General features: G+C 42.7%; 1 protein-coding gene and 1 non-coding gene across 3 annotated transcripts; one reads left to right on the top strand and one right to left on the bottom strand.

Annotated features, from left to right (window-relative positions):
* The first annotated feature begins 201,786 nt into the window (after positions 1-201,786).
* Positions 201,787-876,993, top strand: Rbms3 (RNA binding motif single stranded interacting protein 3). 2 transcript variants are annotated; one of them, XM_038323829.1, is made up of 15 exons: positions 201,787-202,350; positions 354,033-354,184; positions 404,382-404,440; positions 500,271-500,362; positions 643,370-643,527; positions 657,882-657,961; positions 750,592-750,698; positions 767,798-767,844; positions 781,986-782,082; positions 784,343-784,393; positions 822,839-822,949; positions 831,257-831,304; positions 869,435-869,512; positions 872,957-873,084; positions 876,807-876,993. In XM_038323829.1, the coding sequence occupies exons 1-15, from the start codon at positions 202,276-202,278 to the stop codon at positions 876,811-876,813; spliced, it is 1,290 nt and encodes a 429-aa protein (XP_038179757.1). In that variant the 5' UTR covers positions 201,787-202,275; the 3' UTR covers positions 876,814-876,993. The 2 variants fall into 2 exon arrangements, with proteins under 2 accessions (XP_038179757.1, XP_038179758.1); XM_038323830.1 differs by lacking the exons at positions 784,343-784,393; positions 876,807-876,993 and having other exon boundaries at positions 872,957-873,088.
* Positions 389,559-389,631, bottom strand: Trnak-cuu. The gene has a single exon. It is a non-coding gene; the product is annotated as a tRNA-Lys (tRNA).
* Positions 876,994-1,153,433: the final 276,440 nt, after the last annotated feature.

Here is a 1,153,433-nt window from a genome sequence, read left to right as displayed (position 1 = left end):
GAACCTTATGGATAGACTCCACCCTTGTGGTGATACACAGATTAATAGAAATGGGTTGATTTAAGAAGCAAGAGTTAGCTAGAAATATGCCTAAGCTATTGGCCAAACAGTATTGTAATTAATACAGTTACTGTGTTATTATTCAGGTCTGGGTACCTGGGAAATTAATGATCAGTGTTTACCCTAACAGTTGGGGCTTATACACATGACCTGTCACCCACTTTTGGTATGGGTCCTTGTATATCTGCTCATGGTTAGGAGAAAAGTAGCTAAGAGCATGCCAGTAGCTCAGCACTTTCTGCATAAGCAACTGGCTGATTGGTTCTGCTAGGTGTATACAGCCAGGAGAGCATGGCAGATTCCCACCACCATACTCAGAGATATTTCCAGGCCATGCAGTGTGCTACATGGCAGACTTAGCTTTTACTCAGATAAAAGGGGTTTATGTGCTATACATTTCTTCCCAGAGTTGAGGTGGTGAGTGTGGCTTCTACTTGGCAGTACCAGAGCTGGTGGCAAAGGTACCTCTACCATATTGAAAGGCTGAGAGGGCAGAGCCATTATCTGGAACCACTGAGACCAAACTGTTTACCATTTTAAAATTATTCTTGTCAGAAAATGATTTCAGATATGCAATAGGAAAGATTCAGACATAAAAGACCTCTAAAGAAGAATAGTGTGTTCAAAAAATGTTTATAGGCTTGGAAGAGAGAAAAAGTGTATAGACAGTTATGCAAAGAAATAGATTTAAAAAATAAAACAAAGTCTTTAAGGAGACAGTAAAAGTAATATAAAAAAGTACAGATAGTCATAGACTAAAGGAGTAAAGAAAAATAAGGCACCTAATAATGTAATATACACAGAGAGTCTGGATTATATATATTATTGTGTTTTCTTTGAATATTTTAACTGTGAATGACCTAAGTACAGAGAGACATTTCATTGTATGGGCTGCTAAGCTAAACCAACATAAAGTTATCTTGACTCCAAAATTTGGCTCTAAGGACATGTTACTTTGGGGGGAAAAGGTACTGCTTTTGTTTCTACAGAGAACTGGAACCTCTGGATTCCTTCCAGACTAATGTGGTTTGATGAAACAAGACCCCCTGAAAGGTCTCTGTGAACCCAAAAAACACTTTGCTCAACAACCAGCAAAAACTAGTTTGGAGAAAACAATGCTCAATTTCCCAAAATGATTGTTTATAAATTTTTGTTTCATATAAAGGGGGTTGTTTATAAGTGATTAATGGTCACAGTCAATTTCTTTATAAAAAGGAAGATATGATATAGATATTTAATACTTTGTATTGGTATGTGTAGTGAGAGCTGCGGGCTGCTTCCTGCCACCCGACTCTTGGCTGCCTGGCTAGCTTATGCCCCGAAATAACAACACACAAACTGTATTCATTTAAACACTGCCTAACCTATTAGTTCCAGCCTCTTATTGTCTAATTCTCACATCTTGATTAACCCATTTCTAGTAATCTGTGTAGCACCACAAAGTGGTGTCTTACTGGGAAAGATTCAGCTTGTCTGACCTTGTGGCTGGCTTCATGGAGACTGTCCCAGAGAGGAGAGGCGGGACAATTGTCTGAATCATCTACCTCACTTCCTTCTTCCTGTTCTGTCTACTCCACCCACCTAAGGTCTGGCCTATAAAATGGGCCAAGGCAGTTTCTTTATTAACGAATGAAATCAACACAAACAGAAAACTCTACCACATCAGGTATGGATCTTGGTCTATTGACACAAATTTAAGGTCAATTTTGTTATAAGTATTTCTGTTCTTGTTTAAGGTATTATGTTAGACAGCTCATTTAAAATGTACTGTAAATTAAAAATTGCAGATGAACAAGTAGTCATTTATAATAGTCAAATTTGTAGTCATGATAGTTAGATTTACTAGATGAAAATAGAGATATACTTCAAATCTTTCAAAGACCTATAGAACATGGTATTTTAAAGGTTTTAAAAACAGACTTTTCTCAACAGTGAGACATGTCTACTTCTGGCACCATCAATCTACTTCAAGAGGGTGATGGGCATCAAAGAGACTTCTTATGGAGTTTGCTAGCCAAGAAACTGCTTTTCCAGGACTGCTTAATGTCATGTTGTGTAAACTGACATGCAAGACCCACAGAAAAATGGCTGCTGAACTTGCCAAAAGAAGGTGAGACAGTACTCCACCAAAGAAACTGCCAGACATTCTGAAAATCACAGAAGAAAGTGACTGACAAACCTTGCCATTACAAGGCAGAACAGATCTTCAAATTTCCTGCTTCATGGAAAAGTCTGCTGGATACTATGGGCCTAGGCTAAAGGTGGATGCCCCAACATTACAGAAGAACTTTAGGTGACTGTCCAGATAATAAGATGTCTCTGTCAATTCTAGAGTTTTGGAATTTGCTTACAATGTACTTACTGTTTACTTAGGTATTTTTATATCCATCTGAAGTCTTTGATGAAGTTGAAGAAATATAGTTATAATCATAAATGATAAATTAAATATAAAACTTTAGACTCACAAGATGAAATTGATGATAGAGTATTTTCCATAATTTGCCAAATGTAAAAGGACTAAATAATGTAACTATAACTCTTGCTTGCTACCTGTTTTGTTTTATGTAATTTTACTATGTTAAAGTTAAAACCTTCCCTTCTTATTTAGATAGAAAATGGGAGGTGATGTGGGATTCCCCTCTGTATGCTGTGAATATGTTTTATTACCATTGGCTAATAAAGAAACTTCTTTGGGCCTATGGCAGGGCAGAATATAGCCAGGCAGGAAATCTGAACAGAGAAATATATAGAGATGCTATGTAGTTGCCGAAGAAGACAGATGCTGGAACTTTACCCATCAAGCCACAGCCTTTTGGCGATATACAGATTGATATAAATGGGTTAATTTAAGATGAAGGTGTTAGTTAATAAGGAGCCTGATCTAATAGGTCAAACAGTGTTGTAATTAATATAGTTTCTGTGTGATTATTTTGGGTCTGGGTGACTGGGAACAAACAAGCAGCCTCAACCTACACATAGGCAATTCTTAGATACGTTATTGGCAAGATGAGAAGAAGCCTCTGGACTTTGGAGCTTCTACTTTCACCACTGCTTCGGTTATAGAGTTGCCTCAATTCCTTATCTACAAAATAGAATGATATGACAGCCAGCTTTAATAGTCAACTCAACAGAACCTAGGATCACCCAGAAAGAGAGCTGTAATGAGGGATTATCTACATTGTGTTGGTCTATGGGGCATTGCTTTAATTAACTGTTACGGGAGGACCCAGCCCATCTTGGGTAATGCTATTCCCTAGGAAGAGGGTCCTGAACATTACAGAGTAGAAAAATCAAGCTGAGCACAAGCAAGCTAGCACATGCACATTCATTTCTCTCTGCTCTCTGTGGATATGAGAGGAATAGCTGCCTCACACTCCTGCCATCTTGACTTCCTGGAGCTAACTGGAATTCTGAGCTACAGCAACCCCTATCTGACCTAAGTTGACTTTGTTGGGGTATTTTATCACAGCAACAGAATGGAAACTAGGAGAGGTGGTGATAGGATATAATTCTTAATTTTTGTGATATCTATTACCCTTTCAACTATTGATAAATCTTAGCAGTGTATTACTTAAGGTGTGTGATATGATGACAGTACCTAAGGGTTTAAGGAAGACCTTTTGCTTGGCTTTCTCCCTCTTTATATTGTCATTTCCCCTGGGTTTTCTTTGTTATGAAAATGTCTAAATTCCTCACGCACTTTAAGCCAGTTGCATAGCTGCAAACAGAAGGCTAATTATTATGTCTGTTTTATATTCTGATGGGTGGGATTTCATTGCACTAATCAGGTTCCCATGGGGACACAAATGTTTTCTCCAGCACCACGTGGGTTGAGCTCTATGTTTCAAATGTGCTTATTGCCATCTGAGTCACTGAATTTGCACAATCCCATTGTTTGGATGCTCTTATCACCTGCATTCTCCAGGAAAGGAATCAACCAGTGAGTGCCCAATGTCGCTGCAGTGATACACAGTGATGAGAGGTTGAGATGCCAGCTTGGCTCATCTTTCTTATTTCACAAGGAAAGAGGATAACTGGGATCAATGCTTAGGTTTTCCCTTTTTATTTTATTTCTTCTCTTCTACCACATGACTGCTATGTGAGCAAATGGTTTTTGATGGAAATGAGATATAGTGACACCTTTTCTAGGGATATTTTCCCTCCCTCTGAGTTTTGAGATCACATCAAAGTGAAAGGAATTCCCTGTTGAGGGGCTGGAGAAATGGTTTGATGGTGAGCTCTGGCTGCCTGTGCAGAGGACCCACATTCATGTTCCTGCACCATACAGTGGTTCACAACCATCTTTACCTCAAGTTCCAAGAGATCTGACATCCTCTTGTGTGTTTCTGCAGGTTCCTCAGCACACAGGCTATGTGTGCATAGATTCAGGCAAAATACTCATACACAAAAATAAAAATAAAAAAAATAAATAAATCTTAAAAAGAATTTGTTTATTGAATTTGAAATGGGGGAAGGAGGAAAAAGTGACATTGAGAGGGAAAAATAGAAAGAGATGACATGAAGAAATGATTTATTAAAAGGTGAGGTAATGTAGGAAGAGATGACATGAAGAAATGATTCATTAAAAGGTGAGGTATTTGTGGCTTTCTCTGTATCAGCCATGTTTTCTGTCTATATGACTAACTGTGTAATATGAATGCATTCATATTTATTATTAGCCTTCAGTCTTTTGTTTATTTCTTATCCTTTATGTTTTTTTTTACAGCAACCAATCTTGCCCCTCCCACCTCTTCTCCCTGTCTCTCCACCCCCTTCCTGTCCTCCTCTGTTTCTCTTCAGACAAGGATAGACCTCCCATGGATCTCAGCCAGACATGGTATATCAAGTTGTAGGGACACTAGGTACCTCGGCTTCTATTAAGGTTACATGAAGTAATTCGGTAGAAAGGGTCCCGAAAGCAGATAACAGTCAGAGACAGCCAAGCACCCCCTGTTTTGAGTCCCACAAGAAGACCAAGTTACACGACTGGAACATATATGCAGAGGGCCTAGGCCAGTTCCATGTAGGCTCCCTGGTTGTTGGTTCAGACTCTGTGAGCCTCTGTGATTCAGGTTAGTTGGTTCTCTCTCTCTCTCTCTCTCTCTCTCTCTCTCTCTCTCTCTCTCTCTCTCTCTCTCTCTCTCTCTCTCTCTCTCTCTCTCTCTCTCTGTGTGTGTGTGTGTGTGTGTGTGTGGTATTCTTGACCCCAGTGGCTCCTACAATCCTCCCCGTCTTTCAAAGGATTCCTCAGGCTCTGTTTAATGTTCAGTGTGGGTCTCTGCATTTTTGTCGGTCGCTGGATGAAGCCTCCATGATGATAGTTGGACTAGGAACCAATCTGAGTGTAACAGAACATCATTAGGAATCATTGTCTTTTTTTGCCAACTGTGTTTGGTTCTATCCCAGGTCGCTCGGGTATCCTGTTTCTGAGTACTGGCCCTCAGGGGTGGTCTCCTTTTTAGGGTATGGGTTGTGAACTGAACCAATCACTGGTTGGTCACTCCCTCAATTTTACCTTTACCCCAACATATCTTGTAGGCAGGAAAAATTGTAGGTCGAAGATCTTGTGGCTGTGTTCATGTCCCATCCCTCCACTGGAGTCTTGCTTGGTTACAGGAGATGACCTGTTCAGGCTCCATCTCTCCCATCATTAGGAGTCTTTGCTAGGGTCACCCTCATAGATTTCTGGGAGTTTCCATTGCCCAAGATGAGCCTTCTGCCTTAAAGATCTCTGCAGGTGGTGGGCTTGATCCAGATGCACTGCACACATGTATTAATCTTTCCAAAAATAAATAAAAATATTTTTTAAAGAAAGTCTATTAAAGTTTCAAAGGGGCTAAAGAGATGGCTCTGTGGTTAAGAGCACTTGCTGCTCTAGCAGAGGAACCAGGCTCAGGGCCCAGCATCAACCTCTTCCTGTATCTTCAGTTCCAGGGAATCCAATGCCCTCCTCTGGCCTTGGAAGGCACCAGGCTTACGCACATGTGATTCACATATATACGTGTAAGCAAAATACTCATACATATATAAAAGTAAAAGAAATAAGGTATTTTTAAATAAATCATTTATGAAGTTTAACAATTGCCTTTCCATTGTGTGTTAAACAAATGTGAAGATTTCCTTCCTAATCGAGAAGGAAAAACACTAAACCCCTTTTCACTTTCTCCCTCCCACCCCACCCCACCCCTGCCATGTTTGTGTTCTTGGCAATTATCAAGCACTAAATCTAGTTTCAAATTTTATTAAAGTATCTGGACAAAAATTGGAAGGAAAAAACTCTGTGTTCCAGGGAGTAACAGATCATTAACCAACACCTTGGTTTACAAAGACCGAATTGAGTTAGACAGGTCTGGTCACACTCTTCCGACTGAATCACCTGATTAGTGAATGAAGACCAAGAAGCAGGAACAATACATTTGGCTCATTAGCTAGAACACCCAGCTATGTCTGCCTGCCATAAAGTCCAACAAAAGAAGAGGAAGTGGAAGAGTAAAACAACCAAGTCAGGTGTGGAAATTACTGGTGTGTTGCTTCAACAAATGAGAAGGAACGAGAGCAACGACCAGACTATGGCTAGAATGGGGCAGGCAGGAAAGCACGTGGCTGTCACTGGACCCTGTCCACAACACCTGCCCAAGCATCCACTCCTTTCCGGTCTGCTCTGAGTACCCTGCGGCAGACAGTGGCATTTGTTACTCCCTCCTCTATCCCGTGCGGCCTTCTAATCCAGTTTTCCTCAAGCCTCGATGCCTGTCACCTGCACCTGGACTCCTGTATTATAGCAACTATCCAAGTTGGACCTTAGTTGGTTCTCTTCCAGGCTCATTGAGCTCTTTTTCCCAGTGTTTGATTTTTAATAACTTCTCAGGAGCTAAGAACTTTGGGCTGCCAGCTTTCCTCATTCCGTAAACCCATGGCCCTTCACAGTGGGGAACCATGTGGCTGTATACGAGTCAGGCAACAGTTTCCCATTTTTTTTAAGTTCTCTTTAGAGCAACTCTTCATCCCTGTTCCTCTAAGCCAGAAGTGAGTTGAGTCTCAGAGGTTCTGCTCTTAGTTCCCATGAGCCTCTTCTATTTTGGTTGGCTAGAATAATTTGAATACTGTTTCCTAGTATTTTCTTTTTCTCAAAAAATATTTCCCACATGAAGAACATAAAAGAATTAATAATAGTACCAAAGATCAGCAGCCTAGTCATGTTTGGGAAGTCACGCTTTCCAAAATCCCCTTGTTTTATTATAAGTGTATGCATTTCCAAAGAATTTCGACTTGACATTTTCTTGTCTTAACAATGAGCTGCTGATCTTTTGCTGACCGTTCAAAGGGAAGGCCTTTCCTCTGGCGATGTGTTGAGCAAGATCATGAGTAGAAACTGACAAATGTTCTCTTGTTCTTCCCCTCAATAGCCCATTACCCTGCCCTCACGTCTGACATGCTTTCCAACCCCAGGACACTGTTCTCTGACTTTACGTCTGCCTTGGGATGCTGTTTGGGGTGTTGGTAGTGCCTCCACAGTCAAGCTATTTAATGAGACAGAGGCCTCGCCCACTCCAGGCTCCCTCGCTATGGGGAGTCACAGAGGTCTTCTGGTTCATATAGCTGGACAGAGAAAATACTATCAGTGACGTTCACAAAGGAAGTCTGAGATGTTCAGTTTTTGTATTCTCCATCGAATCTTTACACAATATCACAGTTTTACAGATGAGAAAATCAGGAATCAAAGTGCAAGCTACCAGCTCCCTGCTGCAGGGTCAGGGAGAGACAGAGGAAGGTTGGCAAAGAGGAGCGATCACTGCCCAGAGGGCACAGTGCTCTCAGCTGGCGACTCCAGTGCCTGGCCACACAGGCCCTGTGCTTGGCCGAGCGCCACGTCTTTGTACGGATATCACCTCACAATTTCAATGTTCACAGTGTTACACTCTGTGCTACTCACTGATATTACTTTGAAAATAAATGCACTTAATGGAGGTTTAGCTAAGTGCAGTGCAGAGATGTGCACAGACTGTAATCATGCATTTTGAAAGCTTGACACCAAGTGGACACACCCAGATCTAGAACGTAAATGTCATTAGTGCTAGAAGCTTCCTTCCCCTCTCACCCCCTTTCTCAACTCATAAGTAATGCCAGAGGAAATCACAGGGTACTTTTTTATCTCTTCCTTTTTTAAAAGCAAAAAAAGGACATTCATTTATTTTCTTGGTGGGGAGCACACATGACATGACGGTTTTTAATTTTCCATCAAGTGCATCCGAGGGATTGAACTCAGGTCGTCAGGCTTGGCAGCAAACACCTTTACCTGCTGAGCCATCTCACTGGCCCCTTCTTACCTCTTTATGATCTTCAGATAAGTAGAATCATAAAGAATGTCCCTTTTATGTCTACCTTTTGTTCCACATTTTCTGTGGGATTAATGTAGATTTTTTTCCCATTTTTATCACTGTCGTGATCAGTAGGATACCGATATATATTTTACATAGTTTTACTTCTAACTGTCAGATTGGTGTTCTGAGGAGCCCATAGATAGTGCTGGCAACTCTTAGTCCTCATTCTTTCTTATAAAAAAAATCAAAAAAAAAAGCAAAAAAAAACTTTTTTTAAAAAAAAATGTTATGGCTGGGCAATGGTGGCACATACCTTTATCCCAATACTTGGGAGGCAGAGGCAAGTAGATTTCTAAATTTGAGGCCAGCCTAATCTACAAAATAGATTCCAGGTCAGTCAAGGCTATACGCAGAAACCCTTTGTCAAAAACCAAAAGCAAATAAAGAAACAAGTAAATAACAAAACAAAGGATAATTTGTGTAATTTTTAAAACATAAGCTTTTGTGTGTGTTTGCCTGCATGTGTTTACACAAACCACATTTATGCAGGGATAGGCAGAGGCCAGCAGAGGGCATCCCATTCCGCGGGACTAGAATTACAGGTATTAGAAACACAGGCCCCCGGTAGGAATTGTCATTGACTTAACTGTTAAGTTGTCCTTCCAGCACCTTTAGCTCATGCCCTGCTGCATGCTGCTTTATAGTTATGTTGGCTTCTGTCTGGGTTGGAGATACTAGAGGCTTGCCTGTGTTCAGCCAGAATGAGGATTGCCCAAAACAAGCATCTCAAATTGACTTTACAAAAGTGTGTACTTTGAGACTAGCTTTCAGCTGCCATGTCAGATTTGAGGCCTTGCTCCTTTTCAGGCTAGCAACTTAGTTGTGTTTGTATACATCACTGGAGTGTGTGTGTATATGTGTGTGTGTGTGTGTATATGTACATACATGAATGTCTGTGTGGTGGTCAGATGTCAACATCAAATATCTCCTATCATCCTAGCTTGCTTCCCACTTTATATTCTGGGCAGGGTCTCTCTACACCCAGAGCTCACTGGTCCAGTTAGTCTGGCTCCATGGTGTCTCCTGTTTCTGCCTCCTTAGCACCGGAGTTATAGATGTATACTGCACAGCTAGTCTTTCGCATTGGTGCCAAATTCTGAACACATGTCCCCATGTTTGCGTGTCAAGCCCTATACTGACAGAGCCATCTTCCTGGGTCCCTGCTGACTCATGAGGCTTGGTGCCTTGGCAAGCAGTTATTATGGTGAGAATCTTTTCAGCCTGCATCTGTGGCAGGTGCCGAATGGCAGAAGCTACTCTTTCTATCTGCCTCCAGGGTGTGCCACCAGGACCTCCTGGGATGGCAGCCTGTGGTTGGTCCCAGGCAATGTATCCCTCTAACAGAATACATGCTCTTGGCACTTGGTCCTTTGTAATCACTCCCCATTCTAGTGTCCTGGGACACCTGCCACAGACACTCTGCTAACCCTCTATATTGTGAGCAAAGAGCATCCATAAACGCTTTTCTTGAACTGTGTAGAAGTCAAGCTCACCCTGCTCTGAGGTAAGATCTCTCTCCCATTCAGACTGCCAGCTTCTGGTTTCCTTACGCTGCACCCTGCTGTGTTGTTCAGGTGTGTGTGCATGTGTTGTATGTGTGCAAATTTATGCATCCATGGGGGTCAGTGTCAGCCTCTATCACTCTCCAACTTATTTTCTGAGAGACATTTTCCCCAGGGATCCCCCTGTCCTTCCCCAGATTACTGGAGTGAGGTGCATGCTTCTACTCATGGCTCACCAACTCAAGTCCATAGCCTGCAAGGTACACATTTTATCCCCCAAACTACCCCCTAGCCCCAAGTGATGACTCTTGTGCTTTTGATATTCTCACAAGCCTAAGACTCTTCTGCCCTTAGACTGCCTCTGCAGGCCTACTCCAGTCTCCCGCTGCCTGTAGTATGATGCAGGAGAGTTGCTAGCGTGGTTTGCTGCTTTATAGAGGTGCTTGTGGGGATGACCCACAGAAGCTCTTCAGATCTCTGGTCAGAGGAAACAGGGTTACAAACCTTAACTACCTTGATGCTATTGATGCTTAGCTCTTCTTATTGTGACCAATAGAAAAACAAAAGGATCACTTTCCTGCCCCAAATATATCACAGAATTAGCAGTGGCATATGCCTAGTAATTTAACACCCAGCAAAATCATTACTTGTGTTATCTAAATTATAGTCCTGCCACGATGGGAAGCTGAGTCTAAAAATATAAATACCAACTCTTCTGCTCAAAAATACTTTGACATGATAAGGGATAAAGTGGGGAAGGTATTGCGTTTCGCTCCGAGGAATATTATTGAAGTGTTATTGGAGTGGACTATTAAGGGCTGGGATTAGAGATCAGGTTTATCTTCAGTGTGTGTTTTCTACCGTAGTCTACAGCATCCAGTGAACGCTTTGTGCCTCCACCCAGCACGGAGAAGCAGGGCTCCCCTGTGCTACTCACAAGACTGTCAGGTGTCGATGTTCCCAGACTTTCCTGTAAAATCTAACCTACACCGCCCATGAGAATGCAAGAGGGGACCTCAGAAGTGTCCTCGTGGACACTGAGCTCTGTATGCAGAGCCTGATGCCCATGCTGTGGGTCCCCTGGGTGGCAAAAGGGCATGGACAATACGCTTAGGCTAGAACTAGGGAGATCGTGTAGCAAAGTGCTTGGCACACAAACATGAAGGTGGGAGTTCGATCCCCAGGACCCACATAAAAACCAACCATTGTGGCAGCATCTGTTGTCGCCATGCTGGGAAGGCAGGGACAGGAGGATCAATGGGCTTGTCTGCCCACACAGTCTAGTTGAGTTGGTGAACTTCATTCAGTAAGAAACCCTATCTTGTTGGGACTAATTGAGTCCTGGCTTTCAGCTGCTCTTCCCTGCTAGAACCTTCTACTTGAAGTTACTAGAAGCTGTGCCTAGCTTAGAGGATCAGAGGATGGGATTTTCACCTGTTGGGCATTGACTGCAGTGTATTTAAGCCTCCATGGTATTATTAAAGAGGGGCTTTTGGGTACCAGTGTTTGAAGGTCTGTGTGTCGGTCTGTCTCTGCGTGTGTATTCTCAACCTACAGCCCCTTGCCCAAAGCTCACGAACCGGGGTCTAGCGCATAGAACGCAGATGGGGGGGGGGGAAGGGGGAGGCGGTGCGTGGCACTATCTTAAAACAATAAAGTGGAAGTTGATGGAGAAAGACATCCAATATTGACTTCTGAACACACATACACACACGAGGGGAGGAGGTTGGGGGACAGGGTGGAGGGGGAGAGGGAGGGAGGAAGACGGGGAGAAAGTCTTGACTGGGATAAAGCTTAGCCACTTCTGAAATTATCGGTTACATACCTTTAAATGAAACTTAATTTTTTTCCTTCAAATTGAGAGCATTGCACATATCTCCCATCTTTTGCTCACTATATGATATATAAAGGGTATGTAAGTCAGTGTCAGAGCTTTTAGCTCCAGGTGGCATTTCTTTGGGCACTGACCAATCATTTATCCCCAGGTGTGCCCCTTTCTTATCAGATATGAACGTTGATGCTGTGGCACTGGAAGGGACATCTGGAAAGCTGTCCTGCCTCCCCTGTGGCTCTGGATGTGAAATGCAATGCACCCTTGTACTTCAGTTTCCTTCTCGTAGAAACACGGGGTTTCAGCTGCCATATGCGTATTCATTTAATCATGGATTTCCCACTGCCCTTCCCAGCAGAGAGAGTTCACTCCCAGGGTCCCTTCCTCTGATGACAGCTCAGTCAATAATGGCGAATACTAATGGCTGCCCACAGCCGCCAAGGCACTTAGTTACCTTGCATAGAGAGGACACATTCCTTTACACAGAGTTTATGACGCCTGTTTTTCTTTTGGTGGTTTCACCTACAAGCCATTTCGATTATTTATAAATTAATATTGAAAAGCATCTCTCTGCCTGGGAACATGGCTCAGAGGTCATCAGCACTTGCTGTTCAAACAAGTTTGGGGCCTGTGTTCAGATTCCCAACACTGAGGAAAGGCAGAACACAACTATTCATGTGTTTGTATCCATAGCATTATGGGAGTTGGAAGCAAGGGGCTTCAGGTGAGTTTCTCGCAAAGAGCCAAGTCCAAGTTCAGTGGAAGACAGGCTTTAAAGGGAATAAAGCAGGAAGTTGTGGGTTGGGACACCTGACACCCTCCTCTGACCACTGCATATATGTGTACAGACATGCACACCTTGCACATACATATGCCACACAAATACACTTACAGACAATAGATACACACACACACACACACACACATACACACACACCTCTTAAAATAGAGCTTTTAACTTCTATTTGAGAGAAGTTCAGCACACAGAAGTAATTCAAAATGAGTTGGACAGCAGTGGAAGAAAGAAAAGAAGGTTGGTAAATGCAGATTCCTGGCCAGTTCAGGGCCTAAATTACTACATAGCACATTCTGCATTGAGATGTCCTGGGACCTTTTGTCTTTTTGAGCTCCTTCCTCAATTAAAATCAGTGAAATTTATATTTTAGGGCTCTGCTATAAGAAAGAGAAATGCTAGGATTGGGGATGGTTCAGTGGTAAACTGCTTGCTGAGAAAGCTTGAGGACCAGTGTTTGTACCCAGGAACTCATGCAGGTGACAGGCAGGCATGGTGACCTCCTTATAATTCCAGCCTTGCAAGGCAGGAGACAAGCTAGCTCATCTGATTAGTCATATAGTGAGTGAGCTCTGGGTTTGCTCAAGACACCCTGTCTCACTGAATGAAGTGGAAGAGCAATGGAGGATGATTGCCATTATCTTTGGGCTCCAATGTATGCAAGTGTGTACACCCATGTGTGTACATGCACATATACACATCAATACATATACATATGTGAAAATGGAAAGAGAACATAGACTAATATTCCCTGAAGCTTATTTTCTTGCTTCAACTTAAAAACCTGGAAGTGTCTTCATAGAACCCTGAAGGTGTTGAGTCCGTTTGCCTGCTCCTACTGCACAATTTTATCATCCCAGAACAGTGGCCAACCAATTACTCTCAGCCATTAGGCACATTTTATCAGATTATCAGCATTTAGTCCTCATGTTAGATCATGCAGCAGGCCCTGCAGGAGCCAAATTCTTCTAATGAGTTTCATTAGAAGGAGGAAGATGAAAGAATATAGCCCAGAAAAGACCCTGGTCTGGTCTGATTATGAAGAACCGATTATAAAGAGCTACCATTAGGCACAGATGTTCTGAGCATCAGAAGAATAAAAAAGTGGAACATGTAGGGGGCGATCACAAGAACTTACATCCTGAACATCTGCATAAAACTAGGTCCATCAACATTTCCTTAGGTTGAGGGAAGGGCCCCTGAGTCCACGCCCCTCCCAGCAGACTGTGGGCAGTTAAGGCTTATTAGGGGAGGAGTGTCACTTTCTTTGGTGGCATAACCATAGATAGGTTTCCTTTGTTCCTCTGAATAATTTCCCACCCACACTGGACAAGGAGCTGATATAACATACTGTGCCACACACACCAGGAAGACTGACCTTAGGGTCATGCTGAGAAGAGCTACCAGGAGGGGGATGTGGATGAAGAAAAGGAAGGGGAGGAGAAATGACTAAAATTCATTATGTAAATGTATGGAATTGTAAAGTCTGAGTCCCCTCTGGGATCATGCACAGGTACAGACATAACAGGGATGACTTCAATTGTCAGAGTCCATAGAAGAAATCACTTTTGTTTAAACCAAATCATCTGAGATAAAATGCTTGAGATAAAATTTCCCCTTTGTCATTGGAGGTAAATTACCATTACCCTCTGTGCAATTTCAGCTCTGGAAGAAAATGACTATTTTTGCCTCTCTGTTATTCCTTCCCCAGACTAGCTCTTTATGTGTTTTGCACGGGTGAGTCTTTTAAAGCTAATCATTCTGCGGAGACATGTGGGCATGGTGTTCATTTCATTCGTGAAAAGTTAGAAATCACACAGCCCTTGTCAAGCACCCTCATTGTCATGGTTGCCTAAGTCACAGCAAAGGTCAGAGCTTGGCAGGGGTGGGGGTGAGGGAAGGTGATGTTGCTGATGTCTTAATTAATTGTTTAAGTAGTTTTATGAAGATGCCTTTGAGGAACACTTGGTGAAGTGGAAGCTAAATTCATGGATAGGTAAATGTCATGGCCAAATACCATTGAAGATAGAAGTGTCATAGGATTAATATTTAATTTTTTGTTCTATATCCTATAATAAAACCCCCAGCTTTATGTGTAGATGTGTGTTTACATGTCTGTCTGTCTGTATGGATGCATATTTGTGGAGACCAGAAGATAAATTCAGAAGGATAGTTCTTCTAGTACCATCCACTTCCTCTTCTCCACCCCCACCCCAGGCTTGTGCTCCTTGAGTCTCTCACTGGCTTGAAACTCATTAAGTAGGCTAGCCTGAGTGGACAAGAGGTCTCAAGGGTTCACTTACCTGAACCTCCCCATCATTGGGATTATAAAAGATCATCAATATGCCTAGTGACAGTGGAGTTGGTGCTGGTGCTGGTGGTGGTGGTGGAGGCAGTGGTGGTGGTGGAGGTGGTGGTGGTGGTGGAGGTGGTGGTGGAGGTGGTGGTGGTGGTGGTGGTGGTGGAGGTGGTGGTGGTAGAGGTGGTGGAGGTTGTAGTGGTGGTGGTGGAGGTGGTGGCGGTGGTGGTGGCAGTGATGGAGGTGGTGGAGGTAGTGGTGGCAGAGGTGGTGGTGTTTGTAGTGCATGTACATGTGAGTATGTTCGTGTGTGTACACTTATCACCCACAGGTTGATGCCAGAGCAGGGCATTCAAGCTTGCAGACCAGGCACTCTTATCTGCTGACCCGTCTCCCCAGCTCTATGTTAGGTTTAATATGGAGGTTTATGTGCACTGCACTCAGGGCCTCATGCTTGCATAGCCAAGACTTTGTTGACTTAGCTATTTCCTCAACTTCTAGCTAATTTTCTCTGACTTAACTTAAAAACAACAGAGAATTTTTTATTGAGTTATTTCTCAGTATTGAGGATAATTATCAAGACTAAGGCAATACTTTCCCTAGAAATGAAAAGGAATACAGAGACAGGTTGGGTAACAAGTCTGTCGAGAAGAACAGGAATTTCTGTTTGTGATACAATTAGGTAAGGAGACTGCATCAGTTCGAAAGGAGCAATTCTGATGTCACTAACACAGAGACCACAAGTGGCTTGGTTACTCCTGGCCCAGAATCTGTCCTCTCTCATCCATTGTAGTTTCCTTGTGACCTCAGCAGACTGTGTTTATGTACCAAGAAAGGATTGGTGCAAAACTATGCATGATCAGTCATCAGAAGATGCAGGGTTTGCCATACACAAAATTAAGAATCAAGATTGCAGTATTCCTAATCCTTCAATAGCAAAGCTTTGACTTAACCTGAAGCAAACTACTCACAGGGACCCACAGAGAAGCCCACCCCTCAGAGCAGTAAAAGAAAGAAACCAGAGTTCACCAGATCACTGCTGGATGGAAGGACTTGAGTAGGAACCATCAATCCTTCAGTCAACATGGGTAGCACAGCAGAAAGGCTAGTCTTGCCAGGCACTGGTGGAGCATGCCTTTAATCCTAGCACTTGTGAGGCAAAGGCAGGTGGATCTCTGTGAGTTTGAGGCCAGCCTCCGTCTACAAGAGCTAGTTCCAGGATAGGCTTCAAAGCTACAGAGAAACCCTGTCTTGAAAAACCAAAAAAAAAAAAAAAGGAAGGAAGGAAAAAAGGAAGGAAGGAAGGAAGGAAGGAAGGCAGGCTAGTCTTGTCAAAATTTTCTGCTTGGGTTGTAGACTATGTTCTCCTTGCCTTTCCTGATAGAACGGCAGAAATGCTGTCTGTATTTTTATCCCTTCTACATAGGTAAGATGGAATGTTTTAGATTGTCAGTTATGTATGTTAAATAGAGACTTGTTTTCTAAACAAGCACTAAGAGAAATTCACACTGCTCTTATTTATGCTTGTGATAGTGTTTGGGGGAATTACCATGGATTCTTATGTTCCCGATTTTCTCCCAAATTAGGCATACTTCAGTATTCAATCAGTAGTTTTTACAAATTCCCCAAATCTGAATGTTGCAGTAGAAGTGTTCTGAACACCAAATATTGGATTAAATTTGAGAGTTTTAAGGATTTCAGAGAAAAATCCAACTCCAGTTTAGCTGCTTTGAAAAAAACAACTGCAAAAATCTTCAAACCTTGTCTTATTTTTTACACTTTGATGTACATATAGAATAAATGCTATATCACTATATCACTTTATAACGCACTTCATTGGACAGTAATATTGTTTTGTCCCCCCCCCCCTCATTTCTGAAGCATCACTCTGTAGCTCACACCGGTATCAAACCCACAGAAATCCTCTAACTGCAGGCTTTGGAGTACTGGGATTACAGGTGTGAGTCTCACAGTTGGCCAGGTCACATTTGTCTTTAAATAAAGGAAGACTTGCCAGTGCACTCTCCTTCCTGTTTCCTGGGTGTTGACCCTGCCATCAGTTGCCTGCTAGCTGCTCATCCTGGTTCTCTGAGCTGCATGGTGAAGTCTTTAGCATCTCTAGCCATTCTTTGTCTGGTGGTATTTCTTTTGGCATGTTAGAAAAGAAACAGCAGTTTAACCATTCCTCCAAACAGGCAAAAACGAAGTCCATTTTCAAGAAGTTGATTATATACACAACAAGATGTACTTATTTAAGGACTAGGTTAGAGAACAAGCTGGTGTGTGTGTGTGTGTGTGTGTGTGTGTGTGTGTTTGTGTGTGTGCGCGCGCGTGCTTTCTTCAACTTAAAACTCTGCATGGCTGAGTGCCATCCTCATGACAGTCTCCATGGCAACTTGCATCAGGATAAAATAGCAGATGTGATCATGTTGTCTGCCCACAAACAAAACTGCCATGGCTCTGCCATGGGCCTGACCAGACAGACCCCTAGAACACTCCACATTCCACAAGTTCTTCAGGTTCCTGCAGCTGGCTCGGCTTAAAGGTACAGCCTCTTGAGAATCCTGCCAGACAGTTCAAAATCATCTGCTGACTGGTACCCACTAGCTGGGCCACAGATGCACCTGACATCCCTTTATCCCCTTCCCTTCCTGTGCGCTTACATAGTTTCAGTATCTTATAACTAACATTTATTTTTGGGTGGAACTTTGCTTGATACAACATGTTGAAAAATCAGTTAAAATGTGACATAAGTTCATTGAAAATTCCTGTATAAAGTGTTGATAAATAAGATTTCAGTATTTTCTTCCACCTTTCTTTCCTGAAAAGAATGTGTTTGTTTCTTCACAAGCTGTCATGGAGTCATGCAAGCTTCCTAAAAGATTAACACAAGCATTCATTTAAATATGTATGTATAAACATACAATAAAAGTATGTTAATGGTTTCCTGGCAAGGCTGGGTATAGGGCTCAGTGGTAGAACCCTTGCTTAGCACGTGTGTCACGTGGAGCTTGATCCCCAGCACTGCGCGAGTAAGACAGCAACCTTTGATAACATCTGATGGAGGACTCTCATTGGGGTAACAGGCAGTTTCCAGTGCCATTAACCACTGAGTTATCTCTGCTGCCCCAGCCCCACAATTGGAATTGCTAAAACTGCAGATTACACGAGAATGCCAGACGTCTGCTAGCAAGTAAAAGCTATGTGCAGAGCAGTCTGGTCACTTTTACGCACTATTGCCTGTGAATCATAGGTATTTTTGTGTTCACATTAATTTCCCCATTAGGAATTAGTGAAAAGTTTGAGTGTGACTTGGTAAAGGAAATAGAGCAAATGCTTGATGAGGGACATGCGGGACCTGCGGCGGCTGGCCTGTCCATTTAACCACCAAAGCTTTGCAATGTCTAAGATGCCCCGTTGTTCCCACCCGGAATTATTCAGAAAAGTTCCCTCGTATCAATTTTATTAAACAATTAATGGAAATTTCATTTTGGATTGGGCAAATTCAAAGTTTGTGTCAGAAACAAACCAAGAAAGCACACGTGGTACACATATGTACAGGCAAAACATTCAGATGCGTAAAATAAAATAGAAAATCAGGAGTGTGTTCAGAGGTGGTTTTCTGACTATCTGGGCAACCATGGTAGTTGGATAAGGTTTCTAATAAAATGTGGAAATGGAGAGCGAGCCGTTGGGAGTTTTTAACCATCTAAGAGCTGGACATGGTGGTTTGGTGCATGCCTGGAATCACTGCAAATCTTAGGCCAAGCATGTTCTACACAGTGAGTTCTAGGTCATTGGGGCCAGATAGCAAGACTGTCTCAGAAACAAACAGAACAGCACAGCCAAAGCAAAAATCACTCTCCATTAATTCACCAATGCCACAGCAACACCCAAGCTCATCTGGTCAATAGTTTGGGTGTTAGAGAATTCATATTGGTAAATCTGGAGGTGATGGCCGTAACCTAGCCAGTGAGTCACTTGAGTATACACTGCAGGCTCACACATTGTCCTGTGGTAAATTAGATGCTAAAAATATTAATAACGAAACTCCACCTTAGATAATGTAAAATACATATTTAACTAAGGTTTTAATTACCTGAAATATCTATTGATTCACGCCAGGGTGGACTCATCTGGATGTGTGTAAAGAGGCTGCTTTTTGTATTTTGTTGCGGAGTTCAGTTTGCCTTGTCTTATAACTTGGGTCCTTTGTGGGTTTGTAGTTTGTTTTTTTGTTTCTTTTTCTCTGACAGATTCTTACTGTGTGGCCCTGGCTGACTTAGAATTTGTGATCTTTCTGCCTCCCTCTCGGAAGTGCTGAGATTACAAAGACAACTTGGATCTTCTGTGTCCTAAAGGCCTGAATGCCAAAGTATCAGTTTGCCAGTGTGTGGAGCTATGCAGAAGTGATGTAACCTTTGGGAGGTAGAGTCTGGTGACGGGGATTAAGACAGTGCCCTTGAAGGGAATACTCGCAACTCAGAGCCTTTCTCTCCTCTCTGCTTGCTTCCTGGCTATCATGATGAAGTTTGGTATCAGCACGTACTCCCTACTTCCTAGAACAATAGAAGCAACCTACCATAGACCCGAACTGTGGGTTAAAACCAACCGCTCCCCCTTAAATGCTGGTTGTCTCAGTATTGCATCACAGTGATGGAATGCGGACCGGCACATATTCCTGTGCCATGGTCGCATATGGATTTGGGGCAACGCACATTGCATTTGGAGTTCCACGACTTTTGAGCACCATGTATATCAGCCAAGATGTGACATTTTACGATGTCCCCAATCACTCCCACATCTCAGAGGCTTGCAAGATATTTCTAACAAGTGTGTCTCTTGCAGGCAGGAAGAGTTCTTGTCCTGTCTGTAACTCTAGAACCTGGGCTGATACAACACTTTCTGTATTGACATCGCTGATCCTTGTACACAGAGACAAGAGGACGCTGCCCACTGTTGCATCAAGTAATTAGCTCACACATCATTACTCTCACTTGGGTGGCCAGGCACAATCCCTCAGCCCCCAAGAGAGAGGGGATAAATAGAACAAGTGTCTTAAGAGTTCAGGTGACAGGGGCTTAAGAGCATTGTACAACCACACTAGGAAAGTTCTGATCTCACTGTGAGACACATGGCTTTGTTTTTCTGACCATCGTGGGGGTTGTCTTTAGTGCAGGCATGAGATTGACATAAAAAAAGCAGAAAAAAATGCTTCCTGTGACTTCATATAGACTCCCAGTCCTCCCATTCGGCTGCAGTATGATCACATATACATTGTTTAATCACTTTTGAAGGAAACAGCATCGCTCACCTTGTGGGTTGTAATGAAGGGAATAGAGGGTGACTTCCATTAAAGGGCTTCGTCCCATATTACTGTTTAGAGACAGACATGTATGTATTTATTATTGTACTGTAATGGTGACAGCTCAATTTACAAAGAGAAAATCTTGTTTTGGTTTGGAAAGGTCTAAATAATATTGGAATTAATTTAGGTAGAAATCAGGTGTTGAACCAGCAGGTCTTTAAACATCTTCAGGACAGAACTAATGCATCCTGAATTTTTCTTTATTAACTCAGGATGGATGTGAGGGTATGAATTGCCTATTTTTTTCTCTGAGTGAAAATACTTCTGGTCCTTTGTCCATGTCCCTGTTAATGCATTTCATGGTGCCACGGGGTGGGGTATTTATTATTCTAGATGACTCTATAATACTGTTTCTGGGAATTTAAAATTCTGATGCAGTGAGTCTTCTTTCAAATCTTGTTAAGTTTTAGCTGACTGGGGTAATTGTGTGCCTGTGCTGTGTTTTTCTCTTTCAGCGTGTATTGTATAGGTTAATTCTTTAAGTGAGATCATTTAATAGACATAAACCAAACCTGATCAATATGTCAGAAGACTGTTTGTGCAAAGAGCAAATGCTATTGGTGCTGACATAATTTTGTTTTTTACAACCAGGAGAAAGCCATCCTGCTGGTGGAACAGTGTGGGTGAGTCAGTCCTAGAGCAGGGCATGTCACTCCGCCTCCTTCCCTACCTGCTGTGGAGTGAGTAGTTTGATTATGTCAGTGAATCAGAATTACATTTCCCTACTCTTTTTTTTTTCCGGCCTCTGGGCCCGCACTATTACTTAGAGGAATTCAGAAACTGGTGTGTTGCAGGTTCATGGGCTTAATTTCCAACTGAATAGTCATCATCATCGCTGCTTTTGTGAACGACAGAGAGTAGGCCAGTGTAAATTCAACACTGTCTTTTCCTCCATCACTGTATCCCTGCCTTCTGCCTACCTCGTGGCTCTTCCCTGAGATGTGCAGGCTCCTTCCCTCATTTAACATCTGGGCTGCCTGGGAGGTTTGCTTGCTTTAAAAGGGGTGGTACGTTAGTTCAGATCTTTGCCTCGAGAGGCTTTGCTTATTGTCTTTCCTCTCCCAGAATTGTTATACACATAAACGAGACTAGTCTTTGCAGAAAGAGTTGCCCCATGGAGAAGAGCCAGGTGGTCTAGACGAGGCTATCCCCACACATGCGGAATCACAGGCCTGGGGTAACTGCACATCCGTGTTGGGGCATATCACTTGGCACTCAGATTTAACAAGATGCAGCATATGTTAGATCCCCAGGCTTTGAACTGTTTGGTAATACTGTAACTTTTATGGTCAGCATAGGTAAATTTAATCTTTGTCTAGCAAACAAACCAAGAGAGTAATGGTATTCATTTTCCTAGAGATTCCTTACCTGAAATCTAAACCTCAAAGTATTTTCTGTCAAAAGAAATACATTCTGGGACTGGGGTATATAGAAGGATGGGCAAAGTCCTTGCCAGGCAAGCATGAAGGTTTGAGTTCAAACCTACAGAACTCATGTAAAATCCAAACAAAGCAGGAGAGCACCAGCCTGTAATTCCAGTTCTACAGTGAGAGAGAGGCAGAGGTAGGCAAACCCACTGAAGCTCTCAGGCCAGCTAACCTGGTGCACACAGCAGAGACCTGTGGGAGAAAGTTTTTGTCCTCCACAAGCCATTCCCAAGTAACCACTCCAGAGGCTTAATATTAGTTAAATTCTCAGACAATAGCTCAGGCTTATTATTAGCTAACTCTTACACTTTAAATTAACCATATTTCTTATCCACCCTCTGCCATGTGGCTTGTGGTGTATTACCTCATTTGCTGCATGTCCTGTTTCCTTTGCATCTGCTGGTGTCCTCTCTGGCTCTGCTCTTCATTCCAATGCCCTTAGTTTGGGTTGTCCCACCTATACTTCCTTCCTGGGCTACTGGTCAATTTGCTTTTTATTAACAATGAAAGCAACACATTTTCACCGTGTACAGGATTGTTTCACAGCAGGAGACAGTGAAAAACACCATCTAAGAACTGGGGTTGGACATCTGAGATGGTCTTCTGACCTCTGTGCCATAGCAAAAGTCCATGTTACTTACGCATAAGAATGCATACACATACACACACACACACAAAACACACTCTCTCACACATGCACACACACACACTTTCTGTCATTTCTCTGATGTTTAATTTGATGCTGTTGAAGATGGCAGATGAGCAGGGCTAGCCTTCTACCTCTACCACTCAAATATCAGTCATGTTTCCAAGTTAGGGGTGATACATGGAGGAGCCTAACAAAATCTTTCCACACCTTTAAGGTCATTTGTCCCTGTCTTAGCATTGACTTTGATCACTCTCCACTCGTGGCTAATATTTCTGTTGATCTTAGAATTATTCAAGTTTCTTTTTTAACCGCAGTCACAGTATCAGAGCCTCTGACCTGAGTGACATTGAATGTCATGACCTGATCTTATCTCTTCAAAAAGAAAATTACCCTCTTGTATATTTTGTATTCTGGCCATTATTTCCTTGTGTCCCTAGTTCTTGCTTGGTAAAGTGGCCTAAACAGAAGCCAGGTCTCCCCTACACACCCCCAGTTCCTACCCATATAAAAGCAGTGTACCTTAATTAGCAATAATTTTAAATATTTTATCACCACATGCATGTTAGATGTATGAAGATATCCTGTGCTATCCTTCTATAAACTTTATCTTAGAAGTTGATGTTTGAGATGAAGAAAGAGATCAGTGGAAGGAGTGGGGATTTCTGGTCTCTATATTGCTCCTTATAGCTGAAAAGGCTATTTGCTGATATCCAGGGCTGTTTCTCTGCGGGGTCTAAGGCTCAAGAGTGAGAGAAAATGCAATTCTTCAGTACAGCGCTCCATCTTCTCCCTTTCACGTTCTGCCAAGCACCCTGTTTGCTTTCTGAAAATTGGTTTTTCACGGTGAAGAACACCATCAAAGCAACTCCAGAAATGCTCCAAACTATTTTCTCCATACAACATTTGGTCAGTGTAGAGCCCAGCTGTTGACAGATGTGTGTTATAAGGGGAAGGCTCTCCTGTGATGTTTACTCTTCTGCACTCACTCTGGGATCCAGCAACCAGGCAATGCTATGACTCTACACTTTAATGAAACACAATACTGTCTAAGTTGTCGATGTACTTTTCCTTCACACACGTTTCTCCCTTTTGGACTTCATTTTCACCTGCTGCCAATCTGCCTCCTGACTGCCTACACTGGAGGCCATCTGGAGTTCCTTTGTATCTACTGTGTGGGTTTTCCCCTCACACCAAATCAAGCCAAGTCAGTGTCATGAGAAACCTTCCTGGTCACCAGCTGCCACCTTCCTGCAAGTTTTGAGGTGTGTGCTGAATTACTAAGCCCCTTGGAATGAGTCACGGTACTTCAGAGGCTTTGTGCTGTGCTCTGCTGTGTTAGCTATGTATGTTGATTTGATTTGGGGCATTTGATTTGTGATATGTGTGCAAGTAGCTTTTGTGAGGTACACTATGGTTGATTTTAAGAGCTGAATGTCAAACAGGGGATGACATGTCTGAGTGGTGAAGGACTTGGGACCTTAAGCCCAGTTAGTTTATTGATATCAGGTATGACTATGCCATTTATTTGAGTTTCTTTATTTCTTTGAGTTTGTGTTCTTGGGTACTTACCTTCATTCTCCAAGACTCAATGTCCCCTTTAAAAATAGTAGTCCAGCTGGAAGCCCCTCTGAGGTATTTCTTGAGAGCATTCACTGATTGTCACCCTCACAGTGTGCTTTTCTAGATTCAGAATGCTCAAGCAGCTATTTTCTTCTTTTTTCTTTTAAACTGATAAAGATGTTGAGCAAGAAGTCCCAACTCAATAAAAACATGGTTTATTTGTCGAGGCAACTGGCTGTACTGCATCTACAGTAAACAAAGAGAGGGGAGTGCTGGTGCTCAGCCTTTTCCCTCCTTTTATATGCAGTTAGGGACCCCAGTCCATGGAATGGTACCACTTATATTGGGAATGGCTGCTGTTTATACAAAATATTGTGGGCAGAATTTGGTTGCTCTGTAACCATGGTACTCTCCAAACATAGCATTGTGGCAGTTTTAATCTAAGTGTGGTAAAAGTGTCCTAATATCCCCAGGACTGAAATTAGATCCTGGATTCACATCTGTAGACAAGGGTAGTAGTATAGCTTTTTCATGAACATTGCCCCTTCCCTGGCTTCCACTGGCCACTGTGAGCTTTCCAGGGCTAAGTGCTGACACTCTGTCTAAAAGCTTCCACTTAGAAGAACCAAGCTGATGTGCCCCTCTGAATGTTGCATGGGTGATCTTGATGGAATCAATGCCCTCCACTTTCTGCCTCAATGCATCCACAGAGTCTGCAGACCCAGTGCCTGTCACTTTTAGTTAGTTGTTGAGTTTTCTTCTAGGCCTCCTGTTACTTACTTTTCTCATTGTTCTGACAAAACAACTAGCAAGAGGAACTGAAGGAAGAAAGGATTTGTTCTGTTTCCTAATGGAAAAGTACCATCTGTCATGGAGAATTCATGGCAGCAAGAGTGGGCAGTGTCGGGTCACACTGGCTTCACAATCAGGAAGCAGAGAGACTTAAATGCAGGTGTTTGTCTTGATTTCTTCTTTCATGTAGAGAGCCCAGCCTATGTAGCCGTACCACCTACATTTAGGATGTGTCTTCCCACCTCACTGAACCCTACTCACGGACATGCTCAGAGGTTCGTCTCCTAGGTGATTCTAGATGCTTTCAGGTTGACAATATTAGCAACGATAAGCCTATATTTTCAGTACCCAGCTATTAGTCCCCTTCCCTCATCCATCTTCTGTCAGCTGGTGACAGTAGCGTTTTGATGAAATTGACTCTTGTCCCAGTGCCTTCTCACTTCCTGGCTTCAGTGCCAACAGTGGAAGGCATTGGCTGCTGAGAGGAAACTGGTTGCCCCTCTGCACCAAAGCCGTATTTTGAATCAAGTAAAGTCAGGCAAGAAGATGATCTGTGTGTCTCTTATGAGTTAGTTAATATCAAGTTACCACCACAAAAGCCTGACAGAAACAGTCAAAGAGAAGAAGGTTTTCTGCTGCTCACAGTTTCCTCCATCATGGTGGGGAGGACATGTTGAAGTAGAACAGTTGATATCATGGCTTCCAGAAACAGAGAAAGAAATTAGAAGAAGGGGACAGAGCAAAATAGTCTCCTCGAAAATGCACCCTCTGTGACCTGCTTCCTCCAGCCAGGACACACATTCCAAACTTTATTATATCCCATTAATTTATTCAATTTTAAAATTTATTTATTCCCTGAGAATTCCATACATGTACACAATATGTTATGGTCATCCCCACTCTGATTTCCTTCCTCCGACACTTCTGGATATCCTTCTAATGTATCCCTTCTAGATTCATGCCTTCATTTGTTTTAATAAGCCGCCAGGCACAATTAGTGTTGCCCACATATGCATGGGTATGGGCCTGTCTGCTGGAGCCTACTAGGAGCCACACCCCCAAGAAGATGGCTTGCCCTCTCCTGGCAGCCATCAGCTGCAAGTAGTTTCTCATTTAGGGTTGAGCCGCATGGGCTCTTTCTTCATCCACGATTATTTGGTTTAAATCTCCCTGTAACCCCGCCGGCAGGGTCAGCTATTCAGGGTCCTCTGAAGGGGCGCTAACCTGCAAGACATGAGCTGTAAAAGAGGAAGGAGACCAAGCAAGATTCTATTGTCAAGGTCTCCGTTTATTGGGGTGAAAGTTACAGCTTATATACCCTTGAATGGGGTGGAGGTAGGGGCAGGCAGGAACTCTGCTGGGGTAACTGAAGGTCATCAGCCAGCACCTGGAGTAAGCCTAAGCATGTGATTCATTAACATTGGAGTAAGGGGTGGGTTCCCTTAACAGATGTGATCCATTAGCATTGGAGTAAGGGGTGGGTTCCGTTAACGGATAGCTCTCAAGATAGTGGGATGAGGGGTGGGTTCTCTGTAAACATCCTTAGGACAATGACCTCTGCTATCCCTGTAAGGACAATGTTCCCTGACAAATCTATCCTTAGGAAAATGGTCCCTGACAAATCCCCCTTCCTTTTATTAAGGAAGGCAGCTAATAAGTGGAGAGCACTGGTCAGAATCTAACCACATTGTCAGACCTATAGGAGAAGGGACTGGGGCAAGGAGGACCCTTCTCTCGAGTGGAGTCTCCTATCCTCTCCTGGGAACAGAGGGGTGTCTTATGGGTAGTATTATTTTTTGGCCCTTAATGATGGCCTGTGATGAGGGCTCTTGTCTTAGGTCGAGTGGGGACCAGGTTTTTGTCTTAGGTCGAGTGGGGACCAGGTTTTTCTCCCCATTACCCGTCATAGGGTTCCCAGGGCCCTGTCTTAGGTTGGGGGCGGTCCCGCCATCAGATGCCCGTCCTTGAAGCTCCTCAAAAAGGTATCTAGCAAGACCAAAGTAAGCAGGTCTTTGACTGCAGGGTCCCTGTCTTAGGCTATGTGGAGGGCAATCCTCATCCCCTGACATCATGCCATGTTGAGCCGGCCTGTACGGCCTCTGTATGATGTGCTGTTCAGGGGAGGGCTCCACAATATTCCCGTCATTGGGCCTCTGCGTGGATATTAATGAAAAGACTGTGAGGAGCTTCTAAAACAAAAGGTATAAAAGATGTAATTTGGACACCAATGACTCCATCTCTGGACAAGAAGAAAGGGCACCTTCCAAACCCAGTATTCACCTTTTAGTCTGACCTATGGTATAAACTCCTTCCTAAGTGCCTACTCCAATATAAGATTACGAGTGCTGCTTGCCAAAAATTTTTTTCCAGGGATTCCAAGGTCTAACGGGTTTGGGGTCTGTAACAAGGGTAGAAAATTGAAGAGCAGCTGCAGGTCGTTCTGTCTCCGAAGTTCTGAGGTCCTCCGTGGAGCCACGAGTATTTAGGCGATGATAATGAACAGCAACGGAATCTTTTGTTATTTCGTCAACCTGGGTCTTAATAAAGCGGGTTAGTTTTGAAAAGGCCCATGGGCCAAAGGATAAAAGCAATAATAGTCCCAAAAGAGGGCCCAACAAACTGGGCAAGAGTGTGGATAACCAGGGGGAGGTAGAAAACCAGTTTTGATACCAAGATTCCTGTTTTTCTCTGTTTCTTTTTCTTTCTTCTAAACTGTTTTTTACCTTTTGTATGCTATCCTGTACTAGGCCTGTTTTATCTGAATAAAAGCAACATTCTTCTTTAAGGGCGACACAAAGTCCCCCTTCTTTAAGAAAAACAAGATCAAGGCCTCGTCTATTCTGCAGAACCACCTCTGACAGAGAGACTAATGAGTCCTTTAGGTTCTCCAGGCCCTTTTGTAATTCCTGGATGTCTCTGTCCACCGCCAAACTGAGTTGGGCATATTGCTGTTGGGAGGTGATAAGAGAGGCTATCCCTGTTCCTGCACCTGTGGCTCCTAATCCCAAAATAATAGCTAAAGTGATGGCTGTAATAGGTTCTCTCTTGTTTCGGGGCATAGTAGTGCCCTGTTCCCAAAAGTGGAGGAGATCCTCTGACTCATGTATCGTCAGATGAGGCACCAGCCGCACAAGCACACAATAATCTCTATTGATCAAAAAGTTATTGGTAATTATATAAGTGGTGAGGCCCGAGGCACAAGCAAAATAAAATTCTTCAGGTGCAGAAATATAAGAAAAAGAGATATTAACAATAAATGTCTGATTGCAGCGTAAAGCTGGTCTCCTAAGGCATAGTCCTATGCCAGAGACCTGGCCTATCGTAATACCTTCACCGTCGACAGGATGCCACCTTAAATGCTTTGTATCATTAGTTAGATGGGGGGAGCCAAAGGCAGCCACACCTTCATAAAAGGGGGGCTTCGGTGAAAAGCAAACCCAGCATTCCTCATATAGGGAATTATTAATGGCATGTAAAGCAGTTATAGAAGCATTGACCATAGATAGAATAAGATCAGCAGAAGAGGGAAGTCCTTGGGGTAAGGTGGGTTGAAAAGGAGGGGCTGTTACAGAGGAACCATTGGTTGGGGGTTGTTTGTGAGATGGACGACTAGGTTGCCCACTAGCCAAAGAATGTAATGCCTTATTGGGGCCTACTGCGGTAACGGAGGATTGGGGGACCGTTCTTAGTAACTTTATTTTAAAAGTCACCCCAAAATCCCTTCCGGCCTTATAGAGACGGAGCCCCCATTCTACCCCTCTAGAGCTGGCCCAGTCAAATTTTTTTCCTGCTTCTGTAAAGGAAATTACCAAGGGGTTACACCAGCCCCTAGATTGGCTGTCAGATACACATTGAGCAGATAGTTTTTGGGCTGGATCTTTTCTCTTTACTTGAATATAATCCCAGGAAGAAGAGGGATTCCAATATGTATCCCCAGTAGTTTCACAGCCCCATGAGGCACAGAAATAATCAGAGCTATATCCACATTTGGAGGCCAGGGAGCGATTTCTGTGGGAGGCCCCAGGGCAAACATATATTGGTGTAAGGGCAAGGGAGGTCCTACTAAGTTTGTTGGCACAGCCAGGCTCCGTGGTATGACATGAATCTTCTGGAGCCTGAGTTAAAGGGAGAAACTTATCGGCCACTCCCCAATCTGTATGGCCTCCCAGAGCCAGTTTGCAGAGATCTACCTCTAGAGGGCCCCAATCAGGAGTTGCGGCTATGGTGGAAGAGGAGTTAGCAGTGTCACCTGCTTTATTTATGACCTGCCAGGTAAAATTGAAAAGTTGATACAGGGGTGTCGTCACTCCGATATGGTGGGTCCAAATTAGAAGGAGCCATAGCCAAGGTGGTTTCAAGATTTTTGCCAGCAAGAGGAAATTTTTTCAGGGTTTACTTTCCCTGGTTGGATTATACAATTTTATCAAACGCTCAGGGAGCCACCTGGCATTTTGAGCCTTGGTATCATAAATACATGCATGGCCTTTTCCCCAAATAAGCACAGGGTCAGGGCCAGCCCAGACTCCCAACAGGGGGTCCTTCCATAGGGCTTGTGCATAAGTAGATTGGGTAGAAGGGTGCCACAATCTGTCCGCAGCAGACTGCCCTTGATTGTCCAAAGTTAGAAAATTGAGCACAAAGAGAGCATGAGCCAATATTGTCTTGGCATTGCCTTTTATGGGGTAAAGAGTCTCTTGTGTCATTAACTTAGAGATGGTATGCTTAAGAGTCTGATTGGCACGTTCAACAATGCCCTGGCCTTGTGGATTGTAGGGAATACCAGTACGATGTTTTATATTTAACTGGGCACAGAACTGTTTAAATTTTTGGCTAGTATAGCCAGGTCCATTGTCAGTCTTAAGCATTTGGGGATGTCCCATAGCAGAAAATGCAAGAAATAAGTGAGCAATGACCTGTTTAGTTGCTTCCCCCGTCTGAGCAGATGCATACAGGAAGCCACTATAAGTATCAATAGTAACATGAACATATTTAAGTTTACCAAAGGAGGGGACATGAGTAACATCCATTTGCCATAGTTCCCCTGGGATCAGGCCCCGAGGGTTGACTCCCAGATGAGGTTCAGGTAAAAAGGTCACACAATTCTTGCAATTTTTAACAATTTGTCTGGCTTGTTCTCTAGTTATACCAAATCTAAGACGCAAGGTTGAGGCATTAAGATGATGGAGTAAGTGAGCAGCCTGAGCCTCCTGTACAGGATCCTGTACAGAGACCGAGGCAACTAAACGAGTGCTCTTGTCCGCCAATTCATTTCCTCGTGTCAAAGGTCCAGGCAAACCAGAATGTGCTCGAATATGGCCCACAAAAAACAAATATGAACGGTCTCTAATTAATCTTTGAATTTTGGAGAACAATTGAAACGTAGGTGTTGAAGGCTGAATGGTAGGAACCATTTCTAGAACCTGAATAGCCCTCACAACATATTGGCTATCAGAGAACAAATTAAATTCTTGGTGGCGGATCAATTGGAATATGGTTAAAGCTGCATATAATTCTACCATCTGGGCAGATCTGTATGGGGTATCAATAGAGTAGGCCTTATCATTAATAACATATGAAGCTTTCCCATTTTTTGAGCCATCTATAAACACAAGTAAGGCATTTGGAATGGGCTGCAAGCGTGTATTCTTTAAAAATGTAAAAGGTGTAATATTAAGAAATTGGATAAGCCTGTTTCCTGGCATGTGGGTATCAAACTTTCCCCGAAACCCAGCAAGTAGCACAGCCCATTCATCATGTCTTTGTTGTAGCCAGGTTATCTGATCTCCCGAATATGGGGTAACAATAACATCTGGGTCACGACCAAAGTATCGAACCGCACCTGAGAACAGAACCTGATTCACTAAAAAAGGATAGGAGGGCAAAACCTTGGATGAGGTAGCAGGCGCATGTATCCAAAGAAGCGGCTGCTCCTCTTGCCACAGGAGCCCTGATGGCATATAATCAGTGGCAAATGTCAATAGATAAAGGATTTTTTCAGGATCAAAATATCCTGAGCCTTGCTGGGAGATAGCTTCTTCTACCCTTATAAGTGCGGCTTCTGCCTCTAATGTAAGGCTCCTAGGGGAACTAGGGTCAGGATCTCCTTGTAATATATTAAATAAAGGTTTTAAATCTCCTGTTGTGAGTCGCAAATAAGGGCGTAACCAATTAATATCACCTAAAAGTTTTTGAAAATCATTCAGGCAACGTAAACTCGTTCTTTTTATATGGATTTTTGAGGTGCGAATTAAGGTTGGTTCCAATTGAAACCCCAAAAACAAAAAGGGATAGCAAGTCTGAATTTTTTCTGGGGATATAATAAAGCCCCTATATTGTAAAGCCAAGACTAAATCCTGAGCTATTTTTTGTGCCATATCAGCCTTGTCTGCAGCTATTAACAAGTCATCCATGTAGTGGATGAGGTACGCAGAGGGGTAAAGTAACCTTATGGGATCCACAGATTGTGCCACAAAACGCTGGCATAGGGTGGGCGAGTTCGCCATGCCCTGTGGTAAGACTCGCCACTGAAACCGAGGGTTTGGGCCAACATGATTAGTAATTGGGATGGAAAACGCAAATCGCTTACAATCTGCCCGGTGAAGGGGTATAGAAAAAAAGCAGTTTTTTATGTCGATAACAATCTTGTGAAAATCTTTGGGAATAGCAACTGGTGATGGCAGGCCAGGCTGTAAAGCTCCCATGGGTAGCATGGTCTTATTAACTTCCCTTAAGTCCTGTAACAGTCTCCAGTCCCCATTTTTCTTTTTAATGACAAATATAGGGGTGTTCCATGGGGATGTGGAGGGCTCAAGATGTCCCTGCTCTAATTGTTCCTGCACCAACTGCAGGGCAGCCTGAACCTTTTCCTGAGGCATGGACCACTGGTCTATCCAGACTGGGTCATTAGACCTCCAAGATATCTTATCAGCCTGGAGTGCAGGAGGATCAGTGGCCCTTAGGAAAAAAGGTCCACGCCTAAGCCTAACCTACCTTGGTGTTGGCCAGTAGCAATAGGGTCTGTAAGTCCTTGTTCTTTCTTTCCTAATCCTTTACCAGGGAGGAATCCCATTTTAAGCATCTGTTTAGTGACAATTTCATTAGGACTAAGCATAATAACTCCCATTTGTTTTAAGATGTCCCTTCCCCAGAGGTTAACTGGGAGGCCTGGGACTATAAAAGGCTGAATGGTGCCTGAATTACCCTCTTTGTCTTTCCAGGTTAATAACTTAGAACTTTTTAAAGTATTCTGGGTTTGTCCTATACCTTGTAAGTGGGTGGCAGTGGAATCTACAGGCCATGCTTTAGGCCAGTACCTGGATGATAGTACAGTGGCATCCGCACCTGTGTCTAAAAGACCCTGGAATTGTTTATTATCTAGCCATAAAGTCATCATAGGTCGGGTATCAGAAAGCTGTTGTACCCAATATATGTCAGAAGAGCCGGGGCTCGAGGCACCACGTTTGTTTCCTTGGCAGGGGAATTGTCCCATCATAGGTAATGGCAGGGCTTGTGCTATGCGATGTCCAGCTCTAAGAGTTAAGGGGCCTTCAGTAGCAGTGGCAAGCAATTTAATTTCTCCTTCATAATCAGCATCAACCACAGAGGGAGTAACAGAAAGCCCCTTTAGGGAGCATGAAGCTCGCCCTATAATAAGATAGAACATGCCAGGAGGAGGAGGGCCATACAGCCCAGTCTCTACAATCGTGGTCCCATCCTCAGGGGTTATAATCCGGGTGGAGGAGGGGCACAAGTCCAATCCTGCGCTCCCTGGGGTGGCCCTGTAAAGGGGTTTTGACGTTGGGTCGTTCCCCTTGCATGAGCTGGCTGGTACAGAATTGGTGAGTAAGGGCCCCCGATCGGGGCCCCTCTCCCGTTTCCCTGAACCGCAGTAGCTGAGACAGGGGTTAGGGAGTTGCCCATATTATCAGTCTTGGATTTGCAATACCTTGCCCAATGTTTGCCCCGCCTACATCGGGGGCAGGGTCCTGGAGAGCCACCCCCTCTATCCTCAGGACAATTTTGGTTATTCTCAACTATTGATCGAGAGGGGCATTCTCTCGCAAAGTGTCCCAGTTGACCACAGGTGAAACATGTCTTCCCTCCGGGGCGAGAGTGTCCCCTTTGTCCCTGAAATACTGCGCCGATGGCCAGGCTGATTGACTTTGATAGCTGGTGACCAAAATTGTCTACCTCATTGCACACCTTAATCATACCAGAAACATCAATGTTCCTCATTTTTCCCCTTAATGCAGCTTTACATGCAGTATTGGCATTCTCAAAGGCCAGCTGTTTGACCAAGGTCCCTTCCATTTCCTCTGGCCCCAAGATTCTTTCTGCTGTTTCTTGGAGCCGACCCATAAACTGAGCATATGGTTCCTGAGGTCCCTGGATGATTTTAGTGAGCGGGGTGGTAGTGGCGCCAGTGGAGGGAACTGCCCTCCAAGCTGCCAAAGCAGCCTGTGCCGTCTGGGAAAGTATCCCAGTGGACAGTCCTTTTTGCTTGTCTTCATCTGCAAACTTGCCTTTACCAGCAATTTTATCAACTGTCCAGGAGGCAGTCTGACTTAATGGGTTCCTTCTATTTTCGTTTGCAAGGGCTTCAGCCCTATCGAGAAACTCAGACTTCCAAGTCAGGTATTGTCCTCTATTCAATACTGACTGGACCACCCTGCTCCATTCTATGGGCAGCATAAATCCTTCTCCTGCCAATCCCTCCAATATAGAAAAAGTAAAAGGTGCATTCATCCCATAATTTTTAACAGCAGAGTGAAGATCTTTAATATGTTTAATTTTTAATTTTTTATATATGGGCCGGAAAGTTTCATATTCATTTTGTTCAGGCTCTTCCTCCGAATCAGAGGCCATCTGATCTTGCTCATAATTGCCCTCTTGCCTTGGCTCTAGCCCTGGGGGGGTTTCTATGGTATCAGGCTGAGACTCAGCAGCCTCTTCCACTTGTCTGGCTCGTGACCGGGTCAGGACTGGATAAGCCATTTTACGATTAAGTTTAGAGTTTGCCCGTTTGTCTAAAGTCGTGCCCTTTCCCATAGTAAACTGTAAATCCTGAATCTGAACAGAAAGGTCTGAGAGCTCATGTTGTAATGCAAGCACTTGTTTGAGACCTCCTATTTGCGCCTTAAGGGCAGCTTTTGTATTAAGTAATTCCTGAATCAAGGGAGTGGGCAAAGGCATGCTATCGGGGGCAGTCAGAACATAAGGCGGTGGCCGCGGAGTCCTTTTTGGCTGACTAAGAAAGACGCGGGGGGCTTTATCCCCTCTACCATACCTTCCTTTCTCATAACTAGCCGCTTCTACCTCTAACTCATTTTCGGACCCTGAATCCAAAGGCTCCTCTGAACTTTGAATCCAGCGATCCGAGTCCTGCAGGCCGGGTTTGATTTCATTTTTAAAAGCGACCAGCGATGGATAAATGCTTTTAGGCGGCTTTTGGATCTCATCTTCAGCGGGCACGGTCTCTTTTTGGGGAGCTGTTATAGATTTAATAGGTCCTGGGGAGGGGTCCTCGGGGATACTAATAACAACCGAAGGACAGGGGGAAGAACACCCACCCTCCTCATTTTTACAAGATGACGGGCGGGATGCCTCTAAGAATTTATGACGTCCCTGATCAGGGACCAGTAACTAAAAACAATTTCTGGCACAGAATCACCTCCTTTAATCATCTTACTAAGATCTTTGCCCACCTTGTCCCAAATTTTGGGATGTATCTCTGGGCCTGTTAAAACTAACCAAGGGCATTTTTCATCTATAAAACAAAAGAATTCAGCTAAATCTCTCTTTTTAACTCTTACTCCTCTTTCCCTAAGTGACTGTTGAAATTCCCATATGAATTTCTCTTCCTTTGAAAGCGATTGTCCCATGTCCTATAGACGACAACGAACCTGCGCCTACCTCCGTCCTGCAGACCTGTCCGAGTATCACAGCTGGTCAGGACCTTATTTTCCTTCGTCCCGGGACTGCGCCTCGTCGTCCGATTAGTTGGCCGTACTTCAGGGTCCCTGTTCAGGCGCCACTGTAACCCCGCCGGCAGGGTCAGCTATTCAGGGTCCTCTGAAGGGGCGCTAACCTGCAAGACATGAGCTGTAAAAGAGGAAGGAGACCAAGCAAGATTCTATTGTCAAGGTCTCCGTTTATTGGGGTGAAAGTTACAGCTTATATACCCTTGAATGGGGTGGAGGTAGGGGCAGGCAGGAACTCTGCTGGGGTAACTGAAGGTCATCAGCCAGCACCTGGAGTAAGCCTAAGCATGTGATTCATTAACATTGGAGTAAGGGGTGGGTTCCCTTAACAGATGTGATCCATTAGCATTGGAGTAAGGGGTGGGTTCCGTTAACGGATAGCTCTCAAGATAGTGGGATGAGGGGTGGGTTCTCTGTAAACATCCTTAGGACAATGACCTCTGCTATCCCTGTAAGGACAATGTTCCCTGACAAATCTATCCTTAGGAAAATGGTCCCTGACATCTCCCCATGGATTAAACCATTAAGTGGTATGGAGCCCTTATAATCTGTGCCTTTAGAAAGGTTCCTACAGACACTCACTCATCTCCTAGACAGATCTCGACCCACTCAGGTGGACAAGATTAACCCTCACAAAGCCTTTCTTTATCTCAAGGTGATGAGAAGGAAAAAAGCTTATTTTATACATTTGTTTATTCTTGTGTGTAACCATCCTCAAATACATTAATATGTATTAGAGGAAGAGAGGAAAATATTAGTTAATTATATATTAGGCAGACAAAAACTAGCTATGTATATGGATTTTTCATAATCTGTAATAAATTCAATTAGGAAGTTATAGAAATAATTAAATGTGTAATATTTTCTTCATTATCCACATTTATCATAAGCAATGCTCTGTGAAGAGTCATCTTTCTTATGAGGGTGAAAAAGCATCTTCCGTTCCCATGAAAAATTGAACCTGGCGGGGACTGCATGGGCTTATGGAGGGGAACCGTGGAGGCTGCACTGCCCTGTGGAGGGGAACTGAGGAGAATACACGGGATTATGAGGGGAACCTTCTTCCGGGGTTGAGCACAGGATTTTTTGCGTCGGCTGGGGCCATCACACGAAACCCAAGCAGCATTGGGCTTTTCTTATTTCATCAGAACTGAAGGAACAGAGCAGGAGGAATGTCTGTCCCTGAGCTCCAGAGCAAATTAGAAGTGGCTGGGTCCCTCCTGGATGATGTTTCTTCCAAAGAGTAGGGCAGAGAGTTTCACTGTCTCTTTGGGTCATGTCCAAGGCCAAGCATTTTTGAAAATGTGTTTTTATGTTGTCAAGTTAAGACCTTATTTCTGGAAAAGCTTTTGTAAGTCCTCCTTAGATTTACTTAGCAATATCTCTGTTTTCAGATAGTATTTTTTTCATTTTATTGTGTGTGTGTGTGTGTGTGTGTGTGTGCGCGCGCGCACGCGCACACACATGCATGTAGAGATTAGATTGACAGCTTTCAAGAGTCAGTTGTCCCTTCCACCGTGTGGGTCCTATGATTGAACTTGGGTTATCAGGCTTGGTAGAAGGTATGGTCATCCTCACCTGCCCAACTTTGTTTTGAAGCAGGGTCTAGCTATATAGACTAGGCTCACCTCGAATTCATGATCCTCCTGCCTCAGCCTCCTAAGCCATAGACTGCAGGCATTGAGCCCCCACCTCCAACCTTGGTTCTATGTAGCATTTTGTTAAGCCATGTTGGAAGAACAGTCTCTGAAAATGACGTCTGCCAATAGCTTGCAATGAAAAGTGAGTTTTCTACCTGACCAAGTGTCATACGCTGCTGATGGGAATTACAGGCCTATTGAAAAAAATCACCTAGATATTTGGGGATTTTTGCTGTTGTTCTTTTTAATGTTTTTATTGGTATACATTCATAATGTACTGTGATGAGTTCTGTGTTGTGTTTTTACATGGGAGCCATATATTCTCATCTTATTCACTGTCTCCCTTCTCTAGCAACCATTGCTGCCTAGAGAGCCAGAGAAGAAAGACAACATGTCTCCCTTCCCTAGCAACCACTAACTGTCTGGAGAGTCAGAGAGGGTGGAGCTTTGCCTTAGATGTTTTTGCCTGAGCATCTAAATTACTACTTTGGGAAGTAAAGAGTGAGAGTCGACCATTTACTTTCTTGTCTGCCTGAGGAAGCAAGTTCTTTAGAAAGCCAAACTTTCCTTGTTGGTCATTTAATGTATTCTCAGGGACATAGTTGCTGTTCTTCCCTACTTTGCAATGTCAAGTTGACCATCATGCTGGGTAACTGCAAAAGAAGAGGAAGGGACATTCACGAAGTTGAGCCAGCACATTTACTTCTGAGAACTCAGGAGACACAATCTGGAAGGAGGCACATAAGGAGGAAAAGAAACTCTAGTAAACTCAGTGTGTCTTTGGTTGCAGAAACACATGGGGCTAATCTCAGACCTTTTTTGTTTGTTTGTTTTTAACCAAACACATGAGGGGAGCGTTTGTACATTAGGGAGATTTGTGTGGCATTTCCCTCTCCTGTCCAGTGTGTTTCAGTCTATGAAGGAGACCAACAAGCTACTTTGTCGAGGTCCATCTCTCACCATAACAGGCAGGTAGGAAAAGTTATTAGAAGACCTCCTGCCTCCTAAGGCAGAAGACAGCACGGGCATGGTGTGCTTAGGCAAATGAAGCTTTTATTTCAAATAAAACCAGGTTGGATTGGCAGTATCTGCATTTCAATGGTGGGTGTCACATTGGAATTACGTTTTACACAGACACCCTCAAATTTACGCACAAACAAGATGGGCTTGCATCAACTCGCTTCCTCTTCAGAACTCTCTCTGGGTTTTCAGGCTCTCCTCTTCACAGTCATGCTTTCTCCAGCCCCGAGAGGCCACAGGAGGGTCACATCTCTGCCTCCCTCAGTTCTGAGTCATAAACTCATTAAAGGAAACCAGCTGCTATCATTTTTACACTTTTGTCTCAAAATGTAAAATTTATCTAGTGAGAAGTACACGTGTTCTTTATTCTTTGTTCTGTTTGTATGTGGGCAGATGTATGTGCACATGCATGTATGTGTGTATGTGTGTGTGATATGTGTTCATGTGCATTGGGTAGATGTGTGTATGTGTTCATGGGGCTGTGAAGGTGTGTGTGTGTATGAATCTGTATTGCTCGTGCACATGTATGCATGTAGACACCAGAGGGCGATCTTTCATATTGTCCCTCACAGGCCATACATAGCCTCTACCTTGGTTTTATTTTCTGTTTTTCATTTTTTTTTTTCCTGAGACAACTTCTTAGTAAAATAATATTCCCTGATTTGGGTAGGTTGATTGGTCAGTAAGCCCGAGGGATGAACCTGGACCTGTGTCTTCAGTGCCAGTATTACAAGTCTGCAGCACCCTGTCCTTATTGCTGTGTGGGGATTCTGGGGACTGGACTTGGGTCCTTCTGCTTATATGACAAGCATTTCCCCGACCCTAGCCCTTGTTCATCTCTCTTAAAGTATGCAATTAAATAATAACACTGCAATGTTGTGCTTAGTTTAGGGTACAGAAATTATTTTATTGTTATTATTATTGTAGAGGTCACATGTTCAACATTTTCATATTTACCGGCTCACCTACTATACTTCCTTCCAATCTTGGGAAGTTTTATCTTCTCTTGTTCTGTTGTGACCCTACCTCAGCTGTCCATAGGGTGCTAGATGTCTGTAGTCAAACCATAGCTATTCACAAAATCAGTGATCCCACTTCCACGTAGCTTAGTAACATTAGAAAACAGCAGAATAGACGGGCTGGACGTAGTACATTCCAAAGCAATAAACGAGAAAATAAAACTTGGAAGTGTCAGTGAAAATTCAGAATCAGAAAAGTAGGTCAGAGTGGAACCGGGGGATTCCAGGAGTCATTCTCATTTATTACGTCAGCTACACAATTGGTCAACGAAAAAGACACATGCAGCAGAAATGTAAGTGATGGTCTTTCAGAGCAATGCTTCTGAGGGATCATATTTCCTCATCTTCACAGGCTGGTGCAGCTGCTGTGCACTGACTCTAGGCCTGGGAATGGAACCTTCTATGAGGTGGAGGCTGCCACTGAATGAGGCTACCAGTGCGTGGTCTCACTATGACAGTTCTGGGTGACTCTTCTTCCCATTCTACAAGAAAGTTTTAGTTTATTAAGTGGAATGAACTGTGTCATCCTCTGGAAGTTTGAGAATGGGTATTTTAGAAGTAGATTCTTACAAAAAAAAAATAAATCCATATTCAGCTTTGAAATGCAAGGCCAGATGTTCACCATGTGCTCCTTGAAGCTCAAGGCGCTTGGTAGAACTGACATCTACGACACTTTGCTTTTCTTTCTCAAGCACCATAAATCCACCGGCCTGGACCTTAGAGAACTGTGATTTGTTGGCATGAATTCAGGGCACTCCCAACCTGCACATTTAGAATGTTTGGTTTCTTCACCGACGCTGATTCTTTTGCCAAGTTTTATGGAACATACTTTTGGCCTTGGCAAGGTCCTTCATAGTAAGCTCTCCCATTCCTTCTAACTGGGGGTGACACATGGAATTCATAGATGACAGCGATAGATCATCTCCCTAGGACATTCTCACTTGGGTGGTGCTAAGGGATTCTGAAACTCAAATTGTATTTGTTCATTTGCAGCAATGAAGTTTTAAACGTATACAGGAAGGTATGAAATGCCCTTCTGTTTACGGTTACAATAGCTATTTGCTGATGGGTGATAGTGGAAATCTCACCATTCAATTCAGGAATAAAATGCTTTAAAAATGGAGAACACAAATGGAAGAGAGTGTTAGGTTCCAAACACACGGCGCTGGTGCCCCAGTGTCTAGTTGCCCATTGGCAAGTGAAGCAATGATACAGGTTGGTTGGTATGAGCTTTGGAAATAGAGAGTTCTCGATTTTTGTCACAAAAGTTCACTCCATGTGGAGATGGTTTTATGTATTTTAGGAAGTTTATTCTCTCATTTAATCAGCACACTCATTAGTTTATGGTCAACTTGATACAACCTAGAGTCACCTAGGATGGAGGAATCTCTGCTGATCATTGTTTCCATGCGATTGGCCTGTGAGTATGCTGGTGAGGCACTGCCTTAATTGTCAGTTAACATAGGAGACAACTGTGTGTGACTCCAACCCTAGGCAAATGGGCCTGGCCTGTACCAACAGGGTGGTTGAGCATGAGCCAGGGAGATAGCCAGTAAGTAACTTTTCTCCATGGTTTCTACCTAGTTCCCATTTGAGTTCCTGCCACAACTTCCCTCCAGGATAGACAGTGAGCTGGGCATTGAGAGAAACCTTTTCTTCCCCATGTTGCTTTTGGTCAGACAGTTTTATCACAGCTAGAAAGCAAAAGAGGACACTCAGGAACTAATACTGACTTTGTATTATGTGTCTAGGTCAAAATACAACAAACATCACAGCCCATCTTACGCAGACCTTACTGAGCATGCCCAAGTCACCCGGTCCCTCAATGACAGAGCTCAGGTTTGAACATAGGCAAGCTGACATCTGATGGTTAGTGTTGATGATCAATTTGACAGGCTCTGTAAACACCTAGAAGACAAACCTTTGGGCATACCTGAGAGATTATCTTGAATAGGTTAGTTAGGATGGGAGTGGCCGCCCTAAAAAAGGTAGTGCCATTTCCTGCGATTGGGTCTTAGACTGCATAACAAAGACAAAGCTAGCTGACTGAATTCTCTGCTTTCTCTGTCACGTGATTTCTTATCATTTTGCTTGTAAGACTAGCTTTTAACAGTCATCTCTTCAGTTATGAATGTCCTTTTCTATCCTGTTCTGATCCAGCCAAGTTTGGGGAGAAAGGAAAGGTGGGGGGAGAGGGAGGGAGAGAGAATCAATGAATGAAAATGAAATGAGTGCCATGCGTCCTTATCTCTGATCTGAGAGCAGATGATTGAGTGAGTGACTTTGGAAACAGTAGTTGCGAATTCCAGACCTTACAGTGGGCAAGGGTGATGGATGTTGGCATGGGTGAGAAGTCAGAGGGAATGGGAAATCAATGATTGAAAAGCCATATCACAAGGTCGTCTGTGTGGTCTACATGCTGAAGTGGGTGGCAGACCTTTGGCTATTTCTGATGGTTTGTTACTGTTTAGAATATCCAAATCTGCCGGTGACTATTCTTGTCAGTGCCATATTTATCTCCTTTTAATTTATGGAAATGCTCATATACAACACATTGCAACAACTCAGGAAGTTTTACAATCCAAAGGGATCTCCTCTTTGACATTAACCACTTCTTAGTCTCTCTGTGGAGACAACTGTGTGTTTAGATCTTAGATGATTCTTTTTGCTATTTTTTAAAAAAATTTATCAGCTTTACATAAAAATTCATTAACTTCGTGATAAGTTGAAAATGTAATCACTGGTTGTTGTGTATAATTTGTTTTTAATATAACTCCACCATTTCTTGCATGCTTTCTTTTTGAAAATATTTTGTTAATTTGTGTCTTTGTTTATTCATGAGATATACGTGTGCACATAGGTGGAGGTAAGAGGTCAGCTTTGAGAGTCTTTACCACCATATTATTTTGAGACAGGGTCTCTCGCCAAACCTGGAATTCATTAGATGCTTTGGCCTTTGGATCCCGTGGGTCTTCCTGTTTCTGTCTCCCTGGCTCTGAGAGTGCAGGTGACACCACAGCACCCACTTTTCTTTATGGGTGTTTGAGATTCAAGGGTCTTCAAGCTTGCACCACAAGCCTTTTCTCCAACACGTACCCCTGAGCCATCTAACATGATTTCTCTTGCACATATACAGCCCTTACTAGTTTGTTGAAATAAAATTTCAAGTGTATATATCATTTTATTTATTTACTTTTTCTCCTTTGGTTTTGATTTTGTTTGGTTTGGAGAAAATAAAGGAGATGGAAAGTTGTTGTAGGAGGGCCACTTGTTTGTTTCCTGGCCACCCAGACTCCTGAAATAACCACACAGAAACTATATTAATTAGATCACTGCTTGGCCCATTAGCTCTAGCTTCTTATTGGCTAACTCTTACATTAATTTAACCCATTTCTAGTAATCTGTGTATCACCACAAAGCTGTGGCTTACCGGGTAAAGTTCCGGTGTCTGTCTCCAGCAGGGCTCCATGACTTCTCTCTAACTCCACCTCCTTTCTCCCAGAATTCTGCTTAGTTTTCCCCACCTAACTAAGTTCTACCTTGCTATAGGCCAAGCCAGTTTCTTTATTCATTAACCAATAAAAGCAACACATAGACAGAAGGACCTTGCACACCAGAAAGTAAGTCATGAGAATCACCGAGTCCTGACTTCTACTTGTTGCTCCACTGTTATCTGAGGGTGAAAGGGGTTTTGATGTCAGTGGGGTCACTTTTCTTTGGGGATTTCTATTGTGGTGAAGTGCTGGTATCATCAGGATATGTGCAGGCTGCAGCTTCTTCCCAGTGGTGTGAGGAGTTGAGATAAATTCTCCTTGTGTGTGTATGCATATGCACGAATTCACACACAAGCGCTGTTTATGCAGGTACCATGGAGACCAGTCTGGTCATCAGGTTCCCTGCAGGTGGAGTTAAAGGTTGTTGTGAGCTGTCTGACAGGAGTGCTGGGAAGTGAGATTGGGTCCTCTAAAGAGCAGCAAGTGCTCTTAACCTATGAGCCATCTCACCAGCTCGTGAGATAAATTTCGATTTGTTTATTTTATACTACCATTGCCTGTATTCATTCTTCCTTGAACAATTTTCAAATTAGAGTTTGAACATTCTAAACTTGTCTCTTAACATTCTTATGATACTTGTGGTTTTTTTTAACATTTATTTACTGGATATGTATACATATATATGCACATTTGGCAATCAGACGGGGGCTTACAGGAGCTGGTTCTTTACCTCCACTATCTTGGTTCTGGGGGTAAAGCTCCAGTCATGAACTTGGCAGCAGGCACCCTTTACCACTGAGCTGCCTTCTCTTTCGATAATTTCAATTTTTTTTAGCTGTTTGATTCATGTTCTTCTTGAATTCTTATTTCTTATATCTACTATGCCTGGTCTCTTCCTCTGCTCCGTAACTCAGTCTCTCTTGGTGTTGGTATTCTCTTATTTTGAATTTTTTTTGATTTCAAAGATTTCATTCACTCTTTGTAATTGATCCTTTCTCATTTTTGCTGGTCAGACTTCAAATGTTTCCTTTCTCAAATTTTTCTGATGAAAATAAATTCCTTTAAAAATATTTATTTTATCTTTCATTATGTGTTTGCATGTGCAAATGTACTCACAAGTGTAGATGCCAGCAGAAGCCAGAGGGGCATTTTATAGTCTGGAGCTAGAGATAGAGGGAGTTGTAAGCCTCTGGTCGTGGGTGCTAGGAACTGAACTTCCATCCTCTGAAAGAGCATTACACTCCTTTAACCACTGAGCCATCTCTCAGTCCTGTGGATATCAATTTTAATGGTTTCTGTCATTCTTCTAGTTATCATACACACTCACTTCTCAAGGTCAGTGCGTCAACTGCCTCCTATCATTTCCTTCTCTGAAGTGCCGAGTTGACTTTAGGTTCTGGGATAATGTGAGTGACTATACATGGAACAGATTAACAGGCATCACCGACCATTGTTCTTCTCCGGCCATCATTCTTCTCCCCATAAGAGTTGCTGTTCCCAAAGCCTCATGCTTTGGAAGGGAATCTGGTTCTGTAGAGGAGCATGGGGATTTCCTTTAGCCTCTATGGACAGGGTGTGTCTGGTAGGCCTGGGGCCAGCATCACTTCACACTAATGGTCATCTCGAGGTTTTGGAAGTAGAGTTCTGAAATGCTGAAGAAAATCTGTTAGAGAATTTTATCTCATTGTTCAGAAAGTTGAAAGACCTATCTACCAAGAAACTTAACAGAAAAAATATTAAAAGAAAAAAGTGAAAACAGTTGATTGAGCATCTCTGGAGTATTGGCCTAATCAGGGAAGACCCCCAGGATGTCACCCTTTGTCAGTATCTCACAACACCCAGATAGGTGCCCCATGTTTTTGCCTGCTTCCTTATTTTAGAGTTAATCTTGAATTTTCAATTATTTTATGTGAAGGTATCTCTGCATGTGTGTACATGAGCACAGTGCTTGCAGAGGCCAGAAGAGGGAAGTCCGATCCCATGGAGCTAGGGCTATAGGTGATTTTAAGCCTCCCAAAATGGATGCCAAAAACTGAAGTTGGATACTTCATAAGAGTAATGTGTGTCTTACCTACTGAGCCATCAATCCAGCCCTGTCTGGTCTGTTTCTTCACATCCAAATCAGTTTGTGTTGGACAGCCTCTATTATGAAAATAATATGACTTCTTTGCACTCTCTTGTAATGCAGGCTAATTAGGGACTTTCAAATTTCCCCTTTTCCCCCAAGAGGAGGAACAATCAAGTAGTGATGTGATCGAAAGTCTTCAGGCAGCTGTACTTGTGAGAGATTCCCTGCCCTGGAGAGGGACTTGCTCCAATCTACTTGTATCTTTGGATCCAATCATTTTTTCCCTTTTAACCCCCAGTCCCATGGCTTTATACTCTGCCTTGCTTTTTGTCTCTTTCTCTCCTATAATATGTGACCATGGTTCCTTTACCTGAGAATCTTCCTCATTAGCTCTGCCCACAGCTTGAGGTGGAATTCATTGCTGCAGCCTAAAGAACAGAATAGGAAATTGAAGGGGTGGACTGGCCCTGTCTGTGCACAGGAAATTCTGGGCCCTCTTTTCTTACTTCTCACCTGTAGTTTACTTGTACTCTGTGTCTATGGATTCCAAAGATGGGCTTCTAGGTGACCCACCAAGAAGCAACACCATTTGAACTTCAGATCTATTGACTTATGAGAAGGCTCCCTCACTCCTTCCTCCCAGAAATTAGTGAAAATGTCCAGTTTGCCCCTCTGATCTTATCTGTTCTCTTATTGACTTCATACTTTCCTTGCCCTTGTCCCGTGAAGATGGAGTTTGTGGGTTCAGATCTGACTTTAATTTTCCTGAAAATTCACAAAGACGGAGAAAGAGGAGGTGAAGCAGTGTAAGAAAGGGCGGTCGAAGAGCTGGCTTGCTGGTCAAGAGTATCTGCTGTACGGAATCAGGAGGGTGGACCAGAGGGGGAAGACGGTGAGCCCCAGGTTCAGAGAGGGAAGTGATAGACAGTGACACCAGATGCCTTCTTTTGGCCTCTGTGCACACAGAAGTACATGCACACTTACATATGTGCATGCATGTGCACGCACACATGCGCACATGTACATGCCCATGAAATGAAAGTGTAAAAAGGTAAACATAAGAAAGCAAAGAAGTCAAAGGAAGGTAAAGATTAGCTGTGTGGCTAGCTCCTGGTGGATGTGTCAGGGGCTCTGGCCTTTCTGCAGAATTCCACATCTGCACCATGACTGCGATCACATGAACCCACCACGCTGGCTGGATATCTGGTCTACCTCTCTCACTCGCTCTCCTTTCACTGCATCACTGTCTCCATCATGTCCTCCTTGTCTTCCTCACGCTCACACTGGTCTTTTTCCTGAGACCTCCATTTACTGAAAGAAAAGTCCTCACCCAAGTGATCGCTTTTGATGGAGTGTCTCCTCTGACCCTGCTCCTCGGGGGCTTCCATAGGGGTCCAAGTTCAACGGAAACTGTGAATACTGCTTCTCTGGCATCCCTGTCAGCTGGGTTGTTCTAAGGTTCGTGGTAGTGCTGCCTTCATGGTATTGACGTGTTACCCCACCTCTCTATCATCAGTACCACGTATGTGTGAGTGTGTGCACTGTATGTATATGAGTGTGCATCACGTGTGGAGACCAGAGGAAAACCATTGTGTTGTTCTCAGGAGCGTCCCACATTATTTTTGGAGACAAGGTCCCCCAAGGAGCTGGAAGTTACCACTTAGACTAGCCTGACTAGTCAGCAAGCTCCAAATGTCTGCCTCTTTCCACGCCACACCCCCCTCCCCAGAATTACAAACGTTCTCCACCACATTCACAGTCTTCACTTGGGATTGGGGATTGAACTTAGGTCCTCATGTTTCAGAGGCAAGCACTTCAACACCCGAGTTATCCTCTTGGCCTCATTAGTCACACGTTAATCGAAAATATGTGCACCTAGTTTAAAGAGGACAGTTCTTAAAATCACCACATCATGCCTAAAGCAAAAAAGTGTGGAATCCCATCAGGAAAACACAAGCCTGCCTTTGGTTCCTCGGACGCAGCCACTTCCAGCTCTCAGATCAGCATGTCTGCTGGCTTTTCTGCAGTAGTGTTCCATATGCTTGAGTTCTCCGCTGTGGGAAATGGTTTACTTTTCCTTCCATGCTGCTCTCCCACACAGGGCACACCTCCCATTTCCCCAGCTCAGATATTTTTTGACTTGGTTTAGAAATATGTTAAGTGTTTACAATATTTTGGCAGTAAGCCATTTTTGTAGTTTACTGTGTGTAAGAGGTGTGTGTGTGTGTGTGTGTGTGTGTGTGTGTACCCAGCAGACAGTCATTCAGCCACTTAATGGAAGGAACACTGCAGCCAGCCTTCATACCCCCAGGAACAATTCCCCTCTGCTGACTTACTGGCAGGGGCATAAGTATTATCATTATTTTTTAGAATATTACCATCTGCTCATTTGATCCATTAACCTCCCATTGTACCTCACAACAGAAATGTCCAGACATGAAAGCAAACACACCACAGAAACAAACCGCATGCATCTTGCTTTGGGGACAGGGGTCAAACAGTGCTCTGATCCTACCACCCCGTCCTCAATAGTTCATTAACTTTCCTGCTGGGAGGTGGTTGTTTACCCACAGGGATGAGGTGACCCTGCTCTAGTTAGCTTGTTTTTTTCTACTAACAGGTTAAGACAAATCAATTAGCGTTCATGGTAGCCATTTCTTTATGTCTGCAAAGGGTAAAGAAAAGACAAATTGGTAAGTGATAAGCGGGTGGCTATGTAGGTGCACACAGATTCTCACACTCTTCTGGTAGATTTTATTCTTTTTCTTTCTCTTTACAACTTTTTTTACGTCTTGTAGCCTATGTTAGCCTCAAACTCTTAGTGCAGCCTAGAGTACAATCCTGGTTAATCCCAGGATTCAACTTGACAGGGTCTGGAATCACAAGGACAACCTTCTGGCTTGTGTCTGTGAGGGAGTTTCTAGGTTACATTAATTGAAGTGAGAAGAGTTCCCTCAAATGCGGATGGCACCGCTCCCTGGGCTGGGGTCCTAGGCTGCATGGAAAGGAAAATACAATCCCACATCCCTGCCTTCTTCCTGACAAATACAGTATGGCCATCTGCCTTGAGCCATCAACGTGGGGACCGTGTCCTTGAACTGTGAGCCTGAATGAGCCCTCCTGTGAGTTGCTTTGGTCAGATCATCTTAACACAGCAACATGAAAAGTAACCGATAAAAGAAGGCGGGCCTCGAACTCCCACCTCCGCCAAGGAAGTCCTAGGATTACAGGCACCAGCAAATCTGATATGTGTGGTGCTAGGGATTAACCTAGGGCTTCCCACATGGCAGGCAAACAGTTCATCAGTCCAACTGTTTCAAGGGTGCCCTACCCCAGCACGGACATTTTAAACCGTTCACTAAAAGCACTACAGTGCTTTTGCAGAGGACTCTGGATCAGCTCTCAGCACCTAAATAACAGCTCCCAAGGACCTTTGACTCCTGTTCCAAGGATCTGCTTCCCTCTTCTGACTGCCAGGAGTACTGTATACATAAATACATGCAGGCAAAACACACATACACACACACACAGAGAGAAAGAGAGAGAGAGAGAGAGAGAGAGAGAGAGAGAGAGAGAGAGTCTTTTTAAAGGAAGAGGTAATAACTTAAGATATTTAAAGGTTAATATAGATACCAAGACAGACAGGCATACATATAATTGTGGTTTAGGTAAGATCCCTGTGAATTTTGGCGTCACCAATGTGGTGAGATCAGGTACTAGGAGACTCTGCATGTAATTAGACCATGCTGTTTGCTACCCATGGAATAGATCAGGAGATTTATATAAGGAGCAGACAAAGAGAATTTGTTCTTTATCTTTGTTTATTCTGCCTTAAGAAAACCCAGTACCCGGACACCCATCAGTGCTGTACTCTTGAATTGCTTGCCCTTTGGACAGCATCACTCTTGTTTATTATTATAGTTATTTGCTATAGCACCAGATATGACTGAGACACACTGAGACATATGACTATGTGGAGACATACGTTTAAAATACATGTATGATCTGGAGGCATGGCTCCATGGTTAAGACCCTTGATTCTCTTCCTGATAACCAGAGTTTCTCTCCTACATGCTTGTCTGGCATCTCACAGGCACATAACTCCTGTTCCAGGGGATCCAATGCCCTCTTCTGGCCTCCTTGGGTGGCCTCATACATTCAAAAATCACACACACATAAATAAAAATAAATCCTTAATAAATAAAATCCACATGTGCTATTTAAACTGATATTATAATATACTTATTTTACTAAATCTTAGATGCCTTTAGGGAAGAAATTCAAAGTATCTCTGTAACTGATGATGCTTTGCAAAACATAATGTTTTTGTACAGACCAGTGGGTCTCGCCCTGTGGGTCATGACCCCTTTGGGGGAGTCGAACAACCTTTTCACAGGGGTCGCCTAATACTATCAGAAAACACAGATATTTACAATACAATTCATAATAGAAGCAAAATTTCAGTTATGAGGTAGTGATGAGGATAATGTTATGGTTGGGGGAGTCACCACAACATGAAGAACTGTATTAAAGGGTCACAGCATTAGGAAGGTTGGGAACTGTTGGTCTACACCTATTGGTTAGATTTGGGAAGACCAGGAGTTGAATGTGAGGCCAGCACATTCTTTATCTCACATCCACCTATTTTCACATTAGTTCAGAGCAAACTTACATGGGGGTGATGGCGAGGGCACCCTAGAACACTCTAGAAGAAAATGGGTTTGTCAAGTCATTATCATTATCATTGTCACTCTTTGGTTATGAGTCTTTGAGGCAGGAAGGGTGATGCCTTGAAGTTAAGGTACTCACAGTGTAGCCCGGGCTGTTCTCCAACTTGCAGCCATGCTCCTGCTTAGGTCTCCCGAGTATTGAGATTATAGGTGTGAGCCAACATGCCCAGCTTGATCACTTCATCTCTTATCAGCAGTTTAAGAAAGGATGATGGTACAGCAGAGGTGAGGCCACATTCTAAGTAGAGAGAAGAAGGCTGAGGAGACTTCAAGCCCTGAAATGTAGCAAACCACATCTGAATGAAGAGTAGTTCTGTGAGTGGTGGCTGTGAGGCTGGTGTCTGGGGCACGGAAAGAAGCAGAGGCTGCATTTGAAGAAGGAAACATTAGTGAGGCCACTTCACAGAGAAGCCCTCTCTTTGTGACAGTTCATAGAATCCAGGCTGGCTTTGAAATTGTTATATAACTATGAGCTTGAACACTTTCTGAGCCTCCTGTCTCCATCTCTGGTGTGATGGGGTCCCAAGCATACACCACTGTGCCTGGTTTATATGGTGCTGGGAACTGAACTCTGTAAGGCTTCTGGGTATGCACTCTCCCAGCTTGTCTGTACCTCAGCCCCATTGAGAAGTTTTGACACCACCACACAGTTCACTAGACTAGTAATTAGGGAAGGGAGAAATAAAGATTGAAGGCATGAATAGGTGTTGTACGGTACAAGAGCAGAGTTAATATAGCACACACAGTGACCCACTGAATGTTACGTCTTGACATGTGTCAAATCCCTTTGCTAATTAGGTATATTACATATATTCATTGGAATATTTTATTCTGCAATTTGTCTGTCTACACAAAATTAAAGGTCATAAAATCTCCACCAATTCAGAAGACTTTTGCATGGGTTTCTAGTGGGAGGAAGTGGGATGTAGATTTTCTCTTCAGGGTTGAGCATTCTGTGGTGTCTGTGTCTCAGATTCTTGGCCAGGTGTGGGTATCTGTTAATCACTGTCTATAGCTTTCCTTTACACATTTATTCTAGGTGTTTTCAAAATGTATTCCATCAAATCACAGAAAATAGAGCTATCGGGACCTTATGCAATGACGTCTTAATACATCTGTGTTTAAAATTATTGATTATAGATGTCTACAGTAGCTCTGTCCATATCTCATAAATTTAACAGCTAAGACCTAAAACGTATTTTTTTCCCTAAAATCTTAGAACCATGGGCAGGATGATTTGTTATCAGGCACCATTTGTCCTCTAGATCATTAAGATGTGCTCGTTATGGACAACTTTAGCATGATGGATTATTTGCATACAGGGTTGCTGTATGGGCCTATCCTAGCTGTATGCTTCTTGGCAGTGGGAACCAGGTTCTGGCTTTAAATCCCCAGTACACACAGCCACAATCAGCTCATAGTCAAGTACAGAGTGTGGAATATACAACACAGGTTAAGAACCTACACTCTGGCCGGGCGGTGGTGGCGCACGCCTTTAATCCCAGCACTCGGGAGGCAGAGGCAAGGCAGATCTCTGTGAGTTCGAGACCAGCCTGGTCTACAAGAGCTAAATCCAGGACAGGCTCCAAAGCCGCAGAGAAACTCTGTCTCGAAAAACCAAAAAAAAAAAAAAAAAAAAAAAAAAAAAGAACCTACACTCTGTTTCTTTCTTCTAGTATAATATAAGTCAATTAATTAATAGGAAAAAAGGGGTCATTGAACTAGCTCCCAAATTATAAGCACACATGGAACAAAAGATAACACGAGGGCTGGGGAGACGGCTCACTTAGTAAAGTGCCAGCAAGGCAAACATAAAGACCCGAGTTTAGAGTTTGGTCTCCAACATTCATATGAAAAAATTTAAAGCACATGCAAGGTGGCATCTGCTTATAATTGCAGCACTAGAGGAGCGGGCACAAAGGATTTCTGGAGCTCTGTGGCCAGCCAGTTCAACCTGATCATTGAGCTCCAGGGTCAGTGAGAGACCCTGCATCAAAGCTTAAGGTGGAGAGTCATTGAGAAAGGCACATCAGATATCAGTTTCTGGCTTCTGCGTGCACAGTCACACACATTCACATATACCCACACATATGCACACACTGTAACATGTAACACACATATACACACTTCAACTGCATTCATGAATGTTGTAATAGGAGAGCTGCGGGCTGCGTCCTGCCACCTGGCAAGCTTAACCCCTGAAATAATTACACAGAAACTGTATTCATTTAAACACTACCTGCCCCTTTATATCTATCCTCTTCTTGGATAACTCTCACATCTTGCTTTAACCCATATCTAGTAATCTGTGTATCACCACTGGGTCGTGGCTTACCGGAAAGATTCTAACCTACATCCATCTTGGGCCGGAGAATCATGGCATCTGCCACACTTCCCTTCTTCCCAGCATTCTGTTCTGTCTACTCTGCCCACTTAAGGGCTGCCCTATCAAAAGGCCAAGGCAGTATCTTTATTCAACCAATGAAAGCAACACATAGAAAGAAGACCCTTCTATACCACATGCACCCAACCTTGGGGGTGCTACCAAGCCACACAACTCCAGAGCTCCTTCAAACCCCCTGCCCCTCCCCATCTTGCTCAGCTGTACATAGCTCTGACAGACAGACAGGAAGATGCACCTCTCTGACCTTACTTCCCACAGACTCCAGGCCAGCTGGAGGCCTGGGGTGGGTGGATCTCAGTAGGCCAGCTGTTTGAGTCAACTCAGTTTAATCGTCTAAAAAGAGATCTGAGGCCATTTTTAAAAGATAAATACTCTCCGAGTAACTCTGCTTTGACATTAAGATTCCTGAGTATAGATGACTGCAGAAGGAAAGGCTTTATTTGTTGACTCTGAGCAGTGATATCTTTAAGGCTGCCTCTGGATTTCAGTGGCTGACAGCTGCAATTCAGACCCACGTTTATAGCTACAGATTAATGTGGCTGAAACCTCTACCTAGAATCAGGAATCCCAGAATTGAGGTTGAGCTGTGGCTCCAGATCTCAGTGACATGGATTCAAATAAAGGTTCTCGAATCTCTTAGCTTGAAGCAGGATATTGTTTCACACAAAGTGAAATGTGTTTTCCAACCTCATCCCCTGCCTCTACTCTTGAAGTTCTATAATTTTCAATCTTTCATATCAGATTCCCTGACCCACCCCTTTGCCTTTTGCACATGACTTTCCCCCTCTCTCTTCAAGCTCCAAGATCCTTCTTTTATCCCTACAGTTCAACAGTGTGAATTTTAAAACCAATTTATATCCTGGAGGCTTGGGGTCTGGTTACTTTAAGAATGAAGGGCTCTGAAATCTTAGACATTTTCTTGGGGCAGAGCTATGTAAAATAACCAAAAATTGGGGCCAACAAGTTGGCTCAAAGGTTAAAGGTACTTTCTGCCAAGCTTAATGATGTTTGTTCAACCCTGAGGACCTGATGGAAGGAGAGAACTGCTTTCTAGTCGTCCTCTGGCCTACACACACTCACACACACTCAGAGATACACACCTACTCTCTCACACACACATATGCTCACCAATATATACACATTCTTATACACACATTCACACACTCACACACACTCTTTTACACACACATACTCACACACACATGCACACATACTCTCTTACACACGAACACATATACTCACAAATACATACACACTCATACACACATTCACACACATATACTCACACACTCACACTCTTACACACAGATATACTCATATACTCACACACACTCACATGAACACATACTCTCTTACACACACTCACATACACATACACACATACTCACACACACTCACACACAAGAAAATCTTAAGAGATGTCGATGAGTGTGGCTCTCACCCCTCATCAGATGGGCTTCTTTTTGTAGCATATGGAAATGCGTAACTGGTCAAAATTCAGAAAAACAACAGAAGGTGGCGAGCTTAGCCCAAGTGGGCAAAGCTACAACCAACCCCAATCCTAGGGCCCAGGAGGAAGTGTGAAGGGTGCATGGGGTAAAGTTTGTGAGAGCCAGAGGACAGGGACACTTCCTGCGGGGTGTTGCTGTTCAGATGTAACAGGGATACTGTATCCACGAAATCACAGCAATGAACAAAACCTGCAGTAATGATGCTAATAGCTGACATGCCAATGTGGATAGGGGAATTGTCACAAGGTTCTACTCCTAGATGAAGAGCACAGGTAGCCGGTGGCTACTGAGAGATCATTGTCAAGAGGCTCCCCTCACAGGTGGTCCAGTCCCAAACTGGGAGCTCCAAACGTGTACACGTGAGCAACACTAATGGGGCTTGATAGGTTGCGTGTGTGATGGTAATAATTACAGAAGGAAAGTCCATGGATGTGACAGGGAGTTGGGAATGGGATGTGGGAGGAGCTGGAGGGAGAGCAAAAGGTGGAGATGATATAAACACAGTATTCATATAATATAAATACAGATGATATAAATACAGTATTCATGCATGAAATTCTCAAAATTTAATTAATTTATTAAATTTAAGGTTCTAAAAATAATGTTTTTAAATGTGTTTTGTATTGACTGTGTAGGAATCTGATATCTATCCCTATCAGTAACATAAATTAGATTTAATTATTATCTGGAAGGCTTTGTAGATTCTTGCTAATAAAACAAAAAATACACCCATTTCTCAGGGAATGTCTCTGGCGGCAACATGTGTTATGGAAACACGATAAATGGGCTTTGTCTTAAGCAGGTATAGAAGGATACAGGATCGAAAACCCACAACTGGATAGTTTTGTCTTTTTCCCTCCCTTCTTTTCCCTTCTAAAGAACAAGAAAACAGCAGAGAAACAGTCAAATAGAAATGAAATTTAAAAAGTCAAAACTGAAGGAGCACCAGGGAGTTTTCTGAGTATGAAAAAGGGCAAGTTACAAAGAAAGAAGAACTGAATATGGATTCCCATAGCGCAATGGTAGATATTCAAATTTAACATTCAGCAAAGTAGGCAAAGGAAAGGTCGTTTGTATTTTTGAATACCCAATGCACTAATCAATGAGGGAGACTTTGCCTAGGCTCATTTCTAACAGCAATCTATGAGCTAGAAATTATGATGTCCATTCTCACAGACAATGGGACATCAACTCAGAATGTTAAGCAGCAGATCAGACAACTTACAGATTGCAGGTGGCATGAATCAGTTTAGAATTTGAATCCTTTACTCTATATACAGGAAGATGTAAAAAGCAAAAAAACCCACAAACAAACAAGCAAAAAACACAAGAGGTTGGAGCCTGCACTGGGAATGGTTAAGGCACATGAAGGTAATACTGAGTTAATGATACATGATTAAAGATGAGGCACATGGGACTGGACTACATGTGCTGGGGCTCCTGTAGAAGATCTGAGTTTGGGTCCCAACACTCAGGGTAGGTGGTTCACAACTCCATGTAACCCCAACTCTAGTGGATCTGATGCCCTCTTCTGGCCTCCACAGGTACTGCACTCATGCATACCTACACACAGGCATACACACACAATAAATTTTAACATTTTTTAAAAGAATGGCACACAGAGGCGAAATGATTTAGAAAATGTGAGTTACATTTTATTTCAAAAAATGATGAGCTGTGTCAAGTTGCCTCCATGTATTTCATGAGTCAAATGCTTCTTCTAGAACCTGATGAGTAAGTTTAGATCATCTGAATCCAGAGCTGGACACTGTTGCTGACTTCCGCTGTGGGCCTGGAGTCTCCTTTGCAGCAGAGGCCACTGAGAAAAAAGAGTTTTCAGGGATTCTTTTCCATTTGCTGTAATTCTTCAAACTGACCAACAGTGTTGGAGCAAGGGCCTCGGATATAGTCTCCATCGGTAGGACCCTTTCATTGTTTCCCCTGATTGCCTGGGTATGATATTTTTTGAGGTTAGTTTTGTCTCATTAAAGGATATCCATCCCTTCAGCTTTAAACAATAGCTTTTGCTCACAGTGTAGCTTATTAATTTGTGGCGTTTGGACAACATTGGCTCTCCCCTTCCTTTCCAATGGGGCTAACTATGTGCCCCTTTTAGTCAGAGGATAGTTGAGACAAAAAACACTCTCAATAAGCTGCTTGTTGTACTGAAAATACTGACGAGTTCTCAATGACCGTCCCCTCCTCTTACTTCCTAAACTAAATATAGGTTATTTGCATTTCTGAGCCAAGAAGCCATTTCCTCTGGAATGTAGTATAGAAATCTCCTGCTTTTACCCACTCTGGAAAAGGCTGAATCTTCTCTGTGGCTTTACATGTGTGACTGTCAAAGTCTGTCTCAGAATACCCATTCCTTTCATATGAACTTGGGTACATGCTTGCTTTAGTTAGGCTGCTTCATCCACTGGTATATGCAAACCCATTGGTAGTCTTAAGAAAGATGAGCCTCTAGGGTCCAGGGCTATGTTGACCTACCATGGATAAACTTGGTAGATATTTAGGCAAAAAATACTCTTGAGATAGCAAGGTAAAATTGGCATGTGAAAGCACTGAGTGACCATTCTAATAATCCCAGCTGTAGTGTTTGACTTTTCCTTTGATAATTTGTGAATTCCATTTGACTTGCTGATTAATATACACAATGTGGAAATCACACCTGTCTAAATCACAATTTTGAAAAGTATGGCATAGGAATCACCTCGAAGCCTGGTAATAATCTGCCTTCTTGAATCTACCCAGAAAGACCCATCAAAATCCTACTGTCTTGGGTGTGTACTGGCTGCTTACCAATCTCATTGCTGACTGGGCACTCTAGGGAAACCAAGTCCTGTGTTGATTGGTACAGCATGAGGATGGCTTTAGAAACATGATTTGAATTTCCAACAGAATTCACACATAGCAGTTACTCAATACTCTTGAAAGAATCTATAAAAAACAGAAGCCAGTCTCATCTAGGTGGACCCATGCGAGATTTTGAGTTCCTTAATGTTGCTTTGTACATGCAATGAGAGTGCAAATCCTTTAGTTTTTAAGAGGCATAAGATTACATTTAGCAGCCTACAGGTCAAACTTGGTTATTCCTGATTGACGTAAGCCTGAATTCATTCTGTTGTTATCTTTATTATTGTAACATTTTGCCACTTTTGTATTTTGTATACTGGGCGCATACACCACCCCATCACCTTCTGCTTTGCCTTTCTGCCCACCCCTGCTCTCCTTCTCTTCTGCCCTTCCCAAAAGGGCTCTTCTTGGTTGCTGTTGTTTTGAGGCAGGATCTCCTTGTAGCTGAGGTTAGCCTCCAGCAATTTATGTAGCTAAGGATGACCTTGAACTCTTAATCCTCCTTCCACCACCTCCCCAGTGTGTGGATTACACATCCATAACTTCCTCTGGTTTGTGGAACCTGCGCAGCATGCTAAGTTAGGACTCTATGAACCCACCATCTCCAGGCCCCTGATCTACTTTCCTGCTGAATTTTGCATATGAGAAAAAACATTTAGGTATTTGTTATTTTGGGTTGGTTTTATTTTACTTATCTTGATCTCCAGTCTCACTTATTTTCCTGCTAATTACAAGAGGATGGTCTTCTTTCCAGCTGTACGATACACCAGTCTGTGTATCTGCAGCACATTTTGCCACCCATCCTTCTGCTAAGCCATCCCCCTAGGACTGAGAGCTCTCCCTGGACCTCCAGCAAACTTAGAACCTAGCACCTCCACTCTCTGTAGCAGCACTAAACCCACGGCACTTCACAATTCCTGCAGACGATGCAAAGAAGGTGTCCGCAGGTGAAGGACTTTATAGTACACTAAAACCACCTGTCTAGGGCTGGAGAGGCTGCTCAGCAGGTCAGAGCCCTGGCTGTTCTTCTAGAGGATTCTAGTTTGATTTCCAGTACCCACAAGGCAGCTCACAGCTGTCCCTTACTCCGGTTCCAGGAGAACTGGTGCCCTCTTCTGGCCTCTGCAGACAGTGTATGTATGTGGTACACAGACACACATGCAGACAAAGCACTCCTACACATCAAATAAAATACATAAATCTTAAATGTTTATATTGTGTGACCTCTCTGATCGTGTCTTGTGGTATTTCCGTGACAAATTTTAAGCCTATTAGCAACACCCTGGTTAGCATTCCACAAGGCTTAGTGAGCCCAAATGTCATATTTCATGAGTCCTCCCTCCCTCCTTCTTTCTCTTCCTCTCTCCCTCCCTTTATGTTTTTTCTTTCAGTCTTTGTTTGGAAGGTCTGGTGAAAGTCAACATGAACTAATAGTAATATATGAAAATGTGAGGGACCTGTTGAAGGGAATTGAATCTCAGATTATAAAAGGTGAAACTTCGCAAACCTCCTTCATTCTCATCTGTGGAGGCAAAAGCTCCATGGACTAATGTAGAGATTGTCTTCTCCCGATTCACCTGATGTAAAGCTTCAGGGGAAATTTAAGCACACCTATATCTCTTTCTGTCTATTTGTCTGCTGTCTGTTTGTCTATCTCCCTCAAAAACAAAGCCTGTTATTTCCTATTCCATCCATTGGTATAATTACAATAAATTTGTCCCATGTATTTTTGTTGTACTGTGAACAACATATTATTTGAAAGCACACCTGCTTCTTCAGCTACTATTACATTGCTGGCAATTCATCGTGTCATTAAGAATTATTAGAAAACAACCCAATTACTGCAGATGACTCTTGCATATGACTGTACCATCCTTCATCTGCCTTTCCTATTACTACATAGTATTTTTCCATTTTGTAAAAACCTTTATACAGAGACAATTACCTTCACACATGAATCATTTATTGTAACAATGATTATTTAAGAAAATGAACACCAAGAAGCAGAATCCCTGGGTCTCATGGCTTGACTGCTCTTGGGGAATGTTTGCCAATGTATATGTTTTCAGAGAATTATGTGAAAGCTGTCCCCTTTTTAATGCCCCCAGTGGAGGCCCAGTGCAAATGAGTGTATCATTGATCTAGATTTTTCCTTCAGTCAGTAAGAAAAGGGAGTGAATGCACGCTTTGTTTTCGACTTTAGCTTTCTTTCAGGAGCTATGAATGCCGGGGAAATTCTCTGATGGAAAAAATCTATGCATGTCTGTTTTCCATGGTCATAAATGTCTCTAGATCAGGAACAGAATTGGTGATAAATGTGCGAAATTCAAATATCATCAGTCACTTCCCCTTCAGAGTATTGGCTGGAGTTCTGGTTTTATCTGTACATTTTCAGTCCTTGACCCTTGTCCTACGTCTCTTTCTACTTGAGAGTGTGATTTAAGAAGCAGAGGCCTCACTGAAGCAGGTTCTGGGGGCTTGAACAACGGCATTCTGGGAAAAACTGAAAGGTGATTGCATGATGGGACTGAGACCCAGACGGGAGTCTGTAAATTCGGGTGGCCATAAAATAAACTTTTAGGAGACAGCGAGACAACCCAGAACTCCTTGGAGGAGTTGTAGACAGATTGCCCCTCCCTTTTTCATCACCAAAGTCAGTAAAACTTAGTAGGTGTGCTTGCTGGCTCTCTCCTGTGCTTGTCCTGCTCTGCTTAGGAGCTTCCCAGAGCCAGGGCACAGGCTTCTGCTGGTGACTTTTGTGTACTGCCTTCAGCTCTCAGTTATGTGACATCTAAGGGAATATGGTCCCCATTGGCAATGAATGGAGGAAAAGCCCAATGATGAGTACGTTCAGAAGCTATCAGTCCCACCCGATGTATCCCCAGAAAGAGGACCAAACCTGAGGAGAGTTCCTCCCCTTTACTTTTATTTGTATTTACTTGTGTGTTCCTGTTGTGTGTGTGTGTGCCTGTTCATCGTGGTATTTTCTTGCACACACGGATACACATGTATGTTTGTGCACATGCATGCCGTTAATGCCAGGTTTCTCCCTCAGTTGCTCTCCAACTTGTCTTGGCTGTTTGTTTGAGGTAGGGTCTCTCACTGGGCCTGGACCTCACCTATGGGGCTGGCGGACAGGCTAGTGAGCTGCAGGGATGTGCCTCTCTCGTAAGTGTGAAGATTAGAGATGTGCACAGGCGTGCCTGGTTCTCAGTGGCTGGTGATCTGAACGTGGGCCCTCGTGCTTGCATGGTGAACACTTCTGTCTGAATACATCTCCAGCCTACGCCTCTTTCCATTTCACTGCCACTCCTAGCTCACCTGCTGTCTCTGCAGGTCTCTGTGCAACAGTTCTGCGTTTGTTTTTGTTTTTGGAGACAGAATTTCATGTGTTGGAGGCTGGGCTTCAAGCTATACAGCTAAGAATGACCTTGAACTGCTGGCTTGGAATAAGGCATGCACGACTCCACAGGGTTTCTATGGCACTGAACTTTGAGCCTAGGCTTCCTTCATACTAGGCAAACATTCTAACAGCTGAGCTACATCCCCAGCCTATTGGTTTGTTTGATTGTTTACATAAGATCACAGTAGGTGAATATTCAAATGCTTAGTTAGCTTGCTTGCCTAGTGTTTGTACTGGGGTGGGGTGGGGTGGGAAAGGCAGAGGAGACAGGGAGAATGGAGTTCTGAGAGGAACTGGTCACCACTGCTGTTCACTAAAGCTGATCCTGGCCTAGCTTCTGTCTCTTCCACAATGAAGAATTCTGGCTCAGTTAACTCAAATTGGTTGTTATTTCTCCTTCTTCCCCCAATGATAAACTTTAAAAGTCTGAAAGTAAGTCTCTAGATTTGTTGTTTGTAGGAAAGCCCCGTCATTACCCTTGCCACCTCATGATGATGGAAGACACGCTGTTCTTTTTCCCTAGTACTTTTCCTGCCTCTGTTTTCTTACTGGTCCCTCAGACCTCGCGCCTGGAGACCTCATTTCTAATTTGTACTTTCACTGGAAGGTGGATCTCTAGAGAAATTCAATTCAAATAAGTCACCTTTATTGCTTAGAGAGGAGAGCTAACAGGGAGGAAGTTGAAATGACAGAGTGAGGTCTTAAATCCCGTGGATTTCACCTGTCCTATCCGTACTTATCGATTGCCTGCTGTGTCATGGGGATCGAGGGGTATACAGAGAGGATCAAGTGTGCTCTCTCTGCCCTCCAGGAGTTTTGATCCTTAGGAAAGAAAAGCTCTGGGTGGAGGAGTGAGTTAAAGCCCTTGCCTCGCCAAGCACTCATAAGAATGGGAGTTTAGTTCCCCAGATTCCATGGAAGTGCCAGGGCAGTATGGTGGCCTACCTGTCATTCCAGAGCTAGGAAAACTGACTTGGGACATCCTCAGAGCAAGATAACTAGCTAGACTAGCCATGTTAGCAAGATCTGGGCTCAAGTGTAAGACCATGGCACAGTGAATAGGGTGGAGAACAGCTGAGGAGGAGGACTAACATCAGCCTTGGGCTTCCACATGTAGGAGCATACACATGTATCGGCACATACATGAGAACACACATATAAAAACCCCTCACACATACCGCAAACACATAAACTTGAAATGAAGAGGAAAAAGGAGAAGCTGTATATGCAGGTGGTAGTATCTTAAATCTTCTGGAATGTTCCATACAGATGGATGCATACAATTCAAAAGAAATGCACAGAGCTCCACTACCAGGAAGTTACAAGGGGCAAATAGACAATATGCAGATGGAAGTGGAAAAAATCATGTTCAGAAAGTGACCTGTGTACAGGTTGTGTGATTCCAAAAATCATAATGAGGAGCTGAGCCTTGTCACAAGTTTTATTTGAAAGAACATAATGCCTGTGATTATTTCAGACCCTCAACTGTAAAGTATTATTATATAAAATTATGACGAGAAAAGCATAAAAGACAAAAATCCACCCAAATAACTCCTATCCCACTCCCCAGTGAGGTAACCTTTTGTTGGTTCAGTTATTATTTCCTGAGCATGTTATTGTCAGCTTTAATCCCCTTTAGTACGTAAATGTGTTGATATTTTTATTGTGTTGATTGAGGTTCTGATGAAACACAGATGGCAAACTTGGATTATGTGGGTAGGCGGCCCACACAGGCACCTCCCCAGGTATTGGTGCTAAAGGGGATAACACAGATGAGGGAGTCATTACTAACCTTGGGCCTGCTGACAAAGACCTAGGGAAAGAAAGAGAGCGGAGGGAAGGCATCTGGAGTGAGCGGAGTCCTCCACCCGAGGGCTCAGGCAGCCTAGGCAACCATTCAGGGAGGAGATCCAGAGAATAAACACCCCCATACCTCCATTCATCCTTGGCTCAGCTCCCAGGCACAAGATTCCCACTGGGCAAGTTCACCTGGGATACTGATGTCAACAGGAGGCATAGACTTGTGCACACTGATAAGTCTCCTGGAGCAAAAAGCAAGATGGAGGTGGGTCATGAATGCATCAGGATGGAGCAGCACAGCTTCCCAGCTTTGGATTAGTCTGTACATGCAATTTTGCAGCTGGTACCTCTTTTATTTGGCACCCTTTTAGAGCCTTGTTCTTGAGGCTGTTTGGTGACAGGATTGATTGCTTCAGTTAAGTTTTCTGCTATCAAAATTCTCTGTGTTAGTAGTAATAGCTGGAATTGAGATCTTGTGGACAGATACTTAAGTGAGGGTTTAATGAAATAGTTAGTGAATTCGTGATAGAGAGACTTGGTCTTATTCCAGAGGTTAGGGGTCAGGTAGCTATGTTTAGACAGTAATTTCTAATCTTCAGCCATTCAGTCCCAAAGAAACACACAGAGGCTTATATTAATTATAAACTGTTTGGCCTATCAGCTCAAGCTTATTAGTAAATATCTGTTGCATTAAATTAACCCAGAATCAACCCACAATTCTTGTCTACGGTTAGCCATGTGGCTTGGTACCTTTTCTCAGTAAGGCATTCTCATCTTGCTTCCTCTGCATCTGGCTGGTGTCTGCGTCTCTGCCCTTCCTCTTCTAAGAATTCTCTTTGTCAGGTTGCCCCACCAATAATTCCTGACTGGCAATTGACCAATCAACATTTTATTAAACTAATACAAGGGACAAATTTTTACAGTGCACAAGAGCATTATACCACAGCAGCTATAGGTCTGGAGATGGTACTAAAGGTAGTCTTACCAAGTCCACCCAGGGTATCAGAGCAGCCCCTAGCTGATGTGCAGCAGTCATCAGTGCCAGCCATCCAGGAGCAGCAGATTCTTTGGCACAAGAGTTGAGATCATGCAAGTGCTTTGGAGCAGTAACGAGACACAACAGTGTAGCGCTATGGTGGTCTGCTGCCTTGACACTGTGAAGGTAGTGATTAGCTGAGCTTCTTTCCCTAGCAGTCTCCCTACACAGGGACAGTGGAGACCTTTGATTAGATAACTTCCCACCCAACTTAGATAGCAGTGGCTACTTCCTCGGCACACCTAATTCCCAGTCCAACATGATCACTAGTCCTCAGTGGTAACCAGCCTTGAACCTAGTCCACTGACCATCGTGACCTTCTGGCTCCCTTAGCATGCTCTTCAGTGCCTCATCCTTAAGGGACTTTCCCAGGAAAGTCAGTAATCTTTGATGAACAGGGAGACAAGGTAGATCTCTTCCAGTGACAGATCCATATGTCCTTGACCGGATAGCCCAGGTTGGTTGGTGTTGGCAAGCTATTCTTTTGTCTTCAGCTTTGCTTCCCTAAGCCTCCTAGTCTTGGCCTTGGACTTGATGATGACCAAACAGACCATGGTCTCAGAGACCATTGTCACACCCCCAGGGAAGCTGTTACAGCCCATTAGTTCCACACCAGTGTCAGTCACCATTTGTCATTTTCCCCCGAAAAGAAACCATAATTTTGGTTTTACTAAGTGTATATAATTTCATGAAATTGTTGATTGTGAATTACTCAGGACCCTGCCATATAATAATGAGGATATTCTAATGATTTTATTATTAAAGCCATCACCATTCATATATTTATTTACTGAACTTCAAGCATGCATCTCTTTTTGTCCCAAGATGCATTCTAAGCAATTACTGTTGCATCAAAGTGCTTTGGTTCTTTTGATGTGTTTTGCCCAATTATCTGTTAGAAGAATACACCAATTTTCAAAGTGAAAATTTAATGAATAAAATTCTCCCACATGGAAACAGAGAATTGATGATATATGGAGATTTGGAAGGCCTGTGGAAATAGGGATGGAAGGGAAAAGGCATATGTTATATCCTGTGATGGATAGATCTAACTTCATCCAAGTAGACTCAGTAATGGGACAGGTTAGTTCATTGCTGTTCACACAATTGGAAACTTCTAAGACTCAGATTGAAATATAGTTGTTAGACAAAGTGGTCTGTGTGAACAAACTTAAAAATTTGTAGGTAGGTTCAGGATTGAAACTGGGAAAATGGGACATACTTGAACCTGAAGTCTAAATAAAAGATCTACCCAGCAGAATGATGGTGTGTGAATGTCAGCCAACTGAATAAGAAAGCCTAGAGGGCCAGGTGGCAAAATTAAGGTCATATGGTGGCCCCATCACTTCCTAGCTGTTACTTTGGACCGATGATGGCATCTCTCAGTCTCAGTCTTCATATTCAATATGCAGAGGGCATCTTATCCATGGATGAATCTCTCTGCCAGACTGTCACTGATGGTGAAAAAAATAGCAGCTCTGTCTTGGGCCCTGTTTTGTTGGATGTTTGAGGAGAGAAGGCAGCACATTGAAAAGCCGACATCACAGGTGGCAAGCAGCTGAGCAACATTGATTCTTATTGGTCAACTGACAGACTAGAAGGAGATTTGGTGGAATATAGTTTTAAAATAATTGATGTGTGAGTTAATTTTCTCATTGCTGTGACGAATGCTTGGCTAAAGCAGTTCATGGAAGGAAAGGTTTATTTGAGCTCATGCTTCAAGGGATTATAGTCCATGATGGTGGGGATTGGGGTAGGGATGACTCAGAGGAAGCAGCTTCCTCACATATGGACAGACCAGAAAGCAGAGAAGAGTAGGGAATCTTTAAGGCCACCCCCTAATCATCACTTTCTCCAGCTAAACCCCACCTTCTTAAAGTTCTGTAACCTCCCAGATGTACACCACCAGCTGGGGATGGACTAATGACACACATAAGCCTGTGGGGGAACAAATCATATCTAAACCATGGCAGTAACAGGTGCCTATCAGTTGGAAAATTATACCATAGCTTAAAAATGTTTTCCTTTATTCTAACACTAAAAATTCATATACTGTTATTATAATCCATAATTATAGTATATGTATATATTATATACTTAACAATACAGATGTAATTAAATGTATGCTAAAATAAAGGAAAAGCATCGTCAGGTCACTTGAATTTGTGAGGGGGTAAAACCTGGAGTCGATGGTCCCTAACTTGCAGTCAAGAGGTCACTTCACGGAGAAGCCACTTGAAGAGATGTGCTGAAGTGAGGCAAACCCTTTCTTGCCAACCACCATCCCTAGACATCTGGCGTCCTTGTCCTCTTGGAACTCATGGTTACAACACAACTTTTTTGTCTTTTTTTCTCCAGCTCCCTTTAATTTGGCTTAGGGTTTTGACGTGGGATTCCCCTCTGTATGCTGTGAATACCATTGGTTAATAAAGAAACTGTCTTGGCCTGTGATAGGGCAAAATAACAGAACTAGGTGGGAAAACTAAACTGAATGCTGGGAGAAGGAAGGCGGAGTTTAGAGAAGCCAGGTAGCCCTGCTAGAGAAAGACACCGGAACTTTAGCCAGTAAGCCACAGCCACGTGGTGATACACAGATTAATAGAAATGGGTTAAATTAATGTGTAAGAGTTAGCCAATAAGAAGCTAGAGCTAATGGGCCAAGCTGTGATTTAATTAATGCAATTTTTGTGTGATTATTTCCAGTTTGAACTATAGGCGACCAGGAAACAAATGGCCTCCTTGCAACAGGGTTTTCTATCATTTGCTCCTGGAATCAAGCTGACTCATGCATGTGCTTGTTTTCCCCTAGCCTATTTCCCATGGAATGTGTGGTCACAGTTAGGGTCTTAATTCTTCCTAAGTTCCCATGATAGGACTAAAAATTAAATTTCATGCTTTTCAACAGCCTGAGAACCAAAAAGCTAAGATATCCCCCAGGCTAACACAGTGCTTTTTGGAATCTGAGGGCACAGCACACGCATGAACACACACACACATACATACATAGCACATACACACACACTCACACACATACCCCACACACACATACATACACATCACACACATACATATACACCACACATACACATACATACCACACACACACCACACCACACACACATACACACCACATCACACACACACACACACAGAGTATTTGAAGAATCTAGTGGAATCTCTCCATCTCATCAAATACAGCCTTCTGAAAGGAGAGAGACACCTCTGTGGGATGCTCTGTTTTGAAAGCCAATCATCTTTGGCTCACTGTACAATAAATCAACTGCTTCTCCTGCAGCCCTCTGACTTGCAGTGAGAGCAGCACACGTAACTGCCCGCCAGGCCCTCTCTCGTCCTCCCATCACAAACTGATTTCCTCTTTGCTTTTATCTCAGCAGTTGCTAATGTCACAAATAGGCAGTGCTTTGAAGTCAGAGGGAAGGGACCAGAGCAGCAGTGTAGAGCATGGTAACCAGGAAACTACTTCAGCAAACAGTGTCAGCCCTGTAGTCAGTAGGGGAAGGGAGCCAGTAGCAGCTGATTAGGAACACAGTCGACCCCCTTTTTCTTAGTCTCTGTGAGGACAGAAATCCTGCCCTTGTGTATCTTTGGGGGTAAAGGTGCAGAGAAAGAGGCATGGATCATCTAGGCACTGCCAAAAGTTCTCGGTTTCTTCCAGGAGACATAGTTAATGGCCATGTCCTGCACAGCTTGGTCCTAGAAACCTGATTGGGGTGGTGGGGGAATGAAGAAAAGAAAGACATGTGTACAGAAAACCTGAGATCAGGTGGGTTGTGCACACTCTGAGGGGCACCAACTACACAGAAATCCGAGATCTCTGCAGCTTTGTTATATCCAGCATGGGGAAAAGACTTGCCTAGTCTTGGTGAGAGATCTATGTAGGTAAACAGTTCCAGGCTATAGTCATCCAGGAGAAGGAAACTGGGGTTACTAATTTTGTACACTCGGAGCAGAGGAAGACTTGCCCTTTCCTCTGAGCTTTCCCTTATGAGAAAGCTTTGTCATTTCCCATGAGGCACTGGTGTGCTGCCCATGTCAACAGTATACATATACTCAGAGCTTCATCCACTCACTCATTCAGGGATCCCCCTACCGCCACACACTAAACGGTACTTGAAACACAGATTTAATTTTTGTTTTCTCCTTTCAGTGCTTGGTTTCCCATTTATATCCTGCCTTAGACTTGGAAGCGTGAGATGCAGTATACATGAAAGTATTTCCTTTAAACCTTAGATATCAAGGCAAAAGCATAACTCTCACTAGAAAAGGGATAAGAAGCCATTTATCTGGAACCAAGTATGAGCCACCATGGTCTGGAAACACATTCAGGTTTCCCCCAACTCTATGCTCCAACACGATATGCATTTGATGAAGTCTGAAGAACAAAGAAGGCCAGAAACAAGACATTTTTCAGATGTGTTGCTGGAGACATTAAGTGAGCAGGTTTTAGCAAATCAGGGATGACTCAGCTCTCTCTGCATTCTTAGCCTTTTGGTTGGTGGAAGCTAGTGTTCTGCATGTGCATTTCAAAGGCTTTACGTGCTTACATAAATACATATACACACACACAGAAACACACATTGTGGGCTGGCTAGCTACCCTTGTCTCTCTGCCTGCCAGCCTCACCTATCCCTCTCCTTCCTAGCTATTGGCTGTTCAGCTTTTTATTAGCCCAATCAGGTACCTTAGGCAGGCAAGGTAAAATAGCAGCACACCTTTACATAATTAAACAAATGCAGCATAAACAAAGAAAATTCATCTTTATATAGTTAAACAATTATTCTGCAACACTAGCAAATGTAACACATCTTTACTTAGTTAAACAAATGTTATAGTCCATAACACCTTAGCTTCTCAAAATCATTTTTAAAAAGTTATCCCCATTTATTCCCATGACCTTTTTATGTTTCTACCTTTCTTTTACTACATAGCTGACGCTTGCTTGTGTGCATATAAGAAACCTCAACAATGTGTCTCCCCTGTACTTCTCAATAACATTCAAGACAGTAGGTTCCACAGACTTACGTGGAGAATGTTAACACAAGCAGGCCTGAAAGGAGACCTCATGTACCATGCCTTGAAGCTGCTTCAAGGTGATACCACAGAGAAAGTGAATCTCCTGCCTCAGCACAATCAACCCATAGTTCTTTGATTACTGATAAAACCCCAATTCTCTTTTATGCTCTATACAACGTGATCTTTGAATAGCAGTATCTTGCCAGTTTATAGGCAGGATTGCATAAGAGAATATAAATCACCCACCATATGCCTTATATAAGACTGACAAGAAGCCAGACAGGGGCTGGACACCCTGTAGTCTCTCATCCATTGCTGTACTGTGGTTTATCATTCCCAGTTTTCAAAGGAGGGAAAAATTAACTACAGTGAGGTGGCAGATGAGACCAAATCACCGGCCTGAGATGGACCGAGGGTCTAACCTGAGTGTATCCTTGCTGGGCCCTGTACTGAACCACGAGGAGACAGATGTTTGCATGGAACACCTTGCTCCATGAACATTTTACATTTCAAATTGCTGAACCCAATGCTATCATAATTTCATGCTGGATCTTTTGGTTACATAGCATGTGTGTCACTAATTTCCCCAGAATTTGACTATTTTATCTTCTCTTTGGTCTTTTATGAGTCCTGTTTTCTGATTCTTTGTTTGCTCTGCCCCTGCCCACTACGTTTATCTACAATCCCCACAACCCAAGCAATGTCAATGTCCCAGCTTCCTGGGGTGAGCCATATTTGATGAAGTGTGGTCACCTGTGTGTAGTGATGAGCTGCGGGCCGGCTCCCCACCGCCCGGCTCCCAGCCACCGGCTAGCTTTATCCAAAATAATTACACGGAAACTGTATTCTTTTAAATACTGCCTGGCCCATTATTTCAGCCTCTTACTCACATCTTGATTAACCCATATCTAATAATCTGTGTAGCACCACGAAATGGTGCCTTACCGGGAAGTTTCTAGCGTATGTCCATCTTGGGCTGGAGCTTCATTGCGTCTGGTTGTAGAGGTAGGGCAATTGTCTGAGCCATCGACCTCACTTCCTTCTTCCTGTTCTGTCTACTCCACCCACCTATTTTCCAAGCAGTTTTCTTTATTAATTAACCAATGAAATCAACAGATTGATAGAAGACCTGCCTCCATCATTTCCCCTTTTTCTGTTTAAACAAAAAGGAAAGGCTTTAACTTTAACATAGTAAAATTACATATAACAAAACAGTTATCATGCAAAAATTACAGTTACAATATTTATATCTACTTTATCTTTTATCATAACTAAGAAAAACTATAACTATCTATCTATTCTTCAGCTCCATCAAAGACTCCAGAAGGACACAATATTACCAGAAGGACAAAATATGCAATTTCCAAACTCTAGAAATGATAGAGACATCTCACTGCCTGGACAGTCACCCAGAGTTCTTTTGTACTGTTGTGGCATTCATCTTCAGCCTTCAGACCCATAGTATCCAGAGACATTTCCATGAAGCAGGAAATTTCAAAGGCAGTTCAGTCACTATCTGCTGTGTCCTGAAGAATGTCTTGCAGACTCTTTCATGAATCAGGAACCCCAAAGAATCATCTCACATTTAGGCAAGTTCAGCAGTCCTCTCTGTGGGTTCTCTGTGTCCAGTTTATGCAACAGTCCAAGCAAGAGCAGTTTCTTGCCCAATGGCTATCAAACTCCATAAGGAGCCTCTTCGATGCCCATCTTTCTCTTGAAGTAGCTTGTGCTGCCAGGAGCAGATGTGTCTCATTGTCATGAAAAGTCCTAAGTTATTAAGACATTTAAGTGGAATATTCTGTAGTCTTTGAAAGATATGAAGAATGTCTATCTTACTGAAATATGTCTCTATATATCTAGAAAATCTAACTAACATGACTATAAGCTTTACTATTATCAATGATTATCCATTAACAACCTATATTTCTTAATTATACATTACATTTTTAAAATGAACTATACAATCATAATACCTTAATCAGTATCAGAAATACATATACATATAACAAAATTGACCTTAAATTTAAATCACTGAAGCAAAATCCATATCAATGCAAATCATCCATATCTATATCATATCCCCCTTTAAATGTAAAAGAACATTTATAAACAATATTTGGGAACATGGGCACAGTTATTTCTCTCCAAACTGCTTCCTGCTGAATGGGGGCGCTGTTAATCAGATCTTTCATGGTGTAACCTGTGTGCCAGGTTCATCTTAGTCATCAGTTGGGTGAAGTAATTTTCCGAAGGTGTTCACAGCAACCTTTCAGGAGGGCATGGTCTATCATACCATATTGGGATAGAAGCAATCCATAGGGTCTCATTTTCTGTAAAAATAAAAGAAGAATCTCTTTTCCAAAGTATCATATCCTTAGATCCAAATTCTGAAGTCAAGGTCTTTTCAAAATATCTATGTTGTATTAGCTCAGCAGCATTTATAAGCAAATATCTTAGCAGCTGTTGCTCCTTCCTCAGCATTCAAACAATTCAAAGAGAGCATAATAGTATATAGTATCAAGATTCTCTGTGTATTTTCCATCTTTGTGCAGCTTTATTTTAACCTCTATTTTGCTTTTTTTTACTTTTACTCTTTGAGACAGGTTCTCTCTATATCTTTGTCCTGGAATAACTCTGTAGACCAGGTCGTCCTTGAACTCTCAGAGATCCATCTGCCTCGGCTTCCCAAGTGCTAGGATTAAAGGTGTGTGCTACAACACCTTGAACTCACAGAGATCTGCCTGTCTCTGCCTCCTAGGCATTGGGATTAAAGGTGTCTCCTGCCACACCTTGAAGTCACAGAGGTCAATCTACCTCTACCTCCCAAGTGTTGGGATTAAAGGTGTATACTATCACACCCAACTCCTTTCTTTCTTCCTTTTTTACCATAAGAACTTTAACCTTTAGCCTGCATATATTTTTAACACACTTTAAATCATTTAGAGGTTTTCTTCAACTTTGAATCTTTCTTTACTGTATATCTCTCTCTTCTTCTGACCACATGTGCCTTTAAATTACTGAGCAATATGGGTAGGATTCAAGCCGTGGCTTTGCCAGCTAGATCCATCCCATTCCTTAGCTTTCCAGCAGCATGGCAGAGGTACTTGCTAGAGCCATTTTTATTACCACAACTCTGTGGCGTTTCAAGGTCCCTGCCAGCAAGCAAGCTGCAACAGTGTTAAACAACACTCCAAAGCTCCGTAGTCAGGACCGCCTGCTTGAAAGAGTCAAGAGTTTGCCCTGGCAGGATGGCCCAGAAAGCTGGCATTTTAAAACGGCAGAGTTTTTATCCTGCTACGGCTGAAAACCGAAAAGCATGCGTTCAGCTTTTCATCAACACCGTTTAAGTGTTTCATGGCAGGACCTCTTAAAAGAGCTGCAGGGTTTCGCAGCTAAAGCTGAGTCAGGAAGCCTCTCTTAGATGAGAGCGCTTCCTTGCCTCTTGCAAGCAGAGCCAGACCCGAGAAATTGCTGCTATCAAGAAAACATGCTTTACTCTATTCTTTCCCAAGCTTTCTCAGGTTTTTTGTGGATTCAGTTATCCATGTTGGCGCCATTCTGTAGTGTGGAGCTGCGGGCAGGCCTGTTTCTCATCCCACCCGGCTCCGGCAGGCGCCATTCTGTAGTGAGGGGCTGTGGGCTGCTTTCCTGCAGCCCTGCTCCTGATTGCCGGGCTAGCTTGTGCCCCGAAATAATTACACGGAAACTGTATTCTTTTAAACACTGCCTGGCCCATTATTTCTAGCCTCTTATTGTCTAATTCTCACATCTCTTGCTTTAACCCATATCTAATAATCTGTGTAACACCACAAAGTGGTGTCTTACCGGGAAATATTCAGCACATCTGGCCTGGTGGCTGGCTTCATGGCATCTCGTTGTAGAGGCAGGGCAATTGTCTGAGCCATCTACCTCACTTCCTTCTTCCTGTTCTGTCTACTCCACCCACCTATTTTCTAACCTATTAGGCCAAGCAGTTTTCTTTATTAATTAACCAATGAAATCAACAGATTGATAGAAGACCCGCCTCCATCACCTGTGTTAGTGACTCATTGACAAAATACCTGAGTGGAAACAGTGTAAGGGGAGAAGTTTGAGAGTCCAGCCCTTCAAGGAGGGAAAGGCATGGCGGCAGGCACTATCACACCTGCCATGCAGAGTCTGCCACCAGGAAGTAGTACATTGGATGCTGGAGATCAGCTGGCCAGCTCCTTTGGATGCAGTCCCAGAGTCCTAAGATGGTGTCACCCACATGAAAACGGGTCGTTCCTCCCCGCTTAACCCAGTGTATAAACTCCTACCACATGCCCAGATGTTTGCCTTCGGAGTGGTTCTAGAACCAGTCCCATTGGCAATAGTAACCATCACGGGTTCATTTCTCAAACATTCTTACCAGCTTTTATAACTCTGTGGGCAACTAGAGAATACAACTCACCAACACAGAAAACATAGATATTTTGATTGATTTAAATGGTTTTTTTTTTACAACTATGCTCTTGGGTGATAAACAGACTGATTTATTTGAAAGCATTATCATTTTAGCCTTCCTTGTCAGTGACCCTGCTCTCTCAGAAGTCTGACTGAGGGCTAGCCATTTGTACCTAGCAAAATGCCTATGTCTGAGAACTCACAGAAATGAAAATCCAGCTAGCGCGATGTAATGTCAGAGAGGCTTTTAAGACCGGGGTAAGGTTTCCTCTGTCTAGGGATGATCGTGGATTTACACATGGTTGCTGTCATTTTATAAATCAACAGACATTTATTTTCGGCTTCCCAGCCTAGCATTGCCCTCATCACCGTTGAATACTTAACAAATCATTTCATACTTTGGATGTATGTGTGTGCATGTACCCATGAGTCCACGTGACCTTGAAAAGCAGAGATCAACCCTGAGTATTGCTCCTCAGATGCTAATCCCCCTGTGCCTGGGGACAAGGTCCTTCACCTGGGACTCAGAGATTAGGCTTTTTGCTGACCAGTGAGCCCTAATGATCCTTCTGCCTTCACCTTCCCAGCTCTGGGATTACAGGTATGCATCACACTGCTGGCTTCATACATGGGTGCCACGTATCTAACTTAGGTCCTCATGCTTATGTGACCAGCGCTTCACTGACAGCCATTGTGCCAGGCCAGCACTGGTTGCATTTCTGGGCATGCAGAGGTAATAGAGTTCCAGGTAGGCATGGTGTCCTGTCTTTGTTTCTAACCGCCCTTCTACTTCGTTTTGACATCACCTTGCATCGGGTCCTCCATTCCACTCAGCTCCAGTTTCTCCCCTCTTATTATGCGATTCCCCTCCTGTTATTTTATCTCCACTGAGCTGTCATTCCCTGGTAGTCGTTAGTGAATCCCATGTGCGTGTCCGGACTGGCCGTTCGCGTTAGCTGTCATGCTTGCTCCTTCAGAGTGGTTTAGGACAGGTTCCTTGCTTCATTGTTAAGCCCTAGGTTCAGCGGACAATGCCACATACAGCAGTCATGATGATGAAAGCTTGTATCCTAGTACTTAGGGAGGCAGAGGCATGAGAGTTAGGGAGTCATGATCATCTTCAGCTTTGTAGGGAGTTTAAGGCCACCCTGAGCTACATGAGACTATGCCTCAAAATGGCTTTATGAACAAAATTGGCATTATCAATGGATGCAATAGCATGAAAGGTGGAAATTTTCATTGGGTCTCATCCCTAGAACTATGACAGCTAATGACTAATTGGAGGAGAATTAGTGCCTCCCAGGAATAAGACTTCTTATTGGTTATCCAGTGTAGAGTGGTCAGCCCTGAAACCATATACACAGAGACAACAAAAACAGACTAAGCAAGTTGTGTTTATATATTTGTGCATATGTGATACATATATACATACATCTATATATACACATACACACATAAATAAAATAAATTAGTTATGTAACACTAATAATCAAACAAAAAGAGGCTATCAACTTGAGGGGTCATGAATTGCATTGGAAGGATGGTAGGCTGAAGGGAGAAAAGAGAGAGTGGAATAGATATAATTTTTTTCAATCAAGAACATTTTTAAAACTAAGCCTTTAAATGACACACCTTTAATCCAAGCACTCAAGAGGCAGAGGCAGGCAGACTTCTGTGAGTTTGAGCTCAGCCTGGTCTATGAAGTAAGTTCCAGGATATCTATGGCTATTGGACAGAAAAGCCCTGTCTTGAAAAACCAAATAAGTAATAATAATGATAATAGTAATAGCAATAATTTGAGAAACAGGTTTCTTGTATACTGACTGGCATAGTGGGTACCTCAGGGGGACATATGGAAATATTATTCAGAAAGAGACACAGAATTGTTTGTCAACATGTTGCAGTATTTACCTCTAACCAAAGAGTGGCCACGGTCCTGTTCACTCTCTAGTACCTAATGTGAAATGCAGTTCCCAAAGATCAATCCCCAGTCAAGCTAGGATGCTTTCTGTTGACAGTACATAGTACTTAACAAAGACGTCTCACCCCAGTGCCCTGAAGACAAGCCTTAACAGCCAACACTTCTGTCTGCAAGCTGCAGACGGTAGGGGTAGATAGAAGTCCATGTGTGACAGGCAGCTGAGGGCCTCTTCTCTGGACCACGTGCTTCTCTCTTGGAACAAGGCCAGCTCAGGGCTGTCTGGATTCTTGGTGAGCTGGCTCCAAACTAACATATTTATTATCAAGGAGGAAAAGTCGCCTGGTGCTGGATCACGGATGTTTGCCTTGCAGTGTTTTCTTGCAGAAAATTGCAAGAAAGTGATTGAAATGATCTTGGCAAGGAAACCACAGAGAAATCTGCCCCTTCTAAGGGCAAAGTCTTCAAAACATCCTTGCAGATTGGGAAAATGGGCTATTTCCTTCTTACTCTGTTTTTATAAGATGGATGATGTATCGGGAAAATAAATAAGGACAACATAGGAAGGGTCGGGGCTGCCGTTATTTCCAAGACTGCAGCTTTCGCATTCATTTTAAGTGTCCTTGCTTAGCAGGTTGGGGGTCTATTTATAAATGATAATTTAGCTCAGTGCTTATAAAATATATGCATTCTGTTGGTGCAACACACAAATTGTGTGTGTGTGTGTGTGTGTGTGTGTGTGTGTGTGTGTGTGTGTAGTGAGGGAACAGATGGAGCTCTAGACTTATCTGCATTTCTTACCAGCAAATGTGTGTTGCTACCTGCCTGTCATCTTTTTCCCAGTCAGCAACATTATTACTGTCTCTTCAAACTTTTCAAGTGAGCATACACACACTCTTCACAGAAATGAGGGGACCTTGGATGGAGCCAAGCTACTTAGCACTACTTGGTGGTGCAGAGGCATGTTCTTAATGAAGAGTAATTGAGAATGTGGAAAGTATAACCATTTGACTGCGTTTTGCAGAACGGACTCTGCAGCATTTTGGTCAAAGGGATGAAGATCCTGTTTATCTACCAGCACTTAAAGTCAGATGCTTGGAAAATATCAAGGTAAAATAATGTACAATTTACTGAATTCCAGTAGCCTCTTTCCCCATGTAACTGGTTGCCATCTGTGGGGTGGAAACTAATTTCTGGTGCATGTGGGCAATTCAGGGATGGTGAACCTTCACAGTGTTCTCTGGGATAGATTCTCCCTTCAGCCTCTCATTGCTAGACCTTAGCTTTGAATCATTTTCAATCAGAAGACAGAAAGCACATGTTGTTCCTTTATTGTTTTCTTCTCCTCTCCTTCCTCCCTTCTTCCTTTAAAATAAGATATAAGGATATGGATGGGGCTGGAGGGATGGCTCATCAGTTAAGACCACTGGCTGCTCTTTCAGGGGACCCAGGTTTGATTCCCAGCAGCCACAAGATGACTCACTTTGGCTGTAACTCTAGCTCTGGGAAACAGGATAAAGGAATTGGTCTTAGAAATGATGGTTTGCGTAGGTTTTACTACAGCTCTCATAATATTGGAAATCTGAGGAAGATAGCATTTGAAATTGTCAAATGTTGCCGTAGATACTTTGGTTATATATATAAAAAAGATTCTGTGTCTTCCCAGCACTGCATACTCCCAAGATTATGGTCTCTGCAACAGAGGGTAGTGGTAGTGGTGACCTCACTATTTCCCCTTGCATCACCAGTAGAAGACTCTAGTATGCTGTCTGCTATCTGAAATACTTCCCTCAGTGTTTAATTGGATTTGTGGTGGGAGGTGGTTAATGAGAGAGACATGTTGGAGTCTCAGGTTTCAGCTCTTAACCACAATATGTTCAGGACTTTGGCAAATTGACTGCTTTGTATCCTGTTTTGAGGATAAGGAGCCATGACTAAACATGCTGCATCGTCAATAACTAATATGACAAAAGTCTTCCAGGAAGTGATGAGTAAGCACAATGTTAACATGGCCTTGTTCAGGACTGAGTGATGAATTTGGGAATTCTGTTGGACGAATAACTTTTGGTACATTTCTGTGAAAGGAGAAAGAAATGCCTTTGTTTACCTATTACTTATTCATCCGTCTATCTATCATATCTCATCTATTTATCTTCTCTTATCTATTTACCATCTATCCTTTGTTTATTATCAGTCTATCTGTCTATCCACCTATCTATTTATCTGTTGCCTGTCAGTCTGTTTATCTGACTGTATATCCACCTTCCAATCATCTCTTATCTATCACCTTTCATCTATTTATCTCTATTAGTAATGTATTTGTCTAAATATTATCCAATGAGTCCACTGAATGTTTATTATTTAACAGTTGTCTAGCTATCACTCATATATTTATTTTTCTATCATCTGTCTGTCTATCATCTATCTCTCTGCCTACCTGTCTTTATATCTACCTTCTTATAATCTCTTATCTATCATCTTCATCTGTTTATCTCTATTACTTATGTATTTGTCAATAATAACCTGTCTGTCATTTGTATGTTTATTTACCAGCTGTCTAGTTATCATTCATAGATTTATTTCTCTATCATCTATCCATCAGTCTTTCTATTTGTCTGTCTGTCATCTTTCAATTTTGTGGTGCTGGGGATGAGACTGAGAGGCTCATCCGTGCTTTGTAAACACCTTATAACTTAACTATATCCCAACCCAGGAATGACTTTAGGTCCCAGGAATTTCTTATGTGGTACCTGACAGCCAAGAATGACATCACCTCGGAATGTCTAGAGGTTCCCAGTTGAGAGGCCCTGCCCCCAATGGATTCTGATGGCAGAGAGATAGGAGCTGAGTCTCCTTAGCAAGTGGGCCTTTGCATAAACCTTAAATCACAGGGCAAGCGGTTATGGACTTTTTGAAATTTAGAGGAAACCTCAAGTTGTATGTCATTCTTCCCATATTGTAGAGAGGGATGTCAGTCTTCCCACACTGTAGGGTGGTATGATAGTCTTCTCACACTGTAGGAGAGGGCTATGCTCCCACATGGTCATCCCATTTGCAGAGAATCCTGCATACCAAGCTTCCTCTTCTTGTATAATACCTACCCAGATTTGAACAACTCTCTTAATCTGCACTCTTATTCTATGGCCTAATTAAGGCTAATCATTCTTTTGTTCTACTTAAATAAAAATAATAAGAAAATAACTGCTTAATAACTTCTTTTAGATATATAAAATATTTAAAAAATAATCTCTCATTTATGTCATAATCTGTGGTGAAAGTCTATACTTGGGAGAGGCAAGTAGCAAACTCTCCCAAGTTTGAGGCCATCCTACATAGTGCCTTTTGGGTTCCCAGACAATTCAGGGCTACATAGTAAGACCCTGTCTTTTAAAAAAGGCTACCTGTCTAGTATGGTTCATAAAATGGTTTCTCTCCTTAATTGTTCTTTCAAGAGTCTGTTTCCACCACCAGAACCCAGAGGGATTTTCTTAGATCATGGGGACATACTAGAGCACAGCCAGCCTTTGCAATAGAGGTCAACAATGACTGTCCCCCGGGTCCAAAATTAGTTTCTCTTAATCTCCCCTCAAGGTGTACCATTTGGCGCTCCAACTTGAAAGGATTTTAAACCTAGAGGATTTCATCGTCTTTGAACATTATCCAGAAAATCCCCTCTAATTAATCTAATCCCTGCAGACATATGCTTGTTGATCATTATAAATTAAGAACAAAAGTATCCATCCTGCTTGGAAAGATCTACTTTAGGCACAAAGAATCTTAATCTGGATTGTTTACAGCTCAGGTTGCAAAAGCACAATCGGGGGCTTTGATGGACCCACCCTTGTTTTGTAGCAACAACTGTCCAACACAATCATCTTCACATGTAGACCCATCCCTTCTGCCTTCCTCCTCCCATGTCCTAACAAATAACACAGCTATCAGGATTCCCGCTACCCCAGAGGTCGTATGCTGTGCTCATTTGTTTGCATCAAATTTACTTTAGTTTCCCTAGTGATTTTATTTTTGAGTGTGTGTGAAAGTGTGCAAATCATGTGACTGCAGGAGCCTGTGAAGGCCAAATGAGGGCGCCTGGTCCTTAGGAGTTACAGGCAGTTGTTAGCTGACTGTCTTAAGGGCTGTGAACCAAACTCGGGTCCTCTGCAAGAGCAGCACATACTCTTAAAGCCATCTTTCCAGGCCCCAACTTTCTTTTAAAGGATAGCAAGGGTGAGTTTGTTTATTTGTTTTATATATTCTGCTGCTGATGTTTTCTCAGATTCCCAAATTAAAGGTCTATTCTATTAGCACAGATGGTTTGCTTGTCTGAAAGTGAGCCTGTTATGTGAAGGTTCAGTCTTTAACACCACATCAAGATCACTGCCTGCTGTGTCTTTGCACCTATAGGTCCAGAAGTAAATCACTCCTTGGGCTTTCTCTCCCCCCACTACATTTCCTGTTCCCTTTCATTTGTGCTGTCTCTCCAATTTCTAGTTTTCTGAATCTTTCTCAATTCTTTGTAAGCTCTTTTATAAGCTAGACCTGTTATTTCAGTAGGATCAAGGCTGTGCTGACCTTAGTGGTAGGGGATTGTCTAAGATCTTTGGATATACTTTTGTTCTTAAACCCTGGAGTTATAGTAAATAACCACATGCTACTGGGGTGTCTTTATCTATGCTTCACATACTTGCATGTGGATTTATGTCTTTTATCTCCCTCCAGTCTACTCTGTATGTTAGTAGACAAACAGAAACCTCTCTTATTGATTGTGTTTACCAATACGGAATTTGATATCCTACCTACACATAATGCTTTTCCAAGATCAATTATAGCAGTGGCTGATAATGTTTTCTTTCAAATGCTAGATAGTAACTATCTGATTTGGAGGGTAAGCCATCTATTTTGACAATACGGCTCTGTTCTCTAGAAATGTGGGGTATGGTTGCACTTCAATAAATATTTACTTATACATGCTAGATAAAATTTGAACTTGTGTAATTTTCCTACCTTTAGTGTTATAATTCTGCTAGTCTGTTGGAAGATTTCTGTCCTACCCAGTCCTGTAATAATCACATAGAAACTGTATTAATTAAATCACTGCTTGGCTCATTAGCTCTAGCTTCTTATTGGCTAACTCTTACATATTAATTTAACCCATTTCTATTAATCTGTGTATCTCCACATGGATGTAGCATATTGGCAAAGTTCTAGCATGTCTGTCTCTGGCAGTGGCTCCATGGCTTCTCTCTGGCTCCGCCTTTTTCCTCCCAGCATTCAGTTTAGTTTCCCCCGCCTAGCTCTGTTCTGCCCTGTGCTGCTATAGGCTCAAAGCAGTTTTTTTTCATTAACCAATGGTATTCACAGAGTACAGAGGGGAATCCCACATCAGTAGTCATCTAAAAAGAAAATTTATCTGGATTCTGGGAATTAAGTTGTGTCTCCCTAAAGAGCAGCCAGTGGTCTCAACAGCTGATCCCCCTCGCTCCATCTTGATAAGATTTAGGGAAGACAAAATGTGAGAGAATCTAAAGAAATGCTCCCCTGTAGCTGAGGAATGTTCTTCACAGTAAGTATCCTTTGTGTAGCATGTAGTTGGGAGTATCACGTAAGTGAAGGAGAGGATAGCTTGGAAAACATTCAGTAAAGAAGGATGCTAAAAAGAAATCCCACACTAGCTCAGAATTGAGTATAATAAGAGGTTATTGATTTAGGGGCAGACTCACAGATCATAATCTTCTACTGGAGTGGGGAACAGCAACCGAATCCCGCAGCCAGAAAAAGGAGCCGGACTTGCGCTTTACTTGAGCATATATAGTATAAGAGGCCACGCCCAAGTGGGCGGGTAACTTAAAGGCTACTGGTGGTAGGAATTCCTATAACAAATATGAGACTCCGAATTCCCAGGTTAATTAAAGTAATCTTTCTACAACCAATCTATCTGAACACCAGAGATGCTTATCATTATTGCATCCATATTTTATGCTTTGATGTACATGGAGATATTTAGACAAACTCCCCCATCTTTACTTCATAAGCACAGTATGATTTTTCAAGATATTATAAAATATATCCTCATAAATCCTTTGGCTTAGCAGCCTTAAATATATATTGAGCAATATCCTGGAAATGTTTCTTTAAATAAGGGAAAGAGATAGAAACGCCACCAGTTAGAAGGGTTCTTTGTGTTCTATAGAATGTAACCAATTGACTATGGAAGCATTCAGGCTCTTAAAGAGAAAACAAATATCCTGGAAATGTTTCTTTAAATAAGGGAAAGAGATAGAAATGCCACCAGTTAGAAGGGTTCTTTGTGTTCTATAGAATGTAACCAATTGACTATGGAAGCATTCAGGCTCTTAAAGAGAAAACAATCCATATTCATTAGAAGAAGACAATGAACCAATATCCTGGCTTGACTTGGTCCAGGCAAATGAGACACAAACTAGCTGATTGATCCATCAGGTAAGCTGAGCTGTCTAGCTGGATTGTATTCTGGATGGAAGGGAGATGTCATTGGGAAGCCACTGTGGTGACCATTTCTGTATGCTGCTAAGAGATTCCTTGGAACTGTCATTCCATAAACTAGTGAAACCAGCTTTGGGAGCCCCAGAGGACATGGTTGGCCTCTGGAGAATAGTGGGGTATGTTTTCATCTTTAGGGCTCAGAGTAGTTCTTTCATAGACAGCACATCAAGAATATCCTGATTGCTACTTCGCCTTGTATTTGGCAAGGCTAAAAGTAACATTCGATTAAACAGTAAGTAACTTTGGTTACTTCAGTCCCTGCTTTTAGACATAGAGAATTCCTCATAAAGCAACAAAAGTTAAAGACTCAGGGGTTGGGAAGATTGACTCAGTCAGTGAAGTGTTTGCCTTACAAGGGTGGGGATTTGAGTTAGCCCAGAACATAAACTATGTGGGCAAGGTGATGAGTGCTTGGGGATCCCAGTGTTGGGGAGACTGAGCCATGCGGATTCTCGGTCTTCACTGGCCAGACAACCTAATTTAACTGATGAGTCCAAACCAATGAAAGGATTCTGTCTCAGAAAGCAAGATACCAACACACACAGGTGGACATGCCCCAACCCCGCGCTGGATATTTTCATGTCAACTTGACACAAGCTAAAGTCATCTGAGAGAAAAGAACCTCAATTGAGGAAATGCCTCTATAAGATAAGCCTGAGGGAGCATTTTCTTAGTTAGTGATTGATTGTGGTCAGTGCCGTCCCTGGTCTGGTGGCCCCGAGTTCTCAAAGAATGCAGCCTGAGCAAGCCATTAAGCCTCAATTCTCCATGGCGTCTACACCAGCTCCCGCCTTCAGGTTAATGCCTTTTGTGAGTCTCTGGACCAGCTTAGAACCATGAATCTTCAGCTTCAGTTATTAACTTCTGACAGTGCTCTGGCCATATTAAGGGTGTCATAGAAATGCAAAAAAATGAAGTTTTGTTTATTCCAATTGATAGGATGAGTACATGCCACGTTGCATGGTCATGAGTGTGTTTTAACATGACAGGATGTGACATCTTCCAGCGTTCGGGATCACAGGTAAACACAGCATGTCTCCATCACAGAGATATTGGCAGTAGATCAGTGTGGAGCTGGCTCAGTCAGTAGAGCACCTGCTGAACAAGCAGGAGAGCTTGAGTTCAGTGTGAGGCCCATTAATGGCGGCGCACACACCTGTAACCCCAGCTCTGGGGAGGTGGGGACAGGCAGATCCCGGGACTTGCTAACCTGGGAGTCTAGCTAATTAGTGAGCTGCAAGTTCCACAAGAGTCTCTGTCTCAAAGCGTGATATGAAGACGTGATCCCCACCATTGGTCTCCAGATGCACACACACTCCATGCACAGATACAAAGAAATGTACACTACACATGCAGATGGATACACGCCCTACGCAATGGAACGGTGACCTGCTCTTGGTTGTAGAGAGTTGTCTGATACAAGGAACTTGGGATGCTTAGTGATGCCCTTGGCTTCTGGCTTCAGGATGCCAATGGCTCCCCTGCCCTGAAGTGACAATGAGCAATGCTTCTTGACTGCAGCAGTTGAACCCTGTGGGGCAAAATTTTCATAGTTAAAACCCTGGTCTCATTCCCACTCTATTGTGGTTATCTTTGTGATATTGTCTATGTTGTTATTGTTAACATTTGCTGTGGGGTGGGTTGGTGTGGTACATGCACACGTGTGTGTTGGAGTGTGTATGTCCTTTTGTACACGCCCTTGTGCAGAAAAGTCAGGGTCTCTCACTGAACTGAGAGCAAGACTGGCAGCCGACAAGCTTCAGCAATCTTCCTGTTCCCTGCCCTCACAGTGCTGGTTTTATAGTTAGGCAAAGCCATGCTAAGCTTTTGATATGGGTGCTGAGGATTCAAACTCAGGGCCTCATGTTTGAACAGCAAGCACTCTTCCCCATGGAGTCATTTCCCCAGTCCTGGCTATTTTTCATCTTTTCAAAATGTGTGGATTTTATACTTGAGCCACCTTCCTGGCACTTGATTTATTTTTCTGGAAATAGCCTGCAAAATTGAGCTTTTTAGGTATACGTCCCCTGCTCATTTCATGACCGTATTTATTTACATAAATTCCTATTTGGTAGAGGCCTATCTCCTGAGAAGAATGTCTAAACTGTGCAGAAGGGGTTCTTTCTGGGGCAGAGGTTGAGGCATAAGCAGCTCCGGTGCCATAACCACTCATGTCAATTGCATTATGGGAAAATGATGCCTTAGAGCTTAGATATAAAATGCCAGCAGGGATCAAAATGAGGAACATTTTGGGGATGTGTCTGAATTATTTTTGAGTACATGATTTCCGTGTAAGTGTTTATTTGGGTGAGAAAAATCATAACTATTATCCCCTGTTCTAATAAAGGTCTTTATTTGCCAGATTAAAGAAAATCCATCAGTGAGCAAGCCAGAACAGTGACGGAGGAAGTATTTTCAGTCTTGAACTTTTCACCCCAGACTCTTGAGTCTACATATTTATTTTATACTGAAAGAGAACCAAGTGACTAAGAAGGTGGTAGCGAACATCACGGGCTAGCAGGAACAGGTTGTGACTGCTACTGGCCTGCAGAAGAGGGGGTCACATTGTGTGTGCTAGTTTTTTGCAATGCTCTATGTTAGCATAATTATATACACTGTACATATACATATAAGCATATTCTATATTTATGCCAAGTATATAGATGAAAACATGTAGCTTTTAGCATTTGTTTTTATTTTATCTTTATATTCGTATATGTGTGTGTATGTGTGGATGTGAGTTTTTTCTTCTGCCATGTGTGTATGATTCTCCCTTCCACCATATGATTTCCTGGGATCAAACTCGAGTTGCCAGGCTTGGGAGCAGGCACCTTCACCTATTGAGCCATCTCTCCAACCTCCTGTGTAGTTTTTAATCGACTTAGTTTCTGTTTTGCATGTCACTCTCTTCCTCTCCTAATTATCTCCAACTTAAAATGATACCTGTCATTGTTTAGATGAGAGGACCTAGAGAAGGAAACTGACCACTCAAAATCAGTCTTCTGAGGAAGTGTTCTCCATCCCCACAAAAAGGATGTGGATGGAGAGGGAGAAAGGGCAGCAGGAGGATGGAAATGGGAGGGAAGAGAAAGAAAAACGCCAAAGAGTTGCTTACTGCTGATAACCACAATCTGCCCTGCAGCATAACCTTTTATATATTTTGGAAACTAAGGCAAGAGCCGTGCCCCTATTCCTTAGACCAGTGGTCAGGAACCGAGACTGTAATGACCCCATCTGATGGGGCTGTAGTCCTTTGAAACTTAGTGATAGTGTCATAGAGACCATTCATTCTCTTCACTGAGCATTACTCATTACTCTGTGAGTGTGTGATGTCAGGTGTCAGCACACAGGGGTTAACACACACGCAGGTGTGAGCACACAGGTGTCAGCATACACACAGGTGTAAACACACAGACAGGTGTGAGCACACACAGGTGTCAGCACACACACAGGTGTCAGCACACACAGGTGTCAGCACACAGGTGTCAGCACACACATGGGTGTCAGCACACAGAGGTCAGCACACACACAGGTGTCAGCACACACAGGTGTCAGCACACAGGTGTCAGCACACACGCAGGTGTCAGCACACAGAGGTCAGCACACACACAGGTGTCAGCACACACACAGGTGTCAGCACACACATGGGTGTCAGCACACACACGGGTGTTAGCACACAGGGGTCAGCACACACACAGGGGTCAGCACACACACAGGTGTGAGCACACAGGTCAACACACACAGGTGTGAGCACACAGGTGTCAGCACACACAGGTGTCAGCACACACGCAGGTATCAGCACACATGCAGTGTCAGCACACAGGGGTCAGCACACACACAGGGGTCAGCACACACACAGGTGTCAGCACACACACGGGTCAACACACACAGGTGTGAGCACACAGGTGTCAGCACACACACACAGGTGTCAGCACACACACAGGTGTCAGCACACATGCAGGTGTCAGCACACACAGGTGTCAGCACACACAGGTGTCAGCACACACACAGGTGTCAGCACACACACAGGGGTCAGCACACACACAGGTGTCAGCACACACAGGTGTCAGCACACACACAGGTGTCAGCACACACACAGGGGTCAGCACACACACAGGTGTCAGCACACACAGGTGTCAGCACACACGCAGGTCTCAGCACACAGGGGTCAGCACACAGGAGTCAGCACACACACAGGGGTCAGCACACACACAGGGGTCAGCACACACACAGGTGTCAGCACACACAGGTGTCAGCACACAGGAGTCAGCACACACACAGGGGTCAGCATACACACAGGGTTCAGCACATAGGGGTCCTTATATAGTTATCAACACAGAGTTGTCAGCCTGTGGATATCACCCTTGGTGTCTAACTAGTCCACTGATTCCTCAGTATGGCCATATGACACGGTGGAAAGATATATGTCTTAAGAAAAGGGCTACGTGTTTTATTCTCAAATCACAGTGGGATCAGGAATGTCTCTTCTGTTCGCTTGCCAGTAGTAAACCTAGTTCTCCAGAGGTTTAAAGAAGGATGCTATATGTTCTTTATGCCTTTTCTATATCTTGCTCACTTTCTTTTGCTTGCATTCGTTCTACCATGCAAGAAAACATCATATCTACAAAGAATCCTGGTGTTTTCATTTATTCCTCTTGTCTCCAATGAAATCTGAGTTTAAATTCTGCCATGGGCATCAGGTACCTAGAGACCACATTAGTATGAGACCTCTGGTCCCCCCCCTGGCTCCTTTCCATAGGAAACTCTGCTCTGGGCTGCTTTGAATCCCCAGGTCATATCACATCTGGTGCATAAGAAATAGGGAAGTATGTATATTTCTTACATGCTATGAAGAGAGTATCCCAAATAAATAAGAAATCGGGTTGGGAGGATGGTGCAGTGGGTAGAATGCTTTGCAAGCGCAAGGACCCAAGTTCCACCTCAGAACCCACCTTTTAAAGATGGTGCAGCTATGGCAATAAGCGCTCGTAATATCACTGCTGCGGAAGCAGAGACAAGAGTATCCCTGTCCCTGAGACCTACCTGGCAACTGCCAGGCCAGTGAGAAGCAGGCCTCCCAAATCAAAGTAGATGATAACTGAGAAACACACACACACACACACACACACACACACACACACACCCCATTCAGGAGATGGCAAGTGCTATTTTGAGTTAGGTTTCCCAGCTCATCTTGTATATACTATATGGGCCCCAAGCAACTTCTTCTGCTAACTTGAGTATGCTTTGTCCCACCCACTTCAAGGTGGATGGGATTCTAGTAGTAGGATATGGTGAGGGCTCCTGCCAGGAAGCTCAGCCAATGCTGACCTATGGCAGGAAGTACAGGAGGAGGGACTAAACCGGGTTTGGCATGGTAATGGTTAACATTTTAGGGCTCAACGCTCTTCTCTTAGTGCTCTTTGGGAGAAAGCAGATTGCATGAACCTTTAAGTGGCCTGGGTTTTCATTCTGTTTACTCGTGAGTCATTAGTTTTGCCTTCCTAAGAGGGCATGTGGGTGGGTGTCTGCATAATGAATTCTATGAAGCCATGCATGTCTTAGCTTGGGTTACAAACTCTAAGTTTGTATAGGACATAAACATCTTTCTAAAGCAGGCCTGGCATACTTCCTGCAAAGGCTCAAATCACCCATAGGAAGCTAGACACTGGTTGTACCATCTGTGTTGAAACTTGTCAATAATATGAAAGTACTGGACATAGCTGAATTCCAATAAAGTTTTATTTACAAAAAGAAAGCAAGTGGCAGTCTGAATGTGGCCCACAGGCTTGCAGTGTGCAGAAGGGCTGTCTAAGAAGATCCAAAGTGGATAGCATGGGTTTGAGTACCCAGTTTTCTTCTGCCACCCCCACCCACCTGTGAATCCTTACCAACTAAGAAAATAGTGCTTCTGCCGCCAGGACATGTTGCCCTCACCCTCTGCTTAATTCTCTTAGTCTGCGCCTGCTTTGTGCTAAAGCTGCTGGGTGGTAGCCTCCCTAGTGACAACCGCTCTTTGCTTTGCAGAACAATTTAGTATCCTCAAGCCTCAGCCTGCATCTCTTGAAAAAGATCCTACACAGGCCTGCCTGCCTGGGCCGACTCCCTGAGCCTGTGGGCTGGAGAGAGTATCACATTTCAGATGGATTAGCTGACTACTGGGAATGCAGAAGGGGTCTGAAAGTCTCTTAACTTCTAAATGCAGCGCATAATGGAGCTCTATGAATATTTAATTGAAGTGCAAGACCCAAAGTCCTTTGCAATTAGTTTAACCATTGCTTTCGGTAGAGAAACCGAGACTTTCCCAGGATGGTCTCTGTTCTGTTTGCTTCTCTCCTTCAGAACCTCTCAGCAAGCTGGATCATGACCACTTTTTATACAAGGCTCTCGGTCCATTCCTTTTTATGCCACAGCCCCCATAGTTTCCCCGAGTCACTAGTAAAGAGCTAGGAGACTCATGCTGTGGTCACTCACATGGCTAGTTACCCTTTCTCTTCTGTCTCTCCGTAGAGCCTCAGCAGAACCTGGGCACCAGGCCTTGCTGTGGCACCCACCTGTTTACCTCGCCATGAAATATGAAGCTTATCCAGAATCGTAATGACCTTTTGCCCTTTGCTACAAAAATCTTAGACTATGCCTGGCACAAACCCTGCTCAGAAAACACTTGGCTGAGTGAATGACCCGGAGCCCTTGCGTTCCTGCTCAGTCTGATCCTGAGGAAGAGCCCTGATGTTTCCCCATTTGCGGTGTGAGAGTCTCATAAACCATGCAGCTCCACTGGAGGCTTTCCATCTGATAATCCTCTCTGCTCCACACTTCTGGCTATGGCAACCGTGACTTTCAGGAAACAGCATGCGGTAGAAAAGCAACAGGATTTCGCGGCTAGAAGAATGGAAAATGCATCCAGGAGTCAGGGATGGCTGGAACTGAGCAGCATTGTGCTGAGAAAGAGAATGGTGTGTTCCCTGAGAGCCATTGCGGGATGAAGTGTTAGAAGAAAATGAGGAAATCGGGTTAGAATGTGATGGCTACAAAGAGCAGTTGGGGGTCTGGCAGCCTAGCATTTGAGAAGACTGGCATGGGATAAGAGTGTTCTCTTTCTTCTCGTCTGTGTCCTCCCACCCCTTTTCCCCTTCTTCTCTTGCCTCTAACACGAGCATCATTATGAAGGCGCCTGTGTGTGTGCAGGTGCATGGAGGCCCTCGCGTTGCTTCCTTAGATATTACAACCAATTATCTTTCCTGTATGCATGTGTGTGGATGCGTGTTCAGGGGCGGGAGGCATGTACACCGGGCCAGTGGTCAGCCTCCGTTGTCATTCCTCAAGAGCTGAGACAGAGTTCATAACTGTGTCCTCAGGTTCACTGATTAGACCAGTGTGGCAGCCAGTGTGCCTCAGGATCCACCCACCTCTGTCTTCCCAGGAGTACACGGATTACACGTGTGTGCTACCAGACCTAGCTTTGTAAAACCCTTGGGTGCTGAGGCTGAACTCTGACCATCATACTTGCTTAGCAAGCGCTTCAGCAATTGAGGGATCTCTCCAGGCCCATGTTAGCTACTTCCAAACTGACCCAGGCATCTCTAGTGTGTCCTCCTGTGTCCCCTCCATGGGAACACATTCCTCGTCACATCTAAAATTTTTAAGACACAAGTCTGGCCACGTTGCTGGACTTGTTCCTTCACCTCTGAGGATGCAGGAAAAGCACCTTCCTGTGTGCTGCCAGCCTTGGCCCTTGGCCAGCCACTTACAGGCCCCATCTTGCTTCCTTCTCTATTGTGAGCCAACCAAGCTTGGTTTTTTTCTCCACTCCCTGCCTGTGCCTGTTCACACGGTCACATGAGCCGGCCACACCCTATACCATATCTCCCCTGTTTCCTCCTAGACAGGGGGAATTTGACCCAACCTCAGCCACATCCCCTACCATGATTACTGCGGAATATTCCTGGTTTTTAATAGTCTGAGGTTATTATTTATAATAACTTGGTGAGTGCTCTGACTTTTTATTTTACTGGTGCAGGTATCCAGCACAATCTTTGGCATAGCAGATGCGGGGTAGGGATTGAATAAATACCCAGTCTTTAGCATTGAGACACCAAGAACAGCAAGAATCTTATCCTCTTTCCTGTATGGATTTACAGTTCTCATATTTCCACGGAGTCATTGCCTGTCTCTGCTAATTTATCGTGTCCTTTGACTTCCTAGCTCCTTTCTGTCCCATTTTAAACCATTTTTTTTCCTTTTGTCTTTCTGTTAATGTCTGTTGAGGTTCATTATTGATTTGAGAAATAAACTCCAATGCATTCAACATTTTAACACCCGAACAATGTTCCACAGTGTGCGCCTTGGTGCTCTCCTCTGACAGTGGGTTCTGGAAATTATCATGGGCTGTCACTCTTGGGAGAGAATTTCTGGGTCGTGGCAATATTTTTCCTCTTTCACTATGTAATTGTCACAGCAACAGAGCAACATAAGACCTTCCATGGCAACATCTGTGGAGAAATAAACCCTTTGGTGCGAGGACACATCTGCTTTCCATATATCTCTAAGTGGTCAGGACTTGCTTTTCCCAGTACCTTTGCTTATTTAGCAAATGAATCTGTTTTCTGCAGGATAGTTGAGAATGTCTGGATGTGCCAGATAGATGCCATGCTGTCCACGCCTTGCAAAACTGAGCAGATTCTCAACATCACCTTAGAGAGAGATCTCAGTTTGGAACACAAATACCACTCCTGCAGAGAACCTGAGTTAGCATCCCAGAGACCGTGGTGAGCGGCTCATCACCTCTTGTAACTCCAGTTTCAAGGCATCTGAAGTCCTCTTATGACCTCCGTGGACACTGCACTCACGAGTACATATCCACACACAGACACACATGATATATGTGATTAAATATTAAAACATTAAAAATTGAAACCACAATACATTCATGAGTTTTCTAAAGTTTATTTTCATTTGGTAAACACTGGCGAAACTCTGGAATGTAAAGATATCAACTTCAATGCTTTGTTGCTTTTACTTGAAGTTATTTTAGTTCATTTGTCTCTCATCTCTTTATTATCATATACATTATCATAACACAACTGCAATAAATACATTGTCATTAGCACCTCCAACTGTTGCCCCCACCCCTGAGAGAGCTCCTGATGTCGGTTTGGAGTCTTTGGTCTCAGACATTTCTCTAAACTTTTACAGGTCAATACATGGATTCGTAGGTCAATATACTTTCTAAACATATTAAAAATAAACCCATATACCTTTATATAATTTTTATGCTTGCTTTTAACAACTAACAGTATACTGGTAGATATGATTCCACTTGATCCTACATAATACAAACATATGGCTGAGAGCAACCACAACCCCTGTAGCTGTAGCTCACATGATACAGGCATTTGTTGTTTTATTTATTTATACAGAACAGATAGATATTTTTAAGTCTGGCTCACTGAATTGGAAATGTTACCAGTATTAGTTAACTTTTCTTTTTGCTGTGACCAAATACCTGGCAAGAAGCAGCCGCAGGAGGAAGTTCTGAACCGACATAGTCCATAGCTGGCAAAGCTAGGCACTGCCATGAGCAGTTGACCTCCTGGTGGTAGGAACTTGTGGCAGCTGCTTAGCCACATATCTGTAGATCAGCAAGCAGAAATAGAACATCCCCGAACACATATATTCACTACCTAGAGACAGGCTCCACTTCTATAGACCCCACATCCTCCCTGCTGTGAGAATTTTCTTCCTATGGGTGGGGGCTAAGCAATGTCCACCCTCCTCATAAGGTCCCAATGGGAACCCAAAGCATGATTCCAGCAAAGTTCAGTCTGAGGAAGCCAGTGAGTTTACTGTACTTCCTTGCAAGGCATGAGTGAGGGGTTCCTACAGGAGTGTGGATGGTCCCAAAGCCGTCTGTGTTGGAAAGTCTGTGCCCAGCATAGACAATAACCTCCTCACAGTTTGAAATGATGGTGCTTCCTCCCCCCTAGTCTTTCCCAAAGTCTGTACTCTTCCCTGAGACCCTGAGGCCCCCTAGTCATTAAGGCAGAGATACAAACAACTGATACGGAGGGGTGGCTGGATTCTCAGTGACGCTCCCTGTGATCTTGTTTAATTCTGGAATCCAATTGTGAAAAAGCCCTGTTGCAATGACCTTTCTCCAGCAGACACAGCTGAACTTAGGATGGTGACAGCAGTCTAGTTTGGGGGACAATGCTGCACACACTCCTGCAACAGCGCCAGCAGCTGGGCAATCAAGTGCTCACAAACATTTCACAGGCAAATGGTGGGATCAGCTAACCACCCAGATCCATTCTTTCTTAAGCATTCTCTCACGCATTAGTTTTTCCCTTTCTTGTTAGTTAGTTCAAATAACACTTAAAAGGGAAGGCATGGCACCTGGGAAGAAACAGTTCCTCTTCTGTCAGGAGCTCTAGAACCTTCAGCACGCTTGCCAGTGTGCTCACTAGAACTGGGGCAGTTCCCTAGCAACAAGGGAAGGTGGAGCACCAGTGTCCAGGAAGCAGGAAATGAGTGTGTGCTATTGGGCCTGTAACAATGCAACATTGGGACTGTGGGTGTTGCTGAGATGAAACCATTCTGATTGGAAAGAAGAAGCAGCCTTTAGAGGGAGGGGGCACCAAAGCAGCCATAGGACCCAAGCTTGGTTGGGCCTGTCAAGACAGCAATCCCTTGTTCATGTGTGGGTTTGCTTCTCTATGGACATACAATGAAGACGCCCCATGTGCTGTGGGATACAACACAGACTGCCAACTTCTGGCCAAGCATTGGACCTCTTTATACTCTTACAAGCCATGTGTGCAGACCAGTGTCCTAACTGCACGGTCGGCTACTGTGGGGGAGAGAATGGCATCTATTGATGTCTTTAGCAGACCACACTGCCTGTGAGGTTTTTTAATCTTTTAGTATCTGGACTTTTCTTGTCTGGCTCTGTCAATGCCCCATTCATACCCTATTTAGTCCATTGGGTTCATTTTTTAATTTTTGTTTGCCTTTTGGAGCCATGATAATTTCTCAAAATATTCAGAAATTATCATTTTGCTTTGTTTTTCTATTCATTTTTCTCTCAATACACTCTGGATAATGTTTCTTGACTTGTTTTATTTTTAAACCTTTATGTTTTCTTAATTTTATTTTATTTTTTTGAGAATTTCGTACATGAGAACTGACTGTTTATCACTCCCGTACCCCATCCTGTCCCAACTGCATCTCTCCCTTCTCCCAAATCCAGGACTTCTTCTTTTTTATTATTCACTCACACACACACACACACACACACACATACACACACAAGCAAACACAGAATTTTCATTTTGAACCATTAGAAAAGTTTTTGTCTTGTAAAAATTTCTACTTCAAAAGTAGTTTTATTTATTTATTTTGATAACTAGGTTTCTTTCAAAGTGAGTCTTTGATTGACAGGCCTTGATCTCACCAGGTAGCCCAGGATGACCAGGAACCCCTCTGATCCTTGCGTTCTGGAAGTCACCTGACACAGGGGGGTTCCATCCTCATATTCTATGAAGCAAGCTTTCACTGTTCGCTAGTGAAAGTTTACTCTACCATTTAATAAGTATTCAATGCATGTCCATTGAATTATAGATGCTTTATCAGGAAATGGAACTTCCATGAGTAACCTGCAAACCTATCCTTCTAACATACAAACACACACATACACACACATGGGGGAGGAGCAAAGAAAGAAAATCATCATTATCATCATCATTATATAGCTAATAAATAACATGCCAAATAGAGATACATTCTTTATTTGAAATATTTAAAAGACTGAATGTATTTCAGCATTGCATAACATTCCCACTCACCTAGTGACTTGAAACAACACACTTTTATGACTTGAGGCCTGGTCTGGCATGATGTAATTGGATTGTCTGCTCAGCATGGCACAAGGCTAAAATCACCACTGTCACCGTGGGCCAAAGTCTCAGCTCAGGCTTCGTTTCTTTGCAAACTTCAGCTTCCATCATGAGTAGGACTGATTAATATCTTTTGCTTTCTGGACCACTGCTGGGTCCTCTGCTCGAATCTTCTTAGACCACAGCTGGGTCCTCTGCTCGAATCTTCCCAGACCACTGCTGGGGAGCTCTTCTTCTCTACTCAAATCTTCCTAGCCATGCGGCCCTCTGTACCATTTGGCAGCTGCTTCTTCAAACTCAGTAGGAGATCTGACACCATTCAGCCATCTCTTTATGTGCTCTGCAGCCCCTGGTTAAACAAGAAGCCCCAGATACAAATTCAGTTGTGATACAACCCAACCAGGACAGTCTAATCCGTCGTATCTGCCCTGGAGATGATGGCGGACGTGTGGACAGGGATGTTGAAGGTCATCGAGAAGTTCCCTCATGAAGGGCGAGAGTAGATGGTGGGGAGATGCTTGAGAGGAGCCTGCTTCATCCTCGAGTCGGAGAGTGCAGAGCAGCCTCTCTGGCAAGTGACATCTAAACCTAGTTATGGACTTTATGGAAGATGTTTTCTTTTTTTAAAGCTATGTTTTTATTTTGCCAGATGAAGGCACATCAAGGTCCGTTCAGTCAAGAACAGCTAAGCACATGCTCGAGATGGAGCTAGGAGGCTGGGTAGCTGGGGCAGAGTGCCCGAGGTGGGTCCATTCAGGTCAGGACTGGCCAGGAAGGGCATCACAATGCTTGAGTCATTTCCCCAGTGGTGACTTGGCTATGTAAAGCCACACTGAAATTACCTATTTTCCCAAGCATGCGGTATAAAGTTGAGATGCATTTAGAAGACATATGTTGACATTCAGTGCCCTGGCAACCTGAGACTCCTGGGATGGATGAGTGTTGGGAGAAAGGACAAGAATAGTGGGTGACATTCCAAGTTCATTCTTAAAACACTGCGTGCAAATCATGTCGTTGTACCGCTATCCTCTGGAAGGGGAGGAATCACAGTGCCAGGACACACACACATACATAGCAGACACATTTCTTCATAATGCATCCAATTACACTAAAATATGCCAGATTTTTCTTCACATATCAACTCACGCAAACACACTTGCGCACACTACCTGATCTTAATTATGATTTGTGTGACTTCTTTGCATTTAGTTTTTTATTGTTACATATTAGATTCTGTAATTTGGGACTTCAACATGACAGGAAACATGAGATTTGTTCCTTTAATTGGGCCACATATGTTTTCTTTTATGACATACGAAGCCAACTTTGCTGAGTCTACTTAGGCGTCCCAAAGAAGAAGATGCCATAAAAAATCTTCAAAATCAAATATAATAAATCAGGGCTTCTAGCCAGAAGGCTCCCTGATGAAGCCGCTCTGCAGACCTGGCAGTTTTCTGACCGTGTAGATGCAACCCCAGCCCATCCATCTTCCTGACTCACACAGCGACTTTAAAAGTAATTTGTTGGATTTTGAGATATTGCCGGGCTCCTTTCCTGGATGTCTCAATGCGACTCCTCGATCTGACAGTCACACGCGCTCTTTTCCCTTAGACTTTTCTCTGCCAGATTCCCTCTTTGCTGCTGGAGACACCATCTGCTCTGCTTGCAGTGACAGAAGCGTCGCAGAGACGCTGTTGTCAATTTTGTTCCAATATCAAACAACTGCTGCTTTATTTTCAAGGCTGACGTACACGCTAAAGCTCTTCGCTGACTCTCACTCATCCCATGACGGTCACATTCATGCCTACTCGTGTGTGTGCAGGTTCGTGTTTGTGTGAGTGGACTCAAGTGATATGGGACATGTGCCCATGGGTGCACACTCATGTGGAGACCAGAATACAGCATCCACAGTCATTCCTTAGACACTGTCCATTTGGTTTGTGTGTGTTTGCCATGTATGGGGTGGTTGGTGACCATCAGTCACTTCCCCTGAATCTCGCCATCCTTTATTTCCTGTTGTGGATATAAAGAAAATTCATAAATTGATTCCCAACCTTTTCTTTCATAGACTTCTGTTGTCACAATAGTGTGTTTGTTGTTTAGAAAGCCCCAATCACACACTTCAAACGTTAGCAGTTTAGACTAGGTCTTGGGCAAACTTGTTAGCTAAAGCTGGCCCATGGCCTATTTTCAAAAATAAAGTTTTATTGGCACTCAGTGTCATAGCTTCATTAGTCAACTTGACATATCCAGGAAGAGGGAACCACAGTTGAGGAATTGACTTCCTCAGATTGCCCTGTGGGCTTGTTTGTGGCGCAGATATTTCTGATTAATCTAGAGGACCCAGCCCACTGTGGGTGATGTCATACTCAGCCAGGTGGTCCTGAGCTGTGTAAGAAGGGTAGGTGGGCATGAACCCAGAAGACTCTAGAAAGCAGCACTCCTCCATCCTCTGCTTCAATTGCTTCCTGCAGATTTCCACTTTGTGTGCTTGTCTTGGCTTCCATCTGTGACGGGCCGTAAGCTTAAGCAACACCTTTCCTTCCCGCGTAGCTTTTGGTCAGGGATTTGTTACAGCAACTGAGAAGCAAGCTGGAAAACTGTTACACTCACTCTTTACCAGATTTCCTATGGTGTGTGTGTGTGTGTGTGTGTGTGTGTGTGTGTACAGCCTGCAGTGACAGACTTCAATGTTAGTGTAGCTAATAAAACAGTAAGCTGAGAAAGCTGAAAAGCTTCATTGTCTTCCTTTAAAGAAGAAATGTTTAAATCTGGCTTCAAGGATTGTAAAAATATATGTGTGACAGTATAAGATATGTATATGTTTATAAATATATACAAAAACTGTGCAACTTAAAGCGATTAGAGTTCTTGTATGACAGTCAAACAGAAGGCTAGTTAACATCTTCCCAAAAGTTAGAGATTTAGTAAGTGTTCACAGAATGCCTCACTTTTCAGTGGCCCATTTGGAAATTCAGAGAATGTGGCCCAAGAGGCGGTCAGAGACAGCCTCTTAGGTATACTCTCGCGATGGAGGCAAGCAGAATGCTGACTCAGGTTTAAAACCATCACTTCTGCCCTCTTCCGGAGACCTAGTGCAGTAGCTCACCCACAAAAAGCTACTAAATTGTTTGATGGTACCAGCACATAACAAACCCATAACGCTTCTCCGTGTGGACCCAAGAGCATCAGAGAGACGTAACTCTAAGCAGGCATCCTCGGAGAGGATGGATGAGGGGGTGGTGGCCACTGTGGTTGACGATGGACAGGACAGTTGCTGGGTTAGAACGATCCTTGTCTCTTTGGTTTTCTGACATTGCAAGCAGCCTCAGTCTGTGATGGTTTCCATGGCTTCTGCAGAGGACATTGTTTGCTTAGAATGAAAACCTCAAGTTCTCGATGCCCTTTGCAGTGGGAGCGTAGTAAGCGGTGCTAATATAGAGGGAGTTAAAGCTAAAGACAGCCACTCGCGGTACTCTGCCATGCTCTGCAGCTGGAGGACAGTCAGTTTATGGAATTTTCCACTTAAAAAAACACCTCTTATGTTTTTGGCAAATGGGAATTAATTCTTTTGGACATTGAGCATAATTAAATCAGCTCATCGCCTTAATAACTGTGAATAGCCTTAAGCTCTCTGGCCTCTCAATCCCATTCATTTGTGTGGTTGCTGTGACTGATTTATCCAAACCCCCAGCACAGAGCTTTCTAAGTCTGGGCCCATGAGTCTACGCCAGACATCACTGTTTCACGTTCCCCTACATGCCTGATTTCTTTATTAATTCCTATTCTCTGTGGAGGTAGGGGTGTGTGTCCTTTTGCCTGTTGGTTGTAATTCCACCTGTACTCCATGCCTGGCCCACTACAGCTCCTCATTAAGTAGGTGTTGGGTGACTGACCAGATGGGTGATTTGCAGGAAGCAGAGGTAACTAGAAGGAGGGCAGGTACAGAAAGAGCAGCTTCCTAACTCTGGGCTGCTGTTGTGGAAGGTCCAGCATCAGGATTTTTCTTCAAGTAGCTTTGCTATCGGTGTGAAGCTGCTTCAAAGGACGGTAGGGTCATTTCCATTCATCTTATTGTCATTTTTATAGGCTAATTTCATTTGGGGGAATCAGCCCATTCCAGTCTCAGTCACTCTGGGGCTGTGGGACTGTCCGCTGGGAACATTCTATGTGACTTTAACTTCCAGAACACTCAGGCAGTAGCTCTGGTATGCCTGGGCTCATTGAGCATGCACTGAGCCAGAAGCAAGATGTGAAGAGCCATCGGGTGTGAAAAGATGACTACTGAGTCTGTTACTCAGAGGTAAAGAAGTTAGTTTGTGCCAAGTTGGTTTCCTTTTTCAGTTTTGCTTCTGTTTCTCTTCTGTCTCCTTTCTCCTGTCTGTCCTGTTGATAGAGACTTCTGTCCCCCGCCCCCCCCCCCCCGGTCCTGCAGCTGTTCAGTCCCAAAGAAACACACAGAGGTCTACATTAATTATAAACTGGTTGGCCTATTAGCTTAGGCTTCTTATTAACTGTTATATTAGCCCATAATTCTTGTCTGTGTTAGCCATGTGGCTTGGTACCTTTTATCAGTGAGGCATTCTCATCTTGCTTCCTCTGTGCCTGGGTAATAACTGCAAATTCAGCTTTCCTCTTCCCAGAATTCTCCTATTCTGGTTGCTCTGCCTCTACTTCCTGCCTGGCTACTTGGCCAGTCAGTGTTTTATTAAAATACAAGTGGCAAATCTGTACAGCGCACTGTTCTTCTCTCCCTTGCTCTCATCCTTAAGCCTTCCCTTCATCTTTCCTTGTTTTTCATCTACAAGGGGAAAAGGGACTATGAAAGAACAATGGAGAGAAGGAGAGAATGCCTCCACATATTCTAGTCCCCAAGCAAGGTTATATGTCGCCATTGCTTCTTTTTAAAAAAATTAAAAATATGTTTGTGGAAATATTTTAGACAAACCACTTGCTTTGCAAGCCCAAGAACCAGGGTTCAGTTCCCAGAACTCATATTGAAAAGTCAGGCCTGGTGAAACGGCCTTGCAATCCCAGCACTGGGCAGGCATAGAAAGGTGGGTCCCTGAGACTCACCGGTCCGTCATCTAGCCCATATGACGAGCACTAGGCTGGAGACATTCTGTCTCGAAAGAAGGCACTAAGTGGGTTTCCCCTGAGCAACTACACAAGTTTGACCTCTGACCCCTACATACACATGCACCCGTACACAAATGTTCACCACCCCACATACACAGGCATACATACATCCATGCCCAATACAGATCTTAAATAAAATGCAAGCTATAACTTTTAAATTCAATAATAAATATAATTAGTAGCGTCCATGGCGTTCAAGGCACTGTTGCTTATGTTTCAGCTTATTCAGTTCTGTGGTAATCGTCCTAAGGTAGCGTCTGTTGGTCCAGCTATGCAGCTAAGGAAGCAAAGGAAGCAATGCAGAAGGGTGGAGCTTTTGTGATGGCTGAACGGTATAAAGGGCTGGAGCAGGCCGAGCTTGCTATGATTATCGCAGCCTGGGTTTAGAGACCCCTTTTCTCTCACCTTTTCTCTTCTCTGGGTGTTCTTTTTCTTTAACTCTTATTTAATTTAGTACTCTCTTACTCCCTCCTTCTCTCCCTCTCTTCCTCCCTCCCTTCCTCTCTCTTTCTCTCCCCCTTCTCTCTCTTTCTCTCTCTCTCTGGCTCTCTCTATTTACGGTCTGCATCCTGTGATTTGAATTAAAGATTAAAGCCATCTGGCTGTGTGGCCCTGAGCCTTTACCAGATGAACCCACCTCTCTTTTTCCCGTCATGTTTTCTTGGAAAACTATGTAGGTCCCATAGTATCTCACGTATCTCTTTTCATTTTAATCCCCTTGGCTGAACAGTGAATAGGGATCTTCAGAGCTGGGAAGGAACTTACTCAAACTCACATAACAGAAAATAGGAAAAGATGATATTCGTTTGAATCCAAGCTTCTCCGCATCTCCATGATACTGACTGGACCATTGCCTCACTGGGTGTGAGAAAGCAGTGTAGGGAACCCTAGAGTCTGCCCTCTTCCATTTGCATCAGATAGTCCTCCTAGTCTCCAAAGTCCCATGCTTGTCACAAAGCTTCCTCTCGCTCTGCTCTCAGGGAGGCTCCCAAGGCATGGAGTGGCAATTCTCAGTTTGTAGGAGAGAGTCTGGTCCAGTGGGGTGAGCCCAAAGCTACCTGGTCCAGGTAGATTCAGGTTGGAGGACTTAACTAACAGTACATTTTCTGTCTAGATCATTGCTGTAGGGGATGCACAGGTTTGCCAGGACCTCAGACAGGTCTAGTAGAACATGTGAAAGGTTCTACCACATTCTACTCTTAATTAATGGACTTATTTGTCTATTTCCTGTGTGGTTTGTGTATATTCTGAATAGCTCTCTGCTTTGATGCCTTGAGTGTCTCTCATGCAGTCTCAAGTCCTCCACTGGAGCTAGACTGATTGCTGGGGCAGCAAACTCCTGGGATACTCTTGTCTCAGCACCCCTGTACTGGCTAGCTTTATGTCAGCTTGACACAAGCTATCGTCACCCGAGAGAAAAGAACCTCAACTGAGTCAAATGCCTCCATAAGATCTGGCTGTAGGCAAGCCTGGAAGCATTTTCTTAGTTAATAATTGATGTGGAAGGGCCCAGTCTATTGTGGTTGGGGCAACCCTTGGGTGGGTGGTCCTGGGTTCTATAAGACAGCAGGCTGGGTAAGCCATGTGAACAAGCTAATAAGCACCACCCCTCCATTGCCTCTGCATCAGCTCCTGCCTTCAGTTCCTGTTCTTACTTCCTTTGGTCAACAAGTAATAAGAAAGTGTAAGCCAAATGAACCCTTCCCTCCCCAGCTTACTTTTGGTCCTTGTGTTTATCCCAGCAGTTGTAATTCTAAGGAAAGCAATGCCATGCTGACGTTGCAGGCATCCACAGGTACATCTGGTTTATATGGAGGTACTGCCGATTCAAATCGATTCCTAATGCTTGCATAGCAAGGGCACTCATCCACTGAGCCATCTCCTCAGATTCTATGCTATTCTTTAAAGTGCTAAAAATGTAGGCCGAAATACCACAGGCACAATACAATTAAGTGTCCCAAAGCACTGTGGTTTAAGACAATTATGTAAAAGGGGGCACCTCTGATCTTATGCTCACATATCATAAAGCAACCCATATCAAGGAGAAAGAGAGGTTTTTGGTTTTTTTTTTGTCAGGGGAGGAACAAAAACAGGACACTTTCCTCTCTTCAGAGAGGCGAATGTGACACTAAGCAAGGCAGTCCCGTTGGAGGAATGTAAGAGAGGACATGCCAAGGAAGAAACTACACAATTGCCATTCCTCAGGCTGAGGCTGTGATTGAGCTAAAAGGTTCCCTTCAGTTCCTTGTGCAGCCTCCTTGTGAGTGGCGTGATTTAGATCCCTTTAAAAGGATTTGTTTGAAAGAAAACTCCTTAGACCATAGGGCCAGTTTGTCGCTCCCTCTATCCAGCCTTTGTAAGTGAACAAAGTCACCTCTTGTCCCCACACGGGGTGCAAAGAGAGGTTTGGTGTGGGTTTTACTGCCCATTCAGGCTCCCCATTCAGCTGTTATAAGTGAAATCTTCAGAAGCCACACAGCAGGAATCCTTCGCTTGGGGCACAGGGTGCGGAGGGAATCTTTGAAAAAACCTATTGAAACTCTTGAGTTGTTGAGAAGAAAGTGTCCTCTTTGGACTTCCTTATTGGCAATACGGGAAATAAACACACACAGGAAACCATTTAGCCTCTCTGTGAACTTCATGTTAACATCTGTTTATCTAAAAATCCACTGTGGATTCTTGAGAATTTTGGTGTGTGGGCATATGTATGTATGTATGTGTATATTATATGTGAATTTATGTATATGTGTGTACATACATGTACAGTGTTTATGCAGACTGCTGCAAAAATATCCATGTTGGTTGGTTGAAAACTATAAAATATATGGGTCTAGATAATTTTTATGCTATTTTTAGCTGTAGAAGCTTACTATACATACGTAAACAGATACTGTTTTTTAACCAGGTCTCAGTATGTAGCCCTGGTTGGCCTTGAATTCTCAGTGGTTTTGAAGCTTCACTCTCCTGTGAGTAATATATATATATATACATATATATATATATGTATATATATGTATATATATATATACATACAAAGGTACATGTGCAAACACATAAATACACATGCCCTCATGTAGCTGCAGCCGGCCTCTAATTCATTGTGTCATTAGAGATAACTTTGAACCCTCCCCTTGCCTTTGTCTCTAGAGTGGAGTGTGACCAAATGCCCACTGTGATCTGGAAATGCTGAATCGGGTGTTCTACAACATCACAAACAGTAGTACTGAACCTGTCAACTTCAATTATCAGTGATGATGTCAAGTGGGTTGGTGATGACATCATCACTGATAATTGAAATGGACAGGTTCAGTACTACTGTCTGTGATGATGTAGAACACTATCCTCCCAACATGCCCAACATGACAGCATCAGCATCTTCATCAACGCACTAGGACTTAACAAAAGGCCCCCACCAGCTGAGACCTGTTGATATTCCCCCACAGACACGGGTGGGGATGGTCTTAAGAGCCCAAACACTCTGGTTTACTCCACCCTCCCAGTTGTTTGTAATTTAACTCAAGCTACACAGGTTTCCTGACCTTGGGAGCCAGGAGGGTATTTAGAACATGGAAGACTAACTGAGGAGAAACTCCATCTATGCAGACCCTTATGGGAGGGGCATCATCCATACTGGGGTGGGACTTTCATGTGGTAAAGCTATTTGGGGATTACGTATGTTCAGTAAGTAGCCCAGTCAAAGCATTGACTCACCCAGTTGGACTCAGATTAGACCCTTAACGTCGCTCTGTTATCGATGCTCCGCCATTATTGTCATGTATGGTGTGTAGTCATCTGTTGGGTTCTTCCCAGGAAAACATCATACAACACAAAACAATCATACCACCAACAAGGAGAGGAGTCAGTAAAAAGAGCAACTCATATACCTCTGTCTCACAACAATCTTTTTGAAACTAAGTTTTTCTATAAACCCTCTTTTTCTTGTTGCTTCCTTTTATGCTTTTTTCTCTCTCCTCCTCCTCTCCTCTTCTTCCTCCCCTCTCCTTCCCCTTTTCTTCCCTCCCTCCTTCATTCCTTTCCCTTTCCTTCTCCTTCCTCCCTCCCTTCCTTTTCCCCTCCTTCCTTTCTCTCTCTCCTTCTTTTCTCTCAAATCTTTTCTCTTTCTTATAGATGAGGTACCATGTAGCCTAAGTTGGCCTTGAACTCACTATTTTGACTCTGAGGGTAATCTTGGACTTCCTATCCTTCTGCCTCCACTTCCTGAGTGCTGAAAGTTCAGGAATGTACCCCCTCCCGCACTCAGTTTATGTGGTACTGGAAATGGAAACCCAGGGCTTCTGACTTGCTAAGCAATCAGTCTACCAGCCACACTAAGTCTGCAGCCCCTATGCTACTCCTTTCCTGAGTGTGTTTCCCTTCTGCTTTCTGCTACCTCTTTTACTAGCATTGACAGCATGGATAGCACCACCATTGCCTCTGAAAGCAGAGGAGAGAGCTCTTTTGTCCATTGGTCCATTTCATTCTCTTCACCAGGCCTGACCCCGGGCCTGGCAGACACAGCGGCAGAGCTGCCAGCTCTTGGCTATGTGAAAGCCCTTTGTCCAGCCTCTTTGCTCTTTCCACTGGCTTCCTGCCTTTGGGCTGTCACATGCTCCCTGGCATGGCTTGTAGAGGGCGTGCCAAGGAGAGGAATGATAGTGGGGCTCAGATTAGCCAATTCCAGGGTGCAGGAAATGAGGCTCTCTGGATGACAGGGCCTCTGGATTCCGAGCCATTCCTTCCCTTTGTTATCTTTGCAGATTCGTGTTTCCGCTGCCTTTGCAGCACTGCAGGTTTTTCTTTGATTGAAATATAATTAAGACACAGCAAAGGGCGCAGGTGCTAACTGTTCACTTTGGTGAGTGTTGGCAATAGTGTGCATCCATACAGTGGTCCCCCAATAAGACAGAAAATATGTCTGTTTCCATGGAAAATTCTTATTTTCCTTCTGAATTAATTCCCTTTAAACCAGCTCAACAATCACTTTCCGGTTTCTTTTCTTATATGCCATATGTTTTTCTGATTTCTGGAAATAAGTATCTTTATATAATATATTCTGATCAGTTTCCCTTTCTGTTCTCCTTCCAGACTGTCCTCACCACCCCACCTATCCAACTTAATGCCCTCTTTCTCTCTCTCTTTAGAAAAAACAGCAGGCAAATTTAATAAGAAGAAAGGCACAAGATACACACACACACACACACACACACACACACACACACACACCATAAAAGCACAAAATTGGAGCCCATAATATCCAAGCCAAAGACTAATAAGCTAAACAATGCCCAAACAAAGCAACATGAGATCTTGCACACGCTCAAAGAAATCTCCAAAATTAACACTGAGTTGATTTTGTGTTGGCCTGCTACTGATAGGCGTGTGGCCTTGCCCTTAAGGGACTTTTATATACTCAGTGAGACTCTATGGGAGAAGCCTAATCTTTCCTGTACAAGTGGTTGTCAGTTGGATAGCTCCTTGATAAGGAATGACTACTTATATACATACATTTTTTTTCATTTCAGACCTTATATAAATGATATCATATATACTATTCTTCTGTTCCCGTCATCTTCAATGTGTTATGATTTTGGTGTGTACCAGGAGTCTTTTCATATTGATAGCTAAAAAAGTAACCCATACTATAAATATATCTCAATTTTAAAAAAATGTATTCTTCCATTTGTTGCTTGAAGACAATTTCCAAATTGGAGATATTGTGAATAAACCAATTGTCATCTTTTAAAATAATATTTATTCTTTGAGACTCTCAAGCATATATACAACATACTTTGATTTTATCTGTCCCCCTCTTTCTCATTAGAATTCCCTGAAGTTTCTGCTCCTAACATCATGTCCTTATCTGTTGAGTTCAGTTAGCGTGCACACATAGGTGTGGGACTGTCCACTGGAGCATGGGCAGCCTACGAGTGGCCACACCCCTAAAGATGGATAATATTCCCGCCCCCTAGCAGCCATCAACTCTCAGTAGTTCCTCAAAGGATGGGGCCTTGGGAGCCCCTCCCCCAGGCACGCTAGTTCGATTGGTTTGGTGCCATGCCGGTCATATGCAGGTAGACAGAGCTGCTGTGCATTCTTGAGTGCCCCAGCCATGTCCCGACCAGAAGACAACATCACACAGCAGGCATCCTCAAGCCCTCCTTTTCCTGCCTTCTTTCCAACCCTTCTTCCACAACGTCCCTTGAACCTTCTGGGCATGACTGGGTTGAGATGGAAGTCTTATTTAGTGTTGAGCACTTGGTCATTTATTCTCAGCATGCTGACCATGTATGAATCTCTGCATTAACTGCTGCCCATCACAAAAGCAAGTTTTTCTGACTAAGTTTGAGAGTTGGCTAGATCTGTCAGAATAAACATGAAATAATTAGAAGGCAGTTTGGCATGACCATTTAGCAAAACTAATAATAGCTTCTCCACTAATCCTATTCATAGAAAAATCTTATTGTATTTATGTGGCTTTCTTTTGGGAAAAAGACTAAGGATACAATTGTTGGCTCATACTGTGGAAGTATGATTCATGTTTCACACCCCCACACACACATACACTTCTCCAACATAATTGTGCTAAGTGCTCTTCTCACTAGCGGTGTGTAAAGGTCCATCAACACATGCCAACATTTAGTGTTGCTGCTCATTTTAATTTTGTCACTCTGGTTTGAGCTGTTAAAGACCTGGTAACAATACAGTGTTGCTTTACATTTTCCTCCTGACTAGCCCACTAGTCACCCCAGTGTCTGCTTTCTTTTCTTTTCTCTTCTTTTCTTTTTTGTACATTACCTTTCAGATTGTTAATGGCAGGATAATCTAGTCAATAGACAATGTTTTAAAGCCCTTGTTCTCATTTAAAAGGAAAAGTATGGACACAGTGTTTTATGTAAGATACAAAGACAGAGAGGCAATCATTTTGTAATAGATACTATTACATAGAAGGACCCAGTAATTGCCTTTAAGGCATCAGTTAGGATAAAATTAGAAAGGAAAGAGGGGTCAAGAGACATGAATATGCTAAAAAAAATGTACTGAACGTTTGTCAGCTCGGAGAAATACTGTAAAGGCATGCTTGCAGGAAGTCCGACTCTAGTGTCATGCTGTGGAGGGTCTGTAAAGGCTGAGGGTGGCAGGCCTTCATTCCATTTCAGCGGTACTGTTGTGAATTGATGGAGTCCTCAACTACAGAGAGCAATATGGGACCAGAGAGGACAAAACAGTTTAAGAACTACTGAAACTTTTCAAAAGGATTCAGTGACACCGGTCATTGACGTTGGAAACGAGTCAACAATACTAAGACTTCCAGGCAGTTGGTTTCAAAATGTATCTGTGATGTTTCTGAAAAGTTAGTTATGGGGGAGAGAAAGGTTTAGAGTACAGCAATTAACCCACTGAATTTTGTGTGTGATAATTAAAAGTTTGGTTTCCTTTGGATGATCAACAGTTTTATATAGTTTACAACTGGGGGATGGAAATTTAAGAGAAAGTAAACTACATAGCTGCTCTCTAGTTGTGTGTGTGTGTGTATTCATACATGTGTACACACACACACACACACACACACACACACACACACAAGAGAGAGACAAGAGAAACGACACCAGAGAAGAGACACAGTTTGAGTGTGAATGTCACAACAGATGGGGAATAGGATTGGAGAAGAATGGCCATCATGCCTGCCCGTGGTCACTGAGAGAATGACCACCATTACTGAACTAGGACAGGAGGGATGTTACCAACTTCCTGTATAGAAAGGGTCAGGTTTCTGACTTGAGTAAACGTGGAAACAGGAACCTAGCCATGGACTAGACGAAGTCATGAAGGAGAAACTGAGGGTGATGATTTCCAGGGGGCAGGAAATGAAGCTGTTTTGGAACCAAGGGAAGTTTAGGATAGGATCCTTTCTCTGCGCCTAGCTTTTATGTGGGTTCTGGAAATCTAAACTTGGGTCCTCATGCTTGTGTGGTAAACCCTTTACTGACTAAGCCATTGCTCAGTCCCTTGGTAAATATGCTTTATGAATATGTCTGCATTTCTTATTGACCTTTGACCTCTGTGGACCACACAGGTGGTAATAATAACAATGGGTGAGGGGCATGGTGTTTCATGGTTCTGTAGTTTAAATGGATTCATTCATCTTTGGATTAAGATTTCATTCTTCCTTTTAAAGGGCTGACTTGCTCTCTAGGACTAGTTATCCCAAGGTGCTAAGACCTATCCTCAAAAAATTGTTAATCTAGGTATCTGATATCAGAACCTAGCCCACCAGGAACTCGGGATCTCAGATGCAAGCTTCTTCCCCACTGGATTTACAGAATATAATAGCAATATGATTAGCACATTTTCCCTGTGATTGAGTTGGCAAGCGCCATGGATTTATAAATAGAATTTATTGTGGAAGCCATTCTGCTGCTGGGGTAAGTGGTTCTCACAATCTGATGATAGAGAATACTCTCTGAAAAGAAGCCATTATATGCCTCCTGTGCTGTGGCCATCCGAGGACAAAGGAGATAACAAGGGACTTTTGTTTCCCATATATTTTACCCTGTATGTCATTGTGATCAGCCATCTTGACATCTGGGAAATTAATATTTTGCCACTCTTCCACTTTCAGTGACATGGGTCGAGCAGGTTGAACATAAATGGCCATTTCAAGCCCTATACCATGTTGCTATATCGAGGCGGTATGATAGCGAGCTACTGGAGTGTGCCCAGACTTCTGCTGGTGTCTCCCCGAGAGAGCAATAGACCCACGAAATATGAAGGCCACTTAGAGTTGGGCAGCAATCTGTGTTTCAGTCTGATCCTCCTAATCAAATTATGATTTACCACACGAGAATGAGACTCATGGTGAACTTCCAAGGTGACTGCTGTGCTGAAGGTCATTTATGTAATGGAAGGTAGGGTTGTTGCTATCCCCAACAAAGCATTACTCATTTCTAAAGGACGGAGTTGCACGTTGTAGCTAGGGGGAAACGGTTTTGAAGCTATCAGTGTCAATGAGGTCCTGTGTTTGGCAATCCAGGCAAAACTGTTATACAGGGGGAAAGTTTTAATCTCAATCGGAAGAGTAGTCAATGTTTCTTCCACTGTCAGCAGCCATTTCCAAGGCTAGCTGAGTTGTCCGCCCTGTCCGCACAGAAGAATGCATGATGCTGTCGAGCTGGCTTGCACAGAGCTGTCCTTACACCACGTCTCTCTCTTCTCCACAGTCTAACACCACAGTGAGAGCCTATCAAACGAGCAAGTCACGAGTGACCATGAGCCCTGGCTTCAGCTCCCAATGGAGCAGCAGCCAACCTGCCTGGAACACCTACTCCTTCCCAAGAGCGAGCTTGCACTACCAGTCCCATGCCAGCTACACCTACTGCACTGGGCACCCTGCGGTAAGTACCCCACCTCTCTGTATGGGATGCTCTGCGCAGTTATATTTTAGGTCGGTCTTTCTGAGAGATGGGCTGTTTTCCTACAAATAAACTGCTCTTGAGTAAAATAAGTGGGCGCTGGGGATGTCTTAAGCAGTTAGAGGGTAAATGTTTGGATGACCTCTAGTGACAGCTGATATTTTATTCAAAGTTGCTTCTACGTGGTACAGATTATCACGGTTTTCGGATTGGTGCGCTGGGGAGATTGAGTGTGTGGCTATTTCTGGTTTGATTCTTCTGGCTTCCTCTTGGCTGTTGATTAAGAATCTAGTTGGTCACTGTTGTGCTAAGGGGAAAAAAGGAGTCTTAAAATGAGAGAAAAGTTAGAGGATCCTGGACACTCGTACTTTCCTCCCTGGTCTTTTTGATATATTTGTAGAAATGTCAACAGACAGAAATATTTTGCAGCTACCACTACATAGAGCTCTAGTTGTTGGTATAAATGACTTAAAGGGCAGGGAAAATAAACCCTAGTCATGGAAAAGAAAACTCATGGAATCTGAGAACCTTCTAGAATAAGGAGCCTGTTTTGCTGCCGTGTCTTTCATGTGACTTAATTGAACCTCGGTAAGGTTTCTGTGTTATTGCGGACTGCATTGTGTGTCCTTGAAAAAGATTGTGGTGGACGTTCACTGGGTGGGGGAATCTCTGGTGACCGCTAGAGGGCTGAACACAGTTCTGGGCAGGGCTCATAACACATCCTCTGGCTGGACTGCCCTGGTAGATGTGGGATCTGCACCCGTTAAAAGGTTGATTGGAGATTCCCATTCCTTACCACCCGGTCACCACTTTATAAAGTTATAAAGTATGTAGAGCTTCTAAATTGAAGCAGTGTGTGGTAAGGACACACGAGAGATGTCTCAGGTGATTTGTTCAAACCGAGAATTAGTATGACTTGGTTCGAAGGCAATGTGGAAATAACTGTCATTTAAGTTTCAGGGAACAGACTTCAGGCATCTGGTTAACATGCGAAAGGCTCTATGCATGAGAGGATGGAAAGCAGCTCTGTTAATCCAGTGCTCTTATATCTTACACACAGCCCTGGGTTCAGTTCCCAGCACTGCATACACCAGTTATGGTGATGCACAGCTGTGATTCCAACACCTGGGATGAGGTGGCAGGAGGTTATCCTGAACTATAAGTAGTTATATGAATAAATTAATTATTCAATAAATAAATAGGAAAATATGTGTGAAGATAGTTTTAGGTATTTTTAAATAGCTTGTAAGAAGATCATTAAGATTCTTATTCTTTCATCAAAATCAGCATGGTTATTCACTTATAATTATTCACTATTATTATGTTCTTCCTATGTAAAGAATGGAGGAAACTACTGCTTACATACACACACACACACACACACACACACACACACACACACACACAAAGGTAAAAGAAGCAAATGGATAAGAACAGTATTTAGCAATGGTAAATCCAATGCAGAGACTCACTCTAGATTGATGTGTTGGAAAAAAAGAGTGGGTGCTGCTTTGAGATTAGGTGGGCAGGTAAGTCAATCTCCAGACTCCAGGTCAGTGACAAGGATGGGTGTCAGTGCTGAGCTCAGGAGAGAGAGAAACCCAAGCAGGAAATAGTTCACATGAAGGAGCCTGAAGAGGGGAGAACAGAAGGAAGGTAAGGTCAGAGAGAAAGGGGAAGCCACATTGGTTAGGGTTACCGTTGCTGTGATGAAACACCATGACCAGAAGCAAGCTGGGGAGAACAGGGTTGATTTTGCTTACACTTCTATATCATAGAAGTGTCAGGGAAGGAACTCAGGACAGGGACTTGAAGGCAGGAGTTGATGCAGAGGCCATGGAGGGGTGCTGCTTACTGGTTTGCTCTTCATGGCTTGCCCAGCCTGCTTTTTTATAGAACTCAGGACCACCAATCCAGGGCTGGCACCAACCACAATGGGCTGTGCCCTCCCCCATCAATCTATTTAAGAAAATACCCTACAACTTGATCTCATGGAGGTGTTTGCTCGGTCAGTTGAGGTTTCCTCTCTTCAGATGGCTCTAGGTTGTTTCAAGCTGACATAAAATTGGCCAGCACGCACAGAAAGTGGTGCTTCGTCAGTCTAGATGAGAAGATTATACCTAAGGGTGGTGGAAAGCCTCTGAAGTGTTTGTGCGGTTGTACACGTGTGTGCAATTGCACATATGTGTGAATATGTATGGAGACCAGGACAAACTCAGTTGTCACTCCACAGGGACCATCCGCCTTGATTTGGGGCAGAGTTTCTCACTGGCCTGGACCCTGACAAGTTAGCTAGGCTGGCAGGCCAGTGAGGCCCAAGTGTCTGCCTGTCTCCTCCTCCTCATAGCAGGGGTTACAAGCAAGCCCCACCATCCTCAGGGTTTCCACATGTGCTGTGATTGCACTCAGATCCTCGGGATGGCACGGGAGGCACTTCACGCACTGAGCCTTCTCTGCAGCCCCATTAAAATATTGTAAGAAACAGTTGCTATAAATCATTAGAGAGGACAATAAGAAAGCAGAGTCAAATTAGTCCTTTCCCATGCACATGCATGTCACTGGGAGACAAGAGGGACTTTTTTCTAGCCCTGGATTCATGTGGCGCTCAAAATATAAGCAACATAATAATAAAATCTGCATATATCTTGCATAAGCATTTGTCTAGTAGCCAGTTTCATGTTTACTATGTCTGATTAAGTTTTCCCTTCAGTCATTACTTTTCAAACCAAAATAAGACAAATCATAACTTAATAAAGTATTGCTATTCATATTCTTATTGGCCTCAAAGTCATCTGAAGTAACTGAAATTTATTGTACACTTAATATTTTCCAAGTACTGAGCCCTCTTACATATGTCATATATACTCTTTTGCCAAAAATATTTCAAGGAGATAGTTATCATTATTATCATCATTTTAAAGGTTAGTATAATTAAATTCAGAAAAGTTAAGTCTCTTGCCCCAAGTTGCACAGCTCTTGGTGGGGCCAGAGATGCAAAGATGCACTATGTAACTTTCTTCAGCTTTGGTACATAGCTGATTTCCTGCATTGTCTTTTATCACGGTATCTCAGTGCCTTCGTCTACACTCGAGAATAATGACATGTTTGGATCCCGGCTCTAGCTCTTTCTAATCATTTAATTTCAGTGTGCATGTGACTCCTTAGAGGAACCTTTGTATTTGTAGAATTCTTCATTTTACATCTGGGGGCAGGGTTGAAAACTAAGTGTTACCCTGTCTTCTGAACTATATGGTAAATTAGGGGTTGTCTAGCCACTTTCTGTTGCCTTAAACCCAGCAACTGCTGCTGCCTTTTGTTAGACCACAGAGAGTAAAGGGAGGCAGGAAGTGGAAGGAAAATAGAAGTAGGAGATTAGAACATTCTGAGAAGAATCATGAGTATTAGATTTCCGAGTTCAAGCACACTCTAAGGATTAGCTTTGATGCTTACTTGACATCCTCCCTTTAATCCAGCATTTAAACTCTCTCTCAAATTGCCTTCCCCTGCTTGATCAGATGACATTAGACTCTTGACTCTGAGATCAGCACTCACGTAACACTCCTGCTGGTTTGCGAAAAGAACTCTCTCATCTGAAAGGAAGTCAGTGGTTTACTACCAGGAGACTGCGAGCTGGGTTAGGATGACCCCGCTGGAAGACACCGATGATTTCGTAATTTTCGCATTGATCCATTTTGCATGCTGAAATACTAGAATATTTGGGGCTGCAGAAACGTAAGAAGAGATCCCATAGTTTCCACGCAGCCTAGGGACCACGGAGGTTTTGTGGTTTCAAGTCACAGGACTGGAATCTTGTCTGCATGGATTCTCAGAAATTTTCTTTAGTCGTGTAATTTAGTGGCCTTTAGTGGGGCCACAGTTGCTCTGCCTACCTCATGAAACCCTTGACTATTTTATAGAACTCACCAAGCTGATTAAAATAGCCTCAGGTCTCTAATTCCTGGGGTTTCAGGAGTGCTAGCCCACATGGTGTGTGTATGCTCAGCCCTGTGATTCGACAGACTTCCTTTGACCTCTGTTTCCATGCTACAGGGGAATCCTGGTTTCCCAGGAGCATCGAGTTAGTAACATGAAATCGATAGCCTTATTAACATCTCAGGATTTCATAGCCTCAACCTGACCAAATATTTTCTCAGAGCCCTTCTGCATTTGACTGTGGTAATTTCCCATGACTGATGAAACGAACCACCACAGATATGGGGGGGGGGGGACTCAAAATACCATGCATTCTCCAACAGTTCTGAAGGTCAGAAGTTTAGAATGAGTCTCTCTGAGCCAAAATCAGGGAGTCAGTGGGGAGGTGCTCTTTGAAGAGCCTTCAAGAGGCTGTAGGAAAAGGATGGCTTGCTTTTCTAATTTTGGCAATATATTCTCTGTGCCAGCTGGCTCATGGGCTGTCTCTGATCATTGAGACCAGCAATACAGCATCTTCAAACCTCCATCTCTTCATCTTCCCATTGAGCTCTGTCTGGTATCTCATCACTCCCCTTTCCAAAAAAGGATGCTTCGGGAGGAGGGGGGTGAGAGATCACCCAAATAATCCAGGAGAGTCTCCCCAAACATAGGTTCCTAACCAACTCAGCTCACAAACTTCTCTTTGTTGTAGAAAGGAGTCATTTGTCCCAGGGTCTAAGGATCAGATCACGGACAACTTGGTTTATTTAGCCTGTCATAATCCCAATATCCAGTCCCTGAAAGGCTAACTTCTGAGACATTTGTTGAGTTCTAGGGTTTCCTGAAGGTTGTGAATAACGAAAGAAGATTGCTGGTTAGTTTGAAATGTTCTTGACACAATTTAGGATCACCAGGGAACACAGCCTGGATCAGGGATTGCCTGGGTCAGAGTGGCCTGAGGGGAATTGTCCTGGTTGTTAACTGACCCATCCTGAATGTGGGCAACACCATTTCATGGGCTGGACTCTGAGATTTTGAACATAGAGAACCAGGCAAGAGCCCGGGTGCAGCAAGCAAGGGAATCTGGGTACATTTGTTTTTCTCTGCTCTTGATTGGAGGTCATGTCATGTGACTAGTTGCTTTGGGTTAGTTCCCACCTCAGCTTCTTAAAGAAGCATCGTAATGGAATGAGAAGCCAAATAAACCCTTACTTCCCTATGGAGCTTGTGGTAGGGTGTTTTATCACAGCTACAGGAACCAAACCAGGGCATGATAGTTCTTCAGTGACAGATGGTCATGGCTTCCCCATAGTGTTTCCAAATGATGCAAATTCACAATAGGAGTTTTTCCCTAAGCCCCAGTTTTCCTGTTTGCAAAATGAGGCAAACTTAAGAACCCCTTTAACATTGTCTTTATAATGTTGCTGAGATGCTGATTTTCTCACACAGTCATTAATAGTGAATTATTCGAAATATTCAGGTTTAGAAGACATACTGCATATTTCTCCTTCCCTAGTCCTTTGTCCCCCCCAAAAGAAAAGCACATACCATGTACATAAATCTTCCTGTGGTCCATCTCCTTGGGGTATAAAACTGCCCCAGGAGAGCAGCAACAAAGGGGATGCCCCATGTCATGATTAATTAGGCTCTGGGAACCAGTGGGTTTCCTGTCTTCTAGTGCATGTGTGGATCTCTGTTATGGGAGAAGAATGGTGTGGTTATAGCCTGGAACATGCATTTTGTTTTTGTAATGATTTAAACCTACAATGAGAGCCTAAAACTTTAGAGAGGGCACACAATTTGTTTTTCAAGACCCTTCTGGGATAGTCAACAGAAGTGGCCATTTTCCCCAAGTTTCTGCTTTCACATCCTGGCTGCCTCCAGCCCTGCCCAGCTGCTCCAGAGACAAAGATTAAACACATCGGCATCTCCTTCCTAGAATACCATATGAAAGACTTAAATTGTTTTCTTCCAGCAAGATCTTCTCCATGACTAAATATACAGAGCAGGTCCTAACATGGTTGCCATCATTTGAGGGTAGAATAAGATGCTTCATTAGTTAAGTAGGATTTTTTTTGTTGTTTCTGGTATTGGAATGTCCAACTAACAGTGGTTTAAAAATTATAATTGCAGAGGCAGGCAGATCTCTGTGAGTTCGAGGCCAGCCTGGTCTACAGAGCAAGTGCCAGAACGGGCTCCAAAGTGACACAGAGAAACCTGTCTTAAAAAAGACTATGCACACATGCATATAGACAGACAGACAGACAGATAGATAGAAAGATAGATAGATAGAGATATAGATGATATAGATATAGATATACACACACATATGAAAAAGACTATGTATGTGTGTATATATGCACATATATACATACATACATGCACATATATATATATATATAAATTCATATGCACACGCGTGCCCACACGCGCACCCCCCCACACACACACATATACATGATTGCATATTAGCTGCCTTACTAAAGAACTAGATGTAGGGGTATGGTATGTGTTGGCATTTGACCAGATGACTATAATAATGTCACTCCAGAAGCTTCCACACTCGGTGATACTGCCAGACCAGGGAGTGATATCTGAATATCCTCTTACATCTTTCTGATCCTTGGGGTTCTGTTGAACACAATCCAATAGATGGATTGGGAAAGTCATTCAGTTTCCAGTTGCCAGCGGTTGTCCCAAGAAGCTTGGTTTCTGCACTCCCCCTCGGGACCCTCCTCTTTCAGATCCGGTCACTGTATTGGGAGGAAGTCCAAGCCACCTGGGGAGACCACCGGGGGTTCTCTGGGCAGCAGCAGCAGTTCAGCATGGCTTTTGAGGCCTGGATCGTAGGTCCAGAAACTGCCAGCCTAATTGAACTGTCATTCCATTCTTCAGCTGTGATCCCTAGTGTTTGTATCAAGTGATCAAAAGCACAGTGGTATGCTTTGATGTCTTTATGTATTTGCTATACTTTTTTTGCTTTGTGAGCATCAGGAAGTATTCATTGCACACACACACACACACACACACACACACACACACACACACACAGGGCGGGAGGAAAAGCAAGAGGGGAAACATAGTTCTAATATGCCCTTTTAAAATCACAGTGACTTAAATTTGATTTAAAAAAATGAAAACCTCTACACTCCTAGGCCACTTTATCTATAAAAGAGTTTGATGACACAATTTGCATATTTATATTATGAATCCCTTAACACATTATTTTTTGCTACTGCTATTGCTAATACTTTCATCTTTTGGTATTTTTGTTTTCTATCTATTTTTTAATTCTGTATTTGTGCATGTTTTTATATGTGTATGTGTGTGCAATGCTCACAAAGTGAGAAGAGGGCATTGCATCTCATGTGGCTGGGGTTACAGGTGGCTGTGAGTCACATAGGCCCTGAACTCTGGTCCTCTGAAAGAGCAGCGAACAATCATAACCACTGAGCTTTCTCCAGCCTCAACATTCGCGCCTTCTAACCCTCATACTAAAGAAAAGTGATTCAAACTCTGTCTGAACACTAAATTCAGAGTTTGACTGTGTACTTACTTTTACTAGTAAGTTTTACAGTTTAAAAATAATTCTAACTACCATGTTTTCTTTTCAGCTTAGAGAACTTTTTTCATACAAGAGACTTCTGGTATTGATGACATCTCTCAGTTATAGCTTCTCCCTCAATTATAGCTTCTCCTGCAGTTACAGCTTCTCCCTCAGTTACAGCTTCTCCCTCAGTTACAGCTTCTCCCTCAGTTACAGCTTTCCCTCAGTTGCAGTTTCTCCTGGAGTTACAGCTTCTCCCTCAGTTGCAGCTTCTCCTGGAGTTACAGCTTCTTCCTCAGTTGCAGCTTCTCCTGGAGTTACAGCTTCTCCCTCAGTTGCAGCTTCTCCTGGAGTTACAGCTTCTCCCTCAGTTGCAGCTTCTCCTGGAGTTACAGCTTTTCGCTAAGTTGCAGCTTCTCCTGGAGTTACAGCTTCTCCCTCAGTTGCAGCTTCTCCCTCAGTTGCAGCTTCTCCCTCAGTTACAACTTTCCTGGAAAGGACTTACTGTCTCTTTATTCATGGAGGTCAGTTTTCCCAGACAGCTGTCTCAATTCTTCTCCAAGTTGCATAGATTCTGCTGAGAAATACGCTGTTAACCTTGCTAGAATGTTTGTCTATCGCCTGCTTCTTTACTCTGAATTTTAACATATTCTTTTTGTTCCTGATCATTGGTTAGCATTTGTCTTGTGTAGTTTTATTTGGATTTGGGGAAATCTTGACCTTCTTGAATATTCCATATCTAAATTTAAAATGTTTTCTTCTATTATATCATCAAATAAACGTTCTCTTATATTTTCCTTAAACTTCTATAGCTCAAACCTTTGCTTTTTTTTCTATGTATTTTCCCTGTAATCCCAGAGGCTTCTTCAGTTTGTATTCTGCTTTGTTTCTTGGTGTATTGATTCCTTTAACTAAATGTTTATAACAGCATTGCTATAGCAACATAGCTATATTCTAGACAAACAAACTCATAAAGAGAAGCATTTTGTTTATCACATAAACCTGGGTGTTTCAGTCTAAGATTAGTTGGCTGCATGGCTTTGGGTACCTGATGAGGAAACTAGTCAACAATTGAATTGAGAATTAAAACAAGATCGTGGTTCAGGAAACAGAGACTCAGAGGTGTCTCCCAGTCATCTTCAAGTCACACTCCTTGTGATGCAGGGACCTCCCACTGGTCCACATCTCTAGAAGTTTGACTGTGGTAATAGCATCATAGTGGAGTCCAAGTCACACAAATCTTAGTGGGACTCTAATCCAAATCACAGCAGCCCTCTCCTTGTTCACAAAATCCATGTCTACCTCACGATACAAACTGCACACCGTCCACTGCCAGATGTCCCAAAATCTTAACTGCTCCAGCATCACTCAAAAGTCAGAAACCCAAGGTCTCCTTCAGGACTCATGGCAATTCTTAACTCTGGGTCTCTTAAAAGTCAAAGAGAGAGTTGCATACTTCCAAGTTGCAGGAGTAGGCTGGGCACAGGTGAATTATTCCTGTTTTATAAGGTAAGAACAGGAGACTGATGATGAATTGGCCCAGGGCAATATTGACACCAACAGAACAAGTACTAAAGCCTCCATCTCCTCCCCTGGCATCCAGGACACACCGTGGTAGAAAGTGGGCTTCTAAGGACTTTGGCAGTCCCGTCTATAAAGCTTTGTTATTTGTAGCCTTACACAGCTGTTCTCTTGGCCATATATAGCTTTTTTTTAGCCACCATTGCGCACTATTGGTACCTCTACATCTCCCGAATCCTAAATGTGACTTTACTATCGAAGTTTCATTCTTTATCATCCACTGAATACTGCTTGCAGGAATTCTGGCCACTTCGCATATTGCCTGAACTACATAGACTTTCCTTTGAAATCTTGGTGGAGGCTTCCATGATTGCATATCTAAAATTTATTCTCCATACCTACCGAGCTATCATTACTGTGACAATTCTAAGCTTTGCATTAGTGTGAGCTGTACCTGAACCTAGACCTCCTTGGATCATGGACATAACAGCTTTGCAGAGCTTTCCTGCGTGAACTTCAGAGAAAGGGATCCTAAGGCAAGTCTGGGATTCTTCTGGAATGGTTTTTCTGTGAAAACTCCTTGACAGCACTGTGATCCTAAGGACTTTGTAGATTTCTGAGATACTCGTAACACATCTTTCTTTTATATGTATTTGTTTGTTTATTCATTTGTGTGTTTATGCATGTGCCTACATGTTTATGTGTTCACAGAGGCCAGAAGAAGGTGTCATATCCCCTGGAACTGGTGTTACAGATGGTTGTGAGCAGTCATGTGGGTGCTGGAAATAGAATCTAGGTCCTCTGGAAGAGCAGCAAATACTCTTAACCATTGAACCCTCTCTCCAGCCCCTCTTAAGACATCCTATTGTCCCATTTCAAACCACGTAGCTATATCATCCTTGAAGCATGATGATTTTCCAAGTATTCCAGCTCTGCTCCCTTTCTTCCTGATTGTCCCTGTAAATCTGGCTGAAAGTAGCCATCAACACCCATGCACTGCTTCCTTGAAATGTTCTTCACCATGAAAACCAGCCAACGAGCTGCAAACTCATCAGCCCATGAGACAGCAGAGCAAGGACAAAATACACTAAAACTCTTGACATCAACGTGAAGGTGTAAGCTCCTCTGCTGTTCCCAACAGGATGGGTTGCCTGCTTGCATCTGAAACGTCCCTGGCATCATCCCGTTGCCTCTTTCCCATCATCAGCTCATTCTGCATCTGCCTCCTGCGAGTGTTGGGATCACAGGCATATACCACCATGCCCAGATCAGAGAGCAATTTTAGGAATCATGTGCTAAAGTCTGATTCCTGCTTATATCACAATATTTAAAGCTAAGCTTGTATCAGCTGCGATATTTTGCCATATGGCTCACTTGTCGATTCCTATTTGTACAGAGCTCAAGGAGAAACATCAAGTATTCCTATCTTAAGATCTTATCCTCCTTTTGCATAATCCTTCAGGGCCTAAGACTTGCTTTGCAAAAGTGTGTTTGCTTCCAGTCTATGCTTTTGTAGTTATGTGTATTCACAGAGCCTCCCTAGAGTGGCTAAGTCCCAGCCATGACCTCTCAGCTCCTTTCAACCTTGAGTAAGGCTGTGTCTCCATACAGAATGCACACATTGAGTTCATGCTATATTCCTGACAGTATACCAAATAAGAGCAAGTATCTTAGTTAGGGTTTCTACTGCTGTGAAGAGATACCGTGACCATGACAACTCTTACAAAGTAAAACATTTAATTGGGTCTGTGTTATAGTTTCAGAAATTTAGTCCATTATTGTTATGGGAAGAAGCAAGGCAACATGCAGGCAGACATGGTACTGGGGAGATAGCGAGAGTTCTATACCTTGATCCACAGGGAGCAGGAAGTGAACTGTATCCCATATTGGGTGTAACTTGAACATGTGAGACCTCAAAGCCCACCCACACACACACACATTGCCACACTTTTTACAACAAAGTCACGCTTACCCCAACAAGGCCACATCTCCTAATAGTGCCACTTGCTATAGGCTAAACATTCAAATATATTAGGCTATGGGGTTCATTCCCTTTCAAACCACCACTGCTTGAATGGAAGAAACAGGAAGGGGAAATACGAGGACCATAATAAGAGTACATATATCCATGTTTCACAGAAGCTGCTGGGGAAAAGTAGGTGGAAACAATAAATACTTTATGGGACCAAGGTCTGAAGTGCTTCTGCCTATGAGTGAGCCTTTGAGACATTAGGAGATGGGGAGCTGATTAATGCCCTGGCCACATGTGGGCACTTCAGAATTGACTTGGGTGGAACTGTGTGTCAGGAGCATAGTCAGTGACTATCTCAGAGTCAAGTTCCTCCCTTCTAAAGATGGGAAAGTGTGGCTTACTTCATGAGGTCCTTCCGTAAATTCAATGAGATGGCCTAAGGCTGTTCAGCCAGGGTTATTCTTTGTAAGACACCTAGTAGGTAGAAGTTAGGCTGAAATATACAGGAATTATTTTTAACTCAGGTCATCACAGAAGTTCACAAGCTCCTAGCTGGTACCACTTTGGGGTATCTTCTCTCTCTCCTGAGATTGTCTTTCCACAGTTTGACCTCATGGTGTCTCAGTTGCTATGTTTCACTTCCCTTGGTTACCACCCAGACACAGTCTCCATGGTCTTCCCTCTCAGCCGCCATTCTATTTCCTCTTGGATGTGAAGCCTGGAAGTATATCATTCAGACCGAACCCTCCAAAAGACTTGGTCACCTCTCCAGCCTCCGGAGTCTGTGCTTCATGAAACTCTGTGCTATGATATCATCTATTCTTCTATTCCAACTCAGACAGCCTGCATTTTGTTTGTTTATTTGGTTGGCTGATCAATTGACTAGCTGGGCAATTACTTGGTAACTAGCTAGCTAGTTAGTTAAATAGTTGGTTGGTTGCTAGTGTTTTAAAGCAGCGTCTAAACTGTAGCCCAAGCTGTCTTTAGCCAAGGATGACTTTAACTCCTGATCCTCCTGCCTCTGTCTCTTAGGTCTTGGGATTATAGGTGTTTGACACTCACTCAACTAATTTTAAAAGGAACAATAAATGCCAGAATTTTAAAAATTGGGCTGAATGGGTAACTGAGCAAGGGAAGGCACTTATCACTGTGCCTTGTGATTTTAGTTTAGTCCCTGGGATCTAAATGATAGAAAAGGAGTAGACCCATCATGTTGTCTTATGACCTCCACATGTGGACTGTAACATTCATGTTCCTGGGTACACAAACAAATGCACATACAAAAAAACCTTTAAATTGATTAAGCAAACAGCCCATTAAATAGGACAATCTGAAATTATCAACCATATAGAAATGCACTCTTTTCTATGATTTTTAGATGACTGCTTAGAATCTCATTAAGATTTGTGATGAAAATGAGGGTAAGATTAAATTCTCTTTATAGTGAGGAACCGAACACATGAGATGAATTCAAAGATTTAAGGAAGGGGCAACAGCACTGGTACAGAAGGCGCAGGCTAGAGAAGGGTCCTGGCTTATCAATCCTGCTGTGCCAGATGCTGGGACTCTCATAGATGACCATTACCAGTACCCTGTGGCCTGTGAGTGTGGCATCGCAGACACAGTCCTATTAAAATGAGTGTTTGAAGGGAACAGTGACTGCTCGTGCATATACTCTGATCATCCCCTTTGGAGAAGCATAATAATTTATAGACTTAACATATTGCTGCTGATCAGCTCCCTGCACCCCTTTTAGGAAAGGCACATATTATTGATCACACTTATGAAAGGACTCTCGGTGTGGTCTCATGAGACCACGCTTAGCAGCAATCACGGGCTGTGAAGTTAAATGACATCATCATATCATTTCAGTTCTTTGAGGCAACTTTGCGATGCCTCAAAGGTGAAGACTAAGGCTTCTCCTTCTGCTTCAACTACAAAACCAATGCAAGTTCTGTTCGGACATCGAAACTTTGCAAATATATGCTGAAATTAAATTGAAAGCCTAAAGCCTTTGGTCAGGAAGGACAGTTGTTTGTCTTTCCAAGTATTTTTGATTATGAAGATATATTCTTTAAAAAATCCATAATTATAAGAATCTATAATTATTTTTAAATGAGATGTATATTTAAACCTTAATTCAGTGGGCGGCTCTTCTTGCTTTATTTTTGGGAAGTGTTTTGAAGAAGACTGCTGAGAAACTACAGCCAGTACCGAGCAAACTCAGTATTTGGTAACAGAGACAGTCACTCAGGAACTCATGGGCAGGGAGCGCAAACAGGGTAGACAAAGTGATGGTTTGTGCCCACATGAGGGTGGAACAAGGACGAGGTGTAACAGGCCTCTCATTCAATATGCAACTTAACACATGAAAAACATGTATATCAGGGGCTTGGGGAGATGGTTCAATAAATGAAGTATGTGCTTTGCAAGCCTGAGGCCCTGTGTTCAATCCCTAGGACTTACATCACAAAAAGCCAGGTACAGGCTTATAGCTAGTACTAGGGATGTAGCTTGTCCCTAGGGCTCACTGGGATACTTGAAGCCTAGTCTGCTTACCCTTCTGGAACTTTCTTTTACTCAACAACACATATAAATAAATACTTTTCCCTTGCTATAAATACAGTATATGCTTACTTTTTAATTTTGACATAAACTATAATAATATGTTTTTTGTTGAAATAGATCATTATTCCCTTATTTGTGCCCATTGAGACCATATTTTGCTTTTACAATAACATTAGTTGTGTGTATACATGTATGTGTGCGTGTGTACCAAATTCCTATATATGTGTATGTGTGTGTGTGTGTGTGTATGTTCATATCCCTACATATTTGTTAGAGTTTCCTTAGGATTTTTCTAGAAAAGTAGAACTACTCTAACTGATAATATCTTCAGATTTAATCTTGTGTATGTTATGTGTATACATGTGTATGTATGAGTTAACATGTGCATGTTCACATATGAATGAGTATATATATGTGAAAATATATGTGTCTAAGCATGTGCATGCATTTGAAGGTCAGAGGTTGACACTGACTGTTTTCCTCAATTGCATTTCCACCTTACATATTAAATCCATGTCTAACTCATGCCCAGAGCTCATTAGCTAGCTGGATTGTTCCAAGGGCTCCTGTCTCCACCTCTATGATGTTGAGATTACTAGCTATCCACCAGGTCTACTTAACATTCATGTGGATGCTAAGGATTCAGACTCTGGTCTCCACACTTGGAAAGAAACTGTTTACCATCTGATCAATCCTTCACTGAAAGTTTCTACTGGAGAGTCTGAATTGGCACTGATAGGGACTGGAAGGCTGAATTGGCACAAAATCTACCTCATCACTCTGGCCGAATTCAGACTCCAGCATACAATTCCACTTTTGCAACTTTGGGTAAGCAACTCTATTGTTGTCCCAATGTTTTATATTTTTTATGTATGGCCTTTTTGTATGTCTGTGCATCACATGCATGTAATGCCTGTTGAGGTCATAAGAGAGCATTGGATCCCCTGAAATTCACCTTACAAATGGTTGTAAGCTGCTATGTGGGTGCAGGGAACCAACCCCGGGTGGGTCCTCTGCAAGAGCAGTGATGGATCTTAATGACTGAGCCGTCTCTCCAACCCCACTATCTTATTGTCTTGATTTGCGCTTCTCCTACTATTGAATAGACCAAAGTTTCTTTCACAGATCTATCCGCCACTGGATAGGTTCTTTTATTCAACAACAGACATAACTATCTCTTCTGTGCTAGAAAACTAATATATGTCTCCCTCCAAAGTTTGGCATCAAAATAATATATGAAGAAATATTAAACTTCCCATACTGAGGACGATTTTTGTCTTTGGCTGAACTTTGTTTTTGTAATGGCAGGTTGGTTGCTTGTGCCCCTGGATGAAGGCCGGATGGTATTAGAAAAAGAGTGGCAGAAATGTTTTCCATTTTCTAAGGCTGTATTTTATCATAAAAGCCATAGAATTAAGAACATGTTGTCTGAAAACTGGCGATTTTGTAGCTGTTCATACTTTGCCTTTAGAAAATTACAAATGTAACCATGCTAATAAACAAATAAGGCTTTTTATTTGAAAACAACTTTGTGACCGGACATCTTTAGTTTATGTGTTTCAAAATATGATAAAAAAACTTTCATCAACGTTTTCTGTCTGACCTATTATATAGTTATAAAAATTTTAAGTCAGCAGATGCCAGATTAAATAAAATATAATGGAATATTTATCTACTTGTTGCTAGAAACATGTTTAAATGTGTTTCATAGATTCAAGTTGCTAATATCTTGTCAAGGCAATAAGATTTGATGAAAATATTTTCAAATATTAGTGCCAGAAGATTACCACTGTATAAATAAAACCCTAGAAAATTGCCAAATTACCTGAAGTTTCTTGGTAATGGAATTGTAGAATATTCAGTAGAAATTCATACCTTGATGCTTGCCTGTTGATCTCTCTGGTGTGGCATATTAAAAAACAATAATACGGTTGTGTAGCTGGTAGGGTGGCTCCATGGGTGAGTGCATGCTGTGCCAAGTGAGATTAGATCCCTAGTACCGAAGTAAAAGCTGAGGTTGGGTACTGCATCTGAGATTTGAGACCGCATCTGAGATTCAGGACTGCATCTGAGAGCTGTACTGTATCTGAGAGCTCCAATGGGGGGAAAGAGAGACAGAAGGATCTCTCCCGGTTCACTGGCCAGCCACCCTCGCCAACCAGTGAGCCCCAGGTTCGGGGAAAATAACAAAATACCTGGTGCAAACCGTGGGCCTCCACATGCATATGCACACACTTGCATGCACATGCCTGTACATGTGAGCAGAACATATATACACACATGCATGCACACATGTGAAGTTCTAAAAGTGGCTTGACATTCTCAGGCTTCAGGACCAAATCAGAGAAATCAGATGACAGTCCCTTTGGCAGTGGCTTGGAACTGATGAAAAGTCACCTCTGATGGGTCAGGGACCTGCACTATTTCTGGCAGAAGAGGTTCTTAGAGGAGTTCTAGGATCTCTTGGTTCAGACAGACCCCAAATAATGACCTTTCTGAAACAATCTGCTATAGGACTAAGTATGTCTACTCAAAACCACCTAAGCAAAATGTTCTTTTAGTTAGTCCATTTTTTTGCTTCATTAACATTTAACATATAGGATAACATAGATCTTTATATATATAATATATAGAATGTATTATAACCTGCTCCTGCTTCTTAAATTGAGACAACGAGGCTCAGAAATTCTCTAAATTGTGTTTATAATTGAGGCCTAAGGATGGGTGAAGTAAATTCTGCAGGGTCTTTAGATTAGTTAGCAAGATAGTTCATTCAAAGTCTAATAAGGATGACTTCAGAATTTATTCATTAAAATGCATAGCATAGGGGCTGCAGAGATCAACTGGCAAAGTGATTGTATTGATAGCATGGGGACCTGAATTCAATCCCCAGAACACAACACACACACACACACACACACACACACAGAGAGAGAGAGAGAGAGAGAGAGAGAGAGAGAGAGAGAGAGAGAGAGAGAGAGAGAGAGAAAACAGGCATGGTAGAACATGCTTATAATCCCAGTTGGAAAGGAAGAGACAGGAGGATCCCAGGACTCGCTGGCTGGCTAGCTCAGACTGCTTAGTGAGTTCTTGGTACTCTCAAAAAGACAAAAACAAAAACAACAACAAAAAAGACCCTGCATCCAGGTATGGGGACCTGAGCTGTTTAAAGAAATAGCTTTCCATGGCCTTGGCCGAGACTTGCTGACTCATGCAGGAACGCAGCAGCCCCAGCTTGAATGTGGGGCAGGGCCTGTTTAGTGACTGCACACCAAGCCCTGACACCGGCCTTGCCTTCATGCTAAGGTAGTATTTAGAGATTTACCTTGTAGTAACATTGCTTTGGAGTGGTGCTCAACACTGCTATTCATGGCCATTAACATTTATGGCACAATTCATTCAGGGTTTTATGAGTCCTTCACATTCCCTTTATGAACCCAAACAAAAAATGAAAGTGCTGGCAACGGGAATGCCATGCACAAAAATCCTTTTGCTTTCTTTTGTCATATTAATATTCGCTAAACTTCTAAAAGCCAGGAGAGTGGGTCATTGACTCTCATGCACTCTACACCTTAATGGACTTTCTTTTTCCAGAGTGATACTGTCTTTTTCTGACATGCTTTGGGAGAATATAATTCAGGCATAAAGATTTGATATACTATAATACATAGTACTACCAATGGGACTGTTTTACTATCTAACTCATCCCAACCCCATATTAATTATGAAGAAGAGAAGGAGGGGGAGGAGAAAGAGGAACAAACAAACAGGCAATCAAACTGGTTTCTTACTCAAGTGAGGTCATCTGTGTTTAGAAGCTTTTCTGAATAATGACTACTGATTTTATCAGGGTGTCCACTGCAAGGACCTCTTCCTCCCACCTGCAAACAGGAGAGGGGAGTAGAAGACACCCTGGAACAGGTCTCTGTGGATCTAGCCTTGGAACAGCACACGTCACAGCCACCACCTTGCATTTCTGAATCTCAGCATGTGGGTTTGCTGGCTGCAAAGGATGCTGGGAAATGCAGTAAAATATAAGAAGAGGGCCCGCTTGTTCATCCCAGGCACCCAGAACCAAAATAATCACACAGAAATTGTATTAATTAGAACACTGCTTGGCCCATTAGCTCTCGCTACTTATTGGCTAACTCATATTAATTTAACCCATTTCTATTAATTTGTATATCGCCATGTGGCAGTGGTTTACCAGCAAAGATTCTAACTGGCATCTGTCTCAGTTGGAGGATCTATGGCTTATCCCTCTGCCTCTTCTTCCCAGCATTCCGTTTAGTTTTCCCCACCTAGCTCTATTCCCCTAAAGCTCTGCTATAGGCCCAAAGCAGTTCCTCTATCAACCAATGAAAGCAACACATAGACAGAAGGACCTCCTACATCAGTCAAAGATGCTGGTTTCACAAGCGCAAAGTCCACCTCTGTGCTTGCTGTTCCTACATCAAGCCAGAAGGGGGTACTCTTTGGGTGTAGACAGACAGACAAGGGATGGGTAAGAGAGCTGCTATTGGAACATCCTGAAAGGAAACAATGCGGGGTTATGGATCCCGAGTGAGTGGCAGATAGAAGGAAGACTCTGGCAAGGATCCTGAGAGGCAGCATTTCAAGTGAGAAGAAACTGATCTCACACCTGGATAAAGGTCAGTCACGCAATGACCAGAGAAGAACTTTCTAGATAGAAAACAAACAGCAGGCACCAAGCAGGCTCAGCGTGCTTGCAGGGCTGAAAGAGTGTATGACTGGCCAAAGCTGACTGACTGGGTTCCAAAGAGGAGTAGGTGAAGAGAGGAAGAAACAGGTACTGAGGACAACTGGAGACACCCCCATCCCTCCCATCCTGGGCTGCCATGGCGACCACCACCACCATTGCCACTAGTTCTGAGTACAGGATTATTTGTGCTTAGAGTTTTGGAGACAGCATCTCACTTAATCTTTTTCATAAATCTTGAAACCCATGTTGCTGCTTTTCCTTTTAGAGACAATGAAATGGAGGTTGAGAAAATTTAAATAAGTTCTTCAAGGTCACGTAGCTGATAGAGTAGCTGCTTCAGCCTCCTGCAGGCTGAGGTGACAGGCACAGAGTCCTGCGTTAAACCAAGGCATTTAAAATAATTTCTTTTGATTTTTAAATGCCGTAGTGAACATGCTTTACGCTTCCTTTAAGAGTCCTGTCCAGAGTCCTGTCACACATCGCACTATCCATTGACGCTGTATAAGAGAGGTTGTTTAAATCTACGCAGACCCATTTTTCATAATGTCTCAGTTGCTTCCCTGTGCTGTGAGAAAGCCCCCAAGGACAACTCCTTAAGGAAGGAAGGGCTTATTTGGGCTCACTGCTCAAGGGTGCTGCTCATCCTAGCAGGGTGGGTCATGGTGCAGTGTTTGAGGCACTGATTCTAACATCTGAAGTCAGAGTACAGAGAGATGAATGCTTGTCACTGGGGTTGCTTTCTCTTTTCGAGACAGTCCAGGAAGTGGTGCTATTGACTTTTAGGGTGAGTCTTCCCACTTCACTCACCCCTCCCAAGCATGGCCAGAGGCTAACCTAATCTAGATGTCGCTCACAGATGTGCCTGGAGGCCTATCTCTTTGGCAGTGCCAGATACTGTCAAGTTGACATTCAGTATTAACTATCACAGACGAAAATTCTCCTTCCAGTGTTGAGCAGCCTCATCCCAGATTTAACTGAGGAATGTCTGCTTTCCATGTCCTGTAACTTACTCCCTTTAAGGCACTACCTAGCTTTCTCCTTCCAGGGCTCATGTTTTTTATCAGTGGCCCCCGAATCACGGAGATGCAAAATCACCACCTGCTTGTATTCATCTCAAAGTTCAGATTGTGAAAAACCCTAAGCCAACTAAGGGTCTAGCCTTATCTCCTGGTTCCTTCCCTTCCAACGCACCTCTTACTCTCTGTATGCTTTTTCTGCTAGAGAGGACAGGTAGAAGTTCACTTCTGAAGCCTGGACAGAAAAGTTATTCTTATGCATTTAGGTGGCTGAGTCACCCATTGCTTCATTTTCCATACTGATACGGGTTTTCTAGAGAAACAGGCCCATTGCAAAACGTTGCTGTATGAGAAACACTGTCTAAGCCAGATGCTTCTGTGTTAAACCTTGAAATTATTCAATGAAATGTCTAATGTATATGTATATGGAAAAATCAGGACATTTGAAAATAAAAGGCATTTAAAAATAAAAAATAATGTGCCTTTCTTTAAAGATAGAGGAAACACTCTGGAATGATCGTTCAGTCACACATCAGCCCTCTATTCTAGTTTGCACTGCTCTTGCTGTGATAAACACTAACCAGACAAACTTGGGGGAAGAAAGCCCGTATTTGGCTTACGCATTTCAGTCCATCATACAGAAAAGCCAGGGAAGGAACCTGAGGCAGGACACTGAAGGCAGGACCCGAAGCAGAGCCCAGAGGAATATGTTTGCTTGGCTTGTGTCCTCCGGCTTGCTGCTTACTCGGCTTGCGTTCTTATACCTCCCAGGCTGCCCTCCCCATGAGTCCTTAATTAAGAGAAAGTTTCACAGACTTGCCCACAGGCCAGGCTGCTAGAAGCAAGTCCCTAGCTGAGGGTCCTTCCTTCCTCCAAACATACTCTGGGTTGTGCCAATTTGAAGAAAACCAACCCACACACATTCTGCGAGTTTTTTTTCAAAGGGTTTTGGATGTTGTAACTTCGATTCACTATGTATAGCCTCTTGAACTTCCGCCTTTTCTGTTTCATCTTATGAGGGTGACTGCAATGAGCAAATAATGTGGGGCTCAGGAGCCGAAATTGGTGCCTCAATTTTGGCAATTTGATTTGTCTGTTGACTCTGGGAAAAATCCTCTGTAAATCTTGGCCTGGTTTTCTTCTCTGAAAATTACAAGATAGATGAAATATTTAATAAATTCTTAATGCTTTATTAATGGGAACCTGCTAACATGATTGAAATCGAACTGTTATAATTGAATCTAGAGCTCATCAATTTTCTCTTAAAGGGAAAGAAGTTTCATCTTGCTTGCATGATTCTGTCTACCCCACGCTCTTCTATCGTGCCTGGATTAGCCTGAATCAAGCTGTTTCTCATTTTGCTTCCTTTAAAGTTGCCCCTATTACTCTTCTAGGATCAAGGAATGACTTTTTAAGTGAACTATGGACAAATCATGGAATTTTTCATCTCTATCCTTCAGCTAACGACAGCAGCACTCACCTCTTCGTCCCTGCCTTTGCTACTCTGCACAGTGTTCCGCCCCCCATGAAAACACACCCTTACGGGTTCCATGGACTTGCTATGCTTCCCAACTCTGAGTCAGCTGGTGCCAGTTCCCAGTTCCAGGAATGAGGAGTGTTGTTTGATAGCCTCTTAATTTTGAATTACTCAAAGTACCTCTTTCCCTGGAAAATTCTCCCTGGCTCTGCCCTTCTGTTGGAAGCATTGCTTCAAGTCCAAGGATGCTCCTTACACTGTTGCTGTTGCATGGATTTATTTTCTAGAGGGGATGTGGTTTGAATAACAAACCACTGGTAATGCATTAAAAAAAAAGGTCATTCTGTCTTCATTCATTCATTCATTCATTTTTCTTTGGGAAGCTATCGTGTACCACTTGATGTTCTAAGGCTAGGGTACAGAGATCAACAAAGTATAAACACTCAAGGAGTTCTGAATTGAGCAGCATTAGACACCCCTAGACCATTAGTGTTTACAATCCTAATATGCAGATGTCAGGACAGTATCATGGGATCTTGGAAAGTTAAGAGTTCGATACCCAGGGAGAAAGGTATCATAACAGACTCAACAGCAAGGAAGATGCCTAGTGCATCTGTGCCATGAGAGAGTTGGTGCCAATGAATCCATGTCTCTCTTCTAATTCATTCTTCTAGGAGTTCTATGGTGTTGTGGATTCCTGCCACCTGCAAAGTCACGTGCTAGTTCCACTGAGAACATGTTTCTGGCCTTGAGTAGCATAGCCACCATTAAGACAGCAAAGAGGTTTCATTTCTTATACTGCGTGATTGAGAGTAGTACTCTTAAGTGTTATTTGACTGCACTATAAGATCATGTCTAGCTTCATCATAAGATCTGTGATCAACTACTGATGTCTTGTATGGTGAGAAGGAAGAGGTAGGGATGTGTGCACCATGTACATACTCTTTATTCTGGTCTTGAGATTAAATTAGTAAATTATCCCAATCTTTGTTAAAAAGAAAAAAAATGAATTACTAAAAGAAAATACACACCTTGAAAATTAGATTGTCATTTTACGAGTATTTCCCCTCACTAAACATAAAATCTGGATCTTAGGGGTTTTATTTTTTTAACAGCTAACTCACTTTCTATAACCAATAAGATCCACCACTTGTGTCTTTTGAGGGATCCCAAGGGTAAACGTATTTTCAGTTGCCTCAAAGAAATTAGAATTCACACACCCTACTCCTAGTTTAGCACCCATTGCTGCAGCCCTCAGGTGTGTCTTCTTCCCCAAGAATGGTCTTAGAAGGCAGGAGCCACCACACTGGAATGCAGACCCTTGTCCAGCTAGTCCAGACTCGGTATATGGGGTGTTTAATGAATAAGTAGATACGGTCTGAAGTGTTAAGGAAAATGATGTCAGTTTGTTTAAATTGTTTGTCAAGAACTGGTCAGAAAGTTGACATTTGCAGACCATAAGCAAAATATGGCAGAATGTCGGCTATTTGCTCCAGAGCTGGCAATCCACAGGGAAGGAAGCTTTAGAAGTGATGTTATTTCTGAAGTGAAACTTTATGACTCTTACCTATGACTCCATAAAAGGTTGACTTTTCATTTGCACAGTGGAAATGAGCGTTAAAGTCTTCATAAAGACCACCAGAGAAGCATAAAGCCAGTCTGATGGACTGACGTGTTCAGTGCCAAGAATGAGCGTGTCTACCGACTTATCTCAGCATGTAACTGATTGTTCTGAATATAATGCAGACTGTGGGTATAGAATTTATGCAGATTCTTATGGCATAGCTCACTGTAATTCTTGTAATACATTTACCCCCTGTTTAATGAGAAACTCCCAAATTTATCTTTTCTATTGGGCCTCCATCTTTCCATTTTCCTCTCAGCTGTTTCTGCCGAAAGGCTACAGCCGTTGTTGGGTGTAACCTTGTGAGAAGTGTCATGATTCGTCAGATTGTGTAGAGAAATATTTCAGTTCTAGGAAGTGCTTCCGCGTAGTTTGAGCTCAGAGCCTTTTAAAGCAGACTTATTTCTGCCTTCGCCAAGGGCGGCGAGCTCCATTGCAGCCCACACTATAGACTGAAGGGTCGACCATAAAAACGTCTGTAGCTGGGGAAGCTTCAGTTTAAGTGCCTTTTAATTATGAAGTCAGTACCGTGGTCTTCAAACTTCAGAAAATTATTTTGAACGTTACGAATTGAGTCTCAGGAAGTCCTCCCTTATTTCCCTTTTCTTTAACATGTGCAGTATGCTAAAGAAATGTATCGTTTTCTTTACAGGACACAGTTTTTGAATTTGTAAGCAGCTGCCTGTGGACTGCCTGTCTTAGAGTACAGGGCACTTCCACACTCCCTGTCTGAACAGATTCGCTGTGGATCTGCTTCATTCTGAAATGCAGTAGAGGAACGAAGACTAACTCAAGTATCCAAGCCTCCATCTAGAGGCCTAGGGCAATGGCTCAGTTAGTAAGAGCTCTCTGTGCAAGTTCCAGGACCCGAGTTCACATCACCTATCCCCATGTAGGAAGAAGGCAGGTACAATGGTACATCTGTAACCCTCATGCTGGCTGTGGAGAGGTGGGGGAGCAGAGGAAGGAGGAGGAGCCCTGGTGCTCCCTGCCCAGTGAGTGTCACCAAGTCCATGAGCTCTAGATTGAGTAAGGGACTCTGTCTCAAAAACAAAGAGAAGAGCAGGAGAGGTTGATACCCAGTGTAGACCCCTGGGCTACATGCACACACACACACACACACACACACACACACATTCACTCATTCATGTACACACAAACGTTATAAATAAAAATAAGAACAATACATATGCACGTATATTATCAACCTAATCTCTTAAAATTTTGAAGTCTTCTTTCCCTAGTTACCATATGCCAGGACTTTGTCTTTACGTAAAATTAATTAATATGCAAAACATTGACCTAGAAGGCAAGTGGAAAGAAAGAACTAACCTGGAAATCCAGGGGTTGGGCTCCGGCTCCCTCTCTTCAGACTTGAAATTCTGAACATTACAGATAAAGACACAGGAGGTCCAGAGAACCCCCTCATCTTCTGACCAGAGCTCTATTTGAAAAATTTAGTGGCTATTGGGGGGAGTATATGTCTTTAAGAATACAATTTCTAGCATTTTTTGTAATCATAAGAAATCTTCTGAGACTATAAACCCGTGAGCCTCACATGACGTAAATAGGAAGGGATTTTTTGCCCCCTCTGGAGTAAACAGCCTCCTTCCTGTGTGTATATTAATGTAAACTCGAGGTGAATTTGTTTTATGATTTAGCTCGGATGGTCTCCCCTTGTTTGAGGCTGAGGACTGGATTTCCTTTTCGGCTCTTCTGGAGTTCTTTTCCTTTGATGGCTGGAGAGTAGTATGTGTTTGCTTTGTTGGAAAACTCACACTTAAGCAGAACTACTGGTAGGGCTTTAAAATGTTATTTTTATTTGTATGTATATATTCTAAAATAAACTATATTTTGGTAGTAACTGTTGTTAGCACATAAGGCAATTTATGTTCTTGTGATAAGAGCAGTTCCCAGAGAGAACTCCCTTTTGTAAGAAAGCCAGGCAAATTTAAGAAATACAAAAAAAGCATGATAATATATTATATTCAAACCAGGGCCCAGCATTTACTCTACTGTTTATTTCATATATTTGCTTAATGTTAGTGGTAGATTTGAGGGTACATTATTTTATCTGCTTATCACATTCCCATAGAGCTAATACAATTAATCAGGATGAGTAGGCTATAATCTGAGGATCTTTGGCAGTTTAGTGAGATTTAAGTAATATCTCTATTTTATCTAAGCCATTCATATTTGCTAAATGTGTTTCTAGGTCAGTATCATTTTGTTTGTGTAAGTATTTGGTATTTTCTAAGCCATTTAAAGTCATTAGTTCATCATTATGAAGATAATTTTATGAAATACACAATGTCATGTTCTCTAATGGGATATGGGTAGAGGAGCAGGGACCTCAAGTGCTTAACTTGCATGACCCCAAACTGGGAAGAAGGGAATTAAGTAAATGCTGGGCTTTATTTGTTCTGTACTTTTAACTGTTGGAGCTATTCTGCTTTCAGAAGCTTACCATTTGAATAGATCACATTGTTACATGGGGCATTACGAAACTAGAAACTAGAACATTCCTTGGACACACTGTATCTGGGAAGAGCCTTAAAACAACAGTATTGGTAACAGCTAAAGGTTTGTGTGTGTGGAGGGGGACATGGCATGCTCATGTATAGGGGTGCACTTTTGTATGCTGGCGTACATGCATATATGCACACATATGTGTGGATGCTAGAGAACCACCATGTGTCTTATTTCTCTGGCACCTTCCATTCTCATTGTCCTGGAACTCTCCATGTAGGTGAGTGAGGCTGGCTGACTCATTGGCCCCAGGGATCCACCTGTCTCCTCCCCCTACCATTTTATATATATATATTCATATATATATATTCACATATATATATGAATATATATAACCTATATAAGAAAGAATATATATATATATATATATATATATATATTCTTATATAGGTTCTGGATATTGAACCCGGATCCTTGGATTTGTCCTGCAAGCTCTTCACTGACTGAGCCATCTCCCCAGCCCACAAACAAAATTCTTTAGCCATTACTTCATTTAACTGAACAGATAACCGTATCAGTATTCTGGAGATGAGAAGGCGAGAGATGCAAGACACAAACTGACCCGGTCTCCTTAAATCATAGCTTAAGCCCCAACAGTTTACTCTGCTCTTTTTTTTTTTTTTTTGCCAACACACTGTGACAAGAATTCATCTAAGTAGGAGAAGCAGAGCAAAGCCCATCATTAATCAGGGTATTATAAAAGCCCTGTCCTAATGCTTCAAATGACGGTTGAACAAATATAATTAAGCTCCAAAAGTAACTCATCTGATTTAGATCATTATATGTTATACATTATAATTTAATCCTTTTGGGTTTGAGTATTAGTATAAGAACAGTGATACTTTGAAAAAAATGTGGGGTTTCACAAATCAAATGATTAGTAGTTCTAATTTGGTAATGACATGTCTCCCAGAGTAAGCTAAGCAAACAGAGTGTCTGCCTTTTGTGTGTGGCTCCTAGCCAAGTGTGTGTCTCTCTGGTGCCCTGATGCTTTTGGAGTCTGCCTTCAACAAGCTGAACTGACTTTTTCTACTGATGCCCACACCTTGCTTCTATCCTGCCCTTCCTCATGACCACCTGCCACCACTTCAACTCCCTGCATGTGTGTGTGTGTCTTTGTGTGTATGTGTGGTGTGTGGGCACACCTGCATGTATGGGTGCCCATGTACATGTAAGAATGCATTCATGTAGGGGTCACAGGTTATTGCTATGTGTCTTCCTGGTTGCCTTCCCACCTTATATATTGAGGTAGAGTCTCAGAATTGCACCCAGAGCTAACTGATTCAGGGAATCTGGCTAGCCAGCTGCTCTGAGTGTCCTTATGCCTCTGTTTTCCCACTGCTGTGCCTGTTGTACATTTACGTGGATACTCAGGATCTAAAGTCAGATCATTATGTGTGCATGGCAAGCACCTTACCCACTCAGCTATCCTCCAGCCCCCTTTTCGTACGATTTTATATCTGTTCCCTGTCCCTGGCATGCCGTGCAGGTCTTCAGAGATTCCAGATGCAGCTGGCATATTAGAACAGGGTCCATGGAGTCGATAAGAATTTTAAAGCTAAGTTTAGAAGTGCTGTAATTCAGTGGCAGCAGTGACTCGGGTCTTGTAAATGAAAAGCTGTTCTGCAGATTAAAACTAAATCAATATATGCTAAGTGACTGGGAGTCTGCATTCTTCAGGCAGCTTGGTCAACCTCCCTTGTCCTCTGGGTCTGCCTAAATCTTCCAAGCAAATACTGTGCAGACATCTAAGTCTCTTTCTCCACCACCTTAAAATTTGGGATTTGCAGGAACTCTGTTCATTTTATTAATAAACCAAAGCTTTGTAAAGAAACACCATCCATTTACAGGAAGCAATGAGACTCTTTTCCCACACACGCAATCCACTAGGGCTTTTTATCTCTACTGCAAGCTATATACACTGTTCTTTCCTAGTTCTGTTGAGTCTTTCTTGTATTACTGGGCCATAGATGAACTTCACCTGATTCTAAGATCAGAAGTCCCAAATGGACTCCTTATGTAAAAAATATCAAAACCTAAAAGTAAAATGAAGCAATTAAAAAATGAGCTTAATGGTGGGAAATCCTGCATAAGGCACACGATGAAGGTTTAACTAACAATTCACAGTGGTTGTGTTTGGAGTTGGCAGGGCTGGACCAAGAGTAAAAAGAAGCTCAGCCTTCTCTGCTGAAGAACTCGCTGGCTGGAACTTTCTTTTCGTACTTCCTGTCGTTTTCTTGCTTGTAAACATTCCTGTGACCTACATGTGCGGCACTAGATGAATCCACACATCACTATGTGTCACTGTGCTAAGTGTGCAAATGCAAGACATCTGCCAAATTCTCACACTGCTCCCGACCTCCAGTTCTTGAATAAGCGCACAGCGTCTCCATTCCTAAAAAGGCGCTGTTCTCATCATGTGCATGTCCTTTGCATGTTTGCCATGAATCTCCCCTGCCCCCTCCTTGCTCCCAAGTGACTAACATGTGCTCCTGTAATTTTTAAAAGGATCATTTCTACATATATTTTTAAAATTGTGTAGCAAGGAGATGGAGTTCAGTGAAGTGCTTACTTCACAGGCAAAGAGCCTGAATTCAGATCCCTTACAGCAGTGTAGAAAACTGGGCACTGTGACATGCATTGGCTATCTCAGCAATGCTGAGGTGGAGAAAGCCAGATTCTTAGACATCACTGGAAAATCTGATGAGATATAGTGCCAGTGAGAGATCCCTACTCAAAAATGAATGAATGAATGACTAAAACAATCAATAAATAAAGTATGGAGTATTTAAGGAAGTGATTTAAGACCTTGATGTTAATCTCTGACCTCCACATGCATATTCACACATATACAATCACTTCACACATACATGCACACACACATACATGTACACGCATACATGTACACTCACACAATACTCATATACTCACATACACATATATATGCATACCCACACACATACCTACATGCAAACACACATATGCACACACACATACATGCACTTCACATACATACAAGCCACATGATTATATCTTGGCTTGTCCACAGACATGCCCATAATATCCTTCTTTAGGGGACCCTAGATCAGACCCACTTGACAGTCAAGATGAACCATAACATGCTACATTGCACAGGCATGAGAGACCGGAAATAGAAGTGACTTACACAAACTGTGAACATATCTTATCACCTATGAAGGGAAGAGCCATCTAGACATTTACATTTCACATCTCACAGTCATTGGCTGGAACTTAATTACACCATTAGGTTCGACTTCCTTACAAAGAGTGGATTGCCAGTCAAGATTTTATCTTGTGATCCTGGCCAACTGAGTTTCCAGTACTGTATGAGAAGCAGATAGATACATGGAAGCAGCCAGCAACTCTGACGGAAATGTGGGAACACCTTCCTCACCATCATAACTCTCAGGAGCCATGCCTTCTCCAACTAGTCTTTCATCAGCCCTGAAGTCACAGAGACCCAGAGTGACCAGAAACAGTGGTTCTCTCGTAGCTTCGTCTCCCGCTAGCCCACATTTTAATCATCCATCGGATGGTGTTCATAAGCACTTCCCATGAAGCCCTAAGCATATCTGGATCAAGAGGAGAAAGTGCAGACACAACTTCCCTCAGACCTAGGCTAAGTTCCATCACTTACATCCAGTCATCTGTGTGACAGGCCAGACCACATTATGAACAGCTTGGAAAACCCTGTCACTTAATCCCCCATATGTAAGTGTCCAGTACCCACAAGAGACTGGGGTTAACCTAACAAGTTATAAATAAGACAATAGTTATCTGAGATGCCTTTGCTCTATAGCCTTAAAGTTGTATACTGTGATTGTCTTATGCAATATTCTAGCAAATCTGTGAGAAATCTGTGTTCACAGATTCCCAGCTGTATAACTTATGGGGCACACTGTTTCCCTGTCCTCTGGATCCATGCTACCGTCTTTGCTTGCTTCCGATTATTACTTTGTATCAGAATCCTTAGAGTTCCTCCTGAAATAATTGCTAGCAGGATCTTAACGATGGCACCCAAAGGCACAAGACTAGTGTCATGGTTCTTTATCCATCCTGGAAATGTAGACTGCCATAGTGTGCCTTTTATTCCACAAGAAGTATTTCTACTTCCTTCAGACCGCTGGCATCCAGGAATTTCCCAAAGGCAGGGCAACTGAGTCTCCATGATTCTGCCAATCTGGTGGTACTCAGTGTGTGTAACAGGTCTCAGCCCCATGCTACTCCCAATTCACGGGGCCCTGTCAGTATAATTCTATCAATAGAACAGACTGACAGAATGGTATATAGAATGCATCGGAACTTGGCATGTGAGGTCCAGACTATGGTGGGAGAGAAGGAGCTGCCAAAAAGGCAGAAAAGGCATTCCTGTGTTCATGATGTTTGAAGATCAAGATCCAGTGTGGGAAGTAACTGGTGTGTGTGTGTGTGTGGGGGAGAGGGAGAGAGAGGGAGAGAGAGAGAGAGAGAGAGAGAGAGAGAGAGAGAGAGAGAGAGAGAGGGAGAGGGAGAGGGAGAGGGAGAGGGAGAGGGAGAGGGAGAGGGAGAGGGAGAGGGAGAGCAACATTGTGAGATTCTATGTGAGTTCACAGAATCTAGAAAGAGGGCATTTAAAAATCCAAGAGGACCTTGAAGAAACATGGGGTCTCTTGACTCTTCTAGCATCAGAGAAACAGGACTGGGTCAGTCCATTTAGCTGAGGAAAGGTCAGGTAGTGGGACAGACACCCAGAAGAGCATGTTAAGCAGGTAAAGGAAGTATTCTAAAGAGGAAGCATTGATAGACATTCTAAAACTTGACTGACGGTCTGTGTAAAATAACAATTAAGGATTAAGTGTAGAGAGTCACGAGCTGGGAGGTAATAGCAGCTTGACAAGACGAGTCTGAGCAGGGAGCAGGGCAGGAGGCCACAGAGGATGGCAAGGATGGATTCAGGAGAGAATGAGAGATTGGCATTGAGGACAGCACCAGAGAAAGGGTTTTCAATGGATTTATTGTGAAGAAAATGAAAGAAGTCAGTGCAAAGTGTAGGGGAATTAACAGCCTGCTGTGTGTTGTTGCTGATGGAACTGATCTGAAAGAAAAGGGGAATATGCCTGATTTAAGAGAAAGGAGCTTGGTGTTGTATTGCACTTGGGAGGAGGATGGTAAGTTCAAGGCTAGCCTGGGTTACATAGCAAGTTGCAGGCAAGCCTTGGCTACAAAGTCAATTACAGGTCAATCTAGGTACATAGTGTGTTCCAGGCTAGCTTTGGCTTCATGATGAAGCACTGATTCCAAGGGGTTAGGTAGGCACGTGGACATAGATGGCTTAGTGCCTCACGCTGAAGCATGAGGCCTGAGATTGGATTCTCAACACACATAAAAGAGTGCTAGGGATGGAGGTACATCTTATCCCTAGTCTGGGAGCACAGAGACAGATCCATCCCTGGAGCCTACTGACCATCGGTCTAGCCAGTCAGTGAATGCCAAGTTCAGTGAGAGATCCCGCCTCAAAAGACAAATGAAGATCAGTTGGAGAAGACACCCAGTGTCAACCTCTGGCTTCCACATGCACACACACACACACACACACACACACACACACACACACACACACTTAATTTGTGCACACACAATTAGCTCAAGAAAGGGGCAGGAAACTACATAGATGAAGACAAGTAACAGGGAAAACTCTTAAGAGGGGTCTGCTACTAGAAGCCACATTTGCTCACAGTTTGTAGAATCTGTGGTCAGCTGCAGTCAGGGACTATAAACAGGAAGGGGACAACTGTGAGACCTTAACAGATTCGACAACTGAAATGACACGTGCACATACGTATGAACATGCCACACACACGCGCGCGCACACACACACATCCTCTGCATGGGCACATCTACATCAACATGGAAGCAAGAATGGAGAAACAGGCCAAGTGGAGCAGCTCATGAATATTCATGAGGGCCTCATGGGTGTGTGCTTGTCATGTTGTTCTCAAATATCACTGTAATACTGCAGAACTGTGAAGTTTGCTGTTTGGTTGTAAATGATCTGAAGATCCAGAGAAGCCCCTGTACACTTTTACAATGACAATGTACATCTAAGGAATTACCCAAACAAGGGCAGGATCATTTACAAAACATAGCCGCCTTTGAGACCTTGTGGGAGCAACTGCCAAGGCAGGAAGAGGGTCCTTTTCTATATTTTACTATTAAGTAGTTTTTTGCTTGGATTCACTAGTCCTGTGTGCCTGAGTGTCATCAGAAGCAAACAGCAGCTTTCTTTGTTCTTTATGGAGAGTTCAGGCAGCAGGTACTTTAGGGTTATCAGCCAGTCTTACACATACAACTGTTTGCAGTGAAGTGGGCACAGCCATGGAAAACAGAATTTTCCCTATGGAATGAACAAGGGTTTTCCATTCAAACTTCAAGACACAAACATGTGGCAACCCAGACTTTGCCTGGTGGTTCTGATTTCCCAACTTACAAATTTGGAAAATCAAAAGCATATTTATCACATATTCTATATGTGAGCCTCTCCAGTGTTCAGCAGAGGAAATAGACAATAGTTTCTCCTTCCTTCCTTCTTTCCTTCCTTCCTTCCTTCCTTCCTTCCTTCCTTCCTTCCTTCCTTCCTTCTTTCCTCCCCCCTTTTCTGTTTTTTGTTTGCATACTATATTTAAGAACCTAAAGAAACTTAAGCATGCAGCCTTTTGAACTCTTCTCTCCCCTCTCCTTCTCTCCCCTCCTCTCCCTTTCTCTCCTCTCCCCTCCCTTTTCCTTCTCTCTTTCTTCCCTCCTTTCCTTTCTCATGTAGCCTTCAAACTGATGATATAGCCAAGGTAACCTTGACTCCCTAGTCCCTCTCTCTGCAGCCTCCCAAGTGCTGGGATTATAGGCAAACACCACAGTCTTTCAGCTATTTGTACTTTCTTAAGCTGCTTAGCTCATTAACATACGCTGAGGAGTTAGGGCCCTGTTCTTAGAGAAATCCTACTCTAAAGCCAGAGGACATGGGTGCATTTGTTTGTGTGTTGGCAGGGGGGATAATTTTCAAGGAATCAATGAATAGATTTACTCTGAAATGTTTAGTTTTCTTTAATTGAACCTGGTCAAGCTTTCTCACAGTAAAAAATGATTTCTGGGTGCTGGCAAGAATGTTCAGTGGGTAAAGAAACTTGCTGCGAAGCCTGACAATGTGAGTTACCTTTCTGGAACACACACACACACACACACACACACACACTGGGAAGGAGAGAACCAAGGACTATAAAATGCACACCTCTGTGCATGTGTATACACATACATAACCAACAAGCAAGCAAACAAATAAATAAATACTTTTTGAGATTATAAAAGTATGTTCTGGAAAGCACTTAATTGACATCACTAGTGCATGGTCCTTTGAGAAATCAATCTTTAGAATGCCTTGACAATCTTTTAAGGCCTAACCAATCAACATCAGATCATCTTAGCAGGAGACCTTGACTAAGGCTGCAGCAAGCCCCTTGCTCATTTGAGTGCTGATGGACGAGGAAGACTCTCCCCTCAGATTAGTTATTTTCACAAGTATCTTTCTCTTCTCCCCCTTTGGAACACCACCCTTCTCTCAATGTGAGAGATATTAGTGTCACCCAGAGCACCCTACCCTGCAGATATGGGCAACCCACACAAAAACTCCAGTCCCAGACTTTAGCTGGAGCTGCTGCCAGAGGTCCCTTCTTCATGTCCGTGGTCTTAGAGATAGGGGGATGTTTCTCTGTTGTGAGGGCTGGGCCTGTCGGGAACATGGTGCTTCTGAAGAAAGTCAAGCTGTGTAAGAGAAAGAGACCTGCCTTCAGGCTCTGCATTTCAGCCCTCGCTTGAAGCCTCACTGCTCTGAGCCATGAAATCCCTGATAGCAACTGTCTGAGGAGTGCCTATCAGTGGCTCTCTGTTCTCCACTATTCAGGTTGGTCACTGCAATGAGAAGCATCTGTAATGTCTTGACTTAACACCACAGGAAATCTCTCAAGACAAGCTTGGTAATGACCATGTACACGTGGTGACTAGAACAGAGTTTTAACAGGGAATGTCAGATGAAAGGGAAGGAGAGAAGAAGAGAGGGGGACAGATGGGCAAGAGGGAAGGGGATAAAAGCCAGCATCCTGGGTTCAGATTTAGATCTTTTTCCATTGTCCCCAAGTTCCCTGCTTACCTCTCCCTAGACAGAGGGAGGCACGTGCCTGGAGGGACCAAGACCTACTCCTTCTGTGCTTCTTCAGGCTCTAGCGCTCAGTGCTCAGCCTCTGTGCATCATTCCCTGGCAGAGGAACCTGGCAGGAGCCCGAGGAAGACAAAATTTTCAACAGTTACTGTAGAGGGAGGGAGAACCTCCGTCTCCCTGTCGTTGTCTTAGCTTTGCTTAGGCCTTCACAGCACTGTTCATCCCTGAAGGAGGCAGGACAGGAAGTCAAACGGGACAGAAGCCTGGAGGCAGGAGCTGAAGCAGAAGCCACAGAAGCGTGTGCTTTCTGGCTTGCTTCCTCTGGCTTGCTCAGCCTGCTTTCTTACAGAATTCAGGGTCATCAGCCCAGGGATGGCACTGCCCATGAAGGGCTGTGCTCTCCCCATCAATCAGTATTTGAGAAAATGCCTTACAGCCTGATCTTATGGAGGCCTTTTCTCAATTGGGGTTCCCCCCTTTCAGGTAAGTCTTGTGTGTGTCAAATTAGCATAAAACTAGCCAGCACAGTATTTAACCACACCACTGGCCTGTTTTCTCATAGGAAGACTTGCATTTCTTCCTGTTACTGGTGCTGGAACCCAGCCTATGAGGGCATGTGTACTAGTGCCAAGTTGCCAAGACCTCAGCTCCATTTGTTACTGACTGTGTGAGTTTAGCACACTCATATACTATTCTGTGTCTTATCTCATCTCTCTGTCAAATGGGGGATGCTGTTATCCACCTCATGAGTGGATATACAAACAAAAAAATTTCCCCTGCCAAAGATACACAAACTAAAAAACTTACCCTGCCAAAGTGATTCAGACCAGACCTGGCACAGAATACCACCTTGGCTCAGGCTAGTGAGCATGCTCAGAAATGCTGATAAAATGGGTACAGCTGCTGTGTTCACTTAGCAGTTTGACTATAGTTTTTACATAGAACTGCTCTGGTGTTCTTAGTCATCAGAATATGTGACCCTGTGGGATTGGAGCATTGACTTTCTGCCCACCCCTTCCTGGATTCCTCTCTCCACCTCCACCTTCCTTTCTTTCCTTTCATATCTTTCTTTTTTGTCTCTTTCACAGGGGTTGGTGGAACTGTGGTTAGGAGTATTATTTTTTAAGAAATTAATTAGAAGCTAAGTGCCAAATTAATTGGCATATACTATCTGGCTGCATTGGCAGAGTACTCAGGTCTAGAACCCGGTTCTCAGGGAACCAGGATCAGCGATGTACCACCTTCTCAGCTGGGTATGCCACTTCGTTTTTTTTCCTTGAACTTTACACAACCTAGGCTGTCTGGGAAGAGATTCATAATGAAGAATGATCTAGTTCAGAGTAGCCTGGGGGTGTGTCTAGGAGGGATTGTCTTGACTGTGGATTGCCCATTATGGGCAGCACCATCCCTTAGGTCCTGAGCGGTATAAAAGAGCGTAAAGCTAGCTGAGAGCAAGGGTAAGCCAGTATGACTGCACACATTTCTTCTCTGCTCTTGACTGGGGCCATGATGTGGTTAACTACCTGCGTTTCCATCCTGACTTGCCCTCACTGATGGACTGACTACAAACCCCAGGTGTATGCCAGTTAACCCTTTCTCCCCTAAGTTGCTTTTTTGTGGGACATTTTATCATGGCAACAGAAATGAAACTCGGGCAGGCGGTTAGAATGTTCAGAACAGCAGGAAAGGGAAAAGAGGTGATTTTTGCTTCCTTGTTGTTTTCTGTATTCAAAATTAAATACTTTGAATGAGGAAAAAAATGAAATCTACGATTTTAAAACATAGGCTTTACTGTAATCCTTTAAAACAAGGAAAGTATCCATAATATTCTTCTAGAGAAGAAAGGGTTAAGTGATGGCAGATTAATTTAGAAGAAAAAAATAATTCTTTATTATAATTACTATAGTCTTTGTTTCATGCTTAAAAAAATTAGTTGCTTGAAGAAATTTAGTAATTTTTATGGTCCTGTGTAATAAAACTGCATTAAGATTTATGATATGGGGCCTAAAGAGATGTCTCAGGGGTTAAGAGCACTGGGGGTCTTGCAGAGGACCCAGGTTCAGTTCCCAGCACTCACATAGCTGCTCCCCACAGTTCCAGGTGACCTGAGTCCCTCTTTTGTTCCCTACAGATACTACACACACATGGTACATATATGATCTGCAGGCAAAACACCTATATGTATAAAAAATAAGTGAAAGTCTAAAAATTCGTTTTGAGTCTAGTAATGATTTAAGTGAAAAGTAGTGGTGATAGAATTTTCCCAGTCGCGAGCAGGGAATAAAGGAAAGAGTAGCATCTGGACCTCCATGGCAAGCAACAAGAAAATGCTCGGCAATTTAGGGAAACTGTCAGAAGGTGTCATTTTACTCCACAGGACAGTAAAAATGCTGACAAACAATGAAACATTCGATACATTATAATAATATTATGTGGTCATTAAAATTCTTTTTAATTTACCAATAATCCCTCCTATGCCAGTCTCATTAAGTATTTCTGGACATGTGGAATTTATTATTTTGCTTTTCCTAAAGAACCTAACATTAATTATAGTGACAGTTGTGTGTAACGGTGAAAAGTTAACCGGAAAGCATGCACAGAATGAATAACCCCTTGATCATTTCCCATGAAGAATATGAGCTGCCTGCCCTAGCAGGCCATTTGTATTATTCTCAGAATGCCAACAGGAAAGGAAATCTTTAACTTTCCTCCTTCTGTGGCAGGAGAGAAGACACAGAGTTTAAAAGTGTGTGCCGCTCTTCCAGAGGACCTGAGTTCAATTCCTACTTCCCACATCAGGTAGCTCAAAGCTACTAGTAACCCCAGTTCTGGGGAATTATGACCTCTGTTGGATTCCAAGGGCACTGTACACACACACACACACACACACACACACACACACACACACACACTTTTAAAATAAAAATATTTAAAATTTTTATCCTTTATACAGAAACTTAACTTTTGAATTCTCTCCTCATTTTTTTTTTTGTGTGTGTGTATGTGTATGGATATGGGTGCGTGGGGATTCTGGTGAAAATTAAGAGATGGCTTGGTATTCCATTTACTGAAGACAAGTCATTAAACATCAGCCTGATTTTTTTTTTTAATATCCCATCCCTGTTAGTTGGAGTCATAGCCGTAAATAGTATCATGGTCTACATGTACCACCCCTTCCCCACCAACGTGGCCCAAGAATCTTAAAACAGAAAAGTGGAAGAGACAGTCTTCCAACTGCTTATTTCAAAGGTAAAAATTGATCTCTCTCTTTTAATCTGATAAGCGGATGGGCGCTGTCATTCAGATCTTCCTCATTCCTATTGCAAAGACACAGCTAGGTTTCCAGTGATAAACATAGGAGACAAATGAAACCCGACCTGGCCAAACGGAACATTTTGGAGAGGCCTTCAGAAAAGGCTATAAATTGGATGTCTCACTTAAAGCAGCAAGGTGCCCTTGTCTCTCCACAGCTCTGACACAGTTGTGTTTAGGGGTCTGACGCGGGAAACATGGCGGAGGGCAAAGCCATTTACATCATTTGGCATTGTCAGAACCAAGGTGTATCGATTATCTCTGACAACTCAATCCTCTTGCAAATCTGTCATCCCAATATGGTCTGACTATGACACCCTAACAATGGGCTATTTCGCTAGAGTCCCTTGTTTTCTGGAGAATGAGAAACAGGGAAAGCAAACACATAAACCTGGATCTAAACAACAGAACCCAGGCTTGGAGGCTGTGGATGTGGCTGCGTTGGCAAAGTGCCTGCCTAGCACCCAGGAAATCCTGGGTTCTCTCGCCGACACTGCATAACCTGGATAGATTCGAGGGCACATGCCTGCAATCCCAGCACTTGGGAAGCAGAAGCAGGAGGAACAGGAGTTCATGGCCAGCCTGGGATCCTGTCGCGAACAACAGAAGGAATGATGGGAAACCAAACGCTCACTTGTATCTATGTGGATACGATAACTCCGGAGAGGAAGCAATCCTGGAAGGCTAAAACGATGCAAAGTGATTTGTGGCCAGTTCGAGTTTGTGACAAGCCGGAATATTTGCATCTCATTTGAATTCTGCTACGTTCCAAACAAGAGGTGCAAGCAGAATTTCTTCAGTCAGTTCTATCTTTGATTGACAGGGTGAGCAAGAAACTCGTTCATACTGGGTATGGGTCTGAAATCTGATTACTGCTAAATGCTTTAGGTTTTCCTTCAGACATATTTATCTTCTCTGCTGATCGTTTTATTGTTCTGTTTAGATATTTCTTTCCCTCCCCTGGTAGAGAGTCTGGCCCTGTGGTTGTTAAGTCCCAACTCCTAGGAACCTGGGTGGGATATATTAGAAGGTCCTTAATAAATATTGGTTGAATGAGTTATTAATGAATGATGGATGAATGTTTAAATCATGGACCTAGAAATAAACATCATTTTTTTTTTCAAGAAGAAGTTTGATTGAAGCTGTCTGTGGAAAGCGTGTTCTATCTGAAATCCCTTCAGAGCTGAGACCTAGGGAGATTTAGTGGGTTGGTCTGCGACGTGGAAAGGGAAAGACCAGAGCTCCAGCATGGATGTCAAATGTCTACTTTGTGACCTGGTGCTGACTACATAGCAAAATATCCTGGAGGAGTTTATCCTTGACTGGATCAGAGTGCAGGATGAAGCTGGCTTGGAGGAGCCTTCAGGTTACGGAATGTGTAAAACAGATTTCCTGCTGGTGGATTATGGGCCAAGAATAATCATATTACAGTGATTTGAACAACTCCAATAAAAAAAAAATGGGTGTGTGTTGCAGCGTAACAGCCCCCTTCCCGAAGAGCTGGTTTTGTGTGTGAGAGACTAGAGTTTCTCTCCTCCACTTCGGCAAGCTGACCGTTACCCTGCCTGGAGCCACCGCCTGTGTGTGATGTAAGAGCTGTGGGATGCCGTGTCAGGGAAGGGTGCACATGAGAGGGAGGTCAAATAGCTCTGCCTGATACACAGTTATTCCTTCCCTTTTCTTATGCCTTATGCCCTCTACTGTCCCTTCTCCCATCTCCAAAGCTAATGTGTCATTCCGGAGTTCTCTTACACTGAACACACACTTGCAGAGTAAGAGCTGCATAGGCCGGCACATTCTCCATTCATGCATAGTTTAGAAATTAAGGAACTGAGCCATTTTCTTTATTGAGTTACCTAAATACATTTTCAAGACTTAGAAAAAGAAACTGACCTGTCAAGACACTTATCAGCTGATTCTTGGTAAGACCGCAGGTGCTGGTCTCGGAATTTACCCTCCTTCCTTGTCTCAGTTCTCAAGCATCCCTGCCTTGATCTCACCCACAGGGTTACTCAGACTCTTTTCTACTTAGATTTAGTATATCCTTCATTGTAAACAAACTCACCCAAAAGCCCAAACTGGACAAAGAACTGATTGTTTTACTCCATTTTAAGTTAAAGTATAACTTTTACAGTTAGAAAAGTCGGTCACGATTTCTAGTGTATAGTCCTTTCACCGTTGCCAGATGGACACAGTCAAGCAACTATTCCCCAACTCTCAACCCTGCACAGTCAATCCGGGTCCCTGCAAGTTACTGATATTTTTCTCTCCCTATGATTTGTATCATATTGAGTACCATGTAAATTAAATCACATATTATATAGCATTTCAGATCTAGATTCTTTCATTTCTCATATCTAAAGTTTATCCATGTAGTGGCAGGGACCAGTAGAACATGCCTTTATTGGTGAGTAATGTTCTCTCAGAAGGACATACCCCAGCTTTAGATTGCTCAACTCTATCCCCAAATTAAAGATGACTTTAGCTGTTTCCTTCACTTTTCAACTCTGAATAACCTGCCAGAAACATGTTCACTCAGACCTTTTTGCAACTGACCTTTTTAATTCCCTTTATGTAAATGCCTAGGAGTGTATTTAACTTAAGAAACCACTTCAGAGCCTTCCGGAAAGCAGCGCCACTCGGCAATCTCACAGCAAAGACCCATTGCTATCAGCAAATCATAACCTTGACTTTCTTTCTTTGATTTTTCTTTTAGAGAGGGAGAGTGACCTCCAACAGATGCTGCTGCTATTACATTTTGGATTTCTTTTCCTTTCCTTCCTTCCTTCCTTCCTTCCTTCCTTCCTTCCTTCCTTCCTTCCTTCCTTCCTTCCTTCCTCTTTCTTTCCTTCCATCCTTTCCTTCCTTTCTTCCTTTCTCCCTCCCTTCTTGCCTCCATCCCTCCCCCTTTCTCTCTCTCTCTCTGTCTCTCTCTCTCTCTCTCTCCCCCTCTTTCTTTTTTTGTTTCCTCCTTCCTTTCCCCCTCATTCTTTCTTAAGACAGGGTTTCTCTGTTTTCTCTGACTGCCATAGCTGTCCTGGAACTCGATTTGTAGAAGAGGCTGGCATGGAACTCACAGAGATCCGCCTGCCTCTGTCTTCTGCATGCTGGGATTAAAGGTGTGCGCCACCACACCTGATTGGTTTTCCTTTCTTAAAACTTGTGTTTCTATAGAAACCGCTTATGTGGGGTCACTCTTAATTTGCATATTTGAAACTCATCTGGTATCTGTTCAGACTTTTTCTCTATTGCCTTCCAACTTGTATAATTATTCATTCATTCCAAGTACAAGCAGTTTAGCATGTGTGTGATTTGTGGATAGACATCCTTTAAAAACACTTGTTTCTGCTTTCTTTGAATTGTGTTCTTCAAGAGGTGAAAAGTCTTTATCTTGATAAAAACCCAATTATCAACGTTTCTTTTTGGCATTGTGCTTTGTGCTGTATCTGTGAAAGAGATCTCTTCCCCCCCCCCCACCTTTATATGAGTTATTTGAGAATTTGTTCAATAAAGTTTGATAATATGCATCCCCTCCACAACCTCTCCCAGGACCACGCCCTTCTCTACCTTCTAGACTTTGTGTCTTTTTTTCCCTTCCCGTTACATCCAATTTGTGACACTCCTATTCATGGGTGTGTGGTCTACTCTGGAGTGTGGTCTTTGATGAAGATTCCCACCCAGGTTTTCTTGGTGCCAGACTCGTCATCTACTTGTGTGTCCAGCACTCAGAGCACCATTATTGAAGGTGATTTTCTCTCTATTCTTCTGCCTTTCCTCCCCTCAAAAGTCACCTTGCCACACATGGTGGATTGCTTCCTAGACTCTTACAGGCTCTCCAAGATGTTAAATTAATGCATGTTTTTTTTTCATTTTCCCAGTATCATTGTTATGAAACCTCCTTCTCTCCCACCTTACCTCCATCTTTCTTCGTTCCTTCCCAATCTTTCATCCCTCCCTCCCTCCCTCCCTCCCTCCCTCCCTCCCTCCCTCCCTCCCTCCCTCCCTCCCTCTGTCTCCCCTGTGTCTCCCCCACCCCACTTTTGGTGTGTGTGTGTGTGTGTGTGTGTGTGTGTGAATTAGAACCACAGGGCCTTGCACAGCTGCTGAGCCACACCCCACCCCACCCCCAGTCTAGCTGTGTCTTTAAGAGAAATGGTACGGAAATGGCCTGACTCTGTTCCTCACAGTTGCTTTGGCGTCCTGTCTCTTTACTTTCCCATGAGCATTTTAGCATGAGTTCCTTCATTTAAAGATTTTAAGTCCTATTTTGTTTTGAATGAGCTCTTATTAGATTGTATGTCAGTTTGGGGGTAAACTAATGTCTTTATAATTTTTTTGCTATCATTTTAAGATTAGGTGATTACCTAATTATATCATCACTAACTTTTCTTACTTTGCTAAATCATAATAATATTTTTCTATGATTAAATAAGATAAAATAACATGAACTGTGTTTTTCTAGAACTCAGTGGGTATATTTTTATGGCCAATGCTTGTGATTCTACTGTCCAACCTTAACCTGGCATTTTGTTTTATTATTTTAAAGATTTACCTAGTATTTTTATTTATGTGTGGGTGTGTGGGATTGTATGCATAGCACACGAGTACTGTTCCAATGGGGGCCAGAAGAAGGAATTGAGTCCCCTGGAGCTGGAGTTATACGCAGTTGTGAGTTGCCCAATGGAGATGCTAGGAAACAACCCATGCACTCTGCAGAAGCAGGAAGTTTTCTTAATCACTGAGCCATTTCTCCAGCCCCGTTTGGTCCTGGCATTTCAATAGGCAAGATAGTGTTTACAGTCTATAGAACAATGACTAGTGAACAGTTAATTCTGGCAAGGGAAATAATAAGAATTAATATTACATGACTTTCCAAATGTATAGAAATTAACATCCAAGAAAACATGGTATGAAATCCAGTAAGTTTTTAGCATTTTATTTAAAGTGATTACAGTTAGGTTTTTTTCAAAACAAAAGGATTGAGTCTATTGCAAGATGCACATGACATATATATTCCTGTCTCCTATTATATTAGAATAAAATGACTTAGTTATTGTCTTGTACATTTTTCAGGAGAATGCCTGTATTTCAATGTGATCAATGTTCTTGCTTTTTTAAAGTGATTTTTGTAATCTATTATCCATGCATCCATTGCTGTTTCATTTAGTATTGGCTTCAAACCATATGCTTTATATCTCTACCCACCATTAAGAAATTCATCTCAAACACTAAACAAGCCCAGCTTTGCTCCCAGGGGAGAGATTTAAAACAATTTATAGAGGTGAGATGACCCCGTGGCTTGCCGCTCAGGTTGATGACCTGAGTTCAAGTCCTAAGACCAACACAGTGGAAGGAGAGAACTGACTCCAGAATGCTGTCCTCTGAGCTACACACATACACACACACACACACACACGCACACATGCATGCACACTCATGCACACACACATGCATGCACACAGACACGCACACACATGCATGCACACAGACACGCACACACACGCATGCACACACACTCGCATGCACACACGCACACACATGCATGCACACATACACAAACACATGTACCCAGGCACACACACATGCACGCACATAGGCACTCACGCACACATGCACACACACGCACTTATGCATGCACACACACATACGCACATACACATGCACACACGCACACATACGCATGCACTTGCCCACGCACACACAGGAAAATTAGTATGCAGTTTTGAATTTTATATTGATGAAAAACTGATCTGTTTTGCTTAAGAATGTCAGAGTAGCACCTGTGGCCCACCATATAATCTATTTCCTTCCTGAGGCAAATGGAGAAAACCAGGCCTCCAGTACTGAAGCCAAACTGATCACGACAGAGTTGCAACCTCACGTACACACGTTCATCACACAAGAGTCTAAAATAGCACTTTAGTAGAGAATTAAAATAATGGCCTAAGAGTGTTCATCTTTGAGAGCCCTTTCTTAGGATTCTCTGCTGTGAAGAGACACCATGACCACGGCGGCTCTTATAAAGAAAACATTTATTTGGGGTGACTCGTTTATAGTTTCAGAGGTTCAGTCAATTCTCATCATGACAGGGAGCATGGCAGCATACAGCAGATATGGTGCTGGAGCTGAGAGAACTTACAGCTTTCAGCCCACAGGAAGTCAACTGATTGTCACACTCAGTGAAACTTGAGAAAAAAAGACCTCAAAGTCCACTTGCACAGTGACACACTTCCTCCAGTAAGACCACACCTACTCCAACAAGGCCATGCCTCCTAATAGTGTCACTCCCTAGGGAGGCCATTTTCTTTCAAACTACTACAAGCTTGAATTCTTAATGCCGAGACATGTAAGGAGCTCTGTTAAACCATTGTCACCCTCCTGTCATTCAAATTTACACAAAACTGGGGTGCAGCTCAGTGGGGGGAACACTAACATAGCATGCCTAAAGCCCTGGGCTTGATGTCTAGTATTGCAGAGAAGAAGAAACATCTACAAAACTATCTATACAGAACTTTATAACTGAAACTAGAAAATGTAAACTCAACTTCCCATTTCATAGATGGGAAGACTGAGGCTATTTGTGTTAATTTCCCCAAAATCTTGTAACTGCTTCTAATCCTTCTTTAAATTTATCCTCAGATGTTAATATGGCATCTGAAGCTTCCACCTCACTTCCTGCTTAAGAGAGCTGAATGCATGGCATGCTCTGTACATGGCTACAGTGCTTTGCCTGCCAGGGTTACTATTCCATTTTATAGAAAGATGTAGCTCGTGTAGGATGCACAACTTGGATCCTTCTAGAAAAGTCTATAAAGGTTACCTTGAACATGCTATTTAAAATGTATGGGAAATTTTATTCGGTATATTTCCATCCTGTGGCCTCGTGCAAGCATCCTAACATCAATAATAGTCCTTTGGTGGCTTTGTGCACAATTATTCAAATTCCATCAAATCCATTCTTGGTAGGTTTGGCTGCCTCTGCCATGCTGGCTGTGAACATACTTATTTTTCCCTGTATCCCTCATGACAACAGTCATAGAACTCAGCAGGGAAGCCAGATGACTCTGAAGTTCATGTGTAAAGGTCAGGGAGGCTCCAGGAGCAGCAGTGGTGGAAAGACAGGGCTTGGCATTGTCCAGAGTGGAAGGGACAAGGCTCTGTGCTCTGTCAGGGCAGAGGCCTGGTGCTTTAACAACCTGAAGAAATCAGGCTACACCTCCCCGTGTCTCTTCCCCTGGGACAGAGAGCAGAGAACCTGTTCAGTGCTGTGGTTTTACAGCCTCCAGCCTTTGGCCCAGCCCAGTATTTGACATCTCCCTTCTCCTTGTCATGTAGGCTAGCCCAGACTAAATCGCATGGTACAGACCTCCCACTGACCTCTGAGAAGTTCTCCTGTCCCGAAGGCTCTCTCCCTCTCTTATCTTAGGCTACCCCTTTTAATGAAACTCCTCTCCAGGTTTTGAAGGGAAAAATTTTTTTTTGTAGGGTCAGAACAAGCTTTTAGGAGCAAAAAACACAGATTTTGTATTTAGGCATGCTAATTTGAAGATGTCTTTTGGATGTACAAGTAAAGTTTCCAAACTCAGCCGAGGGCTGAGGAGATGGCTGCTAGGAAAAGGCCTGCCGTGCAAGCTGCAGATGGAAGGCCTGAGTTCAAATCCAGAATCAGCATAAAAGAGTCTGGACATGGTGGAGTACACTCATACCCCCACACCCCAGTCCCCAAACCAGGGAAAGAGTCACAAGTGGAGCCCTGGGGCTCGGTGGTCAGCCTACCTACCCAAATTGGCTCCATGCTAGTGGGAGACCCTGTCTCCACAAACAAGTTGGAGGACTGCCGAGGAAATTTGCTTCCTCTGGAGTCTACAGACATGCATCACATGTATATGCACACATGCACATACACACACACCTACACAGAGGCATATGTGTACATATGTGTATGTGTATGTGAATGTATGATGCCTGCATACATATGTATGGTACACATACACATATGTATGCAGGCATCATACATTCACACACAAATACACAGAGGTATATATGAACATGGACACCACACACACGCACACAGGTGTCCAACATACACAATCATGTGTGCACCTGAGTACCACACATGTGAGCAGAGAGAACATAGTCGAATGAGAATTAATCTTTCTATGTTGAACTCTTGCATTTGCTGCTGGCTTACTCTACTATTTGAAATTTCTGTTTTGTCTTTTTTTGCTTCCACGTTCAGTTTTTAAAATTATGCTAATAATGCTACTTCAAAAAATTGTTAAATGGAGTTAATCTAATAATCTGTGTCTATCTGCCTAAGACCTATGGATGTTTATTGATGTATATCTACAATATATATTTAGATACTATAGTACCCCCTATATAAATCAAAGTGAATTTTTAACATCATCATTGTCCCATTAACTTTGAATGTGAGAGAGAGAGAGATAAAGAGATGGGAGAGAGAGAGAGACAAAGTTACAATTTTAAAGTTAGAATGGAGAGAAAGTTCAGGGGCTAAGTGCACTGACTGCTCTTCAGAGGACCTGGGTTTGGTCCCCAGCACCCACATGACAGCTTACTGCCATCTATAACTCCAGTTCCAGGTATCTGACTCCTTCTGACCTCTGAGGGCATTGCAGGCATATGGTGTACATGCATACACTTGAGCACACATACATACATGTTAAATAAATAAATGCATACTTGTAGGCAGGCTGACTTTTCTGTCCCATCAGCCAATTCCAAATAACCTCACAGAGACTTAATATTAATTATAAATGCTCAACCAATAGCTACGCTTGTCTCCAGCCAGTTCTTAACTTAACCCATTTCTATTAATCTATGTGCTGTGCCAATGTATGTTTACCTCATCTTTGAATTTCATATGCTTCTTCTGCGTCTTGATATTCCATCCTTCTCAGGACTCCACCCCTCTTCCTCCAGGTGCTCTCTGTCTGTCCCACCTATCCCACATCCCTAGCTACCAGCCAATCAGCTCTTTTACTAAACCCATCAGAAAGTGCCTGGGCATCTTTACAGTGTACGAAAAGAGTATTCCATAACATACATATATGTTTGAAACTTAGAAATTGTCGGTTTACAGACTTCACCCACTGAGACTTCCCTGTGGGCATTTTTCCAGCATTTTAACATAATGTTATCCATCCAGGTTTCACTCATTGGAGCATCTACACAGGGCCTGTAATGAGGTTGTCTCACAAAACACTGGATGAAGAGGCACTTTAAGGAGAAGTATCTTGTAAACAATTAGTTTGGAAAATGACGCACACCTGGCGTCCCTCTTGCCCCTCCTTTTCTTACCCTGAGTTAGATCTAGGAAGAAAGTGGCAGCGGTTGGTTCTGAAAAGGAGCTGACACATAACTGCCTCCCAGGAAATAGCTCTGTAGGGGGAGCTGACACAGAACTGTCCCCCAGGAAATAACTCTGTTGGGAGAATGTGCTTCACAATCATGATGGAGCTCGGTATGGGGAAGACTTAGAAAGAAATAACATAAAATATTATAAACAGCCTAACACGGTATATCAGTGCATACATACCATGATAGCCATGCAAGCGTGAAAGTCTTAGTTCAAGTCCCAGCTCCTGCACACAAAACTGGGCATATGCGTGCCTTATCGCTAACACTGCGAGTTGGGGACAACAAGATTCTGGTGACTTGTGGGAAAACCAATCTAACCAAAATGGCTAGTCCCAAGTTCACTGAGAAGTAGAGGCTGAGAAGTGACTGAGGAAGACATCCCAATATCAAACCCTGACATCTGCATGCTCCTTCACATGGGCCAGCACACTCTCACACAGGTGCACACACACACATACACATACATTGGGAAAAAATAGTATAACATATAATATCCCTTTGTTGAGGAGGTGCTTCTTGGGGGGACTATTTGAAATCTCTGTGTCAGGAAGCAAGGGGGTAGGGCAGAAGGTAGTAGATGCATACTGAGTGAGATGTAGCGTCCCATTAGGGACCCTGACTCTAGCTGTTCCTGGGAGTCACAGATGTAGGCTGCAGAGCCACAGTGGTACTGTCCCCAACAGATGGGAAGCTATGCAAATGAGTTTTGAATTATCAGCAATTACAAGCAGCTCTCTTATTGGTCACTGGCCAGATGCTTATATTTGGAGAGAGGAGGGATATGAAAATCTGGATGAAATTATAGGATGCTCGCTGATGCGCTACTGAGCTGCTGTCTTTCCCATCAGCCATCTCTAGGGTCTTCGGGACTTTCCCTAAGCGAAGAGATGCTCTCCTTTGTGCGTGGGGACTTAGCTGCCCTGTGGTAGCAAGCTGCAGCTTGAATGGGCTTTCTGGTCTTGATTGATACATTTGGAGTGGTCTTTTCATGCCTTCACATCTGTTCTCGCGTGTGGCCAGAAATGAGAATTAGTGGAGGGTTGGCTCCAACTAAGGGTTTGGCCATGCACCATGAGCCAAATTGAAATTGACTGGCTCCTGTGAGGCTCCATCAAACCCCTATAATCTTGTCAGAATTATGAGCTAACTAGCTTCATGCATTGACATGGATAAAGCTGGTTCTTTGTAGAATTCAGGATTTTCCATCAGGGCATTCATCAATCGGGTGAGATGATTAACCCTGGGCTCCTTACATGCAGTTGATACGGATGAAAATGTGGGGATAGTATTCATTTTTCTTATTTCTGCTAACATTTTAAACAAGCACTTCCTATACATTATTACACTTCATTTTCTAACTAGGTCATAGCATCATTTAATTTTCCTGATTAAGTGCTTCAGCGGGTCACAGAACTGGTGGGGGGGAGCAGCGCATACCCAGGGTTTGCCACCTCCAAGCCTTTGCTTTTTTATGGCCAGCAACTCCTTAAACCTAGAGATTCTGCAGTCAAGCTGATATGTTTAATTGTTATTAATTGGGATATAGGTGCGTGTGTGCATGGGTGAGGACAACCTGAGGTGTTTCTGTTCAGTAGTTCTCTGTCTTGACAGGGTCTCTCCCAGGTCTGGAGCTCACTGAATATATCCATCTGGGAGGCCAGCAGATACTAGAGACCCACCCGTGTGTCCCATTCCAGTGCTTATGATACAAGAACACACTACCATGACTGGGTTGTTTTTACATGTGGTCCGAGGATCATACTCAGGTGCAAGCAAGGCAAGCCCTTTACTGACAGAGCTATGGGCCCAGCCGTTCTTCAGGGGTTCTCTTTGTGAAGCAATATTTGGCTTTGGTTTACAGACCAACACTCCAGAACACACCCATGCATCCACGTGTAGCTATCAGTATGGATCTACTTTCCACACACACATGTGTGCACATGCATCTATTCCAGCATGCTGGATTCTCATGTGTATAAGCCCATAATACAATACAATACAACACAACACAACACAACATAACACAACACAACACAGCAGAAGACGATTCCTGTTCACGTTGTAGAACATTTTTTCCTTCCCAGGTTCCTTCATTCATTTCTTAGCCCAAAGCAAACACCACTCCCTCCTCACCCCTCCCACCATCCCCACGTAAAAATCTGCCTAGGTGGATTACTTGGGTAGGAACCGCCCTGAGAACTCACGCCCCTGCCCTCCTGCAGTGTGGAGTACCGCCCAGGGTTGGGTCAGAGGCCCCCAGGCTATGTTCTCAAAAGAGCACTTGTGCAGAGTAAAGGACACAGAGTCAAATGAGGAGCATGAAGTGAGACTGTGCTCGTGCTGAGGACAGGAGCTGGGAGGGTTACACGGGGAGGGTTACAGGGCTTGGGAGTTGGGGCCGAGAGGTGATTTCCTAATTCTCTTGAAGAATATAAAGGGTAATTTCAAGCAAGAAAGGAGCACACTATCAATTTATACAAAGTACAAGATGAGAGAAAATGGGATTAAATTTCAACAAAAGAGTGCTTAGGCAAGGCATTATCATAATTAACATAGAAATAGGCTGCTGTCCCCAGGGTGTCTTCCAGCAGGCAGGCGCTCTCCCAACGCAAAAGGTAAAAAGGTTTGGAAGGAAGCAAACTTTCTCTCCTTATCTCAGGAGTCCTTATCCTCGATTGTTTTATGAAAATGTGGTTTTCTTACTAATATATCATACATATGCATATATTCACACATATGCGTTAAATACAAGCACACAAACATAGGGACAGACATCTCCATGTATGAGCATACACCCACATATACTCATGCACATATGTATGTACCACATAAAAGCATACATAAATATACATGATCACACACATATATTTAATGTATAAAAAATATGTATAAGAAATATGTATAAGAACTCACACATATATTCACATGTACCACATAAAAGCATACATAAATATACATGATTACATGTATATTTAATACACAAATATGCATCACATAAGCACACACTTATAAACACATGCCCATATATAAACATATACATACACAAAATTGTAAACAAATACACATGTATGTACTGTGTGAATATATGCATTATATACAAACATTCACACATGTACATGCACACACATGTCTATGCATAAGTATGCACACATACATACACATAGGCATTACACATAATCATATACACATTCACGTATATGTGATATACATATATGCATCGTATATGTAAGAATGCATACCTGTAAGCAAACACACATTCACACTTGTCCATATATAATCATGCCCATGTGTAACACACATGCACACATATATGAATTATATATAAGCATATACACATGCTTATATATAAGCATATACATGAATGCGAACAACACTTACACTCTTATGTAAAATGCACACTTATATACAAGCATACAATTGCAAGTGCATGCACACACACAGTAACAAAAATGTGGCATTCTAAAATTCAGAGGTCCGATCTTACATTTTCCTAGATTAAAATCAGTACATTTGTCTCCTAGGAATGTTAGAAGCTACCCCCAGTTCTTACCAGCATGATTGCCTAAGCATGCACTAAACTGGACAACAATTCAAGTGCTAACATGGAAGATTGGGGGTGGAGTGCAGGGAAGGTCCTTGGGGCCTCAAACCTCCACAGAACTACAGGCAACCAAGGAACTCTGAGAGCAGGAGAAATATCTTCCCCAGGGAAGAGCGCACTGGTTAGTTCTCTAATACCCAAATGCTCAGCCCTGAAACAGCCCTGAAAACATAACATGTGAATAACATACAGACTGAGGAGTTGCATCTAGGTATGTATTCATACATGCATGTAAGCAATAGTTAATGGTAAAAGAAGTCATGGATTTGATAGAGAGCAAGGAGGGGTGCATGAGAGGGTTTGGAGGGAGGAAATGATGTAACAGTAGTATAATTGAATAAAATAAAAGAAAGATTTTTAAAATTCAGGGTATCAATCGGACAGTGTCCAGTTCTGGCAGTTTTCGCTTCCTGCACATCGGAGCTGCTGCCACAGTTCAGTGAAGGACCGAGGTCTCCATCTTCTCGTTAATGTCAGCTGAGAAGCTGTCCCAGCTTCCAGAGGCTTCCACACTCCGCCTCACAGTCACAAGGGGAGTTAAGTCCTCCTCGAGGTGGTCTTCTCTGCCTTAGTCTTGATTCTCTCCCACCCCTAAGGGCTCTCTGTGATGAGCCTGAGCATGCGGATCCTCTAGGGAAGTCCCCAGCTCATGGCTTTAACCTAAGTCACATCAGCAAAGCCCCTTGTCGTGTAATCTGGTTGTATTTATGGGGTCTTGGAACTAGGGTCTGGGCATCTTTAAGTGGGCATTATTTATTAGCCACAGTCTTCATACATTCTATCCTAATCATATTCTTAGATCAATTTATTTAGTCGTCATTAATGAATGCTTCATTAGAAATAACGAATAGAGAGATAGATAACACATGACCACAGTTATGTAGTGTTCCCTCAGTATAAAACACCAATATCATGTTTACAGATAAATGGTGAGTTCTTTGTCGCTGTCAGTGTACTTGGGGGATGGGAGAGGGGGGGGGGGGGATATGGCTTTTGTTTATGTGTTTCCAGTACAAAGCCCTCCTTTTAGTTCAGGGTAAGGGTTCAAAAAGTATTTCAAATGCATACATTGTAAAGATCTTGTCACCTGCTTCATCTTCATGCCAGTGGTGTCTTAGGTGCCTGGTAAACATAAATAAATAGCAAACAGAATCTGTACTCAGAAGAGCTCAGGTTTTCATGGGACACTTGGCATTCTAGGAGGTGAACTGTATTTATATGGCTGAATACATGAATGAAGAGGCGGGATAAACACATTACCAGCGATTCTGAGGTATCGTGACAGGGACTTGAATCTTACTTAATAGAACAATCAGCAGCCAGTGTAAAAGGTCTTAGGCACAAGTGGAATGTTAATATTTAGTTGTTAGATGATTTTTATTTTGTTTGTAATGGTATGTGTGTGTGCTTGTCTGCCTGTCTGTCTGCTATCCGTGTTGTCAGTGCCTGCAAAGGGCCAGAAGAAGGTGCGGGTTCAGTGGGAGATGGGGTTATAGATGGTTTTCTGTCACTCAGTGTGATGCTCAAACCTAAGCTGAAGAACAGGAAGTTCTCTTACCACTGTGCCCCTCTCTCTAGCCTCCCCCTCCCCCAAAATTTAACTTTCAAAAGCACTTGATAGCAGAGAGGATGGAGTCAGTTAAAGTCCCAAGAGATGTTTCTAAGACTGAAGTCTGGGGCCAAGAAAATGGAGACTTTGGTTTGGCATGTCCAGAGGTGGTATCAGGAATCATATATATGTAATCTACCTGGTTAAAAGTGATGTTGGCTCTCTTTAAATTAATCACTTGCTTCATGAGAAAACATGTTAAAAATATGTGTACCCATGATGTGTACATTTAGCACTGATATGCTTGGGTTCCTGTATGTGTTTGTGTGCGGGTGTGAGCGTGGGTACCTGCTGAGAGCACCAATGCATGTGGCAGTAAAGGAAAGCCTTTGATTGGCAGTCCTCCCTTTCTCCTTGTTTGAGGCAGGCTCTCCCTTATTCACTGCTGAGGAAGCCAGGCTAGATGGCTTCAAGCTTTCGGTGGCTCTCTGTCTCCTGTTTTCCATTCTCCCCTAGATACGCTGTGGGACTGCAGAAACGTGGTCCTACAGCTGGCTTTACAATGATGTCTGGGAATCCTGGATTCCATCCGCACACTTGCATAGCAAGCGCTTTCTCCACTCCCCGATCGCCCAAGCCCGAGTAACAGTTTTCCTATGAAGGTTTTCAAACATGCACACAGACACCTCAAAGTGTTGTTCCCACATCTCTAACCAATACCATAACCAGCAAAGGACCGTGTGTCAACAAGCAGTCTCTTTCAGCCTATACTCAGGAGCTAGACAGTTATTCTTTTGGAAAGCATAGCCTGTGTTGTGAAGAGACATCAGAACCAAAGCTTGACATGGGGATTTAGCAGCTGAGATGCAACCAGGAGAGAATCAGGGGTGACCTACATAAGAACTTAGTGCGAATGATTCCTCCTTTGGGGAATCTGCTTTTTGTTCTTTCTTGTTCCAACTGGGGAAGGCGGGGGGGATCTTGTCTATAAAAATGCTGAGAAAGAAACTAGGATGGAGAATGGCTTAGAGGTACATTTGCATTGTGTGTGAGGGGATTTCTAATAGGTGCTGGTATTTCTACATTCTCTGTGGGCAGGCTTCGTTCTCTCTCTTTGTTTGTTTTGTTTGTGGGGAAAGGAGTCTGGCTTATAGCCCTGGATGACCTCAAAGTCACTGCAATGCTCCTTCCTCGGCCTTCCAGATGCTAAGATGACAGTTGCGCCACCACCATGACTGAGTATGATGCTTTCTCGGAAGGACTCGCCACCCTGGCCCTTTGGCAGCTTACAGGTGGGACGCCTGTGATCTACAGAAGGCTCCAGAAATTTTACTGGGGTCTGCCAAGGGCTCAAAAATTTTTATCAACTTGACATTGAAAGATCGTTTGAACCACAGAGAGGAAGGATTCAGTTACCGTTTTTGTTTATTTTTATTTCATCTATTTATTTATTTTTTGGTGGGGGAAGGTCTTACTGTGCAGAGTAATGGCCTGAAATCCACTCTGTAGACCAGGCTGGCCTCAGGGTCAGAGATCTGCCTGCCTCGCCTCACCTCACTAGTCCTGGGATTGAAGTGGGTAGCACCACACCCAGCAATGACATCTACCATTGATTTCACATACCTGTCATACACACAGACAGACGAACAGATGCACAGACTGATGGACAGACAGACACGCACATACCATGGAGTCTTAGATATCATGACATTAGGATTCTACTACGACGGTGAAAAGCGGGGGTTGAGATCTCCCAATGCACAAGAATATTTCTTTTATTGTTTCTCAGGTTAATGAGATTCTTAGGATGAACTGTCTCAGCTAGGTGATAGGAATTTGAGTGTCTGAGCAATTGTAGTCTGTCCACTTAAATTTATTGCTTGATAGAAAATGATGGAATTTCAGTTATTTTCTGGATGAAGCTATATGAACAACACCAGTCAAGAAATAAAACACAGAAAATCAACCTCAGGTTTGGTTTGTAAAAGATGAAGCAAGTCAATGGATCGTGTCAGGTCTCCTATGGACATCGACAGAAGTGCTCTGTGTTCAGAACCTTGTGCAGGGACAAGATAGATAGGCAGGGAAAGACAGATAGCTTTGTAAACTTCCCTCCTGGAAGTAGAGATGGCTTTCTAACCGAGAGGGGTTTGACAACAATGTGTCATGAAGAATTTCTAGATTCAAAGAGCTGCACACTCTCAGAATTAACCAGATCCCAAGGCATTGTACTTCTCGAAGGCCATCTGTTCTCTATCCTTGGGTTTATGCATATGTGTTTGTGTGTGTGTGTGTGTGTGTGTGTGTGTGTGCATGTGTGTGTTTGTGCATGAGTACAAACTTTACAAACTTGCACCTGCAGGTTCATATGCATATGGAAGTGATTGCAATGGATCACCACAGGTGACATTGGGTGTCCACCCGTAGTCTCTCTCCACCTTATTACCTGAAACAGAGTCTCTTACTGAGCCTGGAGCTCACCTCTGTGGTAAAACGAGTTAGCCAGAGAGCCCCAGCGATCTATCTGTGTTTGCCCAGTGCTGGAGTTGCAGATGTACTACTGCTGCATGTGGCTTTTATTTTGGATTCTGAGGTCAGTCTACAGGTCCTCATGTTTGAGTGGCAAGCCCTTATCAACCTAGATGCCTCTGCAGCCACCTAATTTACATATTTTATTAGTGTGCTGATGTTGGTAAGATTTCTGCAATTTCAAATACAGAACGAGGGCAGTTCAGGATTCTCTGTCTTTTTTTTCTTCTCTTTTCATAAGTCCCCCTGACATTCTCTTGCTTCATGCTGGGAAGTTTTATTTAATATTCAGCATGTCTAAACTTTGAATCCATCTGAGCCTCAGAACCTATGGCCTTCTTTGTTTATTACGAGAACAGGAATAACTGGAGATCCTTGAGGGGATGTTCCTGTGTTCTGAAATTAAATACTTAATATTTTATAAATGTTTTATCTATTGCCTGATCACAGTGCTCTGAGGAGATAATCAAAATAAGCAAAATCGAAGCCCTTAAAAATGCAGACAATTTCCTAAAATTGAAAATGGAGGAAATTGAAGTGTCAGGCTTGGTTTTGTTGCTGCGCCTGAAGCATCTTGTTGTGGTTTGCATTAATCATGAGGTTATAATATTCCAACATGTTAGGAAAGTCATAAAAATAAATAAATTAGAAAAACAAGGCAGTTAGGCAAAGAAAATAAGGGTTTTGTTCCAAGCTGTAAGCTTTCGCCACTTGAGGCTTTTTGAGCTGTGCTTCCTAAGAAAGTGGAGGTGGTTGAAGAAAAGAAAAAGGTATCATATGAAAAAAAGCAGAGGGCTTTCAAGCCCCAACACATTTTAGAAAAGAGAAACTAGAATCTTATGTTAAACTGTTTTGTAGTGTCAGGCCTGGATCAAGCAGTTTAGAGCTAAATTGACTATAAACTGCTTTAAGATACGCATGTTTGGGCTTACGTACACCGGCCACAGTGCACCTCTGGAGGTCAGAGGTCAGAGGACAGCTAAATCAGGAATCTAGTGGTTTGTCTTCTACCATGTGGCTCTTAGGGCTCAAACTCATGTGGTCAGGCTTGGTAGCAAATACTGTCCCCCATTGAGCCATCATATAGGTCTTTGTTGTTCTGAGACAAAGTCTCACTCTGTAACACAGCTGGAATGGAACTCACAATGTAGCCCAGGCTGCTGAGATATGAACATATAAATTCTTTCTTTCTTTCTTTCTTTCTTTCTTTCTTTCTTTCTTTCTTTCTTTCTTTCTTTCTTTCTTCTTGCTTGCTTGCTTTTCTTTTCCTTCCTTCCTTCCTTCCGTCCTTCCTTCCTTCCTTTATCCTTCTTCTTTTCTCTCTTTCTCTCCTCTTCCTCTTTTGTTTCTTTTTTTTTGTTGGATTTCAAGACAGGGTTTCTCCATGTAACAGCCCTGGCTATCCCAAAACTCACTTTGTAGACCAGCCTAACCTGGAACTCACAGAGTTCTGTCTCCCCAGTGCTAGGACTAAAGGCATGCTCCACCATTGCCTGACTAACATCCGTTTTCTTAATCCCTCTCTGCATCCCATTTCTCTGTATTTCCAGAGAGTTGCTCACCTTATACCAAGTTAGTGCTCTGCATAGTAGTCAGTCTCCTGTTGTAAACAGAAAGAAGGCATGTCTCTGATGAGCTGGTTAGAGACAGTAGCAGACAGCAAGAGCAGTGGAGAGCCATGGTCATGAAAGGCAAGTGACACCATGTCACACGTGATGAGATCTGATTGATGTCACGTAGTATCGACAAGATACGTTAGGAGAGGCCCAGTGTCACCTGTGAACCAACTGTTGATTGTACCTGGACTGGATCTCAAAGAGACAACCATACAAATACATGCTGTGGATATTTAAATCATCTGTTAAAGTGTCTATGGCAAACATGTTTAAAAGTATCAAAATCATGAAACTTCGAAGAATTTATTTTACACTGGAAATACTCAAAACATGAAAACCACCACCGTGAATGCCGGACTTCTGTCCTTGTTGTCTTGATGCTTTAAGGGCCACTGGAAATGTCACTGAGGGACTATCCTGAACATTTAAATGGAGACTGTACATTAGATAATAGTATAACATTATTGTCAATATTTGGGGGGAATGGTTCTGCAAGAAAATGTACTTGTTCACAGAAAAGCTGTCATGAACCTCCGAGAAGGCGCAGGGCAAGTGTGCATTCTCTTTTTCAATGCTTCAGCAAAAAAGGTTTGCATATAATCAAAAATTTTATTTAGTGGATTTTTATAAAGAGAAATGTATCTATATTAGTTGCATCCATGCAAGCATGCCCAGAAAATTGTTTCAAAATAACTATTATTTTATTAAGAATATTATTTTTATACTTATTCATGACATCGTCTCAGGGTAACTAGAGAAAGCCATGGAATAAAAGTAATGATGACATTATATGCAATATAAAATGATGTGAATATGATAATTTGAATAAAAGATATTGTTGTTGAGTCTGATAGTGTTGATTGTCAACTAATGCAATATGGAATGCCTGGAAGATAGGTCACCATGTCCATGAAGGACTCTGGGAATGCCTATCCTATGAATGATTATCTCCAATAGATTATTGTCATAGAAAGACCCATCCTAGCCAGGCATTGTTGTCCATGCCTTTAATTCCAGCTCTCAGGAAGCAGAGGCATGTAGATTTCTGAGTTCAGACCAGTCTGGTCTACAAAGCAAGTTCCAGGACAGCTAGGACTACACAGAGAAACCCTGTCTCCAAAAACCAAAAATAAAAGATTTACCTTAAAGGAAGGCAGCACCATTCCTTGGCCTGGGGTCCTGGGCTGCACAAAAGGCAGCAAGTGATTTGAACAGCAGCAACCATTAACCATCGTCCTCTACTTCCTGGCTGTGGATGCAGTGTAACTAGCTATATCACACTGCTGTCTTTGGGATGTCCCCACCACGATGGACTAAAAGCCATGCCGGTAATCCTGTCAGGCCAAGACCCTGCAATCACTGGTCTACCTGTGACATGGGGTAAAAACCAGAGAGCCAGTCTATGGACCTGCAGCTCCTTCCAGCAGACTTAGGCCTAATGTTTTATTTTACCCTTCTGCCTGTATCCTCTTATATTTCCCAACCCCATCCATTCTCCTCTAGTCCCTGACTCTCCTCTCTCTCCCTCTCCCCATTCCCCTCCTTCCTTCTGTCCCTTTCTTGTTCCAACATGTCTTTACTTTCTTCCCTCAGATTTTTGGGTGATGCTTCGACCATCTCAAATATCAGATATGAAAGGAAATACATGGCAGGAAGCATCATAGGTAGCAGGCATGACAAGGGAAAAGTCTTGCCCACAAATGGACTTGTTTTCCCTTGAGGTTAGGCAATGCAGAATAGACACAAATTCTCCTTCAGGTTGGGTTGCAATCCCTGTAGGGCTGTTCAGCAAAAGAGGCATGTAACAGAGGAGAGCCTTCAAAGGTAACATTAATGTGTATTTTATAGGTAATGGGTCAGACACATCCATCATGGGAGAAATGTAGTACAAAATAGTGAATTAAGTATTTATGCATTCCATTGAAGCTGCACGTATATTCTGGAGGGAGAAGCCCTAGAGAGATAGGTCTTCCCCTTTGTTCTGAATCCGTTTTTCCAATTGTTCCGACACAGCTGTGGGATTCTCAGTCCTTCTGAAGTTGATTAGATCAGAAAGCAGAGACTGGCCTGCCCTGCATGCCCAATGACAACCAGTAACAGAGTGGTTATTCCAGGCATGGAGACTCTCTATCCTAATGGGTTTTGGTGTCGTGCATGCCTCTGAGCGATTCCCTTAAATGGGAGAGTGGCTGCATTTGTATGCCCTTTGTATCCCAAAGAGTGTGGTACAGTGCACTTGCACAGAGCCAGCTGATTAGATTAGAAGGCAGCTATAGGATTTCTGGAGGATAGCTATAGTTCTGTTTTTGTGGTGCTCAGTGACAGTGAAGTTGGAGCCTGGCGTTTCTTTGGTATTGTTGGGGTTTTATGAGACAGGGTTTCACGTAGTCCGTGTTTAACTGGAACTCCCCACAGAGGAGAGGATGACATTGAACTCTTGGCCTTCCTGCCTCCAGCTCCTATGTCCTGTGATCATAGGCATGTCGCCACACCCAGCTCTGGTTTATTTGTTTGAATGGAACAGAGAACTTTAAGGAAATAGAGGTCGGCTATTGAGGATTGCTTTTTGCTTCTTGCACATAGAATAGCTAAATCTAATCCCAGATTTTTAAAAGTGACAAATAATAATAATAATAATGTTGATGATGATGATGATGATGAATAATTTTTGATTAAACTGGAGAGATGACTCCGAGGTTAATAGAACTGGCTACTCTTCCAGAGGATCCTGGTTCCAGGGTATTTGAAGCCCTCCTCTGATAGCATCAGGCACACATGTGGTACTTGCAGGCAAATACTCAAACACATACAATTAAATAAAACTTCAAAGTACTGATAACAGGGGCTGAGAGATGGCTCAGTTAATAAGCACCTAGTATACAAGCATGACGACCCGAGTTCAATCCCCAGCAACCTTGTAGAAAGTTAGGCATGGGGTCTCTCTGGTAAATCCAGTGTTGTGAAGGGAAAGTCAAGCAGATCCCTGGGACTTGCTGGCCAACAAATCTAACGTGTAGGCACCATGTCCTAGGTAGAGACTCTATTTCAAAAAAGGAAAAGAAAAGAAAAAGAAAAAGGTGGCTGGTACCTGAAGAATGCTACCCAAAGCAGACCTCTTGCCTCTACACACAGGCATGCACATGTCCTTGTACACGCGTGACCACCTGCACACATAGGAGTATGCACATATCTGGATAATTCATCCTAGCTGTGAGGAGCGGGAGTTTATGGCTGGGAGTCAATGAATGTCCTCACTCTACATTGACATCTTCCCACAACACACACACACACACACACACACACACACACACACACACACACACACACACACACCCTGGGTGGCTTAGTCACTCTTTTCTATCTGAGGGGAGAAATCTCAAGTGGGCTCTAAGCAACCCATTTAAAGCGTTTTCCTCACTAATGATTTATTGTGGGTAGTACCACCCTGGGATGTTGATCCTTAATTCTGTAAGAAAAAAGGCAGAGAAACATATGAGGAGCAATCCAGTAAGCAGCTCCGCTCCATGCCCTCTGCATCTGCTCCTGCCTCCAGGTTCCTGTCCTGTTTGAGCTCCTGCCCTGCCCTCCTTCAGGGATGAACTGAAGCATATGGTAGTATACATGAAAGAAACACTTTCCTTTCCAGGCTACCCTCTGGCATGGTATTTCATCACAGCAGTAGAAACCCTAAGATAGACCACAATAATTTCAAGGTCATTACTGTTTGATGATTTAGGTCTATAAATTCCTAAGGTTGGAAAGTTCATTCAGACTAGAAGAAACTAACTTGAAGATGCATGTCTAGCCTCTTTGTCTCTGCTAACTTGGTTAAGTTTAGTTATTTGAGTAAACTGAGTCATACCAGAAAGTGTAATATTCTGTAAAGATATACCACAAAAGGATCAGGAAAAGAGGGTTCCCAGTCTCGCTGTGAAATGTATTTATGCTTTAAAGTTTTATTTTAATGCTAAAAAGTCTTCAATGAAATCTTGCTTAACCATACTATGGAATGGTTGTTGGCAGTTTCTTTCTTTTTTTTTTTAATCTTTTGTTTTCTCCGGACAGGTTTCTCTGTATAGTTCTGGCTGTTCTGAAACAAACTTTGTAGACCAGGCTGGCCTCAAACTCAGAGATCCCCTGCCTCTGTCTCCCAATCAATGATATTAAAGGTTGTGCACCACCATGCCTGGCCTATGTAGGCAGTTTCTTTTCTGTACCCCCCTTGCAAACATCTGGTGTTGAATACTTGGGAGGGGCACAAGTGGAGCCCTTTCCAGGAGGCCTAGCCTCTCCTAACTGAACCAAGCTGCTGATTTGGCTCTCTTAAGGTATGAATCATTCGTTTTTGCTGGCTTCTGCCATGTTCGACTACAAATTTTAGAGTTTGCTTCTTCAGCAGCTCCTCTTCCATGGAGAACCTGATGACAGAAGTATTTATCAAACAAGGAAAGAGCCTGCCCTCGGGGATAGGCAGCCAGTAGGAAAGCATAAGCTGTTGACTGACAGGAGTCCTTAGCAATTAGCAGAACCAAAATTGCGTGAGGATGACGAGCTGACTCTTCCTAGTGACATAAGCTGACACCAGCTGTGCATCCTATGCTCAGACAACAGGGATCTTGGGCAAGATCATGATTTCTGGGGGCTTTAGTGGCAGTGAGGGATGGGGACACCCATGGCATCCTTTCAGAAACTGGCAAGGAGCAGGTCATGTTCGCCAGCGATGTTACTGCACACAGTCGTGCTGGCTGTGCCCACAGCCATGTGACCCAGTGGCCAGCTGTCCCTCAGGAGCATTCCCTCTGAACAGACTGCCTGTGGTAGCTTTGTATTCAGAAGGACTCAAAACAACCCAAGAACAAATCCATCTGGGAAGGAAGGGCTAGGGCATCTGTAAGCTGCACCTTTATATTGGTGAGCTAAGACCAAAACATGTAACTACTCTCTTAAGTTGTAGTTAGAATCCGTAAACCAGCGGTTGAAAAGTAATTAATATAGTGTCTTTGGATGTGCATGTGTGATGGTCAGAAGAGATTCTGAGTGTCTCTGACCATTGCTCCCCACATTTTGTGTGTGTGTGTGTGTGTGTGTGTGTGTGTGTGTGTGTGTATGTCTGTGTGGTACAGTGTATGTGCATGTGTGTTTGTGAATTATGGTGTGTGAGTGTGTATGTGAGTATCTGTGAGTGTATGTGTGTTTGTGAGAGTATACATGGGTCTGTTTGTATGAGTGTGTATGTGTGTGCATGAGTATATGTGTTAGTGAGTGTGTCAGAGTGAATTTGTATGTGTACGTGAGTGTGTGAGAGAGAAAGTGTGTGGTTCAGTGTTTGGGTGTGAGTGTGTGTGTGTATTGTGTTTGTGTAAATGTGTGAGTATGTGTTTAAGAGGGAGTGTGTGTGTCTACATGGTTCAATGCTTGTATGTATATTTGTATGAATATGTATGAGTATACATGAGTGTGTGTGTATGAGTTTCTGTTTGATTGTGTGTGTGAGTGATTGTGCATGAGTGTGTGTATAAAAGAGTGAGTGAATGTGTGTGTGTGTGTGTGTGTGTGTGTGTGCGCGCGCGCGCGCACATGTTGGCATAGGAAGTCAGAGGAGAAATTTCTGGCATCAGTTACATTCCCCCCACCCCATGTTGGTTCCAAAGACTGAACTCAGGTCATTAGACTTTGCAGCAAGTGACTTGGCTCCCTGAGTTGTTAGTCATTGGCCCCTTCTCAGTCTTATTGGGAACTGGTCTCTTCCTGAACCTGGAACTTGCAGTTTCGCTTAGACTGACTGACTAGCGGGGCTGCAGGACGTAACTAGTCACAAATGTGGATTGCGGGGCCGGTCTGACACAGTGCTGGAGATCTATAGCCTGCTCTTCATGCTTGGACACTGTGCCCCTGAGCCATCTCCGCATTTCTTGATATTCTATTTGATTATATTCATATTGTACTGTAAAAAAGAATTATTTAGCAGCTAGTGAATAGCATAGGATTTACTCTTTACAGAAAAGATGTGGTTCCTTGTTGATTGTCTTAAACTTAATTTCTGGAAATTGTGAATTATCCTTTTTCCAAAAGAAATACAGACATGACATTACTGTTGTGGGTATCTTGCTATATCTCATCATAAGGGGTCCTTTCTTTTTCTTCTTTCAATTGCTATGTGTTTATAAAAATTATGGCTCAAATCAGGAAATTAGGTGTAGGTATATAATTCTAAGGTGATATAACTGTAGCAAAGTTGAGGGGGGCATTGAGGGGAACGATTCCTCAGCTAGTGAGATATCAAGGGTAGGCATCTTCTCACAAGGGTCGATTCTGAGAATTTGACACTGAATTTCCTTTATAGCTCTGAAAAAAAACCTTCAATTTAGAATGAAAGATAACGACTTAGAAACCACACTATTTTCCTCCCCCGTGGATGTTCACAAGAGATGACACCTTGAACAAGTTTTCCAGCATAGGAAGGTATCCTGGCTGAGCAAGGTGATGTGTGAGTCCTTTTCATGTATCACAGGTACAATCAGACAGCCATGAGAGTGCCGGAGTGTTGATAGCAGCTGCTAAGCTCATCTGTGAAAAACTGACAGAGCTTCTCTCTCTTTAGTTTTTAACATAAAGAAGGGTTGTTTCAGGTAAGTGATATGTCTAAAACACTTTTAAAAATGGTGTGACTTCAGGGACTGGGGAGATGGCTCAGTAGGTAAAGTGCTTGTCACACAAACTTGAGGTTCTGAGTTCAAATCACAGTGTAGTAGCATGCAAAAGTGATCCCAGGGTTCCCAGTGAAAGACAAAAGATGGAAGCAGTGCAGTCTTTGGAAGCTCACGGGCCAGCTAGCCTTGTACGGCAACAAGAAACAGGCCACACCTCAGGAGATGTGGAAGGCAAGGGGTCAAACCTGAGCTCTGGCCTACATGCCACAAACATGTTCTCACACACGTGTGTGCAGGCACACAAGCACATAGAAAAGCTACTTCGGCATTCGGGAATCATTCAGAGTGAGTTTAAAACAAGCACTGAGTATCTTCCAGAGCTGAATTCGAAAGGACCCAGAAGAGGAAGGATGGCGTGCGCTGGATTCAGCTTCCACAGCCACTCTCTGGAGATTTGGTTTGGAGAAGTGAGCAGATCCAGGGGAGAGACAGTGCGTGCATCATTTCCTCCATTTGCAGTATTGGATTGGGTCCGTTGTAAACGGTGCTAATTTATTTTTCATTGAACTGTGGAGATTAATTAATCCTTTGTTTTGCCGGATTAATGAGAAATCAATATGCCAAAGGGAGAAAAGAGAGAGTGATTTCTACTCAAGGAACAAAGCGCCCAGGTAGCCGAGCCGTTTTATCTCTCGTGTTTACAAAGCTTGTCACATCCCAGATAAAATGTATGCCATTCAGAGAGCTTTCCCGCTTTGTCCTTTTTCAACTTTTTTTTAACAACAGTACCCTCAGCTGGTGTATTTCAGGAGACTGCAGACCACTGCAACAAAGCAGTAAACTCAGCAAGGCAAGGGAAGTGGCTCTTGGTAGCATCTACTTCCCCCTCAAATTTCAGTCTGTTTGTACAGTTGTTCAGACCTCACAGGACAGGGCAGTCAGCTCCACAACAATGGAAGGAAACTTGGCCACTGACTTTATAAATCTATGTCATTTTGTAAATACATGTGTGTGTATATGTATGTGTGTGTATGTGTATCTGTGTGTGTGTGTGTGTGTGTGTGTGTGTGTGTGTATGTATGTGTAGTAGGGAGGCCACTTCTTTGTTCCCAGCTGCTCAGCCCTGAAATAATCACACAGAAACCATATTATTTGCAATACTGTTTGATCAATAGTTTAAGCATATTTCTGACTAACTCATATCTTAAATTAACCCATCTCCATTAATATGTGTATCACACTGAAGCTATGGCTTACCAGGTAAAGTTCCAACATTTGTCTTTGGTGAGGATACATGGTGTCTCCTGACTCCACCTTCTTTCTCCCAGCATTCAGTTTAGTTTTCCCTGCATAGCTCTGCTCTACCCTATCACAGGCCCAAAACAGTTCTTTTTATTAACCAATGGTATTCACAGCATACAGAGGGGAATCCCATATCATGTATGCTTGTGTGTGTGTTTGTGTGTGTATATGTGTGTATGTGTGTGTGAATGCATGTGTGTGTGCAGGCATGTATGTGTATGTGTATGTATGTGTGTATGTGTTTGTATACACACACATATAAAATGAACACCAGTTATCTTCACCACTCACACTCTCCTCATTTTCTCTCCACCCCCTTCTTTCTTCCCACTAGTCCCTTTGCTTGCATAAGCATGAGTAGGGGATTGTGTTAGGACATGGACTACTTGCTAATGGCTACACCACCAAAGGAAATGACACCCCAACCCCAGCAGCCATCAACTGTCAATATGCCTTCAGTGATGAATAAGGTCTCATGATCTCCCCCAACCACAATGGAATGCTGGGAGCCCAGTCTCCTGCAGGTATTATGTGGGTAGTAATCACAGCCATAGTGAGTTCACAAGTACAGTGGCCACGTCATGTCCAGAGGTCATATTTTCACAGTCTTTCTCCTCTGGCTCCTACATCCTTTCTGCCCTGCTCTTCTTTGATGTACCTTCAGCCTTGGGTGTGGGGTGCTGGAGATGTCAGGTTACAGATGAGTGTTCTGCAGCTTGACTGCTTATTCCTGCCACCAAGTCATTTGCAATGCAGTAACTCACCTGACCTTTAGTCTCTACAGTGTTGGTTTTCTCTGTGTGATGCTGTCTCATTATTTCCTTACCTGCTTCCTTCCCACCCCACACCCAATCTACTCCTAAATACAGGAGTGGGGGTTGTTTTTTCAGGTTTGTCAGGAGGCCGACAGTGAACCTCCTATGTCACAGCCAAGCAGTAAATACTTGCTCAACGAGCAAATAAGTTTGCAGTGAACTAGACTTGAGCTGAAGCAGCTTTTCTGGCACAGAAAGAGGGATAGGAGTTGTTGGTAGAGAGAACTCCAAGTTCCTTCTGGACCAAACCTAAGTGAAATAACTGAGATTGTTGTTTCTTCTTCAACACAGTGAATACACCGTAACCTACTGTTATTAGCCAGCAATTGCTGCTCAGCAGTTACAGGACGGCTTCTCTGCCAGCAGCCCAGACTCTCGGGCTACAGCCTTGGGGGAATTTGGCTCATGCAGGCACTGACTCTGTCTATGTTGCTAAGGGCAGCTTTAACTAAACCTCCATTCTTCTATTTATAAATAAAACTTTGGAGAGTCAAAGGCTGGGGTGAAAACCTGCTAGCTCAGAGAGATTGAGTAGCACATAGCTAAGCTTCTCTCCTTGCTGGTGTCTCCCCAAAAGCCCATCCTTCCTCTCCACAAAAACAACAAAAAAATTGTGTCACTCAAAGTCCCTCCCTACTATGATGGATAAGGGTCATCTGTCTATGTGTTACTTTCATTGGTTAATAAAAAACTGCCTTGGCCCTTTAATAGGACAGAAAATTAGGTAGTCGGAGTAGACAGAACAGAATTGTGGGAGAAAGAAAGCAGAGTCAGGCAGACGCCTCAGGCAGATGCCATAACTCTCCTCTCTGAGATGGACACAGGCTAAGATCCTTCCTGGTAAGACACCACCTCGTGGTACAACACAGATTACTAAATATGGATTAAAACTCTGGGTACACAGTGTGACCGAATATCCCGACAGAGAATATCACAGGGGGCTAGGTGCCAAGTCCATAGCTTCCCATTCCTCTAGATCAGCAGTCATCCTGCGGCTGAAAGCTCTGTGGGGGCCCTGCTTCCTCCTTTGCTGGTATAGTCTAAGAACGTTGGTGTACAGTCCAGTGCAGGACAGCATGTGTGAGCAGTGTGAGCAGTGTGAGCACTATAAACAATGTGAGCAGGATGTGTAGCAGACATACCTGGAGGAGGAACAGCCCTCACAAGTGAGAAAAACTGTGTTGCTTTGAAAGAGAATGAATCCTATAGATTTAGATAATCGAATGTTTAGTCCCTAATTAGTGGAACTGTCTTTGGAAGAATGAGGAGGTGTAGCCTTGTTGGAGGGTGTCATTGGGGATGGGCTTTCAGATTTCAAAGCCTTACTCTACCTCTGCCTCCAGCTTGTAGGTCAGATGTAAGGTCTCAGCTCCAGCTGCAACACCATGTCTGACTGTTGTCATTCTCCCCACCATGTTGGTCATGCACCAACCTCTGGAACTACAAGCAAGCACCCATGCAGGAGGCCTTATCTGTGCAGGGTTCGATGTTAGTGTTATAGGAAATCATCTTTATTGCTGCATATTATTGTAGTTAAGATATATCATCCCATAGCATCAGAACCATCAAATGATTCTGTTCATCAAATACATGGCCTATCAATCATTGTATTAATTATTTTTCTCATCATTGTGACAAAATGTCTGATGGAAGCACCCCAAGGAAAAGCAGGTTTATTTTGCTCATGGTCCATCATGGCAGAAGGTCAAGGCAGCAGGTGTGTGAAGTGGCTGTTCACATCGCATCCACAAACAGGAAGCAGAGAGAGATGAATGCTCTCCTTCACCTTTTTAAGATCAACCCAAGAGCCCAGCTCATGGGACACCCACATTCAGAGTAGATTTCCCCTCTCCAGGTAAACCTTCCTAGAAATGCCTTTACATATGATGTATCTCCAAGATGACTTCAAATCATATCAAGTTGACACGATTTCACAATCATGAAACTGAAGTCTTTGAATAAAATTGAAAATGTTCTTTTCATTTGCCTAAACTTCAGGCCATTCCACTTCAGAATTAGATCAAATTCTATCTTTTAAGATTTTGTCATATTGCTTTTTTTTAAAGATTTTTTATTTTGTATTTGCATGCAAATGTATATGGACAGGCATGGGTGCAGTGACCTGTGGAGTCCAGAATAGGGAACTGGGTCTCTTGGAGCTTGAGTTATAGGCAATCATAAGCTGCCTGACGTGGGTGCTGGAAACCAAACTCAGATCCTCTGCAAAAGCAGGATCTTAGGGTTTCTATTGCTGTGAAGAGACATCATGATCACAGCAACACTTGTAAAGGAAAACATTTAATTGGGACTGGCTTATGGTTTCAGAGGTTTTGGTCCATTATTGTCATGGTGGGGAGCATGACAATTTGCAGGCAGACATGGTGTTGGAGAAGAAGTTGAGAGTTCTATGCCTTGATCTATAGGAATCAGGAAGTGAACAGTAACACTCTGTGTAGCTTGAGCATAGGTGACTTCAAAGCCCACTCCCACAGCAACACAATTCTTCCAACAGGGCCACACCTCTTCGTAGTGCTACTCCCTTTGGGGGTTATTTTCTTTCAAACCACCACAAGCAGTATACACTCTTAATGCATAAGCTCTCTCCAGTACTAGACATTGCTACATTTATTTGTTTACTTCAGAGTATCTTGAGTCCTGTGGTGGTAGGCAATGGCAGCTATCCCTGTTCCAAAGTCATCAAAGTAATTTATTAGAAGATATGGAATAGAAAAAACATTTTCTCCCAGAAAAGCTCAGCTTGAGAGATTAAGGCGTAGGAGCTGTGGAGGACTCTCTTTGGGGACCCGACTGTGGTGAGTACTGAGAAATGATGGGGTGGTTGACCAATCCCTTGTCTGAGAGACGTGACTGCTCCAGGGCATGAAATACCTTTAAAAGATCCGTGTTTTGGTAAGCTCCTCCCTCTTGGTTCCCTGCTCTTCGCTGGAACCCTGGCTCTGTAAGTTTCTCCCATTACCTCCCTTTATTAAAGCTGATTATTTCAGATAAGGCTAGTTTGGTTATTTCCCATTGCCGGCAGACCACAAACGCTACAGAGAAACATAAACTGTTTTCCATTTTGAGGTCAGTGAAGACACCAGTTTTCAGAAAACAAATCTGTTTGGTCTCCTTGAGTCAGAAGCAGGTACCCAAATACAAGTGAGGAAGAAAACTGTAAAACCCATAGGGACTACCTCCAGGGTGACACAGAGGGACCACCTCCAAGGGGGACACAGAAGGACCACCTCCAAGGGGGACACAGAGGGACCACCTCCAGGGGTGACACAGAGGGACCACCTCCAAGGGGGACACAGAGGGACCACCTCCAGGGGTGACACAGAGGGACCACCTCCAGGGGTGATACAAAGGGACCACCTCTAAGGGGGACACAGAGGGACCACCTCCAGGGGTGACACAGAAGGACCACCTCCAGGGGTGACACAGAGGGACCACCTCCAGGAGTGACACAGAAGGACCACCTCCAGGGGTGATACAAAGGGACCACCTCCAAGGGGGACACAGAGGGACCACCTCCAAGGGGGACACAGAGGGACCACCTCCAAGGGGGACACAGAGGGACCACCTCCAAGGGGGATACAGAGGGACCACCTCCAGGGGTGACACAGAGGGACCACCTCCAAGGGGGACACAGAGGGACCACCTCCAAGGGGGACACAGGTGCTGGTGAGCAGAGCCATGAGTATCCTCTGTGGTAACTGTGCTGATCCTCTCTACTTTTCATATTTTGTTTTCAAAGCCATGTGCGGTAGTCACTTGCTGTAATCACATCCCCTTGAGCAGTGATAAAAGAATAACCTCAGATTAAATCTCAATGTTGATTAAAGGACAAAGCAGCCAGTACTTTAAAAAGGAATTTTAATTGATAGTGACAAGGTAAGAAAGTAGAAGGAAATTAATATTTGGAGAGAGCCAAGTACTATGCTAATTACACAAGACTCTTGTTTAATATTCATGACCCATATAATACTGGATCAGGCGATAGTGTATGTCTGTGCATGGAAGGGTGTGTGCAGGCCAGGGGATAACCTCGGGTATCATTCCTTAGGGGTCGTCTGCAATTTGTTTTAGAGACAAGTTCTCTAGCAGGCCTAGAGCTCACTGTGTAAACTATGCTGGCTGGCTAGTGAGCCCCAAGGAACCACCCATCTTTGTCCTCCCAGAACTAAAATTCGAATGTGCCCGGCCACACCTGTCCCCTACTTTATACAGTTTCTGGAGGTCACATTCTGACGAGCCCTTGACTGACTAAGCCGGCTCATCAGATGTTCTTAAATTCACTACACTGATAGGGGAACAGTCATTTCTCTCAGAGTTGCATCTTTAGTAACTTCCAAATCTAATGATGTGGTTCAAGAGTTATGTTACTATCACTTAGTATCAAAGAATGTGTGATCATTTATCTGCTGATGGGATGGTGATGTTGCTGTGGATAATTGCTACATAACTCTGTTGTCTTGCATCTTCATCAAATAGAAACATCTCTTGCTGCTGGTGTTTTTAGGATTATGGATATTGTTGGTAGGTAGTTTCTTTTATTACTAAAACTGGGATGTCAGTGGTTGTTTGAAACAAAGGTAGCCTTGTTCTTGAAAGCCCATTTGCCTTGGGTCATGTTTCCTGGAGCCTATCCTGAGACAGGAATACAGATGCCTGTGATGTGATAGTGTTTTACCATCAACACAGAAGGACAGCCCTTCGGAGTAGTGAGGGAAGGCAGAAGTCAAGCCTCAAGATATACCTCACAGCAACAAGCACTCCAGTCTTGAGCCACAAGGGGCCAGAGCATGCTTTAGAGCCAGGTATTTCTGTCTAGGAAGTGGAAGAGTGTTAGGTACAACCCATCATCCAGAGGTGGAGCTGCTATGAGTCTTTGGCAAGTGACTCTTCTAGCAGCTGGCATGTGGGAAGACACACTCAAAAACTCAAAAAAAAAAAAAAAAAGAAATATGGACCAGTTGTGAACACATCTGCTTTTGAAATTCAGAGTTTGGATGTCTGCCAACTGTGTAGTACATGGGAGATCATATCCAACTCCCCTCCCCTCTATCCTTGCAAGAAAGGTGTCTATTGCTCAGCAAATGTCCCTGTATCTCCCAGGTGAGCCTGATCCTTCCTGCCAAGACGATACACATCTTTGGATACAGGAGAGAGTACATAGTCGTTGGCTGGATTTCGCCCTGCCTCAGTAACCATGATGGTACAGGGGCCATATCCTAGGAGACACTGGAGAAAGAGCAGTGCGTCCAGCCAGGTTTTCTCTGTTGATGAAGACCTCCAAGAGGAGAGGGTGAGGTGACACCTTTCTGACTCGTGTTCTTAGTTTGCCAATCCAACCTAAGCACTCCTGTTTCACTTTTACAGATCAGGCGGTTTCTGTATATGTCTCACACTTCCTTTTCTCTTGCCTGATCACCTTCAAAGGAGCCTCGGAAATCAGAATACTGTTGTCGGGGTTGCTGTCCTGCCCAGTTCCCACAGTTGTTAAGTCCCAAAGAAGTCACACAGAGGTCTTCATTAGTTATAAACTGATTGCCCCATTATCTCAGGCTCCTTATTAACTCTTATAAATTATATTAACCCATTATTCTTGTCTATGTTAGCCACGTGACTGGGTACCTTATTTGATGAGGCAGTCACATCTTGCTTCTTCTGTGGCTGCGTCACGACTGCAGACTCAAACTTCCCTCTTCCCAGAATTTCCTGTTCTTATTGACTGGCCTCTATTTTCTGTCTGGTTGTTCCACCTATACTTCCTGCCTGGCTATTGGCCAATCAGCATTTACTTAAAATATAATTGACAGAATACAGACCATCGTCCCACACCAGTGTACTTTAGAGTTTGCATTGCTTGAGTATCTTAGTAATGTTTCAATTGCTATGAAGAAATTCTGTGACCAAGGCAACTTGTAGACAGGGAGGTTTATTTTGAGCTTGTGGCTTCAGGAGGTTAAGAGGCCATCAGCATCAAGTAGGATAAGCATTGCATCAAACAGATGTAGTGGATGGAGCTGGAAGCTGAGCACCGAGGATTCACATCTTGAACCATAAATGGATGAGTGGAGAGAGAAAATTGGGATTAGTGCATGGTTTTTGAAGCCTCAAGCCCACTCCCAGTGATATAGTTTCTCAAACAAGGCCACATCTCCTAAGCCTACCCAAGAAGAGTTACCAACTCGGAAACCAAATGCTCAAATACCCAAGAATATAGGGGACAGCTCATTTAAGTCACCACACCAAAGCATGGAGATTTTAAAGCAAGTTAAGCAGTGTTTTCTACTTCCTCCTACCTATCAGTCAAGTAATGGTATGGCTTTTTTTTTTTACTGATTAAATATTTGGTGCTTCCACTAACATCAACTTCTCATTCCCTTGGTCATTACACCCTCAAGTTTTCTTCCTTGGGATATTATAATATTGTAATTTCTATCTGCTTCTCTAAGCAAGGAGGTGATATCTGAGAAACCAAGGGATTCAAGTCCCTTTAATATAGGTAAAAGGGTTAAAGAGTCAGCTACATGTTGAGGGAATTTACAAAGCTGGATGATTCAGAAACAGCCACCAGAATGGAGATAGGGATGATCTTTGTTTTTCCAGAAGGATCTTGTCAGCAACAATACAAGGTCTGTCTGATGGATGAGCCCATTACTTTGGAGAGACTGTATTCTTGTCTTTACATTCTCTGGCTTCTCTAAGTGTCTCAATCTGCCTGTGCCTTTCTTGTTGTAGAGACTCTTGCCTCTTGCACTGTCTGGTTTCTATATATAGCTTAGTCTGCCTGTGTCCTGCTCACTCACCAAGTGTAAGATGTGGAAGAGTCCAAATACACCTCTTCACACTTGTGCATATTATCCATTGTAGATCCTTAGAGACCAGGCCTGCAGCATCTTGGACTTTAGGAGTTTCCATCCCATCTCTGCATCTCTAATCTCGCCCTGACTCCTTGCAGGATCTGCTCCATTCTTGTATCATCCCCGCAAACTGTTTCTAGAATCCTGTCCTTTAAATCTTTAATCTTTAATTTTTATCTTTAATTTTTGTCTTTTGACAAAAATGCCATATAGTTGTACTATATAAAGATCTAAGAAAGTAAATGAAAATTAAAAAAAAAAACAAATTACATCGCCTTCCTGGCTGAGGGGTTTTTTTTGAGTCTCCATGATGTGATGGATCTCATATTATAGTTATGTGTATGTATGATTTCCCTTAGTATCTCAGAAAATTGATCCATGACACCTCACAAAACCCAAAGTCTATAGATGCTCAAGTCTTCATGACTGAGTACAAATCTTAGCTCCTCAATAAATGATCTTCATGTATTCATGAATGAATGCCAATCTCTTCATGAATGAATGTCAATATCCCATGGTCAATGAACTATCCGGTGAGCCCCTAGGCAGTGTTCTTCACACTCTAGTGTATGTACAGATTAAGTGTTCATAATTGTCTGTTCCTAAGCCTGTCTTTTCTCTGAGCCCACCAGGGCACCCCTGTAGTTCTATAACTATATGTCCTGAAAGTTTAGTCAGCCAGTTTCTAGGTCATTATGCTACCAAGCATCTGGAAACCAATAGAAACATGAAAAACATGTCTTGCTGAAGCTTAGGAAACCTACTTCAGATAGGATTGCCTGTTCTGGAAGCAGAATCTGAGAGAGCTGCTGCTAGGTAAGTGGCTTGTTGAGGAGGGGGGCTCTCATGAGAGAACACTTTAATTCCACCAGGAACGTCAACTGTAATGGGAAGACATTGACCAGAGGAGTCCCAGAAGTCGAGCTTCAGCCTGCTCCTGGACAATGCTCCTGGCCATGGGTTTGCCTACTACTAGGCAAAGTGACTTTGAGGAAGTGTGTGTGTATGTGTGTGTGTGTGTGTGTGTATGGTTGTGGGATTCCTCTCTGTATGGTGTGAAAGCCATAGGTTAATTAATAGGGCCTGGCAGGGCAGAATAGAGGTAGGCAGGAAAAACTAAACTGAATGCTGGGAGAAAAAAGGCAGAGTCAGAGAGAAGGCATATAGCCACTGCCAGGGACAGATGTGTCAGAACCTTGCCAGTAAACCACAAGCCTCGTGGTAAAGTTTGAAATAATAGAAATGAGTTAATTCAAGATGTAAGAGCTAGCCAATAAGAAGCTAGAGCTAATAGGCCAAGGAGTGATTTAATTAATAGTTTCTGTGTGATTATTTCATGTCTGGGCAGCTGGAAACAAAAGAAAAGCTTCCTCCTATAACACATGCATTCATGTAGGGGTATATGTGTAAGTGTAGGTATGTGAGAGGTATATGTGTGTTTGTGTGTACGTGTGGGGTAGGTTGTGTATAACTATGTAGATACATGTTTGTATGTGTATGTGTGTGTTTTGTAACATGTTTCATGTGGCCCAGACTGACTTTGAATCCTGATTCTCTTGCCTCTACTTCTGAGCAATGGAATTAACAGGCATGCATCACCATGCTCTGCAAGAAGGTTGGTTGTATATCTACTGTTTGGGGGCCATCCCAGAAGGTGGGTACACAGGCTTGGTAATGGGCACCCACTTGGTTGGGGAGATTATTGCCTGCAGCATGCACTTGAATCATCTGTATATGTAGAAGGAGTGCTCTTAACTGCTGAACCATCTCTTTAGCCTCATACAAGCAACTTTGAAAAAGATATGCTCTCACTATATGTCCCAGACAAGACTTGGACCTGCCAGCCTGTTGTCTGAGTCTTTGTCATGCTGGGATTGCAGCATACTGCCATGCCCAGCTGCAGATGTGTTTTCAAAGTCAATCGCAATAAATATTCCCCGTGCAATATGCACAAATGCTCTGAAACTTGCATTTAATTTAGGACAGTTATATGAGGTTTTCGAAAGTAATCACTATGTATTATAATTAAGAAAAGATTATTAATTGAATCTATCGGTATCATTATTTGCTACAATGGTGTATACATGTACACACACACATACACACACACACACACACACACACACACAGAGAGAGAGAGAGAGAGAGAGAGAGAGAGAGAGAGACTAGATCCTTACTCTTATGTCCTTCATTCATCAGTATAAATATAAAACAGAGGCAGAGACTAGACAATCTCTTTTAAATGTCTAAGTAAATGGGGCCAACCACACGTAACCTTGAAGGCCTCCCCTCTTCAACCCTCACCCATTGCTTCCCTGACAGCCGTCAAATGACAAGAATTTAAAGTTAAATATAAGGTTAGGGAGATGGGTCATTGGGTAGTGTTTGCTATGCAGGCGTGAGGACCCGAGTTTGATTTCCTAGCAACCACATAAAACTGAATTTGGTAGCATGTGTCTGTATTCCTAGTGTTCTGATATGAGAGCCCAGCTCACCTAGTGTTTGTAGCAGTGCTCACCCTAACTACACACCTCACGCGAGGTAGAAGGCAAGGGCATCTAGCCCCAGTTTTCCTGAGATCCACATGTGTGCTGAAGCACACAGACACCCCACTTAGACATGCACACATATAGCTGTAGCACACAGACACCCCACTTAGACATGTATACACATAGCTGTAGCACACAGACAACCCCACTTAGACATGTACACACATAGCTTTAAAATAATGATTGTTTTCCAAGCCAAAGGTGACACCATTCGTTCAATAAGATCAAGCTCTTATGTTGATGCAAAGACTCCCTCTCTTAGAGATTAGCATTTTCCTAATTCTCTAATATTAATACCATAATATGAATTATATTACTGCAAAAATTACAAATATTAACAGATGCAACATTCTTAATGAATAAACACTCTCGGAGCAATAGCCAAGTGAAATGAAACAGCCATACTTTCTATGCTTTATTTCCGTTACTTAATTGAAATATGAGATATTTCTTTATTTATTCTTTGCTAAAAAGTGCTTATTGCCCTAGCCTGCTAGTTACTAAAAATGATCTAAATTATACAAAGCTATCCTAAGAGGCCAGCATAAAAATGCTTGCCCCTGCATATAGCTTTGCTTGACTTGTCCAAGACATAATAACAGCAAGAGAGAAATCATTTTTGGACCATTATTAAGAATTAAAGAGAGGTCCGAAATCTCTCCTGACCAGACTCACTTTTTTCTCTGTAGCTGGTGAGTTTTTCGTGGTTTTGAGTCGCTTATAAAAGAAGATATTGCTGTGTTGGGAATAAAAGTAAGACTCAAGGAGAAAGTGAATCCCATTCATCGTTTTTCTCTTTGTTGGTCTGGCTTTCTGAACCACTGATGATTTTATCAATTACCAGTTTTACAATGTTGCAGATTTCACGTGATTAAGCCACCTGTGCTTAAAATTAGATCAATTCCAATTCCTTCGCAGCCCTAGGCAGTTGTTTTCAGACTTGTAGGGGCAAGTTTTTAGAATGCCTGCCTGGAGCTGGGGTAGAAGGTGGTAACCAGGGAGAAGTTTCCGTCAGGCAGCCTTACCCTTAGACATAGGCTTCAATTGTTTTTCTCCTGTAGAGAAACAACATCTCCAAAGAAAGCCTTTTAAGAGAAGGTGCGAGCATCTCTCTGCTGGACCATTCTACTTGGCCCGCGATGGGATTGTATCACGGAAAAATGGAATAGCTTCAGATGCTGTGAAACTGGGTCACCTCCTCTCGCACTGTCCTGATTGATCAGAAACATCTCCAAAATCCGTGGAAGTGGGAATGACCCAGGGAAACACGGCGAGTTTAGAGCTGCTTTACTGCCATTTGACCCAGCCATGGTTTAAGCAGACTGCTTTCATCTTTCGTGTTTCTGTAGTCGAAATACACAAGAAATTTAGTTTATTTTCCAGGCTAACAATTAAGAGCAATCAAAAGAATACTGCTGTTCCCCTCCTTGTTTAAATATATTATTTATGGATTTTTACAGAAATTAGAACATATAGATAATTCATAATTAAAATCATCTCTATTTCTACATTTTTTAATTAATTTTTCATTTGTTAGTACAGACTGTGTATGAGGCAGTAATTTTGGTTTTGACATATGTGTGTGTTGTGTATGTATGCATTCCTGTTTGCAAGTATGTGGGTGCATGTATATGGGCATGAGTGTCAAGGCCATGGGTTGAAGTCTGGTGTCTTTGATTGATGTCTATTTCATTTACAGAGGCAGGATCTCCCACCAAACCAAGAACTTGTCTCTGTAGCTCATCTAGCTAGCCAGCTTGCCCTGGGGATCCTGTCTCTGCCCTCCTAGTGCACAGGGGATGTGAACTCTGGTTGACACACTTATGCTACAAGCATCCACTAAGCCCTCTTCCCAGCCCCAGTAAGCATTGTTTAGGAGTTAAAGTGATAGCAGAAAATACAATGGACTTTCCTGCCCCCCTGAAGCTGGTGGTCTCATAAGAAGCAATAGATAATAACAGCAGCAACAACAATAGTAATGAAAGATAGCAGAGAGCTTGTGATGGTAATTCCAGAGCAATAAAAAGCAAGAGTGTCATGGCACACACAGTATCAGGTTTGTTCCTCTGTTTGAGACTCTCACACCTGGCAGCTGTGCATGGTGGCTGTGGGAAGGTGAACCAGAGGCTATTGGAGAGGACAGAGGGAACACAGATGCTGAGGCATGGCTAGATGCCTGTAGACATTTGACATGAAACCTTGACTCTGATGCTATGTCGTAGAACAGTGTGGATACTGAAGGAACAACTGGCTCTGCAAAATGAAGAGTGTGTTTGGCTGCGGGAAGGAGCGGCTGAGGCAGCTAGCGTGGTGAGCAAGATGCCGTGGTGGGTGGCGTTGGGAGCTGAGGCATGAACAGCAGGAGAGAAGCTCACCAAAGCAGCTTGGGGAGCATCCACGGTTGAGATTCATCTCTGGAGGGCTATAGACAAGTGGGACAGGACTAAGTCCTCAGATGTGCTCCCCATACCTGCGTAGAGAACGAACTTTGGGAGAGGGAGAGCTAGGCAGACATCAGTGTCCGAAGTCCTGTTCGGAGGGGATTGCAGAAGTCTGGCTGCACGGGACTGTGGATCACACAAGAGTGGAGGACTAGTGGGTCATGCTAGATTTTGGATAGAAAAAGTAAACATCTTTTCATGTAATATATAAACAAAAAGGGTTTTGAGTACACTTTTCATAAGGCTTTACCTGCTTACTGTTTTACATGTGTTTGTTTTTATGTTTGATTGATGTATTAGGGTTCTCTAAAGTAATAGAACCAGTTATATGAAATGTATGTTACAAAGGGTGATTGCATTGGCTTATATGGTACAGGCTGAGCAGTGGAAGAATGACTTACTGCATGCTGGAGAAACCGAGGGCCCAGTAGCTGCTTTGCTGGGGAACTGAGTGCCTTGGCAGTCCTTAGCTGCCACTGAAGGCCTGAAAGATTCCTGGAGAACCTTTGTTTTCCAGGCTGAGTACAAGGTCAAAGAAGTTGAGTTCCGATGTCAGCAGGTGCTGGGTTCTCTAGGAAGATAATCTGTGGAATATGTTTATTTATATATAACTATAACTGTAAATAACTATGTATGTATATATACATAAATATATAAATGAAAGAGGGAGAGAAAGAAAGTGAGAGAGGGAGGAGAGAAGGAGAGTGGGGGTATTTATTAGAATGGTTTATGGGCTGTATTTTGCCATTCAGAGCTTCTTAGAGTCCAGATCCTCACCAAAGAGTTTTTATCCTCAAAGTGAATTATTTCCTTTACCCAGGGCTGTGAGAATATCTGGCCAGAAAGAAGCAGCTCAAGAGAAAGAAGGCTTGTCTAGTATCATGATTTGGTGGCCCCGTCCATCAGTGTGGGGAAAGACATGGGAGCTGCTGTGGGACTCAGCTGTGCAGCAGGAAGATGGGGCTGCCTGCTCACATCTAAGGAAATTAGAAAGCTGAGCAAATCAGATGGCAGATTCAGCTGGCTTTCTGCTCTCTTCTTTTCTTACTCAGTCTGGAATGTGGGGCAGCTAGACCACCTGCATTCAGGGAAGATCTTAGCTTCTTCATTAGCCCTCTCTGAAAATGCCTGCACAAAAACAGCCAAACATGTCCTCATCAATGTGCCAGGCATTCCTTAATCCAATCACATTGATAGTGGGAATGCGCTGCCACACTGAGTGTGGTGGGGATGCCAGGAGTCATGTGCCAGATCTGAGCTCTTCTCAGGCCTGCCCCCTTCTCCTATCTGCCTTGCTCTCGAATGTTGGCTAGTCTTTTGCTAACACATTCTAGGAGAAATCATTCTTCATAGTCTCTCGTGTTGCTTTGACTCCCAAGCAATGCCAGTGGCTCAGAAATGCACCCACTGCTCCATCCTCACACAGTGATTGTTCAAATATTCCTCTACATTCTCTGTCTGTCTCTGTCTCTCTTTGGTTTTCCGAGATAGGGTTTCTCCGTGTAGTCCTGACTGTCCTGGCACTCACACTTTGTAGACCAGGCTGGCCTTGAACTCACAGATCTGCCTGCCTCTGCCTTCTGAAGGCTGGGATTAAAGGTGTGCACCACCACTGTCCAGCTTCTGCATCTCTTTGATATCTCAGATTAGTGCTCCTACACTTGTCTACACCTGTGTGCCGCTGCTTCCCTGTCTTACATAGGGATTGCTTCATAATTTTCTGTTAGAGTTTACATCCATGTATCCATTCACCATTTTGTCTGGGCATCTCTGGTGTGTGTGTGTGTGTGTGTGTGTGTGTGTGTGTGTGTGTGTGTGTGTGTATGTGTGTGTGTGTATATATGTATGTGTCTGCGTGTGTATGTGTGCGTGTCTGTCTGTGTGTCTGTCTGTGTGTGTCTATGTGTGTGCATCTGTGTGTGCATCTGTGTGTGTGTCAGTGTGTGTATGTGTCTGTGTATCCGTGTTTGTGTGTGTCTCTGTGTGATGTGTATTTGTATGTGTGAAGTGTGGATAATATGTGTGTGTCAGTATGTATAGTATATCTTGTTCAATTATAAGATCAAATTGAAATTCTGAGGCTTAATAAATAGACTTAAGTTACTGTAAAATGATCATTATTTCTTTATGGTTTTGTGATACACTTTCGTTAACTGTTTCTGACTTGCGATATTACTTTTAATCACAACTGAAACGTATCTTATTAAGGAAAGCAAGTTGTGTGATGTGTCTCACTCACTCACCACTTAAGTCGGGGACTTGCCTTGAACTTCTTAGCAGAAAGCCAGACACTGTTTAATCTCCCTACCCCCACCCCAGCTCATCCTGGACAGTAGAGCTTTGCCTAGAGCTAAGGACAAGATACACAGAAACTGACTTACTTGGCCTTGCTATGGGGTGAGTGATGAGTACCCAGGCCAACCTGTGCACAGCAGCAGCCTCTACTTGAGTTTGCTGTTATCCACGTTAGGCAAGATGATGATGGTCTTCATTTTTCCGTTGCTAAGATATCTGCTATTGAAAGTTTCTTTTCTGTTGCTACGATAGAATACCTTGACACAAACAAGCAAGGAAGGATTTATTTTGGCTTTCCATTTCAGGGAGTCCATCATGGCAACGAAGAAACAGCAACACGTGCTGGCTAATCACAATCCGTCCACACACAGGAAGAGAAGAGTATAGGACCAGGCTGTGCCATGTCAGGGCCACCACTGGTGATGCATTTCTCCCAGATAGGCCCCACCATTTCTTTGCTATCTTTTTAGCTTTGTTTATGTATGGGTGCTTTCCTTCATGTGTGCTTGCACGCCATGTGCGTGCCTGGTGCTCACAGATGTCAGAAGAAGACATCGAATCCCTTGGAACTTCATGGATAATTATCATCTAGGTGCTGGGAATTAAACCCTGGTCTTTAAGAACAATAAGTGATTTTGACCACTGAGCCATCGTTTCACCTCAAAGGCCCCACTTCCTAAATAATCCAGAACCTTCCAAAATGGCCCCAAAAGCTTGGACCCTTGTGACAAACATGTGTGCCTGTTGAACTACACCATTCACACACCAGCTTATTCTGGGGCTACCGTAGAATGCTTAAGTATCCAGCCACAAGTCTGCTTGGAGGAGCCAGAAACTGTCAAGATATAAACATTTGTCTCCTGGTATTTATTTACTTAACAGAAAGACAATAAACAAAGCATAGCTTGCTATGTGGGTACAGTGCCACATAAAGTAGGGTTAGAGGGTAAAGGGTAAACCTATTAAAATTCCTTTAACAAGGCTGCATATGACCAGATACCCGTGAGATGAGTAGCTAGTAATGGAGGCAGCTAAAGAAAGCATCTTCAGAAGGAAGGGCGGGTGCTTCAGGAAGAGCACATGCTGGTCTGTGGGTGGGACAGTCCGTGTGACGGTAAGAAAATGATCAGGGGACAGTGGTTTGATGAAGTATGTGGCAGACCTCGGGGGTCACACTGCTTGTGACTTGACCTAGCGCCATGAGTGCTTTATTCATGTTGATTGCTTACACGCTTACGCCTTCCACAAATCTCCATGAAATAGGAATGTCCCTACATAGAGAGACGACAGGTTAGTCATTACCTCTGTAATATTCATTTTCAGTGAACGTTTCAGTTTTGTGAGTGACCAGAAATAAAAGCTGGCTAAATAAAAGTATTTGGCTGATAAATGAAAAAAAGGGGAAGAACAGGACCGGAGAAATGGATCAGCAATTAAGAGTAAATATTCCTCTTACAGAAGACCTGAATTTAGTTCTCAGAACCCATATTGGTGGTTCACAGCCACCTGTTGCTCCAGCTCCAAGGGACCCAATGCCATCTTCTGGCCTCCACAGGAGCCTGCACTCATGTGTAACCCACCACACACAAACATTTATACATTATTTTTTTAAAAAAATATTTTTAAAAGGATAAGGGTAATGTCAGGGGAAAAGAAACTGATAAAATAAGAGGGAGGGTTCATTTGGTATTGGTTTTGGAGTTTGTGATGATTAATTTTAATTGTTAATTTGACACAATCTAGAATCCCCTGGAAAGAAAGTCTTGATGAGGGGTTTCCGAGATTGTTGGTGTGAGCATATCTGTGGGATATGGTCCTGATTACTAGTTGTCATAGAAGTTTTAGCCCATTGTGGGCAGCACCATTCCCTAGACTGGAGATCCTGGGCCTTGTTTTCCACTTTGCGAGGGGCTCTCCAATTTTCCAGGAGTGCACACCATTCCTCAGCCTCATGCATCTGCTTTCTCTGAGCAGTGATCTTTCTCCCAGGCTTAGAACGTGCTGTATCAGGTGAATTCAAAGTCAGTTATGAAAACCCTATCTGTTCCATCATTGAGTAACTTGGGAAACTATATGTGACCAGTTTTGCCCATTGAAATATGAGGAGGAGAGTTCTGAAAAAGGGATTTTGTATTTTAAAAGATGGAGGTAGGAGCTGGAGATATGGCTCAGTTCTTAGACGCACACAGTGTTTCTGTAGACCCGAGTTAGATTTCTAGAGTCTACATCGGGTACTTCATAAATACTTAATCTTCAGCCCCAGGATACACATATATGGCATGTATTGACACACATACACATACATAAAAATAAAAAACCGTCTTATAAAGCCAGGCTGATAAGGGAGATGTCTCTGGATATTGATAAATTAGGGAAGTGTGGCCGAGACTTCTGTAGCTACCCTATCACCATGAGGACACATACTTACCCTTAAGACAGCTTGCCATGATTACTTGGTTGGTTCTGACAATTCCCATCTCAGAGCTACTGCATTTTTGACTTATAAAGGAATGTCAGAATTCAAAACATCTACCTACCATACATCATCTTTCTTATCTATCATCCATCTATCTACCTTCTAATTGCCTACAAGCCCTGTCGGTCTATCTATGTCTGTAATCTATTCTCTATGTATCTATCGCCTACAGCTATCTTTTCATTTTATCTGACATCCATATTCTTCTGTTTGTTATCTATTTGTCTACTATCTATCTACCATCTATCATCTGTAGCTATTTAGTATCTATCTATCTATCTATCTATCTATCTATCTATCTATCTATCTATCTATCATCTATCTATCTATCAATCATCTATCTATCATCTATGTATCTATCTATCTATCATCTATCTATCTATCATCTATCATCTATCTACCTATCTATCTATCATCTATCTATCTATCTATCTATCTATCTATCTATCTATCTATCTATCTGTTATTTATCTATCTTTCTATAATCTATCTATCTTGTTCGCTTATCTAAATGTATCTCTATGCCACAAATATCTACATCTCCTATATTTTCTGTCTATATCTGTAGCTATTATCCATCTGTAAATCAAGCTGTAGACTAATTTGTAATAAGATGATAAAAACCCTGCAAATTATACATCATAGAATTTTAATTATCATTAAATATTAGGTATGCTTTTTAAATGGTGTTTAAAATCTTCACAATATATAAGAAGGAAATATACAAAATATAAAAATTTTATGTGTAGAGGGCGAAAGGAGTGAGACAGGGATCACATGGAAGAGACAGAAACAGATAGATAAGCAACAATAGCAATAACTTCTGGGTGGTGGCATTAAAAGTGTAAGTTTTGTTTGCTTTTGGACAATTTGCCTTTTGGAGTTTTTATAAAAGACAGGCAAAAGTTGATAATTTTACAAAAATCAAAGAATGATGATCTAGAGACTGAATAAGCCATTTCTAATATGACCCATTGGGTCCCAAGGTCTCCCTTCCTCTTTGTGGCTTCCTTCCCCAGCCTCAGCCATGCACATGGAGATGTCATATCACAACCCTCCTGAAGAGCAAGGGTAAGGTACCAGCTGTGCAAGCATGAGGACCTGACCCCAAGCCAAGCACTCACATAAAAACCTAGGCAGGTAGGTGGAGCAGGCTTCATCCCAGTAATGGGGAAGCAGGACAGGGGTATCGCTGATGCTCACTGGCCAGACAATTGGCTATTCAGTGAGTTCTTGGTAAAACAGCGAGAGACCCAGCCTCAAAAATAAGGTTTAGTCTAACTGCTGAGGGATGTTAACCATGGTCATTCCATGTTCTCCACCTTCTTGCAAACAAATAGGCACATGCATGTGTATGAAATACACACATGCATGGGAAGAATGAAAATAAGGGAGGGAAGGAGGAAATAAGGAAGTAAGGATGTAAGAAAGGAGAAAGCAGGGAAGGAAAGGAGGACGGAAGGGAAGGCGGAAGGAAGAGAGGGAGGGAGGGAGGGAGGGAGGAAGGGAGAGAGGGAGGGAGGGAGGGAGGGAGGGTAAAGAATCTTAAAAAGAGAAAGCTGGGGAGATTCCCTCTCCATTCTTCCTGTCCTCTACACTTTCTTCTCTTATGAAGCTAAAATCCTACTATTTTAGTAACGAGTATGACTTGGTCAACATTAGCATTCTGTGACTTTTTCTGGAAGAATCTGGGCATAGTTTTGCAGCTTTTACCTTAGACAACTGTGTGGCACGTGATCCATAAACTGCCAACTATGTCTGTGAACAGTGATTGACTCTGTCTGGTCCTCACTGGGCCCTCCAGGTCAGGTACTAGCAATGAACAGGGCTGGGTTCTGCAGCACAAATGTTTTTCTGGCTCAAGGGCCAGGATGGTATGAGACACGGGCATGCAGACGTCGCTGCCAGTATTGCTGCCTGAGTCAGGAAGGGACTTGGGGCTCTTAATTAACTTATGGTAACCTGCAGAGGCCAAAGTGAGGCAGAATCTGGATTCTTTTTCCTCTGTGATGAGGCTGGGGATAATTCTAGAGTCACCAGTTAGAGGTAGCATTTAGAACTAAGCTGTTTATCATTGCAAAATACACATCAAGGCACAGTCTAATCCTGTCCTTGGTTTTTCTATAAACATAACATGTGATCTGACCACCTATATCCCTTGTTCTCTCCCTGGCCTGTGTGACAGATTGGGTGGAGTTTGGTGTCCTACATAGTCTGTGCAGGGTCCTTCACTGTGTATATGTATATGTATGTGTGTGTATGTGTGTGTGTGTGTGTGTGTGTGTATTTTCATATGCGTAGGTTTGTCTTTTGATCCATTCGATGTACACATGGATATAGCCTGTGTGTTCATTAGGATGACCTGCCTGTGTGACTTTCAGGGTGGGGGTTGGAGTCCTGCACCATCGGAGTGTGAGAGGAGGCCTCCGGTGCAGAGGGGTAGCTTGAGTTGTGGTCCCCTAAGCAAGTATGAGGAGTGAGTGGGCAACATGGAAGAGGGAACTCGGTATGATGAGATGTATATTGTCAAGATTTCTGCTAGAAAATGTGCACTAAATGCCAAGTGAGAGACAGCTGTGGAGAGCGCTGGCGTTCTGTGTTCACGGAGACCGCCCTGTGAAAGGAGAAGTGAATTCTGGCAGTGTTGGCTTACACACTCACTCCTGTCTGCCACTCTCAGGTGTTGCCTTGACATACGTGCCTTGCACTGTCAGGTCACACTTGCATACCCATGTCTGGAAGGTTCATCCCAAGGAAGGTCAGGGGACAGGTTTAAATGACAGGTAGCTTATGTTTGAGCTGGAGCCGTCTAAACAAAGCAGCTTTCCACTCTCTTTTAACTCCATGGAGGTGACTGCGCGAGAGGCACTATGGGCTATTCTCATGATGGATGGTTTTTAGGAGTACCATTTTGGGGGACAGAGGTTGAGAGAGGTTGAGTATCATTTGCTGAGTAACTGTTGCACGCTGGGGTGCAGGCATGGTTAGGACTCCTATTCAATACTAGTTTGGTAAGGAGATAAACACATTGACATTGAAGAGTTGGTTATTACAAAGGAGTTTGCCTAGGGAGGGTCTAATGAGGTTTCATGGGAAACCAAGAAGGAGTCTCAGAGAAGTAAGAGAAGTGATTATAGATATGCATACTTTTGGTATATGTGTGTGTCCATGTATACGTATGTGTGTGTATCTGTGTTTGAGTGTGCATGTACATCTGTGCATGCATACATGTATATATGCCTGTATTTTCATATGTCTTTAGGTCTACAAGTGGTTTAAGTGCATAGACATATGCATATGTGTATATGTGCATATATATAATGTATATTATACATGTGTGTTATAAGTACACATGTGTATATGTATATATATATCATATATGAGCGTGTTCATGTGTCTAATTGCGTTTATGTATATATGTATACATATACATATACATTGTGCTTGTATGTATTTGTATATATGTATGCATATGTTTGTGCATGCAAGTAAGCACATGCATGTGTACACATGGGTATGCATAGTGTGTTCAAGCATATGTACATTTATGTGTGAGTACCTGTGTATGTATTGTGTGTATATTTGTGCATACATGTGTGTGTGCGTATCTGTGTGTGAAGGGCAAAGATGACTTAGTACATGTGAATTATTTATCCCTATTGTCAAAAGTGAAATCTGGAAGCACTTCCAGGTCCCAGAGTGCCCGGAGACCACACAACAGCCTGACTTTAGTGAAAGAGGATTTCCTTATTTCCTCCTGGTTAGTATTTATGATTTCACTGTCATTTTCTCTATGTTTTTGGTAGATGGCTATTCATATTATTTAAAAAATAATTGGGAACAAATCTATATCCTGTTCCGAGGTTAGAATTGGGACTGGTATAAGAAAACCTTTGTACCTGGCTCTGCAGTTCACCCCATCCCTAATGCAATGTGTCAGCTGTTCCCATTTTAAAGGGCGAGCCAGGCAACCCAGCATCAAGAAGGCATTCCATCCCAGAAGCTGTAGCGGGTGGGAAAGCTGCAAGTCAAGAGAATGCAATTACCCAGGTGGAAATGAAGTCAGGGGCATGTCAGCAGGCCCTGCTTGTATGCTAGGGAAGGGACCACCAGAACTGTTGAGGCCGGTGGTCAGCATCTCAGGTCTAGGAGTCCCCCCAAAAGCAGACATTTAAAATGCCAAAGGAAAAGTGAAATTGGTATCAAGCTCACATCTCTTCACTGTAAAATAAATAATATTAAGGCCTTGGGAGACTCCATGCTCTTTGAGAAAAGAAATGTTTCTGCACGGAGAGCTTCAGTGTTTCCACGTCACCTCCTCTCAGCAAGGCTGTGGAGTGACAAACAGTTGCTGTACTGAGACTGACAAAAGAGTTTCCCCAAAGCGAACCCACTGAAGCAGGATTCTTACCTGGTTTAATAGATGGGTTCTTTTCCTACCAGCTGATGGAGTAACTGAGTGACCTTGAGACAAGTATTCTTCCCTTACCAAGAAAATGCGGCAAACAGAAGTATGCTGGAATTAGACAGGTCTTCAAAAGGTACCATGTGACAAAGCCATGTCAGAGATGTCAGACACATCAGACATCATGTCAGATATATCAGACATGACAGACAACATATCAGACACATCAGACTTGTCAGATATACAGCGCAAGGGCCATTTTACTATGGGGCTCATCTACTTACCCTTGGTAACATTTGTAATTTCACATAGATAGTAACTCTGTGTGTGTGTATGTATGTATATATGTATGTGTGTGAGAGAGAGAGAGGGAGGAAGTGTGTGTGTGAGAGAGTGTGTGTGTTTGTGTGTGAGAAAGAGGGAGAGAGAGAAATAGAGAGAGAGCATGTAGAGACCTGAGATCACAATTGAGGTTGGTGTCTTCCTCAGTTGCTTTTCATATTAGTTTTTGAGACAGGGTCTCTCATTAAATTGGAAGGTCACCAGTTGGCTAGACTGTCTTGGCAGTGAGGTCCAGGAATCTTCCCATCTCTCCTGCCCATACCCCTTGTCTGCTTTTGACAGACACGTTGCTAAACACAGATAAGAATTATGGGTTAATTTAAGCTGTAAGAGCTAATTAGTAATAAGCCTGAGCAGTAGTCACCCATCTCCATCATGCAGGGACCTGAGATGCCATCAGGCAAACCATTCCTTTTGATAAGTTTTCTTTTTATTGGATGAAAATATCAGTGTTTAGAGCCCATGTGAAACATAAGACAGAGGTTTCTCTGGGCTAGATGTCTGTTTGGCTAAGTCCTGCCTTTAGGAGAAGGGATATCCCTGGATTCCCATGTGTATCAGACATCCTTCTGGAAAGCCAGCAAGGATGCTCTAGAACTCTTCCTGTGAGGCCCGTGTGTCAAGCTTCCTTCCTGGAAAGTCAGCAAGGATGCTCTAGAATTCTTCCTGTGATGAGTTGTTGGAGGTCATGTGACTAATCCTGAGACCCTCTCAGTTACCCTTCCCACCAGACATAGAAAGACACAGGCTATTCAGGAATCTTACTTGGCATTAAAAGAAAAAGAAATGTGTTCTGGTGGTATCTTGGGATTCTCTCCGCCTACAAAGGCCGAGTGCAGGGAACCTTAGTCATTAAGGCTGGAAGGGATAAGGCAAAGTTAACCAGCATACCGGATACAGCCATGGCTCGCAAAGGAGGGCAAGTCACCCTTACTATGCCCCCCATGTCACTCCTTACCCATCTCTGACAGTAGATGGGAAGGTTTAGGCTTCCCACTAGTTTCTCCATCACCAGACCTTTCCAGGAGTCCTTTCATGGTAAGCAGACTCTATCCAAAGTGCCCTCCTCTGAGCTCCATCCCTGAAGGCCAGTCTGAACATCAGCATGTACTTACTGATCAGATTTCTCCACCTCGTTGCATTTCTTTCTTTCTTGGTACTTTCTGAATACTGAAGTTTATCTCTCACAGGGGGAAAGAGAGAAACGATTAGTTTAAATTAACCCAGAGCTCTACAAACTAGGAAAACATGTTCCTGTTGTTTCGAGGTATAGCTTGAACTAATTACCTCCTCGTTTTACTAGCCCTGTATAACAGGCAGCCTTGTACAATTCTTTTATGGGGAAGCTGTTTTTCTAAAGGACTGAAAGTCGTAGTAGAGAATGAAATAGGGGCTGAGTTACACTTCGTCCTAAGTAACTGTCCTCAGAGTGGCTAAGCTTTTCAGGTTCTATAGATCAACAACAAATCTCTATGTGACCACTATTGGTCTGTGCTCTTAGCATTTAAGGGCCTCAGTAAATAGTCTCTCTCTCTCTCTCTCTCTCTCTCTCTCTCTCTCTCTCTCTCTCTCTCTCTCTCTCTTTCCCTCCCTCTCTCTCTCTCTCCCTCCCCCCTCTCTCCTTTTGGTAATAAAGTTGCTTAAGGAAAAAGCAATAATTATGTCTAATGACTACAATAAGAGAAGGGTTCAGCATCCTGAGGCCTCTGGTGAGAATGATGGGAACAGAGGCTGCCAGCAGTGAGCTGGTTGCAAGGCCCTTCCCAGAGCATCAGTCTGACCTTATGTCCATCCACAGAGACACTCAAGAGTGTGCTATATGTAGCCAGGAAGATGGTGTCCTGGGTAAGAGCCGCTCACTTGAACAAGCCTGAGGACCTGAGTTCAGATCCCCAGGACACCCAGAGAAAGCCAGGCATTGATGCTCCCATGACTCCAGCACTAGGAAGTAAGAGACAGGGGGAATTCTGGGATTGCTACCTGCCAGCCCAGTCCCAGGTACATTGAGCGACATTGTCTCAAATATAGTGGACACCTGATGAACTTCACAAGTGCACAGGGGCATGCACATGCACACACACACACACACACACACACACACACACACACATGCACGGCAAAAGAGGATGCTATTTCTAGAGGGCAAAGCCATTGGAGTCCGGTTCTCCCAGTACAGAGATGAAGGGAATCATTTCTTTGGGGTTCTCACATCCAGGTGCGATGGGGTGACTCCTCCTACTGAGCCCTAGGAATGCCAGATCATTCCCAGAGACCCCCACAAAGCAGGCTTATCTTAGTTTAGCAGTGAGTATATCCTACCACTGGGCACCGTGGAGGTCGGAGTGTGGCCCGCAATGGTTAAATACTCCCGTGCTTCGTAAGTGAGAAACGCTGAGACCAACCAGAGTCCATCTCACCATGGCCAGTCCCTGGGGGCGAGGTGGTTTCTTCTGGAGGTTTGTTGTTATGTTTTGATTTTTTAACACTGAGATACCTTCCCTGGGGGTCAGGAAGATGGTGGAGGTCACAGGGTGAAGAACAGACAAGAGTGAGCCGGGGAGGCAAGACAAAGACAAGAAGGGGTTCTTCTCTGCTGTGGGAAGTGCCATGTTTTCCTTGGCAGGGCTTTGTGACTTTCTTTTTCTATTGCAATCAGAACGCAAATCAATTCGCCTATTTTCTCCCCCAGAAGTGGGCCGCTGGAAATGAAGACAAATTAGAAAATGATGCGTATTTGTGACCCGCACTTTTCAGACTGTTTATGGGGAAGGAATGTGTTTTATTTTCTAAGGTTGGTTTCAGATGACAGTGTTATAAGTAACAGTCTAAATGATTAGAAAAATGCAGTGTGCAAAGCCAACTTTCAGGACAACAAGCTTCATAGCTTCGGCACAAGAGCCATGAAATTGTGAAGGTGCTTATGTACTCATGAGGTTTAGCCTCACACTGGCTGGCCGAGGCTGGGCAAGTTCTGACAATTAGCATTTGCTTTCAGCATGCCTTACAGGTGACGACTCTGCCATTTCTCTCTCTTCTTTTGTACCTTGGTTTGGTGCCTCTTAACTGGACCTTCTTATTGTGTGTTTATTTCATGCTCCTCTGTGTGTGTGGGTGCCTGGTATGTGTGTGTGTGTGTGTGTGTCTCTCTCTATGTGTGTAGAAGGAAGAATACAACTGTATGTTCATTACTCAGGTGCTGGTTTTTTGGAGATAGGGTCTCACTATTCTGGAACTTGATAAGTAGGCCAAGCTGGCTTGCCAGCAAGCCCCAGGGTTCCACCTTCTCTGCCTCCCCAGCACCAGAATTACAAGTCAGGTTCTCTGTGCACAACTTTTAGTTACATGCACTCTAGGAAGTAAACTTACACCCTCCATCTTGTGTGTCAGGCACTGGACCCAATGAGCCATCTCTTTAGTTCCTTAAAGGAACCTTCCTAATGTCAAGGATGGGGGTCTTCACACAGCCATTTCGAATAGCACTTGGTTGTGTTTGAGATTTTATGAGAAACAGAACAGAAATTCCTTTATGCTAAGAGGAAATAACCATCTTAAAGGTAGTCAATAACATACACCACTGAGAATACCATTCAGACTTATTATCAGAGGCATAGTGTGGCTTAGGAATCTTTAGGGAAAATTAACTTGGGGACATATTTTGTTGCACCAATTTGAAGCATAAAAGTAATTGGAAATATTAGCCATTGCTACTTGTCCTGAAATATACATTCTGCCAAACCTGCAAGGCCTGACCCCATGGTAGTGGGTGGGTTAGGAGTACAGTTGCCAGCCTGAGAAAACAAAAACAGAATACCTAAAAGAATCAGAATCTAAGTAATGAGTCATCTTTCTAAATATGGTCCAAATAGTTCACAGGACTATCCTGTGTAGTATTGAGGCTATACTTATGCTTAAAAGAATATGTGATCTATTTACTGACTTACCAGAGAGCCTGTATTTTACCTGGTAATTTCACCTAGTAGTCTTTCAGTCTGAATTCTGTAAGTCTGGCCTCCCCACCTCCTTTGGGTTAAAAATCAACCCAACCAAATTAAATCTAGCTGTATTGACCAAACCTGTTTAGGTATTGGCAACCGGAAGCTGAAAACTCAATAAAAAAAAAATGCCGACATTTATTTGAGAAAGCTTTTTCCCACCTGGCCAAGTATGTGGTCGTCTTTGCCTTCTTCCTCTTCCTCCTCCTCTTCCTCCTCTGCTTCATCATTTCCTCCTGCTTCTCCTCCTCTCTTTGCTAGTTCCTTCACTTGATAAACATGTGTATTAAATCTCATGAACTATTCTGGTTGGTAGTATAGAGTGAATAAAGTAGCTGAATTGCCTGCCTGTGGAGCTGAGGGATTAAAGGGATAAGTATCTACAAAAGAACAATAGAAAAAGATGTGCTCAAGTCATGTGACCATGCAAAGGTACTGTATTAACCACAGTAGTCTGGAATATTCCTTGGTAGCAGCTATCGGTCTTTAATAGTATGCCATGACTCAGATTGTAGTCTACGCATTTGTCTACTGGGGGGAGGGTCATGCCATGATGCGTGTGTGGGAGTTACAGCTTGTGTTCGGATGTGGTTCTCTCTTTCTACCACATGGCTCTTGAGATTGAACCTAGGTCGTCCGGTTTGGCAGCAAGCACCCTCACCAGCTGAGCCGTCTCACCTGCTTAGCAGTTTGTTTAGGACCAGGCAGTGGTTATTCCAGGCAGCTTTCCAAAGTCGCTGTCTCCGGACTTCCGGGATGGTGTCCTTCCTGTCACCACTGTCAATGCTTCCACCAGGGAACAAGCAGCAGACCCTGGCAGCCGGAAGCTTGGGTGCAAGTCACTCGTCTCCCTGTATAACCATCCGTTGCTGTTCAGCGGACAGCGTTATGTTCAGCGGTGCAGGGAAGTTCAAGCCTTGGTAACTATAGCAGCAAGGTGATCTGGGTGTGCATTAAGTGTGATGGCAGAATATGTAGAGAGGCTAGAAGAGAAGGCATTGCACAAGGACAGCAGAAGCGAAGTGTGCATGAGCTTTGGGGGATGCTCCTCAACACTGTGATAAAGTATACATCTCAGGAAAAGTCTGAGCAGGTGAGAGTAGCACTGGGTAATATATTTCAACTTGTTTCTCAGATATGAAAAAAAATCATTTATGAATGCCTGAAATTTGGCAGATATGGAGTTATGAAGTCTATCTGAGGACCAGGTAGATAATATTTCGGTCAGTCTTCTGGATTATTTAGTAAGAACCTTGCTGCCGTTAATAATGTTCATTGGTGGGGAAATGGCTCAACAGTTAACAGCACGGCTTACTCTGGCAGAGTCCTTGCAGTTCTCACCTCCTGCATGGTGGCTCACAACCACCTGATTGTAACTGAAGTTCTAGGGGATCTGACACCCTCTGCTGGCGTTTCTTAGCACTGCACACATCTGACACACATCCCCCTCAACGCACACACACACACACACACACACACACACACACATGCACACACACAAACAGGAGCAGGCAGATAGCTATAAAATAAAATAAACAAATCTTTATAAATAAAAGACTAACTCAACATCATGATATCTCAATGATAGAGTAGCAGTTCTTTCACCTTGGCCTTTTTCTGTTTGCTGTTCCTGTGTTTTCCCTTTGGCCAAGTCTGTGTGTTTGCAGCTTTGACAAAATCCCTGAGAAAAGCAACTCAAGGGAGGAAGGTGTTTCAGATCAGGATTTGAGAATACCGCCCGCCATGGAGGGCAGGCAAGATCGCGAGGCAGCTGGCCACATCGTCTTCACAGTCAGGAGGCAGAGGTGGGGAAATGAACGCTGGTCCTTAGCTGAACCTAACCTCCCTTCAATTCATCCCTAGACCCCGTCCCATGAACCTAAGCCACTGACATATCCAAGGGTTTCGACTGTGACTCCAAATTCTGTCTCAGGTTGGCAATGAAACTTAGCTGCCATAGTCTGTATAATTGTAAAACAAAGTCGCCCCTTGAGAGAACCCAGGTTTTCTTCCGGAGGACGGGGCGAAGACAGACCATGGGCGTCTTCTTCACTCCTCTGGCATTTAGCGCCTTACTACTCCACATGTGCATGGTGTGTCTGCGGCAGCCAGGCCATCTTAGGAGGCAGAGCTTCTCTTCAGTGGGGCTCCCTTCTGCCAGGCTGCACAGCTCACAAGCCTGAGAGCACCCATGCCCTCTCCTGCTGTTTGTTATCGTGGGATTCTTGGTTCACGAGGAGCCAGGGCACAGCAGGCTCCTGATTAAGCGAGAGACTCAAACCAGGTGCCTCGTGCTTTCGCTTTGTCACTTAAATGGAAAGTGCCCACTACTTCACCAGACCAGAAATGCTAGCAAACTATTTCCGGTAGGGAGAGCTTGCCTCCTGAATGGCTGCGGCCACTAGTGCATCTCAGAGGTGTGTGTGCCTAGGTGATGACAGGGATTTTACAACTCTTAGGAACCCACTTCACATTACTTAGGGAAAGCCTTAACTGCACAATGAGGATCCTGAGGCTAATCACCATCAATGCCCAGAACAGTACAATAATCCAATGAAAAAGAATAGTGTTTCCGAGTGTAGCAATCTGTGTAGAAATTACTGAAAGCCTAGACCCATGCTGAGAACCTTACATAGAAGTAGGCTATTGCTTTGACTGAGGAGTTATTTATTTAGCCTTTGGTTGGTAAATAAGACAATATTTCCTTCAGGGAATCTCCATAGCGAGGAGTTCATAGGAGAATACCAATTTCCTTGATCAGAACTGGTGAAGGAGGTCTTAGTGCTGCTCTTCCAGGTCTTGGGGTCTGAAGGAACTCAGTGGATCCTGGGGGATGACACTATCCTCACGTAGAAGATGTCTGACTCTCAGCTCAGAAGCTCTGGATGGATTTCCGCTGCTTTGCTTGCCGTTAGCAGCTTAGCTGTTCAGGGCAAGTCCTCAGTGAGCACTTTTCTGACTTTCCTCCTTGCAGCACAACAGCTGTGAGGGGTTTGCTTGGATTGCGGTTTGAGGTCCAGCCCATCACGGCAGGGCATCAGAATGAGGCTGACAGTCACTTTGTGTCCTTATCTAGGAAGCAGAGAGAGGTGAATGGCTCCCCGTTTCCTTTCTGTTCTGTCCAGGAGTGAAGCTAGTGCCCTGGTGACATCCACATTAGGTTGGGTCTTTCCACTTCAATTAACCTAGCTTTGAGAATCCCTCACAGACACGTCCAGAAGTTCATAATCTCCTGTGTCATTCTAGGCCCTGTCGTGCTGACACCTCAACCATCACACCAAACCTACAGTGACTTAGCTGGAGATTCCCTCTCCAGCCTCACCTTTGCGTTGGGTCTTTGCTGCTTCATGGTAGCCTTGGGGCTGACGCTAACACAGTCTCGAGATGTTGAAAGTTTTCTATGTTGGTCATTTCCTCTAGTTGACTTACTTTCCCCAAATACAGTCTGGCATCTAATGGCGCAGATATGACCTATTAAAGGTATCCCAAATTCTCTAGGTGATCATCTTAGCTGACCCTCATAAAACTATAAAAAGTGGGTAGCAACATTTTATGAGTGCGGAAATTGAGGTACATGAAGACAGTAGAGGAAGGAGACAGGACTGGACTAGAGGTAGACTGTCTGCCACTCAAGGCTTTGAACACTAAATACTCCAATGGCACCAAATGCCAGGACTCAGATCAGATGCTGACTTTGACCTAAAGGTTCCTTTCAGAGGAGCATTTTCTTAATGAGTCTTTTCGAGTAGAATCCAGTGACTCTATTTCCTTGCTTCCTGTCTCCTCACAACCTCCTGGCCTCTGACCTCATGCATTTATTACTCCCTCCACTGGGATCAGTGCCCTGAAAGAAGAACCTTGTTTTGACCCCTGTGTTTCTGTGCCAATGTCAACGCCTGACAAGAATGACAAGTGAAGGATGAGGCTGGCAAGATGACTCAGTGGTTAAGGGTGCTCGCCACTGCATCTGAACATCTGAGTTCAGTCCAAGGGATTGAAACCACACAGTAGAGGGCAGAGAGCTCTGAAAAGTCGTGTCCTGACCGCTACACACGCGTCCATTCGCCGACACCATACATAAGCATCATTTCCAAATGTTTTTAAAAGAATGAAATACTCCAAAAGCATGCCACGAGTTGAGGGATAATTGTTTATCATATTTAAAATGTTTTGTCCTTCAAGCCTGCACAGGGCACGTGCTCTGTGTCTGATTCCACGTTGGTTCTTAGGGCTGTGTAGGATATGACCTTCTGTTCTGAGTTTACGTGGTCACGGGAGGGATGTAGCCAGTGAGCCCTCTCTCAGGGAGAACAAACTGCCCCTTGGGGAGAGAGGGTTTAGGGAAAGCTGCTTTAAGGGGTGTGTCCATGGAAGGAAGAGCTGACAGGGATAAATGACCAGGTGGGAACTCAGAGATCATGTTACCAACAGAATCGCTGTGTAGTGGAACTCAGAGCAGGACCATCAGGGTGAAGAGAAGACTTTACAATCGAACCCTTAGCAGGAATAAAGGACTGATGAGATCCACAGGGTCTTGACAACTTCTCTAGATTCTAGACTTCATTGAGCAGGGAGATGTGGCCATGAGAAATTGCAATTGGTGTCAATTTGATTGATGCCAGCTTCAGCTAATATCTTTCACCATTTTGTGGATGGGACAACCAAGCCCAGAATCTCCCCGCTTTAAAACATGGGTGGAGCTGGCTTGATTTTTCTCCATTATATTGCCCCCCCCCAGGTTTCCTATGCCTGCACCCCAACTTGCATTCCTTTCTTCCGACATTTGACATCAGGAGACAGCTGTTTGGTTGGTAGAGTGTTTGCCTAGCATGCGCAGGGCCCTGGGTTCAAGCGCCAGTGCTCACACAAACTTGGTACACTGATCCATGCCTCAGGGCTTGGGAACTGGAAGATCAGAAGTTGAAAGTTGTTCTGTTTCATAGCAAGTTCGAGTACAGCTTGGGGTAACCAAGAGCCTGACTTTAAAAAAAAAAAAACGAAAAAGAAAAGAAAAAATAGGGAAGGGAGGGAGAAAAGAGAGGAGAGGAGAGAAAGAGAGGGAGAGAGAGAGAGAAAGAGAGAGAGAAAGCACCAATTTTTCTGTGTCCTTATCTGTCTGCTGATATATTTCAGAGCGCAGCTTCCCGGACCGGAGGCTGTTGCCCCATGAGCGTCCGAGCTTACAGAGGGGTAGCATCGTAAGATAGATTGTATTTTGACCATTGGTCTCTGAGAGAAAACTGCCTTTGTACCAGGCGTCTTTTATCTGAAAGGAAGGCTGGAGTGCTCAGCCGACTTGGTGGAATGGGGAGGCGCGCAGAGGCTGGCTGCCCACGCTCCGGGCATGCGTGAGCACTGCCAGCAAAACACAGCTGGCACAGCTAATTTTAGCCACACCGCCGCCTTGCAGAGAGACCCTTTAAGGAAATATATCTCTGAAACAGTCTGTATTATAATGTAGCAGCTGATAGACATGTCAGAATATTATTACTGGCAGGGGGAAAACTCTGACAAGTAATTATGAGTTTTTGTTCATTTTTTTTCTGTAATATTTATAAAGCCCACGAAAACATCCAGAGAGAGAGGAAAGAAAGAGAGAGGACGATTTAAGCGAATAAACATAAGGATCGCTTTGATTTTTATTTTTTAGCAGATGGATAATTCACAAAACATTTTTGAGAGTTAAGCCCACCCCTTGTTGAGGTGGGACATGGCTTCCGCACAGAAGTACCCAACTAAGAACGGCAACTTTTTCTCGCTCTTGAGCATCCTCAGTGTCCTCTAGAAGGCGAAATGTTGGTTTCATCTTTAGGTCTTGGGTTCATCTGGCTTTTAGTGTGTTAAGTGGTTTTGAAAAAGCCTTGAACACACGATTCCCCCTCTTAACTAGAAAGACTGGCGCCCGCACGTGTGTGTGTGTGAGAGAGAGAGAGAGAGCGAGAGAGAGAGACTATATGTACACACATATATGTATATATATAATTTTTCCCTTCCTCCCTGTGACCCTCCCCCCCCCAGCAGGGTTTGTTTTGTTCAACAATACCATGCCTCACCTCTGAGAACTTGGCGATTGAAAAGGAGAAGGCAGCTTGGGAGCTTGGGAGCCCCTGTCGGTGCAGGCAGGGCAGGGAGGGCTGGGCCGTGCCCCACCCAGGCACTGCAAGGGCAGCTTGGGTTCGGTTCCACCCGGGGCTCGGCTGCAGGCGCCACTCACTCTGCTATTCCAGATAGCTGGCAGAGGGGTAGCAGCAGCCTTTTTTTCTTTCTTTCTCTCTTTCTTTCTTCTTCTTTTTTTTCTTCTTTTTTTCCCCCTTGGAGGAAATACTGCAGCCTTCTGGACTGCGTCCGCGGCTCCCTGGAGAGGCTCTCTCGGTTCCACCCACTGGCTGGAAGGAGGGGAAGTGAATGAGAGGGGGCAAGGCCAGCCCGAACACACCATGTCACTCTGGGAACCAGACAGCAGCAACTAAGCCTGCACGGGTTTCTTTTTCTTTTCTTTATTTTTTTCTTTTTCTTTTTTTCTCCCCCCCCCCGTTTTTTCCTTTCCTTTCTTTTTCCTTTTTGTCCATTGTTTCTTTTTTCCTTTTATTACAATTTCTTTTTCCAAGGTGGGAAAGAGACACAAGACACCGAAAGCTGTACTGCAAGGGTTCCGAGTTGTGCTAAAGGATTTTTTTTCTTTTTTTTTCCCTCCTCCTTCGGCTTTACAAGCGCCTGCGGTTGACACCACTAGAGACAAGCTGGTTAGAGAACAAACTGCTTCCTCCGGACTGGACCGGGCAGCCGGGAAGAAAGCAGGCAGCCAAGAACTGGGGAAGCTGTCTGGGGGTTTCTCTGCGAACCTCAGCCCCCATCTGGTTTTTCTTCTTTTTCTCTTTTCTTTTGGTTCTTTTGTTTTGCTTTGCCTTGGTTTTCCAGTTGTTTTAAATTCCTTACGGTGTTGGAACTAGTGAGCGGCGGAGTCTCGGAAGCCTCATCAGTCACCCAGACTGCCGGGAACAGTGGATTAAGAGGAAGAAGCTCGCCTGGGGCATCATATACCCTGTTATTCAGTTTCCTGCCTCGGAGATAAAGATCCCAGCTACATGGGCAAACGCCTGGATCAGCCACAAATGTACCCCCAGTACACGTACTACTGTCCCCAGTACCTCCAAACCAAGGTATGGCTGGACCCGCGAGCTTGCGAGCCTCTGAAGGCAGCGTGGTGTCTGGTGCTCCTCGGGGGCATGGCAAGTGGACCCTTCCCTCACCCTCGCCCCCATCCCCTCTGCCGACCGCTTTCAAATTACTAACAGTAGGAATGGAATTAACAAGGCAGAGGAAGAAGGGAGAGGGACCCCGGAGTGTGGTTTTCCCTTTAAAGACAGGGTACTTTCAATGGAGTGTTCTTTTGTTATTTAGCAGCAGAAATGCTAGTCAGCCGGGGCAAGTCTTTTGCAGGTGAGCTGGGGTTTTTAGGAAAGAGGTTCCAGCAGACATTCTCAGGGGCACCAATACGATTTCAGGAGCATTTCTAGGAAGCTGTTCTTTGTGTGTGAATCTCAAAGATTTGGGTACCTCCCCTTGTCCCCCTTCCTACAGAAAACACTCAGGGGGGGCACTTAAACTTTTCATGGCCTAGCACAGCATGAAGAAGAGCCTGGGGAGGTTCCAAGGCACCCACCAAAGTCCCTCAGAGTTTGCTGAGTATATTTTTGGCTTTGGCTGCTTTATTTTATGTGAAGGATGACTGGGATGCTATGGGCTAATCGATGTAGACACTTAGGATACAGGGTCTATACTTTTAGACTGGCCCCCATCCCCACCCTACCCCCATCCCTTAGCTGCCATCGGAGTCTTGAAAAAGGCATGGAATGTAACTGATAATAATTGAACTTGAATTGGTTAAAGACTTTGGGCTTTGTCCGAGCATGTGCTTAAGTGATCGTTAGGGGCCCAGAGGCAAGCCCACAGAACTGAGCAGAGGGCAGGGCCAACACTGAACTCTTCCCCTTCAGTTAACACATGAAAGACTGTTAGGTGAGAAATCAATTCTCCAATTTGTCAATTTGATTGGACTTGAGAAGGGGGGTAAAATGTTTGTGCTATACTCACCTCAAGTACACGGACAGTCTGATTTCGTATTGCATTAACTAACCCCCACCATCTTCTTAGTAAGTACACATGGAAGAGTGAGCAAGGCATGCCTGAGCGATGTGTGCTGTCACCGGGTTTGTTGGCATGACCACCAGGGCTTGGTAATTCATGCTATGGTTATCTCCCATTTATTCGGTCTCATCAGACAATGCCCATTTGAGAACCAAACTGGACAACAGTCTCTCAGGAGTGTATTTTCAAGGTTTTTTTTTTCCATTTTTTCCCCTTTTTTGATTGTTCTAAGCTTTTGCTCCTCCAAGGTCGACTCATGTTGCTTTTTTGCCTTTGTGTCCACTTAGTTTTGGCTGCCACTGCTGCTTAACTAGACCAACCCTCCTTCCTGGTGCCCTGAGTATTAACTCTTTGGGGAACTGGGTAGAGAATGCTGCCCTGCTACTTTCCTTAAAGAAATGGTTTGGGCAAGTTTAAAAAAGAAAAATTTGCAGGTGTTTTTCTCCCCCAAAGTAACAAAAACAATAAGCCCAGAGGTTGCCTGAAAAATGTCAAGCATTCCAAACCTTTTACTCATCAGGCTAAATTTTTCCAAATGTTTCCCAAATCGTGCTTTGTGCTGGTTCTGGTTTTCTAATGTTGTGTGCAACCACAAGAGAAAGTTTTTGACTGAAGTGAGTGAAAGAGTTGGGGATTTTGTTTTGTTTTGTTTTTCTCCTAGATTGCCTATAACCTATGACTAGCAGGGAGTAACAAATAATGTGTAGAGTTAAAGATGTGAGCCACCCTAGGAGATAGAGGGGGAGAGAGAGAGAGAGAGAGAGAGAGAGAGAGAGAGAGAGAGAGAGAGAGAGAGAGAGAGAGAGAGAGAGAGAGAGACGGGGGAGAAAGAGTGCAGTAGTGGTGGACGAATGGAGCCTGGAGAAAAACTGAGAGGTTTTTAAGTCTGTTTGGGGTCCTGTGTGGCTTTAGTGCCCCATGGACTCTGGCAGCGTCTCTGGGTCTTGTTACTTTCCAATCAGCCCAGCCATGGGCATCTGGAACATTTTTAAGAAGTTAGCTCCATTAGGCATCCCAAACTGAGATTTAGGTAATCAGATCAGGGCCAGGAGGGATTGTCAGGTCAGCGACTTCGGCTGTTGGGGTGGTCCTATTGACTGTTCTGTTGTAGAACTTCAGTACGGCAGTGTGGTTGTCATGTATTGTTCTGGTGCCTGTGGAATGACAGACGTGAATGACATCCTAGGAAGCTGGAGATGTGAAAGGTTGGATTCAGAGAAACTACCAGCTTGTGGTTCTATTTGAGCACGTGGGGACTTTCTGACAGAGTTCATCTAATCCGAGGAAGCACTGTCAGGAGTGTGGAGGGCAATGAGCTCAGCTTCCGCATGACCTTTGCCCTTTTCACACATACCTATCTCTGAGTAGAATTCGTAATCAGTTAAGGGAGGGTGTTCTGTTTATGTTTATGTGATGGGCCTAGATGGACTCCAGTGAAATCCACTTCTCCAGCTGTCTAACTGCAATTTAGGTTTCCCCTTGCAACTAACGGAGACCTTGTTCCTAGATACAGAATCCTATGGTTGATCAAAATCACATTCCCGGGGTATCAGACCTTAAAGGATGGCTGAAAATCAAGTGATTTTCCTTCCTGATATAGAAGAAGGCTGTGTGTGTGTGTGTGTGTGTGTGTGTGTGTGTGTGTGTGTGTGTGTGTGTGTGTGTGTGTGTGTGTAGGGGAGAATCCTTGTGGGGATTCTTAAAGAACCCAAACCACTGTTTAGTATAATTTTCCGAAAATGGAAGACAAACAAAAGCAATCCAGGCTCTTGCTTTGTACTTAGATAGTGAAATGCTAGGCACAGCTTTTAATTTCTCATGAGAAAACAGAATGAAGTTCATATTCTGAAGATTAAAACCCAGTCTTCTGTTTCCTCAAATGTATATTGTAGTGCAGGAAGAGGTAGGTCCACTTTCTCCTCCTTTCCCGTTACGTAAGAACTTAACTTTCTACTTTGCTTTAATAAAGCAAAATATAGAAATAGGCTACTTCTGTTTCTCATCTCCCAGAATAGTTTTCTAGAGGCTTAAAATGCTTTATAGGAGACAAAACGTGCATGCAGCCTAAATAGTAGTAGATAGTAACTATTCAGCAGCCCGACGTGCACAGAAGAGCACGTATTTAAATGACATGAACGCTGGGCTGTGCTTTGTGGCAGCGCTGTGCTGTGCTGTGCTCACGTTTTCAGATGCTTGGTCTCTGTTGGACTGTTGCTTTTTCTCCCCGCTAGAGAAGACGGTCTCAAGGAGGGGCATTGCTTTTGGTCATGGCATAATGAAGAAACGTAGTGACATATTATAATATTGAAGCGAGTGATGTGGCTTGATTTTTAAAGTTTCTCAAAGCAAACTGCCACTTAGAAGGGTAGAAAGACCCGTCCACAGTTCTAGAGAAGAGAAGGCTGAAAAGTGTATGTCATCTTACTGGTGAAATACAAAATGGCATTTGACTCTCGGAATCCCACGTTTTTCAGAAAATCCCCTTGTTGGTGTTGGGTTCTGAGACTCCAGGTATATTTTGCCTTGAATTTCAGGCACTTTGAATGGGACAGTTTCTTGAAAAACAGCAATAAAGCATCAAACAGACAATGTAGTTGAAAGGAGAAAGCCGGGGAAGGGCAGCATGCTTACTCACTGCTTGGTGGCTTGGTATTCCTGGATATCGTGGTTGAGAAATGGATATTTCTCTCTTACGAGATATTTGGAAAACTTTAGTCATGTTTCTTAAACTTTAGAAAGAGCCCCCAGCAGGTGTCTCCATTCTTGCTTTTACATAACCTTCCTGGCTCGCAGACTTCCTCTACCAGCCCAGCAATCAGAACAGTATCCCCCTCTCTGGTCAGTTTCCCCTAAAACTCTTGACGAGGGGTTCAAACTAAGAGGTCCTTCCTGGGTTCCTCTGGCTAGTGGCATTCGGATGACATTCTGAGCCTTACTGAAACAGGATCAGGTATTAAGGCGAAGTCTCGCCCACTGTGCCCTGACTTTAGCTTGAACCACCACGGTTTGCAGCCCAGCTTGCAGCCTCCTGCTAAGAGTCTAGCTGGGGTGCTGTTGGTCATAGAGAGATCATATGCTTGAGAACACGAGGGATGAGGAGCAGACAAAGAAAAGGGAGCTTCTGGAGGATAAAGCATTTTAAAAACTATGGACGTCTGGATCCTTCACAAGCAAAATCACGGCTCACCCAGTTGTCAGGCAAGCACAGGAAGGCAATCCTGCAGGAGGGAGGGAGGCTGGGATTTCTTAGAACTTCCTGCCTGGGCTTTGCACTGATAGCTGGACTTGGGAACCTGCCAGTTGTTTGAAAAGTGTCTGAAAACTCCCAAGTTCTGGTTTCCTTTGAAAACTTGAAACGTACAAAACTTGTTTTCTTAAAACGACAACTACTCAAAAAGCAAAAACAAAAACAAAAACAACAAACAAACTTGCAGGCTTGGATTATTTGCACAATTTTAGGTACAGTTCCAAGTATTTTCTTTTGCTTGGGGCTGGGGTGCCTGTAGGAGAACATGAGGATATGATAAATCTTGTTTGGCTGATTTTCAAGTGTACAGAATTTTATTTTGTTTTAAATAAGAGGACAAACTCCAGCTAGAAGGAATTGCTCTCTCTCCCTTCCGTTCTCGCTGCTGCAGGTCCTTAGGCTCAGTGGGGGTGTGTGCAGCCTGCTGCAGGTTTTGCTGTCTTTTCTAGAAAGTCCAGATTGTCCAGAAAGTTCTTATTTCTTTCTCTAGATTCAGAACTTAAAGGGAGCAGCATCTGTATTTCTTTCACAGTCCTTTCTGGAGCGGTTTCCTTTCATTTGCTCCCCATTTACGGAAAAAAATTACAGAATTATACAATACGGGATTTTTTTTTTCACACGCGGGAATAAGCTGTTTGGGAGCTGGGGACAGGGACACTGTGCAGAGAGAGATACAAAAGAGGAAACGGAGTTGCAGTTCATCCAGGGTCTTTCTGGCTTCAGGGACTCTTGGAGGCTTCATCTTTGCACTAATGTGATTTTGCACAAATCTCTCATGGCGTTACCAGTCTTTTGTCAGAGAAGGAGACAAAGGTTCACCCTCGATGATGTCCCTGCCAGATCTGGAAAACATCGGTCTTTCCTTTGAAAAGAAACCTTTTTTTTTTTAGTGTCAAACTTTTTATTCAGAGTAAATGGTGGATGTTTGTCCACAATTGGCTTCAAGTACCACACTGAAATTGTTTTGTAACAGTCTCACACACCACAGCTGTATGTGATTAACTAGTGTAATATCTAAAGCATGTGAGAAGAGACGTTTTTATGCTATAGCTGCTGCAAGCAGGAACGCAGATGGGGCAGAGGGGAGAGCCACAGGGACGACATCCACGGGCAGGGACGTGTCTTCAGGATGTGTGTTACTATTTTTGTAGTAGTGGGAAAACATTGAACTGTTTTGGCTGTGCTTTAAAAATATGTATTTTCTGGAAATGAAAACAGATGGTTGCTAACAATTGTTTAAAAATATGCATGCGTCTGCCCTAGTGAGGGACATTTAATTGGAAGACACAAACCTACTTAATGGGGCTGACAGCTATGTAAAAGGAAAGCTAAGAATGACTCTCAAAACACAAATTCAAAAGCAAAGGCGAACTTCACGTTCTTTCTCAATATTATAAATAATCTTTACATATCTTTCTGCTTACATTTTTCTTGTCTACTTTAATCTTTGGAAATCTTATCAGAAAACCTTCATGGGATTTACCTCTAAAGGAAACATTGGCCTATCTTAAGGTTCAACAATTTAGAGATACCAAGATGGGAAGCTGTGTTTGCTTTGAAAGATAATGGGAAATAACCATAGCTGGCTTTGTAAGACTGTGACATTCCCATTGATGACGTTAAGAATTAGAAACTACACCCAAGACCCCATGCTTTGCCCCTGTTTCTTTAGTACTGGTTTTGTAAAGACGAGTCTGGGTTCTATGGGTTCTCTATAACCTTTGGGAGGTAATGTTAGTCATTAGAGATTGTAGCTCTATAGAATTAATAACGCTAACAGGAAGGCTGGGGAGATGGCTCTGTGGGCAAGACACTTGCTGTCCAAACCTGATGATCCAAGTTCAAATCCCAGAACCCATTAAAAAGGTGGGAGGCAGGACCAAGTGTCTGTGAACCCAGTGTTCCTAAGGGGTTGGGGGGGAGGTGAGAGGTGCAGACAAGAGATTCTCCAGAAGCTTGCTAGTCTAACCAATGCTGTGGCAAAGAGAGGCCAGTCTCAAGAGAGGTCGGAGGTGAGAATGGGGACCCAAGTTTGTCTCCTGACATCCATGGTCACAGCCCTGGAGTCTCATACATGAAATACACACACAAAACACATACACAAGGGAATGTACACACACATGTGTAGTAACAATAAAAATGAACTTATCTATAATATATACTATTTAATACATCATAAACTATAATAGGTACAAGTTAGATGTTTGTTAGTTAGTGATTGTTTTCAGGGCCTTGATAATGCCTATAGAATTGGCTACTTAGTTTCAGATTTCATACTTTAGACATCAAAACTAGAAGGAAAATAAGAGGTGTGGGCACTGGCGAGCTGGCTTATGTTTCCTTTTAGGTTTGCTTTCAAGTTGACATTGGCAGAGAATTTGTACACACTGAATTTTTTTGCTTACTTTCCATCATGTTTGTTACTCATTAAATACATACTATTTGGGGTCAGATATGTGACTGTAGCTTTGCAGTTTGATATGGCATTCTGCTCGAGACACTGCGTATCAAGAAGACGGATGCAGCTCCTGTCTCTCATTGGATCATTCTCTGCTCTGTTTTCTGGGGTGTTGGCTTGTTGATCAGTTTCATTCACTCTGACCCCTGCCTGATTTAACATTTGGGAAACCTCTTTGGAGACAGCTGGGTCTTCTTTGGTCTTTGGTGTTCTGTGGCACTGGAAGCTGACCTGTATTTGGTGCTTTTCATGAGTTTTTGCTTGGTTCTTTGATGCTTTCTATATAGCAGTCAAATGCTGCTTTGCGGACCCTGGGGGTTTGATAACTGTCGCTGAGCCCTTCTCATCTGAATCCTGTACACTGAGAGGATCACATCCATCCCTCAGGAGTGGGTAGAGAGGGGTGAGACAAAATGACAGGCGTCATTTCATCGTTCCTATGGCAGGTTTTCCTGTGGTGGTTGAAGCTGTCTGAGTGAATTTGGTTGGTGCTTATCCAAGCTTCAGCAGTGAGTGTGATACCTCCCATCCCCATAGCTTCTTCTCCATAGGTTGTGGAGGCACACATGGGTTTGCACAAGGCCGGACTGCTATGTGAAAATACTAAATTCTCTTCATTTTGTGAGTGGACGCAGGAGCTAATGTAAATGTAGAAACCACCATTGATAGATAAAATTATATTTTGAATGGGCTTTGCAAAATGTGCAAATTCCTGAGCCTAAGAATGGGAAGGAACCTTGGAAATTGAGACAAAATACTATAGTTACTTAGAACGTGATATTATGGGGGGAAACAGTCACACCCCAAGACGTATCAACCCAATGATTAACACTTGAGAATCCTCTTTGGAGACCGTTGAGTCTTGCTTTTATTTTCTTGTTGGAGACCATTCTTCTTTCTCCCATACCCTACTAAGCTGAATTAATGAGATGAAATATCATATAATGACCCATTTTAAATAATTTGCCATTTAATCTTTGGCAGCCATGTGTTGTTTTCGTGTGATTTAGTAAATGAATTATTATTTTTCTTTTTATGATTGCATATTTACACTCGGAGCCAGAGGAAGGGAGAAAGCCATTGGGGGAAGGCCTTTGCTTCAGTTCACATCCGAATTTCTTCACTTGCTAGAATTAACCTTCCTTTCATAGTTAGAATTAAGACATGGCCTGCTTCCCTCTTAGCTTTAGAATCTTGCATTTTTAATATAAAGTATGGGATTCTGAGAAGAACATTCTAATAGTATTTCTTCAACATTGAAGGAGGTTTTAGTACTTTTACTTTGGAAACATTTGAGCTCAAGCAAAGCCACCTGTTTAATGCATTCTTGTCTATTTGAACACCCCCCCCCCCACTTGAATACAGTATTTTTTTTTCTTTTCTTTTTTTTTTTTTTGTTTTGTTTTTCGAGACAGGGTTTCTCTGCAGCTTTTTTTTAGAGCCTGTCCTGGAACTAGCTCTTGTAGACCAGGCTGGCCTCGAACTCACAGAGATCCGCCTGCCTCTGCCTCCCGAGTGCTGGGATTAAAGGCATGCGCCACCACCGCCCGGCTGAATACAGTATTTTTGCAAAGTTAAAAAAAATAAAAGTTAACCTGCAAAATTGTTTTGAGGCTGTAAGATTTTTAGGCTAAATGGAATGAGAAGCAAAAGGTGCCAAGGTTTATGTTTGATCTATAGCTCCATTTTAGGAGTTTACAAATTTTCTCTGTCACGCGGTATTTTTGTGGGTGGCCCTACGTTCCATTTATTGTGGCAAAGCTACTCTCTCTCTATCCCTCCCTTCCCCCTTCTTTTCCTTTTCTCTCTTTCTCTTTAGTCTCTCTCCCCTTTTCTCCCCTCTCCCTTCCTTTTGCTCCATGAATATACTCACACCTGGCTATTCACTTCTTCTCTTGCTCTTGGCGGGAAAAGTTTTCCATAATCATATTTATTATAGTTATTTTTCTCCTTGCTGTGGCAAAACATGCAACGGAAGAAAATAACAGTTTGTTTTAGCTCACAGTTGAAGAAGAGATGTTGTCTACCTTGGCCAGAAAAACATGACTCTAGGATCCTAAGATGGCTGATCATGTCACAGTCAGGACTAAGAAAGAAGCAGGAAAGAGAGAGGGCAAAGGGAATTACAGAGCTCTGGGTAGACTGGGAAAGCAAAAGCAGGCTCCCCATGACGACGGGCTCTTGTTCCTGAAAGACACTTCATGGAAGACTTGGGGGTGAGCATCTAGGATCAATAGGGGAAAGAGGAAGCCCCCAGGATCCTATGGAATACCCAAGCCTGTGACTGCTCCCCTCCCAAAGGGATGAAGCTGTTGTTTTCCCTGTCTCCGCAGCCTGGTGTTGCCTTTCTCTGTCATTCCACTCTCTGTTAGTGGTAGGGAGTGAACTGCTGGCTGTCCCCATTTAAAGGTTCAGGAAACAGAGCCTGACCGAAGAGCTTTAAAGCTCATGGGCCCAGTGATCCACTTCTTCTAGAGGCTCCACCTCTTAAAGGTTCCATAAATGTCTCAAACACTGTCACCAGCTGGGGACAAAGTGTTCAAGCACATAAGCCAATGGGGGATATTTTACTTCAAACAGTAACCTAATTACCCTGGTTGGTCTTTAAATTAAAAAAAAAATCTAACTCTTGTGTATGTTTGATTTGTGTATATATGGTGGCAATGGTGGTGGTGGAGGGATACTGTGCCAGATGTTAGAGTATAGCTTTCCAGAATGGGTTCTCTCCTTCCACTGCAGGTTCCCAGCACAGTCTTGTGGGACAAGTGCATTTGCCCATTGAACTGTCTTGTAGGGGCTTGCCTGCTCCTTTAAAAACAGGACCTTTACCTACACACAGAGCTTCATCTGTAGGTCCACGAATCACATTATAAAATTTCTTCTATACCTAAAATGCAAGCACACACTGCTAAAAGAGTTACCGGCATCTTTTGGTGTCTCTTACTTTCTTTGTAGCTAAAGAGGACAGAAATGGAGATGGGCAAGGCATTCCCAGGAAGTCATAGATCTGTCCCCTGCAGCCCATGCGTGGTGCACAGAAGTGGCTGTTACCAAAATGACAGGGACTAATTTTTTTCTTTTTACTTTCTGTCACAAGAATCACATGTTCTTATGCTTTGAGACACACTGTCGTATGTCATAAGAGTTTGGAATCTGCTCGCCCCTCTGTTACTCTTGGTAGCATCTTTTCAGAATCCTCCTGATCGATTCATTCTAGTTAACCCCTAATGATTTTGTAATATGTATTTGTCCTGTGGAGGGCAGTGATCTTCAGAGCACTTTGTCATGTGGCTGCCAATCATAATAACAGGGAGGGCATTCAACATCTTCTCCGTAGTGGGTGACTCATGATAAGCCGAGCAAAAGGAACCTGGAAAGTTAGAAGGGGAAGAAAATTAGGTCTTCACCTGGTCTAACTTTTCTGGGAGTCGATGGCTGCTTTCCTTTCTAAAGCAACCGAGAAGAGCTCTTGGCAGGGGGAAGGGCATTTATGAGTAGGAGGGCCATCTTTGGGCAAAAACTAAAATATGTGAAGGAGTCATGGGGCTGAGGCTTTTGGTGTCTTGTGGGGAAAACATATAGTTGACTATATGTTTTGGTTTGCAATGTGCTGCAAAGTTTGGCAATGTCTGCCATTCTCTCTCTCTCTTTCTCTCTTTCTTTCTCTCTCTCTCTCTCTCTCATGTGTGTGTATGAGTGTGTGTGTGTGTGTGTGTGTGTGTGTGTGTGTGAAAGAGGGGGTGAGAGAGAGGGCAGAGGACAATGTCAAATCTTAGTGATCAGGTGCCATCCATCTTGTTTTGGTTGCGGCAGAGACTTTCACTGGTCCCGGCATTTGCCAAGTGGGCCAGGCTGGCCGGCCCGGGAGCCCCAGGGAGTCAACTGAGTCCCTATCCCCAGCACTGGTGTCATAAATGCTCATCTCCTTTGTCCGGGTTCTGGAGACAGAACTCAGATCTTCATGTTTATGCGACAAGCACTCTGCCTCTTGAGCCATCGCTCCAGACTCTTGTCATTCATTCTTGTTTTGACTGGTCCATCATCAGTACACAAGGAGGACCTATCTGAAAGTCTTCCTGGGATAAAAGAATGTTTTCCAGAATCATTTTTAAAATAGATCTCCTGGTAGTTCTGTGTGTAAATTAGTCATATATATCTATATGTGCCCTGGAGTGTAATTATAAGGAACACTGTATCCTGGATAGCCTGAGAACAATCTCTGAGCTCAGATCACAGGTTGTGGTACTTGAATGTCTCTGTAGGATCTATGGTAATACCAGATGCAGACTAAGGTTCTACTGATGGGTTTTTCAGGATGAATTAAACCATCTTGTTTTGTATGTCTCGTGTGTGCCGCACACCTACCCCAACAATACTATAATAGTTTTGTAGAATTTTGAAGAATTTATAGAATTCTGTAAAATATAAAATAGCTTTTCTATATGATAAATTAAGCAACTAAGAGGATATAAATGCACGCCCAAAGTAATGAGTCTTGAGTCTGGTGAGATGGCGCAGTGGGTAAAGGCACATGCCACTAAGCCTGACCTAAGTTAAATTCCTGGAACCTACATGGTAGAACCAGAGACTGGACGCCTGAGAGTTCTCTTTTCCCTTCTATATGCATGTGTGGCAGATGCATAAACACAAATGCACACACAGGCATGCGTGCTCACACACTAAACATAAAAATAAAAATTAACATGGCCTGCTTTCAAATGATATTGTTCTAGAGAATTAAAGACCCTCCTCACTTAGAAATATATGAAAGCAATGACCCAGAGCAATAGAGGATTATATAAAAACATTAAGCTAAATCAAAATGTAATTTTGAGTTGTGTAATGAGTCTTTCTCTGTCTTGCCAGCCAGCTCCCAAATAATGGCACAGAGACTTATTGTTTATGAAAGCTCAGTCTATAGCTTAGGCTCATTCCTAACTAGTTCTTACAACTTCAATTGACCTATTTCTATAAATCTTCATCCTGCCACGTGGCTTGTGGCCTCTCCTCCTGCATGTTCTGCTTCCTCTGCATCTGGCTGGTGACATTTTTCTTCTCTCCAGAGTTCTTTCTCTGCCCACAATTCCTGTCTGTACTCTCTGCCTCTCTATTGGCTGTTCACACTTTTTTATTACACCAATCACAGCAATACATCTCCAGTATACAAATATCCCACAACAGAGTTGGACTTCTTTTGAATTTTCTACCCTAGGCAGACACTCTTAAGTTTTATTTGTAGTGTTTTTCATTTTCTCTATCATATTGGTTTATTGCACTGATATTATTAGCAATCATAGAAAATATAGTTTCTATATTCATAATTCCTGAACATTTAGGAAAGATTTCTATTGCAAAATAATGCATGGTTTACATACCTAGTGAACCATCCATGCCACATCATGGAAGCTAATATCTCTCAACACACCACCATGTTATTTGAGATCTCTGTATATTAACCAATATTGATACACAGGTTTGCTCTTCAATGATATTATCTCTTCCCCCTCCTTCTCTCATTCCCTGTCCTTTCCTCTCCCTCTTCATCTCCCCACTCCCCTTTTCATCTCTCTCTTTCCACCCATCTCTCTCCCCACCATCTCATTTTTTAGCCCTGTCTGTTCTGAAGCTCTGGCTGACCTTAAGCTCATGTGTTCTTTCTTCCTCTGTTTCCTGAGTGTTGAAATTCCAGGGCTGAGCCACCATGCCTCAGTCTTCAACACTATTCTCTCTGTTTATGCGAATTTGTAATCAGATCTATAATCGGTGCTATCGTGTTGAAGATAATATCTAATAATGCTGTCATAGTGATGGGCATATTTAACACATTCTCAACAGGTCATTCACTTTTTTGATTCTTATTATCAGAATCATGGCTTCTATGATGTTTGCACCATATTTTATAGACTTTCAACTCATTGATCCACATGATTTTCCTGCTACTATTTGACTGCTATGTATTATTGGATAATATAGATAGTTAATTACTGAATATTAAATTGGTGATTTTCTGATCATGTTAGCTTCATTGATGAGCTTCTTACTAAGTGGCTAAACTGTATTCCTTCCTAATCCTGAGATTTAAAACATTGATGAACTTCTTACTATGTGGCTGATTAGATTCCTAACCCTAAGATTCTGGGGGTTTCATGACTTTCCTGCCAGTGCTTAAACTCATGTGAGGATATTCTGTTCATTTAAAATATTTGTTTTTTTTTGTGTGTCTGTTTATATGTGCAAACATGTTCCTGTATGTGTGTGCATGTATGTGAAGGCCATGAATTAACTTCCTCAATCTCTCTTCCCTTTATTTTTCCTTTATATTTTTTCTTCACTGAGCTTGGAGCTCACTAATTGGCTAGAATGGCTGGCCAGTGAGCTCTGGAAATCTGTTTGTCTCCATCAACACCATAGAGTTACAGATGTAAGCCTGGCTTTTTATGTGGGTGTTGGGGATCCAAACAGGTGCTCATGTTGTGTGCTGCTTATTCACAGACTGCACCACCTCCTGACCACATTCTCCAGTATTAAGTGAGAAAATGACTGTCCTAGCTGGGTTTGGATCGAAAGGAACCCCTCGTCACATCTCCTCTTGACACCCTATTGGAACCCAGCAGGGGCTCTGGGTTACCAGTGCCACCAAGCGACCATCTCACAGCCACTTCAACCATGCTCTATGCATGTTCTGGATAGATGTCTTCTATCTGCCACCTCATATGCTAAGTTGAAGTGAACGTCAGGCAAGGACACTTTTAAGTAGCACCACCTCTTGCTAAATCACAGTCCCAGTGAAATATTTTTGTCCTAGGGCACATTTTACCCCCCAAATCTTTTAGAATGATTAGTCTGGGAGTATGTGCAGTTGAAGGTTTTGATCACTGTTGTCATACTTGTTTGGTATTTCTTGGTCAACATCAGGAAATGTCACGGTGTGAGCATGCAGCTTGAAAGAGGAGCTTGGTAAACCCGATGAGTCCAGGCTGAAGCTGATCATAGTTCAGTTTTCCTATCCTGTGATTACCCGTTTCTTATCTCCTGCTCAGTTTTAAGTAGAATCAGAACTCGTGACTAACAAGTGACAGAATATTTACCCACTGCACCACTGTGCAGGGATGGCATGGAAATATTTAGAAGACAACAGATTTCAAGACGGCCAGGGATTGCTCCCTTTCTTAAATAAAAAAAGCCTAAGAACATGTATTTCACATAATGTTTAAGTCTACACACCCTCATTTCACAGAACTTAATCATGGCTTTCAAATTTGTTGACCAAGTCCCATTCTCTTCGTTGGAAACACAGGAGATTTCTTCCTGAGTGCAGAGCTACAAAGGCCTGTTGTTTTCTATTAGTCCAGTGTACATGGATGGGGGCAAGAGCTTCGTTCAACACACCGCGGACAAATAGGAAGTTTTCTCCTTTTATAGTTAAATATTGACCGTTATTTTCATCTGTTTACAAGTTACTTGTAGAGGGGCTGAAGAGATGGCTTAGTGTTTAAGAGCACTGGCTGCTCTTTCAGAGGACCCTGGCCGTTCATACCTCCAGTTCCGGGAGAACTAACACCCATTTATAGCCTCCGATGCGCCCACATTTACAGGCAGGCAAATATTCATATGCATGAAATAAAAACAGATCTCATTAAAATTCACTTTTACAAAGATGGAGAGATGGCTTTTTGGCTAAAGTGCTTGCTGCTAATGCATGAGGACCTGAGTTCAAATCCCCAGCTTCCATGTTAAGAGCTAGGCCGGGTGGCATGAACCTGGAATCCCAAAGCTGTGGTTTCCAGGGGCTTGCTGACCAAACAGTCCAGCCCAATCAGCCAGGCCCAGGTTCCAGCCAGAGAGGAGCAACACCTGATACTGATGTCTGATCTCTATCCACACATGCAAATACAGACACACACACACACACACACACACACACACTCACACGCACACGCACACACACACACACACACACAGAGAGAGAGAGAGAGAGAGAGAGAGAGAGAGAGAGAGAGAGAGAGAGAGAGAGGAGACTTAAGCAAAGCAAAAAGTCAGTGCTGCATAATACACTGTCTGGATTGAGTTTACGAACAAACATATTAGCAGGGTCTAGATGAGTTTAAATAGTTGGAAATGAAAATAACAAGTTTATTTGCATAAAATGATGCTGAGTGTATTAATCTTGTAGGCCCAATGTCTATTTCTGCTGCTCCCTTTAGTGTTGTGACCCCAGGATTTCATGTCCCTATTTATTCTTTAGTTTCCTCCTGTCCAGGGACTACTCAGCTATTTGATAAGACTGTCTTTGGCATCAGTGTGGGACTGTAGGCGTTTGTTTCCGCATTCCGCAAAGAATGCAAATCTCTGGCATGTCGAGAAGGTGAAATGTAATGTAAGAGCCATTTGTTCAAAGAGATGATTATTGGTGAAGGCGGGCAGGCGGGGCGAGCAGGCAGGGGAATGCGGCGGAAAGGCTTGGGATTGACTTGATGCCTGGCCACAGTGCAGCAAGTGCCCTTCCTTCCTGGAACCATCCCTTCTCTCTTCAGCTCGTCTCTGTTTACTCTGCTCTCCAGGGAGCAGGCCTGAGAACCTGCTGAAATTTGCTGTCTGTAATCCTCCTATTTCTTCTGTGCATTTTTTGTCTTCTTGTTTTGTTTTGGAACACAGTGCAAGTCTCTCTCGGCCCTTTATAGAAAACTCCCCTGCAGTCTAAGATGAATATATTGGGAAATTGTCTGTTTTTTACATGGCTGTATTTCACAATACTTGTACTTTGCTCACTGAAGTTCCCAGGATGCCTTTGTCCCCTGGAGGAACTAAATTAGAGGGCGGAAGAGGTGCCATTTTCTTGAAGCTGACTCTAGTGTTGGCTCTTGCTTTCCCAGAGTGAAACCTCATGTTTAGAAATGTCGTGTGTGAGGCCCGTGCTGGCCCGGGGTGTGTGCGGGGTTTTAATGAAGTCTTCCCTAGACTGTTCAGTGGCGAGTGAGGACATTGAGTTTTCTTTCAGTTTTTCAGTTCCGTCTTCAGCTTTCCTGCCTTTCTACAGATGAATGCTAATTCTGCCTTCATGGCAATGTTCCTTCAATTATTATGTCTATTCACCAAGCTTTTCAAGCCCATGATTCAAGGGCTATCACAGAGGTCTTCAGGCTGAGTGATTCCCTCAGTCTTCAGTAGCTGCTTAATAAGTATTGACTAAATGGTCCTCGCATGTGTAAGATTTTGTTCCGAATCTGAACTCTAATGTCACTGCTGGATACTTTTTGAATCCCTGGCCATCAGTTCTCTTCCCTCTGTCTATCCCATAAGCCCCATGGATGAGCACCTTTGTTCTGTTTGCCTTGTCCCAGATCCCGTGTGTAGCATTGGCTGGATGCAGTCACATGATGAGTATCCATGGAATGAGACAACCGTTCATATGTCTTAAGCACCCTTTAATTGAGCTCATAATGGGGGGGCGTTAATACTCCCATACCATGTTTCCTGGCCCTCTCAAAAATTTCTTTGATCTTTTTACTTTCAGAACAACATTTCTCATTTGTGCTAAGCTTTTTATTTAAATCTAAGTATTATGCTCCTTGGGGCACCTGACGCCTTTTTCTCCCTGTAATTTTTTTTCTCAATTGCTCATGTGTTTACCATCAAGCCTACTTTGGCTTGAAAAAAAAAAAAAAAAAAAAAAACCAGAGGTCTTGAGTATGGCCGACATCTTTCCCTTTCCCCTTGAGTGTATTTGGTCCAACAACAATTTGGTAAAAAACAAGTAAGTCATTTTAGTATTTGTTATCTTGTTAAATTTAGGTTTCTTCCCTCATGGTCCTGTCCCCATTTCTTCTGTACTCTGTAACTATGAAGAAAGGTCTTAACTTGGTGCGAGCCTGTGTGGAGTCAAGCAGGATGGGAACCCTGCCTTAGGTCTGGAGCTTGTGCAATAGCTATAAGACCAAAGGCGATTATAAACAATCTATGCCCTCCAGAAACTGAAAGTTAGGGAGAAAGTAGAGATGGCTTATGGAACTGAGGTACTAGATCATGGCATAGTTGGAGAAATCACTAAGGTGTTTGGTCAGGTTGACTCATGTATCGGCCTTGAGGTGGGTGAAATACATGGGCACTTGGCATACTGTTCCAGTCAGTGGTCAGGGAAGGTCTTACTGTTGGTAGAAGGAACAGAGGACAGGCATGAGTCTGGGATGGAAGGGGAGACAGAGTGATAGATAACAGACTGAGCCTTGGCCAGCAGATCACATGGACAATGGACTGATAGCCAGAAAACAGGGACCATTGAGAGGCCACAAGACATTGGAAAGAGGGGTAAGTGCAGCTTGGTTGGGCTTGCAAAGACCTCAGTTTCGCTTCCAGAGTCTGGGAAAAAGAGCAGATGGGTCGGAGGTGATCCCAGCCGTGGGAGACGGAGGTGAGGGCATCCCTGGAGCTTGCTGGCCATCCAGTCTAGCATGCATGACCTGCCTTGGGCTAGTGAGGCAACCTGAGGAGTGACAGCTGAGGTTGTCCCATGGCTTCCACACACGTGAGCACACACACATGAACACATACACACACACACACAGACACGTTAGAATAAATAAATGGATGAATGATAGTTTAACCTTTATACATGACATGGCTTTATAAGTTTCATTCCAAAACCTTGGCTATAAATAAAAGAATGGCATCTGAAATTCTTTCTTTTTATTACAAAATTCCTACATTTTTGCCAAAGAAATGCTTATAAATTATTATATAGCAGAGAGCCTTCCATTAAAAAAATAAAAAGCGAGTAAGATGTGGTAAAAATGTTTACATTTTATATATCAAAGGTTTAACACATTAGACATAGGGCTGATTTCTACAGTTTAGTGAGAGGGGCAGACTAACCTCAAATAATTAAAAGATCAAAAATGTATAAATGAAAAGCTATAAAGAGTTAGTAAGCAGTGAAATATGTAAGTTACTTATCGTTGGTGGTAGTAACTAAAATACTAGTGAGATACCATCTCACCTACTAAAGTTGTTGAAGAGTTTGACATTTTCTCAGAACTGGGATAGATGGGGCTATAGAAAGATAGCTGCTCTGCCTCAACACACATACATACACATGCATACATACATGCACGCACACACACGCACATGCATACACACAATCACACAATACACACACACATACACACACATATACACATATGTGCATATACACACATACACACACTGTCCACTCTCTTAGGGAGGCATTACTGGCTGGGTGAAGGAATGTATTACAAATTTTGCAAGCATTTCCTGATATATAGCAAGGATATCTCTAGGGTTTTTTTTGTAGAAGAGATAAAACAACTCTAACATCTTATTGCAGTGTCTAAACAGGAAATGTTATTAATATCATCCATTTTTACAAAGAGCCTCTATGTAGCCATGGCATCAAAGCATGTAGATATAACCAACTGACGAAATGTCATGTTGTTAAGATAATGAAGGTTATAAAGTACTCTCAGAGTGCCAAGCCTCTCTGTAATAGCCATGTCTGTCTCTTCCGTGTTTATGCTCTGTCTATATTTGTTTCTTTCTGGAAAAAAATGAGGGGTGGTTTTTGTCTGGCTTTTGGACTGGCAAGAATTCCTTAAAGTTTTTGAATAGGAGGTGGTGATCATTGCAAAGCTTAGTGGAGGAAAGATCTCACTCTTGGGGGTCGTGGTAGGAGTGTAGGGTGATTGTTCAGGGAGAAGAAGCCTGAGTAGAACTTCCTCTGAGTTTTTCACCAGGTTTCCTGAGGTGCAGTGGAGCAGAAAGGTAATGTGTAGGAAGCTGACTGAAACCTAGAAACTGTGTAAGCATAGACAGACAATCTCAAAGTGTGTGGGAGTGTGCACTAGCCTGTATGCACATAACCCTAACGCGCATGGGAGTGTGCACTAGCCAGTGCATAAATGATACTAAGACTGAGAAATTAATTTCAAAGAAGATGACAGTGTTCAGCTTGGTTGTTTTGTTGTTGTTGTTTGGGGTTTTTCTCTTGGCTTTTTGGGGGTGTTCTGGTTGGTTTTACATTAGTGTGTACATGTGGTGTGTATATGCACATATATGTCTATATATGCTATCACATATAGTGACACATATTCCTTAATCACTTCCTAACTTACATATTGAGGTAGGGTTTCTTACATGAACCCAAACCCACAGATTTGACTGTCCTGCATTGCTCTGGCCATGCCCTGTGTCTGCTTACTTAGTGCTGGGATTATACATGGGCTAACACAGCCGGGTAACCTGTGTTTACATGGTACTGGGGATCTGAACTGCAGTCTTCACTTCAAACACTTTATCAGTTGCAGCATCTCTCCAGCCCATTTTAAACATGTCAGTTCTGAGAGGATAATGGTACACCCAGATGGAAATGTGATTTGAGTCTGGTACCCAAACCAGAGGTTTATCTCTCATCACCATGGAGATGACATTTGAAATGATAAACATGAACAAGATTGCAGGAGTGAGGGCTATGGGCCCGAGAGATGGCTCAGCGGTTAAGAAGACTTACAGCGTTGTAGAGGACCTGGCTTCAGTTCCCAGCCCCCAGACGGTGGCTCCCAACCCCCTGTAATTACAGTTCCTCTCCTGGCCTCAGGGGCAGTGCATACACATGGTACACATGTATATATGCAGGCCAAGCAGTCACAAGTCACAGTCATAAAGTAAGAAAACCAAAAAAAAAAAGGAAAGAGCAATGGTACAATAAGCAGAAGCCAACCCTACCTAAAAGGAAAGCTTGTGGGAACTGCAAACAGAAAGGGTTGCTCCCTTCCCATCCTGTTTCCGTTCATTCTGCAGCCCAGTGTCCAGATCATTGATGCAAACTTCTGGGTTTCTTCCCATGATTCTTTGGTATGGGTCATTCCCACATTTGATATGTCATCTTCTGAGTGAGTCCATGAGATGTGCTTGATTTGTATCTTCTTACTATGAATACATTTATTTTAGAACTTTTTTTATAAAGAATATTGAAAGAGTTTCAAGTATTTTATATACCTGGATAAATACCTGGGGATACTATCAGGGACTCATCCTTTTTTTCTTTCTTTCTTTCTTTCTTTCTTTCTTTCTTTCTTTCTTTCTTTCTTTCTTTCTTTCTTTCTTCCTCTATTTATTTGAATAAAGCTCTACTAAGCTATAGCATATTTTACCTTGGGATCCATAAGTGAGCTTCCTTTGCTACATGTCTTGATAGTAATAATTAATGCCAGATTTTAGCATCTAAAAATCATTTTTAACTTGCTTGAGTGTAATGAACTACAGAATGTGTTTGTGTGTGTGTGTGTGTGTGTGTGTGTGTGTGTGTGGTCTATGTGCATGTGTGTTTCCTCCATAAGTTGTAAAGACAGGCATTGGATCTTATACTTCTCCATGTGCAAGAATCTTCTAGAGATCCAGATGAAGCACAGATTCCCATATGAAACACAGATTTCTCTTCCCATGTTTTTGCTGATTCAGAAAGTCTCAGGTGGGGCCTGAGACCTGTTTCTCATTGGCTCCTGATGGATGCTTGCTCCTTTAGTTTTCAAACCACTTCCTCTTAATTCTTCTCAGAAAACCACATCACCCATTTGTAGCACTAAGTACTCTGAATGCAGTCCTCAGAACTCTGTCAAAATGTGCCGCCGCCGACCCATTCTGATTGTCTCTATTTTGTAGTGCATACCCACTTATCCAGATTTGAATTCGCCTGTAATTTAAATAATTAAAATGTTTTCCTCTTCCTGGTCTGTCCATCCTGAATCCTTTCTACTTGCATGATGTGACTGGAAAGAGATCTTAAGGGAAACACTGTGAAATCCCCAGCATGGAGGCACAAAGATGCAGAAGTTTGCCTTCGGAGACTTAACGTCAACTGCCTCTCACAGCATAAGCTAAAAAACAATATCCAAGAGTGGATGAAGAGCAAGTTTTATCAGTGAAATCTCTACATGTAGAACGTGGGAAAAAGACCATCACTGGGGTAGGTGTCCGTGGCACTGGCTGAGAAAGTAAATTTGAGTAAGGAAGCGAGGGCCTGCTTGCTATGGAAAGATGTCCTCGGCTGTGCAAGTGAGTACAATTGTAAGCCTCACCTTGGTGGTAGGGAACATGGCCCTACATATCCATCTCCCCTTTGGATGGCGTTTTATGTGCATAAATGTTTTTATTTCTATGAGATGTGACTATGTGATCGGGGAAGAATGTCTTCTGTCTGTCATATATCTTAGTCTCAGGTGAACTGATGGAGGAAGACTGTCTGCAAGAAGCTTATGAACTCAGTGCATACCAAAAGGGTCCAGCTTCCAGATCTTCTGGGGCAGGAACCACAACCTGAAGCCACCATAAATAATCTAAGAGGGGCAAATGGTGAGTGCTCTAGAAAGCTACCAAGCCCTGCCTCCATGGAATCAATCACCTCTGCTATGCTGGATACTTGGCCAGCTGTTCACTCTTCGTTTCCGGGAAACAGAGCTGTAAGGTTTTGCAAAGCTGAAAGGAACTTTGAAGTCATCAAGGTGACCCCTCTCGTGGTGAAGTCAAGGCCAGCGCCTTTTATCGGTGTCTGAATGTCTCATGCACCTGGCAATTGACTCCATTCAAAAGGCCAGGCTCCCTATTCAGCTGCATTGTGCACTCTTTTGTGACACTCGGTGCTTGGCAGTGGTGCCAACATCCGAGAGAATCCATTGCACAAGCACGTACTGACTTCAGTAGGAACCATTTCTGTGTTTAGAACCTCTCTATTTTGCTTAGTTTAAAAGTGAAATTTTGCTTCATTGGCTTTTTCTTCCTGATCTTTGTAGCATACAGGGTGACCCTTGATGAAAATTTCACAGAATAAATCCCGAGAAGACAACCATGTGCTTGTGAACATAGCGAAGAAAAAGTAAAGCATACCGCGAACACCAAAGAAGGTGGGATGGCATGGGCTTACTGTACTAATAGACCGGAGACAGCCATCCAAATACACATTACTCAATGAGTGGAGATAGATAAGATTTTTCATAGAGAAATCAGGATTTTACTTTAGGGTATGGTCTTTAATAATGAGAAGAGTGTGATCGTTAAAACTTGATTCCAATCTTTTTTTGGATTCAGCTTTTTTCTTTTCTATCATTTGCTTATGATGAACTGAGAATAATACGTATAACTTGCTCTGTAGATTGTACTTAGTGCACAGTTGAGGAATGCTAATTATGTCTGTGGTATCTATCCCAAGCTTTGTGGTTTGATTATGAAATGTCACCCTTGAGTTTGGCTTGGCCTCCAGCTGTTGGTTCTATTTTGGAAGGTTCTGGAACCTTTAGGATGGTGCTTAGCAGAGGAAGTAGTTTACCAGGGATATGCCTCAGAACAGTGATTCTCAACCTTCTTAATGCTATGTGACCCTTTAATATAGTTCATCATGTAGTGATCCCCAACCATAAAATTAGTTTTGTTGATACTTCATGGTTATAATTTGGCTACTGTTATGAATCTCAAACTAAATATCTGTTTTCCTATAGTCTTAGACAACCCTGTGGAAGGGTCATTCAACTTTCAAAGGATTTGTAACCCATAGGTCGAGAACCACTGCCCAGAAGGTTATACACACCCTGCAGTACTTTTCCTTTTCTCTACTGTCCGTCTATGAGGCTCTTCCATTACCTGGTCCTAGGTACCATGGTTTTGAAGGCAAAGTCCTGGGCCAGGCAACCGCAGACTGAATCCTCTGACACTGTGAGTCCAAACAAGTCTTTCTACCTTTATGCTATTTGCTCAAGCATTTTGGTCACAGCATAAAAGCCATTAGCACACCAAGCTTCACTAACATTTGTCGTAGCCTGTAAGAGCCTGAGTAATGATTGGCCTATGGAAAGGCGGGTTTGGGGTGGCACGTGCTGTAATCCTAACCTGTGGTAGATCAAGGCTGAGCTATCATGAGTATGTGGCCTGCCTAGGAAATTTGAAAAGATGGTAATATATAGATATATGAATTGATACATAGATAACGGATAGACGAGTAATAGATGAAAGATAGGTAGATGACAATGATGATAGGTAGACAGACAGATAATAGGTAGATTAGATGATAAGTAGATTAGATAGATACATAGATACATACATTCATACATACTGAGATGTTTTAAAATCATATAGAGAGACATATCCAGAGTAACCATTTTTATCCCTGCCTCGACTTTCTTCAGATTTTCAGCTAGACCCAACGATCCCAGGATCCTGCTGACACAGCCCTTCCCTCATCTTGAGTTATTTAGAAAGGGCTACCATAGCTCTCACTTCACCCCATAGAAGATCCCAGATGTGAACTTCCTGGGACTACTGGGAATCAAATAATTAGCACTGCCCTTACCCTCTCCCCAAACCACGTCTGGTTGTCATGCTGCCCGTGAGCTGTCAAAGAATCACAGCGTTCTCCCTTTATAGCTCTTATTCTCTAATTACTGTTGTTACTCTAAGCCCTTAATCCTGTGTGGTTAGGAATTATTCCATCTGATACTAGTGTCGTGTGCCTTGTGGGTGTCCCAAGAAGCTGTTCCCTGACTAAGTTCTCTCTCCCCAACACCCAGACGTGCCTCTTCTTCAACCGCCGTCTTTCCTTGGCTTCTCCACAAAACCAAAGCATCTCTTGAGTGACTTATGAGCCATTGTCTGTGGTTTGTCATCCACCCTGAGAGACTTCCACTTGGTGCCTGTGTGACTCTGTGACCTCATCACCTTCTGCCCCTCGCTACATTCCGTTCCCTTTTCCCATTGCTCCAGCCTTCTGAGGCTTTTTCCAACCCCAAGACCTTGACAGGAGCTGCATCCCCTGCCTCAGTTTCCCTTATCATCCTGATGAATCTTAATGTAGATGGAGTCTACTTGTTGTTCAGACCCCTCTTTTGATGATTTTTAAAGATTTATTTACTTTTATTTCAAGAATGTTTGACAACATGTATGAATGTGTATGTGTACAGCATGCATAGGGCACCAACAAAGGCCAGATGGGGGTGCTAGATCCCCTGGAACTGGAGCTACAGATGGTATTATCCACCATGTGGTTGTTGGGAACAGAGCCTCAGGCTTGTGCAAGAGTCCTCTATCTTTGGTACATTGAGTTCCACACCCAGCCTTAGTCAGGAGGACTCTGATCCATAGTAGATGTTCCTACTGTAGCTTTGGGTTCCCAACTGTGTTCCAGGACAGACTTTGAGCTAGCCTGACCATGAAATCAAAATAGCTTGTCCATCTTTGATCTTCTATGCTATCTCTGGGCTTCTTCTTCACCAGCACTGGATGGCTAACACCTGCAGTGAATTAGCCACATCTTCTTTAAGGAGAGTGTCCACCCGGAAGAAATTGTTTAGGAGGAGTTAGCTTTTGACTTAAAAACACACGAAGAAGTGGTCAAGACCATGCACTGCAGGGATTTGAAGTTTGGGACTCACTAGAGTCCAGTAGTCTCCAGCAAATGCCCCTCCATGGGAAACATCCATCCTTTTTCCACAAGACACATGAAGCCAGGGCGTGTGTGTGGGAGCTCTTTGTCTGTTGTTTTCTGTATCTCTTCTTTTAGAACTTTAGAAAGTTTTCCTTTGAAAATCGCAGTGTGTGTTTGACACACATAGTATCTTTTCTCCATGTTCTTACTGTGCCCTGTTTTCTGGTTGAAATGTTACTAACTCATTAGGTGAAGTTTTGGTTTTATTACTTTGAAGACAGCTCTGTACACTGCAGATTCCTCGTCTAATCTAGGGAAAATAGTATTCTGTAATGGAACTCACTACACAATGCAGACTGGCCTCAAACTTGGAATCCACCTCCCTCTTCAGTTCTGGGGCCACAAGCATTGAGGTACCGTGCACCTACCTCTCTTTGGGTCGTCTTTAGGCTTCACGAGAGACCGCTTCAGCTTAGAGGTTATCTGTTTCCTATCATTGGGGTTTACTTCTTCAGATTGCTTTTGCTTCAGTTAGACGCCCCTGCCCTGTTCTCCCTACCCTTTGATTTCCAGCAATCACTACTCTTGCCTGAAACTATGGCACTATAACTCATATCAGATAAGTGTTTGATTACTGTTGAGCAATGAGACTAGCACGTGAGTTTCAATATTGCGGAGAAGTCAAGCAGACATGAAAACGTTCATCCCTTGCATAATTCTGCTAGAAGCAGAGCTATGCAGCAGGAGTACCCACATTAGAAGGAGGTGATCATGGCTTCCAAGGGCTAGGTTCTATTACCGGAAGGCAGTTTCGGTTGATGGAACTTAAGCTCTATTTTCTTACCACTGCTTACACCGTCCCCTTGGTTTAGTGTCTTGCTCAATTCTTCTGCCCATCTCTGCCCTCCACGTCTTAAGGCAACCTCAGAGCATCCTGGACTCGCCATTTGCCCTTACCCAGTAACCCCCATTGCATTAGCATCCTGCTCAAAATGGATCATGGTACTAACAAATGCACTGTGCGCCATCTATAGAACTTGTTAAGTGGAGGACCTAGGGTAGGCCAGCCTCTCTCTAATGTCAGTACCTACACATTGCATCTAGGCAGCTGCGCTTGTGTGTTCATCTTTCTTGAGTAACTCACTTGCAGCTCGTAACAAGCCCTGGGTAAGCCTGTGATGCTCTGTTGATGAAGCGGCTCAACAGTCATTCCACATGAGCCCATCTAGAAGTGGTGTTTGTCATGGAGAGAGGCATTCTGGGTATCGGGATTATACCCACTGGCGCCATAGTGGTGTGAAAGTGTGAGGTTCACCCTCAACTTTTTTCTGCTTGGACTTGAGGGCCAATCTGTGGCAGGGAATTCACCCCAGTACCGTAAATCTGGCCAACAGCCCGTGGCTGGGAGGTCAGGGCTCTAGAGGCGCATACAGCAGTTGTTTTATTAAACTGGCATGTTTTCCAGATGCCTCCGAAATATTTATGTTTATGCCCGTGAACTATTACTGCTTTCAGCCTTGAGTGTAGAAATGTCTTTATGTGGCGGACAGTGGCTAATGCAGAGACTCGGTACTGGTAAAGTGTTAAGAATGAGTTATCATTAAGTGCTCAACTCTAAACCAGGGTATCTATATCACTCCCCTTCCCCATAGGCTGGGGAACGTTGTGGAGGAGGGGTGGAAAGAATATAGTGTATGAGCTTCACGATGGGAAGGTCATGCCGTGTTCTAAACATAATATGAGCATTTCAGTTATGAACTCAGCAGCTGCCATTACCTGTACAAGATCTACAAGATTTGAGCCTGTCAACATTCCATCATGGATTGGGAAAGGATTCATGAGATCTCTCCCCTCTCTGATGAGCTATGGGCAGTTAACTTCCTGAGACAGGGGAAGGCTTTTCAATTCAATGGTCTAGCCACTGGCAAGTTGCCTAGAGTTTAGTATGTAGCCTCCCACCCATGCTCACAGAAGCAACCCTAATTAAACTGCTTATACTCGTGAAATTGAAAAAAACAACCTTGTTTATATGTATGAAATATTTAAAATTAAGTTAAAAATTACCCTGGGAAAGAGCCCATAGGTAGACCTTTGGTGGTGGTGGTGGTGGTGTGTGTGTGGGGGGGGGGAATGCATTGAATGACTTCCCACGATGTGCTGTGGGTGTTTCCAGGGACCAGTGATGTTTAGCATAGAGCTAAAGTGCACAGAAAACAGAGGTGACCCTCCACTTAGATTGCTGACCTTGGAGGATGCTGAAGTGGTACTCAGTTGTGATGTGTCAAGAGAAAATAAGAGGGGGTCATGGCATTTATGGAACAAAGAATGTTACAGTCATGCAGAGGCGGCTTCATTGAGCAATGCAGAAAATTAAAGCCCTTGAAGTTAATTGCTTGTCTGTGATTTGGGTTGGTCCTTAATAAGAATTGCAGAGTATAAATCAACTATTGATTGATGAACAATTTGTTATTCATATAAGGCATTTAATATTATATGCTAGCTTCATTTTATCAACTAAAATTTAATAAGTGAATGAATAAATCATTAAATATATAAATAGGTGAATTACATAAATCATGAAAATTACCACTCACATTGTGCCTTCACGTTTAATTTACAGAACGTGTAATTGATTCTTCATCATTAAAATACTTTTACTTTTAGAAAACATTTAGGGGGAACAGCATTTTGTAGCCTGTGAAGAGAATATAAAAGGTCATTAAGTTTTTCATTGTTTTCGAATGATATGTTTGGAAAATTAATAGTTAGGGCTAATAAATGTTGACTTCAACTAATCAGTAGCTAGCTTGTGAGGCCTTAGGAAGTGTTCTAATCTCTGGCAGGTTTATTTCACCTATAGTATATGCAAGATACTATATTCCATGTATGTTTTTGGCCTGCTTAGTGTGTGCTAGAGGGTGAGGCCTGAGGTTGTTACTGTAGCTGGTCCACACTCGGCAGATATAGTAATCATGTCTGGAAACACGGATGGAAACTCCACCAAGGATATCCCATTTGACGTGAAGTTTAAAGAGTTGTGTGGACATGTCTGAAGCAACAGTTTGGCTCAAAGGCTAGAGTTCTTGGGAGGAATTGGTTATCAGGGTGCAGAATTTCAAAGGATGGTTGGCCAGAGTTAGGGACCACGGAGGCTTAGATGCCGCTTCTGGGAGGTGCTGGGCTGCAGGTGCTCTCTGACTGCTGCAGACTTTCCTCTGGATGAATGTGATTTTTGTCAGGCAATGGTTTTGAAGTTTCTCTGGTGGGGGTCAGGATGGAGAATAAAGAAAAGACTGATAAAGTAGCTTGGGTTCGAAGTTATAGAAATAACATAGGTTTGATGGTTAGTTTTAAATGTTCAACTTGTTATAACCTAGAATCACCTGGAAAGAGGGTCTAAACTGAGAAATTATCTAGATTGGGTTGGCCTGCGGACATATCAGTTGGGCGGAGTGACTTGGTTGTTAATTGACTCAGCCTGCTGTGGGAAGCACTATTTCCTGGTTCTGAGGCCTGGACTTTACAAGAGGAGAGAGGACTAACTGAGTGTGTAACAGGCAGTTGGCATAAATACATCTATTTCTCTCTGCTCTTGACTATGAGTATGGTTTTTTTCCTGCCTTGATTTCCCTAAAATGATAGACCATACCCTGAAACTGTAAGCTGAAAAAAATATCCTTTTCTCTCCCAAGTTACTTGGCATCAGGACATTGTCATGACAACAGAAATGAAACTAGAACAACAGGCGGAAGCCATACAGCCCTGGTGAAGGAGAAGTCTGTGTCAAGTAGAGCTGTGGCATGGCAGAAGCAATGTTGGCAGAAGCTGGGCAGCACTGTGAATGACAGGGTGAAGGATCAAGAGCTGTCCCGAGGCATTCTGGGATAGCATTGCAGCTAAGACGTTCTTATGGATGCACTGATGGAAAGAAAGGTTTTGGAGAGCAAGGAAGAAAGTAAAACGTCAGACATGGATTAAGAAGTATTCCCAGAGTTTGGTGGAACTTTCTATGAAGGTTTATAATAAATACTTCTGAAAAGTTTTCAATTAAAGGACGTTAAGAACAACCAACTGGTGTTCTTTGGAGGGGTTGTTTGCAATCTACTGACTCACTAAGTTTCCAAAACAAATGCTCATGAGGGCGCTATGATTATCCTCATTTTGTCGATATTTGGCAGTGGCCAGTGCAGGTACCGGAACAAGGAAGATAAAAGAGAAACTTATAGAAATACAAAAAAAGATTTCACTAAAAGGAGCCTGGGGAGTTTTAAAGAGCCAGTGAGCAAAAGAAGAAGAATTTGTCAGAGTGAAGGAAGAAACAGAAATGTTATTAAGGAGGCTATGAAATATCATAGCACAATGAGTGGTTAGTGGTTTCATATATTGGAAAGAGTTTAAAGTGTTTGGAAAGCAGAAATAAAATCCAAACTTGCTGGATGTAATAACTTGAAGTCATTGTTAACCTTTAGAAGAATATTTCCTGCTGAAGAGTAGTTGGAAAGGGAGTGTGTGTGTGTGTGTGCGTGTGTGTGTGTGTGTGTGAAAACCTCCACGTTCTAGAACTTTAATACTGAGTAGATAGAATAGCAATGGGCAGGCACAGGGCTAGGGAATGTAGCCCCATTGGTAGCGTATTTGCTCATGTGCCTGCGATCTCCAGCCCATTAAAAACTGGGCATGGCAGTACATGCCTATAACCCCAGTACTTCTTTGGGCATGCAGGATGGTCAGAAGTTCAAGATCATCCTCAGTTATAAAGTGACTTCAAGACCAACGTGGCCTACCTGAGATCCTGAATAAAAATTTAAAAAAGGAATGAGCATATGCTAACAGAACTGGTATGATTAAGGGAGGGTGGGGTTTTGTTGTCTGGTTTTTAATGGGTCCTGTTAGCGTATGCGCCGAAAGCATATGTAGGAGGCCGTGGAGGCCAGAGAGGATATCAGCTCTCCTGGAACAGGAGCCACATGCAGTTGTGAGCTCCCATGTGACTTCTTGAGACTGACCCTGGGTCCTCTGCAAGAGCAAAAAGCACTGTTAATCACTGAGCCATCCCCCCACACCCAGGGAAGGCTTTCCTAAAACCATGAGACATGCATGTGTTCACCATGGAGGTTGAAGGGGGAGGTGACTATGAAGAAGGAAGGTGTGAGGAGGTGGCTGAGGTATGGCCTAGATCCAGGGTAGATATCGAGCAGATCAAGGGCACCAGTGAGGGAAATGGCCTTAGAGAGTCAGATCCTCAGTCACAAAAGACAGGACGAGAGAGGGTAGTTAAGGACAAAGAGTGATTTTCTGTTGGGACAGAGTGGGAACAGATCATGTCTGAAAACTTTTAATCTCTGTAAAGTAGGTCATCTTCTTTGAGTGAGCCAAGGGGGCCCCTGGAGAGGTCACGTCTGGAAAAGCAAAGACAAATTTGTCTTCCCAGTGAAACGCCATGATTTAAAGTTCCAGTAATTAAGGAATTTTGAGATAGAAACAACAGTTATTAATTGCAAAAGACATTTATACTATAGATCTAACTCCTTGTCATGGATATTCTTAAGAATGCTTGAATCCAGGAGTTTAACCTTCTGTGTATTTTATTAAAAGCTTTTATTTTAAGTGTGGTTCTAAAAATGATGACTGTTGTCGAAGGATGTGTGTGTGTGTGTGTGTGTGTGTGTGTGTGTGTGTGTCAGGGATGAGGGATCCCTGTGCACTCGAGTGTGAGTGCATGTGAAGGGCAGAGTGACATCTTAGGTGTTATTCCTCAGGCACCATTCACCTTGCTTATCCCTGGCCTGGAGTTTATCAAATCAAGTAGGTTCCCTGTCCATTGAACCCCAGGGATGTGCCTTCCCCAGGTCCTTAGCCCTGGAATCACAGGCATGTGCTCACCACACCCAGCTATTTTTTTCTTTTTAATGTGGATTCTGGAGTTTGAAGTCAACACTTTACTGACTGAACCATTCCTCCAGCACAAGATTCTTATAAACCATGCTCATATGTTTATATTTTTAAGGGCCGCTGTCATGGCCTTCTTGCCTAGGACTGGACAACACAGGAGTGTCTCAGGAGTTACCTGCTATACCCCACCATGCCCCAACCCCAACCCTAACCCCTTGCTCCACATAGTTCTTAGGATGAGACTGGACTGTCATCACAGATGGAATCCTTGTGGTAATTGATGGGGGGACAGTTTGCTATTGCTGAGACCTGGTCAAGCAGTATCAGATGTTTGTGCTTTTGGACTTCTCTGTCCTGTGTAGTGTTTCTCTTTCCTAGATGAATTAGTAGTTCGTTTCCAGTCAGACCCCTCCACCCCCACCATTGTTAGATAAAAGCAAAGCAAAGCAAAACAAGTCAACACTGTGGCCTCCACTTAGAACTCCCAGGGAGTCAGCTCACTCTGTCCCTGACGTGCTGTGTCATCAGAGCCTGGGTGATGACCTTTGAGTACTGTTTCTTCTGTGGCCCAAACCATCAGCATGTCTGCTTATCAGATCCCTGATTCAGTAGGTTCATGGAGCTGTGGGACAAGGCATGGGGTTGACAAACAGAGCTAATAAGCAAAACTAGACAATATCACCCATGTGCAAACAGATTTGAGATGGAGCGTGTACACTAGGTACTCTCACCTCTCGAGAGCCCCGGCAAGAGAATATCCCTCTCCGTTTCCCTGAAATGGTGCTGCTCTGAGTTGAAATTGAGACCTCTCATCAGCCTGGGTGTGAGAGATATGATAACACTGCCTGGAGACTGTGTTATGCTCTGTAGCCGGCCTCACGGAAGCTGGGGAGGAGGAATACAGATGGGGCCGGAAACTGAGCTGAGCCTGAGAGGCACTGAGTAGAGCTGACTGAAGGACAGATCTTGTGCTCCAAGTGTGTGTCTCATCTTCTGCTGTGGCAGGAGGTGCATAAAGAGGGCATGGGCTGCTGGAGACCCTTCAAACTCAGAGGCTTGTGGGAAGTTAGAGATTCACTGTGGAAGACGGGAAGACGATTGGAGACTCCCAGAGAATAGTTAAGTATGGATGTGTGACTTGATGGCAGCATGCACCCTGGGAAAGCAGAAGGCAAGAGAAGGGAAATCAGAGGTTTTCACATACTAGGCTTGAAGAATGAGGGCATGAGGCACTAAAGACCTGTCTGTATGTCTGCCCTGCTCACTGAATCAGTGAGCAATACCAGCCATGCACGTGTAGCTCATAGACTCATCAGTAATCAGAAGGCACTCTTTCTTGCTTTGAAAAAGAAGGGGATCTCTAGGACTGTTGCTACTCACACTGCGCAGTTCTCCAGCCAGGCCAGTGTGGACAGTGTTGCTACCTTACCTACACTGCGGAGTTCTAATACTGCACATTTACTAAAGAAGATTGGAAAATGGGAAACATGTTCCCATTTTGTGAACCCATTGTTTCTCAAATTTTGGGAAGGCAGTGTTGTGGGAACAAAACTTTCCATGTTGTTCCAACACCAGAGTTGCATTCTGAACTATAAAGCAAGTGCAGGAATTTTAATTCTTTTTAAGAGATTTATTTTTTTTATTATTTTTAAGTGTGTGTGTGTGTGTGTGTGTGTGTGTGTGTGTGTTAGAGATAGAAGCACAGGGTCTTGCACAGCTGCTAAGCCACACCCCCAAGCCTATTCACAACTGATGGCTGCTGGGAGAGGGAAGCAGAGTGGCCCTGGGTATATCAGCCACAGTCCAGGACAGGCCCAGTGCTCAGGAGTAGTTGGCCATCCCAAACCAGAGGTTTGATTTCGGACATGTTCCACGAGACTGACTGCTTTATTGATTGAGCAGGGCTTTTTGCCCATTCTAGAACTTGAAGATTCAGCTAGTCTACCTAGCCAGCCTGCCAGGTCCTGTCTCTGCTCTCAAGTGCTGGGATTATAGGCAGGCCACCAGGCCCAACCAACACTTATGCAGATGCTGGGTGTCCAGACCCCAGCCCTCATATCCACTGCTCCCGTCTGTGTTTGTCTTTTGTCCTGATTTCAATGTCTCAGCTTCTTCATCTTTGTCCCTTTCTTTTCTCCTTTGCTGCTCTTTTCCATGACCTCCTTGAAGCCAGCTCTCCAGCAAGCACAGTGCTTAAATCCCATAAATTACCTGTCACATGGAATGACCCCCTTTCCTCACCTCCTTTAGAGCACGCAGTATGGGCTTTGGTGATCCCACATCCCTTGCCTTGGCTGCTCACTCTGTTTTCCTGGCTCTTGTGGCCTCAGTTCTGCTTTTTCCATCTTGCTTCATTGCCTCTCCTTGCCTCTCTTGAAGACCATCATTAGGGCTGAGGCCTGGAGAGGGAGGAGAGTTGGCCTTTTTTCTGACCCCCTAAGCAAATCAACTTCTTTTTTTCCAAGCTGACCCAGGAAAGCATTTGCTTACTGTCTGAAGATCATATAATTAATTACTGTTATTTTCAAAGAATGCCCACATTCCTTATCTTGCTGGTTAATACATGTCGTTTATCAGACCTTAGAATGATGGCCTGGCATCTCAAGGAAGGGTGGTCCCACAAATCAAATGGAGTGTGACTTTGGTTTCATTTCTTTGTTGAAACATCTGGTCTTGCTTAGTGCACAGGGGAGAAAGATGTAGAAAGCATGCAAGCGTCCTTGGTGCCTCTGCAGTGATGGCATTCTCTGCCTGTCATTGTGTTATGGGAATGGCAGCCTTCAGGGAAGGGAGGAACTGAATTCTGCAGCTCAGTTTGCCAGAACATTCTTGCACATCCACAGACATGAAGTCTCTGTGTGGCCATTCTTCAAAATCCAGTCTGGGACTCCCACCTTGAACAAAGAAGGTTGAAGCACAGGTCACCAGTGTTGGTGGTGACATGATTTACTTGCTGTAATGTCAAATTAAATGTCATGGTGATAATAAGGGTCATGTGAACCAAGGTTGTCCCTCAGCATCACTAGACACAAAGAATGTCTGTCCCTTCAGGCATCCTAAAACTCCCTCAGAGAAAAACTATTCTCTGCCTTGTGCTATCCAGACTCAGGTTGGTGCTGCTTGTGCAAACTTTTACTGTGATCCATGGAAGGACAGTGTTGGTCTCCAGAGTCAACCATGTGTGCCAAGCAGATGAGGTCTCTAGAACCAAGTGTGTGTGCAAAGCAGATGAGGTCTCTAGAACCAGGTTTGTGTGGCAAGCAGGTGAGTTTATGTCTTTAAATAGCATGTTTTATGTGAATCCATTGTCTTTAATGAAGAGTTCCTCTTGGATACTAACCTCAAGACTCAGCTCCCCCATACCGACTTTATCTATTGAATTTTGACAAGGGAAAATGTTGGGATGAGTGGGGAATGGGCATTAGGAGCAGAGGGTTTCTTCTTACTGTATGGGAGTGAAGGTATTGTTTTTTTATTACATTTGAAATGAAGAACAGGGATTCTAGCAGGGTTTGTTTTATTTTGCAGAGTAGGCAGTTGAGGTTGTTATAGGATGTTTACTCACTTTCCTGAGGTCCCATTCCTATGAGGTTTATAGATTCCTCACGACTCTGAAGAGTTCAAGTATCAATAAGCTGAGGTTTACAAATGATGTTCTTTATAAAGTTTTTTAAGATTATGTGTGTATACATGCATGTATATGTGTGTATGTGTGTACATGCATGTGAGTGTATGCATGCCATGAATGAGGTTAGAGGACATAGATGTTGGTCTTCTAGTATCTTCCACATTTTGTTTGAGACAGCTCTCATTGACCTGTGTTGCAATTTATAATAAAATAGTCTCAATAGCCTTTAAGATACCAACCCACTTTGGGCATGGTTCCATGTACTATAAATTCAGATGAAAAGCAGGCATGGGCCTCTTGACTGCTGGATTCAGTTCCAGTTCCCCCCTCATACAGAGGACTGATGACCACTGTATTTTCTATGAGTCTACCCCTAAATAAATAAACCTTTATCATACTCCATCCTGGGCTAGTATGGGAGTATTTTATTATAAATTGCAACATATTGGCACCCAACATGGGGGTGATATCTTAAAGATTATTGGCTGAAGGAGTTCCGAGAGCAGCCTGGAACCTCACCATCTGGGACAGGCTAGTGGCCTGTGAGCCCCCCGGGTATCCTCCTGTCATCTTCAGTCTTGACATTTTAGGGTTTATAAGTATACACAGTGGCACCTGGGTTGGGGAAAAATCTGAACAAAGACCTCAGGTTTGTGGCAAATGCTTTACCACATGAACTATCTCCCTAGGCCTACAAAAAGTCTTCCAAGGGGGGGGGGTGACATTGCTCAAGCCTGGGAACATTGGCCCTGCTCTAGTTGCAATGCTCTGTGTGCTGTTGCAGTTTATTATGTTTCCTCCAGGTGCACAGAGTAGAGCGGCATGAAATGCACCAACCCTCTGGGGAGTGGAAGCTTGGCTTATCAACAGACCTTGACTTTGAGCTGAAGTTTCAAGTTGTACCTCAGAGTGGGTTCCAGAAGCTAAAAGGATCTTTAAAAGTGTGACTTCATGCATGAAATATGAGTGCCAACTAAGTGGTGCCTTTCTGAATTAAGATGCTTTTTCTTAATGTGCCAAAAAAAATGTGCTTTTTCTTAGGGAAGCAAGTCTGGTGTTTGGCACATGAGCTTAGTGAGGCATTTGCCGAAAGAGAATGAGATTTAGCTTTGGGGAATCTGGTATTGGAATGCAACCAGAAATTGGCACTAGACTTTGTACATGCTGAAGCTTGAGGCCTGAGAGGACAGCCGTCTCCAATCTAATCATAGCCCTTGCTAAGAGTTAACTTGAAAATAAAATATCTAAGTTAAAGGCCACTTTTCCCATTGGGAAGCCATTTAGTGATATCTATCCATTCCTTTAAATTGCCTTTTTGTCAAGAAAGTTAAGAAGAGTATATGTCTAGAGATATTTGTTACAATTTCACTTATTTATATGCTGATTGTTTAGTCAACCTAGAATATGGTTGAAAAGATGTTCAAGATAAATATTTGCACTCTATTCAGGTGGTTCTTATTCCCTTTCTATCAGTTAGAGTTCAGTATGGTTTATACTTCCTAACCTGTCCTCCTTGTATCTCTATTCCTTTCTTATGCACACACATATACATGCATCTATCTATCTATCTATCTATCTATCTATCTATCTATCTATCTACCATCTATCTATTCATCCAAATCTGTATATGCACATATATTTAACAATGCATATGTATAGTTTTAAGGAAATTATAAGACTGCAGATATGGTAACTCAGTAATTTTTTATTGAATTATGAGTATTCTTCATGTGTGTGTGGTGTGTGCACCATGTTGTGCATGCTCAGAGGCCAGAAGAAGATGCTGGGTGTCCTGCTCTGTCACGTTCTATCTTATTCTTTGACACAGTGTCTCTCACTGATCCTGAAACCAAGCTGATGGCAGCAAACCCCAGTGATCCTCCTGTCTCCACCTCTCCATCAGCACTCGAGTTTCAGACATGTACATGGCTATGCTTGACTCTTCATATGGGTTCTGGGACCCAAACTCAAATCTTCATGCTTTGTATCAAACACTCTTACCCACTACTGAGCATCTCTCCAGCCACAATCTTTTTCTCTGTGTTAGAGAGCATACTTCATTTCTGAACTGCAGAGAATTCTGAAGTCAGAACATACAGTTATTTACTAAATGTGCTCCTTAAGATTAGTCCCCATTCGGGTAACAGGAACGCGATTGTGATGTGGTAAAGAAAATGCTTTGGACACATTTACAGGATCTTGTACATGGAAACAAATACTAGAATTTCTGAGTCATTAACACAGTTTTTTTTCTCTAATCAGCCAACATGCACCCCACCCTCACTACCATCCCTGACAAAAATCTCAACATTGGCTTTGTCACCAATGATTAAGGCACCAGCAGGTCCTTTCCCTGTCACCTTGAGATGCACAGTTCTTCCTTTATGTTTTACAGTGCTGGGTTTTACACTATTAATTACCCTTTGAACAGTCTCTTTACTGCATCTCCTGGCTTTTTGCATATGGACACTTAAAAACTGATTGGTACCACATTCTTAAAGATTTCCATGATCATATTCTCTAGCCATACTCTGTTGGTGTGGCCATGCTCTCAGAAATGGACTATTAGCACGTCTGTGGTTTGCCCTGAAGTTTACATCCTGCAGGCCACCACCTAAGCAAACTGTACTGTCTTCTTGCACATGTGCCTTTGCTCTGACATTTTCTTTGCTGGGGTTTCAACCCTCTGTAAAACTCTTTGTTTAATATCCTTACTCATAGTGAGTGGCTCATTTTAAAGATACCTTCCTGGTGAGGAGTCATCCTTCTATGAAATCTTGTGTGTATGTGTGTGTGTGTGTGTGTGTGTGTGTGTGTGTGTATACTCATTGATATACACAGATATGGAAGCCAGCAAACAAGCTCAGGTGCCATTTTGAGGAATTCCATTGACCTTATTTTGAGACAGGGTCTCTCACTGGCTTGGACTTCACTCACTTGACTATTGTGGCTGGCCAGTGAGCCCCAAGAATTCACCTGCCTCTGCCTCCCCAGCGCCCAGTATTATAAGTGTGGACTTCCATACCTGGCGTTATTTTTTGTAACGGCAATCAAACTCAAGGTGTAATGCTTTCAGAACAGGCATTTTACTGGAAGAGCAATCTCTCCAGTCTGTTCACCCCTGTGACCTCTCTTGTCATATTGTGTGAACACAGTACTATAGCCACTATCATTTGCATAAGCATTGAAGAAACTTTACTGTGGAGGACCAGATGATGGATCGTTGGAAGCACGGGACATGCTCCCTTTACTGTATTCAATTCTGCTGCATGGAATGGGGAAGCAGACAGAGATGATACTCAAACAGATGGGCACAATGGTTCTCTGCTACAGTTGTATTTACAGAAACAGTTGGCTAGCCTCCGGACTGGCTTCTGCGGATCCCTGTAGCTCTAGCTTCATCTAGCTACTGTGAGCTTTCTCAATCTAATTCTAGTCTATGCAGTTCTTGAAGATAAAGCTTGAATAGGTGGCTGTGTGGCTTTATATATGATTCTTATGTATCCAAGAGGTGCCAGGCAAATAAAATGCCCTAATATCATGATTACTAGAAATATTAGTGCTTGTAATGTAAGCCGTGACTATTGGATTATTGACGTATCAAAGATTTGACTCAAACAAATTTGGTGTCTAATTTAGACTCACACTACTTCCTTGCTAATGGACTAGGTTTAGAGGATGCTTTGAGAGCCACTGCTACAAAATGAAAGAAAAATGAGAGCGCAAGAAAAAAACAAGAAAAGGGGGGAACCCACTTCAGTCTAGCACTTAAAACAAATTCCCAAATCAAGATGCGACAGTTGCTGAAGAAGACAGTGCTATGGCATTCTCCTGTCTGAGAAGGGTTCTGTGGGGGCTGAGCGGTTTAGGGGTTAACTAAACCCAGCGACGACAGATAGGAACGATGATAGCTCCAGAGAGCAAACGCGATGACTGACTGACTTCGTGGTTTCTCGCTTTTGTCTTTTGTTTCGTATCCTGTCGGGGTGTTTTTCAGAGGGATTGTGCAAGCGCTTTGAGTTTTGTTCAGCATTCTTGTCTCCCTTGTAAGCCTTATCTGAATCTAAGGCTTTACTAATGTGTGGAGAGGAAGCCTCATTGATTCCATGGTTAATATGGCACTAAGAGGAATATGGAATAAATTCAGTCATTTAGAAGCCACGGGCTATAGAAACTATTAAGCTATAGAAACCATATAAGGATATGAGCTATAAAATCCATTAATAATTGGGCATTCACACATATGCACATAAATAAAATGAATTGGGCAGAAAAAACAAGAGTCAATAAATATTTATCATATAAACACATGGAGAACTACAGGAAAATAAACTATATATAAGTAATTAAGGGGTATAAGGTTTTATAAAATATGAAAAGAGATGATGGCTCAGCTATGAAATGCTTGCCTTGCAAACAATCAAATCTCAGTTTGATCCTTAAAACCTACATCTTTTAAATTAAAAAAAAAGCACCAGGCAGGGTGATACATGCTTAATCTTACCTACCACTCAGGAAGTAGGAACAGACAGATTCCTAAGGCTAATTGGCTTGATAGTCTGTATCCCTGTGAGTTCAAAGCCATTGAGAGACCTTCTCTAAACAAGATGGGGTCTGGAGAGATGGCCAACAGGTCAAAAGCTCTTACTGTGTTTGCAGAGGATCCTGGCTCAGTTCCCAGCATCCCACATCAGGCAGCTCATAACCACTCATGAGGCCCAGTTCTAAGGCAGGGGGAAGGATCTACAATGTTCTTCTGGCTTCTGAAGGTGCATATATGTACATGGTGTACATGAACTCACACAGACACACACACTGAATAAATAAATCTTTCACAATAACAAACCCCAGAGAAGATAACATTCCTGAAGAACAGCAGCCAGCTTCTTCTGTTCTCATGTGCATGGGCACCCATACGTGCATGTGTCTGTACAAACATGTGCACACACACATTTAGAAGTGTGAAAATGTTTGTGCAATTACATAGGAAAGCTTTGAGTTGGAACATGTCTCTCTAATAACCATAGAGAGACAAAGAATCCAGTCATGTCCCATTATTTAACCGTCATGGTTTGTAGTTTATCTTCCTGTAGTACCAGAGATGTTTTCTTTCCCCTCCTTTCAGCTCCTTTCAACATTTTTTCTTGCAAGACTATGGTTTTCTCACCCATTCATGGAAAGAACAGCTTGCCTCGCCACCCTCCAGTGGAAATGAGTTATGAGTTTGTTATCTGGAACTACAGTATGGCTTTAAGCTCTGAATAACTGGATTTCAGTAATTAATGCAGATCTCATTTTATCTTAGCTGTCCTCCCACTTCCAAGAATTCCTTTTCCCATTCTGATTTGTAGCTACATAGACAATAATACAGCTAAGGTTCAAATTACCCCGCTAGGGACCACGTTGAACACTTTTCTCATACTCCGCCAGTCTTCAGCATGAATTTCCTGTTTCTTCTCCAGTTCCTGTCAATTCTGCAATCAAAGTGAGTCACTGTGACACCAGTAATACTATGGTCTCTTCCATGTGTTTCAAAGAAAATATTCTGTGTAATGTAGCATCCATGTTAAAACAATCTGTCATGGACTTGTTTGTCTAACTTCATATTCAACCACCAGATTGTGAGCTAGAAATGTAGAGACTGAGGTGTTCTGGATGTCAGTTTCAGGTCAAAATGATGACTCACAAAGATGTGGCCCACGGACTTTGAATAGGAGCAGAGGGGGCACAATGCAGGACTAAGCCCCATGTGTATCCCCGTATGGCAGCTAGCTGATGTGGGCATCTTCAAGGGTTTCAGAATGCACAACCCTGTTTCAAGTCATGGAGCATGAAATATTCTTTCAGGAAACACATCTTCCAACCTCATACCGATTAGCAAATAGTTCAGAATAATTGATTGCCTTTGGACAGCTGTCTTAAGTTTGTAATGTGTCTCGTGCCCCAACCAAGACAGACATTCCTGGAATTCCTCCTTGATTTGACATGTCATTAATTTATTCACACATTCTTCATGGACTGCCATGAAACAGGCGTAATGGTATGTGTTGATGATACAGAGTTGAGCGAGAACCTATATAAAGTTTCATGAGGTGGAAGTAAGAAAAGATGCAAACCCATTATTAAACTGCATTTTTTAGGCAGTACTATTGTGAATCATGGACAGAAACACCAGGGGGACATAGAAGCATCAAAATGAGGTCCAAAGAAATTCCCCGGGAGGCGTTTAATATTATGATGTCAAATTTTAAGAAAAGCTAGAATAACGAGACTGCATTAGAACATGTGAAAAAATTCAGGGACACATATGAACCAGTATCAAGCTTTTAAGAATGACTAATGCTTCTGTATGGCCTGAGCAATGGGGGCTGGTGAAGAGGTAATTAAACACAGACACTAAATAAAATGCAGCTGAAAGGGCTAGAGAGATGGCTCTGTGGTTAGGACAATGTACTGCCCTTGCTGATGCCTTGAGTTTGGTTCTTAGCTCCTACATGAAATTGCTCACAACCATGTATAACTCTAGCTCTGGGGGGATCTGATGCCCTCTTCTGACCTCCCAAGGCTTCACACTCACACGCACACACACACACACACACACACACACACACACACACACACACACACACACTGAAAAAATAATTTTTATGTAGAACAGAGGAGTCTAGATCTGAGAAGGTCGAAGTGTTAAGCTAGAGCATGGCGAGGTGCTACAATTTAGCAAAGGATAGGATAGGATCGGGGAGGAAGATGGTTCTCCTGTTCTGTGGCATTGCAGAAGTAAGGCAACATCATGTCACAGCCTTTGACATCCCCTCTGTTTTCAACAAGGGTGTTTCCATAAGGTTTAGACTATGGTCTGTAAAATAAACACACGTCTTCTTCCTTAATGGAATTTATATACTAGCAGCAAAGAGTACATTACTTGTCCATTCTCAGCCGTAGTTCCCTGAAGCTCCAGAGGCCTACTCAGTTCTTTCAAGCAATTTCCCTTTGTTTATTCTAGTTTAGCTTAATATAAAGAGGGCCAGAGACGCTGTCAGGGGAGATATAAGATATAATAAGAACTCAGTACCTGCAAGCGGCTAGGCATGGGGCCGGGTTATTTACAGGACACATCACCGTATTTCTGTCAATGTTATGCTCACCTCCATTGTTCTTGTATGTTAAGTAAATACCTCTCTTCATTTCAAGTAGTGTGGTATGTAGGTACATTACAGGGGTTTAGCTGAGCTTGCTCTGTCTAATACCCAGCACTTAGCACATCCTAACACCATCCAGGCTGAGAAGGATCCTTCTGAAACTGAACGTGAAGTCCTTAGATAAGAAAGTATGTTTAACACCTTAGCTAGTTCTATCTCCATTCAAATTTGTCATATTGGTCCATGTGAATGCTTGTGGGAACATATGACATGTAACATTCTGCCCCTCTGACTCTTACACGCTCATATCCTGGAATCCAGAATGTTTGGGACTCTAGGAATTGGACTGTTAGCCTGGCGATGACCATAGCTATCAACCATCAGACATATACTTTGGGTTTCAATCCCTGTTACCCAAAGCAGGAAGCTGACTTACTCTAAGCCTTTCACTCCAAGTCCCTGGGTTCTGTTTGCATAGGCAAGACATGACCACACTTCGTGGATCTCCCTGTGGGAAAACTTCTGGGCCACTTGCAGGTATCAAAGAGTTAATCTAAAGAGTCAGGATATTGACTGTTGACTTTGACCACAAAGAGACGGGAGATTCTGCCAAACTGGAGGACATTTATCAGCACAGAATTCTCGTACAGCCTCAGAAAACCTGTTTTTATTTTGACTTTTAAATATCAAACTCCTTACAGGTACTCTATAGAGGTTCATGGAAAAGCATTATTCCAGAAGCAGAAGAGAGCTTTCGTGGTTTTATCACTTTGTGGAAGCATCCTATGGAGTATAAATGGACAAATTTATATTCTCCAAGAGAAGGATGTGAAATGTGTAAGCATGGTATAAGATGAGTGGTGGACCTTGGTCCCTGGAAATGGCAAAGAGAATTATAGCCACTTACAGCTTAATATTTTTAAAAGAAGCGTTTGTTTGCTGGTTGACTGTCTGTTGTGTCAACAATTTATTAATGGGTTATGAGCTTGCTATTGCAGCCACTTTGGAGACACCAGAAAAGCGTGACGGAAAGGGGTATTGTTTTAGTTATTAATTATGAGCCTACATAAATAACCATTGCTATTCTCAATGAGAAGTTCTTAAGAGGCACTGAAATGCAGGATAAATACAACCTTTTTGGAAATGTCAGTTAAATATAAAGAGAAAGGTGAGCAAACAAAGAACAATGCCTCTGAGCCTGCAAGTCAGGGGACAGGCCATCAACAATGCCACTGAGCCTGGAAGTCAGGGGACAGGCCATTGACCACGGTGCTGTGCTTGTGGTATTAGAGACACTGGGAAAATCTTTGAACTTTCTTCTGCTTTTCTATGAGATGAGTATATTCGCAGGAAAAAATATGAAGCTATAAACTGCTTAGTCCATGCAGATGCCTGGCTCCGGGACTCCCCACAGCATGTCACGGTGCAGGAGTCTGCAGGTGCATTTCAAAGAACTTAGTCTCCTCTTGGCGAACTAAGAAGAGGCTCCAAAGCATCACATGCTCGCCTTCCGTGAAGTGTTTTATTGCACCACACCTGAGCTTCCAAAAGTTTTACCATATAGTAGTTTTATTCTTTGTCTTTGAAATATTTGATCCTAGAGAGTCATACCAGAAAATTAGCAAAAATAATCACTTTTAATTCATTACTCGGTAGCAAATAAAATAACAAGACAAAAACTACTACTTCCTGTTTGATAAATGAGTAGACTCATTCAGTTACTTCAAAGTTAAGTCTAGAAGGAAGTAATAATGAGAGAGAGAGAGAGAGAGAGAGAGAGAGAATCCTAGAATTATTTTGCCTCAGAGGTTTCAGATAGAAATATGTGCTGTGTGCCTAAATTCTTTTTTATTTTGTTTAATTTTTATTTCCCATTTGCGCGCGTGTGTGTGTGTGTGTGTCTGTGAATGCATGTTTTTTGCATGTGTGTGGGCACATGTCTGGGTATGTACATGAGCAGGTATGTGCATAGGTGTGGAGGCCTGAGGTTAATGTCAGGAGTTGTCTTTCTTCGCTCTTCCATCTTAGTCAGGGAGGCAGCATCTCTCAGTCCAACCCAAAAACCACTAATACCCTATTTCTAGCCGACTTGCTCCAAGGATCTTTTGTCTCTGCGTTCTCAAACTGGAATTACTGGCAAGTCTACAAGCGTAGGCTGCATAGGTCATGGGGACCTGAACTCCTTTCCTTACACTTGTAGGGAAAGCACTTTAACCACTGACTCATTTCCCCAGCCCCTACTTATTTAGGAATGTAATGTATTATGACAATACTAAAATAATTATAAACCATAATGATGGTTGCAGAGGTCAGAGGACTGCTTTGCACAGCTCAGTCTCTCTTCCACCACGAGTCCTGAGGATTGAATCAGGTCATCACATGCACATACCAAGTGCTTTTACCTCTGATCCTTCTTGCTAGCTTCTGCGCAAATTGTGCAATTCTCATTGGTTACTGATAAATGTGTTGTGCACGTTCTCAGTTTTTTACATACTGCTGAGGCGTCTAAGGTTTCAGTTCTTATGAATGAAGATCCAAATTTATCCATACGTAGCTTTTCTTTGTGGATTGATTAGAAGCATGAAATCCTGGAATCACCTTGTTCTGTGTACAGAGTATCATTGTCCATGTTACTCACATCAACCTGCGCTCCCTCCTCAATAAAGACAGTGAGTTACAAGACTCTATGTGAAGGCATCTTATATGTGTGCTATGTTTGGGTCGGAAGCACCATGCTGCTGTGTATTACTGTTGGCTGGAGTCGTTAGCTCCTCGCCCCCACCCCAAGTGCTGAAATCCCTCACTCAGTGAACACTAAGCATCTCTAAATGGTTTCCTTTTCAAAAGGAAAACATGCTTAGAGCATTATTTCGCTTATTGATTTTTTCAAATTAAATATTCTAATGGATCCCAGTTGTGGTTTTAATGATGAGAATTCCTTGAAGCCCATCACGGAAATGTGGAAAAAGAATCTTACTGGGCACTGAGCTCAGTGTTAGAGACAGCTTTCTGCAGGATGCTCTGTCCGTGGAGTTCTCCCTCCCCATCTTCCTTCTCACGTTCCCTCTGGTTTCTCTCTGCCTGCCCCTCCCACCCTTTCCCCTTCATCAGTCTCTCCCTGCCTTCTTCCTTATTTCCTTTCTTCTCCCTGTATCCCTTCCTAACTTCCTTCCTCCCTTCCTTCCTTTTTCTCCTCTCTCCTCCTATTGAAGTCAGCCAAAATTTTCTATACACTAAAAATGAATTATATAAGGAACTAAGAATGTAAGAAACTAACTTCATTATCTAGAAAAAAATCATATTTCTTTTTGCTTCTAATTCATTCCAAAGTTTCCACTGTGCGCGCGCACACACACACACACACACACACACACACACACACACACGCTGAGTTCTAACTGTTAAATTTTTTCTGCACTAGAAAGCCTCTCTGCCGATGCAATAATCTAAATTAGACCAAATCAGACCAAATTAGAAGAAACCTAGCTTTAAAGGATGCCTGTGCTCTCGGGTGGCTCCCAGGAAAACATGGAGAGGGGGAAAGGAGAATGGGATGGACCACAGAGAATGGGTTGACTGTGTTTTTTTCTGGGGGTGGAACAGTTTAAATAGCCTGTGGGAGTGGTCTTGACTTTCCCTGGGGAGGTGTCATCATTTGGTGGGCTTTTTTGGAGGTGGAGTCTGGCCTGTGGCCACTCCCCGGGGAGGGAGCTTTGAAATGGAACTTTTCACCCAACATTTCAAAATGGATGCCAGGAGCTGGGGTGAAGCCCCCAGCCAAGCATTTCAGAATCTTTTTGGATAAGGGTGTTAGGGGCTGAGGTGACACTTCCAACCAAACAGTAACTCCCCGTCATCTCTCCTGATGCGTGTCATGTAGCACCATGTGGAACCTACACTATATCATGTGACCCGCCATGCCCCCTAGACACCACTAGTTTGACCTTTTACCTTGAGTAGGCATGGCAAACACAAGGCTGCCATCTGCCAGTGGGAATGCTCAGCTCTCCTGTTCCTGGCTATGATTCCTGCCAACCACCTAACTGAGGTCAAGTCCCTCCCGGGTTTAACTATCTTTCATTTGTGAGAGGAGATGTCCACACTCCTCTCACTGGCCTTTCTACGTCAGGAAAGATTTGTATAAGGAAATGCCACAATAGCATAGGATTTGTGCGTGGCTCCTTATAGTTCATTTTCATGTGCTTTTGGGAACTTAAACCTCATGGCACAGGGAGGGTTTATAAACGATGGTTGTAAGCTTTTTAACGACTGACGTTAAAAACTCCTCTGTTGTTGAGTGGATGATGTGCAGAATGAACAGGGCTGCTTAGAACTCAGGGCAGCCCATTGTTAGATGATCATGCCGTTGGCTGTTCTCACTAGATGTCATCCACTTATCTACTGAGCATTAGCCAAATGATGGAGACTACCAGGAACTGGTCTTGGCATCACCATAGAAACTAACAAATTCTAGTGTCATACTTTAGAACCAAACAAGGTGATGCTGTTACATTATTGGCAGTATGGCCTCGTTGTAGTAGGTTTTCCTTGTTGGAGTAAAGTGTGCCACTGGGGGATGGTTTTGAGGTTTCAGAACCTCAAGTCAGGCCCAGTGTCATTCTCTTTTTTGGTTGCCTGCTATCTGGATGTAGAACTCTCAGCTACCTCTCCCACAGCATGTCTGCCTGTGTGCCTCCATGACAATAATGAACTTAACCTCAGAATGATAAGCCAGTCCCAGTTAAAAGTGTTTTTATAAGAGCTGCTGTGATTGTGATGTGTGTTGACAGCAATTCTATTGCTAACTATGACAGAAGTGTATGTGTACATATGTGTATATGTGGATAGATATATCTTATATGTGTGTCAAGGGAATAGTCAGACATTTTTCCTTACATAAAAGCACAAATTTATTTTTCACACAACATGTGTATAGGTATTTGACTGTGTCTATATCTGTGCATATATGCATGCCTGGTGTCTACAGAAGCCAGAAGACTCTTTGGAACTGGAGTTACAGAAAGTTGTGAGCCACCATGTGCATATTGGAAGTTGAACCCAGGTCCTCTGGAAGAACATTCAATGCCCTTAACCACGAAGCCATCATTCTAGCCCCAAAAATAATGTTTTCACCCAGCATGCACTCCACAATACAACTGATGGTATTAGAGAATCATTCACAGCTAACAAAGTAGAGAAACAAAGGTGTCAAGTAGCTCGTCTTGTCCCAATCAATTGACTTATCAATTTGCTTTGCTTTTTTTGAGACACATTCTCATTGTGTGCTGACCTCAGTCTTGCACCCCTCCTCTCTCAGAAGGCTGAGCACTGGGATTGCATGTGTGGACAACCACATAGAGCTCCTTTTAAAATTTCGTATAGAGCAGTATTAACAATTTGGGAATCTTGCAGCTGAGGTAAATCATTTTTACAGTTTGATCTTTTCATAGCTGAAATTCAGGACCAACTCCAACATACTGAGTACATTAATAGTGGAAATCAGAGGCCAAATGCAATCTGTTTTGTCTGGGGTTTCTTTCTGTGTCTCCTTCCTTCTGAGGTGGGTGCCCTTTCTGTGGTGCGCAGGTGGAGTTAAACACATAGAATCACGAATCACTTGATGATAGCGATATGTTGAGCGAAGGATCTTTGAGTGATTTTTGTCGTGTGAGCATCATGGTGTGTGTTTAGACTCTTGTGACAGTTCCAGTGCTGCTAGGTGCCCAATTTTATGGACTCGTGTCACCTTCCTAGCCAATACTGGTGGAAATGTTCCCACAGGACCAACTCTGTATCTATGCATGTATACTATATATACAAATATTTTAGCTGGTTTGAGTTGGATATGGAATATTAAAGATGATTTTTTGATATTCCTTATTAGCATTGAAAGTGTTTATTACCATTTCTGTAGGGTTTTGTTTTAGATTTTGTTTTTCTTTTTTGGGTGTGTGTGTGCGCGCGCATGCATGAATGCAGTACCCTGAGAGTCCAAATGAGGGTATAGGATCCCCTGGAGCTGGAGTTGCAGGCAATTGTAAGATGCCTAACATGGGTGTCGGGGAGCCAATCTCAGGTCCCTCTGCAAGTTCTCTCAGCCCCTGAGCTACCCCTCTAGCCCTTCCCTGGGGTTTCTGTTTAAGTGTAGAATCAGTGTCAAGCAAGACATAATTTTTTTTAAAAGATGCTGTTACAGAAAATTCCAATAGTACAAAGGAAGGTGACGGGACAATATCCTTGTTCAGAGCTACATCATGTGACCCACAGGAAGTGAGCCATTTTCTTAGATTTTGTGACTGAGTGGAGGTGGGATGGGGCAGAATTGTAGCACAAGTCACTCATTCACTGTCCCGAAGAACAGTTTAAATCTTGTTTTTATGTTTAACTGCAGACTTTAGCAAGTGCACAAAGGACCCCTCTGGATTGTAAATAATGCAGATTTGTCTGGACAGTGAACGGAAGTGCACTCCTGCAGCAAAGCTCTTCCTGAGGACAGAAGGCAGAGTTTCTGTTTCTGTTCCTGGGGTGGGAGGCCCCCGGCTGTACTCTTCCTTCACTAGCTGAGGCAGAGGCACAGGTTCTGACCTGGTCAGGGCTCTTTCTTACTACTTCTGTCTCTGCTCTGTATCCGCTGTAGATGCAGCACCTGGAAGCTTCCTGCATTCCCTTCTTGTCTCAGGCTCTCAAGGCTATTTGTAAATTTTGCAGTTTGGGTTAATTTGATGAAGATCTGCCTCTATAGCCCCATCATTACCTGCTAGTTTTCCCTTTTCTTTCTCAGACCATGTGGTCTCCATCTGGGTGGTTGCTGGAACAGCAATGCTGTCCGGAGCCTTGCTTGGAGACATTGCCCCCAGCTCCCACGCGTTTGTTGGCCTTGAAATCTCCTTCTTTTGTACTGCGGCACTAGGAACGGTTGCTTGGACAGGAAGAGCCACTTCCTTGTTATGCTGATCCTAACTCTGTTAGCAAACATCTGGGATGTTTGCTTTGTGCCTGTCCACAACCTCTACCTCCCCCTCAACACACACACACACACACACACACACACACACACACACACACACACACACACACAGCTCTGAGGTCTGACCACTTCCAGTGTAATGCCTTGAAGAGAAGGGTTTTCCCTCCACTCCGTTCTCTTTTCTCTCTTACCTGTCTTTCTTTCCTCCCTTCCTTCCTCCCTCCCTCCTTCGTTCCATACTCCCTCTTTTCCTTTGTCTCTTCTTCCCTCTCTCATTATTCTATTTTATTTTCTTGTTGGTTTCCTGAGCTGTTAGCCCTGTGAAGTTTCCCTCCAGTTCTTTCTAACACTGTGGAATCTCGTTTCACCGTCTCCCTAGGCGGCTGAGGCAGTTAGTGCTGTGATGGAGCGGTTCTACTGCGGGCCACCTTTCCTTCCAGGATTGATTAGCTTTTTGTATGTAGTTGCAGATTATGGCTTCTCTGTGAGATCCCTTGACTAATCACTCTGAATGCAAATGCCATTGGAGGGCCTAATATGCTCAGTGCTATTTTAAAGCCAGTCCTGATCATATGAAGAAGTCTTAGAGATAAGGAAAGCTCGCACAAGGGCTTGTGTGAGGGCGTGGTCTGTAACAGATCATGAGAGCTCTGAGGACTGAGGGGCCCTCTTTAGCTTTATAGTATGATGGCATTATTGAGAGACAGGGCCTAACTGATGACGGTGGGTCACCGAGGGTTCATCTCTGGGGCTTGTATGTTGCCCTGCCCTTCCTGTGTCTGCCCTCTTGCTTCATGCCTGATTGAGCTGAAGAATTTTCTCACCACATGTTCCTGCTGCCTTAATGTTCAGCCAAGTACCCAGGGCCAACCAACCACAGACTAGACCCCCTGAAATGGGGAGCCAAGTTATATTCTCCTGTAGACTATATCGTGATGTATTTTGGTCTTAGTGACCAAAACTAACAAATGCTGTCTCCCAACATTTTTTACACTGCCATTGAAGCCTGTCATTATTGTCAAATGAATCTCATCTCTCTTTGTTGCGTTGAAGATTAAATATGAATTAAACTCCTTGATAAATGTTCTACTTCGCCTGTCAGACACCTCTCACTGCTGTTGTGTATTTGAACACTTAGTTCCCTAGATAGGGGTAGTTTTTGCAAGGTTATAGAGTCTTTGGCAGGTGGGTTCTTGCGGGAGGAAATAGATTTCCCAGGGGTGGGCTTGAGGCTTAAAGCTTCACCTTGCTTCCTGTGCCACCCCTGCCTCCCATTGTGTGGAGACATGAGCACACAGCTGACATGTGCTTCTGTCACCATGGAATCACGTCCTACCATGCTTTTCTCCCATCCATGATGGGCTGTGTGCATCCAGGTGGAGAGCCCAGTAACCTCCCTCCCTCAGGTTGCTCCTTCTCAGCTATTTGGTCCTAACAATGACACAAGTAGCTGATTCATGGAAGCATGCCATTCAGCTCTGTTCTCATCCATAGCCACTGAACCATTGTCGTGTGTGTCAGGCACATACGTGCTCATGTAGGTGTGTGCACATATGTGTGCCTATGCATTTGTGTGTGTGTGTATACATGGTGGCCAGAAGTCAGAGTCCAGTGGCCCCTTGGATTTTGCTCAACCTTAATTTTGGGAGGACCGATTCACTGACTTTGGAACTCACTGATTGTCTAGGCTGGCTGGCCAATGAGCTTCAGAAATATACCTGTCTCCATTCCTCACCCCACCCCCAGCACCAGAATTGCAGGTGTGTGCTACCATGCCTGCCTTTTTGACATGGTAATGAGGATCCAAACTCAGGTCCTCAAGACTGTAGGGAAGACACTTCACAGACTCAACCAAAAAAGGCTGCGGACCCACACTGGTTGATTTTACAAGCACTAGACCTGTTCTTCCGCAAGTTGTTCTCCCTGATAATCCTCCCTTGCCTTGCTAATGCCTATGTTTACCAAAACTAAACTTCTGGACCTTTGGTGATTTGTCATGATTTTATTAACACTTAAAGAGACCACCAAAATGAATATTTTCATTAGCTCCAATCCCCAAGCACGCACAATTTATTTCTTGCTTATATTTCCATGCTCTGCATGTTTACCCCGATTACTAACTTGTTCTGCTGTATTACAGATATTTGTTTCTTTAGCTGCCCTTCCCTACTAGCTAGTGAGCGCTTGGCAGCTGAGCTGAGGTCTCCGTGGCCCTCATATACCTCATGCTGAGCTCAGTGTCTGGAATGTACTTTTGAGTTTAGTAAATATTGACAAGCTGAGTAATGTTTCAGCCTCACTACTGAGCCCCTTTTCTATGCAGAAGAAAGCTTTTAGGAAAGATTTTTTAAAGACAGAGGAAAGCTTTAGGAGTGGGGGAAAGGGTTACATTTCTCAGGGACAATGAAGATGGGAAGTCTAGAACAACTCGCCAGTGTTTTCACCAAACTAATAAGATTTACTGTTGAAAACATTCTTGGGTCTGCAGAGATGGCTCAGTGGTTAAGAGCACATATTATCCTTGCGTGGGACTGGAGTCCTGTTCCCAGCACCCACAACTCTTAACTCTAGCTTAATTGGATCTGATGCCCTCTTCTGGCTTCCCCAGGTACCTACACTCATGTGCACAGACACACCCATAAATATATTTTTAAAAATCATTTTTAAAAAGAAATATTCTAAAGTTCCCATTTATTTTGCATCTATGTGAACTTTGATTTGATTAAGGCAATAATGTCAATACAAATTGTGTTAAATTTTGTATAATAATATATATAATGATACACATTTTTATATATGATTTAAAAATTGTTATTCTTCCTGTTGTTCTGAAGTCCTGTATTTATATACAGTTTCAAAAGTTCTGGCTACCTCTTTGCTAATAAATAGAGTTGATTATTTTCCAAAGAAATAAATTTAGAAATTCTGAGTGCAAGAGATTTTGTTTTTATCTTATTGCCTCTGTTGTTACCCATAACACAGTACCCCATTCTAGGTAAGTTACAAAGAAAAGAGCTTTCTTTTGGCTCAGTTCTGGTCTAAGGTTGAGAACCTGCATTTAGGGGTGGTCTTCTTACTGTCCATCTCCGTGTGTCACATGGTGTCACATAGCCAAAGACAGGGAGCTTATATATTTGTCTGCTATAAAAAGCCCATTTACTTGTTGGTGTGTGCCCTAGTCTTAGTTCTGTTGCCGTAGTAAATGCCGTGACAGTAAAGCAACTCAGGAGAGAAAGGGGGTCATTTCAACCTGCAGTTAAAGACACCAGTCATCATGATGAAGGAGTCGATGATAGAGCTTCAATAGCTGGTCACACTACATCCGTTGTCAAGAGCAGAGAAAATGGATGCATACATGCTTGCTTGCTCACCTGCTTGTGTTTAGCTGCTTGTGTTCCCTGTACAATCCAGGACCCTTGTCTAGGGAGAGGTGCTGATCGTGGCAGACTGTGTCTCCCTACCTGGATTAACTTAAGACATTCTTCCACAAGCCAGCGTAATACGAGCGATCCTTTATTGAGGCACTTTTTCCAGATGATTCCAGGTTGTCAAGTTGACCATTAATGCTAAGCAGTACAGCAAGCCACCATGAGATCCTTTCTAATTATAATCTCCTAATGGTCCCAAATATTTCTAATTACTTAATAGTTTAATTTCTCAGTAGATTAATTTCATACCCTATTAACACCTCAAACTGGAGAATAAATTTCTACCTGAAACTCTGGGAACCCATAAAATCTTGTCTACCTCATGAGACCTCTCCCAGTGTTCATCTTCCTCTTTTCTCCCACTTTTTCCAGATATTTAAAATTCTTCGCGTGTGGATTCTTGATGTTAAGTGGGCCCTTTCTTTACACAGATACATCACTAAAGTGGTACTACAAGTTGGTGTGGGTTTTAGCACAGGGGGGATGGTTTAGTTCTTAGATCTTGATCTTATCCAAGGATCAGTTTCCTTGTTTTATGAATTCTCATAAAACCTAGCACTCTGATATGACTTCCCATTGCCTTTTTGGTTTATCAAAATATTACCAGAGAACTATGGTCCCTCACTTCTCTATGAGACTTGAGAGAGACGGCCAGGAAATGAGGAGACACCAGCCTGAACTGCTGGTTTTTGGGTGTTGTCACTAGATAGCTAATTTTCATCTATGAGAAGGAAAACAGTTTGTGATCATTTAGATGTGTGCTCAACCAGGTGGGACAGAGTCTGCTCTACCTCTGTTAGTATTGAAACATCTTGCCAATGTCACCATGTCCTCCTACCTACTCTACCCTCCCAATGTTTCCACTGTTCTTCCTTTTAAACAATATAGCAATTTAAATGTTTTGCCAGTATGAAATATTGTTTGGTTTATGGTACATTCGATTTTTTAAATTAACATAGAGTTTGCATGGAAACTGTAATGCATGCATGACCTTTGTGTTGAAGTGCTAAGTCCTTCAGGATGGAGAGATCACAGTTATCTGTTAGTATGATAAGTGCATTTTCTGTTGATTGGCTGTAGTGGCACATGGGTGCCTGCATGTAATTCCAGAAACCAGGAAATGGTGGCAAGAGAATCAAGAGTTCAAGGGCAGCCTCTGCAGTATAGCAAGTTTGAGCCCAGCCTGGGATGCAAGAGACCTTGTCTCCTCTTAATATGCATAATAATTTTAAGTTTTGAGACTAAAAGAGGGTTTATTCCATATTATACAATCACCCATGAGTTCTACCATCTTCTAGAATCTAATGTTCCTCTCCAGAATGAAGGTTCTTCTGGTGTTTTTCATAGATTTCATGGAGGAGTTCAGTGTCAGCATTATGGAACATTCTCTTCTTTTCCTGGTTCCTTACTAGTATGGCTTTTCTTTGATGGGTCAGGTCCTCCATAAACTCCTCAGAACATACTTCCCTTTCTAATTGCTAGTCCTTCTTCAAATACACGTGTTTATATACATGTGTTGTTACTAATTCCTTCGCTATTACTCCAAAGACTCTACAAGGCTGAGGCTTTAGCTCATCATTGCATCTTCAGTTCAAAGAATGGATTTGGTTGGTTGGTTGGTTATTTGTTTTTCTGTTGCGGGGTTGGTGAAGATCTTCTCCCAGTCAGTAGGTAGCTTTTTTGTCTTAATGACAGTGTCCTTTGCTTTACAGAAGCTTCTCAGTTTCAGGAGGTCCCGTTTATTCAATTTTGCCCTTAATGTCTGTGCTGCTGGGGTTATTCGTAGGAAGTGGTCTCCTGTGCCCATGTGTTCCCACTTTCTCTTCTTTCAGGTTCAGTGTCTTCAGATATTTTTTTTTTCTGAGATGAGATCTCATGTATTCTTGACTGGCCTAGAGCTTCTAAGTCTCTGGTGGTAAATGTGAACTTTCTTTCTTCTGCTTCAGCTTTATGAGTTCTGGGGTTACAGGCCTGTGCCACCACCCAATCTATGTGGAGCCAAATATAGAACCTCATATTTTATGCTTGCTTGACAAGTATTCTACCAGCAGAGCCATATCTGCAGCCCCCTAAGTCGTGTTTTATGAATAATAGTCACCTTGTAAATTTTTTGATGAGAAAGTGATTGGATTCTATGATGATTAGTCTTGATTTTCAATTTGATAAGGCCTAAAAATCACCCGTGGATGAGCCTCTTCCTATGCCTGTCAGGGGTTATTTTTTCCGATAGTATTGAATTACATGGGAAAACCCAGCTCAGTTGGACCTGACGGCATTCCCTGGCTGGAATCATGTACCATGTAGACTGCAGAAAGGAGCTGAGCAGTGGCTTGTTTTCTTCTCTCTCTGCTTCCTGACTTTGATGTCACATGACTAGTGGTAGCCGTTACTCTGCTTCCTGACTGTAGACGCAGTGTGAGCATCAAGCACTTACTTCTGCCATGGTTGACTGAGAGTCAGAATAAGTCTTTCCTCCCTTAGGTTGCTTTTGTCAGCATGGCGTCATCAGAGTGGCTGAGAAAAAAAAACTAAAAAGATATTTTGAAAAATAGTTTTGGCTATAGTACATCATTTTGTAAATCTCTACCAAAGATGTGCTGTAATGATTTTATCTATTTTCTTAAATCTGTACTGAAGTCATTTCTTCATTCAGGGAAGTAAATTGATGTTGAGTGTCCAATGTTACTGTATAAGCAACATGGATATTTGGGGTTTTTTCTTTCAGTATATCATTTGTGTGTTAGAATAATGGTGAGCATAGCTACCTTCCATCCTGTCTTTTATACCTTTAAATCCATTGGAAGAGTTCTTGATTTTTTTTATAGTTTTAGGTTCCTGGGATAGCCATATCCATGTGTGGATATGAGCCAAAATAAAACAGTTGCACTGTAAGCATATGAACTATTGGGGACACACACACACACTCACAAACACACACACATGCACGCACTCACACACACCCCCTTCTCTGGCACTTATTGAACAATTGTCATTTGGAAGGGCAGGTGGCTCAGAGCTGCTAGTAATTTATTATATCACCTTTAAGATGAGAATCTGATCTTTGAGACCTCCAGCTTGCTCTGTTGTTGAGGGTTTCCTTGCACTTTTGATGCTCCTGCTTGAGCCTCCCCAGTATCGGGATTACTGGCATGCATTACCATGCCCAGTTTATGCGGTGCTGGAACCAAGGACTTCCTGCTTGCTAGGAAAGGACTCTGCTAACTGCAGTGCATACAGCCCTACCCCTACCCCATGGGATTTAAAACTCCTGTCCTCCTGATCTTAGGAGATCACAATTCAATGTGGGAAAAGTTGAACCCCTCTACACATTCACAAGACCCTTCAAGTCTTGTTCATTCTTCTAGCGTCTTGTTCAAGTGTCTGCAAACTCTTGTCTTATTCTATGGCATGTCTTAGCACCATGCCCAAAGCAGGTGTCCAGATCTGCGTGGCTCACACCATAGACTTGGTGTTTAGTCAGGGCAATCCCCCTTGATACCTAATCACACTATCTCACTGTTGTACTTGACAGGCAGAAGTGAAAGGATCAGATAGGAGGCCAGCCTCAGCTAAGTAGTTTGAGGATAGCCTCAGCCACTTGGGAGCCTGTCTCAAAACAAAATAAAACAAAACAAAGAGAAGATATCACTGAAAAGTGTGGTGTTTTGGTCTCTGTTTCTGCCAACTACAAAACTGCTTCCTGTTTTTATCCTATTTTTCGAGCAGGTGTTTGGTTATACATCCTAGCCCTGCATTTGAAATTCCCATTATGTTTGTCATTCAATAGCTTTTGCACTGCCCACCCCTGGACTGGATATACTTTGGAATAAGTGATACTTAGTAAGTCATATTTTAAACTAAACGGCTTGGTCTAATTTATGAAACCATTTGGGCTGGAAGAGCCCTACAGCGAACCACATAGCTCATCCCCCCCCCCCCTTTCCTAGCATAGTGGGAGAGATTTTTATTGTCTATAAAATCCATTCTGGGTGGGTATCTATTCTCAGCCTTCATTATCTCTGGTGTTAGCAATTCCACAGCCTCCCTTGGCAGCCTTCCCTATTGCTGAGCTAGCCTTGCTTATTAATCCTGTAATAATACCTTATGTTCTCCAAATATTGAGGCAATGCTTAAGTCTCCCCTGCTAACTCACTCCTTCCTGCCCACCCTCTGAAATGCTTCTGATGTGTGCATGTTTGTGTTGTGTATATGTGTATGATTATGTAAGCACACCGTAACAAGTGATGTGCTATACACTCTCGTCCTGAGGCATCCTGCAAGGGACTTGTTAGGATGGACGTTGTCAATCCATAGAAAATTAAGCTATTAAATCTGCAGCACCAGGGTGGTGATTGAGAGGCTTGTGCCATGGGATGAAATTGCTTTGCAGACATATGAATTTTGCAGCCAGGGGTGTTCATCCCTCCTTGGGCACTTTAATGGTGTTGTTAGATTAATGTAATGATTTAGAGGCTATTACTGGTTTGTCTGTGCTGGTTTCGGGACAAGAGCATCAACGGGACCTGGCCTAGGAGGGTCTGGCCCACAGATTGTCTTGCAAATAGAATTGATTACAGGTAGGTTCTGGGGTAATGACTCGGTTGGTTAAGTGCGTGCTCTGCTACCATGAGGACCTGGGTTCAAGCTCCACAACTCATGGGACACAACGGAGTGTGGCGGAAACTCAACCTTGGAACCTCAGCACTGGGGAGGCGGGGACAGACCAGCCACCTTGGCCTACTTTGTGAGCTCCAGGAAAATAAGAGATCGTGTCTGCGAAAACAAGGTGGGCAGTGTCTAAGCAACGACGTGCAAGTTTGTCTTTGGGCTGCCTGCACACTTGTGTATGCCTACCCCCACACAATGTGCACCTCCACACACGTGCATGTGAACACGCACGTATGTACACGTGCGTTGTCTTTTAAAACATTTTTATTCTCTGAATTCTTTATTCATTTGTGTGTGTGTGTGTGTGTGTGTGTGTGTGTGTGCCTGTGCGCATGTATGCTATATAGGGCATATGGGGGTCAGAGGACAACATTCAGGCATCTCTTCTCTCTCCACTATGTGCTTTGCTCACTCGCAGAGCCCATCTTGCTGGCCCACAAATGATGTTCTGCAAAGAAGTGTTGTGAGGACCGGACAAGGAGCAGACGTCCCGACCTGCATTTTCAGCAGCCTCCTTCCGGAAGCTGGCATTGCACCCGTCTCTCCTTCAGCTCAGCTCTCCCATCTCTGTGCTCCTATCCCAGGCTGCAGGTGTGCGGGCTGGTGTTTGTGGCTTTCTTTGGAGGATTGCCCAGGACAGCTGCAGAGCTGGGAAGCCTGAAGTTCATGTCCCTTCTGGTCCACATGAAATCCAGATCCTTCCCTGTGCCTGGAGATGACCTCTAACACCTAACTAGCAGCCTGTCCCTCCCTGGTGGGGTCTAACTGAAGATACCTTTTCCAGGAAAATTCCCTCGAAAACGTAACCTTCACTTGCCCGCATTCCCTCCTCTGATGTCAGACGGAGGTGAACACAGCACTCTGTCCATCCCAAAAGCCTCAGAAATCCTCTTCTAGAAAAGCAGACTCCAGACACCAAGGCCACACTCTGTGGTCTACCTACCTCCTGTGTTAGCTGACTTGGTTTCTGTGTGCATTTCTCCCAGGGCAAACTCAACGGATTTCATGACTGAAGAGAGCACACTTTGTTCTGAGATCAACTGCCATTTGTTTTAAGTTTGCTGAGGTCACAAAAGTCACTATATTTTCAGACAGAGTAAAGGTCCTCCATGGGGGTTCGCTTTGGGTGAAGTATCTTTTCCTTTCTTCTGAAACTGATTGTCCGTCTATTAAAATGTGAATCACACACCCCAGATAGACTAGAAGGATCTGACTTTCAAGTGGACTGTGATTCTTTATGATCTCCTGGCCAGCTAAGCCCCTGGCTAGGAGCTCAGCCAGCCTGGCCTGCTTCATAGCTACCTGTTATCACTGTGGAAAGTCTGTGCTCCCGGGAGCAACCAGTTCTCTGACGACTCATGGCTGTCCTTGTTCGATCTCTTCTGCTCCACTCCTACAACACTGTCTGATTTCTCTCCTTTAACTCAAAGAAAATGGACGTCCCCAGCCCAGTGGATATGAAAGTCTGAGAAAAGTTAAAGAGTGATTTCTGGTTAGGAACTATGTTTGGACACATAGCAAATGAAGATCTCAACTTTTTATTATTGGTTTTTTTTCTCCCCCAGAATGTTTATCCACCAATAAAACATAGGGCATAGCACGAACTGCTGGATAATGCAATATGGGAAACACTTCTAATCAAACCCTGACAGCCAATTCTGCTTCCAGAGCAACCTATGTAGAGGACAGGTCTAGTGAGCGTCAGTGTGCTTGTCCCACAGCCGCACACACTTGTGTGTATTGTGTGTGTGTCTCCTGACATGCTCTAGAATACAACTGAGAAACATCTTTATCTCAGGAATGAAGGCTTTTTTATTTATTTATTTACTTATTCATTTATTTTCAATGAAAGCAGTTCTGAATAGACCATGAATTAGCCTTAGGCACCCAAGACAACTTGCCTGGTCATGAGTGTTCCAGAAGCTATTGCTGCAATTAGAAGAGCATGCTCATTGTGCTGTGACTCTTTCCTCTGGTGCTAAGTCCGTAAATGAACAGCTGAAAGCTCCAGTCCTGCCCTCCATTTCCGAGAAGGCCTTGCACATAGGTGGTGTTCCACAAATGGTTTCAAATTACTTGGGACTCTACTTCTTGTGTGCTCTCAAAGCAATTTTCCAAGGTCCTGTCCCAAATACATAATTGATAGCATTGAAAAATAAGCAAGGAAATTGTATTTATGTATCATGTTTCTGCAATCATTAGCAGGCCGGTTTTGCAATGAGAAATCAGAGTGTAATTACCTCGGGACAGTGTTCTAGGATGGCGGAATAGCCAGTGGTAGATTGACCAATTATTACTTTCTCAGCCACACTGAAACAACGCAGGAAGCTCAGGAACGGAAAGCTTACATTGAAACATTTTAATCACAGGAACTCCTAACCTTTTATTCCATAACTATGTATTCTTTCTGTTTTGTTGGCATCGTCTTAGAAATGTATGTGTGTGGCTGTGTGCAGAGTCTTATTTACATAGGTTGCTGTTCTTTCAGAGAAAAACAAAGAATCAAGGTGTTCTACTTTTTATTTATGTTGCTGGGATAAAGCACCCTGAGCAAAAGTAACTTGAGGGAAAGAGAGGCTTATTTGGCTCAGAATAACGGGGTATGGCCTTTATTGGAGGGAAGTCGTCGAAGTAGGGGCTTGAGGCAGCTGATCATACTATATCCAGTCAAGAACAGAGAGGAGCAAATTCACCCTTGCTGTCTGCTTGCTTTGCTCTAGCTTTCACATGCTCTATATAATTCAGGACCCCTGCATAGGGCATGGTGCTGCCCACAGTGGGCTAGGATCCTCCTACACCAATTACTAGTCAAAATGATGCCCTCCCAGACATGACCACAGACTAACCTGAGCTGGATAAATCCTCATTAAGACCCTCTCCCCAGATGATTCTAGGTTGTGTGATATTTAAAAGCTAGCCGCATGTGTTTCTGTTAACTCTAAAGCTAGTCTTAAGTTTGCCTTTTCATGGCCTGATCCTACCTGCAATGATTTCCTTCATTTGTCAACAGAGGTGAGAGAAGTCATTGCGATCTGCATCCAGGTTGATATCCCATTAGAAAGCAGGGTCACTAGAAAGCCCAGTGTCATGATGTGTCACATCCATTGTAGAGAAGACAGCATCAGAAACAGTCAAGGAATGTCAAAAACGCTCATGAAAAAAGAGATTCCTCTGGCCTTTTTAGCTCTAAGACAGCAGACCAGAGCAAGCCTGAGAGTAGAGTTCATTGGCAAAGCACTTACAGAACAGAGCATGAAGCCTGGATTTGCACCCCCAGAGCCCACATAAAGCCAGACACAGGGCACATGGCGATCCCAGGGCTCCTTGTTGTGAGCTAGGAAATGGAGACAGGGAGATCTCCGGAGCTCCTGGGCCAGCTAACACTGCTTAAAGATATCCACATTCACACACACACACACACACACACACACACACGCACGCACGCACACATGCTCTCACACACAGGTCTTAAAAAGACAAGTCAGGCAGTGGTGGCGCATGCCTTTAATCCCAGCACTCAGGAGGCAGAGGCAGGTTCAAGGCCAGCCTGGTCTATAGACCTAGTTCCAGGACAGCCAGTGCTACACAGAGAAACCCTGTCTTGAAAAACCAAAAACCAAACCAAAACAAAACAAAAACAACAAAATAAATAAATAACAAAACCAACCAAACAAAAAGCCCTAACACAAATACCACCACCATTGCTTCTCCCGGATGACCGAGGTCTGAAGTATTTACCAAAGGCTGTTGGACATGCTGAAGTTTTGTCTCCATGCCTAACTGTTGTGTCGATGAGAATGCAGCCCCTCCTTTGCTAACTGGATTAGGCTATGGTTTAGTACGGCTGCCAGTTCTTCACTGACGAGCCTCAGAGCCCTGATCAGTTCATCATTACAGAGAGAAAAGCCCCCGCAGGTCAGCAGGGCTGCATTTAGCATGTCTGTGATCAGATGGAACAGGTTTGCATCCAGCGCTGTGCTGGACAAGCTGCTCAGCTCTGGGTTTTGGTGTCTTCCTCATCCGTTCAGTGGGACTGTATTAGCCAGTTGACATGGAAGTGAGAATTAGGACATGCTAGTGTCTGCTTGGTGTGTGACCCGTAGAAAATCTGGTTAACAGCAAAGTTGAAACCGTGCTTGTAACATTATCCTTTTGTCTTTAGCTTGCACGATTGTTTCTAAGTTTTTGCCGTTCCAATTTATAATGCAAATATAACTTAGTGTTTGGGGCTCGGTCCAAACTTGAGAATATGGTGGTGTCCTTGAGAATATGGGGAGTCAGCGAGATGACTCAGTGGGTAAAAGTGCTGCTACGAAGTCTGATGACCTGAATTTGATCATCGGGGGATGATCAATATGGTGGAAGGACAGAACCAGCTTCCGTGAGTTGTCCTCTGACCTCACGCATGTGCACTGTGCTGGTATGTGTTTGTCAAACTGATGCAGAAGAGTCTTTTAGGAGGAGGAGACCTCATTTTAGAAAAGACAGTTCTGTAGTAGGCATGTCTGTGTGGTGTTTTCTGGATTTAGGAGTAAAAGACCTCATTTTAGGAATGCCTGCATCAGATTGTTCTGTAGTAGGCATGTCTGCATGGTGTTTCCTGGATTGTTGGTTGCTATGGGAGGGCCCAGTCCTCTCCTAGTGGAGGCAGATGGGTCCAGGAGGCAGCTGAACATGTGCCTGGCTCTGAACCACTAAGCAGTGTTCCTCCACAGTTCCTGCCTCTGCTTCTGCTTGAGTTCCTGCCCTGATGTCCCTCCGCTGCCAGCTTGATTGGGATGTGAAACCCATCAACCCTTGCGTCTCCAAGCTGTTTTTCACTAGGGTGTTTATTACAGAAGTATAAAACAAATTAACACACACTTATGCATATAGACAAAATAAATGAATAAATAAAGTTAATATAAAACTTTAACCATATATAAAGAAAAAGCTTAGACTAAATAATTTTGTGTTCCTAGTTTTGAGTCAATATTGTCTTAAAGCGATACTTCACATTATTTTTTTAATGGATTGTTTTCTGTAACCACACAGAGAGTTTTCAAAGACCCTGATCACCCTATATTTTTAAAGAAACAATGTTCTGTTTTTATATTCAGTTTAATGACTTTTTTCCATCCTGCAGCTCCGAAGCCAAGGATGATAAATCAAAAACTAACATTTCCAAGCACCTCAAAAACTAATAAAAATAATAAATAAAATAAATAAATAAAAAAAAATATAGGGTGATCAGGGTCTTTGAAAACTCTCTGTGTGGTTACAGAAAACAATCCATTAAAAAAATAATGTGAAGTATCGCTTTAAGACAATATTGACTCAAAACTAGGAACACAAAATTATTTAGTCTAAGCTTTTTCTTTATATATGGTTAAAGTTTTATATTAACTTTATTTATTCATTTATTTTGTCTATATGTATAAGTGTGTGTTAAGAGCCTATGATAGATTAAACATAGGCGAAATGAGGCCCATGGCTGATTGGCTCTAACTAGATGTAAGGTAGATGTTGTCTGTGTTGTGCCTTCTGTGAACGTCGGAACACACAATTGTCTGGGCTCTCTGCAATGCCCTTTGCAGAACCATTTGGAAATCCTTTGGGTCTGCTGTCACCAGGACAGTGTGGCTTGGCAGCGGAGTGGTGACTTCATACGCTTGTCACATTTGTCATGCAGACAATGTTCTTCACAGGCGGGGCTGGCAGGCAGATTGAGTCTATAATTCTCCTTTGCATGAAATCATAAGATGAAACCCCAGTATCAAGTTGAAAGCTGCCGTGGCGTTTGGAATCTTCCAGGCATGGGATGGAATTGGCTTACAAGGGACGCGCTGTTTGAGGACAGATCTTCCTTTTGTAATGTTCATCCGTGACGTGTCTGTAGCTTGACTCTGACTACCTTCATGGTTGTCATCGCTGTTTACATAGTGGAAGATGAACCTGCTTTCGCTCATGTTTGACTGTGTGTGCTGTGTGTGTATATGTGAGTGTGAGTGCCATGCACACATGAGAAGGCCAAAGGAGGATGGTTATGTCTCTGACACAGTCTCACAGTGACCCTCCAGCCAGACAGCCTGGCCTGCAAGCACCGGAGAGCCATTTGTTTCAGACCACATGCTGGGGTTACAAGCGGGTTAGCTTTTTACATGGTGGTGGGATCTGAAATCAGGATGATGTCTGACCCACTGAGCCTGTTTTAAAAACAGTAAACTTCACGAATAGACTACATCATCAGAATTGTAGGCTCACTCTAACCATTCTGGTGAGGTAGGAGGTGGTAGCTGTCTCCTTGTTTTGGTTAGATCTCCAAAGCTAATGCTTGCCAGTCTACACGAAGTGTCCTTCTGTCTCAGAAGTGCAAGTGGCGTGTGCTGTATCATTCGTGTTGGCCTGATCGGTGGGAACATCCACACAAATTGTGCAAATAGCCCAGGCAGAAAATTTGGGAGGGTCAGTTTACTTCTTTTCCTCAGTGGTGAAAGTTCTCAAGAAACTGGCCCACCCACGGCAGCTTGATGGGGCTAACTGGGGAAAGGAATGGCTTCAAAAAACGCACACTGCCCCATGTACTTCAGGCAGCCCCTTGCAAAGCAAGTTCCTGTTACAGAGTGGGCTGCCTGCCAGGACTCTGCTAAGCTCCTGGGCTCTGTGCCTTGGAATGTGGGAGGAGCTTTAACTCTGGGACTGCCTATCCCATCCTCCATCCTGACTAGACCTTGCCAGGCCTCACAGCCACGCAGCTAAGAACTCAACATGGCAGGGACAGGCCAAGTGCGAAGAGGCTGAGAAGTGTATTCTGATACACACGCCCTCTCTTTCTCCCTACTATCCCTTCCCTTCCACCCTCTGTTCTCCCCTTTCTCCTTTCCTTCATTCCTCTGACTTTGCTCCTGAATTATCTTCTTTCTGAAGGGAGATCTGCTTTGTGTGCTTTGAAATGCTTATAGACACCCATGGCGGGTGACTCTTTGTTGAATATGGGCTGGGCAAACCCTGATTTCCCAGTTGATCTGCCTTTCTGGTTTTTCTTGACAAAAGAATCCCCGTTCTCCTGCACTCCGTAAGTTGCCTGCAAGCCTCCATCTGGAACGAATTCGGCATCTTTAACAAATATGTGTCCTCTCTTCGGAAACCGTCTAAAAATAGTGCTCAAGCAAATCAGACAAAAATATTTTGACGTTTTCTGCGTGTTTCGTGGGGGAAAGCACAGTTTGAATCGGGTCCTCTGTTAATTTTCACACACGCAAGAGCCGATGTCCTTTTTCTGTCTGCGTGCACCGTGTATTTTACTCCAGGGTGATTTCTGATTCAAAACATAACATAGCAATTGTGCTTGTTAGAAAGGCCCCGCTTTTATCACAGCTGGCTCTCATACAGAATTCAGGTTACAAGTACCCAAAGTGAAATGCTCAGTTGAGTTCTACTGACATATGACAGTATTGATTTATTTTTAAAAATTAGTTTTGCGTGAAGAAAAACAGAGCTACCCTATGAGGCCGTCCTTATGATCGACACCACAAATCAGACTAATGGTGTTGACTTCAGTTCCAAATGATGGGGTGGCCTTTTAAGCCCAAGCACCACGGCTGACGTGTGCACCTGAGAGTCAGACACAGCATTCTGAGTCTTAGGTAGATGAAGCTCCTGACCCAAGGCTGGTGGGAAAGGTTAAGCTATCTTACGACCCTCAGCACATATTAAATAATGGAAAAGCAAAATAAAAAACAAAACCCACCCTGTCGGTGCCCTTTATTTCTGTGAATGCCTAGAATCCCAGGCACACAGCAGGAGGACACGTTTAGAAATGTGGATCTCTGTGGGTTACAGAGAAAGCACCGTCTAGAGCCCGCATGTTAGAAAAAACCGAATTGTTGGGGAAACAACTCCACCGAGGTCCCAATTCCCTGGATTAGACTTGGATTCCATTTTAGTGTTCCCATCTTAAACGTTCCACAGTACCCAGCAGCAGACCCAGGCCCACACCTAAGGCAAGCTCATAATAGGAAGGTCTGGACCTAATCTGAGTGTCTCCATAACTGCATGTCTGTGTGTCTGCAGGTCTGTCTGTATATCCCAGTCTGTGCATGTTCTTCTGCACTTGGGATGGCTCTTGGTAAACCCTTGGATATTTTACTATTCTTCCTCCCTCCCTTCCTCCTTTCCTCCCTCCCTTCTTCCCTCACTCAGTCTCTCTCTTCTCTTGCTCTCTCTTTTTCTCTCTCTCCTTTGACTAAAGCCGCATCTATTTTGTCTTTGATTTGTATTCATTTTTTATGTGTCAACTATAAAACATCAATTACAACATCCCAGAGACCATAAATGAAGCTTAGCATGTATTTTATACTTCATCAGTGAGTTATATAATAGCGAGTGAGATGTTTCATACTTTCCAGATTGACGTCAGGTGAGGCACCAGAAAAGAGAGTAAATTGGCTTGACTTCAGGTCTACAATCGTTGCTTTTGTTGACTACAGAGTAGAATCTCTCTGGCAGAGGTTTAGCTCAATGAATTTCAAAGCGCGGCCCCTTATGCAGCAACTGCAACACCTCCTGGGAACGCGGAACTGATGTGCAAACTCAGATACCAATCTTGGCTGGCTGAGTGAGACTAGGTGCGTGAGCTCTAACAATCTGTCCTTTTTAAACTTTCCAAGGGCTGGGGTGATAACTCTTGGTAAAGTGTCTTGTCAGCATGGGGACCAGAGTTTGACTCCTTGAAACCCATTGTGGAAAGACAAACAAGAACAAAACTGGACGCACTGGCATGTGCTCATAATCTCAGAGCCATCGGATAGGTAGAGACAGACAGATCCCTGGAGCTGTTTGCCAGCCCTCTTAGCTTACGCGATGAGCTCCAGAATGGGGAGAGACCCTGCATCAAAAAAACACTGTGGGCTGCTGCTGAGAAGTGATAGCCAAAGCTGTCCTCTGGCCAATACATGCAAAAGCACAATACACACCTGCACACACTTGCACAAACACACACACACACATGCACATTCACGCACATGTGTACACATGCTCACTTACATAGCCTTGCACATGTACACACACATTCACACACTTATACATACACATACAAACACGCACAAACCTTTCAGATAGTTCTGATGAACACTAATATTTAAGAGCTGCCATTCCACCTATTTAGAATATACCAGAGAGGTTTTGGGCCTTCCTTTGTTTCTTTCTTTTAGTCTTCCCTAATAATTTAATTCTCCTGTGACACTGTTTCTATTCCACAAATACTTACAGTTTTTGGCTTCATATACTCAGTGTCTTTTTAATATCTAACTTACTATACTGTCACTATATCAGCTATTATTTGGCACATCTGATAGTATTCGGGGTCATGTTTGCCCCCGGGGTCATATTTGGACCAGTGGCCCAACATCATCAAATGGTCAATTTTTGGTACAATTCTTGGCAAGTATCTTTTGCTGATTTCAAATGGTGACCTGGCTTCTTGTGTCTGCTTCACTGGCTCCTAATTGGCTTGTTTGTTAATAGACCCCACTCAGTTGTCAGCCGCTGGCAGCCGGGCTCCTCTCTCCCACTGTCGTGCACACTGCATGTGATGATTCCTGCTCTCCTCATTGAGAGGCAGGCTTAGCATGGGGAAGCCTGCCTTCTCAAGACCCAGGCTGTAAGTCTTCTGCATATTATTCTCATCCTTCCAGCCCGGATCCTCAATTCCCTTTTCACCATCACTGAATTCCAACTCATTATCCTTGTCTGATTGTAGAAAAAGGAAGACAAAGGGCAAATGGGGGGAAAGAAAGAAAAAGGAAATATTGGGAACAGGCATTATGGAGCATGCCCAGTAGGAAACCAGTTGACCTCTCTGTTCGTGTTTTGTGTGTTGGTGTGAACACCAGAATGTGGCTGCGGGTCCTCACACATCTGAATTTCTCGTCTTTTGTGGTCCAAAAATGTCTGGAAAGTATTAACGTGCAGTCATTAATCACAATTATTAAGCTAGGAAATAGGAGAGCCTCGTGGTTGCTGCCTCACTCCTAACAACACCATAAAGTGGGGGAGACAGCACGAATATGCCTTAATCCTTTGAATTCCTCTTTTAAAGAGCAGAATTGGGCTGGGAAGATAGTTCTGCCAGTAAAATGCTCCCTTGCAACTTGAGGAACTGGGTCCAGATCAGTAGAACCCATGTAAAGCAGAAACAGCAGCAAAAATAAAATAAACATAAAAGCCCGCAAGTGTCTATCTGCCCTGGAAAGACAGAGGCGGGGTGGGGGGGGCTGAATTTGATGGCCAGGCAGCTCAACCTATCTGCGATCTCCAGTTCCTAGTGTGTTGGCTGGAGCTCAATGAGAAGAGAAATCCAAATTTGTCTTTTGTGCTGAGGCACACAGGCACGTGTCCTCACACACACACATGTACAGAAGTGCGTGAACTCACATGTACACGCATGTGAGAAGTTTCAAGATGATGACATGAGGTGATTAAATCAAGATGAACTCACAAGTAACCGCCCCTTGCATGAGTCCGGTGCTCACGAACTGGCACCGTCTCCCCTTGGCAGCTCATTCAGTAGACTTTCCCTCATCTGCCCAGTCTACAGCAGCAGGCACAAGCTGTCTCCTGGCAGAATGCAGCCTGGATGTAGATGTCTATACACCGCTTCTCTCCTCTTAATGGGGGGATTGTGAGAACTGAGCGGTATATTCTCTGCTGGCCAAATAAATTGAAAGTGAACGTGTCTCAAAATCACTTGTATCTGCCCCGTTTATCAAGCTCATAGTGTTGGCTTCAGGTTAGTATTAGCCAGCTTTGGCAAAATGCCAAATCGTTCTTCATGTTCAACAGTCAAGAATCCTTACAGGAGATTCCAGAATGTCTGTTGCCGGAATCCATTAGAGGAAAAAGCAAAGTCAATCTGCTACGATCCCCTGAAATGAACTCTGTACTTTAGGAGATGTCAAACAAATATCCTTGTTTCTTCTGTGTATTTGAACAAGATAATTATATCATAGTGTTTCAGGTGCATAGCTGAAATGGTAGAAAATTAAGTACATTGTATAATATGACCCTTTCACACATAGGTGTGTATATATATGTACATATATATATATGAAAAGTATGTAAAAAGTTTAGAATGGGTTAGATCATGTTTGAACAGATGAAAATCCATTTTAATTTATTTAAAAATAGTCTTTCTTATGTTAACTTAGGTTTTTAGACTTCCAGCATACAAGAGACTACTTTCATAAGTGCTATATCAGTTTCAGAGTGCAGAGCTAGCCCCTGGCAATGACCCTTTTGCCTTTGGGGAGAAGAAAGCCACACACATACACACACACACACAGAAAGTAGGCAAGCAATGAGATTTTCGGGCTGGAGTTTGGCTCCTAACCCATCTGGATGCTCACAAACACTAGTAACTCTAGCTACAGAGATCCCCATGCCCTCTTCTGGCCTCTTCGGGTGCTCTTACAGACACACCTATACACCAAAATCAATAATAAATATTGATTTTGGAATGCACATAACTGAACATAGATAATGTCATGAAAAGTTGTAACTGGACTGTTGAGCCAACATTTTTCTTATGCTTTCTCTTTTCCTGATGGATTATTTGGACATGGATATCTATCTCATCACCCGTTTTTCAGATAAAGAAAGAGACTCAGGGAGGTTCGTTTTGCTGCCCTTCGCCTCACACTGAGAAAGCTTCAACACTGGCCTGTACACTTCTAAAACCCATATTCTTTCCATACTATGTAGCACCCTCATACAAAACATTTCAGCATTTTTTTCCTGTGTCTCATTTGACAATCTCTTTTTTTTTGGTCCAGCTTTTTCACATTGAATAAATCATGTAATTAATATTCAGCTTGACCAAGGTGATTATTAAAGCCTCGGAGTACCGAGGGAGTTTATTTTGCTCTAATGACCTGGCTGTGTTCTTGTCCCCAGAACAGGTCATCCCTGATTGGTCTCCGTAGCTCTCTCTGCTGTAAACTAGCGGCATGGTTTCCCTAGCAGTCTGCCATCCCGCTAAAAGGCTCAACCTACTTATCATGTGTCCAATTGTTATCATTCTCCATCGTTCACCACCTCAAACAATAATTACCCTCACACAAAGGCATTTTCACTAGGAGAAAGTAGCACTGCTCTTTAGGGACTATGACAAACCCTTGCTCATTGGATTGTGCTTGCCTGCTTTAAAACCAGAGAGGCACATTTTCCCTTGTCTGTAACTTCATTCTAATGGCTTGGCCTTCTCCAAGCATTGCTTGTGGGCTAAGATCCACCTTTAGGGACAGAGACAGTAGCCAGAGAGAAGAGTTACGAAGGAACATAAGGAATCCTGAGATGTTGGGAGATACATTTTCAAACTGGGACTGTGGGGAGTTCTGAGTTACAGCCAGGGATGGGCACGCCCAGTGTGAACAGAGAGGCACCTTGTTTCCTGGCAGATGACTTAGTGGTGATCTGTGAGGGTCCCAGTGGAGTTCGGCCATTCCACAGCGACACTGAGAATAGACCAAAGGTGAAACCAATATGGACATTCTATTAGTTACTTTTCTGTTGCCGTGGTCAAACACCATGACCAGAAGCAACTCCGGGGAGAAAGAGCTTGTTGCTTATGGTTTCAGAGCGATCGAGTCCACAGTGACGGGGGAGGCATGGCACTAGGCAGCTGGAACAGGAAGTTGAGAGATCACATCTTCAGCCACACACAGGAAGCAGTGAGGATGGACTGGAAGTGTGGTGTGGCTATGAACTCCCAGCGCCCATCCCCATGACTCACTTCCTTCAAACAACTCTGCCTCTTAAAGGTTCCACAACCTCCCCAAACAGCACCACCACCTGGAGACCAGGTGTCAAATGCCTGAGCCAAATGAGGGTTATTTCTCATGCAAACTACCAAAGAAGCCATAATAAGTGAAGAAAAAAATGGGACTTATTGGTTTGGGCTTATATTTAGTTGACTGCTTTTCTGGATTTGGAATGCACTAAAAATGAACTTATTTGAGCCTTGCTTCAACTTACAACTATTTTTTTGTTATCTGAGCTTCTCATTTCTGTTTATACAAAGTACTGAAAGTTTAGACTCACTGAAAAACAAAGACTATCTTTTAAGATATGACTGCAGGGATCAGATTATAGAAGTAGCTAGTGTAGGCCATCCACTACAGCACAACCTACTGTGCACCCGAAAGATCATCAAGGAGGTGAGAGATGTGCCTTACTAGTTGCCAAGAATATAACTACCCCCAACATCATATTCTGGTTCTACTTTTTATGGGTTATTTTAAAATCTATAATTGTGTTTTGTGTCAGATGATTTTGTTTGTACACTACACAAGCAGTCTGTGTATTTGAAGATGAAACAGAGAAGATAGAGAAGATGATGGCTCCTTTCTCACTACAAATGTTGGTTTCTAAATTTGCAATGTGAACAAAAGGGACACACCCAAATGGCAGCTAAGAATTTTTAGTGCACTAAGTGGCTGGCTCTTCTCAGAGACTGAAATTCTAAACATGTCTATGACATATATTATATACTTAAGTGACTATAAAGGTTTAGCTATTAGGAAAGACTTTTAGAGCAACTGGCTGCTACCAACTATGACAATTCCCGAAAAGCTGATAAATTTGTTTGCATAAATAACTATATATTGACATATTCATGCCTACTACTTTTATTACATTTATTTATTTATTTAGGGTGTGTGTGTGTGTGTGTGTGTGTGTGTGTGTGTGTGTGCACATGCTCATGCTCATGCATGTGTGTATGTACGCACATGCCCTAGCATGCAAATGTGAGTCAGAGGACAATTTTTGGAAGTTGGTTCTCTTACTCTACCATGTATATTCCGGGTTTGAATTCAGTTTATTCAGCTGAAATATGTAAAAAATAATCGAAGGAAGAACACATTAGTCTAGTTGAAGCCCTGGGTTCTGATTTGAGACTATGTTTTTGGAAATAGTTCATAGCAATAAAAGTGTCTACAAATAATGCCACAGACTTTATCTTTATGGTAGAGCCAAACACCTAGGGAAGTCATATATTTCTGATCTAAGAATCCTAACACTGACAATGTGGCCAGGCTTAAATGAATCCTCATGACTGGCACAGAACAATGCAGCTTAACATATAAAACATTTCAGTTTATATGTGAATAATTTTGGCAACTTTCAAAGTAAGTTTTGCTAGTTAAGAAATTAGTTTACATGTTCACCTACTAAGTATGCAAGAATGTTTCTCTTCAGTGGGGTGCTAACGTTCTCCTCTGATGAAAATAATGTGCTATCATATAACCAAAAGAGGCCCCTAATTTCACAGCCCCTCATTAGAATACAAAGAGTGAAGTGAAGGAAAGCCTTGAGAACACCGGTTCCTAGTAACTCTGCTCTCTGAAGCACCACTACTTATAAAAGTATTTTTATAAAATAGTTAAGCAAACATACGGGCATAATTGAACTTAACTGCTGTGGTTGCTCATAAGGCCAGGAAGTCACATAGACCTTGATATGAGCTGAGGCCATTCTCCCCATTCCTGCTTTGAAGTATTCAGGGCACTGGGCAATCCCCCGGTCCTTTTATCTCCACTGTTCTTGTTCTTAATTAAGGTAATGTTCTGCAGACTTAAACAGTGGTGTTTACATTTTATCAATAAGGAAGTGAGCTCACACAATAATGAGGTTATGCAAAGTTGAGTTTTGAACTTAGAGCATTTCATGCATGTATACAATGAAATATGATCATATCCACTCCCCATTTTCCCCCCCTCCAACTTCCCCTGGGTCCCTGCCCCATGTCCCCATCTCAACTTCATGTCACACAATAGCTGTGGTCATAGCTCCTTCTTATGCCTGTGTTATGAAATGTAGTGCGCCAGACAGAAGAAATCACATCCCTATGCAATCTAGTTAGCTTTGACCATCAACGTGACATAGCCTAATGTCATCTGAGAAGGAAGTTGATATTGAGGGATTTCCTGAATCAGACTGCCCTGTGGACATGTCTTTGAGAGATTGTTTTGGTGGCTGACGATGTAGGATAGTATGCTGGTTAGTTATTGCTCATCTTGACAAGTTAGGGCCATCTGGGAAGAGGGGACTTCAATTGAGAAATGCCCCCATCAGATTGTCCTGTAATCAAGTCTTTGGAAGCCTTTTATTCATTAATGATAGATGTAGGAGAGTCCAACCCTCTGTGGGTGTTGCCATCCCTTACATAGGTATGAGAAAGGCTAAGCAAGTCATGAGGAGCAAGCCAGTAAGCAGTGTTCCTCCACGGTCGTAGTACCTCAGTTCCTGCCTCCAGATTCTGGCTTGAGTTCCTGCCCTGCTTTCTAAAATGAAGTAATCCCTTTTCTCAACAGGTTGCTTTGGGTCACAGAGTGTATCCCAGCAGTAGACAGTAAGCTAAGACTTCAACTGACTATGAACAGTACCATCCTTTGGCAGGTGGTCCTAGGTGTGGAAGAAAGCTAGCTAAACATGAGAGTGAGCAAGCCCTCGGCTGGCAGACCTCCATGGCTCCTGCCATACACTTTGGCTCTGACTAAGTTCCTTGCTTCACGGTAATTTTTATGGACTAGCCAGCACTCTTGCCTTCATGTCGCTGCTCTGACTTCCCTTAGTGATGGTCTGTGATCTGGAAGTGTAAGCCGGGTAGCCCTTTCCTCTCCTAAGGTACTTTTGGTCAGTGTTTTATCACAGTAATAGAAAAGCAAACTAGAGCACATTACTGCTCTTCCTAGGTCCAAGCAGAAATGGACCTCGTTTACGTTCGTAAAGGAAAAGTCATTTCCTATCATCCATGTCATTCGTCTGTTGCTCTTGCAGTACACAGGAATTACGAACACTGTGGCAGTATCATACCTGGGTTCTCATACGACAGGAGGACCCTATGGTCTGTAAAACCTCATCTCATGATGACAGCCACCGTGTTCTTGAAAAGGATAACAGATAAGAGCTCCTAAAGACTCACATTTCCCTTAATTATCCAAGGGCAAATTGAAATTGTCCTTGGTTCTGCTTCACCAGCCCAACTGAGCCTCTTCTTTCGGGAATTGCTGGTAGAGTGCAGGTTCCCAATCGTAGTTCCTATTTTTAGTGTCTTAAGGGTTCCCGTGTCTATAAATGGCATCCCTCTGTGCAGGCTAATGTCTTAAATGCAGTCCAAAATCAATTAGCTATTATGTGCAACAAGGCTGTGCATTAGCAAGGTGAATGTTCTCTTGTGCATTTGATCATTGGTATCTGGCGCCGAGACCTCAGGCAAAAAATGGGGACACTTTCTGGTGCTTTACTTGGAGTAACTGAAGCCAGCCATTTTTACACACGTGCTTCTTCTGCTCCCCCCTCCCAATAAAAAGTGTTAGTTACATTTTCAATATTTAATCTCATCGGTGATCAAAACAGATTTTTTTGGTCATTTATCCATAGTATCCTTTAGGAATGATCAGACAGAAGGCCCTGGTGTCTGTTATCACTAACCCTAGCCCAGCTCTGCAGAACTCTCTGCAGGAACATCAGGTCCCACAAGACATTGTTTTTTCCCCTCAATAGGCTGCATTAGTCTTAATTATCAAATGTCTGATCCCAGCCTTCCTGTAGACACCATTTAGCCCACGTCCATGGCAGCCCTATTTGTCTTGTTAAAGACCCTGAAGTTAAATTACTGCCTCTCTGTTTTCCTTCAAGGCTCACTTGCTAGTTATGGTGGAAGAGAGCTATTGACTGGGTCTCTCATTCATCTAGACTTCCTTTATTATTTTAAATGATCTCACTAGGCTATGGGGCAGCAATTTGCATGCCTTGTTCAATGAATTCTACCTGATAGTTCTGTCTATACTTTACCTTGGGAAGGGAACAGAAAATCTACAGATGAATAGATTGTCTCTTGAAAACTCATGGCTTTTTCTACCCCTGTACAAAAATGCTCTAGGTTTGATGGAGGGAGCCTTATTAACAGAAAGCCTTGTAGTCTTAACCAGATTTAAGAAAGAGAAATGTATTTATATATTAGTCTTCAGTGAGTATATGAATTATGTGTATGATGTGTTTATACTTGTAAATGTTTCCATGGTTCTCCACCCTAGTTTTTGAGATGGCTTCTCTCACCGATCCCAAAGCTCATTGATTGATTGGCTGGCTGGCCAGTGAGCTTCAGGGATCCACCTGCCCTCATTTCCCCAGTACTGGAATTACAGTTGTCCACTGGTTTTTGCAGGGATACTGGTAGATCAGACTCAGTCCTCTACCAAATGGACCTCTCCCCAGCCCTGTCATTTTTATCCAGCCTGCATTTCTTGCCATTCCCTCCTATGCTCGTGGAACAGATGGGAGTCCTGCTGGAGGCCATAGCTCTTCGCACCCCTGCATTGCACTTGCCTTGCAGGTGACCGTCTCTTCCAACATGCTGTCCACAAGCGAATGTGACTTAGACAAGTCTTCCTGCCATGTGCTCTTAGGCTTCTGTGAGTGTGAGATGTTCGAAGGGAGGTGGTTACGATGGATGGACATCTTGCCACTGGCACTGTTGGCCTTGTTAAAATGATTCTTTTGCAGTTAGGGAAGCGTATCAAACTAATTGAGAAAGTGGTTTTGGTCATACTCTTAGGATGCCCATGTTGTTGGGGGAAGCCCCTGGGTTTGATATTAAAAAGGGGAAGACTGAAATTGATCTTTGCAAATGGCCCATTCTTATTCTAAAAGGGTGCTGCAAAGGAAAAAAAAACTGAGGGAATTAATTGGTTTTTTAATTTTGTGAGAATTTTTTTTGTTTATTTATTTTTTTTTTTGAGACAGGGTTTCCCTGTAGTTTCTAGAGCCTGTCCTGGAACTAGCTCTTGTAGACCAGGCTGGCCTCGAACTCAGAGATCCTCCTGACTCTGCCTCCCGATTTTGTGAGAATTTTGACAGCGATGGCAGTAACTCCCATGCCCCCCTCTCAGTCCTTACAGTCACACCACCCCTTCTTCTAGGAAGTCCTGCTCTTGTTCATAAGCCTCCTTCCCTTCCCTCCATTTTCCTCCCTCTCCCTCCCTCCCTCTCTTCTTTCTTTCTCTTTCTTTTTTCTCCTCTTTTCTTCTTTCTTTCTTTCTCCTCCCCCATCTCTTTCTGTCTTCCTTTCTTTCATGCCCTGTGTATACAGTCACACCGCTATGTGTTGATGATCTCATTGGCCGTGTTAGCTACAGAAGACATTGCCCACTACATCCCTCCCCATCCTACAATCCTTCCACCCCTATTCCAAGATATCCGCTTGGCACTAGAGGGACTGGCACAGATGTCTTGCTTGAGACCAAGGACTCAGTAGTCACTCATTGTCAGCAGTCTGGCCAATTAGATGGTCTCCACTTGGACCGCCACTCACAAAGTTTCTCAGAAAAGGCCTGGAGCTCTACTAATCTATGAATAAACATGTCAGTGGTTACAAAGCAAAACATCAGTAGTAGGAGTCCACACAGGCCATGTGGCTTTGATGTCAATGATTTATCTATGGAACTGAGCCTGTTCTTCTGGCCCTGTACTGAGGCTTCAGCTAGGATGGGGTGAGGGAGGGGTACACAGGAGAAGAACAGAATTCTTGCTTATACCCAGAGCCAGTGTGTGTTAATGATGTTCTCAATTGGAATGTCTTGCTCCCTATATGTTTTAAAGATAGACACAGAAAAACAGGAGATACCAATCATAGAATACAACTCAGGATTTGTGTGTTTGTGTATGTGTGTATGTGTATATGTATGCATCTGTGTGTTCAATCAAAACAACTAAAAGAGTGCTCCTGAGCTGTCCAAATGAGAGGAAGATGCCATTTTATTTCCACCTTAGGTTTCCATTTCATTTCTGGTATAATGTGAATTATAGGAAAGGAATTGTGGTTTGAATGAGCTCTCACCCATAGTCTCAGGCATTTGAATGCCTGGTCCCCACTTGGTGGCACAGTTTGGGGAGGCTTAACCCCTGTGGCCTTGTTGGAAGAAGTGTCAAGAGAGACAGGCTTGGCTAGTTTAAAGATTCACGCCATTCCCACTTCACCCTCTCTGCCTCTTGCTTGCAGTTTGAGATGTGGGCCCTCAGCTTGCTGCCTCAACCACCCTGCCTGGTGCTCCACCATCTGCGCCCTGACCCTCTGGTACTGCAGATCCAAAGGAACTCTTCATTCTCTAAGTTGCCTTGGTCATGGTGTCTTATCACAGCAATAGAAAAATAAGTAATACAGGCATTTCATCTTACAAGTTCAGGACACCTAAATGAGCCTGGACCAGTTGCCTGCATGCCAGGCTCGTTATGAGAAGCAGCAGGGGCATAAGTTCAGGCTTCTGCTTAAACAACTTGTTCATTTCTTCGTTTCTGTGAGAGCTGAGGTTTGATGTTGCCAGGTGGGAACTCTCAGAGTTTGAAGAAAATATCCTATAAGAGAATTCCTTTGGCCCGAAAGCATAACATTTCAGTAGCTGTTGACCAGAACTCACTGAGAGAGATGAGCAGCAGGTTCTTGCCAGGTTTGAGGTTTTCCTCTTATTTCTAGTCTGTAAAGCTTGGTGGTGGGTTTTCATTTGATGCCTCAGGCTCCATGAAAAAGGAGTTTTATCAAGAATGCTGGGAATTCCTTTGGTGCCCAAAAGGAAGGGGGAGCTGCGCACAATCCTGCCAATTCCTGCAGTTTGATTTCATGTTCTTTTTAACATCATCTCTGTATTTGCTTAAAGGAATGTTGTAAAAATATCATGCTAACTTCCCAGCATTCTGAAGCTAGTGGCAAGTCAGTAGTCTGTAAATGGCACATAAGTACATGATAGTTATAGGCACTATTTTTAGGTTTTAATTTTTAAAGATGTTTAATAAATAGGTCCTTTTAATTCTATACAGGAGACAGACTGAACTTGAGAGGCAAAAGAGTGGTCGTGTGACCCATTTGTTTTAATTTAATACAGCTAACCACTCCTTTAATTCTGTTAAATTATAGCCTGCTTTGTATATTCTTGCTAATTAAAGTTATTATCTGGGGGGGGGGTGTTCAGGATGGGGGTTTCTTCTTGGGAAGAATGCCATTTTGAAGAATCACAGAAAATAGTAAATGACATGGGTTCCTTATAGCTCCCAAGGCTATGACAGTTTTTACCCCTGAAGTTCAGAAGTTAAGGTCCTGGAAGATTTAGATGGAACTACAGTTTCAGTGAGTTGCTTGGGAGGAACATAGGGTGGAGAAAGAGTGAACAAAACTTCTGTTTGAGTCAGGAAGAAGAGAGTCCTAGCTTATCCTCATGGAAATACTTTTTAAAAAGAAATGATGTGAATGAGTGTTTTGCCGAAAGCGTGTCTGTGTAGCACGTGCATGGCCAGAGCCCAGTAGAGGCTAGAAGAGAGTGTCAGATCCTCTTAGAGTGGAGCTACAGACAGGAGTGAGCTGCCTGTACGTGCTGGGAAACAAACCCAGGTCCTAGGCAAGAGCAGCAACCGCTCTAAGCCACTGAACCCTCTCTCCAGCCCCAACTCACTGTTTTCCACTAAAATCCATAGTTGTATGAAACACCCTAGCCATGATGATTCTGCCCTCAATGTTGACTATATGCTTATAATACAAACCTAGCTAAAACATTTAGAAAGGAACACTACTGAATTTAATATGTTTGGCTGTGTCCATCGAGTGCTAATGAGCTAAGCAATAAGTGATTCACCAGGCTCCAACTGTTAGCCAAGCTGGGGGTCATAGCCTGTGCTCCAAGCTAGGTTCAGCCACCTGTCCCCAGCGAGCCAATTAAAAGAGCCAAATTAATAGGAAGCAGAAAGAGGAGGTTGATTCGATGTAGCCACACTGGAAAGAGGGACAAAGATCTGCAGGTCCTTGGAACTGAAGTCTGAAGATGGCCCAGGGGTGTGCGCATCTAAGCGGTCTCTGTCAAGTGGCCTAGCCTGTCATTCTTCCCTCTCACAGGGTGTTAGGACTGGGTAAATCTCATTGTCAAAGATACATTCCCCTGTGTCTGTGTCTTCTCTTTGTCCTAGCATGATATTCCTTGGAAATTCTTGTTTCAAATAGTCTGATAGTCACATTGAGAGACCCTAGTTAGTGTCTCTTTAGTATATCTTCATTTCTGCCAGCCCAGTTACAGGACCAATTCTCCAGTTCCTAGAACTCTTCATCATGAAAAACTAACACTTTTTTTAATGTTCTTGTTTTCTTACTTGAGTCTCTTGGTTGTCTTGTCAATGAAGCTACCTAAAGCCGAACATGATTCCCCAAAGGGGATATAGCATGGAAACATTTCAGGCAAGATCATTTCCGTGACTTTTAATCGAGTCAGGAAATATTACTAATACACAGTTGGGTCTGTGCCTAAGAGGGATGCTCTGAAATGCTACTCTGTTACTGATGCACACGGATAGACAAAACAGTGCCTGCACTGTCCCCAGAAATGCAGCCAATGTATAGTGTTCATCAGTAGCCGTTTATACTGGGGCACATATCTGTGGTAGGTTTAAGCCGTGAGAACTTTTCATTCTTAACTCTTTCCCTTTAAAATAAAGAAAGGAAGGAAGAAAGGAAGGAAGGAAGGAAGGAAGCAAGAAAGCAAGAAGAAAGAAAGAAAGAAAGAAAGGAAGGAAGGAAGGAAGGAAGGAAGGAAGGAAGGAAGAAAGAAAGAAAGGAAGGAAGAAAGGTCAAACCACTCCTTATATTCTGAAGGAGATACGGTGGATGCCTATAGTCTCAGCATTTTACTCGGCGGCTGACTTGCCAGATGACAGACACCCGAATCTTGAAGTCTCAGAGTACCAATTTCCCCATTAAACTGAGCCAAGATCTATTTTGAAACACAAAGGGAGGCTCCATTAAGAAACTGAACTGTGTGGCTCCTGTTCTCAAATAAAACTTTAATAAGAATATAGATTCATAGTAGTTCATCTTTTTCCTGATAAAGTCTGTATCCAGAAGGTCTCTCCCAAGAGAGGGGAGAAACTTCTCGCAGTCCTCCCCCACCTAAATTAAGGACTCTCATTTCTGACCCAGCCAGTGACTCCAAAAGAAACAGGAAGTGGGGGGAGCTAGCAGAAAAAAACAAAAGCATCCTTAGTAACCATCTCAAGATGGACCATTCTTTAGCTCTTCAAAGGCCCCTCTCTGCTGGGAGTGCTGGGAAATGACATTGAGGATAGTGTATTTTGTTTTGTTCCCCCCTCCAGCTAGCTCTCTGCTCCCTCCTTCCAGCCTCAGGAGTCCACTCTGGAACTATATCCGAAAGTTGTTTCCCAGCTCTCCAGTATTCTCCTGGTTAAGATACATACACTCTTTGTCTCTTCAGTTACTGTCACCTGGTGCAGAAGGTTCTCATCCATTCATGGTTCAAACACAGTTTAAACAAACACACAGGCTCAGCAAGACTGGCATTATTAGCGTCAGATCCTGGGTCCTGATAGCTCCAGTATGTCGGGTTTGACTACCCATTCCTAATGTACCGATTAAAGACACAAGTAATAGTGAAAAACATAAAGAAAGATTCAGTCAGTGTAGCCACATTGGAAAGAGGGACCAACACAGAGATCCAGTGGCCACCCAAATCCTCTCCGGGGTCCTGGCATAAGGTTCAGGTCTAAGCAGAAGCCAGAGTTGCAAGACTAACAAGGTATGGTCCTGCCCATCACTGCCGTGTCAGTGTCTAGCCTCCAGTCCCTCCTAAAAGGTGATGTGATGAGTCCCAAATCTCTTTCCAGGAAACCAGGTCTCCCTCTGGCTGGCACCAGACTTTAGCCTTTTTCTTTGCCCAACATAAAATTCTTGGAGAAATGCCAGTCTCTAGGGATCCATTAATTCAATATTTTATAGCCAAAGCAGGAGAGGGAATACGATCTCCCCATTTTTGTTTGTCTGGTTGCATAAGAACAATGCAGGGGGCCCCTGTGTTCCCAAGCATCTTGTTGGCTGTCTAGTGTGTCCTCTGAGATTCTGGAGCAGGTGCTACTCACCACCCTGTCAGCCTTATTTATTAGGAGATATGGTCATCAGAGGGTGCCCTAGAGGCTCTTCTCTATTAGCTGGAGGAAGAAACACAGAGCAGTTCTGCCAAACAGATATTTCTGATTGCCCTTCTTCTGGGTTGAGTTGTCCTACAGGCGTGTTCAATCCTGGATGCAGATTTAAGTCCTTTGAACTAGCAGCCTGCCCCCGCTGAGCACATACTTGGCCAGTGCTCTAACTAGGGTGTCAAAGTTCCCTCCCTCCCTGGTTTGTGTTGGTGTCTCCGGTAAGAATCCAGTGTAACATATTGTTGCCAGAGGCATCCATTCTAACAACCATCAGGGATTAATACTATTCTAATTTTCTATGGCAAACCCTCCCAATAAATCTCTATTGATTCATGTAATTTTTTCTAGTTAGATACTGCTCATTTATTCCCAACCATCCAGAACCAAATAATCACACAGAAACTATACTAATTGCAACACTCTTTGGCCTATTAGCTTAAGCGTATTATTGGCTAGTTCTTATAACTTAAAATAACATATTTCTATTAACTTTGGATTGTCATGAGGCTGTGGCTTACTGGATAAGGTTCAGGCAATCATCCCTTTTAGGAGCTACATGGCGTCTCATTGACACCACCTACTCTCTCTCTCTCTCTCTCTCTCTCTCTCTCTCTCTCTATATATATATATATATATATATATATATATATATATATCTTCCAGACTGGCTATATTCTGCCTTGCCATAGGCCAAAGCAGATTTATTCATTAGATAATACAAGCAACACATGCACAAAAGAACACCCCACATCTTCTCCCCTTTTCTGTCTAATTAAAAAGGAAGGCTTTAACTTTAACATAGTAAAATTACATATACAAAATGGTTATCAAGCAAGAATCTAATTTATTTTTTATCATAGCTAAGGAAAACTACCACTATTTTTCTTCAACTCTTCAAACACCCCAGAAGGATATAATATTCTCTAAGTAAGAAGGAAGTTTGTCATACTTATAGTTAGACTAATCAGGTTCTTTAGATGCATAGAGATTGTATTCCACATAGATCAGTAATCATCAAACACTTCAAAGAGCTGTAAAATATGGCATTTAAACAATTTAGGATTCTGTTGACTGAGACATGATTGTTCCTGGCAGCACCAATCTATTCCCAAGAGAATGTTGGGCACCAAAGACACTCCACTTGGAGCTTGTTTTCTTCTTGGCAAAATTGGCCTTTGGGCAAAGAACTGCCCCTGCCTCAACCACTGACAAAATGCACGATGTCCAGACTGGACAAACAGGATATTAGCAAAAAGACTGCCAAACTTTGCCAAGACAGGGTAAGATGGTTTTTCAAATTTTTCTGCCTCTGAAAATGGTCTGTCAGTTACTCTAGGCCTTAGCTAAAGTTTATTACTCCAATGTTGCAAATGAGACTTTGGGTGATTGCCCAGGTAGCTGGTTGTCTCTGCAATTTCTTACACCTTTTGGAAGTGATTGCACTTCCTGCTTACTCAAGTAATATTATTTCCCTTCTCAGGTCTTTGATGGGTTTGAAAACTAATTAGTCATAGTTACTTTCCTCTCATGACTTAGCCAAGTTATTTTTAATATAAAACTTAGGCTCCTTAGGGTAGGATGACTATTGAAACATTTAGTATATTTTTCCTCTTTGATGTTGTTCATCCTGGTTGTAATTTTAATTTTTATGTATGTTTTTGCCTCTTCTTTTCACTAGACATTACTTGATATTTGTTCTTATTGTATATAGTTTGGTATTAGGCTTATGCTCTCTTATTTAGACAAAAGGGAGAGGTGTTGTGGGAACTCCTTTAGCTAATAGCCTTTAAGATACCAGCCCACTTTGGGTGTGGTCTTATGTATTATAAATGCAGATGAAGCATGCACAGGCCTCTTAGCTGTTGGATTTGGCTCCAGTTCTCAGTGCATGCAGAGGACTGTGGGTGGCTACCCTTTCTGTGAGTTTATTCCCAAATAAATAAACCTTTGTTATACTCCATTCCAGGCTATTGTGGAACTCTTTTGTACACCAAGAGTAATTTGTGTTTTTTTAATCTTCCTAACAGTAAACAACTTAGAAAATTGTTTCTTCTGTGTGGCTAAGAATGAAGGGATGGTGGTTCAGTTGTTTGGATTTTTTTGTTTTTTTTTTTCATTTTGTTGAATTAAATTATCAGTAGATTGAAGAATGCTTTGTTTTAGTTTGGCTTTTTAAAAAACTTTACTTTTAGTTCCATGTATAAGTTTTTGCCTGCATATGTGTGTGTGTGTGTGTGCCATGTATATATAGAGCCCATGAAGGCCAGAAGAAGATATAAGATTCCTTGAAATTAGAAACACAGACAGTTGTGAGCCTCCACATGAGTACTGGGAATTGAGCCCAGAACCTCTGCAAGAACAGATTTAATCTCAGAGATACCTCTCCACCCCCACAGAATGTTTCATTTTAGAGAGTGAGATTATTTGTCAATGTTTCCATATCTGTATTCGTGTGCATAGGATAGAAATTTATACAAGTTAATTTTAATTGGTTTGCCACATGTAAATACGATAAAGACTTAACTCCCACTTAACATGTCTTCATTTGAGCAAATCACATGCAGCTTTCTAGATCATATATGACAGTTTAGTAAATGATGAGTGGGGTGTGTGTGTGTGTGTGTGTGTGTGTGCGTATGTGTGTATATGTGCATGTGTATGTGTGTGCACGTACAGTGTTTGCATGTGTGTGTATGTGTATGTATGTACTTATGAGCATGAGCATATGTTGAACAAGAACATGCACACACACCGGGGGATGCATGTGGAAGTCAGAGAACCACCTCACACATGGTCTTGACCTTGTTTGAAAAAGGCTGCCATTTCATAGGCTGCTGCATATGCCAGGGTAAATGACCCACAAGCTCCTAGAGATTCCCTTGTGTCTGTTTCCTATCTCCCCTTAGGAGAGGAGCTCTGGAATTACAGATGTGTGCTCTCAGATCAGGCTTTATGTGGTTTCTGGGGAACTGAATTCATGTCCTCACATTAATGCAGCAGTCATTTATACCCACTGAGGCTTCTCCTCAACCTTATCTCATCCTTGAGTAGGAACACGGCCTCCCTTTTTGTAGAGATACTTTGATTAAGGTCAGTTTGATCGTGATGGATGTTTTCACTGTAAATGCCAACAAATAGGAGATAGACCTTATATGCTGATGGACTGTAGGAATGTGCTCGTAGGTTAGATCCCAAAGGGTTGTAATACCACATCAAAGGACCCCTGAGCTCTCTTTAAAGTGCCCATCGGATATAAATCACCCCTTTATCTTTGACAAGTATACTGAGTCTGTGTTTCTTCATGGCCTCTTTTACATATGATCACCCATCTTATTTTTTTTCCTAAGCTAAACACTGAAAATGAAATCACTTGTTACTACATGTGTCTGTCATTTGGATATTTTCCCAGAAATTTCATGTAATTTAAAGCCTTTTATTTTGTGTTGCCACCTAAAAGAAATCTTTTACAGATATTACATATTTATTTAACATAGCAGTATATATGTTTTATTTTTCTCCAATTTTATTTCATTTCTTTTTGTCATATGGAAGCATAAAATATTTAGGTAACCAAATCTGCTTTTTTTTTCTTTTGAGCTTTCTAGGCTTTAATAGGAGTTGAGATGCCTTCCTCCTCAAAGACTATGGGCCATAGTTTCCTCTATATATTTTGCCATTATCATTTTGAAGAGGAATATACAGCATGCATAACTTTTTAAACTGATTTAAAATTTATTTCTGTCATGAATTTAATTTCCACATACTTTCAGTGTATTTCTACTTTTTTGGTATTTGTTACTTTTTCTATAATTTTATTCTTTGCAGGAGACTAAGTACTCTCAGCCACAGAGCCCTCTCTCCATCTACCAGAACTCCTGTTTTGAAACGGTCAGCCCTTCACTTCCCTCAGCCCCTCCAAAGCTGAGCACGGTGGCTGCTCTTTCATGATTCATTTTGTGGGAAGGAAGATTTGGTAATCCTGCTTTGTTCTCCCTTCTGAACCTGGAACACAGGTGGTGATGTTTTAATTATTCATCATGTTAGCTCTACACAGCAAATCAGATAGCTGTGTATTTTCCTCCTGATGAACTTGCTGACTTGCTCTTTGTATTCAGAACTTTAAACATTACAGCTATCCAGTGATGTTTTAAAGCAATGTCACTAATCATCCCTTGGCCATTTCTGTCAAAGGATGCATGGACTTTGAGATAAGTTATAGATTAACACTTGTATAGTAATATATACTTAGCCCCCTCTTAGGAAAACCTCATTGGTGTAGTGTGAAGCGGCGGGCTGCGTTCCCGCCGCCCAGTTCCCAGCAACCGGCTAGCTTTATCCGAAATAATTACATGGAAACTGTATTCTTTTAAAACACTGCCTGGCCCATTATCTGTAGCCTCTTATAGGCTAATTCTCACATCTTCCTTTAACCCATATTTAGTCTGTGTAGCACCACGAGGTGTGGCTTACCAGGAGAGATCTTAACCTGCGTCCATCTCGGAGAGGAGCAGCATGGAGACTCACCACGCGACTGCCTGAAGCGTCTCTCCCTAACTCTACTTCCTTGTTCCCACAATTCTGTTCTGTCTACTCCACCTACCTAATTTTCTGTTCTTAAAGGGCCAAGACAGTTTTCTTTATTAATTAACTAATGAAAGAAACATAGACAGATAACTCTCCTCCATCATTTCCCCTTTTTCTGTTTAAACAAAAAGGAAAGGCTTCAACTTTAACATAGCAAAATTACATATAACAAAACAGTTATCAAGCAAGTATTACAGTTACAATATTTAAATCTATTTTATCTTTTATCATAACTAAGGAAAGCTATAACTATCTATTTATTCTTCAACTCCATCAAAGACTCCAGAAGGATACAATGCTACCTAAGTAAATAAGAAATAAGTAACTTATAAAACTCTAGAAATGACAGAGACAACTCGCTGCCTGGACAGTCACCCAAAGTTCCTCTGTACCGTTGAGGCATCCATCTTCAGCCTTCAGGCCCATAGTGTCCAGCAGACTTTTTCATGAAGCAGGAAATTCCAAAGACAGTTCAGTCACTTTCTGCTGTGTCCTGCAGAACGTCTCGCAGACTCTTTCATGAATCAGGAACCCCGAAAGACCATCTCACCTTTAGGCAAGTTCAGCAGTCCTCTTTCTGTGGGTTCCTTGTGTCCAGTTTATGCAACAGTCCAGGCAAGAGCAGTTCCTTGCCCAAATGGCTAACAAACTCCATAAGTAGCCTCTTCGATGCCCATCTTCCTCTCGAAGTAGATTGGTGCTGCCAGGAGCAGACGTGTCTCATTGTCATGAAAAACCCTAAGTTATTAAAACATTAAATGCCATATTCTGCAGTCTTTGAAAGATATGAAGAATGTCTATCTAACTGAAATATATCTCTACATATCTAGAAAATCTAATAACATTACTACAAGCTTAACTATTATCAATGATTATCCATTAACAACCTATATTTCCTAATTATACATTACAGTTTTTAAAATGAACTACACAATCACAATACCTTAATCAAGATCAGAAATACATATACATATAACAAATTGACCTTAAAATCCATACCAATGCAAATTATTCATATCTATATCATATCCCCCTTTAAATGTAAAAGAACATTTATAAACAATATTTGGGAAAATGGGCGCAGTTATTTCTCTCCAAACTGCTTCCTGCTGAATGGGGGCGCTGTTATTTAGGTCTTTCATGGTGTAACCTGTGTGCTAGGTTCCTCTCAGTTGGCAGTTGAGTGAAGTAATTTTTTGAAGATGTTCACAGCAACCTTTCAGGAGGGCGTGGTCTATCATACCATATTGGGATAGAAGCAATCCACAGAGTCTCGTCCTCTGTGAAAACAAAAGAAGAAACTCTTTTCCAAAGCATCATGTTCTTAGATCCAAATCCTGAAGTCATACCGTTAAGATGTCCATTCTGGTCTAGCCTGGCAGCCCATATAATGAAATGTCTCTCTGTACTTAGCTCCTTTACAGTCAAAAAAATCAAAGAAAACACAACAAAATACATAATCCAGACTCTCTGTGAATTTTCCATTTTTACGTGGCTTATTTTCACTCTATCACTTTACTTCTTTTAATCTATAACTATCTGTAAAGCTAGCCGGCGACTGGGCGGCGGGGACGCAGCCCCGCCGCTTCCCACTACAGATTGGCGCTCCAACGGTGGTCACTAAATCCACTTAAAAACCTTGCCCGCTTGGTATCGGAAAGAAAGTACTCTGAGACCATGCCAATGCCTCACTGCTCCCTGCCTGCACCTGGGCAGATGGCGGAATCAGGCTTAGGCGAGCGGGACAGCGTTTGCGGATTCCTGCCGCCATAGAGAGAGAGGTGTTTTCAGTCTGCGCAGTGCTCTGCGCATCTGATTTGGCTGTGACTTGGATTAAAAGAGTTTCTGTGCTGCACGCTCAGTACCAAAATTAAACTGCTGAGTGCGGCTCCAATGTCGACTGCTGTGTGCCTGGAACTGTGTGCGGCTCAGGGGCACCAAATGACTGAGGCAAGAGAGGATCTGGCTCTGCTCCGCCATGCTGAACTGTGCTGACCTCAGGCAGGAACTATCGGAATTACCATAATAACAGCGCAGTTAAGGTTTAGACTTGGCTGTAAACAGGCAGTACCATATTACCCCTGGCGCAACTTAAGATTTTAAAAAGTGGTTAACCTTTTAAGAGTGCTCCTGGATATTAAAAAATTACAGATTCACAATAGAAAAGATTCAGACATAGAAGGCCTTTAAATGGCTCACGTAGGCTTAAAAGAGAGAAAAAGAAAATATAGAGAATAAAGTTAATGCCTTAAAAAAAAAAGGTTAAAGTCTTTAAAGAGACAGAGTACAGATAGTTATAGATTAAAAGAAGTAAAGTGATAGAGTAAAAATAAGCCACGTAAAAATGGAAAATTCACAGAGAGTCTGGATTATGTATTTTGTTGTGTTTTCTTTGATTTTTTTGACTGTAAAGGAGCTAAGTACAGAGAGACATTTCATTATATGGGCTGCCAGGCTAGACCAGAATGGACATCTTAATGGTATGACTTCAGGATTTGGATCTAAGAACATGATGCTTTGGAAAAGAGTTTCTTCTTTTGTTTTCACAGAGGACGAGACTCTGTGGATTGCTTCTATCCCAATATGGTATGATAGACCACGCCCTCCTGAAAGGTTGCTGTGAACATCTTCAAAAAATTACTTCACTCAACTGCCAACTGAGAGGAACCTAGCACACAGGTTACACCATGAAAGACCTAAATAACAGCGCCCCCATTCAGCAGGAAGCAGTTTGGAGAGAAAAAACTGCGCCCATTTTCCCAAATATTGCTTATAAATGTTCTTTTACATTTAAAGGGGGAGATGATATAGATATGAATTTGCATTGGTATAGATTTTAAGGTCAATTTTGTTATATGTATATGTATTTCTGATCTTGATTAAGCTATTGTGATTGTAGTTCATTTTAAAAACTGTAATGTATAATTAGGAAATATAGATTGTTAATGGATAATCATTGATAATAGTTAAGCTTGTAGTAATATTATTAGGTTTTCTAGATATGTAGAGATATATTTCAGTTAGATAGACATTCTTCATATCTTTCAAAGACTGCAGAATATGGCATTTAATGTTTTAATAACTTAGGGTTTTTCATGACAATGAGACACATCTGCTCCTGGCAGCACCAATCTACTTCAAGAGGAAGATGGGCATCGAAGAGGCTACTTATGGAGTTTGTTAGCCATTTGGGCAAGAAACTGCTCTTGGCTGGACTGTTCCATAAACTGGACACAAAGAACCCGCAGAGAGAGGACTGCTGAACTTGCCTAAAGGTGAGATGGTCTTTCAGGGTTCCTGATTCATGAAAGAGTCTGCGAGACGTTCTGCAGGACACAGCAGAAAGTAACTGAACTGTCTTTGGAATTTCCTGCTTCATGAAAAAGTCTGCTGGACACTATGGGCCTGAAGGCTGAAGATGGATGCCTCAACGGTACAGAGGAACTTTGGGTGACTGTCCAGGCAGCGAGTTGTCTCTGTCATTTCTAGAGTTTTATAAGTTACTTATTTCTTGTTTACTTAGGTAGCATTATATCCTTCTGGAGTCTTTGATGGAGTTGAAGAATAAATAGATAGTTATAGCTTTCCTTAGTTATGATAAAAGATAAAATAGATTTAAATATTGTAACTGTAATACTTGCTTGATAACTGTTTTGTTACATGTAATTTTACTATGTTAAAGTTAAAGCCTTTCTTTTTTGTTTAAACAGAAAAAGGGGAAATGATGGAGGAGTGTTTATGTGTTACTTTCATTATTAATAAAGAAAACTGCCTTGGCCCTTTAAGAGAAAATTAGGTAGGTGGAGTAGACAGAACAGAATTGTGGGAACAAGGAAGTAGAGTGGGGGAGACGCTTCAGGCAGTCGCGTGGTGAGTCTCCATGCTGCTCCTCTCCGAGATGGACGCAGGTTAAGATCTCTCCTGGTAAGCCACACCTCGTGGTGCTACCCAAATTACTAAATATGGGTTAAAGGAAGATGTGAGAGTTAACCAATAAGAGGCTGAAACTATGGGCCAGGCAGTGTTTAAATGAATACAGTTTCCGTGTAATTATTTCGGGTGTAAAGCTAGCCGGCGGCCGGGTGGCGGAAAGCTAGCCGGATGCTGGGAACTGGGCGGCGGGAACGCAGCCCGCCGCTTCACACTACACATTGGTTTGTGTTAGCCAGGGCCAAGCCCATTGTAAAGCTCCCCTGTCTCATTGGCTAATGTTAGCCAGGGCCACGCCCATTGCGAAGCTCCTCCATTCTAGTTGAAACTGTACTAATTCCTGGAAGGACAGGAATTTGGTTTCCTGAAGTAAAGTAATATGTTTGTCTATATTCTTGCCACCCCCACTCCCGTAGCCAATTCAGTGACAGCCTGATTGTAGACGACACTTGCTATGGTCTAGACATCACTCACAACCTTTTCTTCCTCTGACATCTCTATGAAGGGACCCGGATCTCCTCAGAGCCTCTGTTGTGCTGCCGTCTGCCTGTCCACAGTATTAATAACTCATGTAATAAACCTCTAACCCAGGAGACAGTCCTCAGTGCCCTTCGGCCCTGTACTGATGCTTTTCAATAGGTATACGCAGAGTTACTTTGTATCTCTGCCCAACTCCCTGTAGCAGCGTTTGGCTTCTTCATCTGGGCTGTAATATGTCAGAAATCACATTTGCTCTTTCCAGATAGGGCCATCGGATCGGGCGCATGCTCTGCGAGGCTCCAGCTGGAGAGAGAAGGAGTTTCTTATTGTTTTTAGGCTGTTTGGTTTTCCTTTATGATTAATGGTGAGGGTTTTGTTTTTTGGTGTGTGTGTGTGTGTGTGTGTTGGACTTTAAAACAGTTCTCACAGTTTTCTGACTAATAATTGACATTTTCAACTTTTCTTGTTTTTTATTTTCACTCAAGCCTTAAAATCAGAAAACACTTAAATACTTAAATACTTGAACTTTTGTATGTTTACCTCTTGTTCTGCATTTGTATGCATCAGGTTTGTTGGTGTTTAGAACTGTATGTTTGTTTGCATACATGTGGTATGCCTTTGCATTTGTGATATAGAATATGAATATGTAGACTATCATCTTTGCTTCTCATGATGTCTTTCATCCATACACTGACATGCATGTATACACACACACACACACACACACACACACAGAGGTCCCCAGTTACCATCTTCATTCGTGCACACTCACACACAGGTCTTCAGTTACCATCTTCATTTGTGCACACACACACACACACACACACACACACACACTCACACACACACACTCACACACAGGTCTTCAGTTACCATCTTCATTTATGCACACTCACACACACACACACAAAAAGAACATACTGAGTTGTTTCCAGAGACTTCCATGAGACTGAAGCAGAACAAGGGAGATGTTACTATTAATTCCATTAATCCCTACAAATAAGCTTCACTCTTGCCATTAGCAGGACATCTGGCCCTGTGCAACCTAAAAGGAAATCCTTTTGCCTTGTCAGAGATGATTTAGGCAGTGCCAGTGCCTGTCGTCCATGGTTGTCCTTGCAGGACACTGTGGCCTCGTTGATTCGGGAGACACTCGCTCTGGGTCACAGTGTATTGTAAGAACTTTCCTGAACCCTGACAAACACTTCTGCGATAGTTACACTGTTTATCCATTTCGATGTCATGTGGAGAACTGAGGCACGAGGCATTTAACCAACTGGTTATAGAGTGAAGAGTTTTTAAATCCCGGCCAGGGTCTGAGCCTGCTATCTGGCTCTGAAGCCATTAGTATATCATCATTCCAACTGTGTAGAAAATGGTGGTGCTGGGGGCCCCTACTACACGGCATGGGCTGTGAACGAGAAGCCAGCTAGTCGTCTTGACCTTCCCATCTCAGGTCGTTGCAGTGCCTGGAAGGGCATAGGCTTTCCTTTGGTAGCTGACTTAACGACTTGTATAATCAATTCTGAAAAGACACAGTTTGCCTAAAGTGAGGCAATGTAAGAAAGCCAACCCAAATTTCTATAACATAAGACTCATTTGGCTTACTATTTAATTCCCACTTTTCACCAAAGCATTCTAAAGGTTCTGGAAAATGGTCATGTTTAATGTCTTTGAGTTTCCTGACATATCACCGACTCTTTAGCCAAACAAAATGACTCATGGGAACATACACACAGTATGAAACAATGCGAAAAAGAAGGAAGACAAATGGCAGAGGACCAGGGTCGTTGTCTCTGACACTTGTCTAGTTTGGAAGCACAGTCACGTATGTGTTGTGTCCTTCAGCCAAAATATATTCAGTTGTCTACCATGCCAGTGCCTCCACAATGCATCCCTTTGTTTCTGAAGCCAGGTTGCTAGACTATCCCTCCCCTTCAAAAGGAACCAAAATAGAATCGTTCTTTAAGAATGGTCTTAACAAAATAAACTGGCATGGATCTCCCACAAAACCAAGAGCGCCAGTAAAGTGTGATTGCAACCACCTTTGTTTCTTTGTGGACTGTGGTTACCCAATCTCAATTAGTAGTGATAGGAAAATGCCTTTGCTTTATCTTGTGTTGACCTAGTAGTCAATGCTGTGCTGCCCAACATGATGAGCAATTAGGTTATAATAATCCTTCAGGAGAATATGGTTAAGGTACTTTATTGGGCCAGTGAATCCTGGAAAGAAGTGATGGTGTCTTAGTTTCAGAGAGGCTGGTTAACATACTTTTGCTTGTCAAGACTAGTCAAAATCAGATCTTAGTAACTTCTACCTTACTAAGTAAGTCATTATGATTCGGTTCATTAATCTTGCCAAGAAGGCATAGAAATATGAAAATAGCATGGCCACAGTAATTGAAACCTGAATCATTTTTATTTCAAGGACTGTGTATCTTTAAGCATTTGGTAACTTGTATATGCTCACGTGATTAATCTTCAGCTTTCAAGGTGAATAGTATTTCCTAGGAACTATGTGCTGCATGCCAGCACTTATATGGCAGTTATAATTGTCTGTAATACCAGTCACATGGCCTATCACGCCCTTTTCAAACTTCCTCAGGCACTGCACACATGTGTGGCATGGACACACATACAGGCAAAACACATTTACACATGAATTAAAAATAAAATAGAATAAGCTTTTAATAAAAGAAGGATTAAAAAAAAAACAGTTGCAATCAAAGTTGCCCTTGGTATTGTTTCTTCCCAAACACTATCACTTACATTCAAGAACTTTATATTTCATTCCTATGGCTGCTTTGCCCGCATGCATGTCTGTCACTGCTGGATGCACTACCATTGAAAGTCAGAAAGATGGGTTGGATTTCCTGGAACTAGCGTTACAAATGGTTTTGAACCATAATATAGATTGGTGGAACCTATCTAACCAGGGTCCTCTGTAATGGCAGCCAGTGCCTTTAACTACTGAGCCGTGTCTCCAGACCATCAGCTTTCATTTCAGACCGAGCTGCAAGTCAACAATGGGTTAAAGTCTTTGTAAATTGTACACTATTCCCAATGAGCACTGACTTAGGATCTGCTTTCTGGAGAAGGTCACCTACATTGTTTTACAGGGATTTAGTCCTCTGGGTAGAGTTCTGTTTGGGATGTTATTTCATACTTGGAATGTAATTTTATCTATAGAAGGGTAGAGCTGTGTGACTTTTCTTGGTGCCATGTGAACGCACATCTCTTTTCCCCAGGTAGGGAGCCATTAACTCAAGTCTAGCTAACAAACTAGTCAGTTTGTTGGGGTTCCTCTTATCCTTGGTGCTTTCTGCACAGATTTCAGGCATATTTGCTAACTGGAAGAACCCCTTTTCTCCAACAGTTGTGTATAGCTGTTGCATAATTGGGGGGGGGTGCTTGTGAGTTCTGTGAACTTCAGGAAGTTCCTGAGCCTTCTAAGTTTCCTTTGCTTCCTGAGTCTCATGAGCCTCCCTCCTGCCTTCAGGAAAGTCTCATTTCAGAGGAGATGACTATCTGAGCATAGACACTTCACGTATTAGAGATGCTGCTGTCTAAAAAGAAGTCACTAAGCAGTTGCCTCTTAAAATTTTGTGAGATGTAGGTGCCCTCCTTCTCTTATCCACCCTTGAGGCTGCTTTGCCTACATGCAAATCTATCCCAAACACCAGGTCATGGTTTTATTTTTCAGGTTTTATTTTAACGCTCACTGCAAGACCTTTTTAGTTCAGCCTGGTCTCTCCTTATGCTTTCATCTAAATCTGAGGAGCCCTTAAGTGTCCCTCAGAGAATTTCCATGTTATTCAGGAAAAATGGAACACTTTTCATGATGTTTTTCATGAGGACATTTGAGTAGAGATCTACCTCCGAAGAAATAACAATAGATTATTTTCATTCTGATTTGCCTCCTCTCTGGACAATGAGGACATTGATATTACCAACAATCCAATTGTCATGGAACAATACTCAGGGACTCCAAATTTGTTTCCTGTAAAGATCACCTGAGGCGTCACTGTCATAGAAAAATATTTACATGGTAATATGAAGGCAATTTATTATATTTATTTTTGGTTTTGAGACACAGTCATGTATAGTACAAACTGTCCTCAAACTCACTGTGTAGCTGAGGATTGTCTTGAACACCTGATCCTCCTCCTACTTCCTCAGTGCTGGGGTTACCAGATGCGGGACACCAAGCCTGATTCATGTGCTGCTGCAGATGAAACCAAGACCCTTATGCATGCTTGTCAGACACTGTAAAACAGCTGAGCCACATCCCCAACTCCAAAGGGAATCCATACAAAAAAATGACAGCAGTATATCCCTTTGCTATCAAATAACTGAAAATATAAAATCTGGATCACACTAAGTGACAAAGTAAGGAGAGAGTTTCTGTGTATATATTCTTTACAAAATATTTGTATTAACTGAGGATTCCATACATGTACAGTGAGCATATTTTCTCTTATTTACCTTCCTCCCCCAACTGCTCCCAGATCTTTGCCCTTCTCGTCCTCCACCTCTTCCTTCTCCTTCTGCCCATAGTGAGTCCAATCCACAATTCCCAATTACTCTTGTGTGGAGCCTGCCCCCGTGGGTGGTCGGCCTTCCAGAGATCACATGTTTAAGGAAAACCCACTCTCCCTTTCTCTCTCTCTCTCCCCACAGTTTAATAAAACACCAATAGCCCCTCGCTAGTGGTGGGATTCTACGCCCACTTTGCCTTCCTCTTTGTATTACAATTTGAAAATATGCATCTATTTTAAAAAGTCATGATCCTTAGTTCCAACCTTTCCATGTCTAGGCATCATGTGCACACATACGAAACCATATGTCTACAGGAACATCCATGACGGGGTACTTAGCCAACCACTAAGTACCCCAAATGGAGGCTCAGTTGGATGGTTAGATATGAAACAGCAGTACACGTGCATTGAAAAGTCAGCTTGTGGTTAATTGAGACAACCCTGAAGAACCGTGTGTGTGTGTGTGTGTGTGTGTGTGTGTGTGTGTGATCAACCGTGTTAGTTTTGAAAAAACAAAAGGGGAGGTGGGTAAATATTCCTAAATGTATCAGTTGTGTAGTTGTGTAGTCAGTGTCAGGGAACGCCAGAGGAAGCAGGCAACTGGGAAAGGTGTGAAGGGACAGAGCCCAGACTTTGAGGGACCCTCTTGTGACTCATCCCAGCTGCTTTGCGTGTTTTGTGCCAGCATGGGGGGGGGGGGGTTAACAGGATCTCACACTGGCTAGGCACTAGCTAGTGAGCTATACCCTGCCCCCAGCTGCACTTTATAACGGAGCAGGCCATCCACAAAGACCCTCACCACGGTGTCTTATTTAGGGTTCTGTGTGTAACCAGAGGGAAACAGAGGCTTGCATCTAGGAAAAAACAATCAAATGTTTATACTGAAAACTTTGCCACCAATCCCCTCATATCTGCTGATTATGCATTAAGGTAGCTCAGAGCAAAGCAGGGGAAATGATATCAGCCTTGACTTTTTTTTTTTTTTTTTTTTGATTTTTAACACACCTGATGTGTTCTCATCTATAAAAAGATGTTTCAGAGCCAGCCCTGAGAGTCCTTCTGGAATAGCCCAGTCCCAGCAGCCTTATTAGAAGCACAGACCCGTGTTTCCTGGGGAGAGTCTCCTGCTGGGAAAGTCATTAGAAATAATGAATTAAGGCCCCTGCTCAAGCTCCTAAAACCCCATGCTCATTTCCCTTTTTAAGCTTCTGCCTGTTCCTGTGCTTGAGGTATGGGGACTGTCTTGGTCCTTCCTCCCAAGTTTGCCAGCCTAATGAGTTCATGAAGTCACCAAGCCCTAGCATAATTTGAGGAGTTCTGGTGATAGTCACAGCTCCCGGGGAGTTCCCTGCAAAGGTGAGGTCAGAGCAGGAAGCCATAGAAAGGAAACCATGTTCAGTTTTGGTTGTAGAGACTGACCTCTCAATATCCATCTAACCCCAAACCCGAATTCATAGGTACATGGAAAGATCACATTTAATTATGCCTTCTTCTACCGGTTATGTTTTGAGAAAAGGCTCCAACCACACTAGATAGAAATGTCTCTGCGTGGAAAGATCTTTCTGCGGAAATTTCTGAAAGCAGTTTGTGCACATTCATCACAAAGCATTGCCTTTGGAGAGCAAGGGTGTAAAAAGACTAGAAAAGTTGAGCATTCTGTTCATGAATTTTGTTTGTTTGTTTGCTTGGAGACATGGTCTCCCTATGTAGCCCTGACTAGTTTACAAATCACTATGAAGACCGGGCTGGCCTTGAATTAGCAGAGATCCTCCTTCCTCTGCCTCAAAAGCGCTGGGATTAAAAGTGTGTGCCACCAGTGCTTTGTTGTATAACTGTCAGTCAGTTTCAGGATCATCTATCGGGAAATTGGAGAGGAACACAACAGTGGCATCTAAATGTCATGAACACAAAACAAAGAGCATAGTACTTTCTGGTGTCGAGCTGTATGCTGTCCCCTCGACCGCGAATCTCCTAAAACTGCCATTTCTCCTTTAGATCTCTCTGTGTCACTTTAATTCCTCCGAGGAAGCTCCTTCCATGGCTGGTCTACTGCCTTAGCTGCCTTTCACCTCCTTTTCTGTGCTTCTCTCTCTAAATGTACCAGCTGTGTTTCCTCTGTCCTGAATGGGAAAAAGAAATCAACTTAATCTCAGGGCTAGTTCTCTCACACTTCCAGCGCAAGCCTGTGATTCGGTCCATGTATTCACTCCGATTTTGCAAAGACCTCTCTCTAGTTCTCCAATCTACTCAACCTCCCTGAGCTGTGACAGGCTATCAGCCTTCACCAATGCTTCAGGACTGGCTGATACACCTCCACTCATTGACTCTCTGGGTTTGGACTGGACTAGGTCACATATTCTAATTTCGAGAGAGAGAGAATATAAAATAATAGAGCACCAACAGGATGAAGGCATCATTAATTTTTCCATTAAGAAGGAATTCGGGGATGGGAGCCAGTGTTGGGAGTGCAGCTCAGTGGACAGACAGCTGGCCCAGCATCCAGGAGGCCCTGGGTTTAGTCTCCAGCACCACATAAACCAGATCTGGTGGCACATACCTGTAATCCTAGTGTTTACGGGGTGAGGCAGGAGGATCAGAAACTCAACATCCTCTTTGGCAATAGGGTGAATCTGAGGCCAGCCTGGAATATATGCCACCCCATTTAAAAAACTAAACCAAACAAAATAAACATTAACAATGCCAGCCATAGCAGCACAATTCTGTAATCCCAGCTACTTGAAAGGACAAGACGGGAGGACGGGGGTGTCAAGGCCTACCGGAGCAACTTAATAAAACACTATCTCAAAATAAAAGAAAAAATACAAAAAGGCTGGGAATTAGAAATCAGGTGGAGTATTTACCTGGCATGTGGGAGAACTTGAGTTTAATTCCCAGCGCCAAAACCCGACAAGCAAGGACAATGGAAACCACGGGATAGTTTGTATTGTGACAGCTGTGTTCTCAGTGTTGCGTAGACCTTATCCAATCTCAATGATCTATATTGATCTATTTGGGGACTATAAAAGGAAATTCTGACCCTAATGAAAATCGCTTCCAGTTCTGTTAACTTTACATCAGAGGTCTGTGGTGTGCGCTCCTGCAACCATCAGCTCCCTAAATCATTTAAGAGAAAATGCCAACTACTTTAATACAAACACGGTGAGAGTCTTACCCTTCATTGTGTTCAGCTTCTTCTGTATAGAAACTGTGCCATGCAGAGGTGACGTCTTTGCCATTGTCCTTTATCTGCAAATTCAGAAATGACAGCGCAACGTGGGCCTTCCTTGGCGATCTTGGGACAAGTTGATTAAGGGTGCCATAAATTTTGATTGGCAGCTCAGATGTCTAACAATGAAGGAAATGTACAATAAAGGAAATTGTATTTGGTAACATGGGAAAAGCAAAACAGGAAAGGACAGCATGTGCGCGTGCGCGTGCGTGTGTGTGTGTGTGTGTGTGTGTGTGTGTGTGTGTGTGTGTGTGTGTGTAGGGGTAGTCCAGTGTAGTGTGTGCAGAAAACACATCTGATTGAATCCATTCTGGTGGCTTTGTTTTCCAGGGTTTTGATTCCTAGTGGTCAACTATAATTCAAAATGTCACTTTTTGTGTTATATAAATTTTAATTTTTCCCTTACTCATTTTCTATATTTCAAACATTCTGTTATTAATATCTATTATTTGTGTATGTAGGAAAATATGATCAATGTATGCCTTTAATAAAAAAGCATGATCAAGATTAAGAAGTATCATATACAGTTTTAAAAATGGTCATGTCATAGAAACGTGAGTTCTTTTTTTCTCTATGATTTCTTATAGTAAATATTTTTACATGTTTTTATTTATTTTTTGAGAGTTTCATACAATATATTTCATCATATTCCCTCACCCTCCCCTAACTGCTCCCCGAGCTTCTTCTCCCATCTCCCTAAACACTCAAGTTCACGTTCCTTTTCACTCTTAAATAAAATGTCACACACATACCCAAGAAAAAGAAAGAAAGGAAGGAAGGACGAAAGAGAAAGAAATCAAGAAAGAAAAGAAGAAGCAAGAAAACAACAACAAAAACCTCACAACACTCTAACGGGTCTGGCTTGTGCAGCCAGTTACTCCTAATCAGGCCTGCGCTAGAGAGTGGTTGATAGACCCAGTGTCCCTGCACCAAAGAGAACTTGCTTTTCCTTCCCCAAAACTACCAATTGCAAATAGCTTCTTGGCTAGGGGTGGGACTTTGTGCCTGCTTCCCCTTTTCCATGTTGAGATTTTCTTCTGGCTCGAGTGTCTATTCTTTACGGGGTGAGGCAGTGTCCATGGGTTTCTGTGTTTCCTGCCTGGTGGTGTCTGGAAAACACTATGAAGTCATCAGACACCCCTGACTCTCACAGGTGAAATTGTCTTCTGCCCATGACTCCCGCAGTCCCTTTAGCTCTTCTTCCACATCCCATTTAGGGCTGAGCAATCCAAGTCTCTCACTCTGCAGTGACCTCTTGTTTTCCTGTGAAGGGGGCATGCCATCTTCTAAAACATGGGGTAGTCCTTTCTGAAAGGAGTCAGCCAGAATATTCTCCTGCGTGTAATCAAATATTTGGGTGCAGTTAGAAAACTAAAAGGCAGTAATTCACTTCCCCTCTAGATAGATTCTTGCTAATCAGGAAGGACACTGGTGTAGCTTATTTTATTATACTTTCCGACCTTGTCCTAAGCCAAAAAGCGAGAGGAAATACTGAGTGGAGAATGTCCAAAAGTCCATAAAACAATGCCCAAGATTTCTATCCTGAAGAAAGGAAGTGAGCAATTGCTGCATATTCTCTTAAAGACCATGCTGCACATGGGTCACACTGAAACCATACTCTTTGTTAGTAAGAGGGTTGCTATGTAGCTCCTTGTATGTAGATTCAGGACATTTAAAAGGCCCCCAATTTGGAGGACTATCTGTCAGAGCAGAGCCTGAGCTCATCTACCATTAGCTGCTAGGAATGAGGCCAAGGGGTGGGGGGAGATTGCTCAGTGTAGAGGGTTGGGGTGGCTCAGTGGGTCAGAGTCCTTAAACAGAAAGATGTGAGTTTGAATTCTCAGGACCCAAGTAAAGCTGGACATGGCTGTGATTGCCAGTGCCTGGGGATGGGGGTGGCACAGAGAGGCAGATACTGTGAGCTCCCCAGCCAGTCAACATATTTGAAATAGTGAACTTCATGCTCAGTGAAAGATCCTGTATATATGTGTATACACACACACACATACACATATATAAATACACACATATATACACACATATACTTATATATACAGACACATATATAAACATATATACACACACATACACACATACATACACATATATAAATACACACACATATACACACATATACATATATATACATATACACATATAAATACACACATACATACATATGCATACACATATATAAACATACACACATATATACACACACATATACATACACATATATAAATACACACATATATAAACACATATACATATATATACAGACACATATATAAACATACACACATATATACACACACATACATATATGTAAATATATGTATACACACACACACACATATATCAGAGAGTGATAGACGAAGACACCTAAAGCTCTCTTTTAGCCACCATATGCACAGGAATGGGCACATGTAGTCTCACAAACAGATGCACAGGTACTTGTGCACACATGTGCACACACACCTCACACACCTCATACAAGTGAGGAATGAGTCTAAGATAGCAGTATTTGATGGAAAAGACAACCATGATCCATGTAGCAAAGGTGATACAGGCTGGCGGACAAGGAATTCACACTAATCTTTGGATTCTTCATCTGAGAAGGTAGAACTGGCCTCATGGATATGTGGGACTTCAAATATAGCAGGTGGATCTATGTTTGCCTTAGGGCTGGGGAGCAATTTCTCCTCTTCCTCTCCAGTGCCAAGCACACTGCCTGGTAGTCCTGGGTGTTCAGTGGCATCCGATGAATGAATTCAGCTTTCATAACTCTGATTTAAAATGAGAGCCTAGGAGGGTCTGTTAAAATCAACAACAAAACAAAACAAAACAAACAAACAAACAGACAAAATCCTTTATGACCAATTCCCCTTCTCCCTGCTGTGGTTGTGTCTGGGTTGAACTCGTGCAGTTTGGGAAAGGGGCCTTGAAATGATGATGGTGAGGACTTTTAGTGACAGCCATTGCTGTCCTGCTCACTGTGACAGGAAATAAGCAGCACTCTAACTAACTTCAGTGCCAGCCCCTGCCCCCTCCTGTGCGCCAAACCCCTGTCCTCTCCTGTGCGCCAACCTGATTAAGGAAAGATTGCATGCAGGCAGCAATGCTGCTTGTGGATGTCATCCTCCTGAAGCCTGAAATTGTGCTTGTCTGACACACAGCCCAAAGAAATGGCCTTGTGGTTTCCCTGCCTTGCATCCAGGCCTGATAGACAGGCAGAGCTGATGACCCAGAGTTCTGGGAAGACTCCAGGTGACTTAGAGAGCTCCAGCTGCCGGGCTGTATGCTTTTTTCATCTCTCTTTCTCATGGACCTTTCTCCTGCAGACTAGAGGATGACTTAAGATGAGGAGGGAGGTGGGGGAGGGGTGTGGAGAAAGCGGCCTGGGGTTGAACTGTCCTTTAGGATACAGATTTGTTATCATTGCCACAGCAGGCAGTACACAGTGGGGGTCCAGCAGGGATCCCAAACAAGAGGCTCAATCTCACTAGAGAAAGCAAGGTGTCTATTCTTAAATGTTTCTGAGGAGGAGAAGCTCTGATGGCTCACCTTTAAGAAGCAGGTTTACTTACCACCACGTGATCTGGGCTATGTGGCCGCAGACATACTGACCCAGATTCTCAGGTGGTGATGAGTGGGTGAGAGGAATCTGGGTGTGTTCTCCACTTTGTCCCTGAGATTCTTTCCTTGGGACCCTAAGGAGCTGGGTGCTTCCCCAAGGCTGCCTCCTGACTTCAGGTCACCTTTGTTGAGCCCATGAACATGGTTGAGGAACAATTGCATTCTATCCTTTATTCCATGGCATAAAATTTATGTAAACAAAACTTCCTTGAGGCCCTATCCCTTGAGATTCCAGTGGGAAGGATGCAGGTGATCATGTGGCAGAGGCAGGAGACTCAGAAGTTCAGGATCATACTTTGCTACACAGAGTTGGAGGCCAACCTGTGCTGTAGGAGACCCAATCTTAAAAACAAAACAAAACAGGAATTCAGAAGAGACCAATACAGCCTCAGGTGAAAAGCTAGACTTAATTATAGAGGAAAGGGAGCTCTCTCAAAGGATGACAGTGGACAGTGACCAGAGGGGTCACTGTGACAACCTACACTTTAAGTCAGCTTTATACTATTTGTAAAGTCTCTAGAGCAGTATTTTTTTGGCTAGGAGATTCACAGAGATACTTGGACTAACTCTTTATGAGAGGAGTGAATGGCCTGCCCTTCATCTCTACTAGAAAACCTGCCAGGGACCAGCCTTGACGAAAACACCTCTTGCCAGGGTAGGGGCATTGGGATATAGAAATATTAGTAAAGAATACGAAGACATGTATGAAAATAATAAAACAGAAATCATAGAATAGTACTGGGAGGGAGTTCCAGTGAATACTGAAATGGCCCATGTTCAATTTTCCATACACTTTTATACCCAATACAAAAGGGGGAAGAAGGCAACAAAAGACTTCTTTAAAATGATACAAAGGACAACTTGAACAGTCAATTGCTTTAACACTTTGAGGTATCAGGTCATTAGCATTCTGTTGTTTAAGCTGTGAAGCCACTCTAGACCACATATCCTGAAGGCAACCATTCCCCAGGTAACCTCACATTACAGAAGAAGGAGCAGAAATACACTTGCATATCCTGACCATCACCATCTGTCAGGATGGAGTGGATCTACCTGTGTGAGCAATCTTAATGTCAAAAGAACCAAGTAACCATATCCTGAGTCAGGATGTGTAGCCACACTTATTCTCAACAATTTTGAGCAACTTTCAAACTCTGTGACCATCAGACAAGGTGAAAATAGGCTCACATTTTTTGGCCTCCACAAAAATCTCTAGCTGAATTATAATTTCAGGAGCTTCTAGGCAACTTAGAATGTCATGTGTTTACTTAAGACCCTAGATATGACTCAGAACCTACCTGTTTGACAAGCAATCTGGTCATGCAGGAAGGATTTGTCCTCAGTGTTCCTCAAACCTGCTAAGATGTAATTTTTAAAATGAATTTATGGAGAGATGAATGCACCACTGCATACCGTGGTGGTCAGAAAGTGACTTGCAGAAGTTGGGATCCTCAAGTGCAGGTTGCAGGGATTGAACCTGGATTGAACTCAGTTCCTCAGGCTTGGCAGCAGATGCCTTTGCTTACTAAGCCATTGTGCTGCCCCAAACCCACTGATATCTAACTAGATAATTATCAACAGCAGAGGATGTCATTCAGGCTGGACATCTGTCATCTGAATTTATTCTAGGACAAGTGTAGTTTCCTTTCTTTTAGTGGACTTACATGGATCTATTGGAGTTTAAATCCCTGTTGTCGTCTTCTGGGATGCTGTCCACCTGCCTTCTGAATTGTCATATTGGGATCTAGGACATATGGAGCAGCAGGCCACTTGTTGGTTCCTGGCCGCTTAGCCCTGAATTAACCCCACAGAAACTGTATTATTTAAATCAGTGCTTGGCCCATTAGCGCTAGCTCCTTATTGGCTAAATCTTGCATATTAATTTAACCCATTTCTATTAATCTGTGTATCGCCATGTGGCCGTGGCTTACCAGGTAAAGTTCCATCTGGCTCTGGCAGGACTACATGACTTCTCCCTAACTCCACCCTTTTTTTTTCCCCAGCATTTCGTTTAGTTTTCCCCACCTAGCTCTGTTTCCCTATAGCTCTGCTATAGGTCTAAAGCAATTCCTTTATTAACCAATGATATTCACAGCATACAGAGGGGAATCCCACATCAGACATATTTAGTCCCCACCCTTCCTGTCGGGTGGTATGCCATAAATCCCCTCTTCCTGTTTGGTGGTGTGATATGAACCCCCATTTCCTCTCCTCTCATTTCTGCATCACAGTGTCTAATAAATCACGGGCGGGGTCTGATAACCAAAGGCGCCTCTCTCTTCCTTCATTAAATCAACAAGAAGGTTTGAGTCTTGCTTCAAGATGTACAATAATTTATACGATTAGTGAGGATTATTTTCATTTTTCTAAAAATAATAAATGACTCAGTGAGCAGCATTTGGCCAGAGGCACATGAAAAACAATCCATAGTGTATGGATTTGCTCAATGGCATTTACAGGCCCTTGATTAGAATTCAGCCGCGGCTAAATCTGTGAGGGTGCTGCTGACTGGTGGTTGTTTGAAGTTGTGCTGTGTGGCAGAGGCTAGAAAGACTCACAGAGAGAAGCCTCTCCTGTCATTGCCAGTGGCCAGAGCCAGCTGTCAGTGGGAGCTGACATTTTACAGGACAGCTATAAACATGGCTGTCTGTCATGATGGTGGAGGCTAGCTTTGTGATGCTGTTTTTCATGTTTCTTTTGTTCAGCCCTCTGGCAATAATCTGCACGCCTGAGATGTTGGGCTTTTAAAGTTCCTGGGGGAAGATATGAGTAGTTCTTAACATTGATGTTCCTATGTACCCACATCTGAATTCCTGCTTCCCACCTAAGAATGCAGTGACATGCCTAGTGTTTGGGCGATTCCCAGAGAGAAGGCAGGCATGGCAAAGGGGGCTACACGATGACAAGGATAAATAGCTCTTCTTGGAAACACGTTCAACGTGGCTGTGACATTATTGCTTGTGCGAATAAATACTTGTGAAAGCAGGTGATGGTTCCAATGACGGGAGGCATGGGCAACCATAAGCAGAAGCCCTCTGGAGTTGAAGGAAGGTGTTGCCTATGATCTGGGTTTCCCAGAAAAATCCAAAGTAAACACACCATGATGGTCTCAGCAGGAGAAAGTCAACCGAGCCACTCCCTCACCCCAGAGCTTAGAGAGCCTGATTGTGTTCCAGATCATTTCATGTACAAAATGCTGCCATATTCCTGTCACCTTTAGAAGATCCATGCATTCATGCATGTATTCATTCATTCATTCATTCATTCATGTAGTCCTTTGTCCATTGAGCATTTTAAAAAGTATTAAGGCTGCTTCTCTGTACCTTTTGGCGGGAGAAATTCAATGACAGTTGCTTTAAATAAAAGAGTAATGGAGGGAGACAAGGAAAATGCCCTGTTAAGGAGAGATGGGGACCACAGAGGCACACAGAAAATTTCTGTGTTTCTGTTGACTATTATTGACTTGAAAATATAATTCAATCAAAGAGTTAAAGGGCTGCAAAATAGCTCAGTTGGTAAAGCGCCAAGCCAGGTAAGATGTGCACTTCTAATCCTAGCAGTGGGAGTCAAAGGCAAGTGGATTCAGCAGCCTGGCTAAGTCAGTGAGCCCCCAGTCCTAGTGAGAGACGTTATCCTCAAAAATGAGGTAGATAGCTCATGAGGAATAATAGCCAAGATTGTCCTTTGACCTCTCTATAGACATACACGCATGCATACACACACACAGTCAAATTTAATTGAAATAAATTTAATAAATGTTCAGAAATAAAATCCTGAAAACATTGCTTTGATTTTGCTTAAAATATCTTTAACATAATTATAATAGTTCTTGATTGCATTTGTCTATAGTAAGAGACCCAACCAATGAGTCTGAGAAGGTGGAAAATCAAATAGGAATATTTGAAGAATTTAAGCTGGGAGCTGTTGTAAGAAGAGAAGAACATATGGCTTTGTCGGGAAGAATAAGATGCCTTTCTGAACCAACAAGCACCGAAATAATTTTGATTTTGATTTTTCGCTGTAGTGCTCTTTAAGTAATAAACGTCTGTATCCCACATACAGCTTTACTGTCGTTCCATTTGTAAGGAATGTGTCTGTGAGAGCAAACCACCTCCTCTGGGCGAGGAAAAGAGATCATCAGGATGTCTGCTCTACCTAGCGTGAACATCAGGGTGGGCAGAACACAGAGATTTGTGTTCATATTTCCATATCTATAAACTGGTGACGTTCATCTCACCTCCCTAGCAGTCTCCCTGCAAAGTTTCAATAAGGGGGAGAATGCACGTGAAGCCATTAGAGTGGACCTGGGCTGAGGGAAGTCCCTCCTATTAGCTCTTTTCTCTTCCTGTGGTAAGAAGCCTCAGTGAGAGGTTTCAAACTCACAGGAAAAATTCTAAGATTTCGCCACACACAACTTGCTGAGATTTGTTTGTTGGTTTTTGTGAGACTAGATCTTTCTATGTAGCCTAGGCTAGCCTATAACTCTCAATCTTCCTGCCTCAGCTTTCGGTGGGCTAGGCTTATAAGTGTACACCACCACTGTAGTAGTGATGGGTGCGGCGGGCTGCATTCCTGCCCGGCTCCCAGCTGCCTGGCTAGCTTATGCCCCGAAATAACAACACACAAACTGTATTCATTTAAACACTGTCTGGCCCATTAGTTTCAACCTCTTACTCACATCTTGACTAACCCATATCTAATAATCTGTGTAACACCACGAGTGGTGTCTTACGGGGAAAGATTCAGCATGTCTGACCTGGTGGCTGGCTCCATCACATCTGTCTCCCTGAGGAGAGGCACAGCAGTCTGTCTCACTTAGGAGAGGTGTGGCATCTGACTGAGCCATCTACCTCACTTCCTTCTTCGTGTTCTGTCTACTCCACCCACCTAAGGGTGGGACTATTAAATGGGCCAAGGCAGTTTCTTTATTAATGAATGAAATCAACACAAACAAAAGACTCGTCCACATCACACCACACTTGGCTAATCTCAATTTTTAACTCCATGCTAACCTAACTCAGGTGCCTTCTTTGAAAGGATGGTGCTTACACTCACATGGCTTTTCTGGGTGCCCCTGTTTTCATAGATAAGGTCAATGCTTTCCAGGACAGTTCTGGAATCAGACAAGCAGACTTTATCTGATCCATAGGGTGCTTGTGGAATTTAACTCTCCCCATCAAAGAAACTTGGCCTTCACTAATCATGGTAACTACAGAATTGGACAAGGTGTGATTCTGCAGATTCCTGAGCAAAAGTAGGATATGCCTTGTAGACTGATGTTTGGATAAGGCTTTCAGCACTTCTGAGAGTGTTAGCTACCCATACCCTGCTGTTTTCAGACAGTGAAGTCAAGTTTCATTTCCTCAGACAAGCACTCAGAAACCAGTTAGACAATGATCAAAAATGCATTCTTTTTTCTAAATGTTGTCTGTCAGTTGTGTGTAGTGGGATGGGTATGTGCACAAGACTGAATGCGGGTTTATGTGGAGGCCAGAAGAGGATGTTGGATCCCGGGAGCTGGAGTCAGATATGTTTGTGAAGCACCCTACGTGGATGCTGGAATCTGAGCTCAGGTCCTGTGCAAGAGCAGTGTGCTTTCCTAACCACCCAGCATGTCTGCAGTCCTCCAAAGTGCATGGAGGCAAATTCTCTGAAATGGCAAATTGCTTTCCAAAGGGATTCCTCAGGGCTCCATCGCTTCCTACTTCTCTGTTCTGTTCATGTGTTGTTTGTTATTCCTTCCCGGTTTCTAGTGCAAGTCGTAAGGACATGGACCACTAATAACAGTCTGCAGGCTGGATAAATGGTCATTGCCCCTGCTGTGACCAACACCCAGGGCTTCCTTCCCAGGTCTGGGGGCCAGGTGGCCTCCTCTTGTTTCCTTTTTCATTCTTTAGCTAATTGTTTCAATTTGTTCCATTTCTGCTCACTTACTTTTACTAAATCTGTAGCCCTCAGTTACAGTCTAAAGGTTATGGGGAATCATTCCCTGCTGTGTCTGAGAGCAGGCTTTTAGGAGGGTTTTCATTGAGAAGATCTAAGAGTTTTCTCTTCCACATTTGCTAGCCTCCCTCCCTCCCTCTTCCCTCCTCCCTGTCTCCATCCATCCTCCTTTCCTTCTCTCTCCCTTCTCCCTCCCTCTTCCCTTCATCCCTCCCATCTCTACATCTATCTTTTCCCCTCTCCCTCCTTTTCTCCTCCCTTCTCCTCTTCCTCCTCCTTCCATCTTTGTTTTTGACATACACTAATTGATCCCAGGCTGGACCTAACTTGCTATGTAGTGGAGAGATGGCCTTGAATTTCCGATTATCCTGCTTCCCCACTCTGAAGTGCCCAAATTACAGGCATGTGTTACCCCACTAGGGTGATGCAGAAGTCAAACCTAGGGCATCATGGACTCTAGGAAATCCTGCTACCAACCGAGCTACACCATTAGCCCACATTGGTTGACTGATTAATTGGTTGATTAATTGCCTGCCTTCTCAAGTTACTTCTAACCAGAGTATTGGGGCTGAAAATTCAATGGGTTGTGCATGATTAGTGGGTTCTGTAGCAAGCCAAAAGAAGGAAGTAGAGATGAGCATAGAGGATAATGTATCCACACCCCGGGTGTGTTACCTCCACAAGGAAGATGAGGGGAATCCCATGGCAACTGGGTGGAGAGACCAGAGGATGTCATCAGTATCTTACTTGGAACTCCTGGTTCCCTGGTTCTTGTGATGGTGAGCCAAGGAATTCGTGAGGAAACACGCAGGGACTAAGTTGGAAGGTTTTACAAAATGGAAACTGAGCTTTCCCTGAAGGTCATCTCACTGTCAAGGTGATTGACAGGCCCATTTAGATGAACTCTTCAGGGAGGAGAACCTCTTTTCAGATAGTGATCTCACGACTCTCCAGACACCTCAGAACATCCCATCTCCACCCAGAGCTAGGGCTGAGGCTCGGATTCCACTCTTCTGACTGATAATAGGCATCCCTGACCTTCCCTCCATGTCTACGAGCTCTGATTCGGGGGAGGGGGGCATCCTTGACCACCTTCAAGCTTGCTCATATCTAAGGAGGCCCCTAGTGCTGTGACCTCTGGAGTGGCAATTCCTCCCACCTGCATATAAAGCTGTTTTGGGGTGGAGAAGCCAGCATTTTCGGGAGTGGTTAAAAGGATGCTGTGTGTCTGACATATTGCTGTGTGCTGAAACTGACTCTTCAGCCGGCTATCCAGCTTCTATGGTCTTCTCACCGATGGGCTCCAGCTGACTGTGTGAGCAGAGCATCTGTTCAGGTCTGAGGATACCAGGGAAGTATAGTGATGAGGGTGATGAAGAAATAAATGTCCCTGGAGAGTCGGACATACATTGGAATTCTCATAGGCTTTCCAGTAGAGACACCACCACAGCTCTCAGACCGGAAACTACTAGTCCAGGCACAACTGAGAGTGATTTCTGCATTCTCCCCACCCCCTGATGTCCTTTTATGTTTAATTTAGCTCTAGTCTCTAAGCTGATGCTGTTCTTAAAGATTCCGAATCCTCCTCAGTTATAATGTAACTACTACCCTAGGCATTAAATAGTAACATAGTTATGAGCAAGCAGTATCTGTTGCCAACATGTCTATTGATTTATTTACTTCATAACAGAACTAATAAGCAGGTACCATGGACCTTAAATCTTACTTGAGCTCTTCAGTTTTTACCAGTGTATGCCACCACTGGTACAGTCCTATGAAATTTAGATAGCTTATTTTATATATAATAAGTCATACTTATAAATGATACAGACACGTATCCTTGAATTATGCGTTCAGGGACACTGCTGGTTTGAGTGATTTTATTCTGTGTGTTAGTGGAGTATTGTCATAGCAGCACTAGAACAGGCGTGACAGCAGACATGATGGTTCAGTGGGTATGGTTGCTCGCTCCTGCACCTGACAACCTCAGTTCTGTCGCTCAAACTTATGGGGTAGAAAGAGGAAACCAGCTCTCTGCAAGTTGTTCTTTATCTGCACCCAATAAAAAGGTAAAAACTATAAAATAAATTTGAATATAAACCCAATTTAGTTAGCGTCTCTGAGCTTAGTTTCTTATGTCATGAAACCCCTTTAGACTATTTCACTAGTCAATGAGAGCCTGGTCTGTAATCATTTCAGGACACCTATCATAAAGTCAAACAAATATGATCGCTTTCTTAGATTCAGATAGTTTCCTTTAAAGGAAGCAGAGCCTATAGCCCCACAAAGAAAAATTTCTTCCTCAACTTCCTTCCCTGATGTGGGATTCCCCTCTGTATGCTATGAATACCATTGGTTAATGAATAAAGCTGCTTTGGCCTACAGTAGGGCAGAACTGAGGAACTCCAAGCAGATAGAGGAGGAAAGAAGGCAGAGTCAGGAGACACCGTGTAGCTAAAGGAGGAGAAAGTCACCCACATGCTGGTACCAGTAAACCACAAGCCTCGTGGTAAAATACAAAATAATAGAAATATATTAATTTAAGATATAAGAGCTAGATAGAAATATGCTTAAGCTATTGACCAAACAGTATTGCAATAAATACAGTTTCTGTATGATTATTTGGGGTCTGGGTGGCTGGGAAACAAACAGTCTCCGCCAACACTTCCCCTCTGCCTCACTTCTTACACTTTATGAATTGATTTGCCAAGAAGAATCCATCTATCATGAATCTTTTAAAACCAATGCAGGTGGCTAGTTAACTTTATGGGATATTCAAACTGGTTTTGTGTGGGGGTGAGCCTTTGGGACTCAGGGACTAGGAAGATTCTGTTGGTGTAGAAAAGGTAATCCCACTTTAGATGCTGAGGTCAGCCAGGTCAACCATCTCGTTCACTATCATTCCCTGGCACCTGACTAGGTACCTGACAGTGTGTAGTAGCAGCCAGGAGAGCTGAGTTCTAGGTTCTGACCATCCAGGTCAGGTTATAGTTCTGCTGCCTCTGAGAGTGTAGCTATTGGGTGTGTTCGCATCTAAACAAGAAAAATGTAGGCAGTTGACTAATGAACTCAGAGACTCAGGGGAAAGATGAGCAAGGCAATATGAGAAGTGAGTCAAATACTGAATATACATAATGAGCCAGTCTGTGTGAACTATATAAAGTAAACATACAGAGACACCCATCTCTGAAGCAAACGGTTGCCCGGAGGTGGTTATTAATGATGAAAATTATAATTGGAAAGACTCCAAATGTGGAGATGGGATTCCAGCTTGAAGAATAAAGACATCCCTCAAAAAAAAAAAAAAAGGCCAAAAGATTCCAGTCAGTAAAAGCCACCTGGCAGAACTGGAAGAAAGTAACAAACTGAATAAGTAGGGGCTCTGAGTTCCCTTTGTTCTGGTCTAAAGATTTTTATTAAAACTACGTGTGTTGTTGTCAAACAGGGAGAGACATTTGCTAGCAGTGAGGATAATTTGATGCCTTAACCACATTCTTCTCTATCTTACTATCTGGAGACTTAAAAGAAAAAGTCCGAGAAAAGACATGAGTGTTTCACGGGCTCTGAAGCTGCCAAGCTCATGGGCCACTTCCGGCTCTCGGGGCCCTCTGCCTGAAGCGTCCTTGCTCCCCAAGGACCTCTGACATACCTGGGTCATGAGCAGGGAGGAGAGAAAGACGTTTTTATTGTGCTCTGCTCCAGTCACTCCGTTCAGCTAGATGAAAACGTGTTTGCGGTATCCACCACAATCCCAGCTGTCCCAGTCAACGCTCTTGACACACAGACCCATGAAGCTATGCCTCCTGAAATTTTAAACAACGTGTTGCTAAGCAGTCCCGCCGCCGTCTCTGACCTCGATTCTGGTCTCTTGCATGCTGCAGGAAGGTGAAAAGGCAAAGTGTGAATAATAGATGTTTAACGCGAGGAGCAGAGGGCTTGCCATTCTGAGAGATGCTGAATGGAAAGCAAACGCAGCAGGAGGAAAACGAGACAAAACGTTGGGTGTGCCGTGTCCTCCCAGGTGCCATCATTATGATTAACAGGCTGTCAGCCTCCATGGCTATGCATGGTCTGGCAAGTCCTGTAGGATTCTCTGACAAATGCTCAGAGGCAGAGCCTAATTTGTGCAGCGAGGTCAACTCTCTGACTTCACATCCAAGCCCTTTCCTGGGTACCCTGGAAGTTGTAACGTCGAATATGAAAGTTTCCCTTGTCTTCACATTTTTGATTCTCCCAGGCCACCTCATCCTAGGAAAGTGGATCCTGCCGGTGCCAGAATGTGTGTTCTCATTGGCATTTCAGCTCATTTCTACCACCTCTTCCTTAGAACCCCATTTATGACACACGATAGTTAATCCTGGTACTTAGGATTTAGAGCAACACGGGAGCAAAACTCTGGGCATGTCTGTGAGGTGGGAAGACCCACCCCAAATGTGAATGGCACCATCCCGTGGACCGGGGTCTTGAACTGAATAAAGAGGAAAGATGGATCGAGCCCTAGCTTTTACTGCTCTGTGCTTTTCTGACTGAGAAGGTAATGTAATGAACGGCCTGGGAATCCTGCCACCATGTCTTCCCCACCAGAGTGGACTGTACCCTTGAACTGGGAGCCCAAATAATCTCTTTCGTCAGACACTTTGTCATAGCAATGGGACAAGGAGTAACCAACACGCCCACTATGTTTCTATGGTGACTCACGGTCATCTACATCATTCTGATGCATTCTTGATATTTTATCAGTTTTTTAACCTCTTCCCCTCTGGTTATTTCATCTTCCTTGGACCTCAGCCACCCACCCAGTGGCACTGTCCCACATTCTGTCATTGTTAATTACTGAATGCTTGCTTCATCATCCCAGTTCCAGGAGGTCTGTTGTGACTCAGTCCTTGTTATCTTCCCAGTTCACCCTCTGGTTCTTCTGACACCAGTGCTTATGAAGCGAATTGTAATCACAGTAAGAACGAGGCGTTGTTTCTCTTATCTGTTCTCTATTGTCTGTCCTCATGTTCACAGGGATCCACTGACATTTCACAGAAGACCGTGATTCTGTTCCCTACACCCATAGAACCGAAGTTCTCTCTCCTTTCCATAACCTTGGAAGGATTCTAACTTCAGCTGCATCCTTCTCCTTTTTCCTTCAGGCACGTACCTCAGGCACATTGGAGGTCTCTCCAATCCTTCCCACTCACCCAGGGCGGATCCTCATTGCTGCCACCCAGGGTGTTCTGTTTCCCTGGCCTCTTCAGGTTTCCACTCACGTAGGATGACTAATTGCTACATTTTCTCTCCTCTCTCCTCCAGCTAGCTCTGCGTGCTCTTTCACTGGAAGTGTGTAAACTCTCTAACGAGAACTTCAAAAGGCTTCCTGCAGGACATCTTCCACCCCTTCCCTGCCACCCGCTCTGCACTCACTTTTTCTCCCATGCTTCCTTGTTATTGCAGATGACTCATTACCACCCTGGGAAAGATTCCCCTTCTACCCATGCCCCAACTCCCACATTGTCTTTCAAAAGGCACCCTCAGCTAGTCTCCCCCATTCCCTCTGAACTGCTCTCATCAGCACACAGGCATCTGGTCCCTTCTGGGATGCTTCATAATGGTTGTCAGTTAGACAGAGTCTCAGATCATCAGAGACGAGGCCCCAGGCTTATCTGGAGGAGAGGTTTTAGATTTGATTGAGGTGGGGCTATCTACCATGAACATAGGCGGTACTGTTCCATGTGTAGGGTTCTGAATTGGAAAGGGGATCAAAAGGAGAGGCCAGTGGAGTACCAGCATTCCCTTACTTACTGTAGATACAATGTGACCAGATGGGTCAGGCCCTGGTTGCCATGGATTGCCTCCCACAACTGACAAATGGTAAATCAAACTATGAGGCAAATAACCCTCCCTTTAGTAAGTTATTTTCAACAGGTACTTAGTTATTGCATTGAGAAAAGTAACATATTATGGTAGGTAGGTGGTGACTAGATAAAGGCATGAGCAAATAACACCTAGCACAAGGAAAAGAAGAGCTCTTGACTCCTTTTGCAGAGATTGCCTAGTCTCCCTGCCCTCCCCTCCCCTAATCTCTAGGCACTCCCTTCCTCATTTCCTTCTCCTGTCCTCTGGTCAGACCACTCCAGTCATTTTGCTGCAAACAAATGTCTTGTCAGAAACTCCAAAGAACTTCATGCTGCTCAGACCGTTCTCATCTCTCATTTACTTTTCAAGCTTGGCAACATTCAGCATATGTCATCAACTTCCCTTTCTTGAAGCTAACACTGTGAAGCCTTGGCATGATGTAGCTCAGAGGAGCAACATGTGTGATTAGCATTTTCAACATGTGTTTAGCATGTTCAAGGCTCTGAGTTCAGTCGCACACAATAAGTAGAGATCCTATAAATCAGACAGCTGCGGGTATGTGAGCAGACTATTAGAGATGTTGGATACTCTGTGTTCCCCCATCAACGTTGTGGCGTTGCTAGTTCTTTTCCTATGGTGACGAGATGCCATGTTATCTTTCTTTGTTCTAGCTTCATCCTGTTGCTCTGACAAAAGAGTCTGACCCAAAGCTTCTTGGAGAAAATTATTTATTTGGCTTAAACTTTCAAGTCATGTTACAAGAGAAGTTTAGGGCAAGAACTCAAAGCAGAAATCCTTGAAGAACACTGCTTAGAGACTCACACACAGACTCTTGCTAGTGGGCTTTCTTCTACGTCCAAGACCACCTTTCCAGGGTATGGTGTTGACCACAGTGAGTTGGACACTCCCACCTCAATTAAAACCATCAAAACAATCTGCCAACAAGACACGCCCACAGGCCAGTCTGCTCTGGAACATCCCTCCTTTAGACCCCTTTCCAAGCAGCTCTAGGCTTTGTGGGGTTGTTAAAGCTAACTACGATGCTTCTCTTCTCGTTGGAAGTTTCCTTCGAAAACTCACTGTTGGATTCATCCCACTGATCTTTCCCCTGCATTTGTGAAAAAGAAAACACATCCACAGGTTCTAAAAATGAGTAAACTTTTGTAGGCTTCTACATGGCAACTGTCTCATAAGGTAAAGCCACGTCTTTGAACATTGGAGCTCAGAGGAGGATGAAGGGATGTCTCAACACTCAAAGATATGGGCCAGCTTGTTATGGCCTTTTATCCTGAGTCTTTGAATTGTAGCCTTGCAAAATACATTTATGTGAGGATACCAACAAGGGGATACATTGTGCATTTTCTCACTTTTTATTTTAATACTGCTTCACAAGAAGCTAACTTTTAAAAAAATGTTGCATTGGGGATAGTTCCCTGCTTTATAGGAAATCTGAAAGTTAATTTAAAATTCTGCATTTTTCAGAGAAAATCTTCATAGCAACTTGGTTTGCTATGAAATTGATAACACTGGAATATTTTTATTAAACCTCTAGCAGAACAGAATCTTTCATATGTCAGCATAATATACTATGTAGCCTTATATGCATTTATTGCCTTTGCTATCAATATTGTGGAGATGTCCTCACTAACACAAGAATCACTTGGGATTCTGAGAATTAAGACTTGTTAGATTGTCCTATAATAGAATACATGGTCCACGATAGCATATCAATATGTGAATAGTTACAGTACAATAAATAAAGTAGAGAAATGAGTCTTTGAAGTTATTTTCCATAAGCAGACAAGAGAGTTTTAAATTTTAAATTTTACCTTTATTACTTACAGAGATGTATATGAGTCTTTCTGTCTTTTGTTTTCTCTCTCTCTCTCTCTCTCTCTCTCGTGTATGTGTGTGTATGCATATGTGCACATGTGTTTTTCACAGAAGCCAGTAGAGGGGGTTAAATCCCCTGGAGTTTTAGTGAAAGCTTCTTGTGAGCCACCTATTGTGGGTGCTAGGGCCTGGATCTGGGTTCTCTGAAAGAGCAGCAAGTGCTCTTAATGGCTAAGCCACCTCTGCAAGATCCCAATGAACAATTGTATTAAAGAATTCAGAGGTGATTTAGGAGGTACAGATCTTAAATGATATACACATTTATAATTAGGAGAAAGCAACACTAAGAAACAATCAGTTAGTGAAGACTTACCCAGATACCCATTCAACAGTTCCTCTTTAGTCAAACCTTCCTTGTTGCATAGAATGAAAACATCTACCTTCCTGAGGTTTAAAATGTAAGCCAGGCCACATGGCTACTGAGCCCCAAGTCCTGGAGCACGAATCCTTCAGCCCTGAGAGTGACTTTCTCTCACCTTCTCTGATGACATCCCCCAAGTCCCCAGACGGTGGGACCCTGCCTCTCATATTGTCTTGCCATGGTTTCTTATGTGGGCATTGTTTCCAAAATCAGCTACATGGCTTCAATCTTTTGAATACTGTTCTTTCAATTAATTCCACCCTCACCACCGCACCTAACTTGTAAACTTTCCTACCCCCACTTGCCCTACATCCCCACTTCCCAGTCCTCCCAATGTTTTATTCTTATTGTCCATTGGTGTTGAAACTCAATCTATGTAGAAAAATGCATGACATTTCTTATGTCTCTATTGGTTTCTAACCTTGGGCATGAAAGCATTGGTTATTGTTTGGCTGCTGTGATTCCTCTTTGCTGCCTATTTTCTTTCATGGGTTTGTCTTAGTCATAGACCAGACATGAGATTGGCTACCTCTCCCTCTGGAATTATTTATTAGCATGTATATTGACAGTCAATATATAGATGAATATTTGAATATGTGTGACATATGTATGCATATAAGAGAAGTAGGGGTGGGAGAGATGGCTCAGTGCTAAGAGAGTTAAGAGCACTTGTTGCATATTCATGAGGATGAGTTCACATCCTAGCACCACAACACAAGCCGTGTGTCCACATATATCTGTATCAGCTCCAAGCAGGAGGGAATGGGAGCACTGCTTAGGATTGCTGACCTCCCGCCTGTCAGAGAGAAACAGAATATCAGGTTGCGCAGAGAGACACTGCCTCAAAAGAAGAAGTGGACAGTGATAGGGACACCAGATGCCCTCTTCTGGGCCTTTGTATGCATGCAAAGAATGCAAACTCACCCCTATACATCTAAACATATACCACACATAGATGCACATATACAAAAACTAGAAATAAATATATGGTAAGTGTGGTAATTTGAATTAAGAATGACCCCCCATAGGCTCATATGTTCGAATTCTTAGTTTCCAGTTGGTGGAACAGTTTGGGAAGGATAGGAGATGTGGCCTTGTTGGAAGAGGTCTGTATACAGGATGGGCTTTGAGACTTCAAAAACTCTCACCACCCCCAGTGCTCCCTCCTCCCTCTCTCCACTTCCTATTTATGCAATCAAGATTTGAACTTTCAGCTTTGTCTGCTTCTGTGCATCTGCTCTACCATCATAGACCCTCACCTTCCGAAACTATAAGTCCAAATAAACTCTTCATTATTGTATAAGTCCCAGCAACAGAAAAATAATTAGGGGGCTAGAAAAATGCAGGACCAGCAGACTTCAGAACTACTGAGACAAATTTCATCTGTCAAGTGCAGGAAGTTCTTCCTCCTAGCTCACAGCTTTTTTTTTTTTTTTTAATCTGGAAAATATATGCCCAGGAATGTCACAGTGTTCTTAAAACTGGAGAATAAAATAACATTTCCATTTACTGTGTAGCAGTAGAAAGAACACTTAAATTCATTGTTTAACAGTTACTTGTATTTTTTATAAATATCCTACCCTCCAAAAATATGAACAAGAAGAACCATGTTTTTCCAAGTCAACACCCATTTTGACCTTCTAAAAATGCCCAACAAAAATACTATTGTTTGCACAGTCAAAGTTAGATTCTGAGAAGGCCAGGGACCTGGTTATGGTCCAGTTGCTGCTGAGCAATAAGGTTTTCTCTGGTGGCATTGAATGTGGTCCTCTTCTAGCCGACTCATTCTGGACTAATCATGGAGCATCATCATATTGAATCCAAGTCAAAAGACCATCAACTGATTACAAATTGAGGAGGAAGAGACATTTTGAATGAGAGAGAATGTCTTTGCAAGGTCTCCTAGTACCTTCCTGTGCATTGCTTGTGAGCTGTAAGCTTAAAAGCCAGTATCTGCACAGTGGAAGAATTAGTCAGTGCTTTTAGTGGTTGATTGTAGCCTGAATAATAAAAAACCCAGAGACAGATATTGGGGTTCAATCTGAAGATCAGAAGAGCAAAGCAGCCAAGCCACTAGAGAAGTCTTATCTCTATCAAATCTGGGGGGGTGCATACTGATCCCTGAGCTTGTGTCTCCCTCCCATTTATATCTTCTTTTAGTGCTGGGATTAAAAGTGTGAGCCACTACACCTGTATCTGTTTCTGCATTGCTCTTGTGTAGCCCAGGGTGGCCTTGAACTCACAGAGATCCATCTGCCTGTGTCTCCCAAGTCCTGGGATAAAGGTGTGTGACACCACCACCTCTTCTCTAGTGGCTTCAAATTTTACCTTCTGATCATCAGGCAAAACTTTAATTATTAGAACATAAATAAAATATCATATAGGTGATCAGTATCACTAGCCAGGGCAAGTAGATGTTCTGACCCCCGTAGACATGACGCCTTGAAGGCACAGCAGAATATCTGGTATGTTGGGCTTACTGACTCCAGATGATTCTACCAGTGTTAGATTTGCTGATGTCGCCATACTATAATTACCTTTTAGACGTCCTGTATGTCCTTAAGATGTACCCTGAAAGCTTTAGGACACTTAAGGGCGTGCTTCCTGCCAATTGCTTAGGTAGTTCAGAGAGGAAACAACCTTCCAGTCAGATAGACAAAATAGGTTGAGGTATATCTAGATAGAGCAGAGAGTTTTAAAGCAAATAAATTAAAATGTAACAGGTGAATCTAGGGAAAGGTCATGAGGTTCCCCATATTATGTTCCCAGTATTCTTGTAATTTTTCTGCATTTGGCATTATTTCTAAACAAAGTATTCTTTAAAATGGGCTCAGTATCTGATGGATTTGTTTTATTTGCCTCATCTGAAAGAATTTGTTTTCCTAAGTAAATACCTAACTTACAATCAGGCAGGCACTTAGGCTCCTGGGAACTAAGATGTTTTGTGCCAAAAAATAGCAATAGAGAGGTGTTTGATATGTTAATATCTTACTGTGTCTTCATTTTTTTATTATTTATTATTAATGAGATTGCAGTTGTCTTGAATCCTGCTGAATGTTTAATAATGGAATTGTACATCATTCGCTTCCAAATGCCCCCGTGTCCCATATGTGTTAGAAGCACAAATTCAATAAGCTCTTCAAGTAATATAATTCATAAGGAGAAGCTCAGATGTATCTGCCAACTGACACTAGAAATTCATGCTTCTATGCTCCATTGCTTCTTTGGCTTGGTAGCTTGTGAGTCATGTGTTGTAGATGAATACCCCCATAGAATGGTATGTTTAATAAAGCGTTTACTGAGGTCCACAGTTGAGTAAACTTACTGCTGCAGATGGTGTTCTGGTTTATATTATATTTCTTAAGATCCCTAGGTTCTTCATGTAGATTAGAATAAACCTATCTTCGTGCTGGAGAGATGGCTCTGTGGGACCTTCCGTTCAGTTCCCAGCATCCACAATATCACAAAATACATAAGTCTTTCAAAATACAATTAATCAGTCTTTAATCTTTGATTGCACCCTCTCCAGTTAGCTTTGAATTTACAATCGTCCCCCAACTTTTATTCATATGTATCTCCTTACCATGTGGCAATGCAAGGTCTGATCTTGACTAGTTTGGGGAAGAGGAATGAAACTGACCTCTCAAAGAGAAGGAAGGAAGGAATTTTGCCAAAAGAACCATGTCCCCCCAACGTTTCTGTTTTGTCCCCATCTCTCCTTTTGTTTTCTTCCTCCACTTTGTCATCTCTCTGGTTCTGTCTTTCAGCTCCACATTGTTATCCACAAAGAGCTTCAAGTAGGTGAAAACCATAAACACAGCTCTTGCCGTAGGGTGAGCGACCAGGATAGGCATAAGCAATGTTTTGCCTCAGGACTCCAGTTCCAGCTGTGACGAGCACTGTGCAAACATCCTGCGTTTAAATCTTCTCATGGCCCTCTGCAGAATCATAGCAGAGATTGCCCTCAATTGTGTTCATGACTGTAAAATATCTAGACCCCAGTGGACCCGTTTCTTTTCTTCGTTGCTACTTAGCTGTGTTAACATCATAAACCACATGGCACACCACAGGCTCCTCATCCTGCTGGTGGAGGGTAAGCTATATTGCCAGTTCAGAGAGCACTTGTGAGAGTAGCATGCTGCCTAATACACTATTTATGTTGCTATTTTCTCAGCAGGCAGGATCCTCTAATGGTACTTTATGGACAATTCGCCCTCTTCTGTTCCAGGATGGTCTTTCTAGATCTTTCTGGGTTGAATACAGTATGTGTGGAGGAGCTCAAGGAATGAATGAAATGTATTCCTCTCTCGAATTCTCTTCCTCAAGACTCCCTGAGCAGTACAGTATGTCACCTAGTGCAGTTTCTAGAAATATGTGCCAACCATCAAGTGAATAAAATAGTCTTTTAGCTGCTAATAACCAGATACTGTGTTGGCAAAAAGTCAGAATTATTTTATGATTTGATTTTTTTTTCTGGATAAGAGATGAAAAAGTCTTTGTCTGTTCTTCCCACTGGCAGAGTTTCAAACAGAACATATGGCTGCTGCCTGTCTCAATTGCTTGTGGAAAGGGGCCCTGGAAACTCTGCAATATGGGCTGGAAGCAAAAAGCTAGTGTTCTTGGTTGCTCAAAAGATCCCATCTTCCAAGAATGTCCCTTGTGAATGTCCAAACCAACATTTACATGGCAAATGCAGCCTGAACTGTGGCTGCCAGCAGCCGGTGTGTTGACACAGAGGACTCTCACTTAGGAAGGGGAGGAATCTGAGTTATACTCTCTAGACGTGGATTTGAAGAGCTGGAGTCTGGTGGGGGTCTTTTTTCAGTAATCTATTGAAACATCCAAGAAGCTCCTGTTCAGAGTGTTGATCATGTGTGAACAACTCTTTTGTAGATCTCAGGCGTTTCTGTTTCCTGTTGCTCCGAGTGGTAGGGAAGAGCTTCTGGCTGTATGATGCCTTTTCTCTCATTTTGGCCTTGTGGTAACCCCCTTTTCTCATCCATAAAAGCCAAAAATTATGACTGAGAAATATGTGCTCTTAACCACAAGTAAAATTAAATCTATAAGGAGCTCAAACACTTGAAGGTGCCTATAGAAGGAGGCAGACATTAACACTCCAGGAGTGAACTTGTACTTAATAACTTCAGATACTCAAAGTACAATGACTTTAGCCTCATCATCTCAAAATAGTTACAGAATCTCCAGCATCAAATCCTGGTTTCATCAGGGTCCCATATGTTATATATGTTACAAGTCACAATGAAGTCCTAAAGGAGACAAAACAAAGGCATCTCCCAGCTGAGCTTAAAACCAATCTCCACTCCCAAGCATGCACTGAATGAGTATCCAAAGATGCTGCAGTTGGCAAAATTGATGGATTAGAAAAGAAGTGAAATGAAGGATATTAGTTGAACTGGTAAGCTAAGTGTGTTTGCCACATCCCAAGAGAATGTTGAGTTATGCTTCTGTTAGAAGGGTGGGTAGGTGGGTGGGTTATATGGAGGGGACAGTTCATGCTGTTTTCTGTTGTTAATTCAGGTGATGTTCAAAGACATGGGGCATGGAAAGGAAAGTCTAGTAAAGTCCTCTGCAAAGAAGAAAACATGGCCCAGTGATCACCACATGTTAAATGTGGTTGTCTGTCCTGTTAGAGGAGATGAAGCTCATGAATGCAGCTGCATGATGGCTTTGCTTCATTCCAAGATAGGCAAATCATTCAGTTCAAGAGAGTAGTGATGTGTGGTTCTCAACTGTTGGAGAGGAGTTGATTTAGTGGCAAAGGAAGTGTGATTCCAGTTTACAATGCAAGTGAACCTTGAAGACATCCAGCTAGCAGGCCAGGAGTGCATATGTAATCCCAGTGCTACTAAGGGGAGATAGGGGTGGAAACAGGAGAGGTCCCCAGACGGTCATGGGACAGCTACCCTGGACTATGCAGTTGCGAACAAGAGATCTTGTCACAAATTGAAGACAGAAAGATGAGGGTTGACACACAAAATGTCCTCTAATACCCACACCAACAATGCTGTGGACAGAAAATAAACGCACAGTGCATGTTCCACGTGCACTCAGTGCATACACACACATTTACACACATGCAAAGATTTAAAAAAGAGCCGTTTAACTAAATCAAGCCAGACACTATAAAGGATATATGCATTTTATGTGTACTCTTTGTGGCACATACCTACAGAAATAGAAACTTGTGGGGACTTTACTAGGAAAGCAGTTACACAGGGCTGGACAGGTGGGGAAAATGGGAGTTGTTATCTAATGGATACAGAATTTTGGCCAAGGAAAAGAAAAACTTCTGCAGTAGGATGCTGATTTTAAACACTCAACTTCATGATTATATTTTATACTGTCAAGTGAAAAAGTTAAAAAAGGTTGCCATGGTAAATTCAGGCTTTGTATATTTTGCTATGTTGAAAGCACATTACACCGGGGTTTGGTGAGATGGCTCAGTGGGTAAAGGTTAAGGTACTTGGTTCCAGTTCCGACAACCCGAGTTCTATTTGTCGGAACCCAAATGGTGACAGTAGGGTAGTAACTACCAGGACTACCAAATACATAAGCTATTCTTTTAAAAACCACACATTTATCAGAGCAAATAGGAAAAAAAAGCAAAGCCACTACAATCAAGATACTCAAAGCACCAAGAGGAACAATCAAACTACTTTAAATCTGGGTTTTTCCGACTAGGTATCCCAGAATGAGGGGAAGCATCTGCAGGACCAACCAATGGAGAGACTGTTGTTAACTTACCATGCACAGAGCTGCAGTCCTGGAGTGTTCACTAGTGAGAGAAAGAGCTTGGTAGGTGTTTTTCCTGCTGTAGGCAAAATGGTGGGGCATGGTAGGAGATGTTTATGCCATTTCCCGAGATGAGCCAGAGAACCTGTTGGCCTCTTGAGGGTACTTTGTCAAAGGAGAAATATGGATTGAAAAGGTCCGGTTTGTTTCTTAGTCTTATTGCTGAATATAAAGAGATTCATAGAGTTTGCTGTCTAAATAAATATGCTTGAGGTCAGGTATACGTTTTGGGCTCCATTGAATTTTCTCTGAATTTAAGTGGAGGAGTGTGAGTGGCCGGAGGAACTGGTAATGAGATGATATGATTGTAACTTTATATTTGAACTTCTGGTGTCAATGAATAAGTGGAGTCAAGTTCAATGGTGGTTCAAGGTTGAATCCAGAGGACAATGACTGGTTTGTGTTCCGTCAATGGTCATACAAATTTTTAATAAATCAAACAAGCTAGTAAATGAATCAACCAATATGTAGCTTCTAGAAATACCCATCACTTACTATCAAAAAATAGTCCACCGTTAGTCCAGCATGGTGACTCATGCCTCTAATCCTAGCACTTGGGTAGTTGAATCAGGAGGATCACCTTGAATTTGAATGAAAAACTTGGCCCTCCCAAAAGTAAGACCCTAGCTCAAAAAACAAAGAGAATTAGTCTGTATTAATTTCACATTATTAAAATGCTCTGTTTTATTACTTAACACTGGCATGAATGTTTTAGTATGATGTCATCAAAGTGTTGATAGCTTGAAGCTGAAGTTGTTAAGTGATTGCATGTGTCTCTACTAAAAACAAAACAAACGAAAAAAAACCAGGGGTGGGAGAGATGGTTCAGTGCGTAAGAGCACTGGCTGCTTTCCCAGAGGAGACTTGGGTTCAGTTCCTAACACCCTATATAGGCTAAGAATTGTCCCGTTTGCTCCGTGCTTGGGAACCCCAACCCCACTCTTCTGACCTCAATAGGCACTGTATGCAGATGGTTGCACAGTTGTCGTACATGCAAGTACTCTCCCCATAAAATAAAAACAGACACACGCCATGAAGTGTGTTGTTGGGTCTCCCTCATCGTCGGTCCAATTGCAACTGATGTCGGAAAAGTATGCTTTCCCACCACAAGGATGAACCTAAGGCTTTGGGGGGCAGAGGCTGCAGGAAGGAATTACGATCACATTGGAAATGAAAATCATATTTTAAGAAGAAGGGTGGAGCGAGATCAATCGGACTTTGTCATTTAAGCAGTGGTCCTCATCTTGTTTTTGTCAGAGAGCAGAGACCTGTAGACTGGCATGGCTGGGAAGGTCCTGAGTGGATCTCGGGGATGTGACTCTGGTTTGTAAATACTGATTTCAACTAAAGCTAAACTTGAATTTCATTCTCCTCGAGCTTTACTAAATAGAGACACTCTCCATTGGTGGGTTCTGTTCTGTTGCAGCACCCTGACAGCTGTTCCCATTCTCTGCTATCTTGTGGTCATGGCTAAGATAGCTAATTCTTTAAAGCTGGGAAAGGGGAAATTGCTTCAAATTAGAGACAGCCATGAACAAGTTGTCCTCAGAGCGAAGCATTTGAAATGTCAAGTGTGTTTGTGAAGCTGCCCGGACTGTAACTTAGATAACAGCTCAGTAAGGCTGGGGTGTATTAGGTGTTGAGACACGGATGACAGCCACCTCCAGTGTGCTTTCTTTATGCCATCCTGTTGGTGGTTTATACCAAAAGTGATGGAGAAAACATTAACAGTATATTGAAAAATAGGTTTCTGGAGGTATGCTCCCGATACAGTAAATGCTGGGCTGGAGAGATGGCTCAGTGGTTCAGAGCTCCAGCTGCTCTCGCAGAAGACCTAAGTTCAGTTCCTAGCACCCCCCTACACAAGGCCTCTCATTACAACTCCGGCTCCAACCTCTTCTCGACCCCTGAGGCACCTGCATGCATATGGTGCAATACATACATGGACACACACACAAATCTTTTTTTAACATAGTGATTGTTCTAAGTTCTATATCATGAGTGTTCAGGGACAGCTATTCAAAAGAAGGAAGAAATTGAAGTTATCTGGATTATATTTAGCTAAGACTCAAAGTACTCCTTAAACCCCACTGGAACAGTATAGGACGCTAAACACAGAGCACTGGGTGGCCCATCTGCGGAAGCAGTCAGCAGACTGCAGGCCCATGTGCCTTATTTGTATTCCTGACAGAGTTCGTACTCAATAAATGTTCCTTGAAAGAAATGAGCAAGGAGTTATGTAGGTTCTTACAATATCAGAAACCAAAAGGTGAGTAAAACTCTTTAGTGGCTGGGTGATGCACTCTTCCACCTGGATTTTTCTTTCTAATAGAGATGGCAGTGAGCGGTATTGATTTTTTAGGGATCTTGGAAATGTTCCCACAACTGAATATCAGGTCTGCTTGATGAGAAAGATGACATGTTCAAAAATCTGATGAATTTTAATACCATTTCTATGATATGCCATCCAGAGACTAGAATTCTTAAGGACTTGGAAGTCCTGAGCTTTTCCAAAGGATAGGTGCATGTGTGCGGTGCCCTGGCACAGACCTTATTCCAAGGCACATCCAAGTGTTACCATAAAGAAGAGTTCACGTAGAGAGTGATGAAGATGAACTGTATTTTGTTGGCACAAAATAACTAACATTCCTAGAGGAGACATGGGCACTGTGGCTCATGATGGCTGCCTGGTCTTTATCATCTACTTCATCTGCATGTTAGTTCTTCCCTAAAATGCAAAGTCCAAGATCTTTGAATGTTTTGAAGTAAGAGAGTCAAAAGGAAAGGGATTAAGCTGTGGGCCATAAAGGAATTAAGTATGGCCCATTTTCAAGCTGAGTAAATATGTATCTGGAACACAGATTTCAGTGTTGTCTGCCACTTGTAGATGCCAACGAGAAGAGACAGGAATTGCATCTTCTTACTGTGCCTCTAAGCTGTGGGAAAACATCCTAGAAATCTGCGTCTGGTAGATGGTGCTGGGAGCCAAGCCAGTCACTCATTCCAGAGCTCAGCCTTGTCCTTCTGGTCAGACGGCAAACACATTTGGAGACTACTGAAGTCCGCGCCTCTCTTGTCACCCCTCCCTCTCGTCTGTCGTCCTGTGGGTGTCTGGGCTCATGTACTTCTTGAAACACTGAGTCAAGTTAGTTTCTGCTGGCATCAACCTTATGCTTCTCCAGGGGCATCTGGGCTGGAGGCAGGGGGTTAATTCCAAACAAACAAACAAAGAAACAGACCATTAACAGTATGTACATGCGAAACAAGTAATGACATGTACCCATTGATCATCCTTTTTGCAACATGAAGTACAAGTGTGACTTTATAATATAGAATGTGAAAGTGTACCCATCTATCTTTCCTGTTTTCTGTTGTGTTGCACAGTTCGACATAATAACTAAAACTCAATGTGCCCGCTACTCTGTGCAGACAAGAATCGTGGCTGTACTGGATATAGTTCCTCATGATGCCCATCCTGGGGTACAGCGAGAGATCAAAGAGGAGAGAAATGCAAATGGCACAGATGGGTGTTTGTCTGTCTCATCTTACTTAATGAAAGAACTTTTTAAATTTTAAAAACATATTTATTTATTGGGGAGATGTGTATGTTTCATGGCTACATCAGAGGACAGCTTGCTGGAATCGGTTCTCTCCTTCCATCAGGTGGATTCTGGGGATCAAACTCATATCATTAGGCTTGGCAGTCAGCTCCTTTACTGATGGAGATATTTTGCCAGTCCAATGAACATTTAGAGCTGAGCATCCTGAGTTCCCTTTGTCAGTAGGTATGACTGAGGAAGGAGTATTGTAGAGAGTCTGTGTCTGATTTGGCATGAGGGCTGTGGGGGGGCCTCAATATTTTGGAAGTACAAATGGCTGTCTCTAGCAGGTGCTTCTCATATGAATCAAGAAAAACATGTGCATGTGTGTGTATGTGTTCATGTATGTGAGCGTGCATGTGTGGGTCACATACTGTAGATGAATATTAAGTCAGATACTTGGAAGTTATGATAATGTCTAAATGTTTTTGCATCCTTAAAATCTGTAAGGTTTTTTTCTTTTGTGTATATGTGTATGTCTGTGTCCCTTATGTGTGTGTGTGTGTGTGTGTGTCTGTATGTGTGTGCATGCATGTATGTACAGTGTGTGCATATGCACATGGAGGCCAGAGGTCAACTTCAGGTATTATTTCTCAGTCATTTTTCACTTTGTTTATTGGGCCAAGATCTCTTCCTGGCTAGTGGTTCACTGACGAAGCTTGGTAGGCTAGGGCTGGCCATTCAGCTCCAGGGAAATGCCTGTCTCCACCTCCCCAGCAGTGGGATACAAGGCTGGACCACAAGAGCCGACTTGTGGTCCCCACAGCTTCTGGGGATTGAACTCAGACTTTCATGGTTGCAAGGCATGAAAGATTCCAGCGGCCTGAAGAACATGGCCTTAGAGTTCTAGAAGGTCTATTAACTGTGAGGACAATCACTCGTTGGCTCTCCTCATTCATGAAATGAAGTGGGGGCTCACTGATTGACTGTCTTTTCACTGGCTAGGAGACCAGCCGTATGTCTAACCTGCCACCTGAAGATTGCTGCCTGATGCTTCTGTATAAATGAACGAAGACATGGCTTTAGCTATGAGCACAGAGGCTGTCTTTTACACTTACCACTTAATTGGGCCATTACCAGATTTTCCTCAATAGCTCCTTTGAGGAAGGGAGTCCCTGGATGGGTGACTCTGGACCCTCTAGTGTTACCCCTGACCCTTACTGCCCTCCTGTAGTAGCAAACCATGATGGGTTGGCAGATCAATCTTGAGTGATAAATCTTCGATTTGCTCTGCTCACACAGATGTGAATTTTGAGTTATAGCTAAGTCATTTCCGAGCATGGTCAAGCGTTTGCCAATGGAAGAAGCCATTAGTTCCTCTCCTCTCCCAATACCCCTGGTGGAAAAAAATGTATACCTGAAAGATGATCGCAAAATGTAACTGTAAAATTATCCAATAAAGTATGCCTTCATAGGTGTTACACCGTGGAAAGCTATAACACTGGATGGTCCCTTTGCTTCCTCTGAATTTTAACGAATGGTAATAAGACTGAGAATGGAAGAAAACATTTGCCTTGAGTTTAAAGCGATTAAAATCGGGAGGTGGCTCGTCTAGTACAGGGCTGGCCTTTCAAGCATGAGGAACTACTTTGAATTTCCAGACCCCACGTAAAGAGCTAAGCAGCGAGGTATGTGTCTGTAATCTCAGGAATGTGAGCTGAGTGGTGGAGACAGGCAGGTCTCTGAAAGGTGCCCAACGCTAGCCAACTAGCCTAGCCAATGTGGTGAAGTGCTGGGCCAGTGAGCAGCATGGCCTCAAACAGAGGGCCAAAGAAGGAACCACACCCCTGAGAGCTCGTCTTCTACACAAGAACATTGCTTACATGTAGTCACATAAAATAATCCCAATCACATGATTGTACACACAGACAGACAGACAGACAGACAGACAGACACACACACACACACACACACACACACACACACAAAATCATGGGAGAAGGACTGATTGTATGTTGTGCCAAGCGTGTATTAGTATTAGATTCTGGGTCCAATCTTAGGACGTAAAACATCTCAAAAGAAAGTGAGTGGGGAGGTTGGGTGCTGCCCAGGAAAGAGTTACGTGGAAGATTTCAGGTTCTCTGAAAATCTAAAACTCAAAACTTCCTTCAAGAAACTCTCACATGTTGCAGATGGCTAAGCCGTGTTGACAGGTTTGGCAGCTGATTCCCAGGTTTTCTGTGGCCTGTGTTCGGTCAGGTTAAAAACAAATGCACAGAGAACTGTTTTCCCAGGTGTTACTGTTAGGACTTTTCTGTCCTTAACTGCTTCTGAGAAAAGAAGCTACACTGGTGGTTTGGTTTTGTTTTGTTTTTTTTTTTTTTTCCTATCAACTTAATACTCCACTATCCATGTCTATGTTTACTTGTTTTGGTGTCAAAATAAGGTTCATTATTTTCATGGCAAGCATATGCCTAGAAATGGCCGTTCACTCTGAGTGTGGTTATAGTGTGTCTTAGGTAAGATGGGGAGGTGAGCGTAATTGATTCTGTCTCTCTGTCTGTCTGGCTCTGGCGCTCTCTGTTTCTCTCTCTCTGTCTCTCTCTCATTTCTCTCCCCCTCTCCTACACACACACACACACACACACACACACACACACACACACACACACTTACTTCAACAGCAAACCACATAGTGATTTTTCAACTACGTGTTTGTGGGGGAAATCCAGCCGTTTGAGCAATATTTCCACCCAGGTTGTACCTAACGACCTCGAAATTGATTTGGAAGGGAGACCTCATGGCTTTGGCTTTACAACTTGGTTGCTCTTGGGTGAGTTGAGGGTACTAGGAACTCCTGGTTGGGTTTGCTATTCTAAAAGAGGTGTAGTGCCATAGAAACAGAAATGGAATAACACCACAGAACTCAAATCAAACCAGATTTTTTTTCTGCTCCATCATCTAAGTTTTGAATAAAAATGAATGTGGGAATGGCGGATTCTGGCTCTGTGGGGAAAGTGCCTGCTGTGCAAGCATGGGAACTCGAGTTCAAATTCCCAGGACCCACAGAAGAAGCAGGTGTGGCTGCAGGTTTGCCTGTAACCCCAGCTTCTTTGGGGTGGAGAAAGGGGGCCACCGAGGCTTTGTGTCTGCAGGGTTAGCCTCATATTCAGTAACAGAAGTCAGAGGGAATATTGGCATTCTAGTTTGGCTTCTCTATGTACCCACAGACATGCACATGCATACACACACCTTTACACCCCCACATAAATACAAACATGTGCTAAAATTAAATTTTAAAATGATAAAAAGTTATAAAATGAGTCTAATTCTATAATTCTAGAATGTCTTTCAGAAAGATGCAAACCAATGCCTTTTAGGCAACTGTCGGGTTGTGGTGTCAGCCTCTGAGCTACACCTGAGCGGGAGTTAGAGTGTGCGCAGTCAGTATCGTTCTGAAGGAAACACGCATTGAGAATCCCGGTCCGTCACTGGTAAATTAGACTGTTGTGGCTCCCAGCTACACTATCTCCAGATCCATTCTGTTGAGGTTGACCTTCAGATAACGCAGAAAAGCAATTAGCTTTAACCAGTGGGAGTGCCAGCGGTGTGAAAGAAGAAATTACATGGTGAGGTGATGTGTTTAGTGATGTTGAAGGAGATTATTAAAAATGAAATCTGTACTAAAAGCTGTGATTGTATTTTTTTAAAAAATCTGACAGAGCATTGTATTCATTTCAAATCACTCTGTAAATGACAGTGCAGGTTCCCTTCTTTATGTCTTATTGAGAGGTGGCCTGGTTCATTCAGCCATAGGTAATCCCCCTGAATAGCTAAGCTGGATATTCCCTTGTTGAATATTTCTGAATATTATATGATTTGTTCAAATCTTTTCTTTTCATTCCGTATTTCAAAAAATCTATTTATAGCGCCTGGATCGTGGTGTGAAACCATGTTCAAAGTAGAAGCTATTTCTTGTGACCCCTGTGTTTGTAAATATACCTTTAACTATGTTCTTGACAATGCATGAGTGTGGCTGGATACTTGATTCCGTGGTTAAGAGCACTTGTTGTGTGAGCACAAGGAACTGAATTAGAATCTCCGGCATCTATATAAAAAGCTGGGAGTGTAATCCCATTGTTAGGTGAGGCAGGGACGGGCACATTCTGAGAGTTTGGAGGGCCAGCCAGCCAAGCTGAAAGCCTGAGCTTCTGATTCAGTAGGAGACCCCGCCAGACTCAAAGCCATGAAGCACCCTCTGTAAAGTCACATGACACAGCGACATCAGGGGCAACTCTATTCATTCATGATAGATGTGTCACACTGATTAAACATATAGTCGGATCTTATTATACTCGATCATAGTATGCTCCTAATTTGATTTTAATATGTAAAGTACAAATATCTTAATATAGACAGAAGCAATGTGCTTATCTCATAATGTGATTCAATTATGTGAATTCAAAGAATCTTAAAGTAGAAAGACTCTTTTGGTGGCCAACACCTACCAAGGGACTGACATGTTTTCATTTCCCCTCTTCTTTCTTTGTGACAGAGAGCAGAGCTCGGAGCTCACTCTTTCTTTGGTAGTGATAGCTTCCATTTCTGTTTTGACTCTTAGGACTGATTTTCATAGTGCACAGTCCCTAAAGCTTATTCCACTAAACCAATATCAAGAAACTGTGGCATGGGGCTGGAGAGGTGGCTCAGCCAGAAGATGTCTGCTAGCAAATACGAGGACTTGTGTTTGGCTTCTTCCCATCCATGTAAAAGCCAGGCATATGGTGCACGTCTGTAACCCCAACATGGGGAAGACAAACACAGGTGGATCCTAGGAGCTCACTGGCTAGAAGTTCAGCCAATCAGGGAGTTTCAAGGCTCTAGGCTCATTGAGAGACCCTTCTCAAAAATTAAGGTGGAGAAGCAATAGAAGATGCTTGACCTGACCTCTGACCTCTGATCTCTACAGGCACACACACACACACACAGATGCTCACTCACATGACCACTTCTACGTACACATGACCAAAATTAAAGTAAAAGAAATCATTTGACTGGAACTTTTTTATGTTCATACTCCAACTTGGGAAATAATCAGATCACCAAATCTTACTAATGGAAATAAAATGAATGATGACTATTAGCGTCTTAGGACACATCATAGATTTAGAAGGCATTCGTGCTAACTGGTAACTTTGGAAACCAAGCAGGGCAAACCTTTCCATCTGGTGCTCATCAGGAAGATAGATTTCACTTGATTGGAGTTAGTCATAGATTTTGCTCTGGGTGATGACATCACACCTTGAGACGTTTCCCAGTGCAGTTAACTCGGAATGGAACTGCTGCGTTAATTAGCTCAGGTGGTCAGACTTGGCCTCCAGGAACAAGAGGAGTCCAGGTTTATTGCCGTTATCGGTTTAAAAAGTATGTTAAGCATTCAGACTCCCCAGTCAGTGGCTTAACAGTTGGTTAGGCCGGCCCTGCCAAATGCCAGTTCCACAGTTCATCTCCAAGCTCCAGTTTCCCGACCTGTAAAATCTTCAAAACAGTATATTGCCCATCATAAGCACAAAGCCAGATGGGGGGAGGGGCAGTCAAGAGCTTTTCAAGGATCTTGGGGTAGCCAAATGTTTGAAAACACCAGACTCAAATATTTTTTGCATCAATAAAAAATTAACCTTATTCTTTATATTTAATTTATGAAGAATAGACATCTGATCCTGGTATAACTTGCCATGTAACTTTGGAGGACGTGCAAATGTAAATAGTGAAGATGTTCACCGCCTTAATGCCATTACATTACAGTATCTTTTCTTTCTAGATTAATGAACTTATGTCAGTAGACCCTAGATACTTCAATTATGTTTACTCATTTGTATTTGTATGAATACATGTGCATGTATGTGGGTGACTGTGTGCCTGCCATGCCTGCTTCTGGAGGTCAGGGAACAGTTTGTGCATGTCCATTCTCTCAAGCTTCCCCCACGAGGGATGCAAAGATCAAACTCTTGGTCCATCTTGGCAGAATCTTGCCATCCAGATCCCAGGACTTTTTGTAAATCACCCATCCCGTGATATATTGTCACTAACCAGTTTCTTCAGAATACACAGTTCGGAGTCAAAGAAAACACCATCAGGAAGGCTGAGCTGGGCGGCTTTCTATGCTTTGCCACCTGTTGGATTTCTGAGACCCTAGCTACAGCTCCAATCTCCCTTCTTTTAAGGATACAGTTTGCACAATGAGCTTGCTTTGCGGTTGGGCGCCATCAACAGTTACTGTGATTCTAGTGCAGGATGAGCCAGGCACTCCGAACTGGAAGGATACTCTGAGACCATCTAGTTCCACCTGCTCAGCTTCAAGCAGATGAAATGCTGCTGGGCAAGTTCGCTGCTTATCATGGCCTCAGGAAAAAAGCTGAGTATTTAAATCAGTCACTGTTTCAATTGTAAGGTGCACCGGTGGGTGATAAGTAACAGAGTTGCTAAAAACAATGCTTTCTTTTTCTCTGGTGATTCTGTGTTGACCTAGCAGGCGTTGCTGCCTGGTGGTATCAGCTAGTTTTGATTTTTTTTATGTCTGCATGTGGGGTGTGTGTGTGTGTGTGTGTGTGTGTGTGTGTGTGTGTGTATGTATGTATGTAGGAAGTGTATGTGTATGTGTGGTTGTTTGTTTGTATGCAGATACACATGCACATTGCATGGATGTCTTCTCTACTTTATTCTTTATTTACTGAGCCAGAGTCTCTCGTGAACTCTCTCTCCGCTTGCTGTAGTTAGTCAGTTAGCCCAGGAAATCTCTTGGCTTTTCTTCCCTCCTGAGATCTGGAATTGCAGGTGGCTCCTACACCTGCCCAGTTTTCACTTGGGCTCTGGGGATACAGACTCTACCTTCAAACTGACTTAGCAAACACTTTCTCCCAGCTCCCTACATCCTACTTTATAGTGCTATGGGTTATAGTTTAGTTCCTATTATTTATGTGTTTGTGGTGTTGAGGGTCTTGCACTGGACCTTATACACACTCTAGCACTAAGCTACACCTTCAGCCCAGCTGGGGTTATGTCTATAGCCCCAGCATTGTTAGACCATGATGGAGGACCCTGGTTTGGGGTACCTCAGTTCTCTGTATCTCACACTATCTCATCCTCCAGGGTCTCTCTCTGTGAACTCTCCTTCTAGCAGGAGACTTTGGAGCAGGGATGGTGCATGCTTAGGCCAGTCTCCACACCTGCAATGTACCCCCAAAACTTGTCAGGAAGATGAATTCCTTACATCTCCATAGTTAAGTTCCATTAAGGGGCATCTCAGAAAAATAAGATGTACTTTGTGAATGCCAACCCAGCCCGTGCACATTCCTACTGTGTGCCTCTGCTGGTCTTGACAAAGGCAGGTCAAGAGATGGGGCTGAATATGAGTATAAACAGATGTGCTTATTAGTTGGGGACCAATATGTCTGTCCATCCTCAGGGCAGGTATTTACATAGTCAAGGCCGAAACCGCCTGTGTCCAGAACTCCCATATGTGACTCATGATGGCAGTCTACTTGAGTTCATTGACCTTGTTTACTTTCCATTTATTAGTTTTTATTTTGCATTTCTCTGAGTATAGCGGAACTCTGGTAGATTGTAAGACTGACAAACAATTCAAGGTTTTCAGAACTTGATGATACAGCAAGAGTGTCTCACATGGGTTTCAACAACCTCTGTATCCTTATATCAGATGGGAGATTTGGTGAGTCTGGAAGCTCTCAGCACCTTAAAGTTCCAATCTCCAACCATTTACCAAAGAGAAGCCAGAATTTTCAGTCCGAGGGAGTGATGCTGTGTGAATGCTGGCTTCAGAATGATGCACTAATACACAGGAAGACTGCAGCATTATTTCTTTATTATGATGGAAATATCCAGACTATAATCGATGCTGAGCTATGCTCACCTGTAACTCAAGTGCTACCGCACAGCTGTGAGGCTGGAACCCCGGCCGGCAGGACATCTACCAAGCTGGATCTTGCATAAGGCGTCACATGGTGTTTCTGGAGTCCTTGACACACACCTGTGCCACTGACTGCCAATATGCAAATTGCCGAAAAACTCCATTTAGGCTGGTCTAGGCCAGAAAAGCCCATCTGTTGGGTCTCCTGCCACTTTTTCCCTTGGATTCTCTGGTGGGTGTGTGTCCTTGAGATGCCCAGATGGACGAATATGTGCTTCTGCCTGGTCTTATTCATCTTTGGTGATTTTTACCTCTGCTTTCTTTAATGGAATTTAATAATTTGATGTTGTTTTTTATCTCCTCCTCTCAAATAATACAAATTTTACATTAAAATTTAAAGTGGACCATAAACCTTTTTTCTAATAAAAGAGGAGGACATTATTTTTACATGCCAAAAATTTAGATTTAGAAAAAATTCTCTGTTGGGAACCACACTGTGCTCATGTGGGGAGGTTCGTTCTGTCCAGTGTGCGAGATGTGATGGAGGACAGGGAACACGATTTAAGGCTAACTGGTACTTGGTCTGCTGGTGATGCTAGCTTGGAAACTCTAGGAAGCCGCGAGGATAATTTCTCAGTCGTGATTATTAAGGGTGTCGAATAAAAAAAAAGACTTGAATAATTTCTTTTTTTCAGAGGTGGGAGGGGTTCGAAAAGGAAGTTTGGTCCCTAGTTGCCTTTCTGTTACTGTGGCAGACATCTGAAGAAAAAACATCTTGCAGCGTTAGAGGGTATGCTTTGGTTTATAGTTCCAGGTGGACAGTCCGTTGTGGAAGGGATAGTCGAGGTAGCCACTTAGAAGCAGAAACTGTGGAGGATTGCTGCTTGTTGGCTGGCTCTCTGGCTCAGGTACAGGCCCATGCTTAGCTTTCTTTCTTTCTTTCTTTCTTTTCTTTCTTCTTTCTTTCTTTCTTTCTTTCTTTCTTTCTTCTTTCTTCTTCTTTCTTTCCCTCTCTCTCTTTCCTCTCCTTCTCTTTCCTTCTTCTTTCTTTCTTTCTTTTCTTCTTTCTTTCCTTTCTTTCTTTTCTCTTTTGTCTTTAGGTTTTTTGAGACAGGGTTTCTCTGTAGTTTTGGAGTCTGTCCTGGAACTAGCTCTTGTAGACTAAGTTAGCCTCGAACTCACAGAGACCCACCTGCCTCTGCCTCCCACGTGCTGGGATTAAAGGCACGAGCCACCTTTTTCTTACACATCCCAGAACATCTTAGTTCTGCCAAGAGTGAGCTGTACCCTCATAGATCAATTAACAATCAAACGGTTCTTCGCAGACTATCCACAAACCAACCTGCTAAAGACAGTTCCTCAGTTAGGACATTTTCACAGTTGATCCTAACTGTATCAAGTGGACACTTCAAGTTGACTCACCAAGTCCAATCCCTTTTCTTTTCTTACGCGTGTTCTGTGCAGACGGGGGCTGCTTGTCCAGCATGCCCACTGAAGTCCACAGCCACCAGCTAGACATGCACTGTAACAGCTGTCTCTGATAACTGGCATTCCTTATGACGAGCAGAGCTTCTCATCTGCTCCTCCCAGCCTGAAGGTGCATGCATGTTCCACCTCTGTGAGAGAGTGGCAGGCCCACGTCACCACCCAAAAGAAGATGTTAGAGGTCAAAATACAGCTTCTAGAAATAAATATACAATCTTTTGCAGTCTAGAATCAGAAGGCGAGACTACTAATTCCGTGAAATTTCGGGTTGTGTTTGGAGGGATTTTTTTTGGCAGTTAAGAGCCCTGGCTGCTCTTACAAAGGATTCAGTTTCAGATCTGAGCACCCACACTGCACATCTCAGAACTACCTATAACTAAGTTTCCAATTGATCCAATGTCCTCTTTGGCCTCCATGAATACTACATGCACATGGTATATATACCGACAAGCAGGCAAACACATACACACATATAAATAAACATTTAAAAAATATTATTTAGGTATATGCCAAATAGTGTGTGAAAGTCTTCAGATAAGATGGGAGTACATCCATATCTAAGGAATTCCTGGTTAAAGTAAACGAGAAACTTTTTTGTTTGTTTGCTCTGTGTGTTTGTATATGTGCCATGGTGCATGTACGGAGGTCAGAGGACAGCTCATGGTGGGTGGGTCTGTTCTTCGACTTTGTGCGGAACACGACACCTGTCTGCATTCTATGCGCTACCATACAGTTCATGAGCTTTGGGCAAGGGGCTGGAGGTTGAAACACAGAAAGACACACAGACAGAGAGACAGAGACACAGACCTCTAGTCACTGGTAAGAATCCCTTTATTGAATAACACCATGGAGGCTCATATACCCAACACAGTCAGGTGGGCTAACGGGTGAAAATCTCATCCTCTGATCCTCAAGGCAAGGCAACACGTGCTCGTGAAGCAGAGCCGGAAAACAACTTTGACACAGCTTTCAGTAACTCAAATCAGAAGGAAAGTAAAGATCTCTAGCAGGGAAGAGCAGTTGGAGGCCAGGACTCCAAATGGTACCAACAACTTTGTGGGTCCTGGGGGGAACTCAGGTCTGACCCACTGAGCCATTTCTCTGAACCAAGAACCTGTTTTCCATTTTCCAAGAACTGGCTCAAATGATCTGTGGGTATTATCGACAGGACTCTCAAAGTAGCTTTTGTTTGCTAATACTGTTGTAGTGGAAGTCAGAGGAGAGCGGCTCCTCAGTAGGAGGATGAGGAAGAGGAACTCTCCGACCCAGCAGGGTGTGGCTAAGCAGGATAGTTACAGCTGCAGGGATGCTGGAATTATAGATGTGCACCACCACATCCAAATTTCTGTGTGTGTCCTGAGGATCAAACTCAAGTAATCAGGCTTGTGCACTAGGTGCTTATTACCTGAGAGGCAGCTTTTTGTCTACAAGGTACGTTTAAAGGAGGCAGCAGGCCCGTCCCTGAAACACTTTTAACAGAGAATGCCTACCGACCACTCTTGGCTTTGATTACACTCGGTGGCCTTGTTTGAACTTTGGTATTGTTGTTTCTCTCTTCCAGTGGAAGAAAGAGGTCCTACTGAGCAATCAAGGGACTCGGTATTGTTCACTGTGATAAACACTAAGGCCTTCACTAATATCCCTTTCCCAGATCTCTGGAGTTCTCTCTACTCCAGCATCTTTGTTAAGAGTCGCATTCGTATGTAGTAAAATTCAGAACATGAGGCCCACAACTTTTCCAGTTTTGGCAGACGTGTACAACTGGTCTAACTTGAAGTAAGTCTGGGTTCTTTCTCGTCAGCGACGAGCAGACACATTCCTCCAGGCAAGTAGCTGTGCCGTGACTCTGTCTCTCAGCCACTTAGAAACAGGTGTTAGAATCAGAGGGAGGGGCAGAGGAGAGGTGTGGAGCAGGTGCACGCTCTGTCGCTCTCCTGATCACAGCCCCTAGCTGACACCCAGGCAAGTGGAAGTGCTCCTGACTCTCCTAGTTTAACAATCACACAATGGAGCACACATTCATTATTTTATGAGATGAAACTAGAGCTGCCATTGCTTAGAAGGTTTCATCACCTGGGCAAGTAACCAGATGTGTGAAGTTGGGACCACTCACTTTCGGGTTGGGTGGAAAGTTGCTTCCTGGATCAGGCCCATGGTCCTCTCTTCCTTTCGTTCACTTAATGGTCCTGTGTATGTATCAGTCACCATCTTCCTGTCTTCCCTTGCTTCAGAGAGGTATATCTGTGTCCAGACCTCCTTTTCCTGTCTTTGTGCATTTGTTTATCGTCTGTTTCGTTGGTTTCTAAGACACGGTGTCCATGCATCCAGGGCTGGCCCTAGGCATCACTGTACACTTTTACTTCTGACCTGCATGCCTCCCTTCCCAAGTGCTGGGGTTGCAGCTGCTCCCCACCATGGCTGCTTTATGCGAATGCCGGGGATAGAACCAGGGTTTTATGTGCGTAAAGCAAGAACTTTGCCATCTGAGCCACAACCCCAAGCTCCTACTTCCCTTTGTGAATGGATTTATGCACAGTACTTCTTGCCCTTGGGGAAGAATCTTCCACAGTCATAGGATGAGGCAGTATTATCTGCGTGCCTTTGTAATCATGTTACTTTGAGGCATGGTCTCCTTGTTTCTGCTGAGTTGCTTATCAAGGACGGCTTGTGGTTTGGTTCTGTATCTGCCCTTGTGACTGGTCACTGGTAGTAAAGAGAATTTTGTAATTCAATATTAAAATCATATTGGATGGTGAGTAAAAGGAGGTATCTGGAGAACAAGTTTAACAAAATATGTAGGGAGAAACGCATCTTCTAAATCAGATAAGTCCCTGCTAAGGGTTGGGGAGATGGCTCAGAAGACAGAGGAATCTTGCATCTGAGGCTGATTGTGATGACCTGTATTCAGTGTTTTTAGACCCATGCAATGGTAGAAAACCGACTCCTCCAAACTCTCCTCTGACTCACACACACATTATTGCATGCCTATCCCTCCATAAGTAAATACAATTTTTAAAATCCTCTAAGGACTTTGGTCAAAGGACGAACTATTTTTTCGAGGAAGGTGACCTCACGTTCTGCATTGTTGAGCACTTTCATCCATAAAGATAACCACCAAGGACTTTCTGTAGATAAAAAAAATGAGTTATAGCCCCCAACAAAGAAGCATTATTCTCCACCAAATAATTTAATTATCTGAGAAATGCTTTCTTGCAAAGTCTAGCCCCCCAGCCTCCTCCATCTTCCTGCTGTTTATCCATGCTCTGGATTACCTCATTCATTAGTCCTGACAGGGACCGCATTTGTAACATTGCCTGTCAGAGTGTGATACATGCTCCGGTCTTAAAATATTCCACTCTGAGCGCCATGCTGCATACTTGGGAGATGACGTTAAATCAGCCTTTGCAATACACCCTGCTGTCTTCGTGCCAAATAACTCAGGGGGAAAAATGATAAGGGTATAAAGAGATCAATAAGGCAAGAGAATCTGTGCCTTCAAAGTGAGGCAAAATATGAGAAAGGTTATCCTCAAGCACTGGGTTGTAAAGAAAGTAAGGGTGTGTTGTGTTGTGGGACTTACTTCCTTGCCCACAGTACAGGAGTCCTTATTCTGGGAGTACAAAATATCCCTTCCATTTTGGTAACTCCTTTGAACTCGGTGTTTCTGAAATTCAGATCCAAGAGCTCCTAACACATTGATCAGTGCGGCATTGCTCTTCATTCCCCTCTAATTCAAATGAGGATGTGGCTGATGAATGCCTATGAACGACGATTCTTAGACCATCTCAAGTGAGCGGTCACCTTGGCGAGTTCTCCCCCGCGTAATGAAGAGTTCTGTAACTCTTGCCTTTTTGTAAATATGAATTAGGTAAATATATTTCTGCCCTTTGCGATACTATAACTCAGGCAAGGCCCCTCGTAAACGTCCAGTCACGTTGGATTTTCAGAGGGGGAGCAAGCAAATTGTAGAAGCGGGCAATTTGGAAATTAGGAATCCTTCAGTGAGTAATAGGTTACTCTGACATGCGGCAGGAAATACTTTCTGTTTTTCAGCCAAATGCATCACGTTATTGGAGATTTGCAATAATAACGGAACGGCTTGCAGATTCAAGGCTGTAATTCTATAGGCATCTCAGAAATAGAAATTTATTTTTGTGTGTTAATGGTCAAAGAGACTGTGAAAATGGTTTCTGAGCCCCCAAACGTCAGGCTGAGGAAGCCAAGCCTGCAGAGCATGGAGAATGTCTCAGGGTTTTTTATTTTTAAGGCAGGGGTGAAGCACGTGAAAGGGGAGTTTTGCTTTGAGTAGATGAAGCTTACAGCTGTGCACAGGATAGATTACAGCCCCTGGGATGGGGAGCAGGAAACCCTGGGACTGTGGAACAGGAAATAGTGTGAAAAAGTTAGCCTGTATGAGAAGCAACGCGCGCGTGCTTAGGCGGACTAGCAAGGGTGGAAGGAATGCAGACGATAGGTGTGTGCAGAAGTAAGAAGGGAGGTGTCTGCAACGCCAGGCATCTGGAGGAGACACTGACGTGGACTGATAAAGCAGATGCATCCAGACGCTAAGTCACCATGGCACAGCTGGTCTGTGGAAGTTAGCTGCAGAGTTCAAGTTGAAGTGTGACTGTTGAGTTGAACCTAAGACACAGTATAGGAGCCATGGCCCATAGTCTGATCTAGGACAACACTTAGTGGCTCCCAGTAACATATAGATCATCAGGAATTGCCCAGCAGGACGCCTGGATCATGGTCTGAAGGACACTGCAAAGAGTAAGTGGCATAGTAAGGGGGACAAGAGAGTGCCTGTCACCAAATGAGCAGAGACGGAAGGTGGACATGTGGGTGAGGGAGCCCGGTGTGGCAGCTTACCAGGGAGCTGATGAAATCTGTATGTTAGGGACTCTCTTTTCTGCAGCCCGTTCCATGACCACACAGACAATCCTGTGTTGTTCTTTTTATGTTGTTTTCATTAAAAAGTAGCCAGTAGTAACCCACACTGTATAAACATCATACTTCTTAAGAGTGACCTTTTTGCGCCTACTGGCAGCTTGTTCAAATGCTCATACATGTGTGTGGAAATTTTCCAAGAGGGATATTTCATTGCAGCTGGCTCAGCCTTGTTTTTCTGTATCAGCTTTGCACACATACATTTTTGGTGGTATTTGAAAGGTGATATACATCTTGTTTTGGAGACAGCGCTTCTCACTGGCCTGGATTTTGTCAAGTTGGCTAGGCTGGTGGGCCAGCGACTCTGGGAATCTGTTGCCTGTCTGCCTCTCCAGAGCTGGGATTGTAGGTGTGTGCTACTGTGACCAGCTTTTATGTGCGTTCTAGTCATTGGACTTGGCTCCTCATGCCTCCATGGCAAATGCTTTCCAAATGAACTGTCTTCACAGCCAAATTTTTCTGTGTTGTCAATAAAGAAAAATCTATAATATTGGTTTGCATTAAGACATGGGAGTATCAGTTGGTCACTAGAGCTAGCATGCTAACTACATACAAAATGTCCTTTTTTCTTCCATTCACCAACATGTCTGTCTTTGGTTTGACTGTTAGACATGATAAGTAATTCAGAGAAAGGAAACATACATTATGATACACTTGCCTGTACTCTAATCAAGAGAGAGAAGGCGGTGATCATGTTTCTTTTGCCATGGCTGGCCTGTGTTATCAACAAGATTGGAGATAGATCAGAATTAAAGATATTCCTTTGGTGACTGTTTTTCAGAAATGGCTGTTGCCACAGTTTCCGAGTTCCAGACAAAGCAAAGCAAAGCATCCTCTAGAATACTAGGCATGTAGAGCAATGCTTTGGAATGCAGAGATGCTTATTATCCCACTTCCAGTCAGTAAACCCTTTGTTTACCTACCCTCGGGCACACATAGAGCTGTTTAAAAAATTAGGCAGATAATTATACTGAAATAAGTAGTCACATCCACTGTGTATTCACAAAACAGCCACTCAGATGAACAATTTCTAAAACTCTCATTATTTTTAGTGTTAGAAGCTACAAAGCTAGTATTTCCAGTTTGGGGGTGATATAAGAGCATCTAGTTGAGGGCATGAGCCATTGACTGGTATATTACTTAACCTGTGATGAACCTCCTGGCAATAAAATATACTGTAGTGAAAGGAACGGCCAACTACTGCCCGCCACCTGGCTAGCTTTACCCGAAATAATTACACGGAAACTGTATTCTTTTAAACACTGCCTGGCCCATCAGTTTCAGCCTCTTATTGGCTAATTTTCACACCTTGCTTTAACCCATATTTAGTAATCTGTGTAGCACCACGAGGTGGTGGCTTACCTGGAAAGATCTTAACATCTTAACCTGTGTCTGTCTCGGAGAGGAGAGTCATGGCGACTGCCTGAGGCGTCTGCCTGACTCTGCTTTCTTTCTCCCACAGTTCTGTTCTGTCTACTCTGCCTACCTAATTTTCTATCATATTAAAGGGCCAAGGCAGTTTCTTTATTAACCAATGAAAGTAACACATAGACAGATGACCCTTCTCTATCAATATACCTTATTTTATTGACTACTTTGACAGTCTATAGAGATTACCTAGAATCTGTATAGTCTAACAATACAACACCATATGAGAGTTCACATTTATTGGGAGACATTTCTCTGAGTGTCTTGCCATTCATTCACTTCAGAAAAGTTAGAGCCAATGGCTAGTATAAAGCTGAATGATCCTAAGATCTCATTGATTAGGGCATTTCTTGATGTGTAGTCTAGAAGATAGCTGTGGGTGTGATCAAAATTAATTACTTTTCCACTGCTGTGATAAAACACCATGACCAAGGTGTTTTATAAAAGAAAATATTTAATCGAGTTACCGTTTCATAGGGGTAGCGGTTTGTGATGACAAAGCAAAGGTATGGTGACCCAAAGAGCTAGGAGCTCACATCTCCATCAGTGAGCAGGAGGCAGATAGGGGAGCACTGGGGACGGCAGAAGGCTTTTGAAGCCTCAGAGCCTCCTCATAAACCTCCTCCAACAAATCCATACCTCTGAATTCTTCCAAAACTAATAGTTAAACATATGAGCCTATGGGGACCATTCCCATTTGTAACACCACAGGATCCAATTCAAACTGTTTAAATTTAAGATTACTTTTGTGACTCTTTTGGGGGGCACTAATTTATTGCATAGTCTTCAAGTGTGAACTCTGTGCACAATAGGATCATTTTTGCAATGTCAGAAGATTGGCCATGTCTGATAGAGAATTTCAGTTTGTCAGGCATCAGTGGGATTTGGACTTTGTGCTCTAAGACTTTACAGCAGTACCCGACCAAGGCAACTTAGGGGAGAGCAGGGTTTATTCTCGCTTATAGTTTGAGGCTACAGTTTATTGTGGCAGAGAAGATATGGCAGCAGGAGGAGGAGATGATTCATCACAGTGCATACATAGCCAGAACACAAAGGGAAATAGATTTTTTTTTTTTTTACTCCTGGACCCCAAACCGTGAATGGTGCTGCCCATAACCTGTGTCTTATCTCATCAGGGAGATCTGGGTAGAAACCCCTTATGGACACCCTAACTGTATTTCTGTAGATATTTGAAATGTGGTCAAGCTGACAGGAAAAGTTAGTCATCTCGCTGGGGAAGTGAGGGTTGAGCTGGATGACAGTTGGGCAGAGTGCCATTGCATCAATAGAACACTCAGGTTTTGAAGGCCATGGCCACTGTGGAGGTGCTTCAGAGTTCTCACTACAGTCACAGAGCAGCGAAGAGGTGGCCGTGGTCGGTCCCTTTTCTTACTGTGACCAGACACCCTGCCAGAAGGTACGTTAGAGAAGGAAGGGCTGAGGTTGGCTCACAGTTCTCAAGGGGCTATGGTCTATAGCAGGGAAGGAAGGGCATGGCTCTGGCCTGGCAGCCAGGTGAGAGCCTTTTGCCTGCATGTCTGCATACAGGAAGGAGAGTGTGACACACACACATGCGCACACATGTGCACACACACAGACAGAGACAAAGAGAGAAGTGAGAGAGACAGAGACAGAGAGACAGATAGGAATGAGAAGTGGGACTATGTCATAAGACTTCAAAGCCTGCTACCAAGTCACATACATCCTCCACCAAGGCTCTACCTAAGAACTCCATATTATTCCTCAACAGTGTTACCAGCTGGGGACCAAGTGTTTAAAGACAAGAACTTACTGGCGGCAGCAGATGTGGGTGGGGCGCATTTTGTGTTTGAACCATAACCATACAATCCCCCATTTGAAATGTTTAATACTATTCTGTTGTTGGGCCCACTGTTACAGATGAGGTGAGTGGGGGTGGGGTAGGCGAAGCAGCTACTTCTGTTGGGCAATAAGTTGTAAGGATACACTCTGGGCCTGGGCAATGTATGCTCATGATCTGTGTTTGTCATCTCCTAGCAATGGCAGTGATGTCCCCTTTCTTTAGTTTTTATGGAATAAGTCAGTTAAGGGCAAGTGCCTGTTGTATGCCAGTCTCAGAACTTCAAACACTTGGATAAATAATAAGACGAGCTTGGAAAGTGAAAAGTAGAATGTTTTACTGCTGGCTGTAATTTATGCTCCAGGTCAAAGACCACATCCAACGTAAAGGACAGAGTCACTGAAAATTGTATTGGTCCACATTATTTTGAGAAACTTTCTGAAGCACAGGGTATGTTAACTTATAATACATGGGAGAAATGGAGTCTTCCTAGTTTATAATTATGAGAAAGAGAACCTTAAATGTCTCAGTATTTGATAGGTATCTGATTATATAAAAATTGCAATAAATTTGGGATTAAGATTAAATACCCAGTAGATATTTTATACTCTAATTGCCCAACAGTAATAAATGTTGAAAATGCTTTTTACACAAAAATTATCTAGCCAAGCTCTTCTTTCAGGGTCTGGCCACATCTGTCTAGTTAGTTTGGTCACTTAGTGATTTATAGCAGGACCCCACCCACGTGTGTCTTCCTAACTTGAAACTTACTGTGTAGCCAAGGGCAACCTTGGATTTCTGATCTCCATCCATCCCACTCCCGAATGCTGGGACAAGGGGGTGAGCCTTGCTGTGCTTGGTTATGCTGGGCTGGAGACCAAGCACAGAACTTCATGTATGTTAGATAATGCCTTTACCAACTGAGACACACCTCCAGCTCTCTTTGAATTTTTAGGACAAAGTCATTCTCCTATATTTGGTTAGTTCTGAGGATTGGACCCAGAGCTTCCTGAGTGCTAGCCAAACACTTTACCAATGAGCTTTATCCTTAGCTCTCTCTTTATGACATTCTGGTTTTAGATAGTGTCTCACTATGCTACCCATGCTAGCCTTAAATCGTTCTTTCACCTATGTGACCTTAAACTTGTGACCTTCCTGCCTCCATAGCTGGTGGCATAAGCCTGCATAAACCAGGCCCTGCCTGCTGTCACACTTTTGATCTGTGTTCTAATATTGTCTTCTGCATGAAATTTTGTTAATTTTTATAGTCCAAATTTCCTAGATTTAGGACTTTTAAAAGCTTAGTTTCTGTTCATATTTAATTTTGCTACCTCATTAAAATATGAATAAGTAGGCTAATAAAACAACAGAACTCTTTTATGTCACAGAACTTAGGTTGTTGTTTATGGGTCGGCAGGCTTTCTCTGTTAGCTCGCAGTTAGGAGTTCTCCTTCCTGGCTTCGACTCTACTTAGAGAGGAGAAACCTACTAGGATGGTATTTGTTGTGTAAACGCTGGGAAGCAGGTTGTCTTCTCTGGGATGTTCCTATGAAGCACCTGTGTGTCCTGAAAATACAGAATGGTCCAGGTAAAGATCTCCCCTTTAGTCCTCCACCCCCTCCCTCTCTGCCTCCCCTCCAAGTCCTCTTCTTTCTCTAGGAAACTGAATCATGTTTTATAACTTATTAACCATCAGTAACCAGATCAGCAAGATGAGATTTTTACCGGGAAAATGAGTTGGCTGCGTGGGGAAATGGCTCCATTTCTGTAGCCATGGTGTTCTTGACTGGAGCGGGAAATGGTAAAGGAGTTAACTTAGCAATGAAGCGTTGACTCAGCCTGTTGTTGTCAACTGCATTTATCCGTCTTCCTCCTTCACACATGGGAGGGCATACATAATACAGCCAGGAGGAGTGGTTGGCATTGTCACCATTTGTAATGTCAGGGCAATGCAGAAAGTGTTAGACTTCAAAGCATCGGATGTGATCTTACACCATCGCTATTTCGGTGGGGCAGATCTAATGGGAGACCACCAAGTCCAGTTGGAATGGGACTGATGGAACAGGGGACCAAACCGGACTCTCTGAATGTGGCTGATGGTGGAGGAGGACTGAGAAACCAAGGACAACGGCGATGAGCATGAACTCTACAGCATGGACGGGCTCACTGTGAGCCTTGTCAGTTTGGTTGCTCACCTTCCTGGACTTAGGGGGAGCTGGGAGGACCTTGGACATAACATAGTGAAGGGAACCCTGATGGCTCTTTGTCTTTGGAGAGGGGTGGAGTGGGGGTATGGGTGGAAGGGAGGGGAGGGAAGGGGGAGGAGGAGGGGAGGAGATGGAAATTTTTAATAAAAAAAATGAGAAAAAAAGAGAATTTTTAAATGTTTAAAAATTTTAGGTAATTTATCCTCCTATACACTTTTAATCGGGGTTGGGGGGAGCAGTGACTTTGGAAGCCAGAAGAGGGCAAGATAGCCTGGATACCCTGGAGCTGGAGCTAGAGACAGTTGTAAACTGGGTCCTCTGTAAGATCTGGATGTGGATTGAACCACCAAGTCATCTCTCTACTCTCTGCTATGTGAGCCTTTTTAAGCAAGACAGAAAACACTTAATGGTTACAAACAAATACTTCTCCTTCTTCCTGTGGGCTGAATTTTATTTCCTGCAAGTCATTGCTGAGGAATGCTATCTTAATTAAAATATCAAAAGAAATGTTCTATGTTATATTTTAGACCCACTTCCAGAGTGCTCCTTGGACAAATAGCTGAGGCTGCATTCTGAGACATAGCTGCTGTTAGCACTCCTGGTGGGTGGTCTTGGTCTGACACATAGTACTCTTGTGGTCATCACTGTGATCTTCAGAGTCGTAATTCATTTTCCACAATCACCAATCACAATTGGCATTAGGGGCATGAGCGGCTGGAGGTAGGGTGCCATTCTCAATGCACGAATATGGCCCTTTCAGTTCATGGCATAGCACCACAAATTTTATTGATTGTTTTTCCTTTAGGAGATCAGGAGTTCGTCAGCTGAAAGAGGGAGGGTTTGGGTAAAGATTAGGTGCCATTGAATTTTGGAGCCTTGATAATGTTTATAAGAGACTGCCAGTGTGCTTACAATAGCCCCATTTCTCTAGCTTGCAAATGTGTTAATGAAATTTGTTGAGAGGCCCTTGAACCGCACAATAACTAGTTTACTTGTGTTTTCAAGGACCGTGGATTTGAAAATGTCATTTACTATCTAAACCTCTATGCGGAATTCAATGACTGCCAATGATGCTTATTTGTCAACAGAAAAGAATACTGTGCAATTATGCAGAGTGCCAGGGTTTTAAAAAAACCAATATGTAAGCAAAAACGACTTTCATCCTAACAGAATTATGATTAAAAAATAAGTTGGTCGTGATTTGTGAATACCTTGAAACTAATTAGCCATTCCATGAGATGTGATTGTTTCATTACTGCTCCATTACTGCATTCTGCTTCTTGATCAGAATGGAAAAGCTGGGTTCTGATGGCTTAATTTCAAAAAGAGTCGTTCCTAGATTTTAAAAATTAACGAGCTCTTCAGCACCTCCTTCAAGCTAAATGATTCCATCTTAAAACTAGGGATCTGTGGTTAAGGATCTGTCCAAGGATGATAATTTTTTAAAAATATTTTACACTACATTTTATAAATAGGATATAGTTATAGAACATCAACCTGTATATGATGCAGTGTTGGCTAATGCCTCATGCCCTGCTCAGTCCTCCACATCTTCTCTATTTTAGATCAATTGACAATGATCAACCCTGTGAAGTGGGCTGAGCATGGCTCCGCCTCTCCTAATGACAGGAGGTGGCAGTGCCTGGTTAGTGGTGGTGCTGCCAGGAGTTCTTAGAGTTCTTAAGCATCACACTCCCACTGTTGACAGCAGCTATGACCTGGGCCAGTGGACAGGGGATGCTCCCATGATTGCCTTTTGTGAGGAGTTACTTTCTTTATTGCTCATTTCCATATCTGTGCTGTGAGCAGGGAAAGAGAAGCGGGACAGCCCATCCACTAAACTCTATTATCCCTGGCGTAATTGAGACCATTGTTTTCAGTCACCCTGTTCCACATAATGGAATTGCCTGGCCCCAAATTGAAAAGCTGTAATGCACATGGTTCCTGAAACCATGGCTGAAATGGTATGATGGGCCTTAGGTATTAATTTAGCTACCTTTGTTATGGCTTGCGTGCACTGGATTCACATGCTCACCCTCAGTGAGACTATCACAGACACCCCAGTGACTACCACTTCTCCCATTGTGTCCCCACACATGGCAAGGTGTGCAGAGGTGAGGATATATGGAAATTAGCCCTGTCTGAGGGAGGAATCTAACTACCACTACAGCGTTCTCCCCCAAAGCAATGGCTTGCTTGTGTATGCCAGCTAAATAATGTACAGTTTGAGACAGGAATGTGGTCTGTATTCATTTTTGGAGAGTAAAAGAGTTGGCGCGTAGTCCCATGGGAGACGTTATCCAGGGCTTTACCCTTGAGTGGATAAAAGACTACAAATTCTATCATGTTGGAGATGAATAAAAACAAATTGGGTAGACCATCCATAGAACAGACTGCTGCGTGATGGATCTTTGGCTTCTCCAAACCACCAGACCCACGGCCACCGGGCTCTGCCAGCAACCAGATGCCGGCAGTAGAGCCGACAGCAGCTTGGCACCAGAGCCCCGAGATTCCAAGCCAAGGGGAATTGCGTGCAAAAAATACTTAACATTCTCTTTGCAGAAGATTTATGTTTTAAATTTAGTGGGAGAAGGAGGTTTCAGACTCAGTGTGCCACAAACGCAATGTGGTTCTCTTACATCTTAGTTTCAGACACTAGAGATGTGGGGGAAATCGGTAGTGTTGGTTGATCTTAGGGATAAAAAGCTGAATTTTGGTTTAGAGTGAGCTGTTTCCACAAAATGAGTTTTAGTTAGACTAGGTGATTAGTATCGTCATTATGTGAAGAGGTTGCATTGTGTTTCAAGGAAAGGGAGTCTTGGTTTGCCTCTCTTACTCAGAGCAATCTGGCAATGTCAGAAGACATGTTTGATTGTCATAGTGTTGTGCAATGAATGATCTATCTGGTTCTTAATCAGTGTGGAGCCAGGATGCTGTGGAATTTCCAGCAATGCATTAGGGCCACCAAAGCAATGTCATTTCTACAATTTCTGTGGTGCAGAGTTGAGATTCCTTCAATGAAAATATGTTAAAAACAGTGGCATTATCTAAAAGGAGGGTTTGTTGTTGTTGGTTTTGGTCCCCCGCCCCTCACTACTTTTTTGACTCTGTTGGTGAGTGGGTGACATTTCTTCGATGGCATCGATAACTTTCTTTGAGACAGGAACACTTCAAGTCCTTCTCTAGTTTACATCCAAAGCACAGCGAGGAACCTTATCTGCACTCCTGCTCATGTATCCCGGTATCGTAGAAGACTGTGGGAGGACATGGGATGGGTGCTACAGTTCTCAAGCTTGAAGAATGAGGCACGTGAGCAATGCTTGCTAAGTGAGTCAGCTCCTGAGGATGAGCCACCAGCCAGTTCGTTTCCACCTTTTTAAATGACTGAATCTTGACAAATGAACTCACTTGTTTGGCATCATATGAAAAACGCATACTGTCCATGGTTCTGATGGTGAAGTTCCCTTTAGAGATTAAATGTCAAGATGGACTTCATTTATATGCTGATGGGGAGGCTGGTTCTCCTTCTCTTGTCTCTTGGTCAATCCTCTGCATCTCTGCTCACACTGGCCTGTCTCCTCCTCTGGGGCTGACTTCCAAGAAGTGCCCATGTTTCTTGGTGTAGGCATCATGAAGAGTTGAGGGTTAATCCTGCATGTAGGACTTCTGATGTCAGGCTCCTTAGGATCAAATCTGGGTCCCAACTGTGTGACCCTGAAAAGGTCATTTGATTGTTCTCCACTGCCTGTTTTCTCCTTAGCAAAATGAGAAGAGTATTGTTTATCTCTCTAGGCTCTTGACACAACATGGATCAAGTGCTTAGCCACCACACAAACCAATTACCTCGGAGTATCTGTACTGTCTTTTTAAGAACAGCGTCTTCCTAGACAGATGCCATAATTGTATTGAACTCTCTGAAGAAGAAACTGATTAGGGATACCCTAGTTGGCAGTCTGAGTATGTGGTAGCCTTTCCTTAGTAACCTCGAATGATTCTTTTATTACTATCATCATGAATAAACACCAAAGAAAAGCCTGTGGATCTGTGTACACACCCGACATCCCCTCTCTTCTTCACTCTATCACCCAAAGTCGCACACTGGAACATCTCCTTCTTCTTGCTCACTCTGAACATTCACCCCCCTGTCTCAGCACAGTGATCTACTGCTCGGTAACCCCAGACCATGAGTTCTCCAACCCCCTAAATGTGATTTATAGATTGTGGCTTTGAACAACATAGCAAGTCAATTTTATCTGAAGGAAAATATTATTTTACTAACATTTTAAAAATCCCTTTGTGATGACTTGGGATGATTTACAAATGTAATCAATGATAAAATTCCAAATCTGGTAGGAGACAAAGGACAAAACATAGCTAGCCTCTTTAATCAGAAAAAATGGCTACCGGGATCCATTAACCCTGGAGATTATTGACACCCCCCTCCCCTGTATTTCTGTCTAGATGCTGAGGTTTTGTTATCTGTATTTGGCAGCTAGAGCATGCAAAATTGCTCTTGGTTTTCACGAATTAATTCATTTAGGCTGTGCATTTATCAGGCATTCCTGGAACTTTCTGCAACTTGATGTTGATAAAGGAATGTTACTTTGAAAAGGGGTGAAGAGGAAAGAATTTATAATTCTTGAACACAAGGAACAATTTGCAATTCTCGTGGCTATCTGAATTATGGGGGCATCCCCCAAAGATAAATGAAGCCTAGGGGCTAGGAGGCCATTAAGATCAGTGGATTTATTGGCTCCATAACAGAGTGACTCCTCTTTGGGTAGAATTCCTAGAGTATTTCAACAGGAATTTGGAAGAAAAGCACCTTTACTATTACATATTTTCCCCATGATCCCGAACCCTCACACTCATTTATGAGAAACAAGTGTGTATTTGGCAGGTGTCACATAAGCGTAAGAATCTGAGATTCCCAGAATCCAGAGAAAAAGCTAAGCTTTGGGGCCTGTGCCTGTAACCTCAGCACTCAAGACTAAGGGACAGAGGCAAGGAGATCCCTGAAGCTCGTTGGCCAGCTAGCTGACCTACCTGAACCGTGAGAGTTTTGGTTTCAGTAAGAGACCTCGTCTCAAGGTGGGGAGCAATTAAGGAAAACACTGAGGATGGACCTTTGGCTTCCACATGCAACCACACATGGTATATGGTACAAACATACATGGTACAAATACCTACAACTACACTAACAAGTATGTCTACCACACACACAGACAGACACAGACATACAAGCATATAGACACATACAGAGACACACATAGACACACACACACAGATGCACACAGACATACAAACATACAGACACAAACAGAAACACATATAGACACACACAGATTCACAAAAACATACAATCATACAGACACACACAGAGACACACATAGACATACACACAGATGTACACAGACATACAAACATATACACACACACACACACACTTTCGCACACATAGTCTACGTCTTCTTTTCCATGCATACAACTTCTCTGTCCCCTTCTCAACTTTGGTTTTGTTATTCCACTGAGTCCCTTGGCCTTGTTGGAGGGCACACTGATGGTTGTAGGCACGATGCAATTTGCTAAATGGTGTTCTCCTTATGGAAATGCCATCAAAGAGCTCCGAAGGAACAAAACAGTTAAGTAAACACATATTGATCATGCGGTATCTGCTGCTTTTCTTACTTGACCAGTCCAGGACTCGGTCCGGTTTCTCTTGATCTGTGATATAGAAATCTGGGGCCATTTTTCAGGCTCCACAGTGGTTTTAAACTTTAAGCAATGGCGGGAACTGCTTTAAACAAAGTCTCATTTTGAAAGAAGCCCTATTACAGAATGGAATTCAAAGAATTTGGGGAGAGAGGAGGTGAAAGAGGCAGCGGACAGCTTTGAAAACAGCACTGCCTGGGGATTGTTAGACAAAGAAGCACACCATAAGAGCAATAAGAGATAAATTCCATGAGCCCTACTGTGAGCTAGAGACCTGGTGAGCTCCAGTGGCAGCTGCTATCTACAGTGCTTACACAAGAGGAAAAGCTAACGGGGAGGGGTGTCTGAGGAGGGATACGGTATAACTTAATTCAGGAATCAAGCTGACTATTTGCTATGTTTCAGAAATGCTCCAGTTTTATGCACGTATTAATTTCAAACAGGCAGTTGATATACTTCACTGGATGTACATACACAAAGTGTACTCCTTGGTGTGGGGGATGAAGGTCCATGTTAATAATGTTGACCTTGCATTAGGCAGAGCTAAGGAAATGGTTGTGAAAGTGTTCACTCTGGGAAATGGGAGCTCTGACCTCTGTCCCTCTAGCGTTGGCTTGCTCTCTCTTCCCCCCGTCCCCCGCCCTCTCATTCTTTCATTTTGAGCCAGTCTGAGCTTGCATTTGAGAATTCTGTCTCAGTCTTTGGGTGCTCCTTGTCTGTCCAATGAAACAGAGGCTTGTGCACCAGAGCAGGAGAGACTGGCTGGGGGCAGGCAGATATGTAAGCTTGAGGACAGGACACAATGCCAGATGGCACATGTCCTAACCAGGAAAAGGCCAGGCATTCAGAAAGTTGGGTAGCTGGCTGGATTCTGGCATCTGGGATGAGGGAATAGACAAACGCAGCACCAAGTTCTCTGGTGGGTGCTCAGGTTGGAGAATGACAATGATGGAAAAACCAGTGGGCTTACAATGTCAGGTTTCAGGTTTGGGGAGGTGGGGACGGGCGTGGGAAACAGTACAGTGAGGTGCAGGTGGGGGTGCTGAATCTTAAGAAGCCTTATTTTATAGCTACTTGGAAGTATGGACCAGGGCCAGTCTGAGACCTGGAGAGTTGTGAGGCAGATGCTATAATGGGAAACAAAGCTGAGCCCCGTTAGCATGCCCTGTCTCCATAAGTTCAGTATGTTTATTTATTTAAACATGAGATATAGTCGGCCGATTTGTAAGCATCTTTGGCTTATCTGATGCAGGCCAGGTGATTCCCGCCAGCAGACTCAACATGGAGGCAGGCATTAAGTAACAGAAGGAGAGTCCCAGTCTGTTCAGGAAGGAGTCTGGTTCAGGAAATGATTGGAGACGAGGAGCAGAATCAAGTCGGGCTTTCAGGGTGACTTAGTGAAGGGTAAATTTGGCCTCAGTTCCCTGGGAGTAATTTTAGTGGGATCCCCATGATTTCATCTCACTGTGGTCAAGCCCAAGTTTAGCTCTAGTTATTGAATGTCTTCCGCTTACACGGGCCAGCGTGCCTGACCATTTGGGCATGCTGGTGATGGTGTTCCTTTGTTCATAATTAGATCCCAAAGGCACAGAGTACAGTCTGTTCTCATTTTCCCCCATCATATCATTAAATTAGCTCTTAGATATCTTCCAGCGCTCACACATCGAGTAGTTGGGTGCTATCTGTGTTGGTTACTGTTGCCATCGGTGTGACCAAGAACCCAACAAAGTAACTTAAGAAAGGAAGGGTTTGCTTTGCCCACAGTATGAAAGTACAGCCCATTGTGGTGGGAAAGCACCTGGTGCCTGAGGCAGGTGGTCATGTGGTATCTTCAGTCAGGAAGCAGAGAAAGATGGACACTGGTACTTAACTCACTCTCTCCTTTCCATTCCATCCTGGGTTCTAGCCTTAGAGTTGGTCCTAGCCATATTAAGCCTGGTCTTTTCACCTTGATTAACCCTGTTCAGAAACTCCCCCCAAAGGCATGTGAGATGCCTATCTTCCAGGTCAGTTAAATTGACAATCAATATTAACTATCACACTATTTGGATAAATTCATTTCTGCTACTGAGTCCCAAGCTTACTATTCAATAATTTCTAATCCCCTGACCCAGTGACTAGGTTTTTAGGGGAGAACCCAGCTAATCTTTTCAGTTGAACAATTTCAAAGATTTATTTCTTACTCATGAGTATTGTTTGTACTTGTATGAGTTAGTATACACCATGTGTGTGCAGTTGCTAGCAAAATCCAGAAGAGGGCATTGGACCCCTCAGGGCAAGTTATGGGTCATTGTTACCCACTACAAGGTGCTGGAAACTGAGCCTGGGTCTCAGCAGTCAAGAGTATTCTCTGCTCTTAGAGAGATCCAGGCTGTGGTGGCTAACAATGACCCATAATTATTGAATAGTATCTGTGCATACTGAAGAGAGTAAGGAGTGTGAATTGCCTGAGGTAATGCTGCTGGTCTGTGGATAGGTACTGGCTTCTATTTGTCCAGTAACACTCTTTTTCTCTTTTTCCAGCAGTCCTATGCACCAGCTCCCCACCCCATGGCTCCTCCCAGCCCCAGCACCAACAGCAACAGCAGTGGAGAACAGTTGAGTAAAACGAACCTGTACATTCGAGGTCTTCCACCAGGCACCACGGACCAGGACCTCATCAAGCTATGTCAACCGTAAGTGTCCCGAGGCTCCCAGGTCTGCTCTGATGTCCACATCGTCTGTAGGGGTACCGCCTGGGCTGGATCCAACACAGATCAATGGGGAAGCCTCTTGTCCATAAGTGGGGATAAAATTTGGGGTCTGGCTTCAGTTTCTTTCAGGGAGCAGGGTTTGGTGCATGGCTGTAGAGATGGAGTTTCCTGAGCAGATGGTTGGGGGGATGCTGGCTGGATAATCTGAAAGACAGAACATGACCGTGTTCCCAGCCAGTGTAGCTTGGGAAAGGGGTGGCTAAGGACTGACCGTGAACACAAAAGGAGCTGCTTTTCAGAGAGCTGCCAATGATGCAATGAGTCACAGGATGCTATCCTAATGTGGGCACCGAGATTTTCCTGGCTATACTTGGCAAATGCAGGTTTAACCAGGATAAATCGACTCTTTATTTGTAAGTATCCAGTCCCAATCCCTGAGATTCTACTTCCCATCCAAGCCGAGAACACTTTGATAGGTCCTTCTGGATTTCCCAAGAAAGACGGAAATAATTAAATATTTTCCAAAAATGTTTTCATTCATCCCTTATCTACCAGCGCAGTTATTATCACTCTCATGTCTGTGCAAATATGCTAACGCTGCATGGGTTTACCCTACAAATAAACTCAGTAACAAATCATGAGCTAAGAATCACAGGCTGGTGTTTATAGATTTCCCTTCTATTATTTTAAAAATATCATCATTGTAGATATCTGTGGTTTTATTACCCCACGGCTGGGCATTTTTAAATTCACGGGGAGCTTCTTTTCTCTTTTGGATCCCTGTTGCAAGAATGTAAAGGTGCTATTTATATTGTAAGCTTTCCAACCTCTCCATATCAGGAAAGGAAGACACAACAGGCTGTATTTATTTGCTTTCATTATGAATTTAAATATTGGGAGTTCATATGTAGACAACAGATAGTGACAGACAGATAAAATCAAACATATAACTTTTATAACTAGATAATGAGCTAACCGAATGGTAGTTGGATTGGGATAAAGTTGCCCTGTTGCTACTGTCTGCCATGATTTGTGAAAGATGGAAGTGTGCAAGAAAAAATATTTACTGAGAAGACATTAGTTTTGTTTTTCTAACATCAAAACTGCCATGGCTGGTGTATATGGGCATTTGTTAAGTTTTGTTTTGCAAATATGTAGGGGTTGAGAATCAGAAGGCAAACAGCTTGTTAGGAAAATCGGAACTATTTTGGAAAGTAAGGTCTTTGAAAATTGTTGGTTTATGTTTGGGTTTGTAGATGAATACCTATTATCTTTTGTTCATACTTGAATGTTATTCATAAGGTACATTTGTGGGTACTGAGTAAAGAGTCTTTCTCATTGTTCTGTGTGACTCATGGTATTCTGAGCCCAAGAGAGTCTGTTTCACTGGGTCTGGAGAGGAACAGAAGAGGGGAACATTTTTCTCAGGCTCTCTAATGTGGCAGATGCTGCTGGTCTTCAGAGAAACTCTTCTCTCATGGACTCAGCAGGACCACTGACTGCTCTGTTGCCAAAGCTCCACTGTGTTGATGAAGGAATGTAGTGATGGACACTTGGGTACTCAGGTTCTCTTATCCCATTTATGATCATGTCTGCCCTTGAAACCTCAGTTTCCTCCTTACTAAGAGTGAGCTGAGGGCTGGGGATGTGGCTCAGTCAGTAACGTGCTTTGTGTAGTAAGCATGAGGACCTTAGCTCCCCACACCTGGAATGCAGGCATGGTGGCTCTCCCTCGTAATCCAGTTCTAAGTAGATCAAAACAAGAGGATCCCCAGGAGGAAGAGCCAGAGTAACCTACTTGGCAAACTCTACAATGATGCCTGAGAAACTACACCTGAACTCAATAACTTTCTGGCCTCTACACAGATGAAAAATACACCTCACAACACACATACATGTCTCAATATGAACATAAACATACATAACCCCGCCTCACAAACACACAAAAATAGTTGAGTTTTTCTTTTTCTAGATTTTTTTTTCTTGTAGTGTTGGGATATGCTGAATATGCCTCCAGACAATGTACTAGTCCCCGTTGTTAAACAGTCTAGAATTCTGGGATAGCTTTGCTACAGATTCGGTGGCTTGAACTCAACCAAGGTTTGGAAATGTGTATAATATAGGGACCAGCAAAGCCCACACATCACAGCTTTGTGGAAGTTTCCCTTGACTGAAGAGCTGGTTTATGGACACAGCGCTGTGCCGGCATCATAGCTGAGATACCTCTGCCCACTTCCATCTCTGTAAGGCAGCAGTTACTTTATGAATGGAAAGTGGTGCCTCGAAGCCTGCATTGGCTGGAAAGATGTGGTGGCCACGTATGTACAGGAGCATAGAAGTCTTGTTGATGTTACTAATGCACATTCAAGAAATTTCAAGTCTAGAAATTATACTTGTAGAAATAGAGAGAAATAGTTGGCCATAGGTCTTAATAGTTGCTGGCTAATAAGACCATAGGTATTAATAGTTGCTGGCTATTAAGATAAGATGCAGGCAATGGTCAGGTTATTGTAACAACATTTTGGGTTCTCTAGTCACAGGACCTGGTATTAATTGCTTGAAATATTTTTCCCCTAGAATCATCAAGAATAGATGATAGACAGCATGGCCTAGCAAAAGTAATTGTGCGTGCAGATGTCTGGCTCCCACTCGTGACTCTGTCATGCATGGAGTCTGTAGTTTTAGACAAATGACTGGTTCACCCTTAGCTTTGTTTTTAGTCGTGTCTCAAAGAACGGATTTGAGCTCCACAAGTATTTACATTTCTTTTACACTAGAATTCAGTGAGTGAGGCTCTCATTTGGAACTTGTCCTTGTCCTCTCTGTGTGTCTTTCTCTTATCCCCCTGTGGAGCAAGTGGCTCACCAGTGTGAGTAAGACCCGCTGCCTGGGGATGCTTCTGTTAAGAGGCTGACACAGCTCATTTGGAAAATCCTGTCCCTCCTTGGAAGCATCCATTTCTTATGCTACTTGTCATTTGGATTCGTGAATTTCTAGATTCATATTTCTATCCGGCATCAACATTTAAAAAATGCTTTCACCTGAAAAATAAAAAAGTATTTTCAAGATTCTTGTTTTCTGTTTTGAAACAATGTCCCACAAATTCCAGGCTGGCCTCAAACGCACCGTGTAGTCCAAGATGACCTTGCACTTCTCTGATTCCCCGAAGTGCTGGGATTGATTACAGGTGTATGGCAGGTTTATGTGGTGCCAGGGTCAAGCCAGGACTTTGAGGCATGCTGGACGACATGAGCATGTGCAGGGCCATGGAAACGTGCTGTTTCCTCAGTGTCTGTGTTAATTCCTCTGAAATTATAATTGAGATGTATATATCATATACATCTCAAGTTGATATGCCTCACAGGACAGAAGTATAATGACTGCTAAAGTCTGGGGCAATGAAATAGAAATGAAATAGTAGAAAACAGATTTTCCAAAGTGTCATAAATACATTGACTTTTCTGGTATTAGGATATGCCAATCACATAAATGCTAATGTATAGCAAGACGATGATATAAAGGAAAAATAAATGCATTATGCTTCAGTGTGTAATGTGAGAAAAAATCCTTAACCCTCCCCCACCCCAGTGCTCAGAAGAGAAGAAAAAAAATCACAGAAAAGAAGGCCAAACTAAAAGAAGGAAGATTTTACTCTAGGGAAATCTCTGGTTATAACCGTATCGTAGATAAATGCATGGCGCTGTGCATGTGTAGTAGGAAACAGGATAGTTAGGGGCCCTTTCCATCTCCTTAGGAAGCACAAAATATTGTTCGCTTGTAACCAGGGTCTCAGTCAAGAAATATGTACAAGATTGACGTGGTCATGCATCCCTGCAATCTCAGCCCCTGGGAGGTGGAAGGAGAAGGCGGGAAGATCAGGCTCATGCCTGGCTGCATAGGAAGTTGAATGCCACTCTCCAGGACACCCTGTCTAACTACAGCAACAACAGCGAAAACAAAAAGCAGTCAAGAAAAGGAAGTGTCTCCATATGCCCCTAAGCACATTGGTGGTGACGAAATTTAGATAAAGACTTTTCCTTAACTCAGTTTTCCTTCTACTGGGGAAAAGAAATGCAGATTAAACAAGCACTTGGCTCAAAATAAAGATGTAACCCTAAGTTCAGAAATAAAGCACAACGTGTCTTAGTTTATAACAGGCCTTCTGACCTGTCACCTCTGAGGAAATGACGATTGAGTTACAATCAGAGGGAGCAACATCCCCGGCAGAGGAAACATCTGAATTGCAGAAGCCATGTCGACCAGGAGCCCTGCAAGGACAAGAGCCTGAAACGGTCAGTGTGACCATAGCAAAGGCCAGCTGACTCAGGACAAAGTGAAGGGCAAGCATAGAGGGGAACAAGATGACCTCTTTGGAAAGGAAGCCACAGAGCTGTCATAAGGAGACATTTGCACTTCTGCTTGCAAAGGGGAGCTGGAGCTGCAGTCAGGGGAGGTGGTCCCTTCAAACTGGTGACGGTTTAGAACAGGGGTGACTGAAAAGTCAGCTGAAAGCAGCACTGACCAGCATCCAGAGGAGGCGTGAGGATGAGAATCGTGATGGTGGAGCCACTGTGTGCGGGGAAGGATTACTGCACGATACACACTTTGGTAGTGGTCCTGGAACTGGATTTAGGGTCTGATATACATGAGGGCAGCTAACTATGCACACACATGAGTGAGGTAAGTAAAGATCATAGGTGTACACTGGAATCACATGCCCGCTGATTGTCACAGAGGAGCCGTTTGGTGTGAGACAGCGTCGGTTAACACAGTGACAAGGTGGAAATTCTTTGGAGCGGGCATATAAATAAAAGCTTGGTGATAATAGTGAGTTTTCAGTCCTTAAGTTAAATCTCTCCTTCACTGAAGTGGGTAACCTTCTCTTCTTTTCCTGTCTCCTCTTCTCATATTTATTCTCTCTCTTTCCCTCCCTCCCTCTTTTCCCTTCCCTCCTGTTTTCTTTTCCCATTTGTCAAAACTGCCTGACGTGCTGTGTCATGGAGCCTGCACTGGGGCTGGATGGACAAGATAGTCAGTCTGTCCCAGAGCTAAATCCCAGCCCTGCAATTGCTAATTTCTTGCTGGATAACCACAGCCACACTTATGAAACATTTGAAAAATAGAATTAAGCATTAATCGTAACAGGAAAAATTATGGTTATATTTACATTTTCTGTGTCTGTCATACCTTTTATCTAACCAGGTAAATGACTTATGTATTTGAATATGTATTTGAATAAAAACAATGATTTCAGGAATTTTTGACCAAGAGGAAGATGTGGTGAGGCATAGCTGAAGGCCTAGCACGTGAGAGGCAGAGGCAGGAGGGTTATCTGGAGTTCAAGACTAGCCGGAGCTACATAGTGGGGCCTTATCTCAAAGCAGAAAACAAAGCAAAACAAAAACAAAAATCAAATGAAAAGAACCCTAACACGAACAAAGAGCCCTTGACAGCTGTCGCAAAGCTATGATTTCCTCATCTGATATTAACTGAAGCATCACAGATGATTTCACAGATCATTCTGCTGAGTTGTGGGCAAGCCGCCGCTGCGGACAAAGCTCAGTCATTCTGCCCTTCAGTTCTTCCAGCAAATGCTCTCCTTGTTCAAGTTCCAGGACCCTAATATCATCCCCCTTACAAATGAGACTGTCAATTGTCCCTTTCAAGTCTAACAGGAAAGGAGAAATGCCCACCTCGAAACACCAACGGAACAAAATAAGTGTGCTCAGAGCTGAAGAGTCTTGGGGAGCTAATCTCCCTGACTTCTTCCCCGCCCCACTGATGGCCCCTTACAGTGTGTGTTGAACACTGAATAAACAGGAAGAGCAGCTCCAGTGCCATCCAGCTCCAGTGCAGAGTCCGTCACACACCGTGTCAGGCAGTTTTGACAAATGCACTGACACCATCAAACCTTTTATCAATTTAAAGGTAACCTTGTCATAGCGATCTGTCAAATGGCTCAGACACAACCAAAGAAAAACAAGTTAGCCCAAGCTCCATAGTAACCGAGTAAATAAAAGGGATGTGACTGGAAATTTCCTCGCTTCCTTTTTCCCCGTGTCATTGAAGATTTAAACGTCTCTTCCAATAAGACGCAAGGGAATTTATTAGTAGCTTTCTTCGGCAAGCTACAAGCAAGTTAGGTAGCTGCCAGGGAGGCACCATAAATCTGTGTGGTGGCAGGTATGGTGGGAGGGGCGTTCCAGAGTGAGTGCAAGGGAGCCATACTTCTGTCTGCTAAGGGAGAGGGTCCTAGAGGGTCCTAGGCTGGGTATTTGAGTTCCTTGAGAGTCTGCCTGTCTCTGACAGATAGCTACTATTCATTCATATTCTGCTTTAGGCACAATTAGCAATCATCTCTTGTATGCGAGACATGGCATTTGATTTGCGCTTAATGAGTAATTGACTAATTGGCATTGATAATGGATATATATATGTATATATCCATATATATATATATATATATATATATATATATATATGGACAAAAGTGCAAACATGAGAGCCTGTTTTCAGTTGATCCCTAGAATCCATGTAAAATAGCTGGGCACGGTGGCATATACTTGTAATGCCAGTGGGGTAGGCAGAGAAAGAGGGTCCCAGGGACTTTCTCACTGGCTAGCCTAGCCTGCTCAAAGCCAAGGTAATGGGTACCTGAAGTAGTCCTCTGGCCTCTACACACATGCACACACACACACACACACACACACGTGTACCTGCTTGCATACACACATGTACACACACAAACAAACGAAAATTAATTGTATGAGGATGTCATGATGTGGACTCTGTTAAGTCTGTAAATCATGTTGCATAATGCTTAGAAAACTCCCTCTGCCATGGAAATAATTTCTGAGTAAGTGAGTCAGCAGAGGCTTCAGAAAGGCTCAGAAACTTGAACAGGTTCCTACAGCCCTCAGGATTCAACATCTGACTCTTACTTCAAAGCTTTTATTCACAACAGTTGAAATGTTCACACATTAAGAACATAATTCATGGGCTCTTGTCTCCATTGACTAATGCGAGACTTCCAAGAGAACTCTGAAAGACTGGAGGATCTGGAGCCATGGTGTGGGATTCCGACTCAGCAAGTATGGTATCACTCTGGACACTAGCTTATGTAAGCCCCTTGGGTAATTCAATGTTTAGCAAAGCAGACATTCCTGGAGTGAGTAATAGACTCAGTAATCAGGAAACATATTTTTTTCAATTTTTGTGCATAGATAATTTTGTGTTACATGTATGTGTGTGCACAACTGTATGTGCATGCTTATGTGTGCACATGGAGAGACAAGAGGTCAATGTTGGGTGTCTCCTTCTATTTCTTTCCACCTGATTTTGTGAGCCTGGGTCTTTCCCTGGACCTGGAGCTTGCTCTTGAGTCTAGACTGGCTGTCCAGGATGCCCCCAAGATCCTCCTGATGCCACCTTCACAGCCCTAGAATTTCAGGCAGATGCTGCCTCACCCAGCCTTTTTTATTTTTATTTTTTTTTATTTATTTGTATTATTAAAAATTTCAACCTCCTCCCCACCTCCCATTTCCCTCTCTCTCCATTAACTCCCCTCCCTCTCCCTTGCCAGTCCAAGGAGCAGTCAGGTTTCCCTGCCCTGTGGGAAGTCCAAGGTCTAACCCACTCCATCTGGGTCCAGGAAGGTGCACATCTAAACAGACTAGGCTCCCCCAAAGCCAGTACGTGTGTTGGCTGGACAATCCCCGTCTTGATGCTTGCACAGGAAGCACATTGCCCCAAGAGGCAGCTGCCAGGACAAACTCTTCTGCTTTGATGGAAGCTGTTAATCTCTATGTGTGTGACTTAGTCGGATGCACAAAGGGCTTGCAATCCTAAAGAAAAATTCTCGTTGTTCAGAACTCTGGAGACATGCTTGAAATCATAGTCTTTGATCATTTTCCATTGCTATTTTCATGACTTTGATGAGCAAGTTTTGGGTTGTTTTTGCTTGTTTGTTTGTTCGGTTGGTTGGGTTTCTGTTTTTTTGTTTTGTTTTGTTTTGTTTTTTGGTGTTGTTGTTGTTTTGGATAGGATCTCAGATGTAGTCCAGGCTAGCCTCAAAATTCACAGCAGTCCTCCTGCCTAAGCCTCTTGAATTTGAAGATAGCAGGCACGGGCCTCCTGGCTTTGAGCCACTGAAACAGCTCTCACTTTGCTGCATGCCTTCTCCTAGTCTATTGGAATATTTCCTTAAGTCACCCAGAGCTGGTGATGAATGCCCTTTCCTCTTTACTCAAGCATAAAGAAGAGAAAAATAAAAAAAGGAACCTTGATAGCGTGTTGACGTTGTCTCACAGAAGATGAGGGCACAGGAAAGTATGGTCAACCCTTCTGGATCTGCCAAGTGAAAGACTGACACTTGAGAAGATGTGAAATTGTAGGCAGGTACCAGAGGGACCTACAGTTTAAGGACTGGCATGGGACAAATGAGCTTGTGTGGATCCTGGCTTTTATTTTGCCCAGTGATTGCCAAGTTCACAAGCCCATGACTCTTCTTAGTCCCTATTAAATGTGTTGTTCTCAGCATATATTTTAGAGCTAATTTGATAGAATGAACTGAACAATTTAGCTCATTAGGAGAGGAGGCCTAAAGGAAAGAGAAATTAGGAATTTATGTGGGAGGGTCTTCTGTTTTAATAAAGAAACTGCCTTGGCCAGCCCTTAGGTGGGTGGAGTAGACAGAACAGGAAGAAGGAAGTGAGGTAGATGGCTTAGACAATTGCCACGCCTCTCCTAAATGAGGCAGACTGACGTGCCTCTCCTCAGGGGACAGATGCCATGAAGCTCCAGCCCAAGATGGACATACGCTAGAATCTTTCCGGTAAGACACCACTTCATGGTGCTACACAGATTATTAGAAATGGGTTAAAGCAAGAGATGTGAGAATTAGCTAATAAGAGGCTGAAAATAATGGGTCAGGCAGTGTTTAAAAGAATACAGTTTGTATGTTGTCATTTCGGGTGTAAAGCTAGCCGTGCCGGAGCCGGGTGGGATGAGAAACAGGCCTGCCCGCAGCTCCTCACTACAAGGAATGATTCCTCAACATTTGGCTTGGGCATCTGAAGAAAGTATAGATTAATTTATTGAAATGAGGATTGTAGAAAGAGGACTTTGAAGAGAAAGACATCAAAAGTTCTTCGAGTCTTATCATTTTTCAGACACCGTTAGCCATCTAAAAAACTTCTCTGTGATTATTAATAAATAAGGGTATGATGATCACCAATGGTCACATGACACAATATCATATCAGCAGTGTGATAGAAAGCTGGTTTTCTTGCAAAGGTATAGAATTGGAGTCCTAAGAAGTGTAATTGGCTTTTAAGCCAGTCATGCTGATAGAATGGTAACACAGTACCTAATAGACACTAGGAAGTATTCTGAGTATTTAGCATGTAAGCACATCACAGCACATATATGAAGTCAATTTCATAACTCCTGCAGACCTTCACTTTATAGATGATAAAGCAATGCATCAAATAAATCAAGTGACTTTCCTAATATAAACTGCCTGGAATTTGACAAACAAGGTTTATTTATTTATTTGTAATTTATATAAAGGGTCTCATGTAGCCCAGGTTGGCCTTAAGCTTGATATATAGGTGAAGGTGACCTTGAACTTCCAATCCTGCCTTCCCCTTCCCAAGTGCTGGCATTATGTGTGGGGACCACAGCATCCAGCTTGTCCTAGGACCAAAGAGCTTTGGAGGCTTCTTTTCACACAATGTGCCTGCACAGACATATGAAACAGGGACAGAAAATGCCCACGCACCTTAGAGTTCTACAGCTAAGAGAGAAGACACAATAGGAGTCTGCAAAGGAGTATGGTGTGAGCGAAAGAGGGGAAGAGAGCCCTCTGTGATGGAAGCGTGGGAAGAAGTGTTTCTGAGATGCAAAGTGACACTGGGAGTTGGACACTGTTGGGGACTCATGGCCAACCGAGGAATTCCTCTTGGACTAGGCAGCATCAGGGACTCTGCCAACTCCCATGGAAATCTTAGCGGCGTCAGGGGCTAAAAGCCTTTTAAGTTTTTAGAGGAGAAATGTGTGTCTATCTGTTGGGCCTCAGCTACCCTCAGACCCTCCCATTTGCAAGCATTTTTCTCATTGGGTTGGCGTTCTGGTTTATCTCCTCCTCTCTCTCCCTCTGTGTTTCCTTCTCCACTGGTGGCCCATCCTGTCTCCTCTCTGTAGCTCTTTCTCTCCTGTCTGTCATTCTATACATATCTTCTAATGCCATCAATCTCTACTCCTTCCTCAGTTGATCTCCACCACTGTCACTTCTGTCCCTCCCACCAGTTCCTAGGGTAAATATTTAATGACTGAACTGAGTCCGATTTCATCGGTTATATAAAAATGTTTTATTGGATATGAGAAACTTGTTACAGGGCAGACTTTGAGTTAATAGTAGGAAGTATAGGTAATAGTATTTTATGCTTGACATGATATCTGGCATAGTTCTACGGGGTGAATGAAGACAGATAATGAATGTAGATGTCTTTGACTGAGTAGATCTCAAGAAGTGTTTGGGAGGGACGCCTAAGGGTACCCTGAGTCACATGTCTTCAAAGAGCCATGTAGAGCTCAATGCATCCGTCATCCGCTCACTGTGACAGCAGAGACAAGAAATAACCATCTATTTCTGCTGAGGCCACCGGGTTTCGCTGTCAGAGGGCTCATCTCTGTTGACTGCTCATTCTGTAACTGATGCTCATTGGTGTGGATTCTCTGGAAGCTTTCTGAATCCCCCAGTTCTGTATATTTCCTTCAGGTTCTCTTGACAACCAGTGGCTTTGGAGCACAGCCTCAGAGAAAGTTGACGGAAGGACACACGAGACATCCTCTGCATTCAATGCACTGGAAATGATAACCTTCTCTCTGAGATCTGGCAGCCATGTGATCTATATACACTGCTTCATTGTAGGACTGAGGATAAATGAGCCGTGGGAGTCATTCTTTTACAACTGTTTTCACTTCTTATCTGTTAACATATTCATTATCTCCAACACTGGCAACTCCTTGAGAAATAGAAGTACTTTGGTTGATGTAGTAGTTAATGCCCCCTAGAATTTTATGAAGTAGATGTTGTTTTAGGGGGCTGGGAGAGATAGCTCAGTGATTAACAGCACTTGGCTGTTCTTGCAAAAGACCTGGGTTCAGGACCCAGGATCCAGGTAGTGGCTCAGAACCATCTAGAACTCTCGTTCTAGGGCATCAGATATCCTCTTCTGACCGATGTTGTCAATGCACATACAGTGCCCAGAAATGTTTCAGACAAACACATACATAAAAATGTCAATACATAAATGAGTGAATGAATGAACAAATGAATAAATAAATCAATCTTTAGTTTTAGGGGGGTATTTGTTGTTCACTTGTTTGTTTGGATAGTCTCGCAATATAGGCTAAATTAATCTTGAATTTAGTATATAGTTGGGTCTGGCTTCAAACTTGCCATCTTCCTGCCTCAGGCTCCTGAGTCCTGGGATTAGCACAGTCAGCTGACTGGTTTAGACTTTAAATAACCATTGCTGAAGAATAAAAGGAAACGCGTTCCCTTTAAGATCCAGAGCTCCATTTGTTGTGAGAACAAATGTACCTGTGCAGTCACAGCAACAACCAAAATAGAAAACCTTCCCTTCAGTCTAGGAGATGATCTTTCAAACCTAAACGTAGACTAGTCGTTCACAGTATAAAGTCATGCTAACAAGGAAAGCAAAGAAGTAGACTTAATACCATGAGGGTGGCTTAATTGTGGGTCAGTTATGGGTTCCCATTAAACGTTTACTAGCTGTGGAACCTTGGCCAAGACATTAGACCTTGTAAATCTAATAACAAGTGGCATATGCTTAGCCTTTAATAAATGCTAGCTTAATAAGTAAGTAAATACATAAATAATTATTCCCATACACAATGGAAAATTTTTACTCTTTTGAAGACTTGTGTATTTTTTTATATTATTCACGTGAGTGTTTTGCCTTTTGTATGCTGAGTTTGTATGCCCCATGCATGCCTGGTTCTTGAGGCCGAAAGAGGGTGTGAGATTCACAGAGCATTGCCTATGGGCCAACCCAATGTAGTCTACCCCTTCCCGAGCTTCTCTTGGTTCTAGGCTGGGACAGATTAACAATTAAAGCTATTATCAGGGTGGCTTTCTCACGGAAGGCAGGGCATTCATGGTGACTGGAATGGAAGGTAGCTGATGACATTGTATCTGAAGTCAAGAAACAGAGAGAAAAGAAGCAAGGTTGGACTATAAGGCCTTAAGGCCCAACCTCAGCAAACCACATCCCTCCAGTGAGGTCCACCTCAAGACGGTTCCACAGCCTTCCAGGTTAGTACCAGCAAGTAGGGACCAAATGTGGAAACTCCCAAGCCTTTGTCCTGCCTGGGAGACACTTCCTGTTTAAACTGCAGCAGTTGTCAGCAGTGGACAGCAGGGCAGACTCCTGGCACAGAGTGGCCGGTCAGTGGCCATGGAGGAGTAGCTTTTTGATCCGTATGAGAAAACAAGTTAATTACTTGAAATATTCTGACCAAACCGTGTGCCTATAATCCACAGAGGTTGTGGTATCTTAGCCATAACTTGTTAGGAGGTGGGGTATCAGGTGTCTATATTGAAGGAAAAAAATTACTTTCTCAAAATGTGTTCAGTATGTGTGCATGCCCCACCCCCAAAAAAACGAGAAAAGAAAAAAAACTACTTAGAGAAATACTGAAATATCTGCAATCATGAAATCATGTTTTGGATGGAAGTTTCATTTCCTGGTTTTCTTGGTAATAAGTATATACGTTGAAACAGTGTTTTCCCCATCTCCCTTTGCGTGGGCAGCTCCTGGACTGAGAAAGACTGCAAAGCTCTGAAATCAAGGGGTGACATCTGCTTAGTTTCGCCAACTTTTAAATTATTTTTAAAACCATGAGATTAAAACTAAAAACCTCACTTATTAGCTTGTGTGTTAAAGATCACATGCTTACGTCCACTAACAAAGTGTTGTGTTAGAACACACACTTATGACCACTAACACAGTGTTGTGTTAGAGCACACACTAGGACCACAAACACAGTGTTGTGTTAGAACACACACTTACGTTCACAAACACAGTGTTGTGTTAGGACACACACTTATGACCACTAACACAGTGATGTGTTAGAGCACACACTAGGATCACAAACACAGTATTGTGTTAGAACACACACTTACGACCACTAACACAGTGTTGTTTTAAGTTTATCTCAGCACACCAGAGTTACCATCTCAGCATCATGGATAAAAAAGTTAAATAGCGTGTGACATGTTTCAAAGACAGGGACTACATGGGAAAAATAAAATAAAATAAAATATAAAATAGATTGGGACTCAGGGTTACACCCTTGCTCTGGTTTTCAGCCCTCACAGAGTGGTTGACTCTGCTGATTTCAGTGAAGTAGCACACCATGGCACTTCACCTCTGAGGCTTGCACTTCTTTCTCTGGTGTGTGTGTGTGTGTGTGTGTGTGTGTGTGTGTGTGTGAGTGTGTTTTGTTTTGCTCTAAACCGCAGTCATTTTAGAATTCCAGCTTCTCATCTATGTGTTGACAGATTTGGGAGTATTGTGTTTCATGTTATTTTACTCAATTGAGAGTTTTTAAGGCAAATTCAGAGAAGCCAACCACAGCCCCCACACTGGTGCCAAGAAAGAAGTCAGCCGCAGTGGGCATAGTGGCATCTTGTTTCTATGCCCAAGGGCAGGGAGTTGTCTGTTCAGGAATGCCCCATGCCTGGAGCTCACAGTGACCTGCTGGTCACCAGTACTGACTTGAAATTCTGAGATCTGATGTGAATTCCTAGATGAGACACCACAGGGTTGCAGGGCATAGTGTAACATGAGGGAGGCCAGACCTGCTTGTTGGGGTTTCTGTCCTGCCCGGTAGCCCACAGCCAGCAAGCCCCAAAGAAATAACACAGAGATCTTTTTAAGTTACAAAGCTGATTGGCCCATTAGCTCTAGCCTCTCACTGGCTAACTCTCACATCCTGATTAACCCATTTTTCTGATCTATGTTAGCCATGTAGCTCAGTACCTTTTTTCAGTGGGGCAGATCACATCCTACTGCTTTGGCGATCTGGGCAGGAGTGGGAGGAATCAACTTTCTCCTTCCCAGAATTCTCCTGTTCTCATTACATCATTTCTCCTTCCTGTCTGGTTTTCCCACCTTTACCTCCTGCCTGGCCAATCAGCGTTTATTTAAAACATGATTGACAGAATACAGACAATTCTCCCGCACCAGCATGGCATGTCCCCCTACCCGCTAAAGTCTCCATTGTTCTAATGGCTCGACTGGCAGCTCTGTGAAACCCCTCTGTTCTGTGGTGAGCCATGCTCGGTATCGATATCTTCTCTCCAAGCACATGGTTCATGTTCACACAGAGTTTAGGGACAGGGGTTTCATCTATATCTGAAAAACCAATATTGCCTTTATGCAGAAACCTGCCCCTTACCGTACCGTAGTAATCCCTAAAACACTGAATCTGCCACGGTCGCTCTCCCACCTTCCATTCTGAGTACCTTGTTCCGAGAAGTAGCTGTGGCACTGAGGGAAGGCAAACCTTCTTGGTTGGCACATGGACTGAAGGAATAAACAGACTAAGGCAAGGCAGCAGGCTGAGAGGACCGGAATAAGGGAGAATAAGGAGAAATTATGAGGTGCAGTCACATGCTCACATACACACACAAACATACCCACACATGCAAACACACAGTCACACATACAAACATACACTCTCACATGAACATATATAAACATACACATATAACACAAATACATGCACTCACAAATATGTAAATGTACACTCATATATAAACACACTCTCATATATCCTAAATAACAACAAAAGGTCACACACACACACACACACACAGACACACACACACACATACACTGTGTCTATATGTTAGTGATTTCCAGTTGAACACTCTAATTTCAAGGATGAAGATGGCGTCTTCATTATTTTTTTTTCTCCTCAACACTTCCCTGCATGCATGTTCACATCAGTAAATATTATTGGCCATGGAAATATATCCTGAAATGTCTCTTCCATCATAAACTGGTGCCATCTTCTCTTCAGAGGACAGAGCATGAAGAGACTGCATTCTACAGGAATAGGAACTTACAGAGTAGCCAGTCCAGTTTGAGTTCCTAGACCACGTGTACTCAGTCAACTTCAAACCACTCTGCCTAGAAGTCACAAGGGTATAGATGAAGATGAAGGTAAAGCCAGAGAGACACTCCAACAAGAAAATGAACAGATGCTTGAGAAGATCAGTGCCATCAGCCATCTGTGGCGATTTTCAAGTGAAGACAGAGCAGTGGGGAGGGGGAGGGGATGTCCAAGTGTTTTTCTGTCATGTGACAGGGCTTGATTCAATCCCTGGATTGCCAGAATAAATAAATACAAAAGCCGGGATAGCTTCAACTTTGAGCACCCTGGGAAGTGTCAGTAGAGAGAAGCACACTCTGCCAGCATCTGAGAGTCTCTAATATACAAAATTAGACTTCATTCCTGTGTCATCTGCAATGCTCTCAGTTTCTTTCTAAGCAGAAAAGATTTTATATTTCTTCCCTGCCTAGATATTAAAATATACCGTGACACTTTGCTCTTTTTATTTGATTGTAACATCCCTCACAGTCTCGTGTGTTTGAACATTTGGTGCCTGTGGCTGTTTGGGAAGCTTGTGGAACCCTTGGGTGGTAAGGTCTCGCAGATGGATGTGAGTCTTAGGGAATGGGAGACTTGAGGTTCGTGGCTCAACTCTACTTCCTGCCCCACAACCGCTTATTGATTCACTTAGCTGTGTCTCATGTTCTTACCACCATGCCTGTTCTTCCGTGATGGGCTGTACCCCTAGGTCACACGCAGAAAACCAACCTTTCCTCCTGTAATTTGCTGCTTGTTAGATTTTTGGTAATAGCAACAAGCAACTTAATTCTTTTAGCAGACATGGTCAACTGAGCCAAAATTTTCAAGAAAAGAGGAAGGATACTACCGCTCCCACCCACCTTCAGGGATTGGAACTGTCTGGCAGTGTTCTGCTTCTTCACGCCCGCATCACCTCATTTGAAATGGCCAAGCAGACAAGCACCCAGCGTGTCTCCACAGCTAGTGCAGAGTGTAAGCTGGAACTCTGGATTCTGTTCCAGCATGTCCTGTGTCTGTGGTGTGAACCGGCGTCAGTGGAACTGAACTCCTGTGCAGTCACGCAATTTCTTAATTTCCTTTGTTTATCCAAAGAAATGAAAATCAAGTCATTGTACAGTGAGCACTCCGAGGGATGGTTGGGGCATTCAGAGACAAAGTGAGCCAAGAGTCTTTGAGAACAGATGTTTTCTGAATCCAGATGTGTTCATTAAGTTTTCAGGATGTCAAGTTGTGCATTAGAGCATGACATCGGATATTGGAATTTCCTGTGTGAAGACCCCAGCCTTGGACTGCAGTGTGTGCATTTACTTCACTTCCGGGGAATCATTTCCCTAGCCAGGGTCAGTTTACTTCCCTTCCTGCTGTCCCTCAGCTGCAGCCAGGTGTGCAGAGGCCAGCTCTGAAGAGAGCACAGGCAGATGCTTTCTCGCATCCCGCACCAGTGAAAACAGTTGAGATGGGCTGTGTCCGTGGTTTATGAGCTACATCCTGCTTAGAGCCCTTGACGTAGATCGAATTGTGGCTGGTTTCATGTGTTTCACTCAGAGACAAGGAGTCAACAGTAAAACCTATGCTAAAGACCGGGTTTCTTGTAATGGATGGAAAGGAGAACACTTTGGTTCTAAATGCCAGCAAGATGAGCCATTGGAGTGCTCAGAAAGCTTGGCTACCCTTAAGCCAATGCTCATAACACAGATCATGAGTATATTTCTAGTGCTTTTTAAATTAAAAGTGTATAATTGTGTCTGTGTGCAGGCATGCATGCATGGTGTACGTGTATAGGTCAGAGGACAAATGTGCAAGCTTCCCTTCCCTTCCACCTTCTTGTGGGAGCTGGGGATCGAACTCAGGTCATCGGACTTGCACAGGCATCACATTTACCTGCTGAGCTATCTGGCTAGACCCTTAGGTGCCATTTAGTCTACTTTGGGCAAAAGTAAGTTCTGAGCTAGGTCCATCAGAACTCTATTTACAATTGTGAAAATGTCCTTGAATGCATATTTTTAAAAGTTTAAAATTTCGCTTTAATTATTACATGTCTATATATGCGTGTGCTGTGGTTCACGTATGGTCAAAGGACAGTGGGTGGTATTGGCTCTCTCTTTTTATCATGTGTCTCCTGGCAATGAAACTCAGGCCATCAGGCTTGGCTGCAAGTACCTTCTCCCCGTGAGGTACCTGACTGGACCTGAATGTACATCTCACTATATCAACTTTAGCTTGACAATGCTTTGAAAATGCGTATCAATTTAAATGGATAAGAAACAACCACATATAAGTAATCGCACAACTGATGTGTCCTGAAATGGGAAGAAATATTAGGATCATCCCATTGACAAACGGAGCTCCTGAATCCCTATTGCCTCTCCCAGAAGCAAGTGGAGCAACGGTTCCAGGCTCAGGGTACCATACTTGGTAAATCTCACATGTTTTATGCTGAACCTTTGTGGAAGTTTGGCTTTCATAATAACCTTTTACTTTTAAGGCATTTTCCCAGGGATGCTTTTATTCCACGCAGGCAAAGAACACTCCAACTTAAGGCTTCCCCAGGAAATAGATACCTCTGGACTGGATGTGAGACAGAGAAGCACTCAAGGGCCCTGGGTTGGCAAAGGCATGTAAAAACCATTGAACTGTAGCCTTTCAGATACTGTGCCAGCCCGAAGGCCAGGTGCCAAAGTTGCTATTTGGCAACCAAAGACCAGACAAGCAGCTGGTTATTACCGTGGATCTCAGCAGTACGCTTGGGGCCATGTCTCTGGGTGCCAGATCCTCCGGCCCAGTTAGCTACAAAACCCCAGAGGTCTTGAAGCTCTGTTCTCTTCCCGCCTTCTGTTGGGTGCTTTGCCCTAGCAAGGGTGGTCTAGCAGGTTTTCCCGCCTGGTCCTTCACTAAGGCATTTGGCTGCTGATGGATGCTTCTAGGCCCCCTTAACGCTGAGGAAATATTTGGCAACCATGACTGACTCTGTAGGGGTGCTGGCCAGGGCAGGCTTTCACTAGAGTCTGACTAGGAGAAGGCAGAACGAATATGAGCTGCTGGGAGCTGTGCTCCAGCCAGGAGCAGAGAAGCGGCAGCCGCTGGCATCTGCCTTTGACCCCGTTGGCATCTATTTTGTGCTGTGTCTTTTTCTGTAAAAAGTACTGAGATGGAGGAGGGGGCTGCCCAGAGAGTGAATTCGTCAAGAGGAAATGAGGAAATAAATAGGAGGTAAAAGAAGAGAAACCGACCCATAATTAATGAGTATAATGATATTAGTGATGGGGGGCTGGGGGGCATTGAATCAACTGTCTTTTTAAAAAGTGAGAGAATGGACTGGCAAGATGACTCTGGGTAAAACTGCTGGCATTGCAAGCCTGACAACATGAATTCGAATCCAGGTCCCACAGTGGAGGGCAAGAACTTTCTCCTAAAGTTGTCATCTGACCTCACATTTTCAGGGATGTATGTGTGCCACACTCACACACAGCACCGTGCATACAATAACAATAGTAGAGTCATTATTTTTAGGTGGGAGGAAAAGTCTTCTAGTCATTTTAACTCCTTCACCCCCTTTTTGCTACAACTTTTGGACTGGACTTTGAGAATAGTTTAATCTTTGACTTTTGGAGTTGTGTCCGGTTTTTTAAGAGGCCTGGACTCGTCTGAGGTGTTCTCCTTCTGGGACCTGGCAGCGTGTGTAAGTTGGCCTCAGATGCTGCTGAATTCAAACTGAGTCAGCAGGCATTGGGCGAGGCCAGTTTGGAAAATACAAACGCCCCCCCTCCCCTTTTTGATCGGGTAGGAGTGAGGAGGAGGAGGAGGGATGGTAAGATCATTTCCCACTGTTCCCTAACAGATACCAGCAGTTTGCAGCATTGTGCCCTGAGTCCATTCCCTGGAATGTAAAAAGCTATTCAGAGAGCTTCCAAATGAAGGCTGACAATTGAGCGTAGCCATCGGGCAATTCTTAGCATCTTTCAAAGGATGCCTGTAATTTCTCCTGGGCAAAGCTGAACCGTACTACAATGGGGGATCTATTATAAATGTTGGCACGGAGGAACAACGGCTGTGCTGTCTTCAGTCTTGGGATTCTCGTCTCACTGCACAAGCGGTAACAGGACACTTTCTATGAAATATGCCTTTGATTCCAAACATGCGATCATTTTCTAGAAGTGGGTGTTTGACTCTCCTGCCTATTGCTTCATGTAGATTAGATAAATAGGAATATGGTTTCGATCCTATTGTGCTGCACCCACACGATGTATTTCCTTGCTCTGTGTGAGAGCATGCAGGTGGGGGTGGAAGGTGGGGTGGGGTGGGGTTGGGTTGGGTGGTTGTGTGTGCATGACAGAGTCTCTTGTAGCCAAGGATGGCCTCAAACTCTTGAACTTTGTATTGCCAGCACCCAAGTACTTAGACTATGGGTGTGCCACGACATGCCCATTTTCACTTGCTATTTTCGTAAGTGTCTTGGACATTCATTGACTCCATTTGGTCATTTATCTAAGGAACCTCATTATAATAGCCCTCATGGCTGTATGGGTCACAGGCTCACATGAATCCTGACAGGAAGATAAGCCTTCCAGTGGTTTAACGAATCAATATTTCACTCAGAAATAAATCTCATATTATTAGACCTAGTCTGTTTTCTCGTGCAGGGATGCATTCCAGTTACAAAAATAACACATCGGCGTTTGCTGGTTTTATCTGGAGGATCACAGTAGATAATTCCTCTCCGAGCCTTCATTACTCCATGCTCTTCCCCAGCTGTGTGTGGAGCACACATTCCTCACCAGGAAAGCGACTTGCACACACTGCAGGATGCTTCTCACATCCTCTGTGCCTCTTCGGCCGTCTCTGGTCCCATTCAAACTTAACCTGCTCCTTGTTTCAGTGCTCAGGCATGTTCACTTTTGCCTACTCCTGTCTGTTACACATTCCCAGTCTGTGCCCCACAGGCCACATGCAATCCCGGATAGCTGCAGATGTGCCTAAACTGAGCTTGTAAGCTTACTTTAGACATGAAGGTTTCTGCTGTTTTAGTTCTTGGAACTCCATGGCATGGCTCTTGAGCATCTGTTGGAGGTGACAGAATCCAGTAGCAATGTCAAAAGGTGGGACATAAGTGTCCAGACTGTAATAATCACCTTGACAGCAGGCGTTGCCATGTGGAAAGTACTTGTATATATTATAATTTCAGCGACGGATAAAACATACAGGGGAAGGCATTTAACATTTACAGTAAAAAATTCCTTCATGCCCACAACTGGAGGCACAGTTGGTTGCTGCTTACTTATCCTGAGCGTTCTTTTTACAAACTCACCCTGAACCCTGAAGTTGTGAGTATTGATTCAGAACTGTCTGGGGGAGAGAGGGTTAAATTTTGCCAGTCTCAGTCCCAACAATCTCATCAGCAGACCAGTGTATAACTTATAACTTTTATTTTATGCATGTTCCTGTTTCATGTTCTGCAATTTATTTATTTCTACTTAATGTGTATGGGTGTGTAACCTGCATGTGTGTCTGTGCACAACACGCATACCTGATGCCTACAGTAGCCAGAGAAGGGCATCGGGTCCCATGGGGCTGGAGTTACAGATGGCTGTGAGTCTCACTGTGGGTTCTAGGAATCGGATCCAGGTGCCCCGTGTGTGTTTGTCTTTCTAGACACTCGCTGTTCATGTATCACTAATTCAGTATCAGTGGCCTGGGCAGGAGAACTATGTGTTGCATCTAAATGAGAGTTACCTCACAGGTTCGTTTCCTCTATAAAGCAAACTGTAACCTTCCTGATATTGGGAACAATGGGAAGCACTTCAGTACTCCATTGGGGGATCATTTTAAACAATCTCCCTCTCACAAAAACAGTGAAGACTGTGCCCTGAGCATACCCCCTCCTAAAGGCTGTGTGAGGGTGTGAGAACTAGCACGAGATGGAAGCACTTGGCCTGTTTCACGTCAGCTTGGAGGGTGGTGTGCCTGTCCCTCTGGCCAAATGTTTCCACAGAGTGCTGTATCTGAAAAGTGTCTCTGAATGGAAAATACTGGAGTGGAAAAGTTTAGCAAGTCGTCAAAATGGCAAAGACAGAATCAGTTGATAATGGGACCAACTGCATTTTGACCACAAGTATCTATGGACAGTTACCATTTCATCTAATCCCAACTGTGTGGGTGACGAGTATGACATTAGAAAACTTAGTTCTGTGGAACTTTTCTTTGAGACAGATTTTATTTGAAACTCTCAGATCACTAACGAGTTGCTAATTTATCTTGACCATCTAATTCCAAAAATTGAGACAGTTGCAGGCTTACATTTCTCATAAGACAACCGACTCTCCTCTAAATTATTCTAACGTGGAAGTTAATGCAGCTGTACTACAGTATAGCATGGGATGCATGAAGGTATATGCCAAGCATAAATGGCTGCACACTGCATTTGCAATGGCTGCAGCGAACTTGACTGGAAATGGAATTTAAATAGGCATGCATTATTGATGTTAATTCACTCTGGGGAACTTCCCTCTGCAATCTATCCAGTCCACTGTGTACTGCTAGATAGATCATATGCATGCTTTTATACGACCTATGTGGGACTGTGAACCAAGACAGAGAGATGCATTTATCAAGACACATGGGAAACGAATGGGCACTTGTGCAGCAATAGATTTTTCCCAATAGGAAAAATTGTGTATGGTACTTCTAAGATATTATTCAAATGTGTGTGCATAGATATTGGCGAAAACTCAAAAAATTAAACTCTCATGTTTAAATAAATATGTTCAATTAAAGAGTCAAGTGTTTGTGTGTGAATGTGTGAATTCACGGGGAGGCATAACTCCTCGTGGTACAGGGATGACAGAAATCATTGAAAAAGAGGCTAAGGCAACAAATAAGTGAAGTTTTCATCGAGATTGTGGTCATCAATACTGAGGTGAAGGTGTGAGGTGGGTGTGAGAGAGTGTGGCTGTGTCTTTTGGGGTGGTTTTTGCAGGGAGATTGCCTGGAGATGAGGCAAGGGTAAGCATGCCTGTGACAATCAGGACAGTAGAGGGGTGTGCTCACAGCTTCAGCCGAGACTCAAGCGTTGGAAGTATTTAGCATGAGTTGGCAGATGGTTGTGTTGGCTGACTCATGCCAATCACTGGGCGAACATCTTTGGCTTCTCTCTCCCTCCATCCACACAGGAAGTTAGTTGCTGTGTAGGTCTCCTGGGGTTGTTTATCCTTCACTCTGCCCCCTTTGTGCATTCACCTTCAAGTCCCTGCCGCCTCTCCCTGCATAGGCCCCTCTTGACTATCTTCCCTGACTCTCACAAAGGCCCTTGTGTCCGCTGTCCATATTTCAACTAGAACCAGCTTCCTCTTGCATCAGCCATATAATGTCACCTTTGGGCACAGAGTCCTTCCAGAACACTACAAATGAGATCTATGTCTTATTTACCGTTATGCATTGTTAGTTATGTACAGAAATAGTACAGCGATGGGCATATAAGCTTCTAAAGATTCATGTGTAGGGGAAGAAATGCTTCTGTGTTTGCTCTAACTCTAAAGACTCTTTGGTCCACTCACCAATTGGTTCTTACTTTATATTAGCACACTACCAGCCTAAATTCTCCATATTGCAGTTTCCAAGAAGGCTTCCATCATAGAAAGTCATGTAAAATAAAGAAGTTTTAAGTTAGGAATCAAACCCTTAAGAATCACACATACACACCACACACACACACACACACACACACACACCACACACACACACACACACACACACACACACACACTACTGATTTGCATGAGTTGATTTTATATCCTGCTATTGTGCTGAAAGAGTTATTGGGTCTTCAGTTTCCTCATGGGGTCTTAGGGTCTTTTAAGGATAGGTCAGTGTCATTGGCAAAAAAAAAATTGGATGATTTAACTTTTTCCTTTCTTATTTGTATACATGTCTGTTGAGTTATGTGCTACCTAAGACTTCAAGCGCTACAAGGAATAAGGGTAGAGAGTGTGGGTACCCTAGTTTCTTTCCATATATCAGAAATAATGCTTTCAGTTTTACCTACTAGGCCTAATATTGGTTGTAGGTTCATCATATGCTGCCAGAAGATACATTTTATACTCCTAGTTACTCTTATTTCTCCTTTTTATCCCTAGTTACCCTTTATAGAGGAATTGTGCTCAAGATAAGTAGTCAGAGATGAACATAACTTACTTATATATTATTATCCCATGTAGGTATGAGTTATGTTGATTCATTGCTATTTTGATTAATACAAATCAAATTAAATTACAAATTTCCCTAAAGGACAAATAGTTTAGCAATTGTTCATCAAAATACATACATACATACATACATACATATTTGTATGTGTACATCAACATTGCATATTGCCTATTTACTTTCAGTATTTAGACAGAGTTGATGCTTAGTGACATAATCTTAGCTAAACTAATATAGCTTATTCTAAAAATTGTGGTCACATTTTCTTTTATTTAATCTGACATTTTCCCTAAGATTAATTTATGCTCCTCCTTCACAGTGATTCCAGGGAGGCTTCATGGGGACATGAGCAACAGTATGGTAATCAGGACATTTTGCTCTAACTCAGCATTCTCCAAACAATTAAATGCATATGCTACTTTTTGAAGATATTTTTATTTTATGTGTATGAGATTTGGCCTACATATATGTCTATGAACCATGTGTGTGCATTGCCTGCAGAGACCAGAAGGAGGGCATCAGATCCCCTGGAACTGGAGTTACAGATGGTTGTGAGCCACCCTGTGGATGCTGGGAACCAAACCTGGGTCCCCTATAAGAGCAGCCAGTGCTGTTGATCACCGAGCCATCTCTGCAGCCCACTATTTGTGCTATAGACACACGTCTGGCCCTTAACAAGGGCCAGCGAATGCCATCTTCTATTTCTTACCACTCCGAAGTGAGTAGACATGCTCACACAGCTTGTGCGGCCTTCCTTTACTCTGCCACCGTCTCAGAGCTGTGGAGAGTACCATGAACTGTGGGGACGGAAGACGGACTCAGCATCGATAGTGGCAGCAGAGGGACGGTGAGGAGATGCTGGGGACCCTTTGTGTTTTCTCTTTATGTCCTACTCTCAGCGGAACAATTGCCTAGGAATGTAATGATCATCTGAAAAATTAAGAATGGCGTTGTTTATTATCTGCCTGTTTAGGATGCCACAAAGACAGATTGTTCTCTTGCAAATTGCCTTCTGCTTCCTGGGCATTGGTGCTTATCATCACGAGAAACACTTACTCAACTGGGCTCCTCATCATTTAGGGAACTCTTATTAATTGCTCGCTATTTTTAAGCCTGTGATAGGTACCAGGTATAAAAAGTGATTAGAGAAAGGATTAAATGTAGGAGGACTTTGGGGAAGGGCTGATGTGTTTCCTGCTTGTGGTTCGATGCCGAGCTCCAAACTCCGTATTTGATGTGTTCACCCGCAGTAGTGGCACTACCTGTCAGCATGATTTAGGGGGCATCATTTGGTCGCTGAACGAGTGCAAGGCCATTAGTCAAAATATCGAAATTCAGGGCCAAAATTGTGGTTAAAATGCTGTGTGGAAGCAGATACGCTCTTCACTCAGAGAGCAGGGCAGTGAGGTGCTAAGCTAATCCTAGCCAGCCGAGTGCAGAGTAAGGGAGATGTGTGGGACTGGGCATGCTCATTGCTAAGGAAGTCACAGTGGCTGGAGTTGAGAACGTCCTGCGTCTTTCCCCTTTTCTGTCTCCTAATTTAACTCATGCTGCACTGCATCCCGCTAACTCTCAGAGCTTACATGATCAGAGTAAGAAGATAGAGTGTCATCCTTCTACCTCATTTATCTTGGATGACAGGATGGTGCACACCTTACCTTCCGCATTGCAAAGTCAGCTCGGGATTGACAGCCATGCAGGCCACAGCACTGATCAATAATTGGGCAATTTCTACACTATATCATCAAGGACTTTGGAACCATCAGAATCTGTGGTGACTGTGTTTCTCTTTGGGCACCTCTGCCTATCTCACGCAGCTTGTGTGCAAACTGAACACAACTTAGTGGAAAGCCAATCTAGCCCTTCTCTGGAGTCCCCAGGATTTCAAAAATCTGCAAGAAGATATAGAACATTCTGAGTAGGCTGGCAGATGAAGCCTGAGGGTGGGAGGTAGAAGTGAGGCCCCAGACAATATGGGATGAGACTTTGCACAACCCCTTCTGAAGTGAGTGAATTACCATATACTGCTAGCATGCTCATTTTTGTTCAGAATTATCACAGAAGCCATGTACCCAGCCTTGCAGGAAACAGTCTACAGAACATCCTAATTTATCCTCCAGAAATCCCAATCAATCCCCACCTTTAAAATATCTAATTTGAGTGACAGGAAAGAAAGTTATTAGCCAGCAAGGTTCCTCATAGGCGCTGTTCAAGGCATAGATAACTCAGCTACACTAGAAATTGTTTGCAAAATCAGGACTCCCTCCTTTCCTTTATAATCTACATCTCTCTCCCTCCCCTTCTGTCTCCCTCCCTCTCTGTATGTGTGTGTCTCTCTGTCTCCCTGTCTCTGTCTCTCTCATGTATAATCATTATACCCATAGATACAGATGGATAGATAATTAATTAATAACCAGAAAGAAAGATAGATAGTAGCTAGATTATAGATGTCAGATGATGTATTTGTAGATAGATGAATATATGATATGTGATAGTAGATAATAGATAAATTGATAGATTGATGGATGATAGATGAACATTAGATACTGGATAGACGGTATATGATTCTAGATTGACGGGTATACAATGGAGGAATAATGGATGGATAGATGATAAATGATAGATATAAACTGATGAATATTGACAGATTGGCAGGAGTATACATAAACAGATGGTTGCTAGGTGACAGACTGACAGATTTACAAACTATAGATACATAGACAGACAGACAGACAGACAGACAGACAGACAGACAGGTAGATAGATAGATAGATGGATGATAGGTAGGTAGGTACATAGGTAGATAGGTAAATACATACATACATACAGACCGACAAACAGACAGACAGATAGACAGATAGACAGACATATGTACAGACAAATAGAGATTTTTCTAAGCACCCTAAGAGGTGTCAAAGAAGTATTCAGAAGATGCCCCTGCTCTCTGTGACTGCCAGAGGCTGCAGCTGTTGTCAAACTTCATCGGTCACGCGGTTTCATCAGGAAGAAAATACACATACCTTAAAGACCAGACCCAGGCTGTTCTCTCTGGAAGGCCTTCAAAACTTTTCTCCTTCAAGTCACTCCACTTCTTCCTTGCTTTAGCATGTCATGTCTGCCTTTGTCCCTCTACACACTTTCCCTGTGCACAAGAATCATGGCTGTTGCACACAGTTAGTGTCAGATTGGACTATTCCTTCTCATGTCCGTGCACCTGCATTAGTCCATAAACATTTCTGGGGTGGGGGTGGGGTGGAACTCACGTCTGATTCATCTCCATATTACAAGGATGAGGATTACAGCACAGAAGGTGCCGATCTGTACTTACAGTATATGTAGATGACTGTAAATAATACATTTGGTGACGATAAAACTTCCTTTGCCATATCTAGCGCCATCTCATTTCTCCAAAGTTGAAAGGTCAGCAATAAGTGACCGTTACGCCAGGGGCTTTCAAAAGTCGAAGTGGAAAGTGTGAGTCCTGTGGCTATTGCATTCTAAAAAGCCATTTCACGGTGGAAGTCATGTGACTCAATGCATACCTATCAAATGGCAGATTTATTGTTAACTGTGCTGGCCTTTTAGTAGGGCTTGCACATTAGTAGTAGGGTGATGCATTTTAATGCTTGTATCTAACCTACAGGTGTGCATTCAAAAGGCAGTGCTATAGCAAATAATTAACAATAAACAATTGAGTTATTCCCCCAGAAACATGGCTTCTATTTTCATTGGCCAGTGGATGGTCTGTATCTTTTTAAAGGTCTTAAGGTTTGGGGCCAAAGTCAAGGGGGATATCTCCTCCCTTTGAAACAATTTTCTCCTGTCTGCTCAGTCCTTCCAGCTGAAGGTTTTTCTGAAGCACACAATTGGTATTTAAGGATTCAGATGTCTATATGGTGGAAATTCTCTTTAACTGGAATTTTTGTATTAAGATCTTTTTTAAAAAGTGCTTGCCAAAACAGAAGAGACTCTACCCTAGGGATTTATTTTCCCCCAATGAGTTCATGTTATTAAAATTTTCGTTTCCCTGCATATTCTCTCAGCGATGTGAATTCCACAATCCCTTGAAGGGTTCTTTACATTTTTGCTCCGTCCTTTTGTTTTCTCATATCCCGTTGCCATTTGGGCCCGGGTCTATCTGGGTGGGATTGATGAGGAGAGGGAGAGTGGCTGTTAGAGTTGCCAGAGGCCATCTCAACAGCTGTGTAAACGGCCGGTTCTGGGAATAGCATGCCGACGACTTCTGGACGGGATTCAGGATCAGCACGGCTCCACAGTGGGACCTTTTTTGCTGCCTGTTGCTGCTGCTTTGTGGTCATTTAGGAAGTCAAAACTCAATCTGAAAGGCTCTGGAGAACTCCTCTTAATGAACCATAAAACTCAGCGGTCTGGAGAGAAGGCTGTTTCTGATGCAGTCATTACGCTTTTGTGTGCACACTGATACCAATTAGACTACGACGTAGACCAAGCGGGAGACCCACATGATTGCAGAGGCAGCTGAATTGTGGCACCTGCTGTGGCCGGTGCCCGGAAGCCAGTGATTTCTCTAGGAGAAGCAGAGTCCAGCTTCTTGTGCTTTCTGTTTAGCCCAGCAGTGCCCTCCCTGTGACCTCCTCAAGTGCTTTAATTTAAAAAAAATGAATTAAATGAATGAAATAATGATTGTTTCATGGGCTCTTTTGTTTTCTTTGGAAGATTATATTATATATGTGTGTGTGTGTGTGTGTGTGTGTGTGTGTGTGTGTGTATATATATATATATATACAAATTATATATACATACAATTTAAGTCATGGAGCTGGAGAGATGGCTCAGTGGTTAAGAGCATTTCACTCTTCTTGCAAAGGTCCCAAGCTTGGTTCTCAGCACTCAAATGCAGCTCACAAATGTCTGTAACTCTAGTACCAGGAGGTCTGATGCGCTCTGGTCTCCTTAACAACCGGAACACACACGGTGCACACAAAGTTCCACAGGCACACACATTCAAATAAATTTTTTTTAAAAAATCTTTTAACACATTTATATAATACAAAAATTAAATCCCACATCTGTATTGTTTTTTTTTTCTTAAATCACTTTGAAATAAAATTACTCTAGTGAAATATCTAAAAACAGGAGCAAGCACTGCATATGAGGCGTGCTCCACGGTGATGATGGTATTGTTCAGGGAGTGAATACTTGGCAGATCAGTATCACATTGTGCTAGTCCTGCAGGCCGTTGATGCTAGCCATAATTCAACAGTGCAGTTTGCTTAAGACAGCAGGAGGCTGGCTGGTGTGTCAGCCACAAGTCACCTACGCTGAACACTCGTCATAATAACAAATTAAGAACTGGCTCTGTGCAGACACATCCAGCCTTTCCTTTTCTTTAATCTGTGATCCAGGTAATAGTCGCACCAGACACGTTACTCTCTATAGACTCAGAATGTTTGCTTGATTGTTTTAGCATCGCCGTGTCCCCTGACACTGATACAGGTGCTGGTGAAGTCTGGCACCCTGTCCTCAAGTCTCTGTTTACATAATGCTGGCATGGATGTAGCCTTTGCAATGCGTACTGCATTTCTGCCAGATTACTCTCAATGTGTTTGATGAAAAGTTACAGAGAAATTTTTGGCCAGGTGAAAGTGCATCATTATGTTTGTGACTGAGTTCTCTCACGGTTAGGGTTAGGAGCTAGGCTTTCCCTTACATACTGTATAGAAGTCTCCAGATGTGAGATCAAAGTGCATTTTGCTCACATTTAGACTACCACGAAACGTCTAGATGAGTTAGTAATAATTATGCAAACATGGCAGTTGAAAGTTGTATAAAATCTTCTAGGAGGAGAGGAAAACAAGACTTTAGCCCCTTGACTTTGTAAATGCAAAAGTTAATGTAAGAAATTATAGCTGGGGGTGGGAAATAGGTAAAAATGCTTGGTGTGAGAGGCTAGTAACCCTAGGTGAGATCCCCAGAGCCCACATAAAGCCGGATGCAGCAGTTCATGTCTGTAATCCCAGCACTCCTAAGTGAGATGCGAGTGTGCAGACATGTGAGCCACCTGGACCCTCATGGCTCAGCTAGGCCGACGTGTACTGGAAATCTGCAGAGCAATCGGAAAGGTGCCCCCTCCAAACAGAGTGAGAGGCGAGAGTGACTTGGAAGCTGTTCTCTGACCTCTGCACGTTCACCATGGAGCATGTGCACATACATGCACACTCACATGCTCTCAACTATACACACACACTCCACACACACAAATACACACAAAGTTACATCTAATTCTTGGCACCACAGTGACTTTCTTCTAGCTCTAATTCTAGCTGAAATGTCTGGAATTTGTTGGAGGACATTCCTACGTGGAATCCAGAGGGAAACTCAGGATTCTCTCTCAGGAGCTGCCCATCTTTTGATAGTCTCCCTTCTGCCTGGAGTTCTCCACGTAGACTAGGCTAGCTGGTCAGCGACCCTCAGGGATTCGTCTCTGCCCCTACAGCCCTGGGATGATGGGTGTGTGTCACTCCTCCTGTCTTTTCACCTGGGTTCTAGAGCCCAAGCTCAGGTTTTTTTGCTTACATGACCTTGCTTTGTTGACAGAGCCCTTTTCTCAGCCATATTCTCGCCTTTCGGCTCAACAGAAGTGGGTGTTCATTGCACGAATGAATGTCTTCAAACAGTGTCTTTCATTCGAGGGATATGTGAGAAATTCTTGGAGATCTTGATTCAGATATTACTCTGATTTAGTAGGTGTGCAATTTTCTAGAAGCTAATGGTGATGTCATTGCCACTGCCCTGTAAACCACACTTGGAACAACAAGCTCACCAAACATGAGAAATAAACATTTCCAGTTCGGATGCTAATATAAATATTTAACTTTGCAAAAATACGTAAGATACACTTTTAATATAGAGAGTGAAATCTGAGTTAGGACACGTTTCTAATCAAATCATTATATAGCTTTGACCCTTGTGTTGGGGACAAAAGTTGAGCCATTTGAAGAATGCTGCTGACATCTAGGCTGCTTTGTTTCCCCACATTAATGTGATGCAGGTTTTATATAACACAGAAGTATATGTGACTGTAGACATTGCATTAGCTTCAGAAAAGATCCCATAAGTTGGGTTTTCATTGATTTTTGTGATTTCTAGGTGGGCTTAAGAGTCTGTCAGCAGTCTCCATGCCAAATTGCCCATGTTTTTGTATTTTTCTGTTCCCCCAAAGGAAGCTGGATCATATCTATGTGTCCCGGCTGCAGACCCCCCAAAAGACTCATGATTAGATAGGATCTATGATTGCTACCCATGCTTGCTTAGATAATAACACATGCTAACCAGATGTCATCTCCAGAATGTCTTGGCTTTCAGTGCATCCATTCCCTTACAGAAATGACATCTGACGTTGACCTAATCTGCAGTGACTTAAATGGCTTATCCTGATTGTTTGGCAAAATACAGTAACCTTGTAGGACTCAGTTTAGGGTGCTGTTCCTTATATAAAGTTCTGTAGTTAAGAAATAACTTGAATTAAGATAGATGTTTACTTTCTCTTCTGATATTTTTCTCAGTGTGAATACCAGAGAATAGCTTTATTTTCTCATCAAATATCTCAAATAAATACATCAATATTTGTTTAGTAAGTGTGTTTCATATGAAGCCTGTTTTCCAAGCAAGAAGCATTTTGTCCAGACATAATGTAAACTGCTGTGAATGGACTAGACTCCTGCAGAGACAGACCTTCTAAGGAACAAGAACTGGGCAGCAAGGATGCTCTTTGGATAACATCATTTTCAGTTGGTCATTTTGTCTGGTGCATTCAAAGATATACACACACACTCGAGATTATTCTTCTTCTAAGCATAGTGAGATATACAGACACCATGAAACATGACATCACAAATATTTGCCTACACGAAAACTCAGACCATAGCTGGAACTTGGTAACAGTTCCATCATTAGTGCTCAACACTCTCATCCATAGGAGGGAGGGGTGGGAATGAGGTAAAGCCATGCCTCAGTTGCCAGGCAACCATTTATCATAATTTATTTGTGCTTTAAAATGTTAACTAAACAAACAAGCTGTAGGAAAACACATACATTGAATCATTTGAAGAAAGTGCTGAGAAGGGTTTAAGTGAGCAGGACATAGCATAGGCACAGACAGTATGGGAAGCAAAGCGAATCTTGCAATAGAATACAGGGAGGTTGACGATCATTAGGGTTAATGCGGGAAACGGAGCTGGGTGGAGCAATGTGCAAGACAACATACAGCTGGGAAATGATGTATGTCTTAAACTCTATGCTGCTTTAAAAATTTGCATACGCTAGGAATGTTTCACTCATTCAGTATTTGTGACAATTGAAATGCTTGTAGATAATGCAGTGCCTGTTTAAAGACTGATTGGTATATTTGTCTGTGTGCCTGTGTCTGAGTATATGTGGAGGTATGTATGTGGAGGCCAGAAAGGAGCACCGAGTGTCTTCCTTGGACTCTCTACCTATTCTTTTGAGGCAGACTTTCTCTGAACCTGGGGAATCACTCCCTCAGACCTATGGTCACAGGCACACACAGAATACACAACTTGTGACCTGGGTACTGGGGTACAAACTCATGACTGTGTAACAGGTGGTCTTTGCCACTAAGTCATTTCTCCAGGCCCATGAAATACATAATTTAAAGTATGATTAAAATATATAAAGGTAAGATGAAGAGAATGAATATATTTAACTTGAAGTATAATAATTGCAAACAATATAAAGATGGTAGTTACACATAAGTAAGTTAAATATAAAACAATTCCATAAAGAACTCTATAAATTTTGATGTTTGTGTGTACTGCATAAAATGATTCTGAAAAGCAATGCAATGCATATTTTAAGAGGTTTGAATTTCTGTCTGCTTGTCAAATGGAATTTGACATTAAGTACTTTAAATCTCACGAAATTGGAGTTCTGTAGTTTCATAGACACCTTCCAGAAGGTGTGCCTTTCTTCAGTGTGTTCAGTGGATCCTTCTAGCACATTGACAAGTTTGAACAGAGATATTAGTTATTTCTCCAAAAAGGCTCAATCTAATCAGTTAGTGACTCCAATGTGGTGGCTTTAGGAAGAGCAATACCCATGTATGTGTAGATAGACACAGAAATCCCTTCTTTCTTATGATATTTTTCTGAAAAAACCAAAACCATGTTATTTCCATAGCTACATAAAAAGTTTGCTTAAAATGTAGCAATTTTCAAATACATTGATAGGTATCAACTGAAAATACAAAGAACTTTGAGCATGCACACACATGAGCACATGTTACAAGCATGTGTATGAAACATGACGAGCATGCTAGCAAACATTTAGGACCTTCGAATTTGTGATCACTTACAGAAGTAGCTACTAGCTTTCCATTCAATAAACTAATTTATGTAAATTAAGTCCTGTAAGTCCTAGTTTTGTCCTTCTTGTTCAGTCCTGCAGGCGATTCATCTAGAGCGCGGCTCTGGTTTGCTGTCTTATCATGGCATGCTGGCTATTTCATAGTTTGAATATCTCAATACATCTGCTCTGGCTGGATTTTTGTCAACTGGGCAGGTGCTAGAGTTTTCTAGGAAGAAGGATTTCAACTGCGAGCATACTGCCATCAGAGTGCAAAGAAGCAAGTCTGTGGGGTCATCTTGATTAATGATAGATTAATGATAGCATAGGTTCCACTGTTGGCGGTGCCACCCCTGGGCAGGAGGTCCTATATGGTATAAGAAAGCAGGCTAAGCAAGCTATGGGTAACAACCCAGTAACTGCCGCAATTCCATGGCCTCTGCTTAGCTCCTGACTCCAGGTTCCTGCCTTGCCTTCCTCCCACGACTCCCCTTCTTTATGGACTATACACTGAAAACCTTTGTTCACTACATTTGGTCACATTGTTTATCATAACAATGAAACCAAACCAAGGCTCTAGCTAGCCATCTCATTTTCATATAAGCTTTTTATAGTTTGAAGTTTTATGCTTCTGATGAACTTGTTATATTTTTTTACAAGTTATCAATGCAAGGAAAATATGCTTAGTTTCTTTAGTAATTCTGCAGGTTTTAGATACAGCATGTTTCAGTGTTATGATCTTATTATCTCTTCTTTTCTTTCATATGACCTCCTTAGGTTTCTCAATCTGATCTCCAGTTTGCTCTATAGTTTATGGTGTCAATCAATTCACAGTCCTGTTTCAGCTTTGCAGAGCAGAAACTGCAAGGGTGAGCCAGCACACCTGTTCTGTTTTCTTAGGCTGACCTCCTCCTGCTCATTCAGTTAACTTCTTTTGTGACACTGATTCTGCATTGTGCTTTCTGTAATGGCTGAATAATACAATCAAGGAAAGCAGTTCAGGAATTCAGATAGTTCTCGAGATTAAGAATTATTAAGATCTGTGTTTGTAGCTAGTAACTTTGCAGAGAGAAATCCAAGAGAGAGGGAGAGGGAGGGAGAGAAGGGGCAAAGGGAGAGAGGTGGAGAAGGGAGGGAGGCAGAGGCAGTGGGGACTATACCTGGAACAAACAACAGAACTGACAGTGGCCAGAGGAGAGGCTGGAAGAAAGAATGAAAGTTTGAGCTCAAGTTTGGGATGCTCTGAGAAATTTCTAGTAGTCAGATTTGGATAGACTCAGAGAAGATGGTGGGAACAGAGACCAGAAAGAGAAACTGACCTTAGTGAAAAGTTTCTGCACCCCGACAAGCCTCTCTGCCACAGCAACAAGCCAAACCACACCAAATCAAGCCAAATTAGAAGGAGATGAGGAAGAAAGAGAAAACATGTGTCTCTTTTTTTGGGGGGGAGGAAGTTTAAATACCCTGTGGGAGTTGTCTTGAGCATCTCTGGGGGAGGGGGTCATCATTTGGTGGGCTTTCTGAGATATGGCAGGGTTTGGGGAGAGAGAGATGGGGAAGGGGGATTAAAGTGGAGCTTCCACCAGAACACTTAGCATCTCCTCTGACTGAAATAGTATAAATAATAAAGCGAAGCATCCCAAAGGACCAGAGGGCTAACATACTCTTGGAGTCTTCATTGAGATGAAGTTACAATCCAGAATAGCAAAGCAATACACACCATACCCAAGAGCGTATGGTTCTGTGAATAGTGCCTGGGATAGAGAATGAAAGCACAGTTAAGTAGGGGGTTGGGGACAATTGGGATGATTAACCAAGAACAATGCATGTATCAGTCAGTAATTAGCTTATATAAATCCCCCATTTCTTAACAACCCTAGCTATAAACAGCTAGTCTTACTGTTCTAGGAGGGACATTATCACATCATCAGATATCGCCTGGGTTCCTATGGGCTGTAGACACTGTACAAACCACAAATATACATCAGCTATGGGGTTTCTCCTTAAGCATTATGGGATATGATCTGTGATTGACTGCAAAGGTTCAGAGTCACATGTGTTTCTAGAAAGTAAGAAATCAGAAATTTGGATTGTGAGAGCAAAGATATTATATCAAGAGCATCCCAAGGGGCCTTGTGGTAGAAGTTAGAGCCATGCTACAGTCTATTAAGTAAATAAGAGGTGATCAGGTAAAAGAGTCTAAGAGAAAAATGATGGAGGAGAGTTATCTGTCTATGTTTTTTTTATTGGTTAATTAATAAAGAAAACTGCCTTGGCCCTTTAAGAACAGAAAATTAGGTAGGTGGAGTAGACAGAACAAAATTGTGGGAACAAGGAAGTAGAGTTGGAGAGACGCTTCAGGCAGTCGCCATAGGAGTCTCCATGCTGCTCCTTTCCGAGATGGACGCAGGTTAAGATCTCTCCTGGTAAGGCACACCTCGTGGTGCTACCCAGATTACTAAATATGGGTTAAAGGAAGATGTGAAAATTAACCAGTAAGAGGCTAAAACTATGGGCCAGACAGTGTTTAAAAGAATACAGTTTCCGTGTAATTATTTCGGATAAAGCTAGCCGGTTGCTGGGAACTGGGCGGCGGGAACGCAGCCCGCCGCTTCACACTACAGATTGGCGCCCAACGTGGGGCTCGAACCCACGACCCTGAGATTAAGAGTCTCATGCTCTACCGACTGAGCTAGCCGGCCTAAATAACAACGCCCCCACTCAGCAGGAAGCAGTTTGGAGAGAAATAACTGCGCCCACATTCCCAAATATTGTTTATGAATGTTCTTTTACATTTAAAGGGGGAAATGATATAGATATAAATAATTTACATTGGTATGGATTTTAAGGTCAATTTGTTATATGTATATGTATTTCTGATCTTGATTAAGCTATTGTGATTGTAGTTCATTTTAAAAACTATAATGTATAATTAGGAAATATAGGTTGTTAATGGATAATCATTGATAATAGTCAAGCTTGTAGTCATGTTAGTCATTTTCTAGATGTGCATAGATATATTTCAGATAGGCATTCTTCATATCTTTCAAAGACTACAGAATATGGCATTTAATGTTTTAATAACTTAGGGTTTTTCATGACAATGAGACACGTCTGCTCCTGGCAGCACCAATCTACTTCGAGAGGAAGATGGACATCAAAGAGGCTACTTATGGAGTTTGTTAGCCATTTGGGCAAGAAACTGCTCTTGGCTGGACTGTTCCATAAACTGGACACAAAAAACCCACAGAAAGAGGACTGCTAAACTTGCCTAAAGGTGAGATGGTCTTTCGGGGTTCCTGATTCATAAAAGAGTCTGCGAGACGTTCTACAGGACACAACAAAAAGTGACTAAACTGTCTTTGAAATTTCCTGCTTCATAAAAAAGTCTGCTGGACACTATGGGCCTAAAGGCTAAAGATGGATGCCCCAACGGTACAGAGAAACTTTGGGTGACTGTCCAGGCAGCGAGTTGTCTCTGTCATTTATAGAGTTTGAAAGTTACTTACTTCTTGTTTACTTAGGTAGTATTATATCCTTCTGGAGTCTTTGATGGAGTTAAAAAATAAATAGATAGTTATAGCTTTCCTTAGTTATGATAAAAGATAAAATATATTTAAATATTGTAACTGTAATTCTTGCTTGATAACTGTTTTGTTACATGTAATTTTACTATGTTAAAGCCTTTCTTTTTTGTTTAAACAGAAAAAGGGAAAATGATGGAGGAGAGTTATCTGTCTATGTTTCTTTCATTGGTTAATTAATAAAGAAAACTGCCTTGGCCCTTTAAGAACAGAAAATTAGGTAGGTGGAGTAGACAGAACAAAATTGTGGGAACAAGGAAGTAGAGTTGGAGAGACGCTTCAGGCAGTCGCCATAGGAGTCTCCATGCTGCTCCTTTCCGAGATGGACGCAGGTTAAGATCTCTCCTGGTAAGACACACCTCGTGGTGCTACCCAGATTACTAAATATGGGTTAAAAAAAGATGTAAAAATTAACCAGTAAGAGGCTAAAACTATGGGCCAGACAGTGTTTAAAAAAATACAGTTTCCGTGTAATTATTTCGGATAAAGCTAGCCGGTTGCTGGAAACTGGGCGGCGGGAACGCAGCCCGCCGCTTCACACTACAGAAAAACCTTCTGTTCTTTCTGGTATGAGGGGAAAAGTGGAGTTTGCCTTGCCTTTTCCCTTTGCCCAGGACACTCTCAAGTTGCGTAAACTAAGTAAGTATTTAGGGAGTGTTTTGTCATGCAGTGTACCCATGAAATGAAAGGAATGCACCCGGGTGCTGTGTGCACCTGCGGTCACAGTGAAAGGATTAAAGCAAATAAAGTACCAGAAGTGGCTGATACTGGAGCTGGGGTAGCATTACATCAGTTCTGCTGTGCACTCTCTTTAAAATGTGTGTGTGTGTGTGTGTGTGTGTGTGTGTGTGTGTGTGTGTGTGAGAGAGAGAGAGAGAGAGAGAGAGAGAGAGAGAGAGAACACAAGAGAGAAAGAGGGGGGAATGTATGTGTGTGTGTGGCTGTGTGCAGTTGTATTTTTGTGTGTATGCCTTGTAAGTATCAGTGCCCTCTGTAGCCAGAAGAAATCAACTAATTCCTTAACACTGGAGTTACAGGCAGTTATGAACTCTCCAAAATACCCATTTTGAAGCCAAACTCAGGTTCTCTGGAAGATCAGTAAGCACTCTACTGAGCCATCCACCGCCCCCAGCCCTCTATTTTTCACGGAATTAAATTATACCATCACCCTGAAGTTTTCATCAGGCAATGTGTATCACTTCCCAACACTTCCATTTTCTGGGTGAATGACCATGAGAAGCCGGTGTTTATCCAGAGTGTTTCCCAAGCACTCCCTTGTTAAGCCTTTCTACCATGCCAGGGATGGAAGTTCAAATGTTCTGTGTATAATACAGAAAATCCATGAAGGTGGTTATTTCACAGAGATGATTGAACCACATCATTGATTTATGCTATTAGGATTTATTTGAATATGTATAGAACTTGTGCTTTCTGGCATAGTTACATAGCTGCCCCCTTGTTTGGGGTTAGGCATAGCAGCTTCAGCCAATATGCTTCTCAAGCTTTAAGACCAAAAGACTGATGTGTTGAAATAAAATGTTCATGTTCTCTTTTATGTGAATACTCTGTGTATGTTTGTCTGTGAGAGAGAGAGGGAGGATTGAGAACAGACATACATGTGCCACAACATGTACACATGTGGAGGCTGGAGGAGAATTTCTGGTGTTGGTAAAAAGACCTTGATTGATACAGGATCTTTCCACCAAGGCCTGAGGTAGACCAGTTGGCCCTTCTGTTTCTTGTGCTTCTTTCAGTTCAGTCTCTCATATCTTCTATGTTGACATAATGGTAGTACATCCACTCTCTTACAGATTTGGTTTTTATGTAGTCATTTAAACTCAGGTTGTCAGCTCTGTGCAGCCAGAATATTGACCTATGATATCACCTCTCCTGACTCTCTTTTACGGTTTTGTAATTGACCAAAGTGGTCTTGATTTTTTCATTTTTGATTCTTGTATGTATTACATTTAAGAAAAATAAAAATGATCTTTATGAAGCTACTTCTTTTCTGGTTGTATGGTTCTATTTTGTCCTTTGTGGGTTCTGAATTTTTAACAAAGCAGTTGCATGATTATATAACTTAATCACAGAGTTATATTTTAAATGTTATGAAGCTCAGAAAGATGTAACAGACACCAGGGTATCTTGCCTTTACTCATAAATCTCCCTGGGAATATGTTGAGTTCTTTGCACTAGACACTCATTTCAGCAATGCAACAGTCTATCCACTAAACAGCTTATAGCAGTCACCATTTAGTAGATGAATTTCTCTTTTGTTTATTCCTTTCCATCCTTCTCCTTTCTTTTCCTCCTCCCATTTTGGCTTGTCTTTGTTGACTTAACATAATGTGAGCCTGTAAAATGTTTTATAATAAAGACTTTGAAACTCTTTCTCAGAGGGCTAGAGAGATGTCTTGGTGTTCTACTGCTCTGGTAGATGACCAAAGTTCTCTTTCTAGAACCCATGTCAGGTAGCTCACAGCTATTGTATCTCCAGCTCCAGGAGATGAGACAGCCCCTTCTGGCTTCCGTGGCCATCTACCCTCACACACACACACCGCCCCCCTATGCAGATATCCACAAATACACAGGTTCAAAGTTAAAGCGAAATGCTAAAAGTGAACAAACAAATCAAACCCTCTCTGATTTTGGTTCTTTGTGGTGTTATGTATGCCCTACCCTGTCGTTGGATAAAGTGAAGTTATGTACTGAGTATCAGATATGAGGAAATAGTGTGCTGATTTTGTGGTAAAATATACATTTGGCTGCTTTGCAAAATGAGAAATCAATCTTTATATCTAGCTGATTCTCCTTGCCTCCAGATCCCATTGTCGGAACTGAGGGGACGGATACACTCTATTATTTTTTATTTATTCATTCAATGAACAAATAATGTGGTGTTCTGTGTAAGAAAATACAAGAGTTGTACTCACTCTACCCTAGAAGTCTTCAATGTCTGTATAAGAGATGACATAACACAGTGCAGTACAATGATGATAAAATATACTTTACTATTAAAACCATACCCTAGATCTAGTGGCACCTAGATCGTGGGTTCGTTGGAAAAATTAGGTGGCAAATACTTTGGGATAGATTAGGGGAAACTCTAAACACGTGAATTCCTGAGAGGCATTTAAACTCTCCAAAACAGACAAGGACACAGTTGGAACTGATACTTTCAGAGAACTGGACTCTGGCAGGATGGCCCTGGGGGTGGGGCACTGCTCACATTCAGTCGTACATGAATCAAGAAGAAGCTGACAGGCAGTGGGGACCAAGGAATGTCAGGGTTAAGAGGTGGTCAGCCAGACACAATACCTTTCACCGCAGGTGGCCAGGAAAGGAGGAAGTGGAAGACGGTATAGTATGGGCTAGGGAACTAGAGCAGGGCATGGTGGAGGAAGGTGAAGGGGCAAGGGCATCAGAGAAGGTAGCATGGGAAGTGGCTGAGCCTGGAGAACAGACTGAGATGTTAGGTGTGACCAGAAGGGGGAGGAGTGAATTAAGAGCAAATTTCTCATTGGCTCTGCATTTTACAAGGAAGTTTGTAGGTGTGTGGTGGGATAAGAAACCCCCATAGGTAATGAATAGGGAGATATGGGTGACACTGAATGTCAAGAGGATAAATACCCGAGTTACGTTCATGCTGAGCCCTAACTGCATAGGTAACACAGCATGAATTAGAGAGGGAATGAGAGCAATGTCAACCTGTTACACATTATGCTGAGAGTTTTGACTCACACTGTTCATTTTATCTTTATAGCCAATGTGCAGAGTAGAGTTCATCAGTCGTTTTGTGCAGCTCAAGAAACAGGACTTAGGGGTCGAGACATTCATCTCGGATCAGATTGGGATGAGAGGCTAATCTATATTCTTTGAACCTAAAGTCGGCAGCCTTTTCATATTCACTGACCAAATATGAAAGAATGTTGAACATGGTAAAGTGTTGTGTACTTAGATGGGGAAAAACAAACAATCAAAAGAAAAATTTCAGACACTTGGCTGATTCCCAGTGCTGTTTACATGGAAACTTATTTTTTGCTGCCATGGGTTAAGATGTTAGATCCCCCTTGTGTCATTATTGACTTTACTAGTCAACTTGGCACAACCTGGGAAGAGTCTGAATGAGGGGTGGTCTTTATTAGGTCAGCCTGTGGGTATGTCTGCCAGGGATAGTCCTAATTAAATAAATTAATGTGAAAAGACCCAGCCCACTGTAGGTGGCACCATTTACTAATCAAGAAGTACTCAGCTATATGGGTGGAGAAAGCGGGCTAAGCATGGGCAAGCATGAAAGTGAGCATGCATCCATTTCTCTCTGTTTCTAACTGTGGGTGTGATGTGATGGTCCTACCTTGACATCCCTACAGTGACAGGCTGGAGCCTGGAACTGAAGCTGCCATGAACCCCCTTCTCCCTCAAGTTTCCACCTACTATAAAATCCAAATTATAACTCAAGGTACCACTTTAGAGTTTCCTAAGCATAAGAATTAGCAAACTTGGGATGCGCTTCTGTTTTTAAATATTGAAGATATCAGGTGAGATGAGGGGAGTGAAGTAGGGTATGAGGGCAGATACTTCAAAATGCATTATATTCCATGAAGATGGTCTTATGCAACCTTTCATTTAAAAAAAAACTGAGAGAGATGGCTCGGAGGTAAAGAGTGCATAGTATTGCAGAGGACTATAGTTCAGGTCTGTTCCCACAGCCCACATTAGATTACAGCTATCTTTATTCTAGGGGATCCAGTGCCCTCTTCTGGCCACCACAGGTACTACACTCACACATGCACATGCACACATGTGCATGCGCATGCACGTGCGTGCGCGCACACACACACACACACTTAAAAATAAAATAAATCTTTTTAAAAATGATAAAATTGAATGAAAAATAAATTGAGAATGTCTGCTTTGGGTTGCCCATGTCTGTTTTAGGTTTATTGCTGCTTATGATGAAAGAATGGGTAGAAATACTGCAAAGTTAATAATTGTTCTCTGTTTGCCAATTTCCTCACTGTATCAGCATCACGATTCAAGCTATTAACTTAATTTAGGTGAAGGAAGAATGTAACCTACACAGTGCCTGTGTTTCTTTGTCTTTCTTCCTAAAAACCATCTGCAAAGGAACGTCAGGGCAGCTGAACCCAAGTTGTGAGCTGTCATAGCATTAGCTAAATGATTAATAACATTGAGTGAAAACTGGGAAAAGGAAAAAAAGGATTGTTTGAGGCTGGAGAGAAAACTCAGTTGGTAAAGGGTTTGTCTGCAAGGATGAGGACCTGAATTTGATCCCCAAACCTACATAAAAACAACTGGGCCAGGTTGTCTGCATTTGTTTGTTCAAGGCTGGGGAGCAAAGGTGGAGAGAAGCATCCCTGGCCACCAGATTAATGAGAGACCCTGTCACAACACAAAGATAGATGGTACATGGAAAACAACCACACATGAGCCTTTGGTTTGTGTACTGTACCCATGCGTACATATGTGTGTTCATACAAGCATGGACCCCCATACAAAGGTTCCTTAGTTTTCAACATGGACTGTTATTTAAACAAAGGAACAGGTTTTCAGTTGGAAGCATGGAACAACAAATACCTTCTAGATGAACTGTAGAATGTGACTCCTTTGCCCCTCTGGGCTTTGATCATTCTCAGACAGAACCCCAGCCCCTTGACCTCTAGCACAGCCATCTGCTCCGCCACATGGGCCTGGTCTTGACGCAATGCAGGTAGGAAGCTTGCTCAGCTAGAACTTCTCCTCTAGAAGACTGCTAGTTGGGGATTTTTTTTTAGTCCTTCATCGGATTTCATTTGAATCTTCTTTGATCATTTATTGACAGTTTTCTCCTATAGAGTCAGCGTAGACCCCCTTCTTGAAAGCCAAGAGTGCTGCATAGTGGAATTTATACCACAGTTAGGAGGGTGTGCTATCAACAAGAAAGTTGTCTGCAGGGTCCTGGTGCTGACAAGCTCGTTGTTGCATGCACTGTGGATGGCATTCCTGCCTGCAGGTGTCTATCTTTTCCCCAGAGTCCCGGGGGCTGGGAATGGGAAGTCTTCTGGACTTGGTTCATCTTTGGAGCAGTGCTTCTTAAGAGGATATCATCAGCATACGACTGTCCAGGGGCCTTGTAAGAAATGCAAATTCTACAGTTCTATGCACTGTCCACAGAGGCAGGATATCTACTCATAGGACCAGCCAATCAGTGCTAAGAAGCTCCCATGGCCTGTGGGTGGGCATTGAAGTTGGAGGACTAGCTTGTTGTTGTTTAGAGTAGGTCACATTTGAAGTGCAGAATTATGGAACTGGAATGGTACATACTACATGGTGATGATCGTACTACTACCACAGAAAGAATACTTTGATAGTAACCTAATTGCCTGGAAAAGAAATATGTTTGATGTTTGTTTCTCTTATGTCTAAGATGCACACAATTAGCTCTGAACGGTGAGATGGAGTAGTGGGTAAAGGCGCTGGATGCCAGAGCCAAGGACTTCAGATTCATCCTTGAGCCCTTGTGGTGAAAGGTGGGAACTGATTCGCTCATGCTGTCCTCTGACCTCTGCAGGCAAGCCATGGTGCACACCTGCAAGCATGCACACACATATCCATGCACACACACATCCATGCACACATATGTGCACACAAGCATGCATACACCCTAAGTAAATATAATATAAATGTAAAAGCAGCATTTCTGATGATCAAACTATTACCCCTTTTCAAATACTTCCTCCTCCAAGAATTTTGCTTCAGTTTCCCCTCTAGATATTCTGTTTCTTACAAGGTATATTTAAAGGAGGAATGCTGTCACCCAGTTTCCTCAGCTCCCTCCCCTTCCCCAAAGCCAACACCCCAGGGGAAGCAGTATTTACTGTACTGATGTATTATTGCTGCCATAGTGAAATCTACACTAGCTGGATGGACAAGAATGTATTTCTTCCCAGTTCTTCATGCTTAACTGAAGCCGTGTGCAGTGCTGATTCAAACATGCTCTCTCTTGGTTTGTAGATAGCTGTGTAGTTCCCATTACCTTCTCATGTCCTTCCTTCACCGAGCTACATGGCTTCTTCTCTACCTTAATAATCTTCAAAAGGCCCTGTCTTTAATCATGACTTTCTGAGAGTCTGGGGGTGGAAATGCAGATAGATTCATTTGGAGGGAATGCTTTATCCCATGACAATTGTGTCTGCCCTTGGCCATTCATTTGTGGCTCAAACTAGTTAATCGTTTTAAATAAGCATGTTTAACAACTTTAACATTTTGTTGTTTATTTTATGTGCATGCATGTAACCTGTATGAGTTCATGTGTACCATGTGCATGTAGGAGCTCAAGGGGGCCAGAAGAAGGCATCATTTCTGCAACTAGAGTTACAGACCCACAGACCATTATGAGATACCTAATGGCTTCTGGGAACCAAACACAGGTCCTCTGTAAGGGCAACAAGTCCTCTAAACCACTTAGCCAAATCTCCAGCTCCCCAAATAAAAATTTTTGTGGATGTGTGTATGAAATGTGGCTGGTCCGGTTCATCATGGGCTGGTCCCTACCGCATTCCAAGCAGATCCCTCCACCTACAAACACATTCCATTAGTGCCCCTAAATGCCAAAGAGAAAATGAATGAGCCACCCAAGAAGCAGGGAAAAAAAATCACATTTGCTAAATGGATAGTGTTTCATCCATTAAATGAATGCGATACCTTCTTTGCGTCTGGTATCCATACAGAGGGCTTGTGAAAAATGAGTTAGCAGAGAGGTAATTGACTGCAGAGACTCTATCTTTAGTCTCTGCCTGCATTTTTTTGAATCAATATACACAGTGGGTGATGTGAAGGATTCAAAAATAAATTCTATGTAGAAATATCCTACCAATTTGATGTCTTAATAATGTATGAAGAGCAAACCCATAATAGTAGTTATTTTCGCTTCAACTTTGGCAAATAAAAGGAGCCTTTCGTTTAAATTAGGCTTGTGTATGTCATTGAAGTATGAATTATGTCAACAAATATAGTTTGATGTAGATGCAACGTAAGACAAAGGATAAGTGCCAGCAAAGAACTGGCTAGTCCCTTTACAAATTTGGCATAAATTGTGTTTTGAAAAGCTAGCATAAAGGGAGTTTAAGAAGACAATAGCCAATATGTTAATTTTATTTTAAATTATGCACACACACATACAAGCATATACGTGTAATATATACGTGTGTGTGTGTGTGTGTGTGTGTGGTCATTTGCACATAAGTACAAGTGTCCAAAGAGGTCAGAGGCGTAGGTTCTGTGGAGCTAGAGTTATAGGAATTTGGGAGTTGCCCAGCAAAGGTGTTGAAAACGGAGCTTGTGTTCTTTGTAAGAGGAGTTTATGTATTTAACTGCCGAGCCATCCCTTCAGCCCCACCAGCTACTATCTAAAAAGGACCCAGGACATAAGGAAAATGGTGTTTGAAACATGGCTGAACTGGGGGCTTTCTGACTGCAGGGGTAGTTAGGGAACGTGTACACACAATGTGGAGGGGCACATATTCGTTTCAGAGAATGTCCAGCCAAGGCTGTCAGGTGACCATCCATGCTGGCTGGGGAAGGCCCACATGGAAAAGATTACAATATAAGCTTCTCTTACTCCATTTATTTATTCCCACCAAGAGTTCCAGCGCCCCGCAGAAGCCGGCTGTGGATAGTATTTTATCTCCTCTTGCTGTAGGAAATGAAGGGGTGGAGAAGGGAATTGAATTTGTCTGAAAGCTCCTGGAGCCAGCAGGCAGGCTCATGGGACCCCCTCAGCTGTCCATTTCTAGGCATTATTTAGTGACACAGTCACATTTTCTAAGGTCAGATTTTGTCTTCCACTCATGGGTGGCGGAGCTGAAGAAAATCTTTACAAAAACTTAAATCTTAATCTAACCCTTAAGAAGACAAGGTAACATAATATATGTTTAGAATTAGCCTCGAGCTCAAAGCATGTAAAAATATATAGCTTTTCATCTGGCTCTGGTGTGTGTGTGTGTGTGTGTGTGTGCGCGCGCGCGCAAAGTAGTTTGGGCCTTTAAAGAAGGGGCATAGAGACTAAGGAAACAGCTTACAGGTAGAGTGCTTGCCTGCCAGGTACAAGACAGACAAAAAAGAAGAAATTAAAACTAACCTCAGCCTTATTACTGATAACCATTGTTGACACTGTGGATCATGGAGAATACCACACCAGTCATGCAGAAAGTACCTGTTTCTCATCATGAGCATTCAGATGTAGACTGTGACCACCAGCCATTAAATGCCACCTCTGATGCGGCAAAGCAAACTTTTCTACATAGTTGTTAAAACAGTACCCTGTCTCTGAGTCCAAGAGTGAAATTCCTGAGACTCGGGTGGTATGTGTGTGTGTGTGTTTGTTTGTTTGTGTGTGTGTATGTATGTGTGTGTATAAGTATGTGTGTGTGTGAGAGAGAACGTGTGTGTATGTTGTGTGTATGTGTGTGAGAGAGTGTGTGAGTGTGTCTGTGTCTGTGAGAGTATGTGTGTCTACATGTGTGTGTGTAAGAGAGAGAGTGTGTATGTCCATGTGTGTGTGAGTGTGTGTGTGTGTGAGTGTGTGTGTGTGTGTGTGTGTGTGTGAGAGAGAGAGAGAGAGAGAGAGAGAGAGAGAGAGAGAGAGAGAGAGAGAGAGAGAGATTGTGTGTTCCTGGAAAGCGCTCAGGTTCTGCTGTTTCTGGATTCGGTTTCACTGGAAAGCTGAGCCTGGGTATAACTAGAGTGCATGGTCAAGAACGAGTGAGGTTTTAATTTTTTTGAGAGAGAGAACATGAAAATTAAAAATGGGGAGAGAGAGACAGACAGAGAAATAGAGAGAGTGAGACACAGAGAGACATAGAGAGGCCTATATAATTTCTGGAAAATAGGCTTATTCCTTTTATTTTTTTATTTGTTTAACAAAGTAATCACAAGTATTTCTGAAGAGATATGTTTGCTCTCGTTCTTTTTCTGTAAAGCTATACTGTATTTTCCATACTTAGCGCTGACTGAGACAGAGTCATCTGAGCGGTGTCAACACGGGGACAGCATGAGGCATATTCTAAGAATGCTGTCCCTGGGTGTAACTCGGTTGGAGATGCACCCATTTCTAATTGTGTCCTCACTAAATTTTAATTTTGGAGGTTCTTCTGTAAAAAAGATTATTGCAGGATACTCTGTAGAAACCAATTAAGGGGTTCTTAGAGAGATGGCTCAGTGATAGAGAACACTGACTACTCCTGCAGCGGACCTGGGTTTGGTTCTAGCATGCACTCAGAGGCTCATAGACACCTCTAAGCTCTGTTCCAGGGAGTCGGATAACGTCTTCCGGCCTCCACAGGGACCCTGCAAACGCATAGAGAATGGACATACATGCAGGCAAAACATTTATACATTAAAAATAAAGATGCAAAATTAAGAGAGAGAATCCGGGTGGTGGTGGCGCATGCCTTTAATCCCAGCACTCGGTAGGCAGAGGCAGGCGGATCTCTGTGAGTTCGAGGCCAGCCTGGTCTACAAGAGCTAATTCCAGGACAGGCTCTAAAAAAGCTGCAGAGAAACCCTGTCTCTAAAAACCAAAAAAAAAAAAAAAAAAAAAAAGAAAGAAAAAGAAAAAAGAAAAAAAATTAAGAGAGAGAATACAGATGGATCCTGTACCTATTGTGTGTTGGTTTTAAACGTCTTGAGCGGCTTTTTCTCTCTCTTTTAGTCTCTTACATACTGTGTCATTGGTACTTTTCAGCAAAATGATTTTATTTGCCTTTCCTCTTTCTCCTCTTTTTCTCCTCCTCTTTTTCTCATGTCATTTTTTAAGCATCCATTTGCCTGAACAGCCTGTACCTAGAGAGCATCTGTCTGGATAATCTGTCTGGAAAGATGGAATTTGAGCATGATAAGATTTTACTGGTCATTTTCTGGTGGGGGGGACTCTGAAAACACCGGGGCAGGCAGAGTGATAATCCAGTTCAGCATGGCTCAGATGTCCATGTTGGTTCTAACCTCTAAAGTCTGATACTAGCCTGGACAGTTTATTGAGGATGGGTTTGGAAGACAGACTACATGTGTTATCTTAAGGGCCTAGTGGGAAGATTTGACCTGTTTACAGTCATACAGATGGTATAGAGGCCATCTGTGCTCCAGTCATGGCTGTAGAGCTCAGGGGAGCCCTTAAGCCATATAGATAATGCAAAAGGCACCTAGACAATTAAGAATCTCCAGTCCTGTTTGTGTGTGATATGGCTTGGCCCTACAGATGGTACAGAGGTTAATGGTTCTCAACCTGTGGGTTCCAACCCCTTTGAGTGGGGAAGGGTCAAATAACCCTTTCAATGGAGTTGCCTAAGACCATCAGAAAACATGGATTTTTATAATATGATCTATCACAGGGGAGCATTGCAGTTATAAGATAGCAGAGAAAGTACTTTCTGGTTGGGAGTTGCACAACATTGGGAACTGTATTAAAGGGTTGCAGCATTAGGAAAGTTGAGAACCATGAACCTAAACTATTAACCAGTCCTAGCCTTCTGGGTGGGAAAGAAGTTATACATCTTTTCCATTGAAAAGACAACTCTGCTTGCATAGTGTTCCTGGTTTCCCTAGTGCTGTGAGTGCAAGGAGCTTTGTTCTTCCCAACATTTTCTTCAGGCAGAAAACTTGAGAGTTAGCTAGAATCTGAGGAGGAAATATGTACAAAGTGATGTGGGTAGTTGTCATGCTTGGGAAACTGAGACGAGTATGTTTAGTTCTGGGGTAGCCTGAGAACATAGTGGAGGGGAAATAATATGATCAAAATTTAGCATATAAAATATTTTTTAAAAAAGTAAAAAATAAAAATGAAGGCTGTGTATATAGTGATGGTAGAATGGTGTTCAACGTGCACAGGAGAAGCCTCTGATTTCCTGCATAGCTAAGGATGTCTTGAACATATGATTCTCCCGCCAATACTTGGCATGACAGGCATGCACCACCATATATACTTTAAGCAGTTCTTTGGATTAAACCCAGAGCTTTGTGCCTGCTAGGCAAGGACTCTATGGAGCCTCATCCACAGCCCTATTGGCCATTCTCAGGGACTTGTCCTCTACAGAAGATGGTTGGAGAGGATGCTGTGAAGAATAGCTAGTGTAGAGACAGATGCTCTGCCCCTGACACTGTCCTCAGCTTTCTGGGTAAGCCCCATTAGCCCTCAGGGCAACTCTGAAGTGCCAGGCAACCCTCTGAGCAAGTCTGTAGACCCCACCAGCCCTCAGAATAAGACTGTAAGGAAGACCACATTCTGTGTTCCTCTCTATAACTATCCACTGCTAGTGAGAATCCAATTTGTTATTTATTTATTAAATATATTTATTTTGTAATTTGTGTGCATACAAGCGTTTTACTTGCATGTATGTCTGTGCAGCCCTAAGTGCCTTTGGTGCTGACTGAGTCCATGGTATATAGTATCCTTTTAAACTGGAATTACAGGTGGTTGTAAGCCTTTATGTGGGTGCTGGAATCAAACCCGTATCTTCTGTAAGGCAGCCAGTCCTTAGCCAGTCACTGAGTTGTCTCTGCAGCTCTTAAGTCATTATTTAAATATGGTTATCAACATCACCATGCAAGCCGAAATGCTGCAAGGAGTTCAATGGTTTCCCAGGCAAACAGATCCAGTTGGAACTGAGATTTGAGCCATGGCAGGTGGATGCCTATGATGCCTAGGTTATTTGTTTAGCTAGACTACTGTGCTCTCCTGGACATCCCCAAAACATAAAGCTTAGTTGAACTGGAGAGTGTGATGCATGAAAATTATCATCATCTGTAGAAGGAGCTGTGGACAGGCCTGCTTTTCATCCCGCCCGGCTCCTGCATGGCTAGCTTATGCCCAAAATAACTACATGGAAACTGTATTCATTTAAACACTGCCTGGCCCATTAGTTTCAGCCTCTTACTGGCTAACTCTCACATCTTGATTAACCCATTTCTATTAATCTGTGTAGAACCATGAGGTGGTAGCTTACCGGGAAAGATCTTAACCTCTTGGAGAAGAGAGTCATGGCGACTGCCCCACTGCGTTCTTCTTCCCAGCATTCTATTCTATCTACTCCCCCTATCTAAATCCTGCCCTATCAAAAAGCCAAGGCAGTTTCTTTATTAACCAATGAGAGTAACACATAGACAGATGACCCTCCTCCATCAATCATCATCATCATCATCAGTAGCAGCAGCAGTAGTAGTTTGAAACGGAATCTTACATATGCCAGGCTGACCTTGCATTCCCTGTGTGGCCAAGAATGACTTTGAACTCTTAATCCTCCTGCTTCCACCTCTCACTTGCTGAGATTGCAGAAGAGCAACAGCATATTTGGCTAGCGGGTTGCTTGAGATGGAATCCAGGGCACCACTTATGCAAATACTCTCCTAACTGAACTAGACCCCCCAGCCTGTAACTTCTCAGTTCTACAAAAGAAGATGTGGTGGTTGGGAGGAGTTGGGCTAAAGTGTTCAAGATGACAGTCAAGGTCTGAGCAATAATGGGGCACAAATCTCAGCCTAATGGTTATGGCCTCACCTTTTTTCTGGAGGCCCATAGGGGACACTGCACCTTGGTTCCCTCTTTTGGATACCTGTGCTAACCTGATGGCATATTCATGAAGGCACAGCTAAGAGATTACCTATAGAAGAGGGGCCCATGTTTTCAAATATAGCTGGGATAAGATCATCCTGGTGTGAGAATGTGGCTCAGTAGTATGTGTCCCAAAGTTCATGAAGGTCATTTAAGTGTCTTAACTGGATTTCAATAACATAAAGCTTTGTTCTCTCTCTCTCTCTCTCTCTCTCTCTCTCTCTCTCTCTCTCTCTCTCTCTCTCTCTCCCTCTCCCTCTCTCAGGTATGGAAAAATTGTATCCACGAAGGCAATTCTTGACAAGAATACGAATCAATGCAAAGGTAGGTGTGATGTCATCCTGCTCTAAGCTCTTGTCTGTGCCCTTCCATCGGTGGTGCCTCCACTACAGAGGTCCGGCTGCACAGTGAGCATGGCATGCGATTGTTGGCAAGCCCATGTGATGTCAGTGCTTCGATGGGTTGTATTTCTGGTAACACTGCTCATTAATTTTTTTCATTAACAAACAAAATGAAAATCACAAATCAGAACAAGTATCAAATTGCTCCAACAGAAAACTGAATTACCTTCTAACAACTTGGTTTGGTCTGATTTGAATGATATTATCAATTATACAAATTGATTTCCTAAGTAAAGATGAGGTGTGCAGGGGAAAATGGTCCCAGACAAATTATGCTTTAATTTCTCTGTTCTTCAGAGCGCCAACAAGATTTGTTGACTAGAAATGAATTTAATGATGGGCCAACTATATCTATGCTTTGGCTATAAATATCTCACAAGATTTCAGGATATTATTAAATCAGGTTTTCTTTCTTCTTCCTGCTGGAGATATTTCAGAAATCATTTGACAATGGCTGTGGCTTATGCTTCTTCATGTCTGGAATCCCACACAATGTATAAAGGTTACATTAAATTTTTTGCATAATCTATACATTCGCTGCTACATGACTTGGTGCTGACTGCTGAATTAGAATGCTTCTTGTCACATATATTATTTCTTGCCCTTAATCCGGTATTCATTGTAATACTGAAGTCAAGCGTTCTGGGTAAGACAAACAGAATATGTGCAAATTTTGACAAAGGATATTCATGTGCTCTTCAGTGTACCCTGACCTTCTGGGTAGCAGTAGTCAGAGTCATCTCAGTAACTTTCCAAACAAAGTGTGGCTCATCTGTGACCATTTCAGGAGTGCATCAGGGACAAGACAAAGAATGGCAGCCTGTAAGTTCCGTTTTTGAGTAGTTTACCTTATGGTTGAAAATGAACTAATCCTGCAATGAGCAAGCATGAACGCTTAGCTGTCGTCACACATCTGCAAGGCAGAGTTGGGGGATCGTCCAAGCAAGCCTGAAAAAACACCATGCCTTAGCTTAGCTGGACCTGTGAGCTATGGGTTCAACTATAGATTCTACCCCAGTAAATACAAGCAAAGCAGCTGAGAAAGATATGCAAGACACAGACCTCTGGAGTCCAAATGCCCTCACACGGTCACACTCAGAGAAGTGAATCTTGGCATCCTTGGTAGGACCATTGTAGTACGGACTGTACTGTGAGAATGGAAAGGAGATCCAAGGATCAGAAGTCGCTGCATAGTACTGTGGAAGAGAACATTCCTTTCTTGAGAATGAGAATTTTAAAACAAGAGAGAAAGGAATAGCCAGGAAGGTCAGATGTTCAAGGAGAAGATTTTCAGACTGACAATTATATATACTCTTGTATTTGTTATATAAAGTCATATCAAGGAAGGATTACTGTAGATACCAGGAAGGGGCACAGAATTAGGAGACTTAAAAATTATATCTGTTGGTCATTAAGAGCACTCAATGCTCTTGTAGAGTACCTGAACTCAGTTCCCAGCATCAACGTGGTATCTTACAACTGTAACTCCAGGCCAGAGTATCTGATGTCCGCTTATGACTTCCAAGGGCACTGCACACATACAGTGCACATAAATACATATACACATACATACATATGTACAAATACATACATACATATGCTCATACATATACATACAGATATGGAGGTACAATACTCAAACACATAAAATAAAAATATTTTTAAATAAAACAATGTAAAATTGTACTCTGAATATAACATAGGCCTCTTATTGTTAATGTTGTTTAGGACAATTATTCTGTGTTTTCTATGTGTATTTCAGAAAAGATGTTTTAGGAAAATGAGTAGAATTGAATTATTGGTTAAGGAGGAGGCATGGTCTATCATCTATCTATCTATCTATCTATCTATCTATCTATCTATCTATCTATCTATCTATCTATCATCTGTCTATCTCACTATCTATCTATCCACCAATATGTCATCAATTGATATAAGAAGAGTATGAAATAATGCATTACTACATATGGAGAGGTGTCAACACTTGGAGGCTGTGGGTGTGACTTCAGTGGAGTCTTATTGATTGGGTATAGTTGCCTCTTAGCTGACCAGCTGTGTGGCTTAGGTTTAATCACTCAGCCTCACTGAATCCCAGGTCTGAAAAGGTAATGACAACAGGAAGGTCTCATTCATAGGATGTTGTGATGATAGACTTATAGGTGATGTGCACAGGTGAGCATATGCTTTATTGCTCGCCATCTTGTTTTTGATACAGGACTCTCACCAAATCTCTAGTTTACTGCCTCAGCTAGACTGGCTGGGCATCCAGCCCCGGGGACCATCTAGTCTCTGCCTCTCCCACACTGGGGTTACAGTCATGCTGACTTATAAATGGGTTCTGGGAACCTCAACTCAGCTCCTCTTGTTTATACAGTAATCACTCTTTTTATTGACCTCTCCCCTGACTTTGGAGGCTAGCAATATTTTTTGTTTGTTGCATGTGTATATGTGTGTGTTCATGTTTGTGGATATATGTGTATGCATGCATATATCAACATAGGTGTGCATGTTTAAAGGGGCCCAAAGCTAATGTCAGGAATCATCCTTAATTGCACTCCACTTTATTCATTAAGTAACGTCTTTCCGTTGAGCACACAGCTATCTAGATAGGTTTCTCTGAGGACCCAGTGTCTCCTCTTTCCTAGTGCTTGGAAATACAGGTGGCTCACCACTCCTACCTGTGGGCTCTGAGGATTTGAACTCAGGTCCTTACATTTGGACAGGAAGTTCTTTACCCACCAAGTCCAAGGCTAGCCATCATGAAGGAAAACAAATATAATTGTGATAGTGCAAAACCACATTGTTATTTTGACATTTCTTTAAATCTATTTTGGAGTATTTCCAAGAAAAAGTAAATTCAGCTCCTAGAACAATTCACTTGATTTCATTTTTCTCCATTTCATTTTATATATGTGTATGGGTGTTTGGGCAGCAGGCTGTGCACCATCTGTATGCAGTACCCACGGGTACCAGAAGAGGACATTGGGTCCTCTGGGAGGTTTGTGAGTTTCCATGTGGCTGATGGGAATCAAATCCATATTCTTAACCACTGAGCTATCTCCCCAGTCCAGAGCTAGTTTGAATTTTGTCTATATTTTGTTTGTTCTGTGACACCTCAGGAACTCATGGCCATCCGGTATTTTGTTTTGTCAAATGATTTCAGGTGTAATTGAGTTTGAAGATGATACCATTTGTTCACTTGAGCAGAAGTGCAGAAGTGGAGTATCCACAGCCACTTTCTTTCCTCTCTCTCTCTCTCTCTCTCTCTCTCTCTCTCTCTCTCTCTCTCTCTCTCTCTCTTTCTCTCTAGTTTGTTTTTCAAAACAGGGTTTCTCTGTGTAACAGTTCTGGCCATCTTGGAACTAGCTCTGTAGATCAGGCTGGCCTTGAACCCACAGAGATCTGCCTGCCTCTGCCTCCGGGGTCCTGGGTCTAAATGTGTGCCACCACCACTCAGCCACAGCCACTTTCTAAGGCAAGAGATGAAAGTGTGGGAGGTGTCTGCGTTTCATTTTTAAATTACTGAGATCATGGAGGCTGTCCTCAGAGGACACAAATTAGGTTTATTCTCCACGGAGACACTTTCCAGGTATTTCCAGCCTCCTGCTAGATGGAGGTTAGACAATCCAACAAACCTCTCAGAAGACAAGGACTTACTTATTTCTGTTTTTTCCAAGAGGTAGTCAATTTTCCACACATGGTTATCCAGGCTGAATGTCCTCATGTTTTGAAAGGCATGAGAATATACATCATTTAGTCTCCTTCACGATGCAAACAGAGGCATCAGTTGGCCTCTGTGTGTCAGCCCACAGGCTCGACTCTTCCTTAACCTCCAAAAGAGGTTTTTATTCTGTTATATACTTTTTCTTTTTAGCATCCCATGTGCTCCCTGATAGTAGCCAGGCAGAGGCAAACATATGTCGTTCTTCTAGAAGAGCCGTTCAGAACTCTTTAAGTATCTCCCAATTTCAGGCTTCTTTCTGGTGTAGTGTGTAAAAGAGTTTCCACTCTGTGTAATATACCAAAGTAAAACAAAACAGTTACCCTCGACCCAAATGACTAGAAACTGCTGAACAAAGGAAACCATTGCTTCAGATGGTGGTCATTACGAACAGTCCACAGTTCATCCAGGACAGCCAAAAACGGGGGCGAAGAGGCATTGTTCATATCTGAAGGCTTGTTCTGTTCTGTCTTGGATTTGATTTTTTCTTCATTTATTTTTTAATACATCTTAAAATATTTTGTCCATCCCTCTGAGTTTTTCTCCTGGGCCCAGTATATTCTCTAATTTAATAGTTTTCCAGGAAAATGAAAGATCCTATTTACCACAAGGTATGGATCTTTAATGACTTGGTGTCTGTGCCTCTCCCTGCTTTTAAAAGCTGATTTTCCTTTTTCTTCTACCTCTTACTCCATTCCATTTTTTTTCTGGCAGACATTGTATTTAGGGCCTTGGGAATGAGTAATGGATCTTCCGGAAAAGTCTCCATGCCTCTTTGCCATATGCATAGCCATGGTTAGAATGTGCCCAGAAAACCAGCTTGCCACTCAGAGTGGAAAACGCTTCACCACTGTAGGCTGACTGAACTATATTTGAGGAAGCATTTTGCTGCCTTTGGCATTTCTTTGGATCCTTAAGAATCGAAGCTGAGGGGCTGAAGTTAAGTTGGCGCAGCAGTTAGGGGTACCAGTTGTTCTTGCAGAGGATCCAAGTTGGATCTCCACCACCTACATGGTAGCTCACAACTACCTATAACTCCAGTTCCAGGGAATCTAACATCCTCTTTTGGCCTCTGTGGAGCTGTGCATATGAGATGCAAACGTGTACATGCAAGCTAAGTACACATATACATAAAAAGTCACAGCCAAATGTAGTATCCAAAAGTAGTGAAGTAATCCACAAGCAATGTCATTTATTCTTTATGAGTAGCATCAGAGAACTGTCTTCTGGAGAGGATGTACTTCTACCTGCTGCGCAACCTCACGTGAGAGCCAAGAGCCATTTGGACTGTTCTAGAGAGAGAGATGTGGCTTTGCTATTGGATCCATGAAGCAGTTCTTGGCTGTGTTTATATACTTATCTATATGTTTATATACATATATATATTAGATACATAGGTTTATATATACATATTAGATACTTATATATTTATATATTTTGTGGGTTTTATGTATGTGGTATCTACTCACTTCATTCATGTGAAGACCAGAGGGAGCCTTTGGGTGTTTCCATCTGTCATTCCACCCCCTTAGTTTTTAAGGCAGGGATTCTCAATGAACTTGGACATTATCATCAACTAGATTGATTGGCCACCAAGCACTAGGATTCTTCTATCTCTGCCTCCCCCAGTGCTGGGAGTGGAGATGTCCCCTGCTACAGCTGATTCTGTTAGTGATCTGGACTCAGGTTTTCATGCCTGAGTAGGAAATATTTTATCTCCATAGCAATCTCACCATGCCATGTTTGATGACAGGGGTTTCTGTCCCACCCAGTCCCACAGCCATTCAGTCCCCAAAACACACAGAGGTCTATATTAATCATAAATTAGTTGGCCTATTAGCTCAGGCTTCTTATTAACTAACTCTTACATCTTAAATTAACCCATATTTCTTGTCTGTGTTAGCCACATGGTTTGTTACCTTTTATCGGGGAGGCATTCTCATCTTGCTTCTTCTGTATCTGGGTGATGATGGCACACTGAGCCTTTCCTCTCCCCAGAATCCTCCTATTCTGGTTGCCCTGCCTATACTTCCTGCCTGGATACTGGCCAATCAGTATTTTATTAAACCAATATAGGTTACAAATCTTTATAGGGTACAAGACCATTGTTCCACAGTACATGTTTGTATTTTTTATCTTATTTTCAAAACAGAGTCTCACCATACAGCCCAGGCTGGCCCACAGTGCACAAAGATCAGCCTGCTTCTACCTCTGAAGTGCTGGGATTAAAAAATGTGGCACTATTACCCAGCTTCTCAGGTTTACATATTTTAAATGTCTTTTTAGGTGACCGAATGTGAAGCCATACTTTTGGATGGGTTTAGAATTAGTCAACTGACTTTTCTTTTCTGTCCTTGTTGCTAATGGAACTTGTTTGTATAGCACAAAGGGGAGCTGCAGGATCTTGTGCTAACTCCCATGAGCCTGAAGGGAAAATACGGCTTAGTTTGCCATGCTAGGAACAGTCAGGAAAGAATATGAGGTACGGTCTGCATCTGCCCTAGGAACACTGACAAGCACAGAGCAGGGGTGCTCCTGTGCATGCATGTGGGACTATTTAATTCAGACTGGTAGCACGGCTACCCTGAGGTCCTCCACCAAAACAGCTCAAGCAGAGGGGGGCAGTTGACAGCATGCTGTGGGGAGTTTTCCTCAAGTGCCTTTTATTTTCTGTAATCAGCACGAGCAGAAATAAATGTTCTGTGAAATTTATGAGTCTGAGGAGTTGCATTTTGAGAGGACTAGGCACCTCCACCAGGTGGGCTCACAGTCTATTGAGCAAGAAGCTCTTGAAGGAAAATGGTCTGAAAAGCACATTTATTCAATTTTCAAATAATGGGATTAGATTAGAAAAAAATAAATTAAAAAAGCCCAAACAGTTTTACTTTAGACAAACACTTTTCTCTGTGTGATAGCTGATGTGTGAGATTTTCTTAGAAGTTCTCTTGTGGCTTACTTGTCTACTCTGACATTCATCTCATGACTTACCACCAATTATGAGCATATGCAACTGGTGGGCTTCTCTGGGCATTTATATCAGCTGTGAGCTTTATTCCAAAAGTTCATGTAGGGATTAGGGTGTCTGCAGTCAGACCATCATACTATGCATTGTTCAGCATGTTTTCTTTACACAGACACGTCCAACCTTTGGATATTTCAACACCATACTGTCATCTATGAAGTTCACACACCAGATTCGAGCAAACAAGGTGCCCAAAAAATAATAAACAAATAAACTGCCAATATTTTAATTAGGTTTATGATTTTGTTCTGGGCCACATTCATCAATATCCTGGGGTCATGTTGCCCTTGGGGTCATGGGATGGACACATACGTATAGAGTCCCCAAGGTGGTGATAGTGCTTTGCTAATTCTTCAAACAGATAACTAAAGGCTGTTCTCCTGCCCAAAGTCATACTTATGGATTTTCTATTTCCAGTACCAGGGCAGTAAACAACAGTAACAACAATTATTGCTGGTGTTGTTGTTATTATTTATTCAATGTTAAACTGGGAAATTTCTGAAATAAACAAGTGAGATAGGGTCTCATGTTTTGCAGGAGTCATATGCTCGATCCATTGTTTGTATTGGCTGCCGCATTCATATTAGGCAAAAGTAATAAAAATGACTGTAAACATTAAGTGTAACAAGCAGCATTGGTATTTTAAGCATAAAATTGTATATGACATTTTTAAATAACTGCTTCTCACTTCCCAGTGCTTTTGCACATGGAAAGACAAAATTATTTATTAACCAGATTTTATTAATTATAATGGAATGTTAAATAGCTTAAAATAAGAATGATTGAGTTATGTTGCCTTTTTGCTTGTTTGTTTGTATTTGAGACAGGGTATCTCTGTGTAACAGCCCTTACTGTTCAGGAACTTGCTTTGTAGACCAGGCTGGCCTCGAAATTATAGAGGTCCACCTGCTTCTGTTGGGGTTAAAGATGTGTCATCCCACCATAAATGGTGAGTAGTGTTATCTTTAAATCATAATGATAAAATGACTTTTACTAACCCATTATTTTTGATCTTTAAAAATTATTGTGTATATTGTGTGGTTCTGTGTGTGGGTATATGCATAACCGTGTGCTGCACTTGTGACCTTTATCTGACTCATGATCATCTCCAGCAGGTTGAGAGACTTCTTATTACTGGGGTGTTGAGTCCACAAGGCAAATCCAGGAGGTGACTGATTCTAGGGCCGTACTGTCCCACATGGATCATTGGGCATCCCAGCAGTGGGAATCCCAAATGTCATTGCCCAGTCTATGAACAGTGCCAAGGGTGCCAGAGGCCTCCTGACAAACGGGTTTCACCAAATTAATCTCAAAAAGTAGACAGTTACAACTTAAATGATTTATTTTATAACTTTGAGATCACCCCTTTTTCTGGTTTGAGTATCCACTTTCATTCATCCATACTCTTAAGTGAATGAGAGATTCTAAATATGAACCTACATTTAAAATAATATGCAAAATCTGATCATGCATGTGCACAGACACAGTGCATATGGACCTGTAAATTTATTAAAATGCCTTAGCACTGGGGCTGGAGTAATGTCTCACTGGCTGTGGCTGCTCACTGCTCTTGCAGGGGACCAAGGTTTGGCCCCCAACAGCCACCTAGAAGCTCATATCTGCCAATAACTCTACCTTTTTAGAGAATCTTACGCCCTTTTCTGGCCTCCATAGAATCCTGCACACATGTAGTGCAGCATACATACACTAAGACACACATGTACAAATAAAGAAAATAAGCAAATATAATTTTAAATTTTTTCAATATTCAGTATCATGTAAATAAGAAAAATCTAAATATAAAGAAAGATACTTTAAAATATAAAGAGGGGCCATAGTTCTGTGGTAGCGTGGTTTAATGGCACACACAAAGGACTGGGTTCCATCCCCAGCGATGGAGAAGCTTTAAAAAAAGATGCACTTCCAAGACTTCTCAGATGATACTTACACCAAGGAGTTATGCAAGTAATAATATTAAATTTTCTAATATAAGTTATTTGATATTTCTGAGCGTCTTTTTCCTCAGCTGTCAAATTAGCCTGTTGCTACTACAACACAGAATACATATTGCATGCAGTCACCATGTGTCAAGTGGTGGTGTATAGATGAAGTGAACACTTCCCTGGGCTCAGCCTTTGGCTCTGCTTGTGCGAGCTGGTCTGTAGGCAGAGGTAACACAGTGCAGTTCTGAGTTCATGTAAGTGCAGGAGCCACACACATCTCGGGCTGAGAACTGTGCTGTAGACACAGGAAACACGATGCGGTTATGAGTTTGTGTTACGTGTAGAACACACACGTGTCTCAGGCTTTGCTAATGGCTGAGCGGGAAGTGTTTAAAGGATGTTTCTTTTCCACATTTTGTGGCTGGCTGTGTGATCCCATGGCCCGTCAACTCGATGCCTGTGAGGAAAATCTCATTCCCTTGCAATGGCAGGTGGTGGGATTCATTCTGATTGAGTTGGATAGGCCCTGGAAAGAAAATATTCCTTTGTTCACCCTCTGTGATCCTGATCACTCTGCAGTGCTGCTTTCCAAGTTCAAAAGCACAAAGAAGAAAAAGAAAACCCTTAAGAGTCTTGCTTTGTTGCTGCGTCTGTAAATGGCAAAGCAGAGAACATGTAGAACAGGCTCCAGAGTCACACGGTCTGATGTTTGCCTTGCACACATTAACTTACTTGTTAATCTCATTGCTATTGAGCCAATTATTTTCCTTCCATTTAGTTTAGATATGAGAACTATGGGGTATGCATGCGAAAAATTCATGTGCGTAGCAAAACCGACAAAAATAGAAACCTGTAAAACCGTAAACAGACTTTGAAGCATGACCTGCCATTCGTCATCATTTAACAAGTGGCCATTAGCCAGCTGGAGCGTTTCATTACCCATAAAATACTGTGAAGGAAACATTTGTGGACTGTGTTCACAGGACCATTAAAAACATCCATGTGCTTTCTCCCTGTGTTGGGGAAGAAGAGAAAACGGCAAGGCTTATTCGCATTCTAATTCTGCTAGGGGAGAGGCAATCCATTTTAGTCTATTATTTATCAGTTCATTCTGCATTTGTGTGATCATGGTGGATGTGTGTGTGTTGTTCTTGTGTACGTCTATGTCTAATGTGCACACACAGAGGTTCAAGGAGTAGTCAGTGTGTTCTGCCCTCCATCTCTGCTTTCACACCTTGTGACAGTGTCTCTCACTGAGCTTGGAGCTAGGCTGGTAAGCCCCAGTGGTCCTTCTGTCTCTGTAGGTACAAGCCACTCCCAGCAAGTTACATGGGTGCTGGGGGTTAAAATTCAGGTTGGCATGTGTGAACAGAAAGTGCTCTTACACGCTGGGCCATCTCCCTACGTTTCTCATCCCCATTTCTTTGAATTGCTCAGCATCCAGAAAGATCTACTATTCAATCTACCGAAGTCATCCCTGACTGGGAAGGCAATGAGGTTCCTGCAGCTGCTGAAGAAGCCTCTCTCTGGTGTCTACAGCGAGACACTGATTCCCTAATAAACAATGCACACCCAGAGCTGCCAATCACAGTTGTGTGCACTTTGAGACGTTGCCCTGAATAGGGAAAATCCAGATCCCAGAACAGAAGACCTCAGGGACACTACAGGCAGAGAAGACAGTGAGCGCTAGGGTCCAGGGTGATGTGTAACATAGCCACAGCCCAGACGGAAAGAGTCAAGTCAAATGGCAGAACTGGCTGAAACACATGAGACTCCTTGGGAAGCTTGCTATCAGGCGTCTTTTCGCTAAAGCAGATTGAAAAAAAATTGTAACCGCTGAGGTAAAATATGGTGGCTCCCAAAACAGAGTAAAATCAACGTGACTAAGGCGGCTGTAGAGATGGCTCGGTGGTGGCGAGGGTGTGCTGCTCATGCAGAGGACCCAAGCTGAGTTCCCAGAACCCGTGTCTGGCAACTCACAGTTGCCTGTAACGCCAGCTCCAGGGAACTCAACATCATCTTCTGGCCTTTATGAATTTATGAGCTAGTACCTACTCACACATGATACACACAAGTAAATAAATAAATAAATCTTAAAAAATAATGTGACTTAAAAATTTTCTAAAGTTTCCCATGAGATCATCTCAGTGACAAAGGTCCAAGAGCAGAAAATCTCTACTCGTGTGTTTAAGGTGTGAAGAAACTGTGAGAAGTACTGTGGTATTTCACAGGGACAGACATGAATGATTTAATCAGGGAGGCTTTAGCAAGAAAAAACCTGATCAGCCTAAGAGTTCCCCCATCTTTCTTCCTTCTCCCACTGTTCCCCTTTTCTTATTTTGTGATTTGAGGAATTGCACTTAGAACCCTACTCCTGTGGCCAAGCATTCTCCCACTCAGCTACAGACCCATTCCATCCCTCTTGTTTTTCCAAATAAATGAGGCTTACTCCAAGTGGAATGTGTATATATATACATATATGCATATGTATATATGTGTGTATGTGTATACATATATATGCATGTACAACTCATTTAAAATTAATATGTATTTTAACATTAATAAATGTATACACATATAGTTTCACTTGAGTTTTTCATGGTGTCACTGTATAAATCACAAGTGGAAAAATACTTATATATTTTTATTCTAAGAGATATTTTAAATATTTATTTCAATATTTGTCTGAAAGTTTCCATTTTTGCTTAATGGACTGTAATCCTCAAAAGAAATTCCAGGCAAAATCCCTACGCTTCTTCCTGATAAGGATTCTGCTATGATGTGTACCCGAGAGATGTCCTGAGGAGGTTTTCGTGCCTTAGGTTGCTGTCGGGCTCCTTATGTTTTCCTTCTTTCAGGAGACAGGATCTGAGACAGCAATAATGAGTTTGTATTGCGCGTGTGGTAACTATGTAAAATCTTGATTATGGGTCTGGAGAGATGACTCAGCATTCGAGAGCACTGGCTGCTCTATAGAGGAGCAGAGTTCAGATCCCAGCACCCGTACAGCAAGCTGGGTACCCCACAATTGCCTGCAACTCCAGTGCCAAGAGATCCAGTGTCTACAGATGTGCACACGAGCACCCGTGTGCACACCGCTTTTTACAAAGATCTTGCTTAAGCAGGATTGACGTGATATTTACAATGCGTGTGAAACTTAACCCTTCTACCCTGGCTCAGTTTCACTTTCCAGCTGCTATTCCCATCAACATGGATCGTTAATGCCACTTAGATACATCTTCATGGCATGTCCAGTCCTTATTCTCTTTCCTTTCCCCGTGACCTTTAAAAATTTCTGTTTAAAGCCAAGGCTCTGGCTCTGTTTATTTTTAGGGAAATTTTCAAAAACCATATAAAATGTATCTGTTGCAATATGGCTCCAGCTTATGAGCTACCTTCTTCAGACAGCGACAAGCAAGTACTCTGGGTAAATTGGTGAAAATATGAGGCATATGGAAAGTTGGGGGGTGGTCTTATGTTTTGGGAAGACTTGTGGTGCTCCCACTGACCCGAAGAACCCATAGTCTTTTGAAACCTCAAGAATCAACCCCAGAGGCGTAACTGTTTATCAGTTCTTTTGTCTTGAGTTTTCCCTATCATTCTCTAAAGTGCACCTTCCGTCAGTGGGACCAGCCAACCACCCTAGGAGTAAAATATGTGAAATAGATAACACCATCAAGGATCCTGGATTAAAATAAAGAGTTGTGAAAAATTAGGAGGAGCAAGATGTGGAGGCATTCTGTCCAAGAAGAGGAAGGAGGAAAGAAGGAAGAGGAAGAGGAGGAGCAAGAAGATAAGGAGGAAGGGGAGAAAAAGATTAAGAGGAAGAGAAGGAAAGAGAAAAGGAAGAGCAGGAGGAAGAGGCTCAAGAGAAGCAAGAAGAGGATCAAGAGAAGGAGGAGGAAAAGAAAATAGAACAGGAAGAGGAAGAGGAAAGAGAGGAAGAGGAAATGAATTTTAATGGCATGGGTTAGGAATGGAATCCTCATTTGATTTTCTCAGTAGAGAAGCCATCCTTCACCATGCGAGTGCAGAATGAATTTATGATGAGATGTGTCGTCTTATAAATGTGATTGACATTGGCTATGGTGGCTGAGGATATGCTAAAATGAACACACTGTGTAACTTAGTCCCCATCAAGGTTGCTGTTCCTAGCCCTCTAATGCTGCATCAGAGAGCAAATGCGTGTGGTTGAAGTGTAGTATTTGGCTGTAAGACTAGCGTTTCTTTACAACCAGCCTGCTTAGTTCCCTTAGGTATCTTGGGAGGCTGACTATATGCAATTTCCTGGTGAGTTCTCAACAAACACTTGTTTGGGTGTCCCCCTACATATGGTGCAGATAACAGATCAAAGAAAGGATTCCATTCAGGTCTAGCTTAGTGAACCATGGAGTTTACTAATGTTATTTGCATCAGCATGGATGACTCAAGGACTTCTGCGTCACCCCAAACCCCAGTCCAGCATGGGTGATGACTCATTGCAGCTGTGTTCATAGTGCTGCCTGCACAACTTGTTCCACTAGAGAGTCTCCTTTGCCCAGTTGTTCACAGCATATGCCAGCTGGGAGCTGGCCTTTGCTGGGGTTAACTTTCTAGCCTCCCCAAGCTTTATAAGGGTCCCAGGAGCCCTCCCCTGTTAGGAGAGGCTCTTCCGGTTGGAAGGAAACAGTTGCACATCACCTGTGCATCTGCAACTCGTCATGGGCGTTAAATAACTGAAGAATGCTTAATGTCCCATTTTATATTATGGGAAGCAAAGCCAGAGGCGCTGTGCAGTATGTCAAAATCAATATGGTGGAAATGCAAGACGATGTCTGCCTAACTCACAGAAATAGATCTCTATTGTTCAACTCTTTCCTTTGGGTCCCAAATAATTCTCACGAGTGAGAATAACATCAGTGCTCCCACTGCAGTGCTCCCAGTGAAGTGCTCCCACTGCAGTGCTCCTGCTGTGTTACCAGTGACGAACAGACCCAGCACAACACTGTATCTGGAGTTTACATAAAGGCAGACAGTTTGACGGAAACATGGAGTCGCTCCAATCCACCTACGTCTATGGTAGCATAAGCAAAGTTGGTTGGGCTTTCTGGCCGTGCTTGTCACTTAACACCAGTGTTAAACACATAGTAATTGTGCCTTCAAAGCATAGGCTTCTTTGGAAAATAGTTTGGGCTCATTTTGTTCCTAACAGCGTTTTGGACTTCTGCTATGATAAACGCGTGCCCAGGTTTCCACCGGTGATAACTTTAATGTAAGCAGTAGTTTAATACGTTGTAAGTGGGGGAAATAGCCATGAAATGGTGGATGGAGAGAGTCCAAGTGCCACTGATGCTCTCTCTTGGTCTGAGTCCGAGAAGGAGGCAGGGCTCGCTCTCAGTGCCTGGTTCTCCCAGCAAGCAGGCTTTTCCATCTTTCTCCATTCTTACAGGCTCACCTCCCAAGCTTGCTCAGCAGAGAAAAGGTTAAGACTTTTAAAGAGTCCATTCTATCCCTATTATTTAACCAGGCTCCCTTATTTTCTTTAAATATTTTCTACTTAGTGTCCAGAGTGTTTGGGGGTCACTATCTTCTTGATGGATGAACCCAGGAATCCAAACCCAAGGAGGTAGGATTATGCCCAGTCTAAATTCTAGGTCTTGAAGTCAAGCATCCGCTGAAATCTGTTTGACTTCTGCAGTCTGGTTTTTCTCAGCCTCTTCCCCACCCACACAGTTTCCCACCATCTAAGAAGCACTCTGCTATCTTTTTGCTTTGTGGGAGTTTTAGTGAGATAAACGGAGTGGGGAAGGGGAGAGAGAAAGACAAATACAGAGAGAAAGAGGAAGATGAAGGAGAGGTCAGGACCAGCCTGCCTCTTTAGAACAGCAGCAGGAATCACACTGCTTTCTGAGCTGAAAGTTACCTCATGACTCCTGTCCCCTGGGCTCCAAGGAGGTCTCCACATATTATTCCTTGTCTTTCAGCAGCAAAATTTGAGTCCATGTTTGCTTCCTTGCTCTTATTCTAGAATACTCCGGCTATATTTGAGTCTGAATTCTTATAATGTTTAGATTCTAGCTATGTTTCCTTTTTCCTCACCCCCACAGTTAGCAATAAGTTGGGTGTGGTGTTCTATTTCTACTACTGCTCTGATAACTAGATCCTGGCTAGGCTGCTGCAGAAGATGACTTCCCTTCTTCAAGACCATGGAATCTAATTTTGCTGGGAGCCTTTGAAGAACAACAAGGTATCATGTATGCTTTGTGAGGAGAACTGAGTTATCTCAGGTGGCATGGAATGTACTTTATCCTTGATATCATCAAACTGAAGACTAGTGTGCTGTGTGTGTGTGCATGTGTGTGGACATGTGTATGTGAGTCTGCGCATGTGTATGTGTGTTGTGTATGCTCATTTATATGCACACAACTGCCAGAGCGGACTACAGATATCTTCCTTAACTATTCTCCACCATAGTTTTTGAAGCAGGGTCTCTCACTGAACCTAAAGCTTGCTCTTTTGACTAGACTAGACTGCTTAGCCAGTGAGTTCCTGTGCTCTACCTGACTCTGACTCAATGTGATAGGATTACATGCATGTGTAGCCCTGCCAACCATAGGTGGTAGGGATTTGAACAAAGGTCCCCTTGCTTGTCCAGCCAGCACCCTTACTCACTGGTCTCTCTCCTCATCCCTAAAGGCCATTTTCAACATTAACTTCGAATAACTTCTGCAGTGGATATGATTATATACAACATGGTTCAGCTACTCTCTTCTTCCAGGACAGCCAAGAGCTTTGATGTTGCCAGAGATTTTGTTTAGACAGTGAAGGGAACAGAAAGGCTTTTTCATCTGGATGTCACTGAAGAGTTAAGGGGTTACTTGAAGCTCTCTCTGGACTGTGAATGGTTTCAATCAATCTTGGTTTTCCAAATAGTATGTAGTACCTTGTGTTCAGAATCCCCAGCTCCCATGAGCTCACAGAACATATGGGACACAGAGACTGTGACCTTTCAATCCACCCTAGAAACACAAACTCCATCTCTGAGTTTAGAAAGGAAATGCTTCCCTTGACGGCCAGGAATTGGACTGATGTTCTGCCCAGGTTATGTCTGAGCTATTCCAGTCAGTGGTGGAAAAAATGACCTCCCGGGTGATGTGTGCGTCACCAAGGCTCGATGCTGTCCTTGGGCCAGGTCACTGCAAGTCCATGTTTGTGACTGGCAACCACAAGCATGAAACCAAATATAGTGGATTCTACTGACAACTGGGATATGATACTATGTCTTGTGGAAGCTAATTGATAAAGTAAAATTAGCAAGAAGCTTAAAATGTATTTTTCTATCTTATTTTATGCATTACTTTTTAGATTGACAAATAGAAATTGCATAAATTGGGCCTAGAGAGCTGTCTCAACCAATAGAGTCCCTGCTGTGCAAGCACAAAATTTGTACCCAGAACCCCAGCAAAACAGTTGGTGATACCTGCTTGCAGTCCTGGTGCTAGAGAGAGGGAGGCTGGCATATTACTGGGACTGGCTGTCAGTTGAATCAGCAAGTTCAAGGCCAATAAGAGATGCTGTTTCTAGAAAAAAATCAATGGGATTGCACCTGAAGAATGACACAAGAGATTGACCTCTGTCCTCCACATGCATGCACACACATTTTTACAACACATAAATATTCACACACATACACATATACTTATAGACTAACATAATTTGTTTGTGGTACTGTGGCTTGAATCCACGGGCATCATTCATACCAGACAAGAGCTCTACCCTTACCTCTATCTTCAGCCCCCGCACAAATTTTGTAATCTATATACTTTGGTGCGTGTCAAGTCAAGCTTATTAACATATGCAAACTGTTGCAAGGTATTTTATTACACTGTGGAAAGATACATCATTGTGATTGGTTTAATAAAAAGCAAAATGACCAATAGCTAGGGAGGAAGCATGTGAAGGACTTCTGGACAGAAGGAGCTCTGGGAAGTAGAAAGGGGGAGTTGTTAGCCAGATGCAGAGAAAACAGGACATGCAGGGGGAGTGGTAAAAAAACCATTAGCTATATAGCAGCACATAGATGAATAAAAATGGGCTAATTTAAGTTATAAGAGCTAGTTAGAAACAAGCCTAAGCTAAGGCCAAGCTTTCATAATTGATAAGATATCTTGGTGTCATTATTTGGGAGCTGGCTGGTAGGACAGAGAAAGACTCATTACAAATGGCACCTAATGTAGGGCTCAAATATCCAAACACAGAACCTGAGAAAGCTAAGAGAATTTCTGGACAAGGAGACAGATACAGATTCCTAGTTCTGCAGTCTCTCATGTGGGCCAGTGCTTGGTATGCGGAGGTATAGCTACTGACCATTGACTGTGGGCTGGAGCCAGCTGCCAGTGCCATGCATCTGTGACATGTGCTAAGCTGAGCCATGTGGCAGTTGACACGGCAACTTACAATTTGTCTGTCGAGATCTGAAAAATGTTGTAGGCACTTAGTAAAGCCAGGTACAGACACAGAAAACCTCTCACATGTGTACAGTGTGTTTAAAAATATACTTAGACACTAAAGAAAATAGGAATAGACAGCATGAAAATGGTTTTAAAATAATAAAGTCTTGAATTTAGCCATGAAAATTAAGCCCTGAAAAGATGGGAAATATATAAGCTGTCTGAATCCTATATAGTGCTTTGTTGAGTTTGAATTTTATGAATGCCAATGAGTTATAAGTTATAAGATGCTGAGAAACACTGGATTACAGGGAGGACTGCTGAATGAAACCAGCCTATATACTTTAGAGATGTCTGTGATTCAGAATAGAAGTCAATCAATGTGTTGCGTCAGAGGAGAGGTCACACTTTTGTTTCTACAGGAAATAAAAAGCTATAGATTTCTTCAAAAGTTAATCAAGATCAGATTTAACTGGGGGAGACCTCTTGAGAATCTTGGCTACAAGCATAAAAAATGAAGAAAAGATTAATTATGAGACAGGAGATATAAACTGTTCCTTTGACATGGGAACAGCTCTGAGACTGGACGTGACATGATAAATCTTGTTGGCTACAGAGTCCCCTTAACTTATTACTACATGCCGTCCTTTCACACAACATGGGTATCCGATTTATATTACAGTTTGCTTATACAGTTCAAACAAACTTATAAAGTTAACAAATGCCTTTTACCCGCTCAAACATAAAGCAAAAAAATCTTTAACTGACTTGTGCACACTGCACATTCCATACTTGTGTTATTGCAGATATATATGTTATCTTTAAAAGTCTGTGTGTTTTCAGAAAAAAAAAGGATCAGATACCAATAAAGACAAGTAGCCAGGTGATCCAGCCTTTCAGAATGCCTCTGTTGCAATTTTCTCAGCATTCTGCATCCAAAGCAATTTCAGAACTGCTAACTGGGATAGTCCAACTTCATGCATTACTCCAGCCAGGACTTCAGATAGGTCCTACACTTTTCAATTATAAAGAGACTGAACAACAAATGATTTATCTAGCTTCCCCAGGACTTGACCATTATCTCATTTTTTCAGGGTTCCCTAGAGATGCTGTCACCCCCATAAAACAGGAAGCAGTATAGAGAACATGATGCCCACATTTCCAAGAGTTGGGGTGGTTTGTTTTGGTCATTTGGTGTGTTATGGATGCTTGTCATCATTTAGAATGGTTGGTTACAATTTGTTATTGTTAACAGTCAGGAAAAAAGCTGGACAAAGGAGATTAGATTCGGGGATCTCATTCTGAAAATAAAAAGTGGGTATATAGAAACAATAAGATAAAAAGATAGACTATTGACTCTACTTTCAAAGACACAACAACCATTAGTCTCAAAATTTGACAATGGTATGGATTTTTACATATTGATATAAATTTGAGGACATTTGGTTAAACTGTATATATGTTTCTACTTTTGTTTAAGGTATTATACCTATATAGTTCATTAAAAAATAAAGTTTTAGTCCTTAAAAGCTATTAAAGATAATTAGTAGTTAGTCATCTATAACAATGAAATTTGTGGTCATGTTAGATATGTTTCCAAGGTTAAACAGAGATATATTTTAAATAGATAGATAATCTTCAAACATTTGAAAGACCTACTAAAAATAAAATTTAAAATGTTTTAATAACATAAAGCTTTTTATGACAATGAGGCATGTCTGTTCCTGGCAGCACCGATCAAGTTCAAAATAGAATGATGGGCATCAAAATACCTCCATATAGAGTTTGCTTTCAGTGTGGCAAAGCTAGCCATTTGGGCAAGAAACTGCCCTTGCCTTGACTGCTGGCAGGATGCAGTCCAAACTAGACAACCAGGACACAAATGAAAGTGACTACCAGATTTGTCAAGACAAGGTAGGACAGTACTTCAAAATTTCTGCTTCGCAGAAAGATCTGTCGGATATTCTAGGCATATAGGACTGAAAACGGATGCCCCAATGTTACAGAAGAACCATGGGTGCCAGCCAGCCAGATTTTTATGTTTCTGTCATCTATAGTTTTGTAAGTTATTTGCTCTACACTTCCTGTTTACTCAGTTAATATCATATCCTTCTCAGGTCTCTGATGGAGTTGAAGATAAGATAGTTATAGTTATAGTTTTTCTTGTTACCAAATTCAGAAAAGAAACTCACAAAAGAGGTTTGAAGAGCATATGATTGAGAGACATAAAACCTTAAATTGTTTAAGAAAATATTTTGAGGCATAAAAGGATAGTTTTGGGTTGGTAATACAAGTTATGATAAAAATGGGTTAGGTATAAAACTTTAAGCTCATCAAGATAAGATAGATAATAGAGTAATTTCTCCAAATTTGCCAAATACAAGTTTACTGGATAGTTCAAATGTAATTCTTACCTGATAATTGTTCTTATTGTATATAGTTTTTACTATGTTAGAGTCAAAATCTTTTCTTTTTTATTTAGACAAAAAGGAAATGTTGAAAGATATTTGATCACACTGTGTAAAGATATGTCACTGTGATTGATCTAATAGAAACTGAACAACCACAGCTAGGCAGGAGGTATAGGTGGGACTTTCTGACAGACAGAGCTCTGAGAAGAATAGAGGGGAAGTTGCCAGCTGGACGCAGAGGAAACAGGGCATGCCTAAGGAGAGGTAAAAACCACAAGCCACATGGCAGCACATAGGTTAATAAAAATGGCTTATGTTATAAGAACCAGTTAGAAACAAGTCTAAGCCAAGGATAAGCCTTATTAAGTGATAAGAAGACTCTATATCATTATTTGGGAGCTGGCTGGTGGGACCGAGAGAGACTTATTACAGCACACCCTCGGATATAAATATGCTTTGTGATAAGATTCCAGAAATTTTGTAGAATAATCAAAAACCGAGACGTGGGATTGTGTGAAATGAAGAGGGATTCTGCACAGCAAAGCAGAGGGTCAAGTGGAAGAAAGCCTTGACCAGTTCTTAATGTGACAGAATTAATGCACAACTCAGTGCTACAATGTCCCAGAGAATAATTAACCCAGTTGATACATGGCTGATGGAATGGACAGATGGTCCTCAAATATTTAAGAAAAAATTTCCCAGAAGGCTATGCCAACATTGTGTCCATCAAGGAAACATAAATTGCAGGACACATAAGGAACATATGTTGTCACTGACTGTAGCCCAACATTGTACAATCACTCTCTTTAAAGTGTTCTTATCCTAAATTGTGTAGGCTTGCCCCAGCATCTCATTGCCCTTTAATCCGCATCAAGCCATCAGCCTCTGGTAACCACCATATTTTGCTTTTAAGATTTAATTTTTTTCTATTTGTAATTATTTGTGTATGTAAGGATGGTATGTGCACATGGGTGTAGGTACTCCTGGAGATTGGGGGAGAGCATCAAATCCCCTGGAGCTGGAGTTTCAGGAGATTGTGAGCCACCTGACATGGGTTCTGAGAACCAAACTCAGGTCCTCTGCGAGAGCAATGAATTCTCTTAGAGTTGGCGTCACCTCTCCAAACACTATGTGAGGAGTTTTGTCACTGCCATGGTGCTGTCATCATGATAGCTTTGTAGAATGTGTTAGGATGTGCCCCACCTTGTTCTTTTTTTCAGATGAATAGCTGCTGTCCACGTTGTTAGCAATCTCTTCTAATGCTAGGATTTGTTTTTATTTCTCTGTTGAACAAGACTGGAATCATGATAGGCATTTTGTTTAATCTGCAGACTGGAGTAGTATGGACATTTAAAATACAATTTGTAGTCAATGACTATGGAATGTTCTTTGGGCCTTGCTCTTTTATCAATGCTCATTTTTCTATGTGTTTATTGCTGCTGTAAATGGGATTATTTTCTTGATTTCTCTTTTAAATAGATCACTGTTACTATATAAAAAATGATTTTTTTTCTTAAGAAGTAACCTTTTCCTGTAAATTTTAAAGAACTCATCTGTACTGGTGGTTTCTGCTTATGTTTTGAGGATTTTCTCTATATAAAACCTTGTTTCCTTGACTGATGACTCAATCCAGAACTTTTCGTCTTCTGAAAACAGAAGCGGGAAAACTGTCTTGTTCTGATCTTATCTCTCTGTCCTTTCTGTTATCCCTGATCTTAGTTGTGGATGAGAGTATGAGAGGGATTGTCCTGTGTGACAGCTACAGCCATGACATGGGATTTATCATATGGGCTCATGCACTGGAGGACTTCATTCCTGGCCAGTGATGCTGTTTTGTCAGCTAGTGGAACCTTTTGGATTTGGTTCCATACATAGGAACATAGAGTGATCCTTGGGGCTATAGACTAGCCCTGATTTTGGTCTAGGTTTTGGCTTCCTGGTTGCCTATGCATGTAACCAGATGCCTTATCCCCCTGCTGTCACATACATAAAATAGCTGTCCTTCCCACTGTGCCATCTTCACCATAACAGACCATGTATTCTTAAACTGTGAGCCGAAGTCTCCCTGTAATCTCTTACGTTGCTTTTGTTAGGTGTTTTATAATAGCCACAGGAATAATAGTCTGTTCCTTCCTCATTTATGGCAATGTGATAGCTACCTTCTGTATTTAATCTGTTGAGATTTTAATCACTAGAGGATGTGATTGAATCATCTTTGTATCACTCAACTCATCCTCATTTGCTCATAGTGTATAACCCTCTTAATACGCTGGTAAGTCTGTTTTCTGACATTTGGCTGAGAATTTTTGCATCTGTGGCTCTTAGGATCCTGGCCTGTGTTTATCTCTTCCTGTGCCTTTGTCTGGCTTTGGCAAAAGTGATGATGACCTTAGAGCATGGATTTTGTTCAGTTACTCTCGAAAGCATTTAAAGAGATTTGAGTTTGTTTTCTGAATCCACTCAGCAAATATACCTCCAGGATCTCGGCTGCTCTTTGGTAGCTATTAATTTACCATTAGTCTCCTTTCATATAATTAACCTGTATCTAGTTCCTTTACTTCTTCATGGGCCCATTTGGGAAGCTATGGTGGCTAATCTTGTTTGCTTCTTTGGCACACCTAGGAAGAGGGAGCCTTATTTGAGGAATTACTCCATTAGATTTCTCATAAGCATATCTGTGAGGCATTTTTTTTATTAATTGAGGTCACAGTACTGTGGGTGGCACCATCCCAAGGCACGTGGGCTTGACTGGTGTGAGGCAGGAACCTGAAGATGGGCCTGGGAGTGAGCTGGTCCACAGCAGCATTCCTCCATGGTTTCTGCTTAGAGCTCCAGCCTTGATTTCCCTTACTGATGGAATGTATTATGTAAGAGGAAATAAAACCCTCTCCTCCCACATTGCTCTTTGTCATGGCGTTTATCACTGCAACAGAAAAGCAAACTGGAACAGAAGGTTATTTGGGACTGGGAATTTATCCATTTCTTTTAGGCGATCCCACTTAATTGATGAATAACTGACCATATAGCAACACCATGGTTCCTCATGTCTCCATTAGCAGCTGTAGCGTTCCTTTCTTCTGTATCTTTTGTTCTTAGTTTGGCTATTTTATCCTTAATATCAAAAAACCTCTCCGTTTTATTGATCTTTCGTGTGATTTGACCATTTTCTATTTCATTTATTACGATCTTATCTTTATGGTTATCTTTCTTTTACTGTTGTTGGGTCCAGTGTGCTTTTTAAATAAGATTTTTTTGTTACAGTTACTTCGTGTGTGTGTGTGTGTGTGTATGCGTATAAGGATGTGTCCGTGTGTACACATACACAATACATTGGGCAGTAAGAGAACAACTTTTAAGAGTTTTTTTTCTCTCTTTCTCTTTTGTTCAGTGTCCCAAGGATCAACTTCACATCATAAGGCTCATAAATAATCACTTTTATCTACTGTGGCACCTTGCTTGCCCAAAACACTGCTTTTCCACTAGTTTTTTGAAACATAAGTCTTTAGGTTTTCCTTTTAAAAGATTACATTTCAAAAGATGCTTTGATTTCAATACTCTTTATACAAGTGAGCTCAGATATTTTTATAAGGAAGTATAAAGGAAGTATACTATATTAGGAATATAAAGGCTACATATGTGAATGGAATCTTTGCATGACTGAAAATTGCCAGTAACATGAAGATGCAAAACACATCTGGGTCAGACAGAATTTTACTGTTATTTGAAGTAGGATTGTTAATAACTGGGGGCAACATGAAAAGCTACCTGAAATATGATGAAATTATCATCAAGAAGAAAAGTTCTGGACCTGATTAGTGAATTCCTAGAAAGAACATGAGATATGGTATCTCTGAAGATGGTTTTGCTTGGTACATGGAATAAGGGCTGGTGCTCTCTTTATCTGGACTATATATTCTATGAGAAGGCAACTCATCTTAATTCTGCAAAACTCAAGACTTAGCTCAGAATAAAGACTTTTCAATTAACTTATAAAAGAGAGCACAAGGAAAACGAGTTAAAATTTTTAGCTTCAAGTTGACCAAGATTTTGTGAAAAAGAATGCATTCAGAAAGATGGGGTCTTGAAAGAATTCAAGTAGTGACTGCAAAGTGTGTGTGTATGTGTGTTCTGTATGTGTGGTGTATGAATGCATGTGTGTGGTATGCATGCATTCACATGTGTGTGTGCTCATGTGCATGTGTTAAGATAATGATTTCTGAGCATCCGTTTCAAGTATGCCATCTGGAAAGATAATCATGATGCCTAGAGTCATCTCAGTGGGGTCTAACAGTGTTGATAGACAACAAGATGAAAACATTCACTTATTCATTAATGAAAAATTTAAAGATACTTATCATCATTAAAATTCAACAACATGGGTAGACAGAAGTTTCTGTCCCACCTGGTTCAACAGCCATTCAATTCCAAAGAAGCACACAGAGTCTTATATTAATTATAAACTATTTGACTTATTAGCTCAGTCTTATTATTAACTATCTCTGACAACTTAAATTAACCCATAATTCTTGTCCATGTTTAGCCATGTGACTTGGTACTTTTTCTCAGTAAGGCATTCTCACCTTGCTTCCTCTGCATCTGTCTTGTGACTGCCTCTCTGCCTTTCCTCTTGGCAGAATTCTCCTAGTCTGGTCACCTTGCCTATACTTCCTGCCTAGCTACTGGCCAATCAGCCTTTTATTAAACCAATATGAGTGATAAATCTTCACAGTGTACAAGAGCATTATCTCACAGCAGACATGTGTAAATTTTTGGCTCTCTGTCATTTGGAATGAGCTGTCAAAATGATAAACTCCTAGCTACTTATAGAGTGTCAGGCCTTTCCTTGACCTGGCCTGTCCAACTTTTGTGTGCTTGTAAGATGGAGCCTGTGTGCCTTGGAGGGTGGGACCATCATTTTCCTGGAGTGTCCTTCCTACCAATACCTCTGCAGTTGTGCCCTGAGCTTCCTGCCTGCAGGATGCCCCTTGCCCTTCCTCCCCTCTTATCATGTGTCTACCCACACCTCAATCCATATGCAAGGATAATTTGGTGCCTGTTTCCTTTTCCTGCAACATCACAGTCGTGCAATGTTTCATAGTGTCTGCTGTGTGTGGAACACTGACTAAGCATAGAAATTATGCTAAGAGTTTCAAATACACGACTAGGTTTTCCTAATTGAAGTCATTATCAACATCTGCAGTTTATAATATGCAGAGAGAAATGAAGACCTACCCCCGGGTTGCTACGCTAGGAAAATAAGCCCGAGACACAAACCAAGCTGCCATTTATCTCTCACGTAGCCCCTCTTCTGTGCTGCCTCTGTGTACTTGATTTGCTTCCCAGCTTTGCTGACATCCAGCAAGGTGTTCTCTTATCTGCTCCAGTAAACGACTTAGACATTGTGCTAGTTTCATTTGCTGTTGCTGTGGTGAATGCCCTTGCCAAGACAGCATCGGGGAGGAAAGAGTATGTCTCAGCTCCCAATTCCAGCTCACAGCACAGCATGGCCGGGAAGCCACAGTGGCAGGAGTAGAAGGGTCCCATCACGTCCGACACCTGCGGGCAAGAGCACAGAGCAGTGAATTAATGTGTGCCTGCCTGCTGGAGCTCAGCTTGCTCTCTTCTTTCTCTCAGTCTAGGACCCAGTCCGTGAAACGGTGCTGACCAAGTGCATGATGGGGTCATCCAACCTCAGCTCACCCACTTAAGGAAATCCCTCACAGGCTTGCCATATCCCACCTAATCCAGACAGTGCCTCATCGAGACTCACCTCCCAGATTATTTTAGATTTGTTAATAACCATCCCTGACATCCTTCCTCTGCTTCCTTTGATAGAGATTTCCGTTCTTTCCACCGTAGAACACATTTAGTAAACTGAGCACCACCAGTCTTGTTTCCATTTTGTGTTCCTCTGAGGCCATGGACTCATTAAAAGTGAGAATTGAATATTTCTTCAGAGGAAAACATCATCTTGTTTTCATTTATTACTCACTTGTGCTTAGCACAGATCTGACACATGATATGTAATGCTTTCAGATCCTCTGCTCCTGGCTCGAGCACCCAGAGATGCTCATGTGTGTGCTCAAGATTATGATTAGGAAGTGGAATGGCACGGGAACCATTTGCCGTGCATCTGTACTGTGCTTGCGCCTTTTAAAGGACTTGTAGACACGAAGCCCTTTGTACATAGGCTGCCTTCTTTAAACAGTGGCTTGTTATATTTTTGGTGTCTGTTTGTGACTTGTTCTTCCGCTTTTCATGGTCATGCCTGGGTTCCTCGGTGTCCTTTTGGATGTCATCATGACAGAGATCAGTGTGCACTAGTCTCCCTCTTGTCCATCTACTCAGCAGGCCAGTCATTTTAGTCTTAAAACCTAGTGTGTTTCTAACCACCCAAGGCTTCTCTCTGAGTTCATTCTCCTTCATCAGTCCCTTTCTGACGCTCCTACTATTCAAATGATCTAGATTACTAGGAAAACGCAGAAACTTCCTAGCTCTCACATGGTCAGGTCAAAACTACCTGTGACTCCAGTTCCAGGGGATGCAGTGCCCTCTTTTAACTTTTGTGGGTACTGCACGCACATGGTGCACATACATATAAAGAAGTACACATATGCACATTATTAATAAAAATAAATATTAAATAATCAATAAACCCACCAGGTACTGTAGGCCCACTAGATGCTATGAGCTATTAAGAATGTGTCGCACACATTTCATTGTGGGAAGCAGTGACCTTTCCTTTTGCAAATGACAGTGAAGCTGATCTTTTAGTAGAAACAGAGAAAATAAATGATTGAAGCAAAAAAAAATCAGTATGTGAAATAACTTTATAAAATAAGCTCAGCCTTAAAATTTTATAGTGATCCCAGTAAGGCACATGACCAAAGACATCATCAAACAAGTTTTTTGCATGTGTGGTGTAATTTTGTGTCACTGTATTTCTAGTATGTAATACACACACATCAGATCATTTGCTCTTCTCTGAGAGTTGGTGTCTGTGTACAACAATGCTTGATCTCCCTGAGCCTGGTTTGGAGCCCCTCAAATCCGCTGATGTCTGATGTGGGCTATGATGGAGAACCAGACTAGACATTCAAGTCAGAAAAATATAAGAATATGAGTCCTGCTCCTAGACCATTGTCTTAGTTAGCGTTTCTTTTGCTATGATAAACACCAAGGCCAAAAGCTACTTGGAAAGGAAAGGATTTATTCCATCTAAAGCTTGTATTACATCATCCAGGGAAGTCAGGGCAGAAATTCCAGGCAGGAACAGGAAGACAAGAGCTTATGCAGAGACCATAGAGGAGTGCTCTGTACTGGTTTGCTCCCCATGGCCTGCTCAGCTTTCTTATTCAACTCCAGATTACCTGCCCAGGGCTGGCACTGACCACAGTGAGCTGGGCCCTTCACATCAATCATTCATTAAGAAGATTCCCCATAGACTTACCTATAGGCCATTTTCTTTCTTTTTTAACCGTTATTCTTCTCTGATTCAGTTCATCCCCAAAGCAGCTTCCCTTCCCTCAATCACTCCCACTCCCTTGCCCACCTCTCTTCTCCTCTCATCAATTGCTGGATGATGCCCTGCTGATGTCAACTGGGCTGTCCTTGAGTGTAGCGGAATATCGTCAGGAATCGTTGCATTTACTTCTTTCCCAGCTGTGTTGGTTCTATCCTGGGTCTCTGGGTTATCAGGCCTCTGGTTCCTCACTGTCCAGGCAGTGTCAAGCCTGGGCTCCCTCTCAAGGCATGGGCCTCAAGTTGGCCCAGTCATGGCTTGGCCGCTCCCACAAGCTCTGCAGCACCGTCGCCCCAGTACATCTTCCAGCCAGGACAGAGGGTAGGTCCACGGCTCTGTGGCTGGGATGATGCCCAGTCCTGCTGCTAGGGGCCCTGCCTGGTTATAGAGGGTAGCTGGTTCTGGTTCCATATTCCCCATTACTAGGAGACTTTACTAGGGACACTTTCATAGATTCCAGAGACTTTCCACTACACTACATTTCTACATCACTCCCCAAATGCCCCCCCGCCCCAGTTCTGATTGTCCCTCTCAGTACTCTCTTCCTGACCCCGTACCAGGTCCCTCCTGTTCTTATCTCACCCACCTTTTGCTCTACCCCATTCATTACAGCTTTATTCATAATAGCTAGATACTGGAAGCAGCCTAGATACCCCTCAACCAAAGAATGGATAAAGAATATACATTATACAATGGAGTATCACTCAGTTGTTCAAAACAATGACAGCATGAAATTTGCAGGCATCCTGAGTGAAATAATCCAGCCCCAGAAAGACAAACATGGTATGGTATGTACTCACTTGTAAGTGGACATCCGCTGTGAAGTAACGATCAAAATCATGCTGTAATCCTCAGACCCCAAGAGGGTAAACAACGAGGAGGGCTTAGGAGGGACACACGGATCACCACGGGAAGGGGAACTGAAATAGATTTTGTAGATGAACAGGCCATTTTCTCATGGAGGTTCCTCTTCTCAGCCAACTTTAGTTTTTATTGAGGTGACAAAAAATAAACAAAGCAAAAAACCTCCAATAGTAATAACAACAAAACACCAAGCATTCCTTTTGCTTTCATAAAATAGATATAATTCAGGCCCCCATTTAGAAGAAGAATATCAGAACGTGGGGTTGATGGTATGACTGGAAAGCTGAAGGTTCCGTTTGAAAGTATGAATGCATGTTGCAGGTCTAAGGGACTTCACAGCCCCTTGGCCTACACTGAGCTCTTGAGTTTGGAAGTCCGTGGGGAGCAGAAGTCGCAGAGCAACTGACAACATTTTCTGGTGGCGTGTGCTTTAAATTTGCATGTGATTGCATTTCTTCTGGCATTAATATTTTTCCTTTCCCATGTTTGACACTTTCAGCAGAAGCCCTTCCACTTTATAATTCTTAACTACCAGTTCTGATTTTTCCCCATCTGAATTTCAGCTCACAACAACAAAATCGACGTGTCAGTAAAATGGGGAAGTCAGCATCCTGAAAACCTTGCCTTACCTCTGAGCTCATCATTAGGCTTCTTTAGCTCACGGAGGATTGTGCGGCCGTGTGCTTGTTTTGCTTGTTAGCAAATAAATAATGTCACTGGTCTCTGGGTTTTGGATTTGAGACTCCAGAAAGAATCTCTTTAAACCGCAGTTTATTTCCTCAGATGCAGCCTGTAGTGAATCCGGTGAGTGGATTTTGAATCGCCTGCTGTGACAGTATGAGTCAAATTATTATGTAGATGGTGCTAAGAGTGTAGGACTCCTTGAATTTCATAATTGCAATCTAAGATTTCCTATAAACATTTCTGGAAGAAACAACTCATGTGGTCTTCAAGGCCGGTACCTAGCTGTGCCGGTGATGCCATTTATCCATTTTTCCAGGTGATGGTCAGTCCGGCCTGTTCATGATTTCCACCAGGAATCAGATCCAAAAGGCTCGGAGTTTAATACCAAGGACTCTTCAAGAAAAATAAGCCAAATAACCCGAAAAATCAGCGGTGACAGAGGTGTTCCTGGTCGCTAAGTCTAGGGCAAAGGCTGTGTAATACTTCCGGCTTGGTGATGGGGGTCATGGGACTGCAAGCACCTACGGGCACCTTTGGTATTTAAAATGCAGACATCTGAACAAAATGGCCTTCGGACAACCCATCTTCTCTTTACTCCCTTGCAGCTGTTCCAGCAGCCCTTCGCTGGAGGATATATTTGGAAAGTGCTGTTTTTCCACTATTAGCACATCCAGGTAACCGGTCCAAAGTGTCTAAAGCTCCCACTCGAGATGTAAATAGCTATCACAGTCAGCTCTGTGTGTCATAAACCAGCCCTTTTATTTCCAGTAAGACCCCTTAGCTGCAGTTCCCAAGATTTGATTGCACAGGTCTCTCTCCCGAACACATCTCTTCCCTGCTGACATTTACACCGGTTGTGGGTTTTTATGTAACTCGTTAGAGCGAAATCTGAACCTTAAAAACGGTGTTAGTCTTTCTAGAACCCTCTGGCAAAGGAAAAGTCATGTATTGCCCTTAAATGCTTGGAGTTGAAACCTGCACTTCTCAGATTGGAAAGCCTTTCAGAGAACTGATTTTGTTATTTTCCCAACTGGGCTGCAAGAATCAAGCTGCCGATATCGCTGACCTAAAGGATCCCTGCCTTCAAAATGCCAAGAGCCAGTGTTTAAAATCTTCCCGGTCCCTCCGTGACCCTCATCCGGACAGCTGTACGGAGCCTTTCCAACTGGCTCCCACCCAGACTTTATGGGAACAGAGTGGAGGAAAGAGTCAGAAGAGACATTGTACAAATTGTTTCCAGCTTCAAAATTTTGTCTTTTGACGAAGCCATGATTTCCAGCCACATTTTATTTCAGTCCTCCTGCCCCGCCCCAGGGGTAACTAGCCTGTCACTCATTAATTACCCTACCGGGATTTATTTCTATTCTTTGAGGAACTTCTAGGATGGTTTTTTACTTTGTTTTTGTTTTTCCAGCCTTATTTGGGAGGGGCATGTGAGAAAGGATGCATGGTGACCAGGGAATTCCTCTTCCAGACACACTATATATTTGAGAACGTCTGGTGCCTTCCGTTTGAATAAAATACCACTGTAGCTGAGCTTATAAAATGTGCCTTTTCTTCCCCGTTCCTCATTTCCTTCTATATTTTCCCCCTGGCCTGACTTTTCCACATCTGAGTGGCCATAAAATGCTGGATGTCATCTCAGAACTGAACACCAATAACTTCTTTTGACACAGTCATGTGGAGTGGGAATGGAATGGTGTTCATCACTGTATAACGCTCGGGCCTTTGACTTTGGTCCCAGCCAGGAGCATCAGTTTAAACAAATGCACTGTGACCAAAAACTAACAAGAAGCAGAGAAAGGGAAAAGGGGATGGAGGGAGGAGGGAGGGAGAGAGAGGGAGAAAGGGAGGAAAGGAGGGAGGGAGGGAGGGAGGGAGGAAGGAAGGAAGAGAGGAAGAGAGGGAGGGAAGAAGGAAGGGAGGAAGAGAGGGAGGGAAGGAGGGAGAGAGGAAAGAAGGGAGGAAGGCAGGTAGAAGAAAGGGAAGGAGGGAGGGAGGCAGGAACAGAAGGAGGAAGGTAGGAGGGGAGGGAAGGAGGAAGGAAGGAAAGGAGAGATGGGGATTTATTTATTTGGGCTTACAGATTGAGGTTTCATTTCTTCCTAGCAGAAAGGGGCTGTTCTCCACTGTTGTGGCATAAGTATGAGGCATCTTGCTCATATCTGGGTAGATCAGGAAGCAGTGCAAACTGGCAAATACTCAAGGCCCTCCCACTTCTCCCAGACAGGTTCCACTTCCTGAAGGCTTCACCACTTGCCTAGACAATCTTATTATTTTGGGAAGAAGTGTTCACATACATGGACTGATGGGGGGGCAGTTATCATTCAAAACACAATACAAAGGTAGCTTTCTGAGTTAAAAATTATGTCAATGGTATAACAAAGATGCAATCCTTTTCTCTGTAATTAAAGAAGAAATATCACTTTTTAGCTGTATCTTACCTACTTCTTGGGAAGTTGCATGACAGTAAAATGATGTCTTGTCTCATTTCCTTCATTCTGCAACAGCCCGATGAGGTTTGCATGTCCTTGGAGGTGTCATTCCTTCATCTCACTGCTTTTCTTGCCAAAAGTAAGTTAGCTTCGATGAAGACTTGTGGAGTAAGACATACATTAAAAATGAAGTGGAATGGCCAAGTATGAGGCATTGCATGGGATTTCTCTTCCCTGGATGTTCAGTTTCACTTTGACATGATCTAGTATTTGTCACCCTTGTGGCAACATTGCCTGATGTTAATGATGAGCTATACTGCTCAAGTGTTCAAGAGATGGAGAAGATGGGCAGACGCTGATAAACTAGAGGATTCTGTAAGAATAACCACTGACGGCAATCTAATGGCCAGTAAGCACTTCAAGAGGGATCCAGTTTTCTTTTCTAATACCACATATCCTGACTTTCCTCATCCTCTGTAAGATGAGGCAGTCCAGGCACTACACTTAAGCTGTGCAGCTTCCAACCCACAGAGCCAAAATATAGGGTCTTAGCTGTGTGCCAGTGTGGCGCACAGTAAGATAGAGGGTCTTAGCTGTGTGCCAGTGTGTCACAAGTAAGATGATCTTGGATGGAAGTGAGGATGTGTCCAAATCACCTCTAAGTTTGGAAGAAGCACAGGAGAAGGAGCTGCAGGGAGGAGGAGGCGGCATTTCTGCTTGACTCTGAAGGATGAGTAGACATTTATCAAGCAGAGATAGTGAGAAAAAAATGTACTCAGAAAAGGACAAATCTTGACACAGCCTGGAAGCTGCAGGAGTATTTGGTATTTTCTGATGGCTTAACTGTCCCATGCCTGCATGGATGCAGCCATTGGCTATCCATCCCACAGCACAAGCTGGAACTTTATGATGAAAGGCCTTGCATAAAAGCCAGAACAGAGATCCTGTGACCAGACAGTGTGGATCACAGAAACTTACGGGCAGATGAGGTAATGTGTTTGAAGCTGTGTTTGGAGTCGGTTTGGGAAAAGGAATGGGGATTGCCCAAGGTGAGCGAAAGCTAGATGAGGAGACAGGCTAAGAGGATGTGGCCTTCCGGTTAAATGCATTTGCTGCTAATACGTGTGATCACTAAAACTCATTTGGGATATTTTCCCCAGCGTGGAAGCAGACTAGAAGAAGACAACCCAGACCAATAGGGCAGCTCTGTTTCTAGAAGCTTAGAGCTCATTTCTTCCTGCTTGTTATCTTTGTGCTTTTCCTGTGGTAACAGAGGGCTGCTGTATTTTAGTATTGTGTTTATGTTCTTTGCTGGAAGAACCTAAAGGCTGAATGACCAAAGGCGAATGCCAGCTGAGTATGTCTTTGTTCAGGAACATTCTACTTATATACCATTGATGCCAGGGTGTCACTGGACCTGGGTGTCGCATACTGAGGTGACACTGGACTCTATAGTATAGTAGGTGACCTACTGACAACGCTTATTAGAATAAGATGTTGGTAGGCAGAGTAGAGATTGTAGTTATCTACAGAAGAACAGAAGAACATAGACAAGGAGATGTGCAGTATGAAAGTTGTTGTGGAGACCTGTGTTGGAGGCAGAAAAAGGTAGGGCTTAGGGAAGAATAAGCTGAAGCAGGTTGGCAAGGGAAGACATCCGGAAAGATGCAGCGGGTTCCAGCTTTGGCAGCTGTGTCGTTTTAACTGAGATGGAGGGATGAAAGAAGAATCAAAACATACAGAAAACAGTCATACATTTGATTCACGGTGTATTTAATTGATTTATCTATGGAAGACGCTATGAAAAATTTGTTAGCTGTGTCAGTCGGCCTAACGTTCTGAAGCTGATGGCTGGTGGGTTGGGAAAACCTAACCTGTAGCAGGTGATGAAGACCCATGAACAGAGCGTAATGAAGGAGGAGGAGATGATTAAGGACAAGTGGAATACATCGAAGCGAGGGCAGAGTTGCTGCGAGGGGCGGTCACGAATGTCAGGTGGAAAAGTTAAGATGAGAAGGTCTGGAGGATGTCTGGCTAGCTGTCAGGCCTCTGTGAAGCATCTTAGATGTTCAGACTTGGACCATGCTAACGCGTGGCGCTCTCAGCTGGTTTCATGCCCCTGAAGAGGCTTATTGTAAGAAAGAAAATCAAGGCAGTTCCTGGATCGCACCCAAAACAAAGACTGTATTAGTGGGGGGAAAGGCATTTAGGAAATGTTGACCCTCATCCTAAATAAAGTTGTTGTGATTATCTAGTTTATTTCAACGTCCTTAGAAATCCCACTACGTCCATGGTTTCTTGTCTAAATCCTTACAGCTCCTTATAAAACTGAAGTTCACAGAGCATTTGAGTGATAACATCATCAGAAGAAAGTCTTGATTTGCACACGCAGAGAAATATACATTTTTAATTGAATTATTTTTATTTTGTGAGAATTTGATACACGAGTCCCAAATTTACAAATTTTCTACTCTTCTATTTTCCCCTCCAAATCCTTCTATGTGTTTCCCATCCCCCATCACTCCCTCTCAGCTTCATGACCTCTTCCTTATTGTTGCCATGGTAACCCGTGTCTCTCTTCTCTGTCTGAGAGAAGACTGTCATCCATGTACCAGCCACGTGTACTGGCATGTGCATGATACACCAGCATTCTTCCTGAGAGCCTAGATTCTTTGACGGATAATTTTCAAGAAATGTTTAATAAAACAAGAACATTGTTTTCCTACATGGGTCTAGAACTATTTAGAAATGAATTTCTTCTTGACCTTTAAAAAAACGGAACAGTTATTACTTAATGAGTTAACACGTGGTGGCATTCTATACATAATTGTTGCTTCTGTTCCTGAATTTAAGTCATAAAGAAGCTGGCTCCTTAAATAAACACATATAATTAATGAATATATCCCCAGTAAGAAAGAGCTCAATGTTGAAAATATTTATGACTGTCTCCTTTTAACATCTTCAGTAAAGTCAGGTTATATAAGGTTATCATTATTGATGAATTATTTATATTATTTAAATTATGTGCATTTATGTAACTCTATAGTGTGTTAATGCAGTGCGCACAATTGCCAGAAGAGGACATCACGGTCCCTTGGCACTGAAGTTAAAGGGGGTTGTGAGACAGCTGATTCCAGTGCTGGGAACTAAACTCAGGTCTTCTGCAAGAGCCTCACGTGCTCTTAACTGGGAAGCCATGCCTCCAGCGCTTCTCCTTCCACTTTGCCGAATTCTATCACAGAAAAGCAGACAGAACATTTAGAGGCCCGAGTCAATTTCCAAGTGTCTTTTTCCCTTGGCAGGACACATCTCAAATCCAAGAGGCCATTTTCATCTTGTCAACATGGTTCATATCACTCTTGCAAATTGTTAATACAACCGAGGCTCTTCTTGATCTACAGTTAGCTGAGGCAGGGGTTTGCTGACACTCTGTCACCTACTGAGAGGGAACCTCAGTTGAGGATTGCTTCCATCTGAATTGCTGTAGGCATGTCTTTGGGGACATTTTCTTGACTAACAGTTTGGGAGGGCACTCACTGTGGGCAGTGCTACCCGTGGGCGGGAGTTCCTGGGTCATATGAGAAAGCAGACTGATCATGCCAGTGAGCGGTGTTTCAGCCTGCGGGTTTCTGTTGTAGGTTTCTGCCCTTGCTTCCCGTGATGATGGGTTATGACCTAGAAGCCAAGCAAACCCCTTTCTCCCTAAGTTCAGTGTTTATCATAGAAAGACAGAACAAACTAGGAAGAGTGTGTGTTTTCTGTCTTTGTCACGACAAAGCAGAACTTTGCAGCCTGGCCTTGTGTGTACACAGACACTGTGACCTGACATGAGCCTTCTGAGATTTCCTTATACATGAATCTGCCATCTCCTGTTGCATATTCTTTGGTTATAGTTACAAAACTAAGTCTTAATTAGTCTCTCCCATGGGAACCTTGCTCCTGCTCAAGCTTTCTCTATATCCCTGCCAGGTTGGGCACACACAGGTGCTGCAAAATGGCCGTGAGCCCTGTAGCTTTGTCATCAGCAAGCAGCAGATTTGTGTTTACAAAGTCAACTCCGTCCTCCTAGCTTTCCACTTCTTTTGAACGAATTGCCAGGAAATGCAGTCCATGATATCCAAAACTGTACTAACAAGCTTCTTTTCTATTTTTAGAATGGAATTAAAATTTGGAGAATGTGTTTCTTGTCAGTCAAGCCACTTTTATGTCAATCAACCAGTTTATGTTCTCTCTAAAAAAAAGGTATAATTTATAAAATCTATTTTATTTATTCCTTGAAAACACACACACACACACACACACACACACACATTATCTTTTGATCATATTTAACCTCCTATAAACTTTCTTGGGCCTTTCTCTGAACCCCATTCCTACTTACATGATTTGGTGTGTGTGTGTGTGTGTGTGTGTGTGTGTGTAAGTGTGTATGTGTGTGTATCCCACTGAACTTAGTTTAATTAATGAGGGTTTCTCCCAGGAGCTTGTGTGAGAGGTTGTTTCTTGGCACATGGGCAGTTTCCCAGCAGTCTCAGCCCTGAATAACAGTAGTATTTTCCCAGTGTTTAGTACTTGCTTCGAACTCTGCAGCTGGGGGCGGGGCTTCAAAGTGTCTACTCCAGCCACCATAGAAGGTTAATAGGCTCAGTCTTGGACAGGTTTTACGGAACTAATCCTATGCTGTCATTTCCGTGGCGGTCTCATGTAGCCCAGGTTGACCTACAACTTGCTACATGGCTGAGCATGACCCCCCAAGGGTTGGCGTTAGAGGTGTGTTCCTGGGAATGGATCCCAGGGCCTTGTACACACTAGGCAGTCATCCTACCAACTGAGCCATGTTCCAACTCCTTTCCAACAGTGTTACTATCCCCATTTTGCAGCTACAAACCTGGAGGCAAGCAGAGGAGTCACTGCCGGGGGTCACACAATTAGTAAGTGACGTAGCTGGGATTTGAATCTGGACAGTCTAGCTTAGGGGATGCATCGACACACAATTAATGGAGCTGACTTTGTGTATTAACCCGAAAGCAGCTACCGTTGACCTTTCGGCTGAAAGCCCCTGAGCCTGAATTGTTCAGTCTGCTTTGGATGCTCAGACAGTTCGGAATTTTATCTCCATCTTAACACAACCCAGCCTGGTACACTTTACAAGACTCAGCATGCTTTAAAACCAGGCTTCGGCCAAGAAAACGGAAATTCCTCTAGGCAGTTCAAAAGATTGTTTTAGTAGAGATGGAGTGGTGGTCGGGGGGACTGGACAGCTAGACCGGGTAGGAGACGGTGAGGGATGGGGGGACGCTGTCCACTCTGAGGTTAGGACGAGAGGAAATTGCTAACACATGGCAGGTACTGAGACATAGGGGGAGGAGGTGAAGCACACCCCCACCCAGGTCTGTCTGATGAGGAGACAAGATAGCATTATCACAGATCAGAGGCTGGGGAAGTCTGCCGAAAGGGCAGGGCTGTCTCGAGGCAACTAGGACTAAGAGGGACACTGTGGCAGAAAGAACTGCAGTGATCGTTCCTTTATTTTACCGCCTACCAAGCCTACAGGAAAGTAATTGGCAAAGGATTCTGGGAAATGTATTTTACAAGCCCAGGGCCCAGAGGTTCTAAACCAGAGGTGAATCGGGCCTGTGCTCATGCAGTGATGTCATTCAGAAACCCTCTTAAGTGAAGACGGCCACAGCCATACTTGTTGCCTCTTTCAGCTTCTGTGGAGGAGTCATTGCCATGACACACAGCTGTCAATAGCTATAATCAGTGACAATACACTCGTCTCCTTAAAGCATTACAAAAGCCCTGGAAAGCGAGAAAGAAACTGAGGCCCAGTAACATTCCTCCCAGTGCATAGGAAAACCCAGATTCAAATCCAGGTTGTCCAGCTCTGAAGTTCACTCTCCTTGCCATGACAACACATCACCTGCGAGAGGCCAGCCCCACTTACATTTCTAGATTCCTGAGCCTCAGTGCACCACACTGGGTCACACCCCCTTGGTGAATGCTTGCTTGGCCAGCACGAGCCTTCATTTCAATAGCGTGTCAAAGTCACTTGAGTTTTTAAATCTGTTGTGTATACTTTCCAAACCATTTATTTCCTCATTGCTTTTCTTGCTTGGTCTGTCTGCTTATTTATTTACTTGCCTACTTATTTATTTGCCCTTTGATCCTCATAACTGGTGGATGTCTGGAAGGCAGCACCCACAGGGTCAGTCCTGGCTGCCTTCTGCACCCTGTCTCTTCATCATGTCTCTAAGTTTCCACACAACAGTAGCGTGATGATGAAAACCTATGTCCTGGGGGACAGAATCATCTATCTTCACTGATTCACTAGGCTGGCTGCTCAGCAAGTCCTGGGGATCTTGCTGTGTCTGTCTACCCAGAGGATGACTAGAAGCACTACAGTCATGGCTTACCATGCCTGACTTTTTACATGGGTGCTGGATGCCAAAGTTGGTATCTAACCCTTTCAAGGCAAATACTTATTGATGAACCTATCTTCTCAGCGCCTTCATTTGCACTCATTTTAATTAATTTATTCTCTCCTTTATTACATTCTGACTAGTTTTTCCTCTCCCCTCTCTTCCCTGTCCCTTTTACCTCATGTCCCCTCCCCTATCCACTTCTCCTCTCCTTCACTTCAGAAAAAGACAGACGTCCCAGGGCTATCAACCAAACATGACACATGGAGTTGCAATTAGACTAAGCATTCTCTCTCTCTCTCTCTCTCTCTCTCTCTCTCTCTCTCTCTCTCTCTCTCTCTCTCTCTCTCTCTCTCTCTCATAATAAGACTGGATAATGCTACCCAGAAGAAGGAAAAGGAGCCCCAAAGCAGGCAGAAACACCAGAGACGGCCTCCACTCCCACTGTTAGGAGTCCCACAAACACCAAGCTGCACAGCTATGACATAGATACAGAGGGTCCAGGTTATTCTAGGCTCTGTGCAGGCTCCCTACTTATCAGACCAGTGTCAGTGAACCCCTGTGAGTCCAGGCTTGTTAATTCTGTGGGTTTTCCTGGAGTGCCCTTGACCCCTTTGTATCCTACAATCCTTTGTCTGCCTCTTCACAGGATTCACCAAGTTTGGCCAATTGTTGGGGTGGGGTTCTGCATCTCTTTCTGTCAGTTGCTGGATGGAGCTTCTCTGATGGTCATTATGCTAGGCTCCTGTCTGTCATTAGAAATATTTCCACTCACTTGTTTTTTCTTACCTTCTATGTTTGGGTCTATCCTAGGACTCTGGGTCACTCAGTCTCTGGTGTCTGGTCCTCCACACAGTGTCAGGACTGGGCTTCCATTTTCAGATGGCATGATAGTATGCATAAGTAACCTCCAAAATTCTACCAGGGAGCTCCTACAGCTGATAAACACCTTCAGCAAAGTGGCAGGATACAAGATTAGCTCAAAAACTCAAGTAGCTCTTCTATATACAATTGACAAACAGGCTAAGAACGAAATCAGGGAAGAATCACCCTTCACAATAGTCACATATAATATACAATATCTTGGGGTAGCTCTAACCAAACAAGTTCTGTATAACAAGAACCTCAAGTCTCTGAAGAAATTGAAGAAGGTATCAGAAGATGGAAAGATCTCTCATGTTCACAGATCGGTAGAATTAACATAGTAAAAATGGTCATGTTAGCAAATGCAATTTACAGATTCAACACAATCTTCGTCAAAATTCCAATATAATTCTTTACAGACATTGAAAGAGCAATGCTCCACTTTGGGGTGGGATGACCTTCTGCATATGTGCTGCCTTTATTGTTTGAGGAATAAAACTGTTTTGGCCAATAACTTAGCAGAGTAAAGCCAGGCAGGAAATTAAAAAATATAGAGAGAGAATAGGCAGAGTCAGAAAGATGCCATGTAGCTGCCGAAAAAGAAAGACACTGGAATTTTACCAGTAGGCCACAGCCTTGTGGTGATACACAGATGTAAGAGCTAGCTAGGAATATGGCTGAGTCATCAGCCAAGCAGTGTTGTAATTGATGTAGTTGATATAGTTTCTGTGATTATTTGAGTCTGGGTGTCCAGGAAATGAACAAGCAGTCTCTGCTTACACAACTTCAAATTAAAAATAAAAATAAGGCAGGATAGCTAAAACAATCTTGTATAATAAAAGATCTTCTGAAGGCATCACCATTCCTGATTTTATTTACATTCTTAAGGATTATTCTTGTGTTACCAGGCATGGAGGCAGCCCCATCCCTGTAGTCAGAAAGCTGAGGCAGGATAATTGCTTTGCATTCAAAGCCACCCTAGGGCACAGAATAAATACCACAAACAGAACAAAACAAAAACAACACCCACACTTGACTGCAAGAAGCAAAAAATAAAATCAAAAATCATTGGCTGAATAAATCTTTAAGTGAAAAAAAATAGCAGACATCTATTTAAGATGTGACCAGAAAGGAATAGTTAAAAATTTCATATTCTCTTGCTTTTCCTGTGGTAGGGTTTAGCATGTGACTATTGTTGGGGGCTGTGCCTTTAAAAATGAGAAAGCACAGCTATCCTGGGAGCATTTTTTTTAAAATAAATTCTGGCTCTTGCTGCAAGATTCAAATATGACTGGGCTCTATATCAAAATAAAACAGAGCGGCATGTCTCAGTTTGGACCTTTTGTCTCCACTCACTTCCTGTTGACCCAGTGACATCCCTCAGCTGGCTCTTGCTCAAGCTGTTTGCACTGAATGGGGTACAGTGTTCTCTAGGGCTGCAGAACCTTACGTCTGAATCAAAGCCACTTAGGATGCAACTGGTCCACCAGCACTCTTTCATTTGGGGTTGTTGACTTAAGTCCAAAGGTCAGAAACAAGCCAGCAGCATGGTATGTTGGTTCCATCTTCCCCAAAGTAATTACGATATTCAGGTTCCTGCCCCATGCAAGACTTCTTCTGCTTTTTTCTTTTTGTCCCCTTAACACAGTCTGTGTGTTGAAGCTACAGTTTCAATATTGGTGGCTTTTTGAGTGTGTAGTGCTACACAGGTCCTGCCTGGAGTGAGTAATAGGGACCACTGCCAATTTTCTTTAAGGGTATTTTGGTGTCATTATCCCAATACTTACTCAATTATCTCTGAAGTGTCATTTCCAATTTCGTTCCAACCTCTATAGAGGAAGGGTGGTTCAGCTATTTTATCTATGAAATTGGAGCAGCTAGTTCCGTAGTTCTGTAGTTCCCCATGCTCCTGTGAATTTCCCTCTGCTTCCTCTACTTCCTCACAAAGGGACTTTTCGTGTCTTGAGTAAGACGATGCTTTGAGGAAGTCTGTAGCTATTCAGTATGTGGCTCACAGAAGAGCAAAGTGAGCTAGGTGTGTGTGTGTGTGTGTGTGTGTGTGTGTGTTTGTGTGTGTGTAAATATTCAAAGTGCACCCCCCATCACAACCATGTTTTTAAAAGACCCTACCAGTGTGTTTGAGAAACAGTGATGTGCTCGCCATCAAGGATTACAAATGTGTGCTCTGAACAGTTCTGCGAGGGCTTTTCAGACAGTTTTTGCATACCATTCGCACTGGAGATGCCGTGTGAAACTCTCTCCCTCCCTCCCTCCCCCCCTCTCTCTTTCTCTCTCTCTCTCTCTCTCTCTCTCTCTCTCTCTCTCTCTTTCTCTCTCTCTCCTCTCCCCTTCTTTCTTTCCTCCTTTCTATACATTTTGAAACTTTCATGGAAGTATATATTCTATGTCGGACACATGCTGCCACCCCCTCTACCCTCCCTTTCCTTGCTCTGCCCATCAGTCACCTTTGTCCCGCTAGACTTTTCTACTTCTTCCATGTCAAGCAGACATGACTTCATGTGTCTGTATGTAATCTAGAAAGCATCAATGAGAGAAAGCGTACCATACTTGCTTTCCTGAGACTAGCTCAATTTACTTAATACAATTATCTCCAAAGATAATTATTTTCCTGCAAAGGTCAACACTATTCTTTTTCATGGCTGAAAACATTTCCGTCATGGCATATGGTTATCTCAAGCAGTCCTTGTCTCGGTCAGTTCCTGTGCCTTCCAAACCTTCCAACACGATGCTAACCATTTTACTCCAGTGAACTCTGGCTCTGGGAAATTGTCAGCCCCTCTCAACATATCTGTGTAAAACAGAACAGAGGTGCACTGCCTAGTTTACTGTTAGTACATTTTATCGTGTGCTTGCAGAGATGTCACAGGGCTCTTTTAAGACATGCCCAAATGGGGCTGGAGAGATGGCTCAGTGGTTAAGAGCACTGGCTGCTCTTCCAGAGGTCCTGAGTTCAATTCCCAGCAACCACATGGTGGCTCACAGCCATCTATAATGAGATCTGGTGCCCTCTTTTGGCCTACAGGCACACACGGAAGGAATGTTGTGAACATAGTAAATAAATAATTTTTTTAAAAAAAGACATGTCCAAAGAGACAGCTGCTGTTACTGACTTTGAAATATCTGAAATCCTCTGGCTACTGCCAGCAGGTCACCAATGTGTTGGAGGATCCAGTGTATGGCAAGGCCGGTTCAGATGTCTTTACTAAGCAGATGTAAGCAAATCATGGGGAGTAATTACTGAAATTAGAACCAGGCTTTTTAATACCAAGTATTAGCATTGAGTTATGAATGGAACCTCTTTTAGTCTCTCATAGCCCAGTGCTGTTAGCCAGCAATGCCGCAAAGGGTTTGGATAACTTCTTAAAATTCTAGGGCATATTGATGTGGGAAGCTGAGCTTCAGAATCAGAAAGCAATTGACCTGACATACAGTTAATCAATGTCTGAAGTTCTGCCTACCACCCAAGTCACCGGGAGCCCAAATGTTTGCGGCATGGATCATAGTTCCTAGCTAAAAGTCTCTTTCGTGTCATGAATGAATCAGCCACCCCAGAGTTCTAGAACTGTAGCACATTTTTTGACCCTTGGTTCTTATTTGATAAACATCAAGTAGGAAATGTGTATTGATGGGCTAGAGAAAAGGCTCATTTCCTTGCCTTGCAATCCTGAGGACCTGAATTTGATTCTCAGAACCCACAAAAACTCAACAAGGTATGGTGACAAAATACAACCCCAGGGCTAGTGAGGTGGCCACATGTGGACTCACTGACAAGCCATTCTCCCTGCCTGTTTGAGGAGTTCCAGGCCAGTCAGGAGGCCTGTCTCAAAAGGAAGGTAGAGAGCACATGTGAGAGAGCACATGAGGTTTTCCTCGGGCCTCCACATTCATGTGCACACATGTGCATTCACCCTTGCACACACATGTACCATGTACCAGCATGCTCTTGAACACACATATGTATACTAAAGAATAAGAAGAAATACTATAATAATTCCATTTTGGTTTGTACTGGAGGCATCATCTTATTTATAATCAGTTTCCTACATTAAAATATAACATATTTAATGTTTGGTGTCTGTTTTACTCCCAAACCCAAGAACTAGTAATTGTCTCCATAATCATTATTGGGCAGAGGCTTAAACAGATCAGGATGAGGAATTAAGAGGCACAGAACAGGCCTGCAACATTCAGAAATGCAAGGAACTTTGGGCAATGCTGTCCTTTCAGTGACATTTATTCCTTCTGAAAATGTCTAACAACCAAGGCCACACACTTCTGAGTTCATGTTCCATAGAACATGTCAGCCATTAGAATTCCTTTGACATGTGCCAGAGTGTGTGGCATATGTCTGTGTAAAAGTCTTAGCCACACAAGCCTGACAACTGAATTCTGTCAGTCCTCAGAACTCACCCAAGAAAATCTGGATGCAAGGGTACATGTGTATAATCCTGAGGCTCTTAGGTTTGGGTAGGAGTCTAAGACAGGAGAATTATCTGAAAGCCTTTGGGCCAGTTAGTCTGGAGCACAGCCTCAGCAACCTGGGAAAAGACAGCTGACTCCAAAAACTGTCTTCTGACTTCCTCATATGTCTTGTGGCATGCCCTTGCTCAAAAACATATTTATATATAAAATAAATAGGTGGTAGATACACAAACAAAAAATTCCTCTGATTCAAGGAATGTCATAGATTGCATTTTCATAATCAACTTTTACTTTTCATAATAGCCCATGCTCATCACAGGGTAGTTTTTAAACTCAAATTTGTTTGTTTATGATAGTGCTCACAGTGTAAAAGATTTGAAGAAATGTAGTAATTGATTAAGGTAATTCTTTGTGAATGTGTGTGTGTGTGTGTGTGTGTGTGTGTGTATGGGTTGCCTGTACATATATGCACATGTACATGGATAACAAAGGTCATTGTTGGGTGATTTCCTACATGGCTTTCCATTTATTTTTTATTGTGAGTGTGTATGCATGTGTGTGTGTGCACAGGCATATGTAAGTGTGTGTATGTGCACATATGTTCCATAACATACATGTGGAAAAACTCTGGAGTTAGTTTTATACTGTTCCCTTAGTTTCCAGGGATCAAGCTTGGTTATCAGGTTTGGAAATCAAGTGCTTTTACTCACTGACCCATCTGCTTGTTTGCTCTCTGACTTGTTTTTTTTTTTGAGCTGGGGTCCCTTACTGAACCTGGAGCTGGCCTGTTTCCTTAGCTCCAGCGATTGATCCTCTATTCCCTTCCTTCTCAGCGCTGGGATTACAGGTGTGTGAACATGCTGTTAAGCCCACTAATTTGCACACACATTTTTATCCACACAGCATTTTTAAATGCAAAAAAAGCATGAGAAAGTATTTGCTCATTTTCTTCTGCCTTCCTTATTTAATCTGAATCTGAGAAGTGTCTTTCTATTATTGAGCATAAACAGTAATCAAGAGTGTATAAAACATATCCATCTAAGAGATGTTTTGGTGTCTTTCCATTTGAAATATAGCATGTTCTCTGACGAGGTGATGGTGCCTGTCCCTAATCCCAGCAGTGGGAGAAGCAGGCAGGAGGGTCACATATGTCCTTGGTTACATAAGGGACTGTACGGCTACCTTAGACCCTGTCTCCTAAGACCACGTGCTCTGCTCAGCAGACAGCCCAGGGAAGTCACAGTTAAGGAGATAAAGTTAAGGAGGCCCCCATTCCAAGGATCTCACTTCCAGACCTGTTATTACCTATACCATTAGTAATACTGAACAAAACTGGTAAACAAACTATAACAGGCGATGTTCTGGTTGACTTTTACATTCTGCACTTTGAACACTCCTTGGGAAAATGAATCAGACATCAGGACATACACATGTGGGCACTTGGGTGATGTCAGAGGATTTTATTGAATTGTACTTAAAACGGAAGTTGCAAGTTTTATTATTTTGTGGACAACTTACAAACAGTATCATTGTGAAATTGTGGGCTTTGATGAATAATTGGGGTCTGTGGCAATGTTTGCAAAACTCCTTTCTCATGTTTCATGAATCATAAAAGCAAATATTGGAAAGACAAAGAGAATTCCCAAGAAGAACAAGCCTGTGAGCTCATCTCCTCCGTGATATTCTCACCGTGCAGACCTCTTCTGTGGCTGCCAAACATGCAGGGTGTCCTACCTATACACAGTCAGCTTTGCAGCAGACATCAGCTGGGTCTGGGTGTCATTTCAGACATACTGGCTTAGTAATACCTATTTGGAGAGAGTATTGGGTCCCAAGGCTGATAACGAAGTCCCCAAAACTTCTGGTTTTGTTAGATGTCATTTGTAAGCCTCAAGTTGTTTTCCTTGGCTTCTGGATGGGGAACTTTGAATTGGCCGGATAAACTCCCTTCTTGGATTTTACCAACTTACTTGAGTGTCTGACAGAACTCAGGAAACTTTGTTTTACTGATGTATTAGAAAGGAACTTACAAGCGCTTGGGGTTGTGACTCAATTGGTATAATGCTTGCTTACCTAGCATGCATGAAGTCTTGGGTTTGATACCAAGTGCTACATGAGCTAAGCATGGTGGAGTATCCTAGAACTCAGGATGTAGAAGCAGGCTGATTAGAAGTTCAAGGTCATTCTCAGCTATATAGCAAGTTTGATGCCAGTTTGCTAGTTGTAAGGACCATTATGTGGTAATTATCCCCACTAAGGACCAGGATGAAGGAATCATTCTGCACTAAGGACCCCCATGTGGTAAACATTCATCAATATCATGCCTTAGAACCAACATGACTATACCTCAGTAAGTCTGTGGTAATGATACCACAGTTTCACAAGGAATAATTCCCCCCAACCACCACAGCAATATAGTGTTTTCAGCCAGAAATACATAGATTATAGACAGGGTTATCTCTCAATCAAAATAAAATCTTATATCCCTATTTTAAATTTTATATTTGAAAATTATTTCTATGAGATTATATTTTATTATAACTAATGAAAATTATATTTATGAGATTCCATGTAATATTGAAATATATACACATTTATATTTTCATAAGAATAGACATGCATACATGTATTCAACATTTATCTCTAACAATAAAAACACTAAAAATATTTCCTTCTAGCCTTTTGTAATATATAGTTCACAATCATTGTTCTTGGTTGCCCAGCTATGTGAGAAAACATCACAAGGTCCTAATCCTAATCAAATATTTCTTTAATAAAAAGGGAAAAGCAAAATACTATGATGCTTAGTGTGTAGAATAGACCATGGAATTAACTTGGTTGAATGTAAGTAGTTTTTAAAAATGTTTCATGAAAATCCTTATGCTTAATTTAAATAATCTGTTGACACACACCCCAAAAGACACAAAAATATCTTATTGACTGAGACCTAAAGTCCTTCCTCTCAGCAGCCTGGTGGGTTCTTCATGGGAATATTTGTGGGTTTGCAGAGGTCGGATTGGTTAGACCAGACAAGTTAAGAAAATATGTCATGAAAACATAGAGCCAGCCCACTGAAACAAGAGGCCAGCTGTTCTGTGGTCCCTTCTCAGTGCTTCATTGTCTTCCTTCTGAGGATATTGTCATCAAGGTGGCAGCATCCGCATCAGTAGGGCTTTGTAAGGAAACACTGTGAGAGTGTTTGTCTCAAGGAAGATCGTGTGGTTAGTATCTCCCTGGTCCTGTAAGGGCTTCGGCCTCTGTAATTCCAGGCTTGGGAGACTGAAACAGGAGGTTCACCATGAGATCAAGACAAGCCTGCACTACATGGTAAATTCCAGGTCAGTGTTAGATCTTGTCTCAACAACAAACAAAAATACTAACTGTAAATGGAAGCGTCTATCCCGCCCGGTCCTGTAGCCATTCATTCCCAAAGAAATACACAGAGTCTTAATTATAAACTGTTTGACCTATTAGCTCAGGCTTATTATTAACTAGTTATTATTACTTAAATTAACCCATAATTCTTGTCTATGTTTAGACACATGGCTTGGTACCTCTTCTCAGTGAGACATTCTTATCTTGCTTCCTCTGCATCTGGATGACAAAAGACTCTCTGCCTTTCCTCTTCCCAGAATTCTCTCAGTCTGGCTGCCCCACCTATATACTTCCTTCCTGACTACTGGCCAATCAGCATTTTATTAAGCTAATATGAGTGACAAATCTTTGCAGTATACAAGACATAATCCTACAGCAACTGACAAAAACAGAAAGAAAAATAAATTTGCATGCAGTTTAAAAACAATAATAAAACAGTTTCTTTGTTGACAGTTTAAAACAATGAGATTTGAGAAATGGGGCTTTGAAATGATAAACCAGGCAGCAAAGCACTTGCCTTACAAGGACAAGGACTCATGTTCAGTGCCCCAGAACCCTTATAAAGGAGTATCAAGTGGTGCTGCATGATTGTAATCCCACTGCTGGGAAGTGGCAGACGGGTGGGTCCCCTGAGCTTGCTGTCCAGGTGAGCCAGCCTGCTCGGGTAGGGCCCTGGTTGTAATACAGAAGCCTGTTTCAAGAAGCATAGTGAACAGTACCTGAGGAATGAGAGCCAAGGCTCACCTATGGCTTCCATACTCATGGACACATATGTACACACTCCTGCACAGACACAAACACATGCACACACACAAATACAGGCTACTTGTGAATAGTGCTTCAAGCCTGTAGCTTACTGTGCTCGATCTCCATGACCTCAGATGCTTCGGCATGGTCTTGCCTGGTTTGCACCTCAATGGGAGTAAACAGTGTTCCAACGCTGCCTAGAATAAGCTCCAACTATGAGATTCACCTGGCTCATGCTTCTTCTGATTTATTTGGCTTACAGACTCATGGTGTTGTGTTCTCCCTTATGCCTGTGTAAAGGATACGTCCTTTGTTCTTTGCTTGTTCGATTTTTCCACTTCATTTCAGAGGACTTGTAAATGACATGATTTGCATGGAAAATCATGTACTTGGCTCTAGAGCTGGATGAATCATATAGCAGGAGAATGGTAGCGTAGGAAGCACCAATGCTCCCAGTGTCCTCGGTGGTATCTTCCAATGCTTCCATTAATAAGCACAGTCCCTTGGTGTTTGAGTTGGGGTTCTTGCTGAGACAGCATGGAAAATCCAAGTCCACCTTGTGCTGAGCTCTGGCCTGGTATGGAATGTAATGCAAAGTTTCTATCCTTCCCAGAATGTATCAATTCCAGACACAGACTTCACCAACGAAAATAGAACTTGGACCATAAGAGGAGTAACTGAATTTGACTGGCCCCCTTGGGGACTTGTGTAAACTGTCTTTGTCACATAGCAGCTCCTCAGGCTTCTTCTTTTTCTACTACTCAAATATACTTTGAGGAGCCCAGTCAATAGATCAGTCTTTCCTTCATTTACTGAGTCCCTTGGGAGGACATAAAAGTGCCATGCTGAGGGTCAGCCATGAATGGGCACAACAGCCATGCCAAGGTGCCGGAGATATGATTAAACAGCGCAAATGTTTAGTCCTGATGGCTTCTTTCCCTGCCTCTCTTACCACTCAGAATTAGATATAATGGCTCAGCAGTTAGGGACATTTGGTTCAGTTCCCCAAACCCACATGGCTCACAACCATCTGTGATTTAGATGTCAAGGATCTGATGCCCTCTTCTGGCCTCTAAGGGAGCCTGTGTGTACATGGTACACATAAATTAATGCAGGCTCATACATATGCACATAAATATTTTTAAACAAAATTAAATAGAACATTTGGGATTAATAATTAATTCTTTAAGTCTTCATTCATTCCCCTTATCTAAAAAAATGAAAGAAAAAGAAAATCCACCAGAAAGACCAGATTTACAAATGTGTGGTTTCCATGGACCTGTTATTTATATTATACAACAAGCCTTCCAGCTGGGTGTGACCTAAGACATGAGTCCCTGAGTCTCTCAACATTGAACTCTCCTGCCTTCAGCCCCAGCGCGGGTTGAACACTGAATGAACAGGACTCTAGATCATATTGTTGCCCACATCCCATCCAGTACATGTATCACTATTCTTAATAAAATCCAAGGGTATCTGTACTCTAAAAAATATGGGTGAGACTTTGATTAACTCAAAAGTAAAAATAACTGACAACATGAAATTTATCAAAACCATTCAGATGGGAATCAACTAAACACATCTTCATGCATGTTATATGGACAGACTTCTAGATTCACACTGTGCATCGACAGTATTCAGATGTTGAGGGCTGAGGAGATGGTGGCATTGGTCAAGTGCTGTCCTTGAGAACACGAGGACCTGGGTTTGGGTCCCTCAAACCCATATGAAAGCCATATTTGCTGAAGGACATTCTGGGACCCCAAATGCTGAGAAGGTGAAGAATAAGCTGGTCCTTGGAGCCCATTGGCTAGCCAGCCTAGTCAAACCAATGAATTTAAGACTGAGGGAGAGACCCTGCCTCAAAAAGTAAGGTAGAGAGGGATTTGAGTAAGACATCCAATGTCAGCCTCTGGCATACTCTGCATGCACACATGCAAATATTCCACACACACACACACATACACACACACACACACATACACACACACACACATTCTGAGTGAATACAGCCAGTAGCTAGCTACCTGTACAACTTTCTGTTTAAATAAGAGGTTATGAGGAGCACTTTTCATTTGGGTTCTGTGGTCGAACTTTGATTCATTACATTGTATATTCTTAAATGCCAATAAAAACCTCAGGCATACCTGAAGTTTCCCCAAGCCAGAACATTCAACCCATCATGTGTACTTAAGGGCTGTCCAAACTTCTGACACTGTAAAAAATATTGTCATAGATGAATGTATTGAGAAGAATTCCTTGCTGCCCATAGGCCACAGGTTGGACATGCCTGGTTATATATCCTTGTGTCATTTTTATCTTGATACAATTATCTGTAGCTACTATTACTTATGAAATATAACCATTGGAGTTCATGCTTCCACTTACTTCATGTTACAGAGATTAAGAAATCTGTTTTTAATATGTTCTGCGGAACATTAAATGTCACGTGACTAAAAGGCCAAACATTGCCAATATTTTTTTTTAATTATGGACTTTAAAAGTCATTTAAGACAGTCTTAAATCGTTTGCAATTATATTTCCATTCTATTCGTGGACGTGCAAATACTAGAGCAATTAAACACGGGCGTAGGTACAGTATTGTTAAAAGAGTGATTGCTGAGCAGGCATGAAACCCCGGTTCATCGGTGGCATCACATAGCATTGGATATGGTGACACTTGCCTATGGTGGAGAGGTGGAGGCAGAAAGTTGAGAAGTCCAAGGTCAATCTTCAGCTACAAAGGCAGTTGAAAAACAGCTTAGGCTATATAAGATTCTATCTCAAACCAACAGCAACAAAAATTTTTAAAAGGAAACAAAATCTCTGTCCTAAATTAAGAAGAGACTGAGTTTCATGGATTTGTCTCCTGTTACACCCCTGGGTGGTGTCCCTTCCTTGTAGAATATGAAGCACCTAGCACCTATAGATGCTTTGATGTTTGTGAAGGTAGTGGCTTTCATTTTTCTCGGGAGTGTGGGGACAAAGGTTCCATTCAGAAACATCTTGAGTAAAACTTTGACAGCAGGGACACTCTCTTTTGAAGCTTGGTCATATTCAAACAAAGCCTCAGCTATCTGCAGAAGGCCAGAGAAGGCTAACTACACCTGTGCTGTCAGATGTGGGTGGCTGAGGTGTGACTTCTCTCTTACCTTTGCCTAGACAGAATGAAGCAAGACTGCAGGTTCATCTCACAGGAGATGTGTGATACTCTAATTATATGCAAATTTATTCTCTAATATATGGGAAAGAAACATGGCAGAAGAAAAGGATACAGTTCCTGGAAAGGAGCATCCTTGTCGCACTTGGGAGATCATTCGCATTGGTTAAATGTGGGAGGCTGTTTGTTTCCCATGATCCTTTGTTTCTGGAGTTATTGCAGTTACATACTTTTTAAATGGCCAAATTTATGTTTGTAGATTTGTTGAAGTGAGTTTTAACTCTAGGTTTATGAAGATATTCAGCTGAGATAAATGAGAAAAATCTAGCCAAAATTTGAGAAAGTAACTAAGTATATATTTGAAAATATTTCTTTTATTTTTCTTGATGTGTACATTTGTGTGTTTATATGTCTATGTACATGTGGGTACAGATGTCAAAAGAGGCCGGAGGAGAGCATTGGATGCCCTGGAACTGGAGTTGCAGGTGGTTGTGAGCCACTCATTGTAGCTCTGGGAATGGGACTTGGATCCTCTAACAATGTGCTCTTAGCAGCTAAACCATCTCTGCAGGCGCTTAGGTATACTAAGTGAGCCTTGAGTGTCCATTGCCTTCCAAACTCAATTCCAAACTTCCCAGCAGCAGATTCTCTATCGCCATGAAAACGTAATAAAGAATTGTCATGGCGGTGCATTAATGAGCTAAAAGCTTTCTATATGTTTGCTTGATAATATGTTTCTAAGACCTGACAAACTAGTTTCAAGATTTAGGTGGGAAAATTGTTGATTAAATGAAAGTATTTGAAGAAAGAAAGCACAGCACAGTTGTAGAAAGAAAAGTCAAGTCAGCAATGTATTTGTGGGCAAATCATTTAACAGACAGTGCCATGTTGAATACTGAAGGCTTATTTTATCGCTGTGGATGAAACTGGCTGAAAATAACTGGTTAATTTAGTTCACAGCTTTCAAGATCAAGATTTACCTAGAAGTTGCCTGTCATGGATCTTCTCCTGTGAGAGGAGGGAAAACATATGTTTTGCTAACTTCTGCAGGGGTCCTGAAGCACTTTTGAATCGAAGCAATAAAATACATCCTCTTTATTCAGGGAACATGTGCGGTGTGTGTGTGTGTGTGTGTGTGTGTGTGTGTGTGTGCGCGCGCGCGCGCGCTCATGCGTGTGCACGTGCGCGCATGTGTGAACATGTGTGTATGTATGTTTGTGATAGTATGGCTGTGTTAAGATAATGCTTTTTACAAGTACCACCTTAAGTTTGTGTTCAGCTTGACAATTTGTATGTGATTTATCATGCTGAAACCTCATTTGCTAGACTGTAAAATAAATTCATTGGAAGCTTTTCATTATATGCCAACTGTTCAAACCCTTTGATAATGACTAAGGGAAAAGGAATTGGCATCACCAATAAGTTTGCCATGCCTCTGGGCATGAAATACTCTTGATTAACTTTTTCTACCCTCTGGAGATCTTGGAGGTTTCCATTCAAAGGAACAGTCTCGGAAATGAAGCGTGGCCAATCTAGTTTGCTTCATTGTCCCTTCCAGAACTTTCTGCAGATGCTGCAATTGCAAAGAATTTGTGAGACCTATGAAGCAGATGTGTAGCTAGTAAGGCATTTGCACATATCAGAGACTGATGTCACTGTTCTTTGCTGTTATCTCACTCTTGATGGACCCTGAGCGTTTGGGGGAGAATGTGACATCGATGTCCCATTTGTGTGTGAGCATTCCACGTCATTTATCCTCTGCACTTTAACCAGCTGTCATTTTCTCTGCTAGCCGCCATCTAGTGCACGCAGAGATCACTCTGCTGAGGTCTGGTAACGGAACTAAACTGTGGTAGACGTAGAACCTTTAGCACAGTTTTATAGTATGTCAGTGCAGTAAAATACTAGCAGTGTTTACCCCTGCATTCTCTCCAAACCATAACGGAAGCGTCAGGTGTTCACAGAACGATCTCAGCAGTACAGCACAGAGCTTCTTAGCACAGAGCTGCTGACACGGTGAATATGCTTGAATTTCTCCCTGCTTGGAGCTCTGTTCTCAGGTATAGAGTATCTAAGAAAAGCAGCCCCTCGGTCTTTTGGTAGACGTCTTATTTACATCTCTATCACTGTGATAAAACACCATGACCAAGGCAACTTAGAGAAGAATTTGTTTGGGCTTACAGTTCCAGAGAGTTAGAGTCCATCATGGTAGAGTGTAGTCATGGCAATAGCAGCAGGAAGCGGAGGGCTCACATCTTCGGGTAAATGAGAAATGGTGTAAGTCTTTAAACTCTCAAAGTCAGCATCCTGTGAGGCACTTCCTCCAACAAGGCCACACCCCCTCATCTTCTACAAACAGCACCAGCATCTGGGGATCCAACATTCAAATGCCTGAGAGTATGGGGGCATCTCATTCAAACCTCCACAGTAGGCATGGGTGTTCTACAGATGCCGTGTGGAAGGTGGTCATTGGTAGTTGGAATATAACTGGAAGCTGACATGCAAAGCAACAGCTTCTCTCTCTCTCTCTCTCTCTCTCTCTCTCTCTCTCTCTCTCTTTCTCTCTCTCTCTTTCTCTCTGTCTGTCTGTCTTTCTCTCTTTCTCTCTGTCTGTCTGTCTTTCTCTCTCTCTGTCACCAGCACTTGTGACATATCATGTCACCTTGGTTATAATTTTTTTCAGGCTAAAACAAATATTAAAAAAAACTAAAAAGGGCCGGGCGGTGGTGGCGCACACCTTTAATCCCAGCACTCGGGAGGCAGAGGCAGGCGCATCTCTGAGTTCGAGGCCAGCCTGGTCTACAAGAGCTAGTTCCAGGACAGGCTCTAGAAACTACAGGGAAACCCTGTCTCGAAAAACCAACAAAAATAAAAAACTAAAAAGGAATGGCTTCAAAACTCATTAAATAATTACTAAGGTAGATTTTAATGTGTGCACTCATATACGTATACATTTGTCTGCATTTGTGCAATGAGCATATAGAGGTCAGAGGGCAACATGCATTGTTAATTCTTGCCTTCTATTCTGCTTGAGATGGGGTCTCTATGATAGATTTTCCACTGCATGTGGCAGGCTAGCTGGCCTGTGACCTTCTGTGTTCTTCTGCCTCTGCCTCTCATCTTACCACAGGAACACTGGCATCAAAGGCCTCACTACGTGTCCCACTCTTGTGTGCATTTAGAGAATTCACACTCAGGTCCTCAGGCTTGAAGGTCAAATACTGTTCCTGACTCACTGCTGAGCCATCCCCCCAGCTCAGAAGATGAGGCATTCCACACATCCCCCTTGTCATTGCTTCGCGTGCTGTGTTAGTTTGGTTGTACTTACGAGTTCCGTTGTAATGGTTGCTGATTTGCAGCCTGTCCTAATGTAACTGCCCTGCAGTCCCCGTCATATTTCACTGCCACTGTGTCATGAGGGGTCAGGGAGCCTGGGAGACGTGTCAGAAGAGCCTACCAACCTCATATATTAACAGGCTTACCCGACAAGGCTGCAGAAATGAGCTTCAAGTTCCAAGCACCGTATTGAGTTGGTGATTTATTTGTTCTCCAGACAGGTCAATTAATTATTTCGCTCTGATGCCACCCTAAATTGTAAGTAGAAAGGGAGAGAAAATGAATTGTCACATTCTGTGCCTGTCTCTCTTACCGCTTACGATGACAAAAAGCAGCTTGCTTGGTGACTGGATGTGTTCCCTTGAAATAGCAGAGTTGGGTTGAACTTGGAGGTGCTGGTTAGCGCAGCTGAGAGGGGCAGCTTCAAGGGCTCTGAAGGCATTGATTGCAGCAATGTCTCAGGGTTTGGGTCCTCAAGAGGATCTTGGGTAAAAGGAGTAATTCTTTTCTCAAAAGTGGTGTGTGTGTGTGTGTGTGTGTGTGTGTGTGTTTGTGTGTGTGTGTTGGGTTGGGGTGTGTACACGTGTGCTGGTAATTACAGGGCTCAGAAGAGGCATTGAACCCCTTGGAGCTGTTGTGGGTGGTTGTGAGTCCTAGTGTGGGTTCCAGAAACTGAATTTAGACTGTTTTCAAGGGTGGTCTCGCACTTTAAACCACTGAGACATCTTTCCAGGCCCATGAAAGTCATCACTATTTCATACTTTTTTCTGCACCCATTTTCCTTCTTGGGCATCCATAAATGTTCATCCCCCCTCCCCCCCCCCCCAGTCACTGTATTTATTAAAGGCATTTTTAGATCTTCTTCTAACAGGTAATTGGGGAAAATGTTTTTAAATAGTGACCCAAGCATTCCTGGTTCATAGTGTTAAAATAGTCTGGAAAAGGTTCAAACTAATTCTATGGTGAGAGAGGTTTTCCTATGGGAAAGAAGAAGCATACACTCATGATAGATTGTCACTAATATAACCCCTTCCCAGAGTTCCTCTCTCCCAACTTGAGCACCGTTTTTATTCATTATCCCTGCCACAATTTCCCTCATTCAAGTGAAATATCCCTTTGTTTCCCAGAACCCTGGCTTTGGCCTTAAAGGTAGTGAGTGAATCACTAGTTGGCAATGAGTATGTATTTAGTAGAATAATGGTAGGGTTTTAAAATTGGCTCCCTGTGGGCTGATGGGATGACCAGTGGGTGAAGGTCCTTACTGTCAACCTAATGATCCCTGGAACCCATGTAACAGAAAGAGAGAACTGACTGTACCAAGCTCTCCTCTGTCATCACACATGTGCTGTGGTACATGAACCCCCACCCTGTGCACATATGCACAATAAGTAAGTAAAATAAAATATTAGTAATTTGTTAATTGGCTTCCTTGGTGTGGTACTTTAAATGAGAATGGCCCCACAGCTCAAATTATTGAATGCCTAGACACCAGGGAATGGAACTGTCTAGGAAGAATTAGGAGGTGTGATCTTATCAAAAGAGATGTATCTCTGGAGGTGGGCTTTGGGGTTTTAAAAGCCCAAGTCAGGCCCAGCATCTTTTTATTTGTTTTTGTTTTTTGTTTTTTTTTTTTGGTTTTTTTCGAGACAGGGTTTCTCTGTAGCTTTGGTGCCTATCCTGGAACTAGCTCTTGTAGACCAGGCTGGCCTCGAGCTCACAGAGATCCACCTGCCTCTGCCTCCCAAGTGCTGGGATTAAAGGCGTGTGCCACCACCGCCCGGCCCAGCATCTTTTTATACCTGCTGCCTTTGGATCAGGATATAAGTTTTCAGCTACTGCTCCAGCACCGTGCCTGTCCACTGCCCCGCTTTCCCGGATGCTTATGGACTAACTCTCTGAAACTGGAAGCCCCCAGTTAAATTCTTTCTTTTATAAGAGTTGCCTTGGTCATGGTGTCTCTTCACTTCAATAGAACAGTAACTAAGACCCTTGAGAGCAGCAATTTGAAGTTGTTAGTCCTTGAGTTCCCTGAACCCTTAGGGCACTGCCATGAGAAACAGCGGAGGTGGCTTCTGTGAAAGTATGTCAAGAAACCCTTGTACCACTGCACAGGAAACAAATTCTGCTCCCCAAGCCATGAGTTTGATCTCTTCCTCTTAGTCCTCACACAGTGAGTCTTGCCTAGCTGCCAGGACACCACCTTGGAGAGCATTCCAAGACTGATGCTTTGTTTCTATGTATATGTCTAGAAGATTCTCTGATGCTATCTTCACTATCAGCCCAGTCTGGAATGGCCTGGAAAGACACTCTTAGTGAGGAATTACCTCAGTAAGGTTGGCCTAGGGGTTTATTTAAGAAGTGTTGTCTTGACTGCTAATAGTTATAGGAAGACCCAGCCTATTGTGACCAACACCAATCTCAAGGCAGAGAGTCTTGAACAGTTTAAAGGTAAAGAAAACTGACTGAACACAAGCCAGTGAACAAGAAAGCAAGGGCACCTATATCCTGTCTCTGCTCTTAACTGCAGATACACTGTGACTCGCTACCTAAGTGACTGCCCCCAAAATGATGGACTATGATTTGGGATTATAAATGCAACAAACCCTTTTTGCCCTCAGTTTCTTCTGGACAGTGTATTTCATTATCTCTACAAAAGGGGAGCTGGAGGCACTCAGGAGAAAAGGCCAAACTCCTCAAGGAAACACATAGGACATGTGTGGTACCAGTATAACATGTCCTTCATAGTCATGTGTTACACACATGGAAAAGCACCATAGTTTTATATTGTATTTTGGTTTGACATAGATAAGAAACATGAATATAGAACTAACCAAATATTTGAACTTCCATGCTACTCAAATTCATATGCCCACTAAATGTGTATAAACTATTTTGGCTTCTGCACAATTTATGCACACTGGATTTTCTTGTGTAAAACTTGAGGTGATTTCTAAAAGGGTGTCTTTTGCAACAAATGTAATAAATTCAAGCTATAAATAGAAAACCAAAAATATCATCAAAAGGAGTAGAGAGATATACTGTTTGGGGGCACGTTGCTGCCTGGTAACCCAACCAAAAGGTGATACAAATAAGGAGTGCCACGCCCTTGTGTAACTAAGGAAGTCCCTTGGCAGAGGCTGGAGTTTACATCACAGAAATTTCTTATTTTTTTTAAGTAAGAGTTGCCAACAGCGGGGGCTGACTGAGAAGCAAAGGACAATGGCGCTGGGCTCTGATTCTTCTGCATGGACGGGCTCTGTGGGAGCCTTCTCAACTTGGTCGATCACCTTCCTGGACCTGGGGGGAGTTGGGAGGACCTTGGTCTTAGCATAGAGTGGGGAACCCTGATGGCTCCTTGGCCTTGAGAGGGAGGGAGGGGAGGTATGGGTGGAGGGGAGGGGAGGGAAGGGGGAGAAGGAGGGGAGGGAAGGGGGAGGAGGAGGGGAGGGAGGGGGAGGAGGAGGGAAGGAGATGGAAATTTTTTAAATATAAAAAAATAAAAAATAAAATAAAATAAAGAATAAAAAACCATCATATGCAACTTAAAAAAAAAGAGTTGCTTAGAAGACAGTGAGTTTGAACTGGGATTTTGAAGACAGTATTATGAGCTGGTTTGTGTTTCTAAATGACTTTAGATCTCTCCAGTATTCCTTTAACGAAGGCCATCACAGCATATAAGAGGACAGCAGGCAGAAACAGGTCCCTTTGGTAGACACAGAGCTGTGATCTGTGGAGATGTACACAGTACAGGAAGGCACAGGGTCCAGTCAGCCTGGATTGGCACTGAAACTGTGTATTCTTTGTCTAGTCTATGGCCCCATTGAACCATCAGGAGTTTTTTTCTTTTCTATAAAATTAAGATGTTAGATTACATGCTATGATCTGGCGGGCTACAAGGCTTCTCACTGACTCTGCCTTCTTCCTCCCAGCATTCAGTTTAGTTTTCCCCACCTACCTCTATTCCCTGCACAGGCCCAAGACAGTTCTTTATTAACCAATGGTATTCCCAGCATACAGAGGGGAATCCCACATTATAATTGGAAGAACAGTACAAACCCTTAACCACTAAGCCATGTCTCTAATCCCCCTTTTATCCTTTTGATGGATTATTGCTTAAATCTACATGAAGTACCTTTACAAATAATCTTTTCTGACTGAGTTGACTTGAAGTCTCTTCTGTCGGGCGTTTGTATAGATACATCTATTTTCTGTCTCGCTCCATTTGCCTGGGATGCCATTATCCTCTTTCCCTCTATGGTTGTGCTCATCTTTGTCAGTGATGTGCCTTTCTCGCGGATGACAAATAGAAGTCATGTGTTTATTAATCCAATCTCCTACTACCATCTCTGGTGGTAGAATTGCCACCATTAATGTTCAGGATTATTTTCTAGGCATATGCAATAATTTCTACCATTAGATATTTTTGTAGTATAATGTTTCTTAATTCTGAATCTCTTACCTGCTGCTCTAGTATAGTTTTTCCCCCTATGGCCTCACAGATGTATTTATCTTTCAGTGAAGAAGATTCATTAAACTATTACCGCTATGTCTGGTTCAGTGTTAGGAGTTCTTACTTTGTTTTCATGGTGAAAGTTTTCCTTTCACCTTGAACTTCAAAAGGGAGCAGTACCAGATGCATAATCTGGACCAGTAATTGTTGACATCCAGCGCTTGAGGGACACCATTGCATGGTCTCCGGACATTGGGAGTTTATCTTAAGAAGTCAGATGTCCTGATAGTTTTGCCCCTGTGTGTGGGACTTGGGCATTCTCCCTCTTAGCTTCAACATCCTTTCTTTATTCTTCTAGTAGGATTTCCACTCCAGCATCCCATGGGGAAGCAATCCACACTCTTTCCTCTTTGGTGTCTTAAATATATTCTCTGTCTGGATAGCCATCTTTGTCTCTAGATTTGAGAAATTTCTCATTATGGTTTTATGGGCTATATATTCAGTGCCTTTAGCTTGTACATCTTGGATGCGCGTGATTGATAAATTTCAATTCTGAATAATGTCCCATAGATATCAAATATTCTCTTCATGTTTTTTATTATCACACCTTTATTATTGTCTTAATGTTCTTATTCATCCCCTTTGTCTTTCTTCAATATATAATTTTCTGTCTTCCACTTGACCAGTGCATAGACTCACTAGTGAGTTTATTTGACTTATGTGGTTTACTCCAAATTTTCAATTTTTTTTCACAATTTCTTTCTCTTTAGTGATTACTTGTAGTGTCCTGCATCGACTGCCTTATTTGACTCATATTTTTGCTCTTTTAATTCAGTCAGGACTTTTCATCCTCTTTGATTTTGTTGACTGTCATTATAATCATTGCTTTAATTATTTTGATGGAAATTTATTTAATTCACTCTTAGTAGAACCTGTTATTATAGCATTAGCAATTTTCAGAGGAGTCGTGCTGCCTTAATATTTCATGCTCTTCATGTTTCTAGATGGGACTTGAGCTCTTGGGATTACATAGTTGTGTTAGTTATAATCACGGATCCATTTGGCTAAAGTATTCACAATATTTGAGTGTGTGTTTTCTAGTGTTTGAGGTATCCTTTCACCTCGCAGGACTGAACTCAGTAGCTAAAGCCTTAGCTATCATGCTCTGAGTAACAAGCGTAGTGTCCAACACAACCCCCATAGGGGGATAGTAAATACAAAAGCAGCCACCCTGATAAATAGACTCACTATGAGCATTAAAGACACAGCTCATTAAAAACAACCACCCAATGGTGCAGAGATGGCTCCGTAGTGAGAGTGCTTGCTGCTCTTCCAGTGGACCTGAGTTCAGCTCTCATCATATGCATCAAGCAACTCACAACTGTGTGTAACTCTAGTTACAGGAGATACAGCACACTCTTCTGCCATCATACTAGTCATACATATAAACTCTCTGTCTCTGTCTCTGTCTGTCTGTCTGTCTGTCTGTCTGTCTCTCTCTCTCTCTCTCTCTCACACACACACACACACACACACTAAGATAAAAATAAAAACAACTACCCCTTCAACTCCAGTAAGATTTAGTGAATAAAGGAGGAACAAGATGGCGCTGTATATGATGATAGCTTAGTTACTAAGTGTAGGAATGAAAAGAAAATAAATTATTCCAGGCAAATAGCGTATTAAAGTGAAAACATAAGCAGACTGAAGGGAGAAACTCTGAAGAGGGAGGAGCTAACAATTTTACAGGTAAAGGTACAATGAAAACAGAAAAGGAAAAAGAATTCAATCCCACAATCTAAGTCAGTTCCAGCACTTGAGAAGTTGAGGCAAGAACTCAAGGCCCAGGCCAACCCGTGCTACCTTGAAAAGCCTGTGGGTGTAGGTGAGAAAATTCAGGACAGAACTGACTACAACCAACCTCCAAATTGCATATGGATGAATATCTGTCTCCGTGGGCTCACTCACCTGAGTATAGTTACAAAGCCCATCACTGCTTTCTCTTGCTTCTCCTTTGATGACTATTTGCCTTGGTCGCTTGAGATCAATATCAGCATCATCCTCTTGAGCCCTCAAACAACTGTGTTAGGTAAAATGGAGGAGAGGGTTTTCCATCAGCTACGTGGTATGTGGACCCCAAGATCCCTGTCTGGTGACTTTGCAGGTCTTTATGGCTGTGTCTAGTGTTGATGATGCTTTTAATTCTGTTTGGTGTTGTTTTGCTATGCTCCATCCCTCTCTGGTCCACTGTGTCTGTTGCTCTTCTGTCTGTCTGTCTGTCTCACCATCTCTTTATCCCTAACCCAGCAAGCACCTGGTTCAGAAAATAATGTAAATATTCTGAAGGTTTTATTTTCTAGACCTTGTGTCTGCTTTCTCCTGTGTTGTAGGATAACTGTTCTCCAGCTCTCCCAGTTTATTCTCTGGAAAGTGCAGCAGTCAGGGCTGGACCAGCGGGTCAGACCCTTCTTTACCAAGGTCTTTAACCTCCTCAGCTAAGTTTATTTCTGGGCATTTTATTTTCTGAGGTTATGATAAATGGTATTGCTTTCCTGATATCTTTCTCAGCACGTTTATTTTTGTCACATAAAAGAACCATTGATCTTTCTGTATCTGTGCAATATACCACCACTTTGCTGAATTTGTCCAGTCTGAAAGCCTTCTTCTGGTGGAGCTTTGGGGTTTCTAATACAGAATCTTAATTTTTTGAAATGTGGGATGATTTTACTTCTTCTTACCCACAAGTGCATTACTCACATTTATCTCTCTTGCTTTATTGATCTAGCTGAAATTTAAACAATTATGCTGACTATCCCTTGTAACAGTGAATATCCTTGTCCCATCCTTGGCTTTGCAGGAAATGCATTCATGTTTCCTTTCTTCCACAGGACATGGACTCCCACCTTGACATATGCAGGCTTTATTGTATTGGGGCTCAATCCTTCCACAACTTTGTCCTTGTATTAAGGCTTGTATCATGAAGGGATGCTGATTGATTTTCAAATCCATTTCCTGTATGTGCTGAGATGATCACGTTATTTTTATCCTTGATTCTATCAATGGACTGTATTGTGTTAGTGCTTCACACATCTGTGAGTGGACTGTACTGTGTCAGTGCTTCACATATATTGCACTATCCTTGCACGCCAGGGATGAAAGCATGTTGAAACTAACATATGTTCTTCTTTAATGTACTGTGAATTTGTGTTGCCATTGTTTACCGGGATCATGTCTCGGTCCGTGGTCCTACCACAGTCAGAGTCTATGATGTCTGTGACCTGTATTGCCACCAAGGGCGGCTCAAATGACTGGGATATAGACCGCATCCTGTGCCTGTGTTGGTGTCCAAGGGGCATGCTGCCACTGGATCAGAGCTGCTGCCGAGGGCTATTCATTTGTGTCCCTGACCCTACTGCAGCCAGAGTCTGTTGATGCTCATGACTCCTGATACCATCAAGGCAATGCTGATGCCAGGGCTCTGGGCTACTACCTGGGACCATGATTGTGTCCAAGGGCCACATTGCCATAGGGGCCATGCTGCTATAGGGTCTATGCTGCTACCTGGGACCATGGTGGCCCAACAGCAGCCAGGGTCAGTGCTGATATCCATGACTTATGTTATAACAGGCAGTCATAAGAAACATGCCTGTTGAAATCTGAGAGCAATGTTGAGCCAGCCCTGACTCTCACTGGCACCCAGATAGCTGTTCCTGCCCCTCACTGGACACTGTAGCAGGAGAGCTGGCACCAGCCTCCCCCTAAAGGGAGAGCTGAGCCCAGCACTTGGGAGAGATGGCCCTACCCCTTACAGGAGGCATGGGAGAGCTGACCCCGATGGCATGGGCCTAGGAGAGCTGGCTCTAAGCCTTGCCTGAGAGGGTGGTCCCAATGGCCTGGACTGACCAGCTCAGCTCCTAAGCCTTGGCTTGGCCCACTCTAACAACTGCTACGTCTGTGACCTGCTGGAGTACGTGAAGGGACTGGTTTTGTGGAATGATAACTGCAGAATCTCCATGACCCGGGCAATAACAAGATATCAGAGAGAAGTTTTGATGAGGGCCCAGTGATGATGGAATACCAAAAAAACCAGAGGCCTGTACCAGACTGACAACTCATTGCAATGAACAGTTTGCAGGTAGGGCTTATTGGACAAAAGGGGTCTACTGCATGACACACCTCAGCTCCCGATGCAACTGAGGTGAATGAAGTAGTGTTGGAAAAATGGAGGATGAAGATGGATTTTTTATTTCTTTTGTTTAAATTTAGTGGCCTACTGCAAGGGTAAAGAGCAGCTATAGAGGGACTGGGAGGTGAGCAGGATTGGGGTGCATGGTGTGAAATTTCCAAAGGATCAATAAAGAATTATGTTTAAAATTAAAAAAAAAAAGACTTTCTTTGTTTTCTAGAATATTATTTCTTTTGGAGAATGTTCCATCTACTGATGAAAAGAATTTTGTGCATTTTTGGATGCGATGTTTATGGATGTCTACTAAACCGTGGTGTAATGAATCAACTTGAGTGTTTATGATTGTTCCTGTTTTAGCTTTACCTTTCTTTTAATGATGTGGTGCAGTGCAAGTCACATCCTCATCTTGTTTCCACATCTCTCTGCCCATTTATTATTGGTGTTTGTGCTATGAAATTGAATGCATGGGCCTTTGCTCGTGTGGTTTTCTAGTCTTTATACCTTCTTGATCTATCGTTGCTATGCTAATATGTGGTGACCTTCTTAGTCTCTTCAGTAATTTTATCTCAACATCTTGTTGGATACAAGTATTGCTGCTCCTGCTGCTTCCAGGTCCCATTGGCTGCATTGGAATGTGCCATGTGGCTTTCTGTCTCTGCAGGTCTTTGTTGGTGAGTTGTGTTTCTTGCTGGCAATGAAATGTTTGGCCTTGTTTTTAATGTCATTAGCTACAGCACCACCCTTGGAGTGTTAAGACCACTTTCAGTCACAGTTAAAATCACCAGGTGTGTAGGAAATACTGTCATTTGATGTTTTATTAATAGCTGACTTTTTCCTGATTTTTGTTTATCTACTTTTCTGGTGAGAATTCCTTTTTCTTATACTCCGTGATGGTATTTGTCTTCTGTGTGGAATGCCTTCAAATGTCCTCTGCAAGGCTAGTTTAGGGATCACAAATTCTTTTAGTTTGTGTTGTTTAGAAGTTCTTTGTTTTCCTTGATTGTGCGGGAGAGCATTGCTAGAGATAGCCTCTTTGTTAATAGATTTGTTTGTTTTAGTTTAGGCATTGAGATACATCACCCTATGAGCTCTTGTAGTTTATAGTTTCTGTTGAAAAATCTTCTGTTAATGAGTTTGGTTTCATTTTCTCTTAAAGTTTCAATGTATATTTTCATTATATTCTCTTGTCATTTTACCTATACATGATGACAGGATCATTTCTGACCTTATCTGTCTGGAATTCTAGATGCTTTTGATACTTGGATGACATATCTTTCCCAAAATATAGAAAGGTTCTATAGTTCCATGAGAAGGTTTTCTAAGCCTTTGGCCTATACCTTGGTGCTTTTTCTATACCTAAATGTGTTAAATAATGTCCCTACTCATATTCTTGAGTTCTTTTATATTCTGTTCATAATTAATTTTTGTGTCAGCATTGTCTAAGTGCTCTAATTTATGAACCTTGTCTCAAGCCCCTGAGATTAATTATTCTTCTTATCATCTTCTGTTGGAGAGGTTTTGCACAGAATTGCATAATTTGCTTTATAAAGTCATCACCTCGAGTATTTGCTTGCTTTTCAAAACCTCTATCTCTTTACTGACCTCCTTTGTATCCTTCCTGCCTTTTCTGATAGTCAGTTGCTCATCTTTACTTCTTGAAACTCACTGGTGCTTTTGAGTTCTTGGTCCAGTATTTTATCCACCCGCATATCTGTGGACACTGTTGTCTGGCAGTTATAAATTTTAGTGATAGTCACATCACCTTGCTTCATTATAGTTCTGTTTCTGTGATGGCATGTGTACTCGCAAGAATATCTTATATGCTTTCTTGTGAGAGCTTTTTTGAAGGAAGATCTTCTCTTGATGATGTGTCCAAAGATAATGGATTATTATGTAATGCTGAATATATTTCCTAGTAAACTTTTTGCTGCGGTTTCCTTGTTACTTCTTTCACTGAGGTTCGTGGCTTATGGTACCCTATACACTGTGTCAAACCAATCATCCAAAGCAAAAACTAGTCAGCAACTGCAAAACCATCAGCAAGTGCAAAAGTAAAGGGTTATTTACAGAAAACACTGAGACGCTGGAGAGATAGCACGGTAGTGAGGAGCACTTCCTGTTCTCCAGAGGTTGCCAGTTCAGGTCTCAGAATGAGTGGCTATGTGCTTCCTTTGCTGACGTAAAGCAACAGTCAAGCTGAGTAGAGCAGACACAGCAGATCCTACCCCACTGGACCCATGCCTGTGGCTCTCTGAAGCCCAGTCCTGGTAGCCAATCCCACAACCAAACTCAGCTGGCTCCTGGGGCCATGAATATTAAGAGGAAGTGAACTCGCATGGCTCCATGTCTCCACCATGAACCCCCTCTGTAGAGACTTAACCTGGAAAGGTCTTGAAGCAGCACATGAAGGCTACAGGGATAGAAAGGAATGGTGGTGTTTGCTGGAGTTGGTGGGCAAATTTTTTAGGATCCCGTTGTTTCAGTGTATCAAATCCCTCCCCTTTTGGGAAATTATTTTGAAGCCTCATAATGTTTTCTATAAGATGTGAGTCACCATGGGTCGTCAGAACTGAATTGACAAAATGCACATCTTTAAAGAAACAAGTCTTTGTGTTCTGGAATCTTCCATATGCATCGCTCTGATAATGGCCTGGCCTTCTTTCCATTTGAGTTCTTCAGTTCTATAAGTATTCAGAAAAAGTTTTTATTTCTCCTTAAAGCACACTGAGTATAAAGTTAATAGGCAATAAAATGCATCCATTTCTATCTTTAAGCAAAAAAAGTGGATGCGTGGATGCAGTCATGTAATTCTGAGAGCTTTCTCTCTGAAACTTTCCTAACAACTTTTATTGGAGGTTGATTGGAGAGAGAGAGAAAGAGAGAGAGAGAGAGAGAGAGAGAGAGAGAGAGAGAGAGATTGTCACAGCCCTCAGCACCTCAGAATTGGAGGTAATAACTGCTTCAATTAATTTTCAGAAGTCATACATTGGATGGAAATGCTGACTACGTTTCTCTGCATGTTCAGGCCCCGTGCTTTGTAGGGAAACAGTGATTACTAGAAACTCAGTGCAGTTCTGGGCCCCGGTGTTCCCACCCTTGTTCTGCCACTGACTAGCAGGGAAACCATGAATAGCCAGCTCATTTTCTGTACCTGTATGTCGGGCTAACTGGGAATGGTGTCTGATTTATGGGGCTGTGCTAAAATCCACATGGCTGGAGGCGTGGGTCTGTGGTTCAGAGCAGGCATTGCTCTTGCGGCAGATTCAGCTCCCAGGCCTCACGTCGGGCGGTTCACAACCCCTCCAGCTCCAGGGGCTCTGCTGCCTCCTCCTGGGTTCCACTCTGAGGGCACCAACACTCACACACAAACACACACAGAATCATTTTTTAAAAAAATTCTAAAAAAAATTACAGAAAATATTTCGATACTATATAATGTATTGCATATTGTTTCTTAGAAAATGTAAGACAATATTACTGCAATTTCCAAGTTACTAAGATGTACCCATAAAGCCTTTTTTAGCTATTTCCCACTGGCTATGTTTTAGCTAGCTAAACTTATTTTTTTGTTGTTGTTGTTGTTTTTTGTTTTTTTTGAGACAGAGTTTCTTGTTGCTTTGGTGCCTGTCCTGGAACTAGCTCTTGTAGACTTGGCTGGCCCTGAACTCACAGAGATCTGCCTGCCTCTGCCACCTGGTGCTGGGATTAAAAGCGTGTGCCACCACCACCCGGCTTAGTTAAACTTGTAAATGTTGTATTACTTACTGCAAGCTTCCTTGGCCTGGGTTGTGAAGAGAGATTGGCAGGCGAGGCTGGCTGGAGAGTACCAATGACTCCTGCTGCTCCGGAGGTTTTCTCTTTCAGACCAGCCTAGAAGTTAGGAATCTCTAGAGTGACTGCACTGATTTGAGTTTTTAAACCACAGCTGTTGTAAGGAGAGCGGCGGGATGCATCCCGCCACCCAGCTAGCTTAACCCCCGAAATTATTACACAGAAACTGTATTCATTTAAACACCGCCTGGCCCATTATCTCCAGCCCCTTATTGGCTAACTCCCACATATTGATCTAACCCATTTCTAATAATCTGTATTGCCACTTGTCTGTGACTTACCATCATGAGTCTAACCAGTGTCCATCTCGGAAAGGAGAGCCATGGCATCTGCCACACTGCCTTCTTCCTCCCAGATTTCTGTGCTGTCTACTCTGCCCACTTAAGGGCTTCCCTATCTAAAGGCCAAGACAGTCTCTTTATTCAGCCAATGAAAGTGACACACAAACAGAAGACCCTCCTACACCACACAGCGGGCGCACAATGCTCACACTCGCATCAAATAAAGTCCAGTAATAAAGAGTGATAGTCCATCTGTGTGTCTCATAAGAACTTATGGATAAACATGAGCCACAGCCAGGCAGGTGGGCACATATTGGATGTGGTGGTTCTGTGGCATGGCTGGCATGGGAACCTCCTTCTTACCATGCCAATGGTACTGTGGCGTGGCTAGCACATGAGTCTCCTTACTGTGCTGGCAAAGGCTTCATGGAAAGGGCAGGTTTGACAGAGGTTTGGTGAATCAAGTAAAACTTTGGCAAGCAAGACAACTCACCAGGATGTGGTTTTGGATGAGAGCAGGAATAAAGGAATGCGTTCCAAAGTCAGTTACAGACGCAGGGAATTCGGAATCAGCCGGGGGCAAAGAGGTCATTCAAATTTATGAGTTCCAGGCATGCAAGCCTAGATGAAAGAGTTTGGGGGCAGAGAAGATCAAATCTGGGGTGAAGTGCTTGCTACATAAGAATTAAGACCCAGGTTTCTTCATAACACCAGGCATGACGGTATGTGCCTAATTTGGCAGCACTGGGGAAGGAGAAACAGTTGGTCCCCTGCAGTGGCTCACTGGCTAGCCAGCGTGGCTGAACCCTAAACTCCAGATTCCAGTGAGAGGCCCAATTTCAAAAATATTAAGGTGGGTATCTCCTGGGGAACCACACCAGAGATTGATCTCTGGTCTGTGTGTACATATGAACACACACACATATACACATGAACACATGTGTACATGCAGGCACACACTCTCACATACATGCACACACAGGTTTAGACTCCTGTAAAGGTGGTTTTGAGATGAAGAAGGACATGTTCAGAACAGAGCTTGGGTGAAGGTTGAAGCTTCAGTGTGAAGTGTATCATGGTTGAGAGAACAAAGAAGAGGATCATAGCTCAGTTAGGCTAACCTGCTTGAGTCTCAGAGTCATAACTCAGTTAGGATAGGCTGCATGATTGCCAGGGCAGCTCGTTAACTCATCTCTCCATCTTTGCTCTCCTTCCCTCATAACTCAGGTGTGTGTAATCACCTTGACGGGGTTAAACCTTAGCTTTGAAGGAGAAAACAACAATGATCCATTGAGAGAGACATTTAGTTTTGAATCTGTACCTGAATGAAAGCCTGCAGGTGATGGGGTATGCTGCTGCTACTGTTAGTGCTTGGTCACTTATGGAAAAAGTATCACATAACTGATCAGTCACTGAGCTAATCAGTCAATCAGTCAGTCAGGCAATGTTCTGTTTACTAGAAGACTTTCCTGGAGTTATGGCAAAGCCAGTTATTCCTTCTTCCCTATCTGTTTTCAGGATATTTATTTACCTCAGTATTATTTTTAATGTATAGGTGTTTAGCTTGGACGTATATGTGAACCATGTGCATGGAGGCTGGATGAGCCCTTTGGACTCCTTGGTGCTAGAGCCATAAATGACTGCTGATGATGGGCGCTATAAAATAACCCCACACTAGCTCAGAATTGAGTATAATAAAGGGTTATTTATTTAGGGGTAGACTCACAGATTCCAGTCCTCTTCATGAACAGGGAACAGGAACCAAATCCAGAAGCTGGGAGAAAGAGCAAGCATGTGCTTTACGTCGGCATTTATAGTATAAGATACCACGACCAAGTGGGCTGGTGTCTTAAAAGCTACTGGCTGAAGGAGTTCCCACAGCAGACTGTGAGTGGTCACGTGAGCACTGCTGACTAAACCTAGGTCTTTTGAAAGTGTGGCCACTGTACAGCAACTTGTGACCTCTGAGCCGTCTCTCCAGCACCAACCCCGTTACCTGTTATAACTAAACAAAGCCCTTTATAAAAATATAAGACAAAGCCAGAATATAGTTAAACCATACCTTTTATACAAACATACCTTAATTTGAAGACATTTTGAAAGCTCCATTAGCAATCACGCACACACACACACACACACACACACACACCACACACAAATGCATTTTATTCTCCTTCAACAGTTAATAGTCTGTCACCTCCAAACACTTAAAGAGTCCATTTATAACCTGGTAAAGTATATTCTTCTGTAGGAATAATTTGTGTGTCATGATGAGTTAAAATTATTTATTATTTATTTATTTATTTGTTTATTTATTTATTTATTTAGTTGGTGGGTGTGGGGAGAGCATGGACCATGGCTTGTGTGCAAAGATCAGAAGACAACTTGTAGGAATTGGTTCTCTCCTTCTGCCGCGTGCATCTCAGGAACTGAACTCAGGATGTTAGGTTTGGCTGTACAGGTTTGCATCCTGAGTCTGTTTTACTTTTGTACATTTGTTTGCTCCCGCACTATTTTTTTTTTTAATTACTGTCACTTTACTTGCTTGCTTATGGCGGTTGACATTTCTGTCGGCATCACTGGATTCTCATGCCTGGGGGAGGGGGCGGGGTGACTGAGTACATACAGATGAAAGCAGGCATGGATAAGCAAGATATTTGGAAGAACACTCGGAATGCCCCGCCACACTCTTGAACTTCCTTTGTGGGTTCTGTGCGCTAAGCAGGCTTTTGTGTGTATCCATGTACCGGCACCAGTGCCTCTTCCAGGGCGACCTTTGGGCTAGGTGTCTGTACAGTGAGGAACACGTGCCCTGAAGACATCAGGCCCCGTGCCCTGCTACCCTGCCTGCCCCCTCCCGCAAAGACTGCGGCATGAAGATGACACACAACGCCTGTGACCCCTCAGCTGCCTCTGTTTCTCCTTCACTGTGCGACTGTGGAAGTAGAGGAAACCTGACCAAAAGCTACTTCTCAACCATGTGTGGAACCTCCCTACTCCCCCCTGAAATTTGTTAGAATTGACACCTCAAATTGCCCAACAGTAAACCAAAGCATCTCTGGTTTTAGATCATGCTGTTGTGGTCTGTGGCATTAACTGACACTCTTAGTACCCCCATATGCTGAGGAACAATTTGTTATAGTGGCTTTCACTTGATTCTACATCTTTACAAAATTTCTCTCATGGGAACCACTTTACCTAGAGAGCTATGAGCGCGTCCCTCTGCCCAGGCCTGGTTCAACCCCAAGGGCTGTCTTCTGCACTGAGGGAAAAGCGTGGTTCCTCTGCTATGATGTGACTTTCATTCTTGAGTAGCCTGCAAAGTCTGGAGTTCCTAACCTGGCTTGGCAGCTTCACCTTCTCTGTGGCTCTCTGCCCTTGCAAAGCACAGCAAGCCTTCCCAGGAGCCTCCTGCAGCAGCTTTTAGTAATTACTTGTCCTGCCGTGTGCCTCAAGGAACACTTGAGACAGAGCTTTTGTTGGAAGTATCCTTCCTGTCCTCCACCTTTTCAGAGACCTGTTCTGAGTTAGGAACCCTCTGAGCTGGGTAAATATGCCCTAGGCGGATAAGCTTAATGAAAGGAAATATTCCCCTCCACTAAAAAAGACACTGTGATTTCCAGAACTGAGATAACAGGCTGCCCGCATGCATGTTGGTTTAAGGATTTTCTGTTTGCCTGTCTCTTATTTTGCTTGTTGCTTTTGTTTGTTTGATTATTGATCGTCTATTTGTTTTTGAGATAAAGTCTCACTCCGTGACTCAGGCTGATCTGGAGTGGTGCTGTAGCCCAGGCTGGCCTGTGGTACCGTAGCCCAGGCTGGCCTGGAACCTGCAGTACTATCTTGCATTTGCTTCTGGAATGTGGGGATCACAGGCATGTGCCACCAGGCCACGATTGCTGTCATTGTTTCTTTTTTCTTCCTTCCTTCCTTTCTCTCTCTCTCTGTCTCTCTCTGTCTCTCTCTGTCTCTCTCTGTCTCTCTCTGTCTCTCTCTGTCTCTCTCTGTCTCTCTCCCTGTCTCTGTCTCTCTCTGTCTCTCTCCCTGTCTCTGTCTCTCTGTCTCTCTGTCTCTCTCTCTATCTCTCTCTGTCTCTCTCTGTCTCTCTCTCTGTCTCTCTCTCTTTCTTTCTTTTTGTTTTTTTGTTTTGTTTTTTGTGACAGGGTTTCTCTGTAGCTTTGGTGCCTGTCCCGATAATATCTCTTGTAGACCAGGCTGGCCTCGAACCCACAGAGACCCGCCTGCCTCTGCCTCCAGAGTGCTGGGATTAAAGGCGTGTGCCACCGCTGCCCAGCAGTGTCGTTGTTGCCTAAAGAAGCAGCCGTGCCGCGAGTGGCTCCAGCAGTGCCTTTTCTTCACCCACACCCCGAGGAACCCTTGATGCAGTTTTGCGGTTGTACAAATGCAGCTCTAGGAGGAGATCCAGTGACTATGGCTGAGGTTCCTCTGGGAAGATAGAAGGTGAGCACTGGAGCAGGGCATGCTGGGAGCTGGAGGGTTAAAGGCGGTTGCTTGACTGATGGCAGAAACAGAGCAGTGGGATCGAGTCATAATCTTGCAAGAGGGATATCCAAGCAAAGTGGCTGTTAGGCCTGGCAGACGACCCAGCGGTAAGTCAGTCATGGATTTTAGCTCGACTATTTAAAGAAAAATGTTGAGCCAAAGAAAATCTACCAACCATTTATAAACACTGAATCTGCATTGCTGGGGTTTTTTAGCCTAATTTTGGTTAAACGATTAAAAATGTAACCTATAAAAACCATGTAGTGGCAAAACTGAGTAGTAACATCATCCTGGGGACAGGAGAGAGACAGAGAGAGAGAGAGAGAGAGAGAGAGAGAGAGAGAGAGAGAGAGAGAGAGAGAGAGAGAGAGAGAGAGAGAGAGAGCGAGCAGGGTGGAGCTTTATTCATAACAGGAACCAGGGAAAATCTAGAAGACTGTTTATCATACATAATCTGATTTAAGAAGACATTGCTTTTGGCAAACAGGAAAAGAAAGCCACAAAGTGAAACAAGCTGAGAGGAAGGACAAAAGGACAAGATGAAAGGAATACAGGCTGTGGGGCCAAGGTCTCAAGCTGGGATGGGACATCGCGCTCCGGAGATAACCTGGGTAGCAGGGGAGGCCAGGACAATAGTTTCAAAATAAAATGTGTTTGCTTCAGTCCTTACACAGACACACACACACACACACACACACACACACACACACTCACAAACACGCTCACATACCCATGGACACATACACATGCAAACATGAATACACTTGCATACATACATACATGCACACATGTACACACACGTTTACACAGGAACTAGCACACTTGTGCACACATGTACAGGCACACACATACATTCACTCTTATACATGTACACATGTTCATGAGCATGCCTGCATACCCATGTATACATATGCACACATATGCATGCACCCTCAAACACACAGATACACATGCATGAATCACACACACACACACACACAACTTCCACATGCATACACCATGCACAGTCACACACAGAGAGGAAAAAAAAATCATAGTAAGTAGACAGGACAAATGAAGCTGGTGAAAATTAAAATAGAAATTTCCAAAAGGAAACTCATTGGGGCAGAAGGTCTAACTGAAGACATAATTGAAAAAAACTTGTTCTGATATGGAAGGTGACAGGAAAGGGGGCAGGGAGACATGAGATGGCAAAGGTTGATCACAGTGCACCCAAATTATTTAGCAGGCACTGAAGAACATCACAGAATGGGGTAGAAAGGACAAGTAGCTGCGGAGCAGAGGAAGCATGGGCTAGTCATAATGGCCCTCATGTCTCCCATGATGATCTGCAGGGGTGTGTCTGAGAGCACGAGCGGGCTCATATTTCCATAGCAAGGAGCTCTGAGTCGAGTTCTGAAAGTGAGCCATGTTCTGAAACATACCAGTGACCTCTTAGGACCCAAATGGCCCTTCTTTGGAGTTAAAGGTTCCTGTCACATGACATACGGAACGTGTGAAAGATATGTGCAAATTCTTTCCTTATTTGTTTGCGGCGACCCTTGGAATCAGTCAGGAAAAGTCCCCATAACAGTACTGCACAGTTTCAAGAATGGCCATGTGTGCCCTGGATACCATACAGTGATTCCCACTGAAGCAGGTTAAAAAGACCTGGAAGGGCGTAATGGAGATGCTGTGTCCACTATAGGGGAATGATTCCCCATTGTAATGACTTGGGTAAGGCTGTGGGTTTTATAGAATGCTGTGGGAACATCATAAAAGCTTGGCATTGCACAGATGACACAGTATGACAGAACACGTGGGGCCAGGGCTTGGTGGGCAGAGGACCTTTTGTGTAAACACACAGACTTTATTTGGATTCTCCACCCCCATGGGAAGGTGGGTGTGGTGGCAGGGGTGGGGGTTGAATGTGGGGTGGCCAGAATCCAGGTTCTCCTGGGCAGCTTGTTTAGCTGAAATGACAAGCTTCAGAGTCAGTGAGACCCCATCCAAAATAATTACATCAATCAATAAAAGTAGAGAAGTCCTTGAGGAAGCCATCTGATGTGGAACCATGGCCTCCACACGCATACAAAAGTGCACGTTGCACATATGCACACACACACATGTGCACACACACATGTTCACACACATGTGCATACTGTGCGCATGCATATGCACATACCCCAGAAAGAAAAAGACAGAAAATGAAAATATCATATTCTGTAGTTCAACAAGGAATAGTCTAAATGGAAAGTTAAAATGTCAAGATACTTTAAAAGAACATTATTAACAGTGATTATTTCTAGGCCAGGTCTTCTACTTAATTTTTGTTTTGTGTGTTTACTAGACAGTCATGATTTAACCTCATGGTAAGAGAGAAGTAAAACAGGACGAGTCAAAGCACTTTCGTCAGACCCGTCCTAATCTGCTTCCTGGTGAGGTTCCCACAGCCGAGCCACCTAGCATGTCTTTCCATGGAGTCTGCCTCTGCCAGGTTCATCTTTGTCACACAGCAGTGATACACATGGCTGCCTTTAACACCTCCGAGAAGTCCTAGTGCTGAACGCAAAGGCGGCCGGCCGTTTCTCTTCCCAGCGGTTTCCACGTGTTAAACATTCATTGTTCTTCAGAATAATTAGTCCACATGGTGAAATTGGCCTCCATTTGGCATTTATTGAAGAAACATGAATGAATAAATTTAGTGAATCAAGGAGTCCTTGATTAAAGTGATTAAATACTTATTAAAAATTTCCTGGTTGTGAACCAAAAAAAAAATGAAGATTCTCTTTCCAAATTCCACTTAGAAGTCAGAGAGCTAAAGGCGCTTGCTGTTCCTGCAGAGGACCAGAGTCCAGTTCCCAGAACCCCTGTCGGGTAGCTCACAAACTTCCATGACAGCAACTCTAGGGGACCTGACATCCTCTTTCAGCCCCAAGGGCACACCTTAGTAAAAATCAGTTATACTTTTAGAAACTGCACTTAGCATTTTTAAAGGTGTATGTGCTTATACTTTCTAGTCTGTAAAGTGTTGGATTTGACTAAGTTTATAAAGTGCCTGGTAGGTGCAAGTTGCTGTGGGAAATGGGAAATGCAAAGGCAGTTAGTCTCCCTTTACAGGAGCTAATCTCCAACCAGTTCATTACATTTTCAAATACCCAGTCTCCAAAAAAACTAAACCCTTTCTAGACAATGATGATGATGATGATGATGATGTCACGATCGTTCTCGAAGCTCAAACAAAGTGACGCTTTAGTTCAGTTCTGGCGAACAGTGCCGTGGCGGAGTGGAGTCTGGGTGCTTCTGCTGGCAGTGGTGAGCAAAAGGCAGATGGCGTTGCTCGCATTTTGAAACTTGACGACACCATATTTCCAAACAAATACTGTCTGACAAAAATAAAAGCCCATCTGGGATTTTTTATATATATAATTAATTGTTTTCCCAGCCAAAGAATCCTCCCTTTTCCCAGCATTCCGATCGCCTTCCATCCCTAACTGCCCCGTCACGGACTTCTTACGGCCGTAGAGATTTTGCAACGATACAAATGATGTGAAAAACATCAAGACTTGTTTGGAAATGCTTGGTAACTTAGTGGTATGAAATGCACCCACATAAAAACCTGCTCCTCCACCCATACAACACGGAAGACAAGCAGTAATCACGGCCAATGAAATGTGGGGCTGGAGAGATGGCTCTGTGGTTAAGAACACCACTGTGCTTCCAGAAAACCCAGGTTCAGAACCCGCATGGTAGTTCACAGCCATCTGTGACTCCAGCTTCGGGGGCACCTGACACCTTCTTCTGGCCGCCACAAATACTGCACACATTTTGTTCATAGACATTCATGCAGGCAAAACACTCTGCTGCATAAAGAAATTCTAAAAAGGATCTGAAGGGGAAATTGTTATTAAAATTTCAGTTCATTATTCTTTCTTTTTGAGAATCAGAATGTTTTGCCCAACAAATGTCCAGTCAAGAATGGAATTAGAGTAATGACTAGAAAAATAATGCCAACTTGACTAGAATTAAATCTGGCTTTATTATATAAACTGTATTTTTGAAATGCCTTCAGCAGAATAAGTACTTCTCTGTAATGAGGGGATAAAAGTCAAACATTTTAATATGGAATGCTGTCTTTAAAAAATGAATACTTAAAGACATTATGAGCTTCCTTTAATAAACATAGAAAATGAGACATGGCCCAGTTCGGTTTAAAGTGAGGATGAAGATCACCCAGTAATTTACTAGAGGGAGGAATTGGATTATGCATTCTTACCTCTGCATCCTGCTTAAATGTGGTCCCTATGTCCCCAGGGCAACCATATAACTTATATTGAGACACAGTTTTGTGTAAATGTTAAAATGGGTTTTATTTATTGTTTTCCTGTGTGGTGTGTGTGTGTGTGTCTGTGTGTCTCTCTGTGTGTGTGTCTGTGTATGTGTGTATCTGTGTGAGAAGGTACGTACATGCACAGTACATATGTGGACATGAGAAAACAGCCTCCAGTATTAGTCCTTGCCTTCTGCCTTGTTTGAGACAAGTTCTCTTACTGTACACCAGGCACACCGTGAGCTTCCCCGGATTCGCCCATCTCCTCTGCTTACCACTATAGCAGTGCTAGGATTGCAGATGCTGTTTACATATGCTTTTACATGAGGTGTGGGGATTCAAGCTAGGTCTCCATTCTTGTGTGCCAAGTGCCTTACCTTCTTAGCCCCAAAATATGTTCTTAATTTTAAAGACATGCCTTCATTGAGAGAAAAGCAAAAGCGCTGTTTAATACAGATGTAGCATTTCAGTGATGTGCCAAACACCATTTTGGTGATTTATAGGTTGTTTTAGCTTTCTGCTACTGTAACCAAGACTTGACAGACTCTACTTCCTTTAGCTCATGGTCTTAGATCTAGTCTGTTGCATCTGTGGTATAGCAGTGGGTCACAGCAAACAGAGCAGATCCCAACAAACAGAGTGGATCCCAACAAACACAGTGGATGACAGCAGGCATGGTGGGTTACAGCAAACAGAGTAGATCCCAAACAAACAGAGTGGATCACAGCAAACACAGTAGACCGCAACAAACAGAGTGGATCCAAACAAAGAAAGTAGATCACAGCAAACACATTGGATCACAGCAAACATGGTGGATCATAGCAAGAACACTGTGGATCAAAGCAAACACAGTTGTTTACCTGTGAGCATTTGATCATTCAGTACATGATTTTTTTTTTGAGACAGGGTTTCTCTGCAGCTTTAGAGCCTGTCCTGGAGCTAGCTCTTGTAGACCAGGCTGGTCTCGAACTCACAGAGATCCGCCTGCCTCTGCCTCCCGAGTGCTGGGATTAAAGGCGTGCGCCACCACTGCCCGGCCAGTACATGATTTTGTACTTGATCTGGGAAGCATGAAAGACCAGGAGCCTTGTCCTCTTGATACAGTGATGCCACATGGTGCGAGCATGCAGAGTGTGGGTTTTTGTAGGAACTGCCTCTCTCCCATCCATGCCCATTGCGTCTCCTAAACAGGGGCCTGCAAAGATCTCAGAACACTACTGCATCCTCCACTAAGCCGGGCTGATTTGTATTAATCAGGATACAGATGGAAAAGATACACACTGACTGGTAAAATACCAACCCCACATTCTCAGATATTTGGTGCATTATTCCACTGTTTGTCATCAAAAATGACTGGTGACCAGCCTCAGTATGTTAGTTCCTTTACTGAGCATCTGTCCATTCCGGACACTTCTTCAGATCTTAAATACATCCTGATGAGTCAGCTCCCATCTGAGCTCAGGTATATCGCTGTAGAAACATGACTACTTTTGATCTGCACTAGCAAAGGGAGCCTGCATCAGTAACTACACAATCATTGGATGTTTTAATATGTTTCCACTCATCTATGCAGTACTTGTGGAGGGCTCATGTTAATACTTACTGAGAACCAACAGATAATTTTTAAAGTATTTGCTTATATCTTGTACAAATATTACAATTAAAGTAAGATTTTTTAAAAATGTGCTTCTGAATTTATAGTTGTCACTGTATAGAGTTAAGTCATTAAATATTTATATATAATATATATTGTGATTTATATTTAAATACAGGTACATATTTGATTATACATTACAGAGCATACTCTTATTTAAGTCGCAGATATATATTTATATGTATGTATTTGTATATCTCACAAAATGTATATATATATATATATATACATACACACACATATAGAGAGAGGGGGAGAGAGGAAGACTACCTATATATGATGTGTATGTTGCAGAATCCCAGCTGCATAATTTCAGATTGTTAATAAAATGTGAAAAGGAATAATAAGGAAAACTTAGCTGTCTTCTTACCTTATTGCAAGATCAGAGAAATAATATCTGTAAAGTATTTTAAGGGGCTGAAGAGATGGCTCAGCTGTTAAGAGCCCTGGCTACTCAGCAGGGTACATGGGTTTGATTTCCAGCACCCACATGGCAGGCAGCTCACAACCTTCTGTAAGTCAAGTTTCAAGAGACCCAACACCCTCTACTGGCCTCTCAAGGCACGACATGCCACACGCATGTTGCACATATATACATACATTCAGGAAAGCCCTCGAGCACATGCAATAAAATTGTAAGTCTTTGTAAAAATCATTGTAAGGTTTAAGTGAGATGAACTATGAAGAAATTAGTACTGTGCCCTGCAGGAAGTCTGTATTGGCTGCTTTCATTCTCACATAAACTTTAATTTCACGTCGGATATGAGAGAGCATGGTCTCTGTTGCACAGCAGGGCTGTCTCCCCTGCAGATTGGGAAGTGCTGGCCCACGGCTCCTCAGCCCTACTCACCATACCAAGGTGGCATCTGTCCTAAAGAAATGTGAGATCGTCAGGTCGCGAGGTCAGCTTTGGGTTCGGTACGTTGGTCCTGCCATCCCTCAGAAATGAAGATCATCGTTAAGCAATCAATCTAAAGTGTTTGGTGTTATTGAAACTGTCTGTGTTGTTTCCTTCAGGGGCTGGCTTCAGGCAACAGCATTTCCTTTCATGGCTTTTGTTTCCTCCTTCTGAGGCTGGAAAACCAGGTCTTAGCCCTGCCTTTGATGCTCCAGCTTCCTTGTGTCACTCATGTCCCAGGGAACTGCATTTCCCATCATTTGTGGAAGATCCTGATACAAAGTGGACTGGAGGGGAACTGGAATCTATCCTCCCCCACCAGCACCTTCAAGAGTGGAACTTAAATTGTTTTCCAAAACTTTTATTTATGTCTTATTTATTTTATTTATGAAGGAATATGTAATATCCCTTCAGTGGATTAGAGACTTGGTGTCCTGTGGAAAAGGGATTTCTAGAGCTGGTGTGGGCAGAGTTATTTATTTAAATTAGTATAGCTGCCGTGGAGGGAAACCATCTCTAGCTTATGCTGTGATGTGGTTTGTGTGCTTGAACACATTTCCAAGGTCACATGTCTAGAGGTAGGACTTACAAATGGCTTTCACTGTCTCTGCACTTTCTGGCCGTTGTGGAGCCCTGACTTTCTCTGCACGGCATTACTTAGTCATCTAGATTTTTTTAAAAAAACGTTTTCTCCTGTCAGGATAAGTCAGTAGCTCACCTACTTTCTTCCTGTAGCTGAGTAATGTTGTTCCTAGATCCTTTGTTACATCACATTTAAACAAGGCAAGTTTTAGACAGTGGACACCAAGTCCTTTATTGCTCTGAAAACCACGAGTTGCTGGTCTCACCTGAAAACCTATAGTGCAAAAACTCCAGTTACTAAGTCAGGGCTGCAGTTGAGCTGGAGGGAGCTTGTCTAGAGAGCTAGAGGCCCTTGGTTTGGTTGGCTGCTGTTGGCGAAGGGCTGCTTGTTGGTTCCCCCGGCCACTTAACCCCGAAATAATCACACAGAAACTGTATTAATTAAATCACTGCTTGGCCCATTAGCTCTAGCTTCTTATTGACTAACTCTTGCATATTAATTTAATCCATTTCCATTAATCTGTGCATTGCCACATGGCAGTGGCTTACCAGCAAAGTTCCATCTGTCCCTGGCTACATGGCATCTTTCTGACTGTCTTCTTTCTCCCAGCATGCCATTTAGTTTTCCCCACCTACCTAAGTTCTGCCCTATCAACAGGCCAAGGCAGTTTCTTTATTCAAGTATGGTAATCACAGCACACAGAGGGAAATCCCACATCAGGCTGCCCTGGATAATCTGAGTGTGATGGTGATTCCCTATCTCTGGGAACACAGGGGCAGGGAAATCAGAAGTTGTAGGCCATCCCTCAGCTCTGTAGCGAGCTCACAGCAACCTTTGGCTCCATGAGACCCTGCCTCGAGAAAGAAACAAAACTGCCCCCACAACAAACAAACACAACAAAAAAGTAAAAAATGTCCCTGAAAACAAAAGTAAAGTTATTAAACATACATCATTTTAGCTGGGCAGTGGTGGCACACGCTGTCAATCCCAGCACTTGAGAGGCAGAGGCAGACATATGTCTATGAGTTCAAGGCCAGCCTGGTCTACTAGAGATAGTTCTAGGACAGGCTCCAAAGCTACAGAGAAACCCTGTCTCAAAAAAGCAAAACAAACAAAAATAAATAAAGATGCTAACTCACTAGCATAGAAAGGTTTAGACATCTGACATACTTGTTTCCAGTGCCCACTGGACATATTGAGAACACAGACTTCTCCCGAAGAGGCTGATACCTCCAGTCATGCATCTGGGACACATTCTGAGATGGAAACACTCAGGGGACTTCATGTGTGTGCTCACCAATGAGTGCAGGTGTGCATTCTGGGATGGAGAAACCACTTGCCTTGGTGATAATCTTATGGGGTCTCTAGAACACCAGGGTTCAGTCAGTGGCCAAAGGATCATTGTATACGATGTGACCAATCTACTTTCAGTGTTAGGGCCTTTCACATCTGGTCCCTTCCCTGTCTCAGAGTTAAAGTATTAGTCTGAGTTGTTCAGGAGGGATTGTTGCAAATGTTCTGAGCTCCAGGATAACTAGGACTACAAAGTGAGAATTCCTCTCAAAACAAAAAACAAATGAATGCTTGAATGAATGAATGAACAGTTATTTCCCATGCTTTATACAAAAAGCACCTAACTACAGACGAGAACATAATTTTGATGTGAGTTCAGAGCAAGTGCCATCTTCTAAAATACCTGTCTGATTTAAGAGGTGAGGACTGGTTTGTCACAGAGGGCTGTGTGGACCACACTAGCTGAGGTTAAAACAAGAAGGTTTTGATTGGTTCCTACATTCACTTGATCATTCTGTCCGTGGGTGATAGAAATTGTAGGCTGCAAAAATTATATAATTGTTGTGAAGGCCACAACCGATGTGTGGAGAATGACAGGACTTTTGCTTTCCTGGGAGAGGAGCACAGAGTTGGTTGAAACAGAGGTAGAGTGGCCATAAGGCAGCAGCGTCAGTTCCTGGAAGGACAGGAGAGTAGGCAGAGATTTGCTGCGAAAGTGAAAAGTCCTCATAGCACAAACCAGGCATGTTCTGTGCCCTGTGCTAGGTTATGTAGCACCTTCCTTGACCTCTCCACTTCAATGAAGTTAATTAACTAAAAGTTTTAGACTAAGAAAAAAAGGGGGAGGGGTGCTGGGAAGGTGGCTTGGTGTAGAAAGTGCTCGACTTGAAAAGGAGCAACTGAGTTCAGATGCCCAGTACCCTTGTAGAAAGCCAGATGCAGGTGCCACGGTGCACGGAGAATATCAGCCCTGAGAAGACAGACTGAGGACACCTGGGTTTTCAGGCTAGCAGGTTAGCCCAGGGTCAGTGAGAGACCCTGCCTCAAAAAAAGAATACAGTGAGCAATTGAGGAAGGTAGTAGACACCAACACACATACACACACACACACACACACACACACACACACACGCACACACGCACGCACGCATGCACGCAGGCAGGCACGCACGCACAAACACATTCACACGTGATAGGACAAGAGGAAAAAGAAAAAGGAAATCTTGGAAAACTCAGATTTATTTTCTCCATCATCTTTACCCCAGCCAATCCAGAGTAAGCTGTCAGTCTTCCTTCACACTGAAGTTTTCACTCATGTTCAATGTCTGTGTCCTCACTGGGCATCCATAGCCTCTTCAGAGAGAGGACCTATGTCTGATATCTTTTGCACTCCCTGCATCACCTGACTCAGAACTCGAAGAACTTCACCAGGCATTTGTTAAATTAATGGCTCTAATTTTATATTTACATCCTGCCTGCCTCCCAAAAAGGATGGGCAGGAAATGGAATTGATTTGCAGGGGTTGATTAATGAGTCTGTTGTTCTTGGCCCTAGAGCCCACATCCCACCTCCATGTGTAAAATCGGGATGTAGAACGCGGCTTTCAGCCTTCCTTCTCCACACCTGACCTTGCCTAGTGATCTAAAGAGGTGTGTGTGATAGATCTCTGCCCTTCAGTAGGCAAACATCTGCAAATTACCCACATTATCACTCTTAGGGGTCCATTATTTTTCTGCTGCTTTCGGTGACAAAGCCAGTGTTGGCAGGCTGCAAAGCTGCACAGGGCAGTGTCCCATTATTACAGCAAGTGAAGAGAAATCGAAGGAGCCTATGGCCCTATTGCACGCCTACCACTCAGGCTGTTATTGGGAAAGCTTTGAGGAACAGCTCCCTTCCATTGGTCACCCAAGCTCCACCCCTCCACCTGTCTGATTCCTTCTTGCAGTTTAATTTTTGGTGTCCTCCACTGGCTGCTCATCTGGAATATTTGCTTGAAAATGTGACACGAAGGTTCACCCATTCCTTCCAACTTGTAACACTTTAAAATGGAAGTTCCAAATTATTGCTGTAAAAATAGCTGATCTTATGACTCCCAAGGGATCCCTTACTTTAGTCTGAATCGTTCAGAATGGTTTGGTTTTGTGGAGTGAAGGAGGAAATGTCTGCCCTTAGCAGCTTTTCTGTTCAAGGGCAAGTCCACCTCAGTGCTTGCCAACTTTAATTTTCCGAGGGTTATGAGACTTTAATTTGATTCTTTATCCAATGTGCATGAAATGTTTGCTGGAATTTGCATAATACATTTATTGTATAATCATTCCACATTGGTTACCTGCTTCTTCAAATGAACGTTAGTATTTTTTTAAATGTTTTTTAAAATGTATTAATGTCGAGCAAACTTGAATTTTGAAACGAAACAGAATTGCTTGTATCACCAATGCGCTAACACAAAAGCAGGGCTCAAGAGGACAAGAGGTTACACTTACATATTATTAGGGGAAACACCCAAACAACCCAAGCCTGTGGTTTCCGCTGAAGGAAGCTGAAGGAGTGATATGTTTAGAATATGTTCTGTGCGCAGGAGCGTGAGCCTATCAATCACACTCATCTCATCGTGCATTTAGAGATGACTGAGTTAGCTGGAGTCTTGGATTCCAGCTCAGTCTGAGGAGGCGAGGGAACTGCCATAGGCACTCAGCCAGCTTCTTTGAATTCATTCAGTACCTACAACCAGTGCGTTTTTTTCCCTACAATAATATTATTATTCTCATTTTGGCTGATGGCTCTGTGCCTAAGGCCTTACCGTTATAAGATAGCAGAGGAAGGATTTGAACCCAGATTGTAGGAAGGGATTCTTGTTACCACATGGGATGATTTTTCAACAAGTGTACCTGTCTATTGTGCGCAGCCTTGAGAGGGGGACCTTGAAAGTATTATATTTGGTGGAGTCTTGGGCATGTTTGGAGAGGGGCTTGGGGAGAACAGAGGATCAAAGAGAGCCAGCTAGGTACAGGTAGCATCCTTGCTCTCCCAAAAGTCTCATGAGAACAGCAGCTGGAGGGGGTCCTGTGCTGTGATCCAGGGCATCTGTGTAGCTTGTGTGCAGTGTGCATACATGAAGGACAGCTTGGTTATCTACTAATGCAGTAGATATAGGCAGGCCTGCACAGCTGCATTTCCAACATCCCCCACCCAGTGATCTCATACTGTTGATATCTAGATCATTTTTAAAGTGGGAAGGTAAGGGATCCTCAGGGGAGGGGTTCTCTGGTCTCTACACATGCTGCTGTTTTATTTAATGACCCTGATAATGACCCTTATGAAGATCCTTGTTTATGTAGCATTCTCAAACTACTGCATCTTAACCAACCTCCCTACGATCCTAACATTCTATTCCCCTCATACGAGAATGATTTAGCAAGGGAGAAAAATTGTCTTGCTGTATAAATAGCCAGCTATTTAAGGCAACACCTTTTGTGCTGGTGAAGTGGTTCAGCGTGGAGAAGAATGTGTTGCCAAGCCTGATGAGCTGAGCTTGATCCCTGGAACCTACATGATGGGGAGGAGTGAGCAGAATTCCTCAAGCTTACCTCTTACCTCCAGGCACATGCATGTGCTTGCCTGGGCATTAACACACACACACGGAAGTGCTTTGAAAAGATAAAGTATGATACTATTATCATACACACCAATTTATAATTTCCAGTAAAATTTTCTTGAGAGAAATGTGTCTTCAACTATTGAAAAGCATTCTATTTTGAAGGCAGAGGTAAATGTGAGGTCAGGGGCAGAATGTGGCTCTTCCTCTTGTTCTTCTTCCTGTCATGTGACACATTTTCCCTCCTAAGATCCTGACAGTCTTCCGTAATGCCTTTGATGTGGAGCCCAGCACAATACTGTGAGGAAGGGATAAAACTGTGTGCATGATCTGGCACCTCTTTGGTTAAAGTGGAAGAATTAATATTATTTGGGGGGGGGGATTGAGATAGGGTTCTCTGTATCTTTGGAGCTGGTCCTGGAACTAGCTCTTGTAGATCTGGCTGGCCTCGAACTCACAGAGATATGTCTGCCTCTGCCTCCCAAGGCTGGGATTAAAGGCATACACTACCACCGCCTGGCAGAAGAATAAACTTTAATTGGCCATTTATTTATCTTTGTGTTACAGCTTCATGGATAATATTTTTGTATTAGCTAAATTCTTTGTATGTGGGAGTGGGAGGTATGTGAGTGTGTGGGGTATTTGTGTGGGGGAGTTATGTGTTCATATGGTTATGGGCATCTGTGCCTGTGGAGACTGGAGGATGATGATGTTTCTTCCTGGGTCTCTTTCTGCCTTGGGATTCTTTTTCAGATAATGTCTCTAACTAAACCTAGAGCTCAGAGATTTGGTCAGACTAGGCATCTTCCTATCTCCTCCTGCCCAGGTGATGATTACAGAGCTCCTCACTATATCTGGCTTTTATACAGAGGTAGAGATCCAAGCTCAGGTTTTCATGCTTGCACAGCAGGCTCTTTACCCGAGATCTCTTCAAGTCCCTAATATTTCTAATGTAAGATTGCATAATGTGAGCATTGTAGTCCAGCCACTTAGAGGCACCATGTAGTGACCTGAGTTCAATTCTTGGGACCCTCGTAAAAATGGAAAGAGGAGACCAGCTCCACAGAGTTGCCTTCTGTCCTCCAAACTCAATTCCCTGGCCCCTGACATTTATAAAGAATCAACTGTAATTTTAAAAAAATATATAAAATAGAAGAAAATAATTCCTATTTGTGTTTAGGGAGAAATGAAAAATTGAAAAGCAATTTTTCTTTTTTATGGTTTTAAAAATATATGTATTTATATGTGAGAGTGATTGTGTGTGTGTGTGTGTGTGTGTGTGTGTGTGTGTGTGTGTATCTTCTGGGAATCAGTTTGCTCTTTCCACCACATTGGCCCTGGGGATTCAGGTCATCAAGCGGTAGGAAAAGCACGAGTATCTATGGGGCCAATTTACTTCAGGTTCATTTTGAGAGCTGCAATTATATTGTATTTTTCTATGAACTTTTGAAACTTCCTAGACAGAGAATAGTGAGAAAGTAGCCATTCATTCTAGTAATGATTTGTAAGTAGAACTATTGGGAATCAAGCCTTACAAACATAGCTTAAACCCCAAGGTCATGGTGGAAGCAAGCTTGTGTTTTTCTGAGTATTACTTTGCCTGTGATCTTCCTTCTACCCATGGATGCATTGCTCTGGATTGCCAAGATGCTACTTTACTTATCTTTGAAATCTAATTAAAACTTACAATTATCTTATGCACATCAGGTAGGGTGAAGATAGTACTTCAGTTTCAAAAAGATGCAAATCCAGACTATGTCATACTGATAGAGGGTACTTGTAAATGCTTGTTTAAAGTATTTAGAACAAGGCCAATAAACACCAAAGAGTAAATTCCATAAAATATATGCATAGATTAGGAAGGAAACAGCTTGTGTTCAAATAGGATTTTTCAAAAGTTTGGAAGAAGGAGGTCATGGCTGGTGTCCCGGTTTGCTTTCTATTGCTGTGATAAACACCATGAGCAAAAGCAGCTTGAGTAGGAAAAGGTTTGTCTCATTTTCCAGGTTATCATCCATCACTGAGCCAAGTCAGGGCAGAATTCAAGGCAAGGGCTTGGAGACAGGAACTGAAGCAGAGGCCATGAAGGAACACTGTTGATTGACTTGCTACCCATGGCTTGCTCAGTTTGCTTTATTACCCCAGGACCACCTCTCGAGGGGTAGCACTGTCCACAGTGAGCTGGGTCCTCCCACATCAATCGTTTATCCAAAAACTGCCTCATAGGCAGACTGATGGAGGTGGTTCCTCAAGGGAGGCTTCCTCTTCCCAGGTGACTCTAGCAGTGTGAAAAACTAAGCTACAAAACTGGAGTCCTTACTCTTGCAAACAGTAGTGCTTAAAAGTGCATGGGGCCACGGTGGAAATCTATGGCAGAGACAGGCAGCGGTGGTGGGGGAGATGGTGAGGGTGTGGCAGTGGCTGGGAGGGGGATAACTAGAATGCACTATTGAAGAAAAGTAAAGGATGTGTATAGTAACTCAAAGCTGATACTCCAACTGTCTGGAGGCAGAAGCAGACAAAGTTCTGTGAGTCTAGAGATAGCATGGTCTTCATCTGCCCAGTAAGTTTTAGGCCAACCTGGGCTGCCTGATAAAACAACCTCATAAAACAAAACAAACAACAAACAAACTAGCAATGAACAAAAACCACGAAGGAGCTGAAGAGATGCTCTGCAGACATGGGAGCTCAGTCCCCATCACAGCATCTGTATAAAAAGCTGGGTGTCTTTGTGCTCAGCACGGTGAGGGGTGGAAATGGATTTCTGGAACTTGCCGTCAACCAGCCTAGGGTCAGGTTCCACAAGAGGGCCTTGTCCAAAAGGAACAAGGAAGAGAGTGATGGGGCAGGATGCCCAACGTCTTCTTCTCATGAGCCTGAACACATCCACATAGCCACACATACATGCACATACCACACACACATGCCAAAAGAATGAATAAAAGCAGGAAATGAAATCTGGAGGAGCATTTATGGGGCGTCTTCTTAAAGGGTTCCCCGGTCTCTTCCTGCAGGCAGCTACTTGGTGCTATCCTCTGGATGGCTGCAGCTTGGCTGTAGTGTGCATCCATTAAATTTCATGGATGCTGAAGATGACTGATGCCATTTGGGGGCTCGCTGAGTCTAAATAAAGGGCTCAGCTTAGCAGAGGCTCCCCTCCAACCAGTGCTTGCTTACTACCCTCCTCTGTGCTTAGAAGAACCAGAGCTCTACCCTTTGTAAGGCTTGAGCAAGGGGAGGGAGAGAGGAAAGGACAGTCAGAGCTCAGGTCTTAATGAGTTCTGCCTACCTGGTGGTGGTCTACAGCCCGTGGAACTGTGACGGCAATAGCAGCTTGCTTCCGTCATAGTCACAAAGTCAGTGGGGTTGTCTCATGGGTATCCCAGGCTCGCTCCTCTAACCGTCATTCACTTACCTTCCTTTATTCCAATGGAGGAGACACATTGCTCTGACAGGTCACAGACATCTCTGAACACAGTCTAGCAGCGAAGGGAGGCTTTCTGCAGGTCGGTCTGACATTTATACCCACATCGGCTGCTCCTTGCATCTCTGCCATGCAACAAAATAATAGCCGGTCCAGAAGAAGAATAGCCAAACTGTGTGTATTTTGAGTTCCAGTAAAGCACGGAGATTGCACTGAGCTCTTAAATAATGATCCAAGTCCTAGTCTTGACTCTCAGTCAGAAGCAATAATTCCTCTATTTAAACATCAGCTCTATGGAGTAAGGAGGGCAGCGAGTTTGGGCATCTGGCTCGGGTCTGACCGGGTATGATTTCTCATGCAATGTAAAAAAAATGAGAGAATGTCCCAGTTCAAGTGGCAAGCTGTTGCTTCACTGGCTGAATTTGTCTACCTTTGTAATTACCTTATTGAGCTGGACAAGAAAAACTTATGTCTCCTATACAGTGCTTGCTTTTTCTTTTTTATGTACAAAATATACCTTATTTGCCCCACCTGGAAACAGTAGTTTCCCTGCTAGAGAATTAGCTCTCCTTTCCAGGTATTAGAGCAGTTCTTCTCAGTACCTGGCTCTTTACTTAATTCATATGAACTGTGCATATAAAATGGGAGGCAGAAAAGTACACACACACACACACACACACACACAAACCATATGTGTTTTGTTCCTATCATGACTTACTGAAGGAAACCTAGATTGGCTGATTGACTGCACTGGATAAAAATGCATACAAAACTCAATGAGAAGGTGCTGTGTGAGAGTACATTAATTGTGTGATCATTATTTGGATTATCTGCTATTCATTTCTGGGTATAGGCAAATGCAGGGGCATGCTTACCTTTGTGTACTCAGAGGCCGGGGACTGACGTTATGTGTCTTGCTCTCTCTCCACCTTCTTCTTTGGAGACAGGATCTCTCATTGAACCTGGAGCTAAGCTGAGGGCCAGCAGACTCCAGTGACACTCCTCTTTCCTCCTTTAAAATACGGGGTTTACAGGCATGCACAACATTGCCAGACTGTATATGGATGCTGGAGATTTGAACTCAGGTCTTCAGACTACTTCAGCAACAAGTCCTATTACCCACTGAAGAAGTCTCCCCAGTCTTTATCTACCATTTTGTATGTCATTGCATATGCAAACTATGAAGACCTCTGCCCCCCTAAAGTTACCAAGTATACAATGCCATAAACCCTGGCACAAGAGGGAGATCTTTGAGCTGTCTTTATTTTTCTTACAATACCTAATTCCCCCTTGCCCTTTGAAGTAGAAGCTTAGTGCATTTCATGGCAGGAGAATCACATTATGGTTCAAAAGTGTCTCCAAAGCTGGGAAATCCTCCTCTAAAGGCAATGTCGTGTGTTAGGATTTCTGACACAGTGATGTGAGGTTTTTGGAGCTTCAGTGAGACAGCCTCCCTACCATTGTGTGGATGCAGCGTCCATTTTAGTTCCCATTTGCCAGGGATCTGATGCTGCAGCCCTTTGTATGGGCAGTAAATAGGCTCTCTCTTTAATGTGTAAAACTGTGAGATCCCAAGTTCTCATTTAAGGGTATTTTATGTAGACGCGATTTAGGACTATAATGGTGGAAACTATTTTAGGAAGGTCTTTGTTCTACCAAATACGAATTGTTCGTTTCCACAGCTGAGCAGGCTTGAATTTTGGGCTTTGCATTTTTGCCCATCCAAGACAGAAAGTGTGCTTCTAATTCTCCCTCCTCTCTCTACCTGCCCCTCCTATCTGTCTCCCCCGTTTCTCCTCTCCTTCTCCCCCTCTCTCCCTCACTCCTCTTCTGCTCTGCAGCTATCAACTGCTTTTTGATCCTCAAACAAGGGTAGAACTTCCCGAATCCTTCCCCATTAGCCACCAGAGGAAGTTGAATTCTCAAGCATCCCATCTGTGAACAGTTGAGCAGGACTTGAGATTCATGTAGAAGTCTCAGCCAAAGCACTCACTTGTTCTGTCTGGAAATCACATTGGACTCCCAGCTGGTTCTGCATCTGTGTTCTGAGAGGGCTTCCTTCTATAAGAATCATTCCCAAGACAAAGAATACGCAATTGGTGCGGAATTCAGTGTGCATTTAAAATTCTGAGACCAAATGGACTGGGTACCAAAAACCTAAAAAAGTTCTCCAGTTGCAACCCCCCCATGCTACCCCACCCAACCCCAATATTGGCAAATGAATACCTAATTTTAATTGCCAATATAAAGAGCCAGCAGCAACATAAAAACCTAAAATCAACTGTTGAATCTGATAAAGAGACTTTAATGAAACTCCAAATCCATCTTTGCACAATAGTTTATGAAAGATAAAGGTCTCTGGAATATGTCACCTATGACTGCAGGAAAGGGAACAGACAAAAGCCCCTCTGGTGATCCTGTAGAGTTAAATTGTAATTAATATAGATTATTTTTCTAGAAGGTCATCGCTCTGGTAGTGCCATGCAATAACAAAACTTTAACTAAGTGCGGAAGGTATAAAGCATTTCAGGGAAGCATTGATTAGGCATGCCGACGGAAGAGTGCATTCTCAGGATGACCTAATTATCCCGCAGTTCCTTCTCTCCCATTGCTCCACTTCTGGCTAATTGCTGAGCTGCTGGCCTTGTCTCCCTGACCAGGAGAAAAAACAAGCTCTGGGTGTGGGGAATAAACAGTGACATTCGGATCCAATTTGCTTGAACCTGTCGCCAAGGGCAATGACGTCATTGGGGGAGGCAGGGAGCACAGCCAGCAGGCTCAGTTTGCCCTGGCTAACCTTCCTCAGGGGCTGAGTTAGCCCTGGCTAGTCTTCCTCAGGAGCTTTGGAGTTTGCACTGGCTAACCTTCCTCAGGGCCAAAGTTTTCCTGGCTAGACTTCCTAGGGGCTCTGTAGTTTGCCCTGGCTAGCCATCCTTAAGGGCTCTAGTTTATTCTGGCTAGCCTTCCTCTGGGGCTCTGTAGGGTTGAAAGCACCATAGCTGGGCTGGATGACTCTGCCTCCCTTCCCCTTGCCAGATGCAGAGAACGGCTTAATTATTTATCAGGAAGGAAAGCAAATTGAAACCAAATTTAAGTGATTTTCATCCCTTACTAAGCACAGCATTGTGTTTTAGAGCCAGCCTTGTATTCCATTTCATTTTCTTCTGGCTGTGATATAGCTCTTACCCTTGTAAACCTCAGAAACGCCATGTTTATTTACGGAATGGGCATATTTTTCAAGGTTTCTTGGGACACGTTGGCCTCCCGACTCTCACTGAAACAGGGAGAAGTATGCATGAACACCCCACAAGTCAGACCCGTGGCTCTCTAGTCTGAGTCTGTATGCAGAATCTTGGCTCCTTGTTGGCCTGGTGCCATCCCTACAGGTGTGGGGTCATTCCTTTGCCCCAGAATTTAGCTATCAATTCCCTGAAAAGAAACCTCAGGGTGCCTGGTGTCCTTGTGGAAATGGCTTCAGTATGTGTAGGAGTAGAGCCTGGAAGAGCCATGTCTTGATTCTCTAATATACTGTGTTGTGTGTAGGGTTGAAAGAGAAGGGAAGGAACAGGAAGAGGAACCTGTAATGCAAGGCTATATGATGCAGGACAGGCATGGCTGACAGCAGGGGTATCATTTGGTTTTGGTTGCTGTTGTTTGTAAATCAGAATTTCATTGTGACATTTTCACCTGTTAATTAATAAGCACTGTAGTCTTTCCTGTAAGTTTACTTATTTTAAACATACATTTTATGTACTTTGACAAAGATTTGCTGAATACAGGCTTAGGTAACATCCAACAACTAGGGCTGTCCAGGGAAATGGCAGCTGGTCACAAATGCCTCCCAGACCTTCATGTTTGGCCATGTGACAAGAGATGCTGCTTGGAAGGCTGTAGAGCCTTGCTGGAGGAAGCAAGTCACTAGGGGTGGCCTCATGGTCTTATAAACCGGTCCGCTCGGGTCTGCTCTCTGCCCTGCTGCAGAGACTCCATGACCAGTTTTCTCATGTTCTTGCCGCCATGCCTTCCCCACCATGACGGAATGTGTCCTCTCAAACTGAAAGCCAGAGTAAGCCATTCCCCCTGAGTTGCTGTTGTCAGGTACCCTTGGTCACAACACGAAGAAATGCAACCAATGCAGCCAGAGCACTCTTTCTTCTTCCTCCCTGTGACTGAGGGTGAAGGGGCAGTGTGCCCATATAGCTCCCAGATGCACGTGTACCTGCATCTTCCCAGGAAGGATATTTTATGAATTATCATCTTGTTGTCATGAAGCTTGGCTCTCTTCTCAGACTGACCTTCCCTATTCCTTCTTCAGAACTGGAAAGGGTTATTAATGCACTGCTGTAGGTGACCCGCAAATACTTCTGAATCACTGACGTGAGTTTCAGTGGTCTTTGCCTTGACTTCACACGGGAATGAGGACACACATGCACATGATCCTCTCACAAGGGAAATGAAAACTCATTTGAGGGGGATGGAAAGAGAGCGAGCTCAGTCAGTAAAGCATTTGCAGTGCAGTCATAAGGACCTGGTTCAGTCCCTAGCAGCCATGTGTAATATTTGGCATGATGACAATATTTTTGCAATCACAGTGCTGGGGAGAAAGTGACAGGCAGATCCCAAGGGCATGCTGGCTACCCAATCTCACCTACTCAGTAAGTTTCATGTGCATTAGGTATCATGGTAGGTGGGTCCTACCTTGATACTTAATGCCGCTCACTGCGCCCCCGTGTCTGCATTGGATGAGCTTTTACCCAGTTACCGAGCTTCGGGCAAGGGGCTTGAGGTTAAAATACATAGACACATGCAGACAGAGAGGAATGCCCCTTTCTTGTGTTCAGGGGCAGATTATATAGAGATAGCCATGCCCCAGCCAAACCCACCAGAAACCATTCTGCCATCAGGAACTCCTGAAGGTCTCCTGCTCAGAACAGCTATAGGCACTCAGATCAGGGGATTACAAAAAATTCAAGATCTGGGGTCTCACTGCTCCCAACATCTTAAGGTTAAGGAGTGACACCTAAGGTAGAGCACTAGGCTCTACACACATGTACATATGCATGCTACATACATGCATACAACCCCCAGTGACTTCATTCTTCTATTATCTATTTTTGTCTCTTTCCATCAGCTATCTCTACCACCCCTTCCCCATTTTCTCCCCTAACTCTTCCTCTTCTCGAGCTTCAGTCTTTACCACTCTAGAGCCTTTTCACACTTCCTCCATGCGTGCATGTTCTGCATTTGGCATAGCTAGTTCTTCCCTCTTGGGGTCCTTCTTGCCTGATTATAGGAGGACATGTTCCCATCTGTGTCCGTCATCCTCTCTGGTCTTGCTTCAGTCTTCTCTGCAAACTTGCCTCTGAGACCTAAGAGCTGTAGTTGTTCGAGTCGAGATATAAATCTCCCCCACCCCAGTTCTCACTATGATTTTTCCCTCTCTCCATGTCTTTGACTAGCATTTTTAAGTTGTTTCCCACTTACTATGTATTTCTGATTTTATCCTTTTTACTGAGTGCCAGCCTAACGTGCCTCTGTGTTGGTTATTTTTTTCCTGCTCTTGTGTTGAAATACCCTGTCAGAACCAACTTAGGAAAGGAGGGATTTGTGTCCATCATAGCGGGGAGAGAGCAGCAGAATCGTGATGGGGCTGTATCCGTGACCCACAACAGACAGCAGAAAACACATTCATGTTTATGCCCAGCTCCATTTCTTCACTCTTACACAGTTCAGCAACCCCTACCTAGGCAATGGTGATGCCACAGTGAACTGGGTCTTCCCAAATCAGTTAATACAATCAAGGCAAACCCTGAACAGGCATTCCTACAGAGCACTTGATCTAGACAACTTCTCATTGGAAATCACTTCCAGGCATTTCTAGATGGTGTCAAAGGGACATTCAAAACCAACTGTCACAATATCAAACTGCAATATGGCTTTTCTGCAGAGGCTTTCACGGGTGTTCTGACTGGACGTGTCTTCAGCCTTCCTTCACTCCTGCGCGTCCTCCGCCAGTCTCTTCACTTCAGCCAACTACAGCTCACTCACCCAGTGGCTCATGGCAAAGGAGAACAGAACCCAACCAAGCAATCATTCTCGTCATCTTATACTTCCCCTATTCCAAGCCTAATTATTCAACTGTGAAGTCCTGCTGGTCCTCCCTATAAAATATAACTCCCTTCCTCTCTGTCATCCAATCAGGTTTCTTCTCTTGGCTTGCCTGGCGAGCCCTTGAGACATCTCCACTCTTTCTGCCAACCTCTTCCGTCGCCATCCAGTCTCTAGCTAGAGGGAGCAAATCCGTGATTTCTCGGTACTGAAGGGTCAACCTCTCATTCCGTGCCCCCCATTCTCCTTTATTTCAAGGAAGGCAAGGCCGTAATATCTGCAGATTCCTTGGCATGGCCATTCTGTCACATCTCTAACTCACCTAATAAGCTGCATACGAATGGGAACTGGCGCTGTTGTTTCCCACGTTACATATTCTGATGGACCAAGTGATCCATGAAGGAAGAATGAGTCTCTGAATGGATGCAGGCCAGCCCTAACCCCATCTGTACCTCCCATGGAGAGATGTGGTGCAGGCCCAGGCCCTCCAGGAAGCAACCTGCGAAGAGAATGAGCTGGAGAGAGCCTTTCATGGGATTGTGTTAACTCACCCCTTAATTCCAAATCCAAGTACTTTCAGGCATGAGGGGCACAGGCCCCAGGGATGGGTTGAGGACCATTAGGGGTGCAGGCTGTAGAGCAGGGCCAAGGGCTATCAGGCTCTAGAGTGGGACCAAGAGCTATTAGGGATGCAGGCTCCAGAGCAGGGCTAGAAACAGTTCTTTGTATAGCACTAGATAATTTCTATGCAGACTTGCTTTACATTGTGTCTCTGACATCTAATTGCTTCTGCTTTTTTGGCCAATGTATAAGTTCATCCGTGCCTCAGTTTCCTCATACAGTGGACCCAGAGCCGGTATTCCAAGACACACCGTTGCTTTCATACATAACAACACCCTCATCCTCAGACCAACACCTGACCTGTGGGCAATGATGTCTAAGCTTTAGAAATTTTAGTCCTTTGCCTATAACTCTGGTTCTTGATTTGTCTTTCTCATGCCACTTTTCTTCCCCATCTTATGAAGAGAAGAATTGTCAGCCCTTACAGAACACACTTCCTTAAGTATGAGAAGCGTAAGCTTGAAGGCCCTGTTTTGTGGGAGCATTTTGCTTGTACACTGCTGTGTTTCAGGTTCATTTTGGGATAACATGCTGGGAGGGAGAAAAGGAAGATGGGATTTGAGGGAAGAAAATTAGAAAGTTAATTAAAAGAACCAGCTTGGTAATTGAATTCCCAAATACTCTTATTTGGAGGTTGGGGTGGGAATGGATTATAGCACACGAACGGTGTGTTTGCCTCAGAGGCAGGCCTGGAAGTTCTGAATGAGACAAGCTTCAAAGTACAAGACAGATGTCTGTCTTCATGGAGGAGTAGATGTGTTGATACATTCATAGACTTTTCAAGAGCACAACACATAATATTTGTAATGTACATATTTATATGTATCATGAATATGCATGTATGTGATATGTATAACTCATATACTATGTATATCATATGTAATATTTATTATGTGTATATGGATGTGTGTTAGTATATTTTTCTATTTCCATGTTAAAAATCCATTGACAAACAACAGGTGACAGGAGAAAGAGTTTATTTTGGTCTATAGTGGCAGAGGAGTAGGGGAAGACTTGGCATCAGACATGGATGTCATGGTGGTCAGAGCAGAAAGCTGACGGGCCACATGTCACCTTTATACTGGAAGCTGATATTGAACAACAAGTAGGGCCCATCTACAAAACCCCAAACTCTGCCTCCCAGGGATATATTTCTTTCAGTAAAGCTCCATCATCTGAAGGTTCTGTAACCTCAAACAGCGCCTCCTGCTGGTGATCAAGTGTTCAAACACATGAGCCTGTGGAGGACATCACATTCAAACCACAATACACATACACTCCTACAGCTACTTGTTGATTTTTTTATATGATTTTGAGACATCATCTCATGTACCTTCTCCTGCCTCCACCTCAGTCATGCTAGAATCACAGGTGTGTACCAACACACCCCATGGAGTGTTCATATTTTAGCATATTCTTGGCAGCTGACTTTGCTGTTGGGTAAATTCCTGGACTAATGGTCACGTGAAGACCGTTTTCTCTCCATAGTTCTGTCTTATTAATTGTTCTGCTTGTTTGTCTCCCTGAACGTTTTTATAAGTGCTCACATAATCGCACAAACAGAATCATATATTTATGACACCCCTCCCCCCAAAAAACCTAAGCAAGATGGCTATTTACTATTTGTTTTTAGAGACTGGAGTGTTTATTCATCAAATTACTCTTTTCAAAATTAAAAAAATCAATGATTTGAACTGATATAGAGAGAAACAAGATCTTATAATTTGGGACCATGGGCTGAGTGATTGGGTCAAAGTAAGTTCAAACCCCTACTCTAACCCACAACCTTTATTTATTTGTGCAACCAAGACATATCTATTGGCTGCCTTCCATGTGGCAACCACCATTGCAGCCTCTGACAATAACTTTAGTGTTCTGGCTTCTTTACATTTCCCTGTGATGGTTTACCCTGGGAAAAGCAACTTAAGCATGAGAAAGTTTATTCAGGTTTACAGTTCTAGCACAGTCCTATGGCAGGGGGATTACAGCGGGGGGGGGGGGGGCAGGGGGATTTTAAGCAGCTTGTCAACTACATCCAGAGTCAAGAAACGGAGAATCCTCCAGTTTCCGGGATCCAGGCTCCCCTCCGAGGGGATGTGCTTACCCACAATTCAGAAGGGCCTTCTCATCTTACTATCCTAAAGAAGATAACCCCACAGACATCCCCAGAGGTAGCCTCCTAGGTGGTTCTGGTTCCAGTAAATGTTGACCATCACACTTATCCGTTCTTATGGCTTTTATGAGTATCGGTTTTTAGAGGTCTGGAAAATGGATTTTAGCCTCAGACACTTAAAGATTTCCAGGGCTTTATTCTCCTCCCTGTTGCAGCAAATCTGTAGCAGGAAGAGCACAGTAAAGCAAAGCTTTGCCCGAGCTGCCAAGTTAGTGCTAAGTGGGCTTCTCCACTGCACCCCAGTCTGCAAAGTACTCTGGAAAAATGAATTAACCTCCTCTTATCTAGAGTTACTAAGGTATCTCTCGTAAAGCACTTGGGAGCAGAGATATGAGAGTCTTTGTGTCGAGCCAGGTTGCTTCGGGAAGAAATGAATTCATAACCGACAGTAATTCTGCATTCATCGGATGACAGAAGTGTGCCTTCCTGCCTGTGGTGACTAATGCCAGCTTTTGTATCTTTGCAGGTTATGGTTTTGTAGATTTTGATAGTCCTGCAGCCGCACAGAAAGCAGTAGCATCCTTGAAGGCAAATGGCGTGCAAGCGCAGATGGCCAAGGTAAGCCTGCTCAGACAGAGAGGATCTGTGAACATGTGGACCCTTGTGTGTGTGTCTGTGCGGAACACATGTTAGTCCTCCGTAGTCAGCAGACCTCAAAGTATGGTTTGCACTCTTTCTGTACTCAGCTGTTAGGGAAAAGGAACCATACAAGAGACTTGGATTATTGTAATCTCTCTGATTTGGCATATAGTTACTCATGAACTCTTTGGTGTGGAGACCCCAGTGATTAAAGGATACATGTAGAGGGCTCTGCTTTGCCTGCAAAGGGAGATATGTATGCTTGGGAGTCTAAGACTCTCCCTTGTCAGCAGTGCTGGAGTCAATATACATGTATGTACTGGTGTAAAGAACTTTCCCCCAGTCGGCAGAGTTCTGGGGTAGTGCAGAAAGTTACCAGCGACTTAATGTGTGCTAAATCTTCATTTATTTGTTCCATGTTTGGAGGCTTCTGAGCTGATAGCCTTTTCCCTAGGCTGTGCGGTGAAATGGCTTATGCTAATGTCCTTTGTATCGCTGGAACTTCACTTTGGCCCATACACCCAGAATTTACCTGGGGAGCAGTATTCTTGATGTTCATCATTTTCAATATTTACTTGTTGCTACATAGTACTCATTGTCTGGAACTTTGTATGTAAAACTATGATGAATTTTTACAACAAAGTGAAAATTGTTACTCTTCATTTTGTGCCTTGATTGCTGTAGTGTTGGAAAAATCTGCCTATGTGGTATGATAATATGGATCTTGGGAACAATGTACACCGATGTCATTGTCTTCATTTTAATTTGGAATCTAATGAGATGCCATCATAATGATATAAGCTAGGTATGGTGCATGACTTTAATCCCAGCACCCTGGAAACAGTGGCAGGTTGATTTCTGTGATTTCAAGGACAGATTGGTCTATATAATGGAATTCAAGATCAGCCAGGAATATACAATGAGAGGTCTCCAAACACTAAAAAGAAGAAAGAGAAAAAGTAGTAAGAGTAAACACCAAAAATGTTGCTGATGACATTTGGATATTGGGTAAATGTTGATGTTCAAATGGCAGCCATTTTGAATCCTCATTAATAATCTAGGTTTAAAATATTCTTTCTGTTAATAATTCTGAACTTACTATTCCCAAGTTTTCATGCTCTTGAATGCCAGAGGTAACAGACCTTGAAATCTTTAGCATCTGTCCCTGGCGTGTGTCTAATTTTCTGGCCCTGTTCCCACAGAAATCAGTGATGTAATGATGAAGTCATCTGGTTTTTGCTATGATTGTGTCTATTCTCTAAGAACCTTCTAGCATCAGCCTCAGACTTCTAGAAGATCAGCGTTTGGGTGCTAGCAGTTGTTGGTACATTCTGACCAATATGTGCAGATCACGTCTGCTCATGTCTGTTGGGAGCCAGTTTCCTCTTGAGTGACAGCGGTGGGCTCATTGTCTGTCTTGTTATTCAAGGTGATATGAATTAGAATTTTCCAGTCTGTGAATTGTATTCTTTGTCAGGATTGTGCCTAGGAGCTTTAGATTTGGTCAGGGATTGAGACTGATGAAGTTAACAGTTTTAATTGCTCAGGAAGTTACATGCATGTTCTGGTTTAAAGGTTCTTTGCAAGAGTCAATGGCAACTGAAGTAGCAATCTCCTGTACCCAGAAAACAAGAGATAGAGTGTGGCTGTGGCTGAGTGATAATGAAAATGCTTAAGACAGAATAGGGAGGGGCTGAAGAGATGGCTCAGGGGTTAAGAGCACTCACTGTTCTTACAGCAGACCCCAATCTAGTTCCCAGAACCCAAACTAGACAGCACACAGCCTCAAGTAGCTCTGGCTTTCAGGATCCATCCTCTCTTCTGGCCTGTATGGAAACTACATCAAGTGTACACATGCATACAGAGGTGTAAACACATATAAATTTTAAAAGGAAAAAATAATCTTTAAAACCTATAGTATATCCTGGGGGTGGAGAAATAGTTCTATGGTTAAAAGTTCTGTGGCTTTCCTGAGGACCTGACTCAGTTTCCACAACTAAATTCCTGGAATTCCAGTTCCGAGAGAGCTATTGCCCTCTTCTGGCCTCTAAGAGCCCTGAATTCCAGTGCACACACACACACACACACAGAGACACACACACACACACATACATACACACACACACACACACTTTAAAAATAAGATGAATCTATGTTTTAAAAAATGAAATATACAAAGTGAGGAACCTGGGAGGCAGCTGAGGAAATTAAGGCGTCTGCTGTGAGGTGAAGACCGAAGTTTGATGGCCAGGTCCTACATGGTAGAAGGAGAGACTAGACTACCAGAACCCTCCAACCTCCATATGTGTGTGCATTGTGTCCATGTGTGTGTGTGTCACATATAAATATGTAATTTCATCACTTTATTAATTCTTAAAATGGTTATCGGAAGGTATTTGGTACATTCTATTTATAAAATTTGGAAAATTTGGAAGTTATCAGATAGTAGTGGCTTATAGATCATGAACACACAGTTCTTTCTAATTCTCAGGAGATAGAAAGATAGACGGACAGACAGATAGACAGACAGATACAGACAGATAGATGATAGGTAAATAGATGATAGATCATTGATAAATGATAGATTGATGAGAGATAGATAATAGAAAGACAAGCAAATAGATGATAGATAGATAGACAGATAGATGATAGATAGATAGATAGATAGATAGATGATAGATAGATAGATAGTTAGATAGATACATGATAGATAGGTAGATAGATAGATAGATAGATAGATAGATAGATAGATAGATAGGTAGGTAGATAGGTAGATGATAGATAGATAGATAGATATAGATATAGATATAGATATAGATATAGATAGATCGGTTGATTGATAGATGATAGTTAGATCATATACAGAGTTGAGCTTTTGTATTAAAAAGGGCAAAGAAAGTTGACATTGACTTTAATATTTTCAGCATGTGTGTACATAAGGAATCCTTGTCTGTGCCTGACTATCTCTCTCATGTGCGTGCACGCGAGCACATGCCCATGCACACACACCCCAGTCACTGACCTATCACCCAGTAAGGAAACCGTCTACACTAGGAATCATTTAAAGACTTCAAGGATTACTCACTCTGGCTGCCATGTTGGCCCTTGTCCCAAATCCAAGGTGCCAAACGTGGCGTGCCCGGCCGGGCTGTGGAGAATCACTCTGTCATAGGCTTGCTTAAGGTGTACCCGGCTGGGCTGTGGGGAATCACTCTGTTGTGGGCTTGCTGAAGGATTTTGCAGTTTTAGTGTGCTACCTGTGAAGTAAATCCTCACAAAGTTTGAGACCAAAGCCTGCTTTAGATTCCCATCTGCCCACTGCAAAACTTTCAGCAATAAATGACTCTGTAATTTAACTACCCAGAAGAAAATAAATAGCCTCCGTTTGACAATGAAATGGAACAAGCTTGGCCACCTGTATTAGCAGATTTCTCACTGAGCTATTGGATTTCACTGCACTTTTTCCCTTTTCCTGGCGATAACTGTTATTTATTATCATATAAACCTGCAGTCTGCAGGGTGTGTGCTACTTGCAGTGTATATTTTACCATTTAAGTATGCACCAAATCGCCTCCTGCATCCTTGTTCTTATCAGCATCCCACTCTGTTGGTTGTGGTGTGGCATTTTAAGATCCCCAGGATTTTAAAATAAAATGCCTCCTGGGTTGGAGAGATGGCTCATCAGTCAAGAGTGCATGCTACTCTTGCAGAGGACTTGAGTTCACTTCCAAATACCTGCTTCACGCTTTCTGTGACACAGATTCTACGGGACTGGATGCCCTATGTTGGACAAAACTGATACCTGCACTTGCATTCACATTGCCCCATACAGACACACATAGAGACAGACAGACAGATAGACACTATATGAATAATAGTAAATATTTAAAAATGCCACCTGTAATTAAGTTCCCAATAGCAACCTGGCACCCACTTGAAACTGTTGGAGCTGCTCCCCCTTAACAAACATGTTCCAGTGTGTGCCTGAGAAAACGCCAACAGATATCTCGCATACAAAGAACTAAATAGGGAATTGGCCAGGAAGTAGTAATTGATCAGTGTGTTAGTCACTTTCCTGTTGCTTTGATAAAATGCCACACAGAAAAGAAACTTATGGAAAACTTTATTTTGAGTTACAGTTTCAGAGGAATGGGTCTGTTATGGTAGGGAGGCATGGAAATGGCAGGAGGATGTGGTGTCAGGAGCAGGACGCTTAGAAATTAAATCTTTTACAGAAAACATGAAATAGATAGAGAACTGAAGGCAGCAAGAATCTATGGACTCTCAAAGCACAACACAGTGGCTTACTTCCTCAAGCAAGGCTGGAATGCCTCCCCAGACAGCCTCATCCCGTCCCAGACAGCACCATCCCCTCCCAGAGAGCACCATCCCCTCCCAAATAGCACCATCCCCTCCCAGACAGCATCATCCCCTCCCAGACAGCATCATCCCTTCCCAGACAGCATCATCCCCTCCCAAGACAGCACCATCCCCTCCCAGACAGCATCATCCCTTCCCAGACAGCATCATCCCCTCCCAGACAGCACCATCCCCTCCACAGACAGCATCATCCCCTCCCAGACAGCATCATCCGCTGCCAGACAGCACCATCCCATCCCAGACAGCACCATCCCCTCCCAGACAGCACCATCCCTTCCCAGACAGCATCATCCCCTCCCAGACAGCACCATCTGCTCCCAGACAGCACCATCCCATCCCAGACAGCACCATCCCCTCCCAGAGAGCACCATCCCCTCCCAGACAGTACCATCCCCTCCCAGACAGACAGCACCATCCCCTCCCAGACAGCACCATCTCCTCCCAGACAGCACCATCCCCTCCCAGACAGCACCATCCTCTCCCAGACAGCACCATCCTCTCCCCAGACAGCACCATCCCCTCCCAGACAGCACTATCTCCTCCCCAGACTGCACTACCTGAGTCATTGGCCAAGCAGTTATAATTAATATAGTTTCTGTGTGATTATACGGGTCTGGGCAACTGAGAAATGAAAACTCAGCCTCCGCTTACAAGTAACCGTTCACAGGAATTAACATTTTCTTTCACGAGCCAAGTTTGTAATTCTTTGGTAAAAGCAAATTTAAAGAATTTTATCGGTGCGTGCTGGTGAAGAACGTAGGTTTGAAGGATGCATTTGCCTTTGATTTCTGGTTGTGGCACCACCTAGCTGTGTGAACTTCCTATGTTGTGAAAATATCTGTAATACTCTTTAATAATAATATGCTGCTTTGGATTTAGGGGTACTGTGCGACTTTTGAAAACCCACAAAGCGTTTGGCATATCACTTTGATTGCAGCAAAAATCCAGTTCCTGTGCATGGTTTAAAAAGTATTGTGTAGCCGGGCGGTTGTGGCGCATGCCTTTAATCCCAGCACTCGGGAGACAGAGGCAGGCGGATCTCTGTGAGTTCGAGACCAGCCTGGTCTACAAGAGCTAGTTCCAGGACAGGCTCCAAAGCCACAGAGAAACCCTGTCTCGAAAAACCAAAAAAAAAAAAAAAAAAAAAAAAAAAAAAGTATTGTGTATTGGATTCAGATGTGCTGGTAAATCTTCTGTGAATCTTAGCATATCTTCATATATTCTGTTATCAAATAACAGTCTGTAGGAAATAGTTGCAAAAGCTTTAGTCTGTAGATGTTTTGTAGGTTTTACAAATGTTTTGAGCTGAACAGTGTGTTGGTTAAAATGAACTAGGGTTGTAAAAAGCTAGAAGTCATTAGGGAGATGGACAAGGGACCGTGTGACGCTGCAGGCTTCATTCAGAAAGAGGCCTGCACGGGGAATGGTGAATCCTTAGTCTAAGAACCTAATGAGATGTCTGTCCACACCTATATTGCTGGGGATTGTCTTGTGGTATTGTAGGGGTGATCTGGATGGCTAGTCAATGAATGTCAAGTGACCAATAAACAATGGTGTGCCCAGTCATCACTGAGGGGACCATATGGGTGGGAGAAGGCAAGAATCTCAAAAATAAGGTGACTTGAATTTTGGCCACCAAATTATCTTAGTTTCTTCAACTGTTATTGTTTTACTCAAATGAAGGAGCTTTACAATTGGTATGGTCATGGCTAATGAAAACCTCTTTCTTATTCTGTGTTTGTAACATTTATCCTATTTGCCTTATTACAAAAGCTGTGAACTGTCGGGGGAGGCTGCTTGTTCGTTCCTGGCTGCTTAGACCATGAAATAATCACTCAGAAACTATATTATTTGAAATACTGTTTGTCCAATAGCTTAAGCATATTGCTAGCTATTTCTTATATTCTAAACTAACTTATTTCCATTAATCTTTGCATCACCACGAAGTTGTGGTCTACCAGCAAAGTTTCGGTAGGATCCAGCGGAAGCATCTGTCCCTGGAGGCAACTACGTGGCTTCTCCATTACTCTGCCTTCTTTCTCCCAGCATTCAGTTTAGTTTTCCCACCTAGCTCTATTCTGCTAAGCCACTTGCTGAAACAGCTTTATTCATTAGCTAATAAAGCAAAACATAGACACAAGGACTTCCCATGCCAGTGGACCAAGTATTTTAGCTATTACAAATCTTGACGACCTTGAGGTAGAGCTAAGAACGTTATTGGTTGAGGAATATGGGTCTGCTTACTCATGAAAAGAAGAAATTGAAGAAGCCCTAACTAGGGAGGCGAAGATATAGCTCAGTAATTTAGATCATTGGCTGCTCTTGAAGAGGACATAGGTTCGATTCCAGTACCCACTCAACCCTCTATAACCCCAGTTCAGAGGAATCAGGCACCCTTTTCTGGCCTCCATGCACTGCACACGTATGGTGCACATACATACATGCAGGCAAAAACCATGCATATAACAAAACAAAATAACTCTCTTTTTTATTTAAAGGAAAAAAAGAATTCCAGCTAATGATAGCTTAGCATACAGGTGTTTATTTGACTGAGATACATGGAAAATTCTGGATAGTTGAAGAACATTAACATGGGCATTTAACAGCAAGGAACATGTGGGCAAAAGTTCTAAACCACTCATGTCTAAATGTTACCAAACATTCTAGGGCAGGGAAGGGATTCTTGCTTTGAAAAATACTTCAAGAGTCATGATTATGTAGACATATACCTGAACTCTGACTGAACAGGGGACTGGCCTGCTATTATCTTCCAGGACCTATGTGTGAGTCCTCAGCTCTTCTGACACCTATAGGGACTGGCCTGCTATTATCTTCCAGGACCTATGTGTGAGTCCTCTGCCAATCCATTTCAGTCATCCATATGAGGACCCCGCATAAATACTTTACAATATTGCTGTGGAACACACTTTTAAGGTCTTATTATCTTAGTTTCATTAGGTATACATGTGTGCATGAGTGAGCATATGCACAAGAGTAGAATCCCCACAAAGGTCAGGAGAGGGCATCTGATCCCTTGGGTCTGGAGTTACAGTTGTTAGCTGCCATGGGAGTGCTGGGAACTGACCTTAGGTCCTCTGCAAGAGCACAAAGTGCCATTAACCACTGAGTCATCTGCTCCGCCCCTGGAATGTACTTTCAAGTCAGGCTGATGCTGTGCTTTTAATGTAGCTCTTTCCTCTTGGTTACTGACCGTGTAATGAAAGTGGCTGTTCTTCATCCATACTGGTGCAGCGTGTTCTTGTAGACATACATCCAGAGGAATAAGTACCTCCAATAACCGAGAACTACATCGCGTCTTCCTCCTAGTTGGTATTTAAACTCTCACTACAGGAAGGACCAAGTGTTGGCCTACCACATGCCTATAAATACTTTTGTGATATCTGTGTTGTTGAACATGTCACTTTGACTCAAGATATTTTTAAAGCTTTTCTCCCCTTGGCCCTAGTGTAGAATTCAGGGGTTCAAAACCCAATATTGAAATTATCAGAGTCTGTCTTAATCCCAGTCATTATTTACCTCAGGCCTTTGAAGCAGAATCCTTTTAAGTAAATATTTATGTTAGCTTTCACCTAACAATTTGCATAATCTGTCTGTGGGTGATACCCTGCTCTTTCTAGGGGCCTCGATTGTCTCTTCCTAAGCTTAAGGGTGAGTATGCCAGAAGAAATCCCTGCATACCCAGTATTGGAAAATAGCAAAATTTATGGGAAAGTGCCTAGGTGTCAAGTGGGAGGTCCTGCACATTCTGCTTCTTCAGCCTAGGTGTTCTAGACTCTGGTCTGGGTTATCATTCAGTGTCTGTGAGGAGTTCAAGCCTTTGCAAGTTGTGCACAATGTCAGTCCTTTTATCCTTCTTCTTGAAGGGACTATGCCCAGAGGCAGACTCGGGTAAACACGCGTACCTTCATGTACTGCTGGCGAGTCCCATACCAGGAGCCCTCGTCTCACCTCCTGCCTTACTGATTTGTCCCTGCAGCTGGACAGAGCTTGTCCTCTCTCCAAGGATAGACCGCCAAGTTCTGTTTAAATCGGCATTTGTCCTTGTAGATCCCCACCTGCTGAATTAGACATAAATTCCATCCGAATGAGGCAAGCATGGCTGGAGAGATTGCTCAGTGGGGGAAGAGGCCTGCTGCCAAGGCTGAGGACCCCAGTTCCATCCCCGGGACCCATACAATGTATGGAAAAAACTGACGAGTTACAAATAGAATACAGAAAAAAGTAGATTTTTTTAAAAAATCAAGACAAAATTGCATACTATGAGTGACTGTAGCCCTGTGCTTAGCCTGATACTGTGTTCCCACCATCTCCAGGATGCCCTTTGAAACTGGTACTTAACCTACTCAAGAATGTCATGAGACTCTGTCTCTCCTCGGCAACTTGTTGACATCCCAGTCACTATAGCACCTCTTCCCCTTTCTTTTTATCTCAAAAGTATCCTAAGTTGAAAAAATAATATTCAACTTCAGAAGTCCATATTTGTTTGCTGAAGCTGATTTTTTCCACCTTCCTGGTGAGGTGTAGACATGGCTGAAATCATGCAGGCGGTCCTGCAATCACAGCATTCAATTAGTTTGTTCAAACAGTGAATTCAGCAAGTAATTCAGAGTCTCCTCATCCCCATGCTGGGATTGTAAACATGCAGAGCCGTTCCTGGAGACCCGAACTCCAGTCCTCATGCTTGAACGGCAATTATTTTACCAACCAAGGTCTCTTCTCACCACTTAGTAATTATTTCACACAACAAAGTCCATTGTTTGCTCTTCTTTGGTTTTCTTAACTTCCAGAAGGAAATATTCTGTGAGCACACAAATAGATGTCCCCCAAAGGCTCGTACATTTGAACAAGGCACTATTTGGTGGAGGTTATGTAGCCTTGAGGACATGGAACCATGGAGGAAAGGCATTGGTGGGGCTGGGATTCCAAGGTTTACAGCCCTGCCTCACTTCCTGCTCACCCTCTCTCACTTCGTGTTTGTCCTCACTGCTTTCAGTGTGTGATTAAAATATGAAGTCACCTGCTGACTCACCTGCCTGCCTCAATGCCACCATACCATTATCAACCTCCTTTGAATCCATGTGCCAAAATGAACTCTCTATAAGTTGCTTGTGTTTGTGTTTATCACTGCAGCAGGCAATAACTAGCGCGCGCACACACACACCCTATTGTCTTAAATCATTCTTTACAAGAACCACAGTCATCAGAAATGCTTGTTTCCATCATGATTTTTATCGTTTAGTAACAGTTTCTCTTGCCCTCTTCTCCATCCCTTTCCTCATTTCCAGGAACTAAGCAATCAGATTTTCTAAGTACAGACTCTGGGGATATGTTCTTAAAGCTTTCTCCAGGACACTGATATTTCAGTGTGGTTATGATCAATTCCCAGGATACAACATGTGCCATAGACAGGAACCAGGAGGGGAAAAGACTGCATACAAATTCAGTGAGATGATACACAGAAACATCACGCTGTGAATTAAAGGAAACCAAGTAAATACAGAAAAATTACAAACAAACAAGCAAAACAGAATCTAATTCCATATCAGTGTTGGTCTGGAAGAACAGATACCACAAGAAATAAATAAGCTTCTTGAGAATTGTAGCAAACCTTTTATCCAATACACAGAAAAGCAAAGGTCAAGTTATCAAAAGAGGAGGCAATGTGATGTGGTGGTGGGCAGAGGGTGGGATGGAACATGGCAATTGGTCTACCACTAGACATACATCTACAGCCATGTAGAGTTAAAACTAGCTCACCTGTAAATAAAGTCAGGTACACCCCCTCCCCCCCAATCCACACCAGGGAAAAATGTGGTTGATATAGAGAAAAACAAATTATCATCACTTTTTCTACCTTTCTGGTGCTTCTAGACACCAGAGGGGTATGGAGTAATGGCTATAAACTGTGGATGGGCTGACCACAACATTGCTCATTACACAATTAAAATTATGTGTTAGGGGACTTGTCCCACTGTACAATGCTGCAATTCATTCAGGAACCAGATTTTAAAATGGCATCGAGAATTAAGTGAAAGGGTTGAAGGTGCAGCTCACCAGTCTCGGTGCTCAGACAGAAAGAGAGAGCAGGAACGTTCGAGAAGTCTGTGGTGCCGTGACATGGCAGATGGAGTCAAGGGGTGAATTCTTTTTGCACATGCTAAAATAAAAGGGTGCATCTTTATCTTATTTTCATTTGTGTGTGCATATGTCTGTGTGTGCAGGTATACATGCAGTTGGGCATGCACGCTGGGGCCAGAGAACAACTTTAGAGTGCTTATCCTGAGTATTGTTCACCTTCCGTTATCCCTGCTTCCCTCCCTGCTTCCATTCTTCCTCTTCTCCCTTCTCTCCCAGCTCTCCTCCTTCCAGTCTTCCTCCTCCTCTTCTTCTCCTCCTCCTCCTCCTTCTTCTTTTTGAGACAGGGTTTGTTGTCTGCCTTACCAGACAAACACTGACTTATTAAGCTATACTGTCAGGCTAGCCAACTCCAGAGATCCTCCTGGCTCTGCCTTCCCCAGCCCTGGGATGACAAGTGAATGGTACCTTATCCAACACTTTTCTCATACGGGTTCTGGTGTGCATCTCAGGTCTTTGTTCTCATCCAGCAAGTACTTTACGGGTATCTGTTTATCTTAATAAACTATCCCCAGTAACTCTTGCATTAGTAAGAAAGCAGGCCACCCTCCTATTTTTAATGTTTTATTTTATTTTTAATGTTTAAATGACTTACTGATAATCAAATTCTCATTGGGAACAGAGTTGAGACCCCTGCAGTTGAGTAAGTCAGTCAGGGGTCGAATGCAGAAAATGAGAGACCTCAGCACAGGCCACTTCATTAACTCAGAGCCATCTCTGCAGCCCCTTGCCTATTGCAGTTGTTACCCATTGCTTGTGGCAATGATTCTTATGGAGGATTGGGACCACCTTGTGCTGTATGCTTGCCTATTGCAGTTGTTACCCATTGCTTGTGGGTGGCACTGACGTCTTGTGGAGGATCGGGACCACCTTGTGTGTGTGCTTTTAGTCACCAACATCAGTCTCACAAAGACGTGAGTCTTTTGATATCTTTTGTGGGTGAGCACAAGCATTGCAGCCTTGAATGGAGACAGGGAAAGACACAAAGTTACCTCCTGCCCCTGCCTTGTGATTTAGGGAACTAAACCCCAACAACACTCTGACTATGCCAGAAGGAGATGTCATTCACTGGGACCCATTCTGAAGTTCCTGTCAATCCCTACAAGCATTAGGAAACATTCTTGGTGCCTCATCTCACTGCTTACCCCTCTTGCTGTGAGGTTACCCAAATTTTAATATGGAGAGTTTACCAGTATACTTACCATGGACCCCAGCATGCTGTAAGCATCTCTTCCCACATATTTTCTGACTCTTCAGATTCCTTGCCCTTAGCAAGATGTGTTGGGAAAGAACATTGCAGACTGAGAGTGTAAGGGTGTCTTAGGTGGAGGAAATAGTTTGCTGGCTGTGGTCACAAAGGTTGCATCCAGGGAATGGAGATGTTTTCCCGAGCTTTTGCTGAGACCTAGGAAGCCAGCAAATTGTGATAATGTCCAGGAAATTAACAGCTCCTGCATATGGTGCATACTTTGATCCCAGACAAATGGTGCTTAGCCGATGGGCTGTGGCTCTCGTAGGGGCTATTACCTCAGTACAATGGTGAGGCTTTATTAATCGAGTGCAGTGCTAAGCATCATGGTTCTCTACTTGAAGGACTTAAGCACAATACATATCGTTGTAGGGCAGAAAAGCAAGATCTTAAAGGCATGCGCGTTCTGCTCTGCAAAAAGATATTTGTATTTTTCACGGTATTAGTGAACCTCTCTGTGTATGTACATGTGTGTGCATATGTGTGTGCATATGTGTGCGCATATGTGTGTGCATATGTGTGGGCCTATGTGAGCCTGAGTGAATGTAGAAGCCAGAGATTGACACTGGATGTACCCCTCATTTTCTCTCTTATTATTATTTCTGTGAGATAGGGTCCCTTAATGAGCCTGCAGCTCCCCGAGTCATCTGTCCTTGCATGCCAACCCTTGTTAGCAATCCCAGTGTCTCAGCCTCCCTGCTTCCCAGATGGGGTGTTATTGATGCATGCTGCTATACCCAATGTAGCGGCGGTCGGAGGAATTTGGAAATAACCAAAATAGACCTTTTAGAATAAATCAGTTTTAATAAAAGGAGAAAGTGGGATACACTTACAAAGCCAAGGTTCCAGCGAAGCAGAGAACCAAGCGGGAGAAAACAGGGGCCCCTATTCCAAACCCGTTTTTTTTTTTTTTTTTTTTTTTTTTTTGGAGAAAAATGCATTTTTTTTTTTATTCAAGTTGCCTTTGAAGTATCAACCAGCTGTGCAAGTGATGTGGATGTAGGGGTGACGATGTGGGCTGTGGGGGTGACGATGTGGGGTGTGGGGTGCAAAAGCTACCAAGAACACTAATTACAAAGGAAAAGGTAAATATGCTAAAACTAAGCCCCCCAGGCTGGAGAAAGGGCTCTGCAGACAAGCGCACTGGCGGCTTCCTGGCCACCAAAGCTCAGTCCCCAGCACCCACACTGCGGCTCACAGCTGTCTGTAGCTGCAGCTCCCAGGGACCCAACGCCCTTTCCTGGCCTCTTTGGAAACCAGGCATACACTGATTCACAGACAGACGTGTAAACAAAACACATGTAGACATAAGATAAAAGAAAGCCTTTAAAAATAAGTGTGAATCAAAACCCGGTTCTTTTTAAAGGTACCTTTTGTCCCTAGAGCGGCCACGCCCCTCAGAGCAGGGATTGGTCAGCCGCCCCAACAACCCAGGCTGGGGATATGGAGCTTGGGCTCAGGTTTGCTCAGGAAATATTTGACCTATTCACCTAACTAACTCCCCAGCCCCATTCGTGTGATTTTCTTATGATGTTATCAGAGTTTAGGATTCTATAAAGTGAATAATTCATAGCTTTTACTTTTGAGAAAGAGTTGAAGTATGACGCTATCTTTCCTAGTGCCCTGTACCTGTCTATCAGTGTGGTCAGTTAAGCTGTTGCACTTTATTTTTTAAGATTAACTTTATTTTTTTTTTAGATTTGTGTTTGTGTGTGGGTATGTGGACAAGTGTAGTGTCTGTGGAAGTCAGATGAGGAGCTCATATCCCTGGGAGCTGAGTTACGGGTGGATTCACCCAAATGGCTGTGGTGATTGAACTTGGGTCCCCTGCAAGAGCAGTACACGCGTCTAACCACTGGGCCATCTCTGTGGCCCCTTGCCTGCTGATGTTGTTACCCATTGCTTCTGGCACTCATGTCTTGTGGAGGACTGGGCCTGCCTTGGGCCGTGTGATTTTAGACACTGATGTCCTTGGATGCCTCAGCATCTCCTTGCAACAGTCATCTTCCTGTGTCCCCTAGACTACCGCTTCAGCAGCGGTCCCCGTGGAAATCCTGCTGACGGCCCACTCTAGGTCACACTTCTTCTCTTCTGCACTCACAGCGGAGCCTGTGTATTTCCCAGAATTCAGGATTTATAGTTTGGCTGTTGTGTGGAGTCAACTAAGTCACTGTCGCCCTCCCAGGTAAGGGCTTCTGAAACTCGGGCCTCTCAGAACCTTTTCCACCCAAGGAAGTTTGATGTGACCCCATGCATATAGGTTTGCAAAACAGGTCTATAAAATGTATGCTAGGCAAACATTTACTCAGAATAAATGCCAAAGACGTGCATTCTAAATTCTTCGGTATGCACGTAATCTCTCTGTTGCACCAAAACAAAAAGCAATTTGCACATTGGTGAGATTCCAAGCAGGTCAGCTAGCTACTTCAGAGGCTCAGCAGTGACATCATTGCTGAAGAAGAAAAAAGAAAGGGGAACCAGTTGGAAAAATAGTTCTTAAGCTGTGAGACACGCCAGTGGGTCCACGTGCTAAACTTTGATCACTAAAACTTCCTTCAATTAGTATTCCATAATCAGAAGTGTTGATGTTTCTAGATAATTAACTATGGAGGTTCCCCGCCCCAGGAAATAGCCCAGTTCCCTTTCTCTTTAATCTGTCTCCCCCGGGTGGGATTTAGCCCTTAGTGGTCATTTGTATTCTTTCAGGGTAGACCTTTAGAGAAGTGGAAATTGGCTGTCAGTCTTTTTTTTTTTTCTCAAGGTATAGGAAATAATAACAAATTAGCCTTAGGTGTTTCGAGATGTCCTCTGGCCTATCAGCGATGCCCGTATGTTCCAAACTAAAGCTCCCGTTCCTCTTTGCATGCACCGCAGCTCTGTGGGCCCGTGCTTTCCCTAAATATTTGAAGTGCAGTGTTTATGTATCTGTGGTTTCATAAGTTTGTTTACTCTTATTTAATATCCTTTCCAAGATGCAACCTGCCAACAGGTTATGGATTAAATGGTGTGCCGTGTGGAGCACCAATGTTTACACTGAAGACTCAAATGAAAGCAGCAGGGATATTTTGTTGGCCTTGGCATTGACACAGAGGGGCAGCGTGTGTAGCTTCAGTACGGGCCACTCCCATCCCAGCCCCAGGCTTTTCCATGTCCCTACCTGTAGGGAAGATTGTGTGGTTCTCTGGGAGTCCCAGTGAGGTCTACATGCTCCCCAGTGAGGCAGATCTGTCATCTTTTTCTCTCATACTGCCAGGGTTATGGCACAGGTTAGGGAAATGCCTCTGCTCATTGAATCAAGACCTGGTAGGAAAAGAAATGGTGAAGAGAGAGGGTACAGAAATCCCCAACCAAAAGTTGCTTAGGAAGGGGAGAAGTGGAAATGACAGGTCATGGCTTCACAACCGATGACCCAGAGAGAATGAAACACAGGTGCCTGATGGCATCTGGTCTTGGCAGTTCAGTTCTGCAAGCAGGGAAGGCTGTAGCATTTGGTGAAGCCTTTTCTACATGCCCTAATCCAACGTATTGAGTGGATATGGTATACCATTTCCGGTTTTAAGAATTTCTACCCTCTCCCATTAATACAGCTAAAATGCCCCTCCGTCTTTAAAGATGTCATCGAGACTACTTAGGAACCGAGTCTGTGTAGACACTGGTTGTCACATGGTCCCCAGCTGTTTTCTTTTCTTTCTGACTTTGTGGAAACATAATGCTTGGTTCCTGTCACTTGCTGATGCCCAAGTGTTAGGGCCTTTGTTTCGGGATCCCTGACACATTCTGTCTCTCATTCTGGCTTTGGTGAAATTCAGTTTTCGTAGGCTTTGGCCTGACTTTGTTAGTGTGCTACCGAGTCCTGCCCCTCTGGGATGGGGTTACAGATTGCCTCTGATGTTCCGGTGCTGATGATAAGTTAGATCAGCGTGGCTGTCTTTCCCCATGCCTACACGCTTAGTGGTGTTACCACATCACCTTCCCATGTTCCCATCACTGAGAGTAGCGAGTGCATTGTTTGTAACCTCATTCACATCAAGGCGTGCAGAAACAAGAGTGTGTCTTTGCCGTGGTCCGAATATGCGATGGCCTCTACAGGCTCCCACGTCTGAACACTTGGCCTCTAGTTTGTGGCACTATTTCAGAACGGTGTGTCGTGTTAGGAAGTGGATCCTCTGGGTGGAGCAGGCCACAGCACAGGGGCGGGCTTTGAGGTGTTGCACCCAGCCCCACTTCCTGTCCATTTTCTGCTTCCTGACTGTGAAAGCAATAGAAATAGCTGCCACACACTCCTTCCACCATGCCTACCTCACCATCATGGGCTGTCTCCCCTTAAGTCAGGAGCTAAAATCAACCCTTCCTTCACTATCTGGTTTCTTGTTAGAATTTGGACACAGCATAAAAACAAATAAACTAAAAGAATTATTATTTGTCTTAAAGGATAGTCAATGAGTCAATGCATGGGCTCAATCTCTTGCACACCAATGGATTTGTTCTTGTGCACTTTTACACATGTTTGGGTTTAACAGGAAAGCAAACAGGACACAGTAGAGCATAGATTTGAGGAGCAGAGCAAGCACTGGGCATGGTTTTCTTTATCGGTTGACTCTCTCCTCAGAATCTCTGAAGCATCCAGGAGAAGCTGTCAAGCATGATTTCTTATAATAAGCAGGGGCAACTTCATAAGCAAAGCACATGACTGCATCTTATTTATGCGATATCAAATCACAGGCAGGCATAAGTGGACACGAGAAGAGCCCGCAGCCGGGTTAGATGCTGCCATCTGCTCCTGGATCCTCTGCAGTGCTCTCCGCTGGCTGTTCATTCATGCTTTCTTCTTCTAGACCATCTACAGACGATGTTCCCAGTGCTGATGTTGGAAAAGCCAACTGTGCGAGAAAACAGAGAAAAAATTCTATCAATACTGTTTTTTTTCCATTAAAAAACATTTCTAATATGTGTTTAAGGAAGAGAGCATCTCCCATCAGAAAATGAACCACTTAAGGACATTAATAAACAAAATAGCCTGAAAAAGAGAAAGAGGTCATGTTTGTATTCCAGCTTGACTCAACGTAAACATTCTACTAACGCCACTAAGGTTGGAAAATGCCCAACACCTCTGTGGAATTCCCAAATGGCTGTGCTTGGTAATTCCCAGATTGGTAAATTATCATGTCAGTTTATGACAGCTGATGTTTGTGAGTCAGAAGATATGAATGGCAGCCCACTCGTGGGAATTTGGTTTTCACGCGTCACTCCATTGGCTGGCTCTGTTACGTCTGAGTGGCTGTACCAAGGTAGGGGAGTTAGGTGGCTTCCGGATGGTACACATCTGCTTATGGCAGCAAGCCGACAGCAGCAGCTTCCTTGTCTGTGATAGCCTTCTCCCCAGGATCTGACACAGTGCCAGCTAACCAGTCCCCGCGGGCCCCACAGCAGTAATTGCGTTAGTGACCTGTTTACCCTCGTGACCCCTCAAAAGGCCCCACCACCCCATATTTTGGCCTTTTGGTTTTGGAAATATGGAATTTGAGGAAAAGCAACATTCCAAGGGTGGCAGCAGACTGATCTACAGAGGAAATAGCCTACTTTTTGTTGTTTTTAGCATTTTGTCTCTATCATATACCTTTACTAAGAAGAAACTTTAAAGCATTTCATTGCTTAGATTTCTGTCTGGAAAATTAATCTCTTACTGTTGTCTTTATAATGATGTTATTAATGTTATTTGCCAAAATTTTTCAAACAACTCTACTTAAAACTGAAGTTGTTGGGCAGACAACATGGCTCAGTAGGTAAAGGGCCTTGCTGCCAAGCCTGACAACCTGAGTTCAGTCCCCGGGACATACATGGTACAGGAAGAGAACTGAGTCCAGTAATTTGACCTCTGACTTCAATATGCGTACTCTAACAAGTGCGTACTCACACTGTGTGTATATATATACCCCTAAACAGATAAGCATAAAATAGATAAAACTGAAATTGGTAACAAGTAGCATTTCAGAAGCTGAGCATGGTAACTTATGCCAGGAATTTTGCAGGTAAGGCCAGTCTGATCTGAAGAGCAAGGCTCTGTCTCAATAAATAAATAAATATTATGGAAGATAAAAGTTGGCTGTGGTGGCACATACTTACCATTCCAATAGCCTAGAAGCTGAGGCAGGAGGATTGTCACAAATTCAAGGCTATCCTTGGCTATAGTTTGAGACTCTGTCTTAAAAACTAAAATATAATATGTTTAAATATCTTGCTCTTGAACTTTATTCTCTTATTCACTGGTGGTAGTGATTCATTGTTGCTGAAACAAGAAGAATTTAAGGAAAAAAGTTTTTTCTTCTTAAACAATTTAAGAAGAAAAAGTAAGCTATATGGAACAAAATATGTGTGTGTACATGTGTGTGTGTGTACATGGGTGGTGTGTGTTGGGTGTGTATGTGTATTTGTATGTGTATTGTGCTTGCATGTGTGTATGTGTTACACCTGTATATGTGTGTGTTGTATGTATGTGTTCATGCATGTTTATCTATGTATGATTTACCCAAGGCAATGATCCTTGTTTTGTGCCATGTGTATACAGCATCCTCAGAGGCCAGGAAGGGCACTGGATCCCCTGGAGCTAGAGTTATATGCATCTGTGAGCAAACCAACATGAGTACTAGAGTCTAAGCTTGTATCCTCTGCAAGAGTAGCAAGCCAAGTGCCCTTAACCACTGAGCCATCTATCCAGCCCTTCTTGATTTTGAAATAAGGTCTCACTCTGCCACCCTGCCAGTGTGGATTTCACTGTGTGCCTGTGCAAATGCAGAGAACATATAAGCAAGAACCAGGAACCCGAGCCCTCTCTTCATTCAGTTTTGCTCTTTGCTTTAAGATGTATTGTTTCTGCCTATATTACTGTTGTTGTGAAGAGACACCATGAGCATGGAATCTTATAGAGGACAACCTTTAATTGGAGGCTTGCTAGCACTTCAGAGGGTGAGTCCATGATCATGGCAGGAAGCATGGCAGGCGGGCAGGCAAGCAGTCATGGTGTTGGAGCAGTAGATGGGAGCTCACTCTAAACTTCAAGTTGCAGACAGAGAGAGATCTAGAATTGGCCTGCATGAGATTTTGAAACTTCAAAGTCCACTCCCAGTGTCAGACTCCTCCAACAAGGCCACCCCTCTCCCAACAAAGCTACACCTCCTTCAACAAGGCCACACCTTCTCCAATAAGGCCACACCTCCTCCAACAAGGCCACACCTCCTAATCCTTCCTAAACACTTCACCAACTGGTTTTTGAACATTCAAATATGTGAGCCTCTGGGGGCTATTCTCTTCAAACCACCACAACATCTGCACCTTCTCTTAGTCTGTCCTTGTCAGCCATCCTTTCTTTGTTGTCTAGAAACACCCCATGACTTATTTCAGCCAGTCAGTGCCACCATGACTCAAGTCCAAGATATTTTTTAAATTAAGTCAAATTTTTGTGGTGATATTTTTAACAAATTGGATTTATTGAAACATGCTCATCTATGTTCATAGCAGCATTATTTGTAATAGCCAGATCCTGGAGACAGCCTAGATGCCCTTCAGTGGAAGAATGGATGAAGAAACTGTGGAATATATACATGCTAGAATACTACTCAGCGGTAAAAAACAATGACATCTTGAATTTTGCAGGCAAATGAAACATAAAAAAGTGCTATCAAGTAATTCTAATGAGTTCACACCAACATGGTAAAGTACAGTGTAGTGTTGAATGATGGGACCCAGTGTGTTTCTTCTTATAGTGTTCATCAACTCTTAGTTCCTGATGAAAAGGCAGGACTATTCGACTACTCGGAGAAATGTCTGGTGATTGCATGGTGTTTGTTAGTGTGTGTGTGTGTGTGTGTGTGTGTGCATGTGTGTGCTGTCTGTTTCTGTCTGTCTATCTGTCTGGGTCTGTATGTCTTTAAACTCCTTGGTTGAGTTTGGGAGAAGAGTACACAATAGAGAGCTTTCTTCTTTTCTGCTAGTGTAGCTTGCTCTGTTTTCTTCCTGTTTCATTCACATCCTCCCTTGATAATTAGTTGTCATTGTCCCCTTGACATGATCTAGAATGATCTGGGAAGAGGGTATTAATGAGGGGTAATCTAGATCAGGTTGGCCTGTGGGCGATTGTCTTGATTACCTTAATTGATCCTGGGAGACCCTAATTACCTTAATTTATCATGGACCCCGCCCACATTGGGTAGCTCCATACCCTAGGGTTGTGTCCCCTAGAGAGAATCTTGCATAGAAGGCACACGTGCTTTTATCCATTGTTCCCTGCTCTTGTGTGTGAGCTGTTTCGAGTTGTTGCTGCCTTGCCTTCCTGATAGGACGGGAGCTGTGCCCTGGAATCATCAGTGAGCAGGAGCCCTTTCTCCCCCAGGTTGCTTTCATCAGGGGACTTTACCCCAGCAGCAGAGGAAACTAGGACAGCTCCTGTGCTCCACTCCCTGCCGTGTTTGAGTCCTCAGACTTCTTAGTGTTACACGATTCAGGTTTTATTTCCAATCTGTCATGGGCCAGTGCTTCTAAGAAATATCATAAAAATGAATGATCAGAAAAATGAAATAAAGGTAAACAAGCACATAAAATGCAAGCCTCGTTTTTATTATTAGTTTTAAAAGACAAAGTCAAATTTATCAAGTTGTTGCAAATGTTTTTGAATGGTGCTTCTCAGAAGGTGTGATTTCTCCTCACTCCCATGACTGCTTTGGGGTGGCGCCTTCATCTTCAGCTCCCACATAGAGCAGTACTACTTTAGCCTTGGTCTATCAGGCAAGAGCCACAATGTTGAGTTGGTTGCTGCTTCAGCAGTTTTTCTGATGGAGTCCAGTCAAGGACCTGCAAAATCCTAAATGCTCCCCAACTGGGTGACGTGATGGTCACACAATTCAAACGTCTAGACTCTTAAACACGTGTTGGAGGAGGGTACCATCTCCTCCTGTTTCCCAGCAGATTGTTTTTCAGTGTATTAACCAGAGTAACCATACAGGGATCCACTGCTGCTTAGGGGCACAAAGTCTCCACTGTTTCCCTACATACCAGGATGCAGAGAGTTCATCTTTACCTCTTTGACGTAATGCGTACATAGCAAATATTTGTTTTCAGTAGACGTGATGGATAATATTGGTTCTCAATTGACAGGATCTCAAATGACCTAGGAGGCAGACCTCTGGGCATGTCTGTGGGGTTGCATTTAGTTGGGTAAATTAAAATGGGATAAATGTGGGTGACGCCATCCATGGGTTAGGATCCTGGACTGAATAAGGAGGATGAAATCAACCCAGTTCATCACTAATGTGCCCCTGTCTCTGCTTTCTCGTGACAGTGCAGTGTGGCCACCCCCTCACTTTCCTGCTGTGCCTTTCCCACCCCCACTGTGATGGACTGCTCCCCTTAAACCAGGAGTCCAAAATCAACCCCCTTCCACTAAGCTGCTTTGTTAGGCATTTTGTCTATCACCCATGCTATAGGTACAGAATGCAGTGTTCACTGAAATGGAGTTGTCTGAATGTTCCCTTAAAGTCTGGGAATTCGGGGAGTCAAGTGACGAGCCATTTACAAGGAGTGTCTACATTGGAGGCAGAACTTCTGTTGCCACTCAGTACAAAAAGATCTAAGCACAAAGGGGGATATGGAGCCTAGGATCTGGAGAACTGTTTTTGCTGCTTTCTTTGAGATATGCAGAGAGATTTGTAGTTGGCTCGTTTATTATTTCTCCTCATGCCACATGTTCCTACTGCCATAGTTTGTAAGCCACAAAATTTGGCTTTGTTCTCATTACTAGAATTGTTAAGTTAGAAAAAGGAATTTGGCCTGGCAAGATAGCTCAGTGGTTAAGAGCACTGGCTGCTCCTCCTGACGACCTGGGTTTGATTCCCAGCACCCACGTGCTAGCTCACAAGTGTTCCAGGGGATCTAAACACTGTCTTCCGGCTTCTGAAGGCACCGGGCATGCAGGTAACATACAAGCTGACAAAATATCCATACAGATAACACACTTTAATGCCTAAGTTTAGTCTCCAGAACCCACATGCTGCAACTAACTTCCATAGAAGTTGTTCTCCGACAGGCACACACACACACACACACACACACATACACTCAAACAGCCTAAATAAATGTAAACAAAATTTAAAGGACTCAGCATATTCAAAGGGGGCATGAGTTCAGAGGGAGATGTGATGGATGGTTCTGGGCAGAGTTGCGGGGGAGTAGATGCAGTGTCAAGGTATATTGTATACATGTATGAAAACTTCAACAATAAATACAAATTGAAATTTTAAAAGGAAAGAAGCTAATTTCACTTTAGATCAACAGCAATTCTTTAAGGTTTTATTTTTCAGTCTCTATTCTAAATATTCCTCGCTGATTGGTTTTTGTTATCTGAGAACAAGAGCCTAGATTTGGGCTGTAGAGTGCTGCGGATAGAGGCTAGAGATAAATGGGAACCCTGTCATTAATACATGTGCAGTCTGGGAGTATGACAGCCTCATGCATAAACACCAGCCAGAAAACAGGGTTAGATAATTGAAGGCTAAATGCCCATGAGAAATGTACTGTACACAGCAGTCTGTAATCTGTCATGCTTTCAAGTCCGAGCTTACGTGTAAGAAGTGTTCTGACCACCCACCTTTATCCCCGCCCCCCAACAGAGTAACACAGAGTCATTTATTTTCAGATATCTGCATCCATGGTACTTGATTCGGGGCCACTTTGAGGGACAGTGCCACACTCAGGCTGCCTTCTGTGAGCCATCCTAGCCTGCTATAGTTGTCTTGTCATGCAATTTAAAATGTGGTGACATTGTCTCTTGACTTTGTGTCTTTGCCATTGTGCTAGCCAGCTGTCTTCCATATACTTTCTGAAATAACAAAATAAGGGCAGATTGGCTATTGTGTGGAGGATGGGATCATGATCTGGAAGAAAAGAAAGGATTTGTGAGTTAGGTATAATCATGCATTTGTATTTTCAGTATGCTTCTGTGCGTGTGATGTTTATGCTATGTGTCTGCGTTCATGTGCTCATGGGTACAGGCAAATATGTTTCCCAGCATTCATGTGGAGTTCAGAGGACAGCCTCAAGTGCCAATCACCTTCTACCTTGTTTGAGGTGTATTCTCTTGTTTTCCACTGTATATGGCATGCTTGCTGGCCCAAGAGCTTCTGGAAATTCCTGTCTCTGCCTCCCACATTGCTCTATATTATAGAAATGTGCTATTTACCATACCTGGATTGACTTGGATTCTGGGTGTTCAAACTCAGGTCCTCGTGCTTGAGTGGCAAGCCCTTTATTCGCTGAGCCATGTCCCAATCCTGCATGTATATTTTTACATATTTACAATTAGTAGTGTATCTATCCCCATGTTTCCCTATCTAACCTCTATGTCTGTCTGTCCTTGGGAAAACACCTCATTTTGGTAGATTTAATGGATTTGTTGGACATGTCTTTGGTGCAGAAGCATTTTATTTCCCGAGTATTGAGGTCCTTACATTTATGGCAGAGCATCTTCTCCTGACCTAAAAGGAGCTACACCAAGCCCAACATGAATGGAAACGTTTGGCATTATAGTGTATGCCTGTGCTGTGCGTGTGCATGTGTGTGAGTGTGTGTATGTGCGTGCTTGTGAAATCTGATTATCTATTTCTAGAAATCCAAATGCAGTAAAAATTACTTATTTTCCTATCTGTGAACTTTAACTTTTCTTGATATGATTGAAGTAACCGAGATGGAAATTGTCAGGAATATTTAACAACGACGACATCACAAAGGCCTGTAAAGCTGGTTATAGTCCAGGTGGTAAAGGACTAGTTTCGAAGGCATGCTCTCCAAACCTGAGTTTTCCCTGGTAAACATCCCCGGATGCTCCAGAGTCATCACCAGCAAGATGCTGGAACTCAGCTGTGTTTTGCACAGAGTCCAATACTTGCAATGAGCAAGTGTATTAGAGAGTTGTGATGCTGGCTCTACAGGAGCCTGCTGGCTGTAGAGGAGCCCGGAGTGCACTCTGTAAGAATTTGTATAGAGCTATAAAAGGTTAATCTTATTCACTAGAAACAATAAAAATGGGAGTGAGTCAGAGAACCTTCACACATATGGGACTCATATTAATCTTAGAAAAAAAATAACAGCAGGAGGCCTCATAGTCAGAAGAAATTTTAGGATCTGGTGGCTGAAGGCCAGGTATGGTGAAACACAACCTTAATCCTAGCATTCAGGAGGCTGAGGAAGAGTTAAAGGCCTGCTTTGGTCTTCATATCAAGTTCCAGGGCAGCCAGGGCTACATAGGAATCTCTCTCTCTCTCTCTCTCTCTCTCTCTCTCTCTCTCTCTCTCTCTCTCTCTCTCTCTCTCTCTCTCTCCCTCTCCCTCTCCCTCTCCCTCCCTCCCTCCCTCCCTCTCTCTATCTCTCTTTCTCTCTCCACAGAGAGAAAAATTTGGTCATTGATATTTCAGAGTAGAAACCCAGCATTTTTGCATACTTAGTACATTGAAAGACATATATCAGAGAGTGTATTTTCACTGTATAAATTCTAGGCTGGTAGAATCCTGAGTTTGGTCTCTTGTTTCAACAATGCTAGATCATTCTGGTTGGTTTTCATTGTCAACCGATGCAGCCAAGTATCACCTGAGAAGAAGGAGTCACAGTTGAGGGATTTCCCAGATCAAATTGACCTATGGCCACATCTTGGGGGGAACTGGTATTGTTTACTGATGTGATGTGGGGAGTCCCAGTCAGAACCCATATATTGATTTACAGTCTTCTGTTATCCCAGTTCCGAGGGATCTGGTGCCCTTGTCTAACCTCCAGGGGCATCACACACAATACACATGAAAGGAATGAAGGGAAAAGAAAAGGAAGTGGCAGACAGGGAGAGGGAGGGTGAGAGGGAAGGATAATGGGAGAGATGGAGAGAGAGGGGCACAGAGAGAGAGAGGTGGGAGGCTAAGGGCAAGAGGGAGAAGGAGCAGAGGCTACAAGGTGCAGCATGTAGCCCTAGTTGCTCGGGTGGCCTCTTTATTCTGCCCCTCCCCATCTTTTATTTTCCGTGGTGCCAAGGATGAAACTCAGGGCTTCACACTTCACACTACCAGAGCATTCTGAATGTCACATCCCCATCCTAAGGTTGTTATTTTCTATCTTCATAGTCACGCGCCATAAACCAAGGCTGCAGTGAAGAGCCTCATTCCAAGCATGCAGCCTCACCGATGTCTGGAAAACAGGCCTCAGACAACCTTTGTAACCTTAATATATTGCCTTAAGTTGTATAATTAAGGGAAAATTAGTTATGTAACAAAATTATAATCAGTGTTTATGGGCATAAATCTTGAATTTGCCTGAGCAAATTTCATGTTCTCCTGTGCCTGCCTGGCTGGAAGGACCCTGGGGCCACTGCCTGGGTTAGTCCCTTCACTGGGACTAACCTGCAGAGTCCCATGCTCATGAGGGAAGCACTCCAGTTCTCCTAACACGTTCCCAACAAGGAGACCCAAGTTCACTTTGTACTGGACCTCATGGCTTTCCCATTGCCTGTCTTAATTATCCTGATTAAGTTTTTCCAGCCTCTTGTGGTTAAAACACAGTTAATATTAGCTTGTGTACCTTTTTATGAAGTGCCTGGATATTAAAACATACCTAGTTCTGAGACAGAGACCCGCTCTAAATACGCATCGTAGAAGCATCCAGCCTGTGGCACTGTGAATTCAATCGGTTTGGCTATAAAAGATATCACAGTGTTTTAAGTCAATTTACATTTGTGATGGGCCACACAGGTAGTTCTCCTGGGACACATGCTGGACATGTCTCCAGGATACCAGCAGGAATAGATCACCTGATCCAATATCTATATAAAACAATACACCCTCAATAGCATGACATGGGCTGGAGAGACAGCCCAGCATTTCAGAGCATTGACTGCCCTTCCAGAGGTCCTGAGTTCAATTCCCAGCAACTACGTGGTGGCTCACAACCATCAGTAGTGAGATCTGGTGTCCTCTTCTGGCCTGCAAGCATACACACAGACAGAATACTGTATACATAATAAATAAATAAATCTTGAAAAGGGGGGGGCAGTGAAGGGGCCATGTACTTGGCACAGTGTTTAAGAACACTTGTTCTACCCAAGGATCCTAGCTGGGTTCTCAATACCATTGCCCCATGGCTCACAAACCTCCTAGAACTCTAGCTTCAGGGCACCCAAATATGTCTTCTACATCTGGGGGCACTTGAACTTATATGTCATATGTTCACAAGGACACACCCACACACATTAATAAAAATATCATTTTATTTATTTATTTATTATTTAATTATAATTATTTATGGCCAATGAAGAGGGACAGCAGGTATGCATATATGGAATGATATCTCAGTCTCATACGCATAGTGTGGCTCAGAGGGTGAAGACAAGTCTAACGGCCTGAGTTTGAATCCCGGGTGTCCACATGGTGGAAAGAGAAGAAGCGTCACCTGACCTCCACAAGTGTGCCACCGCACATGAATATGCACACAGTAGATGATTTTCAGATGAAAATTAAACCTTAAGCCTTAAAGAGGATGGGGCCCACTCTTGGTGCAGTGATCGCATGGGAGTAAGAGGATGAAGGCGACAGGTGTTGGTGAGCTTGCACACTGGTGGTGGGAGTGCCAGCCACTACAGCCCTCCTGGAAAACGGCAGGGGATTCCTCGTCACTGACACATGATGCGATGCGTTGGCCCTCTTCTGGATACAGAGCCAAGGAAAATGAAGCCAGTATAGCAGAGAAGTTTTCCCTCTCATTTTCCATTGAAGTACTGTTCATAGTAGCCAAGACAGGGAAGAGACAGAATTCCGTGTCCACTAACAGATGCATGGACTAAAACTGTGGTATGTGTGTGTAGTGGGATATGATGCCGCCCGGTAAAGATGGTAATTTTGTTATCTACAAAACCATTGAAAAACCTGAAAAATATTAATTCAGTGAAATGAACCAGGCATAAAAATATGAATTCATATGCGAAATCTTAAAAATTGTTATTTCCAGCAGCAGAGGGTTAGATCAGTGATTACTGGAGACACTGTGAATTTTGGAGCTGCTGTTCAAGGGACACACAATTTGAACTGGGCAGGAAGAGTAACTTCTAGACTGCAGTGTCTCCGGACTGTAGTTAGCAACAAAAACCGTATACTACAAAGGCTGAGATTTTTAAGTGTGCTTGTCTTAAATAATAAGTGTATGAGGGTATATATATGTTAATTCGGGTGACTTAGCCTTTCTAAAACCAAACAGGTGAGGCTATGTGGGGTTGGTATCAGAAGGCAATGCAAACTCATGTTCTAACACAGACATACCCCTCTGGGAAAAGAGTATATGAATTCATTTCATTTTAAATTTCAGTTGCTTATTATGGTGTCTTTGTGGGGTGGGGGAGAAATGGAGGTGGGGAAAGCAGTTCACGTACCACAGCGTTTGTGTGGAAGTCAGGCGACCACAGCTGCATGGAGTCAGTTCTCTTCTGTCTTCACCTGGATTCTGAGGATCAGATCCAGACCATCCGGATTTGGTGGCAAGAGCTTTTACAATCTGAGCCATTCCATCAGTCCTTAACTTCCTTTTTAGTCTTACCTCTCCCATTAGCATCCATTGCATATGCTTCAAGAACAGTATGAAATTTCAGGAAAGAATGACATCATAAATTTCATCGACTGAACAATACAGAGCCACACAAGCCAAATATATACGAGGCTAGCGAAAGTTTGTTTCCAAGGAACCATAGTTTTTGAAGCCTTTGCTTGGTGGTTTTTCTATAGATTTTGGTAGAATGTTATTCAGAATATGTGAAGCTACCCGCCAACCAGAGTGAGTGTCTAGAAAGAAGCAGCTCAACAGTGTTCTGATGATGTCCAACTTAGGAAAGAAAGCCGAAGCAGGGTCCTTTGACGAATTGTATGCAGTGCCGTGAACGCTAATCACTTACTTCCAAGTTGCTTCCCCAACTTCTCCTTTTTCGCTGTCTAGATTTCCCTACCACGTGTTGATAATTGGTCCTAATTGGTGGCCACGATCACACCCGTATTCCTTGACTCAAATCGGAATCAAAGGCAATTAAAGATCTTACCAACGAGGGAGAGTGATGACTTCCAGCTACTGACGTCTGGAAATTAAACTACTTGGCTTCAGGCCTGATGCCCATTACTGTAAGTCATAATGGCCTCCCTGAGCTTAGCTTTCTGAATTTTAAAATGAGGACAGTAATAAAAAAATCTAAGTCTGATTTTTTAATAATAATGTCTGCATGAAGGCTATGGAAGACAGCTCTCAAAAGGAGAAAATGGCTACTAAGCACAAACTGTAAGAAAACATTGCGTGCAACTGTTTATATTCTTCCACAGATCTCGTGTAGCATGATGATATGTTCTTTTTCTCATGACTTTGATAAAATAACTGACAGAACCAACTTGAGGACGAGGCTAGCTCTAGCTCTGACTCTGAGGGTGTGGTCTAACACTGCAGGGAAGTCTTAGCAGCAGACATAAGGCAGTGGCCACAGTGCATGCAGGACTCACAGAGAGATGGATACTGGTACTCAGCTCACTTTCCCCATTTAGTGCTTTCCAGGACCCCAGGCCATGGGATGACATTCCCCACACTTGGAGTGGTCTTCCCTCATCAACAAACACGACCTAAAAGCTCCCTCGTGGACATGCCCAGAGAAGCATTCTGTGTGTAATTCTATATCTGTAGCGAATGAGGTGAGCAGGCCTGCTTTTCATCCCGCCGGGCTCCCGTGTAGCTAGCTTAGCCCCGGAAATAACAACACACAAATTGTATTTATTTAAATACTGCTTAGCCCATTATTTCTAGCCTCTTATTGGCTAACTCTCACATCTTGACTAACCCATATCTAATAATCTGTATGCCACCACGAGATCGTGGCTTACTGGGAAAGATTCAGAATGTCTGATCTGGCGGCTGGCTCCATGGCATCTGTCTCAGGTTGGAGAATCATGGCGACTGCCTCACTTCCCTTCTTCCCAGCATTCTGTTCTGTCTACTCCACCCACCTATGTTCTGATCTATCAGGCCAAGCAGTTTCTTTATTAATTAACCAATGAAACAACAGATAGATAGAAACACTCCTACATCATTTCCCCTTTTTCTATTTAAACAAAAAGGAAGGCTTTAACTTTAACATAGTAAAATTACATATAACAAAACAGTTATAAAGCAAGAATTACAGTTACAATATTTGTATCTATTTTATATTTTATCATAACTAAGGGAAACTATAACTATCTTCAACTCCATCAAAGACTCCAGAGGATATAATATTACCTAAGTAAACAAGAAGTATTATAACCTTAGATCCAAATTTTGAAGTCAAGATATTTTCAAAATATATATCTTGGATTAGTTCAGCAGCATTTATAAACAAATATATTTTAGCAGCTGTTGTTTCTTCCTCAGCATTCAAATAATTCAAAGAGAGCATAATAGCATACAGTATCAAGATTCTCTGTGTATTTTCCATCTTTGTGCAGCTTTACTTTAACCTCTATTTCTTTTTTTTTTTTTTTGAGACAGGTTCTCTGTATATCTTTGTCCTGGAATAACCCTGTAGACCAGGCTGTCCTTGAACTCGCGGAGATCCTTCTGTCTCTGCCTCCCAGGCATGGGGATTAAAGGTGTGTCCTGCCACACCTTGAAGTCACAAAGGTCAATCTACCTCTGCCTCCCAAGTGTTGGGATTAAAGATGTATACTACCACACCCAACTACTCTCTTTCTTTTTTTTTTACTTTAAGAATTTTGACTTTTAGCCTGCATTTATTTTTAATACACCGTAAATCATTTAGAGGTTTTCTTTGTTTTTGAATCTCTCTTTACTGTATCTCTCTCTTTCTGACCACATGAGTCTTTAATTTAGCAAGCAATATCGGTAGGCCTAAAGCTGTGGCTTTGGCAGCTGGATACAGCCCATTTCTTAGCTTTCTGCAATTCCCATCTCATGGAGGGGGTACCGGCTGTAGCCATGTTTATCACCACAACTCCACAGTGTCTCAAGGTCTGTGCTGGCAAGCAAGCTGCAGCATTTTGCTCACAGACCACACTCATTCGGACTGCCTGCCTGAAAGAGTCAGAGTTTGCCCTGGCAGGACGGCCCAGAAAGCCAGCATTTTAAGACAGTTCAGCTTTTTTCCTGCTGCAGCTAAAAACCGAAAAGCATGTGTTCAGCTTTTCATCAACACCATTTAAGTGTTTCCTGGCAGGTCCTCTTAAAAGAGCTGCAGGGTTTTGCAGCTAAAGCTGAGTCAGGAAGCCTCTCTTAGATGAGAGCGCTTGCTAGCCTCTAGCAAGCAGAGCAGACTTGAGAAATTGCTGCTACCAAGAAAACATGCTTTCTATTCTTTCCCAAGCTTTCTCAGGCTTTCTGTGGATTCAATTATCCACGTGTGTGCCATTCTGTAGTGAAGTGACCAGCAGGCCTGCTTTTCATCCCTCCTGGCTTCCGCATGGCTAGCTTTAGGTCAGACATGCTGAATCTTTCCCGGTAAGCCATGGTGCTACACAGATTATTAGAAATGGGTTAAGCAAGATGTGAGACTTAGCCAGTAAGAGGCTAGAGCTAATGGGGCAGTCAGTGTTTAAATGAATACAATTTGTGTGTTGTTATTTCTGGGCATAAGATAGCCAGGTGGCCGGGAGCTGGGCAGCAGGAACGCAGCCCGCAGCTCATTACTACATATATCCCATCAAGGGTAATGATTACCTCTTGTAGGAGGTGTTTGATTTCATCAATTTCTATAATCAAAGTCCTGTATATGGATGCTAACCCAAGAACATACGCAGCATACAGGGATTTGGACTGAAAATACATGTGTAGCGTAAAATATACAATGAAGCATATTAAATGAGCATTTTGAGCACTTTAGGATGGGTATATATGTTAACTTTCCTAAAGTAAATGCAGTGTTGAAAAAACAGTCTTTAGTTCCTATGACGGTGTCAATTTCTGAATGGGGAGCTGGCTACCATCACCATTCATGTGGATGTTTATAGCAAAAGAAACATAGATCATTGATTCCAGAAGCTTCCTTTAGTGGTAGGAAAAACTGAGGCTTGGAGTCATGGCTTGGTGCTTAATGTTGGATCGGAAATCAAGATAATGACCCTTTTTATTTGAAAACTGGGGCACTGAAATGAATTTCAAATACAGACTGCATGCAGCTACTTCATGCTTTAGAAATTACTATAGATTTCTGTGATTCTGCATTCCATTTCATGAGTGACTGAGAGAAATATCTGATAGGAAACAGCAAAACTCACAAGGGATGAATGCAATGTGTGATTTCCCTAACCAACGGCACTTGCACATGCAAATCCTCCCTTATATTTCTATTATTGGAGGGCATTAATTTTTAAATCTATAAAATGATGGGAGAAAATGAGAAATGAAAGTAGTCTAGTTTGCTTTTGGTCCCTGTGATAAAGTAGTCTGACCAAAAGCAACTTGGGGAAGAAAGGGTTTATCTGAACTTGTACCTCCAGGTTAGAGTCCATCCTTGATTAAAAACTGAAACAGGACAAGCTCTGATTGGTGCTTTTCTTACAGGTTCATGCTTAGCTTTTTTGTACAAGCCAGGATACCCTCCCTAGAGGATGCACCCACCCACAGGTGCCCTGGGTCCTCCTACTCCAGTTAAGGATCAAGGCAGTCCTCTACTGAGATGCTCTTGGGCCAGTCCTCTCTGAGAAATTCGCCAAGTTAGAGTCTCTTCTCATGCAACTCTAGGCTGTGTGTCAACTTGATAGTTCAAGGATGGAAAGTTTCTGCTTTGTAGCTTTTTAAGAGTTAGAATTTGCAAGAAGTCGGTTTGTGATTTAGAATGACAAAGACAACATTTATGTAACAGAAGCCTTGGGTTCAAAGTCACAAAACACAAGACACTCGGAGCTACAAGGAAAGGAGAGATGCTAATGGGGGACCTTGTTCTCTCATGGTCTTCCTTCTAAAGATCAAGTTGTTAAGTCCAACCAGCTGCATCTTATGGAAATGAACAGTTGATGTGACTCAGGAGATGTGACAGCTGTGTCACTACCAAACAAAACACAGGCCTGCTGGCTCTTCAGAGTGGCTCCTGGTTCTCTGTGGCAGCCAGCTCTCCTTATCAGATCCAGAATCTGCACATTAGGGCTTGAGTCTTGCAACTTGAGAACTGTACAACGTTGCATGTCACCAAATAAGCTGTGATTCCCCAGCATGTCCTGAAAATGAGTTTGTTTGCTTTGCATGTTCCTGGGAAAAAAAGATATGCCAGGCTATGTGACTTCGCCAACTTTATTCAAGAAATCCTACAGAGGAAATAATATGTTGCATGAAAAGTATGCAGGATTAAAGCCAAAAACTTAGGTTTCCTATCCCAAATCCAACACAGGGAAAATAGACAAGGAAGAATTCTAGAAAGAGAAAGCTATGAAAGGCATCCTCCTCAGGTCCCTGCATGTCAGTTGGCATTAAGGGCCATTTGTGTTCTCACAGCAACCTCAGGGACAGCTCACTGCACGATGCATAGATGGCTGGAAGCAGATGGTCACATCAAGGTCACTTCATGCTTAGAATTCTGAAAAATGAGATGAAGGATTGGGAAACACACCTGAAAGAGGATGTTGCCTGGCTGGTAAGGAGAAAGGGCTGACACCAAATAGATTTTTGTTTAGTAACAGCTAAGGGGCCTAGGGAAGCTGCTTAGTGGGTAGAGTGTTTGCCACACAAGCATGAGGACTTGATTCGGGTCCCTAACAGCCATATAAAATATAGACCTATATCTATAATATCAGTAGTAGGGAATTGGAGAAAGAATGTCTAACTAAGCTACTTTAGTCAGATTGGAAAGTTCCATGTTCAGTGAACTAACTCAATGAGTCTGTCTCAAGACATAAAATGAAAGGCACATGAGAAATTACACCTGCATTCATTCTGTGGTTACCACAAATATGTGCACACACATGCCAGAACATCTGCATGCATACACATGTGCAGAAACATATGTGAACATACACCATACCCAAACACACAAACCATGGAGGACCTCAGATGCTATGATGGGCTTTATATCAGGCGTGCATTCATTATTGTAACTTGTACCAGAGAGGTGATAATACCAATAAAAAGTCAATGTAAAAATTAAATCAGATCATGAGTGCTGAAAAATGAGCACAAGACTGTGGACACAGGGAAAGTCACTATATGCTATGACATGCATGTAGAGGTCAGAAGACAACCTCAGATGGGACCTTGCCTTCTACCTTAATTAAGGCATTCTCGCTCTTGTTTCTCCACTGTGTGTGTCAGACCAGCTCTCCCATATGTTTCTCCTTCCCATTTCTCTAAAGGAGTGCTGAGATTTTAGATGCTCATACTACATGTCAGGAATTCAGGTGGGTTTGGAGGATTTGAACTCAGGTAGCCACCCATTTCAAGCAAGTTTCTTTCTTTTTAACTTAGTGATCTAATGCCTGAGCTAAAGGTTTATATTGCTTACATTTTGAGGTCATTGTCCTCATTTGCTGCACATTTGTTTAAAGACTGTTGGATTCTTTAATTTTTTAGGCTATATATGTATTAAGAATTACAGGTTAATAGTCATTCATGTTTGTCATACATAAAGTTAGACCAATCAAGTTCTTTAGATGCATAGAGATTATATTCTGCATAGATAGGTAATCTCCAAACACTTCAAAGAACTGTAGAATATGGTATTTAAATAATTTAGGATTCCGTTGACTAAGACACAATTGCTCCTGGCAGCACTGATCTATTCCTGAGAGAATGTTGGGCAATGAATATACTCCACTTGGAGCTTGTTTTCTTCTTGGCAAAATTGACCTTTGGGCAAAGAACTGCCCATGCATAACCACTGACAAAATGCATGGTGTCCAGACTGGACAAGCAGGATACAAGCAAAAAGACTGCCAAACCTTGCCAAGACAGGCTAAGACAATTTTTCAAATTTTCCTGCCACTAAAAATGATTTGTCAGTTACTCTAGGCCTTAGCCAAAGTTAGTTGCCCCAATGTTGCAAATGAGACTTTGGGTGATTGCCCAGGTAGCTGTTTGTCTCTGTCATTTCTTGCATCTTTTAGAAGTTGCTTGATTGCACTTCCTGTTTATTCAAGTAATATTATTTCCCTTCTCAGATCTTTGATGGGATTGGAGACTAGATAGTCATAGTTACTTTCCTCTCATTATTTAGCTAAGCCATTTTTAAGGTAAGACTTAGACTCCTTAGGGTAGGGATAACTATTGAAACATTGAGCATATATTTCTTGTTTGATGTTGTTCATGCTGGTTATAATTCTAATTTTTATGTATGTTTTTGCCTCTTCTTTTCCCTGGACAATACTTGATATTTATTCTTATTGTATATAGTTTTTTTATTAGGCCTAGAGCTCTCTTATTTAGACTAAAGGGGGAGGTGCTGTGGGAACTCCTTTAGACAGTAACCTTTAAGATACCGGCCCACTTTGGGCATGGTCTTATATACTGTAAATGCAGATGTACAGGCCTCCTTGCTGCTGGAATCAGTCCTAGTTCCCAGAATACACAAAAGACTGTGGATCGCTACTATTTCTGTAAGTTTACCCCCTAGTAAATAAGCCTTTGTTAAACTCTATTCCAGGTTATTTTGGAACTCTTTTTTACGCCAAGAAATTGGCACGACAGGCTTATGTTTCTGTAATCTATAATGTTACCAAAAGTGCTGTTTTCCAGAGATTTCCATTAGGAAGGCCAGGTGACCTGATAACCATTTTTATTTACCACAAAGGCTTTAGCAAAGGCTTGCCATCCCAGCTCCCAGCAGGCACATGGTGCTGCTTTTCCTTGGTCTGCCTCCCTTTAATCCATCCCAGAAAGGACAGCAGCAACAACAATTAGCACAGTAACAGATTTGCTGGAAGAAGAGTGATAATTTCCAAACACCCAGGAATCACAAGATTGTGTGGAGAAAGCATTTAAGGGAATTTTCGTTAAAGTATGCAGGTATGAGAAGAAAAACACACGCATCTAAACACCTTTCTTCTAGGTAGTATGGTAGGGAGGAGACAAGGTCTGTAAACACAGGTTCAGGCAAAGTCATGGAGGGCTGGTGAGCTGACTCAGTATGTAAGGATGCTCGCTGTTATGCTGATGACCTGTGTTCTGTCCTGGGACCCACGTGATGGTAGGAGAGAACTCACTCCTGTAAACTGTCTTTTCTCCACACATGCACTCACTATGGCACTGATACACAAACATATATGCACATATACACAGGCACACATGCATGCCCAATAAATAAATAAAAAAATGTAAAAAGTGGGTCTCTATAAATTTGATCTAAGAATTTAATGAGATAATATACTTTGGGGAGAACATTAAATTATTATTCATATCCAGTTTTAACCTATTTAATTTCAATGTGGTCCCATCATAATTAAAACAACACTGTATGCATGCCGAGAAGAAAGTAAAGGGCACAGATCATGAGAAGAATATGTCATTTTTCTTTCTTCTTCTTTTTTTCCACCAAGGGCTTTATGTGTGACACAGACAGGCTGTTCTTTAAAACACTCTATTGAAAGCATATGACTTGAGTTTAGGAAGCCAGGGAAACACTACCTGGAGGAAAAATAACCTAAATGTCTTTTATCACCTTGTTGAAAAATGGAATGCTCTCTTGCTGATAGATGTCAATAGAGTAATGGCTGGAAATGGATGGTGGTAAACTGTGAGAGAAGCTGGGCTTTACAAGGGGTTGCTGAAGCCAACAGATGTTTTTATATGATATGCTTGCTAAATTAATTATCTGGAATACAGCTTATATTGTTATGAAAAAAATAACAGACAAGTGATATGGGTATTATATAGGGCTGTTTTATTTTATTTAACCTAATACCTTAGAATTTATATCAGTGTCTGACTCTCTATGAGCTTATATTTTTAAAAGGCATCTGAAATATACCCCAAGTTCTTTATGAATATGACACAAACATGCACAAGCTACCATGTGCATTGTAACAGTTTCAGATTGAGATTTTGAGAAGGTACAAATTCTTTTCAGGTGGGACTACAGAGAGGGCATTAGCCAGGGTTCTTTGAAGGGGCAGAATGAGTATATGCACGGGTCTGCACACACACACACACACACACACACACACACACACACACACACCCTGCACACAGTGGGACTTATGGGACTTATTAGACTGTCATGCAGGCCCTGGTCTGAGTAGTCCAACAATGACTAGATATCTCAGCTGTCCTTATCTGGTGCTAGAGGCCCAGCGAAGTCCTAGAGAGCCAACAGTTTTCAGTCTAGTTTGGAATTCCAAAGAAGTAGGCTCTAATACCACCCTTCTGTATGTCCTTTTATGCGGGCTGTCAGCTGAGAGTGTGGTCCAGATTTAGGGTGGGTCTCCCCGCCTCAAATTATCTAATCAAGTAAAATTCCTCACAGGTGTGCCCAGCTTCTTGGGTTAATTCCCGATGTGGTCAAGTTGATACCAAGATTACCCAGCCCAGAGAAGTTGTTTACACTCATTTCCCAGTTGGTGACGCTGTTTGAGGAGGGAAAGAGGGCTTGGCCTTACCGGAGGGTCACTTCATAGAGAAATCAAAGTTTTTTAAATTAAATCAAACCTGAGCATATACAACAATGAAATTGGGAGTCTTTACTGCTATGTTGGAAAACCTTGAAGACTTAGAGTTGAAGGTCTTGCCAGGCTTCATGTGCAGCTGGAAGGATCCTGAAAACACACTTTTAAATACCATGGGAACAGGCACTGCACACACCTGTCAGCTTCCAACTATCTGGATCATTCTCTTGGCTCTCAATTCATCCTCTGAACTCATTGTCCCAGGTTCTGGGAAGAGCGAAAATGGGAAAGGAAAGAGCCATGTAAGAAATGAACTCAGTTCATTTTTCTTACCAACAATCATATGTCTTGCATAAAGAAAAAAGAAAAAGCCAGGCTTTGGTGGTGCATGCCTTTAATCCCAGCTCTTGGAATGCAGAGGCAGGTGGGTCTCTGTGAGTTTGAGGTCAGTGTGGTCTACAGAGCGAGTTCCAGGACAGGCTCCAAAGCTACAAAGAATCCCTGTCTAAAAAACAAAACAAACAAAAACAAAAAAATCACAAACCAACCAACCAAACAAACAAAAAAAAAAAACAGAAAATAAAACAAAAAAATAAAGAATGCCAGTCATGGCGTTATGTGCTTGCCATGCTAGCTGTTGTGAAGCAGAGGCAGGGGAATTACTGCAAGTTCAAGGCTACTATGGACTACATAAAAAAAAACCTTGCACCCCAAATAAGAGGGAGGGTAGAGAGGTGGTTCAGTCAGTAAGCTACTCGCCTTGCTTACAGGAGGACATGAGTTCAGATTCCCAGAACCCACAGTAAAACCTGGGCATGTTGTTCTTCTCTTGTACCCCAGCAGGAGAGGCAGGTAGGTCTCTGGGGCTTGCTGGCCAGCCAGCCTCACCAGTTAATGAGCCCCAGGGTAGTGAAAGGCACTGTCCAAAGATCAAACGGACCAAACCTGAGAAAATGCACTGGAGATTGAGCTCTGACCTCCACACGTGCAGACACATGGCAAGTGTAACTGTGCACAGAGCCACAGATAAACAGAAACCATCAAGTTAGAAGAGAGAAAAGCAGTGACATGTACAGGATTGTGCGTAAGTGTGAACAGTCCTCTGACCCCCTGAACCTTGAACGGAATTTATTTGGAGGACAGAAATCTCTTAGTGCCATTTAGTTTTCCCTTGACTTCTTGGCTTAGAATATTGATGGCACATTATTTAAAGTCTCAGCACGCAAAAGCAAACTCTGTGGTTCTTGAACACAATTGTTGGTTGTTTTGCTGCCGTAGTTTGCTTTTCTGTGGCATTTGTGTAACAGACCCCATGGAACCAGCTTCAACAAGATTCTGCCAAAACCTTTGTTTGAGAAAACAGGATCATGGGAGGAGTCTCCTCCTTGTGGGGCCTCCTAGGGCATGCCACCCATCCACATAGACAGCATCCTGTGTTGGAGGAAAGCCGCATGTAGGTTCCCGGCTGCTCAGCCCTGAAATAATCACACAGAAACTATATTATTTAAATCACTGCTTGGCCCATTAGCTCTAGCTTCTTATTGGCTAACTCTTAAATCTTAATTAATTAATCCATTTCTTTTAATCTGTGTATCGCCACATGACTGTGGCTTACCAGCCAAAGTTCTGTGTCTGTCTCTGGTGGGGCTACATGGCTTTTCTCTCCTGACTCTGCCTTCTTCCTCCCAGCATTTAGTTTAATTTTCCCTGCCTACCTCTGTTCTTTTGCCCTATCACAGGCCAAGACAGTTTATTCATTAACCAATAAGAGCAACACATAGACAGAAGGACCTCCCACACCACCTGTGATCTGTGGTCCTGGGTTCTCCATCTGCCCACACTGGCACTGTTCTGAGATCTGTGACCAGTCAACCCTGCTTAACCTACAAAATGTAAAGCCTTCTAGAGAGGCAGCTATGCTGTCCTGGGGGTCGGAAGGTCACCCAGCCAGTGTGTATGCTTGAGGATCCCCATCTATTTTGCGAAGATATGACTCCTTCCAATGCACAAGAGGGGATGAATTCTAGAATATCACTGTTACCAACTCAGTTTAAATGAGAATGACCCTGATAGGCTCTGGCATTTAAACACTTGGTTTCAGTGTTTGGTGGCACTGTTTGGTGAGGCATAGCGGATGTGGCTTTACTGGAAGAAATGTGTTATTGGGGGCAGCCTTTGATGCTTCAAAGCCACAGGCCATTCCCAGTGTTCTCTCTGCTTCCTACTTGGGTTTTAAGATTTGAACTCTCTGTTGCTCTGACCTGCATGCCTGCTTGCTGCCAAATTTCCCCACCATTATGGTGCTGGACTCGTACCCCTTTGAAACTGTCAGCTCAAGTGAATCCTCCCTTGAAGAAGTTGCCTTGGTTTTGTGATGCATCACTGTGACAGAGGAGTAATGAATATACCAATTTAGGTGGCAGTCGCCAGCCAAAAGCTCTATAACCCCAAGTGTTCTGGGTGTTAACCACCTACACAAGCCTGTCCATGGCCATAGCAACACCGTGTTCTGGAAGAAGGGAGGTCCAGCTGGTTTCTATCCTGATATAGAGGGTGCAAACCAGGCCTATCAGCTTGATGGTGATTGGTTGGTTTGGGGAAAGTCACCTAAACCCTCTGAGTTTCAGGGCCATTTTAGCAAGTGTAGGCCTGAAACATTTGGGCTGTACATTTCAAGATTTCATATAGGGTTTGAAGAATTTGAACAATGACAAAACTCCTAGAAAACTAATATAAAAGTCAGGAAACTGCATACAATTAAACATCCACCACATGGGAGCTCGCTGTCTAATCCCAGCATTCAGCAGGCAGAGAATAGAGGATCAGAACGGAAGGTCGAGGTCATCCTTGGCCAGGGAATTTGGGTCGAATGGAACCAAGATCTCTTAAATACATTTTTAAAATTCCATATTTGTTTATCGTGTGTGTACATGTATGTGTTTCCTTACACCATGCTGTGTGTTTGGAAGTCACCGTTCAGAGTCAGTTCCCGCCTTCTACCATGGGAACTGAACATCTGTCAGGCTTGGTGGCAAGTTCCTTGACCTACTGAGCCTCGCACACACCCAATTTCATTTCAGGATTATCATTCTTTAAAAAACAAAACTTCATTTTATATGTATGTATTTTTTTTCTGTATGTATGACGGTTTAGTGTAGCACAGGAGTTCGGTACCCGTGAAGACCAGATAACAGAATCAGATCCCCCGGCATGAAGTTATAAATGTTTGTAAGCTCTTGTATGTGTGCTGAGCATTGAGCCTGAGTCCTCTGCAAGAGCAGCAAGTGCTCTTAACTGCTGGGCCATCTCTCTAGCCCAAAGTTTTTTGTTTGTTTGTTTGTTTATCATTCTTGTGTATACAGATAAGTATTGGGTAGGGCTGAGGAGACAGCTCTAGGAGTGATGTGTTTGCTTTACAAACACAGGGGTCTGAACTCAATCCCCAGAATGCCCCCCCCCCAAGGCCAATCATGCTGGCACAGGCCTACAAGCAATGCCAGTGCTGGGGAGGCAGAGAGAGGAGGAGCCCTGAGGCTTGCTCACCTCATAGCCTAGCCTATCTGGCAAACAACACAGCAACGAGAGATCCTATCTCAAATAAACGGTTGATGGCACCCAAGGAATGACCGTTGAGGGTGTCCTCTGGCCTCTGCACATATGCACTCTCATCCCTAGTAGCACAGACACACGCAGGTGCAAAGGGAATGTTTGCACCAAGTCTTTGCCAACAGCTCTTCCTATAGGATTCCGAGCCACTTAATGATGGAGCGCTGCCATGCCCACGTGGCCTTCTGCACACGTGGGGTCAAGAGCCTGAGTGGAATTCATAGGTCATTGCATTGCTTTTTCTAGGGATTGCCACTCCTGACACTGAGGGGTGCGTCACGCTGACATCAGGCTGTAAGACACTTAGTAAAACATACTGACTTCAGGGGCCATGAAAATGAGGGGCAAAATACCCTTCAGAGCTGATGGAGCTGTCCACATGCTTGATGATTGGAACATTGTACTCTAATAGCATCCAGTAGTTCAGAATGCAAGCCCAGAGATTCGGGTAATAGACAGAGCCCGGGCCGTGTTCCTCAGTCATCTAGTAGCTACGTTAAGACAGAAAAACTCCCCGGTGCCTCTGCAGCTCATCTGTAAAATCTACATTAGAAGATTATAAATTGGATACCACTGATAAAATTGTACCTCCCAAGCCCAAGTCCTTGTACAAAAATACATTCTCTTCTCTTTTGCTTATGTGTTCTCTGCATGTGACTATTTTCTGTGTGGTACATAGATGGTTAATATTCATAAAGTTGTTATATCTTACTACTGAGTTGGTTAATCTGCAAGATAGATACATTTGGATACCTCGGTTTTAGGAAGTGTATTTTATCTACAAAGAATTCATTGACAGTATAGCTGTTTCTGAACTCTTTTCCCAACTGCTCATTCCAAATGTAAGTTTGGATTTCATTTTTTCCTCACTGCTTTTGTGAACGTGTGTGTTTTGGGGAAGGCCACGGGCCACATCAGCAGCTACTGACAAGCTGGTTTTAGCTTCTTCTGTGTGCCTACATTTTCAGCCATAGAAACCACACCGCAGCCTAAAATACAGTTGTTCTGCCAAGACGGCTGTCTCATTGCCCCGTGTAAGCAGCAGTGACCTCCACCACAGGGCGGGATAATTAAGCCAAAGAATTAGCATCCTAATACCTGGTGTTAATTCTCCATTAAATTTCTAGCAGGTCACAGGAAATCAGGTTCTCACTGTCTGAAACAGAGGAGAGGAGAGCCTGAGAGAGAGACAAGATAAGGCTCCTGCCAGGAAAGGATGCAACATGTCAGCACTGGCTGTTTCTGTGTTGGGTTGGGTTCTGTTTTTCTGTTACTGTTTTTCTAAACTACTCTTGGAGACTCCGTTGCTTTTCTGTTTTTAAAGGACATCCTTGCTGATAGTAAGAAATGGGTTCTATAGTCTCTTTAAAAAGATGCATCGATTCCTGTTTATTTAATTAGTGCGTATGTTTGTATGCAACGGTGCTTGTGTGGAGGTCAGAGAACAGCTTGCAGGAGTTGGTTTTCTCCTTCTGACTTTGTTTCACTGTTTGGGTCCCGGGGTTTGAACTCTGCGCATCTGGCCTTACCCGCTAAGCTGTCTCACTGTCCCTGTGCCGTTCCTTTCTTTCCCAGAGCACAGTTAAGAGACTTCACACAGGGTCTCTTGTGTCTTCTCCTCTCACAAGAGTCTGTGTTCAGAGGACTTAGAGAAATGGATGCCATTTTTTAAATACCAGACAGTAATCAAGCTGGAAACAAAAGTTGGCACCAACTTAGCATCTGCTCCTCCCGGCATTTATTCAGTCTATTTGGTGCCTAACATGGAGAACTTAGTTCGTGCGGGTTCATTGACAAGAAAATCAGCCAGAATGCATAGCACATGAGAAAGGAGTTAGATAGTTAGCGAAGATTCTGAAATGGAGTCAAGCAGTGGCATTGACCATGTGAATCGCTGGTACCATTTTATGACTGGAAACACAAGTTATACAGACCTGAGTCCAGTTCCTCCAATCCACAGAGGTAGGAGAAAGAACCAAGTTCTAAAAGTTGTCCTCGGACTTGCCCACATAGTGCGTGTGTGTACACATACACGCACACATACATAAATAATAATAATAATAGTAATAGTTCATTATTTTAAAAAAATGAAAAAGGAAAACAACGTGCTAGCCCTTATCCCTGGTTTTCAATGGTTCTTAGCCCAAACAAGTTTTTAAACCACTGGAGAACAAAAGAGCTTTGTTTAAATAAGAGAAAAGGTCTACATTGTTTAAAAAGCAAAACCAGCTAGGGTTTATTTCAGACCAACTTAAAGATGAGTGTACTGAGTGTGGTTCTGAACAGCAAAGAAACCAGAAGGGAGACCTTCTTGTTTGGGGCCTGTGTTCAAAACCATTGCTCTCCTTCTTCCAGAACTTCTTTATTGCTCCTAATGAGGTACCTACCAGAAACCCTTGCTTCCATTCTTATTTCTAGACCTGGCAAACTCGGTGCTCAGAATCCTTAAGGCTCTTCAGAGGTGTTAATGGTATCGATGACATGAATGAGGAATCTAGGACTTGGGTGACCTTTCTGCCTCTGTTCATTGTGTGCCCTTTACTGAAAGAATAACCAAGAAAAGGCTATTTTTAGATAACATAAATACATAGAATTTGTAGGATTTGGAGAGAGTAGCTGAAGATGGCACACCTCTATACTGTCATTCACAGCGTGAGGGGTTTTCCCTGTGTCCTGGGGACTTTGACTCCCATTCAGGAGTCCTACCTTTTGAGGAAGGAAAGGGTTTCAGGCTAGCTAGGTTATGAGGCAGACCTGGGGATTGAGTAGGGGTGTGAGATGACTTGAGCACCTCAGGGACAGGGAGATGACCTGAGCATCACAGGAGCAGTGAGACAGCCTAAGCATCCCAGGGGCAGTGAGACAGCATGAGCATCACAGGGGCAGTGAGACAGCATGAGCATCACAGGAGCAGTGAGACAGCCTGAGCATCCCAGGGGCAGTGAGACAGCCTGAGCATTCCAGGGGCAGTGAGACAGCCTGAGTATCCCAGGAGCAGTGAGATGCTTAACAGGAAAAGGCATCTGAGACCAAGTGATGACCTGAGCATCCCAGGAACTCTTGTGAAGACAGTGCCTCTAAGTTGTCTTCTGATCTCCACATGCAGGTCATGCCATGATCATGAACATCTCTCCCGCATCCCAAATATAATGAAATTTTTCATTTAAAGAAGAAAACTAGATATGGCCAAGTGTGGTTGTGGGCTCCTCAAGAAAGAGTCACTAAACACGAAGGGTGTGTCTTATCACAGGGTTGTTTCTGAATGTGTGTGTGTGGAGGGGGCCTGCTAGGGTTACCATAGACAAGTTAGAATCAGACCCACAGTGGTTCATTATGATTGGATGTCTTTACCTTAAAGAGAGTCAAGTTTTGCTAGTGAGTCTAGCCACATTGGGACAAATACAAGAGGCTGTCCCCAAGGTCACATACATTCAGGCCTTGAGCATGAGTCATTGATGCTTCAACATAAAAAAATCTATTTATGTATAAAAGGAGCGTTAATTCTATGTAGCAGCCTTTATAGCAAATATAGCCGATTGTGCTCAAAGTGTTCTTGTTAGCTGGAGAGAGGCTTCAGACACATTCCTCTGCCTCCTCACGCCTGTCATCCACCTGTCTTTCCATCCCACCTCAAAACCACATAAAAGCAGGAACATCCATTTGGGTTCTACTTTTTCATGATTCTCCTATTGCGGTTGGATAAAGACGTGCATGATAACCATGCCAAGGCTTTGTTCACCGTTTTGGTCTCCAGACATGCACAACTTGGGTACCATTATTTCATCTCTAACTGCTCCTCCATTTTTGCCACTAGGGCTTGAGTCAGATAAATCATTATAAGTGACAAATACTGACTGACATGATCGTTCACTCTGGGAGAAAATAAGAGGTTGAAATTTCCAAGTAAGATCTTAATTCATTTTTACCACTACATGGGAGAGGTTTTCCCCACCAGCATTTGAATGTTAGTGCCTTTCTTTAGGGAGGCATGCTGATACACAGCACAGGTCAAAGACCAGAGGCCCATTAGGATAAAAGTTGACCCCCACCAACCTAATCACACTTGTCCTGTGTCAATGGTGCCTGCTGACTCCTTCCTAATGAGATTTTCTGCAATGAGTAGCCTAGTTTAAGCACGCTTTTCTAGTCTTTGTGGCTCAGTGTTTGTCTGTGTGAAAACCCATTTTGTTCTGTTTGCAGAGCACCTTTCATTTGCTAATGATCTGTACAAATTAAACAGAAAGGAGGCGGAGAGGCAAGGTTAACTTTTTCAAAACGGCTTTGCTCTCCTTGAATGGCAGGGCCCGGGGCATTCAGCCTCCGCTGCCTCCTGCTCCCCAAGAAGACTTACCAGACACAAAGAGCCAGGGAAACTGCCACATGCACGCACACGCCACCCAGAAATGCAAACTGGTGGGAGGGAAAGTCTATTCACAGACTTCCTAGCAAACTGAGAGCAATCAGAATAGATGAGATGGTTCCTCTCCCCGTGTGGGTCGGTGCCTGCCTGGCACATGGCTCTGCGGAGTTAGGAGCCAGAATCTAGGCTGTGAAGAGACTTTCCCCATTGTGACTCTCCCTGAATAGCACAAAATTCCACGTTGGCCACGTTGTGCACACGTGCAGGCAGAGATGCACTGAGGAGCTAGTGGGTTTGCAGCTGAGCGTGAAGAATTGTTTGGAATTTGTTTTCTGCTTCGCCTCTCATTCGCTATCTAAAGAGGTGTGAGGAAAATGGGAAAGGACTTAGAGTTGGCAACTAGTGATTGGTGTGTGTGCATATGTGTGTGCTCACGTGTGTGTGTGCGTAATATTGTTTTCAGACGTCATCCACCATGCTTTGCCGAGGTGGAGTCTCTCATTCGCATGAAGTTCACTGAATAGGGGGAGCCTTAGCAACCTCTGAAAGTGGCTTTTAAAATATGAGGTCTGGAGACTGAACTGAGGGCCTTATGCTTGTGCGGAAAGGACTTCACTGGACTGCACACATCCCTAGGCCTGAGGTGTTGAATTCACTGTTCCTTTCCAAAGCAGAAGTACTAAGGATTGGGCACTTGAACATCTTAGGACTTGAGATTCCTATTCCTCCTTGTGTGTGTGTGTGTGGGGGGGGGGGCTTTTAATGATAATTATAAAGAGGATGTCATGGTGGCTGAGTGTTATAAACATCCCATCCTATCTCAAAGCGGGGGAAATGACTTAAAGAGACATTTGTGACTAATAAAGGAGCCTTCTATGAAATGAGATTAGGGCTGTGACGCATAATGAACAGAGGGCAGATTTGTGCCAGCCCGAACTGATTTTTAAGGGTTTTTTTTCTTCTCTGCTCAGCACAGAGATGATGCTCACAGATGTCCCCTCCCACCCGCTCATTCCCTAACTCTGTGTAGTTCCTAATGGCACTGTACCCATGCCTCAAGTAACTGGCCCAGCCAGGGCTTTTCATCTTTATCCTAATGATGTTCGTGACATGCTAAAGTAGTTTCATAAAGGACTCCAAATAAGCCTTGGTCTGCATGTCTATAAATTATAACTAAGAATATTCCCATGAAGTCAGTTCTAGGCTGTCAACCCCCCCCCTCCTTGCTTCTATGTTGTTTCCTAAATTCATAATTTTTAATACCTATTTGCTGATAGCTACGTTCACTGCTGCATATGTACACATAGTGGGGAAAGATGCTTGCTCAGCCTGAAGACCTGAGTTCCATTTCTGAGGCACATGCCATTGCAGAAGAGAATCAGCTCCCCCAGGTTGTCCTCTGACTTCCACATAAATGCTATGCCATGTATGTGCCATACATGTGTGTGTGTGCACGTATGGCACATGTACACACATGCATGTTTTTAAACATGGGAAAATTGTGTATGAGTTTCTGAAAATTAGAGCATTTCATGGTGGAAGAAATAAAAAAAGCGTCAGCTCAAAACTTGTAATAAAATATGGAAAATTCATCTCCAGTCTATCTTCTACTTAACCTGTGGCTCACTTTCTTAAGAGAAAGTGGTACCAGAAGAAAAGATTCATTTGGACAGAAAAGCAATATCCTGTCATAAAGAATTCCTCTTCAGCTCTTTAGATAATAGCATTAGTGTATATCGACAGAATTATTTTGTAGTTCCTTCGGCATAAGTTGTATCACTTATTATATCGTTGTCAAAGATTCACTTTTATGTATGTGCACCTACTTGTCTTCATGTGTACCCTGTGAGAGTGTAGTACCAGCAGCAACCAGAAGAGGGTTCTGGATCGCTGGTCATTGGAGCCTTCCCATGTGGGTGATGGTGACCAAACTTGGTCCTCTGCAATAGAGTGCTCTTGACTGCCTAGCCATCTCTCTAACCCCTGGCATACATTATTAAGTTAAAAACTCCCAAGCAGAAATAGCATGATAGAAATAGATGAAGCCCAAGAAGGGCTGTGCTGTACCAAGTCATTTTGCACAGTATAAAAGTACTGTTCTGCATTTCAAAGTTGGTTCTGAAGGCTCCCTAATTCGCTATTTCTGTTCAGTTGTCAACCATTGAAAGGTCTTTATTGACCTCTAAATACCAATTCCTTAGGGAAACTTGAAAGACTTGGCCAATGACAAGAACCTGGTTCTGCCTTTTAAACTGTCTAGAGCCAAAAACCTGGGCCCAGTGAAAAAGGAGGAAAAATCTTGACTTCATGCATTGCTAGGAGGTGCATGAGTGAAGGTGTCTGCGGCCTCCTCACAACTCCAGGCTTAATGCTGGCATCTCATAAAAGGCCCAGCTTGTCATTCCCGCTAGGTTCCTATATGGATCAATATCAAACACATCGTTCCTGACTCACATTTTATCTCCTGAATATTAATAATTCTGAATATGCAAAGACCTTGTATAAATAATCCCACTCCATAATCTTAGCTGTTCTAAAAGAGCCTTTGACAAAATGGAGACAACAAACTAGATAGATAATACGTTATAAAGAACTCTCCTCTCCATGTGGTGGTTCATGCTTGTAATCCCAAGATTTGGGAGACTGAGGTAGGAGAATTTCAAGTTCGAAGCCAGCCTGAAGTGTATATACATTGAGATAGTTTACTGGCTGAGGGTGAATACTGACCTTGTAGATCTAAGTTCAAATCCCAGCACCAAAGTCAGTAGTTCATAACCAACTATCTGTAGCTCCAGCCCTATTCTTTTTTAATCTAAAAAAGAATAAGTAGAAAAGGGAAGAGATTCCCTAGAAACACCTCTAATTCCTACCGTACTGATCGTTATTCCTGACCAAAGAAACGGGTGACATCACCAGAATAACGAAGGATATAATGGGCACTTCTTGATCATATGTGGTGCTCTAGTCGAGTGCCAGGCATTTAGGGACGCAAAGGAAGCAGAGCTGTGTGGTTAGCTCTACCTTGAAGTGGCTTTCACTCTCAGCATGTGCCTAGCATAGCTTTCTTTCGCTATTAGAATTACTGCAAGAAGCAGGCAGCTTCTTATGCAGATGCCCGTGTTAATGTGAACACATTTCCATTTTGGAGACAGAGCAGGGGACCAAATTTACTTTATTCTCATACAATGTTAAGGGATTCAGCAGACACCATGGGAAGCCATTTATTTCTGCATGCAGAAAATCAGCTTGCTTATACCACCTGGTATTGCCTACCTGGGGAGTTTCTTTTTCTTTTGGAAACAAGAGCTGAAAAGTCTCTCGCTAACTGCGAGCAGGTCAATGCCTTCCTTTCTGGAGGTGGCTCTGAAGCATCACCTGACTTATTCAGATAATATGGCATAAGAAATCCTTGCCTTAGCATCTATTTCTGGGGCGGCGAAGCCCTATCCAAGATAACATGCTTTTCTAATGTCTCCTAGCAGCAGTTTGAATGAAAAATGTCCCCTATAGTCTTAAGCATTGAACACACTTGCTCCCTGGTAAGCGGCACTGATTGGGGAGGTTTAGGAGGTGCAGCCCTCCTAGAAGTGCATCATTGAAGACAGACAGGCATTGAGTTGAAAAAGCTCCCTCAACTTTCAGTGTCTACTCTCGGCTTCCTATTTGTGGTTTAGGATGTGAGCTCTCAGCATCCCTTTCCTGCCACCATGTCTCCACTCCTCAATCATCTTTAAATTGTTTTTATTGAGCTATATATTTTCTCTGCTCCCCTCCCTTCCCCCCTTCCCTTCTACCCTCTTCCATGATTCCTATGCTACCAATTTATCTTTTTCTATTTCTATTTCCCATATAGATTAGATTGAGGTCTGTCTTTCTTAGGGTCCTCTTTGTTGTCTAGGTTCTCTAGGGTTGTGAATTGTAGGCTGGTTTTTCTTTGCTTTATATCTAAAAGCCACTTGCAAGTGAGTACACATGATATTTTTCTCTATGGGTCTGGCTTACCTCACTCAATATGATGGTTTCTAGATCCATCCATATTTCAAGATGTCATTATTTTTTTCTGCTGTGTAGTACTCCATTATGTAAAGGTACCACATCTTCTGTATCCATTTTTTGGTCGAGGGGCATTTAGGTTGTTTCCAGATTCTGGCAATGACAAACAATGATGCTATAAACATAGTTGAGCTCATGTCCTCGTAGCACAATTGAGCATCCTTGGCTATATACCCAAAAGTGGTATTGCTAGGTCTTGAGGAAGGTTGCTTCCTTATTTTCTCAGAAATCACCATACTGATATCCAAGGGGGGGGGGCTGTACCAGTTTGCACTCCCACCAGCAATGCAGGAGTGTTCCCATTACCCCACATCCTCTTCAGCATAAGCTGTCATCAATGTTTTTGATCTTGGCCATTCTTATAGGCATAAGATGAAATCTCAGAGTTGTTTTGATTTGCATTTCTCTGATGGCTAAGGATGTTGAGATTTTCTTAAGTGTCTTTCAGCCATTTTAGATTCCTCTGTGGCGAATTCTCTGTTTAGGTCTGTATTCCATTGTTTTATTGGATTATTTGTTCTTTTGATGACCAATTTCTTGAGTTCTTTGTATATTTTGGAGATCAATCCTCTGTTTGATGTGGGGTTGGTGAAGATCTTTTCCCATTTTGTAGGCTGTCGTTTTGTCTTGTTGACTGTGTGATTTGCTTTACAGAAACTTTTCAGTTTCAGGAGGTCCCATTAATTAATTGTTGCTCTCAGTATTTGTACTAGTGGGGAGATAGAAGTGGTCTTCTGTTCTGTCGTGGACTCCTAGCTGATTTGGTCATGGTGTTTTTATCACAGCAGCAGCATAGTAACTAATCCACACTTACTCACTGATATTCAGAAAATTGTTCCTTCCAAGACATTACCGTGCTCTTCCTATGCTCAGGAGTCTGTTCATCCAGCTTCCTTGTGCATGAAGCTCATTTTTCTATAAAATGCTAGTTAGCAGCCATCCTCACTCATGGTTGACTTGGTGTTTTAAGCATCGTTTTGATTGCTAACTTTATATGTTTCAGGTGATTTTGTTTGGTTTTTTGGTTTGGGGCAGGGTCTCCCTATGTTGCTCTGGCCCTTAAGCTCATGGTAATCCTCTGCCATCAGCCTCCCAAGTGTTGAGATTATACATGAGTACCACCAAACTCAGTGTTCTCGCATATAATTTTATTAGCCACTGCCAGATAAAACTTACCAACCACCTACTGGTTCTGTAATTCAGCCTGTGAAATCTTCAGACACTCATTCCTTTAAGGATGTCATCCAAATTAATGTCTTTACGTATTTCCTATAGGCCCCTGACTCCCAGTAGTTAAATTTTTCTCCGGTTTTGTTCTCAACCTCTAAATTCCCTGTGTAGTCGAGGATGATGCCTGCTCCTCCTCCCTCTACCTCTGAAGTGCTAGCATTAAAAGTGTGAACCCCTACTCAACCTCTGGAAAGTGCTGTAAATGGAACCCAGGGCTTTCTGAATGCTAGGCAAGCATGCTAGGCAAAGAAATGAGCTAGATGGGTATGGAGGCTAAAGGATAAGCTATTCTTCTACAACATTCTATCCACATCCTTTGAGACAAGCCTGGAACTTACTAATACCATTAGACTGGCATTAGTGCCTCCCTCACACTGGGTTCCATGCATGCACCATTACGTCTGGCATTTTCGTGAGCTCTGGGGATTGAACTCAGGTCCTCAGACTTACAGGGCAGACATTTTTCCAACTAAACCACTGTCGGTCGCTAATAGTGGTGCTCTTACTATATTCTGTGCCATTTGCCATATGACTTCCTTTCAGCCATTTTAACCAATCACTGTTCGTTGTTCAGCAGATCTCCTGGTCATATGCTACGTCAGTTGTGTGCCTTGTATCAGAGGTTCATCTGCTTCCTATATCTCCTAGTTTGAGTTTTAGGAGACTTTAGAATATAGATGATTATTACTATCCTTCATTGTATAGTTCACTATAAAGAGCTCTTAATATTGCTGAGTTTTTCCCCTTAAGTTTTGTGCTTTGACTCTCCCATCTGTGTGCCAGTCAACAAACAGAACAGGAAGGAGAGAGGGAGGGAGAAAAAGAGGGAGAGAGAAATAAAGGAAGGAAGGAAGGAAGGAAGGAAGGAAGGAAGGAAGGAAGGAAGGAAGGAAGGAAAGAAGAAAGGGTCAGAAAGCACCGATAGCTAAAACATACATTTTACTGTGGCTTAGTCTGTATTGGTCCAATAAGGACAACTAGCTACAAGAGATGCTAGGAAATAAAGGTCCAGAAGGATGGTTGCTGCCGTCCAGAGAGTAAGGGGTGTTTTGTTACTGCTTCTCTTTTGCATGCTTGTCAGGGAAAAAGGTAGGACGTCACAGTATAGAAAAATAACGTTTCAACCACAGATGGTATGAAATAGTTACCCATGGTTTAGGCAGAGCCTAGTTCCTGCCCACTTTGGAGCATTTTTAATCGGAAAAGCATTATTATCCTCCCTTGCCTTTTATATTATTAGAGTAAGTTTTATTTATTGCTACTGGCTCAGGAAATGACCCAATGTGGCCTCGTAAGACAGAATTAATTTGCAGTGACTCCAGCTGAAAACTTGGCTGCCTTTTAACTTAATAACTTGAGAGTTGTCAGTCTCCTTTGAAGTTAATGATAGCTGTAAAGTGCAAATAAAACTTTCCTAAAGGGAATCAAACGCTGGAAGGCTAGTAAATGAATACCCCGCTACCAGAACTATTAATATATGTGTTAGGGAGAGGGCAGAGGGTGGGATGGGATTTGAATTTCATTGTGAATTTTTTGCTTCTTGTTTTGGCTTTTGTATGATAGACTATCCAACAGTTTTCCCCCACCAGAAATGAAATTTAAAGCACTTAATAGGTTTTCAGAAGTGGGTCACATATTAGAAGCAAAGATCTTTTGTGTGAAGGGCTGTGTTGGAAATACTTAGGATGTAAGCACCACCTCTGGGGGTCCATGGATTCACACAGCAGGGCACACACAGCACATGAAAGCTCAGTTACATGCCCTGGTCTTTCTGACATGGATGTGATTTTCCAAATAGGTATACGAAACTATTTGAAGTGTGTTTTATTTCTTTAATCGGTGAACTGACTGGCTGAAGAGAAAAGAAAAAGTAGGAAAAAAGGCAATCAAAAGACTGTGTCAGTAAAGAAGGAGAAGCCACTGTTTTTCTGTTATGCAAAGTAGCAAAGTGGGTCACGCCCAGGCAGCCGGTCCAGTTTCTAATTCATGCTCAGGTTATCTGTGGCTGAGAGGCTCCTGACTAGGATACTGCCCCGGGGGCCAGCCTGTGTTTGTCTACAAAAATGTCTCTCTCTGAGTTCGCTTCAGCAGGAAGTGGCACTAAGAATTTATTTTTCTCTCTCCCTCCTCATTCACTTGTGGGTTTATTTCTCCTTAATGTCTGATCAGAAGAGTCAGCAGATTGATGTCCCAGGGATGACTGGTTCCTGTTGGCGCCTGTGCAGATGAAGGCAGCAGTAGGGAGCTGTGTTGATGGTTGGGTGGGTTTCCTCTCCAAGGGAAGGAAAAACTCTCCTGAAAGCCTGAGGGATACGCTCCACCCACCACCACCCTAAACTTTGGAGTATTTCATTCCCTTTCATCTGAATGCCTTGTGAAACATTTGAAGTCTGCAGAGATTGCCAAAGACGGGATGGGCCAGCAAAACCCGACAGTTTCTCCTCTAGCATTTCCTGGTTAATGAAACTTGGCAGCAGGCCCCTAATGATTCAGATGAAATTAGAGGATTCTTCTCATTATTCCTTTCTCAAAATCAGCCTTTCCAGAACTCCAGTATTTGCTATATTTGCTGCATTTATGCTTTAATGCACCCTATTCCAAGAGATGCATGCTTGCTTGCTTCCTTTTTTCCTTTTATCTTTCTTTCTTTCTTTCTTTCTTTCTTTCTTTCTTTCTTTCTTTCTTTCTTTCTTTTTCCAAGATAGGGTTTCTCTGAGTAGCCCCAGCTGTCCTGGAACTCTCTATGAAGACCAGTATAACATGCATTTTAGAAGTATATGTTTTATAATATTTCCTGCTTGAACTCAATGTTCTCTGGGTGAGGTGCAGGTGTTCATACTTGGGATTGCTCACATGTCTGTTTGGCTTTTGCTGTGTTGTAGATTTTGTGTGGGATGCTGCCAGGTGAGGAGTTCTCCTGGGTTCTTGTCCTTTTGAAAGAGAATTCAGGCAAAAGAGAAAAACAGTTTAAACAGTTTATTTGGCGAAATAAATGCTCCAAAGAAAGATTGGCGTGAACGGTGTTGAGGAAGTGTTTAGCAATATAGCATGGACAGAATTATTTTTAATGAATACTTATGGATGGTATACTTACGGGGTGAAGTGACTATTTACCTCCCAGATTATTGTAATCACTACAAAATCTCACCAAGGAGTATAAACAACAACGATATAGATGATAATAAAGGCAAGGTCTTTTGAAGATATAAACCTTTAGTGAAGGTGTGGGGGTAAATGCCAAGATGTATAGCTTGGCTCCTAGCCAGAGAGAACTTGTCTGCAGCTTCAAGGACATTTGAACACAGAGGGTCCTTCCACCTCTCAGGAGATACAGCTCCCACACAGAGATGTGGTTTCCTTTCTTTATCTCCTGTCTCACTTCTTATATAAGCAGCGTAAACATTCTGCTAGCACCCACCCCCCAGTTTATGAGTTCTTGTTAAAGATTTATTTACATAGGTTTTGTGTATGTTGTGTGTGCCTGCATGTGTGAATGTGCACCATATTCATGTATGTAGTCCACGTGGAGACCAGAGGAGGGTGTCAGATCTCCTGGAACTGGAGTTACAGGTAGTTAGGAACTGTCATGTGTGTGCTGAGAACCAAACCCTGGTCCTCTGCAAGGGCAGCCAATGCTCTAAGCCCCTGAGACATTTCTCAAGTCTCCCTCTGATTTTCTAACAAATGTCTCAAGTTGCTCAAGAAGAAGATTCAAGAAACAGCCCTTGGCTAAGAACAGACAGCATGATGGATCTGGAACTAAAAGCACTACATTTAGTATTATCTTTCCAAGTCCCTTGTTCCCTCGTTGTGGAGTATTTGCTATCAGACTGTATTTAGAAAGCATTTAGTACTCATAATAACACGGACATTGGAATAGACTATTTCTCTCTCCATAAAATGAGAGAAATAGCTTAAAGAGTAATAAAGAATGATGCCTGGGAACACCTCAGTGCTGGAAGCCTTTAAAGGCTCCTGAGATATAGGTGGCAATTAGACAACCCCTTCTTTTTCTTTGTCACTGGGGAAAAGATGCAGTGTATCTTTTGTGAACATCTGTCTTATTTGGACAAACACTGGTTTCTGAAAGTGCAGGGTTTCTTGTGTGTGTGTGTGTGTGTGTGTGTGTGTGTGTGTGTGTGTGAGTGATTTGAGATACATATGCACATGTGTGTATGTGTGTTGTGTGTGGGGTTGGAGGTGCATATGCACATGTGTGTATGTGTGTTGTGTTTGTGGGCTTAGAGGTGCATATGCACATGTGTATATGTGTGTTGTAAGGGGGTGGAGGTTCATATGTGCATGTGTGTTGTGGGGGGGTTAGAGGTGCATATATGCATGTGTGTATTGGGGGTGTTGGAGGTGCATATGCACATTGTGTATGTGTGTTGTGGGAGGGTTGGAGGTGCATATGCACATGTGAGTATGTGTGTATGGGGGTTGTTGGAGGTGCATATGCACGTGTGCATGTGTGTATGTGTGTTGGGGGTATTGGAGGTGCATATGCACACGTGTGCATGTGTGTATGTGTGTTGTGGGGGTGTTGGAGGTGCATATGCATATGTGTGTATGTGTGTTGGAGACCACAAGGCAACCTTGAGTATTATTTCTCAAGTGCCATCATTTGTTTTCAAGACAGGATCTTGAACTTGCCTAGTAGGTCATGCTGGGTAGTCACTGAGCCCCCAAGATCTGCATTTCTCTGCCTCCCCAGTGCAAGAATCATAAGCATGTGCCACTGTGCTTGAACTTTTATCACTTGGGTTCCGGGAATTGAACTCAGGTCTTTGTGTACTTTAACCATTAAGCCATCTCCCCAGCTCTAGCTTTCTAAAAGAACTGTATTTCCTTGGAACACAGGACAAACTGTGTGCGAGTGCAGGAAGCAGCTTGGGAATTACACAGAAAATATATAATCACATATCCCCATTCCTACCAAAGAAGATTTGGGACCCTGAAATACAAGTTCAATATGACTGAGAAAAATACACAGATGAAATTCATTCCAGTAAATTCCTTGCATGTCACATCTGTCTATGAAAGCATGCCAGGACAGATAATGAGCCGTTTGATACTTCTGAGTAAAGACAAGCATTAAAACTAAACCCGAGTCAACAATAGATTATGAATCTAACATTATTAGCAGACAGATATGTATTTAAAATCATTACTAAGACTGTAACTCAGAACCTTTGTTGCTCTGATAATATCCTGGGAATTGTATCTTCATCTTCCTGGATCATGTGGCTTCCAAGCTTTTCGCTTTACAGTTGCACAATTGCTTCCTGACTCCTTACTCATCATCTTCTGTTATGCAGAACAGCTCCAGAGCTGTTGATGGGTGTCTCATGGTCACTATTGGGAGGAAAATTCCAAAGCCTTGCCTCATCCTGGAAGTACAGAAAAAGATAACCTCAATCCTGAGGTATTCAGTTGCCTTGCAAGAGGATGATTTGTGAAGCATTTTGACATCTGCTAGAATCTGCAAAGAAGAGGCAAGCCAACAGACTTTATAATTTCTCCTCTAACATTTCATCAGCATTGCTTCTTCTCTTGAAATAGAAAGGGATGATGGAAAACAATGTTACTTGGTAGACATTGCCAGTTTGGAGCAATTTTAAGCCGTGTGTGTGTGTGTGTGTGTGTGTGTGTGTGTGTGTGTCTGTATGTCTCTGTGTGCGTGTCTGTGTGAGTATAGTATGTGTGGTATTGGATATTAATTCAATATTTGTTATACATCAGGCATTGAGATTCCCAAATCTGCTGAAAACATGAATTCCATCCACAAAGGCGAAACCTTTTCCTTGCCCTTTAGTGGGCGATCCTGCAGATGTCAAGTTATCCCAGTATGTTGACGTGGAAATCATCAGAAAGGAGCCTGGAAGGAGCCTTGGCCTTGGCTTAGTGATTGAATATGACTGAATCCCTGAATGATTTAATGGATTTCAACACGAAATGCCCAAGAATCCATTTGAATTTCTCTGCTGGTAAAATCCTTCACATCTAAGAGGAAGACCTGTGGGCTTGTCCCAGAGAGATAATTTGTAAGCATTTCTTATAGAACAAGGATGTTTTTGGTACTATCCAAGATTTAGAAAGGAAAATACCCATGGGAAAAGTTCTAGAAATAAAATATTTTAGAAACACTTCAATATTGGCTACTATTCTACAGACTTCGTGGGGGGGGGACTTTATTATTTGAGTGAGGTTGAGTTTTACTTATCTGTTGTATTCTATTTCCATAGAATTTATACTAAGATAGGAAAATGTCCACAATGATATTTTTGGTGAAAAACAAAAGCAATCCTGATAGCTTAGATTTTTCTTTGTTCCACTGAGTTTATGTTTAATTTTGTTTTCTTTGAATTTGTCTATTTTTTGGTTTTGTGTGTATGGGTGTTTTGCCTGCATGTATGTCTGTTTACCATACATGTACAGTGCCTGTGGAGGTCAGAAAATAGCATCAGACTCCTGGAACTGGAAGTAAAGAGGGTTGTGAGCTGCCATGTGTGTACTGGGCATGGACCCTGGTCCTCTGCAGGAGCTGCCAGTGCTCTTAACTGTCGAGCCATCTCTCTAGCTCACCCTCTTCTATCCGTCATCTCCAACCTTTATTCCACTGATTTACAAAACACTGCCTACTTTCCTTTCACTCTTCTATATGACTCGAACATCTGAGCCGTTTAAAGTCATTTTGTTACTTATTTTCTTCTTCTTTGGTGCTGGAGATTGAACTGGGTCTCATCCATGAACAAGCAGACACACTGTGCACTGATTGCTTGCTTCTCCAGTGGACCTGTGCTCTGAGATAACATCCATTGAGCTCAAGGCAGGCACCTTGCCTGGAGGAGGGGCTGAACCAGCCAGGACTCATTGGACATGAGTGGCAGCTGGAACTGCAGAGGCAATGCAATGTATCCTAAAGCTTAGAAGGCAAGGCTCTCTCTCCAGCATTGTCTTTGCAAGAAAACTAAAAGGCGATTGTTTGACAGGTACAGATCTCACCCTCTAGAACTGACATCTCTTGAGCATTTCATGGAGAGCTTTATGAAGCCTTTGGTTTACCTGTTCAAAACAGTAACCACTTTCATTTCTTGAGCCTGTAGACAGAGATGGGCTCTCTGCCAATACCCAATACCTACTGTCAGTCTGTGATCAGAAATGATGTAGCTTTGTATGCCTGCTGTAGAAGTGACTCTGAGCCTGTGTGTAATGATAAATGGAGGGAAGTTTTTATTTGGGGAGCTTTATTTGACTCTGTGTGTGTGTGTGTGTGTGTGTGTGTGTGTGTGTGTGTGTGTGAGTGTGTGTGTGTGTGTGTGCTTGTCATTTTGGCAAGACTAGCTGGCTAGTGAATCCTGGACATGTTCCTGGCTCTGTTTTTTCAGTTCTGAGATTACAAGGTTGCATAACCATGCAAATCTTTGTCTGAACAAATGTACCAAATCCTTGTCCTTATGAAGGTATGGCAAGTATTTAAGGTATACACACACGCGCACACACACACACGCACACACATATGCACATACACATACACACAGAGAGAGACACACATATACACAGATAAGCACTGCCCATTTCTTCCTCCCTCTCCCATTTCCCATGATCTACTTTGTGTTCCTTGACTGTTTGTAAACAGAAGTGTCTGTCCCACCTAGTCTTACAGCTATTCAGTCCCAAAGAAACACACAGAGGCTATTATTAATTATTAACTGTTTGGCATATTAGCTCAGGCTTATTACTAACCAGCTCTTACAACTTAAATTAACCCATAATTCTTATCTATGTTTAGCCACGTGTCTTGGTACCTGTTACCAGTGAGGCATTCTCATCTTGCTTCTTCTGCATCTGGCTGGTGAATGCGTCTCTGCCTTTCCTCTTCCCAGAATTCTCTTAGTCTGGTTGCCCTGCCTATACATCTTGTCTGGCTACTGGCCAATCATTGTTTTATTAAACCAATAATAGTGACAAACCTTTACAGTGTACAAGAGCATTATCCCACAGCAAGCTTCTGCTTTTATGACTTACTATCTATTACCTAATAACAATAAATAAATAAAAATATTTGTTTCTCTTCTTTAAAAAACTTTTTAAAATGATGTATTTACTTTTATTTGTATGGGTGTTTTGTTTGCATGTATCCACCACATGCATGCAGTGCCCACAGAGGCCTGAAGTGGGAATAAGGTTCCCCTGGAGTTATAGACAGTTGTGAGCTGCCAGGTAGTTTAGATGCTAGGTACTAAACCTGGGTCCTTTACAAGAACAAAAAGTTCTCTTCATCACTGTACTATCTCTCCAGCCCTGTTATTTATCTTTCTATCATTGGCCTAATTTCCTACAGACCACATAACTTTGTTCTTCTATATGGATGAAGCAGATTCCATCATGTATGTATGCATCTTCCTTATCCATTCCTCTGATGCTGGGCCCTTAGATTGGTTCCATAAGCAAACAACCTTCTTGTCTCTAGCACAAATAGAAAAACCAGGACTATTTACCACATATGAATAAAATAATGTGTCCTTAAAGCATCCAGGCTCTAAACTTGCACAAATGCCCCACCCTTAGCTCCTGCAGAGCTCAGGATCCACCTCCAAGAGCTGGAGAGTGGCTGGAATTCTTCCTAGCAAAAGTGCAGTCAAGAGAGAATCAGCCCATAGGAGCTATAGGTGACATCCTTAAGCCAAAGATCACTATGAACGTGACCCAACACACAACTTTAAAACCTACTTAAAACATTATGATTTTTTGAATTTATTTATATTTGTGCCTGGATCACACAATTCCCTAGTGTGGACTTTGTAGGTGACATCATCATATGATGTCAAAAGGTCAGACACTCCACAGAACCTATGGGCTTCTTTGCTTTGTTTTTGTTCTCTCTTGGGTGGTTCAGAGAGACTTATATGTGGAGGTTTTTTTCTACTGTGCAAGGGAGTGTGTCTTTGTTCTCAAAGAGAATGAGGGAGAGTGCCAGCTGGTGTCAGGAGACCGATCTCTGTGTAATTGAACTTGGTCTTTGCTGTCAATGGTTGAAGGCCCCTGTCTTTCAAGCAGAGTCTCCACCCCGCCTTCATGCTCAGGGTTTCCCACCCTCATTCTCAGGGTTTCCCATCCTCCTGCAGACACAGAGATGTTGCAGTCTTCTTGTTAGGCTTTTCAATCACGTGGCCTGAGCCCATTTGCACAGGTTTCATCTGGTACTATTTCTTAATCTGATACAGTGGTGATTTGAATACACTTCAATCCATTAAACATTGTCAATGATTTAGTATTAAGAAAAGAGGCAGGAATTTTGAGTCTTTGAACACCTTTTGTTTTCCCCTCAATGTTCCACCGTGCCACACTGTCTGTCTGCTTTTGTGGGTTTGACAGTTATATGAACAGAAGCAGCCAGATTTAATCTGACAGCCACAGATGGGAAAGAGTGCCACCAATCTAATTATCTAGTAATCTAGTCAGAAAGGGAGTGATTCTAGGCCTTTCTGAGGCAGCTAATCACATTTTGTGTGCATTAGCAACAACACACGTGGAGCTCTCAGGAACAAGGCTTTGGTTTGCACGGGGCTCACAAACCTCTCGTAGGCACTTCCCCAGAGCAGGTCCTTCAGGGTCTGTTGACTCATACACTTCAGCCGTCATTGCTGTGAGTGCAATAGTTCAGGTCCATGTTTGCAACAAGGCAGGTTTCCGTCCTCTGAGAAGGTCCTTCGAGGATGAACTGTGAATTGGGAAACCCAGTTTCCTGTTGTCTTCTGTAGGAATAGGTTATGAATTCTGGGGCAAACCAAAGGAGAAAAATAAAAAAATACTTTCCACAAGGAAAGCACTTTATGAACCATCTTTCTAGATCATTCCCTATGCATGTGGGGGAATGGGGGCAGAAGTTTCCTAGAGAAACAAGAAATAGGAGAGTCTGCATGGTAGTTTGTGTCTCTGAATATCAAAGTCAATGCTACATGCTTATGTTACACTTCTGTGGTTTTAATATACAATGCAAGAATTCACACACACACACACACACACATACAGAGAGAAAGAGACAGAGAGAGAGAGAGAGAGAGAGAGAGAGAGAGAGAGAGAGAGAGAGAGAGAGAGAGAAGAAACTGGGATGGCTGGTTAAGACCTTGCCATTCTCTTTCTGTATAAACCTCCATTTAGGATAATTGAGTATTTTTTCTTTAGATATAGAGTATTTTATGAATTCCTAGATTTTGTTCCTCTGAAGGATGCTTACATCAGCAGCCAACCTCCTTATTTCAATATCTGTGTTTTGAATGCATCTTCAATCTTACAGAATCTCTCCTTGGTCAACCTAGCCTGAATCTTAGCACTGGAGAGCACTGGAGGTTAACACAGGAGAATTCACTCACTGATACATTTATAATGCAGTGATTTTACCCCAAAGTTACCCTTGGTAAATAGACTTCCCAAAGAGCCTCCAGAAATCATGACGTAACACTCTACAAAGGGTGACTGAGGGGAATGCCACGTTAGCTTTTTCTGTTGTAACTTTGGACAATTTTCAGTCACAGTTTGTATCTCATTCGCTGATTTATTATTAGACCAGCTCTTATTATGTAGCCTAGCTACACTGAATTTGCTATTGTAGCGCAGGCTGACACCAAACCCTCCGCTATGCCCCTATTTTACCAGCTGAGGACAGAGATCTAAGGTGTGTGCCACTATACTCAGCTTCAGATGAAAATTTGTATGAGCTTAAAATGTTTCTGTTCCTATAATGAGGGTGGCATGTGACCCCGTGGACTCTACTGTTCCCATAACAAGTGTGGCATATGGCCCTGGAGACTCTACTGTTCCTATAATAAGTGTGGCATATGGCCTTATGGACTATACTGTTCAACTGTGTCTCTATGTACACACAGTAATACTGTTGAATCATAAGTATATCTACAGCAAGGGTTGTAAAAATGTGAGTCCAGAAGCTAATGAGTCTGACTGCCTGGGTTGGGAGGGAGAGGTCACCTCTCAAGGACTGTTCCTCTTAGGCATCTATCAATATTGTCATTGGTCTACGTGTTCGGGCCTATCAACTAGGGTCACTGGCTGAACATTTTGCTAAGTAGAAATGATATCTGAAGGCTGGGGAGATTGCTGAGTCCATAAAGTGCTTGCCATACCTGAGGATTTGAGTTTGTTCCTCAGAACCCACATTAGAAATAGGGTTTGCTTGTATGGGTTTGCAGTCTTCACAGTGCTGGGGAGATGCAGACAGATCTCTGATGCTCACTGGCCAGCTAATCTAGCCTACTTGCTGAACAACATTCCCATTGAGCTTCTACCTCAAAACAAAGTAAAGCACCTAAACCAAAGCCAGAGACAAAGCAGATAGCATCCAAGGATGATGCCTGAGATTGACCTATGACCTCCACATACATGTGTACAGATGTTCACCCTCCTCCCCAAATAAAAATCCTATTTGAGTATGCCAATCCTGAATTACTTTATATAAAGTATTTCCATCTGCGAATGTGACTCTTTAGAGGAAATTAATGCCATGTTGGCTAATCCCCACAGAAATGATGCCTAACCATGCGTGGCTCAGATCTTACAGAGTCAGAATGAGAATGAAACCGTCTGTTATGCCCATGACTTGCAATGATTCCAGATCTTTTAGTGTAACCGGCACGGATGAAAAGAACATCGGTACTTACATCTTTCAATGCTGTGTCTCAATAGACATCCACGTAACTCAGGAGTGGGGTGCACACAAAGGAAGCTGCATGTGGGGGCAGTGGCCCTTCTAAGAAGTTCCAGATGTGCCTCTTGGAGCTCTCTTGAGTCACTCATGTGATTAGGATCAGCAAATCAGGACATGTCGTCAATCCCACCAGTCAAATTAATATCTGTGAAGTGAGTTGAGCCTTCTTGAAGTTTAGTTTTCTGTCTTATTCATTCTTTGCCAATGTGTCTGGTACTATCCAAGGAATGCCCCAGGACAGAAGGCTCTTTGTGTGAGGAACAAGATGAAATTCTTGTTCCTAATATGCCTAAAAATTATGGTGTAGCCTCCACACATGCTTACACAGGCAAGCACACAAACGTACCCACACAAACTGCCATAAAGGAATGAGTAACCTGTGCTTGTCCAGTTTCTCTATGGCATGTACTCTCAGCTCTGAAGGTAGTTCAACTATAAGGGTGTCAAGTTTTGATCCAATGATTAAAAAAACCCTCTTTTAAATTATTAATACTACTTATTTCCTGGATGCTCTAATGGTGGTTTCTTCTTTTTAGAAAGTTCTTTATGGGTATCATACTTATGTTTACACGCAGAGTCCCTTCTAGGTGTCTGACGTGCTGTGGTAGACAATGACACATTGTCATGAGCTAGAGAGGTGGCTGAGTGGTTAAAGCACTGACTGCTCTTACGGAGACTCTGAGTTCACTTCTGAGCACCCAGATCTGGCAGTTCATGATTCCAACTCCATGTGTATATTGGTGTTTTGGAATGCAGAAGACATACCGTGCTCAAAATATTTGGTTAGGTTTTGGTTCCCTTTTAGCGTTTTTGACACCAGTTCTCACTATGAAGCACACACCAGCCATGAACCCAGCAGATGACTTTTCTGCCTCAGTTTCCCAAGTGCTGGGGTTGTAGGCACACATTGCCACACTCAGACATTGTTCAGTGGTTTTGATAATTCTAAGGGCCTCCGGGGTCTGAATAATAGAGCTCAAACTTTTGCTGTTGTCATAGTTCATATTTGGGAAGTCATGCCGAGCCCTGCCTCACCTCTGATCTGTTTAGGCAACCGTGGTCACACCTTGGTAGTTCACACTGGCACAGTAAAACTCCGATTTCCTTCCTGATGTTCTCGTTGTTAGATCTCAAACCTGGGCCAGGTCTCACCCTGGCTCCTCCAAGAACTCCTCATACTTAATAACTCAGCAATTTTTGCTACACCGGTCTCTTGGTTAAGTTGGCATTTCTCTCTCTCCTCTCATGGTCCAGTTTAGTCTGCCAGCCATGCTCAGCCTGGGCTCTTCCCTCTGCCTGCTTTCCCCCTTACATCTGCAATTTCAAAAGACCTCCATATTTTAGGAGTGTTCATGTCCTCTTCCTTTGATTTCATTATTTCATTCATCCATAAATTTGTGTCATCCAATTAGAGTAAATATTTGGCCATATGCCTATTGGAATTGAAGCTTAAATTAATTTCAGCTAAATAAAATTAAACTTTCAGTTCCATTCATAATTAGCCAAGTCACAGTTCAGGTGATCAGTGGCTGGCTCCATGCAGGATAGACAGCTTGGGTGCAGAATATTTCTGCATCCCGGAGGGCCACGCTCCCTGGCAGGCCTGCTCCATTTACTGATGAGGGTTTCTGCTTTGACTAAGAGGCAGAGAGCAGTGGCAGTTGCGACCACACAATTCTCGGCTCAATATCACCAGCAGCAAAGTCAATAAGGGTGGCTGAGGCTCTCAGGAGGTGCATATGTGTAATTACACCTCATCGGGACTTTCTGTAGCAATTAAATGAAATCATTCAAATATTGGTTTTATTAATGCTTTAAAAAGAACAGGGCCGACAGTGGCTTGACAGTTTGGTCTTTTTATTTCACTGAAGTTAACATGTTGTATAATGACTTTTGCAAATACTCTCACCTTTAAATACAGTGAGAGCTAAACAATTGTGTGGATAAAAGTGGTAAGCGACCTTGGGGGACAAACATCTCATTCTAATCTTTCTCCAGCTACACCAGAAGCACCAACATCAGGCCCTACTCTCTGGTACAGCGCATCCTCCCTAAACTTTCCCTGTTTTATTTACTGCTGTGGCCTCAGCACCGTAACCTCATTGGTTGAATGACCAAATAAATGTATCTGTTTCCATGGTAAGTATTTGCACGGAGTAGTAGCGGGTTCTGGCATTTGCTGAAGGTCAAGTCCATGTGGAGATGTTGCTGTCGTGCCACCATGCAGAATTCCTGTGAATTTTCCTTCTCTGTAAAGGCCTAGACTATAAATAAAGAGACTGAACAAAAGCTGTAGAATCTTGTAATCTAGACACTTACTGGTAATAACAGCTAAAACCATGGTTTTATTTTTCACCTTCTGGGTGTTGGTGGTCATTCAACTCTAGAGACTCTCGGATTCTGAAATGCTGCATACAGGTAGCCTTTTTCACTAACTTGTTCTTTAGGGTAAGGGAAATAGATATTCAGTTTTATCAACTTAATGAACACAGGAGCAACCAGACAAATCCTACAGTCTTCTAAATCATTTCATACTTGTAAAAGGCAATACTGGTGTGTTCTGAGACCCTTTGGAGAGTGGATCCATCATATGTACTTTTCATATATACATAGATATTATTTGCTGGTATTTTAAAAGCGTTATATAAGATGTTAAGAAGAGCTGTTTTCCCATCTTGCAAATAGGAAAAGAAATGCCCAGCAAAGTTAAGTAGTATATTTGAGTTCTTTCCTTGAGAAGCGCTATGAGCAATTTAAAGAGAAGAAAGGCTAGTCCTAGGGTGGTGGAAGGGGTGTCAGTCATGTGTCTTAATAGTGCTTGCCCAGAGGACAGATGAATAGAATTACAGAAGACAATTTAATTAGTGGGTAGAAACCACTTAAGTTATTAAAACGCAACACGAAAATCGTCCTTCAGGTGTATTGGCTAAAAGTGTCCAGTTGATTAAAACTGGACTTTTATAAGGCTTTGTAATCATCTACCTGTCTATTTCCTAGGAAAATCTAGTAGCCTCAACAATGTTACAGGAATTTATTAAATATCATGTCATATTAGGAATGTTGGTTTACTCACCAGAGTAAAAATGAATTTATTTTTATTTTACTGCCCTGAGGTCTGGATATGTTTCTATGCCCCAGGATAAGTCCAATGATTTATTTGCTGTTTTCTTTTGGGATCACCTTTAAAAATAATCAAAAGTCTACTAACGTCTCAGACTCATGAGCATCAGTTTTCCACATGGAATGAGACAGGCCGCAGTCACCGTCTCCTCTGATTGACGCTTGCCTCCCCGGCCTGGAGTGCTGATTTCAGAGCACAGATTCTGAGTAGAGATCTTACGCAGGCCTCGAGAATGGTGACTCACTTGTGCACAGGAGCTATCCCAGTGGTGCCGCCTCACTTAGGAATAGCAGATGTATTTAATAATTGACAAATTGGACGCTGTCTCAGTTTCATTTCTGTTGCTTTGATAAAACACCACAACCAAAGTATATTTCAGCTTTCCATTCTAGATTATAGTCCATCCTTGCAGGAAAGTCAAGGCAGGGCTTCAAACAACCAGATACAAAACAGCCAAGAGTAGAGAAAAGTGAGTGTGTGCATGCTCTCTTGCTTCTTTGTGTTCACTGTGATTTCTGGACACCCACTTAGCTCAGGAATTCTTCCCTAGAGAGAGGTGTTGCCCACAGTGGGCTGGGTCATCTTAATCTCAGTTAACTTCTTAAGACTGTCCTGCACAGACACGCTCATAGGAAGATGCAGCAGAGATAATTGCTCATTGAGTCTCACCTCCCAGGTAATTTTAGATGTAACATTGAGGAAGCTCATCCTCACAGAGGCAATGCAGAGTACACCTTCTAAAGAAAACTGTTTTGTTAATTGTGAGCTGGGCACTAGGGTGGTGGCGGTGACAATATGATTTAAACAAAGTAAAATGGTACAATTTGGGCACAACAGAACAGCTCTTTCTGAGGCTCCTGTCGCAATAAACTTTAAGTAAGAGGTCACCCATGTTTTGCACAGATGTATTCAGAAATTATGTAAAAAAAGAAGTCATTTTGATATCTTTCTGAATGAAGAACACAAACATGTATAATGCAGTTTTCAATTGACTTTTTGTGGGGGCTTATGCACTGTGAACCATGAAATAGTAACCTTGTGCCCAGTCTTAAGGAGGGGCATCTTCTGCCATATTTCCAACCCAGTGCTAGAACAGTATCTGTTTTTCTATGATTGCTTAGGGTCACCGTGTTGGAGACATCCGAAATAAAGAGCTGCTTCTGAGTGTGTGACGCTTTGACTTCTCCACAAGTCACTGCCATTGTCTTAATCTACCCCAGCTTTAAGTTAATTGAAATACTTTAACCTACAGCTGCTCACATAAACACAAGCATGTGCAAACATGTAACCATAGTCTCTTTCTGTTTGAATTATTACTGACCACAGGTTCCAGAGACCTTAGATGTCATATACAGTTTTTTGTTTGTTTGTTTTGTTATTGTTATTTGAAACAGGGTTTCCCTGTGAAGCCCATGCTGGCTTTGAAATCTCTATGTCATCTGGACTGAAATCAGACTTCTAGCAGTTTGCCTACCAAGTGATGAGACCACAGGGGCACATCATCACAATAATGATGCTGGTAGTTGGAGAATACATTTGATTTCAAGTTACTTAAATATGCTAAAATCCACATGTCAGGAAATTCCAACTCTTATTGAATCTTTAGATAAATGAATAGGGTTATAACTTCACCGTGTTTAGATTTTATTAATTCTCATGTGAATAAAAGAGTTCAACCCAAGGCTCTAAATATTCCCAAGACATTTGTAATTGTGTAGGGTGATGGAAAATGAAATAAAATGAAAGCCCAAAACTCATAAAAATAGCAGTTATCTGAGTATCAACACGATGTTATCCAGAATGAAAACCCAGAAACACACAGAAGATTCGATAAGAAAATCAATATATTGTTTGCTATTTCTGTGTCTATCTTCAGAAATTTAATATTTACCACAAACCATTACTACATGCTCCTGCTGCTGACTTTATAAGTGGTCGGCTGCAATGGATCCTGGGAAGGATTGGTTCAGAGGCTGCCACAGCTTCTTATTACTTCCACAACAGTTTAAGACATAAAAGTAAAATTTTCACGAGGAAGATTTTTCTGGAAGATGATTTAAACATCTACCAGCAAAAAGAAAATAAGTAAAAAGTTATGTCTTTGAGCAGCCCAAACTTTAGAATTAGTTCATCAGATGTCTAACATTTTGGGAACACTGTCTTTTAACGCAGACATCTGAAAACCACGTTTTGCTGTGGATTCCCAAACTCCAAGGAAATGAAAATGTCAACCAGTATTAATTTTCTACTCTTAGAGGTGTAATGACAGACCTCTAGAGCCCAAAATTTGTTTGTCTCTTTGACCCAATACATACAAGGAAAGAGCCCTTCTAGTAAGAAACGGGGAGATTAACAGTTGGCTTTCTGTTCATGGACACATAGAATAAAATCACATGGTGTCATCAGATTGCCTATGAAGGACTGGATTAAGAAGATGGCACATGTCTGGGCTGTTGGTTCAGAATGCATCATTATTGGGAAAATGAGTTAAAAACTTCATAAAGAATAACTTCAGTTGTTGAGATTTACTTAGAAGTCTTTGTGACAGGCAGCAAGGCAGAGCCATAGATCAATACTGATCAGTTCAATTCTAGATCTGCAGCTCATTACTAGAGATATCGCCAATAAACTCCTTTTAACTCTCATATTGGCATTTCCTCATCTGTAAAATTGGAACAAGTGTGCTATCATCACACCGTACATCTGAGGATTATAGGCAGTGAATAGGAGCTTTTACCCAAATGAACTTTTACCCAGGTACCCACCAAAGATAAGCAACAGTTTTATCCCTTTTTCTCCTGTATCATCATCACTGAAAATGGTGTAGGGTACTCCTTAAAGTCAAAGATTGTGGCCAGCAAGATGACTCAGTGGTAAAGGTGTTTGCCGCCAAACCTGACTACCTGAGTTTATCCCTGGTATCTGCATGACAGAAGGAGAAAATCAACTCTTGGGAGTTGTTCTATACTCTTTACAATGCTTCTCTCAGCATAGCATAGACACACACATACACCACACACATACTCTCTCTCTCTCTCTCTCTCTCTCTCACACACACACACACACACACACACACACACACACACACACAATAGCCAAAATATACAAAATGAGTATAAACATCTCTGACACTTGGCTGACTACCCAACACCAGGTAGACTGCCATTTCAGGTGTGATATTATTTACTTCTGTCTGAAGTATTCTAGCCAATGCAAGGTGAGGATGTATGTCTGCATTCAAGGTCATAATGGTCCTTGTATTTGAACCTTAGTTAACATAATCACCTCCCCATGCCAATATCATGTTCAGTGTGGTAGTAGCCAATTTCACAAGGAAAGTTTCCCTCACCAAATAAAACCTCCAGCTATCTTTCAACTATTAATCAATCTATTAATATCATAGATTTTATACCACCATCTCTAAGTATCATCTTGTTGCCATATTGTCCAAGAGTCAAATGTTTTGACCACAATATCATGCTTGGGAAAATTAAATACTTAAAATATAATCAAATACATACAATATAAGTCATTTCTCTTTACTTTTGCTATGGGACAATGATCTTGTAAGCCTGTAAAGATTTGTCAGTTGTATTGCTTTAATAAAATTCTGATTGGCCAGTAGCTAGGCAGGAAATATAGGTGGGGATGACTAGAAGAGGAGAATTCTGGGAAGAGGAAAGGCTGATTCTGCAGTTGTAACCCAGACACAGAGGAAGCAAGATAAGAATGCCTTGCTGATAAAAAGTACCAAACCACATGGCTAACACAGACAAGCTCTATGAGTTAATGTAAGTTATAGGAGTTAATAAGAAGCCTGAGTTAATAGTCCAAAATAATTAATGTAGACTTCTGTGTGTTTCTTTGGGACTGAACGGCTGCGAGACTGGGCGGGACAGAAACCCCTGGCAACACACTTCCAAGAGCCGCTTCCTCAAGCCTTCCTTTCTACTTCTCTGTAAACCTGACCCTTCTTACATTTATTCAGTCACTTGACAGTGACTCAGTCTACAGGGACCACAGAGTGGCCACCTCTCTTTCACCCACTTTGTTATTGTGACACGAGGTAGAAAGAATAGGGTGTGCACAGGTCTGTGGGTCCTACCACAAAGATACCAGCACCCATATATTGACAGCTGCATTATTCACAGTAATCACTCATGGAAATAACCTAAGTGCTCATTAGCAAATGAATGGATAAGGAAAACGTGGTACATAAACAAAATATTTTATATGTAGAGGCAAAAAAAGAAAAGAAAAAAATAAAAACTGACATTTGTGACAAAATGAATAGAACTGAAAATTATCATATTAAGTGAAGTATCCTAGACCTAGAAAAATAAATACAATGATTTCTCTAATATATGAATCCTATTTTAATTTTAATTTATTTATATATGTATATGTGGGCATGAGGTAATAGGTCATGGAACTTTCTAGAGACCATGGAGAGGGAACAAAGGTGTGAGTGTGTGTGTGTGTGTGTGTGTGTGTGTGTGTACATATACATCTAAATAATTTACACATATGTCTGTCAGTGCCCAGGGTTGCCAAAAAGGGAGAGTTGGTGTATGCATGTGAGTGTGCATAGCCATGCTATGACACACTGGGAGGTCAGAGGTCAATTGGTAGGAGTTAGTTCTCTCCTTCCATCACATGACTTCCCGGTGTTGAACTCAGGTCAACCCATTTGGTGGCAAGCTCCTTTACCCCTGCGCCATCACATGGGCCCCTTGACAATCATTTTCATGCAATTGCTCCAAAATGCCCGGCCCTGCTGTGTGGTGGCTTTAGCGTACTCATGGTTTTGCCTTTGAATGACGTCAGCCATTTCCATGAATGTCCTTTTGTAGCTTTTGTGTTTTCTCCATTAGTGCCTTGATCTATGAAACAGGAGAAATAGCATCTGTGGTTGTTTTGCCTCAAAAAAAAAAATCAAGGCTCATGGCTCCTGTGAAGATGGATGAGGTCATTTGGTTAAGTGTGTCTTGCTGGGTAGAGGAAGGATGGCCCGTGAATACTAAGGAGCATGTGAGTCATGCATGCTTTCATGGAGACGGAGCTGGGTCATTTAGCTCCCCCTCTGCAGGGAGTTATAAAAGAAGGAGGTAGGGAGAAAGAAGATGAAAATATTTCTTCATGTCTGACTCCTGTGGTGACCTGTGGAGTGGCAATGGGGAATTCTGAGAGGCCATCTGCATGAGACGATGGGCTCTGTACGTAATGTCAGCCGACGACAGCAGCATCTTCAATATGTGTTAGTTGCTTTGGTGATTGGATGGGATGAACAGATGTGGAATGGAGGTGGCGTGATGGGCTGCTGAGCCTCTAGTGTATGGTCCTTGTCATGCTGGAATCAGGGTGTTAATTTCCTTGGTCCATCACTTTGGCCAGACTACTCAGTCATACCCTAGTGTTTCACTGTGTCACTCAGTCACAGTTCACTTTTCTCTGAGACTCCTGGTCAGTGAAAGATTCAGGAAACCAGTCTCCCCATGCTGTGGTTCTCTCCTTGGGGCGTCACCAGTGGCTGGAAAATGCGTTCCAAATGCAACCTGATTTGTGGAAAGTCATTATATTCATTTATTTTCTTGCTGTGTTGACAAACTATCTGACAAGGCCCACTTAAGCTGGGAAGAACTGGTTTATTTTGGCTGACAGTTCAAGGGTATAGTCCTTCCTGTCAGTCAACAGCAGCAGCTCCAGACAGCTCAGCACACTCAGGAAGCAGAAAGAGAGGGATGCCGCTGTTCGGCTCACTTAACTTCTATGTCATTCAGCCTGGGCCCCAAACCCATAGGAAGATGAAACGTCACTCAACGGTGGCCTCTCCTCCTCAGTTAGCGCAAGCTAGAAGTTCTCTTCCATAGCTGCTGAGGTTTTCCTTCTATGTGATTCCATGTCCTTTCAAGTTGGTAGTATTAACCATCACAGTCATTCTGAGCAAAGCTTGAACATGGGGCTTCTGACTCATATTCTGTTGGTGAGAGAGCAGCCTCATTGCCACAAGGGATTCTGGGACACATATCTGGAGTCAGCCCCTTGTCATTGTCATTTGGAAATGTCTTTATTTTCCTTTCATCAACCCCATAGCAAGAAGAAAGGTCAAGAAGCAAAGGCCAAAATTTTTCCTTCCTCCATGCCCTTTTTAAAAACCAGGGCTGCTATCACAGGTGCTGTCCATATTTTGGTGGATCTTTCTGCATTAATTAATGCAATGAAACCAACTGCTCAAGGGAGGCTCCATCCCTCCTCAGCAGGTTCTTCATTCTGGCATGCTGATATTTAAAACCAGCTTCACATCAGCATTGATCAGGATACAGGTCCCACCATCTAGAGGATAAAGTCTATCTTGTGAATTCCTATTCTATCAATATATCAGTTGTGAAGATTTTTCCAGAAACATACTGAGCTGCCACCATGAGGTTTAAAAGATAAGGATGATCACTACTGACGTTGAGAGTTGAACTTGCTGGAAATTGATCACATGTTATCATCTAAGATTCTCCATTGGAAGTAACAAGCAAGCCTTTAGTAGACACTGGGGTCTGAGATCTGGGTCTGGGTAGTAGACAGTGATTTTGTCCTTTATTCTCTACCATGTTTCTAGAATTTTATCTCTGTTGGCTTTATATATGACCTCTGTGAGCAGTTGACTGCCATTTGGTTAGTCTGGACTATGATGAGGACTAACACCAGGTATTTGAAGAGTGGGTTATAATATTAGAATGATGCTATTATTATTAATATCATTATCATTGTCATTATTTTGCTTCCCATTTCTGCTGCAACTTATCATGTCTTTTGTTGAGATCATATCTTTGGGAATTCTGGCAGATCACTTAATTTTAGAACATACTATTTCTGTTAATATCCTTTATCTTTCTCTCTAAATTGTCTACTTAGTAATATGTAATCCTGCTTAAAGTATGCCACTTCTACAGGCTTTGATATTCAGAATTTAATACTTTTTTGAACCTCTGACATCTGTTCCCTCATTCATTTCAGAGTAAGCCCATCTTTATTTCTGTGGCATCTAGAAGAGGATCCAAGACCTCTGCTTCATCAGTACTATGAGCCAGTGGGCCGTGTAAACTCTAGGGAGAGTTAGATTCCTGCATTTACCTTCAGTCCCCTGACATTTATCATGCTTCCATATTTCTATAGCTAATGGCATTAGAGAAGTAGGTGGTGAGGTCATCAGAGTCTGGGAACCCACAGAGCCAGCTTGATGACAACCTCAGCTCATACTTCCCATCACAATGTGTATCCTCTGACTACATTCTCAATTTTTACACATATTTCTCTTTTTGCTAATTGTCAGATGAGTTATCTAAATCCATTTTGTGGCACTTATTCATATAGGGAATGTTTTCATACTTAAGAGATCGTGGGTGCTGGAGAGATTCCTCATTGGTGAAGATTGCATACTACACTTGCAGAGGATACAAGCTCCACTCTCAGCCCCCGTATTGGGCAGCTTGCAACTGCTTGTACTCCAGCTTCAGAGGATTTAATGTCCTATTCTGGCCTTTCTGGGCAACTGTACTCACATGCACATAACCACACAGATACACACATACATGAAATGAAATGAAGAAATAATTTTTAAACTTTTGAGAAATAGCTTAGTATTCAGTTATATATTTGGAAATTGTTTTCAGAAGAGCTATTGGTTTATATTTCTGATTTATAAGTACTGGAAGGGGTCAGGGACATTCAGATTAACTGACAATAAATAAACATTTGCTTAGCCGGGCGGTGGTGGCGCACGCCTTTAATCCCAGTACTCGGGAGGCAGAGGCAGGAGGATCTCTGTGAGTTTGAGGCCAGCCTGGTCTACAAGAGCTAGTTCCAGGACAGGCTCTGAAAAAGCTGCAGAGAAACCCTGTCTCGAAAAACCAAAAAAAATAAATAAATAAAATAAACATTTGCTTACATTTTTCTGAAAAACAGTCAATTTTATAGATATACGTGCTCAGCCCACTTCAACTGTACACTGTAGCTGCAACTGAGAGTATTGTGGTATAGAAACTGAATATGAAAATATTAGAATTTTTTTGTATGCCTAAAGAGATCATAAGTTAGTGATGGAGCCAAGCTATCAACAAAATATGTAAACATACTAAACCTCAAAGCTATGAGAAAGTTGGGATGGAAATTGAATACTCATATCCCAGAGTTCCTGCAGCACTAAATTACGTCTCTGCCAAAAATAACCCATAGGGTTATTCTTTTTAAGCTATCCAGCAAATATTTTGTCTCCATGAGAACTAAGAAATGAGAGACAATTGGGTAAGAGATAGTTAAAGAGAAGAGCTTGGTGGCCCACGAGTGGATTAATCTTAGGAAGTGTTTACTGGTCAAACTTCATGTTTTACTGTGAATGTTGGTAATGTCAAACCTGTGTTATTTTCCCATTGATTTAGTGGTTGCACATGAATCTATTGATATTTTAACTACATTCTCTAGCCCCATGATCCCACAGCCAGAACCCCGCCACTCAGACTGTGGGCCTGCTGATCCCTCTGAAACTGTTTTGACTGCTGTTGCCAAATGTAGTTTTCAACTAAATCTCTACCAATAAAGACTCAAGAGTTAGATGCTGGAGTAAAAACCTGTTGGCTCAGAGAAGCTAGAAGCAGCCAGCTGACATAGTTTGGCCAGAGACCCCAAAATATAGCATCTCTCCAGCTGTCCCTAACCAAAAAGACTACAAAAGACCCTCCATACTCCTTCCTGTGCAACTCTCCCTCCATCTTCCTGGCTTTTCCATATTTTCTATGGTTAATTTCTATAAATTAGTTTCTGGCTTCACTCCTGATTCAAGTTTGATTTTATTAACATAGTCTCTGGTTTCACAGTGTGATCAACCATCCCACAGTATTTCCCCTTTTTGTTTAAATAAAAAGGAAAGGATTTGACTCCAACACAGTAAAACTATACACAATTTTTAAATAAGAATTATATTCACAATTTTCAGTCCATTTGTATTTGGCAAATTCGGAGAAAGTACTCTATTATCTATCCTATATTAGTGAGTTTAAAGTTTTATACCTAAACTACATTCTATTATAACATGTATTACCAGCCTAGAAAATCTTTTTACACATTAAAACTTTTTCTTAGATAAGCTTTTAAGTTTCTAATAAACATTTCTTTTATGAGTTTCTTTTTTGAATTTTGCAACAAAGAAAATAATAAAACTATAGCTGTTTAGTTTTCAACCCTATCAGAGATCTGAGAAGGATAAAATATTACCTTAGTAATAGGCAGTGCAGAGCAAGCAACTATCAAAACTATAAAAATGAAAGAGATAGCTGGCTTCTTTGCAATGTAGAAGTATCCATCTTTGCCTTACAGACCTAGAATATTTGAAAGAGTTTTCTCTGGATCCCTTTACTAGGATTCTTTAATTTCACCCTCCCCCCAAAAAAACAAAACCAAAATGCTGCCACAACTCTAACTTTGGAAAGTTTGGAATTAATATTGTTTTTTGTTTGTTTGTTTTTCATACCTGATCAAAAGAAAGGCATTTTTAGTCTTATAAATTAGTCTGGATTAGATAACCATGCTGTTTGATGAACTATTGCTTCTTCTTATTCAGAATGCCTCTCCTATTTGGATCTAATCTTTGTCAATCTTTATGGTATTCATAGCCTTTTCTTCTTCTTTGGAAATGAAAGCAAAACCTCTTCCCCAACATAACATATTACTAGTTTCCATTCTGAAGTTAATAACTCTTTAAAATACACTGGCTGATTTAATTCAGCAGTTGTTTCTTCTGTCTAGTGTCTCTCCAAAGTTGTTGTTCCTTTTTTATTGGCATTTTAAAAAAATTAAACGTAATAATGCACAGTATAACCTACCGTGGGGTTCTTTATTACCCCTTTCTATTAAGCATATTTTTAAAGTGGGATTAGATCTTTCTATAACTGCTTGTCCTGTAGGATTGTGTAGTATACATTTACTATGCTTTATGTTGTAGTATTCAAAACAAACTTATTTTGCTAGAGACATATGCTAGAGTATTATCCCTCTTAATATTTACAGGTATTCCTGTAATGGTCATAATTTCTAATGAATATATAATTACATCCTCGGCTTTTTTTTGGAACTTAAAGCAGTTTCACATTGAAATCCTGGATATGTGTATATGTTATGGTAGACATATTTTAATTTTCCAAACTACAAATTGAAAATATTCATTTGCCAAATTTTATTTCTTTGAGTACCTTTTGGATTACTTCCTGAAGGTAATGGAATTTCATTATACATAGAAAAAGCGGGGCATTTTCTTATAATGTCCTTGCCTAGCTGCCAAGTAATAGAAAAATCTATTTTCACATATTAATATTGTGTTTCTTATGAAATTTCAAGTCTTTAAGCACATTTACTATAAATAACTGGTCAGTTTCATCATTATCTTGTGACAGAAGGCTTGGTAGACCTGTATGGGATCTGCTATGTTTAATTCTGAATCATCTGAAATAAGTTAAGCAGTTTTAGTGTGTAAAACAACTCTTTCTGCATGTTGAGAGTCAGTAACTATATTAAGAGATTCTGAAAATCAAATAATACCCTGATAATATCATATAATTCCAAGTTTTGAAGTGAATAATAAAGGCTTTGAGACATTTAACATATTTTTCCTGACTTATAACCTGCCTGTCCTGATTTATTTGCATTGGTATAGAATATAGGCACTCATGTCATTGGTATTTTCTTTATTATATACAGGAAAATTAAATTCATTCTTTTTATAAACTGAAGTCTCTTGCTTTGGGAATATTTGTTGTTAATATCTCCCAAGAAATTACTGCAAGCTTCCTGCCAGTATTCATTTTCTGCCCATACTAAGCCAATTTCAGCATTAGTAAAAGGTACCATTTCTGCTGGGTCTATTCATCCTAATTGACAAAGGCTCAGTTTCCTTTCAGAATGAATTCTGAAAAACTTTTCTACATAGGTCTTTATTTTTTTACTGTGTGTGGTAAAAATACCCATTCTAAGATCCCTTCTTGCAGTGTAAGAATTCCTGTAAGATAATGAATAGAAAATAGAATGTTTAAAACACAGTCAACTCTAGACCCAAGAGATCCATATGTGCATCCTGTAATTTTTTTTCTCCAGAGCCAATTTTCTCTCTACCTCATCTTATAATTTTCTTGGACTATGTAAATCATTATCACCTTTTAAGGTTTGAAATAAATTGCTTAGTTCTTAAATAGTTAATCCAATTGTAGGCCATAACCAGTTAATATTCCCATTAAGCATTTGTAATTGATCTCTCCTGATTTGTGCTTTCTATGGTTGAATTTTCTGTAACTGTATTTTGTATACTAAATAATCAATAGAATTCCCTCTTCATACTTTTCAGAAGCAATTTTAAATTCCAAACAAGGCAAAATTCCCTTTACTTCATCAAAATATTTTTCTAAGATATCTGTCTCTGAATGAGTTGGTAAGATACCACCAGGATAATTCTAATTTATAGATTGAGGAATTATAGCTAATGACTGTTATACAAAATATTGGCACAAGATGGAGCTATTTAACATTCCTTGTGGAAGTTCTTTCCAATGATACCTTTTAACAGGTTGGCAATTATTAAAAGGCATTGTGAAGGCAAATCTTTTAAAGGTATAGTTTTAAAAAATCTTTTAAATCAATCACTATAATAAACTATCCATTAGGTTATAAAGAAGGCAAGGGAATTCTAGACTATAAAGAGCCCATTGGCTGAATTACCTTATTTATAGCTCTCAGGTATTTTACCATTCTCCATTTTTCCATATTTCTTTTTAATAACAAATATAGGAAAATTCCAAGGACTGGTCAATTTTTCAATAAGCTGGCCATTTTACTGCTCTAGTACCAGCTCTTCTAGTAGCTGTAATTTTTCTCATGTCAAAGGCCATTGTTCTATCCACACAGATTTGTCACTTAACCATATTAAATGCAACTCGTTTTGAAAGACCTACAGTTATTTGAGAGACCTTGCTTATGTACAGCCCCAAGGGTCTGTGACTCTTCTCAATAATACCTTTTAATATTTTTCTCAACCTGATCCAAGGTTGATTTTATTAATGCAGTCTTTGGTTTCTCCGTGTGATCAAATAACCCACAACAAATCTGTGATTTTTCTTGAGAGAACAAATCTGATAGATCTAATGTATTTCTCAGGTTTGGGCAGTGGAAGACCATAAGATAGAAGTTATTGCCTGGAACCAGAAGCTTCTGTTTGATGGGTTCAGTTCAATGACACAAAAGCTGCCCTTCCCTTAAGAACTAAAAATGCACCTCACACAGTAGACACACAAAGCATATAGAATTCCCTTTTGTAGTATAATGGGATAAATAATAGTTAATTTTAATTTCAAATCATATGAACATATCATGAGAGAGGGTCTGAATGCCTTTTACTATCTATAAAATTATCACCAATAACTCCTAAAGCTATGTTAACATATTCTAATGAGGCTGGCAGTGGTAGCGTAAGCCTTTAATCCCAGCACTCAGGAGGCAGAGGCAGACGAATCTCTGTGAGTTCGAGGCCAGCCTGGTCTACAAGAGCTAGTTCCAGGACAGGCTCCAAAGCCACAGAGAAACCCTGTCTCAGAAAACAAAAAAAAAAAAACATATTCTAATGATTATTCTAATGATTGTTCATTTCTTGCTTATTGAAAACTTTACATCTACACAATCAACATTCCTGGTTTTTAGGACAGTCACACATCAGGAAAGAGATGTTCTCTATAGTTTTGTTTAATCAAGTAGCATAACCATATTTTGTAGCTATTAATGAATATTGTTTCCTATTATTCACATATTTTGATGACATTTTTCCAAGGAGAATATAATTTCTCCTTGAAACATTGAGTAATACAAAACATTTTATTATATAAACCAATTGATTCAGAGACCATAGACCCACCAGGGAAGTTTAGACAAAAGTGTGTTATTTCAGTGTTGTCAGAAAATAGACACCTGTGACTTTGCCCACACATGGCTTTATTGAGAATCTCTTCATAGTATGTTATGATATATGATATCAGCAGTTCATTTTCTTCTTGTTTTGTGAATACCTGTGTGCATATGCATGCTCCTGTGTGTACATATACATGCTTATATGTGTGTGCATGTGCGTGCTCCTGTGTGTGCATGCTCCTGTGTGTGTATATGTGCATACTCCTATGTGTGTGCATGTTCCTGTGTGTATGCATGTGCATGTTCCTGTGTGTGCATGTACATGTTCCTGTGTGTGTGCATGTGGAAACCAGAGAACAACCCCAGCTTCCATTCCTTGAGAGCTGTCAATCTTGGGTTTTTGTTGTTTTTGGATTGTTTGTTTCTGTTTTTTTGTTATTTTCTTTTTTGAGGCAGGACCATACACTAAGCTGGATCTATCGAAGTAGTCCATGTTGGCTGAGTAGGGAATCCCTAGATCTGGGATAGCAAACATGTGACACCATGCTCTGATTTCATGGATTCTGGAGATCAAACTCAAGATATTTTCATGCAAGCATCTTACAAAATGAGCCGTCTTCCTAGATCCTCTGAAGTTTATTTTAAAATTATATCTCGTATAAAATGTGACATGAACCAGGGTCGGTGAAGCTTTAATCCCAGCCCTCAAGAGGCAAAGTCAGGCAGATCTCTGTGCGTCTACATAGTGAGTTCTATGGCAGTCATGACTACTCAGAAAAACCCTGTCTCAAAAAACCAAAAAGAACCAAGTACCATGGTTTTGATAAGCTTGAGTGTCCCACATGAAGAAGGGAACTCTCTGTCTGCTCACAGTTGTTCCTAGGGCGAAACTATGATGCTGGAGAAGGAGGAGCCATAAGAATAGTTTTAGTGAATAGATGAGCAAGTGGTTGAATGCTCTAACTGTTCATTTGTAGAGCTTTTGTATCTTCAACTTCCTAATTTCAAAGCAACTGTGCTTTCTCTGGCAGCACATATTATAATTTAAAAATAATATTTAAGGAAAAATGTTGAAATTACTTACTACAAAATTCTGCACTTGGAATGATATGTGAGTGACTCATATGACAATGATGGCATTTTTATCTGTGTTCGTTTTATGGATTTCATCACTTATCAGCTGTAAAATAAGACCATATCTTAATTTGGATCCTTAGATTTGAAGGGTTGACTTGAACGCTTGAAATCACCTGCGCTTGATGTTCAAAATCACACATGTCATATGTTAGGGTTTGCCATTATTTTCTCAAAGTTATGGCAATGATTCTGTTGTAAAGGTGATTGTCAACCAGCTCAGGGGAATTAGTATGGCACAACATTATTGAGAAATAGAGAATTAATGTTTTAAAGATTGTCTCACAACAACAGTTTAATAGCATCAGATGAGAAAAGAGGATTTCATTTCATGTTTCTTAGAAGCAATAGACATTAATACAAAAAGCGAGTAGGAAAGTTGCCCAAACCTTTTGGATGAAACCTCAGTTACTTTTACTGTTGCTGTGATAAAACACCCTGCCAAACATGATTTAAGGGATAAAAGGTTTACCTTGGTTCACAGGTTTCATACATCCTAGTGGAGAAGATGAGACATCGAACATGTGGGGTCATTGGTCATGGCACATCCATAGTCAGGAAGCTGAGAGAGGTGAACCTATATGCTTGGTTCACTTTCTCCTTTTTGTATACTCCATGCCTAAGTAATGGTGCCACCCACAGTGGGCAACTCTTCCCACATCTGTTAATCTAATCAAAGCAATCCCACACAGATATGCCCAGTGGACCATCTACCAGTTAATTCTAGAGCTCAAATTGACAGTGGAGATTGCCTATCACCTAGAGTATCCCAATGAGTCGAAGCCCACTCCTACATTTGTAATGAGGCCAACTTCAAAAATATCCCTACATTCAAAGTTTATTTACAGACCCCAAGAAGGGCATGATGAGCTTCTAGGTGACACTCAAAATAATTCTGGATATAAAAACATGTTGGGAAGAAATTTTTAAATTATTCATTTGAGTTGTCTCTAGGGGAAAAAGGTTTATTGAAAGACCAAATATGAGATACAACAGTAGAAGAAATTTCAAAAAGAATTCTAATGGAAACAACATTCCATAGTCTAAACTAAAGATACCAGCAGAAGAAATCCATACAGTAAAACATGGGGCCATAGTAGAAATTCAGCTCTTATTAGATCCCTGGCAGATAGAAATTCAGGTTGCTATGTATTCTGCAAGTAGGTTGGGCTTCTTTTTCCTTAAATTTTTGACTATTATTTTATGAACATGAGGCCACTGAGGAATAAAAAATATTTACCTTGCCCCTGGGATAATGCCTTCAATTATCTATCAGTAACTGATTGAATTCTGTAAATTTTTCCACACACAAGATGCCAATCTAGCTTCAAAATCAATAATCCCCACAAGTGAACCCTAATTGGATTTAGTAATTTTATATTTTCCACTGAAGAAAGATTTCACTAATCTAGGTTTCTTTCTCTCTTCCCCTTCTTGTTCCTTACTCCTCTTTATACCTCTCATGGTAAAGGAGTTCATTTACCAGGCTGGGATTGAGACCAGGAATCTAAACATCCTGTCATTGCCCTTCCTCTTTGCAAACAGCATGCTGGCACTACACACAACGGCTGCTCTAGTGAAGAAAGCTCTTCCATTGGCCGGCATTTCTCTTCTGGGCTTTAGAACTTGGTCATAGCACATTTCATTTTGAGAACTGCTTTCTGGTAACAAGTTAAAAGCAGTTTGATCTTTTTTTCATTTGAAATGTTTTATATGCTGCAAGAACAAAAAAATTAATTAATAATCATTCCTATCTGGCACCGCATAGGGCATCTGTATGTGCTTTCCCACTGTGCACTTTAGATAAAAGTTTCTAATCTTAATTAAATACCAGTGCCATTATCAGAAAGTGCCAGTTCATATCTAATGTTTAATAAGAACTTGTCTCTATTGGCTGCCTCTATCACTCGGAGTAAAAGCCAGGCCTTGAAACAATGTGAAAGTCAGTGGCTGGAGCAGTTAACCCTCTGGCCGCATTTCCTAACTGGGTTTCCTCTCAAGGTCCCTTTAACTAGAATCTCTGCTGTCTGAGGATCTAAGGGACCACACTCCCTCACAGTAGAATTCCGTAAAGATCCAGTTATTGATGCTTGGATATTTTGAATGGTAGTTTGAATGAGATTATCCCCTACAGGCCCATGTATTTGAACACTTATCCCCAAAGGGTTACAATGACTCTCAGGCACTTATTCAAAAGTACCCCTGGGTAAGTGGGTGATCTCGGTCCCATTGAAAACAGGGGTTTTTCAGCACTTCTTGTCGTTATCTAAACTTTATATTCTTCAGGAATTGTATACCTACCTACACTATTTATTTTTTCATTGTTTCACCCACTTGGAGGCTACCTTGGATCTTTGCTCTTAGTTGCTGCCCATGCAGGGCAGAAAACAGAACTGGGCACCCCAAGGGGCATGCAATACATCTTCAGAATTTGATTAACAAATGAATCAATGAATACTGGTGGAATTTTATATCTCCATGAGTCTTCTAAACATTTCCGCCATGTTAATAGGTACATTCGGAGCTTCAGAACTCTACAGGGTGGATGGATGGGACAGAAGAAAGGATAACTTCTTCTTATGAGTGAATGGGAGACATGGCACAGAACCAAATACATGCTTACATAAAATGATTTTTATCTTTAAATCATTCCATTAGCCAAATATTAGCATAATTGACAATATAGTATCATATTTATTGTTCACATTTTCATAACTTTTTCTATGAATAGCTATATAAATCTGGCAGGAGAACATATTTTATTTCTCTTTTTACTTTGTATAGAAACAATTTTAATACTTCATATACTTATGGAATTAAGAATGAATTCACTATGATTATTAATCACTAACTCCCAATTCATTCTTCTTGAAGTTTAGTTCTTTGGCAAAGTTAGACCAACCTTTCCAATTTAATGATGTACTAGGTTGAGAATTTTCCTGTTATCACTCAATATGGCAAAAAGAAAACCTATTAAAAACAGAAACAGGAACTGGGGAGGTGGTGTCTTGGGGCTGAGGAGGTGGTGTGTTGGGGCTGGGGAGGTGGTGTGTTGGGGCTGGGGAGGTGGTGTGTTGGGGCTGGGGAGGTGGTGTGGTGGGTGAGGGACCTTATACCTGATTTTTTTTTGGAAACGAAAGGACCTTAGTCTAAATTCCCACAATTCGTGTAAAAATTTGGAATGACTGTGTGTGCCAGTAACCTCAGCACTCGTGTGTGTGTGTGTGTGTGTGTGTGTGTGTGTTGGAAACGAGAGATTCCTGGGGATTCACTGGTGAGCCAGCCTGACAGAAATAGTGAGCTTTGGGTTTATTTTTAGACCCCCTCTCAAAATAGTAAGGCAGAGAGCAATAGAAGGCAACCAATGACCTGCTCTTGCTTCTGCGTTTTTATGCATAAGCATGCACACATGCACACTAACATCCATGCACCATATTCTTAGAACACAAAAAACAGCAGTTCACACACAATTACACTTAAAGGCAGCTTTTCCACCGTTTTGCTTCAATAAGACCACTGTTGAAATTATCTGAAGATGTGAATTAATATTTCCTGTGTGGCCAGATTCATCTACCAACTCAGGAGAACACAGAATATGGCAAACTGGCCGTCTTCCCACAGTAAAATTGAAACGATAACAAGAGGAAAACATTGGTGATAACTGAATGAGCTTCAGCTATCTAACTGTGATGGAATTCAATTTTGATGAAGAAAACCCTCTTCCTACTGCCAGGTCAGTCCTGATGTAGGCTGGAACATAAACTTCTTGGATAATAATTCATCACTGGGCTACATTTAACTCTCTGAGGGATTGTTTAGTCTAACCAATGGGTTCTTCACATAAAGCCTCTAGCAATAGCAGGAAGTGTATATTGGAATCTGGTGAAATGTAAGTTTTTTGTCTTTAACTTAGTTATCTTGACCAAAAACAGAGTTGTCCACAATGATTAGTTTTTTTTTAACAGTCCTGATAATTTTGATAGAGCTGCTTTGAGTTGCTATTAATTCACTCCACTCCATATGTGTGGAGTCTCCCTTATGTATGATATGCTATGACTTTGAATGAATTCAAAGACGCAACACACACACACACACACACACACACGCACACACACACACGCACGCACACACACACATGTGTATGTATTCTTACTAAGATAGAAGAGTGACAATGATAAACTGCCCAGGTTTTGAATGCAAGTTTCTGAGGTGACACGCTACTGGCATGTGCCAATCTTCCCTTGGCTTTCGATGTCATTTTAATGTCCATAAATTCCAAAATCAGTATTTGAAAGAATGAATTTGTAAAGCAAGGGTTTAAAGAGTATAAATCAAATATATGAACGTTGTTAGTCTTCAAACAATGAGTTGCTATATTCATGTGAAATTTTAACAGTAACCAAATGAACAATATTTTGTTGTTGTTTTCAAATAACACCTCTATACCCTTTGATGTGGGAAAAAAGGCAAGAAATGGCCTATCAGAATAAAGATAGCACAGGGCAAAATGGTTAATAGCCTTGCTGCTTTTGCAGAAGACACAGAGTTCCGTTCCTGAGACCCACATTAGATGGCTTATAACTGTCTGTAACTGCAGCTTCAAAGGCTCTGACACCATTTTCTGGACTCTAAGGGTACCTGAACATCTGTACACACACACACACACACACACACACACACACACACACACACAGCCTAAAATATTTTCAAAAATTGAGGATAGCCGAGGGGCCTCCCCAAAACTTTCTCTGCTGCTTTGGAAATATACAATTAGTCACAAGTTCAATTACTTGGGTGCAATTCCTGTCACAAATCACATCAACTTCTTGGGCAATGCATATTTGATACTATTTATTGGTCAGTCATCCAGTTGAAAACACAAGCCCCTCTAGGCATTTCAGCCAAAATATCTCTAATTCAGGAATCATCTACAAAGATGCGTAGGCACTAATATTGGAAGATTAGACCCTTTGTATTTTTATTTTATAACATTTTCATTTTGTATGTCTGTGTACCATGTATGTGCCTGATACCCATGGAGACAAGAAGGCACTGGATTCCCTGGGGCTACAGTTAAAGATAGTTGTGAGCTTCCATGTGAGTGCTGGGAATCGATCCTGTGTCCTCTGTGAAAGCAGTTTGTGGTTTTAACTCCTGAGCCATCTCCCTAGCCTCTCTGGACACTGTTTAACTTTCTTCTATCACTGTGATAAAATAGTCTCACCAAAAAGCAAATTCAGAGAGGAATGGGATTATAGGTCATAGTCCGTCATGGAAGAAAGTCACTACAGGAACTCAGTCAGGAACTCGAAGCAGGAACCTTGAAGGAGTTCTGTTTCCTGACTCATGTTTAGTGAGCTTCTGAATACAGCCAGTATCACCTGGCTAGGAAATGGTGTTTCTCACAGTGGAATGAGTCCTTCTTGGCCAATTTGCAGTGAAGACAATTCCCCACATAGACATACCATTCTGGTCTGGGCAATCCTTCAGTAGAGACTGCCCCCTCAGGCGAGTCTAGGCTGTGTCAAGTTAACAAAGCCATTTAGGCAGTCACTTGCCTCTTGGATATAGTTGAGCTATGATTACACCCAGCCTTTTCAGCTCTGTCATTTACTGCACTGCTCCATGTATTGTTGGTGAAGTTGGTTTCTTCTTCGTCAAAGCTGAGCTGCTATGTCTTCTGGAAAACTACTTTGGCCTGAAAAACAGTAACCCAGACACTTAGACATGTCTACCACTGTGACTGACTGACATGAACATATAAAACCAAACATATGAAACCGTGTCTTTTTCCTAAGCTGTGGCTTGTGTTCTAAAATTTTCCATGGATGGCCCAGGGACATAGTGCACCCAACCCTCTACATCCTACAGCTCAGCCTCTCTCCTCTTCCTCATCTCTTTTGCTTTACCTCCCTGCCACCCATCAAATCCTGCATTCAAATCCTGGTCACAGCTTTGGTATGTGTCTCTCTATCTTAGGTGTTTTAATTTCCTTTTTATTTATTCTCTGTGTCTTTCATATCATGTATCTCCATCCCATTAATCTCCCTGTCCCTTCATGTCTGCCCTCTGCCTTTGCAACTTCCTCTCCCCCCAAACCTGGTAAAATTAAATAAAATTTAAGAGATAAAAAGAAAAGAAAAAAAAAGTGAAAAATAAATTTTGTCATGGAAGTTATAGGATATACAATGAGTCACACAGTAAACCCTATTATAACACATATATCTTTATTTGTATATGTCCATTGCAAAGCATTATCGGTCTGGTTCAAGGCCTCTGGTTTCTGTTACACTATTGTTGCTGGGCCCTCACTGGGACTCCTCATGGTCATCCTGTTGTTGTCCTGTGTTGTGGAGATTCTGCAGCTTTGGGTTTCCAGTGCCAGCCCCTGCAATTCTCCAGCAGATCACAGATGGGGTGAATGTAGGAGTGCACCAACTCATAACCCTGGTTCTGGGCCTGGGTAGCTGCAGGGTTGGTCAGCCCACCAGCTCTCCCTTGTTCTCAGCACCAGGTGAGTTCTTCTGCATTGCCCTGGCTAGTTCACTCTTTGTAATGATGAGCAAGGGGAGGGGATGAGTTCTCCTGCTTTCACATCCACAGGGTCAGTTTGTCCACACCTGCATCATCAGAGCCAGCTCCACTGTGCCACCCAGGCATGGCAGAAGGACCACTCTCCCAAGGACTGCAACTTATTAGGAGCACAGACAGTTCTCCCACTCTATGACCTCAGCTCTCCCACCTGACTCAGGTGTTGACAGTTAGGTGGGACACACTCTGTTCGTTCCTCCATGTTAGTCTCATTGAGTAGCCATTGGCCAGTTGACAACAGTAAAGCACGAAAATTCATCTACATATTGTCTAAGACTGTGTTGCTGGCTGGGAAGGAACCCCAAATGCTGACCATGGAATCACTGTGTAATAAAAATTATTATCACTCTCAGTACCATAAACAACACAAATAAACACATTTACTACTTGATAGTTTCTTTAGGACCTCTTGCAGTAGAGGCCAGAGATGGCAGGTAAAAATTAACAATTTTAGCCCATAGCTTTCTGATGTGGGAGAGTCTTCTGTTTGTGTTGATTTCATTTGTTAATAAAGAAACTGCCTTGGCCCATTTAATAGGCCCGCCCTTAGGTGGGTGAAGTAGACAGAACAGGAAGAAGGAAGTGAGGTAGATGGCTCAGTCAGACTGCCGTGCCTCTCCTCAGGGAGCCAGATGCGATGAAGCTCCAGCCCAAGATGGACGTATGCTAGAATCTTCCCAGTAAGGTACCACTTCGTGGTGCTACACAGATTATTAGATATGGGTTAATCAAGATGTGAGTAAGAGGCTGAAACTAATGGGCCAGGCAGTGTTTAAATGAATATAGTTTGTGTGTTGTTATTTCAGGGCATAAGCTAGCCAGGTGGCCGGGATCCGGGCGGCAGGAATACAGTCTGCAGCTCATCACTACAGCTTTCCTTGGGACATTTGGGAATGTGGCTGATTTTGGTAAATCTTTGCCCAACTGTAGATTCTCTCCTTCATTCATTCCTCTTTATTCATTTTATGACTTCCTTCCCATGCTTAATGCTGCTTTTTATTGTTGTTGCTGTTTCTATTTCTTAAGTCACAAGTGGCAAAGGCAGGGATGACTTCTTACTGGGCCTACTGAGCTGGTCAGTGTCCACCAGCACAACATCTCACTTCTCTGTATCTTTCTGAAGAAGTCTTACATCAGGGTCCTCTGTCAAGATTCAAACTCTTAAAACAAGGCCTTTCCCCTGGAAATTATCAGTTGGGGTTCTGCTTATCACTTTCTAATCTGTCTTCACAAAGATGAGCACCCAGCCCTTCCTTGTAGTTGATAATGTGTCCCTGGTAATGATCAAACACTATCATGCAAGTTAATATTTAATATATTTCTACCTGTGTACAAAGCTGAAAGGAACCTTGTTTTAGGCTGGATTGCAGCCTCTAAGAAATTGTAACCAATATATTCCCTATGTCAAAATCCTAGTATGTCTACTGTCTTCTACGTGCAAATAGAAACTGAGCTTTACAGGTGGAATCAGTCAAGAAGTCATTAAGTTATGTTTCTTTCCATTGCCTCTTTCCAAAAACAATTGCTCAGTTTTTATTGTTTGCAGAGTTTTGTGACATTTATGTTTTACTACATAGTTATAACTAGAATTATTCAGTTTTTAGATGTAAACAAAATCAGTAGAAACTGTCAATCATTTTATAAAGTAGTTATTCAATATTTTATGTATTACATACACTAATATACAGGCACACAACACACACGCACACACACACACACGTATGCACACCACATACACTCACACTCCACAGCACACATGTTAGAAGACAACCTGCTGGACTTGATTCTCTCAGTCCACCATGTGGTTCCTGGTGCTCAGTTTCAGCTTTGTAGGCATGATCCTAAGCTCATTTCCTGCCTGAGGCATCTTGCTAGTCCATGCCTATGCATTTCTCTAATTCTTAGCTGTGTCATCATAATTTTCTAAAATTCATCAGCAAGTGTTTATTAAAAGAACCTGAGGTGCCATAAGCCAATGTTTGTAGGACGTGTTTTTGTGTATTTTGCTAGAAGTGATAACACTGCTAGGTATAAAATTCACAGGCCAGTCTTTGCTTTCAAGATTCAGTGCATCTCAAGATTTCTCAAGACTTTGCAATGTGATGCCTTGCCATGACTGCTCTGCCACAGGAATCCCAACTTTCTTCTCAATGACCTAATTCCTCTTTAGTATGTATGCCCTGGGAATTGCTTGGTCAACTCTTGAAGTCTCACCAGTTTATTTGAATCATACTTTTCTTAAAGGGTAATCCATGGTTTTTAATCCATGGGTTTAAGATCATCTTTAAATTTCTTTTTAGAAATGTTTAATGTACCATACCACTGCTTTGTGTGGTGTTTGGGGATATCTCACCCACACCTCTGTGTACTTGGTATGTGTACCTTTGAAGCTGTGACCTTCCCTAAATCTTACTGCAGACAGCTTTGGTTCCCAATAGTCATATTCTTTTTCTCTTGTATTTCTTTAAAGCATCTGCCTCACCTTTCCCCATAGACTGTTATGATGTTTTTCCCCCAGAAAATTAGATACAATGAAAGGTAATCTAATCAGTATTTTAAACCTCTTGGGGTTGGTATAGTGTAATGGAAAAACCTCGAGTCTGTCAAACTGAGTGTGACCCCGGCCTCTGTCTATCTTGTATCAGCAATGTGGCATTGGTTGGTTTTATTTCCTAAATTCAGAGTCTCCATTTCCTTGCAAAGCTGTTGTATAAATTAAAACAACAGCCTGGTCAATGCTGGGAGTAAATCACACATGAACTATAAGCCGGAGTGCTAGCTGTTTTCATTTTACTTATGTTAAAGGAACCATGGTGTTAAAAGAAGTAAGATTAATGTACATGAAGCCTGGAAGCCCAGCCTGGAGTGCTCAGAACTGCTTAGGCGGGGCTAAGGTTTCTGTCCACATCCCTCAGCTTTTCCAAATATATGAACCAAGGAAACTGACTGATAAAATATTCCTTGGATTGCATAAAGGCAGACTGAGACTTTACAAGTGCAGATTACAACTGGCGTTCAGTTATTCATGTGAAGGAGCATCTGAATTTTCAGTATAAAGAGAACTCAGATCCATCATTAAAGGCTAAGATGCAGACCTCAGATGACAGACTCCCGGCCCAGCCAAGTCTTGCTTGGATAAGAAGAATGAGCAGAAGCTGTACTTCTCTGTCTGCTACTTGTGATGTAGCTAAGATGTATATCAAGCCCCGAGTTAGGTCTGCAGTCATGTCAGCATCATCCAGATCTTATCCCAGCCTCCCCTCAATTATACATCATTATGAACTCCATGGGAAGAGTTTGCAAGAACCCCACAGTGTGTATTGTAAAAAATAGAGTGTATTGTGGATCAAACGAGGCACCTTCAAGGGAAGAGGATAAACAGTGAGCAAAGTGACCATTGCTGAGCAGAACACTCTCATGGGGAAAGAATGGATGGTGGCCTAAGGCTTAGTATATCTTTTTACATTTTAGGCAGTTTTTAATTCTCTGGAAAAGACAGTTTTCTTGGGGGAGGGTGCTCGTCTGTCCCGGTGATTTGACAGTCATGTTTTGATTGACTATTACAGGAGCAGAGCAATGGTATGTCCTTGTTCTTTATCAGGAAGCCTCCTGCTATTGAGAGATCTCATAAGGTCTCAGGTTTCCTGAACCAGCTTTAGAAAGATATTGATTAATGACCTTCCAAGTGCTTCAGAATGCCACACTTCCTCCCTGGGGCAGACATACTTGAGTTCCATTCCTCTGACCAGTAATTAGGGCCCCAGTATTCTAGTTGGTGCTTTACAAGTTGCTGATTTTGAAGGACAGATCCTCTAATCTAACTAGCTGCCTAAAATAAGGCAAAGGGAAATTTGCTTTTAATGTATTAGTAGATTCACACCACAATTTCCTGTGAAAATGAAATTCCTAGGTGGGCAGGATGACTTGGTGGATGAAGACGCTTGCCACTTGACCTGAGTTCAATTCCTGGAACAACATACAATGTAGAAGGAAGGAATGAGGAATGACTTTAGCAAGTTGTCCTCTGAGTTCTAGACAGGCACACTTGGACACACACACACACACACACAGAGAGAGAGAGAGAGAGAGAGAGAGAGAGAGAGAGAGAGAGAGAGAGAGAGAGAGAGAGAGAGAGAGAGAGAGAGAGAGAGAGAGTAAATAAATGGAATTTTTTTTAAATCCCCATGACTAGACACCAGAAGTATTTAATAATGAGAAGGCATTTTGGTCAAGGAGAGACGGGATAACCAAGTTTTAGAGGAGTTGCCCTGCAACTCCTAAAGCTAGCTGGACAGGACAACAGAGAAGACAACAGAACACTAGACCCCAAAGAGGGAAGACATGCAGACCACCTAGGGTGCAGCAATGTAGAGCGTAGAGTCTGGGGACCCATTGCCTTCTCTGTTTATTGAGCTCTAACCCCCAGTGCCAGCCACTTACCACTGATGTGCTGTGGAGTGAGGCAGCACAGTTATTGGCTTTCTGTATATCATTATTTCTGAAGCTTTTGTAGCCATTTAATGGGATTGTGTCCATGGAAACGATTTGAGCAACACTTGTTTCTTGTGGTCTCAGGGACCATAGCATGAATATCACCCAGGAGTCTGTAATAAGTGCAGATCTGTGTGTACCACCCAGGCCGACCAAATTAGTTTCTCTGGTGATGGAGCACCAGGAGTGCATGGTTAAACAAGCCCCCCCACTTGGTTTTTATGCAAGATAAAAGTTAAAAGGCCACCGTGGCTTAACTTCCATTTACTCACTAAGGACATACGTATTCATTTTATTTACTTATTTTTAAGAGTTGTTTTATTTTTAATTATGTACCTGGGTGTGGGTGGTGGTGGTTCTAAGTGCACATAAGTGCAAGTGCCCTCGGAGGCCAGCAGAGGGTGGAGGATTCCCCCAAGCTCTGATTAGATGCAGTTGTAACCTTCCCTCCGTGGAAATGGAGCTCAAACCCAGGACCTCCACAGGAACTGTGTGCCTGTGTATACTCCTCACTGCTGAGCCCTCTCTCCAGAACCTTGCGTTTATTTTTTTTCACCTTTGACCTGCGTAGACCCACTTATAAACAACTGAAAGTCATAGTAAAACATCTACTTGCAAGATCCCTCAGTTTTCCTGTTTGCCAGCCATCCTCTTTATAGTATTTATTAGATCACTTTTTTTTTTACAATACAGTACATTGCCAAGATCATGATTAAGAAGCTTATTCAAATGAATTTAAAATGCTGAAATGGAAACGACCTGGGGATGTAATTGCCAAAATTTAATCAAGGATTTAATTTGCAGCTTGGACCAGCCAAATGGATTTTCCCATTCTCTGGTTCACTGTTTATACAAGGAAATTAAAAAGTATGGAATCATAGGCTGAGCAGTGAAGCTTTGAAACATTCTGTACCAGGCTCACTTATTCTCATTAGCCATGTTATGTCATCTCGGTCTTTGGGAATTTTACTTCCCAAAGCCAGACTATGGCAAATGCAGGAACTAAATTGTGTGTGTGTGTGTGTGTGTGTGTGTGTGTGTGTGTGTGTGTGTGTTTAGTTATATAAATTATTGCTTCAGTGTTTTAACCTATACATTGCTCTGAGTAATAGGACAGGTTTAAAACACAATTCTCAATTCTGTTTGTTAAAAGATGTCCTTTATTTAATGTTTGTTAAATCTCTATTTTTGTATGTGTGTGCAGTAGTAGATGTGAAAGTGCCCAGGCACACACATGGAGGTCAGAGGACAGCTTGCAAGCGTCTCTTGTCTCCTTCTTCCACGAGGGTCCTGGGGACGGAACTCAGATGTTCAGCTTTGGCGGCAAGCTCAGCCATCTCACAGTCTTTGAATTGCCCTTGGTTTAGCAAGCCGTGTCCAGCCACCCTGAAAGTGTCCCGTGCAGAGACAGTGGAAGTATGATCTCCAGTAAGAGCATGCGTCGTGTGGCTGCTAATGACCACGCTGGTACAGTCCCACCACAAGGCATCCTTCGTCTGCCAGTCACTATAGGCAAAGCATAAAGAAACATCCACTTAGGCATTTTTCTTCTTGTTTCATCAAATCCCAGACAGTGAATGCTTTGTGTCTGGCAGTCTCCGTGGTTCACACTCTGAAATCCCCTTGTGTGTGTTCGAAAGAATAGTAGTTTTCTACCGCAGTTTGTCAGTTCAAGGTTAATGTCTGTGTGCTCTTAGTCAAAAGTCGGGGTTGACAAATCAGGTCAATGATGTTCTTAGTCATGCTGGTGGGGGGGGGGAGTCAACATGATTTTAGACTTGCATATATGTGAGGTGTAATCACCAAATTGCTGGGTTCACATATAGCAGCATCTGCTTTCCTAGTACTTTGGGAACCTGGAGGTTTTCTAGAATATTACAGCAATTCTTTTTGAAGAAGAAACCCAAGTCCTCCCAATAACAGGCCATTCTATTCAGGCTATTAATAGTAGTAGAGACTTTGACTGGTGCAGTTTTTGCTTCAAGTTCAAGGAAGGGCAAAAATTGCAAGGTTTGCATGATGGGAAGGTTTATGGTATGGTTCGTCCTCCAATAGTTTCTAGGAATATCTACAAGCAAACAGGGAAAACAGGAAGAAGTTTACGGTGGCTGCCATTTCTAGACTCTAAAGTAATTCTGATGGCATATTCTTCACTGGGCATCCGTGACTCCATCCATTACTCTATCTGAACTTTTACTGTTAAAACGCCAGTTGCAGATATGAGCAAAACCTCAGCTCTATTCAGTCAACGTGCCTATCATTGACTAGAGCTCAGTATCTGGCTTTATTTTTTATGTATCAGTATCCATCTGATAAAGTGGAAATGGCATTCTGCTCAGCCTAGCTGCCGAACTGTCCACATACACCGACTTACCGTACGATTTTATGCATTTTATTTATCAAAATTTTCATCAGAATTTGTAGCAGGATGTGAAAATGCTTGAAGAGGAAGTCAGTTAGCCTCTTCTATCCACCAGCATCTCTGACAAAAGGAGCTCATGGCGATGATCTGCCAGCATCTCTCCGTGAGGCTCTTTGAAGCTCTAGTGCCAGTGCCTGACGTTCAGTCCAGCCCTGGTTTCATGCTCGCTGCCCAAACTTCCATGCTCAAGACTCCAAGGCTGGGTGTACTCAATGGAATTTACTCTGAGGTCATGTGATGATGTCTGCCTCAGGTGGGGCCTAAACTGGGAAACAGCTCCATCTTCCCTGGAGAGTTGAGAGTGAACCAGATAGCCCACAGCCGGAAGGACCAGAAGGGTGCCAGGGTGCCAGAACTGTGTAAAAACATTCCCCCTCTAGTTCCCATTTGTATCCTATTAACATACCCAATATTTTCCCTCCAACTATCCTAGTCATAAAAGGCCTGCCTAAATTTTATATATATATATATATATATATATATATATATATATATATATATATACATATATATACGTATATATGTGTGTGTGTATGTGTATATATATATATATATGTATATATATATGTGTGTGTGTGTGTGTGTGTGTGTGTGTGTGTGGTGGGTGGGATCAGGAAAGGGGTTAACACAAAATTACTCTTTGAGAGTGAGCTTTATTGAGAGGGAAAGCCTTGAGACCATGACCACCATGATTGGGCCTTGAGGTGGTAGACCATTCAAAGGGGGTCAGTACTGGTGTCAGAGAGAGTATAACAGGGTCTTATGGTGGGAAAGAGGCTTCCTTTGGAAGTTGGGGGCATGGCTCAGTAGTTAAGAGAATGTACTGCTCCTCAGAGTGCCTGGATTTGGCTGTCAGCATCCACATGGCAGAGAACAACCACCTGTAACTCCAGTGTAAATGAGACTTTTCTCCATCTTGTCCAGCTATTGGACCAGTTTCTCTCCCCCGCCCATACCCACAGCCACTTATAAGATAACCATTCAGAGGCTTAATATTAATTGCAATTGTTGGGCCAATGGCTTAGTCTATTACTGACTAGCTCTCACAATGAAATTAATCCATTTCTGCTAATCTGTGTATCGTTTCATGGTCATGGCTTACCATGATGCCTTAGCACATTAGTCCTTCAGGGGCTACATAGCTTCTCCTTGACTCCATCTTCTTTCTCTCTGTATCTTTGTTTGGATTGCCTGCCTGGCTCTATTCTGCCTGGCCATTGGCCAAAACAACTTTATTCATCAACCAATGAGAGAAACACATATTTACAGCATGCAGAAGGACATTGTAAATCATTCCAGTTTCAGGGGATGCCCTCTTCTGGTCTCTATAGGCACAAGGCACACACACACACACACACACACATACACACATACACACACACACACACACACACACACACATATATATATATATATACACACACACATATATATACGTATATATACGTATATATATACATATATGTATGTATGTATGTATGTATGTATGCATTCATGCAAGCAGAACATTCATGCATTAAAAAAACAGATTACATTCTTTCTCATGTTCTCTCTCCTTCTGCTCCTCATCAGGACCTTGGGAGCTCAGTCCGGTGCTCCAAGGTGGGGCTCTGTCATTTTCTTCATCTATCGTCAGGTGGAGGTTCTATGGTGATATGCAAGAAATTCATCAGTATGGCTATAGGAACTGGCCTTTTCAGGCTCCCTCTCCTCAGCTGCCCAAGGAACTAACTGGGGGCGTCTCCCTGGAAACCTGGGAACCCCTCTAGGGTCAAGTCTCTTGACAACCCTCAGGTAGCTCCTTAAATTAAGATATATGCTTCCCTGCTCTCATATCCACCCTTCCTATATCCCAAGCACCCCATTCCTCTGAGCTCCCCCCGCTCTCCCCTTCACACTTTTCTCTCCCCATCTTCCCTTGGCCCAGTCTTGCCCAACCCTCAAGTTCCCAATTTTGCCTGGCGATCGTGTCTACTTCCAATATCCAGGAGGATTACTATATCTTTTTTGGGAGTTCACCTTCTTATTATCTTCTCAAGGATCCCAAACTTATAGGCTCGATGTCCTTTAATTATGGCTAGAAACCGAATATGAGTGAGTACATCCCATGTTCATCTTTATGGGTCTGGGTTCAGAAGGAGAGAGAACATGAGAAAGAAAGTCAGGACCGTGAGGGAACCTCCAGCTGGCGACAGATGGGGAAGGTGACTGAGCCCCACATTGGAGCACTGGACTGAGCTCCCAAGGTCCCGATGAGGAGCAGAAGGAGCGAGAACATGAGGGAGAAAGTCAGGAACGAGAGGGGTGCGTTCACTCATGGAAACGGTGGGACAGAACTAATGGGAGATCACCAACTCCAGTTGGAATGGGACTGATGGATCATGCGACCAAACCCGTCTCTCTGAGTGTGGCCAACAGTGGGGGCTGACTGAGAAGCAAAGGACAATGGCTCTGGGCTCTGATTGTTCTTCATGGACGGGCTCTGTGGGAGCCTTCTCAGCTTGGTCGATCACCTTCCTGGACCTGGGGGGAGTTGGGAGGACCTTGGTCTTAGCATAGAGTCGGGAACCCTGATGGCTCCTTGGCCTTGAGAGGGAGGGAGGGGAGGTATGGGTGGAGGGGAGGGGAGGGAAGGGGGAGAAGGAGGGGAGGGAGGGGGGAGGAGGAGGGAAGGAGATGGAAATTTTTAAATATAAAAAAAATAAACCATGAGAAAAAAAAAGATAGAAGATTAAAATCTACTTTTTGGAAAAAAAAAACAGATTACAAAGATGAGAGACAGCATAACCTGAGACTGTCACCATAGACAGGCTGATGGGGGAGGTCCCTGGGAGAACCTTTAGATAAATCAATAACTTCTGTAACTTTGCCGGGCATGGTGGAAATCTTTATGCCAAGAAGTTTAGTCTGGGATACTCTACATGGCATTGGGCAGGAAGGAGCGAGGCGTTCTGGAGCCCATAACAGTCACAGCACAGCTTCTTAATTGTTTAAGAGAGAGAAGTGGAGAGAGAAGGAGAAAGGGAGAGAGTAGAATGAAAAAAGGGAGAGAGAGAAGTGGTAGGAGAGAGAGAGGGGGAAAGAGGAAGAAAAGGAGTGAAGGGGAGAGAGGAAGAGATGTGGGGATAGAAGGGGAGCGTGTGCTGCAGGAGAGCACGGCCCGTTTTCTGTAGACTGTGGGAGGATCTCGCAGAGTAACCAGGATTTTCAAGGGCAGGCCTGTGGCATAATATAACATAAATGGCACCTGAATGTACAGGCTCGGGGAGGTAGATAATGGAAAAGCAACATGCTTATTCTGTTATTTGAGAGCAAAAACATGTTGCAATTTGCCTTAAGACTTAAATGCTCTAGAAATGAATCACATCCCTTATGAAAGTGTAAAATTGTAGGTGGCTAGATGTTTGGATCACAGCTAACAGTGGGATAACGGCACCCAGTTCAACTTTCCTGTTTTGCTTTAAGAGGCAAACAGGTACGTGGTCAGTCAAGATTCTCCTCAGTATGCGGCGGTTGGACAGTGGGGTGAGGCACCCAGCTTTGCTTTCATCTTTTACTACCCTGTTTCCTTTATAACCCTCCAGCACATGTCAAGATAATTTGTCTGGTTCCTTGTAGCCTCTTGTGATCTCTCCCTTCATGCCATGTTTCCTAAGTGCGAGCCGGCTGGCTCCAGCTCATGTTCAAAGACTCAACTTTCAAAGCAAATGTACACACAAGTCAGTAGTATTTTTTGAAAACAAAGATTTGCATGTTTTCCCAAGGGGAATAGGAAGGCAAAGGGAGGATGTGAGACTGGAGTGTGAGTTGAGTTCACGTGGTAGGGTCTCTTAAAGATTGCATCCTGAAAACATAAAGCCAAACTGAACAGCAGCAGAGGGGAAAAAGCAGGGTGGAGAGGAGAGAGAGCTCAGAAGAAAGCCGGGAGACAGGAGCAGTCTCAGCAAAGACTGAAGTTGCAAGCAAGCATCCAGAGGTGGAAGTCTGCGCTAAGTGCTTTACTGGACCAGACATGTGCAGCCAAGAGAGAGGCGCACAGACATACATACATAGATGCACAGCCAACCCTCGAAGGGAGAGAACATCTTACTTCATCTGCTTGCGGAGGAATGTGGCTGCTGATAAGACGGCAGAAAATATTTCTGAGAACAGAGACAGCCTGTCTGAACCCAGCTTAACTTCCCCTTATCGCTTTGTGGAAACATGCTATCTTCAAGAGCCAAATTAGCTTTTCATGATATGGTTTCTTGGCAGCTCACAGTGAGGCACTGCGGGGCTGAGCAGGAGTGACTAAGAGGTTTTATGAGCAGACCTCTTTCCACAGCTGCTGCCTTGATGGGTTTGGTGTCAACCAGACATGTAGGATCTTTGCTCTTCCAGAGATTTTCAGAGATTTCTGGGAATATTAAATTTGTTCTAAGAAAGACATGGGCAGTGTAGTCAACAAAAGGAGCCACAGCCACAGGGTATGTTTTTGTGAGAAACCAAATAACTATACACATTGATGTCTTAACGAGTATTGTTCATTTTCTGTTTAGAATATTCCAGATTTGGTTGTACTCAGTGCAGGCAGGAGATATATTTGTGATCCACTGAACAAAATCTTTAAGTCATTATGGTATTAAGCCAGGAGGTCTACCAACTAGCAGTTAGGGGCTAAAGAGGGTAAATATAGTCTTAGATATTAGAAAGACAATATTCAAAATTTTATTTTTAATGTTTTTCTCTACTATTTTTAAATTTCTAACCTTTCTCTCTCTCCCTCTCCCTCTCCCCCCCCTCTCTCTCACACACACACAGAGAGAGAGAGAGAGAGAGAGAAAGAAAGAGAGAAGATGAGAACAGTAGAGAATGACCGATGTAGAAGCGTTGAGATAGCCTCCCGGATCGGGTCTCCGACGAAGAAATGATTGACGAGAGATGACCCCAGGATCGGAGAGGAGAGAGATGAGAGAGAAGAGAGAGAGAGAGAGAAAGAAAGAGAGAGAGAGACAGAGAGAGAGAGAGAGAGAGAGAGAGAGAGAGAGAAAAAAAAAGAGAGAGAGAGAGAGAGAGAGAGAGAGAGAGAGAGAGAGAGAGAGAGAGAGAAAGGTGACATATATGGTGGAGGTCAGAGGACAGCTGGCAACATCCAGTTCTCTCCTTACACCGTGTGGGTTTCTGGTACAGATTTCAAATTGTTGGGCTTGGCAGCATGAGTCTTTGCCTGCTGCCCCATCTCACTAGCCTTCCTGTGGGTTTTGCTAGCTGGGTATGTAGTTGTCTTCACAGAGTTATATGGCTAGTTTCTCATGGTCTTCACGGAGTTATGAAATGGCTTATATTCTCATGGAAGTTTTGTTTCATTCACCAATTTCTTGTTAGATAAAAATAAAAAGTTTTCCAAACCAACATCCAAACTGCCCAAATCTAATTTTCATAATATGTGCCATGAATGAAGAAGCTTGTCCCCTGGGCTCTCTAAAGTCTAAAACTCGTTTTCTTGCAGTTGATGCCTCTTGACTAATGGATTACTCCTAAGTTAATGTAGCCCTGCTCTCTTGTTTTCTTACCATTTTACTTCATGGTATTGTGTATGTGTTGTGCATGTTTGTGCACATAACTTTCTATCTTTCAGTGGCAATTTTTCATAATGTTTTGCATACAGGTAACTTTACTACTTTCAATATGTATACCCCCTCATTTTAATATATTTGAAGTGAAGCTTAAGTCGCTGCTTAATCTCTATTCCAAGTCCATCATTTTTGTCCAATGAACCAGTTACATATTCCAGAAATAAAAAGAGTCCTGGTCCCTGTCATTATTCAGTAGATAGAGAGGTCTGTGGAGATTGAAAAAGAAATTGCAACAGGCCATGGACATGAGACTTGACCTTGAACCCATACACATAACAGCTAGAAAATGTGTGTATAAGGCCAAATGGTGGTGGTGCACGCCTTTAATCCCAGCACTTGGGAGGCAGAGGCAGGAAGGTCTCTTTGGGACTTTGAGGCCAGTCTGGTATACAAGAGGTTCCAGGACAGGCTCCAAAGCTACAGAGAAAGCCTGTCTCAAAAAGAAACCATAAATAAACAAACAAACAAATAAATAAATAAATAATAAATTAAAGTAAATGTGCATATATCCCGTATGTTCTCTTGAAGAGCTTCTATGCATTGTTTTAGGAATGATCCAGGACTTCCCTGCAGCCACATCTTGTTAGGAGAGTCAGCACCCTTCCCCACACATCTTCTGTACAAGCTCTATCAAGGTCACAGCACCAATTCCTTCTCTCTATGCCTTGTCACCACCCATTCCTCCATTCTCCTCTATAATTGAGAGACTCGGGGAAGCATCTCTTGTTGGTCCTTTGGCATTTCCCTATGGTCTTCCCTACATGGGCATGTTATGACATCCTTTTTTCCTATTGCACACAGAGGGAGAGTCTTTGCCACGACAAGCGCCTTTGCCCTGACACAGGTCCTTCACTTCTTTCTGTTGCCATGGTAATTGCCCTGACAAAACCAATGACGTGGAGACAAGGTCTGTCTGAGCTTGCAGTTGAAGGAGGCAGCCCAGCAAAGCAGGGGACTTGAGGTGGCAGACGCTCCTATCACACGAGCCATCCCATACAGAGGGTGATGCCTGCAGGCTGCTGCTCTGCTTCATTCCCCCACTTGCACAGTCTGGAATCCAAACCAGGGGGTGGTGCTGCTACAGTGGGTGGGGCTTTCTACATCAGTTACTACAATGAGGATAACCCCCCAGACATGCCCAGGGCCCCATCTCCCAGCTGCTTCTAGATTCTGTCAGGTTGACAGTCAGCATTGACTACCACAGCAGGCAATGTTAGGTGGAGCTTCCTCCTGCCAGTGAGTATGTGTTCAGGAGGTGTCAATGCAGCCCAGTCCTCCCTCCAGCTTATCTAGTTACACAGGGATATTGTTTCTTTGAACTTTTTCTGGTTCCATCTTGACCACAGAACTATAGTTTCAAATCTTTTGGGATCACTGCTTTTGTGTCTCCCAATGAAAATAGACTCTCCTTTTTGTTCCTCTGTTAAAAACAAAACAAAAATACAAATAAACAAAAAAAAAAACAAAAAGAAAGAACAAACCCAAAACCTTAACTTCATCTTTGCAAGCTCAGCGTGTCTGTGGAGAGACTATACAGAGTCACTGTGAGACAAAAGTGTCCTGGAAAGTTCTTAGCAGACTATAAAACATCATTACAGAGGGCTGGAGAGATGCCTCGGTGGTCAAGAGCACGGACTGCTCTTACAGAGGATCCGTGTCCTGTTCCCAGAACTCATATTAAGTCAGTCACCACTACCTGCCAGTCTCGCTCCAGGGGACCTGCCACCCTCTTCTGACTTCCGTGGCAACCCCATAATGTGCAAACATTCACACAGATACACACATATAACTTAATTTAAAAAAATAAAAAACAAACCAATAAGCTAAGTTTGAAAAAAATTACATGAAAGGACACAAAGTAAGTTGAACATCAGAAGAAATAATTGAGCATTTTACATACAACTCTTTTTACAGTTCACATCTTACTGAATATATGCTCTAAAATAACAGGGTGTGGTGTTACATGATCAATTTTATTATTCATGTTTTGTATTTCTCAAATTTTTATGTGTTCAGAACAACAATGGGTTGTAAGCCCTGAATTCACTGTTTCTTTGAGGTTTCTGAGAGATTTAAATGACAGGTCCCAGTTAACTGTTTTACCCCACTAAGTATGTGTTACTGAGTTTCTTTGGCATCTATCCTGATTGTAAGAAAAGCTGTGTACATTTTTGATCATGCAGCATCTTTCGTGGGTCTCTTTTTCAGTCAGACGAGATTTTGATTTCCTTTACAAGTCTTCCTTGGTCCTTTATATATAATCTTATGCATAATTTGGGGGGCACAGCTGAGACATCATTGCCCAAGGTGGAAGTGGTCTTTAAAAGGCAAGGAACACAACAGTTTGGGTTTGTTTGTTGTCTGAGTCCCCAGAACAACAGGTTCGTGTTTAATCCTATCCCTTCAGAATGCACCCCACACTCCTAATCTTTCCTACTGTGTGATCAGCTTCTAGTAATCCACAGAAAGGAATCCTCTGGGGATCCAGTTCCTAGGCAGCACACATTTGTTTCACAGTTAGTTTAGACACAGAAGCATTTAAACACTGTAGTGCACGTGTGTAAAGAATGTGTGTACATGCATGTGGCGTGTATGTGAGGGCACACATGTATAGTGTAAACAGGGAGGTCAAAGGATAGCTTTCAGGGGTCAGGTTTCTCCTTTCATCCTGCTTTTAGGCAAGGACTCTCTTTGTGTTATGCTGATTGGGTGCATAGCCAGGCTTCCTGGTGGACAAGCTTCTGGCTCATTCTCTGGTCTCTGCCTCCCATCTCAGAGTAGGATGGCTAGATTACAGATGCCTGCTGCTACATCTTGCTTTCTGCATGGGTCCTTGGGATCTGAACTCAGCTGTCAGTCTTGCAGGACAAGCAGTTACTCCCTAAGCCGTCTCTCTGGACCTTAACATTATTATCTGTGGTATTTCTTTTCCTCCCAACATAAAGACATTTACTTCAGATTTATTAAATAAAAATGACTTGTTTTGAATTTGATGAGCCTCAATTTCATTGCGGATTCCTCTAACTAGGCCTGAGTTAACTGTTTTTGAGAGCTAAATAGCAAACAGCATTCGACTAAACGCAAAGGGATTTTGAATGTGCTGTGTTCATACATTTTGGGTATTTTTTTTTTATAAAAACATAGAATACAGTGTAACATGAAAATCAATCATTTGAAGCAAAAACCTAGACACATTTAGTTTCGCCTTTCTATTTTCTAATCTGCTAACATGGACATATTTTGACGTCCAGAAATAAGTCACAACAGATAATAAAGCTATAGTCTGTCTCATAACTGTTGTGATGGCAGTTTTTAAAGAGATCGTGAACTCTGTGAACTGATGAAGTGTGGTATACAGAGCATAGAAAATAATTGTGCATGATATTTAATAGATGTGGTGTAATATGTTATAATAGGACATATATGGGGGTGCAGGTATTTAGTTATTCATTTGCCGCAGCAGAAGACAAGGTTACATTCTCATTTAGAGATACAGGAGGAAGGTTAGAGAGATGCATCCGTGCCTAAGAGTACTTACTGCTCTTGCAGAGGACACAGGTTCAGTTCCCGGCACCCACCTGTTGCTTTGCAATTGCCTGTAACTCCAGTCCCAGGGCGTCTGGTTGTCTCTTCTGGCCTCCTGCTGCCCTGGATGTGTGTGATGGGTATAAACTCACACAGGCAAACACACATACACTTAAATAAGATAAATACATACATCTGTAAAGGTACCTGAAGAAATAAATGGAACAGAACTAATAGATCTTTGCTGACAGTGCCATGGAAAGTTTTGGTTCATGTGGACACTCATCATGGTCCACCTGTGCAAAGCTTTCTCAGTGGAAGGAACAGCATCCCACTTTCTGCTAGATGGGTTGGATTGTTCACCCTTTGCATCTCCCCTCCACATAAATGTGGGAAACATCATATCCTAAATAAATGAATTACATCTCAGTGGACTCGTTTTCCTGAGGGACCATTCCCTTCATCAGGCAGCTCCCCTAAATTCCTATTCAAGGTTGAAGGGGTGTGGTTAGAACATCCTTGCTGGTAGAAGCCCTTGTTTGTTTTGGAAGAGGACCAAGAAGATGGTTCTCTGTCTATGAATTGTGGGAGTCTTCTGGCTGTCATGCCGGCCTCACCACTTTCTTGGACAATACAGCTTCTTAAGTGGGAAACTTCAGCTAATCTTGGTGTATTGAAAGTTTTAGGGATTTTTGTACATGAGTGAAATTCATATTCATGGAAATGAACATCTGTCTTATATGCCATGCCCAATACTGAATATATTGTTTTAATTTTATAATTAGCATATACTTAAAAGTTCTCATATTCTTTGTGTGCAGCATTTAGTCAGGCTTATTATGAATGTATAGAGGATTAACTTTGCTTAGAAAATACAGCCTAATGGAGAGTTCTGTTATCTTGTGGTTTGAAAGACAAGTTTAGCTCTGCAGAACTGTCAGTGTATAGAGATATTACATAAATATGTCAATCACACTTTGACAGCATGGTCTCATATTCACACTGCCATCTGAATCTCAGAGAATAAGGCATTCCTCTGAAGGTGCACGTTCTTGCATATTGCAAAGCATGCATGTTCTCTTGTATTAAAACTCTTTCTTCTGGGTCACGGAAACTCCAGGATAAAGTGGACTAAAGCAGTTAAGGGCTCTGCCCTTGAGCCTACCCTTAACATTAGGAGTGGTCCTTCTCTCATAAAATTGGCTCAGGATATGGTCCCAAAGTGGCCTTTGCCTCTGACATCTGTGAGAGAGAAGTATGTGCACTTCCTCCTTTCTTCTCTCGGGTTGCCTGGGAGCGTCTCTGATGGGCAGTTGTCCCAGAATAAAAACCCCAGGATCCCAAAGAAATACCTCACGGGAGAAAATGAAACCAAGCCCAATAGTTTAATCTTGGCACCTAGGCCTTACCGGGTCTTCTGCCTTCTATTATGTAAGAAGAGTGCTGCCTGGTTAAGGACTAGGCCGACTTCTTAGTTTTGTCTTCTTTCCTCTTGCAGCATCCTATCCACTTACCCAAGAGGTAAATCTAATGGGAAAATGTCTTAAAAACAAATGAGGTATCCTTATCCCCCAAGAACTGTCTCCAGTCTTACATGAAACCGTGGATTTTCTTCTAGTAGTATCTGGATATAAAAATCTAAGCCAACACTAGCAGCAAGCAAGCAATTCAAAAATAAATAATACATAGGAATAGGATTAATTTCGAATTATATATGTCCCATAAATATTTGTATGTATATATATATATATATATATAGAGAGAGAGAGAGAGAGAGAGAGAGAGACATGTATATATATATAGAGAGAGAGAGACGTGTGTGTGTGTGTGTAACCCTTTTCCCCCCTGGGGCTTGGGATTGCACCTAGGGCTTCCAGCTTGCTAAGACAGCTCTCTCCCCCAGCCTGCTTTATTATGCTCTTTAAAATGCCCTGGTCCCACATTTCTCTGTCCTTGCCTGTGTGACCACTTAGCCAGACTTGCTAAGACTTAGGGCAGCCTCACTTTTAGCTGGTGTTATGTAGTCCTGTTTACGGTGAGGTATAGAAATGAGTTCAGCCAGTCCTTACTAAGAAGAACCCAAATGTGTTTGGTAACCAGGCTGGGTGGCATTGTTAATAAGCAACCTGACTTATTTGGGTGACAAAAAATGGAGCAAAAGAGCAGCGAGAACGTAAACATTGAGATGTCCTTGTCATTCTTTCCCTGGGAGGATTTACAGGGTGGGCTAATCAAAGTCTGATCCCTGGATCCCTCTCATTGCCAGCTGTTTTCCAGCTTCCCTCTGTCATCTCTCCCCCATCATCCCTCAGCGTGTTCTACTGCTGCTTCTTCAGACTTCACTTCAGTGTGGGACCAGGGAGGACACTGTTCTTTGAATTTCTCTAAAACTTCCTAATAACAAATGCAGTGAAAATGCCCCTGGCTATGTTGTCAGCACATGAAAGCAAGTGATGCCCTATTCTGTCAATTGCATGGGCGCAGGGCATGAAGATGGGTCTTCTCCAAACAGCCAGTAGCCAATATATTATGATATTACGAGTGATACACTCTTTTTCATTTAGGCCTTGTTCAAATTCAGTGCCAGCTACGTTCCTAGGGCTAGCTGGCCTGGCTATCTAGTCAATAAGCAAGCTCCAGGTAAAAGTGAGAAACTGTCCCACAAAATAAAGTGAAGAATAAATTAGTAAGACATCTGATCTCTGTTTTTTATACACTCACATGCATGTTTGGATACATATGCACACACACACACACACACACACACACACACACACTTTCTTCTCTGCTACCCAACCACCAACACTGTCCATGACACACTTTCCTCCAGGTCCTACCATCTCCGTCCCCTTCGCTAGATGGTTGATCACTGTCTCTGTGACATGTGACATGTGCGTCCCAGGCTCAATAGCAAAGGAGAAAACGCAGCCCATAATTCTTTATTCCTGGGGTTTCCTTTTATGAAGGCTCCCTGGAGAGACAGGCCTGTGGCTGTGCCCATGTTCCTGTGAAATTAGAGCTGCTTCCCCAGACTCCTGCTATTCTATTTATAGCCACAGGGCTTCAGTATCTGAAGTGTCCAGAAAGTTCTGAGAAATGCCCAGAATTCTATGTGCACGGCAAATTCAACCTGGGCAAAGCACGAGAGGCCCCACGAGAGAGGAAAGCCGAAAGCCAACTGTTTCTTGCTTTTATTAGAATAGTAAAAACTGGGGTGGTTTGTGTCTGGATGTGTTGTTGAGGCGGGGTTCTTTTTCTTGTAAATTCTACAGCCGGGTTGTCAGGAACATGGCCATGAACGTGGTAAATGGGGAAACAGAGGCTTTGGAGGGTCCAGTCTTCTCAATAGTCTATGGATGCTTATTTACTTATGAATGGTTAGTAAATATGAGGGTTTAAATGAGGTAGCATTTTATACCACAGTGAGCACAAAGGGAAGGTATCTACCAAAGCATTAATGGCTACCGAGGGCAAGCATGTATTCTTGCTGTAAGTCTTCTCGTTGGCTTTTATTATTGTTTTTCGGTTTATTTTTGAGGTTGGGTCTCACATCGCCCAAGCTGGCCTTGAAAGTCACTGTGTAGCTGAGGATGACCATGCATTTCTGATCCTCATGTTTTTCCCCCACCTAGTGCTGAAAGCACAGGTGTGAGCTGCTAGGCCTGGTAGAAGTGGTGCTGGCAGCAGGACCTGGGCTGCATGCATGCCCAGCAAACTCTCTGCGGACTGAGCTACAGCCCTATTTCCTCATTTGATGTTTTACAGTATTGAGGGGCCCAGCGGGATGACCCCACAGGCAAGTGTGTTTCCTACCAGCCTGACAACCTGAGCTTGATCCCCATGACTGGGAGAAGACCAGAAGTGATGCCTTGAAGTTGGTCTCTGGCCTCCATGCATGCACACACAGACATGTGAGTGCACAGCGCAATTAAATAGGGAAATACAAAGGGTTAAAGTGTTCGGGAGAGCCCTCTGCAGACTGGCGCTACTTCCTATCTTTCTCAATGTTTTCTTTTTCAGAGAACAAGGCAGTGCTTTCTGCTCTACTCTGCTCTTCTTTTTCTGAGTTCTGAGCATCATTGTGGCCTCAAGGCAACTGCTGCTCTTGCTGTGCCTCAGATATCTGCAGATATGTTCTCTGATGATGGCCCGAAACCTGATGGGGGACATGGATAGCTAGACTGAAACACACACACACACACACACACACACACACACACACACCAGGACTCGAGCATGCTGGAACCTTCTGCCTTCAGCCTTCATCATTGTGTACAGTACATTTTTGTTGGCTGACCCAGCTGATCAGTTGCATTCGGTTAAGCAGTCCAAACGTGAGTAGAGACTCCGAAATTAATCTGAAGAGATCCCCACTGACCTCAGCACATGGGCCATTGAGCTATCAGTAGAAGACATCAGACCATCGGGATGCTAGACTGGTCCCCAACCTCAAAGTTCCATTAATAACTCTCAATGACATGTGCTTACATTGACTTTGATCATCTTTTATTTTTATTTTTATTTTTCTTAGGCCCAAATGTATACTGGTTAAGGTGACCATTAGCCCATGAGATCTGCAATGAGTGCTAAAACGACAACATGATCTGACGCCAGTGAAATACAGGAATTTTACGATGCTTCCATTGTCTTCCATTTTCCTCAGCTGTATCTCAGTGGAGACTTAGAGCCCAACAGCGATGCATTAAAATGATTGCAGGTTTTCCTGTGAGATCCCACCACCATCTCTGTCTTCCCTTGGGTTTAGCTTTTGTCTTATTTTCAAGTGATTTATGTTCCTCATTTAGTTCAGTTTTATTAAAATTATGTGAAATATTAAAGTGAATTCAAGGTAGAATTTGTAAAACTGTATTCAAGCTGGCCTTGTCTGTCCACCATCTTTATTTCTAAGTCAGAGTTCATCTTTAGCTTTGCTTATTATTATTTAAATTTTTACAATTTATTTTGCATGTGTGTGGGTGTATTCCACAACCCATGTGCCCAAGTCAGAGGAAAGCTTGTGAGAGTCATTCTCTCATTCTACCACGTGAATCCCAGGGATAGAACTCAGATCCTCAGACTTGGCAGCAAGCCCCTTCATCTACTGAGTCATCCCTTCACACTCCATTTTGAAAATAAAGGCATGTGTGCGTGTGCATGTGTGTGTGTGTGTGTGTGTGTGTGTGTGTGTGTACATTCATGTGTGTATGTCTGTGTGTGGGTGGCTCTCTCTATATATATGCACATGTATATGTATGCATGGGTATTATTACCCTTCTCCATTTTTCAGTTAATGGGAGCATACTGTTCGTACTAACACCCAGCTTTCTTCATAGACTGATATCCTAGGGCTTCCTTTATCATAACATGTGTAAACAATTTTAACAGAAACACTCCATGTGCAATATCACTGTTTAATAAATCAGGTCCCAGGGCATGGGCGGTAATCCTTTACAAGTTTTTCTTATTCAGGAATGTACTGCTGAAGAGCCTTTAGCAGAAAGGGAGAATTTCTCCATAGGTAGAGACATTTCCAAAATAATAAAACGTGGTTTTATTATCATTTTTTTATTTTTAGAGTATAAAACCATGGGCTTCCTCATTACTCATCCATACATATGCCGTTCTACATTTCCTATTTCCCTGGCTTCCTTCTCTCAGTCCCGATGCTGTCCCTGCTTTACGGTCGTCCCCATTTTGCTCTCTTTATATCTACACTCGCAAGTGTAAATATGTTCCCACACAGCACACCCCAGAGTGTGGTATTTGCCTTCCTTCCCAATCACCCTCTCTCATTCTGCCTCTCTTCCCTTTAGCTCTGACTGTCGTCTGAGAGAAGCCATATTTGTCTTTCTGTATAGCTTATTTCACCTACCATGATGGAAACAGCTGCTTTCTAGTGGCTAAAACTGACATAAAGACGACAATAAAAAGCACATGCCATCTCACCAACTGCAGATACCCCTTCTGCTTCCAGAGTTTTTCCCGTTCACACATACCCATAACCTAAAAAGAATACAAATAAAGAAACATAGACTCCTGACATCTCTTAGTTTTCCCAGTTAATAATGCAGCTTAAGTATTAACTACATCAAAACCCAATTTCTATAGCTATTAATTTAAAATATCTGCCTCATTAACCATTTCCTTATACTATATGGCTGTTTCGCAGCCTTTGATATATTTTGTTCTATTGCAAAGAAATATATTCTGATTTGTGCTTTAAACAGCAATGTAGCAGCCTGTAGCTATGGCTCACTGTTAAGAGCACTTGCTGCTCTTGCAGAGGACTCGAGTTCCATTCCTAGTGTAGTGTGGAGCAACGGGCCTTGTTCCTGCCCGGCTCCCAGCCGCCTGACTAGCTTATGCCCCAAAATAACAACACACAAATTGTATTCTTTTAATCACTGCTTGGCCCATTAGTTTCAGCCTCTTACTCACATCTTGACTAACCCATATCTAATATTCTGTGTAACACCACGAGCGGTGTCTTACCGGGAAAGATTCAGCATGTCTGACCTGGTGGCTGGCTTCATCGCATCTGTCTCACGGAGGAGAGGCACGGCAGTCTGCCTCAGAGAGCAGAGGCATGGCGATTTATCTCACTTAGGAGAGGCGTGGCATCTGACTGAGCCATCTACCTCACTTCCTTCTTCCTGTTCTGTCTACTCCACCCACCTAAGGGCTGGCCAAGACAGTTTGTTTATTAGCCAATGAGAATCTTCCATCATTCCTAGTACCTACATCAGATAATATGTAACTTATAACACCTTGTGATTCCAGCTCCAGAGGATCTGGCATCCTTTTACACCACTGTGAGCCCCGGTACATAAATGTATACACCCAAACACACACACACACACAGTTATAAATAAAAAGTATATACTTAAAACCAAGAATGTATGTGTACAAGTCTCAGAACTCTGTCTGAAATGGCATTCTGCATGTATTAGGTGGGTCTGATATAGATTCGGGATGCCAAGACAGCTGACCTTCAGACAGTGAGTCTCTCAAGGAAGGAAAGGTTTGATGCTATTCTGCTTCTTCTAAACCTAAACAAGGGACAGGATGGAGAGGTGGGCATGCATCCTCTGGCCTCAGGGACACCTTTCTTTGAAGTGTTGGTATCTGCCCTTAGGTTTTATATAAGCGTTGGAGTCGCACCCCAGAAGATGGAGGCTTTCTGCTGTGATAAACCAAACCAAGCTGTGTTTGCAGCATTCCCAGGGAGGCAGGCTGTGGGGTATGAGCTGAGAAGGCTCCAGAACTTCCCCAGGATGCATCTTTCCTTCATACCTGGTTGGATCCACTTTCCAAATTGTTCCTATTCCAAATGCCAGTCTGGTCAGTGCTAGAAATGTGGCTATGAATAGCAAATGGCACCTGTACTCAAGGACCTTAGTGTTCGAAAGGTTAGACAGGCAAGGAAATCTGTAATTATAGGACCTTAGGTTTGCTAAATGCTATGGTAAGATAAATGTAAGGGCAGAAGGGGAAATTCCATGTTGATATTCTAGGAAATGTTTCCAGGAAAATGAAGAGGTGGGATAATTAGAGACAAGATTTTTATATGTGGAGTTCAGGGAAGAGGGAGCAGCTTATGGGGGGATAGAGCTACAAAGAACAAGCTGGAAAGAAGGCATATTTGGAGCTGCAAGCTATTCGCTAAGGTGAGCTTTCTTCAACTCTCTCACACAGACTGATTTTTGCCCAAGAAATTGTTACAGTGCCTCATTGAGTATGGGAAATAGGTATAGAAATACAACTTCCACTAATGAGGAATCATACATTTATTTTTAAAATAATTCTTTGTTATATCTAATTTTGTCATTTATTGACAGCAAATGAGAAGGGTGCATTATTTTTGCATAAAGAACCAAATCTTGGATGGCCCTGTGTACACCATCTGTGATGTTTCTCAGAGTTGATTGATTTCATAATCACCAATATTGAGAATGCTACTTCAATAGTACATAAGTATTAAGTATTATAAGTATGTTTATAACCATTTTGGAAATTGTTGGTAATACTATTCTCATCCCATGCCAAAACTTGTTTAGTTGTTTTGTTATTTTTGTCAGCAACAGAAAATAGTATATTTTAAAAATCAGGCATTTTGATGTTGTATAGTTCAAAGACATACTCATTTAATACTTATTACTCATGTGCTGAGCAACGATGGTAGGGAAATATTAAAGGTTTTAGTTTTTTTCTCTAAGAGCAGAAAGAGCGCTGCAGCTCTTTGAATGTTAGCTGAGCTGTCACAGGCATTGTGTGACACCCCCACCCCCACCATGATAAGCGTGCATTTGTGTGCTCAGAGTCAGTGCTGCAGTCAAGGTGAGGTGCATTATGGGGAAGCCTTGACTGAAACTCCCTGAACTCATCCCATGTTTGATTTTGAATTAATTTTTGATCATGGCTTATCTGAAACCATTGACTACTGGCAAGCTTTTATAACCCCCCACATTTAATGATGCCACCCCATAGAGAGTTGAGACCCCACTGTATAAGAAGCTGGGAGCTAGAAGATACATAGAACTGAGTTCACTTCTCAGTGCCCATGTCATAGGCCTCACAACCCACAAGGTCTCCAGTTCCAGGTGATCCAGTGCCTTCTTCTGGTCTCTGTGGGCACCTGAAATCTTGTGATCTTGTGTATATACCCACAAACAGACACACACAGAGAGACACACTTACTTCCTTCCCCAACAGATAGGTACTCACAGAGAGACATACGCAGATATATACACACATAATTGAAAGTGAAGTAAATTGTAAAAATATTTTAATATACAAGTTTGCTAGGGTTTTAAAAATGTTTTTAATTCAGCAATTTATCCTGTAATTTTTTTGTCTTTGTGTGTATGTGTGTGTATAATATGTGTGTATAAAGTATTGTGTTTGTATGTTTATGTACAGGCACACACATGCCAAGGCATGTGTATCAGAGAACAACCTTGAATGTCTGTGTCTCTTGTTGGCTTCTGTGTATTCCAGGCTAGCTGGCCCTCAAGCTTTTTGGGGTTCTCCCATCCTCTAGGATTACAGACAGAGTACTATGTTCAGTTTTGTGTAGAATATCAGGATATAAACTCAGTTCCTCACATTTGGGCAGCAAACACTTTACTTACCAAGCCATCTCCTGAGCCCACTTTATGCTTTTCTTAGTCTCCAAATGTATTGACTGATTTCCATGTTATTTGTGTCCAGTTCGAACTTTCCTTCACAGAGAAGCTGTATCACTGCTCAGTGATGTCACAGAGTCATGCTGAGATAAGTTGTGGTACTACATCATGCACAAACACATTAGGAGTTAATGTTGACTTTTGGATTCCAGAACTGGGACACCACTGGCACCATGGTAGACTCATTGTTTAGGTAGTGACCCATGCTAACCTCGGGTTTGTTTATTTCCTGAAAATGAAAGCGTAAAAGACAGTGGCTATATTGTCCCTTAATCTTCATTTACACAGCAGGCATAGGAGCCAGGACACTGCTCTCTCCTTCAAGATTGTCACATGGCTGTCACTAGTCCTAGTGAATTGTGAGCTGCTGAAAGTACAAGGACATGATGTCATCTAATGAAGGCTTCCAGTGTCCTGGACAGAATATTTGATTCCTTGTGCCAAGGAAGCATATGCCACTGATAATGCAAACTCTTCTTGATGTAAGGAAGGGCACCACCAACTAGGCCTAGTTTCGTGTATACCTCAGTGTGTGGTGGAAGTCCCTCTTGCTGACTCATTCTAGCCCTAACACTCTTAAGTGCTATTTCTCTGCAGCATAGTTCATGTTCCAGTCTCTTCCATGGATACTAATAATTCCCTAACTTCTCACAGACTCTATAAACCCGATTTACTCAATTGTACAGCAGGAGCTGAGCTGTGGTACCATCAGGACATCAGTCAGGAAAAGTACATTGTCATCAGGACCTCCAGAATCTTCTGCCTCATTCTTTATGTCACAGGTGTAGATGGAAGTTTCTGTTCCACCCAATCTCGCAACTGTCCCAAAGAAAAACACAGAGACTTATATTAATTATAAACTGTTTGCCTATTAGCTCAGGCTTATTACTAACTAGCTCTTACAACTTAAATTAACCCATAATTCGGGTCTATGTTTAGATGTGTGACTTGGTGCCTCTTTTCAGTAAGGCATTCTCATCTTGCTTCCTCTTTTTCTGAAAGGTGACTGACTCTCTGTCTTTCCTCACCCCTGAAATCTCCTAGTCTGGCCACCCTCTATGTACTTAACCGCCTGGCTACCGGCTAATCAGTGTTTTATTAAATCAATATGCATGACCAATCTTTACAGTGTATAACAGCATTACCCCGCAGCACACAGGCAGCACTGGGGTAGCGAAAGGAGAAATGGCAGCACTGTCTGCAAAAGGCATCAATGTCCCAGGATTCCTTTCACTGCTGGTGCTCAGGATGTGGTGGGACACATGTGGTGGGAAGAGCCATGCTCCAGCATTTCATGTTCTCATTGGTGTCTTTAGACAGACTAGCCAGTGACATGCAAATCTCTAGGGGTGATACATGGGTGAGAAGGATGTTCCTAAAATCAGTCACCATGGATACATACCTGTAGGACTCCTGAGCACACCCACAACAGCTTACATATTCTCCCAGACATTATCATATACAAGGCATTTTCTTTTCAAGTATTCCTTTTACATTTTTTGACAATTTGTTTTACTATTTTAAAATTATAAGAGCACGGGCATGACCGTGTCTCTGTCAGAAGAGCTGGAGTTGCAGGCAACATGCTTGTCCATGGTGAGTGCTGGAAACGAAACTCAGGTCCTCTGTAAAAGCAGGATGGGTTCATGATGGCTGATCTGTCTCTCCAACCCTGGAATAGTTTTCATTGTTGTTTTTCCAATGAACCTTAAAATAAAAGATGTGTATGAAAAAAAGCACCCCAATCTCAGGATTTCCTTTGTATCTGTTTTCTTTGAATGGAAGGAATGGGCTTGACTACTTGTCCATATGGCTTTTACTTTACCTATTCTTCACATCCCCAGCAGATCAGTGTGGCCTCCCCTTTCTAAGATATCCAAAAAGGGAAAGTGGCTTACCATGTACTTTTCAAATTTAAGTAAAATATGTCACATATTCAAGAAACTAATGTCTTTCATAAGAGATGGGTTTTGCATATCTGGAAAAAAATCCTACATGTTAGTATTTTTATGTCCCCATTAATCAAAAAGTATATATTTGTTATCTTGATTTTTAAGTATATTATGGCAATTCCTACTTTATCTTTCAAATATCATTCTTTCTTTAAGAAAAAGTGCATGTACTTGCACATGTATGCATTGCCTATGGAGACTAGAAGACAGTATCAGGTATCGTAGAACTGGGGTTATAAGCCATCGTGATATATTGAGAATTGAACCTGGTCTTCTAGAAGAGCAGTCAGAACTCTAACCATGGAGCAATGTCTCCAGTACACGTGAATGGTGGACGTAATAGATAAAATAGAAGAAAGTTATGTTTACATCTTGGTAGGCTTTTCCCACTGAGTTAATAATGCTTCATCCTTCTAACTAGAATATTTAGATATGAAAACAGCCTTGATGACATTTCCATAGCTTTAATTTTTTATGACATTGTGTGAATGTATGTGTGTGTATGTGTGTGAGTGTGTGTGTACATATATGGAAGATAGATGTCACCTTTAGAGCATCGTTTCTTCTCTTCTACCATGTGGGTCATGTGGAGTCAAACTCAGATCATCAGAGTTGGCCTTAAGTACCATTGCCTTATGCACCATCTCACCAGTTTTCCCAGAGCTTTTAAAATTAAAACGTGACCTGTTCTAGACTTGCTTATCTTAGAAATAAAATCCAGCATTGACTTATTTTTCCCAAGCATGGCAATGGGTCAGTGACCAATTTCTTTTTAGCCATAAAACAAAATAAATACCTACCAACAACACTTACATAGCCTTTCAGTCAAGAGTAAGAATAGGCTAGCAGTCGACAGTTTCCTCCTGCTTTTTCTATAAGTAGAAAGGATGCCTTGGTTCTTTTCTGTTGTTATTTTTTCCCATCTATCCCTTAAGACTCACCTCACACCAAGCTACACACAACTCACATTTATAGAAATAAAGACACTTTTATGTTTTGGTCCCCTGCCATTTCTCTTCAACACAGGACAATCTCTTATTTTTTCTCTTGCCAAACAAGGGTAGAAAGGGAGAGACTGTCAAGTGCCTGGAAACCCATTTGAGAAAAGACAGGTCGGGGTTTTTCATTTTCCAGAGCCTACAAAATGCGAAGCAGCTTATAGTTATGTCCTCACACTTTCTGCGGACATGTTTTATTGTGCCGTGTGTTATTGTTCAGTTCCACTGAGCATCAAGCAATTACCCCAGCCAGGGAGAAGGCCCTCCAGTGTGACAATGTCAAGTGTTCCTCATAGCAGGTATGCCATGGGTTTATTGTGTCATGCATCCAGAGAACCATCTTGTCTTGCAAAACCAAGAACAGGTTAAAGCCCCATGGTTGACAGCAATGCATGGTCCTTTGCTTTTTCACCCTTTAACACTCGATTTTCTCAGCTGTGACTTCAGGCAAGAAGGCCACTTTGCACTCAGCCCTTCCTTTACAGTTCTCAGGCCAGAGAGTAGGTTGAAGGTCACTGTCAGAACTCATTTTCACAAGTGTTCATTTGATGCCAGATGGAAAATTTGTAAACCTGCTGATTGTGTTATTAAGTAGTCTTAGACCTAAGTCTGTGGACAAAGTAACTACCGTGTCAGAGGCCAAGGGAATTTTGGCTTTTGATATTGGCAAGGAAATGAAGAATTATCTCATGCATTTGACCGCAGCAGGTGTTTGAGTTGAGCAAATAAAATAATAAATTGTGTAATCTGTAGAGATTTAGAATTGAATCTTTTCGGAAATGAGTTATTTTTCTTGCTGATGTGATAAAAAGTTTCATAAATTTAGTTTCCTCTTCACTGTGCTTCCCTAAATTCAATACTACCACCCAGGTGATGGGCAGTCTTAAGGCTTGGGATGGCTCTGGAAGCGGGTCCTGCTCTTCCACAGTAGAAAGAATGGATCCAAGTGAGTTGCTACTAATGAGACAGACAATGGGTTGGTCCCCACAGTTGCTTTCTGTAGGTCAATGAGAAACCACAGTAAGAGGTGTCTAACCAGGAACATAGTGGAAGGGATGAGGTGCAACCCTCTTCAGTGAACATCTGGCTGTGGGGCCCCAGCAGAAGGGAGACATATTGGCAAAAATCCTTCATTCTCTAGAGAGATAATCTCAACCTCAGAAATCTGGTGTACCCTGGTGTGACCCTTCCAGGGAGGGTTATGGCAACTGATGGGTAAAGTCATATTTCTCACCTGGGCATTTTACTGGCTAGTTTTATGTCAGCTTGATGCACAAGCTAGAGTTATCTGAAAGGGGCAGCCTTAATTGAGAAAATGCCTCCATATTATCTGGCTATAAGGCATTTTCTTAATTGGTGGTTGATGAGGGAGGGGCCAGATCACTATGGGTGGTGCCATCCATGGCAGGTGGTTCTGGGTTCTGTGAGTGAGCGGTCTCAGAAAGTCATGAGGAGCAAGCCAGTAAGCAGCACCCCTCCAAGGCCTCTGCATCAGCTCCTGCCTCCAGAGTTTCTGTCTTTACTTCCTTTGATGATGAACAGCAATATGGAACACAAGCCAAATAAACCATTTCCTCCCCCACTTGCTTTTTGGTCATGGTGTTTTGTCTCAGCAACAGAACCCTAAATCTACATGACAGTTCAATTTCTCCCTCTGTTTATGATAATTTCTGCCATTTCCCTTCCACAGGACAGAACTGTATTGTACCCCTAATTCTCTCTCAAGAATGGTGTCCCAGGAAAACCATCCCACAGCCAGCAAACCTCATTTACATTTGAGGATCGTTGCTAATCACCTTCTTACTGGAGGGTGCTGACCTTGTTTTATAACGGACAGTTCTAGCCACCAATGCCATGTGTCACAGCTAATAAGAAATCCAGAAATGTTTTGTTTCTGGGATGAGTTCTCTAACGTGCTGCCCAAGTTGAAGTAGTCAACGCCAAGTCCATGTCCACACGAGCAACACTAACTGGACTCAGTTGACTTCATATAAAATAATAATATTACAAGAAAAGAGCTGGTGTATTAGAGAAAGTGTGTGGAGGGGGCCACAGGAGGGTAGAGAGGGACGGTGGGCCTGATGCCAATGCTCATGCTGGTGTATTGGAGGGAGCGTGTGGAGGGATCATGAGAGGGTAGAGGGGAAGCAAAGAATTGATGCCAATACTCATGCATAAAATCTTCTACAAATTATAAAAACAGGCAGAAATCTTAGGGGGATGAATCTGAAGAAGGTCTCAGCTTTTATATTGACAGCTCCTGGAAGATTCACAAGAAATCAGGACTTTATTTTGTCTTGTGAGAAGAACGCTGGCATTAGTGTAATGAAGAAGTTTTATAGCTTTTAGTCACATGTACAGTCCTATGAAATTCTGCCTTTTAAAAAAAATTCTCCCATTCTGATTTAAGATTTCAAAGAATTATTGCCTTCATTACCAGTAACCAGTGAAGCTGCCAATTCAATTATCTTCCACGGAGGATACTAGTGCCTGATAGAAACTAAAACAATGAGTGATCCAGAGTCAGCTGTGTGTGTCCCCTAAGTACATTGTTCTTGCATTTGAATACCAAAGCCTTAGCACAGGTACATTAAAAAATAACATTTTAACAAAGTGCCTGGAGAAGACAGCAAAGCAGCTGTCTGAATATGTGGTCTTCTCTCAAAGAGAGCTACGATTAGACATCACCCTTAAGATAAAGCAGTGCCTTATGAAAAAGTAATGCTTTTTGAAAATTTCTGTCCATCTCAGGAAATATAAAACGGCAGTAATATGAAAAGGGTCAAGAAAATGAAAGATCAGTTGAAAGGCAACTGGTGTTCTGGGGAGATTGCTCAGTGGTCAATGGTAGTTTCTTCTACAGACGATCCTAGCTGTGTTCCCAGCACCTACATGGGGTGGCTCAGTGCCAGCTGTAATTCCAGCTTCAAGAGATCCAGAGCCTCTGGTCCCTGGGCACCTATAATCACATGCATGTGTCTCTCACACACAATAAAAAAATTAGATATAATCAATAAAATCTAAATCAACCAAAAGAGTTGGCACATCCCATAGGTCCAGATTTTCTGTCTTATTTATTTGTTCGTTTTTGAGATTTGGCACCCTGCTAGTACACTTTTTACATTGTCTGAGTCTTTCATTCATGTATATAGTCAAATATCATTCCCACTCCTTGCTGCCACATCCCAACTTTACATTTTCTTATCTGTTTTGATAGCCTGCTAAGTGTTATCATTTAGTGCTTCTCATATTTTTATTTTGATAGCCTGATAAGGACTGTCAGTTCATGTTACTCATATGTACATGTGTGAGGACACTTTCAAGAGCATGGAAACCTACCCATGGACCAGCAAAGAAGAGAGATTCTCCCTCCCCGGCAATGATCAGCTGCCAGTGGCTTGTTAGCTGTAGGTGGGTCCTGGAGAGCTCCTCTCCATATTCTTGGTCAATGCTGCTTGGTAAGAATGCTCTGAAAAGTTCTCTTTAGAACAGAGGTCAATCTAGTGGTAGAAAAGGAGAAAAGGGCCCTGGGCTAAACTCTCTTCTCCCACTTTGTTGTCACACAAATGAAATTTTTCAAAAAAAGAGATCCTTTAACTCTGCCCTCCTCCTCCTCTTCCTTCTTCTTCTTTCTTTTCTTCTTCTTCTTCTTCTTTCTTTGACATAGGGCTGTCTGGGTTTGCCTAGCTATCCTGGAACTTACCCTGTAGACCAGATTAGCCTCAAAGGCAGAGAGATCTGCCTGCCTCCTTTAAATTCTTTTAATTTTAAGAGTTTACCACTGTTATTAGAAGTTTGATCTAGTTTTGTTTTATAGCTTGTGTGCAGTAAGGCCTTGGTCCTTATTTATCTATATATGATGTTCTCATTAGTTTTTTTTTTTTTGGTTGTTGTTGTGTTGTTGTTGGTTGGTTTTTGCCATCTTAAAACGAGCTAGAGTGATTTGGGCAGAGGGACCTCCACAGGGACAAGTTAGGGTGCAGAAAATAAAAAGGGGTTCACCAGAGACCATATGGCTAGGAGCAACAGACATAGCATGCAGCATCTGTCAGTCTGCCACTGGCCATTTCTCCCCTTGGCAGTATAATGAACAGAAGCAATGATAGCCCCGTGTTCTCAAAAGGAGTAGGCTCAGTGTCATCTGAACACACAACAGTGGGGCTGGAGAAATGACTCAGCAGTTAAGAGTCTTAGCTGCTCTTACACTGGACGAGAGTTCAGTTCCCAGCACCCAGGCTATGGCTCACAACCACCTTTAAGTTCAGCTCCAGGGGATTTGGTGCCCTCTTGTGGACTCTATAAGCATTGCACTCATGAACGTGTACAGGGTACATACATGCACATACAGGCATGTGTATGTATACATGTACATACTTTACACATGCATGCACATATTTAAAAATAAGATAAAATATTTTAAAGAGGAAAAAATGCAACACTGAGATGGAAAAAAAAGTCCAGCTTCTCCCAGCGAATCTTCTTTATCTTTGTAATTATCCTGCCATGCTTCTTGCTTTTAAAAACTAACTGAAACAAAGAGCCAAAGCCAGCTAAGACTGAGTTTCAGGGCTTGCTGTTCTTTATGAGACCTCCCAGAAGCTTTCTTTCCAATGTCTTACTATGTGGTACTCACTTGCAGCAATAGCTGTGGGAATGGCCAGGTTCCACTTTTCCCCACTGAGCACAAGCTGGTAGAGCACTCACCAAGGAAGTGTGTTTACTTGTTTACCTGAGGACCTACGATGTGCTAAGCCTTGCAGGAGACACTCGCTGTGGATTTGTGAAGAAAATGAAAGCTGTGATTCTATTCACCGTGTTCATTTTCTCATGGCGAAAGAGACCAGCAATATGAATTCTCTTAGCCAGATCATTGTAATCTGTTTAATAGGATTAATCCGTGAGCTATAAACATTTTTAACTGGATGACGTCCCAGAACATGAAGCATTTCCTGCTTCTCGTGAGCACCGTTCTGCTGTTGCAGCCAGGCAAATGTTAAGATGTCCTCTTGTAAAAACACATGTCAACATATAAAGCAAAGTTTCACACATGCATCTGCCATGTAACATGACCTAAAACTCTCCATGTTTATGAAGACGGTGATGCGGATAAATATTGAAAGTGTCTTTTCTCTTTTCAGTCATTTTCTCCAAACTGGCATCATGTCTCACGCTGGGTAACCCACTTGATACAGTGATACACAAAACCTAGGAAATCTCCGTAAGCCCAAATTTTTCAGTAACTTTTCCTGAGTATTAGGAGGTTCACTTCAGTGCAGTGGGTGGGATGACAGTCGTCTCTGTCATCAGCAAACTTGGATACAAGGCTGCCCAGAGCTTAGTGCTGGCCTGTTTATTGGGGCTGGATTAGAGTTGTGACCCCATGTCCTTATATTTGATGTGTGATTTTGGCCCACTGTGGAGTGCAGCCCTTCAGCTGCTTCTGGAAAAGATCTTTTTCTCATTTCTTGGCTCTCTGGGCTACTCTGACTGAGTTGGGAAGGAGAGTTTGAGTGTTTTGGGTCTGTGCGCTTGGCCAGAGTATGGATGATTTGGTTGTGGTCCTAGTCTCTGAGGAACATGGAACATGGCCTAAGAGGTTGCCTGATGTACATTCTCGTAATAACTTGGAGCTGGGAGGGACCGCAGAGGCCACCTACATCAACCTCTCAGACAGATGCAAAATCTTTAGAGCCAAGAGGGGTCAAACAAGTAACCCAGCATCTTAGAATGAACTTATGGCAAAGGCGGAGCCAGAATCCAGGTCTCTTCCCAGGGTCATTCTCTTCCCATGACCACAGCCTCTCTCTCATCTTTGGCACACCAGCCTCTTAACCTAATAAATAGGATGGATGGTCTTAAACTTTGGACAGGGTCAGTACTGTGGGGATTAGCTAACAGCTATTGCCTTTTGTGGTAGAGCAAGCATCTAGCACAAGACTAATGACTAAGGAAAGCGGAAGAATGCAGCAAAGTGAGGACATGACTGACCAATGCAGAAGAGAATATTAGCAAGATCACTGAGGGATTCAAACCTCAGCTTACATAGTGGTCTTCTGTCTTTGGGGGACTTGGAAGCCGCTCAAGTGGTCTCTTAGGCATTTTGCAGTTACTGCATTTTTCTATGCATGGCTGATTTTGATGGAAGTGTGTGGGGTTTTGTTTGTTTGTTTGTTTTGCTTTCCCAAGAAGGAAAATTACAGCTACAAGAGCCAGAAAACCTTGCCTTTGTTTTGTGTCTATTGATTATATAGGGGAAGGGGCATTTGGGGGGGTGCCAGAGGGGCTTTCATGTCATCTTTATGCATCATGAGTAAACTTAGATGTCAACTTAGCCAGGCTAGAGGATGCACAGTGGTTGGCACAGCTTTCTTGATGTGTTTCTCTCTGAGGGTGTTTCTCAAAGATCGTCACACCGGGGTCAGTAGACCGAGGCACGAAGCTCCACTCTCACTGACAGTGGAAGATCTCCTCTGTGTGCTAAGGGGCTGAAGAGAACGAAAGTAGATCATGGAGTAATTCTCTTCTTGCCTGGAGCTGGGATAGTTATCTTCTGCTGCTGGACATGAAGGGCTCAGATAGCAGAGTCTGGGAGTTAAACCAGAAGCCCCCTACATCTCTGGCCTTTATCCTAAAACAGGATTATTCCAGGGCTCTCCTGGGTCTCCAGATGTCAGGCTACATATCATGAGATATTACCTCTCTGGTTCATGAGTTTCATCTCATAGGAAACCCGGTTATGCATCTATATATTTCTACCTCTCTATATAATAATCTCTGTACCAGTCTAGCCATCTCTGGTTGTCAGCATGTATTCTTTTGGTTTTGTTTCTCTAGAGAACCCTGACCAGTGAACACCATGACTCTGCTCATATTAATACGTTATGAATTCGGTAGTGATTGACTTCTATAACAGATATCTAGGGTTCGGGATGTGGCATATTGGTGGAGAGCCTGTAGTGTTCAGTCCCCAGCACATAAATGTGCATCATGATGGCATGTTCTGTAATCCTAGAACTTGGGAGGCAGAGACAGAAGAATTAAGAATTCAAGAGCATTCTTAGCTACATAGTGACTCTGAGGCCAGCAGGACTACACGGGACCTGAATCAAAACCCAAAATATCGAGAGCAGCAATGTGTGTGTGTGTATGTGTGTGTGTGTGTGTGCTTCTTTTGTTTGTTTTCTTTGCAAATTAATCATATAGCCACACACTTGATTTTCGTCTCTCTCCATTTACCTTCATAATATCACCATTTTCCACTTACTAAAGCTTTCATTTTGAATCATTTTAATAACATTAAAACTCCTCATTTTATGGAAGCATATTAAATTAAAATTTCTCCTGTGTGAGATATTTAATCTCGGTTTTATGTCAATTACTCAGATAGCAGCAGGCCGAAAATACAGGAAATTTATTCATTTCTATGGCCCATATATCCTGAAGATACTGGGTCTTCTATAGCTTAGCTCATAGTCCCTGTTCTGGCATGCTCTAATTGTTTCTGTCCTGGAAAATTACAGTTATGGCTACTGTAGTAAGTCAAAAAATTATAATAATTATATATTATGCATACAGATAGCCATGTAGGTATTACATGTATATATTACACTTTTAAAATGTTAGCCATAACATTTGATTTTAAGATAAACATTATTGGAATGGCACAGGTTATATTGTTGGTATAGTCTGGGCTTTTTTAAAAGCATGAATCTTGGAGTTTGAATCTTGACTTTGGCAGCTAATCTTGGATCCATCCTTTATGGGGTAAAAATAGTGGTGACAGAATATCTACACTGAATGCTTGGTTAGATATTTTTATTGGAAGCTAGATTACATATTCACATTGGAGGTTAGTGTTAGCCTTAATGCAGAGAGCACAGTGCACAAGACATCAGGTGCCCAGTAAAAAGATTTCAACCACTGCTCTGCATTCATAGATCATTCCTCAAACTGTTCTTTTCCCAAGCAATTCGTAAAGTAAATTTTATTCATTTATACATAGAAACATTATAAATGGCTAAAAGGAACACACTTTTCCCCCAGTTAACAGCATGCCCTAGTTAGTGCACCCAGCCTTCTTTTGTTTACTTTTGAGACAAGATCTTGCTATGTAGCCCATGCTGGCTGAGAAAATGCAATGGTCTTCCTGCTTCAGACTCTGAGTATTAGCACCTCCAGCCTTTTCTTCTGTGGCTGCTCAAAGGCAGAGGTGGCCTTACCAAGGTCTCTAATTCTAGCATTGTTCCAGCTCTCTGAAAATCTTAGAGAGCAATCCTAAAGCTCCTGGCCATGGGGCTGCCGAGGGACAGGGCAGGAATTCCCGGAGCTGTTGCTCACTGCAAATGCTTTCTTAGCTTTTGCGTCAGCTACATGCTTTGTCTTCACTTCTGTGTGCCTGTAAATCTTAAACCATGGCTTTGTTTCTGCGAGCATATTTTTTTGTCTTCTACTCCTTCAGCAGCCCTGAGTATTGTTAAAATACAAGTTATAAATTATTATGTTTCAGAAAAATTATGAAAGCTGGAAAGATGGCTCAGGATTTAACAGCACTTGCTGCTCTCAAAAAGGTTCTGAGTTCAGGTCCCAGAACCTGCACCAGGCAGCTTACAACCAACCATCTGTGACCACAGCTCCAGCATAAGATCCCTGTGCCTTCTTCTGACCTCTGTGGATACACACACACACACACACACACACACACACACACACACACACACAAACACACGCACATACCACGCACTTCTGTGACAGGTAGCCCAACTTTTCAGCACACACAGGGAAGCTGTCGATTTCTTGTTATGACTGTGCACACTTGCTAAATGTGGATTGTCCCATTGCTGCTCACAACGGTAGTGTAACCTTTAGATTTAGCACTCAGAGCAGATATCAGAGTGGTGCATTGGGGCCTTTCTGAATTTTGCTGCAGGTATTTTTCTTGGGTAAAAATAAGAAATTCATAAGATCACTCTGTGGAGGACCCAGCTACAATGGGAAGTCAGGTTTGTGAGAGGAGGTAAATCCAGAGATGACCTTCCCAAGTGACAGCCGTCATCATGCTCTTGTGTGTTCGTGTTGACATTTGCTTCTTTGTCTTCTGTATAGGGGTACAAGGTTTTGATGTTCTTTATTCCCCTTTAAATTTATAAAATGCAAAGTCAATATAATACAAAATACTAAATGTCATACTCATCTCCTGTTAATCTATGCTGAGTGATGAACATGATCTTCATTCATAAAATTTCCCACGTTTCATCAGATACATATGTGCATTCAAGTATATAAATGGCTGTGCCATGCCCTTCTATGTGAAATACCCTTTGAAACTGCATTAGTCAGCAGGATTCCTCCCAAAGCTGACTCTGAGAGGAGGACTTAGTGAATTTTGTATATTTGGAAGGGATCTTAGAAAAGAGAAGTAAAGAGCGGATCACACGAGGAGGATGGGGACTGAAGAGGTTAATGAACAGAATGCTTGATTAGAGAGGGAACCTCTGTCACTGGGGAAGCTTTGAGGAACCACTTACGTACACACCAGATGACAGAATGGGACAATCATTGTTCAACTGTCATACTGCATTGTTGGGAGAATGACCCCTGCATGTTAACTCACTTGCAAATTTGGTTGTATGTACACAGCTGAGCAATCTTTTGTAGTGCCGAAAGAAAACAGCACATCGTGACCATCTGCAATGACCTGGTTGGGAACCATCCAGTTAGAATCTAATGGACCAAAGGGCTATGCTTAGATGTAGCCCAGGAGCATAGCCTCCATCCATTTCCATCCCCATGCTATTCTCCAACCAGCCCTTCAACAACAGCAATGTGTATCTTAGACACAGGTCCATGTTAGAGCACACATTCTTTCTTAGTGGCATCTTTCCTTTCTCAATGTTAGAGTGAGATAATGCTGTGGTACAAAGGTGGCATGCCCGCCCCCATGGGCTCCTGTGTTTGAGCACTCTTTCTCCAGGTGGTGGAGCTAATTTGTAAGATTGTAGTATCTTTAGAAGGTGGAGTATTTGGAAGTGAAACCTGCCACTGGATTAGGAGTTGAGGATAGATAGCCAGACATGGCTTCTTATTCACTCTTTGCTGCCTGCTTGTTGATGGTCACTATGTGCCCTACAGCCTCATCTTCCTGCTGTCATGCCATCCCCCCATGTAGTGGGTCATGCCACTCTAAACTGGAAGGCAGAATTAGCTTCCCTCCTGTATGTCGCTTTATGTCAAGTATTTGAGCACAGCAACATAAACCTATAGCCTCAAAACTACAGTGCTTCAGAGACCGCGACACTGGCATGCTCACATCCTCACTCTGTTCTCACCGAAACTCAGCGAGTAGCGCCAGAAACCTGGACTGGCATGATGGTACACACGCATAGATAGATAGATGGATGGATGGACGGACGGATGGACGGACGGACGGACGGACAGACGGACGGACAGACAGACAGACAGATGATAGATAGATAGATAGATAGATAGATAGATAGATAGATAGATGATAGATAGATAGATAGATGATAGATAGATCGATAGATCGATCGATAGATAGATGATAGATAGATGATAGATAGATAGATAGATAGATAGATAGATAGATAGATAGATAGATGATAGATAGAGATAGATAGATAGATAGATAGATAGATAGATAGATAGATAGATGATAGATAGATAGATAGATAGATAGATAGATAGATAGATAGATAGATAGATAGAGATAGATAGATGATAGATAGATGATAGATAGATGGATGGATGGATGGATGGATGGATAGATAGATAGATAGATGATAGATAGATAGATAGATAGATAGATAGATAGATAGATAGATGAAAGAGAGGGAGAAAGAGAGGAAGAAAGGAAGAAAGAAAAAGGAAGGAAAAAAGAAAGAATAGACGTTAAGACTAGTGTTTTAGCTTTGGGTTATATTGTGTTAGAAAGTTTCATTTTGACAATTGTTTGAGCTGTTTACTTAAGTTTCATAAAAAAACCAAAAACTCATTAAATGAATTTGGCTTGTAATTAGGACAGGATTTCTAACTGTTTCTCAAAGTCTGTTTGCTGTTTTATGAGTTTAATTTATGCAAAGCAACCTCCTCAGCATTGATGGTGACAAAATGAAAATATTGATCAGCTCGGAATGCAATGTGACTCCTCGACGTCCTGCAGCTTCTAATGTTTAACCAAGGCTTAGGAACTCTTTATGTAGATTGAACAAACACATACAGCTCCCTAGTATTAAAATTGGCCTTATCTTTAATATATGGTAAAGCTATAAGCAAAACAAAAATTGTTTTAAAATATTTTATTATTACCAGTAAATGTTTGATTTGTGTACCTATATTTTATACTCATATACCTAGGATTGCATAAAGTATCTTGAGTCCACAGCGACTGCAGATGGAGAATGTTTAAGAAGCCATGTTTTAAAAGATGAAGAAATGAAAACTTGAGGCTATGAGTTCATTAGTCCAGGACCAAAGTACATGTGCGTTTATGTCTTACTAATTTTGTAATGCTTTGCCGCTGAAATTGTTCCAAAACACGTTAAATGGGCATAAAATACACAAGCCATAAATCTTGATTAACGAAGTTCAGAAATATGTACAGTCTAAGTGCCTCATCTTATAAAAGATTGAGATGAAAAAATTTTACTTTGCTTTTTCTCATCTAAACTTTTGTGTTCTTTCTGTCTCCTCTTTCACAGTGTTTGCTGAGACATGAACGGCTTAGGTTAATATAGATGATTCATTCCTAGCTGAAGTATGAATAACTCATGGTTAATTATTCTTGGCACTATGACCAGTTACGAGTCTCTGTCTTAACTGATACCTACTGCAAAACAGATTCTCTGATCAATGTTCAGAACAACACAGATTTGTGGATATAAATAATCAGATGTCATCCTGACAGTACAACCATTTAGTCTGACAACTATTAGGAGACTCCTAGGGCCTACGACATCCCAGCCATGGTTGACCAGGTTCAGATTAACAGGCCTGAAATTCCTCCTGTAGAGCAGACCTCAGATCCAAGTAGAAAGTCAGGTTGGTTACCATCATAACTCTCGTGCCCCTATTGCGTTGACGGGCATATTGAGACTGCACATTTTTGTCTTCTTGCACCACACTGATTCTTGAAGACAGAGGAACACACACACACACACACACACACACACACCTAACAAAACAAATTCTACCACTGCTCCTTTTACCAATGTATGGTAATCATACCTATCCTCTTGGACAGTATCAATTCATTTGGTTCACTGACATGTTGTTAGTTAATGGTCTCCATTTAAGGGTTTATGGGTATCTGTCCATCGATCCCCATATACATGTCCATGTAGCTACTTATGAGTTCTCCTCAACTTGGAAGCAAATTCATCATTCATGGAAATTCCTGCCAATTTTTCATTCTATTAGTATCATTCTTCCAATAGTTCATGAAAATAATTTCTACATTTCTAGGCATTATGTACAAGAAACTATAACTGAGGGTCATATCCAGTGTGGAGAGTACCGGCACATATACTAAGGCTCTGGGTTCCATCCGTGGCACCACCGAATCTAGGATGCAGTATATCCCAGCTACTTCAAAGGTGGAAGGCGGAGATCCAGGAGTCCGTGGTAATTGCCCTGGGCCGCAGTCAGGTCCTAGAGTCCCAGGGCTGGGTGAGAGGCTGTCTAAAATCAACCACGGAAAAACTCTATTACCTTTTCTTCCTCCTGTGCCTGTGGATGACTCAGGGCAAAGCGCTTGCTGAGCAAGCCTGATGACTGAAGCCTGATCTTTGGAGCTCACAGAAAGGAGGAGGGCTAACTCCATAGGCTTGTCCTTTGACCCCCACAGTGCCCACACAGGCATTGTACACACAGAGACACACAGTACTACTACTACTACTACTACTACTACTAATAATAATAATAATAATAGTAATAATAATAATAATAATAAAATAATACAAAAGGAACACAATGATTTTTTAAAACAACACATGAATTTGAGGCTCTACTATTGCATGCATTTGCCTACACACACACACACAACATATGTTCATAGCTAAAGAAAATTAGATAGGATTTATAAGTTTGTTGCTTTTTAATCCTACAATAATAATTTTTACAAATAAGAAGAACTCATCTCAGATGCCACCAGCTGCTGTCACGGCCTTGGTGTTCACAACTATAATTGTCTGTGGCCTTCTTTCGGGGTCTCATGAGGAAGAAACCATAAAGAAAATGACTAAGTACGTAAGTGATCATTTGAAAGGAAATAAAAGCCATTATCCTGGCAAGTCTCCTTCAAGTTAAAGTTCACAGGGTACTGCAGTGTCAGGATCAGAATATCATATAGCACAGGAACATAAAAAATGTAGTTTGTTTCCTTTTGTAAAAATAAAATAAAAGTGAACAAATAAAGATCATTACAGTCCCAAACTCACTCCCTGTGCCAGTACTTAGGAGTATGATTGTATTGCAAGAGACCCATTGAGTTTTGCTGAACCATATATGCTCTGATGTTAAATTCATGTTTTAATTCAAGTTTTAATTGAATTCTGTTGGATGAACAAGTTTTTTCTTATGTGACATAGAAGTGTATCTTCCTTTAATAATTGCTCTTAAGCTATAAATGAAAATGTTTATACTTCATGATACATTTGCATATGCTAAAGTGTTCTTTAATAAAAATAATCAAATATATTGGAATTTATATGTGCTATATATGATATATAACATATAGTTATAGTGCTATTATAAATATAATATTTAAAATATTTATATACATGTACAGAGAGAGAAACATACACACACAACACAATGTGGTTTTGTGCCTGTTTTTCTTTTACTTTCTCATAACGCTATCCATACTAGGGAGCCTCAACCTTGAATCACAGCTAATTTCTTTTGCAGATAATTATTTGTTGTAGATTGTCCTATGCAGGCAGAATGCCAGGGACAGCCCCTTTAAGTCCAGCTGTGGCAAATGAAAAGGTATCCGGGTACTGCCAGATGTCCCGTGGGAGTCTATACATCAGTCAAATACAACACACTTCCTGACTATATGTGTGTATGAAGTGGCCTTGTTGTCTGTAGATGAGAAAATGACACTGGGTAGCAATTGGATTGGATGCATAGGGAGGTGCAGACCTTGCACAGCTGGGTGAGTGCTATCATGGCAGGAGGCAATTATATCTGCATTTAAAATACTTTTATGTGGCTCCTGGCTCGTGCACTAATTCTCCCTGATCACTGGATTCTAGTTTGAATCCGCATATTAATGCATTCTGTCCAGGAATCTAGACAGATGTGGCACCCACTCTCCTTAGAGAAGCCCAAGAACTAATAATGTGCAAATGAGGCAACCAGTGGACACTATCGGGGTGTGTCAAATATGACACACATGTCCCACACGTGTCCCACACGGGGAAGCCGGCTCGGAATCCCACATTTTTAGTGAGGGAGAGAGTGCAGTTTAAATATGAAGCACAAAACAGTCTTTTTCTAAGATGAAGCACTTATGATGAATGCTTTAGTTTTGTGGACTTTTATTATCAATGCTAATAGCTCATTTCTTTCATTTTGCAGCTGTTCCGTTATTTTTGAATAATTTCAAACATTTTACAAAACATTGCAAAAATAGCACAATGCTTTTCTCACAGATTTTCCACACAATTAACGTCCCCCTACATTTGCTTCATTGATTTTTTTGTACAAATGTACATATATTGTTATGATACCAAGAAGCTGGAGAGTAAGCAGATAAACGATGCAGGTTTAGACAGGGCTACTTTTCTTATACGTGCCAATAACAAGGAAACTCACACAGTCCCAATTAAATAAGTGCACTGATATTAGTACAAGAGAAACATCTGCATCAAGATGGTCAGACTGCGTCTTGGTTCACCCATTTCTCTATTAAAAAAAAAACGCACAACAATTGGCAATGAGAGACTGGAGAGCCTGGCAATGAGAGAGAGGCTGGGGAGCTGGTGCGGAAGTCAGCAGCACCTGCTGCTCTTGCGGAAATTTGGAGATAGGTTCTCATGCACCTTATTTGCCTCACAGCCACCTTTAGCTGGGGATCTTACACTCTCCTGCCCTCCGCTCACATGCACATACACGTGTTCAGAATTATACAAGGTTTACAATAAAAAGCAAAAATGTAGCATTGCATTTATAGGCCAGGATGCACCCCAGGATCATTAGTTGCATTTATCCACCTTTGTATACATTCACAAATAACAGTTCCCCACTCCTTCCTCTGTATTTTTTTTCCTGAGACAGGGTTTCCCAGTAGCTATGGGGCCTGCCCTGGAACTCACTCTGTAGACCAGGCTGGCCTTGAACTCACTGAGATCCGCCTGACTCTGCCTCCCAAGGGCTTATATTAAAGGTGCGCACCATCACTGCCCGACTGGAGGTTTTTTTTTTTAAAATATGAAGGTCATTTGTCATGTAGAGTACCCTTGATACTAGGTCTGCCTGATGTGTACTTAGGATTAAATTGTGGTTTTATTTTGCTGGAAGGAGACTTCAGTGTAGTATTGTTCTTTTCCATGTGTCCTGTGATGGACATCCCATGCTCTCACATCCCATTCTGGTTATTCTACTCCAAGCACTTGCTTATGGAGATGTCTCGAAGGCGTCTGTATTGAAAAGTTATATAACTATTTCTGTTATTATTAATAACTTCCTTTTAGGACAGCACTGACAGTTCCACTTATTTTCTTATTCTCCTCAAGCTTCTTTCTTTAAAAAAGTTTTTAGATCAATTTATTTGATGTGTTTGTGTTCTACCTACATGCATTGTATGTGTACCACGTGTGTGCAGTACCTGTGGGAGCCAGAAGGCATTGGACCCCTTTGCACTACAAGTAACTTAGCGGCTGGGCTATCTTTCCAGCCTTGGTTTTCCTTTTTAAAATCCCTCTGTGTTTCTATCCCTGTCTCTGTCTCTGTCTCTGTCTCTCTCTGTCTCTCTCTCTCTCTCTCTCTCTCTGTGTGTGTGTGTGTGTGTGTTACTTACATGGATGTGTGCACAGGTGCATGCCTATATGCTTTTACTCTTCCCTCTATTCCCGTGAGACAGGGTCTCATGTAGTCCAGGCTGACCTATAGCTCCCTCTCTAGCCAAGGATGACCTCCAGATTCTCTTGCCTGACTCTCGAGCGCTGGAATGACAGGAGGACAGCACCTTGCCTTCCTTGCTATCCTCAGACTTTCTCCTACTGATAATTGTCACCCAAATCCTTTGACAGCCCTGGATGCCAAACAATGATTCTGGAACTCCAACATTCTGCCTGCTTCTGTGATCTCTCCTTCCAGAAGGTGTGGCTTCTCTTCTCCCACTTTTACCCCATAGGTTTGCTTCTGAAAGTAGGAACTCAGAGATCCTTATTTCATTTTATGGGTTAAAAGAAAGGCGTCACAACGTCAAGATAATTGATGTTCTGCTTCCTTGAGAGCGACTGCAGGGACGCAAAGGTGGTGGCCAATAGGAAGTAATTGCCTTGCTTGTTCCCCGTGTGGGGTGGCTCATCAGCTTCTTCAGCCACATTCAGGAGTCGGTTTCTCCTGCAGATGCTTTCACGCACAAACTGGGTACAATTTCTGCCTCGGCGAGGCACTGAAGTGAAGGAAGAAAGCAACAGTCCCTTTCTCTGGAATCTAGGAGTGTTCCGTCAGTTTTCAGTGTGGTAAGCACACCCAGGGCTCAGATGTGGGATGGGGACAGAAATCTGAATAAGTCCCAGTATTTAATGTACCACAGGCCCCCAGATGGATGAATGGAACAAGCTTAGCAATTCAGTATTTTCTGAATAATAGCATTTATTTTATACTCTAAGTACTCCCTGGGAAGTCTGAATAACATCGCAGAGTCTGTGGTGTAATAGCTTCGTTGGGCTAATTGACTCGAATGCCAATTTTGCTCCTTAAAAAAAAGTCACACAGTTTTGATTAATGAGTCCGGTAATAAATCATTAATCTTTTCATCTCAGAAATGATAGGAGCAGTGTTATGTTTTGTACCCAGTAATATACTTCTAGATTTTTTTGTGCCAATACAGTGGCCACATTTTAAAGATCTCATCACCAATTTAATGTATCCAACTCTGCATAATTTAGTATAACGTCTAGCAACTTTTCAGTGGGAGAATGTCATGGGTCGAATCCTAAGTAGTCGTAATTGTTCTGTTATGAACATGGCTTATATTCAGTTTGTAGTGGTCTGTTTGTAATGTCCTAAGCTTTCTGAATAATTATAATTACAGGAATATTAATGAGTTACTGGAATTCCCCTGTGTCCCTGGCTCTCTGCTAAATTTTCAGTACACCGTGCATTGAATTCCACATTAGCCCGCAGAAGTTATAAACATTGCTTCCATTTGTATGGTTTGAGAATTTTTCTGAGAAGTGGGAATAATGGGCTAGCAGCATAGAACCAGCCAGCGCCAGCGCCAGCGACCATGCCACTGTGTGTTCACCTGCCATGCTCCCCATTTCTGGGAGGTGAGGTATGGCCAGATCACTTTGGGGGAGCCAGGGCCGCATGCAGTTATGTAAACGGCTTGAACTGACAAAGAGCCGTCTCAAGCCTTTACATATCTGAGAGGATTTATGTTTTAAGGGTCAATTTACATGCTCATGGTGGAGCCAAGACATCATTTACCCATTTTCTAATCGCCAAGGAAAATAGAATTCCAAATTATGAGCTCTAAAAGTTCGAGGGCAAATGCCTACATTCCTGGTTTGCTGTTGTATTAGCTGGTATAAAATAGCACCTTATTGTTAAAATTTGGTCATAAACTGCCCACTTAGCTAAAATATCTATGGAAGGCATGGATCATCATCAGTTGGGTTTGTCTTTGGGGTATAGCTCAGAAGCCAGCTTTTGCTGAAAGATGAGAGAATTACTGAGCGATGGCCAATAACACATATGTCAAGAAAGAGTAGATGGTCTGTTTGGTGAAGAGGCTTCAGAATCAATAGTTAAAGCAACACAGGTCTTTGTATCTATTAGTGTGGGGACCGCAAGTGTCTCTAGTGTGTTATTCTTTGGGACCATAGGATTCCTTAAGAACTCAGAGCTGGGAAGACACTTGGGGTTTGTGCCTGTCTTCACAGTGACCCCAGGCGCTGCCGGTAAAGCCATCTGTTCCATCCCTAAGCCAAATTAAGAGCTGGACTTACCTTGCTTCCACTGGTACATAAGAAATTAATAATAGATCCTCAATCTCTTCCCTCTCTCTCTTCTCACTGGCCTCCTTTTGCGTGTGCACACGCACCCCCCGTCTCTCTCTCTCTCTCTCTCTCTCTCTCTCTCTCTCTCTCTCTCTCTCTCTCTCTCTCTCTCTCTCTCTCCCTCTACCCCTCTCTCCCTCTCTCCTTTAATAAAGCTTTATGTCTAAAAAATTAAATTAATAATAATACAAGTGCCAGGTACAAAGCAGCAATGATGATGGAAAACTTTCTTTTAGAAGTACAAGGAGTTCGCCTCATCTGAACCCCACCTTCCCTTTGCTGTCCTCAACCAAGATGGTTATATTAGTTTGAGACAGAGAGGCAAGATAGGAACCTAGGTTCCTCAATGTGCAGTGCCTGTTAATAAAACAGTTTTCATTGTGAGAGCCACACCTCCTGCACACACGTTCACTCGTTCCCACATTCACACACACACACACACACACACACACACTTCACAGAATGTTTTCTTCAGGTTTGTGTTCAAGGTCAAAGGCTGCTAAATCTCTGCAACCTATTCAGGTTCTCCTTGGAGACACAAGGATTGCACCAGCCTGGAGTCTAATGTCCGCCTAGACTGGCAGAATTTTCATGCTTGCTGAATTAGCTTTTAAGTGGCAGCCTAGAGCTGACTGTTTCCTCCACTGTGTGGCATGCACATGGCCCCACAGAATCAGCTCCCTGTGACATCGGCAGGGCTAGTTTAGCAGTGAAAGCAGGTTCAAGCAAAGCAGCAAGACAGCAGCATTGTGTACTGAGCTCCTCCAGTTCCCCACTCTCCCTCCGTATGTCAAAGGTAGCTTTTGTTGCTATAATCCTCTTGAAGTCGAGGTTAGAAAAGTTAGTTTTATTTTCCTCAGTATTGGGAAACCGCCACAGTTCTAGTCTTACTAATAAGGCTTAACCTCGGTTCTCCTTTGCTCACTCACTTTCCAGTATCATTAAGATGTTTATTCTTAAGAAGGTGAAGTATCTTGCTAAGTAGCTTATGCCTCAAGGGAAACTGTAGGCAGTCAGCCAGCAATACATTGCCCATTTTAATCTCTTAAAAAGGTGTGACTCAGCCATTCAACACAGTGTGTCTACAGCATCTGTCTTGGATTGGTTGGATTCCCTCTGGCTGGACTTCTCAACAGCTGTGTGAGACTGGGCAGTTGCAGAGCTCCTGATAACCTGGCCTTTCTCACACGTAAAATGGAGCTATGAATGGAGTCTACCTCAAGGGTTTTTTGAAGCCATAAAGAGATAATGAATTTAAATGACTTTAAAGTATAGTTCTTGGCACATTGCTAGATAATCTTCCTGAAACGATTATAATACTAAACACAAATAATTTATGTAAAATGATGTTAGCGCTAATCCCACGTGGCAATGAACATTCACAGTGCCTTTGTTGTGAAATAGCTGGGATGGAATTATACAAGAAAGCTCTTCACTCACGCTTAGTTGTCTATTTCTTTTATTGATGTATAGTCATTGCACCTGGTACTGGGTTATGTAAGGACATTTCTGCATTTGTATATAATATACTTTGAGAATATTCCTCTACCTCTTACTCATTGTAGAACAGAAACTCAAATTTCCTGAAAAGTCTTGTATATTTTTCAAGTGACCATAATTTTTCAGACTTGATTACATCATCATTCATGTTGTGTCCTGTGACTGTGCTCTACATAGACTCGAGTGGGAATGGTTGTCCTTGAGGGTAATCTCATGTCCTGACCAGGACTGTACCTCAATAACACATTTCTGAATATGCTAAATATAAAGTTGAGCCTTAGCCTTGTGCCAGCATATTCTAGGTAGAAGATTTTTATTTATTTTTTTGAGAGGGGTTTTTCTGTGTAGCCTTTGCTGTGTAGACTAGAGTGGCCTCAAACTCAGATATCTGCTTGTCTCTGTTTCCTGAGCACTAGAATTAAAAATGAATCGCTATGCCCAGCTAAATGTTCATATATTCGCTCTTCTTTTTCTCCTCTTTCTCCTTCTCATTTCTTTTTTCTCCTTCCTCCTTCCTTCCTTCTCTTCTTTCTCCTCCTCTTTTTTCTTCTCCTTCTTGTATGAATTAATGGTAGAATGTCATAATAAATTATGGCAGCATGAACACAAAGCTATAATCCTGTACTTATTTGAAGGAAAATCAAGTAATCCTTAACAAAACAGGAGATGCCTTTCTGTCCTGGGATGCTCAGCAGCTGGAAGATATAGATGCCCAAAGTGGAAAAAAGAGACCAAGAAAATGTGGAATCTGTCTCCAGTATGGGGCTGCTCTCTGTAGCTTTGTGGCATGGTGGTATGTTATAAGGAAACTATCAAGAGGGTGCAGTATTTTCTAGTGTAAGTCTATCATATTCTCACAGGGCAAAGCATCCTCCAGAGCTTGGGGTGCTAATGGTTCTGAACTCAGAGAGCAGTGTGACCTGTGGTTCCGGTGTGACGACATGTGGCGGGCACACAGGAAAGCTCATGGGCACCACATGCAGACTCAAACTCACTTGTTCAGTCACACACATGTGAAGTCACAACTGCCCAAAAGATGCAAAACAAAACTCACCCGGGACCAGTGGCTCAGGTTGCCAGCGATCCATTTTGCTACAAGTTCACTCTGTATTCTCATGAACTAAGCCTCTGACTGGACCTGAGGCTGTTCAGTCATTCACCAATGCTCCACTTACATTAAATCTGAAATAATTAAAGACTCTGTATCATCTGTCTTTCTTAGAAAACTATCTATTCATTTTTACTTTGGGGAAGTTGTTCTCAGTGGAGTCTCATCCATATGCTGTGTTCATTTGCAGCACGTAAACATTGTACAACACTAAGATCAATAAGTGTATTCTCTGCAAATATTTGCATTGATGATGAGGTATGCCCCAATCTTCTCTTCCAGGCTTTTGAAATGTGCAATACATTCTTGCTATCTGTAGTTGCCATCCTGGGCCAAAGTCCCGCAGCCCTTCTTGCACCCATGTAACTGTACCGCGTCTGTAAATCAGTCTTCCCCCTTCTCTCCATACCCCTGCTCTTCTGAGACTGTGGCAGCCCCCATTTTAATCTCAACTTCTTTTCTAAATATTATTTTAACATGTGTGTGTGCGTAGCCTTGGCAAAGCACTGTTGTGGCGGTCAGAGAACATCACTAAGGTGTCTGTTCTCTTTTTTGACTGTGTGTGCCCCGGGGATTGAGCTTGGGTCATCGGGATGGACAGCAGACATCCTTACCTGCTGAGCTGTCTCACTGACTCTCTGCTCTCAGCTTCGGTGGAACCAGCTTGTACATCCCCTGTATGAATGAGTTTGTGTGCCTGGCTTGTTTCATTTGACACAGTGATCTCCAAGTTGTCTCAAATAAAGAGCTTCCATTCTTGACGTGACTATTAGACCATGGCGGGTAAACACATTTGCTTTAATCATTCTCAGTTGACAAACATTTTCTGTGGGTTTCCAGTCATGGCTATTTTGAATAGTGCTGTGGTGAGGATGGGGGTACAGATGCCTCTTCTGTCTGCTGAGCTCAGTTGCTTCACTGTATCTACTGAAAGGACAACAGTTGATGAAAACAGCCTCGAGGGCAGGCCACTGTGCTAACCTAGATTTGGGCATGCCTTACACTGTTCCGTAAGATCTCAAAAACAGTTTCCTGGTGGGTGTTTTCCTGCCCAGTGATTGAGAGGTCTGCTCTAGATTAGCTCTTGAGAGCTGGTGAAGTAGGATGTCTTTGTTCTTTACCAGAACGCCTCTGGCTATATCATCATTTTATGACCTTCTGGGAAGTTCAGAATGTTCTATCTCCACCCAAGACATGACTCAGATCCCATTCTCTTAACTCCTGATTACAAGCCTGAAGCTTCTGTCCCCAGCATTACGAGGACCTGATTATGAGACAATGGTCCATCCGCAGTGGCCTCCAAGCCTAGCACCCAGCTACCTCCCTATCAGTCTGACCTAGATGTGGGATGTGTTCCCTCTCTACATGAGCACCCCTTTGCTTATTTAAATACTGCTGCATTCTGACGCTGTACTAACTACAAAGAAAGCTATCTGAAACAAATTGATCACATTTTTGGTCATTTATATACATGGAAAACTTGAGGGAAAGAAAAGGGGGGACTCATTTCAGGGGAAAATATATTCTTGGGCAAAATGACACATTTCTATTCACATTAACAACAGAGAAACTACTTCTCTAAATTCTTTATAAACAAGGTTAATAAAGTAAGGGATGAGTCAAGAGAGCCCTGTTCGGGTGAAGAGATGCACAGACAGTCCAGGATGGAAGAGTTGCTGATGGTGACACAGACAGTCAAACAGATGGCAGATGTATGTTTTCACAAACTGAAATCCCACAGTGTTCATTCAGCAAGTGTAGGGACAGGAAAAGGGATGCTGGCCAATATGGGGACTCTATAACTAAGCAAGAATGAGTGAAGCAATCCAGATATACTAACTGTTGTATCGCCTACCTTCTCTAGAGCCATAATGTGCCATTTTCTCGTCATCAAATCTTAAAAAGTAAACTCAATATTATAAATTGGTAATGTCATTGGACCAAGTGTAAAAGCTCAAAACCTTATCTGTTGCATGTCTAGCCTACTTCAAATCCATCAAGTGACCTTGGGACAATTAACACCAGTCCCTTAATCTTCATTTTCTCTGTGTTAAATGACAAAATCAGATAAATTTGTTGTCCCTTGTGTTCATTCTGAAGCTACCTCTTCTTAAAGAGTTAAGCCAATGGCTGAGGAGGTGGTTCAGTTGGAAGACTGCTTACCAAGCACACTTGAGGTCTTTGGTTCAAACCCCAGCACTGCATAGGGCAAAGATGCAGACATCTGCCTTGATCCTGGTACTCGGGACCCAAGGTTTCAGGGCCAGGTGTTGAAGATCATCCTTAACTACATAGCAAGCTCCAGATTAGCCAGGAACACGTTAGACACTGTCTCAAAGTAGAGACGCCAGTAAACTGATTAAATTATTGAAGAAAAAAATTAATGTTCTTTTAGCTTGCGACTGTCACAGGTGAAATTCTAAACAGTTCAAAGCACTCATTTGCTTTATGACACAATCAACCTTCCCTCAGATGACTACCCATTTAAGATAAGTCTGCTGTGTAAATAACATTGTAAGTAGAAATACAGGGTATATAGTCTTTTAAAGTTCATTCCACAAAGACCTGGAATTCTATTGTCAGCCAATATATTCAAGACTAACACTGCATTTCAAGGGATGGAATTATTTAATGAATAGCACTGCCCAAAGCTGTATTCTCTCTGTGAATACAAATTAAGGAATGACCCCATCAAATGGTATATTGTCTCTGTGAATACCAACTAAGGAACTGGCCTTGCTGTTTGAATTTAGATTCAGAAAACAGCTTACTAGGCAATCCCTTGTGGACTGTGTTCTGGGTGTTCACAGTACATTGTTGAGTTGCTGCAGCATGCTCAATGCTTACAGAGTCTGGACGTGGATCTGAGTTGGGATTAACTAGCCTACAGAAAATGACAAAAATCACAGCACCTACATTTGGGACAGTGGTGTAGGTGTCTTGGATTATTCAACTTCTCCCAGGGCAAAGGAGCACAGGGGGCTGGGTCATGAGCCTGCCATTGGCTGTGGCCCAGCCACTTGTAAGGTCTGGCTGAGTGCAGAGACTCTTAAGTGTTTGAATATGTATTTCTCAATGTATGTCTTATAGAAAACCATTTTGCTCCTAGTGAGAGGGATAGAACTCTGTTGCTAAAGTGCTTGCCATGCAAGTGTGATGGTCTAAGTTTGATCCCCAGGCCCCATGTGTCATAGTTACAGTTCTGTTGCTGAATATCACACCATCACCAAGGCAATTTATAAAAGAAAACATTTATTTAGGGCTTACAATTTCAGAGGGTTAGAGTTCATGACCATCACTGTTTATGCATGGCAGCAGGAAGGCAGGCATGATGCTGGAGCAATAGCTGAGAGCTCGCATCTTGAGACAAGACCCACAAGGCAGAGGATGTGCTAACTGGGGATGGTGTAAGCCTTCTAAAGCCTGCCCCTAGTGACTTACCTTCTCCAATATGGCCACGGCTCCTACTCCCTCCCAAACTCTCCCACCAACTGGAGAGCAAGTATCAGACATAGGAGCCTATGGGGGACAATCTCACTCAAACCCCACCATGAAAAAACGGGAGACTTAGCATTTGATGCTTTGCATTGGGAGAAAGTGTAAGTGGGAGGCTCTCTGTCTAGCCAGGCTAGCCGGATGGGTGAGGCCAAGATCAACCAAAGACCCTGTCTCAAGGGAGGCAGATGGAGTTCCTAGGTGAATACCGGAAGTTGCCCTCTACCCAGAGCAGATTCTTTCCAGTTTAAAGCACATGTTCTAATGTGCTCTACCTTTCTTCACTGAGAATCCCCTTTGCATCAGAGTCAACTAGAAATGTCAAATGCATCCACAAACAATTCCTTAATCTGGTCACTGCTGTGAGTAGTGTTCGATTCATGGCAGGAGACCCAGACCTTTTCTGTTACAGTCATAACATAAAATTGTGACTTTAAATGAGTTTCAGTCCTAAAGGCATGTTGATTTTAGAGAACCCTTTTAAATAAATAGTATGTGGCAGGCAAAAAAAAATATCCAAAAGCTGAATTGCAAATGATTGAAACTTGTGGAACACTGAGCTGGTTGAAAATACGCTGAACTGGTTGTAAGTCTAATGCTAACTCTGCCACTAATTATCAGATTGTCCTTGGGCTGCATGATAAATCTTTCACGGCTCTCTTTCCTCATTATCCAATACAAGCGCTGATATTTGCCAAAATACCTTTAGAGTTATGATGGGAAGATTAAAATTAAGTGATGGATAGTAAAATACTGTAAAAGTTGAAGGTTTATGTGCATAAGGTTCATTATTATGTATGTGCAGCATCAGAGAGAGAAGGAGAGAGACCTTCAGCCAACTAATGGAAAAATAATCTCATTTTCTTATTATGATTCTGACATTTGAGGTTTGTTGGTGATAGGATATTGTGTGTGTGTGTGTGTGTGTGTGTGAGAGAGAGAGAGAGAGAGAGAGAGAGAGAGAGAGAGAGAGAGAGAGAGAGAGAGGATAAAGGAGAGGAAATGAAACAAGGATTTCCATTGTATATTTCCCACATAGGCACCATTCCCAAATGCTAAAGCTGTGTGGCCTTTTGTTCAGATAGATGAATTCATTCTTAACATTTTCATGGTAATAAAAGTGTTTAAAAAGTACGTTATGTTTAAATAACAAACACAGTAGTAGCTTTTTAATATTTCATGTGGATGAGTGTTTTGCCCACATATATGTATTACACAACATGTGTGCAAGCCCAGAAGAGGGAATTAGATCCCCCAAACTGGAGTTACTGATGGTTGTAACTGCTGTGTGGGTGCTGAGAACTACAAAACTGGAGTTACAGGTAACTGGAAGCTGCTGTGTGGGTTTTGAGATCCCCCAAACTAGAATTACAGGTAGTTAGAAGCCACTGTGTGGATACTGAGATATCCCCCAAAATGGAATTACAGATAGTTATGAACTGCTGCGTGGATACTGTGAACCCTGAAACTAGAGTTACAGGCAGTTAGGAGCCACTATGTGGCTGCTGAGAACTAAACCCAGGTCCTCTAGAAAAGCAACAAGTGCTCTTAGCCACTGAGCCATCTCTCCATGACAAAATCTTATTCATCTCTGCCGGGCGGTGGTGGCACACGCCTTTAATCCCAGCACTCGGGAGACAGAGGCAGGCGGATCTCTGTGAGTTCGAGGCCAGTCTGGTCTACAAGAGCTAGTTCCAGGACAGGCTCTAAAAAAGCTGCAGAGAAACTCTGTCTCGAAAAACCAAAAAAAAAAAAAAAAGAAAAAAAAATCTTATTCATCTCAAGAATTAATAAAAATCTGTGACTTATTTGCATAAAGTTGTTAAGAATAATGCAATTTAGTTCTGTATCAAAATTATTTTTTGACCTAAAATAATATTTGGAATTACATTTTTTTTTTTTTTTTTTTTGGTTTTTCGAGACACATTTTTATAGTCTCTCAATCTTTTTAAATTCTTATCTTTATTTATTCCAGAAGATTTTTTTGATTCCTTTTGCCAGTTTAATCTCTTGTTTACTCTTGAAGCTAAGGTTTTGTTTGGCTAAAGTATAATGATTCAATTAAATGTTCGACTTATTTTGATATTTGTGATTAATCATAGCATTCTGACCCTGTTTTGTTTCTGAAAATACAACTGTTCCAAAATACATACTACTATATTTCTATTTATTATTAATTCATATATGAATTATAGAAAACTTACACATACAGATAATGCTAGCAGTTGTGGTTTTCTTGCTATTAGGCAAAGCTTGCATAAGCATTGTTACCACTGAATGAAACGTTAGACATAATGAGGTCATTTGCATACAAGAATTCCTGCTTGGTCTGTGATGGCAACACTCAACTCGATCAGTTATGGGAATCATTTCAAGGGCCTTGGAGTCCATAATTCAGTACCTCAAGATGGTCCTGAGAATTGTTATTTCTATCCAGTTTCAGGTGACATTTTAAAATTTTTATTTATTTTAAATTTTTTTGAGAGAGAATCTGATGATGCCCAGATAGCCTTCATAATCACTATGTAGCTGAGGCTAGCCTTGAACTTCTTACTCTCGTGCCTCCACCTCCTGAGTGCTGAGATCATAGGTGTACATTGCATACCTGGCTTCGGGAAGCATTAATACTGAGGTTCTAGGTCACAGCATGGTGCTCACTGGTCTAGCCTGAGGCAGCATCAAAGAGCAGTACAACTTGTGGCCTAGAGGGTGGTCTAGGGAGTATACCCTGCCTTTCACACTTGTCATATAGACAAGCTAGGGACTGACTGTGCCTTCTACAAAGTGGGGATTTTATTGTATAGGGCTAATGAGAGAAAAAACACACGGTAAGTACCTGGGATGATGGCTTACCATTTGTAGCCTTAGCAGACTGGTGTATTGAGACTGGTAGAGAGTGAGCAGTAGCTGGTAGGAGTACCCTCTGCTGACTGGTTGGCTTGCCAGGGCTCCAATGACCCATAGTAAACCACAACCTGAACCTAGTGAGAGGAAAATTCCAGACGTAAGTTCACATTGATAACTGTGAATTGACACTCTTCTGAATACACAGTGAGTGCTTTCATTGACCTGCTGTGGTTGTAAGTCAGTCCTTCATCTAGTGTATCTGTGTGTACACGGAGGCAGAGCTATGTCTCCTGACCACACTGTGATTTATTACCCAAATAATCACACAGAAACATATTAATTACAAACTCTTTGGCCTATTGGTCAGGCTTATAACTAACTAGCTCTTTTATTTAAATTAACCCATTTCTATTAATGTATGTATTGCCACATGGCCATGGCTTTTACTGATCTGCTGTCATCTTGCTTCTTGGGTGACTGGCTTAAGTCTCGACTCCACCCTTCTTTCTTCCTGTATTCAGTTTGACTTCCCTGCTACACTATATTCTGCCTCACTATAGGTCAAAGCAATTTTTATTATCAACCAATGAGAGCAACATATATATTCACAGTACCCAGAATGCTACCTGCCTGTCAGACACTCGGAAGCTCTACCAGGCTTTTTCTTTTAGGCCATCAACCAGCTCCCAAACCATGATCCAGACTTATTATTAGTTTTGAATGTTCTCTTAGCTTTTTTCAGGCTAGCTCTTTTAACTTAAATTAACCCATTTCTCTTCATCTACCTTTAACCTCAGGGCTTTACACCTTTCTTCTGTGTATCTTACTTTCGCTGCTTCTCATGTCTGGCCTGCTGGCGGCAGCTGCCTGGTTTCTGGCCCAGGTGTCTCCCCTCCTAGTTCTCTCGTTTTGTTCCTCTGGAGCCAGATTTCTCCTCCTATTTATTCTCTCCACCTGCCTATCCTTTCTCCTGCCTAGGTATTGAGCGTTCAGCTCTTTATTAGACCAATCAGGTGCCTGAGGCCAGCAAAGTGAAATAAATGCAACACATCTTTTCATAATTAAACAAATGCAGCATAAACAATTGTTTATATAACTATAAACATATATATATATATATATATATGGATAGCTTTACATAGATAAAGTAATATTATGCAGCATAAGCAAATGTAACACACCTTTGCCCTGTTAAAATAATATTCCCCACAAGGAGCAATCTCAGTTGTTAGATCTACTGTTGCCCCCATGCAGTGCCTCTGCAGGCAGGAAGCATCAATCTCACTGATCAGTAACCTCCCAGGGCAAATGTAGTGGCGCTGGCCAGATGAACATGCCAACCGGAGCTGCAAGGTATTTATTTCAGGTGAGAAGGGGATTGCTCATAACCTGAGAAAAAGATTGTGTTAACGGGATGGCCAGGATCTATAGTGACAATGAGACTCCTACGCAGGAAGTCGCAAGGAGGGACAAATCAGTGACTTCTGCTGTCACCCCCCAGTCTAGACAAAGTCATGCATAATACACAGCAAGTACTTAGCAAAGATGGAAAAGAGGAACTGAAGGGTTCAGTGCCATCTGAGGTAAGAGGAGTCAATGCCTCATGGATACGGTGTGATTTTTATCTGTGTTCACATGAGCTCAGCTGTAGTGTGAGCATGTGTCTTACAAGGAAGTGTGGACAACAAGCCTGGATTTCACTGATGACAGTCATATATATATATATATGAAACATTCTGCATTGGAAAGGAGTTGAGTAAGAGGAATTGGTGGCCAGATGTGGTGATGTACACCTGTCATCTCAACACTTGAGAGCAGGACTTCATGAGATGAGTTCTAAGCCACGGTTGTGGCTGGTTTTTTTTTTTTTGTTTTGTTTTGTTTTGGTTTTTTTTGGTTTTTTTTTTTTTTGTCAGCTGACACAAGCAAGAGTCACATAGAAGAGGGATTCTCAACTGGGAAAATGCCTCCATTAGACCTGATGTAAGCAAATCTGTAGGGCATTTTCTTAACCAGTGATTGGTGGGGAAAGACCCAGCCCATTGTGGGTGGGGACATCCCTGTGCACCTGCATCCTGGGTTCTATAATAAACCAATCTGAACAAACCATGGGGAGCAAGCCAGTAAGCAGCACCTCTCCATGGCCTCTGCATCAGTTCCTGCCTCCAGGTTCCTCCTGCCTTGACTTCCCTCAGTGATGTACTGTGTTACCAGGAAGCGTAAGCTGAAATAAACCCTTTCCTCCCCAAGTTTCTTCATTCATGGTGCCTCATCACAGCAACAATTACCCTAACTAGGATAGTCACCCTGGCTGTCTAAGGTGTTTGGGAAGCTTGGGAAGCTGTGCCCTTTGAGAACATCAGAGAACTTTAGAGTGGTTTGCAGTTTAAGTTCAGTGCTTCTCAATAGACCTCACGTCATTGTTTCTTTTTCTTCCCTTAGCAACAAGAACAAGACCCTACAAATCTATACATCTCAAATCTCCCTATCTCTATGGATGAGCAGGAGCTGGAGAACATGCTAAAGCCTTTTGGACATGTGATATCCACCAGAATCCTGAGAGATGCTAACGGAGTCAGCAGGGGCGTTGGCTTTGCCAGGTAACTCTTTCTCTGTAAGGAACCTATGTGGGACCTATCTTTCCCTGGTGCTTCTTCTTAATCCCACTCTCTAGTAATATCTAGGGCCTAAAGCAATGAAAAATGCAAAATGAAATAGAATACACGTAGCTTATCGAATATTTCATCTTTCTGTAGCTTTACTTCGAGCCAAAGAAAAATCTATGAAATTGTAAATACATTGTGCTTGCTAATACATGTACACAGACTCTCTGTGTGGGTATCTGATCATAATAGTATGCATATTGAACATTCAGTCCTGTCTATACTTGCAAAGAAATTAAATCTGAGGTTGCCAGGTTCAGCCAGTATCCCAAGCAAAAGATCCTGTATAGTGGGTTTGGGAATGTAGCTCATTAGGTAGACTGCTTGCCTGGCATGCAGCAAACCTTGGGTAAAGCCCCGTGTAAACCAGACATGGTGGCACACTCTCATAGTCCCAGTGCAGGAGAATCAGAAGTTCAATGTCATCGTTGACGACATAGCAAATACAAGACCAGCCTGGGCTACATGAGATACATTTCAAAAAGACAAAGGACAATGACAAAATAAGAGCCTGTACAAAACTTCTTCCTGGTTGGCCTATGGGTTTCCAATGGAGAAAGAGGACAGTGAAGAACAGAGATAGGGGAGACCTGGGGGTGTAAATAAAAGGAGAGTTCAGGTGTTTGCATTTAGGAGACACTGGCTGTGTGGTTTTGATATTTTAGTCAGAACATGAAAAATTATATATATATATATATATATATATATATATATATATATATATATATATTTCTCTCATCGTCAAAAAAGAGAGAACAGTTTTCATTTTAAACTTTCAGGGAGTGTTTACAAAAGAGGGCCTGGGCTGGGAATAAAGTTAGATGGCCGGGTCTGCCGTGCTTTCATGAGAAAACAAAGCCAAAGAGATTTCAAAGAGCAAGCCGCTGCTTAGTGATAAGCAATTGGAGAATTAAACTGAGTATCCATAGCCCTCCTGGCTGAGAGTGGATGGAAGGAGGACATTAGGTTCTGTGGGAGTCGGGACAGTGTGGACTAGGAGTTCATCCCAAGGTGATCGGTAGAACACACATTTGTAAACCAGACATGGTGGCACACACCATGGTGGCACATACCACCTGTGCTGGCAAGGTGGGGGCAGCAGGATCAGAAATTCAAGGTCAATTTCGACTGCATAGCAAGTCCAAGACCAGCGTGTCTTGGCTTCCATCCCTCCTGCTGGCTTGCATGTTTGATTTCTTTGTTCACGGTGGGATGGATGGGTGGTTGCTGAGTGATCGGTTCCAAGATATTCATCCCATGAGATTCCTGAATAGCTCAGTTGAATGGTTTCAGCACTCCAAACTGAATCTCCTAAGAGCACTGGTCCTGGTGGATTAGGGTCCCCTTTTAACATAATTATCTGTCTCCAAATACATTGCCTTCTGAATTATTATGGGTTGGGACTACAGATGAACTTGAGATGGGGCTACAGAGTACCTCAAGGCACTAAGTCAGGGCTATTCACTTGCCTTTCACGCCAATCCCCACTGTATATTTTGGGTTTGCCTCGAGGGAAGAAAGCCCAGTCTTCTACAAAGGGCAGAATTAAACAATCAAATCATCAGATCAACACTGCAATCATGGCAGACAGAATCATGAAAGAACAAAATGCAGATATATCTCTGGAGGAACTGTGGGAGGCTGGGAGCTTTTAGTTGATTATTCTCACTGTTCTAAATTCAGCCTCTTCCTCCTCTGGAGTATTTCTCATTGAGAAGTCACAGGGCAACCTTAAAAATTCAAATCTAGGCACATCAGAGTCCTTCAACATTGCCTGAGTGATTTCATTCCACAACTGTCCCCAAGTGTCACCCCTGGCTTGGCTCACCTTCCCGGCCATGGTTCTTCCTGTCTTGTGACCTGGACAGGCTACCCTTTTTGATTGACCACCTTGTCTACAGCTATTCTGCTGCTTTCTGCCTACTCAGCTCTTAGGTACTGACTGAGCCATTTTTCTTCAGAGAATTTTTTCCTGACCTCCAACCCCAGACTGTTACTCAAGTTAAATTCTATGTTTCCCACTCCTGTAAAAGTTTTTTTCTCAAATAAAATTTATCATTGTGGCACCCAATACTTTACTTTATTTCTGTGTTCTCCCACTGTATTGCTGGTTTGTTTTCTTTTTGATTGTTAAATGGGAATACGGGTGGATGGGTGGGTAGGTGGGTGGGTGGATAAATGGGTGGATGGGTGGATGGATAGGTAGGTGGGTGGATGGATGAATGGATGAGTAGGTGGATGGGTGGATGGATGGATGGATGGATGGATGGATGGATGGATGGGTAGGGAGGTGGGTGGATGGATGAATGGATGGGTAGGTAGGTGGATGGATCGGTGGGTAGTTGAACAGATGGATGGGTGAATGGTGGATGATATATTGGTAGGTGGGTAGATGGATTGATGGGTGGGTGGATGGATAGGTGGCTGGCAGATGGATGAGTGAATGGGTGAACAGGTGGGTGGGTGGATAGATAAGTACAATTTTAACTGCATGATTATCATTCCATGGCTTTCCTAAGTAACTTAGCTCAATAGTCTTTAAATTTCGGGCTGTGACCTTGAATCGCCAGTTGAATTCTTCAATGGAACCCAGGTAGTTTCTTTGGTTTTGTTTTTCATTTTGCAGACAGGAGCACCTTGTGGCGCAGAGTAGTCTCGGCTTCCCCAGCACTGGGGTTGGAAGTGCGTGGTCAGCAGGCTTTTCTTCTCTCAGGACTGGGTTACTGACTTTAGAAGGAGAGTGCATTTAGAAAAAGAACCCAAGTTAAGATCCTGATTTATTTTGTCAGTCTCTTGAACATAGATGGAGAATGAGTCCTTGTTTCTCGGTGAAGTTTACATTTTAAATTTTGAGGAGCAGGACCTCCTATGATTGACTCAATGGCATGAACTATGACTATGTTTTTAGCTCTACCATGTGTTAATAGAACCATCCAGATTCCTGCTTACTCACAATATAGCATTCATTATGTTTTCTGCAACAATGGTGCCTCTTGCTTCTACTAACAGGACTAGAAATTAAACTTTGCAGAGGTCCCCCCTTTCCCATGTTAAGTATTTCACCCTTACCACCCAAACCATTTCCCCAGTCACTCATGAGTAACTTTTGATGACTAGTTGAAGTCCTTCAATTTTTTGCTTGCTCTCTTGTATTATAACAACATATAGGAAGACAGCATTGGCTGATGACGATAAGCCAATTCTAATACGAGGAGCAGTGCAGCATCACAGAAAACCACAGCGGCTTCTGCACAACTCAGGTATTAGGCTGGCTCTTTGAGAAGCCCACAGTGTTGCAGGCTCTATCAAAGGAAGATTCTGTACCCACTGAAAGAGCAGCTAGCTTATATTTGTATCTAGTAAGTTGTAACATGTGTCTTGAGAATGTGTTTATATATCTCAGTAGACAAAACCTGCATGGTGTGTCATTTGGATATCACCCTGGTCACTCCTCACCAGTAGATGTGTTTCTTAGTTTATATTCAAGAGATCTGAAATTCCTTTGACTCAAAAGAAACATGCTCCCCATTATTATTTTACTTGCAAACTATACATTAATTTTCTTTGATAACCATCTCTTCAAAGTAACAGGACTATCTTCATTTTATATTTAAAACAGTGAACTTCAAAGCTTTGATATGAATGCCGGTAGGGTGCACAAAAAAAGTTCTTCAGTGCTCCCGAAACACTGGGCAGAGTGTGAAATTACACACGCTTCATTCTTATGTTTTCCCTTAGGTTAAAGAAATTTTCTTCTAAGTTAAAACAATTTGGTGAGATCCCCCACCCTCCAGGTGGGATTTTAGAGCTGTCATAAACCTCTAAAACCAGACGTTAATGGTGGGAATGTTGATCATCTGAGGTTCCTGGGGAGCTCGTGAGTGTGGCAGGCCTGTGAAAATGAAGATCAACTCCCAACATCAATCAGTGAGTCTGAAGGCACATGAGCGTGTGCCCAAGCTGTCTTTTCCCCTTTCCCAGAAACAGACCAGTTGTCCAGGAGAATCACACGAAAGTGTGGTGAGAGATCGCTGAAGCCCGACTCAGTGTGGAGAAGTGACTTGGGGGTGGAGTGCGATGGAGCACCTACCAGGCTCTAACATCTGAAAACACAGACCCTCTTTAAGAAGGCATTTACTGTCCCCCGTCCCTCCCCCAGGGTCTAAGGAGCATGAGAGAAGGCTGCAGAGACCTTTGTGCTGCGTGTTCCCTCTGTCTTCTGTGCTCTCAGTGTGGTCCTCTTAGAGGCTTCCTTTAGGTGGCCCTTAACTTGTGGCCTCATTGTGCTTGGCCCTTTTCTCTGGAATGAACAGACTTTCTAAATAAATCATTGCCATTCTTTCTTTTTTCATCAATTAAAAATAATGCCAATTCATGCAAGTTTTAGACAAATACTAGCCTGATCATTAATACTTTATATGAACAGCAAGTCAAAAAATACTCTTCATATATTTCCTCCCGTCCAGGTACTAGCCAGGCCTGACTGTGTTCACTCCTAAGCACAGACAGGACTGAGCACATTGGGATGATTTGGCTGTAGTCTTTCATGTGTTTTTAGGAATGACTTTGAATATCAACATTTTATAGCTTTATTATCTAACCGGACATTAGATCTGTTATTCTCTCCCACCTCCTGAAATATAAATAGAAAAGAGATTTACAATAAGCACAATGAAAGCGGCAAGTTTTATTTAAGAACCAGTATAAAGCAAGGGCTGCTCTTTGCTTCGCTGGCAAATGTTTCATGCCCTTCAAATCAATCCAAATCTTTTTGCTTTTTATTCTTTGGGGCATTTTTCACTTATATCTATCTTGACTCTGCTAAGGTGTTAAGGAAAGAAACAAAAACAGAAAAACACCCCTGCCTTGTACTTTTTGCAGTACTTTTGGCATTGCCATCTGAGGTACATGGAACCAGGAAATCAAATGTGATCAAGGGTAAATTTCGTGATTAGCAATCTCACTGCTGCAGCTGCGTCTGCACCCAGACAGTTCCAGTCGTGCTGGCGGACATTGGAAAGAGTGAGGCTGTTTCTTTTGGTAATTGTAATTCCTTTTCCAGTGGCTGGGCAGATGTGACCCACTGGGAGCTAATGCTGCTGGTTCCTCCTGGCTTGGTCCTTTGCGGATACCTCCCCTTTCCCAGTCATGCGCTGCTTCCTGCCTCCTACCTGCATTCTATGTTCTCACCACCAAACACTGTGATCGTGGGTGGAGAAGACAGAACCATCTGTTCTCATTGCTATGTATTCAGAGCCTCAAAGCCATCAATCACCTAGTTGTTACCCCCAAAACACAGTCCTCTTTTCAAAGCTTCTAAGAGAGTTTATTCTGGAGCCAAATATGAGTGACCATGGCCTGGGGAAACAGACTCAGGTGACCTCAAATACCATGTTTCTATGTAGTAATTTTCCTAAAGTTTTCACAGTAATAGAACAATGAAAACCATAAATCAAGATTTTGTTCAAATATAGGTGGAAACCTCACCTAGGTAGGTTGCTGGAAATCAGAGCAAACTTTGCTACAGGCCTCAGATGCTTTCTGAAGGTGTCCGTGCCTTTCTGGGTGGTAGGATGAAGTGATCTGTTGAGTGTATGCATTCAAAAGTTTTCAGTTGATCACAAAGTCATGATGCTAGGTCAGACACAGACCTGGGCAAGTTATGGCTATTGGGGCCGCAAAAGATAGCTCAGGAGAAATTGTAATTAAGCTCTGGACCGGTAGCATCTCAACCACTCTAGAATCTCATCAGTTTGTCATCCTCGTTGGTGATTCAGAAAGTCAGCCAACCAGACAATGAATCAAACGGCATCACTCAGTTGTTAATCTGAAATATCCCAAACTCCAGTCTTACTCTTTCTATATCATTCTTGGAAGCTGGGGAAGGAAGAACATGCTGATTGTTGTATTAGGCTGCTTGTTTGTCCCGGTCGCCCAGAAACGAAATAACCACACAGAAACTATATTATTTAAATCACTGCTTGGTCTATTAGCTCTAGCTTCTTATTGGCTGACTCTTACATATTAATTTAACCCATTTCTATTAATCTGTGTATCGCCATGTGGCTGTGGTTTACCAGCTAAAGTCTGTCTGGCTCCGGTGGGGCTACATGGCTTCTCTCTGACTCTACCTCCTTTCTCCCAGCATTCTGTTTAGTTTTCCCCACCTAGCTCTTTTCCCCTATAGCTCTGCTATAGGCCCAAAGCAATTCCTTTATTTATCAATGGTAATCACAGCATACAGAAGGAAATCCCACACCAAATATCATTAGAAAATGACGTTTATTTTTAAAAAAAAAAAACTTTCTGTTGGATAAAAATACAGTTCTGAAACAAAAGTCCGTCACTCACATGGAACTGAATTTGGTGAACTGAATTCCCAGGGAAATTTGGAGCTATTAAATACCTTCACCCCTTTCCTTTCTAAAAAGAAACCAGGAGAAAGTGAGGTGAACTGTAAGATATCCCCGAGGTTCTGGAATTTCAGGCCAGTTGTTGGTGCTGGTCAGCAGAGAAGACACACTTGGAAATATAGCCCCTTATTGCTTGCATTTTAAATTTGAGCCACTTATTTTGTATGCTTCCTCTATGCCCAGCTTTCTGTAAGTGTGTCTGACCCCTTGTTTCTCTACATCTCTGTAGGGGTAAGCATAGTTCTGCATGGGCTTGAAATCACTTGTTTCTATCTCTCTTCTGTACGTCTTATCTATATTCTTGTATACTTCAAGCTTCAAACTTCTTCCTGATACATGAAATATATTTATTCATTCCCTATCTTAGTTCATCAGATTCAAATGTTTATGGTTCCCTACATTCCAGGCACTATTTTAATATATTATTATTGAGCTGCCCATGAACAGAGAAAGTCTGCTTTGGGGAGCCAGTATTTTATTGGTTTATGGAGATGATTGGATGTGATAAGCAGTCAAATATCAAATAATATCAAATTACTATAGTGTCACAAAATCAAAATAAAATATAGGACTGTGATTTAGAGTAGGGGACCAGAGGTCAAGGTGGGACAGCTCTTTCAATAGGGAATAATTAAATATTCAAATATGCAAATGATAAGAAGAAATCTCTAGGGACTTGGGAAGGGAAAAAAACCTAAGAGGAACAGGAAATAAGGGATCTAGGCGAGGCAGATTTGGCAAGTTTGGGAGACAGGAGACCACAAAACAAGAGAATGCCTTTAACTACATCTAAGAATAAAATGTGACTGTGACTCAAAAACATGAATTAGAAGTCTTTGGAAAGTCCTAAGCATCAAAGCTTTGGCTTTCTATAGCATACAATGGCAAGGCTATTCTTAGTGCTGTCCTCAGGCCTCACTGCATGCTAGGCGAGTTCCCTGGCACTGGCTGTAAGCATGCCCAGGGATCGCTAGTCATCCTGGTGGCCTTGGATTCACGTTAGTAGTCAGGCGGGAATCTTCAGTCCACCTGAGCCACTTCAGTAGCGAGCGTCAGAGACAAACAAGACTTTCCAGACAAACACTTCCAGATCTGAATGTATTATTCTGTCCTACTGCATACCCGAGGACACTAGCGTGAAAAACACCCTGAGGACCGGCCCTAAAGGCTCGTTACCCGGACTACAGCCTGTATGTGTCTATTGTCTCTATATGCAGATGGCTTATTTAAAGAGATCAAGCCATTTTTGTTTTATTTTTCTAATTTCTATAATCAAAGCTCCTTCTGGAAACATTAATCTGGCCTATATAAAGAATTAGAACTTTGGGAGCTCAGTCCGGTGCTCCAATGTGGGGCTCTGTCTCTATCTCCATCCATCGCCAGGTGAAGGTTAAGGCTCACAGTGAGCCCGTCCATGCTGTAGAGTTCACATTCATTGCCGTTGTCCTTGGTTTCTCAGTCCTCCTCCACCGTCAGCCACATTCAGAGAGCCAGGTTTGGTCCCCTGTTCCATCAGTTCCATTCCAACTGGACTTGGTGGTCTCCCGTTAGATCTGTCCCACCGTCTCAATGGGTAAACGCACTCCTCACGGTCCTGACTTCCTTGCTCATGATCTCCCTCCTTTTGCTCCTCATCGGGACCTTGGGAGCTCAGTCCGGTGCTCCTATGTGGGGCTCTGTCATTTTCTCCATCCAATGCCAGGTGAAGGTTCTTTGGTGATATGCAAGATATTCATGAGTATGGCAATAGGATCTGGACATTTCTGGCACCCTCTCCTCAGCTGCCCAAGGACCTAACTGGGGGCATCTTCCTGGACACCTGGGAACCCCTCTAGAGTCAAGTCTCTGTTCTGATGAGGAGCAGAAGGAGAGAGATCATGAGAAAGAAAGTCAGAACCATGAGGGATGCGTTCACCCACTGAGACGGCAGGACAGAACTAATGGGAGACCACCAAGTCCACTTGGAATGGGACTGATGAAACATGCGACCAAATCGGACTCTCTGAAAGTGGCTGATGGTGGAGGCTGACCGAGAAGCCAAGGACAATGGCGATGGGCTTGGTCTCTACGACATGGACAGGCTCTGTGTGAGCCTTGTCAGTTTGGTTGCTCACCTTCCTGGACCTGGAGGGAGTTGGGAGGACCTTGGACTCAACATAGTGTAGAGAACCCTGATGGCTCTTTGGCCTGGAGAGGGAGGGAGTGGGGGTATGGGTGGAGGGGAGGGGAGGGAAGGGGGAGGAGGAGGGGAGGAGATGGCAATTTTTTTTTTTTTTTTTTGGTTTTTCGAGACAGGGTTTCTCTGTGGCTTTGGAGCCTGTCCTGGAACTAGCTCTTGTAGACCAGGCTGGTCTCGAACTCACAGAGATCCGCCTGCCTCTGCCTCCCGAGTGCTGGGATTAAAGGCGCGCGCCACCACCGCCCGGCTGAGATGGCAATTTTTAATAAAAAATAAATAAACTGGAAACAAAAAAAAACAAACAAACAAAAAAAGAATTAGATTAATATGCATCTAGATAAGAATGTCACACACTCTTAGGTATCTGTACTCAGTTAATCTGAGGGACAGAGGTACTTTCTGTATTGAGTCAGAAGAAAAGCCATTTTGTTTTCTTGTTTTGTTTTCTGGCATGCTTCTTGAAATGTACAACCCCTGTGGCTATGTTTTTATTTCTCTATTATTGATCAAGGTGATGGACATAGGTTCAGCATATTATTCCACCACCGAGAAGACTATACTAGATGGTGATTTCCAGAATTGTGGGCAGGGTCGTGGGAACTGACACAGTGATCCTGAGATGTCAGAAAGGCAGACCTCAGGAAGCTCTTGCCACCTGCAGGTCACAGGGAAAGCAGAGGCCTGTCCTCAGAATCCAGTACAGCCTGTAGTCAGAGGCAGGATGCCACAGACACTAGACCAAAACAGGAAATAAGGAAAAAGCACTCAGATTTCTTCTCTTTTAAAAACTAATTATTGGGGCAGGGTGGCTGTGAGCCAGAAGACACCTTTCAGGAGTTGGTCCCCTCATCCCCTTGCTAATGGAGCAGTCTCACTTGTTCCATTGCTCTTGTTACACAGGTTAGGTGGTCCGTGTGCTTCAAGGCATTGCTCCCGTTTCATCGGGAGTTCAAGGTCATCATTGCTGACACGATGAGTCTTAGCAGACATAAAACTCGAGAAGCTGACATTGGAATAGAACTCCAGACTCTCTCTGGAACCCACCCTCTCTCCCATCAGCCCTAGTTCTGTCCTGGGATCCAGTTCAGGGCACTGTGTTCCAATGTGTTGTTGCATCTCCCTAGACTACTCAGGTCTGTGACATTTCCTCTGGCTTTGGTCATCTTGGATAGTCCTGATTCTGAGTCCTGGAGAATGTCTCTGCATCTGAAATTGCCTGGTGTGTTCTCCATCATAGGACCTGGATCACCAGTGGACTACTAAGAACAATGCCCTTGAGGCGAAGGATCTTTTTCATCATACCATACCAGGGTATATCTGTGTAAGCACATAAAAACACCTCTCTAGTTAGACGGGGCTGTGTGGGATAAGGACAGAGAGCCTGCGTGAGATGAGATAGATCAGCAGAAGAGCTCAGGGGGTGGTGTGATGGAAGGTTAGCTGTACTCACCGCTATGACTCAGCCTAGATTCTTTAGGAAGCATAATCTCAACGAGAGATTTTGTACATCTTGGTGGCCTGAGGCCACGTCTGTGGTGATTGTTTTAATTAGGTGGGTATGGAAAGGCAGGGCCTGCTATGCACCATTCCTTGGGCATGGAATCTTAAACTGTATGAGAGTGGAACAGCTGAGCTGAGCACAAGTGAGCAAGGAAGCATGCATGCATTCATTTCTCTCTGAGCAGATGTGCATGCAACCTGACTGTTTCAAGTTCCTGCCTTGACCTCCCCACAGTGATGAACTGTGTGTAACCTTGAATTTTAAACTGAAATAATCCTCTTTGTCCCCTAAATTGCTTTTTGGATGGGGTCAGGATGTTTTATCACAACAGAAACGAAACTAGGACAGTGGCAAGACCACAATGGTGGTCTGTGTCCTCGAAAATCCTGAGTACAGAGATAGGAGGCACAGCTTCTAGGCCAAGTCATTTGCTAGCCAGTCTTCAGGGAGGACACCCATGGTGCTCCCCAAATCAAAGAGTTAATTATTTTATTTATGCAGTGGAGAAAATATCTGAGACAATTTCTAACTCTTTAGTAATGTGATGCATTTTTATTTAACCTTTTTATTATTGTATGAAAATCTGATACATGCATGTAGTAGGTTTTGATCAAATCCTTCCCCAGTCCCTCTCCTGCAATTGCTCCCGTACAACCCTCATTTTTTTCCTCCAAATTTCACGTGCTCTACCCTCACCTTTATACCTACTCTGTCAAATTAATGCTGCTTATATCTGCATGGCTGTAGGGCCATCTAATGGAGCATGGGCATCCTCTCACAAGCCGCATTCCTAAGGAAAACTGACTTAATGATGTAATTCTACAAAGTGGCTCTGGACATGGGCTCACTCACATGCAATCACACACACACACACACACACACACACACACACACACATACACAAAGCCTAAGATATTTTTCAAATATTTTTATTTTTTTTAATTCTTTTTTTTCTTTGTCCTAGGGACTCACCATTGGCCTCTACATTGCAATGGGTTACGAAGCAAATGACATGATTTATTTTTGAAATGCTTGAAAAAGCACACATTTTAGTCATTAAAATTCCTCTGATAGCTTTGATTCTTTGTGGAAATTTTACCAGAAATGAGGATGTTTGGCTCACGAGGTTGGATGTTCCAAGTCACCAATAATTTATCCAGTGCTATGATTGCAAAATCCCAAATATTTCACAAGAGCGGAAGCCTCTAATTAAACATAACACATGACAGAGTGGATTTGTTTTTAAGCTTGTGCCTTATAATGCTTAGAACTTTCAGATCGTGAACTCAGAGTTCTCTGTTGAGGTGAAAGAGTTAAGATGAACGTGGTTTTTCTCAAGACTTTTCTTCCTCTGTGTGTCAAGCCGGATCCAGAACATTCTGCCAATGCTAGATCGGGTTCTCATGCACTGTAGTTTGACTGTGGGAATTGTGTGAGCCGTGAAATCAGTTTCTCTGAGCAGTAGCAGTTGTTTAGGAAAACAGAGGAGGAGGAAGGAGACAAACGAGGGGCAGGCAGCTGCTGCTGCAGCAACCGAATTCTTCAGTGTGTTTCAAATGACTGGAGCCAGCAGTTGCGAGTCACGAGACAAGAAAGAAGCAGGACCCTGAACGTGTGTTTATGTTTAAACGGCAGCTCTAACAAAACCCCTGGAAGCTTTACACAGTGATCGGAACCTTATAATACCCTGCTTAAAACATTGTCAGGTGGCTGGCTTCACCCTGGAGCTGGTATGCAGGGTAGAGCTGGGAAGGCCTCAGGTACCTCTTATAAAAATAGAGGCACTGGAGTGAGCAAGGCCAGTTGAAAGGGGCTGGTCAAGGCCTCTGCATCCGGTGCTGTCTTTCCAAACATACTAGAGAGCGCTCACTTCAGTTTCATCCCAAGCGCGGGCCAGATTTCAGATAGCTGGGGCTGGCAGCCTCGCGGGGCACTTCATTGCGAAACTAGAGAAGATAATAGGTGTGCTGTGGCTAACCCGGCTGTTCACCTAGATGTCTCACTCTTGTTCCTTTTCCAGAGCATTGTCCCCGCCCCTTTGGCACTCCTAGCGGCCTGTGCCATTATTACTGGGGCAGCTTGGCCTTTTCAGATGTGGTCCCAAGTATTCAAATGAAATTGTCACTGCTGGGTGGTACAACATAACGTGCTTTGACACGGCGCTGATGACAGCCACAGAAAACAGACTTTTATTGCATTTATTCTCTCAGAAAAGTGTCTCTGGTGGCTCACAGCAGACATCTACTTAGTTAGATCTGAATGAACCCAAAGTGAGCCATCTGCATTGCCCGCTGTCTTTGTGTTCTTAGAAAGAGACCCCAGCAGGCCCGCCGCGGCTGTAAAATGGTGTTAAGAGAAGATGATCGTACTTAGAACCGAGAAGGGATGACTCGAAAATTTCAAACCAGAGTAAAAATAGGGTAGGCACGTGGGGTGGGCAGGAGCCCATTTTCTTCTTTGCTTGCTCCTGTATTCACAAAATCCGCAGCTGCACATTGTAACCTACGGTTATGTTTGGTCTTCATGTAAAATATGTGTCATTCCAGGACAAAGAGAAAGGGCTTGATTGGTGGGGCTTGGCAGGCAGCATTTATCCACGCTGTCTGTTATCTATGTGGGCTCCCAGAGAGAGGTTTAGTAGAGAAGGGACTCAAGGCATGCCGCCTGTCTTTACCTCCTAGAATAAAATTCCACTAATGCACCATCTGTGGGAGGTAAGGGTTCCCATTTCCTCTCTGGCTTATGTCTCTGCTAGGAGGAAGCTTTTCCTCAAAGAGGCAATAGGGAGTAGACCCTGTGGGAAGGTGCAGAGGCAGATGAAAATTCTTTTATTCCTAGAAAAGGAAGTTTCCTACTAAAAAAGAAAGAAAACATAGAAATAAGAAGAACGTGATTAAAGGTTCTAGTAGGTGGGAAATGTAAAGATGAAGAAACCTGTATTTTCTGTTCCTTAATATCTAGAATGAAGAAAATATATGTCTTTCTTTTCTTATTCTAATGTCTTATACACACACACACACACACACACACACACACACATATATATATATATTATTCTATATATTTAAAATGTCATTGATGGAGTTGGAGAGTTGGGTCTGTAATGAAGAGGATTTACTGCTCTTCCAGAGAACATGAGTTCAGTTCCCAGTACCTGGCCTGGTTCACAGCCACTTATAACTCCAGTTCTAGGTAATCTGACTCCTTCTTTTCACCTCTACGGGTGTGGCTGACACACACACACACACACACACACAGAGAGAGAGAGAGAGAGAGAGAGAGAGAGAGAGAGAGAGAGATTGAGAGTTATAGAAACAACAAAGTGAAGACCATATACAGTTTATTTTCTGGGACCCCTTGTAGACGCCCCTAGCCAGGGCAGTCCTGCCGAGATGAACATGATACGATGCTGGGATGGCAAAGCAGTCTTTCCTTAGATTGTACGTGAAATGCAGACATTTCACACAAAGCTCTCATCTTATGAATATTGAATATTGGTATATAGTATTAAAAATAAAAAGAAATAGGAAAATATCCAAAATTCTAAAAAATTGAAATTATGGTTTTGTGTGTTCTTTTAGCTTTCTCTTACATGTAGGGACCCCAAATAATTCTCTCTAGGTATCTTCCACACAATGATTTTTCAATAGAAGTGCCACCACAGGGCTAATAACTGTCCCACCGTGTGACCATAGGCGGCAAGCTATAAAAATACAGTGCATCGTTTTCACAGTGTGGCTGAGTTACCACCGCTCAGGCTTTGACCATGGCTGATGTTGGTCAAGATCCCCAATGCCACCACTTACTGGAGAGGAAGTTTGGCTCCTCCAGCCTCCATGCCGTCATTGATGCAACCTGCCTCTCATGGTTGCTAATTTAGTCATTTGGTGAACATCTATTGAATGCTTTCAGCTGCCAAGCTGCCTTGTGTAGAAGGAAGAAAAGGTCTCAGGTTAGTTCTGTGACATCCCCCTGGGCAGCCATATGGGATGACACATTGAGCAATGATAACCTTGTCAAGTCCCATGAGCCCACCATGGTAGCTATGACAACAGATGGTAATTCATGTGCACATGTCAAATTAAACTCCCCCATCCCTTCCTTATAACCCTTTCTTGCATATTGTTATAGGAACAACTTGATAGAAATATATAATCTCATGTTCTTTCCCATACTTTCTCCCCACCCCACCCCCCAGAATGGAGTCTACCGAAAAATGTGAAGTGGTAATTCAACATTTTAATGGAAAATATCTGAAAACACCACCAGGCATCCCAGGTAAGAAATGCCATCAGAAGTCACTGAAAAGTGTCTTGGCTTCTGGCTAATGTTAATTCATTTGCCTACTGTTGGAGGGGTTAAATCATTGCCTACCACTGGAGGGGGTAAATCATTTGCCTACTGTTGGAGGAGGTAAATCATTTGCCTACTGTTGGAGGGGGTAAATCTTTTGCCTACTGTTGGAGGGGGTAAATCATTTGCCTACTGTTGGAGGGGTTACATCATTTTCCTACTCTTGGAGGGGGTAAATCATTTACATCCTGTTGGAGGTATTAAATTATTGGCATACTGTTGGGGTTACATCATTGGCATACTGTTGGAAGAGGTAAATCATTTACATCCTGTTGGGAGTAAATCGTTTGCATACTGTTGGGGTGTTGTAAAAGTGCATTTTTCACATCTCCTTTTTTCAAATCTGTGCACGTTGAGCGGTATGTGTGGTGTAGGACATGTGTATGTGAATGTACATGCTGTACACTCACATGAGAGGGCTAAAGGGGAATACTGGATGTATTCTCAGTCTCTGTTTTATTCTCTTGAGACATGGTCTCTCACTGAACCGGAAGCTCACTAATTTGGTTCTCCCGATAGCCAGTGAGCTCCAGGGATGCACCTGTCTTCATCCCCAAGTGCATAACCATGCCTAGCTTTTACATGGATGGTGGGGATCTGAACTTGGATTCTCATGCTTGTATAGCAAGCACCTAAGCTGTAGAGCCAGCTCCCCGCTTCCTAATTGTGTACATGTGTGTAAACACTATTTAAAAACTCATTCCTAGACTTTCTGGGTGATTCTCCATTGTGGTGTGTTTGAATTGTTGCTGTTGATTCCCTGAAGTGGGTTAGAAGAGGAACAGAGCAAAGTGCAGGCGTGCTTGAGATGAGCAATGCTTGTGACACTCGACATGAGTGCTGAATCCTTCATCTGCCTTGTATTAAGTGGCTATGCCGTGATATTCATAGCAGAGTTGAAGAGCTCATACTGGACCCCAACCACCACTGCCCACTTGTAAGAAAACTTTATGGCAATGTGGCAGTCATGAAATCTGAGTGCAAAAAATTTATAATAATATAAGTGACAGTTTGAGAAATTGTTAAAAGCTGCAATCTATACTATCCCATAGCATTTTATATTTTTCTCAAAACTTAAGAGTTTTATATACATTGTAAAAAGATACCACTTTAGGTTATCAAGAGTTATATTTAACATAAAAAATAAAATGTATCATGTCTATCAGAATTATTAATGCTTTAACTTGGCTTAACCTGCTAGGGAACAAGAAAGGTATTTGGTGTTGGATGATTACATTGAAAAATAGCTCATGAGACCTGGGCATAGTGGTTCACCCCTGCCTTCCCAGCACTTGGGAGGTAGAGGCAGGAGAATCAGGAGTCCAAGGTCATCTTCAGCTACATGGAGACTTTAAGGGCAGCCTGGATTATCTGAAATCCTGTCTTCAAAAATGATATTGCATATTAATATATGAAAAATTAAGATTGAATGAAGTACTATGCTGAGACAAATTATAGCATACCAAGAGCCTTTTAGTGAATGCTGGTTATTATATGGCTCTTTTGATGATGACTTGTATCAGTGGAAAAAGTGTGTGTGTGTGTGTATTAATTTATATTTTGGGTTTTGACAATTATTGTTATAACATCACTATCACTGGAATCTATAAAGGGTTTGGAAATTTGCCTTCTCAATTACGTAAAACAGATTGAAGTTACATAGAGGAGAAAATGTGAACCATAGGAGATATTTTTATTTTTTTGGTGGCATAGTCAGGGCTTTTGTCCTGACTTGGTTGCTTGGGGAGGATGTTAGTAAAGAGGAATGCCCTTCATCAGGATGTTTGGGTGATGGAGAAGATGCAAAGGCAAGTGATTGGTTAGTCAGTGAGTGTGTATGCAGCCATGCCCTGCCTTGATTTGGTTAGCTTCTACAGGGAACACCCCCTGGGAACTGACTTCGTCATGATCCACTAGGAGACATATGGTGTTGTTAAGAAAGGCTGTCACAGTTTTCTTCTCAGCATGGAAACTGTCTTTGCATTTTAGGAGAAATAGTGTGGGCTTTTTTTTCCCTGTTAGTATAAATAGACATCTCAAGACATTCTGCCCAGAACTGGTTTTGAATAGACAAGGCACGTAAGTGCGCATGCATGTGTGTGTGTGTGTGTGTGTGTGTGTGTGTGTGTCTCCTGCTGAATCAGAAACTCAGCTATCTGGTGAGAATTGCTGGCCAATGTCTCCAGGGATTTTCCTCTCCTCCTGCTTCATAAGCCAGGATTACAGGCATACACCACCATGCCTGCCTTTTATGTAGGCTCTGGGGATCTGAACTCAGGTCCTCATGCTTGCGTGACAAACTCTTTACTAAATGAACCACCTTCCCAGACCCTACAGTTTCCTCATCTTAATCCCAGTTTACCCAACAGATGTCTACAGGCACAGAAGGCATTGAATTAGGTGTGAGTCCCATGGTTATGTTAAAGAGTTAAGCAATGAGCTAAGTATGTGGAATCATTAATTAAAATCTGAGGTTTTTAACTTTATAGGTTTCTTCCTTTGGGGAGGAAAAAAGACATACTGAAATCCATCTTGACCTGACAGGTTTGGAAATATTTTGTTTGGTTTTCCCCAAACATATAGGTGATTAAAATAATTTAATGCTAAAGTCAAGAAAAATCCCTACAGATCCCTAAATGTTCCAGCATTCTTCGTGTGCACACAGGGAAGGCTAGCACCTTTTTTAACATCATAGCTACCCCCAATGGAAGCATGGTGCATCACACAAAGTGGCTTGTGAGATTTTAGCCCCTTGATAGCTCATGGCAGCAAGAAAACCAACAGCTTGGCTCAGTTACAAAATACTTAGAGGTGGAACTTATGCTTCTGAGGCCTCCCCTCGGTGGAATAGAATTAAATATGCAATGCTGATCATCAGGAGTTCTCAAGTTGGCCTTTATTTATGCATAATTTTGGAAGTCAAATAGAGTTTAATAAAAGCTTCAAATGTTAACTGAAGATACTAAATCTTTGATATGTAAATCTGATGTGAAACACAGAGTATGTCATAAGAAACAGGTTTTGGGAAGGTATAATAGGAAATATCCCCAAAGGATCCAGTGTGGATGTCATGGCAGGCAGGATCAAATGGACCATATGTTGCTTACTCATTTTGGTTCTCATTGCTTCTATGTGGATCCATTTGAAATATTATTTTTATAATTCATATTTTTGGAAAATTTAGTGTGTGTGTATGTACATGTGCGTGTGTGTATTTGTGAGTGCTGTTGCTGCGTTTAGGCCATGGCAGACATGGGGACATGGGAAGATTAACAGACACCTGCTGTGGTTAGGCCTTCCTTGCTTTCCGTCTTGTTTAAGGCAGGGAGTCTCTTGTTGTTTGTGGCTGTGTATTTGAGGCTAACTGGCCCGTGAGGTTCTGGGTACCCTGTCTTCATTGCCTGTGTCTTGCTGAGATATACTTTAATCACAGACACTCATGCTAATCCATTTGGTTTTGACATGAGTTCAGGGGATCTGAACATGGTCCTGATGCTGGAGTGGTCAGCTTTTTACACATCATGAGTTTTGATAGCCCAGAAAATCATCAGCTAATTGAATTTTCTCTTCCATTGCAAAGACAAAGAGTTCAAGGTTACTAGCAGCTGCTATAACACACAGAAGAAAATCCTGGGAGTGGTTTTAAAAAATTGTTATTTTTATTTATGTGTGTGAAATGTATTTGTTGTTTTCATTTATGTCTGTGTGCTTGCTAATCTCTATGTGCACTTGTGAAGGGCTGTCTATGGCAGCCAGAGAAGTTATTGGATCCCTTGTAGATGGAGTTACAAGGATTGTGAGTCAATGTGGGTGCTAGGATCTGAACTTACATCCTCTGGAAGAACAACAAGCATTCACAATCATGGAGCCATCTCCAGCTTTGTGTCTTTCAGGTTTTCCTTCTCTTTGCTGGTGAACATGCTAATCATTAATTGATATGACCTTCTTGAAACAAAAATAAGGGTGAATATAATCAAACTCAGTGTAAAGAATTCTCAAAGAACTAGTAAAAGAAACAGAATTCAAAAGCATTGAGAACTCCAGTCTTCTACTGTAGCATAGTTCCGTGTGTTTGGGGCCAGAAGTCTGTGACTGTGTGTGTACATGGATGTTTTCAATGTAGCAATATTGAAAACCATGTGTGAACAATCCACAGTCATGTGCAATGACCTGAGCCACTCACCATCCTATCTCGTTCTTTGGGAGTGCAGAACAATTTGTGCTACGTTCATATCATTCCCTTCTTTATTTGAGGATGGTTTGGGGAAGCAGGTACACACTGTGGAGCACACATGGGGTTCCATTCTGTCACCCTTGGCAATGATGGTGACCCTTATAGGAAAACAAGGCTAATTAGTCCAAAATAATAATCTCTTTCATCTCCTGATTCCCATAGTGCTATTTCTACCAAGGATCAAGAAAAATAACTCCTTGAATACTGAGCCTTGACATGGTTATAAATTGTAAATTCAGAACCATCACTGTTAAGTACATGCAAGGATATCATCTAACATTGATCTCATTTATGAAGTCAACACCATTTGTGTTTTAATTATAGTATGAATAATTTGCACATTGAATATTAGTTACATGGTTGTTAAGTTTTTCTCTGTGATACACATCAATGTAATGTTGAAGAGAATGATGTAGATGCCACATTTCGGATCATCCCGGATCTTTCTATATAGCACACCTCTTCCCATTGATTCAGAAGTGGTCTAGTGTCAATGAGGGCATCGTGGATCTTTCCATTCACACTATTAGAGCATCCCCAAATGGTTCAGATGACACTCAACAGGATCAGGAAAGAGGAAGAAGGGCAGATGGGCAGATCAATGATACGTATGTATAGATAGAGAAGCATAATGGGTAGTTGGATAGATAGTTGCCAGAATTAAACTATAGAATATTGAAACACCTGGATGAGGAAGCTTAAAAAGATTGAACATTACTGTTGTCACTGACAAATCAGAAGGTGAGGTCAGCCTCACATGTTAAATAGTTCCAGTCATGTGACCATTGCATCACTACCATTAGCAGAAAGAGATCCCGCAATGTTCCTTCCCCCCAGAGAGCAGAGACAACACAGTGTTTCATAAATGCTGCATGTCCTGTGTATTGATCTTGATATTTCCTGGGCAAAACGAATGCTCATTAGTTGCTTGCCCGCCTCACCCCATGCATTTCTGTGTTCCGTAATGAATTACACAGCTATGTGGGCCAACCCCCAAAGCATTTCATTTTCAGCTAGCTGGCGGAGCAAAGGCTAAGTTCCCAGAAACCTCAGGGCTCTGGAGGGCATGAACTCAAAAGGATCGCTTACAAAGAAGCCCTCAAACAGAGTGACCCACAGTGTGGGAAAGGCTTTCCCATGTAAGGACCCCCATTGATGAACACAGCCTACTTGCTGCATTGTGGGCAAATAAATCATGTTCTGTTCTCAGATGAGACTTCTGCCTGTGAGCACGGGTTTCTGTCAGCAAAGCTGTCTTTCTAGAAGAAAATGGAATCATCCATGTCTGTTCTTAAGATTTTCTTATTCTTAGATAATTGCTCCTAATCCCAACTGAACTTCAGGAAATCTAAGAGAGTTGAAAGACATCTTGTCATATTAGAGAATGCTTTCCATTTTTAAGAGACCTTGTTCACAGTAGTAATTTGGACCAGCTAGTGAACTAGAAAAATCCTTTTTTCTTTGACATAGATTTTATCTTTTATTGTCTTGATGTCTTGACATAGTAAATTCACTGTTTCTCCTTTTTTGAAATAAGTAACAATATGTAAATTATGAATGTATACGAACACTTCATAAGAGTGTCAGAGAAAAATTTCTAAGAGTGTTTTTTTTCACTATAAGAAAATATGGAGATGGTTAGATGGCTTAGTGGGAAAAGACATTTGCTGAAAGCCTATGAATTTTATCATCAGGTTGTTACACACACACATACACACACAATAAATATAATCCAACTATTTTTAAATAAATATTTGTTTAAACTTAACACTCCTTTAAAAGCAAAGCAAATGTCAACAGCATATTTAAATGCAATATATGTTAAAATACAAAATTTAAAATCAACTTAGATATCTTGTGTATAGGAAATTCTGGAGACCATCAGCATTAGTGTTCCTTTCGTGGTTCACTCTAAGTCCAGAAACAACTCTAGCTGGGAAATAGGTCACAAATAGAAAAGTATTGTGTTACACAGTTGGCAAAATTATATCCTTATTGCTGTGCTCATGTGCACCATTGCATTGAGGGGAACAAAGCCTCACATGGGGTCTGGCATGATTGCTCAGTGGAAAAGATGCTTGTCAACAAATCTGACTTGAGTTCAATCTCGAGAACCCACATGGTGGAAGGAGAGACCAACTCCTGTGGACTGTCCTCATTACAAAGCCTTGTGGCACACACACACACATACACACACATACACACACACAGAGAGAGAGAGAGACAGAGACAGAGAGACAGAGAGATGAGAGAGACAGAGAGAGACAGAGAGAGAGAGAGAGAGGGAGGGAGAGAGAGAGAGAGAGAGGAAGTGCTTTCTTAAATCAAAATATAATTCATATTTCAGATAGACTGTAAAACATTCAACCCAGTTAGGTATCAGTTTTGATTTCACTTAGTGAGTTTTAGCAGTACTTAAGGGGTGTTGTTTTTCTGTTCTTTCATTTTTCTTTTCTTATTTTTTTAATTTCTATGAATGTCTGTGTACCATGTGCATGGAATTACTGTGAAGGCCAGAAGAGGGGGTTATTTCCTAGAGTTACAGAAGGTTTTGCTGCCATTTGGTGATGAGAACTGAACTTGGATCCTCTGCAAGAACAGCCAGTACTTTTAACCACTGAGCCATCTCTCCAGCCCCTTCCTGACCCCCATTTACTCTTCTTTTAAGATGATGTCTCATGTCTCTCAGGCTGGCTGCTGGTCTGGAACTCACTCTATAGCCACAAATTAAATTGAACTTTGAATCCTGCTGTCCTCACAGCCTAAATGCTAAGATTACACATGTCTACAGATCTGGGATTAGAACCCAGGGCTTTGTGCTTACTTGGAAAGCAATTAACTACATTTTCACAAAAATTTCATCATTATTTCTATGTATTAAATACATAGTAGGTTTGTAAATAAAAAGTAGGATTGTTGTTGTTGTTGTAATAGTGTTAGTGTGCTTCAGAAAGCAACCAGAAAATATCTTGGTCAATGGCGTCTTCAATTCTTTTTTTTTTCAATTTTGCTACATTCTTTTTTTATTTTTATTAAAAATTTTTGCCTCCTCCCCGCCTCCCATTTACCCCCCTCCCCCCTCCACTCCCTCTCCCTCTCCTGTCCAGAGAGCAGTAAGGGTTCCCTGCCCTGTGGGAAGTCCAAGTACCTCCCCCCCTCCATCCAGCTCCAGGAAGGTGAGCATCCAAACAGGCCAGCCCACCTCCAAAGCCAGTATGCATAGTAGGATCCAAATCCAGTGTCATTGTCCTTGGCTTCTCAGCAGCCCTCATTGTCTGCCATGTTCAGGGAGACCAGCTTTATCTCATGCTTTTTCAGTCCCAGTCCAGCTGGGCTTGGTAAGCTCCGAATAGATCAGCCCCACCATCTCAGTGGATGGGAGCACTCCTCGCAGTCCAGACTTCCTTGCTCATGTTTTCCCTCCTTCTGCTCCTCATTTGGACCTTGGGAGCTCAGTCCAGTGCACCGATGTGTGGCTGTCTTTATCTCCATCCATCGCCAGATAAAGGTTCCCTCACGGTCCTGACTTTCTTTCTCATGTTCTCCCTCCTTCTGCTCCTAGTCAGGACCTTGGGAGCTCAGTCTGGTACTCATTCATAATCGGTTTTTAGCCATAAATAAAGGACATCGAGCCTATAATTTGTGATCCTTGAGAAGACAATAAGAAGGTGAAACCAAAGAAAAACATATAGTTATCCTCCTGGATATTAGAAGTAGACAAGTTTGCCGGGCAAAAATTGGGAACTTGGGGGTGGGGTGGGTTGGGAGCAAGGGGAGATGGGGAGAGAAAAGTGTGAAGGGGAGGATAGGGAGAGCTTGGGGGAATGGGATACTTGGGATATAGGAAGGCTGGATATGGGAGCAGGGAAGCATATATCCTAATTAAGGGAGCCATCTTAGGATTATTAAGAGACTTGACTCTAGAGGGGTTCCCAGGTATCCAGGGAGATGCCCCCAGCTAGTTCTGTGGGCAGCTGAGGAGAGGGAGTTGGAAAAGGCCAGATCCTATAGCCATACTGATGAATATCTTGCATATCACCATAGAACCTTCATCTGGCGATGGATGGAGATAGAGACAGAGCCCCACATTGGTGTCTTCAATTCTGTATGAATTGTTTGGCCATTGACTTGGCCCATACTATCTTAGCCTTCTGTGGACCATGCTGGTCTTAGCAAGGTAAATACATAACTGATTTAATATAGGAGGGAAGAAAAAGACAAGGGTAATACAGTTGTAAACTGGATAATGAGTTAAACAGAAAAGACACAGATTCATCTAGAAGGGACCACAAAGGTCAGAAAAAACAGTGTCCTATACCTCATGCCCACCCCCTTCTGTCATCTATACTTTTAGCTACAGGTGACAATGACATCTCCAGGTCCTCTAACATGTCTCCCACATACACCTTAGTTTCTGCACTTTCCCTCCTTGGATGAAAATTGACCAGAGCTCAACCAACCCAGGCCTTATACAAACCTGGAGAGTTGTTGACCCCTGGAATAACCCTGTACTGGTGGAATTTACTGTAAAATGAATATTTCACAAATACACATTAGTTCCCTGGTTTGTATTTTTGTGTCTTGGCTCAACACCATTGATTTTCTTTGCCAGGAGAATGCTACGATGCTTATTATCAATAACTTCCAATATTATCATGTATAGATTTTAATTGTTACAACAATGTCAAAGCTCTAGTGCCCACGTGTACTTAAATAGCTTCAGAATGTGCGTGAGCTCTGGTTATTGAAGGAGGTTGAGACAGAGGAGAGGCCCATATTCATCTCAGTGATCATGATCAACTTCACCACTAATTTCCCAACTAGGAACCACATTGAGGTTTGTGCACACTTCCCAGTGGAAGATTTGACAGTAAGACCATCCCAAATCCACAGTAAATTGTTAATTTTGTTTCTAAGAGTGTTGGGCGTTTGCCTCCTGTCAGTGTTGCTAATGAGTAAGCTATTTCAGTGTCTGCCTAAGTACGTCTGATTAGCAAGCAAAGAGAGTTGAGTGGCTTAAGCCCAATTAAGGCATAAGCCAGGGAGAGCAAACTGAATAATTAAGTGCTTGGTGCCCTTCTAAATTTGCGATTTTACTTAGTGGATTTCATTTAAAACAAATTCTAACCCATTTCTAGATAAATGGTTAGTATTCTGAATTAAATATATTCTAGTCTCTCCCAGCAACCGTCAAGATGCCTACCATATATCCAGCTCATTACTTAAAATCTTTTTGTTTTTTTTAACAATGAAGTCTGGAAAGACAATACTTTCAGAAGGCTGAATGGGAGCTCTCATTAGGCAGGTTCTGTAGTAGCCCTCATTTGTTTATCTTATTATCTTCCCTCCTCTGACTTCTTAAGTCTTTAAGCCCATGATTGATAGATTCATTATTTTTCTATTATTTTAGCCTTTTTCAGTTCAAAACCAGAACTGTCCCATCACAAATGAGCATATTCATGCCTTATTTTCTGATTTTAAGTCTTTCAAAGGCATCTTTGTCCTATGATCTGTCAATTATCTCCAAACAAAGCAAAGGAACAACAGCAAAAGAAAATGTTGACATTTATCTCTCTCCCCTTACCTCTTTTTAAAGAGTGATTTTATTTTTTTCATGTGTATGTGTGTCTGTCTATGTGTGGGTACTCACACATGTATGTGGGTGCACACAAAGACCATAAGAGAGGGCTGTGCTCTCAACCACTGAGCACCTCTTCAGCCCCCCCTTGCCCTTTTTTCTTTAAATAATTATTTCATAAACTCTAGGAATACAGCTCCTACACTTTGCTGTTTGGTTCAGTCATCCAAATCAATGTTCAGAATGAAGCAATCATAATCATTTTTTGTTCACTGATAAATAATTTGTTAATATACAGACTTGATGGGCAGGACCCAAAGCACTCTTGACGCTACCTCCCAGAATTATAAATATGTTGTTTACATACAAAAGCAGAGTTCAGGAATTAAGCAAGACTCAAAATTGAAAAATCATGTGGATTACCTGGTGAGTCAAATGAAGAACTGGTGGTCTTAAAAGTTCAAGAGATCAGAGTAAAGAAAACAGGGTAGAGAGTGGAGCCACCACCATTGGCCTTGGCTGTGGAGGAAGGCGGGTAGCCCCTTAGAAGCTGGAAGAGCAGGGATGTGGATTCTCCTCTCAAGCCTCCAGAGATAAACTCAACCCTGTTGGCACACTGAGTTTAGCTCCTTGGACCTGTGTCACCCACAGACCCGAATGATACAACTCCACACTCTTGATGTGTTCAGACACAGACAGACATCACACCCATACAATTAGAAGAGAAATCTTATACATTAGCTTAGGACTTGGTTTAAATGAACTTCACCCCAGCTATATTCAACAACTGCTTATATGTAAAACAGGAAAAAAAACTCCTCCTTATTTTAACTTAGTTTCTCTATGCCATTTCAGTAGGATGGACAAGACGAAGACTATGTAACATTGAAAAACAAGACCTTACACAGAGAGGTGTTTGAGTCTCAGAACACATTCCTTTTTGTAATCATATATTTTTAAATTAGCATATAAAGAAGCGGCCTTACATGAGGCCTTTTCATACACTCATAGTTTTGGCTTATAGATCCCCACTCCATACCCTCCCCAGTCCCTACACCTCCAATCCCATACCCTCCCCAGTTTCTACTCCCCCACCCCAAACCCTCCCCAGTCCCTAATCCCCTACCCCATACCCTCCCCAGTTCATATTCCCACTTAAACCTTTAACACCATCATTCCTCATCCTGTCTGTCTTCTTTTGTATCACAAGAACACATTATTTTTTACCCACTAAAATAACATATGAGCTCAAAACTATCTGCAAACCTAAAATATGCCAGGAAAAGTATTCCAATTAATTCATGCAAATATGCTTCTCTTAGGTTTCAACTTTAATATCACCTTGGTAATTCCCAATATTGAAAAAGTAGAGTGGCTGAGAAAGAAAACTGAAACTTCTTATAGCAGACGTCAGGCGGAAAGTCTAAAGGGCGCTCCATCCCTGCTGGCATTCCCATGGAAGGCTGTGTCCTCGGGCTTCAAGGTTGTGTTCCCTATGGAGCTTTAAACTTCAGACACAAATTAAAGTTCTCACGGGAGCTGGAGCAGTAAATTTAAACAAATATACTATGATAACGAAAAGTATTCTTAAGATTCAAGTGATTTCCAAGCTTCCTTGGGGCCAGCAGATTGGCTCAGCAGGCAAAGGATCTCACCTGGCAAACAATCCTGGTGAGCTTGGCATAATCATCAGGTCCCACGTGAGGTAGAAGGAAAGACCCAACTCCACTGAGTGGTCCTGTGGCCTCCACACATGCCCCAAGGACATGCCAATCTGATGGAGACTGGTCTTTAGTTGAGGGTCCGTCTTCCCAAGAGCGCCAACAACTAAGAGTTTTTGTAGATGACTGGGAAATGGGAACAAAAGGCTGTAGCAGAGACTCCCAGGGATCCGTAAGATCCTTTCCGACAATTTTCAAGTATTTTCATAATGATAATAATACATAATAATACATTGTTGCTTTTGACCTCTGATTTTTCTCCTTGGTGGAGTGCGGTGACCCATAGGAGAAGCCAGCCAATGGCCATATGAGAAACCAGCTGTCCTCGATCAACTACTCCAGAAATTATACAGATTTGTTGCTGATAGTGATATCTTTATTATTAAAAAAGGCTTTTGCTCTGTAGCCCAGGCAGGCCTCAGATTTGCCACATTCTGTCGCAAATGCCAGGTTTATAGGTGAGAGTCACTATGATACATTCCAAAGGTTAATACAAGACTACATTTACAGTATTTAATGTTGTAAATAACTTAAAAAAATAAAAGTGTTTGTATTGACTTTCAACTTATCTGTCATTGCTATTTGAAAGTAAATTAAATAGAAATCTGAAATACATATTTTTAAGTGAGAAATCTCAATAAATATTATATAAATACAGTCTGTAGAGGAGAATTCAATAATTCTTTAAAAGTTATTGTCCTAAGATAAAAAAAAAAAAAAGAAAACCTATCCAACTTTGGTGACTCTTGGTATAATAAAATTTAAATCTTTTACTTTCCTAAGAACCAGCCAATATAAAGCTGAGTTAGGATATCCTTTTGATAGACTATCTATGTTCTAGAAAGTTATTTTAATAAGAAGAATTAAGGATGAAAATTCATTTCAACATGTCCCATTACTGTTTTGCATAAAAAATGTGTGTGTGTGACAGTCTTCAGTGCCTTATTTTATCGAATATGGAGGCTGCAGTTATTTTTAAAATATTTACCATTTTTTACCAGTAAGTGGCATAGTACTTGACAAAAATATGTATTTCATGAAGGGGTATAGAAACAACAGGCAGGAAATGTAGAGAGGAAGCTAACATAAATTTTGAGTGGCCTGTGAGCCTGCCAGATGTGGAATTGGGTCTGAGACTAATATCAGAGCCAGAAGTTGACCACAGATGTGCCACAGGGGGCTTGACTGTCACATAGTCCTTTGACTGTCACATACGGCTTTTGGTGGATTCTAACTTCTGAGCCTTCCAAGTGGACTCCACCATTGAGTGGAATTCCCCATGTGGAAGGCACTCAGGAGGAACTTCCTAGTTACTAAGTTACTAAATGATAGGTAACACCGTAGCAACAAGGATTTCAACCCGAGTGTGTGATGAAGCACTCTATATGTGATGGCTAACCTTGCCCACTTGATGGGATTACAGCCACCATGGAAATAAGGCTCTAAGGAATCTTGACTTGGTGAGAGATTTTCTGGATCAGGTTAATTGACCTGGGGTGACCAACTCTAAAGGATTCTATATCAGCTGGGAGCCCAGACTGAATCCAAAGGAGAAGGTGAGCTGAACTCAACATGTCTCTCTTTGCTTCCTGACTGGAGGTGCTTGTGCCCCACCGCCTCATACCCCAGCCATCACTCACCCGACTGTGAGCCAATGTGAACCCTCCCTTCCTCAGGTATCTTTAGTCAGGTGTTTGCCAGAGCAATGAGACAGGTGGCTGAGGCAATATGCTATTTGTGCTCACATGATTTTTTTTATTTCCTCAAATGAATTCTTTTAAGTTATGGCATTTTAAACTAGTTTGTATTATCTGAAAGGAAATTGGTGCCCTGGTCATTCATAGCACCTAATTATTATTTTAAATGAAAAAATTGATGTTATAGGTAATTCGGTATCAATTTCCTCTTTTAAATTTTTATATACAGATACAGTAATGTAGTAGATCCCATCAGACAGCGCATTCCTTTCTTTCATTGCAGCACAAGCCTTTTACATCTGGGCTATACTTAATGTTCTTGATTAACAGAACAGCATCCTCCCTGCTTATGACAGGCTTCCTATGAGAATCTCACGACTGCCCTCTTTGCCTTCTGTGAATTAGATTAATAAGACAGTACTATGGAGTGTGCCACTTGGCCTGTGGAAGAATGGGTGCTTCACCTTCTGAAAGATTTATTTTTAGTTATCATTGTGTGGAGGTGACAGTGGGCATGGGCACATGTGAAAGTAGGTTCCCAGAGAGGGCATAAGAATCAGTTATATCCCATGAAAAGTGATTGACAGCCACCTGGCATGGATGCTAGGAACCTAACCCAGGTCCTCTGCAAGAGCAGGATACACTATTGACTACTGAGTCACCTCTCCAGCTCAAGGCCTGCCTTTTGATGCTGGCATTTAGCTCCTCACCAAGCTCCTGATGGAGCCTCTCAGTTCTGTCAGAGTCCAGCAGTGTATTTTTTACAAATGCATCAATAAGTTTAACAGAGACTGTAACTTGGCAGAGTTCTATAGAATTTACTACTATTGGCAGTATTGTAGATCGGTTAGCATTGTGAGAATATTGCCAGAGATATCTGCATTCTGAACTATGAATATAATTTAGCAGTAGAAGCCTATGAACTGCAGCCATTGGTGGACATTACCTGATAGCCAGGCTGTGTAAGAGATGGCTTTGCGGGACTGGAGAGATGCCTCAGCTCTTGTTGCACTAGAGGACCTGGGTTCATCTCCCGGCACTAACATAGCAAACAGCTCACAAAACATCTGTAACTGCAGTCCCGGGAGACCTGACACCCTCTTCTGCCCTCCCAGGTCACTGCATATACATAGTGCACAGGCATACTTACAGGCAAAACACTCATACACATTCAAAAATAATTTTAAAAAAAATGAGACTTCAAAATAAGTGAATCTTTAAAAAAAATAAAAAAAAAAAAGATGTCATGGCTGACCTTGATGGTTCCGTACCTTTAGTCCCAGCACCCAGGAGGCAGAGGCAAACCCATCTCTGTGATATCAAGGCCAACCTGGTCTACATAGTGAGTTCAGGTCAGACATGGCTACAAGAAAAAAAATGTCACTGATAGCAAAATAAGGGGTAGTTTTCATTTTGAGTCACATACACAGTTGACATATCTTCTAGAAGGAGTTCAGAAGTTTATCTTTTCACAGCAGAAAGAACAAGAGGAGAAAGTGGGGAGAGTGGAGGGAAAAGAGAAGGGAAGAGGAAAAGAGAGGAAGAAATTGTGATAGGAAGGGAGGGAGCAGAGAGAGGAAGTAAGTTGATGGGCAAGAGGAGGGAGAGGCAGGGAGGGGAGGGATAGAGAGCCAGAGCCCACCCTAAGTGATGCACTTCCTCTAACAAGGCTCCACCTCTGGAAGGTTCCAGAACCTCTGTAAGCAGCACAATGCCACCACTGGTAACCAGATGTTTAAACACATGAGTGTATGGCGCTCTCATTCAAACTACCACTGTACCACAATACTCACAAGAGTGCAGACTGTCATGATTGCCGATAAAGCAGCTACTAATCCTTTTAGGAACCTAGATTCTTGCAATCAGTCACTTTGACCCTCTAGGGCTCAGGGCTCAGAATCACAAACCCTACTCTGATTAACATAGAAATTCTTCTCAAATATAAATACTATGCAGCTTGTGCAAATTTATCTGATTTCCAATTCTCTGTTCCTTAACTCTCTCACCACATCACATTTATGGTTATTGTTAGTTACCAAACTGGCAGAATCTAGAATCAACTGGAAGATGAGTCACTGGGCATACTTTATCAATTAGGTTAACTGAAGTGGGAAGTCCTGCCCACTGTGGGTGGCACCATTCCCCTAGCTGGGATCCTGGACTGTGTAAGCAGAGAAGGGAGCTGAGCAACAGCTTCATGTCTCACTCTCAGTTTCCTGACTGTGGATGTGGTGTGAGCAGCTGCTTCAAGCTCCTGCTGCCTTTGTTTCCCCACCGTGATGGGTCATACCCTTGAACTATGAACCGAAACAAACCTTTCCTCTCTTAGGTTGCTCTTGTTGGAGTATCTTATCACAGCAACAGGGAAACATGCTAACACACACATTGAATTGCTTTCTCCTATCCTGGGTGTCCATCTGTGATAAAGACAGCTTGATGAGTAATTGCCGTGTAGTTAACATGACCCACTGGATGGCAGAATCATGCCTTTTGACATCCCAGCATGGCCTGTGATACCCAGCGTTTACACACAGGATGCTTAATATAGACACTGAACTGAATTAAAAATAGTTGAATACATTAGTGAGGTTCCTAACACTTCCTCAATTCTCTCCAAATACTGCATTCAATTAGCAGATGTGTGCAAAGTGAACACGGAGGCCATCAACTATGATGACTCCACATGGAAACATTTTGCCTAGTATGTTCTTCTTTGTAGATTTTAAAATGTTTATATCCTGAAAGCTTTCTTTGGGGTGAATGGGGGTGAAAAATTCTTTCCTTTCAAAGGTGAGAGAACCCTTTTCATCTTCGTAAAGGTCAAATCTTCTCTTCTCCGTGCTCCCAGGTCGTAGTGCTCCCTTCTCCAGATGCAAAGTTAAAACACAAAGTAATGGCCTATGGAAATTAGAAGAAGCAAGAGGAATATAAAATAAATGTGCTGGAAAACCAAGCATGCTGTTGGTTGCTCCCATTAATTCTACAACTAGTAATTAGATGTGCTTTTCCCAGTGCATTTGAATATTCAGCTACTCCTCTCAAAGACTGCTGTTTTCCTAACATTTCCTGCAGAGATGTCCTTCTACATGGGGCTGAACGTCCTATGCCATATACAAGATGACCTGCTATTTGACAGGCGCTGTTGTTTTGATAAATATTTATCTGGTTTTCCCGTGGTGGGTTCACAAAGTCTTTGGCCCACAGCACATGGATCTTCTCCCATGAACCTTTGTTAGCTGCTCTCAGAAAATTTTCATTGACCGGTTTTATTTATAGAGTTAATCTCTTGCTGCCTCAGTCAGATTCTGCAGGAAAACAGATTGGTCTTGAATTCAGGAGAATTACTTGATGTGGGAGGTGATGTATGCTGCTAGTTTATTTCATTACCATTGGTTAATAAAGAAGCTGCTTTCAGCCAACGGCTTAACAGGGTAAAGCCAGGCTGAAAGAGAGATATAGAGAGAGTAGGCAGTCAGGAGGAAGCCATGAAGCCATCTACAGGCGACAGATGCCTCCGCTGGAGCTCACCAGTACTTTGCCAGTAGGCCACAGAAATGTGGCGAAACACAGATTAATAGAAATGGGTTAATTTATGATATAAGAGTTAGCAAGAAATACATTTAAGTTATTGGTCAAACAGTATTGCAAATAATATAGTTTTTGTATGATTATTTTGGGACTAAGCAGCCGGGAATGATCTAGCAACCTCCCACCAGCAATTACTTCTCTGTCCTTGCTCTTCATGGGGAACCATCATCTTTGGGTTCTCTCTTTTAATTTCAGTACTTAAGGATTTGCCATCTTCTGCATATCTTTCTGTCTTTTGTGTGTCTATAGAGCCCATCCTTCCCCTTCTCTCCCTTTACCTCGGTTTGTTCTGTCTTCTGTCGAGAGCGTGAGGGGAAGTCTATGTGTGCAGACTAGCATCCTTGCCACTTTTTCTGTTTTAGTTTGAGTCTACAAACACCCCTGGATATCTAGACACTGTTCTCTTTGAGAGAGTAGGGGACCAAGATTTGTAAGAAAGATGTAAATTTCCTGGGCTCAGACAGAGTAAATGAGCTGAGTCCAGTATCTAGCACTGGTGCTCATTAAATGTGTGACCTTAGACAACTTTCTTAATTCTTCTGTGTTCCAATTTCCTTATTGGCAAAATACAGCAAACCACAGACCTTTGTGTATTGACTCTAAGATGACTACTCAGATTTACAGACCTTTTAGAATGCTCCTGGTGAATGCTACCAGCTATGCAGTACTCACCCCTAATTTGGAAGGCTCTATATATAGTCTTTCCTTGGGTAGAAAGGTGGGATAAAATAGCAAGAATGAGATTTACAGGAAAAATAGCACCCTTCTTTTCATGCCTATGATTGGATGGCCATTTTTCTTTCCTTAGTAAGTAGATGAGTTAATAGTCTCTACATGGCACTGGGGAGATGGCTCAGTGGGTATAGTGCTTGTCTCACAGGCCATGAGGTCCTGAGTTCAGATCCCCAGCACTAACATAGAGGCCACTCATGGCAATGTGTATCTGTAACCCTGGTTCAGGGTGAGGATGGGTGAGGCAGAGACGGGTAGATGGATTTTTAGAGCTCATTGGCCACACAGTCTAGACAAGTTGAAGAGCCCCAGTTTTAGTGAGAGACCCTTGTCTCAAAAGATAAAGCAGAGAAAGTTTGAGGAAGACACCCATCTGGCTTCCAAATGCATGCTCACACAAATGCATGCTCACCCCTCCACTCTCATGTGAACTCACACAGAGAAGCATGTGTATGTACACACACACACACACACACACACACACACACATAGATCTGGTACAAATCCCACATGTAGTTAAGTGTTTCCTTTCTTTAGTTTCCCCCAGGCTTTTCTCCTCAGGATTCCCTTGATTACTTCATGCACAGGCTAGTTTGCAGAAGAATGGGAACATTGGCTGCTGCTTTCTGAAAACCTTGTACTTTTTTGTAGACTGATTTTAATGAGCTATTCTTTTGTTTTAAAGAAAACCAATTTGTTTTTTGAAATATCCTCTCCAGAAACAGTATTTCCTTAGAAACAAAGCTTTGGAGTGCTGTTCCCTCACTGTTCTGAGTAGAATATAAAATTTGAGAGTGAGTTCCAGGAAAGAGGGTGCAATATTAAAAAAGCCTCAGCTAGAATGACAGACCCGTATTTTCCCCATCTGGTCACCATCTGTCTGGACTCTTTTTTTCGAATGGATGACAGGAGCCATGGAAACCAAGTGGGACTCGATCATGTTTTCTAAATTTCTTTCAATTCCTGAGGTGCCAGAAAGAAAAGGCCTTGCTATCAGTGCTGCTCTTGGTGTTGAAAGGTTCCATTTAGAAAACTGATTACCACTGCTACCTGATTCAAAAGGCATAGATAGAGTCCCTTCTGTGGTCATCAAGGAATTGTGAATCTCAGTTATAAAAGAAAGTGGTATCTACAGACATGAAAACAATTACTGCAATTCTAGATTAAGATAAAAATAAAATAAAATCTTTTTAATATATCCTTTACAGACATTGAATTTTAAAATTTTTCTCAAATGTTTTATGTGTATGGGTGTTTTACTTACACCCGTGTCTGTGTGCTACATGCATGTGGTGTTTGCTGAGACCAGATAAGTTCATTGAATCCCCTGAAACTAGAGTTACAGTTGGTAGTTCCCATATGTAAACCATTTTGTGGGTGCTGAGAATTGGATCCCGGTCCTCCGCAAAAGCAGTCGATGCTCTTCATGGCTGTGACAGTTCTCTAGCCTCCTAAAATAAAATAGTTTATTTATTAACACAGTAGAAAGTCTCATGTGATCTTTTTCAGACCCATCTGTCCCATAACAGTATGATATAGTATTTATAGATATTTATATTTTATTTTATTTTCTTCAGTCATTCTTTGTAGTACTTTTAATGAACAATAAAGAGACCAGAAAATGTGAATAATGATCAGATGATAGTGTGCTTCCTACAGAAGCATGAGAATCCATGTTTGATTCCCCAAGGACCCATATAAAAAGTTGAGTTGCTAGCACCCCAAACACCCCTCTCTGTGGATATAGAGACAAGTGCATCTCTTGTTGCTTCTGGACAGCTTGTCTATCTGAGTGAGTGAGCTCCAGGTTCAGTGAAAGAGCCTGTCTCTAAAACTAAGATGGGGAGTGGTTGAGGAAGACCCTAACATTGACCTCTGGCCTCTGCATGTGAGTTCATGCGCGCACACACACACACACACACACACACACACACGGCATGGAGGAGGACTGAGGATAAGTGAACTAACTCTACAGAGATAAAAGAGGGGGGAAATTGCATAGCATAGGGGATTACGGGTATCCTGCCTTCAGTGTTCAAATATTCTGTAGAGACTCCATTCTGAAAACAAATGAAGAAAGAAAGCGATATATCAAGTTTAAAACATGATTATCATATTAAAATGCTGTCAAATATGCAGTAAAATTTCTCATGGTTTGTTTTCTGCTTTGAGACGGAGTCTCTCTATAAAGTCCTGGCTGTCCTAGAACTCACTGCATAGTCCTTGCTGGTCTGGACCTCACAAATACCACCCCCCACCCCGAGTACTGGGATTAAAGGAATGCTAGACATGACTTTAAAGTATCTCAGGCTTGAAGACTGAAACCATAGTTTTGCTCAGCCAAAGTGCCTGCTTTACCAGACTGAGGAGCTGAGTTTGATCACCGGCACTTATGTTAAAAGCCAGATGTGGGGGTCTCTGCTTGTAATTTCCCCATTGGAGAGGCAGAAACAGGTGGATCCCTGCATGCGTGGCCACCCAGTCTAGATTAATTATTTGGTGAGTTCTGGGCCAATGAGAGACCAAAATACAAGGTGGACAACTCCTAAGGAATACATGGCTTTCACAAACCCTTGCATCTGTACATATGAATCACGTGTACATATGAATCCTTGTGTGTTCCAGTGCATACAGCACACACAACATGAAAACATTTTCCACTGCAGTCCTTAATTAAGTGGTATATGTTTGAAGGGCACTGCACATTGTGAAGATTCCCTATTTAATTTAGTGTAAGTTTTAAGTACTCCTGGACATTTTGCAGTTTAAATCTATGAATTTTCAAAGAGCATGATTCATTCATGAGTAACCCTGGCTCTTACTATAATCATTAGAAACTTCAGCCTTGATGGTTTCCTATGACTCTCATAGCTCTCAGAAGTGTGCTCTTGGGACCTCTTTACAAAGATCCAAGGCTCTCTAGCCTCACTCCTGCCATATCCACCCACCTTTCATTTCCCTAGCATCGTGGATTACCAAATGTTTTACAGGAACAGATTAAGAACTCTGGAGAATCAGCTAATTTTCAAAAAGATTGCATTTTGTATCTATACCACTTTTCCTGCATTTTGAGTCAGCTAGGGGAATTTCTGAAGTTTAAAATAAGGAGATTCCTACTCCCAATAGTAAAATATTTATACTTTGATATCGAGTAAAATTTCACAGTTAGCATGATCTTTGAAATACAAATGCAATTTCCATTTACTTTTCAAAGCTCTTAATTCTTTTCCCCGATGTCCCCTGACACTGTGCTGCAGAGACCTAGCTTTATTTGCTTCTCTGTCTCCTCCCTGTCTTCAATATTATACTTGGATAAGACAAGGCGAGATCTGAATGTACTTCCCCGCACCCCAGCCCCGTTAAAAGGTACGCTAGTCTGTTTGTGACATCGTGCAAGACTCTACCTTAAGAAGCCCTGTTTTTAAAGAGCCTCTTGCTCACAAATGGGGTGCAGAGGTGAACAGGATTGATTTCTTTCTTCCTAAGAAAGGCTTTATGTAAATGCTGCCCAGTAAAAATGCATTCCCATTTCCCAAATTGATCCCATCTTAAAGCTTTGTACTCAATTCGGTGTTTTATGTATCACCATTGTAACAGAGGTTCCGTGTTACAAAATGAAAAGGAACGAGAAAAGATATTGAAAAAATACCTAAAAGCCTCTTATCTATCATTTTCAGAGCTTCAGGATGTCGTAAAAAAAAACAGCAAATATAAAAAGAACAAATAATTGTGTCCTGAGCTGGTATTTTTTAAGTTGCTTCCATTGTGTGTGCGTGTATGTGACGGGGTGGGGGGGGGAGTGTGCATGTGTGCATGAATGTGGTGTGTGTGTGTGTGTGTGTGTGTGTGTGTGAGTGTATGTTTCTGTATGAAGATTTGATTTCTGATGGTTTAGATTAGAGATGCCCATGCCTTGGGTTAGTGCAGATAAAACCATCAGCAAAAGGCTGGGGGCTCCTCTATCCTCAGCTGTCTGTCATAGAACTTAGAGCACCACCCTCTCCTGACACCTTATGAAGGGTGGAGTTTGTAGAGTTCTCAGAGACTTCCATCATAAACTAGAGACAAATAGCTAGACTCCCGCAGAGATGTCTCCCGCAGAGATTGCAGTATGTGAGGAATGGCGTAGGAAACCTAGTTATGGTGGTGATTTAGTGTGCACTTAATCATTCCTATCAATTTATTTTCCCTGAGACACCCGACCCGATTCTTGGGCCTGAGAGATTGCTGAGCAGTTAAGAGAACCCATATTTGTTTCTCAGTACCAGATCAGCAAGCTCCTAACACCTGTCACTGAAGCTCTGACTTCTCTTCAGGTCTCTATGTCACTGCATTGATCTGCATGAACCTATACACAGGCACACAAATACACACGGAAGTAAAACCAAATCTTAAGGAAGAGCAAGATTCTACTTTACAAAACTGAAGATACTGATTAATTTATAGCATTGACTTAAATCCTATTATGTAATAAGTATATTTTTGTTTGACCAGAAACATCCCTCTTCTCTACCACAGGCAAATGGATTAGCCTGTTGGTGACAGTTTCATTCACTATGTAGCAGGGACAGGTAATGGTGCCTAACTCACAGAGTTGTTAAGTTCCTATGTATGCAGAGCCCTTTACAGAGGGCCAGCACACAAGGTCCCAGTTAGTACTTGCTGTAGCGTTTACGATTATTTTGAGCATCATTTTCTACAGAAGTGAATGTCAGCCCATCCTGAAGCTGCAATTCAAGACTCGTGCATGTGATCCACTTGTGTCAACAGGCAGAATTGTTTTCTAGCATGGTCAAGAAAAAAACTGGAAAAGATTAAATTTTCCCAACTTGTCTTATCTTTTTCCTTTATAAGAACTGCTGTATATTCATTGCTCACACTGATGGGTTTCATAAAGATGTTTTCTTTTGTGTATCTCAAGAACAGTGACCACACCCATCTGTGTACCCCCTCCCCTTTATCCTTTCCCCCTTCTACTAGTCCACTTTCTTTACCCAGATAATCTAGCTTCTACTTCCTGCCATATATGTGAATGTATGGATATATATACATGACCATACATACATACATACATACATACATACATACATACATACATACATATAAATAATCTGGGGTCTACATGTAAGAGAAAACTTGCAATATTTATTTTCATAAGTCTTGCTTATTTTGCTTAAAATGAGCTCCAGTTTTATCTGTTTTCCTGAAAATGACATAATGTTTTCTTCTTTTTGGCTAAACCTAGCACATACACATACATGCACAAACACACACAATATATATATTGTATATGTATGCACACACATATCAGACACACACACATTCAGTTTCATTTGTTTTCCTGAAAATGATACCATTTTATTTTTCATTTTTTGCTCAATCGTGTGTGTGTGTGTGTGTGTGTGTGTGTGTAGCCTATAGGTATATAGAACATATTTCTTTTTCCATTCATCTATTGGTGGATACCCAGGCTGATGTCAGGTGGTGATATTTTCTTGAGTGCAACTGTGCTGGAATTTTCTTTGCTCAGCAAACATGTTTTGAATATCCAGTGTGAACCAGACACTGCCTGAGACTCTGAAACTAAGAAACAAAATGGTTATTATCCTTGAACTGATGAAATCTGGAGTCTGATGGGAGAATGTGGTAACAAATAAACCTTCAAATGAAAACTAACTCCTAGTTCTTCTCTGAAGGAAAATGATGGGATGCGATGATGCGCATAAGTACAGGCCCTCTTCGATTGTGGGAATCCAGCCACTGGGCCGGCACACACTCAGCTGTGTGTCCCTGGAATAGCCTTTTGCATCCCGAGAATCATAACATCCTAATTCATCTGTTCCTCGTAGATTGTTGATAAATGCCACACCTAGGCAACATATACCTAAAGGCCAATTAAGAAGTATCTTCTTTATTTTGAAAAGCACAGAAGACCTACTTTGTGGAATGAGGAATTTTGCAACTCTTTATATTTCTGTGTTCTGTCTGGTCTTAGACTGCCATCTTTAGCATGCCCCATGACTACCATTGGCCACTTGATAGAAGTCCACTTTAACTGTGCCTGTGAGCATTGTGCAGGTTTTCTCACACTTCTTTAACAGAAACCAGTGTTCACAAAAAACGAATAAGAAAAAAAAGAAGGGGAATAAATCAAGCTGATATTAATAAAATAGCCCTCACAGTAAGTGTTTTCCCATGTTTGTGGGTTCTATCTTAACTTACAAAACCTCCAACTTATCCCATGTCATTTTCAATTTAATGCTGAATGGGAAAGATTTTCCTTAAATCCCCAATAAGAAGTCAGGCCAGGTTATGTGTGTATGCATTTATGTATGCATGTATGCTTGTATGTTTTGTTTTGACAAGAGAATAGAGGCTATGTGATAGAAACAGGGAAAGACGGAACACAAATACCATTCATTTTCTCCTGGATCATTTGTTCCGTAATTGAATTAACACGTATATCTCACTTGCTTCCAGATTTGACAACAATATGTTCAAATTCACTTAGTCATAGATAACATAAAACACATGGGTAAACGGAAGCGAAAACAAGGTCAAAAGGATGAATACCCGAAGAAGGAATAATGTGGAAATGACCTTTCAGCTGAGACCTAAAATGAACTGTAACGAGGGTTCCTGGCAGCAAAAGGATAAAGGAAAACTCAGGACACTAAACAATTCAGCCTAGAATGCTGACTGTTGAGCCAGAGGTGACTAGAATCTTCCAGAAACAACAACTACTTCCTCCTCCTCACCCCAGACCCCTGTCTGTTGCTGTTATGGGCTCACAATTCATGTTTATTTCGTATTTATTAAGTGAATGTTTTAAATCAACCAATTATTTTTATTTTAATACTTTCTTGAAAAAACAAAATTTTGTAGAATAGATTGCTCACATCTGTCTCTTTTCATTAAGTTGGATAATGAGACTTTTCTTAAGAATTTTTTTTCTATTTCAGAGCTGGGTATATTACTCAGTTGGTAGAGTGCTTGCCTAACATGTAAGAAGCCCTGGGTCCAACCCCAGTAACATACAAAACCAGGTGTGGTGGCAGATCCCTGAGAGGTAGAGTCAGGAGGACCAGAAACCCAAGCTTATTCTCAGCCACGTAAGAGTGTGAGTCAAGTCCAGATAGATGCATTGTGTTTTCTTGGTCTGACTAGGGCAGTGAGGAAATGGAGAACGAGCAAACATATGGGCAGACATGCACAGAAGCTGGGGTTGTTTGGCTCGGGTTCTGTGATAAAGAAATTACAGAACCCTGGAAGCTCAGCATGTTTGTTATATGGAGTTGAATAAAGAGGCAGGATTATTGTAGACAGCTGAATAAGAAGGTGGAGTTATTGTGAACAGAAAAACAAGGAGGCAGGATTGTGATATATAATATAAAGAAGATGGCTTTATATAATCTTGGTGAAGCAGTCCCTGTAAGGGTGCAGTCTTGAGGCCATACACATCCTTGGGAGAAAACTCCAGTGGGGTTTTCTGTACACACTATCAGCATCTAACTAGGGATCCCAGAGGAAGGTTTTGCCTTCCTTCTGAGCCTTACCTGCCTCAAGGGACAGGGAAGGCCCTGCTATTTTCCCAGAGATCTTAGGCTTTGCGGCCCCTCACATGGCCATGACCTTGTCAGCAGCATGCCTTCTCTCAGTACTTTCCTCGCTCAGGGCTTCCTCTACTCCTACAATGAATAAATATTCTGGAAAAGCAAAATTAAAATAATTTTTGATAAGTTAGAAATAAAACTGTATGTAATTCTTCTCAGTCACATGTGTGACGGTCATATACAGTCCCTCTATCCACTTTAACAACCTATTGACCCCTTGGTTGGCACCAGTGGTTGCTTCTACTAAGTCCTCTCACACCCATCCCGTGTTCCCGTGTGTGTGTGTGTGTGTGTGTGTGTGTGTGTGTGTGTGTACGAGTGTGCACGTTAGGGGTGGTGCATAAACTATGTGAAAGTTTCAGGCATAGCATTTTTAAGTAATTTGAGATCTTAAATCAGGAAACCAGCAAGGGCTTGTCTGTCTCTGAAGAGATTCTGAACGCCTCATGTTGAAGGGAATGTCGGGAGAGAAGAGGTACAGGGACACGTGCCTAATGCACCTGATGATATTGACAGTTGTTAATAAGCAGAATACAGAGAAAAACACAACAAAAAGCAGACAGGGTGGAGGAATCTATTAATGCTCCTTCTCTCTCCCAGACTCCCTTAAAAAGTATACAGCTTCAACTCACCAATATACCTTGACTGAAGGCGCAGGGTGTTTGCCGATGGATTTTAAATTTTAAGCAGAAGGACCCCTGGATCCCAGGCTGCAAGTGTGTGATGCAGGAGAGTTTCTATCCTTGCCCCTGCCATTTCTGCTGGTATTTGATAAGGATTAGGAGGGGCCAAATAAGAGGTCAATAGAATGAATCATCTGAGTGGCTGGGGTTTTCTATTTTGTTTGTTTTCTGCCATGGTATCAAGTCCTCCTTAGCAATTGCACTGGTTACTTTTCTCATGGGTGGAACAAAATGCCAGAGGGAAGCAGAAAGCTACTGAAGGAAGGGAGGGAGGGCAGGTGGTATGTTTTGTCTGGCAGTTTGTGAGTGCAATCCATTAAGGCAATGAATCCATGGTAGAGGGAGTGTGAGGCCTGGTTACTTATCATTCACACCAAAGAAGCAGAAATTGATGAATAACGGCACCATTACATTTGTGTTCTTTGCCTTCACTATTCCTTCCAGGGGACTCAGCCCATGAGATGGCACTGTCCTCATTCAAGGTGGGAAATCCCTCCTCATTTCAACCTCTCTGGAAATGTCTTCAACCATACACCATATCTCCTAGGTGATTCCAAATCCAGTCACATTGACGGTGCAAATTAGCCATCACAGCAATCCAAGGTCTCCAGGAGATGGCAAATAACACTTGAACATTCACAGAAAATGGAACCAGTATCCCATCACAGTTCCTTTTCAGTATTGGGCCTCATCGCCCAGCTCCATCTCTGTTGCCCTCAAATCTGGGCATTTATTTAATACCATTTGTGTGTGTGTGTATGTGTGTGTATGTATGCATGTGTGTGCATGGTTGTGTAATCTTTAGGGCTTATTTTTCTCCCTATACACTGGGATAGAGAAAGAAGAGAAATGCCCGCATGTCCTATCAAGCCTCTTTCAATTTCTAGCCTGCTGTCCATCACTAGCTGGGACAGGTGCTGTACTTGTTGGACAAGCAAGGCATAAACCTTGCTTCATGAACTGACTCATAAAAAATATTATGGAACAGAATTAAATGGCACTTGGCACCTACTGTGTGCCAGTCTTATTTGAATATAGGTCCAAGTTGGTAGGTGGCTGGCAATGGGAAGTGCATTGTGTTATTTTCATTTCCTGCCACTAAGATAAAATGTCTGGTGAAGAAACTTCAGGGAAAAAGGGTTTGATTGACTCAGAATTCCAGGTTACCATCCATTGTTGAGAAGACATCAAGTGTCTGTAACTTGATAGCTGGCCACATCCCATTCACAGCCAAGATCAGAGCAATGAAATAACGTCTCCATGCTGGTGCTCAGCTTGCCCTCTCCTCTTCATCCAGAAGAGGGTATCACCCACATCAGGGTGTGTCCTCCCATTTCTACTAATTCAGTTAAGGAAATTCCTCTCAGGCCAACCTGACCTAGAGAGTTCTCCCATTGTGACTCCATTTCCAAGTGACTCTCAGTTGTTCCGGGTTGACAGAACCAGTCATCACAAGTATGAAGTCAGGTGGCTCATTCTGGAGCTGTGTGATGGAAGAGCAAAAGATGACAGACTCCCCTCGGTAGCTAACAAAGTCTTCTGGTACAAGTGGCCATAACTTGGCTCTTGGAGTTGAATGGGAGTTTCCCAGCCTAGGAAGTAGTAGAGGTTGGGGAAGATGTTTGCATGAGAGAGAATGAAACACCAGAAATGTATATGAGATTGGAGAGGGAGGGAGATTTAGCAAACTGGAGCATAGGTTATATGTGGTGGGACATTTTAAGAGGAAATTAGGCAAGGTTGCATCAGCTATGACAAAGTACACACATTAAACAAAAATGCTTAGACTCTGTATACTCGGCTATGGTCCCCTAAGCAAAGCTCTGATTCTAAATGACATCTAGGTGGTGTAATGAGCCCCCCCCCGCCCCACTCTGCAGTGTTCATTACAGATTTCAGTGAAGACCCTTTGACCATGAGTACTTTATTTTTCTCTAGCATCCTGCTTTCAGCACCTCCCACTTGAGTGGCTGCCTGGACAAGAATCTAAGTGACATATAAGTGTCTGTGTTAGCCAAATGTTTCCCAAGGAGTTAGAGATAAATTTTGCCTCTGAAAAGAGATTCAGAACAAGGTGTCCACAATGACCAAGATCAACAGTGGCTAGCAATGCTGCCACAGGCAAAATTTGTCAAAATGGTCCTAGTTGTTTAGCTAGAGGGCTTGTAATGGATTTTCTAATTTCTTTCTTCCCTTCCTTCCCTACCTTCTTTCCTTTCTTCTTTCCTGCCTTCCTACCCCTCCCTCCTTCCATCCTTTTAGATTTTTAGGTCATAGTCTCATAGTTTATCTCAAGCTAAACTAGACCTCATAATACAGTCCAGACTGTCCTTAAACTCAGGACAGTCTGGTGTAGGAGGTCCTTCTGTTTATGTCTTGCTTTCATTTGTTAATCAATAAAGAAACTGCTTGGCCTGATAGGGCAGAACTTAGGTAGGCAGAAAAGACAGAACTGAAATCTGGGAGGAAGAAAGGAGAGTCAGAGAACCACCATGTAACTGCCAAAATCAGACATGCTGAATCTTTCCTGGTAAGCCATGACCTTGTGGTGTTATACAGATTAATAGAAATGGGCTAAGTCAAGATGTGAGAGTTAGCCAATAAGAGGCTAGAGATTATGGGCCAGGCAGTGATTTAATTAAAACAATTTCTGTGTGATTATTTCAGGTATAAGCTAGCCAGGCAGCCAAGACAAACAAAGGGCTACCCTCCTTGTGCAACAACAATCCTCATGCCTCAGCCTTGTGAGTGATGAGATTGTAGTCACCACATGTGGCTCTATTTTTACATATCATTGCAAATCTGTGATATTGTTATGTAAAATGTTTAACTCTTAGCAGTAGCATCTGCATCTAGAAGGACAGATGTGATGGAGAGGAAGGAAGGAGAGCCAATGTTGTTTAAAAGTCAGTTGTCCTTTATTCCCTTTGAAGCAAGCCTTATGAAAGAGATGGAGTATGAGCTCTTTACATGACATATGGTATATATTGTTCCTGTGGATGCTGTCTGTGTAGCACGTTCCTCACTAAATCATTTTCAGAAATGTGAGTGCAAGATGAGTCATAGAGCCCTCACCTTTGCCTATTGGACTCCAAGTCAACCAGGACAGACAACTGTGGTTACAACAGTGACCTTTGGCAAAGTCATTCATTACCAAATGCTTGAAATTGTTCCCCAAAGTTCTGTAGCATTCATTGGAGTGTTATACCAGCTTTATTTTTCTTTTCCCCGCTTTCGTTGTTTCTAATCACAAGTAACCCCATGTTACACCTGAGCAACATGTTGACTTTATCTATGCCTTCCTTGAACATTTGGAACCATTTGCTAGTTTTTGTTCTAAAGAAATGCCACTGATGGATCAACATGAGCCACCAGAATTCACTAAGGAAAAAATGGTGAGTGTCTCTCAGTTAAACATAGATGGACTTGCTCTAACACAAGCATGAAGATTAGAACACATGTGGGAAGTCATCAACACACGTGGTCCCTCCCATTTACACCTTAGCTCATTTCTTCCTTCCTGCATTCACCAAACCAAATCTGTCACGATTTTCTTTTCCTTTTTCTTTCTTTCTCTTTCTTTTTTTTTTTTTTTGATTGATCCGAGCATTAGCTATGGATGAAGCCTCCACTTTTCAAAGTTGTTGCTTTAATTCCTCTATGCATACTAGTAATCACTCAGGGACACTTGATCAATATCCCCTGCAACTTTCTTAGTGCATCAAGACGGGCTGTGGTCAAACTTTTCTACAAATCCAATAGTGCATCAGAAAGAAAACAAAATGGAAGGGAAGGCTTGCCCCTCACGTCAATTTAAAACTTCCTTGTTCTTTTTAAATATTTCATGGCATTAATTTTTCAAAGCAACAAAACAAACATTCATCAAGTGAGACTAAGCATGCCCCCCCTCCGATGGGTACATCTGTTGCTTCCCCACTGTGTCCCTGAATAATTCATGTTAATACATCTAAAGTGTCCTCTTCATTCAAATGAGCTTTTCTTTTTTTCCATACAAAATTTGCTTGGCTGGAAACAGAGGTAAAACCTTAGAAAGCTGACCCTGAATTTTGTTCATCTTTGCAATTACTAGTTAGCTGTTTCTTCTGGTCCACAAAAGATGAAGGAGAAGTGAATCTATAACCCCCAGCCTACAAAGACCCTCAACCAACTTGAGATCTTGTGATCAGGTCTACACACAGCCTCCCTTTCTCAGGAACATCACAAAGACATTCACAGTTGCATCTCCCCACTTTAGCTCCATCTGCTCATGCCATGACATAGAGGATCTGGATTGCCAAGTGGCGTCAGCCATCCAAAGGTGATGCTGGGTGGTTGTGCATTTGTGTGTGAGTTTCTTATATAAATATCCTTGGATCTGCCTGTCTCTGCCCTCAATTGCTAGAGTTACAAGCACGCACAGTCAGTCATGCCTGGGTTTTTATGTGAGGACTGGGATTCCAACTCAAATTCTCAGACTTACTTGTGGACCATCTCCCCAGCCCTATGAGAACTCCAAGCAACTTTAACTTCCTCAAAGTAAATCCATGTGCACTCATTTGATGTAGCCCAGAAGAAAGCAAAACACAGCTTTCATACTTTTTGTCTTTCAAACACTGTTAACTGGAGATATAAGCAATTCTCATGAACCATCTGAATATGTGTGAGTTTTGTAGTCCCCAGGGTTGTACCTTAAACTTGGCTTGGCTTTTACACAGACCCTTGGGATATAAACTCACCGCCTCATGGTTCTCTGTTTCAGCAAACTTCTGAAATTCCCAGCGTATCTACAGATTTTGTTTAAATTTTATTTCTGACATTACTTGCTGTATGAAGCTGTTTTGGTTTATGTATGGTCTGTGAACAGGTGACCAGGTTTCAAAGTATAGTTAAACTGAACAAATATAAAGTAATTACTGCTTCCTGTGGGTGTCCAGAGTTGGCTAAAACATCCTTACACCTCATCTGCTATCTAAAAGCCTGTTTTCAGCACTTATTGCTTGCCAAAATTTATGAAAAGTAAGGAAAATTATCAGAAATAGCCTGTTCTTTTTCATCCCTAAGTATACCAGGCTTTAAAAAGTTCTTTTATAGAGGCTGTATTTCTCTTCCCAGAGAACTAAAATCACACAGACAGAGCCCCAACCCCAGAAAATGAACCCAGTCAAAAAAAAAAAAAAAAAAAAAAAACACAATCAATTTGCAGCATGGGATCCATTGAGAGTCACTTGCTACTGTATCCTTGTGATGGTGCCGTCACCTCACTGTGAATATTTCAAACCATCTAGAGACTGGTGTGTTTCAGGCACCAGCCCACCTCTTAGTTTCTAAGCCAATAAAGGAGGAGCGTGTAGGCACAGGAGTCCATCTTGACAAGTGGTTTAGACTCACACAGAAAATTTCACCGTAGAAGATGGGAGAGGCTTCGGCTGCTAATGTGCTTGCGTCCCAAGCACATGAGCCTGAGTTCCATCTACAGTACCCACAGGAAAGCAAGCACGATAGTGGGTGCCAATGGTCCAGTGCTGTTGAGGCAGGGACTGGAGGATATCATGGCTCCTCTACCAGTCTAGAGTAATCCGTGAGCTCCAGTCCCGAGAGACCTTGTTGCAGAGGAACTGAGCCACATTCCTAAGGAATAACAGAAGGCTGCTTTTCGGCTTTGGTGTATACATGAACATGCACACATGTGCAGCCTCCCCCGACCCCCACCAAATGTACACACACACACACACACACACACACACACACACACACACACACACACAATGATGCTGCAAATTTAGGGCTATTTTACACTCCTATTGAGGGTAGCATTAGAGAGAGTTTTAAGTAATAAAAGAATCCAGCACAATTACAGGATTACCTTTTTTGAGGACCTGAGTTTAGTTTCCAGAACCCATGCTGGCTACTTCACAACCACCTGCAACTCCAACACCAAGGGATCTGATGCCCTCTTCTGGCCTCCAGGAACACTGATTTCATAAACACACAGTCACACTTAGACACACACACATATACATGTAATTAAAGTAAAATCTTTAAAATTCAGAATATTTATAGACCCCCCCACCCCCGGATCCTATATTCAGGGCTCTCTGCCTCATAGAAATGAGGGATCCATGTACACAGATATGTGTGCAATGGTGCTCAACACAGCCCACTTAGTAATGTAACTCTTGGGATTGCATCTCAAATGACTTTCAGCTTGAAACCATCAGTGCTGTCAGCTCCGGTGTGCTGTAAGATGCTGTAGGAAGGTATCCGTGCATGTGTGAGTACCAACCTATGGGCAATAGGGGAATAGTGTTTTACTATTCCAGGTCTGAATTCGTTTCTTCCTCTTATTCTCCCAAAGCTTTAGTGTCAAATCTTTTTTTTTTTCTAATGAAACTGCACTTGTCCATGCAAAAACAAGGGTAGCTTCTCCCCCTGTTAATATAACAGGTTTGGAGTTAAATCTATGAGTACCACTTGCACATTGGAGGGCGGGTGACTTCCTCTAGATCCAGGCTTACTCTGACAAGAGAAATGAAGAGTTTAGGAAACCCAACTCATCATTTCTGGAAAGCACAATTAATAGGCTATCACCTCGTTATGACTCTGTTTTCAGATCGCTTGTCATTTGGGGCTTTTTATTGTGCATTTCCTTCTGCAAGCTGTGTCAGCAGATAATATCCACATGCTAATATCCCCGCAGCCAGGCATCAAAGGCCCCATGACTCCATCAGCCTTTTCCCTTCCTGCTATTTGCTCACTGACCTTTTACAAATTTAATTATTTATATGCAGCTTGGTTCGTGTTTCCCTCTCTCTCCCTGTACCTCTCTCCCTTCCTCCATCCCTCCCCCATCTCTAATATCAGATGCGGAATAAATGCTGTCAGCTAGGCACTGTAATGTCCTCCAGGAAGTCTCTTGCTTTCTCCATCCACATGATGAATTGGAGGAAAAATGGCAAATGGTTCTGCATTAAGAAACAGGGTGCTGAAATAAGGGTATGTTGCTCTGGTGATGGCATGGTCACTGACCTCCCCACATCTGGAAGAGTCCTGCAGGATACTGAAAGGGAAGCTTCTGATCACACACCAAGGTCAGTATACAGTGTGACATCACAGTAAGAACAGGTTCAACCATTCAATGTCTCAAATAATATTAATAGTACATCGAATGATAATAAAGCATCAGAGCGGGGCCATGCTGCCACCCACTAGGCTGGCCTTTAAAAATCATCCTTTTGTTTTAAGGAAGTCAGTGATGAAAAGAGAATAGAGTAAGAAAAGTTCTCTGTGATTGGATTTCAACATTGGACAACACAGAGATGTGTTGTCATGACAATAGTTGTCCTGGTGTTTGCGTGACAAGGCACCTTGTTTGTCCACAGCAATAAGGTGATCTAAAGATCTGGCCAATGCTGACTTACTCTCATTTTCTAACAGTCATTGACTTGAGATGTGTATGTATGTGTGTGTGCATGAACGCACGTGTGCAAATATGCATGTGTGTTTGTGTGAGTACAGAGGTGTCATGTTCTGCATTTAAAGGAGGTCAGAGGACAACCTGAAGCATGAGAGCTCCACCTTGTTTTAAACAGAGTTGTATGCACTGTGTGTTGTGTGCACTATTGAGCCACTGTGTGCACACCTACCAGGCTATCTGGCCCTTAAGCCACTCTGTGCATTCATACCAGGCTAGATGGCCCTTGAACTCAGAATTCTCTGCCTTCTATCTTGTAGTAAGAGCACTGAGATTAAAGACAGCACTCAGCACTGTGTCCAGCTTTACGTGGCTTCTGGGGATTCGAACTCATGTCCTCACACTTACTCAGCAAGCCCTTTACTCACCAAGTGCTCTCCCAAGAACTGGGAGCTTCATTCTTCTTTTATCTATAATGTGACTATTAAATATTTATGAAATTATTTGAAATGTAAATTATGTTTTTAAAACTGTGCTCACTAGAAAAAGGACATCTTTTTCAAATGCCAAGGTGGGAGGCATGAGTAGAGAATGGCTCACCAATTAAAACACTGGCTCCTCTTCCAGATGACTCAGGTTTGATTCCCAGCATCCACATGTCTTCCAGCTGCAGGAAATCCAACATCCACTTCTGGCTTCCATAGGTGCCAGGCACACACATGATGCACAGATATACTTGTGGTTAAAATATCCACATACACAAAATAAATACATTAAGTAATTAAATAAAATTTCAAAGTATCCTATGTTTTCTCTTCTGTGCATTGATGTATGAGTTGACACATTACATCAGCTTAGCATTTGTGCATGCCATTCATGCAACTTTTCATTCTAGCATGAGATCATAGATCATTGATTTATTGCTAGTAATAACGGCTCTTAACTGTGTCAGAACTTCCCACCAATGCCCTTCTTTACAACAGAGGTTAAAAGTTCATCTTATATGTGATGGGTTAGCATTGGATTTCCGTGTTTTAACAGATGGCAAGCAGCTTTCTTCAGAGATCACATGAATTATTCTCACTAGTGAGCTGTTCTCTGGTGGACTTTTAGGTCGTTGCTATTAGGCTAAGCTATCTACTTTCTGGAGAATCATCTTTAAGATGATGACTTGATGATGATTTGATGACTGCAGTGAATATGGTGTTTGACATCTTCTGTAAAGATCGCAGAGTTCGCCTAAATGGCTGTAAAAGGAAGGAAGGAAAGTTAGGGAAGGGAAGGGAGGGGAAGAAAGGAAAAAGGGAAGGAAGAAGGGAAAATGGAAGGGAAGGGGATGAAAAGGGAGGGGAAGGGAGGGGAAAGGAGGGGAAGGGTAGGGAAAGGAAGGGAAGGGAGGGGAAGGGAGGGAAAGGTAGGGAAGGGAAGGGAAGGGAAGGGAAGGGAAGGGGAGGGGAGGGAAGGGAAGGGGAGGGAAGGGGGAAGGGAAGGGGAGGGGAGGGGAAGGGAATGGAAGGGAAGGGGAGGGGAGGGGAGGGGAGGGAAGGGAAGAGAAGGGAGAGCCTTTACTTCAGCAGTTTTAAAGGATGCTCTAGTTTGCTTTCTGTGACTGTAAGAAAACTGACCAAAAGCAGCTTGGGGAGGAAAGGGTTTCTTTGGCTTACAGGTCACAAGTGATATGGAATCCAGGGAAACCAAGGCAGAGACCTGGAGGCAGCAACTAAAGCAGAGGCCACGGAGGAACCATATTTACAGGCTTGTTCCCTGTGGCTCCTGCTCAGCTAGATTCCTTTTACAACCTAGGCCCATCTGCTTAGGGATGGTGCCACTTGCAGTGGGCTGGGACCTCCTGTATCAATTAGTAATCATAGAAATGGCCCCAGGCCAGTGTGACAGAAGCAATTCCTCAATAAGATTTCCTCTTCCCAGGTCAATTGTTCTTGCCAACCTGACAGCTGAAGTTAACTATGAGATAAGGAGGGAAAAGCCCGTGAGCAACTTCTCTTAGAAAGCAACATTCTATCACCATCAGTACCACCTACCTTGGTTCTTAGAATCATGTGCATATGAGTATACCTATTGTGGGTATGTGCACATGAGTGCAATTGCCTGCAGCATCCAAAAAAGGGGTATCATATACCATGGAGGTGGGGTCACAGTGATTGTGAGCTGCCAGATAAGAGTGTTGGGAACTGAACCTGGGTCCCTTCTAAGAGCAGCAAATGCTTGCAATTACTGAACCATCTGTCTGGGCCTTTGTGTTGTTAAACAGAAAACATCCTTCTCTTTCTTGTTCCTTCCCTTCCCTTTCCTCCCCTCCCATCCCCTTCCCTCCCTTCCTCTCCCCTCCCTTCCCCTCCCTTCTCCTTCTTTCCTTCCTTCCTTCCTTCCCTCCTTTTGTTCTTTTGTTCGTTCTTTCTAGAAGGTAACATATAACGCAGGCTGGCCTCAGATTTGCTCCATAACCAAGGTGTCCTTAAGCTCTTGTTCCTCTGGCTTCCAGCTCCCAAGCACTGGGATGACAGGCATGCTCTGCCTAACAGCGTTCAATTTCATGATCAGGGTCAAATAAGTCATTGTTATGAAAGAGGTAAGGAAGCCAGTTCTGGCAGTATCACATACTCCTAGATAATAGAAGCAGTTCTTTCCATCTTGAGTATAATTAATATAATATTTCTTTAGAAGAATTGACAATCCTAGAAAGGCAATTTATCTAGGGGAGAGAGGTAATGAGACAATGAGAAACATTTAGAGACAGGTGACCCTTTGCTTGAACGTTCTCTGCATCAGTGGCTGATTAATATTTTCTGAAGCCAAAAGTTACCCCAGGATTCTGAGCCTTGTTTTGTTGTTTGTAGATCTTTTGTGCCATTGGCTGATTCCTTCTTATTATGAATCCTTGATATCTTCACACTATCTTAGAGGTGCTTTGTACTTGACATCTTTCCATCTGTTGCTTCAAACACACACACACACACACACACACAGGGAAAACTTTAACCTCCCATCACCTCCATCCCTGTCTTTGAGAAAGAATGGAGCCCTACATTCTGAACCACAACTCCATGACCAGAGGTCAAACACCTCAACAAGATTGTTAAAATGTACATTGACTATTGAAAAGCTGAGAATACTGGAGATTAAAGGGAGCTAAAACCAGCGAAGAAGTCAGTATCTCTGCCAAGTTCCCTGAATCCAGAAAGGAAGATAACACTCAAAAGACTGCTTCAGTGGGAGGATCCAAAGGATGGCTGCTTTGGGGTAGATTAGTAACTGACCTGCCTAGAACTCAAGTTAAAGCCATTCTTAGCACCAAGTTAAGTTCAAGAACTTAATAATATTTGGAACAATAATTTAAAGTATTGGGAGGAAGGTAGCTCTATTACGAGAGCTGATAAAGCATGTATCTCCCCTTAGGGTGAGTAGATTTTTTTTAAAGGGTGGCCATGACCTTGATATGGAGTCATGGATTACTTTGAATCCTGATCTTCTAGCCTCCACTCCTGGGTGGTAGATCACAAAGGTGCACTCCTAAGTCCATCCTATAAGAGCGAGCAGGAGAGTCTAAGTCATGACCATGCTCTTGCTCTTCCCCAGGCTTCACAGAGACCCAAGTCCCACTCCATGGCTGATTCAAAGGAACCCTGGTGCACATAAACACAGCTGCATGTTCATTATACCCATGTCCTGAGTTCTCAGCTTACCAATAATATAGGTATGGGGTACAGATGTGTGATTCTGCACACACACACACACACACACACACACACATGCACACATACACACACATATTATAAAAGTAATTGCCATTGTATTATATATATTGTAAAAGATATTGCCATTTCTGTGTCTGTCATAAACTTCTTTACATATTAGCTCACCTCAACAATTTCACTTGACACAACAGAGAACCTCCCCTTTTTGGTTTTCTCTGTTTCTATATAAGAGCTCCTGCATTTTTCACTATGATGAGTTGAACCATCACGTCCACAGATGCAGCCACATTTTCACGTACATCGTCACTGCTCATGACAAAGAGCTTAGAGTCATTCTTTACTCTCATTGTTGGGTGAGCCACCATGCCTTCCTAGCTCACAGAATGGCATTTTACAACCAACTCTAGGAAGCTTTATTCATATTAAAATAATTTCCCTCTAAGATTGTTGGCATAGTGGTCTTTAACAGGCCTAAGTTAGTAGGTCTTCCTGTTTAGAAAATATTCATTCCTCTGCAAACCATGGTGTTGCTACAGGATTATTCAAGGTTGATCTCTCATTTCCTGGCTTTCCTTGTCCATCTTCAGGCGAGCCACAGGGTGTGGAAAACTCACTTAGGAAGAATGGTCCTTTCCACACCACCCTCCATCACCCCCTCACCACTCTCTGTCACCCCCTCACCACAACACCCTCCGTCACCCACTCACCACACACCCTCTGCTACCTCCTTTTTCTCACAAAAGGCAAAGTTTCCAAATAAAGCTTTCCTTGGAAAACCCAAGTCATGTGGAGCTATTCCTCCAGCTCACAGAGGAATTGCAGCTAGGATAATCTGAAGGAAGAAAGTTCGTTTTTTTGCTAATAAAATTAGATTGCTTTTAGTAATCAGACATACCCACCCTACCCCTGACTCCTTCCACTTTCATGCTTCCTGAGAGAGCCATACTAAACACACATAGTAGTAACAATGAAGGGTAAATAGTACAGTGTGTCGTTAAACACACACTGTAACGAATGGCACGCGTGTGCCTGTGTGCAGGGAATGGTTGCCTGTGAGAGGCTGATGCTCATTCCCAGTGCGGCTGTCACGCTTGCCCCTCAGCCTTAGGCATCACTCACTTCCCCTGATGTGGGCGGTTGTTATTTATTGCATTCTCTGAATGTAGACAATAGAAGAACACGGACTCATCTTCTCTCTCTCTTCAGTTCATCTTCCACATTTTCGGATACGGTGGACCATTCTGCTGTAGGAGATTACACTAGCTTTATCTCTATGCCCTGGTCTAGTTGATTGGCATGAGAGTCATCATGGAAACACAGCTGTAGGCAGATCTGTGGACAGTGTTTCTAGAGAGGGTGACAGTGAGGGAGGAAGGGAACACTGAAGTGGGCTGCACTGTCACGCAGGCTGAGGAGCAGGGCTGAATAAAGAGGGAAAAGGAGCAAGCCCACTGAGGGCATCATTCATCCCCCTCTGCTTCCTGACTGAGGATGGTGTCAACAGCGGCTTCGGCTTCCTGCTCCCACTGCCCACACCCTCCTCCTAGTCTGTCAAACTGTGAGTCAAACCAAACCCTTCCTTCCCTAAATCACTTTGGCCAGGTATTTTGTCACAGTACAGAGAAAATTAACTAATGCAATATGTTTCTGAGTGTTCTAATTTCCTAGTGGGAAGTTGAAGGTGATTTCCATAATCCCTGGAAGCTTCAATTTGTCCTTCACTATAATAGAGTTAAAATTAGAAGCAGTCTCGATAGAATTAATTGGGGGATTGTTAGTTATTACTACAACAGTTATTGCCTTTGTGGCATAAGTGAATCTGAGTCATTCTTTGTTACATTTATTTATTTACACACACACACACACACACACACACACGCTCCTGCGTACATGGGGAAGTAAGAGACCAGTTTGGGGAAGTAGGTTTTCTCCTTCCAACATGTGCATGAGTTCTAAGAATCAGACTCAGGCAGGTCTGTGGAAAGGGCCCTAACCTGCTAAGCCACCTCACTGGCCCGCGAAGAACTCCTTAGTCACGGTACAGTGCTGAGACATTGGGACTGGCTGTGAAGTTGATGCCACGCGCAGACCTGTGTGTGTGTGTGTGTGTGTGTGTGTGTGTGTATGTGTATAACATTTATATATATATATATATATATATATATATATATATATATATATATATGGCTATTTTCAAGGCCTTTTCACTTCAAGATCACAGGCAAAGAAACAGAAAATTCTGAGGATTCCCAGGTTAATAAAATCCCAAGATGTGAACCCTTCCTTCTACATGCTCATGGACCAAGAGGTCCATCATCCGGCCCGCTCATTGCATGGCAGGGCTGGTGAATGCCACCTGCAGCAAGCAGGAGAAGGAAGGCATAGACAACGGAGAACGCTTCCGTAGCCCTTTGCTGTGCTCCCCATGGGGAGAGAGACCCACGGTTCCATTCCTTAGCACAAGGCCTCAGCAGCCCTTCGGTTATTATTCACGCTCTTCAAGTTCAGCAACGTTCAAGCCCAGATAGATAGCAAAGGTCCTAGAATGGCCTGGACACTCATATTGAGTAGTTCTTGCATTTGAGCCCAGAAAGCCATCTTTGAAAAATATCTTGTGTGAAGGCAGGCAGGATGGCTCTGCTGGAAAAGGTGCCTTATTTTATCTCTGATGACCTAATTTCCATCCCCAGGACCCACATGGTGGAAGGAGAGAAGTAATTTCCTCTGACCTCCATATGTGCAGCACGGTATATGTGGTTATGTCTGTGTGTGTGCACACACACTCACTCACAGACTAAATAAATGTTAAAGAAAAATAATTAAACCGCTTTTATAGCTCCCACCATCCCCTTAAAAATATTCTTAGCAAAGAGTACCTAAGACATGTTTGTCCCCCGTCTCAATGCCATCTAAATACTTAAAATGGGTAATAAAAGTGAAACAGACACCAAATATATCTCACTAATTATTTTTTTCATTTAATCATCATTACACATGGGGCTAGAGCATTGTCTCAGTAGTTAAGCTCATGTGGTGCTCTTTCAGAGAACCCAAGTTTGGTTCCCAGCACCCATGGGACCCATGGTGACTCTCAACTCCATAACTCCTATTCCAGAGGAGCATGCACCCTTTTCTGATTCCTCAGCACGCACTCACACAGGGTATAAACATACATGACTCTGCGGCACACACTCACACAAGATATAAACATACATGACTCTATGGCACGCACTCACACAATGTATAAACATACATGACTCTACAGGACATGCTCACACAGGGTATAAACATACATGACTCTATGACACGTGCTCATACAGTGTATAAACATACATGACTCTGCGGCACATGCTCACTGTGTATAAACATACATGACTCTACAGCACGCACTCACACAGTGTATAAACATATATGACTCCACAGCACACACACAGTGTATAAACATACATGCAGGCAAAACACTACTACTCACAGAAGAAAATCCAAAGTGTTTTAAAATCCAAGAATGGATTTTAAATGAATTTCTAAATTCTTAAAAGATACATTTAAAATTGTATTTATCTATTTTTATGCAGACAACATTTGCCTGCATTTTACTGCACCATGTGCATGTAGAGACCAGAAGAGGGCGTTGAATCACTGGAGCTAGAATTACAGATGGTTGTAAATTGCCAGGTGTGTGCTGGGAACCGAACCTAGGTCATCTAGAGAGAGCTAGAACCATCTAGAGAGCAGTAAGCACTCCTAACCGCGGAGCCACCACTCCAACCCCAACAGAAGAGTTCTGAAGAAAGAAATTGAATATAATCATCGTATGTTCTCTTACGCTGTATTACTTCTGACAGAATATGAAGGCAAAAGTCAGCGTGTGTTTCTGAACCACACATCAAAAATATGAAATGCTTTTGGCCACTGCACTTAATATCAAAGAGTAGACTTATTAGTATAATGTCGTCTTTCATTTTGGAACTTCATCTTCCTAGTGGGAACTGTTTCAATGTGAGCAGACATGGAAAATAAACTGCTTGAAATAAGGTTTGAGAGAAGTGAAGAATGACAGACAGGAAGGCTCGCTGTGGAGTCGGTGTTACCTGCGTTCTGCTCCTGGAGGAGTCAGTGGGTCGTTGGTCCAGGGGTATAATCATGCACCCATTTGACTGTTTAACTAAAATTTATCGTACCTCACGTGTGACATATGCTGTTATGTCCCATCTCTTTGTAGGAAATCATCCTTAAGACAAGTTCGACATTTCAGCAAGCCTCTGGTTTATATTTACAAACACAGATGCATGCACATGTGGATTTAAATATTGAGAACAGTATCATAACTGATACTATTTGAATCTAAGTAGCTTATTTACTGTTCAGTTTTATACTTTTCATTAAGAATCTAAACCAGAAACTTCTATATAACGTTCACACAAGTTGTATTATCTCACCCCATTTCTTTAGGACATTTCCTTAGAGTTCACATGTGTGAATATGGTATATACATGTGTGTGCATGTGTGCTACCTGTGTTTCTCTGTGTATAATTGTGGAGGGCAGAAACTTAGATGAGGTGTTTAGTTTTACCTCCCTAACACACACAAACATACACTTTACTTTGTGTTTTTATTCTTAAAATTTCTTTCACCTTAATTTTAAAGAGAGTGTCTCATTAGGCCTACAACTGACCATTCTGCTCGACTGTCTGGCCCACCAGTGAGTCTCCAGGATGTTCTGTATCCTCATCCATAGTTCCTCAAGCTCTGGTGTTTATAGATACGCTTCGCTTTGCTCCATCTGACTTTTATGTGATTGCTGGAAATGAAAACTCAGGTCCTCATGCCTGAAAAATAAGTTGTTTATCACTAAGCCATTAGAGTAGCCCCTCTCTTTCTCTTTCAGATTCTCATATACCCTAATGGTATATCAAACTCACTATCTAGCCCTGACTGTCTTTGAACCCCCATGAATGGCTCAATTTTCTGTTTCAAGAACAAATTGACACTCTATGTTGTCAATTCTTTCCTTCAATTACTAGTTATGATGTTTCCATGTTGAATAGAAACATAGAAAATAATTTCCCAAATTTAATTGATTGTTAACAATGGAGTCATGTTTTTGTTTGCTTGTTTTGTTTTGTTTCAGGATGTCTGTTTACAAGTATATATTTAATTTCCCTCCTAATAATAATTGCCCATTTTGGCATTTCTTGAATATTAAAATATTTCAATGATTCCGACTTGCATTTGAAATCAATAATGTTGCCCTAATTACCTTCAGTTGTCAACCTGACACAGCCTAGAGCTATGGTTCTCAACCTATATATGGGTCACGAGCCCTTAGGGGGTCAAATGAACCTTTCACAGATGTAGCCTAAGAACATCAAAAATATCAGATAATTTACACTACAATTCAAAACAGTAGTAAAAATGCAGTTATGAAGTAGCAACAAAGATAATTTTATGTTTGTGGGCCACCACAACGTGAGGAACTCTATGTATCAAAGGGTCACAGCATTAGGAAGGTTGAGAACCACTGGCCTACAGTCAGTCTGAGAAGGGAGTCTCCGTTAAAGGATTGCCTGAATCAGATTGGTCAGTGGGCCTGTCTGTGGGATTGACTAGGTTGCAAATTGATGTGAGGGGGCTCAGCCCATGTGAGCAGAATCATTCCTAGGTAGTTGTGTCTGGACTGTAAAAGAAAGCTAATTGATATATCAGTTGGGATTTGGCACTCCACTTACAGTAGCCTGAGAGTCCATCTCTTCAAGGCCACTTCCAGAGTTTGAGAAAGAAGTCCACAAAAAGTGAAACTCAGCTTTAAAGTTCTCTGTCCGAGGGATTATGGAATAAATGCACACATGTGCTGCTTGAGTCCTGCTATTTATTCTTCTGCCTGTTTTCTGTCCTCTACTTTTCTTCTAAGTTTTAATTCTCTCTAGTTCTTCTTTGCTTCAATTGTCCATTCCAATTCTCCCCTGCTTCTCCATTCACCTAGCTTAAATACGTTTTTGAAATTTTTAAAGGAGGCTTAAGACAAAAAGAAAAAAAGTACAAGAGTTACATCTCATTGGTTACAACACATTCCTTGGGTAAATGATAAGGAGTCAAGACATTTGCCATAGCAACACAATGTTTCAAGGTTCCAGGTGTAAGACTGTGACCAGTGGCCAGGGGCACATAGCCCAATGAGACAAGCTGCAGAGAGATATGCACAGAGTGTCAGGTCTTATCTGCTAGACTTGGCATGTGAAGAATTGACCTGACTTTTTAGGTTGCTTTGTGTTAATAACCTTGGTAGACATCTGCAACTTTGACATTGTGCATATCTGTAAAATTTTTAAGATGGTCCATATACAGAAACATTCAGTCTAGTTTAAATGTGATCTGAGGTAGAAATGAGCTAATTGTGTGTAGCTTGTCTTTGACTGGGAAGAAATTGTTGTTTTCTTATGTTAGTCTGAGTAAAATGAATAAAAAAGGTTTTATAAGTGTCTTTGAGTCCCCATGGGACATTGGATCTAATTATGAAGCATATTCTAGTGTTTTGTTTCTTCTAGATATCAAGATTATACAGATTAATGAGAAGTTATCTTCCTGACCATCCATGGATTATATGTGCCCTTAAGATTGAGATACAATCATGAGATTACATACTGCTACGTAGGTATTGGGGAGACACAATATCTGCCTTTGCACATGTGAAATTTTAGACAGGAACAATAGTTTCCAGAGTTGGTGGATCCACAGGCCTTTTCTGGATGGGATTCTTCTACATCAGAGAATCATTCCACTGGCAGGTTGGCATCTGAACTCTGGGTGTCACCTGCTGCAACTCCCATGGCCTCCGGCACTCCATTCATAACCAGTGTGACTTTCCGTCATGGTTTCTGCTGCAAACAGAAGCTTATTTGGTGAGGCCTGAAAGCTACTTGAGGGCATGAGGACAAGTTTTTAAAATTCAATTAGAAGTGATCCTGGTTTAGGAAGGTGACAGTATTTGGTTTTCCTATAGATCCATGACCTCACCACCCAAGTATAGTTGGCTAGGTTTCTAGTTCCAGGCATGAGTTCCCTCCTGTGGATCAGGCCATCAGTGCTGTGAGGCAGCTGTTGGTGACTCCCTGGTGGAAGAGCCAGCTTTACCTGCTTAGGAGCATTTTGCTATGCTATTCGTTATGGTTTACAGGCTTTCCTGCTGGACAAGACTACTGACGCTTGTCTCCATGACAACTGACGCTTGTCTCCATGGCAGCTTCTCTGCACCTTCAGATATTGTGGGAGCTCACCCTTGGAGAGGAGACATGGGGGCTCGCCCTCAGGGAGGAGGCATGGGAGCTGGCCCTCAGGGAGGAAGGAGGCATGGGAGCTCACCCTCAGAGTGGAGACATGGGGGCTCGCCCTCAGGGAGGAGGCATGGGGGCTGGCCCTCAGGGAGGAGGCTTCCATATAACTTTTGTCTGTGTTCCTCCAAGTCCTGTGCCCAAAGTATTCAGTGTCTTCATCAATATGGTCTTCCTTTTAAGTTCTGAGAGAAAACTAAGGGCAACAGCAATAGCCTGTATCATTTTAGAACTCTCTTAGTTCCTCCTGATCAATAACTCTAAGGTGTTTTGGGCATTTGAGGTTTTGGTTGGGTGGTCTATGACTCTTGGGGGCAGTATTATCATTCCATACAGAATAATTGCATTTAAACTCACTTGCTCTCTCTGTCTCCCTCTCCCTCTCTCTTTCTACACACACACACACACACACACACACACACACACACACACACCAATGCATACATATACACATATATATTATTTAAATCTTCTTTTCATTTTGGGTTTCAGCCATATACTTGCAAAGGATATTTAATTCAAATTTAACAATTGTAACCTAACAATATTAGTGTTTCTTTCTGTTCTAAGACATTTTTGTCACTATTTAAGGTTTAAACTGCAAGGTGGCATCATAAAATACAATATCTGGAAGTAATTTTATTCTTCTCTCATTTGTCCTAACTCTTGCTTGGATTATAAAAGTCTCCTGATGGGGCTGGAGAGATGGCTCAGAGGTTAAAAGTATTGCCTGTTTTTCCAAAGGCCCTGAGTTCAATTCCTAGCAACCACATGGTGGCTCACAACCATCTGTAATAAGGTCTGGTGCCCACTTCTGGCATACACACATATACAGAATATTGTATACATAATAAATAAATATTTTTTAAAAGTCTCCTGATTTCTTTCTTGCCAGCTTCTATGCATTTGCTTTGAGCTCTTTGATTGCTAATGGTGAACTCTTTCTAGAATAGCCCCTGTGCCTCCTGATTACTTGAGCCAACATTTCAGACTTTCCTCTCTCACCAGAACTGGTCTCCAATCCTATTGGAAAGGAGCATGGTTGCCAAGATGCTTTGTGATCAACTTCATTGCTAAAGAACTGTGAGAGACAATCACCCTTTCTACATTAGGATTTCCTACATAACCTCTCTGTGAAGTTCTGTGGGGCAGTGTCGAGGAAAACTTTGAATGATAAGAACCTTCCACAAGTCAAGGAGGCTGAAGACTGAGCTTCCAACTCACTCGGGCTCTCACTGCAAAGCCACAGAAAGGAAAGAGTTTATGGCACTGAGTTCTTGGGGTTTTGTCTTTCTAGTTGATTCTGTCAATACTAGGCTTGGTATAAAGTGCACCCATTGATTTTGACATTAGAAATCCGAAGTTTGCCTGGGCAGGGTACTGCAAGCCTATAATTTCAGCTCTGGACAAGCTGAGGCAGGAGGATTGCTAGTATGAGGGCAGCCTGAGTATGTAGGAAGACCATCTTTCAAAAGAAGGCAAAAAATGGAGTAAGGGAGGGAGGAAGGAAAGGTAAAGTGAGAGGGGGAGGGGAAAGAAGAAAAGATGGAAGGAAAAGGGAAAGAAGAGAGGAAGGGAAGGAGACAGGAGGAAGGAAGGAGGGAGGGAGAGGAGTGAGGCAGAGAGGGAGAAATATGTTTGGACCTTTCCCTAAATGCTGACCTCAGTCCCTCAAGTCCTTGGAAGCATTTTTGTCCATCAGTGTCTTCTCCCTGGGTCACTACTTCCAGTTCCAATGGACACTTCTCACTTAGAAGCCACGCCAGGTGATGGCCCTGGAGAGATGACTCTTGTGACTCTCGTGCACACCCCCCCTTGCACTGTTGTCCCCTCCTTCTTCACACTTGCTTGGGCACATTTCCCTCATAGGGCACTCTGTCACTTGCCACTTGTGGTCTTCCCATTCATGTGTCACCATAAACAGCTGAGAGTTTTATTCCTCCTTCAGTCCATGGACAGCAACATTTTAAATGGACTCTTTGTGCCTGTTTCCCAGTTTAATCCCTGTTACCTTGATTAAGAGTGAGGGTTTGGAGTTTAAGAGTAAATTGCTTCTGGGAAAAACAAATCAAACTTGCATTGCAGACCCAAAGAATGATCATTAAAACATATTATGCTGCACTTTCTTGGTAGAATAAACTGAGAGTCGTGGTAATGTTTCTTCCAGCGATGTCAAATCCTGAGACACTTCGATTAATTTCAGCTCTAGATTGAGTTTCTCTCCGAACACTCTACTCCCTGCTTGATGTGTCTACATTTTTCAGTGTGTCCGATGACAATTTATGCCATAAATTATGGCCACAGGGTCCAACAAGCCGGGAAAGGCATATGCTGAAGGGAATGCACTGGGAGGATATGGATTTGATTTGTGTTTTCTGTTACTGATTTTCTGGGTGACATTGAACCAGTGGTGCAAGGCTCACAGCTCTTCACCTTCCATGTCTCCCTTATAGTGGGGATTGCTGCCGTGTCACAGCTGGGACATCTTTTCTAGAGGAAAGAGGTAGTGTTGGTAGTAGGGGATACGGTTGAGTCCTCCAGTATTTCCTGTCTAAAATACCCCATTTGAAGGTTATAAAGGCAAGCTTAGTGGATGTTGGTGGAATCATCAAGTGAATTATTTGTCACTTTGTTTAGGAAAACACACAACATACTTTTTTCCAGAAATGATGGAGTGTCTTGGTGACTTTTCTCTTGCTGTGAAGAGATACCAGCTCCACACCAACTCGTAAAGAAAGCATTTAGTTGGGTGCTTGCTTGCACTTTCAGAGGGTTATTCCATGAGCATCATGGTGGGATACAGACAGGCATGGCACTGGAGCAGTAGCTGAGAACTTTACATCCTGACCCACAGGCAGCAGGGAGAAGAGAGGAGAGAGGAGGAGAAGAGACTGAGAGAGAGGAAGGGAGGGAGGGAGGGAGGGAGGGAGGGAGGGAGGGAGGGAGGGAGGGAGGGAGGGAGGGAGGGAGGGAGGGAGACTGACTAGGCTAGCCTAGGCTTTTGGAAACCTCAAAGTCCACCCTGGGTGACACATTCCCTCCAACAAGGCCACATCTTTTAACACTTTCCAAACAGTTTCACCCTTTGATAACTGAGAATTCAAACATGTGAGCCTATGGGGGCCATTCCAACCACAGGCAAGTGAATATTTTTACATTAAGTTTCACCTTTAACAGCTGAAGAGTGTAGCTTCTTGGCAGGGCATTTGACCAGTATGCAGTAGTGTACTAAGGAGGGCACTAAGTTAGTTCCCAGCCCTTTAGGCCCGAAATAATCACACAGAAACTGTATTATTTAAATCACTGCTTGGCCATTAGCTCTAGCTTCTTATTGGCTTATTCTTACATAGTAATTTAACACATCTCTATTAATTTGTGCATCACCATGAGGTCGTGGCCTACCAGCAAAGTTTCAGCTCATCTGTCTCCTGTGGCTTCATGGCTTCTTCCTGACTCTGCGTCCGTTCTCCCAGCATTCAGCTTAGTTTTCCCCACCTAGCTCTATTCCCCTGGATTACCTAAGTCTGACCACTTCAATCACATAGGTTCTGAGAAGCATGAGGAAGGGGTGGGAGGGAGTGTAAACTGGTGTACTACAAGATCGTCTTAACTGACTGGTGCTGGGTATGAGAATGAGGCAGAGCCATGAGCCAAGGGATGCAGACATCAGTGGTAAGAAGTTTCTTGGAGAGCTTGGGGTGCTACCTTAGAAAGCCATCATGGCAGGTGTTTACACTGTAGACCTGTGCAATATTAGAGCATGTTGGTGCAAGTCACCAAGCATGTGACAGTTGTTACCCACCAGGCATTTACACTGCAGACCTGTGCAATGTTCAACATGATGGTGCAAGTTTCCAAGTGTTTGGCAGTTATTACCTCTGTAGAAAGCTAATATAACAGCTAACTAAAATACGTTTAAGGTTAAAGGTGAAAAAGGCTGCCAGTTGCACATAAAATGGAAGATAATTTATACCAGGCAGTATGAACAGAGCAATCAGCAGAGGGGACACTTGCTGTGACATTGTTTCATCTTCCAAAGGTTTATCACCAGTGGATTTCTGCAAAGAGTATAGTAGTTGCACAAAGATGGATTCAGGGGTGGGCAGTTCATGGTAAATATCGTCTGTAGGAGATCCATGGCCATTTAACATGCAACCTTTTTCAGCACTGCTGTATCTAGTGTAATTGAAAATTGAAGTACCCTTAGCAATTATAAACCAAAACTTGTTATTATGACCATCAACTCATTGAGAGTGAGGCAATTGGCACATACCACCAGCAAGCCTGTTTTGAGGTCTCAGTGACCTGGTCAATCTGCAAGAAATGGAAAGCACTTAGCTTTCAGAATCCTGCAAGCGAATCATCTCTGTAATGACAAACGTAAGAGAAGGGACATGTTGGGGGAGATAAGAAACTTCCGACGTTTACTGTACGTAGAAGACACGGCGACTCCTACCCCCTCTGCTCTTTAATCCTCAGGCTTCTGTGTAATGGATATGATTATTAATCCCATCTATAAACTCTTAATAGCACTTAATCTCTGGAGGGCTTCAGAGTGATGAGTGGCAGGGCTAGAACTTAAATCGGTTCTCTGCGATGATGGAAGGCAAGCTCTTACCCAGCCAATGTCTCTTCTGCCCAATAGAAAGAGAGTGATGGATACGGCTTGCCTTCCTTTTTAAAACAGCTTAAGGATCCCAGGGCAATGAAAAATACCTTCATTTACTCTCTTCAAATTGACTAAAATATTAATAAGAGATGTTTAGTTCGTATTCCTTTGTATTATGTTTTAAGGAATTCCAGAAATATGAAAGGCCAGCTTATTCAGCTCAGTATGAAATAGAAAACAGAGTAGGAAATGGCCTGTGTTTCCCGGGCTCCCACACCGTGGTGCATAGGGTGATTTTTCACACTGTAGTGCACAGGGTGATTTTCAGAATGGCTCTCTCTCTACACGCAGACATTAGGTTAGCTATGGAATCCTACAAGCCCAGTGCTTGATTTCCAACTTTACCAAAATCTTCATATTGCGAGAAAAACTTGCTTAAATGAGTACGATTATTAGTTGTAATTGTCAGCTCGACACAATGTATCACCAGGACGAGAGTTTCAGTGAGGGATTATTTAGATTCAGCTGGTCTTTAGGCTGGGGGAGGGCGGGAAGGGTATCACCTTGATGAAACTAATTGAGGAGAGAAGACCTGATCACTATGGGGAACCACATTCCTTATGCAGGGGATTCTGTGGCTGCAGGAAACAGACTTAGTGCTGGCATGCATGTGCAGATTTGCTCCTCTGTGCTCTTGACCATGTGTACAATCTGAGTAACTGTCTCACCTCCTGTTCAGTTATTCCCCACAATGATGGACTGCAGCCTGGGACTCTAAGCCAAGCAAACCTTTTCCCTCACAACCAGAAAAGAAACCGAAGACACTGGGCAAATGAAGGGGAACTTAGCAAAATGTTTCATTTTATAGATGAAAAGGAGGACCTGGGTGCATGAAATTATGACTCACATGGCCCAGATTTCCCATGTATCCATACACGGCTCTGAACACTGGAAGTCCCATACAGCTGACATGCCTTGCTCACTTCATTCCCCTGACACTGCTGTACTTGGACCATCCTTTAGGGACAAGTTTGAGGACTCTAAGATTGGGCATCAAGTGCAATTAAGTATTCCCTGTCAGATCTGCCCTTGTTTTTAAGGAACTGTTGAGTGTTACACCTGGACCTGCTAGAAATCCAAATGACATCTTGAACGGAGGCTCAGTCTCCACTCTCACTTCCAGTCTGGGACCTTTCTTGTCTAACTCTGCATGTGCCTGTAGTGTACATTTATGCCTTTCCAGCAAGACTTGGTTTTAGCAACAGAGAATTACTAGTCCAGAATATCCAGAGATAATGTTCCTCCCCTTGGCTACCACCAGCAGCCAGTGACCCACAATATATGGCCCAAAAGGGGCCACATGGGGAAGAACTGAAAGGATCCATTCTTATTTCCCCCTCTCTGTGGGGCAAAGCCCAAAGCAGACTCTGACTGGAGCCAGAATCCTTGCTCAGCTGCTTCTCTTCTTCAGTCCTCTTCTTCTTCTGGATTCCTCGTGAGAACGCTGCCTTCTGAGGCTCGAAAGAGATGCACCTCAATCAATGCCAATGTTCTGTAACTCCCCTATATGACTTTCACATAACATTGTTTAGAAGGACCCAGGGGTTTTTCTACTCTCTTGGAGAAAGTGTAGTTGTGTTATTACTTTATAGTTTTTCTAAGACATAACACAACCTGAAGCAACACAGTGCATGGGAGAAAGAGTTGAAGTCAGGTAGCCTAGTAGACTCCACTGTGAACTTCGCAGTAGCAGCTCAGCAACTCAAGCCTTTTGTTAGATACCTTAAGGTTGCCAGGGAACAACTGTTCATTTTGCTCATTGGACTATTCCTGTTTCAATCCTTTGTCCACAGCTCACCCACTAACTCTTGATATTTTGGTAAAGATTTAGTATAGTGCTTTGCATGGGGGTGTTGGTATTAAACTGTTCTCAGGTTCCTGGAATATTGTGTAGATCCCTCAAAGTCCTGTCTTCTCAGCCCTGGCCTCATACGAGACTGAAGAAGTACAAAATTGAGTTTTCTGGTGGGAACATTACATTTTGCTCTAGAGAGGTGCATTCAGCAGATTAAAAGAGAAAATATGCAGTCTTTTCTTGTGAACTAATGAATATATGAATAAGCAAGACATTGTTGGCTAGTTGTGTAAATGAATGAATGAACCAGCAAGCGACTGAACAGACTTGGGCAGTGTCCCCTGTCATTGTGTTTAGTCATAAGGAGGTATTATTGTGATAAAGCACATTATTGTAGTAAAAAAGACAAGCCAATACTAACCCATCTGTCAGGCCCCGAAGACAAGGGCAAACTAGCATTTGTCGCTTATGTACTTATTATCTTTCTCACATCAACAGAACGTATGACCTGTCTGATGAATTCATTGGGGCCATGAAGGACAGTGTTACAGTGGGCTCATTTTCAGCTGAGGAGACTAATTAACTTCCATGAAGTGAGTCATTGCCATTACTTCAGAGTCAATAGGAGGCGTGGTGTTTAGATAATGGAGCAAACTTGAGAAATAACTTTTCCAACTTCCCCGAATATACAGCAGCGCCTCGTTCTAGTCAGCAAGTGGTAAGGGCATTTGGTGCTTTGTACTTATAGCCTTGAGGCTGGAACATCGGTATCCCAGGCCTGAAATCGTATCTGAAGTGTACACCTACCTTATCTATGTGCTCAGTGACTGAAATATTGTTGCTCTCCCAACCAAGTTAATCAAAGATTAAACTAGGTAAAAGTGAATGGGTAGAGATGCTCGAGATACTGGAAACCTTGCACTTTAAGCTCCATAACAGTGATGGTTTATGAAATTCTCCTTTGGAAATATTATGTGAAGAGGAGGAATGTTGATCATAGACTTTTTTTCATGCCTTCATCAGTACGCTGAGAAGACAGGGAAAATCTACCTGTTTTCTCGCTTTGTTCTGAGGTAGGGTTCATATAGCCTAGGTTTTCCTCGAATTTACTGTATGTCTGAGGATGTCCTTGAATGCTGTGGCTCCATGTCCCAAATGATGGGATTACAAGCATATGCACCAACCCTGGCACATTCATCTCGTTCTTAAATGCTTTGTCCACTTTCCTGTGGGAGGGCATCAGGTTTTACCCTATAATCAGTGAGTTAATAATACTAAGAGGTAGGGGGATACATGTTATTCCCCAAGTTACTTGGAAATAGTAATACTTTAAGATGACTATTAGAAGTAATTAAAATTTGTATATGAAATTTCAGAACATAAAAGAAAACAGCTTCAATTAAAATACAGATTACATTATTATTACTTCTATATAAACATACTTAGTGAATCTTGGAGAAATCACTAAATGTGATTGAAATAGACAGAGAAATTTCTCCAGTTTAATTTAATATGGGTTGTGCTTCAGAGGCATGGTATGGACATAGACCATTTTACAGAGTAAAGCCCGAATGAGATATTAAAACAGTTGGCTGGGAAGAGGGCAATGAGTAGAGCATTTTCTGTGCAAGTGTAGAGGACCTGAGTTCAGATCCTCCGAATTCACCTGAAGCTCGATTCAGTAGAACATGTAGGCATTCACAGAGCCCCTACAGGATGAAGACAGAAGAATGCCTGGAAGGGCCCTAACCAGCTACTTTGGCATATGCATATGTGTTTAGGACAAGGTCAAAGATAAAGAGCAACTTTGACTTTTTGTGCCCTCTGACCTCCACATTCATGCCATGGCATCTGTGTGCCCCCACACATATTTTTTTAATGACAAGGAGAAGTGTTTAGCACTCTCAGGTACAAAGGCGCAGCAGCCAGAGCATAGGAGGTTGATAAGCATTATTCAGACATCTGGGGAAGAAAGGGCTTCAGCTCCATATGCTGTCATTTTATTCCTTGAATTTAGAATAGACAAACTCAGACGTCATTGGCCTTGCTAACTGGTAGCATTAAAAATGCTGTCTCAATTGACCTTCACATCTGTCTCAAGTCTGACTTTCTCCCATCGTGAACCCAGTCGGTTATTTTCTGACAACAAGGAAGGATAAGAAGGGATAGGCAGTCAAACAATGTTTAAAGAAAGGATCTGAACTTTGTCTCAGAATATATTCTACAGGAATAGCAGGCATGGACTTTTATTAGTACAGGAAGGAGCTAAGTCAGGGACTAGAGCAACGAAGTAGGTCTTGTGGGAAACTATAATTAAATGTCCAAAACAAAGATGTCCAAGTGGTCATGTAAAAGGGGTCTGTGCCAAGTTGATCTCATTGTCTTTGGTGTGAATAGTTAGATATTTTAGTCCACCAGTAATCAATAGATAATATACTTGTCTCTAGACAGGCTTTCTTTCATCTTGGGTGGTTTCTGAGCTAGAGAGCTTTAGAATTTGTTATATAGGGTGATAATTATGAGCTGGTTTTCACATTTTCCCACATATAGCTGTCTCTGTCAGTAGACACATCCAGTATCCTCCAGGGATTGGTTTTCTGATGCTGAAATTGGTGTGAAATTATTATAATAAAGCAAAGACAGAGTTGGGCTCTCTCTTCTTCACATGTCTCCATGTTTCCACTTAGAGAGTTTATTTACACTTACTTTGAGACTAATCTGAGAATGCAATCATTTCGTTTCCCCAAATTTATTTTTTTTACCATGCGGTAGAAATAATCATCAGCATCTAGTGTTTGTGGTTTTTTTAAAAGGGGTAAATTATAGAAGCCAATGAATTAGTAAATGGGTACATGGCTCTTTTCCAAGTTGTTCTGTCAAAACAAGACTTCTAAGAGAAAAGGGTGACTTGAGTGTCTAGGAATCAGGGTTTAAAATTAGAACAGATTTCCAGCAACTTAGGAATTGTATGTATCTATGAGAGGTTAAATACCTGACCACAGATGGCCTTTTTTTTGCCATGTGATCATGGGGTCTACAGTCTAGCTCCCTGATTTCAATTATCAGAGAGCTTTTCTCTCCAGTCCCAGGTATCTGAAGACGCTGTGAGTGAGTGCACGGTGATGTGAACTGCCCGCAGACACATTCAGCAGGCACAGCTTGTACTGAAGACCTGAGAGAATGAGAGGAGTCAGTTTCTCTCTCGCTCGCTCTCTCTCTCTCTCTCTCTCTCTCATTATTTAAGTAAACATCTTGAACTTACACAAGTTTTGGACCTTCAGCCTTCTTCTGTGTTTAATGTTGTTTCCCTTTTACTTTTATCACTACGCATGCTGATACCCAAAATGCATTTAGTAGATCACATGATCACTTTATTGGCATCTGGGTCAGAGCAGGACACTCAGTTCTAACTTACATGTAGAGACTCTTTCTCAAGTCTGTTCACTACTAGCACAACCTGAGTAATTTTCTTAGAGCTGAACCACAGGGCATGTATTAGTCACATACCACACAGCACTTGCCCGCAGTGGAACTTATTGATTGCCTGTACAAGGTAATAAAAGAATCCAGATACAGCCTGCTCCTAGATGACCTACAGAATTCATAGTCAGAAGGATGGCGTGCTTATAGAAACAAGCCAAAAATACTGGGAAGAGGATTAAGGAAGACAAGTTGTATCTTTGTTAAATCTCTCAGTAACTCAGCATCAGCTGAGGGAATTCTTCCTTTCTTTTTCCTTTAACCTTGACAACTCAGGAGCTTTTTCACTGAAAAAAGCACATTCTCTCCCCGCTCCCCTCTCTCTCCCCTCTACTCCTGATTCCCTCTCTTGGGGGGGCATAGTATACAATTATTCAATTGTCACCCTAAATATATTAGCCATTCTCTTATAAAATGACTTTCCAGCCACACAAAGTTCTACTGGCCTTTTATCTAAGAAGCCTAGACTCGCCCTTCTCTGTCTGGAACCCTTCTCTAACTCTGGAAGCACCTTCTGTCTAAATGCTTTAGACACGAAGCATGTTAGTGTGTGTGTGTGTGTGTGTGTGTGTGTGTGTGTCGATGCAGATGTGGACACACCAAAGGACATTTGTAGAGGTCATAGGATTTTCTGCCTTGTTTGAGATAGGGTCTTTTCACCACAACATATGTCAAACTAGCTGGCTGTGAGCTTGTAGCACTCTGCCTCCTATTCCTGGAGGTGGTTGGGATTGCAGAGGCTTGTACTACTGTGTCTGGCTTTGACATGGGTTCTGGAATCCAAACTTAGATCAGACTTAAGTGGAAAGTACTTCATCTACTGCGCCATCTCCCTAGCCACTGGAGCCACTTTAAGTACTGTTATTATTTTGCTTCATTATAACAGGACAATTGCAATGTCTGGTCAAACTCATGTCTATGGCACTTGGCTGAAGTACACACTTATTCTGAAATTACCACAGAACAATGGAGAACAGGGAAAACTACATCAAACACATTGCCTTCTGTTGTTTTCTTTTCCTAATTCATAGATGATAGAAGGGACACACGTATCATTCTTTTAAGTAGACTGCCAACATTGTACCCAACAGGACCCCATTCCTTAAAAAAACATAAATTTAGGGAGTAGAGAGAGGACAGGTAAAGTACTTTGTGCTAAACCAGAGTTTGAATCTGTGGCACCCACATTCACAAATACACACAAGGCAGGCATGCTATGTGGTGGTGACATGTAGCTATCATCTCCATATTGGGTAAGTGGGAGACAGAAGATCCCTGGAGCTCACTGGCCAGCCTGGACAAATCGGTGAACTCTGGGTTTAGCAAGAGAATCTGTCTTAGAAAAATAGAGAGTGGCTAATTACAACCCAGATGTCAACTTCTGGCCTCTATATGCATGAACACACTTACACCAAGATGGACACACACACACACCCCACAAAGAAATATGTATTTTCAAAAAAAAATCCTTAAGAGTGTTCTAAGAGTTAACATTCCTCAATTTCACATTTCTCTGGACAGTCATTAGAAAGAACTCTGGCAGATCACACTCTAACAAAGGCAACAGATGTTGGATGGGGCAAAACGATGTCTAAGACTTGGAAATCCATCTGTGAGGAAGGAGTGAGGACATCCCCCTGTGTGCTTTCAATGGTCTTAGCAAAGTAGAGTCTAAATGTTTGCATTGTCTGCAATCGACTTCAATACTTCAGCATTGGTTTCTCTCCCCATTCTAAACACTGTCTGCTTTCTTGGCTTCACCCATATAGCAGATAGGAGGCTCCAGAGAGGCCACGCGCCTTTGGCCTCCAGCCTGCTGTTATCCAGCAAGTTTCTTCATCTACAGTTGTGTCCTTGGGCTTTGATTGCTCATTTCTCCATACATAATTTCTGAAAATCCTGCAGTAATAGCTACCCCTATACCCCTATACCCCCCCTGTGGAATTCTTTATCTCTCTCTCTTTCATCACGGGTCTGAGAATAACCAATACAGTTCCTCTATTTTCAATATTTTGGAGCATCGTATGAGAGAGCCAAAGTAAATTAGGGTGGAGCCAGTGAAACAGTTCTGAAAAATATTTTCATCAAGGATTGAACATATTCCCATTAAAAGCATTTTAATTCATTTGTATTTTATGTGTATGACCCTGCATGTCTATATGTGTGTCGTGTGCATGTAATATTCGTGTAGGACAGAAAATGGCACAAGACTCCCTGGAACTGGAGTTACAGTGATTGTGAGTTGCCATAGGGTTGCTTGGAATTGAACCTGTGTCTTCAGCAAGAACAGAAGTGTTCTTAGCCTGGAATGCATAGGCAATGGATCACCTGGAGCTAGAGTTACAGGCAGTTGTGAGTTGAATGACATGAGTCCTAGGAATTGAACTCAGGTTCTCTGCAAAAGGAGTAAACCCTCCTAACCACCGAACTGCCTCTCCACCTACATAAACTATTTTAAAGATTTGTTTTATTACTTTATTGAATTATCACATGGGGAAATAGTATGTGAGCACAAGTGTCTTCACAGGTCAGAAGAGGGAAAAGAATTCTCCAAAGCTGGAGTTATAGGAAGTTGTGAGCTGACTGATGTGGGTGCTGGGAACTGAACTCAGGTCCTCTGTAAGAGCAGTGAATATGTTAACCAGAGCCATCTCTCCAACCTCCCTGCTTAAAACCAGACATAAACAAGCCAAATTCTGTTTAGATCTTATGCTGATGAGTCCTTATAGTTTGAAAGTCAGTTGTGTTTAAGTCAGTTAAGACAGATTTCATAAAAATTTCCATCGTATGTACCTGGTTGTGTGTGATGTTCTTAGGAACATGCAAACAAAGGCCTAGTCACCCTAGATAGCACATCAATGACAGAACAAAGAAATTATTATACACAGGTCTAATTTAGCAGGATGTTGAGTCTATTGGAGTTGTTTATGATAATATAACTGTGGAGCTGCTTGCAGGAGCAAGAGTGGCCCAAGGGAAACGGTATTCCTGAAGACCCTCCCCCCTCTCTTAGCATGCATGCCCACTCATAAAAGCCACTCCTATGGGGCTTGCTAAGCAATCTGAAGGCAGCTCTGCTGATTGGCGACTCTACTGTCTTCCGGTTATCATTAATGTGCATGTGGCTTTTGGGGAGTGGCCTTGTGAATTTTGAAACTTTCTGAAGCTCCTGGGCCTTTTAAGTTTCATCTACTCCCTGAACCTTTTAAGTTTTACCTAACTTCCCGGGCCTTTTAAAAATCATCTATTTCTGGGTACTTGCATGTTTTATTTACTTAACCTTGAGTCTTATGAGGTTCCTTCTTCCCTCCATATGAGAATGTTTCAGAATTCTAATCTCAGTATCAGAAAAGGAAAGGTTATACCAGTGTGGGCATGTTTTTCAAGGATCTCAGCAAAGGCATCTATGAGAATGAAGATAAGAATGAAGCAGTAAGGGCTAGAGAGATGGCTTAGTGGTTAAGAGCACTGGCTGCTCTTCCGGAGGTCCTGAGTTCAATTCCCAGCAACCACATGGTGGCTCACAACCATCTGTAATGAGATATGGTGTCCCCTTCTGGCCTGCAGGCATACATGCAGACAGAACACAGTATACATAATAAATAAATAAATATTAAAAAAAATGAATCAGTAAGAATTATCTACTTATATATACTACCTCCGTCCCTCATGTTCATGCTTGGATTCCTAGTACCATTCTGAAGAACGTGCAGATTTTATATGGAACCTCAGGTCTCTTGAGATTTCTTCATGATTTTGGTCAAGGGGATCAACTTAAAAAGAAAGAAAGCAAAGCAAAGTTGTATATGATGCATGTCTGTAATCTCAGCACTCAGGATGGTGAGACAGAATTGCCATGAGTTTGATGCCAACTCAATCTACGTAGTGAGTTCCAAGCCAGATAGGTCCAGGTAGCAAGACAATGTCACAGATTTTTAAAAAATGAAAAACAGAAACTTATTTTGTAGCTGTTTGTAGAGCGCTCATTGTTTTACGATAAAGTATACATCATCCTGTGAGTACACTATTCTGTGAGTAGGCTATTCTGTGAGTATGCTATTCTGTGAGTACACTATACTGTGAGTACACTATTCTGTGAGTACACTATTCTGTGAGTACACTATTCTGTAAGTATACTGTTCTGTGAGTACACTGTTCTGTGAGTACACTATACAGTGAGTACACTATTCTGTAAGTACACTGTTCTGTGAGTACACACTGTTCTGCGAGTACTGTTCTGTGAGTACACTATACAGTGAGTACACTGTTCTATGAGTACACTGTTCTGTGAGTACACTATACAGTGAATACACTGTTCTGTGAGTACACTGTTCTGTGAGTACGCACTGTTCTGTGAGTATGCTATTCTGTGAGTACACTGTTCTGTGAGTGCACACTGTTCTGTGAGTACACTATACAGTGGGTACACACTGTTCTGTGAGTACACTGTTCTGTGGATACACTGTTCTGTGAGTACACTGTTCTGTGAGTATGCTGTTCTGTGAGTACACTGTTCTGAAAGTATGCTATTCTCTGAGTATGCTATTCTGTAAGTAGGCTGTTCTGTCTTTGGGCTCCATATCTATATGCTTATCAGCTAATTTTACAGTATAGACATTTTTAATAGGTGAGAAATTTTTGAGACTATTTTTCTGGGCAACTTGAAATGATATTTTATTCTATATTAAGAACTTAGGGTTAAAAAATTTGATTCAATTTAGTGATATCTATGAATGAAGTTCAAGGGTGAAGTCAGTAACAGTATTTTATACCTGGCATCACACACCACACACACAGAACACACACAAACACACATAACATGCTTGCACACACACAGCACACACACACTAAACACACACACCATTCATAAGACTGAATATAATTCTTTCTGCCCTTTCTGGCTTCTGTGTTTGTGTGCATGCATACGTGTGTGTGTGTGTGTGTGTGTGTGTGTGTGTGTGTGTGTGTGTGTGTAATATAGACACAAGCCTCAAATGCCCTGGAGAGTTTCCTTTGATGAGAATTTTTTAACTTTACTTAAAATTATGGCTGCTGTCTGCAGCCAGAGTATGGCTGTGCCTACCCAACCTGGTCTAACATTTGTCCTCTTTAATTTTTATTTCTGGTGAGCATACCACACAGTAAAGCTAGCTGTTTGACTCACAAATTGCAACTCAGACCCTCGGTCACACGTGTGTCCATTTACAGAAAAGTTCACGACGCTATTTGATCTTAAACATGCCATGGAAAATTGAAGTTGGGTCAACTCAAATATCACCTCCATAGGTGGGGACAAGCCAGAATTACAGTGACCTTCAGATTCAGACTTTTTGTCCTTCCTTAGAGATGGGATACACAAAGGTTGCTAAGTTGATTCGTGTTAAGTTAAAGCCATTTCGATACAGCAATGACCTTGTAGCAATAAATGTTTAAGTACCCAGTTCTTTGGGAAATCTGTGAATAAAATAACACTCCTGAAATAACACAGGTCTTCTGTGGGAGTTTGTGATTGTGTGAGAATTTATGGATTTGAGATATGTGCCCATAAGTGGGACCCAAATGTAACCACGGTGTGTTTTTGACTTTAGCTTTTACTGACAGGTGGAAGGTGCCTGCCAAGAATGAATGAAGAAAATGAAATACTATAATATTCTTTAGAATCCCTCTCCCCAGGGCTGAGTGGACATTAAGAAGATGCCCTCTGGCCTTACTCTTTCTTTCTGCCTTAGCCATTGTACTACAAGGTGAGACCTCATTGTCCCACAGTGCCCTCGACTATAAAACAAAAGAAGTAACTATCATGGGTGAACTCTCTCTGAGCTGTATGCTTCCATTTTGGAAACACTTTATAAGATTCATAGTTGGAGATAATACGGATGCTTGTGTGTGGCAGGGGTGGGGGTGATAATATTTTGTTCATAGGAAATCTAATATCGTAGAAAAGAAGTGATACACAAATATATATTAAAAGCCTAGCACATGATTACTGAAGTTATTCAATTTATTTAAAATTTGCTGACATTGAAAGTAAAATAAAAATGTCAGAATTTTAATTGACCAAGTTTGACTAGCAGAAGCAGGCGTGCTTAGCGAATCTCCTGAAGCTCTTTCCCTTCAGTATTCTGAGTGAGATCTCCCTTTACCAAAGCAGCTTGATTGATTTCTCCTCTTGTTTTTCAATGGATTAAATGCTATAGAGCAATTAACATTGGTATTTTATGAGTCAGTGGAGAGCCTCTTGCTCTATGATCCAGGCTTGCTTGAAACTTGTGATCCTCCTGCCTCAGCCTCCTCCATTTGGGATTATAAATGTGAACCACTAGCCCAGCTAATATTAACATGTTTTATAAGAACTAATGATGAATTTTTGCTAATGTCTGTTGTTTAGCATAGGAAATGATGTCATTGTGAAATTTTCCTAGACAGATTATTATACTTTCTCAAAAGTGACTCCCTATTCTTCTGTTCTGCTTAGTTGTTTTGTCGACTTGACACAAGCTAGAGTCATTTGATAAGAGAGAACCTCAACTGAGAAAATGGCCCCAGAAGACTGGCCATAAAAACTAAAGGAGGAACAAGCACACGGAGACGAGCATGAGCAAATGATCTCATTGCCTTTTAACAAGTGGTGGAAACGGTTATAGTTGTTGACACAAAGAGATGCTAATTAGTAACACGAAAACAAAACTATAAGACTTACTTCTGCACAACACTGTGCATAAATGTATTATCAAACTCAGAACATTCTGTTATGTAATGTTAATGTATTAGAGGGCTTGCCTTGCACGTGTGATGCCCTAGATTCAACCCCCAATGCCATGAAACTAGAAAAAAGACAAAGCAAGCAAGCAAGCAATATATCAATCATACCCTTAAAATCTTCTATATTTGGGGTGGAGAGATGTCACAATGGTTAAGAATGTTTGCTGTTTTTGCAGAGGACCCAGATTTAGTTTCCACCACCCATGTTGACAGCTCACAACTGCCTGTAATTCCAGCTCCAGCTGTTTCAACACCCTCTTCTGGTCTCCTGGGGATCTCCACTCATATGCCACACATTCAGAGGATGGGTACAGGCAGAGACAAATAGGCTCATACACATATACACAGTGACCACAGTGCCAAATATCAAGTGAACATTTTTGTGAAGAATTATGGACAGTGGTTTTATCTTACCACTGACTGTATGTAGTTCATCATTTTCTTTTAAATAATGTATTAGTATGCTTGTCCTGAAACTTGAGTTATTCCATGTTGTAAAGCACAGCACAGCAGTCCGCTGGTGTTAATATATCATTTTGCAAGCATCTGTCTGTCACTATAGGTTTCTTTCTTCTGAGTACTTAGATATCGAATTATTCTACTTTCTACGATTAAAGCCAGTATTTTGATAGAAATTTATCCATTGTCAATGAAAAGTACTTTGTGGTAAGACTATTCTTAATTTATAATAGGTTTTTGTGCTGCATTAATTTTTGACCTGCGTGAATAATATTAAAAATAAAGGCATTAAATTGGAAACCTTAAGAGAAGTGTTACTGGCAGTGGTAGTAAACATAGTTCATGGTGATTTGCCCACTTTTTCAAGTGCTTGATTGTGTCTCGTGCTATAAACCACACGGTATGAGAGACATTGATTTGTGTCTGTGCTGCAAGGGGTTCAACAATGGATATTTTCTAAGTCTGATATAATCAATTAATTTGAGTTAAATTTAGCAATTTATTATTAATGCATTAATTTTTGTCAATTAATCAAAAAGACTGATTACAAGTACAGATCTCAATTAATGCCAAGCTTAGATTTCTTGTGACTAGAATGTATTTCAGGTTTATTTTTATTAATTATGTAGAGGGTAGTATTGACAGAGGTTTCTGTTCTGCCCAGTCCTACAGCCATTCAGTCCCCAAAACCACACAGAGGCCTACATTAATTATAAACTGGTTGGCTTATTAACTCAGGCTTCTTATTAATAAACTTTTGCATCTTACATTAACCCATAATGCTTGTCTGTGTTAGTCACATAGCATACTACCTTTTATCAGTGAGGCATTATCTTCTTGCATCCTCTGCATCTGGGTGACAACCTTTCTTCTTCCCAGAATTCTCCTGGGTTCTGGTTGCCCCACCTATACTTCCTGCCAATCAGGATTTTATTAAACCAATACAAGTGACAAATCTTTATAGGGTATAAGACCATTGTCCCACAATAGGGTAGTACATGCATGTGCGCATGGGTTCCCATGGAGGCTAGAAGAGGCTGTCAGATACCCTGGAGCTGAAGATACAGAAGGTTGTGAACCACCTGAGATATATGTAGGCACTGAACCAGCAGGAGTAGCAGGTGCTCTTAACTACCAAGCAATCTTTCCCACCCTTTGGATGTTTCCTGTTGAGCATGACAACTTAGAAATCCATCTCATAAACTCTGTGACTTAGAGTCAGCATAGATAGCTTTTGGAATGCAGGCATAATAGAAGACAGGCATCTTGATGAGATTGTGACTTTTTGAATCATTTTAAGTTGTTAGCTTTAATTAAAATATACTTACATTATTTCTGCCCTTGCTCTCCTCCTTCTTACCTAACCCATGCCCACCCCCTCTCCAAAATTCATGGTCTCCTCTTCTTTACCCATTGTTGTTACATATACATCTGCACAAATGAACATGTAAATATAATCTATTGAGTATGTTTAGGGTTGCCCACATGTATATGTTTTCGGGCTGACCACTTGACACTGGATAACCAATCAAGGGTCTCATCTTTTGGGAAGACTAATTCGCCCTTTCTCAGAAGTTATTACTTGCTTGAAGCTCTCCATCTAGGTGTGGGACCCATAAGATTGATTTCCCCATCTGTATTGGGATGTTGACTGTTGGAATGGTTCAGGCTCTCTTTGGGCAACCATGTTGCTCAAATTTCACGGTGCAGCTTCCCTGTTGGTGCTAGAAAATACAGCCTTACAGCAGATGCCCTGGTCCTCTGGCTGTTACAGTCTTTCTGCCCCTTCTTCTGCCTCTTTCCCTGAATACCAGGTGTGTTGTTGATGTTTCAGTTGGGGCTGGGCATCCATGGTCAGTTCTTCTCTGCATTTTTAACTTCTTGTGGTTTTCTATAATGGTCTCCTGCTCCAGAAGAAGCCCCTATGATGAGGGGGAGATCCACACTTACCTGCAAACATCAGGCTTCCAGTAGTTTACTCTTTCCTGCAGAGGGATGGAAGCAACGGAGAGAGCTTGGAGCTGGAGCTGGAGCTGGAGATGCATCTGTGGATATGAAGGTTGCTATGGCATTGGGAGATGAAGTTATGGTTTTTAAATCAGAAGGAGGGGAAGCAGATGTGGACTGTGTGTGAGTTCGCCAAGGTGCATGTGTGGAAGTGGGAGGATAACCTTGGGTCCAGGGTGCCTGTACTCATGAGCATGTACCTACCTACTCATGGACACTCATACAAACATATGGAATAAAAGTAAAATAAATATTGGTTTTAAAGATATAATTGGAATGGCCTTGAAAGCACTTATTAAATGTAAGCTAAACTGTGATCAAAGTGAACTCATTTTTTTTTACTTAATAAATAATTAAGCTACCTAAAAACCGCACAGAGGAGACACATTGGAAAAATAGCTTAGCATGGTTACCAGCTTCTGTGAGCATTGCAAACTTGAAATAATTATTCATTGAAAAATAAAAAATCCCAGATTATGCTTTTATATATAAATGCTAACCACAAAGTAAAATACTACAAAGAGCATTTTTAAAAGTTTTAATGTTACAGTGTGTTCTTTACTATCAAATGTTTTATATGACAGTAACTTTCTCTTATAGTTATGTCTGTGACATTATACCAGTTATTTATTGTTGTTCAATATGGTTTAAAATTCACAGAGGGTTTTTTAACCTCATAGAATCTGTGTTTTCTGGTTTTTTTGTGTGTGTGCATGTACATGTGTGCATGTGTGTATAAGAGAGGAAGTTTGCATGCACATTTGTGCACATCTGTGTAAAGTTGATTCAGACACATTTGTAGCTTGTCTCCACAATGTACAAGATCGAATTTGACTTGATTTAGTGGCTCAGCAGATCTTTGCCTAATGAATGAATAGCAATTGCTATCTTGCCTGCAGTCCTGTTTACTAGAAATTCCCTAAATAATACCTTTCCATACGGAAATCTATTCAGAGCACTGTGTGCATTTTTAAAAGCTCATCAGGAAATGATGGTTTCTATAATTGGAGGAATCTATCAAAATAGATGAATTGCAAAATTATAAACATCCCTGAAATCGGCCTGAGGCAGAATTTGCCCTACTTTCCTAATGTCTCCGTTTTTCTTGTTAAGGAGAAGAAACAGAGCCTGTGCCTCCTGTCTAATGTTGCTCTGGGCTCCAGAGGAGACCCCAGCAGTCACCTTCATCCAAACACTTAACATCTTCTTCTGTGGCTTTGCCAGGGATCGCAAAAACACGGAGACGCCCTCAAGGAGAACACATTCTCCCAGCAAAGGCTGTGCTCTGACCCTCTGTCTCATTTTTCCTTTTCACCCACTTCTGCAACATTTTGCCCCCCACCCCTGACACACAGGAAAGAACGTGTCTGGGTTAAAACCTCCTCAGCTCATTATTCCGTAGTTATTATTTTCTGAATCCATGCTTTTGTTACCATTAGTTGCTTCCTGATCCAAGTCTTTGTGTGTGTGTGTGTGTGTGTGTGTGTGTTTGTGTAGGACTGGAGGAATTTCTTGAGACAGTTTTATTTAGCCAAGGCTTCCTCAAACTCACTATGTAGCAGAGGTGGCCCAAATCTCCTGCTTGCCTTACCTCTGCCTCCCATGTTCTGAAATGACAGCTATAAACCATTGGACCTGGCTAGCAACTCTAATTCATTTTCCCCCATTTGTTTTGGAGAAACTAGTTGGGGTGCTTTTAAAGTTTGTCATTGACATTGGCCTCAGACTATGATTTGTTTCCTGATGTTTACTCTGAGCATACAGACATGAACAAGTCATGGCATTTGAAGGAATGGCCAGGGTCATTCATTTGGAGTGTATCTACCCCATACCAGCCCTTCTATGACAAGTTGATGTTTCCTTAGTTTGTTTTCCTGTAGCTGTGATGAGATACTCAGGCAAAAGTGACCCAAGAGAAGAGGATTTAGTCTAGCTCATGAATTAGTACCGTCTGCCATGTCAGGGAAGCCAGGGTGGCAGGAGTTGAGGTTGCCAGTCATATTACATCCTCAGCCGGAGAAGAACACATGGCAGCTCCTCTGACCACTCCACCACTTACTTAGTCTGGGTTGCCGTGCTTAGAGAACGGTTCTGCCCACAATCAAAGTGAGTCTTCCTACATCAGTTACAGTGGTCAAAATAATCCCTACCAGGCATGCTCAGAGTTCCATCTCCAGATGATTCTAGATTCATTTAAATTGATGATTGACACTATCTATCACAATTGTCTTCTCAATTGATATTTGCTAAGTTAACCGTTAACTATAGTGACTATGCTGGGGAATTCTGGTTACATAACATCTACCATCCCACTGTCCATCAGAGCTGAGTTTGATGATCGGGCTGGCCAGGTGGATGCTCCCACCCTCCCTGACCATGGCATGAGTGTGTTCCAGAAGCTACACAGTAGATCGAAGATGATGATTTCCCTCGTGGAGGAGGAACCTTATTTGGCTAAGTGCTTTGATGTAATCATGCTTTCAACTAGGAGCCCCACACGAGTTCTCCAAGCACATTTGTACAGAATGGAAGTAAGGTCATCGAGCTCCCAAGACTCCATCCAAAGGAGAACTTGGCTGCACATTCTGCCTTTCAAACAGGAAGCAAGTGAGAGAGAATCGCTGTTCTATGAGACCAATAATTGAGCATTATACTTTGGTCTTCTTTCTCTCTCTTTCCTTTTCACCCCACAGGTGATTGGATATTTTTACCTCGGAGAGATGTCCATGGTCCTTGGAGTATCTGCTCTATTGACTAATTTTCTGTATTTAATTTTAAGGCTCCTGTGATGAGGAGACTGCCCTGGGTATTCAGATGTGCCCACTGTCAGTGCAGGTGTCCACATAGGTGGGAAAGACCAGAGTTAGGCATGAGGAGGTAGGGAGTGAGAAGGAACTGCGGGGCTAGGAATGCTGACAGACAGTTCTAGTGGCTGACAAGCAAGGAAACAGTGGATCAGGAGACTTACAAGGAAGAATGCAGCCCCGCTGATCTGAGCTTTAGAACTCTCCAGAACAGTAATCCTGGGAAAGCATACATTTATCTTATTTTATTTTATTTTAAGTCATTGGGCCAGTGAGAACCTTCCTGACAACAATAAGAAGCTAATAGAACATTATTATTCCCCTTTGTTCATATGGTCAATGTCACTGGATGTTGCCTTCCCAAGCAAGAATCTGTATTGATGATTGACACGTCAATGGATGATACATTACTGTTCAGCTCCTTTTCTGTAGCAGACTGGGTTCTAGGGTTTGTGGAATTAGTGTAATTAGTGTATTGTGACTTTCCTGCCTTTGTCATGGGAGCATAGCATCAGTTCAGTTAAAATATACTGCTTTTCTTCTCCAGAACAGATCATCCTTGGTTGGCTCGTCACCTTAACCTCACCCCTCCCTGGAAAATAATAATAATTTAGAGGCAAAGGGCCACGGAGAGAAGTATACAGGACTCCACTGACTTTTATGTCCCCAAACGGCAAACTATTTAAACCTTATTCATAGATATATATCTGGCATGTGTTAGTTTATTGCTATAGCCACCGTGTGTATTTCATTGTTTATAACCTGCAACCAAAATCTGTTGTTGTGCTACATTAAAAAAGTTCACCAAAGTCATGGACATAACAGTTTTATTTTACAAATGGAAAAAGAATTATATCTGCTATCATTCATTTCTCACATCTCAGAGAATAAAGAACCAAGCAGTAAAAGCTGCATGCTGTTTAGCTGGCTCACAGAAAATATAATGTGTGTAAATTGTAAAACATCATTCGTACCATTGAAGAAGTAAGGAGAACAGTCAGGCACACTGTCCTAGATTCTGCCTTTTCAAGTTAATATGTTAGATTACAGCTTAGATTGTCTGTGGTATTTTTGTCCTTCTGGGAAACAATGCAGATAGATGTGGGCCACAGCCCGTGGTTATGTAGACAGCATTGTTTCACATGTAACATAATGAACCTCTTTTACTGAATCAAACTAAGAAGCATTTTTACATTTGGGGGGAGGGCAGTGTGTGTGCAAATAATTGGTTCCCACAGGAGGCTATAAAACCCATGTTTCTGATAAAATGAAGAATAAGGATACAATTGCAAATTATAAGGCAGTTATGGCCCTGTGAGTCAATAAGAATCTCTAAATCAGTTATTAGAATCATGTATTTCAGTTTTGTTGGGGAATTGAGTCCAGAAATGTTGTTTTAACTGGCATGTGTCTTGGTCAAATTTCTTGGTAAGATAATAAGAATTTCAGTTTTCTTCATGTCTGAGTGATTTCTAGGAGATTATTCAACTTATAGCAACATGATTAATATCGTGTTGAATCATTCAGAAGTATTATCCCCAAATAAATGATTCTCAATAATGGGTCCAAGTACAGTCGCTAGTGGACAGCCTAGTAATTCTATCCATCTGTGAAATACCTAAGTTATTCAATCTCTAACACACATTTTTATATTCAGCAAAATGTACCACCATGAGTTATTTGGGGGAATTAATCAAATTATAGTATGTGCATTGGTTCGAGTATGATATATATAGTGTGGAGATCCCTAAGTTCTCATCTCCATGAATTAGGCATCAAGGTTATATTCTCCTAGTGTCTCAGGAAGTCATATGTCAGAGGCTCCCACTGTATAGAGCTTCTGGACATGTGAGCTCTGAGCAGTGTTCACCCCTATAGACCATGTAGTCTTCAGGAACTTGATAGCCAGGTGAAGGGGGCAGTGTAAGTGACATCTGTCACTTTGGTTTGTTTCTGTGCCAGGAAAGCATGGAAGGAAATGGGAGGACAAGGAACATGGGGTCTTTCCTACGTGTCTAAGATGCTAGCAAGATGCCTGGCCCATAGTCAGAGTAGCCCAGTGATGTTCAGCTTGTGTCATCGTAAGGGTTTTAGAAGCAGGACAGGTTTGTAGCTGAGAGACTGCTACAGAAAGCCAAATGGCTCCATGATTAAAGCCGCTGCTGCTCAAGCTTGAGGACTAGAGTTCTGGTACCCAGAACCCGTGTGAACCCCTGGAAAGCATGGCAACCTACCTGTGAACTCAGGGCTTGCATGCCGTAGTGGCAAGTTCTGAGTTCTCTTTAGAAACCCTGCCTCCTTAAGAACCATGGCTATGGTGATAAAAGGCTCTGGACATCAACTCTGGGCTTCCACATGCATGCACATATGCATGTCCACATGGGAGCACACAGACACACAAGCCTGCGAACACCTATTCCACACAGACGTAAAAGAGAAACTTTCAGTGACTTTGTGACTTTGGGAAGGCTTGAAAAATCTTCTGAATTCTGGTCTCACTTCCTCCAATGCTGATGATTAGATGAAGTAAAGTGGTGGGTGTCGTGTGTGACCCTCTGTTTAGATGTGGGTGCCGTGTGTGACCCTCTGTTTAGATGTGGGTGCCGTGTGTGACCCTCTGTTTAGGGGTGGGTGCCATGTGTGACCCTCTGTTTAGGGGTGGGTGCTGTGTGTGACCCTCTGTTTAGGGGTGGGTGCCGTGTGTGACCCTCTGTTTAGATGTGGGTGCTGTATGTAACCCTCTGTTTAGGGGTGGGTGCCGTGTGTGACCCTCTGTTTAGGGGTGGGTGCCATGTGTGACCCTCTGATTAGGGGTGGGTGCTGTGTGTGACCCTCTGTTTAGGGGTGGGTGCCATGTGTGACTCTCTGTTTAGGGTTGGGTGCCATGTGTGACCCTCTGTTTAGATGTGGGTGCTGTGTGTGACCCTCTGTTTAGGGGTGGGTGCTGTGTGTGACCCTCTGTTTAGAGGTGGGTGCCATGTGTGACTCTCTGTTTAGGGTTGGGTGCCGTGTGTGACCCTCTGTTTAGATGTGGGTGCCATGTGTGACCCTCTGTTTAGGGGTGGGTGCCGTATGACCCTCTGTTTAGGGGTGGGTGCCATGTGTGACCCTCTGTTTAGATTTGGGTGCCGTGTGTGACCCTCTGTTTAGGGGTGGGTGACCCTCTGTTTAGATGTGGATGCAATGTGTGACTCTCTGTTTATGGGTGGGTGCCGTGTGTGACCCTCTGTAAACAGCTGGTTGTTGTGTTCTGACACACTTTATTCATTTTGCCTACCAGTTTGTGAAAACCGATCAGATGTCAATATTTGTAATGACATAGTGCTAAAGCTTCTTGATTTATGGTATCATATTGCAGTAATTTATTTTATATTGATGTGTTAATTTGTAACAAATATGCTCAGCCATAAATCATTCATTCAAAAATCCATGGTAGTGTCTACCTCTGGAGGCTGAGAAACAGCAACAGAGGAAAATACTGAGCTCTTTGCTCTCCTGGAATTTGAATTCTGGTTCAAAGAAGAGGAGAAGCAGCAAAAATATATAAATCAAGTATTATGCTAATTTCAGATCATAATAATTCCTATGAGTATATGAAAAGTCTGTCTTAGTCACTGTTCTATTGTGTGAGTAGACACCATGACCGAGGCAAGTCATAAAGGAAAGCATTTAGTTGGGGCTTGCTGAGTTTCAGAGATTTATTCCATTATCACAATGGTAGGGAACAGGGCACCAGAGAAGTAGCTGAGAACTGCATCCTGATCTGCAGACAGAGAGACAGAGACACACAGAGAGACTGGGCCAGGCATGCCCACCCCTAGTAACACACGTCCTCCCACAAACCACACTTCCTAATCTTTCTCAAAGAGTGCCACTTACTGGTGACTAAGTCTTCAAATATATGAGCCCATGGGAGCCATTCTTGCTTAAACCGTCCCAGGCTGCTAAGAGGCATGCATGTCCAGGAGTGTTCGCTCTGTAAAGGCAGCTTTTCAGCTGAGCTGACATGAAGGGAGGAATTCTGGTGGAATGCCTTCCTGGCAAGGGGCAGTGTCAAGCACAAGGCCCTGAAGGAAGAATGACCTTACCTAACCAGTTAGATCTGAGTGAACAAGAGGCAGCATTGGTATGAACAAAGCTATTGAGATAAACGGGCTCCCTTTCTGTGCCCGTGAGATGTAAGAAACACATTTTATTCTGTTTTCCTTCAGGGTTTGGCAGGAAACTCTTCAAGTCTTTCAAGTGGGGAGAGCGTTCCCTGTTTTGGGAAAGATCACTCTCACCGTCGAGTGTGGCATTCACTCTTCATTAGTAGTTTTGTTTATGTTTTGTTCTGAGATCAGGCTGACCTCAACCTTCCCATGTAGCCGAGGGTGACTTTAAACTTCTGCCTCTACCTTCTGAGTGCCTGGGGTGACAAATGGGTGCCATGAAGCTCTGCAGGAATTGGTGATAAAGATTGCTGCAGAATTCTGGGAGGCCCAGGTAGTGCTATTGGATGACGGCAGATGGATCAGTCCTATGTGAATATCTGTTTGCTATAAAAATAGGCCATGAGGTGAGTAATTGCCATTTCTTTTAAGTGCTGTGCAATGAGGAAATTATAATTTAGTTTAGAAGTTCATAAATGTCCTGCAACAAAACCCCGAATAGGATTTACAAAGATGGACTGATAAATGCAAGGCAAATGAATTTTACTTGGGAGTATTTTTTAATTGAATATTCACCCAAAGCCAAAATAAACCTATGATTTGAGAAGTAAGAGGAGATCTTACTAATGATGCACTTGGCTGGCTTCCTTGGCTTTTAATGGTCTGTGCAGTTGGGGCTGGACAGATGGCTCAGAGGTAAGGAACCCTTGCTACTCTTGCACTGGTCTCAAGTCCAGTCCCCAGGAGCCATGCTGAGTGACTGAGAATACCCTGTAAGTCCAGCTCTAGACGATGCAGTACCCTCTAGTGGCCTCCGTGGGCACTCAATGCCTGTGACATACACAGGGACATGGAGATAGAAGTGAGTAGTGTGCTGTGTATAAATTTTATCTTATATTAATGAAATCTAATTGTAGATTAGAATTTTGAGTTGATTTTCTGGTTGACTGTAGTCTACATATGCAGGAAAAAATTGAAGATTTAGGAAACAATATTGTAAGACACAGCCAGTGCTGGGGTAACAGCATAAACAAGGATACTGGTACATAACACAGCCTCGAAAAAACTGGTCTGGGGACATAGATGGTTAAAGACCCTTAAAATGAGTCAAGCCTGCCTTTTGTATCTTGAATCTCGTGCAGTAAACACATTTACACATCAAGCTGGAGGTCCTGCCTTCTCTGGTCTAAGCTCTGATGTCCTACAAGACCTACACTGTGTGACTGAATAAGCAGACGCTTGTTTCTTGCTTTGTTTTATAAGTAAGTATTGCAGGAAGGGTTTAACTCCCACATTCTGGAAACTTTCTTTGTGCTTCAAAGTTATGACTTTGTAAGTCGGGGTCAGAGTTCCAAACCCAGCATGCAGCACCATTGCCTTTGGCAGCTAAAGGCCTGTTATTATGGGCAAAGATTAAAATTCCTCTGGACCAAGATCTATAATTTTCTATATTAAGTCTTGGGTCAGTGCCATCGTGCTAATAAATGAGCATCTATAACTCATCTAAATTTCTTCTTCTCAAAAAGTGCTCGGGGGAACAAATGCATGATGGCCTCTACAGGAAAGAATGTTCACTGTTTTAAATAAAACTGAATCCACACAACAGGATGTGATCTCGGTGAACACATGCCCGTCATTTTTGAGGCGTGTCAGGCTTTTTTTTTTTTTTTTTTGAGGATTGTCTGGAGGTTTCGGCCACCTTTACTCTGGGTAGCCCCCTAGGTCTTGAGTAAAGGAAACTGTGCTGTATTGTTTTTAGTTGCAGATGGCCACTGAAGGAGTTTAGGAGGGACAATCTGTGGAGTCTGTCATTATGAGACAGGCTGCGTGAAGTTTACATGGTAACTGGTGGTGTACATGCCCAGTCCTTCAGAGACACATGGAGATCCGAGCTGTCACCTATCCTGTCTTTCTTCATTACTGTGTGCTTTATGAACTAAGCTGAGCAGCATGTTGTGATGGTTCTGTTTCCTCCTGCAATTCCTACTTAATGGTAATCTAGGTTTGGGTAGCATATCTAACAATCCAGAGCTTACCTGGCATACTCATGGCTACTGACAGGTTCAAACCCTCGTACGGCTAAAACAAAACAACAGCAAACCCGGCAACATAAGGCTTCCACTCCTTGCTCTTGGAGTTTATGTATGTATCTATAACACTCCTTAGACCGTGCTCAGGAGTAATTACAATCTCTCAGCAGCTGTTGAGCTTGCGAAGTCTTAACAAGGGCATGCGAGAGGTAAATGATAACCTAGGGCTTTTATCTTAACATCTCCACTATACCCTGATTGTTGCTCTAAAATTGTAGTCAGTGAGGATAGCTGCTGAGTCAACATGATAGATATGATAGTATTGTTGGCTTGACAGATCTAGAATCGTTTAGATTTTCTAGTGTACCTCACTATTATATTTGTGTATGTATTTAACTGTCTGTTGCTCACCTTGCTTTGCTATGATCTCCATGGCATCTGTGTCTGTGAGTCCCATTCTGTGGAATCGAGAGTAGTGCCCGGCACACAGTGCATGCTCTGTAAATATCCCCTGAATGACTGATGCCGAGAAAACATAGCAATGCTGTGACAAGCGTAGCAGAGGGGGTGAGAAGGCACAGAGGACAGTTTGGGGTGCACTGTGAAATATTAAGTGCTTAGAATTTGGTCAGTGGATTGTTTAGTGGTTACAGCTCTTGCCATGTAAATGTAGGGACTGGAATTTGGATCCCTAGACCCACATAAATTCAGGGTAGTTTTAGCAGACTGTCTCCAATTTTAGCCAGGAAAGGTGGAGATTGGGGATCCCAGAACAAGCTGATTGGTGAGACTAGCCATGTTAGTGAGATTTGGGTTTGATTGAGAAACCCTGCCTCAAGGTATGAAATGGAAAAGTGATGGAGTATCATTCCCAACATCAACCTGGAGCCTACACACACACACGCACACGCACACGCACACACACACACACACACACACACACCGGTCTACATACATGCAAAACTACACACACACATACATGAAAAATAAATAAAAACCTAGGACTAACTCCAGTTTTTGGTTTTATTCACTGTCAACTCACCTACAGTCCAATACTCAGTTTCTCATCTCAAAATGCATCTAAAATCAAAGCCAGATTGTTTTAGTAAAGAAATTGGTTCTTAAAAGGATCTGTCCTGGTGTCATGCGCATAGGCAGCGCCATTTCAAACCTGCTACTTCTGTATTTTTTAAGATCTTAGAATACACATGAGGTCCTAACTGCAACTGTCATCCTTCCGATGTCTACCTCTCCCCGGCAAGAATGAGTTCTCATCTGTCTGTTCATGTTCAGTTCTGAACAAGTAGCAGAGGGTTCTGCTTTACTAGAACCAACTGCTCGTGTAGAGAGCTGGGCCAGATGGGTGATGCTTCATTCTAGCGACACTTGGGGAAACTCTACCCCTCTGGACCCATGTGGGCACAGCCAGGTATCACAATGTGCTGGTTTTAGCAATGCAGGTCGGCAGCTCTGTAGAAGTTCTGCTTTGTTTTGTGCTCAGAGAAGGAAGGTGAAGGTGTTTTGCATTGATCGTTACCCAATTCTTCTTGGGAACATCTAGAAGGAAGACAGTCAAGAGGCCCTACAGCTTTTTACCCTTGTCTTTGGCCAGTGTGCTTGAGTGTGTCTCTGACAGGGTGTGTCTGATGGGAAGGACAATGCAGAGAGTCTTAGAACCCTGAGATTTGTTGGCAATGATAAGATGGACCACAATCCATCTGGGAGGGAAGATCTCCTTCATTGCAGGAACTTCAAACTTTTATCATACCCACTCAGGCTCATTTTTATGGATACTACTACTCTTTCTGAACTTTCAAAATTTTATTCTTTGACAGTTTCATAGATATATAGAATGTATCTGATCATACTCATCCACCATGACCCTCTAGTATCTCCCCCAATCCTGTCAAAATCCTTCTTTCTCACAATAAGTCCCCTGCCTATTTTTATGATTAAAAAATTCCATTTACTCTTTGACAATTTCATACATATATAAAACATATATTTGATCACATCCTCACTATTGTTTCTTTCTGAATCTTACTGGACCCTCTCTTCTCAAGAAGTCCCTTTCTAAACTTAACATAATTCTGTATGTGACTCACTGAATTTAATTAGAATTGCTCATAGGAGCATGGTGTGGGGTTACTTACAGGGACATGGGAAGCTTACTCGTGGTTCTACTGCTGACACAAAATGATTCTTTCTGCTCAACAACCATTAATATCCAATAGTTTCTTGTAGATGGAGGCTGTTTGTTCATTCCCGGCCACTCAGACCTGAAATAATCACACAGAAACTGTATTAATTAAAACACTGCTCAGCCTATTAGTTCAGAATTCTTATTAACTAACTCTTACATCTTAAATTAGCCTATATCTATTATTTTATATTTTACCACGAGGCTCATGGTTCTGTCTGACATCTGTCTCCTTCTGTGGCTACATGGCATCTCTCTGACTCCTCCTTTCTCCCTGCATTCAGTTTAGTTTTCTCACCTAGCTCTATTCTGTCCTGTCACAGGCCAAAGCTACTTCTTTGTTCATTAACCAATAAAAACAACACATATACAGACGCATTTCCCACATCAGTTTCTAAAAGAGGGCCAGGGGGCTTATGACGGAGTCATACAAAAATCCCATTAAGAACATTCAGTAATTGCATATTCTCAACACTATGACCAGTAATGAATTTGTGCAGTGAACATGATCTACTGACAACTACTCTTATAGTAACAGTAGAAAAAGAGGCAAGTCTCCAAGAAAATGGCTCCAGAAGCAATACTTACTATGTGCCCAGTGGTTCCTGATATTTAGGCTATGTGCTTCAATGTTTTATAAAAGCTATCTCCTATGATGGTTTGAATGAAGAATGTCCCTCACAGGCTCATGTGTTTGAATACCCAGCCCCCAGTTGATGGTGTTGTTTGGGGAGGTTGTGGAAACTGCTGGAGGTGATGAGGCTTCAATGTTTATAGCCTCATGTCTCTTTCTGTAAGCTCTCTCTTGTATTTGGGTGTAATTAGAGATTTGCCATCTCAGCTTTCTGCTCCAGATGCCTGCTGTCATGCCTTCTTCACCGTTATGACCTCTAGCCCCTTGGGACCATCAACCAAGATGAACTCTTCCTTCCCTAAGTTGCTCTTAGTTTTGGTGTTTTATCATAGACATAGGAAAGTAACTAATACATTTCCCTATATGCCACATATAAACCCATAACTGCCAATCTGTCATTCATTGATCCTGTGTTTCTCACACACTATTGTGGGATTTGTAGTTAAATTATACAATGTAAACTCTGTGATCAGATTTATCAAGTCTCAGAAATTTTCTGTGGCTGACATTAATTAAATACAAAGCTGAATTTTGAAAAGATGCATTATTAGCCAAAGGACTGTAGTTATGCATCATACCTCAACTTTGGATTTTGAGAATGACTAATTAAGCATGTTGTCCCCCATTAATGAGGACACCGTGTGTTTCAAGATGACTAAGTGTTCTTGCCTGCTTCTCTTTGTGTCTAGCTATCACATCAGATGCCTAAGAAAGATTTGCACATTGTATTCAGTGGGAACAAATGATTGTGTAACAATGAACACATTCCCAGTTCTAATGGTTAATACAATGGCCAACATGTGTCCAGAGGAACTTGCAATACTCAGAAAGCATGCAAGAGGCTTCCAGTGTAAAGCAGGGCCCAGAAAGCCTTCTTGACTGACTTATTAAGTATTAAAGGCATTGTTAAGAATTGTAGGACTCTTTAAATAGAGATATTTTAAAAACTTGACAGATATGTCTGGTCATCAATAGACTAAAGTGCAGTGTTGACCAGGTCAGCTGAGTGAGAGTGGTCTGCTGGCCTCAAGCCATAGAGAAGCTCTCAGGGCATCGCCTACACTGCTAGTAAATGAACTTGCTAAAGTTGTTTCTCTCCCTCTCTGTCTCCTCCTCCCTAACCTCTTTCTCCCCTTTCCTTATCCCCTCTCTCATCTTAAAATAGACTAACACAAAAATTCTGGCTTTAAGAGGTTGTTAAAGCTAAAATGGCATGCAGACACATTTGCTGAGTTGCCTAGCAGATGTCATATTACAGGTTTACACCATGGGTGAATAGCGGAAGAAATTGGAAAGGACTTCTGGGTTTTTCATTACCTCACATCCACTTTGCTACCAGAAAGAATTATCCCCTGAACACTCGGGCTTTGTGCCTTTTTCTTGCTGCTCAGTGTTTTGTAGATGACACAAGACTAGATATAGGAGACATGTTTTATATCAATTTTGAATAAATTTTAGGCAAGAGAGAAAGAACACATTGAAATTAATTAAGGCTGGATATCCTGTGGACATTATGGCAGGATAGAGGGAGAAGAGGCCAGGGGAGTCCATGTCTGCCACTAAATCAGAAGCAGAAGTCACTCCAGGTAGAAGGGTATTGACAAAGGTTTTTGTCCCACCTGATCCTGCAGCCATTCAGTCCCAAAGAAACACAGAGAGGTCTACATTATTTATAAACTGGTTGACCTATTAACTTAGGCTGCTTATTAGCTCTAACATCTTAAATTAACTCATAATTCCTGTCTATGTTATCCATGTGGGTTGGTACCTTTTATCAGTGAGGCATTCTCATCTTGCTTCCTCTGCATCTGGGTGATGGCTGCAGACTGAGATTTTCCTCTTCTCAGAATTCTCCTGTTCTGGTGGCCACACCCTACCTGGCTACTGGCCAATCATCGTTTTACTAAACCAGTGCAAGTGACAAATTTTTACAGGGTATAAGACCATTATCCACACATCAGAAAGGGCTGTGAGAATGTATGGACTAATGTGACAGGCTTCCACCCTTTCTGCTTGCTTTTATTGAAGTACAGTTAATAAAAACTCAGAGACAGAAATTAGGGTTCAACCTGAAGGTCAGAAAAACAAAACAGCCAGCCACTGGCTCTTACCTCGACTTCAATCTAAAGAGGCAATCCTGCCTCCAGGAATCTCTGAAACTGAACCTGAAAGCTGTCTCCTCCCATTTTATAATTCTCTCTAGTTCTGGGATTAAAGGTGTGCACCATGACTACCTGATTTCTATGGAAAGCTACTGTGGCTACTGGGGTTAAAGGTATGTGTCATTGTTGCCTGGTCTGTAAGGCTGGCCAATGTGGCTGTTTTACTTTTCTGATTCTCAGGCAAGCTTTATTTATTAAAATATAAATGAAATGCTGCTACATTTGTAGATGAAGATGAAAACACATATGTTTAGTTCATGATGTTGGGCAGACTTTTGTGTTAAGTTGTTTGGGTTTTAAACTTGAGAGATAAAAATAAAATCTGCATCACAGAAACCTCTATACATAATTGGAATCCACATGAGATCCCTTAAAGCTTGCTCCCAACAGATGAGCCAGTGCTTATGCATGGTCAGTAGATTTCTGAATATTCACAACATTCCTCTCATTTAATCTATCCCTGAGTTGTTTTGCCATATTACCATGGTAAAAACAAGCAGTTGTTGTTTTTTAGAGACATTTATATGCAATTATTTTTGGTGCTAAATTTTCTACACAAAGGTGTATCTTTAATTATTTAAAATTATATATTTATTTTGTTTTGTGTGTATGAGTGTCTGCTTGCATGTATGTGTATGTAGTGCCTACAGATGCCAGAAGAAGGTGTCAAATCCCTTGGAATTGGAGTTACAGATGGTTGTGAACTAAGGTTGATTTAGGTGCTCGTGGCTGAACCAAGATCCTCTGCAAAAGCAGCACGAACTTGGGACTCGTGAGCCATCTCTGCAGCCCACTTACTTCTTGCCTTATGTTACCTTAGCTATTTACGGCATGGGTGATCTTTGACATTTATTTGAAAAATTCAGTTTCTAAAGTCAGGGTTAAATGTGTGTTTATTGATCACTAAAGTGATTTAGGTTACATGAGTCCCCTCTTGAAGTCTTCACGATTTTGGTACCTTGACTTTTGAGTTAAAAGTTCACTGCCCAAGTGCTTGCCCCTCTAAATCATTCATCTGCTGAAGAAGATGGTCTCAGGTCAGCTGACACATATTACCTCGTTATAGATCGATAGTGCTGATGTACCATTCACTTTGGAATGAGAGCTGTATTTCTGCTCACTGTGGTCATCACACTGCGTGAAAGTATTCAGGCTTTATTACTAAAATCCATGCCTAGGAAAAGGGAGAGGAACTGGGTCCTTCTCAGGCTGAGATGGCATTCAGTTTGGAGATGCATATATGTTTACTTTCTTCTTGAAGAAAGAACCATCAGTGGATCCCAGATCGTATTCTCTTTTACACTTGTCTCTTTCCTCATCCCCCCAATACAATTACCTTTTCTAGAGCTCTGAAGAGTTCCACATGAAATTCAAATTACCCGTGGGAAGAGGGGTGATATTCTACACTTTTTTTTCTTCGTAAGGCTAGCAGAACTAAAGAGAGGGTTCAAGGGCTAAGACCACATGCTGCTCTTGAAGACAACTCAGGTTGGGTTCCCAGAACCCTCATTAAACGGCTCATAACCACCCTTGAATCCCAATCCAGAGGACCAGAGACTTTCTGATTTCTGTCGACACCTGCACACACACACACACACACACACACACACACACACATCTCAGGTGGCTCACGACCACCTGTAAATTCAATTCCAGGGTACCAGACACTTTCTAGACTCTGTGGACACCTGCACACACACACACAATTGAAATGAAAATTAAGATAATAGTAATGAGTATTAAGAAAAAGAAGGGCAGGAAGTCTGGAGTCCTGTGCCTCTTTAAAAGGGATAAAGACATACCCAATCTCCAGTTCCTCTGAGTTTCGTTATAGGAGTAACATGAAGATGTTATCATATCCCAATACATTTCTTCTAAAAACTTGATCAATGAACAGGGAAATGCACATAAGTCTCAGAACACAATGGAAGCCTGCAGGGGACACTGGGTGCAGATGGCAGGGGCTCAGCTAGCCTCAATCAAATCACATTTTCACCCTCATGGGTGTACAGAAAATGTGGAAACACATTCTGGAAATAGAACGAGACAAAACTGATTCCCTGCTGATAAACACTTATTAATTACACGTTATTATAATTGTGCTACAGCCCTGCCCGAGAAGAATGTTTTCACTTTCTGTGTGTTGTGTATACATGTATGTGTGTGTACATGTGTGTGTGCAGTAGTATGATGCAGGCATGTGTGTCCATGTGAAAGCTAGCGATCGATGCTGGGCACTTTCCTCAGCCATTTCTTTGCTTTCTTTTATTTGTTTGTTTGTTCGCTTGTTTTATGGAGAAGCAAGCAATGTTTATTGAGAAGTTAAGAAACATCCCCCCTGTACCTGGGAAGGGACTTAGAGAGATGTTACCTTCAGTGTATTTTTTTTGAGGCGGGGTCTCTCACTGATCCACCAATCAATGTGGGAGCTCACTGAGTCAGCCTGACTGCTCAGGCAGCCAGCTCCTGGGATCCCCCATGCCTGCCTCCCTGTGTCTTCATTATTCTTCTGAGACTCAGGAATGCAGCAGGGCAGGGACTTTCATGTGGGTTCCGAGGTCCAGACTCAGCCCTCCAGGCTCATACAGCAAGCGCTTTACCGAGAGATCCCTCTCCCGAGCTGAGCGACATTTTAAAAAGATTGTATGTGCTAATACGTAAAAGTCTCCACATATGTTAGATGAACTGAGCCAAAATGCTAAGTGATATTGTGTTATTTGGAATTAAAAGTGACATAGATGGATGTATTTTCTTGGAAGGAATTACATAAACAATTACAAAGAGGTCTTACTTTTTATGCTAAACTTTTGACTAGTAGGGACAGACTAACTTTATACACATTTTTTTACATCAGTATCTTCATATAATTTAATATCAAAGAACAATGGCACTGTAAGTTTATAGCTAATTTTTCTTTGTATTTTTTTTTGACAAAATGCCATCTTACTGTAGTATGTAGCAATCTCCAAATGCAAACTATAGCACCCAAAGAAGTCTGCTGGAGGCGAGTAACTAACTCTCTTTAGGGACAAAATATGGGGGGGGATGAGGCAGGATCCAGATGAGGACTGCTGTGTTCAGTAAATCAGAGGTTTCTGTGTTCTGAAGCTCCATGGTTGAGACCTCCTCTGTGCCTTTTCTAATCATGAGGGTTCCTGTTGTGTGGGTAAGTCAGCTGTTGCTTCTTAGATAAGCCAAGTCCTTTGTATTTTCATTGTCTCCATCCTGCACCCCTATTTCTGCCATCTTCACCAGATCATAAGCTAAAAGGAACTCCCAGCAAATCCTCTTGTATGTGTCATCCCCTTGGGGCACAACAGGTGTCCCTTGAAACTGTAGCTGTGCATTTGCCCCTGTGCGGGTCAGTGTTATATCAAATTGACACAAGCTGGTGTCATCTGAAATGAGGAAACTTGAGTTGAGAAAATGCCTCCCTAAGATCTGGCTCTTAGGCATTTTCATAATTAGTGATTAATGGGGGAACGGCCTGGCTCATTATGGGTGGAGCCATCCCTGCACTGGTGATCCTAGGTTCTGCAAAAAGCAAACTGAGCAGGCCATGAGGAGCAAGCTAGTAAGCAGCACTCCTCCATGGTATCTGCATCAGCTCCTGCCTTCAGGTTCCTGTCCTTGTGAGGTCCTGTCCTGACTTCCTTCAGTAATGAACTCTGATGTGGAAGTTTAAGCCAAATAAACCCTTTCCTCCCTAACTTGCTTTTGATTATGGTGTTTCATCATAGCAATAGGGACCCCAGCTAAGACACCCCTTTCTGGGGTGAAGTTATTCTCCTCAAAATCATATTTTAATCATAGAAAAAAATTATCAGATACAAATTGAAAACTAGCTAGTGATGTTTATCTTTAAGACAGGAGTGATGTTGTGGTCATGATATATCAAGAATTGAGCTGGAGAGATGGCTCAGCAGTTAGGAGAGCTTGCTGTTCTTCCAGAGGACCCAAGCTCAGTTCCCAGCACCTACATGGCTCATAACCACCTGGAACTCCAGCACCATGGAATCTGAATTCTCCCTAGCCTACTCAAGCATACACACACAGAAACACAAATGAAAATAAGTCTGTTAAAAAATATTTTCTATGTCTTATGTTTAAGCACAGCTCTCTGTTTTTATCATCAATACATCTTTTGTTATAAGGCTGCTTCTTATATTAGAGACTTATATATGAAACTAAATATGTGTACTCATTTATTAATGAAAATTATACTGGGAATGTACATACAAATTACACTTTCTTTGAGGCCATCTACTTTGTTCATTTCTACTTTCTTGATTAAATTTCTTTGCCATTTTTGGTCTGAAATATAAAAGCAGACACACATAAAACACTTGTAACATAACCAAATGACTTGTTTATCCTGGTAAGGCAAACTGTTATTAAACGGATAAATCATTTGTAGAGATCTCAATGGTTGTTTGACATTCAGTGCTAACCCTAATCTGTGGCCAGAAGAATCACTGTCACATTAATCAATGCTCAGACTTCTCTGCCTCATCTCGTCTACAATTATGAACTGCTAAAAATGAATTTCCTTTTGCCCCTGATGATGAAGAAGAAAGAAGAAAGCAGTTGGAGAACATGCTGGCTTAGAAGTCAAGGGAAATGTTGGAGAGATGGCTCATGGTTTAGCTTCATTCAGCGCTCTTCCTGAGGACTAGAGTTCAGTTCCCAGACACCATGTGGGAAGCTCACAGCTCCCTATTATTACATCTCGATATGACTGGAAGCTCAACTCCAACGTTCTAACACCCTTTTCTCACCTCTGTGGGTACCCACACACACCTGAAGTCATATTCATGATTCTCTCACATATGGCAAAAATAAAATAAATCTTCTAAATATATTTCCAGCTCTAAAATGGAATCATTTTGTTAATGAAACCATCAAAAACTATTTCATGTCAATTACGGTTTAACTTGGAGCTGTCTAGTTTCCCGTCTAGAAATATGTATACATACCTGCAAGAACAAGAAGTGCATTGCATATATGGAAAATGAGGCAGAGGATGAAGTGGACATTGTCTGATGGAGCATAGGCAGACCCTTTGCAGGCCCACCTGTGTCTACTTGCTAGTTGCATTTGTAGGACCTCCCTAGTGACTTATCAAACTGAAGATATTGTTACATTCCAAAAATAAAAGTAAATAATGTTCACTTTAACTTTGTTAAGCCAAAAAGTCTTTGGCGTCCCCTTATTTAGTTTGCTTGAAGCAGGAGCTTCTGCAGCTATTAGCCCATCATATCTGTTTCTATATTGATATACTTAATATAAAGTTTAGAAGACTACAGATTTTCCAGTAAGCAAGCTGAGAGTAATTACTTCTTCATAATTACTGGGAAACTTTATTGCCATGCATTGCTGTAATTATATTTTGAATACTCCCCATTTGAGCGATAGACCATAATGTCTTCTCCTATCTCACAGTCTGAGATTCATAACAGCCTCTTGCTTCCACAAAGGCCTATTATTCATTTAGTCTCCATTTTAACTACTGTTAAAAGCAACTAAACAAAATTAATTGACACCATAATACTGTAATAAGGAAATTGAAGGCAATGCAATATTCCCATGCCACAGAAATCAGCTCATTAGTCAGGAGTTTGCAGCTGTCCTCGATGACGTATCTTTCCCTCTGTATCTGGACAGTCAGAACAAGGCAGATCTCAGAGTTTACTCTGTGTGCAAATCACTGGAGGTTAAACATGTAAATCATGGTCAGAGGCTATGGGTAAAGAGAGCACGGGGATGTATTTGTATGGTCAAATCAAGGAGTAGTATCCTGCATGTGTCATGCGTTCCCCAATAGCTAGAAAATCATGCAAGGCTTACTGTACTCCATGAACTGTTCACCTCTGGACAATGATCAACTCCAACTGGCTATCTAGAACTCAAGGAACATATTCTGTATATGAACCCACCCATCTTCTAAAAATTAAGATTTGTTCTTTATTATTTTTATTTATATGTTTGTGTCTTAGTTAGGGTTTCTATTGATGTAGAGAGACACCATGACCACGGCAATACTTATGAAGGAAAACATTTAATTGGGGTGGCTCAATTACAGTTCAGAGGTTTAGTCCATTATCATCATGACGTGAAGCAAGGCAGCATGAATGACAGATGTGGTGCTGGAAAAGGAGCTGAGAATTTTTACATCTTGACTCACAGACACCAGGAAGTGGTCTGAGATACTGGGCATATATGACACCTCCAAGCCCGCCTCCACAGTGTCTCACTTCCTCCAACAAAGCCACACCTCCTAGTAGTGCCATTCCCTTTAGGAGCCATTTTCTTTCAAACCACCACAATATGCTTGCATCTCTGTGCGTGCCATGTGTTTTCAGGTTCCTATGGAGGCCAGAAGAAGGCATCAGATCCCCTGGAACTGGAGTTACAAGCAGTTGTGAGCCATTCTACGGGGGTGCTGGGAACTGAACATATGCCCTGAACCAAGAGGAAGAAACGTTCTTAACCACTGAGCCATCTCTCCAGGCCCATTTTTTTAAAATAACACATTTAAAGTTTCATTTTAAGATATAATTTTAAAAATCAACTTATTAATTATTTTGGCCAAGGCTGTTGATAGATAAAAACTCAATATTTCAACTTTACAATATTAATTGGCATAAATGCCATTTTCAGTGGCCTTGGCCTAATCCCTTGTGAAGAGCTACAGTAGAGTCATTCAAGAATATTGCCCCAATAGAGACTTTAAAATTCAAACACTTTTCAATTGAAAACTAAAAATGCCTTGCCCTGTGACTTCTAAACTTTCACTCTGTGCTCACATTGTTCTTCCAAGGTTATTTTTTATTTCAACGAACAAAAAAATCAAAACCTCAAAAGGAATTTAAAAACCAGAATCTTGTGGCCTCTATCTATTTAATCCTTCGCAAAATGGGTGTTTGGAGTGCTTCTGTAATTAAAAAAAATTATTTTACAGTTGTTTTGTTTGTGTGTATGTGTACCATGTGCATGCAGTACTAGTAAACGCCAGAAGAGGGCAGATATATGGAACTGGAGTTAGGGATGATTGTGAGCTGCTCTCGGGTGCTGGGAATCAAACCCAGGTCCTCTGGAAAAGCAGTCAGTTCTGTTAACCACTGAACAATCTCTTTAGCCCCATATGTCTGTATTTTTTAATACTAGTAGATAAGAGTTTCCAGAGTTAATTAATCAATCATTCAAGGCCCTTTCTTTTACTATAAGTATGATATTCTAAGTCTAGCTATTCCAAGATTTTACAGGAATTTCTTTAAAATTTATATGTGTGATCAAGCAGGGATATGTCTGAATACACACACACACACGTATATACACATATTATATACACACATATTTCTTGTGTGTATATCGTGTATTTATTATGTGTGCATGTGTTTTTGCATGTGGCTGAAGGCCATAAGTCAAACTTGAGATTGTTCATCAGGATATCACCCACCTGGTTTTTTATACAAAGTCTACCACTTTTCTGGAACTGACTGGTTTTTTAGGATGGGTTGGCAAGCTAGCAAGCTCTGAGGATCTACCTCCTCCTTCTCCCCAGTACTAGGGTTACATGGTGCATACCATGTCTGACTTCTTACATAAGTTATAAGGGTTGATCTCAAGTCCTCCTGTATGCATTGCCATCTCCCTAGCCCTTTAATGCATATTTCTTAACCAACCCCCTGTGTAAAGAAATGTACAATACATATAAAGATACTTAATATATTGAAATTAAATTAAATTATATAATTATAGATATTAACTTGTTTTAAAGAGATCAAACAAAAGCAGGAATTATTTCTCCAAACAGAGAAAGACTTCCTGAAACATGTCTATAGAATAATATTTTAATGTGAGACCTAGAGAAGGCAATCCCCAGTGCAACCTGAAACCTGTTGCTATATGAACAGTTAGACACTCTAGCTAACAGAAGGAGGTATCTTTGACAGTTTTGCATTTATAATAGAACGCTTTGCAACTAAGCGATGATAAAGTTAACAATAACTAGAAATAAAACCACAGAGAGTTCCCAGTGCAACCTCATGAGACATGAATGGTGAAATACCCTGCACAGAGTGAGATGCTTCTTTGGGCAGGTTTACAGTTCTGAAAGAACCCTTGCACTTCAGCAGCCGAAGAATGATAAAGTTAGTAACAGCTAGCAACAGAAGCAAAGGAAGCTGCTGAGAGTGCTCGGGTCAGCCCATCACAAGCCTACATACAGTAGCAACACAGTCTACATCAGGAAAGGGCTATTAACAGAAGCTTTGTGACATTAACAGGAAGCAGGATGGGGACAGAGGAGAGAAGGCAGTGAGAGTGTGTTGCTTTTCTAAACATGAGATATCCAAGAAGACAATTTGATTTGCTTGTGATATGCTGAGTCACTGATGATACGAACCGCAGCACACCAAGACAGACATCTGGACACAGAGGGAATCCCTGGGTATGGTCCAATGCCAGTTGCTATGGACATAGTGCACAAAGGTGTGGCTGAGGAAGGATATAAGTTAAGCGCTGTGATTCAGGACCTGTGGGAATGGACTTTACATCTCCAGACTGGGGCAGAGCACTTAACCATTACTATTTCCTTCGTGAAAGAATTATGATAGGGGACATTTGATTACCCCGGAAACTTGCCTTCATCAATGAGCATACTGGTCTGTGCAGAGAAGAGGAGCTTTGCAAAGGTTAACTGTTGCCAACATGAATGAAAAGCTTTGGTTATCATGAGCAAAAGAATGTCTCTTTCTTCTATAATGCTTCTAGGCTCAAAAGAAAGTTGTGTGAGGAGAAAGAAGTTTTGGAATATTATGAGTAAAAATCTTGTTCATTATCTTAATTATGGAGATTATCACATGGGCATAAATATATGTCAAACTTGGAAACCACATGCTGTGAACATGTGCAGTTTATCATCTGTCAGTTAACTCGATGACACGTTATTTTGTTTGTTTGTCATGTTTCTCTAAGATCAGTGGCCCAGCACGTTGGCTCAGTGGGGAAAGGTGATTGCTCTGATGCCTAAACACTGTGTTGAAAGCTTAGTACTCACATGGTAGAAGTGGGGAGCCCACTAATGCAAACTGTGCTCTGACTTTCACATGCATACTTCCACACATGCTTACAAGCCATAAATAAGTGAATCAGTAAATAATTGTGATAATTCTAAAAAGGAGTCAGAGCTGGTGGCTCTCATCTGTCATCACAGCACTCAAGAGAGGTAGACAAGAGATTTACCACGACTTTGAAGTCATGCTGGACAATCAAATAAGTTCTAGGCTAGCCTGGGCTATAGTAGGAGACTCCATTAAAAATATTTAGAAGAAAAAAACAGACAAATGCACTATAGAAATAAAACTATGTGTGTTACATTTGCACACATTAGTTTAGCTGCTGGAAAGTATTTCACCTAACAGGAATACTGAGGTGACACTCCTTATCATAGGAAACATGGCCAATTTCTTGGAGCAGAAAATGAAAGCTGCTTCTAGATTTGTGCACCTGAGTGAGAAATTTGTACTTGTGTCAATGAGACGATCCCATGTGAGCCCGGCATCTCGTGTAATGGATGGATGGAGCAAGCCCTCTGAAGAGGATTGCTTTTACTTGGCATACGCAGTTTGCAAATCTCTCAGGAAATATTCTCACTCATCAGATAATGGGATTAGTGATTGGTTGCATTTAGCTCTTAGCTTGGTCGTCTGGAGTGATTCACCCTCAGTTATAATCAAGGCAGAAGTTTCTGTAGCTACAACAGCCATTCTTTCCCTTGCGGGATTCGTGTAGTTTCCTCAAAGCCACTCAGTCAGATGGTCAGTGGATCAGACGATGAGGAAACATGTGGATCCCATGATCTATATAGGATGCTTTCTCTAGGGATGTAATTTTCAAAGGATGCTCTCAGACCTCCAGTACATGTCTAAAATTGCTTCTTATTATGAATCCCACACATCTTCATTTATAAATTAACCATAGTGTCTTTGTCACTTTCCTAGTGTAATGGTGAAGAACCATGACCACAACAAATTCTAGAAGACTTTATTTAGACTTATGATTCTGAAAGGATAAGTTTCTGCCATGGCAGAGAGCCATGACAGCAAGTGGCAGGAAGCTGGGAGCTCTTATTTTCCAACACAAGCAGGAAGCAGGAGGAGCATGCACACTGGCAATGGCATGAGTCTGTAACCCCCAAAGTTCACCTCCTTACTCCAACCAGGCAACATCACCCTGTATCTTGCCCACAAACAGCACCACCCACTGAAGACCAAGTGTTCAAACATCTGAGCCTATGGGGGACATTCTCATTTAAACCACAGTAAATAGTGAGATATTAACAGCAATCACAAAGAAAATGGGAAAAGGGTGTTACATTATACTTTCATAAAACTGGTGTGAATGTGATCGCTCCATCACACTGAAAACCTCATAGTGTGTTGGGACTAATGAGTCCTGGCCTTCAGCTGCTCTTCCCTGCTAGAACCTTCTAATTGAAGTTACTAGAAGCTGTGCCTAGCTTAGAGGATCAGAGGATGGGATTTTCAGCTGTTGACCATTGACTGCAGTGTATTTAAGCCTCCATAGTGCTAATAAAGGGGGGCTTTTGGTACCAGTGTTGGAAGGTCTACGTGTCAGTCTGTCTCTGCGTGTGTATTCTCAACCTCCAGCCCCTTTCCCGAAGCTCGCAAACTGCGGTCTAGCGCATAGAGCACAGGCCGGGGCCACGGTGTGTGGCCATAGTGTGCTCCCCTTTCTACTTCATATAAAATGTGAAATGGTACTGTTGTGCGAGAGACTATCATGGAATCAAAACACACATATGCAAACATTTACTCACCCAGAAAGGAAACCCATGAAAGACCAAAGTGACAGCTGTAACAACTGCACCAACTTGGTGAACCAGTGAATACATATTTGCTGGTATTTATTAACAGGAGTGTAAGTAAGGGGGTCACTTACATAAGCCTGGATGGCCAAAAACAAACGAACGAACGAATGATGTGAGAGGGTCTTCTGTTTGAGTTGATTTCATTGGTTAATAAAGAAACTGCTTGGCCCATTTGATTGGCCAACCCTTAGGTGGACAGAGTAGACAGAACAGAATGCTGGGAAGGGAAGTTAATAAATCACCATGCCTCTCCTCTCTGAGTCAGACGTGATGAAGCTCCGGCCCAAGATGGACGTACGCTAGAATCTTCCGGTAAGGCACCGCTTCGTGGTGCTACACAGATTATTAGATATGGGTTAATCAAGATGTGAGTAAGAGGCTGAAACTAATGGGCCAGGCAGTGTCTAAATGAATACAGTTGGTGTATTGTTATTTCAGTGCTTAAGCTAGCCGGGCAGCCGGGAGCCGGGCAGGAATGCAGGCTGCAGCCAGCTCATCACTACAAACGAACAAAGCAACTGCATTATGGAAAAGGCCAGTGGAACACAGGAGACTACTGGCAAAAGTTTCCCCTGCCATCTATAACTTGCAAGCAGTTGCAATAGGAAATGCTGGGTAAAGGACGACTCAGGTCCTGGGTGAGGTGGGGTGGAATAGTTGTGAGAGTTCATTAAGTTTTCAGATCATCACAATAAAGAACATGAGTTGATTGCTTCTGAGATTTTCCATTAATTAATTAGTTAGCTAATTACTTAAAGACAAGATCTCATGTACAAGGCAGGCCTCAAACATATGCAGCCAAGAATGATGTTGAATTTTTTATACACCTGTCTCCACCCTGCAGAGTGCTGGCATTACCAGCATGTGAACCATGAGCCATTTATCCAGGCCTAGGGACTGAACTCAGGGCTTTACACATGCAACACACAGACTAAACTGCTGAGCTAGAGCGACATGCCATTTATTCAAGATTTTTTTAACTACACCTGATCCCTAATAGATAAAACTGTGGAAAGTGGCATTGGGAAGAAGGGGAACCACCCTATGATGTTGTGTGTTCTACATAGGACAGGAACCCCATCTTACTTTCCATTGCTCTTCGTTAGTGTGAGCCATGTCTCTTTCTTTTCCTTCTGTTCTGAAAAATAGAAATCTGCAGCTAACTAAGAATAGACTTAGAGGGTTGATAAAAACATAGCTGTCCTTTAGAGATGAATGATTTTCAAATATTTATATGTAGACACATGTTCACAGAAAGCCTATTTGCAGATGCTGGCTTGCTTGTATTCCTTCCCCACTATTGATTTTTGAGACAATTAGAATAGTCTTCAAACTTGAAAATGCCCAGGGATACAATTAATATTTAGCTGAGTTCATGTTCTCAGATGGCAATGGAAGGGAGTGATTTATTTTTTGTTAATTATGAACTTTCAAAATAATAGTTGGTTTATTCCAACACATACACCAGCCAATTAACCTTCACAGCCTTCTTAGTGTATTCACCAAGTTTGCTGGGTCAATGTGACTTTCTCTTCAGACATGTAGGGATGTGGAGGCAGTCATCAGTTATCAACACAGAGCATTGCTTTGCTGGGTTTTGAGAGAGACATTTTGCAGTGCCACTGTTGGAAGAGACATTCTAATATATTTTAATTTTTATCGCATTATTCAAGAAAATGTACTTACTAAAAATGTACAAGACCCCTATAGTTATTGTAATTCATCAGATAAGATTCACACTACTACCACATCTACCAAATAGCAGAAAGGCTGAAGCTAGTGGAAACAAACAGGTTTACTTGGGTCAACCCTATGAAAATAAAGAATGCTTTCTATTTCAAATTCCTGCCTTCCAGATTTTAGTATTGATTCTGTAGGAGGAAACAGGATACAGGGAGACAGGGGCAGAAAGCCCTTCTCTGGGCAGGGTCTTAATCTTTAAGGGACTGCCTCCACCTCCTCCTCTTCTTGGATTTGGACCTGGGGTTCTTTGGGCAAGCTATGTTTTTTTCTCTTCAGAAAAATATGGTCCTTTTCCACATCAGTTCTCTGAGTGGAGGAGGACTTGGGGAAGACTCTTTTAGAAGCTAAATGCTTCCCAGTTTAGAGCTAAGAGAAAAAAGAGTCAAAAGCTGTCCCCTGGGAGCTTCCCTGACATACTTGGTGATAGATTATCAGATTTTTCACTTGGCATCCCAACAGTTGAACTCCCTGACTTCTCATTAGCTTTAACTGGGAAGCTGAAGGGGGAAAACCTGAGTGGAGGGTCCACTTCTGTGAAGTTATAGAGGATTAGTGAGAAAACAAAGCTAATTTGGCTGCTAGTCAGCTAAATATCTACATCTTTGGCAAGAAGCTCCCAGAATCTCTTTTCTATTTTACCACCTGAAGATGCTGGTTACTCAACCACAAGAGGAAGCGTTAATCTAATTAATATTTATCAATAAAAAAATCAGGAGTCAAATATTGGGGTAATAACCTAAAAGTTCAGAGAACAAGGAGCAGCTACCAGTTGTCCCTACCTCTTCAGTTCCTCTATCCAAAAGGGCTCTCTCTGCCTGCCTTCCCACTTCCTTTCTTTCTCTCTACAGTCCTCCAAACATCTATGGTCAGCTAGTGACTAGAACTTCCCTCTGACTCCAAGCAAGCTTTATTTGTTAGAAAACAATAAAAATACCACACAACATTTTCCCCTTTGTGTTGAAATAAAAATTAAGTACAATAACTATATAGAAATATATGCAGGCAGGAATTACATTAACAATGTCTATTACATTTGCATTTGACCGATTCAGGGAAAATACTCCATTATCTATCCTATCTTGCTGAGTTCAAAATGTCATCACTAATTCAGTTTCTACCCTAACTTGTAATATCAACCTAAAGCTTTCTTTTTATGTCTCTCAAACCTTCACTTTACACCTCTTTGGTGAGTTTCTTTCCTGATTTTGGTAACAAGGAAAACTGTAGTTATAAATATCTAGTCTTCAACTCCATCAGAGACCTGACAAGGATATATTACCTGAGTAAACAGGAAGTGCAGAAAAAATAATTTCTAAAACTAAGAAATGACAGAAACAGCTGGCTGCCTGGACAGTCAACCAAGATTCCTCTGTAATGTTGGGGCATCCATCCTCAGCCTACAATTCTAGAATATCTAGTATATAGGAAAATTTTGGTTGACTTTCTTTTTCTTTTTTCCTTTTTTATTGTTTTATTGAGGTATATATTTTTCATACTTCCCTCTCTTCCTCCCCACTCCCATTCTTCCTTCTCCCATGATTCCCATGCTTATAATTTATTCAGAGATCTTGTCTTTTTCTACTTCCCATGTTGATATATACATCCACGTATGTATCTCCTAGGGTCCTCTTTATTGTCTAGGTTCTCTGGGATTGTGAATTGCAGCCTTGTTTTTCTTTGCTTTATGTCTAAAAGCCACTTACGAGAAAATACATATTATATTTGTGTTTCTGAGTCTGGGTTACCTCACTCAGTATGGTGTTTTTTAGTTTCATCCATTTGCATGCAAATTTTAAGATGTCATTTTTCTGCTATGTAGTACTTCATTGTGTAAATGTACCACATCTTCTTTGTCCATTCTTCAGTTGAGGGCTATTTGGGTTGTTTCCAGGTCCTGGATATTACAAATAATGCTGCTATGAATGTAGTTGAGCACATGTCCTTGTGGTATGATTGAGCATCCTTTGGGTATATACCCAAATCATGACCCACCATGGTTGACAAGCCCTGGCTCCTAACAGAGTGCATTTCTGAGTTTTTAACTTTGTATTCAATCCCTTCTCCAAGCTGCTGCTCTGATTTCTAACAGTTTCTCTAGATTGAATTCTACAGTTTGCATAGTAAAAGTGCTGCTGCTTTGAGGGAGAGATAATCACACACAAGCACTGGGGATGCATGTGTTCCTCACTATGCTATGAGACTCACCACCTGGAGACAAGGGTGCATAAGACTTCAACCATCTATCCAGGAGTATATAGTACAATCTCTCGAGGTCTGCCAGCACTTTCCCGAGTCCCAGCGATGGCTAGAACACCAGGCAGTGGAGCTGAAAGAAAAAGGGCCAGAACCAAGATGTTACTTCAGAACACACTGATAACAAGGATCCACTGTGAGCCCAGCTGGGCGAGTTACTTACGTGCATGGAGCGCTTACTGATGTGGCTTTTCTTTCTTTTTCTTCCAGCGCCCAGTGAGCCTTTACTGTGCAAATTTGCTGATGGAGGACAGAAGAAGAGACAGAATCAGAGCAAGTACACCCAGAACGGGAGGCCATGGCCCAGAGAAGGAGAGGTGAGTCCTGAGACCAACTCAGAAACTGAGCAGCATTCCTTCCTTAGGAAGATACCAAAGCAGACATCGGGTGCTGTGAATAAAAAGAAGCACCTGCTCAGGGAGACAGGTGTCATGGGTGCCCATGTGTGTATACGATTCTTCAAGTGTGGTTTGAGGACAGCTGGTGTCCTGTTTTGTCACTCTCCATCTTATTCCCTTGAGACAGGGTCCCTCACAGACCCACAGCCAGCTGTCAGCCTGCAATTCCTAGAAGTCCTCTTGTGTCCATACACCTCCACCCCTGAGCGTGGGAATTACCAGCATATGTGGCTATGACCGGCATTTTACATGAGCGCTGTGGGTTCAAACTTGGGTCCTCATGGTTATACAGCAAGCACCCTTGCCCACTGATCCATCTCCCCGACCAGGCGCTTCATTTTAGCCATCCCTGTCTCCTCCCTATACTAACCGGCAGTGAGCGGCGGCTGTACACCTGCTAGTCTTTGGGAGTCGGTCCTCTTGGTTGTTTATTTTTCTAAAATCACAAGGAAAAGGCTCCTGGGCTTTTGTAGTATTTTTCATTCTTGAGAAAATGGGATGAAGTAGTTTGACCAAATAAATGACATTTTGTGCCAAAGCCTTAATTTCAATGTTGGGGGGAGGCTAGGACTTATATTCCAAGCATATGATTTGTCCATGTGTCATTTAAAAGGCATCATAATTATGTCCCTTCCTATACTCTGAACCCCAAGAGTCCTGTTCTAAGAAAGGAAGGAAGCTGGGAGATTTCTCAGCAAATGATTTTGTCATTTTCCGTTTTCTGAGGCTGTTTTGAGTGTATCTATAAGGGTCTATAAACTACCTCTTCAATTGCATAGCTGTAGTCAAGTACTATAGAATGTATATCATTATAGTAAGAAGTAAATAAAATAATCACTGAGCATCAGGAACCAATGGAAAGATGCAAGAGTGTTCATATTCTCCGGGTTAGAAAGGAAGTTGAGATTGTGTTTTAATGAGGTTGTGTGGGTTGGCCGATGTGTCCCAGGGATAGTTTAATGCATCAGCAGGCAGTCTGACAGCCCCCGCATCATTACATTTGGCCCGTACAAAGCATCTGTAGTCTACAAAGACTCATTTGACCTTAAAATGTGATTAGGTAAAATGCTTGCTAATTAGGGCTATCTTTGCACCAACCACATACTATAACCCCAAATTCCATGATTCTATAAGAAAACTTGACTCTGTAACAAACTTCATTTCCTACAGAAAGTATCGGTAATACTTTCTTCAGGCTACAAGGAGTAGTTATAGATAGCTCACATATTTTGGTATCAGTGCAAGAACAACAAAAACAAAACCAACACATACTCACCATAGAGAGAAATAGAAGTTGTCAATTCTGGAGCCAAATGTGAGTGAAGGTGGCCTGGAAACATGGATCCTAATTACCTCACTGCCCATGCCCCAATGGAACAACACCTTCCTGGGGCTTTAATCACCAAACAATTGAAGATGTAAATCATGGTGCTTTTCAATTACTCTGTAGGGAACATAATTAGGTCTTTCCTACATCTGAGATGCTATCTCATGGCATTCTTGAATATAGAGGCTCTGTTTATACATTCCCTAAAGATGTTGCCTGAATGAGAGGGCTAATAAAGTATCCAAGATACTTTGGCCTACCATATTCCGTATTTAAATCTTTGAAAGTTCTAGCCTTTGTACCATGGTTCTCTGGAAATTACGAAGATGACCACAGGCACAGTGGGGAGGAAACTGGCCATGCTCTGCCGCAGTTTGGCCACCCTGCAAATGAGATTATTTCTCTGTATTGATTTCTGTTCCCCGATTTCTTTTGCTTTTTATTCTTTTTATTTCTTTTTGTTCAGTTTCAAGACTGCAAGTTGTAGCTTTCTTCTAAGCCTTGTCTAATATGGGATGCGTTGGTTCAATCTCATGTTGCTGTAACAACATGCTTGGCAAAAAGAGACTTAAGAGAAAAGCTTCAATCTGGTCACATTTCAAGAATACGGTCCGTCATAGTGGGGAGGGAAGGCATGGCAACAGGATCATGAGGCAGCTGCTCACGTTGTGTCTGCAGTCTGGAAATAGAGATGAGAGAGGAAGGCTGGTGCTCAGCTCGCTTTTATGATAGGTCTGCCCGCCTCAGTTAGCCCAGCGGAGACCCTCTCTCACAACTGTGCCCAGAGATTTGACCACCCAAAGGTCACAGCCAAGGGCATATGTTTTGTGCCCATCGGAAGGAGTAGACCTGTGGCAGATGGAGCTTTTCTGGGCCCAGAGTCCTTTGGAATTTAAAGCCAGCACCTAATAACCCCTAGGCATCCTTCTCGTTCATAAATGTGAAATCTTTCTATTTCATAAATACATTTAAAAATATGTTATGTATATTAATTGTGCATAGTACTGTGTTAAATATGGATATTTTCAATTAAGTATATGTTCTACATCAAGTGCCCCATCCATGCCCCCTTTCCCTCACGATCACCTACCCACAAATGGGACTACTTAATGGATAAAGTGTCATGTGTCAGCATCAGGACCAGAGTCCGGATCCCTCGCACACATCTATAAGCTGGGTAGATGTGGTGCTGCCTATAACCCCAGTGCTGGAGAGGGAGAAAGTGAAGGGAGTCTGGCTTAGCCAGAGTAACAGAAGCATCAAATTCCAGGCTCAGTGTGAGATCCTGCCTCAGTAAATAAAAGAAGAAAGCTATCAAGGAACTCACCAGAAATTCACCTCTGGCCCTCTCTATGCACATATATGTACCCACACACATGAAAATGCATACATGCATACAACACACACAGATGCACACACAGAAAGACACATGCAAAGACGGAATGCAATTCCTATTTCGCTAAGGCATGGACTTTGAGAAAGGAAGCAAATAACAGCAACAACAAAATTCATAAGCCTGTATCTGTAACAGAGTACAGGAATAATCAAATTGAGTTAAAGTCCAGGAAAAGAGCATTAATGCTCACAACTAAATCTACATATCTTCAGGTCTTTGCACCATGGTTCTCTGTAAATTATGAAGACAACCACAGGCACAGTGGGGAGGAAACTGGCCATGCTCTGCCGCAGTTTGGCCACCCTGCAAATGAGATTATTTCTCTGTATTGATTTCGGTTCCCCAATTTCTTTTGAAATGTAGGAAAACTGAGAGGCTGGTAACATCAGGGAAAAGAAAATGTCCATTTCTCCCCACTCTTGAAAGTTAAGAAAAACTGATAAAGCGAAAAGGATTTCTGCTTGATATTACAAGCATTCCGGAGTTAAGCAAAACACAGAAATTGATAAGCTAATTAAAACTTCATAATTTCAAGCCTTTCTCTTTGGGGCAACATTTTGATAGTTAATTAGCACACACTGGTGAAATGCATTTATTTATAAAACTGTAAGACTAGGAGCTTTGCACATAGAAAAAGACACACATAATCAAGACTTTCAACTATATGCTAGTAGCCATGATTTTACCTAAATGAAAAGCACAGGGGGCATTTTAAGTTATTATCAGATCTTGCACGAGATGCCTAGAATGCTAAATAGTTAAGAGATTGGGGCACTTCAGTACATCATTGATCCGCAGTTCCTTCTTTATGTCATTTTAATTTAAGTTTTATTTACTCTTTTCATACAATGTATTTTGAGCATGTTTTCATCTCCCTCAATTCCTCCCAGATCATCCCCACTTCCCTCCCTACTCAACTTAATGTAAGCTTTATGCTTTCACAAACCTTGTTAGCGTTTAGCTCAGTAGAAGTCGGCTGGATTTGTCAGTCTGCTTCGACATCCAAACTGCAACTACACTCTCACTACTCTGCCTTAAATATATGGCGAAACTCGGATTCATCTAAAGGACACTCTGATGCCCTAGCAGACAGAGCAGGATGTGCTGTATTTGAGAAGCTTCCAGCTGGCCCGGGACTGACATTCAAACTCCTACAGTTGAGAAGGACTGTGGAGCCCCTTCAATAATCAAAATGAAACATACTTCTTGGTAAATGATCACAGCTGCTTCTCTTTGGGTGAAAATCGCTTCCTGGCCAGTTCAAGAGCGTCCTCCACAAACCTAACACAACCAAGAGAGAACTGGGTGTTGCCACTCATGGTAGGAGCTTCCCAGGACCAGCCTCTGGTGTTCATGTTCTGATGGGCCGGTGTTTATGCTATATTCATGCTAGCATGTTTTTTATGTCATTGTTAGTTAAAGAGTATTCTCCCTTTATCACTGCTCTGAGTGTCCCCATCCCTTGGGCATGTGCTGCCCAGAGTAGAGGCCATATTCTCATGGCTAGCTGCAAGGAGAACACTGCTCACCTTAATCTCGATGGTGCACCTCCAGTTGTCTGGAACCAGGAGTGCTTCAGACTAGTACAAGAGATGTCAGGAACATGAGGGTACACCCTAATGCTTACTCCCATGTTACCAAAGAATTCAGTTCTAGTGACTGCTGAGGCCAGGTTGGACACTGGAATCTATCCCAACTAGGAAAAATGGCTGGCTAGACAGAAAAGAAGTAGATGACAAGATCAAATTCCGCTTGATGGCAGCCTAGTACTTCAATGAAGATCATTACACACTGAAATATTAACTGCTACAACCACCACCTCACATGGGCACACACAGAGAGATACTTATGAAATACATGTATTTACAGCCTGGATTCAATTCTTTTGTAGAGATAATTAGACCAAATAAAAAAGATGGGTAAGGTTTCACTACTCTGTGAGAGACACTCAGGTTTTAAAAGTTCTCTATGTTTTATTGCTATGAATGACTTTTGGGTGTGTGTATTTATATTTAAATATAAATAAATGCTTATTTAAATTAAAAATGATACCCTCTCACTAGATATTTACACTTAACTTTGATATTAAATAATCCAGATAACATTCATTACTATTAATATTATTTCTTACTGACTCAAAACATTAATATTTTATGAGGTATTCCTAAGCTTGAGGTTAATGGAAGCAGCAAATACTCTCTGTAATGATCCTATTGGAGTTTACTTACAAAAAAACCCACATTTTGGTCACAGACACAAATAAGAGACATGATAGCTTATAAGAAGTAATTGAGGCATGTACTCAGAAGTTCAGCGAAAAAAAGTCATTTTTATTATAAAGGAAAACCAATAAAATGGTATTTCTTGTCTTTCTCATATCCATAATTCTCCGACAGAGTCAATTTAAAAGCAATCAACAAAGGAAGACAATATTTTCCCTCTAGTTGATGCTCGGAAGACACTGTTTCTGATTATGGCAATACTTAGAGAAATGATCTTCAGAGTTTGGGTACAAAAGTGAGCTGATGGTATTAATCCTGTTAATAATCAACTCTGCGACTCCTGGAAAAATGACATTATATTGAATAGAAAATCAAATTAAGTTTTGGGGAGATTCAGTGTAGTAATATTAAAGTTTAGAATCCCTAAACTATCTCCACTTGAAGAATAAATTTTCAGTAAAACTGGCTGGGGTTTTTTTCTTCTATTTTTGATATTACAATATAATTACATCATTTCCCTCTTCGTTTTCCTCCCTCCAAACTCTCCCATGTTCCCCTGCTTGTCTTCTTTAAATTCATGAATTCATGACATCTTTTTCATTAATTGTTATTATGTGTGTGTGTGTGTGTGTGTGTGTGTGTGATTCCTAACTATAACCTGCTCAGTCTGTATAATGTTACTGATATGTATGTTTTCAGAGCTGACCAGACCATTGGTACTGGAAAACCAACTGGTGTGTTCTTGGGAAGACATCTCCCACTCTGAGCATGCCTTAGTTGCCTGTGTTATTTGTATAGGATTGGACCCTGCCCCCTGACCTTTACCCCCCATTTCTGTCCATATTAGCATGTCTGTTGTCCTTATTGAGCTCCTATTTAGGCAGTCCTGTTGGTAAGACTATGGGTGCAGCTTCTGACATGCCTAGGTGACAGATCTCAGAGCCAACTCCCCAGTCCTCTGGCTCTCACAGTCTTTCTTCTTCCACTGTGACTTCAGCACATGAATTGCCCTGTAGATGTATCTATTGGGACTGGGCTCCACAACTCTGCACTTTGCCTGGTTATAATTTTCTGGAAATGTCTCTGTCTCTTGTAATGAGAGGTTTCCTTGATGAGAAGTGAGAACTGTACCTATCTATGGATATAAGGACAGTAATTCTGAATGTACTTAGGGATTAATTCATTTAGTAAAGTGGTGGTTTGAAGTTCTTCTCCAGGACCAATGACTTTACTAGTTCTGTGTGGTTGACTAGGTTTCAAGCACCAGGCATAGTTTCCCCCTTGTTGAGCAGGTCTTAAGTCCAGTTAGAGAGCTGTTGGTTACTATGCTACCTCTGCACACCTAGGGCTATCATACCCTGCTGGTCTTTGCTGTGGTTCATAGGATTGTTGGTTGCTCCTTCCTTTGGGAGCCTGCAGAGCACGATCTAGTAGCCTGAGAGCTCATCCTCAGGAAGGAGGCTTGCAAGTCAGTTTCAGTTCTGGACCCTGTATCTGAAGTGCATGTTGTCTTCAGCAATAGGGATTTACCTTCCATCTCTTGGGAGCAACTAAAGGTAATAGCAATACCCTGTAATGTTTAGGAGTCTTTTGACAACTTTGCCCAACAACTCAAAAGAAGGCTTCTCATGCCTGGTGTTGGAGTTTTTGTTAGGTGGTCTATAACTCTAAGAAGGAGCATTGACAGCCCAGATGAGAAAATTGCATTTGAATTACATATGTATATTGAAGCACAGACTTGAATGTATTGTAAGTTTTTATGTTTTAGGTATATAGCTAATAGTATGACTTTTCAGACTTCCATGAAAATATTTAAGTTCCATGCATTTTTACTAGCCCAAGATTTAGGCCTATGAATACAATGATTATAGATGAATAAACTTAACTACATATCTCTCTATCTCTCTATCTCTCTTTCTCTCTCTCTCTCTCTCTCACACACACACACATACACACATACACACACACAGAGCTTGAAGTTTTCAATTCATCATTGTCAGCTTTAAGCAAAGTGGTTTGTTATGACATGAAACCCTGTATTATTTTATTTGGATTTCATGGTGCTTGAGAATGTCCTTCGTGATGCAGTGCTATTACTCCATTTATTCAAAGCTAGTATTAACAAGATTTCTCTTCCTTCCCAGTACATGGAGGAAGATCTCCACAGGCTGTGTAGTGATCTGCATACTATTTTAGAATATAAGGCCAGGACAATTTTGATTAACTTAATTCCAAACACCCAGTCTCAGGACACTGAGTCATCACTCACTCCAAATCCATATATTATTGAGAAAAAAAGATATTCTTTTATATTTCACTGAAGGTCAGTAGCCATACCAATCACACAAGGCTACATCATTTATTCAGATTTATGATGAATCATTGTAGTTTGGCTGGTTTGTGTTTTTTTTCTGTTTGGAACAAAGGTGAATTCAGGCAAACCTGACAGCATGGTGATCATTTCAGCCCCATCTTTGGCACTGTCTTCCTCTGCTGTTATTCTTCAGCTCAGTGGGTACTACTTCACCACGTAGATGCAAGACGCAGACCCATGACTGTGTTAGTGCACATAGTCACGGCAAGAAACCATCCCAATGGTGTCTTCATGCTTGTTTACATAGTTCTCAGTAGGACATCTTTGCCTAAAAATGTCCTTTTAAAAGAAGGCCAGGCCTTGTGGTCCAGCCTCATCATCAAAGCGGCTGCAAGTACATAAGCACCAAGCCCAAGGGAAGCTTCCAAGTGAGACCCTGCCTCAGAATAAAGTGTAAAATCAGGCTGGGGATACAGATGAGTGATGGAGCACTGGCCTAGAAGGTACCAAACACTGGGCTCCATCCTCAGCTACAAGTCAAAACAGGAGTTGCTTCAAAGTTGGTCTCTGGATAGCCAGAACTTAAGAGCACTTGCTCTGTGTGCTTCTGTGCGTGTGTGTGTGTGTGTGTGTGTGTGTGTGTGTGTGTGTGTGTGTGTGTGTGTGTGCGTGCGTGTGGTGTATGTATGTATGTATGCATGTATACACACAAGCTTAAATGCAATGCAGGTACACAGAGAGGCTATGAGACGGGGTAAGATCCCTTGGAGCTGGAGTAATTGTGAGCTACCAAACATGGGTACTAGAAACAAAGCCTGGGTTCTCTGCAAGTGTAGCAAGAGTATTTAGTCTCAGATAAACAGTAACTCAAGGTCAGGCCAATATACATGAGACTGTCTCTGAGAGAAAAATAGAACACAATACACACAAATTGATTTACATTAAAAATAAATCAACAAATTGTCTATAGTTAGATCTATAAAACAGAGATCAAAGTAAGAAAACAAAGACCCAAACAGTAAGAAAAAACAACCAGAGCAGCGGTCACAAGTCATTGTCCACAGCTGTATTGTTCCCAGATGTTAACCATTTGTTTAGCAGAGCACATCATGAAGACATTGATTCATACTCATGTGCAAACCACAGTCTTTCCCACAGCTGGAAAGCTCCCTCCTACAGCTCCACATTGACCTCGTTAGTGGAGGCCTCTCTGGCCCAAGTGCTGAGGCGCCCATGGGGAACAGGGTTTGGAAACATCCTGAGCTCTCTGTGAAACCTTCATCCTTCTCTGAGGTGGGTGGAGTAATAACCCTTGCAAATGGTACAGACTGAAGAATATCGCCCTCTGTGGTGCTTTCTTCATAATTTCCCTGGCACTTTTAGGCTAAGAAAATAGGTTCTAGAGTTCAAATCTTAAGTTCCATGACTTCAGAGCTGAGACGAAGCTCCTGGCCTGCTCTCTGAGTCCGTCAGCACCATGCTTCTCTCCCATTGGAGTGTGTGTGTGTGTGTGTGTGTGTGTGTGTGTGTGTGTGTGTGTGTGTGCCTGGCTAGCTACAGTATCACACACTGTGGCTGTGTTGTAACTTGTTGATACCAACACAGCCCAGGTCTCTGAGAGCCAGCCAGTTCTACTCTGTGCATACGTATGCATGCGTGGGCATACATGAACACAAACAAAGGCACACACACACAAGCACACTAAATGCCTTTAAAATTAACATTTACGTTTTTAAATGATAGAAATAAAATCTGCTGTCAATATAATGCTATTGTAAACTTTTTACTTATGGTATTAAGCATACTGAAAACTAGAAATTAATACATTTTATGTTTGTCCCACATTACACTAAGGTTTTAGTAAAATTGCACTTCAAATCATAAATCATAACCTAACAGTGAAATAATACATGTTTGGAGGGGTTTTGGCCAATTCTTTTCCTTTGAAGGTCATATAATCATAAAAGTCACAAGCTGGCAGAGGGGAAGAGAACTCAGAGGAAAAAGCTGAAAGAAAAAAAAGAAAACTAAACAATTTCTGCAGACCATAAAAGACTGAGCACTGTTGAAAATGATAAATTGTACAACTCATATTTTAGAAGAGAATGGAAATGGATTATTAACTGACTTGTTCTGTATATAATAAGAAGGTATGATTAATATCTAAAGTCCTACTGGGTTGGGTGAGGTGGCTCAGCAAGCACAAGGGCTTTCTTCCAAGCTGGTGACACAACTTAGGTGCTCAGGACGCACTGGAGGGACAGAAGCAGGAAGATCAGAAGTTCAAAGTCATCCTTCGTGGTTCTCCTTCTTGGGGACCCTTGTTGGCTTGTCAGTGAAAGAGGAGGAACTCAAGGCTGGGAACAGACAGTGTTAGGATGACTGCAGATACCTTAGAGATAGCCCTCCAGGATATGACTTCAGTGAATCAGCTCAACTTTATTCTATATAGGAAAATATAGGATTGGAAAGCCTGGGGATAAATCTTAATTTGCATTAAACAGCGTGCTCCCATCATAAGGCTTCATATGTGGCAGCAGGGTCATATAGCAAAGCTCCTAGTACAAGTTATAGCTACCTTTACTGTACAGGCAACAAGGGGAAGGCTTCTAGAGGGAAACTATGCCAAAGGTCACACTAGAGATAAATCAGGCCACACTAGAGATAAATCAGGCATCTAGGGACAACTTTCAGATAAGATCAGTCCTCTGGGCCTAGAGACATTCTCCAGATAAGGGCTGGTAGAGAGCTGGAAGTCTCAAGGGGAGAGAGTTCCTCCTGTTGCTGATTTTTGGAGAGCTGCCAGGCCAGAACAGACTGCAACCTCTGACCATCAAGGTCACCCAACAATCCTTGGCTATATAGCAAGTTCAAGACCAATCTGAACTAAGTGAGAGTCTATCTCCAAAAAAGAGTAACAACAACAACAACAGCAATAACAACAACAATACTACCCTAGGACTTGACAGATGACTAAGCAATTTGAGTGCTTGCTGTTCTTGCAGACAGTCGACTAGAGAGTAGTTCCCAGCACCCATGTCAAGTGACTCACAGCTTCCACAACTCCAGCTCTTCTGACACCTCTTCTGGTCTCCATGGACACCTGTATTCATGTGCACATACTCACTTACACATAGACATGCACACATACACGTGAATAAAAAACTTCAAAAATAACAATGAAAAAAATCCGTCTTTAGCTCAAACATAAAACAAGAGTAGAAGTACTCAAGTACTATTGAAAATGAAAACCTCATGAACAAATGCTAAGGGACATTGATCCTTCATGTTTGCTCTTAGGAGGACCCATATCTTCAGCAAGCTCAGTGTCTGTGATGCTTTAAAGCACATAACTAATGAATGACAAGAATCTACTTGATCCTGTTTTGTGACTTTGCTGTTGAGCATAAACTAGCTAGCATGTTGGTTAAGGCTTTGTCCCTCCCATTAACTTAGAACATAATGTCCCTATGAACACCAAGTTATGGTACAATGTGTCAACACTGCCATCATTTGAAACCCATTTTAAAGTTAAATATCAATCATCTCTGGTTTAAAGACAATGACAGATTTGCACTTCTTACCCAACAAGTTCAAGACTTCCTAAGGAGTATGAACTCAGCTTTAGTTCTGCTCCACTAATGTCATGAGTCCCAGAGTAACAAGTTAGCTCAGAATTAAAGATCACCAAACATGTGACTCAATGTCATAATTGACATACTTTAGAAAAAAAAATTTTCTTGCTTTTTTTTTGACAGGGTTTCTCTGTACCTTTGGAGCCTGTCCTGGAACTAGCTCTTGTAGACCAGGTTGGCCTCGAACTCACAGAGATCCGTCTGCCTCTGCCTCCCCAGTGCTGGGATTAAAGGCGTGTGCCACCACTGCCTGGCTTAGAAAAATTCTTTAATAGTGAATTGTTTCTACCATTTACAATATTCTCATCTGCACATGAGGAGAAAACTGCTGATTCACCCCACTGGAGAACAATTCAAGCCACACCGACCTGGAAAGAACTGATTTTTAACAGCACACAGATGGCTCTAGATAGAATGGCAAGCATGTCACCAACAAGCTCCATGGGACCTGTAGGGAAGAGGCTTAAACAGGGGACAGAATCTTTCTCTGGAGTCTGTGAAGACACTTGGATGTCTCTAATGACTACCAGTGTGACCTGTGGCTTCTGCTTTGAGATATCATCCTCAGTGAAGAACAGAAGCTTCAACACGGAAGAACACGGTTCGGCACAGAGCATCTCCCTGTCCTCAGCAGGATGTGCCCTGGATGGTGCTGTGGTCCTGAAGCTTTGCTCAGCCTCTTGTCACCATCCTTCTTGCCGAACATGAGAAGAATCTGACAGTGAGCCCAGGAAGACACCATTTGTGTTATCAACCAGATGCTCTGTAATTTACTTTGATTAAAAGTACTTAAGTACTGTGTTCTCATGAACCACTAGAAACAAACTCTTCCAGGAGAAACTGACTCCGTGATTCCAATGAGATCACCTGTTAAAGAATTTGCTGGAACACTTAGTAATACTGACTAGACTTGGGATATCTTAGACCATTTTTACAGATGTAGGAACATTGTCTAAATCACTTACCGCTAACTCCTTCACGTCTATCGTGAAGGGTTTGGCCTATACTGCTCAAGAAGAAAAGAGTTGAGATCTGTCTCCTGATCCTGCCAGATTTTGCCAGGAGTCCTCTAACCCTTGAAATGAAGGCAAATCTCTGCCTGTGTGACCGGGGAAGCAGCAGCTAGCTGTGAACTCATGTACTGCTTTGGTGAGTCAGGTCTGGTAGCTGGCCCTCCAGATGCGGCTCTATTTACTGCATCTGCTGCTTCTGAGCTTCAGGGAGCAGGCTGAAGGGAAAGCCCTTCTCATTTTAAGAGCCTCAATAACTTGACTTCTCGGCACTAACATGTTTTTATTTGACCAAGTACCCTTTCCGGAAGCTCTGAACCCAATGTCGATATGTGATGATTAAAGATAACAATTAAGAATTTTAAGTCCCCATGATATGGTAATTTTGCATCAAATACAATTGATGTGTCTAGTCCCCTGCATAGCTCATATTGTCAAGGGAAAATGTGGGGGAAATATATGTTCTTGGGGAAGCGTTAGGTGTACCCAGCCTAAAAGTGTCTTGAGACAAGGAATATTATAGCACACATCTCCAGGAAGAAGGGCTGAGGACTGATCTGCATGTCCCCTGACTGAATCTAACAAGGAGGCCATGACAGGTAAGTGCAGCATCCATCAACTGAGATATTTTTGGAATTGCTGGCATGTCCTGACAACCTCAGCTTGTCACAGGCCATGTGATGACCCCCTTTAATGGCTTAGCAGTTGTAGCTTCCAAGCTCCAGAGAGCATCAAACTAAAGCTAGGACCTAGAAGGGTCTGGCTCAGTCTCCCAGACACCTTTGCTTGGCTAGCATCTTAGGCTCAGCCATTGCAACCTCCGAATTCTGTATTTTCCATGCTTGAGCACCGTGTCACACTTTTGACAGTATATTTGCTACATCATTGGCTGCACAGCACCATTGGCTAAAGATAAACTATTGTGTTATTTTAAATACCACTAAAAAGACAGAAAAGTGACTTGACAATCTATGAAATGCCAGAAATTATTAGGGGAATCCTAATTTCACAGATATTAAGATGTCAAAGAAACAAAACTGTGTCTCAGAATCTGTGAAATTCAGACATTAAGATTGAGATTAAAAACAAACTCCCCGTGTTAGCTACTTCGTTCATTGTTGTAACTAAATTCTTGCCCAAAAGCAGTTTAGGGGGAAATAGGGTTTTTGTTAATCACAGCCTAAAATGATACAGACCAGGAGCTGGAGAGATGGGCTGGCCACTAAGAGCACTGACTACTCTTTCAGAGAACCTGGGTTTGAGCTGCCTGTATGGTGGCTCACAATTGTCTGTAACTCCAGTTCCAGAGAATATAATGTCTAGTTTGACCCCTGTGTGCACTGCATGTACAGGATACACTTATATCCATGGAATAGGCTAAACACTTGTACATATATAATTAATAAATGTATTATATATAATATAATATAATAATATAATATGTAGTGTATACATATACATACATGTATGCATTATGTATGTATATGTATATATGTATATGAATAAAAAAGTACCCTTTTTCCTGTTTCTTATTTAACCACCTAGCTCTTCTTAGACAAGCTTAGGCCTTCTCAGCTTTCCATCCTGTGATCTCTTGACATCTGTTTTATCTTGTCCTTCCATGTTGCTATATACAACAGACAACCTCTGGCAGGAACGTTTTTAGAAGAGCCAAGAAGCAGAAAACTGAGAATGACATCACACCAAACCAACAGCTTTATGGCTCCTCTCGGTTTGATTCTATCAGCTGTAAAGAACTCACTTCTCTTGGCTCTCTGGCTGCCTTTGCTGCTTTGAAAGTGATAAACCTGCAATCTTGCTTTCTCCCGATTCCTGACAGTTCTCTTGAAGCCGTCCAGGTGATGCTTAGCGGCCGGCCGTCCACGCTGTCTCTCTCCTCTTCTCTGTCCTCCAGAGCCAAAACCACAACTCAGCTCAGGCAGGCTGCTGGCTTCTGTAAGGCGCTGAACAGACTGCACAATGGCAGTCTTTGTCCCCCTGATCCCCAGTCTGCCGCCACCCAAGCACTTTATAGCTCAGTGGAGCTGAGCCCACTTCAGATTCCTCAAAAGGAAGTTTTCTAACATCAGGTCTCCAAAGGATACACTCAGGTTTCATTAGGAAACCTACATTTAAGAGAGGTGCAAATCCAGAATTCCCTGCTATATTTAAGTGAGGCACAAACCCAGAATCCCCTTGATGTCTCTGGTTTGCTCTCTAAGGTCTTGAACATTTATTTTTCTAATCTACAGCCTGGGGTTTTCTAAATGCATGGGGTGCGTGTAGGATTTGTTTCTTAAGTTTAAATCCAGTCCCAGCAGCCTGGAAGTCCTCAGGACTGGTCCTGCACGATGCATGGGGCACACTGTGTGTCAAGATAAACCTGCGGAGGAAGAAGGCAAGAGTTCCACCAGCCATCTTCCTGGCTTTGGATCTCTTCTCAGTACGGCAGTACGGCGGTTCACTCTGATGCAGTATTGCCTGCTCCTCCTAATGTGCACTGTCTATGACTGTCACCTGTTGATACAACCCCACTAAATCACTTAGCTAAGTCAGTATACTGGCCTGTTCCAGTGAATCTCCCAGTTTTATTAAAAAATAAAGTTACTATCTCTTCTGGCCTGGGTGATACATGCCTGAAGCAGGAGGATCACAAAGTTCTGGGCCAGCCTGAACATTGTAGCAAAACTCTCTAAAACCACAACAATACTCTATTTAAAAAAGAGTTGGTTTTTTTCTAAAATATTTATCACTCGTACATTATGTCCTATTATGGCTGAAATACTAATGCTTAGTTGTTCTTAGAAAGAGATACAAGTGCCCAATTTTGTTTAAAATAAATTATTTATGGAAACATAGACAGTTCTTGTGAACATAACAAGCCCTTTTTGAAAGTAGACAGCAGGATTAAACACCACATTTTTAAACATCGGGTGTGACCATTTCATTTTGTTCCAAGATATTTTACGTTATTCTCCCCTGTGACTCTGGAGTTTGTCAGCATGCCATCATATCTGGTGATTACACAATGGTGATTTCATGCTGCCGGCTCTGTCTAAAGGGGCTAGACAGAGCAGCAAAATCAATTTCTTCCCCGTCTTTGTGGGAAGAGACAAAGGGAAATTGAATGCAGCGTCTGCCTCAAGATCATATTAGCATCATAACTCAGCAATCTGTCACGCTCAAGGTGAGCCCCAGGTGCAGACAAGTACCAACGCTTCAGTTCAAACAAAATCCCTGGCTCTCTGCTGTGACCCACCCTGTTCCAAATGCCCCTGACCTGGGACCGTCTCATCCTGCCAGAGGTACTCACAGGCAGGACTCTCCTAGCAAAATCCTGAAGTAGGTGGTGGCAACTTCACCGGATTCTGCCCCCTCCCTTGCCCGAGGCACCCCTCGCTCCTTGGGTTCCGGGTGTATTCTTCTGACTCCCGTGCAGCAGGGCAAGGGAAGTTGTTTGTCCCTTTAACTACTGTTTTGATATGTGTCCATCATACAAGATGCTCCACCCCACCAATAGCCTAGGGTGCTTGGTACCCCCAGCACCTCTGCTGACTTATGACAGACATCTCAACTGTTATGCAAACTTCATGTCGGGTTATTCTCTCCTCCCATGCCACTTCTGATCATCCGTGATGTCATGCTTTAGTTCCTCACTCCCAGCTAAATCACAACATGAAAAGCATCGTTTGTGGAAATTATATGAGAAATGCAAACTCAAAGGCAGCGGGCTGTACTGTACGTCAGAGCCCATGTGGCATGACACAGTTCCTTTCAGTTATGTGTTAGAAGACCAAAGACTTGGTGGGGAAACTGGCCTAAACAGTGTAGAAAGGGAAAAACCTTAAACACAAAGGCTCTTTCCTTTCTTAATTTATTTTAAATGCTTTTCTCCTTCTACCTGGAGGAGTCCTAGAAGCTCATTCACTTATATTTCCTGTCTCCTTATTTTAAAGTAATTATGGATTTGGGGGACAATATAAAAACTTTGCATGGGTTTTTATATATACCCAGTTTCCCCAGTGATTACAAATTTTACAATTATGGCAGGCTTCAGAGAGAGAAATTTCACACTGGTAGGATTCAGTTAGTAATTTTAAAATACAAACAAAATATCGCTGCACAGATAACCTGATCTGCTTAAATTCCTCTCTACATTTTGTTTCCAAGTGCTAACTACATCGAGGGCCCTGGGACACCTTAGGTTGTCTGTCTACACTCAAGGTTGTTTGTTCACACAGCACAGAGAAGGCTCTCCCACCCTGAGAGGTAGAGATGGTACCCCGAATTCACTGGAGCCCCAAACCAATCTTATAACAGCAGAGCTGTCGGGACCCCACATCAGAAGGTGTGGGTGTAAGGTGTCAGGATTCAGGGTTCAAGAGAGACACTGAGATGCTGAGATGGACTGTCTTTTTGACTAAGTGACTGACTGGGAGAGTTTCTAATGACATCAAGGGACAGCTGTGTGACAGGGTTCTGAGTCAGATGGAGGGTCCCCTCTCACACGCACCAGGACAGAGTGCTGTACCAGGTAACTGATAGTGGTCCATAGGTATGTCGTCTCTGATTTCCGCATAGCAGTGTAAGTCGGGGAGATTAGGGTGTCCATCGTACAGAATGTGCCCCCAAGTGCCTCCTGATAGTTTGGGGTGCCTTCTGGAGGACAGAATTACACATAAACGAAGTCACGTGATAGTGCCTTCCTCTACTTTTAGAGCCACCGGTAGCCTTTAGCCCAGGGCTAACCACAGGTTGTGACCTTGAGCGAGCCACCGACCTCAACAAGCTTCACGTCTTCAGGAGTGGGGCAGAGAAAAGATTGTTTCTGCCTTCTTCAGAGAGTTGTCATGAGGATCAAAGTTGGTGGCGGATGAAGGGACAGAGAAGACTGAAGAATGGCTACATGGAAGTTTATCTGCCTTTCTGAAACTACTGCTGATTATAGAGATGTAGCATTTTTGGTTTTTGAAGGTGGCCTTATGCTTAAAACAGATTAAGACTGCCTCTTCATTAGCCACGTGGTCTAGAATTTTCAAAGAAAGACAGCTGAATGTTTTGGCGCTGTAATAAAAATATCTTTTCTTTTTCTGTTCTTTCCCCCTTCTCTGCAGGCTGGCATGGCTTTGACCTATGATCCCACAGCCGCCATACAGAATGGGTAAGTAGACCCCATTTTCTCTGTTTTGTTTTGTTTTGTTTTTAAATTAGTCTCTGCGTCCTGAATCTCTACCAAGGAAAATGCCCAGATAAGGTTCCTTTTGTGTACAGTATGTAAGCCAAACACATCCTGACATTGGCTCGTTCTTCTCTCAAGTGCTTCTGGTGGCTATTTCCACAGCTCTAAGGATTTCTCTTAGCTCATCTCTTCCAGTCTTCTTGCACCACAAAACTGATAGGAGGGGAACTCAGGTGTGACGGGAGCATAAGTAGCATAGGCTGGGAGAGTCCCCTGTGCCTCCGGGCCCTGTGTCGCCCAGCTGTCTCCACAGAGGTCTACCTTAAGTGTTGCCTCTTGTCATTTCTGCAGTGGAGTTGGGGGCATGGTTTCACTTCATTGTATCTTCTCTATTCATTTTAATCTGTGTCTGGAAATGTGTAGCCTCTTATTTAGCTTCTGAATTCTGCCTCCCAAATCCAAGACTGTAAACCACGTGGTGTGGCCTCTCTGAAACTGTTCTGTAATTTGGTTGGTTCCTTTGATTGGCTTTGACTGATTTGCTGTTGGCCCTAAGTACTGGTAGCTGGCTGTTTTCATCCCAGGATTAGGGTAAGGATAGTGACCTTGACCTGTCTGGTTTTTTGATTATGGAGTACATACTGGTTAGAAATAGAAAGAATATTGTTATTTTATAGTTAATTGTATATTAGTAGTTTAATCACAGTTGTGATTATTGCTGTTCAGATCAATAAATATTTTTGCTGGGCCACATAAGAGTGAAATATAGATGGTGTACCAGCTTACTAAGAAACTGTTAAATATATAGCTTCAAAATTATAGGTGTCATCCACATGATGACAGGGTCATTATCCCAAGAGGGTATTAAGACTAATTTCAAAATTGTATGTTCTCTCTGACTCTCCCTCTTGCTCAGTTGTTTACAAAGTTATTGTAGGGTGCTTTGATTCAAGAATACGGTCCACAGTTTATCCCTGTCAGCAAAAGTGGAATGTTATACACTAATGCTGTACTGGTTGAGGGAAAATATGCATTCCCATTTTTAAATAATAAATCATTGGGTCTGTCAGAGGTGGAGATAAGAATCAAACACCAAGTTTAAGAGAGCATGACACCTTCTCAAGTCCATCTAGGAGAAAAAAAAGACAGCACTGCCAGGCATAGTGGCACATGCCTTTAATCCCAGCATTCAGGAGGCAGAGGATCTCTGAGATAAATGCCAGCCTGGTCTACAAAGCAAGTTCCAGGACAGCTAGGGCTATGCAGAGAAACCCTGTCTTGAAAAACTGAAAAGAAGGAAAGAGGAGGAGGAGAACAAAAGAAGAAAGAAAGAAAGAAAGAAAGAAAGAAAGAAAGAAAGAAAGAAAGAAAGAAGGAAGGAAGGAAGGAAGGAAGAAGAAGGCAGGCAGCTACAGTGGGATTTAACATGATATTTGGTTGGGGTGTCAGTAACTTAGCTCATTAACAACAGGTGTCAGATAGATTCTTTCTGAGAGCCTGGGTTGCTGAGCAGAGCAGTCCACAGAGGTGACTGCCAACCACTTTACAAAAGTAGGAGTTTCTAATGGAGAAACTGTGCAGGCACAGATAGTTGTGCTGGAGCACATTTAAATATTTTAAATTTGCCTTTTCATTATGGAATGGCATAAATAATGAAGAAGTCCTGGAAGCAGGAAGATCTAGTGAGTGGGAGAAATCACTGAAGAAAGATTAAAATTGCCTAAGGCTAGGGAGAAAACTCAGTCAGTAAAATGTTTGCCGTGTTAGCATAAGGACCTTAGTTCAAGTATCAAAACTAAAATTAAGGAAAAACTGGGCACAGTGGCATGTAACTATAACCTTAGTGCTGTGGAAGTAGAGACAGACTAGCGTGCATGGCGAACTTCACACCTGTTCTAAAGAGGCCCTGTTCTAAAAAGTAAGATGGATAGTGTCCTGAGAAATGACACTTGAGGTGAATCTCTGACTGTCAAACACATGGACTCACTCAAGCAAGCTAATTTCCACACGTGTTCATCGGCACTCAACATATACATACACAGACATAAAATAAATATCAAAGTAGCCTAGATATAGAAAATGTAAGAGTTTGTTCTAGGGAGTTTGATATGTAAACGAAAGAGGAAAACAGGATCGGACAAACCAAAGGAACTGTCTGTCTAGCAATTCCCTGTGGGTCCCCCTCTGAGAACGGGTAGTGTGGTGAACTTTACTTTCTTTCCTACTGCTCTCCATTGTACTAATAGAGACAGATTAGAACCTTAATGGGCTGAGAAAGAAATCAGAGAAACATCACCCTTCACAATAGCCACAAATATGGTAATCCACCATATAAACAAACTGAAAAATAAAAACCACATGATCATCCCATTGGATGCCGAAAAAGCAACATCCCTTCATGATAAAGGTCTTGGAGAGAGCAGGGATACAAGGAACATACCTAAACATAATAAAGGCAATATACAGCAAGCCAACAGCCAACATCAAACTAAATGGAGAGAAACTCCCAGCGATTCCACTGAAATCAGGAACAAGACAAGGTTGTCCACTCTCTCCATATCTATTCAATGTAGTTCCTAAAGTCCTAGCTAGAGCAATAAGACAACAAAAGGAGATCAAGGGGATACAAATCGGAAAAGAAGTTAAACTCTCACTGTTTGCTGATGATATGATATTTTACATAAGCGATCACAAAAAATCTACTAAGAAACTTCTCAACTCATAAACACTTTCAGTAGTGTAGTGGAATACAAAAATCAGTAGCCCTCCTGAAAGGGCTGAGAAAGAAATCAGAGAAACAACACCCTTCACATAGCCACAAATAGCATAAAATATCTCGGAGTAACTCTAACCAAACAAGTGGAAGACTTGTATAACAAGAACTTTAGATCTTTGAAGAAAGAAATTGAAGAAGATACCAGAAAAAGAAAGGATCTCATATGCTCTTGGGTAGGGAGAATTAACATGGTGAAAATGTCAATCTTACCAAAAGCAATCTACAGAGTCAATGCAATGCCCATCAAAATCCCGGCAAAATTCTTCACAGACCTCGAAACAGCAGTACTCAACTTCATATGGAAAAGCAAAACACCCAGGATAGTCAAAACAATCCTGAACAATAAAAGAACGTCTGGAGGCATCACAATCACTGACTTCAGACTCTACTACAGTACCAAAACCAGCCTGGTATTGGTATAAAACCAGACAGGAGGACCATTGGAACTGAATCAAAGACCCAGATATTAATCCACACACCTGATTTTGATAAGGAAGCAAAAAAATATCAAATGGAAAAAAGAAAGCATATTTAGCAAGTGGTGCTGGCATATTGGATTTCAACATGTAGAATAACGAAAATAGATCCGTATCTATCACCATCCACAAAACTCAAGTCCATAAGATCAAAGACCTCAACATAAAGTCAACCACACTGAACATCTTAGAAGAGAAAGTGTGAAGTACACTTGAACACATTTGCACAGGAGACCACTTCCTAAATATAACCCCAGCAGCACAGACACTAAGAGAAACAATTAATAAATGGGACCTCCTGAAATTGAGAAGCTTCTGCAAAGCAAAGGACATGGTCAACAAGACAAAACAGCAGCCTACAGCATGGGAAAAGATCTTCACCAACTCCATCAGTCCAGAACCTTTGCTGAACCCCTCCTCTCTCACGTGCTTTTGATCTTTTCTGTCTCTCTGAGTTTGATGTTTTCACACTCTCCCTCCCTTCTGCTGGGTCTCATCCATGTGTCTTTCTTCTGAAACTCAAGCCTTTATAGTTCTGCATCCAAGTTCACGGCCAGTTGTGGGCTCTGTCATTTGTGTTTCTGGCTGCTGCTTCTTAGGTATTATTATCAAGTATTGTCCTGTTTTCTAACTAGGAAGACACAATGTCCATGTGTTTCTCATGTCTTGAGTTAAGAATGAATTCAGGGGACCAAGAGATGGCTCACAGGGTAAAACACTTTCTGTGCAAGCCTGATGACCTGAGTCTGATGATCTCAATCCCCGGAACATAAAGAAAAAGTTGGGACCGTGTACAAAGCCAGATGCAGTATTGTGCTTCTGCAATCCCAGCACTTCTACAGAGAGATGGAAGTGGAGATGAAAGAAAAAGCTCAAAGCCCGTGGGCAGCTAGCCGGGAGTATCCAGTATTACAGCGGACACAAGAAGAAAGACCCTTTCTCAATAAGATGAAAGCTGGTAACCAACTCCTGACATTAGTCTTCTGACCTCCACACACTTGCACACACTCACATAGAGACTCCCACACATCCTCACATACATACACATATACACAGGTAGGCAATACGTATTCATCATTCAAACACAGTCAAATGCACACTCATGCTCACACATGCACACAGTCACTCACTCACACACACTCACACACACACACACAGCATAAGCAGGCACACATACACATATTTACACAAAATAACAAAGTTATTTTGACATTATACATATATAAAAATGGCTGTCCTACCAGTGGGTTATTATTAGGGAGTTACCAAAGAAGGCAGTAAACCAAAGATAAGCAAAACTCTTAAAAATAATCTATCGGAAGAAGGCAAAGAATAAGATTATTTTGCTACAATCTTCATATTTCTTCAATTCCAGTCAGGCATATAAAACTCCTTTCTTCTTGTAAATAATACTATATTATATAGTCTAATATATTCCATTGTGTGAGTGAGTGAGTGAGTGAGTGTGTGTATATGAGTAATTGTGTGCGACTTCCTATGTGTGTGCACCTGAGTGTGTGCATGTGTTTGTGTGTGTGTGTGCATGCACACATAAGTGCAGTGCCCTCTGAGTCTGGAAGAGAAGGTTGATCCTCAGGAGCTGGAATTGCAGGGCTGTGAGCCTCTAGAAGTGGGACAGGAAACTTAGCTCAGGACCTCTGCAGGAACAACAAACATTCTTAACTGCTCAGACATTTTTTCAGTCCAGTGTTCACTTTTATATATACAAAATATTAAAGAATAGCACACAAAAGGTGGAATTTATTCTCGGGAAGATTTGCGGTGTTTTAGGAAATAAGTGAGGAGGGCGAATTTAAGTTTTACCATTTACCTGATTACATATATACTTTTTCAAAGATGAAAATTGATTTCGTTGGCTCCTACAGGAAAGGCATTTGTATTCTGAGGAGAGACTGAGAACTCTGCGATCCTTCAGACTAAGCTGTTCTCTTGCTGAGACCTCCACATTGTAGTAATGATGTTTTTGATGATCCTCTAATATCTAATAACTATACACGGAGTATAATATGGGCATGGTTTCTAGTGTCCTTCTCATTGCTGAGACCAAATACCTATAAAGAAGCAGCTTGAAGGGGATGATTCTGTTTTGCTCATGGTTTGAGGGGACAGTCTGTTATGATAGAGGAGGCATGGCAGTGGGAAAGAGGTGGCTTTCCCACTGATCAGCATGGCTATTGGCTGTGGTGGCAGGAGATTGCCAGTGCTTGGTCACATCTGGTCATACCAGGAACCAAGGAACAGCCTGGAAGTAGAAATGGACTACTTCCTGAAACCACTTCATGGATTCAGAATCCACCTCTCAAAACATGAGCATGTGCTGGAAGAATGAATGTTTACCTCCATAGGTCTGACAAGGCATGCGAATTTCACAAACCACACCAGTAGCTAAAACTGTGAGCGGCAAAGTAGTCTGGACGTGACAGGGCTGTTACTTTCTTGAACTCACAGCAGCTGTGGGTACCGGCACAAAACCACGGGATCTGGTGCACAGGATCAAGCCAGTCGGCAATCTCGCATGGACAAGGAGGGGCTAATGAGGCCCCACCCCAGCTGAGGAATGCTGGAGGAGGGTGTCAGTTTCCTTCAAAGGCATAGTCCCTGGTGGGCTGCCCATGTACCACTGAATGGCCCTATGTGCAGGCACATACCAGCAACACTGGTACTTCTCAATATGCTGTAAAAATAAAAACAATAAAGAGTATGAAGAAGAGACGGGAAGTTGCAAGAGGGTTGGGAAAAGTTGGAACATAAGAGTTGAGGGATGGGTATGATCTCAGATGTATTACTAATTAATAAAATAATCAAATGAGCAGAGTCCCATAACTGCCCTTTTAATACTGTGCTGTGAAACTAGAATCGAGACTTGGTTTAGCTTATGTGTTAATCAGCGTAACTCTGCCATAGTGAGACTTGCTGTTGGCATGCAGTGACTGGGAAGTGCCAATTCCATCTGTCTGAATCCAGCCAAGTTGCCAACTGAAATCAGCCGAATGTCAGTTTTACATAAGACTTGGAAGTTACTGTCAAAGTCATGACCCAAGAGGAAAACCTGAATAACTTCATTTTTACCATAGATCAGCTTTGGCAAAATAAAAAATGTCCATTCTTCTCTAGTCTTGCAGCCGGACTCTACTAGAATTTGCTATAACCGTCACCCATTGCTTTCTCTCTCCTAGCAGCCCGCTATGAAATCCCATCACTTTCCCACATGAGTGCGGTAGATGAGAAATAAGCCTTCCCACATTCCAGAGCACATCTTTCCTGTGCCTCCTCCCCCACAATATGCCGCGTAAAGCCTCGCAGGGGATTTTATTGGAGCCAAATGTGTTCTCGTGGGAGGTGAGAAAGGGAATGTCTCCTGTGGCATTCTTTGCCAGCTGGTTTAGGCATTTGATAGTAAGTGATACGGAAGCCTATCTTATTTCTCTAAGAAAGAAATGAATGAAAAAGCTATGTTGGTATTCCAATAAAAATGACCGAGAACTTATTAATCTCAGGCTGTTGCATTACCCCGTGGATTGTATTCATGGTTCCAGCTCTAACAATATTGCCTGTGGACATGAAACACGAGCTCTTACTGTTTATTTTGGTGGGCAAATAGGATTTTGTATGTTTTCTTTATGGTAAAAACATTCCACCCTGAGGTTATTGATATGTCCGTGTTATTTTTATTGTGAGTGAAATGAGATTTACTGTATTACTGCTGGCTGCAAATCCCCCTGAGGTGGCCTTTCCTTAGGCAAACTGATACCCCATTAGTGACCCCACACCCTCATTTTCCTGGGCTTAGGAAGCATGCTTGCCTTTCCTGCTTTTCAGGCAGAAACCTCAGGAACTCTTTGCATTTCTTAAGAGCTCACATGTAGCAGGGGCTGGGGAGATGGCTCAGTGGGCAAAGTGCCTGCAGCGCATGAATGATGTTCTCAGTTTGGGTCCCCACAACCCACGTTAACCAGATGCTATAGTGTGAGTGTGTAATCTCACACGCCTACAGGAAGATGGGAAGTGGAGACAGGAGAATCCCTGAGGTTCAGATATGGGCTAGCCTGGTGTAGACAGCAGTGAAATGAGAGATCTTGTCTCAAAAGCAAAGTGGGAAGTGAGGACCAACATCTGTGGCTGTCCTCTGACCTCCACTCGCGAGTCAAGTACCTGAATGCATGCCGTACACAAAGATAGACAGACTTTCCTATGGGCAGCTTAGAGTGCTATGTATTAGTTTGCTCTTAGCCCATCATATTTGATGTTCAGTTCCTATGAAGCCTCATCCAAATGCCCACCCGAGTCAAGGTTCTTAATGTCAGCAATATTAGCATGTCAAGTCAGATGAGTTGTAGGTAGATTTTTTTTCCCCTCTGCGTTGCAAAATGATTTGTAAGATCCCAGAACTTTCCGGATGTCAGTAGCATCAGGTTGTTTCCAGACTTTGTCAAAGGAAGAAAGAACTGCCTCAAGCTTAGAACTGTTCAGTTAAATATATAAATAAGGCTTTCATGCAATACAAATCATATACATATATATATAGATAGATAGATATGTGTGTGTGCGTGCACATACACATATATGTATATATGTATATGTGTGTGTATATATGCATGCATGTATGCAAGCATGTATGTATGGCTCTGGAGTGAGGATGGCTCAGTGGCCAAGAGCCCTATATGCTCTTCTAGAGGACCTGAGTTCAAGTCCCCACCACCTACATGACTGCTCAAAACCATCTGTAACTCCAGTTACAAGGGATTTGATGCCCTCTTCTGGCTTCTCAGTCACTGCACACTTATGGTGCACAGACATTGATGTAGGTAGACAATCATGCACATTAAATAAACAATAAATCTGAAAATCACTAAATATTAAAAGAACCATCTCTTAAGAGAGTAAACTATTTTTGAATGAACCGTTCGCCTGGTCATGCATTCTCATAGTCTTGTGACATCACTCACCAGACATGACACATGCATTATCAGATAAAAACCACTAAGTCACATGCATGGAGCGCCTCTTACTTTGTTATGGTGACTACAAGTTAGGTTGATTTTTCTATTAGCTGCTCCCCATTATATAACACCTCCACTTGAAGCATTTATTTGGATTTGGTTAAATACATGCCTATGTAAAAGGTCAGGACTTTGTTTCTGTGTTTTGTATATACATGTGTGTGCAGGTGCAAGTGTGTTTGGAATTGCATATACATGTATGCTTGTACTCACATGCATGCATGTGTGAGTGTATGTGTATGATATCTCTATGTGGTATGATATATGTGTGTGCATATGTGTATGTGTGTATATGATGTATGTGTGTGCTTTTACTCACATGCATGCATGTGTGAATATATGTGCAAGATATGTTTCTGTGTGGTATGATATATGCATGTGCATATGTGTATGTATACATAATGTGTGTGTGCGCATATACATTCTTGTTTAGGCCAGAATTTAACCTCAGATGTCAATCCCCAGGAGACACTTAGCATAACTTTTGAGATAGGGCTCCTCACTTGCCAGAATCTCACCAGAAGTGGACTAGGTTGGCTATTGAGTGAGCCTTAGCCATCCACTTCTCTCCACTTCCCAGGGCTGGGATTACAAGGGCATGCTACCACACCTGGCTCTCCTTAAGTGCATTCTAGGCAATAAACCCAAGTCTCCTGTTTACCCTTTACTGAGCTATCTCCTCAGGCAGACAGTGTTTGGAAAGCATGGTGTGGACATGTGTCGGGGTCTCAAACACACTGCAGTCCTTCATTGAGAGTTAGTGTTTCTCCCTTGGGTGTAGCCCTCCTAAGCCCCAGCTACCACAAGATCCTCTCCTAGAATGCCCCAACCTGGGGGTTTCAGTAGATTCATCTGGCTCCTTGTTGGATTTGAAAAAAAAAATAGCAGAAACAGCAGGATCACAGATTCAGGAGATCCGGTGCCCTGTCTACCCTTCTCAGCGTGCTGTCGGTTCTGAGTGACTCCGACTTGACTGGCAGTGTCAGAACATGCTGCGCAGTGTGAAATGTCGCTCTTGTTTGATGGATGGGATTAGAGAAGATAGAAAGAAAACACATGAAAATTGCCCCCATGGGTTCCTCTTGTGAGTGTCCATTTACTTGGTTGGTTTCTTTGTGTTTCTGTTTCTGCGTTCCCCAAAGGATTTCTTTGCAAACACTGTCAATCCAATTTTTATTGCTTTCATTTTTAATACGCCGATTGGAACATTTTACAAAATAGACCGTTCTTACTAAAATACATCACATGTTTTATCTGTCTGTGTAGGAGCTTGTGCCATAGGTTACATCACTGCATGGGACACGGGACAGATACTTTGTTGAGTGGCCCTGGGTACTTGGCTTGTCCTTAGCAGCCTAGACAAAGTCTCTCTGCCCACTGCCTTACAAACAAAATTTGTCAAAGACCTAAAAGAGATTATTAAACGCTGACTGCATTTTTCACAGGAAGGGGTTACTATATCTAGTTATGAATGCCCTTCATTCTTCAAAAGCAGACAGTACTTAATTTCCCTTGATCATTTACCAAGATGTGGTACGGGGTTTCCCCTCTCTGGCCTCTCGTTTCTGGCTTTCTGTCTACTTCACAGACCCATCTTCCATGGTCTGAATTCTAGGATTGACTTTGCGTTCATTCATTCAGTCAATAAACAGTTACTACGATACTACAGTTCCTCAGACTCCCCACTAGGCAGCAAGGCCGTGTTTACCTGAATCCACATTGAACTAACATTTTAAGGAGAGATATAACCATCTGTGTAGATAAATTTCACACTATACTGCTCAGTAGGATTGGGAACAACAGGATCATGGGGAGGAGAAAGTTCCAGAATCTCAGAAAATTAAGAAATGTGCTGTATTTTCCAACTGGGGCTTCCATAGGGAAGTCATCGTCTTAACTGCAATTGATCTCCTCACAAATGCCAAAGACTTGAAGTTTAAAGTCAAGGACATAATTTTCTTTCTATGAAGATGCCCTCTTCCTGGCTTTCTGGGTGCTACCATCCTATCTGCTAGGTGATTCTTCCTCCTGTGTGGGGGTGGGGTGGAAGAATGGGCCCTTAGGTATCTGTTTTTAATTGAAATTGCAAATTCTGTCTAACCAAGGACCCACCCTTATTATTTTGTTTTACTTTAATTGCTTCTTCGGAGGCCCGTCTTCTAATGCAGCCCCTCCAGAAGCCAAGGTTCCAGTGTATGCGGTGGAGACACATGCAGTCCATAGCAGAGATATTTTATGAGAAACTTCTCACTGCTTCAGTTATAGAGCAAAGAAAAGTAATAAAGGAGAAGGATTTTTAAGAAATGGGGCCACAGATGGCAGTTGCTTCATTAGCAATAAGTGCCTAAAGCCATGACAGTTCAGAGAGCAAAGGGTGGGGCCCAAGAAGCTGAGAAGCAATCTGTGGAGATAGATTTCACATTGTACTGCTCAGGGCATTGGGAAGAATAGGGTCACGGGGAGGAGAAAGTTCCAGAAACTCCGGTATGGGAGCAGAGAGGTTGGCAGTAGCCTGATTGTCAAGCCAGTGACTGAATTCTGCTCCTTTGAAGGCTGGTTGGCAGATGAGGGCAAAGGTGAGGCACACTGTGAGGGAGGAAGTACAGGAGTATTCATTGTGTGATGTTCCGGAGTTTCGTCTGTTGTGGGCACACACAGTAAAGGCTCAGGAAACATGTTAAGGAGGAAAATAGAGGGCCCGAGAGATGGCATTGTGGCTAAGAACACAAACTGCTCATTCACAGGGCCCAGGTTTGGGTCCTAGCACCTAGGTCTCGTGGCTGAAAACCACATGTAACCCTCTTCTGGCCTCTATGGACACCTGCACTTGGACAGTGCACAGACAGGTGAGCAGACAAACACACATACACAGAAATCAAAATAAAAAGGACAAAGATGATTGTCTTATGTGTAGCAATCATCTTCCTAAAAGACAGTTTAGAAGCTGGGCAGAGGAAGGCCAATCTCTGTGAGTTCAAAGCCAGGCTGTTCTTCATTGTGAGATGCTGTCTCAAAAACAGTGTTTCCTGCATGGTATGATGGTATACACCTTTAATCCCAGCACTCTGTCAGCTGAGGTGGGAGATCAGGAGTTCAAGACCAGCTTCAGTTACTTAATGAGTTAATGGCCAGCTTTAGGTGACATGAGAGCCCTTTCCAAAAGCAATCCTCCAAAGCAAGGACAATTTGGTAGAATTTTGAGTATATATATATATATATATATGTGTGTGTGTGTGTGTGTGTGTGTGTGTGTGTGTGTGTGTGTGCATATATATACATACACATATATACATACATATATATGCACATATGTGTGTGTGTATATATAGTATAATAGCATACTTTCTCATTGGGGTATAACTCTATGATTGTGTCAAGCACACACCGTTTGAACCCACAGAAGCCAGGGTATTGAAGAGGTGTACCTCCTCCTAAGTCCCCTCCCAGTCCTTTGGAATCAGCTCCTTCTGTCAGAGCTAGACTATATCAGCCGCTGACCTAGCTCTGCCTCTATGACTCTGCCTTTCCCATATTGTGATATAAACAGGATGGTGTACTTTGCAGTGTTTCTCATCTTTAATGTAACTTAACTCCCTTGAGCCCCACCGTTTTGATGTTCCCACTGGTTACAGCCATCCCTCCTCATTCACAGATTTCACATTCATGGATTCCACCAAGTACAATAAAAAGTACTTGAAAATATTATGCATGGCCATACACACATCTTGTTCTTACCCCTACCCTCCAGATAATGTGGTCTAAGTACTTATAGGACTGGTATTTTTGTCTTAGATATTATAAGTAATCTAGAGTTAGCATGTGACAATCCAGGGGTTGTTGCGATACAAAAAACACGATGCTGTTTCATGGAAGAGAACAGAGAATCTCTATATTTGGATATCCATGGCAGGGAGAATGCTGTAATCAAACCCTCATGGACAGTATGAAGGGTTGTGTTTTCTTTGTCTTTGCTTAGTGTTCCAGGGTAGAGATGTACCCACTGTCTTTGGACAAAATGTAATCACATCTGGTTGTTACCAGTTTGAGGCAAATATGAATGGGCATTCCGTCCACATTTGCAGCAAGGTTTTCATAAAAACAGCTTTTCACTTATCATACTTGGGAAAAGCAAGGGCCTGGGTCATAGGGTGTGTTTGTATGCTTATACGGAACTGCCAAGCCTTTTCCCTGGACAGTTGTATCATTTGTATTGCCTCCAGGAGAAGAGTTTCACCGTCTCTGTATACCTGGTGTTTTCTGTTCTGTGCTCCAGTAGGTCTGTGCCTCGCATCCTTTCAAGCATCTCTATTAATTAGAAGAGCCAGTGAACACGTGGAAGAAGAATACAATGGAGTCTGGATTCATTGTTTGTTTGTTTTTCCATATGCACTTTTTTTTTAAATCCAAAGTATATGGCCTTAAAAAAATCCTTGGGATTAGAAAGATGGCTCATCAGTGACAAAAGCTTGCTGCCTTTACAGAGGTCCTGAGTTTTGTTTCCAGCACCCAGGATGGAAGAACTATTGTAACTCCAACTCCAGGAGCTCCAGCGCCCTCTTCTGGCTGCCAATGGCACCAGCACTCACAAGGGCACATACACATGTACACGTAACAAAATGTAAAAAAAAAATTATTTTAAAATCATTGGTATAACCTAAATAAAATAAGTTAAATTTAAATTTAAAAATGTAAGTCACTAGTCCTTGTTTTGAATCATTCACTGCTTGGGTTCTGGCAAAGGTGAATCTTGGTTTTTCTGCATCCTGCAAGTGTATCATGAAATGCTTCCTTTTAGGGAAACTCGTGTGACTCTGTTTTCAAAGTGCCAGAGAACCTGAAGGGTTAATTAAGGCTTCATCCTGCTAACTGGTGAATGAGCATCATGATTGATTAACTTTTGTTATGCATTTAGCAAAGGAAACAGTCACTGCTTTATCCCTGATTTTTCCCAATCAATAGGAATAGGAGTGCAATCATGTGACCTCGGTGACTTAGCCCTGTTTGTTCTGTGGGTGGAGGCTTTGGCCTTTCACTTACATGGAGCTATGTGGGAAGAAATAGGGTTTAAAATCCTACTGAAGAATTAGACACCTGGTGGACAAGGATGCTAAGACCTATCCCACTGGTTGATGGGTATCCTAGTGGTTTCTGTGTCTAGAAAGTTCTCTGATTTCTCTGTAGTCAGTCTCTAGCAAGTTCTTCCTTGTATTCATTAGTTCCTATTCCCACCCAGTATCATCTCACAATTGTTTAGAAAGGCTTCCAGAAGGTCAAGAAAATTAATTGTTCATCATACTTTCCTGGAGCAGCATGTCCCATGATCCTGTTATCTATACTACTTCCTTGATGGAATCCAGAAAGTTCTTCTTTAAACCAGAAGCAAATCATCCTCTTTCTTCTCTTTCCACGAAGAAAATATTCTCTGCAGGAAGTACAGACACTAGCACAGCATATCTAGAACCTTCTAGGAGTGAAATCTTATTTCCTGAACAGATGCAATTGTTGTGGTCAGTCACCAGCCACCCTTACAAAGCCTGGCACCTTTTCTGTCCACTATTCTTTCAGAGGACTCTTGGACGCCACCACCTTGCATAAGGCTTGATACCTCTCTCTGCCTGTTAGTTATCGAGACAGCTGTGTTTGCAGTTGATTTTATAGGATGATTGAAATTGTCCCTGTGTTTAGCTGATTTGTCCTTCCTAGATGAATCAGATATTGTAAACCTTCCGGAAGGTAGGAAAACAAGAGTGGGGGGCTCTCCTTCCCTGAGGTACTCTGTAGAGCTGGACTATAGGCCAGACACGCGGCAGCTTCCTTCATGAATTCTTTTTTGTCGTTTTCTGTTCGCAGATTTTATTCTTCACCGTACAGTCTCGCAACCAACCGCATGATCCCACAGACATCCATCACGCCATTCATTGCTGCCTCCCCCGTCTCCACATACCAGGTACGTCTGTTCACCCGCACCTCACGCGAGATGTTCCTATGCAGTCATGTGCTCCCGAGAGCCCAAAAGTGCATGGTAGAATTAAAAGAAAAATGTGTGGGCCACATAGTAGTCATCCCTTAATACGATAACGTTCATGTGATTAGTGTAGGCTTCCTGGCTTCCCGGGGTTAATTTGCATCTGTTCACTGAATAATCAAATCTCACATGCTTCGTGCTCTTCCTGCCTATGACAGTGCAGCTCCTTCCATGCTGGGAAAAGATGCTGCCTGTCGTCTGCTGTTTTCATTGCTCACATTCCTCACTGGGTCTTCATTAACAGCACCTTTGTAGGGATCCCTACTCTAGGGTGGCGTGCCATGGACATCTCATTTTTTTTTTTTTTTTGGTCACAGTTGTCCTGTTAGATGGGACGTCCCAATAGGGAAGATCATCCAAGTGTAAAACATGTTTCTTCTTCCTGCTCTTTACCTCATTTCTTATTCCTAGAAAGATGAGACTTCAGGGGTCCGGTGTGTGGAAATTTGGGGACACCTGAGATTTACTGTGTGTCCTACACCAGGTGTTCTAGTCAGTAGTTCCAAGTCCAGAGGTGAATTGGCATAGTCACAGGCCTACAGCAAAACCCACTTCTTACCTTGTCCGTGTGAACAAGCTACCAGCTGTGCCAGGCACTCCACTCTGTACTTGCTGCTGCTCATCGCTCCTCATCCAGTTCTCATGAGAACACGCCTGTAAACACTACATAGGACAGATGTGAATGGGGCACGATTGAGAACACACAAGTGTGCGGACCTGGGATTTCTTTGTAGCAGGCAAAATGTGTGTGGGTAGGAGTTTCAGGGTGAGCAGGAGGCTAATGTCGCCTATTGCTACTAATCCCGTGGCCTTTCCCTGGCTCGGTCACCCCATACATTTTCCAGGATGTCCCATCTGTCATAGCATCAGCTCGAAGTTGATATGCTCTTCCCCTTAATCACAGGGCGCCCTAGAAGCACATCTTTCCTTTTCTACACGCAGACTCTTGAAACGAGATCCCCACGCCAACCGGGTAGAGCTTGTTTAAATTGGATGAGGTTTTTCCCGAGTGGCTGACCTCTTAATTGCTGTGTCTTGGGACTCATGAGGTTGTGTGCAGGTGTGTTTTTTCAGTTTTGTTCTTCCTTTAGATGTGCGTGCATGTGTGTGTGTGTGTGTGTGTGTCTGCACGCACACACGTGCATGAGTGTGTGTTGTCTTTTTTCTGATCTTGGCCTCTGCTGGAGCCAAGACCACCCACTGAGCCACAGCATGGAATACTTAGGTGACAGGAATAAAATAGCCACAGAAAAGTGATTACATTCTCTCAAACGGGAGATTACGGGTTTTATTCCGCATTGTTAATTCTTACTTCGCACCACTTTAAAAAAAAAAATCTCATTCAGGTGACACACATGACACCTTTTTAAAGAGCTGGTGCCTGTCATACACATTTTTCTCCACAGTACCAATTATCATGAGAGAATAATATCGCACGTGTGTTTAAGTTGACTCAACCTAAAATATCCCTTTGCACTTTCTGTTTTATTTCTTTCTGACACTCCCTTTGCTACTTGGCTCGCTCTAAGATGGGGTCGCCTGAGTGTGTGGAGCTGCAGTTGTAAGGGAAGAAGTAGAGGTCTTAGGAGTCAACCTCTGATTCTCAGTGTCTCCCTGGATGTCCCTGGGACCTGACCTACACATAGGCTCTGGAGATTTTTATGACTTTAGCCTTCAACAAAATAAGGTTTCAGGGTTTAACTATGAGGGCTGGGGTAGTGGCTCAGTCAGCAAAATGCTTATGATCCCCAAAACCCACAGAAAAAGAAGGTATAGTGGTACAAACTTGTAATCTCAACTCAGGAGGCAGAGAAGCAGATTTTGGGGCTCACTGGAAAGTCAGCCCACTTGACAAGTGCCAAGCTAGTCTCAAAAATACGAGGTAAATTTTACCTTATGAATGACACATGAGGTTGTCCTCAGGCTCTATATGTACATTTACAAATGTATGCAAACACACACGCACGTGTGTGTGCGCGTGCACACGTGTGCCCCCCACATACACACAGCGTGGCCTGTGTGGGCATTGCATCCAGCCACTAGGTGGGGAATTGCCAAATTAATCAGGGTAGAGAATTCCCGTCTCCACTCCCTATGACATAGTGCAATGCCACCGAACGAACGCAAGAACGAGGTTTCCTCTGTGATTGCCTTGTCCTAATGAATGCTGTTTGATGCATAGGTCCAGAGCACTTCATGGACGCCTCATCTGCCATACATTATGCAACCAACAGTAAGTGTTCTCAGTCACCTGAGGCTCAATATTTCTATTATCCAAGTGCAAGCTTTTGTGATGCATAGTGGCTTTGGGGTGGAGCTTTGGTCGTATACTAGAACTCTTTCAGACAGCCACTTTCCAGAAGCAGAGTGGCCACCAGAGAAGGCATAGAAGCACATGCCACAGGCAGCCAGAGATAGCCAGAGACAGAGGCAGAAACAGACATTTGTATGAAAGACGACGTCTGCTTCAGAGAGAAACTCAGAACCCTTGCCAATTAAGCTTGAAATATGAAGACTAGCTTTTTGGGTCCCCATCATTTTTGTTATGTTCCCCTTAATCTCAGCATCATTTTTGTTATGTTCCCCTTAATCTCAGTGTACTGTGATAGACTCTGGAGACATTTTGGACCATCATGGCCAAATACAGACTCATTGAAATGCATGTGTAATTCCTACTAAGAGAAGATAATCATGGACAGTAAAGTGGGTAGATTTTTAATGTTAATGTCTATTTGCCGTTCTATTCTTTCCTGGGGAAGCAAACATCTTTCAGAACATTCCACGTACTTTCTATTTGCTGGATTAGTGGTTCCCGTCCCCAGTTCCCAGTGAGAAATATTACAGGACAGCCTGGAAAGCAGCAAAAGAGCCCTCTGATCTTGGTTTGGTTTCACAGTTTTTATAGCTCTATAGGAAAGGAAGGAAAGAGGAAGACAGATAGATAGAATGTAAGAGAGAGAGAGAATTTCAATAGCATCACACTCATTCAAGTATGAGAGAGGGGTCAGCACCCTAGGCAGGGAGTTGTGTTGCTTGGGTTTCTTTTTCTATCACTTAACAGTGTTTAGGCGAAGGGTGGGGTGCAGAAACCATGAATGACAGAATATAAAGTCTGACTACCATAAACATTATTCTCATTATAGAATTTTAACCTTTTAGATACCTCATTTGCATAAAGCTACCATAGCAAAGACCGGGGGATTAAAGGTACACATACACACACACACACACACACACACACACACACACACAGATATATGTGCAAATTTACTGGACTCAGAGGTCAGAGACTGTGTTTTACAAATTTGGAAGTTGTCCATACATCTTTTTAAAAAGTAACTTTTCATATTGCCTCTAGCATTTCAATAGCTATCTTTTAATTACATACTTCAATGTATATATAACTTATCACCACAGAAGTGGAGGCTGTATTTTGCAAATCCCTCTATTTTCTCTTATTTATACATTTTGGGGGCTTCCTGAGTTCATCTTGCCTGTGTTCTATAAATTATAACAATATGTCCAATACAGAGCAAAAATCCAGGCTCTCTCTCCAAGCCATGAGGTAAAATTCAGCATGTTCTGCCAAAGCAATATATAGCATAGCACAGACCCAGTCAGCTGAGGGAGAGCACAGAAGGCCTGACAAGCTCTGGAAAGGAGACTGTCCAGCAGGAACCAATAACCTTCTAAAAAATAACAGTGTGCTCACGTACAGAGTACTAACGCTCATCGTCTCTCTCTCTGAGGTGAGCACCGTTGCCTTGTGACCAAAAGGAATGTACATCTGGAAAACGCCAAACATTTTTCCAGATGTCATGGATGAATCCCCAGTTCTACTTGAACTTCTAAAACAGGGATATAGGGACAGAGGGGAACAGAGACAGACAGATAGACGGGGGTGGGGTCGGAGGTTGTGTAGATCTTTATTTCAGCTGGAACTAGGGACTGTAGCCAAAGCATTCTGATTCCTCTACCTCAAAACATCTTCAGCTCTGGCTGCATGTGTGTTTAGAGCCTATCTTTTCCCCTCAAATAGTAGGTGTGTGTGTGTGTGTGTGTGTGTGTGTGTGTGTGTGTGTGTTTTAATGCGTCTCTTTGGATTTTATCTGGTCAATGATACCACATCATTTCCCATGATTGAGTTATGTATCATGGTTGGGCTTAGCCTCTAAGGCTAGCATGTGCAGTCTATGGCTCCAATGGTTTCCTGGACAAAGGATTGTCTGGGCCACCCACCACTTTGTTTTCTGAAAATGAGCTAAACAGTGCCATGGCAACACAAGGTTTATAGCATCAGCTGCACCCCCAACAGGCTAGCTGGTTGTCTATACTGTTTAAGGAACCTTACCAGCTGGTCTGAGGTCTTCATAAAGACAACAGTAAAACTTCTCTCCCTCTCTCTCTCCCTCCCTCCCCCCTCTCTCTCACTCTCTCTTTCTGAAACTAATATGTAAATATATTTCAGCTATTTGAGGCCAAGAAACAAATTAACTGGAGCTGGCAAGACAGAACAAGTTGCTGACTGATTGTGTCGATTCTTGACTGGGATTACTATTTTTTTTTTTTTTTTTTTTTTGGTTTTTCGAGACAGGGTTTCTCTGCGGCTTTTTTAGAGCCTGTCCTGGAACTAGCTCTTGTAGACCAGGCTGGCCTCGAACTCACAGAGATCCGCCTGCCTCTGCCTCCCAAGTGCTGGGATTAAAGGCGTGCGCCACCACCACCCGGCTTGACTGGGATTACTAAACTGGGAAATTGTTCTAGCTCATAGGGAACTGAGCAACTGATTAAATTTTCCTTGTCCTCACATGAACATAGTAATCTCTAGATAATTATGGATTTTGTTCATTAAATGAGATGTAGTACCAGTGCTCTGAAATACGCCTTGGCAAATTATCAATATTATTATTGGTTATTATTAAGTTGAAATAAATAGATTATCTAATTATATTTTAAATAATATCATTTGTAGAAAATGGATGTTTGTATAGAAATAAACCTAAGGATAATTGAGTCAACCTTTTTCTAACACATATGGGGAGTACTTAAATTCCTTGCCAGTAAGTTCGGTGCAAATACCTTTAGCCATAAACATGAAATTATTGATATCATTACTTAATATATTTCCCAATTAAACGGTTTTACATCTAATTCTTAAAGATAATAGCTATTAAGCTATTATATGAGAACAATCCAATAAGCAGCACCCTTCCATGTCCTGTACTGACTTCCTTCAATGATGAATATACATGAGGAATTGTTTTGATTGATATGTGATGCAGGAGGGCCCAGTCCACTACGGGTGATACCATTCCCTGGGTGAAGATCCTGAGCTGTATAAGGAAGCTAGCACACTATGAGAGAGTGAGAGGGTGAGCCAGAGAGAGTCCGGAAGCTGTTCCTACAGTTTCTACTCTGACTCCCTTCAATGGTGGATTGTGACACAGAAGTGCGAGACAAAATAAACCCCTTCCTCCCCGAAACTGCTTTTGTTACATTTGTCATTATAACGGAAAGGAAGCCAGACCACCAGATCGTACCTCTGTCACACATTCTGTCCCCATCTGTATGCCATGTTGTGTGTGGGCCTCTTTGTGGTGATAACTCTTCACATTGTCATGCTTGTGTGCTAATGCCTACGCAGCACCGGATGCTTCATCCTGACCCGACGTCTTTGAGGTTTGATTTGGAGAACCCGGCCATGTCCTCAAAGAGGATATTCATTGAAAACAGAATAGGGCTCCTGTGAAGTCATGAGGCATTGAAGTAGAACCCCATGCCCTGGGCCATTTTGCCTCATGTGTGAGCAGCAATGATTGCTGAGTGAGAAATGAATACTTGAAGGAAGGGGTGGAGCTTGAGTGAGAGGAGAAGAGAAACAAGCATACAACTGTGTGCTGCTGCCACATGCCTGACAAGAAGCACACCTAGTGCAAAGGGTCTCTTTTGGCAACTCGAGGGGAAGGCTCTCTTCTGGCAACCTGAGTGGGGAAGGCTCTCTTCTGGGAACTCAAGGAGGGGAAGGATTTTGGGTTAGAGAGACACAGTAGATGTGATGGGGAGATTATGGTGTTGTGAAAAGTTCTCAGGTGTGGGGTGAACACAGCTTGCTCACATGCCATGCAGTCAGAAAGCAGAGGAGTGAAATGTGGGTGCCTACCTGGCTTTCTTCTTTATCCATTTGCGTTCTCTCTGAGATCCCATGTCATAGGATGGCACAAGTCATATTTATGGGGGTGTTCCCCCCTCAGTTATTCCTCTCAAGAAATGCCCTCACAAATGCACTCAAAGTGAGCTTCACCAAGTCCTAGGCACTTTTAAAACTAACCAAATTGATAATCCATGTTAGTAATACCGACAGCTTTCCAAAGCTTGCTGTTCCAGTCTGTTTGACTTCCGTGCCTTCCCTTTCTAAGCAGTGTGCCCTTTTGTTAACTTAGAACAAAAGAGTCTGGGGAGATCAATGAAAGACTCCTCTTTGAGGGTCTAGCTAGTGTTCTGGTGTGTGTACAGGGAACAGTTCACATTTCACTACTGTACCTGGATCCAGAGACCTCATTGGATCTTCTGGGATGTTGTCAAATCTCTCTTAGGGAAGACGACCATGCCTGTTCACCCTGGTTGCTGTAAACTAAGAGAAACCCCAGGGTGAGAGGACTGTGGCACATTTGATCGTGAGCAACATTTCAACAGGCTTGGTTGTCCCTGAGTCTCAATCCAGGGTTCTCAGCTGCTCTTGACTGTTCTCTGAGAGCTCAGCATCACAGTATCAGGCTGGTGGACTGCACAGCTCGCCTGCTCTCCAGAGCAGCGCAAGTGATGGGAGGGGACCATGACTACACTGTGGACAGCTCTGTATTCCAGTGCACGCGTATTTCCTTAGCTCCATACTAGGAGCAAAAATAAATGACAGTTCCCAAGAGAAAGCAGAGTCCCACCGTCCTCAGCTCTGTTTAGGCTCCTGTAAATCCTGAGCCTCCTATTCTTCATACGATTAGTTAGCGTAATTTCATCTCAAGGAGAAAGGTCACCTTTCATTTCTACTTAATTATGACTGGGTTATCTAATTACAGCTGGATAAGGAATGTGAGGTGCCCTTGTTGCAGCTTCGATAGCCATCGCCATGCTGGCTGAGTGGTGATTTTTATGAGGAGCAGACCCTGTGTCTAGAGCTAAGGAGTGAGCAGCAGCTTCCTTTTGACAGTCAGCAGGGCTGTTTCGGAAAGCTACAGTACTGAATTTGAGTTGTCTTTGCCTAAATAGGGGTAAGAGCTAAGCTCTCCTTCCAGGGCTTGTAACTTCTCAATTTCGAGGGGTGTTTTCTGACAAAGCATAGCTCCAGATTTGAAAAGAACATTGCAAATTTGTCCTAAAAGCACTGTTTTCGGGCACTATCTTTTTTATACCAAAACCTGAACAGAAAAAACATCTAAACCTTCATTTTTTCATCACTCAAGTGTCAGAGTGAGATGTTTGGAGTATCTGCAGAAAAAACCTGGCCATAAAACATACATGTAGTCGTAAGAAATAGCTCCCATTCTATAATAACAACTAACTCCTAAGGTGTGTGTTACTGCTTCCAGCAGAACAGAAACCTTGGGGATGGGAACAGCCTAGGGACAGCTGTCTTCTCTCTGGTACCATTTTGTTTCCTCTTACTATACCTCTGGAGTAAAGGAATCACGATGAAGGCTTTTGCCGTGGTAGACCACTTGCCACCTTTACTGGCTTTTTTGCTGTTGGACACAACTCTGAAATTCTTACTACAGCACATTTTCCAATGGAGACTTAGGTGACATAGGTAAACACCACCGTATGAGGTCCGCACTTCCCCTTGTGTAGAAAGTGAGAGAATTTGCAACTAGAATTCCTTCATGCATAGAGTCTTCATAGAAGTAACCAGTATGCTTTGTGTGGTCAAAGAAGGCTCTATGGTAGCCATATTTTTGGCTATGAATGATTGGATTTATTAAATATAGGGCAAGCCAAAGTAAAAAATAAATAGTAAGAGATAGACAGAGAGACGGACAGACAGACGGATGGATGGATGGATGGATAGCAAAACATCACTAAATCCAGCATTCAACATCTAGCTGGGGAAACCGCCTGGGGAAGTCCCTTTAAGGCAGACTCTAGAGTCTAAGGCCAACAGAGTGCCCGCCTCTGGAGAACTTCTAAATGAAAGAGCAAACAGCAGCAGACAAAGATGACATTATCAAACTGTGTGCCCACAATATGCAGCAGAAACCAATTGGGGAAGTTGAGTTGTCTCGCTGGTGGTGCATTGGCTCCTCCCTCCCGCTGCAGGTGCTTTTATACCATGGGATAAGCATAGCAACCTCTGCTGAAAATGGGTAATTCCCCCCACCCTGTTGTCCCAGACTGGATGTTTTTGCTCAGTGACTGTCTTGCATTGCTTCCTTCCATGATGCAGAGTCAGGGGACCAACCCCACTACAGATAAGTGGCCTTGGAGGACACTTTACATAAATGCACTTGGGTCTGAAATGGCATGTGGGGGAAACAATGCCCACTTCCAGATCCAGGGAACTCAGAAAAGCTTCTCAGTCAGTGAAATCAAACAGCACATGATAGTATACTGGTCATTACACCTCAGTCACAATATCATATCACCCAATCTTTAATCATATGGATGTGCATGTGTATGTATTGAACCTGCATATTTTCAACACATGAACGTGGTCTCTAAGCATGGTTACAGCTTGTTTTGCTTTTCTCCACCAATAGAACTGTCTTAGTTTTGCATGGCTGTAACAAAATACCTGATTCTAGTATGACAAGAGAGAAAGTGGTTTGCTTTGACTCAATGACTTAGCCACTTTTCTGTTGATATGATGAGACAGTATGACCAAGTCAGCTTATAAAAGGGAGTGTTTATCAGGGGTTCATAGTTTCAGAAGGTCAGAGTTCATAGCCATGATGGTGAGGAACATGGCAGCAGGCAGGCACACAGCCACTGTCCCTATAGATGAAATCTTACATCTTAGGACAGCAACTAAAAGTTAGAGCAAAATCTAACTTGGAATGGTCTGGGTCTCCGTGTCTACCCCCAGTGACACACTTGTAATCCTTCCCAAGCAGTTCCACCATTGGGGACCACGAATTCCAACACAGAAGCCTATGGGAACCATTCTCATTCAGATCCCAAACTTCGTTTTCCAGTCTGAAAATCAAAGATAGACAGTGGCATCTGTTTAGGCCTCTGTCTCCTCACCCTCAGATGACATCTGAAGGCTACAGGGAGCCCCCTCCACCTTGAGTTTAACCTATGCATTTAACAATCCTTTCCACAGCTTCTTTCGAATGACCCTCTTGTTCATTAGCATTGTAGGAAAGCTATTATTGTTTTTTGTCTTTAATCAACTGTAGATGTTGGATTTAATCCAAAATCTTTTGAGAAAATGGTTTTATTCCTTTCCCTTTTGCCAACTTAACTTTAATTACATATTTTATAATTGTGTAATTTTTAATTTATTTCTTGAACTGGAAGCTCTGCCATTAACTGCATTTTATCAGAATATAAACTTCTTTAATACATATTTCTAATTCTACCCATTAATACTTTATTCATTATTCTGGTATTGAATTTTATTATTGGGATTAATAGGTGCTATACTGTTTTAAATGCCCTTGTTTTAATAAAGTTTCAATATCACAATTGCAAACCCTAATGAATATACTTTGAAATAATTATTTGTTCCCTAAATTCTGGAATAAAAATTAAAATTGTCTAGAAATTTGTTTTTGAGAGTTTGAAATGAGTCACATGAACACCATCCTAGCTTTTGGGAACAGATGTACATGTTCTGTCAAACTCCATTTTAAAAAATAATGACGACTTCTATCTAATTCACAGAGGGCTCAAACACATAGCCCATTTTTTTGGACATATGAAAATACTACATGAATCTTACAAATAGTCAAGATTGCCACATCATTAACAGTCATTCAGGCAGCTTTACCTGAATGCACTGGGCCATAGGATAAAGGGATAGGAGTATAAGGGAGCGGGCACTGAAGAAGGAGAGAGAGGTCAGAGATGATAGTGAGGGACAGATAATAAAAGTACGTTATACATACGTAAGTATATAAAGTTTTGAAGTAATTAAAGAGTAACAGAGGAATTGAAATTCTGTACAAACAAAAACAATAGGTAGTTGTAGATGAATATTGTATAATTTTTTGAATCATGAAGTTGTTTATCACATTTTCACTGTGATAAAATGTGAGGAGCTTTTCCTCAAGGTTTCCTTCCCTCCTGCCTTCATTCTTTCTCTTCTTGTGGTCTCAACTGGGATGGCCAATTACTTTCCATGCTTTTTGTGATACCCAATTCAAGGACTTGGGTTCAATGAAAAGGAGCAGCCATTTAAAATAAGGGATCATTAGATACATGTGGAATGTCCTCTACATATTAGAAACCGAGGAAAGGAAATTTTTTTTAAAAAATCATCCAATAATCTTCTCTCAAGATACATAGTCACAATACAAAAATACATATATTTAAGATGATTTAGCTAAAACGTATAGTTTAGTTGAAAAACATTTAATGTTTAACAGTTATATGGAGAGGAAAAGGGGAGCATCTTTGAGAGCAGAGAGGGAAGACAAATTAATATGTCCTGATGGGGACAGTGTCTGTAAGTGTTAAAAAAATAAGGTGATATAAGTGAAAATAATATACAAAAGTATGTGGAGAAGATTCCAAGAAATTTCATTGATCTTGATTGAGTCCGATGTTTGGTCTAGAATGAGGGAAGGATTTGCTTGGAAACACAAATCCTTGTCAGTGGGAATCAAACTTTCATTTAACCAATTTTGACAGACTGTGACTCTTTTAAAAAGGTGTATCTACTTGTTGTTTTTATGTGTATGAGTATGTTTGCCTGCATGAGGTTATGGGCACTGTGTGCATGCAGTACCCACAGAGGCCAGAAGAGGGTGTAGGATCTGGTAGCACTGCAGTCACAGATGATTGTGAGCTGTCCTGTGGCTGCTGGGAGCTGAACACCCATTCTTGGCAGAGCAGTCAGTGCTCTTTAACCACTCAGCCCCTCTGACCTCATTTTTATTAGTTTGGAAGTACCAGTGCTCTTGCCTAGAATTTAGGTTCATTTCATAAAATAATGACCTGAATTATAAATCATTTCACAGAACTGTATGAAAACACTATAAATACCAGTAGTGTAATGTGTAAATCAATCACAAGTGGAGGAAAAAGATCATGTTTTGCATCAGGAAAAAGCCATTATTCAAAGCTATAAAATAACTTTATACCCAAAAAGATGCTGTTGTTGGCAACCTCCACATTCTAAATACCTCCCATAAAGACATGTTGGAAAATACGTGTGTCCTGCTAGTTGAGATCTCTTGGCTTCAAAGCTCAAGGGCACTGAAGAGTTTTGGTGACTCTAGAATCCTTTGCAATCTCAACCCATGTTTTAGTGCTTTTTGATAGACTTCTCAGACAGACGCTGGCATGCTAGTACACACCCTGCCATCTCAGGAGCAGAAGCAAGAGGACCAGAAGTTCAAGACCAGCCTGTGCTATAATAGGGAACTCTTGTCTCAAAAATCCAAGGACTGTGGTAGTGGCTGGGAGGTAAAACACTTGCCTCACTGTGGAAGGCCCTGGGTTTGATCTGCAGCAGCTCAGAACAAAAGTTGGATTCTTACAGATGCTTCAGTCTCTAATTGGTCATAATTAATGAAATATTTGTCTTTGATGCTATGGAAATTGGTCATGATACATGTCTGTCATCTTGTGCATTTCTATATAGTAGTTTATTAAGTGTCTTAAATATGACACACTCTATAGTATTTTATTAGGTGTCTTAAATATGATCCAGCAGTACAAAGCACACTCTGTGACTTTTTGATAATGTAGACACAGCATTCTGAACAGATGAGTGAATGACTGAGACAAAATTCCAGTTACTCATGGCCTCTTGTGTGTCCTTATGGTACTCGGCATTGCTTCATCATCCACCAACCAGAATGGCACTCCCTAGCCTGCTGCTTCCTAAAGGTATCAGCATTGCTTCCTTAATAGCTAGTTAACATTCAATGTAATTAGATACACATGCCAACTGACCTGTGAACACCTTACTTCCTAAAGGATGAAAAAGTGTAACTAAAATAATGTCCATGCCAGACTCTCCAGGAAACAACAGGTTGCTAGGGCAACACAGTCATGTAGAGAGAAGGACAAAGAACTCATTTTACACATGGCGCTAGTACCAAGAGAGGTACTAAAGGGTGGAGAGTGAGAATCCGGGAACTCTGAGCATGGTTTTTCATAGCACAATGGGGTGATACATTCCCTCACATCTATGTGCCTGTCCGTTATGTAGACATCGAGTACTCATTAAACAGGTGCTCACAAATGGGTTCAAATTGTTAGAGAACCCTAAACCCTAAATTTTAAATATGTCGACCTTATTTTCTTGTCTCTTGGAGCATCATTGGAATTCTGTTTCTGAGAAGATTAACTGGTGCTCTGTTAGCCTTGGGGAGCCTGACGACTTCTGCTTAGGTGTTCATCCTGGAGGTCCAGGTCTTCGTTAATGATGTTGACTGAGGGAGAGTTTGGGGATGGGGCGATAGGTCAGCCAATTAGTATATACCAGGGAAGAGGTGGATACTGATTAGGAAAAGTCCTCAGGTTCATAAAATAATATGCTAATTTCTTTCCAGTTGCAGCCCTGTATTCATGGATTTCTGTTTTGTCTCATCTCTGTCCCATTTACTAAGAATCTGGCAAGTTGGATGATTTGGGGCATTTCATGCCCTTGATGGCCGTGTATGAACATCATGGCCAAAGACTGTAGAGAGGGAAGATGATACGTCATCTTGTGTCTGCTCTACCATCCCTTTTCCTTCCAGAAGTTAGTAGATATGATCTACAGAGGAAGCAGTTAACTTTGTTTTTACAATAAGGCAGGATGCTGCCTAGGTTTAAGAAAAGGACCGAGTTGAAAGAGTTCGTGCATGTTATTTTAAAACATGTTCAGATCTTCTCATTCCTGTGGGACCGAACTTTCTATTGGAAAGCCTCCATTAGTTAATTAACTAAAGAATTTGTGCCAAGATGGGTCTGAACAAAAAAAGGGCAGCTCTTTCCAATGCAGACCAAGGTGAGCAACAAGGGTTTCCCCATCACCTCTCCTCAGGCTATTTACAGCTAGAGATGCATTTCCACGGTTGAACTGGTTGACTGCACAATGGTATGAAGCTATATGCCAGCACCCAAGAGGAAATGCCACAGAACCATGCATTAGAATTTAACCAGGGCCCCCTAATGAGAACTTGACTCCAAAACAAAGAAGCAGAAACACAGAAAGAAGTCAGGAATACAATCAAAATGAAGGAAAAAGGAACAAACACTCATAATAGAGGAAATCCATTTGTTAACATTTAAAATATGGATTTCTTCAATGGGGGCATTGTAAAATTATGTTTTCAATTTTCTAAAACCAAAGTCAAAATAGGGGAAGTAAGAAAGGAGTGAGCAAAGAAATAGGAAAGAGGGGAAAGGACAAAAAGGAAGAAGGAGAAAAAGGAAATATTGCTTCATTCTTGGGTGAGAGGAGGCCCATCAAATGGCCAGAGAAGAGATGTTGTTTCTAATACCCCACTCTAGACTAATAGTGCGTGATGGTCTAATCCCATCTCTCAGGGCAGTGCCTCAGAACATTGACACTATGCTGTGTTTCTTTTCATCACCATGGAAACCCACATACAGGAGGAAAGAAACATTTGTGAAGGCTCAGCTCACAGTTTCCGAGTCTGGGGGCTGGGTGGATGCTGTTTCTGTGCCTGTGTGTGAAGAGGCACACATGGTGGGTACATGGTGGAGAGGGTAATAGGCCAAGTCAGCTCACCACATGGTTGGCAGGAGACAAAGAGAAAAGAGGGAGTGGGAAAGGCCACCAATAAAATATTCTTCAAGAGGGTGATGGTTAGCTTTGTCATTTTGACCTACTCTAGAGTGACCTGGGAAGAGTCTCAGTGAAGGCTACATTAAACCATTTGGGCGTATGTCTGTGGGGGATTGTCTCAACTGTGTTCACTGCTATGGGGGATACAGACTAAAAGCAAGTGACATTATTTTCTGGGTTTGGGTCCTGGACTGCATGAAAGATGAGCGAGGGAACTGAGCTGCAGGCAGACAGGAACTCATCTTTCTCTCCTGTAGACTGTGAGTGGGAGGTCCTTCACTGCTTCTAGTTCCCACTGTCTTGACTTCCCCACATTGATGGACTGGAACTTCAACTGTGAGAAGAAATCAGCCCTTCTTCCTTTAAGTTGCTTTTGTCAGAGTATTTTATTATGGCAATAGGAAAGAAAATAGCACAAAGAGCATGTTCTCCACAAGGGTCCTTATCTCCCGGTATGCTACCTCCTCAGGCTCAATCGTCACTATGTAAGCCTTTGAGCATAACTCTAGATCTAATCACGACAAGATTATATGGAGAAGATTTCCTCTTCAAGTCTATCATCTCTCATGGTTTACTGTGAGGTAAGAAGGACAGTAAAGGTTGGAGAGATTGCTCAGAGCTTAAGAGCACTGGCTACGCTTCCAGAGATCCTAGGTTCAAGTCCCAAAACCATCTATAATAATATCTGGTGCCCTCTTCTGGTGTGTATATACATAATAAATAAAGAAATCTTAAAAAGAATGAATGAATGAATGAATGAATGAATGACAGCAAATGCCACTGACTTCATTCATGTTTGCAGTTTCCTTAAAGAAGATCCCTCCATTACAGTATAGCGTCATGCATGTCAAGGCTACTTCCCATCTCATAGAAGAAGCCAGATGACACCAGAATTTTCCTAATGGAATGTGTTTGGTGCCTTCAGCCTCAACAAGAATTTGTTGAGAATTTGCAATGTTGTGCTTAAGATCTTCACCTAAAATTCTGTGTCAGGGTGAAGACCAAGCAGCCATTACTGCTCCATGGCTCATGAAGTATATGTGATGTTCAGCATGGCTAGAGCCTGATGTGTGTGTCCAAGTGATTCAGGGCAAAGTATACTCCTTAGCAGCAAGCAGAAATGAGAAGACAGAATTATTGGATAGAGACTGTAAGAATGCTAGCATGCCTGTGCAGATTGATGACATCACTTTAGCTGGTGTCAACCCATCCTTCTTGATAGGAATTACCCAAAGGTCAATTGACTCTGACACTTCACTTGAGAGAATAGACAGTCTTCCATTGATTTGCTGTGAAATACCCTGTGTAGGCAATGTTTTGCATGACAGTTCTCCAGGCTGTGCTTCTGTTTGGAAAGACCATGGCACCTTTAGGAGGTGGAACCTTGCTGGGGAAAGTGGGTGACTTGTGGTAGGCCTTAAGACTTGATAGTCTTACACCTTGCTGCCCGGGAAATCCATGTGCCTCACCCTCCTGCTGCTTGCCTTCCCCACCATGATGGACTGTGTCCCTTCTTAAATTCTAAGTTAAGCTCAGCCCTTCTTTTTAGTTGCTTTTTTGGTTATTTGGTCACAGTGATGAGGAAAGTAACTCATATGGAACCAAACCACCTTATCAGCAGAGAAGAGAAGGGTAGCTTTCTGCTGACTTTGTCTAGAAGACATGCATGAAATTGATTGATAGCATACTACGTATTTCATATTTTTAAATGAGGATAGCAGGCCTGGGGAGATGGCTCAGTGGTTAAAAACATATGCAGCTTTTCTGACTTTGGTTTCTGCTATCCATTAACATGTAGTTTACAACCACCTGCAACTTCAGCTCTACGGGATCTGATTCCTCCTTGTGGCCACTATGGGTACTTGCACTCATGGGCACATACCCACACAAATATACATAATTAAAATAAAAAATGAGTCTTCAAAAAAATAAGGAGTATTTGTTCTGTCTATGCCACTCAACAGAGTGGGAAAGAGATGCAAGGAGGAGGATGAGAAACCTGAGAACAGGTGCTGTGGAGGAAGATGGAGCCATACCCACGTTAAAAAGAGCAATTCGACTTTGCATGCAACTCTCATGCTGCCCAGAGGAAAGGAGGCTCATGATCAACTGGGCCTGAAAAGATGATCTTAAACATGCTTGCTGCTCTTACAGAGAACCCAGGATCAGTTCCTGGCGCTTGCATCAGGCAGCCCCTAAGGCCCCGTAACTCTAGTTCCAGGGTATGTCTGACACATTCTTCTGGGCCCTTGAGGCACCCACAAATCTGTGTGCATGCCCCCCCATACACTGTAATCAAAGTACAACCTTTAAAAACACAACTCTCTATTCAGAAGATCTTCTCTCAACAGATAATTTGAATGTCTTTTAATCAATGCGCTTTACAGCTAGTTCTGCATAACAATGTTTTATATTAAAAACCAGTTCTGACTTTCTTATCAAACCTTTCATCTTCTAAGTCCCAGATCTCATAATTGCTGTTGATCAATAACTAAAAAGGTCATTATGGGGCCCACTTTGTGTTACATGCTGTTTGTAGGCATCCCTGATAACACATCTCAGGATTATCTCTTCAGCTTTCTGAGATGCATGTATGGAATCTAGTTCAAAGGAAAGCTTAGAAGATGTCAGGATAGAAACAGTTCGTGTAACACCAGGATGGAAGAAACAGAGAAACAAAGGATCACTTGATACAGAAGAAGAAGAACTAAGACTCACCACAGGTAATATGACAATGTCGAAGTCTGGAGGACTAGAAATCCTGGCCAAGATGCTAAACAAGGAACAACTCTGTCAGGCTCCCCAGACAATAATAGAAGAGATAGGGAGTTTTGCTTTAAAAAAAAAGCCAGATATCACTGGTTTAAGAAAAGAGAGAGGTTGGCAGTCAGATCCCGTCCTAACTGTAAGACACATCCATAGTTTCTGCAAGACTTCTATCCAGTTGGGGGATCTGATGTGCGGCTCACTCCTGTCTGACAGCTCAGCTTTAGAAGAGCCCCTCTGGGCATGCTCCCTACCTTGCATGACCAAATGCAGACAGCATCTGGAAAGCAAGCTTGGGACTGAGCTATGGAGGAGGCTGGGAAACCAAGAGTAATCCTATGTCTGCGAGGCTGAGAGCACCGCCTTGTGGCCTGAGGCAGTCATGGGTTGGAGGAGAGCTGGCTGGAACAGACACACAGAAAGGAGGCTCCAGTGGTGAAGGACTGACTCATCTGTCCAGTGGCCCCATTCACTTTGCCCTGAGCGGGATAACTGGGAGACTGATAACCCTGAGCCAGAGGTTGGCTCGACAGTCAGCTTGACTGGTACCTTTCTGCCATGAGCCTTCTGCTCACAGGACTGAGAACCCTACAGCTCTCATCCAGCGGATACTCCCTGCAGCCTCTTTTCCTTCAGGATATTTAATACTGAACAAGATTTCACAGTACTGAGAGTGGTACCCTAGTAACAGACCTTGGTTTCCACGTGCCTCGGTCATTCTGGACACACCCTGAAACATCTCTTGTCTTAGACATCAGCCAGTGCAAGGTGACAGACTGGAGCAAGCAGTGACTGCAGCACCCAAAAGCAGTGGAGCCTCCACTACTCCAGACCCAGTGCTGAGGTCAACAGGATAAAACAGAGTCTTTAACTGGAACTGGCCATGCCCTCCACATTCTGGGTTCTCAATTTAACAATTCTTTTTAAATTTTATTTCAACTCTTGTGTACCTCCCTTTATTCAAAACGCAGATTATAGATTGTACTTTTTCCTCCCTCTTTATTTTTATCTATTTATTTGCTTATATAGTTTTCCTTATTGGGCAGGGTTTTTTAAATTACGTTTTCTTTTCTCTCCCTCTTTGTGATATTCTTTTTCTGTCTTCTGCTTGTTTCTCCTTTTACTTAACCTGAAGGGGAAGCCTAGCCAATCACCTTGTTTGTAAGGCATGTCCCTCTTAGACTAATATTTACTTATAAAATCTTGCGGGCCTGCTCTTTGTTTTCCTGCACTCCTCGCTGGAACCTTGGATTTGTAAGTTTCCTTTTCTTTCCTTTATTAAAGCTGAATTATATATATTAAAGCTAGTCTGGTAAATCATAACTGCCGATCAACCACGCCCCTTCATTAACCTGGTTTCTTCTTTGTTTTTTCTCTGTCTGCTGACTCCTTCTTTTATTTCACCCACTTATTATTTTCAAGTTTACATAAATAACTTTCAACTTGATAGGTTACCAAAAACATGATTATAATCTTCATTTCTGTGGTCATCAGTGATGGTTTTAATTGGTTTAAAGTGTATTACTCTGCCTGGCTTGATTCTGTGCGGTTGCTATTGTTATGGATCATTTTCTCCTCTCTGTGTGTCCTGAGGACACAGCTCTTCAGCAAAGGCAGCTCACCAAGTAGACTGTCAAATGAAGCTGGAAGAAGCAAGCATCCCCACAGACTGCAGATTGTAACACAGACAAACCAGAAACATGGAAAAGCAAGATGACAAGATGCCTCCAAAAGACTGTACTTGGCAATTATCCAAGTCCAAAGATTCATGGATAGGAGAACCAACAGTGAATTCAAAAGTTTGTCTGTAACTCAAAGAGAATGGGGAGAAAGCCAATGAAGAAATTAGGAAATGAATTCAGGGCCTAGAAAAAAAATCAACCACATGAGTAAGAAATTCAGGCAAGAAATTGAAATTTTGTAAAAAACAAATGATAATGTTAAAAACAAAAAATTCAGCAAAGTAAAAAACATAGCAAACAATGTCACCAGATGACTAACTCAAGCAGAAGAAGGGATGGCAAAGATGGAAAACAAAGTCAAAGAAATGCTACATTTGGACACCAGTAAGGAAAAAAATGACCATGGCTGAAATGTCCGAGGTATGGTATATGACCCAGAAAGCAAGACTAAGTCTGCAAAGAGATGAGATAAAATCAAAAGGTATAGAAATTTGTTCAATAAAATTATAGAAGAAAAAACTTCTATGTCTATGAGAAGACATTGATATCTACAGACAATGAAACAATTGAAAACTCGAAGTAGACAGGACCAGAGAAGAATATCTTCCTGACACACTGTAGTCAATATGCAGCTTTTATAGAACGTCAACAAAAAGAAAACAATGTGGAAAAGATCAATGCCGATTGGACAAAGGCAAACACACTAGGGTACTGCGAGGCTTCGCAGTGGGAACTCTATAAAGTCAGGAAAGCATGGGATTGCAAATTAAAACTCTGAGTCAGTTAGTGAGAGGGAGCTTCGTGCATGGCCAGAGGCACGGAATTCCTTTGAACATGGTAGACTTACCAGAGCAGACACAGATTCCAATCTGTAGCTTCCACAGCCAGGTTTGCCATCCACATGTGGCACTCACAGATGTGGTGGGAGTGGTCCTTCATCCTAGTTGAGATAACTGTTGAAAATTCTAGGAAAGCTTTTACACTCCACTAGTAATTCCAAACGCTATACAGTGTTTCCCAGACCTAGACATAAAAGGGACTAGCCATATGATGATATTGCATTAAATGTATTTGTCTCCTGTGCCCTAATTTAAGTGCTGGCTTATGCCCCTTGCAAGAAGGAGTATTTAGCTTGCTAATTATACCCATTCTTACAATCAGAATTTTAGCGTTAATTATGTGTTGTGCTAACGTATGCCTTTTGGAACCAACGAGTGCATGTACCCCTGATGTTTCTACTTACAGAGTTGATCACAGTGATAAGTTAAGAAGCAGAGATAGAGATTTCAAATTTTAAAAAGTGTTAAAGGCCATGGCACAACATTCATTGGTGTGTAGGAGCCAATACAGGGCTTATCTGTGAAACTAATTATTTTAACCGTGCAGGATATTATAGAAGTTTGGTTTTGTTTTATTTTAAATTACAACACACTTCATATCTGGTTATCAACCTACAGTAGAAGAGTAACATGATTGGAGAAGCTCACAACCACAAGACGTGTCTGGTAAAACCAGAGAAAATTAGCTACTTTGTCAAATCCATAAGGAAATACGAGTAGGTGGTTTGTTGATTCATCTTCTCCTGAAGTCAATGCGAATGTAGGCGTTCTCTGAGGAGGCCTCTGTTCATTCTTCCTATCTTTAAATCATTGTGAGTAGGGGATTTTGTGAACCCTGTCGCTATTGGGAAGTTCCCACAGCCTACAAACTGCTGTGTGCTTGGTACTTCTGCATTGTTGACCATGGTGCATTATTTGAGACAAAGCTAGATAATCCCATCTTTGGCACTTACAGCTTCAAACTGTATTTTTCTCCCAACGTTGGAGTTGGCGCTCCTAATAGGGAACACTTACACAGGTGGCAGAAGTAATGGCTACTTACAGGAGTTGGTTCTCCCCTTCCACCATGAAATTCCAGGGATCAAGGACTGCTCATCCAGTTTGAAGGAAGAACTGACTCCCAGAAACTGTCCTCTGACTTCACATGTGCACAAAAGCACATGGATTCTTCTTCCACATCCCATCCCACATATACGCACATAAATAAATGAAAGTCATTTTTATAAAGTAGATAATAAGTAATGAGCTCACGGTGACTCGTTTCAAAGAGTCACAGTGGAAAAAAATTACATACAAGGGGAACAAATGGCGAATCATTGCAGAATGTTGTGTTTTCCTGGGGATTTTCCAGATCCCACGAGAAACGCAGGCTGGTTTCCTCTTGTTAGATACTATAAAGAGCAGTTCAAAGTGAGTTTTTTAAAACCCCTAGCACTGTGTCAGTATCTTTAGACAAGGGCTTACAAATTGGATCATGGCTCAAGGATTTAAGTGTCCTTTGTGACTTTTTCTAAGAATAAGTTTCAGTTGGGAAATGTCAAGATTGAGGATTTATTTACAGGCAATCATCAGGAAGCTCTCTGAGTGAAACAGTGCCCATAATACAACCGAACATTTCAGATATACGCCTTTGATCTGTATTATTGAATTACTGATATCTGAACCATCGTTACGAGCTACCGTGGGGGTGGGGAGATGGCTTAGTTGGCAAATTGCTTGCCAAGCCCGCAAGTGTAAAGACTGTTGGGTTCGGTGTTCAGCACCCACGTACAATCACACCAGTATCCCCAAGAATCAGGGAAGTGGAGGCAGGAGGATCTCTAGGACATCAAGATCTGGTTTGTGCACTCATGGGCCCACATGCACATGTGTGCCTGCACCCGCAAACATGAACACACAATACACAAATGACATATCACTGTTCTTATTTCTATAGTCCCAAGAAGGAAAAAAGTTAGGGTAATTCTAAACTTCAAACAGATTCTAGCACAGAACAGAAACATGCAGCATCAGTGTTTGCTTTCAAAGTGACCTAGGACACATTCCCATTGTTTCTGAGCAGAGAATTTGCCTTGGTTCATCTGGGCAAGCCTGCTAACTGCAGCCCCTCCTCTTTATGGAACTATGGAGGCAGACATGCACAAATCAGAGCAGACCAGTATTTGACTCTATCTGTATTAGTTACTCTCCTTGTGGCTGTGATGAACTATATGACAGAAAGCAGGATTTATGTCAGCCCATATTCAAGGGTGTAGCGCCTAAGAGCAGGGAGGTGTGGCTTCAGGGGTATGAGGTATCACATCTCTGTAGATCAAGGAAAGATCAGACAGGAAATGGAGCTAGAACATAAACCCCATCCTGCTCCCCAGAAACTGACTTCAACCCTCTAGACCTCTTTGAAGCTTTTATAACCTCCCTAAACACCACCAGCAACTGGAGATTGAGTCTTCGAATTCGTGAGTCTGGGCCTGTGGTGGGTGAGTCGGGAGGGAACGTTCATCAAACCACACCGGTGTCCAGACGTGAAGAGCCACGTTCTGGTTGACATGGTTCCTTCTCACAGCTGTCTTGGAAACTAGAATTACTTAGCACAGATTGATTCGCAGCAGGGTCCAAATCAGAGAAGATCCTCCTGAGCACACTTTCAATAGATGATTCTCTTTCCCAACTCACTGTTTACTTATGAACAGATCCTTAGACAATCACTAAATTTTACATTTATCTTGAAGGTACATTTTCTTGAATTTCTTAAACTTAGCGGTAGCCATTGAGTATCTACTTTCTTGGGTTTGTTTGAGTTTTTACGTTTGCTTTTTGTCAGTTTGTTTATGTGTTTGTTTTGAGACAGTATTGCCTATAACCTAGGCTGATCTTGAATTCTCTACATGGCTGACGCCAAATTTGAATTCCTGGTGCCCTTGCCACCACCTCCCAGTGTGGTTTCACAGGAGTGTGCCTCCATGCCTACCTGTCCCTGCCACCAATCAAACTGTTAAACTTCCTCAGTACTTGGAATGTTAAACTTATCTGAGGCTGTTAGATTTTTTTTACATTATATGTACTAGGAACATGGCATATTGGTTGTCTGGGAGAAGTATGTTTGTCCTAGAGTAACCTGTGATTATAAGTCTAAAAAAGACAGAGAGAACACTGCACGGGCGAGCAGATTAGAAACATGCAGGCTGCATTTCATTAAAAGGAAATTTTTTTTTTTGAAAATTCAACAAACTACTTACAGGAAAGAAAATGTGTCATTGACTCGTGAGATACTTTTAGGACAATCAAGAACATTTCTGAACCAAACATTGTGACATACACTTGTAATCCCGTCGTTGGGTATGTGGGAACAGGGGGAGAAGATGTTCAAATACCACTTGGCTACACAGTGAGTTCAAGGCTAGCCTGGGCTGCGTGAGACTCTATCTCAACAATGCTTTCTCCACCAATAAAAAAAAAATGAAGATAAGATTCTAGCCCCTGAATCTTGTTAAGATGATGGCCACGGGGGAAATAATAGCTTTTCTAGCTTTCCTTAGTCAGTGAACTTTATTGTTTGTTTGCGTTTTGGCATTTGCCGAGACAGTGTTTCTTTTCAGGTTTGTGCCTTGACTGTCTTGGAACTACCTTTGTAGACCAAGCTGACCCTGAACTCACAGAGTGCTGCCTGCCTCTGCCTCCTGAATGCTGAAATTAAAGTTGTGTGCCACCACCACCTGGTCTACAAAGCAGGACAGCCAGGGCTACACAAAGAAACCCTGTCTCAAAACAAAACAAAAAACAAACAAAAAACCCTCAGTGAACATATTGGAGACAGAATTTCATTCTTTCATTCCACCACTCATTCAACAAACGCACCCTGAATGTCTTTGATGGGACAAGCATGGGTTCTAGAAATTAAGAGCTAATAACGGAACAAAATCAAAGTTCCTGCTGTAACAAAACTTAAAACCCAGCCTGAGGAAAAGTGGTCAAACACTGGACTGGCCCCTGGTTTCAAGTATTCAAGGATGGACATGGTGGGAGTGAAATCATTCAGACAGACTTTTGTCTTGGAGACCTCAGCCATGAGTTTCAGCATCTTTTGCCCTTCTTGGTGCCATTCTTCCTTCAGGAGACTTGGATGTCTCAAGAGGTGACAGATTCTCCCTTTCTTGCGGTCTCTTTAATTAAGCAGAGAACGGGGAGCCATCAGGCATTGGTGCTCCTCCACAGTAGGGGTGAGGAGAGGGGAAGGCAGTTGTAGTTCGTCCCTTTGCTAACCTGTGGTGTTTTAAGGAAGGAAGTGGTTGATTTAATGTGCATCGAAGAATATGAAATTAAACTTGACATGAATTCTATCTGGGGGAAAGATAAGTATAACTCTGAGATTTATCAATTAGACTTAACTAAGAAAGGATGTGTGCGTGTGTATGTGTATGTGCATGCACATATGTGTAAGTTGTAGAGATATTAGTATCTTTTCTTATGGATGTGGAAAAAATACCCTGACAGAAACACATTTAAAAAGGAAGAGTTTATTTTGACTCACTCTTTGAAGGAGCAGCTATGGTGGTGAAAGAGTCAAGATGGTGAAGTATGAGGCAATGGGTCACGTTGTGTCCACACTCAGGAAGTGGAGACAGAGAATTTGGGGGCTTGGCTTGCTTTCTCCTTTTTATTCAGTCTGAGAGCCCAGTCCATGAATTGTATCATCCATATTTGGGATTGAGTATGCCTACGTCAGTTGACCTTGTCCAGAAACCCCCTCATAGACACTCCCAGAGATCTGCTTCTAAGGTGACCCCGAGTCCACTCAGGTTGGCCATCATCACCACACATCACATTAGAGAAGAACCAGGGGAAGCAGCAAGCCACCTCTACCCCACCTAAGCTCACAGACCCGGTGCTTCTTGCAAAATACCTTCTGAAGGATCTGCCCACGTCATCAGTGAGAAAGTGGCTGTGGGGGTTTGCATGTGTGCCACTGCTTTCTTTTACTATGGAAAACAGTTTGTTCACCCAGAAAATGCCAGGCTTCCACAAGCATGTGCCCTGGGGCTGGGGTTTGAACTCTTGTCTTTTCTGGAACATGGCTGTCTTTGCAGTTTAAGAGTTCATCCCATCTCCTTTGAGGCTCTTGATGCACGGTTTGTCCCGTGACAGAAGATAAAATGGAGCTATGCGACAGTGTTCCAACCGTGAAAAAGTGGGATTTGGGGAGGTTAATTGGCTTTCCTAATATCACACAAGTTGGTGGCAGAACCAGGGCACCCGTGTTTCAATCCAGTTAACACCAATTTTATTTCATTATGTTTGGCTGGGCTCTTCATTAAGTTTCTATGTTTCAGGTTATGCAATTTAACCCTCAGAAAATCAAGTTGAGAGATTAATAAAAAATATTGTGATTTTAGTCCTTTTGTGGTGGGATATAAAATATTAGTATATTATCTGGGCCCACTAATGCAAATTACATTAGCATAATAAGTAAGGTATTTTAATCTTTTGGCATGCCATCAGTACACTTGAAATGGAAGGTATGATCTAGTTAATAGCTTTGACTTGGAAGGACTCATCCATCCAAATAGTATCCTGATTTAATTTTTCTGCTTCAGGATTATGTAATTCTGGAAGACATGGCTAAGGAAAATTTCTCTGTTTTATTCTGACTAGCCACTGCATATGACTCACAATGAGATTAATATCACCGGGATTTTGCAATTTATCAAGTTAATGGGTCTTTTGCATTTTAATACAGGTAGTTTAGAGAAAATGCATAATGAATGATAGTAAGAAGTTTCCATGACAAAATACAAAATACCTTATACTGTACAATTTGAGCCTATGTTTAAGACAGAAATCTCTATAACCGTGTGCTCAGACCTTCTCCCCTTTCCACATGCTGGATGGTTCATGGTTTGTTTTGTTTTCTATAGCATGTAAATGATTTTGTTTCAAGACAGGGCCTCTCTCGGCAGCCCTTGCTGACCTGGAACTCCCTATGTAGATCAGGCTGGCCTCAAATTCATAGCTCCTCCAGACTGTTGGGTTTAAAAGTGTATACCACCATGTCTGGCAACTTTTAACACTCTATGATAATTTTATTTAATTCATTTTTAAACAAGAGATTCTTATTCCCACCCATCCCCCCAAAAAATCCATCTACTAAATCAAAAAGGCAAAGTAGTTTTTCTCTTAACCCATATCAAATAATTTTCCCTGAAGTAATACTAGTTTAAAATTTTCTTTACATTTAAGGCTAAAGTAAAGAGATATGAAGGCCTTTCCTATAGGCTTATATTTAAGAAGGAATTATTAATAAAGGTTAAACATTTAAAAAGATTCTTCCTAGTTAGTTAGTCAGAGTTCTTGAGAACCTTTGCTCATTACCCTCCATTAGTGAAGAAACAGCTATACAATTTTCAAGACATAGAAAACTTGATACTATGCAAAGAAGCCCAGTTGTTTCATTGGCCTGCTTTTAGTTCATAAAATAAAAGACAAAAATGGGCCCTGGCTTCTTCATGTAGGAAATAAGATCAGCCATGTCTAACCAACCCATGGATTCAAAGGCTGCAGCATCCTTTTGGAGAAATTCAAGATGGTAGACAAGATAAGGACAGGGGCAAGTGGGGCTTCTCATGGAAGAAGAAAGGAAGAAAGCTCCAGCGGCAAATAAAAGCATCAAGATTCTAAGATTTTAGTACTGCGGCTCACATGGCTAGATCCTGCATGAATGTGAGTGACCCCTGTTCAGTACGCAGTGCGTGGTGTCCTGACAGTTAAAGCAAACTGTCAACTTGACACAGCCCAGAGTCATCTGAGTAAGGAATCTCCGTTGAAGAACTTAGGTCAGGTCAGATCAGGTTGGCCTCGAAGGGATGTCTGTGGGAGATTTATCTCGCTTGAATATTGATTTAAATAGAAGGGTCTAGCTCACTGTGGGTGGCACCATTCCCTGGAAAGATTGTTCTGGGCTATGTTAAAAAGCTAGCTAAGCATGAGCCCCAGGTGAAGCTGTACACACCGTCCCTTCACCATTTATGACATCAGGTTGCTGCCTTGAGTTTCTGCCTTGACTTCCCTCAGTGGACCATGAAGGGGAAGCATGAAGTGGAAGAAACTCTCCCTCCCCTAAGTGGCCTGTGCTCGGAGCCTGTTATTACAGCAACAGAAGGAAGCTAGCTGTGGCTGTTGCTAATCCCAGATATAATTTTGGCAGCTATTCCTCCACATTTTCATTGAGATTCCCCATCTGGTGGTTTCTTTATTTTGGACATGTTTCTTAACATACTTGACATGGCCCTGGTATAGGTCCAGAGAATCCTCCTGAGACTGCTTTTGGGGTCAGGAAATCTAGGTTCTCTGCCCTTCTATCAAAAGGGCCCCAGCCACCTAATGATGCAGTCACAGCTGTACCAGCTACATGCTTCACTAAGATCCATGAACCAGGCATAATAGCTCAGGCCTGCAATGCTGGTACTCAGAAGTCCTAGGCAGGAATATCAATAGTTCAAGGTCAGTCTCAGCTACTTAACAATTTTGAGGTCCATCTTAACTTCATGAGATCCTAGCTAATTGAGTAAGGAAGCAAATACATACACTCTATGCATCGCTACCCTTCTGACACTTTCCTCAGAAATTTGGCTGTCATGGGTGATCCTCTACTGGTCTGCCTGCCTCTTCCTGCTTTCATAATTGAATGGAATGCTTTTAGATTTAAAAACAAGTTATATGTTGAGTGTTTTTCCTGTATGCATGTCTGTGCAGTGTTCATGAGCCTGATGCATTTGGAGGTCAGGAGAGGGTGTTAGGTCCCCTGGAACTGGAGTTACAGATGGTTGTGAGCCACCATGTGGTGCTGGGAATCAAACACTGGTGCCCTATTAGGATAAGTGCTCTCTACTCTGGAGCCATCTCTCCAGCCCCTTATGAAACACTTTTATTGCTTAAAACAACTTAAGAGTATCGGCACCTTATCTCCTCTGAAAAGGCCACTGTTCCGTTATTGACCTGTCCCCTTTTTTAATGTCCCATGTTCCTGGAAAGCACCATCTAGAAGAGTAGTCTTGGATGCCAATGGTGAAAAGCAAGCTGTTCACTGACCTGCTGAATGTGAACTCCATAGAGTTTAGATCAGACCTGGGACTGGACAGATGGTTTAGTAGATACAAGCACTTGTCACACAAGCCCATTGACCTGGGTTGGAGCCCTGGAACCTGCAGTGGAGAGAGAAAACACGTGTACTCACACACACACACACACACACACACACACACACACACACACTGATGATGATGATGATGATGATGATGATGATAGTAAAGAGTAAATAAATAAAATCCAGAAAGACAAATGAAACACAGTAAAATGCTCTCACTTGGCTGAGGGCATGCAGTGCTCAAAAGGGCAAGCAGACGTCTTCTTCCATCCAAAAACGGAGATGCCGAGAGCCTCATTCATCAGGAATCGTGCAGTGCGGGTAAAGTTAGCAGTGACTGCTGCTCAGATGTGCCAAGAGAGCGTGAGCCGAGGCAGCACGGGGCTCTCTAGGAAAGCTCATATGACTAACAACTGACAAATGACAAACAACTCTCCCTCCCTTCTGAGGCCACAGCATAATGCTCCCTTCATCCAGAAACCATTCAGCAAAGACCGTCCTCCTTGCCTGAACCTGTCTTCTAGCTGAAGCAGCAAGGAGAGAGGCAGCCATCATTTATTTGGAGACATTTCTGACACGTGCATTTTACTTTTGACAGGTGACTTCTGGTTCATTAAGGTTCCCAATGAACAGACGGGAAGGAAAATCAAAAGCTGTCATCAGTCAGCAAAGTCTATTGCTTTTGTTTTTTCATTTTGTGTATTTGCAGAATGAATGCTGAATAAAAGTATGTTTGCAGGAAGGTTTCACGTCAAGACTATTAGGTGTAAACATTTATACAGCCAAGTCTTAGAAGAAACTATGTATTTGAAATTAAACTCTGGGCTTAGAAGTAACACAGTCTCTTCTAGAGTTTTAAAAGTTTTGTTTATGTGTATGAGTATTTGCCTGCATGGTATACATGTATGTCACGTGCGTACAGTGCCCATGGAGGCCAGAAAATGGCATCAGATCCCCAAGAACTGAAGTTACACAAGGTTGTGAGCCTCCATGTAGGTTGTAGGAACTGAGCCCAGGTCCTCTGCAAGAGCAGAAAGTGCTCATAAGCATGGACCCATCTCTCCAGCTCCAACGTTTGACATTTTTATCAACCTAAGCCGTCACTGGAGCCAGAAAAGAAATGTTAGCTACTTTCATGCATGTGTGAGAGTTATCTATTTTTTTCTTTCATTGTCAGAGAAATATATATATACACATATATATAATTTAGATTATATAATATGTAATTTATAATATACAATTTTATATATATATATATATATATATAATTTTTAAAAAATGCTGTCCATGGAAGGGTTGTCTGGCGATAAGTCAAGCTTGTCAGAAAGAATATCATGGGACTATTTACCAGTCAATTAACAGGTTGACAGAGGCTTTGATTAGAGTTATGAAGAATGGCAGCCTCTTCCATGATAGAGCTGTGATTGACAACTGAAATTCACACAGAAGCCATTGTTGCCAATTCTCTGTTAGAGATAAACCAGCCATCCCTCAGGATATCAGGGCTCCAGCCAGCACAGCATTTTGATCTTAATAATTAAGCTAACTAGCCAGTCGTGTGGGGCACAATCTGGTATGTCTGCAATTAGCCTTCATGCTTTTCTATTTTTAGAGCAATTTCTGTCTTACATTATGCTCTTCAGCCTGGCATTTCAGGATCCCAGCTTGTTTCCAATGTCCCTGGCTTGTTCCATCTAAATAACCTTACAACTTATAGGAGAAGACACACATGGTGGTGGGTCTGACTTGGGACTTCAGAAATCAAGTGTAATATTAGCCAGTCAACAGTGAGGATAGAAGAAGATAGAAATGAACAGTCACCAATGATGTCTCTTCGGAAAGTAACTGTAGCTTCCTTGTTTATTTTATGTGATTGCATATCATTTAAAATAACTTCTTATATTTATGTGTGTGTGTGTGTGTGTGTGTGTGTGTGTGTGCGCACGCGCGCGCTCGCACAGGCCATGGCAAATATGTGGAAGACAGAGGACAATTTGTGGGAATCGGTTCTCTCCCTCTTTTCTTTACTATGTGGGTTCCAAAAATTAAACCCAGGTCATCCGTCTTGGTGACAAGCACCTTTCAGCCACAAAGCCTGCTCACCAGCCCTGTGTATGCATTATATTTTTGAAGCTTGTCCAGTTTGTCTCATTAAGGCCATGAAACTCTAAGTTGGCCCTGAGTTCTTTCAAAGTAAAACATTCCTGCATTCAATTAGTATTAGTAAATTAAATTAGATAATTAACTCTGGATCCTAAATAGATTAACCAAAATGTCTTGTAAGAAATTCCTAGGGCTCCACCTTGGCAAGCAGTTAGGCACAAAGACTGCACTTGAAGCAACCTCCTTAGAGCCTGAACATGCTTCTTCCTACGGAAGATTTAGTTTTGTCTGTCTCAGGAAAGCCAAGACAGCTTAGAAGGTAGATTAACTTTTGTAATAGTCAAAAGTCAAGCCATGATTTTCCCACAGAGCAATCCAAGTCAATTATCTAGCCATCTCGGAATCCTGCATTTCATAGGGTTAGACGACGTGGTGTGTGAATATTTTCTTATGGGAATAAAGAAATGATTGACAGATGTGTACTTATGCTAACTGAAGTGGTACCAAGCCAGCCAGATGTTTCCAGCTGAACCTAGCCCACAGATGCTATTACTTCATGATTCCTTAATCTGGGGATTACCTGGATCAGCCAAGTGGGCGAGATATCAGTGTCTTCAGTCAAACTGGCTCCTTGGGAAAGAGCTCTCCCAGAAAGGCTGGAAGTGGGGGGAATGGGGGAGGGGGAGGGGGAGGGGAGCTGGTGCTTGCTCTGGAAACCTTCTGAAGGAAGCTATCAGGGCTGTTTGTTTTTCTTGCCTTTGGATGTGGTCCTTGGTGAAGTCAAAAGAATGGAATGAGCGCGAACTGGACGCAGATGACAGTGAAGCTGTTGCCACAGCTGGCTGCTGAGTGGGCGGTCCTTGAAAGATGAGCCAGGGGCGGTTGGTGACATGAAACATCTGCCACAATGGGACTAGGCTGAAACAACTGGCTTTGAAGCTTGCCCTCGAGTGAGGAGGTGGGGCATTTGGCTTTTGGGATGCAATTGAAAGCTGTAGACGTTGGCAAGCAGGTGGCTTCAAGCTCGCTGCTTTGCTCCCTTTGTTGGAAGAAAGCAAACATATATGTTGATAAACCTCCGAAACCGGTCAAGCTCCTGATTCTGCTGGAAGTCGTCTGCTGCTTCCTTTCATGTCACAGGACAATCTGTGAGAAAATGGAGGGAATGCTTAGAGAAATGGGTGGGAGAAAAAAAAAACGGATGGGAATAAATCAATCTGATTATTCTTCTCATGTACTTTATTATATCAGTGTAATGTCGGCTCCTCCCTGAGAGGTCAGAAGTGCGTTTGCAGTCATTCTGATTAATATACTGGTAGCGTCATTTTCATGGAGTTTTAAAAGTCTTAAAATTTGATTTATTTGTATGTATTTATATCTCTGTATGTGTATGCATACTGCTGGAGGTCAGAAGTAGATGTCTGGTCCCCTGGAGCTGGAGTTACATGCAGTTGTAAACTGTCTGATGTGGGTGCCTGGGTCCCCTGCAGGAGCAGTAAATGCTCTTAATTATTGTGCCATCTCTCCAGCCCTGCTTTATACAATTTTGGTAAATTAATATAAAAACCGTCAATCACAGGCCACATGATGATAAACCCTCAAACTTGAGTTTGCATTAGTAGCATTTTCTTCGAGGCATTTTGGGAGTAATGCAATTAAGAAAGGAAGCTTTTTTTACCCAATGTTAATTTTCTACAGGAGAGAATTCTTTGCAGTGGGTTGATCTGGTAAGCAGTTAAGGCTGTAGATTCATGGCCCACACATTTCCAGATGGTCACGGGAGTATCCTGCCACCGCTGGCCACTATGTGGCTGAATAGCACTGGGCAACTTGGACATGGACACTGCATTCCCCATTCTGCTTTACTCTGAAGTGGCTTCTATGTGGAATTTCTTGAAGGTGCTTCTGAGGAGCATGCCTTATGGATATATATGTGCAATAATGAAATTGTTCGGGAAATGTAGAGGGGATGTGGTTTGGGTCTTTTGGGTCTGTTGGCTTGGGTTTTCTTTGGTTGGCTCTATTCTACATCTGGAAGACAGTCCTGACTCAGGGACATTAAAACAAAGAATACCAGTGGATACAGCCAGGAAGGCAGAGGTATATCACTGGAAATACCTGGACACGTTGATGGGAGACCTATGCCAACAAACAAACACAGCAGCAATAAAAAGTCACTCGTGGAAAAGGATAGGGTTTATTTTTTTTCTAACTGACCATGGTTATAAAAGGGAACATATTAATATCACTGAGATAACTCAAGCTACAAAGTGAAGAAAGAACGAACACGTTGGTTAGGAATCAGATGAAGAATCATTTCAGAAGAATTAATTCTGCATCTGAGGGAATGCCTCGTTTTAAGTTAAAGCTGTGCAAACATGAGGACATGAGTTCTAATCCCGGGACCTACATGGTGACTGGCACTTGTCATTCAAGTACCAAGGAGGTGGAGATGAGCAGATACCTGGGGCTCACTGTCCAGCCAGCCTTGCCTACTTGGAAGGCTGAAGCCAGTGAGAAACTCTGCCTCTGTAAACAGGTGGACAGTGTCAGAGGAACAATGCCAAAGTTTTCTCTAGACTGCACACGTGCTTCATACAAATGTACCGCAAACATGCACACATATGAACATACATGCATAAAAGGAAGCTCACTCTGAAGTGTGCTAGGAAGGAGACAACACTTGACAGACTTTCCTGAGGCCCAGACACTGGATCCTTCTGGAAGAACAGGTCAGCACCCCTGAATCTGGACTTGACCTGAGGAGATTCTGCACTGTTACGATCTGGTCCTGGATCACACTGTAAGGAAGAAGGACCTGGAGCTCTTGAGAACATTCTTTTAAATAAAGAAAAAGGTAAGGGCTGGTGAGGTGGGTCTGAGGTCCAGAGTTTTCTCGCTGGATCCCATGGAAAGGTGGCAGGAGAAAGCATAACAGCACTAAATTGTCCACTGGCCTCCACGTGAGCTCCGTGGCTCGTGTGTGCCCCACCCGCCGCAACATGCATGCACAAATTAATAATTACAAGTAAACAAAGCAGGGGTCTGGAGAAATGGCTTTGTGGTTTAAGAGCATTGGCTGCTCTCACAAAGGACCTGGGTTCAATTCTCAGAACCCACATGGTGGTTTACAATCCTCTGTAACCACCAGGAAACCCTGCCTTCTTTTGGTCTCTGTGGGCACTCCACACACTTGGTGCACAGACGTACATGTGGGTAAAACACACGTAGACATAAAATAAAAATTAACAGAAGTAATATTTTACTTACAAAAAGATTTCTGTACTGTTTAAGAGAATTAAATGGCAATAAAAGGAAAAAGAAACCACACAAACAAGTTCCTGCCACAGCTATAAGAAAGGAAAAACTGGAGAATGCCTCAGAAGCACGGCTTGCATCTCACCCACTGGCCACTGCTTACGGGAGCTGGGCTCCCGGGAGAATTTGATTGCATAGGATTTTACCTTATGATATGCCCCAGTCTGCTGTGGAGTTTTCTCTTTGAGTACAGGCTCCATCATCAACTTGGCAAACCCTGAGTTTGAGACAGGTAGGCCACATCCACGCTAATGCAAAGAATACTTTCACAAAAAGAAAATGAGTTGTTTAATCCGATTGCGTCTTTATACCCAAGTCCTTATGTCTAGTTGAACCTCTGCCATGAACCAGGCAGATTCTTAAAACTTTCTTAAAGGAGACTGGATACCACCCAGGAATGTCCTCTGAGGAACCACAAAATAAAGTACATTTTGTAGCAAATTACAAGCCAAGAAATGGCTACTTTCCTACTAATAGCCAGTATAGAGGTGCCCTGTGATATATTTAAGCTCCTTGCATCATAAACAACGGCTATCAGATGGTGGGGAGTTTTTCCCATTGATCACCCGTGTGAGTGGAGCAGGAAATTCCCAGGCTCATTCAGCAACTCCGTCCATCAGCATGCTGAAATTGCTATGGAGTCAGGACTGTTGGCCAATTTGTCAGCAAGGGAAGCTGCTAATGAGGGCGGTTATGAGACATCTCACAGTCTTGAGTGCTGGCTAACGTCAGCCAAACATTTAACTCAACCAAAAATGCAGTCCATAAATCTTCACATGTCCACTGGGAATCATTTTTGCTTCATCGTTTCTAAGAAGATAGGTCCAAAATATTGCATCTGATAAGCATTTGAAACCACCAGTATGTTGGAAATATGCACAGAGGTCTACAGAGTGATTGCTTGCTGGCAGAGAGAGCACGGAGCATTTCTTTTCTCATTGACAGCAAAGTTCAGCAAGCATTTCAGGCTGGTGTGTGATTATTAACCCTGTTCACAGCACCAAAAAGCCCAGATAAGCAAACAGAAGCTTGTGGGCTGGGGCATGGCTGTGACTGTAAAGGGCTCGCTGCCCTGCAAGCCTGAGCAGTTGAGTTTATTTAATCTCCAGAACCATTTAAGAAAGCAGGACATGGTGCTGGGAGGCAGAGATGGGGGACCCTTGGAGCCCTCCGGTGAGTCAGCCCGCCCTCCTCTGCAAGCTGCAAGCCAGAGAGAGACCTTGTCTCTAGGAACAACATGGGCAGCAGCTGAGGAATGAAATCCAAGGCTGTCCTCCCACTTCCACACTCATGTGCTCACAGGCATGTGCTCCTGCACACACGTGTGTTGACTGAGTTTTCTGTCCTGCCCAGTTCCTGCAGTCGTTAAGTCCCAAAGAAATCACAAGAGGTCTACATTAACTATAAACTGATTGTCCCATTAGCTCAGGCTTCTTATTAACTCTTATAACTGATATTAGCCCATTGTTCTTGTCTATGTTAGCCACGTGGCTTGGTACCTTTTTCAGTGAGGCATTTACATCTTGCTTCCTCTGTGGCTGGGTCAGGACTGCAGGCAGAGCTTTCCTCTTTCCAGAATTCTCTTGTTGTCATTCACCTACCTGCCTCTACTTTCTGTCTGGTTGTCCCACCTATACTACCTGCCTGGCTACTACCACTCAGTGTTTTATTAAAATAGAATTGACAGGCTATAAACCATTGTTCCACAGCACATATATACATGCATACACATACATGTACACATACTAAACAATGATACTGCATTTGTGGTGGTAACTTTTGGATATGGTAGATGGGGGCAGCCTACAAGTTGATTGATTCATTGATCACGACTTATGAAAGAAAAAGTTTATGGGCAGACAGTTCCAGGGGGCTAGGAGTCCCTAGGAGTGAGGACACATGGCAGTAAGTGGCAGGCATGGCAGCAGGAAATGAAGGTGAGAACTCAGATGCTCAGGCTCAAGCATGAACCAGAGAGAGCTGACTGCTAGTAGGCAAGGCTTTCATTCTCCAAGTCCACCTCCACTGGTGTACTTCCTCCAGCCATGCCTCACCGCCTACGCCCCTCCCCCAAACAGAACCTGGCTAAGGACTAAACATTCAAATATCTGTGACTGTGTGGGGTGGCGGTGGGGTGCATTCTTATCTAAACCACTACAAATCCCAGCCTCTGTTCTCCCCTGGCACCCTCCTCAAAAAATAAACCCAAACTAACATCAACAAATGAAAGATTAAACATCAGGATTTCCTGTCATTATTGATATTACTGATCAAAACCTTTGGATCGTCCCATCCCTCCATCCCCCTTCCCCCAGCCTGGGGCTAGATGAGATTCCGTCACACCCTTCTTGCTCACATTGCTCGTTCCCTATTGCTGCCTTTGACGTGAACTGTCTTAACTCTTGTGCTGCTCCTGCTCCCTGTGCTTCATTTTGAGTAGGCTGAAAATAGTTTGATACACACACACACACACACACACACACACACACACACACACACACATTCTATATATTTTCGAGGAGATATTTGTTCTAAAAATATTATAGAGACAGACAAAATCAGATGGAGGTCAGATGGAGGACAACATAAAAATTGACCTTTGACTATATTTTTAAATGTTATGTTAAATGGTTCCTATTTTAAAAAGCAGTTGAATAAATCACTCTATGAGACAGTGTAGTGTGAACCATGCCTGTCTGGACAGGAAACTCTTGGAGGAGGCAAGGCATGGAAGGGGCCATCATTCTCCTTCCTTGATTCCTTTAGCCGAGGAGTTAGTTTATGCTTTTCATCTTACCTTTGACGTTAGCATTCCGTGATTTCAAACAGGAGGCTTCCACAGAGGCCTTGCAGAAAGGACTCAAAAATGATGAGCTGGTCACGTGGACACTTTCAGGTCCAGCAAGGGCTTGAGTTCTTCTGGAAATTGCCCTACCTCACAATAAAGTGGGATGCTTCATAGTTGAAGGTCTGTGCCCTATAATAATGGCAAACATTATAAATGAAGGACACTGTCTATCTCCTGTCATCACTGGAGAGACGGCTCAAGAGCCCTTGCTGCTCTCCCAGAGGACCGGGTTTGGTTTCCAGCTAAACCCAAGTGTAGTATGCACTTTCAGTGGAAGAGGCTGCCCGTGTTTTGCTGGGTGTGAAAAATCCTATAATTTCATTGGGAAATGAATGAACTTTCAAAGATTTTGAATTTATTTCAGACCCTAGCAGAAGGTCAACAGCAGAGGTGACTTTTTGACTTCCACTTGCAGACATTAAAGCTCACCATAGTAGCAGCAAAGGAGACAGAGCCTAGCACAGCCACCTGCCCTCTGAGGACATGTCCCTGCCCCTTGGGGACATCCATTCAGATAAAGCAGGTCCTTGAATACACTGCAGAAAGAAATTCCTGGAGGAGCTGCTTATCACTAAGAGCTTTAAAGAGTAACCAGAAGCCAGGCAGTGGTGGTACACGCCTTTAATCCCAGCACTCCGGAGGCAGAGGCAGGTGGATCTCTGTGAGTTTGAGACCAGCCTGATCTACAAGAGCTAGTTCCAGGACAGGAGAAACCCTGTCTCGAAAAACCAAAAAAAAAAAAAAAAAGAGTAACCACAATATAAAAATTAAGTTTTAAAAACAAGCAAGAACATACAAGCCAATTACCTTAATTTTTTTCATCCTAAAAGAACTTCCCTTTAAAGTTGAAATTATAAGGTGGTTTTATAAAGTGTACTGTTTATATTCTGTGATTAGAGAGAAGTGCTGATGTGGATAAATTCAAGGCTCCGAGCATCTGTGCCCTAAGTAAGCACAGCCTGTGTTTAACATCCTTGCTTGGGATGTCCTTCAGAAACCAAGGGTTGTCTCTGCAGGCACCCTGTACCATTGTGTTGCCATTTCTGAGTGCCCACCAGGTTCCGGAGTGAGCCTCTTCCTTCCCCTGTCCTGATATTGCTCTCCCTCCTTCTATCCTACCTCACTCCAGATGACTTCTGCATACATTAGCTAAATGACTGCTGTCATTCCTACTCCAGGGCTGGGGTGACCATCTTCTCCCTCTGATGACAGGAAAAAGGGCTTCCTGTCATAGCAGCAGCGGCTCAGGTGGACCAGATGGCTCCTCAGTTGGGAGACCCCTGTGTGCTTTATTAGATGCATTAAGGCGTGCTAGCTACAGGATTTTTCTTTGCAGCTTAAACACCGAGCAAATCCAGACATCCAGAGAAGCTGAAATGTAAAGGATCTGTCTCCTCTTGTGCTGCCATTTGCCAACTGAGCACTTGTCAGCCAGCATAGTCTATATATTTCAAGGAGACAAAGTCACCCTTAATGTGTTGGCAAAGGCTGTCACAGAACACGCTGCCGTCCACAGCTTAAGGAACAGCGCACACTGAGGGTGTTGGTTTGCCTTAACAATTGCAAGATTTTTCTACTTCTGTTCTCTTTTACATTCCCCCTTTGTACTGCACAATGTGAAAGAGATCCTGTTGACACTGATAAGCAGCGTGGCTGACAAACACCATCCTTTGCTGTGATAACCAATATTTCGGTCTCTCTAAGGTATCTGTCCTTGACAAAGCACCATCAAAAATTCTTTTCTCCACGGGGCTTCTGTCAATCACTTCCAGTTAACTCAGTAATTGTGAGTGTCTTCCATTCCCTTGAGATTATACAAATTATGCTCTTGATAACTTGTGGGGAGTCTCTCTCCTTTGGACTATTTTTATTGACTATAAGAAAATACGTTCTTAGATATTTTCTCCGCAGAATCATCATCCATTTGTCTGTAATAACTCATCTGTTTGGGGGCTCTTTCCCTTATTTTTTATTCTGTGCTTGGTTTTCCTATTTACAATTTCAAATTATGACAAGTCCCTTCCCACCCTTCTGTGTGATTGTCAGATTTCTGGTTTATAGGCAGACACAGTATGCCGGCAGCTGCCATCAAATGACTCCCTCTACGCAGCTTTCTCTGAAGAAAGTCTCTGAGAGATCAGAAAATCTTCTCTAAATTAATTCCGAGTGCAGGCATGCTGTCCCTCTGTTCTTATCCTGTGAGAATTTTGATGGCTCTGTCACAGGCTTGCCTACCTCCTTCTTGGACTGCTTCCCAAACAAAACCTTAAGTATGCCTCTCATGTAGCACCCCCGGGAGAGAGCAGCCTCCTGGGCCTGGAGGAGGATGGATGCCCCCCCCCACACACACACACACTTTGGTTTAGATTTCTGTTGTATTTGTTGTTATACCTGTTCCTGTGTGTGACTAGGAAGTCTGATTAGGTTGAGAGTCTGGAATCACGGTAGGCCAGCCCTGGGCTGGAGGGCCTAGTGGCACATATGCTAAGGATGCCACCTGTGTTTTAAACTCAAGAAGAGAAGGAACTCCTGTGCCCATTTAGGGTTAAAATGCTGAGAAAGTGCCACGTTTTTGGTCAGAGTTAGAGAAATGCATCGGAACTTCTGTTTGATTTCTGAGAGTCTTCAGGACTTCATCCCGAAGGACTTAAAGGATTAGTTCTCAGAGCGTTCACAGTGAGGATCTTGTTGTTTCTTTAAGGGAAAACTAAGTTGCTCTCAGTAAGAAAACTCAAGGAGCAGGAAGGAAAAGTGGTGTCCTGAATTCTAATATGTACACCTGTGTATAATTATGAATTTGAGCTTATATTATCTTGTCATTTATATAAGAAGAATCTGGTGTCTAATAATAATGATGATGATAGAGGATTACTACTGAGGAAAGGCATTGAACGTTGAACTCTGGCCCCCACATATGCATGCACATGTATACACCCACACCAACAAGTCCATTCATAAATGCACATATAAACACTCGAGCACACACAACAGCACCTCACATACACAAAGCATACACACACAAACAAACTGTAAAATTTTTAGCTTAAAAAAAAGTTTAGGAACCAAGCGATAGTGGTGCATGACTTTAATTCCAGCACTCAGGAGGCAGAAGCAGAGGCAGGGGGATCTCTGTGTGAGTTGGAGGCCAACCTGGTCTACAAGAGCTAGTTCCAGGACAGGCTCCAAAGCGACAGAGAAACCCTGTCTCAACAAACAAAAAACAACCCTCCCCCAAAATGTTTAGTATACTTTATTGTGCCAAAAGGATAAATCAGAAGATCAACTAGTCAAAATAAATCAAAAAAAATTTTAAAAAGGTATAGAGCTGGTAACCATGGTTCTTGGGTAATTCATGTTAGGTTTTGATGCATCCTTATGCAGTCAAGAAGCCAATGTGGGTTGCATTCTTAGGATAAGCAAGGATTGCTTATATAAAGTACAAGTAATGGAGGAAGCCACCAGAGAAGATGGCTCGGCCAAAAGAAGTGGTTGCCAGCAAGCCTGACAACTGGACTTCATTCCCTGGGTCCTGTGTGGTAGAAGAGAGAACCAATTCATACATGTTGTCCCTTGACCTCTATACACAAGCTGCAGCATGCATATGTGTGTGTATGTGCACACAGATGCACAAATATACTACATAGCAAATAAAAATTTAACTGTTAAAAAATGAACTGAAAGTTTTCTTCAATATCAAGAAAAATTAGAGAATTTCTATTAATTGTAGTGTGAATTGATTGGGCTTAATAATAAAAACTCCCTAATAAAATTATTAGGGAGTGAAAGCTGAAAGATCAGAGAAGCAGAGCAGCCAGCCACTAGTTCTTACCTCTATGAAATTCTCAGAACCAAGGGGGCAAGATCCTATCTCTATGAATCCTCAGCCTGAATACCTTGAGCTCCTGTCTCCTCCCACTTTATAGTGTTCTCTCTGCCCAGCCATATCCCTTCCTGCCTCCACCTCCCTAGTGCTGGAATTAAAGACCTGTTACTCCCAAATACTGCGATTAAAGGTGTGAGCCATCACCACCTGGTTCTGTTTCTCTTTAAGACTGGATCAATCTAGTGTAGCCCAGAATGACCTTGAACGTACAGAGATTCCTCTGCCTCTGCCTTCCACGTGCTAGGATTAAAGGTGTGTGCTACCACTACCTGGCCTCTATGGCTAAATTGTGGCTCCCTCCACGCTCTGATCTCCAGGCAAGCTTTATTTGTTATAACACAAACAAAATATCACCACAATGAATGTTTTCAATTTTCAATCCAAGATATTTATCTGAACAGTGGGCAAAAGGGTGTATATGATGAGGACACCCTACACCAGATGTTGGAATGGTAAATGGAAGGTGTTTTAGATACACTACACATTGTAGTGAGGAGGCGAGCAGGCCTGCTTTTTGTCCTGCCCGGCTCCCGCATAGCTGGCTTAGCCCCGGAAATAACAACACACAAACTGTATTCATTTAAACACTGCCTGGCCCATTAGTTTCAGCCTCTTATTAGCTAATTCTCACATCTTGCTTTAACCCATATTTAGTAATGTGTGTAGCACCACAAAGTGGTGGCTTACTGGGAAAGATTCAGCATGTCTGACCTGGTGGCTGGCTTCATGGCGACTGTCTCAGAGAAGAAAGGCATGGCATCTGACTAACTTCCCTTCTTCCCAGCATTTTGTTCTGTCTACTCCTAAATAAATCCACCTATCTAAATCCTGACTTATCAAAAAGCCAAGGCAGTTTCTTTATTAACCAATGAGAGTCCTCCATCAACACATCAATCACATCATAGAAGAGGGCATTGCTGATGCCATGAGTTCCCATGTTGACACAGGTCATTACCAATGCTATGTATCTGCAGGTGAGCAGAACAGCACAGGTCGGCCTTAGATCGCCAAGTCTGAATTTATTCATTATTGTTCATGAAAAAAAAACTCACCAAAGGTTAGCATTGTGTTTGCTTTTGGAAAAGAAAATGTTTTCTTCCTTATGAAATGTGTTTTCAGATGAACATTGTATCTACTTCTAGGGTGCTGTGATCACACCCACCATGGACCACCCCATGTCAATGCAACCAACGAACATCGTGGGCCCCCTGACACAGCAGATGAACCATCTTTCGCTGGGGACAGCAGGAACGGTGAGTGGAAGAGTTTGCTTTTGTGTCCTGGGACTTGAGAAGTGCCACATGCTGTTTTCACTAGCATTTCTGACAAGCTGCTCATCTCGCACCCCTTGCGGGTTCCAGCACGAAGGAGCTCACATGCAAGTTCAATCTCAGGGAACATGCATTCACATGGGAAAAGATGAGGTTCTGTGCCATGGCCTTTAGACTTCAGGTCCCCCTCGTTATATGATACAAGGCAGCAAGCACGCCAAGTGCACGGTGTGCAACATAGCACTTTCTGGAAAGGGGCCCTTCTGCCTACCAGTGTCCATCTATACCTCATGACCATATGCATGGAGCTGCTTTTCTGTCCCCAGCAGCTTACCAGCCCAACCCACTGTCCTTCCCAGGTTCTTCACACCTAAGAGGCCAGTTCTAACTATGATCAGTATAGAAGACGTTTTAGTCCTGTTGATGTCTGGAGTATAGGAAGTCACTAAGAAGTTGGCCCATTTGAGCATTTTTTGTCTTTCCTGGGATGTGCTGGCATAGTTGCTACTGAAGAGAAGAAAGGGAATCTGTTTAATAGTTTCTTACGTTTATGATGTTTTTGATGTTTTTTATTCTCAAAAGCATATTGTTCTCGTTTGCTTCTGCATTTTTGTGGTAAAACCTGGACCAGAAGCAACACAGAGAAGACAGGGTTTATTTGATTTACAGGTTTAGAGTACACCATCAAGGGGAGCTAGGCCAGAAGCTAAGGCAGGAACCTGGAGGCAGGAATGGAAGCTGAGACCAACAACGGAAGAACAATGCTTACTGACTTGCTCAGCTCACTTTCTTAAATAGCCCAGGTCCCTGCACCTCGGGAATGGTTTAGCCCATAGTGGGGAAGAAATTATCCTGAAGACATGCTTACAGGCTAGTCTGATGGAGGTCATCTCTCAACTGGGTTTCCTCTTCCCACTTCTCCTTGGTGTCAGGTTGACAACCAAGATCAGGTATCACCTGAGCTGAAAAATGCCAATAGCACATTTGATCCTCATCAACGACATGCGTTTTGTAAGACAATTCCCTCTAATATTCACTTCTAACAAAACCTGGAACACTAATCCTATGTTCAATGCCATCAGAGAAAATGCAGGCATGATGAACCACCAGAGTAGTGTTTAGTGTACATATTAGTGCCGGTGATCTTGCCTTTTGTAAAGACATGGGAAAGAAAAGCATAAATCCTTGCTCAACAGTGTTGAGCTCAAATAGTAGAGGAAGGCCCACGACATAGAGTGAGGAAACCTTGATCTAAATCTGAATCGTACTATCGGGGACACAGTGTCTACGGACCTCAACCTCTGCTCTTCAGAGCAAGATCATTCAGCTGGACCCATGAGCACCTTAAGCAACTTGACTTTGTGGCCTTAAGCTTCTATGTCTCTTTGATGCCATCTCTGTGACTCTCACAGAGACACTGGCACTGTGTGTCTCTATGATATACTTTATGTCCCTTAGCTGTGGATGGAGGCCTTAGAACGATGATTCCCACCACTCAAGGGGAACAGAAGGAAAAAGTCGCAGCCTCACAGAGTGCTCACTGATCTCTAAATATGGAGAAAATCACAGGCTTCCAAGAAAGAACTTTAGTTTATCATGAGCTATTCACCTGTTCCCCTCTAAGTCACCACTGGTGATGACTTCTCTGCCCAAGAGCTGGAACTGGGCCAAGTAGATTGCATGAGTTTCGCAGGTAGACTTCAGGGGTCAGGTCTGAGATCACATGTAACTTTACCACCGTTCAGATCATTTTCATCAGGAGCCAAAGTTTCAGAACAATATTTCTTCTGTTTTCAGTCAGGACGATTTGTAGGCCCTTTGTAGATTTCTCCTTAAGCAGATTCCAAATGCAGAATTGGAAGGCCTGGTGCTTACAACATCGCCACTGTAGATTTCATGACCTATCAGGGATTTTTGACCGCCAATGATTGTCAACTGAGAAGGAACAAGAAAAAAAGACAGCTTTACTATGTTAAATGACAATGTATAGTGTGATTTTTATTTGTAAAAGAAAATGAGATACAAAAGAAAACAGGAAGAAACACTTTCTATATTTTACCTGTTTGAATAAAATCAAAACCAGCTTCATTGCTAACGTTTCAATTTGCCAACTAGTAAAGACACACTATGTGACTGGATCCTTTAAGAAATAGAAAAAAACTAAACTGAAAAGATACAGAATAGGCTTCAAATTGTTGTATTTACTACTTAAATAAGCAATATAAAATTGTATATCGAGACTGTTTAACAGGAACAGAATCAGACAGGACCACAACTTTTACTAGCTAGCAATGGTTAGAAATTATAATTCAATGATTATCATTTAATTTAATGATGTGGACCACTGTCTTAGTGAGTAAAGGATTTTAACACAGACAGCTTATTTTTAATGTCAAACCCCCTCTTGTTTTTTCTTCCTGCAACTGTGTACTTTCATTATTGCAAATAAATAGTGCTTAGATACAGTTTAAACCTAATATAACATTAATCACTGGCAATATAACATTACCGTTAAAAGCTGACCATTTGATAAGGTTTTTGAGAGGCAGAGAAAAGATATTGTATTTGGTTTATTCATTCAAAAATATAATCGAATCCATGTCACATCTCAAATATAGCCATTTCTTTTCTTAAATTGCCACCCTCATACTTTGGCATGCTGTCATGTATTTGCTCTTAAGTGACTTTTTTTAAATTGTCACTTGCTGTAGATTACCTAGTTGAGGTTGGTTTATTTAACTTTCTCCATCTACCTGGATCCATCTCCTATCTCTCTTACTGGCACTATGGACAGTCCAGTGGATCTAGGAATGACCTCAGACTCCACATTTGGCTTTGTGTTAGCTGTGCATGTGTAGACCAGGTTCCTTGACTTCTTAAAGGTTTTATTTCTTTTCTGATAAACTGGGAACAGTAGCAACATGCCTATCCTGGGGATGCTGTGAGGGTTAAGTGGCATGATACACAGCAGACATGATATGTGACCAGTGGGCTCCTACCAAGTAAGTCACCCCTAACCTCTGATGGGATTTACCTGGTGAGATTTAAGCTCACCAGAATAGATGTGCCACCTTATTAAATCCACAATCCAATCCCTTTGCTTACTCTATCTCAAGGGGTATACCTTAATTCTTTAACATGCCTGCAGTGGTAACTGCTAACATAATATTCCAGGGCTCCAAAACTAAGATCTTATTTATGTTTATTTATAAATAAACTTGCTGAGGTGCAAGCAAATACTTTGAATATGTGGAATCAAGTATTCTCTGCATTTCTGACATTATAAGCAAAGTCACATCATACAAATATACATGTAGATTATTGAAATTATTCTAATTTAGTGAGATTTCCACTTTAACATCCTACCTGAGGGTTGGACACCTAATGGACATAGATGTACTTTCAGGAATCAGGTATACGAGAATATTTTGTAGAGAGCAGGACCATGACCCGTGTGCACAAAAAGAGTAGGCCCATTGCCCTGTGTGCACAAAGACCCAGGGTGGTCTTGCTGTCCAATTCCTTTCCATATAAACTGACTGTATTTTATGTGAAACACTCATATATTTAGATATCTGGCCTTGTTTGTCTGGTGAACTCCCAGTCTGTACCTGGTTGTCTACAACTTCTCTCTGGCCATCCCTCCATCCTTCCTTATGCAAATTCAGATAGCACCTCCCTGCTCAATCTTTACATGCTTTCCTTCAATGTCTTATCCACCCTCATGGTCTCCAACCCCATTTCCCACAGTGAAGACTCTTAAATCTGAGTCCTCAATGCTAAAGTTAGAACATCAGTCTCATCCATCTGGTCTCCATGGAGATCCCACTTCAACATCGCAGTCATTACAACCCACACACATGTCATGAACTTCCTTAAGTGTCCTTCCAGCTACGCTCTTCTCCTCATCTGTGTTTCTGTCCTGTTTTATGTCATTACTACTATGATGATCCACCCAGTAGCCAGACCCTAGCGCTGGGACTCAATACGCACACCATCTTTCTTCCTCTTCTCCATTCTCAGATACTTTTGAAGTACCATGCATTACACATAGAAATTTATTGGATCCATCCTCTCTTCCCCATGTCTATCCTCCATCATTTATCAAATCCATCTTCTCTTCCCCGTGTCCATTCTCCATCCTTGGCTTCATCCAGATTATTATCACAGTCTTCTAACTGTACTTTCTGCTTTCAGCCTCATTGTTCAATGATCCATTCTCTGCCCTGTCATCTAAACCACATGTTAGTTGCTTTATGTTGGTGTGATAAGACCTCACAGTCAATAGCAACTTACAGAAGCAACAGTTTGTTGGGCTGAGAGCAAAGAGTGAGTCCATGACACCAAGGGAGGTCGAAAAGCAAGCTTCAGGAGCTGCAGTCTATTGAGAAGTCAAGAGAGAGAGAACAAGAAGGGTGTTGAGGCCACAAACACTCATGCCTGCGCCCGGTGAGGTGCTTCTTCCAGCAAGTGTCTGTATCTGAAAATCCCAAGACTTCCTCAGCCAGCATCACCAACTGGGAACCAAGTGTTCAAACACAGGAGTCTATGGGAGACATTTCTCTATTCCAGTATCTCCTCCCTACTTGGGAGTCTTCAGCGACTCTCAGAAATCTGAGCTCTTGGAGAATTCGCAAAACCAAGTGTGAACAGCAACCACAGCAGCAGCAACAAGCAAGAAGCTGAGGAGCAGATGGGCTTGGAACAGTGACATTTGTGGTGGAGTTCAGAGTACGGTAGTGGTCAGGCCTGAGAGCAGGGAGCTAGAGTAGGATTTTCCTTTTTTAGAACACGCTAAGGCCACTCAGTGCCCTGCTTTCCCTTTTAAGACTCTTGGCAAAAGGAATTACATTGAACCAAAGCATCCTTTTTCTCTTCAGAAAGGCAGGTATATTTCATCTCAAAGCACCTCGGATTTTGTAATAGGTATTATGTGGTTTAAAGAATTTCCATCTGGAGTTTTCCCTCTTCCAAGTGTGGTGGTGAATTCTCAAGCCATTGCTAAGCTAACTGAATGTATGGGCTTCAAGCTAAATGAGTTTGATGCAAACAAGGTACCTATGTTATTTCCTGGCTCTAACCTTGAAGGACTTTTCTGGCTTTCCCTGCATTTGTTTATTCTTCTCACGGAACTCCTCCGATAAAAGCAAAGCCCCATTATCCACGATTTCATATCAAGTTACCGGGAGCTTTAGCAGAAGCCACCTGGGCCTTGAGTGTGTCGTGAGACCCTCTACATTGCATGACAATCTTGTTTTACAACTTTCTTATCTGCTTTTCATTTGTTCAGCCGCTGGTCACCAGTGGCTTACAATGCCACCAGGCTCCATTGAAAGAAATAAAAAGATTCTGTTCTGCAGGCTCCTTATCTCCAGTTCAGTTTGCTTTTCCCAAGCCCCTGCAGAATTGTGACATCATGGCGTAATTATTGCCACTCACAAAAACAATCCTGGAATTGTAGTCCTGATTGGCCAGAGCTCACTGTCATCCTTCAGGCATGCCATTTCTCCACTGCTCTAAAAATCTGATGGAGATACCTATTATTTGCCTTTTTCCATCATTAGGTGTAAATATCAGTATTAAGATAGAGAATCATAAAATCAACCAGAAGAGCTTAAATGGAATCATGACTCAGTAGATAGTATCCTAAGCAATAAATGGCTTTATGAGTCCTAATGACTTCAGTTCCTTAAGTGAACTCTCAAGGGAAAAAAACAGCAGCTAATTGCAAACTAGCGCAAGACAGAAAGTGTAAATGCAAAGGTTATAGTTTTAAAAAGTTCTTTAATCTTACTGTAACATAATAGTTCCTTGCATGGAGAATGTTCCATGTAAATAATGAATGGAGAAGTAGGGGCAAGTCTGTTGGGGACAGGGTTACTTACAAATGTTAAAATCTTTATTTCTTACAATATGGATCTTGAGTTTGAAGTAAATTATTATCATTACAGAAAGGTCCTAATACAGGCAACACCAAGGAATATGAGTGAGTTGGGAATAAAACAGGGTAGAGAAAGTGGAATAATATAATTGAAAGCTGTCACTGCTGTAATTTAACAGTTATGCACACACACATACCGTAGCTAGAGAAGATAAACAACCCTCGCATTGTTTATGAAGGGGGAGGGAAATTAGCTTTGGGGGTGCCCTCACGTTGTACAACATCAGTAAGGAGAGCAAAGTGCCCAGTCCAAGCCCTTCAGAATGCTTCCGTTGTTTATATACTTACAATTTTGAGAAGCTGGTGTCTAGAAATAGTGTAAAATAACAGAAAAGCCGTGATGTTTTTGATACAGTATTCTAGACAGTATTTAGTAAAGGAGAATAATTAAATAGCAATTCATCCATAGGTACAAGTATAACACAGTGTGAAACCACTAGAGTACCACAGAAGTAGGGTAAGCCTTGTTGATGGTATTGAGTCAAAAGAGAAGGCTATGAACTTGCAATGTGGAATGCCATGTAACTGCGAGGGATTACTTTTAAAATAATTCTGTTGAGAAATACAAAGTTGCAGGGAGGGCTGGAGAGGCAGCCAGAAGGTTAAGAGTGCTTGCTGCTGCTATTCAGAGAACCTGAGTTCAGTTCCCAGAAGGCACATCAAGTGGTTCACAACTGCCTGTAACTGCAGCTAGCAGTGCCCTCTTCTGGCACACATAGGCACTGCACACACATGCACCTAGAATGAAAATAAATAAAATAGGATGAAAATAAAATCTATTTTAAAAGTAATATAAAACAAATATGTTTATTTTTGGGAATGAGAGTGAAATTATTTCTATTGAATCATTTTATTTCTTTTCATTCCCCAACTACTAAACAGTAGTCATAATTTGCTATATTAATATTTGTTTTTATTTATATCATAATTACAGATATGCATAGACTATCGCATGGCACAAATTATAGCTCATTTTCCTTAATTTTTGAATAGTAACTTGAAGTTTTATGTTTTATGAAAAAATAAGGAGGAATTGAGATCAGTATCACTAAAGCCTTTAGAATTGCTTTCAAATTGATCTCCTTCAGCTTGGGGCTGATAGTCAAGCCACTAGGTCGCTTCCCTATTCCAAAAGACCAGGCTGCTCATAACTATGGCTTGTTTGCAGTTGAGTTTTGAGCAGTGCTTGCTTGTTTATAGTGCCTAAGTGCTTTTCAAGGTTGACAGTCCTCTTCGCACACGCGATTTCCTCAAGACAACGACTGGCATCAAACTAGGAGGCAAGTTTGTGAATGGTCTCAGAAGCTATTGAGTGGAGAGACACAGAGGTATGGGCTAATAAAGCGCGGTGCAGGTCACATGAATGAAATGGGAGCTCGTTCAGGACCGGCTGTGCCTCAATCTTTCAGAGAGCTGGGAGCGGGATTATCATCTTCAGTTTTTACAAGTCTAGCTACAACCCCAGGCTATGTACCACTTTCTTTTTTAAGATCCCTGGCTATGAACTACTTAGGAATGGGAAGAGGGGTGGGAGGGCAGAAACAGGGAGCAAATAGAGGGTTAAAGGGTGGGGGGGTGAATGTGACAAAATTAATATGTGCATGTATGAAAATGTAATAAAGCCATTATTGTGTGTAATTACTATATCCTGATTAAAAAAAAATTGCAGGAAAGATTGTGAAGGAGTCGCATGGGTTAAAGCCTCTTTGTTGCTTTTAAAACAGCTGATATGTCGTCCCCACTCCCCCACATTTGCAGTGACTACTTGTTGGCTAACTATTTCCTAGATTTCGTTACCTCCAATGTTATGACACTTTTTAAAAAGCCATCCTTTCTCTGTTCTAAAAGATTTAGGCAAGATTCCTATGCCTGCGCAAAGTCTGCCCCTGGTCACAGTGATTGAAAAAATACTAATGTTAACTTGGGCTTTATAACACTCGGGCTATATAATCCATATAGTGTAAGAACATGCAGGTTTTTCATTAATCTCCTTCAAAAGTATTTCTTTTGTTCTCCATTCCTACCGCACACTGGGTACCCTCAAGATGGACTGTCTCATAAAACTCTTACATCTCAGAAGGGCAAGAACGCCCCACTTGATTCCCAAAGGTAGAGATCAAATAGACCAAGAGGATGGCGATGCTCTGAGAACTGGTCCTGGTCGCATGCATAGCCTGGTGATAGTGGAGACTGGCGTCCACTGTCCACTAGGGCCATGATGCCTTGAGGGTGCAGAAAGGGGGTGGGGCAGGCTGACTGTGGGCCCTTCCAACTTTTAATGCTAAGATTCTGTTTTTATTTTCCTTTGGACTTCATTGCATTCTTTCTCATGCTCTTTTCATTCCAAGATTCAATCCCAAGACAGAATTATGGTACTTCACCAGCTGTTGTGCCAGGTAGGAAAATTCTAATTCCTTTCAGACTTAATTGGAGGGAGGAGATGGATCTCACCTGGTTTTCTCCAAAACTCTTCAAAGCAGTGATTCTCAACAGGGGTGGGTTTAAGAAGTCTGCATTTCATTTTGCCAAGGGGAGGGACATTTAGCTCTGAGTCTGTTGACTAGGACAATCTGGCTCTATGTCTGGAAAATAGATATACTGTCTTTAAAACAAAAGGTAAGATCTCAAAGACACTTTGTCCCGAAAGATATGCAGAAGATTTCATTAATGTTCTGTGTATCTGTGGTTCTCACTGTTTGACAAAGTCGTCAGAATTTCTGAAGGGTGGAAGAAAGATTTTACTTTTTTCAAAAAAAAAAAAAAAAAAAAAAAAAAACCAGAGCACATATTTGTAAAAAGAGATTGAGAAGCGCTGCTTTCGAGAGCAGAATTCCTCAGAAATCAGAAAGTTACCCCCATGTGCTTGCTCGGCTCCCAGGACAGGGTCTGAGATGCATACTCAAATCATTTGTTGAATGAATCAAAACTTTCATTTTTCTAAGAGGTTATATTTGGGATATCAAAAGTGATGCTTCTGATATTCCATTTCACAGTAAGGTAACAGAGGTTAATTTGAGGCTACATGAGGGTCTTCAACAATCAATTAGCAATATTTAATTTGTTTTGAAAAGTTTAATGGTGCGATGTGGAGCTGAGTATATGTGTGTAAAGAAGGTGCCTTTAAAAAGAACTCTGAACTGCATGGATACTGTGCCTTCATCTTAACTTTCGCTTTTCGTTTGTTGCAAAGAGGAAAATGGACACAATTATTAATTTTTGTTAATTTATTTTAACTAACTGAAGAGTCACAGGAAGCACAAAGAGCTTGGAACTCTTTGGGCCTTTGGCATGTTAAGTGGTTAAAATTATTCAAAAGGGACTAAAAAGGTCATTGGAAAGAGTACATGAAGCATAATTCCGGAAATGCCCTAAAGAACGGGGAGGCAGTTGAGTCCGGCAGCCAGGAAGGGGCTTTCAACAGAAAGCATCCCACTCAAGGCCACTGGGCTTGCCTGATACAGGTTCTGAAGGAGAGCCCTTCCTCCCGTCCTGTGGCTTTCCTCAGTTATGCCTGTAGCTGTACTTTCATCTCAGAGCCACATCAATGCAAAGAGCTGGCTTGCTGGTACTCTCGTTCTCCGTGGATTGCCATTCATTAAAATGTCATGTGCCTGTTGTCCCTCCGTGTATGACCTATCATAGCTTAATGTTTCTTTTGTGTTTGAAACACGTGACACTTTAGAGGAATGTTTAGTATGTATAGTTTTTACTTCCTTTAACCTTTGGTCCCTTTGTTGGAGAGAAGACTTATACTCTTCATAATTAACTAACATTAATAATAACAAATAATCCCTCAGCCAAGCATCCTTTCATCTTAAGAACACAGTGAATGCTGGGCATGGTGGTGCACACCCTTAATCTATGAATCCAAAAGGCAGAGGCAGGCAAATCTCTAGGAATTTGAGGACAGCCTGGTCTACGTGATGAGTTCTAGGCATCTCTGTGATAAGACTATTTCTGTGTGTGTGTGTGTGTGTGTGTGTGTTTGTGTCACAATGAATATAGCAAGATATTAACACACATATTGCAATGAAAATTGCAAGCCAATTGTCAGAATTATTTACTTTACAATCATGGGTCTCCTTTATACAAATCAGTCTTGGCAAGAAACGGTACCTAACCTTGGGAGTTCCCATCTGATTCCACTGAAAATCTCAAGCAGATAAACAACTTGCTAAGCATAATACTCTACAAAACTTACGCCTGTGAGTGTATGTCTGTGGAACAATAAATAAACCCACAGTAGAAAATTAAAATCCAAGATATGGAGCTTGTGAATTGACACAATCGCTGAACACTCACAGGGGGCCCCTATTTCAATCCCACAGCACCCACAGAAAAACCCGGACACACAGTAATACCAGCGCTGGGGAGGCAGAGACCAGCCAATCTAGCCCAATAGGTGAGGCCCAGACCAATGAAATACCCAACCTCAATAAAAACTGTGGCTGACTCCTGAGGAATGACATCCAAAACTGACATCTCCCTACCCCCAAATGCATGTGTGGATATACATATCTTCTCCTGTACACGTGTGCACACATACATACATGTAACCCCCCACATACACATAAAAACTTACTATGATTTGTGGCCAATAAAAGATATATTAAGTTGTCAATATTGGGTACAAAGAAAGGGGCCAATAGAACATTCTTATGAAAAAAAACACATTTTGTACCATTTTACACTTAGGTCCTCCTTACAAGATTTGGACACCAGATGTGCATCTTGCATAGCTGAACTCTCCTTAGGCTTATGTCTAAATAGCAATAGATGTATTTTCTAGAATGCTCACTAACTGGCTTGTAGACGATTTCATTGACTTTTGAACAATTGTATATCTTTTATCCAACTATTGACCATATTCAGAAAGCAAACTGAGCCTGATGAGGTAATAAATCTTCCCCAAATATCCCAATGTGCCAGTATCAAGTGATTTAGATAATCAGCTTTTGCCAATATATGAGCCAACCAAATTGCTCTAATATATTAGAGCTCAAGATATTAACTTAATTATCCACAGAGATATAATCTACTCTGTTTTCATTCAACCAGTATTTTAAACATTACCAAACTATTTCTAAGTGCTATGCTACGCACTGAAGATGTAAATATGAATAGAAAGTCTGTCCTTATTTTAAAAACTCGGCATCATAGCTCAGTTTTATTTTGCTGTTTCTTGTGATGTTATTTGTGATGATATAAATGCTCTAGGGAAACAAGGAAATAGAAAGAAAATTTGAGATTCAGTGTAATAAGGTGAATTTGGAGTAGCATCAGTAAGGCTGAATAGGAGTTTGTCAGACAGACGCCGGTGGAGAGGTCTGTCGGGCATACAGTACAGGATGTGCCAACTCTGAGAATGGCCGACAGCATGAGGGTGTTAAATGACAGCATGTCCTTTCAGATTTGAGGACAAAGTCTGACTTTGGCATGTATCAAAGCTAGGCCTGTGCGATTCTCATGTGGGGTAAGGACTCTGTTCTTTCAGTCTCATCCTGTTTTATTTATGTATTTATTTAATCTTTGTTGGTAACATACTGTGTGTTAGCTTGAGTTCAGTGCTGGAAGTAGAAATTCTCATTAGGAAAGAAAGACATTGGTTATGAATATTTTAATACAACAATATAAATGCTTTACTATTAATTTTTGATTCATTAAAAAAAATGCTCCAATTTGAAGCTACCTGTGTCCTTTTCCATGGTGGACACTTGGGAAATTTACTGACCTTTCTGTAGCTCATTACTTCTCTGGGGAAACACCAACCACATAAGGAGGTTGTAAGCATTGATTAAGTTAAACCGTACACTCTGCTTAGAACAGGCCCTGACATTAACTAAGTGTCCAAACAGTGTTCGCTACAGCCATGCTAATCATTATTGGCACGATATATTATGTCGGTACACGAAGAACAATAGACATAAACCAGCAGAGGTCAGAGAAAGGCCTTGGGGAAAGAATTTTCTCACTGTAGAAACAAAGATACATGGGAATTACCTAAGTTAAAAAAAAAAAACAGAGCTGAGAGTTTCAGACTAAGAGAGCAGCTTGGGCAATGACTTCTGAGAGCTGGAAAGGCTGGGAAATTAGAGACAGCTTAGCAGGACAGTGATATGTGTAGAGATGGGGAGTAGGGAATGTAACCGGAGAAGTAGGTCAGCTGTAGCAGTATCCTCAGGTAAGGTAACGAGTTCTATCCTGAGGAGAATGATGTAATCGCTCTGCTTATAGGACAGAGAATGTCCAGGAATCAAGCAAAACCAGAACGGGCCAAATGCACTGAAGAATCTCAGAAAGAAATCACAGTGGCAAGTAGTCCCATCCTGGAAATGACCATGACATTGAATGCTAGTAAGTTTGTGATAAGGGAAGGGGATAGGACACCCCAAATTCTGTAACCAATTGAGTACCAGTATAGACATCAAAAGGATAAAGCACAGGTCTTCAGTTCCTGTAACTCAGTGACCTGCCCCCCACCCCTTTTAGGAGCTAAACTGAAGGAGGCTCGGGTGTGCTGGGGAGAAGGCTGAGTTTTTCTAGTGAACGTGTTGGCATTGAGATATCTGTCACACATGCCAGTGGAGAGTCGAACAGCAGTGGCAATGTGTGTCTCGATTACAAATGCTGTCTTTACATGGAGGTTGTGTTTGGAGTTACTGTCACAAGATTTAGCCCTTGCTGCCAGGATGAATGTGCTTGAAGCGAGAAACAGTGACAGAATCCTTGGTTTAAGAAAAGGAACCCAAAATGGAAGCACAGAAGAGTAAAGGAAAAGGCTCCATGTAATAGATGGAGAGCCAAACAGAGGAGGAAGATTCAGTTATGTCAGAAGCAAGACTACAACAAGTGCATAGGAGTCTTAAAAACCAGCCATGGTATTTCATTCAACCTGATCACCAGGAGGATGGAGACAGCGCAGCAGTTAAGAGCATTTGCTGCTCTTGCAGAGGACCCAGGTTCAGTTCCCAGAATTTATGCCAGGCAACTCACACCACCTACCCCTCTAGTTCCAAGGGATCTGACCTCCACAGAAAACCTCACAGAGGCGCAAATACGTGTGCACATGTGTGTGTGTGTGTGTGTGTGTGTGTGTGCAGCTGCATATGCGCGCGTGCACGCACACACACCAAATAAGATTTTAGAAATTCTCTAGTGAATTTGATAGAGGTATTTTGTGGGAAAGGCAAGAAGAGTGAATGCTTGTACATCATAGGCAGATGTAGCAACTCCACCAGTTTGGCTTTAAGGATTGAAGATGATCTAAAGAGACAGAGAATGCCGCTGATTATTTGTTGATCTTTTAGTGGACTATTTCTACTATGGGAAGAAAGAACAACAACAAACAGTTCAAGACTTGTCTAACGGGAGGTGAGCACACGGAAGGGCCTCAAGAAAGTCCTGCTCGTATGGGGCATGAAGAAAGGGTGTTGTGTGTGAATGGAGGAACAGGAAGCTGCTCTTGGTTTCTATGCAAAGTTCTAAGTCCTGAGGAGATGTAATGGGAGGCTTCAGGCAGAAGAGAGGAAATGGAAGGTTTGAGGGGCAGTTCATTCAAAACTACAGAGAGTGAATTTTTTGACAATTTAAAAAATTTTGTTGTGGTGTGAATGCGTGCGTGTGCACGTGCATGAGTGCATGCTTGTGGCCGCCACAGGAAGGCATAAGAAAGTCAGTTCTCTCCTGTCACTGTGGGTTTCAGAGCTGAAACTCTGGTCATTCGTCTTGTGAGGCAAGGGCTTTTTCCCACTAAGTCATATTTCAGGTCCAGGAAATTTGATTTTGCTTGCTGTAATGATCAGCAGCCAAGAAAATAGATTAATCAGCTCTGAAGATTTCTCGTATGGAGTAAGCAAACAGAAGATGTGCTCTGATGGCTCGGGTATGGAAGTAACTGAACTGCAAATGGTTTTGAGGAAGACTTTGAAGAACAAATAGAAGATAGAAAGAAAATTCAAGAGACTCAGATGTGTGGAGTAGTGAGAATCAGAAAACTGGGATTGTAAGATTCTGGACCATAAACTATTTATTGATGATGTGCTTGATCACGGGGCCAGGTCACCAAACTGGGCTTAGGTAACCCAGGGGCACAAGATACTGCTAGACAAGTGGATCTACAGTGAGCAGTGAGGCTTCTCCAGTGATGACGTAGTTGAGAAATAATTACCAGGGGGGGAAATGCCAAGGGAAGAATAATGATGTCCAAAGAGAGTGGCTGATGCTGGAGATCATGGGTCTCTGAGGTGTATGACCCTTGTCCCCTCTCCTCTGTCACTGCTCTGTGATACCATCCCTGGTCATTTCCCTTAGAAGACAGTGACTGCAGCCACACATTCCTAATAAGCATCCTTTTCATTTCTTTGTTTATTTTTGGGATTGTAGTTTAATGACAACATTTCTCTACTCCTCCCTTTTCCCCCTCCACGCCCTCTCATCTCCCCCCCCCCCCCGCTCTCCTTCAAATTTGTGGCCTCCTTTTTCACTAACAGTTCTTTTTCACATATGTATGTATTCCTAAATATTATCTGTTAGTCTATGTAATGTTACTTGGCCATTTGGCACCCAACAAGCAATTGGTGTATTCTTACCAGGGAAGATCATGGCTTTACCCTGTTGCACAATTCCTCATGCAGGTCTGAGGCATCATGAGCTTTGCACCACACAGTTTGGCATGTCCACTGGTGTCATGCTCGTTCAATTCATATTCAGGTGGCCACGTTGCTGGGACTTTGTAGGTGTAGATTCTGATATTACCAAAAGACACAATCTCACAGTAAACTGCCCATCCTCTGGCTCTTATGATATTTCCACTTAGGACAGCTTAAGCTGCATAGTGAAACTTAGTCCCCCTCCCCTCACCCCACATCAAACTAAGCAAAACAGATGGCGCTGGAGCATCTCCTTAAGTAGCAGGCAAAGCCTAGCTTTGTACAGCTGTCCCTTGGCAAGAATTACTTTTGAAGATTCTCCCATATCACCAACAGGCTGGGGGACAGGGTTTACATGTCTTCAAAGGAAGAAGCTGTTTCTCAACTCTTGACAGCATGTGTTCTCCTGGATTTCATGAGCTAATTCCAAATGACTTCCGTCTCATCCCTTAATTAAAAATTAGGTCCATTAGTAGTTCCAATTAGCAACAATTAACCATTAAATTGTGTTTACTGTAAGAGACCCGAAACAGTTCTAAGTGCTCCCGCAAGCCACACTTAGAAGTCAGTTTCCTTTCTCCCCTCAAACACTGTGTGTTTCTTTCTTGGCAAGGAGGCATTTCTTGAACTGTACTAAGCAATCCCTTCTCTTTCTTTTCAGTGAGTTGTATTGAGGGAGACTTTGCTCTACTTGGCTATTCATCCAGTGGGTATTTGCACACCCTCTATAGTACTGCAAAGAGCCAGGACACAGTGGCACTGAATGTGCCCTTTGACTTGAAAGAACAGAGTCTAACAGTAGGCCTGGCTCTAGAGAGCAAGCACATAACCCGGTAGGTGGCAGAGCTCTTGAATTGTCTGCCCACCAGACTACTCACTAAACAAGATATTCGTACAAGTATTAGATATGTGGGCACATGCGCAGTGAGTCATCATTGTTCCTGCTGGTGCATTATGGGAATATAGTTTGCAGTGATGTAGTCAGGTGACTTCCTCTAAAGATTCAGCCAGTAGATTCTTCTGGTACATAAAGATCATTGTTATTTGGCTCAGTGTTTTCTTTTTGCTTGTTTTTTTTTGTTTCCATTTTTTTCAATGGTGTGTGTGCGTGTGTGTGTGTGTGTGTGTGTGTGTGTGTGTGTGTGTGTGTGTGTGTGTGCATGCACACGCGTGCACAAAGTTGATATCTAGGATCTTCTTTGATCACTTCCCTTGTCTGCTGGGATTACTAGTGGCTACCACACCTACCCAGACCCAGGGATCTTAACTCTCATCCTCATGCTTACAAGGCTAGTACTTCATCCACTGGAACTCATTGTTTCTGTGCCAGCCTTTTGGGGAATATACAGGCGTATACTGCAAAACCATACTATTTATTTTTGTGGCCAGCAAGATGTATCTGTGAAGGTCTGCATAGTAAAGAGTTGGGGCTTTTCAGGGCCTAGTGTTTTTGCCAGGGGCATGGAGGAACCATGCAGATAGAGGCAAGCATAGCTCTGTTTACTTATAGTCTCTGCTGAAGATGATAAAGTGTGCACCATGCAAGTGAGATGATCTGAAATTGCTCTCCAGGGCTGATGTAATAAAGCCTGGTATGGTCAAGTGTGTTTGTAATTCCAGCACTAGGGTGGCAGAAACGTGTGGATCCTTGGACCCTGCTGAATAGTGGGTTTCAGGTAAAATGTCCCCAAAACAAAGTCCAATAAAAACAAAACATGCAATGTGTACAGCATCCTGAGTAATGAAAGCCCAGAAGTGGACTTCTGATGTACACTCATGTACCCACCCCACATACACCCCGCCACACACACACTTACTTCCTTTGTTATTACAAAGAGAGCCAACTGACCAGATTTGATATACATGCTATAATTTGCCCACCGCTCTTCATCAGTACCGTATGTTCAGTGTTGTCCCTGACATTGCTTACAAGACATGGGAAGAAGTTCCTTCCTTTCAAGGCAGCATCTTTGTGAAAAGTGGCAGAGACTAAGACAGAGCCAGATAGACTTTTCTTAGCACGGTCCTGGCACTGCTATGTCTTAACCAGGCACAGCTGCTTCAGAGTGTGGCTTGTCACCCTGAGGGAGTAGGTAAGCCACGCTATCTTATTTCAAAATGAACTACTTCATAAAGGGAGCCCGCGATTGATGGAGTGGCTGCCTTCTGAGTGGCAGTCAGAGGAAAGTGCTCCTTGGTGACACAGTCGGCAACTAGGTGTGCAGGTAGCAGCACACAGTGGTTGCAGAGCTCAATCCTTCATCGAGGGTGTGGGCATTGACTTGGAGCCCAAGAGAAGCAACCAAAATGTTAACTACCATGTGGGTCATAGCTAGCTCACTTTGACACTACATCCCAAAGCCATAGATATGTTCATCCACAGAAGGACACAGCCTACGTGAGATGCCACCAAGGAAAATAAGACACTCAAAGGCAAAGTGGATTTGGAAGGGGGCAGGCTCCCTGTGCGTGCTCCACACATCTGGCATGGAAAGCTTACAGTTGCCTTTTTAATCAACAGCATAGACTGGGCACTTGGGACTCAGTGAGAGACTTCAGCTGTGAACTGCCTGTGAGGTAGCACTTGCTGCAGGCAGTCTGGAAACACACAGTACTGAAGAGACACCGCTAACAGACATGTTAGCATTTCTCTAGACTCCATGGCAAATTAGTTCATCAGAAAGCAACATGCTGGAACCATCTGATTGTAGGTCCCTGTTGCAAGGCTTTCTGTGTGTGTAAATGGCGTGTCTTCACCCCTTCTTTCTTACAGCAGGGCTGGATGGTGTCAGCAGTTAGAAGTGCTGCGGGCTCCCTTGAGTCACAGCACTTGAAGCCGTTGTCTGTTCTTTCACTCTGCATCCCTTGTACAAGGAGGAAATGATTTGCCTGAATCCAGGTGCCAGCATCTCTCCTTAGAGGAAAGCTTGGGTTTCTTTTGCATCCACGGTGTAGCGTGAGGAGCCTAATCTAGTCGCCTTTGTATCCGAGTTATCAGGGCAGGTGGAATTAGATAGGATATGGTGGCTTTTGCTTCCTGGCTCCTAAATGTTTATGAGTTCAGTTACTTTGTGTTATTCATCTGTTTTGTTTGGTTTTAAGAAATGGAATCTCACTATGTAGCCTATGCTGGCCTTGAAATCTCAATCATCCTGACATTATTTCTGAGGTGCTAGGATGCCAGGCACGTACAAATGTTTCCCATGTGTTTCCTGTTCCTAATTTGTGCTTTTTATTATCTAGCCCTTGATTTTATGAACCTCTGACACATTCAGCATGGAAATATGAAGACTAGCCCCTGTTTAAAGATATACAGAAAGGGGGTGGGGCAAAATATATCAGTCAATGTGGAATGCTGACCTAGCGTGTTCAGGGCACTAGGATTAATCCTAAGACTATGCAAACACACATACACGCATGCACACACACACACATGCACATGGACACACACAGAACGAGGGGAAAAACAGATTAGATACGAGAAAGCCTGCAAGATACAAAGGCTCAGTGGGAAGGCAAGTTGAAACTCAGACTTGATAATGCCTTTGTCTTGTGAAAATTCTCCACCACTCAGTGGTGTGAGTCGCCCATGTTCATGCAGATGTGAATGGGAAAACATGGTATTAAACACAGAATCAAGAGACTGCACACGATTATTGACCTTGCTATTTCATAATTCATCCTCAATGAGAGTTCCTAACATTTGCTTCCGCTCACCTCTCCCCACTTTAAATATACGTAAGAATTCATGCCCAGCTTCCTAACTGCACGTAGCACCGAGAGAAGTCATTGACAGAGCATACAAGTACCTGGGAAGTTACTGATTTATGAGATGTGACACATAACTGAGGCTCCTTTCCTATAGTCAGGAAGTGTGAGCATTTTCTCGAGGAGCACATTCTTGCAGATGCTGCGAGAGGCCTAAGCTTAAAAACCAAGTAGAATTTTAGAATATGGTTTATGACATACAAGTTGAAGAAATATTACAGGAGCTAATTCCATATTTTGTTAGCACAATTGTTATTATATAATACAATTATATTGTTATAAAATTTAAACTTTATAAATAAGAAAAACAACATAATGCACAGTAACAAAAACCTGACAGAATGATAACTGTCTATGATTTTGAGGGTTAAAAGATACAGGAAAAATTTGGAAACATGTAACATGTTCACTTGTATGTGTTTTTAACTGCTCTTATATAAACTTTTTGAAAATTTGCTTAGTAAATAACATGATTTACTAACATTTAAATAACATTTTCAGATATAATATTAAGGAGACATGTTATTTTTATCTTTGAGATTGTAATGTAATTATGTTTCTCCCTTTGCCTTCCTCTCTCCAAACACTACTATATACCTTTCCCAACTCTCCTTTGATTCATAGCCTCTTTTATGCTGTTACTGCATACATATGTGTATATCCATACATACTCCTATATATAACCTCTTCTGTCCATACACTGTTACTTGTTAGTATCAAGAACGCAGGGCAGAATTAACGTCAGTGGGATGCTTCTGTCGCTGACAGCGATGGACAGAGGGACCTCTGCACTTCTCCCAAAGCCCACTCTTAGTGGACTTTGCAAGCACTGTGTCTTCGTGTAGATGCAGCTTAAATGTATTGAGCACCTACAGGCACTTTTGAGTTTTATGTGACTTCATTAAATATCCACCAGAAGGTCATTGTCTCTAACCAGCTGGCTGCTGCTTTGGGTATTTTTCATGCTGAATCTAATTTCAAGTGATGTATTCCTATCTTTGCAGGCAGCAGTTAGGAGCATTTAGAGGCTTCCCAATTCAGCTAATATGAGAATCTCGGGCTCTGGTGTTTGTTGAAATTGACATACAGCATTTAAAATTAGGCCCATACATAATACATCTAAAATAATATATTGATTGCAAGTCTAATTTCCTCATGATAAATATGTATACACATCTATATATACTCTTATTATATACATATTCTCTGGTTTTCTGCCTAAAACAATATTGCTGGCAACCATTTGTTTCTCTGGGATGCACACCACATTGTATTTATAGCTGTCAAACTCAAGTAGGTTTCATTCTCAAGTCAATTTGTTGCCCAAGTCCCTGCTTATATGGCCTTCCTTCAGCGCTCTGTTTTATTCATTCTGACAATGTGGGTTTTATCAGGTCAGTCCCGTTTTCCTCATCTGAGCCAGGCACTCGGCTGCATTCCCTGTACTTGCTCTTTGATCAAATATTGATGGAAAAGCCATCGGCTAACTCACCTTCACACTGCACACCAAAGCCACAATCACTCCAATCGTTCCCTTGCAAATGGAAACAAAGCCTTGAACAGACTCTCAACCAGTCGTGTCCTTTGATCCCTATAAGGTGGGCATTCCTTCAGCTGGCAGCAAATCTCTGATGGCTACAGAGTGGTGGGTGGCAAACTCCTGTAAGGGACACTTTGATTATCCTGCCTGCCTGCTCTGAGCCCAGATACTTGCTCAGGAGACTCATCCACCAGGGAAGATGGAGACTCCAGATTTGGGAAATTTGAGTTTGATTGAATGTGGAAGGTGAGGTGTATGTGGGGGAGATGCTTCTGCAATTAAAAGCATGTACTGCCCTTCTATAAGACCCAAGCTTGGATCCCACGTCAGGTAGCTCACAACCAATTGTAGCTCCAGCTCCAAATGATCTGGATCCCCTCTTTGCACCTGTGGACACCTGTGCTCATATACATTCACCCCACCCCACCTCCTTATACATATAGTTTAAAACATAATTTCAAAATAATAATGAATAACCAAAGTCATGGGAAAACATTTACGTATTTTAGATATTTGGTGTGGAAGAAGGAAACTTACAAACTAAAGACTAGAGACCAACAATTGCCAAGCATTTAGGTTCACTCAGTAGGGGAAGGAGAGAGGATGTCCACCAATGATTCAAGGCCACCGAAAGAGCAAATCTGGATGCATGTTGGACAGGCTTAGGAAGGTGACAACTTGGGCACTGTTGGGTGTGTTCAGGAAGTGATAGGCTCTTCCCGACTGCTCCCTTCATCAGCCTTACCCAGCAGGCTGAGGGCCAAGGCAGGGCATCCTTACCTTTGACAGAGGTCCAGCAGTCATTGACATTTCTCTGGGCAGGGTGGTTTGTGCATTTGTAGGAAATGCTTTTTTGCATGTTTTGCAGCATGCGCTTGTCGAGGGGCCTGGTCTGATGACCATGATTAACCTTTGAAAATTGTTTAATTGGACGTATTATGTACTTGGAATTAGCTACAGCTAATTAAAGGCTATTGGAAAGTTTCCCATGAATTCTTCCCATGTCTCAAGGACAGTTTTAACACTGCCTGAAAAACACAGCCAAAGTGTCCCTGACAAAGAATAAACAGAAACACTAGGTAGGCCAAAAATAAGTGTTTTGTTCCTTACATGTGCACACCTTAGGGATACATGGATTTGATCTACAGAGAGCACACCCTTGGAGTGTCTTATGTGTTGTAACTGATAGGCATAATCGCTCTCTAGGAGAGTGTCCATGTCCTCTACAGATGGTTCTTTGAAGTTCAGTGTGGCCTGTCTTACTTATGTTCCCTCCTCTGTTTTAAAGTTCTCACTATAAGACCAGCCATTTTTGTACATAGCATTGACTGTTTCACACCCTCCCTTATGCAAAGATGAGGGCCCCCTTTCATCTGATCCTCAAGAATTTCCTTCCCATTTCTAGCCCCTGTTTTCTTTCTTCCTCTCTTCCTATCCTGTCTTATCAAACTGTAACTCTCTCGTTATTTTTCATCGGTTTGATCTTTTCTTGCCTTATTTGTTTTTGAGATAAAGTCTTGTTATATTTCCCGAGGTGTCTCAAGTTTGCAATCTTGCTGCCTTCGCCTTCTGAATGAAGAGATAAAAGGCATGTGACACCATGATAGCTCTTCCTTCTGTGTTCTTATCTGTCCTGTCCTGTTTTTATTGATTTACAGTATAAATAACCTCTATCCCACATACTCCTCCAGTACGTTCTTGCTCATGGTGCCTGTTCCTCTGCTTGATGCCTTGGGTAGGTACCCCTGTCTCGAGTTTCTCAAGGTTCTGTTATTAGGACACTGAATTGTGTCAGTCTCTCTCAGTGGTACTGTCCTCCAGCTGCCATACACATGATTCTCGTTAGGCATATGTCCTGTGCCGGCAGTGCCATGCCAGTGTTTCCAATCACGGCCTACGTGTTCTGATCCCATCCTCCCACTCCCATCTCCCCCTCTGCTTCACCCTTCATATTCACAATCTCTGCTCTTTGGTCTCTTCAAAAAGCTCCCACTGGAAATCCCCTGGAGAGATTCCTTCTCCATGCTAAGGTTTTTAAAGTTAAGCATGGCTGTGCTTTAGGGTGACAGGAGTCTTTGGCAGGGATGTGGAACACCGGTTATCTTTGTAGGTGGGACTAGATGGTTTACTTGGTGTTAAAGAGAAAAATCTCACAGAATTTCTTCTACTCAGCTACCCTTCTAACCTTTGTTTACACAGCCTTCCTTGTTTATGTATTTTCTAACACATAGGCTGTTTGTAAACAGTTGAGAGCGTTTTGCTCCCTAACCCTGGTCCAGGCAGATCTGTAGTGAGGAGCTGCGGGCAGGCCTGCTTTTCATCCTGCCCGGATCCACATGGCTAGCTTTACACGTGAAATAACAACACACAAACTGTATTCTTTTAAATACTGCCTGGCCCATTATTTTCTGCCTCTTACTCACATCTTGATTAACCCATATCTAATAATCTGTGTAGCACCACAAAGTGGTGCCTTACCGGGAAGTTTCTAGCGTACATCCATCTTGGGCTGGAGCTTCATTGCGTCTTGCATCTCTCTCTCTGAGCAGAGGCACGGCGGTCTGTCTAACTTAGGAGAGGCGTAGCATCTCATTGATCCTTCTACCTCACTTCCTCTTCCTGTTCTGTCTACTCCACCCACCTAAGGGGCGGTCTATCAAATGGGCCAGGCAGTTTCTTTATTAGCCAATGAAATCAACTCAAACAGAAGACTCTCCCACATCACAGATCCCTGTAGCTGTCAGTCTATCACTGCAGTTCTTATCTGGGTTGGCATGTGGCTCTTTCTTTTTTACTCATCCTTCACACTGGTCTGGAATACATTTTGAGAGTAATGTTTTGAAATACCTATGTACAAAGACATGGTCGTAATTAACATTAGTAAACGACTGTCCTTACCAACTGGTTTCTGTTGAGAATAAAAATGCATCTCAGATTTTTTTTTAAGGTTTATTTACTTATCATGTATGTCATGTTCTGTCTGCATGCATGCCTGCACACCAGAAGAGGGCATCATATCTCATTACAGATGGGTTGTGAGCCACCATGTGATTGGGAATTGAACTCAGGACCTCTGGAAGAGCAGTCAGTGCTCGTAATCTCTGAGCCATCTCTCCAGCTATGCATGTCAGATATTTTAACCTAATGTGATTTTCTCTAATAGCAAACCTTCAGCTTGGAATTAGGATACACAGAGATGTAGATTGATTCTCATATCTTGCTTTAACCCATATTTAGTAATCTATATAGCACCACGAGGTGGTCACTTACCAGGAGAGATCTTAACCTGCATCCATCTCGGAGAGGAGAGGCATGACGACTGCCTGAAGCGGCTGCCTTCTTTCTCCCAGAATTCTGTTCTGTCTACTCTGCCTACCTAATTTTCTGTCCTATTAAAGGGGCCAAGGCAGTTTCTTTATTAACCAATGAAAGTAACACATAGACATTCCTCCATCATAGAGATCTTTTGTTCTGCTGCTGTGACAAATGCCAGGACCTAAAGTGACTGAGGCAAAAGAAGGGTTTATTTCAGCTCTCAGGTTAGAGTCCATTATTGAAGGAAGTCAGGCGGGAACTCAAGCAGAAATTTGAAGCAGAAACCATGGGGGGAATGCTGCTGGCTGGTTCATACACAAGTTCACGCTTGCCTGCCTTTCTTATATAGCCTAACACCACCTGCCCAGGGAATGGTGCTGCCCACAGTGGGTTGAATCCTTCTGCATCCATTAACAACCAAGACAGTCCCCACAGACAAGTTCAAAGAACAACCCAACCTGGGCAATTCTTCAATCTAGGTTTTTCTCAGCTTACTCAAGACGGAAGCAAGTGGTCACTTAAGGCCAGCTAGGACAGTTAGCCTAAAAGATAGTGCCCTGCTGTGCTGGCTAAGAGCACCCTGTGCTTGCTCCACCGGCTATAGTACAGTTGCCCCTTAGTTTCTGGCTGATAGCAGACCTCTTTTCTTCCCCAAACTAGTACCCAAATAAAGGTGTGTATGTCTTAGAGTTTCTATGACTTATCCTCTGTTCTTAGCTTCATTGGTCCAAGACCGTTTGTATAATGCCTGTTTCAACTATGGTGAAAACACACAGGCTTTCCAAAGCAGTAGCAAAGAAGCGGCAGTACAAGCAAGATTTCTGCTTCGTGTAGATGTCAGACTTTGGCCAAGGGAAATAGTGGCATGGGCAGGAGAAACTATTGGACAGTGCATCTACTCTCCGAGGACTTCAGCTGAGAAGGCTGTTTTGCCTGGATGACAGCATCCTAGCAGCTCCCAAAACACAGATGAAGTACACCTTGGCATCGTGTTGAGCTTCCGTGTGTGGAGGGCACTGTAATACAAACCTTTGGAGCTTGCTTTGCTTACGTTCGCTGGTCATCACGCCACAATGTCCACTCCTTTAGAACATGTCTCTTGCTCAGATGTTGGAAGTCATTTTGGCCTGTTTTGGGTTAATGCTTTTGCCTAATGGACACCCTGACTTGTGGGGTTCCTTGTTAATAAACTTCAAATAAGGGATTAAAGGCATCTGTTTGATTAGTCGGCTTGCTTACCTTTCCTTCCCTCAGCTTCATCTTTCTCATTTATTGGATACTGCAGTATTTTCTACAGGTCTAGAAGCTGCCTTTGATCCCCTTGGGGAGCAAGGTGAGATAAAATTCAATAAAGGCTGGAATGGAGATCCCTAGTGTGTCACTCACCCAGTCACGAAGGACAAATCAAAGTCTACGGGAAAGAGTAACTCATCACCTCTCATTGCTGCCTGGAGAGCACATTTTTCAGACTCCTTTCCCTATTGCTCCTCTTCCTGGCTCCTGAATGCCAAGATGCTTCCTCTGGTCACAGTGCTTTGGGGGAAGAGTTTGTTCCTAGTGCTTTATCCCCCACCTGACTCATGTTGGCTCCCTGGAATTTCATACATGCCATCTGAAGCCTGTATGGGCCATGTCTTAAAGATCCCTAGCATCCAGCATTTTCTCTTTGTGTATATATGTATGTATTGTGTACGTATGTACATGTGTGTCTATGTATCTCTGTCTCTGTCCCTGTCTCTCTCTCTTCCTCTGATTCTCTCTGTCTCTGTGTGTCTGTTTGTCTCTGCCTGCCTGTGTGTCTGTCTTTGACTCTCTGTCTCTCTCCTTCTGACTCTACCCCACTTCCTCTTCTCTTTCTAGTTTCCATAACCAGCTGTATGTGTCACTTGACCTTGAGTTTTTATAAATCTCTCTGTCATGACCTGTTGTATATTCATTCTTCACTACAGATGCTAGGACACACACACCCACTTCTTCTATCCCTACAGCCTGCTGATGGGCCTTAGAAGTTTAGAATACAAAGAAAGGATTATTGCTTTTACTGCTTAGTGCTAACTCTCAAAGTTACGCGTGTGTGCATGTGAAGAGCAGAGAACAGCTCTGTTAACTCTCAAGGTTACGTGTTTGTACATGTGAAGAGCAGAGAAGAGCTCTGTTGGCATTTTTCAGGTGCTGTCGATCTTGCTTTTGTTTGTTTTGTTGTTGGTGTTGTTATTATTGGGCTTTTTTTGAAACACAGTCTAAGCTGGCTGACTAGGGAGCTGCAGGAATGCACTTCTCTGCCTTACTAGTTCTGGAATTACAAGTGTGCTTCCACGCCCAATGTTCTGTTTTGTTGAGAATTCTGGAGCTCTAACTCTGGCTATCATCTTGTGAGCCATGCCTCTTATCCATTGAGCTATCTCCCAAGTCTTAACACTCAATTTTTAAAAATGAAAATACAACATTTTCAGAAGATTCATTTGAAGGTTGCATCACTAAGTTTTGCTCCAAATAAGTGGAAGAAAAAAGTAGAGATTGTATTAGTCTCTTGGACGCTGGAATTTTCTCTAACAGACCTAAAATATAAGATTCCATTCCCTGTGTTGTCTTCCGGTGACTGCTACCCATGGGTAGAAATAGCAAGATATCTCTCTAAGTGGTCTCACTGAAACAAGGCATATGTCACTCAAATTCTCAGAGTCATCTTCCTTCAGAAACACAACCTGTTTCCCATTCTTCCGTCACCATGGAGACCTGGTCCCCAACCCTCAGCCTAGGCTGCAAGGCTTTTACTATGCTGACAGCTACTTTCCTGAGGTCCTTGTCACCAAACCTGATGATCTGAGTTCAATCTCAGGAACCGCACGGTGGAAGGAGAGAACTGGCTCCTGCGAGTTGTCCTCTGACCAACTCATGCATACTGTAGCATATGTGCACCCACATGCACGCATGCGCACTCACACACACACACACACACACACAAAATCACACACAATCAATCAATCAATGCCATTTAAAACTGAAATCACTTGCTTAATTATTTTTTCTAGACAACCAACATGTGCTTCTCTCTAAGATTATCCTAAGTGATTCCCCAGATTTACTTCTGAATGGAGTTTTCTACCCTCTTTGGTTGCCTACGTTCCTGGTGCTCACACCGTTGTGTTCCGATAACATCCCATCCTCGTTTCAATCATTCACCCGTGCCCCAGTAGCCAATGCCTTGTCTCTTACAGAGTCCCTGGGGCACGGGGCGGTGCACTAGCATCGTGAGTGAAAACCAGGACAAGTAATGGTCTCTTGTTATTTGTCATTGATAAATCAGAAGATCCCTTCCCGACCTGCTAGTCACTCTGGGATACTGACTGCTTATTAGGGAGAAGCAGCCGGCCAGTGGACGCAGTACCGGTTCACCGTAGTAGGGATTTTAGCTGAGGTCAAACAAAACAGCCTTTCACTGAACAAAAGCATTTGCTTGTCTTTTCTCCCACACACCTTCTTATTTGTTTTGTCCTAATCCTGCATATCCATTATGAATTTAACTAATGTTTTCTAAATGACATTGGAAATTTTTACAGATTAACAGTATTTGTGGGAACAAGGATCTTTTGAAAATCTTTTTTTTATTGCTTCTGTCCATAGTTTAGTTTTTAAAATTCTTTTACCCCAAGATGCTCTCATCTTCCTTAACAATATAAGATTGGGGATAAAAATATAACATAAGCAGCCGTTCTGTTGGTTTCTTAAGATTCTTCCAACATCCATGCAAATACAGTGTTGCTGTTGTTCTCTTTTATTTAGGAAGCTGTGTTTGATTGTAGCTCTTGAACTCTGCTGGTTCAGGCCAGACTCGAGTGCTTCCTGCAGAATCTCTTAAAGTTGACTGGATTACTTCCCCTCGGCTGGTGTCTATAAGGTGTCTGTTGGCTTTAAAATCCACATGGCTGCCATTGGAGTTTATCACTTGAGCTGCTTAGACTTCTAGTCCAGCTAAAGAGCTAGACCCTTGTGGTGCCAGAATACATGTGCTCTTTAGTGTCCATGCCCTAAAACCCCTTTAGCTCAGACTTGCACTCATTACTTGCATGGGATCCACTCATTACCTCGGTTGACGAAATGATATCGCATGAACTTCCAGGCTTTGACCCGTACCAAAGAGTTGATTAATGCGTGGGCAGTTTCTATTCGCTTTGGCAGTGGGTTCTGTTCATCACCTCTTCTCTGTAACCCCCACCGAATGAGAAGATGCCAAGTTTGACTGGTCGAGAAAAGGTACTTATTGCACCCGAATGGTGGTGGTGAACACGTGGGCAGAGAATGAAGAGAACTTCAGAGACAAGCACTAAAATTTCCTCTTCTCGACTCCCCACATGTGTGTGCGTGTGCATGTGCAAGTGCGTGCGTGCGTGCATGAGTATTGTTCTCCCTCTCTCATTTCCCCTTTCTTCCCTCTGGAGGTTCCTTATCATCTATAAATGAGAAGAACAATGCAGTAGAGTAGACTAAGAGACGCAGTCATGAATTTGTAGTCTTATCAAAATTTAATCCTCCCTTTGTCCCAGAGTCTACATTTTCACCTGTCCCACATTGCTCCTCCACTGCCGCGATAGAAACATATCCAAAGACAACTTGAGGAGGAAAGGATTCATTTGGATTATACATCCTGATTGCTAGTGTATCTGAGGGAGCCAGGCGGTGAACCTGGAGGCAGGAACTGAAGAAAGCTACAGAGGAGTGACCAGCTCCACTTGGCTTGCTCAGCCTGCTCTCTTATACAGCCCACGTTCACCTGCCCACGGTGTGATTGACCTGCCCATATCAATCATTAATAGAGAAAATGCCCACACAGGTTTGCCCACAGGCCAATCTGATAGAAGCATTTTCTCAGCTGAGGTTCCCTCTTCCCAGTTATCTTTACCTTGTGTCACATCGACAAAAATGATTTAACATTTTTAGTTCTCTAAGCCTTGGTGAGCCATGCGTGGTCTTTGGTGTGGCAGCATCATCACCATCCTGGAACTGACTTTAGGGCCCACTGTAGACCAAAAGCATAGCAAACCGGGCATGAGTCCAGTCATATTCCTTTCAAAAACCCTTCCAGGTAATCCTGTCACGCAGATGGACAGGTCCTGAGCCCATCCCAGGCTGTCCACAGAGGGGACTAGAATTTAAAAAAAAAAAAAAAAAGGTTAACAGAAGACAATAAGACAATGAAACCAATGGTGGAAAACTGGCACTAAAATGCTTATTATCCTCCATCATTCAAACTCCCCCTCCCTTCTAGAATTCCATTACATCTGCTCCTTGATTCCATGCTTCTCCTCTTTTTCCGTGATGCGTTTTGAAGTTCAGCGGAATTGGACTAAGATTGGAAATAAGTACAGAATTGGGTACCCTGGAGGGGGGAAATCAATATGTGGATTTGAATGGAAGCCCTTACTCAAAACTGTCAGCCTCAAATGATCTATTTCATGACTCCTAGAAAAAAATTAAATCAAACCTGCCAGAGCCTGGGCAGAGCACATATATCCATCTCGGGATGGTGAGTTACGAAGCGGCGCACTTTCAGACAAGGAGGCCTAAAGCCAGAAGGAAATCTCAGTGCTCGTTCTTCGCCTAGAGAGAAGACCGTGGAGGTTTTCAAGCTCAACTGTAGGCATGTGGATGGGGAAGGTCCCCGAGTATTTTGACATGCCCACACTGGAGATTTGGCTCAGATGGTGAGTTCAGCTCTATTTCCAAAATGAACCAACGGGCTGCAGAGAGAGCTCAGTGCTCGAAAGCAATGGCTGTTCTTGCAGAAGACCCAGGTTCTGTGTCCAGCATGCTCAAAACAATACAGAACTGCCTGGAACTCCAGCACCAGGTTGTCCACCACCTTCTGACCTCTGTAGACAGCTGTATGCACATGGTGCGCTGAAGCTCACACAAGCACACAGATCCATAAATAAATAATGAAATAAACCTTTAGAATGAACCACGACTTCCATGTAAATAAAAACTATCCTTTGCCAGCAGTCTCCTGCTGCCCCTGGCACGCTCCTTTCAGCCCACAGTAATTGGGATGACTAAATTGGCCCTTTGGTTTCTCCTTCAGTGTCAGTACCAGCTAAGAGGATTACCCTATATTTGGATATGAAAGGGTTTTTTAATTTTTTTTTTTTTTAAACTGGTGGAATCTAATCCTGATTAGTCCCTTTTGTATTTATAAAACACACAAAATGGGAAACAAAGCTCTCAGCTGAGTGGCCAATTTCACACCCGAGTTGACTTTCTTTGACAGGCTTCTAATGTGTTCTCTATTTGCCTGCAGACTGAATCTTGGGTTGAGCTGGGGAGAAATTTCATTATGTCCTTATTTTCTTATTTCTTGTTCCATCCAGAAATACTTCAGTTTTTTCTAAGATATTTTTTATTACTCTCTGATCTTAATAAGTGATGGAATCCTCTGTTAAGATGCCTGACATTCGGCATATTTAACACAATTTTGTCACTCAGCTTGATCGACAGGTGATTGTAATGGTTTAATGAGGGAGAGCCTATCTGCATTACTTAGCTGTCCCTGTGCTTAAAAACACCATGGCCAAAGTCAGGGTAGGGAAGAAGGTTTTATCTTGTCTTATGGTAGCAGAGAGTCTATTGTGCTTGGGAAGGTATGGCACAGCCAGGAAAAACAGAGCCACAGAGGCAGCAAGCCTTATAGCCCAGCCACACGGAAAACAATAGGGGGTGGGTAAGGCTATATGGCCTCAAAGCCCACCCCAAGTGATGCTTCCTCCAGCAAGGCTCACATTCTAAAGGTTCCATAATCTCCCCAAACAGTGCCACCAACTGGGGGACATTTCCTAAACATCTCCGAGATCCCCCTAGATCTGAAATTCTGAGGCATATTACAGTCCAGGAGAGCATTAAATATCCCAGTGTCCAGGCCATTTTCCAGGCCGATTGAATCAAGATACCTGTAAATGGTACCTCATGATACCTTGTCAAGTCTTTCCAGTTTGCTCCAGCATTAAAGCCAAACTTCAAAGCCCAGAATGCTGAAGAACGTGCCTTGGCTTCAACTATTAGTGCTTTGAAAATGTAACTGGGAAGGATCACTACCCTTGGGTTTTAGCTCAGTAAAGAAATTTGTCTTGGAGACAGTAAGAGAATCACAGCTAACATCTGCAAGTGGACACTCTCAGTCCTCAAGGGAGGAGAGCAGTGGCAGCCATGAATGAAGGGGATAAAGAAGAAAGATCAGACAATGGCAATGCTGCGGAACACCCCATTGGCTTTTAGCAGGCTTTCCCAGAGACTAATAGGGGTCTTCTGTGGGGAATGCCTAAGATAAAAGGAGGCATGGAGTAACCCTTCCAAGGAGTCTCCAGAGCTGAGCGTGGGTAATGCAGGCTTGCCATCCCAACATTTGGGAGGCTGAGGTAGGGGTATCCTAAGTTCAAGTTGAGCTTGGGTCACATAGTAAGTCTCTCAAAATACCTAGGGCCAGGGCAGAAAAGTTTCCCACTCTAGTCTTGATTTGACATAGTTTTTGAAGACCTGGTTTTCACCAGAGTGTACCAAGATCTCATATAATCTTTGATATTAAGGTAAGTTATATAATTAAGCCCCAAGAGCCAGAGAGTATGCAATGTATAATATACATGTGTATGAGTTCATAAACACTATTTCATATCTTAGGGAAGTCTGTCTCCAAACAGTCACAGAACAGAAGGGTTTTATGAACAGGGCATAGGGAAATTCAACTTTTATCAACAATGGAAATACACTGGGAACCCAACCAGGTAAACAAGTGGAACGATGACAGAAAGTGAATGCCAGGATACAATAGGTAAAATGTTCAGGAGCATAGATGGGGTGAGAGCAAACAGGAGATTCAGTGACAGGTGCAGCATGCACGCGAAGGAATATGGGAGTTTGCACCTGATGTTCCTTTCTTGCTGCCATCACTCTCTGCTTTCATTCTCTATGGGCTATTCTATAAACTTCATCTCAGAACTTGACATCTCCAGCATCTCTCTAGTCAGTTCAGGCCTTTCAGTGAGTCCCATCCTCCCTCTCTAAACCCTAACCTAACAATTTCTCAAGGGGCCAGGTTTGTTGGGGGGATTCTAGGTTGGTGATGTTGAACCTCCGGTTGAAGTGATATAAATTCAGGCTCCATGATGGGACCTCCGTTGCTGAAGGAAGAAAATAAACCCAGAGTGTGGGTGAACTTCTCCACGTGGGTTCCGAGGAGGTCTCACAAGACTGTTTCCTAGAATGTTTTCATTATGAAAAGCTCTGGAGTTCCTATAAATAGAATGGAAGGATCTTAAGTCATTAGGCAAATTGGGTTGAGATGAATGTTGAAATGGGTAGCCAACGGTCAGTGTTCGAGAGCTTCCATCAGGAATTAAGGATTCTTGACAGGCTAAGGGAAGATTAAATGGGTCCTGAATAAGACTCAGAAGCCTGTGTTATCTCTGACCTGATAGATTTCTTGCCAGTTCCAACAGAGCTGTGCACTTGTGCATTTCTCTCTAACTCATTATCTCTTCTCCAATTTCTCCTTTCCAAGTTTATATGGTCCCAGTCACATTGAAGAGTCAAACACTAAGATCAATGAGGTTTAATTTCAAACTGAAATCGATTGATTCTAGTATCTGAATTAAGTCAAATGACGACATGAAATACTCATTTCCTTTATCTTTGTCTCTATCTCCTTTGCGTGTTCCCTAGTTTCATATCTGATAACCCCAGTCCCTACTCCTCCATGCAGATGAAGTGGCTGTTTCCAGAAGTCCCCGTGAGAAGAATGTGTGTTTGAAATTTGTTAAGGAGAAGGTTGTCATGGAGTCAGCTCTAGAAGACTCAACATTGTGAACACAGCTGGATTTAGCAAAGATTTTGCATAATGTCTGGGAAACACAAATCCATTGGGCAAGAGACATAGAAAGCAGGGCCAAAATTCTAGAAGAGTCTGTAATCAACCTAATGGTATCCATATCTTCATCCCCTAAATAGGAATTAAAGTCTTCTAGGACAAAGCAGTGAGGGCTGGAGGACCTTAGTAGGGGCCAAACAGGCAAACTGCAGGATGAAGGTGAGCAGGAATTTGAGATATCAGCAGCTGTTATGGCGCCAACCAAGAAAAGACTTGCCCGGTGTTCATTCATTATCCCATTCATTTATTTCGTCCTGAAGTTTCTTTAATTTGGGGTCTCTAAATCAGTGCACCCTTCCTTAGTTTCCCCATGAATGAGAGTATTGAGATTTGGGCTGAAACTGAAGCCTTTTAATTGGCTTTTTGTCTTGTTTATTTTATTGGTTTAGGAATGACATCCAAAACTCAAAGAGAGAACCCAGCAGGTCAGATGTTCACTGTGCAAGAATAAAGACCTGAGTTCAATGCCCAGAACAGTAATACAGAAGCTAGGAAAGGTGGTGTCCTCTTGCCAACCCAGTGATGGGAAGGGAGAGATGGGAGGATCCCCCGGACCCATTGGCCTCATCTAGCTGAATGTGCGAGTTCCAGGCTAGTGACAGAACCTGTCCTGAGCAATGACACCTGGGGTTGACATCTACACACAAGTGCACCCAGGCACACAAGGGCACATAAATACACAAATGAACACACACACACACACACACACACACACACACACACGATGTCACCCTGTGTTGGGGAAGCTAACCAATCCCTTGTCTGAGAGGCGTGATCCCTCTGGGGCACAAAATACCTTTAAAAGATCCGTGTTTTGTTTGTTTTGCCTCTTGGTTCCCTGCTCTTCACTGGAATTCTGGCTCTGTACGTTTCTTCCATTTTCTCCTTTTATTAAAGCTGAGTATGTTATATAAGGCTAGTTTGGTTATTTCCAATTGCGGACCAACCACGCCCGCTACAACCCTGTCTCTGAAGCCTCATTATGTAAAAGTGAGATGATTGGTTGAGACACCTTTAAATCTGGAGCTTATAGTTTCTGAAGCATAGTTATGAAGGATAAACAATTTCTATGAATTTAAGGCTTCAAGGACTTAAAAGTGTAGAAACTTCCTATCTGCTTGCCCTACTACACATTATTTTCATTTTGACTGACATTCATCTCCTCTCCTACTTTCTCATAAAAATGCCATTTGGGGTCACATTAATGAATGTGTTCGGGACTAGACACATGACAATCTCCTCTGGCAGCTAGAAGTTGCCTATGAAGATGCATCTCTACCTCTAACTCTCTGCTCTCCACTGCCCCACAGTAGTAGCTCAATAGCCCTGGCCTCATACTGGACTCATTCTTCTTGTGGCCTCTGTTCTTTTCTTCCGCCTGGCTCTCCCAGGTCCCCTCTCTCCTCCTTCTCTCAGAAACAAAAGCTTGTGAGAGCCCTCTTTATAGATGTTTCTTTCATTTAGTTGACTATCTGTTATCCATGTCTGTAGGGACCTACTGTCTACCCCAAGTGTTATCAATGTCATTTTTAAGAGAAAATAAATGAGCGTTTTCTGACCAAACTGAATTTTGATTATTTCAGTTGTCAAGAAAATTAGTCTTGTCCTGTAATAATAAATGGATACCCAACTATTAACAATATACAACCATCCCTATGCTAAGAACACTGTGCTTTTTCATTTATGTTCTCAGTAACTAATACCTTAAACTATGAATGTTTGACTTTTTTTACAACCAAAAAAGAAAAGATCTAGACATACAAATGTAGATCCCTCTTACCCAACATGTTGAAATCCAATATACATAGTGTTCCCTCAAACCTTTCATTGAGGAATGACCTTGTTCTGGAGTGCTCATTTCATATTGTTCTGAAATACTAGGTAGAGAATTGCTTCTGACCCCACTTAAGTAGGTAATGGTTATTTTCATAGAGAAGCCTTTGATACTTGTACCACACTATCATTTATCACCTGAGAAATTCTTCTGCTGTGTGTATAAAAATACATCACTTCAAGATGAAATTACTAGGCTTTTTAAAATTAATTTGACTTTGATGTGCATGTGGTGTGTGTGTGTGTGTGTGTGTGTGTGTGTGTGTGTGTGTGTGTGACATGTATAGTGCCTAAGGAGGCCAGAAGATGGTGCTGGACACACTAGAGCTGGAGTTACAGGCAGCTGTAAACTGTCCAACATGAATGGATGTTGGGAACAAAACTCAAGCAGCCAACTCCCTTAATCATGGAGCTCTCTCTCCAGTCCTGAAATTTCCATCTTTCAGCAACTTTTCTGATCTAGAACACTTGAACGTAAACCAGGATAGCTGTCTTCATCATCCATTTGCTTTCATCTGAAGCATTGTGTTAGAGTGCTTTCTTCTCTTTGTGGTTTTGCTTGTGTGAGTTGAGACCTCACACGCAGTAAGACAAGTGCTCACCATTGATCTAAATTCTTACCTGAGGTCATTTAGTTCTTAAATGATCTTCAGCCTGATGGAGTTGATTATAAATAATCCCAAGTCACTTTATTGCCAATCATCTAGATATCAAAAATAAACTGCATCCATTAAGAAAGAGCATTCCCCCATATGTTAAATGTAATAGTACTACTCACTTGGTGAATATGACCAGGGTCATATTAACAGAGAAAACTTCCAAAAGCTGGCTCTTTTCTTCCATTGTGTGGGTCCAAGAGATTGAATTTTTAGTCTTTGATGGCAATCACCGCTACTTCCAGAGCCGTCTCACTGGCCCCATAAAGTGTTTTCTAACAAATATTTCTCAAAACTTACTCTTACTGTGAAGTTCATCAGAGAGAACTTCTGTTTGGTTTTAGATTAAACTGGCATTCAGACATTCCTTCTTTCCATTCTCATGAGTAAACAGCCTCTAGCAGTGAGGGTGTATGGTGGAAGGATAAATACTAATTTTAGAACTACTTATACCTACTTATTTATTAAGTTATAATTCTCTGAAGTCTCACCTGACCAGGCTGGAACTTGGAGATGAACAGATGCCTGGAAGCCCTGTTCTAATCCCTTGACCCTCTCACCATTCTAACTCAACCATTCTGAGGCTTCCTGATGGCGGAAGTCACAAGATAATCCTGCACTAGTTCAGAATTATGAATAATAAGTTATTTATTTAGGGGAAACTTACAGATCACTGTCCGAGATAACAGTCCTCTGCCCCAATGGGGAACAGGAACAGAGTCTAGCAGCCAGAAGCTAGAGCAGGAAGCAAGAGAGAGAATGCTCACACTTTACAGCTGCTTTTACAGTATAAGAGACCATGCCCAAGTGGGCTGGTATCTTAAAGGCTAGTGGCTGAAGGAGCAGAATGTGCTCTCATAGCAGCTTCCTGTTCTATGTACCCTTGTTCATACTATAGTTGGACATGTTGTCAGAAGGACCACATTTTTTGCTGTTGTTGTTGACCCGAGGTGATATACTGTTGCCTTTCCATCATCCTGAGGACCCTTTTTAAGCCCCAAAGCAAATCCCCTGTCTTCATGCTCTGCATAGAATGTTCTCTCATCTTCATGTCTTACCTAAATCGTGGCACTTCCTAAGAACATGGCTTTTTCATATGAAAAGTCACCTGTTGTCTGTGTCCATGCTCTTGGGGTTGGTGCTGCTGGAAGGACATGTGGACAACGGACATGTGGACAGGCAGTGTCTCATCCAGATCTGGTATGACCTCTTCTTTCTTTTCTTTCTTTCTAGTTTCCATTTCACTTTTTAATTAATATACAAAGTATTCAGTTTGGGGCACAATGAGATGGCCCAGCAGGTAAAGCCACTTGCCTCCTTTGATAGATGACCTAAGTTCAGTCTCTGGGATTCACATATTAGGAGGAGAGAACCACCTACTGCAGGTTGTCTTCTGACCCCCACAGACATGTGCACACACATGGACGAGTAAATGTCGTGATTTTTAAAAGCCTACAAAGTACTGGAATTCACTAATGCATTTTAAGGCATGGTTTGTTTGGTTGGCCCTCTCCACCTTGTCCACTTCCCCCCGCAGCCCTTGTATCTCTCAGCCCACAGCGGCCTCTTTTGCACTCTTGTGTCTCTTGTGTTTTAGTCTTCCCATTGGTAGCACTGTCCCCAAAGGCTCTTTTCCTCCCTCCCATTGCCCTCATCATTACCCTGGTAGCCTGAAGACTCAGCGTGGCTTCTAGTTTCCACCTCATTCACACCACAGATTTGGTGTCTTTAGCCTCCTTGTCACTGACAGTTTGATGCCATGTCAACACAGCCATTGCCTTTAAAGACTAGAATCTCATTACAAGGAGTTTATCTGGAATTGTTAGAAATAGTGGAAACAGATGAAAGTTGACCCCAAGAAACAACTCTATAATACAGGTATTCTAAGCTAATGGTTCCCCTGACAGCTAGCAAGCAAATTATTCTTTGCTCTTAGGAACACACATCTTTTCTATGCCTGCCTCCTGTTATATCATAGAACTGCTAACTCCATTTTTCTGAGCATAGATGAGCCAGGGCATCACGTTTTCATATGCACACTGGCCACTTCCATACACATATTTGTTCTGAATTTCTAGTTGCTTTAATGATTTCCATATTGACATCATTGTAGATTCCCATGCCATTGTAAGAAGTTCCATAAACAAGGCAGTTGGGGTAGTTCAGCTGGTGAAGGTCCTTGCCACCAAACATGATGGCCTTGCCTAGACCCCAGGATGCACATGGTAAAAGGAAAGAGTCCACTCATACAAATTGTCTTCTGACCTACACATGAGCACCATATGAGCATATGCACACACACACACACACACACACACACACATACATGCATACACACATACATAGATATACAGACACAAATACACATACATTAATAAATATAAAAACTTTAAAGAAATGTTATGGAGAGGTGTGTTCATGTATATCTATGGAAATGCACATATACACATAATTAGAACCTTAAATTATAAAATTGTTAAAAATCTTTAAATATCAATCATATTGTCTATGACTGAAGGTGGTTCTATTTTTTCCATCACTATGTATTCCATTTCTTGCCTTTGTTTATTACTTGGTCCAGACCTTAAGGATATTACTAGAAGAAGGGAGAGGAAAGAAGTTAAATTTCATGAGAAAACCCAAAGGAAATTGTTGCCTATTTCCACAAGTTAGTTGCATGGTTTTTGTACATAGATTTACCTATGTTAGTCTCAAAAATGTCCAAGCTATTCTTTAGAAATAGATGGCGTATTTTATCAAAAAATGGATTCTATATCCTTTGAAACAATATCATAATTGCCTTCTATTTTTCTCCAGTGTGGCATAGTCTGTTGATTTCATTTCAAATTAAGCATGCCTTGAAACCCTGAATTAAACCCACCCTAGACATGTTGTATATTTTCGGTGAGCTAAAATATAATTTAAGAAACTTATATGCATGTTCATGAGGGATACTTAGCTATATTTTTTCCTTCTTATAATGCCCCTGTCCTATTTTCGCATAAAGAGCTTGCTGGATTTATAAAATGAGTTAGGAAGTGGCCTTTGGTATTTCCTGGAAGAGCGGACCCAAGATTGTAATTATACATTCCTTAAATACTTGGCAAGCTCACCAGAGGAGCCAGCTGAAGTCAAATTGGTTATCATAGCTAGTGTGGAGTAATTAATTCAATTTGTGGCATAGCTATGAAACTAAGCAGAATTTCGTTAACGTTGTGTCTGTTCTGCTCAAGCCTGCTTTTTGGTAATCTGTCCATCTCACACAAGCTGTCAATTCTGTTGACGTTGTTCATGACATCCTTTTCTGTATTCTTCTTTCTCACCCCCATGCTCTACAGAGCTGTACGGGTTGGTCTCATTGCCCTGCCATGGATAAGCTCTGAACTTACAAATGACCTCAGCCCAAACAGTCAGCTCTCAGTTTTTTTTCTGATTTACTATCTAATTGTTCAGGGACCTCTGTGCTAACTGAGCCACTACTATGGCTGTTTGTTCTCTGATTTCCTGACAGGACATACCTATCACACAAAAAATTGAAGGAAGAAGAATTCATAGTGTCTCTAAAGGGTTGGTTCAGTGGCTAAAGAGATAGTTAAGTGGTTAAAAAAAAAACTTACCGTTCTTCAGAGGTCCTGGGTTCATCCCAGCATCCATGTGGCAACTCACAACCACCTGTAACTCCAATTCCAGGGTATTTGATGCCCTCTTCTGGCTCTTGAAGGCACTGCACACATATGGTACACATACATCTATTTCAAATTAAAACTTTAAGGCATTCTTTATTATCAGCTTCACTTCTACAGCATTTCATTCTGTTGCAATCACAGTGAGTTATACACATGCAAAACCTTAATAGGCCTTCATTTTTGCCACATAGTCATTAAAGCTGCTTCCCTAGCAAGTGCGAAGGCCTCTGTGGACTGTAAGAAACACACACAAGTCCCCACTTTCCACTGTGAGTCACGACTGGGGGCTCATAAATGTTCTGAAGAAAAGCACCAAGGTTCTTCTTGGCCCACACTCCAACAGCAAGCGGGCCTCAGCCTAGACAGTGACAGCAATCACGCTTCCACTTAGCGCTTCTGTGTTACAGACTCAGGAGTTGTGCTGAGTGTTGCTCTGTTATATCACTGCCTGTGCATGCTCATGAATTCTGTCCAACAACTCCACGGACAAGTCTCCTTTCCCAGTAGACAAAAGAACCTGGTGTGACTCACCACCTACCTCTGAAGGACGGCTAATGACTAGTCCCAACTATCTCTATAACAATACCTTAGGAATAAAATACCATGATTAATATATCATGGGTAGCTTACACATTATAAAACAGAACTCACTGTTCTTTGTGAGTTTTGTAGTTCCTTTCCTGTTGTGCTGATCGAATACCCCAATTAGAGCAGCTTCAGGGAGGAGAGGCTTATTCTGGCTCACCATCCGGGGGATCTAGTACAGTCCATTATGACAAGGAAGCCCTGGCCGTGGGGTCAAGGCAGCTCATCCTGTGCCTCTGCCATCAGGAAACAGGTGGCTGCACTCACGTTTTGCTAAACCCCAAACGATAGGAGAATGGTCCTGCCCACTTACAGGGTAGATAGTTACCACCTCGATTGACCTAATCAAGATGTTCCACAGATATGTCCAGAGGCTAACCCAGTCGAGATAATCCCTCAGGTTGCACCTGGAGGCTTGTCTTAGTGTGTCTCTAGATCCTGTCAGGTTGACGAGGGCTGCTTATTATGGTATACATCTACTTCATTACCCAGCATTTTGTTAGCACAGGGAGGAAGAGCTGAGCAGTTGGCATCAACCTGACCTCATTTGGCATGTTCTCCTTGGAAGGACAGTCTCCAGCTGTCTTCTCTACCGATGGGATCATCTGTTCAATGGTGTGAAGACCCACAGAGGCTACTTAGACTTATTCAGTGGCAGCTCTTTGAACTTTGTTAATCAAAGTAAGCACATGAATGGCATCTTACCCAGGTCCAGGCATATGGTATCTCAACTCTGAAGTGATTTATATAATTAAACAACAAAGCAGTGTCCTTAAAGCTGCAGAACAGGACTGCAGAGATGCCTCGGCAGTTGAGAGAGCTTACAGCTCTTCCAGGGGACTCACGTTCAGTCTCCAGTGTCCACATAAGGCGACTCATGGCCACACAACTCCAGCTCCAGGGGCTCTAATGCTCGCTGCTGTCCTCCACAGGTACTACACAAAATTAAAAATGAATCCTAAGGAAAAAAAACCCACAACCACAACAGGGCTCCTTGAGATACCACTTTACCCATGCCTCAGCCACTTGGCCAGTGAATCACAGCTTGGTTTGGACCCTGCATCTTCAAGGCTTTGGCTGTGGTTTTGGAAGTAACCCACGCCACCACTTGTCCTTAGTCTCCCACAATCTCCCCTCCAGGTCAGGTCAGCAGCCACAGGGACATACGTCTCTCCAGCTTCCCTGCATCCCCTGCGTCGGTTTTCTGTATTTCCTGGGACTACACTGCCTCCCTTTTCTGAAGCGTGTTCCATCCTCACGAGTTTATAGACATGGCTAACAGCACCCATGTAAGGTCTAATCATTTTGCAGCTCCAAAGGAGCTAGCTGTTTTAAGTATTTTAGGAAATCCTATAAGGGTGCACCTTCTTCACACCCCTCACAAATAGCTGAAACAAGAAGGTGCCCCAAAGAAGCATATGAAGTTCCTGGTTTTGTTTCACTTTGATGAGAAAGCAAGCCAATCAATTTTCAGGGTTCTTTTTTTCCTGTTTCCTTTGAAACAATCAACTACTCAGAAGTAGAAACATCTTGTCCCAATTCAAATAGGCAAAACCAAGCTACCTTTCTAGTCTTGCGTTTCCCCGTCCTCTCCCCGCAGTTCTCATAATGACGCAGTGTCTAGACTACTTGGAAGAAGTGAAAGCGTCTGGAATTCATTCTGTGGCTTTGCAAGTAGCCATTCAGCACTTCACCTCACCTCTACAGCATAGCCCATGATCTGGAGGACAGAGAGAATTTTACAAGTGGTTACAAGAGAAAGCCATCAATATATATATATATATATATCTATATATATATATATATATATACATACATATATATATGTATGTATATATATATATATATATATATCACCTAAAGCTGCTACTATATGGAAAAGATTATACAGATTCATCCATGTTATCTGCCTTTTCATCTTAATATAATTCCTTTCCACAGCTCAATCAATAATATACCAAAGAAATAATTTGTATTCATAAAAATTTATGGCAGATATTTTGTAGCTTTTAGAAGACAACCATTAATAAATAATTAGTCTAGGGTTGGCAAGATGTCTCCATGTGTAAGGGTGCTTGTCGCTAAACCTGATGGTCTTAGTTCAATCCCTGGGATCCACATGATAAAAGTAGAGAATGAACTCTGAACTCCTCATGCACTCACTGTAGTTTGCGTGCATCACACATGTGCCTGTGTGCATACAAAACAAATAAAATGTGATTTAATAATAAAAGCTAAAATAAATACCCTGGAGCAGGCATGCCTATTCCTGTGAAGTTGTTTTATTAGGTAACCCACAGTATTGGCCAAATCAGAAACGATGGAATTGGACTCAGTGGCTTAAGTACCTTAACTACCTTAAGTACCTCCCACAAGAATGAGAATCCTAAACTTGATTCCCAACATCCAAATAAAAGCCAGGTGTGGTTTGCACAACTCTAAGCCCAGCCCTTGCAGGGATGAAAATAAACGGAGGTCCTGGAGACCGATGTTCAGCCAGTCTAGATGGTCACTGAGCTGTGGTTCAGTGAGAGGCCCTTTCTCAAAGGATAAGGTGGAGAGAGGTGATGGGAGAGCCGAACACTGCTTGCCGAAACTGGATTGTCAGCTGTGCATGCAGTTTGTGTGTGCTCACACAGAATTCCAGCTGCGTGCTGCAAGAGAAAAACTGAGAGCTGAGTTTGCGGTCAGTGCCGTAGCCATTTCCCCTGGGTGCTCTCTCCTAACTCAGCAAGGCTGTCACTTCTTCAGGCTTCACCCAAAAGAATCTGTCAGAGGAGACCCTTGTCTTCATAGTTTATCCACAGATAGTAGTCTTAAGCGTCTTAAATCCACACAGCACTGGCTTGCTTAACATAATCTGCCCTTAATTTTCAGAAGATCTGCCTGTTAAACTTTCTGTGACAAAAGAAAAGTAGCCAGGAAGATACTCCTGCTGAGTACTCTGAGCGGGAAAGAGCTGAGCCTGGGCTAGACACAGCTTTACTGTCTCTGTTTAGAACAGTGGCATGACGTTACATTACCCTGTGTGATAGGGTGGTCTAGCCTATAAGAAAATTAAAGGTTGTGCTTACGAAAATAGAAAGACACCCAAAGGAGGCTGGGGAGATGGCTCAGCTGAAAATGGCTTGTGTTACAGGAACAAGGACCTGAGTCAAATCCCAGAACACACATCATAAATGCCAGGAGTGGTGATACATTCTAATTCCAGCAGAGGAGAGTTGGGGACTAATGGATGTTTGAGCAAGCCAGCCTACCCCACTTGGCAATTTCTAGATCAGTGAGAGACACTGTCTCTCAAAATGGCAGATAGTTCCTAGGAATGATAATGGAGGCTGTCTTTTGGCATCTACGCTTGTGCAAATATGCGCACATCTACCTGTATACACACATGCACACATATACACAAACATACACACACACAAATGTATGAAAAAATCATAAAAAATAAATTGGTGACATGTGATCATGTTTTGAAGTTTTAAAAAATTTTTGCGGTGTTTGTGTGTATGTGTGTGTGTGTGTGTGTATGTGTGTGTGAGAGAGAGAGAGAGAGAGAGAGAGAGAGAGGAGAGAGAGAGAGAGAGAGAGAGGAGAGAGAACTAGAGAGAGAATGTGTGGGTTTGTACACATAAGTGTAGTGCCCACCGAGGCCATAAGAGGGCAATAGATCACCTGAAAGTGGAATTATAGATGGTTGTGAACCCCATGAGGGTACTGGGAACCAACCCCAAGTCCCGGGAAGAGCAGCCAGTGCTCCTCACTTCTTGCTATAAAATGAGTGAACCAGTCTGCAAACTCAGACTTCCGAGGAGAATTTGAGTGTGAATCCCTCCATACACACATCACTTTTTTGCCATGTTCTAAACCCAACTGGATGTTAGAAAAGGAATGAAGACTTATTGATTCAGTTTTACAGAGGCAAAACACAGATGGGGCTTTGAATAATCCAGTCATTTGAGGAAGCTTAGCTACGAATCACATAAAACGTTCTCATTAACCAGACTGCTTGAGAATGCTTTAGCTTGGCAGGGAGGTCTAAATAATTCATTGGATTCCCATATCAAAGTCAGACATGCTTCCTTATAGACACACAGAGGAATGTGAGTACATCAAAGTGGTGTTCTGTCCCCAGGGACTGGTGACATCATCATTGTATCCATATGTCATGCATTTGTTATCAGATCCAGGTCAAAGTTCATAACTGCTAACTCTAGAGTATAGAATACCCCAGTTTTCTCCATTCCTGACTCCCTCAGATCCACAGATGACACTGATCCTCTTGCTAGACAATGACAGGAGTAGTAAAGTATCCCCAAAGTCTGTGAGCATGAAGACCAGCAATGCTGCTCTGCCCCGAAGAAAATCAGATACACATGGCACAAACCTGCTATGGTATTTGAGATTCAGAGGACCAAAGGACTTTCCCTAGAAATAAGGTCTAAGCAAAGGTCCTAGAGAAATAAACATTTTGAAAATGCTATCTTAATCACCTATAAGTAGGCTTTTTAAAAGCATGAATCTTCAGCTCCTTAATATAAATTAATATATTCATTTTTATTTGCCAAAGGAATGAATGTATCATATAACGTGGCTCAAATGCACTGGAACCCAGGGTGTTTTTCTCTCCAAACAAATAATGTTTCCTGAGCTGGAGTTACAGGTGGTTGTGAGCCATGCAATGTGTGGGCAGGGAATTATACGGAATTATTCAAAGTCCCGGTCCTCTGAAAGAGCAGCAAGTGCCTTTAATCACCGCGCCATCTCTCCAGCATTTGTAGGGGAGTTTTCTTGACTAAGCACATACCTAGCCAAAGGGTGCTAGGTGGGAAACTGTATTTGTCAAAAGGTCACTCTAATATTCTATACTTATATGAAAAGTTGAAAGAAGTTTAATGTCAGAATATTTACTGTCCGCTCTAGGGTACAGAATAATGAGAAGGACTGGCTGCAGCATTGGCTTTAAGGGTGGACAGACCAACCATGGAGTGTGTGAAATTGAGATCTTGATAAGCACGGAATGACTGAAGACCATGAAGCTTGTTAATTTGTAATGAAATATAAGTGATTTGACATGGATGTGTGTGTGTGTGTGTGTGTGTGTGTGTGTACACTTGCCGGTGTACTGTAACTTGCAGGACTCAGAACACCTCTTCCACTACTGTGCGCCCTGATGATCCAATTCAGGTTGTCAGGCTTGGCAGCAAGTGCCTTTACTGAGCCAGTTGGTGATCTTCCACATTTTTATCTTCACGGATTATTTTGTTTTTTGTGTATAGTATTTTGCCTACACATATGTATTATGCAGTGGGCCTGTCTGGTACCCGTGGAGGTCAGAAGAGGTCATATCCCCTGGAATTGCAGATAGGGATGGTGGGAACTGAACCTGGGTTCTCTGCAAGAGTGGCAAGTGTTCGTATCTTCTGAGTCAGCTCTCCAGCTCTGGCCACCCTAATTACTGAAATACTGAACCGTGTCCCTCATTGAACCTGGGACTCGCTGCTCAGCATGACTAGCTGGCCAGCAAACTCCTGGGTTCATGCTGCCCCCTTTCCCCAGCATTCCCCAGTTGTGCACCCCTGCATTGTGTTTTTATGTGGGTGCTGGAGCACTGAATTTGGGTCTTTATGTTTACTCGGGAAACACTTACTGACTGAGCTACCTCCCAGTGTCTCAACTTAGATGCTTTTATTCAGCCATTGAACGATCCCTTCCTGGGCCCTGGGAGTCAGGAAGAATCAGAAACAAACAAAATATGGCTCCTGTCTTTCAACATGGCATTCTGACCATTGCGTGAGAGGAGTGGAGCCCCGGAGTCTCCGGTGATGCGGAGTGCAAGTGCAGATGGCACTGAGCCTTTCGAACAGTTGCTCTGTCCAAATTACAAAATGGGTTTTTGTATGGCTGGGAGATGAGCTCAGTTATTTGCTTTCTGCGTGTGCACCGAAGATAATGGTGTGGCTTGTCTGGCTTAGGGTTGTTTAATTAAGACAGTTTTTAGCAAGCATATACAATACAACTGTGCTTAGTTTAGAATGAGCATGAGTTTATTTCAAAGTCACTTGATTGCTCCAATCACATGTATAAACATTAAACAACCCCAGCTGACGGGCTGGACTGCCTTCATCCAGCCTTCATCCAGCGTGCACCTTTGCGTTGGTGTGCACGTAATAGGCAGTCTGGGCTTTACTATCTATCTGTGGCCATTTGAGAAGCACCCAGGCCCAGAGTCTTTGGGTGTTTCATGAAATCCAGTCTTAGAACCTTTGACAGAGAAGAAACCTTTCTTCAGTGGCCTGACTCTAGCCCTGCAGTTTTGGGGTGTGGATCAAGGTTTAGAAGCCAGCAAGCAGAGTGTGCCATCCTTTAGTTCATGGAGAATAGGGTTACAGACAGACTGCACATTACAAATGGGAAAGCAGGCTATAGTTAATCCAAATATATGTGGGGTGTATGTGTGTGTGTGTGTGTGTCTGTGTATGTGTAGGGTTCTCTGTGTGTGTGTCCACATCTTTTTTCTGAAATTCTCCCCTTTCACTACAGAAAATACATCCGTTATCCACAATAATTTACAAAGAGTAGATATCATAATTTACCCCCAAAGAATTAATTTTTTATCATTTTAAATTATGTGTTTGTGTGTGAGGGCTGAGTGTGTGTGTGTGTGTGTGTGTGTGTGTGTACATGTGTACAAGAATCTGTGGAGGCCAGAAGAGGGCATCAGTTCTCCTGGAGCTAGAGTTACAGGTGATTGTGAGCTGTGGGACATAGGGGCTAAGAATCGAACTTGGGTTGTCCGTAGAGGAAAATACAGTCTTAAAAGCCAAGGTATCTCTGCAGCCCTCTGGACAGGTTTTTTTTTTTTTATAAGGTATTAGGAAGAAAATACTCATGGAACCTTGAGGATGGGATAGGAAAGGGGGACAAAAGAGACTTCAACATTATCTGGAACAGTCCCCCCACCTTTGCCATGCTTTGGGGTGGAACTCACAGCCTTGTATGTTTTAGACAATCACTCTACCACTGGGAGACATCCCCAGTCATGTACTTTGTATTAACAGAGGTGATGGGAAAACAACATTTGCCCATTGATGTATCTCTGTGTAAATATTTCTTACATCGTTCCTCGACATTTTAGTTAGAAATCATTGCTTCCAAATGACGATGATGATTCATTCATTCAACAAATGCCTGTTGGGAGCCTGCTGTGTGATGGGTTCTACCAACAAAATGGACAAAGGAGCAGACACCATCCTCACACTTATGGAATTTGCACTCAGATGTGAAAGTGGAGGCAATCCAGCTCTTACATAGCGTGCCTAGAATGCATCTTGGGGGGTGGGCTGAAATGGCCCGTGCTGATATGGAAAAGATGAGCTCTTGCTGACATAGGATCGGTAAGCAGGAGTCCCCGTTGAGAAGGCCTGTCATCACCGGTGAACGTGGAGTTTCCCCAGGCATGCGCACCGGTGAACGTGGAGTTTCCCCAGGCATGCGCTCTCTTTTTGTCATCTCATGCAGCGTCCGACCTTTTCTCCGGTTGCAACCCCAAGTTCATGTGTATTTTTCTTTGATTCTCTCTAGTATATGACTGCTGCTCCTATGCAAGGGACCTACATGCCCCAGTACACGCCTGTGCCTCCGACAGCTGTTTCTATTGAAGTAAGTTTATCCTGCAAACCAACGAGGCTAGAAAAGTGAAAGCCCCACGGGTCCCCATGACCAGAGGAATCCTCAGATAAACCCTTTATGCTGTTGTGAAGCATTTTCCTGCAAGCTGAGCATACAGACGTCGATACGTCAGCTCAATCAAACCTACAACTTGCTTTGCACCTGCAGTTAAACCAGTCTTACACAGAGGTACGAAGGAGGGCTCGTTTGCATACCTAGACAGCAGTCTGAAGGAGAAACCCTTTCCCATCAACTGCAGACCACAAACACGCGTGAGCAGAGAGGAAGGAACAGTTTATAACTTGTTCCTGAGAGGGGCCCCTGGACCAGCACCATGGGATCTTTGTCTTAGTTCTTTCTTGTTGCTCTGATTTAAAAAAAAAAAAAAAGTTACACTGCAAAAGCAACTGAAGAAAGAACAGACCCATCCCGGTCCATCGTAAGGTGGGGAATTCAGAGTCAGGTGAAGCAGCTGCTCACAGCACAGCCACGGCAGGAATCAGAAAGCAATGAACCCACCTGGCTGCTCAGCTCCCCTTCTTCCATGTATATGGTCCAGGCTCCTAGACAGAGCATGGTGCCACCCACAGTTGGCATTCCTAACTCATTGATGCAATCAAGATGACCCTCACACTGGTGTATCCTGGGCTGATCTCCCAAGTCTTCTGCCAAGCTGAGGACTAAAATCAATCATCCCTATATAACCTGGGAGTCTGTTAGAAAGGGAAAGTATCAAATACCACCACTGGCTCTGTTTCCTCAATTTAGTTAGGTGTTAATTTTAAGATGATCCCTTGAGAATCCAGATGTTCATGAAAATGAGGCAGCACCTTGATTCTCAAACTCTTCTGCTCATTATAATTATTGGGGGATGGATGCTTTAAAAATATGGATTCCCAAATTTGACCACAAGAGATTCTTACTGATTTTTCTGGAAAATGTTCTAGGTTAGGCATATTTATACACTCCCAGATGTTGCCAGTAGTTATTAAGAATTAAGAACCAGCTTTTAATCTCAGCATTCAGGAGGCAGGGGAAGTAAGATCTCTGAGTTCAAAGCTAGTCTTATCCACAGAGCTAGTTCCAGGACAGCTGAAGCTACAGAGAAACGAAACCCTGTCTCATACCAAAAAAAAAAAAAAAAAAAAGGTTTAAGAACCACTGCTTCAGTTGGGAGTGTAGTTCAGTCACACAGCACTTACCTGGTATATCTAAGACGATGGGTTTCATCCCTTAGCTCCCTAAGAAAGAAATTAACCAAAGCCTTCTGTTCTAATGAAGGAACTCAATATACTCTAGCTTCCTATACACAGGAGAGATGTCATAGAATTGCTGTGGGTATCATGAATGACACTGTCATCTTGTTCCTCATGGCTTCCTCTCTCTTTTCTCTGGGACAAATCCATCCTCCTCAGTTCTTATATTACTGACAAGCTACAGAGAAGAGGGGAAGGTGCAGAGCTGCAGACATGGTGCTAGGTACTTAGATTGTATCCATCTCTAGTTACAGCCACAATCCCTTTTCTCCGGACACCCAACAGCTTTGCTCTCATCTGTGGGCTTTGCTTCTCATCAGCAGAAACTGAAAAACTAATCAGTATGCTTCCTTGAGTTCATCTTTCCTTCTCCATAACACAACCTGTAACTAGAGCGTTTGTATTTCTCCACATGAAAATCCACCAGAAGTGAGGTCGATGGAGGTTTTTGGCAACTAAGTAGGAGCTCTGAAAATGTTTACAATTAATTTCTTGTGTGTAACAAATGTATGCTTGAATCTAAGTAAAGAAAATCCCAGAGACTGGCAAGGCATTTCGTACAGCCTAGGAAACTGAGACCATTACATCCTTATTGTATTTAATTTCCTAGATGTGTAGGTCCAAAATAATGGTATATTAAATGGATTTTAATTGGAGTTCAAGAATGTGGGTTTGATTACATTTAGTCATATTTAGTGACTAAAAGGCAGCTATGTCTCGAGAAAATTAACAATCAATACATTATACTAACTGTGAGCATGAACCTCTATCATTTTTGCATTTCGGTATGTGTACACCAAAGGACTATCCTAATGAATGGGCTGGTGCCTTTAACTGGCGTGGAATAGCAGACACATTAAACAAAGTAGCTTATTGGAAAGACATTCTTCCTGGAGTTAGATCCGGAGCTGGAGAGGAAGAGCAAAGACTCTAACTACCCTCTACTTTCCCACCTCCAATCCATGCTTATGAAGAAAAGAATTTAGTCATGTTCGTGCAAAAACACCAGATGGACATTTGTTGGCATCCATCATTCAGTCACTTGACCAATCACAAACCAATCTTGTTCAGGGGTTCTAAAAAGTACAAACCTAGCGGGTATATGATGGGGTGCCACAGAACAAGAGTGTTTGGCATACAACCCACAGCAGGTACCCAAGATTAGGCTTGCTTTGAACTACTGCTGCTACTGTTTCCTCTACCCCCTTCTCTTTCTTGCCTTCTCCTCATCCCTTCTTCCTTGCCTTTTGCTGAAGACTCTGACTGAATGCCTGTTAATGTCTTAGAAAACAAAGCAAAACCAATGATTTTAAAGAAGAAAGAAACACTCCACAAGGGACCAGGTGAGGTTGTCCATGCCTTTGATCCCAACACTCCAGACACAGGCAGAGGCAGGTGTATCTCTGTGAGTTCCAAGCCAGCCTGGTCTAGATAGTAAGTTCCGGGCCAGCCAGGCACACCCAGGGAGACACTGTCTGAAAGGAAACACAAACAACAACAACAACAGCAACAAAAATCTTATGCAAGAAACTAGAGAGATGGTTCCTTCTCCTCTTTCGGAGTACAGTAAGTTGATTCTCAATCCCCTAGTCAAGAGACTCACGGGTTCACAGACATCCTCAACTCAAGTTCCAAAGAATTTAACACCTTCTTCTGGCCTGTTTCTCTCTCTCTCTCTCTCTCTCTCTCTCTCTCTCTCTCTCTCTCTCTCTTTCTCTCTCTCTCTCTCTCTTTTTCACACACACACACACACACACACACACACACACACTGGTGTTTATGCACATAGTCATATGAACATCTATACATAACTAAAAATATAATAGATCATAAAAATAATGCTTAGATTTTTGTAAGAGACCTCTGACTTTGATTACAGATGGCTTTTACTTAGGCCAGAGTCCTCTATACAACCATGGTTGAAATGGTTTTCTGACCATAAGAGCCTTCTAAGGACTTCTGATGTCAGCGGCAGAGCTTCTTGGTGTTGCATCATCAATAACATAGAGCAGGCTGTTATGCAAGCATACCCTGATAGTTTCTTTTGCTCCGATGCTGTGGTTTCCTGTGGCGGAGAGTTCTCTCTTTTCAAGTCTAATAGAAGGGTTTCTGTGCTGCATCTAGAGAGAGCCCTTTGCTAAAACAAATAAGGCCTGTGTGTACTGATTTGCCTCTTCAGGGTGTTGTTGCTGATACATCTCCCCAGACGGTGGCCCCTTCATCCCAGGACAGCAGTGGTCAGCAGCAACAGCTGGCCGTGGACACACCCAATGAACACGCACCTGCATACTCTTTCCAACAATCCAAGTAAGTCCGTGCTGTGCCGAGCTCCTTCCTCTAGAACAGGGATCTGCTTTTGGTTTCACAGAAAGTACCATAAGCTTGGTGGTAGGCATTTCTTGAACTCATGATCAAGAAATTTTCATGATCAAAGTGGGCTGCTTCCAACTGGCTTTAGGTGGTGCCTTTTCCAGTCTTGGCTGTACTTGGTCCTGTGTGTGAGCACCTAGTCATCCATGGCCCTCCGCTTTGGGATGGTGGAAGGGTTGACCATATGCTTTTCATTTCATAACAAATTGATTTCCAGACAAGTCAGGATTCTAAGGACAGCAATAAAGCAAACCCAACAAAAGTGGGCACTTAGTTTTGTTTCTATGCATTGGCTGCGTATTGGTTTATATAAGTCACATGACCCAACAGAGTTGATGAGGGTACTTACTTCGAGAGGGTCATTGTAGTCATTAAAAAAAAAAACTGTTACATATTCCTGAAAAAAATCTAGCATTACCATCTGACACTGCATAGTGACCCTACATTCTGTTCTTAATCTCTGAAACAATTACAGGCTGACCTTGAACACCCAGGTAAATGGTCATGGAAAAGGAGAATATTGTTACATATATGATACAGAGATTAGGCCCTGCTCAGGAATTAAATGGCAAAAGAGAATAATTAAGTACTCATGAATTTTTTTTATCACCCATAAAGCAAATTGCATTTGGCTTTGTGTGGAGCAAATATGTAGATTAAATCCTGAGAGTCCTGCTTTGAAGCTGGAGGGATTACCAGAGGGAAGGGGTGAATGAATAAGGCTTTGTGTGCGAAGTGTTATACTTTTGGGATCATGACTGAACCTCTGATGGCGGAGATGATTCAGATGAACTTGTCTGTAGAGTTTTGCTCTCTGTCTCCTTTAGGCATGTTAAAGAAGTCATTCTGTCAGTCCTAAAATCACAGAGAAGCAGAGCATGTCAACTAAGCCTGTAGTCAACAGGTGAACATGTAACACAATGTGGTCCGTAGCCACATAATAGAAGTTTATTTAGCCATGAATAATGTTATTTCGAGAGAAATGGATTGCACTGGAGATCATATTAAGTGAAATAAGACAGATTAAGCCAGGCAATTACTCCATCTTTGTTCTCACATGCAGAGCTGTACACATCTGTGGATACATGAATGAACACTTTGCAAGATAAAATATAGAGAATTGATATTATTTCTGTTCCAGTGTAGTGGGAAAAATCTCTATAAAATAATTTTGCCAGTCCTTGGTCTCTTCTCTGTCTACAATACCATAGATTTCACGAACTAGAAAGCTTCTTCCTTCCCGGCATCTCTGTGCTAATTAACAAGCCACTACTTATCCAAGAAGCCCTTTGCTCAAGGTCATTGTGCTAGAGGAGAGATGGAGATCTTTAAGTCCTTGCTAATGGCTGGCATTTCTCACCAGATACTAGCTGACCACCTATGTGAGGTTCAGATCAGGGCCACTGAGTGCTCCTGAAAAGCCACTTGATATGTCCCACATCCCTTTAACATCAAACTGTCTACATCTAAGACACACAGCCATTACAGGCAAAGGCCACAGGGGACGTTGAGAAACATGATGATGATAGGCTCGTGAATAAAAGGTCTGCCAAAACTGTTTTCATAGCCCACATTTTCCTGTTTAGACTGAAACAAAGAACTGGGGTCTGGTGAGGCGGCTCAGCAGTGAAGAGCACTCTCTGCTCTGCTAGGGACCAGTATTTGGTTCCAAGAGTTCACAGGATGGCTCACAACTGCCTGTAGCTCCAGTTCCCGGCAATCCAAGGTCCTCTTTGAATTCTGTGGGCCCCACAGAGACATATACATGCACACACAGAGACACGCGCATATCTACATAGAACTTCATGTGATACTGATTCCCTCACCCCATTGTTGATGCAGAGAGACTCTATGCTCTTATCAGAGAAGGAGATAATAACTGTAGTTTATTCTGGAAATTCTGAGAATTCCAATCTCCGCTGAATTTTCACTTATTTCTTCTGCTATATATACAATCTTAAAAATAACTAGGATCTGGGTGCTTGAGAGGTGGCTCAGATGGCAAGGGCACTTACTCACAAAGCATGAGTTCCTGAGTTCCTGTCCCCAGCACCCACATAAGAAGCTGAGTATAGACACAGTGCCTGTAACTGCAGCATTGACCAGGCAGAGATAGACAGAGCTAAGACCTCACTAGCCAGCAAGCTTAGCAGAAGGTGTCTCAAGGCAATAGAGGAAGACATTCGGCTTCTGTCTTTGGCTTCCACATGTGCACAACCATATGTACACCCATATACCTATGTGTGTGTACCACACGCACACATGCATGCACACACACACATACACACACTGTAAACACAAAATTAAAAGATTTTTTACATTTTAAATTAAGCTATAAATAAAAATGGACTCAGCATGTGTTTATATGTTTGTCCATGTGCATATGTATAAAACAATAATCACGAAATGAAAATAATTGCTTAATTAACCAGCTTCCATAAAGCATGTATGCAAGTCAAGTTACATTCTCAGATGCAGAGGCAGAAGTCTTTGCTTGAGATTCCACTCCAGCAACTTTCCAGATGCCATGCAAGTCTTCAGGACCCCAGACTGCCTATTTAAAGTTACCATGTGATCACCATTCTCCAGAGACTGAAAATTAGGTCGCTGATGAAAGAAATCTGCCACCATCCACCAGAATTAGGGTTGGAAAGCCCCCTCATAGATCCAATCAAAGGTCATTGGGATCAGTGCTTTCAATTGAGAGGAATACTGAACTGTACAGTCCATCTGCCTGCCCTCCTGTGAGGGTCCTATGGACAGATGACATCATGGTGGCAGTCTGTGGTACTTCTCACATGATGAGATGCAAGGCAAACAAACGTCAGAGTAACGGGGTTCCTCTTTCATAACAAAACAGTCAGTTAGCTCACAGGTCAGGCCTGGTGATGAATGCCTGTAATCTAAGGGATGGGAACTTGAGGTTGCCATTGGCTACATGAGGCCAGCATGTGCTGTATGAAGTCAGTACCCAGAGCTGGAGAGATAGTTCAACAGTTAAGGACCCTTGCTGCTTTTGCTGAGGTTCCCAACATCTACACGGCTGCTCACAACCACTTTTTACCTCCACTTTCAGGGATCTGTTGCCTTCTTCTGGCCTCTGCAGGTGCTGCATACATGTGGTACATTTTCATACATACAAGCAAAAAGTTACACACATACAAACAAAATAAGTATATCTTCAAAAATATCTAAGTCAAAATTCATAATACTATGGCAACTGCATCGATGCCTTATAAACAGGACCACATTGATCTACTATGAGGTTCTCCCTCTCAAGAGTCCTGTCATCTCTTCTGCCCCAACTGGAGACCAAGCTACCAAGCATGAAGTCTTAATAGACACTCAGAGCAAACCATATCAGAAGTGATGACTCACTGGGTACACTGCAGGTATATTTTGTATTATTTATTACTTGACAATCAGAAGATGGATGCTCTTAGTTCATCAACCTTGATTTTTGATGAGTGAATTCTTGCTTGAGTGTGTATTTATATGGAAGTCACAGAATTTGACAGCTTTATAGCTAATACACCCATTCCATCGTTTCATTGAGTATGATGTAGTAGAAAAGCCTGGGCTCTTCTGAGGAGATGTCCCTGGAAACCACAGACAATCCACCTGAATGTAATGACTGCTCCTATTCTTTGTCTTCACAGACCGTAGACAGAAGTGAGGCTGTCCGTCTGAACCTTCACCTTCGATGAAGAGACTTCCCGGAGCAGGAAGTTAGTTGGCCTCCGGTTTGCACAGGCGCCAAGAGAAAGCTTTCTTCCTTTATTTTTATTTTTTTTAATTTTATACTTTACTCAAAGAAAACAAAGTTTTTATGTGCTGTGCAAATGGTTCCTTCGTGTGGTCTGACAGTTATTCTTGTCATCCTTTTTTTTTTTAAAGGGAAAACAAATCCCAGAAAAGGGGTGGGGGGGTGATAAACATCAAAGTTGATGTTTTCTGTGGAAGAACATTTGAAATCAGAATTTACCTGAAGGTGTAAGTAGATTTCTTTCTTTCTTTTTGTAGTAGAAAACTCAATGTCAAGAGGTGGGCAACCAGAACTATGAGAAAATTATTCTCCTCAGTAATTAAGCTATTTTTCCCTTTCTTTTTCCTTTCTTGATTGAACCTACTGGGTTGTTGTTTTTATATATATATATATATTTTATGTTTTCTTAGAAATATTTGGTAAGGTTTATCTTGAATCTTAATTGCCTTAATTTTAAGGACGTGAAAGGCTCGCGAGGCATGCTGTCAACGTCTTGTTTAAAAAAATCAAGAAAGAATTGAAGTATTGTGCCAGCTTTCACTGGCAAAGAAGATGGAGACTGATATTTTAGGGTGGAAAAAAACTGTACAGTTTAAAAGAAAATGTTTTTTCTTCATTTGAAGAAAATTTGTTGTTAAAAGAAACCACGGCAACTGCAAGAATTGGAAAATGCTGGAACTTCTCATGAACTTTGACACAATCATTCTAAAAGGCTAACAGACATTTTATGGTAAAGATATTCGCATTGGTTTAAAAACAACTGCATTAGAAATAATGCGTGTTTGGGGGGCAGAACGCAAATTTTTTTTAATTTACGGAGTGTGGTTGCTAGCGAAAGCGTTAGTGCTTTTTATCTGCCGTTTTTTCTATGAGCTTTGTCAGGTTTTAGTCAGCTTTGCTTGTCCCATTGCAAAACCTAGTGTAAGAGCACTAAAAACAAAACTTAAGTAGATAGAAGCTTATGGTCAAAAAAGTGCAAAAAAATAAAAATAAAAACACACACACAAAAAAACAAAACAAAAACAAAAAAAGCAATAGATAGAGAAATTGTTGACAATTTCTGTAGTCTTTCTTAGTTGTGGTCAATTGCAGCCTATGGATGGCCTATTTTATACCAAAGAGGAAGTGAGAGTCTGTTACAGTCGTGATGGTAGACACTGCTTTTTTTTCTTAAAGTTTTGTTTGACCTACATGGCGGGACCAGTTCTAACTTCATTTCAACTACCTTCCACTAGTGTTTTACATACTGCAAAAAGAATTGTTTTTCTAGAAATGTATATTTGTTGCTAGTTGAAGTTTGTACCTACTGTGCTCAGCAGTTCAAGCATGAAGAATTTGGGAACCGACGGATTGGTGGAAGCAGGTACCTTTCAGTCCTGTGAGCTTTCTTAGCTCCTGGCTACCGCTCTTCAGCAGTAGGTAGATGCCACTGATACACCAGGTCCTTCGCTCAAGAGGTTGCAACGTCTTCATATGAACTGCAGACTAAGGATGCTTCCTGAACACGCTCTGAAAGACAGACATCTGAAAGGCCACTTGTCAGAAAGACTCAGTGATGTTCTGTGCAGTGGGGCCTGGTCCCCTGAGAAGGACTCACGCATTGGTAACTATCGTCTTCCTTCCAAACGCCAACATGAATGGATAGTGTCTTCTCACTTCATTTTGTTGCTGGCCCGTCTGGAACAGACACCTTGATTCTCTACTTGGGAAGGGGGCATTTTTCCTTGCACCTCTTCCCATTGTGTTCTCATATCGTGATATTGACAGGAGAGACAACACAGACCTAAAATTTCGGTTTAATTCTCTGAGAAAAGTGGGGCCATTAAGATTGAAGATTCCTTTTAGTGCAGTTGAGGCAAGCTCTTCACATGCTAGTTGACAATCAATAAATAATATGCTATTTTACCAACGAGAATTGAAAGAATTAGGGTTGATCCAGCACTAAAACCAAAGGAGACATTTGCACTTAGAATAATGCAAAACTTGGCTTAAAATGACCTAAATTGACTTAATGAGAAATCCTAATAGTTCTGACTCATCGTACCCGAGATCCACTTACAGAGTTTTGCTTGAAGATAGAGATAGTGGCATGGAACTCTGTTCATTCTGAAGAACTACTTTTGAATGAAACCTTTGAATCCAATAGGCAGAGCTCCTTCTTCAGGGTTCGTCTGTTAGAGCACGTAGGAAAGACACAGACAGAAGCACCAGGGAGGAAAAGAGAGTAGGCTCTCAAAAACAAAACAAGTTTTAAGGCAAATCACAGTCCCACAGCTAAGGAGTCTGACCCAAACCCAAGATCCACTGTCTCACTAGAACCCAGTTCTCTTCTTTGCCACCCTGGGATTGGAGTGCTCAGGTCTAGAGAGTGACTTCGTATGTTGGCCACCAAACCTATCACAGAACCGTATCCAAGGATATGGCTCCACACTGCAGTGAAATTTGTGCTTCATCTTCATCCAAATCATTGTCTGTGCTCTGGAGGGCACCTGAGCTCTCTACATCCTTCAGCAGCATCTGTTGGAAAAGTAGACTTGAATTTTGTCTTTGGGAAACAAACCTTCAAGTTCCTGGGGCTTTCAGAAAACTCACGTGAGACTCAGTTTCTCTTTCACATTCACCCTCTCTCCATTCTCTTTGTTTGAGTAAGGATTATCCTGGGCATCGTTCATTTGAGTATGAAAACAACATACTTTCTTGTCTTTTCTGTCAAAGTACCAAATACATGTATTCTTGTGATACAGAGAGTCTCATTTGCACATCTAAGAATGAGGCTGTGCAGTAGCTACCATGTGGCTGTGGAAGGCGCCTAGGTTAACTTCACGCTCGTACGTATACATTCTGAAACATTTCTTTCAGCTCTGAAATTTGCATAATCTCTCTTCTTTTAAGCCACCTCAGGCCAAAGGAAATCACTATGTCATTTTATGTGTTTGTATGTGTTTTATGTTTGGGCTGTTTCTAGAGTGCCCTTCTGTAAAATCTTTTAAGAAGAAAAAGATGTGTGTATTCGAATTGGCTCCCTCTTTTCCTGTCCTTTTTACCTAAGACTGTTTCCGATAGTCCAGTGTAGGAGAGAAAGAAAGGGCAACAGCAGATAACAGTACAATATTTTAATAAAAATAAGACCCCCGCCCCTCCCAAACCCACATGCGCAATGTGTGCAGCGCAGACGCCATGCTCTTCCTAGTCAGCAGGGCGCATGGCAGTCCCCCTTTGACTTAGGACTACAGTCATTTTTTAAATTGAAGTAAAATTCAAATTCTTCAGATTGTCAAGATGTTTTGATATTTTTTCCTTCCTTTACCACATCTTGGATGACAAATTAGGAAAACAACTGAAGGCGCGATGCAAACAAGATAAACACCTTGTCATCTAAATGCTACAAGTGTGTCAGGAAAGTGGGCTTCTTTGGATAACGAGAAGATATCAGGGGAAGCAGAGTGCATGGTGGTTGCTAACTGTGTCTCCTAAATGACCCACAACACAGCCTGTATGAGCTAATGGTAATATCAGCAGGTGCTGAAGATAAAAACAAATATGTGCTTAGTTTTTGTTCTTTAAAAAAATAACCTTTGTTTAATAATTAGAATATCTATGAAAAATTCACACGTCTTTTTTATATTGACTTTAAAAATCCTCCTTATTGAAGAGTGGGATTTAATCTCAACAAGACCCTTGCATCTTCTTGGTGAGTGAGATGTTTCGATGGGGCATCTGCAGAGACTAGGATGCTAATAGGCTGCAGATACTTTTGACAATCCAGTCTCGTTCCCATGAACTTGCAAACAAGTGCAGACAAGCTGAAAATGACAAGTGCATCTCAAGTGGGCTTCAGGGGAAAATGCACGGTTTCAGACTAGTGAGACAACAGAATTGGAAGTCATTTCTAATGGCACTTCGCATGGGAAGCAATCCCATGCTAGGATATTGTATAATCATGTCGCACAACCATGATCTCTTTTATTGTGAGCGCAGTGTGAAGTAAAGGATAGGATCTCTTTTTTCTTTGCCATTGGGACTGGTATGCTAAACTTTTTTTTGAGCCCATTGGCCTTGGCAGTTTCTCTTGAACCCCAAGGATGACAGAATTGGCAGTCTCCTTGATTCCGTTTCCTCTTGTGAAGGAATAGTGGGCTTTCATTCATGAATCAACTCATCTCACAGTTGTGATGAGGCAATGCAGGTTGAGTCTAACATGAGATTAATATTTCTCACCCATACAAAATTGGACCCTTCAACCAAGTGCTGTCTGTTCTGGCTGTCCTTTGTGGTTACCTAGAGTAAACTAAACAATAAGCCCCAGGTTTCCCCATGATTTCAGAAGGCTTGACTCAATGCTTTTTACAGGTTGCTGTTGTCTTTGGTCTAATACCCCAACTGGAAACATGCAGACATAGTTGCTATCACAGAAAGGGTTTGGATGTCTTCTGAGCAGTAGCAGCATGCTATGTTGGGCAGGGAAACAATGTGCTGAGGGATCCATTTCACTGGTGAAGTCTCTGAGCTGAACAGGGACAAGGTGGAACTTGGAGATTCAGGGAAAATCGTGAGGCCACTGAGTCACCTGGGATATTTTCTTAACACTGCTACGTTTTCTGAGTTTCAAAGAGACAAATCATCACTGTCAGTATTCAAAGAGCTGCCTGACTAATCTGAGAGTGTGCTGCCCTTTCTTCTTGATGGCTGGCCCTGTTAATCTGAGCATTTCACTCCAAGGGTGGACAGAAGAAAGCACTGAAAACAACAGCTCATTCCAGTCTGTCTACTTCCCAAGTATTGATTTATCAAGGAAGTTTTAATCATTGATGAAATCAATGTCCACACATTATACACAATGAATTTCAACCGTCCATAATGTCCTTCTCCTAATCACCACACATAATCAAGAGTTGGCTGCATTCTTGAAAAAATACAAATGGAAAAATTATAACAACAAACTTGATTCCCCTACAGGAAAACTACTTTGGCTTCTTTCTCTTTACTGAAATGCAACATAAGGAAAGAAGATCCACACCACTTCCATCAGGAGAAATTAATAGTTGCTTTTGGTTAAATGTACAATTTTTATCCCTTTTGAACACTTTTGACCACAAAATCCTTTTTTATTTTTGTTGTCCCTGTTTAATTCGTGTTGTTGTGTTAAGATTGAAAGTCATTCATTATCCAATGCATAATTTGATGGCCATTGTGTGTGTAAGAACAAAGTGTAACAGTGTCACACTTTGGACTTTAAAAACTCTGGTCCAACATTATTAATAAAGTTGCTGTCTCTTCCTCCCCAAAGGTGTTATGTCCTCACATGTAAAAAGGATTAAGCTATTCCATCCCTGTTAGGAACAGTAAAATTATTTCAAAGATACATTGGGTATCTGAAATGACTTGGTTGTCCATTCTGTAAGCAAATGTCCCCTTTTACTTAAGAAGATCATTGGAATCTTAATTCTTAAGCTCTAGGTGAAAGTACTTCAGTTTCAAAGAAAACTATGACCCAGCTTCTTCTTTCAAAGCCTTGTTTTAAGTCGTCTTTAACTCCATGGACCTTCTGAAACACCATTTCGAGATTTTTATTTCAGGGCATCTTTGTATGGCTGTCTCTGTCATGTTTGTAATCCTATGGCGTTTCTGGTTTTATCTTTATGTTCTTTCATGTGTATCATGGTCAAGTTAGACACCATTTCCCCTGTTCCCTGGGCTCTCTGTAGATCAGTGGATATTAGGTTTCAATTTCTGTTTTCTTTGATGAAGCTTTCAATAAAAAATGAAAATAAACTCAAGGAAGCAGGGCTGTGGTGTTTGACTGCACTTCTCCAGAAACTTGTTGTGGGAGGGTGTGGGGAGGAGGTAGCTGGGTCTAGGTCTTATCCAGTTTGTTAAACTGTCATCTTCTCTGGAGTCAATAGAAGATAAGATCACTCAGGGTTAGAGAGATTGCTCAGTGGTTGGGCCCTATTCTTTGTAGATGACCCAAGTTTGGATCCTAGCACCTATACCTGGTGGTTCACAACTACCTGTGACTCTAGATTGCAGGGGTCCAACACACACACACACACACACACACACACACACACACACAGAGAGAGAGAGAGAGAGAGAGAGAGAGAGAGAGAGAGAGAGAGAGAGAGAGAGAGAGAGAGAAATAGAAATCTTATATTAAAAGAAAAGTTATTCTAAGCAAGAAGGTGTGGGAATGGAGGAAATGCCCATTCACATCTATGTCTGGAAGCCTGAGAGAGCTGCCATGGGGGGCCTTTAGGGAATGCACAACCTTCCACTGAGGTCTTTCCATGGCCTTCCAACAACTCTTACATACACAAAAGGGTTCAGCAACTACCCATCCCGCATTCCCAAATATGCCCAACACCACCAATCGCATGGTGCTTTCTGCAGCAGTGATTTGTGTCCCAGCAAGATTCGGGTGATCCAAGATCCGCAGTGCGCATTCCTTTAGCTGTGGGTGATTATGGTAAGCAAGTAAGTGGATGATATTTTTCTGGTCCGGAATTGCCCAGCTCTCCTGGATCTCACACTCAAGGACTAAGAAATATTCCATCCTGTGTATTTGCTGTGTGAACCAAAAAATATTATGATGTGGAAGATGAGAAAAAATATCGGATTGAGGAAGTGCATTGCAATTTGTTAAAGAGAAGAAATTGGTAATATTTAAGACAGATGGCTCAGCAGCAGTTAAGAGCATTGCCAAAGGTCCTGAGTTCAATTTCCCACAACCACATGGTGGCTCAAAACCATTTGTAATGAGATCTGGTGCCCTCTTGAGGAAGAGACCTGGTCAGTCATCCTCATCAACTTAGACCATGAAACCCAATATGAACAGATTCAACAGAACCACCATATATGGACTGCCTGTGTGTGCTTCAGCATTGTCAGGGCATAAATTTCATTTTTATTTTTTCTAAGGTGAGAGAGAGAGAGAGAGAGAGAGAGAGAGAGAGAGAGAGAGAGAGAGAGAGAGAGAGGCAGGCATGTATATTCATGAACAAAGCGTGAATGGATAGAAAGCCCCAGGGAACCCTATGTATGTATGATGTGCTAAATACACATGCAAAATAGAGGTTGTGGACATTCATGATGCCTGGTTGGTTCCTCTATTGGTGACATTCATTATCCACTCATAACAGCTCTGCAGCCCTTGGGTAAATTTCTTCTCCTGTCTCTGCTACTGTTCACAAGAAGAAGCCTCTTTTGTCGATTCTCTTCTTCTGTTGCCCTCCCTGTTCAAATCTGAGTTGTATGTCAGTCAGCATCAGTGGGCATGCAGTCGAGAGTGAAGGAGGATATAAGACCATCGTAGAGCCTTCAACCCTCATGGTCCTTCCTTTCTTCTTATATTTTATCTCCAATGTGTTGGTCTGTCTCATGCATTTTCCCTTGCTTCTTGCCCTGCATTTAAGCCTTGTGGTCGAAGCCTGGGAGTTCCAGACTTACACACGAAGTCTCTCTGGAGTCAAGATAATTCCACAGATGTCAACTTCATGAGTTAGAACCCAGGTAACTAAGGAAGGATGTAGAGACAGGTAAGTGATGGCCTTCCTCTAAGAGCATGTTGTATGCATTCCCTTTAGGTGTTTGGACAGGAGTGACTGAAGAGAAAGCTGGAAGAAGAGATTAGAGAGCAGAAAGTCAGAGGAGCATGAACACAGCTTCACTCGGTATCATATGCTAATTAGGCACTATGCCTCACACTAGGGAACATAAGGAATATATTGTTCACAGGTCTGGGGTAGAGGAAGCACAAGATCTCTGTGTCTAGTGAGGGCTTGTTTCCGCAGAGCATGCATTATATGTGAGCTTGTATGCTGGAAGTAACGACCAGGCTTGCAAGTTTCTTTACTAAAGACACCAGCCCCACTCATAAGGGGCTCCATGGATGAGTTTCTCATCTCCAAAGTCCCATCTCTTCACACCATCACATTGGGATTTCAAAAATCAACATTTTTTAAGGTTTATCTTTTAATCACACATGTATGCATGCCAGTGTGTAGGGTTGTGCCCATGAATAGTGCCCACGGAGGCGAGAGAGGGTGTCAGGTCCCATGGAGCTGGAGTTGCAGGCAATTATGAGCCACCTGGTACAGGTGCTGGAAACCAAACTTGCGTCCTCTGCAGTAGCTATATTTGTACTTGGTAACTGCTCATCTTCTCCACCCCTGGAAATCAACACTGTGAAGGGACACAGCCAGCCATTCAGACTTTACCACTCACCTTCTTCTATTGCAGTTGGCTGAAAATAGTGACATTTTATTTTTTATTTATATAAAACATATAAGAAAATAATGTACCACCTCCACAGTCCATATGCACAAAACTTTTACTGTAAATTGAAGGGCATTGAAACTTCAGAAATGCTTTACTAGGCTTCTAGAGATGAATCCTTGAGCGTCAGGATGTGAGGATGAGAGAAAGAAGTTTCAAGAATGAACAAATACACTACATATGGTATGCTGTCACCCTGGTACATAGAATAATCATAGTTTAATGAACTCAGATCTGTATTTTTTTAGTATTTTGTAATTTACATTCTCCAACAAGGACTATCTGTCAGCCATGAACAGTTCTGATAAGGAATATGTCCCAAGATGGTGTTTGTAAAAATGATTCATTTTATTTTCATTTATGTGTAGATGTGTGTAGGTCTGTGTATATATGAACATGCATGCAGGTGATCATGGAGACCCATGGAGCTGGAAATGTAGGTAGTTGTAGCTGTTCAACATAGGTACTAGGAATTGGACTTGGGTCCTTTAATTGCTTAGTCATCTCCCCATCTCCTTCGAATACCTTTTATTTTAAGAATGGTTGACATGAATAATATGTGATTGTTTTCTAACACTGGATGGAATATCATGCATTTCAAACTGAATCTTGATTTTTTTTTTCACTTTCTATAGTTACAAAAGAATATAATAGCAGCAGTTATGGATTGCTGTTGATCTTCTTGTATTCATGCAAGGCAGCATGTTGGCCATGATGTAAACATGGTATCGTTGGGGCTCTAGAAGATTGCATGACTTGAGAAAGTGATCATGGTGCAGACAGAACCCAAATGTAGCATAAATGAGACCCCAGAATTACAGATTTCCTTCTATATAGTTCTAGAACAATGATAGGACTTGAAGAGCTCACATAAGCAAAATGACTTTTGTTTGTTTGTTTGTTTTTGTTTTGTTTCATTTTTGGAGACAGGGTTTCTCTGTAGCTTTGGTGCCTGTCTTGGAACTCACTCTGTTGACCAGGCTGGCCTCAAACTCACAGAGATCCGCCTGCCTCTGCCTCCCAAGTGCTGGGATTAAAGGCGTGCGCCACCACCGCCCGGCTCAAAATCACTTTTATAGTTCAGACATCTCATCATTGTACACTTATTCTTAGCAGTATACTACAGAGTATTCAGGAAAGCACGGAGCAAGAAGTCAAAGAAGCTCAGATTTGGAATAGGTGCCCTTGCTGAGGTAGAATGAGAGGGAATTGGAGAAGAAGGTAGATTCTCAGAGAGACAGCTTAAAACACTATGAGACTATGTGGGGATTTCAATGGAGACACAGGGCTAATGAGTACCTGAGGGCAATAAATACATTAGCTCTTCTCCCTGCTCAGATCTAAGAGAGACCCACATTAATGAATGTGGTTTGCTATCCTGTACTTAAAAAGACCAGCCTTTAACTGGCTACAAAGCTAAAGACCAGGTAATGAGATGCAATGGATTCCTTCTTGTGTGACAGGTTTGAAGAAGCAGAACTTGGTTTATGTGCCTACATCTCATATCACCCCAGGAAGTTTTTACGTTTCCTCTAGCTGCAGGAGAGATCAGGCACATTCAGGATGGTATGGACATATATGGCCCACCTCAAAGTCTGCAGAAAGCCAGGCTTTCTTCTCTGCAGTTCACCAATCTCTCCTGTGCATCAAGATGGACCATTTTTACCCTGAACTCTGATTTGGCCTTCAGCTCCCTCAACCTTTGGTTCTATAATAGGCAAAGCCCCCATAACCCAAGGACTTAGGCGACCTCCAGATTCCAGGGATACTAACTGCAAAATCATTGGTCTTCTCTCTAATCTTTGGTTTGGTTTCTTCATTTATCAAAGTGAATAGTTTGACTTTCTCAGAGTAGTTATGAAAAGTAAACAGACACAACATTGTCATGTACAAATCCTCTATAGTTATGATGACAATTAAATGCTTTTAAAGCCCAAGATGATCCCATGACAGTCAGTCCTGAGCGTTAAAGGCATGGTGAATATGTGAAGAGAGAAAAGGAAGCCAAGAGGACAAATGCATATAAAGTCATGTGTCCCTTCTCCACAGTGAAGCTCAGATTCCAAAGGACACAAGCATCAAGCTTGAAATGGCCACCCCCAGGTCATGAGAGTGAACCAGCAGCTAATGTAGGCATCCCCATTGAGGATGACTTCACAGTGAACAAGTATTGAGCAATTCATTTTTGAAGAGCTAAGGGTCCATCTACTTAAGCAAAATGCCAACTTTTACTAACAATAGACCCAAAAGACTGCCCCGTATTATTTTCTTTAAGCTGATAAAACTAAAATAATAGTAGTAATAGCAATAATAGTAATATAATACATGGAACACTGTATTGTGTAGTATACTGGGTTGCTATTTTACCCACATTCATTGTAGGAGAGACACAAGTGGATGGATTCTGATCTTGAACAGTAGGTTGCGATTTCAGAGAGGTTAGGAGTTAGCAAACTAAAATGCACAACAGTGTGTTGTGTGCCACCCTTGAGCTGAGGAGGCAATTGGGGGCATGTTGGTCTATGCTTAGGGTTTTCTTCTTCCATCTGGGCACGCCCACAGCCACCATCTGCTCAGAATATCTCTGGACGTAGCCACGCGAGAGCTATCTAGAAAGCTAGACGAATCTCCTGGGGTTTTTTCACCTCATTTGGGTTTTCCTTCTGTTGAATGTGTTACCTCCTCAGAAGCGAAACAGCCGAGCAACGTGAAGCAAGAAAGAAACACCAAAGACAATTTCAGGGAAGAATGGGATGGTTATTTTTCACTTGTGATTCCTCTAGTGATTCAATTCTGCAACCGTCCTGACATATGGAGACGCCAAGCTGCCGTGTGGGAACATTCTTCATGATCCTTAAATGTCTCAGGATTCAAGTGATCTCGTTGGTTTTTCAGAGAACCTTCTTAGACAGTAGTTTTAAAGCCAGTGGAATACATGGGGTCAAAGTAAAGAATTCATATTGACGAAATCTATCTGGAAGTTTAAAGTTTTGGGGGTAATATGTTTTCTCTTCGGGTCGGTGTTGATATATGGTTTACTTTCTTGATGCTTGGACCCAGGTACCTGGCAAAGGATTGTAGGGCAGGAAGGGCATATTTTGGCTCACAGTGTAAGGATGCAATCCATCATAGAAGGGAAGGCATGGCAGTAGGAGCTTGAGGCAGCTGTCCCACTACATCCATAGGAAGCAGAGCCATGAATGCTGGTACTCAGCTCACTTTTTTCTTTTTATTCTGTGTGGGACCCCAACCATGGAATGTTTCTGTCACACTGAGCGCTGTTCTTCCTACCTTAGCTATCCTAATCTAAAACCCACCTGACAAACATGTCTGGTGGTTTGTCTCTATGGCAACTTAATATCTTGTCAATTTAACAAGAATAGCCATCTTTGTAGCCCAGGCTGACGAACTCACAATCCTCCTGCCTCAGTCTCCTGAGGTCTGGGATTAGAAGCTTAGGCCACTCTTGGGGACCAACTTCGATAAAAATACCTCTTGCCAGGGTAGGGGATCAGAAAAATAGTAAAGAGTACAAAGATGTGAGTAAAAATAATAAGACAGAAAACACAGGGGGGCGTTCCAGTGAATACTGAAGTTGCCCACTGTTCCAGACACCTTTATACAAAAGGGGGAAGAAAGCAACAAGAGACTTCTTTAACATAATACAAAGAACAACTGAACAGTTAATTGTTTCAACACATTACCATTCTGTTGTTTAGGCAGTGAAGCCACCCTAGACCAAGTATCCTGAAGGCAGCCACTCCCCAGGTTAAGTCTCCAATTGCAAAAGAAGGAGCAGAAAGCAGAAGTATGCTTGCATATCCTGACCATCTGTCAAGGTGGAGTGGATCTAAGCCATCTTAATGTCAAGAGAACCAAGTAACCCCATCCTGGGTCAGGATGTATAGTCACACCTGTCCACAATTTTGAGCAACCTCAGACTCTCTGACCTCAGGCAAGGTGGAAATAGGCTCACAGTTTTGCGCCTCCACAAGCCACTACCTTTGGCTTACAAGAGCTTCTTCACTGATACCACAAATGAGATTTAATGAATTTTGGAATTTTAAACTGAATGCCCTAACTACAAAGCTTTATAAAATTGTAGGGTCTATTGATGATAGTGATTCTATACCATTCTGTGGTTTATTTCTTATAACCCAAACTAAAGGAAATACTACCACATGTTTACAGTGAGCCTGGCTGTGGAACCTTCCACACCAGTCGATCCCATTCTTTCCTGCAGCCTTCCTTCAGTCAATATCCCGAGAAGAACCATCTGGGGTAAAGTCATTAGACCAAAACACAACTGAATTTTCAATTATACCCCTCTATTTGCTAAATGGTTTACCCACATCTCCAGTTCTTATTTATTTGACCATAAATAATTGGTTGCAAACAAAAGGAAAGAAAAACAGGTCACTAAGATGTTTTCAGGGAGTGGTTTCTTTTTTGACCCTTGTAGCCACGTAACTAGTGGATGGTAATGGCTGTCCTTCTGGCATCTCTGTCAATCAACTTGCTTTCTGTAGAGCGACTAAATTGTAAGGAAAAGTTTACTTTTCACTGGTGATCCTGGAAACAAAGGTTTGAGGGGCGGAGTCTGCTGATAGTCATTCTGCTGACAGAGTCCGATCCAGCGTCCCACGGAGAGAGAGCCAGGGCGTGAAGCATGTGGATCTCTTCTGGTCTCACTGCCGGGGTTGAACCGGGGAGATCTGAATGCACTGGTCTCATCTAACCATGTCTAAAAGCTCTGCCTCTGGTCACCCACAGTGGCATGAGGCTTCTTCACTTCAGTCCCACTGAAGGGGCTTAATGTCAACATGTAATACTCTAGAGGGAAAATTCGGACTAGACCCAAACCATGGCAATCATTTTGCTGCTATTATTTTAGGTAATGAGTAGGAAGCTGGGTTGTGTTTTGGTTTTCTGGTTTGTTTGTTTGTTTATGTGTGGATATTTCCTAGACATTTGCAAAATGCTAATTTCCATGCATTTGCTCTTTTGTGGTTTTTGTTTGTTGTGTTTGTTTTTATTTTCAGAGACTGGTTCTCTCTGTGGAACCCAGGCTGGCCTCGCACTCCCAGGAGACATTCCATTCCAGCCTTCCAAATGCTGGGATTCCAGGCTCGATCCAACACATCTGCTTTCAAGAAGTAGGAAGGCCTGGTATAACATGTTAGCCCCAGGAGGGTCCCCATTGTTGTGCCAGACTCTCTGAGGCACTAGCCAATGAACGCATGCACTTCAGACACCACAAGTCAAAACAAAGCGAAGAGACAAATAATCACACTGACAAACACCAGCTCCGATCAGGTGTTCCTAATGGCTTCTTTCTAACGTTAATAAGATCTTTAAAACATCTAATAGTTGGAAGTAAAGCCTTATTCTGTATTTGTATTTGTATTCATATTCATACCCATATTCCTTATGATTCCTTATTCTTTGTTCTCTACGTGGCCTTATTCCTCCTCTTTGGAAGATTTCTGTTGGGTCGGATGCTACATCCTCCTTTCCACGATCCTTCTCGAATTAAATTCAGGTCAGCAGTAGGGTTGGTCCACCGAGGAGAGTGTGGAGTGGAGGACCCTGTGAGCATCCTAAAGCAGGACTCCATGAGACCTGAAGCGGTCTGAGAAGCTCTCTGTCGAGCTGCACTTCTCCTGTAGTTGGGTTTATGCACCTGCCATCTGGCATCTTTTTAAAAGCAACAGTTACCTGTGTATGTCAAAGCAAAGAATTGGTGGGGTAGCTGCGATAAGGAATTACGCTTCCCAGGCTTGAAGATGCAAAGGGGTCATAATGGGAGCTTGAAGGTGCACACCAGGCATCTAGGAGACTACAGAATTGCATATTGTAATTATTTAAGTCTGGATAAGAGCAGGTGGGCCCGGGAGTCTGTCTCCAGTACTGCCAGATTCAAGAGTATACTTCAAGTTACAAGGATCACAGGAGAGCTTCAAAATAATTGTAATTATAAGTTTTATATAATTTTCTCTGTACACAAACTTGTTCAAATGATTACAATCAATTTATTCAAATGAAATAAGCGTATGCTCATGTACAAAACTCTTCAGCTTTTAAAGTGTTTTTATAAATTCTTTTAAGTTTTCTTACATATGCACAATGTGTTCTTTTTTATCATATCTACTTCCTTCAAACATGTCTTTTTTTGTTTTTTAAAAATTTTACAAATGAGTCGTTTGCCTGCATGCATGCCTGGTGTTCATGGAGGCCAGAAGAGGGCATCTGATCCTTTGGACCTGGAGACAAAGATAGAGATGGTTGTGAGCCACCATGTGTGTGTTGTGGGAAGCAAACCTGGGTCCTTTGCAACAGCAGCCAGTTCTCGTCCCTGCTAAAGTATCTCCCCAGCACAGTGCCCTCTTTAAAAAAAAAAAAAAAAACCTAATCCACTGAGTCCAGTTAGTGATATGCCCACAAGTCCACAAGTACGTGGCTATGGATCCATCAACGGGAGCATGGACAACCTACCAGGGGTCACACACTTAAAGGAAACTGACCCTCTCTGAAAAGCTTCTGGTTTCCAGTAGCCCTTAGCCAGAGGTAAGGGTTACGTGCTTCTCTCTATATCCAGGCTGGAATGCTGACTGAACCTCACGTGGGTTTGTGTAGGGTCCCCGCCCCAGCTGTTGTGATTTCATATTTGTTATGACCTTGTCTTGTCTAGACAGATTTCATAGCAATCTTCAATCTTCCCATCCTCTAGCTCCTCCATCCCTTCCTCCCCCAGCTTCAACTGTGCCCTAGAAACATCAGGATTGGTGATGTGAGAACTAGCCCATTAAGACAGATATGAATTAATAAGAAATTGACAAAAATTCTTGTATGTTTACTGAATATTTAATTTTTTCATTTGAATTTACACTTCTAAATTTGCTTGGCTGAGGCTTTTAGACACTGAGTGTGTGTTACTAATACCAGATCAGACAATCTGAACATGAAGAGAGAGCAGATTCGTATGTGTGCATACATATGTGCAACCACACATACAAACAGAGAGGGAGGGAGAGAGAGAGAGAAGCTAAATTTATTCGGTCAGAGTATCATTCCCAAACGTAAGTGAAGAAACCCTCCTGGACCTCCCCATCAGGGCCCCCGTTTCACTAATTTCCCAGCTCTCTGCCAGAAGGAAACAGCAGCGCTGTGCAATTAGGGAGATCCATGATTTACACATTAACAAGCAAGGAAATGCAACCCACAGAGGGGAAGGGAGACTGTGGCCAGCTAATAAGTGTCTCTACTTATTAAAGCTAAATAATCAACCCACAAAACAGATCTCAACCCTTTCCAAACAGCGCCAGGCAATTACATCTGGCATCAGTTCCATGGGGAATAGGCAGAGGAGCTGACAGAACTGAACGGTGGGAAGAAGAGAGTCAGCCCAAGACGGCAGTCAAACCTTTCTCTGATACATCTCAAATGAGTGGAAGGATAATGGTGAAGAAAAGGGAGACTCCAGAGCCATGGGAAAAGGGAGAAAAGTGAAATATGCCTTTTAAACTCAGCCTTCAAGCCAGAAGATGATGGGGGGAATTTAAATTTCAAAGCCACGCACAAAGACTCGGTGAACAACCTTGATGGAAAAGTTCCTAGCAAGAGTCAGAGACTTTAATGCCCCAAATCAAAAGAAACAGGCCAGCAGCCCCTTGAAGAATTCATCCCTCTCCTGGTGGGAACTTTGTCAAACGCCAGTTCTTTTGCTAGAAATGATGAAATAAATAGTTCTGCCTTTGAGAAGTTTCAGGGGGAAAAGTAAACCACACACACGTGTGTATGTGCATGAGCACACACACACGTACACACACATGCACACACATACCAGTCCTTGAAAGTTTATTAAGCACTGGGGGCCATTTCTTCATCGACAACTTCAGTATCAAATCCCAGCTCCCAGCTCTTCCACTCATTAAGAAGCAACTGATCTTGAAGAGAGACTTCATCTCTTTGAATCTCTGATGATTTATGCTTAAACTCTAAGCAACAGTCTGCAGTGTAAGGCTGGTGGCGACTTTAGTAGGAGGGAGCCTGGCTCCTAAGCAGGTTTCACTGGATTTTCTCTGTTTCTTATCTGAATGAAAGTATGCAAAGAGGATGGGGAATGAGGCTGAAAGAGACACCCACCTGGGTAAGCACTGCAAGGCTCTAACTCCTCCCCTCATTAGTTCCAGGACTCCTTTGTTTTTCCCTCTCCACCCACCCTCTTCTGGCTTTCAACATCGTGGATAAAATAAAATCCTCATGATGAATAGAGTCCTTGAGTTTAGAGAGATTATACTCAGGCAGATTTGTGGTCAGCTTCTTTGCCATACAATAAGCTCTACAGCAAGGTGAGCCAAGTGGCAAGGAGACACAGGGATAACCCTCCTGCCTGGGAGCAGAGGCAGAGATACCACAGCCGCGGGTAGTGGAGCTGGTGACAACGGCTTCATAGACGTGACAACATTCAAGTCAAGTGTAGGCCTCCACCAGGATATGCTTTTCATTGACGGATCCCCACTTTCTGGAACAAGGTAAGGGATGGCTGGTGCTGGAAAAGACGGGAAGGGGCGAAGCTTTCTAAACAACCTGGCTGTCAGCTGTGGTTGAAAACTGCAGCAACCTTAGGGGTTTCTAATTCCTTCCATTTAGATGGTTGTTTTATAAAGTCCTGCATATGTGTGTTCATGTAAGAATCACTCCAATGGAGAACTGGGTCTCAAGACTCCCCCGTACACAAAATGGCTCTTCACAGGCAGATAATGAAGAGTTTAGGCTGTGGAAGGATGGCTCGGTGGGTGCCTATGTTCATTTTGCAAGCATGATGTCCTGAGTTCAGATCCAGGTACCCATGGGAAAAGCCAGCCATAGCTTGCATTGCCTGTAACTTTAGCACTGGGGGCAGAGGAACACCACTAAGATTTTCTGGCTACTAGCTCAGCTCCAGGTACAGTGAGAACCTGTCTCAAGGGACTAAGGCACAGGATGGACAATCAGAGCACACAACATCTTCCTGTGGCCTCCATGTGCAAAGGTACATACCCTGCACACATGTACATCAGAAAGGGCAGGTGGGTGCGGCAGAGAATAAATGAAAGGAGGGAGGTGTAGTACGTCTTTCTCTGTCCTGACAGCTTCCAAATAATGACACTGAGACTTCTTAATAATTAATTAATTAATTAATGCTCAGCATATATGCTAGCCTTGTTTCTAACTAGTTCTTATAAGTTAACCCATTTCTATTAATCTAAATCCTCCGTGTGTCTTGTGGCTGTTCCCTCTCCTCATGCACATCCTGCTTGCCCTTACTTTCTTCTTCCCAGAGTTCCCTCTGTTCCCAGAAGCACCACCTACACCTCCTGCCTAGCTATTTGCCATTCAGCTCTTTATTACACCAATCACAGCAATGCATCTTTCACACAGTGTGCAATTATTCTACAACGGGGAGGAATGTGGTGAAGAGTAATGCATGAGCTTTGGGAAGGGCTAACCTCAGAACAGTACAAACATCTTCTCTACTGCTTCAAGGAAGAATAGAACTGTAAGACTTTTGAGACTAGATGTCTGGCCTACTCTGGCTCCCCTAAACCTAGTCACGCAAATTCTGTGGCAAGGCAAGTCCACACTGTAGCAGGGAGAAGCTAGCCAAGGCTTTTGTCGCTATGAGCGAGGCGAGCACTCAGTCCAAGTACAGAGGCAGAAGTCCTCACAGTGGCTTCACAGAAGCAGCAACCTTCAGACCAAGTTGTCTTCCATGAGTCAGTTTATTTTTATTCTCAGTTGGCTCCTAGGAGCAAGAGAAGGATGAAGAGATGTACAAGAGGAAGAGAGAAGAGGGGTGTGTCATGGGCTGTTACAGTCACAAACAACTCCTTTCAGCCTGACCTTCTGAGAAATACCTAAAGAACCCAATTCCTGCCTCTTTTCCACAGAAGGCCTCCAAAGAGAAATACTGGTCATATCCTGGGTCCCCACTGAAGTTCCCCCTGAAATGTATGAACTCTTCTTTCCTGCATTTCAGGCATGCCACACGAGGAGAGCCCAGAGCGGATGAGATGCGTGTGGCTGCGATTAGCTGCTAACAGAGCTCTGTGAATCATATTTCTCGTGGAAATGTGCTGATGACAGAATAGGAATCACAGGGAGACTGAGGTGATGGGTGCACGAGGCAGGGATGGGCACACAGAGGCATCTGACACCTTCACCATCAAGACCTGGCTTCCTGAGCTACCTCTACTCATTTCTACTTATCTGCGGCACACATTACAATTTTCCCTCTATCCATTGCGGTGGAGGGACATTTACGTCACCCTCCCCCCAAACACACACACACACACACACCAGCCAAGGCTCAGGGCACACAATGGAGAGAGGGCAGAAAGAGTGTACGATCTGATAGAGAGGAAGGCTGTGAAATGCTGTCTCCTGGACATAGCACGGCTGTCACACATATGAACTCAACGACCCCAGCTACTTTCACAAGGCCTGCACGAGATCAACCTGGTTACATTTTTTTTTTTTTTTTTTTTTTTTTTTTTAGCGTGGATGGGGCTGGGCTAAACAGGCCCCCATTTTTAACTGAAAAGGTGCTGGCAGTTGATGGCTGCAGGGACAGAGGGTCACTTTTATTTGAGGGTATGACCACTGGTTACGCAGGCCCCGGTGGATGACTACACATTTGTGTACGCAGAGGCAGAACAAATTGGACTCAGTAAATTAAATAGTACTTAAATAAATACACACAGAGTTGGGAGGGAATTGTATGACAGCGTCGGGGGAAGTTGGAGGAATCTGGGATGGATATGACAAGGATACATCATTATATAATAAATGTGTAAAACTTTCAAAGAATAAATACAAATTATTTTAAAAAATAAGAATTACATGCAGCCAGACTTGAGAAGAGAATGAATGAAGAAGAGCTTCAATCAAAAGGCAGCTGTGGCTAAAGAATGAATTTGAGGTCTGATTGGACTAAATGAGAACCTGTCTCAAAAACACTCCCCTCTAACAAAAGCAAAACAAAGGACCCTCCCCTATCAGTCTCTATCATCCGCCACTCCTGAGCAACTGTGTTTTAGACTCTGTCATGATCTACCCATGTGGCAGTCTGAGTACAGAACATACAGAGCCGAGTATCACTTTCACATTCTGCAGCAGACAGTCTCTCCACAATTCCTTCTTAAAGATTGACTCATCAAGATTTTGGGGAACCCTTTTGGAGTCGCCCTGAAAAGCTGTCTCTCCTTTCGGGCCTCATGATACATGATACAACAACCTCTTGCTTTCTGAAAGTGAAGATCGTACGGACTAAGGCACTGTGGCCCAAGGATGCTCAGAAGTACCCGTGGGAATGTAAAAGTCCATGTGGTGGACATGGCACCTCCAGAGGCTGCACCTGGCCCCACTCAAGCTCTTCCTTCACAACCCAGATAAACAGTCACTGAAACTTGGTGTTTTTGTCAAGATTGGAACTGTTTGTCTGATACAGACCCATGCTTGTGCTTTGGGAAAATTAAAAGCTCCCTGCAATTTGTTCAGCATCATAGAAAGGCCACCTGGGTTCCCACCCAAATGTATTTAGGGACCAGAAAATCTGTCACTCAGTGAGAATAGAGACAGTGTTCAACTTCTGGGAACAGAGTAACATCAGACCTGTCCAGGGACATTTAATATTTATTATTTCTAAATACTATTTGGCTGAGCAAAACAACATGAAATACAAGCTACTTACTGGCAATATATACTAGATCATAGAAATTAAGATATTGTTATTATTATTATCATCACTATTATTACATTCTCATTTTAGATCCTACCATTTGGCTTGTGAGATTTAAGTAACAGTCATTTAGCTAATATTTATTCAACCCTCAACACTAAAAAGAAATTTTATTTCTTTTCTTTTTAGTTATTTTCTGTCCCATCATTTAACAGGGCATTGATTTACTTTGATTCTGTCCCTTGTTTTGTTCATACGTGTAAATACATATGTACATACATACAGAAACACATACATACATATATGCTTATATAAACCATTTAGCTACTTCTCAGTGGTAATTGGGTGGCATTCTTAGAAAGGACCCATAATGCATTGTGATATTCCTTGAGCTCTTGAAATTTGAATCTATCTTGGATAGCTTCAATATTTAAAATCAGTTTAGTTGGGTATAAAACCACTGGTCACACTTGTCAAAAAAGGGCTCTGTGGTCACAAGAAAATGACCACAGCATTCAGAGAATTTCAGCTAAGCAGAGGTTTTTACTTCTGAAGGAAGATGCCTCTCCATGTCAATCACAGAGAAAGTGGGCAATCATGAGAAAAGAAGCACATGGCCACCAAGGGCCATCCATGGAGCTCCTACTTGAACTACACCATCCCCATGGTTCTATTTAAGCAGATAGTTCATTGGTAGTAAATTTTAGGATTTTGTTGTTAAAACATTAGCAAGCCCTGAGACAAATCTGGCAAACTTTGCTTCTATAACCATAGAATTTGGAGTCATGAGAACTATTTTTGTTGAAGTTTTTTTTTAAAGTGGTATCTCAAAACCCCATCTTCAGCAGTCTCAACTTCTGAACAATTGACACAGAAAAAAAAGAGTATTCAAAGTAAAGGGAGTTACTTCTCATTTGAACTGGAACAACAGGCACAAGCATGGCTTATACTCTTTGGTAATCTTTGAACTCTCGGTGACTCCCTGCATTGAATATAAGATGTCTTTGGAAATCAGGGCTTGGTTTTAAGGACTAGGAAGACAGAAACTAGATACGGTGATTGGCAGCTGCCATCCTAGCACTCAGGAGGCTGAGGCAGGAGAAACAGCATATGTTTGAGGTGGGCCTAGACTCCATAGTGAATTAACCTGGGCTGAGAATGAGATCCTTATCTCAAAAACAGAAAATTAAAAGGCATAATCACTCCTCACCACCAGAGGGCACCACAGACTACAGGCTCCCAGCCTTTGATGGGCGTGGACACATACCTAATGAGCTCCAGTTGCGGCTTTTAAGTTTCCTATTTTTGCATCAAGGAGACAATTTTTTTTCAACACCCACCAACGAGTTATTGATTGCCCAGCAAGGTAAGATTTGTTTTAAAGACTTTAACTTAGCCCTCGCTGGTCTGATACTTTAACCCTCCAGGTGGGGGGGGGGGGGTGGAAAAACTAGAGCTTAATCCCCTCTGCATGCCTGTATTTCCACGGTTATTTACTTAGAAGCCGATGGGAGACACACTATATAGATGCATAACCCCAAGAGGAAGTAGCCTACAATTTTGCCAGGTGGGATCCATCTGGCAACAAATACTTGGAACTGTGGTTTCTGGAGCAATATTGGGTTCTTATTTCCAACGAAGCTACAGGAAGTAAAGCCTGTCCTTCCAGATGGTTCTCTGATGCTAGAAGTGGAGACTGGCCGGCTGTTTCCAGTCATGTATTCAGAAACTTCCTCCTGCCAACAATCCAGGCTTTGTCCGGTCTCTGTCCCCCTTCTCCTCCCCGTCTCTGCCCTGTCCCCCCCCTCCCCCCCGTCTCCCCCTCCCTGTCCCTCCCCCAACCCCCATCTCTGAAGATCGCATCCTGTCCTTACAACCCTTTAGTTTGCTGCAAACACCGCGCCTCTGAAGACGGATTTTCCTTCTGCTCTTTTGTGTTCTAAAGAGCATGTTTTATGAACGGCAAACTCCTTGCAGTCCCCAGTGGATATTTAGTTAGACACCTTGCTGGTGAAGTCTGGCCCCCATGATTGCTTCCAAGTGTCTGATTGGAGCTGGAAATGTGCATTTGAAAATGGAATTCCATTTGAAATTCATGGGCTGGGGAATAATTTACTCCTGCAAAGAAAAGTGGTTTCCATGGCTGGAGATACAGTTCAGTTGATCAAGTGTTTGATCAGATGAACGCATGAGAGGACCTTAGTTCTGCTCACAGAGACCAAGTTAAAAAGCTTGGTGTGGTAGCATGCACTTTATAATTCCAGAGCTGGAGAGCTCAACACCCTGGGTCCCTGGGTCCATGGGGCTCCGGAGATTATCAGCCTAGCCAAATAGGTGAGGCCTAGGTCCTAGGGAAAGGTCTTATCTCAAAAAAAATGACTGACAGGGCGGTGGTGGCACATGCCTTTAATCCCCTTTAATCCCAGCACTCAGGAGGCAGAGGCAAGAGGATCTCTGTGAATCTGAGGCCAGCTACAAGAGCTAGTTCCAGGCCAGGCTCCAAACACTAGAGAAAGGCTGATGTCTGCTTTCCACATGCCCGTATCCACACAGAATGCATATGCTTGCACCTGAAGGAAAGGAGAAAGCAAGACAGGAAGAGGAAGGGAGGGAGGGAAAGAGGGAGAAACTGGGAAAAAAGGAAGGAAGGAAGGAAGGAAGGAAGGAAGGAAGGAAGGAAGGAAGGAAGGAAAGAAAGAAGGAAGGAAGGGCCACTTGCACCACCGATGTTTCTAACCTGTAGCCAGTGGCTTCCCTCAAGTTGCCATTAGGAGGGGCTGACTTCAGAACCATGGAAAAGTCGAGTTTCCCGGCTCTCCAGCAGGTTCACTGAAGAGGGCTTTGGGGCTCGCTAACTGACAAGTCACATGGGCAGTTGCAAACCATCAATGTCTCTTGACTTAAAGCCACTTCCTGGCTTCCTGACCTCACTATAGAGAAGAATTTTGAGTTGAGCCAGTGTGAAGGAGGGTTGGAGTTTAGTAAAAGGAAATTTCAATATAAGCTTTTTGACATGAAAGATAATACAAAGAGAACCACTTAGAAATAAGTTGAGACATGCTTCAGGGAGCCCGGAGCTAGGTCTCTCAAAGAAGAGAGCAGTACTTAAGTGTCCCAATGATGAACCCATATAGGCGTTTGGAAGTTTCTAAAATTTCATTGTTCAGGATGTTTCTAAGGGAACCTGCCCTCCTCTGCATCCATTTTGAGATGATGGAGTTTTCTTGCTTCTACTGAGACTTGCTTTATGTCTGGATAATGCCATCAATTTTGGAGAAAGTCTAATGAGGTAACGAGAAGAAGGTATATCCTGTGTTTGGGTGATATGTTCCGTACATATCTGCTAGGTCCACTTGGTGTGTGGCATGATTTACCCTCAGCCATTCTCCGTTTAGATTTTGTCCGAATGGCTGGCCTATTGGTGAAAAGGGGGCATTACAGTCTCCTGCTATGACCGTGTGAGGGTCAGTATGTGATTTTAGCTGTGATAGTCTTTCTTTTATGGCCTTGTGTTCGGTGAATAAATGTTTAGAATTGCAATGTCCTCTTAGTGATTTTTTCCTTTGATGAGTATATAGTGTCCTTCACTCTCCAGATTGATTTGAGTTTGAAGTCTATTTTGTCAGATATTAAAACTGACTTGTTTCTTGGATACATTTTCTTGGAATACCTTTTTTCATTCTTTTATCTGTCCTTGATATTAGGGTGTGTTTCTTGGATGCAGCAAAAGGGTGGATCTAATTTTTATATCTAATCTGTTAGTCTGAATCTTTTTATGGAGGAACTGAGATTCATTTTTAAGTGTGTGTGTGTGTGTGTATGTGTGTGTGATGTATTTTTCTGTTTCAGGGTGTATTGTATAGGTTAATTCTTTAAGAGAGATTGTTTAATAGACATAAACCAAACCTGATCCATATGTCAGAAGACTGTGCAAACAGCAGATGCTGTTGGTGTTGAGATAATTTTGCCTTTATTTATTTATAATTTATATATAAAGCCCTCCTGCTGGTGGAACAGTGTGGGTGACTCAGTCGCAGAGCAGGGCATGTCACTCGCCCTCCTTCCCTTCCTGCTGTGGATTGAGTATCTTGATTGTGTGTGTGTGTGTGTGTGTGCACATGTGTGTCTGTGGTGCACACTCAGGTGTTCTCTGAGACTAGAGGTGTCAGATCCTGCTGGAGTTATAGGCAGTTGTGAGCCATCTAGCATGGGCACTAGGAAGGAACTGTGCCCTTTCTTAACTGCTGAGCCATCTCTCCAGCCCCCAAACATTCATTTTCTTCATAATAAACATTCTGACCGCATGAGATGGAATCTCAGTGGAATTTTGATTTACGTTTCTCTGATGGGCAACACTATTTCGTATGTTTATTGACTGTTTCTACTTCATTCTTTGAGAACACTGTTGATTTCATTAGCACATTTATTGACTGATTGTTTGCCTTTCTGTAATGCCTGGCAGGTAGACTTCTGACCCCCTCCACCTCCTTTTAATCTAACTCTCCTTTGTCTATTCTCCTCTGTCCCTTCCCTCTTCCCCAAGGCTTGCACATTTTTCTGGGAGCCATTTTCCCCCCACATTCTCCTGGGAGCCATCTTTTTCCACATTCCGTCACCTCTGTCTGATTTCCGCTTCCTGTGGTGGTATAATATTTGTATTTTGATAAATAAATCTTTCCTGAAGACCAGAGGCAAAGCTAAAGCCACTAGAAGTCAGGTAGAGGCAAAGCTAAAGCCACTAGAAGTCAGGTAATGGTGACACACATCTTTAATCCCGGGATTTGGAAAACAGAGGCAGACAAGTCTTTATGAGTTCCAGGCCACCCTGGGCTACACAAGATCAAGGCAGAAACAAATCCAGGTGGTGGTGGCTCACACCTTTAATCCAAGCTGTAGAGGGAGTATAAAATGAGAGAAAAGAGAAGCTCTGGCTGCTGTGGTCTCCCAGCCTTGGTTGAGGTAAGACTTCTCTACTGACTTGGCCGCTTTGCTTTTCTGGTTTTCAGATTGAACCCCAATTTCTGTCTCTGGGTTTTTATTATTTGTGCTATAACTTCCATTTAAACTTAACTTTATAATGTTTTCTCTGATCAATACTACTAAGACTCGGGTTCCCAATTCTCCATTCTCAGCCCCTGACTGCCATTACAGGCACATACAATACTCCGCTACATGCAGAAGTTTGAAAGACTGGCTGGTAATAAAGAATCATGTAAAACATGACAGTTTTCTGTTCCAGCCCTTTCTGCATTCAGTTATTCCCTAAGAAGAAATTGCTTGTAATGAGTTCACCAATTTATTATTTAGATGTTTCTCTCATATTTCTAAGGATACTTGGTTTCTTTATTTATCTATTTATTTGCTTTTAATTTATATTTGTCTACTGAGGTTCAGTTGTAGGAAATAAGGATTCAGTTCTATTGGGTACCACATGGCCACAGAAATCTAATTGGCAGTAAGATTATGCTTCTCTTTTTTGTTAAATCAACCTTTATGTTTTTATGTTTATGGGTCTGTAAATATCATGCAAATATGAACCTCATTTGTACACTGATATTGTTCTGATTTGTTTTGATTTTTATGGTGCTTAATAATTGTATCCATTTATCACCTTAGTCTTTTATATATCTAACACAAATTTATCTCTTTGTCTTCAAAAATAACACTGATATTTCTTTGCTATTTGAAAACATATTAGTCAATGAAATTTATTTGGGGGTAATTTCTCACAAAAGCCCACTCCCTATTCATGTTCTAATTGGGACCATATTTTTTTAGTCTCCAAATATATATAAATAATACTTAGAAAACCGTAACATGAAAAGAAAAGAAGACAGATAACATGAATAGGCTGTTTACAAAAGCTGGTGCCTGTTACCAATAAATAAATAAAGAGTTGTTCCGTTCCACTGGGGAGTGGCAAAAAGGAAAAGCTTAATGATGCTATGCTCATTAAAATCTTAAACTGGCCAATCTTTTGGATGAGTGCCTTGGGATGTAATAAGGGAGCAGTGATGTATTATCTGTGTCTTAAAGGAACTTTCTCAGGCAGACAACTAAACACAGGCATTGGGCTGTATTTTCTTGCGCAGCTCCAGCTGGGTCTAATCTATCCACAATGGACCAGTAATGTGTGGCGTTTTCATTCAGTGCAACGCATCATTTGATCGACGTGGATCACAGCATGTGTTGTTGGTTTGCATCTGACAAATGCAGAGAAATAGCAAAATGGCAACTTCAGAATACTGATTATTCCTCAGAGAAATGTCCTGGAAGGTGATGCCTCTAGTACAGCTTAGGGGTCTTTTCATGGGTCTGTTTCTTCTCTGGGGAAGGAATTCAGAAAGGAGGCTTGTAGTCATGGTCCATAGCTGAGGCTTATGAAAAATAGTAGCACTTCATACATTACAGCCAGCCAGACTCCCAATGAGGGGGTAGGATCCAGGCTGCAGCCTGTCCACACACATGGAGACCCTGGGCTTTTGTATTCTTTCAGGTAGAGGGTGAGGCATGGTTGGACCCCTCTCTCTTTCTTCGCTGTTTGAAAGGATGGAATCCATACTGCTGGTTGGTCTGTAGATGTGGAAGTGGGAACCTGATTAGATGCTCGAAGGGTGGGGACTTTCAAATCCTTCCCGGGAAAGTTGACCCACAGACCTCCAAAAAAGCTAGCTTTGGACAAGAGCTGGAAAGTAAGCCATTTTGGATGGAGGCAGAAGTAGTTAAAGCCCCTGCTAACTTGGGCCTCATCCTCTTTCTGACTACCCATCTGGCAGTCTCCTTCGTCTTAAAAATTGTGAGGGTTTTACAATGTACGTGCTTGTCCTTGTGAGCTGGCATGGTGACTGTGGTAGATTATTCCTTTTACCTTTTAGAATTAAATATCCCATTGTGCACAGAAAAGCCCTTCATAGCCTTCACATCCCTGGGATCAGAAATGCCTGACTGAAGCAATGTGGGGGATGGTATTCATTTGACCCATAATGTCATAGCATCACACAGCATCATGGCATGTTGTGGGTATTCATGCCACCAATAGCTTTGGGGTACCAATCTTAGGGTTTGGCCTTGTCTGCTACTTGACAACTGATAAACCTAAGGAGCTAGCAATGTAAGAGTTGGCTGTGGTTTGCTCCTTTCTCTGATCTCTCAGCATTTACCCTTATATCTGGCTCCAGGTTTTTATTATTACGACCAATTAGAACTCAGGCAACAACAGCAGGCACAAGGAAGGCTTAGTGAAGTGGTTCAGTTTATGACAGAGGGAAGGAATCAGGGTCTGTTTACCTCACAGTGGGCCAGCAAGCAGAAAGCAAGGCTGGCACCAGGGACTGGCCTACCACCTTCAAAAGCATGGCTCCTGTGATTAGGTCCTGCCAGCCCTACATCCGCAAAGCTCCACATTGTCCCAGGAGTACTCCTTCAGGGGGTTAATTATTCAGAACACCAGCTTTGGGCAATCATTGCAGATTCAAACAAAGCCTGGCTAAGTCAAAATAATGTAAGAAAGCATCATGCATGTGGGCTTAGAGTAAGCACAAGTTGGCTGACAGCGTTGTTGGTAAGAGCCCCTTTGGATGAGTCTCAGAAACTTCCTCATAAACATTATATGATTTGGCAGATGAGAAAGAGAGAAGCTAGCCACTTGGTTGTATTGTTTTTTTTTTTCCTTCTCTCTAAACTCCTTTTGAGAGAACAGGGCTGCCTTTCCAGAGTATTTGGGGACTATGCTTCGAGGATTGGTTTGAGGCAATTCAGTTTGACTAAAGAAGGACTTATGTCTGAAAGTACATTAAGAAAGCAATTAAGTAAATATTTGACTCGAGAAAGTGAACTTCAAATGTGTCAGTCTCTTCCAAGTAGGAAATAACTCAAAAAATGTTAGGCTTCTGTGGCCTAGAATCTTGTAGGCTTGTGTGAAGGTATTGAAGGTATTGAAGGTTTTCCAAACAGCCTAATGCCATGGGAGTTGGCCTTGCTAATCACGACAGCTATTAACAGATCTTTGACAGCCCTGATGCTGTCTCCCAAGTTTCATCTCAAGCCGAGCATCTCTCTGATCAGACTGCCAAGAGTCTCTCTTTAAATGACAAAATAAACAAAAGAGACATTAAAGGACACCTCACCAGATCACACTAGGACTCTAGGACTGCTTTCTGCTATTCTGTCTCCTTTAGAAAGACTTCCAGGATACAGACCAAGAGACTTCTACACACACCTGAGGACCTCAGACTCCAGCTTCCATGGAAATTTCTGGCATAGTGTCATGTGCATGCCTGTAACCTCAGTAACAGGTGGGCAGGAGTGGAGACAGGCAGATCATATGAGCCCCTGGCCACCAAACTTAATGAAACAACAATCTCTGCCTCGCATCAGGGACCCTTTCTCCACCACCAGTAGAGACTAGATTAAGGAAAACAACCCAGTGCTAACGTCTGGCTTCCATGTGTGTCCATGGGCAGGCACACCTGCACACAGATAGACATGGATGGATGGATGAATTTAAATGGACGAATGAAAAATTCTGCCAAGTTCTGCAGTGAAAGCAATGGTTTTTAAATTAGAATTCTTAGTCCCTTCCAGCTTTACTGACACTTTCTGGGGTCTTATGACAATCTTTAAGCAGCTCAACCTTTAGTATTAAAGTATTAAGAGGTTTACCTCTCTCTTAGAAGTACAGAAAGTCCAATTTTAGAAATTCCTACTAATAAGTCCTTTCTCTTCCAAAGCATTCAAGTTTCTAAAACTAATTAGGTGCTGTCTACATGGTAAGTTTTAGACGGCATATTTTTACTGAATCTTGAAATTCTGGGCTTGAAGAGATCACGAGGCCCAGTTACTGTTGGCTGTAAATGGTGCTGACACTGAAGAGCACGAAAAACCTTGACGCATGACTGGCTGTGTAACTTGTACCAGCCAATGGGACATCAAGAAGCAGGATACCGTCAAAGGTAAACGGGGTTTGTCACGGTCGCATGTTAGTCTTGGAAGGAGGATCTCTGAATACCAGCTGGCCCTTAGCCTGGGCCTCCAGAGGAGAACATGGGGCAAGTCCCACAGGTAAACTGAGTCCAACAAAAGGGAGGGTATTCCTCTTCAGAAATGGAAGGCAGAGCACAGATCAGTCCTAAAGGACAACCTAACTTGTATAGAGTTCATGGATAATGAGTGTGTGTGCACGTGTGTCACTGTTTCCGGGTTGGCAATCTGTAGTTGTTTGACCCAGTTGGGGTTGAAGAAGGTCCACTTGGTGACAGTATTCAGAAAAAGCAAAGCTCCTCACTTCATGGTGGCTTGGAAACAGAAAGAAAAAAAAAGAAAAAATAGCATTGGCAGGTGATCACTAGACTTCTATGTCACAGCCCAATGATTTATTTCCTCTAACTAGGCCCTGTCTTCTGGCAATCCATGGCAATATGAATTCATCAAATTTTATCAACACCTTCTTGATCAATTGCTTTTCAGTAGTGCTAAGGACTGGGGGTCAGAACCTCAATCAGGGGATGCTCATATGCAACCATAGCACAGAGAGGAAGTTACTTCATCAATCTGCCTCTCAACAGTTAAACTGTTACTTAAGTAACACTTACTAATACTTTATAATACACCTTAATTACTAGACCCTTCCAAATGACTGACCCTATGAATACATTTTCCAGACAGAACAATCCTTGTTTCTTTCTAATTTTTCTAGACAGGAAATTCGGTATTCTGATTCTAGGTACTAAAGAATCACCCTAGATTTCTAGCCAGGATCATATTAAACACAACTGGAAACATATAGGAAAAATGGCCATTTACAAAAAAAAACATTACCACATGTTCCAAGAGCATGATGTTCTGTCTGCTTTCTGATATCTGTTAGTTTTGCTGTGGGAGAATGCTCTTGGGCACTGTAAAGATTTGTTACTCGTATTGGCTTAAGAAAACACTGATTGGCCAGTAGCCAGGCAAGAAGTATAGGTGGGGTAACCAGACTAGGAGAGTTCTGGAAAGAGGAAAGGCTCAGTCTGCAGTCACCAGACAGACACAGAGGAAGCAAGATGAGAATGCCTTACTGAGAAAAGAAAGGTACCAAGTCATGTGGCTAAACATAGACAAGAATTATGGGTTAATATAAGTTGTAAGAGTTTGCTAGTAATAACTCTGAGCTAAAAAGTCAAACAGTTTGTAACTACTATAAGCCTCTGTGTGTTTATTTGGGACTGAATGACAGCAGGACTGGGTGGGATAGAAACTTCTGTCTACACAGTTTCAAGTGTTTACAATTGCTTTTGCACAGTCTAACAAGGGTAACTACTTCCTTTGGTACACTGTGTTGGATATTCGAGGAGAGTAATTTTTATTAAGTCTTCTACCAGGCTACCACTGCAGCTTTCTGGAAAAACTTTCCATATATTTTAGACAGGTCAACATCCTCCTGAATCTTCTTTCTCTCACCCCTTTTACTCAGTCTTCCATAGGCTCAGTATTCCAATTCAGAAGAGTGGTATTTTTACACATCTCTCTAGTTACTGTGAGTCTGATTTCAGCTTCTCTGCTGGTTTCTTATGAGTACCCAGGCAGCATAAAAGATATTGATTTTAGTCCTACCTTTTCCTTGATTGTGGTTTTAGTAGAATCGTCTCTAGTCCTTCATCATGAGGCATGACGTTGCCTTCTGATTTGTCAATATCTTTTAGAAGGTTAGTCAATTCTCTTCTTTTCTTAGTTTATTAATTATTTTATGTGCTATTGGCATTGCGTTTAAGCCACTGTCTTTTCTATTAACTCCTCAGACAAGTGAATTCTGAAAAATGTACCAGCTATCATGGTATATTCTATTATTAGGCTTAAAAGTAAATTTATTAAAACTATTATAAAGAACTTACTAATAAAAAGCACCACAGAGAAAAACTACCCATACCCAAAGCCTGTCTGTCTCAGTAAACTTCCACTCATGAGAACAGGTATTCAGAAGCCATGGACCTTCATCACAAAGCTAGCTACACTTTCATTAGCAAATAAGTTTTTATGTAGTTACCCACAGCCAAAGACTGAACATTCTTGACACTTAAAACTAGAAAAACAAACTAGCTTTGGCTGGTGTCCCTTCCCTGCATTAACTATACTAGTCTATCAGCCCTATATTTGTGTATTTCTGAGTGGTAGGGTGAATGTTATGCATTAATTTCCAGCTGGGCATGGTCGTGCACACCTTTAGTCTCCACACAGGCAGAGGCAGGTGGATATCTGTCAGATGGAGGTAGACTTGGTCTACATTGAGAGTTCCTGGCTGGCTAGGGATACAAAGTAAGACTATGTATCAAAAAAAATTCCTTTCAAGAAATTTGTGTCCATATTCCTAGTAAGTGACACCACATGGCGTTCAACCTTTGATTTGTTAATTTTATGGTTGGATTGAAGCTAGATACCTAGATTTGCTGTCTGTCTTTTTCTCTCTACCTGAGGTAGCCCTGTTGGCCACAGAGAAGGTAATATTTGGACCATGGCTTGAAAGGAAGAAGAGTGAGCCTTGTTGTGGCTGTTCCAGGAATGGGTACATAGACAGCAGCGGCTACTGACCTCTAAATCAGTGCCTCCACAGGATGACAGGCTTAGCACTGCAGTACAGGGGTTAAAGATCTGAAAGAAGTCGCCAATTTTCCTCTTGAGTCTAGGAAGAAGAGGATATTGATTAGTCTGCTAGAAAGGAAGGCGCTATGTGTACTAACACCATAGTATACTCCGTAATGGTTAAGAAAATATTCTGACTTCATGTAGAGGCCACAGATGGAGCCCCTGCTAAAGACAATGCTTCAAAGGGGCCGAGTAAGCAGGGCTTTCCCACATGAAGAAGAGATTCTCCTCTCTCTCTCTCTCTCTCTCTCTCTCTGTCTCTGTCTCTCTCTCTCTTTCTCTCTCTGTGTGTGTGTGTGTGTGTGTGTGTGTGTGTGTGTGTGTGTGTGTGTAGGGAAGAAGAGGGGAGGGGCGGGGGCCTGAAGCAGCAGACACCATTGAATAGCATAGGAAAGCAGTACTAGTTGCTGTGCCCCTGAAAGCCAGAAGGAATCGTGTCCTGCTCCACCGGCCCAGCCTGTTATTTAAGGACTTCCATGAGACGGGTAACAGACGTTACCACATTTTGGGGTAGAACAGTGACTGGTGCCCATGCCAAGGATGCTGAGCTAGGAGCAAGGCTGAAGCTAAGAGGCAGGATCTGCTGCTCACTTTCTGAGGTAGAGCGGAGAAGAAGCCGGTGAGGAAGCAAGCACACAGAATGGACGAGAGATGCTATGGTGCTGCTGAAAATGGGTGGGCTCCGGGAACTCGGGAAAAGAAGGAAGACTTGCCCAGAGTGCAGGGTAACTCCTCCTTTCTGGGCAGTGTGATGTATTCTGGGGTGGACTTTCTCCCTCCTAAGGAATAACGGGAAAGTCATGAATGGTGGAGGGAGCTTACAAAATAACACATCAATCAGACGGTCTTTCAACGTCAAATAAAAAACAGTGGCATCAAACACCCAGACATATTTCTGACTCCCTTCCTGCAAAAGCAATACAGCTTTTCATAATATATCAAGTGTGTAAACCCGCTTTATTCTGGACTTGATTCCCAATATATGCATTCATGGTTTAATAGAGACAAAATACACCCAGAGGTCTGCTTATTAATTGGATTTCCAGGGGCCTACCTAATCCCCAGGAGATGTTGATAATCTGGTCATTCCAGATCTTAATCACTAGAAATATTGACGAGAGAAGCTGAATTCTTCACAAATACTCCAAGGCTCCTGTTTGGTTTTTGACTTTGGCTAGAAACCTGTGTCTGCCATTTTCCCCCTCCACAAGCACACAACCCTCCTACTGTAGGAAGTCGGAAGCCTTCAGTAACGATGACTGTGCCACTGTCATTCAATTCAATGTCATTCAAAGAGTGTCCGTGTAATTGCATTGTTCCCCGTGAGTGGAAACTAGGAAACTAGCCTCTGTCCCTTTGTTTTTGTTTTGCCGTGCATGTGTGTGTTGGTTTGTTGCCTGTGTTTGAGAGAAGGATGAAGCCAGAAGGCTGACCTGTGTTCTCTTTCAAGTCCTTCCCATTTCTCCTCTCAGTGAGCTAGTGTGTGCTGGTTTGTTTAATGCCAATTTGACGTAAGCTTGAATTATCTGAAGGGAGGGAACCTCAACTGAGACAATGCTTCTATAAGATCCAGCTGTAGGGCATTTTCTTAACTGGTGGTTGAGGAGGGAGGGCCCAGCCCATTGTGGGTGGGGCCATTCTGGGCTGGCGCTTCTGGGTTTTGTAAGAAAGTAGGTTGAACAAGCCATGGGGTCAAGGCACTAAGCAGCACCCCTCCATGGCCTCCATACCCGCTCCTGCCTCCAGGTTCCTGTCCTCTTTGAGTTCCTGCCCTGACTTCTCTGAGTGATGGACTGCTTCCTGGAAGTATAAGATGAAATAAACCCCTCTCCCCAAGTCGCTCTGGTCATGGTATTTCTTCACAGCAATAGTCACCGTGACTAGGACAGAAATTGGTCCCAGGATGGTGGGGTACTGCTGTGACAGACCTGACCGTGTTGTTGGGGAGGATGTGGAAGGATTTCAGAACTTTGACTGAGAAGTCACCAAATGTTGAGAGCATTGTGGTCTGCTCTGTGGGACCTTGGCAAATAGACTGTTGAGAGCCCTGAAGACAGTGGAGGAGGCTTGTGAAATCCCAGAGGGAAGTTTGAGAGTCACTTAAAGACTTTGTCAGGGCTGTTGCTATTTTGACTTGTGAATCCATGGTTCTGGTCAGCTGGACCTGAAGAATCAGCTGTGATTAAGAGACCAGCTTCACTGAGGTGAAGTCTTCTGGGGAGTGTTTGCTCAGGATCAGCACACGCAGCCTGTGTCTGGAGGACGTGGTCAAGGTGTTTCCGGGCACCATCAGCCCAGCTCTACAGTGTAAGAGGTGGTCCTGATTTTGAAGGCATGAAGGGATCAAGGAGAGCAGCTGAAGCTTGACACTATGGCTGGATTCCTGAGGAGAGCCCAGTAGAGACTTTGGAGAAAGTACAATCTGGCTGCAGCACGAGATCCCTGCATTTTGGAGATGCCACAACCATGGGATGACCACCAAGAACAGCAGCCGCAGTGGAGTGCAGCCAGCCAGATACTGGAAGACAAGCTGTGTGTGCTGCAGAGGGCAGAGCTGGAGAAGGGACCCAAGCCCCTTGGAGGAGCCCAGAAGATGCTGAGTGAGTCCCACATCATGGACATTGAGTTATTTATCCTGTTGCAGTTTGTTTTGCTTTGTTCAGATTGTGGCTGTGCCGTTGTTTTTTCCTTCTTGAAGTAAGATCACATTTAACTTAATTTTGACTTTGACGGGATCCTACGGTTGAGAGACTGAATTTTAAAGGATTTTGCATTTGAATTTTAAATTCAAATTCTTTTAAGCATTTGAATTTTAAAGGCTGTGGGATCTTTAAATTTAGGAGATCCATTTTCTTTATTTATTTTCTCTCTTACATTACACCCTGACTGCAGCCTACCCCCACCATTCCTCCCAGTCCCCCCCACTTTCCCACTTCTCTTCCCCATTTCCCCCTCCCCCAAATCCACTGCTCTTCCATTTCTCTTCAGAAAAGAGCAGGCCTCCCAGGGATAGCAACTGAACATGGCACAACAAGATGCAGTAAGACTAGGCACAAACTCTCATATGGGATGGACAAGGAAACCCTGTAGGAGGAAAAGGGTCTCAAGAGCATTAATGTTGCCGGGCGGTGGTGGCGCACGCCTTTAATCCCAGCACTCGGGAGGCAGAGGCAGGCGGATCTCTGTGAGTTCGAGACCAGCCTGGTCTACAAGAGCTAGTTCCAGGACAGGCTCCAAAAGCCACAGAGAAACCCTGTCTCGAAAAACCAAAAAAAAAAAAAAAAAAAAAGAGCATTAATGTTTATATTAATGTAGTAGTTTGGCAGATAAGAAAGGCGAGGTTCTGGCTTAATAATGATGTGTTTGTGTGTCAAGTTGAGAAGGCTTCAGTTGTGCTGGCTAGTCTTGTGTCAACTTGACACAGCAAGAGTCCTCTGAAAGGAGGGAGCCTCAGCTGAGATGGCGCCTCCATAAGACCTGGCTGTATTTCTTCATTATGGCACTTTCTTCATTAGTGATGGACACAGAGGGATCACTTAGACATTATTCTGATAGCTGGTGCCATCGCTGGCTGGTGGTCCTGGCTTCCATAAGAAACAGGCCAAGAAAGCCATGAGGAGGAAGCAGCCCTCCCTTCCCTCCACAAGTTACTTGGTCATGGTGTTTCAGCACAGCAATGGTAACCCTGACTAGGACTCATTGCTCAAAAGGTTGAGACTTCGGGTTCTTACAGACAGCAAATGATTTCAAGCAGGGAGACCCCTTAGAGTTGCCATCTGACTGACTGAACGACTGAATGGCTGCACCTAGGGAAGTGGCGTTGAGTCGGCCCTTTAAGGATTTCAGGCACCCAAACCAAATACAGCTTCCTAGAAGAGAAGAGAAAGCTCATGAAAAGTAGCAGAATAATTAATGTCCTGCTCTCTCCTTGTTTCTATTACAAAATACCCGAGGCTGGATAATTTACAACAATGAGAAATGTATTTCTTATAGTTCTAGAGACTGGTGAGTCTGGGACGAAAGCTCTGGCAAATCTGATGTCCTGAGAGGGTCCTGTCTTGATCTGTAGGATGCCAGCATGAATCCTCAGAGGGGTGAAAGCCATATTCTCAAGGGTGGAAAGGCTAGATGGGGCAAAGTCGACCTCCTTAATTTCCCCTGGTTGTTCTGTGAGGGGCTAACCGCACTGAAGAGGGCTGTGTGCTCACGTGATAGTCATCTCTATGCCATCACAGTGGTAACGATTTCGTCAAAGTTTTGGGGATACATGTATTCTCATAATGGCTATCTGCAAAATGAAGAAGAAGCTGGTGTATTCTGGGGTTGACCAGATAAGACAGAAAAAAGCTATTTTGAGGGTAGTTCTAGAATAACATCTGAAGTGATCCAGCTGGCATGAGGGTTGCCAGGCTACCAGTGTTTGGACCATTCATTGCTGGGCTCCTGTTTTTGAAACTGATGAAGTACTATACAGGTTTCCCCGTGGGAAACCACGAGCATTTCCATTACTAATGTGCTTCCCAAAGGCCCATTCCGAGGGACGACAGCACTCTTGTTGCTCTGGGCACCGTTTTCCTCTGGGAGACTTTGGAGCATGTGGCTTAAAAGTGAACCCTGACAGCCCACCTCCCTGGCGACGCTACACTTTGGTGGTGGAGCATCTGGAGGCATTGAGTCAAGTCATGCTCAGAACTCAAGCTTGGGGTGCTGAACGTCTGTATGACTCTTTCAGCTCCAGTAACTCAGAACAAATTCATTTGGAGCTTAGCACCACTGATCAAATTTTACCTACCATTTTAAATCTGCTTTGTAAAATTAAGTAGAAAGCTAACTGTATTATTAATTTTTTACATTTCTGGGGCTCTGCCAGTATTTTGCTTTTCCTTATAGTCTTTTAAAATGTGTGGTTTTTTTGCTTTTATTTATGTGTGTCTATATGTGTTCTTTGAGTGCAGATGTCCATAGGGGCCAGAAGGGGGCGCTGATCCTCTGACTTGGAGTTACAGGTCATTGTGAGCCACCTGACGAGGCTGCTGTAAACCAAACCCGGGTCTTTGCCAGAAGAGCAAGTGCTCTCAGGACTGACCTTCCCTCCAGCCACTTCACAGTCTTTCACAGTGTTAGAGTTGCCTATGGTTGGGTAGTGTACCTTTTCTGGGTGTTGATTTCCTTCACTTTGAATTTTTCAACTTCTCTTAGGAGGAGGATCGAGGTTAGATTCCTTTAAACACACTTTGTTAAACAGACTTTGCTGCTGTCTTTCTCTCTATCAAAGGCTCCTCTCTTGCCCTCGTTACTTTTACCTCTGCAGAGAGCACGTCTCAAATCATAGCTATCATTATGCATTGTTTCTTGATTTTTATTTTATTTGTTTTTACTGGAGTATTTTGAAGATTTGGGGCCTATCTTCAGCAGAATAAGATGACACACTATTTTTTTTTCTCACAGTGTTAGTTTAGTTACTTATGTCTTCTCATCTTAGCCCTTCCTTCCTGTTACTGGGTATTCGTGGATGTGTAATATATTTGTTCACCTTCTGATCTTAACTTAAATGACTTTTGTATTTTTTTATTTGCTTAAATAGTGTTTATAAAAATATAAATCATTGACTTTCTGACTTGCCTTTCCTCTTTGCTCTTTTTAAAGACTACTGATTTTGTTTAAATATATTTTAACGAATATTTATTTTATCCTATGACTTCTCTTTTAACTTATTAATTTCGGCACTTATGTTTGTTACTTTTATTTTCTCTTTTTTTCATGTGTATAAGGTGTGTTGTAAATTTGTATTGTGGTATGCAGTATGTGGTGTGTGTGTGTGTGTGTGTGTGTGTGTGTGTATGTGTGCAGTGCATGCATGTGAGTGCAAGGGTATTCAAGCCTGTGTGTGTGCATGCAGAGGCCAGACAATGATGTTAAGAGCCTTCATCTACCATTTTCTGCCTTAGTCTCCTGAAACTGGCTCCCTTGCCGAATGGGAAGATAGATGACAGTATTGGTAGGATGGGGGCCTGAGAACTCACAGGCTCCTCCATGCTGGGGTTACAAGGCTATGCAGCTATGCCTACACATGGGTGACAGGGATTTGAACTCAGGTCCTCACGCTTGCACACCGAGCACTTCACCCACCAAGCTGTCTCCCTAGCTCCTGGGAATTATGTTTGCTTGACTGTAATGAAATACTTCACCAAGACTACTGCAGAACCTCCCAAAGCAGAGCCACCCACTGGGGGCCAGTCCTCGTGCAGGGGACTTTTTCCATTCACACCACACCAGCATACCTGCTAAGAACGCCACATAGCCAGACTGTTTGCTATACATCTTATATTTATGGACTTTGGTTAATAGAAAGTCACTCTAAAGCCATTTATTTCAGAGAGGAGGCTCAGAGGTGAGGGGTTTGCACTGCTCTTGCAGAGGACCTGAGGTCTAATTCCCAGTGATGCCCACCGCTGCCTGTAACTGCAGCCTCATGAGGTCCAGCGCCCTCTTCTGGCCTCCTCAGGGGCTGCACACAATTTTGAAAAAAATCTGTACCAACAGGTGAAATTGATAAAGTTCAGCAATTCCATAACCGATATATATATGTGTGTATATATATATATGTATATGTATATGTATGTATGTATATATACAAATGCGTATGTTCATGTTTTCACAGAAATGGTTTCTCAATCATTTTTATTTTCTGTGTATGTGGGACACTAAAACTGAAAAACTGACTTGGAGCTGTATATATACGTGTGTGTGTGTGTGTGTATTTGTTGTATATTCAGTAATTTAAGAAGCAGAATAATTATTTAGTCTATTTTATATTTTATTGCAGCTTTTAATAAGAAATGCCCAGTTTGGAGTATTCAAAATAAAGAAATAAATTTGAACCACAAAATGTAAGCTTTTCTTCCGCAACCAATCACCATTCCGGTGTTCTCTTTTCTCTCCAAGGGCAGTCACATAAGCATACACACCAGCAAAAATACACCTGCTGGTTTGTACTTTAATTATCCAAGCAGCAATACATGTTGCATATAGAGTAGCTTGACTCACGTTACTGGTTGTATAACATTTCAATATACAACTATACCAAAATTGATTTATTAATATTGCTGAAAAATTATCTTAAACTCCTGCTTCTTCTAAAGTGTACTATTTTGTGTAGTCCCTGTGGCATGTTTTAGATGCAGAAAGAGAATTTGATGAAGAAAGACTGGCAGGAAGTGTTGCTATGTGGAGATAAATAGCAATATTTACATATTGAGTAGCTAGTATTAGCAGACCTGTGTTTGGAATGTGAGCATCATTCAGACTCGAAAATGATTCTTGCCTGATAAAATTAGACTCATTCTAGGAACAGAAATAAAGACCACAGTTTCCCTGAAATAAGAAAATATTCCTCTTGAGGTAATTCCTTCTTCTTGGTATTAGGTAGCAGGCTTGGAAGCCATGAGACTAGGTTCCTCCATGTTTCCCTGGAGTGTACCTTCTTAAGATAAAAATGCATATAAAAATGTGGAGTCTCAGGAATTTGTTGAAACTCATTAAAAAAAATAATTACTTCCTCCTTCTTAAAAGGATCAAATCTGAGTTCACTCCCCAGTCCTAGGTAGAGACATGATACTGATATGCCCAAATATTAGAATATTACAAAATACCATCTTTCCCCTTAAACATCAATGCATCTTGGTCTGTCAGTCACATGGCCTGGAGACCAGGCTCTCAGGAAAGCTGATTCATCTGAAGATATTCCAGGGAGATGGGAGGAATAATTATCCCCTCCATGAGTTCATGAGAAGCCCTACCTTTAAGGCAGTTGCTTGAAGATCTTCATTTCTCTCTCCTCGAATTCCCAGCTTGCCTGCCCTGTTGCTTCTCTCCCAGACTCTAATTAAATGCTCCTCACGTTTACTGCTGAAATTTCAACTTTTATTAATGAGACAGAGAACTTGTCAAAAGAGATCCCCAGTTCCCAGAAGCCTTGGCCCGTTATGTGTGTCAGGGAAAGGAGAGTGAGACAGAAGCCCTGGGCAGTGCCCAGCATGCAGGATAAGACTGGGCCTGAGGGACAGGACAGGGAAGAGTGGGGTGTCTTCTGGTGATGGTCCTCAGAGGCTTCAGGAAGGGACAGGCATTCTGTGCACATGGATGTAACTAAGCAGCTTTCTTGCTGTGGTGACCAAACACCTGACAAGAAGCAGTTTAAGGGAGGGAGGGTTTGTTTCAACTCAGAGATCAGAGGATATGAACTGTCATGGCAGGGGAAATGCAGTTCTGTGAGGCAGAGAAAGGGGATACCACAGCTCAGATGGATTAATCATTTTCTCCTGCCTTGGGTATCTAGTCTTAGAGCCCAGCCCATGGAATGGTACTACCCACATCCAGAGTGGGTCTTCCCCTCTTTAATTCTCTCCCCTAAAGCACAAAGGTGTCCATCATCAATACTTCAATTAACCATCATAGTGATATCAGGGCCAGTTTCTAGAATATTCACTGCGGAGTGAAAGATGACAGGATCTTGAATCCATGGCTGATGCTAACCCTAAAATGAGAACTATAACATTGTACCACAAATAATCCCAACGGTTATTTGGTTGGTTGGTTGGTTCGTTCGTTCATTGGTTGACTAATTTTTTTAGACAGAATCTCAGGATATGATCCAGTTGGCCTTGAACTCAGTGTGTGCCCCAAGCCTCCCTTGAGCTCCCATCCTTCCTTGAGTGTGAGTCTCGAGTACACAGATGTGCAGCCACACACCCAGCTTCTGTTGTTTGAGCATCTATTCATTCTCTTGACATAAGGCTCTCTTGATAACTCGGGCCTGTGTAAGAATATTTGAGCAAACTTTTCTCACAGAGCCCAAACCTTCTGTTCCTCCGTGTGTTTGCCTTCAAGGATGCTATCTTTCCTGGCTGGCCCTGAATGTAGGCAGAGGGAGCTCATTTCTGCTCAGTCTGGGAGGCCGAGCCCCTTCTGCTGTTGTAGTGCCACCTGCCAACTGCCAGGAAAGGTTTTCCTCCCTGATTTGGTTTATCTCTAGCAGTGTGGCAATGATCCCAACATGATTCTATAGTTTAATAGTCGATTTAGGCTGGCCGTTAAAATACAATAGCACAATATAAAGCTACCAAGTGATGAGTGCCTTCTAAGTGCAGCTCCTAAGGAGGCAGAAATCTGTAGGGAGAGAAAGTTCTATTACACCTGGGGGGAGAGGGAAGGAGTCAGACTGTTTCATGCTATCATCTTAAAACAGTTTCTACCTTTTGTGCTGGTTTCTGTGTCTTGAGTTATCACAGTCAGGGCCACTGAATGACCTTCTACCAAATGTGAGATTATAAGCCTGTGGTGAGGTATGCAGTGACCTCATAAGCCTGTGGCACAGTAACATCATAAGCCTGTGATTCAACAATCTCTTAAGCTTGTAGAGGGTGTGCAATGATGTCATAAGCTTGTAGAGGGTGTGCAATGATGTCATAAGCTTGTAGAGGGTGTGCAATGATGTCATAAGCTTGTAGATGGTGTGCAATGACGTCATAAGCTTTTAGAGTGTTTGCAATGATGTCATAAGCTTGTAGAGGGTGTGAAGTGATGTCATAAGCTTGTAGAGGGTGTGCAGTGATGTCATAAGCTTGTAGAGGGTGTGCAATGATGTCATAACCTTATGGTGAACTGTGCAGTGACACTATAAATCTTCGGTGGAGTAGGCAGTGGTGTCATAAGCCTCTGGTGGCTAGTTAGTCCCTTGCATTTCAGCTCTGTCCTGACTAGAAGGAACCAGGGAAATGATTCTATGGCAACTCTCTAAACCGAGCTCCAGAACAGCTGTGTGTGTGTGTGTGTGTGTGTGTGTGTGTGTGTGTGTGTATGTAAATGGTACTTGTGTATACAGAAGCCAAAGGACAGCCTCTGGTATCATTTCTCAGATTTCTCTACTTCCACCTTTTCTTTTTTGACCCAGGGGCTTTTGCTGGCCTACAAACAGGCTAGGCTGCTATCAGTGAGCCCAGGGCTCTGCCTGTGTCTGCCGCTCCAGCATGCTCCTATAGCGGGTTTCCTGATGTGTGTCCTAGGGATTACATCAGTTTGAGATTACTGACTGGTCTGTCACTCAGAGGTTGAATAGGCCCTGGCTTGTCCTGCCTGCACTTTCCAACTCCGTTTTTCCAGCCCTCTTCATGTGACTCACTCTCTTGGGACCAGAGAACACAGACTTCAGTGTGAGGGGAGGTGATCAAGAACACACAGAGTGAAGAAGACAGCATGAAAACAGCCCTGGGGGGCCAACTAGTTCACGTCTGTCTTCAGCGCCGCCATTGGCGACAAGATAGTCCTGTGGACCATGAGGCACATGGCTGTTCCATAGGCCACCCTGAGTGAGAGCTCACCTGGGGAGCGACTGTCCACACTGCTGTGCTAGGGCATGGAAACGGGAGAGTGAGGCTTGGGTCTCCTAGACAGAATGTTCCAGTGCTCTCTGAGGAGGGTGAGCATCTATTGTCAGGGAGGAGACTTTTAGTGGATAGAGACTGTGGCAAGATCTGGAAGGAGGGCAAGTCAAGCTTCTCTCTCCGACACAACTGGAAACAGAGCCTGGGATGACTTGCTTGGCCAGCAGGCCCTGGTTTCAAGACACTCAGTTCTCTGTGGTCCTCAGGCTCGGGGTAGGCACTTCCCTCGCTGTATTGAGGGAGAGATACATAAAGAGGTTTCTCAAATTTGGATAAGGAGTTTCTTCCATCATTGATGACAACAGAGGGAGACCTGCTTCTTCTAGTGCAAGCTTGCGTATGGTTTTCCCGTGCTTGAACCAATCTTTCCTGGTTGGTTAAAAAGCTCAATCCAGCAGAAGCCCCACACAGACAGACTTGTAGCATGGTTTTTGCTTAGGTGTGAGGACAGCCTGAGCTGCTGAGTGACACCGACTCAAAGAAACAACGAAAACACCGCCACCAAAGACAAAAATGGCGCCCAAGGGATCTTCTCAATAAGACAAGAATATGACAGGAAGAGGAGAGCCTTCCAGCTTAAAAACTATGTGACTGCCGGCAGTGGTGATTCACACCTCTAATCCCAGCACTCAGGAGGCAGAGGCAGGCGGATCTCTGCGAGGTCAAGACCAGCCTGGTCTACAGAGTGAGTGCCAGAACAGCCAGGCCTACACAGAGAAACTCTGTATTGGAAAACTAACTAAAAACTACCTGTGTGACTACTTCTAAGATCATCAGGCACCTGAAGGATGCTGGCTCAGTCTGCCAGAGGGCCTTAGTGTTTTACCTATGAAAAAGTGATTTAGCTTTCTCACTTGGTTGAAACTGAGATTCGCCAGATGCCTCAGGTAATAAATATCTCCATGTTTGCTAAGAAGAAAGATGTGCCATTGACAAACTGACCTTTCAACTAGTGGCCTTTCAATCATGGCTTTTGGGGGGTAGGGATTAATGGAATTTTGAAAAGTCAGAAAAATATATTCAAGGTAATGCATTAGTATAAAAACTTATTTTTGTTTCCCCAAAATAAAGCAACCAAGTAACCAAATGAACACATGAACAACAGAATTCTAGAAAGCCAAATTCAATTTTTTCCCATTACATGCATATGCTCAGTTATGCTGTAAACTAGAAGAACTGATTTTATTTACTTATTATTTTTATTTTGCCTCTAAGAGGGCTGCTGACATTTATCCTAGAATGGCAGCAGGATCCAAGAGCAAACCTTAACCAGTGAATGAGCAATGTTCACAAAGGGAAACCGGGTCAAGAACTCGGGGAAGGAACTTGGAGGCAGGAACTGAAGCCTAGCCCACAGAAGAATGGTGCTCACTGGCTTGCTCACCCTGATTTCTTATACAACCCAGAACTTACTGCCCAGGGTGACACTGTCCAATGTTCTGGGCCCTCACACAGCAGTTATTAATCAAGAAAATGCCCCACAGACATGCCCAGGGGTGGATCTGATGAATGCATTTTCTCAGTTGAGGTTCCCTCTTCTCAGATGACTCTAGTTTGTAGCAAATTGACAGGAAAATCTAACCAGCATGTGGGGTACCACACATATTTGTGTTAATCTTAGAAGTCACAGAATTTACTCTATTGATTAAGGTTGCCACAGACTTAGAACTTATGAGTTTATGAAGAAATGGATAAATCATCAACACAAAGTGAGAAAAATATAAAGTCCATATAAGGAATCATGATAGGGGGAAAAATAAATGAGCAAATGTAAGAATAAAAGTAATTTTAAAGAAGACATGTATGCTAAAGTAAATTGGCCAGCCATCCTTGGAAAATTCAATCTGCTGCAAGAAGATATTGATATCTGGGTTATGAATCTTGTCTCTAATGTGTCTTTATTTTCTTTTCCCTGTGGGAAAATGTCAGCAATCCCATCTGTTAAATTTCCCTACTAAGATTTCATCAGTTAGGGGCTGTAGTATATAATGTTTTTATTTATTTACTAGCACACGATCTTGTTTGTAAATAACTTTATTCTTCCCCTCCGTGCCCCTTTGAACTCTGGGAAGCTCCATTTTCTCTTGTACAGAATGGGATCTACTATGTTAAGTACAATAGACAAAGACAAGATGTACACATGCTATCAGTCCCACACAGTTCCTGGAAGCCCTGGAGCCTCGGAGCAGGTGTTCCTGGATTTTTAATGGACCGGGCCAGGGGTTATTGAGTTTAATGGCTCCTATGACCACATTACTCATCTATGGTGGGAGCACCTAGGTCACCATAGATCATGAAGCTGGGGAAAGAAGATGACATGGTCAGGAAGGAAGTCTACTCCTTATTAAACTGCTGACAGTACATAGGACTCAAGGATCCAAAGTTCTCCAGGTTTGCCTCCACTCTAGCTAGTTTATCAGGTTGTCCCAATGGCTAGTATGAAATGCTTAGAAAGGTAGTTGGCATTGGAAAATGTCTCCGTCACGTTGTCTCCTCTTGTTGACTTCATCCCAGTCCCCTGAGCATCCTCCTGATCATACACAGGGATGGCACTAACAGAAATAATGTTATGTAAGCGCAAGCATGTGCAAGAGATCAACATGGCTGTGGGATTGTATTGAGTAGTGATGGCTAATGAGCAACAGTTATTTGTCCCCGTGGGTCTGAGCACTGCTGTGGGATGTGCTAAAGGCTATAGGTAGTCCAGTCTGGCTTGGCTTAGCTTTACACCAGAAGCTTAGAATATGCCTCACCCTGACAGTAGGGATAACAAAACAAGCAGACTTGTGTCGTGTGAGAACCCTTGAGACCTAGGCTCACCGCAGACAACTGTCACATAGTCTCTACATACAATACATGAAAGCCAGAGGAGGAAAAATGTTCTTCACCTGCCATGCTACGTAGTTTAAACTGTCAACTCATTATAATCTGAAGCACCTGGAAAGGAATCTCAGCTGAGAAATCCCCAAATCATACTGGGCAGTGGGAATGTCTGTGGGAGATTTTCCTGACTATTAATTAACCCAGTCCACCATGATTATCTTTATTGTTATAGACCCAGCCCATCATGGGTGGCACCATTCCCTAGACAGGAGGTCCTGAGCTGTGTGATAGTAGAGGAAATTAGCCGAGCACTAAGCCCTGAGCAATGAAGCAGGTCCTCACATATTTGTTCTCTCCCTGTTCTTCAATGTGCATGTGATGTTCTAATTATTTGCCTTGACTTACCCACAGAGATGGACTGTAACTTGGATCTGGGAGCCATGCAAACCATTGCTCGGTTGCTTTTTGATCAGCGTGATTTTGTCACCCAACAAAAACAAAGCTAGAACATCTCCTAAGGTAGGAAGATTAAGGCATACACCGTGGTACCAGTCATCTTCTCTTTTGCTCTTTGCGTATGCTCATTCATGGATACAGGTCATGCTTTTCCTTCTGAATCGCGTTTGAATTGCCCACTACTTTGCTTGTCTTACTCTAAGCTCCAATTTCTAACCAGTGGTAACTCACTGGTCCATTTCTATTTAAGGAAAGATTACTAAAAAATCTAGGTGTAACTCCAGATTTCATTTATAAAGTGGGAGAGGAGGAGTCCAGCTTTACAGGATGTCAAATAAGACTCTCTAGTTTGAATGTGAAATGTCTTCCCTAAGTTTGTATGCTTGTAGTTCCCAGATCATGGTCCTGTTGAGGAAGGGCAGGATGTGAGTCACCGGAGGGTGGGCCTTGAGGTTTTATAGCCCAGCCCTGATTCCTGCCTGCCTTCTGCTTCCTGACTGAAGATGGCATAGTCCTTATGCTCCTGTCCCCACTACTTCCCTGCACGCCGTATCCCTCCTTAAACTGACCACCGTGATGAACCTTTCTTTCCTCACATTTCTCTCATCAGGTATTTTTGTGACAAGAAAAGAAGCTGACAGAGATCCTTTGTGGTTGGGTGTGTGTGAGTGATCAGCGGAAGCTGGATGACTCCACTCTGCTCCTCTCTCCCTGAGCACCCTTTTCTTCTCCTCTCCATCCTTAATCCCCCAATAACAGACACCAAAATGTTTGTAAATCTAAATAATGAATGGCTTTTAAAAACAAGAAAGTCAATATGTGATATGCATTAAATAAAAATAACATAAATAACTAAATTCTGCAGAAAAACAGCACCCAGGCAGAGTTTTCAAAGGCTGGAAAATGCTTTAATTCCATTTTTTATTATTTAAAGTCACATATTATTCTCTAGTCCCAAAGAGTTCATGCATTTCAAATGCACAGGTCACACAGCAAATTTGGCCCCTCTAGGCTGTGCCAGTGATCAAGCTCATTATTGAACACGCTGCTGGTCTCGGAACTGACTTGGGTGGTGCAGTGGGAATCTTTCCATGGTCTGCTAATACTGTTAGATGTCTGATACCTTGGGCATACCTTTAGCTCAGGGATTTGTAGGAGGCAGTGTGTAAGTGAGTGTGTCCCATTCCCTATGTGTTCATTTATTACTCAACAGCCTCACCTGCTCATTGGCTGACTGGCTGTGCCTACTGTTGCACAGCAGCTTGTGACTGAAAGATCACACCTCCAACAGCAAACACAAAGCACAGAATGCTCAAGGCGATAGACTTCAGATCTCTTCTCAGAGATGGAGCTCCTCTAGCATAGCTCCACCTCCCAAGGCTTCCATAACCATCCCAAAGGGCACCATCAACTGGGGACCACATAAGGGACATTTCTTGTTCAAATTGCCACTCGTTTCTCACATTGTCCCTTGATACCCACTTAGGTTTGCTGTATAACACCTAGTGGAGGCCAGATTTCTAATGTCCAATGAATATGTATACATTTTATTATAATCGGGCCCAAGATACTGCATAGGACAAAATAGCCTTTACTGTTTACCAGATGCCCATATTTACTTGGCATTTTAGACCTTCATTTGTTCAGTGTGACAGACCTAAAACCTACTCAAAGGTTCCTTCACTGATTCAACTTAATTTGGGATAAAGCTTACCTGTTGAAGGAGGCCGCTTGTTCATCCAGGCCTCCTGGCTAGCTTAGCCCCGAAATAACCACGCAGACACTGTATTAATTAAATCACTGCTTGGACCATTAGTTCTAATTTCTTATTGGCTAATTTTTACATCTCCATTTAACCCATTTCTATTAATCTGTGTATTGCCACATAGCAATGGCTTACTGGGTAAAATTCCCAGCGTCTGTCTCTGGTGGATCCATGGCAGCTCTCTGACTCTACTTTATTCCTCTGAGAATTGAGTTTTGTCTTCTCTGCCTACCTAAGTTCTGCCCTATCAGGCCAAGGCAGTTTCTTTATTCATTAACCAATATAAGCAACACACAGAGGGGACTCCCACATCACTTACCAATATTGTTTTGACAGTCAATCAACACCCTAGTGGTAAAAGTAGCTAGCAAATTACATACTGTTATGGAAACTCAGGAATTGGGCTATCAGGTTGGTTCAGAGTGTAAAGGTATTCGTGGCCAAGCTTACTGCCCTGAGCTTGAACTCTGGAACCTGCATGATAAAAGGAGTGAACCCACAGACTCATGCAAGCTGCCCTCTGACTTGTACACAAACACTGTAGCATAGGCAAAGAAAACCCCAGCAACAAAATCATATTGTAATCAAACTTGTTGTAAAAATGAAATACAAGACATTAATATTTTCTGAGCTTTATTTCGAAAATTTTACTTCAACCTTGATGCTTTCATGAGGCAGTCATGTGACGGTCACAACATTCTTAACTGGAAGGTTCTTGTTTGTGATCCTTGACAATTAATTAGTAAGATTTGGATTTCCATACTTATGATTTAAATCACCGTAAGCGAAATGTTTGCTCTTTTCCATAGAGACAGTGAAATCAAGCCCTCGTTATCTCAAAGGCACACACACCTCATCTCTGTCTCAAGGACCACTAAGTTCAGTGTCGTCTACCATTGGGGCTGAATTTTAAGCTTTCTCTTAATATGTTTTCAAATGGTTTGGCCCGTGGTGGTTCTTGGTTGGAATTTTAAAGTTCTGCTAACATCCCCACTGCCAAGTTTTAATTACTTTCTGTCCAGGCTCTTCCTCCTCTGTGGTGTCTGAGGTCTTTCAGAAGAGAAGCACCCACTCTTGAGGTTAAGACCTCAAGGTCCGATTTCCCTGGAAGGAGAGAATTTTTTTTAAGCACTCTGCTTCCACTGAGGAAATACAGTGACAGACTCCACTGTAACAAAAGAGCACAGCAAGCTGAAGGCTCCAGGAGTCACCCAGGAGTTGGCAAAGTGCTTGCCAAGAAAACGTGAGGACCTGAGTTTGATTCCCAGAAAGATTTGAAAAGTCAGGCATGCCTTTGTCATGTCATTGACATGTCCGAAGTCAATTATTTTGGCCTGTTTTCAGTATGAGGTGCACTCAAAGTTCATCTGAATCACAAATGAGGAGATGCTGGGTCCCTCTCTTCCCCAGCTGATGGTTGGCAGCTGCTTGCCTCAGAGCTCTGAGAGTTGGGGTGATCTACTTACTGCCCAGGGTCAGAAGGGGGGCAGGTTCAAGGCCCAGGATATCCTCGGTAAGGGTCTGTGTATTGAACTCCTAGGATGGAGATTTTGGAAGGGGGATGAGGTAGAAGGACATGAAAACTCTCTCTAAAGTACCAGCCTATGGGGAGCACAGGAATTTTCCACACTTGGGCCTTTACAACCACTGTCTAGGATCCAGTTGGCTGTTTTCCTCTCTGTTCTGTCCCTTTGCTTTGTTTTTTAACCCCTCCCTTTCATGTCATGCAGAGTGGGGTCTTGTTTTGAACTGTGATCCCAGCTCCAGGGAGGCAGACACAGGAAGATCCTGGGGACTCAACAAGGGCCAGTCTACTTAAATTGGTGAGCCCCAGATTCCAGAGAGACCCTGTCTCTAAATACATAGATAAATGGTTCCCTGGGGAAAGACACCTCAGGTTTACCACGTGAATGTTCGCTCTCTTGACTGTACACACACACACACACACACACACACACACACACACACACAGTACAAAGAATCAAAACAAAACCGAACTGGAAGGTCTTCCTACACTCAGCATTGTACACACCTGAGACCGAATGTTAAATAAGTCTATACAGACAATTAGGAAACCAGGCATGGCATAATGTATACATTATTTTAACCTGTCATCACTGAAACGAAAGAAAGAAAGGTGGGCATGAGCCCCACAAAGGGGACTAAGTTTTGGAAAGGGCTTTGACTCCAGAGACAGATGAGGTAAACCCCTCTTCAGCATCCTTACTGAGGATGCTAGGGTGCTAGGGTGAAGACTAAGAGCTTCCTAAGCACACATGCAATTACCCGGCCCCCGTGCATCTAAGGACTGGACAACTTATGGCCCTCTGTTTCTGTTCACTTTTGATTTTTCTCATTGATTGGAGACTTTCTTGATGCTTGACTTCATTTATATGCCAGCCCAGGGCTCTTAGAAGCACTGGTTGAAGAGGTTCAAACAGTGTTTGCTTGTGGACACCCATTGGCTGAGAGACTTCCAAAAGTCAGTATCTGCCGGTCTGTGCTGAGAGCCTTTCCTGGCTTCCTATAAAATATATGTGCAGATTCTTAATGGGAGGCAAGGCATGCTTGCAGGCCAGTACCTCAGGCTTCCAACTCAAATAATCTGCGTGATTTTGGTTTTCTGTCCCACCTTTTCCACAAGACTGCCACTAATCCAGCTTCATCAGATCATAAATTGGGGCATCTTTTGGGGAAGGAGGAATAATAACAGGGATGAAATAAATCAAAGAAATTATCCAAGGGTATAAAGGAGGCACACAAGCATTAAACAGTAATTTGTTTCCATTTAATTGTATACAGTCAACCTGCCTGAACCTAGATATTTCTGTAATTTCTGTGGTTCTTTTCTTACCAAGAGATGAAATCTTTTCTTTTGAAGAAAAATGTTTGATTTCATTCTTTATTTTTAATTACTATACAGGGTAATAAGTTTCATCATGGAATTTTTATGACCATTTTTGTATTTTTAAAGATTAATTGATTTTTATTTTATGTGTATGAACGTTTGCATGTCTGTGTATGTATCACATGCATGCAGTACCCAAGGAGGCCAGAAGAAGGCATCAGATTCCCTATGACTAGAGTTAAGAGTTGGTTGTGAGCCACAGTGTGGGTGCTAGGAATCCACCCCAGGTCCTCTGGAAGAGCGGCCATTGCTCTTATCTTCTGAGCCATTTCTCCAGCACCATCCACAGTTATTTCTGCTGATCCTTCTCCTCTATTTCCCTCCCCATCTTTCTTCCCCTCTATTTTTATCTCTCTGTCTGCATCAGTTTCTTCACGTGCATTCACTCTTACATACATGCAGATGTATAAAAATTAGAAGCTAGAACCTGCCTAGAAAAGAACATGTGATATTTGTCTTTCTTAGTCTAGGTGAATATAAATAATTCCCAGACCCATCCATTTTCTTGAAGGCTTTATTTAACTGTTTTAAAGAAGTAACATTTTAGTTCTCTCTCCCTCAAATATGGCCTGGCTTATTGACAGGTTTCTGACAAACATGGGAAAAAATGATGTAATGACTTTAGAGGCACAGCTCACTTTCCTCTTGGAGACATGCACTTTTGGAGTGCAGAGCCACCCTGTGAAATGTCAGGCTAGCTGGAGGCTGCCACATTCATGAGAACAGACCTCACAGAGATGGAAAGTGAGATGCCAATCTCAGTCATCCCGGTATCCGTCTGTTGACATCCTCCCAGCACGGTTGGAAGAGAGAAGACTACAAGGTGATGGCAGTGACAGCTCAAGTGTGGGGACAGAAGCAAGAGACTTTCCTGAGCAGCAGCATCCTGTCCTGGCCCACTCAGCTTCTAGTGAAATGGCACCCACTAGCTGTCCTTGCTGCTGTCCATCAGCACACTCAGGTGGGGGAGGGTCCCTGGGACATGGGGCTGCACCACATTTTCTACTTGTTAAGATTTGGGAGCCAGCATTCTGAAGGGTGCCTCCCTCCATTAACTTTGCAGTCTTGGAAAACACACAAAAACATGGTGAAAGATCACCACTTACTTATTTGAAAAATTTGGAAGATGCCCCAGGAGCAGAGATGCTGTGTGAAATAAGAAAACCCAGGAAGGATTTCTAAATGTTGCAAAGCTCTAGGTTAAGTCAAGGGAGGTTATCAAACACTATAATGAGAAGTGATTCTCAGGACCCACCACACTGAACAATTCCCAGGGCCCTCTGTGTTTACTGGCTTAGCTTTAGGGGAAGGGAGGTTTGAGCTGTGTGTAATCAACCTCTTCATGTTTAATTCTACTCAGTACTTTAAAAATATTTATATATGAGACTGCATGCATTTATGTGTAGGATATATGAACAGAAGTCTGTGGAGGTGAGAGGGGACACTGGATTTTCTGAACCTAAAGTTGCAGGCAATTGTGAGCCACTGTGTGGGTGCTGAGAACTGAACCTGGGTGCTCTGAAATGGCAGCAAATGCTCCTAGCTGTTGCACCATCTCTTCAGACCCTGGATTTAGCATTTCTAGCATGTCATTCACGTGTAAAATTGCTACTGGCAAGAATTGCATCCTCCTTGTACTAACTGTGTAGTGTATAAAGTGTGTGTGTGTGTGTGTGTGTGTGTGTGTGTGTGTACTGTGCATTGCACCCACAGAGGGCAGAAAACACACCTGGGTGCTGGATTTCACCTTCCCTCTCTATTGAGACTGTCTCCTGTCCTCTACTGCATATCTACCACTAGCTGGGCCTTAGCTCCCAGGAATTCTCCTGTCTCTACCCCCATCTTGCTGAAAGAGCTCTGGAATTACCTACAGACACAGCTTTACCTGAGTTCTGGGAAATTAGAATCAGAGCTTGTGCAAGTGCTTTTCACCCACAGAGCCCTCTTCCTAGGTCTGTAATCCTTATACTCAGGATGAGGCCAATCATATCTCAGAGTTGGATGGCCATCTTATACACCAAACTGAGCCTAATACATCTTAATAGTTGTGTTTGGATGTGTTTTCCAAGAAATGCCAAGCTTTACATTACCATTCACCAACAATTACATGTTTCCAAACTTAACGTTCATTTTCAGCTTTATATATTATTTTTATTTTATTTTTATTTATTCTCTCTCTCTCTCTCTCTCTCTCTCTCTCTCTCTGTGTGTGTGTGTGTGTGTGTGTGTGTGTGTGTGTGTGTGTGTATGCCTGCACAGAAGCCAGAAGAGGGCATCAGAGCCTCAGGAATTGGAGTTACAGGCTGTTAGGAGCCACCTGATGTGAGTGCTGGAAACCAAAGTCAGGTTCTCTGTAAATTCAATTAGGGTTTATTTTGTTTGAGACAGGGTTTCTCTGTGTAGCCCTTGCTGTCCTGGAACTCACTCTGTGGACCAGGCTGGCCTCAAACTCACAAAGATCCACCTGCCTCTGCCTCATGAGTGCTGGGATTAAAAGCGTGCACCACCACCTCCTGGCAACATTAAGTACCCTTAATCACTAAGTACTCTCCAGCCCTGCATATATTATTTTTAGCTTGTTTTAGTTTTGTTTCAGTAACAAGAAGGGCTCCAAATGACTTCATTATAGTTTATAGTACTTGATGGTCTGAGTGGCTGGGACACAGAAGTGTCAATGTGGTGTGGCAGGTTCGCGCCCCTGAGAGGCAAGAAGTGATAAGCCATTCCTTTGTTCCTTTCATCTCTGTTTTGAGACTTTGTAAATATTTAAATAGACTCCTCCTTCTATGGGATTACTTTGACTTCTAGACTTTTGTTCTCTTTCTAACTGCTAGAATGCTTATTTCTATCTATCTATCATCTATCTATCTATCAATCTATCTATCTATCTTCTGTCTGTCTATCTATCTATCTATCTATCTATCTACTATCTATCATCTCTCCCATCTCCTCGTTCATTACTTCTCCCCATTTCGCCTCTCCTCTCTATCCTCTCTCCAGTCTTCTACCCTGCTCTCTCCTTCTTGTCTCTTCTCTCTGTCCAGTCTCTCCCTCTTTCTCCCTCCTCCTCTCTCCATTTTTCTCTCTCATTAGCAGAGGCTTTTTCTGACTCCCTTCTGCACACCCAGCTTCCTTCCTGGTGAGGTCATGGTGGAGTCCATTCATTTTCCACTGGGTAGTGACCTGCTGTCAAATGCCATCTCCTCTGCGTGCCCCCGTCTGAAGGCAACTGGAACAAAGGAAACGATTGCATAACTGCCTGATCATGAACCTGGTAAAGCTTCCTTTTGAAGAAACTTTTCAATCTGCTGTCCTGATCAGACAAACATGCACTCACCCTTTGATACATGCACATACACACACCCATTCATTTGTAACATACTCACATCTTCATGCATCCACTCACACTTACACACTCTACAATTCACGTTAAACATTCAAAATTTCCTACTCACACCTAGACCCAAGCATCTATACACATGCACACCCCAACCCATATCCATGCTCACTGACACACACTCATACACTCAGCAGCAACAGGAAGTTCACACTCACATCCACTCACACTCAAACTCACTTGGACACACTAGCACATTCAGATCAGCATATATTCACACCGGCACACACACACTAGTAACCCATTCATACACATTCATGTAATCAGAGTGTATATACACAGACTCAAAGTTCCCTCCACTAGAAATCTCACATGCTCACGTTCCCTCACAAATGCAGCCCCCAGACATTCACATGCAGATCCATACATTCAAAGCCACACAATACACTCTAATACATTTTCACACCATGTAGACTCACAAATTCACACACTCTTGACACTCACGTACACAATCACCCCTAAGACTCCCATACTAAAACACTTACAAATCACACACACTCACAGGCTGCTCCATACATTCACATGGGGATGTTCACTCACACCCTCACACCCAGTCATTCTTCTCACACCCTTTTGTCATACAGACACCCAGACAGACAGAGATGCAAGTTCATACATGCACATATATGCTCACTCAAAGGCTCACACACTCATATGCATACTCTCGAACTCATACTTTCGCACTCATACGTCTAGAAGCTCATGCTAAAACATCTGAACATATCCGACCACACACTCAAGCTCATTGTTACACTGTTCACACTCATAAACACTGTCACACATATCCTTTCTACAAATGATTATGTTCTCATGTGGGTACCCTGACACACAATTCATCTCTGTCTTCCTGTTTATATCTTTCTGCCTGTGTCTGTCTGTTTCTCTCTCTCTCTCTCTCTCTCTCTCTCTCTCTCTCTCTCTCTCTCTCTCTCTCTCTCTCTCTCTCTCTCTCTCTCACAGGTTGGACTTTTCCACCACTCAACCCTATATCCTCTTACCTATTTAGGTTTTTTTCTCTAAGCTTGGAGACTGAGATTGCTATGACTTTACTTCAAGTTGGTCACAGAATGCCTGTCTTCGTGAGTTCTGGAAGCAAGTTTGTTACAAAGGAGAGTGTAGGCTGTGCTACTTTCAGACGACATGAACTCGAGCAAGTCACTTGAATTCTTCTGCTTCCTAAAGTCAGGAAACATTCCCACTGCCTGAGGAGTGGGGACTGATCGCAGATGTAAAGCCCTTGGCCTGGAGTCAGCAGAACAGTCTGCTAATCCTACAAACTTCCTGTTGCTGCTGAGTCTTGGGGTCTGTTACCCTGAATTTCCCTCCTCTTCTCATTGGATTCCTTCTTGGCCACTAGGTGGAGAAAGCAAGCCTTCTACAGTAATTGAATTAAACCCAAGACCAAATCAGCCTGACCTAAATACTATAGACATTTGAAGAAGAGAGGAAAAACATTTTCCCTTCCTCAGAACTTTATAGAAGGTGGAAGCAAGCTTCCGGAGGGGTGATTGGGGAATTCTTCAGCGGTTCACAATGAAAGTGTTGGGGTTTAAGTGTGGTCCTGCCTAGAGGCCCTAGATATCACTGAGGGATGGTCCTAGGCAAATTATGCACCTCACAAACTCAGCTTCTAGCACCTTCCACCTCCCAAGATCCTCTCTCTTCTCTCTTGCATTTCAAACAGACAGTTGCCCCAGATTATGTCTTCCTGAGCACCGTACTTGCTAACTCCTAGGGACATTTGTAAGATGAAGCCCTTTGATAAGTTGCCTTCCTTAAACCTGAGAAGTAACAGCAAAGGGAATCTATTAAGACCCACTTGACAGCAGCAGAGAGCATGAGCTGGCTAAAATGTGCATAGTGCCTTTGTGAACTCCAAAGTCCTCCACAAATAGCAATTACATATCTGTGGAAGAGCCTGAGTCTCAAGGAACTCTGCCTTCATGTCGAGGAGAGAGGCCTTGTTGGCCACAGCATCTTGTCACACACTGGTGAAGCATGAGGCAGTTAATGTGCTATACTTAATGTCACTCTTTCCAAGGTTAGTTTGTGATATTTTTTTAAAATGTTACTGGACTGGAGAGATTGCTGAGTGGTTCAGAGCAGTTGCTGCTCGTCCAGAGGGACTGAATTTCAGCTCCAAGTATCCACACTGTGAGGTTCACAACCACCTATAACTCTAGCTTCAGAAGACCCGCCGTTGTCTTCTGGCCTTTGTGAGCTCCCACACTCATGTGATCACACACACATGCAGACACATATGTACACACAGACAACATGCACCCACACAGGCACATGAAGATAAAAGTAAAATAAATGTTATTAGTAAATGTCACATTCCAGTTGTCATTGTCTTTTGCATATGTATGTATGTATGATGTGCTCATCTGTCTGTATGCATATTTTCACATGTATGGCATGTATGTACATGTAAGTGCATCAGAAAGTCTTCCTCAATCACTCTCCAAAGTATTCATCAAGAAAGGTTCTCTCAGTGGAGCCCAGTGTTCCCAATACTGCTAGTCTGGCTAACCAGCTTGGCCCAGGGAGCCCCTGGCTCTTCCTTCTGGAGCTACAGGCCACCCAGAACTGCGGATCCAAACTCTGACCCTCATATTGAACACCAAGTACTTTATCCACTGACTGGTCTCTCTAATCCCACATTCCAGGTTAGAATTTTTTCTTTCCAGTACACAATGAAATGCTTTTTTAAAAACTTATTTTTTAATCTTTTTGAAGATGTTACCCTTAAGGACTGTGTTCATATCATCTCCTTCTCCACAGCCCTAACTTCTCCAGTATCCCCCCAGCACCTTCCAAATGTATGATCTCTTATCATTATTATATATGTATTTACACAAGCATGTATGTATGTGTTTATGTAAAAGCAATCTGTTGAGTCCATTTAGTGTTTCTCATCCTTTATTTTAGAGGTGACTGCTTGAGATTGGTTAACACATCGGGAACTGTCCCTGGGGGAGACTGACTCTTCCTTTCCCAACAGCCGGGATTTGCCTGTATCTCTTCATCTAGGAGTACACTGGCCCTGTGAGAGTGTTCCTATCCATGCTGGCATGTCCCTGGCATTGCCATCATGTAGATCTTGTTTAGGCAACCATATTTTTGAGATTACACGGGTAGAGCTACATTCCATTATGTGTGCAAAAAAACCCTTTTCTGGTATTTTCTGCCATTAAAGAAATGAGGAATCAAAAAAAAATGAACTTGAAGCAGGGTGTGTAGAGCTGAGTTGACAGCAGACATGGTAACACAAGGCTGTGGCCCTAGCTACTGGAAGCTGAAATAGGGGAGCCTTGCATTGGAGGCTACTATGGGCAGCTGAGTAAGACTCAACCTCCAAATAAAAAGAAAAAGAGAAAAGAAAAAGAAAAGGAAGAAAAGAAAAAAGAGGTTGCAGATGTAGCTCAGTATTGGAGTGTTTGCTTAGCAGGCTCCAGGACCCAGCTTCGGTCTGCACTGCTCTCCGTGGCTGATATTTGAGGGTTAGACAGCTGTAGATCTGAGCGTGACACCCCGAGTCTGCTTCCTGTCACAACAAATGCCAGTGAGCAGCAACAGGAACTGCATCTCTAAGCCGCTTTTGATTCAGAGAGCCAGCGATCTGAGAAGGCAAGGGCAAAAAGCCTTTCATCTCTAGACAGCAACTTTATGAGGGGCCGAGGGGCACAAAGGCAGCAGTCAGTCATTCCGGAGCTCAGTCTTGCCCTGTGCCCAGGTCCCTCGTCACAGCGTTGAGACTTGTGATGTCCGTGCCTCTCCCGTTTCCACCCGTCATACTTTTCTTTCATTCTCTGGATGTCTAGGCTCAGGCTCGTCTCTGAATTCTGAGTCTAGTTAGTATGGGCTGGAATCAACCCCACACCCCTCCAGACGCCAACTGGGCTAGAACACAAGCTCAGAATAATCAAGCCGCCGACAGAGCATGTGCTCGAGCTATTAATACACATATGTTCAGGTTCCTGTCTTTAAAAATGGAGTATACAATCTCTCCAGCCACGAGGCTTGAGAGATGGCTCAGTGGTTAAGAGCTTTGGCTGGTCTTCTAGGGACCCACATTTGGTTGCAAGCATCTCCATGGTAGCTTTCGAGTATCTGTAACTCCAGTTTCTGGAGATTAGCTGTAGCTGCCACTTCCATCATCAGCATGGGGCACTAAACGTGTAGACATTCTGAGCAAAACCAGGCGAGCTTCTACTCCAGCCAGGCTGCACCATTCCTTGTTTCTCTCTCCATTGTTCCCGTGCCAGAGGATGCCAATGTCTTCACTTAGCTTTGCTCATGCCTGTCCTTTACCCTCCCAGCAGCGATTCTGATCCTGCAATTGCACAGCTCGCAGAATGTTAGCCTATGTCACTGATTAACCTGCCCCCAATTTAATTTATCTCATTAAACCTAAATATTGCAGCTTATACCCTCACTCCTGATACGAGTACACAATCCCACACTATTTCAAGACACTGAACAGCTGCAGGACTGGGCTAGACAGAAACCTCTGTCAACAATCCCTCATCAATGAAATGCTTAAACAGAAACCAACCTATTATTTCCAAAAATTATTTACATAAAAATTGTCTGTCTAAATCAGTGTTGTGCTGTGTGTGTTTAGTTCCTCCAGACACTAGAAGAGAGCATCAGCCCTGAAGCTGGAGGTCTAGCTTTGATCTGCCTGATAAGTGTTCTGGGAGCAGAACCCAGATCCTCGGAAAGTGTTTTCAACTGCTGAACTAGCTCTCCAGCCCTGACCAGTTACTTTTCATGTTGATTCATTGAATATTTTTTTCTGGAAAATGGTTGATTTGCATAGGAAAGTTTTGGTTCAAGTTGATACAATTTAACTGCAAAAAGTCTAATAACCAGATACCCTACTTTAATACTGGAAGTCCTGTTTTCCTGTCCCTCGTGGCTATCCCAGGTATGTTTTTATCATTTTGGTTTTCTTATGTTATTTCATGATGGAAAAGGCTGGGGAGAAATCTTGGTTTATGTCCATAAGTTTCCACTCTAAGACCTGGGAAAATTCCCACAGGCAGCCAAGAGCACGGTGGGAGCCCTGTAAGGCAGTTCTATTTAAATGTGTCTTAAAAAAATACCACACTTATTTCCACTAAATTTACTTTGAATGCATCCCATCAAAAGATCATTTATGCGTATACACACAAAAGCACCTAGGATTTAAATGGAAGAACGAAATGCAGATTCTGTTATTCTATTTACAATGTTCTGGTTCTCAGTACACAGTGCCCCGTTTTAAACATGGTTCCATACACAGAAAGCATTCATATGTGATATTAAATGTCTGATATTGACTTATCCCAACACATACTCTGAGACTAATCCTTAGTTGCAGTCAGATGATTGGGAGACTGTAAGAATTGTGGGGAAGTGAAAGGTGGAGAGGCAAGGGAAAGAGAAGCCGCAGTAAGGGTCTAGAAAATGCATTCCTACTAAGGACAGCAGGAGTTAAAGCATCTGTGTTATGTGTGTGCACATGTATGCATGCAAGTTCCAGTACATGTGGAGGACAGAGGGTGGCAATGCATGTCTTCCCTAGTACTTGTCTGTTAGTTTTTGAGACAGGACCCTGCCACTGAACTGGCAGTTCTTCAGCTCCGAATCTCAGGCATCAAGTCCTTGGGATCCTCCTGTCTTCTGTCTAGTCCCTGCTCCAGCCCTGGGGTTACAGGCTTACACCGCATACCCAGATTACATTTTTTACATGGGTGCTAGGATCCAAACTCAGTTATTCACATTCAAGTGGTTAGCACTTTACCTACTGAGCTGTCTTCCCAGTCCAGGAGCTTTTTGCTGTGGAGGTGCCTGGGCCATGCCTGGAAGTGTATTCCTTGGTGTTACCTGGCAAAGGACAATGGAACAGGTATCTAATATTCCTCATTTATTTTCAGGTTTACTTCCTATAACATTTGTAACTTGGAGTTCACTATAGTCTGCAAAGAGTAAATAGAAAATTCCAGAAATAAGTAACATGAGTTTTAAAGAAAATTTATCACACTATATTGTGACTGTTATTTTTTTAATTAACCTCCTACCATGTGCTGTGGTTTAAATATGAAATTGCCCCCCCACACACACACACAAGCTCATGTTTTGAACTCTCGATCCCCAATTTATGAGCCTCTTTTGCAGACTGGAGTCCCTTCAAGAGTTGGGGTTTGACTGGTGGATACAGGTTACTAGGGTTGAACCTGTGAAAGCTATGCCCACCCCTGAGCGCAATCTATCATTCTGCTCTCTTGTCTCCCAGGTGTCTTGGTCCTAGCATACCTTTGTGTCACTAAGGACTGGGACCTTCTGAGTCTGTGAGCCAAAACACACCTTTCTTTAAGTTGCTTCTGTCACCAATTTTGGACACAGTGACAAGAAATGTAATTAATATGCTCTGACTTATTCATAAACTCTGTCACTTTGTAAGAAACAGGATGTATCAGGGTTGTATCCTCTCTTTTTTGTTGTTTTTTGTTTGTTTGGTTGGTTGGTTGGTTGTGTTTTGGTTTTTAGAGACAGGGTTTCTCTGTGTAGCTTTAGAGCCTGTCCTGGAACTAGTTCCTGTAGACCAGGCTGTCCTCAAACTCACAGAGATCCACCTGCCTCTGCCTCCTGAATGCTGGGATTAAAAGGGTGCGGCTGTATTCTCTCCTGATATAAGCATCAGCTGGTGGCTTGGAGGATATCTTTAGATAAGGACCCATCTGATGCTGAGTCTCTGGAGCTGCCAGTTAGGTCAAGGCTTCCAGGAGAATGGAGGATTAATGTTCAGCTCTTGCTGTCAGCTTCGCATGTAAGCATAGTAGATGCTGAGAGCCCACAGGCAGCTTTCCAACCATAGTGCCTGTGCTGGCCATTAGCAGACAGGCTGCTATAGACACTTAAAAAATAGAAAGAAAGTAGAAAAGAAAGGGGTTGGGCGGGAGCAGTCAGTCCATTTGCTCCCCTAGCAGAAATGTGACTTAAACGGGGGGGGGGGGGGGGGGGGGGATGACTCAGTGGTTCCAAATGCTTGCTATTCTCCCAGAGGCTTTGAATTCAGTTCTCAACACTCAAATCAGGCAGCTGACAGCAGCATATAACTCCAGCTCTAAAGGATTTGATGTACATGCACACAAGAGCACACACACTCTGAAGAATAAGTCTTAAAAATTCATGTATCATAATCCATATCTAAGCCTAAATTTAAGTCAAACCCAAAATTAAAATTTTTAAAATTCAGAATATAAGTCCCACAAAGAAAATTTCCACGCCTAGGGAATTTCAATGAAGAATGCTTTAGAGAGAACATTTTAAAAATAATTAGCAGTAGTTTTATATACTGTCCTACAAAAAATAGTGGGAACACTACCCAAATCAGGATATTTGTGTTACAATACAAAACTGGACATGAGCATAAAAAGAGAAAAATACAAACCAATATTTTCCCCATAATTAATTTTAAAATGCTAAAAACAAAATTCTAGAAAACCGAACACTCTACTGAATGGGAGCTGTTGCTTACCACTTCCAGGACTAACTTCCAGGACTAACTTCCAGATGTGCAACAGTCTCAGCCCTTGAAACTAATCAGTGTGATCAATCATGTCAATTAGCTGAGCAGAAAATCATATAACCCTATCAACTGATGCAGAAAACGCATTTGGCAAAATGCAAGTTCCCTCCGTGATAGGATTCTCAGCAAATGTAGACTCGAGGATAATTGCTTCATTTGGTAACAATAGCTATAAAACTTCACAGCAAGTTTCGTAGTTAATAGTGAAAGGCCACATTCTCCCTTCGTTAAGAGAAAGACGCCATTGTCTTTCCATATATTTTTAAAAAGCCCTGTAGTTATAACCCCTGAAATTCAGAAACTCCAAAGTCATATGAAATATAAAGAATCAAAGACAGAAAAAAAAAATGTTCCTATTTTCACAGCACAGTATTTATATAGAAAATCAGAAGACTCCCAACAAATGAACTCAGTTTGTTAAATATATGGCCAGCAAGAAACAAGGCATGATTCTATGCATGAATTGAGAGGTTTTGACACAAAGTCCAGATCAGACCAGATTAAAAGCAGTTAAGTGCTGGTGTATTTGATGTAGCTTCTGGGTGGGTTCACTGGTCCCAAAGAATGAGGCCAGCGAAGTCATGCCCCTAGTTAAGGGATGGAGGTTTTATAGACTTAGGCGAGGGTTGATGGCCAGTCAGCCAGGAGCTGGGACTATGCCTAGGTATGGTCAAAAGCTAAGCTGGGCAGCGCTTGGGTGGGCTGGTCATGTCAGAAAGGCAGGCCTTACAGGCCTTCAGAAATGTGGAGCTGGGCTTTGGCAACATTTCTTTGTTCAGTGTGGTGAGCAACAGTTCCAATCAAACATCCAGACTGGGGTGGAGTTAAAGGGAAGTCCTCAACAAGGATTGGCAAGGGTACCACCATGAGGGGAGCCAGCCCAGGGCTTTGCAAAGAGAGGAGAGAGAGACGGAGGAGACAGAGAGAACAAGCTCAGTGAGTTGTTGGATGCGGTCTCTGGCTCTCTGCCTTTCCCAATGCCTGTGGACTGTACAGAATATGAAGTTTCCAGGAGATGCTCAAAGCTTCAGAGACAAGCTCAACCACCTTGGAAGTGAAGGCTGGACCATTGTCTGCCTGGATAGTCTGTGGCTTGCCAAACCCAGGAATGATATACTCAAGGAGTGCCTGAGTACCACATCTCCCATTTCCCTGGAGGTGGGGAAAGTCTCAGCCCACCCTGTAAAGGTGTCAACAAGGGTTAGGAGATAGCAGAGCTTTTTGTGAGTGGACATGCGGATGACGTCAGTCTGCCAGTCCTTGTAGTGAAGAGGCGAGCAGGCAGGCCTGCCTTTCGTCCTGCCTGCTCCAGCATGGTTAGCTTTACACCCGAAATAATTACACAGAAACTGTATTCTTTTAAACATTGCCTGGCCCATTATTTCTAGCCTCTTATTGTCTAATTCTCACATCTTGCTTTAACCCATGTCTAATAATCTGTGTAACACCACGAGTGGTGTCTTACCCGGAAAGATTCAGCATGTCTGACCTGGTGGGTGGCTTCATCGCAACTGGTTGTAGAGGCAGGGCAATTGTCTGAGCCATCTACCTCACTTCCTTCTTCCTGTTCTGTCTACTCCACCCACCTATTTTCTAACCTATTAGGCCAAGCAGTTTTCTTTATTAATTAACCAATGAAATCAACAGATTGATAGAAGACCCACCTACATCATTTCCCCTTTTTCTGTTTAAACAAAAAAGAAAGGCTTTCACTTTAACATAGTAAAACTACATATAACAAAACAGTTATAAAGCAAGAATTACAGTTACAATATTTATATCTATTTTATATTTTATCATAACAATGGAAAACTATAACTATCTATCCATTCTTCAACTCCATCAAAGACTCCAGAAAGATATTATACTACCTAAGTAAACAAGAAATATGCAACTTCCAAACTCTAGAAATCACAGAGACATCTTGCTACCTGGACAGTCACCCAAAGTTCTTTTGTACCGTTGGGGCATCCATCTTCGGCCTACAGGCCCATAAGTATCCAGCAGACATTTCTATGCAGCAGGAAATTTCGAAGGCAATTCAGTCACTATCTGCTGTGTCCTTCAGAATGTCTCACAGACTCTTTCTTGAATCAGGAACCCCAAAAGATCATCTCACATTTATGCAAGTTCAGCAGTCCTCTCTCTAAGGGTTCTCTGTGTCCCGTTTATGCAATAGTCCAGGCAAGAGCAGTTTCTTGCCAAAATGGCTATCAAACTCCATAAGGATCCTCTTCGATGCCCATCATCTTCTTGAAGTAGATTGGTGCTGCCAGGAGCAGATATGTCTCATTGTCATGAAAAGCCCTAAGTTATTAAAACATCTAAAATGCGATATTCTGTAGTCTTTGAAAGATATGAAGAATGCCTATGTAACTTAAATATATCTCTATATAGCTAGAAAATCTAACATAACAAGTTTGAATATTGTCGATGATTATTCATTAAAAACCTATATTTTCTAATTATACATTACATTCTTAAAAGAACTACACAATCACGATACCTTAATCAAGATCAGAAATACATATAACAAGATTGACCTTAAATTAATATCAGTAACCAAGATTCACAACAATCCAACTTATTTATATCTATATCAAGTCCTCGTCCATTTGGTGTCCTCAGAGCTGGTGCAAGGGCTGGAGTATATGGACAGTCCCTGCAGGTCGACCTTGGTGCTTGTCTTGCAGGAAGAGTGAGCCTGTAGAATATGGTCTCAGAGATTGGTGGGATCAAAGAGGGGTTCTAGGAAGTGGAACAAAGCCTTGGTGCCTATAATGCAGGGTTTGGTAGATGTCAGAAATGATGGAGAGTACCTAATCATGGGAGGATGAGGAAATTATTTAGAAAGAGCTTTTGTCTGTATGACCCCTTTATTTAGGAGTTTGTCTCTCTCCTTTGGTTGGTAATAAGGTTGATAGGACCGCTTCAGAAAAGAAATAAGTCCTATAGATCCAGTGGAGTTGGGTTTGGAGGCCAGTCCCTGGGCCACTGAGTTGGCCCTGGAATTGCCCAAGGCCACTGGGTCCTTGGAGGTCTGGCACCCCTGGCGGTCGATTATGGCTACCTCTGCTGGGAGCTGGAGGACTTCCAAGAGCTTAGCTATAAGAAGTCCATTGAAAATGGGAATGTCCTTGTTGGCGAGGAAGCATCTTTCCTTCCACAAGACAGAATGGGTGTGGGCTCTTCAGTCAGTATCGATGTTGACCCTCTGTCTTTTAGCTATGAAGAGTGCCCAAGTGAGGGCAAGCAGTTTTAACATGGTCCCCATAGGTAGACCTATGGACCCCATAGGACCTCCTCCCCAGTCTTAGCATGAGCAACGGTTGCATAGGCCACCTGGTGATTTCCCAATCTATCCATGAGTGAGCTCCCATCTACAAAGAGGGTGAGATGGGATCTGAGAATGCTTGGTCTGAAAGCTCAGGTTGAATGGAGAACTCCACCACTTCGAGGCAGGAGTAAGAGAGAGGTTGTGGGGTGGGGCAGGCTGAGAGGAAAGGTTTGAACCTGCGAGGGACTGAGGAGGAAAAGAGGAGCAGCAAGGCAAGGTTTGGGGGAAGTAGGGCAGACAGAGTTTCCCAGCTTGTGCAGAGGACAGCAGGGATTCCAAGTGAACATGAATCATGAGTTTGTCATTGCTGAAACTGGAAAGAAGCAAACCATTCAGCTGGAGACATGCTCTTGTAGAGGACCCAGGTTTGATTCCTAGAACCCACATGGCAGTTCACATCCTTGTGTAACTCCAGTCCAGGGTGACCCCACGCCATCTTTTGGCCTCCATAAGCTCTGCATGCACAAGGACACAGATGTGTGTGCAAGCAAAACAGACATACCATAACAATAAACAAATACATCTCTAAACATCAACTTTTAAAAAAGATGTGCCACACTGCTGATAATCATGCCTGCCCATAAATCATAAAACACTGAAGGACAACGTCTTCATGATGACCAGGGGTCTTTACAAAGAGTATGGGAACAACTGGGCATCTAGAAAGAAAGAATTGATGATGAACCATGAATTTCAACACTAAACTCAAACTATCTGGGGTTAAAAATTAAAACTATTTCTGTGTTCTGAGTGATCATTTTCTGTGTCTCTCCCAGACATCTTCCTTTTGTTTCATTCTTTTAAGAAGTAAGAGTTGAGCTGGAGAGATGGCTCGGTGGTTAAGAGCACAAACTGCTCTTTCAGAGGACATGGGTTCAATTCCCACCACCCACAAGGTAGCTTATAGCTACAAGTAACTCCAGTTTCAGGGAATTCAACACCTTCACACAGAGAAACATGCATGCAAAAACATGAATATACATGAAATAAAAACAAATTATATGTAATTGTTAATTATGAATATATAATATAATTGTATGTTTGTATGCATCTATGCAGTAAGTCTGGGGAGATGACTCAGTAGGTCCTGCTGCCAAGTCTGACAACCTGAGTTCAGTCCCAGGGACCCACATGGTAGAAGGAGAGAACTGACTCCTGATCATTGTCCTCTGGACTCCACAAGCATGCACAAAATTTAAAAATAAACTTGAAAATAATTTTAGAGGAAAAGCAGTCTGACAGAGCCGCGAGAGCTGAGAGAGCCGGTGGTGGAAATGCATGCTTCAGCATGGGTCAGATGATTCGGCATGAATCCAGAAGGCAGGAATCACAGCTCTTCAATCATAAGCTCTCTGACTTTGAGCATGATCCATGAATCCTGCATCTCAAACTTCCTAATTTATAAAGGGGCCATATGGGCAAGCCACCCATCAGAGGCAGCTCAGATGGACTAGGTTAGTCAACTCACAACTCGGCACAACAATAGCTGAAGTGTGGCAGGAACTTGACTTAGTGTGTGTTGTTGTCCAGTGTCTAAGGGTGTGCATTTTTTTCAGTCTTCAGAGTCCATCACCCACCTGGGGAAGGCCAGTTTGTAGAAAGCAACAAAAGCAACAGAAACCCTAAGATCTGAGCTCTTACCTTTCCAAGCAGATGCCTTCAAATTGGATCGGTGTTTTGTTTGTTTGTTGCTGTTGTTTTGTGTTCTTTGTTGTTGTTGTTTGTCTTTGTTTTGTTTCCCCAAGTAAAACTGGTTTGTTTGAGAAAGAAGGTAACTGGCTCTTAGAAGACCATGTACGCAAACCTGAGGTCTCAGCTTGGCAGAGTAGATTGTTCTGGTGAAATAAAGTGGGCAAGGAAGTAAGTGAACAGCAGTGTAAATACACAGTCACAAGAGAGATATTAACAACCACGCTAAATACACACAGTCACAAGAGAGATATTAACAACCACGCTAAATACACACAGTCACAAGACTGATACTGGTAACCCTACTAATTTAGACCATGGTAGGGCTGGAGATGGTCAGCAGTTAAGAACGGTTGCTCCTCTTCCAGAGGACCTGAATTCAGTTCCTAGCATCCAACCTAAGTGGATCCCTGTTGCCTATATCTCCATTTCCAGGGAGATCAGATGCCCTGAGTGTGTCTGCTCTCACACACATACTCCCCCCACACATACATATGAATAAAAACCAGAACAAATATTCAAACAAGAATAAAACAAGGTGGGAAATAACTGAAAAATATGTAAGACATCTCTATTTGGCCTCCACATGTGCACATGTGCACAAGCACACGCACACACGCACGCATGCACACACTTACAAATATACTCTGAGGGGAAAATCTCAGAGAAAATGTAATTTATTATAAAACCATGCATCAGTTGCAAATGAGTCTGCAGCCAACGTATTTAAAGATTTTATTTTACAATTTCTGGCACCTGTCTATGCCCCAAATATCCCTCCCTTTTACATGCTTTCTGTATGTAAGTGGAAGTTAATTTCATCCTTGCATTGTGCATATGCAACCAAATGACTCTGGTCCCCAATGATCTTCATGGCACTTGAATATACTCATCCCAAATAGAGTCTCGGCTTCTAAATGAACTCCACTTTTATCCCATTCTCATTCTTCTCTTTCCTTGCCTGGGTTGTCATCATTATTAGTTAAGAACAAGACGATTTTGTCTTCTCATTGTTTCAGCTTGCTCTGTATGTGAACCGCTCATGTTTCTTCCAACACTGTAGAGCTGGCATTGGTTCTTAGTGACTAAGTACTATGCTGAGTTTCCCTCCTTCTGTGAATGACAGTCTGGTGATGTGACGCTTGCCACCCTTTCTGAGCAAGGCTGGGAACTGCATTGCCACAATCTCCTTCTATGTGTTTCCCCAGTGATGCTTGCCATCCACAGAGTTCTGGTCTAATTGGAAAAGTATAAGCAGATCAGAAGCAACTCTGCAGGTAGCCCAGCCAGGGCTCAGGGAAGCAAGAGTTGCCCAGCAACTTCCTGGAGCCAGAAGTTCACCCCACTTTGCAGTTACCTTGAATGCCAAAAGCGTCTTGTGATTTACGAAAGGCATAGCAGGAGTACAGCCTCAGATTTGGGCCATTAATTTCTCTGACTTTAGTGATGGCTCCTTTGTTTTTCTCAGTAGCACCCCTGACTGTCACTGGATCCCCTAACTCCATATAAAACATGCTATACCTGGAACACATTAATGTTTATTCTGTATTCATGAACAAACCCTGGCTGACATAAAGATCTTTATTATATGAAAAATAATATCCACATACTCATCATACTCTGTTCTAATATGTTCTCTGTCCCTGTGATAAATGCCATGGCCAAAAGTAACTTGGGGAAGAAGGGGTTTATTTTATCTTCTCTCTTACAGAACGTCATTGTACTGCCTGGTTTTATGTCAACTTGACACAAGTTAGAGTCACCAGAGAGGAAAAAGCCTCAACTGAGAAAATGCCTCCAAAAGATCTGGCTGTAGGGCATTCCTTAATCAGGGATCAATAAGGAACCAGTCCATGGTGGGTGGTGCCATCCCTGGGCTCATGGCCCTGCATTCTAAAAGAAAACAGGCTGAGCAAGTCATATGAAGCAAGCCAGTAAGCAGCACTCCTCCATTGCCTCTGCATCAGCTTCTGCCTCCAGGTTCCTGCCCTACTCACTTCCTTTCCTGACTTCCATTGGTGATGAGTAGCAATGTGCAAGAGTAAGCTAACTCTTTCCTTCTTCCCCTACTTGCTTTCTGGTCATGGTGTTTTGTTATAGCAATAGGAACCCTAATTAAGACAATCATGAAGGGGAGTCAGGACAAGAACTCAAGGCAAGAACCATGGAGGAACCCTGCCTACCGTCTTACTTCAGAGTTCATATTCAGCTACTTTTCTTATATATGCCAGCCACCTGTCTGGGTATGGTAATGCCCACAGTGGACTGGACCTTCAGTGTTAATTAAAAATCAAGAGAATACTCCCTATTAGCATATCCCCTGGCAAGTTTAACAGAAGAAATTCTTGAACTGAGGCTCCCACTTCCCAGGTGTGTCAAGTTGACCACCAAGATCAGCCATCACAAATGCCAACCATGTGACTTATCTTCCCTGTTCCATGACCCCTGCTGTGCCACCTCACTCCTACAGTCAGAACATCTACAGTCTCTCACTGTCGAAATTTCCTCCTGGTATGTCTGCTGACCCCAATGATGACCATGCAAAATTATCTATCTCCTGGGAGCCCCAAGCTGTGGAGGATGGCATCCTGGAAACCTGTGAGGGTGGCCAAGACTGAAGAACACAATCGCCCCCCATCTGGGTCTAGTTTTTGCAGTCCAGTATCAGATAGTCCAGTCCACTTGCAAGTGCTTCTCAGAGTGACTTGGCAAAGCATCGGCTTTGAATTCTACCAGCTGCTCATCTCTCGGTTGGTTTCGCCACCTGGTTGAGTTTCAGTAGAGTATCATACCATACTTCTTGCCCTCTCTCCTTAGCAAGCCTGATTCGCTCACCCAGGAAACACATAGACACTTTAAAGAAAAGATTTATTTTGTTTCTATTTGTGTGCATGCATCTGTGTCTATGTGAGTGTTTGGGCAGTGAGTGTAGTGTCTGAGGAGGCCAGATGTGGACATCAGATTCCCTGAAGCCCAAGTTAGAGAAGGTAGTGAGCTGCCTAACGTGGGTCCTGGGAGCCGAAGTCTGGTCCTCCATCAGAGCAGACAGTGCTTTGAACCACAGAGCTGTTTCTCCATCCCTGAAGAGACCTGAGATTTTCTATACGAAAAGTGGTCTGTGTAGCTGGATATGTGCTCATGAAGCTCAGTCGTACCCGTAAGCTACAGTGCTGGCTTGGCATGGAGAGATGGGACTATGGAATATTCTGACTTCCATGTTTAGGAAGTTGAGTGGCAAGAGTAGAAAGGACCCTGAAGCTTGTCTTCTTTATGACCACGTTGTGACTAAAGGTGCAAAAGGCAGAACGTTTCCCCAGCTACTTGCTTTCTGTGTGACTCAGATAAATTATTTTGTTTCTGTTTATCTCTGACGGGGACTGAATAATAGTATTCATAGAGTATAGCTGTTCTGTAGACAGCATTCACGTTAAGCACATTTAGTAAAATCCCTGGTGGGTCTGTGTTTCACAATTCCCACATGGATAGCTCCATTAAGGTTTAATATGTTTATTTGCTTGTGTGTATGTGTATACACACATGCACACATGCCTATGGGTACATGTGAAGGCCAGAAGAAGGTATCCAATCGCTAGAGCTATAGTTACAGCTGGTTGTAAGCCTCCTTACATAGGTGCTGGTAACCAAAACTTCTAATGTTCCATGCTATGCACGTCTTTTTATTCCATTATTAATTATGCCCCTGATCACATGGAAAGCCATCGACAATAACATCTAAAAAAACAGAGTAATTTATCTAGGTCCAAAGAAATACACATTGAAATTACTCTTCTCTTTCCTGAAATGCATGCTAGGCAGTAAAACTTGAGAATAAATCTTAAACATTGAAAACATAAAAATGGTGATCTCTTAATCATTAATGTTGTCTAGAGTTATGTGTAAAACCAATGGTGATAAATTGCCCTCAGTCCTTGCTACAGCACAAATTCTCATCAGCTCCTGAATGATGGAGACATTGCTGGATTCTGGACCAGAACTTGATGCTCAGTGTCTTACATGGTGTGCTTGGACTCTCAACTTTCAAAGAGTGATCCATCAAACATAGTCCTAAGTGAAAATATGCAGGGCATTATTCTCTCTTGGTTGGCTAGTCACAGAGAAGATTTGCATCATTATCAGTGTGGACATATATAGAAGAAATGATTGGCAGTGTAGCAAATCTCTATAATCCTAGCACTGGAGAGAATGATGCAGGAGGATAGCTGTGAGTTCAAGGCTAGCATGAGTTACACAGTGAGTTCCAACCCAGTCTGAGCTTCATAGTGAGACTCTGCCCAAAGTAAGGGAGGGAGGAAGGGAGGAAGGGAGGGAGGGAGGGACCCATAAATAATATTTAAGAAGAGGGTAGAATTTAAAAGAATGGAGGAAATGGGTAGTGAAAAAAAGTAACCTAACCTAAGCTTGCTGGAGAGAAAGTGGTGTGTGAAGCTCTCAGTAAAGCCAGATGTTAGCTTTCTTTTATTCCTTGGCTCGGGAATGACAGGATGGAATGTGCCTATAGTCAAGAAAGCACTTTATAACTCACTAGCACACTGGCCATCACTAATAAAAGAGTTTTCATAGCTGCGTTTCTCAGTTATGAAGCGACAAAATTTCTTCATTATTTAAGATTTAAGTTTTAGCATTTATATTTAGCCTTAATTTTAAACATAGGCTTTTATATTATCAATTTCAAATGTCAAGTAAGATGTTCCCATCTCCTGCCTTTTGTGTAAAACCAGTAATAGACATAAAGAGCCAGAACCAAACTAAGCATTTTCAGGACCCCAACCATTTACTGCAAGCTGCTCCTTTGCTTCTCTATAAAACCTCACTTGAATGCTCTTCAGAAAAAGAAAGAGCCAGAGCCATCTTTTTAAAAAGGTGTATGATTGCTTTCCCTATGTGTTCTATATGCACCGTGTGCCTGGTGTCTAGAAGAGGGCGCTGGATCCCCTAGAATTGGAGTTACAGATGGTCGTGAGCTGTCATATGGGTACTGGGAAGTGAACCCAGCACCTTTGCAAGAGCAGCCAGTGCTCTCAATTACCGAGTCATCTCCCTAGACCCCCAAACTTTCAATATTTCATTAAGAACACTGACCAGCTTCTAGACATGCAGCTCTCTTGAATTTTTTCCTATCTCCTCTCTGTTTCTGTTGTGTTGACATGCACATTTCTGCCTCTAGACTGTAAGCATGCCAATGTCAACATGTTGAAGTATTAGCTTGAGGGTCTTCTCTACCAACACTATCTACAAAGACCTAAGTAACATGGTATGCGGTGATGCTACCCACATTTAGGATGGGTCTTCCCATCTCAACTAATTGTACCTAGACATTCCTCATAGACAGGGTCAGATGTAGTGGTGATGGCGGCGGGCTGCATTCCTGCCCAGCTCCAGCTGCCTGGCTAGCTTATGCCCCTGAAAAAACAACACACAAATTGTAATCATTTAAACACTGCTTGGCTCATTAGCTCTAGCCTCTTACTGGCTAACTCTCACATCTTGATTAACCCATATTTAGTAATCTGTGTAGCACCACGAGGTGGTGGCTTACCAGGAAGATTCTGGTCTGCATCTATCTCGGAGAGGAGAGTCATGGCAACTGCCTAACTTCCCTTCTTCCCAGCATTCTGTTCTGTCTACTCCACCTATCTAAATCCTGCCCTATCAAAAAGCCAAGGCAGTTTCTTTATTAACCAATGAGAGTCCTCCATCAGTCAGAGGTTTGTCTCCTTGGGAATTCTAGATCCTATCTTGTTGTCCATCATTATTAACCCTCCAAAAAGCATACAATACATTTCTCATTATGTCCTTGCTCTGCCCTCCATACTTTCCCATCTTGCCACACCCACAGAGGCCTCTTGGCTAGGGAAAGCACCCAGGCCCCCTTGACTTGCCTCCTAGTGGGGTGTCAGACACCAGCAGCAGGTGGTAGACTTTTGAGTATGAATTCTTCTGGCTCTCTTCCTGCCGCATGGCCATGGGGTTCTCTACTGAAGGTCAGAGCCCTCCTGCTCTGTGATTCAATCCTACACCTGGGAGGATGCCCATGCAAGATTCTTTCAGCCTTTACCTTCCTCTGCTCACAGGGTTTTGAGCAGTTTTCAATATGAGGACAGTATTAAGAGAAAAATATCATTCTGGGTGTGTGGAATCCTCTGTAGATTGGCATTCTAGCTAGTGGAAAACAAATAGAAGCAGAAACCTTTATAGAGTGTGGTGGTTTGCAATAAAATGGCCCCCATTGGTCCATTGGCACTACTAGGAGGTATGGCCTTGTTGAAGAAAGTGTGTCACTGTGGAGGCATGCTTTAAGGTCTCAGATGTTTAAGCCATGCCCAGTGGGTCATTGACTTCCTACAGCCTGCCAGGCTAGATGTAGATTTTTCAGCTCCTTCTCCAGCACCATGTCTACCTGCACGCTGCCATGCTTCCCACCGTGACGATAATGGACTAAACCTCTGAGCTGTAAGCCAGCCCCAATTAAATGTTTTCCTTTATAAGAGTTGCTGTGATCCTGGTGTCTCTTCGCAGCAATACAACCCTAACTAAGAAGCAGAGGTACACATTCAATAAGTGCATATCTCTCTGACAGTCAATCCATAGACAGATAGATCACACTATGTAGGCCTATGAATATAGAAAGAGGATAGAGAATTGGTGAAAAATTTAAAATCCCTCTAAAAGTCATGAGATTTGAAGGCATTCAAGCATTTGTGACAGCAAACTAAACTATATATATGGAATCACATACAGGATTATGCAGAAGGGTGGGCATGACTGGAAACTGCTAAGTAGGTGCAGGAAGCTACCAATCAGGACAAGGGCTGTACATTAGCCATCAGTTAATACTCACACCCTTGTTATCAGGGGTGTTCAATGAGGTCTGCCCCAAACTGGGACCCCTGGGGCAGACTAACTTGGAGGGCTAGGTCCTGGTTCCTGCCCAGCTCTGCTGACTGATGGAAGCCCTTCTGCAAACCTTTGAAAACAAAGGGTACTTGCACTGTTTAGAGACATGGGAGGGAAGCAAAAAGAGAGAGGTCAAAATAATTGTTCTATTAACTAAAACTTCAATTGAAAATCAGTTCCCACTCCTCCTTCTCATCTAAGAATAAGAACTAATAATAGAAAAGGTCTCGTATTGAATTCTTCACGTGGAAGGAATATTTTACTTTCTTTCTCCCTCACAGGTCTCCAGTTATTCACTTTCCTCTAACTTAAGTTGGCATCTTTCCTCCAATTCACCCCTTCTCAGCTGAGGACAGTTGCTTCCTTCTGTTTTAGTTGATTTGACCCATGAGATTGTTCTAAGAGGCATTTATCTTTTCCTTTCTTTTGTCTTCAGTACCCTGTTTTATACCTCTGACATATTCTGCTTTAATCTATCGTGGAAAAAATGTGTCTGTGGCACTCAATGCCTTACATTGTACCCCTTTAAGATACACTCCATTTTTTAATTTTTTATTTGTTTTATTTTTTGTCAAAGCAGGGTGTCACTATGTAGCCATGGCTGTCCTGGAATTCACTCTGTAGACTATAGTGGCATTTCAACTGTATTTTAATAAGTAAAGACTGCCTGAAGATCTGAGTGTATAACAGTCACACTGGTCAGCCTTACAGATCAGATTATAGTAACACACACTTTTAATTTCAGTAGCCATAATGACACACACACACTTTTAACTCCAGTAGCTACAGTGACATGCACCTTTAATCCCAGTAGCCACCCTAGTTGCCATAGAAATCAGGTGGTGCATACTTTCAATCCCAGTGGTGCACACCTTTGATCCCAGCCCTCAAGAGGAATATAAGATGGGGTGAGACAGTTCTCAGATGCAGTCTCCTTCTGAGATTCCTGGAGGCAGGACGCCATTTCACACTGAGGTTGAGATAAGAGCCAGTGGCTGGCTGCTTTGCTTTTTGGGTCTTCAGGTTGAACCCCAATTCCTGACCCTGAGTGTTTATTAATTGGGACTCATTTAATCATGCTTTAGTAGACCAGGATGGCCTGGAACTCACAGAAGTCTACCTGCCTCCACCTCCTGACTTCTGGGACTAATGGTGTGTGCCACCCCCGCTGGGCTCCTTCTACTCCTCTCTCATGGAAAGAATGCTTCTGTGGTACTCCTCAATGCTGTAGCATCCCTCCAAGCAAGAGATGATTCACAGCAGCACTCATTTGTTCATTTCTTCCAAGGCTATCGTGTTATGTCCCACACACTGTCAAAAAGCTGGAAATGCCCAGAGAAGCACGCTGCATGCAAAGCCATTAAGTGATAGCTATTTTCAAGACAAGGTCATGGGGAAGGACACACTGAGTAGTGAAAATGTTAGCAGCCATTTGGAAAATGCTGGTGAGGAGGGTAACATTTGGACCGGCACTTGAGTGAGGAAATCACTGTAGAGATTAGAGGACAAAGGCTCCGAGCTGACTGGGAGTATATAACAATGGCGTGTACGCATTCACACACACACACACACACACACACACACACACACACACACACACACACGAATGCATTGATGTATTTCCCTCCCTCCATTCTAACCTTATTCTTCCATATATCCTGTTGAAAGACTTCCTTTTCTGTCCTCCTTGTCCTTTTACTGTGTTTCCACGGTAACTTAAGACAAGGATTAATCTGGTTTATAACATCTAGAAACTTGTCTTATTTTATTTTGCCCGGGGGATGCATATGGGAGTAAGATGATGTGTGTTCCTGGCTGGACTTCAAATGGACACTGTAGACAACACTGGACAAGAACTGCAAAATCCCCCTTCATTCCAAAACTGATAATCGCCTGCCAACTTCATTCTCCCCCACTTTGCAGAAAATGAAAATTTATGTTACTAGCAAGAAAAAGGAAACCCTTTAAGGAGAAAGAAAATCAATCTAAACTTGATCTTCACTCTGTTACCCCTGTAAGACTCCCAGCCATTCTTGCCATTTGAAACCGTGGTATTTTATAATATTAGTCAAAAAAAAAAAAAAAACCCTGAAGGAGTCAAGTCGCTTCAGTGTCCTGGGAAGCATGACACTCCCATGCCTTCTAGCTTCCTTCCAAATTCAATACACTAAACATACTCTTAAAGTGCATTGATTTTTACCTTTATACCAGGAGAAAGGGGAAGTCAATGAGTCCAAGACAAAGTAATATTGCTGGAAAATGCAAGTGTTCAAGGTTTTCATTGGGAAAAAAAGCAACATGAACTGGGGTAGCCTGGACCTTGAGTTCAGTCAGCTGGTTAAGGCGGAAGCCTCAGCTAGACTCTCATGATACCATCTGTGACCTTGTTAATCTCTTGACTCCTGTCTGTTACTCAGACCATAATACTCAAATTCACTCCATGAAGGTTTTCAGTGACAACCTCCCTTTAAGTCAGGTGTCCAATAGCCACCAACAATCCTCCCATTGTTCAGAGGGATGGGCCATTGTCATCTGAATGCCAATCATTCAATAACACCACTGTCAATTGCTCGGTGGCATTTAATGCTTAGGCCCCCATAGTTTCCTAATTTCTCAAGAGCATATAATTCCTCCTTAACATGACTCTACCCGAGTATCTAATTATTTAGCCAAATTTTATGAGTTGGTTTTCTTTCTAACTGTGGATTACCGTCCCCAGTTCTGACATGTTGCTCTTGTATTCTAGTGGAACTAGTGTATGCTTTTTGATAACAGTGGCCAGAATGTGTTTTTTTCCTAACCACAAATACACATGGTTTCTCACATTTTAGCTACTTATGTGACAATCAGATCAGTGAGCAAGAGAAATAAAAAACAAAGACTTGTGTCTCATTTTTCTATGTCTCTCACTTGTGAAGTAATAGTCAACAGAGTTATAGTTCAGTCATTTAGAGGGATGACTGATAGCTTTACTTATATTGGACCTTGTTTGCATAGAATGCAGCTTCCCTGGCTATACTAAGTTGAAAGTAATTTAATGTATAGAATTAGATTGAATTTAAAAATGGCCAAAGGGCTTAGTCTTGATATTGCCATAAACATCTCTTAAAACAACATTGTTAGATGAGCACCTGGTAGGCAGGAGACTTCATCAGGTCACCACTAATGGAAGTGTGAGCCCCAAAAGCAAAGGATTTAATTTGGCTGTGTATACATCTTTGTCCGTGTCTACTAGACATTTGCTGTAGAAAACTGATGTCTTATGTCACATCTTGTGACACCCTTAAATAAAGTGGATTCTCTTTTTCAATATTGGGGACTGAGTCTAGTGCCCTATACATCCGAGGCAAGCATACCACCACTGAGTTTCATCCCTAGCCCAAGACAGGCCCTTGATGCTGCTATAGAAAACCCCACATCAATTGGCATGTGTCCCTGGACTGCTTTTGTGTTCCAAGCTTCACAAAACTGAGATAATAGGTTGAGATCAAAGTTTAACTGGAGCTAATTACAAAGAAGTCTGAGATAGTTAATTCTGTCAGTGTAGACTAGGCTGGCCTCAAACTCACAAGTGGCCTTCTGCCTCTGCCTTTCCAGTACTGGGATTAGGGGCCTGCACTACCATACCTGGCAATGGTATTCTTGATAGAAGCAAATCAATTAATTATGGCTGCCAAAAACATTTATGAAGGACAAACAATAGCTCTGGTGATTGAAAAAGTAGCAATTTTTGTGTAAGAAATGGTAAAGTGGTAAACAGATAGAAAAAACAGGAAACCTCTAACTTTATTGGGAACATTTTGATACATACCCTTTTCCACCTCAAAATGCTTAGCAAACTTTGACATCAAAGATTATTAAAATTGTTATTTCTGAGGACCATAGACATCTGGGAATTTCTGATTGAGATGAGAAAAGAATGTCCATTTATATCAGACTTTAAAATGTCACTTTAGAAAAATGACAGTTTTACTTTCATCTGAGACTCCAGGTATATGTCAATGCAGCAGCAACCAAATAGCCACCAGGCACTTGCTGAGTACCAGACTCACAGCCTCATATCTAACTCTGCAAAGTGCTGCTACATACATAGGGATATTAAATTATCTAAACAGTAGTGCATAATTTAATAGCACGTAATGAATACAGAACACACAGTGGAACATTTATAGAGGAAAATGTTGCCTAAAGGAGAAGGGGGATGAACGGTTTGAAAACAAAATCATCAACCAGCCACAGTGCTGTGTGCTTCAAGTTCCCGCTCTTAAGAGGTAGAGGCACGAGGGTTAGAAGTTCAAACCCATCCTTAGATACAGAGTGAGCTCCAGGTCAGCCTGTGCTGCACGAGATCCTGTCTCAAAACTCCAAAAATAAGTAAGTAAAATGTTAAAATAAAATAAACTTGCAAAAACTTGAGTTTACAAGGCCCATTATAACTGAAACCAGTTTCCTAATCTTTTTGTTGATAATCGGGCTCCCTTAGTTCTGCCACAACAGCATGTAAAATCTGCTCTGTCTTTAAAATGGGATGAAACAAATAAACTTTTTTTACTTAGCTCTGCCACAATGTGGACGGCAATGTTGGGGAAATGGGCAGAAAGAAAAAGAAACACCTAGCACAAGTCTCCATAAGTGACCTCTGTGGCTACCAGCATTACCCAGCATGCTTCATTTTCCAGTGTAGGGAAGAAGGGACAGTTGACACCCGTGGCTCCTAAAATTTCTAATCAAATCTCTCTCTTCCTAGTGCCCATCAATGTGCTTATATTTGGAGATAGGGTTTGGAGAGATAATTAAAATGAGGGCTTCAGAAAGGTCTCTAATCCACTCTGTCTGGCATTCTTGTAAAAAGATTGCCTTAGGTTACCCGAGGATTGGGGTGAGGCAGGCCCAGAGGAAAGAGCCCTGTGACTGTGGCGATGTGTTGAGGTCTATTGAGGAGACTGTTATCTGTGTCAGTTCGGGATGCTGAGCAGAATGTAACAGGTGGGTGGGATAAGCCTCAGGGATCTCATCAGACCTTTATCCTGCTTGGAGGAAATGTCTATCTTCTCACTGTAATATAGGCGGAGTTTTCCTGTCCTACCAGCAGCTCGGAAATAAACACACTGAGGCTAATATTAACTGTAAATGTTCAGGCTTATCACTACCTAGCTCTTACAAATTAAATTAACCTTTTTCCTTTAATCTATGTGCTGCCACGTGGCTCATGGCTTTACTTGTCTCCTTGCATGTCTTGCTCCCTCTCAGTCTCCTGGTGACTCCACTCACTCCACCCTTCTTTCTCCCAGCATTCTTAGTTTGGCTGTCCTGCATATACTTCCTGCCATATATCACAGTGTATAAAAGGATGTATTCCACAGCACTGTGTCCCTACCTTATTGGAAGGGGGGTGTTAACAATTTCATGTCTTCCAAAAAGTATACTAATCTGATTCAGGAGAACTCTACCCTCCTGGCCTAAGTACCTTTCAAAGGCCACACACCTCTGCAAGTGTCTGCTGCCAGACACTTTGGACAATTAGAGAGGGAATCCTTTCTCTATCTCCTCATCAGGTTAGTTTGCCGTATCTCCCAGCATCATAATAAGGACCTGGCCTTCAGTGTATGAATTTTGGAAGGACATGGATGTTTGGTCTAGATTAGAAGTCATCTGTCAGCCAAGAAGAGAAGCCTCAGAGGAATCCAAAGCTGACAGTCTTGATCTTAGACTCTCATCCTCCCAAATAGTGAGAAAATAGATTGAATCCATGCTCTCCTGGGTCATAGAAGCTCTTGGCAACTAATATAAGGAGAAAGGATGAAATTTAAACTAATAGTATTGATGCCTACCAGTCTCTGATGTCAACAACTGGTTCTTGTCACACAGAGGATGTTTGGCTCCTGCTTCTCTCACACGACATTAGGACACATTCCTGTTGTCTTGTCAGAAGATGTAGGCTCTGTTGCTATGTAGCACAAAGACCAAGAAGCTGCTAAGTGTCATGCAATGAGGAAGTTAGCCTCGTGCTGGTCACAGTCCTGCCCTGGCAGTGAAGTATCATCCAAATGACAGTGACTGAGGTTGGGGCCCTGACAAAATAGGAAACCTTTGCTGCCAAGGCTTTGATTTGGGAGTAAGGAAAGTTGGGATTTTTTTTCTTACCGGTTGAGCCCACAAAGTCATTCCTGAAGAGTTAATTGTCTGGTGCCAGATGCTTCAGACAGTTAGCTGGCGAACACTTTCTCTAATCATCTCTCCATCAGTCCAGTTTGCACTCCCTGTGATGAGTATGCTACACTATGGAGTGTCTACTTCAAAATGAACAAAATGGAGATTTTTTTTCTTTGACTCCTCATGAAACAGGGAGTAGAAACGAATCCCAGATGGATCTCTCTTAAAGATGAAAGAGAGTGCTGTGGAGATGGTTCAGTGGGTACAACATTTACTGTGGAGACTTGAGCTTGGGTCTCCAACATCCATGTAAAAGCCAGGCATGGCCTGATATATTTACAACCCCATGCTAGGAGGCAGGAACCTGTAGATCCCAGGGCTTTGCTGACAAGACAGTATAGCTGGAAACATGAACTAAAACAATGTGAATAAATATAAAAGTTTGAATGAAAACACCTTTGACTTTCTGATCTTATTTAAAATATAGCAATTATTATAAAACTAAACTGATAATCTTAAAACACATGAATATATGTTTGGATGGTCATAAAAGCACAAAAGAAGAATAATGAAGACTATTTGAGTAAAATTTGGTATGTTTTAAAATCAAGTTAGTGTCAATTCAAATTAAATTGGTTTATTCTAAGTGTTTTTCTTTTTTAAGTTATAGGTATTATGTGTCCAGATTGTGAGTCTTTGCACAAGCACATGGTGCCCCAGAGGCTGGAGGAGGGCATTAGGAGTTAGAGCTACAAGCTGTCTTAGATTTCCATTGCTGTTCAAAACACCATGGCCAAAAGCAACTTAGGGAGAAAAGGGTTTTTTAATTTTACAGCTTAGAGTTCATTATCCAAGGAAGTCAGGGCAGGAACACAAAGTGGGAACTTGGAGGCAGGAATAAAAGCAGGACCATGGAGGGATGCTGCTTACTTGTTCGCTCAATCTGTTTTCTCATAGCAACAGGACCACCAGGCCACTCCTGTGGGTCAGGCTCTCTCTCACGAATCTTTAATCAAGATAATATCATACAGATATGCCCATAGGCCATTTTTATAAAGGCACTTTTTATCCACTTGTGATTTTGTCTTCTTAAATTACTCTAACTTGTGTGAAGTTGACACAAAACCAATGAGCACACAGCACACAAGAGCTGCCCAACAGGGGTGCTGGGGACTAAACTCTGGTTCTCTAGGTGAGTAGTCCATGCTCTTAAGCACAGAGACATTCCTCTAGCCACTGAATTAAATTTCTGTAAGATACCCATTATAACCCTCAAGACAATTATGAGGAAAATAGCACAAAACTAATAAAAACTAATTAGTGAAAGGGAATTAGTAAAGGAAAATGAAATTAAAATGTCACAGTAGAAAATATCCATTTGACTGAAGAGAAAACATAAATGTATGGCTAGTAAAACAAAAAATAATTATGATTAAATTGAGAAATACATAGAAACTAAATGACAGATATGAATATTAATATGGACATTAACAAATATACTCAACATTTCAATCAAGCATAGATTGGCATAAGAAAATGTAGCAAACAAAATATCATTAACTACATAGTTTATGTAATAGATACATTTTATATTTAAAAATATAAATATATTAAAAATTAATATCAAAATAAAAATGTTTTTCTTCTGAATAGACCAAATGTTAAATCATAAAAGAATATATACTAAGCCATATATAATTACTCAATAATTTAGAAATGTTACAAGCCATATAAGCTATTGCATTCTAATTTCACTCGTTGATGGACTAAAATTAGAAATAAATCATATAATTAACATTTGATTTTATCATTAAGTAAAAATTCGTATTTCTAAATAACTAATAGATTGAATAAAAACCCATAAGAGAGATGGAAAATATTTTGAATTGAGTACATTTGAAAGGCAGCATGCCAATATATATGCAAAATAATGCTTAGAAAAAAATCATAGATGTGAAAGCATATATTTAAAATACAAGTAGAGGGACTGGAGAGCCTGTCTCAATGGCTATAACATTTACTGCCCTTGCAAAGGACCTGAGTTTGGTTCCCAGAACCCTTTGTTAGGCAGCTCACAATTGCCTGTAATTCTAGTTCCAGGAGAGCCAATGTCCTCTTCTGGCCTTCATGGGTACTACACACATATGGTGCATGTACCCACACAGAGATATACACACAGATATAATTAAAATATTTTTTAAAGCAAGATGTTCTTAAATAATTGCCAACATTTTACCATAATAAACATATAAACAGAATAGAAGAATCTCAAACAGAAGTCTGGGGAGACAGTCCAGTGGTCAAAATCCTTACCAGAGTCCAGCTCCCTGAAACCCATGCAATGCAGCAGGTGCACAAGGCACCCTGGCTATAATTCTAGCCTCCCAAGGCATAGAAATGGAGCCCCCAGAGAAAGATAGCTAGGACATCTAGTCATTTCTTTGAACTTTTGGTTTGACTGAATCAATTAAATAAAATAGAAGAACATTGGAGGGCTATTTTTGATATCAACTCAGTGCTTTCACAAAAATATTCAACTCCTCAAACTTTAATTCATGAGTCTTCTTTCTAGATGCTATGTAATAAAAGAAATACAGAAAAAATACAGAGAAAGAGGCAGGGTCTTCTGTGAATTAGACAAACGAGGCCTTGAAAGGCACACCCACTGCTGTAGAGTCGAAATAAAAACAATTGCAGCGCAGACGTGGCTGTTTGCTGGGTGAACCCCTTCCTTCCTAACTCTGCCTGGCAGCTCTGTACCCTGATCATTCCGTCTGGAGATGATTGTATGACATCATCCATCAAGCTTAGATCATAACCAAGCCAACCAGTGAACTGGCCAGCAGACTGCTACACAGCACACACGGGGCAAGGGAGATGATTCATCTCAGTGGGATACAGGAGATGAAACGAAATGCAGATGATACAATGACCCTCAGTATGTGCACAGGCTTGCAGCTGGCAGTGTGTCCAAGCCCATGGCCAGGAGTGTCGGGTCTCCTGGCACGTACCTGCATTGCCTGTGTGTGATGAGGAGATGTGTTCTGCTCAGGCATGGATCTATGGGTTGTGTTTTAGGGACGGCTGGTCTGAGCTGTGGATGTCTAAAAGTGAAGGTTCCTGTTCTTTTTTTATGATGAATTAACCATTATGAAAAAATCACAAAGTGGTGAAAGCCATATAGAATAGCATTTGGCCAGATGTCCCCTCTCGGCTCACTTTCAGAAGACAGAAGAGTATTGCAAAAAAGTCTGTTGGTTAAGTGGGCTGCGATAGCTGTGTAGTTTATTTCTAATTCAATGAGGTATGGTTCTAAATCAGTTCATGGCCTAAGAAGGAACAAAGCCATTCAGATAGACAGTCCTCAAAGAGAGAGTGCAGGGATGTGGCTCAGTTCATAGCACATAGGTCAAGTATACACAATGTTTCATACCTAGTGCTTCATTGCTGTGGTACAGGCTGTAATACCAGCACCCAGGAGGTGGAGACAGGATAATTTGAAGTTCAAGGCTACACTTGGCTATGTATTCCTACTTCTCTCTCTAAATAAAAAAGACAACCACTGATTGAATATATATCTGTGCACTCTAGGCTAATGCACTCATCCATGTTTATTGTGACATTACTTACAGTAGATAAGAAATGCATCCAGCCTAGATGTTTATCAGAAGATGAATGAAGAAAACATAGTATATATCAACAATGGTATTTTTCCAGACATCAGAAAAAATTAAATCATGTTGTTTTCAAGAAAATGATTGGAAATAGAGGTGATTTTGGCAAAAGAAATAAGATTCAGAAAGACAATACTGCACTTACTCTCATATGTGGGATCTGGTCTTAAGAGTGTAGGGTGCATAGAGAGGGGGCCTTGAGAGAGGAGGAAGAAATCTCAAGAGGAGGCAATGGAATCCATGTGTCATGAAAGCAGAGAATGGACGCCAGCAGCAGAAGAGCAGAGGGATGGGGAGGGCAGTGAAGGAGGAAGATGAATAAGAACAAAGTCTAATGACTCACAGAGAGCGCCACAATAAAAACCATCACTTTGTGCACTAACTTTAAAATTAATTTCAGGAAAAGGGAACAGTGCAGAAATAAAACAGACCAAGGCAAATGTATGGTTTATTCCTGTTGATCATCCCCAGTGCTTTCGCTTTGGCTGGACAGATGAAGGGCTTCTAAATTCCAAGGTCACCCCAGACTCTCAGGGCCAGAGATCGCAGATTTGGGTTGAATCGTTTGAGACACTCAGCCTTAATGACGGGAGATTTCCACAGAGACCCCAGTGGATGCAAAGTCCAGCTGTCTGCTGAGTTTCTGAGTTTTCCAAAAAAGCATTGGTGCCAGATGTTAGAAGCTGGTGTCTCTGGAGCATCTGCAGGGAGAAGGTCACTGCCCATCTGCAAAGTCATAAGGAGAAAACAGTGATGAAGATAAGTTCTAGTTCACTTTTGTCTGAATAATACCAGGGACCATGAAGAAGCAGTAGGCTTTTAAAAGTGTGGATTCTTCTCTTGCGTTAATTGTATTGAGTATGCTTAATATGTGTGTTGACCCAGATACGTATTTATAAATCTAAAGACCTAGTTAGTTTCAAATAGTCCTAAAATGTGGGTCAATGAGAAAATGAAATTTTCATAAATATCAAAACCATTTGTCTTATTTTCTTCTGCTCATCTCCTGGCCCCCAGGAATGCTTGCTATCTGTGCCTGGCTTGGTCAGAGTCATACAAACCAAGTATATAATGACAAAAAGCCTTGGCTTTCTGTTATCATTCTTAGTATATTAACCATTCTTATTAACTGGGATCTTTCTGTTATAAGCCTCATACACACAAAGAGGACTTTGCAAAAAAAATAAGGCACTCAATATAAAAAACATAACGCATAAAGATCTACAGAGGACAGTCATGCCTAGTGGCACACGATGGTCTAGACAGTTAGGTCTCACAGAGAACTGCTTCAGATGTAACTGTTTCTGTGTCTCCATCCTGTTGGCTCTCTTTTTGGTCTCAATCCTCTGACTCTTCCCTATCTTGAGTAGTTTTTGCTTTGATTTTTGTTTTTCCTTTTGATTACATTCTGGAGCCTGGAGAGATGGTTCAATGGTTAAGAGCCCTAGCTGCTCCTCCAGAGGACCTGGGTTTGGTTCCCAGTACTCATTTCAGGTATTTTGTAACCACTTAGAGCTCCAGTCTAGGGGATCTGAGGCCCTCTTCTGCCTTACACACACACACACACACACACACACACACACACACACACACACACACACATACCTTTGATTTTCCTTTTAAGCTAAGTGGGAACATATGATATCCCAGAAGATGAGACTGTTTCTTCACAGTCTCAGATAACTCAGAGTGGAACATCTGTAGTGTGTGTCAAAAAAGCGGGAGAAAATCAGGGGCATCTTCCTGATTGAAGCCAGACCAGATATTCTTTGGCCCAAGATGACAAAGTATTGTACAGCACAAAAAAGGAGGCCTCTGTTTTGTAAAGATCCCTGGGTTAGCTTTGTGGATTAAGACTTGGAATTTGAAGAGCAGGGACCCTCACCCCCCACACACACACACCAAACACAACAAAGCCAAACTAGGCAGTGCTGAGGCACTGTGCCTGGTCAAAATATATTCTATGGGACGTTAAAAGAACCATTAATCAAGACAGATAATGTTATAGTTCAATACTTGTTATTTGAGAACTACATTTCTATGGCCATTGTAGATAGTCATTAACTTGTTTTTATTTGTTTGTTTAATTTTTCCTTTGAGACAGGGCCTCACTTTGTAGTGTAAGTGGGTCTGGAACTCATGATCTCCTGGTTTAGGTACCTAGTACTGGGGTTAGAGTAGTAATCCATGTTGTCAGGACCCTAAGAAGGCAGCATCCCCTTTTCTGCTTCCTGCTCTGCTTAGATGTGAGCAGATACCTCCCACAGCTAAGCTGTGAGCCCCTCTGTGGCTGTGACAGACTCTATCCCTTGAACTGTGAGACCAAATCAGCCTTTCCTCCCTTGGTCTATTGGGTGTTGTGTTAGAGCTGTGAGACAGACAGCCAACACACTTCCCACGGGAGCAGCAGAGGGGCATCCCGCCCCCAAATATGTCATTACTGGCTTTGAGTTAAAGCACTCTAGTAAAGTAGCAATTGTGAAAGGGGGAGCTTAGCCCCTGACCTTCCTTTTCCTTCCTTGAAACAAGAGATAGAAAAATTCCCATGTGAAAAGTTCTTCCCTGTCTGACAAAGGACATTGTTTCTTATCACACCACAGTGAGCTAAACCCAGGAGGAATCTAAACAGACAAATCTTGTCAGACTAACCTTTATCTAGCTAATCCTTTTCCATAATCAATTACCTTATCCTGCATCACCTTATCTTGTCATACTGTCACAATACAAAGTGCTTTCTCCAAACTAGCATAAAAGCTCTTAGCCCTTACTGTTCCTTTGGGCCTTAATTTGTCTAGCTAGGCTCTCCTGTGCATGTAAAAATTACAAATAAGGGGGTTGGGAAGAATTTTCAGTTGGTCAAGTGTTTGTTGAGGACCTGAGTTCAATTTCTGGTATCCATGCAAAAACTCACGACATTCCAATCAAAGGCTTGTCTCAGAAAATAAGATAGACCGAAAGGCCAGCTATTTCTGAACAGAAGAGGCTAAAATGAAATAAAGCAGTGCTTGTTTCTGAACTGGGTGCTTGTGTCTAGAGTTCTTTACTGGGAATACTGGCAATGCTTGAGTGCAGTCTTCAGGTCAGGAAGGACTGATGTATTTTGATGGCCCACAGTAGTTGTATGGCATATCTGTTTATTGGATATATGTACTAACTTCCTGGGAGTTCAGTGTGAAACAGGAGACAAGACTATCTATTGACATATTATCCCAAATGCACAAAACAAAACACTTTTCACACATGTCTGCAAAATTTCTGTTGAGATTTTAGAAAAACAAGAGGGGTTGGACAAATAACTCATTGTTAGAACATTCTCCCTATAGGATAAGCTCTGGCTTCAATACCCAGAGTAGGGCAGAAGGAAAAGATATGATTTGTTATGGGATAATGCTCTTGTGCTTTGTAAATATTTGTCACTTGTATTGGTTTAATAAAATATTGATTGCTTAGTAGCCAGGCAGAAGTATAGATAGAGTGATCAGACTAGGAGAATTTTGGGAAGAGGAAAGGCTGAGTCTACAGTCACCAACCAGATACAGGGGAAGCCAGATGACAATGCCTCACTAAGAAAAGTTACCAAGCCATGTGTCTAAACATAGATAAGAACTATGGGTTATTTTAAGTTGTAAGAGCTAGTTAATAATAAGCCTGAGCTAATAAGCAAACCAGTTTATAATTAATATAAACCTCTGTGTTTCTTTGGGACTGAACAGCTGCAGGATCAAGTGGGACAGAAACTTCCATTTACAATGACTAATCTGATGTAGATGGGTCTTCTGTCTATATGTTAATTTCATTGGTTAATTAAGAAACTGCCTTGGCCCTTTAATAGGACAGAAAATTAGGTAGGCGGAGTAGACAGAACAGAATTGTGGGAGAAAGAAAGCAGAGTCAGGCAGATGCCTCAGGAAGTTGCCATAGCTCTCCTCTCTGAGATGGATGCAGGCTAAGATCCTTCCCGGTAAGATACCACCTCGTGGTGCTACACAGATTACTAAATATGGGTTAAAGCAAGATATGAGAATTAGCCAATAAGAGGCTAAAACTAATAGGCCAGGCAGTGTTTAAATGAATACAATTTGTGTGTTGTTATTTCGGGTGTAAAGCTAGCCATGCAGGAGCCGGGTGGGATAAAAAGCAGGCCTGCCCGCAGCTCCTTCTACACTAATCTCTGTTCCTTCAAATGGAAGAAGCAGATTCTGATGGAGATGTTCTTCTAAGTGCTACTTTTCTCCGCAATGTCAGAATTTATACTTAAGGTCCTGGGCTTCCCTCTTTCTTCCCCACTGGCAGTAAAGCCTCTACTTCCCTTTCTCTGCAATTGTAGACAACCAGATTCTAAGGGAGTCACCTTCGTGATACACAGTTTATTGGTTCTTTTTCTTGGGAAGCAGTTCTAACATTGGCACATTTAGAAATGAGATATCTCTCCAGTAGACTATGAGAGAGGCTTGTGTGCTGTCCCTACTCAAGCCTGCATTATAGCCTTCAGCTGTTTTGCTTAAGATTCGAATATTTGAAAGGCAAAGGATAGCGACAGCATTTTAAAGGTAGAATTGAGTCTTCTTTCAAATACAAACATTTTGAAAGGTTTTTTAACCTTCCAATTACCAGTGCTTTCAGTATTCGAAGACATCAACTATGATAACTCAGTAGTATAGGAACTGTTGGATTAATGAGCCAAATAGTGACATCTCAGTTCTTTTGAATGACAGCTCCTATGATATTGGTAGACTGTCATCAACACAGGTTCCTGTGTAAAAGTTTATGATTTGTAACTTTTGGTCTTGCTGATAAGATTCTTATTGCCTGACCTGACATCAAGAAACTTGTTTATTGCAGTTAGTTCTGAGGTCCTTATCTGAGAGTCTAAAGATAGTTCTGAGGCTCAACACAATCTTGACTTGTTTTGACAAAATCCAATTATAGCCCCATTTTCTCCTACTAACTAAATATAATTTTTAATAAGTCATTTCAAATATTTTATGAATTATACATTGCTTCAGCTCTTTCAGCCTATGAAATAGGCTGGCTTAGATTTGTGAGGTTTAGGGTTTTTATTCTCAACTATAAGATGCTAGATTTGATACCTACTGTGATCATGAACTCAGAGCAGCTGCAGTTGCCTACACTGGGGCTGCTGCACTGAGGCTACTGCACTGGGGCTGCTGCACTGGGGTTGCTGCACGGAGGCTGCTGCACTGGGGCTTCACAAGACTATTCACAGTCAGTTACTGATGAGGGAGGGGAATTCAGAGCAGCTTCATTTGGGCTGTTGCATTGGGCCTGCTGCATGGGAGCCACTGCATGGGAGCTGCTGCATGGAAGCTGCTACATGGGAGCTGCTGCATTGGGGCTGCTGTACAAGACTATCCACAGTCAGTCACTGATTGTGGAGGGGCTCATGGAATATTGGCTATTGATGGATTCTGAAGAGGGCATTGGCTCCGGTGGTATGCACACTGGTGAGCCCTAATACGTATTTCAAAGCCCATGGTCATTCACACAATCCTGGCTACTTTTAGTGGCCCACAAAACAAGACAAAAAAGACATAAGTGTAGGAAGGGGAGTTGTAGGGAGGAAGAGGGGTTGCAAAGTTGGAAGGGAGACAAAGATGGTGAGACATGAGAATAATAAGAATGCATTATACACACATGTGTGAAAGAAAAAATTTAAAACTTGTTAGGTTTCTACAATATGTAACAGTTTAATTGAAATGAAATTAAGAACCATGTTATTTCACCACAAATGCTATTCTGAGGAATAATCCCACTTAAATTGCAGAAAATGGGGCTGGTGAGTTGGCTGAAAAGTTTAAAGTACTTGCTGACAACCTGAATTCAATCCCAGGAGCTACATGGCACAGGGAGAGAATTGTCCTGTGAGCTCTCTATTTTGAATGCTTAGTTTCCTAGGAATGGTATTCTTGGAAAGTTATGGAAACTTGAGGATGTATGACTACCTGTGGTGTTTTAAATGAGAGTATCCACCATTATACGCTCATAGATTTGACTATTTGGCCACCAGGGAGTGGCACTATTTGAAAGGATCAGGAGATGAGGCTTTGTTGAAGGAATCATGACATTGGGGTGGGCTTTGAGGTTTCACAAAGACCCAATATAAGCCAGCCCAGAGTCTCTCTCTTCATGCTGCCTTTGGATCCAGATGTAGACATTTCAGCTACTTCTAGAACACTATGTCTACCTGCACATCACCATGTGTCCCACCATGATGATGATGATGGACTAAACCTCTGAACTTGTAAGCATGCACCCAGTTAAATGTTTTCCTTTATAAGACTTGCCATGGTCATAGTGCTTCTTCAGGCAATGGAAACTCTAAGACACCTGCTGGAAGAAGTAGGCAATGCCAGTGGATCTTTGAGGTATTATGTCCATTCCATTTCTGTCCCTCTTTCCCACCCCTCATATTGTCAACTGCTCTGCCATTCTATCCCAACAATGATGGGTTTTCCCTGGAATATTTGGAAGTCAAGAACTTTGGTATAGAGAAATTTGGAAGATGGTCCAAGGAAGTGTAAACTCTGGAGTGGACAATGTGGCAAGTGTGTTAGGAAGTCAGACGTGTGTTTATGTATGAATATTCTGGCACTACACCCATCTGGGATTTAGTTCTATCAGGGGCATTTGGAAGACTTAGAGACCTGGTTCTGGCATATCACCACTCAACAAAACCTTGTCTCCTGCCTCGTCAGCTATTCTCACCATGAACTCTTCACTCTTATGAACTCAAGGGTTTCAACCTACATTGTCTTCTCTTGAACACAAGAGAGTCTGTGACTGACAGAGTTACTGGGCAACCTCAAATCCTGGGTCATAAAGGGCAAAACAGTTCCTTCGAGTTTCTCATGGAAGGTTCACTCACAGAATAAAGTGTCTGTGTTATAAGGAAGTCCAATTTATATGAGGGTGACATATGAGGAGTTTTCACCCCTAAGACCTGGATGAGGATCTACCTGGAGCCAGCCAGAAATGCTAATGAGCAGCACTCTGATGATTCCCAGCCATTCATCATATCACTTCAAGCCTTTGCAACTTCAGAAACAAGACCTAAACACCACAGAGCTGACACAAGCTATTTTCACTATATTCTTTCTGAATTTTTGACTCTAAGAATCTATGAACTCCTAGGTGAAGCTGGTGTTGTAAGGTTTCAAGTTTCATCTGGCTTATTATGCATTTGTAGACAAACAGGCACATGGATTTATCAATAGAGCATCCAGCTCCTGCTGGTTATGAAGCATTAAGTCCCCAGAACATTTATGTTGCCCTGTATTGGCAATTAAGTCCTTGCACATATAGAATTGGAGATAGTGCTTGAAGTGAAAATTTGTCCCTATATAGCTTTCTTAGAGCCACTGGTAATTTCAGATCATGTAGACTCCTGATCAGGGGATAGAACAATTCTATATCAATCTTACCTGTCCACCTGGCCATTTGACAGAGTAGAAGATCAATAACTAAACTGTGAGACTGGGTTGTGTTAACCTCTGTGATGGAGTCAGCACTGGATGCTGTGATGGGTCTAACAGGTCTTAACCCAGACCTCAAAGGTGTGGGAAGGTGTTGCCACCATCTGTGTCCCCTCCACGCAAGCAAAGTAATTTCTTCTGTTCCCAAATGCATCTGGATAAGAACAGAGACACTAGTGACTTCTTTACACCAACTCCTACTGAAGAATAAATTGAAAATGTTTTCAGGGTAGCATCGTGCAGACCTGCAAATGAAATCTGGGTAGATTCGAACCAAGCATCCAAGGGCTCCTTGTTTGATTTCCTAAGAGGACAATGTCACAGACTGTTGACAGAGGTTCCTGTCCCGCCTGGTCCTGCAGCCATTCAGTCCCAAAGAAACACATAGAGGTCTACATTAATTAGCTAAAGCTTCTTATTAACTCTTACATCTTAAATTAACCCATAGATTTTGTCTGTGTAAGTCATGTGGCTTGGTAACTTTTATCAGTGAGGCATTCTCATCTTGCTTCCTCTGTGTCTGGGTGACAACTGGAGACTCAGTCTTTCCTCTTTTTAGAATTCTCCAGTTCTGGTTGCCCCACCTCTACTTCCTGCCTGGCTACTGGCCAATCAGCATTTTATAAACCAATACAAGTAACAAATCTTTACAGGGAACAAGACCATTGTCCCACAGTAACAGATTGTATAAACCAACTTAATGGCTTTGCTAGCTTTAACACAGGGAGAGATTCTTTTGATTTTTTTCTTTATTTTTCTTTCTTTTTTGGTAAATAGATATTATTATAAGCCCTTTCACAGTGAAACTGCATAACTCTTATTTGAGAAGGCATTGTTTACACACACACATATATGTATATATATGTGTGTATATATATATATATATATATATATATATATATATATATATATATATATGTAAAGATAGGGCTGAAGCAATAGTTAAGAATGCTAAGAATGCTACTCTTCCAGAGTACCCAGGTCAGTTCCCAGCAACCAAATCAAGTAGCTCAAAATCACTCTATAACTCCAGCTCCAGAGGGTCTGACTTTCTCTTCTGCATTCACATGGACATGTGCACATACAGAGAGACACAGACATACACACACTTAACAATAACTATTTTAAAAAATAAATTTAATAAAGAGGAAATTGAACAATGCCATCATCTTCTGACTTCCCATCTGAATATGATGACTTTATTGAGAATTATTTAAGTTAAATTCTGACCCCTATATACCATATATTTCTAGCTCCTTCTTATGTAAGCAAATCAACATCTAATCAAACACTGTCATGGGAAAAGAACCTAAAAGTAGTGATTGCCGAATTCTGAAATGTCCTAAGCTGTAGAACCTTCACCTTCCTCCGTGAAATAGTGCTGTGATTGCTGAACCAGTCTTTGAAGTAGAAATAATGTTTTTTAAACAGCACAAAGAAATGAAAAAGAGCCAGCACATCCTGGAAATTGACTGCCTCACCAGGATCTGGGCAACCTTTGCAGAAGAGTGTAACTAAGACCTCAGCTTATCTACAGTCCAGGCAAGAGAGTGCTCTAGGTATCTCTCTCATGCTTGATTTAATGACTTGGCTTTCTTTAAAAGCCTCGATTCTTTGCAAGGAAATTCTATATTTGGGAAAGAAGATAGTCTACTCTGAGAAGCAATTGAACTGGCTTACTAAGAGGTGCTAGAAGGTAGGCTAGAAGATAGGAATTGAGTTTCCTCCATTTATGTTGGCCAGTAGCCATGTATGTACCATATTTAATACCTGATGCTCTATCCTAAAAAAGTAGATGTCTTAGTGTCATTTACTGTTGCTGTGATTAAAACCACCCAGACAAAAGCAACTTAAGGAGAAAGAGCATCTGACTCTTGTTTCCAAGTTAGAAAAGGTAGGAAGTTAAGGCCTACCATGCCAAAAGGAGCCAACCTGGAGTCTGCCTGGCACTGTCAAAGGTCCTGATTGTGCCTAGCCAATAAGTAGCAACCAAATGGTGTTTCCTGAGTGCCTAGCAACAGGCACTGTCAGAGATCCTGATCATGCCAAGTCAATGAGGGACGAGCATGAAATGTCAATTGTCAGTGGATCAAAATACCTAGGTGCTGAGAGGGTATATAAGTTTATTGTTAAATAAACGAGTCTTTTGTATGCCTTCTACCTGACTTCTGGCATCTGTGTTCATTGATGTCATACCTTTTTACCCCCTTTCCCTGAGGGAGACATTAGGACCCAGAAACAATAGAGCTTCATTGTGGGGAAGTCAAGGCTGCAGGAACTCAAAGCAGCTTCCACGTCATATTCACAGTCAAGAGTAGAGAGCAGTGAAGTAATGCCTGTTTGCCAGTTCTCAACTAGTTCTCTTTTTATTCAGTCCAGGTGATCCTGGACCACAGTCAGCTTGGGTCTTTTCACCTTAATTAACCCAATTAAGAAAACCCCTCATAGGCGTGGCCACAACCTACCATATTCAACACAGTTTCTTAGTGAAGTTCCTTTCTTAAGTGATTCTACATTGTGTCAAGTTAATGATCAAAACCAACAGTCACAATTGGTAAAAACTGGTGAACAGTCTTATGAATGATCAATCACAATAGTGAGTGAGTGACCCAGAAGTATCCAGTGATGGCCACCAACATTAACTCTGCACTTATAGCGTGACTCCCAGCCATCTCCAACAATGACCACATTTAAATTCCCTACAAAAACCCCAAGGTAGTTACTGCCCTTCTGAAGAGACAGAAAAACTAACTTACTGAAGATTACGCCTATCATAGAGTTGACTTTTAATCTTACCTGAGGTAATCCCATGATATTATCCAGGTATGGGCTAATCAGAAGCATTGACCATCAAAAAATCTCTCAATGAAGTGTTCTTTCTACTATCATTGTCAGGATAACAAGAGAACCATTAACACAGAAAAGCTAGTGGGGTCATGATAGTGATCTCTGAAACAGTTTTCCTATAAGGAGTTACGTACAGAGTGTCTGGCAGCATAATGCATCGGGAAAGTCATTGCTTTATACTTGGGGCACCACTGTTTCTTCTCCTAAGTGACTTGGAGAATTGTTTCACTCCCTTTCTGCATCTCAGTAATGGAGAGTGTTCATCCAACTTCTCAGAATTTGTTTGAAGTGACTGTAAACAGTGCTCTAAAATGTAAGAGACAGAATGGAAGCTGTGGCTGTTTAATCCCCTCCCCAATCAGCTCTGTGCCTGTGAACAAGAGGATGGCTTTGTGGTCAACTGAAGAAAACTGAGATTTGGTTTTGATCCATTACTTACTTACTCAAGTAAAAGTTCTGGCTCCATGGGTAAGTTTTCAACTAAGAGTTCTCTGAGAGGTCATCTGGGTGGGTGAAAAGATGACCTCATCCCATAGTTGATATGAATCCAAGAAAACATGCATGCAGAGACCTCAGGACAACTCAAGTTGCAGCAGGTTCCAATGGTCAATTTGTTCACTGATCTTGTAAACAACAGTGACAGGAAGATGTCACTCAGGCACATGGCACATAGCCCTCATGGACCAGTCTATTCTATTATGTCTGTCTCCCTTCCCCAGCCTTGCTTCATTCCTCTGAGGTGCTGGTGGTATGGGCTAGTTTCTTTGTGGTATCAGATAGGGTGGTGGCTTCATAAAAATATTTTAAGCCATTTCCTTTTCCAATTTCTTCAGTATTTTCCAAGCCAGCAGCCAGGACCCCTGCATTCCTGCTGAGCTGAGGGAGATAAAGTATAGAATATGAAATAATAGAATGGCTCTTAAAGCAATGTTAAAAAATTACTCAGATATATGCTAAAGGCAACAATTTAATCTTTGTTCAAGGGGACAACTACAGTGGAGGTTTTCATGAGAGAGAGGCAGAGAGAGAGGGGAGGGGAAGGTAAGAGAGAGGTTGATTTATGTTTGATTACCAATATGATACGGTAAAATGAAAATTGTGACATATATATGACACTCAGTCTCAGAGATCCTTGAAGAAGATATGCAAGGAATGACAACAGCCAGAGAAAGTGGCTAACTACCACAAAATGGTATTTTCTGGATATGACAGGCCTGTTGTCACATGAACTCACTGTGGCTGTGACTGCACGCACAAGAGCTGTGCAAGATCAAGCCAAATCCAAGCAAGGATGAGGGTAGAGGCTCACCAAGTCCTAACCCTAACTGAGAAGCTATTGCATCTGATGACTGCTGAAAGAAAAGGGACCAGTTTTCTACCGGGGTGTGGTCCCTGAGGAGTTACCCATGTTCCCATAGATGACTTTACACCCATTCATATACTGCTAGCACTAAGTAGGACTCAGCAGGTGTTTTTAGAAAATGGATACACAAAATGGGGAAAAGAATAGTGAAGTATAAAAGGGGATGAATTGAAGGGGAGAGATTGGGGTGGATTTGATAAAAATACATTATAAGCATGCAGTGGCTTTAATAAGAATGGCACCCATAGCTCAAATATTTGAATGTTTGGTCCTCAGTTGATAGAACTGTTTGGGAAGGATTAAGAGGTGTGACTTTCATGGAGACAGCTTTCAGGTATCAAAAGCCCATGTCATTCTTAGGTAGCCCTGTCTGCCTCATGCTTGTGGATCAAGATGTGAGCTCTCAGCTACTGCTCCAGAGTCATGTTAGCCTACCTGCTGCCATGTTCCCTGCCAGTATAATCATGGAATCTAACACTTTGAAACTGTTAACCCCCCAAAAAACTCTTCCTTCTTAAAGCTACCTTGGTCATGGTGTCTTTTCACAGCAAGAGTGAAACAATTAAGTCAATGCATTTATGAAATTCTCAAACAATAAAAAAGTAATTTAAAAAAGAATAATAGGCAACAAACATGGATAAAACAGTCAACAGATAATTATTAGCAGGAGCATCAAAGGCATAGTGTCCTGGATAAACTGACTTGAGATAGGTTTGTTGCTGGCAGTGGGCTATGAGTGAGTCCAGAGGGGATATAATTTTTTGTCTGAAATAGAGAATGGAAGTTTTTTTTTTTCTGAACTGACTCAATAGAATATTTGCTAAAGTTTAACTTGAACATCAAAAAAGACAAGTTGTAAGTTCCATCACAAAGAGAACTCAGAGAAGCATGACTCAACTTGGTTGAAGGTGAGACTCTATCAGTGGTGAAGGGAAGAAAACAGACATCCACAGACAGGAAAAAGAAGACCATTACCATATTGTGAGCACAGAGAAAGTCCCAGCCTCTCTGCTGAGCAAATCCTGGGAAGACAATTAGCCTCCAGGGAGAAGTTACTTTGTGGACATAGAGACACTGTGGTCCAGAAGCTTCAGTATCATTACAGATAAACCTATCAACAGAAATATCAGTGAAAAATCCTGGAGAGTATGAGTTAGGGAGATGGCTCAGTGGGTCATGGCTCTTTAGCCATGAGGACCCAGGTCTAGATCCTTAGCACTGGCATAAAAAGCATGAGTATCAATGAGACCTATAACCCTAGAACATCCATGGGAACTATAACTGTAGAGGATCCCTGGGACCTGTAACCCAAGAGAATCAAAGACACCTGTAAACCTAGAACACACATGGGACCTGTAATCCTAGAGAATCAATGGGACCTGTAACCCTAGAGCATCAATGGCACCTGTATGCCTAGAGCATCAATAGGACTTGTAAACCTAGAGCATCAATGGCACCTGTAGCCCTAGAGCACACATGGGACCTGTAATCCTAGAGAACCAATGGGACCTGTTACCCTAGAGCATGAACTGGACCTGTAACCCTAGAGCATCAATGGCACCTGTAGCCCTAGAGCACACATGGGACCTGTAACTCTAAAGAATCAATGGGACCTGTGACCCTAGAGAATCAATGGGACCTGTGACCCTAGAGCATCAATGACACCTATAGTCCTAGATCATCAAGGGCACCTGTAACCATAGAGCATGAACTGGACCTGTAACCCTAGAGCATCAATGACACCTGTAACCCTAGAGCACACATGGGACCTGTAATCCTAGAGAATCAATGCAACCTGTAACCTTAGAGCATCAACTGGACCTGTAACCCTAGAGCACACATGGGACCTGTAATCCTAGAGAATCAATGGGACCTGTTACCCTAGAGCATGAACTGGACCTGTTACCCTAGAGCATCAATGGGACCTCTAAACTCAGATCTAGGAGACAGGTCAGGAGGGCCCCTAGGGCTTTCTCACTAGCTGGTCTAGCCCATCACTGAGCTCCAATCTCAGTGAGTAACCCTGTCTCAAAGAAGAAAGTTGGTCAGTGGTAAAGGAAAAACCCAAGTGGATTTCCAGCTTCTACACGCATGTGTGTGCACATGTAGACAAGTAGCCACCAGGTCCCTGAAACTTTATAGCTTCAGGTGCCAGTGGGGGTGCAGCATCCATGATGCCAAGACTAAACTTTCCATTATCCTGCTGAGTTGAAGTAAAGGCTGGTGTCTGATATGTGATAGTTTGAAAAAGAAAGGAATGTGGTTCTTCCTATTCACTGCTGTAGGAATCCCTACAGCCAGTAGCCTTTAAGTTACCCACCCACTTGAGCATGTTCTTTTATACTATAAATACTGATGTAAAGTGCACGGTCGCCACCTTTTCCAACTGTGGGGTTCAGTTGCTGTTCCCCATTCAGGCAGATGGCTGTAAGTGCAAGCAGAGGAGTGTGATCTGTGAGTCTACACCTAAATAAATAACCCTTTAATTATACTCAGTTCTGAACTAGTGAGGGACTTCTTTTTAGACTCCATCTTCATCTGGCACCCACGTGGATCCAAACTCCGCATCTACCAGGTGGACAGGCTTAAAAGGCCTAAACAGTTCACAGCCCAGAAAGTCTCCCACCCCCACCCACTTGGCTTGCTTTCACCTACTAAGCATGTTTGTTTGTTTGTTTGTAAAACCTCTACCACAGTGGAGCTAAGTATGCATGGCAACTTGGAAATTTCCCAAGCTCACACACATCCCCTCATTCCCTGCTGCACAGCTATTGGCACAGCTTCCAGCTTGTGCTTCTTGCTCCTGAGTTCTGGGCTCCTGGCTCCATGTATGGAATTGATTGAATTGCTTTTAATTTGTCAGGCAAATCATATTTCTCAGTATTTAACCAGTACCAAGGTAGAAAACCAAAGCAGCTCTGGACTGTTCCTAGCACCAAGAGTTATGCCACTGGTCAGGACTCTGTAACCATGACACATGATAAACAATAATGATTATTACACCTAAAACAATTTACCAGACCTCATAATACAGGTAAATATTTTATTAATTAATAAATCAATAAATTTGAAAGTTGTATAATTATAGACAACATTATCATTGAGAATTTTAGTGACCTTTTTGTTAATACTATGGATTGTATTCTGTAAGGCTTATATGATCATTATGATACATCCACTTAATAGATATTTGATGGAGGACTCTCATTGGTTAAAGAAACTGCCTTGGCTTTTCGATAGGGCAGGATTTAGATAGGTGGAGTAGACAGAACAGAATGCTGGGAAGGAGGGAAGTTAGTCAGATGCCTCAAGCAATTGCCATGACTCTCCTCTCTGAGATGGATGCAGGCTAGAATCTTCCCGGTAAGCCACCCCTTGTGGTTCTACACAGATTATTAGAAATGGATTAATCAAAATGTGAGAGCTAGCCAGTAAGGAGGCTAGAAACTAATGGGCCAGGCAGTGTTTAAAAGAATACAATTGATGTGTTGTTATTTTGGGGCATAAGCTAGCTAGGCGGCCAAGAGCCAGGCGGGGTGAAAAGCAGGCCTGCAGCTCATCACTACAGATATTGAGACTCAGTTTTTTCTTCATATTATATTCTTAAGAAAATGTTTTGATAACAGAGCCAAGAATGAGGAACTTTTAGAAATGATACAGTCTTTACAGACTAAATAGCTGACAGGATTAATACCATCAAAAATCAAAAGTTACCTGTAAGAATTAATACTATTAAAAAGGGTAACATTAATTTGACAGCAAAACTGAATCCATGTCAAAGAGTACTGAGAAATTATCTGAAAGAATTCATACTGTTCAATTTAACAATCAAAATTTGTTAAAATGTATCTCTCTGGGAATATCCAAATAATGCTATCCAAATAATGTCCATGGATGAGATGTTATCTTTAAAAAAGAAACTTCAGATGATTCAGAATTGACTTCATATTCATACAGGTTCAAGATATAATCAGGAATAGGCTTTGTCCCATATACACAACATACATCCGATCCCATACAGGTCTGCCAGGTCCTCTAGCACAAGGTAGTACAGAAATTGATCAATTCTTGATTGAAAGTCTGTTGAAGACCTCAGAATTTCATAAGAAACATCATGTCAGTAGCAAAGGTATAAAGAAAGAGTTTTCTATTACATGGCAAAAAGCTAAGGAGATTATAAAGAGATGTACTACTTGCTTTTTCTATAACCAAACACCACTACCTGCAGGGAGTAGTCCAAAGGAATGAAATCTGGCAAATGGTCATGTTCCATTTTGTAGATTTTGGACAATTAAAATATGTACACCACACCATTGACACTTATTCAGGTTTTCAGTGGGAAACTGCTTTAAACTTAGAAAAGGCTGATTCAGTAATCACACATTTATTGGAAATTATGGCCATCATGGGTGTACCTGCACAAATAAATACAGATAATGATCCAGCATATGTCTCCAAGAAAATGAAACAATTTTTTGCTTATAATATAAAGCATATTACAGGTATGTATACAAAACAATCCCACAGGTCAGGCAGTTATAGAGAGATCAAATCAAACTATAAAGGATATGTTAAGCAAACAGGAATGGAAAATACACCAAGAAATAGATAACATAACACTTTATTAACCTTGAATTTTCTTAACACTAATGCGAAAGAGACAAGAGCATCAGAGAGACATTGGATAGTAGGAAAGTCTTCTGAATTAAATAAGCCCATGTATTTCAAGGATGTGTTGACCTCACAATGGAAGCCAGAAGATGTGCTATGTTGGGGAAGGAGTTTTGCTCTTGTTTCAACAGGAGAAGAAAAATCATGGATACCATCAAAATTAAGAAAGATTTGGTTTGAAAAAGAGAAATCTCTTGAGAAAGAGAAATGATGGTTCATCCACAGAGGTGAAAACCAATCAGGTGGTAAGGAAACCTCATAATGGTAGGGGCAGGATTCTGCTCTTGTCTTTGCAGGAAAATACTCACCTTCAGAAAGTCAAGAGACCCTGGATTTCTAGATGCTTAAAGAGGAAAATTAATTATCTAGATATGATTACCAAGCAAAGAGAATTATCACTTATGAGGACAGGTCATCTGAGTGTAAGAATATCTAGATACTAAACAGAGTAATAGTAATGACTCATTTTAAAATCAAAGCTGGCTTTGGAGTTAGACAATGACTCTGTCCTTCTCTAAATCCAAGCATGTTGTTAAAATAAAAATTCAGAGTTTCTGTCTCATGTCAGGAGCCATCTGGTATGGGACAGAAAGAAGAAAGAATTTAGAAAAAAAATACTTTTCTTCATACCTATTTTTGTCTCTATTGTACCTTTCATTGAATATATGTCTGTATACATAATGTTGAAGTTTTTCACAATGAACAATGAATTTTCTTGCAGTAATCTTTGAAGTTTTCAGGAAGAAGATGGGGTCCCACAGCAACAACTCTACCTGGTTGATATGATGTCATGATGCTAATAGCACTACAATAAGACCTGTTTGGGGTACCAGCTGCTCAAGATGGTTCCAACTTGGTTAGCTGAAATGGTGCACTTTTTTTATACCATTCTGGCCAGAACTCTAAATAGAAACCTCATAAAAAACCCTACCGAATACTCAGAGACTATTTGCAATTATACCAGACACTAATCCTGAAACTTTACCATCATTTTATTGTCACAGGATTCCATAGAAAGAACATCGCCCCCATGACAGCTGGAAGTAATTCTAGAAGACATCCCCTCTCCCAGCAAAGTTTGTCCTCAGGGTTAGGGACATCATTTAGGGGTTGATTATAACTGTTGTAGGGTTGGTGTTGGGGGGAAATTATGTAAGATCAGAGATCTCTTTGAAAAAAAGGGGGGAAATTGGATGGGATAATAGATTAGTGTGAGCTTACTCATACTAATAATAATAGTGAGTAATAGCGTGAATACTTGTATTATTTATATGCAATTTACATTGGAATGGATTCTTGTATATTGATATGAACTTAAATTATATGGAATATGTTCCTATTTTTGTCTACAATATTTGTATACTGAGGCAAAGTTATTTTGTCATATTGTATGCATGCATGCTTCTGAAGTGGGAGAAGAAGAAATAAGCCATGTAAAAATGGAAAATTCACAGAGAGTCTGGATTATGTATTTTATTGTGTTTTCTTTGAAATTTTTGACTGTAAAGGAGCTAAATAAAGACAGACATTTCATTATATGGGCTGCCAGGCTAGACCAGAATGGACATCTTAATGGTATGACTTCAGAATTTGGATCTATGAACATGATTCTTTGGAAAAGAGGGTCTTCTTTTGTTTTCACAGAGGATGACACCCTGTGGATTGCTTCTATCCCAATATGGTATGATAGACCACGCCCTCCTGAAAGGTTGCTGTGAACACCCTAAAAAACTTACTTCACTCAACTGCCGACTGAGATGAACCTGGCACACAGGTTACACCATGAAAGATCTTATTAACAGCATCCCCATTCAGCAGGAAGCAGTTTGGAGAGATAATTACGTCCATATTCCCAAATATTTTTTATAAATGTTCTTTTACATTTAAAGGGGGATATGATATAGATATGAATAATTTGCATTGATATGGATTTTGCTTTAGTGATTTAAATTTCAGGTCAATTTTATTATCTGTATATGTATTTCTGATATTGATTAAGGTATTGTGATTGTGTAGTTCATTTAAAAATGTAATGTATAATTAGGAAATATAGGTTGTTAATGGATAATCATTGATAATAGCTAAGCTTGTAATCATGTTAGTTAGATTTTCTAGATATATAGAGATATATTTCAGTTAGATAGACATTCTTCATATCTTTCAAAGGCTACAGAATATGGCATTTTAAATGTCTTAATAACTTAGGATTGTTCATTACAATGAGACATACCTGTTCCTGGCAGCACCAGCTACTTCAAGAAAAAGATGGGCATCGAAGAGGCTCCTTATGGAGTTTGATAGCCATTTGGGCAAGAAACTGTTCTTGTCTGGACTGTTGCATAAACTGGACACAAAGGACCCACAGAGAGAGGACTGCTGAACTTGCCTAAGGGTGAGATGGTATTTCAGGGTTCCTGATTCATGAGGGAGTCTGCAAGACATTCTGCAGGACACAGCTGAAAGTGACTGAACTGTCTTTGGAATTTCCTGCTTCATGGAAATATCTGCTGGATACTATGGGCCTGAAGGCCGAAGATGGATGCCCCAATGGTACAGAGGAACTTTGGATGACTGTCCAGGCAGTGAGTTGTCTCTGTCATTTCTAGAGTTTGAAAGTTGCATATTTCTTGTTTACTTAGGTAGTATTATATCCTTCTGGAGTCTTTGATGGAGTTGAAGAATAAATAGATAGTTATAGCTTTCCTTAGTTATGATAAAAGATAAAATAGATCTAAATATTGTAACTGTAATTCTTGCTTGATAACTGTTTTGTTATATGTAATTTTGCTATGTTAAAGTTAAAGCCTTCTTTTTTTGTTTAAACAGAAAAAAGGGGAAATGATGTGGGAGAGTCTTCTGTTTGTGTTGATTTCATTCATTAATAAAGAAACTGCCTTGGCCCATTTAATAGGCCAGCCCTTAGGTGGTTGGAGTAGACAGAACAGGAAGAAGGAAGTGAGGTAGATGGTTCAGACAGTTGCCATGCCTCTCCTCTCCGAGATTGATGCAGGTTAAGATCTCTCCTGGTAAGCGACCACCTCATGGTGCTACACAGATTACTAAATATGGGTTAAAGCAAGATGTGAGAATTAGATAAGAGGCTGAAACTAACAGGCTAGGCAGTGTTTAAATGAATACAGTTCCCGTGTAATTATTTCGGGTGTAAAGCTAGCTGGGTGGCGGGACGCAGCCCTGCCACTCCATCTGCATGCTTCTACCTCAGCTTAAGACATTTTGCAGACTGATACAATTTTAGGACATATTTATCATATCGCAATATACATTTCTACCTCTGATTAAGATACTTTTATCTTATTTACATTTTGAGGTCATGTAGTGTGAAGCGGCGGGGCTGCGTCCCACCACCCGGCCACCAGCTAGCTTTACACCCAAAATAATTACACGGAAACTGTATTTTTTTAAACACTGCCTGGCCCATTATCTGTAGCCTCTTATTGGCTAATTTTCACATCTTGCTTTAACCCATATTTAGTAATCTGGGTAGCACCACGAGTTGTGGCTTACCAGGAGAGATCTTAACCTGCGTCCATCTCGGAGAGCAGCAACATGGAGACTCCAATGGCGACTGCCTGAAGCGTCTCTCCAACTCTATTTCCTTGTTCCCACAATTCTGTTCTGTCTACTCCACCTACCTAATTTTCTGTTCTCTTAAAGGGCCAAGGCAGTTTTCTTTATTAATTAACCAATGAAAGAAACATAGACAGATAACTCTCCTCCATCATTTCCCCTTTTTCTGTTTAAACAAAAAAGAAAGGCTTTAACTTTAACATAGCAAAATTACATGTAATAAAACAGTTATCAAGCAAGAATTACAGTTACAATATTTAAATCTATTTTATCTTTTATCATAACTAAGGAAATCTATAACTATCTATTTATTTTTTAACTCCATCAAAGACTCCAGAAGGATATAATGCTACCTAAGTAAACAAGAAATAAGTAACTTATAAAACTCTAGAAATGACAGAGACAACTCGCTGCCTGGACAGTCACCCAAAGTTCCTCTGTACCGTTGGGGCATCCATCTTCGGGCTTCAGGCCCACAGTATCCAGCAGACATTTTCATGAAGCAGAAAAATTCCAAAGACAGTTTAGTCACTTTCTGCTGTGTCCTGTAGAACGTCTCGCAGACTCTTTCACGAATCAGGAACCCTGAGAGACCATCTCACCTTTAGGCAAGTTTAGCAGTCCTCTTTTTGTGGTTCCTTGTGTCCAGTTTATGCAACAGTCCAGGCAAGAGCAGTTTTTTGCCCAAATGGCTAACAAACTCCATAAGTAGCCTCTTTGATGCCCATCTTTCTCTTGAAGTAGATTGGTGCTGCCAGGAGCAGACGTGTCTCATTGTCATGAAAAACCCTAAGTTATTAAAACATTAAATGCCATATTCTGCAGTCTTTGAAAGATATGAAGAATGTCTATCTGAAATATATCTATGCACATCTAGAAAATGACTAACATGACTACAAGCTTGACTATTAATCGATGATTATCCATTAACAACCTATATTTCCTAATAATACATTACAGTTTTTAAAATGAACTACACAATCAAAATACCTTAATCAAGATCAGAAATACATATACATATAACAAAATTGACCTTAAAATCTATACCAATGCAAATTCATATCTATATCATCTCCCCCTTTAAATGTAAAAGAACATTTATAAGCAATATTTGGGAAAATGGGCGCAGTTTTTTCTCTCCAAACTGTTTTCTGCTGAATGGGGGCGCTGTTATTTAGGTCTTTCATGGTGTAACCTGTGTGCTAGGTTCCTCTCAGTTGGCAGTTGAGTGAAGTAATTTTTTGAAGATGTTCACAGCAACCTTTCAGGAGGGCGTGGTCTATCATACCATATTGGGATAGAAGCAATCCACAGAGTCTCGTCCTCTGTGAAAACAAAAGAAGAAACTCTTTTCCAAAGCATCATGTTCTTAGATCCAAATCCTGAAGTCATACCGTTAAGATGTCCATTCTGGTCTAGCCTGGCAGCCCATATAATGAAATGTCTCTCTGTACTTAGCTCCTTTACAGTCAAAAAAATCAAAGAAAACACAACAAAATACGTAATCCAGACTCTCTGTGAATTTTTCATTTTTACGTGGCTTATTTTTACTCTATCACTTTATTTCTTTTAATCTATAACTATCTGTACTCTGTCTCTTTAAAGACTTTAACCTTTTTTTTTAAGGCATTAACTTTGGAGCTGCACTCAGCAGTTTAATTTTGATACTGAGCGTGCAGCACAGAAACTCTTTTAATCCAAGTCACAGCCGAATCTGACGTGCAGAGCACCGAGCAGTCTGAAAACATCTCTCTCTCTATGGCGGCAGGAATCCGCAAATGCTGTCCCGCTCGCCTAAGCCTGATTCCGCCATCTGCCCAGGTGCAGGAAGGGAGCAGTGAGCCATTGGCATGGTCTCAGAGAACTTTCTTTCCGATCCCAAGCGGGCAAGGTTTTTAAGTGGATTTAGTCACTACTTTGGAGCGCCAATCTGTAGTGTGAAGCGGCGGGGCTGCGTCCCACCACCCGGCCACCAGCTAGCTTTACACCCAAAATAATTACACGGAAACTGTATTTTTTTAAACACTGCCTGGCCCATTATCTGTAGCCTCTTATTGGCTAATTTTCACATCTTGCTTTAACCCATATTTAGTAATCTGGGTAGCACCACGAGTTGTGGCTTACCAGGAGAGATCTTAACCTGCGTCCATCTCGGAGAGCAGCAACATGGAGACTCCAATGGCGACTGCCTAAAGCGTCTCTCCAACTCTATTTCCTTGTTCCCACAATTCTGTTCTGTCTACTCCACCTACCTAATTTTCTGTTCTCTTAAAGGGCCAAGGCAGTTTTCTTTATTAATTAACCAATAAAAAAAACATAGACAGATAACTCTCCTCCATCAAGGTCATTGTCCTCATTTGTTTCACAGTCATTTAAAGATTGTTTATATTCTAATATGAAGTCTTATTCTTTACGTTATATAAGTATTAAGAATTATAGGTCAATAGTCATCCATGTTTGTCATCCATAGAGTTAGACTAATCAGGTTCTTTAGATACATAGAGATTGTATTCTGCCTAGATAGATAATTTTCAACCACTTCAAAAAGCTGTAGAACATTTCATTTACATAATTTAGGATTCTGTTGACGTGAGACACAATTGCTCCTGGCAGCACCAATCTATTCCCGAGAGAATGTTGAGCACCAAAGACACTCTACTTGGAGTTTGTTTTCTTCTTGGCAAAACTGGCCTTTGGGCAAGGAACTGCCCATGCATCAACCACTGACAAAATGCACAATGTCCAGACAGGACAAGCAGAATACAAGAAAAAAAGACTGTCAAATCTTGCCAAGACAGGGTAAGACAGGTTTGAAATTTTTTTTCCTGTCTCTAAAAATGGTCTGTCAGTGACTCTAGGCCTTAGCCAAAGTTGGTTGCTCCAACATTGCAAAGGAGACTTTGAGTGATTGCCCAGGTAGCCAGGTGTCTCTGTCATTTGTTGCACATTTTGGAAGTTGCTTGATTGTACTTCCTGCTTACTCTATAATATTATTTCCCTTCCCGGGTCTTCGATTGGGTTGAAGACTAGTTAGTTGTAGTTACCTTCCTCTTATGACTTGGCCAAGTTAATTATAATACAAGACTTAGACTCCTTAGGATTGGATAATTATTGAAACATTTATTACATGTTTCTTGCTTGATATTGTTTATGCTGGTTTTAATTCTTTTTTTACCTGATATTTGTTCTTATTGTATATAATTTTGTATTAGGCTTAGAACTCTCTTATTTAAACAAAAAGGAGAGGTGCTGTAGAAATTCCCACCAACAGTAGCCCTTAATTTACCCACTCACTTGGGCATGGTCTTAAGTGGAGTTGCCCTCTCTTCCTGCTGCAGGATTCAGTTGATGATCCTCATTTGAACAGAGGACTGTGATCTGTGAGTCTATCCCTAAATAAATAACCCTTAATTATACTCAATTCTGAGCTAGTGTGGGATTTCTTTTTAGCGTCCGTCTTCAACACACCTGATTTTTGTACCTTCCACAAGCATTAAGCCCTCTGAGAGTTTGCAATCAAAGGTCATCATCTCCAGGTCTCTCCAAATGACTGGGAATATTGCCATCTTAACCCAGCCAAAGGTGAAGCCAGCAGCTTCACAAGAGATAGGAAGCCATGGATGCAGCCATGCCGGTGACATCAGCAGGTGCTGGAGAGTGAAATCATTAATCCTAGGCTCCCTCCCTTTCTATGGCTGAGAAGTATCTCAAGAGGATGCCCATTATTTCCAGTGGTGTTTTACCTCTGCTCACTATATTTATGGAATCCCAGAGAAATGTGGGAATTTGCCCATGTCTAGGCTGGAGCCTTTCTGAGACCTGGTCCCAGCGTATTCTAGCTCAGCTTCCACTTCGCTCCAAGCTCTGAGCAGGCAGCTTGGAGAAGCCATGAATGATTGAAAAGGGCTTTCAGATCAGAGATGAAAGGCTCAGTGAGGCAGAAGTGTGGCTGTGGCTCCTTGCAGTTTCCTCTGTGCTATAGCTGTACTTGGGCCGAAAAGGCTTATTTCAGAAAGTGATCCCTTTTCCCTTTGAGCAGGCCTAAGTGGGAAGACTTGAAAAGGGATTTGGGCCTGCTGCTGGCTGGAATAGCGCACTGCCTCCTTATCACTTTTTGCTAGGGACAGTCTCTTGGCTCAGCAGTTTTGAGCAGTTAATGATGCTTCTGTACTAGAATCCTGAATCCCTGGCTCTCTGCAATTAGCACTCCTAAAGATGGGAAAGAAGGACCGGATCCAAGAAAGAAACAGAAGTGCTCACCCAATCAGCATCCAATGCTTGAGACAGTCAAGTAACATATCTCTGAGGGGAAGTCACTTGGCCTGAAGAAGTGGGAAGGGGACAGTGAGTCAGGCGTGGTGCAGAGGCACCCAGGACAATGCCTAGACTTCTGTGGTCACTGCATTGCAGCAGAGGGTCTCCATGCTGCTTTCAGGAGCCCACTGCTGGAAGGGTCCCTGCTTTGTGTCCAGCCCTCACCCCACACCTCTGGGTTTGCCTCTCTGACAGCCTCCTTCTGCATATGGTCTCCAAGTAAAAGAGACTGGGATATCTTCACAAGGCCAGTCATAATCCACTCAAACCTTTCTTTTATAGAGTGGGAGTGGCAGGCATGCCTGTGATCCGAAGATGGGTGGATCATATGGATTTAGTCATTGTCTCTCCCCTCCCCTTCCCTTCCAATCTTCTCCATTGCCTTTCCTGGTGTAGGAGGTCCTTCTATCCATGTGTTGTTTTCATTGGTTAGTTAATAAAGAAACTGCTTGGCCTGATAGGGCAGAACATAGGTAGGCGGGGTAGACAGAACTGAATTCTGGAGGAAGAAGGCAGGGTCAGAGATTGCCGCCATGGAGCTATTCGCCAAGTCAGACACACTGAATCTTTGCCGGTAAGCCACGACCTCGTGGTGATACACAGATTAACGGAAATGGATTAGATCAGGATGTGAGAGTTGGCCAAGAAGAGGCTAGATATAATGGGATAGGCAGTAATTAAATTAATACAATTTCTTTGTGGTTATTTCAGAGGTTAAGCTAGCCAGGCAGCGGGACGCAGCCCACTCCTCCCTACAACACTTTCCTCTTTTCTTTTTATCTCTCCCTTCCTTTGTTCCCTCCTTCCTTCTTTTCTTTCCTCTCCTCCTCTCTTTTCCCCTCCTCCTCATCCTTCCTCTCTCTATTCTCCCCATCTGCATCTCTCTCCCCTTACTTAAGAGTGTCAGTAAGTAAGAACTCAATGTTCTTGTCCTAAATCAGCCACTGAGCTTCTGAATGTTAGAACCTGTCCTGGTTTAGTAATCCTGTTAGGCTATCTGCAAAAGGAATGGTCAGAGTAGAGCCTCAAAGACTGGCTGCACCACGTGTTCACTGACCACTCTACATGTTTATTGACAACTCCACATGTTTACTGACCACTCCAGGTGTTCACTGATCACTCCAGGTTTTCAGTTCCTGTTTGACTTCTGCCTCTTGGTCCTTTAAGACCTGAGCAAGCAGCCTGAAGCTCCTTCTGCCACAGCCACGAGGTCTTCCCTGCTATTACACACTGTCCCCTCACACTGTGAAGAAAAGTAAACCCTATCTCATTTTAGCTGCTTATTGTCAGGAATCCTGTCAGAGCAATAAGAAAATTAACTAACAACCATATCCCTTGTGTAGAAAACATTGATTCTCACTTCATAATAAGACTATTGAAAATTCAGACCAACAAAGAAGAAGTTTGTTTAATGTTTATGCAAAGTTGGGCATTAGCCTAGAATGGCAGGTGTGCTGATCGAGTGTGGAGAACAGTTTAGAAAATCCAAAGCAGTGCTCTTCCTCCCGTTTTGCAATAATCCGGAGCCTATACTCTCAGATGTCATCTTCATCAATCTTTCCCTCTGTCTCTTATATTTGTCTTTTTCTCAGCCCAGTCCTGCATGGGTTCATCTCTTACATCCTGTTCATTTTAAGCTTTTTAGACACTTGACTTGGCTGGCAAACTTGATTGTAAGTTATCATATTACTCTGAACTTGTAGTTGGGTCTCTGTGTGTGTGTGTGTTTCCTGTTCATTTTTACATGGGCCTAAGCTGGCCTGAGACACCTTTGAGAATGAGCTGTCCAGTTATCTTTCTAACACTCATAACACTAAACATGCCCGAAGACTGATGAGCCTTGGCATCAAGAACCTACAGAACTTGATTATCATATTCAATTTATCTTTGAAGAACTTTCGAGACCCAAGCTAAATCCTCTATGAGGGAAATTCAGTGTATATTATGAGGCTTATGAGGGGTGAGAGAGAGAGAGAGAGAGAGAGAGAGAGAGAGAGAGAGAGAGAGAGAGAGAGAGAGAGAGCCATTAAGAGCGTTCATTGCTCTTTCAGAGAATACAGATTTGGTTCCAGCACCCATATTGCAGCTCACAACCATCCCTTAACTCCGGTTTCAGAGGACTTTCTGCCCTCTTCTGGCCACCAAGGGCATTGCACACATGTGGTACACATGCCTGTAGCAGAAAAATTTATATGTATAAAATAACCTTTTTGTAAAATTACTTTTTAAAGACATAGCTTGCCTTTGGCGACTCTGTCATCCTACCACCACAGTAAAGTGGAGTCCCAAGGGAATGACTTTCCTCTGGCATTTTCTACCACCCAATTGTGAGAAATCTCAAAGCGATCATAAGTATCAATGGGAGAGATGCAAGAAAGTGGCGTTGGTGAGGGAGGGCAGAAATTTCTCTAATTGTGAGCCTAGGGAAGCCCACTGGGATGATATACTATTAAATCCAGAGGACCAGACCCCATAATACATTTGCCTGTAAAGAGGCCCTGAGGATTCATTGGAAAACATCTTTAAATCAGGCCCGCAGACAAGCACCCTCTGTCCTCATTAGAACTGCCAGTTCTGTGTGGACTGTGCTGCCCACTCCCGCTCTCATATTCTCTAGGTCCATTCTTCTTCATAGCACAGTAGCCACACACATCCATCTGGCCACAAGGAAAGAAACAGATAATGGAGCCTATTCTCAGCATGACCAATTAGATGTGTAACTGCTATTAAGAATAACAGGGCTCACACTCTAGATTCATCCTTGGTAAGGCTGGCCTTTCCCCTTATGAGCAACAGATGGGTTTTGCACAATGCCTCATTACCTTCTGGCTCAGCACTGCTGCCAGAACTGAAATATAAAGTTATTTATGGATGGAGGAAGATGCATAAGTCACTGTGGATTATTCTCTGTCTCCTTTCCCCCTTTATTTGGTTAGAGTTCTCTATGGCTCCAGATGAGCAAGTTAGAAAAGATGGTGGTGTCCCCATTGGGAAGGTAGATGGATGTCCCTTCAGCCTGGGCACTTTTCCTGATGGTCACAGATCTCTGGGGGTGAAGCTGGGTTTCTTGCAAGAAATGGTAATTGGAATATCTCCATAGAGATGACACCCATTCCTCAAACGCTCTCGCAGCCTCTGACAGGCCATCTTTGTGAAATCCGGTCAACAGGGGCATGAGCCAGTGCCATTTAATGACACGTGACACATTTGAGAAAGGAAAATAGATTGCTCCTTTGCGGGATGCCAATACTTTCCAGTTCCTGGCGTCTCCGATGGATGGAGATTATCTGTCCATCAGCTAAGGAGGGCAGAGAACTGCTCAACAAGATCGCCATGGCAGACATTCCATGAAAATGCACACAGTAAAGGGATAAAAAATCCCAGAGAGGAAGAGAAATGATCAAAGAAGGACCCAGAAATAAGACTGAATGTACAGGTCTCATTCCTTGTGGATCTTAGCCACCCTGGGCAAGTCCTAGTCTAGTCTATGCCTCAGTTTCTTAATAAAAATTACAAATTTTGAAAGAGAGATGTGATAACATTCATTAGAAGAGTTAATAGTTGCAAATTATTTGCAGTAGCATCTAGCACACAGCTCCAAGTTAGTGAAGAATCCCCAGCCAGCAGCTGGTGTATACCGTTTTGTCTTCTTTTTGGTTCAAATTGGCCAAATGTAGATGTTTTTTTGCCCTGGACCCACAAGATAATATATCTCCAATCTAAGTTCCTCCTTAGGATTTTCTTTTATAAATGCAAGGGAAGGCAGTGCGTCCTCTGTCTTAAGAACACATGTGGCTATAAACTGAAAATCAGGATGCTCTCAGGAACCTCGTGCCTTATGTCATATGATTCAGGAAAAGTGGGTCAGCCATTGACGAGGTGAATGTCTCACGTAGAGGAGGACACCAGTCAAAGATTAGCCCCAGGCACAGTTCTGAGCCCTGGTGCCACTGCTTTTGTATTTTGTTGTTTGTACTGGGGATGGAATGTAGGGCCTTAAGCATGCTAAGCAAGCAGTCTACCACACCTCCAGCCAGCTGTCATCGATGCCTCAAGCAACCATCTAACTCTTTCTCTGTCTCTCTCTGTGTCTCTCTCTGTGTCTCTTTCTCTGTCTCCCTCCCCCCCCTCTCTCTCTGTGTGTGTGTGTAAAAATGTTCTCTTCATGGCACAGGAGAAAGGGCATCATAGGCTAGATTAGGTTTTTGACACAAAAGGAGACCAACGTTCCCTGGAAAAAGGCTAGGAGTTGTTGGAAAGTGCAGGTTTTACAAGCGGTATCTCCAACAAAGTGTGTGTGTGTGTGTGTGTGTGTGTGTGTGTGTGTGTGTGTATAGGAAGAGAGAGAGGAAGACAAACTGACGAACTCTGACAGGCATGGAGAGGAGAGGACAGTCCCTTTTAGAATGCCGTCCAGCAGGAAGTAATGCATCAAGGGCCATCTCTACTGTGCATGCGTGAGAATCCCACGGTCAGAGTCCCCAGGCTGGCAGGACATGGCTAAGCACAGGGAAACAGTCCTTCTCAGGTGACCAGTGGTCAGCAGCATTTAATTCCTTGGAGCAAGCATTCCTACAAAATGGTGTTGATAAATATTGTTGAGAGGAAACTCTTAGGATACCAGGGAAAGGCTTGTGTCTATGGAGCCTTTTCCCCAAACAGAATAATGAAGTGAGTTGGCCCTAGAGCTGGGACAGCTTCCAGAAGCCAGAAGGGGTGGCTGCACAACTGCTTCTCTGATCCCTTTGAACTTGGCTTGGGCAGTCATTAATCCAGCTGCCAATCAGCAAAGCATAAATCCAATTTTATATTCTCCTAGTTTTCTCTCTTTAGGATTGACAATAATTAAGATGGATTATGCTAAATGGACCCATGCAGTCAGAAAGGACAGATTTCATTTAAAATATTTCATCTGGCAGGGAAGCTGCTGGAAGGCCACCAGCCTGCTTTACCTTCGAAACAGTTTGAAATAAAAAGAGAGCACTTCTGAGACCTCCTTATGAAGGGACTCAGTGCTGGAACACAGGCCAACTTCTCTGTGCACTTTCCTTGTGTCTGGTGCTAGAAGCCAGGTTTAAAAAAATCAATTTTTTTGTAAATGAATACTTTGCCTGTATGTGCTTCACTTGTGCCTGTTGCCCAAAAGGCCAGAGGAGGATATCAGATCTCTGGAGCTAGAGTCCAGATGATTAGAAGCTGCCATACGTGGTACTGGCAATCAAACCTAGGTCTTTCGAGCATGCTGGGAATCAAACCTTGGTCTTCAGTAAGAGCATCATGTGCTCTTAATTGTGAGCCATCTCTTCAGCCACAAAGATCTGATCTGAGGTTGGAGGGTTCCAAAGCTGTTCAATGAACTAACTCCGGCTGGCGTTTAAAGCGGCTGCAGTCAGTGGTTGGACAGGAGGCCTTGGTGACAGCTGTGAAAATAAAAGGGGGAAAGAGAAAGAGCAATTACCTGTTATCCATGACAGTCACCATGGATCAGAGTAAATGCATTTTATTGCACTATTGGAGAAAATAAGAAGGACCCCTGGGAATTCTAAAAAATATCAATTTCACCTTTGCTTTCCATTCTCGCTCCTAGTTGTCCATACCGAAACTCTATGGCCTACTAGTGTCCCAAAATGGTCAAAATAAATCCCCACTCCAGAGAGGCCATGCCCTGTCCCTGGGATGCAGGAAGGCTACACGATGATGCTGAAGAAAGTTCCCATACGCAAACCATGATGTGCTCACGTACTCTGGTGTTTAATATTGACTGTCAGCTTGAGAGGATCTACAGTCACCTAGGAGACAAATCTCTAGGCATGTCTGTGAGTCTGTTTCTAAACTGAATTAATTGAGGTGGACAGACTCATTCTAAATGGAGGGGGTACCTTCCCACGACTGGGGGCTGAGTAAAAAGGAGAGTTTTCCACTGAGCACTAGCATTTGGCTTTCTCCCTCTCCCTCCCTTCCTCCATCTTCCTCTCTCTCTGATGACTGTGGACTATGGATGCAATTATTACCAGCTGCCTCACACTCCTGTCACACTGATGCCATAACGTCCCCGCCTTCCCACTGTGAGCCGAAACCAACAGTTTCACCTTTCATTTGCTTTTGTCCAGTATCTGATCACAGCGATGTGAAAAATAGCTAATCCACCTTCTCAGACTCTTCCCGTGGCCTCATCCTGCGTCCATTCACAGGTCAACACTGTCAGACTCTTCCCGTGGCCTCATCCTGCGTCTTTTCACATGCCAACACTGCTGGCTGTCTTGATCCTAAGCTTGAAAACAAACTGTCCACTCTGAGTGTGTGGGTTCTCATTCTGAACCCTCCAGTGACATGCCAAGTAATTTGGTTTTCGCCTCTCTTACAAACCTGTCCTTTGATATCTGAGCACTGTAGTTTGCTTTCTGTTGCAGCCATAAACACTATGAACAAAAGTAACTTTGGGATAAACGGTTTTATTTGGCTTATACACCCCAGTCACAGTTGATCTTTGAGGGAAGTCAGGGCAGGAACTTATTAAGTAGGGCAAGAATTTAAAGGCAGGAGCTGAAGTAGTGACCAAGGGACAATGCTGTTTGCTGACTTGCTCACTCTGGGCCACTTGACTTGCTTTTCAATGAGACTCAGGGCTGCGTGTCCAGAGGTGGCTTGACTCACAGGGGCTGGGCCCTCCCACATCAGTCGTTAATCAAGAAAAGGCCCCACAGACTCGCCTAAAGTCTGATCTGATGGGGGCCCTTTCTCAGTTGAAGTTCCCTCTTTCCAGATGACCCTGGCTTTTGTCAAGTTGAAAAAAAAAAAATGCTCACCAACACACATATCCCCTCTGTGAAGGAAGAAAAGCATCTCAACAAGTGTTCACTTTCTGTTGGCCCAAATTAGAAACAATCCTCTAACCACATGCTGGAGGGGGCCATGCATGAGGAAATTGGGGTGGAGCGAGCTACATGGTGGAATAAATTCAATAATGATGACAAATTAGCAGCAAGCACAGCAACATGACTTGGTTTCAGGTTGTTTACTCTAAGGAAAGGCAGGTGCAGAAGCAGACATCTTGGGTGCCTCTGTACATTCAGGCCACAGGAGCCTGGGAGGAGAGAAAGAAATAGATGTTGAATGGATTGGACAACTGAGGAGAATGTTCTATGCTGCTTGAGGTGATAGCTACATGCTTATAGAAATTTTTCAGAATTCATAGTATTGTAGACCTAAAAAGGGTGAATGGCGTTTTCTGAAAATTATGTATTAATGGATTTCATCTTTTTAAAATGTAGCACAGGGTGGGATAAATGGCTCAGCAGTTAAGGATGCTTGATGCTCTTCTAGAGGACCTGAGTTAGGTGCCCAGCAATCTTGTTGGTGGTTCACAACCACATGTAGCTCCAGCTCCAGAATTTCTGATACCCTCTGGTCTCTGTGGGCATTTTCACAGACACACACACAATGTAACATAATAAAGCGCTCTCAAACTGGGCAATTTTAAATGGCCTTGAGTGTCAAGGACCTGGGAGTGGGTAGTAGACAGACAGGGTCAGAGCCGAACTGGATAAACACAGCTGCGGTTGTCTTGTTTCTTATTGTTGGCCGGCAGGTCTGGCTCTGATATACAATATATATATATATATATATATATATATATATATATATATATATATATATAAAATTTACTTGGAGTACAGCAATTTAGGGACACATTCAAATGAAGGAGACACAGGATGGCAAATATAACCTCAGCCTCTTATTTCCAGTACCTTCTTTCACTCCCCCTATGGAAATCCCATCCACAAAGGACCGTCACATGACTCAGCAAAGTTTGAGGTTTGGAAGGTGAGGCTATTGGCAGAGGAGTATTGGCTAAGGCACCTCAGCTGAAGTGCTGGGCTGTCAATCCAGCATCAAGCCATACGGGTGTCCTGGTTTCCCTTTCTGTCGCCATCACCAAACACGCTGACAAAAGCAGCTATAAGAGAGAAAGGGCTTCTTCAACTCCACAATCCCAGGTTGTGGCCCAGCACATCCGGGGAAGCCAAGGTAGGAATGTGAGGCAGCTGCTCACATTCACAGTCAAGAGTAGAGAGGAGTACACAAATGCTCCTCACATTCAGTTATTTTCTCCACTTTCACAGAGCCCAGGACTACTAACACAGGGAATAGTGCCGCCCAGAGTGGACTATGTCTTCCTATAGCAATTAATATAATACAAACCCCCACAGCCACAGACACAGGCTAACCTCATCTAGACAACCGCCCTTAATTAAGACTCTCTTCCCAAGTGATACTCCATGGTGTCAAGTTGACAGTTAAAACAAACCATGACAACTGTTTACTGAACTGAAACTTACTGGAATGACCCTAGTTCTTGAAGAACAGAAGAAGCTCAAACATTTTCCCATTTTTACTTTTTTCTTCAGTATTGCAGTAGAATACTGGATTAGGACTTAGACTAGAAATTCGGACTTTTGTGTTCTGAAGAGTAATATAGTTTGGGCAGTTGGAAACCTCTGATTTGGACTGGTTACTCTAAAATTGTGCGTGTGTGCATGTGTGTGTGTGTGTGCATGTGTGTGTGTGTGTGCGTGTGTGTGTGTGTGTGTACAAGCATGTACACATGAATGAAATGTAACCATGGAGGCCAGAAGAAGGGGTCAGATCCTGTGGAACTGGGATTATAAGTAGTTGTGAATCTGGGTTCGGGGAACCAAACTCAGGTCCTCTGGAAGAGCAGCAAGTACTTTAGCTTCTGCGGCATCTCTCCAGCCTCCTTGACTCCTTTTCATGTTGGAAACCAGAGAGCTTAAAACTATCTGTGGAGCTCAACCACGGTAACTGTGACCTTCCATGTCGAAGGCTACTTTTCCTCTCACTTTGCAGCGTTTAAAGTTGTTCCTAAACCTTTACCTGTGTCTTCTGTATTAGCTGTGTGCTTTTATCATAAGATTATGAAATTCATTTGTAAAATAGGCAGAAGTTGAGAAGAATAGTAATGGGAAAGGTCAGGTGATGAGGGGCAGGATCTTTGTACACCAATGATTTCCTTCAAATGCACTAAGTGAACTTTGCAACTCTCTTGATCTCCCTATGGGCCGATTTCCTAATCATCTTATAAGGCTAATTATGTCTCTTCTCTACTTACTTTAAAAGATAATGGAGAAAACATGTGAGACCACAATGCATTGTTCTGGACTCAGTGACCAGCAGCTGCTTTCGCTAACTGAATTTCACAGACACAGGTGTGGCTTCCGCCTTGGAGGAAGTCCATGTTGTTCTAGAAGGGGAACGAGAGCCTGCTTCTGATTCCTTGCACTGGCTTTGCCTGCCAAATGCCGGCAGAGATTTGTGAGCAGAAGCAAGTCTCAACTGTGCTCACTCATGCTTCAAATCTGGGTGAAATGACGGCTGTTCTTCAGTGACTTGACAGTCGGGGGGGGAGGGATGCTGGCAGTCTTCCGGCTGATGGTAGAGCAGAAGGCTCATTAGAGTGCCAGCCAGGTCCCGGGGGGTTGACTATGCCAAAGCCAAGGTTGAAGGAAGTGCAAGGGTAGAGGAGGTTGACTGGTCATGGAGGGACAGCTCTGGGGCAGTGAACCATTGAAAAGGCATGTGTGACAGTCCTTCCTCGAGACAGTCACCTCTCCAGTGAACCTACACTCCACTCTCAGCCCTCAGAGTGATGGGGCAAATGCCACAGCTTGGTTGAATTATTCGTCGTCCTAAAAACAATGAGAAGTCAGTCGCCTGGAAATTATTAATAAGCTTTAGAGACACCTGAGCCGTCCCAGAGGCTATGATTAATTTAATCAAAGATTTAAAACCTACCTGCTTCCAGGAAACTGTGTCAAGGCAAAAATCACTTAAAGCTGAGTGCAGAATTCTCTTGGTGCATTTACGTGGTGGTCTGTGGTTCTAGAGCTCGTCGTGGAAGTGGCAATCCTGAGCCCCCTTTCTGCAGATAATCTCAAAACATAAACTTGAACTCAGACCACCCAGGCTACATACATTAAAAGATATTGTGGTCTGAATGAGAACGGCCCCCATAGGCTCATATATTTGGATGCTTAGTCACCAGGGAGTGGAAATGTTTGCTACTAACCCAGTGCCATGTTTCTTGCCAGGATGTCAATGGGCTAAGCCTCTGAAAACTAAATGTTTTCTTTCATAAGAGTTACCTTGGTCCTGTTGTCTCTTCACTACAACAGAACACACACTGAGACAGAGACCACTGGGGCAAGTCCTCCAGAAAACCAGGATCCCACCATCATGGTATCAAAGCAAAAGTAGCTGCTGCATCTCACCATGTTCATTTTTGTTCTTGAGTGACATTACTCAAGACTGAATCTAGGCCCTCACATATGTCAGGCAAGAACTCTACCACTGAACTACATCCCCAGCCCTCCTTTTACTTTCAGACAAGGTCTCCCCAAGTTGCCCAGACTGACTTTGAACTCTTGTATGTAGTCCAGGTGAGCCTTGAATTTCTATACTTTTGCCTCAGACTCCTGGATAGCTGGGATTACAAGGCTGTGCCACCAGGCCTGATAAACATACTGAACGAAGAGCATTTTGTCTGGAGACATAAGCTAACAGAAGAACCTAGTGATAATGCTTTTTTGGCATCTTGGGTCCACGCTAACCTGCTGGCTGAGCAATGCTGGAATAAGCATCCTTGAACAGAATGCTGCATGCAACTATGCAGTAGCTTGTCCAAATAACATTCACAAAGTATCCCTCTATACTGAATTGTTTTTAAATGAATTACATGCATCTTGATGTTGGCCAAGGGGACTTTGATTAATAGGTAATTATCTGGTATTAACCGTGAGTGCCTGCCTGTTTTATTACCCAGCCATGTTAATTGAATAAATAACAGCCTGAATAAAAACAAAGATCTATTAGTAGTACCACCTTAATCTTGACTGAAATGAGGATCATCAGGAACTGACAGATTGCAAAACAAAGATCTCAAAAGGATGAGGACTTTCTCAAGACCTGTCCCCTCACAGAGGAGTTGGTGCTCTGATCTAACCTAATCTACTACCCAAGTCCATTCCTTTCTCAGACACAAATACTTCCCAGGGGCACAGGAGTGAAGGGCTGTGGCATACTGAGACACATGTGACCTGATGTTACTAAAATGTGATCTGGTAATGAGTCAGATCATACGAGTGGAGAGTAGAAGGTAGGGAAGAAAGATATTTGGGAGGCAAAATATTTCCTTTATAGGTACTGGGCAAAGCATCAGAGATTTTACAGTGGAACCCTTCAAGCCATACTTTAAAAAGTGGTCATTAAAAACTAAAGTAAGTTTGAAAGAGGTAGGGGGAAGGAAATGCAGGCAAAAACAAATGGCCAGGAGAATCTAAAAGGAGAAGATTGGAGAAAAGTGGTTAAGTCTAAAATGACTGAACATATATAAGTGAATTGCTCCATAGGAGACAATAAGAAAATGGTAAGAGTATATCATTCAGAATGGCATACCTAAGTTATTTAAAAAAATGGCTAAAGCTTGTCATATCTATTCTGGGGAAAGGGTCTCAACCTCATGCCATGATGAGATTTTAAACAATGGTGTCTCCTTGATCAAAGTCATGCATGTTTTCTGTATTGAGCAGTTAGAATTCCAGTTTTCATAGCTGTTTTGAGTAGATACCAAAAAAGCACACATGCTTTTTATCCAAACTTATTTTTAATTTAAATGTGATAGAGCCAAGAGTTGCCTAGGATGAGGGGATCCCGAGCCGTTAACCAGAACAGACTGGCCTGTGGCCGTGTCTGAGGACAACTGTCTTGATTGATTGTTATGGGAGGGCCCAACCTATTGCAGGAGACACCATTCTCTGAACAGGTGGCCCTGTATTGTACAAGAAAGTTAGCTAAGCAACCCTGGAGAATAAGCCAACTAACAGCACCCTCACGGTGCCTACCTCTAGGTTCCTGCCTTGAGTTCTTGCTCTGATCTCCCTCAATAATGGATTAGGACATGAAGGCAGAAGCCTAATAAACTGTTTTCTCCCTGAGTTGCTTTGACTGTGGCATTGTTCACAGCAACAGTAAAGCCAAACTGAACACTGTTGTGTACTCTTTACAGTTCAATTTTCAAAATGTTTTTTAAAAACTTATATAATTACTGAACATATGCCATAGTTTTATTCCAGCTTATTAATGAGGGAGTCAACTGGGTTATGAAACCAGTACAACCCAGAAAAGATGCCCTGAGATGTATGCTTTATTCATTTATAAGATGCATGCACCTCTGTATGCGTCTTCACAAGATAAAATAATGTGTAATAAAAGCTGGTCAAGTAAGATTTGTAAGTTAAATGCAAGAAAACATCCCAAGTCCAGACACACAATGAAACAGCCTCTGGCTTCATTTTCTGCAATAAAGGAAATTTTATCAAGATGTGAGTGCACACACCTTCAATCCCAGTGCTCAGGAGGCTGAGGCAGAGGGATTTCCCTGAGGCTAGCCTCAGCTATATAGTGGGTTTTAGACAAAGCAGGACTACATAATGAGACCCTGTCTCAAAAAAAATGAAGGAAGGAATAGATACATCACAAAATCTCTCCTCTTTGTGTATTTATGAGAGAAACAGTTTGTACCCATTTTCCAAAATTAACGTCTTAACAAAATAGTAAGTTTGTAGCTATGAAAGTCCTAATTAATAGCAGTTATGTGGATTGGAGATGTAGCTCTGTTGTAGAGTGCTTGCCTAGCATGTAGGAATCCCTGAGTTTAATCCCTAGCCAAGTGTGGTGCACACCTGTGATCCCGGCACTCAAAAGAGGCAAGAAGCAGCAGAAGGAGGATAAGAAATTCAAGATCACCCTTAGCTACAGAAAAAGTCAAAGTCTAGCCTGGGCTTAAAACAATCTCAAAAATGTAAATAAAGATGCAGTAGTACCCCACATTTCTACAGAGGATGGAGGGACCCTGAGCCACTCTGGGTTAGGGCTCTGTGAGGCCACAGATCGCAAGCCTTTTGTTTAACTTCCAAATTTTGGCTCACTCTTTTGTCACGAGATGCACTTTGCCTGCCTGCCAGTCATAGTCCTTGTATTAGGAAGGAGTGTCCAGGCTGGAAGGAAATGACCTGAGAGAGGGTGGAGGTTTGGGGAAGTCTGGCTTTCCAATGCCCCTTCCCTCTCCCGCAGCTGCAGATGCAGTGAAATCCTCTTACAGTCCCTGTTCTCAGTTTTTTTATTCTGATTCATAACTCCAGATGTTTGGTGGTAGCTTTAGCAGGACATTTCCTGAATGCATTGTGTATTTAGCCTCCAGTTTGTTGTTAAACACAAGTGGCCAGCTTTGGATGGAAAAATTATTCAATGCAACAGAAGATGACTAATAGTATGTGAGCACTGTTTTGTTGAAAATTCTGTGTTCAGTGTTTATTAAAGTATCTTTGTTTTTACTTTTTAATGGTTGTTCTCTGACTATTTTACCCCAGAGACACTCTCTTTGACTCCAAGGTTATATCTCTGTTTTATTATTTATTTATATATTTACTTATTTTTTCCTTTTTTAAAAATTTATTTTTACAGTATCTTTTTCTCATTTTACATATCAATCCCAGTTCCTACCTTACCCCTCCTCCCACTTCCTCCACCTTACTCCCCACCCCCATCTACTCCTTAGAGAGGGTAAGGTTTCCCATGGGAAGTCAACAAAGTGCTTTGCTAGCACATTGCTTTGAGGCAAGACCAAGGCCCTCCCCAGTATATCTAGGCTGAGCAAGGTATCCCTCCAGAGAGAATGGGTTCCAAAAAGCCAGTAAATGCAATAGGGATAAATCCTGGTCTCCCTGCCAGTGAACCCACAGTCTGCCCCAGTCATATAACTGTTACCCACATTCAGAGGGACTAGTTTGGTCCTATGCTGGTTCCCCTGCTGTCCTGCCTGAGTACATGAGCTCCCATTAGCTCAGATAAACTGTTTCAGTGGGTATCACCATCATAGTTTTGACCCCTTTGTTTGACTCCTCCCTCTGTTCGACTAGACTTTCGAAGCTCAGCCCAATGTTCTGATGTGAATCTCTATATTTGTTTCTATCAGTTGCTGGATAAAGGTTCTATGATGACATTTAATATAGTCATCAATCTGACTACAGGGAAAAGCCATTTCAGGAATCCTCTCTACAGTTGCATAGGGTCTTAGCTGGGGGTCATCCTTGTGGATTCCTGGGTATTTCTATAGTGCCAGGTTTCTTGCTATCCCCATAAAGGCTTTTTCAATCAAGATATCTCTTTCCTTGCTCTCCCTCTCTGTCCTTCCTCCATCTCAACCACCCCATTCCCTTAAGTACTTCTGCCTTCTCCCCTTCCCCCCTCCTCCTTCCCTTCCTTTATTTATATTTTAAATGCTCTGTGTGACCAAACATTGGAGGCACATGCCTTTGATGTCAGTGCTCTGAAGCCAGGGACAGGTGTATTTCTGTAAGTTTAAGGCCAATCTGGTCTACATAGTGAGTTCTAAGCCATTCAAAGGTACATAGTGAGATCCTGTTTATAAATCATACATACATACATATAATGTGTGAATGGACAACGATAAAGGAAGATTACTGGTATATTTATTAGTTGTATTTTATATTCAATGACCGTTTAAAGAATAAACTTTCAAATGTGGTAGCATATGCCCGCAGTCTTGAAATAAAGGAAGCAGAGGCAAGAAAATCTTGATTTCAAGACTAACCTGGGCTATATAGCAAGACTGTCTCAAAACCAAGAGAAAAGAATTGGGCAGTCCTACACCTACTTCTTATTATTCTGATTATTTTCCTTCATTTACTTATTTTGACACTGACCCTATACTGTGGGACAATGGTCTTGTACCCTGTAAAGATTCGTCATTTCCATTGCTTTAATAAAACACTAATTAGCCAGTAGTTGAGCAGAAAGTATAGGCAGGGTGAGCAGAATAGAATAATTCTGGGAAGAGGAAAGGCTCAGTCTGCAATTGTCACCCAGACCCAGAGGAAGCAAGATGAGAATGCCTCACTGATAAAAGTACCAAGCCATGTGTCTAACACAGACAAAAATTATGGGTTAATGTAAGATGTAGAAGTTAGTTAATAAGAAGCCTGAGCTAATAAGCCAACCAGTTTATAATTAATGTAGGCCTCTGTGTGTTTCTTTGAAACTGAACAGCTATGGGACTCTGTCAACAATCTTGCATATAAGATGAGCTTCCCACCTCTTCCTTGAAGCACTGGACCCATAGGCCTGAGCCACTACACCAAACTCAGTCGCTTTGTCCCTAAGGAAGGCTGCTCTGGAAAAGATTCCTGAAAATCCAGAGAACCAGGCTGTGCTGACACTTCCCTCTTCACAGCTTGGCTCCAAACCTTGCATTTTTAAGCAAAGGAATTGACTTTTTTTTCTTCTGTTGCTATTTTGTTTTGTTTTCTCAAAGCAGTGGGAGGCCAGATAACTCCAGGTCAATTCTCATTAACTAAGAGAAACCTATAAAATGAACCTTAGGATGTAGAACAAACATATTTATTTAAGAAGTTGAATTCTTGCTGCAAGGGGAGGTGAGCTCATTAGTTCACTCTGGCCTCACACCATTCGGCTGCCAGAGATGGGCTTGTAAATGGGACATCTGAGCAAGAGATGCTGGCTCCAGGATTCAAGGGCCTGACAGGCCATGCTGGCTACTTTTATGTCAACTGGACACAATCTAATGCCATCTAAAGGAAGAGAACCTACAAGAAAATACCTCTATAAGATCAGGCAGCAGGCAAGCCTGTAGGGCACTTCCTTAGTGACTGATGGCGGAGGATGCAGCCCATTATGCATGATGCTGCCCCTGAGCAGGTGGTCTTGGGTTCTATTAGTAAGCAGGCTGAGCAAGCCATAATGAGCAAGCTGGTAAGCAGCACCCCTCCATGGCCTCTACTTCAGCTTCTGCCACCGGTTCCTGCCCTTCTTGAGTTCCTTCCTTGACAATGAGGAAGCTTAAGTCAAATAAACCCTTTCCTCCCCTTTGCTTTCCGCTGTGCTGTTCCATCGCAGCAATAGAAACCTAATGGGCACAGGAATTGGTACTGGGATAGTGGTGTGCAGACCCGACCACATTGTTCTGGGGGGGATTAGGGAAGGACTCTGGAACATAAGGTTAGGAAAGCCATTGATTGTTGAGAACTCAGTGATTTGTTGTATGGGACTTTGGAAAATAAGAATGTTGAGAACAGAAAAGATGATAGAGGCCAGGCTCAGAGTTTCAGAGGAAAGCAAAGACTCGGCTAGGCTACTTGTGTGAAGGATCTGTGGTGTCTGGTCAGCTGTTGTAAAAGAATCAACTGTGATTAACAAGAGACAAGAACCAATAAAATCAAATCTTTGCTTTGCTGTGACAGTAGGTGCCATCAGCTGGGGCTAAGAAATCAGTGGTGATCAAAAAGAGACCAGCATTATTGAGGTGAAATCTTTCCTCAGAATGACTTCAAACTCTACTACAGAGCTACAGTACTGAAAACAGCCTGGTATCGGCATAAAAACAGACAGGATGACCAATGGAACCAAATCGAAGACCCAGATATTAATCCACACACCTTAGAACACCTGATTTTTGACAAAGAAGCAAAAAATATCAAATGGAAAAAAGAAAACATATTTAACAAATGGTGCTGTATGACTGGATATCAACATGTAGAAGAACGAAAATAGATCCATATTTATCACCATGCACAAAACTTAAGTCCAATTGGGTCAAAGACCTCAACATAAAGCTAGCTACACTGAACCTCATAGAAGAGAAAGTGGGAAGTACACTTGAACCCATTGGCACAGGAGATCACTTCCTAAATATAACTCCAGTAGCACAGACACTGAGAGAAACAGTTAATAAATGGGACCTCCTGAATATGAAAAGCTTCTGTAAGACAAAGGACACGATCAATAAGACAAAACGACAGCCTACAGAATGGGAAAAGATCTTCACTAACCCCATATCAGACAGAGGTCTGATCTCCAAAATATACAAAGAACTCAAGAAATTGGTCATCAAAAAAACCCAAATAATCCAATAAAAAATGGAGTACAGACCTAAACAGAGAACTCTCAATAGAGGAATCTAAACTGGCTGAAAGACACTTAAGGAAATGTTCAACATCCTTATTCATCAGAGAAATGCAAATCAAAAAAACTCTGAGATTCCATCTTACACCTGTAAGAATGGCGAGGATCAAAAACATTGATGACAGCTTATGCTGGTTGTGGGGTAAAGGGAACCCTCCTGCAATGCTGGTGGGAGTGCAATTCTCTACATGCAGTTGTCCAGTTTGACCAGCACTATTTGTTGGAAATGCTATCTTGCTTCCAGTGTGTACATCTGGCTTCTTTATAGAAAGTCAGGTGCCCAGACTCTTGTTTTGTTATGGAGCCTGAGCAGAATAACAGCAAATATTTTCTCGTTTCACACACCCTTTCGTTCTCTTGCTTGCTCTCTTCCCACTCCATACTGTACCATTACAGTTGATAAAATCCCGTAAGTCTTTCTGAAAAAATGTGGTCTTGAGTGCAAAGATGCAGTCATAGCAGAGGCCAGGAGAGTCTGCAAGGAACTCGCCTTTATCCACATTTGCCAAGACTACAAAACTGTCTCCTGATTCCCGAAAGCAGGCTCTCCTGAGAGCATGAAGTACTGTCAATTCCCATCGTGTAAGAGTGCATCCAAGGAGCCCCTTTAACAAGAGGCTGCACTGTAGCTTTGGTAGCTACAGTTCTCTCTTCCTGTTCTCTCTTCCTGAAGAGTCAAACTGTTTATGGTCATTTGGAGGTGATGGTTCAACTTGAAGTGAATTGACCTTTGAAAGGACAAATGCTGGCTAAGTTGCTTCTTCAGCTGGCTTCTCGGTCACAGCAAACAGACACAGTAAATTTTATTCCTCTGTTAATCTAGTATCTCCCAGTGTTTCCTCTGGCCCCTTCAACATTATAATCTAACATTCTTCAGTGTGTTGGATAGTTTCAAGTGGATCTATCAGAACACTTAGATCTTATAAGGTTTTCCATGACTATTTTTTACTTTTGTCTTAATTCATTTTATATGTTATATATAGTATATATGAAGATACGTTCATGTGTGTGAATGCATTCATATTATGCACATGCACACATAGAAGCTAAAAGTCAAGAATGTCATTCTTCTGGGACCATCCATTTTATTTTCTTAGACAGGGTCTAAATGATGTGGAACTTGCCACGCAATCTAGGCTGCTGACCAACAAGCCCCAGAAATTCACCTGCCTCTGCTTCATCTGTGTCAGAATTGTGAATGCACGTCACCAAATCCCGCTTTTACAAAAAGATTTTATTTTCATTATTTTAGTCATGTGTGTGTATGTGCGTGTGCCTGTGTACAGGTATGTGCCCAGAATGCAGTGAGGGTGGAAGCCGGAAGAGGGCATTGTTCCTTTGGGGCTGGGGTTAGAGGTGGGTGTGAGCTGCTTAATGTAAGCGCTGGGGGGTGGGGTGGAGTCAGGCCCTCTGAAAAGCAACCGGCACCTTTAAGCATGGAGCCACCTCTCCATCGGTATCCAACTTTCTTCTTCATGGATTCTGGTATTCAAACCTAAGTCTTCATAGCTGCAAACGCTTTACCCTCTGAGCCGTCTTCCTAGCCCTATTCTTGTTGTTTTTAAAGATATATTTGTGTTATTTTATGTGCATGTGTGAATACATGTATGAGTCTATGTGCACCACATCCATTTAGGAGCCAGGGAACTCAAAAGAGGGTGTAAACATTCCATGGAACTAGAGGAAATTGTGAGCCACCATATGGGTACTGGAACCAAACTCAGGTCCTCTGCAAGAGCAACGTGTTATCTTAACCCCTGGGCCATCTCTTTGGCCCAGCCCTGTAGTGCTGCTTTTGATAGCATCAAACCATTCATAACCATGTTCTAATTATGCATGATCTCTATTTTTAATTTTTAATCTAAACATAAAACACAAAGAACGCATAATAATCGAGATTCCAGACAAACAGCCTTTGCTGACAATCACAGATGAGAAAAGAACCACTGAACTGTGGCCTTGTAACACCACTGGTTGCCAGCCCTACAGGGACCTGCCCTGCATAAAGTCCACAGGGTACACCGGGAGGAAAATCAGTGGGGTTTCTTCCAGCAGTGCAGACCCTTTGCCCACCAGATTTGCAATGCAAATACGATATGCTCATATTAAATATGTCACGTATGAAATCATTAGACATAGGAAGCATTCACTATCTCTGGATCTAGCAGTAGCCAAACTGCATCTTCCCTAGAGAAGAGACAAGCTACTAAAGGCTGGTGTCTTGTGTCCTTTGTCACTTTGCCTGTGTTCGTCATTTATCTTCTGAAGGTGCCTGCTGCTCCTGCAGTTCACACAGGCCCCCGTTTGCTCTTGGAATCTCCTTTCCTTTTTTGCCTTTTCTGAGCTCCTCAAATACCTAAAAATAGCTGTGGGAAGTACAGCCAACCCGCCACTACCCTGTACACCTAAGCCCCTTGTGTTTCTGGAGAGAGAAGGTGAATTCGTAGAGGGGTTTTATCTGTGGCTAATCATTTCCTCACTATTTCTGGCATTCGCCCAGCTCTCTCCATGTAGGAAGCTCAAAACGGATGCAGTGAGATTAGAGACATAGGGGCCCTTTGTGGCTGTGCAGGGCTGCTGGACTGCTTCCTTTGCAATATCTCCTTCCATTTAGGATTTCTCCTTAAGGGCCATCTAGGGGAGGATAATGAATGCTTTCTGCCAGGCTAAGTGGTCTGCTGTACTCCTTAGAATTCTAGAACCTAAATATGTGCACACCTCTACTGCACATGCTGTGCTCTGTCATTTCAGGGCAGAGGGCGGTGATTGCCTTTTAATCACCTAGATGATGGATCATGATGGATCTTCTGGATTTTTATGTCATGCATCTTCAGTCACTGCTGAAGTCTGACATTGTCCCATTAGAGAGAGTGTGGGGGGGTGATAGGTAAGTAGTGCACAGGGCTGTGCTCCCATAGAACTTTATCTATAAAAGTGGGTGGAAGGACAAATTTAAATAAACATTTCCCATAGGCTCACATGTTTGAACACTTGGCCCTGAGCTGGTGGCACTATGTGGGATGGTGTTGCACCTTTAGGAGGTGGATCCTCCCTGGAAGAAGTACATCACTGAGGATGAATCACGAGGCTTTACAACCAGACCCACTTCCTGTGGATGTGATGTGACCCACCAGGATCATAACCCCTCTCCTTGCCTCTGTTACCTATGATCACGTCTTCCCTGCCATGGTTGACTGTCTCCTTCTAGAACCAAGCCAAAATGAACCCCTCTTCCCTTAAGTTGCCTTTGTCAGGGTGTTTTTATCATAGCAGCAAGACAATGACTAAGATGCTGCTCAGAAGGGTACATCTCTAAATATAGTACTGGGGTTAGACCTGTAACATGCTGACCAGAGGAACAGAGGTCAGAGACACGATTCTGCCCATGGCAATGCATGGTAACCTTAACACGCCCTGAAACATATCAAAATAATTACAAAGTAAAATTTGAAATAAAGCTGTAGAGAGTGACAAATAATGGTGTGTGCATATCATTGCATCCATTTCTGCAATGTTTAGATGCAGCACTAGCTGCTCAGAGAAGGATATGAATGGAACCTAAGCCCCCAAACCAGGCATTGTCTGTGTAATCTTAGCACTTGGGAGACTGGGACAAATGAACTGCCCTGAGTCCAAAGGAAGTGTTGACTACACATGAGTCACAGACCAGCCAGAGCCACTTATTAAAACCTGCCTCAGTCACGGAGGGTGGGGGATGCATCAGGAATAACTGAGGAGTAGGGGAAAAGAGAACAGTAAGAGAAGAAATGCAGTGAGGGATGCCTAATCCTGAGGCCATTTAAGGGGTAGTTTGGAAACCTACTGCTATAGAAGCTTCTTAAATTAGGAACATATAGGAGATAAATTTAAATTAAGTCACTAAATAATAGGGGAGACAATGCCCCAACTAGACATCTTTTGCCGCCAAGTGAAATATCCATTGTCAGGACCTAACTGAGTTTTTGGCTAAAGGAGTCCCATGGAAACCCTGAAACAACTGAGACTGTGGCCAAGACTAGAGGCTTTCCTCACAAACTTACAGGAAGGCCCATTTGCTGATGACAACCCTTACATATTTCATGGAATGCAGAGAAGCTGAGCTGGTGCCTACCTAGACCCGCCAGTCCTACTGATGAGTGTTCATGGTACTGTCAGGTACTTTGAAAGCTACCAGAGGAGAAAAAGTAACTGCCAACCCAGCTTCAAATCCTGTGATCTACGATAGTGATCTGCCTGCATGATATGCTGGTTCAATAGTGGCCCAAATATTGTGGTGATTTGAAAGAAATGGTCCCCAAAAGCAGTGGCACTATTGGGAGGTGTGGCTTTGTTGGAGTAGGTATGGGCTTTTTGGAGGACATGTGTCACTGTGGAGGCATGCTTTGAGGTCTCATACATGCTCAAACAATGCCCAGTATTACAGTCTGGGCCTCCTGTTACCTTCTGATCAATATGTAGCTAGCACCATGTCTGCCTGCACGCTGCCATGTCCTGCCATGATGATAATGGACTAAGTCTCTGAAAATGTAAGCCGCCCCAATTAAATGTTTTCTTTTATTAGAGTCGCCACAGTCATGGTGTCTCTTCACAGTAATAGAAACACTAGTTTAGACAGTAAACAACCACTCTCTGTTTTGATTTAAAACCAACTCACAAGATAGAACCCATGCTGACATTGCTCTGGTTGCCAAGAGCCTGAGACTATCTAGGTCAGGGTTCTAGGGGAAAGCCAAATACTCTTGTTCTGTTAAAAGACCATAGTAATAACATGACTCCTTAAGACTTTTTGCTACATTCACTGATCAGTGTCCCAGCCATCATCAGAGAAGCTTCCTCTCACAGAAACTTGGAACTAACATAGAGACCCACAGCTGGGCAATGTGCAGAAAGTGAGAGACTTTGGGGCACTCGGTCCTAATGCTATGTCTTCATCAAACCCCTCCCCTCAGGCCTCAGAGAGCTAGGGGAGAGGAGCCAGAAAGATTGTGAGAACCAGAGGGAATGGGTGACATCAAGGAAGCAGTATCTTGCAGACACAGCAGGACCCGTGTACATCTGGACTTCAGCAGCCCAGGTCCAAGGCCAATGGGACCTAGCGCTGAGAGGTAGGAATGCACACAAGCTCCCACCCCTAACACAGACACTGGCAATCACTTGCAAAAGAAAAATTAGTTTTCTCCAATGGAGTCTGACTAGGTATATGAATCATACTTGGGGAAATCTTCATGTTCAGCAGTAGATGGCCATGTAGAGTTCTACAGAAAGAACTAGGAGTATTTTTGTAGATTTTTTTTCTGTCTCATATTGCTTCATGGACCTGAGTTCTGATTATCAAGACACAAGTATAATAAATTGGCACAGCATGACATGCCTGCAATATCAGCATTCTGAGACTGAGGACAGAGAAGCTGGAGGGTCCCTGGAAGCTTACAGACCCATATGTTGAAGGTTTAGACCAGTGGGGGACCCTATCTCAGAACTGATATGGGATACCTAAGAACACTGGAGGCTGACCTCTTGCTTTCACATTTGCACAGTGCATTTACAAGCTCAAAGGTATATACACACACATGTATGTGCACATACACACACATGAATATACACACACACATATACACATGCACTCACATACACATGTGCAGATACACATGCATACATTGATGCACACATAAACACACACACACACACACACACACACACACATATATATATATATATATATATATATATATATATGCACACACACACAGAGTCATACACACCCCACTACTACTACCACCACCAAAAAGAAAGGAAGGAAGGAAGGAAGGAAGGAAGGAAGGAAGGAAGGAAGGAAGGAAGGAAGGAAGGAAGGGAAATAAAGGAAGGAATGAAGGAAGGAAGGAAGGAAGAAAGGAAAGAAAGAAAGAAAGAAAGAAAGAAAGAAAGAAAGAAAGAAAGAAAGAAGAGGGAATCATTTTCAGAGGTTTAGTCCATTATCATCATGGTGTGACATGGTGACATGCAGACAGACACGGTGCTAGAGAAGGAACTTAGAGTCCTACTTCTTGATCCACAGGCAACAGGAAGTGAGCTGAACTAGGTGTATCTTGAGTATAGGAGACCTCAAAGTTCACCCCAACAGTGACACTTTCTTCAACAAGGGCACCTCTCCTTCAACAAGGCTTTACCTCCTAATAGTGCCACTCATTATGAGCCTATAGGGGCCAATTGCAATCAACTGCCATATCATATATGTTCAATAAATTGTGTTTAATTTAAATGTAAATGTTGCTTATCAGATCCACAAATATTCTATTTTTGAAAACTTACAGGACGAATGGAACTTTTGATATCCTGTGCAGGAGTGCTTTGGGTAAGTGGCCCTCTCTTAGGCCTGGGTACTGTTCTAAAAAAGTGGGACTTTATAAATGTAAACTCTCTAGGCATCCTTAAGTAAGATGATTCTGTTACTCCAAATGATATGGAGCGAAACTCAAATGTAATACAGCACTCTGGAATCAATATTTCTTAAACCCCACACATATTACTACTGTAAAAATCTATCAGACTGTATAAAATATATTAGGAAACAATTGAAACTTTGGGTTGTATTTTATACCTTTACATAAATCTCTATTTTGGGTGGCTTTCTGTAGCTTACAATGAAGTTAGGCTTTTATGGGTCTTCCGGATAGTTCTTCATGAAGGTGAATCTGGCAGTGCCTGTGTGTCTGTGTATGGCCTAAAAATCCATTAATACCTTAATCTATAATCTAAACTCTCATGATTTTTAATCAGTTTTCCTACTCGCTGAAGCTCTCTGGTGGTCCTTATGTGTCTTCCATTCCACATTCTCAGAAACTTTTCCAAGTTATTGGGAAATAGCCACACTCTCTCATGCCATGGGCAGTCAGTCAGCCTGGGCTGCAGTTCTCACCTGTTGAGGGGTCTCCAACCTTATTCTGGAAGGACAATTTGAGGAGCATTAGTATTCAAGATTCAGCCCTTGATTTTCTTTTAGACTCCTGTAACATTGGCTCTTGCATTCTAGCTTGGAATCCCGATGTGGAAAGGTTCAAGGCTTGGGCAGGCACTCCCCCTTCTGCTGTCTGAGCACTGGAAGGATTTCTTTTTTCCAATAGAATGTGAAAGCTTCACCAGGATCTGCCTGGATGCCGATCACTCTGAATCCACTTTTTCTCTTAAGATAAATTGTTTTTCTTTCTTCTCATATATCAAGCCCTCCCTTTTGAAGGCCTGCATTTGCAATGCCTGCCTGTGTTACTCATGGTGTTTACCTTCACAGAGTCAGCCAGGAGCAGGATTTTCCTGATGCAGTCAACATTTTTGCCCTCTGTCTTCCTTTCTTCCGACATTGGTCTAGTCCAGTGGTTTTAACCTGTGGGCTGTGACCTGTTTGGGGAGGTCACATATCAGATGTCCTGCATATCAGATAATTACATTCTGATTCATATTAGTAGCAAGATTACAATGATGAAAGTAGCAGCAAAATGATTTTATAGTTGGGGGTCACCACACCCTGAGGAACTACGTTAAAGGGTTGTAGCCTTAGGGGGGGGGGGTTGTGATCCACTGGTCTAGTCACAGTCCCATTTTCTTTGTAATTACCACAAGACTTCCTTACATTAGTGATGCCATTGCCAAGTTAGGTTTAGTGTGGATCTTGTCTGAATAACCGATCGTGTCTATAATGGAATACTTTTCTTTGCAGCCTATTGTCTCAGCTTTTTAATCTCCACAGTTTGAGTCTAACTGTGCACTGAAGGAACACTCTTAGTACACTAATGCAAGCACGCTGGAGCCTTTGGTTTGAATTCTTCTCCCTTCTGCTCCTCTCAGGTTTTGGAATCTCTCAGCATGCCAGGCGGTGCTCACCTCTTTGTCACAATGTTTTAAATTTTATTTTTGCATGTGCATGTGTGTGGTGAATTTGCATGTGTATGTATGTTAAGGTGTGTGTATTTATGTATGTTTGTATGTTCAGCTGTGTGCATGTTTATGCATGTATGTTCAGTGTGTGTGTATGTTCAGCGTGTGTGTATGTATGTTCAGGTGTATGTATGTGTGTGTACACATGAGATATGGGAGGTCCTTTTGTCTATGTGTTGCTTTTATTAGCTAATGAATAAAAACACTGCCTTGGCCTGTTGGTAGGGCAGAACTTAGCTAGGCAGGGAAAACTAAACTGAGTGCTAGGAAAAAGAAGGGCAGAGTCATCAGAGAGAAGCCATAGAGCTGCTAGAGACAGATGCTGGGAACTTTACCTGGTAAGCCACAACCATGTGGCAATAAACAGATTAATAAAAATGAGTTAAATTAATTTAAGAGTTAGCCAATAAGAAGCTAGAGCTAATGGGCCAAGCAGTGATTTAATTAATACAGTTTCTGTGTGATTATTTTGGGTCTAAGATAGCTGGGCAGCCGGGAACCAACAATCGGCTCTCCATCAACACACATGTGCATTTTCAGGTGAAGGATTGAAGTTGACACCAAATGCCTTCCTCTTACTTCACACTTTGTTGGAAAGGGTTGAACGAGAGCTCTGGGATCAGCTAGTGTGAACAGCAGGCTTGCTGCCAAGAACAGGGGTTACAGAAGGGCTGCCACCCACTCAGAATTTTCATGGGTGCTGGCTCTCTGAACTCTGCTGTTTGCACCTACAGTGCATTTCCCCAGCCCTTCCAAACACCCTGACACTGACAGTAATTAGACTATGCTTCCTCTATGCTCAGATTTTGCTCCCACATCACCACGTTACTTTCTTAGGGGTATTTTTATTTTGTATTTATTTCATTCATCTTTACTGGTTACGTCTCTCCTCTGACCTATAGCTGGTATGCTCACTGTAAACCCTCACTTGTTACATTTGGGTTCCTCCAGTACCCCCAGGATCTCCCTTTGCCATCAGCACCACACGTCCTGAGGTACTGAGTTTGTTCAGATGAAGCTCGCTACCAAACTCGCTTGTCTATTGCTACTTATTGGCAGAATACTGGTTTGAGGATTTGGAGAATCCACCCTGATCCAATATATTGTTGTCACAAGCATACTGACAGGGACAACTAGGAGTAGCAAAGGTTGCCCCTTCTTTTTTGCACATAGGAAGCAGATGAGTAACTGTAATTTGTTGCTTGAGTTCTAATAGCTGGGAAGGCAGAATTTTAACATCTGTTAGCATCTAGACCATGCCTTTATAAATGTTCTTTTGGGAAAAAGAAAAGAGGCTTGCCTCCTGATGATGCAGCTTTGAGGTGGAGATATGGAGGGGACATTAGAGACCCACCCATACCCCTGAGCAAGCGCAACATTACCAGCACGATGTGGAGCAAGGGGGCGGGTATGTAAAAGTGAGCAGAAGTCCTCTCTACTTCTGCTGCTTAGCACCTTTCCTTCTTTTGCTGTGGAATCATACTGGCCCCGGAACTGCCAAATCTGAGTCTCTGAAAAAACAAAAAGTCAGCCTGTGTGGTTGGTTGGTTACTCATGAAGTCAACAGGCACTTGATTTCTGCCCTGATGAATTTTACGAGCTCCCTGAAAATACCCAAAGAAATATCTCTAAGTGCTCAGGCTTAGTGCAAGCGAATAAAAAAAGGCATGGCGAGGGAGCATGTCCAGAGGACACATCACAGTTGCCTGTAACTCCAGTCAGTGGATCTGATGCCCTCTTCTGGCCTTTATGGACACCTGCATACAGGTAGCACACATGTACGAGCGTGCAAGCAGGCGCACGCGCGTGCGTGCGCACACACACACACACACACACACACACACACACATAGTCTTTCAAAATACAAAAAAGGATGGTGGCATGCAATGGGTCACTTAAAATCAAATTTTCTAAGTGATGAAGAAACAGTGGGCAGGTCAACGGCCTATCTCTCTTCCCTCTCCATCTTCAGGATGATTCTTCCCAAAGTGTACTTGTCTCCCCTCTGCCATTACACACACTCATCAGCCTACAAACCCACAGTATATCTCACTTGATAGAGCGAGGACTCTTCTTTGGGGACACGCCTTCTCTCCCCACCATCTGCGCACTATCATTCTGTTATGGGTAGGAGCTAAGACAGCCCAGGCACAATCACAGCGGATGACACCAGCCTAGTTGAAGAGATGTAGCCTTCTACCTCAGACCTCCCACGCCAATTAGTCGGAAGTCCCTTCTTAACAAGGAAGGAACTGTCTTCAGTCACCAAAGGTACAGAAAAGCCCCGCTGTGCTGCCCCAGACCAGAGACAGAAAGGCAGTCAGCTTTGTCTATAGGACAGAAGATTCTAAAATGAGAAGCAGAGAGAGGAGATAAGAAGCTAAGGCCCAGAAGCATTCCTGGAGTCAACCTCACTCTGACTCCTCTTAAGGTCAGACTGAAGGAAGGTTCCTTCTTATGCTAATTCCGGTGAGTGCTTGTCATAAATAGAAGTCCTTGCCTGCCCACCCTGACCCCAGACATTCCGATTCCTGTATTACCTACTCAGCAGTATTTACCTCTGTGCTGCCCCGCTGCGTGAGAATGACTACAGGTAGATTTTGTTCTCTGAGTGGATGGTGCGACTTGAGGACCCAGAGTTCAACTTAGTATTATTATGGAAAAAAATCTCAGGGAAGACTTGATAGCTGATTCATGGAAGGACTTCCTGGACAGAGGAGTGATGTGTTTAGCATAAATTGTCCGCTATTATCAGCATCTTAGGGCATGTGGAAAGGAACACAGTCAGCGGACTAAAGTCTTCTCAGCCTTTGTTTTCATGGAATCGTTCAAACGAGTTCACCTTTCCCATATCTAATTTCCTCTTTGTGTTTCAGGCAGGGAATAATAAGATCTCTTTATCAGTAAACTCAAAGATGCAAGACATAGGAGTTCAATTTAAGCAGAAAAGAACTTTCTAGTTTCATTCAACTAAAGAGCAACAGCACACGTATAATTTTGGGTATTGTAAGGTGTGATAAGCAAGCATCTTCAACCTTTTCATTTCTTGTCTATAATCTTACTACGATTTTTTTTTTAGTTGGTGACCCATTTGTGGAAGCTCCAAACTTCTATGCAACTCATTATATAACTCATGTGGATTTGGATGTTTCCTAAGGTCACCTTGATTCTAACGGGCTAGCTTGATCTCATCACCAGATTAGGGGAGAGTGGGTTGCTCTGACTGGTTAGCCTACAGACAGGGTTAACTTCCCTGGGCCCAGTACACTGTGCAATAGGATATTGGGGGCTGGGCATTATCTCCTCAGCATCTCCCAGCATCTCCCAGCATCTCCACAGCCTCAGCCACACACACTGAGGAAGGAGCACTACCGAGGGCTGGATGGTATCTCCACGGGGCCTCCACAGCCTCATCTCTGGAGCCCATAACCACACTCGCCCAAAGCAAAAGTGATAAAATCTGGAAAGCCGGGGATTCCGCTCTGTCCCTTAAGTCATGTCACTTGGTTGGTATAGAAGCACTTACAGTGGGAAACAGAGGGACTGGCAGCAGAAGACATTGTGATCACACATCAGAGGTGTTTGTGATGTGCTTTGTCAGGGAAAAACTCCCTTTCACCTTCTTAGTTCTCTCTAGGTTCCCGTGCACAAAGCCAACAGCTGTCATGTTAATGGGAGATGCATGTAGGTTTCGTATTTTTGTTTGTTGTTTGTAAGCACCTTTCTCCACCTTACAGCAGTGGGAAGAACAACAGAATAGCTGATGCCAGCACTGGAATCTCATCCTCAGAGCATGGAGTCTATGGGTTCCCTTTTACCACTACTAGACCGCCCTTGGATAACACATGGAATTTCTGGAAGATAAATTAGAACTGAGTACCACTTGCCTACACCCATGCTGTTTCGACACTGATGAACACCTAGTGAGAACTAGAACAACAGTAGAATGCTATAATAATATAGTAATAATACCCAGTGGCTGTTTAGGCATCAGATGGTCCTGAAAAGTATATTTGGCACCATCGCTTCTCAATCAGGGGCTGATGCACAGATAAGATGCAGAAGTGCCCAGAGAGATGGTCTAAAGGAGAGTGGATTTGTCTGCTTAGGGCAGACTCATTCCCATGAACTTCATGAACCCTCAAAATACATACCAATGACTTGTTCTTCCAAAGAAAGCCCATGCATTTCCCCCTTCTTCTTTCTTCTGCCAGTGTGAATATTTGTTGAATATTCTTCTCAACCTGATGCTTTCTGGAATCCTAAGTGTCAAAATTTTTGCCAATTCCAGTGTCTCCAAGAACCAAAGCCCACCTACTCCTCGCAGATGTCTATCTGTTGGACACTTAAAACTCCCCCCTACTGTTGATGTGTTCTTGATTACTTTTGCCGGTACCTATGAGAAATAAATTGTATATTGTCTGTGTGAGTGTATGTGTGCATGTGTGCATGAATGCATGCATGTGTGTGTACATATATGCATGTGTGTATGTGTGTGTATGTGTGTGTGTGTGTGCTGTTTCAGTTCCTTTTGGTTACTATGATAGAATACCATGACCAAAAGCAGCTTTGGATGGAAGAACTTATTATATAACGGCAGGCAGGGAGGCAAGCAGAGAGGGAAGTGTGATAAGGTTGGAGCCCCCAAAGCCTATCCCAAACAACTAAAGTAATTTCTCCAGCAAGACCCCACATCACAAAGGTTCCACAGCTTCCCCAAACAAGGCCAACAAACAAGGACCCAGAGTTTGAATTCATTTTCCATTCAAACAACCACAGGTGGGAGGCTGGGGAGAAAGCGCATGCAGTGAAGGGCTTGCCTTGCAAATATGGGCACCCACATAAAAACGCAGGCAGAACAGCACTCACTTTTAATCACGGGAAGGCAGAGTAGGGCAGATCCCTGGGGTTTGCTGGCCAGCTACATTAGACCCCTTGCCTGGTTCCAGACAAGTTAGAAACCAGGTCTTAAAACAACAAACACTTGAGGAAAGACAGTAGCGATTGTCCCCTGGCCTCCACATGCATGCCCAAACATGCATATGTGAACCTCCCACATACACACATGTGCATGTGTATACATGTGTACTGGAACACACACAAACATGTCGATATGTTCACACACACACACACACAAACACACACACACAAATACAACACTGCTAGTCCTTGCATTATGGACAGCCCTGAAGTTTCCCAGGTTATGTCTTTTCTACTCCGTTTTAGTCTTCCTTGGTTCTCGTAACACAGCGCACAAATGCACAATGATATTAATAGCACCATTGAAAGTAAGCTCTGTAACTAAGCACGCGGCTGCCTTTCCAACCTCCCTGTAACAATGGTTATCAATAGCTCTGTCAGCGGCGGTGGCTTCTCACACAAAGACCCACCACTGGCAGCATTTATCTCTGCCACTTATTTGTTGTGCATTTCAATTCCTCCATTAGTCCTTTTTGTCAGGCTAATTATGAAAATCTCTTTCCATTTTTGCTCCAGACCTAGGATTGATCTCTGAATCCACAGATGATTCAGCTTTGCTAATTGCATCCCTCTCTGACAGAGAGAGGCCAGATGATTCCCATGGTTCACTCATCTGAAAAGACTTTGCCCTTGCTTAATACTTGGGGGAGAGTCGAGTGTATCCAAACCTAGGTGGTCAAAGAATGTGATGTTTGCTTTTGTGGAAAGCAATGCTTCTTATCCCGAGTAAACCAGTAGCATCATCTTCGGATCTATAAACAAGCCAGCAAGGACTGAAGCGATGGCTCAGAGGTTAAGAGCCTTTGCTGCTCTTCCTGGGGACCTGAATGTGTTTCCCACGACCTATGTCAGTGCTCACAACTGCCTGTAACTCCAGATCCAGGGCATCCACTATCCTCTTCTAGCCTCCAGGGATATACACATATGTAACCTACACTGACACATACATATAAATAAAACAACAAAAGCAAATCTTTAAAAGAACAAGCCAACTAATGGTAGCTCAATTAGACTGCTTACTTAATCACACAAGGCCCAGGTTGCATCCCGAATTCACATAAACTAGGTGAGGTAGTACATGCCTGCAACCTCAGCACTCAGGAGGTTAACAGAAGAAGATTGGGAGTTCAAGGTCATCCTTGCCTTTACAGTCAGTTTACACCAACTATGCTAAGTCAGACTCTGTTATAAAACAAAACAAACGCCATAACTAAAGGACAACCAACCTTTTTGAATGTGACAAGCGTATCAGTTAAGGTGAAACCTCAGGTCTGAGTTGGGGAATAAGAGACTCTTGGGGAGACTTAACTGCCCACAATGCAGAGAACTCAACACGGTTTCAGACTCTGCAGTATTTATTGCAATGGGCAAAGACAATCTCCTTGAATCTTAGAATGATACGCTAAAGTAGTATATTTCTACCAGAGATGATTGTGTTCCATACATGTAAAGACATTTTGGGTTGTTGCTATGGAGTAAGGAGGTGGCAGTGGCCTTGAGCTGGTAGAGGCCAGTGATGCTATTCAGATAGCTTCCAGCAATAAAGAATTATCTAGCTTTACCTGTCAACAGCATCGAATTTGGGAAGGCTTGCTTAAAGGAAGGTGACTGCCACCCTTGAACTGAAACTCCAAATTCTCCAAAGAAGACTCAACATGTCTTCCTTCAGGGTGATTAGCAAGGGGCAGTCCTAATTTCTCTAAATCACCGCTTGTTCCTCTTCACTCTCTGATCTTGGTGAAGGTGGAGGTGGCTCTGATGTTTTTAAGACTCGCCTTTAGTTGACTGACAAGGAAATTTATTACTTCCCCAAATGTCAGGCAAAGATAAAGAAGGGCTTTCAGACCTGTGAGATCGTTCAGATTTTAAAATTTACATCTTCCAACAGCAGTACCACCTCCCCAATAAATGCATGTTTCATTTCTAGAGAGTGAAGAGAAGAACATATTAAGTTGAAGACAGAATTTAGTTGATAAAGTGCTTGCTGCACAAGCATGGAGAATTGGATTCGACCCCTGGAATCCACATGTGTATTGTGGTATACATTTATAATCCTAGTGTCTGGGAGGCTGAGACAGGTGGGTTCCTGGAACCCACTGAGCAGCCAGCCTAGGTGAATTGGCACACTCCAGACCTGTGAAAGATGGTATCTCACTGAACATGGTAGGTAGCTTCTGAGGAATGACACCCAAAGTTGTTCATTAGCCCCCATGTTCACATGTGTGCACATGCACAGCACATGTGTGGGAATGCACACACACAGAGAATATATTAAAAGAACAAGATATTCAGGCGCCATTGTTGTGAATATAAGTCACATTATGAGCTACTGTCAGGAGAGAGAAGCATTGTCTAAAGTATTACAGATAACATCAGTGCTGGGTAGGCTTTATCTGCCTCTTGATTATCTGCCTTTTCTATTAACCCATGCATCTTCCAAATTCATTACTAGTAAGGATCCAAATGTCAGATTTATCCATCTAGAAATCAATGACTCTTTTAAACTTTGTCCCAAGTGAGGCCAGAAATCCAGAAATGTGATCTGTTTATCCAAGAAGTTAGTCCACCTTGGTTGTAGAGAGATGGGCCCATGAGACTCTGAAGGTCTCCTGCAGCTCGTGTTTTCTGTTGATGGCAGCCACACACATCCCTTCTTATGAATTCTTCTTCAGTGTCACTGGGATGCCACTCTTGAAGAGATAAGGGCTACTTCCTCCCATCTCCAAAGAAAGGGATCTCTGAAGCTGGCATTTGTGGTACTGTGACTTTTTTCATAAGTCACTGTACAATCCTGTCTTTTGTCTGTTAGGTGTTAATGCTTTGTCCCTGACCACAATGCTGTGGGGAAACCATGTGGCCATATAAAGAGGCCACCAACTTTCATCATGACAATTGAGCAAGTAAAACTCCAAATGATTCCAGCTGCCAAGTGACAGGTCACCTCCCAAGTTTCAGGATCTTCTTACATTTTCCACACAGAACCCAAATATGTAGTTGTGTTGAGCATGTCAGGAATTAGAGATCAGATTGGCAAGCAATGTAAGTGATGTTCTGACTTTTTGTTTGGAAATGGGGGTCTCATTATGCAGCCCTGGCTGGTCTGGAACTCACAGTCTTCCTGCCCAGCAGGAAGTGTTGAGATTGCTGGCATGTGACATCATGTTTTCATAGATATCTAGTGTTTTGAAATTAGAGCGTACCAATCCTCAGATGCTTCATGGTAGATGACTAACACAGATGAAATAGCAGATAGGTCAAGTTTGTGAGCCACATTAAACACTAATTTCTTGTGATATTTCATCATAAATTGTATGCTTGCATGTGTGCATGTGTGTGTGCGTGCATGTGTGTGTGTTCATGTGGAAAGTGGGCATGCATGTATAAGCACAGATATGTGGGTCCCAGAGGTCAGCCTCTTGTTGTTTCTCAGGAAAGCCATCCACATCATTTTTCTGTGACTGGACCTCTTCCTCGGATCTGGACTTCACCAATAAGGCTGGACTAACTGGCCACCAAGCCTTCGGGTGGCCTGCTTCTACCTCTCCAGTGCTAAGATTGCAAATGCCTGCTCCAAAGCCAGACCACTTTATGCATATCCTTGGGATCAAACATGGGTCCCCGTGCTTACTTGGCAAGCACTCTACCAACTGAGTCATCTCCCAAGCTCCTTACTACAGAAGACCTACGGATATAGCTCAGTGCTATGATATTTGACTGACCTAGGTTCAACCCCCTCGTGTGAGAGGGCCTTCTGTCTATGTGTTGCTTTTATTAGTTAATGAATTAAAAAAAATACTGCCTTGACCTGATGATCAGGCAGAACTTAGGCAGGCAGGAAAAACTGGACTGAATGCTGGGAGAAAGGAGGCAGAGTCAGAGAGAAGCCATGTAGTCCCACTGGAGACAGACAGACAGAACTCTACCCAGTAAGCCAGAGCCTCATGGCGATATACAGATTAATAGAAATGGGTTAAATTAATAGGTAAGGGTTAGCCAATAAGAAGCTAGAGCTAATGGGCCAAGCAGTGATTTAATTAATACAGTTTATGTGTGGTTATTTTGGGTCTGAGTTGACGGGTGGCCAGAAACAACAAGCAGCCTCCTTACAACAGCCCCCAGTCCTGAAAAACAGAAGTAGTTCAATCTACTCCATGATCATAATGAAGGTCCAGACCTGCTTGTCAAACACCACAAACTCTGTAGTCACTGTAAGAAGAAACCATGACATCTCTGTCATCCGTCTCGCTTTAGGTATAAGGAATGAAGCCAATTCCTGAAAGAAAAACCCGCTATATATCCCTAAAGACACTTAATTTCTGATTCTAAAAGACCAGTAACCCGGGAGCAGGAGACGTATTTCTAGAGCAGATTCTTCTCTTCTGGTGCTCCGTAGACAAACAGCCCTTCCTCTGAAACATGACCTTTAATTAAACATCTGAAGTCTCAACTTCAATTAGGGCCTTTCCTTCTCATTTAAGTATTTCAAAAATGATGAATCACCGTAGGTATGGATAAAAAAGTGGAAAGCTAAATAATTCTGACATGCCCTTCAAGACAGTCCTTAAATGTCGAGGTACAGCTTTTCAGGCCTGGTTCTGCCTGGAGCTAGAACTTCCTAATCACATGACAGTTTCTTTAAGTCAGCAGCCTTCCACTGCAGCCAATCACATGCTACCTAAACTCACCTAGGAACTTTCTCCCAAGTGTTTCCGATTTATAAACTCTTAGACGTGGTCTTCAATGTGTTAATTGTTCTTGAGAGCAAACTGTTATCTTACAATTCAAAGCTATATTTAAGATTTACTTATTTAAATGAAGTCACAATAATGTAAGATAATTTCTTCTAAGAATCTAGTCCTTCAAAATTGAAAAATGACCCCTGTCCTTCAAAGCCATGATATAAACTGGGGTCAGTATCCTTGAGAAATAAAATTACTGTAAGCAAGAGCTATTTCAAAAATATAAATAAGCTAAAGAATAGAAAAAGGCAAGATGGGGGGAAATATGTGTAATGATTGGCCAGCCAGGGTAAGAAAACTTAAACCATGGCAGTTTAGTATTGCTATAAAAGCAGAAAACACACTGAAGAAAGAACCCTCAAGGAGAGTAACAGATTTAAGAACTGGTTTTCGGGACCACTGGGGAAGAAGGTTCACTAAATATGTTGTGATAGTATATTATCCACAACAAGTACAAGAGTAAGTCTGGTCCCTTTATCACATGTTAAATGATGAACCTGAAAAATCAATTATAAATGCTTACTTAATTACTCTAAAGTAAAAGGAAAACTTTAGGGACAAAAATGTAAGGAAGAAGGTCGCTAACCTCAAGACAAAGAAGATCATCTTTAAACTGCTGCCTCTGGATGTGGGTGACAAAGTTGTATGACTGGGGCAGACTGTGGGCCAATGGCAGTGAGACCAGGATTTATCCCTGCTGCTTGTTCTGGCTTTTTGGAACCCATTCTCTCTGGAGGGATACCTTGCTCATCCTAGACAGGGGGAAGAGCCTTGGTCTCAAAGCAGTGTGTTAGTCTTTGTTGGCTCCTCGTGGGAAGCCTTACTCTCTCTGAGGAGTGGATGGGGAGTAGAATGGGGTGGGAAGGGGAGAAGATGGAAGGAGCAGGAGGAGGGGAAGGAGTGGGAAATGGATTTGGCATGTAAAATGAGAAAAGATAGTTTTTAAAAGAAATTGGAAAAAAAGATGCTGAAGACAAAATAGAAGGAAAATACTGATTAAACTCAATAGCATTAAAATTATGACATAAACAAGCATTGGCTACTATGTAGGAGAACACATCTATACCAAATTCAATAGACAATTTTATCATTGAATATCCCCTAGCACCAGAGAGACAATAATAAAGTCAGAAAAAGTTATTGACAAACGTTTCAAAAGAAAAATGGCACAGTGACCAGTCCAAATAAGAAGATGACCAACTTTACCAGTAATCAGAGGAGTGGCCATGAAACACAGAGTAAAGTCCGTGCTTACCGTGCACAGAGCCCTGTGCCCAATTCCCTAGTTAACTCCCATGCCTAGTTATTAGCAATTAGGAAATGCAAAAAAGAAAATGAAAATTATATACTAAATTAAACAGCTCTATTAGTGAGAACAACATTCAATTTTAACAAGGATTCCCGGTACAGTGAGTTAATGAGGAGCATCATACACCAATGTAAATGAGGAACCAAATTGAAAACAAGCTATCAGCATCAAGTCATCTGAGCATACACAGCAGCCACTCCCTTTAAAGATAATTTTTGTGTAGTTTATGAACAAGCCTACAGACATAAATGCATTGCTTGTCATGAAGCTGAGTCCACCTGCCATTGCTACTTTACTCATTGCTGTGACCAAATACCTAACAAAAAGCAACTTAAGGGAGAACAGGTTTACTTTGACTTTTGGTTTGGAGAGACCCAGTCAGTCCATCGAGATGGGAAAATGGGGTCTCAGGAGTGAGTCAGCTGCTCACTTCGTATATACACACAGGCAGAAGAAGTAAGCAGGAAGTGGGGCAGGGGTACAAAACTTCAAGACCCGCCCTCGAGTGACGCATTTCCCCTAGCAAAGCTCCACATCCTAAAGGTTCCATAACCTTCTCAAGCATCACCAGCGACCAGGACCAATTGTCCACAGCCCATGAGCCTGTGGGGGACACTTCACAAACGCAGAGCAGGCTGGCATTCAGTACTTTTCTCGTCTCTGTGACCAGACACCTGACATCAGGAAATGTAAGAGCAGAAGGGCTTATCTGGGCTTATACTCTGAGGGCATGTAGTCCACTGCTGCAGGTAAGGATCTGAAGCAGGACCGTGAGGCAGTGGTTTACAGTGTATAGTCAGCCAGGATGCAGATTTGGGCAAGAGGCAGAATCAGGCTTTTAAACCTCAAGGTTAACTCTAGTAACCCACAATTATCATTCAAATCATAGCACTGCCTAAATCTCTGTGCCTTTAGTATAGATACTATGTGTGTGTATGTCTGTGTGTATGTGTTTGTGTGTGTTCTCATATAATAAAATATTATAGAGCAGTGGAAATGGAAGGAGTCATAGCTGCACATGTCAGTACAGATGTGCACAGGTCCACAATCAGTTTATAAAGGATGTGAAAAGAACAACTTTAAATCCAGCACTTGGGAGGCAGAGGGAGGAGGATCTCTGAGTTCAAGTCAGCCTAGTTTACACAGTGATTTCCAGGTCAGCCAGAGCTACACAGTAAGGTAATTGAATCAAAAAAAAAGTGAAGAAAGGAAGGAAGGAAAGAAGGAAGGATGGATATAATTAGTCTCCATGGCCTAGTGCTTTGTATTATTTTACGCAGAGGATGGAGTGGCTAGTACTGTAATTCCAGCATTTGGGAAACCAACACAGGAGGGTGTTTTATGTCTTTGAGGCTATCCTGAGCTACATAGTAAGTTTTAAGATGAGCTAGGCCACAGAGTAAGAACCTGTGATGGTTTAAATGAGAAATGTCCCCAGTCAGTAGTATGATTTAGGGAAGGTATTGTACTTTTAGGAGGCGGAGCCCTGCTCAAGGAAGCACATCCCTTCAGCAGGGCGTTGGGGGTTGGTAGCCTTGTATCTCACTTCATGCTCTCTGTGTTTGCAAATGAGACGTGATCTCTCTCCTTCATGCTCCAGCCATCTGCTCTCATGCCTTCTCTGCTATTCCGTAGTCTCCCTCTGGAAAAGTGGTTCTCAACCTTCCTAATGTTGCGGCGAACCCAACCATAAAATTATTTTTGTTTCTACTTCGTAGCTGTAACTTTGCTACTGTTCTCAATTGCAATGTAGATATCTGATAGAGGAAATATCTAAAATGAGACCCCTGTGGAGGTCACGACCCACAGGTGTAGAACCCATAGGCCAATATAAACTCTTTCCTCTGTAAGTGGCTTTTCCACTATGCTGTTTATCACAGCAAAAGTAACTAACAGACCCTGTCTCAAACAGCACCAAAACAAAGCAAAAACAAAGACTATGTCATAAAACATGTAATTCTAGAAAGACATAAAACGTGAAATATTCTTACAAGCGTGTAAACAATCCGCAGATTATAAGGGAAAAGAGATCAGTGCTTATTGTCATTCTGCACAGCAGCTACTTCTACAAGGAGGTAGCCGGCAAGGATGGAGTACACAGACCCAGGAGCTAACGGGATTTATCAAGTATTTTATTGTTATTCCTTAAATCATACAGATATGGTGTTTGTCCTCTCGTCCAACTATTGTATTTCAAAATGCAAAATAGTGAGAACTCTACAAAATAGGTATCAGGCATATGTCCCGACTGCACATCCTGATACCTTTTTATAGACTCGGGACCTGGAGGCGACTGATTGAATTCTATTTCTGAGTGGCACTCGAAATTAACTGCCCTTTGTTGACAAAGACAAGCAAGCCTGGTTCCTGTTAGCCAAGCTATAAATAGGTAAGCGAGAGCTATTCCAAGCAAACAATGCCAAGGCTTAGAGTTACAGTCAAAGGTGTCCCCTGGCTTTTGCCTCCTCAGCATAATCATGCCCTACACATCCCATAGAGGACAAAACGTCTATCAAAGCCTTTCTGTGTACATACTGGTCTGTGTCACCTTTTACCTCGGTGACTATTGAAACCGCTCCCTGCTTGTGGCTGGCCATTCAACTTATCGCTGAGTTTTATCCCTGCCCTTAAAGTCTTTCCCTTCATTGGATAGCATTGGACCGAATCAGGGCAGAAACGATGCTCCAGCATCCAGTTTCATTCACTAAAGACCTTCTGAAGTCGGATCCATAATCCCGCTTTAAACACATTAAGGGATCAGGCATTCAACCAAATTATATCCCCAGGCGTCCCGCTCTATGCAGCTACATGAAATTATCAAAACAAATAGGAGATGCTGAACTGCTGAGACAGTTCAAGTACAGAGCATTATTTTAAGGGAGCATTATCAGGAAGCGTTGATGCCTAATGAATTGCATATACCTTGGGCAAATTTTGAGGCCCTGGTATATGTATTGATCTAGAGAGTCAATACCCAAAGCAAGTAGGTCGATTTTATCAGTCCTGAAAGCCACTTTGCCTCTTGTCCAGCCTCCCCTCCTTCACTTCTCAGTTGACTATCATGGAGCTACTTAATTTCCATTTTGGGGAATGTATAGAGATTAGCTGGTACATTTTAGGAGTCTATATAATCATTCTGTACTTACCTTTGGGCCCGTAACCCTTTGTTTGCTTCTTTGTACAATATAGTGGGTTTTGCTATGGTGGCTTCATAGATCCTTTTGATTATTCCCCTTCTTGCCTCTGCCGTGTCATCCTCATGACCTCCTTTGTACTCTTGTGTCACATGTATGTCATTTCCAAACTTTCCCCTCCTTCCTTCTCCCCTCTCATGGTTTTCTAGTTTCATGTCTTACGTCCTCATCCACACACATATACAATAATTGGAAAATGAACCAGGTGATGGTGACGCACTGGGGAAGCAGAGGCAGGTGGATCTCTGAGTTCGAGGCCAGCCTTGTATACTACAGAGTGAGTTCCGGGACAACCAGGGCTACACAGAGAAACCCTGTCTCAAGAAAATCCCAAAAATCTTTTTAAATGGGCCCTGCCTATGAAAGAGAAAATGTGGTTTCCATCTTTCTGGGCTGGGTTACTCCACTTATAATAATGCCTAGATCTGCCCATTCAGCTAGATCTGCCCATTCAGTGGGAATTTTCACAGCTTCATTCTGTACAGCTGAATACAACTCCACTGTGTGCACTGAAACATTTTCATTATCTATCTGTTGGACATCTAGGCTTGCTCTGTTGTAAATAGAATGGGAATAAACATGATGTACAAGTATCTGTATTAAAAGTAAAGTCTTCTGGGCATGCGCCAGAAGTGGTATACCTGCACCATGTGGTCGTTCTAGTTCTGGCAGTTCTAGTTCAACAGTGGGTACATGAGTTTACAGTCCCATTTAAGGGCTTTCCCTTCCCACAACCCCACCAAAACTCAATATTAATTTTATCTTTTTAGTGGTTATTGTGACAGGGGTAAGATGAGATCTCAACATAGTTTTAGTTGACATTTCTGTCATGGCTAAGGATAACGAAGACTTAAAAACTATTTATTGGATATTTGTGCTTTGTTTGAGCATTGTGTTCTAGCATAGCATATAGGGCTTATTTGACCTTATTATGTGGTATAAAATGTCCTCCTGGGGGAGGCAGGAAAGAACGTCCAAGGGCTTAAAAGCTCATTTTGCTCTTGCAAAGGACTTCAGTTTGGTTCCCAGCACCCACGTTAAGTGGTTCGTAACCACCCATAATTCCAGCTCCAGAGGATCTGATGCTCCTTTCTGGATTGTATGACCACCTGCACACACACACACACACACACACACACACACACACACACGGAATTTAAGATTTAAAATGTGTCTTAAAATAATGTGCTCCTTAGTTCCCAGGCACAGGGTCTTCTGGTACACAGCACTTCCTAGATGTTGGAAACCCTCAGTCACATCTGCCAGGAGAGCTGATAAACCAAGCCAAATTCATTGTGACTTCACGCAAGTCTAGAACATACAACTTCCCTATGGTTTTAGGAGCAACTTAGGAGGGAAAGTCAGATGGGAGCTCTTGGTACTTTGGGCTCTGGGCGCACTCATTTTGTGGTGGATCTTTGAAGATGACAAAATGAGTAGAAGTGAGAGTTCAGAGATGGCATCCATGAGGTAAGGGTCTAGGGTTTGTGATGACAGACATATTATAATTTGCTAAGCATGCTGAACGCCCAGTGATAAGGCTGTTATCTGATAAAGCAATGTGTCAGAATTTCCTAAAACAAACAGTGAAGTTATTTACTGGTTCACAATCTTATCTTCCTGAGCAACGTCTTTCTGGAAGGTTCCACTAAATCATGTTCACAATGTTTCTAAAACAATCTTATACACGTCCTATTGGCATAGTCACCACTCTGACTTGCTTGTGCCTACACATAAAGTCATTTATATAATTTTTTAAAAAAGATTTGCAAGTTACATACCCCCCAAACACCTTAGAAATCCCAGAAAATATATCTGTGAATCAGCCACCACAAATTGATTTCCAGAGAGACACTAACTTACAGCCATGATTGGGAAAGGAGAAGGATGTAGGACAATACAAGAGATGGGCAAGGTCATCTGGAAATAGAGCCATGAGAAGAGTGAAGAAGACAAGGACAGCACGGAGGAAATAAGTCTGTCTTGTCATGAAGGCCTCTGCGCGATAGCTAAAGAGGAGCTATGCATCCCCGTGCCTTTTGCTAATTAAGGTTAACTGAGACTCTGTACGTTCATTCAGTCTCATAACGTGCATGCTTTCAAATGTAGTTCAGATCGTAACAGAAGATTTCCTTGAGAGGTTGGGGAGAACTGTAATGCTACAGTTAGGAAAAATAGTAACTAAATGACCCACATAGCATCTCCCACAGAGCAGACATTCAACACATCCCAAATGGTGTTCCTATTACTAGATCACGCCAGGCCAGTGGAAGAAAAAAAAAATAGGTGCATTGCAATCAGGCATGCAAGGATGGTTGAATCCTTAGACAAAAAGAACAGCAGAATTACAGTTTTATTGTGATCTATATACATGTATCAGATGCTATGTATCAGATACTAGTAGAAAGCTTTCAGGTCAAAGGTGCTTTTGGAACACAAAGCTGGAGCACGTGGGAAAGAAAAGGGCGAGTAAAGAATAGACATTACTTTGCCTACTCAGTCACATCCTATCGCAGAAGAGAGTTTGGCCTGCAAGAATCCTGGGAGAATCTTCAAGGAGTGTTTAGCCACCTCTTCCCCTCCCCACACATCAAGGGAGATCACACAAGTGGAAGTGAGCTGCTCCTGGGCTTGTGTGTGGATGATTTTGGTTGGTTTTAGAGTGTAATAATCTCTGGTCATTTCAATGTTGATGTTCTCTATGTCCCAGTGTACCGGCCAGTCAAATTAATCAAACTCATGCTTTACGGCAAAACTTAGAAACTTATAGGGACAGGTACAAAGATGGGGCAGAATTCTTTTGTTATCTGGACCCCTCCATGTTATCGCTAATGGAATGAGGGGTGGATTTGTGGCTCTATCTTGACCATTTCCAGGGGGTGTAAGAATCAGTGTCCTGTGAGTCAGTCTCCTCCCCATGGGATTTAAAATGGGATATAGCTCAAGGACTAATGCAAAAACAAAACAAAGAAGAAAACAAATAAAAGCAGAACAACACTTTCTTTATTCATAGACACCAATGTGCAGAACACACAGGTAGGGGTGGAGCTCAGTTGTAGGAAGGAATACAAACAGGTAGGGGTGTCGCTCAGTGGTAGGGAGCTATACTCACAGGTAGGGGTGGAGCTCAGTGGTAGGGAGCTATACACACAGGTAGGGGTGGAGCTCAGTGATAGGGAGCTATACACACAGGTAGGGGTGGAGCTCAGTGGTAGGGAGCTATACACACAGGTAGGGGTGGAGCTCAGTGGTAGGATATTTGCCCTGTATACCAGGCGTCCTGGCTTTGATTCTTAGCATGGTACCAATGTGAAACAAACTGAGTCGACACCTGTCAGTCATAGTGATAACCTCGTACCCTCTGAAAAGCTCTTTCATTTTATTTAAGTGGTTAAAATAAGACCATTATTATGCAAGTATATAATGTACTTTGAGCATATCCCATATTCCCTCTGACCTCTCTTTTCCTCCTCCCTTACTTCCATTAGTCTATTTATTCTCCTGAACTTCTATTTTTGCTTTTATGTCAAGGACACGCACATTATCTCTTTTTAAACTCACGTGCTGGGATCTAGAACTTATCTAGATGGTTCTAGAGAGAAAGGGAATTCAACGCATGAGGAAGGGCATACCGCACTAAATAAGTGGCTTCAAACTCCCCAGGGCAATTCCCAGCACCAACTGGATGGTGGCAGACCTTTCACTTTATACTGGTCCTGTTAAAAACATCCTCATTTCCCACTGGGGAGGGGTCACGGTGCCTTAACGGCCCATCTCTGAACAACTGAAAACTGGTGGTTTCCCTGTTGCATGGAGGAAAGAGAGAAATGAGCAGTTGAGTCAGGAGAGTCCAGGCAGCTGCCCATAGATCAATCAGCTGCCAACCAAAGATAGGGAAGGCGTGAGAGAAGCCTGTTTCTGGCATCATTCTTACCTGTGCCCTCTTGCTGACTAACCCCGGACTACTGACATCATCAAAGCAGCTGACCAATCAGCTAAGGCCTCACTGGAGGCGAGTGACTCATGGCTGAGTTCAACCTCCACGTGGTCAGACTCCTCGAGGTTCTGCGCTATAATGTGCTGGCTGGTGCCTGTTGTATCACATGCAGGATCAACAGCATTGCCCATCTACAGTCATGGAGCCTTCTTTAAGACTTCCCGAGTGAAAGCCGTGGCCTGCTGCTACTAACACACACCTTACACCTGGAGCATTCCCCTGCGGGACAGACACTGAGGCAGATGGTCTAACATTGCCTCCTTGCCTCCTCTCCACAAACATAGCCAAAACAGAGTTAAGGCCCCCTTCTCTGCTGCCACGGCTTTAGCCATGGTGTTGTTTGGTCCGGTGAGAATTTAGCGGAAGACCCAGTCATGCACAGAAAAACTTTTAACTTTTGATTATTACAAATAATAGACATATAAGTCATTTGATTCCTATCTTTTTGTTTTAAATTCAAACATTTCTGTACTATATGCCTGGATTTGCTCAGACTTGAAGGTGAGATGGGCAGCCACAATGGAGCCAGCGCCACTGCCACTGCCAGTGCCAGTCATTCGCACAGCTCAGCATGCAGCCACAGGAGAAAAATCCACACCTGTACACTAGGCTATGGCTGCAGGCTTCCTGGGGCATGGAGCAGTTCACTCTGTTGGCTCCTACCGTCTGGGAAGGAAGCAGGGAAAGCCATGAAACCGAATCGCCTGCTACAAATTCACATCTAAGTTGAATAACCATCTCCGTTCTCTTAGGCGATATAAACATTTACAATACACACCTGTGAGATACTTTCCCCAGGTGCATAAAACGGGGGTGACAGAAAGTGGGGCTGCTCTGGTTTTACACTCCCAAGTTCAGGAACAAAGGGAAAAGGGATTCTCTAAGGAGCCGCAAAAGCCGGGAATTGTATTTCAAGTGTCTGCCTTGCCAGGCTCCCTGATCTTTGAAGCTGGACTCCCCTCTCGGGTTTCACAGGCCCAGATGTCTGGTTTGAAAGGAGACTTTGTGCTGGCACAATGGGGCTACACACTGTAGATCTTTGTGTGTTTAAAGTGTGATGGATTTCTCCATCAGATTTAGCCCACAGGGAATATTAATAAGATGATACATCGAAAGGGGTTATGCTTTAGTCTAAGATACCTGATCATAGCACTTTAAATATCATATTCTTCCAGAATTTCAGGCCCCAGGGAACACATACATACCACCACCACCAACAACAAACACAAAACCCTAGCAAGGAATTGAGCAAGCTTGAAAGTGGAACCTGGTTCTACCATGTACAACGGTATGAATCACTTGTGGTGACATACTGGTTCTTTATGAAGTTGTGACATTGGACAATTAATTTAATCTGCATGGATCTTATATTTTCAATAGCAGCATGGATCTTATATTTTCAATGGCAGAAAACTAGAAAAATCTGGCCTGGATTGGTCGGAGGAGTAGCTCAGCCACCAGGGTTTGCCTGCCATGTGTAAGGGCGGGTTTCCAGTTCCCCAATGCGACTCACAGGCAAATGAGCCCAGTCCTGTCATCCAGGTTGTAGTAAGAAATTTAAAAAAAATCAACAATTTATTGCATTAGCTACTATTGATTAACACTTAGCAGACAATATATTCTCAGTCAGAAAGTTTTATGTTTTTTCTGCTCCTTGGGGAGATTTTGGGTAGAAATAGATCTTATATAATCCAGACTGGTCTCCTGTGTAGCCAATAGTGACCTTGAATTTCTGGTCCTCCCATCTCTACCTCCTGAGCACTGAGGTCATAGGCACGCACAAATGCTCATAATTTTATATTTTAAAGGGTTTCCTAAATCACCACTTTTCCTGGAAGGAAGATAATGGCTAACTGAGCTGTCATTCCAGGGCTTCAGTCGGCTGGGCCTTCCCAAGCAGCTGCTGAAGGAAGACACTCCACAAAGAGCAATTTAGAAAACAGATCAACTGAAATGAAGATGGTCTTTGTGCCCCTCTCTAGGGCATCAGAGTTGGCTAGAAAGCACATCTGGTCAAGGGGCAGTTCGAAGGACTCCTTTCAGAAGTCAGGGCCACAGAAATGTAAAAGACTACTTTCAGAGAGGCCTTGCGGGCCAGTAGGGCAGAAAGGGCCCTGACCACCCTGCCCCCACAGCAACACTGCCAGTCCCTCTGCCTTTTTGTGGGCTTAAGGCTTAAACAGCCGCTTCCTCCATGGCTGTTCTTGAGCAAAGGAACTCTAGACTTGTTGTCTGTGTGGGGCAACTTGTCCAGGAAGAAAAGGATATGTTATAGAGAGATGTCTGACCTGCTGGAGAGATAGCTCTGTCAGGAAGGTGCTTGCCTTGTAAGTATGAGGAACTGAGTTTGATCCCCACATCCCACATAAAAATGACTGTCCCTGGTGGTACTCTCCCATAACCCCAGGACTGAGTAGGCAGAGACAAGCAGATCTCTGAGGCTCGCCAGTCAATAAACAAATAAACAAACAAACAAAAGTCACAAAAGTCACAAGGTGTACAGGGCAGTTCTGGGTTGATCTCTAACCTCCACATGCACATGCACATACACATGCACCACACACACATACACACGAATGCACACACACATACACACACACCACACACATATACAAACTTAAACACCACACCCACATGTACAGACACATACACACATACACACACACAAACATACACACTACACACATGCACACCCACAAACACATACACCACACACACACCCACCCACACACACACACACACACACACACACACACACACACACACACACACCGGTGCTGGTCTGTGTTTTACTATCTGATCCTCGCCCCTCACCAGGAACTAGCTTCCCATCCCTGTCACCCACCCTTGTGACTATGAAAGGTGAATCAAAAGGCTTGTCAGTTTGTTATTTACTTATCTAAATGCTAGAACTAAGGCATGGGGACTGACCCGAGTTGGGAACTTTACTCTGTGTGGAGTAAAGCTCCGCAGAGACAGCGAGTGTAAGCCAGACCTCTGTGATGTGGGGCTTACTCTTCAACAGCCCCAGCATTTCCCGATCTTGCTTTCTCCTCCTGCAGCAACAGCAGCTTGTACTGTTCAGCTGCCGTCAAGAACGCTGTCGAGTAGGACGCTACGCTTCGCTGATGACACATGGCAGTTCTGCAGGCTGGTGACATAGCTCAGCAGACAGAGTAGCTGCTTAATACATCTGAAGCTATGGGTTTGAGCTCCAGAACCACATAGAACCAGGCACGGGGCCATACGCCTTTAATCCCAGCGCTTGGGAACTGGCGGCTGGAGGATCAGGCATACAAGGTTATGGGGGCTATGTAGCAAGTTCAAGATGAGCATTGCAGATCTGTCTGCTGAACACTGAGACCCAAACAGTTGGAGTGCTTTTAACACCCATCCTGGTCTCCACCGTGATGTCTGTAAATCATGCTATGTGATCCCAGGCTGGAATGTTGACTTTTAGTACCACGCGTTGCCCCTTTCCCATATATCCAAACAGCTGTAAGTGTCAAACTTTTCGGGTAGTCCTTTTTCTAGCACAGAATTGTGTGCAAGCAGCTAAGACATGCTATAAATCCTCCGGGTTTATATTTATGGGAAGCCTGTTTTGCTGTTCCAGGAGACCCAGTGATTTCCTGTGGAGGAGAGGTGGGTTTTCCATTACTATACAAAACCGGAGGCTCTGGTAGTCACATTGACACGGACCTGCAGCGCCACCTGTTGGCTGATGTGTTGATAATCACCACTCAGCACGAAGTTTTCCAAGGAGAAAAAAAAACTTGTTTCCAAAATAAAAATAAACAAAAACAGCAGCCAAAGTAGCAAGATGCTAGGAAGCCATATTTAAACGACTCTCGTACTGGAGAAAGAGAAGATGTTTCTCCGAAATTATTGGAACGTCTAACTTCTGGATGAGCAAGAAATGACAGTTGGTTCTCACTTTCTATGAAATTCTGTCCTGGAGGAAAACGGAGCAGAATGAGACAGTTTCAGAACTCACAGGTCCTTAAAGAACAGGGTAATCTTCTAATCAAGGAGATGGGGGAAATCAGACTGTTAAGGGAGTGTGTCCCAGAGCTATTTAAAGTTTACATATTTAAATTTGCGGCAGTTTGGAAGCAGAAGTGCAATTAATAATGTCTATTTCTATTTGTGTTAATTTTTAAACATCATGGTGATGCTGTTCTAGTTTGCTTTCTGTTGTTGTCACAAACACCACAGCCAGGAGCAGCTTGGGGGGGAAGGGGTTTGTTTTGGCTTACACTTCCATCACTGGGGCAAAAAGTAGAGGCGGGAACTGAAGGCTGGAGCCATGCTTGCTGCCTGGCTTCCCTGTGCTCAGCTGTCTCTCCCATGCAGTCCAGGTCCACCCGCCTAGGGTTCATGTACTCTGGTGGGCTGGGCCCTCTGACATCAAGCAGTAGTTAAGAAAGCACCCTGCAGTCATACTCACGGGGCTTTGTCACGCAGGCGCTGTGATGAAGAGATGAACTCTTGGGAAGAGAAGCTCTCTTCCCAGGTGTGTCTAGATTTGTGCCCTGTTGACTTAAGCTGTGAGGAGTGCTTCCAAAATCCTGTCAAAGAGCGACTCTTTGCTGGCCCTTTGTCACCTGTCACAGAAGTTTGTTCATTTGTCCCTATGTTGTGGTTTTTGTTGTTTCGTGAATATATATATATATGCATATATGTGTGTTTATATATGTATATATATTCCCAAAACAATACATTTTTTTCACATGGAAAAATTCTAGTGAGAACTGTGGTTCTAGAAGACTTGTAGTTCCTACCTGGAAGTCTCTAAACGAGCTAATTGCTCACTTGGGACAACAAAGAGCCAAGGAAGAACCCCTCTCCGCCTTCTTCTCTATCCTGGTCTCATCTCAGGACTTCTACAAGGGTAGAAACTTAATTAAAATGAGGTCTGGTGTGGAGAGGACAGTGAGCGAGCATTCCCCTCAGTGGTGAGAATCCAGGAATCCTGCAGGTTCAAAAATGGCATGGATGGGAGTCGAGGGACACCTGGGAATGAAAATTAATAAGTGTTCCAAGTTCAAAGACTGGCATCTGCTTCTAGTTTTAAAATAAATAAATAAATAATGAACAAACATTCAAGGGTAGCCTGGATGGTGTGTGCTGCCTCCAAAACAATTAAACAGACAACAAGGAGTAGGTGCTGGAAGTGTGTACTGACTCTGCAGCCTTCCTCCCCATTCTGTCTGATGCCCACCTGGAAGATGCCTCAGTAGTGCCTGATCCTCCTTCCCTCCCCGGCAGCCTGAATCGATTTCACCACCAGCAGCAGCCCCCTCTTCACATACCTACCGTCATTGCACGGTTGCCTTGCAACAGCCTCCTAGCCAACCACTTCCTTAGAAATGCAGGTTTAGATAGGGTCACTAGCATTTTAGAAATACGAACTGGGCCATGCCACTTCTCTGCTTAAGACCAGTGACAAAGGACAAAATCCAACCCTCTTTAGCACGGCAAGTAAAACTTTGTGATTTGGCTCAAATTTTCTGCCCAGCTTTATTTCCTCGCTCCTCCACCCCAGCCCTCCAGTCTAGCCCCCACCCCACCCCTACACATACTTGTCTGACTTTGAGAGCTCTCTCTACATGCGCAGTCTATTTCTGCAGCCTGCTGTGTCCTTCACTCCCACCATTGGATAAATCCTCCTTTGTCCTTCAAGGTCCATTTCTGCTATCTCTGCCCCTCAGGAGCCTTCTTTCTCTAAGGTTCACGGATGGAGAACTTGCCTGCAGGATGTGATTGCCCCACGTTCTTATTATACCCTGAAGTTCGGCGTGTTATAACACCACTGACTGATTAGTCTGTTGTGTGTGGATCATGCGCTCTCTCTCACACACAAAAAAGTCTCTGCTAGATCTTATTAAGAGCTTTAATTGTCATGCTTTGTTCTAGAATATTCACTGAAAATGAAACACAAATCTACCCCTGTGCTAGATACTAGAGATGCAAAGATAAGCCATGAGTGATACCCATAGTCATGCCAATCAAGCCTTTGTGCTTCCTTAGCATGTAAACAGTTGGAGGACAGAGAACCATGCTGTGTATTCTAAATAGCTAAACTCCACTTTAGTGTAGAGATTTTGACTGGGGGCTGACCAAAATCAGCAGTGAAATGCTATATATAGTATATGCAACTTTAGATTTTTCCTATTTATTAAATTTATTTTCTTAAGACATGGTCTTATGCAACCTAGACTGATGCCAGGCTCATGATATATATATAGCTGAGGGTGGGTGGTGAATTCCTGACCCTCCTGCTCCCTCCGAGGGCTAGGATTATGGGCTTTTTTCTTCTGGTGGTAGGGGTAGAGATCCACCATGCTGGCTCCATATTTTAGTTTTTCTTTAAATATGTATTATCTGTGTACATCTTTAGATACAGCAGATAGCACCATCTTCATCGAATTGCCATCTGAGGTTACTGAGTGTTTTTTTTTCTTTTTTTCCTTTCTTTCTTTCTTTTTTTATTTATTTTTATTATTAAAATTTTCCACCTCCTCCCCACCTCCCATTTCTCTCTCCCTCCCTTAGTTCCCCTCCCCCTCCCTTGCCAGTCCAAGGAGCAGTCAGGGTTCCCTGCCCTACGGGAAGTCCAAGGTCCAACCCACTAGATCTGAGTCCAGGAAGGTGCGCATCTAAACAGACTAGGCTCCCCAAAAAGCCAGTACATGTGGTAGGATCAAAACCCAGTGCCATTGTTCTTGGCTTCTCAGTCAGCCTTCATTGTCCGACACGTTCAGAGAATCCGGTTTGATCCCATGTTTTTTCAGTCGGCTTTTAAATCTATTTATTTGAGGAGGGACATACACGTGGAGATCAGAAGACAGCTGGTGAGAGGTGGTTCTTTCCTCCCACTGTGGGAGGCCCAAGGATGGAAATCAGATCCTCAGACTCGGTTGCAAGCTCCTTTACATGCAGAGCATCTTGAGGTCTTCTTGTTGTCCTTCAGTTTGAATGCAGTGTCTGACGCTCTGCCTGTGTATGCTAGAACTCTCCAAGCACAGGCTTGTAATCCAGTGTTTGTGGAACAAGCAAACATATGGATGGATGGTTGAACGGATGAGCTCCCAAGTGATGAGCAGATGGGTAAATTTGAGTGTCTGATCCTGCTCCAGTGAACACCCATTGCACTTGGCACGCGAGTTTGGATCTGGGGAGGGATACCATTTGTTGGTTCCTAAAAGTCTCACACTCTTCCAAGTTCTCCTGTGTTTCACCAAGGCATAAACACTAGAAGCTGCATTTCTTAGTTGTCTTGTCTGCTTAATCCAGTTAGTCTATCAGTTAGAGGCACTTACATTTAACTTACACATAACAGGGATTGAAGAAGGATCTTTGTCTTCTGGTGAAAGGGGTGGAGATCCACTCAGACATCTTAAAAGGAGTTTCCCATGTGGATGCCATTGTGACCACGCTTGCAAATGGATTTGTTGAGATCCCTCAGATTTGGGATGGCTCAAAACTTCTGCCAATCTTCATTTATACAACTTCCTAGTACCTCTTTTACCTCATGGTAGACTCTTCCTATCCATAAACTCCACGATGAATTCCGAACTGACATGGATTCTTATTTGGTTAGTAATCTTCTCAATCAATTCAATAACATTTATAACAACATATATATTAAAGTATATAATGCATAAATGCTGACACGCAAATTGTGAAGGGTGAATATGTTCAAAGCACATGGTAGGCATGCATGACATTCTCAAATAACTAATCAAAAGGTTATAGATGAGCAGAGTCATAATGGAAGAAGCATCAGCTGATGGGAAGAATATAAAATATTAGATGTTCATCAAACTAGTGACAAAATTGCTAACCCACAGCTGAGAAAGGCTGATGGAATTATAAGGGGAAACTACTGAATTCACAAATACCCTTGGGTAATGCAAAGATGTTCTCCCAATAAATGATAAAACGGTAAACAGCAAAGTGGTACAGCAGACTTTAACCAAGCCACCACCCATCATGACGTGCTTGGCATTTCTAAATCAGTCCGCCCCAAACCACAGGACATACTTAGTGCCAAGTGCACATTAAGTATTTATCATAACAGACTATATTCCAGGCTCAATAAATGAAAACAGTCTCCGTAAATTCAGAACTGGCCCAGCCGTACACAGTATGCCCTCCAATTAAGCCTAATTGAATTACAAATTAATAATACAAGGGTTCTGGGAAAGCCTCAACTATTTTGAAATGAAACAGAAAATGTCCAAATTGATCAAGTGAAAAAATCCAAAGCAGAGTTGAAAAATATTTTGCATTGAATATAATGAAAACAAAACAATGGAAGATTTGGGGCCAGCACGGAGGCCCCCGAGAAGGAAATTTATTGCCCCTGCAGCTCTATCTGTAAAAAGTCACCTCTCAGATCAATTACCTCACCTTCTACCCAAAGAAACCGGCATAGTAAAGTGGATTTGATCCAAGGGAAACAGAAGAGGGAGGTAATAAAACCAGGAGACAGAAAAATACTAGAATAAATTCAGTTAATCAACGGGGAGCATAAGATTGATAGCATTTTAGCCAGAGTTTGATTAGGAAAAATGACAGCAGGTACAACTCACTAATCTCTAGAATGAGAAAAACAAATTGCCATAGAGATTCTGTAAAAAGGACACCACTCAAATTAATACACGGCAATAAAGTAGTATTATAAACAACTTGATGACAATATATTCAACATTTGATGAAGTGAACAAATTCCACAAAAGATGCAAATTACCCAAAACCCATTTAAGAACTAGATAATTTGGATAATAGTCCTAAATCTGTCTTAAAAATTGAATTTGGGCTTTAAAAGCTTCTCAGAAAGAAAATTGCATAAATTCTTTCAACATGTAAGTGCAGAAGTAAATAATAGCAACCACACCATACTTCCTCCAGAAACCTGAGGATGTTGGAAGTGGCTCTTGTTATAAGGCCAATGATCATGCGCCAAGACCCAAGCTAGGAAATATCAGAACAAAGAAAAAATTAGGATATATCTTTGTGATTGCTGATAAGCATTTATCACAGAAAGGACAAAATGCCATATATGGTGGCTGGATAGAAAAGAATCTACCCTTGCCCAGAGAGAAGGCAGACTTTGCTCTCTGCTCGTTGGAGGAGAGCAGTCACTATATTCTCAGAATACCCTGCCTGATAAGATGTGTCTGTCCGTGGGGCTGTGTCCATGACAGATGTGATCTTGTGATTTGGCATGAAGGCTTTTGGTGAGGTGGCAGTTCACTCTTTGGAGAGGTTGGGGACTAAGATTGGCACTGTGGACCACACGATGTGGGGGACCTCCAGTGGTGTCTCTGAACATCACCATGGCTCCCTGAGCTTCCCTAGCTAGCAACGTTCTGAGTATTGTGACATGTCTAGTCCCAGTTGTGTCATTGGGACAGTGGTGCTTTTGGGGACGTCACTGTGAGAGGGCCATGGGGAACTGGAAACTGGCCTAGACATCATGAGATCTATGCTTGTTCTTACCTTGCCTTTTAACTCCTTTTTAATGGTCCATAACCATGAGTACAAAGATTTTCAGTGCGATCTGTAAGTCCTCTGAGCACATTACTGATCTTGGAGACCCACACACTTTTTATCAGAAGTAAAAGCAGACATTGTGGGGACTATTGCTAATATATAATGACTAAGTGTGGTTAAGCTCAGAAATGCAAGAGTGATTTGACACTTGAATGTAATTCACCATAATTTCAAGGTTAAAAGAAAAACACATGTTCATTTCAGGAGAGCAAGACATACTTGGAGAAACAAACAAAATCCATTACTGAAAAATACCTAGAGCTGACTCATAACTCAAAAGGCATCCTTCAACTTGATTAAAGGTGTCTATGAAGAAATTCATAAGTAGCATCATTCATGACAGTGAATAGTGACCGTCTTCCCTTTAAGAGTAGGAGCCAGGGAAGATGTCGGCTCTTGCCTAGTCTATTTACTGTAGTGCAAGTTTGAGCCAGTAGAATGAGGGAAAAGGAGGACAAAGAAGAGGGATGATAGGACAAATGAATGAAACCTAAATTAGAAAAAAATAAAATTGTCTTTATGTTGCAAGCCATTATAACTACCTATGTAGAAACCTGAATAAAACCCATAAAATGCCCTGAGAAATGGTAAGTGAACTCAGTGGAGTAAAGGAGGGAAGGAGAGAAGCTAGAGAATCAACTGCATTTCCATATATCAGCAACAATTGAATATTGATGTCAAAATAGTCATTTAAGAGGCTGTAGAGGAGGCTTAGTGGTTAAGAGCACAGACTGCTCCTCTAGAGGACTTTAATTCTAGCTCCAAGTGATCCAACACCTTCTTCTGGTTTCTGCAGGTACCTACAGGCTTGTTCACAACACACACACACACACACACACACACACACACACACACACACACCTTTTTAAAAACCAGAGTGATAAACCCTATTTTTTTCATTTTTTGGCTATTTCCCTTGTTTAGAGGTACAATCACTGAGTTAAATGGCTATATTTCCATCGGAGCAGGATGGCGTCTGGCTGCAAGTCCAGTTCTTGGAAGGTGGAGGCTGGAGAAGCAAGAATTTAAGATCAGCCAAGGATGTATAGAGAGTTCAAGCTCAGCCTGGGCTCCATGAAACCCTGTCTCAACACACAAAAATTAACCCAGAAATAATGCCAACAATAAAAGTGGCATGCCTAGGTCTCAAAGCCTGAGGAAATAAAATTGTTCCAGGTACTTTTTCTTCCATACACTCTCTGCCAACTGACATATCTACCAGCCTTTTATGAGCATTCTCGTTTTCATTTGAACTCATCAGCATGGCTATTAAATATCTTAATTAGCTCATTTAAATTTCACAAGAGCACTGACCTTTATGGTTTTTCAACAGTGTGATATTTTGTGCCATTCTGGATGTTCATTCAATATTTATTAAACAAAATAATTATATCTAACTTACTTAAATTGGCAGATGCAATATTGTTGAAAGTTCACTTTAGTACTGTTGCTATAAATTAATGTCTTCATGGATTTTTTCCATATATTCTGGAAACTGATTGTGATTATTCTTTGTTATTTGGGATAATGCATTTCTAGATATGAGTGGATCCCTACGTATTTTCATTGTATTGCTGTGTTTTATTTATTTTCTCTTGGTTAACTCTTCTGTTCTGCCCTCTGAGAGATAAGATCACATTCCATTTTCTTGTATAAGAAGGTAAATTTTATCAGTTCTGCATTGCAACATTAACCAGTAATTGACACATGCAATGAAATCCTTTTATCCTCAAATCAATTTACAAAAAATGCCTAGGGACACACACATGATGCCCGTGTGTGCACCGTGGCCTAACAAGGACGACAGACCTTCTTGAGCTTGGTAAAGTGAAGTTGATTCACACACAATGTAATATCCCCTTCCTTTCTTTCATTACCATATGCTATGACTTATTTATTTATTTGGACGGTAGCAGAACTAAAATGACAGCTACTGTGTGCCTTAGTTATCTTCCTATCTCTGTGACAAAACACCATGACCAAGGAGACCTGTAAAAGAAAGCATTTGATTTGGATTACAATTTTAGAGAGTTAGACTCAGTGGTGGCAGAGCCAAGGCATCATTGTGGAAACAGCTGAGTGATCACATTTTGATTCACAGGCAATAGTGTGAGTCTTTTGAAACCTTAAAGGAAACCACCCAGTAGCATTCTTGCCACACCACTTAATCCTTCCCAAGAAGTTCTACCAAGTAGAAATCAAGCATTCAAACATATGAGTCATGGGGACCATTCTCACTGAAACCAGCACGCTGTGTACAAAATGAAAATAACCTATTCAAATCATGTATCCAGGCAGACATGTGTGGCTGGTATCTATTCACCTGATTGGTTTGGAACGCAAAACATTAAATGATTTCTGAATAATTTTGGATTTCTTTGAGTTCTGTAACATGGGAAAATGAGAACAGGTTAGACAGTACCTTTCTATGGATGTGAGAGTACCCCAATTCTGAATTGGGACGTGATCACACAATGGTATGACCTAGTGTCAGGGTTGGTACACGAACACCCAATGGTATGATCTAGTGTCAGGGTTGGTACACGAACATCCAATGGTGTGATCTAGTGTCAGGGTTGGTACACGGACACCCAGTGGTGTGACCTAGTATCAGGGTTGGTACATGAACATCCAATGGTGTGATCTAGTGTTGGAGTTGGTACACAGACATCCAATGGTGTGATCTAGTGTCAGGGTTGGTACACGAACACCCAATGGTATGATCTAGTGTCAGGGTTGGTACATGAACATCCAATGGTGTGATCTAGTGTCAGGGTTGGTACACGGACACCCAGTGGTGTGACCTAGTATCAGGGTTGGTACATGAACACCCAATGGTGTGATCTGGTGTCAGGATTGAAGCAGTTTTAGCAAACTGTGAAGACTTGTGTTCTCATGACTGAGAACATAAATGCTATGTGTGAACTTTTTATTTTTCTGCTAACAGAATCTTGCCATAGTCTGGTTTATCACCAAACACCCATCTGTTTAAAGCAGGGTCACCCCCAAATACCTTACTTGCCTAACCTGATTCAGACTGAATATTTCTTCAGTAAGCATTTACTTGTTCTTCATCTTTTGAATCCTGTTTGAGCAGCCGTTTGCTTTCAATGGTGCTGACACCCACTTGCTTTAAGTCTCTTAATTCACATGGCATAAATTCTTCCTGGCTCTTTGTTTTCTCTTCTGAGACCCTGACTGCTATTTATCTTTTTCTTGCCACCTCTGTCACACTTTGTCCTCTTAACAGTGTCTTTCACTTTCCCTATGTCACTTCCTCTTGAAACCAGACACCGTTCACAGCTGTAGTAACACCAGCCTCACTCAGGATGTTGAGGTCTTCGACCCATTTAGACATGAGTTTTGTGCATGGCGATAGATATGGATCTATCTGTGTTCTTCTGCATGTTGATATCCAGTTATGCCAGCACCATTTGTTGAAGGTGCTTTTTATTCATTTTATATTTTTTACTTCTTTGTCAAAAACCAGGTGTTCGTAGGTCTTCGATTCGATTCCATTGGTCCTCCTGTCTGTTTTTGTGCCAATACCAGGCTGTTTTCAGTACCACAGCTCTGTAGTAGAGTTTGAAGTCAGGGATTGTGACTCCAGGAGTTCCTTTATTGCATAGGATTGTTTCAGTTATTCCACATTTTTGTTTTCCCATTTGAAGTTGAATATTGTTCTTTTGAGGTCTGTGAAGAATGGATTTTGATGGGCATTGCATTGAATCTATAAATTGCTTTTGATAAGATTATCATTTTTACTATGTTAATTCCAAAATGGCAGCCTACAGAATGGGAAGAGATCTTCACCAACCCCACATCAGACAGAGGGCTGATCTTCAAAATATACAAAGAACTCATGAAACTGGTCATCAAAAGAACAAATAATCCAATTAAAAGGTGAGGTACAGACCTAAACAGAACTCTCAACAGAGGAATCTAAAATGGCTGAAAGATAGTTAAGGAAAGGCTCAACATCCTTAGTCATCAAAGAAATGCAAATCAAAACAACTCTGAGGTTCCACCTTACACCTGTCAGAATGGCCAAGATCAAAAACACTGATGACAGTTTATGCTGGAGAAGAAAGGGGGGACTTTGCTCTGCGGCCCATTCTGGCCTGAAAGTCACAATTTTCCTAAGTGTTAAGATTTGAGGTGTGCACCACCTGTCTGTAGGTAGATGGGGAGAGGAGGGGCAGTTCATGTAAAGGAAGTGGTGTGAGCACATGGATACTCCTGAGAACCACGCTCCAGGGACAACAGTCATTTGGGTTGGATCATGGATGCAATGAGGCGAGAGGCCAGAGCAGAAAGGGAACCTAATGTCCCAGGAAGAAAAGAAGTCAAAAGTGCAGCTCTCACGAGACCGTGAGCAATGGCATTGGCAGAAGGAGGGACGGCCCACATGGAGTGGGGCAGGATGATATAGACTGAGGCTGTGATGATGGAGTCTATCTCTAGAAGGTTCTGACACCTGACAGCGGAAGGATTGGGGGGTGGGAGAGGGACTGAGAGGGGAAAGTTTTATCAACTGGTCGGCCATCTTGACATATCTGGGAAGAGGGGATCTCAGTTGAGGAATTGCCTCCATCAGATTGGCCTGAGGCCATGTGGGGAGCATTTTCTTGATTAATGATTGATGTGGGAGGGCTTAGTTCACTATGCATGATGTCACCACTGGGTTGGTGGCTTTCTAAGGTGAGCAAGTCGTGAGAACACGCCAGTAAGTAGTTATCAGCGTTCCTTCATAGTTCCTGCCTCTGCTTCTGTTTCACTTCCTGTCCTGATTTTCCTTAGTGATGATCTGTGTCAGGACACAGAAGCCAATAAATCCATTCCTTCCCAAGTTGCTTTGGTCAGTGTTTGAGCACAGCAAGAGGGACTCAAACCAGTACAATAACAACTTCCTTGAATTCTACAGTCACCTTTGCCTAGGCAATCCTCACAGTTCTGGCCTTCTCTTGCTTTCCGTGCTGGATCTGTGTCCCACTTTGTGGTTGAGATGAGTTGCTTTCTCTTGAGACAAAGCAGGCTGAAAAAGAATTTGAGGAGTCACTAAGAGGAGCACGATGCCCAGAGGATAGCCGAAAGAGCAGCCTCGTTTCTCTAGAAAGGACGTCCATGAGCTGTGGCTATGAATTCCAGTAAGAGTTTGCACTAAATTGACCAGATGTCCCCAACGTGTTCTGGGAAAGTAAAGCCCTAGAGAAGGGCTTAGGAAAGGCCACCAGGGACCACTAACTGTGACAATAACTGATTGGCTTGATAATTGTCTTCCAGTCGCACAGATGTTTCCATTGATAGGAAATATAAAGGCCATGTGTCTAATCAGACTCACCATGAGCTAAGCTGGAAACGGTACACAGCACTGTTTATAGCCTCTATTGTGGTTCCTAAGATTCCCCCAAGGGACAACTGCCAATATAGTCATTCACAAGACTCTCTTTTCTCTGCATTAAATACCACCAGCCTTTCATCCTTTTTTTAAATTTAAGTATTTATTTATTTGTATTTTATGTGTGTGAGTGTCTTACTTGCAAGTGTGTATGTCTACAAAAATCAAAGCAGTGCCCGGGGCAGCCAGAGTGTTAGATCACCTGGAAACAGAGTTGCAGGTGACTTTGAGATGTCATGTGGGTGCTGGGAATTGAACCTGGGTCCACAGCAAGAGAAGCCAGTGTTTTTAACCACTCTCCTTGAGCCATCTCTCTATCCCCTAGACTTTTATTCTTGTTGAAATCCCACACCAGGGAGACCCATCAGGCCTCCTGATTTAAAAAGATGGCACCAATAAAGTGTTCACTGGTTGTTTGAGCCTTTTGCTTCCAAGTTTGGTGGGAACATATTTTCTGTGGAATAATCTTTGTAAATATGTATTGCTCTTAATGTTAATAAAAAGCTGATTGGTCAATAGCTATGCTGGATTTTGGGGGCAGAGAAAATGCTGGGAAGAAGGGAGGAGTCTGAGGAGTCGTGAGCCTGACTCAGAGAAAACAGGACATGTAGAAGATAAGATGACAGCCCGTGAACCACATAGTAGAACCTAGGTAAGAAATATGGGTTGATTTAAAATGCAAGAGTTAGCTAGCCTGAACCGTCTGCCTAGCATTTATAATTAATATCAAGCTTTGTGTTGGTTACCTGGGAACTGGCAGGTAGGAAAGAAAAGGCCGGCTACACATATTGGCTCTGGTGATATTGACATCATGCATTGAGTCTGCCTGGCAAGAAGGAAGACACCACCTCTGAATGTTGTGACCAGTCAAATCAGCTCTGACAAATCCCACCTACAGCTTAGTTCCGAAAACCAAATCAACTTTCAGAAAGTTACGAGGCTGCACATGAGGAAGGCTTTGAACCTTATGTTGAGTACAGCCCACTGCTCAGCAGAGCCTGTGGTCACTTGAGCATGGACACTCAAATCCACAGGTGCCACCCAAAACCTTCCAACCATTTACTCTTTCAATAAAATTCCCAGGTGACTGCTCCATAGCCAGTCTGAGAGTAACCTTGTCCCCGGCATCTATGCTACATATTGCTAAAACCTAGGGGACAGGCATTAGTGGAAGGCTATCCCCGAGAGAATGAGACAAGACTTTTGTGTTTCAAATATCCATATCTAGGGCTCATGGACATGAAGGAATTTGATGGGACACTAAAATACGGTGACATTGCCTCTTGGGGGAAGATTGTCCTCTGCACAAGACACGGTCACTGCCTTCTTGAACTGCCAGCAGCTGTGAGTACCCACAGCAGACCTGTACAAGATTGGGACCATAATGATTTGCAGTGGACATGGTGAGGTAGAGGTGCACAAGGCTGTGTCCTCACTCAACAACTTACAGACAGTTAACTGTTGCTTTGGGAAATAATTTTTCTTCATTAGTGCAGCACCCTATAAGCCATACATACTCCTGTCAGTAATTTTCATTAAACCCATTGGTTGGGGCTAGGGAGATAACTCAGGGGTTAAGAACACTTGTGGCCAGCTGGGCAGTGGTGGCTCATGCCTTTAATCCCAGCACTCAGGAGGCAGAGGCAGGTGGATCTCTGTGAGTTCAAGGCCAGCGCCAGCCTGGTCTACAGGCTACAGCTACAAAGAAACTCTGTCTCAAAAAACCAAAAAAAAAAAAAAAAAAAAAAAAAAAAAAAAAAAAAAAAAAAACCAAAACCACATTAACCACACTTGTTGCCTTTCCGGAGGACCAGGTTCAGATGTCATGTTAGACAGCTCACAGCTGCTTGTCACTCCAGCTGTAGGCTATCCATCACCCTCTTCTGGTCTCCATGGGTACCTGCACACATCACACACACACACACACACACACACACACACACACACACACACACAGTAGAAATACATCTTTAAGCTCACTGGTTCAGCTAAATTCCCTGCGGTGGAACCACTTCTTTCTTTCTAAGCCTAGTGTTCTATCTGGAGCATGTGTTTCCATCTAAGACATGTGTTCTTGTCTGTTCTTGTCTCTTTGGGGAAAGCTCACCTAAAGGCTCATGCTGTCGCGAGAAGGAAAGGTGAGATGGGGCTGTATCTACTCCCGCCTTTATGTTCAGGTGGTGAATGACAGCATCCATAGGCTCAGCTTCGAATCCTATAATTTTTAAAGTAGTCTCAGCATCATTGTGACATAAAAATGTCTGTACCAAATCATAACAGCCAGTGGTACTATTGGTGCTGGATTTGGCTACCTGCGTGCAAAATTAAGAAATTACTACTTGTCCGCCAAAGATGAGTAGAAGTTAGATATGATTTTCTTAACGACCGAATTAGCAAATGTAGCTGAGTTCTGTGGAGAGAGCTCATGGTGAGAGGTCGTGTTCTGATTGTTTCCTGAGGTAGGCAGACAGTAAGCCCTGTGTGTGTGTGTGTGTGTGTGTGTGTGTGTGTGTGTGTGTGTGTGTGTCAGTTTATGATAACGTGTTCTCGTTTGGAAATGTGGGAAAACTTTGTCCTTTACCTCCTCAAGTAGAGGGCAAGAAGTGGGAAGGGTCCACGTTGTTCTACCTACCTGTGCTGGTAGACACAGTTCTGTAACTGGCAACACAACCAGTTGTGAACAACTCCTGGAGGAGGTTCTTAAAGAAGAATTACCTTAATCAGGTTGGCCTGTGAGAATATCTGTGGGAGATTATCTTTGTTTTCAATTGATATAGAAAGAGGTAGCACACTGAGGGTAAGCATCCCCTAGGTAGTGGGCCCAGACTTCTAAAATGCAGGAGAAAATGAGATGCAAGTTAGTAGCCTGTGTGTGTTGATTTCTCTCTGCTCTGACTGTGAATGTGAAGTGACTGGCTGTCTGGAGGCCTGACCTTCCCCTCAGTGATGGACTGTCACCTGGAATTGTAATCTAAATAAACCCCATTTCCCCTAAGTGTCTTGTAGTCAGGATACTTTATCACAGAAGCAAAACTAGAACACACCGCTTTTCCCAGAGTCCGCCCTCGCCCTTGATGGGAACTCACTGTTCTGGCAGACTGAATTGGATGGAGACTCCTACAAAGCCTTGGTGTTTTCCACAGACCTGGGCTCCGATACTTTGCTTCATGTCACGGGAATATTTACAGAGAAGGTTTTGTTTGTGGCTTCCTATGTTTAACGTTTATTTACCTGAACCTTTAAAAGGCTCGTTTTGACCTTGTCTTCCAACTCAATTAGTGGTGCCACTTGAAGAACAATAAAAGCAGACGAAAATAGGTCATTTGTGCATTGAAGTCGGCACGTCCAACAGCCCAATAACAGCTTCTGGAAGGAGACGAGCAAGCTGACAGAGGGGCAAACGGTTCACCCTCTGTTTTAATTTTTTTTAAAAAAAAAGCAAAATAAACAAACCCAGCCTTGCTGTGTAGAAATGCCTCAACAAGCATTTAATGGCTAAGACAGGGTGCAGAAGGAAAACACCCCAACATGTCTCCAGCAGTCACTGCTTACTTTTGTGACAATTACACCCAATATTTGTCATATAGGAAGGAATTCATTAGGATAAGTGATTTGAATGTAACCCTCAAAGCCGCTTTAAGTTGCAAGGCTCGATAATTTTAATAAAAATGGATAAACTCTGGAGCCAGGAAGGATGGGATGCTGTGTTGAGAGTGGCTCTGGGAATGCCAGCTTAAGATAATTGAATTTCAGCTAAGCAGGTGTGATGCTCATCCCTGTATCCCAGTACTGAGCAAGCTGAGGCTGAAGGACCAACACAAGCGTGAATCCTTCAGCACAATAGCCTATCAAAAAAAATATTTACTAGGAACAAACCACTCTTTTGTTAAGGTTTAATGATTTCTGTGAAGTAAGTGTGTTTATTTCATAATTTAACATGAATAAGTCTGAAAACTAAACTTTGAATTACTCTCAATAGAATTATCATGAAGTGGCATTAGCACTAGCCCCTCATTGCCTGCAGATCCATGAAATTGCTTCAAATATAAGCCCTTTGGTCGCTTGCAACTGAGAGTTAATGGTATTCCTGATCGGTATAAAAATGGACCATGCACCAGAGGCTCAGGCTGTGGCTGCCTCATCTTAATAATAATAACGATACTCTTCAGATGGCATTTAAGAGGTTTGGGTTTAGGGCTGGGCTGTACATCCTCTGTCAGAGATGTGACCAATACAGGTCACTTGGGAATGAGTCTTTGTGGATCTAATGTGTGCAGCCTGAGCATGGGGGATTCACTTCTGAGGTTCCTTTTGCCAATGACGTCCATCTTAAAGGTGGCAGAGGACCTTGGTTTAATTCCTAGCAGCCACATGGTAGTAACAATTATCAATGACCACAGTTCCACAGCATCCAACGTCCTCTTCTGGCCTCCATGGGCACTAAGCTTGCATGTAGAGAACAAACATGTAGGCAAACTCATACATGTAAAAATAGATACATATTTACATATGTGTATATAACAAAATATGTAAATCTCCAACCCTGTTTCATAAACTGTGTAGAACGAGTGGCAGGCTGTGTCCCACCACCCGGCTAGCTTTACACCCAAAATAATTATACGGAAACTGTATTTTTTAAAACACTGCCTGTCCCATTAGTTCTAGCCTCTTATTGGCTAGTTCTCACATCTTGATTAACCCATTTCTAATAATCTGTGTAGCACCACGAGGTGGTGTCTTACCGGGAAGGATCTTAACCTGCATCCATCTTGGAGAGGAGAGCTATATTGTCTGCCTCACTGTCTTCTTCCTCCCAGCATTCTGTTCTGTCTACTCCACCTATCTAAGCAGCTGTCCTATCAAAGGCCAAGGCAGTTTCATTATTAACCAATGAAATTAACACATATATAGAAGACCCACCTCCATCATTTCCCCTTTTTCTGTTTAAACAAAAAAGGCTTTCATTTTAACATAGTGAAATTACATATAAGAAAACAGTTATAAACCAAGAATTACAGTTATAATATTTATATCTACTTTATCTTTTATCATAACTAAGGAAAGCTATAACTATCTATTCTTTAACTCCATTAAAGACTCCAGAAGGATATAATACTACCTAAGTAAACAAGAAGTAAGCAACTTCCAAAACTCTAGAAATGACAGAGACAACTCGCTGTCTGGACAGTCACCCAAAGTTCCTCTGTACCATTGGGGCATCCATCTTTGGCCTACAGGCCCATAGTATCATGAAGCATGAAGCAGAAAAATTCAAAGACAGTTTAGTTACTTTTTTTGTGTCCTGTAGAATGTCTCGTAGACTCCTTTATAAATCAGGAACCCCAAAAGACCATCTCACCTTTAGGCAAGTTCAGCAGTCCTCTCTCTGTGGGTTCTTTGTGTCCAGTTTATGTAACAGTCCAGGCAAGAACAGTTTCTTGCCCAAATGGCTATCAAACTCCATAAGGAGCCTCTTCGATGCCCATCTTCCTCTTGAAGTAGCTGATGCTGCCAGGAACAGATATGTCTCACTGTCATGAAAGGCCCTAAGTTATTAAAACATTTAAAATGTCATATTTTGTAGCCTTTGAAAGATATGAAGAATGCCTATCTAGCTTGCATATATCTCTATATATCTAGAAAATCTAACTAACATAACTACAAGCTTTACTATTATCAATGATTATCCAGTAACAACTTATCTTTCCTAATTAAACATTACATTTTTAAATGAACTACACAATCACAATACCTTAATCAAGATCAGAAATACGTATACATATAACAAAATTGACATTAAAATCCATACCAATGCAAATTATTCATATCTATATCATATCCCCCTTTAAATGTAAAAGAACATTTATAAACAATATTTGGGAATATGGGCGCAGACCCACCTCCATCAAAACTGAAACTCTTTGTTAGCTAGGACCATGCCATGGTGAGAGTTCCTCTATTTTGGTTGAATGATGACAGTTCCAATAACTGTAAGACTTTTGTTTCTGGAAGTCAAATAACCTTTGTCTCTCAGATGTTCTCCTCTCCTGCTCCTCAGACCCCAAATAACATCTTCCTAGGAAAGATGTTTCTTTATCACCTACCATTCCTTAGCTGACTGCCAACTGGTGATCCCTGGCAATGGCCATTTATGGGTCCAAAAGACAACTTTTGAATCTCCTTTCCCTAAACCCTATAAGGAGTCTCATTCTGTCACATGGGCCTGCACTCTCCTTCAGGGCCCTACCATACTCCTGTCTGTGCGTCTATGGATCCCAAACCCCAAATCCTTCACTTTTCAATGTCAAAGCCACAAATCCTGTTTTGGACTGGCATGAGGTCCCTACAACTCTAGGGGACCTCTCAGGTCACAGTAGGAGGCTGTGTCTCCATACCTGAACCTCAAAATTCTGGAAAGAAAGTTTAGCATTTATATGTTCCGATCCCCATTATCTAGTGATGAACAGATAAGTTCAGGAAGAACAGAGCTTCCTGAATTATGACAATGTACATGTACACTGTGCTGATCGGAATGAGCACTACCCCCTGTAGATTTGAATATTGGTGGCGCTGTTTGGAGAGGTTTTCCACGTGCTGCTTTGCTGGAAGAAGTCCATTGCTGGTGTAGGTGCTGAGTGTTCTTAGCCTCCCCCTCCTTCAGGCTCTCTGTCACTCTCCATATCGTGTTCCTGCCGTCAGGCATCCTCCTCTCAATCCTCCTGCCTCGTCCCTCCTAGCTGGCATAACGATTGTGTGCCACCTTGCCCTTCCCAGTTCTGAGTTTCTTCCATTTGATTTAATGCTTAGTAAAGGAACTGATGTAAGAAGAGGAAGACTGCATGACTAGTACTTAAGTTCTGTCCTACCATGTGGGTCCTGGGAATCAAACCTAGGTCATCAGGCTTGGCAGCAAGCTCCTTTACCTGCTGTGCCTCATCTGGCCCCGCTTTACAAATATTCTATATTATAAGGAATGACTTCCCAGTGAGAAGACATGATCAAAACTCCAAGAGTCAAAGATACTATCTTAATAATTCTCAATTAAGAACTGACGAACACAGGTCATAATGCGTTTGAGAAAAACAAAGACCAAATAAAGGCAAAAGACCAACCAAGGGACAAACAGTTTGACAGCTCCATCCAACGTCAATGAAATCATTCATATATAAAGATGGTTTATTTCATTTAAAAGAAACAGAAAATATTTCCAGGAAATTTTGTTTTGCTTAAAAATTGATCCACATACAAGCAGAATTTGAAAATCATTAACAATGACTGCCTCTCCATCTGGCCCATAGATCCTCCACCTGAGAAAGCCGATGAGTGATAGCATATGCAGGCATGCTAATTAAAGTTAAATATAGCCTGAGTATGTGTTCTAATGAGAGTCCTGGGGACTGGAAGTCAGGGATGCTTTTCAGAAAAAGCAAAACCAAATCAACAACAGCAAAAGCATGCAATTGCGGCGCTCAGGGTGCAAAGGAAAACTGTGGAGGTGAGCAGAAATACTGTTAGTGGCTTCTCCAAAGGTCACCTTGGAGGCCTAACTACAACTGATTCTGCAAGTGCTAGAAGTTCCAGATTGGGGTGGAGAAAGGAATTTGTATGTGATCTGTTTAGAAAGGAAGAAAATTTATGGGGATTGAAAAAAAAAACAAAACAGGGAACATGTGAAGGCTCCTGGCTCAAGTTCTTGTATCAAACTCCTTCACAAATATTCTCTCTAAATTATTTATTAATTTAAGTTGTGTTGGGGTTATGCATGTGGCATGGTGGGCTCGTACAGGTGAAAGGACGGGGATCTGGAGTCAGTGATCACCTTCTAACATGCAGATCTCGGGAGTCGAATTTGGATCACCGGGCTTGGCTCCAAGCTCCTTTACCTACTGAGCTACATTGTCAACCCCCTTTACAAATATTCTCTGTTGGAGTTAGGACCCTAAGTAAAGGCCTTCCCAGCAAAGGGGAGTGGGCAAAATGTAGAGAAACAGAAGCCTGTAATTCCAAATTCTGTTGCTTTCTTTTTTTTTCCTCAGGATGTGGGAGAATGTGGAATTTTACATAGGTCAGCCTCTACCATTCATCAAGATGGGCCATGACTAGATAAGGAATCAATTACAAGTTCTTGATCTACTAGCCAAATCAAAGAGTGGGATTCGCTTTGCTTGAGGGACATGAAGCTTTAAGGATTAAGTTTCAATAAAATTAATTCTTAACATTCATTAAAAGTCCTGTACTCTTGACAGAGCCCTTGTCTGGCATGCATGGAGATCCAGAACTATTTTATTTTGGATCCTCCTATTTTTGGAGTTTGGCCATTTTTGACTTTTATGACAACTGTAGATCCTCCAAAGTATTGTATTCTATTCTGTTCTTGTAACTAGAACCTGGCTGTCCAGAAAAACCACCCCCATGAAACTACAGTGCTTTAGGAAGTACTTTGGAGTCAGAAATCATGGTCTCCTTGCTAACTGCAAAAAGTACAAAGTCAGAGGCTCTGTTCTAGAGAATAATCTGCTTCCTCCCACTTCTGTATCACATCTGAATCACATCTGTATCGTGTCCGTATGGCATCAGCATCACATTCACATCACATCTGTATCACAGCTGTATCACTATGTTGTTCTCATCTCATCTCTCTGGTCTACAGTTCACTAGATCTGCCTCAGGGATCATTAAAGAATCTGGGAAGGAAGTTTGATATTGGCATTTACATCTGCTCAGCGTTGTCAATACACAGTATTCACATAGTTTTGCTTGACTGTTATTTATTTATTTACTTCCTTGCTTATTTGTGTGTGTGTATGTATGTGTGATGTGCATATAAATGCACGTATAATATTGTGCATGCCCCTGTGTGCAATTGCAGAGATGTCCTTATTTTCATGTAGTCTGTTCAGTGCTTCTCTTACTGCTTGGCAAAGCTGAGTTATCTGCCTCACATCACACCATGATCTATAGCAAAGTTTACTTCCTGCCAGGCTGGAGGCGTGGGAAGGGTCATGATTGCTCCCTGGAGCAAACACTCAGATCTTAAATCTGACCTGAAAATAAACTCCGCTTGAAGAACATTTCCTTTGTCGTGCAACCTGACTCTTCTTCCTTCAGCTCAAATACAGGAAGACCTTGGTCATTGTTTGGCCCAGGAAACAGGGCCATGACCTAGCTTGAAAGGAAGCCCTTGCAGTTGTAGGCTAGCTCTCAAATCAAGTCCAAACTCTGCTGCCTGGGACCTGCTCTTCACTGATTGCTTGCATGTCTAAAGCACTAGAGGCATTCGGAGGAAATAGTTGTTGAATGAATGATTGAGAAAATCTTCCAGTTTTCTAAAGCTGTTGCCTATTGTAATTAAGGGCACACTCTGGGTTTCCTGGGATTCTTTTCTCTTTCCTTTCTCTTGTTCTTCCTCTTGTGCTTCCTGTGTTCTGCCCAGGGACACCTGCTCCCTATGGACTCCTGCTCCCTACGCCACCTCCAAACCTCTTGCTTTGCTCTCTGATAGTACTCATAGTGGCCAGAAAAGATTATATACACACAGACACACAGAGTCAACCGTTCATTAAAAGCAGTCCAAACATTATTGCATGTACAGAAACAATGGACCCTTTCCTTATTTCTTCATTGCCCTATGGCAGAGTTCATCATGCCTAGGACATATTACGCCGTGTCATCTGCCAGTATATTCTACCTTGTATTCAAATCAGCTGCCGAATTTATCGCACGTGTATGCCACAGTCCATCTTCAGAGCAGGAAGCAAAGTCAGAACAGGAGACAGGGCAGACCACAAACCTCTCTACTCACCCTCCAGGCCCCACTTTCTTCATTTAGGCCCACTTTTCAAAGCTTCCAGAGCATCCTCAATCAGATGGGCACCAAGGGTTCAAACACTTGAACCAGTGGGGACATCTCATATCCAAACTGTGCTATTACTTGTGTGCTTCGAGTCAGATTCATACGGTATGGGTATGAAATGAGCTGAAAATATGGTGCGAGCTGAAGTATAATCCAGATTTGTCTAAGGGACTCCAGGCAGCCTGCAGGACACTGGCAAGGGCTCCACAGAGGTGCCACCAGCATGTGCAACTGGAGCTCAGAAGAAACTGGTGAAGGGGTGACTAGGCCGGAGACTCTACCTGTGAAGTGCTGTTTTTAGGCCAGAGCAGGATAACACCCTGCTGATGCAGAGGGGAGAGGGGACTGCCACTGCAGAAGCCCTCCCAGCACTAGGGATCGAACCCAGCATCATCAAGAGTAGAGCCAACAACCACTTAGTGCTGCTCTCAACCTTCCTCAGAGACACTTCTGTTTGCAGCAGGTGAGATTTACTGCATAGACTCATAACTGCTCAATGGACTGAGAACAAATGATTATTGCATGCCAGGTCCTAACTGGGGTGTCTATGTCATCCCCAAGACTGGGGGAGCATTGAGGAAAAGGGGAGAGAAAAATTATAAGAGTCAAATCACGGGAAGGAATGCCGGGAAACAGTGCTGCTAGACAGTATAGGCTGTGCACGCATAGCTCAACGCAGTCAAGGTTCCCTGCACAAGGCTGGGTCCTTCCACATTTCATCACGGATAGGCAAGGTGCTCAGGGGAACCCACTCCTCCCTTAGCTCTCTAGGTATTAATGGTGTCTGGGGCAGGAGCCAGTAAATAACCGTATCTTCTGTGCAGCCAGTAAATAGCTCCTCAGCGATGTTCACACAGGCACCTCTAACGAAGTGTGGTGGGGCTAGATTTTTACAAGATAATAAAGTTGTAAAAAGAGGAAAGGATTTGGTGCAAGGTAGAGAATAATGGGGAGATATGATCAAAGCACCTTATATGCATACATATGAAACTGTGAGAGAATAAATACATTTTTAAAAATAGAAACGTATTTCCCCAAACATCTTTTCTTGTGCTCCCCATGGCCAGCCTCTGGAACATGGCTTCTGTTTTTGTGTATGTCTCAGATTGCCCCTGGGACAACCAGAGTCCATTTTGACAAGTGAGAACACCTGTTTTATTTCCCCTTCCAACCTAGGAGATGGGTTCTGAATAAAGAGAGGGAAATTAAGTAAATCTAACTTCATTTCCCCATAATGTGAAGTTAGTTCATAACTGTAGTTCTGATGTTCTGGAAAAAAAATCCAATAGTTGTTTCTCTTCTAGCCCCACGGGAATCGCGCACTGGTGTCCAGCAATGCGCACACCTGAAGCTCGCTTGAGCAGCGGTGGTTTTGTAAATGGGCCAATAAAGGGCTGAGAGAATCAAATTGATTAAACCCCAGCTTCAAGGTCAATAGGATGGAACAGAGTAATTGTGTGAAGACAGAGAAAGGCTTATTGAACTTCAAGTACATGGATAATTTAAAACAACAAAAGACCCACGTGCCTTTGGGCTGACAAACCCTCTGACCGCTGCTTGCTTAGGGCTCTGGCTCCCTTGGCTCGCTGCTCTGGCTGTTTCCTGCCCTTTGTTCTCCGGAAGCAGGGGGAATTTTCTGCTGGGCTGCCCAGCTGGGTAGAAAAAAAATGCTTTCACTTTAGACACAAAGAGGGCAAAGTTGGGATCAGCCCAACAGATAAACGATCGAATTTGGTTTGAGAAGCAGTGTAGTAGTAGGTCTGCTGATAAAATGGGTTGCAGATGGTACAGGCTCAAAGGCACAGCGACCATGCGGTTTATAGCCACCTGACACTTGACCAGCCCAGCAGAAACGCCACAGTCATGGATGCTGCTGCTAGGAAGTGTGTGTAAACCCAAACCAAGTGTGGTCCCTCCTCTCCCTTGCCCTTCCTTTCCCTTCCTGCCTGTCCCCTCCCTTTCCTCCCCTTCCCCCTCTTCTGTCTCTTCCCTTTCCCCCTCCATTCCTTTCCCTCCCCTCTCCTTCCCTTTCCTTTCTCTCCCTGTTTCTTCCCTTCCCTTCTCCTCCCTTCTCCTTTCCATCTCTTATCTCCCCTCCCCTTCCTTTCTTTTCCTTCCACTCCTTTCCCTTTATTTTCCCTAGATATACTCTCTGCCATGTGCAGTGTGATATTTTTATGAACACAGTCATGTAAACAGACTATCTTTAAGTTTAAGATGTTTTCCTTCAGGAGCACACTACTCTATAAACTCATTGATGAATGAATCCCATGTGAAGGACTGGAACTCTGTGCATCCTCTGGGTCCCAATGCCTGGGCCTAATGTGGATGAGCACGTGCTCGTAGATCTAAAGTACACTGAAAACATGTTCAATTTCAGTCTTATAGCCTGCATTTGGGAGAAATACCAGAGATCTCAGCCCCAGTGGAGGCACACTCAGATGTAGAGCAGAGCTAGTGGCAAGGAAGAGGAAAAGGGAAGAACTGGGCTCTGGAGGTAATCTTGCTGTTTGTGGCCCCCTGGGCTAATGATTTTTTCTAGTCGCCTGTCTTAATTAGGGTTTTGTTGTTATGAAGAGACAGCATGACCAAGGCAACTTAATTGGGGCTGTCTTACAATTCAAACATTTCATTCATTATTGTCATGGCAGGAAGCATGGTAACATGCAAGCAGACATGGTACTGGAGAAAGAACTGAGAATTCTACATCTGGATCCTCAGACAGCAAGAAATGGCAATAATGTAATGTAAGACTTGAGCTTCTGAGACGTCAAGGCCCATGGCCACACTTCTTCCAACAAAGCCACATCTCCTAATAGTGCCACTCCTTATGGGCCTATGGGGGCTATTTTAATTCAAACCACCACCATAGCAAAATACCTGGCACCCTATAGCCCCTTAAAAAGGAAGGAGTTGCTTCAGCTCGCAGTTGAGGGTGCAGCCGGTCATGATGGGGGAAACATGGCAGCAGGAGCTTGATGCAGCGGGGCGCCTGGCATCCGCAGTTAGGAAGGAGAGCGAGATGAACACTGGTGCTCAGCTCACTTGCTCCTCTCATTCAGCCCATTGAATAGTGCTGTCCACATTAGGGGAGGTCGGCCCACCTCAGTTAACCTATTCTAGGAATTCCCTCAGACCTGCCAAGGACTCGGTTTCTATGGTGATTATAAATTCTGTCAAGGCCAAGGAGCCATCAGGGTTCCCCACTCTATGCTAAGACCAAGGTCCTCCCAACTCCCCCCAGGTCCAGGAAGGTGATCGACCAAGCTGAGAAGGCTCCCACAGAGCCCGTCCATGAAGAACAATCAGAGCCCAGAGCCATTGTCCTTTGCTTCTCAGTCAGCCCCCGCTGTTGGCCACACTCAGAGAGACGGGTTTGGTCGCATGATCCATCAGTCCCATTCCAACTGGAGTTGGTGATCTCCCATTAGTTCTGTCCCACCGTTTCCATGAGTGAACGCACCCCTCTCGTTCCTGACTTTCTCCCTCATGTTCTCGCTCCTTCTGCTCCTCATCGGGACCTTGGGAGCTCAGTCCAGTGCTCCAATGTGGGGCTCAGTCACCTTCCCCATCTGTCGCCAGCTGGAGGTTCCCTCACGGTCCTGACTTTCTTTCTCATGTTCTCTCTCCTTCTGCTCCTCATCAGGACCTTGGGAGCTCAGTAGAGGGGAGGTATGGGTGGAGGGGAGGGGAGGGAAGGGGGAGAAGGAGGGGAGAGAAGGGGGAGAAGGAGGGGAGGGAGGGGGGAGGAGGAGGGAAGGAGATGGAAATTTTTAAATATAAAAAAAATAAACCATGAGAAAAAGGGAAAAAAAATAATAAAAAAAAATAAAAAGAGAACTGACAGATGGAAAAAAAAAATAAAAAATAAATTCTGTCAAGTTCCCAGTTGATAATAACTATCAAGGTCTCACGCTTGTTTTCATTTTGCTTTTCCTCTAACTCAAACTCGTAAAGTCTGTCTCAGGCATAGTATAAGACACATGCCCCCAAGATGAGTCATGACTTTTCTCAGGGTTCCTTGTGAATAGAGGGAGAAGGAAAGGTGGATGAGAGGGAGCTGGTTCAACAGACAGGTAGTGTAGGTTTTCAGGTGGCTAGGTTCTTTATTCACGGAGGCCACTAAGCTGGAGGCAGGGTCCACATTTCAGTCATCTGCCTGGTCTGTGACTTTGGGCAACAAAATGGAGTCCTTTGTAACTTTTCCTGAGGGGACATGCTCTAGGACAATATATGGCTTTGCTAAGGTGGGTGTATGTCTTAGAACTCAAAACCAGGAATTGTAGAGGTAGGGAAGAACATTTGTTTACATGGTTGTTGATTTTTTTTATGTTACTTTTACTGTCTCTTTGAAGACTTTGTTTTATTTTTAAAACCATTTACCTTTTTGTAAATAATTTATACTCTTTTTTTTAAAAAGCCTATGCACATTTTTAAACACACTATTTTTTGTCTGGATTTGACTTTATTGTGTTTCTGTAATAATTTTCTGACTAAGACCACTTCTTAAAATATTAAGCAGCATGCCTAGGAGTAAGGCTGCTTTTGCCTTTTGACCTACCCAGTCTAATGTGGCCGAGGCATGTTCACTGCCTCTGAGACTGTCATGTGGGAGTTGTCCTCACCACCTCAACTCTGGGAAGCATATAAACCCTTTTTATCCAAGTAAAAGCTAAATCTGACATGCAGTTCACTGCACAGCCTGGAAATGTCTCTGTGTGTGGTGGCAGGAATCTGCCATGCTCTCCTGTCTGTACACTCCTGGCAGACCCTATCCCACTGCCTGCCTAGGCAGAGGGTGCTGAGCCATGGGCATGGTCTCAGCCCTCAGCCAACAACCCCCATTCAAGAGCTCCATAGCCAGACCTCCAGAAAAATTCAGAGCCGTTTGTGCTGGCAAACCAGGGAGTCTCCACCATGCAGTTTTTGCTGTTAATATTGAATCAGGAAGTCCTCTCTTAAAGGACCCATGGCACCCCTGTTCACCACCAGCAAACAGAGCCCATCTGGAAAAAAAATGCTGCCTACCAAGAATCCATGCTTAACTCTGTTTTCTTTGTTTTGTTTTTTGTGTATGTGTGTTTAGAATTCCTTTCCAAGCTTTCTCAAGTTTTATATGGATGTAGTCAGCCCCACATTTGGCGACAATCTGTTGGCAGAAGCTGCTCATTCATTCCTGATTACCAATACTTGAAATAATCACACAGAAGCTGTATTATTACAACATTGTTTGGCCTATTAGCTCACACTTCTTATTGGGTAACTCTTATATCTTAATTTAACCCATTTCTATTAATCCATGTATTGCCACATGGTTGTGGCCTACTGGTAAGGTTCTGTCCGGCGTATGGTATCTGTCTCCTATGGCAGCTACATGGCTTCTCTCTGACTCTGCCTATGCTCTGCTCCTCTTCCTGCTTGGAATTCCTGCCTTGCCCTAGTCTGTGCTGCAACGGGCCCAAAGCAGCTTCTTTATTAACCAATGGTATTCACAATGTACAAAGCGTAATCTCACATGACATGGCAATAATGAATTGCAATAATAATAGCAGCAGTCCTGGAGGATGAGGAGCTAGGCATGCAGATAGGTAGCATGTCCGTCAATAGCTTGCATTTCACTGACAATGTAACACTAGCTGCTGAAAGTCCAAACAAGCTGCAGACCATGGTGAACAGAGCGGTGGAAGTCAATGAAAAGCTTGCTATGAAAGTACGCACGGAGAAGACTGAGATGCAACACATGGGAAGGGTGCAGTCAACGTTGTCTATCTGGGGAGAAACCTCAGTTCAAAGGAGGGAACTATTTCAGATGGCAAGAGGCAGATAGGGATAGCGAGGACTGAATTCCAGGCACTAGGAACGGTTTGGTCAGCAAGAGACACAACGACAACAACAAAATAGCAAGTACACGAGACACTTGTGCTGAGCTGCCCTCTTCACAACGCCAAAACCTGGACAATGAGACGCTCCTCAGAACAGTGGCTGAATGCAGTTTGAGACGGCGCGTCACAGGAGGGTTCCAGGTGTCACACGAAGAGTCGGGCTGTGCAACAAAGAGATTAAGAAACATCTCCATCTACAGAAGGAAGCGAATCACAGAATACGACAACAGCGCTTGAGATACTTTGGCCATGTAATGAAAATGAATGACAGCAGACACCCGGAGATAGCACTACTTGGAGGAGTACACGGGATAACATGAAGAGGAAGGCCCAAAAAAATGCTGAATAGACAGCATAAAGGAAGACTGTGGAACCTTGGGTGTGACAGTAACACAAGCATCTAGAACTGCCCAGGATAGGAACAACTGGAGAACCGCTATGAACAGGCTGCCCGTGCCTGCTTAAGCATTGCCAGGACATGGAGGATGCTGCTGCTGCTGCTGCTGCTGCTGCTGCTGCTGATGATGATGATGATGATGATGATGACGACGACGATGACTCCTGCAAAAGGCAGGAACCAGGGTTTCCAAGGAGGCATAGCTGGGTCACTTTGTCTTGGTGCATGTTACCACACACCCCCACCCCCCTACACACACAGATTTCTGTTTTAGTCCTTGCACAGGACTTGTATCAACTCTAGGAGGACCTGTGACTTGGTCTCTTTATGCTGCTGAGACAGTGTTAAGGGGACAAACCAAGGATCTCGCATGCATTCACGAGGACCAGAGCTTATGACTGATTCCCAAGGTGGGGCCTCAGTGCTCACTTCAGCACTGTTGGAAGGCTGCAGCTACCCTTCGCTCCCTGCAGCTTCAGGGTCTCCAAGCCAATCTTCCTTCCTCCACTCTCTTCACAGATCTCAGACCTATGAACCAAAGGGCCACTCTGTGCAAGCTCAGTTCTTTCCCTGGGTCTCTTTCAGGGCATATCTCCTGAGAAATCTTTTCTCTTTCTCACTCCATCTCAGCATTTGAATTCATAGTCTCCAGTCACGGGCACTATCTGAGGTGGTTTAGGTAGCAGACTTGCTGGAGGAAGTATATGACTGGGGAACAGACTTTCAGAACAAACGGGCCAGGCTACTTCCAGTTCATTCTTTCCATGTCAGGCTACTTCTAGCTCACTCTTTCCATGTCATGCTTATGGTTCAAGATGTGAACAGTGCTCTTCTGGTTCCTCCCACCCTGACTGCTGCTTGCTGCCGCACTTGCCCTCCACCATGAGGGACTCTTATCTCTCTGTAAACCCAAATAACCTTTCCTTCTCTGTGCTTCTGTGCTATCTTTTTTTTTTTTTTTTTTTTTTTGGTTTTTCGAGACAGGGTTTCCCTGTAGTTTCTAGAGCCTGTCCTGGAACTAGCTCTTGTAGACCAGTCTGGCCTCGAACTCAGAGATCCGCCTGCCTCTGCCTCCCGAGTGCTGGGATTAAAGGCGTGCGCCACCACCACCCGGCTTCTCTGTGCTATCTTGATGGTTGTGTTTTTTCATAGCAACAGGGGAACATGATTAACTACAGCAACATAAGGAAAATCAACAAGTCTAAGGCTTGGCCTGGAGACCCAGGCGTGACACTCTCCAGAACTCAGAGGGAAGCTGTAGTCATAGCCTCTAAGGGGCCCTGTGCATCAAGTGTGAAGGTTTTCTTTCACTCGGCACTGTAGCCTGTTTAAGATGAATGCCTAGACCTGATCAGATACCTGAGGACTGGGCATCCCTGATCCCAAATCATGAGATCTGAGATGGTCTAAAACCTGAAAGTAGTTCCACACCTGACTTCTCGTCGCAGATAACAAAACCAAAACCTGAAGAGAATCTCATCTAATTCTCCTCCCACAGTATGTATAGGCTGTGTGAGGAACATGAGGAAATCTCATTTTAATCCCCGGGTACCTCCCCTGAGATTTCTTACTGTGTCTATGCAAATATTTTAAAACCTTGGAAAAGTCTGAGCCTAACACACACGTTTGCTTTACAGGATAGACAGGCAGATTCTGTTGTCCTTCTTCTGCTTTGTTGTTTTTATTGTTATTTTAATCCTGGAGCAAGAAGCTTACCTCAGATCTTGTAAACAAGAGGAACCCAAAGGAGTTTGAGTCAATAATTTCATAGTCTGTGTCAGAAAGCTAACTAGGCAACCATTCTTGAGCGGAAGCATCGAACTGAGGTTGTCTCCAGGATGTTGACACAGATGCAGTGGTAGCATATGGGAAGATGTGACACCTGAAGGGCCGGCTTCTCCACTACCCAATGGTAGGATGGGGAATGAACAAACCATCCCGTTCCGGGTTGCAGTGGTGCTGTAGATTCTCACCGCCTGAGGGAGTAGGGTGCTCTCCGTGGGACCACACTGCATGAGCCTTCTGGAGCAGACCAGACTCATACAGCACTTTGGGTTTTGTTCCCCCATGTAACTTTCATGTCTGTCCAGCTCGCTCTTCCTTCTCTTTCTGTCCTATGTCTGTGTGGGTGTATGTGTGTGTTTGTGTGTGCACATGTGTATAGGTGCATATTCACATGTGTTATGCATATGGAGGCCAGAGGGTGATATCAGGTGTTTTGATTGTTTGCCCCCCACTGTATCTACTGAGGCAGGGTCTCTCTTTGAATACAAAGCTTGGCAATTCAATTACTCTACTAGCTAGCTTGCCAGAGATTCCCCCATTTTTCTGAGGACTGTAACATCAGTGAGCTAACATGCTTGCCTGAAGTTTACGTGGTTGCTGAAAATCTAAATTTTGGCCTTTGGGCTTGTAGAAAACATTCTTGAGAAACAATTTACCCACTGAGACACCTCCCAATCTGAGTCCCATGCTTTTGATGTGGCCTTCTCTCAGAGTCTTTACCAGGAAAATCACTTGTCTCGTTTGATTTCAGAATTTTATAACAGGATACATTTGTATCATCTGGACCCTGTACCTTTAGTAAATTCAAGACATGCTTTGGGAATTTTGACATGTGTTTTAACATGAACTCAAAAATGTAAGCCTTACTACTGAAGCTAGATTCCTCTAATAAAAGTGTCGTAAAACAGATTTTGGGGATCAAAAGCAGATTTTAGCAACTTTTTTTCTATAAAGGACCTGTGAATACTTAAGGCTTCTCAGTTCTTACATTAGTTACCTTTTCATACGTGTGAGCAAAATCCTGGCAGGGCAACTTAAGGGGAAGGGATTGATTTGGGTCAACGGCCTCAGAGAATACTGCCCATTCCAAAGTGGAAGTCATGGCAGAGTTCATGGAAGAAGATGGTATGGCAGAGACTTTTCATGTCACAAGGTGCCAAGAGCTGAGAGAACTGGAAGAGAATCAAAATAACTCTCAAAGGCCCGTGTCTAGTGATTCGACCCAATGAGCCAGGCCCCCCTTGTAAAGGATTCACAGATTTCAGAATAGCTATTAATTAACGTTCAAAGCATTAGCCTTCTGGGACAGTTTAGAATGGAGATTCTGCCGTCATCGCCAGCTCCTGCCATTACAGCAGCCGCAGAGAGTGCATGAGTGGTGGGCATGGGATGGCACAAGACGGTGACGTCATAGCAGGGAGCTGCATGTGGTGCGGGGGAAGTTAGGAAGGAGAGCTGCAAGTCTGAACCAAGCCTGGGTCATGCAGTGAAACAGTGTCTCCAAACCGAGAAAGATCGGAACACAAAGGCAGCAGTAACAAAACTGGGTGACAGACAACTCTGGCCCACAGACTCTGAATTGGTTACTTTCTGCAGCAATAATAAAATATCTGGGCCAAAGGAAGAAGGTGTTTATTTTGGCCTACATTCCCAGAGAGATAGTCCGGAACGGTGGGAGAGGCATGACAGCAAGTGGCAAAAACAAGAAGCTTAGAGGTCACATCTCCAACTACAAACATGAAATAGAGCGCGAACTGCAAGTGGGGCCAGGCTGTAAACCCTCCAAACCCACTTCCTCCCGCAAGGCTGTACCTCCTAAAAGTTCTGTAACCTTCCCAAACAATGCCACCAGCTGGGGACCAAATGTTCAGACACATGAATCTATGAGGGACATTTCTCATTCAAACCATTATAGACTGTAGTTTTCAACCCCGGTTTTCAAAAGAAAGAAAGAGAGAAAGTGGGAGAGAAAAGATATCTTCCTTCATCCTCTTCTTCTTCCTCCTCCTCCTGTCTCTCTGTATCCCTTTGGAAACTGAAGCCAGGACCTTGAGCCTAGCAAGCCCTTTACCACTGAGCTACATGTGACCCCACTGTTGACATTTTATAGATTTATTTGTGAAAAGTATTGCAGAGAAGTATACAGTTTTCTAGCAACTCTCCAGCCACTTTAAAGCTCTATTTATCTGGCTCTAAGTTAATTTATGTATCCTGCTTTCATCCCGTGTTAATGAATTTTCACTGTTGGGCACAGGTTGCTGTAAAGGAAACAGTATCCTTGAATATCACAAGGCAATCCATTAGTTCTTGTCAGGATGGTTTCAGAAAAATAGTAAATATTTTGAAAGCCATTCAGTTTCAAGTTTGGATATATAGTTCTATTTTGTGAATATTTGTTTTGCTTTTTTACCGACTTGAAAGTCAGACTTACATAAATATTGGATCTTTTCTGGGGAATTTCACACTGCCCAGACTATGACGAAGGTGGTAACTAGTTGCCATGGAGATGATTTCCAAAATTCTCTTTAGGTTTGGGATTTCTATTAGGAAATGAGATCAAAAATAAATGAATTTTTCATAACACCCATCAGTGTCAAAGCCAACCTTTAAGCTGACCTCATTGTATTATCAATGGAATTATCTAGATATAATTACTTGTGCTGGTAATGAAAAGTCATTGGATATTAATACTTACTCTTAGCTGTGTGGAATGCATAACTAGAAAAGCTGTTGACCATATTCAGCATTAAAATCTCTGTTCTTTGAAGAGAGAAAAACTAGAAGATTGTTACCTGGAGTGTGGTTAGTTTGAGTTAATTTGCCCCCATAATCTCATAGGGAGTGACACTATTAGGAGGTGTGGCTTTGTTGGAGTGGGTGTGGCCTTGGTGGAGGAAGTGTGTCACTGTGGGGGCGGGCTTTGAGGTCTCCTATGCTCAAGATACCACCCAGTGTTTCAGCTAACTTCCTGTGGCCTGTAAGATTTGTAGGACTCTTAGCTACTTCTCCAGCAGCCATCAGTATGTCTGCCCACATGCCACCATGCTCCCTGCCATGATGATAATGGATTGAAACCCTGAAATTGTAAGCAAGCCACCCTAAATTGAGTGTTTTCACTTATCAGGGTTGCTGTGGTCATGATGTCTCTTCCTAGAAATAAAACCCCAGCTGAAACATGGAGGTGGTCTGGATGTTCTTAGGTATCTTCATTTTGGCTTTTGGAGAGCTGAGAACTAAATCTCAGCCTTTGTTCATACCAGGCTGGTGCTCTACCACTGAATGATAGAGTTCTGTCTTTACACATTGTGTGGAAAGGAGAAACCGTAAACACAAGAGATGGCACACACCTTTAATCCCAGCAAGAGGAAGAGGCAGGCAGATCTCAGTGAGTTCAAAACAACAACAACAACAACAACAGCAACAACAACAGCAGCAACAACAGCATCACCCAAAGGGAGTTTTCCCTTCTGGATTGTCTGTGTAGAGCAATGGAAAGAAAGGTGGATTATAAAATTAGATTCAAATTCTGGATCTGTGGCATTGTCTTTTTCATAGCTGTTAGGTCTGGGAAATAAAAACACAGTCTGTCCAGTTACAATTTTATATCAGGCAATGAATAATTTTTATTTTATGTATGTTCCATGCGGTAGTAAAGCAGAAAATGATTTGTTATTTACCTGAAATTAGAATGTAGCTGAGCATCTGGTATTTTCCTTGGTAGCCCTTCCAAATATAGATGTCAGAACCTTTCCAAGTCTTGGTATTTCTATGCATTAGTTTGTTTTATTAGTGTTTATATTTATCTGTTCATTTTTATTTTGTCTTATGGTTCTGAGGATCAAACCAAGGTGCTTGGGCATCAAAGGACAGAACTTTCCCCCTGGGTTACATCTCCAGACCTCAGTTTTTGAAGACAGATCTTGCGATTTATCCCAGACTGACTTTGAACTCATGACCCCTTTGCTGGCACCTCTCCACTGATGAAATTAAAGGCATGTGCCACCATGCCTGACTGATATTCATTTAGTCCCAGTAATTCTTCCTTCTGATAGAATTTTACAAGGTTAGAATATGTCGAGTCTAAAGAAAGTAGGCTCCAATTGTTGGTGGCTGGACGTAAGAGATGGTTTTCTTGTTCATGACCTATCCAGGAGATCAGGTATATAGATGATAGATAGATAGATAGATAGATAGATAGATAGATAGATAGATAGATAGATAGATAGAGATAGATAGATATAGATAGATAGATAGATATTGATATATAGACAGACAGACAGACAGACAGACAGACAGATAGATATTATAGTGCAGAAATATTATTCCTTTGTTATAGGTTTTTGCCATACTCAAAATGTGTTTTTATGATGGGGGATGGCTAAGTTGGTGATGTGATTTCTTTGTAAGCAAGAAATCTAGAATCTGATACCCAGAAACCCATGTGAAAATCTGGATGTGGGACCATATACCTGTAATTGTGGTGGTAGAAAGGCAGAGAGGTGAATCCCTGAGGTTCCCTGGACTACTGAGTTCAAGCCAGTGAGAGACCCTGTTTCAAAGTGTGTGTGTGTGTTGGGAGGAACAGTACCTTGGCTTCTGACCTTCATACATACATACACATGAACACCCATATAAACAGAAGTATACTTGTGCACAAAATGCTCTCAGGAAAAATAGGGAAACAGAAAACCTCCTATTAGTAAGGATGAGTGTGGTTAACATCTACACACAAGTTGATAGAAGATTTTAAGCTAACCACAACCCCCAAAAGGAGAAATGTCTTAGAGGAGTCTCTTGTCACTTTCTGCCACACGCCCCATCCTTTAGCTCATCCATCCATCCCTCCTCTCACTCAAGTCTCTAGCCTCTATTAGCCAGCCACACGGGAAATACAGTAATGAGCACGTTGGATAAATTACTCCCTTTGGAAAGTCTGTTCCTCATGGGAAGAGATAGAAAACCAATAAATGAATGGCAAAAAGTACAGATCAGGTTCTGGGAAGAAATGTAGAACAGTTTGGTTTCCAGCACTGATGTGGTGGCTCATGTACTCTTGTCAACTCCTGTTTCAAGGGACCCAACACTCTCTTCCGGCCTCAACTGGCACTGCATCCACGTGGCATAGAGACAGACAAGCAGGCACACTGACATACATAAAATTATACAAAATGAAAACAATGTGGACACCTTAGGCCACCTCTCAAGATGCAGAGGTGCGTCAAGGACTGTCAAACCACGTCCCGTAACTTGTGACTTGAATAATCTCAAGCTAGGCCAATCTAGAGTGGGAGGGAAACAGAAGTGGAGGATACAGGTATCTCTGTAAAGGCTGCAATAAATAAGAGAAGATAAATGGTTGTTTCTTGAAAAGAAATCTGAGTTGACCACCAATCTGTTTCCACTCATTCCCAATCATTTTATGCCTTGTCTTTATTGATCTAAGAGTGACTGCTCTTCTAGTTGTTTATTTGTTTGTTTGTTTCAAGGTCATTACAAAAAAAGGCCTGGAGTACTAGCTACCATTATTCGCTTGGCTGAGACGCTATCAAGAGGGAACATTATTCCCTGGTCATTTGAAAAGCTGTAACTCCAAGTCCATTGCACAGATTGTTGAAAGCCTTAAATGCCAAGCCATCCCACAACGTGAGGCAGACAAAATGAGAGTGGACGTATAGGTTCTACTTCTTCCAGACAGGGTGGGAAGGAGAGTAAGGGATGGGGTGGTAAATGAACCCCTTACATTAGAATTCACTGGAAAAGTCATCAGGTGTAAACAGGGAACGTGTAGACAAAGGGCTTTTTGCAGATCTCCTGTTTACCCAGAAGGCACCCTGCAGGTTACCCACCAGGAGTTCACCTTCCTGGTTGGTTTACACAGGAAAAGAAAGGCCCCCTGACAAACACCAGTCTGCAGTTTGTTCAGCTGTGAGATTTCCATTAACCAAACAGAAGTTCTCGGGTACAGGGCACACATTGCGTGTTTGCTCAGTTCGCATGCAGTGGCATCTCATCAAGGCCCACCGTTGTCTGCAAAGCCCTTCGAAGTCCTAAGTCCACAAGAGAGCAAACAGTTTGCCTAGTTATTACTGTCAGCCTCAGTTTTTATGAAGCAGCTATGAATGTCAGAAGTCTCCAGTTGAAGTGAATCTCAATGAAACCACACATAGCATGGTGGTTAACTATTTCCCATCAACGGCTTTCTCTCTGCCAAACTGTTGAACATGACATGAGTATATTGGGATGTCTTTGAGAACAGTGGGGTCTGGAGGGAACCGAGAGTCCCAGATGCTAGACGGCCACCAAAGCTGCTCTAAACTGAAGCCTTGCACTTTCTTGTCTCACAAATTTGAAGAATAAAATGTTCAGACCAAAGAGGATAAGTTTGAGAGAGAAGTTTATTATGGATTTATAGGTGGGAGCTTAAGGGGGACCCTCTTGTGGAAGTGTAAAGTGCCTGTACAGCAAAATGGGTCACAGGAAATAGGGTACCACTGAGCGAGCGAGCATCACTGCCTTGGAGCTAATAAGCCTTTATTGAATGGAATAAGGGGGGCTGGGAATATGCTGGACAGTCAATCCCCATTCTAGGTGTCAGTGTGCCTCAGGTTGCATTCATATCCTCTGTATGGTGTCTAGGAGAGGTGTACACCAAGAATAGAAGCAATAAGAAGTCAGCCCTCCCCCAACACCCTGCTTTCTGGCATTCCCATGCTCTGACTATGGCGAAACCAGAAGATGATGTTTTGGCTTAAACATTTTGACTACCGAAATGTAGTCCTCTGACCCCAAAGACATTCCCAGCTTTTAGTGAAGAAAGACTCTGGGCGGTTTTCCAATATGGAGAGAAATGGACTCCTCACCTTTGTTAAGGTGCTTTTTCCCGGGTGTAACCATAAACATTCTCCTTCAAAGCACCACAGAGCATACCGTGGGAATGTATCTGTAGTAGTGATTATGTGCAAAGCCTGCCACGAAGAACCCCTCGCCTGCCTGTTTTGTCATTTGACTGGAGCAAATGTCATGATGATGATTGCATTTACTTGTTAACTAGAAAACTAGTTACCAAAAATGGTTCCAGAATTTTCCTTGGGGTCTTTTATCTAGTGAGGAGAAGCAGATTACAGCTGCTCAAAGCTCTGGCTCCAGGGCTGTCAGTTTTCTCAGTCTTTGCCTTCATTTTTATCTTCTGGATTCTTGATTCTTCAAATCAAGTCCAGAGCTGGTGTTTTACTTTGCTTTTGGTTGCTGCGACAAAACCATGAGCAAAAAACAAGTTAGTTAAGGAGGAAAGTGAAGGCGGGAACTCAAAGCCAGATGCGGGAGGAGGGGCTGAAGCAGAGGCCACCCACCTAGGGATGCTGCTTACTGTTTTGCCCATAGCGGGCCCTGCCTGCCTTCTTATAGAACCCAAGACCACTTGCCCAGGGATGGCAGCCCCCCTCAGGAATCTGGGCTCTCCCACATTAATCATCAACCAAGGGAATGTCCCCCCCACCCCACATGCTCACAGGCCAGATTTTATTGAGGTTTCCTCTTCCCATGTGACTCTAGTATGTGTCAAATGGAAAACTTCTAGCCAGCACAGCTGGGTATGGTGGCATATGCCTATTATCCCAACACCAGGGACAGGGAAAAGGCAGGAGGACTGTAAATTTCAGGCCATTCTGGGCTACAGAGAAAGTTTGAGACTAGCCCAGACTACAGTGAGATCTTGTCTGTAAACAAATGGATGGATATGATCTACATAGCAGCAGGAGTCCCGGTTCCTGTCCCCAGGCAGCATCTCAGGCTTCGTGCAGACCTCTGCTCCTGATCATGCCCTTTAAGCAAGATCTGTCCTTCACACTAAGTTTCAGAAGCACTCAGCGAGGTGTGGCATTTTCTTATTCCAGCCAGGTGTCGGAACACAGTGACCTTTGAAGCTGAGTATTAAACCCCAAAGGGAAACAGGCCATATTTCTTAAGGCATTCTAAGGGTCTGAAGATGAATCTTTTCATATTTACCTCTTGAAAAACTGCTTTTTTATGAATTCAATTGTATTCACAATCGTATAAATTCCTAATCAGGGAAAGGGAGAATGTGTCAATGTCCCTTTGTACTAGTATGACAGGTAATTTGGGGTGGCAAGCAACTCACTGCTTAAATTAACTATTGAACTAACCAATACTAACTAACTAACTAGAACTTCTTTTTGATGTAAACATTTAAGCTGAATGTTCAATGTCAAGTATATGCTTGTGAAATTAACGGCTCCCCCATCATGCCCTGCGCCACTGCACAATGGATAGTGTTCACTATCCCTGAGACAAATTACCTATCGGAAATCAATGCTATGTTCAGTCATTTTACTGATAACCAGTCAGATGAGACCGGGTAAATCATTCTAATTGCTTCTCTTCTGATTTTCCTTGGCAACTTTAGATCAGATTTTTTGAGACAGCTTGTCCACATTTCACCAGAGAACTGGGTTTTGAAGTCACTTAAGATGGGTAAAGTCTGAAGGGAAAAAGTGAATTCCCATCCAAGCTGTGTCCTTGCCCCTCACTGTTTGGTGACTGGCAACCTCAGGGCCCTTTGCTGCTCTTAAGGTGACTGTCACTTCTTATCATTAGCAAGAAGCTTCAGAAACCTGGTCAACAACCATCCTGGACAGCTCCAGAAGGAAGCATGGGTCACAGAATGCCTATGACAGGCTGATACACTGCCAGGGACCCGAGGAATAATCTCAGGGCTAAAAGACTTGGAGCGGGTGGCCTGCACTTATGGGCTTCCTGATAAGAGAAAAAAAAAATAACAGAATCCTGGCTCTTGAGAATCTAGGAAATTACCCATGGCCTTTTTTGCACTGTGAATTTTCTTCTAATCTAACTTCTCGCAGACCTCCCCACCTGTAGTGGAATCAGGGCTCTTTTATTTGTACTCAAGACCAAGGTTTAATTTGTTTCCTGCCCCCAAAAGTTCAGTCTGTGTGCACAAGAGAGATCTGATACAGGACCCGGAGCGAGGGAACGAGGGAGCAAGGGAGCGAGGGAGCAAGGGATGCCACAGCTTTGAGGAATGCTAGGATAATGTCACAAAACTGTCACGTGGGCTTGTAACAAGAGGGAAGTGGTATACGGGTATGGATGTGTTCATGGGTTTGCGCATGCGTGCGCATGTATGGTGTAAGGCAGTAGATACTGCCTTCTACTCACTTAGGGATCAGAGCTGGCATGGATGTGGTGTGGTGGTTTAAATCCAAAACAAGAAAGGGAGGCAACAGCAAAGCCAGCTAGTTTGCTTTCTGTTGCTGTGATAATCTACCCTGAGCAAAAGCAGCTAAGGGAGGAAAGGGTTCATTTGGCTTACACATCCAGGTCTCCAATCCATCACTGAGGGAAGTCAGGGTGGGAACTCATGTCAAGAACTTGGAGACAGGAACCGCAGAGGAGTGCTCTTTGCTGGTTACTCCAGGCTCACTCGCAGACTCATGCTTAGCGAGCTGTCTTATCCAGTCCAGGACATCCGCCTAGGACGGAGCTGCCCACAGTGAGCTCGGCTGGGCCACATCGGTTAGCAATCTAGACAATCTCCCACAGACATAGCTCAGGCCAGTTTCATCTGGACAACTCTTCAGTCCATCCCGTGACTCTAGGCTGTGCCACCAGGACTGAGGAGCCAGAACCATGAAACACAGGCAGGGTCAGGGACACAGGCTCCCTGTGCGCTCTGGGGCCTTCCCAGGCTCTCTGCTCTCATGTCCGGTGGGGTTCAGAGACTGAAGACACAAAGATTGTTCAGGAATTCTCCCAGGTCAGCATTCCTGGAATTGAAACTGCGACCCAGAATCTTCAGCCTCACAAGACTCTTGTGCACGTGTGTGTGCCTGTGCATTCCACAGAAAGCACATAGAGGTCAGAAGGCAACTTGTGAGCTGGACTCTCACCTACTGTGTGTGTTTGGGGCCTGAACTTAGGTTGTTAGTCTTGGCAATAAGTGCCTTTACCCACTGAGCTGGTCTTTTCTTAGTTTTGTTTGTGTGTTTTGTTTTCTTTGGTTTATTTAACAGCAATAGAAAACTAACATGCCACCGACGTTCATAATCCTTGATCCAGATCTATGATGTAACTCATTCTCCACGCTGCCCACCCGGGCTTTACTATTGGACGTAATGTACAGAGTGAGGTGATGTAACCTTCAGCACCAGCAGGGAGAGAGGAGTAACCTGTGAAGAGCTGCAGCCCTGATTCTCGGGTAACCTCTTGGCTGCTGCTTCGGCTGTCTAACACTGCGCTCGGACATACCACATGGCTGATTTAGCCACGGTCTGAAGTTTTCCACTGTTCCTGATTGCCAGTAAGGAGTATGTGGCCCTTCTCTGCAAGGGACCGAGGGAGCATGGGTGGTAGTTCTCAGCCAAGAAAATAGAAGTTCTTTATGGCCTATGCTTCCTTTTAGGTACCAGAGGTGTCTGATTGGATTTATAACTTGTCTATGAAACAAAATAATGTGTTAGAAAAGCAGGCTCCTGGGAACTGTGGTTTTACTGAGACCATAGCGTTGTGTGAACCCCTTCCGGGGGAACAGAGGAAGAGGCTTCGCCCTATCCCCCCTGCATGGCTGCCAGCTCAGGGCAGGACCCTGAGGCTCCTGGCTGCAAAGCCCCAGCATGCACGCTTGAGCACATCAAGCAATTGGAAGTGGTGTGGTTTGAATGAGGCATGGCTAAATGGATGTGTGCATTGCACACTTGGCCCCAGCTGGTGGCGCTGTTTCAGAAGGTTGTGAAGCCTCACTGTAGGAAAGGGGTTACTGGAGGCCGGTGTTGAGGTTTTATGAAAGCCCTTCGGGTCCCAGTTCATTCCTGCTCCCTAACTGTGGACTGATGAGAGCCATGGGCCAACTTGTACTCCTGCCTTCCTGTCTTCCCCACTCAGAGGGACCTGTTCCATCTTTAAGCCAAGGAAGCAAAATAAGCTGTTTCTCCTTTAAGCTGCTTTTTGTCCTGTTCTTTTCTTTCTTTCTTTTTGGATCACAGCGAGAAAAGTAACTAATTCAGCAGAACCTAAAGGAAGGTCTCCTGCCAAACCTGGCCCTCATGAACATGGCGGGCGCCAGCATTCCTGTGTGTGAGACTCTCGCCAGCATCTCATCCAGAACACTGTGCAACGCAAAGCCGAAGCAGAGCCAGTGTTTCTGAGTGCGACGCTGACACGAAGTCAGTGGCTACCTCCAGAGCAGAAGTAACAGAGCTGGAGCGAGCGCTCAGCCGGTTAGAAATAGTGGCGTCTAGGGATAGGAGGAGCCCGTGGCTTTGTTGCTTTCCCTTATTGAATTTCTCTGGAAAATAGTTGAGGTCAGCATATGTTTTGTATCACTCGTGTGGAATGCAGCAAATCGCGGGGCGGTGACCACTTTAGCATGAGCTTTGGGTGAAGGAATAAATTTTACTCTCCCTTTATGCTGTGGGCAATGTGTTAACACGCCGCGGGCTGAATCGCCCTTGACTTAAAACACCTGAAGGCAATAAATCCAAGTTGTATCAGGTGACTCATGGGAAAGGCATGCTTCCCTCCCCCCACCCCCCATCCTCCTCTTCCACTGGTCCATGAGTACATTTGCCGGTCACCATCACTTGGAGGCTTATTGAAAACAGACTGCCGTGTTTCTGACTTAGCGTATTTCTGGTCAGTCACGCCGTCTGCTATTCGCAGAGCAGAGGAACTCCCGAGATCATCGCAGCTCTGGGGTCACCCGCTAAGCATCCCTGTCCTAAGGGGCTAGGGTTGCAGATCATGGGGACAGTGTTCCTTGGCACCACATAAACCTTACACAGTGGCACATGCCCATAAGCCTAGAACTCAGGAGACTGCGGAGCCAGAAGGGGCGGAGGAGGTGGCAGCAGGAGGAGCACAATTCAAAGTAACACTCTACTGTTTAGCAAGGTCAAGGCCAGCTTGACCTATGTGAGACCCTAAATAATAAACAAATAAATAAGTAAGTAAATTCACTGCCCTAACCCGGACAATTAGACTCTTTTAAACCAAAGATTACTCATGGGATTCTCTCCTCAGGGACATTTCTGGGGGCCCTACATATTAGATGAAGGTTCACAATCTTAGGTCAACTTTTAAAACCCTTCTTAAGATCCAATGGATTCTCTTCCCTAAGTTCTACTGGAACTCACTAGACTGCTCCCTCCCCATCCCTTGTGATGCCACTGCCTAGTGTCATGGCTCCCCTGGTCCCCTTCCACTGCCCTTGCTGAGCCCTGCACTGTGAACCCGCTCTGCCTGCAGACCAGACATCACTCTTCCGTCCCTGCCAGACACAGACCCTGGTCTTTCTCTCCTTCTTACGGCTTGCTCACTGCCATAGCAAAACTTGGTTCCTCTTTAAAAACTGCACAGCGTGCGGTGCCAGTACCTGAAGGACGCTGTGTCAGCCAATGCCTGACCCTACAAAGAAATGCAGGCAGAGAGAAAGGCACATGCTCTAATCCACGGTGATGGAAGATGCTGACTGTAAACCTGACGAAATTTGGAGTCACCAAGAAACACACCCCTAGGCCTGTCTGTGAGGGAGTTCCCAAGGGGGTTAGCTGAGTAGGGACGGCCCACCTTTTCTGAATGAAAAGGAGAAACGGAGCCGAGCCATATTCATCTCTCTCTGCCACCCGACTGGATGTAAAGTGACCGACTACCCCAAGCTCCTATGGCGAAGCTTTCCTTGTAAGACAAAACACGCTCCTCCTTCCTTGAGTTATTTTATTAAAGCAAGAACAGTAATTCAGGGGCTGGAGTTAAGAACTCTTACCGCTCTTGCTGGTGACCTTAGTTCGGTTCCCAGCACTCATTTCAGCACTCCCAACCACCGGTATGCGACCCTAGCTCCAGGGAACCTGACTTCTGCAGACACTTCTCTGATGTGCACAAGTGGACATGTGCACATACACACATGCATAATCCAATAAGATATATCAGGAGGTGATGGCGCATACCTTTTAAATCCCACCACTTGAGAGGCAGAGGTGGCAGAGAGGCAGATCTCTGTGACGGAGGCCAGCCTGCTCTACATAGTGACTTCCGGGCCAGCCAGGGCTACATAGTGAAAGCCTGTCTCAATAAGTAAGTAAGTAGGTAAATAAATAAATAAGTAAATGAGATTTTTTTTAAACAAGGACAGTAATGCATTGCTTTCAGCCACGAAATAACTCATGCTTGCAAGAAATATCACATTTCTTCATTTAAAAATTCATTTAATATGGTATTTAATATGGTAGGAAGTTTATGTGTAGAAACCTTCAGGTAAAAGCACATGCCACACACGGCTGATGACCTGAGCTTGATCTCTAGATCCACAGAAAGGCAGAAGGACAGAAGTGACTACGTGAATTTGTCCTCTGACCTAATTTACTCATGTGCACACACACACACACACACACACATACACACGTGCATGCACACACACACACACACACATACACACTCCCCAAATAATGATAATATTTTTAAAAGTCATTTTATTTTTAATCATATGCACACATGTGTGAGGGTACACACATGTGTATGTAGGTGTCTGTAGAAGCCAGAGAGGGCATCAGATCTCCTGGAGCTAGAGCAACAGGCTGTTGTGAATTGCCCAGTAGATGTGGGCACTGGGAGTGCCCCCCAGTCTACTGGAAGAGCAGCAAGCACTCACCACTACTGAGTCATCTCACCAGCTCATTAAAATGTTTTTCTTCAATTGTGTGAAGTGTGTAGTTTATAAAATGATATGTCTTGTTTGATTTTATTTATGCCTGTGTATGTAAATATAACATTTGGGTTTCTTTTTTCCCAAAATGTTCACAGTACTTAGAGTTATGGTTGATTTTGTTCTCTTTATAACTTTTGGGAATTTTTTTAAATCCAGTAATAAACCTGAACTACTGGTGTAGAAGTAAACAATTTCCTAGTCCCGTTTGCAGTCTTAAACTCTGTAGAACTAAGAGCTGATCAGTTAAACTTGGGATGCCTGCCTTATTACTGGTTTTGAAATCATTCTTGAAAGGAAGATAATAAAGAATTTCATTTCAGTCCAAGGAAGAAAGGGAAGAGCATGACGTCAGACCTGGGCATCACGTTCACAGTCAACATTGTGCACGATACAGCTGTCAACATGTAAAAAATGAAATCTGCATTAAAAATAAACATAAATTATATAACAAGTTTGTGAACTCAGACACTGACAAAACAGTCCCAAATCAGTATGTTTTAAATATTAAACGTCTTAGGCACTGTTCAAAAATCAACCCGAATGCCAAGTATACAAAATGTAGGAGAAAAAAAGTACATCAGTTACCTTCTGCTTGGGTTCTTCATCTTCTGCTGTCTGGAGTCACAAGCATACGTCACAAAGACTCACGAAGGGTAAGTGTTAGCCTGTAAGGTCGTCAGCAATGAAACTTTAAAATTTCTCCAGTTACGTTTTTTGATATTTTATTTTTATTGTGTGTGTGACTGTGAATAAGGGTACATGTGTGCAGGTGTCTGAGGAAGCAGAAGAGGGCGTCGGGTTCCCTGGAGAAGGAGTTACAGGTCTACCCGATGTGGGTGCTGGTATCTGCTCTCTGTCCTCTACAGGAACCTCTAGTGTTCTTAACCACTAAGTCACCTTTTCACACCTACAGGCACACATCTGTTTACTCTTATACAATAAGGCCTGCATTTGAATAATTAATTTATTTATTATTATTTATTATACATCCCCCACACAGTTTATTATACATTCTTTTAATTCATTCATTCATTCATTTATTATACATCCCACACATAGTTCTCCCTCCCTCCTCTCCTCTTCATCCCTCTCTCCAACTCCCCCTTCTGTTTCCACCCCATAATCCAAACCTCCTCCATTTCTGTTTAGGGAAGGGTGGGTCTCCCATGGATATCAACAAAGCATGGCATATCAGGTTGCAGTAAGACTAACACTGCCTATGTATTGAAGCTGTGCAAGGTGACTCAGTACAAGGAATGGGTTCCAAAAGCAAGTAAGAGAGTCAGAGACAGCCCCTGCTCCCACAGTTAGGAGTCCTACAAGAAGACCAAGTTATACAACTGTGACATATATACAGAAGGCCTACATCAGTCTGATGTAGGGTCTCTCTTTGTAAGTTCAGTCTCTGTGAGCCCCTATGAGCCAAAATTAGTAGATTCTGTGGATTTTCTTTGGCATTCCTGAACCCTCTGGCTCCTACAATCTTGTCTCTCCTTCTTCGGTGGGATCCCCAAGCTCCACCTAATGTTTGGCTGTGGGCCTGCTTCCATTTCCATCAGTTGCTGGATGAAGCCTCCCTAGGCACCAAGCCACAAATACAGAAGAATCATTATGCATCATTACACTGGTATTTTTTTTTCTTCCAGTCAAGTTTGATTTTATTCCAACAAGTTTGATTCTATCCTAAGTCTCTGGGTTATCTAGCCTGACAGAGGGCTGATTTCTGAAATATATAAAGAATTCAAGAAACTAGATAGCAACAAACCAAATAATCAAGGTTTTAAAAATGAGATACAGATCTAAACAGAGAATTCTCAATAGAGGAATCTCAAATGACTGAGAAACACTTAAAGAGATGTTCAACATCCTTTGTCATCAGGGAGATGCAAATCAAAATGACTCTGAGATCCCATTTTATACCCTACTCCATGCACCTACAAATCATCACCACTAGTGGAAGAACTGATAATAGTTTAGGTTTTTTTTTTAATTAAGTGGATTAATTCTGATAAGTGCTTAGTCTTATATTAACCAGGACCCTGAATTAGCATGAGTTATATTTTATTGCCTATATTAAATAATTACATCTGTTTCATTAACAAAAGCAAACAGCCTATGCGCCGGTTTTTCACAATGTCTAGGTTTCCAGGCATGAGGGTGTACGCATACCTGTTATCCTTGCACTGAGAAGACTGAGGCCAAGAGATTGATGATTGCATGTTGTGTATTTTAGGCCATCCTGGTCAACACAGAGAGACCATGTCTTGAAAGAGAAAGGGGTAGGGAGTTAAAGACATGGAGAATGAGAGGGGGAAAGAAACACACACACACACACACACACACACACAGAGAGAGAGAGAGAGAGAGAGAGAGAGAGAGAGAGAGAGAGAGAGAGAGAGAGAGAGATTTATGTGTATCCACACATCATGTACTATCATGTGCAAATAAGATTCCATCAACTATATTCCTGCTGACTTTGATTTTCCATCTAATGTATCCTGAGCAGCTCTCTGTCTGAATACATTTTATACCCTGTCATTTTTAATGGCTACCTTGTGTGGCTGCACCTTTTTCTCACATCTGGTCCAACCCATTCCTTTTGTAGGAGTGTTGTAGCAGTAAAGAGCTCTCACACACCAGACCTTAGCATTCTGATTTAGATTTGTGTGGCTTTCTGTCCTCCAGCAAATACAATCCTGGCAAGCCAAGAGCCCAACAGGCCTCCTGGCAGATAGTCTTCTATGTCTCTACACATGGGGTCAACTGGTATTTGGCTAAACTGAATGGGCAATTAAATCTAGAATTAGATTGCCTTTTTCCTCCGATCAATTTGATTTGCTATTAGCTCGTATGGATCAAACAGTTGATGCTTATGTTTTCAGCACCTCTTGCTTTCTTCATATCTCCTCTCCATTCTCTACGTATAATTCCTACAACGTAAAATACACATATAATAAATAGATAACATACACTTTAGCTGTATCATTTGTTATACACAAAGGATGAATGCAATTGTAAATATACCATCTTGATTAGATTTTCTACGGTTGTGATGAAACTCCAAGAGCAAAAGCAACTTGGAAAGCCAAGATTTTATTTCACCTCACAAGTTACAATCTGTCACGAGGGAAGTAATGACAGGAATTCAAACAGGGCAAGAACCTGGAGGCAGGAGCAGATGCAGAGGCCATGGAGGAGTGCTGCTTACTGGCTTTCTTGCTCAGTCTAGTTTCTTACAGAACTCAGGACCACCAGACCAGGGATAGCTCCTCCCACAGAGAGCTGTGTCCTCTCATTTTAATCATTAATCAAGAAAAGGCCACAGGCTTGTCTACAGGCCAATCTCCCGGGGGCGTTTTCTTAACTGAGGCCCCCGTTTCCCAAATGACTCTAGCTTGGGTGGAGTTACACACACTGGCACACATGCTCATTCTGATTTGAAAAGCCATGGCTATTCTCCACCATTTCGAGTCAGCTATTTGCATATAGAATACTGAGAGTGGCAGAGAAAAACACAATCTCAGGGATTTTTTTATGCAGATTGTTTTCAAGCCATGATGTATGCATTTCTTTTTGGTGTGTTTGTGTGACTGTGATGTGTAGGTGTTCAGATGTGCATTTGTGAGAAGGGGTCCCAGTGGTCAATATCCAGTGTCTTCTTCAATGCATCTTCATTTTATTTTTTTGAAACAAAGTCTCATTGGGAACTGTGGCCTAGCTGTTTAGGTTAGTCTGATCTTCCAAGAGTCTCAGGGGTACCTCCTGTCTCTACTTCCTAAACACTGGCGTTATAAGCATGGCCACCATGCCCATCTTTTTACATGGAGTCTAAAGATCACAGTCAGGTCCTCACCCTGCAGAGCAAGCACTTCACCAAATAAGTGATTGGCCCAACTTCACGATACGCATTTTGAGAAGAGATACTGATGAGAGAGCATCCCTAGCTCTTCCAGAGCTCTGCCTAGAGCTCTGTTCCCAGTCCCCATGTGGACAGCCCATACCACCTGTAACGCCAGCTCTGGGGATCTACTGCTTTCCTCTTATCTCCCTGGAGACAACAGGAATTTCTTGAACCCAGAAGTGAGTTCCAACTAGTCAGATGGCTGTGCTAGCCATCGTCATGATCCTTCTGGACTCTGAGCTCTGTCAACATCTCTAGAAGGCCAGGCTAATGTCAGAGGTGGTTGGAGAGAAAGCAGGAGTGGGTGGCAGATAATGACACCAAGCCATGAATGTCTGGCCATAAAAGCACCATGTCACAGCTTCTCCTCAGCTCCTCCTGTCTGCTGACGCTCTGATGGTGGAAACAACTCGGCCCCGAAGACAGGAGCCCCTGAAATGCTCCCACAGTTGAAAAGTGGGTGGGTGGAGGCCTTGGTGTAGCATGAGGGTAGCAATCCACGTGCTGAATGGGTCAGCTGGGAAAAGAGGGGAAATGAGTCACCTCAAACAGCTGTGAGAGTCGAGTAGGCTTTGGCTCATGGCCACTGTTTGCCAGTAAAAGCAACAGCAGCAGCCACGATCCTGCTCACACAGGCCATGCAGATTCTCTCCAGACTTGCATTCACAGAAAAGCTCAACAATCAGGTGGTCCGCACTTGTGCACCATTATGCCAGCCCTTCCAGCTTCCACCTGGCAGCATTAGCAAAGGAGAAAATCAGCCCTGAGGTGAAGCCTGCCCTCTCTTTACAGATGTGACAAGTATCAGCCTTTCTAGGGAAAGAAGCACACACCTAGAAACCAAGGGTGTTCCAATGTAATTTGTATATAAAGTCACCAGATTTTAGGCTATTCTGGAAACTAAATGTGTGTGTGTGTGTGTGTGTGTGTGTGTGTGTGTGTGTGTGTGTGTGTGTGTGTAAAACAAAGCATTGAGATGATTTCATGCCCTCACCCAATTACAAACTTCCAGCTGCCAGTGAGACACGTTAGTGCCAGCTAAAGTCCCCACTAGAACACTGTAGAAAGCCTGTCTTTGGGTTCGGTTCCTAGCACCTAACATGGATTCAACTTGTGACATTCCATTTGTCTATTTTTTGTTTTAATTATGTGTATATGTGGGGAGGGGGTTGCACACATGTGTGAAGATGCCCAAAGAGAGTAAGAAGAGGGTGCCATGCCCCTGGAGCTTGAGTTATAGGTCAGGGGCCACTCAGCTTGGGTCCTCTGCAAGAGCAGCAGGTGCTCGTTCCCATTGTTCCCGAAGTTATCTGTGTTTTTGTAGCATAGAAGGGACACAGGAAGCCCAAAACTGCTGGTGCTGTGCTTTTTTGTTGCTGTAGTTCATAAGAGACAGTAGTATTTTGCAGAAGGCAATGATAAAAATGCATTCCAGTGAGAAGCCAAGGAAATGAGAGTACAAGGGGACTGGCATCTTTTCGGCGTGTTTGTGTAGGAGTCTTTCACATCCTAACAAACAAGAACCATAAGCTCTTCGGTTAGACAGGCTGCTGACCATTTGGTTCCTATAATTCCTGTACTTATAAATCCAAGGAAATAAATCTCAAGTGCTATTAGTCTGAAAAGCATATAAAGGAATAGCAGGGGTAAACAGAAGTTCAGTAAAATAATAGAAAATATATTTTCATTCCCAGGGAACCTCCAGAAGGGGGATGATCTATTAGATGCTTTTAAAAACCACTTTAAATTGAGTATCAGTCTCTCTCTCTCTCTCTCTCTCTCTCTCTCTCTCTCTCTCTCTCTCTGTGTGTGTGTGTGTGTGTGTGTGTGTGTGTGTGTGTGTTACCTAAGGAACCAGAGGAGGGCACTGGAACCCCAGAGCAGGAGTTACAGTTAGTTGTGAGCCACCTGACAGAGGTGCTGGGACCAGAACCCGGGTTCCCTGGAAGGGCAGTGCATACTCTTACCTGCTGAGCCATCTCTGCAGCCCAGTGTCTGCACTGGGCACTCAGCCACATAGCCCACTGCCTTACTTCCCTGCATTAAGTCTGACGCTGCTGTTCCAGGGATTGGATACAGACACTTTGCTGTGTCTGTCTGAATATGATGTCTTGTGAAAATCAGTCTGTCCTTTTTTTGCTCAATCAAGTCTGCAGCAAACCCACTGGCGATGCATCCTATGGTTTCTCATGTAATTCAATCAGTTCTTATGGCTGCTGACAATCCATTCCTTAGGTCTGCAGTCTTTTGTTTCAAGTGTATAACTATTGTGAGATGAAATACTTTCATGTTTGCTCATTAGCAAAGTGAGAGTAGTTTTCGCTGTTGTCATGGAAATTTTCATACAATTTTAGGAAAATAGGATAGCTTTCAGAAGGGTCAGGTTGGTAATTCTAAAGGTCCTGGGTTCAATCCCCAGCACCTCACCAAAAATTTAAAAAAATGTAATCCTTTTAAGTTATATTTTTAGCAAAGATATTTTTATAAAAACAGCAATTTCATGAAACTTAAAAAATAATTAGGATGAAACTGTGACATTAATGGACCCCTTCAAAGGTGAAATTGTATGTGTCAAAGAATTAAACAGAATTCATTTTATTATACTTATCATTTATCTTCAAAAAAACAGAATATGTATTTTCTTAACTAATATATAATTCATCTGTATAAATACTACTGCCTTTCCCATAGTTCATTATTCAAAAATAAACAAATGTTTTATTAAGGTTTTATTTAAGTAAATTTGGGGCACTCTTCAGAAATGGAAGTAATAAAAGTGCTGTTCAGTATGAAATTTTTTTTTAATGTACAGCACATGAACACACAGCCCTGGGACCATATTCTGAAGCACGAAATCCCTGCCACTCACCCCCCAAGGAACATAAAAGACACTTAACATAAAGAGGCTCCTGACAGTACACCACACAATCACTTTGAAGATGATCCAGTGAGACTCATGCAATATGCATAAACAATATGGTTGTGATTTTGCAGAAACCTGATGAGACTGCAAGCCAGGGAAACAGAACAGACAATCCCGACAAGAAGAAAGATCGTGTTAGCCTTTGTTCTTCCATTCACAGCCCTTGGGAAGCTGAGCCTTCTCCCTCCTGAGGCTGCAGGTGGAATGCTGAAAATACATGTACCATTCAGTGTATCAGTTTTCTGTCAATTACCCATAGATCCTCAGTCCACACAAGGATCAACCTTCCTTAGCAACGTGAATGTATGGTACTTTCCCCATGAAAGTTCAATTCACACCCAATCTACAGCAAAGACAGGGGCAGTTGCTGCAAGTCTGAGGCCACCTCAGGCTACCGTAGCAAGTACTGGGCCATTCCTGTCTGTATCAAAACAAAATAAAAATAAAAGGAAAAGGGAAAAAAAATTCAATGAGAATACGGCCGATTACGGGCAGAATGGTGACACACCCAATTCTTCAACAATTTCAGTGCAATGGTTTATGTCACATGGGCACAAAATATGTTCACACAGAAATGAAAACATTCTCAACAATAGACTGCAGATTCGAGGTACACGTTTCCTTCTTGCAGGGCACTCTCTGAACTTCGCTAAACAGCGACTCTGGCCTCTGTGGTGCTTGCCACAGGGTGGGTTTCCGAGCGAGCACAGAGGGAGGCGAGGCAGAGGGTGGCTGGAAGGAGCTCCTCTCTAAACACAGAGGACCTCTGGCTCTTCTCACAGGTGATTGCACTGAGACACCCAGCCACAGATGTCAGTGACATCAAGATGAGAAAGGGTTTAGCTAACTAGTGTGGGCTTCACAGACACGGCTGCATATATCCTATCAATCTGTGTTTCAGCGTGATTATTACTAACCTATGGCTAGCCTGATGCTATTTACAATGTCCTAGTAATTTATACATACTAAAGGTGAGCCTCCACTCAAGGACGATGGCAAATAGATTTTGATTTTCATGGGTTTCCCTCTCATTTAGTTGAGTTACATTGCAGCGAGCTCTATTTCAGAGGTCTGATCTCCTACACTCCATCCCTGGGAGGCGTTAGGAACCCATCTTTTTTCTTAAACTGTTGTATTGTGAGTCCGCTTACACCACCAACAAGATCTTTGTGTGAAGGAATTCACCTGGACTTGTCCAGCTAAGCTGCCCAGTGGCCTAGCTTTTCTCCATAACCATAAGACTCCTGGGCATTTTCAGATAGATGATGTGCACCAAGGAAGATCTGCAGTTCCGGGTGTGTGACTTCTCCTGAACTCTCCTTTATTTTTATGTGTATGAGTCTTACACTTGCATGTATATCTGTGCACATGTACCTGTAGAAGCCAGAAGAGGGCAATGGATTCCCAGAACTGGAGCTACAGATGGTTGTGAGCCACTAAGTGAGGACTGTGTGCGTGATTGCGTTCCTGTGTGTGTGTGTGTGTGTGTGTGTGTGTGTGTGTGTGTGTCCCCTTTGCTGGCTTGGAATTCACTATGTAGAGTAGACTGACCTTAAATCTGTGGTAGTCTTCCTGCCTTGATCACCTGAGTGCAGGGATTACAGACGTGCACCCCCTCACCTGGCTCTGCTGCTACCCTGACAGCCCCTCCGTCACAGCGCCTCTTTGATCATGTGCCACTGATGTGGCTATGTTTTCAGGTTTCATCTACAGAAAAAGCAATCAAATGTGTATATAGTTGCTGGCATCATTGTGTACATTTATTAACAGCTGTCTCTTTGTAGTAATGGGTCTCAAAGTCCTTCCCCAGTAGAGGCTCCAACTGTCTCCAGCACAGGAGAGATATGAAAGGCATTGAACCCCAGGCACTGGCTTCAGCCCCCAGCCCCCAAAGAGTGAGTTGACGGTGCACACTGTTTGACAGAGAGAAGTTTTACAATCGACGGCCATATACCAGTATGTAATTAATGTATTGAGGAAGAGACAAGATAATCTAATCTAGATGCTGAGTCCTTCCTCTGGGCATGAATTCCATAGAGTCTTGCTTAATGAAATATAATTTTCTAATAATGCTCAAAAACCATTTCCTTATTCCTTTATCTGTTCCCATATGTAGTTCTGGGGAAACTCATCTATTAGTGTAACATCCATAATGGTTGACATTAGTGGCTGACAAAATAATTCATAATACTAAAGTAGTTGTTTTTCTTTAAAAATGAAATGGATAGAGTGTTTTTTTAAAACAACTAAAACTTAAAGGCTGGCTACTGTTTGATCCAAATATACCACTCCTGGGTATGTATCTGAAGAAAAGGTCAGCACACAATAGAGATGCCTGTGTACACATAATTTTTAGGGAATTACTTATAATTGTCAAGTCATGGAATAAGCCATAATTTTCACTATGGGCTAAATAAATGAAGAAAACGTGATATTTGTGATATGTGTGTGTGTGTGCATGTATGTGTGTGTATATGTATGTGTGGTGTATGTGGTGTGTGTACAGTATCTGTGTGTGTGGTGTGTTTGTGCAGCATGTGTGTGCAGTACGTGTGTGTGCAGTGTGTGTGTGGAGAGAGAGAGGGGGGGGGAGGGAGGGTGGGAGAGAGAGAGGTTTTAGTCACATTTAAAAAGAATGAAGTTGTATATTTTGTAAAGAAATGGATAAAACTGAAGAAAATCATCTTAAGCAAATCCAATCAGTCTCATGCACATATATACACAAAAGAATCTCTTCTCTAAAATCTATGTATACAGAAATCCAAAGGAAGCACAAACTAAAAGTATAAAGTTTTATCTTTAAAAACTAGACAGACACTAAAGGTAGAAATTTGAAATAGTGTTACATTTAGAAAATGACGTTAAACAATCCAGTTATATTTTCAATAAAACTAATGATCATTTTAAAGTAAATTTCAGTGTAAGGTGCCAATATTTGTAAGTTGTGTTGTTTTTTTCTTTTAAAATGAGTATATGTTCTTAAATACTTTAAGATAATATCTTTGAAGGGTCTTATAAAATAATTTATTCAGAAATGTTTACAATTATTTTATTTTTATGAAAATCTATTTGATTACTAGAGTAAAACTACATTCTACTTTTGATCTTGAAGGTTCTCAAAACAAAATTATGTCAACGATGTGATTATTGACATAGAAGTTTTCCTGCTATGAAGAAAAGAATAGTTTTCATTAACTATTAAAAATGTTTTGAATTATGTCTCTCTATTTGATTGTATGCTTAGACAAGCCGAATCCATGGACAGAGAACCCAGAAATATGAATTGATAATTAAATTTCTTAATGCCTGATGTTTCCAGCCAGATAACTACATATACATAACTACAAACTCCAAGTTTGTCATGATGAAGATGTATTTTAAGGTATGAGGAAGGACTATGTCTTCTTAAAGGGTTTTCTACTTTGATTTATGATTTTGGAGCATTTACATGTGTGCATGTGGGTGTCATTGTTGTTCTGGCATTAGGTACCGCATGTATTGACAGAAGCAGCCTGCTTTCCCTGGCAGCCCAGCTCTAACTTGAAGCATCACCTGCGCACATGTCTTCCTTAGCAGCGTCACCTCCGCACATACGTCTTCCTCTCCCTGGGCTTCACCTCCGTGCACACGGCTTCGCCTTCCTCTCCCGGGCTCTCCTTTTCCCCACACCTTCTAATTATTTGGCACACTATTCATTTTGGTTTTATTTATCATCTTATTATTTTTCAAGAACGTAAGCTTAACTAAGAGCACAGACTTAGGTTGCAGTTGTCTAAAACCACATCCTCTCTCCCCAAAGGAGAACAAAGCACATGCTTGGTTACCAATAAATTTAATAATGTGTTCATTTTTCAGATAAAAATATTTCCTCAATATTTATATGTTCTGATACAGTGAGAATCTATTAAGTGGTCCTTATACATTAAAGACAGAGAGAAAGAAAAGAAGGCCTTGCATATTTAGTTTGGGTCCTTTACTGTAGCCGTGATAAAATATCATGGCCAAAGGCAGCTTAAGGAAGAGTTTATTTCTGTTGTGGTTTGGTTTCAGAGGCAGAGGCAGTGTGGTAGGGGAAGCATGGCACCAAGACACCAGGAGATTGCATCTTTAACCCCAGACAGGAAGCAGAGTGGGATAACTGGAATGGAAGGAGGTTATGGACCCTCAAGACCAGCTCCCAGTGATGTACTTCCTGCAGCAAATCACTTCCCCGAACAGCACCACCACCCGAGGGCCAAGTGTTCAAATACCTGAGCCTGTAGGGGACATTTTCATTCAGACCACAACACTCCTACACTAAAGAAGAAGTTAATAAAGTGATCTCAGCTCAGATCTATGCAGATTTTTGAAGGGGAGTGGGAGAATACTACCCACAAATCACTCCCTCCATCTGCCAGGGTATTCTGTTTAACCACTGGTAAGAAACCTCTAACCACCCATTTTTTTCTCTGCCATCCATCCGAGAGGACAAGAAGTGACTCACAAATTCCTTGAGCCCTCTTGGCAGCAAGGTTGTCTCTGGCCCACATGCCTCACAGTTGCCTCAGGATTCCTCCCCGTAGAAAGGTGGCAGAAGGCCAGCACTCAATGGTGAGCCTCCCATGTCGGGCTGGGACACTCTCTTTGCTCCCACAAGGGTGATCCCCACATGTCCTGCAGACATCAAATGCTGAGTGCGGTCTAGCAAGTTCTTTCAAGACATCTCATGCACTTTGTGTCATGAGATAAAAAACTGAATTTGGTCTTGAAGTGAAGCAGCATTATCATCATTGTCTCTTAAAGAGAACTGTTTCGGGATGGAGAGGCTGTTTAGTTGTTATAAACACAGCTGCTCTCGCAGAGGACTCAAGTGTGAATCTCAGCACGCACATGGCGGCTCACAACTGTCTGGAGCCAGTTCTGGAGGACATGATGCTCTCTTCTGGCATCCTTGGGCACCAGGCATGTACATGGAACATAAACCCACATTTAGGCAAACACTCATACACATAAAAATAGTAAGTAACGTGTATTTAAAGATTAATTAGTTTAGCGTGAAAAGTACATGTGTGTCGAAGGGGGTGTGGCCTGCATTCCTCAGTCAGTTCTCCAAGGATCTTCCACCCACTGTCCCATTTAACTCTTCTTGTGATTCCAAGATATTCCTATTCTACCTTCCTCATTCGCTGAGGAGGAAGTGGAAGCTCCATCACGGCAATTCAACAGTTAAGGACTTGCAACTGAAAACGAAAGCCATAGATTTCTGGCCAGGAAAACTTGAGTTCAACATCCAAACTCCGCAAAGGCACCAAGCCAGTTTCTGAAAAGTCTCTTTCAGTAACATGTACAAGGAGTAGCGTGAAAATAAAATTTTTTAAAAGTCTGTTTTAAAATACATAACTGTGATGCTGCCTTCTGACACCACCTAAGTGATGGGGGGGATGGTGACTGTTTACTAGATAGAGTAGCCAGAGCAAATATTCCAACCTGCAAGCAGCACGACACTTCACAGGGGGTTAACGGGACGGAACAGTCCCTGACATTCTAACAAGGGGTCTCTAAAAGGAAAAGCTAACTCTCTGCAAACAGTGGGAAGTTGAAAAGCAGATTCAAAGATAAATGTTGAGATACAGGAGAAGGTACATAACAAATACGCTGTCAGAATTTGTTGACTGGGAAGGCGGAAGAGAAAGAGGAGTGAACGAAGGAAGAGGGAGAGGAGGACTAGAGCACACGGGACCCTACTGCTTCTCCAGTTACTAAACTGAATGTCAGTGTGTTGTCGGTGTGGCAAAAGGACAATAAGTGGATTCAAATTTTAAAAAAGAAAGAAAAAGAAAACTTGACCACAAGAAGTGACTCACAGGTCAGAATATACAAAGGGGCTTTCCCATTGCCATTTCAAAAGCACCTTGCTTTTCCCCCATGGCACTATCTCACTTGGCACCTTTCAAGAGATTCGGCACCAGCCTTGTAGTTTTTAAGAACAAGGGGAAGGACTCATATTCCTTAAACTTGTGAAATTTATTTCACCAAATCAGGCCATTAAAGCAAAGGGAAGGGCAGGAAATGGAAAATTCAACTTGTTAGCTAAGAAATAAACCCAAATGCAATTTCAGATTTCATTTTCATTCTGAAAACTCTCCTCTTCATGAGACATTTTTTCTTTAGCAGGGGTGCTGGGTTATTTCTACTCATCCGCTGTTTGGTGATTGGGGGAAAATGCCCACACTGTAGTGGCTGAGCGTGGCTTCTGAGCCCACACTGTGGTGGCTGAGCGAGGCTCCTGAGTGAATAGACTCATTGGCACTCTGCACTGGGCAGTAACTTCAATGGCCCCCAGTCTCCACACCTTCCATATGGAATAACCAGTATTTATATCAGAAGGTAACAATGAATTAAGGAAGAAATACATGAAATATCAACTCATTCTTTCTCTTCTTCCAGATTCTTTCTTTTTCAGTTGCAAGGTAATTGGGTTGCTAATATTGTCTCTGTGGCCTCCTCCAACATTATGTTCTTTAGGATTGAGTTCCTTTTGTTGGAAATGCTCTTTTTATATTCAATTTGCTTTCCTGGTTTCATTTCCTGTATACGTTTCAAGAATCATCAGAGAACAGAGACAAAGAGGGAAGGCGTGGGTTTCTGTGCGCGACTGTCTGCAGCTGCTGTGGTTTGCATGGCGAAAAGCTGCAGGCAACCTCTAGAACAGCAACTGCAGAAGTCACTCCGGGGACACTCAGACTGTTTCAAGAATGCTGGCTGGCAAGGATGAGGAATCCGTAGGGACGTTTGAGGGACATAGAAACAAAGAAAAGACAAAGAGGAAGGAAGGAAAGGAGAGGGAATGAGCAAGGGAAGGAGAGAAGAAAGAAGGGGAGGAAGAGAGGATGAAAGGAAAAAGAAAGGAGGGAGGGAAGGAGAGAGAGGGATAGGACTGAGGGAGGGAGGGATGAAGAAAATCATTTCTTCAACTCACGCATGTTATTGGCACTTCATCAAGTATACAAGTACATTATGCAATTTTGCCAATAACAGAGCAAAAACATCTAAGTCCATTTTGCCTGTAATCAGCTAATAGATTGATCAAGTCAGGGCACTCTCAGACAGCAGACTCCAATGGCTGTCCACTTCACATGCTGGTGCCCAGTGTTGTGAGCAGACAGGCTGCTCATATTAGGATAATCAAATGTAGGGAGGTGACTCAAAGACACTTGCTGCCAAATCTGGCCATCTGAGCGAGCTGAGAGGGACCTAATGACAGCAGGGTAATTTTCACATAGAATGAGAGAGTTTATTTTACACACACACACACACACACACACACACACACACACACACCCTTTGTGTGAAGACAACAGAACATGAAACGCAAAAGTCACAGGTGTGGGGTAGGTGCTTTGTATTCCAGTCTTAATGTCAAGGACAATTAGGAGGTGGAAATCGATTCTAAAATATAACAATTGCATAAATCAAAGTTCTATTTACTTTCTTATATTAGTATTGATTCTACATGTCCTTTATCAAATTTATATTCCACTGCTTTCATGCCTACCCCTTGCTGCCTCTCACTCTCTGAGCTAGGTTCCCATCTGTCCCTGCCTGTCACGAATCTCTCAAATAAGACAACTCCCAAGGATACACAGAAACCCAAGAACTGTCCTCTTCTTCCCACCTCTGTTTCTCAATAGAGCTGCTTCTGAGACTTAGTGTTTCATCCTAGGTTTTCTAAATCTAACTTTGCTTTGTAAGTGAAAGATACATAACATTGCTTAACTCTCTGCAAACTGGTAAGTGCATGTATTCTTGGCAGCACTGAAAATCACAGATATTGATTGGCACTGAGATTTTCAGGTACTGGAAGTGGAAATGCTGATTAAAAAAAGGGGTGGGGTGTGAGCTTCCCGTGGAGGTTCCTGGGATTCCATGGGGAATAGGATTTTAAAAAGTGAGAAAGGTCAAGCTTTGAGGGAACCTGAGCATGGGGAAATCTGTAATTCTTGGCACCTTATTTTCTTAGATTTTTAAAAATGGGTATGGGTGTTTTGGCTACTTGTATTTGTGTATACTGTATGTATCTGGTGTCAGAAGAAGCCAGCAGAGGGTGTTAGATCCCCTGGAACCAGAGTTACCAATGGCCATGAGAGGCCATGTGGGTTTGGAGAATCCAACCTGAGTTCTCTGCAAGAGCAGCAAGTTCTCTTAGTTCTCTCAACTGCTGAGACATCTCTTCAGCTCTATTCTTCACTCACTTTCCTTTCCATGGGTATGTGAGTGTGGTGTGCATGCCTGCGCTGTGCTGTGTGTGTGTGTGTATGGTTATATGTGTGTATGCTTATGTTTCCATACATGAAGATCAAGGTGTGTGCACACATTCCTATGGAAGTCAGAGGTGGACACTGGGTATCGCCGTTGACTGCACTCCCCCTTGCATATTGAGGCAGAGACCCTTTCTGGACCTAGAGTTCTCATATTTGAGTAGTCTAGCCTGTCTCTTTATTCCAGAGGAACCCTTAGCTCTGCCTCCTGCATGCTGGAGTTATGGGAAGGCTGCCATACCCACCTGACTCCACTTGGGTCCTGGAAATTGAAAGTCTATTCTCATGTTTGCACAAGTACTGTGGTGGTTCGAATGAGAATGACCACATAGGGTCATAGATTAGATACTTGGGCATTAGGGGTGACACTACCTGAGAGGGATTAGCAGGTGTCGCCTTGTTGGAGAAAGTGTGTCACTGGGAGAAAGCCACGACTAGTGTCACTGTCTTCTCCTGCTGCCTTTGAATCTGATGTAGAACTCTTGGCTACTTCTCCAGTAGCACTCCTGTATATGTGCTACCATGCTCCCTACCATGACGACAATGGACTGAACCTCTGAAACTGTAAGGCACCCAAGTAAATGCTTTCCTATATAAGAGTTGCTGTGGTCATGGTGCCTGTTCTCAGCAACAGGACACTAAGACAAAATACCTCACACACTAAACCAGCTCCCAGCCCTTGTAATACATTCTGTTGTGTCTAAGATTATTTAGATGCCTTTAATCGATGCTATACACAACTTTAAAGGATGAGTGTTCCTGTCACTCAGGATGACAGCACTGTGGTCTGATGTTGAGACAAACAAGGTGATTAGTAAGATTTACATAAAGTGTCCAATATGAAGCAATCAGTCATGTTTCAAAGACACTGATCTCTGCTTAATTAGTCCCCACGAAGATCTAAGTAATTTCAGCCTTCTAAGACAGCCCTGACACAAACAAGAGTAAGACACTAGCAAATATTCAGTATCAGATGGTTTGGGTTGAGGATGGCTCAATGAGCAGAGTGATTGCCTAGAGAGTGTAAAGAACTAAGTTAGATCCCCAGAAGCCAAGAAGAGTGTGCTGGTGCACACTTGTGTTTCTAGAGTTCAGGAGGTACCAGAAGGGATCCTTGGGGGTGGCTGACCCGTCATTTTATCCTACTTGGTACATGACAAGCTAGTGACAGACATTATCTCAAAAGAATTAGATGAAGGACCACCGGGTACTTTGCCACCAGACCTGATAACCAGAGCTTGCTCCATCTTTGGGACCCACATGCTCGGAGAGAATAGCCTGCAAATTTCTTTTCATCTTCATAGAAGCGCTCTCTCTCTCTCTCTCTCTCTCTCTCTCTCTCTCTCTTTCTCTCTCTCTCTCTCTCTCTCACACACACACACACGTGCCCACATACATGTGCACACACACACAGCTCTGCAGCATACACACACACAACCAATTCTTTAACATCTACACACAAACAGGTCTGCAGCATACACATCAACATACATACAACACAAACATATACACATACACACACAGCCCTGCAGCATACGCAGACACACAAATAGTTCTGTAGCAGCTACACATATACAAACAGCTCTGCAGCATAAACACAATACAACACAAACACTGCTCTGTAACATGCACACACATGCACAAACACATATATACACAAACACAAATAGCTCTGCAGCATACACATATACACACACAAACACACATACAAACAGCTCTGCAATACATATACACACATTCAAACAAATGTGCACGTGCACGCGTGCGTGCGCGCACACACACACACACACACACACACACACACACATATCCTGGCTTACCACTATCAGGAGAATATGTCAAACAAAAGCTGCCTAACAGAAGCCACACATTAGCAGTCTCGCTGGTGTCCCAATCATTTAGTTATTGAGCAGTTTAACCATCTCTGGTATCTTTAAGAATCCTATCAGACGCCTGCAGCCCATGGCCGCATCATAGCTGAACCCCACTGGGGCCAGAAGTCGTCTCAAGAGGTAGACAGCCTGTGATGATATGCAGGAGACAGCAAGGTGGGGTTTCTGCAATGCCTCTTCATCTTTCATCCACTTCTCAGTGTGGCCACTGCCTGGCTTCCCTCCTGAGACAACTATCCTCCTTGAAGGTCACTGAGGGATTCTGGAAAAATCTATTGGAATATTGCCTTCCTAGCCCATCCTCCCTGCTGATGAGTTCAAGGAAGGATACATTTTATCTTTGTGATATTATTTCTGAGGAAAACATGCTCAGTAGACATTTTGTTTTCCCCATTTTTCCCCAAGAGAGACACAGAAACTGGGAAACTGTAGAATGGAATAAGAGAACAGGGACGCTGAAATAATCACAAGCCCTGACCTATTTTAAGAGCTAAAGAAAGAACAAGCCTGGCTTCCTCTCCTGAGTAATTCCAGGCGGTTTCTCAAAGCAGTGCTAACCCAGAGTACAAAAGTGGTTCTGTCTATTCTTTAGAGGGAGTTTCAACGTTACTTTCTGGAAAAGAGCTGGTTACAGTTGCTCTTTAATTCTCTGTCTTCTCTTTGGATTACTCACTATTTTTTTTCTTTTTTTTAATGATGTGCAGCTAGTATACCTTAGGGCCAGTACTCTGGGCAGGATCAGTATAATTTCTAAAATATCTGAATCTTTGGAAAATTTTGAAAAGTATATAAGACAGAATTTGACATTTCATATCAGGCAAATAATAACCTGATCATATGAAGTGAACAGGAAATAACGCAGCAGAGTTTGGGTATCACAAAAATAATATAATTTAGTTTATTCCAAAGAATAAATCCTATATATTTCTAAAGAATATGCTGAAAGTGGAGGGGGAAGTGGGAGGTAAATGGGAGGTGGGGAGGAGGCAGAAATTTTTAATAAAAAAAAGAATATACTGAAATAACTTAGCAATTACAATGAATTTCAAATTACCCATGAGCTGGGCACTGAAATGTCATTTACCTTGAGATCTCAAGGGCATTTGAAATCTTGCTGGCCATGCTTCCTCCTGCTGGGGTCTTTGTAAATTCTCTTCTTAGTTCCTTGCAGCACCTTATTCGGGCTCACCTCTCCCTTAGCTCTACCTGTGTTTGCATTTTCATCTTCCTTCAAAGATGAATCAAGTCATTTATAGCATACTAGCTGCTCATGCAGCCAACAATTGGCAGGTGTTTCGTGACACTATGGACCCAGAATGTACATAATAAAGGTTTGGAGCCACCTGAGTCATCCACAGATATGACCTGCAATCCAGCATGTTGCTGTGTTATAAGGGCTGGCCAGAAAAGCAATATAACACTCAGCTCTGAAGCCTCACAACCTGGATCCAGTCCTGCTGTGTGACTTCAGTTAAGTTATCCTTCCTGGAACTCAGTTTCCTCATCTGAACCATGGCGATGATGGTGAAACTTCTGTACCTAGGTTTCTTTCTTTTGCTGATTAAGTGAAGAAATAGATGCAGCCATGCTTAGACAAGGCTCTGCACCCTGTTGTTCACCCTTAACCAGCCCAATCAACTCACAGCAATACAGGGACCAGAATTTTCAGATCTAGTGCTAGGATTGCATTCTGAAAGAGACACCAGTAAAGACCACACACATCTTGAGAAAAGCACAGGCATTTTCCAATTTCAAATTATCCACTCTTGACCACTGTATAAGTAACAAACTTCAGCTCAGTACTCCTTGCCTTCAGTTCTTACCCTTCCTTGTATTGTGTAGCAATTTCTAGTTGGACCACAATTTCCTGGAGAAAAGTGTGTGTGTGTGTGTGTGTGTGTGTGTGTGTGTGTGTGTGTGTGTGTGTCTAGAATTCCTTTTCAAGCTCTCTCAGGTTTTTTTTAAAGTGGATTTAGTCAACCCATGTTGGTGTGCCAATCTGTAGTTGGAGGCCACTTGTTTATTTTCTGGCCTCCTAGACTCCCAGAATAATCACACAGAAACTATATGATTTGCAATAATGTTTGGGAAATAGCTTAAGTGTATTGCTATCTAGCTCTTACATCTTAAATTAACCCATTTCTATTATTTTATATTTTACTATGAGGCTTGTGGTCTACCGGCAAGTTTCCAACTGGCAGGTCACGTTTTTCCCCTCTGGTGGCTACGTGGTGTCTCCTGACTTCACCTTCTTTTTTCCAGCATTCAATTAAGTCTTCCCTGCCCAGCTCTATTCTACCCTATCACAGGCCAAAATAGCTTCTTTATTCATTAACCAATAAAAGCAACACATATACAGAAGGACTTCCCATAGCAAAACATAATAGTCTGCAGAACTGTATTGTTATAATGGTTATTTACTCCCTTTCTGATAGTTACTGCTGAAAGGCTACACTTCCCACCTTCCCTTACAGACTGCAGAAGTCTTCTCCACCTCTATACCAGGCCATATCCCATCTTCTTCTGCAGGCATTTTGGCCATCAGCACATAGGTGTAACAAAGTGCCCATGAATAAACAAGGTACCACCTAAGGTCAGACCAAGCCTTCTTCTTTGCACCTCCAATCTTTCTAGAGCTGCCACCTAGACCTAAATAACCACACAGAAACTTAATTAATTACAACACTGTTTGGCCAATGGCTAAACTCTTATGACATAAATTAACCCATTTCTATCAATCTGTATCGCCATGAGGCTGTGGCTTATCAATAAGGTTCTGGCATCTTTCTCCCTTGGCAGATACATGGCATCTCCTTGACTCCATCTCTTTTCCTCCTCTATATTTGCTTTGATTTCCTACCTTGCTATATTTTGCCCTGCCATAGGCCAAAGCAGCTTCTTTATTGACCAATGTTAATAAAATATATTCATGGCATATAGAGGGAAATCCCACATCAACCCAGTTTAGACCCAAGACTTCTGATAACATCCAGCCTAGTGAATACTATTCCTCATGTTAAAAACAAAACAAATAAAACCCCACACTCATAGATGAGGTTTCTTTCCTTGCCAGGTTCTCTGCTAAATGATACCTGAAATATTAAAATGAGGATATACTGAAAGTTGAAGCCACTCTGTAGTCTGTGATTTGAACCCTATTTTGCCTCGAGCCAAAAGTTTGACTATGAAAACATCCTTCTGGGGAGTGGGGACATGGAAACCATAGGCAGATGAGTGGCAAAATGAAGGAAATTTTTCCTAATGACAAGTGAAAGAATTCCACATAAAAAGCATAGGGACCCAGACATACCATAAGACATACCATAAGCATTGAACTTAGTATTTTAACATTTTATTTGAAAGAATTAAAGAAGCTTAGGAAGTAAAAACAGCAATACTGAAGGAACTTCTGAAATGCCCCATCTGTCTTCTTAGAATGATAACAATGTATTTAACTGAAATATACTATCAAAATCAGGAAACTGGATTTATAAAATACTATTATCTAATAGTATAAGTCTTAATCAAATTTTATCAGCTTTTCAGCTTTTACAGTCTCTAGGTTTTAAACATTTTATCACATGTATAGAAACATGTAAGGACTACCCCCAATAAAGATAAATCCCCAAGGCGAATATGATAATGCCTGTAATGATAAAAAAAAAAAACTAGAAAGCAAGTGTTTAAAGCATAAACGAAGTCTAGTCGTTGAGAGCTTGGATTCGGCACCTGTGTTTCCAGGTTACATCATGGCTCCACTACTGGTTATCTCTGTAACTGGCAACCCTTCAAGCCTAGGCGCTCTTCTCCTTTCTCTACGCAGTGGAGTCAATGAGAATCTGTTCTAGAGATATAGTGGGAAACATAGAAGTGAAATGATTCCTAGCAAGCACAGGATGGCAGTCAGCTGTGGTTGACGCCTCATGGTAGTTATTACTGTCCGGTGGAATCCAGAGACTCATGGAGTATTGGTGTGCAGACACGGTTAAGTGATTAAAATTAAAATTAAATTTAAAATTTAAAAATCTAAGTGATTAAAAATTTAAGTGATTAAAATAGCATTTACATATTTACTAATTAGAAACTAGTATATCCAGAGCTTAAAGAGAGAGGGGTGCTGGATGCAAGCTGTGGACCCCAGCAGAGGCGCATGGTGGTGTGGGAAGTCCTTCTGTATATGTGTTGCTTTTATTGGTTAATAAATAAAAATGCTTTTGGCCAATGACTTAACAGACTAAAATCAGGCAGGAAATCTGAACAGAAATGGAGAGAGAGTATAGGCAGAGTCAGGGAGATTCCATGTAGTCACCACAGGAGACAGATGCCGGATGGAACCGGTAGGTAGGCCACAACCACATGGTGATACACAGATTAATAGAAATGGGTTAATTTAAGATCTGAGAGCTAGCTAGCAATACACTTATGTGATTGGCCAAGCAGTGTTTTAATTAATACAGTTTCTGTGTGTTTATTTTGGGTCTCGGTGCCTGGGAAATTAACAAGTGGCCTCCAACTATAGGTACACAGCCATTTTTGCATTGGATGAAAGCTGTGGACCCCAGCAGAGGTGCTCAGCCCTTTCTGTGCTGGACACAAGCTGTGGACCCCAGCAGAGGGGCTCAGCCCTTTCTGTGCTGGACACAAGCTGTGGACCCCAGCAGAGGGGCTCAGCCCTTTCTGTGCTGGACACAAGCTGTGGACCCCAGCAGAGGGGCTCAGCCCTTTCTGTGCTGGACACAATCTATGGATCCCAGCAGAAGTATGCAGCCATTTCTGTGCTGGATGAAAGCTATGGACCCCAGCAGAGGCACACAGTCATTTCCTTGCTGGACGCAAGCTGTGGATCCCAGCAGAAGTATACAGCCATTTCTGATCTGTCAAGAGGAAGAAAGCAGAATCCATACAGCAGTGGGAGTGTGGGGGTAATGGCAGCCTTTAGGGAACCCACTAATGACACCCAGCAGGCGAGCCTCCTCCAGCAAGGTCAGGATGACAAAGAAGGAAGTCCCATCTTGAGGCAAGGAGAAAACACACAGAAAAGGCTGCCATGTAGCTGAAAGGAAAGCTACAATATTTTAGCAAGGTGTGGGGAGCAAAGCAAATATCCATAAAGAAGATAGGTTCTTATTTCAAAGGCCACTGAGAAGCCAAGGAAGACAAGAATAAAAAGATGCTTGCTTGTTGTGATGGCCATTCTCAGTGGTCAACTTGACTCCACATGGAATTTACTAAAACCCAAGTGGCTGGGTACATCTGTGAGGGATTTTTCTTAATTGAATCATTTGAAGTAGGAAGATCCACTTTTAATCCAGATCTTTTGAGGTGGGAAGATCTACCATTAATCTGGGCCACAATGTCTCTTAGCAGCCTATATAATGGCCCCGGAAGAAGGAACTTGCTTTCTTTGCTTGCCCTGTCACGAGCAAGTCCATTTGTTCACTGGCATTAGAACCTACTTCTTCTGGATTCTGGTATATACTGAAGACCAGCTGAGACAGAAAGCCTCATGAACTGAACAACTATTGAGTCTTGAACCTCCTGTTACTAGACAGTCATTGCTAGACTAGCTGAGCTACTGTCTGTAAACCATTCTAATAAATCCTTATATTTATATTCCAAACATATACACATATATATGCATATGTGCACGTATGTATATACATGTATATATGCATATATTGATTCTATAAGTTCTATTCCTCTAGGAAACCCTGACTAATACATTTTTTTCTTAGACAGTGAAGCTTTTGATGACCTAAGCCATGGTTTCTTTGTGAGTGATGGAGCTGAGCTGATACCCTCTAGAGAGAAAGGGATGCAATTACATCAGTAATGAAGACAAGGAAACTCTCTCATCAAGCTTTCCAGGGATGAAAAAAGAGACATGGAACAATGATTTAAAGACAAGATGAGAGTGATTTCAAAGGAAAGTACATTTTTCCCCATGCAGTGTGGAACCTTGGTGTTGCAAGGAGGTCCTGCTTGTTTGTCCTGGCTGCCTGGCTAGCTTTGCTTGGCCCATTTCTTACTGGCTAATTCTTACATCTTAATTTAACCCATTTCTATTAATCTGTGTATCGCCACGTAGCAGTGGCTTACTGGGTAAAATTCCCGGTGTCTGTCTCTGGTGGATCCATGGCGTCTTTCTGACTCTGCTTTATTCCTCCAAGAATTCAGTTCTGTCTTCTCCGCCTACCTAAGTTTTGTCCTATCAGGCCAAGGCAGTTTCTTTATTCATTAACAAATACAAGCAACACACAGAGGGAACTCCCACATCACCTTGACCATGTGGGAGAGTTATTGAAAGGCAAAAGTTGGAAGAAGCAAGATAATAGCTGTGGAGAAGCATCCTCCAGTCTGACCTGGGAAGAGTCTTCACATGGTCAGTCATGTCTGCAGAGCACACGAGTTACAGACAGAAACAGACACACAAGCCTGGTGGTCAATTTTCATTATCAACTTGACTAGACTTAGAGTTACTTAGGAAACACACACCTGGGTGTGTTTATGGGGGTGTTTCCAGAGATGCTTAACTGAGGAGGGAAGACCCACCTTGAATTCTGGGGGCACCACCCCATGGACTGAAGGGGCACCATCCCATTGCTGTGGGGGTACCATTCTGTGCACTGATGGGGCACCATGCCATACACTGATGCCTTGGACTAAGTAAAAGTGGCAGAAGGAAAAGGACAAATACCAACATGCTCTAATATTTTGCTGAGTGGACAGAGTATCCTCCTGTCAATGAAATTTTATCACATAATTAAGGAGTCCTCTGATTAATGAAACCCAGAAACAAACTCATTTAAAGCGGCGATGCCAGCGAGAGATTATTGCAACATTTTTCTCTGGCCAAAAGAAAGCAAATGGCTACAGCGGTCCAGTTTGCATTTTGGTTATTCACACTGTGGCCTATTTGCTGACAATTTTTCAATACTTACAGATTTATTCTGGCCTATTAAAAGCCTCAAAGCAACCAGGAAGTGTTATAAATATTTGAAGAGAGCTGGATGTTTCAAATGCTGAATAAATCATCAGAACCAGAGCGAGCGCTCCAGCGGCAGTCTTGTGCAGCGTGACTGCCCTTGGCTCGGGGCTCTGCTGATGTACGTGCCCTTCACTAATCCGGTCCTGGTTTGCCCTCTGCAAGCTGAGCACAGCTCTGTTTTTCCCTTCAAAGGGTCATTTCTCATCCTGAGAAGTAACAACAAGAAGGAACATTTGTGAGGACAGCAAATCAATTTGCTTCCTAATAATTAGAGTTCTACAGCGAGGTTTCACACATTCTTAAGATTAGCCGTCTTCATACTGCAAGGGGATTGGTGTCCTCAACTTCAGGTTAATGATTCTAGGATGATCCTCGGAGCTGCTCTTCTAAGGCTGTTGTATAACCGAGGCCAACACACAGGTCGCTGAGAACTTGAATTTCCAGAGCCAGCCCTCTGTTCACTCCTCATGTCTGTAGGCTTTGTGGGTTTCCTTTCAGATAGGAAGTAAGCGATGCCCTTGTCTCTGGCCAGCAATCTTCATTCAGAGTCGGACTCAACACAGGCTCTGCTTCACTTCCTTCAGAATTTCTATCAGGATTAAACATTTTTACTATCTATGTTCCCCATTCTTCAGCCTGCCCCTAATTGATGCCTTGGTTTCTCATGGTTTGATTTGACTTGATTTATGTGTATAAGTGTTTTGCCTGCATGTAAGTCCATGTGTCACTCACATACCTGGTGCCAACAGAAGCCAGAAGAGGACTTTGATTCCCTGTAACTAGATTTACATATGCCTGTAAGTCATCATGTGGGTGCTAAAAACAAAACCTGGGTCCTCTGCAAGAGCAGCCAGTGCTTAAGAGCTAAGCCATCTCTCCAGTACCAACTTTCTCATGGTTTTTTTAAGCAAGCAGTTCACTGATGATTGATACTTTATATCCATTGTGTCTAGACCTTAAATGACTGGAGAGATGCATAGCATAGCCTCTATAGTACAGCTGCTTCAGCTGAGGTTGAGAGACTGATATTTTCAAGAATTATTCTGGGACAGAAGATGATCCACAAGTGGGAAGGGAAATACTGGCGTGGGCAAACAGGCAGCCCTTTGCCCTGGGACTTGTTCGCGTCCGGTGGCAATTGCTATCCAGTCAGGTAAAGTGGTGATCACTGGAAACCTTACAGCTGGGATTAGGCAACTAAATAACGCACTGCTTAATATCTCTGAGAACAGATGTGCGTCCTACTTCCAAGACTGAGTCTTGCCTGACTGTTCCTCTTTGACTGCACACTGTGCTTTCTGGTGCTCTATCTCTTATTCCAAAAGGATCTTGTGCAACAACATCCCATGCTTGTGCAACAATACCCCGTATTTCCAGAACTATGAGAGCGGGAAATGACCTCCCACCTCTCTTCAGGAACAAGTGAGAATTCCTGTATTCAGCTGAACTGGAACTGGATATTCTTGCTCAATCACGGTTTAGCCAAGCAAGGGTGCTGGGGGGCAGGTGGATTGCCAGATCTTATCTGATGGGTCTAGAGAAAGACAGAGGGAACTCTACAGCACTCCAGGAAAGGGAACTGACAGTCTGAACATACACATCAGGGCAGAGACCACGGGGTCAATTGCACTGGGCCACTAAGAAATGCCATAGGTCCAGTAGCAGCACTATCGTGAAGAGAGGATGTCTCCTGTGTGATGGTAGACAGCAAACCTGTGCAGAAGCTGAAACACGGCCATCTTTGACATAGCTGTCTCCACGATCATGTCTTCTTCAGAGACGCCATTCTAGGCCTGTGATCTGGAGCATCGCTCAGTCTTTCTGAAAACAGCTTTATGACTCATCTCTTTTCAGACATGAATGCAGGAAGGTCACAGGAGTCTGTACTCCCCAGCATGCTCCATGCTTCAGCTGGGCATGTGGTGAAGTGACCCCCCACCCCCTAGTCAGTAGACGACATGCAAGTTTTCCCACCATCTTCAGTACTTTACCTGCAGCACCTTTATTGGAATCAGAATCCCCAAGAGTCACTCATTAAAGCAATCAAGTCTATCTTGTTGGACCACTGAAGAATCCATTTAGCAAGTAGTGGCATCTGCCTGTTGGGAGAAGAGTGGCTCGTGCAAGACCGTCAAGGGTCCTTTATTCTCAGTAGCCTCATTCCTCATCCACAATGATGCCATCACGTCTTGTTCTTCTTTATTAATGTATGAAATGCATGCCCTAGGCCAGCAGAACGACTCAGTGGGTAAAGGTCCTTGCTGCCAGGCCTGACAACCCAAGTTTGATTCCCACTGTTTCTACATCCTGTTAACCAAAGGAGGGGCACAGTTTTTCTTTAGAATATCTCCTCCCTTGCCAGGGTTCCAACAGAAGATCACAGTGGTGGAAGCTCTTCTCTGCCACACACCCACAAGGACGCTGCGTTAGTTCCCTTTCCCACTGTTGTGGGACTTGACAGAGGTAACTTGAGGAAAAGGGGTTTGTTTTGACTCACAGTCCACGGTGGAAGAGGACCGTGGCAGCCATTAACTCGAGTCAGCTGGTCCTGTTACATCCGCATTCAGGAAGCAGGAAGACATGAAGGCTGGTGTGCAGCTCGCTTTCTTCTCTACCTCAGATTGGAACCCCTGCCCATGGGTGGTGCTCCCTGCAATCATGATAGGTCTCCAGCTAAGCCTCTCCACGGGTCCTCTCTCAGCCACACACAAGGGTATGCCTCCTAGAGGAGTCTAAATCAAGCCAAGTTGGTGGCAAGCACTAACGATCGTCCCAGGCAACGAAGGCCCATCAGCACTTCTGATTGGAGCAGGGCAATTTCCTAATGGGGATTTAAGTGAGAAATTTCAATGCAAGTTAGGACAATGGCTTTTGCCTCCTTACTCTCTAAATGCCTTCCTTCTTAATATTCTTCCCTTTGAAGAAGGCAAACAGCTGCCTTGTGTTTCTGCTTATAATTTCAAATTCAAACAAAGAGCCCTGGGCCCGTCTGCCGAGGCTGTACAGACATCTGGGGCACCATTAAGCAGCAGGGCCAGGTTGGCTGGGGTCCAGCTTCTTCCCCACTTTCTACTGACTCCACACTTTCCCAGGGCTCTCCAGGCATCCAGCGAATGAAGAAGAGCTCAGTGTCTCTGCTCTTGTGAAATGTTTGCGTTTGTTCCCATAAATGGGAGAGCGAGGGGGAGAAACACTTTTGGAAAGCATCCTCTGTTTATAAATTGCTTGGGTAAAAGATCTCAAATAAGGTAACATGGTGATAGCTCCCTGGATCACGTGGGGCTGCTGTGGCCCTGGTAAAATCACTCAGAGAACATTTGGAACTTCTGGCCAATGCTTCCCTCGCTGGACTTTGTGATTTCAATATACTTCTGAGCCGAAGAAGAAATTCCACTTGGAAATAAGTATTCATTCCTTTGACTTCCTGTTTTTCAAAAATAAGGAACACACACACACACACACACACACACACACAATATCTGACTTTCCACCTAAAATGGAAACAACGGCTTCTGGGAAACCCTGCCTGAGAGTATTCAGCTGCGACTTCTCCAGCCTACGGTGTGTTGGTTTCTCTGGGAGCCCGAAACAGGACAACACCACACAGCAGGTTGTGTGCTTGTGTTTCTGGCCTGTTTCCTCCTGGGCTCTAGAGCCCATGGGTCTCTCCTTCTCTTACCAAAGACAGAGCCTGAGACAGAGAAAAAAAAAAAAAAGGTCCTTAAAGTTGCTGGATAAACAGAAAGGGTCAATGGAAAAAAATCCTTTCATGAGAAGGCCTCAAACTAGCTGTGTGCAGAGGGTGACCTTGAGCCTTTAGTCCATTTGCCTCCTCCTCTAGAACATGGGGCTTTAAGGTTTGTACCACCACAATATGTTTAAGGAGCATGTGGGACCAAACTCAGGTCTTTGTGCATACTAGCTGAGCTGGTTAGATTTTGGTCAGCTTGACACAAGCTAAAGCCATCTAGGAAGAAGAAAGACCATCAAACTGGCCTGAGGGCAAGCCTGTGAGACGTTTCTGTGATTGATGGGCAGTCCCACCTCTGGGCATGTGGTCTGGATGGGATAAGAAAGCAGGCTGAGCAAGTCATGGGAGGCAAACTCGGCTTGCAGAGACTGTAGGAAAGCTGTGTCAGTCCCTGCCTCCACGTTCCTGCTTAGCTGTTGTCCTCACTTCCCTTGTGATAGACCCTAAACTGTAAGATGAAATAAACCCTCTCCACCCCCAAGTTGCTTCTGGTCATGGTCTTTATCACAACAATAATAAGCAGACTAGAATCCTAGTAACTGGGTAATATCCCCTGTCCTGGAGATGGCTTATATATAAATAATCTTAATATGATAAAGAGAATTACAACACTGTATACCAAGGGTCAACCAGATAGAGCCCTAGGATCCAGTCCAGTGTGGCCTCTGTATTGTGTCTTACTGGGGTGTGTGCCATGTATGATGTCCACAGTTGCTGATTTAGTGTGATGGTCATTGAAAGATCTTGAGGGAGGACCATGTAAACCACAAAGCAAAAAAATGTTTGCTACTTATAATTCATAGAAAAAAATCAACTCAAAAAAACTAGCTTAAATTAAAAAGAAATATAGTCTACCAGCAGAAAAAAAAGTCGCAAGCAATTCCAGAATACCCACAGGATCTATCTTTTCTAGGGGAATGAGTCTTTTACCGCGCACCACAGGAGAGAGGGCCGACTTCAGCCCTCTGAAGGGAGGAACAAAGCGGTATTCCTGTTTTGTATGAAATGTACTTCAGTGACGTGGAACAATTAATGAATTCAAACCGGTGAGGAGAAATGACCTGGGTAATGGCAGAATTGGAATTTTGGTAGCAGTGTGACAAGTATCAACTGGAAATGGCAGGTGCCCTCCAGGCTCCCCTTCTCCTGTTTTTATGAATGGTTATTGGGGAAGGTACTGCAGGAAGCATTCACCTTAGGGTAAAGACTGAGAAACTGGTGATGTACCACAAACATCTCCACTGTGTGTAACTGACTTTTTTGCCCACTATTGAAAGCAGAATATGAAGCAAAGGGTGGTGAAGACTTTCCTTTTATTCTTTGCTTTGTGAGGGATGTAGTTCTCGGTATGTTTTTATTCGGTTCAGTTAATGGACCATCTTTGCACAGAGGAAAAGCCAAAAGCTGTCTGCTGTTATCGGAGCTTCCTGTTTCAAAAACAGAGTGAGGGGCATCAGCCATGTCTCTTAGTTTGGGGACTGTTTTAGATAGGATCTCATCATTTTTATAGAGTAGTAGCAACCCCATCAAGGTACACAGTGTATGTATCTGCAAGGGCAGGCTGGACCATGCTTCCCTAACAACCAAGTCTGGCATTTCACTGGGAACAGGGGTTTGGCTCTTGTTCATGTCACGCGTTCACTCTATGTGAGTTGGAGTCCCTGCCTGTTGCTGTCATTCAAGGAGCTAAATTGGTACTTTGCAAACTTACTTTTTGGGCCACCGTGCCCTAACAGCTACTGCCTCTAGCCTGATGCATCCCCAAGTGTAACAGGTTATTTTCATTCACGGCTTATGGGAACCTAGTTTTGCTAAACTCCCCCAACCAGTTTTCAAAGTTGCAGGGATGCTCACATTAAAATGATAGAATGTCTCATAGGTCTATGTCACTCAAACTTTACACACACACAAGGTCTTGCTAATATTGACTAGGTCAAGAAATTTGAGTGTTTGCTGTGGGTCACACCCTTTCCTGGTCAGTCAAACTCCGAAGGAGACGTGCCAGCTTTTGCTGAGCTTTCCTTCCAACAGGGGAAGGAATTAAACATGTAACTTGGTAGACATGTAGGACAGTTAGTGCTAAGTATTCTGGAAATAAATGAGAACTGGGGACGAATAGGGAATGCTCAGTGCTGGGAGCTAAGAAATCTGTGCCCCTGGGCCTCTTCTGATTTGATCTTGAGCATGGCAGGTGACTTGAGGGATCGGGAGATCCCTCCTGCCTAAAAGCAACAGTGCAGGGCAGATTTACATGTTCCTCATGTCCTCTAGTCCAACACAGATGCAGAGGTGCTGAGCAATAAGAGCTGGGGAGGGCACAGGTCCTGCCACCCCTCACGTCCCTTCCAGCTGAGAGGCAAGCCTAGAAGAAGGATAGCTTCATTGTTTGGGCTCTGAGATGCCGCCTCATATCCAGTCCAGAAAATCAATGTCCAGAAACTAATGCCTCAGGACATGGGAAGGAGACAGTGGGGGCCACAATTGGCTCTCAAAACCAAACAGAACAAATCAAGGCATGTCCCTTCTGGGTTTGTGGCCAGGGTTTGCAGATATGGCTGTGTTGGGTTTGGCTAGAAGGTTGCAGGATTTCTCCTTGTTTATAATGAATGACAGGTTTGTAATGAATTTTCCTAGCCCAAATTTTGGTCCTTGTTTCTTTCTTCCTAAAACAACTCCTTTTGTTTTCCCTGAAGCCCCTGATCTCTTCAGTAGCTCCCATCCACTCCCATCAGCAACTAATGCAGTGTTTTAAAACCAAGTAATACTCCTTGCATTCAGCAAGGCCTTTCTATTCCCCTATGACTTTTCCAATGGTCTTCACATTAAGGCTGCCAGCCAAGTGTGTGGATCAAAACATCTTCTTTGTGAGTAGCTCTTTCTATTAACACGACTCGCCCCACCTTGTCAAACACTTGCCTGTGACACAGTGACACCCGTAAAGCTCTGATTCAGGTTTCAATTTCAGCAGTGACCTTGGGTGGATGAGCTGCTTTCCGTTGTGACAAGTGAGGCCCCTCTGGGAAGATAAGGCTATCCATTTTCAGCTACAGAGTGAGAATCTGAAGTGTCTCGGTAAACTGAAAATGGGGCAAACATGCAATTACCTGGCCTTGATCAGCCAGAGATGCAGGGGACAGCTGGTATCCTTCAGATCTGCAGAGTTCAGGGCACAATTAGGGCTCTTGAGTGGAACGTTCAGTCTACAGACAGCTTCTCACCCCATGGGATACTTTCATTATGCCTCAACTCTCACTAACCCACTCTACAAAAGAAGTATGATGTATCTCTGATAGAACGCCCACCCATGCCATCAAAGGCTTGTTACTGTAGTGGGTGGCATGAATAGACACAGTCTCTGTGCTTTTATCCTTAACCCATGGTGTCACAACTCTTCTCGTGAGGAAACTGGACACTCTGCTCATGAATGCTTGGTTTTACTATGTACCGTGCATGGACAGGTTAGATATACTCTGAACTTTGAAGGGTCCCAGCCAAGCCTTTGTCTCCAGAACTCTTAGCTGTGTTTATTCTTGCTCTTACATTTCTGTTCTGAAAAGAAGTCTATGCCAGGCACTTGGAGGATGAGATGTGTCTCAGTTACCCACAGTCCTTACTAGCCATCCTGCATCTGGTAAGCCCCTAGGGAAATAAGAGTTGACTTTGATTTAAGTCCATGAGTCTGTGGGTGAGCTGAACACCCTCGCTGATCTAGATCAGCCTTGGTCAATGACAGCTGGATTCATCCACAAGTTTGTCACCAACTGACAGACTGACTAGGATGTGTCTGGTCCATGAAATCCACACATACATATGTACACAACATTAAGACCATTGTCTGTGAAATGGCACAACTCATATCCCAAGTCAAGTATGTAATAATGCAGAATCTCTTGTTGCCTTGGGTACCACAATGGTCTATTTTCCCTTTTTCTACATTATAACCAAGTGGAATTAACTTTAAAAATATGCTATTTGTTTTTTTTTTTTTCTCTTTGGGCGAAGCAGTCCTTTTAATTGTACTCAAAATGCCCTCAATGCTGCTCTCACTTTCCTGGAAGAGGGGCTTTGTAGTCTTCTGATACTCAATGGAAACAGTTACGAAAAGGTAGCCACTGGACATCGCAGGAGACCTATAAGATCTTTTTACGCCAGCAACTTGATGCCAATAACTTGTTGCCTTCCCGGACACTCCTCAGCACCCTTTCCATAGGAGTGAAACTCATTTATCAGTGTTGCCACCTTTTACTCACACAGAAATGAACTCATGCCTATGCTGGTACGATGTTGGGTAGGGTGATACACGCGCAGTCTCAGAGACGGTTCCTTGCCGAAGACAGCTGGGAGAGCAGCTGTGATGGGCAATGCAGAACTTATCGTTGTTTGAGACAACCACAAGGCTTCTCCACGATGTCGTCCTTCATCCACGCATCTGTCCTGTAACAGAATAGAGTAACACTGTTTGGTTATTAGTTGGTTTATTTTATTTTTAATTGTATGTATAAGTGTGTTTGCCTGGATGTATGCAAGTGCGTTGCATGTATGTGTGCCCTGGGAGGCCAATAGAGGGCATTAGATCCCCTGGAACTGGAACTACACACGACTATGAACTATGTCGGTATTGTGAACTGAACCAGGGTCCTCGGCAAGTGCAGCCAGTGTTCTGCACTGCTGAGCCGTGTCTTCAGCTCCAGTGAGGGTTCTTTATTCCTTCAGGTTACACATAAGAAAGACACACCCAAGAAACACCCTTGACTACACCCTGTGGCATGTTCCTATAAGCAAACTCTTTCCCCTGCACACAGTCCTTTGATCTTTGTGTTTCTGTTTTCAAGGTCTAATAGGAAGGGTTTCTTTATTTCCCCAGTTTGGTCTTAAAAATGAAACAGTTACACTTCCATTTATTTTGACCAGTTCATAAAAGTATAAAAATATGGATAGGAGTCTCAACATGTCATGGAGTTTGTCTCTCACCTAAGGGTAATGAAGATGGCGCCACTCTTCCTGCTCATAGCAAGCAAATCAGGTGCATTCCACAGAGCTACAAAACTTTTCCAATTATGCAGCAGGGGGCATGAAAAAGCCACATGCCCATGACGCCTGACTCGTTCAGAGCATCCGTGTTTGTCTCGTGGTCAAGGACAGCGGTGTGACACCACCCTGACTTTTAGTCTGTCGGAGAACTGGCAATCTGTCCTTGATGCCTTCCCATGAGATGGGAATAACTCCTCAGTGAGACATTCTCTCCACAGAGTCACAACTGAAGTACAGTTAAACAGGCAAAAATTAAATGCAGGGGCTGGCAAGATAACCGAGTGAGCAAAGACACCTGCTGCTAAGCCTGACATCCTGAGTTCAGTTCCCAGGACCCACATGGCAAAAAGAGAGAACTGATTCCTGAGAGTTGTCCTCTGCTTCCCCGCTAGTACACACCCCTCCACACACATACACACATCCATGCATTCATGCACACATGCAGACATGAATGCACACACACATGCATGCATGTACATATTAAATAAAAAAGTAATAAATTTTAAAAATTAAACATTCTCAAGTACTGTCTCACTTAATTTTATGAAAAACAGTATCACAAAAACCCTACATTGATAGAAGACATGATATAATTTAAATTTTATTTTCTATCCTGTATCGCTATTCACTATTACTTAAAATTTATAAATATATTTGACTCAGAAATGTTGTGAGATTTTTCTAAATTTATTCTACAGCTAATATCTTATAGAGTTAATATTTTATTCATATTTATGCATTCATCTGGTTAATTAAAAGTTCTTAACATTAATGTATGCAACATTAATAACTTTCAAAAGTACTATCAATACAGCATTTTGTGTTTGGGCTGGTAAATGTGCCCATGCATTCAGACAGCTGCTAAGCTTTGTCACATGTAAATGCATATGAGATTGGTTTTTTTTTTTTTTAGTTTCGTTTTTGAGGGTTTTTTTTATTCTTCTTTTGTGCATTATATCCTAACCACAGTTCCCCTCCTTCTGCTCCCCCACTTCCTTTCCCCCACCTCCCCTCTCCCCCAAACTACTCCTCCATTTCTGGCCTGTCCAGCCCCTGGTTCCTAGCTGTCCAGGCAGTGACTGTTTTTTATTTTTTCAACTTGAAAATAAATTTAGAGGGACGAGTATATGGCTCCGTTGGTAAAATGCCTGCCACGTAAGCACAAAGACCTGAGTTCAACCCCCAGAACCCCAAAGCCAGGCACAGTGGTATGTGTTTGTAATCCCAGAGCATGGGGCAGCTGATAGGTGAATCCCTGGGTTTCCTGACCAATCAGCCTGGCAACTGAGTGAGTTCCAGGTTCAGTATGAGATCCTGTCTCAAAAAACTCAGGTGGGCAGAAACTAAGGAAGACACTTGGGGTTCACCGCCAGCCTCTACACTCACACATGGGCACACACGTGAGTGCACACACACACACACACACACACACACAGCCGCTACATTTAGATTATGCACTTTAGTTCATAGGTGAGAATTCATTCATAAACCGCTGGTATGGATGAAAATCTTCCTCCTCTACATACCCTGGACCTGATGTTGCCTTAGTGTGAGGATAACCCACATGATCCTGTGACTCGGATGCCAGAAATGGTAGGAGGTGGCATGGGAATGCCCAGCTTGCTTCTCTCAAAGGCTATGGGTCTGGAAGAGAATGTCATGGCCACATCTCTAGTCAGCCTGAGCTCTGGGTGTCCCTCAGTAGATTCTGTCAGGAGGACATGAAACAGTCATTTCATGGGAACTTCAGATTCCCACCTTGTTTCTGGATGAAGTTCAAATAAAAATATCAGCATTGTCCCCCACCTGCTTGCCCAAGCTAGAACAGCAGAAGGAACCATGTGCTTACATGGTGATTTGGCCTAGGAAGTATGAGTCATTTTGTCTGTGGGTAAACCAAACGAAGGGCAAAGAGAGCCTGGAATATTCCTAGGGAAGAGGTGGCTAAGGGCAGGATGACAGCTGAAGGCCTCACCCAGACTTTAGTCCTTCAGGATTGGGAGTCTCAGAGAGGCAACAGACATGTCCAGCTCAGGCACTGGGGGAGAGCCCTGAGGGTCACATAGATATATCTGTCTGTGCCAACTCTGGGCAGAAGAAGGTAGACGGCACCAAGTCCCCAGCTTTGATCCATGGAACCCTACTCATGATTCTTGGGTGCTCACCCTAAACGGAATCTATCTGCCTTTTCACTTGGGGAGACAGCTTCCAATAGCACCTCTGCTTTGGCAGCCTCTGCGATCCACCATCTCTGATTTCCTTGGCATGATTTACATGTGGAGTTTGGACACACTGTGGAGGAAGTAAGTAAGTGAGAGATTACCGAAACTTCATTTGAAAGTATTGTGTAAATATTACTCTACAAACAGGGAAGGTATTTATCATGTTAGAATAAAGCAAATAATAAAGGAAGTTGTAACCAGTTCAGATTAGATGTGGACTAAAGTCCAAACTCAAAGCCCTGAGTTTGGGACAACCAAAGAGGACAGAGTGCGCAAGCCAGCAACAAGGCAGCTAAAATGCCCTGGCGGAAGTCTGAGAACTATAGAAATGGTTTGTTGATGGGAAATATTGATAAGGCTAAGCGTGGTAGAAGAAATCTAAAAGGACACCCCAAATATCCCCAGTCTATGTGCAAGATCTCTGTTACTTTCTCATTACTGATGAAATGCCTGAAAAAAAGCAACTTCAGAGTAATCTAAGAAGAACGTGACCTCTCCTAAGGGCACCGTGAGGGAAGACGGCAATGTGAGCCATGTCACGAATGGTATGACCACTGTCTTTCATCATCCTTTCTCCTAAACTAAATACAGCCATGCAACAGTCCCTGCCAGAGCCTGGACCAAATACAGACTTCAACATTCGGGAATAATCACCAGGAGTTTGGCTGTATATTACAATGTCTGTTACTTGTGCCAGAGATTCTAGCAATTTCATGTCCTTATTTGAATACCAGATTCTTTTAAATAAAAAAAAAAATGTAATGGCTCAGCAGTTAAAAACACTCGCTGCTCTTCCAGATCCTGGATCCAATTCCCAGAACACACATGGTGGCTCACAACTATTTGTAACTCCAGGGATCCTACGCCTTGGATACCAGACACCCATGTAGTACACAAACATATATGCAGTCAAAATAGGCATACACGTCATTTTTTAATTAATTAAAAATCATAAACACATGTGCACATGAGTGTCTCTGTGTGTGTATCTGTACAATGCGTGCATGAGACTATGGAAGACTGAAGAGGGGCCCAGATTCCTCAAGCTGAAGCCACAGACACCTGTGAGCAGTCTGACATGAGTACTGGGAGCCAAACTTCAGTCTTCTACACGCAGAAAATGAACTCTTTTTTGGCTAAGGCAGGTGATGTGGTGTTTCGAGACCGGATTTTTCTGGGTCGCCTGGCTGTCTTAGAACTTGCTCTATAGACCAGGCTAACCTCTAACCCAGAGATCCCTCTGCATTTGCCTCCTAAATTCTGGGATTAAAGGCGTGTGCTGCCAACACCTGGTCCACGCATGCACTCATAACCACCGAGTCATGTCTCCAGACCATAAATTTCAGACTCTCAACCCCACCAAGACTGATGAAAAAGTGTTCAGCTAAGGAGTCCATATGCTCAGCTCTCAGCAGGGATATCAGACATTTCCTGTAATCCCAGTCCTGTCTTCAGAGTGTCCTAAGCTTTGCAGAAATCATTACGTCCACACACAGAAGTTTCATTTGGGGGTACATGAAAATATTTGAGACATTTTTATGAACAAGCAGTTAAGCTATAATTCAGATAAAAAGAGCTTCATCATGTAGATTTTTTGTCTCAATGTGAGGCGTTTTCTAAGAACTTCATAATTGCTGTTTTCATTCAACCCTCCCATTAACCTACAAATGAGCAACTGTCTTTAATCCTGTTGTGCAAAGACTTCCTTTTCTTTTTAATTATGTTTGTGTGTCTATGTGTATGAGCCTGTGAGTGCAGTGCCCATAGCGGCCAGAAGAGGGCATTAGATCACCTGTTAGTATCAGAAAAGAGCGGCCCTTCCTCACCTTGAATGCTGGGAGCCAAATTTAGGTCCTGTGCTTTTAAGCACTCATCTGTCTCTCTAACCCTTTAACCGATAGCGACTATGACGCCTGGCCAGGATTGCTCAGCAAGTAGAAGGGAATCTATGGTTTGGAACTGTTTGTACCCAACTCCAAGTATGTGCTTATTTAGCTTTATCACCCACTTGTCTCCCTGCTCTTTCTCCCTTATGAAATCTCGTCAAAGGCAAAGAGAAGAGACTCACGTTCAGCCTGTGCACTTACCCTTTACAGTCTTTTTTATTATGATTTTTGTCTGGGTTTTTTTGTTATTGTTTATTTTTTAAGTTTTATTTTATTATCTTACATCTGCGAGTGTTTCTGCCTGTATATATGTATTGCACCACCTATGTGTCTGGTCCCCAAGGTCAGAGAAGAAGGAGGGATCAGATCCCCACGGCTGTAGTTACAGAAAGTTATGAGGCACCACGTAGGTGTTGGGAGTTGAACCCAGGTCCCCAGCAAGAGCAACAAATGTTCTTCATACTGAGCCAACCCTCCAGGCCCTGTGTTTGTTTTTGAGATATTGTTTCTCCATGTGACCTAGGCTGTTCTAGAAGTCACAACCCTCCTTCCTTGGTCTTCTGAGGGCTAGAATTACAGGAATAGGTGGCATCATGCTTAGTGCTTAATAATCCTTTTTTATTTTTAAATTTTAGTCCCTGTGATGGTTAATATTGTCAAACTGGCTGGATTGGGAATCTGGGGAACACATCTTTGGGAATGTTTGTAGTGTGTTCCCAGTGAGACTTAACTGAAGAGGAAAAGCCCACCCCAAGTGTGGGTGAGCTACTCCATTGACCTTTTTCCTGTTCTAGGAGAAAGGAGGAGAGCTGACCTCCAACCTCCATTTACCTTTGCTTCCTGACTTTGGGTGCAAGATGACCTGCTGCTGCACACTCCTGCCCCATGCATTTCCCACCAAGACGGACTGTACCCTCAAATCCTGACCCAAAGTAAACCTTCCTTCCTCAGTCACCATGCACAGGCGTTTTCTCACAGCAGAGAGAAATCAAGTCCCAATCAGTGACTAATCAAGTTCCATAACAATCCTGCAGGGAGCAGCAATAAGCTCAGCATACAGTGTTTCAGTTCAGACTAAACAACTTGTCTGAAAGAACATTCCACGTGATTGACAGAAGTCCTTTCTGGGTCCAAGCCCTTTGTTTCTTCCCATTCTGACAGGACCCATGGTGTGCCACGCAGAGGCTATCACAAGAAACACTCTCTGTACTTTTCTACACAGCAGGAAAATGCACATCTTTCTCATCTTCCTATACAACTTGAAGGCAAATGAACAGTGTTAGCTTAAGTGTCTCCAGGAATCAGCACTAAAACTCCTCAGAAAAGTATCCAAAGAGTTTGCACTTGTGGGCTGGTCAACAAAGCAGAGTTCTTTCAGGGTTGTGAAATGGCGTGAATTCCAGGCCAGGCTGCACACACTGGGTCAGAGGGCAGACCAGGCTACACAGAGAGGCCCTGTCTCAAAAAGGATGCTGTCATCACCATCATTATCATCATCATCCCAGCATCTACGGAAGAGCAGGTATTCTGCAGGACATTTCCACCCCTGCAACAGGAAGAACCTACTAACCATGCCAGCAGATGCCCTTCCAAACGCCAGGGCAGACGAATATGCCAAAGAGGTACCAGCCGTGTTCTTTTAACCGCAGAACAAACTGGAAACCCGTTGGTGAACGCCACTGACTGCCAGCTTTCTGCAGGCAGAGCTCCTCAGAGTAAGCCATTTGCCTCTCCTCAAGATCATCAAAGTCTGCAATGGAGTAAAGACAGGTTTGAAAAATACATGCCTGAGGCAGACCCATGAGAATTAGATCCTGAAGTCTGCAATGCCGCTGCAGTGCTTACAGAGCAGAGGAATAAAATACCCTGACAAGACCAACCACAAGTGAGAGCAGGGCCCTTTGACAGACAATTCCAGGTTACAGCTCATCACTAGGGGGAGGTCAAGGCAGGAACTTGAAGCTGCTCGCCACATCCACAGACAAGACCAAAGAGAAATGAATGAATGAATGAATGAATGTTAGTGCTCAGTTCACTTTCTCCATTCATAAAGTGCAGGAACAAATCCTAGGGAATGGTGCCACCCACTGTAGTCAGGGTCTTCCATATTAATTAATATAATCAAGGAAAGTCCCCACAGATACGCCCACAGACCAACCTGATATCGATAACCCCTCTTTGATAATTTCTTCCCAGATGATTTTCAATTGTGTCAACTTGACAATTAAAACTCACCATCATATCAACTTGAAACTATTTTTATACGCAACAAGCAATAAACAGAACAAAAGTCAACATGTGTTGGCAGCAAATCTAACAGCTTTCTGCTCCATGACCCAAGTTCCATTCCACAGCACTGCCTTCCTCTGTCATTTGTTTCTCTTTTCCTTTTCTTTTTCTTTTTTTTTTTTTTGTTTCTGTTCCTTTTTTAAGTCTCTGCATGTCTGCTCAGGCTGTGCTTACTTTTGAGGCATTCCACAAAGTTTATTACTCCATTTCCGCTAATAAGTCAAAAACCACCGAGAGAGCAGACGCTGTCAACAGGAAGAGGTACACGAGAAGAAGCAGAGAAGCCTGGTGAAGAGGAGCCAGATGCAAGCAGAGATAACCGCAGGTCATGGAACAGGGGTGCAAGCCAAGTGGAATCCAGTTTCCCAGGACTTCAGGGTTCAGGTGACATCTGCTCTGTACAAACAAGTTGACTTTGACCCTTGTGCAAACGGTTTATTTAAAAGGTCCCTGGAGATCCCAGTCAGGGCAGGGCACAGCTGGACGAAGAATGGACTATACAGCTAGGGGCTGGTCTCAGACAAGCATCAGCTTCTACCCGGCCTAAGGGATTCTAATCTACATTCTGGGCTAGAGAGCCAGTGTCTCAGTACTGCGGCAGCTATTGTAGAAGGTCCTGGAGGAGCCACACAAGGTGGACAGGACACCAGTGACCTGCAGATAATCCTTGGAGGTACTAGGAAGAATGTCACACACTGAAGTGACAGGAGCAACTCAAGGTTACCCTAGTTCTGTGCCCTTACTGTCCCCATGATCGGTGATCTGTCCCCCTGGTAACCACAGCTGCCTTACCTAGGTTTCTTTTTTCTTTTCCTTTCCTTTCCTTTCTTTTCTTTTCTTTTCCTTTCTTTTCTTTTCTTTTCCTTTCCTTTCCCTTTCTTTCTTTCTTTCTTTCTTTCTTTCTTTCTTTCTTTCTTTCTTTCTTTCTTTCTTTCTTTCTTTTGAGACAGGGTTTCTCAGTGTAGCCTTGGCTATCCTGAAACTCACTCTGTAGATCAGGCTGGCCTTGAATTCACAGAGATCTGCCTGCTTCTACCTCCTGGGTGCTGGGATTAAAAGCATGCACCACCACTGCCTGGCACATTTTTCTTTCGATCAAGGAGTTTATCTCCAAATTGAGAGCAGTCTGCAGTTCTTCACAATCCCTAATACAGCATGCATAACCTGGAGGAAAAATCATTTTCAAAATTATTTCAAAGCCAGGAATGTTAGACTTCACCCATCTCAATAAACATCAGTCCTTGCTTCGCTATGTTTCCAAACACTATGCTAAAAAGAGTGTTCTAGGATGTTTTCAGCTTGCCTGTCCGTGTACCTCGCCTCTTCAGGGAGCATTGCTCATTCTTCCTAATGTGACATAGGCGACGCCTCAGCAAGTTCACCAGCAATCAATCTGTCAAATGGGCCGTTCATTTCTCCCAGCACTGATGTGTCTTGTGTGCTTCTACCTTAGAACTGTTTAGTTGGAGTCTGTGGCTTTTGATTATTGTCCCCACCATAGCCTTTTAAAGAATGTTTAATGTATTTAGCTTCACTATTCCAGCAGGAACTGCTAGACAAAAGAAGGGAGTGACAGAGCAAAGAGAAAGCAAGGGAATGGGGGAGAAAGAAGTAAGGCCCAGCCAGGCGGTGGTGGCACATGCCTTTAATCCCAGCACTCGGGAGGCAGAGGCAGGCAGATCTCTGTGAGTTCGAGACCAGCCTGGTCTACAAGAGCTAGCTCCAGGACAGGCTCTAAAGCTGCAGAGAAACCCTGTCTCGAAAAACCAAAAAAAAAAAAAAAAAGAAGTAAGGCCCAGGACAGAGGCTGCACAGGGCAAGGTGTATGACTAAATGCTGAGTTATCAAATACAGGGCCTTTTATGGAGACATTCTGATTGACTTTTTTTTTTTTTTTGTTTTTTCGAGACAGGGTTTCTCTGTGGCTTTGGAGCCTGTCCTGGAACTAGCTCTTGTAGACCAGGCTGGTCTCGAACTCACAGAGATCTGCCTGCCTCTGCCTCCCGAGTGCTGGGATTAAAGGCGTGCGCCACCACCGCCCGGCTCTGATTGACTTTTAATAAAATATTTTATTTATTCCTTGAGGCTTTTGTACACATGTATAATGTATTTCAATCATATCTGACACACCTCACACCCTCCCTGCTTAGCTCCTTCGAAGTTCTCCCTACATGCCACTCCTCACGTAACCGCTTAATTTTTTGTAATCCACTGAATCCAGTCAAGACTGTTTCTATACACATGGGTGTGGGCCACCGTGAGAACATGGTCAACCCACCAGCCCTGGAGCATGGTCAATTAGTAGAGAGGGGTCACACCCTGACAAAACTGGCCCTCCCTCTAGCAGTGGCCTTGAGCTGTCAACAACTCCTCAGCTAGGGGTAAGGGGTTATGTGCCCCTCCCCTTCTATTCGGGAAGGTTGTGTGCTTTGGTATTCTGCAGGGCACACACAGGCAAACAAACAGCGGGAGCTGCTGGGAGCAGTAGTCCTGCCGTGTCTCGGACTGGTTTATCATATCGGAACCGAAAGTGCTTTTCAATTCATTTGTCTTATCTTATGTGTGTGAGGTTCTATTCACATATATGTCTGTGCATCACATGTGTTCCCCATTCCCATGGAGGTAAGAAGAGGGTGCTGATCCCCTAGAACTGGAGCTATGAAGAGTTGCGAGTCACCACGTGGGTGCTGGGGAAAGAACCTGTGATGGAGGATTCTCATTGGCCAATAAGCAAACTGCCTTGGCTTTTTGATAGGGCAGGATTTAGATAGGTGGAGTAGACAGAACAGGAAGAAGGAAGTGAGGTAGATGGCTCAGACAATTGCCCCACCTCTCCTCTCTGGGCCAGACTGCCGTGCCTCTCCTCAGGGAGAGAGATGCGATGAAGCCAGCCGCCAGGACAGACATGCTGAATATTTCCCAGTAAGACACCGCTCGTGCTGTTACATAGATTATTAGATATGGGTTAGTCAAGATGTGAGTAAGAGGCTGAAAATAATGGGTCAAGCAGTGTTTAAAAGAATACAGTTTCCATGTAATTATTTCGGGTAAAGCTAGCCGGGCGTCACGGGAGCCGGGCAGGAATGCAGCCCACCGCTCCCATCACTATAAACGTGGGTCCTCTGCAAGAGCAAGTGCTCTTAACCACTGAGCCATCCCCAGCTCCCTGCCCCATCAAGGACGTTTTTAGTCTGCTTCTAAAGAATATGATGTTGGTCCCACACAGAGACAACTTAAGAAAATGTTGCTGAACATACATGCAACAAATTCTTATCAATGCAGTTTTCTCATGCAAAATGATCTGTTCGTGAACACTTTTACATTCAGTCATTACCCACATGAATTATACCATCCTCTCACAGCCCAGTGGGTAGCAACAGAAAGGGGGGAATGAGGAACCTGCTAGTATCCCTCAATGTGCTGTTAGGAGGACAAAGGAGAAAACTGTCACAAATTATCTTTGAGAATGGAAGGTAGGAGAAACATCCTTGACCGTATTTGTCTTTTGTGAAATGGTCATTTGGTGAATTAGATCAGAGTTGTTCGGCGGCTTCTGGATGTGCAGGCAGAGCCAGGAATGGTGAGTTAAGAAGAAAGTTCAACAAACAGAAGGCAGTGCAATGGATTCCGCATTCTGTTTCTATATGAAAGAAGTGTAGACACAGAGTCCTGAAGTCGAATATACACACCTTTGACTCCGTAGGTCCCCCAGCTGTGATATAAGATCAACGTAGGCTCAGCAGTCTTTGATCTCCCATTCCCTACCATGGCTCCATTCACAACTCCTCAACCCATCACCGAAACACCCTGCTCCTTCTATCACTTGAGTGCGTTTTGAGATCCCCTTAGGCTCTGCTCAGACATTCCACCTTGATATCTAAGAGGAAATATCAAGGCCATCCTGAGTCTCCCAGCCACGTTAGCCGACAAGCTAACGTGATCCCTTGGGCGGATCAGAGGAGAAATCTATAGCAGCCTTCAGGAGATGTCCCACGGGCACACTAGACTCAGATGTGATAGCCACCATACTTAGCTCTGAAGGTTTTGACATAACCAAAGGCTGGGTGGGATGTAGAGCAAAGAGCAAGTGACTCGAAGAAGTAAGGGATCCTGAACCTCAGACCTGGGAAGCCCTTTCACATTCTCTCTGGGGCTCCAGAGGCAGGTTGATTCATCGTGTGCAGATGGAAACATTAAGTTGTCATAATTTGACTCATTTAAAATTTGCATAATAGATTTGATTGCTTCCACTCTTCCTCAGTGTTTATACAACAAAGCTTCTGAGTGTAATTTGGCACCTTTAATTTGGCTTATTCATGTTGTATAAGCCTCATAGAATACATCACTTTTTGCAAATGCAGCTTTAAAGCAATTCAGCGGATGAAGATAGTTGTGATCTCCATTCCGTCTTACCTGCAGTCTGTGTGCAAACACATTCAACTGCTCAATCCCCACAGATATGTAATGAGATAGGAATCTCAGACATAAAAGCAACAATCAACTCAAACGTGGAGGCAGACAGGATCCAGAGTATGAGCCAGATTGCGAGAGGAAACCCCACATTTTAGAGACCACCCCCCCCCCCAGTCTCTCCTGGGCAGAATAGTGTCATAATCCCATCAGGTTGGTGCAACTTCCTGATTTCACTGTCTGGCCAGGGACTTCTATTTCCCCTTGTATTCGGATTGCAGGGCTGTGGCATAACATTTGGTGGGGGGGGGGGGCATTGTTGGGGATCTACACTGGGCCTCTGGCATTTAGGACGAGCTTTCTACAACTGAGAATGTAATTTTAGTGCCCGGCATGTTTTATGTGAGTTCTGCAACCAAACTCAGGTCCCCATACTGGTGAGGCAGGCAGGTACCACGGAAGCCAATCCCTTGTCAGTCACAAAAAGCATGTGAGAAATGCAAGCAGAATGACTTTGGGTTAGCATCTATTTAGGGATAGGACAGATTATAGTCTGCCTTGAAAGAAGAAAGAAAGACAGGAAAAAGAAAGGCTGGAGAGGTAAGAAAAGGTAGGGAAAGCAAAAGGGGAAGATAAAAGAGAAGGAAAGGGAAGGTAGAATAACAAAAATTAAGTTGCCCAAAGTTGAACTGTAGTGGAAATCAGACATTCTAAAGCTGGCAGATGTAAACATCAAGACGAAAGTGAAGAGCCAAACGAAGACAAACCAAACACAGACAAGTGCAAAGCAGAACTCCACCCAAGATGAACGTAGGGAAGCATTTTCCTCCCCGAATGTGCAAGCCACTGAACCAGTCTTTACATGCCTTCAGTAAGGGATGATTTCAAAGGCAGAGGGAGTTTGGGGAGGGCATGGTCAGTCTGAGGAGAAGGCAAAAGCTCCACAGTGAGAGCCTGGACAGTTCTCCTACCCGGCAAAGAATGTGTTTACCAGGAAATCCTGTTCTTTGGTAAAGTACAGCTTTATTAGCGCAGATATCCCCACCTCAGGAAAACAGCTACTGTTGTTGCATGGGAGAGGAGGTGTTTTTGTGCTGGCATCTGTGAGTGGAGAGCCCTGAGCTATGCTGGGAATTTGTGGGGACGCCATTCACTGTGGGAATCCTTCCAACTCATTGCAAGAGCCCAGTTGCCATTGCAGGAGGCCATGAGGGTTTACCTTAATACCTCTTGAGTCTTAACAAAAGGAGAAGAGCAATTAATTAAGAAAAGGACTTTCTTCCAGAACACAGGAAACCAAGTCAGAGAAAAAGCTGGGCCGTGGCCACCAGAGTCCAATTTTGGCCTGATGAGGTCACTAGGAAATAGGGGCCACAGGAAAGACATTTTTCATTTGAAAGAAAGATAGAGATGAGCTGCTGAAAAATTGGTGACATGGGATTTCCCTCTGTGTGTTGTGATTACCGTTAATGAATAAAGAAACTGCTTTGGACCTATAGCAGAGCTATAAGGGAACAGAGCTAGGTGGGAAAAAATAAATGGAATGCTGGCAGAAAGGAGGTGGAGTGAGAGAGAAGCCATGTAGCCTGCCAAAGACCCTGGGAACTTTACCTAGTAAGCCACAGCCACATGGTGATACACAGATTAATAGAGATGGGTTAAATTAATATGTAAGAGTTAACCAATAAGAAGCTAGAGCTAATGGGCCAAGCAGTGATTTAATAAATACAGTATCTGTGTGGTTATTTCGGGGCTGAGTGGCAAGGAAGCAGCAAGTGGCTCTCTCCTTCAACAAGTCGGGTTGGTGGTTAAGGGTGCTTCTTGCTCTTGTAGGGGACCCAACAGCTACATCAGACAGATCACAACTGCTTGTAATTCCAGCTCCAGAGGATCTGACCCTCTCTTCTATCCTTGATAACCTGCACATGTGTGGCAGATACATACATAAATAGAATGAAATAAATAAATAATAATTTTTAAAAATGATAGCGATACGGATATAACATCCACATAGTTCAGCCAATAAGCCCACCAGTTCTTCAAGTCTCCATAAAATAACAATAAACACATAAAATATAAAACAATAAAAATGACCATGTTTTAAACATGACAGGATGAAGGTAATCCCCACCACATTCTTTCAATAGGAAATGAAGGAACAAATTCATGGAAGGTAATTCTGGGGCCCACAGTAGGCAGAGATTTCCTGTGCTGGCAGTTGCTTTCAAATAACGACTCAGAGGATTAATATTAATTTTAAATGCTCATCCAGTAGTTCAGCTTATTACTAGCTAGCTCTTACAGTTTAAATTAACCCGTATTTCTTATCTATGTTTGCTGTGTGGCTCAGCACCTTTTGTCTGTATGGCATGTCCATTGTGCTTCTCTGCATCTTCTGACAGCCCCAGATTCCACCCTTCTTCATTCCTGCATTCTCTTTATTTCTCCCTCTAACTTTATCCTGCCCAGCTATTAGTCATTCAGCTTCTTTGTTAAACCAAAGCAAGAGACAAATCTTCACAGTGTACAAAAAGATTATTCCACATCAGCCCACAATATCTAATCTTCCAGCTGTAAACCTTTCTCACAAGCTGGGGAGAGAGCTCAGAGGGTAGACTACTCACCTTGTAAGCATGAAGACCCTCAAATTCAGTTCCCAGAACACTCACAAGGGAAAACATGGCCTGGTGCCATGTATTTGTGATCCTAGCACTGTGGAGGTGGAGGTAGGTGGGTCCCTGGCTCCCTGGCCTGCCAGATAGCTTACTTGGTAAGTTCCAAGCCACTTAAAGAGTATGTCTCAAGAAAAAACAAACAAAAAAGATGGACAGTGTTTGAGGAATAACAACCAAGGTGCTCTAGCCTTAGCAGGTATGTGTGTGCATGCATGTGTGCGCACACACACACACACACACACACACACATGCCACACCAAAGTGAGCACATGAATGTTCTTAGACCTGCATGTAATCATACTAAGGCTAAGGGAAAATACAGACTACACACTGTATTTTTACCCCAGAGAGGAACTTTGGGCTCAGGGTAGTCTGGAGGGATGTTAAGGGGTGGAGTGTTTGATTGCCAGAAAGCAGTGAGAATGGTCCCTGCTCTTTCATAAGCAGAGCCAGAGCTGGTCAGCTGCTCTACAGGATCCAAGGCACTGAATTCTATCAGTGACATTATGAACTTATATGACATTGGACCGTGGAGGCAGAGAGATCAGAAGTTCAGGGTTATCTTTGGCTACAGAATGAATTCAAGGTCAGCCTGGGCTATAAAAAGAGAAAAGCACAGCACAGGAAAAGCCAATATGAATGAACGGTTTTACCAGCTCCTTTATTTTGTCACGTTCCGTATCTATCAAGCCTCGCTCCACAGACTTAGGGAGAAACCCACTGTTGGTCCTGGCTTACACAGTGTGGGAGAAGCTGCTGTAAACCTTTGCACACACACCTTAGTTCCAAACCTGCCTGAGGATGACACTGTCGTTGAGATGCTTTGGGAGGTACACGTATCAGTGATCGTTTTACAGACGTCTTGGGGTTTTGAATTCTGCTAGTCTAGAATGAGCACGCTTGCTTTTCTCTGCTTCTCTCTCTCTCTCCCATGCCTCTCAGCTCACAAATGTGAATCGGGTGCTTTTGCACACATCCCCACGGCGTATTGAACAGTTCGGTGCCCAGACAACTGGATGGCCTTGGAATCTTGGCTGTTCCTCAGCATCTGCCACGTTGCTCTCACAATCTATGCCTGCAGGTAGCTGCTTGCAAACACATTGGGTGCCGTACCCTTTGGGAAGGCTCAAGTGAGCCCCATTACCTGCTCTGAGGCTGTGCTAAAACTGGTCATTTCCCACCTGTGAGAAGAAAAAGAGGCAGGTTAAGCCAGAGGAAGTGAAATACGTCACCAGATTCACAAGACACAGTGGCCCATGCTATTTGGTAAGGAGAAGGACTGGATCCATTAAGTTCGGGTGGAGTTGGGTCATTTTAAGATCATTAACAAAGATTTTCGTCAACAGAGAGAGAACCTATTTCCTCTGTAGAAGTTTTGTAAAGCGTGGTGCTCTGCTCTTCCTAAGTGTGTCTCCACAGCCCTGTGGAAGACTGATGTGTTTGGAATGAGACCAAACCACATTTGCATCACACTTTGCGATTTCATCCACTGTTAAATAGCACTGCCAGGCTTTGCATGTGAACGACCAATACTAATTTCGCAATTTTTCATAATACACATGGGGTCTAGAACATGCAGCAAATGGAATGTTGTGTCATAGGAAATTAATATTTGAGATGTTGGTGACCTGCTGTCTGAAAGGATTAGCCTTGTGGACAATGAAACCAGAAAGGCTGGTTATACTATTTCAAAAGAACATCTTAAGATCGTTCTATAGGTTGAGGCCTCAGACACGCACAACTTAAAAGTGTTCATTACAGCTGTGGCCTACAGAGGCCGTATGCTTTTTTTTTTTTCTATTGAAAAATAAAGCTGTCGTGGGAAGGTCATAGCTGGGAGACAAGAAAGAGAATGAATCTTTCACCAACTTCATCTTGGTGCATACAGGTTTCCTCACACAGGAAACTACTTCCTCACAGAGGACACTACTTCCTTATGCAGGAACTGCAAACGGGGCCACCATGGGAGAGCTGTGGCCAACCAGCCTTGTCTAGATTCCACAGAACTACAGGCTCAATACCTAGGACTGAGCACTGACCAATCAGGGGCACTGTATTTGCATCATAGAAATTGCATGCTGGGAAATTATATGCATGTGGCTCCCTCTAACTGAAAAAGAGATGCTTCTAAATGGAAAGTACCGGAGCCAACTTGAGCCTTCTTCTCCTACTCTGGCCTCTGCTTCGTGCTCTGAAACACCCTGAGCAGAATTATTTTCCTCGCATTCCTATGCTTCCTCCATGACTGGAACTTGACATGAAACTAGCTTATTCATCTCAAGTGACTGCTGCTGTGAAGTGGGAGGAAAGAGTAGTTGGCTTTACAGAAAGAGTGCGAGCAGGAACTCCGCGTTCTAGGCACAGCAGCAAGTTGAGCGAGAGAGTTCTAGGCATGACAAAGCCCAGGAGTGTGCCACGTGACAAGAGAGCAGTCAGTGCAGCCAGAGCCCACTTCTGATCAGTCTGCACTAGCCTACTCAGAAAAGAACAAGGAAGAAATCATCATTCATATAGAATCATAGACTTAAATGATTGAGAAGAAACTCTGTCATTACATATGCGGAGTTCAGCCTCCATATTCAAATCTCTAAATAAAACCATTCCCCATTACCACTAACTACAACTTCCGCATGTGACCTGATCCCTTAAGTCTTAAGTGGACATAATTGTGTTATTTTCTTGCAGATGGCTCATGAAGGTTAAATGGGAAAAATTGGAGCGAGCACATGACAGAGTCGGTACTCACTCTCCATTATCTTTGTGTGGGGGTTCGAGGCCACCGGCCACCACTATTGCCCTCCATTCTGCTCCGCGACTTGGTGGAAGAGAGAGTGCTATTTATTAGTCCAACGTGCTCTAAACAAGGACAAGGTGCTGCAGACAGAACTGCACACAGAAAAGCAGAAGGTCTTGATGTGGCTGTCACCAATGGAGTTCCTTCAAGCTGGGATCTACAACTCCTTATCCCCTTTCCCTAATCCTTCAGATCCCAGCCACTTGAGCGGGTTTCCTCCAATTACACAAATGGAGGAATTAGTCCCCTTTCCCTCTGAGTTGCTTGGCTGCACCATGCTTACGCCTACTTGTAAGTCTTCATCTTCTTCTCAATTAGTTTTTGTTTCATTCCAGGACTCTCTCGCCAGTTAATTCAGGGAAATTTCTAATGATTCATTTCTAATTCCAAATTAGACACAAGTACTTTTGACGTTATACATCGTTCTGGAAATGCTTATTTATGTTGAAACCAGAAAATATTTTAAAGTGGTATCTCCACTTTTGGTCAAAATTGATTTTGTTTTATTTTTATGTACACACACACACACACACACACACACACACACACACACACCTGCAGAAGCCAGAAAAGGACATTGAATACCTGGAGCTGGAGTTGCAAGGGACAAGTGACTGCCAAACACAAGTGCTAGGAACCAAACGGATCTGAGTCATCTCTCTAGCCCTAATGAAATATGTTTATGGGCAGTAAGACACTAGACACAAACACACTCAAGTTTAGACATATAACCTTATACCAACACTGAAAATCTCTCAGACATATAACCTTGCACCAACACTGAAAACCTCACAACATATAACCTTACACCAACACTGGAAACCTCACAGACATATAACCTTACACCAACACTGGAAATCTTACAGACATATAACCTTATACCAACACTAAAAATCTCACTTTATGGTATAGGTTTTGGAGGGAAACAACGTGGTCTTATGATCAGTATTGGATATCAAACAGCCCTACTCCCTCTGTTAGCCACCAGAAAAGAACGCAGAAGAGTCCGGTGTGTCCAGTCATAGAAGATATTGCTGAGAGCTCCCTTTCTGTCATCAGTGAAAAGAAGGTAGGTGCCCCTATGACACAATGATGACAGGAAGCCTTGGAATGGCATGGATATGTTTTCAAAACTTCTGGCTAGGGAAGCTGTCTGCAGGACCCTTTACACACACAGTCCATGGTGCACGATGCACTTTGAGTTGTGCATAGTAAAATTTATCATGCAAACCTATGAAATTCCAGACTGCTTTTTAAGAAATGCATATACAGAGGACAAGGCTTTCTGAAGTTTCTGGAATAATAGGACCAAGAAAGCAATCTAGGGCTGAAGATAGGTTCAGGGATTGTTTCTTTTGCTCCTGTCAGGGACCAGAGTTCAGTTCCTACCACTAATACCAGGAGACTCACAGTTGCCTGTAACTCTAGCTTCAGGGAATGGGATAGCTTCTTTTGGCTTCACTGGCACCTCTACGCATATGCAAAAGCCATATACATACATATACGCATAGTTAAAAAGAAGTCTTTTTTTCTTTTTAAGGAAAGTAATCTGAACTAGACACTTTATTCCAGGAAATGAAGAGGTGGAGAAATATTGCAGTTTTCTTTGTCTGTTCATTATTTGTATGACACACGCACGCACACACACACCACATTTTTGTGGTGATAGTAATTAAAAAATGCATGGCCTTCGAATCACCCCCAAGTAGCTCTTTCTGTTGTTATTGAAGGGGAATGCGCTATCTTTTGTTGTTGTTACTCTTAAAATCAGCGTTTGGGGCCATAAGGAGGCTTGGATAATAATAAATTCCTTTAAAAGACAAAAATGTGTTTTTCCCAAATCTATTGCCCAGAACAGACAAGGCAGCATCTTCCCTAGGGGGAAACAAGGAACAAATGGTGATGTCAACACAGGAAGGCTGTTGTGAGGAGACAGCCCCTGCCACCCTGCTAAGAGAAAAGCAGGAAGCCAGGCCTGCTGGCCCTGGGGAGCCAATGAGAAGCTTTCTGTGGAGCCAGCAGGGAGAAAGAAGCACTCCCTGTTGCCCCCCTATGCAGGTCAAAGATGACTTCTCAGGCTTCTCCATTCCTCCATGCAAGATCAGTTTCTAAATCTGTGTGTAGTGCCAGGGATAAAGCCCTGGTGTCCCTGTGCCTGTTCTCCCCAGGGCAGTGCTGGAAGATAGGGAAGGGACCTTACCAGGCTTTGCAAAAATTGTCAAATGATTAAATAGGCTGTCTCTAGGGGGAAAGGAGCTTGCATGGTCTGTTAGAACTGTTGGTCTAGCCAAGGAAGAAGTCTGATGTCCCGGATCCCCTCTCTGCATAATTTCATGACAGCATAGGCCAGGAAGAATCTACAGGCTGGGGTTTGGAAAGGTTCACGTTAAATATTGGCCATGTGTTTGGTTGGTTGTTTATGTGTAGGGTCTAACATGGGCCAGCTCTCTAAATAGCAGAACATAGGCAACCTTAAACTCCTGGTCCTCCTCCGACCTCCACCTCCCAAGGGCCCTGATTAACAGTGTATGACATCACACCCAGCTTGTGCCTTGTGGGCACGGAACCCAGGGGCTGGCCAGACCTGTACCCACTGAGACAGGGAAGTATATGGCACATGACTCTGCTGCTGTAGATCACACGGTACCTGCTGATGTCTGGTTCCCTGATGACAAAGGGCAGAAGCCAGACATACAGTTCTTTGGCGCCTCGCCAGGTCTCTACCTTTAGGTTCCCCAGCTCCCAGCTGGGCCAGGTGTCTAGTTAGAAAAGTAATAGAGTAAGCCGGCATTTCCTGCAAGTCAGTTGTATGTTTGAAGTTAGAAGCATCAGGCAGAGGCTCATGTGTGTTCCAGTTTGTCCTTGTGGCCTCCAAATCAGACTCCTGGAGCTCTTCCACATTCGTGTCTTGTCCTTCTTCCTTGATTGGTTTTCCTGCTCACTCCAGACTCCACACCAGTTGGAAGCACAGCAGAATACAGAATTGCTTAACTACCTCTCGGACCATGAAAAGTCAAATATTTCTAATCGGTATCGTATTCCTTGCTCCTGCTGATGTGTCTATGGCCAAACCCACCTGATGCCATCTGACTCCAGGTGTAAATCTACTCGTGTCCAAGGAACTGGGCTTGAGCTCGTAACCAACCAGAGAGTTGGCTGAGGGAAGATGGATCAGCTGAGGTTTGATAAGATCAAGTCACGAAAATACAGTTATAACACCAGACAAGGGGGCAGGAATGGACGGTGAGAAACAGGTCTTCTAAAGAGGCCAAAGCAGCAATTGGAAACATTTAGAACCCTGAACAAAGTGTTTCAAGCAACAGACGTTGACTTTCTAGATGTGTGCATGTTTACGTACACCTGTAAAAGTGTCTGTGTGGATGTTCATCTGTGTACACAGAGACAGGCAAACAACACACTGCCCAGGAACCAGGTTATACTTACAAATATTTAATCAAGTATCTGTGTGTGTGTGTGTGTGTGTGTGTGTGTGTGTGTCTGTGTGCCACCACAGTGGAATTGGCACATACGTGAGATTAACTGGTAACACTGAAGGAGTCTGAGGTGGGGGCCAGCCTACTGTTTCTCACACACCATCTGACCTGCCACCTGATTTTTAAAAATCTATTGTTTACTTATTTTTTTGTTTTTGTTTGTTGTTTGTTTCTTGTTTGTTTGGTTCATGAGCTAAGAATAATTTTACATTCTGAAATAGTTGAAAACAGCCCATCTCTAGCCATCATGGTACACACCTGCAATTCCAATACTCTGTGGAGCTGAGGCAGGAGGATTGCAGGAATTTTGAGGTTATTCTGGGCCAGAGTGAGGCCAAGGCTCCCATGCAATACACAGTAGAACTCTGTCTCAAACAAACAAACCAATAAGCTGAACACAAGTCTTTGACTGGGCAAGTCAAAGGCCTTAAGGGGAAAATGTAGAAGCATGTAGATGTTTTGTTTTACACCTATAGATATATAGCCGCCCTGTTTCCTATGTACTTACACCTATAGACATATAGTAGTACTGTCTCCTACATACGTACACCTATAGACATATAGCCGCCCTGTCTCCTACGGACTTACACCTATAGACATATAGCCACACATATACCCAAGGCCTGCGCATGTACAGGGACATGGGGAGGGAGGGAGACTGTTAAGAAGGGAGAGAGAAGTGGGGAGGTAAATCTGACCACAATACATTTTACTCTTGTATAAAATTGTCAAAACTAAGAAAGGGGAAAGAATGAAAACGAATATTTTAAAGTATTTTATTTTATAATAGTTCATACGAATCATATGGAGCCAAGGAAAGCAATGTCCACACATGTAGTTGCGTTGAAGCAAAGCCACTGTCCCTCTTTGCTTGTTATCTGTGGAGGCCCCAGTTCACATAGCTGTGGTGACACAGAAGAGAGCAGCTCTTCCATAGCATGGAATGTCTGCTGTAACCCTTTTCAGAAAGCCTTCTCCTACCTCTGATCTGAGGAAGCCCATAACTGAACCAAGAAAGAGGATGGGATATTCTTGGAATAATGCACTAGGACTGTCTTGAAGATGAGCTCAGAGCTCAACTTACCGACCTCCTGCCATGCTTCCAGGACTGTGAGTTTTGGTGTAAACACGCTCATGCCACCCAAGAGCCTCCCGTGGGCAATGATCTACGATCTACTTATGGAAACACACACAAAGACAGAATAACCGCTATGGCTTTAATCTCAGCAACAGTAAAAAGAACTTTGTTCTTAGTTGGAAATAATCTCAGAGTGGCATTCCTCAGGGCAAGAGGGCCGAAACGAGAGTTAATATTATTAGTTTATTAAATATCTTATTCAAAGCACAATACTTTAAAGCTTTAAAACTTATGTGGGAAGATAAAATATAAACAGAATTCATACACAGACCCCCCCACAAACCACCACCACACACATACACCTCTTTTCTTCGTGAATCAGCCGGCACCCAGATTGCTAATGGCTATTAGAAAGGGTGAGCCGAAGGTCTCCCGGCCCCTGCTCTGCACCCTGTGAAAGGTTAGACAGCCTGCTAATAATAGCTAGGACAAGGAGGCGGTGGCTCTGGCCCACTGGGTCAAGAGCTCTGAGTAGAAGACAGTGAATTTTTAGACATTTCCTTTTGTTTGGGGAATAGCTATGTTTGTTAATTCACTCACAGGTCACATGTTGGGAGGTCTTGTTTGTGAGGGATGAAGTGACATGCCAAGGGACTTACAGGAATAGGGCACCATGCCTAGCTTGGTCATCACACAGCGTCAAGCAACACTTCAGCCCCCACTGCTCTGCATTCTCTCCCAGAATAGCCCTCTCTAGGGATCATGGTTCCCAGGGGAGCAGCGCTAAGCATTCTGGGTGCAGCTTCCCAAGGCAAGCCTGACTGTTCACAGCAGCTGGAAAGCAGATACATCCCCCAGCCTCACAAATGTAGGTTCTATGTTATGCAACCAAGGGCTCTCCCCCAATAGTTCCTGAGCATGCCGTCTATGCAGCTATTACCAGGGCAGGGGCACTATCCCTCAGCAGCAGGCCTATGTCATGAAAACCACCTACCCTTCTGATAGTTCTCAAATTGTACTTGGCTTAGGAGTACCGTGTGTGTGTGTGTGTGTGTGTGTGTGTGTGTGTGTGTGTGGTCTCACCATATAACTCTGGCATGCCTGGAACTCACTTCTTTGACCTCTTAGCCCTGTGTAATATGCTGCAGCTCACACATGCCTGCTCCATCCTCAATGCAGAATCCTGGGTGTCTTGAGTTACTTTTCTGTTGCTGGGATAAAACCCCATACTCAAAAGCAACTTGGGGATGAATGGCTTTATTTCATATTAAAGCTTCTAGTCCATCATCCAGGGAGGTCAGACCAGAAACTCAAGGTAAGAACCGAGGCAGACACTGAAGCAGAGACCATGGAGGGATGCTGCTTACTGGCTTGCTCCCCATGGCTTTCTCAGAATGCTTTCTTATAGAGTCCAGGACCACCAGCCTAGGGGTGGCTCTGCACACATAGTCTGGGCCCTCTCACATAAATTTACAGCCAAGAAGATGTACCACAAACTTTGTACAGGCCGGTCTGGGGGAGCATGCCTTCAACTGAAGGTCACCATTCTCAGGTGACTCTAGCTTATATCAAACTGACATAAAATCAGCCAGTATGCCAAGCAAAGGCTCAATTTTGAGTTCAAGGGAAAAGTTATTTGGCCCCTAGGTGTAAGGTGCGTGCTGTAGGCATCTATGCCTTCTGCCCTAAACTCCTCAGTTCCTCTATAGCCCTTCCCTAAGAATTGCTATTGCATTAGTTAGGGTTTGCTAGAATAATAGAATTCAGAGAATGAAGCTCTGCCTCTCTAATATCTCACAGGTGCGCTCTCCGTTTCTGGACAGTAGTTCATTCCATACATAGTCAAGTTGACAACCAAGGATAGCCATCACAGCTATCTTACTTTTAGTCTTTTTTCTCTATGTTTACATGTATAAGGGACAATATGTACTTCTGGCCCTTCTACCCCTGCTGTCCTCCGGGTCCCACCCTTCAACTGCAAATAGCAAGTTTCCATTCTTGCTCATGGTGAATAATATTCCACTGTGTATACCTCAAATTCCTCTTTCCATTCATCTGGGCATGTGCACTCCTGCTGATTCCCGTTTCTTGGTTATTGTGAATAATACAACATCATGTACATTTATCACGTACTTTTTAGGTGTCTCTTTTGTATGCTAACTTCCTTTCCTGGTGATGAACACCCGTGGTTGGGGTGGTTGAATCACATGGAAAAGATCCCCTGATGTTTGACGAAGAGCCTACCTCCAGCAGGGCTTCAACGAGACCAACTCTGGGTGGACAGAGAGAATGATCCTGAGTGTTAGGGGGGTGCTTGCTCCCACTCAGCGCTTCTACTCGCTAAGGTAGGAGTAAGGTTGCCACAAGAAACTGTAGTGAGAATGGGTAAGCAAAGTCATAAAAATATAGATTCCCATTGTATAATACAGGACAAAAATAGCCTGTGTTAAAAATAGCATTGATCATATCCCTAATCTCCCAGGGCTTCTGGGAGGTCTACATTGGCCTCAGCTTCCTCCTTGGCCAACTTCCTTAGCATTTGATGAGATCATGCTTTTCTTAGCTGATGATGGAGGAAATCCTTGGATTGCAATGGTAGGCAACATTGTACAGGAATCTTTGTGTTGCTTTTGAAGTTCACATCATATTTAGAATAGTAAGATGTCCATGCTGCTGGGCAGTGTTGGTGCACACCTTTAATTCCAGCATTCAGGATGCAGAAGCAGGTAATTCTCTATGAGTTTGAGGCCAGCCTGTGCTACAGAGTAAGTTCCAGGATAGCCAGGACTCTTCTATAGAGAAACCCTCTCTCAGAAAACAAACAAAGAAGATGGCCGTGCTATGGGAAGTGCTCACATTTACTTTGTACAATGGCAGGCAATGTAAACCTGGCTACTGACTTCTCAAATTAGAACTTTATGTCACTTACATGGTGGAAGGTCTCCATACTGAACTGGATCAGAACCAGCAGTCATTTAGAAGGGGACGTGCCCAGTGGCTGGTGGAAGCCTGAGATGAGGCTAAATTGTTATGGGGGTCACAGGTTTTTCTGGATCAAGAGAGAAAGTGGAGATGTGAGAAGGAGATAAGAGGTGAGGAGATTTGAGACACGTGCGTGAGAAGGCACAGATTTCCACCTGAGAGGGTCCTGGCACTGGATATTTGAAGCTGTGGTCTGGTACTCAATAAGAGGACCTCTGGTTTCAGGGGGCATTGGAATGAGCAGATCCATGGGGGTGAACAGAGCTCTCTCAAGCGGGCACTCTCCTGGTAGGCATGGCCTGCAACAAGGGACATAATTTAACCTCAAGTAAAGGCTGAATTCCTGTCATGGTTCTCCCTCTCCACTCAGCACACACCAGAGCTCAGAGTCACAGACCCTGATAAGAGCCATGCAGAGAGAGATGAGTGAAAGTCAATGTGAACCCTCCTGTTGGCTGTGTTGGTCTCTGAGCTTGGACCCGTGTAAGCAGGTAGGGGTGCTGAGATACCAGGACTGTGCCGCACGTGTTGGTCTCCAGGGCAGTCCTTGATTCCCACTAATAATCCCCGAGACAAGAAACACTGATTCTCCTCTTACTGAATTAGAAGACCTGCTTCCTCGCGAGTGTAGTGCTTGACTGATGGGTACCTGTTGTTCAGAACTCAGCAGTGAGTTCAGTCCTAGAAAAGAGACTTTTTGGCCCTGAGGTACTGGCTTTACATTCCCCAAACCTTTCATTGCCTGAGTGTGTAATTCCATTACTGTAAGTATAGGATATCAATATCATCACTGTGCTTAAAGCTAGGCAAGTCAGGAGGAATTCCTCCTGTCTTGTGCATGTGTGGGGGTGGGTACTGGGGAATCAAACACAAGGTCTTGAACCTACAAGACAAATGCTCTTTGAGTAACCCATTCCTGTATGGCAATGTCTATGTGTACACCTTTTGACCTCAAGTGTCTTCCTCCACCCCTCAAGCCCTCTCTACTTCAGTTTTCAGAGACAGAGTCTCTCACTGAATGGCTCTTTCAGTTGGGCTGACTGAGTACCAAACCTCAGGGGTCACCTGCTTCTCTGTGCTCAGTTACTGTGTGCTGCCAGGCCTGGCTTTTCATGCAGGTGCTGGGGATCGGAACATGGGTCTTCATGTTTGCATGGCAAACACTTTACCCCCTGAGCCATCTCGTCAGCCCCTGCAGGGTAGTGTAAACAGTCATTATACTCACGGAGAAGACTGTCCAGGCAACTCCCACACGGGCTGAGTTCAAAGTCTGGGAATCTGAAGAGAGTCTAAGGCTGAGGCTGGCTCTCTAGAGTTCCCATCATGTCAGCCTTTGCAGAATAACCCAGACAGGAACAGGTCCACTCTGAACGAGTTAACTAAGCTATGCTTCCAGGCATTTATTACTCTACGATGACAACAGTGGGATTTTAATATATACCTTGCTGGCTCCCAGACACATTCTAGAGGGCTGATACTGATGTGTGGGAAACGACAATGTAGAAATTTCCATGGGGCGAGGTCACTAGGTTCACCATGACATTGGGAAATAGATCTAGAATGTTCAGGGACAAATGCGGTCAAGAGTATTTCGGAGCCATAACCTGGCAATCAGTATCATCTGGTCTTCTTATCATAACCCCAGCATGCTCTCCACCACTGTTTGTGTTAATGCCCTTCTTCTGACCCTCTCTCCACTCAGAGTTGATGCTGACTCATTCTTCCCATAGACAGGGGATGTCCCGGGCCTGTGTCTTCACCTGTGTTGCTTCATCTTGGTTCCCATGGCAACTCAATGACAAACACACTCAGAAGGCTAACACTCAATTGCAACTCTGCCTTTAATGGACAGGAAACCAGAATTTGGCTATATCCTAGCAAAGATGCTATCTTTTCTTCTCGCAGAGGCGTCCAAATACTCATGACTTGCAATTTCTCTCAGTCATCTGTAAGGATTTTTAAAATGATTTGTTTGTTCTTATTTATTCTATTTTATGTGTGTGAATGTTTTGCCTGAATGTATATATGTGCACCTTCTGTGTCTGGTACTGAAAGACAGAAAGGTCATTGGATCGCCTGGAACTGGAGTTACAAAGGGTTGTGAGCTTCTATGTGGGTGCTCAGAATGTAACCTGGGTCCTCTGCAAGAGCAGTCAGTACTCTTAGTCACTGAGCTGGCTCTCCAGCCCATGTAAAAACATGTTTAGTTATAGGTATATGTGTATATCTTAGTGTGGGTATAGTGTCCCCAGAGGCCAGAAAAGGACAACAGATGCCCTGGAACTATAGCTATGAGTGGTTGTGAGCATCTTGGTGGGGATGCTGGGGACTGAACTCAAGTTCTCTGCAAGAACAGTGTGAGCTCTTAGGCACTGAGCCATCACTGCAGGCTTCATTCTTAAGGACTTGTGAAGTTCCCACTGTCAGCCACTATCCTGTCCGTGTGCTCTCCTAGATACTGGAGACACAGTAAAAAAATCAGATGCTAAACCATGTTCTTCATGAACAATCTTAAACAGACACCATACTATGTAATGCTGAGAAATGATTCCAGTTCCCCACTAGAGACTTCTGTTGAAAACATACAATCACACACTAACTCCCTCTTCCCTTACTCACCTGATGCTCAGGAACTATTCGGAGATGTCCTTCCATTCATGACTTCTTCAGTAAGAGGAGCATTTGTAGGGCAATGTCTCAAGTTCTAGTTCAATACTTAACCTTGGCTGCTATTCTCTGAAGGATACTTGGAACATTATCTTTAATTCTGAAATGTGGTTTGGGACTGGCTCAGCAGTTGAGATACTTTCTACTCTCCCAGAGGACCCAGGTATGGTTCCTAGCAAGCCATATATTGGCTCACAATCACCTATAACTCCTGCTCCAGGAGATCCAGCACTGTCTTCTGATGTGCACGTGTGTCCACACATGTGTGGCTTGGACACAGACACGTAAGCATAATTTTCCTAAAAGGGGTTTATATTACTTTTGAACATTAAATTTTAAGGGTTCATTTATTCTATTTTATGTGTATTGCTAAAGTTTCATGCTTGTATGTATGCGTGCTATATGTATGCCTGTTACCAGCATAGGTCAGAAGAAGGTATAAGGTCCCTTGGCAGTGGAGTTACAGAAGGCTATGGGCCAACACGTGGGTTCTGGGAGCTGGAGTCAGAATTTCTGTACAAATAAGGAGCACTCTTAACCACTGAGCTGTCTCTCCAACTTCCTTTATTCTTATATAGCAATCATAGGAGTTGAGAAATTGGGACTAGAGAGAGGCTCAGTGGTTAAAAGTTCTTACTGTTCTTGCAGAGGAACCAGGTTCAGCTTCCAGGACTCACATGGTGGAAGACAATCATTTATAACTAGCTCCAGGGAATCTGCTGCCCCCTCTGGCTTCTGCTGGTACTGCATGCCTCAAACTTATTAAGTAGCCAAGGATAAATAAATATACAATTGATTTTATGCTTTTGAATTATATTTCATATTAACTGTTAAAATGTATCAGTTATCACTAAATTAATAAAAAATGAAAAATGAGCATGTGATCACCTTACTTATGAATAAGAACTATTTAACAACTTTTATCCCTGATTCAAAAATCTCACCAAAAAGGACACTTGAAAGAATATTCAACTTAAGCAGGGACAGTGGAGCATGCCTGTCTTCCTAGCATTTGGGAAATGGAGGCAGGAGGTGCAAAGGAGGTGCAAGGGTTCAAGGCCCTTGTCAACTCTACAGGAAGGGACCAAGCTGGGCTGCGTGAGAACTTGTCTATATGAAAATGAAAAGAAGAATGGAAACAGAGCGCCTAAGCAAGAAGGAAAACCTAAGACAGGAAGTGCAGACAGGTTCATAGTGAAGGTAGGAGGTGAGAGCCTTTCTCTGGTAACCAAGAATAAAGAAAGGCCAGCGCTCGGGCCATTTCGTCACTGCTTTCAAGAAGACGGATAAATCAGGAAAGTAAATAAAAGGAAGAAATGAAGCTGCCTCCTCTCACAAACGATAATGATGGTCTTTGCAGAACGCACCAAGCAAAGCAAAACAAAGAACCATTGCACCAGGAAAAGAATCATGGCGACCAGGATAGGAGTTGAACAGGCTCAAAGGACACAAAGTTAACTTGCAACACACACACACACACACACACACACACACACACACACACACTCACGTTTCAGTGGGCACTGGAACTCCAAATTAAAAAATAAAATGGTTCCTCTTACAATAGCAGTGATTTCCACTTCCCTCCAAGCTAGGGGCGGCAGCGATTTGCCCTGTCTAAAACAACAGGGATAAAAACGTGAAACAAACATTCTCAAGATAAGAAGTGTGGGAACAGGAGGAAGGGATTCCCCAGGCAGGAGCGGAAAACAGAAGAGGAGACTTTTGCACACAGCTCATCTTCCCTCCCTGAGGAAAAGTCTGTCTGTGTTGGGAAAAGGAAGCGGGTGTTATTGGGCCTGAAGTTCACAGAGAGTTTTTATTTAGTATAGTGATAGCATCGTACCTTTTGTTGTTGGCTTGCTTCTGCTTTTCACTTTTAGACAGGGTCTCAGGTAGCCCAGTCTGGCCTTGATCTTGAGAGAATAAACTTGAATCCCTAGTCCTCTTGACTCTATGTCCCATACACTAGGATTACAACGAGCTCTCGCCACCCTGCCCAATCCACTTACTTAAAAACAATCTCTGGGTCTTTATATTTAAAGAGCTTTTCTTGTATAAATATCCAGTTGACACCATGATTTCCTACATTGTTAATTACATTACTATTTTGAACAAACCATTTTCTAGACCAATTAAGAATCAGAGAAATAAAAATTTGGCCTTTTATTTATTTATTTTTTTTAACTTTTGCTTCTTACATTCTTTCAGTATGCTTCCTTTGTCTAAGTCCATGGGTATTTCTCACTGTCAGCACCTTCCTTCTCTCTAAAGAAACTGTCTTACTGAATCTAGAAAGACAACGGGTCAGTCACAAATGCTATTCTCTATTTTGTAGCATATAGAATTCTAGGTTAGTATTTTTTTCTCTCTCAAAATGTTTACTTTTCTCGCTTGCATGGTTTCCTCAGAAGAGCTAGGTATCATTTCTTTATTGGTCTCCAGTGAAGTGTTCTTTATTTTTCTTTTAATGCATACACACACACACACACACACACACACACACACACACACACTGACCTTTGATTTTTGATCGTCTCAAGGATAAGATAATTTGGGAGAGGTGACGTTGCTGATACTGGGCATTTTAGCCAGTCTACCTTAGGACTGGAATAAGAGAAGGAGGAAGGAATTGTAGGGTAGATCTTTGGGCATGGCTGGGGTTGCCTGCTGAGAACTGGGACTTCTAGGGAAGGCTGTCCTTGGAAGGAAGAGAGCCAAGGAAACCAGCTCTAGCCCCCAGTCCTGTCTTCCACACCCACGCTTCAGTGACCTCCTATTCTAATGCTATCTAATCATAATTATCAGCAAGTTACAGGGAAGCCAGCTACAGCAGTAGAAAAGGATAAAACAGGGTGGTTCTTGGTATAGCGGGAAAATGGCTAGGAAATGTGTCTGAGAAAAAAACGGGAAGTGGCAACCCACTCCACAGGAGCCCTTTGCCTTCAGCTGTGAAGACTGTAGAGGCAAATGGACGCCTGTGGACAAATGGCCTCCGCCAACAGTGGAAGGTTTGAAGATCCAAACTGTGGTCTCAGTTTGACTTTCTTTGAACAGGACAGATAGGAATCAGATCACTTTGCTTCAAAACATTCCCTGTGCGTTTTGGAACATATGAAAAGATGCCGAGGACATGTCACAGAACCAGGGCCGGGTTGGCACCATGGACATCCTATGCTTCCGACCCTTTCAGAGGAGGCTCGTTGCATGGAGAAGAAACCAGAAAACGACCCGCCAGTGAGAGATGAAGAATCTTCACATCAGATTGCTCCTCTTTGGAAGCTAAAGAGAGCAGAGAAGCCAGCAGACCTACAACCAGGGCTCCTGTCTCTACGTTATTGTTAAGCAAATAATCGGCAAGAGTAAGCAAACATGGCCGTTCTGGGGTGTGATCCCAAGTCCTCCCATTCAGCTCACTTCTGAAATGCCATGCCTTCTTTCTGCACCCCTCCCCTTCTCTTATCCTTCCAGAGCTCCACCCTTCCTCACACGTTGTTGCTTAATAAAGTGGGAACCGATGCCTTCTGCCCCTCTCCCTGGAATAATTACATCAGCTTGTTGTTATTGATTTGGTTGCTAAGGCCCACGAATCCGCTCCGGTCCCACCTCGGGAGTGGTGGGAAGAGCAAGCAGGTCCTTAAGATTTTCCCATAAGCCAGATGTTTTCTCCAACTCTTACATTTTCAAAACAATTTCCCTGAAGAAAGATTAGCAAGAATGCCGAAAGCTAGATCTTGTTTTCTTGGCATACCATGAGGCCACACCCAAACGTCTGGCAGTTCCTGCCTGTGAGCCAGCATGTTTTCAACTTGCTTCTTAAATAAGCAATGTTCTGCCATCTTCTCCATGATTCCTTTTCAGTGACCACCGGAAACGTGAAGCAGCACCTTGGAAGCCATCTCCACTCAACACCCCCACAACACTCCTGTGTGGTGGGCTAAGACACATTTATTAGTCTCTCAAATGCTTCAGCTTTGAGAATTTGTCTAAGACCTTCTCTGAAGCAGTTAGCTGGACCCGATCAGCTGGAATTTCTTCTCAGGATATGTAGCATGGTCTATCCTGCCTGACAACTCAGAAGAGCTCCGTGCCTGGCCCAGCTGGTGTCTCCAGGGACCAGACAGGTGCTGAGGGAAGTGGTCATCAACTCAGAAGTCGTGTAACCTGAGTGTAACCATTTGCTGTCACAGCCGTTCTCAACCAGGGCCAAGTTTGTTCCCTACACCCTGGCCAGGGAGTACTTGGCAGAGACTCAATGTACTTTTGGTTTGTGCAACTGTAGGCCGTGGGTGCTGTTGGCCTCCTGGGGGTGGAGTCCAAGAATGCTTCTAAATTTTTACATTGCACAGGAGCTCTCCACAACAGAGAATTCTGTGACCCAAAATACCAAAAGAATCTCCCACAATGACTGAGGCAGACTTGAGGGCACTCGCACATCATAATCCTTCTGCAAATTTATTTATTTATGAATTCATCATGTGTGTGTGTGATATGGATGTGTGCACATATGTGTGCATGTGTGTGGATGTGCACACGTGTGTGTGTTTGTGTGTGTGTGTGTGTGTGTGTATAGACTTGTGTCCGCACCCATGAGCACATGTGGAAATCAGAGGATGATAGAATCTCTTGCACTAACACTTTTAGCCCTGTTCCCCTCACTGGGTCTCTCACTGAATCTGGAAGTTGTCATTTGGGTTAGGCTGTCTGGCCAGTGAACATCCTGGATGTACCTGTGTCTGCCCCCCCAGAATGCTGGGGTTACAGGCACACTTGGCCATGCCTGGCTTTCCATGGGTTCTAGGGATTTGAACTCAGGTCCTTCTGCCTATGCAAGTGCTCTTACCCACTGGTCCATCTCCCCAGCCCTTGATCACAATTCCTGTCTGCATGCCACACTCTAGAGTGCTGTGCCCAGGCCTTGTCACCCACACTGTTAGCCTTGGCCACTGATCCTGTTACCTGTAGTTCACACTATTTTCTGATCTTGTTCATGTTTCTCGCACTTTTCCCCATCTTTCCAATATTGCCCATCTCTAAAAGGTTGTTATTTTTAGAAATTTGGTGAGACTATATTTAAAAATGGTTTTCAAAAATGCTTACCTGAGGTCTAGAACATAGTTTTAAAGTCTTGGCATTTGAAGGAATGGAGAACAGCATCATTGGAAGGATAGGGAAGTGGCCTGGGCTTGGGGCTATGACCTCAGCATCAACCAGCCATTGAGCTCAGGCTGTTGGAGCCGGAGGACATTTGTCTCTTTCTCCCAAAGATAAGCTCTTAGTAAGATGCAGAGCCTGGAGACCGTGGGGCTAACTGGGGTTATGAGAGGTGTGGACCACCATTGAGCAAACAGACTAGTGTTACAGTAGAGCAGATAAAATTTTAAACAGCTGCTTTCAGAAGTGCCTCTTTCTGTGTTGTCCTCGTAAGTTTGTATCCCTCTTCCTTTCTTTATTCCCATGCCCTTTCCTACCATCTTCAGACCTGGCATCTGGCCTTACCTTCTCCCCCTCCTCCCACAGACCAGAGAGGGAGATGACTCTGAATGCAATGGGATGGCCATTTCTGCTTCCCTTCTACAGTTGAACTCTTTTGAGACGATGCTCTCATTTAATCTGTCTTGATTTTTCTTGATCTTGGAGAAGCTTGGCTTAGATGATTAAGTTGCTGCAAATAATAATACTGTTGCTCTCCTCTCTGTACCGTGACCTGTGCTCTGCTGTTTCACTGGACAGAGTCTCCAAACCCACAAAGATGCACAAGTTTCCCAGTCAGACATTTCTGGGCAGCTCTTACGCTCCTGGCAGAAACTGAGTTCTGAAGGGTGGAATACTGAATGAACCACAGAGCTGAGCTCCTCATGGACCTACAGGGTGACCTGCCCTCACAGATTCTAGTGGGAGGAAGACCAACTGAACAGCTCATAATGAGTTTCAAATAAGAGAAGAAATGATGTAGGCCTACAGAGCTCAGAGTCTTTGCAGAGTCAGCGGCAGGTGGTTAATCAGCTTTCCTTACTGTAACAAACACTTGAGCTAATTGGCTACTCCATAAAAGCACAGAAATTTATGTTTTCATAGGTCTCCGAGATTCCAGGCTGATCCAGTGACCTCGTTGCTTTCATGCTTTGACTTGAGGCCACACAACATGAAGGGAGAGTGTGTCAGAGCGAAATCAGTCACCACAGGGACCAGCCCAGAAGCAATGCACAGAAAGAGGCTGGCTCCCATGTTCCCTTTGGAATGTATGTCCCCAATGCCCTTATTAATGCTCACCAACCCCTACCTCTCAGAGGCTCTAACACCTCCCAAAGTACCAAGCTAAAGATGATGCCCATTGATCCAGGGGCCTCTTAGGGACAGAAATATTGAAATTGAGGTGGAAATGAGATGAAAACAGCTGATGAATGGAAAGAGAGGAGGGAGGGCTTCCAAGCCAAGGGCTGGGAGGCTCCTCCTTCCAAACGGAACATTTCTCCCAGGGGGAGGAAGAAACTCATTTCAGCTTAGGACACACTTTATTTACAATTAACCTAATGCTCGCTGGTATTCTACAGGAGACCATGAGTAAAAAACCCTCTTTCAAAGAAATAAAATAAACAGATTAAAAAGAACAAACATCTACACTCCCACTTTGAGTCATAGTTTCAAAAGGATAACTTTAGCCTAAATCCTTCTGCTCTGGCGTCTCCTCTAAATGCAATGCTCTCCTTTAATATTATAGTTTTTTTTTAACCCTGATTTTGCCCTTTGGCAATTGCCAATCTTAGTCTTTTGAAATTGTGTTTGCTTTCTCTTCCTTGATTACAGGTACTCATGCTACATTTTGTGCAATTATTTTCTTCCTTGCGGTTTTCACCCCTAACAGTAGTGTCTCAATGTCAGCCCCACACTGTCCTTCACTGAACATAACTCTGATCTGGGTTAGACTGGGTTAGACAAGCTGATTACTTTTTGCCTGGTAAATTTTAATGATGGGATGGGAACTGATTAAAACAATCCTTCCCCATTATACTCTTGTAAAGACCTCAGAAAGCTTTCCTCGGTCAGAAATTTTCTTATTTCTCAAATTGAGGGTATGTTAACCCTCCCATACAAATTTTAAATTGCCTTGCCATTTTCTTAAATTTTTTCTGTATTTTTTTACTTAATAGACCATTTTTTTAAAGATCCAATCTTTGTACTGTTAAGTCCTTCCAAATGTATTTTAAAATATGTAACTTCACATTTTTCCCACCTGTCATCGGCATCCTATGGCAGAACTTTAAAGCTTTCTTCTGTCCTGCAGCAGGTAAGTTTAACCCCCAAAGGAGTGTAGTTTTGTCAGTACGTGGGCCTGTTTTGTGAGTAGCATCACAATTTTTGTTTGTAATTTCCCACTTACTATACTGAAAAGGAAGACAAATTTCTGTTTACCTTATCTCCTACAAGCTCACTTAACTCTCTCAAAAATTCTGTTATGAACGCTAATCATTTCATGTTTTTTTCTTGATCTGGGAGAATCTTGGCCTGGATGATAAAGTTGCTGCAAGTAACGACACCTTTGTCACCCCCTCTGTACGCTCTGACGTGCACTCTGCTCTCTAATTGGATAGAACCCCCAAGGCCATGTTGCACTGTGTAGAGATGAAAGAGCTCCCCATCATTTTGGAGGTTCTAAGAGAAAACAGATCAGAAGTGTCTCATTGTGTTTAATGTTTGCCTGAGTTTCTGGGAGAGCTTTTCTGAGGTGGAGCTATGTCTCTCTGATCACACCTTTGAGAGAGTTGCCCAAATCAATATGTATTGAATTTTAAGGCATTTTTAATAAAACAGATGAGATACAAAGAGGGACTCTTTCCCTTCAATCTATACTGTGGTGACCAGGATCAGTACTAAAGCAAGCCAAGAGGGTGCATAGGGCACCAAAAGCAGGAAGGGCTTGTCATGAAGACAGTGCCCCCATAGAGAGAAGACACTGCCTCTACCTCGAGAATACCACACCCCTCACCCTAGTTCCTAACCAGGGACAATTAACACACACATCATCTAATATTGAACATTGAACTTTTTTCCCATTCTCTGGAGAAGCTCTTATTGATTGTGATATATTCTAACTTTGAGTGTGACTCAGTTCCTTTTTTAAAAAAACTTTTATTTAATGAAGGGAAACATGCATGCCACAACATACATGTGGCAGGCAGAGAACAGCTTGGGTGGAGTTGGTTCTCCCTCCACTATAAGGCTTCCAGGAATTGAGCTCCAGACATCAGGCTTAGTGGCAAACACCTTCATGGGCTGAGCAGTCTGTCAGTCCTGATTCCCATTTTAATTAGACTATTGGCTCACTTATTGTAAGTGAAGGACACTGATAATTCCCATTCCTTTGTGGGGCTTATCAATTTTGGAATCTTAGCAATTAAAATAAGGAGAGGATTTCTGTTCTTTCCTGGCTCTTTGAAATTGTGTGCATTGCAGGAATTAACCAGTTCCTCAGTGACTTTCTAGGTCCAGAACAAGCTGGGCGGGGTGGGGGGAGGGATTGAGAAGTCTTTTCTGTCTCACTGGGCCTCAATCTCACCCATTTTCAAGCATTTGTACTGGCACATACCACTTGTGTGTTGTCTGAGGTTTCTGTCCTGCCTGGTTCCCACAGTTGTTAAGTCCCAAAGAAATCACACAAAGGTCTACGTTAGTTATAAACTGATTGGCCCATTAGCTCAGGCTTCTTATTAACTCTTATAACTTATATTAGCCCATTATTCTTATCTGTGTTAGCCATGTGGCTTGGTACCTTTTTCAGCGGGCCAGTCACATCTTGCTTGCTCTGTGACAGGGTCAGGACTGCAGACAAAGCTTTCCTCTTCCCAGAATTCTCCTGTTCTCCTTGACCCACCTCTATTTCCTGTCTGGTTGTCCCGCCTATACTCCCTGCCTGGCTACTGGCCAATCAGCATTTACTAAAAATATAATTGACGGAATACAGACCATTGTCGCACACCACTTGTGTGTTTGGTTTTCCTTTGCTTCGCTTTGTTTTTTTATTAAGTCTTGAAAAATACATTACCATCCTTTGGGAACAGAGTGAGGCCAGTCAAAGAGCTTTTAAATTAAGGATCAACCATTTTTGCCTTGACCTAGTAAACACTGCGGTCTTCCCCTAACTTTGAGACTGTTTTGGAATCTATATTTGACCTTCTATGAAGTTTTATTGCTAGTGACTAAGTTTTGTTTTATGATAAACTTTACTCTTGAAAACTATGATAGAGTTTTGTCATCTTTGTTCAGCTAAACAGGCCTGGTTTTTGCTGTTTGTTTGCATGTTCATTTGGGGAGATATAATGTTTAAAAATTAGCCTGAACCTGACCAAAAGTAGATGTTTCATTGATAGAAGTTTACTTACAAAGCTTAGGTTTGGTTGGCTATCTTCCCTGGATTTTACCAATGGTCCTAGTCTAGAATTCACTATTATTCCATCTGTGTTCTCATCTATAGCTTCTCTTGATTGAGAAATCAGTCCAATCTCTGCTCCACTGCCTATGTTAGGATGAAACAAGAAAAAAGTAGTTATATAAATAAATATAATCAAGTTGGGGAAAATTTTTATTTCATGATAATAAGAAGAATGCAATATTTTCACAAAAATAAATAACTTCAGTGAGGTGAGAGCAAAAACTGAGGGCTCACTGGGGAGGGATGATATGGGAAACTGGGGTTCCAGCTACCTAGAACCATCCACTCTCAGAGCAACTTGACTGCAACACACAGCAGAGAAACCTTAGATCATGTGGTAAATTCAAATGCAGGGTGCTATGGTTTGAGAGTGAAATATTTTCCATAAGCCCAAGTGTTTGAACAGTTGGTTCTCAGCTAGTACAGCTGTTTTGGAAGACCATAAAATCTTTAGGACAGTGGTTCTCAATCTGTGGGTTGTAATCTCTTTGGGGGCAAATTACCCTTTCACAGGACTTGCATATCAGATATCCTGCATACCAGATATTTACATTATAATTCATTACAGTTATAAATTAGCAACAGAATAGTTTTATGGCTGGAGGTCACCACAACATGAGAGCTATATTAAAAAGTCACATCATTATGAAGGTTGAGAACAACTGCTTAGGAGGTAGAACATCACTGGAGGACCCTTGGGGCAGGGGACTTGAGATTAAAGAGCTTCCCCTGCTTCCTGTTTATACTCTGTTTCTGAACTGTAGATGTCATGTGATCTGATACCTCAAGCCTGCTACTGTGATGGACTGTATCATCTCACACTATGAGCCGAAATAAAACCTTTCTCCTTGAAATTGTTCTCGTCAGGGATTTTGTCATAACAACTAGGAAATGACCAACCCAAGGCTAACTTCTGTTCTCATTTCCAGGGATCATCTAGAGAGCTAGAAAAGTGTTGGTAGAAGTTCTTCTATCCTGGAGCTGCTTCCACATTGCCACATAGAGATTTATATTAATTATAAGTGCTCAGCCAATAACTCAGGCTTGATACTACCTAACACTTTCACTTAAATCAACCCATATTTCTTCTCTATGCTTTGTCACGGGACTCATGGCTTATTATCCCATTTTCCACATGTCCTGCTTCCCCCGCAGCTGGTTGGCATCTCTCTGACCCCACCCTTCTTCCATCATTCTCACCTTGGCTTTTCTGCCTGACTTAATCCTGCTCAGCTATTAGCTAGTCAGCTTGTTTATTAAACCAGTCATAGTGGCATATATTCACACAGCGTGCAGACAGATTATTCCACTGCAGAAAAGTGCAGCATAGAGAGGACAGCCTGTCAGTAAGGTGGGACTCAGATGTCCTCACAGTTTAGGATGATGTGGTATCACAAGTGAGCTTGCATAAAGATGGGCATAGAGATGACAAAGAGCTGTAGTTGACCAAATAACTACAGGGAGACTTATTAATTTTGGAAGCTTGGCCTTCGCTTAGACTTGTCCTACTAGCTCTTATAACTTAAATGAACCCATTTATTATAATCTAAGTTTTGCCTCATTTTTTAAAATGTTTGTTTCATTTCATATGCCTGCCTGACTCCTTCCATGTCTTAGGTCTGATGCTACTTCCTTTCTATCATCCCGGAAGTCCTGCCGATACCTCTTCTCTAGCTATTGGTCATTCAGCTCCTTATTAAACCAACCACGAGAATATATCATCACACAGTGTACAAACATCCCACAACAGTCCAGATATGGAGATTGAGTAGGAATCTGGTTGAGCTGGGGACCTTTCCCTGGTGAAATCTGAAGAAGGATCAGCTCCTAAAAGAGGGCAAAAATGAGGACAGGTCAGAGAGTGTTAGCATGGATATGCTTTCCTTGGGGACTTCATGTTGCCATAGGAAACTATCACAACTTAGAAACCACACCAAGCAACAGGAAGAGGGAGGAGGCAACTGAGCTGAGGTTTCCAGAGGCCAAATGGAGATAGCTCATAATGGAATCCTGTTTCGTATGGAAAATGAAGTTTTATGTTTTCCATACCTGAGTCTGTGAAATTAAATTTCCTTCTCCTACAATAGTGTTCTCCCTTCTAATGCCTAACAGTGCCTGTCAGGGACCCAGCAATGTGTTCTGTTCTGACCAAATGTATGCTCATTCTTACCTCCAAACACTTAAACTCCCTTTGGCTTAGACGCCATGTTATAACTGAAGATGTGGGCTTTCTTAACTCTTGTTATAAGACCATGAAATAACATTTCACCATGCCTCATATCTAATTGGTATCTGAATTTTATCATATAATTTCTCAACTTTGACTTCACAGACAAAAAAAATACATAAAAGGAAAGCAAAGAGCTTAGAGAAGGCATTTGCTGGGGGGTGTTTAGTGCTGTTCCTCATGGCTATGAGGCTAGGTGTGCAGATTTAAAAGAGGGCCTATAATCAGAAGGATTTGAAGTTCGATGATACCTATAATTTGCCAGGTCAGGCTTATTGATTAGCCGCAACTCCAAATTGTTGTCAGCCTTTTTAATTTTAGTCTTTACTCGGATTATCTCAGGTGTTTCTTGTGTAACAGTGAACATCACCACACCTTTATAAGAACATATACAGTGTTTGAAAAAAAGTTTGTTTTATTTTATTTTACTTTCTCGTAAGGACAAGGGGCTTATGTTTAAGGTTCCACCATGGTTAGCCCCAAGAAGATAAGAACTTGTTTGGTGAAGTGTTCTTGTAGGCTGGGATTTTGAACAAAAGTTCTTGGGAAATCGAGTTGGGTTTCTTTTTTACCATATGGAATTCATCATTCAGTAGTGTGCTTATAGTTAACTGATGGGTAATGTCTCCTCACTTTGTGTTCATGTTTTTAGCATTAGAGATGTTTTCCCCTCTTACTCTGTCCAGTTGCCTCCAGAAATGAGGAGGAAAACTTTATTATTTTAGTTTCCTAATAGCATATGAGAATTTGTGAAGGCCAGTATAGGAGTCTATTCTAGAACTGCCAGAGGGCTTTGGTTCATTTTATCCAAACAAGGAAGAGAGATGCTAAGGCATTTGGGGTTGCATGGAATGTATATAATGCTTTGCTGGGACAGACTCAGTTCCAAACATTCTCCATCTTCCTGGCCTTCAACCCTTTCTAACCAGACATCTCAACAAACAGCTCAACACACTTTCAAGATTAGCTAAATTTCTCACTGTCTGGTAATTGCCTACATTTATTTAATGAATTTTTATCCCCTTATTCTCTTCTCTTGCCCCCGCTTTCTCCTCCCACCTATTTCCACATCTTCATTTCATGTGTGATTCACTGACTTTAGCTGACATTTCTTACCAAACATGAGTGGGAAGTAACCTATTAGAGCAAGAGCAATTTATCAGAATACACCACTAAAGAATCTTATTGCCCTTCCCCACCAACCACTAGCTGTCAATTATCACTGATTAGCATTTCCATAAATTGCTTTTTAAATTATTGTATGTGCATGAGTATTACACTTGCATTTATGTCTGTGCACCACATGCATGCATGCTGCCTACAGAGGTCAAAAGAGGTCATCAGATTCCCTATAGCTGGAGTTGCAGGTATTTGCGAGCTGCCATGTGGATGCTAGGCAATGCACCTGGGTCTTCTGGGAGAGCAGCTAGTGCTCTTAACCGCTGAGCCATCTCTCCAGCTGTTCTGGAATTCTTTGAGAGAGGAAGTGGAGTAAAGCCATTAAAGATAAAGGTGGTTATAGGGAAAACAATTCATGAATAAAGATGACTTCCGAGTGGCAACATCAACACCACAATGTCACTCAGACATTTTCTGGTCCCTCTGCATGGACATGGACAGACTAACAGTTGCTGATTTTTAAAACCACAGCAGCACAGAATTTTCTTCCTTCCTGTTTCATTATCTTTTTGAGTTAGAAGGGAAATTTTTGTGCGGTGGTTAAGAGCACTCACTGCTCTTCCAGAGGATCTGCTTTCAGTTTATACTGCCTGTAACTCCAGTTCCAGGGAATTATACATAGCCTCTGTCTCCCAGGGGCACCTGTCTGCAAATGGTACACATAAACTCACACACATACAAATTGATAGTTTAGAAAAAAAGAAGCTGTGGTAAGCTTTAAGTGTGACAAGCAATGTACTCTGTCAATCCATTTTTCTATCCATCCATCCATCCAAACAAGTCTAAAACCCCTATCATGCATTATATGCTGGACTTTTCTCTGTTCCAGAGGATCTTGGAGTCCGCAGGAAGAAAGAATCACATGTCTAAATATAATAGGAATATAAGTAACAACAAAAGAGATCACAGAGAACTACATGATTTAAAAAAGACAGAAGTTTCTTGATCAAAAGGGTAGCTGAGCTAATTCTGAAGATGAATGAGAATATCCCACGATAAATAAAAATGTCTTGCAGAAGTGTGTGTATGTGTGTGTTTGTGCACATGTGCACTCATGTGTATGTATGTATGTCTATGTCTGTGTGTCTCTCTGTGTGTATATGAGTGCCTGTGTGTATGTTCATGTATGTACATATTTATATATGTCTGTGTGTTTGTATATATATATGTGTGTGTGTGTGTGTGTGTGTGTGTGTGTGTCTATGTGTGTAGTTAGAACATAATACAGAAGCTGTATTTATCACAATGAATCATGCTAGGGTAGGTTGTAGAGAGTGAGAGTCAGATGAAAGGCGTGAGTTAGATCATGATGTACAGAAATATTCTGTGTTTGCATCACAATGCCCTGACCTGAGCAGAGAGTAGACACATGAGACAAAATACACAATATGAATAGGTTAGCCAACAGGTTCAAAGTTGAACAGAAGGCTAAAATGGGTCATCCCTAAAGTAGGGGATAAGATTTTAAGGTCATCGACTGTACAATCAAGAAGCAAAGTTTTGTAGCTTTGGAAAATTTCTTAGAAAGTAATAAAATGAATAAAAGCACAGTTTTGTAAGTTGTATGAGCCAGGTGTGGTGGCCTCAGGCTACACACAGACACCCTGTCACAAGAAGACTGCAAGAGAAAGAGAAAAGAATTATACACATTAAACTGTGTGAATTAAAAAGGTTAGCAGAAAATACACTGCATGGACTAAAGTCTGGCGTATCTCTTTGAAAAGACTCATGTGTTGGTTATTTCTCATGGCTGTGACCAAACACAAGAAGCAGATTAAGGGAGGAAGGACTCCTTCTGGCTCACAGTTTTAAGAGGTACAGCTTATCACAGTGGGCAAGGATCAATCACCACAATGGAGAAGGATACAGTCCATCACCACAGTGAGGAAGGATACAGTCCATCACCACAGTGGGGGAGGATACAGTCCATCACCACAGTGGGGGAGGATACAGTCCATCACCACAGTGGGGGAGGATACAGTCCATCACCACAGTGGGGGAGGATACAGTCTATCACCACAGTCGGGGAGGATAGGGTCCATCACCACAGTGGGGAAGGACACAGTAGGGAAGGCCTAGTGAGGTATGTTTGTGGCTGCAGGGCAGTCAGGTTGTTCTGAGGACCAAGAACCAAAGAGAGAGAGAGAGAGAGAGAGAGAGAGAGAGAGAGAGAGAGAGAGAGAGAGAGAGAGAGAGAGAGAGAGAGAGAGAGAGAGAGAGAAGAATACGGTCATTCACTTGACTTTCTGCTCTTTTTCAATTTTAATTCCCCCAGGAGCCCAGCCCATAAGATGGTACAAGTCACATTCAGGATGGGCTATTCTCCCTCACAGACACATTCAGGTGGTTCCAGAACCAGTCAAGTTGAGGATAAAGTTTACAGCTAAATAAAAAGTGTTCTCAAGTCAACTGGAACAGAGAAGCCAGGAGACTTTGTGTGGGGGGGGGGTACAAATACTGCTTCTGAATTTTCCTCACTGTTTCCCACTCTCTCCGGGTTTCATTTTGAGCTCTGTTCTTCCTGGGAATGGTGACTGGAAGGAGAAAACAACATTTAGGTTAGAGTTTGGAAAGACTTAGGAAAGAAACTTACAAGAAAAACAATATTCTATATTTTCTTCATCTTACCAAAGAAGAGGTAAGAAATCAACATAAGAAATGCAAAACATTTTGCCCATACAAGAAGTGGGTCTGTGTGCATAATTGCATATGTGTAGACAGGAGATCAAACTCCTTGGTCCATGCCATATCAGTGAACCCCGGGGATCTGCCTGTCTTTGCCTCCCCAGTGCTGAGATTACAAGTGTGGGTTCTGGGGGTTTAGCTTGGGTCCTCATGGTTCTGAGGCAAGCTCTTTCCCACTGAACTCCCTCCAGAGCCTAGCACCAGAAGTCTCCATCTCTTGAGAAAGCGCAAAAAGAGGCCCAAACCCCGAGCACACACGACAACAGGTGGTAGAGAAAGTTTGTTTGCACTTGACTATCTGCCTTGAGAATATTGCTTCCTCGGGGTTTTGTAGACTGGCAGCCTATTGAAAAATATCTCTCTGTAAATGAAATCAACATTCATTAAACTCACTGAGAGATTTAGTTAGCAAAATAGCTTAGATATTTTATTAAACTCACTGAGAGATTTAGTTAGCAAAATAGCTTAGATATTTTATTAAACTCACTGAGAGATTTAGTTAGCAAAATAGCTTAGATATTTTATTGGGTTTTACAACAGGGAGCACTCTGAGTGTTTAAACATCAAGGCAGGAAGCAACTAACTACAGAAATTGCTCTGCAGAGGGAAGGCATTTCGGGTAACTGTGCCTCTCTGGAGAGAAAATAGATTCAGTGGAAGACTGAAGGAGGACAGATGTTTTATTTGCTTTGGATCCCAAAGCAATAACCCTAGTGAGCCTTCCTTCACCATGACTCTATTAGCTCTCTCCCACTGGCTACGTCCCCTGGCCTCCATCTGCTTCCCCTTGGTAGTCAGAGCTCTTCTGAGATGGCTTTGGGAATCTCCCATCGCCTGTGGGCCAAGGATGGTGATGAACACAACACCATGCACTCAAGAGGGGGGGAAGTACAGCTCCGCCTTTGGGCACAAGGCAGAAGCAGCTCCTTTTGTGAAGCAACACCTAAAAGAGTCGCCTGAAACTTGAATTTTTACTGGAGATTCACCTTAATGGCCTGTAAAATCCTTCCAGAATAAAAATATCATTCCTGCGAAGTTGAGTCTCAACTTTGTTTCAAGACATTAACCTGCAAGGGCATCCAGACCCAGCAACCACACCTGGAAAATAGTGGAGAGGGGATGGGCAGTGTGTGTTATGGTTCCAGTTCTCAGGAGACCGGAGAACCACTGTGACTGAAGTCAGCGTGAGCTGTAATTGAGTTCAAGGGCTGCATGGGCTATGTATAGCAATACGCTGTCACAAAGAGAAGGAGAGTAGGAGGAGGAAGAGGAGAAGGAGATGAGGAAAAGGGAGTGAGAGGAGCAGGGGAGCAGGGATGGATGTCCCCCCTCCCTAGTGCTGGACTTAAGAACACGCACCACTATGTCCCAGTTTTTATTCTGTGCTGGAGATGGTGCCAACTCTCAGGCTGTCTGTCTTAGTCTACATTCTATTGCTGTGAAGAGACAACATGACCACTGTAACTCTCAGAAAAGAGAGCCTTTAACTGGGGCTTGCTTACATCCAGGGGTTTAGTCCATTATCATCATGGTGGGAAGCACAGAGGCATGGCAGCAGACGTGGTTCTGGAATTGGCAGCTGAGAGTTCTACAACTGGATTGAGAGACAGCAAGAAGAAAGAGAGACCGGGACTGGCTTGAACATTTGAAAGTCCAAAGCCCACACCCACTGCTACAAAGCTACACCTACTCCAACAAGGTCATATCTCCTGGTCCCTCTCAAGTGGTGCCACTCCCTGATGACCAAGCATTCAGAGCAGTGAGCATATGGAGGCCATTGCGGTCAAAACCACCACACCGTGTGTATTTGGCTCTTCCTAAAGACAAGCGTATTGTTATCTGTATCAGATACTTTTCCCTCTTCTGTGACTCCATATTCAACAGGAAGCAGCTTGAGGGAGGAGTAATTCATTTTGTCTTCTAGTTTGAATAGATACGGTCCATCACGGTGAGCAAGGCACGGCAGCAGGAAGTAGCTGGTCGCATTGCACCCACAGTCAGGAAGTCGTGAGCAGGGGATGTGGTACTCGGTTTGTTTTCACCTTTTTATTCAGTCATGAAAGCCCTTCCACAGAATGGAATCCTACCAATTTCAAGTGGATCTTCCCACCTCCATTAGCCCTGATCTTGGGACTCCTTTGCAGACAAGGCCAGTCGTTTATTTCCACTGTGCCTGTGAATCCCATCAAATTGGCCATCAAGATGAACCATCACATACCGTAACTAACAGCTTGAGGGCATCTGCAGCACAATTAATCTCTGCATGGTGGCCAAAAGGAAATGTTTTATATATGCTTTCATCCAGGAATTCATGGGAAATTACGATATCTTTTTTTAAAATGCTTTTGTTTGTTACAGCTTTCCAGATAAGACAAGGGCGGGTCAAGAGAGTTCTGCGGTTTAAAAAACGAGGATCATTGCAATTGTACCTAATCTTTATTGTTTCATATTTTTAAATGAAAAGTACTCTGGACAAACCATTCATCAGCAAGAAGTCACAGCTCACCACTCAGCAGAATTAAATTCTCCAATGTGAGCTTCTTTTCTAGGCAAGTCCCATACTAATCAATCGTGTCCTACAACATGGTCCTTTTAAATCATTAAGCTGCATTTCCAGGTCTCCTGTGCTGTGTGAGCAGAACAATGGGGTCCTTAATAAGAGAATTTCATGCCTGAGTGTTCACATCTCTTGAGGAGAGAAAGCCAGTGTTGTGGAGGGAATGATGAAAATATCAAAGTGAGTCCTGGGGTGAAGGGAAAGAGCGGGCCCTGTTTGTATTTCTTCATCTAGATTGTGCCCAGGTTCTCTGAAGATCCATTAATATTTAACAAAATGAGCACCTCCCCATGCCTTTTCAAAGCCCCTGTCCTGTGAAACTGTAAAGTGGAAATGATAATACAGCTCATCATAGAACTGGGTCACAGACTCGGCCAATGAAGGAATCGTACGCCATCAGTAAACACGGGTGTGAGAGAGGGAATTGTGCTGGACTTCCAACACGCATGTGAAAGTACCCCCCTCAACAAAAGCATATTTGGAGGTAAGGGATTGGTGGATACTAGTGACTATCAATTTGACAAGATCTAGATGCACCAAGCAGGCAAACCTCTGTGGAGGAATTTGCAGACTGGGTTAACTGAAGTTTAAAGACTCTCCTTAAATGTGGGTGGCAGGAGTCCTGTACAGAATGAAAAGGACAAGGTGAGTTTGGCACCAACATTCGTCTCTCTTCGCTTCCTAACTAGGAATACAATGTAAGGGGTAGCTTCAACCTCCGACCCCTTGCCTTCCCCAACATGGTGGACTATGCCACCAAACCATGAGGCAAAATAAACTTCCTTAAGTTGCTCATATGTTGTCACAGCACTGAGAAAAATAATTCAGAACACTGACATCATAGTTAAGACTGAGTGCAATGAGGTCATAAGGAGGGGCTGTGCTCTGACGTGTCTGTGACTTGATCAGAAGAGACGGGAGGAATGTGTGCACATAGAGAAGGCCACATCATGCCATTCGAAGATGGTAACCACTTGTAAGCCAAGAGGAAAGGATTTGGAAACCAGCCCTGTCTACCCCTCAGCCTTTGACGTCAAAGCTTCAGAACTTTGAACGTCGATAAGTTTGTTTTTGTCTACAAGTTCCACCATGCGCCCTGTTCTGCAACAGTCCCAAAGTCAAACAGAGCAGCCTCTAACCTGAGAACATTGCTCTGTTTAAAGTTTGTCACCAGGATTGCCTCGCTAAATCCATTTGTTTTCTTTCTCCAATTAATCCGCCCTTTTGGCCAATGCTAATGTGCTAGTTACTCTCTGGGGGAGGAAAATGAAAGAAGCAATTTAGGGAAGAAAGTTCTCCCCTAGATCAAAAGTATGGGTCCATCGTTGTGGGGAAGGCACTGTGGCAGAAGCATGGGGCAGCTGGTCACATGGTATCCGTAATCAGGAAGCAAAGAGATATGGATGCTGGGCCTTAGCTTACTTCCATGTTGCTTGTTCAGTCCAGGACAACATCCCACGAATTGGAGCCACACACATTTCAGATGGGTATTTTTCACATTGACTAACTTAATCTAGAAAATCCTTATAGGTACTCATGGAGGCTTGTCCCCTAGATGATTCCAGATGCTGTCCAACTGACAATCAGTACTAACTATTACAGCCAGTACCAGCTCGGTGACCCTCTCCCTAAGCATATGTTCCCTCAAGGGCAGGAAGTGCATCATGAAATATGCAGTGTGACTTCAGATCATGACACGTACGATGAACGCATCATACAGGCTGAGACAACAAAGAACCCACTGCAGGGCTTGCCTGGACAGGACATCAAAAGACCTCTGGGAAGAAGTGGCATTGATGCTGAGTGAGGAGGAAGAAGACATAACCAAGTAGACAGATGTGGGAAAAGCATCTAACGTGGAAGAAACAGAGATTTCCTGCTGGTGAGAATGAGCTTGGTTTACTTGGGACTCTGGTGGAGGTGGGGGTGGGGGGAGGTAAAGTACCATCATCACTCCATCTTCAGGAGTTAAAAGGACACGAATTACTTGACAAACCTCCAAACTTCCATGGGCCAGAATAGATCCTCACTCTTTAAGGGCATGTGTGTCAGGTGTTTTGTCAAGGCGACAAGTCTTGCCGATGCGGTGACGAACACTTCATCGCCTGCTAGGCTGCTTTCTGTCTCCTGTCACCCTACTTCATGATGCACGAGAGGAAGACACTGGCATAGCTGTCTACTGTGGCCTCCACATCTATGCTGAATGTATGGCGGAACTGGAAATTATTCATTGCTAACTGGGGTCCGTTAGTGGGATTCCCAGAGAGGTTTTCCCCAGTGGATGTGTGA

The sequence above is a fragment of the Arvicola amphibius genome, chromosome 3 (assembly GCF_903992535.2).
Source record: "Arvicola amphibius chromosome 3, mArvAmp1.2, whole genome shotgun sequence".
Lineage (NCBI taxonomy): Eukaryota > Metazoa > Chordata > Mammalia > Rodentia > Cricetidae > Arvicola > Arvicola amphibius.
This window is presented reverse-complemented; position numbering and strand designations above follow the sequence as displayed.

Excerpts from the sequence above, each read along its gene's own strand:
- Rbms3 (XM_038323829.1), top strand. The coding sequence starts at position 202,276 with ATGGGCAAACGCCTGGATCAGCCACAAATGTACCCCCAGTACACGTAC. Across the intron at positions 354,185-404,381 it reads CTCATCAAGCTATGTCAACC|GTATGGAAAAATTGTATCCA; the intron begins GTAAGTGTCCCG and ends TCCCTCTCTCAG. Across the intron at positions 750,699-767,797 it reads CATGGCCCAGAGAAGGAGAG|GCTGGCATGGCTTTGACCTA; the intron begins GTGAGTCCTGAG and ends CCTTCTCTGCAG.